Here is a 1137267-nt window from a genome sequence, read left to right as displayed (position 1 = left end):
ACGGCATGTTTGTTTGGAGGGCATGTTAGGTCTCAGTGCAACAACTCCTTATTTGCATAGATATCAACACATAGCTGACACTGCACACATCTAGGGAGATGCCTCAGTGTCCACGCTGTTTTGACTTTACATAACGATTTTCCTCAAGAGACAAAAATAATGTTCAGTGGAGACCATTTCTTCTTCTTAGCTGAAGGCTCAAAATGCTAATTTAACTTTATTCTTGAAGCCTTTTGAAGTTCTCCCTTTATGTTATGACACATTTTTAGGAAGGTTGTCTTGGGAAACAACCTGAATTTCCTAAACAATTCCTCTTACAGTGTTGAATTCAACTGGTAAGTTTTACCAAGTTTATATTAAATTAATAAATTTCCTACTTAAATAATTTTAAGTTTACAAGGTGTCTAAAAATAAGATTAACATGTTAGTGAATGGCCTGTACTAGAAGGAAAAAACAAACAAACAAACAAAAAAACCCAACACCTTGAAAATACACCTGTTGATCTTCTGTAAGTTCTGCACTGGGACTTAGAAAAACAAAAAATAGCAGCAAAAAAAAAAAAACTCAACCCATCCTTCAATATTGTTGTGTTACTTATTAGGGAAATTTGTGAAAGCGTGTGGAAATATATTTATGCTCCATTGTAATCAAGGAGACTAAATACTTTTTTAAAAGGCAAAAAAAAAAAAGAGGGACTCTCCACCCAAACTAAATGAGCACATCTGTACTGAAACAAAGCATGAGAAATATATATATTCATATATGTATAAAGCAGAACAGAATATGAAACAGAATATGAAAGCTGGAATACAGTTTTAGCTCAAGTCTAAGTGCAAGATGTTTTAGACATGGGCAAAGTGTGCAGAGCTATTCTTGTACACAGCAAAACATCTGAATTTTTGGAAAAAGTTTTTTTTCCTTATGTTTTTAAGGAATCAAAAGAATATAGTTTTCTATGTGTCAGAAATTTATTCTCACACATATCTCTGTGTGTGTGAAATTTACCTCTGACCGAGGATATGACAGAAGAGACAGTGGACCTTGTGCAGCTGAAAGCTGAAATTCTGTTCAGCAATACACTGAGCAATGCTAAGGGAAAATTGTGAGTGGGAGGAAGGTCAAGAACATATTTCCCATCATAGCTCCTCCAACCTAATAAATCAATGTCCAAAAGTCTCTGCACAAAAATTATTTAAAAAATCTTGATAAATTGCTGGTTGGATTTCCAGCTTGCACACAATTAAATTTTGCCAAATCTCTGCACAGTTCCTTCAGGTTTCAGAATCTGGGAGGCATTTTGGAATTCAAGAGCTAATAGTGTCAAATGCATGATAGTAATTAGCGGAAGGGATGTCTAAAACTTAGTGTTTCTTATTTTCAGGGAACTATTTTGTCTCCTTCTTTGTGTATTTGCAGACCTGCAGACATAATTAAAAGGTACTAATTACGTAAGTTTGCTATGAGGTGATAGATAAGGAATGTGATAGAAATCAGGAGGGTCTCTTGTGAAGACAGCTGTATAAAATGCTTTCAGATGCTGCTACTGGAACCATAAACATTTTTCACTGCATTGTCTGAACTTTGCATCGGTGAACCCTTTGATTTGCATAACACATGTCAAGATCATGTGTCTAGTTCAAATGAACTCCCTGGCTCATTTTCATTCTTTTGTGTACTCCCTTGATCTCCTGTACACATTTTTTTAGTTCTGTCCATCTCATCACTCTGCTGGAACTTCCAATGACTGGCTATCATCTGTTAACAATTTGCAAGTATCTGTTTCATGTCAAGACATGTGAAAACAAAAACAGGAAAACAGTTTTCCTCAGAAATGGCTCACTCCTCTGGAAGACAGAATGTTCTTGTGTAACTCCGGTAAGACATTTTAAAAAACAGCCTCTGACAGACAGACTGAAAAACAGTCCTCAGCTGGTATAAGTATACCTACAGTGAAAGCTACATGTCATGTAAGTGTCTAATGCCACTGAAGAAGGAATTCCTTCCCCTAGCAACACAGGTAGCTTGTCCTAGGAATTCAAGGATTTCTGGAATCAGGATGAAAATTTTCAGTAACTACCTGGAGGTGCCACAGAGAGACTGAATGTCAGGTTGTAGATATCTTATTAATATAGAATCACAGAATCATAGAATGAGGTGGGCTGGAAGGGACCTTAAAGATTATCTAATCCCTCTTCCATGAGCAGGGAAGTTGGAAAGTCTTCATATAAATGATGTGATCTGGATAATCATTATAATTTAATCTCATAATGTAAAGCTATTACTGGTTTGTCTTTAATACTTAGGAAGTATGGTTATTTTCATGAAGGAAGTGGTTGTGGAATGTGTCAATCTCCTGATATTTTAATTCCTTGTTGGGATAAAAAATGCAGAAATTTTGAAGAGAGCTCTGCTTTCTGCTAACCTAAAAGCCCTCCAAGTCCAAAACAGTAATGGTATTTTCTAAATATTTGTTGGTTCACATATATCCCACGTGTTTTCACACAGGCTCAAAAACACAGCTGTGTAACCTCTATCTTACTTTGATTTGCTATCTTTTCCCATTAGCTGTATTTTGAGGAATGTCTAAGCAATCTGTGATTAGTGTTTTTTATAGAATTCAAGTATGATTATTTCATTACAGAGTACAAATACATCTCAAAAGAAAGACTGGGAAGACAAATGTTTTGCAGACAAATAAAACACCGTATTTGACAGTTATCAACATGTAATTATGTAGCCCTGTGATAAAGTACTGCCATTTCTAGTAACAGGCCATAAGATTTGTACTAAGTTTGCAACGCCTCAGAAAGCAAGCTTATCATACTTGCTCTGTCTAAACAATTTTTGGGCTGCTTGCAGCTTTGCTTTACTTGGTTTAACTGTGACAGCATTTTCTCCAATGGACAAGTAATTTCTTTTACTTTTGTTATCTTTGCATGGTATGACCATACCATGCTGTAAGTTTAAATAAATAGCAGTAAAAAGCAGTTGCTCTGTGTAGATTTGTATTTACGACTCTAATATAGTGAAGTAATACAGAGAAATCAAGTCTGGTACAATATCCAAGCCATGAGAAGTGTAGACACAGGATACAGCATACACAAGCTGATAAAGGACAGTGGACAGAGTTGGCACTGAAGACCCCACAGCTATAAACAGTTCACCAGTGGTCAGTTAAAGAAATAAAGAACAGAAGCTAGAGAGCACTGTTTCTAGGGATAGGAAAGAGGACAAAGAAACTATCTAATATTTGTGGAAGGCACTGTATATAGTAAATTCAGATGTCCTGTGGAGCTGCAGACCAGTGTTGAAAAAGCAAAGTGTAAGAGCATGTTAGCAAACATGCAAAAGTGACTCTAAGTGGACCCCAGAGGAAGAAACCATCAACATGAACATACACCCGCCCCCTCACCTATATGGGACCACTGACCTTAGAGCCAAGGGAAGGAAAGAATAGTGAACATAAGACCAGCAGAAGTGTGTGTGTGTGCACACATGTGTGCCAATTTTAACTGTATTATTGTTGTCACTATTGAAACTTTTTCAGTGTAGACATATTCTTTTTTTTTTTTTTCTGTAACAATTACATCTGCATTTATGATAATTCTTACATTAGGGTCTTATTATTTCAGTTATGCTAACAATAAATTCTCGACTTTACAAAAGAGGTGTGTTGTGTTGTATCTTTGCCAGAAATAAAGTTTTAAGTGCAACAAGCTTTTCATATAGACAGTAAATTCCTGTTTCAGAAACATCTCCTAGGAAAGTTAAGAGTTTTGGGAGAGCTGTTGTTATAGATAGCTTTTAATTTACAATACTCAGCATCTGGGAAAAATAGTACATTAGAATGTTTAATAAAGTGAGAAATAATACCACCAAAGTGACAGTGTTTCACATGTCATTGCAAACGATACGTCTTTATTTATACCTAAATGAGGAATCACAGCTGGTTGTGTTTGCTTTCTAAAAAGTCACAGATTTGCTACTTTAAGGCAAGCAATTGCAGCTATCGATATTTCAGACTAAATATTTCAACCTATACCTAATTAAAAAGGAAGAATTTGTCCCTCAAGAGTTTTTGATGGTATACTTCTTTTGAGAGAGAATTCACAAATATATTGTATATGTGTGCTAGCCTACATGCAATAAATACTTGATGCTTTTTAATGTAATTAACAGGGTATCTCCTTAGAAAAATACAGCATCACAGACTAATTCAACCCCTGGCTCAAAGCAAGGTCAGACTGGATTGCTCAGGGCTTTATCTAGTTTGATCTTAAAAACCTCCATGAGTCCTGCCACACACCTTAGTAGAGAGCCTGGCTCTGCCTCTGCAGTAACCCCCTCGCAGGCGTTGGAGGGCTGCTGTTTGGTACCCCTGAACCCTTCCCTCCAGGTCGAACAAGTACAGTTCCCTCAGCCTCTGGTACTGTCTGCTCTCCAGCCCCAACCATCGTGGTTGCTTCCTGCTGATCCTGCTCCAATTAATCAACGTCTTTCTTGTACTGGGGGATCTAAAACTGGCCACAGTATCCAGATGTAGTCTGAGGAGTGCCTAATGGAGAGGGATAATCATTTCCTCTGATCTAGTGGATAAGCTTCTATCAGTATAGCCCAGGATGTTACTGATCATCACTGCCAGGGCACATACTAGGCTGTTTATCTCTGTTTATCTTGCTGTCCAACAGCACCTACCTGGTTTTATCAGCAGAGCTGTTACATTCCAGGTCCCTCCCCAGCCTCTACTATGGCAAGTAGTTAGTGCACCCGAGGTGCAGGACTTTGCACTTGCCTTTGTTGAATTTTATCACAGTCTTGCTTGGCCTATCTCCCCATCTGCCTAGATCGCATTGTGCATCACTTTATTTGTACATTCTTTCATAATTATTACTATTTTCTTTTCCTTTTCTGTCCTATTAAACAGTCTTTATCTCCATCCATGAGCTTTTACCTTCCCCCCCCCCCCCTCCCCGATTCTCTCCCCTGTCCCACTGGAGCCTGGGGGAGGGCAGAGCAAGCAAATGGCTGCATGCTGCTTAGCTGCCTCATGGGTTAAACCACAACAGCAGGCTAGGAAATGTGAACCACTACAATTTGAGCTTGATTCCAGCTAATTTTCACCAATCTAATTTTCCACCCCTCCAGACCAAAACATCAGAGACGAGGTAAAAAAATGATCTGGGAGACCAAATCAGAAAACCTTACTAAAGTCAGTGTAATACTCTAACTTCTTTCTCATAGAGGAAACCATTTTGGTGTAAAATAGAAAGCTTAGGAAGTAATTACATGAAAGTACTGAAGGAATTCTTTATCAAGCTCAAAAGAATTTAGATAACAGAATCACAGAATGGTTTGGGTTGGAAGGGACCTTAAAGACCATCTAATTCCATCCCCCCTGCCACAGGCAGGGACACCTCCCACCAGACCAGGTTGCTCAAAGCCCCATCCAGCCTGGTCTTAAACACCTCCAGGGACGGGGCATCCACAGCTTCTCTAGGCAGCCTGTTCCAGTGCACTATCTTCATAGTGAAGAATTTCTTCCTGAGATCTCTAAGGAGAAGACACAACTGGAACTCCTTTAACAATTTAGCCATAAATAAGGAACTTTAAGGAAATACTCATGTTTGAAAAACTACTGAGAAATCTGAAAGACTCTCCGTTGGAAAGAACATTTGGACTAGTTTAAAACAAGGTTCTGATTCCTATTCAGCTACCATGAGGGCAACTTCAATAATCTCACTGAATAATAGTCAGGACTTTAACTTACATGTACATGCTACTTGTGTGAATAAGGCATCTGGTCTGTAAGCAGGAAAAGGTAAATTCAGAATACAGTGCAGGTTGTATTAATTAAGCCTTGGTTACTGTGCTAAGATATGAATAATTCAGTCTGAATGAATATAACGAAATGTCACATTCCAAATGTTAAAATGATGCTGCAGAAGAAATTGTGCATGTTTTTACATGCAGAACTGCTTTTACAGACTAATAAACTATCAGTCTTACTATTACAGATCCTCCCACTATTCCTTTTTGCACTTCTGATTATGTCACAATTATTGCACAAAATTGCTAGGATGAGGGTTGTACTCTGACAAAGATAGCTGAGGAGAAGGGAATAATAATTTATTTTACTACATAAATTTTGTAATGAAGTTACCCATATTTTGTTCTGCAAAGACCTTATGCTAGTAAGAGTGTGTCTGTGGCAGGAAGTGCCTCTCCATGGATAAGTGCCATTAGCCATTGCCTATCCTTTCTGAAGTCCAGACACGTTTCTAAGTAGTCATTGACAGCAGGATTATTTTTGCTGTACTCTGTAGTTTTTCTGAGCTGCTCATTAGTGCCGCAGGGGTGATGACCCCCAGGTTCCTTCTTTAACATACAGATAAATTGTTTCTGCTTTTTAGATGTGGTGACTTTGGAGATAAGGTTTACTGATCTTTCTGACAAATCTAGCATTTGTTGCCTATTAATTTCATATTATATCTTCCCTTTCCCCACAAATTTGCTTTAGAAACACTCAGACCTCTTCTACACATTTTGTGAATTTCCACCGTTCAAAAGGTTATGTGAAGTGTTAAGCTGCAAATAAATAGCATGGCTTCTAATGTTTAAATATCTTTTTATTGCCAAGTTGTGTTGTAGCCTGTGAATGCAACTGGTGCTTTGGCAGACTGAGTTGTTTCCCTGGGAACACCCCTAAAGCCCTAAATATTTCACTCTTTCTGTCCTCCTGCATTCTAGAATAAAGAAAGGTAGTGATAGGTTCAGTTATGGGGTTTACTCAGTGTATTAAGATTTATGCTTATATACCAAGATTTCTGTGCTCAGCCAGTGTTTTCATACTTGAATGTTAAGGCTATTCATCTCCTCTACTGATGGTTCTTTGGGCTGTTTTCATACTGTTGTTAAATACCACATGTCCATTGGAGTGTTTTTCTCTTGTTGTTGCAAAGGACTCGTAAAACGATTTCAATTAAACAAAGTTATAAAAAGGATAGCTGAATTTCATTAATGTGCATTTTGTCTTTAGTTCTGCTTTCTGTGAGATCCCTTTTCACTTCTGCTATCCTTGCTCACAATGGGTGAGATCCAATTGCAAGATCTCCAGAACCCTTACCTGGAAGGCTTATTCTTCCTGCTGTGGACATGGCAATGAACATTTAACACTCCGTACTATATTCACTTTTGGTGAAAAGTGTTCTCCTGAGAATCACTGAATCGCGGTGGTGGGACAGGACCTCTGGATATCATTGAAACAGCAGTGCTCAGACCAAGGACAACTTGCAGCTGTGCACATTCAAGTATCTTCAAGCTCAGGCCCAAGTATCTTTAAGCTCAGGCCACATATCTGCCCACTACCATTTGGTTGGAGCTTTATGACAGAGAGCGGCGAGAGCAGAGCTGCTGCATGGGGGTGAGTGAGCCCGGAGCTGAAGTAACCACAGTACAGCCATATGGCACCTGAGTGGGGGTGAGCAGAGCAGGGCAGTGACAGCAGCAGCATGTGTCAACAGCCCAGCGATCGCTCAGTGACAGCCAGATAACAAGCCACATCCAAGGCTGATCTGGGAAATCCAAACAATGCAGGGTGAGGAGTGGGAAAAGGCAATCCTATGGCCAGGGCAGGGACCGAGGGGCCCTGGTGGAGCTCCCGCACCACGGGCAGGGTGGGGGAAGGCCTGGGAGATGCCTCAGGCTGTCACAAGGGCTTCTTGGTGGGCAGGAGTGTGGACATCATGGGGGTTGTAAACATCAGTGGGCACGCTCCCCATTTCTTGTATTTTTTTGGGAGGGTGGCAGTAATATATGGTTGTTTCCTTGTCTCAGTGCTTTTGTCAATGGCTCTCTGATGCTTCCCTTTTTAACGTGGCTTGCTTCAGTCTCGATATTTTGTGGGCTATTTCTGGGCTTTCACGCGAAGCTCCTTCCCTCCTCTGCCCCCGGGGCTGACTGACGGCGACCTGCCAGCGCAGCTGTCACCGGGACCCCGCTCCCCGCGCCCGCAGGCCTCCGCCCGGCTCCCCGCCACCCCCGGCCCCGCTCGCGGCCGAGGCGCCGCCCGGGGAGAGGCGGTGCCGCCGCGGGCCGCTCTCCCCCTTCTCCCCGCCGCGCCACGCCCGGCGTGGGCCGTGGCGGCGAGCAAGGCCCGGCGGCCGCCGCGGAATGGTGGCGCCGCCGCTGCTGCGCGCCGTCATCATGGGCCCCCCGGGCTCCGGAAAGGGCACGATCTCGGCGCGGATTATCAAGCACTTCGGGCTGAAGCACCTCTCCAGCGGGGACCTGCTGAGGGACAACATGCAGAGGAGGACAGGTGAGCGGCGGCGACGGCGCTCCCGTCTGCCCCCAGCCAGCCACGGGGGCCAGGAAGCTCCTTTCCGACCTCCTTCCCCCCTCCTCTTCCTGGAGCTCCGCGGCGGAGCCCCTCCGACATGCCGGTCACGAGCAGGCGGGCTGTGCGCTGCGGCGGTTTCCGAAAAGCAGTGGCGACGTTTTCAGGCCGTTTGCCTTCTGTTTATTTGTTTGTTTGTTTTAATTAGTTATCCTGCTGCTAGGTCGTGGCATCTTGTGTGTGTGGGCTCGCCGGCATTAGGTGGTGGTGCGAACTACGCTTACCGTGTGGTCCTGGATCTTACCCTCCGTCTCTCCACCGAGATACCCCCACACGCCTCTCTGGTGGGTTTTTGCAGTGAAGGAAGGTCCCTTTCTGGCATGCACATCAGCTGCATTCATGTTGTGGTTGGAAATCTTGGGAGTACTGTTTGAGGCTGTGTGTGGTGAGGTGAGGGTGGTGGTGTTGCCAGCACCTGGAAGCTGTGGAGGGCTACCTCAGCTTCACCAATACTGCAGTAGGTTAGGTAACAGGCAGGCTTGGTTTTGACAGCTTGTAAGCATGTTTGAAGGTGAAAAATTGTCCGTATTATGAAATCATTTGGTTGCTTTTAATTTCCACATCCCTTTTCACACAAACTATGTTTGCACTGTAAGAGTAATGACTTTGGCTTAGTTGACTGACCTTGCTATGGTTGGTGTCTCCAAGTTAAATATTTGCTCAGAGCACCAGTTGTGCAGGCATATCTGAACACATTCATGCTTTATCTGTTTCATAGTGCTAGGGTAAGTTGTTCTCTGTAGGGGCTCACAAAACCAAAATTGGTAGTTATGAACCTTCAGTATAAGTAATATCTAGTGAGAAGGGAAGGTATTCCAGAAGAGGAAAGAAATATGCTGTTTATGAAATGCTTCAGTTTTCTGCTCTTGGCAATGAGCGTTATACCTTGGAAGCAAGATCAAAGAGTATCAAAGTCAAGCTGAGGGGTGTGTCAGAAGAATAAACGGCAAGTGGAAATACCCCATTGCTTGCTTTGATGAGGGAACCTTGAAGCAGTGTAAAGAAAACTGCAAAATGGACTGGACAGATGAAAGGATGTGAAAGAGAATGGAGATGTAAAAATGAAGTGCAGCAGACACGCTGAAAAACAGTGTGTGAGGACAGAAGTCAGTGTAAAATGTGATAAAGTTCAGCATTAGTTGTCATGGAACCTAATCTGCTACAGAGTTTCCTGCTCACTAATTAACCCAGATGAAACTCTGTCTTAATGTTATTGAAAGTGAGCTGCTGTTTGCAGCAATGGTCTCCAAACGTGAGATGAGCACTGAGGTAGCAGGAGCAGATAGTGTGCTGAGGAAGGTAAAATGGTACGAGAGGCAGCTTGGAGAGCTTTGATGAGCATAGTCGAGGGAAAGAAGAAATGAGTTTTGGTGATAATACAAGAGTTCTTCAGTGCCCAGTGCTTTGGGAACCGTTAGGCTAGGTTGAACGGTCAAAACATATTGAAAACAAAATACAATTAACAGGAGCTGTATGGGGCTGTTATTAGCATTTACTGTCTTTTGAAAGTGGTCTTTGTTGAAAAGTCCTGTTAAACGTGTCCTTAGCAAGTTGCAGTTATTGCCACGTTCTGCTGCTTTGGAGGATGGAGAGTTGACGACAGCCTCTCTTGTAGCGCTAAGCAGCCTGCAGTCTGAGTATGGCTAGAGCTTGTTCACTGTATGCAGTTCGGACATGCCTATCTTCTGCAAAACCTTTAAGCAGAGATATCTGTTACCACCTAGACATGAAAGAAAATGGTGTTGCCTTTAATGCCAAAGACTGCCATACCTGTAGTGGTTTCAGACCCAAGCTTAAAATAAAACAGAACAACAACAAAAAACAACCCAAACCTCACTAGTTCTGCCCCCCCAACAGAAAAAGGTAAAAACTTTCTTGTCCTAGCATAACTATTCAGTCTTATGGTAATAGTCATGCCTATTTTTTCTTCCTGCAATAGTTGACTTTCTAGATGATCTGAGGTTTGTAGCGAGAGGCAACGTGTTTGCCATTCTGCTGGTCTAATAATAGGACCTGTGTGCCTTAGAGCTCACCATACACTAAGCCTCTCTATGCCCAAAAGCTCATCTGTCTTTCCAAAGTATGTTGGTATTGCTGTTCTCTCCTGAGATTGCCTTGCACATATTCTTAGGTAACTGTGGCTATAGCAATACTGTGATGTAAATCAGTAGTAACAGCTTTGGGCATCAAGTGCACGTTAAACTATCTAGATGTAGTTTATTCCTCTTTCCAGACTGTTTTGCAGGTACATAGTTCTAAGTGCACTAGGATAATAAAAAAGGTATGACTTACTGACCTTGAAGAAGTGAGGTATGGAAAAGAACAGGTACTTTGTACTCAAACAGGCTGTCATCTTCTTTCCAGTTTACTGTGCTGGGGGACTCAAAGCATCTGAGTCTGGCTTTTTCTGAGTCTGACTCTTTTCCACATTGTGGCAATTATTTGAAGCCTGACCTTGGTGCACTGTGCATATTTTATACTGTTTTAAGTATTTTCAGATTTTTCAAAGCCTATCTGTAGATGTAAACATCCCATATGTGGAAGTTGTCCTTCTATTGCCCCTCCTTTTTTTTTTTTTTTTTAACACCAAAGCTACCGTTTGCATTACTTGACGGCATCTCGTGCTTTTCATTGGTCTTGTCTGAAGAAGAGTCATTGTACATTGCACTTTTTAATACCACATTCAGTGATGGGACTCACATTTTTCAGTGCTTCCTGCTGAAAGTGGTTGTATCAGTAATGTCAGTCCATCCCATTTTCTCTCCCATTTAATGTCCTGTAACTAGATCTGAATTAGCCTCTAGTAAATGCTTCAGCAGCTCCACAACTGAAAAACAATTTAGCTGCTATTCAGGGTGACTCACAGAATTAGGTAATTGTTTTATAACCTAGGGTCATGGAGGCTTTGTGCTCAGAACACGGCCCAGGCAAATGGATTTCTTCTTGGCAGTAGCCATGGCTCGGGTGACCTACAGCACACTACTGCATGTGATGTCAGAGCATGGTGTGATTTCCGGATCTGTGATGCGTGTATGATATTTAAGCCAGTGGGCTAAATGACTGGTATTAAAGGTTAGTTGGTGCCATGGGAAAATACTAGTGACTGTGCACTTCTATAAATAGTTTACAATGTCTATAAACATTCTCTTGTAACTCTAGTAATTATAAAAATACATTTCTGGCAAGCGTGTCCCATTGCATACTGCTGTCTTAAATACTAGTGGAGTTTCTTTTCATACTGAAGTCATAAAATGATAACTGGCCACTACACTGAGAAAATAAATTCCTCAGCAGGAAGTCTGAGGGCTGACATCTTGTTGAGCCTGGATGCTTTAAATTTCCTCATTATTCTTTTGAAGACTCTTTCTGTTTCTAGTTTTTGGAACTTCATCTTTCAAATGCGTACTAGTAAAATTATTTGGGGGTGTGTGGGGAAAGAAGTGAGCTGAATGCCCCATTGCTGTCTGTGGAGCTACAGACTGACCAAATTAGTCTGATACACATTTGTAAGGTTAGATCCCAACTGATTATCTCTTGAAATTCAGCAAGCGTACAGTCTGTCTGGTTAATGGCTTCCCCATTCTGTGCCATCTTGATTAAAACAAAATGTTTACAGTGTTGTGGGCTTTCTTTCTTTTTCAGTTGCTGGAGTTCACAGGCACTGTAATGTGATTCTTCTTACTTTCACAGAAGTTGGAATCCTTGCCAAGTCCTACATTGATCAAGGACGGCTTATTCCAGATGACATCATGACACGGCTGATGCTGAATGAACTAAAAGGTCTAGATCGGTACAACTGGCTGCTGGATGGTAGGTTAACATATTGGGATATCACTATGGAAGGAGAGGAAATCTTGGACTGCTTTGGTCACTAGTAGGTTCCACCCTTGAGTCGTAGTGCTCAAATATGTAGTATATATGCTCATGTATATGCTCATATATGCTTGAATATATATTTTCAAGTACAAGTGTGTACTCATAGTACAGCGTATGTTGTGAGCTTGTGGTGAACCATTTGGCAGTCAGTCTGCCCCAGTTTCTTTGGCTGTAAAGAGCACAGGATCCATCCTGCCTTCAGAGTGTTAAAGGGATGTTTAATTTACATTGAAAAGGCCTTTTTACTCAAAAGGGTAAGATTTCAAAACTAGAAATTCTGTCAATCCTTATGTTTTATTTCCCCTTTAGTAACAGAGGCATTCTTTAAAATATGCCTTGAGAAGTGCATTTTTAAAGCCTCTTCTTTTAGAAGTCTCTGGAAAATGGAACGCTTTTGACGAAAGGGGCCGAGGAGTTATGTAAATAGAATGGTAGGCAGGCATGTGATGCAGCAACAGGGCAAGTATGGAAAAGGGAGCATTGCAGCAGTGCTGTATGTAATATATTGCCAGCAAAACCATTGCTCAAGTGTTATAAAAGGTCTCTTTCATTTGGTTATTGGTTCTGCTCTCTAGAGCAAATAGTACTGGAATTCTGCATTGTAAGCACATAGCTTCAGCATTCAGAATTGAGAGAAAATCCATTTGCCACTGTCATCTTGGACCAAGTGGCTTTTGCGTCTCCAGCCCTCGGCAGTATGGTTGGATGTGCATCACAAAGATAGAGTCTAGGGTGGATGTGTGTGTTTTCAGATTCTGGTCACAACTTGTCTCAGTAGATAAAACTAAAAAACTGTTGGTGTGGCTTTTGGTTTGCAGGGTGTGAAACATCCACAGTCCTCTGTGTTAGTGATAAAAGGAAGATGAGGGAAAATGTGGGCCCTCTCTGGAAGGAAACAGGCGATTTGGTTACCTGGGTTATGGGTACTCATCGACTTCTTTGCCTCAGTCTTCACTGTTAAATGCTCTAGCCATACTGCCCAAGTTGCATAAGGCAAAGGCAGGGAGAACTGCCTGCTGTAGCAGAAGATCAGGTTCAAGACCATCTAAGGAACCTGAAGGTATACAAGTCCATGGGACCTGGTGAGACGCATCCAATGGTCCTGAGGGAAGTGGCGGATGTAGTTGCTAAACTACTGTCCATCATATTTGAGAAGTTGTGGCAGTCTGGTGGCGTTCCCACTGACTGGAAGAGGGGAAACATAACCCTAGTTTTCAAAAACAGAAAAAAATGAACGCCCAGGGAACTACAGGCCAGTCAGTCTATACTTCTCTGTACCTGGAAAGACTGTGGAGCAGATACTCCTGGAAAATATGCTAATGCACATGGAAATGAAGGAGGTGACTGGTAACAGCCAACATAGCTTCACTAAGGGGAGATCGTGCCTGACAAATCTGGTGGCCTTCTCTGATGGGGTTACAGCATTGGTGACTAGGGAAAGAGCAACTGACATCATCTACCTGGACTTGTGCAAAGCATTTGACACTGTCCCCCATGATATCCTTGTCTCTAAATTGGAGAGAATGAATTTAATGTATGGGCCACTCAGTGAGTAGGGAACTGGCTGGCTGGTTGCACTCAAAGAGTTGCATGGCACCCCTAAGCACAAATACAGGCCGGGTAGAGAATGGATTGAGAGCACCTCTGTGGAGAAGGGCCTTGGGTGTTGGTTGATGAGAAATTCAACATGAGCCAGTCGTGTGCTTGCAGCCCAGAAAGCCAACTGTATGCTGGCTGGGCTGCATCCAAAGAAGCATGGCCAGCAGGTCAAGGGAGGTGATTCTCCCCCTCTACTCTGCTCTTGTGAGACCCCACCTGGAGTCCTGCATTCAGCTCTGGGACCCCCAGCACAAGTATGACATGGAGTGATACGAATGAGTCCAGAGGAGGGCCATGAAGATGATCAGCAGGCCAGAACACCTCTCCTATGAAGACAGTCTGAGAGAGATGGGGTTCTTCAGCCTGGAGAAGTCTCTGGAAAGACCTTACAGCAGCCTTCCAATACCTAAAGGGGGGCCTACAGTAAAGCAGGAGAGGGAATACAGTATCTTTGTCAGGGAATGTAGTGATAGGACAAGGGGTAATGGCTTTTAACTAAAAGAGAGTAGATTCCGACTAGATTTTAGGAGGAAATTCTTTACTCAGGGTGTGGTGCCACACTGGAATAGGTTGCCCAGAGAAGCTGTGGATGCCCCATCCCTGAAGGTTGCTGTCCTGGTTTCAGGTAGGACAGAGTTAATTTTCCTCCTAGTAGCTGGCAGGGTGCTATGTTTTGGATTAGAATGAGAAGAGCGCTGATAACATGCTGATGTTTTAATTGTTGTAGAGCAGTGCTTACACCAAGCCAAGGACTTTTCAGCTTCTCGCTCTGTCCTGCTAGCGAGCAGGCTAGGGATGCAGCAGGAGCTGGGAGGGGACAGACCCAGCACAGCTGACCCAAACTGGCCAAAGGGGTATTCCATACCATCTGACGTCATGCTGAACAATATATAGGGGTGGCTAGCCGGGGTGGGGGGCGGCTGCTCGGGGATAGGCTGGGCATCGATCAACAGGTGGTGAGCAATTGCATTGTGCATCACTTATTTCGTACACATTATTACTATTAATACTATCATTATTATTATTATTATTATTATTATTATTATTATTATTTTCCCTGTCTTAATAAACTGTCTTTATCTCAACTCACAGACTTCACTTTCCCGTTTCTCTCCCCCATCCCAGAGAGGGAGGGGGGAGGGTGAGCGAACGGCTGTGTGGTGTTTGGCTGTCAGCCGGGCTAAACCACAACAGTTGCCCAGAGAAGCTGTGGATGCCCCATCCCTGAAAGTGTTTAAGGCTAGGCTGGCTGAGGCTTTGAGCATCCTGGTCTGGTGGGAGGTGTCCCTGACCATTGCAGGGCAGTTGGAATGAGATGATCTTTAAGGTGCCTTCCAACCCAAACTATTCTGTGATTCTGTTCTATGATCAATACACAGCAAACAACAGTTACTGTTTCTAAATATCATAAAGAACACAGCAAAGTGCACCCAGGCAAGTTCCCAGACAGTACCATGCTGGGAGGGGCATTTGATATGCCAGAGGGCAGAGAGACCTCAAATGGCTGCACAAATGGACCGTCAGGAGTCTTGCGGAGTCCAGCAAAGGTAGATGGAAGCTCATGCACCTGGGATGGTCTAACCCCATACAAGAGTCAGTAGTGACTGAGTGCTGTCTTGTTAGAAAGTAGCTTTGCAGAAGACCTGGGGGATTTGGTGAGCAGGCTGAACCTGAGCCACCAGTATGGCCTTTCAGCAAAGAAGCCCAGCCACATCCTAGGCTGTTAGACTGCAGCTAGTGGGTTAAAGAAAGTAATCGTTTAATTCCATTCAGCACTTGGGAGACTACATCTGGAGGGCTTGGTCCAGATTTAGGCTCTCCAATATAAGACAGAGAGTGCCAGATGGGAGAGGCCAGCAGAGGTGCATCGGAATGTACATGGGGCTGAAGCATGTGTCGTATAATGGAAGGCTAATAGAACTGAGGAGGCTGAAAGAAGTAGATAAGGCCTTCTTCAAACAACTGGAAGAAGCCTGACTTCACAGGTCCTGGTCCTCCTGCAGCACATGAGCGAACCTGATTTTTGCTGGAAGGACAATGTAGCAGGGCTCAAGTGATCTAGATTTCCAGACTGCAGCTATTACAGCAATTACAACTTCTTAGCATAGGCAGTCAAGGAGCCAACAAGTATAGGTGCTCTCCTAGACCTGATATTTATAACCTAGGAAGAACTGGTTGCAGATAAGAAGGTTGAGGTCATCCTTGGCTGCAGTGACCACGAGATCTTGAAGGTCAGCACCCTGAGAGGAGGTATCAAGGCAAAAACCAGGACCACAGCCCTGGATTTCAGAAGATCCGATTTTGCCTCTTCAGCAATCTGCTTAGAGGAAAAAAATAAAATAAAACAGGAATATTGTCCTGGAAAGAAGAGGCCTCCACAAGAGTTGGTTGATATTCAAGGACCATCTTCTCAAAGCTTAAGGAAGGTCCATCTCAACATGTAGGAAATTGAACAAAGGCCTCCATGAATGAGTAAGGAGCTCCTAAATGAACTCAGACATAGAAAAGATGTGTCTAAGAGGTAGAAGCTGGGCAGGTGACCCAGGAGGGTTATCGAGTTCCTGTCTAGTCTTGCCAGGTATAGCATTAGGAAAGGTCAGGCCCACCTGGAGTTGAATCTGCCAAGATTTCTGGATGCGAAGGGTAACAAGAAAAGACTCCACAAGTGCATAAATAGCAAAAGAAAGACTAGAGAAGATGTGTGCCCATACTGACTGGGGCAGAGGCATTGGTGACAAAGGCCATGGAAAAGGCTGAGGTATTCAGTAGCTTTTTTGCCTTGGTCTTTACCAGTAAAACTGACCATCAGGAGTCCCAGGCCTCAGAAAACAGAGGAAAAGTTTGGAACAAATAAGACATAATCCATGGAGGAAGACCAGATTAGAGAGAATGTAACCAAACTGAAAATATGTAAGGTCATGGGGCCTGAGAGGTTGCCCCCACAAGTGTTGAGGGAGTTGGCTGACATCATTGCAAGTCGACTCTCAAATATCTTTGTGACATCAGAGCAATTGGGAGAGGTTCCTGAAGACTGGGAGAGAGCAAATGTCTCTCCTGTAGTAAGCAAGACAAGAAGAAAAATGCAAGGAGCTACAGGATGTGAAGCTTCACTGCAGTCCCTGGGAAGGTAACAGAGCAACTAGTCCTAGAAAACACAATGAAGGATATGATGGTATTCAGAAGTAGTCAGCGTGGATTTATAAAGAGGAAGTCATGCTTAACCAACCTGACAGCCTTCTACAGTGAGGTGACTGGCTTGTTGGATGAGAGGAGAGCAATGGATATTGTTTACCTTGACTTTAGTAAGGCTTTTGACACTGTCTCCCCTAACATCCTCAAACTGGCAAAGTACGGGTTAGTGTACAGTGAGGCAGACTGAAACTGGCTGAACAGCTGGGCACAAAGTTCAGCTGGAAGCAAGTCATTCTTGGTGTAGCACAGAGGTCAATACTGGATCCAGTATTGTTTAACATCTTCATCAGTGCCACAGAGTGCACCCTCAGCAAGCACCCAGAGAACACAAAACTGGGATGCATGGTTATTTCACAAGATACTCTAGATACTTCCATCCCAAACCGTTCTATAATTTCATGATTCTTTGTCCCTTAGTGCTTTATTATAATTTTCTAGTGCAGTGATCTATTTCAGTGGCTTTATTCCCACTTTTGTTCTGCTTTTGTGAAGACAAAGTCTTAATCCCCACAGTGGAGACTGCAATGGAAAATAATCGGTAAAGTAATGTTAACTTAATTCCTGGTCCTGTGTACATGCAGTTCCAGTCTTGTGGATCTGCATGTGTAGCAGTATAGCTGGGCACTCTGGCAACTATTAACAGCCAACTGGAGGATGATATGGAGAGCATGAGAAAATAAACTTATTTCTGTTGCATGTTAATGTGCTGCCTTCTTTAAAGTTCCGGAGCAGGAATTTTGTCTCAGCTCAAACAGAGGTTTGGTGAATTACGCTGGTTGATAGTTCTGGCATAAACAGCTTTATAGGAACAATAGTATTCTGCTGAAATATGTTAAACGGAAGGTCTTTAGTTTGATAACAGCAACTCAAAACAAACAGCTGAGGTCAGCCAGGTCAGACTGAATAGAGCTGGTGAGCTGCTTGTGTGCATACATAGCCAGATACACATTTCCACTGGTGGCTTCTAGAATCATAGTAGATGTAGCAATCTGAGTTGTGCATGTGGGTATAATCTGCTTAGATTTATCTGCTGTATAATTAGGGCATTTCTCTGTGTGTTCCTAGATTCTTCCCAGTTTATCACATCTTGTAGATTATTTTCTCTGTAATGAGAAAACTCCGTATGCAGCAACTGCTGGTTTCACTGAAATGCTTATCTAAAGGCACTTATTTTTGTCGAGGATGTTTCTCAGAACAGTCTAAGGAAAACTCATTTTTCAGCTGCATAACTAAGATGTATGGTGGCTGAATAGCTTGTCAGTAGTATGAAAGAACAGCAAGTGCTGGAGTCCTCACTCTCCCTCTGCTTTAAACATTTAGAAGCACTTCCATGTGCTTATGGGAACATGAGAGAAATGGGATGAGGGCAGTCGATGACTGTGATGCAAACCAGGTCTGTCAGCCAAGCAAGAACTTGGCTCGAGTGAATCAGTTCTTTCGAGATACAGTGGACAAGACACAGAAGCCTTAAGGCAATAGAGTATTACCCTTTTTTTTTTTTTTTGTAAGACTAATTTTTAGCTAGTTTCTTACTTGGACAATGCTTGCATCAATCAATGCCATGCAAAGATGAGTTTCTTAACTTTGTATCTATCAGTACTTGCCTTTAAGGAGAAGATTACTTGTATAATGAAAATTACAAACAACTGAAAAGTGTGAGACTATGCAAGAATTTAGTGGGTAGAGGTGTTAGTCTAGTGAGTCTGTGTTGCAATAGCGTGTTCTACAGCAGCTTTGACCATTAAACTTGTGGTCAATTTTTCATCATAAAGTCTTTGTGGAGACCTTGCTTTTCTTTTTCTCAATTTCCCCCCCTCTTTCTTAAGTTACATTAGATTTATTTACTAATAACATGAGCCTTTGAAGGCAGTCCACCGGAGCCATTGAGTTCATAGAGCAAAGTGCAATGTCTTGTAAAAAAAAAATCTGATGTCTCTTCCACCTTTACAGCATGATAATGCGTTTTTTTGTCTGACTGGTGGTTTCTCTAATGATCAAATCCAGCTAATTCTGACTATAACTCTGTCTTTGGATTTTTATGGAGTCATTTCCTTTGAAAAGGTTTCCCTAGAACGGTTGCTCAGGCAGAAGCCCTGGATAAAGTTTGTCAAATAGACACTGTGATCGACCTAGATGTACCATTTGAAAACATAAAATGTCGGCTCACAGCACGTTGGATCCACCCTGCGAGTGGCAGAGTCTACAATCTTGAATTCAGTCCTCCTAAAGTGCGGGTAAGCAGTACACATATTAATGTTGGTGCTAAATAAATGCTGCACTGCATTTGATGATTGTACTAAAATATTATGCATATGTTGTTGCAAAATACAGTAGCTCAGAAGAAAACTGCTCATTTCATCTCTTAAGTGAACAGAAGCTGCCTGATAACACACTGCCTCTCAGGGTATGCCAGTGCCTTGTTAGAAGCTGAAGCTGATGGGCAATGTGCTTATCCTCTGCAGAGTGAAACACCATGGTGCCAATTCTGCATACTGTTTCATAAGCTCTTGTTAGTTGTTCACTGATGTGGAAGACTTGCACACTGGCATATGAGCTGGGCATATTCTCAGCCTGCTCTGCAGTTGCTAACTGTAAAGTCCAAAATGTACAGTTTCCCTTCCTCCAGAGATTGATTCTTTGTATCTAGGATGCACACTAAGTCAGGTACTACTACCAATCAGAGGGATCCTCTTAATGCTTTCCCTGTGTTGCTGTTTAATCAAGATGAAAATTTTCAGAGGAACCATTGTCATACTGCAAAATTCGATGTAGAAACTTGGTAGTCAGAGAAGCTTCTCAACAGAACAGAGGTTATGGCTTAAGACATCATAAGCAAGAATAGTAAACAGAAAGATAATGAATATACATTATTACCCTAAACATTTTTGAGGTACTGAGATTAGCTTTGGTGCATCTCTGCTTAAAGCAGTGTTTCATCCTTAACTCTAAATGGCTTACCTGTTGCAGCATCACATTTCGCCTGGAAGTTCTAGTAAGTTGAGTCAGAATCATAGCAGGCTTTGTATTTTTGAGTTTTCAGTGTTTCAGGAAAAGAGACCAGCTAAAATAACAGGTAAGCGCTTTAAGTGAGCAACTGGAAACACTGCCTATGTATTGTTTAGAACATGGTGTTTAAGTTACGGTTATTTTTAATTGCAGAAGAATATAGGCAAGTAGCAAAAGTGAATTAACAAACATACCAAAGGGTGGGTTTCAGCTGTGACAGCTTTGCTATAGGGAATACTCCACTCTGCTTTTTAGTTAATTAGTGAAGCAAGCATATCACAACATATAGTAGTTTTTAGAGTATTTAAGTGAAACAGTGGAATGGAGCTCAATAGCTGAAATATAGTTGTCTTTGTTATCTGGCAGACCTGAAAAAAAAATTAACTGCTTACTTGCTCAACAAAACTAAAGGATTATGGCTTTACAGTTAATACAAAACTGCAGGCTGAATATTTAATAGGTACAAATAAGGCACTATTATGGCTGCCTGCACAGAAGTTAGATAGAAACCTTTGAGAAACCCTTCAAGAAACTGGTTGTGAAATGTGTACTAAAGTAGTTGTCATAGTTCACACAGCAAAACCCTGCCTCTGTTCACTAAATCATAGAAAGATTTTTGTAGGCTTCTATGCCATATTTTGATGTACAGAGTTGCTAAATATTAAGCTTTCTGCAGTGTGACTTAAAAAGATCATTAATTCCTTTCTCTATTTCACTGTTGTCAAACAAAGGCCAAATTGTCCTCTTGCTTGTTTGCTGTTGTGCATTAGCATGTTACCAACAATCTTCTTTTCCTTTGTAAATCCAAAACACGATATCATGTGGAAGAAGAGAATTAACCCTATCCCAGCCAAAACCATGACAGACAGTTTTGTCCACATATTCCCAGTATTCAACAAATGTTTGAGAGTTCAAATTAGTCAAGTAACTATAACCTGATGTTCATTGTCAATACTGAGAAAATGTTTTTAACTGGTGGACTGTCTTACTTGAACGTCAACATCTTATATTCCAGATAAGATATAGATGTGTAACCTTTCTCTTTCTAAGCAAAAATTTATACTTGGACTAAATGGAAACTGTTTGCAATTTAAACAGAAAGTTACACAAAACATACTTAAACAGAAATATACATTGGTGTTTGCTTTTAACCATAACCAGGGCATTGATGATATTACTGGAGAACCACTTGTTCAGCGAGATGATGATAAGCCAGAGACGGTTACCAAGAGGCTGCAGGCTTACGATGCAGAAACAAGACCTGTTCTAGAATATTATCGGTAAGTAGTAAAATACTATGCTGCTTCCATGTTAGCACAGCAAGGAACAAATTTCTGCAGTTACAGAGATGATATTATTACAACAGCGAACATGGTATGAGTAGCAGTGTATCTTTCATCAGCTCTGTAAGAAATAAAACCAGTAAAATTAGTATGATTTTGACTGTTGCTTGAAAACTGTTCAGGAGCTAGCTTAGTGAAAGAGCCTTTAACTGCAACTGTATTTAGCTTTTCAAAGAGTACTGTGCATTATTCACTAAGTTATATTTGTGTTCTGAGCAACATTGCTCTGTTCAGTAGGGCAACAGAGCGTTCTCATCCTGGAAACTTGGACAGTATTTTCTCTTTCTGGATGTGTAAGTAGAAGCCCTCATAATAGACAAGGGGTCAAGAAACTGATATATTAATAGAAAAAACTGTTAATGGGAATTCAGAAGTGGCAGTTATAAGAACAGGACTGTGACATGCACAGCAGGCAAGACTCTTAATAACTAGCTATTTGAGAATACTAGAGCCATTAGCACTTTGGAATGATAACAAATCATTAATTCTTTTAAAGGCCAAAACTGTATACAAAGACTCTCTTCATGTTAAGCTGGTCTGCTGTGCAAATAAAACATTAGTAATATATACATAATACTATATCACTGCATAGAGGCTTGCAGTCTTACTGTGCCTAGACAAACACACCAGATTTTTTGTAACAACACCCTGAAGTGACTGTCCTCTATCTTTCCATATCCACCACCCTTCCTTACTCTCTACCAAAACTGCTGAGTAGAAAACTGAAAGCTCCATCTTTGGATTGGTTCAGTTTTAGAGAAGGGATTTTTTTCTGGGCTGACAGTGATTTTTCCTGACCAGTAGCTTTACGATGTTTTTCTGCCTCAAGGCACCACAGTAAAACACAGGCCTAAGCTAATATTATTAGTTATAACAATATACTTTGCAGATAAAGCTAACTATTGGAACTAATTCAAAATACCTTGATTGTGTTGCTGGGGTTGATTGGGTTGCTTGCTTGTGCTGATGCATGTTCTTTGATCCTTGAGGTCTGACTTTAAAATTCACAGTTATTTGGATGGCTGCTATGTAGGATGTGCTGTATGACTTGATTACTTCTTCATATTTTTACTCATCATAGCTTGTTATTAAGCACTCTGTGGACAGCTACCAGGTTTTTGAACTGATGCGGCCAACAGCTAACTATCTGAGGAACAGAGTAATGCATGTCCAACCTACATTCCCAATGTTGTGACTGCTTCTGGCATTAAGTCCCATGTACTAGCATGCTCTGCCATGGCAATCTTAGAGTGAGGTGGAGATCCTGGAATGCTCAGACAACTTGACTTCTGTAATGCTTTTTTCTTTTTCTTCCTCAGGGAAAAAGGGTTGTTGAAATCCTTCTCTGGAACAGAAACCAATAAAATCTGGCCACATATCTATGCTTTTCTCCAAACCAAGTTGCCAGATGTGAGCCAGAAAGATGCTGCCACTCCCAGGTGAAATTAGGTCTATCATCTGCTCATCTGTCGTAGCACGCACATGATCATGAGATTCAGCAGTCAAGAATTTCTTGAAGTAGTGTACCAGACTGATCAATAATTAAGTTCTGCTCTTGTCCTTAACCTACCTTTAGATAAAACTTTGTCTCATGTGGGTCTCACTTTAATGCTGTATTTGTTTTTAATATTAGATATGCCTAATTTTTGTAATATAGTAACTGTCTTTAACAAAAGCACCTACTGCTGTGTCTCTGTTGATCAGAAAATATTCATGTTTGGCAATACTGAATGGTGAAGGAAACATATTTCAGAATACAGCTTAACTACAAAGCATCTTGGTTGACTTAATCATTCATGAACTGACTACCAGTCTGCAAAAAGTACTTTCAGACCAGAACTGGCATGGAAACACAGAATAGGTTGGAAGGAACAACCTTTTAACAATCAACCTTTAACAATCATTTACTCCAAACTCCCTGCCACAGGCAAGGATGTTTCGCTTGATCAGGTTGCTCAAAGCCATGTCTAGCCTGACTTTAAACACCTCCAGCGACGGGACATCCACAACCTCTCTGGGCAACCTGTTTCAGCTCCTTACCACCCTCCTTGTAAAAAATTTCTTCCTTACATAGATAGAGGTTGGAAAATGGTCAGTTCCTTTAGCTAGGTTGATTTTGCTGGGTTTAAGTTGCCCTTGACACTTGCTTTGATGATTTGCCTTACTACTATGATTCTATTTCTGCCTTCAGCTAAATTGCTAGCATGAAAAATAGTTTAATGATGTGTAACATACTTGGGTAAAGCCTCTGTCTTTGTGCAGTTGTGTAAGACAGTAAAAAAAAAAAACAGCAGACACTGAATCACTAATCTGGTAAGCCTGTAGCTAGGCAATATTGACCAGTGAACGTCTCTTTATTGTCTTCGGAAAAATCTCTCTTCATAGATGCCAGTGCCATGAATTGCCTTGGTCAAATTAGTAAGTTGTTTTTTTTTACTGTAGTAAGTTTTATTGTAGCAAGTGTAGTTTTCATGAGTTTATGCTACGAATTCAGGTCTCTGACCAGTTCTTGTATTAATTTATTCTCTAGATAACTGGATTCACAAACCTCCATAGGTCACACTTTAAAAGTCAAGGTAATGCAGATGTTGCTGTTCTTCAGTAAACTCTCCAAACCCCTTTTTTTATGCCCACCAGATGGAGAGTTTCAAGATAAGTCAGCAAAACCTGAGGATGAAACAATTCTACCTAAGTGATGTCTGAGGTGTAGCTGCCTCCTCCTACTAATGCAGGTCTCAGTCTCCTCTTGCACTGACTCACTAACTACAAAGCTGTCATACTGAGGACTACATTTTAATGTGTAACTTTACTGTTATAAATACTGAGTCTAAAAAAGATAGATGCTGTAGAATTTGTAAAGCCTTCCCATTACATTTTTGCTTATTTCTAATCATGCATTTTGACTTCTACATAAAGCAGCTATGCTTGCTTTATTGCTAGTCTACGTAAGTTTCAATTAGGTGGAGAAGGAATGGGGAGGACATCTCCTTATGATTTGAGACTTATTCCCATTCCCACACTGGTCAACCAATTTTAATTACAGACTTCAAAAATAACTTATAGTGTGTCACAGGTTGCTAGATAAATATGGCTCCACTGCTAGTGGTAGCAATGCACACAGCATGAGGAACAAGCAAGAGGATCTAAAGTTGTGTTTTGTTTTTTTTTTTAAAGTATGTTAACAGCAAAAAAAAACACTGGTGCATTATTTGATGAGAATGGTCAGCTCACAAACAGGGACATAGATAAAGCAGAGATGCTTAATGCCTTCTTTGCCTTTGTCTTCAACACTGATGGTGTTGAAGTTGTCCATGGTCCCAGAGCCCTGAGTTGGAGAACTGTGACTGCAGGAATGATGAACTCCCAGCCATCACTGAACTTCTGCAGGATCTGGATACATATAAGTCTACTGGGGCCTGATGGCATTAATCCCAGCGTACTCATAGAGCTGGCTGATGTCATCACGAGACCTCTCTCAGTCATTTTGCAACAGTTTTGGGAACCTGGAGAGGTCCCAATTGACTGGAGGGTGGCAAACATGATTCCAGTTTTCAAGATGGGCAAGAAAGGAGACCCTGGTAATTACAGGCTGGTCAGTCTCATTTCAGTGCCTAGTTCAGTGCTCCATAGTTTTACCAAACTATGGAGAAAATTGTTCTGGGATTCAGTGAAAAGCACCTGAAGGACCTTGCAGTCATTGGTCATAGCCAACACAAGTTCATGAGGGGAAAGCCCAGCTTAACAAACTTAAGTTCCTTTTATGACATGTTCCTAGTTGACCAAGGGAAGACAGTTGCTTCAGCAAAGCTTCAATAGTGTTTCTCACAGTATCCTTCTGAACAAAATGTCCAGCATACAGCTAGATAAATATGTAATATGATGGGTGAACAATTGGCTGACTGGTTAGGCTGAAAGGATAATAGTAAATAGGGTTATATCAGGCTGGCAGCCAGTCAGTAGTGGGGTTGGCGTTCCCCAGGGCTCCATTTTAGGGCCAGTTATCTTTAATGTTTTAATAAATGACTTGGACATAGGACTTGAAAGTATATTAAGTTAGCTTGTGGATGACACTAAACTGGGAGGAGCTGCTGGCTCCATCAAAGGTAGAGAGACCTTGCAAAGAGATCTTGACAAATCTGAGGGCTGGGCAATCACAAACCACATGAAGTTCAACAAGTGCCAGAACGTGCACCTGGGAAGGGGCAACCCTGGCTATCTGTACAGACTGGGGGACAAGAGGCTGGAGAGCAGCCCCACAGAAAGGGACCTGGGGGTTTTGGCCAACAGCAAGTTGAATATGAGTCAACAGTGTGCCCTGACAGCCAAAAACACCAACTGGGTCCTGGGGTGCATCAAGCATGGTGTCACTTGCCAGTCAAAGGAGATGACTGTCCTGCTCTGCATGGTGTGGTCTCACCTCAAGCACTGTGTGCAGTTTTGGGTGCCACAATATGGAAATGACGTTAAGCTATTAGAGAGTGTCCAAAGGAGGGCTACAAAGATGGTGAAGAGTCAAGAGGGCAAGATGTATGAAATCACTTGGTTTGTTCAGAGCCTGGAGAAGACTGAGGAGTGACCTCATGGCAGCCTACAGCTTCCTTAGAGGGGGTGAGCACAGAAGGCGGCACTGATCTCCTCTCTGGTGACAGTAACAGGACTCAAGGGAAGGGCCTGAGGCTATGTCAAGGCAGGTTCAGGCTGGATATGAGGAAAAGGTTCTTTACTGAGAGGGTGATCAGAACTAGAACAGGATCCCCATGGAACTGGTTATAGCACCGAGCCTGTCAGAGTTTAAGTAGTGTTTGGACAATGCTCTGAAACATCTGTTGTGATTTTTGGGTAGTCCCATGTGGAGCCAGGAGTTGGACTTGATGATCCTTGTGGGCCCCTTCCAACTCAGGATATTCTATGATTCTATGAATTGTAAGTCACGCTGCGCTGTTCACTGTTCTTATTACCCTTGTATATAACAGAGAAATTGAATTAAAGAACAACCTGAAGTCATTAGTTTCTCTTAATAATTAACTAATTATTAAGGGGGAGACAGTGTTTACTCTTCCTCTCTGGAGTGTCTGTCAAACTTTATATACACTTAATACACTTTACAGCTGAAGCTATTTATCTCTAACTTGCATCTGGGACAGAGCTACTGCTACTTTATCCTGTTTGTCTGCAAAGGACCTGCTAGAGAACGCAAGTATTAGGAACAAGAAAAGGCACTTCCATCAGTGGATCTGAAGCTGCTGTTTCTGATACTGCATTTATACTTATACTCACTGTGGTTTATACAGCAGAGTTAAAACTTTGCTTTCTCTGCGCTATAGCCCACAGCTGAGAATAGCTGGATCTCAGCATAGCTTTTGCCTGATTCACCAACTGTAGGTAGACTGTATTCATCAAACTACTGAAATCTAGATACCTTCCATACCTTACACACAGAACAATACAGTAAAAGACCAAGAGTCCTTTAAAGGATGAAGGGACCTATACCACTACTTGAAATGCAAGCTGTCTCCACTGGACCATTCTAACTACAGTGTATATTTTTTGTATGTAGAACTGCTGTAACAGTAGCAAGTTGGAAAAGCAGGGTAGAATTTTGGATTGCAGAGGTTCTATGGAAGACTTTTCTCTCCAGAGTTTGAACTTCCACATCCTAAAACAGAAAGCTTTAAAAATTTTCCACTTTAACTGTTTGAGTTGACTATTTCAGAAACCCACTTTAGCTTAGTACCATATGAAGTTCTTTTCAAACACTCTCAGACACCTTGCCCTATATGAACTGTGACAAAGCTCTCTCTTCAAAGTGTAGTCTTTTCCTAACCCTTTTACCTCAAGTTCCATCTGTCCCGTTCATCAGATACTTCTCCACATACTGAAACTTAGCTTAAAAAAATCTTAAGTTACTCTTATTAATAAAAGGAGAGACAAACTCTCTGAGATCATAAAACTTGGCACTCATATGTAGACAAGTGTTGCTTATGTTTTAGGACAAAACCAAATTCTTTTTAATGAAAGCACAATGTAACATTTAAATCCCCTTAGTAGAGGTAGAAAGCCAGTGTTTTAACCTAATCCATTCCAGATCTGAAATACTGATACCAGGTATTGATTTATTGCTATTAGTGATAACCAAATTTGAGAGCTTATAATGTCAACAAGGTAGCATGAATACAGTTGTGATCTCCAATATTCATAGAGTAAGACATGTCCACATCTGTAATAAGACAATAGCAGATTCTACCAAGAATCTACTGCTTCTTGTAAACATTGTATTTGTGCAGATTTGTTTTCATACTTTGATTTCTAAAGTCATGAAAGGCAAGGTTAGTAGCAGAAAACACATCCAGTTTCACATTCGGCAATATGAGAACCCTGCTCTTCAAGGACAACCAAAAACCTAGCAGCACATTTTCAAACAATATTACAAGTTTTTCTGAATTACCCACCCTTCAAACTCCCCAAACAAAAACAACAACAACAAAAAAATCTGACACCAAAAATAAAGTGCAGTACCCAGAAAAATAAGTGTCAAGAAAATAGCCATGTTCTTTTCTTTGTTAAAAAAAAGAAAAAAGTACTTGGCCTCAGTCTTAACAATACTATACTGTGTCCATCATTTTGGATTCTTCTTCATCTCTTTGTATCACAGAGTTTAAACTGCAGACATTTGTGTTTATGGAACCTTGTAGACCACTTGTGTTCTGCAACAGATGAAAAATTGACAGCTTAATTCCCCACAATTGTATATACGGGGAGAGAGAGAGAGAGATTTTAGCTTAAGGTGGACTCTTCATGTTGTCTATCTCAAGATAAGTTTGCAATAGTAAGAAAATAAGCTCTTAAAAATTATCACTAGTAATACTGCACTGTGCCAAGATGCTCTTTTAAATTTAGCTGGCATAGCTTGTATTTCATCTCAGTATTTCTAGCACTTGTCTGTACATTAACTTAGAATACAGCTGTTGAATCTTACTTGAAAGGTACCTTAACCAAATTATTTCAAGTTAAGTAGTTTCAACTGTGACTTCTTCCATAATATTTAATTTCTGAAAATCTCTTAAGTTGCTTCTTCATCCCAGAATGTGGCCTCCACTAGTACAATAACAAAAGATGTAAGAACCCTCAGTTTCCTTTTATCACAACAGGAGAATTTCTTCAGGCTTGACTTAGCTGAAGGATTCCATGAATTGGCATAACCATTTTACACTGAAAGCCCATTTCACTGCTAGTGGTAAAGAGTGTGAATACAATTCTAGCTTCTCATCAGCTTTATGATGCAGTGTTTCTTTTTAAAAAAAAACAGTGCAATGGCACTGAATTAGCATATGCTTTTGACCTTACGCTGATACTTTCTGAATCCCAGCAAGCAGAAAAAAGCCTACATATGCCTTGCATATTGATAATACATCCCATTATATCCTGAGTACTGGCAGTTCTAGGAACAGTCCTCTTTATATTTCAGAAAGGTATAGCTTCTCAGCACAGGACCCAATCCTAATTTAGTTAATTTTTGGACATAATGAACCTACCTGTGACAAAGATGTCAGCTGTCCAATAAGACTAGGATTGACACTGGGATCCTGTAGTAAGATACCTTGAAAGCCATGTGATTGTGACAAGACTCTCACTCTTGTCTTGAATGCCTCAAGTTCATTTTTAAAAGCCTCAAAATACCCTTCTCCTGTCTGAAAAGAGAAAAATTAATAGTTTCACTTAAAACAGATTTACTTTTGAGTTGTAAGCATTTCATTCAGTGGACGTCATGAAAATGTTAGTCAATTTAAAATGAAAATCCAGGTAAAATTTCTTTTCAGGACAAACTGTAGTATTTATATGCAGAAGCAAAGTCATTTATTCATCTAAGGACACGTAAAAAAAAATAAATCTAATTTTAGCCCTTCCTTTATTACGACTCAGAAGCTAGTGCTCTTAGAAGAACAGGTGCTTGCTGTGGCACTCTGGCCAAAAGTAAAGCACAAGTTGACTTGCATTTTAACTGAATGGCTTTAAAAGCAGTACTAAGATCCATCAATCTTGAATAACTGCATACACTCTAAGGTAAACCACAGATTCAGTCTTCCCACATTTCTCCTGTGTTTTCAGGACTGGAATTACACCAAAATAGTCTGTCTAGAAAGAACTGCTAACAAAGATCTTTCCCATAAAACTAAGTCAATAAAATGTTTATCATCTTATGGTCAAGAAGAAACCTGCTCTAGAACACTGGTCCCTCGTACAGCATCATTATGTAGGTTGACTTACTTTGGCTTTTTGGAAAAAGAGACGAAAACAGCCTCTTGGATCCACATTGCAACTTTTGGCAATTTCTATAATAAACTGCATTACAACTGCCTGGTGTGCTACTTGTTCCATCAGAGCTCTTTTCTGAAAAAAATAAAATAAAATTAGAGTTCTGATTTAAAGATATTTCCTGGAATTGTATTTATAAAAGTCAATGTAATTTCCTTTTATTTCCTAAAGGGATGAGAACTGGTAGTCACAGAAGAAAGGGGACTGATTGTTTGCAGGAATTAGACCTAATGTTAAAAGATGTTACAGAGTTGGTTTGTTTTTTTCTTCCCTCTAACTAGGGTAGAGAGAGTGGAAGAAGAAAAGCTAAACACCTAATGAAGTCAGGCAGCTTTTACATAGTGAAAGTGGGAAACTGCATACTTTCAAACAATTCAAAGATGTTCATACCTGTTCAGCTTCTAGATGAAAGCACCATAACATGAGATATTTAGACGTTTCTTCGCATACAAGATATGGGTGGTCAGACAAAAATCTCTGACTATCATCCCATCTGCTCATCATGCCTGATGAGAAACAGATTAAGATATTTGAAATGGATAGATGACTTAATGCAGCAAAGAAGTTTTTTTTTTTGCATTGATACCCCTGTATGTATACCATCTGCATAATTCAGTGTCTCCAGAATGCACATTAAAGTATACAGCTACATTTGAGGGTTTTATTTAGATGTCTAACTAGCACTGAAAGAACGTTACCAGAAGGTACAATCAGATCTTGAAGATACTAAAAGAAAATTTAACAATTTCCTATACTTTAATGCATCTCTAGCAGCGTTGATGAGTTATTTTTAAGCAGTTCTCCTATATACAGTATCAAAGTAGTATAGGTGTATCTAGTAGTCACATCATTAAGTAGCTTACAAAACTTACAGATTATTCAGAGATTCTAACAAATACAAATCCTCTGGAAGTCTGCAAATAAAGCACAAAAAACGTGTAATCTGCTGAAAATGCGAGTGCCTCTAATGCATGATTTTCTAGGTGTTTCGGAAATTTGAATGTAATTACAGAAACAGCTTGATTTCAATAGAGTAAAGCCACATTACTATTTGAGAGTTAACTTGAAGATGGAATTTCAATAGCATGAGGCTACTTCATTTGAAGAGATGAGTTTAAAAACCAGAACTCAATACTCAGACCACTTCTGAAAATCATCCTTCATGTATCACCGACAGTCAAGTCATTTACTGGCAACAGGAACCAGATGCACAGTTTTACCCATATATCAGCATAAAAATATAACTTGGCTGGATATAATTCAATGGTAATGACCTAAACTAATCTTAATTCTAGCAAACAAATGCCTAAATAGTCATCGTTGGTTTCTCTTTCTTTCAAGTGTTTTTAACAGAGATGTGATGCACAAGTTCTTTACTACCTGAAAGGCAGAGCAGGATCCAGAAAAGGGAGTTGGGCTGTATGGCTAGTGAAGTCTACACTGTTCTTTGACAGCAGATAGCACAGAACAAAGAGACCTGAAAGAGCATTAATGTGCTGTCCTTACAATGCTCTTAAGTATTTAAAATTAAAATAACAACATCGCTTTGAATTTAAGAGGTAGGAAAAAAAAATTGATGAGCTTTTGTAATAAGGTCGTTACTATAACTGCTTAATCTGAATTTAGACAGCAAAGTAGTTTTGCCCAGCTCCTAGCCTGGAAACACAAAAGAAAGCCCATTTTTTTCTGCTGAAATGCACAGCAGAAGAGACATCTTCTGGACGCGTCACTACACTTCGCAGTTCAAGTATTTGAGAGAATATATGCCTATTGTTACTATTTGCATACTTTGACAGCATTGTGCCTCGCCTGGTATTTGCGAGGTTTGCTAAGACCTAGAGGGCCAGAAACCCTTCCTCTAAAAAAAGTTTAAGATCCCTAGATGCCAAATAGCTTAGTAAAACCCAGTTTGTACAATCAGGTGAATTTTGTCAACTCAGTCCTTTTATTGATTGCTCTGGAATTCCAAATAAGGCCATACTACATCATTGTCTGAAAACAGCCTGCAACTAAGAGTGAGAAGTTCTTAACAGTACCATTAACATTTCAGACTACTTTGTAAAATGAGCTATCCTTACGGGGTCAACAATTACAATGGAGCTGAAGTGCCACCTGGCGGATAGTTAAATATAATTTAAAGGAACACACAATTCCATGCACACACACTCAGTAGGCGTTTCCAGATGTTTACCTTTAAATCAATCATTCCTCCTGCAGCTTAATAGCCACCAGAAAACCACTTAGTAGAAGGAGACAGATACAGGCAATCACAAGCACATTTATATACAGAAACTCTGTGAATAACAGTGTGCTCTCCCGCTGAGCAGCAAAAAAAAAAAAAGTTGCTAGAACATAAGTTTTGAGGTCTTAGGCCCATTTGAGTACTTGTTTTAGATTAAAGTTCGTACTAGTTAACAGGAGCTAAGAAGCTGCTGTAGTTTACGTATTATTTCACTTTGGAATGATTATTTCTTGTCATAAAATAAAGCTAGACAGCCTGTTAGGTATTTTGTTCGTTAGCTTTTGTTACGTACAAGAATAAGGAGAAAACCTACATAAATTTTGTAGAAATCTGAACTGCAAAATGTTGGAGAAAGCACACTCACCAAAGTGTCTAATCTTTTGTTCGTGTTTTTGCATAAACGATTCAGACAAGTCTTCATCTTCTGTTTCTTTTCTTTTTTGATTAATAAAACTCTGAGGAATAAAAAACATATATATATGTATATATTACTATCACAGAAATCTTCATACATACCTTTTTGTGATATATATGAATATTACATTTCAATATGTTACCATCCAAAGGCCAATATTCTAATTTTAGAGTCATGTCATATGCTTCAGAAGGCTTTCTTTTTTTAAAATGTATTACCTAAGAATAGAATTGAAAAGTTTCATTATAGAAACACAGAATGGATAGGTTGGAAGGGACCTTAAAGATCATCTCATTCCAAACCCCTGTCCTGGTCAGGGACACCTCCCACCAGACTAGGTTGCCCAAAGCCCCATCCAGCCTGGCCTTGCACACCTCCAGGGATGGGGCATCCACAGCTCCTCTGGGTAACCTGTTCCAGTGCGTCACCACACCCTGAGTAAAGAATTTCTTTCTTATATCTAATCTAAATCTATCCTTTTTTAGTTTAAAGCCATTCCCCCTTGTCCTATCACTAAACTCCCTGACAAATGTCCCTTTCCAGTTTTCCTGCAGGCCCCCTTTAGGTACTGGAATACTACTGTCTTCACATGAGAGGTGCTCCAGCCCTTTGATCATCTTCATGGCCCTCCTCTGAACTCATTATAATACATCCATGTCCTTCTAGTGATGTGAGCCCCAGAGCTGAATGCAGGACTCCAGGTGGGGTCTCAGGAGAGCAGAGTAGAGGGGAACAATTACCTCCCTTGACCTGCTGGCCATGCTGCTTTGGATGCAGCCAAGCACATGGTTGGCTTTCCGGGCTGCAAGTACATATGGCTGGCTCATGTTGAGCTTCTCATCAACCAGCACCCCCAGGTCCTGCTCCTCAGGGATGCTCTCAATTCATCCTCTGCCCAACCTGTGTTTGTGCTTAGAGTTACCCCAGCCCAGGTGCAGGACCTGGCACTTGGCCTTGCTGAACCTCATGAGGTTCGCACAGGCCCACCTCTCAGGCCTGTCCAGGTGCCTCTGGATGGCATCCCCTCCCTCCAGTGTGTTGACTGCACCACACAGCTTGGTGTCATCAGCAAACTTGCTGAGGGTGCACTTGATCCCACTGTGCGTGTCACCAACAAAGATGTTAAACAGTGTCAGTCCCAGTACTGACCCCTGAGGAACACCACTTGTCACTGATCTCCACCTGGAGATTGAGCCATTGATTGCAACTCTGTATGCGATCATCCAGCCAATTCTTTACCCACAAAGTTGTTCGTCCATCAAATCCATGTCTCTCCAATTTAGAGACAAGGATATCATAGTCTACTAAGCAAATAATTCTGAGAAACTTCTGTCCTCAGGTAGGAACATACTGATCTGTGTAAAACAAATATCATGTACCTTGCAGCCCTGATGCAGCTAAATCAGTGAAATTATGAGACTGCTAAGCTGTTTAAATTGAATTGTTTAAACAAAGCAGATATTTTACTTAAGAAGAATTTGTGCTAAATAATCTGTATTACAGTAGTCATTATTAGTTGCAAACTCTACCACATTTGTTAATTTGGCACACCAGAAGAGCAGACTCCTAATGTGAAGAACCTGTTGTTCAGGCCCAGTTTGGCAACATGTGTACTACAAGACCATTCCAAGTTCTGATCCCCAATTCTGACAGAGAAACATCAACTACATCTGTAGTATGAGGGCAGCTTGCTCCCTTTCATAGGGCAAAATAAAAACAAAAAACATTTAACACACACCTTGATTTTGCACAGTACCAGCCACAGAAGACACTCAAGACTAGTAACTAGTGGAATGAGAAATGAGACTAATGCATGCATTCATGCACACTGATATGGGTCATACCTTATTAAATACCTCCTTACTAACAGGATCTGTGTTCCATGGATTCTGCCTTTCCCGTTGGTTTAGTGCTTCTTCTTTTCTCCTCCACTCTTCTTCCCTCCATCTCATCTCTGCAGCTTCAGTCTTTGCTCGAGCGCATTCCTGATCGAAGGATTCTGAATTATGCAGCGCTAAGCTACCAAGTTTTTGCTGGGCTTCTGCAAGATTCCACGTGCACTCTACAGAGTGCTTCACAAACTCTTTTTCTTTTTGGCAGACTAATTCAATCCCCTGGTTGTAGGTCTGTGAGAAAAATCAGATATGCTATTTATGGAGGGAAATTGACAGTTTAAAAATTATATAGTCACAGACAGGCTTAAACCCCAGACATAATGCTGATCTTAAAGACAGCTTAGAAGCAGTATTAAATTCACAGGAATGATTAAGCATGGTTTTGTAGAGCTGGATGGCTTTTAGAAGAGATTTCTAACTCAAGCTGTATTAACTTTAAGTGTATTAGCAAAATCATGGATCAAGTGCTGCTGGCAATAATATTTTTTATTGCTAATAATATTTTTTACAATCTAACGGCTATTTGTGACACAGCTGAAAAATCTTCCCCGATTAACATCCGGCTGGCTGTGGCCTGCAATGTGAGCAACATCCAAGTATGAGAATACTTGGACATATGCTTGAATACATGCTTCTGAGAAGAAAGTATCATTTTTATGATGGCAGATCACAACAGTTAGGTAACTGTCTGTATTCACATCAACAGATGGCCACCATCTTCCCTTGAACCAACAGTGAAAGTGGCATTTAAGTTATAAAGTGGCTGAGACCCAGTGTAAGCATACAGTCTTTTTGGTCAAATCTACTGAGGAGGTCACTGCTCATAGCTGGGAGAAAAGAGTGACCTCTTAAGCAACAGTGCTTATGCTGCGTCTAGGCGTATGCTGAGAATTCAAAGTCGGTAACTTGAACTATCCTCCGAAGCCTTTCCTCTGCCATGCCTTCCCACGCGCATCCATGTGGATTCATTTCTTGGCCTCCCAGGACCACCTTATGAAGCTTGTGGTGCTGATAACCTCTGACAGAAGGGCGTGAAGGATGACACAACTCGTGAAAGCTTGCATGAAGGGAACTTTCATGCAGACACCTCAAAGTTCTCATGCTAACTTTGTTTGGGAATTGCAGCACTTCTCCCCCTCGCCACCCCCCCCACCCCCCAAAAAAAAAAAAAAACACGTTGGAATTTCACTGGAAGCTGGAAAACTCGATAACAGCAGCTCCTTGGAAAAACACGCGGAATTCCCAGCAGCGTATTTATAACAAGCTGCCTCGCCCCGGCCGCCAGAGCGCCGCAGGGACCGCGTAGCTGCTCTTCAGACACGAAGCCGCCGGAACAACTCCGGCCCAGCTCTTTCCACGTCACTTGTCAAACGCGGAGCTCTTACTCACGGCGGCGGCAGGCGTCAGCCCCCCCACCCCCGCCGCCTCGGCCCCTCCTGACTGGCTCCGGGGCTGCCGGGAGGCTCCGGGGAGCACGGGGCCCCGCCGCACTGCCCCGGCCCGGCCCGCTCCGGGCTCCGCCATTGCCCCCCGCCCCTCCGCGGCCCTCTCCCCGCCGCGGGGCCAGGACCGGTGCCGGGCGCCGTGCCGGCGGTGAGGTGATGGGGGACGGGGGCGTACCTGCGCTTCCAGCAGGCGCTGCCGGGCGGCGGGAGGCACAGCCCGCTCCTCGTCCTCCTCCGACGGAGGGCCTCCGCCGCCGCCCCTGCCGCCGCCGTCCCGGGAGCGCGGCAGCCACAGCGCCATGCCCGCCGCAGGGAGCCGCCGATCGCCGCCCGCGGCGGTTGCACACCGCGCCGGAAGCAGGGCCGCGCGCCACTTCCGGCAATACCGGCAGGCCGCCGCGCTCCCGCCGCTCCGCCACAGCCTCCGGACGCGGCGGGCGGGGCCTGCGCGGGGCGGGGCGGGACCGAGAGGGGCGGGGCCTGCGCGGGGAGCCGAGGGGGCGGGGCCGTTCGGGGGGATTGGGGTGGTGGTGGGGGTATGCCGCGGTCGCCGTGGCAACGCGCGCGGGGCCGGGGTCCCGCCCAACCGCCGAGCCCGCTGAGGGCGCCGTGAGGGGAGGGTGCGGCCGGGGTGCGGGGACGAGTGTGCAAGGAAAGCCTTAAGTTAAATTAAAAGCTGACGTTAAATTGAAACCTGAAGTTAAATTGAGACCTTACGTTAAATTAAAACCTTGAATTAAAACCTTAAACTTTCTCTCGCCACGTTATGTTTATGTAATGAAAGGGATTGCCGCTCTTGTGCAAACGAGTAATGTGTTCCTTGTAATGAGTCTTTTCATCAGATATAAAATGGAAAAAAAAATCGCCGTGGCTTAACGCTGTAGGCAGCTAAGCGCCACACAGCTGTTCCATGACTCCCTCAGCAGGACTGTGGGGGGCAGAAATAGGAAGGAAGAAAACTGGTGGGCTTGATACAGAAGTAGTTCAATGAAAGAAAAGAAAAGGCCGTGAGGAAGCAAAAGGAGTAAAAAAATTATTCTCTGCTTCCCACCAGCATCGATGTCCAGCCACTTCCAGGGGCCTTTCTCAGTACGTGTAGCTGTTACTTTGGAAGATGAACGCCCTCACAATGAATGCCCTGTCCCTTCTCCTCACCCTTCCACCCCCCCTTTTATTGCTAAACACAACATCATATGGCGTGAAATATCCCTTTGGTCAGCTTAGGTCAGCTCTTGCCAACCTCTTGCCCACCCCCAGCACAGTGGCCTTTGAGGGGGCTGGAGAGCCAGCCTCAGTGCTGTGCCAGCCCTGCTCAGCAAGAGACAAAACATTGGTGTGAGATCAGGGCAGAGCACAGCACTGTATGGGCTGCTGTGGGGAAACTTAACTCCATCCCAGCCAGACCCGGTACGTCAATAAAAATCACCCATTTATTTCCTTGTGCGTGTTAAACATGTCTGCTGTATATAATGCTAAGGCCTACAAAATCAGTCCGTTATGTGAACTAATAAAAAAAAAAAAGGCCAAAATGCAAAATGAGGTATGATAGGGCTTAATTTGGCACCCTTTTGAGTTAATCAGTAATAAAGCCAATTGCCTAGTGAATCCCTTCTGATGTAGAGCTCTGCAGACTTCATCTGATGCGTATGTGCAAGACTGGACTAAGGAGTTACATGTGTAACTTTTTTTTTTTTTTTTTTGTTCCTGAGGTTACATGCCTTGGTGTGTTTCTGCCAGAGAAACATCACATTTATCTCAGCGTGTGCATCGTGGGTCAGCACGAAGAGGCAGAATGCCTTCCTCCTCTTTTCCCTCTCTTGTTTCATGAGAAGATGTGGTTTAGAAAAGGTGACTTTTGCTTGATATATTATTTGGGCTAGAATGTTTAATGTCTCAAACCTTGTAAAAGCTGTAATTCATACATAATCTTATTTTTCTTTACAACTGATAGGTAATTCTTGTATTGCATGTGTTTCAGCATGGCTGAAATATTAGGCCCATTTGTAGAAAGGAATAGATTAATTTATTATTATTATTATTATTTAAGATTTTGTGATCTGAAGCTTTGATAGCAGGGGCTAGTGATAGCACGATGAGTCTTCAGTTTCTCTTGGTTTTCCTGTACTGTCATTGGTTATGATTCTGGTGAATGACATTCTGTGTTTGAAAATCGTTTTGAAAAAAAAAAAAGGTGTAGGACAGAATGGCTGTGTCTTGATAAGCAAAACCATGCTGATGCCATTGCAAAACAGGAATAGATGAATTTGAGAGGAAAAGCATTTTACCTGTTTTTTTCACCCTCTTCCTCAGAGGTTGTTATTGGCACAAATAGAAAGCTACAAAATTAACATAAGTGAAGACTACAAAGTTTAATTTTCATGTGGTCCTTTACCACATCTCCAGGTGAGCACAGCTCTGAATGCACAGCTTTTCAGCTCCTGCGCAATAAATGCCCATTGATGTATTCTGACCATGACATAATGTAAACCACTTCCATAGAAGAGCAGTTTCTCTTACGTTCACCTAGTCATAAGAGGAGGATCAGTGTAATTATCATGAGGTAGATGATGTTAAGATAAGTTCATAGTTTGCCTTACCTCACAGCAACATGTTTTTGTGTCTGTGCCTTTCATTAGTAGGAATTAATTGGCATGAAGAACATAGTTTCTTTCTCAGTGAAACATTACTTTTCACAGCCCTCCCTAAAAAGACTATTATTAGAACAGTGTCTGAAAATACAGATACCATTTGAAGGAGGATATTGGCAAATTCCAAAGAAAAAGAAAAGCAGTGAATGTTGAACATCCAACAGTTAGAATATCCAATATGAAATCCTGGCCCAAAAAAAATCAGTGGTAAACTTCCCATTTATTTCAAAGGGGTCAGAGATTTCCTTGCAAAGTATGGTAATGATATCTTTAAACAAGTCATAATTTGCTGTAGCAGAATAAACAAGAACTAAATACAGGAAAATGCATTTGTATTTGTTTCTTAAAAAATATTTCTTAGATGAAATCTTATTTCATTTTGTGTCTACGAAGTATTTGGACAACCCTTATGTAAGGCATAGTAACATACAGGAAAGCTTCCTTATACTTTCTCATTTGTCTACAGTCCCTGTAAGAGATGATCTGTGCTTTAAGGGGATTGCAGCTGGGTCTTTTAATTTCTTATTTTTCCTTCTTATGCCATGCTGTGTTCTGACACATGGTGGAACATTAGGTTAACCTCACAGGTCAGCTTTTTTTTTTCTTCTTTTTTTTCTTTTTTCCACATTTGCAATTCCTTATTGTGAAGTTTGTGACAAATCATGAATTTAAGGAGTAGGCATTCCTTATAAAGCCAAAATCTTATTTAATGTTTGTTAGGATGACCAAGAAGAGAAAAATGATTAAAACAATGATCTGTCTATGTTGTGTTTCATCATTGCAAGTAGCCTTAGGCCAGACTTTTGTAGTCATACCTACTAGAAGAAGTGTGTTAATATAAACAGTTTTCAACCCTTATCTTTAATTTACTTAGCATTGTTTTTGTTCTTGTTGGTCTCACATTTTTATCTTTCTGGAGCAAGAAACTCCTGTAAGCTAAAGAGGAGGTCAAGTCAGTAGCCACTCACTGTCCCATTGTCATGGAATCACAGAGTCACAGAATAGTTTGGGTTGGAAGGCAACTTAACTCTCGTTCCAACCCCCCTGCAATGGTCAGGGACACCTTCCACTTGACCAGGTTGCTCAAAGCACCATCCAGCCTGGGCTTAAACACTTCCAGGGATAGGGCATCCACAGCTTCTCTGGGCAACATGTTCCAGTGCCTCACCACACCCTGAGTAAAGAATTTCCTCCTAAAATCTAGTCTGAATCTACTCTCTTTTAGTAAAAGCCATTACCCCTTTTCCTATCACTACGTTCCCTGACAAAGAGTCCCTCTCGTGCTTTTCTGTAGGTTCTCTTTAGGTCCTGGAAGGCTGCTGTAAGGTCTCTCCAGAGCCTTCTTTCTCCAGGCTGAAGAACCCCACCTTTCAGCTTGTCTTCATAGGAGAGGTGCTCTGGCCCTTTAATCATCCTCATGGCCCTCCTCTGGACTCGTTTGTATTGGTCCATGTCCTTGTGTTGAGGGCCCCAGAGCTGAATGCAGGGCTGCAGGTGGGGTCTCACAAGAGCTGAGTAGAGGGGGAGAATCACCTCCCTTGTGTGGGGAAGCTGGCCATGCTTCTTTGGATGCAGCCCAGCCAGCATACAGTTAGCTTTCTGGGCTGCTAGTGCACATTGCTGGCTCATGTTGAGCTTCTCATCAACCAGCACCCCCAGGTCCTGCTCCTCAGGGCTACTCTTATCCATTCTCTACCCAGCCTGTATTTGTGCTTGGGATTGCCCTGGCCCAGGTACAGGGTGTTGCACTTGGCCTTGCTGAACCTCATGAGGTTCACACAGGCCCACCTCTCAAGCCTGTTCAAGTCCCTCTGGATGGCATCCCCTCCCTCCAGTGTGTTGACTGCACCACACAGCTTGGTGTCATCAGCAAATTTGCTGAGGGTGCACTCAATCCCACTGTCCAGGTCACTAACATAGGTGTTAAACAGTGCCAGTCCCAGTACTGACCTCTGAGGAACACCACTCGTTACTGCTCTCTATTTGGACATTGAGCTGTTGACGTCAACTCTTTGAGTGTGACCATCCAGCCAATTCCTTACCCATCAAGTGGTCTGCCTGTCAAATTCATTCTCTCCAATTTAGAGACAAGGGTATTATGGAGGACAGTGTCAAATGCTTTGCACAAGTACAGGCAGATGATATCAGTTGCTCTTCCTGTCCTGTAATCTCATCAGGTGGCAACCACAGAGGGTTACCTTGTGCTGATATTTCTTTCTTGTGTGTTGCTTTTAAATGTTATTAATATTCTTAGTCTTTTAAAAAAATAATTCTTATTAAGAAATACTTTAGTATTGTTGGCCTTCTACAGAACTCACATTCTGTGTTTTTATAAGACAGGAAAAAGGGCAAGCAGGGTGATAAATGAATGCTGCTCTTACGGTTGCTGCTTATGGTGAATTCATATATATTCTAAAATTGTAGGCAGCATTTACTTTGTCAAAAAATGTTTATTCTGTTACAGCAAATTCAAAATATACTTTATGTTCCCTATTGTTTGTACATTTTGTATTTATTTTTCTAAATGCTTTGCTTCCAGTATTCATCTTTCTCTTCTCTGTCTTTTGTCTTTAAGTGTTGCTGATACAATAAAGGGTTATTTGCAATGTCATTACGGGTTCAAAAACATTCAATGATACAAGAAAAAGGAGATGTAAGGAATTAAATGAAAGAATATTTTATTATCTCTATATAAAAGGGTAAGCAAGGTCAAAAAAAAAAAGTTTGATTGGTCTTAGTCTAGAGACTGTTCATCTTTTCCAAGGATTACTTCCATGCAGAGTTTGTCAATACCGTGCTCCCATGTAGCTAGTTGTAGTATATAATGCTTATTTGTCACCTGTGCATAGCAGATTTTCTCTGTGCGTGTTAGGACAGAAAGGTTGCTCAGTAATAACTCTGAAAAGGATGAGACTGTTTTGAAAAGGCCTAAAAGATTTAACACCTGTCTCAGCAAATTCTGTAGAACACTTCTTTATTCTGGATAGTACTTATATGCCTTTCGTGACTCAAACTCAAAGGTGTCATGGTATGGCATGACATGGCATGACATGACATGACATGACATGGCTCAAGGGTGTTTTCCCCCTTTTTTTTTTTTTTGTTTCTTGGCTCTACAAAAATATACAGCTTAGAGTTTTTGTTTGCCTTTTTTGTACAGTGGGATATATTTTCATCTTTCAACTCTCTGAAGTAAAAATTTATTTGGTAAAATTAAATACATTCCTTACGAGAGGAACCAGTGCCCGCCTGTGTCCTTACTACTTCAGAAGTCAATATATAGCAAAACTATTTGCTTTCCTTTAGTAGTATCAAAAGCTCACAAAAGAGTTTTTCCTGGTCATTACTATGCAGGGACCCATTAGAAAGACAGCTGTTACGTGCAATATGCCTAGAAAAGATCAAACTTTGAATGAAAAGTATTACTCTCCTTATTAACTCTTTTTTTTTTTTCTCTGAAATTTTCTTCCTTGTGTCATTGCTTTGTCTAGAAATCATCAAATTGCATGGTTTGGTTTTAGTCTGATTAGAAGTGAACACGTGTCCTTGTCCCTGTAAAGACACAGAACCCATCCAAGTGAAGGCTGTAGCAGAGTTTATAGTGTAATATCAATTGTGGCCAACCTAGCATGTCATTTCAGCATGGCAAAACCCTTGCTGTAGGTTCTAAGCAGAGTATCTGACAAAGTACTTTATGGCTTTCCTCCTGTGGTGGGGGCTTATGAAGGTACCTTCTGTCTCTGACTGTGCTGCCTATGCAGAGCAGTGGTGATCTTCTCATCCATTCACTCAGAACACAGTTAATGGGGTTCTAAAAGATAAGAAGCAGAGACAAGTGCGGGTACTTCTGCCCTCAGCCAGCAGGACACTGGTCTCATGCTCTGAGTTTGCACAGCCAAATTGTATGATGTTTACTACATGGTTGGACCTTTGGAGGGAATACATTTCAAAAGCAATAATGATGACTGTCTTTCAATGCTATTTTGTGACCGGTTTGCTGAACAGACATTGGATGTTGTAATTTCATATTAATATTTTATTTTACTCCTCAAGACAGCTAATTATAGTAATTAGTTGCTTGCTTGGTGGGGTGACTCGTGGTCATAGAAAGCACCGAGAAAACAGCTGGACCAACATTTAGCATGCTGTGTATAAACGTGCATTATACATTGTTTGTATATATAGTCTGTCACAGCTTTGGACATTCTCTACAGTGTAACTATGTAGTCTGCCTTCAAGACTTTCAGTCATCTCCATTCCAAAAGTATTTTGGGGTACTCGTGACAGTTGGAAAGTTAATGACAGCATCAAACTCCAGTGCTGTTCTGCTAAGCCAGATCTTTCAAAAATAATAAAAACGTACATGGTTTCTCACCCTTTTGCCCCCTACAGTTCAGAAGATAGTGCAATCAGAAGCAGTATAGTCAGGGTATTGGAGACAAAGTGAATAAGCCATTTGCTAGAGCAGCAGTTATTCTCTCAGTCAAGCAGACAAAAAACTGTATATTTTTTTTCTGTATCTATACCTGGACAGACTGGAGAAGTGGGCCCATGTGAACCTAATGAGGTTCAACAAGTCCAAGTGCAAGGTGCTGCACCTGGGTCAGGGCAATCCCAGACTTGAGTACAGACTGGGAGAAGAACTCACTGAGAGCAGTCCTGCAGAGAAGGACTTGGGGGTTCTAGTGGACGAAAAGCTTGACATGAGCCAGTAGTGCATGCTTGCAGCCCAGAAGGCCAACTGCATCCTGGGCTGCATCAACGGAGGGGTGGCAAGCAGGTCGAGGGAGGGGATTGTCCCCCTCTGCTCTACCCTTGTGAGGCGCCACTTGGAGTGCTGTGTACAGGTCTGGGGCCCCCAGCACAAGGACGGTGATCTGTTTGTGCGGGTCCAGAGGAGGACCACAAGGATGATCAAGGGGCTGGAGCACCTCTCCTATGAAGATAGGCTGAGGGAGTTGGGTTGTTGAGCCTGGAGAAGAGAAGGCTCCGGGGCAAACTCATTGCGGCTTTTCAGTACTTAAAGGGGCCTTACAAAAAAGATGGAGAGTGACTCTTTGCTCAATCAGATAATGTCAGGACAAGGAGGAATGGTTTTAAACTAAAAGAGGGGAGATTTAGATTAGATGTTAGGAGGAAATTCTTCACTCAGAGGGTGGTGAGGCACTGGAACAGGTTGCCCAGAAAGGCTGTGGATGCCCCATCCTTGGAGGTGTTCAAGATGAAGCCCTGAGCAACCTGATGTTGTGGGTGGCATCCCTGCCTTTGGCAGGGGGGTTGGAACTAGATGATCTTTAAGGTTCCTTCCAACACTAGCCATTCTATGATTCTGTACAAATACAGAACCAAATTGTTTGGGTTTGCTATTTTTCTTTGTTCTGTTTATGTAGTTATACTTGGTGTAGCCATCAAAAATGCAAACTGAAAGGTTCTCTGACACGGACAGGGACAGTAGACTAAAATGGAACTACTGTATTGAGTAGTTTCAACACTGAGTAATTTCAAATCATACTGAGAGCGTGCCATTTCTGTACCACTCTTCCCAGGCCCACTAATGTTCCAGCTATCACCTATTACAGACAACATCTTTTATGCATGACAGGGGCAGCATTCTGTCAGGGACATTCATATTTTACTGAGTTTTTATTGCACAGCTGTTTCCTCACAAAAATTCCATATGAGAAACCCTGACTATTTTTCACTGTGTGGGTTTGGCCCCTACATCAGGGGATCAAGAGCGAAAGCTGACTCCTGCATTTCTTGATGTGGACAGAGGATTACTGATGAAAATGTCTCATTTCGCAGTAAGTTGCCTGCAAGTGATGTTTATTATTTGTCTAAGGTAGGAAGAAATTCATGTACTTAGTAGAAATTTTGTGAGGACTAGAGTTTGAACATGTCTTTCATCCTCTTGAGCAGATGGAGGTGCTCATCTGCTCTTTTGAATATAGAGCTACTGCAGAAAATATACTGGGCATGTGGTACCTTAATAACTACACCTGTTAGTCACAGACAGTAAGAATAATCTCTTCGTATAGACAGAATAGAAGACCTAATAGCAAAATTTGATGTTCAGTTATAAATGTCTGTTCCAGGGCATTTGAAAGGACCAGGTGCATATAAGATTCTCAAATTCCTTTGCTCTGACTTCCTCTGAGGATTACAGCTTTCTGTCCATTTTCTTTCTTTCACATACAGGCCTTGATTTTGCACTCTGCCCTGTTTTCACTCATCTCTTGCAGGTCTTTCATTTTGATATCCTTGTAAATCCTCACAGTGCCTGTTCTTGTTAGTTTCTTGAAGCAGCAACAGCAGCCTAAAAATGGTTTTGTTTACATCCCCCTCACTGCATTATGGATGATGCAAAAGAAGCAATAAAACTGACTTGAATTTTATTAATCTGATTCCACTGCAGCTTAGAATAGCTCTAGGCAGAGAGGAGTGGCATTCCTGCGGACTCCTTTTTGCATTGATTTACACTCAGAAAGTTCATGTAATTGCCCTACAAACTAGGAATTAAATTATTTCAAATGAAAAACAGTTTGTTTGTTAGTTTTGCATAAGTTGCAGGTGTAGAAAACATAAGATTTAAGAAATAACTCTTAGAAATTTCTGCCTCATAAAAAATATATGCATTTAGAACAGAAATCTAGAAATGTGTGTTCTGATTAACCAAATATTACATTGTACAATTCTTTAGCTTGGTCATTAATAACCAGCTGAAGGTAAAGAAGCTGAGGACATAATGGTAAAGTAATAGGTGATTTAAGTACACCCATAGACTAGCCAGTCTGTTGCTGTCCCCAGATCACCTATTCATTTAACAATATGACATCACCTTCTTTTCCTTCAGATGGAGAGCTCATTTCTCTGCTTCTTCATCTCTACTGCTCCTGTTTTCTCCTCCTCTTTTCACGAGGGTAGGGCTTACATGTCCTGTGAGCATTCACTGAATAGCCCCATTTAACCCGGAGGGTGGAGGTAACATTAACTGAATGTGGTCAAAGTGCATCAGTGTCAAGATGATTCCCCATATACGCCAACCGTCTCATTGAGGGACCCCTGAGAGATAGGATAGACCGTGAGGCAGGTGTGTCCAGGCTTAGATTGTGGGACCCCCGAAGTCACTGGAAGGGCCACCTGTGAGGTAACCCCGGAAAAAATAACAGGAACCAGAGGCGCCAAAAAGCTGGAAGATGCCGCGATTACGCATTGAGATGGTGGAAGTACTGCACAGATGCCACTTTGAAGGGCAAGGAGAGGTGAGTGAACCCAATGGATGGCCATGACCGAGGAACCAGAGGCGCAAAAATGTGAGGAGGGCGAGGGGTTTAGGGGGAACGTATGGGCCTGAAGCTAGTCATACCGGACATTATATGCAATGGGTTGCTGATTTCACGTGAGGTGCATGATTAATAAATCCATCTGATACGAACTGCATGAGATATGTGGTGAAGGGCTGTTGTTGAGGGTATGTCCTGAGAGCATTCACTGGGTAGTGGTCTTGTATGTGCTGGAGCGTGGTTGTTGTGTGTTGGCTGGTTAGTCCTAGAACATTCATGTTTGGGTGGTTTGGTAGGGGAGTGCTGTGAGAGTTTAATGTCCGTATGCATAGTATGGGTTTAGCACCTGCTTATGGGGTAGTCCGTGTGTAACGTATATTACTGCCCGGGGGGGGAAGGGTGGGGGGGGTTAAGCATAGACGGCATAGATGGGTAGTCTCGGGGGGGGGGGGGGGGTTCTGGTTGTTCCTGTAGTTGAGAGCAATGATGGCTTTTCGAGCTGTAGGTCTCGGGTAGTGGCCGAGCAGGAATAATGGCTTATTTTATGTTTTTCTTAGGGGTTTGCTTTGCAGTAGGTGTTTTGGGTGTGGCGTCGAATCCTTCGCCATATTATGGGGTTGTTGGTTTGGTGTTAGCGTCTGTGGCAGGGTGTGGATGGTTATTAGGCCTTGGGGTCTCGTTTGTGGCTTTGGTGTTGTTCATGGTGTATTTGGGGGGTATGTTGGTGGTGTTTGTTTATTCAGTGGCTTTAGCAGCGGAGCCTTTCCCTGAGGCTTGGGGGGATTGACGGGTGATTGGGTATGCGGTGGTGTTCGTGATGGTTGTTTTTGTGGGGTTGGTGTTTGGGGGGTTTATAGGGTCTTGGAAGTTTGAGGTAGCCACTGTGAATAATGTTGGGATGTCTGTTGTTCGACTGGATTTTAGTGGAGTTTCCATGTTTTATTCGCATGGGGTGGGTATGTTTTTAGTGGCGGGTTGAGGGCTGTTGTTGACCTTGTTTGTTGTGTTGGAGCTTGTGTGAGGGTTGTCGCGGGGTGCTATTTGGGCGGTTTAAGGGTTAGGGTCAGAGAATAGTTTATTGAAAAATGCCAGCTTTGGGAGCTGGAGATAAAGGTTTGAGTCCTTTTTTTCTGAGTCTTTGGATACTCTAAGAAGTGGTAAGTCTTCAATCTTTGGTTTACAAGACCAATGTTTTTATAAACTATTAGAGTATTTAGCAGTTGGGTATTTTGTTTTCTAGGGCGCTTACAGTGGGGTAAGGTACCATACTGTGATTTCACTGTTACACTTCTAGAAGAAAAAGAAACTGGTAGAAATGCATAATTCAAAGCTGATGGCAAGTGAACAGCTGATTTTTTTTTTTTTATTTTTTTTTTTTAGTTACAGGTCATCAGTGTCTTTTAAAATATTTGTCATGGCATTGGCTTCCTTGAAATGAAAACTAGAATTCCCTTTTCACACCATTTTGGAAAGTGGCCATCACAAAGACTAGTTTGCAAATAGAACTGCTAATCAAACAATAAACAACTGTACATCTTTTCTGTAGTTCAAAGTATTCTGTTCACCTGTCTTCACAATCATGTCAGAATTCTGGGGAGCAGTGCTAGTGCCTCAAGAATATGTTTTGATCATTTTGATCTTTCTGGCCTTGTGCATCCTTTTTCTCTTCTTGCAGGTTTTATACCTATTAAGAGAATCTAACACCCCTGCTCAGTGCTAGTAAGTTGGGTGTGCAGACTGAAATGAAATTATTGCTTTTCATAGCAAACTCACTTTGCAACCTTTTTTTGCTGGTGAGTTCGCCACAAGTCTTTTTAGCTGCAGTGCGTCTTTGGTCACTTTTTCTGTAGTTGCAATCATAGAATCATAAAGGTTGGAAAAGACCTCCAAGATCATCTATCTGGTCCAGCTGTCCCCCTGCCACGAATATTACCCACAACGATGAACTCTGAAGTGTTCTGAGTTTATGGGGGATGTATACACAGTGAATATCTTTTTAATCCTTTCCCCTTACAGCTATTTTTAAGGGAATAGCACCATAGAGTTCTCCACAAGAACAACCATTACAGAGCTTCCACTTCAATACAGAAGGAGGAATTATGTAAGTATTTATAGAATGGATGCAGACCTGGTTGCAAATTGCTAACATTTGACTAAGTTTACTTAAGTCTAGTGTTAAGATTGACTTTTTATCTAGACACCTTAAACAGTGCTGGTACTAAGATTTAAGGCCATGCTAGGCGTACTGATTTTTGTCACAATAACAGCAAATCTGACTGAAACAAAGTCATGATTTTCTCAGATTGTTATCTGCTGTCCAAGATGCTCTCATTTCCAAGATTTGTAACACGTTCCAGGGAATGGACACATAACACATTCCAAAACAAATACTCCTTCAGTTACTTACAGTGGGTCCAGAGGAGGGCCACAAAGATGATCAGGGGTTGGAGCACCTCTCCTACGAAGACAGGCTGAGTTAACATTATTTAGGCTAAGGAAAAGAAGGCTGTGGGGAGACCTTATAGTGGCCTTCCTGTATTTAAACAGGGCCTACAGGAAAGATGGCAAGGGACTCTTTATCAAGGAGTGTAGTGATAGGACAAGGAGTAATGGTTTTAAACTAAAAGAATCATAGAACCATAGAATGGTTTGGGTTGGAAGGGACCTTAAAGACCGTCTCATTCCAACTCCCCTGCACTGGGAATGGACATGTTCCACTTGACCAGGTTGCTCAAAGCCCCATCCAACCTGGCCTTAAACACTTCCAGGGATGGGGCATCCACAGCTTCTCTGGGCAACCTGTTCCAGTACCTCACTATCCTCTGAGTAAAAAATTTCTTCCTTATATCTAATCTAAATCTACCGCTTTTTACTTTAAAACCATTACCCCTTGTCCTATCACTACATTCCCTGACAAAGAGTCCCTCTCCATCTTTCCTGTAGCCCCCCTTTAAGTAGGCCGCTATAAGGTCTCTCCAGAGCCTTCTCCAGGCTGAATAACCCCTTGTCTCTCAGCCTGTCTTCATAGGAGAGAGGGTAGGTTTAGATGCAAACTCTATTGCAACCCACTAGTCCTCCTCTAGGGGAGTGTTTTCTGTGCTTTCTTTAGTGAGTTTCCATCTAATAGGTAGTATCCTACGGGGGACAAAACTCTGCTCTTCCTTTTGGAACAAAACAACCACAGGAAGTAAAGTACTTTTGTTTGAGTAATAGATGCTGAATTTGATTGCCATAAATTGTCTCTTGACCTGAGATACTTACAAGATTTACTTGAATAAGCTTCCACAGAAGTAAGGATTTCAAGATCTAACCAAAGTTCTCTATTTTCTAAGCTCACAAGTGCTTTTCTGAAGTGCTTTACTCTTTTCTGATCTCTCTGGAGGCCAAGAAACAACCTTTCAGGACTGGACCCTAGATGAGAGGTTATATAACTGAGATAACATGGAAGAAGATAGGATATATGAGTCCACACTGGCTAATATCTGTTTTTGGCTTTATCAGACTCCATCACATAATTGTAGATTCTTTCATTTTGATTTATATGACCAAAATTCCAAATTCAGATATTCTATGGTCAAGTCCTAGTGAAGTAATATCTGTTTAGAGATCGGTCTTCTTCACAGAGGGTTGCAGATGGCCTGTACCTGTTTTTGCTTAGATAATTGTACAACAATTAATTTCTCTGCCAGGATGAAAACAGAACTGGAATCAAAGAAATAAAATCAAAGATCTGCCTCCGCATCACCAAAGCAAAGAAGCAGATCACAATGCAAGACGTCAATGAAGAGGGATAAAAGCTACAGAGAGCATAAAAGGTCATTAAAATCACCAGCTCATTCATGAAACACTAGAGACTGCTTCAGTGAACTTTGTGGAAAAAGGTTGTCATCAGCCATCTAGAGTAAACCTGGGGTCTGCTGAGTGCAAATCAGTAAATAAGAACAGGCCACCATTTGTAGTCAGACATATAAGTCCTAAAACTGTTGCACTGCAATAATAAGAAGGATTTTTTGTTAGTATTAATTTGAGCATTTTTGTCTATCCAATCTTGCACTACTGGATCAGCAACATGGTGAAGAAATTCAATAGCAACAAATTTGAAAATAGAAGTGCTTTTTTGTTCAGTATGTAATTGTCCCATTCAACTCATTGACAGCTGGTGAAAAACAGATCAACCAGTTAACATTCAGGAAATGGAAGAGATACTACTAATGAAGAATTGAATGATCATAGAATTATAGAACAGCTTGGGTTGGAAGGGACCTTAAAGATTGTCATGTTCCAACCCACCTGCCATGGGCAGGGATGCCACCCACTAGATCAGGTTGCCCAGGGCCTTGTACAAGCTGGTCTTGAACACCTTCAGGGCTGGGGCATCCACAACTTCTCTGGGCAACCTGTTCCAGTGCCTCACCACAAAGATATATTGATATATTTTATAAGATATATTTTTATATATAATTTTATATATTTATATAACACACACATACGTATTAGATATAAATTTATAAAAATATATTTTATATATAAAGACATATTTAGATATTAGAAAAATTTAATAAATTTTACTCCTCCCCTTTTCTTTTGGACATGTATTAATCTGTTTCTTTAATTGGTAAGGGATCAAAAACTTTTTTTAATTTTTGAGATTCTCCTTCTCCCTACTCTTGAAATCTCTGGGACTGGTTGTTCTTACTGGCAGGCCAATAAACTGAGGAACTTGAGGATATGGCAGTGATCGTCAGTCCCTGTGATTCTGCTTTTTATCCATCAGCATCTTTTGTTAGACATTGAAGTTAGTGAAAAGTGTTTATTGGGTTTCATCAAGAAACCTTTGCAGTTAGCCAGTAGGGTGTTCCACCTGAATTCTTTGAAACACACAAAAAAAATATTAGAACAAAAATTATTAGAACAGAGTTTATCTGATTATTTGCCTGGTTGAGGGAGAGGGAAACAGATAGTGTTTTCCTCAGGTGATCAGTACTTCCAAACTAAAGTAGCAGCTATTTGGAGTAACATGGGTTTGCCCAGGTCCTGGTCTTATGATTCACTTTCCTATTCCACTGTTCATATCTTTTACTGAACCTATATTTAAAAGTCGTATGTATTTTAAGTGTTTTAACAAATATTTTAATCTGTGACAGGTTATATTTTGTATAATCCAGTCTTGCATAAGAATCACAAAATCATTCAGCTTGAACATCTGGAGGTGATTTAGTCCAACCCTCTCTCAAAGTAGGTCATCATAGAATAGCTTGGGTTGGAACGAACCTTAAAGATGATCTAGTTCCGACTCATCTGCCATGAGCAGGGATGCCACCAACTCGATCAGGCTGCCCAGGGCCCCATGCAACATGACCTTGAACAGTTCCAGAGATGGGACATCCACAACTTCTCTGGGCAACCTGTTCCAGTGCATCACCACCCCCATGATGAAGAATTTCTTCCTAACATCTAATCTAAATCTCCCCTCTTCAAGTTTAAAACCATTACCCTTGACCTATCATTATCTGCTCATGTAAAAAGTCACTCTCCACCCTTTTTATATAAGCCCCCTTTAGGTACTGGAAGGCCACTGTAAGTTCTTCCAGAAGCCTTCTGTTCTACAGGCTGAACATTCCCACCTCTCTCAGTCTTTCTTCAAAGGAGAGGTGCTCCAGCCCTATGATCATCTTCATGGCCCTTCATGGCCCTGCTCTAACAGGTCCACATCTTTCTTGTGCTGGGGGCTAGCTGTTTAAGCTGCTTAAGGCCTTGTGTGGTTGGGTTTTGAATATTTCCTAGCACAGAAATTTCATAGCCTCTCCTGGCTGACCCTCCTCATAGTAAAAAATGTCCTTTTATCTAGGTGGAACTTACACTATTTTTTTGTCTTTTCAGTAGGCATCTTTGAGAAGAGCTTGGCTCAATCTTCTCTACATCCTCCCATTAGATAGAGACAACAATAAAATCTCAGAATTAGAAATTCATTTCAGTTGGAAGGTACTCTTGAGATCATCTAATCTATTCCATCCCTGCTCAAGCAGTGTCATCTCGAGCAGATTGCCCAGGACCATGGCCAGTTGGGTTTTGAATATCTTCATGGATGGAGACTCCTCTCTCTCCTTGAGCAACCTGTTTGACCAACCTCATAGTAAAACAGTCTTTTCATGTGTTCAGATAGAATATAATATTTGTGGATTAGTGTCCATTGCTTCTTGTCTTTTCTCTAGACACCACTGAGAAAAGCTTGTCTACCTCTTCTTCATTCTCACATCCCACGTTTGTACATATGAAGAAGATACTCCTAAGACTTCTCTGCTCCAGGCTGAACAGTCCCAACTCTTTCAGACTTTCTTCATATGAAAGATGTTCCATCCCCAAATAATGATTATCTTCTGCCTCTTTGCTAGGCTCGTTAAAGTGTATCTAAATCTGTCTTTCACTGGGGAAGCTGAAACAGGACACAGTAGACCAGGTGTGGCCTCACCAGTGCTGGGTAAGGAGGAAAGAGCACCTCCCTCCACATGCTTGTAGTGGGCTTCCTAATGCAGCGCAGGAGTCTGTTGGCTACTTTTGTCATGAGGTTGCATTGCTTGCACACATCAGCTTGTCCAATAGGACCTTAAGGTTCTTCTCTGCAGAGGTGTTCCCCAGACAGTTGGCCCCCAGCCTGGCATTATTATTTGTATTTCTCCTTGTTGATCTTCATGATATTTCTATGAGATGAGTTCTTCAGTCTGTCAGAGTGCCCCTGAAAGGCAGCACAACCATCTCATGTAATAACCATGCATCCCAGTTTTGTGTTGTCTGGGTGCTTGCTGAGGGTGCATTCTGTGGCACTGATGAAGATGTTAAACAATACTGGACCCAGTGTTGACACCTGTGCTACACCAAGAGTGACTTGCTTCCAACAGAACTTTGTGCCCAGCTGTTCAGCCAGTTTTCAGCCAGTTTCATGAGTAAGGAGCTCCTTACTCATTCATGGAGGCCTTTGTTCAATTTCCTACATGTTGAGATGGACCTTCCTTAAGTTTGGAGCAGATGGTCCTTGAATATCAACCAACTCTTGTGGAGCCCTCTTCTCTCCGGGACAATATTCCTGTTTTGTTTTGTTTTAGTTATTTTATTTTATTTTATTTTATTTTATTTTATTTTATTTTATTTTATTATTTTATTTATTTTATTTTATTTATTTTATTTTATTTTAATTTAATTTAATTTAATTTTATTTTATATTTAATTTAATTTTATTTATTTTCCTCCAAGCAGATTGCTGAAGAGGCAAACTCAGATCTTCTGAAATCCAGGGTTGTGGTCCTGGTTTTTGTCTTAATACCTCCTCTCAGGGTGCTGAACTTCAAGATCTCGTGGTCACTGCAGCCAAAGATGACCTCAACCTTCTTATCTGCAACCAGTTCTTCCTAGGTTATAAATATCAGGTCTAGGAGACCATTTGTACTTGTTGTCTCCTTGACTGCCTATACTAGGAAGACGTAATTGCTGTAATTGCTGCAGTCTGGAAATCTCCTAGGTCGCTTGAGCCCTGCTACATTGTCCTTCCAGCAAAAATCAGGTTGGTTCATGTGCTGCAGGAGGACCAGGGCCTGTGAAGTCAGGCTTCTTCCAGTTGTTTGAAGAAGGCCTCATCTACTTCCTTCAGCCTCCTCAGTTCTCTTAGCCTTCCTTTGTATGACACACATGCTTCAGCCCCATGTACATTCCGATGCACCTCTGCTGGCCTCTCCCATCTGGCAATCTCCGTCTTACCTGCCGGGTCCTGCACCTGGGATGGGGCAACCCTGGCTATATGTACAGACTGGGCGATGAGATGCTGGAGAGCAGCCCCACAGAGAGGGATCTGGGGGTCGTGGTTGACAGCAAGCTGAACATGAGCCAGCAGTGTGCCTTGGCAGCCAGGAGGGGCAACCCTACCCTCGGGTGCATCAAGCACAGCATCGCTAGTCGAGGGAAATGATTGTCCTGCTCTACTCTGTGCTGGTGCATCCTCACCTCGAGTACTGTGTGCAGTTCTGGGCACCACAGTACAAAAAGGATGTGAAACTGTTGGAGAGTGTCCAGAGGAGGGCTGCGAAGATGGTAAAGGGACTGGAGGGTGTCCTGGTTTCAGCTAGGATAGAGTTAATTTTCCTCCTAGTAGCTGATAGAGTGCTATGTTTTGGATTAGGATGAGAAGAGTGTTGATAACATGCTGATGTTTTAATTGTTGCAGAGCAGTGCTTACACTAAGCCAAGGACTTTTCAGCTTCTCGCTCTGTCCTGCCAGCGGGCAGGCTGGGGGTGCAGCAGGATCTGGGAGGGGACAGACCCAGGACAGCTGGCCCAAACTGACCAAAGGGGTATTCCATACCATCTGACGTCATGCTAAACAATATATAGGGGTGGCCAGCCAGGGTGGGGGGGCCGGGGATAGGCTGGGCATTGGTCAGTGGGTGGTGAGCAATTGCATTGTGCATCACTTGTTTTGTACACATTATTATTAGTAGTACTATTATCATTATTATTATTACTTTTTTTTTTTTTCTGTCTTAATAAACTGTCTCTATGTCAACCCACAGGCTTCATTTTCCTGTTTCTCTTCTCCATGCCAGAGAGGGAGGGGGGAGAGTGAGCGAACGGCTGTGTGGTGCTTAGCTGCTGTCTGGGTTAAACCACAACCGAGGGGAAGATGTATGAGGAGTGGCTGAGGTCACTTGGCCTGTTCAGCCTGGAAGAGGCTGAGGGGAGACCTCATTGTGGTCTACAGCTTCCTCACGAGGGGGAGTGGAGGGACAGGCGCTGACCTCTTCTCTCTGGTGACCAGTGATAGGACCTGAGGGAATGGTGTCAAGCTCCGACAGGGGGGAGGTTTAGGCGAGACATCAGGAAGAGGTTCTTCACTGAGAGAGTTGTCACGCACTGGAACAGGCTCCCTGGGGAAGTAGTCATTGCACCAAGCCTGTTGGAGTTTAAGAAGAGTTTGGACTGTGCACTTAGTCACATGGTCTGAATATTTGGGTAGACCTGTGTGGTTCCAGGACTTGGACTCAATGATCCTTGTGGGTCCCTTCCAACTCAGGATATTCTATGATTCTATGATGATATTGGAGAGCCTAAAATTGGACCAAGTCCTCCAGGTGTGGTCTCCCAAGTGCTGAATGGAATTAAACGATTACTTTCTTTAACCCACTAGCTGCAGTCTAACAGCCTAGGATGTGGCTGGGCTTCTTTGCTGAAAGGCCATACTGGTGGCTCAGGTTCAGCCTGCTCACCAAACCCCCCAGGTCTTCTGCAAAGCTACTTTCTAACAAGACAGCACTCAGTCACTACTGACTCTTGTATGGGGTTAGACCATCCCAGGTGCATGAGCTTCCATCTACCTTTGCTGGACTCCGCAAGACTCCTGACGGTCCATTTGTGCAGCCATTTGAGGTCTCTCTGCCCTCTGGCATATCAAATGCCCCTCCCAGCATGGTACTGTCTGGGAACTTGCCTGGGTGCACTTTGCTGTGTTCTTTATGATATTTAGAAACAGTAACTGTTGTTTGCTGTGTATTGATCATAGAACAGAATCACAGAATAGTTTGGGTTGGAAGGCACCTTAAAGATCATCTCATTCCAACTGCCCTGCAATGGTCAGGGACACCTCCCACCAGACCAGGATGCTCAAAGCCTCAGCCAGCCTAGCCTTAAACACTTTCAGGGATGGGGCATCCACAGCTTCTCTGGGCAACTGTTGTGGTTTAGCCCGGCTGACAGCCAAACACCACACAGCCGTTCGCTCACCCTCCCCCCTCCCTCTCTGGGATGGGGGAGAGAAACGGGAAAGTGAAGTCTGTGAGTTGAGATAAAGACAGTTTATTAAGACAGGGAAAAGAATAATAATAATAATAATAATAATAATAATAATAGTATTAATAGTAATAATGTGTACGAAATAAGTGATGCACAATGCAATTGCTCACCACCTGTTGATCGATGCCCAGCCTATCCCCGAGCAGCCGGCCCCCCACCCCGGCTAGCCACCCCTATATATTGTTCAGCATGACGTCAGATGGTATGGAATACCCCTTTGGCCAGTTTGGGTCAGCTGTGCTGGGTCTGTCCCCTCCCAGCTCCTGCTGCATCCCTAGCCTGCTCGCTAGCAGGACAGAGCGAGAAGCTGAAAAGTCCTTGGCTTGGTGTAAGCACTGCTCTACAACAATTAAAACATCAGCATGTTATCAGCGCTCTTCTCATTCTAATCCAAAACATAGCACCCTGCCAGCTACTAGGAGGAAAATTAACTCTGTCCTACCTGAAACCAGGACAGCAACCTTCAGGGATGGGGCATCCACAGCTTCTCTGGGCAACCTATTCCAGTGTGGCACCACACCCTGAGTAAAGAATTTCCTCCTAAAATCTAGTCGGAATCTACTCTCTTTTAGTTAAAAGCCATTACCCCTTGTCCTATCACTACATTCCCTGACAAAGATACTGTATTCCCTCTCCTGCTTTACTGTAGGCCCCCCTTTAGGTATTGGAAGGCTGCTGTAAGGTCTTTCCAGAGACTTCTCCAGGCTGAAGAACCCCATCTCTCTCAGACTGTCTTCATAGGAGAGGTGTTCTGGCCTGCTGATCATCTTCATGGCCCTCCTCTGGACTCATTCGTATCACTCCATGTCATACTTGTGCTGGGGGTCCCAGAGCTGAATGCAGGACTCCAGGTGGGGTCTCACAAGAGCAGAGTAGAGGGGGAGAATCACCTCCCTTGACCTGCTGGCCATGCTTCTTTGGATGCAGCCCAGCCAGCATACAGTTGGCTTTCTGGGCTGCAAGCACACGACTGGCTCATGTTGAATTTCTCATCAACCAACACCCAAGGCCCTTCTCCACAGAGGTGCTCTCAATCTATTCTCTACCCAGCCTGTATTTGTGCTTAGGGGTGCCATGCAACTCTTTGAGTGCAACCAGCCAGCCAGTTCCCTACTCACTGAGTGGCCCATACATTAAATTCATTCTCTCCAATTTAGAGACAAGGATATCATGGGGGACAGCTGTAACTCAAGTGTTGTGCCTTAAATAGCTAATTTGGAAGACACGTCAGTCAATTAACACAAACAAGTTAAATTGTTTCCTATCTATTTGTATATCTAAGAGAATTTGCAACCTGCACATAGGAGTCAAGGCAAATCCCTGCCTTTTCCTTGCTTAAAAGAAGAGTTTACTATGTCTAATTCCATCAAAGCAGAGCTGCTCAAAAGAGCAAAAAAATGGTCTTAAAATTATGTCATTTGCGAGAAAATTATTGCTCACATTCAAATCAATGTTGATAATTTGGGTGCATTTATCCTAAAGCCCATTCATATTAACACAGCTATTGTCAGTGATGAGGACTATGAGATTTTGAATCCCCCATACGGAAAGACATTTGCCAAAGCAGAGTTTTGTTAGAATTCATTTACTTTCTGTGACTTTTTTGTTTTTTTCATAGCTGAATAAATAGCAACATATCAATGCCTTTTTTTGTGAAAAAAATCAGGATAATTCAGGCATCTACTGGTGTTATTCACATGCTTTTTTCTTGTAATGTTCACAATATCAGCACTGTCCATTTGTGCTTATGAATGCAGGGGTGAACTTGAATTTTAAACTAGCAGAAGAAAAAAAACAACAACAACAAAAACATTTTCTAATGAAGTGAGTGAGCTTTTATTAAATTAGCAGAAGAAAAAACAACAAGAAAACAAACAAAACATTTTATATGAAGTAAGATAGGAAAAGTCTATAAAAACACAATTCTCAACAAGTCTTCAAGTTCTGATGACAATATACCTTAGCAAATTAAGATAATTAACTTTAATTCTACTAGATAAAGGACAACTACTTTTGAAAAAAGGTATGGGATGGGAGAAGGTACAAAAATCTTTAGTGGAAAGCTAAGCAAAATTAAATTTACCTTTTAAAAAATCAAAGATCTTTCCAATACTTTGCAGCTGTTTTAAAAAAAAAAAAAAAAAAAAAGGAAGGGAAGGAAAACAGAAAATCAGTTTTACTAGAGAAGCTTTATTGCTTTCTTTGGATAGTCAGGATGTCATTGTTTTAGTGCTCTATAATGCATTTTTGAAAATTTTCTTCAAAACAGAATTGAGATATTCTTAAGCAGAAAAATGCAATGTATATCAGAAATTATAAAAGACAATAGTAAAGAATAATGACAAATAATTAAGCAGTGAATTGTTAATATCCTGCAGACAACACTGCTGGATGTAGAGAAAGCCCCTATCCATGAAAAATATTGCTGGCTAGATTGCAATTTACAAATCTGAAGGAGAATCAAAGGCAGAAAAAATAGTATGCAAACCTTATGATTTAGAAACCTGAAAACAGAAAAGAAAATTAGACTGAATTATGAAAACATCTGATGAACAGTAGGAAATATAATTCCAAACAGCAGTAGAAGGGCTGGGGCATGGTGCTAATGGCAGAGACTCGCTGGTGAGCATGAGCACTGAAATTACTAGTCCATTTCACATTCAAGCTGACGTGAAAAGAAAAACTCCCCCAACAGTCAATGTGTTGCAGAGGCAGGGGAAATACTGTATGCATCAAGGTAGTGTAAGAACTATCATCTGGAATATTTACATCACTTGCATCAAAGCTGCAGAGATATACTGTGTACAGGAAAGGTGCCCACAGGGGATCAATGTTTTCAGGAAGGGCCATAAGCTTAAAAAAGTCACCATAAAACTCAGTCTGTCTAAATAATGACAAAGACAGGATATTGTAACATTCTATTAACATATGGGAAACTTAGAGATTAATTTTTAGTGTAACTAATAGTCATTTAGCATAGCATAATAATATATAAGCCTGGGTAAATGAAATGCAGTTAGGAATAAAATTTTTAAGAGGATTACAAGAAAAAAACTTCTTGACAGTTTCTCTATATTTGACTGTGGAGTGGTCTCCCTAGGGAAATAATGAAAGCGCTGTCATTGGGACTTCTAAAATTACACCGAATAAAAAAAAAACCCACAACTTCTTCAGAGTATCTAGAAGAGAAAGCAGTCCTGGAATGGCCTCAGGGAGTCAAACTGAATGAATTAATTGGTCTTCTGAATCTCTAATTTCTGTAGGACAGACCATGCCCTGTGTGTTTTCTACACAAGAGAAAAATAAGCAGGCTCAGGCAGTCAGTCTGTACTTGGCATATTTAGTTTCCAGCTGTTTCCATGCTGAGGTGAGAAGAGGGCTGAGCTCCCAGCCAGGCCTTGCTCCTTCTCCCGTGCACCCCCTCAATATCCTTTCCCTCACTTTCCCTGTCACATCTCATAGCTTGCTAAGCAGCAAGTAGCTGTAGTGTGGCAAATTAATTTATTTCAGTGTGTTGCAGTCTCTCATCTAGGGCACTGGTGTCAGAAAAAATATCTTGCCAAGAGCCACTTCTGCTCCATGTTCTTAAATTTAAAGAATTATCCTGTATACAAAACATTTTTATGGAAAATAATAAGTGGTCATGAGTCTTGGGTTCTACCTTCCCATCTAATTGATCAGATGCTCCTTCTTTTTTGTCTGAGCCCAACAGCTGATTTTCTTTTTGCTGTCTCTTGGTTGTGCCATTTCTTATTCTTTGATCATCCAGAGAGCTAGTTCGTCTCATGTTTCACATTTCTAGGCATTCCATTTTTTTTTCTCAACAGAAACAGCAAAACCAAAAAAGGAAATAAGAAAAACAGTCACTTAAGCCAATAAAGCTGTAACCGTGGAAAAGTTTTTGTAGTGTAAAACCAGTAACCTCAATTCTCTCGTATAACATGACAGTTTTCTATGATGTACCACCATGGTAAGGGAAATGTGATTAGAGACTTAACGTGGAAGAAAAGAAAGTGTGACTGGAGCAAGACAAAATACAGACTTGATACTATGTACGTATATAAGGCTTTGTTAAATTCAGTCAATCTTAATGTAGTCATAAAATCAAGCAGTCTTAAGCTGTGCAGAATTTGTACTAGGGCCATAGACAGGGAAGTTTGGGATGACAGCCAGATGCAACTTTTGTCTCAGTTCATTTTGTATGCAACTGTTTTCAGCAACTATAACGGATAGCAAATTTTAAGCATTGGAACATCCCTATCAAAACCATTCTGCCTCAGCAAGTGTTTAATTAGGGATTTACAGAAGTGAGACCAGCAGATCACATAATCTGGCCATGATGAAAAGTGACAAAACAGTTTCTTGCAAATGAGAAAGGATGTCCACTACTCAGATGAATGTGTTTTCGTTTTTTTTTTTTTTTTGTTTTAATTCTGACTGAGGGCCATCATATGAAACCAGCTATCAGATGCACAATGACTGTGGCTCTGTTGTCTGTCTGCCTGAGCTGTAAGATCCTATTTGTTTCACACAACAGGAGCTGACCCTTCTGAACCAGTCTCTCCAACTGGAAGTCACATTCTTGTCCTGTTCACTGTTCTTCCTGCCCTTTTTGGTGATGCACTCCAGGATACGGTTGGTCCTCCTGCCTGCCAGGGCACACTGCTGGCTCATATCACAGAATCACAGAATCATCTAGGTTGGAAGAGACCTCCAAGATCATCCAGTCCAACCTCTGACCTAACACTAGCAAGTCCTCCACTAAACCATATCACTAAGGGCTACATCTAAACGTCTTTTAAAGACCTCCAGGGATGGTGACTCAACCACTTCCCTGGGCAGCCCATTGCAATGCCTAACAACCCTTTCGGTAAAGAAGTTCTTCCTAATATCCAACCTAAACCTCCCCTGGTGCAACTTTAGCCCATTCCCCTTGTCCTATCACCGGGCACGTGGGAGAACAGACCAATCCCCACCTCACTACAGCCTCCTTTAAGGTAACTGTAGAGTGTGACAAGGTTGCCCCTGAGCCTCCTCTTCTCCAGGCTGAACAATCCCAGCTCCTTCAGCTGCTCCTCATAAGACTTGTTCTCCAGACCCCTCACCAGCTTCGTTGCCCTTCTCTGGACTCTCTCGAGCACCTCCATGTCCTTCTTGTACCAAGGGGCCCAAAACTGAACACAGTACTCGAGGTGCAGCCTCACCAGAGCTGAGTACAGGGGAACAATCACTTCCCTAGCCCTGCTGGCCACACTGTTTCTTATACAAGCCAGGATGCTGTTGGCCTTCTTGGCCACCTGAGCACACTGCTGGCTCATATTCAGCTGACTATCAACCAATACTCCCAGGTCCTTCTCTGCCAGGCAGCTTTCTAACCACTCATCTCCCAGCCTGTAGCGCTGCTTGGGGTTGTTGAGCCCCAGGTGCAGGACCCGGCACTTGGCCTTGTTGAACTTCATCCAGTTGGCCTCAGCCCATCGGTCCAGCCTATCCAGATCCTCCTGCAGAGTCTTCCTACCCTCGAGCAAATCAACACATGCACCTAATTTGGTGTCGTCTGCAAACTTACTGAGGGTGCACTCGATCCCCTCACCCAGACCATCGATAAAGATATTAAAGAGAACTGGCCCTAATACTGAGCCCTGGGGTCTCCACTAGTGACTGGCCTCCAACTGGATTTAACTCCATTAACCATGACTCTTTGGGCCCGGCTATCCATCCAGTTTTTAACCCAACGAAGCATACACCAGTCCAAGCCACGAGCAGCCAGTTTCTTGAGGAGAATGCTGTGGGAAACGGTGTCAAAAGCCTTACTGAAATCAAAGTAGACCACATCCACAGCCTTTCCCTCATCCACTAAGCGTGTCACTTTGTCATAGAAGGAAATCAGGTTCATTAAGCAGGACTTGCCTTTGATAAACCCATGCTGACTGGGCCTGATCGCCTGGTTGCCCTGCAACCTTATATTGAACTTGCTATCAACCACAACCCCTAGATCCCTCTCTGCGGGGCTGCTCTCCAGCCTCTGGTCCCCCAGTCTGTATGTATAGCTAGGGTTGCCCCTTCCCAGGTGCAGGACCTGGCACTTGCTCTTGTTAAACTTCATACAATTGGGGATTGCCCAGCTCTCCAATTTGTCCAGATCTCTGCAAGGCCTTTCCACCCTCGACAGAATCAACAGCTCCCCCCAGTTTAGTATCATCAGGAAATTTACTCAAAACACCTTCTAGTCCTACATCCAAATCGTTTATAAAAACATTGAAAAGAACTAGCCCTAAAATGGAGCTCTGGGGGACCCCACTGGTGACTGGCCACCAGCCTCATGTATCCCCATTTACCATAACCCTTTGAGCCCTACCAATCAGCTAATTGTTCACCCATCATGTTATGTTTTTATCTAGCTGTATGCTGAACATTTTGTCCAGTAGGATCCTATGAGAAACCGTATTGAAAGCTTTACTGAAATACAAAAAGATCACATCAGCTGGCTTCCCTTGATTGACTAGATGGGTGATCTTATCATAAAAGGAAATTAAATTTGTTAAGCAGGACCCACCCCTCATGAAACCATGTTGGCTGTGACCTGTGATTGCATTGTCCCCCAGGTGTGTTTCAGTAACTCCCATGATAATCTTCTCCATAATTTTGCCAGGCACTGACATGAGACTGACAGGCCTGTAGTTACCAGGGTCTTCCTTCTTGCCCTTCTTGAAAACTGGCACAACGTTTGCCAGCTTCCAGTCAACTGGACCTATCCAGATTCCCAAGACCAGTAAAAAATAATTGAGAGGTCCCACGATGATGTCAGCCAGCTCCCTGAGCACCCTGGGATGAATCCCATCAGGCCCCATGGACTTGTATGGATCCAGGTGGAGCAGCAAATCCTGCACATGTTCAGGATTAGCTGGGAGTTTATCATTCCCACTGTCATGGTCCTCCAGCTCAGGGCACCCAGGGTCCCAAAGCCCATCATCGGTGTTGAAGACAGAGGCAAAGAAGGCATTAAACGTCTCTGCTTTGCCTATGTCCTTGTCTGTGAGGTACCATCAAGTAGTGGACCTATGTTTTCTCTGGTCCTCCTTTTTCTGTTTGCATATTTAAAAAAGCCCTTTTTATTGTCTCCCACAGTCCTGGCCAGCTTCAACTCTAATTGGGCTTTGGCCTCATGAATTTTCTCTGTACAAATGTGAACAGCGTCCCTGTAGTCCTTGCAGGTTGCCTGACCCTGCTTCCAGCAGCCATACACTTTCTTTTTGTGCCTAAGCTCCAGAAGAAGATCCCTGGTCAGCCAAGCTGACTTTCTGGCCCACCTGATTGACTTCCGATATTTTGGAATTGCCTGATCCTGTGCTTTTAGGAAGCAGTGCTTAAAGACTGACCAGCACTGATGGACGCCAACGTCTTCTAAAGCAGTTTCCCTGGGGATCTTACTAACTAGTTCCCTAAGCAGCCTGAAGTCTGCTCTCCCCATATCCAGGGTTGAAGTTTCGGTGGCAGTTTTCCGCCTGTCACCAAAAATTTTATACTCGACCACTTCATGGTCACTATGACCAAGACAGCCACCAATTGCCACTTCACCTGCAAAACCCTCTCTGTTTTTTAAATTAAAAAAAAAATTTGAACTAAAATTTCGCAGGAAGCTCAACTAAAATGGCCAGAAGCCTTAACAACAGCTTTACTGAAAGTTAGGTCAGCCTCCACAGCTGAAGAAAGTTCGCCCATTTGAATTGTTATATGGCAAACCATACCTGGTAAATGATTTGGTGACAGAAGGGAGGCAAATGCATGTGAGAAGGGAAGGTTGAGTAAGACATTATTTGCTGTTTTTGTCTGCTGTGTTCACATCTCTTCATAGATACAGTAGCAACTACTGATACCATTGGATCACAGAATCACAGAATGCCTGAAGTTGGAAGAGATCTCTGAAGATCATCCAGTCCAACCCTTCTGCCAAGCATGATCACATAGAGGACATTGCGCAGGATGACATCCAGGTGGGTTTTGAATATCTCCAGAGAAGGAGACTCCACAACTTCTCTGGGATGTTCTGGTACATCCATTCTGACCTGGACATCTGGTGCTGATCCAAATGTGGAAAGACGAGCCTCCAAAGCAAAAGTGGAAATGATCCTATAGAATCTTGAGAAAAGAAGACTGAGAGGGGATCTTATTGATGTTTACAGATATCTTAAGTGTGGGAGACACAGGGATTTGGCCAACCTCTTTTCAGTGGTTTGTGGGGACAGGACAAGGGGCAATGGCCAAAAAATGGATCACAGGAAGTTCCGCACCAACATGCGGAAGAACTTCTTCACGGTAAGGGTGGTGGAGCACTGGAACAGGCTGCCCAGGGTGGTATGGAGTCTCCTTCTCTGGAGATATTCAAGGCCCATCTGGACACCTACGTGGGCAACCTGCTCTAGGGAACCTGCTTTGGCAGGGGGGTTGGACCCGATGATCTCTTGAGGTCCCTTCCAACCCCTACAATTCTGCGATTCTGTGATTCCTTCCGACCCCTACAATTCTGTGATTCTGTGATTCTGTGATCTTAGAATCATAGAATGGTTTGGGTTGGAAGGGACCTTAAAGATCACTTTATACCACCTGCCATGGGCAGGGACACCTTCCGCTAGAGCAGGTTACTCAAAGCCCCATCCAAACTGGACTTGAACACTTCCAGGGATGGGATATCTACAGCTTCTCTGGGCAACTTATTCCAGTGCCTAACCAAGATTTGAGTAAAGACTTTGTTCCTAATGTCTAACCTAATCTACCCTCTCTTAGTTTAAAGTCATTACTCCACACCAACCCTGTAATGAAAGTAGAAGGGATCAAATCAGGGATTCACTACACTCATGTAAAAGCAGCATTACCAGAAGAGTAGAAGTGAGACCTACCATCAGAAGGAGCACAAGAGACTTAGTGGCAAGTTGAACCAACCGAGGACTTGAAATTGCTGTTTAAAAGGACAAAATGATATTTATTCTGGTTATATTTTCCTTAACAGGGCTGACCTACAGTTCCCATTCTTGGACACAGAATTCTATAGATCAGTTAGCTTTAAACTTAACCCATTTTGCGAATATATCATCTTGTTTGATGTGCACCCATGTACCTGCCTCAGCACACAACAAAACTCCTACCTATGCTATACCACTCACTGTGAACAAGACAGATGTATGGTAATTAGCAAACTCGAGCAATGATATTATTACCTCCCCATAACAATTTTCCTCCATCTCTGCATACCCTATTGAAAGAGAAAATCTGTCATGTATATACTCACTTAATAGAAGTAGGGAGAATGTTGCCCAGGGACCATATGTAGGTTCGTGGAACCTGACTGGAAAATGTAAAATGACTATTACAGTTGAAACTACCAATTACACTATCATAAGAAATTATGGAAATAGATGTGGGTCTATCAGCCTTCATTGGTGGATATTCCTGGGAGGAGTATATTGGCTATGTGGTCCATGAGTATGTAAAGCATTTCTTCCTAGGTAGTAGAGAACTTGTGCCTTGGGGGCCATAATTTCAGAGGTTAAGTTCCCTAAACATTCAGAGATAAAGGGTGGTCTAAGACCACAGGCTATCTTTATGACGCCTCTGGAAAAATGAGGAATTTATAATCCTCTTTCAAACAGAAATATCTGGCTTCATGCTTTGTGGAGGGCTTTAATGCTTTCATGGGGAATAATAGAACTTGAAAGGGCACTAATAAACATTTCTACAACACGAGTAAACAATTTCTGTGGCACTAGAAATTGTAAGCAATGCCACTACTGATGTTGTCAGATGAATATGAACATAAATAGAACAAGAATCCCAAATAGCTTTGGAAACTTGTCTTTCCTTAGAGATGCTACTCGCAGCTCAGGGAGGTGTTTGTGCTATGATAAACTGCAGCTGCTGTGTCTATGTAAATGAGAAGAAGCAAATTCAGACAGATACAACTGAACCTGGAAAGCATCACATTTGTTTCACCAAGTGTCTCAGGATGCAGCCATTAATAATGGACTAGATTTTTCCTGGCTCTGGTCATGGTTGCTAGACTTTGAATGGTTAAACCCACTGTTTTTAGTTGTCATATTAATGGAGGAACCCCCAGTGGAGCACCTGGATCTAGCCCGAGGGAGGCTGTTGCCCAGAGAGAGCCTGTGCAGGAGCAGACTCAACGCCGGAGCTGCAGCCTGTGGAGAGGAGCCTATGCAGGCAGGGGATCTGTCAGGAGTTGCCACCCATGGGGGACCCATGTTGGAGCAGTTTGCTTCTGAAGGATGGACTCCATGGTACAGGACCACATTGGAGCAGTTCTTGAAGAACTGCTGTCTGTGGAAGGCCCATGTAGAATCAGTTCAGGAAGGAGTTCATTGTGTGAGGGACCCCCCAATGGAGCAGGGGAAGAGAGTGACCATGAAAGAGTGGTAGAGATTGAACTCAGCCCCCATTCCCCATTCCCCTGCACCTCTCAAGGGGAGAACGTAGAAGATGGTGAATGGGGTAAAGGTGTTTTCAGTTTGCTTTTAGTTTCCCACTTTTCTAGTCTGTTAGTGATAGGCAATAAATTATATTAATCTCCCTATACCAAGTTTGTTTTGCCCATGATGATAATTGGTGAGTGATATTCCTATCCCTACCTCAACCCTTGAGCCCTTTCCATCATATTTTCTCCCCCTCTTCCTTTAAGAAGGGTAGTGAGAGAGTGGCTGCAGTGGAGTTCACCTGACCAGCTGGGTAAAATCACCACAAAAATACACCCATCAAAAAGCAAATGTATGGAAAAGTGGGATTTGAAGCTTCCCCTGCTGTTCCTCTGAAATGCACATGCTCAACAGATATAAGTTAGATGAAATAGAACAGCCAAACAGAAGCAGCTAGAGTGACAGTTTCACAAGTTAGCTGTGTATAAGTAATGGAGATTCAAGTCAGAGGTGTAGCTGCTGTGCAAAAGATCGCCAAGTAACTGATTCTGCAGAATTATATAGTTAATTATTTATTTAAAAGACCTTTGTGTAGATTCTGTCTCTGTGTGCTTGTTTGTCAGGTAGACCAGGCATAAATGTATGGATAACAATAATAGCAGATATATACACAAGTACAGAAAACAGTGTCTCTGGGTATACGTAATATATATATATATAAATATATATATAATATTTACAAAATCCTTCCTATAAACCTTTAACTGTATATACTATATTTATTGCTACACAAAGGTTACAGCTTCCCTTGGGTCACACAAATCACTTTCACTATTGTTTATGATGAACACGCAGCTGGAAATCTTTGCTCATGATCCTCTAAAACCTTCTCCTCCACTCCAAATGCTCCTCCTTGTTCAACTCACACCCTGGTGTTCACGGCTCTGTTTCTCACACTTTTTCTTCTTCACTCCACACTGATGGGCAGCATTTTGTCCTTTATTGCCCTTCTGTTACTATGGTTTCCCTTAGATGCTGCTGTCTTGGCTGCTGGGCTCAACTGTGCCCTGTGACGGCGCTGACAGAGCTGGAACCAGCTTTGTCTGGCACAGGGCAGCCCTGCTTTCCCTCAGAAGCCATTGGAGGCCCCCCAAGGCAAGCACCTGGGCACCTACATCTGGTCCAGCTATATACAAATGTATGTATTTTTACAGCTGAGCACTTCATGGTCCAGAGGAAGCGGGCAGCCAATCAGCGGGAGACCTGAGAAGATGAGAGTTTTTTTAAAAAAACAACAAAACAAACCAACCAACCAACCAAACAAACAAAACAACAACAACAACAAAAAAACACATACAGAGCCAATCACAGAGTGATTCCAAAACACGTGAATTATGAAGCTTCATGAAATGTTGGCTGCTCGGCGTGGAACACAGACTGAAACAAAATGGCACCTCCCTATGAAGGTAGGTGGGAGGGATTTTCTCTCCTGGCCAACACACCTCTGGGCTGGTCGAAGGGGGGATTAGTATTGCCCTTCAGTCATGGACAATCCCTTTCCCAACCGCGGCATGCAGACCGCCCAGCGCTGCCATCTGGCGGCATGGAAGAGCTGCAGGACAGAGGCGCGGATCTGTGGAGCGGCACTAGCAGCATAAACAGCAGCTAATACTTATATCTTAGACTTATTCAAAACCAACTGGAAGGAGGTGCTACTGATGCGCGTTATGCGTAATTAAAGGGCCTGAACCTGTAAACACAAGGAGAACGGCAAGACATGAGATTTGGGGAGAACATAAATACGTTGGCACCCTGGTGGGGTCGCAGCTACAAACGTGCCTGTTCAACCGGTGAACTAAGCCAAGGAGCAAGAAAGCAACCGGTCTGTGTGAAAAGCTTAGCATGACAGTGGCTTCTTTCTCGAACGAGGCATGCCTCCTATACCCTTCATACGACATGCGCTTTTGTTTTGTGGAGGAAAGGTTTAGAACTTGCATTATGTGTTGCTTTACAGTCTGCCTTCATGTTCCCGACCTCTGCCCACTTTTGGGCTGGTCAATATTTGGTTAGATTCAAAGGTGAACTACCTTATTCCTGCTTCCGATGGAAATGTACCAGGAGGCCATCAAAGCGGACCAAAGCTGGTGAAGTTTTGCTTTATCAGAACTCTTCAAATGCCAAAGAGCAAACGCACGGGCATGTGTTTCACATCGGAAGGCCGACGCCAGCAGCTAGCAGCCACAGGGAAGGCCAGGGGAAGCCTCTTTACGTAAGCAGCAGCAGCTCTTCCATGCCCAGTTATTTCACGATTAAAGAACAATGAAACCCTGTTCACGCTAAAATACTTACTAGGAGGCCTTGCTGGTCTATTCCTTTCTGACTCAGTTGGCCCCAGTGGTGACTTCTCAGCTGCAGAACAGAGTATTTTGGCACGTGACCATGTTACAGGGGGTGTCTGGTACCGTGCAGGGTGTTTAGGGGGCAAAGATGTGGAAAGGGATTTTGTAGTGGTGTTTCGTAATGCAGGGGAGATGTGGAATGCTGTGCTACTGCCGAGAAGATCAGGTAGGGCTGTTGGAGCTATTGATGCCCATTTATGAGGAGGCAGTTCTAAAGCTACTGGCTTCAGAGTAATTTTGTTTCCGAGGCAGAAAGGTTGACATCCACCAGCTCCAGCTCCTGTTCAGAGAGCTTCTCCACTCTCCCCGTACCCAAGGCTTCTCCCAAGACATTCACCATTGTTCTGAATCGATCCCTGTGGAATAAAAATGTCAGAGAAATGACTCCGCATGTTACCTATAAGGTCTTGTGGTGAGCACGTCACAGTCCCTGGAGTACGCAACTCATCCGGCTCTCTTTGTGATGAGACCGCTTTTGGAAGGGTGGGAGGAGAGACTGCGGGGCACAGCAGAAGAGTCTGCACTGTGCCTTTTTGACACTCCTCAAGCAGAGGAGTGCCTGACCCTGTAGTCTGGCCCAAACCCTGGAGAGCACCTATGCATTGCAAGGTGATGAGTATCAAATGGGATCATACTTCTTGGAAGGCAATGCAGGTGTTGATGGGGTGCTGAGAGCTTTTGAATTGGATGGGTGTTTTTTGCATGTCTGTATCAAGTGCTACCACACCAATGACTGGAATGCTCCGAGCTTTATGCGGGAGCACGCGCGGGTTGCTATTACAAAACGAGAGGGGGAGCCTTCAGAGTTCATAGTCAAACGCACCACTGGTCCCCAAGGATGTGCTTTTTGGTGTCAGAACCACGGCATTTGTCTGTATTCCAGAGCAGACCCTCTGAAATTGGGCAGAGCCCAGAGGAGGGCCACGAGGACGATCAAGGGGCTGGAGCATCTCTCTTACGAAGACAGGCTGAGGGACTCGGGGTTGTTGAGTCTGGAGAAGAGAACCCTCTGGGGAGACCTTATAGTGGCTTTCCCATACCTAAAGGGGGCCTTCATGAAAGCTGGGGAGGGACTCTTCATCTGAGAGTGCAGTGATAGGACTAGGCGTTAACGGCTTTAAACTGAAAGAGGGCCGATATAGATCCGACATTAGCAAAAAGTTCTTTACTCGGAGGGTGGCGAGTCACTGGAGTAGGCTGATGGGGCTTTGAGCAACCTGGTCTAGCAGAAGGTGTCTGTGGCCATGGCAGGGAGGTTGGACTGAGATGATCTTTAAGGTCCTTTCCAACGCAAACTGTTCTGTGATTGCATGATTTTTAGTGTTGAGAACACATCGATGTTGTAGTTGTTGCTGAGCAGTGCTTGCACAGAGTCGAGGCCTTTTCTGCTTGTCATGCTGCCCTGCCTGTCAGCAGGCTAGGGGTGCACAAGAAGCTGGGAGGCAGGACAGGCAGGACAGCTGACCGCAGCTGGGTCAAAAGGGATGTCCCGTACGCTGTGACGTTGTGCTCAGCACTAGAAACCGGAGCACAGAAGTGGTGCGGGGAAGGTGTTCACGGTTAGGCTGTTTCTCACGGCTCCTGTGCTGGCTCCCCGCAGGCCGCAGCTTCCCTCGGGGCATATCGACCCTCTCCCTCTGTTCTCCTTTTACGGGCTGCGCTGCAGAGCAGCCTCAGCTCCAGTGCCTGGAAGACCTTCTGCTCCCTTCCTGCTTCTCTTCCTCCCGCTCCTCCTCCTTGTTCTCCTCACACCCTGGTGTTCACGGCTCTGTTTCTCACACTTTTTCTTCCTCCACTCCCACTGCTGGGCAGCGTTTTGTCCTTTTTTTGCCCTTCCTTTACTATGGTTTCCCTCCTACCCCCGCTGCCGTCTTGGCTGCCGGGTTCAGCTGTGCCCTGTGAACAACGGTGCTGCCAGAGCTGGCTGGAACCGGCTTTGTCCAGCACAGGGCTGCCCCGGACTTTTCTCAGAGGCTGTCGGGCGGCCCTGCGGTGCCAGCACGGTGGGCACCTACATTCTGGTACCCGTTGTATAGAAATGTATATATTTTTACAGCTGAGCACTTCCTGGTCCAGAGGAAGCGGGCAGCCAATCTGAGGGAGACCTGAGAAGATGAGAATATTTAAAAAAACCACGCACCGAGCCAATCACAGAGCGATGCCAAAAACAGGTGGGTTACGAAGCTTTCACAAAATGGCGGCTCCTCACTGTGGAATGCGGACTGAAAGAAAATGGCGCCTCCACTATGTAGGTAGGTGGGAGGGATTGCCTGTCCGGGCCCATCACCTCCAGCGGTTGGGAGGGCCAATGGGCAGCGTAGTCCTGCCCTTCACCCACGTGGCCCTTTTCCCGCCCCGCCATGCATGTATGCCCAGCGCCTCCATCTGGTGGCTTGGAAAATCTGCAGGCTGGAGGCGTGGCTCTGTGGAGTGGCTAGAGCTGGGGCACTGGCGGCAGCAGCAGCAGCGAAGGCAGCCAACTGCACCTACTGCGGTGCTTGGCATCTGTACGCGGCCAAGTGGTAGCAGGTGCTTCTGCAGCGCATCACACGTGTAATCAAAGGGGCTTGAAACTGTAAATTCGGGGAGTGGGAGTGTAGGCTGCCATGAGATCCGGGAGGGGTTGTTTGCGCATTTCAAGACTTGGAAGGCGGACAGTTCCTGCTCTTTAGCAGGAAAGAGGAGGGAAGAAGTGGACCTGCACATCGTGACTGTTTTTATGTGGTTGAAGTGTCCCTGTGGCACTGATACAGATGCCCTGTGAATGCTTCTGTCTAATGTGCCTTCTTTTCTCAGTGTCGCAAGTCAGCTACGAGTCCCGCAGGTCTTCCAGCAGGTATGCGTGGGGGCTTAGCTTGCCTTCCATCACTTAAAGCCAAAGCTACGGGTGGCTAGTGCAGGTGATTTAGATGCAGGGCTCACAAGTTTTGTTTTTCTTGCCACAGCCTAAGAGGAACAGCAACGTATTTAATAGTGATGAGTATGTTCCTGTGGTGAAGGTACAGACTTGGAATGGTGTATCAGGAGGAGCATCCTTGCTAATTTAACGAGCACCTGCAAGCTGTGGTTAGAGCAGAAGGCCAGTGGAGGACGGCTTGCTTGGCCCATGCATGGGTGTTCCGTGCAGGCTCTTGCGCGTGCTCTCTGGGGGCTGCAGCTTCCCTCAGGACACATCGACCTCCTCTGGCGTGCTCTCTTCCACGGGGCTGCGCTGCATTAAAAGTTTGTTTCTGGCGCTGGAACCACCCCCTGCTCTTCCTCCTCCTCCTGCTCCTCCTCCTCCTCCTGCTCCTGCTCCTCCTCCTCCTGCTCCACCTCTTGCTCGTCCTGCCCCTCCAAACCTCCCCCTCCTCTCCTTCCTTACTCCCGCTCCGACTCTCACCTTAGCGTTTGCACAGCTGTTTCTCACACTTTTTCCTCCTCACTCCCCACTGCTGAGCAGCATGTTGCCCTTTTTGGCGGTCCTTTCCAACAACCTTTCTCCTAAGGCACCGCCTTCTTAGCTGCCAGGCTCTGCCTCCTCCATGCTGCGGCAGTGCCGCTAGAACGGGCTGTGTCAGCATGCATGGGGCCAATACCGCTGGCGTTTCTCAGAGGCCACCAGCAGCCCCCGGTGCCAGCACGTGGGCAAACACCCGGCACAGCTCTACAGAAACGTACTATATTCCTACATGTGAGACCTTCCCGGTCTGGAAGCAGGCATCCAGCAGAGGAGGAATGAGAGACGATGACAGGGTTTTAAAACAAAGCTGGCTAAGCCAATCAGGGAGCGGTACAACGAAAACAGGTGGGTTGGGTCCTTTCACAAAATGGCGGCTCCTCACTGTGGAATGCGGACTGAAACAAAATGGTGCCTGCCACTGCCACTGCGCGGTGGGTGGGAGGGATTGCCTGTCCTGGCCCATCCCACCCTGCAGGAGTGGCCATCAGCAGCGTAGTCCCTGCCCTTCACGAGTGGCCCTTTCCCCGCCCTGCCATGCGCTGTATGCCCAGCGCCTCCAGCTGGTGGCCGGAAGAACTTCAGGCTGCAGCCGTGGCGCTGTGGAGCTGCACTAGCAGCAGAAGCAGCATCTGTGCCTCCTGCAGTGCTCATGATCTGACCGGCCAAGCTTGGTAGCAGACGCTCCACAGCACATCACACTCTTAAGCAAACGGGCCCTGCAACTGTAAATTTGGGGAGTGGAGGGGTTTAGCTGTCAGTTTTGGGCAGGGGGTATGTGCGCATTTCAAGACAACAAGGTGGACTCTTCCTGCTCTTCGCAGGGAATGTGAGAGAACAAGTGGCCTGTGCATCGGGACTGTACTTAAGGGGTATGAAGTTCTGGGGCACTCATGGCTCGAGCATGCTTCTTTAAATGTGCCTTCTTTTCTCAGTGATACAAGTCAGCTACGAGTGCACAAGTATGTCAGCAGAGATGCCTGAGGGGTAGCCTTGCCTTCCATGCCTTAAAGCCACACATAATACTGAAGATGCCAGGCCAAACTTGACCAAGTGTCCACAGCATCAAAGAGTGTGCAGCAACCTAACAACAGGGCTCAAAGGCCCAGACTCTGCAGGGGCTCTTTTGACAGGAAACTTGCTAAAAAGAGACTCCAAAGCTGCCAGAGCAGCAGGACTGTGGAGGACGGCTTGCTTTACCCATGCACGCCGCCCTGCAGGCTCTTGTGCGTACTCTCGGGGGGCTGCAGCTTCCCTCAGGACACATCGACCTGCTCCGGCGTGCTCTCTTCCACGGGCTGCACTGCAGTAAAAGTTTGTTTCTGGCGCCAGAACCACCCCCTGCTCTTCCTCCTCCTCCTGCTCCTCCTCCTGTTCCTCCCCCTGCTCCCCCTCTTGCTCGTCCTGCCCCTCCAAACCCTTCCTCCCCCTCCTTATTCCCGCTCCGACTCTCACCTTAGCCTTTGCACAGCTGTTTCTCACACTTTCTCCTCCTCACTCCCCTCTGCTGAGCAGCATGTTGCCCTTTTGGGCGGTCCTTTCCAAGCAACCTTTCTCCTAAGGCACCGCCTTCTTGGCTGCCACGCTCTGCCCTCCCCTGCGGCAGTGCCGCTAGAACCGCCTGTGTCAGCATGCATGGGGCCGATACCGGCTTCTTCTCAGAGGCCACCAGCAGCCCCTGGTGCCAGCACCTGGGCAAACACCCGGCACAGCTCTACAGAAACGTATATATTCCTACATGTGAGACCTTCCCGGTCTGGAAGCAGGCACCCAGTCAGAGGGAGGAATGAGAAGATGACAGGGTTTTAAAAACAAAGCTGGCTAAGCCAATCAGGGAGCAGTATGAAAACAGGTGGGTTGGGTCCTTTCATGAAATGGCGGCTCCTCACTGTGGAATGCGGAATGAAACAAAATGGTGCCCGCCACTGCGGGTGGGTGGGAGGGATTGCGTGATCTGGCCCATCCCACCTGCAGGAGGGCCAATCAGCAGCTTAGTCCTGCCCTTCACAAATGGCCTTTTCCCCGCCCTGCCACGCGGTGTATGCCCAGCGCCTCCAGCTGGTGGCCGGGAAGAGCTTCAGGCTGCAGCCGTGGCGCTGTGGAGCTGAGCTAGCAGCAGAAGCAGCATCTGCGCCTGCTGCAGTGCTCGCGATCTGTCCGGCCAAGTGGTAGCAGGTGCTCCACAGCACATCACGCAGAAGCAAATGGGCCTGCACCTGTAAATTTGGGGAGTGGAAGGGGTTTAGCTGTCAGTTTTGGGGAGGGGGTATGTGCGCATCTCAAGACAACAAGGTGGACTCTTCCTGCTCTTCGCAGGGAATGTGAGAGAACAAGTGGCCTGTGCATCGGGACTGTACTTAAGGGGTATGAAGTTCTGGGGCACTCATGGCTCGAGCATGCTTCTTTAAATGTGCCTTCTTTTCTCAGTGATACAAGTCAGCTACGAGTGCACAAGTATGTCAGCAGAGATGCCTGAGGGGTAGCCTTGCCTTCCATGCCTTAAAGCCACACATAATACTGAAGATGCCAGGCCAAACTTGACCAAGTGTCCACAGCATCAAAGAGTGTGCAGCAACCTAACAACAGGGCTCAAAGGCCCAGGACTCCTGCAGGGGCTCTTTTGATAGGAAACTTGCTAAAAAGAGACTCCAAAGCTGCCAGAGCAGCAGACTGTGGAGGACGGCTTGCTTTACCCATGCACGCCGCCCTGCAGGCTCTTGTGCGTACTCTCGGGGGGCTGCAGCTTCCCTCAGGACACATCGACCTGCTCCGGCGTGCTCTCTTCCACGGGCTGCACTGCAGTAAAAGTTTGTTTCTGGCGCCAGAACCACCCCCTGCTCTTCCTCCTCCTCCTGCTCCTCCTCCTGTTCCTCCCCCTGCTCCCCCTCTTGCTCGTCCTGCCCCTCCAAACCCTTCCTCCCCCTCCTTATTCCCGCTCCGACTCTCACCTTAGCCTTTGCACAGCTGTTTCTCACACTTTCTCCTCCTCACTCCCCTCTGCTGAGCAGCATGTTGCCCTTTTGGGCAGGTCCTTTCCAAGCAACCTTTCTCCTAAGGCACCGCCTTCTTGGCTGCCACGCTCTGCCCTCCCCTGCGGCAGTGCCGCTAGAACCGCCTGTGTCAGCATGCATGGGGCCGATACCGGCTTCTTCTCAGAGGCCACCAGCAGCCCCTGGTGCCAGCACCTGGGCAAACACCCGGCACAGCTCTACAGAAACGTATATATTCCTACATGTGAGACCTTCCCGGTCTGGAAGCAGGCACCCAGTCAGAGGGAGGAATGAGAAGATGACAGGGTTTTAAAAACAAAGCTGGCTAAGCCAATCAGGGAGCAGTATGAAAACAGGTGGGTTGGGTCCTTTCACAAAATGGCGGCTCCTCACTGTGGAATGCGGAATGAAACAAAATGGTGCCCGCCACTGCGGGTGGGTGGGAGGGATTGCGTGACCTGGCCCATCCCACCTGCAGGAGGGCCAATCAGCAGCTTAGTCCTGCCCTTCACAAATGGCCTTTTCCCCGCCCCGCCACGCAGTGTATGCCCAGCGCCTCCAGCTGGTGGCCGGGAAGAGCTTCAGGCTGCAGCCGTGGCGCTGTGGAGCTGAGCTAGCAGCAGAAGCAGCATCTGCGCCTGCTGCAGTGCTCGCGATCTGTCTGGCCAAGTGGTAGCAGGTGCTCCACAGCACATCACGCAGAAGCAAATGGGCCTGCACCTGTAAATTTGGGGAGTGGAGGGGTTTAGCTGTCAGTTTTGGGGAGGGGGTATGTGCGCATCTCAAGACAACAAGGTGGACTCTTCCTGCTCTTCGCAGGGAATGTGAGAGAACAAGTGGCCTGTGCATCGGGACTGTACTTAAGGGGTATGAAGTTCTGGGGCACTCATGGCTCGAGCATGCTTCTTTAAATGTGCCTTCTTTTCTCAGTGATACAAGTCAGCTACGAGTGCACAAGTATGTCAGCAGAGATGCCTGAGGGGTAGCCTTGCCTTCCATGCCTTAAAGCCACACATAATACTGAAGATGCCAGGCCAAACTTGACCAAGTGTCCACAGCATCAAAGAGTGTGCAGCAACCTAACAACAGGGCTCAAAGGCCCAGACTCTGCAGGGGCTCTTTTGACAGGAAACTTGCTAAAAAGGGACTCCAAAGCTGCCAGAGCAGCAGACTGTGGAGGACGGCTTGCTTTACCCATGCACGCCGCCCTGCAGGCTCTTATGTGTACTCTCGGGGGGCTGCAGCTTCCCTCAGGACACATCAACCTGCTCCGGCGTGCTCTCTTCCACGGGCTGCACTGCAGTAAAAGTTTGTTTCTGGCGCCAGAACCACCCCCTGCTCTTCCTCCTCCTCCTGCTCCTCCTCCTGTTCCTCCCCCTGCTCCCCCTCTTGCTCGTCCTGCCCCTTCAAACCCTTCCTCCCCCTCCTTATTCCCGCTCCGACTCTCACCTTAGCCTTTGCACAGCTGCTTCTCACACTTTCTCCTCCTCACTCCCCTCTGCTGAGCAGCATGTTGCCCTTTTGGGCAGTCCTTTCCAAGCAACCTTTCTCCTAAGGCACCGCCTTCTTGGCTGCCACGCTCTGCCCTCCCCTGCGGCAGTGCCGCTAGAACCGCCTGTGTCAGCATGCATGGGGCCGATACCGGCTTCTTCTCAGAGGCCACCAGCAGCCCCTGGTGCCAGCACCCGGGCATACACCCGGCACAGCTCTACAGAAACGTATATATTCCTACATGTGAGACCTTCCCGGTCTGGAAGCAGGCACCCAGTCAGAGGGAGGAATGAGAAGATGACAGGGTTTTAAAAACAAAGCTGGCTAAGCCAATCAGGGAGCAGTATGAAAACAGGTGGGTTGGGTCCTTTCACAAAATGGCGGCTCCTCACTGTGGAATGCGGAATGAAACAAAAATGGTGCCCGCCACTGCGGGTGGGTGGGAGGGATTGCGTGACCTGGCCCATCCCACCTGCAGGAGGGCCAATCAGCAGCTTAGTCCTGCCCTTCACAAATAGCCTTTGTGGAAGGGGTTTAGCTGTCAGTTTTGGGGAGGGGGTATGTGCGCATTTCAAGACAACAAGGTGGACTGTTCCTGCTCTTCGCAGGGAATGTGAGAGAACAAGTGACCTGTGCATCGGGACTGTACTTAAGGGGTATGAAGTTCTGGGGCACTCATGGCTCGAGCATGCTTCTTTAAATGTGCCTTCTTTTCTCAGTGATACAAGCCAGCTACGAGTGCACAAGTATGTCAGCAGTGATGCCGTAGGGGTAGCCTTGCCTTCCATGCCTTACAGCTACACATAATTCTGAAGATGCCAGGCCAAACTTGCCCATTGTCCACAGCATCAAAGAGCATGCAGCAACCTCACGCGACCTCCCTCAATTTTTTTTAACTATCTTTGGAATCCGGAGAAGACCCAGTAGACTGCAAGCTGGCAAATGTTTGCTAATTTTCAAGAAGGGCAAATAAATACCCTAGCAATTAGACGTCTGTCAGTCTTACATCAGTACCTGGTAAAATTTTGGAGAAAATGATCCTTGAATTTATTGAGCACACCTGGGGGACAATGCAGTCTTTGGTCCCAGCCAACATGTGTTCATGAGGGGTAGGTCCTGCCTAACATATTTGATTTCCTTTTATGATAAGTTCACCCTTCTAGTTGATCAAGGGAAACCAGCTGATATTATTTTTTTGGACTTCAGCAAAGCTTTTGACACAGTTTCCCAACAAAATGTCCAGCATAGAACTAAACAAAAACATTATATGATGGGTAAGGAATTGGGTGACATGCAGGGCTCAAAGGGATGTGGTAAATGGGGCCACATCAGGTAGGCAGATGGTCACTAGTGGGGTCCCTCCAGGCTCCAGTTTTAGGGCCAGTCCTCTTCAATGTTTTTATAAATGATTTGGATGTAGGACTAGAAGGTATTTTGAGCAAATTTGCTGACGACACCAAACTTGGAGGAGTTGTAGACTCGGCTGAGGGTGGAAAGAACTTGAGGAGAGATCTGGACAGATTGGAGAGCTGGGCAATCACCAACCACATGAAGTTTAACAAAAGCAAGTGCAGGGTCCTTGTCCTGGTTTCAGGTAGGACAGAGTTAATTTTCCTCCTAGTAACCCGCAACGGCAAGCGCCACGTACTTACAATGGTGGAAGCAACCACCGGATGGCTGCGGAGCTGAGCTAGTGGCAGAAGCAGCATCTTCTTATTATTATTGTTATTATTTTTCCTGTCTTAATAAACTGTCGTTATCTCAACTCACAGGCTTCACTTTCCCGTTTCTCTCCCCCATCCCGGAGAGGGAGGGGGGAGGGTGAGCGAACGGCTGTGTGGTGTTTGGCTGCCAGCCGGGCTAAACCACAACAGTCCATTTGGCGCCCAACGTGGGGCTCGAAGGGTTGAGATATCGACAGATTTGACCCGAGTGTGTTAAACTAAAATTGGTATAAGTATTCGACCTGCTTAATAGTTGCTAGTCACAATGTTGATTGCTTTCATCTCAAGTCTGCTGTACCTGTTTCCCAAATTGAGTTTTATAGCAAGTTACTTTCTGTATGTGCTCCCTGTCATGCTGTTTATCCTTTCCGGGCCCTGGTTCAAGATTGTTATGGTACTGTGTGGTGTAACGATGGCTTATGAAATGATGAGATATCTGGTCATGACTCTAACCTGGTATTTGTACTCAGCACTGTCGTCGACTCTATACTTCGGAAAACATATCTCAGAAACTATTAGCAATTACACCTATTGCCTTTTTTCATCAGGGAGTCAATCTCTGGAGGGGACAGGGGAAGATATTTTCTCCTACCTGTTCACTCTCCCTTCCTCCTTCACCACCCTCTTATCCCCCGAGCTAGTTACGGTAGCTCTCCAAGATGTTGAATATCCTTGGGATACTCAGACCAGCATGTTCTTGTTGTTATGTCTCCTGAATGTGCTTCAGGTTTTGTTTAAGGTTAAACAACTACTTAGGAATCTCATCCAGAGATCTGTCTTGAGGCGGGATATTAGCGAGTGGCAGGGAGTGTGGGAGGATATGGGCAGGTTTCTAGGGCAGTGGGCACCGCCAGTGTTTTGGACGTTCACCCCTGAACAACTGCAAAATCCTAAAAAACTGGTAGAATGCTTGAAAAAAAGGTGTCATGACTCTGGCAGTTCCGAAGTGACACAAATCACTGTGGCGTGCTGGGGTCTGGCCTGTGCCTATCGAGCTGCAATTGATGCTACTATCAACCTAGTGACAGACCCTGCGGCCGTTCCAGCTCCAGTTCCCGCAGCCGTTCCAGCTCCAGCTCCCGCAGCCGTCCCGGTTCCGGCTCCCACAGCCGTTCCAGCTCCCGCAGCCGTTCCAGCTCCAGCTCCCGCAGCTGTCCCGGTTTCGGCTCCTGCAGCCGTTCCAGCTCCCGCAGCCGTTCCAGCTCCAGCTCCCGCAGCCGTTCCAGCTCCAGCTCCCGTAGCCGTTCCAGCTCCAGTTCCCGCAGCCGTCCCGGCACCCACAGCCGTTCCAGCTCCCGCAGCCGTTCCCACTCCTGTGGCTGGGTCAGAGAAACGAACTGTAGCAGTGCAAGTTGCCCCTGCAGAGGGTACTCCAACCCCTGTGGCAGACCCTGTGGCTGGGTCGGAGAAACGAACTGTAGCAGTGCAAGTTGCCCCTGCAGAGGGTATTCCAACCCCTGTGGCAGACTCTGTGGCTGGGTCGGAGAGGCGAGCTGTAGCAGTGCAAGTTGCCCCTGTAGAAAAGGTGAAAAAATGGTATAGAGACTCAGGTCGTTTAGAACGCAGAAAGTCTTCTGCTAAGTCTGGGCGTGGAGAAGACGAGGCTGGGCCATCAAGTGTGCAGGAGGATGAAGATGAGGATGAGGATGTCAGACAATCAACAGTAACTACCCGAACCCTATACCAGCGTGAGCTACGAGATGTGCGAAAAGATTTTGGTCGCTATATAGGTGAACAGCTTGTCACCTGGCTGCTCCGGTGCTGGGACACTGGAGCCAATGGTGTGGAATTAGAGGGCAGGGAAGCCAAGCGGTTGGGATCCCTTGCTAGAGATGCAAGCATTGACAAAGCAATTGGAGATGGAGCACAATCTCACAGCCTCTGGAGGCGTCTCCTGTTAGCTGTGAAGGGAAGGTATCCCTACAAGGAAGAACTTGTATGTCTACCAGTCAAGTGGACCACCATGGAGAAGGGAATCCAGTACCTGAGGGAATTAGCCGTACGGGAAGTAATTTATAAGGACCTAGACGACGCACAAACATCCACAGATCCAGATGAAGTCCAGTGTACTCGACCCATATGGCGGAAGTTTGTACAGAATGCACCATCAACATGGGCCAGCACATTGTCAATAATAACCTGGAAAGACGGTGAAGATCCCACAGTGGGTGACATGGCTAAACAACTCCGGCAGTACGAAGGAAATCTCTCCTCTTCCCTACAGGCCTGCGTCTCGGCTGTGGAGAAACTCTCTGAAGAGTTCCACCAACTTAAAGAGAATTTATCTTCCCCCCCACCTGAACAAACCAGTGGCCACCAACTAAAAGAGAATACTTTGGAGAAACTTTTTGAAGAGGTCCACCAACTTAAAGAGAATTTATATTCCCCCCCACCTGAACGAACCAGTGGCCACCAACTAAAAGAGAATACTTTGGAGACACTTTTTGAAGAGGTCCACTAACTTAAAGAGAGTGTATTTTCTTCCCCACCTGTACGAACCAGCGTCTCGGCTATTAGGGGTAAACGCGCATCCGTGCAAAGAAGACAATATGGTGGGTACACACCCCGCGCCACCCTGTGGTTCTACCTACGTGACCATGGAGAGGACATGAGAAAATGGGATGGAAAATCTACTGAGACCCTAGAGGCACGGGTACGTGAGTTGCAAAAGAAAACAATTGGGAGAAAGGGGTTCTCTGAGAAGTTTGCTGCTCCAACTTCTAGCAGGCAGTCTTTTAAACACAGAAACGAAGATTCTGACCAGGACTAGAGGGGCCCTGCCTCCAGCCAGGGGGAGGAAAGGGACAACCAAGTTTATTGGACTGTGTGGATTCGATGGCCTGGCACGTCTGATGCACAGAAGTATAAGGCTTTAGTAGACACCGGTGCACAATGTATTCTAATGCCATCAAGCTGTAAAGGGCCAGAGCCCATCTGTATTTATGGCGTGACAGGGGGATCCCAGCAGTTAACTGTATTGGAAGCTGAAGTGAGTCTAACTGGAAATGAGTGGCAAAAGCACCGTATTGTGACTGGCCCGGATGCTCCGTGCATCCTTGGCATAGACTATCTTAGAAGAGGATATTTCAAGGACCCAAAAGGGTTCCGCTGGGCTTTTGGCATAGCTGCCTTAGAGACAGAGGACATTAAACAGTTGTCTACCTTGCCCGGTCTCTCAGAGGACCCTTCTGTTGTGGGGCTGCTGAGGGTTGAAGAACAGCAAGTGCCAATCGCTACCACAACTGTGCACCGGCGGCAATATCGCACCAACCGAGACTCCCTGATTCCCATCCACGAGCTAATTCGTCAACTGGAGAGCCAAGGAGTGATCAGCAAGACCCATTCACCTTTTAATAGTCCCATATGGCCAGTGCGAAAGTCTAATGGTGAGTGGAGACTAACAGTGGACTATTGTGGCCTGAATGAAGTCACGCCACCACTGAGTGCTGCAGTGCCGGACATGCTAGAACTCCAGTACGAACTGGAATCAAAGGCAGCCAAGTGGTATGCCACAATTGATATTGCTAATGCATTTTTCTCCATCCCTCTAGCAGCAGAGTGCAGGCCACAGTTTGCTTTCACTTGGAGGGGAGTCCAATATACTTGGAATCGGCTGCCCCAGGGGTGGAAACATAGCCCTACCATTTGCCATGGACTGATCCAGTCTGCGCTGGAGCAGGGGGAGGCTCCTGAACACCTGCAGTACATCGATGACATCATTGTGTGGGGTGACACGGCAGAGGAAGTTTTCGAGAAAGGGAAGAAAATAGTCCAAATCCTTCTGAAGGCCGGTTTTGCCATAAAACAAAATAAAGTCAAAGGACCTGCACGAGAGATCCAGTTCTTAGGAATAAAATGGCAAGATGGACGTCGTCAAATCCCAATGGATGTGATCAACAAAATAACAGCTATGTCTCCACCAACTAGCAAAAAGGAAACACAAACTTTCCTAGGTGTCGTGGGGTTTTGGAGAATGCATATTCCAAATTACAGTCTGATTGTAAACCCGCTCTACCAAGTAACTCGTAAGAAGAATGCTTTTGAATGGGGCCCTGAGCAACGACAAGCCTTTGAACAAATTAAACAGGAAATAGTTCATGCAGTAGCCCTTGGGCCAGTCCGAACAGGACCAGACGTAAAGAATGTGCTCTACACTGCAGCCGGGGAGAATGGTCCCACCTGGAGCCTCTGGCAGAAAGAACCTGGGGAAACTCGAGGTCGACCCCTGGGGTTTTGGAGTCGGGGATACAGAGGATCTGAGGCCCGCTATACTCCAACCGAAAAGGAGATATTGGCAGCATATGAGGGAGTTCGATCTGCTTCGGAAGTGGTCGGTACTGAAGCGCAGCTCCTTCTGGCACCCCGACTGCCGGTACTGGGTTGGATGTTCAAAGGAAGGGTCCCCTCTACACATCATGCAACTGATGCTACATGGAGCAAGTGGGTTGCACTGATTACTCAGCGGGCTCGAACAGGAAACCCCAGTCGCCCAGGAATCCTGGAAGTGATTATGGACTGGCCAGAAGGCAAGTACTTTGGGATATCATCAGAGGAGGAGGTGGTCCGTGCTGAAGAAGCCCCACTGTACAACAAGCTACCAGAAAATGAGAAGAAATACGCCCTGTTCACTGATGGGTCCTGTCGTATGGTGGGAAAGCATCGGAGATGGAAAGCTGCTGTATGGAGTCCTACACGACGAGTTGCAGAAGCTGCTGAGGGAGAAGGTGAATCGAGTCAGTTTGCAGAAGTAAAAGCCGTTCAGCTGGCCTTAGATATTGCTGAACGAGAAAAGTGGCCAGTTCTCTATCTCTACACTGATTCATGGATGGTAGCAAATGCCCTGTGGGGGTGGCTACAGCAATGGAAGCAGAACAACTGGGAACGCCGGGGCAAACCCATCTGGGCTGCTGCATTGTGGCAAGATATTGCTGCCCGCGTAGAGAACCTGGTTGTAAAGGTACGCCACGTAGATGCTCATGTGCCCAAGAATCGGGCTACTGAAGAACATCAAAACAACCAGCAGGTGGATCAGGCTGCTAAGATTGAAGTGGCTCAGGTGGACCTGGACTGGCAACATAAAGGTGAATTATTTATAGCCCGATGGGCCCATGACACCTCAGGCCATCAAGGTAGAGATGCAACATACAGATGGGCTCGTGACCGAGGGGTGGACCTGACCATGGACACTATAGCACAGGTTATTCATGATTGTGAAACATGTGCTGCAATTAAACAAGCCAAACGATCAAAGCCTCTTTGGTATGGAGGGCGATGGCTGAAATACAAATATGGAGAGGCCTGGCAGATTGATTACATCACACTCCCCCAAACCCGCAACGGTAAGCGCCACGTACTTACAATGGTGGAAGCAACCACCGGATGGCTGGAAACATATCCTGTGCCCCATGCCACCGCCCGGAACACTATCCTGGGCCTTGAAAAGCAAGTCCTATGGCGACATGGCACCCCAGAAAGAATTGAGTCAGACAATGGGACTCATTTCCGAAACAACCTTATAGACACTTGGGCCAAAGAACATGGTATTGAGTGGGTGTATCACATCCCTTATCATGCACCAGCCTCCGGGAAAGTTGAACGATACAATGGACTGTTAAAGACTACACTGAAAGCGATGGGTGCTGGGACACTCAAAAATTGGGAAACACATTTGGCAAAGGCCACCTGGTTAGTCAATACTAGAGGATCTGCCAACCGAGCTGGACCTGCCCAATCAAACCTGTTACGCACTGTAGAAGGGGATAAAGTTCCTGTAGTGCACGTAAGAAACATGCTGGGTAAGACAGTCTGGGCTACTCCTGCCTCAGGAAAAGGCAAGCCCATTCGTGGGATTGCTTTTGCCCAGGGACCTGGATGCACTTGGTGGGTAATGCAAAAGAATGGGGAGGTTCAGTGTGTACCTCAAGGGGACCTAATACTGGGTGAGAATAGCCCATGAGTTGAATTGTAGTATGTTAATTATCATATAACACTATGTCATCACTACCATGGTTGCTATATATCATAGATGAAAATGGTGACTAATTAGAAGGTATTGGAAAGAGTGTAACCTGAGCATGACATAAATGGTGTGGAATAAGGGGTGGATATCTGTCCTGGTTTCAGGTAGGACAGAGTTAATTTTCCTCCTAGTAGCTGGCAGGGTGTTATGTTTTGGATTAGGATGAGAAGAGCGCTGATAACATGCTGATGTTTTAATTGTTGTAGAGCAATGCTTACACCAAGCCAAGGACTTTTCAGCTTCTCGCTCTGTCCTGCTAGCGAGCAGGCTGGGGGTGCAGCAGGAGCTGGGAGGGGACAGACCCAGGACAGTTGACCCAAACTGGCCAAAGGAGTATTCCATACCATCTGACGTCATGCTGAACAATATATAGGGGTGGCTAGCCGGGGTGGGGGGGCGGCTGCTCGGGGATAGGCTGGGCATCGGTCAACGGGTGGTGACCAATTGCATTGTGCATCACTTATTTTGTACACATTATTACTATTATTATTATTATTATTATTATTATTGTTATTATTTTTCCTGTCTTAATAAACTGTCGTTATCTCAACTCACAGGCTTCACTTTCCCGTTTCTCTCCCCCATCCCGGAGAGGGAGGGGGGAGGGTGAGCGAACGGCTGTGTGGTGTTTGGCTGCCAGCCGGGCTAAACCACAACAGTCCTGCACCTGGGATGGGGCAACCCTGGCTATACGTACAGACTTGGCGACGAGACGCTGGAGAGCGGCCCCGCAGAGAGGGATCTAGGGGTTGGGGTCAACAGCAAGTTGAATATGAGCCAGCAGTGTGCCCTGGCAGCCAGGAGGGCCAACCGTATCCTGAGGTGCATCAAGCACGGCATTGCTAGTCGGTCGAGGGAAGTAATTGTCCCACTCTACTCTGCGCTGGTGCGGCCTCACCTCGAGTACTGTGTGAAGTTCTGGGCAACACAGTACAAAAAGGACGTAGAACTGCTGGAGAGTGTCCAGAGAAGGGCTACGAAGATGGTGAAGGACCTAGAGGGAAAGACATATGAGGAGTGGCTGAGGTCACTGGGCCTGTTCAGCCTGGAGAAGAGGAGGCTGAGGGGAGACCTCATCGCAGTCTACAACTTCCTCGTGAGGGGGAGTGGAGGGGCAGGCACTGACCTATTCTCTGTAACCACCAGTGATAGGACCCACAGGAACGGTGTTTAGCTGAGGCAGGGGAAGTTCAGGCTGGATATCAGGAAGAGGTTCTTCACCAAGAGGGTGGTTGCACACTGGAACAGGCTCCCCAGTGAAGTAGTCACTGCACCAAGCCTGTATAAATTTAAGAAGCAATTGGACTGTGCACTTAGTCACATGGTCTAAAATTTTGGGTAGACCTGTGCGGTGCCAGGAGTTGGACTTGATGATCCTTATGGGTCCCTTCCAACTCGGGATATTCTATGATTCTATGATTCTATAACCTAACAACAGGGCTCAAAGGCCTAGACTCTGAGAGGGGTTTCCTGTGGGTATATTCTTTAAAAATTATCTCCAAAGAGATCAGTTAATCTCTTACAAGGGGTTAATTCTTGCCAAAACTACAGCTGGCTCGATTATGAATATAACTGTGGTGGTTTACCCTGTTGGGAAGATGAACTTCATCGTTGCCATCTTTCTCTCCCCCTCCTCTAAAGAAAAGTGGGAGAAAACGATGGAAGTGGCCCAAGGGTTAAGGACAGCGGGATTGCTCACCAGTTATCGTCCTAGGTCAAAAAGACTCAAAATAGGTAGATTAATATAATTTATTGCCTATTAGTAGTGTACTAGAACAGTGAAAAACTAAAAGCATACTAAAAACATCTTCCATCCCATCCACCCTCTTCTATATCCACCCCTCAAGCAGCACAGAAGAATAGGAAATTGGGGTTGTGCTCGGTCCATAATGCTTTGTCTCCACCACTCCTCCATGGTCACTCTCTTCCCCTGCTCCAGGATGGGGCCCCTCCCACGGGATGCCATCGTTCCCGAAGTGATCCTGTATGGGCTTCCCACACACAGCAGCTCTTCAACAACTGCTCCAATATGGGTCTGTACCATGGGGTCCACCCCCCAGGAGCAGACTGCTCCAGCATGGGTCCTCCATGGGCAGCAGCTCCCGACAGATCCCCTGCTCCTGCATGGGGTCTTCTCCACAGTCCGCAGACCCGGCCTCGAGTATAATCCTGCAGGGGCTCTCCATGGGCCGCACACTCCTCCAGGCCATATCCACCTGCTCCACCAGGGTCTCCTCCATGGGCTGCATCGTGGAGATCTGCTATGCCGTGGGACCCATTGGCTGTACAGGGACAGCCTGCTCCACCATGGGCCTCTCCACAGGCTGTGCGGGAACTTCTGCTCCAGTGCCTGGCACACCTCTTCCCCATCATTCTTCACTGACCTGGGTTGCTTCTCACTCCTCTCTCTCCCTGCTGCTGGTGCACAGCAGAATTTTCCCTTTCTTAAATATGGTCTCACAGAGGTGCAACCGACATCGCTCATTGGCTTGGCTCTGGCCAGCAGCGGGTCCCTTTTGAACTGGCTCTTATCTCACATGGGGCAGCTTCTGAAGTCTTCCTCACAGAAGCCACCCCTGCAGCTTTTCTGCTACCAAATCCTTGCCACATAAAGCCAAGACAGTTATTTAAATCATAGTCTCACCCGGTTTGTTTTTCTCACCATAACTAAAGGAACTCAGTATTCTACACTGAGTAAAGGAGGCTACAACAAGAGCAAAGGAGAGAAATTTCTGATATAGAGCATGTTAGGAACACAAGTCAGAGTGCATCAAAACAGGGTGAATACATAAACGGGTGATGGCAAAAGGGCAACTTAAGCAAAGGAAAGACAGGGCACTTATAGAGTCCTTTCTATATTTCTACTATATAAATATTGTATATATAGTTGTGGCTGTCTAACCTTGGATAGTAGCCAATGTGCACCCAACCACTCTCTCTCTGTCCTCAGCAAGATGACACAAAAAATGGGAAATCCCACGGGTCAAGATAAGGAGAAGGAGTTCAATTAGCAATCACCATCACAGGCAAATCAGACTCAACATGGTTAAAGTTAATTTATTTCATTGCAAAGTAAAAATGTACACTTTCCCAGTCCTGTCCCCCCTCCCCCAACTTCTCCCCTCATCCCTTCATCCCAAACTCAATTACACTCCTTCATCCATGACTCTTCGATCTCCCTCCACCCCAAACTGTCTCACAGGCCTGGGAGTTTGCAGTCACCCTATCACAGCTCCGCTTGGATGCTCCTTCCTCCTCAGACTTCTCCCCTGCTTTACTGCAGGCTCCCTTAAAGCTGCAGCTTCCCTTTGGACACATTCTCCTGCAAAGTCATGATTCCCTCCAGGGTTTGTGCTGCAGGAGAATCTGTTCTATGGTACCTACAGCACCTCCTCTTGACCTTCTTGCTCGTCCTTTAGCTTTTCCTACTACTACTCTTACATCTCACCTTTTGCAGGGCTGTTTCTCATAGCACCTCAGCATCTAAACGCAATACAGTTGTATAGAACCATATGTATTCTTACATATAAACACTTGCTCAGCTTAAGGAAATGGACAGCGAATCAGTTAGACACCTGAGATGGGATTTCCTGTCCTGGCCCATCCCAGCTGCAGGCAGCCGATGGGCAGTGTAGTCCTGCCCTTCACCCATGGCCGTTTCCCCACCCCAGCAGGTGGTCTGCCCAGCAGCTGCCATCTGGTTGCTTGGCAGAGCCACAGGCCGGAGGCACGGCTCTGCGGAGCAGCAGCAGTGGCAGCAGTTGCACCTGTTGCGGTGCTTGGCATTTCACCGGCCAAGTGGTGTCAGCAGGTGCTCTGCTGTACATCAAGTGTAGTCAAACGGGACTGAAATTGTAAATTCAAGGAGAAGGAGAGGGTCTAGCCATCATTTTTTTGGAGTGCAATATGGATTGTTCCTGTTCTTGGCAGAGAAGATGAGAGAACAAGCGACCTGCATATAGTGGCTGTGTTTCTGTGGTTTAAACTCGTGGGGCTGCTACAGATACACATATACGGTGTACAGTTACACATATAATACTGAAGATTCAGGGCCAAACTTGTGTGAGCTTCCACAGCTTCAAAGAGTGTATAGCAACCTAACAACAGGGCTCAAAGACCCAGAATCTGCAAGGCGTATTCCAGTGGCACGTTCTCCAAAAAAAAATCTCCAAAGCTGCCAGAGCAGCAGGCTGTGGAGAAGAGAATGCTTTGCCCATGCACAGTGTGTCCACCTATGCAGAATATACATAGTCAGAATGGGATGTCAGGAGAAGCATCTGTGGACTGAACAGCATCTTTATGTTGTGGTTGGGTGTCTTGGTGATGAGTGGATAGCAACACAGCACCACCAACCCTGAATCCAATCAATATAAGTAAATAATCTGCTACTTAGTGTGTGTTTAAAAGTGTACCACCAACCCAAATCCTCCATATTTAAAGAGTTTTCTCGTAGTCTCACTGCCATATTATTGTGAGAGCAATGTTTTTATTTTCTTGTAAGAAGAGTTTAATTCTTGCCAAAGCTACTGCTGGATCAATAGCGAAGGTAACGTAAATCACAAACTCACACAGTTTTGTTTTTCCTGCCATAGCTAATGGAACTCAATATTCTACAGTGAGGAGAGAATGGAAGGCTACAACAAGAACGAAGGAGATAATTTATTTATTTATTTAGAATATGTTAGGAACATGATTCACAGTACATCATATTAGGGTGGCTACATAATGGGGTAATGGTAAATAGGTAACAAAAAAAAAAAGCAAAGGAAAGAGAAGACATAGGTCATATGCTAATTATGGGAAACTGGTGGTTTTTTGTTGTTGTTTTTTTTTTTTTTCCTTTCATAATCAAAGCCATACAAATGTTTCATACTATTTCAGCACAGGTAAAAGATTGACTTATTCAATCTGTACATTCCTTATTATGGATAAACATAATAATATTTAGATTAACATTATCACATATGTTACAATGTTTAATTTAAATATGCTCTTATGTCTCATTGACTTGTTGGTTTAAGGTGCAATTTATCAAATTCTGCAGTAAATATGTTCTTCTTAATTGTTGCTCTTTGGCACACTTCTGGTTTATTTAAATAAAAAAGTGTAGGCCTGACTCAAGTATAGTACACTGCCACGAACAGCAGAATCTGCAGGGATTTCGTTAACGTATGAGTGCAATTTTAGGTTTCCTATAATCTTACTTACAAACAACTGTATATGAATTTCAGTTTACAAGTAAAATGGCTAATGAATGGCAAAATGCAAGGGAAAAAAATTGTTACAGCAATTCCTCCCTGGGGAGAGTGATTTTGCACCATGAAAACCTTGTATAAAATGTTTTAGACAATGGAGATTTCTTATTAGGAAATTCTTGTTGCTTCTTATCCTTCAGCAGGCCAACAGAACCCAGGACTTTCTGGGTCCAGAAAGGCTTCATGAGATACAATGTAGCTGATAATATATGTTGGCACTCTAGTGGTGTCACAGCTACAAACTTGCATGCTTACACAGCCAGTCTCTGTAAAGAGCTTAGTGAGGGTGGCTTCTGTCTATAAAGAGGCATGCCTCCTACTCTTCATACAATACCTTTTTGTTCAAAGGAAGAAAGTTTTAGAGTTTGCATTATGTGTTGCCTTATAGCCTGTTTTCATCTTCCTGACCTCTGGCTACTTATGGGCTGATTAATATTTGGTTAGAGTCAAAGGTGGACAACAGTAAACTAACATTTCTCTTTCTGATGTCAGCGTACCAGGACGCCACTGAAGTGGACCAAAACTGGTGAAGTTTCACTTTATCAAAACTCTTCAAATGCCAGAAGCCAAAATCCACAGCAATGTGTTTCACACCGGAAGGCTCATGCCAGCAGCTGGCATTCACAGGGAACACAAGGGGAAGTCTAGCTATGTAAACAATGGCAGCTCTTCCATGCCCAATTATTTCACAGTTAAAGAAAAATGAAACCCCATTCAAACTAGAATACTTACTACAAGGCCTTGTTCTGTTCCTTTCTGACTCAATTTGCCCTTGAGGTGATCTCTCAGCTGCAGAAAGGAGTATTTTGGCACATGATCAAGTTACAGTAGGTTTCTGGTACAGTGCAATGTGTTTAGAAGGCAAAGATGTTAAAAGAGATTTTGTGGAGGTGCTTTGTAATGCAGGTGAGATGTGGAATGCTGTGCTACTCCTGAGAAAAACACGTTTGGCTGTTCCAGCTATTGATCCCCATATATGAGCATGCTGATTCCAAAGAGGCAATTCATAGCCTCACCAAGTGTGTATATTCTTAAAAAAAAAAAAAAAAAAAAAAAAAGTATTTTACAACTGTCTTTTTCTTCAACATATCAGAAAGGACCAAAAGTGGTGAGTTCAAATTGTTGACAGAAGTGATCGGAAGGGGGCAGAACCAGTGAAGAGAATCAGTCTGTGCAGTAAATCAAATATATGTGAGATGTAATTCATTTTCAGTTACCCTTTAAACTTTTTAAGATTGCATATGGCCATGTCCTTTAGTGCTCCTGTTTCACCTGAAAGCTACTTACTGGCTTTAGAACTGAGATGTCTGCGTGAAGGATATGGTGTCAGACTTATCCACAGCAAAGCCTCCATTGACATATGATTTCTTGGTCTCTGTTTCATCATTATCAAGTGTTGTTGTTTCCAAGGCAAAAGGGTTGACTATGTTGACTTCAGAATTGACATCCATCTGCTCCAGCTCCTTTTTAGAGAGCTTCTCCACTATCCCTGTACCAAAGGCATCTCCCAAGACATTAACCATTGTTCTGAATCGATCCCTATGGAATAAAAATGTCAGAAAAATCATTCAATATGTTACCCATAAAATCCTTTTAGTAAACATAAGCGACATTAGCAAATGGTTAGCTCATGTTTTTTTCCCAGTGTGGATTCTAGGCCATTCTGGCCTTACAGGAAAAAGCGTGGGAGGACAAGGGATCAAAGGGGAGAATTTTCCCCACGTGAATTTGAACAAACCTGGTGTGACTTCCCAAATGAATGCCTTTGTACAGAATGAGTGAAGCTATAAGTCACATAACTGGTCTGTTAACAGAAGTAATCAAACTGCTGTGCAGAGACTTTAAGAAGTCTTATGGGGAACACTTCTCAGGCCCTGGAGTATGCTACACAGCTGGCTCTCTTTGCGATGAGACCACTTTTGGAGGAATGGGAGGAGAGACTGTGGGGCACAGCAGAAGTGTTTGCCTTTTGCCTTTTTGACATTTATTTCCTCAACTAGAGAAGTGCCTAGCCCAGTATTTTGGCCTAAACTCTTGTTAAAGAATTGATGTACAAAGTTGTGTTAAGTCACATTAAGAAACATGATGCTTCTGTGCTGCCAATCTTTCTCCCAAGAGAAATGTGACCTGCAGGCCTTAAAAATATGCCACTGCTTGGCAGAAAAGCAGGAATACCATGCAAAACGTGAAAACTGGCATGGGAGACTTCAAAAATAATAATGAAGTGAATCAGTTCCCAAACATATTCTTCTACAACAGCTGCTGAACTCTAGCATGAAAAGGTAGCTATGGATTCTCCACGTGGGAGGGAAATAACTGGTAGGAAAAGGAAGAGGGAAGGATGTAGTAAATGTCCAGTAGGATCAGTAGGATGAGTGAGTTGCACTGGAAACTCATTTTTCTTAATAATTATATTCTACTTCTTTATTAAAAATATGGAAAATCTCAAGCCTACATAAAAAAACCTTGATGAGTTCAGAATTAACTAGAAGATTGTTAATAAGCCACTACTAGCAGGTTGCAAAACAATACATTTTAGGCAGTAAGTACGAAAGGCAAAAATGTTAATAATCTACGTGGCATCGTGATGTGCATTCCATCTGCTGAAGTGCAAAATGCACTGCTAATGATCCCTTGTTCATGAAATTAATATTTAATTTTCTTTACATCGCAACACACCTTCATCTGGAACATATCTCAATTAGAATCAAAGACGGTTCTCTGTTTCATGGTGGAACAGGTACCTTCTATGTATTATTACTGTGCCTAAGAATCACCTAAATTGTGGACTGAAGAAAAGATAGAAAGGCCCTGCAGAAGGAACTGGACAGGTTAGGTCTATGGGCTGAGGCCAATGAGATGAGGTTCAACATGGCTAGGTGCCGTCTCCAGCACTTTGGTCACAACAACCCCACGCAGTGCTACAGGCTTGGGGCAGAGTGGCTCAAAAGCTGTGCAGAGGAAAAAGATCTGAGGGTGTTGGTCAATGCTCGCCTGAACATGAGCCAGCAGTGTGCCTAGGTGGCCAAGAAGACCAATGGCATCCTGGCTTGTATCAGGAATAGTGCAGCCAGCAGGACCAGGGAGGTGATTGTCCCCCTGTACTCAGCTCTGGTGAGGCCACACCTTGAGTACTATGTTCAGTTTTGGGCCCCTCAAGAAGGACATCAAGGCCCTGAAACATGTCCAGAGAAGGGCTAAAAAGCTGGTGAAGGGTCTGGAACACAAGTCCTATGAGGAATGGCTGAGATAACTGTTTGTTTGTTTGTTTGTTTTGTTTTGTTTTGTTTCGTTTTTAAGTCTGGAGAAGAGGAGGCTCAGGGGAGCCCTTATTGCTCTCTACAACTACCTGAAAGGAAGGTGTGGGGAGCTGGAGGTCGGCCTCTTCTCACAGATAAGTAGAGAGAGGATTAGAGGGAATGGCCTCAAGTTGCACCAGGGGAGGTTGAGGTTGGAAATTAGGAGAAATTTCTTCTCAGAAAGAGTAGTTAGGCACTGGAACAGGTTGCCCAGGGAACTGGTGGTGTTTAAGGAAAGGTTGGATGTGGTACTTGGAGACATGGTTTAGTGGGTGATATTGGTGGTAGGGGAATAGTTGGACCACATGATCTTGGAGGTCTTTTCCAACCCTAATAATTTTATGATTCTATGATAGGGTACATTAAACTATGATTACCATAGTAAGTACGGAATGACTGTTCTCTTTCTGTCTCATTCTCATGAAGGAGTTAGAGGACATTAAGTAAAAGGATTATGAGATGGGTTAAAAAAAAAAAAAGTTTTTTGTCCAACACGTTGTTAGGTTGTGGAATTCCTTTTCACAGGACATCTGGATGCTAGAAGTCAATATGGGTTCCAAAAGAAACGAGGCAAATTTACGTCAGAAGAAATCTGTTGAGCACTGTTAAAACAAAAAACACTTCTAACATGGGAAGTTTTTGAGTTGCCACTTCCTGAAGGCTAGGAAAGCACTTTAGGAAAAGTAACAATATACATTTGTTTTGTTCTTACATTCTTCTTTAGATACCTGCTCTGAGACAGTGATTTGTACAGATCTTCACCATCCTTAACAAAACTAAATGAGCACTGGTAAAAGAGCTGGAGAAAACAAAATGATTGTGGAGCACAGTAAACAAACCTATTAGACACTGTTGCAGACAGTTGATGGGGGAAATGTACACTGTTTGGTGCTGGTTCTTTTTGGAGGAATGATGTTTATACTGAAATTTAATTGATTCTTGGATCCATTTAATAGCCTTGGTTTTCTGGAGATCAGTTTCTCTACAGCTTGAAAAATTGAGTTATATAATCAAATAAATTAAGTGTATCTGTGAAATACATAGGTTGCTGCCAAGAAATCCTTCACGAAAATCATTGAAAAAGGTGGGCTAGGAAAAGGAATGAACTTACTTTGAGGGTAAATATATGCCTAAGAAAATGAAATGCAGAGTCTATGGAATGATTAGTATCTGTGGATTGGTACCAATAAAATATCACCCATGATGAGTTAATGCCGGTGATCAAGACCTCAGTCTGAGCATGATAGCTTGGACACTTTAGGAAGCAGAAAAAAGCTGTATTATAAACTAAAGTTATACTCCTTAACTTGGGAATCTTGTTATTCTTTCCCAATGAATCATGGGACAAAACTGAACACCTATTCCTTCTTGAACTCCAGAATACATGATGTCATTCTTTGGGGTTGTTGCAGAAGTTGCTTAGAAATGTCTTATTTGAACATAAGACTTCTGGTTAAATGCTTCTCTCCAGAAAGAGATGCTTAATGGGACTGAAAGGTTTTTATGTGCTCTGAGGTGAAGTGGTTGGGATCAGGGATAAGCAGTGCTTCCTGAGTTTGCACATGTGCTTGCTGGGCATGGGGCTGTATCCTTAAGAAGTTGCCTCAGTGAAAAGCAGCCCAAGCAAACTGATGCTGGCAGAATGTACCCTTTTAGAGTCTGTCATGTGTGTGCATATAGAATCAAGGTCCAACTTTGCTTAGTTTATGTGCTCCACTCCATCTTCACCAGTGTATGGCATTTATGTGCTTTGTTAAAATCAGCTGAGATGATTCTGCTTGTGGCTGCATTTGATTTTTGTGAATGGTGTATCTATTTAGTAAAATATGGTAGCAGTTGAGAAACTCCAGAGGTGCTCCTTAGTACTGTGAAACATGCCTTTCCTGAGTATTACACTAATGATTTAACAATGTTGTGCCCACTGGCTGAACAGCATCTCTGGATGTGAGGTTATTAGCTTCCATCCCACATTGTAGGACTTCTCATAGAATTATAGCCATGGCTACATGCAATTCTATATTGAACAAGGCCGGCTACAAAAAGAATCTTTGTCCAATTCCTGCAGCATTCCTACGTGATTTTGTCCTTCTTTCACAGGCCCACATGGTACTAAAAAGCTTATGTAAGAATTAAAAGTAATAATAAATAAATAAATATCAAGTGCCTTAAACTTACAGAAGCCAGTCAACAGCAATGATCAGAGTAACATCTTCGGCTGGCAGGCCAACAGCGCTCAGTACAATCACCATGGTGACAAGTCCGGCTTGGGGACACCAGCAGCTCCAATGCTGGCTGCTGTAGCTGTGACACTAAATCCCAAATAAAGACAGAAAAATGCATTCAGGATAAGCGCTGCTCACAAAAGCTCTATTTTCTGGCACAAATAGGCATATTTCACTGCAAGGAAGAAATCCAAATGTTCCAGTTTTCCTGTTGAGTAGTATCTACTCAACATATGGGGACAAGTCAATTGGACAAGTTTCAATCAGTGCCGTTACAGTTCCTAACACTTGGAGCAGAGTCCATTGCTCCTTGAGCAAGTGAACAGCTGTTAGGATTACAATGCAGAATAAATAGATAAATGCATGTCCAACGTACAACTTAAATCATAGGAAGATGCTGAGTTGGGTTTGCAAGTGCTTACTGTGAGATAATAATGGCAATTTCCCAATATACCTTGGCCCATCCCACCTTCTCACCTGATTGCATAGGCTCTGGAACAAGAAATGAGAATTATTCTGTTTTCTCCTGTGCTGTGAATGATAGCTTCAACTTTCCCATGAGGTATTCAAAGTAAAATCATTCATTAAGAAAAACACCAACTAAATGTGTGTCTTGGCTTTAGTCTTACCTAATGGTAACTATTTGGCCAATATCCAGTTCCAAGTCATTCAGTTGTGCAATAAATACAGCTGCTACTGCTTCATAGAGAGCTGTGCCATCCATGTTGATGGTAGCTCCAACTGGAAGTACAAACCTGGTAATTCTTTTATCAATGAAGTTTTTTTCTTCTGCACAGCGGAAGGTGACAGGCAAAGTTGCTGAACTGGCACACAGATAAACACAGAAAGTAAGCACAGGTAATATGCCATTTCTTTTATCTTTCCTTTTCCTTACAGCCTGATTTGCAGACAGGAAGGCTGCAATATGAAAGTGAAGAGTTGGGTTTTAAAGCAAAACTATCTTTGCTCTTTCTTCAAATTATAGGAAGAAATAACAAAGTCTTGGTTATCCTCAAAAATACACAGTAAAATCTTCATAATGTATGTAACACTGAAACAGCCTAAACTCTAGCAAGTCCATGAGTAATTAACTGAATGGCAAAAAAAATATTTCCTGAATTTGTATCAGGAAGACCAGACTCTACTTTGGTAAAAGGACAGCACAGCTTCACTACAATCTATACTGCCCTTTTGGGTACTGCAGAAATAATGACAAAAGTAATATTTCAACCTCCAGGGTATTTACAATTGTCCAGGTGAAATCAGATATGTAACAAAGTGACAATAAAATCAGAGCACAAACAATGCAATTACTACTAAGAACATTACAGAAAATAAATGTTTCTTTTGTTTACCTGGAAGAAATCATGAGGGCTGTCAGAAGTGCCTGAGCCATCCCCATGGCAAAACGAAAAGGATTTTTCCTTACTATTATTAAGTAGATCAGTGGCAGAATTACAGTGGAATGGATTGCAAGTCTGCAAAAGAAAATGGAATAATTGATGGATAGATTTCATTGCCTTGTTTCAATGATAAGATGGTCATAAATGGCATCTAATTCTGTCCTCAAATACAATTGTGAAACTCTCAGAGACTTTAGTTACACCTATCTTCAATATTTAGAGAGCAATATCCTATTTAAAAATCCACATTTATTTTGTGGAAAATTGTATAAGCTGAGGTCTACAATTCAGAGGTCTACAATTCAAACGTGGTTATTTCACATTGATTCTATATATTAAACTGAGATATTTCAGACTGTACAAATGCGATATATGTAATCTTACATATATCTTTCATGTTGTAAGGTGCTGAAATACTGTGTTTTGAAACTATTACTTTTTAAAATTTAGTGTGTAGACATGCAATGATGAAATTGTCCTCCTGACTTTACACATTGCTCAGGTGTATTTGCTTGGATATTTGGGTGTGTTTCAGGGACATAGTCATCCGTCAAACATTGTGCATTAATCCTGAATGCATATGCTGTAGAGTTTTGTGGACATTAAGATTATAGGCAAACAGCCTGCTATGAGTATATTTGAAATGAAATATATGTGAATAGTCTGTGAAGTATTTCCTGTGTTCCAAGGTCACAAGCCATCATGGCAACATCAGCTTTTTTTGAAAAGAAATTATCACAGCATGGAAACACAAAACCCAGAACTGTTGCATATGTGACCTTGGTATTTTTATTCTGTCCTCACAAGATATTCTTGCAAATTTTACCGTGCTGTAGCAGTGCTTTATGATTTAGAGTAGTTGATAAAGATGACAATAAATCATGGTGCCATTTGTTCCGCCAAAAACAGGCAATTAAGAGCAAGAGCCACAGTACAGAAATTTACAAAACCACTGAAAAGGCCCTGACATCTAGCTACTTGTTTCCTTGGAAAAAAGATCTTGTTAAAGACAATGGGCATTAAGTTTTCACTCTTTATGTGAAAAATGATTTATTTATCGGAATGTAAAAGAAAGCACACAACACGTATCAATAAAAATCTGTAAAGAACTCTAGAAAGAAACATAATAATTTATAAAATGGTGCCTGAGAACAAACTGAATTATGCAGAACATGTAGAAAAAATACATAAACTTGGATATTGTTGGGTGTCTTAACAAAAATGTTGATGCGAGTAAACTTTTCAAGTAATGCCTACATCTACAAACATAATGACTTCCAAATAAAGTTATTTTGAAAATTTTAGATCTGCACTTTGCAGCATAAACATGGCATTATCCAAAACTACATTTGTGCATATCTATTTTGTTACTACTGATTTTCATGAGACAAATTAGAAGCAATATTTATTTGCATGTATTAAACATAACACATAACAAGCAGTAATTTTTATTTCTCAAAATAGCATTCTTTAAGCATTCAGAAATGTAACTGTCTTGCTGCTTTCAGAAGAGACAAAGGCAAAGACAAGGCCAGACTGCTTGCTGCAGCTTCCTTTCTCCCTTAGGCTGAGAGTTCTCTGGCAATTGTATTATGCCTCCTATTTTGATTTTTCTCCTCTGTGACTGCTAACATATCCTAATCCTGACACTGCTGCTCTAAAAAGGGATGGGATGAAGACATTTTCTGGGCAACCGGAGCAGAGGCATTAGGGGAAGATTACTGCCTTGTTTTGACCTAAATAGAGGCTGAGATATGTTGCAGACAATGGTGGGAAAGAGCTGGTAGGGTTGAGGATGTGAAAGGTCATGAATAAGAAAGTTGAGAAGAAAGTGAGGTATATAATGAGTTGGAGAGGGAAGAAAAGGGAAAGGAAGAGAAGGATAAGACATACAAGCTCTCGTGATCTTGCACACTTTTCTTGCTAGTGAAAACAAGAAGTATCTTTGAGACAACCTGTAACTCTTAGGACCAACCTTAAAGGAAGGATGATAGATAAATGGCTACAAAAGATGTACATGAACAGAAAACACCACAAACACAAGGCAAATAATGATGAAAGCTAAAAATATGGTGGGAACAGAATCCAAAACAAAGAAAAAGCACAACTCCTCCAGTTTGAAGAGCAATGGGAAAAAGGGCATTCCTGAAGGCCAGAAAATATAGAATCATGGAATGGCTTGGATTGGAGGGACCTTACAGATCGTATAATTCCAACACCCCTGCCATGAGTGTGGACACTTCACACTAAAATAAGTTGCTTGAAGCCCCATCCAATCTGGCCGTACCACTTCCAGGGATGGGGCATCCACAGCTTCTCTGGGCAACCTGTTCCAGTGCCCCACCACCCTCAAAGGAAAAAATGTCCTCCTTATATCTAATCTAAACCTAACCTCTTTTAGTTTAAAGCCAATACTCCTTGTCCTCTCACTACACTCCCTGACAAAGAGTCCCTCTCCAGCTTTCCAGTAGGCCCCCTTTAGGTATGGGAAGGCTGCTATAAGGTCTCCCTGGAGCCTTCCCTTCTCCAGGCTGAACAACCCCAACACCTTCAGCCAGTCTTCATAGGAAAGGTGCTCCAGCCTCTTGACCATGTTTGTGGCTCCATCCTCTCAACTCCTTCTAATACATCCACGTCCTCCTTGTGCTGGGAGCCCCAAAGCTGAATGCAGTATTCCAACTGGGGTCTCAGGAGGACAGAGAAGAGGGGCAGAATCACCTCCCTCAACCTGCTGGCCATGCTGCTTTTGATGCAGCCCAGCATATGGTTGGCTTTCTGGGCTGCAAGCGCACACTGATGGCTCATGTCAAGCTTCTTGTTGACCAACACCTCCAGATCCTTCTCACTGGGGCTTCTCTCCATCCATTCTCCCCCCAGCCTATATTTGTATTTGGGATTGCCCTGACCCAGACGCAGAACCTTCCACTTGGCCTTGTTGAACCTCATGAGGTTCGCACAGGCCTACCTCTTAGGCTTGTCCAGGTCCCTCTGGATGGCATCTCTTCCCTCCAGTGTGTTGACTGCACAACGCAGCTTGGTGTCATTGGCAAACTTGCTGTGGGTGCACTCGATCCCGCTGTCCATGTCACTGACAAAGATGTTAAATAGTGCCAGTCCCAGTACTGACCCCTGAGGAACACCACTCATCGCTGATCTCCACCTGGACATTGAGCCATTGACCACAACTTTTTTGTGTGCAATCATCCAGCCAATGCCCTACCCACCAAGTGGTCCATCTGTCAAATCCATGTCTCTCCAATTTAGAGACAAGGATATCATGGGGGACAGTGTCAAATGCTTTGCGCAAGTCCAAGTAGATGATGTCAGTTTCTCTTCCCCTATCCACCAATACTGTAACCCCATCATAGAAGGCCACCAGATTTGTCAGGCACGATCTGCTCTTAGTTAAGCCATGCTGGCTGTAACCAATCACGTCCTTATTTTCTATGTGTCTTAGCATAGTTTCCAGGAGGATCTGCTCCATGATCTTGTTGGGCACAGAGGTGAGACTGACTGGCCTGTAGTTCTCCAGGTCCTCCCTTTATCCCTTTTTGAAAATGGGACTGCCACAACTTCTCATATATGATGGGGAGAGGCTTAGCAGCTGCATCTGCCAGTTCCTTCTGGACCTGTGGATGTATCTCATCAGGTCCCATGGACCTGTACACCTTAGGGTTCCTTAGATTGTCTTAAACCAGATCTTCTCCAACACTGGGTGGTTCATCATTCTTCCCGTCTCTGCCTTTGCCTTCTGGGGCCCAGGCCTTGTGCCTGGAGCTCTTGTCAGTGAAGACTGAGGCAAAATATTCATTAAGTAGCTTAGCCTTCTCCATATCCTGGGTGACCAGGTCTCCTGTTTCCTCCTGGAGAAGGCCCACAATTTCCCTCATCTTCCTTTTATCACCATTTCATCTATAGAACCCTTTTTTATTGCCCTTGATGTCCCTAGCCAAATTTAATTCTAAAAGAGCTTTGGCTTTCCTAACCTGATCCTTGGCTGCTCAGTGTCTCTGTATCCCTCCCAGGCTATCTGTACTTGCTTCCACCCTCTGTAGGCCTTCTTTTTGAGCTTGGTCAGGAGCTCCTTGTTCATCCATGCAGGTCTCCTGGCATTTTTGACCAACTTCCTCCTTGTTGGGATGCATTGCTCCTGAGTTTGAAGGAGGTGGTACTTGAATATTAACCAGCTTTCTTGAGTTCCTCTTCCCTCCAGGGCTTTGTCCCATGGTACTCTACCAAGCAGATCCCTGAACAGGGCAAATTCTGCTCTCCCAAAGTCCAGGACAGAGAGTTTGCTGTGCTCCCTCCTCGCTGCCCTCTGAATGCAAAACTGCACCATTTCACGATCACTGCAGCCAAGGCTGCCCTTGAGTTTCACATTCCCGACCAGCCCCTCCCTGTTGATGAGAATGAGATCCAGCACTGCACCTCTCCTCTTTGGCTCTTCTATCATTGGAGAGGAAGTTGTAATCAATGTATTCCAGGAACCTCTTGGTTTGCCTCTGCCCTGTTGTGTTGTCGCTCCAACAGATATCGAGGTTGTTAAAGTCCCCCATGAGAACCAGGGCTTGTGAATGTGAGGCTGCTTCTATCTGTCTATAATGGGCCTCATCTGCTTGGTCTTCCTGATCAGGTGGCTTGTAGCAGAACCCCACTAGGATGTCCCCTGCCCCTGCCCTCCCTTTAATCCTAACCCATAAACTCTCTGTCAGCTCCTCTCCCATCCCCAGGCAGAGCTCTATGCACTCCAGCTGCTCATTGACAGAAAAGGCAACACCCCCTCCTCGCCTCCCTTGCCTATATCCTTCCATCCTAACACTCCAGTCCTGGGAGCCATCCCACCATGTCTCTGTAATGTCAATGAGATCATAGCACTGCAGGCATGCAAACATCCCTAACTTCTCTTGTTTATTTTCCATGCTACGTGCGTTAGCATAGAGATATTTCAGTTGGGCCCCTGATGAAACTAACTTACTGGCTGGAGTGGCTGGAATTACTTTGTGCTGCTCTTAGGTGCTTTCCTGCTGACCCATGATTCTTCTCCAGGCTCTGGACATCTATTGCTGACACTGGCATCAAACTGGGAGGAGCAGGATGGATTGAGGTTTCCCCCCCCTGAAAACTTTGGTTTAAAGACCTCTTCACCAGCTCGGTAAGCCTATGACCAAAGATGCTCTTCCCCTTCTCTGAGAGGTGGACCCCATCAGCCCCCAGCAGACCAGGTTTCTCAAAGCAAGTCCCATGGTCTAAGTAGCCAAACCCCTGTCTGTGCCACCAGTCCTATAACCATCTGTTGATTTGCCCTTTCAATTGGCCCTTTCACTCCCTTGCCTTTGACCAGCAGGACTGATGATAAAAACTACCTGCATTCCTGTGTCTTTTACTGCCGCTCCCAGGGCCCTGTAATCCCTCTTGACACTCCTCAGGCTGCTCCTGGCTGCATCATTGGTGCCCATGTGAAACAGCAGCAGTGAATAATAGTCCTTATGATGTATGAGGCTTGGCAGATAGGACAGGCACCTTCTTCCTGCAGCCTACAGCCTTGTGTGTACAGTGTCATCTTTGCTTACATGATCTAATATACCCTTCTTGATGGTCAGTTTTGCAGAGAATGTTTGCCATTCTCTACAACACCCTGAGCATCACCCTCTGTAGGTCTTCCCTTAAGAGACAGAAATGCTGTACTAGCAGCCATCAGGGAAAACTGTGAGCTGTGTAATGGAGTTCAGTGGAACACATACTTTTTCTTGCCAAGGATATAATGGTGGGCACCCTTGCTGTATGCGTTGTTGCTTGGTTGTTACCAGGTAAATAGGTGTCTGTATGTGGTGATACTTTGCAAAGGAAGTAATCTGGAGAAGGTACTGTGTCTTCACGTACATCCTAAGGAAGGTATGTCCTGTTACACTGCAAACAGTAACCATTAATAGGTAAGCAACCATAAAGCTTGCTATCTGATGTAAAATTGAAGCCGAAGGGTAGTCATAATCCATCTAACATATTCCTCCTCTGAATTAATAGGCTTTAATAACATAGAAAATCTGCAGAAGTTATACAGTGTCATTCTATAAATGACTTCTACCTAACTTCTGGTCATGATCTCATTTACAGTTTATATAGAAAGTATTAGCCTCATGATTTATAGTCTCCTGGTAAACATCAACTTCTGCATCCTTTAAAAATTAGATTTATTTTCCAAGATGAAACAGAAAATAAGAAAGAACCAGTGCAGAAAATAAGAAAAAAACAATGTTATGTATTAGACAAATGCAACTATCACTCATCTCTATACCATTTTTGAAAGTGATAATTCATTGCTATATCTGAAGCTGTGATTTTTATTTAGAAAGTCACTACTTCTCAAGTTTTGAACAGCTAGTCCAAACATGCTGGTTTATGCACAAAACAACTCAAAAACTTTGAAATAATTATTATTATCTAGCAAAAAATCATGCAAAAAAGAGATCCTTCTTGATTCTTTATAAAGAAATTTGCATTTAAGACTAAAATATTACCCTTCTCTTTGCTTGTTAGTCAGAAAGCATGTGAATAACATTTGAAGAAAATATCACGGATATGTATAAAGCAGGGGTAAAGAAGCTCTTGAACAACTTTGGATCTAGCCTCTAGACAAAATATGAATAAATCCATACCATACTGAAGGAATTATAGGAGTGAATGAATGAATGAAGCAATGAACCAAGACAGCCTAGAAGTTATGTTCCACTGAACTGGAAATAGAAATTTAAATGCATTTAATTTATTAGGACCATAAAATCTATTTATCTTTCCAAAGGTTTCTTTGTAGTAATTTTCTTCAGAGATGTATAATGATCTAGTATTACAATGAATACCATTTGAAGGTTTTGTATCTGCAAAAGAATTTCTGCAGGTGTAACTGCCTCTGCCTCAGACTGTTCTATACTGTCAAGGGTCTACAAAAAGAATACCAAAAATGTTTTGTTGATTGGTTATGTTATGCAGATAGCAACTGCTACTTTTGCAGCTTTACCAGCTATTTTTGTGTTGAAGGAACGGTGTGATCCCCAGAGCTACTCTCAGTGTTAGCTGCCTGTTCTGTGTTGGAGTGGGATAGGATCGGTTTCCTCTTTGGCATCACTTCTCATGCAGTGCATTTACTTTGCATTTGTATTGGGCAGTGCAACTGATATAATTTGGTCCCAGAGGTCCCATAGAAATTCTCAGCTTTATACAGATATTCATGTATGTTCATTGGCCTGGAAATCCCCTCTAAGTCATGATTCACCTTACCCTTTTCCAATTTTTTCTAGTTTTTAAAAGAAGCAATGCGACTTTCAAAAATCATAGAATCGTAGAATCATAGAATATCCCGAGTTGGAAGGGACCCATAAGGATCATCGAGTCCAACTCCTGGCACAACACAGGTCTACCCAAAAATTCAGACCATATGACTAAGAGTCCAAACGCTTCTTAAACTCCAACAGGCTTGGTGCAGTGACTACTTCCCTGGGGAGCCTGTTCCAGTGTAAGACAACCCTCTCAGTGAAGAACCTCTTCCTGATATCCAGCCTGAACCTCCCCTGTCGCAGCTTGACACCATTCCCTCAGGTCCTATCGCTGATCACTAAAGAGAATAGATGGATGCCTGCCCCTCCACTCCGCCTCATGAGGAAGCTGTAGACTGTGATAAGGTCTCCCCTCAGCCTCCTCTTTTCCAGGCTCAACAGGCCAAGTGACCTCAGCCGCTCCTCATACACCTTCCCCTCTAGGCCCTTCACCATCTCCATATCCCTCAAATACAGTGATATTATCTGTTTCAGCATCAAGTTGAGAAGATGAAACAGTGAATACAAGAACAGCCATTTTTTTTTCTTCTAAGAATTCAAGGCACTTAGGTTTTAAAACAAAACATACATTCAGCAAAACGTGTATTCAAAACATTCTCATACAATTTTCATTGACAGGATTTTTTGTTTCTGACCTAGGAGATGCTGGTTGTTGTAGATAATTAAGTTGTAATCAACTAAGCTCCAAAAATTGCATACATTTAATTTAATCTTTACAAAACGACATACCCACTTAACACTGTAGCCATATAAAGACCCAGTTTACGAAAGATTTCCCAGTCCTCAACTTCTATTATCTTCCCAGCAATTAAAAACACAATACCAATTGGCATATACCTAGAAAGCAAAAGTAAAGCAATTAAAAATGTATTCTCAGAAATACTGCATGCTCAACAAGTCACGATTTCTTGTACAGTAAAGGTTTTTGCAACAGATCGAATGATTTTCTTTGATGTTCTGTTACACAACTGATTTTACTCACTTGCAGCAAGGTTACATTAGAGAGAAAAAAAGACTAGGAAATCAGAATAAATGTTAACTTTGTGCATGGTCTAACAACTACTGCATGATCTACTGTCCCAGAATACACAGAAGTTGGGAATGGGTGTGGGTTTTGCCCTGCTGCAGCAAATGTTTATGAGTGGCTATAACCTTACTTGAAGATGGAAGTTTGCAGGGATGAGACCAAGATTTTGTGCTCTGATCACACAGAGATGGGAAAGGTCTCCTGCACTTTCAGGAACTGCCCTGTAGCACTGGGAACTGTATGTGAATCACCTACACAAAAGAGTCATTTTAATGTTGGGATAGCACAGTCATCAGTTTGTTGTTTGATGGAAGGGTCCCCATCCCACAGTGAACTTGCACAAGGCCATGTGCAGCAGAAATGAATAGCTGCATTGGCTGCTGCCTACAGCAGACAAATTCAAGGCAAAATTCAGGGCTTATGCTAGCACCAGTTCCTCTGCATTCCTTTTACCACCACAGAGCAGGCTGTGACACAGACAAGATGCCAATTTTCAGCTTTGATAAATGTAATATAAATTAATTTATAAATTTGTGAGTTTATGAAATGTATACATTTTAAAATATTAACTTATAAAAATGTGTGTGTGTTATCTCACAAACACAGTAGTACTTTCCCCCGGTGCAAAGTAGGGGGTCCTAGTTCCTGCTGAATGCTGAACTTGGCGAAAGGAAAACTAATTCCTCACACTGCCAGTGTCCATCTTTACCTTATACAAAGCAACAGTTCCCACATCTCTAGAGACACAAGGAGCCAGAAGCCAGACTCAGGCACATGCAAAACAAAGGGTAGCTTATGGGTAGGATCCTGTATTTGTAGCACATGCTAATACTGGGGTCTCATTAGCGGTAATTTGCTGCAGAGTGAGGAAGCCTATTCCATGGGACTTTAACTCAGTTGGGCACCAGATTTGTACTGTCTAGCACAGTACAAGCTGCAGAGACTAACCAGCAAGAAGCGTGCAGCTAAACCCTGGACAGGTTTACTGTTTTGCAGACATCTCAGTGTGCTGAAATGGAGGGAAAATACATGGAAGGGAAGGATCTGCTAAGCTACTGTTAGTGTGAAACAAGCAAGGTGGATACAGGCAGAGAGTACACAGCAAATGGCACAATACACTCTCCATGTAGGATCAAACTCTGGAAAGGATTGGATGTGCTTGTAGTGCTGATCCTGTAATTGTAATCTGCACACCTACTGAATGCACAGACACAAGCTTTGTGAATAGCTCTGAAGTCCAACCAAACACTATCAGATGTGTTGCTACTTTCTACTTCTTTCCCATCTGGGAACATTATGTGAGAATATTGTGAGAATGTTATCTCACAAAGCCTATTAGCACAAGGTAAATGATGCCAAGTTGTATCTTGCATATCATTTTGGATTTTGCTCTATGCTGTGGCTTGTACATTAGATTATATTTCTAAAGGAACTCAGCTCCTAGGACAGCTACCCTGTGAACGTACAGGCTATCAGGGAATAGTGTTCAAGACTTAGAAAGACATGTGGGTGATTCTTCTACAGTCCTCAAATCACTAGCACAGTTGTACTGGTTTGATATAAACTTCTAGTGACAATCTCTGAAAAACTCAAGATTCTTGTGTACCAATGGGACTGTTCCTTTAGTGTATAGTAAGTGGAAGCCTTGTCTCTAGTTTCCTCAAAAGGATCAAATTCTGTATAAATGAAACTGTTTACCAGCCTTCCTTTAAAGCTGTTTGCTGAAGAGCACACATACAAGAGCAAATGTGAAGTATGAGTCTGCTCTTACATTTTCAATGACAAAACCCCCTTAAAGAATTAGTTAGAAAATGCCAGTATACCCTTGGACTTACCACATAATTATCTGAACTATTCTCATTGTAGCTTCATTCAGTGCATTGAAAAAATCCACCAGCACTTGGCCTTTCTCTCCCATTTTCCCAATAACCATTCCAAAAACAAGACAAAAGACGATCAACCCAAGCACATTGATGCCATCAGAATACATGCCCACGATCTTGTATTCTTGGGTTTTGTTCTATAGATCAGAGTCAAGGGAAAAAAGTTACAATCTGAAAACACAGAGTTTACTTTAAAGAGTTCTAAAATGAAAGTATAATTAGATCTTTCTTTGGAAAGATATGGAGCTCTTCTCCAGATATTCCATCCGCTTTCTGGCATTGCTGCATGGGCAAGTTCAGGAATGAAGGTAGAATTAAAACTGCCTTTAAAAGCTTTGTATTTTAAGGCTATGCAATGATCTGATCACATCCTATGGGACAGTAAAGCACCCCTTAATTTATGTTGGCCTTTACAGACTTCTGACACAAAGAATGGCAAGGTCCAGGTATCCTCAGTCATGCTTTCATTGTACTCAATACTTACTCCGTACTGTGGTGAACAAATCTCAGCTGATGTAGAATCCCTGTGGTCATTTCTAAGCAGCTCAAGAGCTTTTGTTCAGATATAAGATAAATACTCCATTGTGTAAGACCTGGGATGATGCTGTTCAATTTTGCCCCCATTTAAAAATCTACTTTCCAGCTGAAGTCAGTGAAATTGCATAATTTATACCAGAGTTTGAAGCACATCACAAAAAAATCCTACTAACTAGGTAGTTATTCGCACATTCCTCTGTGTTTGTACAGTATTAATATATGATGGGTGCATTTCCTCACTGAATCCTGCTTCAGGATTTAATTAATGTCCTTTCATATAGCTCATATTCCCATGCTCTCACTATTATGTGATGAAATTTGGAAGGAGTACAGTAAAAGGAATATCGATCTTTTATTGTTCATAGTTCTGTGTTCATTGACTAATGAATTCCTTTCTTACTATTCTCCAGTGTAATTATAGGCTTAACAAACTGTCAACACCCATAAGCTTTCCAGACCTCTAACCAGAGGTTTGTTAAATATCTTTACTTCGGTCTCTTAACATTTTTTTACAGAATAACAAACTATTAAGTAACAAATGCTATCTATTATTTTGTTTTCCACTTCAAAAAAAAAATTACAATTTTCTATTTCTATTTCTAATTGACAATTAATTCACATATACATTTACTGGAGTATATGAATTCATTATCTTCCTATATAATCTATAATCTTTGTACTGTTTATAGCACTAGAGCCATGAGGTTTTCTTAAACTTACTTGAAGATCCTCATAATCAGCTCTAGCTCTAGCATTTATTAAAGTTTTGTGGCCTCCCTAAAATATATCTATGTACCATTTCCATATTTCTCTCAATCATTATGTGCCGTGTCAACTAAATCAAATTTAATCTATGTTCTTCCTTCCAAATTCATATATTATAACGGAATATAACAATAAAGGTCGCACCTCTGAAACCTCTGCTGTCGTAGCAGACGTAACAGATTCTTCTGTAAATATGGAGCTATTTTTATTCACGCCAGTTGTAACTTCCACTTTTTCACGTTTGGTTTTATACTGAAAAAGTTTAAAAAAAAAAAAAAAAAAACAGAACATCTTATTTAGAAATATGAGGAAACTCATGGACAAAGGCATAGACACCCCCTAAAAATAACACAAAAATAAACCTATCTGACACGCACATTATTTCCCAATTAATTGGGAATAATTTCCCAATTAATATGAGACACCATTGCTCTGTTATTGCTCAGATATTGTAATTCAAACAAGTGATTCAGAGGTAATATACTATGAATTCTGCTCTCCAGATTCCCAGGTGCCCTGCGGACCTGGGTGCAGTCTTGCAGTGGATGAGATATTGCTCCTGACAAAGGCAAAGGGATTTTTTTACTGGAACGGTCTAGAGAGAATCACCAACAGACACCCCTGGAGAGGCCCGTTGTGCCAATGCACTTGATACAAACAGAATGCTTGCACATGCTACACTGCTGGAGAACGTGTGTCAGTCTCATCACCTACAGAGGATGATGTAGCATCCTGCTCTAAGGATAATTACATCAATATTGTTTTATATGGCCCATAAAAAGAGGGACTTGTCTACCTTCATTCTTTCTATGAAGTTTAGTACAGGATTGTATACTTCCACAAGGCAGAAGAGTTGCCTCTGAAGTCATTAACAGATGAAAAAATCTGCAGGGAGAAGTTTTGTAAACTGGAAATATGCTCAGTGTTCCGCACAGCAGGACAGTTAACATCATTTTCTGATGGGAAAGGTAAACTGCCTCATGTACAAACTTCAGAGTAACTAGTAGGTAGCCACTGAAGAAGACAAAAAGGGAGAGACCATCACAAAATACAGTTTGATATACTTATGGGTAAAGATGACTGAATCTGAAGTAAGGCTGAGACAGAGGTTTCCTTTTTCAACTTCCAAATCTCACTGCTTCTGAAAAGAGATGTCTCAAATAGACTAACATCTGGCAACCTTTTCCTCAAGATGAACCAGCATCACTGGTAATGGACATTTGATGTGAGACATAGCGGGGCGAAGGCTGAGTTATGCAAACTTCATCAGACACGGAGGGATTTAAAGAACGTGGGAGTAAATCCTCATGACATTGTCCTTGTAACACTGCCTGTCCCAAAAGGGAAAAACTTAAGTATTAATACATTGCTTGATTTCTGCATCCAGCTCCTAAACAGTGTCTTTTTGCAAGGGATGATCAAGAGCTGACAACAAAGTATTTATCGTAATGGAAACAAAAAAAAATGCCTTAATATAAGTCTTTTTATGGGAGATTAAGATACTCATGGACTTCTAAGAAATTATTCTCAAATGACATAGTTTTTGAGAAATAAAATAACAAGAATTTGTAGTTAGCAATGAAAACTATAATAACAAAGAAGGGTGTTCAAACTCACCTGTTGAAAACAGGCCTGGACAAGGTTTTCTGGGAACATATTCCTGTTAAAAAAGTAGAGGCATTTCAACACTATACTAAGAACAAATTGTTTATCTAAATAAAATGATAAAATTCACTTCTTATCATTTTGTGTTCCTTTATCCAGAGAACAATGTGGTTAGCACTGACACAGCTGACGTCCAGAAAAATCAAGGGTTCAGGACTTCTAATGACCAGTAGACTGTCCTCCTAAGGTGGAATCCTTGGGCTTATTTTTCAGTATTTGATATTTCTGTTTGTTAGCTACTAAAGTTTGTTTTGGTTTGGTTTGGTTTTTTTGTTTGTTTGTTTTTGGTTTGTTTTGTTTTTCCTGCTGCATCATTTCCATCAATTGTACAAGGAGTACAAGGAGTACAGGAGACAGTCTGAAGTCTTTTACAGAATTTCTAAAATATATGCTGGAAAAAAAGAATAACTCTTACAAACACCATGCTGGAAGCACCACATGTGTGGTGTGTTCTATTGTAGTTCTGAAATATGAAATTAATCTTGGCTTATGGAAGATTCCCCTGTGTTATTCCAGGGTCAAGGGCTGCTGTCGTGAACTGAAAAATTAGGACATTAGGTCAGGAGAAGTGCAATCCAGTTGTGTCTCTCCTTTCCTATGGCAAATTTCACATTCAAACAGTTGCAGAAAACAGCATTAATTAAGTATTTATTGAATATTCAACTTATTTTCTAGAGAAAGTCAGTTTCTATAATGAAGCAGAATTCATTATGTCCCTTCCATATCTTGTACACACTTCTGTCATTATTTTTCAAGTTTTTAAAGTAATTTCATCTAAGACAAGAGTAGTTTGTAGAAGCCTGGGATTTACACTAATCTTTACAAGACTGTCTCGATTTGGATTGTAAATCTGATGAATCCACAGAAAAAAGTAACAATAAATCCTTTAAATCAGAGTTTCAGACCTCAACAGTAATTCCTAATTTACAGCCTTACATTTGTTTACAAGAAATTGAGCTATGAAGTGTAAAACCCAGAGCAGCCTAAATTATTGTTCTTATTATATAAAAAAAAGGGTTTGTGCATGGAGTTTCATCAGCCCTGTGAATATGTATGGACATATTCATGTGGAAGTTAGTGGTAAATGACTGCACTATGTTTTATTATGTGGCTGATCACAGTGTCCTGCTGTTTATACCTTGGGCAAACAACCCTGTGTAATGAGATGAATACTCCATAGAGCTGCCATTCTGCTCATGCACAGGCAGGAAGGAATAGAGGCTGGGAACTGCTGTGGATTGTTGAATGTGAGGTTGTGGGGTTGAGGACTGTTCACACCAAAGAGGTCTATCTCGATCTGGGCTGGGGTAGAGATGTGCCAGATGACAACAGACATTTGCTATTAAATAGGATACATACGCAGATACATACATGTATATATATATATATATATATATATACACATGTATATTAAAAAAATGGCAAAGAACTGTGGATCTGGAGTTGCATCTGCAAATGTCAGTCATTTCACGAAATGAAGAATGCTGAGAAAGCCACTTTTACATACATAGTTGAATCATACATGATAGATTAAGTAAAAATTCTAGGAAAAAAAATAGTGGGCATGAACAGTGACATGGAACAGAGACTAACTGCAGCTGAAGAAAAAAAAACTGCAGAAACGTTTGTGAGGGAACTGCTTAGCTACTATTGGAAATGCGGCCCTGTTTTTCTGGATTTTGCCTAATTCCTAAACATGTCTGAATTTATTCAATTCTTATCAATTCTGAAAACCCACTCAAGTCTTTTGCAGACTTTCCAGGGGCTGCCTTCTTCTAACCACTTTACACATCTATCATTTACCAGGATGCTATTGGAGACAAACTCATGACAAGGCTGCCTTACAAAACATTGATGCAACATTTTTAAAGAAACCACTTGGAATATACTATAAAATGTCTAACTTCTTGGAATACATATTACTCTCTACTTGTTCATTCCAAAAATATTGGAAAGTGTTTTTATTGTATTACATATTACAACTTTATTATTTGGACTTCTGCAAAAAGGGTATGGAAACAAAAAAAAAATCTCACCTGATCAGATCCAGCATGGCATCAACAGTACTGACTTCTGGGGTGCTGCCCACTCTGTCAATTTCATCTGCTGTTTGAGGCACTCCAGGTTTAATAGTCACAACTAAGACAATCCCTTAAGAAGGAGAACCAGGGAAACAGTTCACAGTGCAAGCAGAGGTATTGATACATCCTGTCTGTGTAATGCATCTTGTGTCGTTAAAATCTTCATGAGCTAAACTCATCAAATTTTCTTTGCTTTGGTAAAACTAGCTTATAGCAATAAAGCAACATAAGGAAGTGGCTACAGAAACAAAAATTTGGGGGCAGGAAATGCTAGGTCTAAACTTGTGACTACTGAAATCAGTAACTAATTTTCCACTGACTTTAGTGGCTTCATTTTAGGCATTTTTAATAATACATAGAAATGCTAGCCCTTTCCAAATATACACTTTTGATTTTCAAAATCCAAACTGCATTTATGTAACTCTGCACAATGAAACAAGTAATATCATAGTATCATGCAACATCTTATATTAACCTCTTAGATTAACCTCTGGAGGTTCTCTGGCTTAACCCCTCTTTTGGGACAGGGACAATTTCAAAGCTGGATCCAGATAAAATATGTCAGTCTTTATTAAGTCTTCCTCACTGTGTATTCACTGAAAATTCCCAGACAGATATTATCCTACACAGTGTGACTGCAGTGATATATTGCTCTCCATAATGCAACCTCAAGAATGACTCTAGCCTCGTATGTCTGTATGTGATACTTTATTGTTAAATACTGCTTTGGTTTATAAGTAGGCTACATACAATGCACATTTTGTACTTCAAATAAATATACAACAGTTTATTTTTAGTGGGTGATACCTGTGCATAGAATTAACTTGAACTCCACAAAACACAAAGGTAATCCACAAACGACATGACAGCTGTCAGCAGAGGGCTTAATTTTATTTCTCTTTAAGAACACAGCCTGAAGATGTCTGTTCAAGCAAATACGTGAGATTTCAACGCTGTTCGTAGGGAATGAACTTTCTGCAAGAGGAGATGTGAACTTCCGAGTGGTGGGAGTGGAGCCTGGCAGTGCCATAGGGGATAAAAAACTAGGAAGGGAACTGGATGACACAGAAAGCCATGTTTTCTCCCACTCTTTCAGGTGAAACAGGTAATACATTCTTGCATCTGAGAATTTATCATCTTACTATTGAATAGCAGGACTAACTTCTCCCTGCATCTGGCTACAAGTGTGTATAATGGTGTTTGTATGATTCCTGAATCTCCTCTCCATACTGTCTTGGCAAACTAGCATTGCCATAGTGCTGTATACTTCTAATTAGGCAATGATGAAGATTTTAATAGCATTGTAACTTTTTACAGAGTACCTAGTATTACGGCAATGACTGTAGTGCAGAAATAATATATGACTGCTCGCAAACCAATCTTCCCAGAAACACTGGAATCCAAAGCAGCAACACCTGCAAAAAGAAACACAAAAACAAAATGCTAAAAAATAGTCTTAGAAGAAACTAAGTATTTTTGTAGATGCTTAACTCTATGCAGGAAATATTTCCTTATTCTAGATATTTCTAAACACTTCATTAGCAGTTGCACTTCTGAAAAATTTCTGTAACAGACCAACTTATTTCCTTCTTCTTTACACCGTTTTACCTGGATTTTTCTAGTAAAAAAAATAATTGATCTTTTTCTGATTCCTTGGTGTAGGTGACGAATTAGATTCTTGTGTTCAATGAAAGCATGTTAGAATCTATTCCTATAATCACTTAACTGCTTCACTTCATCAGATCTGTAACATTTTGGTTTTAAAAGGACAGTGGGAAGGGAGTTACTCAGGTCTTTTATCCCAGGTTGCTCAAAAGCACACACAGACAAGCCAGGCTCATTCCTAGCAGGCTTGCTTTTGTGCTTTTGTTAAGAAGTTTTTGTTCATTTGTTTTTGGTTTTTTTTTTTTGGACTAAAGCTCTTCTGCAGGGGCTGGGTTGTACCCATTACTCTGCCTGTATCTGTCATTGCCAGGAACTGAGGGCTGCTTTTGTTAATGGAGGTGGGGAACGTTCTGAGGAATGTGTTGTTCTGCGGTTACCTTAGCATCTGGCAGCAATATAATATCAAACTGATCAGGAAGTGTTTGTAATTGTTTAAAATATTTACAGTTGTGTCTGTAGGCATACAATTCAGTAACCAGGATAAAATGAGCATCGTGACTTGACTGTCTATAACGACTCTAGTTAATAATTCATTGCTATCTATTATACATTTGTGATCCATTTACAGTTTTATGTTTACTGAGTCAGATTATCAAAGTCTGGCCAGATTCCCTTACCATGAGGATATTTAGCCTCAGAGAAACATGATCTTCCAGAAAGAATTAAGTTTCAAAAACAAAGGAAAAAAAATCAAAGATTTCTGACACTAATGAACTTACTGATCTTTGAGCTCAGAAAGGATTGTAGCAAGCATACTTTAACCAAGTGTTGATACCTCTTTCAGAAGATATACTAACAGCAGTAACAACTTGTGCCTAGAGTATTCATATAATGCCTTACTTGCTCTGTTAATTGTTATTCAAAATGCAAACAACCCTGTTAGGGGAGAATGAAGGTTATTTTATTTCATCATCGACTTGATCACATTGGGATCTTCCACAAAACAGCATATTGTCAGATTGATGGCAGAAGAACTATATACAAATGCAGAAATCATTACATAAAGACTATCTCACTTGTACAACAAATAATGATAATACAAATCTATTCCTATTGCATTGTGGTAGAGACCAGTGCACATTAAAAAACAGTGCCACAGTAATTACAGGAGGCTTGCAGCACTGAGGTGGTTGTTTGAGGAGCAAACAATAGAATTGACATAGAATCTGGGTTATCATTTTCATTTCTTGCCTTGGCAACTGGGTAAAACACGGTGGAAAGGAGACTCTTTGCAATGCTGTAGGATAAACTGTGGAAACTGGCAGTAAGAACTCTTGAGATGGATAATAATACGTAATGGATTCTATGGACAATGGAAGAGTTGGTTTCAGTGTCTGTCAGTGCTAAAACTTACACACCTGCCATACAGACTTGGAAGGTTTAACATCACATTTTTTTTAAAAAAGTGAACTGGTATTACCAAAGTTCCATATTTTTTAACAAAAAGTTCATAAAAATTAGAAATCACTGAATTCTATAATGAAGCTTGCTTTATAGACTGTCAATAGCAGTCAGATGGCCAGTAGAGGTAAGATGGGATGGTAACATATTCTCATGGGATGCAGTTCTTCACAAAACTTGTTTTATGATCTTTTTCTGCTTGACAGTCTTGCTGAGCCAGCGTACAGCTTAATACACATGCAAGTTTATTTCCCCATAGTACTCAGTTATAAAGATTCTACAATTAGTATGACACAAAATTCCTATGACAGCAATTCTGGTGGCTCCAAATAAAATCCCTTTCCAAACTAGTATGTTCACTGAAGTTATAGAAGCATAATTAAAGGCAAACTTTGCCCCTGCATTTTTAAACTGGATAATGATCCTGTTAAAGAGTGAGCTGTGCTAGAATCTAGGTTGTGCTTCTACTGCAATGTTGGTGCTGCTTTCCTAGGAACTGTAAAAACTTGCAAATAAGTCAGGCAGACATGATTAAATAAGTACAAGTATGCTATAGCATGACAAGCTTTTTTTTTGTTTGCCTTTTTTTTTTTTTTGAAAACAGCTGTACTCTGAAACAAAATTGGATTCAGGATTATGCTTCTTTTTGTGAATGAAGTAGCATCCACTAGAAGTTCCACAGATAGATGTACACAGGTTTATCTTGTTAAATGTAGGAAAACACAATATATAAAAGTAGCTTTTTTTTTTTTCCTGATACATCCCACTGTCATGAGTGAGAAAGTCATAATATGTTATAATTGATAGCTATAGGCTTCTCAAGCCAACTGAGAACAAAATTTCCATTGAAATAACACCACAAGTCTGTAATTTCTTTGCACATAACTGAAAGATTTAATGGAAGATGCACTAAACGAAGCATACAGCTTACTCTAGTTCATAAGAAAATTTATTTCTCAGACTAAGATGGAACACAAGCTACTCAAAACGGAAAGCCTGCAATGTTGTAAATAAAGATAAGATCACAAAAACACTGCAGTTAAACTTGTGTATCTACTGTGGATTGCCACTACATCTAGTTTATTTGCACTTTCCCTCCCTTGACCTACCCCCAAGTTTTATACTGTTTAAACAGGTTTAAGCAGATTGACTGCAAATGAAGTTTATAGAATTTTATTAGGCATGATGGATCCTCCTCCATACTTGAGCATTTTACATTTCAAAATTGCTGTATTTCAAATTAGTTCCTTAGATTTTCTTTCAAGAGATATTCCAATTGAGCCACAGACACTGAAGTGTGGAACTCCATTCTGTGGTTATAATACACAAGACTTCAACTGGTGTTAAAATCTATTAATCTATCTACTCCTTATCTATGTTATTTTAAGCAGAATAAACACTTTAATATCTGCAGCCAAAGATGGGAATCAATTGCACAGTCTCCTGCAACTGCTTTTTTTTTTTCAAAGTTATCTACTTTGCAAAACATACACTTGTAAAAGAATAAAAAAGGAAACAAATGGTGAAGTCGTCTCTCACATACTCTCTTTCTTGTCCCAGGATCTCCAAATCCAACCAAAATGAAATGCTGCACTGCCTAAGCACCCTTTTTAAGGAAAGGATGGGACAAACAACACGACTGATGTTAACCATTTTGTCTGACAACATATTAGAAGACACTAAAACACAATAGGAATGAGGGATGCCATAAAAACCTCAAAAGAACAGCACAGGCACACACTTTGGAGTAAGATATGCAGATCTTCTGTTTTAAATACTACCAAAAAAATTAAAAAAGGAAAATTCTAATTCAGCCATTCATCATTTTACACTAACTTTTAAAAATTCTGTATCCAGTCCTTTTTTATTTGAATATTTTCATTGGTGTTGCCAGGAAGCCTTTCAATTTAATTTTCTTTCATTTTCAAAGCTGATATTTTTGCTTTATTACCAGAGGATTTCCAGGCCTTCCCAATTTTGAAAAATGAACCGAAAGGGGTACAATACGAAACTTGCAAAAATCCGGAGTGGCAAAACTGAATTATTACAGGTGATTAAACCTGTCTGGTTTTGTCCTATGTTGTGTTCTGCTACTGATTTTTGCACTTGGAATATGCCATGTTGCCTAAGTTAGAGAAAAGAAACACAGCTCTCCAACTCACTTTAGAAGCCTCGTCTACATGGAGAAATGCATCAAACCAAGAGTTGTATTATAACTGAATGATATTCATCTGCAATTTCTGAAGTCCATTTGAAATTTCTTAGAAAATCTCGCATATATTTAGAATTGCTTTCCTAAAATGTTCATGTATAAAGAAAGCTCCTTACACAAGGGTATAGTCTGATTTAGGAAAAGCGGGGCCTAAATACTAAACATGATGTTTCTGAAATTTTTACTGGTAGCCACTGATGGAAGTATGAATCATTTTTTTAGTTTCTGATTTATGGAAAATTACACATTAGTGTAACATAAGATTGCAACTTTAATTAAGACCAATATTTACTAGTATTTACTATTTTCTCTCTGAAAAGAGTGATTTTTTTTTCCTTTTTTGATGTCACGGGAACAGAGAACATTCCTAAACAAAACTGAACTTTGAAAGTGCTGGAAAAGTTATAATTAAGGCTTGAAAAATCATTGAATTGTATGCTTCAATAGTAGTGACAATACAGAAAGACTCTTGAGAAACCCAATTATTTTCTGCATTTTTTGTGACACTTGTCTTTCTTTGCCTTGCTGCTTAGAAAGGTTGTTTTGGAACACTGAACTGAAAACAGTTCTTACATTTTCTTGCTTTTTCCTCTCTTCATCAGCTGATGATGATTCCACTCCCATTAAATATAGGAGTGCCTCTGCTCAGCTGCCAACTGAGTCAACCTCTTCTCAAGCCTGAAGGTTGGTCTACAGCTTTCTTATTGTTTCTCAGTAAATGTAACAAGATTCTCAATGATTTATGTACTTCTTTTTCAGTTTTCAAAAACAGTTACTTAGATTTTTCAGAATAAAAATAAAGCTTAATCATAGAATCAGAATCACAGAGTACCCCAAGTTGGAAGGGACCCACAAGGATCACTGAGTCCAGCTTCGGTCTCCACGTGGGACTACCCAAAAACCAAACCATATGTCTGAGAGTGCTGTCCAAACACTTCTTGAATTACAGCGCGCTTGGTGTCGTAACCACTTCCCTGAAGAACCTGTTCCAGTGCCTGACCACCTTCTTAATGAAGAACTTTTTCCTAATATCCAATATGAACCTTCCCTGAAACAGCCTTGTGCCATTCTCTTGGGTCCTATCCCTGGTTGCCAGAAACTTTCTGAGTCTCCAGGGAAAAAAAGATCAGAGAGTGCAGCAGTCCTGCATGGGAATTACAGATTGAGGTGATATACCATGACACTGCAGCCCATCCTATACCATGTTGGTACCACCAGGATCATGCGCAGTGCTGAGGTGAAGCTCTGAAAATGGCCAGCGACTCCCAGCAGGCACTCAGCAATGACAGTGCAAGGCACCCCATCTTCAACAGCACAGTTGCAGGGAGTCAAAATTGACAAAAGGCAGGGTCAGCAGATACCCATCTCAAGAAGTCCCACCAGGCAACAGTATCCAGTAAAACATATGACAAAGTGACACTCATGGCAGCACAGTGTCACTACTGTGCCACCTTGCTGACCTGCCTATGCAGTTGCTTTATTTCTACCCAGATCCAGAGTAACTCTGTGAAATTACAATCTGAAAGACCTGTCCTGCAGACAACTTATCTAAGTAGATGTGAGTGACAGGCACATTCTCTCATTACCAGTTATGAAATGAAGTAGAGAAGGGAGGCCCATTGTTTCTAGACTTGCTTGCGTAATTAGGGCATTTTTCCAATGTTTCATGTAAAAGAAACCAATCACCTAATAAAAATTGTTGTTATTGTTATTATTACTATTTAATAACATATAACATAATACATAGGAATATAAGTATATGATTTAAATATATAATTTAAATGCATATTAATATATATTATATACATTATATATAAATATGTATACTTATATAAATACTATATAGTATGTCATACGTAAATATATATTATATAATAAATAATATATTTTAATATAATAATTAATAATAACAATGCAAGTTTTGTACTCAGGAAAATTATTCAGACAAATTAATGCAGTTGGTAGACAAACCAGCCTTGCCCCCCGTGACCAACCTATAAAATCAGACAAATCAAGTACTAATATTAATGTTCTCATTGTACTTATTATTTTGGTTGGAAAAAAAATGGGAGTTTAAGAGAGGCAACCTTGTAAGGTACACTTACAAGTAGTTGGAACTATATGATCTTTAAGGTCCCTTCCAACCCAATCCATTCTGTGATTAATGAAACCTCCAAAAATATTGGACCTCACTAGTCCTTCCGTGTTGTTCCTTCATGTTGGAATGACCTTCTACACTGCCCACTTAAAATAGAAATTTTATGCCAGTATATATATATATATATACCGGTGTGTATATATATATATATATATATATATAAAACTACATTTTGTATAGTATGTAGTTGATCACCAAGTAATTGACTAGAGTTGCTATCATAACCAAAAAATTACCAACACAAGAGGGATCTACTCTCTGGGTAGAGCGCTTGCTCTGTACTACAGGTGCCAACACTGGTAAAAAAACTGAAACAGTGTAATCCATGAATTACAGATTTTGTGTAGTTTAGATAATATTTTAAACTGAAACAAGCAAATCAGTGCCTGACATGCTTAAAAGTCAAGTAAACAATATGCTCTCTGTAGAAGATGGTACTGCACGACGTTTTTGTGTGGTTTGTACCAGTGTTTGCTTTGGAGGCATATATGAAATGCAAATGTATCCAAATGGCTTTGGTACTAAGTATAACACTGTTGTTCTAGAGTTATTCACTGTGCTTCATTAATATTGTGGTATCTGTGAGATCTAGGAGTGAAAAAGGTTGCATTCAGGACTAGAAACAGTCACAAGGATGTTCTGACTTCTGGTGACTATAACTTACCAGCTGCCTAGTGGACAACACCTACATCCTTAGAGTTTGCCATACCATTCTACAGAGTTGTCCTAACTGAGCACAAGGGTTTATGCTTCCAGGTATTCTTTTCCTATACATCATAAGAAACGGAATCTTTAATTTGGTGTTGTCATTGTCCAACAGCAGCAATCATACCTAGACACTTTGGCATTTTTTTGCTGTTCTACAAATTCTGGTGTCATCAAGTGCATCATCTCCTGCAGTACTTCTTAGCTGTTCTCAAAGCTTGTAATAATACCAGAAGAAATCAACTGAAGTTCAGCAGAAGCTAACAGGATCTTTTCCTTCCATCATCTAACTTTATCTGCACAACAAATTGATCATTAAGTGTAATCAGCAAAAGGCTGAGCTGTTTACCTGCCTTTGCCAACAGCATGAAACTTGATGATCACGACGCAAGTTTTCTCTGTAGAGATTGATGCCACTTATCCAGCTCCATAGCACTGGTGGTTGGCTTTTTTCCTTTAATGTCCATGAGTGACAGAGGGAAAAGTCCAGTTCAAGGGCCTTCCACATTCAAACAATTGCCATCCACATCATAGCTTCTTCCTTGACAATTACAATTTTTCTCTTTCGTAGCTAATTACTTTTTTGTGGAGAAATAACTGCAATCCAGCACACATCAACAACTCTCTTAGATTTCTGATATTTAATTCACAATTGTAACAAAAATATAGCATCAAATGTTCCTAAAGAGTAGAATGCTATGGCTTTTACACCTTCTCATACATGAGTCAGATGTTGATTGAAGAACAAAATGCAGTTCTGAAACTGCTCCAAACTGCCATCAGTCTTACTGCTTTAATTGAGAAATTTCAGTAGATGCTAGAGGAATCATTAAAGAATTCTTGACATCTTCAAAGCTTCCACTTTTTAATTCTCCCCCTCCTCCTGCCCCCACCTTCCATTTTGGCTATTCTGGCTGCAACGTGCATGCACTAAGACATAGAAATGATACTACAAACATCCAGCAGTGTCAGGTCTGTTTAAAACTTTTTCACGGGATATTGCAACAAACATAAGAAAATAGAAAAACATAGGGGATTCTTAAAATGCATATACAGTATTTCAGTAAGCAATCCTTCTAAAGGAACCATAATGGTTTATACAAAAATAGCAGTGTTGTTTCATTCCAATAGCTGTGCTATATGTTTTTGAAACAAAAAAATACTCTTAGAAAAATACTAGGAAAAAAATAACAAAAGGATGAAGAAATGCAGAAACAGACCTCTTGATAAACGGATAGCTGTCTGAAATGCATGAATTTACTTGACTTTAAAAGATGGAGCTGGGAGTATTCTTAATATAAGACATGAAGAGTATCAATATTTCAACGGCACCTGACTGTGTGGTATGACCTGACCTCTCCATCTGGTTTGTTTTTCAGAATGCCATTTACCTCCCACTGACTGTTCTCAATTCTCTAATCTTCACAGAAGTGCTGGTTAAGTCACAATCACAATCTTTCTTAGAGGCATGTAAGCATTTTGAGTTAGCTGCCTTTTCTTCTACTTGCAAGAGAAAACACTTACATAAAACCAGCATTTGGCCTATATCTTCAGAATTGAGAAAAGATTCTTGCTTGAGGAAAGACACACCAAATTCTAGCTCTATTGTTGACTTTTGTAGCAAGCTTATTGCTCATTTTCTTATCCCTTTATGTGTCTAAGAGAATCCAAATCTGCATTCTTACTCCATAGCTCACTGCCAGTTGTAATCAGCGCAAAGACCACAAATTCCAGGAAAGGAAGAAATCTCATATACATAATCAAAGATTTTATCTTATTTCCATGTAAATTTTATCATCATTTGATAGTTGGTTCATGTAAGTTAAGTGGGAAAGGTTCTGTCTCACGTCAGGGAAAGGTCTTCTCTGTTGTCCTAAACATGAAGTCAGGTTTGGAGAGATCTTTGAGTCCAAATTGCGTGGCATTATGTACACAATCTCCCTTGTGACTAAGCAGACACAGTGATTCTTCCTTAACAGGGACACATGTTGGAGTCCCACTCCCTGAGACTCAGAAGGGGTATAAATAGACTAAATGTTAAATTTGTCAACTAATCTAAAGTTTTTTCGGCCAGTCAGTCTCTTCCTGATGAAGCTCTATCTGCCTACTTTCACAAGGCCTCTTCATTTCCTGTATGAAGAATGTTCTTCTCGTATCTTCTAAAAACAAGGGTGCCAAAGACATCTGTCCTCTGTCCTTTTGCCCTTGGCGTAGTATTTCTTATGGTGACCTTTTGAATGGAAGGACCTTTTATATAAACTTCAGGCAGTAACAGGTGCAGGAGAAATCACTGTAACAGCAGTGAAATCAGAGCCTACACTTTACTGAAGCCATCCTTGACCCACCTGTCATTTTCCCTCTTTTCAAGGGAGTTTCTGAGTCTTTTCTCTCCTTTTCTGCCCGTTTAGTTGAAATGAACTTTTAGTACAAGTTTACCCTGACTTTAATAAATCTCCTGAAAGCTCATTTTCTCCATATTCTCCCTGAACTGTAAGTTTACTAATTAGGTTCAAAAAGAATTACTGTTCTTTCCTTCCAAGGGCTAAACGGTTTGTCTCCTGCTCTTTTTCACCTTGCCCTTTGGAATTCTCTAGGAAATGTAGTATAGCATCCCTTGCAAATGAACAAGACTGTCAGGACCAAACAAGCAATTCACACGTCTATTCAAATACACTGACATTAAGTCAGTGACATTAAGTCTGACACTTCAGACTGCATGATTCTATTCATTAATTCATCATTCAGCTAAGACAGAGGACTCAGATGCTGTTATCTGTATTAACTGTAGATCTTTCTCAACAATCTTTCACTTGATATGCAACTCTTAGAATTTTGTTTCTTCCCCGTGTTTACTATGTCATGGGACTCTGCATTCCTCTTTGTGTCTACCCTTCCAGTAGCTAATTGAATGACATATATAGCTAAGTCATGTTAGGAGGACAGTTCTCACCCAGATGTTGCCTGAGAAGATCAGGTAATGAAGGTTTGCCATGGCAAACAGAAGACCCAGTCACTGTGGTATGTAATCTCTCGAACCACATTTTTGGTGACCTACCATCTCTGTCTTTAGTGTTTGTTACCAGAAGTCTTCCATTCCTATTCTGTCAGTCCCACCATAGCAGCAGTTTTTCTATCTGTTCAGATTTCATTGTTACTGAAATGGAAAAGTATATGACAGCTTGTAGCCATTATCATTTCAGTAAACTTGATAGAAATGGAACTAATCTCCTTTTCTTTGGAGAAAATGTTTATTCTTCTACTAGTACAGTTCTGTAAGTGCAACGTAATAGCGTCTTACAAATGAGTTGATGAAAGCTTGCAAATTAATGGTTGGGAAGGGGGAAGGGGGGCAAATGTGTGCAGGTGTCCTGGTTTCAGTTAGGACAGAGTTAATTTTCCTCCTAGTAGCTGGTAGGGCGCTATGTTTTGGATTAGGATGAGAAGAGCGCTGATAACATGCTGATGTTTTAATTGTTGTAGAGCAGTGCTTACACCAAGCCAAGGACTTTTCAGCTTCTCGCTCTGTCCTGCTAGCGAGCAGGCTAGGGGTGCAGCAGGAGCTGGGAGGGGACAGACCCAGGACAGCTGACCCAAACTGGCCAAAGGGGGCAGGGTGAGCGAACGGCTGTGTGGTGTTTAGCTGCCAGCCAGGCTAAACCACAACAGCAGGTAATGAATAAGCATCTGTTAGTGCTATTTAAATACCACAAAAACATTTAAAAACAGAAAAATTTCAAATCCTACTTACATGATCTAATGAGACTACCACTGGGTTAGCAAGATAAATATTGGTCTTCTGACTTTGAAGAGGCACTGAAAAAAGCAGATGTTTTTTTTCTGAAGAAACACAGTAAAGCATAGAATATAATAACAGTTACAAAGAATACTCGATACTGAAAGAGAGTGTCCTGGATGATTCAGGAAGCTTTTGAAAAAGTAGCTGTTACGAACCTTCTAAATACCAGACAGAAAGGGAGAAATAACGGGAGATTAAATAGTTTATGGAGATCAAAGGGATTAAATCATTATGAAATGGTACAGTTCAGGTAAGATGTCCGGAAAAATGTCTGACGCCAGATGTCAGTTCATTAACAGGTTGCTGTGCTGTCCTGTGAGCAGTTGGCAAAATCAACATTGCAGTATTGTATTATGATCCTTCCCTAGAGAGCTGATTGGACTACATGCATAAAAAGAAGACATTAGTACTGATTTCCATTTGTCTAATTTGCACATAGTATCACTTGTACAAAAAACATATTTTTCCTCTAGAAAGCTTTTAGAGGCTACATAAACGCATGTTAGCACCTTTTCAGAAGACTCAATGTTCCTTGGGTGGAATATAATAAGAGCCTATAAAGAATGAGAATGACATATCAATCTGCCAAGCTGGACAGGCTAGGAAGATTCATAGGAGAAATCACATTCAGTTCATGAATATAGCAGAAACAGCTTCTGCATTGTTGCAGGAGAAATATGTATGGAGTGAATACAGAAAACTCAAGAGTACTGAAACTAGCTGAATTACTCCAGAATTACTAGTGGTAGAAGGTATAGGTGTACAAGTTTTAGCTTCCAGATTCTCATAAAGAAAACTTTAACATGACATTTTTTAATTGATCATGAAGTCTACAGATACAGAAATGGAGTAAAAAAGTGAATGCAGTTTGTTTTACTTAGTGGAATTGTTGCTTTACATGCTGAGCTCCAGAACAGAAGAGCTGAAGACACTAACTCACTTCACATCCACACACACTGGTGTCACCAGCAGACCCACAGTGATATAGCTGGGATGGGAGGCAGTGGCTGCCAATGCCACAGAACATCTGCAGTACTGAAGCTCTCTGCCCTTGAGAGCTGGTGGTAATCATGCTCCATGAACCAGAAGTCCATTTCAAAGTTTTATCACTATAATTTAAAGCCTTAAATAATATAAGGGCTGTCTCAGTTGCATAAGATCACTGATATTGATGGGTAAGGAGAAGATGATTGTTACAGGAGTAATCCAATGGGGATGAGCACAAAGCTTTGTCCAATAGCCCATGACTATGCAGTCCTCCCTGCCTCAATGACTGCACATGGACAGTGGGGACAGGACCTCCAGTATCCCTCAGTACAACTGAAGGTAAAACTCATTAACAGTAGTCTAACAGTTCTCGCCCTTTGTCCAACGTACGTGATAGAAAGGGACAAGGTGAATTCCCTGCCTGAGCTCTGGGAACAATTTTATTGCTATTATACAAAGGATTTGCTTTCTTGCTGGTTCTTGTCACATCTGAAACGTAGACATGCAATTGGAGAGTGCAGCTATTGCAAGAGACAGTCTCTGAGTATGTTAAGCCAGATCAGGGCTTATCCCTGGTGGAAACAAGTGCGCTTGTTCATGATGCACAGGGCCTGTTAACAATGCCTCGACAGCAGAGCATCTCTCAATACAGAATGCAGGAACGGAAACTGTTGAAGCAGCTGTCACCCACCTCAGGAATGATGATATCAAAAGAAAAGTTATTTGGAAGCTTTCAGGAGGTTCAGGCTGGATGTTGGGAAAAGGTTCTTCACTGAGAGGGTGGTCAGGCAATGGAACAGGCTCCCTATGTAAATGGTCATGGTACCAAGCCTGTCAGAGGACAAGAAGCACTTGGACAATGCTCTCAGACATACGGTCTGATTTTTAGGTGGTCCTGGGTGGAGCCAGGAGGTGGACTTAATGATGGGTCCCTTCCAACTCGGGATATTCTATGATTCTATACATTTACAGAAAACAAAATAGTTTTGTTCTCTCACCTTCCTATGCTCATTCACAGTACTTTAAATCTATGGACTTTTTATACCTGATGGAGCTAACAGATCTACTCCTAAGCACAGCCACAGTGCGTTCGGCTGTGTGTTTTAACTGTAATTATTAATACAGTGAGGGGAAAAAAAAAGTTGTTTGTCTGAACTCTTCTGACTTTTAAAGATAAACTATATGAGAAATAAGAACAACCTGATTAATACTCTGATTTTTCTCATTGCATTCCTGTTCTTTTGTCTCGCATTTTGTCTCCTTTGCCACAAAATGTGGTTTTGTGATAAAGGAAACTAGTAAATTCCCCAAAGTAGACCAAGGTAGGAAACTGCCTCTTCAGTTTTGAACAATGGAAAAGAACAAATAATTTAAGATACCCTTCCATCAGCCATGAATCAAGATCCTCTTCCCATAGGGAAAACAAGGGTCTCCACAAATGGGAAAAGTCATGTGGCCTCCATACTTCACTGGGACATACTTCTCTCTCACATAGCTGTAAAATCCTAGTCACACTAGAGAAAAATAATCTTTATACTACGACAAAGAAGTGCAAAGAAAAAAGTGTGCAGTTGGTACTGGGAAAGGTGAAACTAGCAGGATGCTTCAGACAGTACTCCAGCAGTAACCAACGCAGGCCCTGAAGCAGGAAGAATTTATTTCTATAGTCATGGAAACCTAGCGGATTGAAGCCTCACCAGACTCACAGTAAGGCAGGTATTTTATTTACAGCTCACACAGAGCTGCCCTCAGAAAGGCAGTTGATACTTTTTTTCACTGTTTCTGAGGTCTGCTGTGTGTAGGCCACACACCACATCAGTTCTTTTGAGAAATTTTAGTTTTCCTCATAACAAATCCTCTATAACAAGTTCAGTTTAGGAGCTGGGAAACTCCCATGCACGTGTCCTAGCCTCTTTGGAGCTGCCTATGAGGACTGGAAATGCAGGGAGGGCCTGAAACACACAGAAAAGTTTTAATAATGTTTTACTAGGCAGAGAAGATAAGAAATGATGGAAAGACTATTTCAGGAATTAAAACAGATGTTGAATAGCTGATAAAATCATGTCCTCAGTATGGAGATCTGTGACACGTACCTGGTGTTGTGTGTTGCAATTTTTAACCCAATACACGATATGGAAAACAGAACAGGCACTATTGTGACAGAGCTACGATTACTGGCATTTATGAATGACCCTGAAAATATCATTAAAGGTCATTTTTGAAAGTCAATGAGGCAGGCAGACTGAAGTATCACTATCTTAGAAGGACTGACTGAAGAGGTATGGGAATCAAAGTCATGGCATTTTAGTACTACCTGAAGGGCTGGAGTTGTTGGTTACTCTGGCTACTAACACACGACGTGTGCAAGAAAGAAGGCCAGAAACCTTGCACTGATTAGCTAGATACAGGCTTGGTCATGTAAGTTCACTGAACTTGTACCCAAACATGGAGCACAACAGTCCAGAAAACTGGACAGCTGTCTCCACCCTAACCTCTGTTGTGATCCTGACAGGAAACAGATTTGCAAACAGTTACTGCTATTACTCTGGGGAACAGCTTACACAGTGAACCTCAATCCATGAAAAAGAAAGCTAAAGGTGATTAAAGGGGCTACTCTGCTCAGTATGCAGACATGTGATGAGATATCCTGCAAAATTCTAAAGAATTTTCATTCTCTCAATAAAATTAGAGTTGTGAGTTTCTATTACTTTCAAAGATAGTTTACAGGCTTTTAAGTACTCCACAGTTATTTAGATTTACGCCCCAAAACTCCCAGAAAGCATGCCAGAAGTTTCCCCTACTCCTTCTCCTTACAGGGTACCCAAAATAATCTATTTTTGGTACTTGTCAAAACATATCTTCTTTTTGAACAGTACTTTAAAGAAGCTGATTTGGCTTGTTGAGTATTACATTCAGTACAGGTGTGGTTCTGAATGTCATAGAAACTGTCATTAAGTAACAGGTTAGGCTTCTGATTTTTGTTTTCAATTTTCCTATGCCAATACAGGAGGAAATATAAAAGACAAACATGAATGGTGCATTATTTACTAATAGTGACTTTGAATAATAGCAGTCGAAGGGAGATTAAAAAGAACTAGGTATTTGGGACTGAATTATTAGTGGTGGGCTTATGGGTCAGAGCAAATCAAACCCATCTGCCATCCACTAAAATAATTATGAGAACAAGAGAATTATTACAAGCTGGTCTCTGAGGCAAACTAATTTAAAAGAACATGGCATTACTCAGACTCATCTGCCTCTCCTTATTTTCACTTTTCTCCAATAAATAAATGCTTAGTGTTTATGTCAGTTTTTTATCAGCCCACAGTTCAGCCTCCAGGCAGATAAGTGGAAAAAATCCACAAATTTCAGATTGCACACTATGCAAAATAAATATGCAAGTATTTTTTTCCCTTTTTTACACTCTGAAGAACTGAATTTGTGAAGGAAAATCACATTGTGTAAAGCTCTCTATTCAACCACAAGAGGGAGAATTTTGCCTTCAGTTTGAAAAAAGACTGTGCGTTCTTGCTCTAACTGAAGAAGTCTGTGAGAGCTTTTTCCACTAAGACAGGAACTGCCCCAACATATTAAAATTACTAATACTTTAAATTTTGCAGAAATTCCTGAAATATCAGTAAGGAAAAATTTCCATCATCACTGTCTTTGCTGTGCACTTGATTTACATCATTATGTCCAAATGGACAGAGATCTGGTCCCTGCAGTTGTATGTAGCTCACTGTCTCAAAAGCGTATGTATAAAGTGATGTTTCTCAGGATGTGAAACCAAACTAAGACCAAACTAAGACATTATAATTTAAAAAAAATGTATAAAACTATGGAGTGCATTTTCAGTAACATCTTCCGAAAAAAAGAAAAATATATATATATATCACTGGTCATCAAAATCCTGTATTTTGAAAAGATTTATATTCACAAAATACATTCCTGCTATTTTAGGCATCGAAACTTCCTAGATGCCTTTGGACCGAACTACATGGTCTAGTAACAAATATGCACCAAATGAGCCACTGCAATTGTTTCTGTGTGCACTTTTAGCCTGCTGCAGAGGCATAACAACATGATAATGTTTAACCTCCTCTCATGGTGAGCTAACTGGCATCCCCTTAGCTCGTGAGCTACAAATGTGTGTACAAAAGGCTGTCATTCAGACTCAGTCGATATCACTAGTTTTACTGCAGTAGCTCCGTATGTTTTGGGTCACTAAATGTCTGCCACTGAGCACATGAACATATACATAGGTCTGACAGCTGTGAACATCAGATATACACTCTACAGGGGTCTGAAAACTGACATTCTCCTTCCTGAAAAATACACAGATCTTGAAGAGGTGGATGTACTCAGATGACCTTTGATCCCAACAATGACAGCCAACTTGCAGGTTGTATATTGTGTGTTTAGTCAGTAATGATGAAATTCCTTCTAAATAAAATACTTTTGTATCTCATTCCAGGGAAGGTTCACAGCCAAATGCAGAGAGATGTGCTGTTGACACTAACTTGACACTATCTTGCCTACAGATATAGCTGAAGATAGACCCTGCATCTTCCTTTAAGTTTTCATTCCTCTCCTTGTTCTATTCCATACAGTATGTTTTGAAAGTGTGAGTCTTGCTTTGGCACTAAAATTCCGAATTGCAAAGAGGTCATGTTGTCTACCTTTACTTTAGTTAGTTTTTCACACAGTCTCCCACAAAAACCTTAAAGAAAAGCTTACAGAATAGAGGCTAGATGAGTGCACAGTGAGGTGTAGTGAACACTGGCTCAGTGGCTAGGCTCAGAGGGTTGCAACCACTTGCAGAAGTCTAGTTGGAGGCTAGTCACCCCAGGGTGTCAAAATGGGGACTGACACTTTTTGATGTTTTCATTGGTAAGCCAGATGAGGAGGCAGAGTGCATCACCAGTATGTTCACAGATGATACAAAACTGGGAGAAGTGGCTGACAGACAAGCTGGTTGTGTTGATATTCATAGGTATCTGGATGAGCTGGAGAATTCATCTGAGAGACATCTCATGAAGATGAACAAGGGGAAATGCAAAATGCTGTATCTGAGGAGGAATACCGCCAGGCACCACTACATTCTGGAGGCCAACTGGCTGGAGAACAGCTCTGCAAAGAAGGATCTGAAGACCTTGTTGGACAACAAGCTGCCCGTGAGCCAGCAATGTAACCTCATGGCCAAAGTTGCCAACAGCCTCCTGGGCTGCATTAGCAAGCCCACTGAAAGTATGTGGAGGGAGGTCATCTTTACTCAGCACTGGTGAGGCTACACCTGGAGTAATGTGTCCAGTTCTGGGTTCCCCAGTGGAAAAAAGCTAGGGACTTACTTGAACCAATCCAGGAAAGGGCTCTAAAGGTGATGATGGGACTGGAACATCTCTCACATGGGGAGAAGCTGAGAGCTCGGGGCTATTCAGCCTGGAGGAGAGAAGGCTTAGGGATATCTTATTCATATGCACAAATACCTGATGGGAGGGAATGAAAAAGACAGATCTAGGCTCTTCTCAGTGGTGCCCAAAGACAGAACAAAAGGTAACAGGGCAAGAGTTAAAAAACATGAGATTTCATCTGAACACAAGAAAACACTGTTTTAGTGTGCAGGTGGGTCAAACAGGTTGTCGACTTTCCATCCTGGAAGATATTCAGAACACAGCTGGACATAGTCCAAGACAACCTGCTCTAGCTGACCCTGTTTTGAGCAAGGGGCATGGATTAGATGGTGTCAAGAGTTCCCTTGAAACCTCAACCATTCTGTGAGGTTCTACATGAAAGACAAATAATGACTACTGTGCTTTATGACTATACACAGACTTATTCAAATCAAACTTCCAATTCCATGCTTAACACATTCCCGTATTCCTTTTAAAAGAGGCAAAATATCTCAGCAATGTCCACAAGAACAGGATGCAGGTGAACAGTGAAAGCAAAGTAGTGAAAGCCATCACGCAAAAACATGCCCAGTATGTGTGCTTGACATACATTTCAGCATTATTTGCACACAGGCAGCTAGTAATTTTGGCTTCAAGAGCAACGAAGATCTACATGTTCTATAGAAGTAGCCTTGTTTTAATCAACAAGATTTATCAATTTCACTTCCTTTTTCTTGCCTAAAACCTTAACATGTAAGTGTAAAAAATAAGCTCCACTATTCTATGTAAATTGTATATGCTAAGGTCAAAAGTAAAGTGTCTCATTCTCATCTTTTTATATGAATTGAATTCTAGTAATCTGCAATCTTTAAAATCCAAGTTAATGCTAGTAGTTAAAAATGCATTTTACTCCTACTTGAATGCTAAGCATTAAGTAGCTGCACAGTATTTTTAACAGCATGATTCCTGTTTCTTCCCAGAAGTGCTGGACAGGGATATAGCTCATTTCATCATTATCCTAATTATATCATTTACCTCTGAAGACATAGGCCCAACTTTACCCACAAATCAAAGCTTGCTTGAAAAATGAAATGTATTAGTCTTCTGGCATTTTTTCCTAGGTCTCCTGACAGACTCAATTTCAATATCATAAAAGTAGAGTTTAGTTTTCCGTTGCTTCCTGTCTCATTCCTTCCTCTCTGTAAAAATGCTGCTACCCTTTCTATTGATTATAACACCAAGCCCTTTTTATTCCTCCTCTGTTCTTCACTCCTTTTCATAAACCAACAGTTTCATCTCCCTTCCTTCCTTTGGACACAGTCCTTGACTATTTTCTGCTGCCATTGCACACTCTGCCTCTTGCAGATTTCCTTCTGGGTGTTTCTGTCTTGTACCTTTTGCCACTCTGCATTTCAATTCTAACATTGGGTTCCTGTTACCCTGCATTACAGATATGTTCCAAAGGCCTTGGTAGCTTCCCTTAGGGTCTTCCTGTCATAGGCCTATTTCGAATTCCGCTGCTGAAATTAGTGATGTTTTCATCATGAACTTCGAGGACCTTGGGAGCTTGTAATCAATGTTTGATTCTCCTTGAAAGCACTTTCATAGCATGATCTAAATTCCCCTTCCATTCCCTGACCACAGCAAGCTTTCCACAGTCAAATGTCTGATGTATTTCCATGACCATCCAACTAAATAACAAACACCAAGGCATGAATGCAGTCCCAGAATACAGGATTTGTGGAGACAAAATAAAACAGGGTAGTGACAAATGTATCCTGAGTCAGTCAAACTTTGCTCCCTCTGCAAAGGCTTAAAGAATAAAGAATAAGTTATATGGTGTCAGAAAGACTATTTGACATCCAGTTCTATCTCTTCGCTTTGGATTTGCTCCTGATCTTTCTAAATATTTCCTAATGAGTGAGCTGTTAGCAAATTCTACCACACCAAGGCTTGGGTTCCAAACAAAAGCTTGCTTACTCTCTTGCACTTCTGCAAAATTCCTTTGAATCACACATACCAAAACAGAAAAAAAAATCTTTTTTCTTTTTTTTTTGTGTGTGCTAATTTATACCATTCTGCCAGGTGAGTAAATTAAATGGATCCATGAGGGATTCAGCAAATGCCAAATCTCACGCATGGAACCTCATAGATGTTTGCAGAGACTAGGATAAGTTAGGTGAGGAATCACCTCTTTCTGTGACAGTAAAATATAAGATCACCTCTCCTTTTCTTGCGAAATAGTGGCATGAGACTATTTATAATAGTTACCTCTGAGAATATGCAGTTGCAGCTTTGAGCTTGCAATTTGCAACTGTTTGGTTAAACACTCCTGAAAACAGGGAAGGAATCTATACACATGGAAGTTATTATCTCATGGCTTTTTTTATAACTTCATTACTAAATAATAGTGATAATCCTTCCAAATTCATTCTCATTATAAATAGAAAATTGTAATCTAAATGTATGCATCTGTATTTTTTATTATATAGTTCCATCAAATTGTTTTTGAAGGTTATTTCTTTTAGAAAGAAAAGCTAAACCACACTGATAATCACAACAGCAAACTGCACATTTCCAGTCATACCTGTGATCATACTTGATATGATTAATGGCAGAATGATGAGTTTGAGCATTCTCATCAGCACCTCCCCAGGAAACGAGAAGTAGAATTTATCCAGGTTAGACAGCTTGCCATATTCCCGTACCAGCATGCCAACTCCAATACCTAAAAGACATATTAAAAATGCAACATGATTTAGCTGTAATTTATAGGGGAGATGTGAGGAAAAGGGAGGAAAAAGAGAAGAAAAATAAATCAAAAAAAGTGAACATTAAACACATTTTTACCACTGTGGTGGAACTTCTAAAACAAATCCTTTAGGCATTCCTTTTCTGTTCTATATATTGTGATAGTAACAGTAATAAACACCACATATAAATGTGAATTTGGAAGACTTTTTAGATGTGTCTTTGGAAATATCTTGATTATGCCTTCTGATTATCAGTCCAGTCCAGTGGTGACTTTTTACCTGCTTACATTAGCTTCCAAAGATCCCAAACTGGCATTAATAAATCAATATAATATATAACCACTATTGCACATTAAAGAAAGGAAGTGGTATGATAGAGTACTTTGGATGTATTGTTGAAAATATATCTATCCAGCAGCAATAGTTTCAGTATTTACCACTGTACATAATCAGAAAAGAGCGTGACTACAATTACTAAATTAGTTTAATGATTTCAAGGAAACTGATCAAATAAAATACCATTCTGCATATTTCACACTCATTCTTCTACATGACCAATCTACAAAATATTAGACTATGAGTATAATCAATCTACAAAATATTAGACTATGAGTATAATCAGTAATTCAGCCATGATGCAAAGCACTTTGTATTCTTGTTATCTTTGGATTAAATGAATTACTAAATAATTTTAGCTTATGAACAAAATAAATCATAGGCTGAAAGACAAATTTCTTCATTCTGACGTGCATTATGTTCATTTCCTATTTCAACATGAGGCAAAAAGTGAAAATCACTGGTATAGGAAATGTATTCATCAGTGTTCAGAAAGCACTACAACTGTTGTTTCCTTAAGCAACTGCAGACTCGTAATTTGAATATACTCTTGAATTTATTATTTTGCATTGCACTTTCATGAATTATATTTTCCTTGCTTACTCTTTATCCCTTCTTTTCATATTCCTAGTCTGGGTTCTCAGAAATAAGTAAAACATTACACAAGTGTTTCCCGTAAGTGTCTTAAATACCATCTCTACTACAGACATTGTTTTAAAGGAAACATTATTATCATACATGAACTTTGAACTGTATTAGTCCTGGCTAACTGGAACATTGAGAGACCCAAATTCTAACTAGATTTGATAAGAGACAAGGCCACTCAAAAGCTTTCACTACCCACTGAGTGGTGAAAGGTTTTTTTCATATTAATAGCCTCAATGAAGTTATTAATAGACTCATTGAAGTTAATGGAATTGCTTATATCCCTTTGTGTTTTGGTTACGTCAGTGATGTGTATTTTGCAGCACAAAAGCATAAAAAGGTGCATCCAGCCTACCTTTACCATCCTCATTGACTCATGTAAACTTGCAGCATCCCAGGAAAGCTACTAGGGCCCAAGCCAAACTTGCCTCTTCCCTCAGTTTTATTTTTGATGGTACACAAGGCATTTAAGTTAGATATTGTAAAATATCTAAAGAGGCTTATAAGATAGACCCCTCATTTTAAGTGATTGAAATTGTGGAAGCAAACAACACGAGCAGGTTCAAAAATAGATTTAGGCAAATCCGCAGACAACTGGTCTGTACTGTTGGTACTGAAGAAAATAGATAGGGATCCCATATTCAGTACTAGAGTAGAAACTAATTAACATTCTCATCTAGAAAACAGGGATTATTAAAAAAATCCTCCCTAAAGATTCACCATGGGGGTGGTTTGTGACAGTTCTGTTGTCTAACTGGATGTTAGTTGACACAAAAATGTAAACTAGCTACTTTCACAGAATTTTCCTGTAATAGCACAAAAAGACAATGAACCATTCTGTGTTCTGCACTTGCAGAAACAAAATGAAGGAAAATAGAGGCAGATTATAAACTCCAACCAAGTCTTTACTGCTAGTAAGAAGTAAAATGAATATGTTAACATGTTTCCAGGCAAATGGGAGCAACTATTAAGACTTCTGATTCAGGTGTTACCTTTTCCAGTGAACACAGACAGCTTAAACTCCTTGCAACACTTTGAATCTTAATAGTCTTGAAGATATTTGCAATATTATGTAAATGCCCTTGATCTGTGAACGATAAGACACAATGATCTCCACTTCTAACCTAGTGCTAAGCTAAATGTGTTGAAAATAATCTGCACTCTGCGATAAACCCAAGAAAGATTACTCAGCTTGTAAAATGGTTACATGTTTTGAAGTAAATTGCTAAGATTTCGATCCTGCAAATACCAGTGTAAACAGCTGAACATAAGCATATAGATATTCTCCCTGACTTCAGACTATTCATACAATTAAGGACAGACGTATGCTTAAATTGCAGCATTACTAGATTGTATAATTATAAGAAGTTGTGCAATTACATTTTATGATAAGATACAGGATATTCTACTTCACATACTGGATACAGCTGTCAGGTTGCTGTACAGCTGATTCTGCATTTCTGAAGCTTGCAAGAGATTTACAGCAGTGAGGAAGTATGTGTCTTTCCCTAGATGCTGCTCCCTGCTTCATCACATAGCACAGTGGAAGACATCTTCCTTTTGCATACCTTGACACAAGGTAAAGAGTATTCCCATGCCAAGCAATGAGATTACAGACATGTACCTGTAGCAACCTGCATTTCAACCAGACTCCCCCACTCCTGCTCTGATCCTACCAAGCTAATGTTGCAAATGGCCCTTGATGCTAGACATATTCCTCACAGGGTCTTAATAAAGATGGACATCCACAATGTATTATCCATGACAGAAACAGGCAAACCTTGCCCAAAGTAGTCAGAACTGTGCCTTCAAAGGAAGCGTTAGCCCACAGGGAGGAATGTCACAAGCACTGTGCAGATGTGCACACTGAAAACGTCTAGCACTAACTCAGGTGATCCTGAGTTGTGTGTATCTTCGGGGTATACCCTAGATGTTTTCTGGGCAAAAAAGGATAATGACGGTACAAAGAAAGGAGGATATTTGTGACCCATTGCATTTTGAAATAAAGTTGACGACAACATATTTTGCTTCCTTCTCCTGAGCAGGAGTGACCAAGACATTTTGTAACAATGCACCAAGTGGCAACTGCCACATTGGACCAGCTGGAAAGTTTGATCATTATGTATTTAGTAGGATTACTAGAAGGTAGAATGATTCACCCTCATGTTCATTCTTCAGAGGTCTCTTTTCCACTTTCTGAATTTTACTACAAAAACTTTTCAGGTCCTCTCAAAATTTTACCAGTGTTTCCTTAAGCTTTTTTGCTTGTATACTTGTAATAGTGTTTTTTTGTTTGTTTGTTTCGTTTTTGTAGAGGGTATTATTTATCTAGTGGCAATAATTGCATTGTTGCTCTCACTTCGTTGTTCATACTATTATTTTTAATCAGACACAGCAACCATATCCATATTAACTTCTGCATAATAACAAAATACAGTAAAATGCAGCTACCATTTAAGTGGAAATAGCACCTACCATCTGCTGTTAGAATTTAGCATGGGAAAATAGGAAGAAATTTTTTTGGTAGCAGTAACAAGAGATGGTTAGTAAGCAGAATAAATTTGCTTACGTACTGGAACTGGATGAATATAGAACTTTGTGATCCTTATCTCAATAACCAAGTCACTGGAATTTTCTTCCTGGGAATTATAACACACAAAAAGAAGTGTGACCCAGCAGAAATATATTTCACGTGGTTACCACTGTTTTTAACATCACACCAGTTACAGCAACCCTGAGCAAGTATAAATGAAAGTCTTGTAAAATGTTAATTTCTCTATATGAATGCTATTCATACTCCATCATTTGTGAAAATAATTCTTACACGTGTAATTACTTCTCACAACTGCAAACACTCTACAGTAGGCAATGCCTCCACTATTTGTTATTTTTCCTCCCTTTTCATCTGTTTAACATTTATGTAATAATTTACTTCTTCCTTTCTGAAGTGCAGAACATCATTTTTCCCACTTTCCCTCTTCCTCCTTCCTCAGTTTCAGCCACTCTTCTTCTCCATGATAAACTGTTTTTATTTCCTTTCTCTCTTCTCTCCTTGCTTTTCCTTCTTGCACACATGGCTAAGTTAGGTTAAGATTATTACTGTAATAGCAATCCTCTACTTACTGCTCAATTGTATGTACCATTTAGGGTCCAGACTTCTGCAACAGCGGGCAGAAGGGAATGAAGGTGCATAAACAGTACAATCCCATGGCTTTAATTTAATTTTCTGAGGAAAATTTCCCCTTGCAGCTGTGCATCAACACCACATACTGTATAACATGGTGTCTACACTTTCCCTCCCAGCAAATATTAACATAGAAAGTGAAAGGTGTAGTCTGGGTCCTCATGACTGCAAAGCATGAAGCAGCCAGAGAAGGCCACATCTGTCTGACCCCATAAGCAACAAATGCCTTGGCATTACTCACCCAAGTAGCAGAGTCTTTCTACAAACTTGGTAACAGACAGAAAATTATTCAAAAAGGGTAAAAAATGCAAACTAAGAGAGCATAGGGGTGGGGAAGAAAAAAGGAGCTGAAGAAAACCACAAAAACTGCGTATACCAAAAGAAATCTGTTATTACCCATCTTCCAGACAGTCCCATGAGTCACAGCATAAAAATCTAGAGGGAATACACATTTCTTCTTTATAGGATGACCCAATTCCTCTGTTGTGTTACCAAAGGAAAGGGGAGCAGTATCTGGAGCTGGCTGCACTGCAGGTAGCACTCGGTCAGTCGATCACACCTACCAACCCTTAAGCTTTTCAGAACCTGGAAGATGGTGGCTCTATGAGAACATGACAGAACCAGTCTGTCTTGTGTATGTAGTGAGCAAACCACAGAAATCAGTTAAAATGTGTCTTGGGAGACCACTAAGTTGTAGGTTCTGCACAGCTGCAAAGGTAACTGACATTTGGGCATCTGGTGAAAAATCATTTAATCACCACCTAACTACTAAAGTATGTCTTTTTCCATATTGCTGTGGTTTTTGTTTGTTTGTTTTTATTTTTTTTCCTTCCCTGAAACTTTCTCTTTGGAAAAAGGCATATTATTTGCATGGGAACGACTACAGAATTATTACATTTCTCTTAAAGTAGTATGCTACAGTTCATGACATAGATTTGGAAATGACTAAGAAAAGAAACACCACCTTGTTCAAACAAATTTCATAATCTCCGGGCTCATCTGTACTAGCTTACATGGGGAATGTCACAGATAATACTACAGTTATTGTAAACTTGCCAAAACATGATGTCCTCAGCAGCCACCTGAGCCACTGCATGTACAGACTACTTGCAATTTATTCTGTATCACAGACAGTGATGGCTAAGTCCTGAAGTTTTTTTTCTGTATAATAACTTGGGATCAACACAAGTCAGATCTCAAATGTAAAAACTCAGAACCACTAGTGTAGTTGAATCCAACCAGGACATGCAGTATGAAGTGACTGTAGTTAACCGCTTTATGTCATTATCATTGTGGCTTAAACACTCTTAAGAACATGGTATCTTGGAGAACAAGATGACAAGACATTTTGTGGCTTGACTTTCTTTACTTTCACTTGCAGGCCAAAAAACTCACAATTTAGAAACAAGTAAGTGAAGCCCACGCAAAGACATGCCGGGTCCTACTTCTGACTGGAAGAGAATATAAGCCAAAATTCAATACCTAACAGGTAGGACTCCCTGTTATGTTATTTGCCCTTACGGATGACAACACTGACATAGGGCTGCATGATGTTAATTGAGAGGGTTTCTCGCTCCACCAGTGTGCATGACACCACAGAAACTGCAAATCATCTCCAACTCTCACTGAGTTATTATGGGAAGGATCCCTAGGAATGAACTATGAAGAAGATAGGGAAAAAATAAATAAATCCAGTGTGTATTTCTGGAGAACAACCAGTCATTTTGTAAATGACTGAATTACACCATGCCTCTCTCTGAAAAAAACATGGTACTTTCTTTTTCCTGTTTGCCTGTAATTTTGGCATGTAGAAACTCCCTTTCACTGGAGCAGAGCTAGTGATTCTGTCTGATACTGATAGACAGTGGGGGAATTATTTAACTCTGATAATGGTTAAAAGAAAGAATAAAAAATGTGGGCATGGTTCAATTCTGATACTAATTGTACTGTAGCAACAAAGTGATAAAACTCTTCATATTTTCATACGATATGCTATTCACATGACAGACTAAAATACTGGTGGGTCTTAATTGTGTTATCTTTATAGCAGATGATTCACAGGACAGATAAAGCCGGCAAACAAAGTTCACTGACTTAGTTTGAAACGCAATACAAACCATTCAATATAAACATGTCAAATTGCAGCACAGTATATTTGGAATTTGTGATACAGGCAGAGTCTTTTAGCAATATTTTATAATATCTGTTTTGTTTCTGCTCTCTCTAAAGTTTCTGTAATATTACTGGCTGTTTCTTAACTACAAAGGAGTACAAAGTACCTAACCTCAAAACAGTCAAATGAAGGGTGTAGAATATTACAGTAACACTATTAATTTAACTCTCTTTGGATTAATTTTAACCTTTTGTAACATTACGCATTTCACACTTTTTCACATTTTACTTGACAGTTAATATTCTTTCTAATAAACAAAGTGATGTTGACTGAAGAAAAAAACAAGATTCTCAGAAACCTGTAGGCAACTACTAAGGTAGGATTTAGAGTTACCAGGTTTAATTGTATGGCAACAGATCTTAACTCTCCAGATGCTGGTGTTACCCAGGCTATCGGCTTAATTGCAAAGACGTGTAAAGAAAAGTCCTCTCACAAAACCTTCCAGAAGAATACAGTCCCTAAGTCAGTCCTTGGTCTACTGAAAAACGTTTAGCAGGAATGTGCTGAGGAAGGTATGCTCATTCCTCACCTGCGGTGAGACCCCCTGGGTCTTCTTGGTGATTAACCTGCTGCGGGTGCAGCAGTTGTAAATTCCTTTACACAAGCAACACAATGTCAACTGACTGCAGAGTGAAGAAAGTTCAGCTGGGCAATAACTCCCTATGATGGACCTGTAGGAATGAAGGCAAGGTGGAGTACTGGCCAGAGGAGAATAACCAGCTTCTCCAGTGTGGCATATCCCCAACTGCTCACAGCAGGTATGAAGGGTTTTGCAACCATTAAAATCATGTAATTTCTACTTTCTGTGCTGCAGGAGCCTGCGGCAGGGTCATTGATTACATAGACCAACCACTGTCTCTGAAGCCCTGCACAAGAGCCACCCCACCCATAGTCAAACCAAAGGTGGTTATATTAAGAAGGTATTTCACTCAGCCAGGAAAAAGGAAATAATAGCTAGTCTTGTTTTCTGTGATTTCAAGTGATCACATTTCTGCAGAACCAGTGATCCCAAAGAACTGCAATGCAGAAACTGAAAAACAGTATGATAACCTAAAAGTCTTCCCCACTGGAGTCTAAGTTTCGTTCAATTTATTTCAATGTACTGTAGGTGAACTTCATGTACAAGTATCATCCAAATATTTTCAGCAAGCAGATGTAGTTTCTATTTGAGAAAGTCATGATAAAAGAATAGTTGAAGAAAAAACTTTACAGTAGTGTTTCATCTCTATATACATCTCATTACTCTAGTGAGAACTGCCTTACAGAACTTAACTACACAGTCTATTAACATACAGAAGAAATACAGAGGAGTGTGAATAATCCATTCCTCAGTTAGTCCTTAACTCTCCTGAGATAAATTAAGCTGCATCAGATATACAATTTGGCTCTTTCATAGTTTTTCCACAAACTCAGTAACTCGTTAAATACGTGAAGTACAGGACTCACAACTCTAGCATAATAAACACCATACTATAAAGATTATGCTATAAATTAACTGATCTGGGGAAGAAATACAATTGTTTCCCAGCAGCTATACAACCTACATTTCCTGATGCGCTTGGATGTATTTTGGTGAATGTACTGTTCTGTTGCGGAATAGTGTGAAAATACAGATCTACACTTAAAAATGTGTGCATATTGAACCTCAATACATTTAAGCTGGAAATTGCAACAACCGGATGACAAACCTATCTTCCCAAAAGGAAATGCAACACCAGGAAACCCATCCATCTTTAAGGTAGAGTATGATACGGCATAGAAAGTCTATTAAAAATGGCATAACCTGAAGCAGCTGTAGACTAGATGTGGTAACACAAGAGGTATCTTTCAATCTCACATTCCCATATTTACTGTAAAAGTGAAATGCAATATGACAATGGTAACTTGCTCTTCTTCTTCTGCAGACCTTCCCCATGACTCTTTTTAACTGTCACTTCAAAAAACGCTACCATTCTCCTCCAACCCACCCATCTGTAATTTGGGAGCCTTCTTTGACTATGGACTCCTTCTTCTGCAGTCATCTAGGAACATCCAGACATTCTTGCTTCCTCCATGTATCCAAATCCACAATTTTATATAACAGTGCTATATGTTTCACTTGGACCCCTTCTATCACTCATTTCAGACATTGTCATGTACCCACTTCTGGCATTCCTGGTGCCTAAACCTTGCTTACATGGCCTAGCATATTACCCTGCAAACGATGTCATTCCAATACCACACAAGAAATTACAAATCCTCACTCCTTCCTGTAAAAACCCAGTGATTATCTGTTCTCTTTCTACAATATTTACATACTTTGCCAAAACTATTTCAGCACCTTTGTATATCTGGTTTATTAGCTCAATAGAACACATCCGGAAAAAACATATATTCAGTCAAGACCACTGAATCACAGAAGAAAACTAAATGGTTAGCTATGGTAAGAGAAAGGTGAAAGGCTAGTAACTGGAAAGACTTGCCAGACTCTGCCCCTTGTTACAGCTTCTGTTTTAAACTATGATGAGAGGAAAGGAGGGTAAAACAGGACAAACTGTTCTAGCTGCCCCCTTGCTGGAAGGACAGTGGAAAGATTCCGACTGTAATAAATTGAGATAAGCAGCCCGAAAGGCAATTCAGTGGTATCTAAAGAGAGATTGATAGTGACGTGCAGAAACATCATTATTCTGAAACTAATGAAGACATCACAATGTTGAGAAATCTGAGACGTGACCTAGAAAATTAGTTCAGATTAAGCAAGGCCAGGTTGGCTGTCATTCCAAAAGCATTAAAGGAACAAGAATGGCTATTTTGAAACAATATTGTGAAAGAATGTTAGATTACTTATAACCCATGAAAATTGTCATCATATGTCACATTTAATCTACATGCTATAGGGTTCTCATGGAATGTGCAATACTTGGAATGTAGACAGGGAAAATGAATCTGGAACATCAAGTCCAATACAGCACAGATCTTCACCTTAATATATGATGCAGTGATGGTCTTCAGCACTTCTAAACACTACAGACAAGCAAATATGTATGCTCACAGCATGAGATACTGACGGGGGGCATAAGTAAGAAACCCTTCCACAGGTTCTAGGAGGCTTCTATAAGATTTACAAACAGTACAAATATTGTCTGTGAGTAATCCCAACCTCAACATTATCTGTATTTGGAGTATGTTAAGAAAAAGTGTCTTTATACTTAGTTAAGATGTAACGGAAAACAAAAAATATTTTTGTATGTACATTGCAGTATTTTCCCTTAAATAATACTAAAAAAATCAGAAACCGAAATATTTAGCTGGTATTAGTAATGGTGTTATTGTTTCAAATAGAAAGGCATATTTCACTTACTTTGTTAGCTTTACTGGCTTTGGGGCTTTGTAGAGTGCAAATCACCCAGAAGCTAACTCCTTCTAAAGCTTTCTTTGTTTAAAGGTTCAGATTTTAGTGACTGTTTCATTTCACTCACATAAAGGGAAAAATAAGTTTCTGTTAAAACACACATTTTTTATGTTAAAGAAAAAAAAAGGACACAAAACCCATGCACAACAGGAAAACACCTTATACGCTACAAGAAGGAATAAAAGTTGGATTTAATTTGCTTAAAAGCAGTTCAGGAGTTGTTAGTTTACAAAAGAGACACAATGCATTGCTTCGGTTTTCCTGTCTTTTATTTGTTACCTGATTTTCTGGTCTCAGAGCATTTTGATCCTCAGAAGTATGTGAAACTCTCAGATGAAACCATTGGCCATTCTACATTCTACTTTTTGTATTAAAGTCAGACATTCTTTCAGAACTGCAGGTCTTCTCACATTTCTAAGCAAAACCTGTCCTGTGTCAAACTACAAAGTGTGATAGAGAAGAACAGGCAGGTAAGCATTACAAGCATTACAATATCCTCCTGGAAACTATGCTAAGACACATGGAAAATAAGGACGTGATTGGTTACAGCCAGCATGGCTTAACTAAGAGCAGATCGTGCCTGACAAATCTGGTGGCCTTCTATGATGGGGTTACAGTATTGGTGGATAGGGGAAGAGAAACTGACATCATCTACTTGGACTTGCGCAAAGCATTTGACACTGTCCCCCATGATATCCTTGTCTCTAAATTGGAGAGACATGGATTTGACAGATGGACCACTTGGTGGGTAGGGCATTGGCTGGATGATTGCACACAAAAAAGTTGTGGTCAATGGCTCAATGTCCAGGTGGAGATCAGCGATGAGTGGTGTTCCTCAGGGGTCAGTACTGGGACTGGCACTATTTAACATCTTTGTCAGTGACATGGACAGCGGGATCGAGTGCACCCACAGCAAGTTTGCCAATGACACCAAGCTGCGTTGTGCAGTCAACACACTGGAGGGAAGAGATGCCATCCAGAGGGACCTGGACAAGCCTAAGAGGTAGGCCTGTGCGAACCTCATGAGGTTCAACAAGGCCAAGTGGAAGGTTCTGCGTCTGGGTCAGGGCAATCCCAAATACAAATATAGGCTGGGGAGAGAATGGATGGAGAGAAGCCCCAGTGAGAAGGATCTGGAGGTGTTGGTCAACAAGAAGCTTGACATGAGCCATCAGTGTGCGCTTGCAGCCCAGAAAGCCAACCATATGCTGGGCTGCATCAAAAGCAGCGTGGCCAGCAGGTTGAGGGAGGTGATTCTGCCCCTTTTCTCTGTCCTCCTGAGACCCCAGTTGGAGTACTGCATTCAGTTCCGGGGCCTTCAGTATAAGAAGGACATGGATATATTAGAATTGAGTCCAGTGGATGGAGCCACAAAGATGATCAATGGGCTGGAGCACCTCTCCTACAAAGACAGGCTGAGGAAGTTGGGGTTGTTCAGCCTGGAGAAGAGAAGGCTCCAGGGAGACCTTATAGCAGCCTTCCCATACCTAAAGGGGGCCTACTAGAAAGCTGGAGAGGGACTCTTTGTCAGGGAGTGTAGTGAGAGGACAAGGAGTATTGGCTTTAAACTAAAAGAGATTAGGTTTAGATTAGATATAAGGAGGACATTTTTTCCTTTGAGGGTGGTGGGGCACTGGAACAGGTTGCCCAGAGAAGCTGTGGATGCCCCATCCCTGGAAGTGTTCAAGGCCAGGTTGGATGGGGCTTTGAGCAACCTGGCCTAGTGGAAGGCATCCCTCCCCATGGCAGGGGTGCCGGAATTATATGATCTTTAAGGTCCCTCACAACCCAAGCCATTCTACAATTATATGAAATCACAGCAGGAAGAGCAGTCTTCTGAATTTTCATGCTACCACAGTTGATACAGGATGTCTGGTCCTCATCTGTTACACATTTCAAATTAATGAAATGATATGCTTCAGAATTCAAGAAAGAAATCAGGTGTTTGCTGTACAGCATACTTCTCTGAAATCACCAGGATAATAATTCCCTTGTTTTAGTAAATACCATTTTTTTTTTCTGCTATGAAGAAAAGAGCCCAATTTTTGTTAGTGTACTTCAAGGGTCAATTAATCTGCTTCATTTTTTATAACAATGACACTGTACAATTTAAGCAAAGACAAATGCTACAGGAGCCACTTTTTTGGTAAAGGTATGAGGAGGTGGAAATAGAATGAGTGAAGCACTACTCTGTTTTCAGAATGGGCTCTTAATTTTTAAATTGCTCCTGTCAGGGACAGAAATAACTTATGGGAAGAACCTGAAAAACATTACATGTTTATGAGGTTCAGAGGTTCTGGGCTATATTTGTACAAGAAACTTTTCACCCTGAGAAGTATGTTGTGGTCCCTGGACTCAAGGCAGTCTCCCATCTGCAAGAGGTCATCAACAGAGTCATATGTTACTAACTGTTTCCCTTGTTGTCTTCAACCTATAAGGTATTCATTCAAGAATGCACTAGTGGGCTTCCGGTAATGCTAGTATGTGCAGACCTTGCTCTGATATGGATGAATTTTAAAAGAACTACTTCCTTTACTTTAAAAGAACTACTTCCTTTTAAAGGAAGCTGTCACATTCTCTTGTGTCTAATTATAGGAGGAGCTAAGCTTTTCTAGCTACAGTTAGCAGATGTGAATACACCAGACAATTTCTTTTTTAAACAGAGACCTTTGAAGGACCAAAAATATTACTATAGGAAGATACTACAACTCAGTACTATAAAAGAATACAACCATTTTAATTAAAATTAAAAAGAGCAAATTTTTGGCATATAGACTGCTATGGTGATATCATAAAGCACATAAGAAAAGCTCTGATGGATGCTGATGGATTCATCAAATCCTGAAAAAATGTACAGTTGCACTGCTCAAATTTTCTGCAACGCTTATGTTACAGATGGGAACTATGTATATTTTATACACCTATGTATATTCTATACACCTCCTCCCTCTCTCAGTCACCTCATCCCTACCTGATGCCAAAATTTCAAAATTCCAAATTTCTTTAGCTCTGCATTTCACCCATTCTCTGGCTGCCCTTTCCCCAGGGCTGCGCCTGTCAGCCACCTTGGACAGCTCCTAGTGCTCTCCCACATGAGCCACAGCTCCGTGTCCTCCTCCCTCCCATCAGCACCACGCGTCTCCCTCCACATAGCAATGACAAAAAAGCCTGTTTTTTCTTAAAATCTGAAGCATGAGGTATGACTGCTGCGAGTTATAAATATACATGAACAGAAGAACAAAAAAGGAAGTTAATGGCAGAGTACAAAAACATTCTTTGTTGCCTTCAACACAAATAGCTTTTATACACCTTTGATAAACATGATTTTTTGGCTGGCTGTAGAAAGGATACCTGCCATTCACAGCTCCTCTTGATTAGTGGATCTAGCAATCTAGATATTGTATTTATCATATCTACCTTAGGCATATTTGAAGAATTTCTTAGCCCACAAGTGCTGTTGAAAATAAACCTTCAGCTACAGGCAAGCTCATAGGTATCTCATGATCCAAATTTGTTTCGAAAGTCACAGACACTCACCACACACACAAAAAAGTACTTTCAATCTGCAAATTTATGAAAGCCAAATCCCTCAATCATATTTCCCAACCAAAGAAGTATTGCAAAAAGATACTGTCCTAGCAGATATGAAAAATACTTGCATTAGGAAAAAAAAAAAGCAAAAGCAACCTATTTGTGAACCTATTTGTGTTTAAGCTATGAGTATGGAGAAAGACCTTTGCAGATTGTTATTGCAACTCAGTGCCTACTACCACATCCACTCAATCACTTATACTTTTCACTATAAGAAAAAAAACCTGTTCTGCAGAAGAATTGCTCAGGAATACATGCTATTAGGCTATGACCCACAGACTAATCAATGAGTATTTACACATCACCAGCCTTTTACTTTCATGACTGGTTTGGTGGGTATTGCAGCAGTGGCCTCTCAGAGATGAAGTGATGATTAAAAATAGATGTTCTCTGAGAATCCTATGAAGTGTGACTTAAACCCTCTCTTTTCAATTGTCCTTTGGAAACCTGTTTCAGGGTGAGTAACTTCCAGGGATATTTCTGGTTTACTGTGACTTGTTTGTACAAACTCAAAGCAATATAACTTTATTAAAGGCAGAAGGAACACTTGAAGTAAGCTGACTTCTAAATTGCTTTTGTTAGCTCAGCTGCTTTGGGTTCAATAAGGTCAGTGGAGCAAAAAGATGTAAGACATCCCTCCTTCTGCAGTTACCTACACGAGGCTACTACTGTCCTGCACCTCTTCTTCTGCTTCCTAGAAAAGGGCAGTAAGTCAGAGGAGGCACAGATGCATCCAACTCTCATCTCTGAGTCAGTGGTCAGCCCAGAGGATCCAGTGCATGCCTCCGGTATGTGCTACGAACAAGTGAACAATCAACTTCTGAGGCCCAACATTCTGCTAAATCTCTCACTGTAATTATACAATTCTTAAGTTTCAGAATTAGCCCCAAATCTGACATTCAGTCAATTTTAGACTCCAAATCTGAGTTCAGAGGATTCTCTGCATCAGTTTGGTGGTCTGAAACAGAATCTCTGCGAAGGTATGACAGATAATCTTTCAAGTATCAAGTGGTGTTTTCTTTGAGAAATATACATAGATAGGTATAAGCTGGTGGAAGGGGATGGGGAGCAGGATGTGGCCTTCGCTATTCATGAGGAAATGGTTGGCGACCTGCTAAGGAGCTTGGATGTGCGCAAGTCGATGGGGCCGGATGGGATGCACCCGAGGGTACTGAAAGAACTGGCGGAGGAGCTGGCCGAGCCGCTTTCCATCATTTATCGGCAGTCCTGGCTATCGGGGGAGGTCCCAGTTGACTGGCGGCTAGCCAATGTGACGCCCATCTATAAGAAGGGCCAGAGGGCAGACCCGGGGAACTATAGGCCTGTCAGTTTGACCTCAGTGCCAGGAAAGCTCATGGAGCAGATTATCTTGAGGGTCACCACGCGGCACTTGCAGGGCAAGCAGGCGATCAGGCCCAGTCAGCATGGGTTTATGAAAGGCAGGTCCTGCTTGACGAACCTGATCTCCTTCTATGACAAAGTGACGCGCTTGGTGGATGAGGGAAGGGCTGTGGATGTGGTTTACCTTGACCTCAGTAAGGCTTTTGACACCGTTCCCCACAACATTCTCCTCAAGAAACTGGCTGCTCGGGGCTTGGACTGGCGTACGCTTTGCTGGGTTAGAAACTGGCTGGGTAGCCGGGCCCAGAGAGTTGTGGTGAATGGAGTCAAATCTGGTTGGAGGCTGGTCACAAGTGGTGTCCCCCAGGGCTCGGTACTGGGGCCGGTCCTCTTTAATATCTTTATCGATGATCTGGATGAGGGCGTCCAGTGCACCCTCAGTAAGTTTGCAGATGACACCAAGCTAAGTGCGTGTATCGATCTGCTCGAGGGCAGGAAGGCTCTGCAGGAGGATCTGGATAGGCTGGACCGATGGGCTGAGGTCAACCGTATGAAGTTCAACAAGGCCAAGTGCTGGGTCCTGCACCTGGGGCGCAACAACCCCAAGCAGAGCTACAGGCTGGGAGAGGAGTGGTTGGAAAGCTGCCTGGCAGAGAAGGACCTGGGAGTATTGGTTGATAGTCGGCTGAATATGAGCCAGCAGTGTGCTCAGGTGGCCAAGAAGGCCAACAGCATCCTGGCCTGCATAAGAAGCAGTGCGGCCAGCAGGTCTAGGGAAGTGATTGTGCCCCTGTACTCGGATCTGGTGAGGCCGCACCTTGAGTACTGTGTTCAGTTTTGGGCCCCTCGCTACAGGAAGGACATGGACGTGCTCGAGTGAGTCCAGAGAAGGGCGACCAAGCTGGTGAGGGGTCTGGAGAACAAGTCTTATGAGGAGCAGCTGAGGGAGCTGGGCTTGTTCAGCCTGGAGAAGAGGAGGCTCAGGGGCGACCTTATCGCCCTCTACAGTTACCTTAAAGGAGGCTGTAGTGAGGTGGGGGTTGGTCTGTTCTCCCACGTGCCTGGTGACAGGACGAGGGGGAATGGGCGAAAGTTGCACCAGGGGAGGTTTAGGTTGGATGTTAGGAAGTACTTCTTTACCAAAGGGTTATTAAGCATTGGAACGGGCTGCCCAGGGAGGTGGTGGAGTCGCCATCCCTGGAGGTCTTTAAAAGACGTTTAGATGTAGAGCTTAGCGATATGGTTTAGTGGAGTACTTAGTGTTAGGTCGGAGGTTGGACTCGATGATCTTGAGGTCTCTTCCAACCTAGAAATCTGTGTCTGTGTCTGTATTTTCACCAAAAAGACATGGCATTGTTCAGATACTTTCTGTACAGACTTTAAGTCATTCTCCCACTGTCAACTGCTTTGTAAAAGAAAGTGCAATGTTTTCAAAAATGTAAATGGCAGCATACGGTTGAAAGCTTCAAATGTAACACACAAAGTAATTACTCCCAAAGGAAGAAGTGCTTGGAGTTCTGAGGGGATCTCTCTGCCTCTTCAGAGATGGGCACAAAAAGTAATCAGGAAAACTTTTCAGTATAGCAAGGCTACGAGCAAAGACAGGCATACCTTGCTAGGATGCTGAACACAGCTTTGATGGTGATAAGCAGAACTGATTTCATGATAGTGATGGAATATCAGATACTTCACAGTACAGTTGGATAAATTTTACATTACGTTTCTACAACATGCTTCTTTTGGTATTTCCAGTCCTCACTCATGCATACTTTTAAAGAAATGTCTGAACACACTTTCTGCCTTCAAAATCATGTGATATTCTTCTGCTTATGAATGCTGATCCTCCAAAGTTGATAAATAAACCTCAAAACAATTTTTGAGTGTATATTAAAAAAGAATACATAAGTTTAATTACAAAGTGTTTGTGGACTCCGGGTATATTAGAAACATTCCCAAACCTGTAAAAGATGACATAAAATGTAATTAAGCCATCCTAACAAGGGTTTCACTATCCTCCTTTTATAGTTTATTTCACCTTCTAGACATACTGAAAATACAACAGACACATAGCTTGTTGCAAAACATCATTTGGTCCAAAAATCAAGGATTATTTACAGAGACTAATTCTGTCATATTATAGGGCTCCCCTGAGTTCAAGACTGTTAGTTATAGTATAGCAGGTAGAGAAGTTCAAAGACACCAGAGGGATCTGGGTGTCTGTCACACTCTCTCAAGGTGAAAGCCCATTGGGTATTAGGGCAACTAAGGGAAAATTGTTCCCACAGTTCACACATTGCCAGGCTCTGTGGTACTCAGTTAGGGAAATCACATTTCAGAATGACCAGCCTGTAGGATCTCATCATGCGTTTCAGTTCTACCAACATTCATTGAAAATGGTGAGAAGGGAACATTTTTTATCTATTTGCAAAACTGGGAAATAAGTTTGTCAGCTTGAAGAAGTGTACCTGACAAAGTGACTATACACACAAAACCAGAGACACAAACACACAGTCCTCCAGTTGTTATGGACAGATTTTCAATGTTAGCTCTTCGCAACTGGTATACAGAACTCATAGAAATCTTTCCACTCATTACAGAGGTGGAAAAGAAATGAAGTCTTTCAAATACTGTACACATATATATACGTATACCCCTGACCACAGCTTATAAATAGCTTAGTAGAATTCCTAAAGACTAATTCTCTCCTGAACAAACATGCACAGAAATGGATACATTCCAGCCACAATGCAAATCAGCAGAAATGTCATCTGAAAGAGAAGCATCAAACAGCAAATGCCATTAATGAAGCAGTGAAAGCAGCCCTTCCCTACAGAAGCAATGATGCAAAGGAAGGTCTCTTTGCTTAGTGTGAAAATAATTGCCAGAAGGAAACAAAGAAGGTGTGTGGCTAGGATCAAAATTATGTTCTATGGAAAAGTGCCTCTGGCCAAGTCATTAACAGCTTCTCTTGGCCCTTCTGCCCTCCTGTTCATCAGATGGCATTTAACTCATTCCTTCTTCAGAAACTTGCCCAGCAAGCAGTGAAGCAATCTCATCTTTAAAATGGCACCCCAGACACCCTCACTGAAAGAGGCGTGTCACTGCCAAACTTTTCTGGTCTCCTAGGCCATTAGAAGCACCCCAAAGCTGTTACAATGCTCTCCTGCAGCGGTCTCAGTCGCAGCGAGGCTCCCACCTTCAGCATAACGGCAGGCACCAGGAGCCCGGCTGGATCCCCGTGGGCCTGGCTGGCACCACAGGGGCAGTCCCGGTCGAGCACGCCGTGCTCCCCCAACTGTGCAAAGGCAGCCCAGGCTTCAGCCTGCTGTGGGCTAGCCAGGGAGACCCACAGCACCCCTGCACGAAGGGCTCCCGTTTTTCCGACGGCGCGGTGCTCCTGCAGATTCTCCTAAGGCGGTTTTACCCCGCTAATGATCACCGCGTTGTGACAAGCACTAATGACGACAGGTGGAGGCGCGGGGCCAGGCCAAGCCCCGAACGAAGCCTGCCGCCACGGCGCCCCTGTCACTGCAGACCCGCTCTCGGCAGCCGGGGATATACCCTACCCCGGCCCCACCGCACCTCAGCCCGCCGGGGGAGGGCGGCCGGGCCCCCTCGCCTGCTCGTGCCGGCAGCACGCAGAAGCAGGGGGCCCATCGCCCCACTCCCCACCGCCCGCGGAGGGCCCCTGGCTGGCGCTGCTCGGGTGCCGGCCTGGCCCCGCGTCGGCTCTGTGGCAGGCAGGGCCGTGCCGTGCCAGGCGGGGGGCGACGGCGCCGCGCTCCCTCCCTCTCTCCCTTTCTCCCTCTCCCCCTCACTCACCCAACAGCACGGCGGCCACCGTGCTGAGCAGGAGCCAGTTCTTCCTCAGGAAGCCCGGGCAGCTGCATCCCTTCCTGCCTGCTTTCGCCATAGCAGCGGCGGAGCCGGGGGCCGGAGGGGCCTGGGGTGCACCAAGCCGCGCCGAGAAGTGCCGATCCGAGCGGCGGCGGCGGTGCCGCCTGCCTGCCTCCCTGCCTCCGTGCGCTCCGCGTCGCTGCGCGCTTTCAGAGGGGCGGTGCAGCCCGGATGCTCACCTGGCAACGGGAAAGCCCGGCCCTCCGCCCGCCCTAGGCCTGCCCACTCCTCTGCCCCCCGCCCCTGCAGACCCGAACGCACCACGGCCCGCCACCGCCCCCTCGGCTGGCCCCTAGGTTCTGTAGGGCTCGGCTCTCCCATGCCGCAGGCACCTCTTGGCGGTGCGGGGAGGGCAGGGGACAGGGCTGAGGCCTCCCCTCTGACACCCCCCAGCCTCTCAGGACTGGGAGAGGTGAGGAAGGGGCAAAGAGAGGGGTGAGGTGGCCCCCACGTTGCGTGGCAGCCCCCATGGCAGAGGGGAGATTGCCTCGGGGCACGGCCTGATGTGCCAGGCACCCTCCTTGCTCTGCAAAGGTAGTGGAGGATGCCCTGCATCTCAGGGCAGAAGAGGTGGTTCTGGGTGTTGGTGGCTGCTGGAAAGCAAGCAATGCTTGCACTGGGGATAGCCTCTGATTAAATATCCAGGTGGAATATTCTGCCCTATACTCCTGGTGGGAAAATCAAGGGTGAGGATTACAGAAATGCTTCATAGGCTTTTCCTCTGTTTTGTTGTTGTTGTTGTTGTTTTCCCCAGTGAGTTTAAATATCTTACATGCAGAGAAGCATTAATTTATCCATGTAGCTTCTTGGCAATGGCATCCTTCCCCCTCCCCCCCCCCCCCCCAAGTATGACCATGGCATATATTATACTGGGACCAGTTCCCTGTGGGATTATAACAGGCTTTTCAATACTTGGTTATACACGTGTTGATTCTGATTTTCAAGCATTGAAATCAATCAGTAAATAAAAGCCAACAGAAAAAAAAAACTGCCGTTGTCTTACACAAAAGACATGAGGGCTAATACGTAGAAGGCTAGTGGAGAATGAAAGTTTAATTTATCTTTATTACACTTCACACCACACATTCCAAAAAACATGCAAGTGAAGCTTGTGAGATTTCTGTTTTTGATGACTTGGTAACTACAGCCTGAGGGAGGTTGGCAAAAAACGCTATTGAAATGCCTGCACGTTGCCTCTTCACATGGATCTGATGGTTCTGAGTGACAGCCTGGGAAAAGACCCTGCTGAGACAAGGAAGAGCACTGAAATCCACCTGGCTGAGAAGCAAGTGCCATCAGCTGTCCCAAGTAATAAAACCTAGAGTCAGCTGCATAAATTTCTATGAAGACTTCTAAAAAGGTGGCCTTATTTTTCCAATGTGTTGAGCACCTGCAGTAATTTGTCTGCTTCTGTCACTATTAGGCAAATTTAATTAAAAAAGTAAAAGGAAGCCTAGAGGTAGTAGGAAGCAGATGATTGAGTATCATTTTAGTTTAATTAAATCATAAAAGGTTGAAGACCACTTAAAAGGAAAGCTGGCATATTACCGTGTTGCAAAGAGAAAGAAAGAGTGAAACAAAAATAATTAATGGAAGGAAACAGTAAGAAACAGCATGTTGGTATCTAGAATGTAGTAAAGAAATGTAGCAAAGTATTGCTGGCATCAATGAAATGTAGGAAGAAAAAGGCATCTGGTTTCAGGGTGAGTAGGGCCAGGCTAACCCAGTGCGGAAGAGCTGTGGTCCTGGTCCTCAATGCCACACAGTCCACATTTTTTTTTGGTTTGGACATGACCTTGAAGAAAAGGAGTTGATAACTCTGTAGAAACGGAAAGAAATATTAAAAAAAAAAAAAAAGAGGTAGGTGAAGCAGAGGATTTTTTAAACATTCTGATGTGCAAGCTGTTTTTTACTTGATGTTTCCTATTATAAAAGGACAGACATTGGCTTTGATCCTGGATATAGAGTCAAGTTGGCAGTTTAAGTATGGGGAGCTAAAAAAAACCTGTAATAAAAATGTCCCAATAAAATGGGAAAGAATCAAAGGTATCCCAAGCGCATGGATCACTCTTGAAATGTTGAAGTTATGTGAGACTAGCTGCTCATACAGTTACTGAGCATACTACAGTAGCAAACAAAAAAATCTAATTTAAATGGTTTTTAGCATTTTATGATTTCAAGGCATATAACTATGCAGTACTTCGTATGCAATAACTATGAAGTGGGTAGGATATATGTGTAAAAAAATGCCAATGCACTTCAAGTATGTAGATGATAGAATATATTCTTTAACTAGACTGCAGTTACAAAGTCCTCAGAGTATACCATGGGTAAATCTGTATGATTGACAATATGGTTTTGGTTTTTGTATTATTATTTTATATATATATATATATATTTAATTTCTGGTGGAAGGTACAAAGGAATCAGACCTGGAAATTACAGCCTCTTTCTGGGAGTTACGTTTGATTCTTGATGGTTAAACTAATCCAGGTTACTTTGTTGTAGACCTAGGATCATACAGAAATGCATAAATAGCTGTTATTTCATCGGTTATTACCACTTGTGTTGACCTGATATGTATTTATCTCTGGGTCTCAGCATTCATTTCCAATCTGTAAAACTGTCTTAACAGCATTTTAAGTAAATTACTTAGGAACACAAGTAATTTCATGGCTAGGAATATTTTCAACATTTTGAGGCATTTGAAAATTCCAGTACTGTGAGAGGCAGGGAGGTCCCACATCAACATATACAGCACAGTGTAGTGCACAGCATAGCAAGATTGCCTCTATATACACCTTAGAAATTACAGATATGAAATTGCATCATGGGAAAATGCTGAATTTAAAGGGAGTCCTTTCATTGTTGTTTGTATTGCATTTTTCAAATGTATTGATATAACAAATATTTAGCAAAGACTTCTAAAAATCAGTGCTGATATTCTATGTAGAGTACAGGTGGTCTAACTGAGTTGTTTTTTGTTTGTTGGTTGGTTGGTTTTTTTTTTTTTACTTGGGACCAGCCCACCAGATGGAAAGTTTGCAACTGCTTTTTTTCATACCATAAAGCCAGGAAGCACATAGGAAATTTCAAAATACAAACTAATTGTTTTTTGTCTAATACATATACTCTTAATAAGAAAATTATGCAATAAAATGGATGATATTTGTAAGCACCTTAAACATGTCCGGTTGTCATCCTATGGCACTGGACCAACTTGCTGCACTGCCTTCTTTTATCATTAGAGTAACTGAAATTCTTTTGTCTTTGAAATACAGTAAGCTGAAGGCTATGATCTTTATGCAGTTAACTAAGCATAAGCCACCAAGCATAGTGCTTTTTTCTCCAAATTCCAGAATTTGGCTACTAACAAAGTTGCCTTGCTTTGGTTCCACTCTTTAGCTTTCTAGCCAAATGTGAAGGCTGCAATTAGAGATGGAAATGAAAAGTGTGTTACTGGATGAAGTTCAAGGAAGAGCAAAATGAGGCTCAAGGAAGTGTACAAAGCTTTTCCTTACATATTTAAGAATGCTTTACTATAACTAAGCACTCAACATTGCAGGATCTTTCCTTATATCCTGGCATTTGCACCACATGACATCTGGCCTCAAAGCTTAACTGCCATGTTTGCTATTTAATATAGCTGGATCAGCCAAAATGATTCTGGTGCTGAGCTGACCTGTAAAATAAGTAGATAAACAAGACTTCTTTGACAAATGCTCTGACTGTAGCCAGGGGCAGAGCTGATCCAGAGCTGTTTTTGTTGGGGGTACAGGTTTCATGGCACTACCATGTTTGCACACAGAGAACTTATTTAATCCAATGCAGGTTATGTCTGAGGTACCAAATCTCCTACTGGTGTAGCTGGTTCTGAATACACAGAGGTGTCCTTACTATCTACTTAGAACTTCCAGCAAGATTGCCAGTAGCTGCTTTATCTTCCATTCACATATTTTTTTCTACTATTTTACCAAATACACACTAAACCTTATCAGGGAGGGTCTGATGGGTAAAGTGGTGATATGTGGCTGCCCTGGCCATAGCAACCATGAGGTAGTTGAATTCAAAATCTTTGGTGATAGGAGGAAAACTGCCACCAAAACTTCAGCCCTTGATTTGGGAAGAGCTGACTTCAGACTGCTCAAGGAACTAGTTAGTAAGGTTCCCTGGAAAACTGCTTTTAAAGATATTGGGGTCCATTAGTACTGGTCAGTTTTTAAGCACCACCTCCTAAAAGCACAGGATCAGGCAATTCCAAAGTGTCTGAAGTCAAGCAGGAGAGGAAAAAGTCTGGCTTGGTTGAGCTGGGATCTTCTTCAAGAGCTTAGGTGGAAAAAGAAAGTGTATGGCTGCTGGAAGTAAGGTTGGGTGACATGGGAGGACTACAGGGATGCTGCTCGCATTTGTAGAGAGAGAATCTGGGCTGCCAAAACTCACTTAGGGTTGAAGCTTGCCAGCAGTTTGTGGGACAATAAAAAAGGCTTTTTTAAGTATGTTAATGAAAAAAGGAGGACCAGAGCAAACATTGGTCTGATAGTCCAACACTTGATGAGGATGGTCACCTCACAAATGGGGACATAGACAAAGCACAGATGTTTAATGCGTTCTTCGCCTCTGTCTTTAACACCAGTGATGGTCTTTGGGATCCCAGCTGCCCTGATTTGGGGGACCATGACTGCAGGAATAATAAACTCCCAGTTAACTCCGAACTTGTGTGGAACTTGTTGCTCCACCTGAACGTATACAAGTCCGTGGAGCCTGATGGGATTCATCCCAGAGTACTTAGAGAGCTGGCTGATGTCATTGCAGGACCTCTCTCAATGGTCTTGGGAATCTGGACAGGTTTCAGTTGACTGGAAGCTGGCAAATGTGGTCCCAATTTTCAAGAAGGGCAAGAAAGAAGATCCTAGCAATTACAGGCCTGTCAGTCTCACTTCAGTGCCTGGAAAAATTATGGAGAAGATTATTCCGGGAGTTATCGAAAAACAAATAAAGGACAATGCAGTCATTGGTCAGAGCCAACATGAGTTCACTAGGGGAAGGTCATGTCTAACAAACTTAATTTCCTTATACAGCAAGCTCACCCAGCAAGTTGACTAAATGAAACCAGTCGATGTAATCTTTCTGAATTTCAATAAAGCTTTTAATACTGTCCCTCACAGTATCCTTCTGGACAAAATGACCAGAATACAGTTAGATAAAAGCATAATAAGATGGGTGAACAATTGGCTGATGGGTCGGGCCCAGAGGGTTCTTGTAAATGGGGTTACATCAGGCTGGCTACCTGTCACTAGTGGGGGTCCCCAGGGCTCCATTTTAGGACCAGTCCTCTTCAATGTTTTCAAAAACAATTTAGGTGAAGGACCTGAAAGTTTCTGGGGTACATTCATGGATGATAGCAAATTGGGTGGAGCTGTTGACTCCATCGAAGGTGGTAAGGCCTTCCAGAGAGAGTAACTTCAGTTACTACTCAAAATACTGTTTAGGTAAAATGTCAGGGATTTGGCCTAAAATCAGCAAGTAGAGGAGGGCTCATTAAATAAAACACTATGCCAATTCAATGGGATTATTTAAATTTTTGGAGACAATGGGGTCGTAGCTGGGAGGAAGATGGCTACTGAAGATGGAATTTCTACATGTCAGTGTATAGCCATCTAATATGGAATATGTTTTCTCTACCAAAACCAAGTTTAATTCCATCTCAACTAAACATTAGTGTTTTATCAGCCCCTTTTCACTGGGACCTGAGAAGAACTCACCCATGTCTAACTGGCATAAATGAGTAATGATGAAAACATATTAAAATTGTCTGATAGTAGTGCACCTGCTACACTTTTAGAACCTTGGGTCTGGAACACTAAGTTCCAGATCACTTTTATTTTTTTTTCTGTTTACATTTTCTGTGAATATTATCAAAGATTTTGATGAAAACTAGAAAAGACCCTAGTCAAGTGATAATTACAGATGACCAGACATTATTGTTTGCAGACATGACTTGCTATTGATTCTTGTAGAGGGAAAAAAAATCATTTAACATTGCTCTTTGGCATTCTAGTACCTACAAGACACCTTCACCTCAGCATGAAAGTCACTTCACAGTAACACTGGCGTCTGACCTCAAGGACCACACGAGAAGGCAGAATCCTCACTGTGCTGGCACTCAGCTCTTATCTTCTGGAAAAAAAAGTAAAAGTATGTTAAACAAATACCAATTTGTTAGTGGTGTAATAAATTGTTCTCCAAACAAAGATGAATTACCCTGCTGTGTTGGGAGTAACACTGTTTTATCTCCATGGTGTGTGAAGTGCGTATGCATTAATATATAGTAACTGAACAAAAGGTGAAGTACAGGATAATATTCTAGTGCTGCTCCAGAAATTCTGCAGAATGACTCATTATATGATGTATCATACATGTCGCTACTCTAATATATATGTAACTCTAAAATTATTGATTCTTGCAGACAGTTTCTTTTTACCAGTCTTCACAAATGGCACTGATAGAATTGGAGGTCTTTGTTAACCCACATGCTATTTGAAGATTTATTTTAATGGTGACATAATGAAGCAGAACACTTTTTTGATAGAAGGTACTGATAGCAAATGAGAAAATTATTTTAAAGCTCAAGTCTCTTGGAAACACATTGAAATGGATGAGTGGGTGAAAACGAATTTGGAAAATGTTGGGCAAGTTTGAGAAAATAGGTTAACTTGTAGAACGAAAGATCTGGTGTGTGAAGTGGAGAAAGGCATTCAGAGTTATTGGCTATGCAGCTCTCCAAAATGAATTACAGATACATGATATGACCTTTTGCTTTTTTCAAGAACTTCAAAATGCTCAGTGCCCTTGACATCTGTTCTAGCCAGAGTTAAACTATCATTGTATTGCCAATTTTTCACCAGGAGCTTTATAAAAAAAATTAAGAATCTTTGACACTTTGTCTAAGCCCCAGTTTTTTTAGTTGCCTGAACACATTAGAATATTAGCATCCAGTTGTACTCTAAGATTCTAGCCCAAAAAAGTGTGAAGAAAAAGTTTAAAAATGTGATAGCAATAAACTGTAAAAGCTCTGAAGGCAAGCAGAAATCATCCTTTATATATATATATATTGAATCTCATGATCTTTAAGCCAACATCACCATTTTCTGAGAAATGACTCGAGATTTTTTGACACTTTTGGTTGGCAGTCCTTCTCTGTACAGAAGAAGGAGAAGGAGAAGGGGAAGGGGAGGGATAGGGGAAGGGAAAGGGGAAGGAGAAGAGGAAGGAGAAGGAGAAGGGAACAACAACAACAACAGCAACAACAACTACTTACATATAAAATATTGTTGTTATTGTTATTATTGCAGTTATTATAGCAATCTCTAAATAATAAGGCAAGGGCCATTTGCACTGGCTTTTATGCCCTAAATACTAGCTTATTTAATGCTATCAACATAACAAATTGGAGGGGGGGATAAGAAAACCTGCATCTTGCAATGATTTTGCAGCTGTTATTTGTCTTTCAGTTCTCCAGGTTGTTAATTGCAAGAGGTGTAAGGAGAAAAGTTACATTCTTTTCTGTGACCAAAGCTGGGTGTTGGGTATTTGAAAAAGGTTATAATATTGTTTTTTCTGGCAGGCAATTTGGTCAGCAGTATTGGAGGAAAATATGCAGCTGGCACTGATGTTTGGATAGACAAGACCTGACTGATGACAGAAGTGCAGGAATCAGACAGAACATGAAGGTGGATCCACAATATTAAAAAAATTTTAAGTTACTTGAAAGCATCCAGAGGAGGGCAACAAAGCTGGTAGAAGTGCTGCAGGGCATGTCCTATGAGGAGAGGCTGAGGACACTTGGATTGTCTAGTCTGGAGAAGGAGGGTAAGAGGCAACTTCACCGCTGTCTGCAACTTCCTGACCTGGGGAAGGGGAGAGGGAGGTGCCGGTCTCTGCTCCCTGGTAACCAATGACAGGACACGCAGGAAAGGAACAAAGCTGCAGCAGGGGAGGTTCCAACTGGACATTAGGAAAAATTTATTTACTTTGAAAGTGGTCAAACACTGGAACAGGCTTCCTGGAGGTGACTGAAGCCCCATGACTACCAGTGTTAAAGAGACATTTGGATAATGCCCTCAGTAACAAGCTTTAAATTTTGATTAGCTTTTAAGTAGTCAGGCAGTTCATAGAATCGTAGAATCATAGAACGTTGGAATCATTGAGTTGGAAGAGACCTTAAAGATCATCTAGTTCCAACCTCCCTGTCATAGGCAGGGATGCCACCCACTAGATCAGGTTGCCCAGGGGCTCATCCAGCCTGTTCTTGAACACTTGTAGGGATGGGGCATCCACAACTTCTCTGGGCACTGTTCCAGTGCCTCGCCACCCTCTGAATAAAGAATTTCCTCCTAACTTCTAATCTAAATATCACCGCTTTTAGTTTAAAACCATTCCTCCCTGTCCTATCGTTGTCTGACTGAGCAGAAAGTTGCTCTCCATCTTTTTATAAGCCTCCTTTAAGTACTAAAGCTGAGTGTCCCCCAGTTGGACTAGATGATCTTTGAATGTCCCTTCCAACTGAACTATTCTATTCTATTTGATTCTATTCGATTCAATTCAATTCAATTTGATTTGATTTGATTTGACTCGGTTCTGTTCTGTTCTACTCTACTCTACTTTACTCTACTCTACTCTACTCTACTACTGTTTATCTTGGAAAAAAAAAAAAAAAAAAAGGAAGCAGCAGAAGAGAAACGATGCTGAATTCATCCAGCAGTATTGAGATTCTAGCTTGCACTGCAAAATCATATTGCAATTCAATACACAGATTTGCTTTTGTTGTCTGGGTGATTATATACGTGGAAAGGCCCAAATGCAACAGACAGAAAGTTAGGAGATTTGTGAAAAATTATGACACTATGTTCTGACAATTAGGTCCTGCAGTATACTCCATACTATGTTTTATGCTGGAGTTACTGTGGATCTTCAAAATTAAAGGTAAACCTAGGTGGAGTATAACATGTTACACTGTAACTGTGTCTTTGAGCCATACTTGTTTATCTTTTTCAGAAAGACTGTGAAACTAAGTATGTCTATAAGGATTGGTAAAACAGTGAAAGTACATTACCTGGCAGTTCAGGTCAGAAATTAATTAATAAAAGCCTTATTATATAATATGGATGCATAATTGTGAAACACAGAGGTTGATTATAGTTGAGGATATGAAGCAGATTTATTTTTCTTTGACATTTCTGGATAAAAAATGTTTTTTTGACCACGTGTTAATCTGACAACTGGTATTCAGCAAGTAGTACCCTTCCACTGGGCTCCACAATGTGACTGTGGCTCTGGAAGTGGCAGAAATATGTTCGGCAGAAACAAAGGAGACTGATGAGAGGGAGCATCAAATTAGCTTTTCTGTCTTCGGAGAAGACCTCTTCTAAAGACTTCTGAAGCATAAGAGAAGTCTTTTCTATCCACCATCCCAAAATTATGAAGCATTGCTGATGGAAGATAAACCTGACCCTTACAGTTTTCATTCTGTGTATCCTGTCTCCATGCTTTGAAATGTCTTCTGAGAAAGACAGAATTTCTGTAAAGCGTTGGGGGAGGAAAGCCTGGATGAATCAGCCCAGAAGGAACAGAGCAGGCACCATGTGCAGTATATCTCAACAAACTTCAGTGAGGGGTTGGCTGACAAGTTTTCAGACCTCCTTGAATGGGGACAACATGAACACCACCAATTGTATCTGTCAGGAATTAGCTGATATTTGATTTTTTTTCTGTGGTTTGGAGGCGGTGTTATTTTAAGACTTAGCACTTAACCATTGGACGTTCATTCAGTGGCACCAGAAGTGATGGGCCAATTTTCCATGTGTGTAGGCTAAGCCCAAAATGGACAAACATCTGTCTCAATGTCTTAGCTGCAGAAAAAGCCTGATAGGAACAAGGAGGATAAATGAATGCAGTGCAGCTCAGAGGAGCCAGGTAAATGCTCAGTCAATGTGGTAAGTAAATCTACACACAGCTGCTAGTGTACAAGAGACCCTATTCTAATGCTAATTATGCGAGCAGTTTGTGCTGTGATATGGTCATTGTTTCAGTATAACACATGGGTGTTATTGCTGATGTTAGTTCACAAGCCACACAGTACTAAATTATCATCCTTAGCATCTTCTTTTCTACCTTTTAACTATTTCAGTCATGTTTATACCTGCTTCAGTTCTCAGACCAGTGAAATGAGGATGGTGATGCTTGTTCCTCACCAAAGGTCCAGCTAGCTCTGGTAAGGGAACAGGCAAGTATTTCTAGTTTATTTATTAGTTACACTAGCCAAAGGAGAAGTCTCAAGGCTTTGTCTTGGGTCTTAAGTCTACCTGCAATTAGCTTCTAAGAATTTTTTTAACTAGAGATCACTAAATTATAAAGTAGAAAATAGAAAAGGGAACATAAGAAATGACCTTTTTATTTTCTGGAGAGTTAAAATACATGTTTTATAACACCATGTTGTCATGAGAATGTTGTTGGGCTTGAAGCAACTAATTTTTCCAGACCAAAATTTGTAGTCATTGGTGGGAAGTAGGACTTAAACATGTGCTTTCAGCAAGGTTTATAATTAAGTTTATTCATGGCAGGTTAAGCACATTTTCACAGCTCTGACAGAAATGTCTTGTGAGAACAAACAAATGTTTCTGAAAATAGCCTTTATAGAAGCAAAGCACTTTAGGGAAGTAACAGTGGAGGTTATTCTTCATCCAAGAGGATATAAAGTCCCTCCATGCATCAGAACTTAATGGCAGTTAAGCAAATTTGCATGGTGAGGTTTTCAATTGACTGAAATACAAAAACATTTTAACAAGTGAGGAGTTGATTTTATCCTGTGCTAGCAAAAGAACTGCATGAAAGTGATCCCACACCACTGCTTGGTGTCAGGGCTGTCAGTTCGGAAGCCTGGAGAAGGCATCCCCTTCCCATGGCAGCAGCAGGGAAGTGTTCAAGAAGGTCTTTGCTGCTAGGCTTTCAGCTTTATCCTAGTTTTCCTTTAAGTGTATATAAATGCATATACCTATATATATACACCTCAGTGAACACTGAACTCAGGCTCTGTACCTCAACCCAATTTGTGAGCAGACCTCTGTGCTAGCACTTTCCCCTTATTTTGTACTCTTTTCAACTGCTAAAGAGCATAGAAGGACCTGAGACCAAGTGTGTAGCAGAATATTATACTTCAAGTTTTGAATGGTAGGTTTGCTTCAGAATTTTCACAGAGGTGTCTCCAGCTCCCAAACCTCAGTTCTCTGGTCTGGTGATCACATAAAGATATGACCACAGCAGTAATCTCTCATATTCTGATGCAATCTAACAGCAGGAAGGGGTAAAACATGTTCTTTGTCAAAGGAGAAATCACATTAATGGAATCACAGCACTGTCTATTCCTCACAAGGTATGTTGGTGTGAGGCAAGTCCTGTTCATCAAATGCATCTGTGGAATAGTCCAGCTACATCAGTCTAAAGAAATTCTTATTGACTTTGAAGGCTGTTATTTCCATATTGAAATGATGTGGTTTCTTGAAAATAAAAGAGCCATCTGCATTGTGAATGAAAATTTAGTATCAGGGATAGTGACAATTGTAACACTGAACTGCCTAGTCTGGGATTTTGTGAATGTGAAGGTCGACAGTATGACCCTGAAGTAGAGCTTATAGTCAGCTTCACTGTCACATCATACCAAGGACAAGCCAATGAATCATGTGTAATTTTTGTAATAGGCTGTGTGTTAAAGATAACAATCTAATAGTTCAGCATTTTGTTATGAATAAGTATGTGGATAATCATGGGTTTATAATCCTTTCTACTGGCTTTTTATTTCATCTTTTACAGGAAGTTTAAGGAGTACATTCTGATACGTATCAGGCGAGGTTTCTTTCACTAGTGGGTTGGTCACTTAGTTTTCAGATGCTATTGTACTACGAGGAATCTCAAACTGCAACAAACATCAAAGAATGCAACCTGGACAAAGCAAGGCAGAAAATCTCAAAACATGGGTTTTCTGAATGTATAAAGTGGGAGAAAAAATTAGACATGATGGTCTAAAAGAATAGGTTAAGTTCTGAAGATCTGTATGCAGATGTTACTACTGAAATTATCCTAAGGGTGCAGTTTGCAAGAACTTTTCTTTTAATGAAACATCAGCTTGAATGAGTCTTTTTTTTCTTTTTTTTTTTTCGCATTGCCTAGGCTTTTCTTGCTTGGAAAAAAATAATCAATAAATATAAAGTAGACTCTATTTTTTGGTGAGGAGTTTTGCAATTCATTGTTTAAAGTGCTTTTCTGTTTACTACTATGTGCCACTTCAGCTGTGAGTACGATGCTGGAAGCTTATTATTGCAGTTTTTCTGAATTCTGGAAGAGACAGGGCCTGAACATACAATAGAAAGAGCTGGGGCAAACCAATGTGTTCCTGAGAATCAAACAACCATGCAGGCATCCTGGGCTTGAGACTGCACGATGTGCATATATCATCCTAGACTTAGAACTACTGCTACATGACAGCCTTTTTGATTTTTCTTCCCTTTTTCTTCCCATCTATAGTAGAAGATGGTCTATGTTATTCCTTCAATACATGTAGAAAGTGATATAAACTTTTTGGTTGGGAGTAAGTCAACAATTGGGAGTTGGGTAAGTCAACAATAATTGATATCATTATTAGTGTACTCAGTTTGGAATACTTGGTCCTAATTTTCTCAAAATCTTGGGAAACTTACATGTGCATAACCAGGGAATCATCATGGCATAGACTTAACAGTACCAGAAGGCTTGTTGTGAACTGATCTTTTCTAGACTGGTTCATTGTAACACTGCAGGAGTTCCCTCTCTAAATTATTTTGAAAAACTATAGCCTTCTTCAGACGCACCGGCTCATCACTTACCTATTGGAAAACCTTCACAAATGACATCATTTTCTTTCGTGGCATTAACATGTAAAGAATGATGCTTATCTTCTTTGAAGTTTAATATTATCTGCTAGTGGAATGAGGAAATGCTTTGAATGGCCAATGTAGCAAACTGGAAATCTAAAAATACGCTAGTGTCTCTATTTTTTCTTGTGAAGCCATTGTATGTAATTAATATTGTTTGTTTTTTTTTATCTTTATTTTTTCAAGACCCGTCTGGACACCTACCTGGGCAACCTGCTCTAGGGAACCTGCTTTGGCAGGGGGGTTGGACCCAATGATCTCTTGAGGTCCCTTCCAACCCCTACAATTCTGTGATTCTGTGAAATACTTTTTTTTTTCTTTTTTTTTTTTCTCTGAAGATGCCTTTCACGTAATAGCAATAGTGCTGGCATTCTGAAGATTCTTTAGCTGCATGCTACCTTATCAGTAAATGCTTTATGAGTTTTGCAGGTCTGCTGTAGAATGACAAGTCAATTTCAGAGTTATCAGTATGGTGTGTATGAATTGGCAGCCTTTCTGTTTCTCTAGGCTATGGGTTCAGCTGGTTATCTACCACTGCATATATTGATACCTCAATACCTTTTTCACGTGACCCCTTTCACGCATCCAGTAGGCTTCCCTAACAAGGTGGCAACAAAAGCTGACAAAGAGTAAATTAAAGGAATACAAAGCTTAAACAAGATTAAAAAACCTGAAAAATATTTCCCTTCAGCTCCTTCACTGCAGGCAAACTGATATTACTTTTTCCTTTGTTGTTTTCTTGATGAAAGGGCAGACTCACTGAATACATGTATATTTACTAAGATGTATGAATTACGTATGTTTACCTTTGCATTGTTATAGGGTATTATTACAAAGTGTATATTAGTATATATTAACATGTATTTTGTTATAGTTTAATTTTGTTGTATTTCACTTTCTTAGATTTTATCCCTGCATGCTAAGGGACCAATCCTACTTATCTGATTTCCTTTGTTTTATCACAGGACTAGTCTCACTGCTTTCAGTAGGATTATTGGAATTATATTAGAGGAACTTCTACGTTCTGTATACTAGGCCCAATACCTTTTTGTTGTTCATATTTAAGCCTGCACACGCACACACAAAAAAAAAAAAGCTTTTAAATACTTGTTTTCCCATGCTTATTCATTTCTCATTATTCACATAGCATTGTCTAGTTTCTTTAATTTTTCTGTAGAAATCATAGTATAATGATTATTCTAATAACAGCTAGTAAAGTGATTCCAATACTTTTCTGCAAGAATGGGATTAGTAGTAACATTTTCCTTAGGAACTTTCATTTTAAAATTGAGCAGTTGCTTCTGATTCCTTATGATACTCCATTTCACTTAATATAGTCCATACTCATTATTAGAGCTCTAATAATTCACTTCCTTGGGTATTTAAGTAGTTGAAAAATAGAGACTCCACTGAAAATAGTTCAAAATTGCTTCAGTTTTGTGTTCTCAGCTATAAATAATTTGGCTTGATATTTGTTTGTTTGTTTGTTTGTTTGTTTTGTTTGTCATGCTATGCCTGCCTTAGACTTGCTTCTCTTCAGCACTTTGAAATCTGGGCTTCAAATATCTCCAGATGGATGCTCAACATCACTTTTAGGTTTGAAAGTGCTAGTCTGGTCATTATGTTGTTATGACCTAACTTATTCCTGAGAGCAGTAAAGATTATCTTTAAAGCTGTATGTATTTTCCCTGCTTTTTCCCACACTGTATATCCATTGTACTTCTATTTGTGGTTTTATTTGCATGTGTAGCTTTTTTTTGTTTTGTTTTGTTTTGTTTTCTACATCCTTTGCTTTGTGTACTTGGATCTGCAGACGAAGCATGATGGATTTGCCTGTCTTAATACCTCTTTTTGTTCATTGAGGGTGTCTTTGTACCATTAGGCACTTGTTTCATCTCACTAAATTGCAACAGAGCTTATGCAAGCAATCACAGTACCAATGCTGTTCTAATAAATAATAATAATAATAATAATAAAGGCTGTCCTACTCAAAAGGCTGTCCCAATCTTTGCCTTGCACCCTTTGAAGTCTCTGGCTTCATCAAGTTGGACTGTGCCCTAATATTACTAGTATTTTCATATCTTTATGAGCCTGATTGAGAGGTTTATTTCTATAAAGCATAGAAAGCCTTCAGTGCTTATAATGTAAAATTCTTACACTTTATTAAGAGACTCAGGAAGCATTTTCACTCTTCCCCTGTGTTATAAACCATGTTTAAATTTATGTAAGGTCATATGGGGCAGCTTGCATTTGGCAAGGTAGGAACCTTACAGAGAGATTGAATTACATGGGAGTTTATTTTCATGGAGTGATGTTTTCTTGCTTCTTTTTACTCTTTTTTTTTTTTTTTTGAAAGAGAGAGGAGAATCTGATTGTGAAATATCTGTGGGCTAAGTTACAAAGTACGTGAAAACGGTCTCTGATTTCAGTAGAAGGCCTGGTATCCTCTATATTTTCTCCAGACTTGAAGAAGGAGGACCAATGAGAAGAAATGCTGCTGTGGCTAACGTGTCAGTCATAATGCTGTTGTTAGACATATGAACTGCCATCCTTCTCAAAAGACATTGTCTATTAGGGTGACATTAACTGCAAAGTCATTACTGAATCTGCAACCTGCATATATTACAATCATGCTCATTGCACAATCTTCTGTATCCCATCCATTAGAAACACATTCCACATTTTTCATATGTGGGAATGTTGCCAGATTTCAGGAATAGTTCTCTTTGTAGAAATAAGCAGTGCACTATTAAGAAAAATTATGCCCTTTGTCTCATCCCAGTTTTCTGTGCTGTGTTCCTCCCCACGGTGAGAAAATATCAGATTCAGTCCAAGCTAGTTATTTTCCAAAAAAGTGCTAGTTATCCTACTCTGCCTGTGAAATCCTCTTTAGCTACTTTTTTTTTTTCCAGGAGAACTGCTTAGAGAGACTGGTCCATATACTCTGAGTAAGGTAGAGGTTGTGAGTAGGTTGACGATCACTGCTCCTCAGCCTTCCATGTAATTCTAGGCAATTTCCTCAAAAAGAATCATTTGTGTGTGTGTGTGTGTGTGTGTAACCTGCATAAAGAAGCACAGCCTTGCAAAAACAGTGTTAAGATTTTTTTTCTTTTGTTCAGCCTATTTATCAGATTCCTCTTTTGGCTTAGCCTAAGCTCTCTACAGCTGTATTATATAGAATCATAGAATGGCTTGGGTTGGAAGGGACCTTAAAGATCACCTAGTTCCAACCCCCCTGCTATGGGCAGAGATGCCACCAACTAGATCATGTTGCCCAGGGCCTTGTCCAACCTGGCCTTGAACACCTCCAGGGATGGATGGGGCATCCACAACATTTCTGGGCACCATGTTCCAGTGCCTCACCACCCTCATAGTAAAGGATTTCTTCCTAATCTCTAATCTAAATCTGTCCTCTTTTAGTTTAAAACCATTCCCCCTTGTTCTATCATTACTTATCTGAGTAGAGAGTTCTTCTCCATCCTTTTTATAAGGCTCATTTAAGTATTGCAAAGCCACAATGAGGTCTCCCTGGAGCCTTCTCTTCTCCAGCCTGAACATTCCCATCTCTCTCGGCCTTTCTTCATAGGAGAATATTCCAACCCTCTGATCATCTTTGTGGCTCTTTTCTGGGCTCATTTGAACAGGTCTGCATCTTTCTTGTGTTGGGGGCCCCAAACCTGGATGCAGTGCTCCAGGTGGGGCTTCACAAGGGCAGAGTAGAGGGAGACTGTCACCTCCCTTGACCTGCTGGTCACACCTCTGTTGATGCAGCTGAGGATGCAGTTTGCCTTCTGGGCTGCATGCACACACTGCTGGCTCATGCTGAGCCTTTCATCTGCCAGAAACCCCGTCTCTCTCCACAGGGCTGCTCTCAATGAGTTCTTCTCCCAGTCTGTGCTCATGTCTGGGATTGCCCTGACCCAGGTGCAGCACCTTGCACTTGGACTTGTTGAACTTCATTCGGTTCACATGGGCCCACTTCTCCAGCCTGTCCAGTTTCCTTTGAATAGCATCTCTTCCTTCTTTGGTATCAACTGCACCACTTAGCTTGGTGTCGCCTGCAAACTTGCTGAGGGTGCACTCAATCTCATTGTCTATGTCATTGATTAAAATATTAAAAAGCACCAGTCTCAAGACAGACCCTTGAGGGACATCACTCATCACTGGCCTCTACCTGGACATAGAGCCATTGACCACAACTCTCTGTATGCAGGCATTGAGCCAATTCCTTATCCACCGGATGGTCTATGCTTCAAATCCACATCTTTCCAATTTAGAAATCAGGATGTCATGTGGAACTGTGTCAAAAGCCTTACAGAAGTCCATCGGTTGGTCTTCCCTTGTTGATTGATGCAGTCACTTCATCATAGAAGGCCACCAGGTTGGTCGGGCATGATTTGCTCTTGGTGAAGCCATGCTGACTGTCCTGGATCACCTCCTTGTCCTGCATGTTCCTCAACATTCCCTCCAGGAGAATCTGTTCCATGATCTTTCCAGGCACAGAGGTGAGGCTCACGGGGCTGTAGTTCCCTGGGTATTCCTTTCTACCCCTTTTTAAAATGGGAGTGATGTTTCCCTTTTTCATGTCACCGGAGACTTTGCCTCGCTGCCATGACTTTTCAAATATGCTGGAGAGGCTTCACAACTACATCAGCCAATTCCCTCGGGAACTTGGGATGTATGGCATCAGGCACCATAGAGCTGTAGTTGTTGTGTCAGGAGGTATCAAACTTGCTCTTCATTTACAGTGGGAGAGACTCTGTTCCCCCAGTCCTCTCCTAGAGGTCCAGGGACTCGAGAGATGTGGGAAGCCTGACCACCAGTGAAGACCAAGACAAAGAAGCTGTTAAGTACCTCTGCCTTCTTCACATCTCCTTTTACCAGTTCTCCATCTTCATTTGTCAGAAGCAATATGTTCTCCTTAGTCTTTCTTTTTCAGCCAATGTACCTGTAGAACCCCTTCCTGTTATTCTTTGCATCCCTTGCCAAGTTCAGTTCTGTCATTGTCTTGGCTTTTCTGATCCCATCCCTACACATCCAGACTATGTTTCTGTACTCTTTGCAGTGCACATGGCCTTGTTTCCACTGTCTGTGCATTTCCTTCTTTTGCCTAAGTTTGAGCAGTAGATCCTTGTTCAGCCATGCCAGTATCCTACCTTTCCTACTTTTATTACATATTACATATGGGAATAGAGGGCTCTTGGGCTTTAAGGAAAATATCCTTAAAGAGTTACCAGCTCTGATCAGATCCTCTGTCCTTAAGGATTATGTCCCATGAGATCTCATCCACTAATTCTTTGAAGAGCTGGAAGTTTGATCTTCTATACACCTGTACTTTTATATTGTTCTATCTTTTTGTTGGGATCCAAATAGATAGGAAAAAAAAAGTACAAGTTCCTGAGTATATTTTCACTAATTGGCTATATTTCTTTGCATAAATACAAAAAAACTTGCTATCCATTCCTTAGAAAAATCAACAGATGTTCTCAAAACAAATGTGAAAGAGTTATAATGATAGATATGTTATGATTAAGAGCATTGTCTTTGTTCAATGTGTTTTCTCTTTTCTCTTATGTATTGTATGGAGAACCACACTGACAGATGTTAAATCAACTAGACTATGCTGTTTGGTAGAGCTGGTTGGAAGGGAAAGAGAACAGAACAGTCATTAAAGAAGCTTTTGACAGAGTTTTCTTCATGTTCTCTAATACAAATGAACTGTAATGTAAATAATTTTCTGACTACATCAAATGCTTACTGGTGAGAAAAGGAAGTGTGCGCTTAACAATGATATCAGTGCTTTAAATAGCTCTGCTTACGCTGAAAACAGGTAATAATCATTCTTTTTTTTTTTCTTTTCTTTTCCCTATCATCATAGCAAAGTGTTGCTTCACAAAGGAAAAGAATGAGAGCTTTTAAAATAAAGACACATGAAGGACACAGTAAGTTGGTAATTAAATAATACCAAAATGTGTTGCTAGGCAGATCAAACAGAACCATATAAACTCTCATTTATAAGTTAGTAAATTACAATCTAACTTTTTTTTTTTTTTTTTTTCAAATGCTGTGATCTAATGAGCATATATCTAACTGCCTTCAGAGAGGTGCATCTATTGTTGTGCTATGGAAGTAGTGTTGTAAAGGTAGGCATGTGATCAGGGTGCAGTCAGGAATCTGTGAATCCAAATTATCTTGCAGGACACCATTAAATAGCTGGCCATCACAGAGCAGATTCCTCACAAAAAAAAAAAAAAAAAAAATTAATGCAACAAGCTGTTGTGGTTTAGCCCGGCTGGCAGCCAAACACCACACAGCCGTTCGCTCACCCTCCCCCCTCCCTCTCCAGGATGGGGGAGAGAAACGGGAAAGTGAAGCCTGTGAGTTGGGATAAAGACAGTTTATTAAGACAGGAAAAATAATAACAATAATAATAATAATAATAATAGTATTAATAGTAATAATGTGTACGAAATAAGTGATGCACAATGCAATTGCTCACCACCCGTTGACCGATGCCCAGCCTATCCCCGAGCAGCTGGCCCCCCACCCCGGCTAGCCACCCCTATATATATTGTTCAGCATGACGTCAGATGGTATGGAATACTCCTTTGGCCAGTTTGGGTCAGCTGTCCTGGGTCTGTCCCCTCCCAGCTCCTGCTGCATCCCTAGCCTGCTCGCTAGCAGGACAGAGCGAGAAGCTGAAAAGTCCTTGGCTTGGTGTAAGCACTGCTCTACAACAATTAAAACATCAGCATGTTATCAGCGCTCTTCTCATCCTAATCCAAAACATAGCACCCTGCCAGCTACTAGGAGGAATATTAACTCTGTCCTACCTGAAACCAGGACACAAGCTTATCCAGGAATGAATTCAGGCTCTGACTAGATGAGGTGAGGGAATGAGAATTAATTGAAAGACTATTGTGTCACAAAGCATATGGATTTCAAGAGTGGACCTGGGTTAAAGGATCTGTTCTTCCTGCTGTTAATATGTTATGTAAGCTAATAAAGGAAGTGTGTGTGTTTGTCATTAACAGGAAAAACTGTAGTTTCTGCAGATTCAATTAATAAAACAGAGCAGTGTAAATTTGTGTGTATGTATGTAGGCACGTATATACAAATGCACACGCACACACTCAAATGCATCTTCAAATATAATGAAAACTATACTTCCAAAATTGTCAGTTATAACTGTGTAATCACAACCTACCTGTGTACTCAAAACCTATAAAACTTTTGTTAGGGTTGCATAATGATTCTCCAGTTTCCACTGGAGTTTGATTCCTTTCTCTATTTCACATATATTGTTACATAGTTTTTAATTACAGTGTCACATAATATTTTCTTACATAGTATCAGAGCTTTGATTTCACAGAAGTAAACAGATCCAAAAAGGCACGGGTAATAAAGTGATGCTGTCTCAGTACAGCATTAGCAGCCATGCATTCAGGTCTGCATTACAAGCACTGGCCTGCTCCAACCCAACAGTCACCTTTTGCTTTTTTTGAATTTGCATTTATGATTCATAAAAAGTAGGAAAAATAGCATGGAAGCACTGGTAAGCGTTAAAAAAGGCTTTAATTTTATCAGCTGTATTTATTCTCTGTTCTCTTTGGCCATTTTCCATCTGGTAGAAACAGCTTCACTGATATCTAGGAGTGTAAGAGGAACCTGTTGACATCCTTACAGATCCTCAGTCTAATCTCTGTGCTTACATTTTGGTCTGGCTCTTCAGCAGCAGATGTGAGAAACCCTTGTTTCACCATTGGGTGCCTTCAGGACTGTGAAACAGTAGTTTTGTGATCTACCCTTACTTTTGATGTCCTTGTACTCCACAACATATTAAGTTTCTATCCAGTCTAAGGGGGATGTCAAAGCTCCTCAGGGGTATGTTGCTAGCATTTTTTGACTTTGGGAAAACGATACATTCCCTAGTCCTGCTCTTATAAATTAGAGAAATCTTTTGACAAAATGTTTCATTATATTTAAAGGAAATTACCAGGTCTTGGCAGACACCTGGTATATACTGTTTCAGCTTGTGTAGTTGAACTTAAAAAGATTATAAAATCTGAAAGTCAGGCCAACAGAATGGGAAACGACAGGTTAATTTATCAGTGTCCCCCAGCATATAATTTTGGCTTAAATGTTTTTAACGCATATTTGAAATACATTTTAGGGAACGAGTTTGTGGTAAGAATGAACTTACTAGCTTAGGTGTAAAGTGTTATAAAGTGTAACAAGTAATAGGTGAGATGTGCTTTTTGAACCAGCTAGTGACTTGCCAGAAAAGAATACTGGGTCAAAATGGCATAAAAGACAGCTGGAGACAGATATGTTGGACTTCGCTAAGGCATTTTCTGAAGGTTAGAGGATGCCTATACTTCTTTTCCCGGGTGTCTGCTCACTTTGCTACACCAATTACTCTTAATCTAGTAAGAAAACAATGTACTAGAGAATGGTGTGCATGGCTGACCTTGGCTCAAGCTCAAATATAAATTAATATTTCTTTTACTGCCATAGGAGCATTTTTTTCAGGTAAACTTTCCTATTTATAGATACCAATAAAAATTCCATGGATGAGAAAGCAGGAGAAAAGGTACATCTTTAAAGAGATTGACCAATGTAAAAGAGACATAACGCTTAGTAAAATTCTGTCTAAGCATTTGTAAGCCTTTAGCACAGCTAGGCATGTAGTTTGGGAATGAAGGAGGGTCCACAGCATCCTTTCTGCAACCCCAACCATCTTTGTATGGTTTCTATAAGGTCAAGGCAGAACTGCAGTCCATTTACTTGTAGAAGAATAGTGGATAGTACCTCAAGGATGCTCAGGTGTTACCTGCCACCTGTAATGGCTTAGAGTGAGCAGGCAGGCTTACTCTGTGTACTGGAGCATTTAGAAAGAGGTTCAGCCTTACAACATGCTGTTTTGTCTGAAGGCTGTAATTTAATTTGTGTGAGGAGGGAGGTATTAATGTCCTGGCTGGGTTTCTGATCCCCTTAATCCAGCTGTATGGTAATTTATGGATTGAGAAGAGTTTTCTCTCTCTTATTTGTAAATACAGTCATTTCAGGAAGATGTAGAAGAGGAAACAGCAGCAGAAGAAAATAAAGTGTGGCCAAATTAGCTGACCTTTCTGTGGAAAAACTGATTTGTGTACATATTCTTTGTCTGCCACCTTCTGAGTCTTATGGCCTCTGTTACGAAGTCAGCTGAATGGGACTCTGGGGTGAGGCACTCCATTATAAATGTATCCCTTGCTTCATTAGAAGGAAAAAAAAAAAAAAAAAAAAAGAAGCATAGAGCTGTAGGGCTAAATCTGGGAGGGACAAGTATATTCTCCTGCCTGTTGCTAGTGCAGGTGCTCTGAGAACAAGCTGGATGAATAGACTGAGCAAAGGTATTTTCAGCATGGAAACTGCAAATTTTGAAAAGAAAGATTTCCACTTATGGCTGCTCTTTTCCTAGGACATGCCTATCTTGATCTTTACTGCTTCATTAATATATCATGCAGAAAGGATTTTTAGCTGCCTTGACAGGAAAACCAGTTCAGAAATCCTACATAGATTCCTCTGGTGTTCCCATTGAGCTAAAATTCCAGCATGCTGAATATAAGACCAGCAAGAGCTCTTTAAAGTCTTGAAGTCTTTGAAGTCTTAAAGTCATTATTTTAAGGAGATTACCTGTTTGCAGTGCTTTGGAAGAAACTATTTTGCAAATATTCAGCCCTTCATTTAAATATAAATTATTTTAGAAATTATAAATGCCAGCTGAAACTCATGAAACATTTTCTGGAGGATAATAAACTGATTCTTCCCCAGCGAGGAAGAGCACACAGAAGTGTTTGCCTGAGAAGTTTAAACTCCTGTGATGCGTATGCTTGGCACTAGCAAGTACATCCTGTGCTTCAATCATGTTGTAAAGTTCAGCATGCAGTTGTCTCTGGTGGGGGGCTGGCTTAGACCTCTCCAATTATGCCCAGTTTGAGGGGAGAAAAGCTTTGTTGTTAACATAGCTGGCCAGTGGTTCAGTGCTCAAGGTCTGTTAGTGCTGCTTGCATATAGGGAAGAGGAAGTGAGGAAGAAGGCTGTTTATTTTCTTCTTGTTCCACGACTGCATTGCTGATTTCTGACATATGAAGAATAAACAAAGCATGTCAGAACAAGTCTGTAAACTCCTTCAAAGAGCTAAAGACCCAAGATCCAAATTTTTGGATCTGGAGAAATATTGTCAATTATCTAGTGGAAAGACAGAACTATGAATTATTCTTTTGACTGTAGATCATTATAAAGTATGGCATTGATTTCAGAAGAAATTCTTCACTGTGAAGTTGGTGAGGCACTGGAGCAGGTTGCCCAGAGAAGCTGTAGATGCCCCATCCCTGGAGGTGTTCAAGATCATGTTGGCTGTGTTTGATCAACCTGGTCTAGTGGAAAGTGTCCCTCCATATGGCAAGGGTGTTGGAATTAGATGCCTTCCAATCCAAAACATTCTATGATTCTGCTATCTTTACACCTATTTAGCTCTGTCCAATTGAGGTCTATTTTTGTCTCAGTTTAAGATACTGATGTCACAAGACTTTTTATAGGAAAGTGTTGCTTGTTTTTAAAGAAAAATAGAAGTATCTCAGCTTCTAGCTCTGCTGTTCTGAACAGTATCATACAACTTCGAACAATTCAGCTCCAGCACACTCAGGCATGCAAGCAAAATAGTATGGGAGGTGCTGTTTTGATAGTTTGGTTCCAGAAAAAAGAGCAGATCCTTGAAAGAATTTTTTCTTTGAGATTTTCAGCTGTTTATGTCACAGAGCAACTTAAAAAAAGGCATGAAAACTTTCAGGTTCCCGTTTCTTTCCATTAAGGATTGCTCTGTTCTGTTTGAAGTCAATCTCTAACATGCCTCTGTAATTGAAAAGACACTCAAGTCTGGAAGTAGAGCTCTCAAGGCATTTTCCTTTAGTATGTTTTTATTAGCTTTACAGTTTCTACAGAGAAATTCTCATTTATAAGTGTTAATTTTACTCCTGCACCCCAAAAATACAGATCAAGGCATCTTAAAAAAAAAAAAAAGTAAGAAAACAAGTTGTCTGAAGTCGATATGACATTAACCTACTGGTCCCAATTTTGATGCATTGTATTAAGGGACCTGGTGTTCAGAGAGACTACTGGCACCTCTCCTCCCTTGCATATGCCAGGCTCTCTGGCTGGTCTGTGTCTGTTGCTTGCTTGCAGGCTGGAGCAGGATAGACGCTGGAGTCCAGGCAGATGTCACTGCTGGTGAAGAAGAGCTTAGGTACCAGAAGAGAATGACGAAGCCCCTGTTTGGGACAGAGGGCTGACCTGACACAAACACATCTCTGTAGAGATCAGCTGTAAAACAGCAGATGTCCAGTCATTTCTGAATCATGCTTGCAGTGCTTTGCTATAAAAGGAACTCACAACTTCAAATTTTACTTTTTATTCCTGACAGAAGCTGACTTCAATATTTTTCAAGCGGTAAAATTTCAGTTTTAATGCTCAGCTGTGTCCAGAACAAACATCTAGTGTCACAAAGGGAAGTGGTTTAGTGATGGGATTAGTAGGTCAGGCTGAAGGTGAACGTGATGATCTTGAAGGTCTTTTCCAACCTTAATGATTCCATTCCATTCCATTCCATTCCAACTCTATGATGTTTCATGGTACTGTTCCTCTTAATACAGACAGAAGTATATTTAAAGGTCAAGGGAACATATTCTCCAGCAGTCGTATCCTACACTTTGCTGTAATCCCATTGTCCTGAGGGTCTTGAGCATGAACATCTGAAAGCAGGATCTGGATCCTACTACTGAGTAAGACTAAATATTGAAGTAGTAAGTGGTGTTGATCAAGTTGTTTATGGGGCACATTCCAAATTCCTCGCACATCCAAAACCTAAAAGCGGGTTCATTTAATACAGGGGGCTGAAAGAACAAATTAGCCCAATCAAGTTAATATTAGAACCAATTTGTTATTGTCAGGGCACTAGAGTAGCAAAAATATAAGTCCAGTGGGAACAGGGTTGAGTGGTTTCAAGAAGTTTACAGCATAAGAGAAAATAGTGATAGGAGGGACCTTAAGAAATCATTTAATCCATTTCCCTTTTCTGGTTATGGCTGTCATTGCTATTGGCATTGTTACTGTCTAAGCCATTGCTAAAAATCTCCAGTGATGCCAAGTACACAGTCATATGCAAATATCAAAAATGTGATGTTTAGCCATTGTTGCCTTTAATGAAAGCTTTAACAGCATCAGATGAGAAATGTGTTGTGTTTGATTATTCTGCCCTGGAAGCACATTCTGACCTTGAAGTCAACCAGGAAAGGATCTCTTAAATTTACAGAGGTCATCTGTTGTGAGGTCATATACTAATCTCTCTGCCACTTTACTGGGGGGAAGGGAGGGACAGTTACCGCTTTCTGTTGAATTTTTGTGCTTGATTGCTTCTGTCAAAATTTATGTACACCTCTCACTTGGTTCAAAGCAGTCCACTATTAGCTGAACACAGAGACTACTCCTACTCTAAGGAGCTCAAATGTGTGTTTTTGCTGAGATAGCTAAGAATCTGGGGTGCTGTGTTTCTGCTTTCCTTAAAATGGGAACTATCTGAGCAAATCAAATGACTTCTTTTTTTTCCTTTCAAATGTTAAATGCAAGAAAATGAAAAGATATTTCTTCATCCAGCTAATTAAAAATAAAATGTAACTGGAATATCACAAGCCAGCTCTTGATCCATTTCTGCTCTTACTGAAAGCTATGACAAAATTCCCATTGACTTCACTGGAGCAAGAAAGCACATCTGATCTGTATAACTAATGATTCCATGGTTAAACTTTCCTGCTTGACTCAAAAGGTACAAGTTATTTTTATCTCTTACCCTGCAAAAAAAAAACCTTAATGCTTGCACATGTTGTTTTCTTTTTTTTTCTTTTTTTTTCTCTCTCTTTTTTTTTTTTTTTATTCACTCAGAAGCAGTCCTGTCATCAAGATTTTCTAAAGGATCTTATATTTGGAAAAATAGACATTCTGTTCCCAGGTAGTGTGGCAGTCCATTCATATTCATTAGGACTGATTTTTTTTTCTTTCTTTCTTATTCTTGAAAATTCACCATTAAAGTGATCACATCCCTGGTCTTGGTTTAGAAATTACTCTTGCTTTGTGTCCTTTCATTCCTCTGGTAGAAATGAATCTTCCTCTGTACTGACTGTGAGTGGTTATACTTGACATGGGAATTACCATGCTGGGTCATATCTGAGGTCCCTTTACACTTGTATCCAATCTCCAGTAATAAACTGTACTGAAACATGTTATTAACTTACCATCTTTTCTTTTTAATCCTAGTTTGGTTTTGGCCACACTAATGCCTTTTGACAACCTGATTTCTCAGTAGCAAAGTCTGAGAGTCCGTGAGTTTGGCTATCATGCATGTTGGTCACTGAAAGTTCATATGGTAACTGAGATTCTACTAGCAATGGTCTGCTGGTGATGTAAAGGATAAGAAAGTGAGAAGACAAATAGAAGCAGAGATCCTGAGGCAGTATAAATACGAACATCATTGTACGTCCTTCAGAGATATTTTTTTGAAAAGTGCAAGGGAAAAAGTGTAGATATACAATGCCTGTGGTCACAAGGACTTCCTAGAGGTACCAGAGCAGTGCAAGGACAAGGGGAAATAGGTGGAAGTAGAAGCATCTTTCCTCTCTTTGCTCCTCCTATGCTACTGCTCATTCTTTACAGCTAGGGCTGAGAAGACGCCATTTAGGTGGTGAGCAGTTCATTTTGCTCAGTCCAGTTCTGCCTTCTTGAGATATACCAGGAAGATGGTTTTGAAAGCTGAAGCTCTCTACCTTTAATAGCAAAAAGTCCAGCATACACATCAGTGGTGTCATCAACCCAGCAGGCAGCAAAGTCTGACATACTGGGGTAAAGGGCAGCTCAGTTTTTCTTGCACTGATTTTCTGTCCTTTCTGTCATACCTACTAACAGGACACCTATTGCAGCTTTTGAAGCTCAGCATCCAATATTGAGTAAGAATGGCCTGGAGACTACCAAATGGATATCAGGTGATGACATGTCTAGTTTTTACCAAAGTTTGGCTAGAAGAGCTCATCTGTTTAATTTATTTAAAATAAATAAATAAATAAAAATCTGTGGAGCTTATCACCAGATCATTTTTTTGTTACTCTGTTTCCCAGAGGATGAGGCTTATCTACTCCTGCATTCTTTTCTGTGGACATTTTTGCATGTGTCTATAGTTCTGTTTCTTGTTCTTCTTTGAATGACTTTTGTACCCTGGGATCCCATCTACATGTCCAGATAGTCTCAAGACACAAAATTTCTGCAAGAGTCATGGTGCTATATGGCCAGATAAAAGACAGACATCATCAGAGATCTGCTGAGGAAACAAAGTAAGACACAAATCCATGCAAAATGAGGATCCATTTGTTCCTCAGGTCATTGAACTCCTTGGTTTTGGATGTCAATTGTATCTTCTTCTCTCCTTTGATATACTCTTCTAAGAGGAACATCCTTGGTATGTGGCATCACCTTGGTGTCTTCCTTTTACAGTCATGGAAAACATGAAGAACTTTGCACGATCCCAGAGTGGGGTACACTTTTTCCTTCCAAGCAGTTCCCGTTATGACAGTTTTGCCTTAAGCATTTTCCTTGTTTCTAGCACTATTTTTGTTTTTGTGAAGTATTTCAATTATTTTGGCTGATGATGAAAACACCAGCTAAAACAGATCTGATATGTAAAGACATTTTCACCATGAACCTGCAAAACTCTAATATGTGGTAACTTAAATCTTTAGAAAATATATCAGTGAAGCAGAGTTCTTTGGGTAGATGGCAAAAGTGTTCATCTGTGGAGTTTTGCTTCACACTGTGTGGCTCTGCCCTACCTTGCAAAGCATTTTGTTTCATAAATATTGCTTTGATGTAAGGAATGTTCATTACAGTTCATATGCTATTATCATTTAAATAATATTAACTCACCAACATTTCTAAATCATAGTGCAGTCACATACAAGCACACGTGCTTGCAGTTAAGATCACATAGAAGTCTTTCTTTTCTGTATTGACTTGCAGTGTCCCAGACAAGAGACATACCTGCAGGAAGACCTCTGTATAACATACTTCTGCAAAGTGGCAAAATGCAGGGCAGAGAGGCAGGAGACTGCATTACAACTTTCATCCAAGCTATTTAGATGGGGATTTTTGCCTAAGTACAGACTGAATAACCAAGCCCTTAAATATGCAGAATATAGCTCTCTCGATGCAACATCAGAAGAATTGTGAACAGAAGGGAGGAAACCCTGTTTTATTTTTAATTGGAGAGATGATGCCAGCATAAAATCTCAGTGTAATGATAGAAAATGAATAGTTTGCTGTTAAGTGAAGGTAAGATCCCTGTTTGTGTGCAAACTGAGCTCTATGGCTTTATTTGATGAAGTCACAAGGCAAGGTGATGAGACAGCACAGGGGAAAAAACATAAATAGAGATGATGTGCAGTGTAGGAGATGGTCACTGTAAAAATATCTCAGGGAAGAAAGCAGTGACAGATAGTGAGGATCAAGTTAACAGACATTTTCTAAATTGAGTGTCCAGCAGGGTTAGTAAACACTGGATTTCAGATTTGTTGTCAGTAGTCTAAACATTATTTTAATTCACAGACATTTTTTTCTGACAGTGATTGCATACTTGCCATGAATTAAAAACAGAGTATTATGAACATATAAACATTGACTTCATATGATGAGCTTTTGTCCTTTTCATAACGGACAGTTCATAATAAAGCAGTGTTATGATCTAAGAAAGGCATGTGCTATCTATTTTAAAGTGGTGATTAGATGCTTACTAAATATTCAGTGTAGGAACTAAAAGCATTTTTTCATTCACCAGAGCAATTCTGTTGTTTAATAAGGGCCTGCTGCCACTGTAATAAGCACACTCTGATGCCTTTCCTGTTAGTTACTTAGCTAGTCTGTGCTCTATGCCCCATATTCAGATAGGCTCTTTTTGCATACAATTTGCCCTGAGTATGGGACATGTTATCATAGAATCAGACTCATAAAATGGCTAGGGTTGGAAGGGACCTTAAAGATCATCTAGTTCCAACCCCCCTGCCATCAGCAGGGATGCCACCCACTAGATAAGGTTGCCCAAGGGCCTCATCCAACCTGGGTGTGGCACCTTTCACTTAGATTTCTTGACTTTCATAGGTGCCAGTCCCTGCGTTCTGTCACACCTCTAGGCTAGTACAACAAAGTACAGAACACTGCCGATCTCTTCCTGGATTCTTCTGCAGCAGACAGTCCAGCAGGGTTATTATTTGAAAGCAAACTCCCCTTTTTTACATAGCTTTGTCATCACCTCCTGCTGGCATTAGAAACTAGCCTTCCATTATAGTCTGTCAGTGCAAGGAGTGGCATAGACAGTTTTGTAATTCTCCTGAGATGGCTGAGAATGGGGAGTGTTATATGGAGCTGACATTTCCAATATAATGTTAGTTTTGGCTAATCCCCCACCTCCTGCGCTGGTCTGCAACCCAGTTATGTAAATGAGAGAAACCATGAGAGCTGAAGAGAACTGGAAGAGTTTTCCCATGCCAGGCTCAATTCTGGGACCAGGAAACAGCATGGGGGCTGTTTTTTCCAACCTTTTGTACTAAAGCTATGCATGGGTCTGGAGTCTTAGCAGCTCTTCCACACTGGGGTGTTTTGTGTACTGTCCAGTGTGAAAGAAGGCAATAAACAGTGAATCCAAAAAATTCAGTCAAAACTAAAATCTATTTATCTTTAGAGGAGGTACATTTAATGAAGCTGCAAAGCCAGTGGTATCCTGTGATTTTAAACATTGAGTAACTGTTAATTCAACATAATGACAACTCTCAGAATATCTACAAAGCTTATAGAAAAACAAGACTGAAAAGTTGACAGTGTCAAGGTTTGCTTATTTGTCAAAGTTGTTGATTGTGGTTCATTCCATACAGTGCACATTAAAACACACAATGGATTTGGTATGCAGGACAACTTCCACAACCACATTCTTGGAGGAGTGTGCAGGGCTTGAAAGGAGGCTGCAGCCAGGGGGTGAAGGCTAGGTATGTTTGTGCTTTCAATCACACTGCAGATGTGGTGCTTTTTGTTATAGTGTGGACACCTCCAGCAAATAGAATCAGGCCATGCACGTTACTTTAATCAGGGCATTTCCTGACTCCTGAGTGCTTGAGATTTACATCTCAAAATCTTTCTGATGCAACGTTTCATTTTGTTTTCTGTATTGTGGCATGCAGTTCAGTGGTTGAAATAGTCTGCAACACCACATGGGTTGAACGAAGAGACATACTGGCACCGTTTTAAAAAAGAAACAGAACAGAACAGCAATGTGCTTTGCTATGTCACTACTAACACTGTGTTTAGATATTCGTATCAGTACCTTTGAAGTTCCATCTTTATAGCCGATCATAGTACAAAACTGTCTGGAACACAAGAGTTTACTCTAATTCTTTATCTTTGTGCTGATTAGGATAAAGGTAGGTAGGGCAATAGCAAAGCCCTAATCCATGAATTCTGTATCCCAGAACTGTTTATCCACAATATTCATGCTTCATATTGCAGCACATAGACTTCCAAATTACACTATTGACATATTTTCTCAGGTATTATAAAAAGTTACACAAGATTTAACTCTGCATGTGACCAGTGAATGACTATGATAGGAAAAACAAAGCAGGCACGACATTTTTGGCTCAAGGCAAAGCTACTCTTCACTATGGAAGGCTGCATGCAAGCCTGGCATCAACTCAGCACCTAGTCAAAACTTTTTCACCACTGTTTTCAGGAAATGGCTGCCAGGCTGCCAATGCTAGCGACCTGAATGTAGTTATTTTTTTACTTGCTTCTGAGAGGTTGACTAAATGACTTAGATTTTTTTTTTTTTCTGTAGTTCTGTGTGTGATGTCACTCCAGTACAAAACAGCAGGGTACTTGAGGACTGGGAAAAAACAATAGTTCTTTAAACAGAGACATTTCTTTGAAAAGGTTGGATATGCAACTGAGTTTACTTAACTAGAAGTTCATAAAAGCTTAACGAACATCTCTTTCTCTAATGTTTATAATAAGCTATATAATGTAATATAACATAGTAGAAATATAAATATAATTTATAATCTAAAAAGCTGTATCGTCACTTAATGGTGTGCAACTTCAAAGATTAGTATGTTATCTACATTTCATTTCCTCAAGGAATCCCTGTACTACGGAGTCTTCATCCAACCTGAAATAAGTGTGTTGTAGTTGCTGAAATGAAAGGGGTAGGATTAAAGATCAGAGCTGACCAAGGAGCTCACCTGTGGGCTGCAAGGTGTGTAAGATATGCCTTCAATTTTGGTGGGTCTGCCTGCATTGTAGATCTTGAAATTTCCCAGCAGCATGTTCCTGTCCAGCTGGTGGAATGCAGAAGGAAAAAAGCTTTAATCATGAGATGTGGTGGTACAGTTGGGGACCCTCCGTGAAGATTATGTGTGCCTTGGCTTGGGCTCATTTATTTTGTCCTGGAAGTGTGGCTGCAAAATCTCTTGACTTTCTCAGGGTTTGTGACAAAACCACAACACAACCTGCACCAAACTTGGGTTATGATGCCTCTGAAGGCCCTTCTCACTCATTGGAAAGGAGTTTAGGTTGATCATTATGAATATAGATACCTTCCATGTGAATAAAAGGATAAAAGAAGTGAATACTGATATTTATTAAGAAACAGATATTTTAAACTCTCTCCACAATCAACAGGATTTAAAACCTCTATTACTGGGCACCCTGTAAGTTGCAGTAAATGACCAAATGGTAATGGGGTGTTGTGCAGATGATAGTGCTGTTCCCTGTCTCAATATACAGATAAAGCTGGAATGTGAAAAGTCTCATTAGAGAACATCTGGCCACCAAGAAGGAAGTTTGTGCTTTGTCCCAGAGTTTGCTGCAGGAATAACTGAGGCATTTTCCAAGTGACTGCTCACACAGACAACCCAAAATAAGAGTCTGGAAAGATTTTATCCATTCTTGATGCTGGATCATCTAGACAGTAGTCTCAGGTAATAGTCCCAAAGAGTTTATTGTGCAGTTCAGCCTCTGTTTGTGTTCAGACAAAACTATGCAGTCCTGCATTGCTGAACAGGGCAGGTGACAATCTTATTCAAGGTTTTTGTTTACTCATTTTCCTTCCAACTGCTTTTTGTTTTGTTTTGTTTTGTTTTATGCTGAATTACCTGATGCACTCTGAAAGAAGATTACGATACGATGTAAATGTATAAACGGGATTTTGGGCCATTTCATATCATGTTGTTTCACGTCCTTTACTGCTCTGAAATCTAAGACAATATTAGGGGAGACAAGGAGTGTTTTGGACTGAGACGTTTCTTTTTTCTGAAAATCTCTGGTTGTGGTATGACCTGGTTTATCTGTTTGAGACAGAGACTCATGTCTCCAGATGACTAGTTTTAAAATGCCGTTGCCATAAACATCAACAGGCAGCATGGTTATTTTGTACAAAAAAATGTTCTGATTCATTACCCAGTGTGCAATAAGCCAAATACACACACTAGGTTGAGATATTTTTAATTTCAGGATTGCACAAGTCTGGGTACCAGGTGGTTTTCCACAAAGGTGGCCCAACTCTGGAATTTCCATGTTATTTTTTATTCAATTCTACACAGCCATTACCATATTAATACTTACTGCTAAATTCTAACTGGCTTGTAATTTTACATATAGTTGCACAATCTTATCTAGAAAATCTCTGCGTGCTCAGGTGAAGGGCATTCACCTGGGCTGGGGTCATCCCAACCAGTGGGTGTGTTTTTTAGCATTATAAAGACATTATAATGAGCAAAGTTTACCTTCAGACATTACTGTTCCTCTTCGTTTGCCAACCTGGCCCAATTCCCCTTGGTATGTTGATTACCACATCCAAGTTCCTTATATTCCAGGATATTCTACACAATATATAATGCTAGTTCTACACTCTTACAATCCAGGTTATGGAACAGAGACTGGACCTGGTAATAGCTGCCCTAGTAACAGTTAGACCACTGCCTGTATTCCTTTTCTTAGAATGCAGCTTATGAAGTACCACTGTGTTTTTTGGCAAGTATTATGGATAAGAGTAGTTTTGAAAGAGATGGGGCTATACTGTTAGTACTGTTAGTTAGAGAATTTGTCCTCCTTGTCACAAATGTTTATGAGAACACAGCTATGATACAGACTTGGATATTGACGCTGAGTGAGAAGGGATTGCTGCAGGTGCTTCTAACCCTTTTATACAGGGACATGCAAATTGTAAATTAAAATACCTTTATATAGAAGTAAACCAGACTCAACAACTCCCAGGTTGAGAAATTGACTTGGGGACAGGGGCTGTCCTTTACAGGTGTGCTGCCATGGGGTCATAATAGGAGTGGAAGGAAGAAAGTGTTTTGCATTCAAAGTACTTTTCACTTGCTGCACTCATGCCTCATGGTAGCATTGGTGTCATGGAACAGTAACTACCCCCATCTCATTTGTGAAGCCTCCAGCAGATGGCTGCTGCAATGCCTATGACTGCTTCCTGAACCCGACCACCAGCCCTGCCTGTATGGCTGCTGCAAGCTGGGGGAGAGCTGTGGGGTACCTTGTCTCTTCCTCTCTCACAATTCCTTTCTCCAGAAAATGAAGAAAAGGGCCACAGCAGCAGGGGTACCCTGGCTTTTGGATATACGCTGGCAATTCTGCAAAGAGCAGCTTGGCAGCACTAACCTGTCTCCTTACTAGATCATAGTGCCCCTTCCCCAGATAACACCTGCCAAGGGGGATACCTTCAGTGCTGTGAATTCACCAGGTGAAACAGAAACACTTTCAGATGTAGTTTATTCCAAATGGTATAAACTTTGTCAGTTTTTCCTGAATCATGTGTGTATTATGGAGTTGTGTCTTGTTTGGTTTGTTTGGCCTCACAGGTTCTTTACACATTCAGACTCCATTACTGTTGAATTATAAAACGGTAGGACTGGTGGAGACTGCAAGAGTCTATGTGTAGTCTTTTGCCATGGCCCAAATCATCACCCATTCTGACAAAAGTTGATTAGCAGGTCTTGAAGACCTCACAGAATGTCAATGCATCAACCCTCTTAGGGAATGAACACCACTGGTTAGCTGACCTTACTGTAAGATTTTCCATGCTGTCTACACCAAAGTTTCCTTCCTATTTATTTCATTTGAAAACCAAATGTGTCTTCACTATTCACCATTTGAGGGAACTTCTTAGCAAGTAGTCCCAGAAAGGCAATTAAAGCCTTTAAAGCCTCAGCTAAAGTTGTCTGACCAAGTAAAGGTAAAGATAGTAAAATATACACAGCCTGGTGGTTACACTATGACAAGACAATTAAGAGAATCAGACACTTTCTGTGCAATAGAGAGACCGCAGCATCCAAAAAGAGAAATCTCCTAGTCATTTAAGATTGTCATTCATAGATTTATTGTCTCCTGGTGGTCACTTGTCCGGCATGTTACCTGGAAATGTAGTACTTTTGAAGGCATACGTGAAAATGTTTAACAGTTTCAACCTAGCTGAAGGTCGGGGGTAATTTTTGCTCAGAAATGACAAGCTCTTCTCCAGGCAATGGAGAGTTTTACCCTACTACTTAAACTTCAATTACCTGTGTTTTCTCTTTCCAGTAAAGGAACCGCATCTTGGCTAGTCTTAGACAAAGTACTGTGCAACAACAGTTCCTGAGATCAACAGGAATTTTGCTTGGGTAAGTTAAATGTAAAGAGGAGGGTGGTGAAAGAAAAGCCATTAGTCAAAAAATGGAGACAATAACAGAATGAAAGGAGAAAATAAAACATTTATTTTCTCTGATGCGAAATAGTCAAGATAAAGGACAACTTTAAAAACTACAGAAAGGCTACTCTGGTGAAGATTAGTTTTTAAAATAATAGTGAAATTCTTAATAAGAAAGAGCCCTGGGACTATAAGGACCTCCCCAGGGATGGTAGGAATCGGCAGGCTCTGTGCAGGTGGGCAGTCCTCTCAGTCTCACTGTGCCTGCTGGTGAGGGTGACTTCTAGTCTCCTCATTTATCTATCTATCTATCTATCTATCTAGTTATTTATTTCCCTTTGAGTAAGAAGAAATATTCAGTGATCCTTTATGGTAATGACTACCTTTCACTGTGCTGCCTCCATTTGTGCCTGCAGGCTCAGAGTGTTTCTTGTTGCTTTCCCAGAGAAACGGTGAGCACAAGGACTACCAGACTGCTGTGAGCAGCTACTTCTGGGAAAGGAGACAGTGCACTGCTGATGGGAGTTACCTCCATTTCTACAACCTTGTCTTATCTGAGAGGAACAATTACACTATCCTCAGAGATTTCTTTTACTAGTGGGAAGAATTAGTCCTATTATGTCTTGTTTGGTGCATCACGTAACTGACCATGGCCATGTGACTTCATTATTTCACCTGGGTAATGATTGTCTCTCTACCCCACCTTTCAGAAGATGATATACCATGCTGTTGAATCAAATCCCTGAAAAGCCCCAGCAAGTCTTTTTTAGTTGTTTGGTGTTCTGGCTTTGTGATGTATTGACAGAAAAGATGGTGTCTTGGCGATGTGGGGGTTTGTGCAGAGTGCATGTCTAAAAGGGTGTGGTCAGTCCTGCGCATTAGCTGTCCCAAAACAGCACTAAGTACTGGTTAAAGCATTGCACTTCAGAGGAGACAGCTGGTCCTTGTTTCAATCTGGACTGCACTGTCCTTATGTAACTGCTGACTTCCACTGACGGTGCTGATGTGATCCTCAGAAGGAAGCATGAAGGTTAGCTTCCCTTTGGGGTCTCCCATGGCAAATGGAGATGGTTCCCTTTTTAGAAAAATATGTGCAGAACACGCCAGCAACCGTGCTAGTGAAATGTGAAGCTTTCCTGTTCTCATTTTGATACTTGTGCTCAATTTTATGGGATGCTGGAGTACTGTGTCCATAATGGCATGAAGTGCTTGTGAAACCCATGGCTGCAGGCTTCCTTTTTGCAGTGAGGCAAGCCTGGCCTGGCCCGAACCTTTAACAAATAGAAATGGGGCATGAGAATAATTTTTGCTGTCTTATAAATTCAATTTTTAAAGCAAAATTCTTGTAAAATGTTATGTTATGTTGTTATGCTATAGCTAAAATAAAATAAAAGGTAAGCAAGTAAAAAATTATGGTAATTTGGCTGTGATGTTATTTCAACATCCTTGCAAATGTTGAGTGAATGAAACTGAGTTTAAGAAATGTTGTGAATAATCTGAACTAAGTTTTTGTTCAGAAGTGAGGATGCTTAATTGAAAGATGGTATCGTGTAAATGAATGTATTGGTTGTATGAGAAAATGCTCATTGTGCTCTCTTTGATTCCATATGGAGGTGTTGTGGTTTAACCAGGCAGGCAGCTAAGCACCACACTGCTGTTCGCTCACTATCCGCACCTTCTCCCAGTGGAATGGGAGAGAGTATCAGAAAAAAACAAACAGCAACAACAACAACAAAGCAAACAAAAAAAAACAGGTAAAACTCATGGGTTGAGATAAAGGCAGTTTAACAGGAAAGGAAAAAAAAAAAAGGAAAAAAAAAAAGGAAAAAAAGAGAAAAGGAAATAATGATAGTAATTATAATAACGTAATATACCAAGAAAGTGATGCACAATGCAATTGCTCACCACCAGCTGACCAATGCTCAGTCAGACCCCAAGCAGCTGCTACAACCCCTGGCCAATTTCCCTAGTTTTATTGTTCAGCATGACGTCATATGGTATGGGATATCCCTTTGGCCAGTTTGGGTGAGCTGTCCTGGTTCTGTCCCCTCCCGGATTCTAGTGCACCCCAAGCCTCCTGGTTGGTAGGGCAGTACGAGAAGCTGTAAAGTCCTCCTCTTAGGGTAAGCACTGCTCAGCAACAACTAAAACATCAGTGTGTTATCAACATTATTTGCATCCTAAATCCAAAACAGAGCACCATACCATCTACTAGGATGAAAATTAACTCTATCCCTGACAAAATCAGGACAGGAGGTCAGAATTTTAGCGATGGAAGAAGATGTTGCACCCCTGAAAGGTGAACCAGGTAGATACCACTAATGGTTAAATGCCCGTTTCATTCTCCACCCAACAAGCTTAAAACTGCATCTGCTTCATCAATTGTATTAATGAGCTGCTGTATTAATGAGCATACGTTTGGCAGCAGGATGGTGTAGTAACTCTTCAGTTGTGTGACTTCAAATTTCTGCTGTAAAGTGGAATAGTCAGTCCTACAGAACGATCTGTCCTAGCTGCAGGAGCTGCCTAAAGCACAGTAACATTAAAGAACAGTACACTGTTGGAGAGGATTGAAAATGGGCAGAATGGCTGGGTCCAGAGGGTGGTGATCAGAGGCAAAAAGTCTAGTTGGAGGCAGGTAATTGTGTATCCTGTCACATCAGGAGAGAGGCTGAAGCCAAGTAAGGCAACCTGATCTGCTCCCCGTGTAACAACAAGCACAATTAAGAAAAGGTGGTGAGTGACAGTAGTAGACAACTCTCTTCTGAGTGGTAAGGAGGGACCCATTTGCTGATCTGACCCACTCTTAAGATAAATGCTGTTTACGGGGAGCTTGGATCAGGGATGTCACCAAGACACTACCAAGACTTGTATAGTCCACTGACTACTGTCCACTGCTGTTGTTTCATGTGCGCACCAATGATACAGCCAGGAGAAGTCTGAGGACTATCAAGAGGGATTACAGGGCCCTGGGAGAAGCACCAAGGAACTCAGGAGCACAGGTAGTTTTCCATCAGTCCTCCAAGTAACAGGGAAAGGGTTTGAAAGGGCTAGTTGAATCTGGCAAATCAACAAATGGTTACAGGACTGGTGACTCAGCCAGGAGTTTGGCTACTTGGACCATGGGACTTTCTTTGAGAGACCTGGTCTGCTGAGGGCTGATGGGGTCCACATATCAGAGAAGAGCATCTTTGGTCGTAGGTTTGCCAAGCTGGTGAAGAGGACTTTAAACTAAAGTTGCCAGGGGAGGGAAACCTCAATCCATCCTGCTCCTCCCAGTTTGATGGCAGTGTCAGCAATAGATGTCCAGAGCCTGGAGAAGGATCATGAGTCAGCAGGAAAGAACCTGAAGAGCAGCATAAAGCAATCCAAGCCATTCCAGTCAGTAAATCAGCTTTACTGTAGTCCGAACTCAAACACCTCTATATTAACACACGTAGCATGGGGAATAAACAAAAGAAGTTAGAGATGTATGTGTGCCTTCAGGGCTAAGACCTCGTTGGCATTACACAGACATGGTGGGTTGGCTTCCATGACTGGAGTGTTAGGATGGAATGATACAGACTCTTTAGGAAGGACAGAGAGAGGAGATGAGAAGGGGTTGTTGCCCTTTCTGTCAATAAGCAGCTGGAGTGCACAAAGCTCTGCCTGAGGATGGATGAGGAACTGACCAAGAGGTTATGGGTCAGGATTAAAGAGAGGGCAGGGACAGGTGACATGGTAGTATGAGTCTGCTAAAGGCCACCTGATCAGGAAGACCGGGTAAATGAGACCCTCTACAGGCAGAGGGGAATAGACTCATACTCAGAAGTCCTGGTCCTCATGGGGGACTTCAACCATCCCATTGTTGGTTGGAGTGACAGCACAGCAGGGCACAGGCATTCAGGAGATTACTGGAATGCACTGATGATAAGTTCCTTCTCCAAGTGACAGAGGAGCCAACAAGGAGAGGTGCTATACTGGACTTCATTCTCACAAACAAGGAGGGGCTGGTGGGGAATGTGAAGCTCAAGAGCAGCCTTATCTGCAGTGACCATGAAATGGTGTTTAGGATCCTGAGTACCGCAAAGAGGGCGTGTAGCAAGCTCACTACTCTGCATAAACTAGCCTTAGGTTCTTGCCATTGTTACAAGTGCAGTGAGTTAGGACGATTAGGCACACCCTAACTGTACCTGGAACTCTGTTACCTGGATAGCAGTACTGTAGAATCCGGAAGGTAGTGAAACTGTACAGTTGGTAGAAAACACCAGAATTACCCAACCTGAATCATGGCCAGGATGGAAACATACTGACTAAAGCCAATCATCTTGCAGTCCTACAAATATTGGTCCTAAGCAAAGAGACCCTTGGAACTCTCCAGGACCAGAGCGGGCTGTAACATAAGATCTCCCCTTGATGTGGGACACCTCTTGGGGCAGACTCCTTGAGGTTCAAAGACCATCTGTTGAATATGCCAATGTAGAGAAGAGTGAATAATTCACCAAAAGTCTGACTTCTCGAGGTTCAAAGATCATCCACTGAATATACCAAGACAGAGAATGGTAATTCACCAAAAGAGAAAAAGTTATTGACTGTGCAACTGAGTTTAGAAATACCGAATACCTTGTTGTATAGAAATCCAATATAGAAATCCCAATACGTTGCTGTGTAGGAATCCCCAATACCTTGCCGTAAGTCTTATGTGAACCTTGACATTTATGAATCTTTAACTAAGTCACTATTTTGATTGTAGCAAACACTATTGAATTATGGTTTTAAATAGGCTAATGATTAACTTATGATTAAGTGCTGCTAAGGAAAAAAATCTCACAATCTAATATATGTTTTACCATAAAGTTATTAATAAATCTTAAATTATTGCTATATCAGACCTGCATAAAAAATTCATCCATAAAACCTGGACTTCAGGGGAAAAGACTTTGGCCTCTTCAGGGATCTTTTTGGTAGAGTATCATGGGACAAAGCCCTGGAAGGAATAGGGGCCTAAAAACATTAATATTCAAGGATCACCTCCTCTATGCTCAGGAGTGATGCATCCTGACAAAAAGGAAGTCAGGCAAAAATGCCAGGAGACCTCTATGGGTGAACAGGGAGCTCCTAGCAAAACAGAAAAAGGAGGCCTACAGAAGGTGGAAGCAAGGACAGGTAGCCTGGAAGGAGTATAGAGAAATCATCCAAGCAGCCAGTGATCAGGTTAGGAATGATAAAGGCCTGTTAGAATTAAATTTGACCAGGGATGTCAAGGGCAAAAATAGGGCTTCTATAGGTACATCAGGGATAAAAGGAAGAGTAGGGAAATTGTGGGAAATCTCCAGAATGAAATAGGACGCCTCTTACCTGGCATATGGAGAAGGCTGAGTTACTCAATGACTTTTTTGCCTCAGTTGTCACCAGTAAAAGCACTAGCCACACTGCAAAAGTCACAGAAAGCAAATGCAGGGACTGGGAAAATGATGAACCACCCACTGTAGGATATCAGACCATCTAAGGAATGTGAAGGTGCACAAGTCCATGGGACCTGATAAGATGCATCCACAGGTCCTGAGGGAACTGGCGGATGACAAAGCTAGTCCATTATCCATCATATTTGAGAAGTCATGGCAGACTGGTGAAGTTCCCACTGACTGATAACTCCAATTTTTGAAAAGGAAAAAAAAGGAAGACACAGAAATTCAGCCAGTTGCACCTCTGTGCCTGACAAGATCATTGAGCAGATCCTCCTGGAAACTATGCTAAGACACATTGAAATGAAGGAAGTGATTGTTGACAGACAGCATGGCTTCACTAAGGGCAGATGATACCTGGACAAATCTGGTGGCCTTTTCTGATAGGGTTACAGAACTGGTGGATAGGGGAAGAGCAACTGACAACATCTACCTGGACTTGTGCAAAGCATTTGACACTGTCCCACACTATATCCTTGTCCCCAAATTGGAGAGACATGGATTTGACGGACGGACCAATTGGTGGGTGAGGCATTGGCTAGATGGTTGCACTCAAGCAATAGCAGTCAATGCCTCAATGTCCAGGCAGAGACCAGTGATGAGTGGCACTCCTTGGGGGCTGGATTTGGGACATGAGCTATGTAACGAAGTGTACCAGCAAAGTGTACAGTGGGATCGAGTGCACCCCCAGGAATGACACCAAGCTGTGTGAAGTGGTCAACACACTGGAGGGAAGGGATGCCATCCAGGGGGACCTGGATAGCCTTGAGAGGTGGACATGTGTGAACCTCATGAAGTTGAATAAGGCCAAGTGAAAGGTCCTGCACTGGGCGTGGTGCAATCCCAAGCACGAATAGAAGCTAGGCAGAGAATGAATTGAAAGAAGCCTTAAGAAGAGGGATTCCTGTGTTGTGGGGTCTCTTCAAGAAGACCATGGCCACAACCAGACACTGGTCATTCCTGAGGCAAAGCCTTCCCCAGCAGAGGCACTATCCTGGCTGCAAGCACTTGGATACACTGACATTACCTCTCCAGCAGCAGAGGTGTCAGCCAACAACACCCATGTGTGGGAGTGGGACTGTCCAGGAGACCAGAGTGACCACCACAGCCCTGGCAGTGCCAGAGCTATGGCCAGCGGGAGACATGGCCTCCTGGTGGGAAGCACCCCCAGCACGCCCCTGTTCATCCTGACCCTCCAGCAGCCTAAACTCTGGGTCCACACTGGACAAGGATTGTACTCACAGCATGAAGACACCTGTCTCATGGCATCTCTGGAGGTCGAGCATGGCCATACTTAGATAATAAGCAGTGCTGTAGACCGAGACTAGGAAAAGAAGCGGCAGGAAAGCCTGAGAACCCTTCTGGAGGATGCCCATCAGGGCACATGTCAGAGCCCTGCAGAGAGGTAGGTGTCAGCCTACCCAGAGCCTCCCCTGGGGCAGGGCCTGGGTGTGAAACTATTGGAGAGTGTCCAGAGAAGAGCTACAAAGACAGTGAAGGGCCTAGAGGGGAAGACTTATGAGGAGTGCCTGAGGTCACTTGGTCTGTTTAGCCTGGAAAAGAGGAGGCTGGGGGGAGATCTTATCACAGTCTACAGCTTCCTCATGAGAGGGACTGGAGGGGCAGGCATCCATCTATTCTCTTTAGTGATCGGCGATAGGACCTGAGGGAATGGTGTCAAGCTGCAACAGGGGAGGTTCAGGCTGGATATCAGGAAGAGGTTCTTCACTGAGAGGGTTGTCTTGCACTGGAACAGGCTCCCCAGGGAAGTAGTCACTGCACTAAGCCTGTTGGAGTTTAAGAAGCGTTTGGACTCTTAGTCATATGGTCTGAATTTTTGCGTAGACCTGTGTAGTGCCAGGAGTTGGACTCGATGATCCTTATGGGTCCCTTCCAACTCGGGATATTCTATGATTCTATGATAATATGTAGTAGAAATGATTAAGTTAAAAAAAAAAAAAATCAGTAGAAGAAGAAGCCTTCCCTGTGCACTGTCATAGGATGACTGCACTGTGCCTCATGGCAATTCCTTCATCATATACAAAATAAGTGTCTTGAGAGTCTTTGGGCCATTTTTATTCATGAATTTTCATCTCTCTTATATATAAATACCCCTGGGGAGCAGGTGCACCCAGGGAGGCAGGAGGGATGGGGAGGATCTCAGGCTTTCTGGGAGAGCTGGCTGCCCTGTGATCAGGCCCTGGCAGCCTATGGGCATTTGCCCTCAACTTTTCATTCAGCCTATTGGCAAACCATTGTGCAGAAGAGTCATGCCTGGAGCAAGGCAGCATGCAGTCCCCTGTGGGGTCACGGGCACAGTTGTGGCAATGTCATCTCCTCCAGCTCTGGCACAGAGGAACTCTCACTGTGCCTCCCTGAGGACTGGGCTGGGCAAAGCAGCACTGGACTTATCTTATTTCCTCCAGCTTGCAGGCCCTTGCTGAGACATGCCCTGACCTGCCTCATTATGGGTACACCTTTAAGAAGAAGAAAAAGAAGAAAAATATGCAAGGCTGTGGTGTCTCCATGCAATGGGAACTGGAGAACATAAAATCATAGAATGGCTTCAATCCCCTTGTCCTGTCTTTATCTGACTGAGCAAAATGTTGCTCTCCATCTTTCAGTACTGAAATGCTGCAATGAAGTCACCCCAGAGCCTTCTCTTCTTTAGGCTGAACATCCCCAGCTCTCTCAGCCTTTCTTCATAGGAGAGGTGCTTCAGATATCTTCTCAACTTCATAGCCTTCCCCTGGACCCGCTCTAACAGATCAACATCCTTCTTGTGCTGGGGGCCCCAAACCTGGATGTACTCCAAGTGAGGCCTCACAAGGGCAGAGTATAGGGGGACAATCACCTCCCTCGACCTGCTGGCCCTCCTCTGTTGATGCAGCCCAGGATGCAGTTGGTTTTCTGGGCTGCAAGTGTGCACTGCCGGCTCATGTTGAGCTTTTCTTCCACCAGAATCCCCAAGTCCTTCTCTGCAGGGCTGTTCTCAGTGAGTTCTTCTCCCAGTCTGTACTCTTGTCTGGGATTGCCTCAACCCACATGCAGCACCTTGCACTTGGACTTGTCAAACCTCATATGGTTCACATGTGCGCACTTCTCAAGCTTGTCCTGGTCCCTTTGGATGTCATCCCTTCCTTCTGCTGTATCAACTGCACCACTCCGCATGGTGTCATCTGCAAACATGCTGTGGGTGCACTCAATCCCACTGTCTATGTCACTGATGAACATGGGAACTGTCTGCATGGAGGCCCTGGCCAGAAAGACCCTGGGAAGCCTCCCGCCCATGAGACATCCCCACCTTGGTGCAAAAGGGCACAAGCAGCTCCACTGCCAGGTGGCACAGCTGCTTCTCCCCTGGGGTGTTCCCCCCAAGCTCCACTGGGCCCCATGGCATCAACCTGCTCTCGGAGGAGTGCCTCAGAGGCCCCTCACCGTTTATGGAGTGGGGACCAGCTGCCCACCTCCAAAGCACCCACTACTTCCTGAAGCCCCTGCAGCACAGGGGCAGAGCCCTCCCAGAAACCCGCACTCCAGGGCTGGTGAACCAGAGCAGAAAGCTGCGAGGCTTCAGCAGGCTGCAACAGCATGGGGTGGAGCAACGACTGCGCTCTCTTGTGGCTCAGCTGAAGGCTGCCAGACACAACTGCATGGTGCCTGCAGCAGGTACCCAGAGACCAATTCTGAAGGAGAGCAGCAGGGATTTCCGGAGTCCCCTGGCCAGGACCCTCAGCCATAGCCAGCAGAAGCAGCACAGGGTTTGGCCTGAGGTGGGGTCCAGCCAGGCTTTCAGCTGTGTACCTCTTCCCCACTGGTGGTGGTTTTCCTTATCCCCAGAGCTCCTGCTCTGCCCACAGCTCTCATCAAGTGTCCCTCTGCATCCTCTCCAGCACTGCCTTGGGCTCTGTCTGCCCTACCACCAACTGATGTCCCCAGGAGGAGCAGCTTCGCCAAATCCTTGTTCTCCAGGAGCTGGCTGGGCCCTGCTGCATATCTCGCTATGTCTCTGCCAGCTCCTCTCTTCGATGGGATGGCTGTTGCCCCTTGCGACTTTGGGGCAACCTTTCTCCTCCGTACGGTGGGGAGAAACCAAGCTCTACACTGAGCTTATGTCCTCCTGCAGCTGCAGGAGTGTTGCCTGCCCAGAACAAGGCCTCTAAGACTAAAGGCCCAAACCTACCCCTAGGAGGAGGACACCTGCCACGGCCACACAGCTGCCAGGGCACTTGGAGCTCCTTCCTGCCACACGGTCATAGCCCACAGTGCCAGGTGGTGGCCCACTGGGGCTTCTAAGGGTGGTCATCTATGACCTCACACAGTCCTGGCCCCACCTGGAGTAATGTCATGGCTGCAACATCACAGCTGGGGCTACCGAGGGTTGCAGGGCAGAGAGAGACCCTGCAGCTTTCCTGGCGCAGCCTGTGCAATCTGTGTGCCAGCACATCTGGGTAATAGAATCATAGAATCAATAAGGTTGGAAAAGACCTCCAAGATCATCTCGTCCAACCGTTACCCTACTACCAATGTCACCCACTAAACCATGTCCCTAAGCACCACATACAACCTTTCCTTAAACACCCCCAGAGACAGTGACTACACCACCTCCCTGGGCAACCCATTCCAGTGCCCGACTACTCTTTCTGAGAAGAAATGTCTCCTAATTTCCAACCTCAACCTCCCCTGGTGCAACTTGAGGCCATTCCCTCTAATCCTCTCTCTACTTATCTGTGAGAAGAGGCCGACCTCCAGCTCCCCACACTTTCCTTTCAGGTAGTTGTAGAGAGCAATAAGGTCTCCCCTGAGCCTCCTCTTCTCCAGACTAAACAACCCCAGTTCCTTCAGCCACTCCTCATAGGACTTGTGTTCCAGGCTCTTCACCAGCTTTGTATCCCTTCTCTGGACACATTCCAGGGCCTTGATGTCCTTCTTGTAATGAGGGGCCCAAAACTGAACACAGTACCCGAGGTGCGGCCTCACCAGAGCTGAGTACAAGGGGTTGGTCACCTACCTCCCTGGTCCTGCTGGCTACACTATTTCTGATACAGGCCAGGATGCTGTTGGCCTTCTTGGCCACCTGGGCACACTGCTGGCTCATGTTCAGGTGAGCATCAATCAGCACCCCCAGATCCCTTTCCTCTGCACAGCTTTTGAGCTACTCTGCCACAAGCCTGTAGCATTGCATGGGGTTGTTGTGGCCAAAGTGCAGGACTCAGCACTTAGCCATGCTGAATCTCATTCCATTGGCCTCTGCCATCTACTCATCCTGTTCAGGTGCCTCTGCAGGGCCTTCCTACCCTTCAGCAGATCGACACTTCCCCCCAGCTCAGTGTCGTCTGCAAACTTACTGAGGGTGCACTCAATTCCCTCATCTAAATCATCAATAAAGGTATTTCCCCAACATTGACCCCTGGGGAGCACCACTGGTGACTGGTCACCAGCTGGATTTCACTCTGCTCACCCCTACTCTCTGGGCCTCTCTTTCCAGCCAGTTTTCAACTCAGGAAAGAGTGTACCGCTCCAAGCCATGGGCTGCCGGCTTCTCCGGGAGAATACTATTGGAGACTGTGTCAAAGGCCTTGCTAAAGTCTAGGCTGACTACATCAACAGCCTTTCCCTCATCCACCAGGTGAGTCACCTGGTCATAGAAGGAGATGAGGTTGGTCAGGCAGGACTTGCCTTTCATGAACCCATGCTGGCTGGGCCTGATCCCCCAGTTGTCGCACGTATGCTGCATGATTACATTCAAGATGACCTGGCATTCACCTTCCCTGGCACTGAGGTCAAGCTGACAGGCCTGTAGTTCCCTGGATCCTCCTTACGGTCCTCCTCATAGATGGGCGTCACATTAGCAAGTCTCCATTCATCTGGGACCTCTCCAGTTGACCATGACCACTGATAGATGATGGAAAGCAGCTCGACTTTCATGTCTGCCAGCTCCCTCAGCACCCTCGGGTATTTCCCATCTGGCCCCATGGACTGGTGACAGTCCAGGTGGAGCAGCAGATCTCTTAACTGTTTCCACCTGAATTGTGGGGGGTTTCTTCTGCTCCCCATCCCAGACTTCCAGGTCAGAAGGCTGAGTACCCCGAGGATAAGTGGTCTGGCTAGTAAAGACAGATGAAAAGAAGGCATTAAGAAACTCAGCCTTTTCCTTATCCCCAGTAGTCATGTTCCTCACTGCATCCAGTATGGAGAATATCCTTGGCCCTCCTCTTGCCGTTAATATATTTACAAAAACATCCGTTAATGTATTTATAAAAACATTTTTTCTTATCCTTAACCAGTGTGGCCCTGTGCTGAGTGTTCCTCGTCATGTCCACGGGCAAGGCCCAGCCCTTCTGGAGAGCCCCTGTGAAACCACACCTGAGGGGGGAAGGAGAGTTTTACTCCCTCTGGACACAACAGCTGTGTTTCTGCACTTCTTCAGAGAAGAAGGGAAACTAAACACTGGCACACGGTGACAAAGGCAGCTTGGTGTCTCTGTGTGGTGCAGCATTTTTTCCAGCCATGCTGATTCTTCCTCACATCCGTAGAGCCCTGTGTTGCAGGCCTGGGCCTGGCTGCAAAGAGGTTGACTTCCTCAGTAGCAGCCTTTCTGGATGGTGCTATGCTTTGTACTTGTGATTAGACCATGTTGATAAGCCTCCAAAGGTGTAGAGTACCACTGAGCATTGCCTGTGTCAAGGGTTTCTGTTTCTCTGTCTTCCCTGCTGAGCAAATAGGCTGAGACCAGGCCAGGGTTTGGGAGGGGACACAGTTGTGACAGCTGACCCAAACGGACCAAAGGTCTATCCCATACCATGTAGCATGGGCTTTGGTCTTTCCAAAGCAGCCATGGTATGGTGACTGGCTGGAGATCGGTCTCCTCGTAGGGGGTGGTGAATGTCTGCCTGTGCCACTGGGGTCCAAGGGAGTAACCTAGCATGTTCTTAGTTGCTGGCCAGGGTCAACCCACCGCATCCTGTTTAGAAAAAGGGGACCATTTATTGTATGTTTTGTACACTCATGAGAGACAAGGAGAGTCCCTGTGTAGGGGCACAGGGTGCACGGGGGGTGCTGTGCAGCCAGTCTGGTAGCATGGGTGATACAAGGGATACTGGGCATGGCCCTCTGTGTTCTTCTTTGCCTGGGCAGTGCCAAGCCTGTTGGCCAGGGTGTCCCCATGGGGCAAGGGAGTGGTGTCAGCTCTGGGTGATACCAGGCTGGGGCTGCGTATAGCTCTGGCCCCACGTCATCAGGAGGGAGCTCCAGCGACCAGTGTGACATTCCATGGGGCCACTGTTCCTCCCCATCCTCACTGGGACGCATGAGCACCGGCAGTTCCTTGTGCTGTGGCCTGTGAGAAAAATCTCAAATAATTTTCTTCACACAGGATTTTCTGTGAAGCTATTTTATTCGTGATTGCAATGCCGGGCATCCTGTCAATTAGGAGCGTATTATAGTAAACAAATCATTACCTTTTATTCCCTATTACCCGACACCTGATCACCTCCCCTGTTTCCTCATTGGCTGAGTACTACAGGTTCACAAGCTACTCAGCGCTCCTCTATACCATATATCTACAATTTTTTTTGATCAACCCTTTAATTTCTCCTTTTTCCTTTTTTTTCTCCTTACTAATGTTTTGAGAACTTGTGATCTTTGTTTTACTGTTCCCACACTGCTCATCCTGTTTTTCTCAAGCTTCTACCTTATTTTGGAACAGTGAGGCCTTCTACTGTCCACTTATCTACTTAGCATTTCTCCTTGTTATGACTACACAACTACCTTTGAATACAGAAAATTAGTTCTCTACTGCAAAAACACAACTTAGTTTCTCACAGGCCCATGGACCCCAGCATCTCCTGTGGGACAGGTCAGTTTGTGGCTCTTGGCAGCTTATGACTAGAGTTGGCTCTAATGGGAGGGAAAAGATGGGGCCCTGCTCTGTACTGTTCCCATTCCACGCAAACTGAGGACGGAGCCATGCACACAGAGGCCTGGGCCACAATCAGGCCTTCAGCAGCCTCCCTCACAGGTGATGTCTCTGCCATCTTGAGAAAGGGCACAAGTAGCAGCAGTTGGGTGGCACAGCCACCCCTCACCTTGTGCTGCTCTTGAGCACCTCTAAGCCCTACAGCAGCTACCTGCTCCTGGGCAAGTGTCTCAGAGGCCCCTCACTGTTTGTGGAGAAGGGACCGGCTGCCCTCCACCAACACCCCCTACCTCTTCTTGGAGCCTCTGCAGCTTGCAGGTCAGAGACCTCCCTGACAACCCTCAGGCCTGCTATCCCCTCTCTTCACCACTTTCTCCCCTTGAGTTTCTTTTCCTTCAACACTACAATCAGTAGTAAGTATGTTGCAGATCAACAAATCAATTAGTTAGGGAGAAATTCCTTGAATGAGGAAGCCATTTTTTTGCTTACAACAGTAGGTGATGGACAATGTGGGCAAGCCCCAGGACCAGGCATGATGTGGGACTGGAGTAGCTGCAGTGCCTGTGAAACTCTGTCAGGAGCCTTGTGGCTCAGGGTGGAGCAGGCTGTCCTCATGCAGCCCATGGGTCCCACATGGAGCAGATCTCCACGCTGCAGCCTGTGGAGAAGCCCCTGGTGGAGCAGGTCGATGTGGCCTAGAGGAGGCTGCGGCCCATGGAGAGCCCCCGCAGGAGCAGGCCCCGGGCCGGAGCTACAGCCCATGGTGAGGAGCCCATGCAGGAGCAGGGGGTCTGGGGGGAGCTGCCGCCCGTGGGGGACCTGTGCTGGAGCAGTTTGCTCCTGACAGATAGACCCCATGGTACGGAGCCATGTTAGAGCAGTTCTTGAAGAGGTGCTGCCTCTGGGAAGTCCACACAGGATCAGTTTGGGAAGGACAGTATCCCGTGGGAGGGACACCATGCGCAGAAGGGGCAGAGAGTGACTGTGAAGGAGATGATGCGTTAGGGACTGACCGCAGCCCCCATTCTGTGTTCCCCTGAACTGCACACAGGGAGGAGGTAGAAGAAGGTGGATGGTGGGGAAGATGTTTTGAGTTTGCTTTTAGTTCTCACTGTTGTCGTCTGCTATTGATAGGCAATAAATTACATTGATTTCCCTATGCTGAGTCTTTTTGGCCCATGACAATAACTGGTGTGTGATCTCCCTATCCTTACCTCAAACCCCTGAGCCCTTTTCATCATATTTTCTCCCCCTTTTCCTTTGAGGAAGTGTAATGAGAGACCGGCTGTGGTGGAGTTCAGCTGCCCACGCGGGTAAAACCACCACACTCGCCAAGGCGATCTGCCCCGTTTGGGCGCGTTCCACAGCAGAGTGGCAGATCGCGCTGCATATGAGCTTTCTGCAGCCGGGGAAGCCCCAAAGGATCGCCGAGAGCACCCAGGGGCCGGCACCCCGATTGCAAGCAGCTGCCGCGGCGTGGCCGGGGCGAGCAGGAGCGGCAGCCACCCCCCACCCTCACATACGCAGCCGCTGGGCAGCGAGAGCCACCAGTGTGCGAGGCAGCAGGCAGGGGCGGTGCGGCACTGCGCGACGGAGGGCGCAGGTAGGCCCCTCCCGGGAGGGAGGGACGGTCCGAGGGCCAAGCGGGAGGCAGGAAGTACGCCAGGTTCACCTTAAACACAGATCTCCGCAGGCCAATGGTACGCACCTTTCCTGCCTTAAGGATCATTAAGGCAGAATGGTGGGCGCTTGTCTCAGGGAGAAAAGGCTGTGGCTCTGGCTGCGCAATCTATCCCAGTGGTGGCTGATGCCTCCACCCAGATGGAGCTACTGAGGGGTGAGGGTGCAGTGCAGGCTTCTGACTGCTGGAAGTGCTTAAATCTTTTGCCTGGTTCAGGGACAGGCAGTGGACCTGCTTGCCAAAGGTGTGCTCAGATGGAGGACCGCCTGCAGATGGTAGCTGAGCTGCAAGAGGCAGTGAGAAGGCTACTCAGCATCAGGGAGGCTGAGGAGGAGTTAGCTGGATCCTAACACAGTCTGCAGAGGACCCACAGCCTGTGGCCAAACAGACTGAAACTCACCAGCACTCACAGAAGGGAGGGGGACCAGTAACACTGGAGGGTGGAAGATGGCAAGAAGGACCAGCACGAGAAAGAGTCGTCCCCCAAAGCCTGAGGTGCCCTTACAGAACCACTTCACCCCTTTGCAGACTTAAAAGGAAAGATCTGCTGCAGGCAGGGTGAAGCTGAGTAAAACAGCCTAGTCTGCTCCCCACATAACTAGTCCAACTAAGAAAAGGCAACAGGTGATAGTAGTAGGAGACTCTCTTCTGAGAGTTATGGAGGTGCCCATATGCCAACCTGATCTCTTGAGTGAAGTTTGCTGCTTATCAGGGGCTCATATGAGGGATGTTACCAGGAGACTGCCAAGCCTTGTACACCCTAAGGACTATTATCTGCCGATGATGTTTCACATGGGCACCAGTGATGCAGCCAGGAGCACTCTGAGGAGTATCAAGAGGGATCACAGAGCCCTGGGAGTAGCAATTAAAGGACTCAGGAGCACGGGTAGTTTTTTTATCAGTGTACTGGGTCTGGCTGGGATGGAGTTAACTTTCCCTGCAGCAGCCCATACAAGTGCTGTGCTCTGCACCTGTAGCTGGAACAGCATTGGTGTCACATGAATGCTTTTTCTATTGCTGAGAAATGCTGGCACAGCATCAAGACTCCCTCTAAACCCTCTCAGAGCCAATAGGCAGGGGGTGAGCAAGAGATGGGGAGGGGACATCACCAGGGCAGCTGACCTAAACAAACCAAAGATATATTCCTTACCTTGTGGTGTCACATTCAGCAATAGAAGGTGGGAAAGGGGAAGGAAGAGGGGGGGCTCTCATTATGAAGACGTCTGTCCTCCCAAACAAATGCTACCCCTATTGAGGTCCTGCTTCTTGTGATGTGGCCAAACATTGCTTGCTGATGGGAAGTAGAGAGTATTTTTTTTTCTCTCTGTGCTTCCATGTGGCCTTTGTTTGTTTTTCCCCTCTTTCTTTTCCCTTTAATTAAATTAATTAAATTATCCTTATCTCAACCTGAGCTTTTTTTTTTTTTTCCCCAGCATACTTTCTTCCCTCCCTCTTCTTTTGAGGAGGGGAAGTGAGAGAGCATTTGTGGTCATAGAATCATAGAATGGCTTGGGTTGGAAGGGACCTCAAAAATCATCTAGTTCCAACCCCCCTGCCACGGTGGAGTTCAGCTGCCCAGCAAGGTAAAACCACCGCATTCAGTCCTGCCGGTCAAAGGGGAGGGGATTGAAAGGGCCAGTTGAATCTGGCAGATCAACAGATGGTTGCAGGACTGGTGTCATGGACAGGAGTTCAGCTACATATTCATCTTACAGCCTGGCTGCAGCTTCAGGACCAGCTTCTGCCCTGGCCAAGGAGGCAGCTTCTCTGTCCTTCCTTTCTCAGACTTGTTGTGGGGTGCCAGGGTAGATCCCTCCCAGAAATCCTCACCCAAGGTCTGGTGAACCACAGCAGAGAGCTGCTGCGCCTCAGCAGGTTGAAAACCACCTGGTACCCAGACTTGCACACTCTGAAATAAACAATACCTAAACCTAGTGTGCGTATTTGGCTTATTGCACACTGGATAACAAATTCAAATGTTTCATTGGACAACAGTTTTTGCCAAAACAGATGAGACAGCCTTAGACCCTTGCCAAATTGTCTTGCTGACTAGTGGTGGTGAGAATGGATCTCCAGGACTCCAGCGTTTTGACTGGTAATTCCTGGGATCCTCTCTCTGTCTGGAGGTGGTAAGCAACTCAACAGTGCAATCCCAGACATGAGTGAGATACTGGTTTTGATTGAAGCGAAAAGGGTGGTCTGGAGGTTTTGTTAAAGTTATAGACTGGGATGTCTTTTGGCAATAGTTTCATACATGCAGACAGTGATGACCAGAGTGTATGGAGTTGCGGTTATAGACCCATTTGTTTGGAAAAATGGGGGCTAGTCCTTCCTCCAAAATAAGCCCTTGTTCACTTTTGGGATGTTTGGAGGGAATCCGCTGACTAAAGGAAAACTAAAGCAATACTGCATGCAGTGCTGGCCTAAATATAAAGTGGATGGCTGTGGAAAGATGGCTGTAATTGGGTTCTTCGGAATAAAGTAGTATTTTACAGTTATTTTGTTGAAGAACGAGAAAATGGGATGAAGTACCTTATGTGAATTTGTTTTTTTTTTCTTTTTTTTTCTTTATGAAATGACCATAAGATTAGAAAAAATGAAAATTATTAATTAAAGATAGTAAGGCGCCGATTATGGCAATTGATAAAGAGAATAAGCATCAGCCCTGGCGTTATTCAGCATTTTATGAAAGGTTATGTGAAGCAGCTGGAAAATGGACAGATTTGAATCCAGATGATGAGGCAAATAAGGTAAACAGTCAGCTCCGAATATCCAGAAAAAGATGGACTTTCAGGGTGTCCACTTCCCAAGTAATTGAGATAGCTTATAAGGCATATATCAATAGAGATGAAATAGGGAAAAAGAAGAGACAAAAGGAAAAACAGAAAAATGCAAAGATGCAGGCAAGTCTACTTGCAACAGCCATGGTCAAAGCCCAGATGTTCAAGAACATGTTCTAGGGATGGTGCATCCACAACCTCTCTGGGCAACTTGTTCCAGTGTCTCAGTGCTCTCTGAGTGAAGAACTTTCTCCTAACGTCTAATCTAAATCTCCCCTCTTTTAGTTTAAAACCATTCCCCCTTGTCCTATCAATATCTCACCAATCAAAAAGCTATTCTCCATCTTTTTTATAAGCCCCCTTTAGGTATTGAAAGGCTGCAATGAGGTCTCCCTGGAGCCTTCCCATCTTCAGGCTGAACATCCCCAGCTCTCTCAGCCTTTCTTCACAGAAAATGTGCTCCAGCCCTCTGATCATCTTTGTGGCCCTGCTAACAGATCTGCTCTTACAGATCCACATGCTTTTTGTGTTGGGAGCCTGAGATCTGGATGCAGTACTCCAAGTGGGGCCTCGCAAGGGCAGAGGAGAAGGGTACAATCACCTCCCTCAATCTGCTAGTCGCTCCTCCGTTGATGCAGCCCAGGATGCAGTTGACCTTCTGGGCTGCAAGCACACACTCCTGGCTCATTTCAAACTTTTTATCCACCATATCCCCCAAGTCCGTCTCTGCAGGGCTGCTCCCAATGAGTTCTTCTCCCAGTCTGTCTGGATTGCCCCGCCACAGGTGCAGCATTTTGCCCTTAGACTTGTTGAACCTCATCAGGTTCACATGGGCCCAGTTTTCTAGCTTGTCCAGGTCCCTTTGGATGGAATCCCTTCCTTCCGTTATATCAACTGTACCACTCAGCTTGGTGTCATCTGCAAATTTGCTGAGGGTGCAGCTGATGTCATTGTCTATGTTGTTGATAAAGATATTAAACAGTACCAGTCCCAAGACGGACCCCTGAAGGACACCACTCATCACCAGCCTCTACCTGGGCATAAAGCCATTGATCACAACTCACTTGGTGTGGCCTTCAAGCCAATTCCTTATCCACTGAATGGCCCACACTTCAAATCCATCCCTCTCCAATTTAGAGATAAGGATGTAATGTGGGACCATGTCAAAGGCCTTAGAGATGTCCAGAAAGATGGCGTCTGTTGGTCTTCCCTTGTCATCTGATGCACTCACTTCATCATAGAAGACCACCAGATCAGTCAGGCAAGATTTCCCCTGAGTAAAGCCATGCTGGCTCTCTCGGATCACCTCCTTGTACTGCACGTTCCTTGACATTGCTCCAGGAGAATCTGTTCCATGATCTTTCCAGGCACAGAGGTGAGGCTCACTGGGCTGTAGTTCCCTGGGTATTCCTTTCTACCCCTTTTTAAAATGGGAGTTATGTTTCCCTTTTTCCAGTCACCAGGAGCTTCATCTGCCTGCCTTGACTTTTCAAATATGGTAGAGAGAGGCTTGGCAACTACATCAGCCAGTTCTCTCAGAACCCTGCGATACATGTCATTGGGTCCTGCAGACTTGTATCTGTTCAGTTTCATCAGGCGATTTCCAACGTGTTCTTCGGTTACAGTGGAAAGGACTTTGCTCCCACAGCCCTCACCAACAGATTCAGGAAAGTGAAAGACATAGGAAGCCTGACTGGCAGTGAAGACTGAGGCAAAGAAGTTGTTGAATATTTCAGCCTTCTCCATGTCTGTTGTTATCAGTTCTCCCTTCTTGCTTATCAGAAGGAGAACACCCTCCTTGGCCTTTCTTTTCTAGCCAATGTTCCTGTAGAACCCCTTCTTGTTAGGTTTTTTGTTTTGTTTTGTTTTGTTTTGTTTATCCCTTGCCAAGCTCTGTTCCATCTGTGCCTTGGCTTTCTTGATGTCATCCCTGTATATCCGGATGGCATCCCTGTACTCTTCCCAGGCCACATGTCCCTGCTTGCACTGCCTGTGCGTTTCCTTCTTCCTCCTCAGTTTGACAAACAAGTCCTTGCACAGCCATCTCAGTTTTCTGCTCTCCCTGCTTGCTTTCTTACACATGGGAATGGAGAGTTCTTGTGTTCTGAGAAAAACATCCTTAAAGAGTTGTCAGCTCTGTTCATCTCCTTTGGCCCTGAGAACATTGTTCCAGGGGATCTTGCCCACTAGGATTAGGACTAGCTGGAAGTTCACTCTTCGGAAGTTTGGAGTCCTGCCTTTACTCTTCGCCAGGCCTGTATTCCTCAAGATCACAAACCCAATCAGGGCACAGTCACTGCAGCCCAGACTCCCTCTAGTCTTAACCTCTTTAATGAGTTCATCTGCACTGGTAAGCATTGGGTCTGGTTGGTTTGTCTAATACCTGGACCAGGGTGTTATCCTCAATGCACTCTAGGAGTCTCCTGTATTGCTTACAGTGCGCTGTGTAGATTTTTGAGCAGACATCCAAGGTGGTTGAAGCCCCCCATCAGGATGAGAGTGTGCAAGCATGATGCTTCTTGCAGTTGAAGCAGGAAGGCTTCATCCACAGGCTCCTCTTGATCAGGTGGCCTGTAGTAGACGCTGACCACAAGGAGTCCTTTGTTGGTCAGGCCCTTAAATTCTACGCCCAAGCTCTCAACATGTCCATGGCTGTTTCTCAGAGGCATCTCTTCACAATGAATGTACCAGTACCTACAAGAAAGCAGGAGAGGGGCCCTTTGCCAGGGAATGTAGTGAGAGGACACAGAGTAATGTTTTTAAACTAAAAGAGGGTGGACTTAGATTAGATATTTGGAAGAAATTATTTGCTATGGGGATGATGAGGCACTGGAGCAGGTTGCCTTAGAAGCTGTGGATGCCCCATCCCTGTAAATGTTTATGGTCAGGTTGGATGGGGCACTGGGCATCCTGGTCTAGTGGGAAGTGTCCCTGCTCATGGCAGGTGGGTTGGAATTAGATGATCTTGAAAGTCCCTTCCAACCAAAACATTCTGTGATTCTAGGATTCTTTGTTTCTAGGATTCTAGCATTCTGTCAGTTTGGAAATCCTCCTAAATGACCTGAGAATCTTGCATATAAACAACGCTGAGAAGTTAATTCACTGACAAAGCTTACGAAGTTGGGGAAGAATATCAGCTACTGAACTGTTAAATCAATATTTCTTGAAGCCATATTAAAAACAAAATGAACCAAAAGTTTAAAAACAAAACCAAGAACCTGGTTTAGACACAAATAACAAACACATACTAAATTCTTATTTAAACCAAGTAGAGAACGTGGAAATATCAAATGTGACGAATGATGTCACTGCCTTACGTGAATTTCTAAAACAATGAACTAGTTTGAAGGGTAGCTTAGAATACACTGTACAGTGTTTCTCCACTCTCCACCTTGCTTGCTATAAGCAAAATCATGTAATTCCTAAACTGTATTTCTCTCAGAAAATACTTTTTTAAAAAAAGAGAAAGTAGGAAAAGGAACAGAATGAACATGATATAGGCTGGTTCAAGGTTGAAAGAAACAACAAGGTTGAAAGAAACAACTTAAACTCAAGGTTGAAGAACACAATAGGAAAGAGGCTGGCACTGCTTATTTTCTTAGATCAGAGAAGGAGGTCATGAGCTTCATAAAAATCATGCTACATTTGCCCATGATTTTAGGGTCTCAGTCCAATAATAACATCACCTTTTGAATACTGACATAAGACCAGCAGGCTGGCATTAAAGTTATTGAGCCAATAAACATACACATATCCCCACCCTACCCCCACCCCCACCTTGACTTTAAACTCATAAATTAACAGTGCTCAGCAAATGAACTCATAAGGACTTCTGTTGTCATCCTCCCATCAAATTAGTGGTGCTGATATCTTCACAGCTTTGCTATTTGAAATCAGATCAGCCATCTAGAAATGCAGAGTCAATTAATTTACAAGCCCTTCTGATTTAACCTTGTTCTAACTACCTGCAGTACTGAGAAATCAACTGCCATTGACCTGTAGATATACAAAAGCAGAAAACCAGGTCTGATTAGACCACACATACTTCTCTTCCATGATATAGATGAAGCAAGTTAGATAAATCCATCAACATTAAAATCCTGCAAATGACTATTAAATCAGCAATGATGATTGGTGAGCTACTGGAACTTTTAAATCCAAAGCCCAGTGATTCTTGGCACTAACTTGGAAAACTTAAATGGGTTCATCCTCTTCAAGAGGGAGAAAAACTTCTCATTCTGTCACTTATAGGCTTCTAGCTCAACTTTTGAGTAGCTGGATGTCTCAGTCCTCTGCCATCTTTCTTCCTCCTTCAGAAAGATCAGAGATATCACTAAAGAATGTACTTTTTCAACAAATAATGGCTAAGGATTTTCCAGTGGTCAAAGGTGGTAAGAAATGGCACAGTCTTGGCAAGTCTTTCACAGAATCACAGAATCATTTGGGTTGGAAGAGACCTCCAAGATCACCTGGTCCAACCTCTGATCTAACACTAACAAGTCCTCCATTAAACCATATCACTAAGCTCTACATCTAAACATCTTTTAAAGACCTCCAGGGATGGTGACTCAACCACTTCCCTGGGCAGCCCATTCCAATACCTAACAACCCTTTCAGTAAAGAAGTTTTTCCTAATATCCAACCTAAACCTCCCCTGGCACAACTTTAGCCCATTCCCCCTCATCCTATCACCAGGCACGTGGGAGAATAGACCAAACCCCACCTTGCTACAGCCTCCTTTAAGGTACCTGTAGAGGGCGATAAGGTTGCCCCTGAGCCTCCTCTTCTCCAGGCTGAACAACCCCAGCTCCCTCAGCTGCTCCTCATAAGACTTTTTCTCCGGACCCCTCACCACCTTTGTTGCCCTTCTCTGGACATCCTCGAGCACCTTGATGTCCTTCCTGTAGTGAGGGGCCCAAAACTGAACACAGTACTCGAGGTGCAGCCTCACCAGAGCTGAGTATAGGGGGACAATCACTTCCCTAGTCCTGCTGGCCACACTGTTTCTTATACAAGCCAGGATGCTGTTGGCCTTCTTAGCCATCTGAGCACACTGCTGGCTTATACTCCCAGGTCCTTCTCTGCCAGCAGCTTTTCCAGCCACTCTCTTTCTACTTTGAGGTTCGTTGTACAGTGTGTGAACAGGTTTTTCACTTTCTTTTTCACAATGTTAATATTGCATGCAATTATGGAATTTCTTGGGACCTTAGCCTCATCTTTCCATTATTTTTTTTCCTGTTTTTTGTCCTCTATGCTTTATCTCACTGCAGATGAAAATGCATTGAATTTCACCTTTTGAGTCTGAAGCTAGGGGAACGACTGAACACAGAATGGGCGCTGGCAACTCCACCATGTAAATAAGAATGTTGGAACAGGTCCTTGAATTCACAGAATCACAGAATCATTTGGGTTGGAAGAGACCTCCAAGATCACTGAGTCCAACCTCTGACCTAACACTAACAAGTCCTCCACTAATCCATATCACTAAGCTCTACATCTAAACGTCTTTTAAAGACCTCCAGGGAAGGTGACTCAACCGCTTCCCTGGGCAGCCTGTTCCAATGCCTAATTCTCACATTTAACTTCATCCTAAACAAACAAGACAGAACTTTCAGTATTGCTACTTAATACATTAGTAAATCTTGTTGACATAATAAATTCCGTTCTTAACCTAAGAGTTTGGCAAGCTATATAAAAACCATAGTGTCTATATTAATAGCAAGTAGAGTATAATACAAATAAACAGGAAATGACCTATTGTGTCAATACTATGATTTTATTTAACACTGTTTTATATGAAAAAAAAAAGTGGTTCTGCCTATGTGTATTCATATAAGCAGTATGCAGTTTTAAGAAGATCAGTTTGTAAAAATATTCCCTATTTGGAAAGAAAATGGAAAGAGATTTGTGACCGTTTAAGCCTGTGTCAAGAACTGCTTTAAGTAGTAGGTTGTGGAGGCTAGATCTAAGAGTTTTTCAAGTTTTGCATCCATTTCTGTGTATGCTACTGATTTTAGCAAACTTTCTCTTTACTCTATTGCTTTACATTCTTCACAATAACAATATTATTACTTCATAACAAAACAGAATGCAGGGAAGCAGTAAACAGCCTGACTGTACTTTGTGCAATTTAGCTATAACTGTAGTTGTGGTATCTAGAACAGAGATTTAAAAGAGACTCCAAACCAGATCCTGGGACAAAAAAATGACAAATGTCAGAGAAAAGAGGCATCTGTGCAATTCTGTGTGTTCATGACACTTCCATGCCCTGCCTTCCTGATTTCCAGAAGGACTGAGACTGCCAATTGCAGAAATAGAGTTTGGTTGTTTATAACTCAAAATAAAGATGCAAGGCTTGTGACATAGTAACCAGGCACCTCAGGAGTGTGACAGATTTTTCCACTGCTTTGCAGCACTGTGATTTCTACATAAATTCTGGTGTTACTAAATGCAGTGTCTACACCTCAGGAGAGACACAGCAAATGAGAACAGCATTTAGTTTGTTTTGGATCAGTATTGTGTGAGTAGTCAATGATTACAGCAAGGTAGCGTGACAAAATATACCTCTGAAAGAGAAGCGCATTTCACACCTCATCCCTAAAAGTTGCTGGAGGATCATATTTTGTCCTCTCGAAATTAATTCAACAAAACTAAACTAAACTAAACTAAACTAAACTTAAACTTGTGTTTTATTTCACAACATTTTCAAGGAAGTTTTGCAAAAATACAAAATGCAGTTAGGAGAACATTTCTACTTCACGTTGGAGGCAGATAGGTACTTGTTTCCCCTCAGCTTATGAATACTTCTCATACTATGCTTCAATCTCTTGAACTTCCATTTCTAGTGTTATTCACACGGTATCATTGACACAATGTGTATTTACCCAGCAAGTATCATAGCTAACAAACACTACTTTTGTAATCATTTGGGCCTGGTAAACAGGTGGTATCACAGAATCATTTATGTTGTAAAAGACTTTCAAGATTATCAAGTCCAACTATCAGCCTGACTTAACAGAGTCCCATCACTAAACCATGTCCCTTAGTGCCATGTCCACATGTCTCTTAAATACCTTCAGGGATGAGCACTCCACTGCTTTCCTGGACAGCCCATTCCAATGCTTGACCACCCTCTCTGTGAAGGAATTCTTCCTTTTTTCCCATCTAACCTACTCCTGGTGCAACTTGAGACTGTTTCCCTCACATCCTATCATCATCTGAGAAAAGGGACGAACATCCTCCTCGCTACAACCTCCTTTCAGGTAGCTGTAGAGAGCAATAAGGTCTCCCCTCAGCCTCTTCTTCTCTAGACTAAACAAAGCCAGTTCCCTCAGCCACTTCTCATAAGTCTTGTTTTCTAGTCCCTTCACCAGCTTCATTTCTCTTCTCTACACACACTCAAGCAACTCAATATCCTTCTTGTAGTGAAGGGCCCCAAAATGAACACAGTATTTGAGGTGTGGTCTCACCAGTTGTGGTGGTTTCACACTGATGGGCAGCTAAACTTCAACACACATCTCTCTTACTCCCACTCCTCCAAGGAAAAGGAGTGGGAAGAGAAAATATGTTAGGAAAAAAAAAAAAAAGGCTCATGGGTTTATATAATAACAATTTAATTGAGGAGGAGTGAGGGGAGAGGGAAGAAAAACAAGCAAAGGCTGCATGGAAGCAAAGAGAGAAAACAATTATTCTCCACTTCCCATCAGCAAGTGATGTTTGGCCACATCTTGACCAAAGCAAGACTTCAGTACATATAGCAGTTTATTGGGAGGACAGGTGTTTTCATAATGAGAAATCCCCCTTCTTCCCCTTCCCCTTCCCCTTCCCCTTCCCCTTCCCCAGCTTCTACTGCTAAGTGTGACATCATATGGTATGGAATATCCCTTTGGGTTTACATCAGCTGCCTTGGTAATGTCCCCTCCTCGCCCCCAGCCTACTGGCTTTGTGTGTTTGGAGAGAAACTTAATGCTGTGCTCAACAAAAGACAAAAATGTGGTGCAATATCAATGCTGCTTGAGCTACAGGTGCAGAGCACAGCACTGTGTGGGCTGCTGTGGGGAAACTTAACTCCATCCTAGCCAGACTCAGTACACCAGCGCCACATACAAAGGGACAATCAATTCCCAAGTCCAGCTGGCCATACTATGTCTGATGCAGGCCAGCATGCCATTGGCCTTCTTGGCCACCTGAGCACACTGCTAGCTCATGTTCAGCTGGCTCTCAGCCAGCACCTCCAGGTCCTTTTCTGCTGGGAAAATTTCCAGCCACTCTTCTCCAAGCCTGTACCACTGCATTGGGTTGTTTGTGACCCAAGTGCAAGACCTGGCACTTAGTCTTGTTGAATGTCACGTGACTGGATATGGCCCATTAATCTACCCTATCCATATGCCTTTTCAGAGCCTTCCTACCCTTGAGCAGATCAACAGTCCTGCCTAACTTGGTAACATCTGTGAACTTACTGAGGGTGCACATGATCCCCTCATCCAGAACACTAATAAAAATGTTAAACAAAACCGGCCCCAGTACTGAGCCCCAGTAAATGCAATGGTGACTGGCCACCAATTGTATTGAACTCCATTTAATATTACTCTTCAAGCCTGGCCATCAAGATACCCAGTGGACTCTATACCTCTCCAAGCCACGAGCAGTCAATTTCTCTAGAAGGATACTGTGGAAAATGGTGCCAAATGCTTTTTTAAAATCGTGGTGAACAACATCCACAGCCTTTCCCTCATGTACTAAACCAGTCATCTTTTCACAGAAGGAGATCAGATTTGTCCAGCAGGACCTGCCCTTCATGAACCCATGCTGGCTACTTCTTGTCATGATTGTCCCATATGTGTCACGTGATAACATTCAAGATAACAAGGTAACAAAAATGAATGAAATTTTAGAAAAATTAAACATCGGTGTAACACCAGACACTTGTATGCATTATAGAAAATACTGCTTTAACAGGCTTAATTTTTATGGTTGTGATTATTTTGACTGGATGGGTATTTTGCAAATCAGCTTTGTAAATATAATGCCTGAAAAATCATAAGCCTGTGTATTTTTTTTTACAGCTTCTTATAGTTGACACAGATGACACCCTATGGTGCGTTACTCCAGCTTGTATTCTTGGCTGTTTACTCAAGGTCAATACTGCCTGTTGTTGTTGTTGTTGTTGTTTGTTTTGTTTTGTTTTGTTTTTAATGCAGCTGTATACTTATTGCTGTGTTGTTGAGTTCTGCAATTCATAAAGAACGAATGTGTGGCTCCACACTGGCCAGGTAGTATAATTTTTAATAAAATTAAACTATAATAAAATTCATTTAGGTCACTGGCAAGAGAAAGACCCAGCTGTCACTATTTTTATTACATATCTCAGTTCTCAGCTGTCTCTATTGTTTGTGCCTCCTCATAGCCAATTTCCAGTGCCTGTATTTGCAAGCACCCCACAGTCCTGTGATTCTTTTTTGTGCCCTGAGCAGAACCAATGAAAGTGATTTGCATTGGTGAGAATGGCAGACTGCACTGTGACTATCTGTGCTGGTACCAGTAGCATTATAACATTTAAGAAAGTATCAGCGCAGCTAAGGTTGAAATACTCTAGCCTTACCTGTAAGGGAACATGTCATGTCTGGAAATAATATGAATGAGCACCCCACCCTACTCAGTGGACACCAGAAGGAATAAGATATACGTTTACACAAAAGATCTTTCTTGTGATGTATGATCATAAGAAAAATATTAGAAAGTTAGGGAGTCCGTATCTTAGAGTTTTATATACAATATACTTGCTGTCTGAACTGCAGATGTTTTGAACAATCTGGTCTAGACCTGATAACAGAAGTAAATTACGAAACAAGCTCTCAGAGATGCTTATGTAAAAACTGAGTCCAAGTGAAAACAATGGCAAAATTCTCTGTCAAGGATTATCCACTGGTCTACAACTGCTCCTTCATATAGCATTTTAAGTTGGTTAAAAATCTTTACCCTGCTTACTACTGGTACTTCACCACCATAGAGACATCTTCTGCTGCAGTGTTAGGCTGTTTATTACCCTTTGAAGACTAAGTTTGAAAAAGAAATAGAAGTTCCTTGTCAAGATTCCTGTTATCAAGATACCTGAATGACTGGCCCTATGAATAAGATAGAATCACAAGATGGTTGAGGTTGGAAGAAACCTCTGGAAAGTAATCTGCTCCAACCCCCCTGCTCAAGCAGGGCCACCTAGAGCAGGTTGTCCAGGAGCATGTCCAGATATGTTAGCTTTTAAATAGCTTCAAGGTGAGAGACTCCACCATTTCTCTGGGCAACTCTTGGGCTTTTTTCAGTGGTGCCCAGTGAGAGGACAAGAGGCAGTGGGCACAAACTGAAACACAGGAGGTTCCCTCTGAACATTAGGAAACACTTTTTGACTGTGTGGGTGACTGAGCACTGGCACAGGTGGCCCAGAGAAGTGGTGGACATAAATAGATTATTTATAAACATAAAATAAACATATAAAAGTAGATGATACTACACACAGATTTAAGCATTTCCTTTAAACTAGAAGATACCACAGCACTGTCTCACTCTGTGCCAATTAAAAGGGGAGAAATGCCAGTAACTCAATCACCTGCAAAGATTACAGAAGGATGTTTGGATTTACCTCAGAAAGTTTCCAGTGCCAGAGCAGCTGAAAAATAACAGATTAATTTCCAAACCTGTTTAGTGAGTGAGGCCTGCTAACAAGTTTGCAGCCACTAAAATGATTGTTTTTGTGGTGGTTATCTGCCCTTTGCCCCTCTGAAGAAGTGGGGTGTGGGAAGTTCTGCTCGGTAGGTTTCTGAACAAAGCCAGATTTTAGATGTTTCCTTCAGGGCTAAATAAAATAGAAAAGAGCTAGCCATGAGTCAAGAGTATCTGGGTTCCCGTTTATTTTTATGTAGCTACAGGAGTGTCTCAGAGGGTTTTAGTGAGAAATCTCTAGCTAAATGGCATATTCTGATGTCCTTGCTTGTTCCTCTCCTCCTTTTTTTATGCTAAAAAAGAAACTCTTCCCTCCCTCCCCAACTCTTCAATACTTCATTTATGTTTCGTTTTCCATTCTTTTTTCTTTTCTTTCCTTCTTATTCTATGAAAGGAATAGGAGGGACAGCAATAAGTTGAATGGAAATAACTGAATTTTGACTGAAGCCTATTGGGTATCAGGGTAGATACTGCAGTATGGAGGTGTCTACAGGCTGGAGATCTTCTCCATCCTACTTTATCAAAGGCAGTTATTCATCTGCAGGAAATGTTTTTCCCATCTCAGATATCTCAAACTTCTGACACTGTACAGTGACACTATTCTTCCATTCAGAGATCCTCATTCATGCCACATCTAAGACGTAACTGAGTTTCAACATAAAGAAAACTTCACCTCCAACCTGTTCACACAAAGATAGCCTAGCCTTCAAACCACGAAGTCAGAGCAGAGCTTCCATATAAAATGAAAAAAAAAAAAAAAAGCTTAAAAACAAGCCACAGAAACCTTTTTATATTAAATGTTTGACAAATTACAATGATATTTATACAAATTTGCTGTGTAAAGAAGCATTAGGTGTAAGGCTTCTCTAGGGACAACGATGCTGAAGAAAAGCTGTCAACTTTTAGAGAACACTTTACTGTTGTCTCACAGGTAGCTTGTAAGGAGCAGTAGAGAAATTGCTTTCTGTGGAAACAGTATCACAGAATCATTTATGTTGTAAAAGACCTTCAAGATTATCAAATCCAACTGTTGACCTGACCTACCATGTCCCATCACTAAGCCATGTCCCTTAGTGCCATGTCTGTCTGTCTCTTAAATACTTTCAGGGATAGGAACTCCACCACTTTCCTGGGCAGCCTGTTCCAATGCTTGACCAACCCCTCTGTGAAGAAATTCTTCCTAATGTCCAATCTAAACCTCCCCAGCACAAAAAATATTTTTGAAACATCTACAGGCACACCATGTAAGTATGACCAGGTCATGGCTAGGAGACAGGATTCAGATACATGGCCAGGTAGGACTTCTGGTATGCTCAGGGTCATAGAAAAACCACTCAGAAGGAAGGATGTGAATTGAATGTAAAACAAAACAAAACAAAACAAAATCTTCAGGATTAACTGAATGGTTATTCCACAGTGGAAACTTCAAGTAAGGCATTGTCTATTCTCAGATACAATGCTCATTGTAAGCTGTTTGTGAAGCACTCATACTTGCAGGCTATTTGAAAGTCAAGGAGAAAAAAAAAAAAAGACTTGGAGGTTTTTGTTTGATTGTTTGTTTGTTTTAATTATTATTGTTATTTATTTGTCATCTGTGGCAGGATGAAAAAGTAGGCGATCTGTTGTTCTAAGGCAGAAAATGATGCTCAGAGTCCATGGGGCCAGATGGAATTCATCTCAGAGTGCTAGAGAAATTAGTGGACATTATAGCAGGATCAGACATTATATCTGGACCTCTCTCAACAGTTTACCAAAAGTCATGGGAGTCTGGGGAGGACCATGCTGACTACAGGCAGCATTATGCGTATCTACAGAACGCACGAGAGAAGACCAAGAAAACTGCAGACCTATTAGTCTAACCTCAGTCCCCGGGAAAGTTATAGAGAAGATTGTCCTGGGGGATATTGAAAGGCATTTAACTAACAAAGTTATTATGAGGTTTAGTCAGCATGTGTTCATCAAGTTGAAGTCCTGCCTTAGTGTGAGAAAAATCTCAAATAATTTTCTTCAGACGGGATCTTCTGTGAAGCTATTTTATTCGCGACTGCAATGGCGGGCGTCCTGTCAATTAGGAGTCCATTTTAGTAAACAAATCATAACCTTTTATTCCCTATTACCCGACGCCTGATCACCTCCCCTGTTTCCTCATTGGCTGAGTACTACAGGTTCACAAGCTACTCAGCGCTCCTCTATACCATATATGTACAATCTTTCTTTTTTCAATCCTTTAATTTCTCCTTACTTATGTTTTGAGAACTTGTGATCTTTGTTTTACTGTTCCCACACTGCACATCCTGTTTTTCTCAAGCTTCTACCTTATTTTGGAACAGTGAGGCCTTCTACTGTCCACTTATCTACTTAGCATGTCTCCTTATTATGACTACACAACTACCATGGAATACAGAAAAGTAATTCTCTACTGCAAAAACAGAACTTTGTTTCTCACGCTTAGTAGTTTGATCTTCTATGATGAGAGATAGTGGTGGATCACCCCCTTGGTGCATGAAGGGAAGGTGGTTGATGTAATCTTCCACGATTTTAGTAAGAACTTTTCATCCTTCTGGACAAATTGTCTAACTGTGAGATAAGCAGGATCACACTACACTGGGTGATGAACTGGCTTGAGCTCAAAGGACTGTAGTAAATGGGGCTATGTCTGACTGGTGGACAGTCACCAGCAGGGGCAAGTTCTAGGGCCAGTCCTATTTAACATTTTTATCAATGATCTGGATGCAAGACTGGACTGCATCCTCATCAAGTTTGATACTAAACTGAGAGGTGCTGTTGATTCTCTGGAGGGACAAGAGGCCTTGCAAAGAGATCTAGATAGATTGAGTACTGGGTGATTAGCAAATACTTGGAGTTCAACAAAGGTAAATGTCAGGTTCTGTACCTGGGATGGAGTAACGCCAGACTCAGGTACAGAGTGAGATGAGCGACTGGAGAACAGCTCAGCGGAAAGGGCTCTGGGTGTGCTGGTCAACAGCAGGCTCATCGTGAGGCAGCAGTGTTCCCTGTCAGCCAAGAGGGCAAACTGCATTTTAGGATCTGTTAAATAGGACAGAGCCAGCTGGCCAAAATAGGTGTTTCTTCTGCTATATTTAGTACTGGTGCAGCCTCACCTTGAATATTGTGTGCAGTGCTGGGCTCTACAACATAAAAAAAGATGTTAAGGCCCTTCAAAGTGTCCAGGGAAGGCAACAAAGCTGGTAAAAGAGCTGAAAGGCAAGTCTTATAAGGAGAGATTGAAGGCACTTGGACTGTCTAGTCTGGAGACAAGGAGGCTAAGAGGCAACCACATTGCTCCTTACACCTTCCTAAGGAAGGGAAATGGAGAGGAAGGTGCTGGTCTCCTTGGTAACCAATAACTGGACACAGGGGAATGGAAAGAGAGGTAGCTCCTCCAAGTGAAGTTCAGACTAGGTAAAAGGAAAAATTTATTTACCATGAGGGTGGTCAAACCCTGGAACAGGTTTCCTAGAGAGATGGTTGATGCCCCATGTCTGTCAGTGTTCAAGAGACATTTGAACAATGCCCACAATAACATGCTATAAGTTTTGATTAACCCTGAAGAGGTCAGACAGCTGGGCTAGGTGATCTTTTACCCTGAACTATTCTATTCTACATTCTCTTTCTAAGAAGCTCCTGATCTGCTGAGCTAGATAATTGTACTGATCATTTTGTTTTCCAGGGAAAAAAAATAAAAATAAAAAAATAAAAGGGAGCCCTGAGATAAATGGCTGTAAAAATCAGTAGTGTGTTAACTAAAGAAATATTTGCAGAAGTGATTGGCTTTCTGAATTCCATCTCTTTCACCACTATATGCTAACTGGGCTAACAGATGTAAAGGTTATTGCCCTGGATAAATAAACTTGCCACAGTGTTTTTTTAATCCTTCCAGCCTAGTGAAAATGTTTTATGCCAAAACCAATGTTCACACTTGAAGTCCATGAAGTCTTTCATAACAAGCTGTTCAGGGGGCATTTTTGGTCTTGGCACATTGTTCTGCACCTATTTCACTTGCTCTTGAGGTATCCCTGCCAATGTCTTTTAGAGCTTGGCTGTTTCTGAAACACTTTTTTTCTTAATCTGGGACACCCTTTCCTATCAATCAACCTTTGCTTGCAGAGTCCTATCTAACTTGTTGGAAAGTATGGGGAGACATGGGTATTGGCTTATGCTGCATTCAGACAAAAAGCCCTCTTACTTCACTTGGCCTGCAGACCTCAGCTGTATCCAGGTAACAGCTTTATGCACAGCTATTGTCTGCTTCCACTGAGAGAGTAGATAGGGATGTGCTTGGGCACATTGATATGCTCATAGAAAAGCTCTGGAAGTGTGGGCTGGATGAGTGGACAGTGAGGTGGATTGAAAATTGACTGAATGTCAGGTCACAGAGGGTTGTGATCCCTCACAGAGTCTAGTTGGTGGCCTGTTGCTAGCTATCTGCGTCCCCCAGGGGTCTGTACTGGGGCCAGTATTGTTTAACTTAATTCATCTATAACTTGGATGAAGGGTCAGAGTGCCTCCTCAGTAAGTTTGCCGATGATACAAAACTGGGAGGCATAGCTGACACCCCAAAGTGCTGTGCTGCCATTCAGAAGGATCTCGATGGGCTGGAGAGATGGGCAGAGAGGAACCTCTTGAAATTCAACAAAGGCAGGTGCAGAGTCCTTCACCTGGGGAAGAAAACCCCCACAAACCAGTAGAGGATGGGGGCTGACCTGCTGAAAAGTAGCTCTGCAGAGAAGAGCGTCCTGGTGGACAGCCGGTTAACCATGAGCCAGCGATGTGTCCTTGTGGCCAAGAAGACCAATGCTGTCCTGGGGTGCATTAGGGTGAGCATTGCCAGCAGGTTGAGGGAGTAGATCCTCCCCTTGCTCAGCCATGATGAGGCCTAACCTGGAGTATTTTGTCCAGTTCTGAGTCTCCCAGTACATGAAAGGCTTGGAGCTCCTGAGGAGGGTCTAGCAAAGAGCTACTAAAATGATTAATGGACTGGAGCATCTTTCGTACGAGGAAAGGCTGAGGGAGCCTGAGAAGAGAAGGATCAGTGTGTAAGTATCTGAAGGGAGGATGTGAAAAGGATGGGGCCAAACTTTTCTCAGTGGTGCCCAGTGATAGGACAAGAGGCAATGGGCACAAACTGAAGCACAGGAAGTTCCATCTGAATATGAGGAAAAGGTTTTTTACTGTGAGGGTGGCTGAGCACTGGAATAGTCTGCCCAGAGAGGTTGTGGAGTCTCCTTTCCTAGAGATATTCAAAAGCCATCTGGACACAGTACTGGGTAATGTGCTTTAGGGGACCCTGCTTGAGCAGGGAGGTTGAACTAGATGATCTCCAGAGGTCCCTTCCAACCTCATCCATTTCGTAACTCTGTGATTCTTTGCACACCCCAGCAGGAAGGTGAAGAAGCAACAAAACACCCCAAAGCCATCCCCTCTCTGGGCTGACAAAGGACCGGGGGCCTTCCGCTGAACTTGCTCCAGTGTATCCCTGTCTTCTGTGTTACTGAGGGTCCAAAACTGGGCACAGCAATCCAGAGGATGTCACAAGTGCCACATGAATAGTAGGAGAGATAATTTCCCTAGACCTACTGTTTTCACCCTTACCAATACATCCAAGGATGTGGATGGGCTTCTTTGCTGAAGTGCTGTTTCCCAGAAGATTGGCACTCAGGCTGTACTGCAACACAGGGTAGTCATGAAAATCATTTACTGCAGTTTGTCTGGATCAGTGAGGAGCACAAATGCTGAAATAGTCAAAGATATTTTGCCTAATAATATATATTTTAATTGTTTTTGTCTCTTTGGTTTAGAAACAGGGACTGTAAACCTGTGGAGACATAACACTTTCACATTTGCTTTTCCCCTATTGGCTTTTATGTGAAGGAACAGATAGCACTGTCACTCTGTTAACACTGCTCAAGAAGCCAGAGCTTGAAATGTTCTTTATCCTGCAAAAACTGTCTGTGTCTTGCAACACTGCTACTAAAGAAATTCTCCCAATAGGCAAACCGAATTGAATGTTGTGTGGCTGGTGGCTGTATCTCTGTGATAGCTGATCCCTTGGGACCAAGCCTTCTTCCACTTCCTTCTAACTTCTGGCTCTTTCACAGCCTGGATACCAGGGCATCTCTGCATGCTGTGAAACTTGAAACCTAGCAATAAAAAAATGGAGATTTCATAGAAAATATTCTTCAGAAACCTTAGTGTAGTCAGAACTGGTACTTAAATGTCGTAAGGCTCCCTGGGTTAGAGGGAGGTCTATCACACTGCTATAGTAACACTTGGAGCATCAAAGACTGAAGGTCAGGAGTTTCTTGTCATGGTATGGGCAGGCAGAGGATTTGACTGACCTGGAGAAGCTACACCTGTGTTCAGCATAATTAAGACTTCCCAAAAGTGCGTCTGGAGCATGAATAGACCCGGTCTCAGGTCTGTCCTCCAGAGGTCACTGCATACCCACTGCTGAGACAACTGCAAAGTTGTTTTGCAATAGCATCATGCTAACACTGAATGCAGGCTGAAGGTTCTTTGTCTATAAACAGTATTTATACCTCGTTCCTGTTTGCTCAGTGACAAATAAAAATGTAATGTATTTTTCATAGACAGATTCTGTGTAACTGTGAGAGCAAGACCTTAGCAAATATTTTGTTTTGACTTAGCTTCTCTGAGTCAGGGGAAAAAAAAAATAGGACTCCAGGTCCTTTTTAAAGGTGGACCTTGAACTCTAAGTTAGAATAAAACTCACAGAATTTTGAATTTCAGATTTTCTCCTACCTTAAGCTGATCTGCAGTTTCAAAGATGTCTGGCAATGACTACAATAATTTTAGGGGAAAGATCTTAATTGTTTGGTAATACGTAAAAGTGGTTGGAAAAAAAAATGTTAATACTACCTTTGAAAAAACAGTTTCAACATTTGGATTGAACCTAAGACTGAATTTTAGCAAACAGGTCTGTGAAATGCTAACCCCCACTTAATGGCAATGTCATTATATTTAATAATGAATTTAATTTTCAGATGGTTGTTTAAGTGTTTATCTGCATTACTGGAGTACAAAGGGTGAAGGGAAATATGATGCTTCCTCTCCTGTGGCAATGTTTTAGAAGCAGTGTTTCTAAACTACTGAACTGAGCTTTAGGAAAAAAGGCCTAGTTCATGCTCCTGTCATTAGTCTGTTTTAAATTTGTACTGAAGGAGAAAATACAAGCTCATAGCCAGCTAAGGGACTCACGGTGTTCGATTTAATGCCTCCTTGAGTGATGAGCTAATGAAGCCCATGCTGTGGCTACTGTGCTTGGTGGGACTCGGCACACAGTGCTCAGAGAGGCTGTGTGCACTCTCTTTTCCCTTGTCCTGGGATTGAAGCTTCGCAATCTCTCAACCTGAACCTGGTCCAACCCTAGACATGTGGTAAGGTGCCCATTCTAAATAGACAAATTCAATAAGAGAAATATCACAGAATCACAGGATCATCTAGGCTGGAAGAGACCTCCAAGATCACCCAGTCCAACCTCTGACCCAACACTAACAAGTCCTCCACTAAACCACATCACTAAGTTCAACATCCAAACATCTCCTAAAGACCTCCAGGGATGGTGACTCGACCACTTCCCTGGGCAGCCCATTCCCATGCCTAACAACCCTTTCAGTAAAGAAGTTCTTCCTAATATCCAACCTAAACCTCCCCTGGCACAACTTTAGCCCATTCCCCCTCGTCGTGTCACCAGGCACGTGGGAGAATAGACCAACCCCTCCCTCACTACAGCCTCCTTTAAGGTATCTATAGAGTGTGATAAGGTCTCCCCTGAGCCTCCTCTTCTCCAGGCTGAACAATCCCAGCTCCATCAGCCGCTCCTCATAAGACTTGTTCTCCAGACCCCTCACCAGCTTTGTTGCCCTTCTCTGGACTCTCTCGAGCACCTCCATGTCCTTCTTGTAGTGAGGGGCTCAAAACTGAACACAGTACTCGAGGTGCGGCCTCACCAGAGCCGAGTACAGGGGGACAATCACTTCCCTAGTCCTGCTGGCCACACTGCTTCTTATACAAGCCAGGATGCTGTTGGCCTTCTTGGCCACCTGAGCACACTGCTGGCTCATATTCAGCCAGCTATCAACCAGTACTCCCAGGTCCTTCTCTGCCAGGCAGCTTTCTAACCACTCATCTCCCAGCCTGTAGCTCTGCTTGGGGTTGTTGCGCCCCAGGTGCAGGACCCGGCACTTGGCCTTGTTGAACTTCATACAGTTGGCCTCAGCCCATCGGTCCAGCCTATCCAGATCCTCCTGCAGAGCCTTCCTACCCTCGAGCAGATCGACACACGCACCTAACTTGGTGTCATCCGCAAACTTACTGAGGGTGCACTCGATCCCCTCATCCAGATGATCGATAAAGATATTGAAGAGGACTGGCCCCAGTACTGAGCCCTGGGGGACTCCACCAGTGACCGGCCTCCAACTGGATTTGACTCCATTCACCACAACTCTTTGGGCCCGGCTATCCAGCCAGTTTTTAACCCAATGAAGCGTACGCCAGTCCAAGCCATGAGCAGCCAGTTTCTTGAGGAGAATGTTGTGGGAAACGGTATCAAAAGCCTTACTGAAGTCAAGGTAGACCACATCCACAGCCTTTCCCTCATCCACTAAGCGTGTCACTTTGAGTCCTGTGTGGAGAGCTGAGGCACATAAATTTCAGGGGCTTACTCAAGAATAGTCAGAAAATAAATAGCTGACCTCAAGCTTGACCTCAAGGACAAGGTGTGACTTTTTTGGATTCTGCCTCTCTAAAATTGCCATGGACTTTAACTGGGAATGAAATTCAGGCCTTCTCTGATGTAAGGTAAAATGGTGCCAAGGAAGTAATAAAACCCCCTAGTTGCTGATTTTCTTTAGAGTATAAGAGGACATGAATGTATAAGGAAAGACAGAGTCTTGAAAAAAAAATATATATATATATATATATACATACACACACACTTAGGTACAGCCACTGTACCTAAGTGTATATATATATATACACCTAATTGTATATTTTATATATATATATATATATAATATATATGTATATATTACCTAATAGCAAAAGGTCACTTCAGAATCTGTCATGCTTAATTATCAGCCAAAAATAAATCCACGGAAATTTATGCCTGCTATTCAAGCGATTGGCATTTTCCATTGTCTGTGAGGTGTGTATAGTAAGAAGCAGATTAATCTCAGAGTGAACTGATGTTTCAAAAGCTGCTCTGTCCTGAGCTGAGTAACCACAGAAACCTAAGAAATTACCTGGTGATCTTACTGCGCCATGTAACAGAAATTTTCTTAGGAGCTGTAATTACAATATAGCAATTGAAGACAGAGATGGCTGTTTGTTTTTTTTTTTTCCATACTAATTTATTAGTTTAATCTGTAATTTCGAAAGATTCCCCACTGAACTTTAATAGTTGGCCAACTTTCAAAATACCTCATCCAAAGCAGAGTAAAATTTCATTATGTTAAGCCATGAGGCGGTATGGTCTTTGAAGATAACAGGTTTTCAGGAGCTCCAGAAAGACCTGAGTGAAAAGATGTGATGCCAAGCTCCCAGTGAATTAGACCTGTGTCAGCAAGGACCAAGGTGGTCTGCAAGGTGGTGCAGGAGGAGGCTCCTCCTCTCTATCCTGACCACTGTATCTCTTTGCAATCCATTCCTGGCTTAATCATTTTAGGAAATCAGTTGTCATTGTTCCATGGGAGAGCAGTGAAAGACAGGATGGAGCATGCCCTCTCAGCCCTAATCACTTATTCTCATGTTCGGGTGTCCTTTTCTTACTTCTCTTCCTTCCCAGCAATACCTGTGCCTGTAGGACAGTCATGACTGGGGAGATATGGTCTGTGGAGCAAGGAACACAACCCAACACAAGTCTAATAAACCCACCAAAGGAGAGAGGCTGGCTGAAGTGGGATATAGCAGTTTTCCCTCCCCCAGACATTATAACATTGAGTCAAGAAACACCTACGAATGTATTCATGGCACATTAACATGAAAGTTAATGAGGATCTATCTGAGAGGTCATGTTGATTAGTGCTAGTGCACAAACCCATATGCTCTGAAAAAATTATAAGGTTGAGGAAAGCCCTTAGTTCACCCATACTTTCCAGCTAGGCTTTTTGTATTTGCCTTCTTTTCTAGCATGGAAAAGAGACCTCATGAGGCACAAAAAATCACAGCTCCAATTCAGCTAAACATTCAACACTTTCTTAATTTTAAATATTTTAAAATACTTCTGTTGAAATTCAGCCTCTATTTTAATTGCTTCTGGAGGAATGTTTCCCTGTAATAGTAATATACAGCGCAGTGAAAATTCCAGGAAAAAGAAAAAAAAAACTAAGAGCAATGCTATGCAACAGAGATCTTCATAAGTATTGCCAGTTGTTACTGACATGCAGTATTGTTTTATTTTAATGGATATAGGCTAACATTACATTGGTTTGATTACTTTTGATTGGATTCTTGTGTGTATATACGGGTATATATGACTATATATATGGTACCTCTTCTTTGAAAAAAAATGAGTTTGTGCCAAAGCTCTTGGATGCTGACACTGAAGCTGACACAATTATTTGTAAAGATTATTGTTATTTCATTTTCCTATTTCTCTGTGGACAAGTTTTTCCACAATTAATTATGCATTCCTAGGCTATGCAACATTATGTGCTGTCAGAGCTGTCAGAACAAACACCAAAAAAAACAACTGTTTTAGCACATACTACATTTTGTACCTCACCCAACAACAGGTGATACAGACTCAGCTGCACAAGAAAGAACTATGAATGAGATTGTGAATGTCAGGATTCTGTCATCACTACAGGTGTAGCTGGGAACATAAAAAAGGAAATACAGAAGATCCCCATAAATAGCACAGCACTCCTCTGGACACATTGGAAGATTTTATTCCTAAAGCTAAAGTTTGCAGAACTTGTTTCTCTAATGCTTATATTGTAGAATGTTTCTGACAGTGTCATTTTTCCAAGTAAGCTCCATCTTAAAACTATGAATGCTGGAGGTTTTTGTAGAAATGCAAACTCCTCCAGTTACAGAGCACAGCAAATTGGTAACTTATGCTCTGAACAAAGATATTTTTTAAAGGGAGCTTTAAGTGTCCTTAACAGAATAAATTAAAGACAGAAAAGAAAAAGCAGCATATCAGGAGGATAAGAATATATTTTGAGCAACACAGAGAAAATGGACAGAAACGTGTCTAAACCAGTTCTCCTTATGGATTGTTATTGTAAGGCTCACAGAAGTTAGTGAGGTACACAGGCGTATCAGAGAACAGAATTTGCTGTACTATAAAAAATAATAAATAAAATGAAGCAGGAAGCATTCAAAAGCTGAATGGACTGATACATATTTTCATATTAATTGTATGAACTTTTTGTTTGGTGCTGTTACCAGAAGTCTTAGGAAGTACTTTCCACCATGGCCTTTCAGGGCTATAGCCTGAACATAGGTATACAGAAACCTAAAACTAAAGCAGTGGGATCCTATCTGCAATATTAGCAGGAATGCAAATGTGCTGAACCATGGTCAAGCCACAGGCCTTTGGGACTGGAAAAAATACAGAATTATTGAGATAATGGGTCTCTAAAAGTTTCTTGTAATTTTGAAAATACTGTGAAAGAAGACCCTTGTCTTATTTCCATGCTTTTTACAGAAACTGTGTTTCTGCAATTCTGCAGTGCAGAATCTTTCAGTGTTAAATTAAAAATACACCAAATATACTAATGTCACACTAAATAAGTTATAACTGACTAATAAATTTGTGTGCAATTGGACATTTTTGATCACTTGCAGGACACTTCGTATCCCTAGCAAGAGTGGAGCATGTAACCTGTTTTTACTTTTTTTTCTATTTAGTATCCTTTAACAAGAACAAAGTAGTATAATAGGGAATTAGCAATAGCTACATGCTGGTTATGCAATGTACACTTACTGCAGCTAGAATACAAAATTAAAAGGAATTAATCTAAATATTCTAGTACTAGATCGCCATAGCTGTTTTTATGTCTCTTTTACAAATGGGTAAGAAGTGAGACAGATAGGTTGTTAGTACTGTTTTACACAAAATCAAAGCAAGACTATGAATATGAGTTTCTAATTGACTATATCCCTCTACTTTAAGATACTTATAGAGCTAATTAAATGGGAAGATATGTGTACACATCTATATTAACACAGCTGGGAAAGTGAACATTGAATGAAGTCAGGAAAGTGATTGTTTTGACACCTAGCTAGCAAGTGGTGATTTTTTGTAAATCTAACCTAAGTGTATACAGCAAATTCTGGGAGTTTTGTGTGACCAGCCTTGTATCTGGATGTTGATTCAACTTCAGCCAAGAGCACAGGAGTTTTTATCTGTCCACAAGTTGAGAAATACTCTTTAGGAAGTATATGCAAGTGCAGAAGCAGAAGGAATGAGAAACAAGTTCTGAGAAAGAAAAGCATTTTTATAAGAAAATGTTAGACTTTTAATTTACCAAGAATCTGTTTACCAAGAATTGTATATAAAATTGAAGAAAAAAAGTAGCATCAAATTATTCATGTTGTTTTTCCATTGCACATTTTGCCATAGCAGACACACACTAAACAAAGAAAATAAGGCAGTCTCACTGATTTCTTGAAAATGTGGTAGAAGGAACAGAGCCAACATATCGTTTATATGGGTTTAGCAATGTTTGTACAATATATATATAAAAACATCTGCATAGCCCTAAGCCACCAATTTTCTTTATTTTTACAACTACAAGGGCTTTTAAAAATTTTGGCTACCAAACCGGATTATAAAACATCACTAATTGCAGTGACCTAGCTGACTTACATGGTGCACACATCTTCATCTGCTAATTTTGTTTAAATACAGGCAAGTTGACCAGTCTTCTAAAACACATTTACTGAAGTGACAGCCCACTCTTGTTCTCCCTTCTGTGGCCTGGGGCAAGAGCCATGCTACATGGGCAAAACTGCACACATCTTAGAGCTTGAAAGGAGCATAAGAACTTTCTTCTGATGTCAGCAGGCAGATTTTCTAAAGATCTAGGGCTGCCTCCAACAGTCACCTTGCCTCTTCCAAAGGATGATATGGAATTTGGAAGAATGGTTTGAAGGAGCAACGTCCATGAAGCCTTTTCTGTTGCATGTGTAGCATTGTCACTAGAAATTCATTGTCTGGAAAGAGGCAACAGATGTCTCCATGACTAGCCATGAATGAGTGTGTTGCAGGTTTAGGTTGAATCATTCAACAACTGATTGATTTAAGGACATAACTTTTAATGTGCTTTCCACTAGTATTTTCTGAATTACATTGGTCCCTTGGGTGGAAATCCTAAGGTAATATAGTGATGAAAGCTCATGTAGGTATCTATTATGGGATAGGCAATATAATGCAACATTAAAAATCAGTGCTTAAGTGGTTAGGCACAGAAACAAGAGTAGGATAAAAATTGCAGTGGTATGTAAATGCCACAGAAGTGATTAATAAAATGCTTACTCTCACAAACAAGAAAAGCAAGTTTCAACATTGCACTTATCAGCAGTTCAATCTCCAATTGGTGGGGCCTATGAAAGAAATAATTATTAATATCAGAAGATCTTACTGTAGGACAAACAAACAGTAGTTCCACTTTATCGCAGGATTTTCTTCTAAGGTTTCTGGCTGAACTGTGGGAAATTTCCTTCTTTGCTTCTTACTTCACCCCTGGTTAATGTCCTATCAGTAATGCTATTTCTAGCAGTGTCAGTCATCAGTAGATGAATGAAAATGGATGTCATGTCAGTAGGGAATGGAATGGATGTCATACCAACTCCTGATACAGAAATCTCTTATAATCTCTGAATAGAAATTAGGCATGCTTAGTTTACTATATTCAAATATATGTTACATTGGTCCAGGTCAAATTCAATTTGACTTCAGATTCTGTTTGGGCACAGAGACTGAGATTCGCAGGCAACTGTGGTCCCTCTGTTCTCTTCACCTGTTAAATGCATAGTGAAAAGTGTTGTTTAAATGTTGATAGGTATCTATGGTAGCTGAACTGCTTTGCTTGTGCTAAGCCTTCTCTCTGACCAGATTATTATGAGTTCGGAAATTTATTCCACTCATCAGTCTGATTTCCATCTTCTTGAGATGCACTGTAGAACCTAGAATTCCCCTGCAAATCATTTTCATCTAATAATTCTAATTTCTGACCATAAACAGTTACACTGTATCACCACATGCTGTTATATAACGTTGCTGCATTCTTCTGAAACAGTTCTGCACATATGCTCATATCACACATAATTGGTCTACATTTTAGTTAAATGAACCCTGTTTACCAGCACAAGTTTTGTCCATTTCAGAATGCTGGTGAATGAAGCTCATGATTTGTCAAATTCTGTTTCTCTAAGGATATAAGTAGAATGTAAATATTTTTTTAATACTTATCCTATGGGCAGCTTTTGCTCCACTTGCCAGTTTAGACAAAACTTTAAATGTCAGTTGAATGCTCTTAGTACATCTTTTCATATTGCAGTGTAGCATGAGTTGCTGGAGTTGCAGGGGGAGGAACTGATTGCTTTTAACTATCTCTAGATGCTGTTAGCAGCTTTGGAAAACTTCATAATATGCTCTGCATAGTGTTAGTGTACTGCAAAGGAGAAGAAAAATATGTTGCCTTGTCTTCTGTATAACAAGTAGAACCCATTACAAAACTATGAACTCAGGATATAAAACTGGGAATTAGAATTACTTAGAAAACAAAGCTTGGTGGCCCTCATTTGTCATGGTAATATCATACAGCCCTCCTGGGTTTCATATGAGAGTTGAGCAAGCGTAACCTGTCTTTCCAACTTGTGATTTGCAGGATGAAGAAAAAGGACCTGGCCCCAGAGCTCACACCCACAAACCCTGATCCCTAGATCCTACCTGGTGCAAAACTTTCTTTTGCACATAAACCAGGAAAACCCAATTGTATTATTTTGGAATATATTTAGTGTCCATCCCAGATGTATGCTACATGATGTTGTTCAAGAGACAATTCAGTGATTAGTTATCAGTTGCCAAAAAAAACCTTGAAAAAGCTTCTTATTGTGTCTGAAAAGTGAATGTTCAAATTTATATCCATTCCAGTTAGTGTCTGAGGTATCAAGATGCAAACAAGCCCTTCTCATTCTCCTAGTTCTTTCTTCACAAGTGTCACCATATTCTAGCTAATATTCTAGCTACTATCTTGGATTCTTTTTTTTGTTTTCAAAGGTGTTCTTGTCCTCCAGTTAAATTGACTACCCCTGTGTCCAAGGTATTGGTGTCCAAAACAGGTTTTCAGTCTTGCTACAGAAATGAAACAAAATTACTGTATTTTGTAATCTTTTTACCTAGTTTTCTCTCCTAAGGACTTAGTTCTTCTGGTGCTGGTATACAGAAGAGTGAGATGAGTAAAATTAAAACCAGCTGTATCCCCAGGTTTTCACAATCCCTGCTCTCCATTCCCTCTGAAAGAATGGCTTTCCCCCAGCTCCAAAGGAAATAATTGGACTTCCCATAAATTCCACTTCACTGCCCAGAGAGTCATTCCTGTACTAAAAAAGCCCTCCAGAATGCCAGTAAACAAAACAAATAAACTTCTCTTCATGCAGTTTCTCTCTTGTGTTGAGTGAGCTCTTTTCAAACGTCTTTAGCCACTCACCATCTTCTTTCAGGGCTCACCCAGTGAGACAGTGTTTCTCTAGAACAAAGAATAGGAGGATTTATATGAACAGTTGTCTTTCTTTTCTGGCACTGGTACTAACACCCTTTTGGTCAACACACCCAATGGCACTATGCAACCATAATCAGGTTAGAAAGTGACTGGAGAGTGGAGTTGAGGGCAACTGTGTTATCCCAACAGCTGTGGGGGGTGGGGGGTTGGAAGCAGGAGGCAGGCAAAAAGAACACATTTTTTTCTCGAAAAATGTTTGTAAAAATGCTTCTGTGTTTGACAGTTTCTAAACTGAAAGCTTAATTTAAAGGCCTGGTATACCCTCATATAGCATGTAACTACACATTTCCTCAAGAGAAAACTAAACGATTTTACTGAACTAATAAAATTTCTCTTGGGAATAAAGTGACAAAAAAGTGTTTTACCTCAGGAAACCACAGTTTGGTCTTGGCTGGGTGATGGCCTGAGTTCACAAGGGATTCAGATGTAAACTATAATTTATCCTTTTCTGAATACACCAACTCCATTGGATACATGGATTGAGCTAGAGAGGAGAAAACTTGCAATGGAGAAAGATTAGTTTCATGTAATAAAAAAAAGCAGTTTTCTGGAGGAATAATGCATAGCCTTTTCATCTTAAAGAAGTATGTTTCCTGTATGAAATGAGTATGGGCATATACTTACAGATCTTTATGAAAATACGCAGTGTTGCTGCCCGCTAAGATTGGATGTACTCCTTTACTATACTTAGTAGCCTTATCTGGTTTATACTGCATAAAGTTTACTAGATTCTCCAACACCCCCAAAACTAAGGAAGATTTCAAAATTTGAATTACCTAATATTAATTTTGGTAATGTGAGATCTTCACTGGCATCTTTGTTCCCTGCTCAATACACTTCTCATCAGGCTTCAATGACAACAGCTAAAACTATCTCTTCCTGCATGTAAAGACTGCATGTTCCTTCTGTTTTACATGATGTGTTTCACAAAGTGTTACATGGCTAGGATCCATCAATTTTTTTCATTGAAGAACTGACAATTTACCTCCCACAGACAGGAATGACTCAAGAATGGAAGAAGATTTTTATGGATGTCAGATTTTGTTTTTGATAACATCCTCAGTGTTTACTTAAAGAAATTTATTTAAAGCAATTTGTTTATTTAGTTGTTTTGGTAACTTTCAACTAAAATATGAATTTTGCAGACTTCCTTTTTTAATGTTTTTGTTGTTGCTGTTGAATAAACCTATATCAGTCATTTGCAATGTGAGTCTACCATTATCATTACAATGGCTCCCACATCAGTCCAGGGATAACCCCTGAAATTTTTAGTGATGAGTTCTAACTAAAATGTAGTTGCATGGAAAATTCTGTCCTGTGGTACCATGAGACAGTAAACAACATGGGATATTTTAATTTGCTTGGCTTACATATACATTCTCTGCTTTCACGTGGTAAAGACCCCTTCTTCCTTTGTCAGTGCTTTTAATAAGCTTTTAAAAGTCAGGCACAGCTTACTTTTTTTTTTTACTTTTTTTTTTCTTTTTGTTTTTCAATAACCTGTATATGCTGTATATAGTTATTTTATTTAGAACTTACTCAATCACTACCTAAGCAGCCATACGCAAAGAAACAAAGAGATCGCAAAACATTGTCACCCTATGAGAAAGCCTGAAGCCTCAACATTTTCTCTATGTACTCTGGCTATGTAAAGAATGTATGCTGTTGTCTTCTTATCAAGTTCATATTTGCATTAATTTGGTGTAATGTGATTGAACAGCAAAAAAGCTTTGGCTCAGAAGAGCTTATCCAGCCAAGGAACTCAAGGCTGGCCTTGAGCAGCCCAGTGATCTGCATGCACCCTGACACAAACCCTCACCATGCCTTGCAAACAAGCCAAGCAGAGCTGCAGGCTCCCATTCTCCCTGGAAGAAATGATCAGGACAGCCACAATGACACTCTTTGGGACTTGGAGAACTGTGATTAACACCTTATCTATGTGCTGGGCTGATCCTGCTTTGCATACAGGGCCTGAGCCTGCTGCACTCTCCCAGTGCCCACACATGCAGGTGGTTGCCCTTCCTCCAGGACTCCACTGCTGGCAGGACGTCCCACCACTAGGTCTAGATGAGGGAGTCATCAGACGATTTGCTGCTGTCTGAGCCTGGCTTTCCAGCGACTCATCTTCACCTCAGTTATGCTCCCAATTCCCCAGTTACAGCAATTAAATAAAACTGACCCATAGTGAGGGCAGAAGTTTCAGTTCCTGGGCCGTTCCCTCCATCTGTGGGAGACAGGCATCCTGGGTCAAACACCTCGAGTCTGCGTCACCCTGGGAACCTTTCTGGGTGAGGGGATAAACGCAGCAGACCTGCCTGAATCCTTTCAGCTTTTCTTTATCCCATTGCTAGTCCAGTCTCTAGTGTTTCCAAGCAGGACCCCCATCTTATAAGACAGAAGAGCTGCCTTCACACCACATTTCTAAAAAGCACCCAGGAGAGTGTCGACAGGTATCCAGCCCCTTGATTCTTCCCACCCCAGTGGTGCTGTCCCCTTCCCTCACCTCCTCCCCAGCCCCTCCAGACCCCGCAGCAAGTCCCCACGCATCCCTCCTTACAGCACCACACAGCCCCATGCAGCCCCCAGAACCTCTCCAGCCGCCCTGCAGCCCCTAGAGACCTCCTAAACACCCCCCATCCGCCCCATGGGCAGCAGCCCTTCAGCCCCACACCGGCCCCCGCGTGCGACCACCTCCACCTCCCGGCTCCCCATCCCCTCCATCCCCCGCAGAGCCCCCTCACCGCCCCAAATGGCGGCGGCAAGGGTTAACGGCGGGGCCGGCGGGCACATGAGAGCGCCGGCACGGCCCGGCCGGGCTCCGTGGGGAGCTGCTCGCTGCAGGCGGGGGAGGCGGGAGGTGAGCGCGGCGGGGCGTGCGCGGCCCGGCCGGGCCCCGTCCCGCCTGCCCCCGGCCCCCCGGCGGGGGCTCGCCCCACCGCCGCCGCCGCCGGGAGAGGTTGAGTCGGCAGCTCCCGGCCCCCGCGTCAGAGCCGGGCGGGAGCGTGGGGGGGAAGTTGTTGGGGGAGAAAAAGCAAAACAAACGCGGCGGCGGCGAAGTTACTTGGCCGTTACTCACCGCGCTGACCAGCCCGCCTGCCGCGGACATGAGGGCGCAGCGCCGTCTGGCAGGACGGCACAGCCAGCCAGACAGCCTCCCGGGAGAGACGGGTCATCCCGCGGGTGAATAAGCGGAGATAGGTACCGGTCGGGGGAGGCGGCGGCGGGCGGCGGGCGAGCTTGACCCGCCGGCGGCGCGGAGCAGCGCGGGGGCGGCGGGGCGCGGGGGACGAGGCGAGGACCCGATGCCGAGACCCCCGCGGCGGGGGCTGGTCCGGGGCCGGGCGTCCCGCGGGCAGTGCCCGGCGAGGTGACAGCTCTGCCTCGTCTGAGGGCCTGCGTGCGGCTGGTCACCGCGGCTTCTTGGGCTTCGCGGCTTTCAGCCGTGCCCTCTTCTCCTCAGAGCCCCGATCGGGTTTTGGCCCGGGCTGAGGCTGCTCCAGTTTCAGCGGTGAGGCGTGTGGGTGAGATACGGGTGGTGGTGGGCATTTGATGGGATATCTGCCCGTGGCAGCGCGTGGTGGCGGCAGCGGGGCATCAGGGCAGGCGCCTCTGGCCCTGTGGTTGCTGTCCTTGCCTCCCATGGGGACACCGTCGGTGGCTCCCTGTCTCCTGCTTATGCTCACACCTGCTGCAGCTATCAGCAGCAGTTCCAAAAGCACGCCTCAGACAGTGCTTGCTGCTCCCAGGTTGTGCTGGGTTTCCCTGTCAGCTCGCCTGAAGTTTGTAGCTCACCCTAGTGAGAATAACGCTACTCCTGGAAAGCTCCTGCTGTTCGGCTGTAGCAACCACTTGCAGTGGCACAGCCCTGTCACTCTCAGTCCTAGCGGAGAAAAGTCTGAGGAGATCCTAATTACCAACATAAAAACCTGAGGAGATTTTTCTGGCAGAGCGGTAAAAATTCTGGGTCCCGTCTACACGAGGATATACATCATCCTGTCTACTGATAACGGCTGCTGTTCTGATGGCAGTTGTAGCAGTACTGGTGGCTGCATTCTGTGCTATGTTTGTACAGTCCCTTGCACAAAGGCATTCCTTTCTGTGACTAATCTTCCCAGGAATTATAGTGATGGAAGTAATAAGTAATTAGTGTATTTATTACATGAGCTCTGAGAAACTCAGTTGTGTTTGGAGGCTGGTTGTCTTACAGTGCTGTAGAGGACCTCCTCTTACTTTCACGTGCCTTGCTTATTGATCATTTCAAGAAGGCTTTCTGCTGACAGTGGAGAACCAGAAACCTGGAGACTGTATGACCCTTCCATCATTTTTCTTGGATGACCACCTGGGCTTAACAAAAATGTGGTATCATCAGGGTACTGCAGTTTGGAATCCAGGCCCCTGTGGTAGTCCGAAACTGCAGGTGTCGTGACAAGGACACAAATGACCAAAACAGTGGATGCTAATGTAAGGTACTTACTGTTCTCAGTAGTGCATGGCTTCTGAGATGCAGGCTTGCATGGAGAGTAGGGAAAAGATTCTATAAATTGTGTGGAAACTGTATTTTGTAGCTTCAGTTTTGAAGCCTCATCATCTTCCTTTATTGCAGTTATGGTTCCTGATCTGCGTATTGTTCCAAGCTGAGTTCCAAGCTCTAAGTTTAGTTCTTTTTTCCCTAGTTAAATCTCCTTCCCTTGGAAAGGAAAAGGAAAAGGAAAACCCGTCGTTACCTTTTTTGGTTTCTGAACTGTAGCCAGACACCTGTGCAGAAGGTGTCAAACCAGTACTTCATTTGGTGAGTGTGTGTTTTTTAGAAGACAAGTTGTTAAGCCGGTGGCTGTGGAGCTTCTGTCAGGGTGCGTGCTTTTCACAAGCAGCTGTGATACACGGCAGCTTCCAGGGCCCAGTTTCTGTAGACAAGGGGCGATCAGCAAGGCTGAGGTGGGGCACCCCCTTTCTGGAGCCCTCCTCTGGACCAGTGCCGAGATGGGGTGGGGGGATGCTGGAGAGAGGCCGTCCCTGGTCTTGGTGAGGTGAAGACAGCGCTCGCAGTCCTGCAGTACATGGTCCAGGCGCACGAAGGGGTGATGCCATGTGTCTGCTCTCATGGTAGCTGCTGTGGTGGTGAGGTAAGGGTCTCCAGTGGAAGAGTATGAAGGAGGGACTGCGTGGTGCATTGTCCTTCAGCCTTTTTTGTTAGTGCTTGATACTTTGATAGTGCTTGATACCTGATGTGCAAAGTGCCCGTGTCTGATAAACACCACCTAATCAAACTGTGAAAGTATCTCCTGAGCTAGATTAATTACAGCTTCTTAAACTGATGTCTGCAGTGGGCTAATTCAGCACTTACTGAAACTGAACGGCGTATTACCTCTTACTTCAGTGGGTTGAGTGATAAACCAGCACTTTTCAAAGCTGCACTGTAAGAGCAGACTATATGGCATACTGTGCTGCAGGCAAAGGCTTGTGAATTCATCTTTTGTTTTCCTTTCTGAAGGATTAGTACTCACATTTTCCAGAGATTCAGCTTGAATTTAAATTTTACTACATGGTTTTCTGCAAGTGAATTTATGAATCATTGTTATGGATTTTGAGTAACTGTGTTGTCATGCTGTTATTGATAGATGCAGAGTCATAGAGCTTTGAGTAATGTCAGTTTACAAAAAGAGACTTCAGAAGCAGTGGACCTAAATGTATTTCCTTTGACATCAGAGCGAGTAGGAAAGGGCACTGTGATGTCTCATTGATGGAGAGAAATATTTCATTGAAAGGTGGCAAGTGCTTGTACAGTGCTCTGGTACAGCAAAAGAATTTGTCTGGCACAACTGTTCAGTCTCAGGATAGTATTCTTTTCTTTGGTATTTTTGTGTTCTTAATTTATTATATGTAAGTTTCAACCCTTTACAGAATTTCTAAGGGTAAAGTAAATAAACAACAGTATCCGATGCAATATTCCTACAACTTCTAAAATCACTATGGTTAGAAGTTTATCATGTCTTTTTACTTTTTTAAGTGTCTAAAATTGGGAGCTCTTTATGATGTAAACGTCATCTAGACTTTTAGAATTTAATTACCATCTGATTGGCTTTTAGTTACATATGCTTCAGTGCAGTTTAGCCACTCTGACTTTGATATAAGAATGTCATTTTGATGGAAGCTGATACTAAACAAATCAGATTAATGAAAGGGCACTTGTGAACAAGTAAATAATACTAAAAGTACAACAAAATAATAATTCAAAAAAGATGAGAAAAGTAATACTCTCCAAGGTGCTTTAATGTTTTAAAGAAAGAAAGTGCCAATTTTCATGTTAATGTAATGTTACACATCTTCATGATGGAATCAGAGAGATAAATTGGCAAAGAAATCATAGAGAAATTACTTAACTTGTTTCTGCTTTCATCCATAAAAAGAATAAAGGTTGTTTAGTGTGCACTTTCAGGTCTTTTGGTTCAAAATATATCTTTACTGGCCTTAAGAAAGAAATTACAGGCCCAGAGGCCTTTTCTTCAAGTGTGAAAAAACCAGCAGTATTCAGTGATAAAAGTGAGGCAAAGACAGTATGGAACAGTGTTACTCATTGTAAAATACAGTTACTGTAGGAGAAGAACAGTAAGGAGACCAACCAGCTTTGACCTGGATTTTGCCTGAGCTGGTTGGTCTGTGTAAACTGTGTGTACTTCTTTGATTAAACTGAAGACGCTTGTACTGAGTAAAGCTAATGCGTTTGTCATGTGTAATCTTTTCTTGATTATACAAGTACTTTTCACAGACAGGGATTACAGACCAGAATGATTGTTATCTGTAGCCGATTTATAGTGCCATGGTATATAGCCTTACCAGCAAAACAACTGCCTTTGTTTGTGTATCCTTTTCTAAGGAACTAGTCACCTGTGTTAAGACAAGGTACATTCTGCTTTTAAAACAAACTGAGGATTTAAGAACATTCAGCTCTGCCTGTCCTTGGTTGAATTGCAAAGAATGATTTGTGCTTCAGCAAGGCATGACAATAAATAATATTTCTTTTAAATGGTGTTCTTTACAATTTTTATTCCCATAATATAGAAACATAACAATAAAAATAGTATTTTAAACACATCTTTTGTGACCAACCCAGTGTGGTTAGAGCATCCCTCTCTTACTAATGTCAGTCATAATATTGTTCTTGTCTTTGAAGGTAATGTGCTTAGACCTTTCATTGTTAGTGAGTTTAAACTATAGCGTGTGTATATGAATATCTATGCATGTGTATCTGTACAGTCACTTAGATGGCTTTTACTCTAGTCTGGAGGTGTGATATGAATGCAGTTTTGCAAAATAGGCATATTTGATGGTTTTTTTTTGTTTTTTTTTTTTGGCAGTTCACAGAGGGAGAAAATTGGGACATAGTAATCCAAGAGTTAAGCCTGAAGGTTCTACACAAACTTCGATCATGAATATACTGATCGTAACTTTACTAGCTTCAATGCTGAAAACCTCATGTGCTGAAGATAAAAGTTATAGTTCAATGTTTTGCTGCAGCAAGGTCATAATACTTAACTAAAACCTTACTGTATACATGAATGAAGACCATAATTGGAGCTGAATTTCAGTTTTATTTCTGTCAATTTGGATGTCTGAACAAGTCAATTAGGCACAGAGTCCATGACTGAAAGAGCTACTTAAACATGTGCTTAATGTTAAACACACAAACCTAGTGATGAAAGTTGGGCATATGCTGTTCAGCAGAGCTATGGCTGAAATTTCCCCATCTGTGTGATACCTTAGCCTAGTGATTTACACTGACAAGTGCAGCTTTTGTCTACAAAATCTTTTTTATATCAGGTAATGTTTAGATCTAGTTGATTCTGCTGTGGCATAGGTCACGTCTGAGATGATCACTCAAAACCTTTACCGGTCTTTTCTTCTAAGATTGAAGTAACAGGAAAACTTAAGTGACAAAAGTGTCTTTGTGGAAAGTCAGAGTTCCAAAATTATTGTCATAATCAAAAGACGACCATGAAAATTTGCCACTGTATGATGATATCTAAGTTACGGCATATCTGTAGGTTTACAGTGGGCATCCACTTTTGTAGTTACATTCACAAATACTGTTGCGCTGTGCTTTCTTGTAATAGTTTTCTACAGTGAAGCCCCACCAGTGTTGGAAGGTCCAAAGAGGCATTTCTGTGGTTTTGTTTTTTCCTCTCCTTTTTGTTGTGTGTACATCCTTTAGGATGTGAACTGGCATCTCTTTCCTGTTTTGTCTGCATTGGCATAGTGCTGCCCTGCTGTGTTTGCTTTCAGCTCTATTTTAATTAATAGACTGAGGAGGTGGCAGGAAAAGGGGAGATATCCCTGTTCATCCTAAAAACGATGCCCTATCAGAGAGTCTTTTCACTCCTGGCTGCATTCTTTCAGTTGCTCAGCATTCACTTCATTTCATGGCTGGTTTAGCTAATGCGAAGGCAGCTGACCTTATTGCAAACTTCAGCTTTTGAAGGGGCAGGTTCTCTCCACATTGGAGCTGTGAGTCATTGCTTGGTTTTGTTCTCTCTCCCTGACAGGCCATGTAGCACTTGTACGTGGTTGCTTGTAACCGGTGATGTCACCAAGTTAACAGCCACAGGCAGACCTGTATTTTATGCGTTATTTACTAAAACATAAATTATTTTTATTTATATATTTATTTATTTATTTTTAACAGGTGTAATACACAATGGATTACTTACTGACTTTGGATTGATATCAGTCATAGCTGTGGGTCTGTAAAAACACGCTTTGATTTCATTAACTGCTTAAAAATGAATGGGAGGTCATGCAGTATGAGCCATCGGTCAACAGGTATTTCTCATGGACCTGGGATGATCAGTGGACAGCAGATCCCACCTATCAGAGTTCATGCAGGAACTCCCTGCGTATCTTCAGATAGCAGCAGCCCAAGCCCAGCTATCGGAAACTTTTCTGCCAGCCTACATTTAAAGATGCCCCTAGGAGGAGGGGTAGCTCCTCAGAGCAACATCATTGACAGTACCATTCACCTTCCCGCTCTGAGTCCCAGACGACAAGTGGTTACAAATGGGAAGCCTTTATTTGAAGTCCTGCAGCCGCCAGAACTGCCAGCCCCACAATCCTTAAAGCCAAAACAGCAAGAATTTGGAAACACGTTCTCACCGTGCACAGGTAAAGGTAAAACTCCTTTTTATATTGCTTTTAGTAATGGCATTTCTTCTCCAGTATCACATAGCTAGATGGTATTGGTTTCAGTAAATCCATTCTCTTCTTTACGACTATTTTACTACAACAGAGGAGATACTGAAACAGAATGTTTTGCTATTTTCAACTAAAGTAATTAATCACTTGATTTTTTTCCAAGGGCTTTATAATTTACAGCAGTTGCTCATACTCCTGGAGCTGTCCTAAGATTCCTTATAAACAGTGTGGTCTGACTTTGCTTTCCTAACCTAACTCAACAAATCCAGATAGTTGTTTTGTGCTCTGTAGAGCCAGAATTTTGTGAGTGCTATCAGAAATATTCCATCTTGGATGTATGAGTACAGCTTTCCATTGGTGACTAACAGCTGCTTACCGATGAAAGCAGCAATGTAGTCATAGTTTTTAGAGTGCTTAGGCAGGGCAAGCTGTAAAGCACCTTGGAGCGTGTCTCAACCTTAGATTTTCAATTCAATTTCTGGAACCACTGTGTGTGCTGTGGAAAATAATGATGCATAGCTCTTACAAGATTTGGATGCAGATCCTTTTTGGGTAAGTGGTTGTGCATCAGAGATTATTCAGAATTATATCAGATTATATCAGAAATTACTTGATTGTCTGCTCTTCGGTCTATGAAGTTAGAAGAGAACTTTAGGTTTCAGTATTTATTGATTCTGGCCAAGCTAAAATCAGGACACTACTTTTGAGGAATTTTGGTATGTAGACCTGAGGATTTAATGGATAGAAAGGAATTAAATGTTTTAAAATACCAGGAAAAGTTTGGTTTTATATCTAAGTGCAAGTACAGAAAAGGAGACAGATTTCTTGTTTTGTTCCAAGTCTGTTGCTTCTCTCGGTTTTCCTTTTTCCTTCATTACTCTGCTTAGAAAATTTAGTAAGTCCAACCCTCTTCAGCAAGGCATGCAGGCTTGAAGCCACCAGTATTTCAGAACAAGTTGAAAGTTAACTGCATGCTTGAGTGCTCTGCTGAGTCAGGCCTGTAGTAATGCATATACATATTCATTGGGTGATCTCTGAGATTGATCGTCTGTTGCTTGCTTTGCTGTTGGTGGTGGGTGTTATTTACACTATCTAGCTTCAACCTTCTGCTATTGGCAACAAGGAGAGGCGGGCTCCTCACATGAAGAGCTCTGGAGGAAAGTTTTTCTCTGTCACTACAGGTAGAGTTTGGTTCCTGCTCTGTTCAAAATTATTTACTTAAATATAATAGATCCATTCAGGGATCTCTAAAACAATGTATGTAGCAGCTGCTCTGCCAGCTGTATGTCTTCCAGAGAGCATCACATGGTGAAGAGAGGGTCACCTAGTTTATTGTCCTTGGCATCTGGGGATTTGGATCTGCTCTGCCTGACCATGGTGTTCCTGTCTGTCATTTCCATCTTTGTTCCTTGGCCCACTCACCTACTGTGTATGTAAAGCAGTCTTCAATTTTGAATCACAGCAAACAGTGATTCTGGTGGAAGAGCTGGCATCAGGGAAGCGTATGTATAAACAGTGCTCGTTAGACATTTTGGAACCAAGTAACTGGGAAGGCAACAGACTGTGACAATTGCAAAATAAATGAAGAACGTAAGGGAAGACATTAGGAGATAAAGAACATGGACGACACTAACATATACACATGCTTGTCTTTCCAAAAGCATGCTTTGGATATTTATTCTGTAATCAGGCAATATAGGATGGCTAGTGAATGGCCACAGAGCCCTTTACTGTATCCTCTTGTCTACCTTCTTTCTTTTCAGTGCCTTTTCCTTCATCAAGCAGATGTTAAAGTATTTAACTTGTAAAATCAGTTTATCCCATGTGAGAATATGTTGTAGTTTGATTTTTGAGAATTTATAGAATAGTAGGAACTCTACAAAGTGCAAGAAGATAAGTTACCATGGAAGAAGATACTATGGGCTTCAGGTACCATGGACTTCGGATTCTGTTTCTATTGATTGGGATTAGTAATTCCTCCTGCTTTTATGTTCTTTTTATTAACAGGCCTGCTTAGGAAGTTAAAGGTTATGTGTGCTGGGAACATATATACCATAGAAGAACTAAGTCTCATACGCTTAGCTGCATCCACATAATTTTCTAAGACACTGATACGCTGCATAAAGTTTATAAATAAGACTATAAACCTCTAAAACTATTTATGTAACTTATGCCCGTGCAAGTCTTTTTTTGTCCTTTACTAGTGGCTGGTACATAGAGGGCAATGTTTTTTGATAGGTATTTATTTTAGTTAAAGTTTTTTCTCAGGAAGACAAGTTTTCCTTTTACAGTTGTCTTGGTATCAGTATAGAGGTTTGCACTATTCAGAGATGGGTTTTTTGTTTTTCTTTTTTAACTTTAAAATATATGGACTAATAAAAGCACTAAGATACACCAAGAAAATGACTTTTTGATGTTGGCAAATAGCTTTCCTGCTCTCTTTCAATAATGGATAAACCATTTTTAAAAAGATCGTGAGCTTCAGTTTGGGGTAAAGGAAAGAACAGAATATTGTGTGCAACTATGTGCCTTGTTTTCTATGGAGTTTTTTTTGACAGGAGATGGTGCTGAGTGTAGAAAGAGAACAGTAATAATGTACAGTAAGTGCAACATGCTCTCGGCAACATGCTGAGAATCTTTTATTTGCATGAAGACTATCTTTATCTTGTATAAGGATGCAAAGCTTCGAGAGAAAAGGATTTTTAGAAAGGTTGCCACCTCAAGTCACATTAACAGAAACTGTTACACTTCTGTGCATGACAAGAACCTAAAGCACACTGTGTTTTCTCACTGTGGAGAAAAAAAGCAAGTCTTGACAGGCACTTGTGTAGGTCTCTGACTTCAACTGCTTTACTTCCTGTGTGGTACTGAATGTATGATGTGCTTTCTAGTACTGTTTTGTGTGTCCAAAAAAGAAAATAGTATAATGGTGGATTTTTTTTTCAGTACAGAAAAATGTGAGAGTAGGTTGTTTTTGTTGCTAAGAATGTACACTTTTGTCTTCCCAAATTAGATATTTTCACATAGAAATTAGGTGCAAACTGCAAGCATAACAGTACACATATTTGACGTTGGAAATCTACAGTGTCTCATTACATTTGGTATGTCTATTTGACCACTTTTCGTGAATAATTACTTCCACACATTATAGGTTTACTCAGACTTTGAAAGCAGATCTCTATTGACACTAGCTGCTATGGTGAAAAAGAATTGGAGAGACATCAGGTAAAAATGAGCAGAAACGTTTGAGAACAGCAAAGGAAGACAGAAGACTGAAATGTGGTCAGCATTTGTCTTCAGCTTCTCTTTTCAATGAAGAAGATCTTTTGAGAGGTCCTGTAATGAAAAACTATACCAAAAAAATCTAGCTTTCTACTGCATGGTTCTGTTAATAATGTAAATTTGAAAAGAAAGTCTAATCTTCAAGTGGTTCACATTAGAACTGCCCTTTAGATGTAATGATGCCCAGGCAATGTTATTTATTCAAAGATGTATTACTTAGCTTATCTGCTCTGAATACACATATCTGAGTAGTATTTCATCTTCTAGAAAATCTAGTAGCTGTTCTTATTGCTTGTCTTTTTCACTCATCTGTATGGACAACAATTCTGTGAGCATGAGCTGGAGGATGTTCAGGCACATCCTGAGTGCTGTCGTGTCTAACATACTAATAAAAATCTCAAATCTTTTGGAAAATAACACATATTTTCTGACTGCCAACATGTTCAACACCTGTACCTGCTTTCTCTTAGTCTGTGAATGAAATTGTATGTTTTTGAACTCCATCAAGAGGTATTAAAAACAAACACATTGCTACTGATTTAGGTAGTTACTGGAGTTGGCTGCTCAAAAGGAAAGCTTATGTTTTTTCCTCAGCATTACCTAGTAGGGTCCACTGGGGACAGAGGAGGGTCGGGTCCTGGGGGAGCTGGATCCTTGGTCTGAAACACTGTGATCATACATAGATATTTATGGAAGCTTATTTGAGGCTTAGTAGTATATTTTCCTGTCATGTTAGGCAATACACTGCAGTCTTAAAGCTACACAAATCTGCCTGATAGAGAATTTCCATTGTGGTAGGAATTCTCCAATGAGGTGCTTACTGTTCATGGAGGTGGTGTAGCTGCTCCACCTTCAGCCAGTGTTCCCATAACCTGGTGGAGAGGTCCCACAAGGACACAGGAAGTGGGGTGGCAGCATGTCATCATGGCTTTTGGTCTTCTTTCTTTATATGTTTGTGGTTTGACCTGTTATATCTGGCAAGACTTTCTAGAAATTACAAGCAGCTCTCAGACATGGCAGCCATAGCAACCCCCTTGTGCCCCTTTCTCTCTGGCAGCAGATGATGCTTCATGCATAATCCAAGCCTTGGAAGTCAGTCTGGCCTTTTGTTCCACTCTGGTTGCTCTACCAAAACTGTTTTGTACTCAGTGTGTGGGTATGTGACTGAGGCTGTGTTATAGCTGTGAAGAGTTGACATGAAAATACTTGAGATGGGGCATGAGGAAGATAATCTGGACATATGCAGGTAAAAGAAAACGCTTACTGGCATTTAAAGAAACTAGCCATTAAATAAACTTACACAGATATATATTGATCCCTTTTGCTGTACATTTTATGGCCATTATAAAGACAGTTGTCATCTTCCATTTCTGTGATTTCTACAAAGTTGTGTTTGCCTTTAGATGAAAAATCTTTGTGTATTTTATTTCCTATTATGGTTTTCTTGCAAATGCAACTACAATTTTTTTTCCTGGTAAAATGTCTGATAAGATAGAATTCATGTTTCCTATACAGGATCATTAGGACTCTTCCTTAACCTAGAAATATTGACAGACATGTTAAATCTTGTGGCTGTTTTTTTGTTTTGATATTTCATTTTGTTTTTAATCATGTGTGTGGTTTTGTTGTTGTTGTTGGGGGGGCGGGGGTGCTCTTTATTTGTATTTTGTTTGGTTGGATTTTTTTTTTGTCTTCTGTGAGGAGAACCAGCTCCAGCGCTTCTAAGCTGTGTGAGAACTGTGAACTTGGTCAGGAAGGATTATTTGTCTCCAGTGGCCAAGAGAGCCTTGTTTCACTTTTGAACAGTAACCACACAGGTCTGTCAGGCTTGTTATGTGCAGAAGTGTTAATCAGTAAGCAGCTTGAGCCACACTTGAAATCTCTTCTACATACTTATTTTGCTCTCTAGTACTGTTTTTTATGTGTCAGTTGGCGCAGTCTGAAAACAAGTTGTTCATCAGTATTCTGTGCAGTTCCTTGTGCAGAAAGCTTGACTCAGGCCTTATTTTCTTTTTCAGCTGTTTTCTTTAATCAACTTTCAGCAGTTTTTAAGCCTATTTATTGACAATGTTTAGGTACAGCAAGGTGTTTAAGTGATAATGATCTTAGCTGTATCCAGCATGACAGATTTTCCAGCTTTGCATATACTTCAGTTGCCTTGACATGCTTGAAAAGGAACACAAGACCCATCAAGGCAAGGAAATCATTAATTGCAGCTCTGGTGATCGTTGGGGAGAACCATTCTTGAGCCAACAGGGATGGGTCTTGATGGATTCTTCTGTCCTGACCAGGAATTTTCAAAATGGCATAGATGAAGATGTGAGAGTCTTCAAGTTTAATTCATGAATTAGTTCTAGGGGTGGGATGAAGAGACTGATTGCAATTCTGCTTGTGTTTGAGGAGGTTCTCTGTGGATCTTGGCATGCCTTTATAGGATATACAAGAGGTTTATTTCATTTTAATGTAAAAGATGGTGCATAGATTGCTATAGCAAGACATACCTTTGGAGTGGTTGTTGCAGATTAATTTGTTTTATTTTTCCATCTCTCATGTTTCAGCCATGGCTTAACTCCTGAACACAAATGGTATTCGGGCAATTTACAGTGACTTTGACGCTGTACTTTTAGAGTCTCTATCTTAACCATTCAAAACCTTTTTTTTAAGAAGAAAATACTGAAGAAAATGAAAATAGTGATATCAAAATGCATATTGGACGATGTATTATAAAGGCCTGAGGCAACTTACAAAAATTCCCTGGAGAGTGTTAGGCTTAATGCCAGAAGGGATCAACTTTACACAGGAACTGTAAAATCCCTGAAGAGTATTAGGCATATTGCCAACACTTACCCATTCTGTGTTAAGAGTTTAATGTAACTACTCTTCTACTTTTATCCAGTGCTTTGTGGGCTTGGACAGTATGCTTTAAAGTGAATTGCAGCTATCTAAAATACAACGAAAAATATAGTGAAAGGGTACACTAAGGGTTAGGTCACATATTAAAATTTTCTTAGACAAAATATTATTCTTTCAAACTGGGACAAGCCAACTGAAGGTGATGGACTGTATTTATCATCAGCTTTATGACACCTGCTTTCACTGTAACAGCTTGCTGTTCTTAATAGCATCCAAGAGTCTCTCCAGCTGGAAGGCTACAAAGAAAGCAGGGGCAAGCTGGATGGGGAAGGCTACACTGAACTTGCAACTTCTGGTGGAGATCTCAGTATGCCTTTGATATAAATTGCATGTCCTGAGAAAAATTCCCAATGGACAAAATCAGACGGCACCTACCTTCTTGAGAGGGTGACTCTTTGAGGAACATAGCATCTCCTTTCCTCTCTCCTTCATTTGGTCCTCACTGCTGCACACCTATTTGATGCTGGTGAACGGGAAACATGTGGATTGCCTGCTTTGTTTTAACTGCTCTCTCCTACCCCTCTAACCCAGGAAACAATGTAAAGAGAAGCTGCTCTTCTGACATCTGTTCTGTACCTAAAGTGCAAAAATAGACTTCTTTTTACTTTTAGCGTTTTCACACAGTTGTAAACATTGGAATGATATAATTTTTTTCTGAGAATAACAGTGGGAGTAGTTGTCCACTCTGATGAGGTTCTTTTATTCTCTGTTTTACTTATTGCTGGTGTTTCTGCATCCAAGTTTGATAATTAGTTCTGCCTCAGAGTTCAACAGAGCTAGGGAAAGTAGTATGACTTTTTGAAAGTCCATGTTGACATGTTTGAACTTTGTCTTAGCTTGCACAATAAACTGTCTTAAAGTGTATCTGACCTGTTTCTCACTGGGTTATAAATAGCATGCACATTCTCCTTTGTCTGCATTTCTGCACCACCTATCACTTCCAGGGTAAAATTCACCTCAGGCCAGTGAGCTGCTTGCAGGGATTGCATGTGACTTTCTACTTGAGTTACTGGATCATGCCCTTCACTGTGAAATGTAAGAGTGTAGGTCATCCTTTCATCAGACTTCAGATGCCAGCTCAATATGTATTGGGTGCAACAGATGGGACATGGCAAGGAATGCTGAGATCCTGATGTGAAAACATGGCTCAGTTGATGTTATTGTCAAAACCTGGCATTTGCATAAGCATGCCAGATTTTATTTTATTTTTTTCTGGTCTCTGCTGCAGTACTTGTTGCTGGAGCTTCTTGGACTGTTGTGTGCCATTTTAGCTTCATGTCCTGCTATTCCCCCTCTCCCCTTTTGTCTCTTTTCTCTTTTTGGATTCCCAGTGATGGCCATGTTAGCCCAGTGACAGACACAACCACTACTGCATCCTCTGGCATTATTGGAATGCAAGTCACGATGGCAGGGATGAAAATATAACACATTGTGATGGGTGTGATATAAATGTCTAAAGTGAATAAGTACTTCAGGGCATTATTCTCTCTGAAACCAACAAAACATCTTTAAATGTGCTAGAGAGTGTAAGACACCAGAGCAAATATACTGCCATGACATGCCTGGTGCAGTCTTTTGTACAGAATTGGTATGAACCACAGCAGTCAAATGTGGTTTTCATCTTTTATTTCCCATGGCAAACTTGTTGGGTAAACAGAATGATGGCAAAATAGTAACTATTGACTGTCACCAGCAAAACTGTTGATTGATGGTAATGTGGTATAAGTTCTGTATTTCAGCACAGAACTCAGAACTCCTCAGTTCTAGGAGGTAGGAGTGGTTGTGGTGGAGTGTTACAGGGCCACATTTGCTGCTGCAGCTAATTAACTGTTAAACTATTTGTAGGTGTTGGAAGTCAATTCCATAATCCCTCCAAGATGGGAAAGGGGCATAGGGAACTGCCTTCACAGATGATGAAAGGCAGAAGGACCTGGGGCAGGAGCAGTGAATGAGGTATTTCCTTCTTCAAGCCGTTTCCCTCAGTCTTGTGGTACAGAGTCCAGCTGAGACTTAGGAAAAAACACTTGATTAGACAATATTCTCCACTTGCCTCTGTAAATGGATGAATTAGAACTTTTCCTTGTGTTAAAAATCTCAGTTTGTCAAAGTTTTATATGGTCAGTTTTACAGATGCAGGACAGTTGATAAAATCAGTGTTTTAAGCTGCTTTCCCCAGGGTATAGAGCAAAACATATCCCTAAGTAGTCTAAGCATTTGACACATTAATAGGATGAAACGGAATACGGTTATTTTTTGGTACTGCTGTCTTTTCACAAAAAATGGATTTTTAAAGCCTTTTTGACAAGATGATCAGAGCGAGGAATTTCTTTCTGGAGTAATCATCCTGTTTTGTGGTTGAAACTCCTCTCATGAAGTTTATTGTCTCCATTCAACTCCTCTCATGAATTTTATTGTCTGCTCAGGAAGAACCAGTTAGGACATTACCAAATGCTTTGCTAATCTGGTGTCTTAAACTTTCTTTTTCTGTTGTGGGTGCATATTATTTAGATTTGAAAGAACGAATGATAGCTCTGCAGTAGGTTTCTTCTAACAGGATATTTTAAATAGCATACATTGGCAGTCGTTGCAGCTTGTTATCCTACTTGTTCTATAACAAGGCTGTAAATTTTCATACATTACATTTCTAGAGACTGACCTTCAGGAGAAATTGGGTTGATTGATTAAATAGTTAGTGAAATGCTTCTGAAATAATGGAAGATATTTGTATGTTTAATTGGTTACTCTGACTTGCAACAGGCTTCATTGATGTAGTTCTGTGCTTTTGAGCTTGCTCTCTTCCTCTGTCTATGTCCAAAAACATCCCTAAATGGTTGCAGTGAAGTTTTCTGAAGGAAGCTAGTTTTCAGATAAAATCCATTCTCATGCAAACATATAGCTGTTTGCATGCAAACGATATATGTATCAGCATGTGATTGATTAAAATTTCATATATGGGCATAAATTTAGCAATTGCATGTGTTGTTTCCAACACAAACCCGTGTTTGTATACATGACCGGTTTTTTGTTCTTTGTTTTGTTTTTGGTTGGTTGTTTTTTATATTATTTTTTTCCCCTTTTGGAAGCACACAACATGAGTTCTGTAAAATTTCACCTTAAAATTGGACAGCTTCTTTGGGACTCTGCATGGGCAACTGAAAGTAGAAGAGGGCTGGTGCATGTAAGAAGAGCATACCATCAGTCAGTTACTGTAGCTTTGGCTTTCTTGACAATAGCAAATATTTGTTGTGAAAAAATGTACAGGTATGTCTAATACTGATACTGGTAAGTGACTTCTATATCTGTCTGGTATAGATCTGCTAATCATTATCTTCCTGTATAAGAGGTTTCAAATGATAATGAGATTCTGTCTACAATGCATTGTTAAGCTTTAATAAGCTAAGACATCTCTTGAGGTTTGTCAATTTAACCATGACTCTGACATTTTGTATGAGGATGACACTGAGCTGGGAGGACAGGAGAAGAGACATGACTTCCCTAGTTATTGTTATCATAAAAAAAAAACAGCTACTGCATCACATTATCATTGTAAAATCCCTGAAAAGGGAACAGGTTGCCCAGAGAATTTGTGGATGCCCCATTCCTGGAGGTGTTCAAGGCCAGGCTGGATGGGGCTTTGAGCAACCTGGTCTAGTGGATCGCATCCCTGTCCATGGCAGGGGGATTGGAACTACATGGTCTTTAAGATCTCTTTCAACCTGAGCCATTCACTGATTTTGTGATTTTATGAAAGCATTTTGGCATGACAGATAGCCCTCCAGGTGTTCATACAGTGGGTGGCTAGTGTCCTGGAAGACAGATATCCCAGGGCATGCATCTCCTATTGGCACTCACAGTGGGTGATTTTCTGCTAGAGAGAAGAGCTGGTGTCCTGGCTGGCCCATGGTAGCTGTGTGCACCAATGAGGAAACTTCAGCTTTCCTTCCTGAACTTTCCCCTTGGAAATGTACCCCAAAACCACATGAATCTAGATCTCTAAAAGGATACCAAATCTTGCTTCAGCAAAATCCCTGTTGGAATCAGTGGTGGTTTTGTCCAATTCAGAACTTCATGTTTGTTCTGCAGTAAAGGGATTTCTTTGCACATTGATGTGACTCCTGTCTTCATGGTCAGCATTATTTTCAGACCTTCACTCTTCTCGGATGGCAGATCAATAGGGAAAAATGTTATTTTCTTTCCTTTATGTTCAGGAAAGGCTGCTTTGACTGATGTTGCCTTATTACTATTAATTTTTGAATCAAATAAAGCCTTAACAATAAGGATTTTATTGGAGATGAATATGAAGAAGAAAGGATATTTAAACAATGATGGATGGATGCCGTACTTTATAAGTACATACGCTTTTCATTTCCACCTCCTTGTAGTGTCTGCCTCTTTTTTCTTTAAAAAAAGGCATTGGAAGGGCTTGACCATTGTTACACGATCTGTATTTCATCTTCAGGACAATGACCTCCCCCAGACTGAAATTTGTCCCCCGGTCATGAAACTGTACTAGGGGTCTCCAGCACAGCTCACAGTGGGATAATACTCTTTCAGTGCAGTCTCATGGAACCAGTGTTGTTTCATCTGCAGGAGAATTCATCCTCTTCTGCTTTTAGAAAAGCTTGGGGTGATTCCTGCCTTGAATGAGGGAAAAATCCTATACAGAATCTAGATGAGCAGAATTAATACATGGCATTAAGGCTTCCTCCCAGAAATGTTTAACAGTAGATTAAAACTTTCAGTGTGGCAAAAAGACCCTGTCAAGCTTGCAAGTTGGAAATGACTAGCTTTAAATTCTTTTTTCCCCAAAATTTTTCTTTGCCTTTTTTTTTTTTTTTAAGTAGTTCAAGATAATGATCAAAATGTAAATGATTAAATTTAGCAGATGTAATTTTCTGAGTCTGTTGCCCATAAGTGTTATAGCTCTTCTGAATAGTACCATCAAGGACCATCATCTCAATGCAACATCTGATTCAGTACCTCTGGTGGTTAATGGAGATAACAACTGTTAATGTCAGTGATGGAGAATGCTGGCTGGGCATTATACAGTAGATATGCCAAGACTTTTTTTTTTTTTAAGTTTTCCAAATCAGCCATTTTAAAAATCAGGGCAACAACTAGAGTTAACTTATTAAAATGAGAAAAGTGGGACTAAGAAAGTGAGAAAAGAGAAGAGGAGAAATCAAAATGTTTATGCGTAACTCCCACAAGGTCTCACACGGACTCCTTGCTTGAAACCAGTGTAGAGGCTTGGGTGGGGCAGCAAGCCCTGCCCAGCCTGCTCCGGTCCTTTGCAAAGCCTTTGTCTCCATCTCCCCTGAGATGTGGCTGTCCATCCACCTGCTGTTTCTCCACAGCTCCATCCTGGCACCCTGCCGCACCCTACAGTCTGCCCAGATGCTTCTCCCTGTGGCAGCCTAGGAGCACCCAGGGGGAGGAAGGGTCTCACTTCCCCTAGGGTGAGCATGGCCCTGCCCCTCCTACCTAAGTGAGCCCTTGGCACAGGAGCACACCACTTGTGGCAGCACTGCCACTGCCTTGCTGTGCTTTCAGGAGTTGTGGGGTGGGAGACGTGTTGTCATGTCATTTCCAAAAAAAGGATTCCATTCAAACTGATTAGGTTTTATTAACATTATAATGTATTCAGTTTGCATTGGTTGTAAGCACCAAGAGTGAGGGTCTCGTATGAGCAGTAATGAAATCACATAGGTTCCTCCATTCAGGTGGTATTCAGTACTGACTAGACTTGGAAATGGAGAGATGGAAAGGTTCTTTGTCTGCTTCTTGGGGTTATGATGAACGTTTCTCTTTATTTCACATGTATTGTTCTTCTATTTATTTTGCTTCTTTTCTTTACTTGAATGAGGAGTATAAGCCTAAACTGTGCTTTTGGCAAGTGTTATATCCTGTCTTTTACACACACAAAAAAATCTTTACAATATAGGAACACAGTTTGTCTCTGTCTAATTCCAAGACTGAAAAGGCTTTGGGGTAACCAGGAATTTTACTATGAATGGCTTGGAAGCATCTAAAACCAAGTATTTTGAAAGGAAAAAAAAAAAAAGAAAAAGAAAAAGAAACTTCTGAGTAGCATGTTTACTTAAATATAGGAAGAGAATAGAACCTTACTGAACAGGTGCTGGTGAAAAAACAGAATACATTTTCATATTTACCTGAATTAATAATACATGTTTTATTTGAATATCATTCTAATATGACAGACAGTCATCATCTTTGCTAACGTTATCAACAGGAAGTTTACTTTGGCAACTAAATATAGCTTAATTGTATAACATACACTTTAATATCCTTATTCTGTCCTATTCATATATTTTCAGTGGCTTATTTCAAAGGATAAATCAAGAGTTCAGTAGCAGCATGTTTGATCTAGGTTGAACTTACATTTATTATATACTACTGTTTGAACATCTGTTACTAAATCTGCAGTTGGTTTTCAAGTTCCAGCTAACCAAACTATAATTGTTCTGTCATTAATCAGCACTCTCAAAATAATTTTTGGTTTTTGTTTGTTTGTTTGTATGTTTGTTTTTTAAACTGCTGACCAGGCATTGGTGTCAATTAATTAGTGAAATGAATCTTTTAGTGCAGTCCACACTGTTTCTTGTGGCTGTTTTGATGCTTTTGGCAATAAAAAAGGACTGCTTAAATATGTGTTTGTTTTAACATTTGGATGTAAAATGAGTGGACTTTCAAATAAGGGGGAATATTTAAAATATATTCTGTAGCTTAAAAGGAGCCCTGTTTATTTTGGGACCTTAAGGCCATCTGGAAAATGACCTTCAATAACCTGTGCACACTTCCTGTCTGACTCCTGAGCAGTGGGAAGGTTAGTGCTACTGCCTGCTTCTTCTTCACCTGTGCTGGAGCTGCAAGGTGTTTTTTTGTCCACTCCATCTATACCTAGACTCTTGCTAGCTTTCATGCATAACCTAAAGTGTTTTTTTTGTTTTCTATTTTGGTTTTTTATGGTGCTAGCATCTTTCCTATCTTGCATATATTTTCTTGACTGCTTTCTTCATTGCTGTCCAATGTGGTTGCACTTCTGATTTCCATATGAAAAGCCATTTGTTTTTGAATGTATCATGTGTGTTCATACGGGAACATGAGAATTTCCACTCTGAACCATGAGTGTATCTCACTGAAATTAATGGGTTCATGCGATAGGAATGTTGTTTCTTGCATCCTGATTGGTTGCAGTGAAAGTAATTGTTATTTAACCACACTTGGTTTGATGTGAAGGTGAGAGAAGAAGTAAAGAAGTCATCATGAAAGATTTGGGGATCACTGGATGCATTTTAGGAGAGGGAAGAGAAATAAGGAAATTACTTTTACACAAATATTAATATTCATAGATGTTTATTCATTCGTGGTCATACAAATGCTGGACAGTATTCACAGCCCAGTGAAACTGTCAATTTTTGGTCAGTCTTTATTTCTGTTAACTTGGATGGGGAGCATTTTTTTCATAAAACATCTTTGTGTGAGTAATAGTCAAACTGCTAACTTTGACTGGAATCCCGTGTAGGACCAACACCATTAATTCTTTACGGTTTTTTCGTATGGCTGTTTTGAATTCCTTTCTTACAAAAGAAAAATAGTTTTTGTTTTGTTTTGGTTTGGTTTGGTTTGGTTTTGCTAAATATGGAAGATGCAGAAGGCTTTGAAACTTTCATTGGCCACATGGCAAGTCCTGTGCAGAAATTAAGTAGAGTTGATTTCTCAGTGGCATGTTAAGTTTACTGCTGGTTTGAAAAGTGGAACAGATTTGACTTTGCCTTGGGAAATACTTGAAAAACAAATTAGATAAGACAGTTCATGGGCCTGGTTAGCAGCTGGAAAACTTTTCATCTGTCTTGCACAGCTCACTGAATGGGGGTAAACAAGGGCCACTCTTCCTAATGAGCTGGGATGGTGGAGAAGTTCTGGTGACCCTAGCACCACAATTGTGTGTCCTTTCCCTCCATGCCTGTTCTTCCACTAAGCCATTCTAAAAATCAGCATGCTTGTGCAGTGTGTGCCTTGGAACTTCAACCATTACCTCAGATAACCCTGTCCTTTTGTATCTCCTCTGCACCCCTGTTACCTTTCTGCAGCTCAGGCTCTGACAGTTATGTCAAGTAGATAGAAGACTGGCTCATGTAAAGAGCAATTACAGTAAGTTGTAATTTTGTGAGATGGAGAAACTGAAACCTGGGGCTTGCAAGAATTTTCTCTTTCATTTATGAAACAAACAAAAAATCTTCAATGAGGAGCCTAATATGAAAAATAAGTTTAAATAAGTCTTCTTTTTATTTTTTTTTTCCCTGACAGACAATTATTATCTGATACAGAAAGTGTTGTAGTTACAGATGCTAGTCCTATTTCACATACTAAATTCTACACTGTGGAAATCTCTTTGTAAAATTAAGTGCTAATGAAAACGAAAATGAAAACATTTTCATCACAGAAGATGAAAATGTCAGTATATGTAGAGCAACCAGGACTGAAATTTGTAAGTGTAGGTTGAATATGGGTGTGTTTCTCTTCTGAACACAGCTCTTGATTCAAGTTTAGCAAGCATTTGTGCATTTGTGTTGGCTGTAAATATACATTCAGATTAGGTTTATGAACCTGCACAAATACTGAAGGCATTTTTATAGCTTTAGATCTAAATATTCTGTAAATTGAGAAAGAACTCTTATGACTAGTGGATTTTCCAGTTGTTGTACACTGACATTTGTAAAGGCAAAAATTAATAATTTTTTTTGGGAAGTCATATGGCTGAAATATTCTCAGCATTCAAATCCAAAGTGAAATGCACAAGTCTTCCTCCCAGAAGAAGGAAACAAACAAACAAAAAAAAAAAAAACATTCCTTTGTGTGCATTCTGCAGAAGATTGTTGAGGTCATGAATAACTGGTGCTGAGGAGAAAATCTGGACCATTTTCCACTGGTGACTCTGTACAAGGCCTTGCAAGTAGATCAGCCCCAGTGCTGGCTGAGAGCTCTGAAAATATGAGCTGGGAAGGTCTTTCTACATATCTCTGTCTCCCAGTAGTCATTCAAGAGGAGGGTTGTACATTGTTAACAGAAAATATTGCATGAATAATCCCTGACTCCAGCATTAGATTCTTCTTTGATATGGAGAGATTTTTGATTAACCTCTTCCATTGAGAGGTGGTAGGTCTGTGCAGCTGGAAAGACATTTCCACTAGATGGTAACAACGTCTTCTGTCAAAGGGTGAAGGATGAAAGTTTGTTGGAACAGTTTGTGTTTTAGTCTTTGCAAAGAAATCATAGAAATTTTATTAGAAAATACTAGACTTCGATAGATTCTGGGAAAATATGTATTGCGTATTTCTGGAAAGTGTTGAAAGTGTAGGAAAAAAAATAGGTTTTAGAGTTTTAGGCTAATTTATTTCATTCATCCCAGTTAAATTTCATAACATGATATTCTTCACAGGAGAGATTTTGTTGAAATTAATGTGGTAAAAATAATGTTGAAAGAAAGTTAATTGTGTCTGTGTATGAGCAGCCAAGTATAAGTCACTTACTAAAGAACAATAGTAAGTTTGAAAGATAGGAGAAAAATAATGTATAGGAAGTTCTTCTTCATGACTTCTCTCTAATTTTTAGAGAGCCCTGGTTTATTTTAAAACAGGAAAAACAGACTGTTAAAAAGTGAAATAATAAGGTGTTGAAGACTGGTGACTGCAAACATTTAAATTTTTTTTTTGAATTATCAAAAGAAAAAAAACTCAGCATTGGTATTTTCAGTCATCCATACCTAAATGCAAAAGGTACAATCTGTAGTTCAAATTGCTTCATTAAGGTAAGTGAATTGCTCTCCTAATGCACTGTGGTAGGATTTAGTGTTTGATTTTCCTAACAACCTTTTTCATCCACTCTTCCAATACATTTTCTTACTGTTTACAGTGTTTCTGCTTATTATGTATTTACATAGCAATATTTGCACCCATCATAAATGTATATGGACATAACTAAAGCAACATATTCAAAATGCAAGATGCAAACCTACTTTATTCCAAAGTGTAAGTAAATAAAATAGTAGCCTTTTCCATTTTTTTCCACAATTTTCCAAATTGTGTCCAGAAAATTAGAAGTCACTGATTCCTGCTGTGTGTTTGTGATGATATACTCATCACATGCCAGAGTATCCCCCTTGTATTAGAAAAATCCACGTGAAATAACATATCTGTATTGTGTTCACGCCTGTTGGCTTTTGTGGAAAATTACCATTTTAGCTGTAATACCATGGCAATTACAAAATTACCATTACCATTTTAGCTGTTTTCTCACTAACAATTCCACTTCAAGATATTCTGAGTCATTGCTAATACTGTATCTCCCAAAATCTGCTGCTGTTGCTGCACCAATGGATGCAGTCTACCATCTATGGATGTAGGACTGCAAATTACAGAAGTGCTTTTAATGTCCATACTGTGCCTGTTGCCATACCTCTCAGTTACCTATGTCTTCAGTATGTCTCTTTTTGTCTGAGATGAACCTGTGCTATGAATATTAATAAGCATTTTGCAGATGTTACAGAGTTTTATTCAAATTTTGACACCATGATCCTTTGCATTAGGCTTGTGGTTGTATGTGCAGTGCAAATTCCGAGCACGAATGAGTAGGAGCACCTCTATATTAGCCTGTGGCAGGCATGGTGACTTTGTAGAGAAACAGGCTAGTGTTCGTTGCTTCCCATAGCTGGCAGTGTAAGTCAGATGCTCCACTGGGGAAGTGGTCCTTTAAAAGATGCAGGGAAATCAAATGAGATGGAGGATGGTGGTAAGTGTAACTTCTGCTTTTGATCTCTCAGTGATTGTTTTCTTCCTTCTACTCTATCTTCTCCTATTCTTGTGGTCTGGTTATTTCCCCATCATTGCTACCTTTGTTTATGGGACTTTTCAAAGCACTGTTCAAATTCCACTTCAGTTTCCAGTTTCTTTAGAGTGTGAGTGCTGTCACAGTAGCTCTGCATCACTAAAAGCAGCATTGTTCTGCTGTTAAAAATGCGTACTTTACATATAGCTCCAGAAAGACACAGATACAGTACAGTTACAGCTAGTGTAGGAAATCTGAATAATTGAAAGTTTATTCTTGTACAACAAGACAATGATTTTTTTTTCCATTCAGTGTCTTTTATTACTTCATCTTTTACTTCTGTATAAGACTGATACTGATAAAAATTCGTTTGGGTGTCAGAGCTGGTAGTGTGTGAAGGGGTACATGTGGGAGGAAGAAGGAGGACAAAGTGTACATGGCGTGTGTCTAGTTAACCGCAAAATAATTCTGCCAGTAGGACAAAGGAATTATGCTGCTAATTGCACTGCTTCCAGCCAAGGGGAACAACAAGGACCAAATCTGTATAAATGACAGGTTACTCAAGCCGTTTTGCATAGCTGTACCTCCTGAGGTAAAATCACTATGGAAGTATTACCTAATTATATAATTAATTTGTATGATTGTATATATGGATACAATGTAATGTTTTGCTATTGTTGGCAAGAAGGATTGTTCCTCAAAGTTTGCAGGTCGCTCTAGGAAGATGCAGTTTTCTATTTTTTTCTATATTTTACTTCCTATCATACTTTATTTTCTGTTTATTAATTTATATTCTATTGTACTTTTTTAATAAAGAAAAGTATATTTTCTATACTTTCCTGTACTTCACCACGCTCTGGCTTTGTCTAGACCAAACACTGCAGGGCCTGCAAGTCCAGCACTTGCTGAACTGTTTGTTTTTCTTTTGTTTGACACTGAGAACAGCATAGCTGTGTTAGTCTGTTACTGCATGTTGCATCATATCTTTTCTCCTCTGAGATATGAATTTTGATAATCTCATTGCCTCGTACATTGAAGGGCAAGGCAGACCACTGGAAGCAAAATATGCAGACCCAGCTAGCTGCACTCCAAAGTGTCTGTATCTTTCACAAAAAGATAAAAAAAATAAAAAAAAGGATGACAATTTCTTTCTGGAAGCCAAAAGGAAATAAAACTTAGGCTAGAACCTCCACCTTACAAGAAAAAAGACCTTGCACTATGTTTATTCCTTGTAAATATCATAAAGCACAACATACCCTGCAGAACAAATTCAGTGTTATAACACATTGGGCAATTCATACTCTTACAGAGGTAGGGGGTGTAAAGCACCTAGAAAGTATCTGAATTTCTATTTTTTCTTGTGTTTACAAAAAGCACTCAGGAAAATGAAGTTTCAAAACACACGACAATGAGCTTGAATTTACCATAGCCACTCACACATTTATTTGCGTGTATTTATTTTTTGCTTCTCAAAAACCTTCAGCACTGGCATCACTTGGACTGATCCTGAGGTCTGAGTGCAGTGGAAGTGAAACTTTATCAACACTTTCGGAAATCTCATTTTACATGTACAGAATTAGAGGTAAGGAACAAGAGTAGTGTAGGCATGAAACAAGTTTGTGCTCAAGTGCTGCCAAGAACTGCTGTATATAGGGTACTGGACAGAGCAAGTTGCCTGTTATTGTAGGCATGAAACAATGGACCTTCTCACATGTCTCCAGTGGTCGCCTTGAGTTGGGTTCTTGTATATCTGCACTGGAGATATGCAAGATTTTGTTCTTCTAATACTGAAGAATACGAGCAACTCGTGTAAAAATGATTAAAAAAAGTAAAATTATTTTCATACACTAAAGCACTATGGAAATATTACCTAATTATATAATTAATTTGTATGATTGTATATACAGATACAATGTAATGTTTTGCTATTGTTGGCAGCATGCAAAACTGTTTAAAGACACTTCACAGACTTTCTGGTTTTTAAATAAGTATTGTTGACTGTGAATTACTATAGAAAGGTTTTGTGAGCACCAACTTTTGAGTTTTCATGTAAAGAAATTAGGGATAAACTCACCAAAAGTAGTTCTGCAGCTCTAGTAGGTTTTTTTTTTTTACCAGGTTTCATATTTTTCCATTGTCTGTAGATGGTTTGCATTACATGCAAACAGAGAATTTCCAGAATAGTGCTGATGTTTGCCTGGAAGAGCTAGAACCATGGGAAAAAAAGTCCTTTTTGAGTAGTAACTTGAGCTAAGGAGCCCATTTGGTCCACCAGTGGCTTGTCCGCAGTGGGTACCTGCAGGCATGTGGTTAGCTTCAGGTATGGCTGTCCCTGGTAAGTCCGGACCCCATCTGCTCTGTCTTCAACACCAATGATGGACACTGGGATCTCAGGTGCCCTGAGTTTGAGGACTGTGACTGCTGTAATGATAAGCTCCTGGCCAGCTTTGAACTTGTGTGGGACTTGCTGCTCCACCTGGATGCATATAAGTCTATGGGTCCAATGGGATTCATCCCAGGGTACTCAAAGAGCTGGCCGATGTTATCACAAGACTGCTCTCAATTATTTTTTTATGGTCTTGGGAATCTGGAGAGGTCCCATTTGACTGGAAGCTAGCAAACGTTCCAATTTTCAAGAAAGGCAAGAAAGCAAACCACAGTAATTGCATGCCTCTCAGTGTCACTTCAGTGTCTGGTAAAATTATGGAGAAAACTCTTTGACTTATTGAAAGATACCTGAAGGACAATGCAGTTATTGGATGTAGCCAACATGGGTTCATTAGGGGAAGGTTCTGCTTAATGAATTTAATTTCCTTTTATAACAAGGTTATAAACCTTGGCCCACCCACCCAGTTGACCAAGGGAAGACAGTTGATGTGATCTTTTTACATTTTAATAAAGCTTTCAATATGGTTTCTCACAGTATCCTTCTGGACAAAACATAGATGAATACAGCTAGATGAATACATAATGTGATGGGTGAGCAATTGATTGACAGTTTGGACTCTAAAGGTTTATAGTAAAAATGGTGGTTACATCAGGCTGGCAGTCAGTCACTAGTGAGGTTCCTCAGGGCTCCATTTTAGGGCCAGTTCTCTTTAATGTTTTTAAAACAACTTGGGTGTAGGACTTGAAGGTGAACAGAGTAAGTTTGTGGATGACACTAAATTGGGAGAAGCTGTTGACTCAATTGAGGTTGGTGAGGCCTTGTGGAGAGATCTAGACAAATTAGAGAGCTGGGCAATCAGCAACAGTATGAAGTTTAACAAGAACAAGTGCCAGATTCTGCACCTGGGAGAGGGTTACTCTGGATGCATACCAACTGGGTGACGAGAGGCTGGAGAGCAGCCCTGCAGAAAGGGATTTGGGGGTTATGGTCAATGGCAAGTTGAATGTGAGTCAACAGTGTGCGCTGGCAGCCAGGAGGGCCAATTGTATTCTGGGGTCTATCAAGCACAGCGTTGCTAGCCAGTCGAGGGAAGGGATTGTCCCACTCTGCTTTGCACTGGTGTGGCCTCACCTGAAGTACTGTGTGCAGTTTTGGCCAAAACAGTATAAGAAGGACATAAAGCTATTAGAAAGTGTCTAAAGGAGGTCTACAAAGATGGCTAAGGATCTAGTAAGGAATACATAAGAGGAGCAACTGAAGTCACTTGGGTTGTTCAGCCTACAGAAGAGGAGGCTGAGAGGAGGGCTCATAGAGGCCTAAAGCTTCCTCGCAAGGGAGCAGAGGGGCAGGTGCTGATCTCTTCTCTGTGGTGACCAGCAATAGGACCTGAACAAGTGGCATGAAGTTTCCACAGGGAAGGTTCAGGCTGGATGTTAGGAAAAGGTTCTTCACTGAGAGGGTAGCTAGGCACTGGAACAAGTTCCTCAGGGCAGTGGTCACGGCACTGACTCCGGAGTTCAGGAAGTGTTTGCACAACAGTCTCAAAGTGATCTTGTAATCAGATCATGCATGTGAGGATTCTTGATTAAAATACTCTCTGGAGTGTTGCAGCATTAGCCTAATTTTGTAAGGTCAAAACTTTTGGTATATAAAGCATTAGGACATTGATTCACTGAAAACAAACAAACCAAAACAAAGTCTTTTAATCTTTAATTCTGATTTTTTTCTTATATCTCTTTTGGGGGTTTCTAATCTGAGAAAGAATCTGAATTCCTCGGTTTCTGAGAAGACTAAGAAAATTTGTAGTGACAATGTTAAACCAGAAAGAACCAATCCACATAGACTGTATCAAAAAAAAAAAAAAGAGAGAGAGAGAAAGTTCTGCAAAATAGAAACAAACAGTCATGAGCAGATTCTTTTCACCTGATTGCTTTTGTCATTGATTTCTCCACCTTATACTAACCTATAAGTTCATTAATGGTCAAACTGAACAATTGGAGTAGTTTCTTACCCTCATATCACTAAAATGAGTCTTTGAAATTAGATGCTGGAGTCCTCTGCAAGGGTTTTATTATAACTAGAGTAGAAAATAATGATACTAATCTTTTTTTTTTTTCCACTGCAACTACAGAGCAAGTAAGTAAATAGACTAAGATTTCTTTCTTTTAAAAATTCATGGAGAAAGAAAAATTTTTTGAAAGAGTTGCAAACAAGAAACCAGGGGCTAATTTACAATCCTAACATTGATGTTTCTGATAAAGCTCCTCTTATTTTTTCGTTAAAATAGAAAACTTGGTGTGGCTATTCAAATTTATATGACTTAGATTTTGTTATTTAGGTTAATATATGGGTTTTTCTAGCTGTGGTCCAGGCCCGTAAGACTGTACATGCATTTCCTGAAGTGAGATACCCTGTCCCAGTGGGTATATTTCGTTGGACATGGTTGGGCTGTTAATTGATTTGGCTGAGCAACTTGTACCTTTTTAAACTAGTATCTCAAAGATTACGTAGTGTGTTACCATTTTAGCCTACTGATAATTTTAGAAATATTTATGGTTTTACCTGCCCTTCAGCTGCAGCCTTTTGAAAAACATGGAGGCAATTCTTTTGAGCATTTTGTGATGACCATAACAGGGTTAGAAGAGTAGAAACCACACAGAAGATCAAAAAGTGGCCATGAAGACTTTAGGACTTTATAGTTGCCTGCTTATGATTTGTTAATTAATTTTAAAACTGGCAGAACTAAAGACACATGGGTAGCTGTATTTTGCCCAATGTATGTGAAACACGGTTATCTGTGATAAAAAGCAGCATGGTTTAGTTTCCCATGCATTCTTAGATATAGATGTGTAGTATATTCTCTTCCTGGATGGTACACAGGTATAATACTTAGAGGGAAACAAATCATTGCTGTAGCATTTATTTGTTATGTGAGGCTAGGATTCTGTTGCAATTCTGGTTGTGTAATGAGAATATAACAAAAAACAATAGTAATAATTTGTTTTCACAATTAATTTGATGAAAACATTAGTCTCATCATCATAAGTCAAAGAGTAGAGCTGCAACTGTCTGGCACTTATTTTAGACAAGGGTTTGGACTAGATGTCATGGAGTTTGTCACTAGATGGTGCAGCATGTAGGGAGGCGCATCTGAAGTGCTTCTACACAAACGCACGCAGTATGAGGAATAAAATGGATAAGCTAGAAGTCTTGGCCCAGTCCCACAGCTATGACATCATCAGCATAAGCAAAACCTGGTGGGATGAGTCCTGTGTCTGGTGTGTTGCAGTAGATGGTTACAGGCTCTTCAGGAGGGACAGGCAGGGTAGGCGAGGTGGTGGGGTGGCGATGTATGTGAAGCATGGGCTGGACTGTGTGGAACTTCAAGTTGCCAATGGCAAAGTTGAGAGCCTCTGGGTAAGGATTAAAGGATGAAAAAATAAAGGGGATGTCATTGTGGGAGTCTATTATAGACCACCTGGCCAGGACGACAACACCGATGAATTATTCTTTGCAGAACTAAGAGATGCCTCAAGATCAATTCCCCTTGTCCTTAGGGGGGATTTCAACTTGCCAGACGTCAACTGGGATCACCACATGGCTGACACGAGCAAGTCTAGGAGGTTCCTAAAGCACCTAGATGATAACTTCTTGGTGCAGGTGCTAAGAGAGCTAACTAGGAAAGGTGCCCTCCTAGATCTGTTGCTGGAGAACAGAGAGGGTCTTGTGGGAGATGTGGCAATTGGCAGCCGTCTCGGTCATAGTGACCATGAAGTGGTTGAGTTTAGAATTTATGGTGGCAGAAGGAAAACTGCCACCAAAACTTCAGCCCTGGATATGGGGAAAGCAGACTTCAGGCTGCTCAGGGAACTAGTCAGCAAGGTCCCCTGGGAAACTGCTTTTGAAGGCATTGGCGTCCATCAGTGCTGGTCAATCTTCAAGCACTGCCTCCTAAAAGCACAAGATCAGGCAATTCCAAAATATTGGAAGTCAGGCAGGCGGGGCAGAAGGTCAACCTGGCTGACCAGGGATCTTCTACTGGAGCTTAGGCGAAAAAAGAAAGTGTACGGCTGCTGGAAGGAGGGTCAGGCAACGAGGAAGGAATACAGGGATGCTGTTTGCATTTGTAGGGAGAAAATTCATGTGGCCAAAGCCCAACTAGAATTGAAGCTGGCCATGTCTGTGGGAGACAATAAAAAAGGGTTTTTTAGATAAGTGAACAGAAAAAGGAGAACCAAAGAAAACATAGGTCCGCTACTTGATAGGGAAGGTCTCCTCGCAGACAATGACATAGGCAAAGCAGAGACATTTAATGCCTTCTTCGCCTCTATCTTCAACACTGATGATGGGCTTCAGGACCCAGGGTGCCCGGAGCTGGAGGTCCATGACAGTGGGAATGACAAACTCCCAACCGACCCCGAACATGTGTGGGATTTGCTGCTGTACCTGGATCCATACAAGTCCATGGGTCCAGATGGAATTCGTCCCAGGGTGCTTAAAGAGCTGGCTGACGTCATCGCGGGACCTCTCTCAATTATTTTTCAACAATCTTGGGAATCCAGACAGGTCCCAGTAGACTGGAAGCTGGCAAATGTTGTGCCAATTTTCAAGAAGGGTAAGAAAGAAGACCCTAGCAATTACAGGCCTGTCAGTCCCACGTCAGTGCCTGGTAAAATTATGGAGAAGATGATCCTTGAAGTTACTGAAGCACACCTGGGGGACAGTGCAGTCATTGGTCCCAGCCAACATGGGTTCATGAGGGGTAGGTCCTGCCTAACAAATTTGATTTCCTTTTATGATAAGATCACCCTTCTAGTTGATCAAGGGAAAGCAGCTGACGTGATCTTTTTGGATTTCAGCAAAGCTTTTGACACGGTTTCCCATAGGATCCTACTGGACAAAATGTCCAGCATACAACTTAATAAAAACATCATATGATGGGTGAGCAATTGGCTGACGGGCAGGGCTCAAAGGGTAGTGGTAAATGGGGCCACATCTGGCTGGTGGATGATCACTACTGGGGTCCCTCAAGGCTCCATTTTAGGACCAGTCCTCTTCAATGTTTTTATAAATGATTTGGATGTAGGATTAGAAGGTGTTTTGAGCAAATTTGCTGACGACACCAAACTTGGAGGAGTTGTGGACTTGGATAACGGTGGAAAGGCCTTGCAGAGAGACCTGGACAGATTGGAGAGCTGGGCGATCACCAACCACATGAAGTTTAACAAGAGCAAGTGCCGGGTCCTGCACCTGGGACTGGGCAACCCTGGCTATACGTACAGACTGGGCGACGAGACGCTGGAGAGCAGTCCCGCAGAGAGGGATCTGGGGGTTGTGGTCGACAGCAAGTTGAATATGAGCCAGCAGTGTGCCCTGGCAGCCAGGAGGGCCAACCGTATCCTGGGGTGCATCAAGCACGGCATCACTAGTCGGTCAGGGGAAGTGATTGTCCCACTCTACTCTGTGCTGGTGCAGCCTCACCTCGAGTACTGTGTGCAGTTCTGGGCACCACAGTACAAAAAGGACATTAAACTGTTGGAGAGTGTCCAGAGGAGGGCTACGAAGATGGTGAAGGGTCTAGAGGGGAAGACATATGAGGAGCGGCTGAGGTCACTGGGCCTGTTCAGCCTGGAGAAGAGGAGGCTGAGGGGAGACCTCATCGCAGTCTACAACTTCCTCGTGAGGGGAGTGGAGAGGCAGGTGACCTATTCTCCATAAACACCAGTGATAGGACCCGCGGGAACGGTGTCAAGCTGAGGCAGGGGAAGTTTAGGCTGGACATCAGGAAGAGGTTCTTCACCGAGAGGGTGGTTGCACACTGGAACAGGCTCCCCAGTGAAGTAGTCACTGCACCAAGCCTGTCTGAATTTAAGAAGCGATTGGACTGTGTACTTAGTCACATGGTCTAAACTTTTGGGTAGACCTGTGCGGTGCCAGGAGTTGGACTTGATGATCCTTATGGGTCCCTTCCAGCTCAGGATATTCTATGATTCTATGAGTATTGTGTCCAGTTCTGGGCTCCCCAGTACAAGACGGGCATAGAACTACTGAATTGAGTCCAGAGGAGGGCTACTAAGATGGTTAGAGGACTGGAGGAACTGTCATATGAGGACAGGCTGAGAGAGCTGGGCCTGTTTAGCTTGGAAAATAGAAGATTGAGGGGAGACCTCATCAATGTGTATAAATATCTGAGGGGACGGTGTTGAGAGGATTGAGCCGGTGTCTCTTCAGTGGTGCGCAGCGACAGGACAAGAGGCAACGGGCACAAACTGAAACACAGGAAGTTCCGGCTGAATATGAGAGGGCACTTCTGTACTGTGAGGGTGACAGAGTGCTGGAACAGGTTGCCCAGAGAGGCTGTGGAGTCTCCTTCTGTGGAGATACCCAAAACCCTCCAGGGATGCCATCCCGTGCAATGTGCTCTAGGTGATCTTGCTTGGCAGGGGGGTTGGACTAGATGATCTTCAGAGGTCCCTTCCAACCTTGTCCATTTTGTGATTCTGTGATTCTGTCAAAGGGACCATCAAGCAGGTAACTGATTATACTTAGAAGCAAAAGTTTACTGTCTAATGCCTGTGGGTTTCTTTCAAAAGATATTTGGCATTGCACAAAATGCTGAGGTTTTCCAGATTACAGCACCTAATTTTGGTCAAGAAAATCGTAAAAGTGTCTAACCACCTTGCTTAGCTGACATATTCAGAGTGTCCCCAGCAGTTGTTTAGCCATTTGAAGCTGGAAGGCACAGGATAGGATATATGAGAGAGGATAGAAAGACAGAAAGGATATATGCTTTCTGTCTGTTCATTTAGGAGACTAAGAAGGAATTGTCTTGCATGTTAGACAGGGTAGCCTCAGCTGTTAGGTTTCTTTTCTGATCCTGAGGACAGTCAGGAAGATTTTCTAAAAGAAAGGGTATCTAATTGGCATATATACCTAGTGCTTTTATGCGTCTGTATGGAACAAAAACAGATCTAATGATAGGGTCTTTGAGAAATTGTTGTAAGTTTTATGTGAAATTTGCTTGCTGGCTTACACTTTTCTGTGAATATCTACATTCCTATAAGATAGTTATTGTTCTGGACTGCTCACCTCATGTCCTAACTTTTGCCCCTCTTTGAAAATTGTATGGGATAGACTATCACCTTACAGTCTGTCCCCATATCTGTGATGGGGAGCTGAAGTGCTACTGGAGCAACCCAGAGGACAGGTTGTAATTGAGGTCCTTCTTAGTCCTGGGGAAGGAGCAAGTTACTTCACACCTTTACATCCCACCCCCCATTTGACTTGCTGCAAAATGGAGCTACTGTGTCTCTGCTCATCTGTTTCAGGGTATCTTGGGCAAATAACTTTTCCCATACATCCAAGAAATACCCACCTGAAAAAAAGCATGGGAAGGAGTTGTGGTGGTTTAGTCCAAATAATTTCTGGAAAGGGTGTGCATGAGGAAAAAGGATTGCCCGCAACCCTTAGCTCAGTTGGCAGTGTTGACTGAACCTTCAGGATTCTGCTTTGCTTGGGTTTATCAGGAAGAACCATCCCTTCTAAAAAGCCCTCGCCAGTTAAAAAAGCAAAAAACCATTATGTATCAGTTCTTTAAAAGCAGAAATATTTAATATTTAATTTTAAAATAATATTCAGAGAGAAAAGGAAAGTATTCCCATTTGGGACTATTCAACCTGAAGAAGAGAAGACTCTGGAGTGGCCTTATTGCAGCTTAGCAGTACTTAAAGAGGGCTTATAAAAAAGATGGAGAACAACCTTTTGCTCAGTCAGATAATTATCTGACAAGACAAGGGGGAAACGGTTTTAAACTAAAAGAGGGGAGATTTAGATTAGAGGTTAGTTGTAAATTCTTCACTCAGAGGGTGGTGAGGCACTGGAACAGGTTACCCAGAGAGTCTATGGATGCCCCATCCCTGGAGGTGTTCAAGACCAGATTGGATGAAGTCCTGGGCAACCTGATCTAGTGGGTGGCATCTCTGCCCATAGCAGGGGGGTTGGAACTAGGTGATCTTTAAAGTCCCTTCCAACCCAAGCCATTCTATGATTCTAGTTCTTTCTGTTGCCTGATAGCAATACGGCATCCTTAATTAAGAAACTATTACTTTCTTTCCTTAAAATACAATGTGAAAAGTCTTGTGAAATGCTACAACTATGTTATTTGATTGGAAAATTGGTTTTTTAACACCTATCCAATGTTTAATATTCCATTTTCTCATAGATTTTAAAATAAAATCACCATGAGAAAACATTCCTCTTTTGAAAATGGATTCAGATAATTTTTGTTAGAAGTAAATTTGAAGTCCCGAGTGATTCCTGAACTACAGACACTCCCAGAGCAGTACTTTTTGAAGGTCTATTCCAACCTAGATGATTCTGTGATTCCCTTACCCCCCCCCCCCCCCATTGCTCCGGTTCCACACACATTTGTCCCTCCCAGAGCAGTCCCCTGACTTGTCTTTGTTTGTTTGTTTGTTTTGTTTTCTTTTTCCATATCTAATATACTGGGTCTGGCCAGGATGGAGTTAACTTTCCTCACAGCAGCCCATGTAGTTCTCTGTTTTACATTTGTGGCTAGACAGTGTTGATAACACATCAGTGTTTTGGCTCTTGCTGAGCAGTGCTTGCACAGTGTCAAGGTTGCCTCTCCAACCCGCTGCCCCTCAAAAAAGTCCAGTAGGCTGGGGGTGGGCAGGAGGCTGGGAGGGAATATTTCCAGGAGAGCCGATCCAAACTGACCAAAGGGATATTCCATGTCATATGATGTCATGCTTGCAATAAAAGCTGAGAAAATGGGGGAGGATGCAGGAACATCCATCGTGATGGCATCTGTCTACCTTAGTGGCTGCAATGTGTACTGAGGCTCTGCTTCCCAGGAAGAGGCTGAACATCTGCCTGCTGATGGGAAGTATTAAATAAATCCCTTATTTTGCTTTGTTTCTGCGCACAGCTTTTGCTTTCCTTATAAACTGTTGTTGTCTCAGCCCAGGAGCTTTTCCATCCTGCTTTCTTCCCGTGTGCTCTTAAGGAGGGGAAGTGAGAGAATGGCTGGGTGGACATCCGGCAGTCCACATCTAGGCATTGAATACTCTGGCAACCCCGGCCTGCAAATACTCTTTCTTCATCCAGCTTGCCTGTGCAGAATTGGTTCTTTAATATTGTGTTAATGAGAAGAGCTAGTGGTATCAGAGAAAAAAATGATATAACTGTTTTTCTGATTATTGTCTTTTCTTCAATTATAAGTTTTTAAATTCTTCTCTGTTGGCATGGGTTAGTCTTGTGCAGTCTTTTGGGAGTGGAACTGGCTTTGTTTTATCTCTTTAGCTTGCAGTGCACATCACAAGTACTTTAAAGCAGACTTTTTTTTTCTTTTTTTTCTTCCTTTTTTTTTTTAATGAAATTTAACAAACAGTAAAACAGAATGTGGATTCCAGTAATAGTGAAATACAACTATGTCTGCCTGTAAGATGTGCTGATTTATATTCTATTCACATTAACATCAGGGAATTCTAATCCTTTATTCAATGAAAATCACAGCAGAAAACCACACCATAATACTAAAGAAACACACAATAAATCATATGAAGAAGTGCAGCTGAACTTCTGTGTATGACAGAAGTTTGAAAAATGACCTAAGCAGCTTATATGGCTAGGTTTTATTTGTAAAAACAACTTATGTACTTGGGAATTTAACTTCACTGAAAGTCAACAGTATTAAGTCCTCAAAAATCATGTAATTGGTTTTGAGCATTTTGTTCTTCCCTATATAGCACATTCTCTCCATCAAGCCAACATGAAGATAGGTATCACTTGATTTTGTAGAAGTATGGAGGAAAGATGCACAGCTGGGATCACCAGCTTGTTAAAAAGATTTCACTGTCCATCAGGATATTTGTGTGGTTTTCTACGTTTTAACAAAGCTGCTTCAGCTCAAAGCAAAGCGCCTGTACACTTGCCTTTTATATGCCTGTGTCCATGAACACTTCTTTCCACCCCTCAGACTTGTTTGCAGACACACGTACACACCGGTGCATTGGTATGCCAGTATGGTTTCCTGTGTCTTCGCATCAGACCTTACTCAGTAGCCAGCTTGGGATGCCAAACCCTGCACACACAGCAGCCTCCTCTTCACAAAGTAATAGCTGTGGTTAAGATGTCATTCTCCATAAATCAGATTTGGCAAGGGTGACGGCAAAGGGCAGGAGCTGAAGTTGTCTTTGCAGGACCTGAGCAATTTAAGTGGCCTTAATCCTCCCTCTTATTATGCTGGCTTTGTGGAAGGTAGATGGACTCACTTTAACTAGAAGGAATGAGCTTTTTTTTCGTCTTTTCTTTTTGGTCACATCAACAAAAGACCTGGGAAATTCCAATTAATTAGCACGCCTTGGGCTAATGAAAGAATAAAATTGAAATAAAAATGTCTGAAGCTCTGAGAAGAGTGGAAGCATGTAGTGACAATAGAGATTTTAAATATTTGTGGCAGTTTGTGTAATTTTCCCAGGGTTTGCCTCTCATCACCTCGAAGGGATAAGAGTGGAAAGACAAGTATAAGGGTTTGTTTGGGTCATGATGTAATAACATATCAGCTTTTAAGAAATCTAAATAGGCCATAACATGAAGAATGGTGATAATGACCTCTTCTAAAAGTAAGTTTAAATAAGATTTTTAAAAAGAATCACTGTCCTTTTACTATTGCAGTACACCTTACTGGCCATATATTTCTTAGAACAAGACTGGCTGTGGAAACAGTTGTAGAAATTTCCAGAGAAGTCATGGTAATCGTGCAGGTGGACTCTTGAGTAAATTATTAGTCTACAAAATGCTTTTCTAAACTGCTCAGAGATATTCTTAAATTCTGAATTGAGAAAATGCAAATTGCATATAAGTAGGTGCACCTTTATAGTAGAGAATATTCTGTTAACCACAGAAGTCTCTTTTTATGAGTTGCACTTGGCTATTGGCCTCTATATCTTTGCATCTCTTAGTTTCACTGGTCTTTATGTTTCCTTATGGACATGCCTTTCTGAGTTTCTGAACTTATGGACTTTAGACAAAACAGTCACAGCTACTGAATCCAAGGTGTGTTTGAGCTGATTGTCATGAAGGTGGAACAACCAGAGATTTAGTGTGGTAACTTTTTTAATGATTAAAATAACATCCATCAGAAACATTATATTTTTCTTTCAAGTTCTTTGTTCAACAGCAACAACAACAAGGGGTGCCTTTCTGTTGTGTGTTGTGGAATGAGATTTTCATAATGCTTAGAGCTACTGCTAGTGTAGAAATTCAAACTTTGATAGTGTCTGATAGACATGCTTGAAATGTATATATCAGTTAACAAGATTATCACTTGAAAAGACAATTGTATTTTTACTGAAAAGTTTTTTGAGGTGGTAAAATGTATTGGTATTTAATGAAGCATGAAACTTTTAAATGAACCATGAAAGCAATAGTTAAACTAATTAGCTGAGTACAAAGCTTCTTAGAATACATACGTTATGTGGGCTGTATACTTGTTATTTCTGCCTAGTTAAACTGACAACTAGGATAAAGTTCTCACATTATCTTTTAGGAGAAACAACATTAAACAGTATCTTGTTTTTAACACAAGGAAAAAGAGAAAATTTCTTGTTTGTACTGCTCAGAAACTCAGGGACAATGCAGTTTTAAAAAGTACGCTTTAGTTATCCTTGAACAATGGACTTAATCTGGGGAACAAAAACATACTGAATGCAACTGCAAGTCACTTACATTCCTGCTTGCATACTTCAAAAGCCAGTTTCTGCAGTTCTTTGCATGTTAACATTTGTTCTTAAATATTGTCACTATTCAACAGGTTGGCATTTGTTCTTCTTTTCTTCTGCTTGTGCAGTCTCTTGAAGGGGTAGTGAGACTTTCCTGAAAAGCAGGAATGAAATAACTTGAGCTATCCGTAAAGATCTAGAAAGAGGTTCTCACATGGTATTGTGATTTAACATTGGACCAAGCCTTTACTGCATGCTTTTTTGCTGAACAGATATCTCCTGCTGGATCATGAGATGCAATGACACTGATATGTAATGGTGCTGAGTGACACCTGGTCTGTGCTGGAGGTAGGAAGTAACCTCCTTGCTCTTGCATGCTCCCATGCAGCTGGTGGCAGGCTTTTCTAGGGGTAGGTTGTGATAATTCATTGGAGTTAAGGCAGTATACACCAGCTGAGTCTGTCTGCTTACTCTTAGTGCTCTGCCAGATGGAGCTAGCTTCCCTGTGTATAAGTGGTTAGAGGAGGGAAAAGATCTTCCCTTCTCCTGGGACCTGGATGGGCACTGCCTCTCTATTCCTCTCTTTGCTCACTGCTGATAGGACCATGCAGACAGGAGAAGTGAGTATAAAGTGTGCACAGGGAAGTATTAGACAGTGTTTACACACAAGACCAAGCATAGCCCAATAAACACAGCAGCAAGAAATCAGAAGATATTGTGTGAACAAGGGGTATAATACTATGCTACCTTGCTTCAAAAATCTTTTCGGTAATGTTCTGCAAGTGCCCATGGTTACAGATAACAAAGCTCCTGTCTACCTTTTTCTGAAACACTAAGGATATGGAGATAGCAGAAAATATCTCATCTGAGCATCTTTTAATTAAAATTAGGGGGAAAAATACTTCAGGAATGTATTGAAAAAATGCTAAGTATGTATTTTTAATGTGAAGAAATGCACAAAAGTGCTGTGAAGGTTCAACAGTGTTACAAGGAAATTGTTGTGGGGAAAGAAGTGTTACAAGGTGCAGAATTATTTTCCTAAGGTGTTATCTTAGTTGTCTGTTCTTCAATAGGGAGATATGTTGTTTCCCTTCCAGTTTAGTGCAGATTTTACAAAAATTGAATGCAAATTACTTATTTCCAAAAGTGATTCATCCAGGTAATGATTTCCTAATCCTGCTTTGCACTCTTTTGGGTGGCTCACTGGTACATGATAGTTCTGCATTGCAGACAGGTGATATCAGCAAAGCAGTATTCCAACAATACTGATGGAATTTATTGGCTTATTTTGCAGTTGAGTACAGCAGTGTTAAAGGGGCAAAGTTTTTCTCTACAGATTTTGTCTGGAGTCATACCATACATAGTATATTGGGAAGTTTTAACAATACTTCTATTTTTTTTTCCGTCAAGTTGTGCCTCTTGCAAGTCAGTTGATAAAAATAATAAACACAACAGTTTATGCTCTCATGCTTGTACATACATATGCTCTGTGTTCACTTAAGTCAGATTCAAACAGTATTTTCCCAGTGGGAGTGGAACTCGAACTCTCATTTCATTGCTATCTCTTCTCCTTTTTTTTTTTTATCTTGTTTTTTGTTTTGTTTGTTTGTTAATACCTGTGTATTTCCATTTTGGTTATAATTGTAATTTTTACTGTTAATATTGTAATGATATTTTAAGGAGCTGGCAAATACTGAAATTGAGAATGTGAAACTTTTTTTTTTTTTTTTTTTTTTACCATCAGATTAATTTACTATCAAGGTAATATATTGCATTACTTCACTAGTGGAGTTTCTCTTAATTCATATCAGTTATTAGAGAATAATATGTGGCTTGCACAATGTATTCATTTTTCAGAAAGACAGACTAAGTGGTCAGACAAAGGTTTGTAGGTAGAAACTTAAAAGAAGATGCCAGGAGAAACTCACATCTCAGAGAAATGGTACACACCATAGACCAGAGATGAAAAGGAATATGTTATCTGTACTAGAAGAGAACATACTGTACACTATCCTAACAATGACAAAAGGGGAAGCACATGTATGTAGAAGATCACTTAAAGAAAAAAAGAGAGAGAACAAAATAATGTACTTTCATCAAAAACAAATAAGGAGTTCATTACAACTTAAACATTTATATTTTAGTCCAGTTAAACATTTACTGGTTTGCGCAGTAGTTGACTGATAACTTCCTATTTTTTATGCAAAATAAGCAAACAAATCAGCTCTCAAACACACTTTTTAATAAATGGGTGACCTTCCTTTTATAAATTAAACTGATAGTTTATAATGAAATATAACAAATGTATTCAGATCTAATTGAAAATCAGTTTTACAGTGTGTGTTTTCTTCTGGAACTTCCCTGAACCTAACAGTTTCATAATATAGTCTTAGTTTAGTCATTAAAAGACCACTGTTTTCATTTGTTTAAATTCAGTGGTTAAAGTGTTCCATAGAAGTAGATGATCTCATTGCTGTCTGCTTCAAACCAGCTGAGTTAATTACCTGCAAGGTATTGTTTTCACCGGTCAGTTCTGGATAATTTTTTACCCTGGTTTCACTTGAAGGGAGACATTGTTTTTTATTGTGCTTTGTCAGTCTCTTTTGTCTCACAGTAGAGCTGCTGAAAGTACATGCTTGATTACTTCATACAATGAATGGCAAATAGCATTGGAAATTAGTGCAAGCTAATTTACCAAGTGCATTCTGATAGTAAAGAAACTGCCTTTCCACGACTGAAAGCATGGAGAGCTTTCACAGTGCATGCATAATACTTTCTTATAATACAATATGGTCATACAATTCTGTTTAGTGTATTTCCTCAAGATTATTTTTCTTGATTGCAAAGATTAAGTCTCTGCAAACAGTTACAAACATGGGAATTGCCAATACCCAGATTAATGGTCTGTCTAACCTACTGTTCAGAGTGGACACTGCTGGAGGTTTTGGAGGAAATAGCTTACTAACAAGGCATTGCTAGTTCTAAGTGTTAAGAAAATCGTGAGCTAAGATCAAGACCATAAGGCTAGAAAGAGTGTTTTTTTTGTTGTTGTTGTTTTGTTTGTTTGTTTTTTGTTTTCAAATGTGGGGTAGTGGTGTTGTATTTGTATTTACTTATTGGTTTATGGTCTTCAGGACCTCAACTTTAGAATTTTCTAACTGCAAAATTAATTTGTTTAAGAAAATAAATGTCAAGACTCACTGTCTGATATGTAGTGTCAGTGTGGGTTGTGAAACTTATTTATTTCACAAGACTTGCAACAAAAATCATAATCAGGCAACTTTTGAGCCTTAGTGTAGTAATTTCCATGTACCCTGAAGAATTGCAGATTGTATCCCATACACAAGTTGCTCATTCCTAACATATTTTTGACTGACTTTTGTGTAGTTAAACTATGAGCCTCAAAGTCTACCAGTATGGGTGTATAAGCCCAGATTCCCAAATAGATGGTACCAGTGCGAAGAAGAAGCCCAGATTCCCAAATAGACTCAGACTTTGGTTGACCCTGTGCTAATAGAAGCAAATAGCAATCTCCCCCTAGTTTTTTTGTTGTTGTTGTTGTTGCTGTTGTTGTTTTCTTTGAAGCTGCAGTTTAACTCACTTGCCTTCTAAAGAGGGTTTCAGGGGATCTCAAATCCACAGCTGGTGTCTCTTTCCCTAGGTGTCTCCCTGGCTGGTGTCTCTTTCCCTCGGTAGGTGACATGCAGTAGTCTTCTTAAACAATGGAAAAGTGGCTGTTGTGTTCAAGGACACAGGGGAAAACGTTATAGCTCTCTAATAGTTATTAATAATATGACTAAAACTCGTGGAAGGGAAGCCTGAAAGAAACTGGCATCCCCAAGGAGAGACGGATGGAGGTATTTCTCATCTGGAAAGTTTTCCATGGAACGCTTGGAGTGTGTTCAGTCAGCAGCTACTGTGAAGTCCCTCCAACCAAGGTACCACCAACCTTGCAGATATGGTGGCATGATGCAAGGATGTATACGGTTCTGCAACATGTTGAAGATCCACCATGCTATCGAAAAAGACCAGATTTTGTTCAAAAGGACTTTGATGGCTTACATCTAATCTATGTGAAGAACAAATTGACACAGTCTTACTGATTGCGTTGGCCTGTCTATTGTCTTTAGTATTTATTGTCTTACAGTATGCTGTTTTGTGTGTATGTTTCTTTCCTGCTCTTAGTGAATGCAGAATCCACACAAACAAAACTGGAAGCCTATAAAAAGGGAAACACTAAAACTGACCATTTCCAAAGCGCTAACTACTGCACAACCAACAGACAGAAAAACCCTTAGGGAAATTACCTTTGGTCCTTTGTTACAGTTCTTTCATTTCTAGTTGACACTCTTAACAGTAACAACGGGATAGATTTTCAGATAATCTTAATAGTTTTTTTGGTTTGTTTTGTTTTTTTAATATATATTGATTAATTCAATTACTGAAGAATGTAATGATCTAAGGGGTGACTTAATTTGATCTAATGTTATGTATTTGGTATGTTGTGTGTTTCAGAACACTAAACAACTAAAACTGGTTTTAGAATAATAGCACTATAGAACAGCTTGGGTTGGAAGGGACCCTTAAAAATCATCTATTCCAACCCCCCTGCCATGGGTGGGGACATCTTTCGCTAGATCAAGTTTCCCAAAGCCCTGTTCAGTGCAGCTTTGAACACTCCAGTGATGGGGTATCCACAACTTCTCTTGTTAACCTGTTCTAGCGTCTTGCCGCCCTCATCATGAAAAATTTCTTCCTTATATCCAATCTTAGTCAACCCTTAGTCAACAGTTTAAAGCTGTTACCCGTTGTCCTGTCACTACAAGTGCTGGTAAAAATCTCTCTCCATCTTTCTTCTAAGCCCCCATTTTATGTATGAAAGGCCACAATAATGTCTCCCCAGAATCTTTCCTCCAGACTGAACAACCCTAACTTCTCAGCCTCTCTTCATAGGATATGAGCTCCAGCCCTCTGATCATTTTTGTGGCAGTTCTCTGAACCCTCTCTAACAGGTTCATGTTTTTCTTAGGCTGAGGACACCAGAACTCTATGCCATACTGCAGATTGGGTCTCATGAGGGCAGAACAGAGGTTAATCACCTCCCTTTGCCTGCTGGCCATGCTTCTTTTTTTGCTGATGTATGTTTTTGTTTTATTGTCATTTATACATGGAAAACATAATTTACAATTACAAAAGTTAGATACAGGAATTTCATAGTATAACCTGAGATACTATGTAGAATTAATGAGTTTCTACTCTTGGCTCAGGGAAGTAGACAAAGAAATTGCTGTTTTTCAGTCAATATCTGATAAAAGAAAATGTGTTTACATAGAAACTTTTCATTCCAGAAAAATAAAATGTCTCCAGAAAGCACAACAGTGATATGAACTAAGAGAATCCCATTCTACCTAAATTAAAGTAGTTATATTTTTCTGTATTCTTTGAACATTCTTCAGAAGTTTGTGGTGAAATATTTTTCCATGTCAAGGATGAGTGAAGCTTACCTATTAACTAACTATAAAGAATAAATAGGGAAAATAGGCAAGCCAAGGAATGAGGAAGAGAATGGATTAAAATATTTCCATAAAATATTTTTACTGTTTATACTTGTTAGCTATTACAGTTAGATATTGATAAAGAGCAGTTTTTATTTGTGTGTAATATGTTTATTTGGAATAAATGACATGCTAAGTACCTGCAGCTCTTCCTGTTATCCAGCTCAGGTCTGATTCCACCCCCTCCTCTATTTTACAATACTCATGCCTTTATTAAGCTATCTCCTGATTTAAATCTTTGTATATAAGGAAATAAATTGATTCTTATTTATAGTATTGGTTCCATGTATTTTTCTCATAATCTTCAGTGTCATTCAAAACCCAAAGATGCCCTCCAAAGAGGTTCCCATTTATCTCAGCTGATGTGGATTCAAGATATTCCTGGTGCCTGTCCTTCCACTGAAATGAACTTTTTAGGCTTCAGGTCAAAGATATGGCAAACTTTGACTGACAGCTCCTCTGGCTCTGTGGGTGTATCATGCCAAATGTTAATCCAGGACAGAGTCATTCTGCCTGGTCAGATTTATTCAACACCTTTGAGCAAGTTTTCTGACAGTTTGCCTTTCAGCAGCAGACTTGGGCTAGCTCAAGTGTCAATGTTGCATCCATTTAACTTTATGCTGGTCAGATGTGAGCTGTACTCCAGCAACTGTATCAAAGCCAGCATATGCTTCCTATCTTGTGTTCTAACATAGCTCAACGCTCAAGCCTGATTCAGATCAAACTAATACTTCTTGGTGACCTGCAGGACACAGATGAGATATTAATGGTGGGCTTTTGACACACATATCTCTGTGAAACTGTAGATAAAATGTTATGACTTCGCTTTCCATAGCAGTAGTCTCTTCGTAGTCTCTTTCAATGGTGGGAGCTGATGATAGGTGCTTTTCTCCTTTTTCCTTTTAATTGGAAGAATTGTCATTTTTCCCCATGACAGCAAATGTTTGTGAATGATATAAAGAAGAAAACTTTTTGCTTCTCTACCAGAGAAATGCACAAAGAAATGTTTATCAGAGCCAGAGTCTTACCCTGCTTTTGTCTGTCATAGCAGTAGTAAAGTCTAAGTACTTCTTTTTTTTTATTTTTTATTTTCTTTTTATTTTTTTATTTTTCTTTTTTTTCTTTTTTTTTCCTTTCAGTAACTGGTGAACACTGAGGGTGCTTTTTATGCACTGATAATAAGAGCAAAACTTCTAATTGGAAGATGAAAAGGGTTGTATTGAGTATGCAATTTCTATTGTAACAGTAATGGTTTGGCACTACTGCCTTTTGGTTTTCATTTTGAGGATTTTTCTTCTGACATCTATGTTCCAAGGAGGAACATATCCTATGTTTAATTTTGTATAAATAACAATCTAATTTTATGGTTGCAGGTTGTCATTTGAACCAACTAGATGACGTATGGCTTGTCCCTAAATAAAAATTTGGCAAGTGCATAGGCCTTCATTTCATGGTATGATGAATAAGATATTATGGTTACCATTGAAATTTCTTGAGGTGGCTTATGTGTGAAGGGCATTATGTTGTTATCCAGGGAAGAATCAGTATATATTTCTTACATTTTTTGTGTGTCAGAATTGTTGCAGTGCAAAATAGTAGTTTTACATCTTATGAAGCTGTCAATATATATAGGCTCTACAAGCTTCACAACTGTGTTTCACCGTCAAAAACAGCCAGATTTCTTATGTTAGTATAGTATAGCATGCTTCCCTGCCTTTTGTATGCTTTGGTGCAGAAAGCCTTTGGTTTTACATGATGAATGTACCTTTCTAAAAACAGCTGACTGCACATATGTAGTATGCACACATATATAGGCATATTATGTAGTGTTATCTATTTTATGTGAAGTGAATGTGTCATGTAATTATTTCATTCCTGTTCATCTCATCCTTTTGCTAGAGGAGTAGCATTCATATTACTACCGGGGACAGCTTATGTTTTTTGTATAATAATTTTGCTGGCTGTTTCCCTTTTAGCACGCTGTAACATAGTGGAAGCAACTACTGAGTAGCATACTGGTTCAGCTGTAGTGAGTTCAAAAGGTAAATTACTGCACAGGAAAGAAAACAAAATGACTTTCTCTTATTCTTTCGATCTAATTGGAGATCTATGAGGAAATCACAAAATAATCCCATAGAGTTTAAAAGCTGCTTTTTGTGTACCCCAAATGGAGTTAATTGCAGTACAAGGAATTCTTTTATATGTTTGCCCTTGGAAACGTCCAGTCCTTCTAGTTAAATTTTATGTTGGGTTAGTATGTATTGTCTTCTTTTCTTATCCTTGATTTTTCAACTAGATGCTATATTCTTCACTTATATTTCTGAATAGTAGCAGTAAGTAAATTATATTTATTAAAGGGCTGACATATTTCATCACAAAGACTCCATTTTGATGGTATTTCATATAATCAACTTGTAAAATCTATACCTGAGTTGGATCACTCATGTACAGCACTTTGGATCCCAGTAGACTGAGGATCACGTATGTGCTCCTCACAAATATGTCAGATATTAATAGTTATTACTAGTTAGTCAAAGAGAAGAAGAGTTTGAGAAAAAGGTTCTGACCTTTGAAACAGATCTCTTTTTTGTTTGTTTGTTTGTTTGTTTTAGAAAAGCTATCATTTGAAGTTCCTAGGGTGAATTACGGATTTTTAAGATAATCCTATCTCCTTACGGTGACTGTGAGGGCCATGAGTGCCTTAATATACTTCTTTCTGGAGTTCTCAACCCATCTGAACAGCCTTGTGACAAAATGAGTTGTGCAACCAAGTCAAAAGTAGATTCATTTCAGAAAACGATTTAAACTCTTGAAGTACTTACAGTATTTGTCCTGGTACTGCTATCCTGCTTTGAGAAGTAGTCCAAACACAGGGAAGCTGCTAGAAATGTGAATAATCTTATTATGTATTTCCAACTGTGATGAGAATTTGGTAGACATCCAGCAACTTCCATATCATGACCTATTTTAACTTCTCCATCTTGATGTCTTTTAATGCGGGGGATCTTGTAGACTACCTAAATCAAGACGCAGAGTACACAGAGCATTTTGCAGTTAGTCCCACTTGCCATCTACCTCTGTAATCATCTGCTACTGTGTTAACAGCCATCAGCTTTGAGTCATGGCTGCAGTGACTAAGAACAGACTGTGGCCTTTTAAAGTCCAGAATGCTACTTTGCTCAATCCAGCTCAAATTCCTCTCCCCAGGCCTCTGAGGAATGCTGGGTCCCAGCTATAACTCTCTCCTGCCAGGAAAACGTGTGTGCTTTGCCACAGCAGACCTACTGCAGGGGTAACAATTGGAATGCATGCTTAGAGTCCCCATGCTTTTCTGGACAGCTAGTGGTAGGAGTGATGGAATGGCTTTCAGTGCCTTGTAGCTGTGGGATTTGGTACAACTCAAGGCACAGTGGTGTTCCTCTAGCCTCCTTGGGTTCTCTCTCCCTTTCTGCAGAGAATGCTGTAGTTATGACTTGGTTGTCCCTCAGCTGAAGACTGCTCTTGTGCCAAGTCTTCAAATAGTTTTTTTCTGATGTTTATCCATGATGTCTGGTCTTTAGTTCATGTACTTCAGCATGTTTGAAACATGCATAATTTATTAAATCCCCTTTAAAACATTCCTTTTTGTATTTGGAGAAGTTTGCAAACTCCTTGTGTTGATCCTCTGTTTCGTTCTCCTCTGAAGATACCAAATTCCAGTCTTCTTTGTGCAAAACAATATAAGTTCTGTGGCCTCATCATGGGTTCGTGGGAGATGAATACTAACCTGCCTCGTTTTGTTTTTTTAGGTGGCCTTGGTTATGGATCCCGGTCTAAGTCCAATGGAAAAGGCAGCTGCAACAATCTAGTAGTCACCAGCAGTCCCATTACAGTTCAGCGGCTGGGACCTGTTTCACCTGCTGCTAATCAAGTTTCAACAGCATGCAACCAGATTAGCCCTACCCTACAGAGGTCTATGGATGCTTCCAGCCTGAGTGTTCCTCCGTCAGATACAAGGTCTGTAACTTTTTTCTTTTTAGTACTTAAAAAAGAGGCCTTTTAAATTCTCTTGCCATTTAAATGCAACCTTTCTGATAATTATAATGGCCTAAATGATGCTTTGTTATGCCATGGCAAATTTAATTTGATATAATTTAATTCATGTCAGCTGTAATCATAGTGGTATAGATCATTCATATCAAGGGTAAAATGTGGCTAGAAATTTTCTATGCTTGATAGGTTTTTTTCTGTTCTATAAAGATTTTTATGAGCACTTAATCATATTTTTGCACAGAAAAAAATAAGCCAGGGACAGGAAATGCTAAGGAGGAAGAAAGTGGAAATAGTCCAAACGCGACATCTTCATGGGTAGTTATGTGTTTTAAGTGTAATAGCACTAAGAATATTATGCTGGTGCCTGGCAAGTAACAATGTCAGACAAAAAAAATATAATGCTCTGCTAATGCTTCTCTCTCCTTATCAACTGCTATTTCTTTCAAATTGTTCAAATGGTTAACACAAGTTAATAAGATCAATTGTTCCCTATCTGCAATGAGCTAGCAGTTAACTGCGTCTGTTAAGCTTTTCTTTTTTAAAATGTTCCAGTAACTTTTGAGATTATAGCTATGAGCACTACAGAAAAACATGAATGAAGGGAAAACAGTTGTTTAGACAACCTCCATATAGGTGCAGTAAGCACATCCCTGGATGTTAGTTAAGCAGAGTGAAAAAATATTCCAGCATGTTATGTGGGAAGCTACATACCCACTTCCGTAGACATGGCTTGTTCAATAATTGCCTACTTAGCTGAAATGTAACCGTTTCTATTCACAAAAGGCCACAAGAGCCTTTACTCTCTAAACAATTTACATTTTACTACATCACCTTATTGCAAGCCAAAGAACCATCTTGAAATAATTAAAACTGGTATTATGTAAATGGAAGAAAATCTTGCGATAATCTACTATAAGATACTTTGGAACATGTTGGACTTGATGATCCTTATGGTTCCCCTTCAGCTCGGGATATTCTGTTCTGTTCTAGTTCTGTCACTTCACTTGTGAAAACTAAGTTTTTTAGTACAATTAATGAAATTAATTATGCTTCTTATATGAACGTGTCAGGGAAAATCATTCACTGCTAAACTGATGACAAATGACAAATCCAGAGACATGCCTGTGTGACAGAGTAGAAGCAATAGAATGAAAATATCATTAGGCAATTATTACCTACTTAATACTCATAAGTTTTAGGCATGCCTGTAGGTTTTGTTATTTTTATGTGAATGTATGGTTGTGTGTACTATGTCAGTACTGAGTTATACATTTTTGTTTTTATTTTAAAGAAACATTTACTAAGGGTGAACTGAAGTTGAAACTCTGGCAGAATCCAACCTGTAGTGCTCCTAGAGTGTCTTTTAATGATTTATCAATGAAGACGTTATAAAATCAGTTTGTCACACAAAGAATGTCCATCTCAGCAATTTTCCCCTCAATTTAGAGCAGAACAAGTTTCAAGTTATATTTTAATTCACAGATTGTGGAAACGCTTTTTTTTTTTTTTTAATTGCTTCAGCATTAAACTGAATTTGCCTAAAGTAGTTACCCAAGCTAACTTCATAATCCTTCATGAGCTGAGTGAGTGCCTCCTCTTCATTGTGGCTTTTAGGACGCAACATGAACTGTACTCTGGCAGTTCAATCCAAAACAGCTTTTTGGTTGAACTGACCCAAACTAAAATGTCTTATCTTGATTTTTACTGATGTGGGGTGGAAAGTTGGCTAAACTGCAGTTTTCCTGCAGATATCATCAAATTTTGGTATATAGACCAAGAGGAATAAAACCTTTCCTCCATCTTTTCTGAGAGTTTCCCAAAAAAATTTTCAGAGGAGTGAGTTATGCTGCTTAAAACCAAATATAATACTGCCACTTACTGCAATGCAAGTGAGAGAAGGACCTAGGAAAGAAAAAAGGGTTCTTGGCTAGTAAAACAGAAGAGCATGCAGAAAGGTAGGAAAACATAGTTTTCACTCTTCTGTATTTATGTCTAAGATCATGAGTTATACTTGACACTGTGACCTGTGTACACAGAGGCAGAATACAGTGACAGCTGGAATATCTTCTAAATATTCATAAAAATCTGGTCCAAACTCACAGCTGGTTTAGATTACAGTAAGCAAATATGCCAATTAATAGCATCTGAGAACCTGGCACAGTGTTATAGTTGGTCCTTCATTTTCATTTTCATATTAAGTAAATTTATTTTTCCCCAGAAAACTTCTTAGTCATGGTGTGGGCTGGGTTTTAATGAATTTTTCTCTGTTTTGGGAGCTGGAATCTTTGTTACTTTGGAATGTAGAGGCTTAATTGAGAACCAAACTTCTTCAGATTATCTGGCTCTTACTTATTATCTACTTTAAATACTTGTCCAATTTTTAAAATCCTTTGAAATGCAGTTTATCTCCAGCTTCACTGACAGGTGTGTTCCTTTGTGTTAGGCACTGGTAGCTTTTTGAATAAGGCTGGTCCTAATCCACATCTGATTAAAATTCTTGACATTAAAAAACAGACTTGTTACATTGATGCATGACTTTTCCTACTTATAAGAACGAAAATAAAAATCTAAATGATCAAGCTGGCGGAAGAAAGCCATCATTCTTATACTTTCCAGTTATAAATGTTTATAGCATAGCATGGAAAAATCAAACCTTACTTTTCTTACTCTGTTGAAGACTGGGTCTATATTGGGGTCACAGCATACTAGCACAGTTTATCTGCCTTATAATGAACAGTGCTTTAACAAAGCCCATTGATAACAGACCCAACAACCTGAATTATTTTTTTCTGCAAATAATTACCCATTTAGATGTAAATCTTACACAAGATTGACCTGATACAGCAATCACATTTTTCTCATTTTTCTTAATCAGAATTGTATTCATCATGTTAATTGTGCTTTTCTTTAACATTCTGTTTTGAAAGTAAATGCTATTTAAACCCCAATGGAGTAACATAACCTCCATAACAGTACCCTGTACCAACATTCAGTTTGAACAGGATGTTTCTTCATTATTCTTATACAGAAAATCAACCACCCATTACAAAAAGAAAAGTATCTTGAGAAAATGATTTTCAACTTCTGGAAAATGCTGTAATATTAAGTAACAGGAGAAAAAAAACATCACTAAGCAAGAAATCATGTGGGTGAGCTGAATAATATAACAAAGACTCCAGGATTTTTCAGCTTTAATCTGTGTGGCTGGAGTTGAACATGGAAAGCTACATACACTTCTCTTTATTGAATGGCTGTAACTAGTGTTAGCATACATTTTGTCAACCTTGCTAATGTAATTGAAAGATAATCCACAAATCTCCAAAGGAAAAAATTGTTTTACCAAACAAAATCATGAAAATTTGTTAAACATTAGCATATTCATTGGGGGTATCTCCAAAGCCATTGTTTAGGATCTGTTCTTGTTCTCTTGAATGAACTGATGTTGTTTTAAATGGGATTGAGATCCCCACTTTAGCCTGCCACCAGTTCTTAAATTAGGTGGTTTCATGTATCTTCACTGAAGCTGCAGTCACAGCAGCTACAATATGTGGTGCAGACATACTATGCAACTATGCACCTTAACAGATCTGTCTCATGGATCCTTGTCTCCTGAAGCAGAGTCTGCAAGAAAACCTTCCAGAACTGAAAAACAACTACAATACTATTTATCCTGAGTAGATTCTAAACTTGCTTACCTATTAAGAAAAAGAAGCTAGTAAAAGAGGTAGAAGTGCCTCCTTAAAGATGCTTGCTGTATGTATGTTGCAAGAAAGAGATGAAAGTTGTTTTTTTTGTTTTCTTTATAGTGCATACTTCCTCTTCTATACATTTGAAATTTGTAGTAATATAAAAACATTATAAGTAAAAACATTATAAAGTTTAAAGAAGTAAAAACATTATAAATAACTGACTATAGGAGTTTACCTTTATAAATAAGTATACGTTATTCCTTTCCCACAAATTTCTTTGAATTACTGTTTGTAAATATTTGATATACTGTTTAGTTAGAACTTCAAGAAATATTTTTAAACATGTAGTATTTAAAGTACCTATTGCCACTTACTAACTTTCTTTTGTTAAGTTAATTTGGCCTCCTGAAGTCTTTGTAGGATAGGAGAAACTATAGTGTACATTGTTTATCATGTGAGAAGGTGAGAAGCAGTGATTAAGTAACTTGTCTACCTTCAGAAATGCATTTTAGATTTAGAAGAGAAACCAGATTTTCTGTGTATTTGATCTACCATTTAAATTCTGTGTTTCTAAACTTCAAAAGTGTATGGTAAAAATCATAAATACAAGAATTAACCCCCAAATTGCAGAGGTTTTTGTTGTTTGTGAGATCTCCAGGTTTATCTAGATGCCAGGTTCTTTCTACTGCTCGAGCTCCTCACAAATACTAATTAATACAGTGATGACACCACTGGTTCCACCGGCTGGCAGGAAATCCAAGTGTGCCAATATTCAGAATTGAAAAATAAAGACATAAATCTACTTGTCCCCTACCCAGCATTTGTAGCTGTGAATCAGGGCACATGGTGTCCTTGTATTTCCTTATTATACTTTTATGTAGATACCAATATTGGTAGGAGCCTATGAGTTTTTTAAGCTACCTGTAGGATATTTGCAACCTAAACAAGTTTCTTAATCTTTCTATGACAAACTGATAACAGCAGCAAGATTACACTTTTGTGAAAAAAAAAAAAAAAAAAAAAGACTGCTGACTTAGAGGGAAATACATCATGAAACAAAAACTGAATGAACCCCTTCAACCAGTTCTTCTACATTATTAACTTATTTTGTTTGTTTTGTTAAGTTAGATATAATCTATATAATCTTGAGCTATTTCTGTATGCATTACAGTTGGCCAAGTGAAAAATGTTAAACATTTATTCTTTATTAATCAGTTTTCTTCTCCTTCTTTGCTAGAAAAAAATTAAAAAAAAAAAAAATAATAGTAATCTCAAATCAATGAGTTTCACACAAGGCAAGAGCATAATGCTTTAGCTTGAGAAGCCCAAGCCTCTTTACACCATGGTTGATGAAAAAAAAATCCTTTTATTTCTGCAGTGAAGTATCAAGAACCTTTAGAGCAACTTTTCTTCAAATCTTAAGTTAAAAGTTGGACTCCTAAGTATCTTTTTACATATTTTTTGCCTGTGTATGCCTCCTGGTACATCAACTGAGAGTACTTGAAGTTAGAAGTTTTTTCACATGTAACCTTCCTTTAGATTTATGTGTGTGTGAAGATTGAAGAATCACTCTATAGGAGTATATACACATGAAATTTGAACTGCTGAAGTGTCTAACTGCTTACTCATTTTATTATGCCTTTGTTCCAGGTCACTCTTGTCGTGTGAGTCTCTGGCCTCTACAACATCAAGCTTGTCAGAAAGTCAGTCCACTTTGAGCGTTAAGCAAGAGTGGTCGCATGGGTACAGGACACTTCCTTCTCTTCCTGCTGAACAAGGTTTACAAAATGGTAGTGAGCTGGGGGACTTACTAAATTTTCCACTTGCAACATCTTTGTCCAGTAGCTTCATATCTAATTCATTACCATCCTACTTATTTGGCATGGAAAATAGCCATTCCTCTTTCCCTAGTCCTCGCCATTCCTCTTCCCGGTCTCAATCTACCCGCTCCAAAAAGAGAGCACTCTCTCTTTCTCCTCTGTCTGATGGCATAGGGATTGACTTCAATACAATCATCCGTACGTCCCCAACCTCTCTAGTGGCCTACATCAACAGCTCCAGGACATCACCAGCTAACATCTCCCCACAGCCTGAGGTTTATGGACATTTTTTGGGAGTGCGAGGAAGCTGTATACCCCAAAACTACTCTGTTCCAGCTGCCCAGAAAGGTCTTCTCATGGCTAATGGCAATATCACCTTCCCAGAGTACATTGAGAATAGCGCTGGTGAATACCAGCGGATGCAGCAGTTGGAGCAAGCCAGCCAGCAGACGGAAACCACAACTAACATGGTGATCCAGCAGGGCATGCCTCCCATGGACAGCCAGGCCGTAAGTGCCCTGAAAAACGAACAGCTGGATGAATTCTCAGGCCATACAGTTGACATGCCTTCTCCACCCCCTCTGCCGCCACCTCCTCCACAAGGGCCTCCGCCACCATACCATGCTCACCAGCACCAACATGTGCACAGCCTCCCTGGTCACATGCAGCCTCTGCCTGTACCTCCATCTGCCCCATGCCCACAGCTCGAAGAAGATGGGGAGCTGGATGATTTCAATGGCAAGCATGGCTGTCGCTGGATTGACTGCAATGCACTGTATGACCAGCAAGAGGAACTTGTGCGGCACATAGAGAAGATTCATATAGACCAGAGGAAGGGAGAAGACTTCACGTGCTTCTGGGCAGGGTGCCCACGAAGGTTCAAGCCGTTTAATGCCAGGTATAAACTGCTGATTCACATGAGAGTCCACTCAGGAGAGAAGCCAAACAAATGCACAGTAAGTCTGAATTCCGTCTCCCTTACCAATCAAAGACTATATATTACTCATGACAATATAGAGAAGTTGTAATTCTGTCTCTGTTTCTAATGTTTTAATGTAACGTTCTGTTTTTTTGTTTGTTTGTTTGCTTTGGTTGGTTGGTTGGTGTTTTTTTTTGGCTAGTCTGCATGAATGAATGACTGCTTCATCTTTCCATCTAGATAGAAAGGAAAGGTATTCTTTAATTCGATATGTACAGACAGATAGGATTAAACAAAATTCTATTTTCTTAATTTAGAAAGCCTTTAATATAGACTGCAGAAGTGGCATGGTAGACCTTCATAAACTGAAGCTTAAGTACCATCAGTCACTGGAACTGTATGAACCATACATGGGGAAAAAGTGCTGCAGAATAAATGCCATAATCTATCTCCAAGTATTATTGCATGATGTTACTCTTTTTTCACTTGAGAAATTTTGGGGATCGTTTATAATGTAACCATGGGAAACTGAAAAAAGTTTTTGCCTTAGAAAAGAGGCAATTGCTTGTTTCATTACTAACAAAAACCAGACCTGCAGCCCTGTTGTCCTGAATACAGTAGGAAAAATACACATGGCAATTTCTCTGCTCACATCTTCCAGTAGTGAACATTCAACCCCCAAAGCCATGCTTTTCGTGCAGTTTTTCTTAGCATCACTGCAAGCTGGTCCCTTGCATACGTAATCACACAGGCCGATGATCTAGCCAGTAAACCCTCCCATCGGCTTATGTTTGGACTCCAGTGAAGCATCTATAATCTAATTCAGATTCTTGATTAGCTTTACATATAGGGTATATTTTGGATGACAATAAGCTTACCCACACTAAACACTCATTTAGAGCCAGCAGAAGACAGCCTCACCAGTGCTGTTCCTAGTCCTCAGCATAACCTAAGAAAGCAATGAACATGTTTTCTAGAAAGAACTGCTGATTGTTAATCATTTGAAAAAAATTGATTTGTTTATAAATTGTGTAATATAAGTTGGTGCAAGGAGTCTGTTTTGGTGTTTGTCTAGTTGAATGTTTCTCTTACAATTTGTTACTTATTCTAGATGTTTGCTTGTACAATAGATAGAGGAAATTTTTTCTTTAAGTTTTTGAACTCTAAAGGGCTCAATATTCTTCAGGAAGAGGAGGTATCTTCCCAGATTTAACTCTTGAATTTAAAACACCAGGCAGAGGAACTGTCACAACACTAGGAAGTTTATCTTTCCTTTTTTTTTTTTTTACACTAGAGCCTGAATGCCTGAATTCTCTGCTCTCTGAATCTCTTTCTTTTTTTTTTTTTTTTTTTTTTTAAATTCTATTATATCCTCTTTTCTGCTTTTGGGATATGTTGGATCAGAATTTACCATTAACTTCAGTTTCTTGGGCACTTCTTGTCAGCTTTCTGGGGAAAGACAGAGAAAAAAAAATAATTATTAGAAGTCAATAAAATAATTTTTGAAGGGAGTAGCACATGGAAAAAAAATCATACAGAGAAAACAGTATCCAGAAAGACAGCAAGAATGGTGAATGAACGCTGAAAGAGTAAAGCAATTACACAGGGCATTTGTAATAGGATATCTATGATGAAGGATCCAGTAAGTCTGGGAAAAACACTGTGTTAGTAGCACTCTATACTCCCGGCCCTACCTGCTCAGAAAAGTTGCTTACATTGACTTCCTCATGTTTATGAGGCCTCTGTCCTTAGCTTTGAAGGAGTCATAATTCATTGATGATAAATATGTTAATGTTTACGTGAATAAGGTACTTAACATGATCCCATTTTTAGATGACTAACCCAAAAGTGTGTGCCAAGCCTTACCATGTCACAAAAAAATGAGAGATGTCTATATTAGCTTCTTAGAAATAGGTTTCTCTCATAAACAGTAATGACAGTTATTCATTTTACTGAACTTCAGCAATTAATGAGGGATAGTGCCAAGTTTACACATTGAAAGCACATACTTGTCTTGTTTCATGTTTAGAAGTGTAACGAAATAGAGAAATGTTAAGGGTGACTTGGCAACTCTTAAAATGTGGGTGTAAATGCGGAACATACGACCCCTTCCTTGGGACAAACATGCGGAACTGGCATTCATAAGTAGGCTTTGAGTGAAACAGCTTGCTGCTGTCTTCCTTACCATTGCACCAATGGTACGAATTTGGGAAAACACATTAGACTTTCTAATGACAAGGGGCTACAGTCTGGAAGTCTATCAGTGTATGTAGGAAACTATACTAAAGTCAAGCTTCATACCTTTCTTACCAAGCAGTGAAATTTACAATCATACCGATATAATTTGTGGTTTTAAAATGAGATTTTAGGTGAGGTATTATGGAGAACACTTTGGGCAAGATGATCATGAAGTATGATTTTCATAAGAACCAAAAATTATGCAAAAGAAATGTGAAATTTCATAAAACCTATATGAGTTTATGCACTAAAGTGATAAATCTAAACAATCCATTTATCATCTTTATTTGTCCACCTACAGTCTTTCTATAATTTATTTTCTGATTCCACATGTAGGATGCTTCTTTCTCTAAAAACATTATAAAGTACAGGTCTATACCATATTCATTTGTATGTTTCAGGTGTATAGTCATTGCAGTTTGCATACTGATAGCAGGCTAGTACACCGATCTAGTACACCAATCGGGGAAGAAAAATGACAAATATTGATTTATTACATGAACCAACCATATTTACTACAGAGAGTATAGGAGAAGTCACAGGTCTTTGGTAGGAACTAGCTTAATGTAATGTTCCAAGACCATCTAAAACTAAATGCAGCCAATAAAACTCATCACTTTAGTGACATCACACACCAGTCATTGTCTGAACATCATGTGTGTTGGTTCCTAACATTTTGCAAAAATTAGTTAATAAGTGTTGTTAATAACAATTCTTGTTAAGTGTATATTACAATAGGTCCTGGTTAGTGTATTTATCATGCAGTACTTGTTTCTGTGCAGCTGAAGGCTGAGAGAGCGTTACTAGGTACTGTGTTGAGTGTTCGACTATTTCATGGTTGCAGTGGATTGCTATGACAGTTCAGTAAGCTCTGCAAGGTTATAGTAATATAAGGCTAATTGTAAATATATAATATATAAATATATAAGGCTAATTATAAACAGAACTTCAGAAAATCCTTTTATTCTCCTCTGTGATTGTTCTGTGATGACTAAATCATGTTTGAAGAAAGATTTAAAGAATAGCTGGGATTGTAACACATTATGGACTTATAGTTAAAATTGCAGGTAGATATTTTTGTGACCTATACAGTTGTTTTGCCACATACGAACTAGTTCCTGTTTATCTATGTAATAAAAAATGGAAGTAATAAATTATAGATAAAGGCTCTTTTCACTCTGGTTTTGGATGAGCCAGCTTTTTCAATTCTGAGAGATGAGAGTGTTGTAGAATGAGTTGTAATCAGATAGCAGCACATGAAAACATTTGATGATCCTGATTATCAGGTAAAAACTTAAAGTCAAGCATTCTCAAGTTCAAAAACTCAGAGCATACCTATCCCTTCGTACGAATTACATAACAGTGAAGACAGAAACTGTAAAAGTATGCCTGCATATGAGGAAGACTTTGACCAAGGTAACTGGGGAGCAGAAGATCATTCTATACCACTCCTGACAATTTAGACTTTGTATTGATTTTTTTCTGTAAATCAAACTTTTCCCTTCCTCCCCTCCCCTCCTCTCCTCCCCTCCCCTCCCCTCCCCTTCCCTCCCCTCCCCTCCACCCACTACACTCCTTCTGTGTACTCAGAAGATTGGTTCTCATTCTAAAACATATGAATTTCTTAATCTGAAAAAAAAGAGTAAATTTCAGAGATCCCACATTTTGTTTTGTATGTGAAGCCAAAGTGGGTGACTCTATATTGCACTATATGGAAATTTGCAAAGCTGAATAGTACCTGCATGCAAGAAGCCTAACCTGAAGCTGGCTTGTTTGGAGTAGGAGTTCATTATATTGGTGTTAACATGTCTTGAGATCTCTTAATGCTGTTTAAAACACCTTCTGGGTTCTATTCTAATATACTGCAACTGGAATGGATTCTTGCTTCATTTCAGTAACCTGATTTAAAAACTAAAATATCTATTCAGGACATGATAACATATATTTAGTGTCTATTCCTAAATTCTTTATATACAAGTAGATATGAAATGTTTGAATGTTGTATATTTATGTATTAGTCTATGCATTAGTTTGTGGGATTGGGTTTAAGAAAGAAGTTGAATACATAAAAAGATAAGAAAAAGCTGAATGCAAAATTGATGTTGAAATGTAAGCAGTTAGTTCTCCAGTGGTTGAGATAAAATCTGCAATGTTTGCCAGCAGTTACCACACAATGCTTTCTGAGCTTCCCTCAGATTTCCTCTGGATTAGAGAAAAAGAGAATTCCTGGCAGTTGTGGAAACTCTGCAAATGCAATTGGCAAATGCTGACCTTTTACTCTGGCTGCACCTGTGGGCTTATTTTCTACTCAGTGTTTCTTCTTTTATGGTGAATATTTTTGGACTTTTAAAGCTCAGCTGCAAGAAGTGGTACTGAATTAACTTTATGTCATGCTATGTAAACAGTAAACTTTAAATATTACTCTGGTGTAAATAGCAACAACACATTGTTAAAGATAAATTTCAGGCTCTCTCTTTGCATTTTCATTTAGATACACTAGGAATACTTCCCCTTTCAAGCTAAATTCAGTCGTTTTGCTTTCTATATGTTCTGAACAGCACAATGTGTCAGTATTTTGAAGTATGTGATAGCAATACTTATAGTGCACCTTTTCTTTTTATCACAGCTGCCTGGTGTGATTTTAACCAATAAAATTGCTAGTATTTTTGCCAGGTTTAAAGTAATATCAATTTAACATCTGCTAAATATCTGAGAATAACCCTCAAGACATCACTAATAAGCACATGAAACAGAAGTTATGGTTATGGTTAAAAAAACAAAGAGCATAAAACCTGAAACATCATTGTATAATGATTATTTGAGGCAGAATTAAACATCTTGAGGTGAGAATGGGTATTTAGATAGATACGTGTGTACTATTTGAATAACATCTGCTTAGAAGATGGTACTCAAGCTGAAATGTTAATTAAAACCAGAAATGCATTCTGTGAAAAACAATTGGGATATTTTTCTATTTTCAGACTCTAGTAGTGTGCCTTCACATGCATGATGTGTTATTTGTGACATGTACTATAGATTTTATGCACAGAATATACCACTGTTTCTTGATTGTAAGAAAACAATGTAACAAATCCCATACCTGAATAATGTTGGTAGGCACAGTTACTAGGACCTTTTCTGACACCCCACTACTTGCAAGGAGTCCTCTAAATGCAGCACAGAGAAACTATGCAGGATAAATGCTGTGTGTCTGCCTTGTGGAATTCTGTTCAAGTCTTGAGAGGATGGAAACGATCAAAAAATTTTAATTTATTTTTCCTTGCATGTCTGCTAAAGAATCTTTCACCATGCTAAAATAGCAGCAGCTGAGCACCCAAACAGTGTTAAAAGAATAATAATTTAAATGTAGAGTCAAGCTGCCAAAAGTTAGAAAAGGCCAAGTTTGTAGTCGTCAGTTTCACTAATTCAGTGAACTAACTGAAACAGAAATACTGTTGAAAAACAGAGATTTATCTATATCATGGTGTATAGACACAGAAAAGCTGTGTTTGAATTTAGACACACAAAGTCAAGGCTTCCTAACTCTCATAAGTTTTCACAGTCTCAGTAATCTTCTTTTTCGGGTTATGATGCTTTAGCTAGTTAAAGGTAAAACAAGTTATGATGAATTGTGGGTTTGCCTCCACAAACAGTTCAAACCCTTGTGATCACATTAAATGGCACCTGACCAAAGCTGATAAATCTTACCTCTTAGCAATGGTGCTACTGCTGTTTTAATATTATTCTTTCAGTATCAAATACATAATGTGTCTACAGTGCAAAGTGTAACGGTATGTTCTTTTGTTGTGACTGCTTAAGATGCCAAACTTCCACTTTGGTTCAGTGAGTGGCTGAAGGCTAATATTATCCAAAATACTGACCTTTAATATCAAAGCATCTCTTTGTGTGTTCAAAAATACAAAGCAAGCTCCTTTGTACATGCAGATTTAAGACTGGAGATAGTGAGAAATGATGCCCAGAGAGCTATATTTTATATTACAGAGCAGAAATTCTGAATTATCCAATTTAATTCTTCTTGTCTTAATGCATAATTTGATTTTACTGTTAAATTTTTGAACAAGGTTTTCATGTCTTTTGGCTTAGCTTTGTAGAAGAGTTAGGACAGTTTTTTATTAGCTTTTTCAAACAGGCATCTCCACAACTCTCCATGAGTATGCAGTATCCCAAAATGCCAGTGAACATTCCTAGCTACGCTAACACTTATGTTGTGTACAAAGGCTTCTAGATTATTAGCTCTTTGTGCATGTGGACAGGCACAAAGGTTTATATTTTATTTATTTTCATTTCCCTGCAGCATGATTTTAATAGAACGTTTTTTAGATTTTTATCATTGCTATGTCAAACCATAAAGAAATCATAAGCTAAAAATGAGGTACTCTTGAAATTTTCGTCTATTTGAAATGTGGAATCCGAAATCAAACTTTTTGTGTGAGAAAATTTCAATGGCATAAAATTTGTATGTTTTGTGTGTGTGTTTTGTTTTGTTTTAGGAGAACTAGCTTTTTAGCTAGAAAAGGATTTGAATTAGCTGAGTGTCTAATGCCAAGATTGTGGGTTTGGAGCAAGTTTATGTGAAGTATTTGGAAACTGGATTACTCTTGAAACCATAAGACCTTTTTGCATAATTTTTACACTGTCTGCCAGATTTACTTTGCATTTTCATAAATCTCTGTTTGGTTGATGACTGGACCTGTCAGGAACAGAGTAAATAAGTTAAGAAGCTTTCCATTTCTTGGTAGAAAAGCCTAACAATATCTGATGGGAAAACAGGAAATACAAGTTGTGATACAGTCACAATAGAAACAGACAGAGGCCATTCATGGAAAACATGATTCTAAAAAAAAAAAAATTGGAAAGGGAGAAGGATAGATAGCTAGTTAATAGATTATACTGTGCATTGCAATGTTACCTCTTCAGAAAGGAAATGTGGCTTTATAGGAAAGGTAAACACACTGTCAGCTTTTATTCAGGTGCTTGACATTGATTTCCTGAGGATTAGAGGTTTAATTAATGCTTCTAACAGACTGTGGAGAACTTCTCAGGCATCTAAGTCTGATGGCTTGTGTGTGAATATGGGCTTTTGAAACAAATGTTGAGAACTGAACATCATAGAATGGTGATTGGATTATTTGTACAGAGTAATTATGAAATGGAAAAATGCCACATACTTTTTTTGTGCTCATATGTTCGCACTTGTTAAATACCTTGCAAACCAAATGCAGATATATTTGAAGTGTTTGGGGATACCAGGGTATTCTATGATATACTTTTTTAAACGTTCAGGTTTTGTTTAAGATGCTTTTACTCCGGTTCAGGAGGATGTAAGTGACAATGTGTAAAGAAATCAAGAGAAGGTTCTGGTTCTGTGAATTTTTACAATGTCAGTTTCACAGCAGTTGGCTTGTAGACTTCAGTGAGGTTCTTCCATACAGAATTCTGGAGCCAAGAACACACAGCTCAGGGATTCCATTGATTTCAGTGGCGCATCTCGAACACAGATTTATACACACATTTACATCTTCAGGCACAATAGCCCAAACACCAAGGAAGATGAGAATCAGCTTGATTTACTTCGGTCCCTGAAGCAGTTCTGTTTCAATGCCCTTGTAGTCCGAATTAGGTGAGATGCCATTGAACAGATGCTGAAAGTTGTACACTTTTACAGGTGAAGATAAATTCTAGGATAGGTTTCCAAAGGACTTAGACAGTATAGGGATTAAGCACTGTTCAGAACATGGCTATAGTGGACTCTCTATACAGATGGTTGAAATAGGCTTATTGGACCAGGATGTTATTAGTTCAGCCAAAACAGCAGAGTCCTCTTTTACAGATCTGCAATTGCTGTTGATCTTGGGTTAACAGGACTAAAATAACTCCTGAAGAAGCTTTTCTGAATGGGGCTGCATGGAAATAGGGAAGTCTTTATAGAGGAAGTCACTTGAAAGGTACTGTCTGAGTCTGTAGATTGCTGAGCTCAGAAAGTGAAGTTCAGAAAGTGAAACTGGTGAGGGTGCATGTCTGTTTTGTCTAGAGCTGCTCTGGGACTCAGTTGGCTCAGCTAAATGCATCTGGGATTGCTAAACAACGGTATAGCATGAGGCAATTGTTTTCTAATATCATCTTCTAGTGGTATAACCCCAGCAGGCAGCTAAACACCACAGAGCTGCTTGCTCACCCTACCCAGCTGGGATGGGGAATAGAATCAGAAAGATAAATGTGTGAGAACTCCTGAGTTGAGATAAAGACAGTTCACTAGGTAAAGCAAAAGTCATGCATATAAGGAAAGCAAAAAAAGGAAATCATTCTCTGCCTCCCATCAGTAGGCAGATACTCAGCCACTGCCAGGAAAGCAGAGCTCATCACGCATAACAATCTCTGTGGAAGACAAATGCCATCGCTCCTGATGTACCCCCATTTTCCCTTCTTTACCTCAGCTTTTGTTGCTGAGTGTGACCTCGTATGGTATGGACTATCCCTTTGGTCAGTTGGGGTCAGCTGTCCTGGCTGTGTCCCCTCCCAAGTTCTTGTGCACCCCCAGATTCCTCGCGGGCACAGGGCAGCATAAGAAGCAGGAAAGACCTTCACTTTGTGTCAGCAGTGCTCTGCAACAACTAAAATATCAATGTGTTATCACTATTTTCACCAAAAATCCAAAACACAGCATCATATGAGCGTCTATGAAGAAAAGTGTCTCTATCCCAGCCAAAACCACGATACATCTTTATCTACTCAGAGTGCTTGTTTTTCCTGTCAAAGACTGTTTTGAATTAGACTTGATACTTTCCTACTGTCATTTTTAAGGATATGTAGCAGCTTTATTTCATGAGCACTCAGCTATGGAGAATTAACACACATCATTACAAAGTCCAAGATCACAAGTTAAACATTTCAAGAGGTGCCACTGTGATAAGAAATTCCTTTTTTAAAAGCCGTTTCTGCAAGAAATATTGAAATGTTAAGTTCCTCATTTATTCATGAAGTAGTGTGCTTGACACAAAGAGTTGTTATAAATAATTTCCTTCCCTCTCTTCTCTTTCTTTGAATGCTTTCTGTTGGTCATGAACTGGCACAAGCTCAAGGGAAAGATGACAACATGCCTTTATGGGTACTCTTGGTACATTTCTATAATTACATTCAAACAAAATTAAATTGCTTTGGCTCTTTACTATATTCTTTACAGTTTAACTTCTGTCTCCTCCAAGGATGATCAGATGTAAACATCATGCAATGCCACTATTCTTCAAGGTCTATTATACTGCTGGTGGATGTATTTTCCTATTAGCATTCATATTTCTGTTTTAAGATGTTACAGTTATGCAAAGAAGCATGTCTGAGCCGACAATAAAAAATCATTGATTTTAATTAGGATCCATCACATAATAGAAAAAGACAAGACTTCTTTTGCTTAATGAAAAGCCTGCTTTGCATGCTTGCAAAAATGCGTGGATTCCTTTACAGTGGGTTTACATATTTGGTATGACAAAGTTTCAGTCCTGTGATCTTACGGTTTTCAAGTGGTTCAGACACATTTGTCAAACCTTATTTAAAGTATTTGATGGTAATCTGTTACGGAAGTTGATAGATGACATGAACATGAAGTCTGCTTTGTTTGTTTAAAGGAGTGGGCTATGTATAAACTGAATTAAGGAATATTTATGTTGGGACTACTGAGATTATTGAAAGTACGTTTTTAAAACAAGCCACTGTTGAAAAACAAGGCCTCTCAACTCTGACTGACTGTCCAGGACTCCTGGCTTTCGACTGGGCAAATGTGGTCTGAATCTGTTGTGTAAATTAAGGATATGAGCTGCTAAATTGTGACACTGGTTTTACATCTTCACCAGTGAAACAGGTCCATTTTGGCATAACTTGTCAAAGAAAGAGGCATACAGATTGAGTGAGTACTGCTGAACTCATTATAACTGATAGCTCTGCAGGCAGTGATTGAAAATGTACAAGCATATTACCATTTAAACTCAGACTGTTAAACTCATTTAAATCAATCTCTGTGATGCCTGGGCTGGGGACAAGCCATTTCAGTGAGTCAATGGAGAGCTTGGTTCCAATTAGAAGTGAACCATCTGCAAGATTGTTGATCTGTTTTAACTGTGGTAAGGTTCTCCAAATTTTGTCTGTTGTGTATTTGTGAGAGTTCATATTTCCTCTGAAGGCAGAGGTCTGCTACTTCTGCTTCTGGTTCTTAAGAGTTCCAGAAAGGCCACTTAATGCAACAGTGATCACATACTGAGCCTAGATCATCACACCTCTTGAAAAATCACTCCTTGGTGAAGGCCTCTTTGGAGATACATCTTCTCTCTTCATCCTTGAGCCACCCACAGTGGAAGGCTCCAGAGTTCAATTTTTCATTCCTTATATGCTTACGAGTGCCAGATACATAACGGTCATATGTAACCTAGTAGGTTATGTGTCTCTCCATCCTGATCTTGAGATGCGGCTGCTTTCTTCAAGATTCTGTAATATAACAGGTAATATGTAATGGTTCACATCCCACAGAGCAAGGCTGCAAGCAGGGTGAGGCTGCTGCATGTTCCCTTTTAAATGTAGTGGGGGAATAGCCTCAGGTGTGGATACAAGAAGGGAGTCTGGCAGCGTACAGACATAGAACATTTCTGTTACAGACCATGTTGATGACAGAGACTGGAAACCAGATGCTGTGGTGGGTCTTGTTAGACAACCTACCACCCACGTGGAGTGCTTCTTGCTGCTGCTGCTGCATGTTTCTGTGGAGAAGGAGGAGAAAGGAAAAAGGTAGAGAAGACAATCAGGCTGGCAGGCATTATGTCATACTTGATTATGACAGTATACCGGTTTGGGCAATTCCTGTAGTATGCTTACCTTACTTACAATTTGGAGTTGTTTTCCAATTCATTTTCAATTTTCAACCTCTGTAGGTAGGATTAAGTCAACTTTGTATTAGCTGCTGGCACTGAAGATTTCTCTTCATAGTCCTTGTGAAATTCTGTGTAGTGGGAGCTGTCCACAGCACAAACCTTGGATATATGTCATTTGGATCTATCCTAGCATGCATCAGCAACCTCAGAGTTTAGGCAGAGTCAGCTCACGTCTTTCTGGGTAAGACCATATGGGTACAATAAACAATCCTGAGAGCTTCAGTGCACTAGTGATATAAGCCATACCAACAAACAGGATCATCTACATTAAGTTCTGAAAAAAATCACAAACTCAGTTATTCTGTTTTACCTCTGGAGTAACACTGGGGAAGATACAATAAACGTTCTACTGATGCTTTAGAGTCTGACTCCTCACTAGAATTTTGGTATATGTTTACCCTGCAATGCTATGTATTCTGAGTTTTCATTATTATTGAAAAGCTTTTTTTTTTTTTTTTTTTTTTTAAAAAAAGGAAAAATCTCTTTCTAAAATCTCTTTGAATGGTAAGTGTAAGTTGAATTAAATGGCTTGAGCTCTTCCAATTTTTGAATGATACTTGGGTTTTGCATTAACTCATTCAGGATTTTGGCTTCCTTCATCACTGGACTTTCCAGAAATTGTGTGTTTTTTCTTTTGAAGTTTAAAGTTGAAACAAAATACAATTTTTTTAATGAACTGTAGGCCTAATTTATTAACAGATAGGCTTTTCTTTTTAGGTTGATTAAAATCTCTACAAAGAACAATGTTTTGACTTGACTCCCAGAGAAGTAATTGTCCATTTTATAAATTTGCAGTAAATTAATTTTTTTCAAGGCCATGACCTGACAAAACATTGAGTCATTGCCACAACATCCCCCTCCCCAAACAGTCTCCATGTAAAAACAAATGCAGATGCAGAGCATTATTTAAATGTGTTACTTAAAGTTGCACAGGAACTTGTAAAGTATTTGACCTGTGCAGAAAAGATGTATACATTTTGGGAAAGCTAAAATACAAAATGAAACATGTCCGTCCTTGGTAAGGAGCAGGCACAGCATGTTGTATTTATTTGTTTATTTGCTTTGAGTATCTTGAGTTCACAGCAAAATACTTGACCATCCTTGTAATGCAGCTTCCTGATCAAAATGTCACTAGCATTTGAAATGACTTACCAATGGCATTCAGAAGGTCAGTTGGATTTTAATATGTCTTTGTTTCATTCAAGAAAAGTTAACAAGATGAATCCAGACAACCATGCAGCTGTATATAGTACATGGTCCATATACTTCATAGCATCATAGAATGGCTTGGATTGGAAGGGACCTTCAGGATCATCCAGTTCCATCCCCCCTTCCATGGGCAGGGACACCTTCCTCTAGACCAGGTTTCTCAAAGCCCCATCCAACCTGGCCTTGAACACTTCCAGGGATGGGGCATCCACAGCTTCTCTGGGCAACCTGTGCCAGTGCCTCACCACCCTCTGAGTGAAGAATTTCCTCCTAATCTAAATCTCCCCTCTTTTAGTTTAAAACCATTCCACTAGTCTTGTCATTATCTGACTGAGCAAAAAGTTGTTCATCTTTTCTATAAGCCCCCTTTAAGTTTTGAAAAGCTGTCATAAGGCCAGTCCAGAGTCTTCTCTTCTTCGGGCTGACAGCCCCAGCTCTCTCAGCCTTTCTTCACAGGAGAGGTGCTCCAGCCCCTTGATGATCTTTTTGGCCCTCATCTGGACCCATTCTAGCATGCTAGCATCCACATGCTTCTTGTGCTGGGGACCCCAGAGCTGGATGCAGCACTCCAAGCAGGGCCTCACAAGGGCAGAGCAGAGGGGGAAAATCCCCACACTTAACCTGCTGGCCACTCCTGTTTTGATGCAGCCCAGGACCCAGTTGGCCTTCTGAGCTGCAAGCACACACTGCTGGCTCATGTCAAGCTTTTTGTCCACCAGGACCCCCAAATCCTTCTCTGCAGGGGTGCTCTCAATGAGTTCTTCTCCTAGTCTGTAATCCTGTCTGGGATTGCCCCAACCAAGTTGCAGCACCTTGCACTTGGACTTGTTGAACCTTATATGGTTCATGTGGGTCCAGTTCTCAAGCTTTTTTGCCCAGGTCCCTTTGGATAGCATCCCTTCCTTCTGTTGTATCAACTGCACCACTTATACCATGGATGATCCATCCCAGGAAGCGTGAAGTTTAGCTTCCTTGGCTTTCCACTGAAGTGCATGTGTTAAGAGTCCAGAGACAGTTGTGAATTATATTATGTAAAGAAACTGTTTAAAATCTGTCCTGCTTCAATTTGCTTCACAAGGTCTATGTAGACAAATGTAGAATTTTGAAATCTGAGAAAAAACATTTCAGAAAGCTCATTTTTCTTTGTTATAAAAATCTATTCATAAAACATCTCTGTGTAAAACAATACACTGGCTCCATTTTCTGCCTCAGCCTTGGCTACTGGAGACAAGTATATGGTCTTCATGGTTTCTGGTAATAAAAATATGTCAGCCTTTGCATGGATGTCCTGTGGTTTAAGTGGTGATGTTTCAGAGTATCTGCATGGTTGGGGGAAGAACACAATTTTTTTCTCTTGTTCATTTGAATAATTGTATCATCTGGCATACGGATGAAAGAATATTAATTAGATTGCTAGAAATATATTGAAAAGTAACCCAGTTTTAGGACACTACAAATAGCTAAGTTGCAAGACACTAATTCTTTCACAGAAATAACAGATTTCTTTTGAGAAACTTGGACGATTAAGAAAAATTTGAACAGAAATCAAATCCCAAGTATCAGCATACCCTCTAAGAATAACTAAAGCTGACTGTGCTAGAATTGTAAACAAGAATCTCATCTTGGTCAGGTTTCATTGAAATTCCAGTTGGCAACTGGAGTAGTGTATTTTAAATAATACCAGAATAACAGAACAGCAAATGGTGTGCTGTCATTTGACTTTTTTCTGATAAAAAATGACTGTTATTGCTTGAAAAATTTTATTTTGTACTAATCTCAGAGTATCTGCCTAACAATTCTTTGTTTTATCTACCAGTAAAAAGACATGGACTTACCAGAGCGAGTCCAGAGCAGGGCCACGAGGATGATCAGGGGGCTAAAGCACCTCTCCCATGAAGACAGGCTGAGAGAGCTGAAGTTGTTCAGCCTGAAGAAGATAAGGCTGGGAGACACCTTATAGCAGTCTTACAGTGCCTAAAGGAGGCCTGCAAGAAAACAGGGTTTGTCAGGGTTTGTAGTGATAGGACAAGGGAAAATGTCTTTAAACTAAAAGAGGGTAGATTCAGACTAGATTTATATACTGAAGAAATTCTTCACTACGAGGGTGGTGAGGCACTGGGATAGGTTGCCCAGAGAAGCTCTGGATGCGCCATCCCTAGAAGTGTTCAAGCCCACGTTGGAAGGGACTTTGAGTAACGTGGTCTAGTGGGAGGTGTCCCTGCCCATGGCTGGGGGTTGGAACTGTGTGATCTTAAAGGTCCCTTCCAACCCAAACCATTCTATGACTCTATGATTCCATGATTTAGTTATTAAACAAACTCTATTTCAAACAATTAAAAATAAAAAATATATATTTTATTTAAATAAAAATAATATATATTTTTTTAATTAAAACTTGCTATCAATGATACAAAAGCATTCTTAAACATGAAAGCTTTTCCAGTGTTGTTGCACAAACCCATCATATGGTGGTATTTTAATCTGCAGTTTTCAGTGAACGGTATGTAAAAAACATACCTCTGTGTTTCAAGGGCTGATGACCTCTCAAATACAGAACAACAAAACTGACTTCTAATGTTGGGCAGGAGACCATCAATAGTAATGACAGCAGTGCAAATAAGTGGCTTTTCCTCACCACCCAGTGTACAATAGTAACTATGAAACACAGCTGACTCTGAGGTAGTATTGATTGCTGACTTTTTCCAAAGGCATGTCTGCATTGTGTTTTGTCTGTTGAAAGAAATGTAAAGGCCTCAGTTTGCAGTCAGTTAATCTCCAGAGTAATTTGCTTGCCTGATTCTGTTGCTAGATGTACTGTCCAAGTACAAGCTACTTTTTGTGGTGGATAAAGAGACTTAGCTGATAAAGCAGTTTATGTTACTGTGCTGTTAAGCACATTGATCTTGCTCATGGTAAATGTTAGTACTTTCTCCTTTGTTTGAACCATACTTCTATTTTTCCAGCAATTGTTGTCTGTGACTTAGATCTAATTAGGATTATACCAAGGTCACTGAATGGCATGTCAGCTTAATTACAATGGCTCTCAAGCTGAACAGCTCTGACTCACAAACAGGAATCCACAGTTAGGTAAATGAACAATCTAAAGTCTCTGAGATGTATACTGTGCAATACTCAGCTCTTTGTGGCAAGATGCTGGCTGAAGATGGTGCTCCTCAGCTCCAGTCAGTTGTTGCCTGTGACCTGCAACAGGACTGAGCAGCATGAAGGATGTGGCAGTTTTTAGCTAATTATAAGCAGTTTAGAAATGAACAGGAGTCTGTTATCACGTCTGATAGGATGCAAGGAAATGGCCTCGAGTTGTGCTAGGGGGAGTTTTGATTGGATATCAGGAAGCATTTCTTCATGGAGAGGGTGGTCAAGCATTGGAACAGGCTGTGCAGGGAAGTGGTGGAGTTAGCATCCCTGAAGGTATTGAAGAAACATGTGGTCATGGCTAAGGGATGTGGTTTAGCGATGGGACTCAGCAGGTCAGGTTGACGGTTGGACTTGATCTTGAAGGTTTTTTCCAGCTCTGTGATTCTATCACTGTTGAAAAGTTGTGTAAGGGTGGTGAGATGTGTGAGCTGTCTGGTACTCTAAAGAAAAAGGCACCTGTTAACAACAGAGTTAACATTGCAAACAGTGAAATATAAGAAATAGTTCCAAGCACTCCACAGAAGAAACTATGCAATAATGTCTACCCATCAGGTTAAAGTCCAGTTCTTAAGGAAAGACATAAGCAGCCTGTGCTCTTTTACTCCAGTAGTTTCCACGTGTTGAAAACAACCTTACTATAATTATGTCAGGTCATGTGTCATTGCATGTGTCATTGCTCCAAAGATCTTTCTGCAGCTGGATGATGTGACCTGCATATGAATTCTGTTTCCAATGAGAGGCAGCTCCCATTTTTAGTGGTCTCTGTTTCTTTTTAAACTCTGTGTTTTACCAAACTGACATCTGCATATCTTGTAGATCAGAGTGCCATGTGCTTCTATAATATAATTGACTTTATTTTGCACTTCAAAGGGTTGTTTTTTTTTTCCGGAGTGCTTATCTACACAAACGTCAGGTGAATCTAATAAAAAATGTCAGAATACAGAGGAAAGCAGAATTCAGCAAGATACAGAATATTTTTTCATGAACTCCTGAGTAGATACATCAACAAACTTTATTATTTTTTCGTATAGTCCTACCAGATGTGAGTCCAGTCCTATTCAGATGTGAGCAGAATTAACCCAGGTGTTTTTGAGTACAGGGGAGATGAGAGAAAACTTAATTTTTTCAGTCAAAAATAAGGTGCAATTTTCATATTGTCCCTAAAATTAAAATACCTGAAATGCCTGGGAAATCTCCAGTGGCAATAGACACCACCAGTTAGGTCAGGCCTAGGCAAAAGTCAAAGGCAGAGTCAGGCATCATGATCAGGTTGAATCAAGGCCCAGATCAAAGAGGCCGAGAAGTTCATTGTTTCAGAAAATGTATTAAGAGCATCTAGCACCCAATAGCTGAAACCAGCAATCTGAAGTGCCTGTGCTATAAATTTGTATCTGGGCTGGAATAGAAACCTAAGGAGACCATGGGTAAGTAAGTAGAGAAGAGCAGTCAGGACCAGTGATTCTTGTCCAAGGGAGGACAAAGACTGGTGCGGGCTGGAGAGGGACCAGGACTAAGCTGTGAATGAGGATTTCAGCTCTATCCTCAGTGCTGTATTGTAGAGGCTTCATGATGTTCTAGGCTACTGTGTCAGCTACACAGGCTTGCTTTTTATCTCCTGGAATATTGATTTATTGAAGCACAGATGTGGTGTGGAGAACTATATCTTGGTCATGTCATTGAGGTTGGTCTGTTCCTAATTAAAAAAGAGACATTGCCATGTGTCATTGTGTAATTGATTTCCTGTCTGGGACAGATAAAGAACATCTTGAGGCATTCTAAGTTTTCCATTAAACTCTAACTTTCATGTTGGCCTCAACTTGTTTGAATGTTTGAGAATTTTGCTTTACTGTTTTAGTCTGAAATCTCTTAAGTGCCTAGTCAAAGGGGAGAGAACGGACTCTACTGGACGTATGCCTAATCCATTTCTCCAGACTGTTTGAACAGGTTTGTGTATTCTCAGTGTGATGTATGCACCAACATGTTGTGGGTACAAGACCAAATACAATAAAAATACTTATCCATTTTACTGGAGGGAGAAGAAAGGTGAGTTCAGGTTCTTTTCATGTTTCAACTACTTATTTTATTCTTAGTATTTAAACTAATAGGCTGACTCTGGAATGTTGAGAAAAGTTCACAAAATAGAGGTATTGTATCTTTTAAATTAACATGCACATAGCTGAAAGACTCAGATTTTTAAATACGAAAGTTTTCCCAGGTTAGAGTTCAGCTACATTCAGGTAAAGTTCTCTACATTCAAGTTAGAGTTCTGAGCTCTTGAGAAACACTAGCAACAAACATTCAAGTCACTATGGTCTCTATTTCAAGGTATTGTGACTGTAGCCTGTGTCATCCTATGGCTTGATTTAATTTTCTTTGGAATTAGATTTATAGATTAAAAGTATCACAATTACTTCAATTCAAATTAAGTAGCTAAATTCCTAATTATCACATCAGATATGAATGGGTTTTGCTGAGTGTGTTTTGCTATGGTTGAATTGTCAATTGACAAGTCCTATTTAACTGTAGACTGATGGTGGTCAACGCTAATCAGCTAATCATTGTGACCTGATGCTTCCTGGGACATAGATCAAAGTCCTGTGACGGTTTCTAATGCAAAGAGTTATTCCTTACACTCCTCAACACACTCTTTGAGAGGATTGTCAGAAGATTTAGGATTTCAGTAATAAGCCCGAAGCATGCAGAATAACCCTTAGTCTGAAGTGATAAACTGGTATTTCTGCATGATGGTTTTCAGCATGCTAGTGGTTAAAGGCTTGTCTTCATGGAGGACAGGTTTATTGGTAGTTACAACCTTCTCTTTGTTGAGTATTTCATTTTTGAATCTTCTCAGGCTTTTTATTTGAAGAACAAACTGTACAGCATCTTAATCTTGTTTATTATACAGTGTGTTGTGGAAAACATTGGAAAGTCTATATTGTATGTTAGTTAATGGATGACGACAACCAATTCCATTTTTAAATTGCAATTTGCATGTGACAGCCAGTTATGCAGGGAAGTAATTACTGTACTGAATTTTCACAAGGTGTCAGCTGTGATACTTGCTGACCAAATTAGAGTATATGGTCCTAGCAGGCCTTCTAAAGCATACAAATCTCACCAAATTAATTACTGGTATAGCTGTTTTCCTCTTTTTTTAACATCTTGTATATATGGACTTCATTACTGTAAACAGCTGTCTGAATTTTTAAAAAATCTTCAAATGTGGTTTCTCAGGAGTATCTTTCTGAGTAGTCCACTATGCAAAGATGTTGAAGAGGCAAGGAGCAAGTATTTAACTGTACTAAAGTAGAATATTCACTGATACTTTCATCTTCAGTGTTTCTGACTCAGGGTCACGAATGTTAAAACAGGAAAGAACACAGCTTAACAAAAAAAAAAAAACAACTGAGTTTTCTGAAATGTTGTCATTATACCAGCTGGTTGAACATGTTTAATTCTGTGATTTTCCATCTGTATAAACAGAACAATTTAGGACTCACGATGGAAGTGATGCAAAGAACAGGATACATCGTTTTCAGAATCCATTTAAAAATTTTGAAGTACATTAGCTGCCTGTACATTGAATGGCAGCACCAGGTTATTTGACTTTATGGGAAGGTTTGCTGCATACCTTCTTAACGTTGCTACAAAAGTTGGGTAAAATTAGATGAGTTTCTAGTGTATACCTCTGTTAGAATTATATGTCACTGTTAGAATTTTGTATTCAGAGTGAAAAGTATTTGGTTTCTCCTAAGAGACAAAGGGAAGGGGATTCTGTATGAACCTAATTTGAGGTTTTATTCATATAGGCAAGAAGTGGTGGTATTACAGCTACATTGACATATGTGTTACCTCAACCCTGTTGTCACAGACCATGCCTCTGTAAACAGCGATATTCCCTACGGAAAAACTCAGAAAAGAGTTCTGTGGTATTCGGTAATCTCAGGGAAATCTCACAAGTATAGCTGCCTTGGAGGACCTGCAAGCAACGTAAGGTTTGCACCCAGTAGTCATAATCTGTCTCTGCTACTTCTTAATGCTCTGGGAGGGTCTTTGTCCTCCAGGCAGTAACAAGGCTGCTGTCTGCAATGTCTTCCACTGTGCAAAACATAACAGCCAAAACAGCAGCAAAAATAGGTATGCATACTTTAAGGCTGAAAACTTGCTCATGCTATTAAAAGAAAAACTGTGAGGCTACGTTAATAGTGCCATCTGGTGACATTTCATATGACCCTAGGCTATTTCCCAGGCTATGCTATATTTTAACATGATTTTGTCAGCTGTGTGTACATGTTTCCTGACATGGTAGTAAAATAACTAATGGACTAAATGCTCAAGCACCTTTTGCTCTTTAGCTTCATGAAGTACTTTTGAGGTTGTAGTCTTAAGTGGAAGGCCATTCTCTTGTTGCACTAATAGGGCAAAAGGTCTGCGATGTTGCTTTAGCTGGGGAGTCCCCACTGTAGGAGGGCTCTTGGACAGTATAAAACTAACAACTGTTGTAAGAAAAAACAAAACAAGACAAAACAAACTTCTTGTAGCTATTGACTGTAGTATTCTTCACCTCTATCAAAGCCTTGGTTAAGTGCTATATTAGTTATGTGATGAGGAAGCCAAAGTATGCTTGACTCTAATGGGAAATACCAGTAGAGGTGCATACATAAACACACACACACGAGTGTTGACAGCACATGAAAATTTGCAATGAAAATTAGGCTACAAGGTCAAATTAGAAACACACAAACTGAAAACTTGAGTGCTCCTAGCAAATTTTTGTTAATGTTGCTAATGCCTGTACCTACCAGCCTCTATAGGGCTCACCTAAGAAGGCAGCAGCATTAAAATTAGTACCTGCAAATGTACCTCTAAGTAGAGAGAAACCAGAAATTTCTGGACTCAGAAAACAGAAAATGGCTGTTGAATTGCATTCCTTGCAATATCTACTTTATCATGTCTACAGTTGTTGTTGGTGGTGGTAGTTTTTTGCTTTTAAAGGGGAACAGACTAAATTTCCAGAACATTTATTGTGTGCTATATTCCAATGGTCTAGCAAATTATACTTGAACATCTGAAGGCATTTGAGCATAACAATCTGAACATGGGGAGGGTGTGTGTGTGCGTGTGCATGTGTGTGTTAAGCTTTATATTTATATATCCCCAATATTTAAAATTCTTACTGTCCTTAAAGTATGTAAGGAAGGGTACAACTCTCTGCTGTGGTATAAACTGATTCATTCCTGTTAACATTTAGGGAATCAGGGAACTGCTCCACAAGCAAGGCTTTTCAGTGAGATTGAGAGTTCAGACAACGTGCAGAAATTGTTGTAAAAGTTCTGCGTGAGTGCTTTCTGTATGATACTGTCACAATTCACAGCAGCACAGTAGCCTCTCAAATGAATAGGTAAACATGTCAAGACTTTAGGACAAAAACTTTTTGCTGACAGGTTCTTTTTTAGGAGAGAGTGTTAGTGGGACAGGAGTAAAGTAGCAGCAGTCTGTTGCGCAAAGTGCTCCAACCTTCTACTGGGAACTTTTATATTTTAGGTAGACAAATTCCAAACAGATAATTTGTGGGTAATTGAGAATGTCCCTTCCAGAAAGATATTTAATCTCAAAAACCTCAGGAAGGAGGAGCCAGTTAAACTGGTAACTCCTTTGTGTGGTTAATTAGTCACTGTTAAAAATTTACCCTATTTCTAGTTTGTATGGTTTCAACTTTTGGATATTAGGTTAATTCTTTCATAAGAGATGTAATAAATTCAGTGTGCTTTAATCAGCAAGTAAAAACACCAAACTGTAAGCATTGCCTTGTGTTACTAGACCTGCATGAGGTAACTAAAGGAAAATATTTTTTAGTCTTTAGCAAATGGGGATATAAAATACATTTTCCTGAAGAAATTAAAGTCTAAAGCAGTTTAAAAGCTTCAGTCAGATAAAATACATGGTCTACAGTTTATTTAAAAAATATTTCAATTGTTCAGGAGGATAACAGTTTCCTGTAATTTGTCACTACATATACTCATGTCTAATTCTTCTTTACAGTAGTATTCTTCTGAAAGTATTGTAACATCTGTCTAAACACCTTCTTTTAAGCAGGGTTTAATGAAATTTTGTCATTACTGAAAAGGTGAAGTTGCACCCTGATAATTTTGTGATTCTTTGACCTCTGAAACAGTGTTTAAAATTCAAGTGTTTAAAGAAAAGATAAGTGATTCTGAGGTATACTTGTAAAATTGTGCTGAAGATACCATGGGCTGTGTTGCTAATGTCCACTGGGAGCTTTTTTGTTAGGTCATATAAATGACTGTTCAGCCTTTTGACAATGTGGAACCAAACTCTGAATGCTGCTGATAAACCCACTCACTTCTATTGTGGTTACACAGGTTTGAGTGATACATAGCTCTGATGTGACATTCTTGGTTCAAGTGGTTAGGTTTATTTTAAGACTTCCATACTATTTAAATCAATTATGGTAAACAGTGGTGAAACAGCATATCCAAAGGGAAAAAAAATGCCCAAATGTTTACTATGCAAATTAATTAAAATCATGTGCATTGTTACATCAGGCATTTTTTTGAATTGTTTCCTTGTTTCCTTGTAATAGATTACTTTCGGTTCCTTTAATCACAGGTTTCTCTTTAGGATGCATGATGACAATTCAGAGAGGTATACAAATCTTTAACTCATGTATATTCTTGTCATTTGATAGAGCTTTTTGTAGACACAGTGTCCTTCCTTATTTACCCACATATTGGACAAAATGTTTGCATATCAAACTCTTTTTTTTTTGTGTCATCACTACATCCATTTCTAACTAAAACTCTAATACATCATTGTTTATTATTCTTCTGTGCAGTTTAAGTGCTTGTGTCATTTTAAAGTCCATACATGTTGAGTAAATATAATTCACTGGTGGATGTAATGCTTACTTACTCTGCTCGTTGGCAGTAAACAGAAAATCATGTAGTTTTTATATTTGCTGGAAAAAAGGTTTTTCTCAAAACAGGGTTATATGGGGTGTATAGCTTAGTGAGACTGGTCACTAACTGTAATGAATGATTACAAATTCCTCTCCTGGGAGGCTTAATATGTTGATTCTTATAGCATACACTTCGTTGTTCATTTTTCTTGTGTCAGGTTGGTGCTGTACCATGGTAGGTGGGATTTTTCTGAAGGAGGACAAGTCATATTTTGCTTTCCCTTAGCATCCTGCAAGTCACATCAGTTCAGTTTCTGTAGCGGTCTTCCCAGTGGGGGCTGCATATAGGATGGTTGAGTCAGCACTGTTGCTAATTGCCCATACTTAGCTTTATGGTTTCTTGATACCATTTCCTTTGTCAGTCCCCTTCTAGTCCCAAGGACATCTGTTGTATCTATTGGAACACCTTCGCTGAAATGTGTTGAAATATTCTACTTGTGTTCTCCACCCCCACCCCCCACCCCCCCATCCCCATTTCTTAGCCTGGTAACATGACTTGTATTAGTACATTTCAAACTCCTTTTTCTATACAACTGTAATAGCTAAGCAGAGTGTAGGTATATAGATTTGTTCCTTTTTTATGTCCTCTTCGATTCTGAGAGCAGAACCCAAAAACACCTTCTTTGTGTACCTCATGCAAGGCCAGCTACATTTTTCAGTGCCTACCTGCAATGATGGCAAAAGTAACATCAACAAACCCTGGTGTGGGAAAGTGAGCTTTGACACTTTCACATCTTTGCTGTGGCACGTATCCAGTACTGTAAGTCAATATTAGATAGCAAATAAATTACAAAAAATATGCCACGAGAAATTCTACTTTTTTTTTTTTTTAAGGAAAATTTATGATTGCACTTCTAAAATAAAATAATTTGGAAATTGTTTATCTAAGTGCTAATTTAGATTAATTTTTCACTTTGATTTCCAACATTGGCAGTTGGATTTGATGCCTTTTTTAAATAAGCTTTCTAGTTAAATCGTAAGTAAATGGGCTACATAAAATTTACTTAGAAAGTGGTCTTATTTCCCATACCCAAGAAATTGCTGTTTGTGGATTGTTTTATTCAGGCACCGGTTCAGAGGTCACATCATACTTTAAGAACTAGAAACTGCCTGTTATTCTGAGTAAGTGGTGCAGTAACCATTTTAAACTGTAATCTTTGCCTATGTCTGTTTAGAAACCTAAAAGAAGTTAAAATAATGTTCATAATACTAATATTTTCAAATGTACTTATATGTGTGTTATGAAAGCATTCATATAAAATATATAAACTCTAAACATATTTTGGATACTTTTAATGGTTTACATTGAAACACCAAAGTGTTTTGTACTTGCTCATCTTTAGTTTGTTTCCTTGTATGTGACAGCAAGTATTGGCACCATAAGCAAAGGAGAGTTTTATTACATATTGAAGTATTCAATACAGATAAATAAGAATAGCACTGTCTGACAACTTATCAACAAAACTACAAATGATCTCGCAATTAATTTTGTGAAGGAGCTCATAAATCAGCATTTAGCCATTGTTTCCACAGAGATGAGATTTTGGCTTGGATCACCACTTGATATTTCTGCCCAGTGCAGTGAGGAAGAGTAAACTGCCACTCACCTAGCCAGTTTTGACACATCAGTGCAGAAATAAGATTATGGCAAGAGGTTGTGGTTTTTTACCATTGTGACACTATCCCAGTGTTGCTGCTGATTCTGTGCTGGAACTGCCAGACTTCCCAGACTCTCCTCAACTGAAATCACTGTTTTTTTGTGTAAAAGTACCTTGCTGCTAAAAGCATGACATCAGTGAATGGGAGAGTCATGTTAATAACTAATCAATATATGTCAAAGACCTGCACACAGTTGAACAAATATATATATATATATATTTTAAATTAAACATCATTTACACCCTCATTCCAAAAAAAGAGGCTAACAAGTCTACAAGCCAGTTTGTCCCTGACCCCTCTATAGTGTGTGCTTTTGTATAGGAAGAGCATAAATATCCTCTTTTTTTCTGTAAGCCCTGTTTAAAGTGCCAGCACAGCTGTAATCACAGAACAAAATAGAGATGGTGAATGCAAAATGAACACCTTAAAGGTTGGAGCAACAGCTGTATTTTCCTTCTGCTTCAAAACATGGTAAGAGAAGAGGATGGTTTGAGAGCCAGTTCTCCCCTCAAAGTTTTCCAGGCCCCATCTCTCTGTTCCTCCCATCCACAGCTGATTCCTGCCTGCACAACAGTTCCTATTTCCTTCTGGCTGATACAGGTGAGCTAATCCAGATACAGGAAGAGAGCAGGATTCAGATCGTGTTAATTTATTTAGATTAGAGAACATTTGTGCCATTTCTGGACTATAAATGGATATTCAGAAGCTCTTCTTTATACCTTTATATGAGGTAATTCTCTGCTAATTATGCATCCCAATCTCTTGCTAATGAGCAAACAATTTGACATTTAAGACTTACTTCCTCTGCGCAGTCTGTTAGAAGCCAGTTCTTGAAGATAACTGAAAGCTTTCTGTAAACTCTTAGGTTTTAGCAGATGTTTGAGAAGGCAGAACAAAAGAATGGCCATTGCTTGAGAATGTTAGAGGGACAATAAAAACCGTAAGAAGACAGACATTAAATTGTATTCTATATTTTAACACAGAATGGGAATTTAATATAAGAAAGAACAGGGCAAGGCAGTTTCTGTAATTAATCTCTTTAATAGCCTATACTGCAGAATAGCTGCTTGCTTGAAGATTACAGTTGACTATTCCACCCAAAGCACCGCTTCACCTCTAAAAAAGGGTTATAAATTAATGCAAGTATAGAGAAGGGGCAGAGTGGAACCAGACATTCAAAGAAACACTGCTACCAGTCCATTACATTTCTCAGAACTTATTTACCTCAAAAGGACATAATAATTTCTGTTGATGTATCTTTTTTTTGTTGATGCAATGCAATGTTTTTATCAAGAAACCTAGTTGTTCTTTTTAACAGGCTGGTGAATTGTATCCTTATTACTCCTCTTCACCTTTCTATATAATTATTCATATCAAAATGCAAAAATTTACTTAGAAAGTCAAATATATATGACTATATGCTCTTACAAAGTCAAATATAATGGCGTTGTAGCTGCCAGTCCAAAGTAGGAGGGAAAGAAGATACTTCTGTGAGAAACTGAAACTTGCAACAAAAGCTTAGATGAAGATCCTATCATTATCAAAAGTTGTCATAATTCTGAAGTGGCTTTGTTTGCAAAGATGAGACATGTACACAGTGGGATCAGAAAGGGAAATTACTTCAGGGTAGAAACGGTGAATTCAGTCATACCTCCTAGGCAATGCCCAGAAATGTGGCTGGGTTGTGTCAGGCAGTAGATACTCCTTATTTTCCAGGAAGACAGTCCATATGCTCCTCAGCACCTGTGTGGGTGATGAAGTTGATACCGATAGGAATATTTTTGGTGGATCTAAATTCTGATTTTAATAAAAAATTAACCCAGACTACGGGGATTTCTTTTGCTAAATAAATAATGACGGCTAGAATAAATAGAACTTACAGAGTAGAAAATGCTAGGCTTAACTATTTTTATTATAAACTTTCAAAGTATTCACAAACACCATTCTCAAAACACAGAAAATACCAATGATTCTGAAACCTGTTGTGGTGGCATGAATACCATAAACTCTTGGACAGCAATACTTCTGGATGAAAAGCTTTTAAGAATAAATTAATCACGATATAATAACATGAGGATTTCTGGGTTTGAAGAGCTAATACCGTTCTCATGCCAAGAAACAGTGGTTTAACTGTTTGATGGAGTGTCCCATCTGTATCAGCCCGCCATGACCCTACTCTCCAGCACTTTGGTTTCATAGGATTTCAGACTAGAAAGGAGCTGAGGCACAGGCTAATTCCTAATCTAAGTGTACACTTGGGCACAGCATGTTCTGGTGTTTTAACCTTCTGTCAGTGGGGTAGGAAGGACAAGTAATACCTAATGGCTTTGACTGCCTTCACTTTTCAGTAGCTAGCTAGAGCCTCTTTAAGAAGCTTGAGTACAACAGGACTGCTCTCTTGGTTCCTGAAAATTAGGATCATTTGAGATTACTCAAGCATGGCACCAGAAACGTGCCCACCAGAAATGTGCTCACCTCATTCTGCCTCAGAGCTGAGGCTGGATATGACCTCCTGTTTAGCACATGACTTCTGTTTCCCTGGAACAAAACTCAAGGCAGCTGGTCAGACTAGTCTGTTGTACACAGTTGTAGATAATGCATACAAGCGATGTTCAGCTCTTTAGTATGTTTTCTGTTGAGAATTTTATAACTCTTTACTAAACTTAGAAGAAATTTACTCCTTCTGCTTGCATGAAAATGTAAGCAGCAGGAGCTGAAAAAGATGAATGAACATTACTTGATCAATAACAAGACAAGATTTCCTGAAGGTAATGGAATTTTCCTGACTTAAAGCCATCTGTGGGAAACCACTGTAGTCTTTCATTTGATCAGATAGAAGAGTTTTACAGTCAGAGCTGACAGAAGTGAAAATGCAAAGGAAAAGGTGACCCTCTTGCCCTTTCCTCTTAAAGGAAGCTAGTTCAGACATGAGGAGACAGTATAATAAGCATAATAAAAATTACCAGTGTTCATAATATACCCAATCTTATTAAAAATACAATCTTTTAGAATCTTGGTTTCTTCTTTTCCATAATGGGATTTCTGCTTTCTGTAAGGACTTTTTAGCATAAAACAAATCATGATTTTCATAGATTCATAAAATCATTAAGGTTGGAAAAGACCTCCAAGATCATCTGGTCCAACCATTACCCTACTACCAATGTCACCCACTAAACCATGTCCCTAAGCACCACATACAACCTTTCCTTAAACACCCCCAGAGACAGTGACTACACCACCTCCCTGGGCAACCCATTCCAGTGCCCGACTACTCTTTCTGAGAAGAAATGTCTCCTAATTTCCAACCTCAACCTCCCCTGGTGCAACTTGAGGCCATTCCCTCTAATCCTCTCTCTACTTATCTGTGAGAAGAGGCTGACCCCCAGCTCCCCACACCTTCCTTTCAGGTAGTTGTAGAGAACAATAAGGTCTCCCCTGAGCCTCCTCTTCTCCAGACTAAACAACCCCAGTTCCCTCAGCCACTTCTCACAGGACTTGTGTTCCAGGTCCTTCACCAGTTTTGTAGCCCTTCTCTGGACATGTTCCAGGGCCTCGATGCCCTTCTTGTACTGGGGGGCCCAAAACTGAGCACAGTAATCGAGGTGCAGCCTCACCAGAGCTGAGTACAGGGGGACAATCACCTCACTCAATGAATTTTGCTCATTGAGTGAGGAAAAAGATCCTAGTACTTCACAACATAACACAAAATAGTTGTCAGGAAATTTGCTTGAGTTATTTCTGCCATTAAAATGAATATGTTCTTGAAGCTAAATAATGTATCTGGTACTCAAGGCCAACACTGAAGATACAAACCAAAAAACAAACAAACAAACAAAAAACAACAACAACAGCCAAAAAAAAACAACCAAAAAACAACCAAAACAGTGGTTCAGCATAAGTATAAAAGCAACAGATAAACAGACTAGCAAGATACAGGCTTCTGTGTAGAAAAGGAGGCTTGCTTTCCAATCAGTATATGCTTTTCAATTTTGTATGCAACTCAAAGGATGCCTTTTTTTAAAAGACCATTCAATACAATGCTGTTTCACTGATGGATGTACCCAAAGTGCATTCTGTTAAGTTCTCATCAGTTTTACCTTCTATCATTGTTGTAAATACACACTTCATGTAAGACGTGAGTGAGTGGCTAGGCATCACATTTTTAATCAGATGTTATCTCTTCTGTAACAAATTTTTCCAGTTTTGTTAATTGTTTATTCAGTTGTAAACTCTCACTGACTCATGCAGTTATAGGTTTCCATGAGCGTCAACAAAAGTAATTTTTATTGCTTGGAAACAAGCTGCATAACTCTTTTGAACTTCAAGAGAACCAGTTACTCAGGGAATAATATTTTTGGAATGTCAAAACTGGAAGATGACTGCATGTTAATCACCTCAAAAGAAAATACTTTCGCTCATAATGTAACTACGAGTGATGCTTTTATCTCCATGGTATATTATATATTAAGCCTCACTTTCAGATTTGGAAAGCCTACAGCACTTCTTGAGGCTCTTCTTGAGTGCTGCAGTCCCACAGCTGCCATGCTGCTCCAGCCAGGGTTCTGAGTACCGACAGTAACAGGCTTCCATGTCTCCAGGCTCAGCACAGTATGGTCAGAAACACAGGGATGCAAACCAGATTTAGCAGCAAACCCACAGGCTATCAGGCTCAGTTGTGAGGTAGTGTGCCAGTCCAGGCTCCTGATGAGTTAACCTTGAAAGTCAAGTCTTTCAGTCTAAAGTGGGGCAGAACTTCTTCTGTTCTCAAATGCATGTAGAAATCCACTAGCATGTCAGCAATAACTGAAACAACAAAGTTTGTAAAATCCTTTTTGGGTGGGGTTGTAGAATCATAAAAGCCCGATTTCTCTTCCCTTTTCTCACAAGTCAGCTATATCTGCACTAGATGCAGTTTCTCAGCAGGGCCACCCAGATGTTTGAAAAGTAGTATCTGTCTATATATCTTCATTTTATCCTAAAGTGTATTTGAACCAGTGAAAAATAAAGAAGACATGGTAGTGTTGTGTGTTTTTATCTTTTCATAAAAGTCTAGATTACCAAAATTGTATTACATTTTAAAGAGTGAGAGAAGGGTTCAGCAGGTACTAAACATCAGTAGACTGTTATATTTATTTGTTATTGTGATTTGAAATTTATACACAGGTTCTTCTACCGTGATAGACTTTTCCTATTACTTTGTTTAACCTTTATATACTGTTTCAAATGTGAATATATTAGTAATATATCAGCCAAATTTCAAATACACTTAAAATAATACCTCTGAAAATGTGTTCTGAATAATAATATCATCTGTAAATAGAATGACATTGATATTCTTTATGAACTATAGAAATATGTACTTGTTGGCCTTTCTCCAAAGCAAGTAAAAAAAGTCATGAATTTTGAAAGCTCTTTTGGCTCACAGAGTGTTAATAAATGAATCTCTTCAACCTTTTAATTCCTAGAAGCAACCCCAGTGGGTTAGTATTTTTACAACCCATCTATTATTTTAATTTACCTCTGTAACTTGAAATCTGTAGTCATTAGCACCCAGTACTCTAGTATTACAGGGCTGCTGAAGAAAGCTACTGTGAGGATGTGGACTGTGTCATACTGGTCTCTGCATTTGTTCTTGTACCGTCATAATTTCAGCACTGCATGAAGGAATTTGTCTCTCCCAAGCAAGTTGTCTAGGCTCTCCAAAAAGACACACAGGCAGACACAGACATTTCCAAAGAGGCGATTCATCTGATTCTAAAACAGTCATTGGTCAGAACATATAATATTTTCCAGCAAATATGTGGGTTGAGAGGATAGTGGCAGACATAAACTCAGCTGTTTGCTGTCACCTATTACAATAGTTTTGTGTGAGCCCAATACAAAAATAACTATCCATGGGATGCTGCTTTTACACTACCTACAGGACCATTCAGACTCTTGTGACTGCTTAACCTTGATACTGATTCTTCACTGTTTTCACAGAGAACCTGAACTTGAGGAAAGGAGCCCTTCACATATACTTTTGAATTCTAGAACCTTCTTCCAATATAGTTCCCATCCAAGCTGGAATAAAAATACTCAGGCACAGATTTTCTCTGTATCTTTTCTTGTTTCTTGTTTACTGCCTGTGTGATGTAGCCGTGAATAATTTGCTGATGCTGCCAACTCGTAAAAGTTGTTTCATACTAATTAGAACAGCAGAGCTAAAGTGCTGGAAGACTCAGGCCAGCATTTGTGCTTTTCTGAGGGCTGCTGTCATTTGCAACAAGGGCTGATGTGGGGAATGCAGTAGCATAATGCGGGTCTTTGCAGCTCATCACAAAGCTTAGTTCTTTAATTCAGAATCAGTCTGTAGATAGGACACAAAGGGAACATGCAATCCATACTGACCAATTGGTTTTGTACATCTTAGTGGTAACTGAATGAGGGCTTACCTCATTAAAAGGCATGAGCTCCTACAGAACTGGGTAAATATCCAGCCCCTTAAAGGACAGGCTTGACAATCCCATATCCCTTCTAGTGCACAAAAGGGATCAATAAATGCAATGAGTCACAAAGCACTTATTTTCGCTTGTTGTACAAGAATGTTTCCGACTTAAATTGTCTTTTCTGCCTCAGAAATGTGGAAAAAGAAAAATCTATCTTTAAATGCTCATTAAGATAAAATGTAAATTTGGAAGTGAGATTAGATGAAACATTCATTTGAAAAGGGAAATCAACCTTCGGTAGTCAGGTTAAAAGAGAAAATAATTTTGAAATAAAGAATGAGTAGTTCTTTTATAGGTAAATAAATGCTGAAACTGTATGTTCATAAACTCGTGTTTTTTTTCAGAACATTACACCTTTTAGGAAAAAAAAAAAAACTTTCCTATTGTCCAGTCAGTATTTTATAAGTAACTTGCCCCCAGTTGAAAAACTCTGATAGGTTGGCTGTAAATTACCATTTCATCTCATTTAATGTATATGCCTTTGTTAGAGTGTGCATGTGTGTGTGTGCAGGTAATGGGATCAAAAAGGTTTTTCTCAGGTTTCTCCGGGGGCATTTCTGATAAGGTAACCATAAAAGAATTTTTAATCTCTTTACACAATTGGAAAGTAAAAGGTTTTGTCTATATGAAAGTATCAAAACTTTTGTTGTAAACTACATGTTAGATGTTTTGCTGCTTCCTTTCTATGTTGAGAGACATTGCTATTATTTTGAACGGCTTCTAAAGTGTCCCATCTTCACATGCCTTTGGCATTTTTGATAGATCAGGAGAAAGGACAGATTGTCACAGAAAGACAGATTTGCAAGATAATTTTGTTAAAGAACTGGGAATCTTTACTTCAGATAGAAATAGCTGAGATTTCTGTAGTAGATTGTAAGTGGGGAAGTAGACTGCAGTTACGCAGTTCTCGGTATCTCTGTTTAAATGGAATTTAGACTTTTACTGTTTTTCTGTGTAAACTAGCTAACATGTAAAAGCTTTACTTTTTTAAATATTCCTCTCCCCTTCTCCATCTTTGTGTGGAAAATGTTTTCAGTTGGATTTATACATGACTTTTTCAATTATAATGCAGTGATAATTAATACCTCCTTCACAAGATTGGTTTTATCTTCAGCCTGTCACAGTACCATTAACTGGAGAGTTAAATCCCAAGTCTGACTCCTAAAATGCTAACTTTAGGCACAGGAAGGGAGGAAAAAGCAGAAATCTGCTTCTCTTATGGGTCAGAAATTCTGTGTCAACATCATGCAGCCATGAAGCATTTACTCACTGAAACAGAGCATTATTAGAGGGCAAGTCTTAACCTTTTCCAGAAAGAATCGCAGGCACAAGTGGGACAGACCTAGAAAAAGAAAGTCCGTCCCCACCTGGCATCAGAATCCAGAAAACCCATGGTGAACTACTACCCAGCTTTGGTTAGTCCATAGTTTGTAACCTTGAAGTCCCATGGACACTGCATTTCTTGTTTGTTATGTATTTGTTGTTCACAAAGTTAACTGCCTTAGCCCTGTTTTCATTCTTGAAAGTCCCAATCCCAGTCAAGTCATAGAGTCATACAATCATAGAATCATGGAATGACTTGGGTTGGGAGGGACCTTAAAGATCATGTAATTCCAACCTCCCCTGCCATGAGCAGGGACACCTCCCACTAGACCAGGGTGCTCAAAGCGGCATCCAACCTGGCCTTGAACACTTGTCCAGGGAGGAGATATCCACAGCTTTTCTAGGCAACCTGTTCCAGTGTCTCACCACCCTCATAGTAAAGAATTTCTTCCTTATATCCAATCTGAATCTACCCTCTTTTAGTTTAAAACCATTACTCCTTACTGAACTCCAGGCAAAGAGTCCCTCTCCAGCTTTCTTGTAGCCCCCCTATGGAATACGGTTGGCTTTCTGGGCTGGAAGTGCACATTTCATCAACTAACACCCCCAGGTCCTTCTCACTGGGGCTGCTGTCAATCCATTCTCCACCCTGACTGTATTTGTATTTGGGATTGCCCCTACCCAGGTACAGGACCCTGCACTTGTCCTGTGTTCTCTGAGGACTCAACTAGGCTGCCATTTTTGGAGAGCAACAATCATATCCCAGTGTGCTCAGGAGGCCAAAATGGTCAATAGCATCCTGACTTGTACCAGAAATAGTGCGGCCAACATGTCTAAGGAAGTGATTGTCCCTCTGTGGGACACTGGTGAGACCACACATCAAATACTGGTGTTCAGTTTTGAGCTCCTCACTACAAGAAGGATATTGAGTCGCTAAAGTGTTGAAAGAAGATCAACAAAGCCAGCGAAGAGACTAGAAAACAAGGCATATAAGGAGCAGCTGAGGGAATTGTGGCTGTCTAGTCTGGAGATAAGAAGGCTGAGGGGAGACCTCTTGCACTCTAAAACTACCTGAAAGGAGATTATAGCGAGGTAAGTGTCAGTCTCTTTTCTCAGGTGACCAGTGACACGACAAAAGGAAATTGCCTCAAGTTACACCAGGGGAGGTCTAGACTAGATATCAGGAAGAATTTCTTCATGGTGGTTAGGCATTGGAACAGGCTGCCTGGGGAAGCGGTTGAGTCCCCATCCCTGGAGGTTTAAAATACATAGATGGACATGGCATTTAGGGACATGGTTTAGTAGTGGACTTGGCAGTGTTAGGAGGTGCTTGGGCTTGATGATCTTGCAGGTCTTTTCCAACCTAAATGATTATATGAGGGATCTGACAGAAAATGTAGCAGTAGCTTCTGCTTTGTCACCCTTTTTCTCTCTGTTCATTGTACTTAACACAGGAAGTCCAAAACTAAACATTGAAATTCTTTTTGTTGAGGTATTTATGTCCCTTGTTGGATTTAGTACTAAGTGACTGACTCAGTGTCAAATAATATTTCATTTGCAAGGCTGGGATTGAAGAGATTTTTACTTTTTGTCTATGCTGTCAAAATGCAGTTAGGTTGCCTCTGACTGACTGTTCAGATTCAGATAATGACTCTTTCTGCTAAGGGAAAAAAATGCTACAGAAGATCTGAGATCTGATTATTTTTAATGGAATAAATGCAACGGAGTATCTTACAATCTTTATGGCAAATGGTCATATTATTACAAGTAAAATATACGAAAAATAATAATTATTCAAAGATAGTGTGATTCTTTATTGCCTAGGCTAATGAATTTCTCTCAGGCATGCATAGCCTTAGTAATAGAGTACATGACATTGAAACACTCAGAGGAGCACTGTTTGAATGGCACAGTATTTCATGAAGAAAGAGAGAAGGCTCTGATCTGTAGTCCTCACAGCACTCAAGACTAGCTGGCATGACCATAAGAGCAGACTCATGTATGCAATTTCTTCAACAACAGAAGTGTTGCTTGCTGCGAATCTTAGCTGCAGATGATGTATTAGAAAATTTCATGAGCTACATTGTCCACCACTGAGACATCAATCAATCCTTCCAGTATTTGAGTGTCTCTGTGTGGTGGTGTTATGTGACCATTGGCCCTCTGGTAATGGGATTGTAATGGCTTTGAATAACAGTGTAGTCATCAAAAACCTCAAAAAACATGACAAGTAATGAGTGGTAGTATTCTTCAATCTTTCATTTAGTAAGGAGAGAGTGATTTAACACAGCCTTGTGTGGGAGTTTTAAAGCATGCACAGAACCACAAAATTCTCAGGAAAGACAGTCAGTGCTTAAACTGGGGCTGCAGCATGGTGATGTAAGCCCACATTGTAATCTTCTGCCTGAATTTTGCTGTTTCTTCGAAGGATACATAAGTGCCAATTTCTTTGGGAAGGTTTAACTTGGTCATCCCTTTACTTTGAGCTTGGAAAACTATCTGTTCCATCTAATTCTATCCCCCTGGTTTTACCCTCTTCAGTGTAGAAAACAAAGCAGTAGAAAAGGATCTTTTTCATGTATTCTGTATCAAAAGGTAAAATGGCAACTTAATTAGAAGATTGTTTTCCTGAGTGTCATGGCTGCAGATCCACGGTAATAGCACAAGTACGTATACAAATACAAGTAATAGCACAGAAATACAGTAATAGCACAGAAGCAAACACATATGCTTCTTAGTAATGTTCTGGACATACTGACTTAGGTCAATGTGAGAGGAGAGATGCTGATCTGGAGCAACAGAGAAGAGTGGGCCAGGTGATAGCAACCAAGGAGGAGGATAAGAGCTTTTCCTAGCAAGATGGAAGGAAGATGCTGGAGAGGTCTGCTTCTGCAGCCTCCCGATGCAAGCAGGGATGCCACAGAGTGGGCTGAGGACAGGACATGCAAGCATGCCAGTCAGTGCAGATGTGGGTTCACCCCTAGCTCAGCAGAATGGTGCCGTTTGACTTTGGCACACCTGCACCCTTTAGGCTAAATGGAAAATTTTCTCTGTGGAGAATGGAGAGTGTTCCCACAGAACATTTATCTCAACTGCACCTTGGATTTTCATAGAATTGTATAACAGTTTGGGTTGGAAGAGGCCTTAAAGATCATGTAATTCCAATCCCCCCTGCCATAGTCAGGGACACCTCCCACTAGACCAGGTTGCTCAAAGCCCCGTCCAACCTGGCCTTGAACACTTTCAGGGATGGAGCATCCACAACTTCTTTGGGCCAACTGTTCCAATGCCTCACCACCCTCAAAATTTCTTCCTTATATCTAGTCTGAATCTACCCCTCTTTTAGTTTAAAGCCATTATTCCCTACCCTATCACTACACTTCCAGGTAAAGAGTCCCTCTCCAGCTTTCCTGTAGGCCCCCCGTATGTATTGGAAGGCCGCTAAGAGGTCTTTCTGGAACCTTCTCTTCTCTAGGCTGCACAACCCCAACTCCTCCAGCCTGTCTTCATAGGAGAGGTGCTCCAGCCCTCTGAACATCGTCATCACGCTGATCTAGACTCATTCTAATTCTTCCGTGTCCTTCTTTTGCTGGGGGCCCCAGAGCTGAACTCAGTGCTGTAGGTATAGGTAGGGTCTGAGAAGAGCAGGGTAAAGGGGAAGAATCACCTTCCTCGACCTGCTGGCTATGCTTCCTTTGATGGAGCCCACGAAATGATTGGCTTTCTGGGCTGCAGGCACACATTTCCAGCTCATGTTGAGCTTCTTGTCAACCAACACCCCCATGTGCTTTTCATTAGGGCTGCTCTTAATCTATTCTCCACTCAGACTGTATTTGTTCTTGGGATTGTCCCGGCCCAGATGCAGGACCTTGCTCTTGGCCTTGTTGAACTTAATGAGCTTTTCCCATGCCTACCTCTTAGGCCTGTCCAGGTCCCTTCCCTCCAGCATGTCAACTGCACCACACAGGTGGTGTAATCAGCAAACTTGCTGAGTGTGCACTTGGTCCCACTGTCCATGTCACCAACAAAGATGTTAAACAGCACCTGTCTCAATACTGACTCCTGAGGAACATCACTCATCACTGATCTCCATTTGGACATTGAGCCATTGACCACAACTCCTTTTGTGCAACCATCCAGCCAGTTCCTCACCTGCCCAGTGGTCCATCCATCAAATCCATGTCTCTCCAATTTAGAGACAAGGATATCATGCGGGACAGTGTCAAATGCTTTGCACATGTCCAGGTAGATGATGTCAGAAGCTCTTCCCCTATCCACCAATATTGTAACCCTGTTGTAGAAGGCCACCAGACTTGTCAGGCACGATTTTCCCTTAGTGAAGCCTTATTGGCTGTTACCAATCATCTCTTTCATTTCCATGTGCCTTAGCTTAGTTTCCAGGAGGATCTGCTTCATGATCATGTCAGGCACGGAGGTGAGACTGACTGGCCTGTAGTTACCTGTGTCGTCTTTTTTCCCTTTTTAAAAACGGGGGTTTCGTCTCCCCTCTTCCAGTCAGTGGGAGCTTCACCAGACTGCCACAACTTGTCAGATATGATGGACAGTGATTTAGCAACTTCATCCACCATTTCCCTCTGGACCCCTGGATGCATCTCATCAGGTCCTGTGGACTTGTGCACCTTTAGTTTAGATGGCTTCCAGCTTGATCTTCTCCTACAGTGAGTATTTTTTTCCTATAAGGAAACAAGACCTAGACTGCATCTAACTCTTGAGTTGAGGATTGTATTCAGCTGTCTCTGCGGTGTGTGTGTGTTTGTTTCTTTGTTAGCTTTACAAAGACCTATTTTTTGACTTATTTAGCATGGTATCCTGTATATGCTGAAGTGCAGGTCTAAGTAATAAATGCAAATCAGTAATTAACTGGATACATGTATGGAGATGTACATTTAAAACCACAGATGTTCCTTAAATTCAAGATAAAGATGTGAAGACTGGTTTAAAAGTCTGACTTACAGGATGCTGTTGAAATTTAAATCTAAAACAAAGCTTGGCTTCTCCTGCACATGTATAAGCTGTGTGTACAGTGCATTAATTTAAAATCTTGCATACTTAGATAGGATTCTAGAAAATTTCTCACAATTTTTTTGTTAGAAATATACTTCCTGAAGTCTGAAACTTTCCTTATGTCTATCAGGAGCCTCACAAGTCCTAGTATATCATAAGCCTGGTAAGTACATCTCTGGCCAACAGGTAAACAGAGGATTGAAATTTGCAGGTTCAGACTTATTTGCCAGACTGAAAAGAGCTCTGTTATAATGGTGACATGCAGCAGTGCATTCTTTTTTTCATGTGGAACTTGTATCCTGATTGGGATAGCACTTCTGTAAGACTTTCCTCAGAGATTTTGGTGGTGTTCTTTTCATGTAGGGTACAGCAGCATCTTGCAAACTTTGTGCATACTTACTTTTTCAGCTCATGCTTGTGATTTGTACAGCACCCATTATTTATTCCATTCTGCAATCCGTTAAGTCTTCACAATATACTACCAAGCTAGCAGATCTTGCATCTGCTTTTCCTTAGCAAAGTTTGCACAGGTGGAAAAAATGCTCAAGCCTGGGCACAGCAAGAGCAGCACATTTTCACAGCACTCTTGGATTCTGGATTTGAGCTTGGAGATCTGGCTGGGGGTGTGTTTCTGATGTCCTCATCTTTGCCAAATATAGTCCGTGGTTAAGCTAGTGTTTTGGTCCACACCTATATCGGGGCAAGAGCCTGTACTTAACTCAAGGATGGGGGCTGGCTGTCTACTGTTTGATCCCTCCTGTCGACATTCCAGGCCACAACTGGCTCCTTAGTCATGTTCTCTGCCAGACACAACCTACAGCAGCACAGCTGCTATGATTAGCCTACTCACAATTTGTGGCTCAGATGGCAGAGCTTACACGGTTTAACCATTATTGTGTATGACCACAAATGCAGCTTAGAAGCCAAAATATAAATTCTTTACACAAACAACTCAGTACAAAAACCATTATGGCCTATATCAGGCCACAGTGGATTAGATGGTGTTGCCAAACAGCTGCATCTAAAGCAGATGGAAAGATTAGATGGAAACATTTAAATGTCTGTTGCATTATCTTTTAAGCATTTCTTCTCGTCTTTTCATTTGCATACACAGTAATAGCAAATAGTTTTGAACTGAAGGTGGAAAAATTCTATATAAGGGTACAAAAACAGTGTGCACAACAAGAAAAAAAGGGTTTTTCATGTGAACATTTATTCAGACTTGCTTATTCCTGTGAAAAGTTTCTGGTTTGGCTAGTTGGCATTGTCTGACATTTTCCCTATGATGTGCCTGATCAACCTGGTTGAAGCATGAGATACAGCAGCAGTGTTTAAAACCTGCAGGTCAGGCTGATGCCCAGTATACAAGTCTGGAACACAGCAGAGAGAAGGAACATCCCTGCTGAAATAGCCTACCCCATTCTCTCATCTATGCTTGCTTTAAACCAAAATATAAATGACTATAGTGAGCTTGTATTTTAAGGCCTGTTACCTGAAGAGGTGACTCATCCACATACCCATATAGTGGACATTTTGCTGAACTTAGACTTGATGGCTGTGTTCAGGTTCCTGCTGGGAAGCGTGATCCGGAGAGAAGGCTGAGAGGGGCGTATGAGGGGCTTTGTGAAATGCCTCCACAGATAGTGGAGGCACAGATAGTTTCAGAGGAACTGGACATGCCTTTGTCCTTCACAGTCTCTTTTGAGATTTCATTTTTAAAAAGAAAGGAAAAAAGAATAAAATAAGGGGTTTGGTGGGGAGAACAAAAGCACTCAAACACCAGAAATAGAAGCTGGATATTTTGAATGTGTGATTCACTTCAGGGAAGCCAGCATTGCTCTGTGTTGCTGGCAGGGCTGCTGGAGAGGGATGGCAAGGCTGTAATCAGAGGCCAAGGCAGTGCTCCTGCCACAGCACTGTCACCACTGCTCCATGCAGGCCTAGGTGGCAGCGGGGGCATTGCTGGTGCAGCCTTCAGGCACTGCTGTGCTGCCCAGGTACAACCAATAGTCAGTTTCCCAAAATGACGTGGGCAAACCTCTAGGGGAGAATAAATTATAGTGTTACAGTCAAGTAACTAGAAAGTAGCCAGCTTTTTTTTTTTTTTTTTTTTATGAATTTGAAGAACTTACAGAATTTAGATAAAGCAATCAGGAAAACACTGAAGATTGCAAATGCAGTTAGAAACCTTGCAAATGTGCATCACTGCTTCATTTCAGTTCTTTCTTTGAACTGCTCTTTCTGTGCTCAGTTTATAGATGATAAGCAGGCTGTGCATGTTGCTGTACTTGATACCTTTGCTAAGTATTAGAGTCCACTCAAGATTTTTTATTTATATTTTTTTAGTGATTTGGGTGTTCATGTTAATTGCTTAATTGTGTTCACTGTTTCTTTCCCCAAGAAAGAATTGCAGCTTAATGACTTCTTTGGTTGTTATTAAACACTTACTTTTTAATTTATTTATTTATTTTTATTTTTTTCCAGTGAACTGTCTCCTAGCCCTGTCCATTTTCTAAACTAGCACTATTAGCATTTACTACAAACTCTTTTCCTTTTATGCCTTTAGGTCTAAGCTAACTTGATGAGACCTGATAAAGTTCTGCAGTTCTCTGCAATTGCTATTTATTAATCTGGGGTCTACTATGATTTTTATTTCCATAGGCATCTTTCTTTTGCCTTTGGGAAATCTTATGTCTGAGCCTGGCCTCTGTTCTTCTTAAATTAACATTAGAACAAATAATAACTTCAGTTATTTAGAAATCTACAGACTGGTTTCCTGATCAATTACCCCTGCAATATTTTTGAGCTTCTCCTGTTTAGTACATAGGTCTCTTGATCTTCATGTAAGTAAAAATAAATGTTTATTTGAACATCATGGGCAGATAATTCCAGCTATTGTATAGGAGATGAATAGTCTCCTGAACTGCATGCACATGGCACAAGAAGATCCTTTTTGGGTCTGTTGAATGTATGGACCCTTATCTCACTGAATCATGATGTACTCTTTTCAGCTGTAATCTGTTTGCTGTAAACAGTTGGAGCTGCACTGCAGAGGTCAACCATGAGTTTGATATCACTTTTCTTCTCATGGAGTTATGTACAATATAATATGTTAAAAGTGCGCTAGGGTCAAGCCTCTAATACAAAGGTTTTAGCTGCACTCGTAAAGTAGAAACAAGAGAGTACTTCACACAGTGTACAACTTGGGGATTTAGACCTTAAGTCAATTCTGAACAGTGTCGGAACTGTACTAAAGCTACCATCAGTCTTCATATAAGGCAGAGCTTGCTTATGGCACCTGCATTTGACCAGCAAGGACAAAAACTTAGGAAGATGAAAAATTTTTTTTTGTTTGTTTAACACTTTCGGTCCATGTACTTTTGAAGCTCTAGCTAAAATTAAAACATAATCAGAGAAAAAAAGATACATCATAGATGCATGTTTAAAACTACATCATCATGTTCACTTATCCTTGAAACATGACTAGGGACATTCATTCCAGATTTGCATGCCATTGTAAGGTACCCTTAAAGGAAATAGACATAGGCATATTTAACATACAAATCTTATTTGGCCAATCAAATGACATTTACTGTCTGCAGAAGGTTTTCTTTTACTGTCTTCACTACATAGTGTTTGATATTTCTAGTGGATCTTAAGCATCTGAGTTTTTCATTTAGAAACTGCTTTCTTAAATAAAAAAAGACATTATCTGAAAATTTCAGGGGTCCAAAAATAGGTTAGAAATCTTACACTGGGTAGGTATGCTTTGACACCAAGTGAAAATAGGCTGAGAGAACTTGACTCATATACTTGGTCACACTATATTTACTCAGGCATTAAATGTTGACGTAGAAAAAAATTCTGATGGCATAAATAATGTGTTAGCAGACTAGACAGACAAGGGGGCAGTAGAGGTTATCACTACAAACATGCAAATACAGCTGAGCTGAGACTTCAGAAAAATACAGTGAGTAGGTCTATCAATGGTGCCGAGTCAGGCTTGCATGATTCAAGTGATTCCTCCCTCCACAAATTCCTTTATCTGTTAGTCAGTGTGTGTAAATAAGGACTGTAGTCAGACAACTGAAGAAATTATTTGGATTCTTTCAACTGAGCAAAGATATACACATGACATCATCCTTGCTCACATTTATCTGCTCTATTATTAAAAGCACATCTTTGTTCTAAACAGCAATTGTTTTGTTTTCTTTTTCTTTTTCTTTTTTTTTTTTTCCAAGCCCAGTACCACTTATGAGAGAGCATTTATTGAGTTCATAGATGCTGTGACTGTTCTTTATGAAGGTTTTTGATGCTTATATGTGATACATATTATGATCATTGGAGAAATGTAATCATAGAACTGATGAAGGCTGAATAGCAAACAGGCTGAGTAATCCTGCCAGAGGTACCATGTCTGCAAACCCCAGTGATTCATGTCAGATAGAGGGATATATCTTGAGTGTAGTTTCACAGGGATCTGTCATGTCTAGTCAAGTAGGTAGTGTAGCAGTCTGACGCATATTTATGCAATTTTCAGATGAAGCTGGGTGAGTGTGTGTATCTTGAACGAATAGGGTCAGAATACAAAGCTATCTTGAAAAATCTCTTAAATTGCTTTTCAGGAAGACTCGATATGGGAGACTGTAATTAGGCAGGAATAATGAACCCTGTAGGGGGCTGCTAACGTTTAGCCATGTAACAAATTTTCAGGAAACAAAAAAAGAATAAAATAATGATCCTCAAGCTGAATATCATTAAGTAATGCTGTTATGCTGCAAAAAGGGACTTTTAGAACACAAGGACATGCAGGTAGAGCACTATCTTTAAGACAAAGGATGCCATTGTTAGCTCATTCTTGGGCCAGTGATATTTCCCACTGCAGTTCAAGTAAATAGGGGCCAGTTGAAAAAACTAACCTCTGGAATCCAAGAAGATCATTGTGAATGATCAGAATTTTAGAAAGTGACCTAGACAACATTAAAAGGCTGTGTTAGTTTTCACTAAGGGACAGACTGAAATAGAGAGGAATGCAGATATATATATTCTTTGAACACATAAAAATGCTATTGAAAAGGATCAATATGTACTTTTTCTATCCTTCATGGATATTGAAACTTCTTTTCTGGAAGGGAGATTGTTAGGAAAACCTAGGATCAATAAGAACAGTATTGCAATGAATTCCTGGACTAGATTGCCAGCAGAAGCTATGCAATAGTAGCACTGGAGGCCTTTGAGAAAAAGTAGCTAAATGCCAGACACCGATATTTTCAATGAAAGTTGAAAGTGCATGATCTCTGGTAGGGACATGAACTAAAAGTTCTCTGTAAGCACTTTCCAGACTTCTCCTGCCACCTGTCCTGTCATCCCCCACTAAGGGTACACTCTTTGAACTAGGTCTTCCAGGAAAAGCCTGGCTGAAGAAATCTAATGTAGTACCATTACCATTACCATTACCACTACGATTATAATGATACGGAGCTTGGACATAGCATGAAAGAAAGTGCTCATAAAATGATGTCCACTTTTCTGAAAACATGCCTTGCAGGAGAAAGAATGAGTCAGAGCACGAGACTTCTTCACAGCAAGAAAGGACACTGAAAGAACACGCCTGGAAAGAATATTAAATTATTACAAGATAACAGCCTGAGGTTATCCATTCAAGCAATATTTGGCATTACTCTAACAAAAATTTAGCTGACAAAGTTAAAACCTCATTTAGGTAAGCTGAACCTTAAATTTAGAAAGCCTACCTTAAATAAGACATTAATGTGAATAAGAGGATAATGGTGTGTTGAAGTACTTTACCGATGAACACTGCAGCTTCTGAGAAATACAGAGATTTTAAAACACCATTGGAGAGCTCCATAAAAGAAATGCATAGTTCAGTTCATAATTGTCTGCAGACTGCAGATAACCAAAATGGTTTTAAGACATTTACAGCCTAAACATGGAGGATGGGTCTGATACACATAAAGAGAATTTTCCTGAACCTGGGAGTAGACTGATCTTCCAATCTTCACTATTCTTCAGCTTATTTTCTCGTTCTTTCTCCTCTTCAGTAGAAGAAAAGTTTCTCTATTGCAGATTCTGTCCAGCCAGAGAAGGACCAGGGATGGCAAGTTCTGTCCTGAAACACATCTGAAGTCCCTGTAGCTCATGTGGAAGTTGATGGTATAAATTAGGAGCAAAAGTTCTTCTGTGAAGGGAAAAGTAGTTACAAGGCACCCACTCAGGCCGGTGGAGATGCCCTGTCCAGTCAGTGCACCTCATTCTAACCTTGTTGTGGCACAGGTTGTCATTTGCTCCACCACTGGCAAGGGACAGGTCTTGGAAAGGAGTTGGAGTCACAGTAAGGGCTGGTGACTGGAGACAGGGTTAATAGGAGGGGAAGGCATGATGAATACGTAAATCATTACCTAATTGTTAAGAAAGAGGCAAGGAAAAATAAAATACATCAGGGTGGAACAACTTGGTGAATGAGGGCCTTTATGTACAAAAGTACTCTACTGGTGCACCTGTATTGGCGATAAAATTTTGTGCTGTGCTGTTCACTGCACACCCCATGCTCCTAAGCAGGATGGTTGGCTTCAAGCATTATTGTTATTCTAATGTCTGTTGCTTAAAGTATGACAAGGCCGTGGAGGATTGCTCCTCTTTTACAAGCAATACTTTTTGTCATGTTTCTAAGCTAAAGAGAAACAATAGAATTTAAAATCAATTGATTACAAAATTGTATCATATTCTAATTGTAGGCAAAGAAGTGGCAGCTGGTATTTAACACTAAACTAAACTATAGAAAATTGTTATGTTAATTATTTACTTTAGATTACATATTATAGCCCTAATTGAAATAATTTTTACTTTACAGCGCAGCCTGACATATTTATAAATCTTGCAGTTGCAAAACAATCTCATTTTTTAAACCAAGAGACTAGACCTCCCAGAGTCCTTTTGGAAATATTCTCTGTCTTTTTCTCTTTTATTTTTTATGATGAGTAAAATGCTGGTTTGTGTATTTGTAGCACGAACAAAAATTAAGCTGAAGAATGCATTTTTTTTTTTAATTTCATAGACATTAAAAAAACACAAAACACAAAGACACCATCAGCACAGGACTTAAAAGGAAAAGCCATGGATTTCAACTGATGACACCAAAGCAGATTAGTGCTTGGACTTAGGCCATCTTAGATATACTTCGAGTGGTGACTGGAGAGATTCTTGGGTTGCTAAAGGTATTGTAAATCCAAACCTGATGCCTACATTACCACAAACTTTTGCATGTAATTTATGACCAGCAAAGTCTCTCTAGAAAAGAAATTCAGTAATTGCTCAGCTGTTTGGAGCAATTTTGTATGATTTACATTATTACTTTCTGAATCAGTTTTGTACCATCAGTAGAAGGTGAGGTCCACAGAGACAAAGGAAGTGATTGTCTTTATTCTGTAAAGGGACACTGAAAAAGAAGAATGCAATTAATCCATTAGTATGCAATTAACCCATTAGTATGAGTATTGAGAGTATTAACCCATGAGTATTGAGTATTAACACGTGAAGTTGCAAGAGTTTTAACATTTCACTGCAAGAACAAATGGCAAATCAAGGTGCTCCTGGAAGCGGGCTGCAATACATATACTAACCTTTTCTTCTTTTTTTTTTTCTTTTTTCCATCCAGATACTATAGTAAAGGCTTTTATTTTCTTATTTATATGGTTGTATTAAAATGTAGAGTGGTCTTACCACATGCTGTTAAAGGCAGAATAAATCACAGGAAAGAGTGCATTTTGGAATGTCATATTCTTTTCTGTCTCTGCATTAGCAAGTAAGTACAATAGCTCTGCAACAAAACAAAGGAATTAAAGTGTGCTATTCTGTAAACTAGCACAGTGTATGTGCTAGTATGACCTAATAGGATAATTCAGAATAGCTTACTTTTTTTTTAGTAAGACTGTTGTACTGCAGTTGAAATAAAAATTCACATTTTTACATGAGCACGGTATAACTGATTAGGACAGCAAGGTACTAGAACAAAACTCCTGAAATGTTTAAAAAGCTGAGCCTTGGTGGATACCAAATGGAAAGCTGTTCTCACACATGGTATTTTGAGAATGTCTATATATGGAGTCTGTTCTTGTAGTAATTCCAGGATTGATTCTGCTAAATCACAATGTCCAAATGTAGGATGTTTGCACCAAAGCTAGACCTGTATCAGTGAATTTTACCATCCATGAAGACAGTACTCCATTCAGCTTGATTGTTTTCACACAGGAAATACACTGCAAGTCTCTGTCACTTTTTTCCTAATCATGGCTGCAGAGGCTGGATGTATTTAGCCTCTCAAGGAGTTTGTATATCCCAACTAAAGAGAAAAAGAAACCAACTCTCTTTTCCTCAAAGAACTCAGTACTGACGTATAACAATAACACTTACCTTTATATCAGGTTTATGCAAAACATCCTGAAAAACTGTTTGGGAAAATTTACAGTGAAAATATTACTGTGAATTGTGAGAGCATGCATGATTTTTTTTTTTTGCTAGCAGTTGTATACTTTGGACAGCACACTATCGATAAACCTGTTGCTTTCATGTGCAAAATTTTAGAAGAAAGGAAAGTACAACTTAGCAAGTTGGCTTTTAAATGACAAGAATCACAATAAGGAAAGTGAGTGAGTGTTTCATGGAAGGAATGTCATTAAGAGCACTAATTTGGTCTGTACAGGAGCATGGGAACTCTCTTTAAACAGTAATTGCAAGTGTGAAATAAAATCTCAATGACAAAATGCTCACAAGTAGAGCACGTAACAAAATTCATCCTGTAACTCCTCAGGTATATATTTAGAGAAACTGTTCAAAGTTGAATTTCCATTCCAAGGAACAAATCAAAGGGACCTTGTTTAGTTGTGTTGCAAAGACGGAGAAGGAATTTAAAGGATTAAGATTTCATTTGTTCAGCTCCAAAATTACCTGTATCTAGTTTAGTCAAAACTGCTAAAATTGGACCTCTTGAAAGGGCAATGTGTACTTTCTGCCCAAGAGGATTCTTGTTGATGAATTTTAAAGTTGTGATTACTCCCTAGTCATACACATGCCCCTGCTAATGTTATACAGAATGTTTAGGTATTATGCTCTTATAGTATAATAACATACATGGAACTTCAGAATTAATTCCTTGAAAGACCTTATATCAATTTATTAGAAACATACAGATAATTTATCTTTAATTGTAATAGTTTTTTTGTTTTGTTTTCTGTTTGGTTGTGGGGGGCTTGTTCTTCATTCTTTTCTCTGGTGATACTTTTTAAAAGGTGTTGGATATGAACCCTCTCAGGATTTGGAATCTAGAAATCTGTTATCTGCAGGATCTCCAGGTCAATCTTCTTTAAGACTTCCACCTCAGTGTTGATCACCGAGAATAAGCCATGGCACAAACAAGGCTGTCTTTGCCTGAGTTTTGTTCTGTAAACCCGGATCCTGCCGTGAAGATGCATCACTGATTTAAGTACACAGACTTAGGTGGTGGCTTTTCTCCAAAATGAGTTTAAAAAACAGTTTAAATAAATCTAGTTCAGGAAAAAGTTGCATTCAAATACTCAAACTGAAAGACACATCTGCTGAAACAGTTAAAGAGAGAAACTTTTCACAGAGAATTTTCCATGAATTTCTCTGCCCTGCACAAATCAAAGGTTTTTGCCACTCCTCCCTTCCTTGTTGCTCCCTTACAGTCTTCACCTTGTCCCTTCATTACTATTTCTCTTCAGCTATTACCTCACTGAAGCTTTTTCATTAAATGAAAATCATGAGATTGCCATCTTTACAGCAGTTACATTTTTTTTCATTCCCTATATCCTACCCTCCCCCTTATTGCCTATTTGCTTTATTGCAAATACTTGCAGGAACAATTATCTACCATGTTTGTACAGCATCTAGTATGATGTTAACCCATCTTTTGATGGGTCAGTAGGCAGTATATGCAGAAACACCATGAACTAGCTTCAGCTGAACATTGTAGAACTTGTCTGTTGGCTGAGCTGGAAGACTGGCAAGAGTCCACAGAGTAATCACATAGTACTCATTGAAATTCACTGTCACCGCTGTGGTATTTAATTAGCTGATTTGCTGGAAGCCAGTTACAGAGAAGTGAGAATAAAATTCTGAAGGAAAGCAAGCAAGAAACAGGAGAACAACAGAGCCAGACAGTCTGTACTGATTCAGACAGAAGATAGGGTCAGTGGTACTTTCCATGAGACCATTTCCAATAGACATGATTACAGAACATGAATCAAGAAATATTTCTTCTTGAGCTGAGAAACATAGACACACACACACTTCTTTTAGAGAACCCTTCTGCTTTCTGATATCAAATACAAATCATGTTATGATCTTGGGTCCAAATAACACAGATATTCTATGCCTATTAAAACAGTTGACCCTCATTTTTCACTGATGGCTGAGGTGAGAGTTATAAACTGCTCTTTAAATTAGGTTTCCCTATTTGTGTCCTGATGCATACATGCATAATGTTTGTTAGAGGTCAAAAGCATATTGTGTTGGAAGCTGCTATTTATATGCCTTAAGCATTTAGTTTACAAGACCTCATGAGGGCCAAGATTATATTTTCTTCATAACTGATGTTTTGAAGAAAACTTTGTATAGTGAAGTTCTTGAGGAATAGGATAGCCTAACTTCATACCACTTTTGTGCATTGAAAGATCACAGAGATTCATCTTGCAGACTCGTAGATATACGAAGTTCCTAGAAGATTCTAGGAAAGAAAAGAGGGTCTCTTACCACTCACTACACTCCCTATGAGAAGTCTGTGACGTCCTATGTATTTCCCAAATATTTATTTTTCATTTGAGTGGAATGTGTACCTCTCATTCAGCAGGTTTGTATGTTTAATAGGCTTCTGAAATATTTAGGTGTGTGAGCTCCTGTTGAGTAATTTTTCTTTTATTTTTATCCAATTCAAATTATTTTACTGGTCATGGGTATAGTATATGTACAGGAAGTAGGCTGAAGATGGTCACAGCAACATGCAGCTTGTTTAACTATAGATTGCTAAACTTAAAATACAGAGGACAGATTTTGCTGATGCTAAAAGTTATTTATGTGCACATAATAAAAGAATATGTATGCAGAAGAAGAAACAGAATAGAGCTAATGTAACTTCTAAAATCAGCTTAGCTGAAAATAAAACTGCAGATACTTTTAGTAATCCTCAATAGCAAATGAGGTTGAATTTTTCTGTGTTCCTAAGTGTTTTAAAGTATTACCTCTGAATTTTCTGTTTTTAGTTTATGTTTTGTGAACACTGCTTATCATCGTAAATCTTCAGTTATTCACATGCATCTTTTACATTTGACTAATGATAATTATCTAGGAATTTGTATCTAATTCTGTGAGTCAGTATGCGTAACTATTGTTCAGATACTTTGCTGAAGTATTAAATTCTTCATCGTGAGAGTCACAGAATCATTTAGGTTGGAAGAGACCTCCAAGATCACCTAGTCCAACCTCTGACCTAACACTAACAAGTCCTCCACTATACCATATCACTAAGCTCTACATCTAGATGTCTTTTAAACATCTCCAGGGATGGTGACTCAGCCACTCTCCTGGGCATCCCATTCCAATGCCTACCAAGCCTTTCAGTAAAGAAGTTTTTCCTCATATCCAATCTAAATCTCCCCTGGCACAACTTTAGCCCATTCCCCCTCATCTTATCACCAGGCATGTGGGAGAATAGACCAACCCCCACCTTGCTACAGCCTCCTCTAAGGTACCTGTAGAGTGTGTTAAGGTCTCCCCTGAGCCTCCTCTTCTCCAGGCTGAACAATCCCAGCTCCATCAGCCGCTCCTCGTAAGACTTGTTCTCCAGACCCCTCGCCAGCCTCGTCGCCCTTCTCTGGACTCTCTCGAGCACCTCCACGTCCTTCTTGTAGCGAGGGGCCCAAAACTGAACACAGTACTCGAGGTGCGGCCTCACCAGAGCTGAGTACAGGGGGACAATCACTTCCGTAGTCCTGCTGGCCACACTGTTTCTTATACAAGCCAGGATGCTGTTGGCCTTCTTGGCCACCTGAGCACACTGCTGGCTCATATTCAGCCGACTCTCAACCAGTACTCCCAGGTCCTTCTCTGCCAGGCAGCTTTCCAGCCACTCATCTCCCAGCCTGTAGCTCTGCTTGGGGTTGTTGTGCCCCAAGTGCAGGACCTGGCACTTGGCCTTGTTGAAAGGCCTTGCAGATAATTTAAAAATAACAACTATTAGTATGAATTTACCAAGAATTTCATGTCCTGTGGCTTTAATGGTTTTGATAGAAGTCATTGCAAAGATGACAAATAAAAGAGTAAAAGTAGTGGTGTCATTTTAAGTATTTCTAGTGTAGTTTAGAGTATTCTTAAGCTTGCCTTAAAAAAAAAAAAAAAAAAAAAAAAACTCATTCCTTGTCATGATTTGGCTGGTGCTGACCTGCCTTCCCTTCCATTTTAGTACCCTTCCTCTAACTTTATCCTGATACATCCTATATTCTTGGAGCTTCAGGTTCTGGAAAATAAGTAGCCCATACTTTGTGAGAAAGGAAGGGAAATATCTCTGAGCAGTAAAACAGTTGAATAACTGAATATAGCACTGACAGTAAAGAGCATGGCGTATTAGTGCCTCCATTCTGTTTTTGTTAGACTCTCTAAAAGCAGAGCTGGTTGCAAAAGCATCTTTTGCTGCCAGTGCCTCAGGCAGCAGCATCACAATGTAGGCAAACAGATACAGGTTAGTCAAGAGCATCTTAATGTTGTGCCCCATTTTTCCCCACCAAAGGTGGGGGAGGGAGGGGGAGAGGGCAAAGGAGGACTACTTCAGCTCCTGATTCCCACAGCTGCAAAAATAAAGGAGGCTTAAAGCTTATGGAAAGACAAGGGCTGTTATGTTTCCCAGGGCTGCTAATCTTCAATGCATGCTGTAAACTGTCCTGTGAGATACTCAATGTGTGAAGTTTTCAGCAATGCAAAGCTTGTACTCATTCGTGTGGAATATACAAAATGTCCAGATTATGAAGCTTTTTTTTTTTTTTTTTTTCTATGAAAATATTGTTAATGTGGCTGCTAGCACCGTGTGTAGCCTGAGAGGAGCCCACCTGCCTCATGGTGGACTCTTTCAGAAACAGGTGGAAAATGCTGATGTTAGGCTCCTCCAATTCCAGTTTGTGGTATGGTCTTCCTCTTTATTAGCTGATGATTTTTGTCCACTCTCATTCCTGAGCATCTGCTCTTTGTCCGTTGAAGGATCAGAGCATTAACCTCAATTCTTTCAGTCATGACAAAGGAGATGTTCTGTTAATACCAAAACAAAAAATAAGTAGTAAATCAAGAGTTTTTCAAACTTTTTAAAAGAAGTAGGTTAAAACAATATTTTAAATAGGCTTTAGTAGCAGAAATACACTTTGGGATTTTTGCTTTTGTCATAGCCAAGCTTAGGAATAACAGTTGTATTTTAGCAAAATCTGAAACACATGTTCTTACTTTTCTTCCAATAAGCCAAGATAGTTTTTAAAATCAATACTAAAAATGTGTGTTGTGATCTGGTATGAACCAGTGGATGACAAAGCCCTGGAAATAACTGTATTGTGTTCTTGTCAGGGTCTTCGTTTTTCATTAGTTATAGGAGTTTCTTTAGTGTTTTCTTTACCTTTCTCAAAGGACACCAACACTCTTAGCAATTGGCAATAGTAGTAGAAATCTAGTTCTGCTTGAAAAAGCAGGAATCAAGTTTTCTGTGCCCTAGGCTGCATGTAATACTGTGACTTTCAATCTGGCAGATAGCAGGATATCGTAACGTGTCCTACTGCCTGACTGGGTATCCCTTAAGAACCAACTCTCAATTACTGTTTCTGTTTTTTGTTTCTAAATAACTTTCTTCACGTGGGATATTTTGCAGGAACTAAAAGGAAAGATGTTTGATCCGTTCCTCCCAAGAGTGCCAAATAAGTTTAAATAGAGATTTCTCAATTCACTTTTAAAGAAGGTCATGGTTTTCTTGAGAATATGTCCAGCCAAATCAAGATCAAAACTGAGGCAGATTTTACAAAATAAGCAATCTGGTAATGACCTGAGTATTGACAGACATGGACCTTGGAAAGCTTCTGTCACAAACTTAAAGTACTTCTGTGTGGGGGCTCAACAAGGTAGTGGTGAGCGGGGTAAAATGAGAATGTTACTCAGAGAGACAAGACTACATCTTCCAGCAACAACACTACCCTCTTGAGGTATAGCCCAGTTTTGACTGAAAAGTTATGACTATTTTCCATTTAGATTCATTCTTAAGGCAGATTTTATTAGCTGAAATATACCTGATCAAAAAGGCATAACACTTTCCTGCTAGTGGGAGCCCAGCTTCAAGGAAATGTTCCATTGCCTTCTCCTTAGAGAGAAAGCAGTGACTTGCAAGCTAGCTTTATGGTCTATCTATCCATAATTGGAAAATTCTTCTGAGTCTTTATTCTCTCACTTTTTACACAGTGTAAATGGGGGAAACCAAATATTTGAAAATTATTATAATCCTCTCTTTGACAAGTTAATGTTGCTTAATTTAGTCTTTATTTTCCAGCTGCATTTTGACATTAAAAAGGCTGGAAAAACAATTTGTTTTGCCTGCAGTTAATTTACCCCAGGAAAGGTGAAATTGTTTTTGTAGATTACATTCTTTTGCAGTTATGTTCTCTTTTCTTTTACTTCAGATGTGTTGAAGTCTTGTTAACTGGGATCCCAAGTTCTCATTCACCTGTAGTCTGTACTCTAGCTTCCCATATATAAAATAAAACTCTGATTTGTTCTTTTACACCTTGTAACAATCCTATTCTCTGTGAACTTTCTGACCACTCCATTGCTGAAAAAAAATCACAGTGATGAGAATAATGTCTATTGACTTTGTCAGAATAGCATGTCGGATGTCTACTAGTAATAAAAGAATTACCATTTTTTATTAAGAGCATCAGCTTCATTAACAGTAACTATTGACTAGTAGTTTTCAGAAGAGTGGCATTCGTTGTAATTCACTGTGTCAAAGGAAGATCTCATTAATGGTAAAAGGCGAATGAAATACAATCTAGCAATTTCTGTTGAGTATACCAACAGCACTTTTATTATTTATTTATTTATTTATTTATTTATTATTTTATGTTATTTACATAATGAGAAGGACTGAATTTCCAAATCACAAAGATTGACAAAAAAGAACTAGTATTATTTTAGACTACATAAGCATTAGTATTTTTTTTCAGATCTGTTCTTGACTTGTAATCAAACAAAATATTTATGCTTTCAGACAAACTGTCAAGAAGATTAGGACGTATATTTTCAAATGAAATGGAACTCATTGGAAGCAATCACAATTACAACATAAGGTCTTTAGTTTTATGTGATTTTGTAATCTTGGCAGCAAGCATAGTCTTTTGTTACTGAAGAAAATGTTTGAAAGCCGAATTTAGAAATCCTCAGCAGTTTTCTTTCTTGCTTTGGAATAGAAATAAAAAGTTCTTATGAAATGTCAAAGCGCTTGAGAAGTCATCAATACTTGCATCTTTTCTCTCTTCCCTACTGTTTTGTAACCAGAACGCTTGTCCTTGTGCATTGTCTTCATTTCCAAAGAGTAGGCTGCTCAAAGGAAGTTTTACTACTTCTATGTACCTAAATATACCATCCTGTCAAATCTCTAAAGGATATCAGTCAGAGAACTTAAGACCTTTCATTTGGTGTTGTTGACTAAATTTGACATTGGCATTGTGATCTGGTGTTTGTAAATTCAACAGATGTTAATGATTTCAGTTGTGAACTGGTCTTAATTATAGAACTGATGTAATGTTGTTAAACAATAATAACAAAAAATGTTTATTTAGGAAGCTGTTTAGCTGTTTAATGACACATTCATAGAAATATAATTGACATTTATGTTTCTACAGTCATCCATATAGAACTGGTGGTGACCTTAGGTTATATCAACCTGCTACCCTTATAGAGAATGTATTCACTAAGTTGATTAGAAACGTTAATGTCAAGTTCAAGTGGCTTGATGGAGAACAACTTGGTGATGATTTAAGTATGAAACTGTAATTTTTCACTGTAAATCTGCAGAATATCTCACTTGATAAGGAAACAAGGTGATAGAAATGGGGGTTTGGAAAGGCATGTGCCTTGCATGCATTTTATCAAATCACTTGATTTAGTCTATCATCCAAGTCTCAGGCTATGGATGATTAAAAAAAATCAAAATGATGTCTCTGTTGTCAGTTCCCAGACTTGATTTTAAAAACAATTGTGATACCAATTAATATTTTATGTCCCCTCTTAAAACACTACAGAATACTTTTAATTTTACAAAATTGAATAAGAAAACAAAATTACATTTTTTTTCTGATATAGGTCCTGCATACTTTTCATGAGAAACCATGGTTTCGTCTTTCATCAAAGGTGGATAAAAGACACCAGGAAGCCCTAACTCTGATTCAAACTGTGATAGCCATCTGTTTCTCTTTCTCCCCATACTCCATTTCAGCCCCTCTGGGATCTTGTTTTCTTGTTTATTTCTGCTCTGAACTTTAGTGCCAAAGCAATGGTTGTGTTTAACTTCATTCTGGAAGCCAGAATTACAAATGTTCTCAAGTTATCTTAATAGCCTTGTCTTTGAGTTTAAAATGGGGAAAAAAAAATGTGATTTACTGACTGCTAAAGAAAGCAGGAGGGGAAAGGGCTAATTATCAAAACCAAAACCTAAGGTCAAAACATAGCATTTCAATAGGCAATAGCAGTCTGATAAATCTTAATCTTGTTAATCACTATCAAAACAATTTTCTAGTGTCCTTCAATTAAAGTGGAAAAGCACAATGAGATGTGAATACTCTAATACACAACTGGAGAAATAATAAAAATATTGGTACAGCAGAGAATTTGAACAGAGATCAGCAGGCACTGTGGTTATTGAGCTGAATGGGGACATTCAGGTTGAACACAAGTCCCTCTCTGGCAGTGCTGCTTCACTGTGATCTGGATATTAAGTCTGTCACTTCTGCTGCTATGTAGAGAAATTATTATGTGAAACTAATATGTCCTGTAAGCAGATGTATCTCCTAAACTGGAGTACATTACTCTTCTGGTGCTAAACTTTAAATGCTGTAGACCTGCTTTTTAAAACTACAGGATGCTCGTGTCTAAGTGGAAACAGGTGAAAAGTATCTCTGAAAAGCTGGCTGGGAGTTTTTTCAAGTTGTGTAGTCAAACTAATAAACGGCATGTGATGACTATGCTATGTTTACACTATGTAATGACTCGCTAGTTTGTGAAATTGGTGATAAAACTTTTGTTGTCAAGTGCTCAAAATTTACAGTTGGCAGGCACCAGCTAAGTTGCTTGCTTACATTATTTGTGTAATTTAGTATAGAATCATTTCCTGTGATAGCAAAGCAAAGTACACAGGATTTTAACTTAGCTTTGACAGAAAGCATTGCTAAGTGATACAAACTTGCATGCAGGTGAACTATCACTGTTTACGCAGAAGAAACAACACTCGGATATGGAACCATCACAATCTGTGCCTAGCTAGGAAGATTAGAGCAGACATTTTGTTGCATTACTGATGCCATGTTCCAGTCTTAAGTGAGTTGAAATTTCTCTTCTTTTTGTTCAAAATTCTGCTTATTATTTTGAAGGTGAGAATTTAATAACTTGCATTAGAACCTGAGGGTGAATTTTGCAGGTACCCTATGAGTGCTATTTGCAGATTCTCATCTTAACTCATTTTTGTTCCTTTTAGTTTTTTACAATCAGTGGAAAAATATGTGTTGATTTCAAATGCTTTGCTGACTTGCTGACTTTCATAGCTGTGTAATAGCATAGGTTTTCCCTAATCATGTATGTGTGTTAAGACATCTTGCCTAGATATTCATTAAATAAACTAACCTGCTTGATTTTGTCTGCGGTGGATAAAGGAACGCCATAACATAGTCACATCCATCAGCAGAGTGTTGGTGGAAGAATTAGCCAACCATCAGGTGGCACTGAGCAGTTAAAGTTGAAGTCATAGTTGGCTGGCAGCAGTACACATCAGCAGCCTTGTGATACTGGATTCATCCACATATGTCAAACAAGTCCGAACATTTGAACACTAAAATCATGAGTCTAATTTTACTGTCAAAGTAAACTTCTGATTCCAAGTTATAGTCACCTGGTTTGTGCTTCTACATTTGAAAGTGGAAAATGTCTTTAATGGCACTTTTAATGGTTCGCCAGGAGCACGGCGAACAGGACGGGCAAACAGGGCGTGGCGCATCAGAAGGGCGGGGCGCGGCAGTTTGCACGGCAGTTCGCGCAGGCAGGGCGAGCAGGGAGGGTGGAGAGGGCAGAGTTTCCCCCCGCCCATAAGAACAACACCTTTAACTGCTGTCGACCGCTAACTAGGCTGCAATGGTCTATACCAGGCAGACTGCTCTCTCTAGAAAGTCTGTATCCACCCAGACTGACCACCTGCTCAACAATGTGGCAGTTCAGGTCTCTGGGTGCAGGGAGTGTCTGAGCCTGTTGCTGCCATCTGAGGGAGGCAGAGGCTCCGTGTGTGTGAGGTGCGAGCAGGTGGATGACCTGGTCCGCCTGGTGGCAGAACTCAAAGAGGAGGTGGATAGGTTGAGAGCTATTAGGGAGTGTGAGCGGGAGATAGACTGGTGGAGCGACTCCCTGCAGGGCTTGAAGGAGAGGTACCAGGGCGAGACACCCCAAATGGGGGTGGACCCCCTGCCCTGTCGCTGTCAGGCAGAGGGAGGCGACCTAGGAGTTGAGGAGGAATGGAGACAGGTCCCTGCTCAACCTTGCAGGCAACGCATCCCCCCACCGGCCCCTCCTTCCCAGGTGCCCTTACATAACAGATTTGAGGCCCTGGAGCTTGAGAGGCCGGTGGGTGAGGACGAGGTAGAAAGTCTACCCAGGAGAATGCCTAGGGCGAGGAAGCTGACTCCACGCCTCAAGACAGCCTCCACCAAGAAAGACAGAAGGGTGATTGTTGTAGGTGACTCCCTTCTCAGGGGAACAGAGGGCCCTATTTGTCGACCTGACCCTACCCGTAGGGAAGTCTGCTGCCTCCCTGGGGCCAGGGTCAGGGATGTTGCCAGAAAGCTTCCCAACATGGTTCGCCCCTCTGACTACTATCCTCTTTTGATAGTCCAGGCTGGCAGTGATGATATTGAAGAGAGAAGCCTGAAGGCTATCAAACGGGACTTTAGGGGACTGGGACGGTTAGTGGATGGAGCGGGAGTACAGGTGGTGTTTTCGTCCATCCCTGCAGAGGCAGGGAGGTGTACCGAGAGGACACAGAAAGCCCACCTGATTAACACATGGCTTAGAGGCTGGTGCCAACACAGAAATTTTGGGTTTTTTGACCATGGGGCGCTTTCCTTGGCACCCGGCCTGGTGACCGCAGACGGGTCCCTGTCTCCAAGGGGAAAACGGATCCTAGCCCAGGAGCTGGCAGGGCTCATTGAGAGGGCTTTAAACTAGGAAAGAAGGGGGACGGGGCTGAAATAAGTCTTGTTGGAGCTGTACCAGGGGGAACAATGGCAAGGCCAGGAGAGAAGGCAATGGCCTGACTAAAGTGCATCTACACTAATGCACGCAGCATGGGTAACAAACAAGAGGAGCTGGAAGCCATCGTGCAGCAGGAAGGCTATGACTTGGTTGCCATCACAGAAACGTGGTAGGACCACTCTCATGACTGGAGTGCTGCAATGCCTGGCTATAGGCTCTTCAGAAGGGACAGGCAGCACAGAAGGGGTGGTGATGTGGCTCTCTATATTAGAGAGTGTTTTGATGTTGTGGAACTTGAGGCTGGGAATGATAAGGTTGAGTCTCTTTGGGTTAGGATCAGCGGGAAGGCCAACAAGGCAAGCATCCTGGTAGGGGTCTGTTATAGACTGCCGAACCAGGATGAGGAGACGGATGAGGAGTTCTACAGGCAGCTGGCAGAAGCCGTGAAATCGTCAGCGCTTGTTCTCGTGGGGGACTTTACCTTCCCAGACATATCCTGGAAGCACAGCACAGCCCAGAGAAAGCAGTCTAGGAGGTTTCTGGAGAGCGTGGAAGATAGCTTCCTGACGCAGCTGGTTAGAGAGCGTACCAGGGGAGGTGCCCCGCTAGACCTTCTGTTCACAAACAGTGACGGACTGGTGGGAGATGTGGTGGTCGAGAGCTGTCTTGGGCAGAGTGACCACGAAATGGTTCAGTTCTCTATTCTTGGCGAAGTCAGGAAGGGGACCAGTAAAACCGCTGTCTTGGACTTCTGGAGGGCTGACTTTGAGCTGTTCAGGACACTGGTTGGCAGAGTCCCTTGGGAGGTGGTTCTGAAGGGCAGAGGAGTCCAGGAAGGCTGGGCACTCTTCAAGAAGGAAATCTTAATGGCTCAGGAGCAGTCTGTGCCCACGTGCCCAAAGACGAGCCGGCGCGGAACTAGACTGGCCTGGCTGAACAGAGAGTTGTGGCTCGAGCTTAGGAGAAAAAGGAGGGTTTATAATCTTTGGAAAAGAAGGCGGGCCACTCAAGAGGACTATAAGGATGTTGCGAGGCTGTGCAGGGACAAAATTAGAAAGGCCAAAGCTCATCTGGAGCTCAATCTGGTTACTGCTGTTAAAGATAACAAAAAATGTTTTTACAAATACATCAACACAAAAAGGAGGACTAAGGAGAATCTCCATCCTTTACTGGATGCGGGGGAAAACTTAGTTACAAAAGATGAGGAAAAGGCTGAGGTGCTTAATGCCTTCTTTGCCTCAGTCTTTAGCGGCAAAACCAGTTGTTCTCTGGATACCCGGTACCCTGAGCTGGTGGAAGGGGATGGGGAGCAGGATGTGGCCCTCACTATCCACGAGGAAATGGTTGGCGACCTGCTACAGCACTTGGATGTACGCAAATCAATGAGGCCGGATGGGATCCACCCGAGGGTACTGAGAGAACTGGCGGAGGAGCTGGCCAAGCCGCTTTCCATCATTTATTGGCAGTCCTGGCTATCAGGGAAGGTCCCAGTCGACTGGCGGCTAGCAAATGTGACGCCCATCTACAAGAAGGGCCGGAGGGTAGACCCGGGGAACTATAGGCCTGTTAGTTTGACTTCAGTGCCAGAGAAGCTCATGGAGCAGATTATCTTGAGTGTCACCACACGGCACTTGCAGGGCAACCAGGCGATCACGCCCAGTCAGCATGGGTTTATGAAAGGTAGGTCTTGCTTGACGAACCTGATCTCCTTCTATGACCAAGTGACGCGCCTGGTGGATGAGGGGAAGGCTGTGGATGTGATCTACCTTGACTTTGGTAAGGCTTTTGACACCGTTTCCCACAACATTCTCCTTGAGAAACTGGCTGCTCATGGCTTGGACTGGCGTATTCTTCGTTGGGTTAAAAACTGGCTGGATGGCTGGGCCCAAAGAGTTGTGGTGAATGGAGTCAAATCCAGTTGGAGGCCAGTCACTAGTGGAGTCCCCCAGGGCTCAGTACTGGGGCCGGTCCTCTTTAATATCTTTATCGATGATCTGGATGAGGGGATTGAGTGCACCCTCAGTAAGTTTGCGGATGACACCAAGTTAGGTGCGTGTGTCGATCTGCTCGAGGGAAGGAAGGCTCTGCAGGAGGATCTGGATAGGCTGGAGCGATGGGCTGAGGTCAACTGTATGAAGTTCAACAAGGCCAAGTGCCGGGTCCTGCACCTGGGGCACAACAACCCCAAGCAGAGCCACAGGCTGGGAGATGAGTGGTTGGAAAGCTGTCTGGCAGAGAAGGACCTGGGAATACTGGTTGATAGTCGCCTGAATGTGAGCCAGCAGTGTGCTCAGGTGGCCAAGAAGGCCAACAGCATCCTGGCTTGTATAAGAAGCAGCGTGGCCAGCAGGTCTAGGGAGGTGATTGTCCCCCTGTACTCGGCTCTGGTGAGGCCGCACCTCGAGTACTGTGTTCAGTTTTGGGCCCCTCGCTACAAGAAGGACGTGGAGGTGCTCGAGAGAGTCCAGAGAAGGGCGACGAGGCTGGTGAGGGGTCTGGAGAACAAGTCTTACGAGGAGCGGCTGATGGAGCTGGGATTGTTCAGCCTGGAGAAGAGGAGGCTCGGGGGTGACCTTATCGCTCTCTACAGGTACCTTAAAGGAGGCTGTAGCAAGGTGGGGGTTGGTCTATTCTCCCATGTGCCTGGTGACAGGATGAGGGGGAATGGGCTAAAGTTGTGCCAGGGGAGGTTTAGGTTGGATATTAGGAAGAACTTCTTTACTGAAAGGCTTGTTAGGCATTGGAATGGGCTGCCCAGGGAAGTGGTTGAGTCGCCATCCCTGGAGGTCTTTAAGAGACGTTTAGATGTAGTCCTTAGTGATATGGTTTAGTGGACGACTTTTTAGTGTTAGGTCAGAGGTTGGACTAGATGATCTTGGAGGTCTCTTCCAACTTGGACGATTCTGTGATTCTGTGACTCTGTGGCACTGATGTTCAGTGCAGGTCACCACTAAATCACAAGGATAGCAAAGCTTGTAAGTGTATCTATTTTCTTCTATTCGTAGAATAGCACATTGCTGTAGCACATTATACTCTCAGAGGTATTTTGTAATATGGACTCTCAAGTGATATTTCTTACATTTTTTTCAGGTTTGATTCTCAGTGTTCCTGAACTTGTGTAGATATTTACACTTCATTAAAACGAATGCAAAATTCAACTCCTTTTATAGGTCATTTTTTATATTTTATTTACATTATTTCCCACTGGGGAAATTCATTGCATAAAAGAGAGCAACAGTCACTCAAAACTTTTATGTCAGCACACCGATTCTAAGCTTTTTCTTTGAGTCTTTTTCTCTGAAACTTTTTTGATATGATTCTCACTGGGTGCACAAGTTGTATTTTATCATTTAAAGTGATATGTATGCTCTTGTATGTAGCATGAATATTGAGGACTATCGAGAACAAAGTTTGGCTTCCCTGAGTATTTATGCATGTCCCTTTGAAACAGGCATTTGATAAATCTTTGTGCTGAAGTATGTTCACTATCTGGGCGTTCAGGGTGAATAAAGAAGTGATGTCAGGATGACCAGAAATAATACTTTAAAACCTAACTCCCAGTCATTATGTGTAGCTGTATTGCGCTGCCTTTCACAACGCTGCAGTTTTAGTCAACTTCTGTCCATTCTGATATTTATAAAGCATGGATTTTCTGTGGTAACCAGACCAACATACCAAGTAAAGGAATAGATTTGTATAAGTCTGTAAGTTTAAAACTTTCAAATGTTCTTTATTCTTTCACCAACAAAAAACAAGAGTGTTTCTACAGTGAAGAATGTTAATTAGGTAAAGACAACTTGATCCTGAGACTTAGTGAGTCAAATTCTGGGACAAAGGGTTGCTCTGAAAAACTAATATCAAGGTGCAATATTTTCCTCTCCGTCAGTGTCTTCAGGAGTCCTGGGTCCTTGGCTTCTGATTAAAATTGCCACAGTAATATGAAGAACTCTGATTCGTTCCTGTTGGATCCTGGATGAGTTATATGTTCTGGACACATTAGGGGAGTTAAGATGTCTGAGGATTATTGGCATGTAGGTGGTCTATAGTGAAACTCTAACTAGCTTAACTGAAGTTAAATGCAATTTTTTGCATAGTGATATACATCTTTTTCCTGTTCTCTCTTTTGTGGTTTAAAAGTCCTGACACGTATTGTCAAAGTAAGGTAAGTCAGGATTAGTATGGTAAAAATATGGGAATAGTTCTTTATTTTACATAGAATAGAAGTAATACAAATTGTTTTCTTTTTCTATTTTTTTAAAATGGGAATCCTTAAAAAACGAGCAACCAAACAAATTAAAAAAAAAAAACTCTGTGCAGCTTAAGGTAGATGCTTGCCTGACTTGGAACCTTTCCAGAGAAGGTCATATGCACTTAGGTGTCATTCTTGCATGGAAAACTTCGTCTGCTTTTGGCTACCAGTGAACAGTCATCAAAAATTCAGAATTCAAACTTCATATAAATCAGGAATACTGTTTTGGATATTCACAGGACTCATCCAAATACATTGGCTCTGGAAAATATTGTTGTACATGAGGAGATCAACAGTTTATTCGCTAGCCATTAAACGAAAGAAAGGGAAAAAAAATCCTTCTTTCTCTGCATATAACAACTCTTAGCATCAATGCTGCTCCTAAAGCAAGCAAAACAAACAAACAAACAAACAAACAAGAGGAAATAATGTAAATTGTTTTAATGAGGAGTGTCTCCCTCTAGATGGGATTAATGGTTAGGGAATATGAAGACTGTCACACCCATTTTATTCCCTCCTCTTATTTTCCCTCTCTGCCATCCTGGTTAGTTCACCATGCCTGATTTTAACAACAAAAGATGCTAGTCAAAGAATGTACATAGTTTTAAAAGCTTTTGTTTGTGATACTTGGCAAATTGCAATATTTGGCTGTTCCCCAATTATTCGTACCGCATTTACCATTTATTTTTCTGCCAGTGAATGTAATAGTCTTTTTGTAACCCCCTATCCCAAAAGTAAATTAAAAACAAGCTCAAAATAACAATGTGGTTTTTTTAAGCATATTTTTTTTTAATTGTGGCTGCTGTCTTCCATCCAGAGAGAAGGAATAGAGAAGGCTAGAAACAACGTAAGATTCACATCCAGATCTTGGCTTCAGATAAATGGCTTTGTTAATGTTGAATTTGCCAAGATTTTAGGATTACTTCTTGCTGAAAGGAGGGAAAAAAAACCTCTTTGTTACCAGAAATTAAATACTGAATGACATCATTAGGACTCAGCAAAATCTTGGGATACTGTGCAACACTGGCTTCCATTTCTTTCTTCTTTAGCTCTGTTCCTCTTCCTTCTTCTTTAACATTTCTTAAATAGGAACACCAGTGCTCAAAGTCATTACACTGGTGATAAACCATAAGCCACTTGGCCTTGTTTAAATAAATGTAATTCACATACACACATACCAAAAAAAAATAAATGGATCTTGTTTACTGGGGTGTATTTAATCTGCATGGAAAAGTACTATTTTAACAAAAGTAAAGAAAAATGATGATATTTGACGGCTTCTGGAGGGAAGAAGGAGGGGAGAAGGAGAGGGTGGATACCACACACCTCTCACTGTCACTGTATTTCCCAAACTTCTTATACTGCAAGGTAGCATTCAAGAGTGAAAGTCCTGACACTGCAAAGATTTATTCATGTTGCAGGTCATCATGATCGAAGCAAATAGGACCTCTCAGGCTATTTAAGGTAAAGGCCCTTCCAGGTGTCTTCAGATAAAGGCTTTGATTCTTTTGGAACATGCTGAGAATGTTCCTCTGAAACTGTTTGCTTATTTTTGTTAATTTATTTTCCTTTCAAATACTGTATTGTGACAGAGGGCATGGTGCTAGTTCCACATCAGTCTAAACTGAAAGTTACCCCATTGAACTGAATACACTTGGAACTGTAAAGGAGAGATTTAAAATCAGGTTGTGAAGTATTAGTCACCAAAATAATTCAGTGGTTTAGAAAATTAAAAGGGATTCACTCTATCTAGTACCTTTAATGAAGCAAATTCTAGGTTTGCACATGGGTTTCAGACAGATTTTACCCCACTGTAGTAATTGCAGATGAATGCTGAGTACTTTGGGGCTGGCATTACAACAGACGAAGAACATGCCACTGGCCTGATTCTCATGTCACTCAGGTGCCAAGACTACACAGAGGATTGCATGGCACTGGTCTGCAGGATTGGAGTCAAAGTTCTTCAGTGCCAGCTTCTGTGTCTGAGCTGCTTTCCAAAAAATGTAGTCTGGATCATCTGGTAACTTCTTTCGTAGAATTTTATTTCAGAATAAGTGGATTTCATTTTCTCTTTTTAATTAAAAAGAAAACAATGAAAAACTGTTTGACCATAATTGTAAGGCACATACAGCCCTTGAGTCTTAATTCACTTTAGCTGGCCTAGGCTTTTTTTACTTATTTTGCAAAATGATTAGTAGTGTCATTTTGTGACCCCATGTTATTTAGCTGATACTGCTTGCACCTCTTGTGGGGTCAGAAGGCCTGACTGTGGCATGTGATCAGGATGCTTGGTGGGCTCTGATCAGTCATTTACTTTCTTGTAATGCAATGGCCTGTTTAGTTTGACACTTGTGCTGCTGTCAGAGGCAATGAGGGTTAGCAGTTGTGGTGACAAATTGGTTTTGACAAGCTTAATGACCCCAACGAAGAAAAGTCTGCAGCCTTGATAGCAACTGCAAAATAATTGGTTAGCTCAGCCAAACACGGAATGTGTTAAAATCCCAAATCCTCTCTGGCAGGCCAATTACACCATTCAGTGAAAGGGTGGAAGGTTGCCATTAGTTTCTATAGCTATACAAAAGCATCAACAGGCTGTATTTCAATCAATTCAATTTGATTTGGTGGGACATCAGGACACTGGAGGAAACAACTGTGCCTTTCAAGCAGTGTTCATACTATAAATTGAAGCTGAAAGCAAAGAGAAATCTTGGTAAGAGTCCCTTAAATCCATATGGAGAATAGTGACTTGGAAAGTTTCAGGTAAGTATATGTATGTATCTATATTGAACTGCTAAATGCAAAAGACTTATTCAGGTTTTCCACAGGTTTTCAGACTGTAAGACAAAGCAACAAAAGTCCAGGAATAAACATGGTGCAAGTAACAGAGTAACAGTTGTTGTGCACTTAATGGAGGGTGTTTAATGTCTGTTAGTGTTCATAAAGGGAATATTAATTACTGTAGGAGATTAGTCTTAACCTCAGTTACTCATAACATAACGTATATTGGTTTTGGAAACATAGCAGATGCAGTTAAGCAACAGAAGGTGAGTATTAGCAGAGGCAGCAATAGTGATTAGATGTGTAACCTTCTTAAAAGCAAATGCTAACTGAGGAAACAGAATGTGTAGCACCATCTTCTTATCAGCAATATCATTGTTAATATCATCCTTCTTTCTGGGCTCTGATTCCCATTACAATTAACTATGAAAAAAATAAATAACTCTGTTTCTGCAATTGTTCAGTTTTCTAGAGGAAATAAAACTTGCTAATCCACTACAGCCAGAACTTCCACTGAACTTTCCCTGGGTCAGTTCTGAAAGTTTGAAACTCAGGTGATCTTCAAAGATAAACCACTCTGGTTTGAATGCCTTATTGGTACATAGAATGCAAAGGGGAGAGCAAGAGACAGTTAGACATCACAGATGTTTTTCATGGTGCTGCTGGTGTGGCTGGAGTCAGGAAGTGCTGAGTCCAGCAGGCTCTGTCCTGACGAGATCACCCATTCGCTTTAGTTTCTTGATTTTACACGTCTGTGAAGCAGTGCCAGCTTGCCCCTCACTCATATTTCCCTTCATCCACACAGTCTAGTAGAAAAGGTAATGTTATATGGAGATAATCATGCCTGTATACAAAGCTATCAATAACATATGCCTGTAAGATTTACCGACATACCTTGAAGTGCAGCACTGACATCAGATCTGCTCACACAGTATTCAGACATCTGTCCAGTCAGATGCTGACCTCCTCAACAGTAGGGTAAACATAAAATTATTTTGAAGGAGAAACTCCAGACGGGTACAGTATAGTAGACCACAATTCTGCTGTTTTCAACTGTTTGCATGGTGCACATCAACATGCACTTTTAGTATTGCACTTGATTAGGAGGTGGGTATAAATCCAGGCTCAGTTAGTCTTCTGTTTCTCTTAGCTCTTGTAAGCTTCACCTGATGTTCATCTTTAATTAGTCAGTTTGCTATGTGATTATCCATATTTTTATTACCTGATTTTGTCTTAATGACACAAAGTATTAAAATAGAAAAAAAAAATTATTGTCAGTTAAAAACAACAAGCATGATATTTTTGGCCAGCACTGCAAAAATAGCTCTAATATCTCTTGTAGCTTCTTCAAGACATCATTTCACAGTGGTAAAAGGTTTACTTCAAGGACTATTGAATGCTGTAATGATTTACACTGGATGAGGTAAAAGTTCAGTTGCCAAGGGGAAATACATACTCAGAAGTATGCATTGTTCACCAAGGAAAGGAGGAAAAAACCTTTTCATGCACTGATGATACGTTCTGAGGATAGTTATTTACTGAGCCATCCATTATTTTGCTTTGGTGAAATTCAAAGCTTCTTATCCTTTCCCTCAGAATGCTGTACAGCTCATCCCCTACTTGTGCCTCTGAACCTGCAGGTATTTTGGTTTTTGTTCTTGTTTGCTATATCTGTGAGCAGCAAAGTTAGGTACAGTCATTAATCTGTTATATCTGTTATCTAAAATGTCCTCCAAGTATTCCACAACCAGCTGTGGTGTCAGACATACTGCAGAAATAAATAAATGTCTTTTAACTTACTCACTGAACTTATATTTTACTTGAGGAATGGACATACTTCCTTAACTTAAGTAATACACCATGCCTAGCAATCTGCTTTTTCTTCCTGTTCCTCCTATTTTATGTATCTCCTTCTTCTGCCTCACCTTGCATGCTCTGGACTGGCTTCTCTCATCCAAGCTTTATATTTATTCCCAAAGTATACTGCTTCAGTAAGGTCTGTAAACCCTTCAAGGTTTCTCTCAGAAATTGTATCTGATGCTTGATAAGAACAAAATTCTTATATTCATCAAGACTTGCGAGCACTTCACTAAAACCCTATATTTATTACTTAATTCCTGTATTTATTCTTTCTTGCCCTTGATCACTTGAGGTTTACCCTAGCTGAAAACCCCAGTTGCATGGTGAGAACCACTCATGTAAGATGTGTAAGAGACTCACTTACACATTCAAGAGAAAGAAACGCATTGCTAGATGCATTGGAGGATCTGTGCTATAGAGCAATGAAACTAGTTTATTCCCAAATGACTTAGTAATTCTGTTTTTGCATCACTGCCATGTCACTTCTTTCTAGAGCCCCAGGAGAAGAACTGTGTCCAGCACACCTCTAAGCCATGCCTGGCATGAAATAAATGCATGCTTACTTTATTAAACTGTGTAGGCATCTGGTATTTTAAAGGTTGTTCATGGCATGTTAGTGCTGTATGAATGGCTTAACTTTATTGTAGAGACAGATAATAAAGAATGGTGAACACTACAGTATCTTTATTAGCCTATTCCTCCACTTTTCCTCTATTATTTTTTGCAGGGATGGGCAGCTTTTTTTGCCTCACCACAAGGGAAGTCTGCATTAATCTCTCAGGGTCCCACCACAGACCTTTTGTCACAACAGTTGTTTGCTTAAGGTAGTTTTAAGGGACCAAAATTTCCTGTGTGTGGTTTAAACAAGTGAAGCTTTTCAAGAGGATCCACATGGATTTTATGTTCCATTATTTTCTGCTTTTCGGAACTTGAACCTGCACAGTCCCTGTGACTGGAGGAATAACAGTCAGACTGAGCTCTTTAGAAAAAAAACAAATAGAAATTATGCGCCCCAACCACAGTTTTACAGCCAGAGAATTTGTGCCAGCAGCTCTGCTGGGCGTTGTCCTGCTCTGTGCCTTGCTTGGTCCTTTGGATCATGTCCTGTGTGCTCAGCCTTTGCTCTTAACTCCTAATACTTTCCCTGGTACCTAGACACATATGTTGATTTAGCCATGGTCCTGCCTGCTTCCAAACCAAGGTCCAGCTCTAATATCTGTACTCACAGATTTTGGATGACATCATCTCAGGCATTATCCCTGACTGGTGACACCCTGACTGCAATGACTTCTATTTGGCCTGGCCACAGCCATGGCCCAACTCAGCCTCACAGCCCCACTCTGACCAGGGCTAGCCCTGCCTGCCATCACAGAATGATTTCTGGTGACACCAAATGTCTTCTTCTGTCTGCTGTGACGAATGCCTGTAAGAGATGGGCCTTTCTTTAGCACATAAACTGAATTGTTGATGATGAAGTAGCAACAAACTGAGTTCTTAAGTTGGGATATGAGCTTCAGTGCCATTAAACAGGATCTCAGAAAACTGTAAGCCCTAACCACCATCTGGAAGGCCATGCTGCTTCCTTATTGTCTTTTCGGATGTTAAGAGGGAGGAAGGATGGGAGGAACTGTTGCCTTCTTTTTCTTTCTTTTTGTATCTATTTCTATGTATTGGTTCATTGCACTTACTGGCATTGTACTGAAAGGAGCAAAACAATTTCTTGAGTTTTCTCTTTTTCACTGTGATGGGATCACAGCAAAAATCTGTCACAAATTGACTTGGCACATAGAGGCAAGTTGATTTTTAGTCATAAACGGAAGATGCCTATTTCTGCTTTTAGCATTCTTTTTTTACTTATGTTTTTTCTTCTTTTTTTTTTCATAAAATTTCTTCAATTCCATTTTGAATGCAAAGCATTATCAATAGATTTCAGCACATTTTACTGCAAAGAATCAATAAATCGTATCTAATACCTTAACTTTTCCAGCCTTTGGCCTCTTCTCTTCCATTGGTTTTCTCATCCCTAGGTAACTCATACCCATCATTCAGACCTGTTGGTCATTTTAGAAGTTATTTTACCTCTGAGGCCACACCACACAGAACTGCAGAACTGCAGAACTGCATTGCCAAGCACCTAAACTCTCGTTATCATCTTCTCACAGTTTTGACTGATTCACTGAACATCCATATGTCCTTCTGTCTTGCCCTTATGAATCTGGAGAGCTTGCTCACCAGGTGGGTTTCTGTAAGCTTTCCAAGCTCTATTTTTAACTCACAGGCTTATAACATGTGGGAGTATTGTCTGAGTTGTCATGAATTTTGGGATTTAGTTCCAGATAGTCAAAAGCGTGTTATCAGCTGAACAAATCAAATGAAGCAAAAAGCTTCTTTCTGCCTTTATTCTTATTACACTTCCCAGCAGGATGGAAGATTAAAGAATGCATACTCCAGATTCAAAAAGAATTTCTAATTTATGTTCTTTCTCCCTTGTAAGATACAGGCCTTAATCCTTTCTTTAGAACTTTTTTTTTCTTTTTTTTTTTTTTAACTAAACGACCAGGGCCTAATTGGAAAAAGCTGAGGGTGCTAAGCAGCCAAGAATAGAAAACATTTACTGAGCTGGGAAGTGCGTTTTGAATGTTACTGGAAATTTGCATATGGATTACTTTTGGGTTAGAAAAGAAACATCCTCTGTCTGTATGCTATTGTGACAAACTCACAGTGATTACAATGCGAGCACTTTTGCCTTGTTTTCCACACCTCTTTTCTGCTGTCTCCCTCTCTCAAACCATAAGGTGAATATTCTCCTTTGCTTTGCTGTGAAAAGAGAGCTGAGGAAGTAGCTCTGCTCAGAAGAGGTGAAAGCTAGGATTTTACTGAGCTCCCCTTTAACTGGGGATAAATGGGGAAGAAATAAGCCTGTATTGCTTAATAGCTCAAAATGCGTCTCATTCTAAGCTTTCAGTTGCTTAATTTAATTATTACAGGTAAGAGTGCAGAGACAGGGTCCTGGTATGATATTTAGAATAATTCTGCAGAATCCTACTGTTAATGCCCTACAAGGTGCTGCAGAGCTGTTCAGCTTGCAATACTATGTCGAGGCACTATAATTACCATGGGATTGTGGCCGAAGGATTATGAAACTAATTCTTCATTCCTTGCATATCCCAAATTCCCACTGACTTGAGTGGATGTGATGCATATTGATGGAATGCAGAACCGAGACGTGGTTATTATGACAGAACTGTTATATTATGGGCTGGCAGTAATACACACATGTTTAAGGTTAAGACAGTACATTTACTCTATTTTGAGTTTCTTACATTTTTGCTGAATAGAAACTTCAGGGAAGTTTTCTGTTCTGTATTTTTTCAGTAACCATACAGGTACTAATCTGAACACTTTTTCATAGAGCCTCAATCTGATTTAAAACTTGTGCTTTTGCTTCTTATGCTTTCTCTGGGAGAAGAAACACTTAGTAAGGGATGTCCCATTTTGGAGTCAGTGAGAGATGTTTTTGTTGCCACTGTTTCTGAGCTAGTATTTTCAGTAAATACTTTATTGGGAAATGCACTTAGGGGTCAGTGAAAGCAATGAACAGATTCCTGTCAAAGTCAGAAAATTGTCTCAGCTGAATAAGGAAGAAAGCAATGGGAAAAGTCTAAACATCATTTTCACAATTTCAGAATAAAACTTTTTTTTTTTCAGTAGCATGTTTCTTTTGAAAATTGACAAAAATTATTCTAGAATGTTGTGGGTTTTTTTTTTTAGTTTGGTTGGTTGGTTTTTTAAATTCATAAAATGAACTTTTGGGGGATGGAGGGGCATGTGGGATGGATTTTAAATGTTAACGTGTATTCTGGATGTCTTGGACAATTCAAGTGGGTGTGATACAACTGCGTACAACTGTACAAATTAACCACATAAAGTGTTAGAAAATCATTGAGAGGGTTGTCACACACTGGAACAGGCTCCCCAGGGATGTAGTCACGGCACCAAGCCTGTCGGAGTTTGAGAAGTGTTTGGACTGTGCTGTCATATGGTCTGAATTTTTGGGTAGACCTGTGTGGTGCCAGGAGTTGGACTCGATGATCCTTATGGGTCCCTTCCAACTCGGGATATTCTATGATTCTATGTTTCTATGAAAATGCTCAATATTTACTGATTAATATGAAGGTAACTTCTGTATGCTTTACATGCCTTCATATAGTTAGAAATATCAAAAGGTAACATTCTTGCTTCCTTTTTATCTACAATTGTTTGGATTAGAATTTCCTAGTAAAATCAGTCCGAGATGGCATTATTGAGATGGAGAGTGATATAAAGAAACTTAAGTAAATACAACTAATACATGTCATGTCTATTCCATAAACAGATGGAAATTCAAAGTTAATGTTATGTTTAAAGGATAGTCAAGTATGCTTATAGACAAGTATCCAAGTATAGAGGATATCCGTAGCTATGAAGATGCTCAGACTATGAGCAGAGACTATGCTCAGAATTCCTAAAGAATTCACTAAAAGGCAGTGCAAGATATGAAACTTTGGAATAATTTATATAAAACAAGATTTCTCTTGGGATGACAACCCCTATTATGTTTTGGTCAACAAGGCATATTTAGTATAAAACTTTATTATTGGCAGAGGTAAAGGCAGTTCAGCTTAACTGCATTCTTTCAGTTCCTCTGTATAATCATATCCTTTGCAGTGTATGTTTAGCTTCAGGTCCTTTGTGCAGATAAGTAATATTTACCCTCTATTCTCGCATTGATGTTGGAGGGATTCATTAATATAGTAACATTCAAAATGTTATTGAAAGCAAAATGCTAAGTTCCTTGAAAAAAAGCAGACTGGACCCTTCATTTAATTAGATATCTGAGGTTACCATGCTGGAGTTGGGTACATTCTCAATTAAAAAAAAAAAAAAAAAAGCAGTTTTGGCAATATAATTTCTTCTGTTTTATGATTTAGCAATCAATCTTTTGGGATCCTTGTACCCATGAAAAGCAGAAGTGAAATGATATGTTTTTAAATACTTTGATAGTATTTGTAGAACAGCTTGCATACTTGTTAGCTGGAAGCTTAAGTCCCAACTTGCATGTTTAGCATGTTTATGGGTAGGGTAGGATGGAGAACTAAAAGAATAATTCCTATTCCTATGTATGGCTGTTCCAGTTACTTTTTTTTTATAGAGAGAGAGAGAAAATTGAATGAATCTAATGTGAATTTGGGCAGGGAACTGGGTGAGGAAGAACCATCGAGACTCACATTTCTTTTTCCACTTGAAGTATGGTTTCAGAGAATCCCTGATCTTTTATTCTTTTTTTTTTTCCCTAATATAACAGAGATAAAAATTTTGTCCTTTTTGAGATTCACAACAGCAAAATGCTCCTATACAAAACCACCTTCCCAGTGAGAATGTGATTTACAGTCCCTTGACTTCATGTCTGAAAACCTATTGTCTCTGTTCGTAATATATCTTTGGCATGAGATCTTAATGAGCTATGAACTAAAAAAATGAGATGTATCTCCATGTTTGATTTCATATTGGAGGGGAAGATAGCGTTGCAGCATACAATTTATATACATTTTCAATTTTTATAAATTGTGGAACGTATGCACAATTATTGGTTTGTTTGTTTGTTCCTTGGTGAAAGGATATTTAGTTCTTCTGAGTTTAACAGCTAAAATAAATGTTCAGCTTTAGATGACTTTTCTGGGGTTCAGCAAGTAGAGCAAGTAGAGTTTAATAGACACTTTAACAGTGAACAATTTTAGTGTTGTGTAGACTTTTAGTAAAGAAAGCTGCATGAATTGTAATGTTGACTTCAATTCTTAGACTATCAAAGAAAACCTTTTAGAAAAGACAGGGGAGAAGAGAAAGAAAAGAGAAAGACCAGAAAAAAACAGGAGCACTGTCTTCCAAAAGGAAGCAATAGAAGAATTTCCATATTGTTCATTCTTCCTGTAATGGTTTCTGTTCCATATAGTTTTTGAATCAGTACCAGCTGGTGTGTTCATTAGTAGTTTCTTTTGAAGGGACTTGTCATAATATTTACCTTCCCTACAGCACCAGAAATAACTTCCAAGGCTGAAATGTCCATGCTTACTAATGAAACTAATGAAAAAAAGAGGGACATTTCCATGGTGAGTGAGTCTCTGACACCTTTATTTCAGGGAACAAATGATATTCAAGGTACTATGCTTAATTTCAGCTGAGGTATTTGTATCTAGGCATGGCATTACCTAGAAAGCAAGAGAATACAGTGTGGTGCAGATCTTGAGGATGTGGAAACTGTGAAGATCTCCAGTGTTGAAATGAAAGAGAAATATGAGCATGCTACATTTATCAAAAACACATAAATGAAAAGACCAATCTGTAAAGAGCGCTCTCATGAGAAGGGAGTATTTTGGGTAGGGACAGTCCCCTACCTGTTTTCCTCTTTGACCTTTACTGCAGTTTGGTGGCATCCTTAATCCACTGTTCCTACTTGTCCCATCAGAACTGACACCACAGTGTTCTCTGCGAATAGTGATCCCCTCAAAAAAAGATTTAAGTTGATTTTTATTGTTAAGCTTAAGTAATACATCTACATATGGAAATACTCAGCAAAATGTGGACAATGTGACAGATATAGTAAGATTTTGTTCAGAGAGAATGCCTCTTTTGTATATCTGACAAACAAAAAAAGTAATCAAATTCACTCTTCTGTATATTAACTTTTTCTTCTGCATTAATATATTTTTTTCTATTGATTTCATTGCATTTCTCAGTTATAGCAGCAATATGTAGCTCTTCTTGCTTATAATATACCAAAGTAGACAGATGTATTAGAAAAATGAAATCAGATGAGGATAGAGTGTATTAATCTTCTGTCTAAACACATACATAAAAAAAAATATGTGCTCCTTAGACAAAAGCTCTTACAATATGAGAAGTGCACAATATATAAACTTTCTTGTAAATCTATTAAATGTAATAAGCTTCTTAGCTTAAAGTGGGAAGTGCAAAGAAGATAAAAAGCCTATACACTTCAGGCTTTTTCATAGACCGTAATTTTGTTTTGTTTTGTTTTCATTTATGCTTTTGTCATGCAGGATCTTAAAATTTTAATGGAATTTGCTTGATGGAAACTACCTGTAGTGAAGATACGTAGTGAAGGAGAGAACCTTTTTTTTTTCTTTAGGGGAAAAAAAGAGTAATTACGTACTAACTTCAACAGGCTTTGGAACAAGTTCTTATTGAATGGTTGGGTAAACAAGCATCTACTATAATCTATGCAATTTATATAAACATAGTCTGTCATTATTTACTATAACAAAGAATTCCAAGATATTGTATCATTTCATAAGCTTAACTGTAAAAGAAGAAAAAACTTCCAGCCTTTGCATGGCTTGAGGAAAGTACAGCCTTATATAAGCATTGTGCATCTGCCAAAGCATTCAATCACCATGTCACAAAATGTACTCCATTAAGAAAGAAATGGTTGCAGTATAATGAATTCCCCATTTAAACACTTTAAGGGTTAAAAGCACAGCACTCATTTCACATGAAATGAACCTGGGCTTTTAAATCTCAGCTGTGGCATGCAGTGTCCTTGTTGGTGACCACCTGATGTCAGCAGTTTGAATGATGTCTGACACTAATTATGTGTCATTCACAAGATTGCCAGGCAGGAGAGTCTGTGTGAATAAAAAGCTATTTAAAAGGTTTTTATATGAGGTCTTACTCTCAATTTTTTAAAAGCCCTCACATCTCTTGTAAAGCAGCACCCTGCTAATGCTGTTGAGGAAGGGAAATGCTTTTAAAAGACTATTAATAATGTTTGAAATGCATCATGCTTGTTTGGAAGCCATATAAAAACAGCTTTTACATCTCATTTTATAATAAATGCAAAGCTGGGGAAAGATATTTTGTCCATGTCAGACTACCTGCCTTGGTGCAGACACAGAACCTACCTGGTCACTATATCAGACTATTCAAAATTAATTGACAGATAGACATAAAACATTAGTAAATTATTAATTTGTCATTTATCTAGTAATAAATCTTTTAAAATTGCTACCTGATTACTGAGCAATTGAAGGATTTGTTTGAGGTCTTATGTATGTGATACTCTAGATTTATGTTTTCCTCTGCGGTTTTCAGGGATGCTATTCTCTTCATTTGCATATATGCATTCCCATGTGACGGCATTCAGAAATGGCTTATATTTTCTCTAAAATCACTTTCTCCAAAGATTAGGATTTAAAAATGTTATTTGCCATGGATATGGTCAGTTTATTAATATTACTATATCAAGCAAGTCAAGCAGCTAGTAAAATCAATCTCAGACACTTGCCGTTGGAAATGGGATCCCATCAAAGTCCAGCCAGCATATCTGTATAAGGCTGAGGCAACATTTTGTACTCTTCTCAAGCAAGCAGACTTATACCAGTTTGGATCTTTTAGCACATTTTTTCTCACTCTGTTCCCAAAGTCTCAGCAGCCAGAAGCAGCAGCAGCCTGGAGTCCTTCACATTAGTAGAGTCCCATTTGTTTCAGTTTTTTCTTCTGTATCCATCAACACTGGGAGGGAGCAACTGTTATCAAGTTGTTACTTCTGCAGTCTGGAATGGAAGAAGGAGAATGTAGAAAACTATTGCAATGACCTGATGGACTTTGCTGAATGATTGCAGTATAAAAATGTGAACTGTAAAACAGACAAATGCAAGCCAACACAAGCAGGAACAAAGAATTCTAGCTTATATGTACAAGATGAGAAATTCTGCCTAGCAAACAATGCATCTGAGAGGGAATTTAATATTACCAAATGTAATCCTCTGTAAAATGCTGTGACTTAAAGGAGGCTAACACAATCCTTGACTGAGGAAAGGAAAAAAGGAAAGGAAAGGAAAGGAAAGGAAAGGAAAGGAAAGGAAAGGAAAGGAAAGGAAAGGAAAGGAAAGGAAAGGAAAGGAAAGGAAAGGAAAGGAAAGGAAAGGAAAGGAAAGGAAAGGAAAGGAAAGGAAAGGAAAGGAAAGGAAAGGAAAGGAAAGGAAAGGAAAGGAAAGGAAAGGAAAGGAAAGGAAAGGAAAGGAAAGGAGAGGAAGGAGAGGAGAGGAGAGGAGAGGAGAGGAGAGGAGAGGAGAGGAGAGGAGAGGAGAGGAGAGGAGAGGAGAGGAGAGGAGAGGAGAGGAGAGGAGAGGAAAGGAAAGGAAAGGAAAGGAAAGGAAAGGAAAGGAAAGGAAAGGAAAGGAAAGGAAAGGAAAGGAAAGGAAAGGAAAGGAAAGGAAAGGAAAGGAAAGGAAAGGAAAGGAAAGGAAAGGAAAGGAAAGGAAAGGAAAGGAGAGGAAAGGAGAGGAAAGGAGAGGAAAGGAGAGGAAAGGAGAGGAAAGGAGAGGAAAAGAAAGGAGAGGAAAGGGAAGGGAAGGGAAGAGAAGAGAAGAGAAGAGAAGAGAAGAGAAGAGAAGAGAAGAGAAGAGAAGAGAAAAAAGAAAAGAAAAGAAAAGAAAAGAAAAGAAAAGAAAAGAAAAGAAAAGAAAAGAAAAGAAAAGAAAAGAAAAGAAAAAAGAAAAAACCTGCAATGTGTAAAGAGTTTTTAAAGAAGATGCATCTATGTAGTCATGTGCAATTAGGATTAATGTGGGTTATCCATGGGCTAGCTGGCAAAGCAAGAGTTACATCTGATCTGAACTGTACCCCTGAGAAACTGCTGGTTTTCCTACCTGAGTGAAATAGTAGTAATAAACAAGGCCCAGTCTCACACTGTTACTATGCTCTATGTCCTTGAACCGGAAGTAGTATCCATCATGCTTAATGAGAAGAGATGTGGAAGGTAGAGATCTTGATTCTTTAGCTACTTTTCCACGGCAAGCATGTTTGCTAGGATGAAACTTCTTATCTTGTTGACCTTGTAAAATCAGGAAGTAATTTATTCTCTCCGATATGTATCATAGTTTCTAGGTGCATTTTTTCCTTCTCTTTTTGCATCATCAGTTGACCATAGCTGAATGGGTGATTAAGCTAAACAAATTACTCTTCTGCAACAATACAAGAATGTATTTGAAATGTCTGATTAGCACATCCTGGCTGTGGGCTTAGGGTTGGATTGACTTCCATCAAGTCAGTTTGGAAGAGATTGGGGCAGTTCTTCACCTTTCCATCAAGCGTAGGTCACAGCTGAACTTCTGAGATCATTTGGGTATATCACATCCAATTGTTTCCTATATCACAGTTCTTTGAGGGCCTCAGGCTCATCTGCTGCTTGCATGAGGCACACATTCTGTTTTATTGAAGAAAAAATGAAGTATCTAGGTTTGTTATTGAGACACAGTGTAGGCATCATTTGTTGCAATATTATGGTTATAGGAAAGTTGAGATATAGCTAAGTCAAATTTAAAAAGAAAAAAAAAGAAACACCCATTTTCCTGTAAATCCAAGGAGAGAGGCCATGTTGGAAACTTCTGATTAAGTGAAATCATTTTAATATACCATAAATATTTCCCCATAGGTGGCAATAAACTAGGGAAATGCTTACCTTTCACACTTACAAAGTAAAAGAATGGTATCCCAATGCAGTGATGCTGAAAAGGATTACTCTGTATAACTGATTCAAAGAAAAAAAGCTATTAAGAACCTATATGTGAGTATATCAGTATAGGACAGTATTATTTTGTTGTATATGGGATGAAACAGCACTGTAAAATCAAATTGTGCTCTGGTGTCCATATTTCTTAAAGTAAGAATTATTTCAGTGGAAGTCTGACAAAGTATTGTTTAACATGAGAAAACAAATAATTTTGATATATGTAAATTATTTGGGAGAACATTAAAGGACATGATAACATTCAGAAAATGCCTGGAACTGGAAGTTATCTTTCACATTACTTATCACATCCATATAGCAGAAAAAGACAAAAGAAATCAGTGTTCAGATACTGAAGCAAAACAAATTTGAATAGGAAGAACTGAAGATTTTTAGGAACAGCTAATATTAGGGAGAGCTAGATAAGAAAATGCCAGAATGCCTGTCACTGACTTTTTAAATAAAGGCCAGGTACCTTTCTGTGAATGGATCAGATCTCAGATGGAAGTTATTTACCAGAGCAAGGTCTTAAGTTTGTGTTACAGAGGTGATCAACTCAGGCAATCAAAACAGCTTCTTTTGCAATTAAAACTTATGAATCTCTTAAATATTTGGTCACTGAATATCTATTACAAGCATTAAAGTATTCAGACAAGGGAATCCGTGCAGGAACGTAGTGTTCCTACAGTATAAAAGTCTAAATGTATTTCAAAATGAAGGCTGCTGTGTCATTCAGGAAAAGGCTCAGAAGTGAACGATGCATCCAGCAGGTCTTCACATGTTGTGTCAATTATTTTCTAGAAACCTATGTCATAATATTATAATTTTACAGAATGGTTGCCCAGTATACTTAACACCATTTATGTATGTACAAACACATGCAGAACACTCTGGAGAACACGAGTGTGAAAAAGTCGTAGTCAGCAGCGCTTTTGCTTTTTACTGACATGCTTTACCTTTCACTGTAAATATATTGTCTCCTGCTTTTGGCAATTAGCCTTATAAAAATATAAAATAAATATGGATATGGAGACTCTAATAAATATGTTTTAAAAAGAACTCCCAAGTTTAGGAAGTATGGAGTAGTAATTTTCTTTATGAGCGAGCTAATCATAGAATCATAGAATCATAGAATATCCCGAGTTGGAAGGGACCAATAAGGATCATCAAGTCCAACTCCTGGCACCGCACAGGTCTACCCAAAAGTTTAGACCATGTGACTAAGTACACAGTCCAGTCGCTTCTTAAATTCAGACAGGCTTGGTGCAGTGACTACTTCACTGGGGAGCCTGTTCCAGTGTGCAACCACCCGCTCGGTGAAGAACCTCTTCCTGATGTCCAGCCTAAATTTCCCCTGCCTCAGCTTAACACCGTTCCCGCGGGTCCTATCACTGGTGATTACGGAGAATAGGTCACCTGCCTCTCCACTCCCCCTCACGAGGAAGTTGTAGACTGCGATGAGGTCCCCCCTCAGCCTCCTCTTCTCCAGGCAGAACAGGCCCAGTGACCTCAGCCGCTCCTCATATGTCTTCCCTTCTAGGTCCTTCACCATCTTTGTCGCCCTTCTCTGGACACTCTCCAGCAGTTCTATGTCCTTTTTGTACTGTGGTGCCCAGAACTGCACACAGTACTCGAGGTGAGGCTGCACCAGCGCAGAGTAGAGTGGGACAATTACTTTCCTCAACTGACTAGCAATGCCATGCTTGATGCACCCCAGGATACGGTTGGCCCTCCTGGCTGCCAGGGCACACTGCTGGCTCATATTCAACTTGCTGTTGACCACAACCCCCAGATCCCTCTCTGCGGGGCTGCTCTCCAGCATCTCGTCGCCCAGTCTGTACGTATAGCCAGGGTTGCCCCATCCCAGGTGCAGGACCCGGCACTTGCTCTTGTTAAACTTCATGTGGTTGGTGATCGCCCAGCTCTCCAATCTGTCCAGATCTCTCTCCAAGGCCTTTCCACCTCGTCCGAGTCCACAACTCCTCCAAGTTTGGTGTCGTCAGCAAATTTGCTCAAAACACCTTCTAGTCCTACATCCAAATCATTTATAAAAACATTGAAGAGGACTGGCCCCTAAAATGGAGCCTTGAGGGACCCCACTAGTGATCATCCACCAGCCAGATGTGGCCCCATTTACCACTACCCTTTGAGCCCTGCCCGTCAGCCATCATATGATGTTTTTGTTAAGTTGTATGCTGATTGATTTCAATTTGCACACAACAGTAAAAGAAAAAAAAAAAAAACAAACAAACAGAAAAAACCTCAGTAACTGTGATTTCTGTATTGTAGATTAGGAAAATATTACACAATTAATTCCACATAATAATTTAAAAAAGGAGGTTTAATTTAAAAAAGGAGGTTTAATCAGGATTACTAAGAGCGCTAAAGAGCCTCAGAATGCCAAATGCATGTCATATACTTCAGTGACTCATTGTAGTGAAAGTATGTAACACATTCCTGTCATCCTTTTCTTGTACCACAGATAATAAATGAGAAACTATGAAGGGTTCCATTTCAAAATGCAACCACCCTCTTACCATACTTTTTTTTTGCCCAATTTGTGATCATGTCTTCTGTGGAAAACTTTCACCAAAATCCAGTTGTCAGAGAAGAGTGGGACTTGATAGGTCAGGTTGATGGTAGGACTTGATGAGCTTGAAGATCTTTTCCAACCCAGATGATGATTCTATGATTCTAGGAATAATAGAATTGTTCAAAATCATAGAATTATAGAATATGTTTGTTCAAAAGAGTGCTGCTTCATTCCTTTTATCTTTAGGCATCAAAGATTCCCAAGGCCTCAAACAGCTTGATTTTTAGAGTTAAAATTCATTAACTGTTGTGCAAAGACAGTCTTTCTAATAATACAGGCTTCTAGTTTCTACTTCTTTCTGGAATGACCTTTTCTCAATATGAAACTATATGTGGCCTTGTGAATATGATGCACAGAATTTTAGGGCTGTAGAGGGATGAGAACTTCAGAGTATCAGAGTATCTTCTCTACTTCCAAGTTATGATTAGCAATGAAGTATTCCTTAGAAATTATTTTTTTTCTTCTTTATCTTTAATTTATAAGATAACATTTCCTACTTCTGGACTGTTAAATACTTTTGCCCATTTAAATTCAATGCTGCTTTACAATCATAAACAATTATTTGCATATATGTTTAATTTTGCTCATGTGCTTGAAGATTCAAAGTTCTATAAATTGTGAAAAAGCAGAGGGCCTGATTTTAGAACTTTTTCACTGTGCTGAGTTTTACCCTATGAAACAGAAATTCCCTTGAGATACTACATTTTATTTCATAGTTAGTACTGCCTAAATACTGTAATTAGAATAGTTTTTTAAATTTAGTAAAAAATAATGACTTGTCCATATAAAATGTCTGTGAATATCATCAGTAAATTTCTTTGTTATTTTAAAGTAGCTGTATTTGAATTATTTTCCTTTTCAAAGGTCGTTTGTTCATATCAGTCTTTTATCTTTACTTTTTCCTATGAAAACGTGGTGCTGTTATCCAGGCAATTGATAGAAATTACTATGGTTTATTTTGTTGTTGTTGTTGTTCATCATGGAATATTTTCTAATAATATTTTCCCCAAAGTAAAAGTATTTTTAATATCCTGTTTTTGTTTTTGTTTTTGTTTTTTTACTTTTTTTTTGGGGGTGGGGGTCTTACAGGTTGCTAACTAAGGCTTGTTAATTATGATCAGAATTATGTCAGTGTTCCTACCTGTGCTTTTGTAAACATACATCCACTAAATAAAACATAATAAAATGTGTATGTTTTATTCTAGTGTCAGTAGAAAATGGCCCATTTCTTTTACTGGAAAATTTTGTGTTAGAACATAGGTAATGTTTGACATTACTTAATATTAATGCATTACTGCTCTTGCAAGCAAACAAGAATTGCAAACTATCATGTTATACAGCAGGTTTTTTAGATGTAGCTTCTCAGTAGGATGTGCAGAAGTCAAAGCTAAAGAAATTAATTGATCTTGACTAATAGAATTATTAAAGCTTATGTTTCTAACAGTTATAAATATTCATGTCTAACTGAAATCAAATGTACATGAAAATGCTGATGTCAAACAGAATGGATGTTTTTTACTTTCCTCTAGGATAAAGTATAACATGGGAGCAGGACAGATGAGAAATAGTTTTCCACTCACATAAACTTAGGTTTCTTTGCAGATGCAGTACTTGGTTAGGTACAGAAATACTGTGCCACATGATTATTGGTTACCCACAGAGATAAGATCCTCTTTTGCTGGGCTGTAAGGATGAGCCCCTTATTTTTAGTAATGCATACAAATGTATCGGAAAGGTAAAGAAATGTTTCAAAAATCATTTTAATATCACCGGGGCCAATGATTTGTAATCAAGCAAATAGCTATGAGGTGATTACGCAGGGATTTTGATGTTCTTTTTTGACTTCCTGCAACACCATATGCAAGGTAGAGCAGACTGATGTTTCCCTGTGTGGGTTTTGTTGTGAATGCATAGGTTGGGTTGGTACTAAGAGATGCACTTGTTCAGCTCAGCTCTTAACATCCAGAGCTGTGATGAGGCTGCCTAGCACAAGACACAGTGACTGTTTTGCTTCCTGTCTGCTATTGGGAAAACCAACATGGGCTGTTTTCCCTGGAGAGGCTGGATGGTGCTGAGCTCTGAGCTGAGCAGTCACTCTGGGTCTCATTGTAACCCCTGAAAAATGGCAGTATGATGTTGTTTCCTAATTAAGACAAACGCAAGGAGGATAAATACACTCTTATGGTCTAAGTGTCTCAAACCCTCTAGCAGTGCCAGACTTTCCTCAGCTCTAGAGGCATCTGGCCATAGCAGGCTGGAGTGTCCTGCAAGCCCAACTGCCTTTCTGCTCAGTGTTTGCTGTTGCAGTTTACTGTGTGTGCCTTCTTTTACAATCATTTCTTTCTCTTTTCTAGTTTGAGGGCTGCAAGAAGGCCTTTTCCAGACTAGAAAACCTCAAGATTCACTTAAGGAGCCATACAGGTGAAAAGCCGTATCTTTGTCAGCACCCTGGCTGCCAGAAAGCATTCAGCAACTCCAGCGACCGCGCCAAGCACCAGAGGACACACCTAGACACTGTAAGTAAGTAGAGGTCCCGTTGCAGTCCCCTGTTCATTAGATTGTGTGCTCCTTTCCACCAGGTTGGTGGCAACAGGTAGCCTGTAACATCACTGATAGGAAGGAGAAGGGTCTTCCAGGGCTGTTCAAGGACTAGTCGATTAAAAGGCCACAGCTTCATGGGCTCCACTGCAGGTAGAATAACTTCCTCCCACTCAGGTGTTATTTAGGGAACCTGAAGTCAACATGCAAAGACACAGAAGCCATCTGGGATAATAACTGCTATTATATGACAAAAATCGGTAGAATGGCTGGAGCACGTACTAGAAAGTCATGCCAACAAATTGTTGCTTGTGAATTTGACTCAGGATTGAGATTTGTTTAATGAAAGCTTTGTTTCACAACAAAAGAAGGTCAGGTTTCATTAGAGACAAGCAGTTTCCAAAGGGCAGAAGACCAGAAGGAGAACAAGAACACCACCATTTGAATTAAATGGCTGTCACAAAACTTAAACGATCCTTTTCGAATAGTTGACAGTATAGCTGGTACACTACATTTGAACAATGGTGTTTTCAAAAATGCTTTGTTAGTCATAAATGGCTGAATTTTGAAATAGGTAATTTTAGCAGAGTTGGACCTGATGTTCATATAATGTTCTTTATTGTGAATCTTCAAGTCTTCAGAGAAGACAGGTGGGTTAGAACAGGCAGAAGGAGATAGTTACTGAAATTTGTGTTTATTTGGTGAATTATTTTGGTTCTTTGGTCTTGTCTTTTTAAGTTGTAAAAGTATTACAGGACTGGTATCTCTCTAAACTGATGTGTTATTAGAAAATACGAGCTGGAAGTGTTTGTTTTATACTTCAGATTAAAATGTGTATTTTTGTATGTAATATTTTTGATACTTTAGTATTCAATGTTTGCACTGGTTTTTGCTTGCTCTCTTCGTAATGTAGTAAACTAACACTTTTTCTTTTTCTCTTTTTCTAAAGCAGATTCTTCTATAATTCTAAACAGTCTATCTGGGCCTTTACTGCAATTTCTTTACCTGATTCACTAAAGAATGTAATTTCTGATTAAGCCAAAGATTGCTCTGAGGGTGGAAGCATTGTGAGTATACCTAACAATATTCATTGTACTGATTAAAAAAAAAAAAAAGGTAATAATGAAAGGTGCTATAATTAAAGCTTTCCTTTGTTTTTCCTTCCACATGAACCTTACTTTTCTCCTTTCCCTTTCTAATAAATTACTAGGCCTTCTGCTTGTAATAATGTACAGCATTTCATTTTGTAGTAATGTGATTTGCAGCATCCCAAAGCTCTAAACGGATTCTCATGAGTTAAAATAATCTGTGATTTAACAGCTGCTTCTTTATCCTTTTTCTTTTTGGTTTAGAAACCTTATGCATGTCAAATTCCAGGATGTACTAAACGATACACAGATCCAAGCTCCCTGAGAAAACATGTGAAAGCACATTCTTCCAAAGACCAGCAAGTTAGGAAAAAGGTAAAATTTCTGCTGTGTTGGCAGGTGTAAATATTATATGGAGAAGTTGGTGTTATAATATTAGATATATCAATGTGTATTAAATGCGTGTACTGATTTCAGACCGAATAGAAAAAACATTAATGAAAAGTAAATTAAACTGTTTTTACATAGGTGATAATTTTATATTTGACTTCATGAGTCTGCTTGCTTTAATGCTCTTATTTGCTGATGTGATGATTAATCACTAAACATACATAATAAGCAAAATCAAAAGTGGTCTTTGAAAACAAAATTTTTTGATTTTATACTTCTACCACTAGATAAATACGTAAGATTATAAAATGCAAGTTTAAATGACCTGTCTTGGATGGAAAGATGGATTTTGAGGCTCAATAGACAGCGTATGAGGTTAAGCTGTAAATTACATTTTCATATGCCAGACACTTCCAAATGCATTTCGCAGCACTGGGTCCCTGTGGATGTCAAGTCCATGAGTCAAGAGTTATTTGTACGTATAAGCACATCTTTGAAGAGCTGAGCTATGACCTAAAAGAATGGTGATTTTTCTGAGCATTTTTCTTCGTATCTCACATTAATCACTGGCACTATGTCATTAGTTTAGATCATTGAAGATATGAACATGAGCTTTCATGTTAAAGGAAAGTGATCCTGATACAAGAACATTTGTGAACTGTTACAGGAATAGATAAACCTTCAAGATGTTTAAAACTTAGTGCACAGCCATTCATAGAAAGTAGCAAAAAGTGTTGTTTGTACAACATAGGAAGCTCTAAGGGACGGTCTTTAATATACAGATTTAAGGAGTAAATTTTGATTCAATGGTTGGTTGTAACCAAGAAAAAGGACATGGCAGAAGAGACCTGTATTTTGGCCCGTGAGGAACTGGTCTATAATATTCCTGTGGAGATGCCTCTGAACTTATGAATGCCCACTTGTATGAGTGAGAAAGTAACTGTGCATTTGTGTTCACCATGACAAGCAGTGCTTTGGCTCCCTTGCTCCTGTGTGCTCACAGGCAGGACTGCCAAAGAAGTTCTGTGAGCCCTGCCCTGACTATCCTAGGAGCTGCCCAGGCACTAGCTTTTATGACTTTTACAGGCACGCAAAGTAAATGGCAATCAAGACTGCATTGTAAGAAATTTGTGTGTGATGCATCAACTAAAACTGGCATAGTGGGCCTGAATACAGGTATTGAACTGCACTGTACTATTACTGTCATTTACAGTAAAATAATGTTATCTCCTGTCTTTGATTGTGTCAGATTGCAATACTTTGTGGGATTTTCCTTCTGACATTTCATTCACTATGAGTTTTTGTTCAATTTGCACGCCTTCTTTGTACCAAACAGTTTAAAGCTGGCCCTTTTTACTCTTTGCTTCACTCTCTGGTCACATTTTAGCCTTATAACTGCTTGTTTTTGAAGCCCTGTTTGGTAAGGATTTACCTATACCCATTGTTCACCTGAGATACAGTAATACATGGAAAGGTAAAGAAGTGAAATCTCCAGAAAAATCAAAAGAAAAAGAAGAAATGTGTCATCAATCAAACCAGATAGTTAAAGCATGGATAAAGTTTGCAACATATAATGTTTACAAGGTACAACATAGTTACTGGACCTTTGAGAACTTATAATTGCTAATTCACATCATGCTTTGGCATTTAAAATATTTCCTGGCAGTAATAATAATAAAAAGTAAGAAACAATAAACCTTTTAAGGCAGAATTAAGATTATTTATGACTTTAATTAAAAGTGAAAATTGGCTTAATGTCAAAAAAGTCTTTACAAAAATGTGAATTCATCAAAAATAACCATAAAAATTCCAAGGCGATAAAGGCACAGTGGAGTAATAGTTCCAGCCCTAGGGATCTATTCTGTGGAAAAGAATGAAACCCTTTGCTGTCACACCCCGTTAGTCATGGATTCATTTAGTATATCATGCCTCACTGCTTTTAATCCTCCTTTTAACGTCCCCCACACACTAAGTGACATTATTTTGGTGTCTTAAGTTGCTGGCTCTCCAAGGCTGTATTTGCAAATGTGTCTTTGATGTTGCATAGTCTTAAAATAGGAGGATAAAGTATATTCATGACAGAGGAGATCACTACTTGCTGTACTAAATGCTAGTTATATGAAGTTTTCAACCCAGATTTTCTAGGTCTGTGTTCAAAGCTTTGACCCTTTCCTTGTCCCTGTATGATAGGGCCAGATGATGCAGTGACATAGATAAATTTAGGTCTCTGAATTATTTTAAACAATTTTTGTTCATAAATGTCTATGACTTACCACGTAAGGCAAAAAAGCCTTTTCTGCAAACCTTGTAAGTCTGCCACTCTTCCCTTTCCCCTTCCAACCCTGGCCTCCAGCCATAATCTAAATACATTGAACTGGAAATCTCTCCAGGTGATGGGATAAGGTCCTGTATTCCAAGAATATCATGGCAGAAATATAGTTATTGTGTGCAGTTTACTAGATAGCACAATAAACTCTTATTTACTCAAGCAAATCAGAAAGGAGCCATCATCTCATTTTTTTAACCATCTTTGCATCATTTGTAAAATTCTGCATAAGCATGAGGACAAGCACATATACAAATACCATGCAAACATCTGGGAATAGATGCGTAAAATGTCTGGGAAAGCATTTTAAGCAAAATCCATATGCACAATAACATTCAGTCCCTACTTCTGAAGTATTTTGGTGGAATAAAAAGCAGTACTTCCTCTCATATTTTTAAAAGTTAAAAATTGCTGACTATGACTGGAATTCATCTTCACTTGGGGAAGACTGATGGAGCTCCTTCTATGCAGGGCAGTCAGTGATAGAAAACTAGATAGTATCCAAAATGAGATCTAAAGGAATATTGAGAAGAATGATAATGTACAATATATCCCTGGAGTACAAACAGTTTAAAAGCCTGTTCCCTTAGTCGTTTCCTCCTTTGAACTTTGAAAGGACAGCTAACTTAAAAGATCTTTTTTTGAAAGATGAACAGTTACCTTGTGGTACTTGTTACCAAAACATATAATAGAAGACAAGGGCCAATTGAAATTCAAAGGGATCTGGGTATTTCTGTGATTATTGAGAGTGCTCATCATTCTTTAGGCAGTGTTAAAAAATAAACACAAACTTTGCATGGAATATCAGTGATTCAGGAGCATGCTTTAGGACAGAAGTAAGCATCAAACTACAGAGATTAGGGAAAACCTTGATTATTCTGCACTGCTCATTTGCACTTTCTCACTCTTTCTGCTGAAAGGTCAGCCACTACTGGACGCTGTATGTAACTTAAAGCAGTCTGGGTGGATCTTGGGCCCGATCTGGAAGAAGTAAATGCTCCTAAATTGCTACTTAAAAATAACCTTCAGGTTGCCTTTCCTTAATTTACGTATTTTCCTGCTTTTTTTTCTTTTCTCATTTCATTTTTTGTAACACTTTTCTTTTTCCATTTCCTTCCTTATTCTGTCTCCCAACTTTGTGGCTTTGATTCTTTAGGATATGTAACCAAGCCGAACATCCGTAGGCAGCTGAGGTGCATATGCCATGGTAAGAGCCATCTCAGTACTTTCTTCTGCCCCAGATACTTCTATATTCTCTCCTCTGTCATCCTCTTTCTTTCCTTCATTTTTTCCATATGCAGAATTCAAGTAAACTGTTACCTTAGAAAGAATATTGGTATTTATTGCCAAGGTCTACTTAAAAGTTTGACATACTGTGTGCTTGCTAATCTTTATCTAGCTTGGACCTCATATTAATTCAGGACCTCATGAATCATTTACCTTTTCTTTTCCCCTCACATCAATAATTACCTAACAGCTTTTCAGCTTTTCAATCTTCTGTGCATTTTCAGGGCATAACAGGACCAAATACAAGAGCTTGCTGAGTTTTCAGGAAATTCTTTCCAAAAATGATAGCCTAAACTGGTTGTTCCCCAGAATCAATGACTGTTGTGATTTAACACCTGCCAGAAGCTAAGTACCACACAGCCACTCACTCACTGTCCCCAGGTGGGATGGGGGAGAGAATTGGAATGGTAAAAGTGTAGGAACTCACAGGTTGAAATAAGGATAGTTTAGCAGGTAATGCAAAAGCCACATGTACAGGCAAAACAAATTTGCTACTTCCCATCAGCTGGCAGATGTTCAGCCACTGCTGAACAGCCATTGCTGTTCAGCCACAGCTCATCATGCATAATGGTTTCTTGGGAAGACAAATGTAATCACTCCAATCTTCCCCCACGTCCTCCTTCTTCACGCCAGGTTTTATTGCTGAGTATGATGCTGTACAGTATAGACTATCTTTATGGTCAGTCTGGGCCAGCTGTCCTGGCTGTGTCCCCTTCCAAGTTCTTGTGCACCCCCAACCTCCTTGTGGGCAGGGCAGCACAAGAAGCAGAAAAGGCCTTGACTCTGTAAGAGCTGCTCTGCAACAACTAAAACACCGTTGTGTTATCGTTACAGTGTGTTGTCACCACTATTTTCATCAAAAATCCAAAATGCAGCATTGTGGGAGCCTCTACAAAGAAAATTCCAGCCAAAAACATGACAATGATAAACACACAGTATTTCTGAAAGGAAAAGACAGAGAGGAGAAATTCATGTGTTGAAATGACTATTTAATTTCTTCTTTCAGATATACTTTAAAAACAGTGTCTGGCTTTATTGAATCGTGGAAAATCAGAAGGGGAGAGTAGGAAAACATAAGGATGAGCGAGGCAGGTATTTGCTTCAGCTCATCTTTGTATTATTCTTCTTACAAAACACTAACACTATTTTTTGAGTTCATAAAATCGGAGAACCATTTATGCATTGATACTTTTTTTGCCAGTCTATAATTCTAGCTACAGTTGTTTCTGCTATAAATAGCATCTACACTAAGTTGGAAGTGAATCATTATGTCTATTGGACCCTATATTTCTTATTTATAGAACAGCTTTAATAAGTAAGGCTACAGTATAGAGCTTTGCTCTGCTATCACAACAATGCTGAGTAATTTTGTTCCTTGAGATACACAGTAGCATCTCTAACTAGTCAAAAAAATGACAGACTTTATTACACAAACAAACTACTTGACACAAACTTTACTTTCAGCTGGTTTCACTTTGTGTTTTCAGCAAACAGCAATTTCTTTCATCTGTGCACTGATGATGCTATATTTGAAAATACATATCCATAGTTCTTTTAGTTGGTAAGTCTTTTTACTGAAGCTAGTGAAAATGAAACTCTGCAGCATAATCATTAACAAAATTCAGAGCCTGTACTATTCGCTATGCAGTGAATAAAAAACAATATAGAAGGCAAATATTTTTTATGCTGTTCACAAAGACTTATTTGTTTTGAGACCTAAGACCCTCACAAGTCTTAAACTTGTTCTACAAGTATAGGAACATTATCTTATTCGTACAAGTGTACCATGAAGAACAGTTCGCTATTTCTGCAGCTCTCTTCCTAAATAAAGAAAATCCCTAATTCACTTTTAAGTATTGCAGTTCATGTCCCACTTGAATGGAACAGACCCTCCACTGACTTAGTGTAGATCTTATCATGAGCATTTGCAATGTCTAAAGCTTTTTGAAGGTTTTCTCTTCAAACAAGTGCATTTGCAGACAGGATAGTTTTTTTAAAAAAAAAAAAGTCAAAAGGATTGCTTTGATTTCTTACAGCTGTTTGGCAAGGACAAGATTAGTTTGATAGCATCTATCTTAGCATCTGAATGGTGTACAATCTTGCTTTTAGTTATAGTTTTCATTTTATCCATATTTATACCAGTGGACAACAATTGTCATCATGTATAAGTTCTTTAAGTCAGAATGTGGTGCCAAAAAATATATATATTAAAGACTGTTTCCATTTTATTAAAAGATATTTTAATAGGTAAGGATACAACTGTTTCACTATATCTTTGTGGAAAAAAAAAAAAAAAAAAGGAATAGATAATTTGAACAGCCCAGATAAACAAGACCAGCTAAAGAGAATGTAAAACCTCTCTGGGCTTTTCACTGTGGGCCTTGAACTGAAGATAGTTATTACCAAATACTGTCACCTTTCACCTGATCAATTATTTAATTTTTCACAGTTTTAACAGTGCCCGGAATGTGTTTGTGATCTTTTTTCATAAATTACTTATGGATCATATATGTTATACAGAAATGTTCTGATACAGTGAATGCTTAACTGGCAATTGCCTCTGAAAGATGTCGTGACTCCTGGAAAAACCTGCTCATTCAAAGGGGTCTTGCGGCCACCATGCATGGATTCAGCTCACCAGATAGCTTAATACCTCAGAAGATCCATAGCATGATAAGTGATACTCCTTGGTCTTCTACTGAGTTTTTCAGTACCATACAGAGGAGCTGTGCAGCTAAAGCATGCAGTGTCATTCAACTATATATTTTTTCTCCTTATTTATATATTTGATATTTACTTAGTCTTATTCTAACAGAACAGTTCGTCCTGTGTATATTTTCCGGACTTTCTCCATGATAGAATTTTGCATCGTCTCTGCCAGAAAGTGAATATCACAAATTCATAACTTTGTGAAAGGCAGCCCAAAGGACATTTGTGAAAGTTGTTTATCCATGGTGGAGATTTTTTTTTAATTGCACAAGAGACAGGGATCTGTGCACAGACTTGCACTTCCAGCTTGGTTCATTTCTACCTGATAAAATTCCTTTTTGACACATATTGGTCAGTTGTGTAATGCTGGTTGAACCGTAGGTTTTAGAGAGCTGTCAAAATATTCTCTCAGTGAAGGTTTTCTACAAGATTTCCTCCCATGATATCTAGTAGGAAGGAGATCTTGTCAGGTGTTACGCTAGAAAGGGAACAGGCAATCAGGGTTTCCCTAATCCTTCTATTCATGCATTATTTCTTGCATTTTTCATTTATTGCTCTCTCAAAAATAGATCAGCTAGTAATAGCTGGAAAAATTCAGAATTCTTTTACTACTTACAATAAAGAAAAAAGGTTCTACACTGCACTTCTCAGATGAAGAGGCAGACTGTATTATACCTCAGCTGTATCCACTCCTAATTTGGGTTGTAGTAGAGGCTAGCAGAGTAGATAAGTCCACTCTAGGTGTGCAGCGTGTTGGAAGTAAGGAAATAGAGACATGGATCATCTGGCCAAAGCAATTGCTGGAACTGCCTTGCAGAGTGGCCTGACCGAGGTCCCATCTGAAATGGGAGTGCTTTACAGAGGTAACTATGCACAGCTAGTGATGATCCTGCAGGTATTGTTCTTCTGCCACTGTGCAAGCCTCACGTTGGTGAAAAGGGAATATAAAATCTCCACCTTCATGGGCATATCTCAATGACATAATTTTTCTGAGGCTTGGTCATTTTATATCCCTTTCTAGCAGTTCACCTCTTTTATTCTCTCTTAGAGCCTTTTTGGTATAACACATATAAACCTGTACATCTTACAGCAAATGCTTCAGTCCCTCAGAAAAAAAATACAGTGTTCCTGCTTATTACAGTGCTGCATGCTACTTGCCTGTTCATTGTTTAAATTGTTTTACAGTAGAAGCAGGCTTTTTTTTTGTATTCTGACTACATGTTGATTTTACTGCACTTTACTACACATCATTGAAACTAATGATTTGTTTTCAAGTCTTGGAATAAACAAAATTTCATGCCAGCAGTCAGATTTAGTGGCAAACACAAATAGAAAACAATTTATTGTGATTTTTCTTTTGCTAGTATCGGTGTTTTATTTCATTTTGCAACACATTTCCTTTCATTCCATTTCCTTTTATTTGTCAGTATTTGAACTTTTTTTTTTTTGAACCAAGAAACACTGCTTAATGAATTTCTTACAGAAAATAAATTCACTTCTTTTTTCTTTTCTCTTATTCAGAATGATTAATTGATGAGGAAGGAGGTAGCTAAGGAGGGTTAGAAGAATACATCATTGGTATTTCAGCAGGCTATTAGGGCATTAAGCCAGTTACCAACAACTTTGTCTATTATGTGACTATATTAAGCTGGTTAAACTGCTCTGTTTGTGAACACCTGCCTTCTGGAGAGCAAACAGCTTCTGTCCAGGGTCTACAGTATGAGCCCAGTGCACTTCTGCACCTTTCAAGTTTCAGTTGCCCTTGTTCAAATTTTAAGTTCAAATTTCACTGTTAAAAGTGCAAAAGAGAGAGAATGGAAAGAGAAGCAAATGTATTTTCTTTCTTTCAGAGCAGTTGAACATAAGGATATTTTCCCTTATTTGTTCCTATGAAGTCCATTTACAAGATGTCATTAATGCAAAAAGAACTGCATTCATGGGCTAAGGGTCAGTGAGCAGTGCCCATGGCAACTAATAAACTATTCTGCAGAAAAAAAAAAAATGCACTAAAGAGTAAGTGTTCTAATCCTCAACTTTAATCCCTTTACTTCCTGTTTTCAAAATGAAATATAAATCAGGCACCGTAGAGTGCAGAAATTTTTGCTGAAAGGGGTGCTGGCAAAAAAAGGATTAGGAATGGTCAGCAGTGTTTAAGGAATTTAACTGCACAATTTGTTGGAAAACTTTTGATAACACAAGTGATCGGTTCTTTCGAGCGTGGTGAGTGAGAAACAGGAAAACAGACCTTGAAAGCAAGGAGGGCTGGCTGTGGCCATTGCCCTAGGTGCTGCAGTAGGATAAGCAAGGCAGAACTTGCAAGGAGGATCTGTCCTGGGGATGGGCTTTGCCAGTGGTGTGTGGAGCTCTGCTCTTCAGGGAGCAGGAAACGTGGAAAACACACAAATGTTCCTCACGGTGCTCTTACAACTGGCAGTTGTTACAGTCACCAAATAAAAGAATGACGGAATGGTTAAGGTTGGAAGGGACCTGTGGAGGTCACGCGGTCCAACCCACCTGCTCAGGCAGGGATAGCTAGAGCAGCTTCCCTCCAGCCATATCAAGGCAGCTTTTGCGGTTCTCCAAGGAGGAAGACTCCACAACGTCTCTGGGCAACCTGTTAGAGTGCTCCATCACCCACACAGTAAAGACATGCTTCCTGATGTTCAAACGGAACCTTTTGTGTTCCAGTTTGTGCCCATTGTCTCTCCTCCTACCACTGGGCACCACTGAAAATGAGCCTGGCTCAGTCCTCTTTGCACCCTCCCTTGGGGTATTCATAAACACTGATAATATCCTCCTGAGCATTCTCTTCTACAGGCTGAAGAATCCGCACTCTCTCAGAGTAACGGGAGAGGTGCTTCAGTCCCTTCAGCATCTTGGTGGCCCTCCACTGGACTCTCTCCGGTATGCCTATGTTTGTCTTGTACGGGGGTGGCCAGAAATGGAAACGTTATTGGTACTCCAGGTGTGACCTCATCAATGTTGAATAGAGGGAAAGATCACCTTTCTTGTGCATGGAAATGGTTTTCAGGATTAGCTGTTCCATCACCTTCCCAGAGACTGAGGTGAGGCTGACCAGCCTGTAGTTCTCAGGGCCCTCCTTGCCCTTCTTGAAGGTAGGAGTGACATTTGCTTTCCTCCAGTTTTCAAGCACTTCTCCCAGTTGCCACGATCAAGTAAAGATTATAGAGTGGCCTCTCATGTCATGGGTACATTCCATTAAGACACATGCAATTGCAAATGTCAGCAGATTTGTGGTTTACTCTGACGTTAACATTTATTGTTTCACGTCATGATGTCTCCCTGCACCTGGTTCCTGCCTTGATTTTATAGTCCTGTGAGCTCTGGCAGTGTGATATGTTAGAAAGTACACCAGAAGAAGTGCTATCACCCTTGTTAAATTATACACATACCAAAAAAAATCAAGATTGTCTCAAAACTCTTGCAACAGCTGTCAGTGCACCCCCATAGCATTTGTTATTATTCAGGTTTCAGTTAGCCAGCCCAGCAGCAGCCCAAACACCCTTCAGGTCTTTAAGAGCATCCTCACTGACTGTCCTTCCAGGCTGGAATGTCCGTCCCTGCTGTGCAGATTTTGTGCTGCTGGAGATGGGTCCTGGCACCTGCCCTGCACTGGCAGGTACCAATTTTGGAGTCCTATCTACTACTGAAGCAATGGGTGGGCGAGATACTGGCTTCACTAGCAATCCTTGTTTGAGGAAAGCTTAAATCTTCCCGTTTGTTTCCTCCTCATGCTGCAGAGCTCTGCCCCATCTGCTGATGGTTGTTTACGAGGCTGCACAGTAAACTGAATAACGACTTTAACCAAACCAGCCAACCAACCAAACAAACAAAAACAACCAACCAAAGCCTCCCACAATAAATGGGAAGCTATAGGAGCTCTGAAATTCATCATCTAGCAAATAAACATACTAAATGTACAGCTCACAAATTCACAGACAGTAGATGAAACTGTACAGAGATGTCCTAAAGATTCTTTGGAAGAGTGAAAATCACATTCCTGAAGGCATAATAATTTGGATCTCTTAACAGTAAAGCTGCCAAAGTTTTTTTCATTTCTAGTCTTGTTCTATAATCAAGTATTATTTCACACAGATGAGTGTTTCCTTTTAGGAACTGGTGCACTCATGACCAATTTCCACGAAATCAAATATTTAAATCTGAAGCCAGTGGTACAATAAGTGATGTTGTAGAGTATTAAAGGGAATGTGAAATCTAAAAATCTTTGTTTATATACACAAATAATTGCTGATATGCTATTTACAGATTTTCATGGCACTTTTTGGTAACCTGTGACAAGCATTTGTTTTAACTAAAGCACCAGATGGATGGGTACTTATTTGTTTTCCACTTTTTTCCAGTCCTGAAGTGGAAATTTGCCAAGCAGATCTGTTTTCAATAAGGGAAAGCAAATCATTCTGCAGTACAAGTGGGTTCCTTGTCAAGCTGCATTTACCTGAAAAAGCTATATCTCCAAATTAGTCTGACACAAAGTGGATCAGATTTTTTTCCTGCTTTTTGAATTTCATAGTTCAAGTCTAGATTATTGTTCACATGAAAAACAGCTACAAGCCTCTTATAACAGTGAGAAAAAGAGGATGAAATAGGAATGGTCATAGGTATCATGTAGGTAGCATTTTTAATTAGGTGGGTGCATTTTTTCGAGTTTGATACAATCTGGTATGGGACAAGGAAAGAGGTAATGTGTGTGTGTGTGTATACACATGCATTTCTGTGGACGCTTTCCAGTCCTATGACTAGAATGAGAAATAAGGGAAAGCAAAATTTGTGAAAATGTGCACTTTTCCAAGACAGTAGATGGCACAACAAGGAGCGTTGTTAGGAGCCTTCTACATTAAAAGGCAGTACTTGAAAATGCATAGGGCAAAATGAACTTGAAAAATGTAGGACATCAGTATTCAACAGAATTATGACCAAGCAACCTTTTTTGTTTATTTCAGAAAATGGCCACTTACAATATTTCTCATTTAAACTGTACTTACCTTCCTTAAAGTAAGATTGCTGGTTTGATGTTTGTTTGTTTATTTATTTATTTATTTATTTCAAGTTTCCTTTAGGATCTGTTCTATTTACAGTTTTACTCCTTATAATGGTGGTTTTGGTCTATATCAATTTAATAAGGAAATAAGCCAAACTATTTTCCAAATTAGAATAATACCAATCAAAAGATAAGTTCTTGTTCTATGTGTAACAAAGGTAAAATTCATTGTGGTGTCATCCATGTTAACATAACAGTGTTAGCTTCTTACAAGACTTTAGTGTTTCTAAAACAGAATTTCTTGTTGCTTACAATTTCCCAAAGTTAACTAGCTGTGTAGGTTCCAGAACTTTTGATTTTTAACAAAAGAGGCTGAAAAACATTTGTGGTACGTTTTCTTGAGTTAAGGTAGGCAACAAAGATGAAAGCTATTATTGTCTCTGAAGTCAAATGTTTGCAGTAAAACTTTGAGTGGAGCAAAAGTAACTATTTCTCATATGGAACCTAACAGTTACACTGTCCATATAGGCTAGTTTAATTTCAGTTTTATTCTGTTTTCCTGGCCTATGATTTAATTGAAACAGAATGCAAGAGCAGATAAAAATATTGTGCATACATATTGGAAAGCAGTGGTAGACAATTAGCAGAATTATATTATAGCTTTCTAGAAATCCTGCCCAGATAATTCACTGGAAACAGTTATTGAGGAATCCCTTCTATCTACAGTGTCTCTTTGTTCCAAGGTGTCTGTAGCTTCCAGATGCAAGAACTAGCACACTTATTAAGTATGAAGTTGTACTGTCTATCTTGTACTGTCAACAAGTTTTAGAACTGTGGAAGAAAGCATTGGACCTTGAAGCTGATCTGCGTGAATAAATAGATGATCTAGCAAGGAAACCTATAATATGTGTTAACACCCTCACATTGCATGGCTTCATATTGAACTTGCACTTTTCCAGTGGTTACATCTGTGTGCTGTCACTGTCACGATACTAACAGGACATAATGTGACTCTGAATGTGCAAGAAAATATTAATTTCTGGCTACTCCCTTAAAAAAGTTAGTAAAATGTGTAGCTTGATGTAGACAGGTCATACTTTTCTCCTCAAATGCCAACTTAACATATGAACAACAAAAACACATGGAAGACTACTGGCTTGTTCCCTGCTTCACAAATACAGCGTAGTAAACTTAATACACAAACAGCTGAATAACAAAGATTCCTCCTTAGCTGTATAGTGAAAGCAAAAACACGTTTATAAAACTTTAACACACTTTGTGTGGAGCAATTCCACTCAGTGAAACACAGCAATATTCAGAGTTGCGTGAGGGTTTTTTTGTTGTTGTTTTTGTTTTTGTTTTATAAATAGAGAAGACACAGATCTAACCTGCACTGAAAGAATAGACTGTAACCAATGTCTCCCTTATGTATGGAAATGCGGTACTATGTGGACAGCATTACTAGAGTCCATTAAGCCCGCTTTCCCAAAAATGAAATTTAAACTTCTCTGATTTGATGACATAACTGGCATGTTTGAGTGACTAGAGGAGCCCAGTCTTTGCTGAAGATTTACTGGAGTTAATGTGAGTACATATGGGCAGGCTTTGAAGTTAGTGAGATCCTATCTAATGTGGTTTGGAAACAAGCTAATCATGTCTGAAAAATTCAAAACTACATCTCTTCTAACCAACAATGCTCATAAACAGATGTTTTCCTTGATGGCATCAGATTTCTATTGAACAGGAGTAATGCTGAAGAAATGAGCCAGGTTGTACAAAAACATGCAGATCTTAGATAAAACACAGACTGTTTAGAAAAATATAAAACAAGCGATCCTTTCTTTTAAGGAAACATTTTCTTTGGAAATATGTCATACATTAAACATACATTAAGCATGTCTCTGGTCTTGGACTCATATATAATGACATTGAAAACTGAAGAATGTAGAAATCTTACTCCCTTCTAATTACTTCTGCTTGTATCATTTAATCTTGGGTAATTATTTAGTTATACCTAAAATGCTAATATAACATTAGAATTTCAATCCAGTTTTCTGAAACTGATGAACATTAGTTGATTATTGCAGGCATAAAACAATTGTAAATTATGACTGACAGTGGTTTGTTTTGTGTATTAGAAAAAATCACCACATTGTGATAATGGGAAAGGCTCAGATTTCCAAATATAAAACCTGTCAAGTCTTCCATGCAACTGAGCTATTAAAGTTGAAAAATTATCATTTAGAACAAACATTTCACACAGGGAACTTAAAAGTGGGCTGAGCAGTTGATTGTTAACTTTGGGCTACGCTGCAGCACGCTGAAAATCTCTGTGCTCAGCATGGCAAAATTTTCAGTTACTGATTTCATCATTCAGCAAGATAACTTTCTAATGTTAGAGTTCTCCCAAACAGATTGGCAAGTTTTCAGTTCTGGTGTGATTGTACTGGTGCTCAGCTGAGTGATCAAGAGGGAAATGTATTGCAGCCATAATGACAGGATTTTTGTGCTGGGATATAATTTATACAGAAGTCAAGGAGAGCATCCACTGTCTTTTACAGCCAGTTAATAACTCTACTGTCTAGCTGCAAATGAGATGCAGTGTCTTTGGAAGACGGCAAGACACAGACTGCAGCAGTTAGATCTGGTCAACTATTATTTCACCTTCATAGTTTTTTTAACTGAAGATAAATATTTATGGCTGCATTGGATAGTCAGTTTATTTGCTTGTTTTTGAGATTATCTGTCTTTTCATTGTCCTACGTTTCTTCAAGCAAGTCTGAAAACTCAGATTTCCCTGCCCTTAACAAAATGTAAAGGACTTGTTTCAATTAAAGCTTTTTGTTAAAAGTTTCTATAAAAATAGGCAAAAATATTTGACTAAGACATTTGAATGAGTATCAGCATCTTGTAGCATAGTAATGGGTCTTTCTGCATTGAGAATCATTCCCTTTTACTCTTGTTTCTTCATTTCTAAATATAGGATGGACGGAAATTCCTCTTGTTGTTTTCCTTCCTCCCCTTAGGAGTTTGCTACAGGTGCTGAGTTATATTCACAGAATCACAGAATCACAGAATCGTCTAGGTTGGAAGAGACCTCCAAGATCACCCAGTCCAACCTCTGACCTAACACTAACAAGTCCTCCACTAAACCATATCACTAAGCTCAACATTTAAACGTCTCTTAAAGACCTCCAGGGATGGTGACTCAATCACTTCCCTGGGCAGCCTATTCCAATGCCTAACAACCCTTTCAGTAAAGAAGTTCTTCCTAATATCCAACCTAAACTTCCCCTGGCACAACTTTAGCCCATTCCCCCTTGTCCTGTCACCAGGCACGTGGGAGAATAGACCAACCCCTCCCTCGCTACAGCCTCCTTTAAGGTACCTGTAGAGAGCGATAAGGTCGCCCCTGAGCCTCCTCTTTTCCAGATTGAACAATCCCAGCTCCATCAGCCGCTCCTCGTAAGACTTGTTCTCCAGACCCCTCACCAGCCTCGTCGCCCTTCTCTGGACTCTCTCAAGCACCTCCACGTCCTTCTTGTAGCGAGGGGCCCAAAACTGAACACAGTACTTGAGGTGCGGCCTCACCAGAGCCGAGTACAGGGGGACAATCACTTCCCTAGACCTGCTGGCCACGCTGCTTCTTATACAAGCCAGGATGCTGTTGGCCTTCTTGGCCACCTGAGCACACTGCTGGCTCATATTCAGGCGACTATCAACCAGTATTCCCAGGTCCTTCTCTGCCAGACAGCTTTCCAACCACTCATCTCCCAGCCTGTGGCTCTGCTTGGGGTTGTTGTGCCCCAGGTGCAGGACCCAGCACTTGGCCTTGTTGAACTTCATACGGTTGACCTCAGCCCATCGGTCCAGCCTATCCAGATCCTCCTGTAGAGCCTTCCTACCCTTGAGCAGATCGACACACGCACCTAACTTGGTGTTGTCTGCAAACTTACTGAGGGTGCACTCAATCCCCTCATCCAGATCATCGATAAAGATATTGAAGAGGACTGGCCCCAGTACTGAGCCCTGGGGGACTCCACTAGTGACCGGCCTCCAACTGGATTTGACTCCATTCACCACGACTCTTTGGGCCCGGCTACCCAGCCAGTTTTTAACCCAAGGAAGCGTACGCCAGTCCAAGCCTCGAGCAGCCAGTTTCTTGAGGAGAATGTTGTGGGAAACGGTGTCAAAAGCCTTACTGAAGTCAAGGTAGATCACATCCACAGCCTTTCCCTCATCCACTAAGCATGTCGCTTTGTCATAGAAGGAGATCAGGTTCGTCAAGCAGGACCTGCCCTTCATAAACCCATGCTGACTGGGCCTGATCGCCTGGTTGCCCTGTAAGTGCCGCGTGATGACACTCAAGATAATCTGCTCCATGAGCTTCTCTGGCACTGAAGTCAAACTAACAGGCCTATAGTTCCCCGGGTCTACCCTCCGGCCCTTCTTGTAGATGGGCGTCACATTTGCTAGCCGCCAGTCGACTGGGACCTTCCCTGATAGCCAGGACTGCCAATAAATGATGGAAAGTGGCTTGGCCAGCTCCTCCTCCAGTTCTCTCAGTACCCTCGGGTGGATCCCATCCGGCCTCATTGATTTGCGTACATCCAAGTGCTGTAGCAGGTCGCCAACCATTTCCTCGTGGATAGTGAGGGCCACATCCTGTTCCCCATCCCCTTCCACCAGCTCAGGGTACCGGGTATCCAGAGAACAACTGGTTTTGCCGCTAAAGACTGAGGCAAAGAAGGCATTAAGCACCTCAGCCTTTTCCTCATCTTTTGTAACTAAGTTTCCCCCCGCATCCAGTAAAGGATGGAGATTCTCCTTAGTCCTCCTTTTTGTGTTGATGTATTTGTAAAAACATTTTTTGTTATCTTTAACAGCAGTAACCAGATTGAGCTCCAGATGAGCTTTGGCCTTTCTAATTTTGTCCCTGCACAGCCTCGCAACATCCTTATAGTCCTCTTGAGTGGCCCGCCTTCTTTTCCAAAGATTATAAACCCTCCTTTTTCTCCTAAGCTCGAGCCACAACTCTCTGTTCAGCCAGGCTGGTCTTCCGCGCAGGCTCGTCTTTGGGCACGTGGGCACAGACTGCTCCTGAGCCATTAAGATTTCCTTCTTGAAGAGTGCCCAGCCTTCCTGGACTCCTCTGCCCTTCAGAACCACCTCCCAAGGGACTCTGCCAACCAGTGTCCTGAACAGCTCAAAGTCAGCCCTCCGGAAGTCCAAGACAGCGGTTTTACTGGTCCCCTTCCTGACTTCGCTGAGAATAGAGAATTCTACCATTTTGTAGTCACTCTGCCCAAGCTCCTGACCACCACATCTCCCACCAGTCCGTCACTGTTTGTGAACAGAAGGTCTAGCGGGGCACCTCCCCTGGTACGCTCTCTAACCAGCTGTGTCAGGAAGCTATCTTCCATGCTCTCCAGAAACCTCCTAGACTGCTTTCTCTGGGCTGTGTTGTGCTTCCAGGATATGTCTGGGAAGTTGAAGTCCCCCACAAGAACAAGCGCTGACGATTTCACGGCTTCTGCCAGCTGCCTGTAGAACTCCTCATCCGTCTCCTCATCCTGGTTCGGCAGTCTATAACAGACCCCCACCAGGATGCTTGCCTTGTTGGCCTTCCCGCTGATCCTAACCCAAAGAGACTCAACCTTATCATTCCCAGCCTCAAGTTCCACAACATCAAAACACTCTCTAATATAGAGAGCCACATCACCACCCCTTCTGTGCTGCCTGTCCCTTCTGAAGAGCCTATAGCCAGGCATTGCAGCACTCCAGTCATGAGAGTGGTCCCACCACGTTTCTATGATGGCAACCAAGTCATAGCCTGCCTGCTGCATGAAATTCCAGTTATTTTTACCTGCTCAATTTTCATGGCACCAAAGGGAAGAAGTAGCCTGTTGTATCTGTAGTGTTTTCATCTTGGGAGTCTGATGCATGAGTACACGAAGTTCTCCAGCACTAAGTGAGGTTTCTGTCCATCATGCTGCTTTGCTAAGAATTCTCTGTTCATCATCAAGGGTGACAAGACAAGATATCTATCTGCATCTCAGCCACTGCAGTGCCCCACTTGCATATATTCACAGATCCTGCTTTTTCATACTTCTAAATGTATAGACTAGCTTATGAGCTGAGACAGCTGTAAGAAACAGGCAAAATTTTTATATATGTGACTGTAACATGAGGCAGGGTGTTGAGACATGCATCAGTGCCAGCAGCCTGCAGCAGCATCCATCTGCCAGAAACTTCAGGCTGCAGTTTTGCATAACAGCTAGAACAGCTCCACAGCAGACCACTGCAGCACGTCTCCTTTTTTCTTCTTTTGCTTTAAATAGTATTGTAGCCTCAGGGTGAGCCCATTCATCCATTTTTATTCAAAGGAAAACTCTGCCTGTTAATTTATTTATTAATTGCTTGCAGAATGTCTTTTTTTGCCAGACCAGAAAGATAAACAGACTTGTTCTTTGTGGCTAAAGTACTGTGCAAGTGACTGGGACATGTGGCACTGTGTGAGCCGGTCAGCTGCCCCTTTTGACAGCACTCATTTTCAGATCAGTTCAGCCATGTTATAAAACAAATGTGATTCTAGTCAGGTTAACAACTTGGTCTCGTGACAGCTTTGGTCCATATAAGGTGGTGCTACTTCCATCCTGATCATCCTGAGTCATATCACTGCTCGCTGCTCATTCACAGTCCCTTATTTTCACTGCCACTGCCAGAGACGCTTTTCTCATCCTTCAGTGAGCTAGTTAAGGACACCAAACCAGCAGGAAAATGTCTGTATTTTTTATAGTACTACTCTGCTGATATAAGAAATTGCAGACATTTGATAAGTCTCCATCATCCATGAATTGGGCAATTCTATCTTTTGCAGTGTATGGCAAGAGAGCACATGTAAGTTCATCTGTCCAAGGTCCTACCTGTATAAGTAGCCCTTTTCCTGAGTACAGTTTTATTAAGCATGAGGAAGTTTCCTTCCCCAGATTTGAGAAATACCTACTGTAGTGGAAAGATATTTGCCATGATGTAAAAGAGAAGGATTCTTCACATGGTCAATTCCTTTATCTAACTCCTCAACATTACTTCATTACATTTTTTCAGTGTCTTAGAGTATTTTGTGTTTTGTTTCCTTTTTTTTGTCTGTTTATCTCTTGTGTTTCAGTTGCGATCAAGCTCAGACCTTGGCCAGGACATCCTGAACGACTGCCTCACAATCCAGCCCCTCCAGCCAGCCCCATCACCACATGATATTACGGATAACACCATGGGACACTCCCCAGGGCCTACGCATGATATTTACTCAGGTATAGAAAAAGACAGAAAAACAGCCTGCTGTAATATTGCTTGCCTAGAATTATGGATGATTTTGTAAAGTATTCTAAATTTCATATCTATCATATGAGAATAACAGAATCCACAAAATAATCTGGAAAGATTTTAAACAGATTTTTTTTGAAGGGAACGGGGAAAAATTATTTTGTCCATGAAAAAGACCTACCACAATCAAGAAAAAAATAATTCTCTATAGGTGTTTGACTTCTTCTAGTAATTCACTTCTACAAGTGATTTCTACTTGTAGACATCTTGAATTCATTTACCTTCATTTAGTTCTAAGGAGGGTATTATTCCTGTTCATTATTCTTGTATCACGTATCAATTTCCTAATAGATCTAGATCAGTGAACTTAAATGCTGCATTGTAAACTTTCATATTATGGTTATAAATACAACAATAAACACATTTGTGCTATAAATGTAATAATCCTATTTTTATTGTTTCAGTTAAATACTTGAGATTTTCATATCAATGTATCTAAATCTATAATACCTGGCTAAATGTGCAATAGCTATTCATGTTTCAGCTAAATATAAAACATTTGAGAAATTATGAGTGAAAATATATCTCAAACCTCAAGACAGGGCAGGATGTTTACATTTTTATGGAGTATTGTAGTAGCTGTGAAGACATCTGTTTTTAACTGTTGGACAGACTGCATTACATCGTCCAGTAGTCCAACTTTTAATTGAGAACCAGATGTAGGAAGTGAGAGGATTGGATTAATGACATGTGGAGTGCTGAAAATGACATTATATAAAGTGGGCACTTTAATAAGAGGTTTAGTTTACTGAGAGGCTTGGAAACAAAGGAGTTCTATAAGTTTTTGTCAAGGATGCCATGAACTATATGTGTTGATGTAGATTTATATGACAAAAATCAGGAAAATTAAAGCTGTGTTTTAAAGTTGTGATATCATAATTTATGAATTAGCTAGCATTACTAGTAGGCTGTTAACCTTTAAATGTCTTCATCTGATTATTGGCTGAATGTGGCACCTGCTCTCTGACAGCTAAAGGATAGTTCAGATTTTAAAGACCTGTTGGTGACCAGGGAAACTCTAGTGACATGGTATTGGTTATACTTGCTTAGTCTGAGATTTGCTTACTTTGTTTCGTACTTTGAGATGAAGTTGGATGGTGAGGAATGTTTAGATTAATGAAATAAAAATAAAAATAAAAATTTACTGGCATTACCCAGTGTTATGCAAAGCTGAGAGTTAGAAAAGAAAAGACTCAGCTTTTCTTTTTTCTTTTTCCTTTCAAGTGACTAAGTAAGGTGGAAGCTAGGTGGGGACAGTATGTCAGACAAGTGCAGTACCTACATCTGAGACCAGCTTTTCAGAAATTCAAGACATTCTCACAGAAGATTTTTATTGTAATCCGTGTAGCTCTTTTAGAATTCTGCGTTCCAGACTGATTCAGAGTTAAAACTCAGGCTTCTGGACGAATCTGAATCTAGATTGACAGCACCTTGAATGAACTGCTGCCCCATGACTTGTTAAGATCCTAAGCCAAGTGAAGCAACCATTTCCAGCCAGCTCTTAGCTGACAGTTGTCTGCAATCCTGATGTCCCATAGACAAATTCTGAGACTGTGTTGTACTTTTTGTGATCTCATTCGTGCCTTGCCTTTTAATAGTTAGGGTTTACACAACACTACCAACTGTCGAGACTTTTTGATATAATCTTTTTGGTTTTGTTTGTTTGTTTGTTTGTTGTTGTTGTTGTTTTCCTTGCTTGGCATTGCTTCTATTGTGCAGCAATTTTCGTACTATTAATCAACATACTATTTTCATCATTAATTTCTCCATAAGTAATAAACTGTTTTCCTTTACACGTGTTAAGAGCTATATATAACTTGGCAAATTTCTTCTAGTCTTATTTTCATACTACAGAGAAGTTAGTAGTGTTGTTTTACATGTTAGCTTTGGGCATTTTGTCTTGAATCCATGTCACTTCATTTTGACAACAGCCTGATCCAGTTGAAATTCATTGTTTCATTAAGCACTCATCAGAGCTGCTACATAATAATATATTGTTTGGGAAAGCTAGATAGCTCCAAATGGCAACATTGAAATTATTCATGCCCTTAGGCATGAAAAGCAAAACATGAAAGCTTTTGTGCTTGCTTAGAAAAATCACCCTTCCATCTTCTCTGAAAACAATGTCTCTTTTAAATATAAAGAAAACTTTTGAGACTTTTCTGAAAAATAAAGCATGTAACTTTTACAGGGAATGGATAGAATGTACATTAGCTGACTCGCCTGTGCTGCTTTTCAAGTAGAAACACAAACGGATTTCCATTCTTCCAATGCATTTAAATCAAAGTTTTCTTACTTGCTGGCTGCTTTTCTTATCATTTAAGCACATTTAAAGCAAAGGTAGGCTTTCTCCTTTCCTAGGAGATCTACGGAATAAATGTTTGGAAGCAAACTATTAGAAATATGTAAGAGATAATGAAAGCAGACATTTAGATGCCAGTCCATTTCTACTTACAAAAAGTGCAACAATGCCTACAGTGATCTCTGTTCCCCTCTACAGGTACAGAATATACAAACACAGATATATTTAAAAGAAAATACAACAATAATCTTCTTCATTACATATCTATTACTTAAACTTAAGACTGCATAAGTGCTTTTGTGATCTTGTGGCCTTTGTGACTTCCTGACAGAAATCTGAACTGAGTGTAATCTTATTAATGCAGTGAGGTTACATGAGAGATCCTTTGATTAAAATAAACACAAAATTACTGAAAATACAGCCAACATTAAATCAATTTGTCTTTATAGAATGATATATAGAAATATCCTCATTTTTTTAAGAAAATAAAATCAATATCCAAAAGCATACGGTTATGAAGACATGCTTACATGACAAATAATTTTAAGTAATCACACTGTATCACCTTTCTGAGTGGCGAAAATTATCTTCATTATGATCTGAGTTCTTCTATGAGGGAAATAAAATTTAATTCAAACTAATTGAAGATGTGATCCTGCATATACGTAAACATGTCCTTAATTATCCTCACAAGAGCAGATCTATTGAAGTCAGTGAGCCTTACATATTAACAGGTATAAAGTTAAGCAGCTATACATACTCTTCTAGGGATAAGCATGATATTTTGTAAAACAGAAATTCAAAGTATGTTCCCAGTAAAATGCAAAATTTCTGGTAGAATGTAGGGTTTTGTTTTTAAAAATCCTTAGACTTACTCAGGTCATAGATTGAAGATCTGAGCAATTCAGTAATAATAACACACAAATGAAGGTTTTTCTACTGTGAACTCATTAGCAGCATATTTAGTATACTGCAGTATAGAATCCCTAAGGCTGAAAGAATCACAAATAATGCAATACAAAATTTTTTATATTTTTACAGAGCTGTTCGGTTAGAACTTGGCCATTCCATATTAAAATTAAACAGGAATGTGTCATATATAAATAGTTACAGAATATCACACTCTGATTTGCCCTGAAGCAAGCAAATGATGTTACTATATCTTCTCAAGTGCATGATTTTCTTTATATGTTGGAAATTAAAATTTGACTGGGAAATGTACAAAAGGTTTTGCAATGAGATTCTAACTATATTTTAAATAATGTCTTATTCTCCGATACCATGAAATTTCCACCTAAATACTTTCATACCTGTGACTTGAGAGATGCTTTACTTAAATACCATTTATTTTTGTGGGTTACCCCCACTTCTACCCCCCAATGAAATAATACAGAGCTAGGTGCTCTACACATGTAATAAGTAAATCCTTTTCCAAAGGATTTTCTATCTGGGGTAGTGATAGGCAGTAGATAGATTCAACAGGCAGGTAGAGAATAGAGGAGTTATACAGGAAAAATGAAAGGATTTTATAAATTGTTCCAGTGTGGGAGCTCCCTAACCATTAGGCACAGTGTGGGAGATTTCTGAGGGAAATGTAGTCTGTTAAAGCCAATAGCATTGGCGTTGGATAGCAGCTACAGCTCAGTACTGGAAGAAAAGAAGAATGTGAAAGAACAACTGAGACATGAATGGTCATTACAATGAAAAACAGAGTCGTATTTGATGCATAAGGAATGCAAAAGAGGAGGTGATGCATAGTGACCAACAATTAAGAGGATCTCTATTGTCACCTTTTTGACTGAATTTAAGTATGGCATATGTATTCAGAATTCTTAATATGTGTAATATACTACCAGGTAGGACCATATACAAATTACAGTGGATGGAAAACTGTTAATGTTATTTTTGTACCTATTTTAATGAAGATATTTTCTTTCCCATCAGACTCCCTCTACTCTCTAGTTTTACTTCTGAGTTTATACTTTTCATTTTGAGAGAGCTGAATATTTTTTTCAAAAATTGGAATGATGATTGAATTTACATTGTGAAGGAGAGAACATTCACTGATGAACTGGCATAAACAGTGTAAGCAACAAAGCAGATGCACTGTTTCTAGTTCTGTTCTTCAAGATGAGACGGAACTTGGGAAACTGTAGTCCTCTGAAACAAAGAATCTGTCGTGAAAATTGAGGATATGATGTAACGACTCCATGGCAGGAAGAACCTTATATCCCAATCCAGACCCTACTTCATTGCTTCAGGGATTTCACCATTTCTTAATCACAGATAACTATGAAAGTTTCCAGTATGTTCACCTTTCTCAACTAATGATCAGTCCAAGTCCCCATCATTGCAAGGACGAGGCAACAAGGCTACTAAATGTTTGTCATGAACACCTCAGAGATCAAAGAATGTTCAAAAATTACAACCACAAGACGTTCCTTATATATATTGTAGTCAGCTTTGGGAATAGCAATTGGGAGGCTTTTAGCAAAGGACCATTTTAACATTTTTATCAGTGGTCTATAAGTTAACTGTAAGTTAACTCTGATATTTTAATTGACTCAGTTAGTAATTATCTGATGGCTTGTCAATTTTCCTTCTGGTTTTCTAAGCTGTTAAGTAGAGAAAAAGAGTCTTAGTAAACAGTGTGGTGTCTCAGTACAATATTTATTTGTGAAGGATCTTTATCACAAAACCACTGTGTGTTCTAAGTGTTTACTTTTCTAAGTATTTAAGGTAAGTTGTCCCAAAAGAAATTGATTGGTTGAACAGGTCTCCAAATTACAAGACTGGATTGGTGTACCAGGTGCTTCCCTAGACTTGTTTGCTTCTTCTACCCAAGTATATTGAGTAGGTAGTCTAAATTCTCCAGCTTTCTGGGTGCCTCCTATACTTGGGTGCTTTCTATATCTCTGACCTATCTGCAGAACATCTGGAGAAGGATTCAGAGACCTTCAGTGCAGATGGTCCATCCACTGGACCTACTTTGGAGACAGGTTTATCATGTACTGTAATTTTGACTTCTGCTCTCTCTCTTAATGCACGGTAGCTGCTTAAGTCCTATGCATGTTGGAATCTTCAGATTTCCAGATCAGCTGGGCAGGTTTATTAGAGCACAGGAGGCATGTTTTACATTTTCTGGGCTTACCACATAAGGATCAGTACAGCACATGCACAAATTTCTGTCCAGAAAATCACGTAGAGAAGTATGTGCTCCCTAGGGGTGGAAAAAGGGAGGAATATATGGAAGGGATGCTCCGAAGTGCAAAAAGCATTTCAGATTTTTCCTTCTGTGCATTACCAAATTCCTCATTCACAAGGACAGCATAAATGTTCCTAGAAGAACTAGAAAGTTAAATACAGTAATTAAAAAAGCCAATCTTGCAAATTAATAAGTATGTAATTTTAATTGGCTCTGAGCTATGAAATGAAATCTTCACACTGTTATTCTTGTATGGTCTGATTCTCAGACCTCCAAATTCATGGTGGCAGTGGTAGAAGGAGGGGTGTTTTGGGGGTAGAAATTAACAGAGTGCTGATTTGATAGTACTAAATCCAAGCTCGTAAATTATACCATTGTTGATAATTTGCAAAGGGAAGTGTGATTATTCTTGTTTTAAAAATGTTCCATGAAATTATAGGTTTCTGGCTCCATAGAAAATAAAAATAAAAAATTAAGCTTTGGATTCTGAAACTTTTTAAGTGATACTTTTCTGAGATTTTTTGAAGGAACCTTATTCAGAATCTACTTTTTCTGTCCTATCCACCTAATTTGATCCTGTATATTATGAGAATTCATGTGAGTTTAGCTTCTCATAAAGAGAATATCTTTGCAGAGGTATTCTCATGGAAATTACTTATGGTTTGTTAAATTAGTTTCTGATGAGATACCAGAAATGAAAACTTGATCCCTCCTTCTCTGTGGCTGTAATTGATTGATCTTTGTGGGTTTAATCCAGTCCAAGGCTCATAGTCAGGATGAACGCATCTTTAAATCATGATGCAGCTTGAGCTATGTAAGACACACAGAGGAACAGCAGCCACAATTCTTTGTGGTTTTGTGGTGGTTTTTTTTGTTTGTTTTTTGATTTTGGAATATCTGAATCTTTTTGAAATTACTCTAAATGGGTTAATTTATCTTGCATTGTTAAAGAGAAAACACTTGTTGTGGGAACCCTTTTCATTAATTAATACTTAATCTTAATTTTGCATCTTTCTGTGTGTACCTGGCTAGTGGTATACTTAAGTTAGCAATAATGCTTGTGGCTGTGAACATTTGTTCATTTTCATACCATTCAAATCAGGTGTTTAATGGGATCAGGCACTGAAAAGGCATTCCTTTGTGTACATATTTCCTGCCAACACTTTGAGCAAGCAACACACATTTAACACCTAAAGCAGTAGAAAAGCTTGCCACACACAGCAGTCCCAAGAAAAAGTGATCAAGTTATCTAGGAGTTTCTTAAATAGCATCGAGACTTTTCTGTCAGTGTCTTAAGACCAGCTCTACTAGGGAAATGACCTGTCACTGACAATATTTGTTGACTGCCACAAGTCTGCAGACTGCCAATAGCTGACAGTGTTTTCCCTCAATTCATATTTCCCAGATTAAAGTAGTAGGGTGGACCAACGCCATGTCCACACCAGGAAGTTTTAATAACAGCATTTCCACTGGGACACAGCTGCCAGCGTCATGATTTCACTTCACTGGGTGCCCACAGAGGTGCTTTTGCTGGCACGGTACCTGTATGCAGCAGCAACAGGCAGCACCACCAGAAGGCATGTTGAGATGTCTGTGGGCATTGTGTAGTCTCCCACACCATCATTCATGGTGCTGCTCTTGGGAACTTCATTACAAGGTGCTGTGGGAGCCCAGGAATGCTCTTCTCTCATGCTGCAATCATTTAACTTACCTTGTGTTGAAGAGTGTATTTTTGCAGATAAAATGTATGCTTTTTCTTCGATGAATGTCCTACCTGCTCCTTTGGTCTCTGAAATAGTTAGCTCTTATTTTACATTCTGTACTGTTCAATCATCAGAAACAGAAACAAATGCAGAGGAGTTCGTGGGAAACATAGCCAAAAGGTACTACTGTAGTAGATAGGCTATGATGGTGCATGTTGCAGCGGGCATTGGGTTGCTCTGTTTCGGAGAAAGCAGCTTTTGCAGATGGCAGGTAGTTGTCCATTCCTGGCTGCAGGTAGCCTTTTCCCAGGGGCAGAGTTACCAAATCTCTGGCAGTGATGAAGAAACCTGTGTTACCACTGCAGCCTGGACTAGCTAGAAACATGCGATCACAACTTAGAAAGTACTTGCCTGAAATCCTCACCTTCAGCTAGGGCAGGGAAGAACAACTGCCACCTTAGGCTGGAAACTTATTTATAGTCCAGCCTTTTCACTCCTTATCTACCACAGTCTTGAAATAAATTGTTTTAAACATAAAGATCACATTACTGGAAAAATCAAGTCATTGTATTTTCTTGCACATTTCTCATTGAAAAAAATGCAGGTTACTCTATATTTGCAAGGAGTAATTAAACCTATCTCTGCTTTTATTAAGATAAACAGAGTTTATTTTGAATATACTGATTTACGTTAAATATTCTCTCTACTTATTCTGTCAGAATGTTAATTTGTTTTTCAATATTTTCTCCCATACTGCATGTAAGCATAAAATGGTAACTTCTAAATGGCATTCTTTTCTTTCCCTCTGCATTCATCTTGATGCTACTCTGAGAGACAGAAGTGAAGAGAGCAATTTTAGGGGTGCAAGATGAAAGTATAAAACAAACAAAAGCTATTTTGTGCTTCTCTTAGAGAGGTTCTTTCCCAGTCCTGTCTTACTGAGTTACCTCTCTGGCTTAAAGTATCTGTCATATCACTGTGGGCTCTGCATCCTCTGTGTCTTTCCAAGGTTTGGGAAAGGCCTTCAACTATCAGATGTCTGCTGTAACTTGCATTGTCATTGGGAGTCTCTGGCCAAAATAAGATTTAACAAACAGTAGGGGCTAGTGCAGAGGGCAGCCACAGGTGTTTTTGTTGGCCATCCTTGCCACATGGTAGGGCAGTCTCCATTCCTCCAGCTTTGCCCACCAGTGTGGCTCATGCCTACTTTCCCTAAACTTTAACAGTGTCTGTATTAGACAGTTTTATTTGCAAAATGGTTTCCTCCATCTCCAGCATTTCCTGTCATCTCCGCCAGCTGAAACATGTCCAGGACTGCTCTGTAATAAGATTACAGTATAATTACACTCTTGAACGTTTCCTTAACTCTGCTTTAGCCTGTTGAATACTTAGTGTATCACATAGGTTGCCTCATGAGGAGGAACAGAGGCATTACAAAGATATGCTGAGGACTCGGGAAATGAGGTGGGCTTCTTAAAGTTTTGATCGTGGGCACCAACATTCAAAATTGTGACCTGAGAAGTCATTTTCTTGCAGAGGGGTTTGTGGTGGGGTTAGTCATAAATCAGTGTTTGTTCTACAGGATCCATGCAGGTATTTTAGCCATAGGAAGACCTTTTATGAGTTCGCCTTTTGGCAAACTGATTTAAATTTTAGGATTTTATGAATAAAATTGAATCATTAGCTCCAACATACTCACATAATGTAAACTTTACAGATTTAATTTTATATTATAAACTAGGCCTAAAAAAATTTTTTTTTAGAAAAAGATTGGAAGATATGACAAGCAAACAGTGACTGCTCATTTTCATGTTGTAGACAGCCTACAGGCTGTCACAGGGCTCATAATATATTCAGAAGTATTTATTTGACTACCACTCAACATGAACATAAAGTACCTGACACAGATTTCATTGAAAATAATTGAGTATCTGGACCTTCAGAAGGATTTGCTAATCAGGGTCTTACTGCCTAACTTTAGGAACTTCCAAAAATTAGATTACAGGGTTTGTGGTCAACTCTTTAGGGCATAGGGGGGAGTCCTGTAATGCTTTTAGCTTAATCATTTAGAAGCTTTCCTTATTCGTAATGCATCCAAAAACAACCACAACGAAAATTATGAAACTGTTAATGCTAGGTTAGCATTTTTGAATATATTACTGGGCAATCTAAGAGCAATAATATTTTGGTTTGGGTTGAGGTCTTTGAGGAATTTGAAGCTTGCAGTTGGGAAAACATTGAAGTATTTCACTACTTACAAAGCTATGCTTTCTGATTGTTCACTAGCTCTAATAAATATATCTTAGTATATATTTGACACCTTTTATACAAGATGAAGCTATAGAAGAATTGCAGCTTTTTCAGGCAAAATTCCCAAGACAAGGTGCACAACTGTGTCCTGCCTGGTTTTATGAGAGCATCATTTGGGAGCAACAAAGATTATTTAGTTATTTTTTGTGTCTATGCCTGATGAAGTTTATATCTCTCTTTTTGGTTTCAGCATCTGTGTTCCCCAGCACGCAGACAACTCAAAATGGAACAGTGGCTGGGGCAGTGTCTTTGTCCCAGCCCAGCAGCCACCCCTCCCCAGCATGTAACGTACAAAGTAGTCCTCTCCATCCTTCTTCCCAGTTACCTCTTCTCACAGCTGCGGACTCTGACAGGTAAGACCACCCCTTGCTTGTTCCACACTGTGTCTGTGTCAGGACAGCTTTCAGATCTGCCAGGATTGGTGGAAATGGACTTGTTGGTGTTCAGAAAGTTGCTGATGGCAGCCACTGGGGAACAATTGCTCTGGGTGTGGGTTTACATGGGAGAGTTGAAAGGGACTCCATTATACCAGTGGCATGGTGGGCTTTCCATCCAACTCCATTTCAGGGACTTCCTTCAAACCTGCCTTGATCTCCACCCATGCCCTGGTCAAGGAAAGTCATACTGGCTGGGACAATAAACTTCAGAAGAGCTCGGTAACACCTTACAGAATGGGAACCCTGAGATTCATGTTTCTGTTTACTTGTGGTAGAAGAGTCATAAATTTATCTCTTTTCTTTCAATATTCTCTTAATACTGACTATTTCTGCAGGAACTTAGCATTTTTTACTATTATGTAAGAGAAAACTTGAATGAATAGATTTTATTTTTAATTCATTGGTTTGAGAGCTTAATTTCTGATCAGCACGTATTTTATGCTGGTTAGGTACAAACCCGTGACCTTTGTTGATTTGATGACTTCAGATATTTCAATGATGTGAAAGCAAATTGCTTGAAAGTAATTTAATTTTCATCTTTAAACATTTCCTAAACTGTTTTCATCAGCCTTTCAAATTTTTTATATAGCATATGGTGTTACAGATCTCCACTTAGTTCACTGAAACAGAAATCTACCAGATCACAAGACTGAAGAACCCTAAGTAAACCTTTCCAGTAGAAAAGCCATCAAGATAGGCTATAACACTTCAATGTGAATAAAATAATGACTTCTTACTATATGTATAAGGATACTTAAAAACATTATTTGTTTAATCTCCCTGTTTTTCATCGTTCTAAATTATAGATAGCAGGATGTTATTAATATATTTTAAAGTGTTTAATTTTCTACAGTGATAGAAATCCCAGTAATCTGGAGAGCACACAGTTATAATCCTGAGAAAAACATTCCCTAGATTTTAATTATACTGATATACAAACATATTTCTTTGAGGAAAGCAGTTGTAACTCCACTTTGTATCAGGAAGATGAAAGAGCACAATGGTTCAGGGAATTGGTAAGAGGTGAAAGTACTTCTCACTTTCAGATGACATAAGTGAATTCAGCCAGTTTTGGGGTCACTGCAAGTTGTTCACACACCTGTCAAAGTGAATTCAGCCAGTTTTGGGGTCACTGCAAGTTGTTCACACACCTGTCAGAGATTGCCATTCCACAGTGATCTAGTGGTTCAGGCCTTCCTCCTCACTTCTGACCACACATTCCTGAATCCTTTTACTTTTCCTGAATCCTTTTTTCCTGAATCCCTTACCCTGACTCTGGCTTTGTGTACAAACTCTGGGACTGCATGTACTCTCTTGCCCTGCTTTTATTTACTGGTGTAGTTTTCTGTCGTTTCTGGCAAGTGTGTGACTGGTCTGACATCTTTATCTAATAACTACCAGAGCATGAGATGACAGGCAGGGACAGATCAACAGTTATTACTATTTCATGGTAGAAGACAGTAATCTTCTCATTAGACCATTTCTGAAGCATTTATACAGGGGAAAACATATCAGGCATATCTACAGTATGACTTAACTCATGAAGTTCTTGAATGGGTTACAGACCTCAGGATGCTACTGTTCTCTACAGAATAGCAATAATAAAAATTATCATTTTTATGTGTGCTATTTCCCATCTGTGGAGTTACTCTGGATTAAAAAAATGATGCCAGTATCTTCACTTGGACAATGGGACATATGACAATTTAAATTCAGAAAAAGGTATATTACAGCAGTTTTGGTTTGATGACAGAACATATAGTAAAAATTAAGACAAATGTTTAAAAGAAAAATTAATACAGAGTCTGCATTTTGAATCTAATACAGGTCACTTGTGTAAGGGTCCTGCAAGTAGTCTGTCATACCACTTTCTGCCTGTGAGGGTAGCTGTGAAAATGTGAGCCAAACAAACAATCACTGGTATGCAAAGTGCCTGAAATAGTGTTTTTGAAACATGTCAATTCCCCTGCTTATCCCCATAGAATCATAGAATGGTTTGAGTTGGGTGGAACCTTTAAAGGTCCATCTCATCATTGAGATGACTGCAGGTTTTAGGGGCAAAGAGGGGATTTGTCCCCCCCATGGTGTACAGTTCCTGACATGCTACAGGTTCATTCCTGGGTTCATTCCAGAGTTAGGATGGACTGACCAGCACTTCTCCCTGCAATGGCTTACATCTGCTGGAACAAACACAGTCCAAGCTTGCCTAGCAGCTTTGCTGACCCTGGGGCCATTCATATGCCCTTTGCATTATGTACGGTAGACTCAGGCTTGTGAGTGACAGCAGCAAAAAGAAATAATCGCTTTTTCTACCTCTCAGTGGCCATGGGATAGAGAAATAATTGCAAGGCTTCTTTTCCATCTTTCTCCACCAAGGTAATGGGAGGGTGAATGTGGACCAAACTGAGCCTTCTAATGTGAGAAACTGAACTAAACATGAGGCACACATCCCTCTGGTTTCATTCTATGTACAAAGCTGTATGTACTAAATGCAAGTCAGATAGAGAGTTGCAACTTCGTTCACTGAAGGAGCAAAAATACATAATAAAAATGGAGGCTTTCATTTTGTTTCTTCCAGTTCTTAGGTTCTGATCTTCAGTGCTCCCCTAGTTTGAATACTGCAACTGTTCAATGAAGGTAGTTATGATACTCAAAGGTAGTTATGATATGAAGGTAGTTATGATACTCAAAATCATATGTATGAAAGGAGATATGTACTTGGGTTCCTTTTTGCTGATTTTTGTAATAGAAGAAGACATGGGCATTAAGGGAAGCTTAAAAAAATTAATCAAGTTAAAAAACAGAAAACTAATTCTGTTTTTATGTGGAATAGCTAATGTGCCACAAAACTGATGAGGACAATGCTTGAAATTAATAATTTTGAATAGTAACTTCCTTGGTTGCAAAAAAAAAACAAAAAACACACGCAGACAAGAAAAAAAGAAGACAAAAAAAAACAGCCAACCAACCAATAGCAACAACAAAAGAGCACACACGTTTTGCTTTTTAAGACTCACTGTTGCGGAAACAGTAGCCCATTAACTGATATGAGACCATGTCAAACCTTTTTCTTTGGACATGGCATTCTAGATGTTTTTCACCATTCTGTGAACCAGGGCTACTGGTATGTCCCTGAAGCATGACACATCCTGGTTTGACACAAATGTCTGGAGACTACATAAAGCTGGAAAAAATGACTTGAACTGTTCAGTTTAGCATTACTGCAATACTATAATAAGTTCTGTGACCGTGCTTCTTTTTGTTTATTTGACTGTGTGGTTATATTACTTTTATATCTTTGCTGTAAAATAGTAAGTAGCTCCAAGCCAGACTTCCAGAAGCAAAAGCCTTTGAGTGGTTCTAAACAAGGAGTTGGGGCATATGATGTTCACATGTTACAAAGCCCTTCGTATGGGGTGTACAAGGGTCTGGCTTGAAGAAAGCCTTTAGTTAGAGACCTTAACAGGGTGGTTTTGAAATCAGTACAGTAATTTTTTTCTGGCATGGGGCACTTGGGAGGATTGGCTGCTGAGACATTAGCATTTTTTTTCTTAGTGAGCAAATGACACCTTCAAATGACAGACATTAAAGGGTGGAGGTGGCAACAGGTCTAATGCCAAGCCAGGGCTGATCTAGCAAAGCATGGAATTTTTCTCCATCTTCTGTCCACAATTTCTCTCTTTTCCAAAGGCACTGTTTTCCTGTTCTCTTTTCTTTTTTTTTTTCTTTTTTTTTAATATATATACATATGAAAAAAAAAGAAAGTTTTCTTATTCAGTACAACCACAGCAAATGGTGAGATTTTAAAGTTGTATCTCTCTATCCAGGAAACCTGTATTTCAATGTGCCCTCTCACAGGTTCCTTGCAAAAATTCCACTCTTCTTTCTTCATCTCACTAAATAACTTGTGGTGCTGGTCAGAGGGGCTGTTCTTTCTTCCTCTCACCCCTTCTTGGGGCTGGATGGACGGGTTTGACCCAATAGAACAGTTCCTGTGTTCCTAAAGCATGAGGACTTACTTAACATGAAAAAAAAGCATGAAAAGGATTGTTAGGCACTTATTAATGACTGATAAGGATATAGTATTAAGTTCACTAGTACGTGCAGTCAACTTCCCTTGGACACCATGAGGATAGAAACTTGCTGTGGGATTATTCCCCTGCAGGATTCTAGGTAGAGATTTATGAGTGCAAATTTGGAGGCTGAACACAGATGCAGTTCCCTTTGTTTTCAGTATAGTTTTTAACAAATGTTTTGTGTCCCTAGCAAAGAAAATATTCTCTTCACTTGCTTTCATTACTATAGTATAATGTGCTGTTATTATTTTGTTTCTAATCCCCTGCAGGACTTATTTGAAACTACAGAATAACTGGAATTAACCTTTTTCCCAGCAAACTATTAGGTAGGAAAAGTGAAATACAGGATTTGAAGTCCTAACAATCTTTTGCCCAATTCAGAAAAAATCACTTTTCTTCTACAACTCTGAAACATCTAAAGCAGAAATGTGCAAAACCTCTAGGGATATTAAACTGAGAGCTGTTGTCCTGCAGCCCAGAGGGTTGTTTGGTATTTGGGTACATAACATGCCCTTTCTTTTAAAAGGAAAAATTGATTGCATGAGACATTTTTTCTGTAATCTAGCTTATTTACCAAGAGACAGTAAAAAGTCTTAAGTCCTTTTTACTTGAACAGTCCAACAAGTCAAAGAACAGACAGGGTTATTTCCCTTTGACTACAGAAAAGGCTCAGAGTAAATTTACCTTTACACTTTTTTTAAAGCAAGTTTACAGCTGTCCTTAGCTATGTCCATTCTCGCTTTTAAGTCTGCCTCACAGCTAATCATTCCCCAGTTCTGACCCTCTTGTCATCAGCATGCTGGCTCCAGTCTTGGACCAAATTTCCTGCTCTCCCTCCTCCATGGCAGGAGAGACAGCTATTTAGCTACACAGAGCTCTGTGAAGTGGATGAGATGACAGGTTTTGGAGACAGCAAGCAGTGAAGGTGGGAGAAGCCCACTGAGAGGTTCCTTTATAAGCAGTATGTCCAATATTGCTGGACCAATCATGTACTTCCATGAGCTTCCTGAGACTGGGAGTATGAAATCAAATGAAGGACTGATAGCCTAAGGAAAAAAAAAAAAAAAAAAACAACAAACAAACAGCAGCCAAGATAATCCTGAGGTGATGACTCTTCAAATTTCCATGGAAAAGTGGAATACCTTCAAACAGCCTTAGGGCAGGCATAGTTTTGAATGGTTATTCTTTTCTTGCTTTCCTTGCTTCTAACCAGCTAGAACAGTGACAACTTGTGATCATGTGATACCTACCTCTACTGTCTTGCCTTGCAATGACAGTTCTGTTTGGTGGGAAGTTTAACAAAAAAGGGTTTCTCTCCACCCAGCTCTCTGTTTACTCCACCGACAAAAATTATCCCTTCAGCACTTTGATGACCATCCAATTCAGCAAAGCCAGTTCTTTAGTCAAGGAGTCTCAGTGCACTTGATGTTCTGGGTGAAGAACACCTTTTACATATGCTTGCTAGGACATAAAAGGTTGTTTCCCCACCACATCAAACACTCATTTACAGGTGGCCATGTACTGCAAGGCACTCAGCTAAGATAAACTACCATTATTACCAGCATTCCTCTTTCCTTTCCTTTCCACAGGTTGCTCAGGTTGTGTATGTAATTTACATTTAGGCCAGCCCCAGTCAACAAGTGCTAGAGTAGTTTTTTCTCCGTGTAGTCTTGTCCAGTATTGCTTATTAACAAAACCCATATGTATATATATATGCCATTTAAAATAATCTCATCAAAACTGGTAAAATTTGGTAACATTGTCATCTATCTTGCTTCCTATCTAGTCTAGTTATTGTCTATCTGATGTCTAACTGACACATTTTCCTAGCTAGTGTTGGAAAGGGAGAGGCTATCTGAAGCTCCAGAAACATTCTTCCTCTAATTCTGCATCCAGCAGGCATAGGGAAGGCACCCTTCTGCAAATCTGGCTGGTTCCTGATTGCATGGGCTCCAGTGCCTGGCAACAATTCTTGATGGTAATTTCCTAGCGGTTACAAGCTGGTCGTGATTGTTCCAGAAACAAAATTAAATTTGCAGTTCCCCCAGTAACATACTGTGGTTTGTTTGGGGACAAATCTGGACTGAGAGAAGTCCAAGCTTCTCCTTTGTTGGGCAGAAGGGAAATATAACTAGATAACTATAGTCACCCATATGAGTAAGCCAGGAATTCATGAAGTGATTCATAAATCATTATAAAGACCACTGAAGTCTACTAAAAGGGAGTCCTGTCTGGCTATACAAAGTAGTGCATTATCATTGGGAGGATTTTTTAGATGTTAAATCAAATGTGAAATCTTCAATACTGTGCTTTTCATTTTGAGTTTTGAAAAGGATTTTTTTGCCTGTTGTTGTAGGCTACTTAAAAGAGAAAATTACTTTTAAGAGGTAATCTTCACAAATGAATTTTGAAAGCGCAGAGAATGATATCCAATGATTTTTAAAATAATAGTAGTAATGAAAAATTATTGTGCATTGTTCTTGGTCTCTGGCAGCAAATAGCAGTTTTTCTATGTGAGTGCTATACGAAAAGCTAACTCCAGTCCTTTCTCAGGGAGACCAGGCAGTTGTGGCACGTTTTAAAAACTCTCTGATGTTTTCATCACAAGACAGCTACTGTTTTTTCTTTCTCTCAAAATTATTTTCTAGTATTATTGTGAAACACATTCATGCTTTATTTTCTTCCTCCCTAGTATGTCTTAAAGTATACACTGTGGCAGTTTTCTGGAACAAAAAAAAAAATATTTGATGCATTAAAGACTGAACAACTCAGTACTGACATCTTACCTCCAACTACATAGCACGTCAGAAGTAATTTATGTGGTTTTGAAGCTAATATCAAATCATCATAAAGACCATTTAAATCTGTGTCTAATATGCCTAAAATGTGATTCTCAAAGAATATTGAACAGTCAGTAAATCAAACAAAGTTTATTTTGACATTTACTATACCGCAAATGTAAATTATGCATCTACCAGAAATATAGTAAATAGGTAACAAATAAGGTCAAAGTCATACAGATGATGTGAGGCAGAAACTGATTCTGAGCTGTAGCATAAAGTATCTCAGGTGTCTTCGACTTAATTGTGTTACGTGCTAGATGACCCTGTCCAGAGGTGTTCTGTAGTGCTCCTTCTGGAGTTACATCTTCTGTTGTACTCAGGGTGAGCTTACAACTTCCGTATTCTTGTGCAGAAAAAACAACCTTTATACTAGATAAAAGAAAATGCCATCTAGTGTAGTGAGGTCTAGTCTCAGGAGGACAGGGACCAGATTGATGGTTTAGGATCCTGGCAGACTGTGTTAACTGCAAGCATCAGTCTCTCCTAGCAGCAGCCAGTGAGCACACCCATCACAGAGAAGGATAGGTGGGTACTTTTGCCTAGCATAGCATGCAGCCTGCTTTTGGGAGCAAAGAGAGTGGCTGTTCTGCAACAGGGATATGACATCATTATTAATTCACCGTCCTGCAGAAATATCCTCTATCTTTTTATTGGCCTTAGCAGCTTTCATCTCATGAATAAGAAAGTGACATCAAGACATTCCTGAGCCTACACTGAGCTTTCATTTACTGACCAGATCTAGTTGTTCTGGTGGATAGTTTGGTCATCTGGGGCAGGGTCCCCAGCTCTCCGTCTGCTTTCCCTCTGCAAAAATGACTGTAGCAAGTATTTGTAATGTACTTCTAGATATGCAATTTAAAGGAAATATAATTAAAATACAAACACAAGACTATAAAATCCTCTCACTTAGTAGTGTGTCTCATTGTAGTGCCAGTAGTGACAGAGCTGTGTGTAAAATATGCCAATGAAATGATGAACTTCTGTGGCAGCTGCACCGCCAGTCTCAGTCTGAACCTTTCTTTCTTCTGCCTGGCTTGTCAGTTTACACTTGAGTGCAGATCAGTATTTTGATGTGGTCAGGCTCTGCTCAGCTGGAAGCAGTTTAACACTTGCCTTCATATACATTATATTGCCTGCAGATTTTTTTTTTCCAGTTGTTCTATGTAACATACATAGAACAAAGATTTCTGGAACTTGAAACCTGAATCTACTATATAACTTACCAGTGTCCATTAACCAGAACTGATCACTTTCTGACAGTGAGGAAGGACAACTATTTATTAACATATACAGCTGATAAAAAGTCTTACTATTAGCAGCTAGAAATACCTCAGAAATAAAGTGCCATGAGGTTATACCTTCTACAGTTATGAATTAAAACCTACCCACAGAATTTAAAAGGATCTTTCCATCGTAAAGCTGAAATTCAGTGTTTTCATTTCAGAGTCATCAAAGCTTATGATATGTCACCATCTAAAGCCGGGCAGAAAAAGACCTGAGGGTTCTGGTGGACACCAAGTTGAACATGAACTAGCAATGTGCCCTTGCCATACAGAAGACAAATGGTACCCTGAGCTTCATTAGGCAAAGTGTTGCCTGGAGGGAGGTGAAGGTTTCCCTCCACTCAGCACTGGTGAGGCCACACGTGGAGTTCTGCATATAGTTATGGTCTCCTCAGTACAAGGGAGATATGGGCATATAGGAGAGAGTCCAACACAGGGCTGTAAAGATGGTGAAGGGACTGAAGGGTGACAAAGATGGTGAAGGGCCTAGAGGGGAAGACATATGAGGAGCGGCTGAGGTCACTGGGCCTGTTCAGCCTGGAAAAGAGGAGGCTGAGGGGAGACCTCATCGCAGTCTACAACTTCCTCGCGAGGGGGAGTGGAGAGGCAGGTGACCTATTCTCCGTAATCACCAGTGATAGGACCCGCGGGAACGGTGTTAAGCTGAGGCAGGGGAAATTTAGGCTGGACATCAGGAAGCGGTTCTTCACCAAGAGGGTGGTTGCACACTGGAACAGGCTCCCCAATGAAGTAGTCACTGCACCAAGCCTGTCTGAATTTAAGAGGCGATTGGACTGTGCACTTAGTCACATGGTCTAAACTTTTGGGTAGACCTGTGCGGTGCCAGGAGTTGGACTTGATGATCCTTATGGGTCCCTTCTAACTCAGGATATTCTATGGTTCTATGATTCTATGATCTCTCCTGTGAGGCCAGGCTGAGAGAGCTGGGATTGTTCAGCCTGGAGAAGAGGAAGTCCTGGGGAAAACCATATCAATGTCTTTACCTGAAGGGAGGGTGCAATGAGGATGGAACCAGGCTCATTTTCAGTGGTGCCCAGTGCTAGGCCAAGAAACAATGGGCACAAACTGAAATACAGGAGGTTCTGTCTGAACATCAGGAAGCACTTCTTCACTATACAGGCGACTGAGCACTGTCACAGATTGGCCAGAGAGGTTGTGGAGTCCCGCTCCTTGAAGATATTCAGACGGTTCCCGGACATGGCCATGGGCAGCCTGGTCTAGGTATCCCTGTTTGAGCAGGGGGTGGCATCAGATGACCTCCAGAGGTCCATTCCAACCTCAACCATTCTGTGTATTTGGGCTATACATTGTTCTTTTAGAAGATTTTATCTATGCAAGCTGCTAAGCATTATATTGATCTAAGTAAAGTAGAAATTATCTTCAGTTCTTATCTTAAAATCTCAGTATTCTATAGTTTGCTCTGTTTCTGAACTGCTAGGTTTGTTGCTCTGACTCCTCCTCCTCAACACATCAGTCCCCAAAGAATTTCAGTTCCTCCTCCCATGATGCAGACTCCACAGACTCCCCGTCTTCAGCAGCCTGGAGGATTGCATCTAAAGACATACCAATCAGCATCAAATCCTTCCTTTCAACCAAATAGTCTCCACATCCAAGGTAAGAAGGAAGAAGCTTCATCACTGATGTTAGTTGTTTGTCATTGCTGCTTGGCTTCAAATTAAGCATTTTAAGGACACTGGTATTTTCAAGGCCCTTTTCCTTCTGAAAGAAATAACCTTCTGGGACACTGCATTCAGGCTTTCTTAAAATTCTTAACCTCACTCATATTTATGCATCTTACTATGGAGTTGCGAGTTTCTCTTCAGACTGATTTTCAGTTGAAATAGAGCTGCAAATAATTCCGTGATGGCCTCCAATTTTAATTTACTAATGTTATGCTTCTAATCACTTCCAACTATACACATGAAGTGTTACCATGTTTTCAAGAAGTGGAATATTTTTATCGCTTGCAATCGTGGTGGGATGGAAACCTCTTCTTTCATTAGCATATATGTCTCTCAGAATTGTATTCACACTTGCATTATGTAAACAGTCTCTACAAATCTTCCCTCTCCTTCTTTGTTCAATCAACTGTAAACTTATATAGTCAGGAAGAAATTTAACAGCAGGTGAAAATAATATTGGGTTGTTTTTCAGGTGTTTTTGTTTTATTTGTTTTGTTGTTTTTGTTTTTGTTTTAGCTAGTGTGAAGCCTGAATGGTAATTAATTTAACATTTCAGAAATGTATTGACAGAAGTAACACTGTTGCCTCTCAACTGTTTAAATATATGTATATAATATATATATGTATATATATATGTATGTGTGTATATATATATAATAAATATACACACACAAGCTACATAGCACAGTGCACTTCTACAGGCCTTGGGATTCTGCCTTTTGATCAGACTTCCTGAGAATGATTATAGTAGATATCATAGGAAATGTATCTTGAGAAACTAAGGCTTCTTTCATTTATTTTTATTTGCTTTCCCGGATGCAAGCAGTCTCTCTAGTGGTAGTGATTAAGCAAGACCATGAGGCATTTCCCAGAGTTTTTGAGTGAGAGGAGAAAGGAAGGTGTCAGTCCGGCTTTGTTCTTATTGTATTAGTCCATACATGATCAGCACAAGAACTGGGCACCTTTCTTCTGGTAATCCTATACAGCACAAGTTAGTATAAGAAGATCATGAGATTTTTGAATAGATGTAAAGGGTTATTATTGGCTTTGTCTATTCTCTGATTAGATTTTCATTAATAATCAAGGGTCAGAAACAAAGTTTCTTAATGTATTGTTCCTCATCATTTTTCATTGTTCATTGTCAAAAGCTCAACATGAGCCAGCAGTGTGTGCTTGGAGCCCAGAAGGCCAACTGCATCCTGGGCTGTATCAACAGAGGAGTGGCCAGCAGGTCGACGGAGGTGATTGTACCCCTCTGCTCTGCCCTTATGAGGCCCCAGCTGGAGTGCTGTGCCCAGGCCTGGGGCCCCCAGCACAAGAACGATTTGGATCTGTTAGAGTGGGTCCAGAGGAGGGTCATGACATGGGTCATTAAAATCATTTTAAGAAGAATTCCCAGGATAGATCTCCATACGGGGGGATCTCACATGTGTATTGAAGCCCTACTCCACGTCCAAACTGAAGTGGGAGCTTTATTCTGTCTCCCAAATCGGTCCAAAAATTGATAAGTTCAAGTGTTTGGACCTTAAAACCTTATCTTACTCGATCACGTTAGCATTACCATGCTTGCCTCCCTGTCGCAGGAAAAGCTATGCTGAAAATACACTTTGCTAACAGTAATTATATATGCAGAGATAGCAGCTGAAAGTTGCAATTGTACAGATCTCTGCAATTAAAATTGGTAGGAAGACAATGTGAGCTGAACTCTTTTTTTTTTTTTTTTTTTTTTATGGGTATAATACATGGCCATACAACATCCACATTTGGGTATTAAATGTTCTTTCAAAACCTAAGTAACTTATTGTCACTGTAAGATGACAATATCTTTTCAGAATATTCTCCCTCCAACTTAAGTGCAGCTGTCTCACATACTTATATGGTCTATGCTAAAATCTTTGTTTGTCATTTATGGCTGATATGCTTATCTAACCTCTCCCTCTAAAGAACAAATATTTGGGAATTCATGGTCAGGTTTTCTCAGCAACAACAAAATTATTTCTGCCTTCCTTGTTCACATCATTATAATGTAAAAGAACACCATGGAGCTATTTCACCAGCCTGGACTATTTGTTATATAAGCTGTGGGAAGCTCTATTATTTTCTGTCTCCTACAGTTCATATCCTGCCTTTTCATGATTTAAAGTTCTGTAGCCATAGCCACTTCAGCTCTGTCCACTACCAGAAAATTGTGACATTTTTGTCCTTCATTATGTAGTCTTAAACTTGTCAACTCCATTTAAATTGGCTGTACTGAGGAAGAAAAGTTTCATTGCCAGGAAAGCTTTTTGAAGAAAACAAATTCTAAACAATCTCCCTTACAGAAAATCTGAGCATTTACAAGGTCCTGGAGATCTCATAGCACTATCTTTTAGAAAGAAATGTAGGATATGCAAGATTGACTAGCCTCTTATATCTAATAGCTACTTGAATTGTGATACTGCTTTTGATGGGAAAAATATTGTCCGAAGCTGAGATTTCATGATTTGTTTTGAGTGATTTTCAGCATCAGACACCCAATAATATCTGAGGAGTCTTTTTCTTGACTTAGATAATATTATATAATGCAGTAAATACAGTCTTTCCCTCCTCTTGTGAAAATCATTATTTCCATTGAAGCACGGGATGTTTTGAAAAGATGATGTTAGACAACTGACTGCACTGCAGACATGAAGCTCTTCCTTTCCTTTCATTAGACTGCAGTATTGTTTAATGCATAACCATAGATAGTAAATCTGAAACTATCCTGAACTGAAGACTGGTGCGATGACTTGCCAGCTTGACTAGGATGCCATTGTACTATTTGTTTGTAGACAGAATAAAATACAGCCCTGGTCCTGGAAATCTGCAAAAGTTGGCCCAGGACCTGTATTGTACCTGTGAGTCTTGCAGTTAGGAACTAACTACAGGAAGCTCAGGAGAGTTACCTGAAGACACAGACATCTGTAGTACACAGGCAGTTGCAAAAATAAGGTATTTTTCTGAGACAGGTCAGAAAAGGTGAGTGAGATAGGAAAAATAGCTATAGAAACTACTCCTTCACAGTGAGCAGTCTTCTGCATATAGTGTAGAGTGACATAAAACTCCTCTGGACATGAACATAGCTGATGAATAATGCTTCTAATTCCCTCTAAACATTTCTGCACTAAAAATCTGACTGTCCTTTAAAGTCGTGCCTGTAACTCATGCCATATGTGTTTGTGAGTTAAGATGATGACCAGTATTGGCTGCGTAACGGAAGAAGGAAAAAAGTCATGTAAAATAATTACTGCAATAAAAGCAGCAATTTCTTTTAAAAACGATTTTTAGCCGATACGAGTTAGCTATACTAGTGTAGCTATACAGGCAGCTATACTAGTAAGAGTTATTTTTTCATTAGCGATAGTCAAAATCAATTAAAAAAAATAGAAACATTTCTAGTTTTCCATGTTTGCAAGTCCATCTGGCAGTACAATGTGCAACTGATATCTCTTTGCTCTATGCTATCTTTCCTTTTTCTTTTGCTCTTCACACTCAAATGCTACCAAATGATGTTTGTGTAATTAAACCAATGGTCACTGTAGAAATATGCTGCAAAGAAACACCATAGAACACCAGTAGTTCAGGTCAAAGATAGAAATTTTACATACTAGAGCACTAAAGAACACTCGCACATAATGTGTATATCTCAATGACAATTATAATGATTTTCTTGAGAAAATATTCTCTGGGAAAGCTTTGTGATGCCACGCAGACAGCTGACAGAGAAGGAAATAAATGTCAGTCAGAAAATTCCTACCTTGTGGAAATGATAACTGTTGCAGTCACGGCTAGTGACATATCAGTAATGAAATCTTTGTCCCTGGTCCCTAGGTCAATGGGATCAGGAGTCTATCACAAATTTATGTGGACCAGAATTTCAACTGTGAACTTAAAATGAGCTGTGTACTTGTGGTTTTCAGATACTCAGCATCTCTCAGGGCAAGGCTCTGTACGTGATAAAGATCAAGAGCTTCTTGCTTTTAGAAGAGATTCTTGCAACATACAGCAATTTTTTTATATGTATGAATATTTCACTTCCCTCAGGAAATAATGTTATCATGCCAGAAAAATACCTGCATCTTGATTTCATTGATCTTGGCTATAGTGTATTGATTCAAAGAAACATGATTGATGTAACCTTGTGTGTGTTGTGCATGAGTATGTTTAAAATAGTTTGGTAGCAGAGCAACAGATACAGTCCAGAAATGCAATCCTGAGAAGATAAGTTCAATTTCTGGAAATTCGTTAGCCAACGTGTTTGCCTTTTCATTTTTTTTCCATTGATGCACACACACCAAAAAAAAAAAAGAAAAAAAGAAAAAAAAAAAGTAGAAAACTGTTCCTACATTTAATTCCCTAACAGATAATCTCAAAAGAGGAGCCAGGTATGGTCAGGGTTTAGGGCCTGAATTTTATGTGGCTTCATACTATCCTACCTTTAGCAGTACTGTTGATTAGTTTGGGCGTAGCACCATGTGAACAAAATGGAGAGCTCCCGAGACCAAGTTAGGAGATTTTGCTGTATCTTGTGTGGGCTCCGGTTCCAAGAGCTCTGCTGTGACCTGATTCACTGCAGACATGGACAGAGACATTTAGAATAGTGCCAAATAACAGATTGAAAGAAAATGATGCCCCCTCTTCTTATCTATCTTGTTTATGGCTGTGTATTTGATAAGATGGGTATCTATGACATTGAATTACAAAAAGAACGTATCTAGGAAAGTTGAATTAATCTTCTGTATTCTTTTTCCATCTTAAAAACTTATTTGGGGGTTTATCAGTTAATTTAAGTTCTTTGTGCACTTCCCTGGTTCTTGCTGGAATGTAGTGGTTAACATACCAATGCATCAAAGCTTCTAAGACTTTGCTAGACAATATTCTTTTGCTTAAGTACAGAATGAGCAAACACAGAGGATGTGACTCACAATAGCTCAACCCCAAGGTAAGTAATTTTTCTGCCAGGCTTCGGTTAGCAATAGTCAAAGTTACTGCCAGATTTTTCTGCATTGGGAACAGGACGCTGTGAGAAAAGCAGAAATAGAGAATGAGTACAGAGCAGTATGAAAGAACATTTTTAGCAAGTGTATCGAGGGGTCTTGCCAGCTGGCTCAGACCACTATAGATTGAAATGATTGTTTCTGGTAACTTGTCTGACTCAACAGTAAACTTTCAGAGTGTGTCCTATTGCTGGTTGAGAGAAAATTTTAAAAACATTTTGAAAGGGGGCACAAGCTGTCAATAGCTATGTAGCTTCTAAGTTAAGTTTTAGATGGCTATTTTTTTTTCTTTCATTTTATTTTATTTTACTCCATTTTTTTTTTATTGAATGCCAGGACTGAACATTTAAGAATTGATGGGTTGTAAATTCCTAACATGCTTTCCAGTCTGACTCAGTTTTGTTCCAATTAAACTTTAAAAGAAAAAAAAAAATCAAAACTGTCATCTTACATCCAGGGCTGTCAAGTGCCCACAGCTTCTGCAAAAGATAATGGAAGCCATGAGTGTTCAGCCTCCAGAGCAAGCAGAGCCTACAAGTTTGTGCCTGATGTGTATGTTTGCAGCCTGCTATGGATGAGGAAACATACTTCTTTTTATTTTTTCTTTCTTCCTTCTTTATATTCTTTTGCTCCTTTGTATGAGAGCAAAAAACTCTTTCTTCATGCAGGTTTTCAGACACAAGACTGACAAATATTTGTATGTTACTCCATGAAACATCTCTATCTAAAGCCTTATTATGTATGTGTAAATTAAGCATTTATCTCACATTGTGCACACGGAAGTGGTTTTCAAGACTACTATTTAAAATGCAAGGACTATGTTTCACATATCTTTGTTACTTAGACCTCCCCATTAGTTCTATTCTGAGTTCCAGTGCATAGGTTCAGGTTTTCTTTTCCTGTCCAAAATTCTGGCCTATCTTGATGCCTTTAAATACTGAGGTTTTTGCTTCAGTTAAGGCACATGCCAATATGTGTATGTTTACTTGCAGGAGACCACAGAAATATAATCTCAAAGGAAAAATAATTAATAAAATTACTAAACCATTCATCCTTCTTCCTATTTTGGCAGAAAATTGGTTATATCACATAAAGTGGTACAGCAGGTTTTCCACTCTATCCTTTTCCTTTCTCCATCCCTATTAGTCATGAAATGCCTTATCTTTACATAAACACTTAGTGCAGCTTTAGCAAACAGTCCCATGGGGATGCTTCTATAGGGAAGTTAGTAGAAATACACCTAGCTCCTGGACACAATACAGCAGAAGTTTGTCACGTGCTTTGTGATCATTGCATGTTTCTAAGTATAGTATACCTCTGCAAAGGAATTTGAGGACTGGAGGTTTATTTGGGTCAGGGTTTTTGACAGTCAAGGCCCACAGCTTCTATGTGACATCTTGGAGGTAGTGCACTGTCTTTTGCCCTGCATTAGTGCACTGTCTTTTGCCCTGCATTTCTATGCATAGAAAGAGAACAGCAAGAACAACTAGCTGCAGAAAATGCAGAGGAGCTTGATTCACAGTGACTAAGGATTTCCTAAAATAAAAATAATTTTAAAAGTATTTTAATACTGAAATTATAATGGTTTCATTACTAGCATATGAGACATCTGAAAACGGTAATTAACATATTACAGAAAACAGAAATAAATACATAGTCTCTTAATCTGTAAATGCCAGCCTTCATAATCTCAGCAAAAACTGCAAAACTTGCATCTGGTAGCATTTTTTAAGGGGGAGAAATGACATTGCTTCCATGAGAAAAACCTTCAGGTCAGGATAGTGCTGAATATCTGTCTATGCCTCTTCCATTGAGTACATATCCCTGTTTCACCAAGAAGCTTGGTTTTGGTTATATAAATATATATTTTGGTGGGAATTTCTATGCAAATTTGCTCAGTTTTGTATGCCTCTCTCTCAAATATCACTTAAAGAACAATGACCAAAAAAAAAAAAAGAAAGAAAGAAAAAAAAGAAAAGGAAAGTAACATAAAAACCCTGGTGGAGATCTTTTATGTCAAGTGGCATAGCTGAGCTCAGTTCTCCTTCCCATAGACTCATTGCTACTGAACTGCAGGAGAGACTCTGATCCTGTGCATACAAACAGCAGACCCCATGGATCATCAGCTAGCAGCTGTTCGGAGTCTCTGGGGCATCCCCACTATCAACCAGCTGTCTTGGCATCAGTGGAAAACCTCAAAATTTTATTTATTCTTCCATTTTCTCAGCAGGGGTGAATCTGCTGCTTTTATTCACACCTTACTTATGCAATCCTATTACTTTGAATTAACCCATTTCTTGGATTCTTTAGACAGTAGCCCAGTGTGAAGTCTGGAGATTACCAGTTTAACCAGCAGGACTGCAAAGTTAAAGGGAGAAATCTCCTGAAAAATCTCATCTTCTATTCAGTCAGGGCCTCTCAGAAATCATGTTAGGATCAGGAAGTCCATGAAGCAGAATGCATTGGGAATTTGTAGCAACTGGAGGAAGTCTTGGGGAGCTTCATTAGAAAGCTGCTTTATGGGCAGAAAATAATTGAAGTCCTGGTGCTACTGCAGTCAGGATTTTTCCATTCATTTCTCATGGTCAATATTCTATGCACTGTCCCTTGTATCTATGTCCAGCTGTTTTATTGACCACTTTTCTCCATGTTCTAGGTTTTTATGGTCAGCTTCAGACTTTTTGCCCTCCCCATTATCCTGACACTCAGAAGAACGTACAACACAATGTTTCTTGCAGTATGGTTCCTCCCTTTGAAGACTTCTTATTACCTACATCAATGGGCCAGGCAGGGCTTGGTGTTTTTCATCGAACTTTTTCAGCTCACTCTGGTATTACAGGTAAATGTCAGCTGGGGACTTTCCAGATGGTGGTGTAGAGTTTGTGGACTTTGACAGATCTGCTTCAGCTATGAATATGACTGGGACCTGTCATGACAGGGTTGACTCTTCACAAAGAGGAGGAGAGCATTGGGACACAATCACCATGGGTCACTGTAATATCTAGCCCGTGCGCAAACTCTGCGCTGTTGAGGGTTTCTCAATGGTCTAACCTCTGGTGCTCAGAGAGTCACTAGATCACATATTCATTTTGAAATACAGTCCCTTGAGCCCTGCATGATCTTTGCACAGCCACCCCACTCGGCTAGAATTGTAGCAGGGACCTAAGATGATTTAAACCACCAATTTTCGTATGTCCATGTTTGACTTCTGTTTTGAAATCCATTTAGTCACATTTCCATGACACAAAGTGTCTGGCTACACACTTTTCTGTTCACACTTCACTTCCTCTCTTCCTAACTGAAAGTGCATAAGGATATTGCATGCTGCTCTGGAAAGGAGAAAGTTACCTCTGTGTAGAGAATCAGCACAAGGCAATGAACCTATACTTAGGGCTTAATTGCAAATTATGCTCAAGTTTTTTCTTGTCCTTCTATACAGCATGATTTTCAATTAACATTTATTGCACTTTGAAATCTCTTTTACATCTTTATCCTTCAGTAAATAGTCAGTGCAGCCATGTCACTTCAAAGAAGAGTGTCATGTTATAGAAAGATGTAGTCCCAAAGACAAAAATTTTTCAGCAGTTATTCTTGTGCTTACATCTATTACTTATTGAAGATAGTAATTTCTGTGCTAGTGGCTGCTTTATGGCAATTGAGTTCTACAATACTTTTTTTGTCTTATATCATATATTGGGCATGATGAAATTCTGTAAGCAAGCATGAAGATAAATTTAAAATTATCACAATTGTAGAATCCATTAAGTGTGCAAGTGTTAGTTGTGATTAAATCTGCTGTAATTCAGACTTGATTCTGACAGTTCCTCCCTTGGTAAACAGTAAGTTACGTATTAATTTCTGACATAAATTGGCTTGCTTGTTTTGTTAGTCTGTTTGGTCTGAAGCTCTTTCCAGTTCTCTGCATAAGTATTAAGGTATTCTCCATGGCATAGTTATCCTGGCTAATTAATTATTTTTGTACTTTTCTCAGTTTATGACTTTCCAGCAGGGCCCACAGGCGTCTTTGGTGATTCAGCCCGCAGCATGCCAGAGGATAGCAGTTTCCTACAAATAAATGCAGTGGATCGTTGTCCCAGCCAGCTTTCTTCTGTCTACACTGAAAGCTAAAACCATCTAACTCTGACAAGAACTTGGTTCCATTTCATCTTGCCCTTCTAATATTTCTCTACAAAATTTTTCTCTTCGTAAAACTACCATGTATGTATGGGGATATGGGTTAATATACATGCGTAGAGAACAATATATACATACATAGAGAACAATAGAGAACAAAAAAAGAAATTACCAAGTATTCATCAAGTAATCAAGCAGTCAGCTGAGAAGGAGATCAGTTGGGAGAAAGAAAGTTTTGCCAAAACCTTAGCAATTGTTTCTTTTCTTTTCATCTGTGGCACAGCAACTCTAGTTATTTTTGTTGTTGTTGTTCTTTATTCTTTTTAATTTCTCAAAGGGAATTTGAAGACTGAATAAGAAAACTGGTTGTTGGCTATAATCCTTTCAACCTGAACAGTAGAATCATTGAAGAATGCAACTTTAGAAAATTCCTTAGAAAGGAAGTAAAACCAGAGTATACTATAAACATTTCAAAGATACACAGCTTTTTGCACAGCCTGTTTGCATTTGGTGCTTCTGCAGTTAAACACACATCAGCAAAATAAAAGGGAGAGAAATAACACACACATCCTGGCACTACCCGTTGGAGGCATTGGCATGTCTTCTTTATGGGTCCAAAGATCCTTGGAACTGGATTTCTTACAGGCCTTTGTTTAGGTGTGTTTTCCATTCCTCTGTATTTAAGCCATATAATATGGCAGTTACTGTTTTTCCAGCATTCTTTCTGACCCAGTTCTTCATATAAGAAGGGTTAAATACACTACATGAGAAGGTACATGGACTTCATCTATATTTAGCACAGCTGCTAGAAAAAAATAATGTTTGAACTTTATGTTGATTTTTAACTATATTGTAGGGTTTTATTTGCTGTATGTACCATAATACTCTGTAGGAAAGTTTTAAATACTCTTCCTTAAATTCCATAGATTTAAAAGCAATCCATACTGATTCGATTAAATTTTTGTTGCCCTAATATTTTCATTTCCATAACACATTTTCAGTAAGAAGAGCTACTCGTAAGTTTGCTATGTTCCCTCTGGTTATTCAAAGATGTAAAACTGGTTTAGTGGTTTTGTTTCTTCTACTTAGGGTCAGGCTCTGGTCCTCAAATTTTGTACAGGATGCAATAAAATGAGGTTGCCTCTTGTGATAGCCACAAGAGTATGAGTTAAAAACACAATTTTGAAATAGAGATGAGTCATCACTGTGAGGATGTTTAGTTTGGGAGCAACTCTTACATTATGTAAGACTGAGCTTTTAGATTATTCAATTTTCAGCTATTTCGTGGACTTACTGCATAGGTTGCATTTTAATATTCTTACAACTTGTTTTAATATGAAGGACAAAAATCCAAAGATTCTTTCTTGCTGGCGAGACTGTAACTATGCTTCTGAAATCACTCATCGAGAAAGATGAATTTTAAAAATTGTTTATACACACATTTTCTTATCCTGAGAAGCTTTTCAGAGCTATTGAATAGAGTGTGGGTCAATTTCTTAATTTAGTTTGCCATTATGTTGCATAGATGAATTTATGTCCGGACATTTGTAAACACTGGTGATGCTCTGAAGATTGTTTTCCCGAATTTTGTCCTTACACACATATATTTAAATGAGAGACTTTTATCCAGTAAGCTCAAAGTAGACATGAATAAGCCATGTACATAAACTGTGTAAATCAATAAGTAATAACATGGCTTAAATAAAGAGAATTTTCTATTAAATGTTTCCACTTCTTATTCTGTTTCTCACATCACAAGCAAGTGTGACCCTCTGCTTCAGCTTCCATTAGTAGCTCTATTTGTTACCATATGCACTTTTCATTGGAGTAAATAACATCAGGTTTCCATACGCAGCTATAAGATACACGTGGAAAAAGCCCACTTGCATTAGTGTAGTATTAGGCCTTTTTAGTAAAGCTTTAATTTTGTGCTGACTTAAAGCCCATTCTGTGATCTCTGCACATGCATATCTTGTTTCAGGAGGTGCAGCTAGACATGCTGAACACTTCCCATTTCAAACATGTAGCACTACACTTTTTTCCACCAAAGTCACTATGAGGAGAATTGGGCCCACTGTGTGCGTAAGCATGTGTATATACATATGTAATTTTGTATATAGAAATCCTTCAAGGTTCTCCATGGTTATCCAGGATTTGTCAACTACTGTGTAGCAAACTGAAATATTGCTGCTGACTTCAGATCTGTACCACCTTGGTTTTTATTTTTCTGAAATATTTTTCTAGTATCTGATTGCACAAGCTATCCAGTAGAGAGGGCTTGTAAGTCATAGATGATCCTGACCAAAGGGAAAGTGGAAAGACAGATTTCAAGAATGGTGTAATTTTTGCATTCATCAGTTACATTTGAAAAAGGAAAGATTTCTAGATCATTCATTCATCCGTGCATATGCATAGATTTATGTATGTATATATGCATTCACAGTACACAGCTTTCTACGAGCCTTAATCTTAAAAAGGAGCTAGAATACGGTCAAATTAAGCACATTAGAGCGGGCTACCAGTCTGTAAAAAGGAATGCCATTGTTTACTTCCATGTCATAGACAAAGGGGATTCTTCATGATTATTTCATTACTCTCTTTCCAGTCAGACTGACTTTGGGAGATAGATAAACGTATATCACCAAGGGCAATTGTATTAAAAAATAATAATAATTAAAAAAAAATCGTGTTTTGGATAGGGAATCATGTTTGTCACATATTAAAATGAAAAATGGTGCTTGTGAAAATGAAATGCATAATGCCAGTTACAGACTTATATGCAAATATTTGCACCTTGGTGATTTTTGTGTTGTTGCTCTAGTTGCTGGATAATATTAACTTTCTAAAGGGATTCGTAGGGATTCATAGGGATTCAAGAAATGAAGTTATTTTAGACAACAGACATTAAACAATATTCTAATGAAATTATTTACAATCATTTTTTTATACACTTCTCTGTTTTCAGACTCATGGTATCTTTATATCTGCATTAGAAGTGGGTCTACACTGGAGTTTAAAATATAATTTCAAATTGCACATGGGTACTTTTGTGAGTATATGAGTGCATGGGTGTGCATGTGTTTAGATCTCCCTCTCTATGTATATACGTACATGTATATATACACACATACATATAGGGATTGTGGTTTACTAGTACTGGATGATGAAGTATTGCAGTGCTGAGGCCATCTGTCACCTTGTATTGTATTTTCAACTTTCTTTGAAGAGGTGTGAAAGAGTTTTAAAATTACATTTTAACTGTTTATTCTCTGTTTTCCCTGTGAAATTTTACAGCAAAAAAAAATTCAAAGAGCACTTTTTTGTTGTTTGCATGAATTTTTTATACATTTTCTATTTTCTAAGAAAAGACAAATCAAAAGAAAAAGACCACAATTTAAAATTAGCCGGGTGGGGTTTTATTTAATAAAAAAATCCCTCTATTATATAAAGAAAGCAGCAACTTGTGTAGTATTTTTTACATGAAGCACTTCATTGAGGAGAAAAAGTGGGAATATGTTCCAAAACCTTACAGGATTTTCTACATATTTATAGATGCTTACATATACAGATATGAACTCAGTTTTACATAATGTATATCTGGCTGATATTTGTTCTAAAGATGTATCTGTTACAAACCATGAAAAATAAATTTTCAAAAGAATTAGTTATGTTTTTTCTCTACTAGTATGTGTAAAATTTTATGATTTGTTACAGTTAATTTTCGTATAATCATAAATTATTTTGTCCTGTTTCATAAAATTCTTTTTTTATGTAAAAGGTAAAAAGCAGAGTATTTGCACGTGGTAGAAAATAAAACTGGAAAAATATATCTCAATGATGTGATTATTAGAATGTCTTATTTTGAGATGCCTTTAAGAAGACTGCTCGAGTCATTGTCCTTCTCCATAAAACTCCTAGCATTTGTGTGGATTAGAATAATTAGAAACAGAAACAGAAATACATATATATATATATATATGTCTCAAAGATTTCTTCTAAAAAACGTCTTGGTTAGAATTTTAAGATTACATTTAATTATTGTTAAAGTGAAGCTAGAGATTTGTAGAGACAAGTGAGTGCCTCTGTGTGTTTACACCCTGGGTGGAGGCACAAATAAAAGAAGAACATTTAATTACATTTTTGTGCTGTGATAGTTTTTATTGTTTCTTCATTCACATGTTTCTGCAATCAAACATAGTCAAACACAGTTTTACTTTTCTGTCTGGCTACAGCAGTATTTCTAACATTAAGAATAGTTAGTGTTTCTAACTGTTATGAAGCTGTTTCAGAGCATCTAATATAAGCAAAAAAAAATCTATTTTCATTATACATTAGGGAAATATACTTCAACTTTTAAAGAATATTGAATTAGTCTGAATAGTGAAAAATATGAACAACAACCAAAAAAAAAAAGGTAAAATACTTTTTTAAAAAAGTGAAAAAAAATCCAGTTTGTGAAGATACCTTTAAAAGTAATGGTCAAGGCTGATTTTACTATGAAATTATTGGAAGATTTGCTTTGAGTCAACCATGAGTAGAACCAAAACCAGTGAGGCCAAATTCACTGACTGGTATGCATGTGATCTTAGAAAAGGCTTAGCAAAACCAAGTTTTGCCTAGTGAATTCTTATTCACACTGTATCTTAATTTAATTTAGGAAATGTGCCCCATGGTTTAGAAAAAATTGCTAGTGGATCCTGTGGGCAACCATGAAGAATTTCGATTTCCTGAATTTTAGTGTTTCACCATACAGTTTTTCTCTTAGATAGAGCCCTTAAAATAAGAATTGTACCAGTTCCGTACACACTAGGTTGTAACATGGCCTGAAATATCTCAAAGCCATCTGCTTTTCTTGGCTCGGATGCCTGAGCCGAATCATCTTTTAACAATATCCTGCAACCCTTCCTATGGCAAAATAGTGCAGTGTAATAGAGAAATTACAACAATAATTCTGTTCCTGCAGGCCACAATAGGTTGCCTAATTTTTTTATTCTGTAAAGTGTTGTTTTTTCTTTTTTGTCCTAATTCAGAACAAAACACCATTTTGAAACATCAGAATTTCTTATGAGATGGAAATTCCAGGGTGGAGCTATTTTGTTGCTTGTACTTGGCTACAGGAGTTCTCCTATGCACCTGTGACAAAGTCTATTCCTGTATTCATACCAACTGTGCCCTGTTGAAAAATAATTTAATTAAGCTAATATTTGCTATACAACTAGATCCTTCAATAAGAAAGAACATACAAACAATATGGAACATTCTTCCATTCTGAATATGAATTTATTCATATTTACTGCACCTAATTAAAATATATGTTATATTTGAAGTTAGAATTACTATGTCTGTATGAAACACTATAACCATTTTCCTAGGCCATGATTCTTAGGCAAATCAGGAAAATGCTGTGATACTTCTTCATGTTAAGACTCATTAAAGAAGTTGTCGTTTCCTACATTGGATCACTTCATCACCCAAAATAACACCAAATGCATTTTGAATTACCTGCTGCACAAATATATTTTTAAACTCTGTTAACCACTGTAAATAAGCCTCCTCAAGAAGCAACAGAAAAAAGTATCTTGCATAATTGGAAGTCTTAAAGTGGACTGTTTTTGCATGGCTCTATACACTCACTCACTAACAAAAAGCTACAGGAAATACAATGCTAATAGTTAATACTACAGAATGAAAAAAATGCTAGATTTTTGAGGTTGCCAAGCCTTCTTCCAAAATTTTAATTTATATTTTGCATCTATCTTCCCTGAAAATATAATGTTCTCATTTAAAAGTAAGGTATGAAAAGTAATTCTACCACATCTTCCCATGCCATTTATAGATTTACAGCCAAAGTAAACTTACCCAGCAGTCAATATCATTAATGATTCACAAATGAGATGGGCTAGTTCAGTGAAACCGTAACAAAGAATGCCTTTCTATGTGTCTAGTTAAAAGTTCCACATACCTTTGGTTATAACTAGAAAATGCAAACCTCATGCATGGTTGCAACTAGATACACAGGATAAAGCATTATATCTAGCTAGAGAAATGAAAATGTAACCATTTCCTCAATATCATGCATCTTTCTTGTTCTCCCAAAAACATACTTGAACTTGCCCATTAGTGGGCACACTGTAGGATGCTTACACGTGTAAATCACCCAACTTTAACTATTCCAGGTACAGGCACTGTGAGATTATTTAAATTAATGGAATCCAGGGTGACCCAGCCTCCTCAATCACTCAAAATTCTCTGAAAATACCAGCATAACTCTGTTGGGAAAAAAAAAAAATCCACAGCCAAGGTTGCTTGCTAGAACTGTGGCTGACACATCTACTATCATGATAAGAAGACTGAAAGCACTGTGATTTCACTTGCTAACCTTCCACATTGTGTAGCAGACTAAAAATCTGCAATAGCTATCTTCAGTTAGAAGAAGGGGAAGGATACTTTGATTTAATGGAAGGTAAATTAGGAGTGACTGAGTAATGATTCTGGGCAAAAGTTAAAATCATAATACTGGACTGGCTTATCCTTCAGGAAAGTAGGAATACTATTAGATGTCACTAATATAGTGCTAAATGTTTAGTCATGATCAGTTTAATTTCCACCCAATGAGGAGTCAAATCATTTCTGCAAAGAGGGGATTTTTGCTCTAGTAATTTCAAATCTATTGAAACTGCATTCTATCATACACATTTTTTCAGTCTTTCTTTAGAGGCCAAGGAAAGGACACTGGCTAAAAGTTGCTTAGCTTCAATTCCAATTTTCTCTTTTGTTGCTATATTACGAGAGTCATAGCAAGGATTAGATACGGTGGTGATCTTTTGGTCTAGATATATATTGAATAGAAACTGTACTAAAATTATTAAATTTATTTTAGGGAACCTGCTGAAACTTAATCTCAACAATAACAGTAATTTCTACCATGAGTACACTAACTAAAGCTGAACCAACATTTACTATAAAGTCAGATTATGAAACTAACACAAATGTAGTTTTTGAAGTTTGAACCAGAAAGAAAAGGCTGGCACACAAATTGACTGTGTTGCTGTTGCCTGTTGCTACACTTTTTCTGCTATTTGAAGTTGTTAATTACTCAAGAGCCCTGTTCACTGCAGAAACTTTTAGATGCAGAATTTGTGCTCACAGTTGGACTCTTCAACTTAGTGAGCCTTCTTCGTGGAAACCACATGCTTTGTTCATTGCTGAGTGAACCTGCTTTGAATGAAGGTGGGGGAGCTAAAATAGGCTTACATAACTGGGGCCTAGCTGCATTTACTTTACACTTTCTTCTTTGATCCCTAGCACCAAGATGAAAGTCAGTGAGGCTATGCTCAATGGCTCAAAGTACCAAAAAAAAAATAAAAAAAAAGATTGAGCTTGCCAATTCAATGTTCTTCAATGTAGTTTCACATTATGTGACTTGCAAACGGACATTAACACACAGGAACAAGCTGAAGCTAAACTACTTGAAGCTAAACTACTTGGCCTGATCAGTTTTTCATGCCTCACTGATGGAGTTATGAACCCTTTTACTTTCATTGAATGATGGCCTTATGCAAGGCTATGGTTCAAGTCAATACATATGATGAAGGTTGTTAGCTGAGAAAAAAGACCCTTGATGAAAATTATGACTACAAGTGACTTTTATGCTACTTTGTCACAAGGGCTTGCCAGTGTGGTGCCTGCTGGTCATGTAAACTTCCAGCACGCTGAAGGTGAAAGATCTTCTGAAGCAACTGGGCAACCGGTGTCGCCCAGGGCTGAATGCAGCCTGTGCTTCTCCTAAGGATGCTGCCTGCACAGCTGAACAATTTTTTTAAACTTTGTGCCGCCTGGGAATCCCACCACAAAAAAGATCCTCAGGAAGCTGACCAGCTGGGGATTTGACACTGTAATTGGGAGGTTTGTGTTTATTGTAATTCTGGCCACCTATACTAAGAAAAAATTGAAGAGGCCTAGTATCTCTTTTTGCACAACAAACACAACAGACTATATCAAATGAATTTCTACTGGGCAATCTAATACTTGTTTTTATTACTGTTTGTTTGTATTTAAAGGCTTTGGAATATTCTGTTATGCTAAGGTCAGTACCAAGAAAGTAGAGGACAAATCTTTAACTATACCATATTTTCTCCTTTGTTGCTCAGAAATTCTTCCTGACATAAAGTGTCAAAATCAGTACTTTACCAGTGGTATACATGCTACATTCTTGATCTGAATTGTAAGGGGGTAGAACTTAACTCATAAAACTGGCAAAGCCCGTTAAACACGTTACTCATTTTGGAGCAGAAGAAATGTGAATTTTTCCCTTTCTGCTTGCAAAAGAAGACAGGTAGGATAACTGAAGTATGCTCTCCTTGAAAATTGTGCTCAAGTCTAAATTTGCATTTAATATTTTGTTTAACCTAAAAGGAAAAATAAATCACTGATATGTTTCAGGCACTTTTTGCCAATTTCCTTGAAACATACCATAACTAAATTACATGAATGCAAACAGGAAATTTCTATCTAGCTAGTTTATTCAGTTTAATCAAATTATGGTATCAAGATCAGGGTGCTGCTAGTAACACCAAACATCATGAGTAGTGTTAAGCTGCTCTTCCTAAATTCCACTAGGAAACACTGGTCCTGTGAATGGAAAAACTGCATCTCCTTTCTTGCTTACTATGTGTCGTGGGAGGCCTGACTGCTCTGGTGAGGATGAACTGAGTTGTAAACACACACGGATTTAAAGAATAAAAGGGCAAAGGAGGTGACAGATCTATAACCTAGTTCTCCCCCTGAAAAGAGTCATGAACATTCAGCCTGGAATTAGAGAGTTCTAATTACTAGGTTTGAATTGCAAGAAAAATTACCATTATTTCAAGCTGTCAGTAACAGGGGATTGATTACAGGCAATTTAAACTATTTTTTTGATTGAGGAGGCTTGTGAGCATGACTTTTTGAGGAAAAATGGCAAAGAAAATAATAAAAAATAGTCATAGTACAATATACCTCTACAGTATATATGTACAGAGACACAAGAAAGATATGCAGAAATTGATAAAATGTTTTTCCTTTCAAAGTTCTCAAGGCTCTTTCCTAAAACAAGAGGAGAACATGTCATTAACCTTAATTTGGAGTTCTATTTGCCAGCAACACTTACAAAAAATTATATAGTTTCTGTCCGGGTAAAGCCATTGTAAACATCATCAAAGACACATGATACTATTACTTATTGGAAGATGTAGACTGCTTATAATTTGGAATATAATCCAGTGGTGGTTTGTTGCCTTCCAAATTTGTATTAGTCACATTGATTTTATGCTCACAGTGCCTGAGAACCTTGTTCCGATTAAATCTAAACCTTTGAGCACGTTCTCAATGTCACTTTACCATATGTACCCATTAATAGCAAGTTAACATGGACACTATAATTTTGGCAAAGCAGATTCATGCATCCACTCTTCTCTGACATAACTAACTTCACAACTTACACTGCAAAGGAGAACTTTGTATTCAGTGGTCCCTCATTCTTCCTGGGAAGCAGGGAAAGCCTCACTGCAAAGTCAAGAAGAAAGTCTATTTTCTCTTCCTTTTTTTTTTTTATTATTTTTTCTGGAGTAGGGGATAAGGAAAAGTCTATAAAAATGTAACTTAAAATTATTAACCTTAATTCAGGCACCATTTGCACTGAAATGAACTGGAAGTGATATGCTAAAATTCTGTATAGAGAGAGTTTGGCATCAACATGAACACTGAATCAGGCCTAGTAAGAGCCAATAATAAAAGCTCATCTAAATTTCATACAGTTGGATTTGGTTGGAAAGGAGAGAAAAAGTGAGTAATCTACTTTTTTTCCTCTGAAGGCTTCTCCCTGCTAGACTATGTGTGGGACTACAGAATGTTGGACTTAATCCTATAGCCTTACCTCATCCTTCAGGCATTTAACAAAGGCAGTATTATTGAGTGCTGAGTTTCAACTAATTATCAGAAGTGAGTGAGAGAAAAAGGGGACAAAGAGCACCTGACATGATGCCATGTTTATAATTCACACAGACTTCTAGGATAACAAGCTCTCTGTGCAAGAGCACTTCATGATCTCTTGTAGTAGGCTATTATTTCTTCAGCAAAGAAGATGAAGCGCTTGATGAAAAGTGGCAGCTAATAAGTGTGTTAGAAGTGTGTCACCTGTCTGTACATCATTTAACCTGTGTAAGTGTGTGATGCCCTATTGCTGCAGGATTGTATTTTATGTGTAAGAGTCAGGTTCTTCGCTTTGCTGAGTCTCCTTAGAGGCTCCAGTAATTAATTCTGGATATTACACCTGGGAATCCCAAACATGCATCTTTGCATGGCAACAAAATGTAACAGGGTACAAGGGCATTCTGGAAACAACAGGGTGAGAAATGATGCTAGACAACATCTCTCCAAGTGGTCACATTCTTGGTGAATTCTTTGTATAGCTTACATGTGATGGCCCCCCAAAATATATGCATACCATAGCTTGAAAAAGGGTTGAGAAGCAGAATCAAGTTCTGCATAGTTTGAGTAAAAGTAAAGATGATTTCCATTCAAAAGTCTGCACTTACTAAGTTGGGATAAATTGGAAGAACATATTGGCTGGATTACCTTCTAGATTGTCTTTATACAAGGTCAAGCAGCATCAAGCAGCCCTGAAAATAGTAAAGACATATTTTATGGGCAACTTTAGAAGCTGAAGAAAACTCTGTGATGTTGGTGGGCATGTCAAAAACTCTTCAGTGAAGGTAAATAAGCTTTCATGGAATCACAGAATCACAGAACAGTCTTAACTATTTGGTTGAAAGGAACCTCTGGAGGTCATGCAGTCCAACCCTTCGTACTCAAGATAGGACACCTAGAGCAAGTTTCCCAAGACCACGTCCAGATGGATTTTGAATATAGAATTAACGGATGGCTTGGGTCAGTACAAACCTTAAAAATCATCTAGTTCTACCCACCCTGCCATCAGCAGGGATGCCTTCCACTGCATCAAGTTGCCAAAAGCCCCATCCAATCTGACCTTGAAAGCTTCTTGGAAGGGGGCATCCACAACTTCTCTGGGGACCCGGTTTTAGTGCCTCACTACCTTTGTAGTGAAGAATTTCTTCCTAAAATCTAATCTAAACCTACCAACTTGCTCTCTTTTAGCTAAAACCATTACTGTGACCTATCTCTACAAACTCTGAAAAAGAGTCCTGCCCCGTATTTTCTGTAGGACCCCTTTAAGTACTATGGTCTATATCCTTCTTATGCTGTGGGCACCAGAGCTGAACACAGTACTTGAGTTTTGAGAATAACCTCCTTCAAACCACTAGCTACACATCTTTTGATGCAGTTCAGGATATGGTAGCCTTTCTGGGCTGCAAGTGCATACTTCCAGGCCACACTGAACTTTTCATCCATCAGCGCCTCCCAGTTTTCCTCTTTGCTGCTCTCTAACCACTTGCGGCCCAGACTGGATTTATATTTGGGATTGCTGAGGGTGTAGGCTTAAGATTTCCAAGGAGGGAAACTCCACAACCTCTCTGGGCAATCTGTGACAGTCCTTGGTCAATTGCACAGTAAAGAAGGGTTTCCTGATGTTCAGATCGACTCTTCTGTGCTTCAGTTTGTGTCCATTGCCTCTTGTCCTACCACTGGGCACCAATGAAAATGAGCCTGGCTCAGTCCTCTTTGCACCCTCACTTGAGGTATTTATACACATTGATAAGACCCTCCTGAGCTTTCTCTTCTTCAGGCTGAACCATCCCAGCTCTCTCAGACTTTCCTCATGGAAGAGGTGCTCCAGTCCTTTCATCATCTTAGTGGTCCTCCACTGGACTCTCTCCAGTATGCCCACATCTCTCTTGTACTGGGGTGCCCAGAACTGGGCACAGTATTCCAGGTGTGACCTCATCAATGTTGAGTAGAGAGAAAGGATCACCTCTCTTGACCTGCTGGCTATACTTCGGTTATTGCAGACAAGAATACTGATAGCCTTCTTAGAAGCAAGGACACATTGATAGTTCATGTTCAACTTGGTGTCCACCAGGACTCCCATGTCCTTTTCTGTGGAGCTGCTTTCCAGATGGCTAGCACCCAGCATGTACTGGTGCCTGGAGTTCTTCCTCCCCAGCCTCAGGACTCTGAACTCTTATTGTACTTCATGAGATTTTGTCAGCCCACCACCTCTCCAGTCTGTCAAAGTTCCTCTAGATGACAGCATGGCCAACGAGTGAATCAGCCACTCTCCCTAGTTTAATGTCATCTGCAAATTTACTGAGGGTGCGACTCTACCCTATCATCCAGATTTTTGATGAAGGTGTTAAACAGGACAGGACTCAGTATTAACCTGTGGGGTACTCTGCTTATTACGGGCCTCCAACTAGACTTTGCACTGCTGACCACTACCCTCTTTTGGCCCAGCCATTCAATAACATGTTGAAACAGTAAAATCCACTGTTCGAAACACAAGACTGAAATAACCTGTAGCTTTCCCCTCTCCATCCAGCTGCAGCAAAAGGACAAATCTGAGAAAGTAACAGTAGGTTCTATATTGGCTTTGCATTCGTTGAGGAGGGATCCAGACCCCATACCTTGAAAGAAAGTCAGCTTGTATATTTTCATGTTACTCATTGTGTCTTTGGCCACCCTTATTGCTACATATTATTGTTTGAAACCTGTGTTGAGGTGAGGGTCATGGGTTTAGGAAACTCCCTATCTTGGTCAAAGATAATGTCACTTGCCGACAGTAAACAAAAAGTCAGCTGGTGCCTATGATGTAAAAGCAAAGCTGAGGGAAGACTACTGATGAGAAAGTGTTATGTGGGGAAAGGAAGCTTTCTCTGAGGTGAGAAGGAAGAGACAAAATCTGCTGCTGCCTCCCTTTTGCAGCAGTGGAGGTGACCCCAAGAAAAAGAGATGCCCCCAAAGGTGTTGTAAGGTAGAAGTTCTAGCGGATTTATGTTGCATTCAGAAGAGGATGATAATATGAAGAAGGTTGAAGCAAGGTTGGACTGAATACTTTGTCACTACCTTTGACGTGTACATATTGTATTTTACCCCCTATAAAGCAGCATCAAAGCAACTCACACTTGTGTAAGCAATTATCACTGATACCTATGGACAGTCATCCTCAAGAAGGTGCACAAGTCTGGGTCCCAAGACTGGAAATAAATCACAGTTACACTACAATGGGAGGAGCAGCTGCCCATTTAGAACGTTCTTGGGAATGTCACCAAAGGCCTCTTCATCCCATTTTTAACACCAAGGTCTCTTAAGCTTGTTCTGCAAAACAACTTCTAAAAAATACAGTGAGAACAGAAGTTCCTTCTGAACCAAAAGCCATTAAGTTGCTTCAAAAACATCCTGAAAATGAAAAGTGAAATTACAAACAGGCAAATTTCTGGTAGCAGATAAACTTCAAGCATTCACTTGTTCTACCACTCCAAGGATTTTATTGCTTTACCGAAAACCAAAACAAAACAGGGTATAAGGCTCCTATCTGTTTCAGAGAAACAGTCCTAGTAACATGTGGCAGTTGCAGAAGATGTAAAAATACACAAATTCTTAAAAAATATGATATTATACAAACCCAAATAACCTTGCTGAGTCGTAAGATTCCAAGAAACAGTGCCATCATTCCTGAAACTGATAATGTGCCTCATCTAACTGGTATGTGATCTTTACTAAATTTGGTGGCCCTATCAGTCCTGTGCACTGCTCAACAATGCTAATTTTGTTTGCTGGCTTCCACTCTTAATATTTAGTTGCCCTGGTTTTGAGCTATTTTACCTTCTTTTTGGAGATATGTAATTCTATCTGTTTCCATGGAATTACTTTTGTGTTTACATAGGAAAGACATAGACTGCTTGTGTTTAACAGGAGTGTGTTGTGTTCTTTATTGATATGTGAAAGGTTGCGATACCTAGGTGTACTAACAGACTGAGAGATCAGTTTTCTTCTCCAGAGATGAAAATAAATTGGAGCAGTACAAGGACAAATATAGACCAAGTTGAAAAGACCTCTTAAAGTCAGCTTAAAAGATTGTTCTTCTTTCCTTTTCAGGCTGAGATTGATCATGTATGTAGTGGGTTAATGTGTATGGTTACCATCCCACAACTCTTTCCCTAAAGTCCCTGAAACCAGGTGAACATAAACCAGTATTAGTAGAGTTAGAATCAGGCATTCAGCCTCGTAAGATGACTGCTAGAAAGTGTGTGCAGATCTGCTCCTTTGGAGTGCTGAATTTAAGGACTCAAAAGAATACTCTTCCTAGTATAAAAATATCTGGATGAATTTAGGTCTTGAAGTAGGTTAGTAGTTATACTTTGCTTTGAGAATCCTCTCTGTGGTGTTATGGAAAACAACACAGAGGGTATGAAGAAACTTCAAGTGATCTGCAAACAGATGCTTAGAAATCTGTCATCAATGTCATGTTCTTAACTTTCCAAACAATAAGATAACCTTTAAAGTGAATGAAGTGAGGAATTTAGTGCTTAATCATCTTAAAAAGTGAGATGAAGTGCGATAAAAAGGACTCATTTCCACAGTGAAACCACAGTGAAATCTGGACTGAGGTGATTAGGTGATTCTGAATTCAGCTGAGAAGGGAGCACATTGAAACACAGATAGCAATTTCTTCTCAGTTGCAAAGACGTCTCTTAGTGGTTGAGAGATGAGACAGATTCTTAGATAGATGTCCCTTACCTTTTATTTCTTCTCATATATTGCACCAATGGAAAAAGGCCTTTAAAGTAAACATCAGAAGAAAGCTTTGTGATTTACATAGTTCATGGCTAATCATTAATCCCATTTTTGTGATCGTTGTATGATAATAATGTTAGGTAATTAAATAAAGTAATAAATGAAGAATAAGTAAAGAAATAAAGTAATTCTCTAGAAATGCTGAGAGAAACTAGTTTCACTGGGCATCTTTCATCTTTGTCTACCATCCATTAAATGTAAGCTAAAAAGGTATCAAGATGCAGCTGTCAAATCTGAGCATTTGTCATTGCGTTAAAGTCACCATAAGAGAGATTTAGAAAGAGCTGGGGATGCTGAAGTTTAGATGTATGCAACTTGGAACAAAACGTAACACAACTGTTTTTTCTAGGAGCTGCTTGGATTGATTTCCAGACATATTTTTGTATGGTTTCTACAGTAAAATGGTGCAAACTGACTGCATGTGTTTTTAGCATGGCTGTGATTGGAAGAGAATTGAAAAATAAAAATCACCAATATGAGAAGTGATAGGAAAATTATTACTTTTTTTTTTTTCCCTGATATTTCTGTCTGGTTTGAGTCATGATCAGCAGTAGTAAAACAGGGTCCAGATTTCACAGTATTTTCACTATGTGTTCTGATGCCACTCTAAAGCTTCCAAGAAATGCTGGATTTTGATTTTATTCTATTAGCTCAAAGCAATAAAATATACTATTATTCTTTGCTGTTGTAATTTTTAAACAGTTGAAACTATTCATTATCAGAATTTTACAAAAGTTGACCAAGGAGACAATATATTTTTTCTCAGCCAGGAAGGATATTATTCAGATTGTAATGAAAGATTTTTACCTTTCAGCGGAAAAAGCCTCACAGAAACTTCTGAGATATTTTGCTACCAATGGTCTTTAACCATAATGCATGCTGTGTAAACCCCACTACTAAATCTTACCCTAAACTTCATCTACAAGAACAAGACTATTGAAATCACAGAGAGTTTGCGTAATTGTGGATCTTTGGATCAAACTTTCATACTCTGCTTTTTTGCCCTTAAACTTTTACACCTACTCCTTTTGATCTCTATTATACAAAACTGCTCAATTTCATTGTGAGAAAAGGACAACATTTTTATTTGGGAAAAAAAAATATTTGAAAAACAACAAACTCCATCACTAAATATTCATAAATATCTCTTCAGTCTCTGATTTGAAAAATTTCTTACCTCATGCCAGAATATTACAGAATGGCATTGGTTACATAAGAAGCTATTTGCTACACATATTTTGGTTGACTTTACAGAATAAAAAGGAAAACACAGGAAAACACTAAAGACTGGCCTTTTCATGTAAGACTAATTTCTTGATGTCAACGAGCTTTTATGATATGATTTTGTGCCTCACAGAGTGGCTACACTCTGCTTTGGTCTATAGTTAAGATGTCAAAACCCACTGGTACAAATAATAGTTTAGTATGTAAAAGATCTTCATAAGGAATGTAAAATATACCACTACTGTGTTGGCTGGATATGTTTCTATACTGTGCAGAAAGTTGAAAATGTCTACTTTTTCCTTTAAAAATTGTACAATCAGCTCACCTGATAGAGGCTCTGCTTTAAAATAATTGTAAATAAAGTAAGCCAAAATAGCCTCACAAGCATGATGATTCCTGCTAATGTATTCTTTCAGATGCTCTGAGACAGCTCGAAGAATGCTCCTGACCATCTTGCCAGAGCAGAGCTCAAGGTGGACCTCCTTGCTGTTACTGAAATTCTGTGCTTGACCCACTTGTCAGCCCTGGGATACCAACTGCCCAGGGGCAAGAAAGCAGCATCCCAATGTCCTCCCTGGATGATCCGTGGGATGAATAACTCATGACATAGAGCTTTTGTGAGGACTCCGAAGTCAGACTGTATTCAGGCTGCATCAGTATTCAGAACCATTAGTCACAATTCTGTATCCTAAAAATATAGTTATTGAAATATCAAATAAAATATCTACTGGATTTCAGAAGTGCTCTGGGCTTCAGGCAACTGTCAAAAGAAGGCAGGACAGATGCCATGACCCCAGAACTTACGTAATCAGAAATGGAAGTTTAAGTGAGACTCCTCTGATCGGGCAACCTCAAAGCAGGCAGTGGTGACAGAAAATATAGGTAAAAATAGGTAAAAAAAAACAAAACAAAAAAAAAACCATGCATTGCCCCCATAAAAGAACGTAAACATTCTGAGCAAACCAGTGCATTGTCTCGAGTCACAAGGGATTGAAAATAGAAAGTTAAAATCTGGGAAAGCTGACAGTGAAGATCAAGATCAAGATTAGCAAAATGTTGAGAGATTTTCAGAATGAGAAGGATGGAGAAATCATTCATTTATTGCAGGTATAGGGCCTTGAAACCTTTTTGTAGCAGAATAAAGGAAATATCTGAGGTGAAGAGCAGGCTTGATTTGTGACCCAGAAGATCTTCATCCTGGAAATATCGGTACAGAGAGCACTGAATAGCAAAAAACATTCACCATAGATATTTGGGTTTGAAGAAAACATTTGAGATCCTTTATCAAATTTCTGAACATCCTGCCCCTGGGACATCTTGAAATGTTGTTGCATGATAAAAGCAATTAACAATGTCAAGGCTTTACATTCATGTACAGCCGGTACTCTTAAAGTAAACACAATGAGCTTCTGTGTAGGGTTTCTATCAAACTTCCAGTCTTTCACTTCTTAGTTTTACCATTGGATTCACTATGAAAAAACTTGCTTAGAATTAACACAGACAGAGTCTGGTGTAATAACAGGACATTGGGAAAGATATTTTGAGTTTCCCAATTAACCATTTTTTAAAATATAGACTCAGTCAATAACTCCATTAGATTATAACTGAAGCACTACTTAGGAGCAAAGAAGTACTATTCCCATATCCTAATAGCACAGTATCAGTCAAAGGGGAGATTTAGGAGGGAACAGCATAAACTAAGGTACCAGCTACATTGGCCATCTTAAATTACAACTTAATGAAAAAAAAAAAAAAGAAAAAAAAAACTAATTTCCATTCTAAATGCACTTATTCCTTGGAAATCAGTTCAAGCAGCAGACAGGTGCCTAAATGCATTTGACAGCAAATGCCTTAGAAAAATACTTTTAAACACATTACGAAAACACAAGATATGTCAGGATTTAACAACACCTAATATTCAAAATTACCTGGAAAGGAAAGTAAAGACAGTGCATACGAAAATATGTTGTTGCCATGTGATAACAGTCAGCTGAAGGGATTGCAATACCATATGGTACTTAATGAGGGGAAATAGATGGCACTTCAAGTAAAGGACATACAAAAGATATACAGATGACAGAAACCAGTTTTAGATGACCAAAAGTCTTCTCACCCTTCCTCTTTTTTAAAGACTTTAGAGGAATCTTTCAAACCAAATTAAGGATCCTTGTTACATAATATGAGTGGATGTCACAAGCACTCCAGAAAACATTATAAATTTTTCTACGTATTTAGAAAATAAAATAAAATAAAAACACATAGCACATTAAAACACATGGAAATGAAAACTCATAGAAATAAAAACATTAAATTGTTCTTCTGTAAGAATCAGTAGGGATAGTGAATTGGAATTGGTTCTATGACTACTCATATTGTACTATTTTACTTTCTATAGAGCTATTGCTTTCTACTGACGAGTAATTATATCTGATTTGCCCTTCTATTAACTTAAAATGGCTTAGCTATGGTATATCTACCTGTTTCTCATAGAATCTACCTATTTATAGGGATAATTGTCTACTGAACTCATTGTTTTAAAATGTAAATTTATCTATGATTAATTTGGCTTCCACATTTGACCAAAGAAATCCCTCCAGGTCTTGGCCTACTGTACTTAGAAACACAGAATCACAGAATGGTTTGGGTTGGAAGGGACCTTCAAGATCATCTAGTTCCAACCACCCTGCCATGGGCAGGGACACCTTCCACTAGACCTGGTTGCTCAAAGCCCCATCCAACCTGACCTGGAACACTTCAAGGGATGGCTCATCCACCTTACATCTAATCTAAATCTACCCTATTTAAGTTTAAAACCATTACCCCTGATCATATCACTACATACCCCATAAAGTGTCTTTCCCCATATTTCCTGCAGGCCCCCTTTAAGTACTAGAAGGCTGCTAAGAGATCTACTGGGAGCCTTCTGTTCTTCACGCTAAATAATCCCAACTGTCTCGATCTTTTTTTACAGGAGAGGTGTTCTAGCCTCCTCATCATTTTTATCATCTTCCTCTGGATCCACTCTACGAATTGTAGCAATGAATTTAGAAACTGTTTTAGCATGATTCCTTGCACCTGCAGTTATGTTGTTATCTGCTATTGAAAAATTATATGTATACAAGATAAAGCTGAATACTCTTAAGCCAGCAGTTTTCTAAAGTCAATCAAACAAAACAGCAGTCTTAAAATCAATATACTAATTGCTTTTAATGTACTAATTGCTTTCTAAATGGAAACAGTTACATCTTTATTCAACAGAGCAAATAAATTAAAGCATTTAGATGAGCCTTGATCTCATAACATTGTTCTTTTTGAAGAGCAGTTTCAATTGTAGTATTGCTCTGCAGTTAGTAGTCCATGTTACTGTCATACTATCATAGCTTCTTACTCCCCCCCTTTCTTTTTTTTTTTTTTTTTTTACCTGCTCTAACACAGAAACTTTTTGTATTCTGGGGAGTGCACAGAGAACAACATTCTGGTATACATATTTGTGGATAAATGCTACACATCTCATCTCTTAAAACAGTCTTCTAAGTAGAAGAAAGAAAGAAATGAAAAATGAATCACTTAAGCCCATTCCAGAGATAATGAGGGATAGCAGAGCTCCCAACACAAGTATCCTCATACCTTAAATTGCCAAATTCATTATTATTGCACTGCAGATTTAATGGATAATTCAAAACATAGGACACAATGCCTGCAACATTTCCCATTCTTTCAATGAAATAGGTAAGTAAACCAACACCCAGAGTGAATTGGTTTTGTTTTTCACTTTGTTACATTTTCACAAATGAAAGACCAGTACAGACAAACTGATTTGTTTGTTGCCTTGAGTACCCTTCTAAGTCAGACATCAAATTTGTTGTTCCAAATTTGTTGTCTCAGAGATGGTTCCAAAAATTTCTCCCTTCGCTAAAAGAAATTCTTCAGACGAGTTGACAGTCTTCACTGAATTTGAGTATCATGGTAGGTTAGAAGGGAAGAAAGTGGTTTTATTCACCATTGTATTTGTCTGATTCTGAGAAATGTTATTCCACAACAGGTATGTGAAAGAATTTAATTTAAACTTTGTTAGGTCCAAGAGAAGAAGCCAGATAGCGTGAGCCAAGTGTGTCAGACGTATCTGTTAAGTAATGCAATACAGATTTGGTTCTGTTGGAGACCAAAACTAAAGTAAACACAGGGAGCCCCATTCTGCAGACTACACTCATATATATCTCCTTGACATCTTTAGAAGTTCTTCTTGTATAAAATGAGGCAAGCTAAGATCTGAGCTTTGTGCAGATTAGCCTATAGCTTGTGGTCTTCTCCCTACTCCCAGTAACCATTTATTCCCATAAATTTCTGTCTATATGGCCTGTTTTGTTTTTGGTTTGGTTTGGTTTTAAATCCCAGTTAGACATAGTGGTATAAAATGATCATGCCATCCCTAGAAGATTCAAAATTGCAAAAATTAATAGTGACTTCATAGCTGAGCTGAGCAAGGCCTGTTTGCAAAACTGAGACTAATGGAGTCTTCAAATATCTAATTGTTATCATTAGTCCTGAAGAGAAAAAGTTCCTTCACAATTGTATAAGGAGTGTTGACATCACTTGAGCTTTCTCCTTAATGTTGCCACATAACTATTCTGAGATCTGTGAGGTAAAACCATGTAAGAAAACACTGGCAAAATACTTTCTTTCCCAGGTGCAGTTTAGGAGCATGACAATGGTCTTCTCTCAGGGTTACTTGAAATCACTTCAGTTTACAAAGTGCCATGATCTATCAGCAGCATCACAGAAAGTGGTGGTCAGCCACTGTAGATCATTAAAAGCACTAGAAATACATAATTAGTGTTCTGCTGTTTCAGAGAAAGAGACTGTATTGTTAATTCTTGTAGATGTATATGTGAAGCATAAATGGAGAATTCTGAGCAACTGAAGACAAGACCAAGCAGGAAAAACTAACAGGAAACTCTTAGGATCTTTTTATACACAGTCAGTGTATTTCTTGATAGCTACCCAGTCACAGGCACTTTGTTTGCTGAACACTTTTCTTGCTTGTATCTCTGTTGACACACATTTCATATTAAGACAAATGAAATTAAAGTCAGGCAAGCTCTTTTCTCACTTGCTCTTTAAATTAGCTTTCATTATCTTTCCACCAAAGTGCATTATCTTTTGGAATTAGTCTCAAAAAGGATGTATCATTGTATCAATGCTGATATTACATTCATTGCTGTATCCTGCTTCTGTTCTCTTACTTTTCATCTAGACCATTAAATAGATGCTTTTCTCTTGAAACTTACTATACACTTGTCCAGAAATAAGCAATAAAAAATATTCATTAAACAGAGAGAATAATCCCTTATTGAATTGGGAATGGCTGATCAGCTGGTGTAAATCAGAACTGATGCATTGCTCTCAGCCAAAGTATGTAAGTTTTATGTCTAGTTACCTTGAGCCTGTCTGTAAATCAAATATAGCAGTCTGTCGTCTTTTTGAGACTTTAGAAATGGCCAGAAAGTAACTTATGGAACATACAAAAACCATATGAAAACTGGACTCAAAAGGAAGATTTTTGTTGGTGGTGTTTTTGTTGTTGTTGTTGTTGTTTTCCCAATACTATAAGCATTCCTTTGCACATGTATCTCTTAATTTGCTACATAAATGGTGGGTTTTTGGTACTTCTATACAGCTTCTTGACTTAAATGCAGACAGAAAAAAATTAGTGGAAATGATTTATATAGTAATTTTCATGAAAGTGTTGCAAATGCAAGCAGAAAATTGCAACAAAAATAAAGATAAGATGCGTAAAAAACTGCCTCTCAAGTGATGATGTAGCTGTGCTAGCAATATCTTTCTAGAGGCATCTTTCAGTGAGTAATGGCAACAAAGTTTTATTTGTCTAAATTAGCTGTCTGTAAATATTTCTGTTAGTCAAATCTCCCCTGAACATTCCTGAACTCTATTGGTCAATTTCAAATGAATATGATATAGATATGAATGATAAAAATGCTTGCAGATGGTCTGAAAACAGGGCAAAGAAAAGAAAACATATCAGTGCTCCAGTGACCCAGTGACAGGATGCAGCATAGACCCAATTTGTCTTTAGACACCTAAAAATCTGCAAAGGTGAAGCAAATTATATCTGTAGAACAAGTTTTAATATGAGTGCATCTCTTAAAATATGTAATAATGTAAGCATGAAACAGAAACCACAGGTAATTAGCAATTAGAGCTCATGAAATTGGATGCTTTAAAAGTGGGAAAATCTTGAAAGTGGCTGATACTTAGAGAGGAAGGAATGATTTACAGAGAATTACGAGGTTATGTGGAAAGAGACTAACCTATGTGACACAGGTTTGTTATTCAGTCTAAGGGAAATGTGGTGGTCGTTAAATACACTTGTAATGTATTACAAGCAGCCACAAAGTTTAGAGCAGCCAGAAGGTTACCTCAGACTTTTAGCCACGGCAGAGACGTGTCAGAACGTTTATTACTTTCTAAACAATGATCTGTCAGGATCATTGAATACTTGGCATAGTTTACCTACTTCAAATATTAATATACATCCTTTAAGTACAATATCTGACTATCTCAGCCTTTTCAAAATAATTATTTGTACAATAGGCTCTTGGGGTAGGGAGGTACCATCATTCACTGGTGGAAACTAGAAGAAAGAGGTACCTCAGACTCATCCTGATCCTGCTGGTTTTGCTCTTGCCATCCAGCACTTACCTCTCACGGATTCTGTTGTCTGATTCAGATTTGGAAACTCATCCTGTGATGCCTGGCATCATGAGGAAATTTTTTTTCAGTTCATATCCAAAAGTCTTTACAGATGAGAGGAGATATTACCTGATATTTCACTGCTGACAAATTTGTCCAGGAGTGTATGTCTCACATTCCTTTAGTGACCCAAGCCTATAGATAACGAGAACTAACTCATTTTATACTGCATATTTTACCCACAGCAGAGTACATTTTTGCCATAATTATACAGGTACTAGAAGTGCTTCTTTAGAATATTTGTATCTTGTTTCTTCATTGTTGCTACCTTTGCAAGAGGCTATAATGTAGACAGGGCTGAAAAGTCTGATTTCCATGCTAAACTGTTCAGAATATAGAGGAAATCCAGATTTAGATCTAGTGTAAGTTTTGCCGCTTCGTCCCAATCAGTGAATAGCTGTTGTTACCCCTACATTTGCTGATAGTTTCATTTAAATAGCAGAAAAGGGACATTTAAAATCAGAAGAAGAAGAATGCATTCTGATTCTCAGCCTAAGTTTTCTGTTGAAACAGTGTTGTGTTAAATATTTGAAATGAGACTTCAGAGCGCATTGTACATTTACCACAAACAGCGATAGGGTTGTAGGAGGTTTATAGGGTCATTTCTAAACACCAGGGCCTGAAGAAAGTTGCGAAATTTCATCATTCATTACACCTCTAAGTAGACAAAGAAAATCCAGACCTTTGATGACCCCTGGTGAATAAAGTAAGCACTGCATTGAAATGATAACTACAGATGTACTTGCTTAAATGGCCTGGTCAATTCTAACCGTATTAAATATATACATTTATAAAAGTAAATAAAATAAATAGTAATAATATCAATAGTTATTCCCATAAAAAGTAGAAAGAAAAGGACAAAGGTCTTTCATGGTGCAACAAGGAAAATTGCTCTTCTGCAGCTGGAATATCACCAGACCTGAAAGAGATATAGGATTTTAAGCTATTTCTTGCAGATCTAATGGTAACGATCTCCTACATTCCTTTATCCATGTTTAAAAAAAAAAAAAACAGCTTTTCGTACGGAAAATGATTTTGCTGTGCAAATATCATATCTTATTTATTACCCTTGGAAGTGGAAGCTTTAAATCATACAGCAATGACAAGAAGCTTTGTGAATTCAGATACTTCCTGCACCATTGGACACTGCTGAGGCCACAGAGAAGGCTCCCACTGTCCCTGTCCATCCGTGACATTTCTGCATACACTCTGTTTTAGGCCTGTTATTAAATTCTTCCTTTTGGACTAGTGATGGGAAAGCTTGCATCAAACAGGCTCCATGACTGTAGACAAGACTGTGCAATACTCCACTGAATAGTAAATTTACATTTATGTGAAATGTAGAGTTATAGGCCTGATTATTTATTTCCAACTTTTTCCTTAAATATAACAATTCCTACAATTACTGAAATAACACTGAATTCAAACTCCTCTTTAAAAGGACAGCATCATGTAGGACACCATTTTGTAACTGGAAAAAATGATATAATTGCTATAATGGAAACCTGTTAGATTGACTCAGAGAGTTGGAGCACTGCAATGGATGGCTAACAACTGTTCAGAAGAGTTAAGCAAAGAAGGAGAGGTGGTGAATTTGCCCTCTATGTAAAAGAAAAAATGACTGGATGGTACTGCCATTGAAAAATAACGAGAAGGTTGAGAGCTTATAGCTGAGAAATAGAGGCCAGGCCAACAAATGAAGTCTTATGGTAGGTGTTTACTGCAGGCTTCCTGATCAACACGAGAATGCCAATGAAGTGCTCTTTCTACAGCTACAGGAAACATCATGTTTGCAGACCCTGGTCCTGCTGGGGGACTTCAATGACTGTGGCAATCTACTGGAAAAGCAGCACAGCAAGCAGCAAGTAGTCCAGCAGACTCTAAGAGAATAATTTCTTAATCCAGGTGATTGTCACTCTAACCAGAAGAAGGGCTTTACTTGACCTGTTGCTCAGTAACCTATATGATCTCATCAGGGAGATTAGAATAGGTGGCAGCATGAGTTGCAGTGATCATACTCTGATAGCATTCATGATCTCAAGGGACATAGGCTGGGTTGAGAACAAAGTTAAGACCTTTAACCTTAAGAAAGCAAACTTTCACCTGTCTAAGGAAATGGTGAATACAATCCCATGGGAAGGATATTTCCCTTGTTTGAGTACAAGAACACTTGACCCCGAGTGCAAGAAATAAGGCAAGGAAGTCAGGAGACCAGCACAGTTGTGTAAATATCTCTGGGCTGAACTGAAGAGCAAGAAGGAAATGCAAAGGCAGTGGAAGCAGGGACACACGTCTTGGGAACAATATAGGTATGCTTCCTGGGAATGTAGGGATAGGATTAGTAAAGACAACACAAGTATGGAACTGTATCTGCTGAGTAATGTGAAAAATAACAAAAAGGGCTTTTTCTGATGTTAATCAGAAAAGGAGAACCAAATAAAATGTACACACATACACACACCATTAGACATATAGGGGTATCTAGTGATGACTGATATTGCAAAAGCTGAGGTACTCAACAACATTTTTTTCCCTCAGTTCTCACTGGTGATCAGTCTTCTCAAATCTTCCCAAGTCCCTAAGCCTCAGGACAGGGCCTGGGTTACTGAAGTCACTCTCTTCTTTGGAGAAGTCTGGGTTAGAGACCATCTTAGGAATCCGAATGTACACAAGCCCAGGGGACTTGATGAGGTGCATCCCAGGGTAGTGAAGGAGCTGGCAGATGTAATTGCCAAGCCACTCTCCATCATGCTCAAAAGGTCAGGGCAGTAAGATCCAGTCCCCAGTGACTGGAAAAAAGGAAATATCACACCTATTTTTAAGGGTAAAAAGGAAGACCCTGGGAAAAATTGACTGGTTAGATTCACTTGAGTCCCTGGCAAGAGTGCACCCTCAGCAAGTTTGCTGACGACACAAAGCTCAGAGGAGTGGCTGATACCCCAGAGGGCTGTGCTGCCATTCAGAGGGACCTTGACATGCTGGAGGGATGGGCCAAGAGGAACCTCATGAAGTTCAACAAGGACAAGTGCAGGGTCCTGCACCTAGGGAGGAATAACCCCAAGCACCTGTACAGGCAGGAGGGTGTCCTGCTGGAAAGCAGCTCTGCGAAGAGGGACCTGCGAGTCCTGGGGGACAGCAGGCTGACCATGAGCCAGCAATGTGCCCTTGTGGCCAAGAAGGCCAACGGTATCCTAGGGTGCATTAGGAAAGGTGTTGCCAGCAGGTCAAGGGAGGTGATCCTCCCCCTCTACTCAGCCCTTGTGAGATCCTACCTGGAGTATTGTGTCCAGTTCTGGGCTTTCCAGTACGAGAGGGACATGGAGCTACTGGAGCGAGTCCAGAGGAGGGTTACTAAGATGACTAGAGGACTGGAGCACCTGTTGTACAAGAACAGGCTGAGATAGCTGGGCCTGTTTAGCCTGGAAAAGAGAAGACTGAGGGGAGACCTCATCAATGCATATAAATATCTGAAGGGAGGTTGTCAAGAGGATAGAGCCAGTCTCTTTTCAGTTGTGCCCAGTGACAGGATGAGAGGCAATGTTCACTAACTGAAGCACAGGAGGTTCTGGTTGAGTATGAGAGGGCATTTCTTTGCTGTGAGGGTGAAAGAGCACTGGGACAGGTTGACCAGAGAGGTTGTGGAGTCTCCCCTGGAGATATTCAAAACCCACCTGGATGCCATACTGCACAATGTGTTCTAGGTGATCCTGATTGGCAGGGTGGTTGGACTAGATGATCTTTAGAAGTCCCTTCCGACCTTGGCCTTTCTGTGATTCCATGAGCATCATGGATCCTGCTAGAAGCTATGTTGAAACATATGGAGGCTAAAAGAGTGATTAGAGACAGCCAGCTTGCTTGCACCAAGGGAAAATCATAGAATCATAGAAACATTAAGGTTGGAAAAGACCTCCAAGATCACCTGGTCCAACCATCATTCACTGCCTTTTTTTACTGCATCAGATTCAACCTTTCAGCTTTGATCCTGTGATTCACTACTCTCCAGTTACTCCTTCTAGGTTGCTATCTTGTTGTAACCCCTTCAGCCTTGAATCATGGATCTTAAACTGTTGCATTTATATGTATAGAAAATGTGTGTATTCTTATAGTCCTAGATGTACACAGTTTACACTGCTAGTCCAGGTCACGTATTTCTGAACAGATGTTCCCACCATTTTAAATTGAAAGGATGAAAATATGCTTCAAGGTCCTTTCTTTTTTATTATATTTAAATGCTTTTTGTAACTTCTAGAGTAACACAGATATCATTTTCTTCTAAAATATGCCCAAGAGAACCTTACCTTTTCTCTGACATGAGAAAATCTCCTGGGGAAGGCACATGGCACAAACCCTTAGCAGGTAAGAGTCTGATACAGCTTGTAGGGACAGCCCTCACATCCAAGTGACTGTTGGTGTATTTAGCTGTTCTTCAGCGGTGGGACCTGGTAAATCTAAGAACTATGTGTGTGACTCTTCAGGGGAGGTGCACATTTACTTCGCAGAACATCTTCCACACAGCATGTCCAGTTCATTTTTGTTAGAGCAGTTGGTTAGGTCAGTGATGATGAACCTCATCTCACTGGGATCTACTCCCTCCTGCTGCTTCTGTTACCAAAGCTTCATGATAACTTCTGAAATAAACCGCTTTGCCTAACTAATCTGGTGATCTTCTACAATGATTACCATCTGCCTAGACTTCTGCAGGACCTTCAACACAGTGCACCATAACATTCTTAGTTTTAAACTGAAAATATAGGATTTGATGGATGGTCTATAATGTGAAAAGGGAACTGGCTGGATGCATACAAAGGTTATAGTGAATGGCTCAGTGTCGAAATGGAAACCATTAACAAGTGGAGTTCCTCAAGATTCTGTGCTGGTGCTAGTACTATTTAACATCTTCATTAATGATACAGATGATGGACTGGAGTGCACCCTCAGCAATTTTGCAGATGACACCAAGTTGAGTGGTTTGGTCAATGCTCCAGAGGGAAGGGATGTCATCCATACGGACCTGAGCAAGCTGGAAGAATGGGCACAGGTGAACCCCATGAAGTACAACAAGAACAAGTGCAAATTCCTCCATCTGGGTCAGAGCAATTCCCAGTATTAGTTGGGTGCCAATCTGATTGAGAGCAGCCCTGCAGAGAAGGACTTGGTGATACTGATGGAAGAAAAATTGGATATAGTCCAACAGTGTGCGCTTGCAGCCTAGACGTATCCTGGGCTGCATAAACAGTATGGCCAGTAGGCCAAGGTAGGTGATTCTTCCCCTGTACTCCACCTTCATGAGACCCCACCTGGAGTATGACATACAGCTCTGGGGTCCCCAGTACAAGAAAGATACTGACTTATGAGAGTTCATAGAATCATAAAGGTTGGAAAAGACCTCTGAGATCATCTAGTCCAACCATCTACCTACCAACAATATTGTGCACTAGACCGTGTCCCTAAGTACCATATCTACCCTCTCCCTAAACACCTCTAGGTGTCACCTCTAGGGACGGTGACTCCACCACTTTCCTGGACAACCTGTTCCAATGCCTAAACACTCTTTCTGAGAAGAAAGTTTTCCTAATATTCAAACTGAACTTTCCCTGGCACAACTGGAAACCTAGTTCTAGGGGAGAGACAAGAAAAATTCTGAGAGCTGGAGCACCTCTCCTATGAAGGGAGGCTGAGTGGGTTTAGCCTGGAGAAGAGTTGGCTATAGGAAAACCTTATCATAGCCTTTCGTTACTCAAAGGAAGCTCAGTGGAAAGATGCTGAAAGACTTTTCACTGAGGCCTGTAGGGATAGGAAAAGGGGTACTGGTTTCAGATTGAAAGAGGATAGATTCCAATTAGATATTAGAATATTTTTTTTTTTTAAATAAGAGTGGTTAGGCACCGGAACCAATTGCCCAAAGAGGTTGTAGATGCCCCATCCTTAGAGGTGTTGGAAGCCAGGCTGGATGGGGCTTTGGGTAACCTAATCTAGTGGAGGATGTCCCTGCTTCTGACAGAGGGGTTGGAACTAGGTGATCTTGAAGGTCCCTTCCAACCCAAAACATTCTGTGATTCTATAATTCTGTGATTACATGTAGGTTTTTGATTTGCACACTGTTCTGTGGAAAGCTAAGGCACACCCATCTGGCTATTTTACACCATGAATGAAAAGCTAAATTAATGCTTTTTGTTCTTTTTTTTTTTTTTTTCCAGAAAGAAAATTAAATGTGAAGTTTAATCAAATACAACTGTAATTTTATCACAGAAATGCACATAAAATTAAAGGTGTTTAACCTAGATATTCCTATAGAAATCAAAATAACTTCTGTCATACATCTAAGATAAATAATTTATTATATTTAAATAATATATTTCATTTCTGAGAAGTCACAGACTTAAGTATTGATACAAATACGGGCCAGGCAGAGATTTCTCAACCATCCATGGTCTTCTGGCAATGAAATCTAGCTCATAGGTAGAAGACACAAGATTTACTGCTGACTTGAAGCTGAAATGAAAGACTATTTTTGCACCAGAATAAATAGGGAAGTGCTGAATCACCAGAGTTTAGACATAAAGACATTATTCACCAGAAGCATAATTTAACAATGACATTAAAATCAGTAAAATAAGTGAATAATTTCTTAATGTTTCAGTAATATCTTTGCATACAATTCTTAATTTTGCATATAGTTTAATTTCCCCCTTTCTGTCTTCTCCTTGTTTAGATTCCAGTCTAAAATTTTGAATATTCAACTCATCAAAGCCAGACCAATTTAAATCTGCCTACAGCAAAATCCTTCAGAAAACTTAAAGAGATCTAAGGAACAGATTATAGCATTCATCAGTTTATTTAGGAAGGCAGGGAATAGGAACAGTGAGGGCTCACTGGCAGCACCAGCAGACGCTATCAAAAGCATGGAAAGTGCTATTCCCCACTATCACCACCACCACCAGTGGCTCCCTGCCATAGAAGGCATGACTGTAGGGCTGGGCAAGACTGCATCTGTGAAACAGCAGGGCAAAAGCATACTTCCTTCCAGCCCCACTAAGTTATGGGAAGGAGTGATGGGGAATGAGTTTCACACATTTCTTAAGGAATCTAGGCTTAACTTGCACCTTTCTTTTAGGTGAGCACCACTTAGAGGAGAGCAACACTAAGGAACACAAGAATTTCATATTTCTCTCAAAACTTCATTCAGATACAACAGTTCTGTCTCCATCCTACTTGCAAAGTATTTCAGACTCAGAAAACCATGACTCAAAACTAAGAAAGAAGACAGACTCAAGCACATCAAAAAATCTTTCTCCATCTGGTGAATTTATCCAACTTTGATAAACCATCAAATGCCTTTCATCTGCGAGGGACAATTCAAAAACAGCATGTGTCTCTATATACACATTGTTTATCACTAGTGTCTTGGACTGTCATTTGACATTTTAAGATATAGCTATACATGATCCAGTCCTATTGGTAAAAGTGTTGCAAGAAATCCCTGCTCATGTTCTGAAAACAGATCAATAACATAATATTGGTTATGAAGAAAAAAATTCTTACATTTAAGGATTTTATTTTAACTTTAATTGGTTACATTATGTGACCTAAAACACTAACCTACCAGCAGTAGCACAGATATAACTAAAAAGTAAAAATAAAGGCCTTGGAAAATATCCTTTTCAGCCAAAACAGTAGAATTACACTGTCATCTAGTCAGTGGTTTCAGATACACATACACCACTATGTTTCCTACATAATACATTTACTAGGGTAGGCATTGTATCACCTGAGGATGACAGCAAAATTATGAAAATACACATCTTTGTAGTTTTTCTACATCCATAGGTCTTCCAGATACATATATAAAAGGAGGCAGAGGAATCCCAATCAGATTTCATTCTTGGCTCCATCAAAATATCTCAAGACATGTAAAGTGGTTAAGCATCATGGCACAAAGACTTGGTAATGTTCAACAATAATTTATTTTTTTTTTATTATATCTGTCCACACATGTATTTTCTTTTGTGCACTAAACCTGTAATTTTATATTTATTCTCACTGATATTTAGAAACACCAAACACTCCATGTTTTCTGTTACTGTGAGAAACAATTTGATGCTTCTAACAACAGGAATTAATATCATCTTTTTGCTCTACAAGGCAGCTATTTCCCTGAACATGTTAGGCTTCTCTTACAGCTAGAAATTGGCTTTTTGTTATAATTTGACAATAGATTTATTGAATTAAGCATGTCTAAGATACAAAATATTTGTATTACTTTTATATGACCTGTGTAGCTCAGTTTTAGTTTTAGTGAAGAGAAGTAAATATAATATTTTGATTATATAGACAATTTCTCTCTCAGAAGGTTCTAGAGAATCAAAAGTGGGAAAAAAAATAAACGCATTATTTTTTGCGAAATGAAATATACTTATCTTACTGATTACCATCCTTCAGGGCAGTGTAATTTGTGCCAATACTTACAAGGATGTGTAGGTGTGAGAAGTTTTTTGCCTGATCTCACAAACTGAAAAGAACACTGTCAGACTAAAAATGGCATTTTAAAAAATCCTTTGTAAATAGTTGCATAATAAAAATACCTTTTATTTGCACCACTTTTGCTGTCTTTCACTCTCTCTCTTTTTTTTTTTTTTTTTCTTTAATTTTCAACAATGAAAACAGACCGGGCAGCCTAATTTGTGTGTATTCATTTTAACATGCTGCCTCATATGTGATGATACAATATTGTGGCATTTGAGCTGAAATCCCCTGCAGGAATACGTTTACTTTCAATACCTTCTACTGTAACAAACAGTCTTTCAAAAAATTTTGAACATTAAATAGAAATTGCAATTAATTAATTAATTCCCCCTCCCCAAATTTAATACATTTTTGTTGCAAGTATCATTGAATATCCTTTTAAATAATGAAGTGAGGGAATCTTTTCACTAGTAAGAGATATTTTATCCTACTTCTTCACCTTCTTTCACTCGTTACTGATTTCAACTTCCCCTGTTGATTGTATGGAAATTGTACAGAAAAGTACTTTAAAAGGATAAGAAATAATTATTGCAAAACAACAAGAATTAGCAGTGTATCTTAGTAGCTGCTTGTAGTACCTCAAAGAACCTCATATCCCCTTCCCCCCTCCCTTTTTCTTTTTATCTTCTTAAATCTCTCTCCCTCTCATGTCCTTCTTAATGTATTTGGAAGGTTTTTTGTATACTATCAAAGTGAAGTTTTTAACATGACCAACAACTGAGGCAACTTGCCCAATTTGGAGGTACCATGGTAAGTTGACGATAAAGTTTAGACTTGATTGTCAGCTGCAGCATTTTGCTTGCAGCTCCAAGACGAAATGAAAAGTCATCTGTGTCACTGTAAAGTGATAGAGTGCATTCGTGTGTGCCAAGCAACATACTTTTCTACTATGAGCCTTTTTTTTTTCTTTTTTTGCTGCAGAAGACACTCTAGTACTCATCCACAATATTCTCTGAATACAGTTAAAAAAGAGTCTTATAGCACTCTGGGACCTCATTGCTATACATCCTCAGGGAGAGCTCATCAAATGCATGTTTTCATGTGATGCATGCAAAAAATCTAAACCAGGACTCTATGGGTCATCTAACTTCTTTTCAGAAATCAACTTCATATTTTGAAGGGATTTTTTTCTGAAGCAAAAGCATTTTAGAAGTGCATAACACTGTTCCAAATACATGCTTATTATTTAGAAAAGTATCCTTATGCAAAGGAAGAATCTTATTTATGCAGCCTTAAGCCTGCATAAATCTTTCAGCATGTATAAAAATAGTCTTTAAAAGTTCATTTTTAAAATGAGTCATTTACACAGTTTTTAAATCCCACAGTTTTAAATGGTAGTCAGTTACTATCATTCAAGCTTGTTGACATGAAGCTTAAATCTCAAAACATGTAGTAGACTGTAAGCCCAGTTCAAGAAGTCACTCGCTGTGAACACTACAGAGTGAGTCAGGTGTTAAAGGTATAACCTGCCACTGTCACTGACTTACATTGTATTTAACAGTATTCATCTGCAAAAAATGGAATTGTAAAAGGATCGTGCTGTGATAATAGATAGGGAGAATTTGAAGAGTGAATGCACATCTAAACCTCTTATACAAACTAGTGAGAAACTCTGCCCCCTGTCAAAGACCTTTACTTAATGAAAAATAAACATCTAGTTTTTATAAAAAAAAAAAAAAGATTTTGATGAAAAACTTAAATTTCTCTGAGAAAAAATATTCCCTCCCTTTTCCTTTCCCTATTCCTACCTTTTCCCTCTCTTTTCCTTTTTTGTTAAATCTCTTTTTACATGAGTCTTTGGTTCAAATTCTCTCACACTGAGTTTTCATAAGAAAGATTGTAGGAAAAAAAAATTTAACTTATCCTGATCAATAAGTGTCAACAAACTACTGTTGCTGTGTGCTACCTGGAGTTCTTTAACATTAATTATTTACTGGAAGAGGTATGTTTTGATTTTAAGGGAGATAAGAAAAATTAGCTACCTCAATGTGAAGTCCTAAATAAAGCATTACACAGGATGCCTTTACCTCAGATTAAGTAGTAGGCTAAAAATATCTTGTTTTAAGTAGAATTTATATTTAGATAGACAACTTGAGGTGCTTCTTTTTAACACAAAATGCATCCTTTTTCTCAGTGAAGACAATCTCACTCAACAAAGGTTGAGATACTGAACTTATATAGATTATATACATATATGTAGGTATAAAATATTGGTTGATAATTTACTACTATGGGAGGTGGCAGATTTTACTCTGCAAACGGAAATATATCTGTCTATACACAGATCAGGTCTTTGTCTGTCTTCATTCATAATAGGTTTCTCACACACAGCCCTTCCTGTGTGCCTTAGTCACGGCCTAATCTCCAGTGGAAGTCACCATAATTGTTGTTGTCTCCCATCACGCATGAGGACTGGTGGGTCTTACAGAGAGGGTCCAGATCAAAATTGTTTTTTTGATTACTAAAACCAGTGGTACTACTGGATTTAAGACAACTGTCACCCAAACTGCAGGTGTTACATTTGGGAACAGCAACTGGTACAATGCCTCTGTTATGACTGACAGCGGTTGCATCCCTTTCTGTAGAGCCAAGTGAGTTTCTGTCATCCTGCACCAAAAGATCCAATGGCATTTTGGCTGTAATCAACAGCTCTCCATTTTCAGGTCACCAGCAGAAAGAAGGAAATGTTTAAGGAGGGCACTTAAACAGAGGGTCCAGTGTCTAATTTAGTGGTGTCTGTGTCTTCTAAAGGTAAAATCTCAGGTGGAAAGTATTTCAGTAGTCATGTTGAAGAGAACAATGAAATACTAGCACGATTGGTTTGTTTGTTTGTTTGTTTCCCAGACAGCGGGGGATATCGGTGGATCTGAAGTTGTCCATCCTTTTGTCTATGAAAAAATTAAAATAAATTCTACAGCCTTGTTCCTCATTCATCCCGTCTTCCTCAAAGGGAAAGATAGTATTTCCCTGCCATATTATATCTTTTAATCTAGCTCTTCTTACCATTGTCTTATTACTCACATTTTCCAAAGCAACTGCACTCTTTTAACCACTCTCTTTAAAGGGTTGGAGAAATGGGCCAACTGAAACCTCATGAATTCAGTAAAGCCTGCATCTGGGGAGGAATAATCCCATTTGCTGGTACGGGGGCCAACTGGCCAGCCAACAGCTTGACAGAGAAGAACGTTGGTTTCCTAGCTGACCATTACTCCTGAGGCAGTAATGAGCCCTTATAATAAGGAAGGCCAACAGCCTCCTGGGCTGCCTGAGGAGGATTGTTGCCAGCAGGTCAAAGGAGTTGATCTTTACTCTCTGCTCAGGACTGGTGAAGCCACACCTGCAGTACTGTGTCCAGTTCTAGCCTCCCCAGTGCAAGAGAGACATGGACATACTGGACTCAGTCTGACAAAGGGCCACTAAGATGATGAAGGGACTGGAGCATCTCCTGTAAGGAGAGGCTGAAAGAGCTGGGACTATTCATCATGGAGAAGAGAAGGCTCATGGGGTTTTTGTCACTCTGTATAAATACCAGATAAGGGGAGTAAGAGGGAACTGGACTCCTCTCAGAAGGAGATACTCAAACTTGACTGAACACAGCCCTGAGCAACCTGATGAGAGCTGGGATGGTGCTGGTGACTCCCCAGAGGTAACAGCCAAACTCAGCAGCTCTGTGTTTCTGTGTTTTTGTCATGTTCATCTGCTAAGTTCACCTGTCTCTTATTAGAATGTGAACATGCTGAATAAGCTCTCTACACATTTAATCATCATCTCTGCCTTCAGTGTCATGAAGAAAACATAATCTTTTTCCTTCTACCACCTCATTAGGTACGTGGACATGAAAAGTTATCCTGTCAAAACAAGCCAGGAACCAAGTAATGGGACCCTTACACTCTTGATGTGTAAGAACATTTGATGAAGTGGTGCTTGAATATATATTACTTATCACAAAGTATAAGTAGGAAAAAAAAGGCTCTAAAACATACAATGAAGCCAAGTAACAGTTCTTGGATGATATGTTGCCTCTAAGATAATGTTCCTGAACCAACGCACCTAATTCTATGTGGTACCCAGGACCAGTTCAGGTGTTACCTCCTCAGATACACATAGAAAGTCATTCCCAACTCCAACAGTCTGTTTAATGTTGTCTTAGCAGAAAAAGCAATGTATACAGATTAACGCAGGAAAGCAACAGAATTACCGTTTTGTACTTTAGGCAAGTTGAAAAACAATTTTGGCTTACATTCAAGAACCCTTTTGCAATAACATAACTATGTACTACTTTCAAGTTTAAAATAGCCAGTGATCTTCTCTGTATGAAGATTCAAAACTCATTTTCTCCAAGTGAATTTTCATAAGGAGAAAAGCCTTCAAAAATGCCCAGAATTTTCTAGAAGTGTGTATGTGTGTTTTGTTGTTGTTGTTGCTGTCTTTCTTTGTTTTTAATGGCAATCACCCCATATACTTAAAAGATGGGGAGAAGATATTAAAGATTAAAAGGCAGATGAGATAACAGACAAGATAATTACAGAGCATTAAAGCCTCAGATTTATTTATGACATTCAAGCTTTATTTTAAAAAGCCCTTTACAAATTTTTGTGAATCTAAAAAGAATTATCTTCGCATTTTGAGCAATAATGTGACTAATGATGTTAAAGCTTCATCACTCCCTATTCCAAAACAGTGCATAAAATGGCTGGCAACCAGGTGTTTCAGAAGCACATACATGAGATAACAAGACTTGAAGGGTTATAGTGCAGCAAAATCTCCTCAATGTATCACACACACAAAAAGAAAAAAAAAAAAAGAGAGAGATTTGTCAAGCTCTGTGCTCTCAGTGCAGGAAGTTACAAGGTACTCCTGATTTTCCTCAATGACAACATGCAGAAGAAAATTAACCATGCTTCCTTGCACAGGGTGCTCACAAAGGTACCTTTTTGCTGTTGTGGCACAAAAAAAGCAATGCTAATTCAGGGCAAGAGCTGAGAACGTGCAAGTCAGGCATGCAGGACTCTAAAATGGAGGGACACGAGTCTGATAGTGAGATGGAGAAAAGCAAATGTATGATTGTGTTGATAGGCTTCGAGGCAAGCAGAGTGTGTGGCTCAGTCAAGACTCAGAGAACTGGGCAGAGGAGAAGAAGACTAATTTCACAGGGACCAAGGAAAGAAAGGGCCTTGCAGTGGTGATGCAGGCTCTGGACAGGAAATACCAGAACAGACATTGCATGCCTGTATTGGTTTGGTTTTGAATCTGAAGAGCTGTCTCAAGATACACCTCATTTTCTTTTACCCTTCTGAGAAAATGAATAAAGGAAAAAATGCTGCCTTTTGTCAACGCCTTCTGCACAGCTTCTGGTTCAATTGTACTATTGCAGCTATCACCTCTTTTTGAAAAATGTCTAGGCTCTTCTGTTTATGAACTCTATTCTTCATATTTTGACAAAAAATGAGAAATAAAAAACTTGCCATATTCCTTCTATATTTTTCTTTTCCTTATATCAAAAAATTAAAATTTATATTTGAATTAGAACTGAAAAAAATAAGGATATATAGAGAGATATATTTTAAATACATGTATTTATATACATATTAACTATATTGGATACAGAATGCAGATGCGTATACATATGTATGCAGAATCATAGAATCATGCAATCATTTAGGTTGAAAAAGACCCTTAAGATCACCAACCATAAACCTGACCTACCAAGTCCACCACTAAATAATGTCCCTAAGCACCCTTCCAGGGACAGTGATGCCATCACTTCCCTCAGCAGCCTGTTGCAGTGCTTAGTCACAATTTTAAGGTGGCTTTTAATTAAGAAATGTTAATTAAGTAATTATTAATTCACCCTTTTAATTAAGAAATTCTTCCTGACATCTAATCTAAACCTCCCCCAGTACAACTTGAGACCATTTCCTCATGTTCTTTCACTTGCCAACTGAGAAAAGTTATCAACATCCACTTCGCTGCAACCTCCTTAGCCTCCTCTTCTCAGGACTAAACAATGCCAGTTCTTTCATCCGCTCCTCATTTGTCTTGTTTTCTAGTCCCTTCATCAACTTTGTTGCTCCTTTCCGAATGTGTTCCACCAACCCAACATCCTTGTAGTGAGGACTCCCAAACTGAACACCTGTATTTGAGGTGCAGTCTTACCAGTGCTGAGTAGAGGGACAATCATTTCATACAATTGGTCATGACCATCACTCTAGCCTATCCAGATCCCTCTGCAGAGCCTTCCTGCCCTCAAGCAGATCAACACTCTCATCCAACTTGTTGTCATCTGCAAACTCACTGAGATTGCACTAGATTCCCTCATCAAGAACATTGATGAAAATATTAAACAAAATGGTCCCAGTACTGAGTTCTAGGGAACACCATTTGTGAGTGGCTGCCAACCAGATTTAACAACATTCACAATGACCTTTTGGGCCCAGCCATTCTGCCAGTTTTTTACCCAGCAAACACTACGTAAATCCAGTCACAGTTCTGCTGACTGCCCTTCTTGCTTCCCAGAGGATCAAAAACTCTATCAGTCTTCTGATCACTGTGCCTGAGATGACCTCCAACCAACACATCACCCATGAGACCTTTCCTGTTAAACAACAGGTCAAGCAGTGCACCTTCTCTTGCTGGTTCCCTCACCACCTGTGTCAAGAAATTATCCTCCACACATTCCAGTTATCTCCTAGTCTGTTTCTTCTCTGTGGTATTGTATTTCCAGCAGACACCTGGGAAGCTGAAGTCTCCCATGAGAACAAGCAGTAGCAATCATGACAATTCTCCTAGATGCTTGTATAATATTTCATCTGCTTTTTCATCCTGGTTGGGTGGTATAGAACATACTCCTACCATAATTTCTCCTTTGTTGGCCTTTCTCCTGACTCTTACCCAGAGACACTTGACATCACCACAGATAAGCTGCATTCAGTCAAGACCTTCCCCTAAGGTAGAGGGCTACCCCACCTCGTCTCCTTCCCTGCCTCTCTCTCCCAAAGAGCCTCTAACCATCTACCACAGCACTCTAGTCATGCAAGCTATCCCACTACATCTCAATGAGGCCTATGTTACCACAGTCCTGAGACTGGGCTAAAAATTCCAATTCCCCCTGTTTATTTCCCATGCTATGTGCATATATATATATATATATATATGCATATACGCATATATATGTGCATATATATACATATATATATATGCATATATACACATATATATACATATAAATATATACATACAAAAAGCTAAAATGCTCATAGTTAACAAATCACAATAGGTTGCAAAAAGTGTAGAGTAGCACAATCCATTAGAAGTTCTGTTTCCTTTTATTATTTGGTGCCTGACATAACAAAAATATTCACGTTCAACAACATTTTTAAAACCATAAATGACAAAGGACAATTCTACAGAGGTCTTTGAAGATGTCCTTAGTTTTATGGTTACATTTGCAATATATCAGCCTTACAGATGTTTAATAAAAATTCTCTCATACTTCATAAGGAAGTATGTGGAAATGTTTACTTTGTGTACATAAATAACAGACAACCAAAGCTACTACCATGGACAGAGTAGAGGAGGGAGCTGACTGCCTGAGGCTGAAGAAGTAAAACACAGTGGGGTTATAACTGGAAAGAGAAATGAAAATTAAGATGAATATTTTACAGTTGGTCAGAGAGAGACAGAAATTTCCAGAGGGCTGTAGGGCACAGGAAGGTGATTAACACCACCAGTTTGTAAATGTGTATTTGCATCAGCACACTAAAGAGAGATTAATGGAAACAACATTTGCTTTCTTCAGGGAGAAGAGAGTGTTGACATAATTACAGATGAAAATGATGATGGCTTAGATGTCAAAAGACATTCCTTACCTGTGTGGATAGATAACAGACGCCATACCTCACAGATATTATTCAGGAAGTATATGCACGAATTATCTTAGCAAGAATTTTGGCATCTAAACAAAAGACTGTGTTGAAGACAGTGCCACATTATAGACCTGAATAGAGGTTGGTATGATCATTTGTTCTACAGTAATTAAATTGGGTATAAAGAAGGGCTTCCCTTTGAAAGACTGTAAAAACTGTAGAAAGAAATCAATTAGGATTGCCATGGAAACAAGCAACAATCTTATATGCAAAAATGAAAAATAAATAAATAAGTAAAACAAGGAAACAAAACCAAATGATTTTAAATAATGATGGAGTACACACTTTGGAGGGTGATCCTCTGTCACATATTTCAAACTATTTTTATGTTGTTAGTAGTTCGAAGATGCTCAAGAAACAGAGGCCTGGCAAAGTAGGAGTATAAAATAAACCATGAAATCTGTCTTGTTTGGGTGTGGGAGGAGGAGAGAACAGAAAAATATTTTTACAAGCCAATGCAGAAATAATTTTTGCACCCTCAGTCTTTTGACATGTAATACAATAACATGTAAAAGGTAAACTTACTCAGAGTTTTACTCTTCATTATTTGTGAGCCCCAAATTCCCGTCAACTTCAGGAATTGTTCCACAGTTAATGCTTTATCTTCTGAACCTTTCTGAAGCTGTTTAATAAAACTTCTGTGGGAAATAGGCTTCAGTTCTCATTTTTGCTACAGTCTGCACTGCAAAGAACAATACCTTCTTCTGGAGCAGTATCTTCTTCTGGAGCAGTATCTTCCAGGGTTCAGTAGACCTACAGTAACTTAAGCTATTGCATGCTGTGACTTAATACTACCAGTATAGAAGCTAACAGCAAAATTCAATGTTTGTGTTCTTACTAAGATGGCAGAGGAAATAGTAACATTGAACAACAGAGGAAGGGGATAAAGAACTGGAAGAGATACAAGACAAAAGACGTATGATGTAGAAGTATTTTTCTAAAATTAGTATGTCTTAGAAAGCATTTGCTAATTGCTATATCCTTTATTTCTATAAGAGGAAATTTTTAGAGATCTACAGGAGAGTTTTATGTTTTGATCAGAAACTACTGACAGAATTTTGTACACTTTGGTGAAAAAAATATTAATAAGATATGCAAAAAGCCTATTATATTGAGCAGTGATAGTAGCAGACTTCACACAGATGACCCCTCTATGGAGGAGTCTTTTTCTTTTTTTTTTTGTAGCTCCATGTTTTTATATTCTGGGTTAACCCAGTTCTGGTTTAACCTGGTTCTGGTTTTACCTGGCAGACAGCTAAACACCACACAACTGGTCACATCCTCTCCAGGTGGGATGGGGAAGAGAATAAAAAGATAAAAGTGAGAGAACTCATGGGCTGAAATAAAGACAGTTTACTAGGTAAAGCAAAAGTCATACATGCAAGCAAAGCAAAACAGGGAATTTGTTCACTACTGCCCATTGGCAGGCAGATATTCAGCCACAGCCAGGAAAGCAGGGCTCATCATGCATAACAGTCTCTTGGGAAGACAAATGCCATCACATGCATCCATTCTCCCTTCTTTACCTCAGTTTTTATAGCCGAGCATGACACCATATGGTATGGGCTATCCCTTTGGTCAGTTGGGGTCAGCTGTCCTGGCTGCATCTCCTTCCAAGTTATTGCACACCAGCAGTCTTCTCGCGGGCAGGGCAGCATAAGCATAACTGTGTAAGCACTGCTTTGCAACAACTAAAAACATTGGTGTGTTATCACTACTATTTTCACCAAAATCCAAAACACAGCATTATACAATCCTCTATGAAGACAATTAACTCTATCCCAGTCAAAACCATGATGGTATCATTTGGCATAATCTGCCTGTCAGCTAGTTCTGCCTTGCTCTCTAGCAACTTCATTTCATTAAATTTAATTAATTATTAATTTATTAAATTTAGTTTAATTAATGACTGGATCTGAAATTTTCATTCTGAAATTATTCTGAACATCAGCTTCTGTGAAACTGCTTAAAAATTGAAAAACAAACAAACAAAAAAAATGCCTTACCCCCCTGAAAATGAAGGTTTTAGTGCAATTAATAAACTCAGTACTACTATTGGACAGTGACACAGCTCCTTTATAGAGGATTTTCAACACAGTTGTGTTTTATCATCTGACCCACATTGGAAAAGATTGATCTGCCTTTGGAAACTGCCATGTGTATCTCAAAGATACTTACACTCACCACATGTAATCCATGTCCTAGAAAAGAGATCGAACCATGTGTGCATGTCTGCATGACAAACTGTGACAGAGAAGTAGCAAGCATTAACTTTATACTGTTGTGATACTTCAACCTTGGACTGTAATGGGTTCCTCTTGTGCTGAGCACTTGACAGGTTGTGCTTCAGTATGATAATGAACAAATGCACATAAAACTACTCAGTAAACTAGCATCAGCCTTGGTGAATGGGATTTCTGTGTCTCTGAGGCACAGCAATGGGAGGTTTCTTCTAAGTTTTGCTTCCAACAGTGGCATAGTTGGACTGTTTGCAAGCCAACCTGACAACTGCTGTGATACCTCTCTGGGAAAGGGTGCTGGTACCTCGTACCTTGTCAGTGTTAAAAGAAGCAGAAGCACTTTTTTAGCTGCCATTGAAATGTTGACAAAGGAGACAGTGGCAGTGGTCCAGCTCATGCAAGAGAGGTGCATAGTCAGTCTGTGAGACAGACAGAAACATTCCCCTTGACCCTTCCTGCTCACCCGGCATCTGCCTCGCTCTTCCAGCATTACCCTTCTCCTCCTCCCCTCCCTTTCCCACAGTGGGAGCAGCCATGCCCTTGTCATCCCAAGCACCATCAGCATATTCAGTTGTGCTGATGGCAGCAAGAAGTCTTGTGACAGTTCTGTGATGCCTCATTTCCCTCTATTTTATTTCTGTTTATTCCTCTTTTTCCCCAGTCTCTCCTCTCTTCTGGCTGGTAACTCCATTTATTCCTTTCTCTGAAAATGCTGTAACCTTCAGTAGCTGCAGACTTCAGATATCCCCAGCCACATATGTGCTGTTATCGTTCCTCATATATGGGCTGAGGACACTCCTGTAGTAAGGTCTCCCTCTGCTAGTGAGGCTATCAGGCACCTGCCCTCAACCTGTAGAACAGTTTGCTATTGTTATCTTTATATACAGATTCAGACTGAGAGCACTTTCTTTGCATGGAGTTGGGCATTATTCTAGTGGAGTATTGTTTTTCCAACTGATACTTATACCACCATTTCTAGAACTAGGATACTCCTGTTTCTGTCTTTGGAGTTCTTCAAACAAAGTTCTAACTCTTACCAGCTATGATCATATGTCCCTACAAACGGCATCTTTTAGCTGACACTTTATGGGTCTGACAAGTGCAGGGTTTATAACTAATCAGAGAATCATAGAACCTGGCTAAACTAATTTTCACCTTTGTCAGTACGAATCAGACTCTGCAAAAACACTGAATTAATGAAAAAGAGTGCAGAGGGAACAAAAATCAGTAAGGTGAACTTGTTTTGATTTAGAGGTTAACTTTGCTTAAGCAAGTGATTTAAACCAAAATATCCAAAATTCTGCAAAACCTGGGGACATGATAAATGTGTCATATACAATTCTAAAAAGTAATTAATGTATTTATTTTTAAGTTGGGTACATGTGTGTATTTGATATCAATAACAGTATCCCTCTTCCCGATCCTCCCCCAGAAAAGTCAGAGTAAAGTTTGCTTTTCATTTGCTATTCACTCAGTCAGTAGAATTCAGGTCAACTCTACTTAGAGCTACATTAGCATTCAGATCAAGCTTATTTAACTCTCATTCCCACCCAAACAGCTTATTACAGCAGTCAGTCTAGACTCTTCACTGAACAACAGATTTCCTCATACTTTCCAAATTTGTCCAGTTGAAAGGTGTGTTTTCGGTGGCTTTGACTTGCACTGTAGCACCTAGAATCAGTCCTTGTGAGACTGCGAACCAAGTTCTGCTCAGAATTTGTGAGTCATCCACATCCAAACATCCAAATCCTGATTCCACTCGAGTCAAGTGTTACCTGCCTCAATGGGGTTGAGCATGCATTAGGTATTAAATCAAAAAACAACAAATGAACAAACAAACAAAGAAAAAGAACCTGATAAGCCAAGTACACTAATGTTGCTTTGGGAACAGATGTAACAAATTTTGCAGTTCTGGAAAAATACTTTGGAAGACACAATATGCTCTAGGTTAAAAATGAAAATATTTGAGTATCTGCAACATACAAAAATACGACAAAAAAAAAAACAGATAGACATGACATTTCAGGATAGAGAATGGCTAAAATCAAACAAATAGCTCATTATACATATACTTGGTGGTACCATTTTTTGGCAGACATACTATCGGAAACTTATGTTTTAAGGAACAGTAAATCTACAGAATGACCGAGAAGTACTAAAACAAAAAAATACACCTTTCCCCCTTAAACCATACATAAAGTTAACACAGGCTAAATTGACCCTTAGATTTTTAAGCTAAGGAATACCTTCTCCATGTTTCTGGGAACAGCATTTCCCATGGGAAATGAGAGTAGATGCCATTTCTGAGTAACTCCTCCACCGTTTGAAGAGCAGACAGACAGAAATGTCAGTAGGTGTAGCTGGCTTTTCCGCAGCTGAGAGAGAAGTTTCTCTGCAGAAAGAAGTTGCATTAACAGGCACTCAGTTGGTTTTTCCTGGTCCCTAGCAGATGGTCCCTGAAACAAAACACGAACATGCAAGAATGTGGCTTTTACATCATGTTACCAAAGTGCACAAGGGAAGAGAAGAGAGAACACAGAACTGACAGTGTTTGTCAGCACAAGCTGTCTGTTTCTTCTTCTTCTCTCTTTCTCTCTCTCTTTTTCTTTCAGTTTTGAGCAATGGTATCATTCTGAAGTGATACACTTAGTTACAGATCATCTTGTACACAATGGTAAAGCAACCTCTTATTCATGCTTGGACTGAAGGTGGTGCTAAGGTAAATACATCTATTTCCATCATCTTCGATGCTGATATCTCAGATGTACTCCGAAGTACATCTTTGCAGATGACAATCAGGCTGACAGCTTTCTCTTTCATCATTGTTCTGGTGAAATAAATATGCAAATTATCTATTTAAGTACTCTGTTTAAGAGTACTTAAGCTTTGTCTCTCAACTTGAAGTTATAGTGGATATATAAGAAGGCTGTGATCAACCTATTGTCTTCATTATTTTAGAAAGGAGATTCATGAATATGATTAACTGAAAAGAGTGCATGTGGTTTGAAAAAATGCTGAAAATCACTCATATAAGGTGAAGAATTATCACAGCAAGAATTTACAACACATCTGAATTGCAGTTTATTTCATCTGAAGAATGTCATGCCCATTGTTTTTTCCTGATGCCCTGAAGTAGTATTCCAAAGAAACTTCTCTGAAGGTTCTCTGACTTTGCCATCTTCGTGTTTGAATCTTGTTGAGTGACTGCAGTTCAGTTTTTTCACATGGCAGGCTACAGACCAAACCTCTAACATTAAAGTGAGTGATCTTAGCTGATCCTGCCCTGGGAATGATGGACATTATGGTAAAATCAGCTCCTCTGAGTGTTTACAAGGCACATAGAACATACTTCTTCTTCTGATTTTATATATCACCATATGGCCTTCTCCAGCATTCTAATTTCTACTTTTTCTTCAATATGCCAAAAAACTAAGATGCTGATTATCACATATATGTCCACCTTTCATAGATTGTATGCAGTATAGCCAACTGAATCGTTCAAACACTGTAGTGGCCCACATTTCTGAGATTTTTTAGACATTTGTGTGTCTTTGTTTTAGTTAAAATAGGAATTATACCTCCCAGCCCTACACATAATTCAGACTAGAAACTTATATTTATAATGAAAGCCAAGCCTTTTAAGTCATTACATGATTGCAGGTGCAGAAACCATTGGAAAGCACTGTTTGAAACCAGAACACATTACAAAACTGAAAAGTCAGTCAGTCAGCATCATGGATTTTCTTTTAATTTTTTTTTTAATATTATCATGGAAAGTGCAAAATGCTTACCTTAGTGCAATGGAGTGTTTAATTTATGGCTATAAGCAGAAATATGCACAGAATGCTACTTTATTTTACTGTGTTGGTTACGTGTTCAGTTCCTTTCGTACGAAAACTTCTAATACCTTTTCCATTCTACCATTTCTAAACAAAAAAAAAAAACTTTTTTTTTTTTTTTAAATGAGGATCTGGCATGCAAAATCATGTGACAGCAGGTGGTGCTTGAAGGCAGCTCTGAGCAGTAAGACCAGTGTTCAACTGACTGAAAATGCGGAGTTGACCATACATCTACCCTTAAAGTGCTATTCACCTGCTTAGGCTTGGGAAACGTGCTAAGCCACTTTCCATTTGTTTTGTTGTAACAAACATTAATGTGCAGCACTTCACCCAGGACAGGGAATATGAGATGCCTGTGCATGAGTGCAAGACCTGTAGATAACACACCTTCCATCCCCAAACTCTGGCCTTGTTAAGATCAGAAGGTAAGGACAGCAATGATAACTATGCAGCTTTGTTATTTTTCCTATAGCTAGCCTTTTTAAAGGGGAAAATGATGCTCCAGAACTACAGCTCCATGTATATTGTTACTACTAATGAACACTGGTTTTAGATTGTCTTTGCTGTCTCCTTTAGTCATAGCAGGTTTTGGATCCTCTCATGAATACCTCAGAACCAGCAGCACCAGCTTCTTTCAGCAGAGTCTCCAGCGAGTACTGATTTCACCAAACATCAAGAAGATTAGTAGTTGTACAACAGATGGTCAATTCCAGCCCAGGAGACATAACTTTATTTTTGTTTTTGAGGATGCTCCAAGAGTTACTCATTTTTGAGTAGTAACTTCTGTTCCATATTTAACCTCATTCCAACTAGCAATTACTGGAAAAGTATCAAGAGGCTACAGTTACTGCTCAAGGCCACTCTATGAGGCTACTGATTTAACATATTCAGTTAGTTTAGCTGGTTATTTAGTTTATATGGACAGTCTGTAAGTAACATTTCTCTTCAGTTTCAGACTTTGCATTGCTATTGGTTAAATATATCTCTCTGAATCAAGCACCCTGCAGTAACATTCTTGCAGCTATTAATCCAACCATTGGCTGCAACTTGGGAGAAAAACACAGAGAATATTTTCTGCACCTCTCTCCATTTCTTTTTCTTTCATGAAAGAGAAGCTGGAGTAGGCATCACAGGTCACCGGCTGACAACAGGTGACCTTGGGAGACATGGCCAAAAACCTCTGTGACACTGTGATAATACAAAGGTGCTTATTTAATCACCTGTCAATTAGCACCTCTGTTATTTAGGACCAATCTCAAGAGGAAAGAGTTGGGAAAATGGATTCAACATTGAGGAATATTTTAGATAAGAAAATTGAGCTTAATAATTCCAAAAACCTTTGCTGCAAGGACCAACGTTACATAAAATAACATTTTCATTCCCTTTCAGATATGTTATTTTTATTTCAACAATTGGAAAAGCAGATGGGGAAACGTGTGGAGCTCTTTATTCATTATTGTTCAATAGCCAAGTTCCCTTTGTAGAACTACTGTCTTGCCAAAAGTCAATTTTAAATATGTAAATGAAATTCTTCAGTTTCATAATGATAATTGTCTGAAACTTGGGTGGTACTCTTTTAAAATCATGTTTAACTTTCTTTCCTTTCATGAGAGTTTTAGGTATTCTAGGAATCAATGTCAATATACTATCAGTGTTGGGGCCCATCCTCATTAATCTTTATTGATGATTTGGACGAGGAAATTGAGAGCACCCTCAGTAAGTTTGCAGACTACACTGAGCTGTGAAGTGTCAATCTGCCGGAAGGTAGGAAAGCCCTGCAGAGGGGCTGGGACAGGATGGGCCAATGGGCAGAGGCCAATGGGATGAAGTTCAACATGGCTAAGTGCCGGATTCTGCACTTTGGCCACAACAACCCCATGCAGCACTACAGGCTTGGGGCAGAGTGGCTGGAAAGCTGTGCAGAGGAAAAGGATCTGAGGGTGCTGATTGATGCTCACCTGAACATTAGCTGATAGTGTGCCCAGGTGGCCAAGAAGGCCAACAGCATCCTGGCTTGTATCAGGAATAGTGTAGCCAGCAGGACCAGGGACGTGGTTGTCTCCCTGTACTCTGCTCTGGTGAGGCTGCACCTCAAGTACTGTGCTGTTTTGGATCCCTCACTGAGTGATAGGACTAGAGGGAATGGCCTCAAGTTGTCCCAGGAGAGGTTTAGGTTGGCAATTAGGAGAAATGTATCCTCAGAAAGAGTAGTCAGGAATTGTAATAGGTTGCCCAGAGAGGTGTTGGAGTCACTGTCCCTGGGGGTGTTTAAGGCAAGGTTGGACACGTGCTTAGGGACATGGTTTAGAGGGTGATGTCAGTGGTAGGTGGATGGTTAGACCAGATGATCTTGGAGGTCTTTTCCAACCATAATGATCCTATGATTCTATACTGAAAAGCTTTGGAGAAAGTTTATCATAGAATCATAGAATAACCCAGGTAAGAAAGGACCCACAAGAATCAAATCCAATGAGGTTTTGATTTCAGTTGACTAGGTTAACTACATTTATATAGAAGCCTCGTCTCTTATTGGTATTTGATTATATCACACTTTATAACAAAAGCTCTACTACTACTATTACTACTATAGATAAAAAGTTTCCATCCCTACTGAATGCATGTATCCACACTGTGGTTTCTTTACCTTTTGCTTTAACATTGTCAGGAGTTAAGATTGTGACATAAAATGGAAAAGAAAAAAAAAAAAGCTGTGAGGCAAACAGAAAAAAAATGTATTCTTTTAATTAAAAATCCTTTAGCTGAAATCCTAGAAACTGCTGTGTATTCCTAAAGACCTAAGTAAAACTTTCTTCATCTTCTTTGTCTTCTTCTTTGTCTTCTACTTCGTCTTCTTCTTTTTAACCACAAATTCATCCATTAACTTGTGTCAGGTATTTACTTTGGTCTAAAGTGCTTTCACTCTCATTTTCTAGATCTTAATGTTCCATGCAAAATATATATAAAAATGTGCTCTTCACTTAGCATAATCTGAGTGATCCATTGGAGGTTTGACTGATTTCAGTTCGATTGAGCTCAGTTGGTATGTGTGATATGGTAATTTTCTTGAGTCCCTAAGCAGATTTCATCTAACCTTTTTGTATAGTTAAGGAGTAATTTGCACTAAAGACAAATCTACTAGTTAATTTATCAAGATAGTTTTACACTGTGACTTGCTATATATGCATCCTCCAAAATGCTAATGAAACTCCTGAAAGACCTGTTATCTATGGACATGTTCTAAGATGACTTCTTTATGTAGTGTGCAGTATGTTTGTTAGCTTAACCATTATAAAAGCATAAAAGGTTTCAATATCTGTAAGCATCACCATTTTTCAAGCAGGTATGAGAATAAGGCATGAGAAACAGAAAAAAACAGAACAGATTTTACCTAAACAGACACATTCCTATTTAATCCTATAAATTTAAATATTCCTTGCTTTAAAGACTACACTTTAGAAATAAAACCTTAGTATATAAGAGGTCACCACTTACCTTTAGATCTTTGTTTCAAAGCTCAGAAGTACTACATTGTCCTACACAAAAATCTAAATTCACATGAATGACTATACTGTGACTTTTAAACATATAGGTATCTGCTGAACATTTTACTGCTTTCAATCCTTTTTTTTTTTTTTTTTTTTCCCAGACATGCCTGTATCTCTATTGTGGGTTACTAGTGTGCCAGGTAAAACTTTTCCATATTTAGTCTTGTTTAGGAATGGTTGTGTAAATTTGGAATAACAGTTTTAGCAGTGTGCTGTGAACACTTCTCATAAATATGATACTATAAATTTAGAGTTGAAGATTATTATAAATACTTTGAGGATAATTCTAGAATCGATTGCAGATGTCCAAAAATGAAAGAAATCTTACTGGATGAGTTTACTGACTGAAGCTAAAACACAATATGATTTTATGTTTCTACATGGGAGGGATAGAACTTGCTTCACTACAAATAAACTAATAATCCTGAGAGAAAGAAAAAGTGCTGTCAGGACAAAAAAGAGGGCTAGCAAAGGTTAAAGGATAATTTCCTTTATTTAAATGTGAAAGGAAGGCAAAATAATTTTTGAATTTGACCTAAATAAAGATTTTTATAATTTTCATTGAAAAAATTGAATAATTTGTTCAACCAAAAGCTGCAAAGGCTAAGATCTGGAGCTGTGATTTTATTTTATTTTATTTTATTTTATTTTATTTTATTTTACTTTATTTTTACTTGGAACACCATAATTATTCCCCTGTGCTCAGCTGTTCATGTTCTTTAAAATATGCACGTCTGAGTCTTAGCAGAATTGATGACAGTTTTGTCATGAAGCTCCTCTGCAATGTGAGCCCACTGGGTGTAATGCCAGCAAGCTCACAGATCTCCATGCAAGACTGCAGAGGTCAGGCTCCCTGGTGAAGACTAGTGCTTAATTCAACTACTTTGCCTCTCTCCATTTTAATATCAAATCATGGCCTTTACCCTCAAATACCGGTCTACCATTCACTTTAATACTGTGAAGGAAATGAAAGCATGTCTCTGCTAATTGTTTCATTACTGATTTCACATCTGTGGCCAAACAGTTTCCTGGTACAATAAATTTAATATTAAATGTAACAGAGGAGTAATTGGAAAAGATCAGACTCAGGCTGCAGGGGAAACAGTTGGAGCAAGGTGAAGGACGGGGTTTGCTTGCCCCCTGGAAGCTTCTCAGTTCCTTCTGCACAGTCAGGACCAGCCCAGGCTGATCATGAAGGCTACAAAATACAGCTTCACACGCCCCCTCCTCCCTGTCCTGCCAGGCCTCCACCAGAGTCCCATGCTATGAAAAACAGAAAGACCCATGTGGAACCTCACCATTTACCTAACTCTGACATGCTGAGCTTTTGATGGTTGTAGTAAGACCTTTTCTACCTCTCTCTGCTTTTCTTCACTCTTTCAGTCATTTCATATCCATTTCTCCTCTACTGTCATAGTAGGAGGGAATAAATAAATAAATAAATAAAAACTAAAAAATGAAATTTAAGGGAAGCATATGTCTGATTATATTTCTATATTGGAAGGGTAATACAATTACAATATTCCTATTCTTACCTGATTTTGCTTTGTCTACCTTTCTTATCTTTTGGTCGTGATTTGGCTTTTCATATGGGCTAATGGAAGGCTCTGTGGTTCAACAGTAACAACAATAGAAACAGGTTTTGTTCCACTAACTCAAAAAAAATCTGATTCATTCCATGGAAGCTATTTGCATTTGAACCGGTTAGGAATGGGCAGCGGGCTCCAAAGCAGCCTGTCAGGCCACAGGTCTGACTCAACTGATGAGCTGTTCCTTTACACATCACAGCTGAAAATGGATGACATAAATCAAGTGCTGAGGTAACCAGTTAAATCACAGCAAGCTGTAGCAGGACTTCCTCCAACCTAAGTTAATGTGGTTTTGTAGTATGTAGAAAACCGTTGTAATTTTTTCTGTTCAGAACTATTTTAACTCTCAGTGCTTTCCTAAGGCCTACATAAATGCTGTTATTTCATAAAATCATAGAATATACTGAGCTGGAAGGGGCCTACAAGGATCATCGAGTTCAACTCCTGGCTACACACAGGACTACTTAAAATTTAAACCATAAATCTGAGAGCATTGTCTAAATGTTTCTTGAATTCCAGCAAGTGTGCTGCCATAACCACTTCCCTGGGGAGCTTGTTCCAGTGTTTAACCACCCCCTCAGTGAGAAGACTACTCCTAACATCCAACCTGAACCCCCGCCCCCCGATGCAACTTCATGTCATTCCCTCAGGTCCTATTACTGTTCACCAGAGAGCAGAGATCAGTGCCTGCCCCTCTGCTCCTGCTCCTTGGGAAACTCTCTAAGAGTTTTATGTCTTTCTTATATTGTGGCACCCAACACCGCACACAGAACTCAATGTGAGGCCACACCAGTGCAAAGCAGAGCAGGACAATCATTTCTCCCAACCAGCTAGTAGTGCTGTGCCTGATGCAGCCCAGGATATGGCTGGCCCTGCTGGCTGTCAGGGCACACACTGCTGGCTGTAAACCAAAACCCCGAGATCCTTCTCCATGGAGCTGCTCTCCAGCCTCTCATCCCCCAGTCTACGTACATACAGCCAAGGCTGCCAGGTCCCAGGTGCAGAATCCATCACTTGCTCTTGCTAAACTTCATACTGTTGGTGATTACCCAGCCATCAAGTTAGTCAACATGTCTTTGCAAGGCCTCTCTACCCTCGAGGGAGTCAACAGTTCCTCCCAATTTAGTGTCATCTGCAAACTTCTTAGAATACGTTCAAGTCCTACATCCAAATGATTTATGAAAATATTGAAGAGAACTGGCCCTAAAATGGAGCCCTGGGGAACCCCACTAGTGACTGACTGCCAGCCTGCTTAAACCCCATTTACAATAACCCTTTGAGCCCAACTGTCAGCTAATTGTTCGCCCATTGCACTGTGTATTCACCTAGCTGTATGCTGGACATTTTGTCTAGAAGGATACTGTGAGAAACAGTGTCAAAAACTTTGCTGAAATCCAAAAATTACATCAACTGGCTCCCTTGGTCAACTAGGTGGGTGAGCTTGTCATAAAAAGAAATTAAATTAATTCAACAGGACTTTCCCTTCATGAACCTGTGTTGGCTGTGACCAATGTCTGCGCTGTATTTCAGGTGTTTTTCAATAACTCCCAGAATAATCTTCTCTCTCTCTATCTCTCTCTCTTTTTTTTTTTTTTTTTTTTTTTTTCTGGGCACTGAAGTGAGACTGACAGGCCTTTAACTACCAGTGTCTTCTTTCTTGCCCTTCTTGAAAAATGGAACAACATAAGCCAGCTTCCAAACAACTGAGACCTCTCTAGATTCCCAAGCCCACTGAAAAATAGCTGAGAGAGGTCTTGTGATGATATCAGCCAGCCTTCTGAGCATCCTGGAATGAATCCCACTGGGCCCCATTGACTTATATATATCCAGCTGGAGCAGCAAATCCTGCACAGATTTGGGGTTGGCTGGGAGTTTATTGTTACCACTATCACGGTCTTCCAACTCAAGGCTCCAGGGATCTCAGAGCCCACCACTGGTGTTGAAGACAGATGCAAAGAAGTCACTAAATATTTATGCTTTGTCTACACCCCTGTTTGTTAGCTGACTATCCTCAATAAGCAACACATCAATGTTTCCTCTGGTCCTCCTTTCGCTGTTACCGTGTTTTAAAAAGTCCTTTTTATTCTCCGCCCATAGTACTGGCCAGCTTCAAGTCTTCTTAAGCTTTGGTCACACAATTATTTTCCCTACAGTGGTGAACAGAATCACTGTAGTCCTCCTATGTCACCTGACTTCGCTTCCAGTGGCCATACAGTTTCTTTTTCCACCTAAGCCCTAGAATATGATACCTGCCCAGTCAAGCTGACCTTCTGCCCTGCCTGCTTGACTTCTAGCATTTTGGAATTGCCTGTTTATTTTCTTTTAAGAGGTGGTACTTAAAAATTACCCAGCACTGATGGACCCCAGTGTTTTCACTGGGGACCTTACTAACTGGTTTAGTTTCCCATGAGACCTTACTAACTAGTTCCCTGAGCAGTCTGAATTCTGCTCTCTTGATATCCAGGGCTGAAGCTTTGGTGGCAGTTTTCCGCCTATCACCAAAGATTTTAAATTCAACTACTTCGTAGTCACTATGGCCAAGATGGCCACCAATCACCACTTCACCCATGAGACCATCACTGTTTATAAGCAACAAATTTAGGATTTTGTTATCTTTCCTAGTCTTCTCCCTTAGTACCCATACCAGGAAGTTATCATCAAGGTGTTTTAGGAATCTCCTGGACCTGTTTGTATCAGCTGTGTGGTTTTCCCAGTTTACATCTGGTGGCTGATCTAGAGGTATCTCTGAGATCCTTAAAGAATAAATCATCAGTGTCATCATCCTGGGTGGGTGGTCTATAGCAGACTCCCACAACGACATCTGCTTTATTTGCTTGGCCCTTCATTCTTGCTTGGAGGCTCTCCATTGTGTCATCAGTTTTTGCCTCAACCCTCAGTCAATTTGTATAATCCTCTAAAGAGAAATGGCAAAATGCTTCTTAAGACTAGATTTTGACCTTTAAAAGATACCTTTTTTTTTTGAGTGCACACATCTCAGGGATAATACTTGTAAAGGTAATTTGTAGTTGTACAAGCATGGCCGCTTTAAAAATCTTAAAGATTTCTACCAGTTTTTTTTTCGGCAATATTGTTGGTTGAAATCAGCACCAATGTCACAGATAGATTTGATGACCCGAAGGTGTTTTCCAACCTAAGTGATTCTACAATTATGTGATTCTATGATCCATTATAAGGACAGTTATTGTGCAAAAGATCTGAAAAAGCATTTTCTTATCATCTGTTTCTTTCATTCCACTTTTTTCCTGCAGTTTGTAAAATGCTGTTACTCCTGTGGAAGTGGAAATATTACTACTAAACTAACATTCTCTTACAGAAGACACCTTTCTTGGGTAGGTAACATGTTAGGAAAACATGATGATACACTGTCATGTCAGTAACTATTTCTTCGTACATTAGATTTCCAAAGGGAAAAATAGATAAAATTGTTCTAGTAGCACGAAGACAAATGAAGTTTAGTTTCCTATGTAGCTTTTCTGGAAGTCTCTTATGCACTCTGCCACTAGTTATTTTCAACTCTCCAGGCTGGCATATACATTTTTGACACTGGCTGTTACTAGGCTGAAAGAGACACTATCATTCTACTTGTTTTGGTGTGTTCCCTACTCTGTCATTTGATGGTGCTGATCCTGGATACCATGGCAGTATTATTTCATCCAATATAAAATAGATATTAATGACATCTTATGTATGTTTCTAGTGGATTTTTTACATGAAACTGCCATCTTGTCAAAATTGAAATCATAATAACACAAAATGCTTCCTTACAGCCTCCCTGCAGTTTCAGCATTACTTGGTGTTCATTATTACCATTTCCTTAATGTTAATCTTTAATATTTGCTAGTTACATACATATAGGTATATATATAGGTATTTTGGAATACCAGAAAATGAGATGCATTATTTTCACTTTAACTTGCACAGAAAGGTCACAGTATGAGTTTTCAGAGAAAAAAAAAAGTCTTTTCAATGCTGTAGAAGCAGCAGAGGCTGCAGAAACTGTTTGTCCTTGAAGGCAGTTTTCCTTGGTTAAAGGTTCACATGCTATGGAAGTTTGGTGCAGAAGGCTTGACAAATTTACATATATTTTGCTTTGGACTGATCTAAGAAATCCAGTTTTCTTGTATTTGAAAATCCATTCACAGAGGCCACCAGAATGGCTTTGAAAATACATGAGTGCCATGGGGAGGCTTCATGAAACTTTTGAACTGGCTTCCCTGCTCTCCCTTTACTGCCACAACAACTAAAGAATTGAAAAGGACTTGTGTGCTGGGTTGCAGTCACTGTCTGTAGAGGTTTACTCACACAAACATGCCTTAGATAAAAAGAATATTCAGACTACCTGCAGCATTATGCATTCAAAATTTCAGAACATCTTGGATCTCAGGCAGTTCCAGGTGGACTTAGATGATGCCAAGATAGTAGAAGTAGCAGCATGCAGCTGCTCGCACATCCACAATGAAGCTGCGCAGCCCTGCAGTAGCACACAGGTACTTTCCTTTTCTGCTTTTATTTTTTTTATGATAGCTCTCAAATACTGCTCAGCCTCTGCCTTCATACCACTGTTTTCACTCATGCTTTAGCTGCCATTGTCAAAGTGTTTCCAAAGACGGCATAACTACACACCAATAAGGACAGAAGGCCAAGGGGCACTGGATAAAGTCATTGCCTGGCAGGCTACCTTCTGCAATGGTCATGTGCACCCGGGACAGGCCCCAAACCATTTCCTTCCTCTTGAAGCATAGAAAGAAGCTAGCAAACATTGTAAAACCTCAGGCTCTGCCTTTAATCCTTTTCTCTTTTGGGGCAACAATCTTTACACTCTTCTCTTTGTAAAAGGACCAGAACTACAGTGCTTACACACAACTGTGACGGCTAGTTTTTCCTCCCATCTCATTTAGTTATTTCCCCATCTCTATACTGCTTATGAGATTCCCAGGGCTCACTCCACATCTGTATCTTGTCTGTACACATAAAGTCCTTGTCTAATAAAAAAGGTGCCATATTATGCAGTCACTTTTCACATAGGGTTGTACTTTAATTATTAGTATAAACTGAAATTTTATTTGGTATGCAGTGAAAAGATAATACTTTGAAATTAACTATTGTGCTAAGTAAACTAATAACTTCATAGGTTTCCTAAGAATGAAGCCTAGAGACTTAATCAAAAGGGCCAACATCAGTGATATTACTTTTTACATTTTGATTAAATCTATTTGAACCCAGACAGGAAAAACACAATATATATTGAGTGACGAATCCAATAGAATAACATTGATTTTTGCATCACATATTAAAATAGAAAATGTGGAAAAATTTATTTTCAGCTGAAATTGACTGAAGAGGAATAATCTTGAGATCTCTAAGGAACTCTCATGGACACCACTCCAAAGAGAGAGAGAGAGAGAGAGAGAAGGGAAAAGATGCAAAGTAATTATAAAGGAAATATCATTGTATGGGAACTTGTAAAAAGAAGTTTTTTATTGTTGAAAACATGATACTTTATAAGAAAATGCATAACAACATTAATATATATTTTTGCAGTACTTACATTCTAGAATCCCATTATTAAATATTTCCACCAACTATTTCCCTCAACTACTGAGAAAGTATACAGATATGTACGCTATATTTGTCTGAAAGCATTGTCCTGGCTCTTTGGGTTTGCAGACAGAGAACTACACATAATTATATGTATGTATGTATTCTAAAAGTCAAAGATACTAATATTTTATGAATATGAATTACAATAGAATTAGCTCTGATGATTATTCATCTGAAATTCTCTACCAAAAAAAATAATAATAATAAAAAAGGAGTGAAAGAATATTAAATTTCTGAAGTTAAGTTTAGAATTCCAGAAACACTAGGAAGAGTCTGCTTTTAAGTAATGCCTTACAAATTTGTGTGATACCTACCAAGTTACAGGAGAATTTAAATGTTACAACCACAGTGCAGAACATGAGGATCCGAATTTCTTGTTCTTCTGTTGTCTCAGTGTGATCCTGGCAAAAGTCTTAACACTTGTTCACGCTTCCATTCTGTCTTTAAAAACTGTGTTTGTTCTCCTTTGGGTGATAAGACTGTATTTGAAGAGACATTGAAACAGGCAGCGACCATCTTGCACCATCCAGCTCTCTATAGGTACCTTAAAGGAGGCTGTAGAGAGGTGGGGGTTGGTCTATTCTCCCACGTGCCTGGTGGCAGGACAAGGGGGAATGGGCTCAAGTTGCACCAGGGGAGGTTTAGGTTGGATATTAGGAAGAACTTCTTTACTGAAAGGGTTGTTAGGCACTGGAATGGACTGCCCAGGGAAGTGGTTGAGTCGCCATCCCTGGAGGTCTTTAAAAGACGTTTAGATGTAGTCCTTAGTGATATGGTTTAGTGGAGGTCTTGTTACTGTTAGGACAGAGGTTGGACTCAGTGATCTTGGAGGTCTCTTCCAACCTAGACTATTCTGTGATTCTGTGATTCTGTGATCTAGATCTTACTGTTCCCCCTACATTTAGCCAAAAATAAGAGACAAAGCATGCTGCAGTTACTTGAAAAAAACTTCTAATCTGTGATACATGCACTTATTCACAGTCATTTTGAAATGCATTCATTTAAAACTTACAGGAAATTCTGTAGAAAGGATGTTTAAATAAAGAAATTTAACCCATGTTTTTCTCAAAAGTAATGGAAATTAAGATTGCATTTTCATAAATATATTGCTCATAACATGGTGAAATATAGTCCAAGTTCAGAAGTGCAGCAGGTTAAGCACAACAGATTATGGAAACACCTCAGCTTCTGTGAAAGTAGCAGTCAGTGCTTGAAAGCAATACCTTGCAATAAATGAAAGGCGTGAAATGAGAATTAGCAATCACAGAGACATGGTGGGATACCTCATACAACTGGTGTGTGGCAATGGGTGGATGCAGGCTCTCTAGGAGGGACAGGCTGGGAAGGTGAGGTGCCTGCAGGGCACAAGCAATCCAAGAAGTTTCTGGAGTGCATTGATAATAGCTTCCTGACATCGGTGATTAAGGAGCCAAGAAAGGGAGGTGCCTTGTTGTAGCAAATACTGACAAACAGGGAACTTGTCAGGGCTGTAAAGGTCAGGGGCAACATGAGTTGTAGAGACCATGAGCTGGTGGAGTTCAGAGTCCTGAAAGGAGGGAGGAGGACAAAAAGTAGGATCATAGCCTTGGATTTCAGGAGAGCAGGTTTTGGCCTTTTCAAGGACCAAGTCTGAATATTTCTGTGGGATACAGGCCTTGAGAGAAGGGGGGTTCATGAGAGCTGGTTTATTTTCAAAGATCACATTCTCCAAGATTAAGAATGGAGTAAAACAAGCAAAGGTGGCAGGAGGCCAGCATGGATCAACAAGGAGCTCATAACTGGATTCAGAGATAAAAAGGAGGAAAAGAGGAGGTGGAAGCAGGGACAGGAGACCCAGGAGGAATATAAAGACATTGTCTGAGCACTCAGGGATGGGGTTAGGAGAGCTGCATCTTGGGGGGGGGGGGGGGGGGGGGGGGGGAAGCAGGGAGGGGACAGATCCGAAAATAAAGCTTTCTATAGACAAAACAGTAGGAAAAGGACAGGAAGGAAATGTCCGCTGCTTACTGGGTTAGGGATCTGGCAATAAAGGATGTGCAAAATGCCAAGGTAGTGAATTCCTCCTTCATCTCGGTCTTTACAGGTAAAGCAATCCCAGGTCACTGAGATAGTGGAAAAGACCAGGGCAAGGAATACTTAACATTGGTGGACGAGGATCAGGTTAGAAAACGTTTAAACAGATTGGATATTCATACACTCTTAGGAACCTGACAGGTTGTACCCACAAGTGCTGAGAGACCTGGTCCATGTCATTGTAAGGCCACTCTCAAGTATTTTCTGAACATCTGAGAGATCATGAGAGATTTCTGAAGACTGGAAAAAGCAAATGTCACCCCATTCTTCAGATGGGGCCCGGAGGAGGGTCCAGGGAACTATGGACTGGTTAGCCTCACCTCAATCCCAGAGAAGGTGATGAAACAAATAATCAAGACCATTTACAGACATTTAAAGGAAAAGAAGGTGACTAAGAGTAGTCTGCATGGATACCTGAAGGATGAATCACATGTGACCAACTTGATAACTTTCTTTAATGAGATGACTGGCTTGGTGGATGAGGGGAAAGTAGTGGATATTCATCTGAACTTCAGCAAGGGTTTTCACACTATCATCTGTAACATCCTCAGACAAACTGATGGACTAGAAGAATGTAGGTGGGTTGAAAACTGACTAAAGTGTCAGGCTCAGACTGTTGTGATCACTGGCACAATGTCCAGCTGGTGTGTAGTAGTCAGTACTGCTTTCCCACTGAGATTGATACTGACTCCTGTACTGTTTTATAACTTCACAGGCTGAGGGTCTGAAAAGCCACTAATCCAAAAAGGATATGGGAGTCCTGGAGGATGAGTAGACTATAAGCCAGCAGTATGCCCTCGCAGTATATGACAACAGTCATCTAGGCTACAACAGAACATTGCCAGCTGGTGGAGGGCTGGTGGTGGGGGGGTATCCTTCCTCTCCGCTCAGCTATGGTGAAAGACATCCGGAGTACAGAGTGCAGTCCTTGGCTCACCAGTACAAGAGAGGCATGGACGCACTGGAGTGAGTCCAGCAAAGGGACACAAAGATGAGTAAGAGACAGGTGCATATGAGGAAAGGCTGACAGCACTGGGAGGCTTTAGGCTGGAGAAGAAAAGGCTCAGGGAGATCTTATCACTGCATATAGGTGGCTGATGGGGGGAGTAAAGAAGACAGACACAGATTCTTCTCACAGATGCCTAGTGACAGAAGAAGCAGCACTGAGTACAAATCAAAATACACAAAGTTCCATTTAAGTTTAAGAAAAAGCTTTTTTTTTCTTTTCTTTTCTTTTTTCTTTTTTATCTTTTTCTTTTCGACCACCAGTGTGAGGGTGGTTGAACACTGGAACAGATTTCCCAGGGAGTCTGTGAATTCTCCAACTATGGAGATATTCAAACTTGAGCATACATAGCCCTGAGCAACTTGCTGTGGCTATCCCTGCTCCAGGCAAGGGTGCTTTCCAGAGGTGCCAGCTAGCCTTGGCATTGCTGTGTTTCTGTGGCTGGAAACTAACCAAGAGCTGGTGGTGGCACAGCACACTTGTAGGAACAAAAATTTGCCATGTGCTGCTGCCAGTGTGGTCCCAGCAAGGAGGAAAAGGACCTGAAATTTACATCTAGAATACAACATCTCTAAGAACATTACAGTGTACAAGTTTTGTGGGACTTACCTGCTAAATTATTGAACTTAGAGTTTTATTATTTTTTTCATTCGTCTATATTGATACGATGAACTGATAAATGCAGACATGTTCTGTTATTTTTCAGAAAGCAGACTTAAAGGATTAGTATCATGAGAAATCTTTTACCAACAATACGTAGTTTATTCATAATCTTATTCATATTAGCCTCAATCATTAGTCCATCATTTTCATCATCATTTCAATCACTTTCAACAATCACTAGTTCAAATGAGGGTTCTTTCTTAAAAAGTTATTTCTTCTAAGTGGATAATAAAATTACATTACAATAAGAAGCCTATAATTAATACTGCATATTTTCATCTGAAAAAAATCCTTTATGAGTTACCAAATGTTTTAACTTACTTCTAAGCGTATTATTTCCTTATTACAGAAACTGAATTATTTCAATTAATGCTCAGTATAATGAGTTTAAAGGCCTTTAAAAGATCTTTTTGTATATATAACTCTCTTACTCTCTTTGGATTTTCTTTACTCTTTCTGTAAGATCTTCGTGACTCAAATGCTCTAATGTCCACATTTTTGTTTGTTTGTTTGTTTTTAAACACCAGAGAGGCATGTTTTTGATAAATCTTGAAAGAAAGAAAGAAAGAAAGAAAGAAGAAGAAAGAAAGAAAGAAAGAAAGAGAGAAAGAAAGGAGAGAGAAAGAGATAAAGAAAGAAAGAAAAGAGAAAGAAAAACACACATACAATACCAGTAACATTTAGTATTTTAAAATTTCTCAGTTTTTGGAAAAAAAAATAATTTCTATTCCTCTTTAAGTGAAGCAATGCATTAAATTCCAGGGATATATGTCAATAAAACATTTTGGATTACAACTTACAAATAAGCAAATGTGTTTTTAACTGATTGTAAGGCAGTAAAATTATACTGACTTCCAGAAGAACATGATAATATTTTGATACAGGAGCACTTGCTGTAGAAGTCTGCAGTCTTAGATTCACGCACCATGTGCTTCGAGCAAACTTAGATAGCACTTGGAAAAACAAACAAACAAACTAAATAGGGTTTAGCCTGAAGAAGAACAAGACCAAATTTTCTTCCTGCCTTTGTCTTCTATTGTCTGTCTGTGACATATTTCTTAACCATTCAGTTTTCTCCTTGAGCTTTGGCCTTTGCCTTTCCTACTTGTGATGGCAAGGAACATGGTGCCCAGACCAGCGCTGTGCTGGCCTGCCCACTGCGCGACCACCCCACGCTCCTGACCAGTCCCACCAGTGGTCCTGTGTCCGGCAGCCTGGCAAGGGGCCTCTGCATGCCTGGTCCCACACTGCCAGGGTTCCTGTGATGAGGAAGCTCATGTAATGCTCTTGGCAGGGGAAGATATCACACCCAAATCTGTGAAAACACTGGAGCCTGATTTACCTGTACGGTAGTGAGAGAAGGTTAAGGGACAGGCTACTAGCGGCACCCATGCTTCCCCTGATTATTTGGCTCTTGGAAATATTACTGCTCTTCTTGCCTCCTCCCGCTTTAAAAAACTACCAGGCCTGATGTAGGTCAGCAGCCCAAGTCTTGCCATCAGCCTCCTGGGACAGCCGTTTTGGACAGTCATAGCTAGCCTTGCTGACCACTACTGCTGGGACATACCTGCTGCCGTTTCACAGCCTTGAAGACACCACCGATGGGCACAGACAGGGCCTTCACCTGCTCCCCACCTCCACGAAAAAACCCATACCTGGCTTCCTGGAATGCAGCTTGGAGACAGCAAGGAACTGCAAGGTCTCCTGCAAGGTATGATGTGCACAAAGCCACCCTTGTGTCAGGCAAAGTGTTGTAAACTGAGGATTTGCAAGGCAGCACACAAGCCTGTGGTCTGGTCAAAAAAACAGTAGTGTCAGATCCAAGTGTGGTGGAGGATCAGCCTCACAGTATCACAGTATCACAGGACAGTGAAAATGAACTCAAGACCCTCACAGTCAGGTAAATTAGACTCTGCCTGCATGGAAGGGGCCATGCACTTGTGAGTCTTTTGACATACTTGTAATGTTAGATATTACCGAAACCCAAAAGTATATCACAAGATAGCAACAGTTTGTGAGCTTTAGTATGTAACAGGTTTTGAGTTTGACAGATTTCAGCATATAAATTAAGAAAGGAATGAAAATACACATAAGAGGCTTGAATAAATGTTTTCGCTGGCTCATTGCAATGGGGTAAAATAGTGTCATGCAAAACTGAGTATATTTATGCCAAAGCAGTTCACAATGTCCCTGATTGTATACTGCAACTCCCACTGCATTTTTTTTTCCATAACATTGTATCTGTTTGGCTAACTGAATCCATATACAAGGCATTAAATCACAAACACAGGTTGTTGTTTACAAATACCAAACCTACCAAAAGACCTTACATTGGCCTTCTCTAGGCCAATGTAGTGATGAAGCATTTGACTTCAACAAAGAATAGGTTTATATCTGAATGCTGAACATAAATTATAATCTAGTGGGCATAAGTTCTTGTGAGTGGATAGTTGTATTAAAGATGTCTCCCATTACATTTATTAGTTCATCTGCAAAAATTTAAAAATTATGTGCTCATAATGTAGGTAATACAGTTCTCACAAAGCGTACTGTGTGTTGCATTCTCAAAAAAAAAAAATAATCCTATTTTAGCTGTTTTTTGTGTTGTTTTGTTTTGGTTTTCGTCTTCATAGTAGGTACAAAGTCCAGCCACAGCCTGGTGAAGGTAAGGCCTTCTTAATCTAATCCCACAGGACACCAGAATGCAGGAAGTGACAATTCCCAACCAGCTCCAGGTGAACAATTAATAACTTTATCCTTTGTCACTGCCTGGGTTGGATTGATTTAATCAAAACAGATCAAGGGGATAATTCCATCCAACCCACAGACTTTACTGCCATGGCCTTTTAGGCCATACGGAAGACATTTTAGAGCCTCATGTGAGGCCAGACAGCTGGACACCTTCCCTGATGTCTGTACAAAACACAGTGCTTAGACTCAGGAAGTTCGGGCATTGCCACATTTACAAGGTCATTGTTTTGGCATCTTGCTTTGACATTAGAAGTCTGGAGCAAAATAATTTTAAAAGAAATTGTTTAAACGACTATCCTAACTTTGTTTAAACAAGTACAAACACAGTTTCATAAAGAAAAGTGGATTCTGGGTAGCTGGTGTAATCTCAGATTTCACTTTGCAACCAAAGAAATCTGTATTTGTTTATTTAAGATATAATTTAGTTTAACATACACTGACTCAATATTCTTACATTTGTTATATCAGATACCAAGGAATGATGAATGCGTTGTTTATTGGGTTGTTTTAACTCACAAGTTGGGTAAAACTGCAGTAGGGATTTATCTTAATGTCATTATAAAAATCATTACTGTTATTTCTGTGTATGATACTGTTCTATTACAAACTTAATGTAACCACACTGTAACAGACTTTAAATACTGATTAACATGTCAGGTTTCTAAACTGACTAAGGATATGACTACTATAGCATTGTATTTCATTGCAGCAGTGCATTGTCGAGGCAAATCTCTTATTATCCTCACTTAGTGTGCTTTCATTTTCTCCATGATGCAGTTTTGGTTCCACGCAAATTTCACTTGCCTTTTCAATCCACCTTTCAAATGCAAACAAACTGGAAAGTGCATTCCTGGAGTGCATATAATATGTTGCTAATGTAGTTGCAAGGACCTGAACTCAGCTAGTTGCACCCCTGCACCCCTGGTAAGTCCTTCAGAGTGTAGCAAGCACAGAGGTACCAAAAGAAAGTTCTAAAAATGTAGAGCTTTGCCACGTCCTGGAGTGCTTTTCAGGCACAAGAATGTCCAGTTGTCACCCGTTTTACTTTTGCTCTTTATCATCAGCCTGCAGTTCTTAACATATTGCCCTTCCTCATCCCTGCAAATGATGGTATTGTCAATGTCTTCTGTGTCTCAGGATTGTCAATAGGGTGCCTTATAGGAAATGACAGAGATCACAGAAAAGTATACTTCTTGTAAAACCGCATGGAGAGAGAGCTGGCAGCATTAGCAAGATACCAAAGTGATGGTCGGCCAGTGATTGTCTCATCAACAGCTGATAAGAGGACAGGCAGACAGAATGAGGTATAATTTAAGAAGATGAAGTCATTTCCTTGCATAAAATATATAAACTCATCTTTGTCAGAACCCACGAATTCCAGAGCAGCATTGCAGTACTGTCCAAATAACAGAGGGTTTGGGAAGCCACAAGGTCAGTGCACCACTGATCCTTCTGGCCCAAGGGGCAGTGTGGCCATCTGTGTTCACCCCAAAGGTCAAACATGCAGCCTGTGCTGGTAGCTGAGTCAGCACAGACAAAGGAGACCCCGTTCCTCAACTATCTAGTACAGTAGTACAGACTGACACAGACATTAGTGTTCCTCAACAAATGGCAAGGATGCTCCAAGACACTAACTGAAGAAAAAAAAAGAAAAAAAAAATCAGCATTAAAAAGGACATACTGTACACACAAACTGCATGGGACCAAGATTATGGTCAAAGCTAACCTCAGAAAATCCCTGGGCTGAAAATAGTCATCAGGTGCCAAAGCTACCAAGTGAAATACATGTATGTGCTTTCTCCTCCATGTCTTCTGCTAACTGGGCCAGGAAGAATACTAGATTAGATGTACTCTTGGTGTACCAGTTTGATTGCTCTTACATCCTTCAGTATTTTATCTTGTCTTTATACTGTTTCACAAAATATATAGACAGTGTTCTGCACACTATGGTTGAGAGTACTGTCTTATGGTATGTTTCAGATACGCTGCAAATGACAGACTACATCTGAAAAAAAAAAAAAGAGACTAGGTTGTATGAGATACTAGATAAACTAATTATGACCTTGTAAGAAATATCCAAGCTCTGTAAGATTATTTTGGAAAAGCCCTGAGGGATGCAAATGTAATTTTTTTGAAGATCAAAAACTGAAGGCATTAAAATCTATTATCAGAATATAAGTATTTCATAGCAGTATCATCTCCTCCGTTATAGAATCCTAGAATCATTTACGTTGGAAAAGACCTCTAAGATATCAACTCTGTTAACCTAGCACTGCCAAGTGTTAGGGACACTACCACTAAAATGTGTTCTTAAGCACCACTTCTACACATCTTTTAAATAACTCCAGGGATAGTGACTCAACCACTTTCCTGGGCAGCCTGTTCTGATGCTTCACAACCCTTTCAGTGAAGAATTTTTTCCTAATATCCAACCTAAGCCTACCCTGGTGCAACCAGAGGCCTTCCTCTTGTTGCTTGGGAGAAGAGGCCTGTCCCCACCTCACTACAACCTCCTTTGAGGTAATTGTAGAGCATGATAAGGTCTTCCCTGAGACTCCTCTTCTCCAGAACAAACATCCCCAGTTCCCCCAGCCGCTCCTCATACGATTTGCTCCCTAGACCCTTCACCAGCTTCGTTGCCCTTCTTTGGACATGCTCCAGCACCTCGATATCCTTGCTGCGGTGAGGTGCCCAAAACTGATCACAGTACTTGAGGTCTGGCCTCACCAGAGCTGAGTACAGGGGGACAATCACTTCCCTAGTTCTGGTGGCCACACTATTCCTGATGCAAGCTAGCATACTGTTGGCTTTGTTGGCCACCTGAGCACACTGCTGACCCATATTCAGCCACCTATTGATGAATACCCCCAGGTCCCTTTCCACTGGGCAGCTTTCCAGCCACTCTTTCCCCAGCCTGCAGCATTGCATGGGGTTGTTGTGTTCCAAGTGCAGGACCCGGCACTTAGCTTTGCTGAACCTCATACAGTTGGCCTTGGTCCACCAGAACAACCTATCCAGACCTCTCTGTAGCCCGTTCCTACCCTCAACCAGATCAACACTATGCCCAACTTGGTGTCATCTGCAAACTTACTGAGGGTGCGCTTGATCCCCTTGTCCAGATCATTGATAAAGATATAAGACAACTGGCCCCAGTACTCAGCCCTAGAGGACACCACAACTCTTTGGGCTCTGCCACCCAGCCCTTTTTTTTTTTTTTTTTTTTTTTTAAACCAGCTAAGCATACACCCATCCAAGCCATGAGCAGCCAGTTTCTCCAGTAGAACGCTATGGGAAACAGTGTCAAAAGCTTTACTAAAGTCTAGGTAGACAACATCCCCAGATGTTCCCTTGTCCACTGAGTACATCACATTGTCATAAGAGATCAGGTTCATTAAGCAGGACCTGCCTTTGATAAACCCATGCTGAATGGGCCTGATCACCTGGTTGTCCTGTATGTGCCATTTGATGGCACTCAGGATGATCTGCTCCACAACCTTCCCCAGCACAGAAGTCAGACTGACAAGCCTGTAGTCCCCACAGGTCCTCCTTCCAGCCCTTTCTGTAGATGGGTATCACACTTGCGAGCCTCCAGCCAACTGGGACTTCTCTGAATACCCAGGACTGGTGATAAATGATGGAAAGTGGCCTGGTGAACACTTCTGCCAGCTCCCTCAGTACCCTTAGGTGGATCACATCTGGCCCCATAGACTTTAGTGTGTCCAAGTGTTGTAAGAGGTCTCTAACCATTCATTTACTCTTGGATTATGGAGGCTTACTCTTCTCTACATAAGTAATTTCACTAAAATTTCTGCGTATGAAACCAATTATTTTTCAGAGGTGTTAATGTTTTTATTTTCATAACAAAATGTGATGTTTTTCAAAGTGTAGGTGACTTCTGTCTAATCCTGTTTTAGTTCAGCGTTGAAAAACTTGGATTATTTTGATTATTACTTGCCCACAAGAGAAGACATAAAATTATTTTGTGGGATACACTGTACTTTAAATGCAATGCCACTTTTATTAACTCTTTACTATCTCAAAGCTACTATTGCAGGTGAGTGTGAGCTCTATAATCACCCAGAGTTTCACAAAGGCTAAATAAAGATCCTAGCAAGCAGTTACTAGTTTGGTAGCTCAAAATGATTAGGTTCCCCAGTAGGAAGTAGTTAAGATCTAGTTTCACTTGTAAAAATGCATTTTACAATTCAAGCTTGTTCTGTTATACTTAAAGCTGTCAATTCAAGTTTGTTTTTACATATTTACAGTTTTTCTAGTAATTTTTGTAAGTAGTTGTTAAAAATGGTAACGGAGCTATAATGATGGCTACATGGAGCCTTGAAAATCACAGTAAATCTATTCACGGCTTGAAAACGTTTGGTATGCAAGGGCAATTTGTAAGGAGTTGTGTAATTGAGTAATTGTAGAGTTTGAGACAAATATGAGGTGCTTACAGCAACTGGTATGATAAAAAGGTGTCAAAAGACTGTCAAAGGACGTATACAAGTAATAGAAAGATGTGGGGATATTGCACAGTGAGTAGGAGCTTGTAAGCAATGCATCACTGGCTTTCGATACATTACACGCAAGCGCTACTGGCTACACAGATAGCGAGAGCTCTGACGAGCTGTACAGACACTTCACAGGCTAGTAGAGCTGCCAGCGGGGATGTGTCGGGGCTACAGACCCACGCGGCAGTGGCCGTTAGCTGTGTGGGCACCGTACCTAGCCGAAAAACCACCCAAATCTCCGTGCCGCCGTCCCCCAAATACACACACCCCACAGCAGCGGGGACACACGGCACCAGGAGGCCGACTTTCCCGGCCGCACGTCGCACAGCAGCGCACCCGCGGCCACCCCGGCCCCAGCGGAGGCACTGCCGCGACCGCGGCCGCGCCGACCGCAACCCGGCGGGCTCGGGCCGCCGCCGTCCCTTCCGCCTTAAGATGGCGGCAGCCGGACAGCTCCCCCACCGCCGCCGGCTCCTCGCTGCCATTTTTCGGGGGATGAGGAGGGAGGGGGGCGTGGAGAGCAGCCGCCGCCGGGCGTTAACTTCCTGCCCGGCCCGCCAGCGGCTGCCCCCTCAGCCGGCAGCGGGCGCGGTGCGACCCCGCGGGGCCGGGCTCCTCCTCCCCGCCCGCCGGATGTGGCGTCGAGCGGCACCGGGCGGCCCCCGCGCGGACACGCCCCAGGCCACGGGCACGCCGCCGTTACTCGCCCTCCCGCCCACCCGCCCGCCGGCCCTGCGCGTGCCCGCGCGGCGGCGGGTGCGCGGCGGCGGGAGGCGCGTGCCCGCGTCCCGCCCTAGGGGGGAGCCTCCCCCGCCCGTCCCGGCGCCGTCAGTCAGGGCCAGCCCCGCCTCTTCCGGGCCTCTCCGCCTGGGCTGCCGCCTCCTCCTCCCTCGCTCGCTCTCCCTTTTGTGAGTTATAGCAACCGTTGCCTTGTGAATCAAGCGCCATAGTCACCGTAGTCCTGGCGACTGTTACCCATCAACAACAACCGCTCCTCTCCTGCTCCTCCTCCACCTCCTGCCGCTCCTCACCCCCATCCTCACCCCCTTCCTCGCCGTCACCCGCAACAACAACAACAACCACAACAACAGCGGCAGCAGCCGCCACCTCCGGCACCGACGACAGCGGGGACGCCGCAGCCCGCCTCAGCCCAGGTGAATATGCCCGGCGGCCGCACGCCGGCCCCCCCTCCGCGCTCCCTCCCTCCCACAGCCGCTGCCTCCCCCCCGGCCTCGCACCTCGCAGCATCCGGGCCGGGGACGCTCCGCCGGGACCTCCGCGGCCCCTCGCCGCCTCTCCCGGCACGGCCCGGCACGGCCCCGCCGCCCCCGGCTGCGCGAAGCGGCCGGCGGGGAGCGCGCTGCGGGGAGGGAGGGAGGGAGAGAAGGAAGGAGGGGGGGTCGGCGGGGATGGGGTGCCTGTGGGTCGGGAGAGGAGGGAGCGAGGCTTACTTAGGTCGGCGGCACGCTGCTGGGACCGCCCGGACAATCGCTGGGATGCGGTGGGTATGCATCTACTGTCTGCGCGGATGGGGGATGTGGAATCTGGGGGCAGCGAGGCTTCGGATACAATCGAGATCGTATAGTTTAAAGTACGCAAAGAAGAAAAAAAATCAGCAGAATCGGGGGGGTGGGGGTGGGAGAAGCGGCCAGAAGCACGCCGAGAAGCAGGGGGTGTTTTTCCTCTCACTTGTAGGGGCCTTGTTCTGGTTCGTGTGACTGCTGGAGATGCAGATGTTTGTGAACTTCCGATGTCTTTTAACGATACTCCTGTGTTACCAGTCGCTTTCCGTGATTTCTGTAGCCCATCTTTTTTTCTTTTTCTTTTTCTTTTTTATTCATGATGATGCTTCTTGTTTTCGGGTAAGCTGTATTTTCTTTGTTTTGTGAGGTGTTTTCCCGTTTATCCAATACCCCCACCCATACAAACATACAGTCACAGTTTCTTTCTTCTGGCAGTCCTTCTGTTAGTCATTATTATTATTACTATGATGATGCTTTTATACTGCTGGTGTAGTATGGAACAGTGCCTTCGTAGATCTAGTTCATTCATAGTAAGTTAGGTTCATGTGGAGAGGATCTATTTGATCTTCCTTAAACTCTCCACAATGAAGGAAATCCAAGATATTTCACTGCCACTTCAAGTTTATGTGCGAAGCAGCTGGGGGATAAAAAAATTAAAAAGTCTTTGTGATTTCTCTTATAGCAACTGTATTTCAGGAGGATCCTTGGGAAAGAAGGAAAGAGGCACCTTTTAACCTCTCAAGGGATTGAAGTAGAAATTTTGTTATAAATGAGGATACTTTTCATTTTTTTTCAATGCAAAATGCTTGTTCTCTTAATCTGTTTTTGTGGTTGCTTATCAACATATAAAGATTTGTTTTGCCATTGTCAGAAAATCATACTTTATACACTTCAAAAATATTTAGGATAAAATATATTTTTGGTATCTATTATTGCAATGAAATTCTCTTTTAGCATCTCTATAGCCAGTTCCACTCTCTTCCTTGACATGTCAAATCACCTGTCGGTGTGGCAGGCTTTTTTCTTTTTTGAAGTGGTGACTTACTTATTTCCTCATTGCTTTATTTAGTTAAACTGCTAAAAAAAAGCTTAATCAAAATGATGTTCTTGTTTTTAATCAAAAACCCACAATTTAATTGTATATCTCTAGAGGAGCCCTTTGTAAAATCCAAGGGTTTTTGTCAAAATTTAACAAGAATATGTTGGTTTATCTGGCATTGGGACTGCCAGTGAATGTGACAGGGTCAATTCTTCCAAGTTGCTATCAACTGCAAGACATTCTGTGTTGATATTAATACATCTTGAGGTAAGGCATACTGGCTCTTTGTTTTTTTTTCTTTTGAATGTTTCAGGGGCCAAATATGTAAAGTAGAAAATAAATTGTTTTGGGTGATTACCAAAGGCATCTACATTGTCATCTTTTTATTTTATTCAAGAGGAAACTGTTGAGTGGTAATTTTCTAGATAGTGCTGTGAAATAAGTTTGAAAGATATTAAGAATATGCAGTGTGAGTATCAAGTCAGATAATGTCTGTATGCACTCAGTAGGTCATAGGACTGTATCAGTTGTATGGAACATTTAAATCTTAATGTAGTTGTTATTAGTTTTATCAGGTAGTATATGCGATTCATCAGTTGTGAAATGATTCCTTGCATCTACTGTTGTGGAGAAGTTAAGAGGTCAATTCTGCACCATGCCTTTGTTGAGAAGCCCTCTTACAACGGGACAGAGCTCTGTTCAGGATGGACTCCTTTCCTGGGTGTTGAGGTCTGTCCTTGCAGAACATGCATCCAGATCCCTGGTAGCAATGGAAGTGTACAGGCTATGAGACAAATTTTGTTTTTCCTCTCAGAAGACACGTAAGGAAGTTTCTAAGTCAGATTAAAAGTACATAATTTTTTTCTAAACCAAAGACTTTTTTAGTATTATTTAACTGCATTTGTTTAAGGCTGCAGTTTGAAAAGTGGTAATGCAGCCATCATCACCTCATTTAATACTGTGGACTTTACTGGGAAAATTATTGACTCTATTCGTTTTGGAATGCTTTAACGGTCATAGATGAGATCTGCATTATGCACTTTGACTCCCTATTGCCCTCAGCTATCAAAATAGTTGGTTTTTGTGGTGCTAACCAGTGTTTGAAAATGAAGTGACCTGTGATTTTTTTGTTTTTTATTCCTCCATTTTCATGACTTAGATTTTGTTAACTACATCGTTGTTTCAATTGTTTCAGCACATCCTAATGAGTCTTTCTGGATCATATGCTCTGTTGTGTTGTTAGCAAACTTAGACTGTGCTACTGTGGAGGAACGTTTTCATGATGTAGTGAAAATAAATGAAATGGGAATTAAAGGTACAGTGCTGTTAGAGAGTTTAAAGTCAGGGTGCTTTATTTGATAATTAGGTTTGGCTTTGTTAGCAGTATCCAATTTCTTGTTTCTGCCTGGTACAGGAGTTTGTTAATCACAAAACTGTCTACAGATATAAATGTTACTATTTCTTTTCACTTATTGAACTTCGCATTGAGAAGAAAGGCTGTTGATTTTTTTCCTCTCTTCTTACTTGAAACTTAACCAAGTATATGAAATGAAATAATCTTTTATCATTGCAGCTCATTTCGGTGTTCTACCTAGTGGTGTGGTCTTCATGCTTTACTTTTTCCTCTTACAAAAGACTTTCTTTTAATATTCCATATTAGTTGCATTTTTACGTGTAGTCTCCAAAAGCTTACCAGCTTCAGATAGTGTCACGTGGAATACGTACATTTTTTAAAGGTTATTTTTTAAGACATATGACTCAGAAAATGCTTTTATAAATTGTTTTCAGTTGAAATGACATCTTGTGAATCCATCACAAACACAGACAGAATGAAAAATAAACTTTCAATGGTACTGTAGCATTCTTGTAGGTGGAGTTCAGTTCTTAAATCAAGCTTTTTGTCAAATGGACGTATTACAATACCAAAAGAAGTATCTTTTTAAATTATAAATGAAACTACTTATTTTTTACTCAGAAAGAGGAATGAAAAATTAATGAGTCTTTTGAACCATATAAGATAATTATTAAAATGAAGTTTTACTCTTGTCCACAAGTTTAGCACTATTTTCATAGTTCTGATAAAGGTGCTTTTATCTCTCTGTGATCGCAGGTATGATGTATACTCGTATTTTGGAAATTTACGGAGCAGCACATATACTGATTTAGCTAAATCTAGTTTGCTAGGGACAGATGGCTGGTTTAAACAGGTGTCACTTTCATTTCTTGTGCATTGTGTTGAGACTTCCAGAGGTTCACAAAAGAGCTCTCTAAAGCAGGTGGTGTTCTCTGCTTTTGTGATTAGCAAAATTTACTTTTGTAGAAAAACTAAATGTGTTTTAATAGATAACATATCACAGTTAGAAGCATTCCATATAGCACAATCATATAATATTTTAAACTTACTTTATTATCAAACTTCTAGAGGAGATGCAACTATTTGGGTGTGAAATTTCGTGTTTTATGACTACGTGGACAGCTGTAGTCCTAATAATTGTCCTGCTTGCAAGACCAAGAGCAGAAAAACAGCTTGATGTAGCATTTGTTTCACTAAATTACTGATTTTTAAATTTGTTAAATATCACTAAGGATTTTTTAAAATAAAAATGACCTACTATTAAGAACATAGAATTAGTTTCAAACTTTTTTTTTCTTGGTACTTCTAACACAGCTGTGTTTTTCTTTCTTTTATTTTTTCTTTTATTCTTTAACATTTATAATATCCTTGTTATAAAAGATTGCCACAAGAAAGAATGATTCTGAAATTTGACTTTTTTTTCTAACACTTCTTAGGCATGTGATTGTCTGTTACTGGGGCTCTTTTTTTTTTTTTTTTTAACAGTGCTTTTTGTATAACAATGGATGGTGTTTATTCAATTATTTTCCTTCTAGTAGATGCACCAGAGGGTGCTATGCTATTTGAAATACAAAAAGAAAAAAAAAAAGAAACCCTAACAAATCTTTCAATGAAATACAGTGATAACGTATTTGGGATTTAAATAAATCTAACTGTTTTTTTCTAATTTTTTCTATGCATGGTGACATATCAAACTTATTTTGGTAATACTTTGTGAAAACTTATGGAAAAAATTGACTTTCGTATTCTACTGTGTGTGTAAATATATGTATGTACACTCAAAATACAATCTGTGTTCACTGAAACTGAACAAATAGTTATATGTAAATTATGTCTGTATAGCATACAACTGAAACAGTTTTTATTTATTGAGGTAGATTATTGCTCATCTGAAAAGCGAGGTGAACTTGCTTGAGACAAGCATTTTGTAGTGAGGTTTATTATATGTTATATTTTTCATTTATAAATATATGTATATTCATATTCTATGTAATTTATTTATCGCTGAATTCTTTTATAAAAAACGTGTTTCTGCATGTATTTTTTTTTTTTTTTTTGCTTTCTGACTGAAACTCTTCCTGGATAACATTGAGGTTAAAGCTTACCTGTTTACTTCTGAGAAAGTAAACAGAATAGTTAGTTGATCAGGATAGACAGTTTTCTCTGCTGGTAGTTAATTCTGGGAAAAGCAAAACAAATAATAATTAAAAAAAACAGTAAAAAAAAAAAGAAGTGTCTTCTACATATTTATGATGACAACTCCGTTCCATTTCAGAAGTTCCTCTATGAATATATGAGACTGACAGATTAGAATTTCATTTTTGTACCTTCTGAAGTTTAGTAATATCCATTGTTGTTCTGTACACAGCTAGACTAATAAGGCAATTTTGTTGTTGTTTTTTATTTATTTACTATTGTTATTTATTTATTTATTTATTTTACTATTGTTATTTTTTATGTACGTGGATGGATAATGGTGTCCAGTTCAGTGTAATTTGCCTTTGGAAAAGTGAAAATCTGCAGTCTGGAAGTTGGGATAGTATACCTTAAATTGCTTGGTTTTGCACACTACTTTTAGTTGCTTTTTCTTCTGTCACACCATGGTAAGTTGTTTAGTTTTAGTCCCCTACCTTCAGATTTAGTGCCCCAAAACTGAGAGACGGTGGGTGGAATATATTGCAAGTTGAATTTAACAAAGGGTTTATGATTTATAGTATAAATTTTAATAAGGATTGAAGGTTTAAATTCTAGCAATTCAAAGTTGCTCTGTAATTCCCGACATATTTCTAACATTACTTTCCTGTTGCAATTCTTACATGGCATTCATAACAATGCTATGTGAATATCAAAGCTTCTATATTAATCACAAGTTTGATCTAGTGTACTTGTAGTATTTTGTGACTTATGACTTGATTGATTAGCTAGAGGAAGGAAGTATCTGGCACTATTTCAAAAGGTAATTTCATCCCCCCATGAACCCAGTACATTGAGAATAGCTCATCTTTTTTGATCTTCGGGTGAACATGTAAGGCAACCATTGTGTAATGTATGTAGACTATATAATGATGTAGCACTATTTCTTTAGTTCTTTCGTGTTCTTCTTAGTGAAGTCTTATTTTAAATAAGTTTGTAATCTCTTTAAGGCGAGAACAATGTGTTTAGATTCCAATTTTTTTTCAGGCTTTGGATACTGCCACTACAAATAATAAATAACTGGGAGCCACGTTTATTGTTCATCTGCTAAATAAATGGTTTCTATCTTCTGTTTTATTACTTCATAATAATTACTGTAGCTGTGTTTTCTCTTACATACCACCTCGAGTGCATTTTGTAAACACTTGAACTTACGATACTTAAGTCCCTGATGCAACATAGCAGAGAAGAAATAAAAATGAGCAAATCCCTAAAAAAGCACAGGATGTCCCTGTGCAGATGCTATTGAGTCAGTTTGTTCTATTTCAGTTAAGGTCTACTATTTTCTTTTTTGATTACCTCTTTTTGTACACTTACTATACTTTCCTTACAAAGGATGAAAAAATGAAATAGAATTCTGAGCCAGAACAATTTACGCTATAGCTATTAAGGTTACAGATAGCTGGTTTTTTATGATTTTGGGGAGCTAAAATTTAAAAATACACTTTTATCTCATATGAGCTAGTTCATATCTGCTGAATTTTCAGGTGTTGAATTGTATATAGTGTCTGAGGTACATTTGGTCTCTTTTCGCTAACATGCCTGTATTTTGGGCGAGAAGGCAGGGGAGTTGATCTTCAGTCACAATTTTAAGTCACAAAATCTGTTACTTTGACAATGGCATTGGATGTTTATAGGCCATACAAAAGTTTTTCTTGCTAGTGGTTAGATGATCAGGATTGCGAATGTAAGCTAATGCTCCTTGGTGTAGCCTGCTGAACATTATTGGTAAAGCATCTGGAAGAGTTAGTATTTGTCTTCGTAGACTGTCTAAACAAAATGATACACTATCGCCTGAGCTTTATCGTCGTCATCTCCAGGTGCTAACAGCTGAGAGTGCAGACTGAAAGTGCAAGAGTTAGATGAGTTGAAGTACAAAAAGTAGCTACCTGCTAAGGAGGGATAAGTCTATAGGTAGGTGAAAGCAAAAATAACAATATAATTGCCGTAACTGTGGAAAGAGTTCGGAATGTCAGGATTTCTGTCTTATGTCAAAATGTCTCAAATCTGAAGATTCTATTTAACTGCTGGAAGGAAAAAAAAAAAAAAAGTTTTCTGTGTTCTTATAGCCCTGGCTTTTTATTTTTTTTTACGCCCTCCTCTTTTTTCCCTCTTTAATAACATCTGTGCTGTATTCTTATCTCTTTGTAGTTCTGTAGCTTGACATAAGCGAGGGAGACAGTTGCTTTACAAACCTACTGAAGGAAGAATGTTTCCTCCTCTATGTTCTTGTTGATTAAATGTACAGTGTGGAAGAAACATGAAGAAGTGTGTGTGGCTGTACACTAAGGATTGCCAAATCGTATTTTTAGTTAAGTTTTTATACACCGTATTTATTATTGCTATTCAGCATTATTTGCAGTGGGTAAAGATGTAAAGAAAAAAGGAATTTACTTGCTTAAATTAAAAACCAGTATTTGTTTTTCAGGTAGTTTTTTTAGGAAAACAGTTGTTCTATAATAACCACATTTAAACTAAATTTACTCAAAATTCCTGACTAAAAATCGGAAATAACTTAATGGTTGGATCATACATGTTTTTGTGTCAAGTTGTAGAAAATTAATCAGTGTTTAACTAAATATATATATATCTACATAGTCTATTGCACCTATTTATAAAATGAATAAATGTTTTATGAAATATATTTAAATTACACCTGTAGGAAGGTCTGACTGTATTTAAAGTTACATTAGCCTTGGCTAGTGAGGAACAGTTGAACTACCTGCATAGTAGCTGTTTCCTCAAATTAACTGTTAGCCATAAGATGAAATTAACATGTTTGTTTATGGAGCAAGTGGTAGCTAAGGCTATGCCAACACGCAGATTTCTGTGTAGCATTTAGTGCACTATTTTATGTGGTCCGTTCTATTAAACCACTTCATCTGAGTGGCAAGTTGCAAAAGAATTGATAAATAATTCTTCCATATTTATTTTATTATTTTACATGGGATTTAGTAAATGGAGAAGTGTGGAATACAGTATATGTTTTCAGCTCCTCAGAGTTCCTTCTGTTTAACAGTAATAGCAATTACCCTAACTTCTAAAAGGATTATTCTTTGGACTTTCTGAAAGGCTTTGAAAACTTTTTCCATGAGCTATATCATTGATTCTCTTGTTTTAGGGAGTAAAACATGCTCAGCTTTAGAATGGAGGTATGCAGCACAGAAACATGGCTCTGTCCTGTTATTTTCTGGAAATTCTTTTATGGTCAGATTTGTATCTTGTGGTGAGGCAAGTGAGAATGTGCTAGGATGAAGGCACAGCTCTTTGTGGCATTGTTTCTCTTCAGCTTACCAGGTACCTTCTGACTGAAGGTTGTCCTGAGTTACACCATTTTTCTCCCAACTGCTCTGAAACTCCTTTTTACGGTAAGAACAGTAGTCCTGACAGAGTATGTCCAGGAACAATAATGAGCAGGTAGATTTGTAGAGATTTTGGTGCACTGTATCTATTGTTATATGAGATGAGAGAGGTTTATCACCTCAGGCTGGTTTGCAGAAAGAATTCAGAAGTTTTTGTGACTGAAGTATGCTTCATGATACAAAATTAAGTCAAAACAAGGAAAGATTTGTTAAGGTTTAGGATCAGAGTTAGTCCTACAAAGCAATAGTATAATTTATCATACAAGCAGTGATTCTAATTTATGGAATGGGACGTCCATTATTTTAAACATTGGGGGCTTCCAGTATTTTAAACATTGTGGGATTTATTATTATTGCTGGTTCAGTTGCAACTGTTTGGTGTGTTTTTTAAAATTACTATCTCAAATAATCCAGATGGTCAGTAGCCAAACAGTATGAATTCACAAGCTTGAGTTTGCGTAGTCTGGGATACTCAGAATCCAGTTGCCACATCACATCAGTAGTTGTTTGGGGAAATGGATATTATTAGGATTTAAATTTCAGATACTCAAATTACATTTCATAATACTGATACGAACCACTGTGTCTAGTTTCCTTCTTCCAAGACGGCATGAAAGTGCTCAGTATCTTCACCACTTGCCTTCCTTTTGGTATATATCTCTGTGGTGTCCTGATTGATTTCCGAAGGAACTGACATTTCTTGTCTTATGGGAACCGCTATCCACAGAATCATGACTTCAGTGCAGCAACCAACTTTCACGACCTTAGGAAGGTTGCTGTTCATATGGCCATGAGTCACAAGGTGTGTATCACAAACATCTTTCAGGTAACTGAGATGAATGGGAGCTTTAGTATTTGTTTGCCTGTGAAAGACTGCCTTTCGAGGGTTTCCACTGCTTAATTTCAAGAAAGCCTTTTAGGTTATATGGCTGGGACCCGGAACAACACAGTGTTGTAAATCTTGGCATCTTTTACTGGCTTATGTCCTCACTATTGTCAAAAACACACGGTACAAGTTCTTGTGTCAGTATGTTTGTGTTGCTGGTTACATGGTATGATCAAAGGATCCACAGAGATGATGAAGGGACTTGAGCATTTCTCCTGTGAGAGAGATGGGAGACTCTTCAACTTGCAGAAGGCTAAGGGAGGATCTTCTCAATTTATATAAATACCCGAAGGGAGGGAACAATGAGGACAAAGATAGGCTCTTCTCAGAAGACAGAACAGGAGACAGTGGGCACAAACTGGAGGTTCTATCTGAGCATCAGGTAACACTTCTTCACTGTGTGGGTAACTGAGCAATGGCACAGTTTGAGCACAAGGCACAATGGCACTGAGCACAGGTTGCCCAGAGAGGTTGCTATCTAGGCATGGTCCTGGGTAAGCAGTTCTAGGTGTCCCTGCTTGAGCTGTGGATTGGACCAGATGACCTCCAGAGGTCACTTCCAACCTCAGCCATTCTGATTCTGGGATGGATACAGGTTGGGGAGCAGCTTTGTGGAGAACGCCCTCATGGGCAGTAAGCTGAACAGAAAGCAGCAGTGTGCCTGGCAGTAGAGAAGATTGACAGTATCTCTTGGGCTGTAGGAACAGGGCTACAGTGGGGAAACTGAGGGGAGTGATTATCTTGCCCCATTCAGCAATTATTAGGCAACATCTACATCCATAAGCAGTTTTGCCCTCACCTTTCCAGTAATACAGGAAATATGGTAGTAAACTGGAGTAGGTTCAGAGGAGGGCTGCAGAGACAGGAATGCACACATACCTATGAGGGACACTGACGGACTTGGGTTTGTTCAGTTTGGAGAAGAAAAAGTTTCAGTGGTCCTAACAGCAGCCTTACCTAATACCTGCAAGGAGGTCTTCAAGATGTAGCCAGGCTTTTCATAACAGTGCATAGTGGGAGGATGAGAGCCAATGTTCGTAAGTTGAATCAAGCAGTTTACTCTGGAGAAAAAATCTTTCTCCCTGTGAGGACAGTCCAGCAATGCAGCTGTGACCAAGAGAGGTTTTACCTTCTCTGTCCTTGGAGATTTTCAAGCTCTGACTGGATAAAGCCTTGAGGAGCTGGTCTCTGACCCCACATCAGTTTTGGGAAGGAGGTTGGATTTAGGACCTGAGGTCCCTGGTGGCTTGAACTACACTGTGTTTTTGCTTGTGATTCCTCTTATGAAGCAGGAATTCCTAGCCTGTAATCTAGATTGTTTTCTTTTTCTTTTTGGACAGTTCAGTTTTGTAGGACTTTAGTTGAATTGTCACCTCTGGAGGGAAAAGAGGAGGGATGGCGTCGTAGGGATAAAAGCACAAAATAGTAGTTTTGAGATGTATCACAAAGACAGATTGGATGCACAAGAGAGTATCTCCCAACAGTTCAGAACTATTGTGTTCCTTTTTCCTTCAGTGTGTTATTATGGTTATGTTACTTTGGCTGTGACAGTTTATTCTCTGGGCTTTACAGACTTAGGACTAGACATAGATTGGATTCTGTGCATTTATTTATAAAATGCTTTACAATAAAGCCTTGAGAATTTTTGCTGGAATCTTGTCGAGGCAAAAATAATAGCAGGAGAAAAAAACTTGCAGTAAGAGGGAAATAAATTTATTAGGATTCTTCAAGACAAGATGATTATAAACAAAGGGATTTAAAAAGCAAGAAAAGGAAAGACCTGGACTAAACACCTGGCAAAGCCAAATCCCAATTGTTGATTTGTGTTTGCTTTTATTTGTATTTGTTTATTAAGGTTTTAATTTCCTGTTCTTAACTCTTTTGTTGTGGTAAAAGACAAAATTAAAAAGAGAAAACCAAGTTTTCTTGTTTAAAAAAAAAGGTTAAAATTTAATTCTTAATTGAAAGTATTAAATTGAAATTTAAAAATCTTATTTGAAAGTATTTAACGTTAGTAATTTTAGTAGTTTTGGATGATACTTCAGCTCCAGTTCAAAGGTTATTGATGAAGCAATCTGTATTTGACTAGCTGGTGGGTGATCTGTAAATGATATATAAAACACATAAAGAACTGAAATCTAAAGAGTTCTTCTTTGTGATGAGGATATCTAAAATATTTGGCTACAACTTGCCTCTGTTCGTGTTAATTTTGGTAAGAACTGGTCTGTTTCAATAAAGGATGTGGGAAGTGAAGATGACAATTTCTGAGTGTCTGAAAAGAGATGTCTGTTTAGAAAAAAAATGTTAGCTTTATCATATAGCTGCAAATATAAATAGTGATGATGGAGGTGAAGAGCAGTGATCCGAGGAAGTGTGTGACAGTATCTACTATTCGTGAACTCAGAAAAATATTTTCTGAGTCAACAGTCCTATTGATTGAAGTAGTTCTGACTATATTGTTTTGGCTGGGGTTTGATCACTGTGGGACATTCAGATGCTAAAGTCCATAGCAATATTAATGTATCTCTCACTCATATGCAGGACTGCTTGAGGGATACGCAAAGAAATACTGTACATATTGCTAACTGTGATAAATACAGTTTTGATAGTCAAGACAGTATTAGAAACTGATTCCATTACTTAAATGCTGATGTTTCATTTTTGAATAAAACTAAACAATTAAGGCATAAACAAGCAAATACATGATTCAGAACCTGCATTTTGATTGTGTTCATAAGTTGTTAAATTTACTTCTCTCAAATTTGAGAATTTCACTTGAAAGGGTTATAAGATTTCTGTGAGGCATTTGCAGTGCATTTTTTTCTTGGAAAATACCTTTTTTTTTAATGTGAACTAAATAATTGAATGCACTGTGAAAGTTGAAATGACCTAAAGGATCTAGCACCGTATATTCATTGTATTCAGTGTTGTCGTTGTATGTATTTTAGGTTTTGATGTTGCCATATTACAAACAGGATAGGTAAGGGTACCTATTTAATAGTGTTATTTTACTGTTATTTGGCAATTCTGAAAAACCAGAGAGACAATTACATATACAGTATATACACGTGCATATGTGTATATATGTATTGCATAGCCTTATATCCTTTTAAGATTTACAAAACATACTCACTAATCTTCATCATGTACACTTTCAATGCGTATGTCATCGAATATTCTTTATATATCAGTTGTTTTCTGGCATATATCCTATGTGTGCACAAGTATGGAGCAGAAATTTTATTAAACAATTATAAAAGTCTATCAACATTACCTTTAATTAAACCCTCTTTTGAAAGTAATGGCACTTACATTACCTAAACACTAGGCTCAAGCTTTTTGTCAGATTAATTGAAAATTTTTGTTAGGACTGTTCTCTGATTTTATAAGCCAGAAAAACAAACAAACTATGCTTTGGATCTAGCTGTTCTGAGATTCTGTATATTCCATTTGTACTGTGTATGTATAGAAATCTCGTAAATGTAGGGATTTGCTAACTACTCACAATCACAATCATATGGTGCTATCTCAGTTCATGTCTTTTTTTTAATTATTTTTTGTAATTAATGGATTTCTCTTTATTTTTTTTTCAATTTTGTCTCCTGGTATGTTGTTCAGTATTCATCACTTTATTTGGCCTTTAGGCTGTCCTTTCTTCTTGTTCTATCTCAGTGGTTTTGTTTTGGAGATGAAAAACCATGCAAGATAATTTCCAGTGTAAAATACATCAATGAGATATGCCTATTTGAAGCAAGCCATGTATTTGTTTTTCAATACTTTTTTAGTTTCAGTATTTCTGTTACAAGAACCATTGTGTTTTTTCACAATGTTTTATTTCCACATGCTTTATTGAATCAATCTTAAATGGGAGCCTAGAGAACTGTTTCTCCAAGAAGTGCAGTGTTAAGTAAGGATTTAATAATTTTAGAATATTTTTTACAAATATACACCTACAAACTAAAAACAAACACGCTGAAGCGTTTGTTTTTAAGTCACACATGGAACAAAAATAAAACATATTGGTGTCTGCCCAAGAAATGCAAGCTGAAACTTGTTCAAATCACTGTCTTCTAAGATGCTTACTACTGTCAGGTTATAAAAGCAGAGTGGAATGCATTGTTTGGGAACATCTTTTAGTGAAAGCTGGACAGAAAGCCATGTGGAAGTTGCTGTTAGGTTTTGTGTGGTGCTTTTTGGATTATTTGGGTTAAGGAGTTTCTTGGTTTATTTTGTGTTTATGAATTTATGTATGTTTTTACATTCAAAAAGTTTTTCATTTCATGAAGTACTAAGACACTAGAATTATTTTTATTTTTTGAAACATTTATGGTAATAGCACAGCTTTGTGAATAAATATATGGTTATGAAAGATAAGACATTAAGAAAAAGTTACATGAGAAAGCAAACATGGTTAAAACAAGTATCTTAAATGTTGTTGTCCAGTGTGATACTGAATGTCAGACATGTTTGGTAATACAATATTTTTTTGTCATCACATACAGCGTAATACATTTCATATGCTTTTCACGTAGAATTTCTGTTGTTGGATTTACTCTTAACTGGAATATATCTTCAAAAAAGAAAGAACATGATAAACATAGTGATAATATTAAATTACCTCTTACACCTATAGGTGGGTGGCAGAAGATGGGAATACTTCTATCATCAGTTAACATCTATCTCCGTTTTCTTTTTCATAATCTTTTACCAATGCAGAATAATACTGCTTGATTTCCTTTTGAGATTACTTTATTACAAAAAATATTTTGTAATACAATTTGTAATACAATTGTACAATACAATTGTAATACAATTTTACAATTACTGTGCTTTCAACATATGGGTGCAAAGCAATCGATTTTTAAGGAAATACTTAAAATTCAGATGATGGGAGAAGGTAAAGGATATCTGGAACATAAAGCAGTATTTAAAAATAAGGGTAGCCAAAACATGTACCAAATTTTGACATTTCTTTGTGAATACTTGTTTGAAAATCACAGGAAAAAATAATAATGGGATATTTTCTTCATACATATGCTTAAATATTGTTCATTCTTATTTTCTCTTTTTTTTTAACCTAGACAGCAAATTAAAGTAGATACCAGTCTTTAAATCTTCCTTCATGTCAACATTTTCACTTCTTTTGCAATTTATTACTTAGTCTTTGCTACCTTAATATATTATTGCTTGTAGTGATGTTTGTTTATATATATATATATATATATATATAGCCACTGCAATTCTATTTGTAATATTTTTGGTACTTGTTTTCAGTTATTAAGCTCCTCAGTTCAGTATCCACTGTTTTTTCCTGTTCCAGATTGTATGCCTGGCTTGTATGTGGTTTAATATTTAACAGTTTACCTGAGATAGTAGGGTGTGACAAAGCTGCTAAGCATCACACATGGGGTATTGCTGACACGCATCCAGCTGGGTGGTGGGTTAGCCTGCAGCAGCTACTGATCTTCACCTTCAGGGACTGCACAGTGCTGCCTTTGCTAGCAGCCACTTTGCCACCTTTTTTACTAGTTTCAGGTGCCAGGGTCTTTTGCGTGCTTCTTGTAAATGTCTACAAATTCAACAGTTAAAAAGTACATTTTGAAAACACATTCTGAGGAAGATTCTTTTGGCCAATTTTCTATCACTGCAAAAAGCATGTATTGTGCTGTTCAGCAGTCTGAGAATAGGTAAATCTGTCCCACCCCTGGGGAAAAAAATGCATTGAGGAATGGGAGACTCCAGAGACCGTAAAATTCTTGTTGTTGTTGTTATTAATTACTTTGAACTTCTAAAAGTGTGCTCAGTTGACATTTGCTAAGATTTCTGCAGAACCCATTAATATTTACTTGCTATTTTAGTGGTATCACAGAGCTAAGCTTCCATGACTGGTGGACCTGGCTGAGGAGCTGCTGCTACTTGCAGCGGTGAGATTGTCAGAATGTGTCTTGGAAAACATATACACAGTCCTCTGTGGCAGAGGCCAACTTTGGGGGGGGGTGGGGGAGGGAAGGTGAGGAGGGGGGAAGTCTGGGTCATCCCAAGATATCATCAGTTATTATTCTGTTTACAACCATGATTTTCTTCACTCATTTCCACACTTAGTTGTTTCTTGGTCAAACTTTAGACCAGTTCGTTCATGGTAATTTTTAAATATTTAAGTAAGTCCAACCATATTGATCAACCTCAAAGTATTGTCTGGCTGTTTCAGTTCAGGAAAAACTGAGCATTAAGGTTTGAAATGTTCAGATTGGGTAGTTCCGTTTAAACCTGGAACTCTTTTGTAATAGTGTGAGAAGTTGTGTTTGTTCAGAGATCCAGGTTTCTTCTACCTGGTTGTTTTGGATTCTCTCAGCCCCTTGTATTTATATACGTATCCATTATCCTTTATATGCGATAAATTCAAATCTATATTTTCATGTTTGTGTGCATTTTCCATGCACAGAAGGTGTAGAAATATTTTTTGGGGGAAAATTTACAATCACAATTTTCATTTATTTCCTGATGAGTGTCTTATTTTTGTAACATTATTGTTATGTTGATAATTTAGATGATAACTTTCATTACTGTAATGATGAATTCAAGTTTTCAGTGGAATTATAACATACTAAATTTCTCTTCGGTGTCTATCCATTATAAAATATACAAGTCTTATTTCAGGCCAGCCATTTATGTTTGGAGATGAGAGAAGGATACCATCTCCTTTCATATAATTCATAGTATTATTGAAAAAAAAAACACTTCATAATTTAAATTGTGCTAAAATTTTTAAAAACAGATGCAAGGGTCTGTAAAAATAATATTTTTGTATGTTCACCTAAATACATATATAGAGGAAAGGACACACTTTTTATTTCACTGCAGTTAGTTCTTGTAGCACTTGGTCATATATACTCTTAGGTCTGTTATTTCAGAGTATGAAATTTTTAGCTCTTGTGATGTTGAAAATTTCATAATTTGCAAGTGATGTGATTGAACACAATAATGTGGTTTTGATAAATGAAGATACTGAGAATTTATTAGATTTCATTAAGAATTACAATTCAGTGGAACATACCTTGTTTTAAAGTGAAATATAGTTTTGTTATTGTAAACTTTTTATACTTCTGATCTCTATGATCATTGTATTCTCTACATTAGGGTTGATTAAACTTGTGCTCACAGTTTGTCTGCTTTCTTTTCTTGTATACAGTGCCCTGATTTTGCAGTCATTCTCTGGGCTTACAGACAGCCTTTAAAAGTTTTTTTGCTTCTTTCTGTTATGCAGGAAAAGTAAGATTTTCAGAAAGGGGGGAACTATTAATTTACACACATTATTTCCATCTATCTTCCCTGCTTTTCCCTCCTAGCTTTTGATTGCCTCTTTCTCAGCTAATAGCTGGTCCTTTACATATCCTTTCCACTTCTTTTCCTGATTACTCTCTTAAGTGCTCCAATTACTCATTCTTCTTTTGTTCCTTTCCTTGTCTACTACTTCTCCTTCATGGTTTGTCTGTATTAGCTGTGGATGTGCTGGAGATACAGGAACAACAATTTCTCAGTCATTGACCTTAGGGCTAAACACCTTAATAAATTTGTAGGAGAGCAGTTTTGGAAAAAATCTTAGTCATCTCCAGCTTGCTGTGTGTTTACTGATCTGAGGCTATGATGTCAGTAGTCTGTATGAAGAAGATGATGATGTGAGCAATTCATGCATTACTAACCAACATCTCCAGGGAAATTTAGCAGTCAGTTAAAAGCTTGATATTAACAGTTTCTGGTAATGAAGTCTTACGGCTATGCTGCATTTATGTTACTTTTGGAATTTGTGCATTTACAAAAACTTAGTATCGAATTGGTCAGTTTTTCAGTATCATAAAATATATGTATTTAAATAGAGTCAAAATACTTTTTTTTTTTTCCTGTACCTTACTCTCAGAATTTATGAGAATTTAATCTTCTAAAACCGCTTATGGGGGAAAGGGTTAGAGAAATTCATGTATATTAAAGATACAATGAAATGAAAACACTTATAATGGAAAAGCTTCAATAATATGAAGTATGGCTGGCAATATCTATGCCACTTAGTTTGGATAGGTGTACAGATAGATTATACACATGAAGCAGATGAATACACTGTGAGTATAGGCTTGTGTAAGTTTGTATATATATGTGTTTTCACATACCGTATATGTGTATGCAGAGAGACAGTGTGTATGCATGTATCTTGTGTTTGTTTATAGCATATGCAGAACCAAATCTACTTCACTAGCGCTAAATGATTTCACATTTAGAAAGTATGAGAGAGAATTAATTAGTGGGAAATACTTCTGCAGGACTCCTAGCCCCATGTGCTGTTTCTGAAGGCTGAAACAACTCTTCTAAGCACTTTATATGATTCATTTTTTCTTTCCCCACTTGCAGTGGTACCCAGAGAATACCAATTTATTTTCATTACTTTTTTTTTTGTTTTTAATTCTGAACAAAATACATACTAGAGCAGTTCTGTGTGCATTTTCTCTGGTGTAATTGTGGTAGTGAATTATATCCTGAGAATAGGAGCTGTAGAGTTACAGGAGACAACATTAACTTCTTAAATCAGCTCAGTAATGTGGAACTGTCTCCTAGAGCTAATTTTCTACTTGCCAAGGGAACATAGAGTTTCCTTGAATAGCCAGTCCTACAGCCGGGAGATCTTCCTAAGAGTGAGGTGGAAGTTGAGGCATTAGGCTCACTCAGGCCAGGTTCTAGGTGAATTTCTTTTACTGGGTTGTTAATGAAGACAACAACAGTGTCCCACTGACTTTAACAAATTGAGCATAGAACATAGAACACATCCTGTTCTATGTAAACAAACTGTGGTGTCTGCAAGTTTCATTTTTTTCAGTGACATTGAAGGGAATATCATATGATACTTATGAAGGGTCATTTATGGAGAGAATGGTAGATGGATGAAGTTTTGGATCTCTGTTCTCATTGTCAAAGTGCTTCCTGCCTCTTAATACATCCTTCTGCAACACAAAGACACTTATCAAGCTCTAACAAAATGATGACTGTATAATTTAATTCAGACAATCAATATTTAGATTTTAATTAGAAACCAGTAGGTACTTTTACAGCATAACATGTTTTGTTTATTTTTTTTTAGCTGCATCTCTGTTGATGTTTTCCAAGCTGCCTGCTGTCTTTGAGATCACAGCCACTCAGGTCACCTAACATTGCAGTGATCTTTTCTTTATAAAAATATTTAAAGTGGCAGTGATCTAACACAGTAAGACTTTTAGTTTAGGTTTTTGGCTGTAGAACTTCTTCAAGAACTGCTCCCACATGGCTCCATACCACGGGGGCCATCCCCCAGGAGCATACTGGTCCTGCACGGTCGGCAGCTCCCCCCAGACCCCCTGCTCCTGCGGGGGCTCTCCATGGGCTGCAGCCTCCTCCAGGCCACATCCACCTGCTCCACTGGGGGCTCCTCCACAGGCTGCAGTCCATTTCCAATAACTTTTGGAACATCACATTTCTTCCTTATCTTTGTAGTCTTAAAGTGATGTGTTTTTGTTTGATTTTTTTGTTTCCTGGTATGGCCATATTCAAAAGAGGGATAGAAGTTTCAGAAAAGCAGATGTCAACAAGCTAATTTATTTGCAAAGGTAAGCGAAAATGTAAACTACCACTGAAGAAAAGGCAGTTACTACTCAGTTTATACTCCGAGCAGCCTGCTGAGTCAGTCTGCAAACATTCACACCCTGTGCTAGTGTGCTGTCCTATGGATCCATTAAAACACAAATCTGGAGAAAACATGGCTTTCTTAATTCTGTTACTGCAGAACAGTTTGTTCTTCGGTGCAGGCTGGAACAGCCTCAGATTATTAGAAAGAGTAGAGAATACTCAGTTCTTCTTCATGTCATTTCTTAGCTGTTCTCCACCAGACAAGGAAAAATGCTGTTGAAAGAACTCAATCTGCAGAGATGAATCTAGTTGTCTATTTTGTCTTGCAGCGTCTGTATAGGTGACAATGACACAGAAGAACTCAGTTTGACAATGATGTCTCAGATACAACTTATAGGCCTGTTGGTTGGACATGTTCTAATATAGAGAATAAATACTAGGCATTATTTGGCATTTTATTATAAGTTCCACTTTATGATCAGACTATGAAACTTAATGCATTGTTCTGTTGAAGTTTATTGCAAATTGTCTGCATAGACCACATTGTGCAACTCTGTTGTACTAGCAGTTGAAACTAACTTTGAAGGGGTTTGATACTTGTGGAAGGTAACCTTCCTGCTTAAACTGATGAATGAGAGGAAATATTGTTGTTTACTTTGCAGTAGCATGCAGGAGAAACCAGATATATTGTTTTTGTGTAATTTTTCTGGTTTTGTGTTTGTTTATATTGTTAGAGTCTGTCATTGTAACTTTTTTTTTTTTAAGGATATGCTTGGAGTTGGGGGTTGACTGAGAAGAGTGTTAATCTATTTAAACAAACTGTGTGGAACCATAGGAGGAGGCCTGCAGGGTTTTTAACGCCTCTTAGCCTGAAAGCACTGCATAACCCTTTTAGGTTGCGTAGCAACAGACTCCTAGCAACAATAATAGATTGAATTTCCAATAGTGACCAGGCCGGATGTAATAATAAAGCAAGAGTACAAACAGTTGTCATGGTTTTCTTTTCATAATAAACCATTCTGAATTTAGTGAGTTTCTGTTTCTCACAGCAAACCTTTTTGCAAAATGAAGGTACTTTCGAAAAGTTCTGGTGCTAACAAAGCTTCTTAGAGTGACTGACTTTGAAGTAATAGTTTGAAACCTAGGAGAAAACAAAGAAACATTGAATGGATTATCAAGTGCCCACTTTTAAATGACTTGTAAATCCCGACATTTTTTTAATATAAATTGATCTGTACAGGAACTTCACAGAAATCCCTAGCTATGCAAGTAGATATATGTTATGGAAGGAATAGAATGAGTCACGCTCAAACTGGTGAAGTTGGAAAGAGACTTCCCTAACGGAGGTTACTCTGCAACTCCCTACTATTTGGATTCTCAGTGTCTATCTTTGGAGCATGTGGTATCAGCTACCACTGGAGAGTGGTTGCTAGTCATAGTCAGGCTTTTCTGAACTTACTGTTTGCTCTGTTATCTTTTCTTGATTCAACTAGCAGGTATTATGCAACAGTGCATCTACTTTTTTTTTGGAGACAAGTTGTTAAAAATAAAAATCTATATTATGAAGATCAGTGATTCTTACAAAGCAAATAAAATAGGTTCCTTTAAATCATTATAAATCTGATGTTATTTTTAAAAGTTTGGAAATGTGAAGATTATGTAAGAAGGGGCAGTGAATAAAACTGAATAAAAGTGAGTAGTTGCTAGATAAATTCATTTTACATCGTACTAGTCTTTCAGCATGTCACGTTTTCAAGACTTGTGATGCATGAAAGGTAGAAATATGTGGGCAAGCAGGTGATCAGGGGTGAAAGAAATTTTCTTACAGAATAGTAATATATATATTACTGTATAATTACATCTAAATTTAAATGTTCTGGCCTGAGTTGAAAATTGAAACACTGATTGCTAAGGTAAATGCACTGTACTCTAGATAAACACTCTTCTTCAATTCCCTGTCTGTTTTTTTGGAGTGGTTGAAGTCTTGTCATGGTAAAGGACAGTTACTTTAACTGAAAGCCCAAGTTAGTTATTTGTAACCTGTTACATTCCATTAAAATGGAACTATTGTCTTCTGAAAAACTGAAAGCAGTTCTAAGGGTGTAAAATATCTTCAGTTGCTCACAAAAGTGGCAACTGTCTAGTGGCTACATAGAATAGAACAGAAAATTATAAAATGTAAACAACTTGATGTTACTGACTTGACTTGGGATTTTTACTGGATTCTACTCTTTCTGTAGATTGAGATGTAGATCAACAGTATTTTTCCTTTTCTTACAAATATATATATAGAATACAGAAAAAAAATCATGCTTTTTTTTAATGAACCTCTTAGATCTGACTATGTGATTAGTGTAGCCTCCAGCATAACTGTTCATGTCATAATGTTTTCCTTTGACATCATTTAACACTGGAATCCTCATGAGATATATTCATCTGGAGAATTGCAGTTATGGGAGTTCTTTTAATTTAGATATGAGTCAAGCACTAGTTTGAACAACATTCTGAATTACTATGGGGTTCCTAATTTAGAAAATCAATTTATTTAAACTCCACAGTTTTAAAATATAATCTGTGGATTGATAACTTGCTGTATGTATTTCAGAGGTATTTACATGGCAAAGTAACTATCACATTCTTAGACAATACCTTACATAGGTGTTTTTACTAAAAGTTATTTATTTAGTAAAGTAGTGACATTCAAAGGAGTCAAGGAATCTGACGCATTTTTGTTTTCTATTATAAGAAGCACAATCCAGTATTTGTTATGGTGAATATGAATTCCCAAATCATGAAGATTACTTTCAAAATTTCTTAAAGTTTCTGTAAGGATGCAGTTTAGTTTCCAGAACTGCAGTCATTATCCTTGTTCTGCTACTCCCATCTATTCTCCCAAGTAGCTAGAATACTATATATTTCATGGGTGTTTATTTCTAGACTAGAAGGTGTTTCGTAGAATCAGCTGAATTTCCATGCAGTTACGAATTCCATGCAATGAATTTCCATGTGTTATGTCATCACATCACGTGCTTACTCCTGATTTTTTTTAATTACTACTGTTGATGTACAACTTTATTTCCAGAATTTCCCATTTCATGTAAGTGTATTTTATTCTCATTTTGATCTAGTGTCAACACACTTGTGCTGAAGATGAAAGTATTATGTATCTTTTTAATGTCTGTATGTTGAAAAGCATGGCATAAAACAGTAAGCCAGATACTAATTCTGAAAAAAAAAGTCCGTGAAAACAAAAATAACAAATAACAAATACAAACAATAAAGTTTATGTAGTTCATGTAGTGCTAGTGAAATGCTTTGTAAAATTACAGCATGTTTAAAAGTATAGTTTATTTTATGTATAAAGAATGAGTTCCTGTAGTTAATGTTTTCAAAGTGAAAACCAATATTGGCATTAAATGTACTTGTTTTGTGAATGACTACAGAATGTAATTAATTTTCTGGGAACCAGCTGCTATTTATGTTCCACTAGAGCATGTATAGTATTCTTCTTCAATGAATTTACCCATATACAATTTTCACTGTGGGATCATATACTATATTTATGACACAATTATCTGCCAAGGAGAGTGAAGAACATAAATGAGCTGTTTTTCTGCTTAATTAAATACTTAAGACCCAACTTAATGAGCCTAAATCACATAAACATAGCACTTAATGAAATATAAGTACAGAACGCTATTAGAGTATTGAAGCTATATTTGTGTATGTCAGTATCTCTCTTAGTGATATACCCTTGAAGATTAGAAAGTTGGATTGGCTTGTCTGGAAAAGGTAGGTGTAAGAGGCTTCTGTGATTCATCCCTGCATGTACCTAGACAGGACAAAAGTGTACAAAAATTATCTTTATCGATGACCCTTTGAAGAGATGGATGGAACTTTCAAGTTGGTAGATGTATGTCTGTTAGTTCAAAAATGATAAATAATGTTACAGGAAATGGACAAATCACAGAATCACAGAGTCATAGGGGTTGGAAGGGACCTCAAGAGATCGAGTCCAACCGCCCTGCCAAAGCAGGTTCCCTAGAGCAGGTTGCCCAGGTAGGCATCCAGACGGGTCTTGAATATCTCCAGAGGAGGAGACTCCACAACCTCCCTGGGCAGCCTGTTCCAGTGCTCTGTCACTCAAATGCGTATATATATATACATATATACATATATATACACACACACACACATATATATATATATATATATATATATATATATATACACACACAAAACAAATATCAGTTTCCTGAGAACCTGGGACATGTCCCGAAAGGAGGTAGGATTTTCAGAATGCACATTTGTAAAGAAAAAAGTGCATAAAGAATGCAGAAGTGTGTGCATGCACATTCATTCCAGTTCTCTGGAAAACAGTCTCCTTAATATTTCGAGCTTCTCAATTGCTAAGAAGTGATGATGTTTCAAAGACCAATGGAGACAAAATTTTCTGTTGGGTTACGATACTCGTTTAAAAAAAAAATTATGTTGGTTATTTAACATTATGTATTTACCATACCAACCTTAGCAGGGGAAATGGTATGTAACTCTTATACTGTCTGAAGGAAAAATCTTGATTACAGAAACAACCTCACATGTCATTGTGTGCCCATGATGTAAGCACCTAGAGGAAGATCTGTTTGTTATTCATTGCAAAATATAAGTAACAATGCTTTTTCAGGTGATAAAAAGGGGCAGTAAATTCTTTTTGTAAGACACTGGAAGTGTCTTTCTCGCTCCATGTTAGCTCAAAATAGTTGGATACCATTACTGGAAGAAGCATTTATCTCATTAGAGACTTAGATCTTCTAACATGGTTTGGCCACAGTAGCCATAATTTTCTCATTTCCATTCATCTGGGATCATCATTGCATCAAGGCGTCTGATTTCCTCTGGGATGGCACAGTTTATAGAATCTAGGGCACAATATATGCGAAAGAAGCGATCTTTTCCCTGTTTTAGTAATATGCAATTTCCTTGTTTCTTTTTGTTTGACAGGGTAGAGGTTTATAGATGAGAGTAAGGAGTTGAGTATTATCAGTAGTCTTAAAATGCAGCAAGGCATACCTAGTACCTTTGTGAGATAAATTTCCACCACATTAAGCAGAGAATAACATGAAAATCTAAGGGAGGACTGGTGATTTCTGTATCCATAGGAGTCAGATGAGCAGAAGACTTAAGAAACAAACTTTCATTTAAAGATCTTACAGGGGCAGGAAATATCTTAAATTATTTTAAAACATTATACCCAAGTAGAAATTAGGGAGGGGGTGGAATAACCATTCAAAGATGTGAGATGATCAACATGTATCCAAAAGTCGTAGGCTTTCCTTTGACCTTCCTTTATGCTGGTGAAACCTATGTTCAACTGTCAGTAATTGTAGTAAAATTCAATTGTGAATGGTGTTCTTACAGATATATAAACTTCTTTTCAAAATAGCATTAGGTGTATGTATTGTATTGTAAACCATGAATAAATAAATAAATTCATCACCATGTTTCTTCTGCGTACCAAAAATTGTGTGATCCAGAGTGCGATGCATGATTGGATGTACTGTTTCCTGGTGTGCACTGCAGTTAAAGGAGGTTGTGGTTTCTGTCATATGAACAGTCCTTACTTTGGCCTTTGACAGTGTAAATCTGAAGTAAACAAGAACAGCTGCTATAAACTAGTAATTGCTATCTTAATCCTTTTTCTTGACTTTTTGTGCTGAGGAAGGTTATCTGCATGTGTGCTTGTGATCGTTATTTCCTGCTCTCCACTTACGCATCATTCTGGTTACTTCCTACAGTGCTGCCCACTGAGCTACTATATGATCTACTGCTCATATTAAATAAATGCACTAATGTACAGTGAAATAAATTAGTGTTATAGGTTCAGACAAATGTCAGTCCTTCTAAACAACAGCTGCTTCCTAAGACTATATGGCTGAGTTATCATATCAAAACTTAACATGTCAATCATGACATGCATTTGAGTTTGGTTCTCTTTCCAAAGACATTCAAATACTATTTTGGTTTTCTTTGTTATTGCTGATTTTAATATCTGAAATGAAACAATTGTAATGTTGAAAAGATGCCTTACACCAGGGTACTAATGCCCTAAATGTTTAGTGTTTGGATCCCAAATTGTACTGTTAGTCACTTTTTCCTTCACACCACAGTTCTTTCCTGCACTTGTCAGTTTAATTCTGTTTCTCTTCTTCAGCATGTGAAATGAATGTGTCATGGATAAAATGAATTGTTTAGATTGAAGTGGATAAAGTGAGTTATATAAGCAAAGTATCATTCTCATTGTAGCTGTATAAACATTTGTGATGTCACAATCCTACATACACCGCAGTGAGTTTGATCACAAGGGTAAAACAGACCATTTTAAGGAGTAAGTTCACTTAAACAATCTCTTCAAGGATTGCTTAAATATTGAAATTTGTGGAAAGGAGAAGAGGGAATGAAATGTTAGACAGAAACTGAAGATACGTTCTGTGGGTACAATTTGAGGCAGGAGATGTGGTGGCAAAAGACATGGAAAAGGCCCAGGTACTCAGCGCATTCTTTATCTTGGTCTTTATTGGTAAGATCTGGGCTCAGGAGTCCCAGATTCCTGGGACCAGTTAGGAAGCCTGTAGCAAGGAAGACTTGCCCTTGGTGGAAAAGGATCAGGTTATGTGTGTTTCATGCTGGCTCATAGGAAGTGTGTGCTGATGCTGCAATAACACAATTCAGAACAATCAAAAGAGACTGTCCCTCAAAGCAGTGTTAAAAGGATTAGGAGCACAGGTGATGTTCTCCTCTATTTTTGTGGTCAGAGGAAGGGGTTCAGGAAGGAGGAAATGAACTGAACAAGTGAATGCACGGCCAGTGCCATAGTTGAGGTTTTGACTTCTATGATGGATCTGCTTTTTGGAGAGCTATGTCTGTTGTAAGCTGATGGGATTCACCTGACCAAGTGGGTCAAGTACATCTTTGCCAAATAGCTGGCCAGAATGTAATGTGTTTTTTTTTTTTTGCCTCAGTTTTTAATATTAACGATGGATCTTGGGCTGCCTGGTCCTCAGAGTTGGAGGAGCAGTGAGCAGTGACTTGCCATTTGTGATTTGCCACCTAAATTGCAAGGAATGAGTTGTATCAGGTGAATGTTCATAAATCTGTTGGGCCTGACAGGATTCACCCCAGAGTACTGAAGGAGTTAGAAGAGGTTATAGCTGGACCCCTCTCCAGTAATTACCAAAGGTCTTGGGAGTCTGGGGAGGTCCCTGCTGACTGGAAGCTAGCCAGAGTTATTCTGATTTACAAGAAGGGCGTGAGAGGAGACCCAGGAAACTACAGATGTGTTAGTCAAACCTCAGACCTGCAAAGCCATGTAAAGTACAAAGCTATTATCAGGCACAGTCAACACGGGTTCACGAAGGGAAAGTCCTCCCTTAGTAGTTTGATCTCCTTCTATGATAAGTGCACCCACTCAGTACATGAAGGGAAGGTGGTGGATGTAATCTTTCTGGATGTTAGTAAGGCCATTGATACTGTCATGCACAGTATTCTTCTGGACAAATATTCCAACTGTGAGATGAACAGGTTTATATTATGCTGGGTGGTGAATTTGCTTGAAGGTAGAGCTGAAGGTTGTAGTGAATGGGGCTACATCTTGCTGGTGGCTGGTCGCCAGTGGTGTTGCCCAGGGCACAGTCCTAGGGCCAGTCCTGTTTCTCTCAATGATCTGGATGCTGGAATTGAATGTCTCCTTAGCAAGTTTGTTGATGATACTAACTTGGTAGGTGCTGCTGACGCCCTGTAGGGACGAGAGGCCTTGCAGAGAAAGATTGAGATAGACTAGAGCACTGGACAATCATCAGTGGCATGAAATTCAACCAGGGTAAATGCCAGATTCTGCACCTGGGATGGAGTAATGCTGGACACATCGAGATGAGTGGCTGGGTAGCAGCTCAGCAGAAAGGGATCTGGGGGTGCTGGTTGACATCAGGCTCAACATTGTGCCCTGGAAGCCAAGAGGGCAAAACACATTATGGGGTGCATTAAACACAGCATAGCCAGCTGGTCAAAAGAGATTCTCCTGCTATATTTAGCACTGGTCCAGCCTCACCTTGAATATTATGTGCAGTTTCAGGATCAACATTTACAAAAAGGATATTGAGATACACAGACATGTTCAGAGGAGAGCAACAAAGCTATCAAAAGGGCTGGAAGGCATGTCCTATAAGAGAGGCTGAGAACACTTGGGTTAGCTAGTCTGAAGAAGAGGCCAGGAGGTGGCCTCACTGCTCTCTGGAAATTCCTGAGGAGGGGAAGTGGAGAGGGAGGTGCCAGCCTCTGCTCCCTGGTCCCTGATGACAGGATGCGTGTGAATAGCATAGAGCTGCACCAGGGAGGTTCAGACCGGACATTAGGAAAAAAATTATTTACTGTGAGGGTGTTCAAACACTGAAACAGGCTTCCTAGCGAGGTGTTTGATGCCCCATGCCTGTCAGTGTTCAATGCCCTCAATAATACACTTTAACTTTTGGTTAGCCCTGAAGTGATCAGACCAGTTGGACTAGATGATTTTTGTAGGTCTTCCCCTTCTCCGTTCCCTTCTCCTCTCCACAATTTTTCTTATTTCAAAATGGCCTTCATAATCTTGAAAACTTAAATATATTTTTTATAAATTGAAACTACTGCTTTGGAGCATACTCTCCAAAAGTCCTGCCTAAGTGGTTGATTTTATGTTTATAAAATCCAACAACTGCAGTTGGTGTAACACACTAACTCACGGTTTATTCTGTACCTTCAGATTGATCAGTTCATAAAACATGCAGTGTGCGGATGGGAATATGTATTTTATATTTTAACTGCGCTTTTGATGAATGCTGTTGTTTGTATAGACTTATCACAGAAGCATAATTACTTTTTGTATATTCTCATTAAAAAGAAATAGATATCTATCTATTGTGTTCACTTCTGCTTAGGATCAAGTTTACTGTTCTGGCACCATACTGGCTAAAGAGAGAGACGTACTGGTAATCTTTACTTTTTCTGTGTTTTTTTTCCTCATGCTGTTACAACATTCACTTATTTAACTATTCGCTTATCAAAGTTTCAGAAAATTGAGGTTTGTTCTGAATGTAACATGGTATGATTTAGTCAGTGTTTTCAAAGCTGTTTTGCTATTTGGTTTCAGTTTATTAAAACTGTTTCGTAACAGTTTATCCACTGCTAATAAAAGACAAATATAAGCAAGTAAACAAAGCTATAGCATTCTCTGTAATAGGTTGGTTTTCATGAACCTTAGTCAGTTAAATAATTTTAATCAGTTTTAAAACCTATTGAGCTAAGTCTGATTAAATGCCAGAGTCAAAGGAGAGCACAGTGGTTGCCTATATAGAAGTTGTGTAGAACAATTCCTTGCTTTTCATTTGCACTCTTTTGATGGGAAAAAAAATCACTGAACTTTTCAACATACTTGAGGCTTTGTCACTAGATGTCTTACTAAGTGATCTGCTGCTCAGCACTGAGCTTATGCCTCTTGTCAATTTGATTTAAAATGGATATCTAAGTGTTACAGATTATATAATTGCTATCAGTGTCTTGTATCCATCTGGGGCTATTTGAGTTTAAAAGACAAGATACTTGGGAATTGATTTATCAGTCCTGAACATTAGCCAGAGCATATTTCAATAGGAAATACCTGTCAAGACTCAATTGTTCCAGTCAGTAGTGCCAGGCCTAGAAATCTGAGAATAGTCTATTTCATGTGCTGTATGCTGTCTTTTTGTTTTGTTGTGTTTTGTTCGTTTGTTTTTACTATAGTATCTCAGTATATCAGAGATTTCAGTGTATTTCTTCAGACTTGTGTGTGAGGGAAGTACAGCTGTCTCCATTTCAGAGAAGATTGAAACTCAGGCAGGCTAAGTGACATACTTATGTCATGAAAGAAAGAATGTGGGAAGGATGAATATGGAATTTAAAGATCCCAACTCTTCAGCAAGAATTGTTACTGAATGAACCAGTGCTCTCCTGAACTTTCTAGCCCAAAAGCAACATAGGAAATGGAATGTGTTTACTGGATAAATTTACAATTCCCTTTCTATCCTTAAGCTAGTGAAATACATAACTTATATGTTCCATTAGATATCTATTATTGTTGTGTATATTACTGGAATCTAGAGCTGAAAAGAAGAGACTCTCTTCTGATGTTAGTTTAGAATTCAGCACTTGGAGATGAATATCATCTCTTCTGTATTACCTACTAGAGGGTTGAGTTCTAAACTCTCTGGAACGTGAATTTCCAGAAAGATATGAGAAAAGCAAGTGGGTTAATACACTAGTTGCATTCTAGGTAAAATGGTTAAAATAATAAAAATCTTTGTTACTGAGTTAGATCTTTATTTTTATCATGCTGCATGGTGCGTTCCTTCTGTAATGATCTTGCAGTTTTCTAAATCAGCAGTTCAATTGGAACAAGAAGTGAACAACCACAGCTAGTCCTAAAATGAAGTCAGTAAGAATACATGACGTGGTTTCCATTGACTAGAACTTCCAGGATTATCTACAGTTTAGCTACATTGTTAGTGTATTTAGGTCTCTAAAATCATGTGCTCATACATAAATTTCAAAATTTAATATTATTAAAGAGATCTTTGAAATTTATCTCTGTCCTTGATCCTAATGTAGTGTAGGAAGAGCTAAATTTATTCCTTGTCTTCAGTGATACTATTGCTGGAATTGATTTAGCAACATCTTCGTTAGTTGAATTGTCAGAAATAAGTTTCAAATGCATCGCCACTGTGGTGGAACATGCAGTGCAGTTTTTCTTGATGTCTAGATAACCAACTTAACAGTGTGATCAAAAGCATTTGAAATGATATGTGGATATGAACAAGCATGACAGTATTTTTTTTAATTAGTCTTCAAACGTATTTCAATAAGATCAGGTATATCATGTTTTTAAGTAATTTCTGCATGCTGCCACAAAATAGAATTAAAATAAAACAGACGATCCAAATTAAATAAGCATTTGTCATGTGGCTTCAAGTTATGTTTTGGTAATGATCTGTCGATATCAGTATTCATTAGAAGGTGAGAAAGGAATGAGATATTCAGTAGATTTCATACAGACTGCACTTGAAATTATAGACTGCTACATATATGAAGTATTCATAACAGATGGTAGTAATAGAAACAAGGAGTTTCTAACTTCTTACAACCACATGAGTATAGGGGAGCCTATTCTCAAGTGAAATCTCTCCGTTAGCCTATTATATTTTTCTGCAGTTGATTTTTGTGGTTTGAGGGAGCATAAGGACTTTTGAGCTTTTATACCATGATAGTTTAGCGATTATTGTCTGAGTAACTGCTTTGCTTCCTATGTGCTACTTCTATACTTACATCACTGAGATACTATGAGGGTAGTGATGACGTCCGATTGATTTAGTTAGGAAATGTTAAGTTTTATGTTAACATTTATTTTTTTCTGCTTTGCTTGAAAACAATTAGACCCCAGTCCTGATTATCTTTTTGGGCTGAACGGGAAAACTACTATACCAATACTAGAACTAGAAGTAAAACTAAAACTATATAACATTCACTGTTTTGTAATGAAAATTTATCAGAAACCCTAGAATTTAGGAGTGAGTGCTTTTACTGTAAAGGTAACACAGAGTGCACTTCTGAAAAGTGCTGTACTTACTAAACAAGATGTCTAGATGTCTACACTATGTAGGAAGAATTCTTAAATTGTGTGGTTACTGCATTACAATATACAACCTAACTGCTTTTTCTCACATGGATGAATTGGTACTTCCCTCATTTTTTATCCCTAACCATCTTTTTTGTCAGGCTACTAGATGAAGTGTTACTAAAACTACATATTTTTTCTGCAAGTATCATTCATGATTTATTTAAAAAAAAAAAATTTTTTTTCTCTTTTCTGCCACCCTGTGGACCTGTTTATTTTATTTCTAGAATGAGTTCTTCCTCTGTTTTTTGAAAAAGAATAGTTATGTTTTTTTTTTGTTTGTTTGTTTTTCTTACCTGGATTGTTCTGCAATTATTTTCTACTTCTTGTTTTTTAAAACTGAAATACAACAAACCTCCTAGCATTTTAAATCTTGGTTAAGCTTTTATAGAAGGCTGGTCAGTCTAACTTCTGTTACTGACCTCATCTCCTATAGTCTTTGGTTTCTGAATTTCTATAAGCAGATCAGCAAGAGGAAAAGATGCAATCTGTAATTACTGTTCTTATAATATACACATCAAGATAGCGGAGTGTATGTAGTTCAGTTCATTTGGCCAGTTGCTACAAGGACATTGAGGCCCTGGAGCGTGTCCAGAAAAGGGCTACAAAGCCGGTGAAGGGCCTGGAACACAAGTCCTGTGAGGAGCGGCTGAGGGAACTGGGTTTGTTTAGCCTGGAGAAGAGGAGGCTCAGCGGAGACGTTATTGCTCTCTACAACTACCTGAAAGGAAGGTGTGGGGAGCTGGGGGTTGGCCTCTTCTTGCAGATGAGTAGCGATAGGACTAGAGGGAATGGCCTCAAGTTGTGCCAGGGGAGGTTTAGGTTGGAAATGAGGAGGCATTCCTTCTCAGAAAGAGTAGTCTGGCACTGGAATGGGTTGCCCTGGGAGATTATGGAGTCACCATCCCTTGGGGTTTTTAAGGAAAGGTTGTATGTAGCACTTAGGGACATGGTTTGGTGCGTAATATTGGTAGCAGGGGGATGGTTGGACCAGATGATCTTGGAGGTCTTTTCCAAACTTAATGATTCTATGATTTATAATAATAACCTTTAAAATGTTACTTTAACTTCTTTTAGAACAAATCAAGCAGAAATCTGTGAAAGAGATATGTCTAGATTTTATTTTGGTAAAATTTATGTAACATAGAAATGAATTTGAATGTCTAACTGGAAGTATTCTGTAGTCATAAAATTCTTGGATAAGAAAGAACACTTAAAATTTGCTTGTACTGTTTGCTTTCATTTCACCCACTGTGGAATTAAACATTTTAGTCTGTATTCCTCTTACTGAGTGTTTCAGCAAGAATTAATCCAGTCAGTTTAAAATATGTATGTAAATTTAGAAGGCAAAAAAGTTGGAAAAAGTATTTCTTGTTCTTGAATCGAGATGTTGTCCTGCGAAAGCATTGAAGTTTCATTTCACTGTATGATCTAGAGAGACTTTAGACTCTTACACTTGCGTTTGATACAAGGTAACCTGCTCACTATATACAAATGTAGGCTAATCTAAATTATATTTAAAAATAATGTAATTGTTAATTTTAAATCTTCCTGATACTCTTTTTCCTTTGGACACATCAAGATTTTGATTAACTTTCTCCGTTTATGGTGTAAGATTCTTCACGTATGTGAAGTTTAAAAGCTTTGAATTTGATGTCTAAATATGCATGCTAGTAGAATGATAGTTCACTGTAATCTGTGAGGTTTCTAGACTGTGTTGCTGATGAGCTGGCTGAAAAAACACGTAGAAGTAAATGATGAATTTTGGCAAATCTGTGTCAAGCAACACACCTTTAGTCAACATTCCTTGTAATGAGTGCCAGAAAGATTCACTTTATAAATGGAATTCAGGAACTTTCCTGTAATTTTCATTTCTCTGTGCGATGTAAATCTCCATCTGAAATGAAGGTATTGATGGAAATTGAAAGAATTAAAAAAAAACAAAAAACTTCAGCTAATTTCATAGGAAATACCATCAAATTAAGAAAGTTTAAAAATGGCAGATTGATAGACAAATTGGTCCATTCATTTGCAGTACTGTACTTAGATAATATCCTATATTGACAATTGACTGAATATGACAGGGTCTTGAAAAAGGAAGATTCATGTTGGGGAAGAAGTTTTGTACAGGGTAATCAATGACTGATTGTGGAAGCATACACAAGGGAAGTTGAAGACAGTTGGGCAGACTTGAAATACAGCATAGAGAATTGAGAAGAAATATTTTGATAAATTATGTGCTATAGATGACAGTGGGAAAGAAATGGGGAACAGTATCAAAACATTCCAGGTAGGAATAGTGGAAAAGAATATCAATACTGTTATATCTTAGATGGATTCTTATAAAATAGAGTCATGTTCAGTTTTTGACAAAAACATAGGAAAAATAAATAAGGTTTCCCTAAAGCTCTAGATGTGGCAGTTTCTGTAGTTCAGCTAGTTAGAAAAATAGGAACAGAACATACGCTTTTATCATCCATCCATTTCCTCGTCCCCCCTCTCCATTTTTTTCTTATACTTGCCTGAAGAGAAGAGATTGTGATAGAAGGAGACAGTAAAGAACCAAGTCTTAAAAGGTCACATCTTGGGTGAGTGACTTAAAACTTTATAAAAGAAACATTCTACATATAATTCATAGTTCTACAAGACTTCAGGATTCTCTTTGAAGTTTGAATTTAAATATAAATGTTAATATTTACATTTTTGTGAGATTCACAGCCCTTTAAATATTGAGCAGTGCGACATGAAGTATAATTTTGCAACAGCAATTTTTTGTGACTTTAGATTATGTTCTTGTATACATAGAGTTTCTTTACAACCGTCAAAATTCTAGATAAAATAGTGAAATGAGTAATTCTCATTGGATGTCACATACATATTTAAAATAATATAGGGAATTGTTTTTGAAAAATTAAATCCTTAGAGTTTTTATGTCTCATGCCTTTGTTCACTTTTCTATGTACACTTATTGTTTTATAATAAAATCTAGCTTTTCAGGAAGGGGAAAAAATGGAATTTAAATGTGACAAATATTTTAGCTTGTCCAAGGCTAATGTTGATTTAAATAGGTCTAGGTCTTCATGGCTGACAGCTGCAGGTAATTAGCTTTTTCTTCCTTAACAAAGAAAGCAAATGGAGCTGCAAGACATTCATTGCCTTTTCTGTCATCATAATAATAATGTATGTATTTAAATTCTGCAGTTTCTTAAATTGATTTAGTGCTAAGCTGCCTACATTACATGTAATGGGAGTGACAAGTAAAAGCTGCAAAGCATATTTGTATTGCAAGAGAAGGAATGATTGACAGCCACATTCCTCTTTACAAGAAAAAGCCATGTTGCAGAACCTAAAAAATTGTCCTAAATGTATAATCCTTAACACTTCAGAACTTAATTTTGAAAAGTGATTACCACTTCAGTTGCTTTTAGTATGGATACAACAATGACTAAAATATTTTTTTCAAAAAGGAGTTCTTGTTCAAAATTTGTTAGCGTCACCAGCAATGGAAATTAAAGAGAAGAGGTTCTGTATTTTACATTCTGAAATACATTTTAACCCAATTTGAAATAAACCAATTAACTTCATACTAATCCACATATGTACTCTGGAAGGCAATGGGATATAAAGTAGTATATCAACGACATACCATTTTGATAGGAAATAATTCAAGATATGTAGTTTTATTTTGTGAAAGATGGTTCTGATTTACATTAACATGTATTTATAAATTGTATGCTTATCTCTAATGTGTGTCACTTCTATTTGATGAGGAAAGAAGATCCAGAAACGAGCATGTTAATCTAGAGACTTAGTCTGTTCTCTGTTTTGTCCAGAACAAGCTATTTATGCCTAAGTACCCAAAGCCATTTGGGACCGTACTTACTCTTAGCTAATCCTTAGTTAGATCTTTCAAGTATTAGTTTAATTGTTTTTCTCAAAAGTATGTTGGTTTTTTTTTAAAGTTTGTCAATACACTCAACATAAATTCATACTGTGATTTAGCCTCTCACTTAAGTTATTGAATTTGAAACAAAATTACTAGTATTTAAGAGCCAGGAGTCTTGTCTCACCATCTTTTTTTCCTTCAATGCTTATTCCATAGTTGTTTGGTTTTTTTCCCCTATTTATATTGAGGAAATGATACACAAAATTGACAATAGCTTAGTCAACAAAGAATAAACAAGACTGAATTGAGGGCTAAAATTGTTTATCGTAAATCAGTCAACAAGAATTGTTTTGGAGCTCGACTATCAGTGTCTTTCTTAATCTATCCATTTATTTCCCAAACGTTAATCCTTATCATTGTTAGACAATGCAAGAAAGCAAAGCTTAAAACTTATTCAAAAAGCAGATCAAACTTTTAAAACTTTTTTTTTTTCTGTAATGATGGTTATGCTTCTGTGTTCCTGATTACATGATGATAATTTCAGGTGTTGCACCAAAGTAGTTCTATTTGCTTTTGGGGTGGGAAGAGAGGGAAAGGTCCTAAGTCTTCTGATTTTTTTTGTTGTTGTTGCATGAGATTTACATTATCCAAAAGAATTTCCTAATGAGATTAGATGCAATCCTTTCATTAACTTTCACTTTCCTTGTTTATGTTCTCATCAGTAGTAGTAGTTTCCTTTCTGCCATATATTTATTTATTTATTTATTAACTATTTTTCTTCTTATTGAATTAAAAATCAAGTGTGGAGATTACTTAAATCTTTCCCAGCATTATTTGTTATTTTGAAACTCTCACTACATCATGTTAGAGTGAATTGCTAACTCAGGTGGAGTCCAAGCTTTGAGAAGACTGCGGTCTCCATGAATTACTAGTAGTGAGTGAACATGTTTGAAACTCAATGGTTCAATCAAACCATCTTTTAAGCTATTTTATATTTTATTGTGCTTTTGTTCTTCTTCTACTAGCTGGAAGAATCTCAGTAAAATTAACTTCATGTTGTCTAGTGTAAAAGGCATACTATAGATGATAGAGTTGTTCCTTGCCTGTTTCACTAGGTTTGGATCTGCAGCCATCTTTGAGTTGAAGGATTATGCATTTGTTATTAGTTGCCTCCTCCTCCCATTTTCTGGGTCAGCTTTCTGGCTCTGCTAATGTAATGCTCCAAATAATGTACGGCTAATCTTAAACTAATACACAGAAAAGTTTTTAGTCACTTCATTATCGTAATGATACAGTAATCTTCATATAAAAGTTAGACTATAATTCTCAGTAACTGTTATGATAAACTGTTAATACACTGTGACTTTGTTGTATATTAACTCCTGAATGAATTTTTCTTTGACATTTATTACAGGATGTGATAACAGTAACTGTTTAATTTATGATGGCTAGCTAAAGGAAGTATACCCCTATTTACTTGAGGTCAGATTCTGCATCTGCATTTTGTATACTGCTTGTGTACTTCCTGCTCAAGTCACTCAGCTTATTTATTAGTTTTTATTTATTTTCTTGCTTAGAAAAACTTAGAAACTTGAGTCTTGCTAAAACAGAAAACAATAAAAACAGCATGACTGCTTTGTAACCTGTGCCATTAATTTAATAGCAATCTATGCAAGTCAATGGAAATTTGTGTTTGCTTGTTCGTTTGTTTTAAAGTGATTGTCATTTAAAAGCAATTTTTTCAGTATCAAGTGACCATAGGAAGTTCTTTGGAGAAGGCAGACTGAAATTCTTACCAAACATTAATATGCTGCCTAAAAATTTTCATAATGGTTTATCTCACCCTGCTTTGTTGCCTCTCGTAGCCACCGTTTTGTTATGGCTGACTCCCCAACTTGGTACAGAGTATCCAGGGACCATCTGGAGCTCTTGCAGCTCTTGATGCTTTACCCAAACCAGAGCAGAACAGGACAAGCTGTACGGCTAGCACCATGCACCATTCTGAAAACCGATAAAAGGACAAGGCCACCGGCAAGGTGGGGAGCAGCACAAGGCCAGGGCTCAACCTGCGCCAGGTGTGGCAGCACCCTGATCCCATCTGCACCGACTCTGCTTGCCCCAAAGTCCCTCACCCTGGGCTCACACCAACCATTTCCCACCCGTCATTGCCCCGTGGAGTCACCATTTTGTCAGTGCTGGCTCCTCAAAGCAGAGCGGAGCAGGAGGCCCTTTCCTGCCACAAGTGCGGGGCCTTGCTACACTTTGCTCTGTCCACCATTTCATGGCAGGAGGTTGTCGTGTCTGGCAACCTCATAATGCACATGCTTTCATCCTGCCCTGCAATTGGCTGCCAGTGCTGATGTCATCAAAGCCATGTGACCTCAGAACATTTTCTGGTTGGCTGCCAGTTTCTGTTGGGTCTGAAAGTTGCCACCTCCATAAATGTATACGGGCATTCATATGTATGTATATTTGTATTAAAACTAGTTATAGAGCACTTCACACATCTGTAGAAATGTCTGCTTATACTTTGATATACCGTGTATATATATATAGCTTTATAGAAGTATTGTTTATTGCATTAATATATGCTGACTATATATATATAGTGTAAAGATACATAAAATTAATCTCTCTCCTTAAAAATGCACATAGAAAATGTGCAACACTGTTCATTATAAAGACTAATGAAATTAATTAAACTTTAAAGGTGAATATTAAATTCACTTAAATGTATAAATTAAATTCTGAGATAAAGTATGGCTGGGGACCCCATTCCACAAGTCAAATGAGGAAGTCCTGGCACGTATGGGGTGGTGGGAGGGACAAGAGGACACAGAGGATTGTGGTGAGGTTGGAGGGGCACAACCAAGTGAGAGCATCCACAGGGCCGATGGACCTGTCCTAGGAGTCGGTCCATCGGGGGCCCCCATGCATCCTAGGCCATGTGCAAAGAAGAGCCCAGTCCTGGACTAAGAAGCCCTGCTGCTGGCACCAAACTGCCTGCCAGGATGGCCATGCACTACTGCTGATGCAGCTGTGGGGCTTTGCACTGTGCTACAAGACACAGGCATTGCTGTCTGCAGAAGTGGAAATCCAGAACAAAATGCCAACTTTACAAGAATGTGTTGAGGGATGGGGAGGGAGAAGGGGGACGGTAAGGAAAAGCCCCAGTGGGAATCCCTAAAAAGATTGTGCAAAGCAGAAGAACCATCTGATGGGCTCATGAATCAGGAACTCTTCTTCCAGGTAAGTTTCAGAGAGAAAGAGCAAGTCCTGGTGGGAGCTCCCTTTGCCCAATGCTTAGGGGTAATCTTACAGCTCCTTCTTATACCATGATGTGGTACAGGCTTGTGTTATATGTGTTTCCTTATCCATAGGTCGATGTCCTTATAGAATGTTTTAAAAAGCTCCAGCTGGCCATCTGAGGAGGCAGAAGAAAGAAGTGTTCCTACCTAGGCCTACAGCAGTGGTAGAACAGAGAGTGGACAGTGGCTTTCAAGGAAGTGAAAAAATAACCTGGAACAGTTTGACCAGTGACTCACATGCATCATAACCTGTTAATAAAGTCTCTCATGAATTAAACCATGGCCAAGTGTTAATTTCTTACATGTTTGTAGTAATGACATGTCAGCAGAAACGTCAATACTACCTTATCTTTTCAAACTCTTTTACTATACTGCTGGAGAGGTGGGAAGCTGTGGGGACATAAATCCTGTTCTATCCAACTGTTGATATGAAGCGAAACCAAGTGGCTATTTGGCTTGTTAACCAGAATGCCTGCAGCTTACACAAGTTTCCATGAACACACTTTAAAAGAAACAAGGTGATTGTGATATAGAGGAGGTGCATGCTCAATATCAACGGACTTGGTGGATGTACTGTAGCTTTTGAAACATGACAGTGGTGTTTATTACAGCTTAAGTACCATGATAGACATATTATCCAAGCATGTCTTTGCTACTGGTTTAAAGGGCAAAATAGGTTCTGATATAACCAGGGCTTTTAAAGCAATTTTTATCAGGTGTTGCACGTGCCAGTAACTACAGACTGATGAGGGTAAGGATTTTTACAGCAGCCTTTAAAGAAGCTGTTACAGCAGTGTAATACCATCTGCTTACAGTAACGAATTAAAAGTCTTCACTACAGAGTATTTTAATGGGATGCTTACAACTGAGAAGTGGAGTTATTTTGGTGTGCAACACTTTTCATTCCATGGATACATTATCAGAGTTTATAAGGGGCTATAACCATAGTATCTACAGACCTATTAGTGCCAGGCCTGTGGATGTGATCCCTTTAAACTCCATGAGGGTTTGGAAAATCAAATCCTGGGACTCACTTAAAGAATATGCACCTTTGCTTGAAAAGGGAGAGCATATCACAGTGTTTGTAACAAAAGCGTTTTGAGAAAGGTTACCAGCAGATGTTCATGAATGGAATTTTCATAGTAGCTGAAACTGGGGGAACAAGTACCTACCCTCCTGTGCAGCTTAATAAGCTATGGTCATAAAACCAGTGAGGGAACATTTTATCCTGAAGAACTTTAAAAGTGAATCTCAGTGAGGACAAAATCTATGAAATCATTGCTGTGAAAGTGAAAAGAAAGAAACAGCAGCCCGGGTCCAGGACATGTAGTGATTGGAGTTCAAACTGGGGGAAAATAAGAATGGCAGATGTCAGGTTCCACCTTGTGCTACCCAGCAACACCAGCACCAGATTTTTCCCACAAAATATCAGCTGGAACTTCACCATAGAGTAGGTGAGCATTGTAGAGCTATCTGTTAAGTAGCAGGTGAGGCTGACAAATACAATAACTGCACAGTAAGAATGACATCAGTGAAAGCATAACCTTTTGAAATTGCCAGGTAAGAAATGGCAGGGTAACAGAAGGCTGTATGTTTTGCAGAAAGCCTCTTACTACGATTCTTCCACTAGATCTTCAGCCATGAACTCTCCAGCTATAGTCCTGGCCTATGATCCTGTTGTAAGGAAAACAAAGTGTAAAATTATTATTTATTGTAATGATTTTAATAAATGTATTGTGTAAATAAAGCTGATAATCCGTCTGTAAGGTTGTGTGTGTGTTCTTTAACTATCCCACCACATATTTATTTTTAAATGGGCAATGTAGACAGCAAAGTTTAAAATTTCATGATAACTGATGTATGACAGTAAATATTATAGGGTGAGTTGCTGGGGTTTTAGGTAGCTTTCTCCTTACATTGGTTTGTGTGTTGCTTCTCAGTTCTCATCATTCAACTTTAATTGTTCCAAGAGAGCCTGGTCTGCTGCATTACCCAGGACAAACGATGGGACGTTCACCACAGCCATGACTTCAGGAAAAACATTCCAATCTTTAGATATTTTCCATCTTAAAGAGGCACACATCTCAAGGGCATCTCAGACTAAACTGGCCAAGCTGTCCCCTTGATGAAATCCTTGTATACAAGTCTTCCCTGTTTTCTCAAGAAGAAATATGTCTGTGTTCCTTAGCTTTTGTAGGAGTGCTTGTACATTCCTATACTATGGATGCATATTATCCAACGCTTCCTGAATAATAGGGTCAGGGGCCTCAGGAGTTTCAGGTGGCTTTTCCACTTCTGTCTTGTTGTGTTCTAGAAAAGTGAGTTATTTTCCCCCTTTTCTGATTTCTCTGTTCTGTGTTCTCCAAGTGTTTTTGCAGAGCAGCTGTATACATTTTAGCTTTTTTATATGATGCTGAGTCTGTGTTTTTGAGAATGTCTTTCATTTCATCATCCACTGCCTTCCCCAGATAGTGGTGGCACTCTACCTTTACTAGATACATCTTAATTTGATCAGAACAAGTAGCCCATCAAAGTGTTGGCATTCTCAAAAATAACTTCAGTCTGTCCAACTGAGAACTGATTTGTTGCTGAAGGTATAGAGGCTAGTAAAATCATAGTAGTATACCTTTCATGAGGTCTGCTTTGTAATAAAGACAAATAGCATTTGTCTTGCTGCAAGAAGTGCATCTCTGATTATCAGCAGGATCACCAGTGTGGTTCTGGCTAAGAAGTCTGTGAGCATCCCATCTGATTTCATCATAGCAGTCCACTCATGCTCCCACATAGATCTGATGTTAATATCTATATTCTTCAGGTGGTCAATCTTTTGCTGTGACATGCAATAAAAATGCCCAAAGGTGATCCCTCTCAGAGGGTTCTGGTCATTTTCATAGAAGCATTTGATACAGCCATGAAAAAAAAGAAAAAAAAAAAGCTATTCAAAGCTGTTGGCACCCTGTCAATGACTGCATAACAATACAAGTAGGCACCTACTTTATATTCACTGCTTTGCAGTATGTGATTGATTTGAATGTTTTTCTTTTCAGCCATGTACATAAGACATTGATTTTAGGGAGCTGCATATCTTTTTCCACCAATGATAGCCTTCTGGAGGGAGAAATGCTACCATGCTATGTTTAAGAAACATAAACTAGTAAGGAGAGGTGAATATGGTATGCCAAGAGGAGTCTACGCAGAGGTGAACATTAATCTCTTCACCTTCCGTTTTCTCATCGAATGCACATATTGCTTGAAGTCATCACCACAGTTTCATTGTTGTGTATTCTACAAGCATACCTTTGCATCCTGTTGGCTACAGTAATAGCATCCTTTTTGCAAGTCAAAAATCTTTTGATTAGCTGTGTACCATGCCAAGAATTGCTATTTCTCCTCAAAACATCATGCTGTCAACCCCATAATATTCAAGTTGGAAGAGGGGCTATGTAATTTTGGTTTTAAGCACTGCTGAAAAAAAAGGAGGAAATAACATTTGCAGCACTTAATTTCCAAAGCGTGGGGAACGCTACTGAGCTTAACAGGCAAAAATTTAGAGAGTCTGAACTGTATGTATTCAAGCTGTTTATCTCTATGCAAGTTTACCACTCTGGGGGATCATTTGTCAGTTTTTTTCTTCAGAAGCTGGCTAACAATTAAGTAGCCATCATAGCCTTTGGCATTAGGTGCTAGCAAAATGTAGTCCTTAAACTTTATGTCCATAAACAACAAAGTAAATACCACAAAACGTATTTCCCCTTCAATCTCCTATTCTCCCTCAGTTTGCTTTTCTGTCCCTTCCTCTTTGTCCCAAGGTGCATCTGGTGCTAACTTAAGAGTCAAAATGTAATCTGGGACACGTGTCCTGGTTTCCTGCATGCATTTCATATCATAAAAAATTGCAGCCCTGTACTTCTGGATCATGAGCATGAAGTGCTGAAGAGCTCTTCATAGCATATTCTAGACTTTAAGGCCAGTGGTCACACTTATGATGCTTCCCATAGAAAAATCAATTTGCTTTTTAATAGCTGGGGCCTTGTACTTCTGTAAACATTCCCCAGTCCTGCGAGGCATTTGTCAGCACAGTTAGCTTATCCTCATACCTGTATTAACTGCACAGTCATCTATAATACTTACAAGTGTGGGTGGGATTATAAAGTATAGAATAATGGTCACAAAAGTTTCTTACCCCAAATAGCTTCTTGATGTCCCTTACACCATAATTATATTCATCATTTAAAAGCAGAAAACAGATGTATGGAAATCTGAGGCTGTTGTTTGGCCTTTAAATTGTACAACCTTTTTTCTTCTCAAATAGGAGAATAATGCAATATATATATATTAATATGTAACAGATCCTCAAACAAGGGGATCTTAGCATTATCTTCACGTGCACAGACCACCCTGTTTGTTCTGTAGCTCCTGCAGCACTTCACACTTCTGCATGTCAAACCAGTAAGTGCTTTGAGACTTCCAGCAAAAAAGATTAATGTCACCATTACTCAGATTGGTTAAATAGTGCAGCTGTTTGCCTGTAATTTTAGAATGGGGGATTGTACTGTGTACCCCGCCCCCAATGGCTTTTATAATAATGATAGCCAAGTAGAAAGTCTCATAGAAACACAGCTTTTACTATTTGAGTGCTAACACAGTCTAAAATTCTTTGTGCATTTATATTGCTTAAATTAATAGTGTGAAAATAAAGGCTTCAGCTTGCTGACAGCATGAAGACAGCTCTGAGCATAATCACAATGTTCAAACAAATAACATAAATGGTCAGAAATTTGCTCTGGACCCCAAACAAATGTTTTATAAATACCTGATCTCATATAACAGATCTTTATTCTTCTGCAGATCTCCAAGCCCCAAACCTCTGGATCAGCCATGCTCACTGCTGCATGTGGCTTCCATGAATCACTCTGCCACCCTGTCCACCTCCTGTGCTACATTTGAGGGTGAGGGGAAAGCTGGACTTCTAGACACCCTGTTGAGGCTTGAGAGAGCAACTTGGGTGATGCTGTTCTGCAGACATCTCACTCATACTCAACTTTTGTGGGCACAAACTCTTACTCTGCAGTGGGCTGCAGTAACCAGTAAGTCCTTTGCAGGGTACAACCCTGTGACCTAGCATGAGATATTCTCCTACTGCATCAGTAAGTTTAGAAATGTAGTTTGCATGTATGGGACATTTTAGTTTCCATAGCTCCTTGCTGATAAACACTTAAGAGTGCTGCAAAATTAATTCAGTTTTCCTAATCAATAGTCTTCTTCTAACAGACCAGCTCATATGTTTACCCTTCTTGCCTATCACTCTACTGCTCCTGAAAGTAGGCTTTGTCCTTAGGCTCTGCAACACCCACTTGCACTTTCTTAAGTAGCTGTTGTTTCTCAAGAGCATGGTTCTGCAGGCTGCATTTAAAATGTAATAGAAAATGTGTATTCACAGTAACTGTGGTCTCAAAAGACAGCCATCATCTTCGTATATGCAATTAAGGGTAAGGAAACACAGAGCGCCTCATCATGGTATAAGAAGGAGCTGTAAGATTCCCCCTAAGCATTGGGCAAAGGGAGCTCCCATCAGGACTTGCTCTTTCTCTCTGAAACTTACCTGGAAGAAGAGTTCCTGATTCATGAGCCCATCAGATGGTTCTTCTGCTTTGCACAATCTTTTTAGGGATTCCCACTGGGGCTTTTCCTTACCGTCCCCCTTCTCCCTCCCCATCCCTCAACACATTCTTGTAAAGTTGGCATTTTGTTCTGGATTTCCACTTCTGCAGACAGCAATGCCTGTGTCTTGTAGCACAGTGCAAAGCCCCACAGCTGCATCAGCAGTAGTGCATGGCCATCCTGGCAGGCAGTTTGGTGCCAGCAGCAGGGCTTCTTAGTCCAGGACTGGGCTCTTCTTTGGACATGGCCTAGGATGCATGGGGGCCCCCGATGGACCGACTCCTAGGACAGGTCCATCAGCCCTGTGGATGCTCTCACTTGGTTGTGCCCCTCCAACCTCACCACAATCCTCTGTGTCCTCTTGTCCCTCCCACCACCCCAGGCGCGTTTGTCCTACCACGTTTTGGAGTTGTGCTTTGGCACTGATCACAGACCCCCAAAGGGGAGTTCGATGGCTGGCTTTTCCTGCCCATGTGAACCCTGCATGTGGTAGTCTGCCTGAAAGTGCAGGATGTTTGCTTTTTCAAAGGTAGTTCATTGCACACTTTGCCACTATGAGCCAAATGGCTGTCATTACAAGAAGTAATTTCACTCATAGAATGTGTATATTTGTAAACCTAGTTTAATTTTCTTATCTTTTGTGTATATTTCTCATTCAGAAATGAGAAGTAAAAGTGATACAGTGTATGAAGTTTGCAAAGTGTATTGGACCTCAACAGGTTGCTGTGCTACAAGTGTGAGCATTGTTGCATGTGTTGAATTTGTTCGTTACAACTCATTATAAAAGGTGCAGAGTTAGATTGTATAGGGTGATTTTTATATAGTCACTCTCTCCTGGGATAGTAAAGAATAGCTTTTATGGAATAGGTTATGTTGTGCAGATCTAACTATTCTCTTTTGAGGATGGAATAAAATTACACACACACACACACACACACACACACACACACACACCCCTCTAGTTTAGTGTGTTACTTACAGAGCACCAAGTGTGAGACACATTACTTCTGTCCACACGTAGGATACCAAGTGTGAGGCAAATAATGCTTCTGTAAGTGTGTTATACTACCTTTCATTAAGTTACTAGCAATGTCCACATACACTCAGTTCAGAATAGCTAGCATAGTGTCTGTATCATCCTAATATTGAAGCTGCTTCCACATCATTATTAATCTTCTGGAGAATGCAGAATAGGAATCTATGTCATATGGTCCTTTTGGTATAGTAAGACTTGCCACTTACATTTTTTACTAATAACTGTTTACAGCATACTTGCTGAATAAAATTTCATGGCTACAGTTATGGAACTTCATCGTCTATACCCGCTGAATTTTCTTCATTCTCTGTTTGATATTTTTTTTTCTTTCTGATCAAAACACCTAGCTTATTGAAACTGCATTTTTCCCTAGATAGTCTTTATTTCAAGACAGCTGATACTGGAAATATTTCTTAAATTCTGTGGTACATACACATTTGCATGTCAGCGGTTTAAATGTGGAAGTGTTCCCATAGCACAGTAAGAGCCCAGGTTATGTGGAGGCTGTATCGATGTTCAGTTTAATTCAGTGTTCTGTAGGTAGAAAGGGTTCAGTTCAGAGTATCTGCATTATTTTAGTATTTGTTTAAAGTTAGTAGAAGGCAACTTAAAAAATAACTTCATAGATTTGTTTTAGCTTACACTGTGGCACCTCAATATATGTATAACTGTTCCTGTTTATTTTTCCTGTCCAGTAGTTCAGGAACATATTTTTAATATTTCATTATGTATTTTAATACATATAACTTTGTATTGTTTGTTAGCATTTTCACATTCTTTGTAACAGCTGATGTTATTAACAATACACAGAATCATAGAGTGGCTCAGGCTGGAAGGGACCTTAAAGATCATTTAGCTCCACCCCCCTGCCATAGGCAGGGATGCCACCCTCTAGATCAGGTTGGCCAAGGCACCATCCAGTCTGGCCTTAAACACTTCCAGGGATGGGGCATGGGTTTATATTTTAAAGCAAAATTTTGGCAAAGCCTAAGAAAAAGACCTTAACTTTGCTATATAAACCTTGGCCTGAAGACTGCAGGCACCTTGTTTCATCTTAATGTGTTGTATCTGCTTAGGTGATAATTACATTATAATTTCTTTGCATGCACCATCTGTAAATGTAGACCATGTAAATACGGATTTTTTTCGTGTTGTGGCTCAGAAGTAACCATGTTTCTGATACCAAGAGGGAAAATATAAAATGGATATTTTTTTTTCCACAATGCAAAACTACTCTATTTTTAAGGTTTGAGTTAGGTAGGAGTAATGTGCAAGTAGTGTTCCCTAGGGTAGAGAACTTTTCTCCAGGAACTTGATACTTTTGGGAAGGTGGAGAGAAAGGTGGGATAGGAAGGAAGAAAAAAGCACTGATTCTGCTAAACATCACAAAACTATAATAAGGATGTTCCTATGACTTCATTGTTTCTAGAAAATGCATAGCATCTGTCTTTGTAAGTAGTTTAAAAGTTAGGAATAAAATTTCACTGATTTTTGATAGTCTTTTCTTGTAGTGTGTAACAAAGCATGCAGCTCATCCTGGTGTTCTTGATTTGTGTAATTTGCACTTCAGAAAGAAATTTTGTTTTGCTGGAAGTCTTTAAATACAGTAATTGAAAAAGTAGCAAATATGACTGGCTTCTGTACTGGTTAATAAGCAGCCCTGACATTTCAAATGTGAATAAACCGTTTAGACTTGGCTTATTTGTAAACATATTCATTATGGATCTACAATGGGTACAACAGCAATCAGAGCATGAATCTGTCCATTTTTTAAACTCCCCCAAGTATGGTCACTGAGCTTATGTAATATATATGGCATCAATTGAACTACTTTTCTTTCTCCTGCCTTTCCAAAACAATTGATGTAATTGTGTCATTTTCCTGATTCACCAAAAATGAAGAATTACTTGGGAACATCCCAGACTTTAACTGTGGTGGCAGAGTTCAGGGGCTTTGTTTGTTGCTTTGTTTCTTTGTTATTTCTTGGAATTAAAAAGGGAATTCTGTTTGCTTGATATTATTGTAATACAGGGAACTGTTTAGTTTTCCACTTGGAAAATTACAACTAAGGAAATGTGGAGCAGAAAGCTATTAAGTATTTGATATGTGGAGAGTATTGTATACTTTGGAATAACACAATGGAACATGGCCAATCAATGTTGAAAACAACAAAACAAACGCTTAAGCCAAAAATAAATATTGCAATCACTTGGTACTTTGTTCTAGTCTGTATTAGAAACTTAAATTATAATCTAGAGAAATAAAAGAGAGGAAAATGTTTGCTTTTCACCAAAAATTTTAAACAAACAAACAAACAAAAAAAAAAACCAGTATTCTTCTGGGCATGATCTTGTCACTATTCTATTTATCAGTTGATCTCAGATACAAAAATGTAAATATAATAGCTGAATTGGTCTGTACACTGTGAGAAGTAACACTTCAGCAAACTTGTTTAAAACACGTACCTGATTATGTAGTGTCTGTCATTTAGGTGAGTATTCCTTTGCAGTCAAGAAATTCCCCATACAATGGTTGAGATTTTGCATGCTTTTGTTGAACCTTGGCAGAAGCGCCTGTAATATTTATCTGTATATCCTAAATAAGTGAGTAGCTGTGAGCACTTGTGACTTTCAGCTAAGTTCTGTTGATTTGCTGGTTACAATTGTCCTCCTAAAGTTACTAACTAAACTACATATTGATTTGTGTTGCAGATAATGTAAGACCTACTTCCTGTTTCTATAGGAATAAAACCGACTTTTGTACTGAAAGTCTGTACATGCTGTTTTATACAGTGCAAGTTCCAAATGTCATCAGTGTGTTTGCTCTTTCTATAGGAAAAGAATCAGCATAATAAATTAGTGTAATTTTTGGAATGTAAAGAAGACTCAAGGGATAAAGCCTTATAGAACAAAATCTGTGAGAAAAAATGCACTAGGAATCAGACAGGTGTTTTCACCAAGGACAGCAGGCCTGCTACTGTAATGCTGCAAGGTTCTTAGCAGTGAGTGCACAAACACTGTCTCTGTTAGCTGGAGGCAGGAAGATACCATGATATATTCCAAACAAGGTGAATGAACAATGTAGTAGTGAACTTCATTATTAATGAGGCAAAGTTACATGAAGCATACTGAGTAAGTTACTTCATACACCCTACCAACTGTTTCTGAACTAGCTCTTATTATCTCCATCTGTATGGTGGTGGAGAAATTTGAGATATCTTTCTGTTTTCCTCTAAGAGCTTTCTTTTCATCTTTTATTTGTGAAGGTGATGTACAGATCCAAACTGTCTTTCTTTCTTCTTCTAACTAGAAAGTATATATTGGAAGTATTCTTACCTTAAAACTAAACTTCTAAACTTTGGTTCAAACTTAAGCTTCCAGTCTACTCATACTAGTTTTATATCCCATTATTCTTTTGGGTATCACACACCACAGTGCAGCAAATGCAGAGTCCAGTAGACTTCAGTCCTCTTACAGTCCAGTAGAATCTGGAGCCAAACTGTCAGTAACCTCTCGTAGTTTGAGTTTGAGTGCGTTCTGTCCTTAACTGAATGTGCCAGCTGCTGCAGCCAGTTAGTATGGTTTTTCGCTTTCTGCATACGGACTTCCTAAATGTAAGTGGAGCTATCTAGAGGAAACTTAAATGTTCCAGATTTTCTGACAGATTATCTCCATTTTGATGCCTAGAAAATAGCAAAATAGCAATAACTAGACATCGTAGTAGCTGGTTAAACTGAATATAGGTTAATGTAACTACTGATCACTACCAATTTTCTGATTTTTACCCCCTCAGTGTTAGATGAGTCAAGAACAGATAAATGAGACATAGAAAGAATGTTGTTAGGATTTTTTAGGTTGGCATGCCTTTTTCAGAGAAAGTCTAAGTTGTTTTAGACTTACGTTATTAGATCACTGATGTATTTGAGAACTAGAGTCACTCCAGCATAAACGTCATCTTTAGCATTTAGAAGACGTCCCATTAAAAAACAGACAAAAAACCACAGTACAATACCAAAATGAAGGTCTCCTCCTCATAGTTTTATTATTAGTAACTTTGAATTATGGCTCCCTGGCTATCTATGAAAATTGCTAATACAGTTTTTAGTCTGTGTTTGAGTAACACTTCCTATTCTATCCTATCAAGAAATCCTTGAGGGACACTTGAAGAAATAAGGAATATTTTTATGCAATTCATTTTCTTTGGAGTGGACTATACATGTTGAAAATTCCTACTGGGATTTCTTTTTCCTTGGAATCCTAATATTATAAGACTTCTGGAAGGAGGAAAAATTGACTGGAGTGCCATGTAACTTTTAAAAGTCTTGCTTTTTGTCAGTTCTGAAAGGGTAGGAAACAAGGACATGCAAGCATTTCTCCAATGAGTACTATTTGCTACAATGACATCAGGAAATTGCTACTTCTTATGACTGAGTGTGTGGGGAGCCTGTCTCAGAGAAACTCTGGTAACCAGAAAATAATCTTGTTTATCACTAAAAATACTTTGGGGTACCTTTTCTGAAGTTATAAAGGTATATCATGACATTTAGGAGGGAAATAGTTTACCTGTGCGTCTTTTCTTCAGGAGATTGTGTATTTAGTTCAGAGATGGACAGTTAACCAGAGAAATTGAAGGAAAAAGTATAACCCTAGAATGACTAACAGTACTGGTTAGTAAAGGCTGAGATGGTCTAAGTGCTCTTTGAGCAGACTAATTCTGTAAGCTGGCACATCTCCAATCTGATGTGATTGTTTTTTGTTGTGTTTTTTGTTTTGTTTTGATGTGATTATTTTATATTACTCAACATCACTGTTTATTTCAAAATTAAATGCAATAAAAATGTATTTTATCGCTTTTTCTCTTATTTCTACTACTAGACTATTGTCCTTGTTTACATGATAGAAATTTCATTCACAGAATCACAGCATAATACGGGCTGGATGGGACCTCTGGAGTTTATCTAATCTATCCCATGCTCAAAACCAGGCTAAGTAGACCGGGTTGCTCAGTGCATGTCCAGTTCAGTTTTGAATACTTCCAAGAATGGGGATTCCACACTTATATCACCTTTTCCATTATTTGACTACTCTTGTAGTAAAATTGTTTTTTCCTTGTATCTATTTAAAATTTTCTGTATTCCAACTTGTGTTTGTTCCCCCTCATCCTGTCCCTGTGCATCTCTGGTAGTTTTTGAGCTCTGTTACCTCCATACACTCCCATTAGGAAGGAGATGGATAGTGATAAGATTTCTCTGTAGACTTCTCAAGTCTGAATAAATCCTGTTTGGTCAACCTTTCCTCCCACATCAGATTCCCCTGCCCTCTGACCATCCTTGTGACCCTCAGCTGGAATTAATTGCATCATTTTTCTTTTTGTAGTAGGGAGTCCAAAACTGGACAGACCTTTCCAGAAGTGGTCTCAAGTGTGGAACAGATGCACCTGATGGCTACACCCTTCCTAATACAGTCAAGGTTGCTGTTGGTCTTCTTTGCTTTCCATTTTCTTTATGGAGTAATGATTGTGTCTGAAAATGTAGCAGTATGAAAACTGAAGAGAAAGAGCTTAATCAGAAAAACTTCCATGTATCAATGTTTCACTTAAGCAAGTTAATATCATGCGTAATTACAATTAGCACCACAAATAAAACATATGAGAAACGTTTTTATGATCTTATCTGAATAACCAGCACATAAAGTGCTGAGATTTGTTACCTTTTAAATTTCTCAGAAATAAATAAGTAGATGTTCCACTGTCAGTCCATTAAACCATTCAGTCCTTACAAATCCTCTTTGGAACATAAAACAGAACTTCCTAAGTATCTGCAGAGACATATGTGCTACTATAGCAAATGCTGTCAAGCCAGGAACAATCATAAGTGGAAGGGAGAAGGATGCTCTCTGCAGACCCATAAAATATATCAGATTATAGCATAAAAACATACAAACCTCCTGGTAAGTAAGATGTCCTAAAACATCAATCTGTGTTGGTTTAAGACAGAGTTATTCAAAATACTACTTTTTAAAAATTCCTCGAGGATAGGTTTCATCTTTTGGGATTCCAGACTTTGTGAGTTATTTGGTCAACTGCTTACACCAGAAAGTTGTGGTTTTCTTGAAGTAGTTAAAAATGCATTTCAGTTGTGGCAATTCAAAGGACACATCTACATGATGTACTTCGGACAGCAATGAGCAAGCTATGTAGGTGTTCTGAGCTGACTGCAGCTCCATGGCTGAGTTAATTACTCTGCTGTCAAGGAAGAGTTCACATGCCCTGCCAGACTGTTCCAGGTAATTCATGTCTGAGTGTGATCAGTAAAGGAGATTTGCACTGAAGTAATTCAGTTCACAAAACTTTGGCTTATTCTGTACCTCACTGAAGATTGTTCAAGTCATAGGTGTACAGTCCCATAAGCATAATGGTTATTGTTGGCTCTGATATCCACAGTCATTCATAGGTTTTAGTCTCTGAGGTCAAGATGGGCAAGCTTCTGGACTCTTGGACAAGGAAACCTAGAGCAAAAGTGAGACTTTTTTCTCTTCTCCAGCTTTCACGAGATGTCACTGGCACTTGAACACCTCTTTGAGGGTCAAGACCAGTCTGGCCCAAAGGCACTATTTACCCTGAGGTGTCACTACATAGATATTGGTCTATTCTGTCTTCTTCAGAAGGACATTACATATTTATGAACTGCTTTCCAGTCTTGTTTCCTGTCAGATACTTGCAGACTATTCCAAGAAAGCAAATATGACAAAATACTACACTTCCTATACTAAATCAAACAGTCTAGTCAGGAGTCCGGGTGTAAGTCAAACAAGATATTTTCATTTTTCTGTTTTAAAGGCAACAGTTTTGTGATATGTGTGTGGGCAAGAATAAAAGTATATGTTTCATAAGTGGGCCTCCACACTACAGGAGAAGAAAGCTCCAGTGAAAGATATATCTAGTCCCTTCATTTTTAACAGGAGAAGGTAATCACTAAGTCATCTGCTGTTCTGCAAGACATACATCCTTCTCTCACAAAATGGGAGAAACTGGTGAGATTTTATCCAGTCTGTTCAACCTGGAATAGTTTAAATGATTACATAGAATTATCACTGTAGCAAGCCTACAAATATTCCAATATAGAGAGGATTTGGGTTAATTTGCTCATTTGTTTTAATCCAAATGGCCCTGGGCAATCTGTTCTAGGTGTCCCTGCTTGAGTAGGGGGTTGGACCAAATGGCCTCCAGAAGTCCATTCCATCTTCAGCCATTCTATGCAAATATCACAGGAAGCATCACAACAGAAAATTTGTAACATGGAGGTAATGCACAGAGAACAGAAACTATTTCCTGTAAAAATTGGTCATTCTGTTAAGTAGCTGCTCCAATGACTATAATGCTTTACCTGTTTTATTTTATATTTTGATCTATTGAGTGATTAACACAAGTGTCGTTTCCATTTTCATATCAAATTTTCTCCCTTTCTTTCATTAGTATCATGTTTACATACACTCTCTTTCGACAAAAGGATTGCAGCACATTAGAAAAAAATAACCCAACTCACCTCTGAAGTGAAATCTGAATCTACTTCCAGTATCATATCATCAATACAGAAGTGAGAGGAATGGTCTTGTACAGGTGGAGGTCCGCTTTCACTTTCTTCCTCAGAAAACATTGGCTGTTAGGCAAAATATCTCAAGTGGTGATAGTCAGTGCTTGAAGTATTAGATTATGTCCACCCTCCACACCTCCGTGGCCCAGGACAGAATATCATAAAACTAGTTATTGTTAATCTCAACAAAAACACTGCAATTTTTTAACCAAAGCAGTGGTAAAAGAGACTATGGGAGTGTGGGGGTGGAGAGAGTATGTCCGCTAAGAAAAATGCAAAAGAGCTGATAAGCACTGTATAAGGAATTCTGTCTACTCTACAATACTGATGATAGTCCTGGAAATGTACACAGATGACTAATTCCCTATGTTTGTTCCCCATGCTATGTGCCTTAGTTAGTGTACAAGCACTTCAGAGAGATACCCCAGCATACTAATTTCCCAGGGGTCTGGGTGGTTTCTCCATAATGGTGCCTTGTAGGACTTTTTTGCCTGCAAATGCTTGACATGACCCTGCTTAAGCCCTGTTTTGTTGATTACATGTTGCCTTTCATTTATATCACGCCAGGCCCTTTACTTATCAGTCCTGTCCACCAAACCCTTACAGGACTGCTGGTAACCCAGTTGTTCCTGGTTTAAATCTCTTCTTATGAGGTTAGCCATCTGGCTGGCAAAGATTCTTTTGCCCCACTTAGTGAGGTAGATGCCATCTTCCTTAAGTAGATGTTGACCATCGAACAGAGTTCCATGGTCACAGAACCCCAAATGCTGTTGCCAGTGCTAGTTCTACAGCCAGTTGTTGATACACAGTATCAGCGCCCTCTTCCTCACACCCTTTCACATCATTGGCAGGATGAAGGAGAGCATCACCTAGGTTTTTCCACTTAAAGAATCTCCAGTTGAAAAATCAATGCCCGATAATAGAATTAAAATTTTTTTTATAAGTTGTTAGTTTTGTTTCTTGTAGCTGTTGTTCTTGATAGTCTCAGCACAACAAAAGAAACTCCTCAGTTTTGTTTTGTCCTGTTGTTTGTGAATGTAACCTTCTTGTTGTTGTGTATTGATGTGTAGGCCTGATGTATAATATTGATATACTACCCACCAAGGGTAAATTCAGCATACGTGTCCATGTGTTTGTTTTCTGTGATCTGCTGGAAACATGGAATTTCATTTTGACAATTGATGACGTTGCTTTTTGATGTTGTTAATGTTTTTTGGTTTTTGTTTCTTTGTTTGTTTTTGGTGGAGTTGTTACCACTTTCATTGGTCCCTTTCATTGTGTGTATTTCCATACTTCCTCTTGCTGTTACTCTGCTATTGTAGGGTTGTACTACTGGAAATTATATGTGAATCCAGAGAATCAGGCTATATACTTTATTCTGTGCCATTCAGTTAACCACTATTCTACCCGCATATCCTTGAAAAGCTGAGAAGAGTAATGAAATGCATGTTGCTAACTGAAATATTTAGGAACCAGTCTTTATATCTTCAGTGTTTAGCTGCCTACTTTGGTATCCTTAAGAATCAGAGAGAAGGCAAATGATCAAACAATGTTTAGTAAGAAATTGGTGTTCTGACATGAAAATACGTTAATATCTTAAAATTACTTACAATATTCCTTTTTTTATTTTTCACTGTGAATAGCACGTAAAAACTGCCTTCTGCTTTACTGCTAATACAAATAAATGTTTCCCTGTAATTCATTCAATATCTCTTGTTTGAAGGCAGTTATTCATAAAATTTATGTTTGCACAAATATTAAGAAAGAATTCTTATCTAAAACTCTAGAGTATTATTAAGACTTGTTTCAATTTATGCTGTTGTTCAGGAACCAAGCATTCTGTATTACATGTTGAAATTAGATATTCTAGGAAGCTTTCCTTTATTGTGAAACACATTATGTGGCCAGAAATTCTTAATGAGTATATTGGTGTTTCAACATTATAAATACATAAGATCTGAAGATTAGCTTTTTATTCTGACCATTAAAAGCTTGTCACTATTGTGTATGATTACAAGATTTTGTTCACTTTACCTTCTGGGATGTTTTATTTAGCCTTATGGAGGAGAAAAAAGAAATTTCCTGCTGCACTTGAAAGTAAATAACGGGCTTTTATTTTCTGCATTAATTTAAAACCTGCTATATCATTTTGTGTAGGCAATAATGCATATGCAGCTGAACAAAACTTTGTGTACTCTAATAGCTTTAAAAAAAGTCAATTAGTTCAGAGTGAAGCAGTCCAATAAGAAAATAAACAGTAATCGTTAATATGACACATTTTAACAATCTTACTTGATAACTAATTGTTCAAGTTAGATAGTTTTCAACTATTTAGCCGTGATATTTCAAGTCTAGAAAACAGAAGGATTCCAATTGTGAATTTCAGTGTATTAAAAAATCTCTGGGGAACTTAACAGACAACATGAAATTTTACAGAATATGCAGGAAAAGGGTAATTTTCAGCATAGTAGCTTTGCCTGAGTACTCTCCGCTAGACTGAAGAAATGCTAATCTTGTCACGTTCAGCAGCTGGGCTTGGGCAATAACTTTTTCCCACTTGGAGGGGTTAATTAGCTTTCTTTCAGAATGTGCCCTATTTGGTTTACATTCACATGATACAGCAAGTACTGGCTAAACAAAGCAAAACCATTAACAGGTGGGTGTGTCCAACTGCTTAATTAGCCAGAATAAAAAGGATCATTGTCAAACATGGATCTGTTGCTTGTGATACACCTGACTCCCATTAGGCAAGGATGGTGTCTTTTTGCTGTAATATACAGTACTGTACTTATATGTAGCATCAGTGAGAAATGGAGAGACTCCATCTAGATTATCAAAATGTGTTCATATAACATTGATGCAATGTAAAAGAATTACACTGACTGCCTCACAAACATGTAGTTTCAAAAACTAATGGTGAATAGGAAGTTGATAAAAGTTTACTTTCAAACATTACATGGCATCTGCAAAGGAAAGTCAATCACGTATAATGTGGTATGGTAAGGAATTGTATTTGGGATGAAGACTTAGAGCAGAATGATGAAAAAAAATACTATTGAATAAGTCAATATTACATCATTAGGTAAACCTAATGTTCTGCTTAGGGAAAACAAACAGCAAAGTTTATGTTCCCCAGCCATGCTGTAACCGTCCTCATTTACTTACTGATAAATCAGTCTATAGAGCTACCAATTAGCCTAGATTATTAAGAAGAATGTAACTATGATTCTGAGGTAGACAAGCACATCAAATTGAATGCTTAAATATGGGTCTGTCACCAAATTGAGAGTGTAAAGATGAAATGGACTTGGTCACCAAAACACTTCGTTCTGAAATGTAGGTGCAGTTTACCCAAGTTACACAGCTTCCGTGCCCTGTGGATGAAATGACGAGGTCTGAAGTTTGGCAGGTCACTGTCATAGTGCCAGCTGTGTCATGGGTAGTCCTAGGACAGGCCATGGGGTCCTCTGGACTGTCTGCAGTTCTCCTTGGGGATTCTGTCCCACGTACCCCTGGATCCACTCTTGTATGTCCCTGTAAGGTCTCATATGTGACTTTTTACACTCTCCTATAGGACTGGGCAGAGTACCTGATTCTCGACTACCCCTGTTCAGCATCCCACAGTGCCTATCAGCAGACTGTCAGCTGTCAGTGGTACTTGTGGTCTGCCCATGTCAAGGCTTTTCCACAGGGACTGACGGCTGGCTTACAAGCAGGGTATCCTCTCTTCTTGGAAGAAAGCTGCTTCCTTTTTCTAAAAGGGCTGGCACTAACGGCAGTCAGGCACACTCCATGACAACTGCCACAAGGACAGAAAGATGTTAGGTTCCTCTCTCAGATTAGAGAACCTCCCTCTAATTTCATTTCATCTTGAATTGCAGATGTAATGATCAAGTACGGTGTGAGACGTGACATAGCAATTAACAGTGTCGGAACGGCTTCTTAAAAGTCACAACTCTATTTGACTACAGCAGCACTCCTCCTCCCTTTCAGTGATTGACATGTTTGTACACTGTAACCAGGAAACAACATGCAGTCAAGTGAAGCTAAAGGGTGCTATGAAATAATGCCTTTTAATTCTTTTGGACTCTTCACTTTTGCTTCCAGCTGGACATGCAGTGCCTTGTATGAGTGTTTGTTAGAACTGGTGGCTTAAAATAACCCTATTAACTGAGCCACGAAACAGACTGGAAGTGCATTTATATAGCAGAGAGATGCTTTAGGAAGTTACTTAACATTAAACTTTTGATTTCCACTATTCTGTCAGCCTACCAATGTTTTTGCCTGGGTAACATGTAAGAGTGAACTCCAGCTGGCTCATATGAGCTGTTTCTCTTTTTACTTCACTTCTGAAGGATTTTATCAAGTTGAAGGCAATGGGCTGAGACAAAAGTTCATATGATTTATGAGTTAAGGGCTGAGCTTCATCGCTAACTGAATAGACATATCCACAGGGTTGTTTGGATACTTTTGGAAAATTTTAAATTCTTAATTGGCTGAAAAGTAGCTTTTACCAGGCAGCACTGTGTCTGCACTACACATTTTTGTCTTCTCTTTATTTTCTATATTTATGCAGGATCCATAATGAGAAAAAAATTGCCCAATGAATTTACATATGATTATGCAAAACAGGAAAGTTTTTTTTCTAAATATTTTCAATACGAAAAAAAAGTCTTTGTTAATAGTGACTTTGCTTTTAAAGTAGTAAGAATGTTTCTTTATCAAAATCTCGTGACTTCAGAAAGTGAAAGATCATCTGTGAATGAATCTGAGATGATCAGAAATGAGATCTGTAAATGAATTAAATGCAAATCAAAGTTCATAGTTTCCTGTAGCCCAGGTTCTTTCTTGTTAGCAGTGACTTGGTGCTGAGCAAGAGATAAGTAAAAATTGAATTGCTCAAATTTAGAAAATGGTTACAGTGTTTAAAATATAGTGTTAGTGTTTAGTATAAATCTAAAATATTCAATTATTAGTATTCCATTAGGTATGTTGCCATTATTATGTCATTTGTTATGTTTTGGTAACCCCCAAAAGCACTTGCTATCCCATTGTGCTGTGTCTGTTCACAAGGTATGATAATCAGTGCTATGATTATTATTTCCATGTATAAGTTTATGCATACATATATAAAACATAAATCCGCATTTTGCCTTTCTTTGCAAAAAGTAGTTTTCCAAACCTTTGACTCTGAGCTTATTTAAGATCATACATTTACATTGTGGAGGAGTTTGGTCTAATATCTAAGGTCTTGTATGGCACAATGACTTAAGTTACCTGAAGAAACTTTAAAAATGATTGCATGTTGGAAAATAAATAAAATTTTCTTTCAGGACTTTACTGCTGGAAGTTGAATGCTCTTGTTAATATTTGACTTAAGGGCAAAACTATTGGTTTTCAGTTAGGATAGACTGATATGTGAAATGTAGCACAGTTCTTTGAGATAAATAACTATTTTGGATTTTATACTGCCTTTTCTTTAGATACAAAGAAAAGTATGAAATTTACTGTTTCACAGTAAGTGTATTTATCCTGAGGACATCCATTTATAATTGGGAATTTAAATCCTAATTTAATTAGGATTTTTAATATTTCAGTCATTGTCTGTGAAGTTTAGTTTTTCTTTTTCATTTCTTTCTGTATGCTAATTTTTGCCAGGCAGGCTGGAAGGAGGTACAGGGTTCAGTCGTCATAGTAACTTAGAGCTTATTGATCAATCTTGAACAAGTTTGATCAACAATTTTTCAGCCTTTCTGAATATTGGAAAAGCAGTTAAATCTATTATGCACTATAGACATGGCTCAGTGAAGTTTAAGCCAATAATGTTCCCAGCTGGCAAAGTCCTGCCTGTCTCCTGTCCCTATCCCAAATTTATATGCCTGTTTCCTGCTCTGCATGGACTACATTTGAATGCACAGTCAGTAAGAGGGAGGGGCTGCAAAAACCTGGCTTTAAATCAGCTTAAACTGCTCTGGAACCCAGCCTTGAAAGGAAGGTCTGTTATTGCAGCTGGTTCAGTAGTCAAGCAAGGAGAATATTGAATTTTCTGAGGAGCTTCCAAGGTTTATTTGTGCAATAATGAATTCCTCCTACTATGAAATAGTATGCCCTTGAATAGATACATTTTTTATTATGGTTTTGTTTCAGTAAATATTGTAGGTTGTTTTTTGGGGGAGGCTTCTTTGTCTTGGGGAGGTTAAAGTGTACCTTCTTCCCTGCCAGCCATCTGTGCCTGTTCGGTTAAACTAAAAAATTACTTGGTTAGGGCATTGTAAGTATTGGTAGATTTGTAGATTCTTCAAAGAAACCTGGATAGTAACGCTACTCATTTTTGGTGATATTGGTACTTGGGTTGCCAAAATATTCTGTAGCTAAAATAGATTAATACGGATTAAGTAAGGCTTTTAGATAGTGATTGGTTTAGAGACTACTGTTTTGTATTTGTTGACTGTAATTCTTCACAGAAATATACAGTCTTCTGTTCTGAAGGTACCAGGTGAAGAAGAAACTGCCTCATCTAGTTATTATTTTCACTGGTTAATAACCTACTGCATAAAAGATACTGATTAAAAAAACAAAACAAAACAGTCTTCTTCCTGGCTTTCAATTACTGTTGATTTGTTTTCCAGTCAAATGTATTGCTATATCTTCTGTGCAAAATTGAGGAACCCTATAGTTCCCAGTATAAATTTCCTGTGAGAGCAAACAACATCCTCAGTTGTCTTTCTGATAAAGTTTTCGTTGTAAAGCATTTTCTTTGTCTCGCAAATCATTTCACTGTATTGTATCCAGTTTTCTATTGTTCCCTTTAAAATGTCAGTGTCACAATTTTAGCTGCTTTTCTACTGCATATGTACTTTATGGTTTTAGTGGTAATATTTCTTCTCAGATTACAACTACAATGGTTGCTTTAATGCTTTCTGCTGAAGGGTATTTGAGTTGCTTTTTCACTGTGACTCGTTAAATGCTTTTCAGAGACTGCTTTCCAGATTACAACCCTTCATTTTGTGAAGTGTTACAAGCTTAATTTTAAACTTCGTATAGAGTTTTTAGTATAATTCAGTAAGAAAGAAAATAAAAAGTTTTGAATGATGACCATAAAAGCTTAGAGAAGACTTTACTTGCTGCTGATTTTTCTGAGTTATTCCTAAAGTAACAAAGTGAGATATCTCTGCATATGTAAATAAAAGATATTTTAAATATAAGTATGAAAAAAGTAAGAGAGAAGACATTTGCAATAACTCATGCTAGCAGGGGAAAAGTTGCCTTTTAGCTAATACTGGGATTCATATTAGCTGATTTTGATATCCAATTAGGCTAAGGGACAAAACCCCCAAATTAGGGTGCCAAAATAAGTGCCAAAATGAAAAATAAAAAATAAATAAATGCACTAACCTTTTAATTTTACTTCTTAATTTTATTCAGAGACCACGATGCAGACATCAGAGACTGGGTCGGATACAGGTTCAACTGTGACTTTACAGACATCTGTGGCTAGCCAAGCAGCAGTGCCCACACAGGTAGTACAGCAAGTACCAGTTCAGCAACAGGTAGGTGGTGTTAGTTTTGGGAGGAAATAAAAAATCCTGAGGGATAGTTCTTCACAGTGTAGTAAAGAACTTGATTTTGTACAGGGCTGCTGAATGAACTGTTTTGCTTTGCTTTAATGATTTTATTTTGCTGGAACTAAAGTAGCCACCTAGAAAGGCAGTCTGTTTTCAAGGTCTGTTCCTTGAACTAGAGTATCTTGACAGGCACCAGCATACATGATTCTAACAGTAGGTTAGAGGTAGGTACTTTAAAGTAGGTACTTTATCTAATAACTCGTATAAATTTAAATTATATCTCTGAATGTTACATTTATTCCTTTGAATCATGATTAATATTTATGATATTGCTGGCTGTACCATTTTTCCTTTAGCTTTGAGTTCCAATTAAGTGCAATATAAATGTTGCAATGTAAAGTGATTAATCTCTAGCCTTGATTCACTGCAGATCTTTACACAATGTCATGAAAGTATTTGTGGTATGACCATATGTAATTCATAATGTGTATTTGCCAGGAAAGTAAGAAGACTTGTAGCAGCCAGCACAGTTTACACCTCTGTTACATGAGATTGTCACTCACTTATGTAGCACCCACAAGCTTTGTGAGTGGTGACTGAAGGAAAAAAGAAAAAGTTGTGAGGTTGAAAACGGGGACTGAACATGAAAGCAGTAACAACTAAGATTTTTCCTGTTTACACAGAAATTAGCTGTCTCTGTGACAAGTACTCTAGGTGACAACCGATGTTGGTTTTCATCAAAAACTGACTTCAAAAATCACTAATTTCAAAATCACTAATTTGAGAATTAGACATAACTTATTAAATAGTGTAGTCTGTCTCTGCCAATGAAATACTGTTCCCTAAATTATTTTTTCGGCATTTTATCAAGTTTAATTCCAGGTGATATATTTTTTCCAGGTGGTATGTGCTTTTGTAACATTTTTCCACACACTCCTACATTCTTCTAACATTTTCTACCTGATGTACAAACTACATTTCAAATGCCTTTCAGTACTATAGCTTCTGCTTGTATGTTCATGTATCTTTTAGGATGCAAGCTTGTTTTTAAAACAAAAATGTTTCAAAGCATTAAATTTGGACTTAAAAATGTTATTTAAGTCTTTGTGTGTATTTGCTCAGAATTCACCATTAGTGAATCAACAGTTGTCTGAAGTATTCTCCTGAGTTCAAACTATTGTACAGCTCTCTCCTAACTTGATGTTGATTAGAATATAGGTTCTTTAATAGTGTGCTAAGTTTTAATTGATGCTTCAGTGATGCTTCAACTCAGAAAACCTTTATAGGAGATTTTGTCTGGCTAATTATTTTTTAAGCACTGTAAAGTACAGGACTTCTTTTTCTTTATGAAATATGATCTGGATAACTTGACATGTTTTTATGTTCTCATATGATGACAGATATTTTTTGGATGTAGCTTATGTGATTTATTCTTTGTTACTGCTGTATTTCAGCTTTTTAGATAAAATACTGCAATTTGGTAGTGCTACACAGTTGTTTATTTAAGCAAATATCTTAAATATATGGTGGTCTAATTTACATACTGAATTTGATCTATGTGAATACTGATCACTGTGATGGATTGAAGATTGGAAACCGTTTAGTGGCATACAGGATACTTTATAGTATTTTAGTTCTAATCATTGAATTGATTAAGTGTAAGGATGGGATCTTCTATGCATTTGTTATATTTTTTTTCATGAGAAAATGAACAATGCACATGGCTTTGGTATTTATAAACTTTGGTTGTGTAAAATTGCTACTTTTCTGAAAACTTGTAGGATGGATTTGGCTCTTTATTTTCCTACATAATTAACACATTTATCTCTGTCACCTATTGTTTGTATCTTTTCTGAAATTATTCCAATTTATCAATATAATACTCATGTCAGAAGCCAAGGAGTGGATTGTTTTATTGTTTTGGCCTTATTAGGCCTTAATGAGAACTAATTATTATTATTATTATCATTGTTGTTGTGGTGGTGGGATGCAAGTTTGGAAAACTGTCCGTGATCAACTGTTACATCTTCTTTAGTACTACTGCTTTCTGAGTTTTGCATTGCATTCAGTAATCTATCAGTATTTCGGATGATTTTTTCTCATGGTAATATTAGACTATACTTTTCCAATTGCCTCAAACTCTGCCAGTAGGAATCAACATAATGTTTCAGAAAGAAAAGCTAAGTGGATCAACTCAGCCAAGGAAGAGGAGTTTTGCAAAATTTTGCAGGCATTGAATAGGCAACAAGAATGTTAGACCAGTCAATACAGACAGTATTGCAGTGAGTAAAACATGATATGTGGGAGATACTTATTTATGGAGAAAGAAAATAGATTATAGAATTATTGAGAAAACATTAGGAATTTTAAAAGATGTGGATGTATGGTGAGGATTAAAAGAAGAGTGAAGATGTGAACATGCTATGCCATTGAGAAATGTGATGAAGAATGTGGGTGGGATAGGTACTTTCAGCTGTAAGGTGAGGGTGAAAAAAAAAGAATATCAAACATTGAAACAATCATTGTGTAGAGGAAACTGTAGGTGTGATCTGCCCTGAAGAATTCTCTGCGTGTAGGTTGCATTTGCCTAAATATTCGGCATTAGGTATATTCATTAGGAGCAGGTCAATCTGCCTAAAGAAAATCAGGAGAAACAAATGCTAATTTGATTATGTCATTATTTAGATGGGAGATACAGGCCTTATTATTTTTGCATGTTCAAAGTTACCAATGTTGAAAGTGTGAGGGAAGTTTTTAGGTGAATACTATATACAATATTCAATTCTTCTTTTTTTTTTTTTTTTGTATGGCTTATAAAAGACATACTTGATAATAATGCCAGCTGTATCCACAAAATATGTGAATATTCACATTCATTTTATAGCGTTATATGAATATAATTTACGAAAGCAATAGGGTACTTCTTGAATTTAGCTAATTCTAAGTTACTATAACGTATTTGTGTATGTACAACAGTTTGGTGTAAGCTGAATCTTTTCTCTTTTTATGTTTATAGTAATTTATTAACACATTTTACTGAATAAGACCATTTTAGATTAATTTTTAATTAATATTAAAGCTGTGTATAATATTTCATTTTTTCCTGTGAGATCTTTATTTTCGACATTTGCTTTACTGTTTGTACACCATACTTAAATTACATCTCATGCCTGTATGAATTTGGGGTTATTTTCATGGTATCAGTGTTTTTTCATTGCCCACAAAATGTATGCTATATCTTTCCAAATTAACTTTTTTTTGCGCAGAAGAACCAGCTGGATTAGTGAAAGGGTGTAATGAAAACCTTTCTCTTACAGCTGTGTTGTATTGAAGCATCCTGTCTTTTCAGCAAACAACAAAAGAGTGCCCCCTGATACTTTCAACTAAACAAATCCCTAATTTGCATATAGCTAGTATATATATGGCTTTCATAAAGCTCTGCTGTGGTACTTCAAAACAGAAAGGAAAAAAAAAAAAACAGATACCATTAATGAAAACGTAGGATTCCCTTCTGGTAAAAATTGCAATGGTGGCAGTTATTTATATGCAGCACAGCAACTGTCACTCTTGAGATGGAATGGAGGGGAATGGTGAGGGGACAAACATATACATGTGTAAGCAAAAAGCAACAAGAGTAAGACCAAAATGTTGGGAGTATAATTAAACTGTCTTAATAGCCTGAGGAATTTTCTCAGTCTGCTTCCTCAGGTAGGGGGATTTTTCGGTAATGTATCATTGTTTTTTTCAACAAGTGCTCTAACACAGAGCAGAAAGTTTCTAAAGATTAAAAATTAACTGCACTTAGTAGTTTATGTTATGCAACGTAGAAGGATTGGAAAAATAAAACTAAAAATAATCATGTAATCTGTTTTACAAAGGTATATCAATGCATCAGAAGTTGAACAAAGCAGTTCTTGTAGTCAACATACACCATGGCCATCACCTTTAGAAAGAACTGTTTCATTAAACTGAAGATGCAGAATTCTGGTAATCAGAATTAGTCTCAATGCAAAATCATGTTTAGCATATGAAAAACGTAATCACGAGCTGACATTAAGCATTATATAAATATGAATGTGCTTAGAATATTACAGCATACGCTATTTATATATTGCTTGCCAAAAGTAATCCATACTAATGAAAGTAGAAACATTATTTTTATATATGAGGACAGAAGATGCATATACAACTATGTGGCATAGGCACTGTGAATAATTATGTGTTCTCTTTTAAATGTGGTTTAAAAATCCTTATATGTTTTACTGTATTTTTCTACTCTTTGATTACTAGTGCTTTGAAAATCAGCAAATCTCAAATCAGAATTTTCTCTTAAATTTTGCTTTTGTGCTTAAAAGTATTTTCTGTATTTCCATATGCTTTTATTCAATTTCCTTTGTTGACAAACTCTCATAGATATAATATGACTTAGTCCCTCATTTGCTCCTTTGAGATAGTATCATTAACAATATAATTTTCTTTTTGTTTTTTCTTCAACTAGTGATTATAATTACACATGTATATCAAAATAAGTTTTCATTCTCCTCTTGTTCTCTTGGAACATTTCAGCTGCTTACTTCTAATCCTGTTCCAGTTATTCCAGGCTAGAATCACTGAAGCAAGAGGAATGAATGATCTGTTTAACCCTATTTAACTCATTATTTCCTATGCCAGCCAGTTAATTTTCTGTTTTCTGGCCAGACGATAATAACAATTCCCATGACTAGTTCACCAGTCGACCCCACAAACATAAAATTTGTGAACTTGAGTACTGTTGCTTTGTAATAAATATTTCATTGTGTTTTCTGTTTTCAGCCTTAATCATTTAATTAAATTATTGGGAAGCTTTTTGTGTGTGTGTTGTCTGTTTTTTTGTTTCTTTGTTTTTATGCAAGTAGGCCATTTTGGTTTAGGTATCTGTTGAATGTTCTCTCAGTGATCTTCAGTTTCTGTTCTGCCCCAAAACTAAAGAACATATCTAATGCAATTCCTTAATCAGTTTAATAAAATGTGCAAGGAAAATGATAAATAGAAGACAAAACGATTTTTACAATTTGCATAAAAATTGATTTTTTTTTTCCTTTGGTATTTTGTTTCTTCATAGCTAAATTCTTCTCAAATAATGGTGTGCTCATGGAGAGTACATGTATGCACTTGATTTCTTCCTGTCCCTGAAGATTAAAGAAAAAATCCACAGGCACTTAAACTAATAAAACTCTAATGAAAACATTTTTCCCAAAATGAAGTAAAATAGGAAATAAAAGTAGAATTTAAGGTGTCACATGCCAAAGAGTTTCAGCATGGCAGAATTTTCAAATGCAAGGTCACTCTAAAGGTCACTTATTTGATATTCCTTGGCAGGAAAAATATTTAAAAGCCTTGAGGTAGAGAAAGTCAGAGGTACGTACAGTACAATACAGTGTAGTCACTAAAGATTTCAGTACCAGAATCAATTTAACTTTAGCAGTACTGAGTTTTGGAGAACCTGAAGCAAAATAACTCTTTTTTATAATCTGGCTTCATTATTAAAATTTAAAAGAAAAATACTTTTATCTACAAAAGAAGATTAGATGTTCTTATTAGCCCTGCACTTTAACCATTCTTAAATGCCAATTTAAAAATTGTTGTTTTATTTGCATGGAGTCATATTTCTGGCAGTACTGCATATTAGGCCCATAGATAAAATATGTAAAAATTGGTGAAAATTTGAAACTATTCAATGAAAACTTTCTTTTTTTTAAACTTTTTAAACTTTTTTTAAAACTTTTTTTTTATTATTTTATTTATTTATTTATTTTTATTATTTAATTATTATTTTGTTCTGTGGAAAATGAAACAGGTGTTTTTTCATTCCAAATCAGAAATTAAATATGTCTTGAAATTTTTCAGTCCCTGTCTGAGCTTTGATACACGGTATACCACTTCCTTCCTGCAGTATCCTCTCAGATCCATGTTACAGATGTTGCACTGCGCTGAATCCACAGTTTATGAAATCGTAGCTGCCTGCATCCAAGAGTATTATATTCTTATAACAAGACTATAATAGCTTGTACAGAATGGGAACGTGACCTGAATTGACTGACAGGAAGTTTTTAATGTTGCATTTATATGTATAGTAAGTTCCATTTTAACTGTTTGGAGATTTTAGGAAAGAAATCAATTCCTTTTATTTATAAAACACAGTGGTTTTTTTGTTTGTTTGTTTTTGTTTGTTTGTTTGTTTGTTAGTTTTTTAGTAGTGAGTAAGCCATATTCACTGCATGTGAGCAGGGAATGAAGGGATTTTTCAGAGAGGTTGGACAGAAGCATGTTGATAATTGCATCATTTCCCCAGTATTTCCACTGGTGTACTACTGGGACAGAAAATGGAACTAATCTGTTACATGGAAGGTGACAAATCACTGCTTTTAAGAACAAAGTCTGTTTTAAAGATGTTTTCTCTCTGTATAGGTTAAGTAGATCAGTTCAGTGCTCTGCTCAACAGTGACTCTTACTCTCCCGTTGATTACAGGTCATCATAGAACTAGAGTCACCTGAGAAGAAGAAATACTTTTATTAGAGTCAAGCTTTAAAACTTTTGTAGTCTGTGGCACATATGTTTCACAGTAAAGTACATAAACACTTTATCTTAATAATTAGAAATATCTTTATTGTCTTTTTTTTTTGAAGTGAATAAATCGTATTTCAGGAATTTGTGCCAATGTAGATAATGACTTACGTAGCAAGTCAGAAAAATGTGCCTTTTAATAGATAGTTCAACCATCATATTGTGTCACACCATTGCTATCATGCTAGTAAAGCTGGATTCAAAACACTGTTGCATTTGTTTTCAGAATTTTAATTTTAATACCAACCTAAGAAAAATTTTCTGTGCAAAACCTAGGTTTTCCTTTCACAGTCTGAGACAGTACTATAAAAGACTAAGAAAATTGTGCTTATTTAAATAAACCTTTAGAATATAGTGGAGTGAAGGTATGACAATGAGGATATTCTCAAAGAGCTCTTAGAGATGATCCATCAAATGTAAGAGATGCAGTTTGATCTGGGATTATGGCGTTTGCTGTTCTTAGGAGCAACTGGATCAAGCTGAAGTTGCCTCATAACAAAATATCTGAGAAAAATAGCAGTCATTCACATGTAGTTTATATTAAATCTATTGAATAAATATGTGCTTTGTCACTTTCTTGATTCAGTTCTAGGGTAATACTGTGCTAGTCTAAGAAGTCTCTAAATCCTTTTGCTTCTTTTAGGTTTAGGACCACTGAAATACGGCTTCTCTGGACAATATCGTGTAAAATACGGGTTTCTTAATCTCTACTATTGCAGAAGAAAAAAAAAGACTGGACAGGAAATTTTCATAACCTTGAACTGCTTCACATAGTATATGAGTCAAAGGAGTAGTCTTGTGACTAGTGATACACTTTTGCAAGGCAGGCATACCTTCTCAGCAATATAGATGAAAATGCCGTACTGCTTCTTGTTGTTTAACTCATTGGTATTATAAAAAGTTTTTCTTGGAGTATGTTATATCTGCTGATATTCTGGAAAGAGGGTGACACAGTGGGGTTCTTGATCTGTAATTGTACCTTTGGGTCAAAACATTACTAGAAAAAAACTTAAACCACTGTAGTTTAACCCCAGTTGAACAAGAACTAAATCATTTTGTTGTAAACCTATATTTCTAAATTTATTGTAGCACATCTAAGCTGTGTGTTATAGTACATTCAGAAGTATATTAAGGCTCGTATTATTCGTGGCTAAAATGAAATAAGAAAAGGCATACATGTGGACAAAGGATACTTTCTTCTTTAGTAAATGTAATTTTTCAGTCTTTTTATGACAGCATCCCAATTTTATGGTGTTCTTGTTTTCAGGTGCAACAAGTGCAGACTGTGCAACAGGTACAGCATGTCTACCCAGCCCAGGTTCAGTACGTGGAAGGAAGTGACACGGTCTACACTAATGGAGCTATGTAAGTTGGCAAATGATCAGAATTTGTTTATTAAAATGTGAAGTTAAATGTATATTTTCAGTAAGATTCTATCAACAACTCATTTTAAGTTGGAAAAAAAAAAGGATTAATCAAAGCTTTTACTATTGTCATTTGAAATAGTTTTTGTATGAAAAGCTGAATTCACTGTTTATAAAGGTATAATTGTTGCGTGAAAAGAATTCTTGTGATTGTTTTAGCTGGACTTAAATGAAGTTACATGTGTACAGCATAGTGCTCTTTGAAGAAGCACCTTTTAGGTTTATGAGTAAGTTCTGTTCATAGGATGTGCTGTGGAACTTTGTGGTAGTGTTATCTTCTCATAGGCCTTCTGTCTTCCTTGCTGCAATCATAGTGGCAAATCTATAAAAAGTTCCAATGGCTGCAGTTATTATTCAGAGAAAGTAATAATGTAATTCATTCCTTTGTCTGATAAAATGATTAAAAAAAAAATCCAAAAGGATGAGGAGAGGCAGAGGAAAGAGAGTAATGCTATCTTCTTTCGCTGCTTCTCTAGCCTCTTTTGTGGCTATTATTGTGCATTTCCTGCTTTTCCCTGAATGTGCTTTTCCAACATCACATTCCTTTCTTCAACACACAAGTTCAGAAACATAGAACGATAAGCTAGGTTTGATGGGACCTCTGGAGGTTATCTAGTCTAATCCATGGCTTGGAGCAGGGCCAGCTCTGAAGTTAGTTTAAAATAAGATCATGTTGCTTGGGAAGGAACTTCCCTGCCTGTCTTTTTCACTTACCTGCCTTTTGCTATTTTTGGTATGTTACTGGGTTGAGGAAGAAACAAAAATCATTTAGAAAGCTTATTTACTGTTTTTAGTATATGTTGATGCTAATCCAAAAGTGATTCAAAAGAGCAATGTAATTTGATTCAGAGACTTCTGATGTTAACACTAGCAGCCTGCTTTGGTCAATCACTACTGTCATATACTATCTTGTCTGCTTTCTTCTCAATTGTAAATCCTAAACAATGTTTTAAATATTCATTAGACTTTCCAGTTATTAAGAATGAGTGTTGACTGGTATCTAGTTTAAGGTATCACAACAACTGAAAGTCACTCATATGATTGTTAAACTGTAATCATTTAGGTTTTCCATTTTCTGTGAAGAAAGCTACTTTTCTTTGAACTAATTTGTTTGGCTTACATTGTTTTTGAAAATTGAAAACATTTTAGCTGAGGACATTCAGCTGTTGAAATAAAGGAAAACATCCTAATTTTCCTACATGTTAATTAGCTTTTCTTTAAAAAGTTCTACTACTTCAGCACTTTCAACTGGGAATTTAAATCTGAGCAGTGGCATTAGGAATGTGTTTAAACTTCTGTGCAGTTTAAACTTTTTCTGAGTTTCTAGATTACATTTTTTTTAACAAAAAATGTTTTATTCTGTTGAGATGTTGAATTATTGAATGCTATAATCAAATTGTCAAACAATACAACTAATAGCAGTAAGTGAAAGACAAAAAATCTCTGCTAAGATCTGGGCTGGGATCAATTAGGCAGTGGCTGTTAATTTTAGGTAGAGTACTGGTGGAAGGGATTGAGAATGTGGGATTCACATTCTAGAAGACAGAAGGCAGAAAATGATGACAAACAGATCTAACAAAAATCCAGGATGAGTGGGTGGCTGGGGAAAAAAAATGTTAAAAAGGTGTGAATGGATAAATAGCCCTGAAAAACTGCTTCCATGCAGGAGACTGCACATTTTTATTTATGCTGCTGTAGTTTTGCTGATATAGCTGCTCACCGTTTCTTCTCTAGACATTTTACTTTTCTAGACATTGCTTACAGTTTAACAATTATGTGAGTGACTTAAAAAATAGGTAGAAGGAGGAGCTTGCTGGTACAACGTGGCTTGTACTGCTTTAGCAACTAAATGATTTTTATGTGATCAGTATGTTTCCGAAAGTGTAACCGTTTGTTTTATATGAAATTAAGATAAACATATTTCAACACTAGCAAGCTTTGAATAAGTTAAGATATCGTGTGGAAATTTTTTTCTAAAGAAAAGTTGATGAGTATTTCCTGTCTCCTAGGTGACAAAGGGTAATTTGAGAACTAATTATAAATATTATAAGCTGGGCCCTGTAATATTATATACTTTCCTTAGCTGAACATCATTGTTTCAGTAAGCGTCTTCCCCTGAGAGTAATATACTCTCAGAGGACAAAGAAAATATGTCCATTTATAAAAGTTTTTAGAAAGAATGAATCCACCACATTGTTGTTCGTTTTTAAACAGGAGAGTTGAAGACTTCTAGTAGATTCATGGGTTTGAAGTATTCCATGGTCACTAGCTTCTCCCAGATACACCACATAAAGGTTATTCTCACATGAGCTGTTGGCACATGCATTTTTGGCAGTGTATGAGATAGGTACTACATGACTGCTTACAGTGGTTGAAGAAAACAAAACCAAATGTTACTGACTGCTTAGTATGAACTTTCAGGTTTCCATGTTTTTATTTTATTGTGTTTCTATATCTGAATCCCTTTGTTAGTTTCTGTAGAATCAGTCAATAGGATATAAAAAATTTCCCTAGTCAATAAGAGCATTCTTCTTAGCAAGTGAGCCTAATCCAGATTGTCTCTCCCTCACATAGAAGAAGACTTTGCCAGTGGTATGATTTCTTGTCCAGAATTTTTAGGAACTTTAACCTAGAGATTTTGGCTTCTTCCATGGAGAATAGGGCCACTCTGTGTTTGTATTCAAAATTTTTTAAAGACTGTATCTTGAGAAATTCATTTTCCCTTATACTTTTATACTGCAGATTAAGAATGGAAAAATGTTGTTGATATAAATTAAAGTTATTGAGTATATGTACTACATGTTGGAATGCCATTCATTTGTCAGGAATGGGACCCTAGGTTGCTGTTGGCTAGCTTCCTTCAGAGCATAAAGAATTTTTCTTCTATTTGCTGTTTTTAACATAACTTAAGTTACATGATTTATATAAAATAAAATAAAAAATAGTATCTGTTTCTCCTCTTCTTGTTTTGCCACTAGATTTGCTTATTCAGAGCTACATCAATGTGGAATTGACATTTGAAAGTTTTTGGAAGTGAATCAAAAGCTCACTACATCCCTAAACAAAACTGGCATAGACTGTGTTGAGTTCTGCTGTGATAGAAAACACAGGGGCCAGCCTTTCTTTTGCTAAAAATATTGAGGCAAGTGTTCAGATTGCGGTTCATCCTTTTCTATCCATCATACTGAAATCTGTGAAAGACAAGCCTTTTGGATCCTGAAAAATTGATGGAACTGTATTAGATCCAATTTATCTCCTTATTCCTACTCTAGAATTTGTCAATTTAACTTTCAGAAAATAGAGTTTGGTTTGTAAATGATGTGATTGAGTAGAGTGACCGCTACTTTGTCTTTTTCATTATTTTCATATGATTATTTATTTGATTTATTTTATGACTATGCTAAATCAAAGTCTTAATTCTAACTCAAAGTATATACAGAATATACTGTATAATCTATTAAATCATAGTTCTGCTTTAGCAGTGGAATAAGAAGTCTGCAACCCATAGTGAAGGGTTAGGACATTAATTCAGTATACAGGGATTACTTAAGTAAAAAGTTACAGTATGTCTGATGAATGAGTTGTTATTTATTTTGAAATAAAGAACACGCGCGCTAACATTGATTTAAGCCCATATATGATAGCAACAAAGGATGAGCTTTGAATATCTAGGAGAAAATAGTTACTGATTCTTTTGATTCTAATGATAGGAAGCTTGTTGGCTTTCACAGTCTGTCAGGTGCAAATGTAGTATTCATATAACACAGTTCTTCCCACACATTTTATATCATGATTTGTCTACACTTAAACACTATTTGGTTTTATTATAATTGTGGGCATAATGATGATACAAGGGGTGTAACCTGCAGCTTGTCACATACTTTATATAAAATATGAGAATATTTGAATGATGTTATCTACCTTTGTGTCTTGTTAATAACACTTTTGCTTGTCAAGCATGTCACTCTATCTTAAAGCAAAAATGCATTGTTGTGATGTGCAGGTTACCTGGAGTTTTAAAATAGATAGCGAAAGTATATTGTGGTTGCACATAGATTAAGAAGCCAAGTGAGACCCTTTTTCTAGGCATGAACTTTTTTCCTACTCAAACTGTAATATTTACTAATGTATGCAATCTAATTAATTAATCTAAAACCAGACTTTTTTTTCTGATAATTCTGGTGTGGCAAAGAGGGATTTAATTGGTGGGATTGTCTAAGAATTGATAATGCTGTTGAATCCAAATTGAATTGGTCATTCTTCACCAATTTGTTGTACTACAACATGTGTAGATTATGGGTGAAACCAAGAATTTACTATTACTCTAATTGAAGTATAACTGTCTGATCAGAGAATTATGACTGCAGTTAAAATTACTAGCTTCCTAAGTATCTTTCTCGTACTTGCTAGTCTCTTTTTTTCTCTGGTGTTATGCTTACCCTTCCACTACCCCTGTGTATATGATGGCCAATGACTTTCATCTGAGAAAGGGTTAGAGCCAGTTATCACCACCACAGTTGCTATGCCTGGAAAAGTATGATGGATGGTTGGAGGCTTTCTACTTACACTGGATCCACTTGCAACTATTTTATGTGTTTTCTAGCAGGGTCTACACCTCATTCATTTTTCTGTGATTTCCATTTCTATATTGCATCTTAATTTACTAGGTATCATCAATGAAGGTCACCTATTCATTGTTATGGAGCAAATTGCTTACCTTGGATTTTTGTTCTCTTGTTACAAATGTATTACACTCTTATAGTGTAGGTTTTAAACTTTGATTTTGGCAATTTAACTTGATTGATGGAAAGAAACAGTGATTTACAGTTTAATCAGTTCTTCCATCTCTGGCTGTCTTTAGACCAATTGAGAACGCTTTTGTGGAAGACTTCACTGGGATTTGATCTGTTATTAAAAAGCCTTGAATCAATATTCTTATTACAGGAGTAGATTTCTTTGTGGGGAGAAAGGAGACAAAACCTCCAGAGGCTGCAGCAATGCATTGGCTGCAATGAGACCTTCTGTTCATATAAGAATCATGGAGTCATAGAATCATTAAGGTTGGAAAAGACCTCCAAGATCATCTAGTCCAATCATTGCCTTGCCACCAGTATTACACACTAAACCATGTCCCTGAGTACTACATAAAACCTTTCCTTGAACACCCCCAGGGACGGTGACTCCACCACCTCCCTGGGCAACCTGTTCCATGCCTAACCACTCTTTCTGAGAATAGATTTTTCCTAATTTCCAACCTGAACCTCCCCTGGCACAACTTGAGGCCATTCCCTCTAGTCCTATCACTAGTTATCTGCAAGAAGAGGCCAACCCCCAGCTCCCCACATCTTCCTTTCAGGTAGTTGTAGAGAGCAATAAGGACTCCCCTGAGCCTCCTCTTCTCCAGACTAAACAACCCCAGTTCCCTCAGCTGGTCCCCATAGGACCTGTGTTCCAGGCCCTTCACCAGCTTCGTAGCCCTTCTCTGGACACACTCCAGGGCCTCAATGTCTTTCTTGTAGTGAGGGGCCCGGAGCTGAACACAGTACCTGAGGTACGGCCTCACCAGAGCTGAGTACAGGGGGACGATCACCTCCCTAGTCCTGCTGGTTACACTATTCCTGATACAAGCCAGGATGCCGTTGGCCTTCTTGGCCACCTGGGCACACTGCCTGCTCATGTTCAGGTGAGCATCAATCAGCACCCCCAGATCCCTTTCCTCTGCACAGCTTTCCAGCCACTCTGCCCCAAGCCTGTAGCGCTGCATGGGGTTGTTGTGGCCAAAATGCAGGATCCGGCACTTAGCCATGTTGAATCTCATCCCACTGTCCTCTGCCCATCGATTCAACCTGTCCAGGTCCCTCTGCAGGGCCTTCCTACCCTCTGGCAGATCGACATTGCCCCTCAACTTGGTGTCATCTGCAAACTTACTGGGGGTGCACTCAATTCCCTCATCCAAATCATCAATAAAGATATTAAGGAGGATGGGCCCCAACACCGACCCCTGGGGAGCACCACGGGTGACCGGTCACCAGCTGGACGTTCACCACCACTCTCTGGGCCTGGCTTTCCAGGCAGTTTTTGACCCAGCAAAGAGTGTGCCTGTCCAAGCCATGGGCTGCCAGCTTCTCCAGGAGAATACTGTGGGAGACTGTGTCAAAGGTCTTGCTGAAGTCTAGGTAGACTCTGTCAACAGCCTTTCCCTCATCCACCAGGTGCGTCACCCGGTCATAGAAGGAGATGAGGTTGGTCAGGCAGGACTTGCCCTTCATGAGCCCATGCTGACTGGGTCTGATCCACCAGCTGTCTTGCACATGCACATTAGATGACTGATTCTGTTCTTTGTAGTTTCCATGAAATTCACCATCAGCTTCAGGACCACAATAATATGCTAAAATGTTAAATAAATTTCAGAATATTGTTCTGATGGGAAATTGACTTTCTTGGCTTTCATACTCAGAGGTTTTCTTCCATATTGCAATACCACAGCATTGATCATAAGTATTAGCTCCTCTCCTTTTAAATAATAATGGCATGTTTATATTGGTACACAGCTGAAATATTTGAAATGTTAATTCTCATCTACTGTTTATTATATTTAATATCCCAGTAAATAATACCATAGTTAATTAAGTACCATTAACTATGATTTCACTACAGATTTCGTTACAGAGATGACAGCAAAAAATACTTAGATGCCTGCCTGCTAAGCTATATAAGCAATCCATAAGAAAACCCATTTCAGTATTTTTGAGGTTATTACTAGATTAACAAGATGATTATTACACTACTTGTTTGTTTACAATATAGAATTACAGAAAAATAAAACATTTGACACTGAGTCGTTGCACAGCCACTGTGAAGGGCGGCTAATATTTCAAGTTATACAGTATGAAGGTATACATCTTTAGCTAAAAGACAGTGTGCGTTCTATCAGATACTTGCTATTTCTTCATCAGTGCTTGTAATTGATGACAAGAAGTCAATTCCTAATTCCTTATTTTGCAAGTCACAAAAGTTACTGGAATATAATTTAAAATTAAGACCTAATTTAAAACAATCACAAACTGTACTTGAGTTAACTTGTCTGGACTTCTAAACAGTTCATGGAATAGGAAATTAATCCGGTTTGTGGTTGTTTGTTTTTTTTTTTTTTTTTTTGTACTAAGATGTAGAGTGATGGAAAAATCCTTCACCAAAGCAAACATTTCCAAGCCAGAAATAAAACTGGCATAATTCAGTAGGTGATGCTTTCTAGGCAAATATAAATATGGGAAAGGTGAGTCTATCTCATCAATTATTTGTTCAAAGAAAATTTAGGGCTATGATCAGTTCATGTAAATACTGAGACATGATGGGGTGGCAGGAGCACAGATTTGTAGTAGTAAATAGATCAGAGTCTTGACATACACATAGAACCGAATAGTAGATGCAGCTGGGAATAAATGATTTCCCATGTGTGCATGTGCACTCTGAAAACTAAGGGAGAGTGATAGCAAGATTTACTCTTTCTTCAGCATTGTTTTATTTATCTCCTTTATTCAAAGTGTCAGTGTCTTTGAAGAGACAGAAGTGTCTCTAAAAACTAAGCTTAGTAGTATTATTGTCAATGTCTAATAAAATTGAGGACATTGCACTTAATTGGTAATGTCAGTGCAAGGGCTTACTGAATTTAGAAATTACTGCTTTCTGTTTTCATTTGCCAGAAGTATACTTTTATTAAGAACTTTATAACACAACTCCATGTGTTTTTTTTCTAGCATTATGTTTTTTGGAAATCATCGTAAAATGTTTGTAAGCAATAAAGTATAATAGATGGTGCCTCAACCTATAGTACTTCACAATCCTCGTCCAACTCATGCTGGTCTCGTTAATTTCCAGTGTGGGATCTGAACATTGGACACATGTTCTTGGATTCTTTAATCTAGATGGAATTCACTCAATGTTTCTAACTTTGCGTGGCATGCTCTTGGTGTAAATATTGTCTAGTTTGCACAACTTCTGGAAATTCTTCAAGTTTTTTAGGAATTCTAATGAACTTTCTAATGTTACATTCCAATAAACACTGAATTTCATAATTTTTCAGTGGATTTAGATTCTGTTTACTATCTTGTATCTCAAGCCCCAGTATATCACCAAGGTATTCTCGTAAAGATCCAGAAGACTTCAGTTACGTTGAGGTTATCTAGTCCCTAGAGGATCTTTATATGCAACTGTTGAAGAAAATAAGGCATAGGATGGTTGTGACAGCCTTTGTAAGAAGAAAGAAATGACTATATGATTTATGTCAGATAATTTGAGAACATACTGCATGTTTGTACTACAAGTGCTGTGGAGAGGTAGGATAACTACCTTATTTCAAATTATCCTTTACGTGTGTTTAAAGGGTATAACGTATTTTTCTCTTTACATAATTTTGTGGTAAGAGTTCATATTATCGTAAGCATTGAAGTTAAAACCTTTGAGTCACTACTTTCCAAAACATCATCTCATCCAGTTGGTATAGGATATGCTTTTTTGTTTACAACTGAATTAGTTTGTATTTTGGTTAAGCTAAAAGGCTCTTTGGTAGATTGCAGTTATTATTGCATGTAGTAATAACACTTGTGTCTGACTTTTAATTACCCTTTTGATCTCTGTTGCTAAAGGTTTGCTAATCATCTCCAATAATCATGTGTTTTTAAAGAATCAGCTGTAAACATGGTTGTTAGAACAAAGGCAAGAGTGTGTTTGTCTTGGGATCTATCTGACCTGTTGATCTACCCCAAAGGTTGCTCTTGATCCAGTGATAAGGAGTAGTTATAAGCAGATGTAGGTGTTGTGATACAATCAGTCCTTACTTAGAGACTATGTATGATATACATATCTGAACAAGGTAAAAGCAAACAAGCATTTCCTTTTCCCTCTCCATCTACAGGAAGATTGTGACTTTTTTTGTGAAACGTTGGGCGTTCTCTAGCATTTGCATTGCTCCAAAGAACTGCTTCTTGAATTTACTTACTTCTGCAAGTAGCATATGTGACATCTTGCTCATGTCCTTTGGACAGTCTATTTCCTCTAGCCATAACTATTTTTACTGACAGCAGTGGCGTTGCCTTTCATTCATTTTCTTACTGTGCTAATACCTAGTGGAGTATTTCTTTGGGGGCAGGGAGGTGGGAGTGGGGAGAGGGTGGATTTACAGTGCTCACTCCTTTCACAAACATTAGGATGAAGTGTTTTTTACCCTGAGCTTCCGCCATTACTAAATGCTGCATATCACTGTTCATGATCTAAATTGTGTGACTCTAAGGCACATGCAACATCAGCTCTGCTAGCAGTTATCTTGTTCATCACAAGGTAAGCAATATCACAATAATACCTTGGCTTGATTAAACAGGTGAATCAGTACCTGCATGGTTGCCTAACACATGCATAGGCTATTGCAATGCAAACATTAGCTGATGTTAGATTTCCAAAAGAAATATTAAAAAATTAACTGCCCACATGAGTATTGTCCCTAAACAAACTGTTTATGTTTGTTTTCAGTAGACTGCAAGGCATGTCTTTTAGGTTAACTTCAAGTTTCATGCAGCTGATAAAAAAGCTTTTGAAATACTCAAAATAAAAATGAAAACATTTAAGTACATTAAGGAGAGGTGAGAGGAAATAATGCAGTATGAGGCTTATAAAACTTTGAGGATTTTAAAAGTAAACTTTTGTAGTTTCTGTAGGTCTTTGAAGTCTGCAGCCATAGCAGAAGTTCTGACTTCGGTTGTTGATAAGGTGTCAAATGTTCTTCAGTTCTTTAAAAGTAATGGTTTGCTGAAGTTAAAGAAGAAATCATTATCTCAGTTGTTTACTAACTAATTAATCTTGTGTAAGTTTCCATAATTAAAAAACAGAACAACAAACAGTAAATTTCCATTACCTTTTCTATATTGTGATAAGAAACTAATTCTTATTTGGTTAACTGAAAAAAAAATACATCTAATTCCTGGACAAGTGTATTAATCACCTACTGACTGTATAAAAGAATGAATGCTGCTTCCTCCTCTTCTTGTACTCTTGGATAAAAGCAGCTGAAATTTTTTGTTGAACTTGTTCATTGCGTGTTTTCATATAATTTTGTAGTTCATATGATTATAATATACAAATTGGAGACTTATGAAGAGATTGGGCACCTCTCATCTTTTTTTTGAATCTTGCTACTGTTAAAATGTAATTACTTGGAAAGACTGCATCTCAGCGTAAGCAAATACAAGTTAATGGGAAACCCTGAAATTCAAAATAGTATTGTAAATTGATTACAAGCAATACTACAGAATTTTATGTTTAATCTAGAAAATTAACGGTTAAGTAAACTTAGTTTAAGTTTTTTACCTTTTGACTTTTCTATTGTCATGCTTGCCAAGATACAAATCGTAGCAGTCGGGGAAAAAAGATAAAATTTTCAGGCAGACATTTCCAAAATAAGGAATTTGGCTTTGAACTAATGAATGCTACAGAATTAACAATTTTGAAATATGGTGATGATCAAACTCTGTACACAGAAGCAAGTACATATTCAATAACTATAAATAGATTATATAGATTATAATAGATTATAATGATTCAAGATGAGTGGTTAAGAATGTGAAACATATGATAAAAGGTTTCAGTAGCTGAATGTTTTTTTGTGGTAAACTGGTTAATGAGGCATATGTTTCATAGTTAGAAGTGATTTAAACATTTTACTGCTGCACACCTTAAACTTCTTTGTGACCTTTTTACAAGTGATAGTTTTGGTTTGGTTTTATTTCTTAAATGCAATTTTTCATCTTAATATTAGTTCATGTAAAATTTTAAATTTACCCTGTAAAAATAACTGCATGTACTAAAATACCAGTGAGCTCAGAATTTCAAGCTTCAACAAAGGGCTATGAAAAATTCAAAATTGATAATTAACATAAGATTCCTGAATGTTGGATTTTCTTGGCTGACATTTGTATGATGTGTTCACAATTTTGCGACATGCACAGTATGAAAAGTGTGTAAGATGACTAACATTCAAAATTTTATGGTAGAGTTAAAAAAAAAAAACCATGGAGCTTAATAAATTGCTTTACAATTTATTAATAATTGTATGAGCTCTTTCTGTTTCCTCAATTTTGGTCATACTTCCCTTCTCCACTCCTCTTCAGGTAAGACTAACAAACTTGTCCATAAGATTTGTTGAATACTTGGTTTAATGTTGTCACTAAATTAGTTATTTAGTTCTTTGACGTGATGAAATGTTGTTCTCTGAGGAGGCAGGGATTGTTTGCCAATCTTATTTAATTTGGTTATATCTATTGCACACACATTTCTACAAATACAAAATTTCCCTCAGTTAAATGAACAATACAAATAATTTCTTTTCCTTTTGTTTTCTTTTCTTGAAGCCGATCTACAACTTATCCATACACAGAAACCCAGATGTACAGCCAAAACACTGGGGGAAATTATTTTGATACTCAAGGAAGTTCTGCACAGGTGACAACAGTGGTCTCCTCTCATAGCATGGTGGGCACTGGAGGGATTCAGATGGGTGTCACAGGAGGACAACTCATTAGCAGCTCAGGAGGGACCTATCTGATTGGCAATTCAATGGAAAATTCTGGTCATTCAGTGACTCATACAACACGGACTTCCCCAGCTACAGTAAGTATTTCAGACTGATGTGAAATCTCTGGGACTAGTTTCTTAGTCACTAAGTTGTTCTTTCAGGCTGATATAATGTTTGTGATAGAACATACAGCAATATTATGCTAGCAGAGTAAGTACTATACAGTACTTTCTGTGTAATATAAGAAATAAATGCATGTACGAACAAGATACAGGAGTGAAACCTAAACACAAAGAGACCTTTCCCTTGATGGGTTGCAAATATGTACGTCTTCCAGGTTAAATTTTTGCATGCAAGTGATACGTGTGAAAACTTTGGGAATGCTCACAAAGTAGTATGTCTGAGCTGAATATTGTAGGGGAATTCAACCAGCCTCATTTAACACTTTTTTTTTGAAAAAAAGGAAAAGCAATCTTTTTGATTATAATTATGTTAAGATATGTAAATATTATGTAAATATCAAATAATGTAACTTATAAGTAACTTCCCTGCATTTGTAGTTTTATTTGTTTGTTTGTTTGTTTCTCAATATTAGTGTATGTCTGGTAGCTTATTTCAAAATATTTGCATTTGTTTGTTCAGAATACTACTTTGTTCTTACTCATCCATGACATTTCTTAAACATGTGTTGTGGAAAAGAAGCTCATCACGGAAGTGTCTTACAATGCTATGGGAAGGTGCACGCTGTTATAATTGTGATAGATACTATTGTGGACACTTTAAACACAGGCCTTTGCCTTAAGAGCTCAGTTTGTCCTAATTCCCATTAAGAAAATGGCCATAATGAATACTTTTACCTAATTCTTCTGGGTATTTTGATGTGGTTGCAGAGATTTGGAAGTAATGGGGAGTAGGACTGGGAGATACAGAGTAAGAAGATTTGAATAATGTCCCAGTGGAGATAACACATGATTAATAATACTGATTTATCAGTAGTCTAAAGGACTATGAAATGAAGGGACTTCATATTTAAGAACTAGTGTAACAAGTAAAAATCTAGTATTCTTTTAAGTTTTATTTGCAATAATGATGAACATTTACTACAGCATTGGATAATTTAGATGATCCAATAAAGTATCTTAAATTTGATTCTTAGCAGTTGGTATAGATAAATACACAGTTTTTGTACAATCTATAAAGTTATTATTTCATATAAACTTTGAGACTGCTTTAACTGTGTAGTATTATTTTCTGAGAGTAAAATTTATGAAGACTCTTAATGAGTGAATAGCATACATATCAATAATGTAGCAAGAGCCTTCAGCTGGTAACAGAGAATTTTGTATTTATTTTCTGTGACTAAATGGAAAAGAGTGTTTGCTAACATTTGCCTGCATTTTACATAATTTTAATAGAAAAAAAAAAAGGTATTTCAGAAAAGAACAACATTCCTCTTTCAGATTTATTTAATTAAATCAATACTTTTTTTTTTCTTTTAAAATGTTCATTTGGCTTATTTGAAAGGTATGTCATGCAATTTTCTACGTGGCTTTATGATTACCAAGCATAGGTAGAACAAGAATATCTTTCTATAGTCAGAAGTAAGGAGGTGGGTCTCTAGACTGAGTAAAATTGGAAAAGTGGTGTTACTTTCAATATTTAAATACTGGTGATATCCCTATGTATTTGTAGTTGATTTAAATTTTTGCACATTTGAATACAAATATTGCCTCTTTTAGAAGTCATACTAGTCATCTCCTTCAAATAAGTTCAAACAAGAACATGTGCAGTTTTGTGGTTTACATATCACATTGCAAGTTTAGTTTTCTATTGTGACAACAGAATAGAGACATGAAATGTTTATATGAATGTGAAATCAAGTGAGGTATAAATGTGTCCAGTAAACACAAATGAAGAGTAGTAGACTTAATTTTAAGTTGGATATGCTAGAACCACTTGAATGATACCAAAACTCTGTTCTACATTTTAAAGACTAAGAACTGGATTTTGTTGCCAAATTGAAGTCAGATTTGCCAAATTTAACGAAATCTGAGGTTTGTTCTTTCAACAACACTTTGTCTTCATGTATCAAAAAACAACCTCTCTTAGTTGCTCTAAATAACTTTTATAGATCAATATCAACTGTTAGTATTATTAAATATACCCATATTTAAATCACAATGATTTAATTGTATTTTTAACACTAAAACAGTGTCTTCTAAGGTACTGTTCATTTTGTATACTATAGTTTTGTAAGTAAGATGTAGTGGATTTCTTTCTAATTAAGTGGGACACTTATTTTAGATTTTATCATTTTAGGCTCTTCATATGTATTGTTCAGCTGAAGTGTTGAAGAATCAGCTGAAACATTAAAGGTTCAACTAAAACTGTAATGTTAAAACACAAAGTCTGTTTAAATTTTACTAGAAGACTTAATTAAACTATGCAAAATAGAGCAATGTAATGTTTTATTTGTATTGCACCTTAGAGACCTAGAGCTCGTTTCACTTGTGATCCTCATTTGATCCTCATCATCATAATATTTTTCATCCTTGCATAGGAAAGTTATTGGAGACATCAAAATAACATGTATGCAAACTGATTTGCTATTATAAATTTCAGTAAATATTTCCAAACACTGAATAAATTTGAAGAATTTTCATGTAGAGAAAAAGGATATAGAAATGAATGAGAAATTACTTATTGCCACATGTAAACAAACCAAGCATTGTTTATTTTTGCCATAGAGTTTTGTTTAAATACATTGTACAATACTACACATACACTATTTCTTTTATGCAGTATTCAATAAAATAGACTCGTAGATTTTTTTTTTACTTTAAGTCTGTCTTCACTTTATTTTGTTGTGGCTTAACATAATTGTGAGTTCTGTTTGGGGTTTAATAAAAGGTGAATATTTGTTCATAATTTTATTCATATTAATTTCTCTAAAACATTTATACAAGAAAGATCTCCTGCTCAAGCTATAGCAGGTGATAACAGTGTTTTTATAGCCAAAATATTAAGATTTGTGCACTTTCTTAACTGTTCCAGCATAAATACAATAGTGGCTTATGTTAGAGTTCATAAAGACAATTTTTTAGCATTTTCTTCTGTCATCTCGCTTCCATTGATTTCATTGCTTCTTCCCATGATATCCTGTGCTCACCTATTAAATTATTTCTCTACTTATTAAAAATATATGTATATATAAAGTATATATATATGTATATATGTATATATAAAGTATATATATGTATACATATGTATATATATACATATGTATATATGTATATATAAAGTATAAAGGCCTTCAGATTCTAAGACCTGTGTCAAATATTAGGGAGATAAACAGCTTTGTAAATTGACCTATTTGATGTCAGTATATGTGGATAGCTCAAAAGTAGATTGTGAATGCATTGAACAAGAAATGATTCACCCTAGCTGGTTGACCATTTGAAATGAGTTTACATGTTTCAACTTGTTTGAAAGATCTTGGTTAATTGGTAGTTATCCTTAAAGACGGGGCAGCTAGAGTTAAAAGTCTAACTTGAAAATTGAATTTTTGTATTAATAATGAAACTTAAATCACCTACAAGTGTCTAAGAGCTATTCTCGTGATTATATATATATATATGTATATATATATATAAAATGATCTGATCAAAAAATTTCATAATACTATGAGTTTTAAAAAATACAGTTTTTAATAGTAAAGGTGTTGCTATGCTTGTCAGCCAGTGAGAGGCTTTCCCCCCACCCCCCATTAGTCTTGTTTTTTTTCTAACAACCTTTAGGACTGTTCTGCAGATACAGTTGTCATTCATCAGTCATCACCAACTATAGGAGGTCTCCACTCATGCTGTTGCAGAAATTTAGACACTTTCAGTGCAGATCTAAATATGCATTAAAATAAAACCAAAATTAATATGGACATGTTGTATCACCACAAATTATTATTTCTGGTAGCAAGTAGAGTGTGCAAAATATGCTCCTATCGTTAAAGAAGGGATGATACCTACCCAAAACATGTCATGTAATTAACGGAAGAGAATAACGGATGATATAAGGAAGCCTAGTGTAGACATCATATCCTGATTATAATAGCTCTACTGAAATTATATTATTGTTTTAAGAACAAAAAGCAATAAATGTTAAAATGTTTCATCTAAGCTGAAGGGATTATCATTTAGAAAATAGTTGGAGATTAAATTTTATTCATTAATCTCTTTCCCAGTAGAGGAACTCTTTCCACCTCCATTTTTCAATATTTCTGATAATTTGTGGCAGAATTGTTATTTATCTGGATCCGTCTTAACAAAAAACAAACCATTTCTGATAAAATAGAAGATGCATAGATTTCTTTGCTGCAAAGGAATATTAGATCATCTGGTCTGATCTGTTACACTGGCAAGATAATTCCATATGTCTTCTTCAGCTGAGCACATTAACATGCCTTTTGTGGAAAAGAAAAAAAGAACATCCATTTTCAGATAGAAGACAAATAATATTTTTTTTTCTTTCTTTTAAACGAGTCATAACAATGGTTAATCACTACCATTGATTAAAAAAAAAAATAAAAAATATGTAGTGTGAATTAACTAGGATAATAATTGGAGGATTTGCGGATCCGGTGCCTTATAAACTCCCTGCTTTGGTTTCTCCTTCAGAACTCTGGAGCATCATGGCTTCTCCTCTGTTCCAGAACAGTAGATAGTTTTCTATGTTGCAGTGTGGCCATAATAATTTTTCTTGCTCTGCCTATGTGAGTCCCTTGCTCCAATGTATGTCTTCAAGTGATGCTGTGCCCTTTGCACAACACAAGGAATATGGGGAAAAGGGACAATGACCCAACTAAGGTCAGCCATACCTACCCTGTCCTGCATCTCACTTCTTCACCTACCTATTCTCCTTGTTCCTCTTCTGAGTTAGTCTGGCTTCAGCTTCCATTTGCTGGCTTTGGCTTCAACTTTCATTCGTTGGCTTTTGGTCTGTTTTCTACGTAAAAAGCCTTGTAGCACCTCATAGTTTGTTTCCACTTTCGGCAATCAAATATTTATTCTGGTATTTTTATATCAAAAATGAAGGTGGAGTATTCTTGGAAACAAGATTTATTCCAGTGTAGCATTCCAATTATTAATAAAAGCCATTGCGTGAAACACAATGATTTTTTGATACTGCAGTGTTCAAAATGGGTGTCTCTGAATCCATGAGAAAGTTTTCTATTATTTCCTTTTCTTTTATTTGGAAATGCATTAGCTGGATGCAAGATGACATGCCACTAATATTCTTTTAACAGTCATTATCAGTGGTGTGAAGGTATTACCTTTCTGGAGAACTGGATCTTTCTGATTCAGACTAAATGTGTTTTTTGTTCTAAAACAACCAATCTCCCTCTCTGCCTTGACATACATGCTTTCAGGTTTGGTTTTAACAATAATCAGAACTCAGCATTCCTTTTGGCTTCTTTCTCACTTTTGATTTTCTTATTTGAGTAACTCCTAAAAATGTGTATGACTTTTCCATGTTTTTCAGAGTTAGGTGGAATGTACATGCTCTGAAGTTCTCACCTAAGCTTGACAAAAGATTGTTTTTTCTTGAAAGAGTTTGTATCAAATATTGGAGAAATTACCAGAAATAAAACCAGTTTAGAATCTATTTGAAGCTGTAGATAATAGTGATTATACCTAGAAAGAACTGGATGACCTAGGGAGAGAGAGTGGAATTGGTCTCATTGTTTGCGAACCACCTTCAAGGAAGATAAACATGGAAAGCAATTTTTCAGTTGTAAATTTAGGAAGGAGAAAGTCATCTGACTTAAACATTTTGGATTTTTACCATCCTATGGCTGTTATGCATGCTCTTCCAGTTATAAATGCCCTGTGTTAATTAGTTGAATCATGAAAAAGTACTGCTTCTTATGCCATTGGTTCTTAGGAAAGTAGTTTTTTGTTTGTTTGATGGATTATTTTTTTTTTGTAAGTGGATTCGGGATAGTTATTTGCTATGTCTATTTTATACACGTCTGAAATTATAATGCATATTATGTTTACCTAGTAATATGTTAATGAACACTAATGCATAAACTAACAAGAACAGTTAATAACTTCCAAATCAGTCATTCACATAATGACTGAACATTGCAGGTTTATGGATGCATGTACTGGGATCAAACTATTATATTTGTTAACACCAGGGAAATACCCTTAATCAATAATAACTGTGTCAGAATATAAGGTAATGTTTTCACATAATCACAGAACCACAGAACTGTAGGGGTTGGAAGGGACCTTGAAAAATCATCGGGTCCAACCCCGCTGCCAGAGCAGGTTCCTTAGAGCAGGCTGCCCAGGTAGGCGTCCAGACAGGCCTTGAATATCTCCAGAGAAGGAGACTCCACAACCTCCCTGGGCAGCCTGTTCCAGTGTTCCGTCCAGTGCTCCGTTTTAGTTGGCAAACGAAGTAAACTGAGGGTGAAGTCCAAAATGATAGTTTTCATGACTACCATGCTTTAATTTAGTTCAGCCTCAATATTTATGTTACCCTCAATATTTATGTTACTGTAAAAACTGATTATCATGCAATATTTAGCATGGTTCAGTAGGAGTTGCAGTGATAATGATAGTGTACATTTCAGTTATCAGTCAGAACATTTTAATAAATAATACTTTGGTCTTTTTAAAATATATGACTGATCAAAATAAATGAATATACACTTAAATAAATGAATGTGTAATTCTTTTTGTCTTTTAACATTTTAGATGCAAATAATGTTAGTTGTACCTGGAATCTCTCACTGCATATTGCTAGAAATGCAAGGATATCAGTCTTCTATTTGTATGTATGCAGTACATAAAGTAAATGTTAAAATTATTTTCATATTCTTTCTGCAAAATATCATAATAAAAAAAAACACACTACATTACCTACGTAATTGATGTCCATATGTGCTTACATGCTGTTTTGAATAGAAATGAAATTACGAATAAATTAGTGTCTGGAAAATCTGTCTTCAGATTAAACTTATTTTATGCTAAAAACATTGAAGAGGTGAGTGTATAGCTTACATAGGAAGAAGGTTTCTGTTATTAAAGAGAGAGAGATCTGTCAGATAAAGCCAAAAGATAACTTTACTAAAATTTAGACTAGAAATAATGAACAAAATAATTGGTAGTGAGGACAATTTCTGTTGAGAAGCTTGCCCTAGATTATGATGATTACTTAATTCATCAAGCTCAGAAAGATATCATATTTGTATTTAAACTGAGTAATGTGGGGTTAGTGTTGGCCAACAATGATGAGCTTACGTTATGCAGAAAAAGTGGACTAGATGATCCTAACAAGGTGAAAATCTTGTTTTAAAATCTGGGGATTTGTAAATATAGATTTATTGTCCTCAATGGTAATAATGGTGAAAGCTACTTTAAAAAGAAACCGCAGCCACAAAATTCCCCCAAATGACAACAAAGAAAGTTCTTTATTTGGCTAATTGCATAGCACCACCAAGCATTGAAGAAATATGGCAGTGAGGAATGAATGTGATCTGTAATGCCTCTTTTCGTTACAAGTGTAATTCTTACTACTTTTTAACAGATTGGTTCTGTAAACAAATGGGACACGTTGCAACAACAAAATTAGAGTAATGCAGTGGAATGAGCAGTAGAAAGGAATGAGAAAGAGGACATGTAACTTTAGTGTTGTAGTATAGCTGCAGACTAAGCATTGTTGAACAAGTAACCTATGATTCAGAATTAAGATTTGTATGTGTATGCATTCTTTGTTGTTTGATGGTAGAAGGGAAATTCTACAGCTACAGTATATAGTGAGTTGATCTTACCAGATGATGTGTTAAACTTGTATTTCTTATCATATTGCATACTTTTAAAATTCGAACATTTCTATGTGATTGAGTACTTTAACCTCCTAGTATTCTCCACTGAAGCAAGAATAAATCAGAATATTAAATTATTGCCATGTCAGAGTATGTTTTCTTACACAATAATAACATATTCTCAAGGCACTTCTATAAAAGTTTTATATATTTAATATTAAGCAGTTATAGGAAAGAAACAAGAAATGATTTCTTAAAATTAGTACAGTAAAAATATTGGTCAGTCACTCTGGTAAGAATAAGAAGCTAATTTTATATGTGCAGTAAATTCAAATATCAAAATATTTTTCAGTTTCTGGTATATGGAGAGTTAATTAATCTTGTTACTGATATGACTAAAATCTTTGGATAGTACTGTGATTGTTGAAGTAGGATAGGATGGGCTCATGAAAAAAGTCCACAGGGAGAATGATAAGTGGTTATAAAAATACAGGTGGCTTTTGTTTTGGCCATTTAATATAGCTATTTAATTATATGCCTTTTCTTATTGCGCATCCTATTGTCTCTGTCATTTTTGATGTTGGTTTTGCTCAGTTAAATTACAGTTAGGTTCTAATTTTATTCTTTAATGCTGTTGTTATGGCACATCAAAAGATCCGTTGATACTCAAAGAGAAAAGAAGAGGAATGGATGTGAGAGTGTTTATACATTTGCATTTGGAGAATAACTACTGTATATTTAATTAGCGGTGTGATGTTCTTTTCCCTTTAAAAGACAAAATTATTGTGAACAAAGCTTTTTTTCCAAAGGCTAGATCCTGTAGTTCGTGTGACTCCTGAGTTTCCATTTACTTTGACAGCTGGGAATATTCAAAGTGTTCTGCTGCAGTAGTCAGTTACAGTGATATTCTGTCCCATTGAAGCTAATGACAGAAAATCTGTTGAATGACTTGGGGTTGATGAGATGTGCTTGTTATTGCAGAAAGTGGAAGTTTTGTTTCAAATTCAGTTGTTTTTTTCAAGCTGTACACTGCTGTTCCTGATTTGGAATGGAAAACATATGGACACCTTTCTTAAAATTCTGCTTAGGTTTTGTTTGTTGTTGATTTGTTTTGTTTCGTTTTATTAGTGATATCTTTGTTCAGTCAGTCATTGTTGCTTTATTTGTTGTTGTTTTTGTTTTGGTTTGGTTTTTTGATGTTTCAAATAATTTCCTGAGCAGGAAGGAAAGTAAAATGGGTGTAGAAGCTGTGATCCTATGATACATATGCAAACAACATGCCTTTCTGACCTCATTGGGGAAGTTTGTGTGCAATGGGACCATGGAATTAGGCCTTTTAGAACATATGTCGTAGCCAGGAAATAAAGGAGGCATTTCTGTTGATCTGTAAGCAACCTGTCAAAACTTCTCTGATCAGGCTTTTTTACTATCTTGTCTTGAGTCCTTTTTTTAATGACATCTATTATCAGATTGAAATGGCGATTGAGACACTGCAAAAGTCTGATGGTCTGTCCACTCACAGAAGCTCTCTTCTCAACAGCCATGTAAGTTGTCTCTTCTTCACATACACTCTCTCTTGCTTGTTCTGCATGCTTAGCCTGCCTCTAAATGTTTTATTTTATTACTACTTTGCAGTCTTAATCTTCCCATTTTAGTTGCTTGTAACCTTATACTACATCTCCCATGGCTTTATTTTGTCAGGTTAAATGTCTTTGTGGTATATAGCAGCGTATTATCCGTTTCGAAGGCTCTAAACCTGCATTAACACAAATTAACAAATTCGTTTTGCAGATTATAGTGTAAAAGTCAAGATAATGTTCAAATGATCCTTCATTAGCTAGCTTTTGACATTTTCAAGAAAGTTGCCTACCAAGAACAATCTGTGTACTCTGTATTAATTTTGGGGCATGTGAAGGATGAAGAGGCAAACAACATGACTAAATATCTTTTGATTGTTTTTAGATTTTTCTTCATTTATTCTAACTAGACAATTTATCATGAAATGATTTAGGAATTCTAAAGATCCATATGATGACATGGAAAAAAATGAAAGCAGTGTGTTAGTCTGAAGTACACTCAGCTGTCTTCCTCTTTGTTCATACTTTGAAAATCTTAACAGTTAAGAATTTTCCACATAGGAAGCTGGAAGATATATGTGTAAAAAACCATGGTCTCCAAATATAGTGATAAAACCATTAAATGTAACTTTGACGTGAAAAGAAAAAGGACCAAAGTTAGTTTAAAACCTACTGTATAAAAATAATATTGCTTTGTTAGTTCCTAGTCTTTCTTGAAATGCTTTTTTTCTGTATTTTTATTTTTGTATTTGATATTTTTTCCATGTTGATTAGTTTGTATTCATCTTGCCTCTTTGTTTACTTCTCAGCCTAACTTATGTAGGTTATTCAAATTCCTTTGTTGCTTTACTGTAGAAATTTAAATTTGGTCTTAATGTAAAAATGTGATGGTAGAGCCTGTCACTCAGAAATCAAATTAAAAATGTGCGTGTAAGTAGGATTTAGTTTTGGATTTTTTTTTTAATGGGTCTGGTAATTTCTTAATGAAAACTAGAATTGTTTTGTTGCTTTGTGCTTAAGTTTTTGTGTGTTTGTGTTCTTGTTTAATTGGTTGGCTGGTTGGGTTTTTTAGTTTGTTTAGAAAATGACAAAAGTTAATGAGGAAAATCATACTACACAGTTATGAAAGAGAAGGACTTTTACATATTAATCTTCTAGATTTTACTTCTTTTGTAAACATTTTTGATTTTTATGAAGAATTGCTTTGAAGATAGGACAACCAAAAATATTAAAATTATTTAAATGTCATTGTTAGAGAGACCGTAACATTTTTTGCCAAAATGTCAGAGGGTTGTGTTAGCACTTGAATTTATCCACTAGTTGATAAGTTTATGTTTAATCCCGTTACAAAGTCCAGAATTTGTTACAAAACCAAGACTAATTATAAGATAAGGTCCTGTATACCCCTTCCCCCAACTGTATTCCACTCATTCCCAGTTCTCTGGACTATTTAAAATGTATTCCTATTAATTTTATGTGCATCCAACTGTTACAGAAGTGTCATCATGCTATTCCTTTCTTGACTCTTGACTCTTTTTTGATTCTGTGGAGTGGAAAAAAACCAACAACTCCTGTATGTATTTTTTTGGCAATCAAATTTTCCTTAGCCTCAGTCATTTTAAAAGAAGTTAATACAATCTAGATTAGACTTATTGGGCACTTTACCTATTTTAAAGCAGTGCTTATTGACTTTAAACTCAAGTAAAGGCAATATGGAGGGAATTTAAGTACGGATTTGATCTTTGTGTCTTTTAAGCTGTTCTTAATTTTGTCTTCTAATGGTGGTTGGCATTTATTAAAAGAATTGGCTTTAGTAGGTTTTAAAATAGAATTCTAAATTGTACGTTTAATTAGTAGTAACTTTCACTTTGCAGGTGATATATTAATTTGTGGGAAATACAAAGTCTTAGGGTTTTCACATTATGATATTGGTATTAGGTTTTCTGGAATTTTTTGACTGAATTAATGTGTGCTTACTTTAGGGAATTTGTCATTTCCTCTTCTTTTCTCTCCTGGTTTATTTCTGCATGAGTCTGACATTAAATTAATTGGTAGTTTAATGTTTTATGAATGTTACAGCTCAATTGGAGTCAGAATCGATTTAGCAGGTCTGACTCCATAAATATTTCATACTTTTAACCATTTTACCCATACAGTATGGTCAACATGATGAACTAAAAAGCTAGAATTCAAACCTGAACAGCTCAGTTTTAGAATTATATTTCTTCTTGTGAGGAAAAAAAAAGCAATAGTTTTAAAAGCTATTAACAGCAGTTTTATAATATTTGTAAACAGTTCTCCTTTTAAAATCATATATTAACTGCACTTTTCCTTCCAGGTTATAATCTAATAAATGACTTCAAACCTTTGCTACCGAAGTAACTCCTGGAGCAAAAATTCTTACATTGCACATATCTTTGTGTGGGAGCTGGGGAGTGGGAGTGGGAGGTGTTTGTTTTTGTTCTTGTTTTTGTGTTGGTGGTGGTGGTTTTGGCAGCCAAGATACAGTTGAATAACATATGTTAGAAATTCATATTGTTAATGAAGTGCTCTTAAAGTGAATCTTAATAGGTTATAAGCCATCTGGAAGAAAATATCTTTAATAATACACACAGAACTCAATTGGAAAAAAATATGTATATTTTTTGTCCATCAATTTTTCCTTTTGGGGAAAACTAAAGTAAAATAAAATAAGAGTACTTCACATTCCTTATCTGTTCTGATTTAATTATAGATTTAATAATATATGACATGTTATATATATTTATAATTAATATATATTTAAATTAATAGCTGTACTCATAGATTTAAAACAAAGATTAAACGCAAAGGTAAAAGATAATTACGTTTGTTTCTAAGCTCAGATAGGCTTATGTCAGGTCATTAGTGAAATTAGCAGCTCAATACACATTGAGGCAAGAGTTTATTTTAACAGTTACATTTTTTCTTCAGCTTTAATATTTTGGTTTAAATAGTTAGGAAAAAAAAGGGAAATAAAATGCAAACAGAAAACAAAATTTGCAAATCATTCAAACTAAATGAAAAGAAGAATTCCAGAGAACTGAAACCATGGCAAGTGCTGGAGAAAGAAAGGGAAAATATTAGTATGCCAAAAAACTAAAACAGTGGAACTTAAGAATGTCTTCAGCCTCTACTATTTCTGATTTCTTTTCTTGTTGTCCTTTATTGTTAAATCAAGCAGTATTTAATTGTCTTTTTTTACTTTTTTTAAAAAAACGTTTTTGTATATTATTGGCAGCTAGAGGTGTTTTATGTTGTTTGCTGTCTGTAAAGTCCAGTGATATTAAAGTCTTTTCTTTCATGTTCCCAAAATTACCCGCCATTGTTACAAGGAAAGATTCATGTTTTTCCAAGAACCTCATTATGTTCCTCCTTGAAGTGAAAGTCAAACAGACTATAACTGAGGAGTATTGTACCCCTTAATACTTTCAGTGTTATTATCTAAGTTGCTCTTTGGTTTATATGCAATAGCATTTTTCTTTTTGAATCCGAGAGCAAAAAAAAAATCCTATTCAGTTAAGTATTGTAAAGTTTTTTTTTAATAGCAGGCAAAGAAAAACGTGCTTTCTAATGCATCAGCTAACTATTGTTAATCCAATGAGTTTATTTGTGCAATTTATATGAATTACATTCTTGATGATTGTATTTCTGTGAAGTATTAACAGTTTGTCTCCAAACCAGAGTTGGTGTGTGGTACTGAACCAAAAACATTTTAAGAAGTAGATACTTACCTGAGATCACAAGTGCAATGAGTTCCACTATTTCTTGGTAATTCTGGAGATCCTAAAGGATTTTGATGTAGCTAGCACTTATGGGATCTCTGTATAAAAATGAAGTTATTATTCAATAGACCTGAAGAGTGACTTCAAAACTGTCGTACGTTAATATTGTATGATTAAGATAATAATAAAGTAATAATAATAAAGTTTTAGTGAATTAATAATGAATTTACCTTTTTTTCCCCATTTTATATGTCATATAGCTTCAGTGGCTTTTGGACAATTATGAAACTGCAGAAGGAGTGAGCCTCCCAAGAAGTACACTTTACAACCATTACTTACGACATTGTCAGGAGCACAAGTTGGATCCAGTCAATGCTGCCTCCTTTGGAAAACTCATACGGTCAATCTTCATGGGATTACGGACACGAAGGCTTGGAACTAGGTTTGTGTCAATAAAATTCTGAACTATAATAGAAAATGCAAGCAATAACTGTGAGTAACAAACTTGTCTGCTATTCAAGAAAACAAACAAAAACTGTTTAAACATTACAGTAGTTTTCAAGGTGTCAGGTCTGTCTCGTAATTTCAAACAGTTTTATGATTTTCCAGATGTTATTTTTACTTCTCCTGATTTTGACAGTTAATATATTGACATTTTTGTATTTACACTGTGTGTTCTTATCAGCATAAATAAAATACAGTCTATGTTTGGAAATTACTCAGGATTGTGTTTCTTAATGACTTACAGAAGTTGCATTTATTTTTTTGTTTTTTTTTGTGTTAGTTTTGTGTGTGGGTTTGGTTTTTTTTTTTCATTATGATTATTTCTCTTAAGTGTAAAATTCTGGATAATATTTAAGAGAGTGAACTAATTGCTCAAAGGTGGTAAAATGACACCTATGTAAAAAAAACGGGTATGAAAGTGGAGTCAGGCCTAATTTGTGGATATAATATTCCAGTCTATGTAAATTGTAAAGTAATGTGATGTATATGCATAAAACTAGTGTTATTGTTCTTACAATGCTTGTTCTTTCATAAAGGGGCAACTCCAAATATCATTACTATGGGATTCGTGTCAAGCCGGACTCTCCTCTTAATCGACTACAAGAGGACATGCAATATATGGCGATGAGACAACAGCCCATGCAGCAGAAACAGAGGTAGAGTGTGAAATGAAGATGAATACTTATTAATATTTCTAGTTCATAAAGCCTTATGTTCTTTTACATGGAAAATTCTAATGAGAATTCTATTCACTTCCTGTCTGTGAATCATAGAATCATAGAATGGTTTGGGTTGGAACAGACTTTAAAGATCATCTAATTCCAACCCCCCTGCCATTGACAGAGACACATTCCACTAGACAACGTGGAAGCCCCATTGAACCTGGTCATAAATACTTCCAGGGACAGGTATCCACAGCTTCTATGGGCAATAGAAAAACAGAAGTTCGCTGTTATTCAACTGCAGATACACACTTGACGTCACTCAAGTCACACATCAGTCAACATAAAAAAAAATATTGACCTGGAAGTTATAATAAACCTGCAAAAATTAATAATAAAAAGTGAGATGTGATACAACCAGACTCTTTTAAACTATCTTGAGTTCTTTTACCACAATCTGATGAAAAGCATTAAAACCTTGAATTTTAAATGTTAGTGTTTGTTTTTAATATGATATAATTTTATGTATAAGCTGCTTATAACTGAGCTCATGGTTAAGTTCAGTTTGTCATTTATTTCTTGTCCCTGCAAAGAACAAAGATGACCATAATAGTTTGTCTGTAAGTGATTTAAGTATTTTCTCTCAGCATCTATTTTTACTGGGGATCTTCTGAAATCTCAGAAGTATTTGAAAGCAGTGGCACTTTTCTGGGAAGACTGAAGGAGATTTTTATTTTTATTTTTTTCGCAAATGTCAAAATGACAACAGAGGCCTATGCTTGTGGTGAAAGAATGTGCAGATATGCATATAGAAAAACCTGTATTGAACAGACATTTTTAGGGGGGAAAATGGAAGTCGGTACACTTCTTTGAAATTACTTTTTCCTTGAATGATGTCACCAGCCTCCCGTATTACACTAAAGTGAAATATCTAAGATGCCCGATTTCATGTAACACATAAGTGGAACAGCAGCATATCAAGCGAGGCATCTTTAGAGCTATTACAGGAAAAAAAAACACATTTGAGTGAACGGCTAGCTATAGTATACCAAGGATATTTTGTCTTCAAACAGATATCACTCTGATCTGAAATGATTTTACTATTACTTCCTGAAGTAGTAAAAGCACTACATAACATAATCATGGTAACATACATGGTCTTAACCATCTTGTGCTGAGCATACTACGGATGTATGAGATTTCTTCCAATACAATCATGCAGGAAATTCTTGTTACAAAACTAATTGCAGGATCATATGGTGATAGTTATTTACAAAAGCTCTAAAAAAAAGCATGTTTTATGCAATTAAGCTCATTCACTCACAGGTTTCATTCACTCATGCTCAAAATCAAATGCATGCACCAAGATACATGCCACAGTTACCTAACCAGAATTGTTTGTATGGGACATGGAAGATAAAGGATGCCAGTTATCAAATCATCACCACCTCTTTTGTGTTCTTGATTCGCAATGACAGAGTGATTTTGAAATTGTATTAAATGACTCTTGGGAGTGGACACTATTTTTCCTTACTATTTGCCTTATTGGTTTGCTTAACACCACCATATATCTTGCATAGTTCTCCTATCTTCCTTAGCTAGGGATGTTTGGCAGCATTTTCTTAACTCTCTTAACTTTTCTTAATTCTTCAGGTCAGTTTGGCCCCTGACCATACCTGAATGAAATCATGCATATGACATTGTGTAGTGTTTTGTGCTTATCTTTCCTTTAACCCATGTTTCATGTGTGCACATGTGCACACGCATGCTCCCTTTCATATTCAATTCATACCACACTTAAGCTTTGTTGCGATAATCTGTAAAGATGTTGATTAAAGCTGGAAAGTACAAGGCAGTGAGTAATTATGCTGAAGAAGTTATTACATGGAAGTTACTGTTCTGTAGTAGAAAAATTGGTGATGCTTTATTTTCAATTGAGGCTAGTGAAAAGACAGAGGAGAACAGGAAAAGTGGAAGCCTCTATCAGCTGTCTTCAACACTGACTACAGAATAAATGCCATTGATTTTATTATTATTATTTTCTTCTTATTAAAAGGAAATACCCCAGTATGATTACTAAGATGAAGTTTCATCTTTTTGCTTAGGAATTTGCGTTACTTACCCTTATAAGTAGTGTTGCTTGTGTTCTCTAGCGTTCAGAAGCTAGGGTTTTTGGGAAAAAAGAAATGCTACATACAAAAATGACTTGAATTAAACCTTAACTTAAAACAATTTAAAATTGAATGTGTATTTCTGAAATAAGATTTCTTCCATGTTTACAGAACATACTTAGTATCTAATCTCAAAGTTTGTTATATGTAATTTTTTTTTATCATAATTATCCTGCTCTACTGAATTCTAACATAATAAATATGAGATAGCTGAAGGGTGACACATTGCAATTTGCATGTTTAGGGTAGCTCCTTCTTCAGCTTTATTAATGTTTTCAGTGTTTCTTTTGTCCTTTAAATCTGTGGTAAATTGCAGTCAATATACTTTTTCTGTTTAGTCATACCAATTCTTCCACCTCTATCACCTCTAATTGGTTAAACACTTTTAGTCCTTTCTTGCGAAGACTGTAGACTGAATATATGCTACCAACCATTTTCCTTCGTTCCTGCTCTTAATTTGAGGGTCATGCACCTTTTCCATTTGTGTAACTTGGCTATTCCAAAGTACTCCTGTATGGTCATGTTCAGCTTGTTCTGGGCTTGAATTCATGGTCTGAGATTTATCAGACATAAATTTCAGATGCAAGATAATGCTCTTGGTTGCTTAGTCTTGGTTATGATCAGTGTTAGCTGTGGGAGTACTCTTTCTCTGTTCCAGTAAGAAGAAAAAACAATAACTACCAATCACAGATGCTAACAGTCATATCTTCCAGCTGAGACAGTGGTTTGGAGACAACAACCACAGATCAAGAGACTTAAAGCACCTTTGAACTGGAGTGAAGAATTGCACAGTTAACGACTAGTCTTGGCTGGAAGATAATAGCTAACACCCTGCCTTTCAGCTGGACCTGCTGTATGGCTCAGACTTGCAAGGGAAGGCCTGGCTTGCCTCTGTCATCCTGCTCATAGATATTTTCCAGGGTAGGAATAAACAGGATATTTAAATGGTTATATTATCCATCAGTTCTGGGTCAAATGCAGGCTAACGAATAGTAAATGGACATCAAAGAAAGATTATTAGGAAGAGATGAAGTAATATCCAACCCAAATATTTTGCCGGGTATACTTGTACAATTTTATGTCTGCTACTAAACACTTGCGACTTTAAAGTACAATCTTATTACGATATCTTTCCCATAAGCTGTCCTTTTCAGACAGTTGTATCAGAGACTCACTCCCTAAAGTCAAGTTCCATTTTTTTTTTATTATTTTATTTTTTATTTTTTTCTCTCTTAGCTCATCATGAGCAGAAACTTGTAGCTTAGGAGGAGGTGAGTTATCTTTATGCTTTACTGTCGGCAAATAGGTATAGACACACTTATCTGTTCCTTACAGCATTCTTTATGTTTCCACTTTTATTTCCATGAGTAAACCTCCAGCTTTCCAGGTTAATTTCAAATATATCTCTCAGTACTTCTGTACACAAGCCGTAGTTCCTTTCATTTATGGGAGCTCCACAGTCAGCTAAGATATTTTTTAATATATACAATAAATACATTGTTTTATACTGTATATTGTAACATTCAGCTAACACATATATTAGTGTTCTAATCAGAACGCATCAATCACTGCTTTCTATGGATGCTATTTACCCTACATATTTATTTTATGTAGAAAATAATCTGTATTTTTGTACTGTTCTCTTGCCTGTTTTCTTGTGTTCCCTAAATATACTGGTTAGTCAAACATTACCTTTAAACCAAGCTATTGTGAGTCCAAAGCATCAATTATTTATTAATCTTTTAAAAGAGGGTTTGGATTTATGGACAGTAGAGAAATTACATGTTACAGCGTTTTTGTATTTGAAGATAGAGATCAATGCATCACAGCCCAAAAATACTGATATCTGTAAACTCATCTAAAATTTTCTTGAGACCGTATCCTAAAATGGTTAATAATAGAACTTACATGATAAACCACTAAACAACTTCCAAATGGAGTACTTCAGAAAACACCCACAGCCTTTCTCTTGATCAAGGACATATCTTTTGTGTATAGTATGGTTGGGTGCTGAGCTGTTTGTGGCTTAAGGAATTAGAAAGGTATGCTTCAGCTTCTAGATTATGTTTATCTCAGCAAACAAGAAGGACTTTTTTTAAAAAGTGCACACATTGAATTTGCATTCTTTAAAATTCTTTACAGTTCTACCTTATTTGATTTCAGACAACCATGCTTTAATTAAAATATTGTCTGCATGTTTTTGAGGGTTTATAATGTTTCACAACAGTGTACTTGGAAGTGTTTTTATTTCCTTTTCCTAGAAAGCAACTGGTATAAACTTGATCTCAATACCAAAAAATTCTAACATCCAAGTATTTCTCAGTTATTTCTTTGTTACCTGCAACTTTTTATGCAATAAATTTTTAAAGTATTTGGCTTTCTTTGATTTTCCTATAGTTAACTCTAGTAAGTGTTGCCTCTTGTGTTAAAAACTGTTTGAAATATCTTGTTTTCTGCTAGTTTTAAAAGTTGATTTTTCCCCCCTACTGGCATTAATGGGAACATTTTATTTGTACACAATACTAAAATGCTTTACCATACTTTACACACTGTTACGCATAAGGTCACCACTTTGTTACGTACTTGGGTGACAGTGAAATCCTAGTGATAAATCACAATAATAGATTTAAAATGAGAAATGCAAGCATATTCTTATAGCTTAGTTCTGTTTGTTTCTACAACGCCTACATATTTTTAGCAAGCCAGAAGGTAGAAATTTTTGTTATTAACAAAAAGAGAGAAAGAATATTATAAATTGCATAACAGCATGAGTTGAATTTTTCAGAAATATATTAGGTTCTAAGACTTTAGAGGGAAATCCAAATAGTGGCAACAAGGCAACAGTGCAAGCAAACAACAAATCTGCTGAAAACTTAACTGAAAAAGCTGCTGGTTTGTGTCTGTCTTGTGACTTAATCAATCCATTTTAGCTCCTCGTAGTTATTTGTTTATTTACTTTATTAATTTATTTTTATTTTTGTTTGCTTCTGGTCCTACAGATTGTTCTTGTCCTGTATGTGCACTTCACATCAAGCAGACATTTTCTTATTCTTCCCCTTTCTGCCTTATTAATGAATATTAATTGTTTGCTGTACAATAATTTTAGGCAGTATTTATTGATCTGTTCTGCAGTGGGAGAAGAATTTTCTGTTAATAACGTTTGTTCAGAGTTAGACTGTGGAAGTCAATTAAGTTGTGTTCTAAATTAGGTGCCTAGTGAGACCAGTATATCATTCTGCGTCATTTCTGAATTCCATGTTCTGATTTCAGTGGTTCATTTTTTGGGGGGATTTCCATATCTTTTCACAAATTGAGAAAATCTCTGGTATTAACTAAAAACTTTGCTAACATTTGCTGTGTTTATGTTAACCTATATAAAATTAAAATTGTGTCCTTTCTGGGTCAAATATCGTAAAAAGTTTTAATATCCATGTAAAGTCAGGTATTATTTTCAAGTCCCGATCTCCTGGCATGTTGTAGTTTAAAAGAAAAGAAAAAGGTGAAAGATTAAATACGTTATAGGTTAGTAGGGGGCTAGAATAGGAGAACAAAGTTGAAAGTCTAGATTTTTTTTTTAATAATAATTTTACCAGCTAAGAAATTCTAACCATTTTTTTCAATGCATCAAAAACAGATAGAATTTAACTAATGGTTTGTGGAGAGCCTTTTCTCATCTAAACTGATGAAGTTCCACCTGTACATAAACAATAGCAGATCTAAAAATCTTAACTACTGTTTGTGTATGTTTCATGTGATGCTCCTGAAAAGAATATTTTCTTTTTTTCATTCCTTGGTTTAAGTGATTTTCTAATGAAAATGGATAATTCCTGTTACAAGTCCCCTGTCATAGTGCCAGAATTAGGATTTTTGCCCGGCATATTTTCAATAAAGCACAGCAGATTAAGAAGGTGGATAATCCTGATTCTTAGCGCCAAAGATTTTTTTACTTTTAATTAAAATTTTGTGGTTTTGTTTTGTTTTGTTTTTCTAACTGAAAAACTCTTAAAGGAGTGTCATTTTTAGTGTTCAAAACATTTGAATCATGTTTCAAGAGCTGAAGGGTCTGTAAAATAATAAATTTTAAAGAAAGAATTGGAACTGTCTTAGACGTTTTGAAATACAAATATTTATAGAAGTTGGTCTGCCTGGTATTTGCAATTATAATACATAATGAGAGAGAAGTTAAGAATTCTTCCTAGATGAATGGCCTGGATTACAGGGAGATTTATCATTGAGAAGAGTTTAGTGCTACCATGATACCATAGATGAAATTTTAGTCTTTTTAAAGTCAATTAAAGCTTCCTTTCTGTCTTGAATAGGCACAGGATTTTACAATGGATGATAACAGAATGTGAAACGTAATATAAATGTCCTAGAGATAGGATAGGTATGGGTGTCTCTCTCTCTCTCTCTCTCTCTTTTTTTTTCTTCCCAAGCATTTAACATTCCTGAAGTTATAAAACTTCCTATTGCCAAGAGTCTTTCTCTTTGAAAAGGGTACTTTCTCTGTATTTTCTTATTGTATACTTAAATTCCTGTCAAGAATGCCTAGAATACTGAATGGATGCTTTTCATGGGAACTTGCTTTTAAAGTACAGTCTTAGTAGTTACACAGTGCATTGCTATTTTATGTTTACCAGGAACAAAATGAAAGTTCCCAAATGATTAAACTGCTTCTCAAAGTAGTGCGTCTAGTATGGAATTTATTTTCACGTTTCTGAAGTTAGCATGGAGTTGAACAGTCTGCACAGCAATTCAAACCTGAGTTAAAACACATCCTGTTCAGCTTTGGTGTTTCACTTATTTTCTTCTCTGCTGGCTACAATTCTGTTTTGAAGTGCAAAGTATGCAACATGGTACCATTAAGAACTGGGACAGAGTAAATTCTCATTTTTTTGCAAGTCACAGGCAGGATCTTCTGCCTACCAGAATGATGTCTTACAACACTTGACCATCCAATCTAACATTCCCATTTTAATAATTGTGATTTCTATTCTTTATAAAAGATTCTGAGAAATGACTAATGGAGGATTTAGTTTTCCAAGTCGCTTTCTCAGGCCTTCTGTGTTTATAAGATACGTTTGTTGCATTTCAAGATCTTTCAGTTTTGTCCTCAGATAGTAGTGCTGTTTTTCTTAAGGTAATAAAAACTTATTTTTATAATACTTATTCCTTGGAAGATGTGCCATTTGGAAAGGGAAATATTTGATTTCTTCTGGTGTAAATTAGCTGGTCTTATGGGTATGCTGTTCCTAAGCTGAATTCAAGAATAAATTGGTATTAGTGCTGTAATATCACTTGTATGAATTCTGTTACGCATTGGTAATGTTCTAGGTTCCCTTAGTAATCTGTTTCTTCTGTTATTTACAAAGTAAATAAACTTTGATACATTCTTTTATTACTTTTCCTCAAAATTTTATTCTGAGATGGAGAAATCAGAGTGAACGTAGACTGTATGAGCTCATTTATGAAGATGTGAACAGAAGGGTTAATTTCAAACTTGATACTTTTGTAGGTATAAGCCTATGCAGAAAGTGGATGGAGTTGCAGATGGCTTCACAGGAAGTGGTCAACAGACAGGCACATCTGTTGAACAAACTGTAATTGCCCAAAGTCAACATCATCAACAGTTTTTAGGTATGAAAGCATATTTTATTCTGCTGTATAAATAAGATGACCTCCACTGCAGATATCAAGTCACATAAGGACAGGAATTATTTCTAAAGTTATAATGTCCTCTTCAAAATTTTTACTGACAACAGAACAAAAAGGTACTTAAACTACATTACATGTTTTCTGTTATGAGCTTTATGTAATATTTAATGTGCATCATGTAAGTATGAAAGGAAAAATACGCACATTCTGTGTTTGTGTGGTATATTTAATATTGTATAAATCACAATGCAGTTGCGGTGCAGTTATATGTAGACGTGTACTGAAATTCCTGTGATGACAGTTGTTCCTTGCATGGTCGTTAAAGTGCATTCTGATGATTAATAATGTGTGTATGTGTGTGGGGGTGTATTACAGTTATAGTTTAACCACCCTCTTTTGAAAGTGTACTTTAGTGTTTTAAGTGGAAAGAGACAAACAGTTGCAACTAGAACCTCAAGGTTCATGTTTAAAACTGCAAATTGTGCATTCATTGATCCAGTTAAGCATTTAAATTTCTCAGTAATGAAAACAAATGGTAACTTAGAAATTTGCTTATATAAAAAGCCTCTGTGTTATTGCAGCTGTTGTGCATTTAAGTGGTTAGGATTTTCAAGCACTGAATCCTTTGGCCTACTATTGCTATTATTGAAATCATTGAGTACACAAGGATGTTGTTAAAATACTTTGAATTGCCCTTCCCAGATGTGTTTCAATGCAGCATTTTTCCCTCAGGTCAGCTTCTCTCTTGGAAATATTTGTGACAAATACAGAAATCACACATTTCAAACGAAAAATACGTTATTGAGTCTACTAAGACCCATCATGCCTGACTACACAGAAACTACATCAGTTGTACAAGACAAAAGCTATTTAACAATTAATCTTTTATACATTGACATAAATATTTTTCTTCATCCTGTAATGTCCTGAGCATGTTTGGTTTAACTTTTTCTATTTAGGTGTAGTATGTAATTTACATGGCTTTTATATCTTTAAGAATCATTTTCACAATAGTATTCTCTCATTATGTTGTCATGGAAACAGATGCATCTCGAGTACTTCCAGAGTTTGGAGAAGTTGAAATATCTTCTCTACCAGATGGTACTACCTTTGAGGACATCAAATCACTGCAGAGTCTTTATCGAGAGCACTGTGAGGTATTTCCTATATATATTTTTGAATGAGGCTTTGGTCTAGTGGGAGGTGTCCCTGCCCATGGCAGGGTTGTTGGAACTGGATGATCTTTAAGGACTCTTCCAACCCAAACCACTATATGATTCTGTATGATTCTATGATTATTTGGAGGGTCCCCTTCACAGGGAAAAATATATAAATAAAATTTTCTTCAGAATGAAAAGTAGTTGTAGTTGTTTTCAGAATTTTAGAGAAACTAAACTTCACATTGTACATGCAGATCTTTGCTTTAGTCAATAGGAAAATGTAAAAAAAAGTTAAATTTTAAAGAAACATTGAGAAGTTTAAAACATATTTCATATTGAATAAAAATACGTATTTTAAAATTATTTTATATGTGTTTTCAAACCTATCTGAATTATTAAAATGAATAAAATAGCAGGTTTCCTTTATGTTTGCAGTAGCATTAACAATCTTTTGGGGTAGAATTCCTCTGATGCATTTATGTAGGCCACGTTCATTTCTGGAGGCTTCCTTGCATGTGCACTTGGTCTTAATGTCAGTGCACACCAGCTTATGCTACTGGATAATACATGGATATCAAAGATATTAAAACATATATTCCTTAAGAAATGTAAGGTTTGCACACACTTCACAACATTTTGAAGGAAAAAAAGCCATACCTCTAGTTGGAGTTGGGGTTAGTGAGAAGCTGGGTAGAAGACAAACAGTATTTGCATTTTATTTTCTCAGGCAATACTGGATGTGGTAGTAAATCTTCAGTTCAGCCTGATAGAAAAATTGTGGCAAACTTTCTGGCGCTATTCTCCCTCTACTCCACCTGATGGCACTACCGTTAATGAACCAAGGTCAGAAAATATTTTGTCTTTGTTTACTGCTTAATGGAAGTGTAAAATAATAATAATACAAAACATTGTTGACTTTACCTTCAGAGTAGTAAACTTTCTTCATATACTATTTTTTCAAATTAAATGTATGTTTTCTGTCACTTGTATCAAAGCTGTTTTTATGGCAGATTGCAGACCTGAAATACTTTTGTTTTCCATTTTTAATTTTGGATAGACAAGTACAGTAAAGGTGTGTTTTCACAGTATCCTATCCAGTACTTTTAAGACAAAAAGATCATTCATACCTCTGCATAATTTATGGGCTGGGGCAGTTCTATGAAGGCATTTTTCTAATTCAGTTTCATGTGACACAAGGTCTAAAGTTCTGTTCACTGTAGTTGAGCCATCTATAACTTCTTTATTAAATAATAATTTTTAACACCAGTTGCTGTTTTTATCTTCTGCAAATGCATTTTCATTTATTCATTTGCTGCATTTGTTCACTCCAGCAATCTGAGTGAAATAGAAAGTCGACTTCCAAAAGCAAAGCTGATTACTCTGTGCAAAAATGAGTCTATCCTGAAATGGATGTGTAACTGTGATCACGTGATGTACCAAGCTTTGGTGGAGATTCTCATTCCTGACGTCCTTAGACCTATTCCTAGTAAGTTGAAAACAAAATATTTCGTAAGGATTTTTGTGCATGTGTATATGTAGTGGTGGTGGTCCTGTGGCTCGTGGGGAAGTTTTTGAAATGATTTTCAGGGTTAGAGAACTATTGCGTATCATTTATCCCTAATTCTATTGGTTAGAAGACTTGATGCATGCCTTTATATTTTAAAAGTAACTAAGGATATTAGAACAGTTGGAAGATCTAGTTCTCAGGATCAAGCTTCCCATGAAAGGTGCTTAGTAGACACACTGTGACCCTGAGACAATGTGAACTGTCCATCAGTCTTTCCACTAAATTCAGTAGTTTTTAGTCTAAACATTACAAATTAATGTCTGAAAAAAATGTATGAGAGCTTTGTGAGTTCATTTTTGGACATTTAGTCTTTTGCTCGTTATCAGTGGCTGCTGAAATCAACTTTAATGGCTGTTAAGGCAATGAAGAATTAACTCTGAAATTTTTAGTCCAATTTATTATTCTGACCCAGTATTTTTTCTTTCATTCATCCTGCAAGAAAGAGTCAGTAACCGTCTGGCCATTTAACCGCTATAAGGAGTACATCTTTCTGCTGAAAGCTAATTTTACTAGAATCCATCATTGCTCCAGCAATGTATTTTTATGGCTATTTTTGGTAGAAAAAAAGGGAAGTTAACTCCTTTATAAAACCTTTATTATTACCTCATTGTGTTAAATAATAAAACGAAATCATATTAGTAACACAGTATAATCCTTGTAAGTCCTAAGTGTTATATACTTTCCATGAAACAACCAAGTCACTTTACAAAATTGGATTAATATGTTTTAAAAAACTAGGACCTCAAGTAGCTTTGCAGCTAACAAAGCTATTTTTTCATGCTGTAAACACATGTTCCAGTGATAAGCAATTCATAAAAAGATGTGCAGGTACTGCCTTCTTGAGAAGTTTTATAGACTTTTTGCTTGTCAGTGAAACTAAATTAGGTTTCAGTAAATTATGTATGATACAAAAGAATTTGGAGCTGGAAATGTGTAAAATCTGAAGGTCAGCTGTTACAAAGGCAGGGTTTTTTTGAAGGAAAAAGTAAAGTCTTGATAGAGATCAACATAATATATCTTTTAATCTATTTAGCAAAATAAAGGAAAATATTTTCTCAAATTATTGACAACCATTACCTGAACAAATTATTTTGCATTCATTTATATTTGATGTTTTACTTTTCTATCTAATGAAAATGTAAGTAGCTAGGATATTATTTTAGAGTAATATGGTCTATATCTAGCAAATAAGCAATAAAAAAAATTAATTACAACATTTAATTAGTTGAATTAAAATTCTCTCTTCCAACAACAGAGTATTTTCTGAATAAAAAGATGGAGTGGCCATGGAATTTTTAAATGTTTGCATCTGCACAAGGGTTTTTCATTAAACCTGCCTTTCACCTTGCCTTTCACTTGCTTCCTGCCTGGTGGTCTCTAAAAAAGTTCTTATATGATAGCTCTATAGCTTGTGGCCTCTTCCTGCCTTTTTAATAAGATGCACTGGGCATTGCCAATATAAGATTTCAAGAAAATGGATGCAATCATTTAAAATCAATAACTACAAACATCAGGTTGTTTTCATGCCTTTTTCTTTCTTGCTAGAATTAGCAAGAAAAATATTTTAATAATTGATATTTTAATATTTGGTACTTATATTTTATAAGTATATTTTATGAGCATTTTTATAAGCATATTTTAATAATTGATACTTATTCTGTTTGAAATCCTGTTTTGGGAAAGGATATTGGATTTCTTGGTGCATACACATTTCTAATCCTAGGATAAATTCTTCCCAGCAGATATCTGCCTTTATTTTTTTAATAATCCAGTGATTTTCTGCTCAGAAGTCCATCACTGAACCGAAGACAACTAGTATATTTCCTTGCTTTTATCTTCAGGACCAGCTAACTAAACTGCTTTTTCTAGTCAGCTTTCCTGCAATGATGGTACATACAAGTTCTCTCTTGTATATACCATTATTAAATATTTAAAATATTACTAGTATTTGAACTCTTACTTTTGAGTTAAGGTATTTCCAGCCACTATTGCAAGAGGCAAAGAGGAAGCTCTAAGGTTGTGCTTTATGGTTAACAAGGACCAGAAAGGAGCTGGGTGAAGTAGCAAAATTCAGTATCTTCTGTGGGAAAGAATTCAGGAACGGATTTTGGGAAAGTTTGATCTGTGTGTAGATAAAGGCAATCTAAATGCTTTATCAAAAGCATCAGGTTTATTATTTTCTTCCTGCTTGAGTGGAAAGATATTGACAGCAGCTGCTCAAAATGGAAGACAACAGAACTTGGATAGTACGTGAAGTAAACATGATTTTTTAAGTTTATCTTTTTTCATATGTAAATTTCTAGTGTTTTTCTTCCAGAAGAACCTGTATGACTGCTCTGTGTAATAGATATTACTGGAGTAGAAAAGAAAAGAGCATTGAGGAAAAAATTGTTACTTTATTTTTAACCTCTATGTTAAATTTGTCAGCTGAAATGTTCAGCACTCACAAATTGAATGAAAAATATCTGTGTATAAAATGCCTAACTTCCTTTTCTTAGGAAAAGTCAAATGCTGTCCATCTGAGTCAGGAATAAAATGGATTATTATATAATGTATTTGGCAATAGACTAGAGCTCTTATGTTTTTCTAGCGGTAAATGTTTTTCCCATACTGTAGAGTTCTTGTGCCTTCACAAGTCACGAATGGTCACTAATATGGTTTCTGTTCATTACCACTACAAATTCAAAGGAATGTGAAAAAGATGTAATGATTTTTCTGTTTGATTGTTTTTCAGTAAATTAACTTGCTAGTAGCAGATTCCATAAATAAAGGGATCATCAGTAGCTCACATGGTAAAAAGAGCATTTCTAAAAGACAAGTTCTATCAGCATTTATTTCTTAGTCTACCAGGAAGTATTCAGCCATATAAACAGAATCCAGTCAATCTGTACTTGGACAGTTTCTTCTCACATGTAGCTGAAATCATTTGAAAGAAAATGTAGTCTTCCTTTTCTATTTATTTTACTTTCCATTTTTTTGCAGCTGCATTCATTCTCTATTAGTCTTTAGAAACGTAGTTTTTATTTTTGTCTCCTTTTCAGCTGTTTAAGTAAATGCAATGATGTCAACAAGCAAGTGGTAGGTAATAGAAAATTAGGTTTTTACTACTCAGGAGATAGGGTTTTCTCTTCTTCCAGGTGCAGTTCCTTGCGTTAAAATGTTTGAAAAATCAAAAGTTATCTTTTGAGTACTGCTGATCACTTCAAGAGCTTCAATATCGCTCAAAATCTGTCACCCACTCAGCAGTTCTGTGGATGCTTTAGTGAAGGAAAAAATACACATGGATTTCACACCTGCTTGAATAATCTAACCTTCTGTCACTAAAACACACTTTCATGTTTTGCTTATTGATGATATCCTTAAACACTGCATGTTGGATTTTGTTCTTTAAAACTGAAGTAAACAGCACTGTAATGGTAGTTCTGGCTATATTGAACTTATTTGAGGAAACTGCAGTATTCCAATAATAGGAATTTTTCCAGAGTTTTGCTCTCTAGAAGAGGTACTTAAATGAAATGGAAGGCTGAACGTTTGTTATGGAAATTTTCAGTGGACAAGAAACAAATGCTGTGATTATTGATGTTCTCGTATAGGAGTGCCCAAAACAATACTGCTTGGTCATCGACTTCTTGAAAGATTAGATATGGAAGTCAGAACTGATTATTAAACCAAAACTAAAATCATTATTTCATAATCTATATCTGAATGAGGCATTTTGAACCTAGATTGGATTTGTCTTTTGAAATTAAAAGCAGCGGATCTGCATATTGGGTATATGAGTACTGAGGATGCAAACCATTTCAAAACAGGTACATTTCTTTCTTTTCATTCTGTTTTTATTCTTTAACGTACAGGTGCCTTGACCCAAGCCATTCGCAATTTTGCAAAAAGCCTTGAAGGTTGGCTTTCAAATGCCATGAACAATATTCCACAGAGGATGATACAAACCAAGGTAGACAAAATTATTGCAGCATTATTCTTGCAATGGCAAACCCAGTGGGCAGTAGTATCTAAAAGCAATAGCATTTTAACTTTAATGCTAAATTTCATATTTAGCGCTGTGTCAAATGGGAGAAGAAACAATTTAGTTTTGTCAAAGAATTAAAAGGAAGGAATTCCTTAAATTCATCAAAAGTAATTCGATGTTACATTAACATAATTCACATATCAGGGATCATTAATATGGAATATTAAAATTAAGGTAAAGAATCAAAGAATTGATCTGCAGATAGAGAGTACAATATTTAAAAAGAAACTGATTTTTTCATAGGTTGCCGCTGTAAGTGCCTTTGCCCAGACTCTGCGAAGATACACATCTCTTAATCACCTGGCTCAAGCAGCTCGTGCTGTACTTCAAAATACTTCTCAGATCAACCAGATGCTCAATGATCTTAACCGTGTTGATTTTGCCAATGTTCAGGTAAATTTTAGCTTTAAATAATGAGCTATGAAAAAACAAAGTCTTATTTCCTCCAAGATTTTGAACTTTCATGTTATTTGTCATTATTCTATTAAGAAAGTGAAGTGATAATGTTTTGCTGATTCATATATGCACTGATTTAGTTCAAACATTCCAGCTCACACTTTAGGAAAGTGAAGCTGAGAGAGCTGGACCTGTTTAGCTTGGAGAAGAGAAGATGGAGAGGGGATCTTATCGATGTGTACAAATATCTGAAGGCAGGTTGTCAAGAGGATGGGGCTGGACTCATTTCAGTGGTGCCCAGCGACAGGACAAGAGACAACAGGCACAAACTGAAACACAGGAAGTTCCGGCTGAATATGAAGGGGCACTTCTTTACCGTAAGGGTGACAGAGCACTGGAACAGGTTGCCCAGGGAGGTTGTGGAGTTCCCTTCTTTGGAGATACTAAAAACCTGCCTGGATGCCATCCTGCACAATGTGCTGTAGGTGATCCTGCTTGGCAGGGGGGTTGGACAAGATGATCCCCAAAGGTCCATTCCAACCTCAACCATTCTGTGATTCTGTGAAAGTGAAAACTTAAAAGCATTGTCTATTTACATTTACTGTCTTCAAGTGCTTGTATTCTTCCAAATTCTTTGGAAATGTGTCACACATACATTCTTAGAATGGGTATCATGAATGATGTCTTAGTAATAGCATAAATGATACTTTACAATTACATCTGAGAGAGTAGTGCAGTGTTTGAATGTCTCTAAAAATAATTAAATGCACAGCATTGTTTTTAGCAGAGACTGTTTCATTAGTTCAAAGACAATTCCATTAGTATGCTTCATCTAAGTGTCTGTGCTTAAGTGTACAAGATCTCCAGAGCAGCTGATTAGATTAGTACTGGTTTCCAGTTAGCTGTAGAATGTAAGTTTATAATTTCATTGCACCTTCAAAAAAGGTTTCCCAAATATTTCTGCTCCTATGAGGAAAAGGTTGTTTATTAATTTATTTATTTATTTCCCTTTTGCACAGCAAAGTGAAATATTCCAGGTTACTGATAGTTCTGTTTGAATTTTTTCTTTGTGAATAGATATTATTACGTACTCTGTCTTAATAAAAAATAGTTTACTAGCAACATTTCTATTCTTTTTTGTTTTTAACATATGCTTTTTAATAAATAACGTTTAACATATGTACTTACACTATGCAACAATATATAAACTATAAATGGTAGTATTAGAATAGTTCAGTTGGAAGAGACCTAAAAAGAGCATTCTGTCAAAATAAGAATAGAATAGCATAGAATAGGAGAGTTCAGTAGAGTTCAGTAGAAAGGGACCTACAAAGATAATCTAGTCCAGCTGTGTGACCACTTCAGGGCTAACCAAAAGTTAGAGCATATTACCAAGGGCTTTGTCCAAATGCCTCTCGAACACTGACAGGACCAAGCATCAACCACCTCTCTAGGAAGCCTGTGGGGGTGTTTGCTCACCCCCACGGTAAAGAAATTTTTCATAACGTCCCGGCTGAACCTCACCTGGCACAGCTATGTGCTATTTCCACGCATCCTGTCATTGGTGACCAGGGAGCAGAGACCAGCACTTCTGCCTCCACTTCCCCTCCTCAGGAAGTTGTAGAGAACAGTGCTTGTTGGCCTTCTTTTCTCCAAACTAGACAACACAAGTGTCCTCAGCCTCTGCTCAGTACATGCCTTCCAGCCCTTTTACTAGCTTTGTTGCTCTCACATGGACGCTTTCAAGTAACATAACATACTTTTTATGTTATGGAGCCAAGAACTGCACACAATATTTGAGGTGAGGCTACACCAATGCTAAACATACTCAGAGAATTACCTCTTTTGACTGCCTATGCTGTGTTTAATGCATGCCAAAATGTGGTTTGCCCTCGTGGCTGCCAGGTCACACTGCTGGCTCATGTTGGGCCTGGTGTCAACCAGCACCCCCAGATCCCTTTCTGTTGAGCTGCTACCCAGCCACTCGTCTCCATGTGTCCAGCATTATTCCATCCCAGGTGCAGAACCTACCCTTGCAGCATTTACCCTTGTTGAATTTCATGCCACTGATGATTGCCCAATGCTCCAGTCTATCTTGATCTCTCTGCAATACCTCTCATCTCTCCAGAGAGTCAACAGCACCTACCAGTTTAGTATCATCAGCAAACTTGCTCAGGAGACATTCAATTATTCAATTCAATATCCCGAGTTGGAAGGGACCCACAAGGATCTTTCTCTCACATTTGGACAATTTGTTCAGTAGAATACTATGAGGGACAGTATCAAAGGCCTTTACGAACATCCAGAAACATCACATCCACCACTTTCACTTCATGCACTAAATGGGTGCACTTATCATAGAAGGAGATCAAATTACTAAAGCAAGACTTTCCTTCCAACATGTGTTGACTGTGCCAATAATAGCTTTGTTCTTTAAATGCCTTTCAGTATACCACAGAAAAATCTGCATAACTTTTTCAGATTTTTGAGGCTTGACTAACACATCCGCAGTTCCCTGGGTCTTCTCTCACGCCCTTCCTGTAAATCAGAGTAACTCTGGCTAGCTTCCAGTCAGCAGGGACCTCCCCAGATTCCCAAGACCTTTGGTAATTACTGGAGAGGGGTCCAGCTATAACCTCTTCTAACTCCTTCAGTACTCTGGGGTGAATCCTGTCAGGCCCAATGGCTTTATGAACATTCACCTGTTACAACTCATTCCTTGCAATTTAGGTGGCAAATCACAAATGGCAAGTCACTGCTCACTGCTCCTCAGATCATGCTGCTCCAACTCTGAGGACTAGGCAGCCTAGGATCCATCATTAATATTCAAAAATTAGGCAAAAAATGCATTACATTCCTCTGCCTTTTCCTCATCATAACTTGTTTTGTGACCATCTCCATCAAGCGTCAGTCCAATGTTCTCCTTAGATCTCCTTTTGCTGTTGATGTACTTAAAATGCCTTTTTTGTTGTCCGACACCACACTGACTTAATGTCAGCTCAAGTTGAGCTTCGGCTTATCTTGTTTTCTCTCTGCAGATGTGAATTGCAGCTCGTAAATCTCTTTGTGAAGCCTGATTTTGTTTCCAGAGATCGTATCTTTTTCTGCCCTTCTTCCAGGAGAGTTCCCTGTTCAGCCAAGCTTGTCTTCCCCACTTGCTTGACTTGTTACACAATGGGGCCTTTAAAAGGTGGTTCTTAAAAAGTTCCTGGGCCTTTAAAAGGTTGTTCTTAAAAAGTAACCAGCTCTTGTGGATCCCTAAATGGACGCCCCAGATCCTGTATATGGGTCCCACGTATGCGTGCCTGCTGGGTTGTGACCTCAGTGGTATTTCAGAGACATGGTGGGTTGGTTTCCATTACTGGCATGTCAGGATGGAAGGATAGAGGCTCTTTAGGAAGGACAGGCAGGGAAGGTGAGGAGAGGGCATTGCTCTCTCTGTCAATGAGCAGCTGGAGTGCATGGAGCTCTGCCTGGGGATGGATGAGGAGCTGACAGAGAGCTTATGGGTCAGGATTACAGGGAGGGCAGGGGCAGCAGACATTATAGTGGGAGTGTTCTACTGGCCACCTGATCAGGAACACCAAGCAGATGAGGCCCTCTATAGACAGAAATAAGCAGCGTCACATTCACAAGCCTTGGTTCTCATTGGGGATTTTAACTGCTCCAATATCTGTTGGTGGGATAGCACAGCAGTGCGTAGGCAATCGTTCCTGGAATCCATTGATGACAACTTCCTTCTCCAAATGATAGAGGAGCCAACAAGGAGAGATGCAGTGCTGGATCTTATCCTCACCAAGAAGGATGAGCTGGTGGGGAATGTAAAACTCAAGGGCTGTCTTGGCTGCAGTGATCCATGAAATGGTGCAGTTTTTAATTCAGAGGGCAGCAAGGAGGAAACACAGCAAGCTTGTTATCGTAGACTTTGATAGAGCAGACTTTGCCCACTTCGGGGATCTGCTTGGTAGAGTACCATGGGACAGAGCCCTGGAGGGAAGAGGAGCCCACAAAAGCTGGTTAATATTCAAGGATCACCTCCTCCAAACTCAGGAGTGATGCATCCCAACAAAGAGGAAGTTGGGCAAAAACACCAGGAGGCCTGGATGGATGAACAAGGAGTTCCAGACCAAGCTTTAATAGAAAAAGAATGCCTACAGAGAGTGGAAGGAAGTACAGATAGTCTGGGAGGGATACAGAAACACTGTCCAAGCAGCCAGGTATCAGGTTAGGAAAGCCAAAGCTCTTTTAGAACAGGGACATCAAGGGAAACAAGAAAGAGTTTTATATATACCTCAGAGATAAAAGGAAGGTGAGGGAAACTGTGGGCCCTCTCCAGAAGGAAATGGGAAACTTGGTCACTCAGAATATGGAGAAGGCTGAGGTGTTGATGACTTTTTTTGCTTGAGTCTTCATTCACAAGAAATCCATACACAAAGCCCAGGTCACAGAAGGGAACGGCAGGGACTGGAAGAATGATGAAACACCCACTGTAGGAGAAAATCGGGTTTGAGAACATTTAAGGAAACTCCAGATGCACAAGACCATGGGACCTGTAGTGATATATCTGTGGGTCCTAAGGGAACTGGCAGATGTAGTTGCTAAGCCACTATCCATCTTATTTAAGAAGTCATGGCAATCCAGTCAAGTTCCCACTGACTGGAAGAGGGGAAACATAACCTCCGTTTTTAAAATGGGAAAAAAGGAATACCTGGGGAACTACAGGCCAGTCAGTCTTAACTTTGTGCCTGGCAAGATCATGGAGCAGATACTCCTGGGAACTGTGCTAAGGCACATGGAAAATAAGGAGGTGATTATTGACAGCCAACATGGCTTCACTAAGGGCCAGTCATGACTGACAAATCTAGTAGCTTTCTATGATGTGGTTACAAAATTGGTGGATAGGGGAAGAGCAGCTGACATCATCTACCTGGACTTGTGCAAAGCATTTTCCACTGTCCTGCATGATATCCTTGTCTCGAAATTGAAGAGATGTGGATTTGATGGATGAACCACTGGTAAGGAATTGGCTGGATGGCTGCATACAAAGTGTTGCAGCCAACAGCTCAAGGTCCAAGCGGAGATCAGTAATGAGTGGTGTTCCTCATGGGTCAGTACTGGGACCAGAACTATTTAACATCTTTATTGGTGACATGGACTTTGAGATTGAGTGCACTCTCAGCAAGTTTGCCAATGACAACAGTCTGTGTGGTGCAGTTGATGTGCTAGAGGGAAGAGATGCCATCCAGAGGGACCTTGACAGCCTCGAGAAGTGGGCCTGTGTGATCCTCATGAGGTTCAACAAGGCCAAGAGCAAGGTCCTGCATCTGGGCCAGAGCAATCCCAAGCACAAATTACAGGCTGGGCAGAGAACGAATTGAAAGCAGCCCTTATGAGAAGCACCTGGGGGTGTTGGTTGATGAGGGGCTTGACATGAGCCATGTGCTTTAAGACCAAAATGCCAACTGTTACCCTGGGCTGCATGAAAAGAAACATGGTCAGCATGTGGAGGGAGGTGATTCTCCCCCACTACTCTGTTCTCATGAGACCCCACCTGAAATGCTGTGTTTAGCTCTGGGGCCCCCAGCAAAAGAAGGCCATGGAAGTATTAGAATGAGTCCAGAGGAGGGCCATGAGGATGATCAAGGGGCTAGGGCACCTCTCCTGTGAAAACAGGCTGAGGGAGCTGGGGTTGTTCAGCCTAGCGAAGAGAAGGGGAGACCTTATAGTGGCCTTCCAGTACATAAAGGGGGCCTACAGCAAAGCTGGGAAGGGACACTTTATCAGAGAGTGTAGTGATAGGACAAAGAGTAATGGCTTTAAACTAAAAGAGACAGATTTAGATTAGATATAAGGAAGAAATTCTTTACTCTGAGGGTGGTGAGGCACTGGAACACGTTGCCCAGAGAAGCTGTGGATGCCCCATTCCTGGAAGTGTTCAAGGCCACTTTGGATGGGGCTTTGAGCAACCTGGTCTAGTGGAAGGTGTCCCTGCCCATGGCAGGGTTGTTGGAACTAGATGATCTTTAAGGTCCCTTCCAACTCAAGCCAATCTATGATTCTATGTTTCTATGATTCGGAACCCTCTAAAGCAGATTTCCAGAAGACACCACGAGCTCCCTAAGTAGCTCTTAAGATAAGTAGATCTAAGTTTGCTTTCTTAAAATCCAGGGTGGCAACTCTGCTGACCTTTTTTCTCACTACAACAAAAATTTTGAACTTTACTGTTCCATCATCATTGCTGCCAAGAAAGTCACCTATTGTCACACCTCCTATAAGGCAATGATATCATAACTTGGGAAGGGACCAAAGCTTCTAGTTTGTCCCATTTATTCCTCAAACTGTGTCCATTTTTAAACAAGCATTTCAGGTGTGCCTTTGAACCCTCCAGTGCATCCCTTGACTTGAGTCCAATGAGCTTGGTGATACCCCCCCTCCTTGATCGATCCTATGTTAAAAGCTCTCTCAATTGGTCTCGCCAGGTTATGAGCCAAGAATCATTTCCCTCATTGAGACAGTTGGATCTTGTCAGGCCCCAGCAAATCTTGCGTCTCAAAGACTCCTCTGTGATTATAAAACCCACAGTTCTGGTGGGGGCACCAGTCTTGGAGCCAGGCACTGATGACCTGGGCTCATCTGTTCCTTTTCATGTCACATTACTGGGAGGATTGAGGAAAACACTGCCTGTGCTCCTGAGTCCTTTAGCCATCTTCCAAGGGCCTTTAAATCTCTTGTGATTGACCTCAGACTTCTTGTTACAGCATCATTGATATCTACATGAAAGAGTTGGTGTGGGTAGTGTACTTGACCAAAAATGCAATATATTAATTACAGTAATAACGGTAACATAGACACATAGTCTGTGAATTTTGAGGTGTTAACCTTGCACGATTGCTATAGTTTAAGGACATGGCTTAAGTGAGTCTTCATTTGTTATGTGTTAGTTTCTGAAGTGTCCTGTTAGCCTCATTTAAACTTGATAACACTGACTAAATTAAATTGTTCATTATTGCCTGCAGGGTACATTTCTCCATTTGCTTGCAGTTTACTTAATACTTTAGATAATGTGTAACCTATTTCTGCCTATAGTCAGCAAACAAAGCAATCCTTGTTTACATACAAAGTGTTCTTTTATAAGACAATATAACTGAAATTGTCTTTAGGTTTAACTTTGTCATAACAAAAGGAACCTAGCACTTGATTTCTTCTTTTTATTTTATTTTATTTTATTTTATTTTTTTATTATTATTATTATTACATGAAACTCCCATTTAACTATTCTTTCTGATTGGCATGCCTGCGGTCCCAGCAAAAACTGGCAATTCTCAAATATTTCAGTAATAAAATTATGAACAAGGAAAGTAAGAGATATCTTTTTTTGAAGATTAACGGGGAAAACTACAACATACTTGATGTTTGCTTTTACATGTTGTATTTTCCCTGCCCACTGTCTTTCAACAAAACTGTGACATATAAAAATAAAAACTATTTCTGAGTTTGTGTCATAAGCATTTTTTTTTGTCCTTTTCATCCACTGAATTGCTTAACCTTTAAGAATGAATTTCATTCTCTGCTTTGGTTTATGTATTGTTAATTCAAGAGTTGCCATTTGCTATAACAGGAGCAGGCTTCCTGGGTGTGCCAGTGTGATGACAACATGGTTCAGAGGCTAGAAACAGATTTCAAAATGACTCTTCAACAGCAAAGCACTCTGGAGCAGTGGGCTGCCTGGCTTGATAATGTAATGATGCAAGCACTGAAACCATATGAAGGAAGACCCAGCTTTCCTAAAGCAGCGAGGCAATTTCTGTTAAAATGGTCTTTCTACAGGTAGTATTTATTAGAAATCTAAAACATTTTAAGTATTCTGTTATTTGCTGAATAGTTCACTGTAGCAAAGTTGACAGATGTAACATCATACTGACTCACTAAGTCATGAAAAACTTATTTTTTTAAAAAAATTATTGTTCACATCAAACTCAGGGACACTTGTAACTTGGCAGGAACTTAAGTGATACTCTTATTCTTTTAAAGTCCATGTGAAAATGAATGCAGGTAGAATTTTGTCATGAGTTAGAAAGATAATGTGAAATCTTTAGGTTGAATAACTACAATTATTAGGTCACTATTTTTAATATTATTCATTGAAACACTGGTATCTGTGTTTATTAGGTAAGGAAGACAAAACTTTTTTTAATGTATGGAGAGCTCATTAAGACAAGCATTCTGTGTTAGTTGCTTATTGAAACAGTGTGGTGGTTTTATCCAGCTGGAAAGCTGAGCAAAACCACAATAGCTTTCTCACTCACACTCCTCAAAGGGAAAGGGGAGAAAATACAATGAAAAGGGCTCAGGGTTGAGATAAGGACAGGGAGATCACTCAACAATTATTGTCACGGGCAAAACATACTCAGTATAAGAAGATGAATAAAATTTATTGTCTATCACTAACAAGCTAGAGCACTGAGAAACAGAAAAACAAAAAACATCTTCCCCCATCCACCCTCTCCCACCTCTTCCCCCTGAGCGGCACAGGGGAACGTGGGCTGCGGTCAGTCCCCAGTGCTTTGCCTCCACCACTCCTTCACAGTCACCATCTGCCCCTGCTCTAGCATAGGTTCCCTCCCATGCCGTCCTTCCCAGCCTGATCCTGCGTGGGTTTCCCACAGGCAGCAGCTCTCATGGGTCCACACCACGGGGTCCATCCGTCAGGAGCAAACTGCTCCAGCACAGGCCCCTCGTGGGCAGCAGCTCCCCCCAGCCCCCTGCTCCTGCGTGGGCTCCTCTCCACGGGCTGCAGCTCCAGCCTGGGGCCTGCTCCTGCGGGGGCTCTCCATGGGCCGCAGCCTCCTCCAGGCCACATCCACCTGCTCCACCGGGGGCTCCTCCATGTGCTGCAGCGTGGAGATCTGCTCCGTGTGGGACCCATGGGCTGCAGGGGGACAGCCTGCTCCACCAGCGGCCTCTCCACAGGCCACAGGGGAACTTCTGCTCTGTGCCTGGAGCACATCCTCCCCCTCGTTCTGCACTGACCTGGGGGTCTGCAGGGCTGGTTCTCCTCGCTCTTCCAGCTGCTGTTGTACAGCAGGGTTTTTTTTTCCTTTCTTAAATCTGCTCTCCCAGAGGTGCAACCAACATCACTCATTGGCTCGGCTCTGGCTGGCAGCGGGTCCCTTTTGAACTGGCTCTTATCTTACATGGGGCAGCTTCTGGATTCTTCTCACAGAGGCCACCCCTGCAGCCCTCCTGCTACCAAACCCTTGCTGTGTAAACTCACTACAAACAGTTATCAGAATAAACCTAGTAACCTAGTTATTTGAAAATGACTGTGTCAGCTACTTGCTGAGGATATCAATATCATATATATATATATATACACACATAGTCTTTTTTTTTTCTTTCTGTTTTTGAATTTCAAAGTTTTAAAATCCTGACAATTAAAACCTTCGTACTGGGGAGGTGGGCTCAACATACATTATTTAAGTGTTAACTTGTTTAAAGTGAAACAGTTTTCATACAATTTTGTTTCCTTTTTTGTGTGTGTGTTTTTAACAATTTTTTCCTTCAGGTTAGATTTTACACATAGTCAAGTATTGGTAGTTATGCATGTATGAAAACAAAGAAAATGGAAAACAAAACAATCTAGTTATTTTTTAATATAATGTGTCCAACAATACCTTCAGCAAAAGGAGAGAAGCAAATGATGTTTTTTCATGGACATCTCTTTCTGAAGACACCATAAATCAGATATTTGTGGATGATGTTGCTTTTAGGAATGTTGGTTTTGAGGTGAAATGTGTGTATGGATAACTTAAAATGAATATAACATATAACAGAAACATCTTTGTCTATTTTTGAATAGCTCAATGGTGATTCGAGATTTAACCTTGCGCAGTGCTGCTAGCTTTGGCTCTTTTCATCTGATCCGCTTGCTTTATGATGAATACATGTTTTACTTAGTAGAACATCGTGTTGCTCAGGCAACAGGAGAGACACCTATTGCAGTTATGGGAGAGGTAAGAACATGTAAGAGACTACACTGATGGATTTAGTGATGAATTTGAGTATGTATCTTTGCAAATTTTCTAAACATTTATGTGGAGCTGTAGAAAGTTCTGCAGTGTAAGAATAGATTGGGTTACTAGTACATCTACTAATTTATTGATTGTCAGAGTTCTAAAATCACAATGAATTCTAACAACCAAATCTTTGCTAACAAGCTTACTCCTTTACAAACCTGCACACAGATTCATGTGCCTAAGTCTGGGCACAGTTTGAGGAATGTTTTTCAACATGAAACATTTTTTCAGTTTTTGACAACTGAATGTGTGAAAAATAAAAAACAAAACAAAACCCTGTTGCTTACATGGATCTGTTTACAAGTATTTACCCACATTTTAAATTCCAACACAAATGTTAAAACAAGTGAGCTGACTACCCCCACTGACCTGAGAAGGGTGTCTCACTTGCAGTAATTTGGTCTGTATGGTACTGCTCACATTCATGTCACCAGTGCCAACATACTTAGAGGTCTGTGACACAGCTGATTTTCATATCTGTGTTTCAAAGATTATAGGCTTAAAAAAAACCACAAAAGTCTCAATTGAGAACCAGTGTTTGATGGCATCTGCAAAGCAAAGTTTATCTCATCCCTCTTTTCTCCAGTACTTCATCTATCTAACCTTTTGAGTGAGATGCATGATTTTTCAAAATAAATTTATATTAAAAGTGCTGGAAAATTGGTATATTTAAAAATATGCTCAATGTTTAATGAGATAGCTTTGTTACATTTTTAAATGTGGGAGTCATTGTATCATATTGATTACTGATTACTTCCAAGTTATTTTGTGTGTTGATTTAACATCAGGTGTCATTCTTCCTTCAAGATACACTAATAGTATCACACCATACTATAAATAGATACTATACTTTCAAGAGAAACTGGAAATTTCTTACTTTATTTGTCAAATAATTTCAAACCATATGGCGTTATGGCCATATGGCAAATAATTTCAAACCCTATGGCATAAGGTTTCAGAAAAACTAAATTATAAAATTTAGTTTTTAAAATTTTAAAAATTAGACCCGCCAGTAATATATTTGCTTAATCTCTGCCTTGTATTTGCAAAAAGATACTACAGAACTATATGGTTTACACTTTCTTGTCTTCTTAATAGACATCATATATTTGTACATACATTCTAGATGTAGTGTAGAGTCTTAAAAAAAATTTATGCAAATTGAAGATGGATATATTACTGGGAAATAAGTAACCTAGAACTTTTGGAGGTGAAACAGGCAAGATAGAAGTTGTAAATACTCATTAAGTATATGCTTTTTACTGTTTTCCTGTGACTGAAATAAAAAGAGGAAGTCTAAGACTATAGTCTGACAAACACTAGTGTAACAGCTAAGAAAAACATTCTCATTTTCCACCCGTTCCCTTCTCCCATCTTTGGACACAGGTATTGGCAAAAGTACTTTGGAGTGCTGCAGTTAACTGCAGCCAAATAAAAATGACCTCATGTTTAAAGGTTTTTCTCTTAGGTGAGTTTTGTCGTACGTTTCTGTTGCATGGTTGTGTGAACACTTAATGAACACAGCCAAAATATTGTAAGGATAGGTATGATGATGTGAAAGGATGGGTACTGGAGTTTGTTCTACTAGCATTCCTTAAATTACTGTCTTACCTTACTGTACTTCTGAAAAAGACTGGTATCATTAATTATTGTTAGAAATTTATTTATCTAAATAACATACTCCTTTCATTTGTGATTGATTCATGACATTTTGCTTTGCCAATCTCATTTAAGAGTAGGTTAGAAGATTCAGGGAAAGAAAAGAAAGAAGGTTGTACGTCTGGTTTGTGAGCAACTTTTTTGAAAAGATATCTTTTTGATATAAGTAAACAGTTAACAGATTCTAAACCTTTTCTCAGCAGTGGCTTTCATCTACCTTGTAAATCTGCAACGCTGTAACTGCTTTTTTTGTAACTTAGTTTTATTCTAGCTTCTCTGGAAAATTTTAAAAAGAGCTTTTGGATAAAATATTGACAATTCAAAATGGATATATGTCATATTTTCTGACCTTTTACAACACAGAAGTAGTTCGGTTCAAGTGAGAAAGGCCATGATGAAGTCATCTTAAAAAAGAATTATGCCATCACCCATTTTAATTTAAGAGGGCTTACTTAGTGACAGTTATCTTAGTAAGTACAAGCCTAGGATGGAATGGAAAACATACTTGATGTGTAATGGATGTGGCTGCAGTCAATACCATGTGTTCACATGCTAACCTCAAACCAGTGGAGCACAGACCTGCTCCGTCACAGATGCTCTAAGTTTATATTGGCATAAGATGGTGTCTAGTTTTTTTTCTGTTTGTTTTGCAGTTTGGTGATTTAAATGCTGTGTCCCCTGGAAATATGGATAAAGGTAAGCATTTTAATCTCTCCAGTGTGTAATTTTGTATAGAGTCTCCAAGCAAAATAACTTAGATTTTAAAAATGCGTATACATAAATACATGTACATACTATGATTTTAAAATGCATGTATATGTTTTATGGATACATTAATATATGGATACTGCATCATATAATGACTAGAGTATTTTAGTTATGTTTCCTAATAAAAATTTATTTTAAAGATGTTTATTATTTACACAAGAAACATTCAAATTTTTACCCAGCATTTAGTTGTATCTGGTAGGACAGAGAAGGGGAACAGCCATGGGAAGAAAGCCAGGAATATGCTCATGTATCTTTATTACTACTAAGTGAAGATGGCAGGATTACATACAGTTGCTAAATAACTTGTCAGTGAAAAAGATAGGAAGAAAAGAGTTTTTTATAAGGTCTTCATGCCATATTTTGACATACATTTTTATACTGACTGGTTGTATAATTTGATGTCAAGTCACAACCACATTTCACCTTAGTTTCCCTATCTATAAGTAAGAGTAACTACTATTTTAAAAGTTTATCAAGTCTTATAGATGAGAGACATTTTGCAATATGAAGTTAACACTGTTTGTTAGAGATTGTTTTTGAGGTTGCTAATTGCTCTTTCTTGCTACTGTATCAATAGTGTGTAACTGAAGTGATCAGAACTGGGGTAGTCTGTTAATCTATTTGAAATAATCATTAATGTTTTCCATTAAAATTTTAACTTTTCAGTTTATACTCTATGAGATTGCTAGTCTTCCCTGTATCTTTGTATTTCAAATATTATTTGCAAAACAGAAGTCCTTGTATTACATTTTTTTTCCTTTGTGCTACTTTTATGGTTGTTTGTGCAGATGAGGGCAGTGAAGTTGAAAGTGAAATAGATGAAGAGATGGATGAAAATGGAGAGCCACAAGCCAAGAGGGAGAAAACAGAGATAAACCAGGCATTTCAGGTGGGCTGCATGCAGCCTGTGCTTGAGAGTGGAGTACAGCAGAACCTCCTGAACCCAATTCATAACGAGCACATTGTTGCAACTACTCAGACTATCAGACAATGCAGTGCTACTGGAAATACATATACTGCAGTCTAATATGAAACTTTCCCCCCACCATTACATTAGCCCTTTGGGTTTAATATGAAAAAAAAATAAAGAGAGAAAAAGTCTGAAGGTTGACTGTTGTCAAATTTTAACTGTGCTGAACATAATTTTATTGGAGTTATTAAATGGAATGGATGTATGTATTTTGCCAGATCTGTTTAAAAAAAAAAAAAAAAGAAAAAACAACAAAGATTTTTTTGTAAACTGAATCATTTTACATTGGCCACTCAATATGAAGAGTTTTCTTAGAATCAAATGCAAGGAAGATTTTTGCAAAGCTTAATGTTAATGTTTTTGTCCTCTTATAATAATTTAAAATTTTTCATAGTTTTTTAAAAAAAATAATGTTAATTATTAGTTATGACAATGATTTCATATACATAGGTTTCTAATTAGATGCACTTCTGTGAAATATCAAAAGAACTATTTTCTTTGATTTACACTGGAGGCATACTTATTTGACAGCAGATGTATCAAATTTGTTATAAAAGGTGCTTTTCCTTGGACAACTAAAAGACACTATTTTTAAAAAATTGTGAGCATTCAGGGGGAAATTTTGTAATAATGCTGGAGGATTGGGAAGATATTCTAGTTTCTTTCTGTAAGAAAGAAGCAAGTTTAAATAATGGAATTGTAACAGAATGTGATAATGTGTACGTAATAAACGTACCTAATTATCTGACCATTATATTAACAATGCAAGGTTCCTTTAAAATCAACAGTTCCAGATATTATTTCCTTACCAGTTCCTCTGTTTTGAAGACTACTGATTCTTTATGTGGCACCACTGAACGGGTGCTTTTGGCTGTTGAGTGGTACTGTAGTTGTTAGAAGCTGAAGCTGAAAAAGAAGTGACTTGATTATTATTGTTAATTTTTAAGTGTACGTGCTACTTAAGCTGAACTGGACATACAGGAAAACATTCCGTTTGGATGACTTTCTTCTATTCCAGGTCTTTTCATATTAGTGATTCAATCTGCTGCTCTTAGAAAAGATGATTTATAGAGTGCAAGGAATGTAGCAACCTGCATCATTTTCCTTTCAAAAATATTTCCTTGTTGTTAAAGTGGAATTAAATTTTTACAAAAAAAATTAGATAAGGCAGTGTAACTGGCACACCTCACTTGTACTTATTCCCAATTGTGTAGAATTTGAATAGGTGGCTAGATGGACCATTGCCATTTAAGAATGTACATCAGGGATCATTGTACCTCGGCTATTACATGGTGCCTTAAACAGAACTGAAGCTAAGATTTAGTACTTTTTGTTATTCTTAATTCTTAAATTAATTCAACAAGGTGTGCCTGTCATTTTCAAATTCCCTAAGAAGTAAGGACAGGTTACATAGCCTTCAAAAGAAGAAAATGATTTTTTATTATTAAATGATTTTAATATCCCTCTTAGAATGACAATAAACCTATTTTTTCTCATTTCTAGCTGGATTTCACTTTATTACAAATAAAATTTGCTTGGGAATTTAGAAGGCAAAACTAGCTTTAATACCAACTTCAAATGTCAAAATAGATTGACCATAGTCCCAAGCATGATTATATATTTTTTAGACCCCTGTCTACTTTTAATTTTAAAAAGTAAAAATAAATAAATGAGCAGGTACATAATGCAGTGCATGTTTTCAATGTGTATATTTTGTGGGGTATCAGCCTGATTTTACATTTTAATGGTTAAATCTCATAATGACAGTTTATATAGCCCATATTGATTGACATTAAACAATCAGATTTTTCTTCTTAAACATTTCATTATGCGGACACATGAATTTGCTACACTAAAATAGGGAATTAAATAAGAAACAAAGCCAAAAACTAAAGGAGAGCACAAAAAGATCAACTTTATACAAAAGACTGTGTAAGAAAATTAGGGTTTCACTTATTTTGGTTTATCTACTGTGTCTGTAAAATGACTTTAGAGTAATATATACCAAATGGGAGAATAACGTGAAATGAATAGTGTACTTACAGCAACAGGTTTGTTGCTATAAATTACATATGCTTCAAAGACAGCTACATGTGAACTGAAACGTCCTAACATTATTGTTGTACAAAATTAAATTTAAATTCCTTTACAGAATGGGGAGGTGAACCCATCCTGCTTATTCTGTGTAGACATAATTCCTAGTTAATGTCAGTAGAAGGCTTTTGCCTCAGTAAAAAGTGAAAGTGAGGCTTATATTCATTATTTCTAAACTCATTAATGCACTGAATCTAGTTATATATTTTGTTCTCACATATATCTCTCAGTGTGTCCTGATTTTTCCTTGGAAATCAGCACATCTGTACCCTTCACCAAAAATGCTAAAACTAAGCTGTGATAAATATTTACTCCCCTTCATTGTGCATTATAAGATGTTTACAATTAAAATAAAGTGACATAATTGAACTTTTTTTTCATTTTCAACTTTTTTTAATTCTGTAGTACTTCTTTCAGTTTTTGTGTTGACAAACCTATAATGTTTTCTTATTATTGTCTGTTATTGGTTTAATATTGTATTTGTTGTTGCTGAGAAAAGAAAATGATTGTAATAGGTAAATCTAGATCGTTAAAGCAGGTGGGACCTGAGTATCTTTAATTATTTAGCTCCCCACTCCCATCCAGTTGTTCACTGTTCACTAAGTGCAAAAAAAGAAAACCAACCCACAAACAAACAAACAAAAAACCTCTGAAAAATGAATACAAAGCTTGAATGCTGCAATGTATTTCATAGCTTCTACGAACAATCAGTTAACAAAGCAAATTAGAACTATGTCAGGTTTAGAAAACTGAATGGCATCTATATTCGTATTCTTATCAATTGATTATTCTGTAGAGTTTTTAAACACTCTTTTCCCCTACCTTTTTACCAGATTTTTAAAAGAACTGAGTTACTGTAAGCTAATTTGTGTAGTTACAAGTTTGGGAGTCTTGTGTTTTGTTTTTACATTTACTGAAATTTGAATTGAACATGCTTAGGTAAAACATTTTGCACACTCCTACTATCTTTAATAGTTTTAGTAATGATTATATGACAGAGATATGAATACCTCAGTCCAGATCCTATAATGTGTATCATGCGGTTGCATTGACACACCAGCTCTGAAGTCTACTATTAGTGCTCTGGAGAAGTGTAGCATGTATCTACAGGATAGACATTATTAGATCTGATAACGATTTATGTGTTTTATCTGATCTTGACATAGAATTGAAAATAATTATTTACAGGCATTTTCTCCATTAGCACAAAAGACACAGTGAACAGTGTGAGGGAATGGGTATTGTTGAAGTACCTTTTCAAAGCACAGGGCCCAATTTTCAAAAGTTTTATATTTATGATAATTTTTGGTACATTTCCATCTTTCTCATGGTAAATCAGTTTTAAAGCTTTTCTTTTTTTATGTTTTCAAATATTTTTTGTGTGTGTTTTACTCATGTACTGTAGCATGCTATAAGCACCTTCTTTTAAAATAAAACTTCCATAAAAATTTGGAAAACAGATTTGAAATCATTTACTTGTAAAATGATGACTTACAGCATTACAGCCTTTAGTTCATAAATAAGAAAATAGATAATGTTCTGGTGTATGGTCATTCAGGAATGTATAGGTCTATATACAAATTTAATTTAAAGCGAGGTATTTTTAAATATCTAAAACACCTCTTTTTCATTTTTTTTCCCTAAGAGACATGATCTGATATCTTTGTCAGTATCACTCGTTGACATCTGCACTGTTTAGAAAAACTTTTATATTAGAGATGCACTGCAATCCGACTTAATTCAGAATGGTTTTACATAATAAAAGTAACCATCATTAGCCATAAATTATCCACTTCCATAAAAGTGGAAGAAAAATATATTCATTAATAATGTAAGTATGTTTTGGTACTTATCTGCAACAGTAATTTCAGAGTTTAAAACATTCGTTTGAGAGAGCAGCATGAATTTCTGAAAATTGGGCCCTTGTCTCTCTAACAGGACAACCTCTATGTGTATGGTTTAAAACAAATCAGGAATTGTACTATCTCTGCTAATTTGTTTGGTAATCTAAGACAAACAAATAAAAAAACTGGAATAGGAGCATAAACACACAGTGCTTAGTTCTAGTATTAGAAAATTAATTTAATGTAATGCCTTGCATTAACCCTTTGAGCATTGTAAGTCACATGATGAGAATAAAGCTTTTTAGATAATTTAATTAGTCCACTGAACATGTACTTTGAAATACCTGATAGCATGGTAGACTTTTTTTGTTTGTTTAATTTCTAAAGTAAATACTTGCATACTATATGGGAATGATTTTGTGATAGGAGGTTCAATAGGTTCAGCCAAAATATTCACTGCCATTGATGTGTACTGTCTAATGGAAAACAGTTCTTCAGCTCCCTTGTTTTCATAATTGCATAAATACATAAAGAAAATCAAATGTGTTTCTACAGACATGAAAATGTCTAATTTAAGATGCCTTTAGAAGATGAAGGTTTAGAAAATATATTATATTTAGCCTATTTTGAAAATCTTCTTAGGTAGGTTAGTATTGGAATATTCTGGTACTGTACAAGAGAATCTTTAGGATTAAAAGTAAGATTAGTGAAGAAGAAAAATTTTACAGAATATTTGATATGTTTGCATTAAAATTTTCTGCAGTCTTTTTTGATAAGCAAGAATACAATTATGTTCATATTCCTTTTAACATTCAGCCATTGCAATAATAACTAATGGAAAGATGAAGATATTCTGTTCAGCTTCATCTATAGGGGTACAATTTGGATGGCCCTTATTGAATGTCAGAATTTTAAAAGCAACCCAGAAACTGCACCAGCCTTTTGCCATGTTAAAATGCCCCTTAGTTCTTACAAATACTGCTCGAAAGAGCAAGGAAACTAGTGTAGTAGCAAGTACAGATTCTTTGAAATTAAAGAGAGAAATGCCACCTTACTAAGTGAGAGTACTGTACATTTTCTACTGGTTTCTTGCAGTTTCAATCAGTCAGCAAACACTAAATGCAGCTGTACTTATTTAAGTCTAGCTGAGGGCAAAAACAAAGGTCTCTTTTTAAGTTATTTAATGCAATTACGTCAGTAGTATAATGCAAGTAAGCTGTAAACATTTTTAGTCAGTTAATGCAAATTCATGCAGAATTAATTATCATAAATGCAATACTCAAAGGGTTTTAATTTAACAACTTTTTTATTCATAATTTAATGTAAATGCTTCTGAGTTTGCATGCCTTGATCATTGCTGCTAGTGATTTTATGTGCCAGTAGACCTGAGTTTAATTTACCAGTTTAACTTGAGAAATAGTAAAAGCCACTTACAAAGTGACTGCCTAATGTTTGTTTGAAGTAAAATATGCCTTAGTTTGAAAATGATCATTTTAACTCGTTTTATTCTGATTTTTTTTCCTTTTCCTTTTGAAAAAATAAATTAACAATTTGGGATTGGAAGCCCTGAGTAGTTAAATATTTGCTAAGAAATGTTCTTCTAGATTGCTCATAAAGGGTGAAATTTACTGTAGAAAAGAAGGCCCAGAACAAGACTATGAGCATCAAATGAGCCTCACTTACATCTAAATTAGAAAAAATATTTTTTTCTATATTCTTAAGCACTTTCTTGATTCAGGTGCAAATGTCTCACAAGAGTTTTCAGTTCTGGATGAATTTTACTTTGAAACAATAAATGTCCTTGTCACAGGAATTTTGGAGGGACAACCTCACATGGATTGGTATTTACCAGGAACTCATTTCAATTATTTTTGACTTGCTGATGTCAGTAAGAGCTTTTTACACAAAGAATACTAAAGGGTTCCCCAAATAAAGTTTCCTTCAATACAATATTAATGTGATTGCTTTGCATTTAAACATTATATCCATCTTAAAGCAACCCAATTAAGCAATTTAAAATGTCAGAAAAATAACACTTTGTACCAAAGCAAGTTGCCCATCTCCATGCATCTTCACTGAAAATTTGGATTTACAGTTAATAACCAATGAGGCTGTTAAAGAAACTTCGAGTGCCTTTCAAAAACTTGGAAAATTGTGCCTGAGGTGGTAAACTTTAATTAGGTTAATTCTAGAGCTACCAATCAGTAATTTTGTCATCACTCAGGGCTTTCTTACCTTCTAGGAAACTTCCATTCTTGCATTTATTTTATACTGTATTTTTTTTAAAGTGCCATCATTTAAATTTTCACTTAGTAAGTGGCAGATTACATTATTCAGTCCCACAGCACAGAAACATCATAACACTAGGACATACTCAAACTTTTATTTTCCAGTTGACTGAATATATTATGTAAATGAGGTAAGCAACTTTTTGTAGATTGTATGTGTGAGATAATGTAATGTTCTTTTCCAGTTTTTGGACTACAGTTGAATATACTTTTTAATTATTTAAAAAAGACATCTTTACAGAATAACGTGATGGTTTTTTTGTATAATGTATTTGATTTTGTAAATACGTATTTCCTGATGTGATTTTTGTGAGAAATGCTAAATCTTTTAGTATATCATGTCCTCTCAAAACTGGCAGGAGCTAAATAATAGTTTGTGGGCAATTTGTATTGTGTACTGTACAATAACTGGGGAACTTTTATAATTATAAAAATATATATTAACTTTTAGTGTGTTGTTTAAAAAAATGACTGGAACATACTAAAGACAGTAGGATTTTTCTGAATATTTCAGACTTGAACTCAGGCTAGCTTTTTGTGTTTTTCAAAACAAAATTGTGTCTTGTCTTTTAAAATCAATAAATTTGTTTTCTTGTTACAAACATAACTGTATTGCTTCAGTTTTTATATAGCCAGCTATTTTGGATTGTAATACTGTAGATTTTGAGAGAGAAATTTATTTCTACTTATGAATTCTAAATAAGAGCGCAAACACTTATTTAGCAGCAACAAAAGTAAGTAATGAACATGTCTCAGACTGTCCATCTACCCAGTAAATACAGATAGTAAAATACTTAATAATTTAAATATCACCAATACTACCCAATTACAGATTTAGCTAGTTAACAGCTGTCAGTGAGGGGGCTTGCAGACTTAAGCCTCCAGGAATTATTGGGTGTTAATTTTCATTGCGACTAGAAACTACTTCTGAAGGGTTTGTTGTAAGTATTCTACAATATACTAATGCACTGAATGTTTTTGCAGTTTCACAAAACAAATACAAAGGCCTAATCTTATCAGGTTATTTTTCTCATGGGTCTCTAGTGTGTGTTCCAGGCATGGTTTCATATAAAATACAAAATGTTATTTTAACTGGGAAGGACCCACCAAGTAATAGGTGACAAAAAATCAAAATGGCTATTGGATACAAAATATAGAACAGGTATTTCTCACAAAATTATAGTAAGGATAGGAAAGCTTTATTTTTCTCAGAAAGTTCAGCTGTAAGTTGAACTGTAGGCTCAGTCCTTGTCTCTCATTTCATTTCAAATAAAGTCCATAAGCTTAGTAGAGTACAGTACTGGTTCCTGCAATGCATCCTACCAAACAAGAATACAGATTTTCTACTATAGTGACCACCCACATACATCTATGTTTACAGAATGCTCCTAATTGGTCTGTTAATGGACACTAAGTCTCCATTGCCTAGCTGGTGCCTTGCTGACACTGAAAAGGTCTTGCTCCAGCACACATACAGGAGAAAACAATCCATAGAGGAGTATCTCTCATGCCAACTAATAATTGATAGAGCCAACAGGCTGTAGTATCATTCAGTTCTTTCCCAGTGATGGTATTACCAGGAAGATCCTGCAGAATTCAACCTCTGCTGTTGCTGATATTGATTAAAGTGTCTTAATTAGTTAACTGAGGGAAGTTTTGTTCAGCATCCTGAAGTGCTACAGTCCAGCACTTAAAGCCTGAACTGCAACAGAAATATAGGAGAAATTCAGACAGACTAGGTGCTGTAAGAGGACTCTAGTGTAAGGGTTACAAATGAAGATTATTTTTATTATTATTACTTCTGTGAAGTAATTTTCTGCACGATGGTAATGATACAAAATAAATATGATACATTCTATATCAAGTTATTTAAGTGTATTTAATTTGTCTTATCTAAAGCACTGGTTTCTATTCTACAAAATGTCATATAGCCTGCAGCTATCCAATTTGTATCAGTTTAGGTCCATATTAAGGTCTATGCCAAAAGCCACGTGAAAATTAAAGTCAGTTATTGTTCCAAAAAGACATCTGACCAAGGCAAGTTAGAATCCTTGATCCATTTTTGGCGTGTTGACAGTACACCAGAGAGAGTTTTTAGGCTTACTTGATTCTGCTGTTCTGATTTCATTCTAAATTTTGCTAAATCCCATTTTATATGTTCTTATCTAATACCTGTATTAACCAAATCAGTACAATTTTTCTATTAAAAATCTAAAACTACTTGTCCTTGACTACAATGTGCTGCTGATGGCAGTTTATTCTAAGCAATTTGACAAGTAGGACTGTTCTAAAAAGAATCCCTCTACATATTGATATTTTCCACTGGCATACTGCACGAAAAATCTGCTGCTGCTTTCATTATCAGAGTTTAGGGCAGACGTAGTAGGTCAGTGCTTATTTAGTAATTAGTAGTTAGTAAATCAGACATACTTTCAGAGATGTAGCTTGAAGTGGTATAAAAAGAAATGCTGCCTCAAGCTGTTCTCTTTGCAGTTGGATGTAACTCTTGCCCACAGTGGAACCACACTAATCGACAGTGTCCTGACACAGCTCTGGTTTAACCACCTTTGCTCAAACTACTGCTAAAAGTGGTTTGTACTAATGTCTCTGCTGCTGTTGGTTAGAAAGTCCTGACAACCTGCTGAAAGCATGGAAGTGTTCAGGTTCTTTATCTTCTTTAAAGATGTAATGGCAGAAGGATATTTGCAATCCTTGAGGTGTTAAAGCAGAGTTAAGATAGCTACTGGGAATACTGTTGTGAACAGAAATACCTGAATACCGTTTAATATGCACTTTAGAAGGACTATGAACTGGTTCATGAACTGGTTGTTTGCAGAAGCTGCATTCTGAGGTTATATTGTCTTTCACCAATACTGAAAGACTGTAGAAGCAGCTGAAGAAGCTGTTCTAACAATAAATTGATTGAAGTGATGGACACAAAGACTTGGGTATAAAGCAGCTTGTAGTACTCAAAGAATTTGTGTGTTATGGTTTAACTTGGTAGGCAGCTAAGCACCATGCAGCTGTTTGCTCACAACCCCTACCCGCAGTGGGATGGGGAAGAGCATTGTTGGGGGGGGGGGGGGTGAAGTACAAGCTTGTGGGTTGAGGTGAATACAGTTTAATAGGACAGAAAAGGAAGAGAAATAATAATAATAGATACAAACTTACATACATACATACAAAGCAAGTGCTGCACAAAGCAATTGCCTACCACCCACTGACAGATGCCCATCCCATCCCTGAGCAGCAGCCCTCCCCTCCCCCCCATCCTGGCCAGCCACCCCGTTTTTATTGTTCAGCATAATGTCATATGGTATGGGATATCCCTGTGGGACATCCCTTTGGCCAGTTTGGGTCAGCTGTCCTGGTTCTGTCCCCTCCCAGCTTCTTGTGCACCCCCAGCCTCCTCACTGGCAGCATGAGAGCTGAAAAGTCCTTGGCTTTGTGTAAGCACTGCTCAGCAACAACTAAAACATCAGCATGTTAGCAGCATTATTCTCATCCTAAATCCAAAACACAACACCGTATCAGATACTAGGAGGAAAATGAACTCTATCTTAGCTGAAACCCTAGCTGAAATGCTCGGGTCCCACACTTTCCAAAATATCCCAATTAATCACTTTTCCTGTATATATACATATACACATATACATAATGTCCATTGAGTTAGTTTAGTTTGTCAGATGGTGTGTGGTGTTGAATTGTTGCATGCTGAAGCCAGTTCTGATCCCATCACTACTGTGTTTGTGCAGTTCTATCAAAATTCATTTGTCATTATCTAGGTGACTCTTACTGTGATACTATTAATGTGACGTAGCAATCTTATTTGTGATGATGTACAGTATTACACAGCAATTAACATCATACAATTCAAATCATGGGCTATTCTCACACAACATCAGATTCCCATGAGGTACACATTGGACTTTCCCATTCTTCAGCATTATCCACCAAGTGTACCCAGGTCTTTGAGCAAAGGAAACCCCATGGATGGGTTTGCTTTTGCCTGAGGCAGGAACAGCCCAGACTGCCTTCCCCAGCTTGCTTTTTACAGGCACTACAGGGATTTTATCCCCTTCAACAGTATGTAACGTTTGATTGGGCAGGTCCAGCATGCTTGGTAGATCCCCTAGTGTTGACTAACCATTTGGCCTTTGCTATGTGTATATCCCAATGTTTGAATGTCTCAGCACCCATTGCCTTCAGTGTAGTCTTTAACTGTCCATTATATTGCTCATATTTCCTGAAGGCTGGTGCATGATAGGGGATATGATATACTCACTCAATACTGTGCTCTTTGGCCCAATTATCTATGAGGTTGTTCCGGAAATGAATCCCATTGTCTGATTCAATTCTGCCCAAGGTGCCATGTCACCGTAGGACTTGCTTTTCAAGGCCCAGAGTAGTGTTCTGGGTGGTGATATGGGGCACAGGATATGTTTCCAGATACCCACTGGTTGCTTCCTCCACTGTAATTGCATGGCGCTTGCTGTTGCAGGTCAGAGGGAGTGTGATCTAATCAATCTGCCAGGCCTCCGCATATTTATATTTCAGTCACCATCCTCCATACCAGAGAGGCTTTATCTGCTTGGCTTGCTTGATTGCACCACATTTTTCGCAGTCATGAATAACCTGTGCGCTATTGTCCATGGTCAGGTCCACCCCTCGATCACAAGCCCATCTGTATGTTGCATCTCTTCCTCAGTGGCCTGAGATGTCATGGGCCCATCAAGCTATAACTAACTCACCCTTATGTTGCCAGTCCAGATCCACCAGAACTACTTCAGTCTTAGCAGCCTGATCCACCTGCTGGTTGTGTTGATGTTCTTCAGTAGCCCAACTCTTGGGTACACGAGGGCATACTTTTACAACCAGGTTCTCTGTCTGGGCAGCAATATCTTGCCACAATGCAGCAGCCCAGATGGGTTTGTACCTGTGCTGCCAGTTGCTCTGCTTCCATTGCTGTAACCACCCCCACAGGGCATTTGCCACCATCCATCAGTTAGTTTAGAGATAGAAGACTGGCCACTTTCATCATTCAGTGCTATCTAAAGCCAGCTGGATGGCCTTCACTTCTGCAAATTGTTTCAATTCACCTTCTCCTTCAGCAGTTTCTACAACTTGTTATGTAGGACTCCATACAGCAGCCTTCCACCTCCAATGTTTTCCCACAATACGATAGGACCCATCAGTGAACAGGGCATATTGCTTCTCATTTTCTGGTAGCTTGTTATACAGTGGGGCCTCTTCAGCATGTGTCATTGGAATCTGATGACATCTATCCTGCCATTTTATTCCTAAAAACTGGATCTCCTGTGTAGGTCCTTTGACTTGTTTTGTTTTATAGCAAAAGGATTTGGAAGGATTTGGACTACTTTCTTCCCTTTTGTAAAAACTTCTGCTGTGTCACCCCACACAATGATGTCATCGATGTACTGCAGGTGTTCAGGAGCTTCCCCCTATTCCGCTGCAGTCTGGATCAGTCCATGGCAAATGGTAGGGCTGTGTTTCCAGCCATGGGGCAGTTGATTCCAGGTGTACTGGATGCCCTTCCAAGTGAAAACAAACTGCAGCCTGCAATCTGCTGCCAAAGGGGTTGAGAAAAATTCATTAATGATACCAGTTTTGGCATACCACTTGGCTGCCTTTGACTCCAGTTTGCACTAAAGTATAGCATGTCCAGCACAGCAGCACTTAACAGTGGTGTAACATCATTCAGGCCACGATAGTCCACTGTTAGTCTCCACTCACCATTAGACATTTGCACTGTCCATGTGGGACTATTAGAGGTTGAGTGAGTCTTGCTGATCGCTCCTTGGCTCTCCAGTTGATCTTATGGATGCTCCAGTTGAACGTATGGATGGGAATCAGAGGGTCTCGCTTGGTGTGATATTGCCACCAGTGCACAGTTGTGGTAGCGATTGCCACCTGCTGTTCTTCAGCCCTCAGAAGCCCCACAACAGAAGGTCATCTGAGAGACCAGGCAAAGTAGTTAGGTGTTTAATTTTCTCTGTCTCCAGAGCATCTATGCCAAAAGCCCACCAGTACCCTTTTGTGTCCTTGAAATACCCTCTCCTGAGGTTGTCTATGACAAGGACGCACAGAGCCTCTGAGCCAGTCACAATGGGGTGCTTTTGCCACTCATTCCTGGTTAGGCTCATTTCAGCCTCCAATACAGTTAGTTGTTGGGATCCCCCTGTCACTCCAGAAATATAAGTGGGTTCTGACCCTTTATAGTTTGATGGCATTACAGTACACTGTGCACTGGTGTCCACTAGATCCTTATACTTCTGAGGGTCTGATGTGCCAGGACATCGAACCCATACAGTCCAATAAACCTGACTGTCCCTTTCCTTACTCTGGCTGGAGGCAGGGCCCCTCTAGTACTGGTCAGAGTATTCATTACCGTGTCTGGGGGACGGACCACTGGAAGCTGGAGCAGCAATTTTCTCAGAAAAACTCCCTTTTGTGATTGTTTTTCCTTGCAACTCACATAACTGTGCCTCCCATTTTCCATACCATTTTCTCACGTCCTTTCCATGGTCACGCAGGTAAAACTAGAGTGTGGCATGTGGTAACCACAATATCCCCCTTCTTGAGCAGAGGGATGCTTACTCCTGATTGATGAGATACTGGTTCATTCAGGTGGGGAGGAAGATATATTTTCTTTAAGTTAGTGGACCTGTTGGGAAGATTTCTCCAAAGCATTCTCTTTCAGTTGATGGACCTCTTGGGAAAGTTTCTTCACAGTCACGATGCAGGCCAGTAGGGAAGAAGAGAGACTTTCTTCATACTGCTGGAGTTGGCTGTCCAATTCATCCACCATGGTTTCCTCTCAGTCTTTCCAGGTCATTACTGCCAATGAACTGGCATATGATCATGGTGCACTCCATATAAACTTCCATCACATGGGTTGCATGCACTTGACTTCACCTAGATCTTTGGATAGCTGTATGTTGTCTAGGTTATCATAAATCACCTCCAGCATGGCTAGTTCTCTAAGGTACTGGATATACCTCTCTATGGTTGTCCACTTGCGTGGGTAACATACATCATCTTCCATTAAAGGATATTTTTACTTCATATCTGACAGAAGTCACCTCCAGAGGCTGAGGACTTGCGCTCCTTTTCCAATTACTTTGTCAATGCCCCCTTCCCTAGAGACGAATCCCAGCTGCCTGGCTTCCCTGACCTCTAATTCTGGCTACTGGCCCTGCTATCCCAGGATTGGAGCAGCCAGGTGACAATGTGCTCATCTGGACAACGGATGAAATCTGTTCACATATCTCATAGCTTACCCTGGGATATGGATCAGGTAGTTATTGATGATATCTTCATCTTCATCCTCCTGTTCCCATGATGGCTCAGCCACTTCCTAGTAATCTCTTCTTCTTCTTTCCTTGTCTGAATAGGAATTCCTTTCCCTTCTAAACAACTTGACTTTTGCATCCATTTTTTTTTTATCTTGCATATAGGGGCAACTGATAGTGGCACAGGTTGGTTCTCTGGCCCAGCCATGGGGCCCATCACAGGGTTGGAGTGGCCTCAGGACCCCTAACAAGGGTTAGAGTTTGACACTAGGAGAGGCAGAATTACCCTGTGAAACATTTTCCTGCTTATCTACTGAACTTCTGTAACTCTTATTCTGGCTCTTGCCTTATATTCCAGCTACAGATGGATTTGCTTTTCTGCATTTAGCAAGCATAACCTTGACTTACTCGTATGTATTCAACACTTCATTGCAGTCATGAAGTTGACAGTCCAGAAATCCCCATTCTTTGACCTAGAGGTTAGCTAAGAGGCTGTGGAGTTGGCTTTGGGCATAAGCAATCCAGCTGACTGCCAAAGCCCTAACTTTCCCCATGCAGTTTGCTATGGACAAACACCTGATGGTATGTGCAGACTGTCTTATTCCTCCTTGTAAAGGCGAAGTCAATTTTTTGTACAGGACTATTAATAATTCCTTGACAGAAGAACTGGGGGGGAGGATGTCTCCTTTTCCTTCTTAGAAAGGTTAATTAAGTTGAGGCAGAGAAACATGCTATTGCAGTGACAGAACTTTGTTGTCTTTACACACAAAACATCCAGGTCATTAGTGCAAAGAAACGCTCAGCAGTGTGTGTGCTACTTCACTACGTTTTGTAGATTAAGTGACTCAGTGGAACAAGTTTCTGTCCATCTGGGAGACAGACCTGTTGACTCAGCCAGCGCAAGTACATTCTCTAACTTTCCAGCCAGCTAGAGACAAGCTAGCCCATCTCATGGTCTGGAGATCTTACTGATGTACTTACTGCAATAATGCCTGGAAAATGAGCCAAAGCCCGTTTCAACAGTGCTCAGAGCACTTTTCGAGTATTCATTAGTTAAAGTTAAACCTCACCGTGTTTCTTTGATATAGACGCAAACAAAGCAGAAAAAAATATATATATTTTTCCCCCATACCAGGACTTTAGGAAAAAAAAAACAAAACAAACAAACAAAAAAAAAACAGAAAACGTTTTACAGCAAAATAGCGACACCTACTGGTTAATGTTAGGTACACGGTTAAGCTCTTCGAAAATAGAGCTGTAAACATCGAGGCGTGGGGGGGGAGAAGCCGAACTGTCTGTGTTTCAGTGCCTCTTCCCCGTAAAATCCTCGCCACAGGCTCTGTCCCAAGGGGCCGGGTGCGAACGTGGAGCCCGACACGGGCCGTGCCGCCTTTCCCCCGTGCCGTGCCCAGGCCGCCCGCCAGCCCCCCGCAGGCCCCCGGCTCACCGCGGTGCGGTGGCGGCGCTGCGGCCGGGAGGTGTCGCTGCCGGACCTCGGGAGCCCGCTGCCGCCCGTGCCCGCAGCCGTGGGCCTGAGGAGCGCCCTGAGGGGCGGGGCGAGGCTGCTGGGCAGGTGCCGGGCAGCGCCAGGGGGTGTCTCCGCCGCTCGGCGAAGCCGCCTCTGCAGTCTTCCCCTGGGGCTGGTAGGAGTCGGCGGCAGGAGCAACTCCGCCAGAGTCCGGCTCGTCGGGCAGCGGCTCGTAGCCGAGGTGGTGCGGCGAGGACGATGGCCGCGTCGTCTTCTCAGGAGCAGCGGCCGCTGCGGTGCGGCGTGAAGCTGCTCCTCCTCAGCGACGAGCTGCTGGCGGGGCTGCGCCTCGCCAGCCCCAGCCAGAAAGCCCTGCAGCTGGAGGTGCAGCCGGGAGAGGAGGACGCCCAGCTCACCGTGACAGACGGTTAAGTACCCAGCCGCGCCGCTGCCGCATGCCCCCCGCCGCCTCAGCGGCAAAGGGGGGTCGCGCCTTCGCCGCACGGAGCGGCCTCGCCCTTCCCCTCAGGGCGCTGCCGCCGCCTCCCCTCAGCGCCTCGCGGGTCGGGTGCTGGCGGCGGGGCGTCCCGGGCCGCTAATGGCCGCTAACGGACGGGCTGCGGCGCCCAGGCTCGCCCCGTGCCGAGCGGTGACGAGGCGGCACTCGCTGGGATGGCAGTGCCGAGCTAGCTCCGTGCTGTCGAGTTCCTAACTTTAACTGGGGGAGGACTTCGGCTCGAGGGGGTCTGTCCCGCTTGTCTGGAGGACAGGATCTGCCGAGGGAGACGAGGCAAAATAGAGGAGCTGGGGAGGGTGGGAGGTAAAGAAGCCACACTGTAGTTGTGTCAACAGAAAAAAAGAAAAAAAAAAAAGTTTTACTTTTCTGCTGCTCTTCCTTCCCGTTTGGCAAACGCTCTGTGAGGGCGGTAGAGCACGGCAGAGCCCTGGGATGCGCAGCGGAGAGGGTCCGAAGGGGTCCAGGAGGCAGCGGTCCGCCCTGAAATGGTGGCTGAGTGGGCTCCGTTACTTGTGGGCAAGCTGTTTAAGATGCACAAGGGGCAAACTTAAGAAACATGGGAAACACAGGAAATACGGGTCATGGCTGCATCCAGAACAGTTATTCGTTCAGATTTTGGTCTTTACAGGCTGATAAATGGGCTGACATTGAAACCTAAAACAAACTGTTCCTGATTCTGCACGGTGAGATGACTGGGGAAAAGCAGAAACTGCTGTATCTATAGGAAGTAAATATGCAGTCAACGAGGTGGGTGAATATGAGCTCAGTCCTACACAGGTCTAGACACAGAGCGCTTGTTGGGACTGATTTGTTAAGAGTGAGCTGAGTAACTTCTGACAAGATTGCTGAAATATATGGGTTACAGTCTTGTTTAGGTTTAGGTCAGCCATGGTAAAGGTCGGACTAGATAATCTTAGAGGTCTTTTCCAATCTTAAGGATTCTATGATTCTATCTGAATAAACCAGTATATGAACAGTTCAGACTCAACATATACTAGACATGTCGTATACTCAGTGTTTGCTTGTATTATCAGATATTTAACATGCCGTTTAAAAAAGTGTGAATGACAAAAACTAACCACTAACCACAAGATCTGCTTCTATCTTAGATTGCATTAATTTGATGTAGTTAATGTTGTATTGGTCTATCACTTCACATATGTTCATTCTTGCATGCAAGCGCATGAAAGACCTGGGGGAAGCCGGGTAACATTGTTACCAGATTTTTTCTTGGAAGGGCTCACATGGAACATAACTGAAAACTCTGAAGATACAGAAGGGATTTTTAAATTATTTATATATTTATTTAACACTTCAGTGTTGCAAGGCATTTACTGAAGACTTGTCTGGTAAATTTTGCATGAGGGTGCATCTTTGGACATCAGTATATAGTTTTGCTATTCTTGCTAAAAGGGGGGGAATTGCAAACGTGTTCTAAAGTGCAAGCTGTTTTCTTTCATCTTCTTCCTTTCATATGAAGATGTTGAAGCTATGCCCTATCAGACCATATGCATAACACAAATCTTTGTAGTGGTATCTGGGAGTTCAGTAACAATGATTATTGTGACTGTGCATTAGATGGGAGAAACAATCATCAAACACCTAGTTTGAAATACTCTAGTTCTGCCAATGTAGTGTGTTTGTCTAGCTTTAATATCCACTCATTAGAATAATCTTGCTATTGAATTATGTTGGGTTACCTAGGATGGACAATTTTGCCGTGAAAAGGAAAAATGTTTTCTTACAAAGCTTGAATACAATTGATCTTACTGTGGTGCCTTTACTTGGTGGTGCTAAGATATGGGCTATTTAAGCAATTTAAAAAATGGTGCAATTTGAAGGGTTGGCTTTTTTTTTTCCCTTCATACTTCACATTGAAGTGATGAGAATTTCTTTTTTTTTTTCAGGCTTTCTACCTGGATAAGTCTCCCAAAGCTATATATTAGGTGTGTTTGGGAAAAAATAACTTGCTTGTGGCTTTTGTGATTCTTTAAACACATCTGGAAGGAGGATTATTGTTTCCTTTCTGATTTTAAAAGAAAAAAAAAAAACACACAACAGTTCTAGTTTAGGTTACCATCTACTTCACTGGTAAGGGAATATTTGTCTGTAAGGAATTGTGGAGAATGAAGCATGCACTTTAAAATAAAAAGTTGTAAACTGTCTGTAACTTACAGTTCATTGAAGAATTATTCTGTAGAGACATTCTTTAACTGCAGATCTATGATTTCACTCAATCGGAATCACATTCTTATCCTTGTAATAGCATGCAGTTTATCTTAGGCTTTATACCTCTCCTATCACTGCTGTGTTTGTCTGAACCTGTTCTATTACTGTTTATAATGTGATGATGATAACTGAGTAGAGAGTTACCTCTATACTCAGAAATCAATACAACTACTCTATATCCCCTGGAAGGAGTTGGAAGCTGTAGAATTTCTCCGTAAGTGGAACCACTGGTTGTGAACCTGAGTGATGCAGAAACTCACAGATACACACAAGATGTTGAAACAGGGAAGAATGAAGGATTGTGCTTTATCAGGCAAAGACTTTGTTTCAGCTGTGGGATGGGAGAGAGAAAGAAACTCCACAATGTGTTGTTAATATATGTAGAGTGAGAAGAAGCACTGGGTTTTATAAAGTACAGGTACCAAAGGCAGGATACAAGTACGCTTCTGAATACTGTACAGTGGGCCCAGTGCTGATCTGGAGCTACAGCCATTTGAGAGAAGGGTCCATTGGGTTTTCTGGTGAGTTGTCCAGCTCGTTCTTGGACAACTCTCCTCTCCAAGGAGAGCTGGAAACTGATGCCGCTTGCGGAGGAATAGTGTCAGTAAGACAGATGATCACCAGGTACTACTGATTGTCTGAGATGGTTTGTAACATCTGATTTGGGTCTGAAAATGTTGACTGCCAAACTACTCTTGAAATGTTGTCAGCTGCTGCTGAGAGGAATCAGACCTGGTGTTAAGATATTTCTGAGGGTGTAGAACAGAAGAAGTCCTGTTGTCTGTGGCTTTGTGCATTGGTTTGGGAGGATGGGATATAAAAAACGTGGCTTGTAGCAGTTTTATGGAATGCTCATAACAGAATTGCAGAAGTCCTGATATGAATAGATAGAACATCTTGGAAGAAAGGAGAAACTGGTGTCTAGGATGTGCTCCTGAGAGACCAAGAGAAAAAACAGAACTGCAACCTACTTGGATAAAGGGAAGCTTAAGAGCAGATGGCTGAGTGTAGTACAATGCAAATGTAGCAGTGTGGTGGCTTTTCCAAGACTGGGAGACCTCTTGGATTCCTTTTCCTGTGATAATGTTTGGTATGTAAGCAAGTGGTGATCTTAAACTGAGTTAAGTTCTAATTGAAGGCTTTGAAACCAAATTTGGCAGTCTGGAAATTTTTCTTAGCTGTAGCAGCCCTTCTTTAATTATGCCATATTCCTGCTTAGTTGTTCTGAAAAAATACTGGTTAGCTACTGGTTCTCTGAAGTATTTTTCCCCACGTTACCTGACAGTTCTATAGGCAATTAAAACAATGGGCTTTGAATCCTCTTTAAGAACACACTGTTAACTCCTTGGAGCCATGCACTGACTTCTGTTCCTACCATTGAGATATTGTTGTCCTCTTGCAAATGTCAAGGATATAAACACAGGTGAGATTTAAGCTTCCAAAGAACAAAACACATCTAACTCCCTATTACCTAGTAGAAGTTGATAATACTGTGCTCAGTCATGGTGTTTTTCTAATGAAACAAATGAACTGCAGACAAGATGGATGGTCAGTAGGGAATACTAACTGTCTCACAGGATGTGATAGCTGTCGAGAGCCACTGCTGCCTTTTGTCTTAGTAAGTACTAATATTATCAGCCATATATTTAGCTTTTATAAAATTACATGAATGGGAAAGTATGCAGCATTGATGGACTCAAAGTGAATGTGTTCTATTTGTGCTCTAGAACACAGGTGATAATTAAAACTTTGTAGCTTGGAAAAACTCATCACTTCAAGCTACTCCAGTTCCACCAATTCAGTGGTAACAAAACAGAGATAGTAGTGAGTTTCAGGCACAATTGATCTGGACTGGATATGAACCATTAACCACAAGAGATAAACTCTGCATTCTTTCATTTGGCCCTTGCCTAGTTCCACACATGCAGTACCTTCTAGCTGAATATATTGTGTAATATTCTCCTATCACATACTGAGAACAATTTTAAATCCTAAAACATTAGGAGGCTAGGAAAATAAAATAATTGCTGTATGAGCTGAAGTGCAAAAGTATCAGGATTGGATACCCTAGAAAATGTAATAATAGTGTGAATGGTCATTTATGGTCTGATACTGTACATTCACATGCATTTCACAGTTATTACTAGTATCAGCATCCCCAGTGTGCTGGGAGAGGGCAACCACTGTGAACAGCAGATCTGATGTAGTTTGACATTTCTTTTTCCACCATGAAAATCTTCATTTTTTCTAGTGTGGAAAAATCAGTTGCTAGAGGAAGTTTGAACAGATCACTTAGTTAACATTTTGTACACAAAAGTCATGTACGCTCTGACATGGAGGTGATATGGAGGCTTTTAGCTGCCCTTTCCCTCTTTCAATATCCATCAGGGAAGCACAGAAGGTTTGGAGGGGTAGGTGGGGGGTGGTAAGGAAAGCACTTAACGTTTCTATAAATTGTCATGGTTATTTTCAGGCCTTTTTTGTTTACTTTTCATTTTCCCTGTCCCTTCTAAGGGGAAATTGCATAAGCAGAATAGTGTATGTGAAGGAATTGTAGTGTTGTTGAATGTGGTATGATTAGAAACAGTAATCCTGTTTGTTTTTTTTTCTGTTAACTGTTTCATATCATACTACTAAGTATTCTAGTGGTTAGTTGAGTAGATAAATCCTTAAATTTAAGTTCTAACAGGAACTTTTTTTTATTTCTCAAGTGCAATTTTTTTTCCCTGCAGAAGTTACATTTTTTTTTTGAAATATGTAAGTAGTTTGCTAGTCAATATGGTCCTGTTGCATCTGGAAGGAGACATAGATAAAGTGTCAGTTTTGCAGTAGGACCATGCCTCACCGTTAAAATAAAAAGCACTCAGTTTTTGTATTTGCATGAATATAGATGTACATATATATATACAGAGATGTGTGTTTGTATAAGTAAGTAGGTAAGTATATAGAGAGATTGTAAAGACTGAATAAAGAAGTTCAATAACTAACCTGAAAGACTACAGTGGATTCTGGGTAGCTTGTTTGTGGTCGTTGCTGTTGATGGGATTTTTTTTTTAATGTATTTATTATTTGTGTGTGTGTGTGTTTTGTTTGCTTGCTCTTTTTTTTTTTTTTACTTTTTTGGTGATGATGGTGATGATGATTATTATTTTGCTTCTCCCTTCTTAACTAATTCTTGTTAGGCTTTTATATTATACTGTCACATTGCATGTGCTGTGTATTAAATGTGGTGCCCTGGCTAGGGATGCCTGGGGAATAGGGAAGCCTGATTTCAGTTCTGTGATCTCCTATGAAGTGTCTGCCTCAATGATATAGCTAATCTGTCAGTAAAAATGCAGTGATACAACTTCTTGACCCATCAGCCGTGTGGTAAAGCTAAATGTTTAAAGTCGTATGGTGCTTAGAAACTGTGGCAATGAGACCATTTGTAGATGGATTGAAGTATCTTTATAGTGGATGGTGCTGGTACTGGAAGTGTTAGAGCTTAATTTACTGTAAATAGTATCATCTATAACGATGAGAAGCCACTATATTTGCCCAGGCTTATTACCCTGTCTGTGTGTTTGCCCTCTGAACCAGTTCTTTTTCTCATGCTGGCAATTTTAAGGTGCAATTTGGTGGTCTTTATGCTATTGCTGTTAGTATAGCTTTCTAGAAAAAAAAATGTCATTTTTTCCAACTTCTCTTTAGCTGTCTTGCAAAGGTTTCAAGATATGTCTTGAGGAGTTTATAGGATGATTCCAGCTGTTTATGAACTTAAACTCTGAGGAAGGATCCTGAGAATGAGTAAAAATTGTCCAGTCTATGTGCTAGTAAGGTGTCAAGGCTGGAAACTTTTTTTCACAACAATAAATAGTTCTAAATGAACCAGATAAAATTTAAAAGCCTTGCTGAATAAAATACTTTTAAATTGTGTTACTTTTTCTGCAACTTAATCTGATCTAAATTAGGACTTTGAACATCCAGTGCTCATGTCAAGAAGAGATAGTTTGGATGGAAATAGGTACCATGGAAAATATACATATTTTCCACAATAATATATTTTGTATGCATTTTTTTCCTCACTACCTGGATAGGCAACATACTTTGAAAATACATTTGTGTATGTGAAAATAAATAAATTTTGTATGTTTGCTTTTAAATGTTTTGCAGTGCTGCTTAGATACTTAAAACAAAACAGAGCAGTTCTTTCTTAAGGAGTTCAGAGCCCAACTAGAACATAGAGATTTTAAAAAGTCAGTAGGGAGTAAAGGAGGAGATCCTTGGTTGTTTTTTTTTTGTTTGTTTGTTTTCCTTCAGATTGCAAAGCTAACAAAGAAGCATGCCTTGCCAGACAGTTTTTTTTAAATCTGGGAGTCAGCCAGTAAGTGTCACAGTAATCTAGATTGAGTTTAGCATATGTCTGCCCTCTGAAATACATATACTTTTCTGAGTTTGTTTTTGAGGAAAGAAGGGAAATTATTCAGGTTTTTATGGGGACAGGTTTATTTAGAATCATTGAATGGCTTGGGTTGGAAGGGACCTTAAAGATCGCCACATTCTAATCCCCGGCCATGGGGGGGTTTACACCTTCCACCAGACCAGGTTGCTCAAAGCCCCATCCAGCCTGGCCTTGAACACTTCCAGGGATGGGACATCCACAGCTTCTCTGGGCAACCTGTTTCATTGCCTCACCACCCTCTGAGTAAAAAATTTTTTCCTTATATATAAGCTATACCCACTCTCTTTTAGTTTAAAGCCCTTCCTCCTTGTCCTATCACTACACTCCTTGACAAAGAGTCCCTTCCCAGCTTTCCTGTAGACTCCCTTTAGGTACTGGAAGGCCACTATAAGGTCTGCCCGGAGCCTTCTCTTCTCTAGGCTGAACAACCCCAGCTCCATCAGCCTGTCTTCACAGGAGAGGTGCTTCAGCCCCTTGATCATCCTTGTGGCCTTCATCTGCGCTCATTCCAATAGTTCCATGTCTTGTGCTGGGGGCTCCAGAGCTGAACACAGTGCTCCAGGTGGGGTCTGAGCAGAGCAGAGCAAAGGCAGAGAATCACGTCCCTCCACCTGCTGGCAAGGCTTTTTTTTTGATGCAGCCCAGGATCTGGTTGGCTTTCTGGGCTGCAAGTACACTTGGCTGGCTCATGTCAAACTTCTCGTCCACCAACACCCCCAGGTGCTTCTCATAAGGGCTGCTCTCAATCCATTCTCTACTCAGCCTGTATTTGTGCTTGGGATTGCCCTGATCCAGGTGCAAGACCTTGCACTTGGATGCAGAACTTTGCACTATTTTGCTCAGTTGAATTGCATACACAGAGAAAATCTATGGATAGATGCCAAAAGGGTTTCATTCAAAACCTGGTAATACTAGTGGGAAAGTTTTCACTAATTTCAAGGGAGCCTGCTTCTGCCTGTCTCTTCTCCAGCCAAAACCAAGTAAAGGGATCAGTGTATTTATTGTAAAAGCAATGAAATGTCAACTGAAAACTTTGGTCAGGGAGATGTTTTCATAGCTGGCAGAGCTTCTGCACAGCAATGCATTTTAGTGCAGTGGACCTGTACTTCTCTCTCATACAAGAAAAGTCTCTACTGTTTAGTCCTGTGAACTAAAGATGACTGAACTAGTTTTCTAAAAACAGAAAAAGATTTCTATGTAGTTGTGGTGTCAAAACTATACTCTCACAGGTCACCTCTACATGTTTGTATTAGCATAATAAAAGTTCTATTACTGGTGTATTTTGATGGTATTTCCCTATCCTGTCTTGAATTTTCTGTGGGTGAATTTTCATTTATTTAGTCTCTGGGTAAAACTGATGCTGTGTACATATACATTTAGATCGTAAGTAAGTCCAAGGTAAATTATATTATCCTTTCAATAATCTTATTCTATCTATAAATTAGTTAAGGTCTCTGCATCTGAAAACACGACATGAACATTTTACATCCTTCTCCGTTCAGCTATATAGTTTTCAGTGAGGCTGACAGAAATCCTTATCCTGAAAAAATCTATACTAGTTATTTTGTCTCTGTGATTTATTTTCATTAAATTCAGTTGGCAGTATTCTTGAAAGTAGCATGGGTGTCATTACCTCTGCATGTGTCCATAGGATCAGGTTCTTTGTAGCCAGAAAACAAACTGCAACTGTTTAATAATAAACATCTGGAAAGCAAACCATCTGCACTGAGGTCAGGATGGCCTGATCATTTTGGTGCCAGCTGCTTGTATACCACAACACTGGCAGCTAAAGAGTGTGCACTAGAGAGAGGTATTCCATACATTTCACACAGTCATATGCACAGAATGTTTCAAATATGCAGTGGACTTTGCTGAATGTGGACCTAATTTAAAGTGTTTTCTAAAACTGTATCAGAAATGCTGTATTAGCAGCTTAGTTTTCCTAAATGCATGTCTGCTTGTTTGGTTTCCTAATCAGCATGATGTAAATGTGTACAAGGCAGTGCAGGTGCAGGCAATGGTAATAGGTCCAAACAAGTGTGGGAAATATTTAATAGAAAGAAGTTCCAATTATTTGTCCAGATATAGGAATTCTTGAATATGTATTATTAGTTACCATGCTCTGTGTTTAAAACTTGGGAACTCCACCATACACAGTGACTATGCCTTTCTGAGCAGAAAGAAATACTGTGTTGTCTGCATGAATTTTTGTCAAATCATACATTAAAAACATTCAAGAAGCAAATAAAATAAAATATTTCTAAAATGGGAAAACTACTTCAAATATATCACATAACTAAGATGTACTAAGCTAATAAAAAAAGATATTTCTGCTGTTTTGGAAGCAGCAGCCAGAAATGACTGAAAATTACGGACTACATAGCAGACCACAGGACACTGAGGTAAAGCAATAAAAATTACTGCTGTCCTGAGGATGTCTGGGTCTTGTTTCTTTCTTCCTTGATACCTCTGACCAGTTCATTAAAATTTAAAATACTGTCTTGTTTTCTTGTTTAACAAATCATGTATTGGGCAGTGACTAGTTTCTTAATTTCCCTAATTTTAAGTTGTTAGTCATAAGCAGACAATTAGTTTCATTAGATATCCATGGATAAGAGATTCTTAATTTAATGCTCTCCTTCATTTCTTTATCACTATTAAAAGAGGAATTTTCCAGGAAACATCCTTTTTTTTTTTCCCCTTCTATTATATATATTTGATAATAATTTGCATTGGCTAATAAATATTTAGGCATTTTAATCTGTTAATTTACTCCTCAGTACAAAATGGAAGAAGCTTGGTTGTCAAGGTGCTAGATTAATTGCTGCTGGCATTTTGAGCTGCACTGCACCCATTAATTCTTTTTAAAGTGATGCTGCTGAGATAATTGTGCTGTACAGTCCAGAGAACACTGTGCTTTTCAATCTATAGTCTTGTTATAATTTAAATACAGGTAGTCAAAAGGCATGTATCATTGTAGCTTTTCTTTGATAGTTTTATGGTATTCTTTTTAAATCTTATTTATATAAAAGTGTGGCTGAATTGTAATGATACTCTCAAAATGTATGGACATAAAATAAGGAAAAATTTAAGCAGAAGTGAATATATTTTATTGAAATTAGAAAAGGTGTTGCAATGTGAGGAATCGAGCCTGGCCTTCTCTTTCTGCAAATCTGGTAACTTTACACCAGGCCCTTCCTCTACAAGAAGTTTTTGTATAGAAAAAGGAGATTCATTGACTCATTAAATTTCAAGCCAAGTAAACACCAGCAGCGTGACACTAGCAGTATGAGGTATTATGAAATGCTATTTTTGACTTTCTTATTCTATGTCCTTCAAAAGTACAAGGAAGTAGCATATACATTACCATTGTATTTGTATGTCTCACTTGACAGCTCGGTGCTATATTGCTGCCATGTCACTAATCTACAGTGATTTAGCATAGTAGACTATGATTAATACTTTCTAATTTGAAGTTAATGAAACTGCCTGTTTGTAGCAGAACAGTAACTCTTAATACTCTGTTAGAGATACTGGTGTATAATTCATTATTCATTTCTCAGACTGGAAAGACTGAGAAAGTTCAGTGGTATTTAAATGAGAGTTTATAAAAAGTAATTTCTTCGAAAGTCAGTATAGTTCAATTAAAGCAATTCTTATATTCTGTCCCTCAAATCACATTCCTGGGGTGGTTATTTTTAGGATACTTGCTTTAGCTCTGAGTGTCTTACAAACTACATCCAAGCCAGTCAGGATACCAAGTAGTCCTAAACTGTCAGCATTGTGAATCTATGTCACAAAGATTCTTTGCACCTTTCGATGCTGTTTTTCTGTCATGTATTAGGCTATTAGGCTTTAAATCATGCAGTTAATATTTAGAGCAGTCATCACCACTGAGATTACAGGCAAAAGGAAATTGTTGGGTAAGGTGGGTTGAGTATTGGAACAAAAATCAGAACCCTTGGTTCTAAATATCAACTAGATCAACTTGCTGTCCTCTTCTTTTTTTTTTTTTTTTTTTTGGTAAAATGAATTATGCTTTTGAAAATTGAATGTGTCAGTGATGCTAGTAACTAGAACAAGTTACCTCTTCTAATCTTTGTTGTTATTGCAACATGATACTTAATATTCTTGAGGCTCACAGAATAGATAGGAATACTCTTTTAAAATCAGCACGGATTGTTCTGTGCCACAGTATTCTTTTCACACCACTTGCAATCAGTGACTCTTGATCTGCTTGCAATTACATGTTTTATTAGTTAAGCTGCCTGTGACTGCGGGTAAAGGCAGAACTCAGTATTGAGGTTGACTGACCAGACCCTTTACAGGTGCATGGTAAAAACTGGCTATGCCTTCAAAGGTCAGGTTACCTATTAACTCAGGAGTGTGTTGCCTGTAGATAACTTCCAGGCTTGAGTGAGTCGGTGTCTTTGGAAGATGCCTTTTGCTGTGTGAGTGTACCGGCTTAGGTATACTGTTCCTGAGGAGTCTTTACATTGCACTTAGTTGTGTGGTGTAAACATTTTGTTGGGTTTTGTGTTTTAAAGGATGTCATGAGTCAACCAAAGAAGCAGTGTGATACAGGTGATTAGTAAACAGGCTCATCTGAAGTCCACTATTGGTGAGGCTGTATTTCTGGCAAAACAAAACAAACAAACAAAAACACACAAGATAATGTTGAAGGCTGTCTGTGAATTAACTGGAAAATTATCTGGGGGAATAGTCTTCTGCAAATGGAAGGTACTTACCTGTTTTCAAAGTGGGATACAGGTATAGGGAACTAGAACAACAAAAATAAAGATGCAAAAAACAAGTAGGTGTAGATAATTGCATTGGAATACCTTTATTCTAAAGCTGATTATTGATAATTATTAAATCAATATAAATACCTTCTTTCTCTTAACCATAATGCTCAGGAAAATCTTAAAGGAAAAATATTTTGACATGGAAGGCAGGGGAATACTAACAAATGCTAAGTCTTATAGTTCCCTGGAAGATCTCTGATGCCTGTAAAACATCATTCTGTGAGGTGAATGCTTTTTCTGGTTATTACGTGCTTTAGCTAAATAGCAGTTTGTTTCAAGGAGGGTGTACCTGGAAAGTATTTAAAACCACTTTGAGGTAACAAATAGTTCACTTAACATCTTTTATCAGATGAAGGACAGTCTGACATAAAATATTCATCACTCAATTTGTAAAAGGAATCTATGGGTAGATACAGCTACCTACAAGATAAATTTATTTTTCAAGTAAATAGCTATTGCTTAAATATGCTTCCAGCAAGGGTATAAGGGATTTTCATTTCAGTTATCCATGAGCACTGTGAAAGTGGAATTATGAAATTAGCAGAGCTTGTTCCTTTGTGTTCTTGTACATTTGTTTGTTTTTATTTTTTGTTGGTTTTTCTAGTTTTATCCTCACCTCTCTGCCCCATTCCCAGTCTTTATCATATTTCTTCTCAGACTGTCAGAGGAAAATTTTACCAAGATCTCTTAAAGAGGAGCAAAGGAGGAAGACTTTGGTACTTCTAATCATGCTCCTGCTAGCTCTTTGTTGTTGTTATTCTTATTAATATGCTGTATCAGGAAAATATTTAAAATAAATTAATCAGCTGAATATTTGTGTATAGAAATCATTTAGCAATACCAATAAATCACACACAGAATCCTCCTATGTAGAGAAGGATCTTCACCCACTGTTGTGAGAAAAGATAATATAGTAATGCTATCTGGCTCTGATTTACCAGATTATTGTTCAGTTTGCATGGAAATCTGTGTGTCTGATGTTTGTTTTCCACTATAAACTCTAGGCTGATAAAATGAGAGATGCCTGGAAAAGGGAGGATGCCACTGGAATGAACGAAACTCTTGTAATCAAAATCTGACCTAATAAAAAGTTCCTTTTCACACCATAAGCCCTGCAAGACTGTTTTCGCTTTCTGCAGACAAAGCAGGAGGAGTCTGAATGAGAGCTCATTCAGACACCTGGGCAGCTGTCTGATCTCTGCGGCAGTGTTCACACAGCCTCCTGCTCCAGCTTCCACTGCACCCTTGGTGTGCTCAGCCCAGCAGAAGGCAGCCTCCCACCTGGTGCTAAGCCACAGAGTGATTGTCTGAGTGGGTATAATAGTAGCATAAAGTGAGAGGCAAAAACAGTGAGAAATCCTCTCTGTTAAGGAGGTTGGAAGCAATGGGCTTTGCGCATTCCTTCTTGTTCATTTCTAGTTCCTTAGAGTACTGTTATAGGATTTGAGAGAGTCCTGATTATTTAACTATTCAAGTGCATAAACTTTGAGTCCTTTAAGAGGAAAAGATGTGCTATTCTGAAAAGCTGAATTTCTCCACAAACCTTAAGTTAGTGTGTGATTTACTGCTCTGTAAATGTTCCAGAAGCTGGGAAGTGAGGGGCTTTCTCCATATTTTTTCCTCTTGTTTACTACAAAATTGTAGTCCCTGTTACAAATGCTGGCTGTGTATTTAGTAAAGTGTACCCCAAGAGTATCCTGAAGTGTATCCTAATAAGAGAGCTAACATAGGGCTCAGGAGGGAAGTAGTCCTAATTTTTATAATTGGTGCATAGTCCTTGAGAGCCATGCTCCAACCAGGATGGATGTGAAATTATCTTTAAAAGGCAGCTGAGGAAATGGAGTGTATCAAGGAGAATCTCTGTTACCTGTGAGTGGAAAAGCAGTGCAATCAGCAATCATAGAATCATTAAGGTTAGAAAAGACCTCCAAGATCATCTGGTCCAACCATCACCCTACTACCAATGTCACCCACTAAACCATGTCCCTAAGCATCATGTCCAACCTTTACTTAAACACCCCTAAGGGATGGTGACTCCACCACTTCCCTGAGCAACTCGTTCCAATGCCTGACTACTCTTTCTAAGAAGAAATGTCTCCTAATTCCCAACCTGAACCTCCCCTGGCACAACTTGAGGCCATTCCCTCTAGTCCTATCAGTAGTTACCTGCGAGAGGAGGCTGACCCCCAGTTCCCTACAACTTCCTTTTAGGCAGTTGTAGAAAGCAATAAGGGCTCCCCTGAGCCTCCTCTTCTCCAGACTAAACAACCCCAGCTCCCTCAGCCGCTCCTCACAGGACTTGTGTTCCAGGTCCTTCACCAGCTTTGTAGCCCTTCTCTGGACATGCTCCAGGGCCTTAATGTCTTTCTTGTACTGAGGGGCCCAAAGCTGAACACAGTACTCAAGGTGCAGCCTCACCAGAGCTGAGTACAGGGGGACGATCACCTCCCTGGTCCTGCTGGCTACACTATTCCTGATACAAGCCAGGATGCCGTTGGCCTTCTTGGCCACCTGGGCACACTGCCTGCTCATGTTCAGGTGAGCATCAATCAGCACCTCCAGATCCTTTTCCTCTGCACAGCTTTTGAGCAATATCCTTGTCCAGGTCTGTGCAGTAGCTACCTACTAATCCTAGTGAAGCCTTCTTTGGTTGCTTACTGGTGTAGTTGAACAGTGAGCTGTGGTAATCAGTGTGATGCAAAACCAACAAGATGAAATGGCATTGAACCAGCATGCACACACGTGTGTGTGTGCGCATACACAAAGTGTACAATGTGGTGCTTTTCTGTATTTTGTTGCTGTTCTGAAATAACAGCACTGTGCTGCCTATCTGTCAAGGTAAAGGAAATTCTGTGCAGATACATACGTGGCAAATATGTTTTTTTTATATGTTTTTTAATTTTGTATTGTTGTACTATATAGTTTATGGGCTGACAGGAGGAGAGATCTTAACTTCTGTGTGTTTACAGTCTTTTCCCTAGGGGCAGGTAAATGTGTGGGGAAAGTCTGCAGGGATTCCAATGAACACTACAAGTTAACAAGCAATTGATTTCACTCTTCCCATTATTTGGGAAACTTTAGGATGTTGAACATACAAATTCAGAATCAATAAAGTGTGTGTTTATAAGTAAGATAAAGTAGACGTAGTGTAAATACCTTTCTCTTGTGATGATGATGTGCCATTTAGGTTTGATTTTGAGATTTCTTGGTGGTTAGTTAGGAGAGGTGGGACTGCCAGTCAGCACAGCTGCATAAACCATGGATTTCCAGAAATGGGGATATAGTGGCAGCTACCTAAGACATCCCGGTGTGAATCCATTTGCATGTAAATGCTCCTGTATTCTTTGAGAGGTGCCACATCATACTATTAGAGTTTCATATTTTTTAATAGTTCTTTGATTATTGTTTGAAGAGAGTATCTGTTTGTCAGCAAATTTAAGAGTTTAAGTGAAAGAAGACAATTTATGTACTTTTCTTTTTTTGTGTTTCTCTCTTCTTTTTCTCCTCTTGGGATCTGACCTTTCACTCTCTTGTATTCCTGTTTGTGAATGGATTTCTTGTAAACTTCAGTCATTTAGACTCATTGTACGTTGAAATTTTGATGGAGTCACTCCAGGCCATGTCCACTAAGTCTCTTTTGCTTAGACAAAAAACTTGGTACAAATTTTCTTGTTACTGTTAGTATCTATCATGTGAAATGATAGTCATGTGCTTTCTTCTAAGCTCCTATTACTGATTTTTGTAAAGTTTTTTGTAGTGATCCACATGAAGGGTGTTGTATTGCAGTAGACCGTGACATACATGCAAGAAAACATGCCTGCTAGATAGTTAGACTTGGAAACCTTGATCCTCTTTGAGAGGAAATGGTCAGAAACAGCCCTCAAATGGTGGGCAGTCCAAGCTGCAAAAATTGTGAAGGAAAGTGGTATTCGTGACATGGGGTCTTATTTCAAGGAGCTGTGTTGAAGAACAGTATTACTGCTTGGTGTTTGGGGCCAATGTATCACTGTCCTGGGTATGAATGATGAACATTGTAGTTTATGATTTTTTTCCTTGTTTATCAATTGTAATCTAGAAAATAGATTAATTCATCATTATTTTTTTTTTCTTTTTGGCAGTAAATATGAATTAAATGTGAAATGAATGCATGAGATATCTGTAGAGATTCTGACTTGTATATAATGTCTGTGGCTTTAGGGGTGTCAAGTGACCAGCAAAACTTGTGGTACTCCTCTACTCCAGTGATGCCTTTTGGTATGATTGCAGAGTCACCACTATAACTGTATGTTGGCAAGGTAGTCTAGAATAAATATAGAATTGTGACCCATAATGGCAGTATAAGGTATAGATATACATATACATTATTATATATATGTATGTATATATACACATTGTAGATGCGCATTTCTGGAAGAACATACACTGAAATAAAAGTTAAAGCATTTTAGGATATATAACTGCGTGTTTAGATCAACTCCCGAATGCTTGTTGTTTTGTATTCTCTAAGATTACTGATTTCTCAAACTTCCCAATAACACTCTAGCAAATTCTGTGTTCCTAGGTTTCTTTACCACTATAGGAGCCAAACTCAGACTGCATATTTATTTCATACAGACATCCATGTTTAGGATTCTGTTTAAGTTCAGATCAGCCTCATTTCCGGGCATTATCAGTCTCTCGATAAGGAAGAAGCAGCCTGAAGGCTCTTGGCAGACTTTTGACTACCTTTTCCACCTCTTTGGAAGAGCTACTTTCCCTAGTTTGGCTGACTAGTATCATCTTCGCCCTGAATTAGATATAATCCTTGAATGACTATTGTACAGTTTGACTACCTTGAGAAAAAGTTAATATACGTTGTGAGATAAAACATTTTCCCTGCTTGGAAGGGTGTTTAAATGACGATTGTACAGTTTGTTTTGGAATAGCTAGCTGTTATCATGGCTACTGAGCAATACTGTACCAACTATGTAAGGATTTGTTTAGTCTGAAATAATCACCATATAGATAACATGCATTTTTGTTCAGTTTAGAGGCAATTCTTCTTCATCTTTCCAATGCAGCAAACTTTAGAAATTTTCATCATGTTTTGTATAGAAGCATCTTCCATGTTCCATGAAATGTACTCTAGGAAGAATATACAAACATTTTTGGTTGAAGATTTTATTGTCTGTGGAATGTTATCAAGCATGACTCATTCCAATGCTGTTTTCTGTGTAGTTTTCTGAATAGCTCTGAATGTCTCTGTGTTTGTACCTCACACATGAAATGATGCAGGCACTTATCCTCATTCTTCATGCAAAAGGTCAAGCACCTAAAAAAAAATACTGAGGTAAATTAGCACATTTCATTAGTGAAAGTCAAGATCTAAGTTCATTCAATATGCATACCTACATATTTAAGGACTAGGTAAAAGCCTGGTGATATCAGTAGAAGTCTTACAGTACTGCAACAAATCCATATTTTCAAGTTTTGAAAGGGGATCAATATTATCAATGGCAGCCTTGGCTGTACCAATCATGGAATAACAATTTGAAGATCTGGAGTGGAGATACAAGAGTAGCAGAGGACAGATTATGGATGTCAGAAGAGAGCAGACGGGCTGCTCAGGGAACTGGTAGGTATGATCCCATAGGAAGCAACTCTGAAAGATGAAAGAGCTCAAAAGCTAACAGGTCTTTAAAGACAGCATCCTCCCAGCACTCAAACAGTCCATCCAGATAGGATGAAGAGAAGAACCAGGAGATCAGTTTGGCTTAATAGGGAATTCATGACACAGGTGCAGTGTAGAGATGATGTGTACAGGAAAGCAGGGACAGGCTACACAAAAGCAGTGTAGAAACTTTGTCCAGTCCTGAAGGAATGATACTTGGAAAGCCAAAGTTCAGCTGGACTTCAAACTAGCAAGTGATGTCAAGGATAACAAGAGCTTTTGTTGCTATCATTTAAAAAAAAAAATTAAAAAGTTTCATCCTGCTTCTGAATGGGGTGGTGACTCTGTGATACGAGGCATAGGTGAGACTGAGGTACTTAGTCCCTTCTTTATCTCAGTCTTCATTAACAAGGCTTACCTGTCTTCTGTGTCTAGGAGTAGTACTAAGCTGAAAGAAACTACCATAAAGAGGACAGAGTCAGAGGCATCCAAGAGTGCTGAGGGAACTGGTTGGTGTTATTGTGAAGGCACTCTGTCATGGAGCTCCAGAAAGGACCTTGAAAAATGGGGAAAGGAACGTTACACCTTTCCTCAGTAAGGGCAGAAAGGATCATCTGAAGACCTTCAGGAAGCTCAGCTTTGCTTTGGTTCTAGGGAGTACAGTGGAACAAGTCATCTTTGAAACCATTTCCGAGTGCATAGAATAAGAATGTGGGAACAGCAGTCTTCATCCTTCATTTGTCTGGTTGCATTCAATGATAAGATGGCTAGATATGTGGATGATTAGAGAATAGTGGATATTGTCTACCTCGAATTCAGCAAGACTTTTGACAGCATCCTTGTACCTAACTTGGGATATTATGGTTATTTGAGTGGATAGCTAGGTGTGTGAAAGAATGGCTGCATCACTCATTAAAATGAGTGTATTCCATCTGGAGACTGGTTACCCATATTACAGGGGTCTATCCTGAGACCTTCCCTGTTTATCATGGTTACCATCTACACTTTGCGTTCAATAAGTAATGGTCCTGAAAATTCAGGCATAGGGTTGAGGGTGTCTGCAAATGGGGGAGATACTGACTGGATACAAGTAAAAACACCATACTGCAAGAGTTACAAGGTGCTGAAATGGGTTGCCCAGAAAAGTCTTGCTATCTCCATCCTTGGAGGTCTTAAAGACCTAGCTTGGTAAAGCACTGTGCAACCCGGTCTGATTTCTCACCTCATTCTGCTTTTAACACAAGGTTGGACTGGAGCCCTGGTGAGAACCGTTATAGCCTGAATTACGCAGTGATTCTAAGAGTAAGTGTTAAGGGTCCACTGGAAGACTTTGAAAGGATGTTTTTCTTGTAGCTGTGAGGTAGAGAAATAATTTTAGAAAGCATGTATGTTTCTAGAAGGTCCATTGCTCCAGCCTATTTAGAAATTGTTAATCAGATCAGTATGAATGAATTGAGGTACAGGTAAAAAGACAATTTTTGTGGGTGTTTATAGACAGTGTGAACCAGAAATGGGTTCATTCACACTGTATTGTTGTATATATGGAGTGTTTTGCATTTATATTTAACTTGATTGTTTTTTTCAGTACTGATGATTTTAAATAGCTGATGGAGTATATATAACTCTTTCGAAGGAAGGAAGGTAGTATTGCTGGATATGGGTGAAAGATAAGTTTAGGTTTTGGGAAATATAAGAAAATGTGTGATCCAAACAGAACTCCAGAAGACTATATGCTTACCACTTTGCAAATCTATGAAATGTTTTGGCAAACCATAATAAGCCCATATAGTTAGGGAACTATAACATATAGTTTACAAAATGAGGCTAAGGGAGCTGGGTTTTGTTCAGCCCAAGGAATAGAAGGCTAAGAGGAATAGAAGAAAAAAGATGGGTTATGTCTTGTTTAGTTGATGTAATTTATTCCTGACTCTTTTCCCTGCCATTTCATGTGCCTGAGCAGCTTCTCTAGAGATTATCAAGAAATGTCCATATGGGATTGTGGAAACAAAACAAGTAGAAATAATGTTCACTTACGACCTTGTTAGGATTGAGGTAAAAAATTAATTTAGGCACTTATCTTTCCTTCTTCTGAGGACAGGGCAACTTCAAGGAAGTATGTATGATAAGTTGGATGAATTTTTTGCAAAGCTGTAGATGACTGGAAAATCAGCTTAAGTAAGAACATTTTAGAGAAAATTTATTGCCTCCCAAGTTGTATACTTCAGATACATGTTTATGTATATTGGTAATCAAAAGAGACATCTAGTTCTTTATATGGCTTTGTTTTTAACCACTTAAAGTTTTCTAAAGTATTTTTTTCCCTTCAGCTGATGGCATCTGTGTGCTTAAATGCTTGGTTAACAGGAACACCGAATACTGTCGTGTGGGAAAAGACTCTTTGTTAATTACACTGGGATGCAAGAGTGTCTTGCTTCGATTCAAGTCACAAGTCGGTAAGTACATCTTGCATTTATGGCTATCTTCTCTGTCCTGTAATCCTACTGTATTGGTAAAGTTTGCTTTAAAACATGTTGTTGTCTTCTACTACTGTTTTATGCTGGCTATTTAAATATTACATTTTGTTATGATGATTTGCACAACTTCATCTGCCTCTGATCCACTGCAACTGTCTCTTTTTGGAGTATGGACCATTCCCATGGGGAATATAAGTTTTTAACAAAGCAACTGCACATTCATTTTCTGAAGAAAAAGCAGATGTAGATAACAGATTCATGTGACTTAAATTAATGAACTGTAATAAATGTAATAATGCTTTATATGAGCAATCTGCCACTTGCTGTCCGACATTCAGATGTTGTCTTACAGATCTGTTCATCTGAATAATTAATTAAAGTACTTTAATATACACCTGCACTTCTTAGGATATTTTGTGAGTAGTGATGGTAAAAAGAAACTCACTGTTACAGAAACATAACTAGTTTAGTAAAATGTTGGCTCTATATTTTTACGGTTCTAAACCACTTTTTTTTTTTAATAAATCCAACAACTGCTACTTTCTATTACGTACTATATTCCCGTCTTCTTACTGGCTTTTTCAAAAGCATTCTTAGTTTTTTTGCAAGCAAATTCAAAAGACTGCCTGTCTATTCTGAGTAGTGTGTATGAGTTGCATGGCTGCAACTCATTTTGAAATTGTGTAACTACAGGTAACATACAGCTTCCTTTTTGACAAGAACCAGGAGCTCTTACATAGCAGAACTACATCAGCAGGACTTGTGATTTCCAGAGGAGTCCATTATGGTTATTTCCATTTTATGTTGTGTGGAAACTGAGTCACAGAACAAGTACATTTGCTATTTGGCAGCTCATTTAAAGATATGTACGTGTTTCGAAGCATCAAAGGCTGAGAATTTTGACATATATGGGTTTGTTCAATGAGTTCATAGAAACTCTGAATGGTCACACAGGCACAATACGTGCACTCTTCAGTCTCTCTGTAATAGAAAATGCAGTTTTTAGACTCACCCAATCTTTCAGTTGGGTGCCAAATCTTGGTGGCCTTTAAAGTCTTACCTTTCATCTGTATTCATCAAGAAAAACTTTTCACATTTTCAGTCTCTTAGTTTACAAAACAATATGAATGTAACCGAAGAATGACTGTTAGCGTTGTGCTGCTATGTGTTTTGTTGTTTGTTTGTTTTTAATTTATATATTTGAGAATTACAATTCAGCATTGTGTTTTCATTGAGCTCTTTCTCTTGAGCCTGCAATTTGGTGTTGGCACTTACAGAGAACCATATCATAACTGAAGAGATACTTAAGATTAGGTTGTTCAGCGATTTACTTGGCTTATTGCACAGATAGCTAATAACAAGTAATTAAGGTGGGAGAAGGACAAGTTTTTCTCTACTCTTCGGTCTGCAATCTCTACCATGTCTTACTTACCTATGAAGGTCCTGATTCCAAAAGGCACTGATTGTTTGGGACCCCAAGACAAAAGAAGTTCCTATTAGTTCTGTCCTCCTCCTTTAAAAACAAGTATTTGGAAAAAAATAGTTAGTTTCCGCACAGTATGGTCTTATTCCTGGGAGGGGTACTTTGAAGATTAAGTGGCAAATTCAATCCCCTCTTTAGCTGTATTCCATGGTGATTTATATTTAGGTAATTTATATAGCTAAATATCGTGAAATAGATAAGAACGGTATAGATAGTCTCTTAATTTATTATTTCTGATTGGTTGTTAACATGACAAAATTGAGTGTCAATACTTCTGTCTTGCATGCTGTGCTAAACTGAAAGTCACTGATAGGATGTTTTTTCCCCACACCATAGCAATAGTTTTCTGGTACCTTCTTCTACATGTTAAGTATATCAAGTAGTCCCTAATCTTGAGAACTGTATCTGCTTTAACAAAGAAGACAAGCCTTTAAAGAAGAAGTCAACTTTTTGTTTGTTTGTTTTTAACAGCATACAAGTGCAGGTGTTAGTCTCACTTTTATGAATTTTCAAATGCTTATATGTGTATAGTATATAAATAAATATGATTCTGTAATTCAAAAAACATCTGAAAACTCCTTGTTGGTATGTTAGAAGTGTTAACTATGAAAATGCAATGTAAAAGCCTTAGGATTTTTAAGTCCTCTGTCATTTAGGAAGGTAGAGGAAGACGACGAGTGAGGAATGAGGGGAGAGGGAAATTAATGCCCTGCTTGTGCCCACACAGAGAATTGTTGTTTGGCTTCCATCATAAATCACAGACTGTATCTTCCATTTCCTGCTGAACATATGTTAAACATCTGAGAAGGATCATGCAGGCAATAAATATGAAAGTTAGTAGCCTAAAGGCTTTTTTTTTAATTTCCCCCCAAAACAAAGATGATTTCTCTGTAACAGATCAACCAACCAGTCAATAACTCATCTGTGGCAGATTTGGTATGTAGCTCTCTACTCCATGGTGGAAATGCCCTGCTTAATTTAGCACAGAATTAGTTCATGAGCATAGGATAAATTGTTCTTTCAGATTTTGGCAGAATGTGGATTCCTTCTCTTTCAAACCTAACTCTGTTCGCTAGCCACTTTCACAGTGCATCCAGACATTAGACATACCAGTACTTTGCAGATGTTTATTTACTAGCAAAACTCATCTTAAAACTTGTCAGCTCTAATTATCTGTGCCACTTACATAGAAGCACAGTACAGGAAAATAAAAATGGGCTTCTTACAGTTTGCAGTTATTTATAGCATATATTACTTGTAGATATCCACATACAGAATTGAGATAGAGACATAAAAGTGTATGTCTGTATATACATATATATATAATACATATATTAAAGGTATACATAGTTATTTTGTGTATATAGACTGCACATGCTGTTAGTGTAGTATAATTTAACCAAAGGAACGTAGTATGTCTTATGATGATTTTTTTCCCCTCAATTATTATTTCACAGAATGACATACTGATCTATTGAGCTATGATCCCATTAACCAGACAGTCCTGAAGAAACAAATCTGTAGAACAGAACAACTGGTGCCGAGGACCTGGTATGCAAACTGTACTTATTTGAGAAGGAAGCAGGAGAAAGAAGCAGGAATAGAGGATGTGTATACTTTGAACTAGATCTAGACTAGTCTCATAGACTTAATACACATTGACTGTTGAAGTTTATTCCTGGAATGCATATTTTGGTTTAATTTCATCTAGAGGGACTCGGCTTAGTGTGACTGCATGACTGCTCAGTCATGCAATCCAAAGCACAGTGTGTAGAGACAACTAATGGATTTACCTGGAGACCAAGTAGTTGGAAGGAAGCTGTTCAGCTGTTTAAATGTAAGAATTTGTACCTAATAATAAGGTTCACGAAGTAAACAACCAAAATGACACCGTGGTTGCTTGCTAGATTCTGTGTGAAGTAGTGACTCTAGTTTTCAGCAGAAGAAAAAAGAGTTTGGCTTGCATAAGTCTTATTTTGTTTCAGTCAATTTAAAACACAGTAAAATTCACAAATGTTTTTAATATTGCATCTTGAAACTCGTGCGGAGTTTTACTGCATGAACAATGAGGTGCAACTTTTTAAGAGAACTTTCAACACATAGACTGTAATTGCAACTAGCAGGAATTATGAAATCTAGCATTTGCTAGTCTCAGAGAAGCAGTAGGAGGTTCTACTACTGAAATGACTCCCAAATCAGAAAGGGTTTGATTTTTAAGCCATACTGCATGCACAGTTGTCATCCTTAACTTATCACCTCTGGGGCAGAGACTTTAGTTCTGTGTTACACTTCAGTTTCTGCATTTGTCCACTGTCATATAGTGGCTCTAAGCTCTGTAGGTCTTTTCCCTGAGTTAAATCATGTATGCATATATCCCAAACACTGGATGGTCTTTGGGAATATGCAGCCATCAGTTTGACCTCTTCAGATTCCAAGGAAATAGGTGTCTGTTAATAATTTTCCAGGTTGTGTTTGGAGTTGAGGACTACGGTGTGCAAGAACAAATACTCATCATGTGATTCTGGAGACTGTTCATCTATCTGTAAATCTGAACAGAGGAGGCTACCAGTGACTGTGCCTGCTGCTGTATCTATATACATTAGTCTTGCTGTTGAGACCTTTGGGTTTGCCACTGTCTCAGTCTGTGATTTTCTATGGCATTGCTTTTCTTCATCCAGTTAAAGGCAGCTATACAAAAGTTCTGTAGTGTTTTGAGCTGACTCACTGTTTTCAAGGTGTAGAATCTAAGGGAAGGTCAAGGCCTGAGCACTTCTGGCACTGTTTTCAGTACTTTTTGTTTCTCCAGACTTTCCTTGAACATTTCTGTGGGAATGTTTTTTAGCATTAGCATTTTAAAATACTTGTTGATTCTGATTCCTGGGAGGACAAATTAAAAGGGATTGGAAAAAAAGATCAATCTCCCAGCTTTTGAGCAATTTGTAATACTCTAAAATAAATAGCCACTAATTCTGTGCTACCAGACAGCAAGACATGTCCGTGTCTACCCATTCAACGAGGCTCTCCCTAAGTGTTGCTAGACCTTTCATGTACCAAGACTTTCAATACTGTGGCTGTTTACATCTAGTAGACACAAGTAAGCCACCTACATCAACCATATCTGCCTCAATATTTCCATTTCATCCTATTGTACTGTATTAAGCCAAATAATCTTTCTTCATTAAAGCATGATTAAAGCATTCATCTTTCATTAAAGCTTAAGGTGTATTTTGAGGAAGATTGTTTATATAAAAAATCACATTATTTTGAGGATGAATAAAGTAAAAGATCCAATTCTTAATATGTTTAAAAGTTCCAAAAATATAATGTTAAGAGTTTTGCAATATGACAATAATTTTTGCAACCTTTATGTAAATCTAACTACAGCTTTAAAACCCATTTGTATCTCTGTTGTTTAATACAACTCTAATGGTTGTTCTAAAAAAAAGTGAAACATTTAAATTTAGATACTTCATAAAGTCATTTTATGAATTATGAATATTCTTTAGGTAACATTTTTAGTGTGAGACTGACACGGGGGGAAACTTTTGCATCTGCTAATTCACATTGCTTTAGGCTGTGATTGAAGCTTGAATTAAAGGTACTCCTTTCATATTCTTTTTGATAATAACTGACTGCTCTATGAATCTGGCATCATTTTTGTTTTAGTTCAAATGTGAATTACTTACTAATGGATGGAATGTTCTGTTAGAAGGAAATTTATTTTAGTTAGAATATTTAGTTTGGAGGTAGTACAGTATTTTGCTTTCTGCTTACCACAGAAAATGTATGTTACTGTTGTTAAAAATGTAAAAGATTTTTGCTTTGGGATAAGTGTGACTTAGGAAATTAATAATGAGATTTGGAACATGTGGAATCCAGCTTCTGATGCAGCATGACACAATGCCATAAGTCATGTTTCCTGTAAAAATGTACAAGTGATTGAGTCCCTTGAGTGCTGACTGAATTTCCAAGCATTGAATTCTAATGTGCTGATGCTTGAAATGATTCCCTGAGTAGTATGTGTGGAACAAACCATTCCCAGTGCAGAAATCAAGACTAATAAAAAAGTTTAAAAGTACACTGCAGAATTTGAATCTTAAAGTAGTATTCTGGTAAGTGACCCGGTCTGCAAATTGTGTTTTAATATTCAGTCACGTTTGAAGCAAAATTTTCTAATGGTGATTGAAGTATTTGTAAATGAGTTGTTAAAATGAACAGAATCTTATGAGTCCAGTCTGTTCTGTTTATGACTATGAAATGTTGTATATTTTGTTAAAAGGTGTATCAAAAATCTCTTGAGCAAATGCTGTCAAACAGATGTAAACTCAAGGATTTCTGGAAGCTTTTTTGACCATGTGTGGTGAACATTCCTGGAATTTTACTAAGGTACTTGTAATAGGTGTCACTGTGAATGTCTGAAGTCTCCTTACAAATGAATAAAAACAAAAAGATGTTCTTCCTTTTTTGGAGATAATACTCCAACCTTGGACATCTCGGATGGTAATCTAGCCTTGATCAGTTTACTATATTTTTACTTCCCATTTCTATTTTTTTTCCAAAGCAGGCGTTTTATTATTTAGATATTGTTCAACTCTGTTGTTTCAAATGGAAGACTGTATCCCACTTAATAACAGGAGGCAGGTTGACCAGTCTTATTGTTTGATGTAGTCTTGTAATGTAGTCTTGTCTGATGTAGTCATGGACTACCATACGGATGAGGGGGGTGATACCGCTCTCTATGTCAATGACCAGCTGAAGTGCATGGAACTCTGCCTGGGGGTGGATGAGGAGCCAGCTGAGAGTTTATGGGTTAGGATTAAAAGGAGGGCAAAGACAGGTGACATTATAGTGTGGGGGTCCGCTACAGGACACCTGACCATGAAGACTGAGTAGATGAGAGCCTCTGAAGACAGGTAGGAGCAGCCTCACATTCACAAGCCTAATGGGGGGTTTCAACCACCTCAATATCTGTTGAAGGGACAACATAGTATGGCATAAGCAATCCAAGAGGTTCCTAGAATGCATTGATGATAACTTTCTTCTCCAAGTGACAGAGGAGTCAATGAGGAGAAGTCCTATGCTGGACCTTGTTCATACCAACGAGGAGGAGCTTCTGGGGAATAAGAAACTCAAAGGCATCCTTGCCTGCAGTAACCATGAAATGGTGGAATTCAAGATCCTTAGTACAGCAAGAAGGGCACAATTCAAGTTCACAGCTGTGGACTTTGGCAGAGCAGAATTTGGTCCCTTCAGGTATCTACTTGGTAGATCCTCCCAGTACCATGGGATAAGCCCTGGAGGGAAAAAGAGCCCAAGAGAACTGACTAATGTTCAAGGATCACCTCTTCCAAGCTCAAGAGCAGTGCATAGCAGCAGAGAGGAAGTCAGGCAAAAATGCCAGGAGGCCTCCATGGAGGAACAATGATCTCCTCACCAAGCTCAGACACAAAAACAAAACCTACAGAGGGTGGAAGCAAGGACAGGTAGCCTGGAAGGAATACAGTGAAATTGTCCATGTAGTGAGGGATCAAGCTAGGAAAGCTAAAGCCCAGAGAGAATTGAGTCTGGACAGGGACATCAATGGTATCAAGAAGGTCTTCTGTAAGTATGTCAGTGATAAAAGGAAGACTAGGAAAAATATGGGCTCTCTCTGAAAGGAAACAGGAGGCCTGGTTACCCGGAATATGGAGAAGGCTGAGGTATTCAATGACTTTTATGCCTCCATCTTCACCAGGAAATGTTCTAGCCATACAGCCCAAGTCACAGAAGGCAAAGGTAGGGACTGGAAGAATGATGAACTGCTCACTGTAGGAGAGGATCAGGTCTGAGACCATCTAAGGGACCTGAACATGCACAAGTCCATTGGGCCTGATAAGATGCATCCAAGGATTCTGAGGGAACTGCCAGATGAATTTGCTAAGCCACTATCAATCACAGTTGAGAAGTTGTAGCAGTCTGGTGAAGTTCCTGGTGACTGGAAAAGGGGAAACGTAATGCCCATTTTTAAAAAGGGAAAAAACGAAGACCCAGGGAACTACAGGCTAGTCATTCTCACCGCTGTGCCCAACAAGATCATGGAGCAGATCTTCCTGGAAACTGTGCTAAGACGTGTAGAAAATAAGGAGATGATTGGTTGCAGCCAACATGGCTTCACTAAGGGCAAGTCATGCCTGACAAGTTTGGTGGCCTTCTATGATGTGGTTATGGCACTGGTGGATAGGGGAAGAGCAACTGATGTCATCTACCTGGACTTGTGCAAAGCATTTGACACATGACACCCTTGTCTCCAAATTGGAGAGATGTGGATTTAACAGATGAACGACTAGGTAGATAAACAATAGGATAGATGGTGCACTCCAAGAATTGCGGTGAATGGCTTAACGTTCAGGTAGATACTAGTAACAAATGGTATTCCTCTGGGGTCAGTACTGGGACAGGTGCTGTTTAACATCTTTGTCAGTGGCATGGACAGTGTGATCGAGTGTACCCTCAGTGAGTTTATCGACATCACTGAGCTGTGTGGTGTGTTCGACATGCTTGAGGGAAGGGATGCTATCCACAAGGACCTGGACAGGCGTGAGAGGTGGTCATATGTGAACAACATTCAGTTGAATAAGGACAAGTGCAAGGTCGTACACCTGGGTTGGGACAATCCTAAATGTGAAACAGGCTGAGCAATGAGTGGATAGAGAGCAGCTCTCCAGAGAAGGACTTGAGGGTAGTGGTGGATGAAAAGTTTGACATGAGCCAGCAATTTGTTCTTGCAGCCCAGAAAACCAATCATATCCTGGGCTGCATCAAAAGAAGAATGGCCAGCAGGATGAGGGAGGTGATTTTCCCCTCTACTCTTCTCTCGTGAGACCTACCCTGGAGTACTGTGTTCAGCTCTGGAACCTGCAGTATAAGACATAGACCTGTTAGAGGGAGTTCAGAGGAGGGCCACGAAGATGATCTGAGGATCATCTGGAGCACCTCTAGTGTAAAGAAAGGCTGAGAAGGTTTGGGTTATTAACCTAGAGAAGAGAAGGCTACAGGGATACATTACACTGATGTTCCAATACTTAGAGGGGTCCTACAAGAAAGACTAGGGACAGAATCTTTATCAGGAATTGTAGTGACAGGACAAGGTGGAATGGTTTTAAACTAAAATCAGGTTAGTTTATGTTATACATAAGGAAGAAATTCTTCAGTGTGAGGGTGGTGAGGCATTGGAACATGTTGCCCAGAGAAGTTGTGAATACCCCATCCCTGGAAGTGCTCAAGGCCAGGCTGGATGGGGCTTTGAACATCCTGGTCTAGAGGGAGATGTCCCTCCCCATGGCAGGGGAGTTGGAACTAGATGATCTTTAAGGCCTCTTCTAAGCCAAACAATTCTATGACTGTATGTTGTGTTTTTTTCAAACCCATTCAAAGTTATGGCTGTATACCTGTCATCAATTGTAGGCCAAATTGACTGCATAATATAGGTACTGCATTTTAGTAGTAGCCTGTAGCACATAATGCAAAATGTTGTGGGAATAGCACTTCTCTAGGACTTTTAGCAAAACTCCCTAGATCAGAAAATCAAATGTCTGTTGGTAAATACATTTATTTATTGGTTTATTGAAAGTATCATTGTTTTGGATTGGTGCTCTGTGGTTTGTGTTTTTGTGTTTTTGTTTGTGTTGTGTTTGTTGTTGTTGTTTTGTTGTTTTTTATTCCCCACTGGGCTTCTTTTCTCTTATTCTTTGTATGGATTTTTTTGTTTTGTTTTGTTCTGTGTTTATTTTCCCTCCATTTCTCCCTCATCAGCCATCCAAGTTTAATGCTAGATCTTTTTGTTTTATGTTTTGCTTTGTTTTGTTTTGCTACTACTCCACTCTCTTCACCCTTTGGACTAGTAATGGAATCCCATCTATTTTGAGCAGATGAGTGAGGTGCACTACTTTAGTATCTTGTGGTTTTGTATGTGTCTTCTGCCGTGAGGATAAGCACTTTGTAAAGAGAAATCAGTACGGAAGTTCTGTTTATGCAGTGTGCAACCATTCAAGTGACAAATTACCAGGAGCAGGGTATGAATATCCCTGTGGAAACTGCTAGAGTTCTGGAGTTTCTTCTTTCATTTTTGAGAAGGGAGCAGAACTCTTTGGGAGGATATTCCTGTTCTCTTTGGTCATGAGAATCAGTTCTTGCTGGCCTTAATTCAGTGTCTACCCAGTGCAGTTTTTAGGCTATCACTATAGTAATATCTGCAGAATAGTTCCAACAAGTTATGAGACTGCACAATTGATTAGTTCAGGTTCAATATCTAACAGCAAATACGAGTTATCTGAGATGCATATCTAGTCAAAAGTTCACACACAAATTCCCCCATTTTTCAGCAAAATACAGCTTTCTGTCAAGGTGAAAATTTTCAGAGGAGTACCTGTTATAAGACATAAATTTTAAAAAAATAGGGAAATGAAAACAAATCAAAATCCTAACAAGCTTGGGTTTCAAAGAAAATGTTTAAGAGTTATATTTTTAATGTTCTTTTATGAAGTTATGTGCAAGGGAAACCTTTTCTTTTTTCTAAACAAAATTCTTGCAAAAGCACTTTGGTCTACAAGAGTGGAGACCTTTTCTTTTTTCTAAACAAGACTCTTGCAAAAGCACTTTGGTCTACAAAAGTGGAAGTGCTTCTTGCCTTTTCAGTGGCTGGGTAAGTGAGAGTTTTGTTTTGAAATCTAATAATGCGTTCTTTAAGGTGAGAGGGGGATATACTGAAAAGTGTAAATGAAAAGACAATAAATATTTCTTCTTACCTCTGTAATTGAAAGTCTTGAGCCATTAATATGACACTATTGCAACACATCTGTAAGTCTTGTAAAGTTTTGAGTTTTTTTTCAACCTGCTGGTTGATTTAAGTGATTGGGATGGTGAGAGCACAGGGATTTTGTTTTTTAGTCAGTGAAAATTGTAAGATATTTCTTTGAAGACAGCCAAGACTGTTTAAGAAGAGTTTCTATGTTCTTCTCAGTTTACAGTTTACCCAGACAATAAAGCTAGTGAAATAGTTTGGAGGTTAGAAAGAAGGCTTAGCATGGCATTAAGAAGTACCTGTGCCCATCCCCCCCAGACAAAAGCACGTGAATTTGGATTTTGCAGAAGACCTTTTGTTTTCAGGTATAACCCCTGATAACCCCACAAATTTCATGAGTAAGCAGAATCCTGTTTAAAAATTTTATTTATTTTTTTAATATAGATAAGCAGGCAAAAATTCAGGACTGAATAAAAGGTGGTGACATTCTAAGCAGTACACTCAGATTACTAGGCAATACACTCCAATAAAGAAGCATTATAGCCAAGATTGATTTTGTAAAGATGACAGAAGATCTGAAGAGGTTAGCTGATTGTTCCCTGAGATGAGAAAGTCAATTCCCTAGAGCCTCAAAGGAAAAGATTCGTAGAGCGCTAGAAACTTGATGAAGAACGTAGGACTGAGGATTAACAGCAAATAGCCTTTGTCTGTTCTTGAAAAATACTTTGCTCATTTTTGGTTTTGTATGCTTAACTCCTGGTTTTAAAATAAGTGACCCACCAGTAGTTCAGGCTGTCTGGTTTTGGTGTGGATTCTTTTCTTGTCCGCTTCTACCATTAAAGAAAGAAGAAAATCCAGTTTTCATAAAAGCCATGGACAGTTCTTCATGTATTTGTCTGTATGACAGATTAAGTTCCCAGATTCTTAGGAAGATAGAAGTTAAATTTCATTTTAAGGACCTTAATCAATATGCTCATAAAACTATATTTTATATCACAAGCAGAATGATGTCTAAGCTAATAAAAAATTTCCTTTATAGAAAAAAAAAGAAGATAAAAGCTTAGTGTATTTGCATGCAGAAGCAAATGGAGAGAAGATAGGCTATTGTAAATAGTTGTTGGATATAAGAAATAGACTTGCTGGATATAAAACAGACTCAAGAGAAATGCTTTGCTTTCTTTTGGGACAGTCTACAAAAGGGAGAAACATAATGTTGGTTGTCTGTGCTAAAGAGAGACAAAATGGTTTGTGTACTTTGTGTCATGTGCAGAGTGTGCACAATAGCTTACTCCATTTTTTTCTCTATTTAATATACATAATTCTGTGTATTTCTTACTATGCAAAAATTTATTATTTGGCAGTTTGCCCTGAGAGTCACATAAATGAATATATATTTGAATTCTCAGAAAATACTTGAAACTGGTAGTAATTCTTATGAAAAATTCCTGGGCAATTTTGGATACCCTAAGTGATTTCCTTTTGAATCCTTTAACTGTTTGCATTCAAAAGCAAAACAAAATCCTAAATTCACATCTGCAACAATAATTCCTTCCTTAAACCTGGTATTTAGTTATTGCTATTTAGTAAGTAGAAGCAACTAAAAGATTTTTGGTGAATGCTTTATTCGTAACTGTTCAGAAGAAAAAGACAATCACTGAACAGGTGAAAAGAAGTAAAGAGTAGCAAATTCATGCCAAGAGTGGACTTTTCATGGTATATTTATTCAATCAGCATGGGATCAGAGAAAGATACGAGTATTTCTCGAAGGTGAAGTCATTAAGTTTTCATGGATAAGTGATAAAGTTTGTTTTGTTGTTGCTGTTTTTTTTTTTGTTTGTTTTTCACAAGTGTATTTTTCACTTCTCATAGAAAAACAGTAGTTAAGTGAAGTTCTTTTACAGAACTACTTTAACAGTAGTTGAAGTTAAGTTCTATGTTTATCCTCAGATGTTTTTTCTCACAGTGTTAGTCATTGATAAATGTGTAGAATGTGGAGTTGGGATTAAAAGTTTGTGAAAAGATTGAGCTGTATTAGATCTAAGGCTGTTCCTTCTTTCATTCCTGAATCTTTACTGCCATCTAATAGAGAGGATTTTTAGTATCTATTTTTCTAGAGATAGATGAATTAAATTACACTTTTTTTTTCTGTTATAGCTTGTCAGAGCTTTTTGTGGTCTTACAAATACTCTACTATGAAAGCTTTGAGGGCATCTGAGGTTCATTATGAAAGATTGTGGAGGAACTTTGCCAGCCTCTTGTTATTTCTTTCTGTTTTATGTCTATTATGTTGATATCTCCTCAATTCAACGAATATTAATTGTGTAATTTGCCAGAACATTGGAGAGCTCCAAGTACAAACTTCGTACTTGTATATAGAGGAGTACTGTACCACAAGCAAGTCATACATTTTTTTTCATAGAATCATAAAATAATTCTATTGGAAGAGAGCTCATTTGGTCAAGTCTCCTTTGCAAAGCAGGTTCCGCCCAAGGTTGCTCAGGGCTTTATACAGTTATGTCTTGAAAACTTCCATGGATAAAAAAGTTCACTGCATAACCTCACTGGGTACCTTCTTCCAATTTTTCTCACCCTGCCCTGGTTCTGAAATCAGTTCTTCAGGAGGACACCAAAGATGTTCTTCTGAGTTGCCAAGAAGTCTGTGCAGGGGTATGAAAATAATGGTGAAGTGCAACTTGAAAGGAGACAAGCATGTTGTTGAAACTGTAGCATTATCTCTTACTGTCAGATAGAAGAAGGAAAAAAAAAGGATAAGTTTAAGAATATATGGAAAAAATCTCTGCTGTTAGGTGCTTTTCTGGTGGTGTCTCTCTAAGGCAGAGAAATAACTGAATGACTGATTTATTTTAAGCTGTTTCTTGCTTCTTGCAGAAGAAAACTGACACTGTAATTTGGGCTTTTCTTCATCTTTAGTCATGATCCAATCACTTACTGTTACATTCTGAACATCATCCTTATATATGTGAGTGAAAAGGGCATGTTGAAAGCATCTGTACATTTTCACTGTAGTTTACAATTACTTTTGGACCAACTTGAGCAATTTTGAGACTTCATATCACCTGAAATTCAGATGTGTGGCATCTTTTTCCCACTTGAGTCGATATGACAGAAGTTATGAAGTTAGTTAGGACTTTATCTCACCTGGTAATGATCTAGGATAATGCACGTAGTGGTTACAGATGAGCACTCTAGCAGATTTCATCAGTAGGTGGGGTGCTTGTGTTTATAGCAAATTACAGAATAGGTGTATGAGTTTTATTTTAGAATATTTGCTGCCCTAAGTTTTCTGCTACTGTTGGGTTAAACTTACTTACTTGTTCATAGCAAACTAATGCTGTAATGCTTCTAAGAGCTCTGCCCAGAGAAGCTGTGGATGCCCCATCCTTGGAAGTGTTCAAGGACAGGTTGGATGGGGCTTTGAGCAACCTGTTCTGGTGGGAGGTGTCCCTGCCCAGGGCAGTGGTGTTGGAATTAACATGATCTTTAAGATCCATTCCAACCCAAACCATTCTATGGTTCTATTATTCTATTGCTCCAGATTTTTGACAAAGTCGTATCGTTACAACTATTAGAATGCTAATAATCTCAACTAGGAAAAATGACCTTACTCTCCAGAGGCTTAGGAGTGAACTTTGTTATATTAGTCTAGCTTGGAGTTGCCCAAGAACTTCAAGGGGCTGTGCCTTCAATTCATTCAGACTTCTCTGAGGAACTATGGCTGTTTGTCATTTTTTCAAAACAACATATGACTACCTCAGAAGTGGAGCTTTTTTTCATCCAGTTTTCAAGCCTTAGTGATTCCTAGTTTTGTAAAGAATGGAAGGCTTGGATAAAAATAATAATAGGCTGTGAAACTTTTACCATAGTCTTTGCTGTCTTTATTATACAATTTTACCAAGTACTTAAAATTTTCTAAATGGGTCTTGCCCTACTTGCCTACTTTTTTGACTCAGTAAAGGTAGCTTTGCATTAACTATACTTATGTCAGTTCCTGTAGACATGGGTCTTTGATTTCATTCCCAGATATCCTTACATTGAACTTGTCATGATTTCCAACGATAAATGGAAAATGACTTGCTATCTTTTGCCTCTTTGCTTTTGGATATACCAGCTTCCTGCACTGGAGAAGGATCAGTGCAACAAAATTTTTGTTTTTCAGATTTCATAATTTCTTGAAATGATGAGGGAAATCCTTCTTGGTTGCTGTTTTGAGAAGTTTACTAATGAGTCATTTCTAATGTTTACTTAAGACCCTTTACTTCAAATGGCTATAATTTGAATTATCAAATTGTTATCAAATTATCTCCAAAGGATTAGAGCAGTTAACAGGTGCTTCCCAGTGCACATACTTAAATGCTTCAGGCACTTGTTATTTTTCATTGAAAATCTGTGAACTGTACAGGAGTCTCCTGTCTGATTTAGCAAATTACAAATGGGATATGGCTTGATTTCTCTATCTTCTCTTTTCCTTGTATAAGCAGAAGTTTCCATCCCTGATTTTATTTTCTATTTAGAAGATCTCCCCCCCCCGACCCCACTCACACCTGCCAGTTTTTCAATATTTCTAGATACTGTCTCTGCTTACTTACTGGCATGTTTTTTGTTTTGTTTTGCTTTGTTTTGTTTTTAGGTCAACTAGAATTTTCCAGTTACTTTGATAATAAGAGAATTGATTTTGTCCACAGAAGCCTAAATGTTATAAATCTGAGCTTTTTTTTTTTGTTAGACTGCTTCTAAAGGAAGATAAGTGATGCTCAGCCTGGCTTTTTATGCCAATTAAATTTTGAGTGTTTTATTCTAGGTTTTAAATCTTCCAACTCAAATATATGTATTTCATAATAACCCTAAGTGGTTCTCTCTCTCTGGAGACTGGATTAGTATAGTTTAACTGAAATAGTAGGTGGAGTCTCATTTTCACCTACTCCTCTGTTAAGAGTTCACCATTACAATTATTTACAGTAGTTGCCTAACATGAATGAAGAATCCTTGACAATATTGTTGCATTCATCCAGGTACTTCTTAAAAAATTTAGATGCTGATCTTCGCAAAAACTCTTCTCTGTTTAATAAAATTTGAAACTATTTTCTGTGTCTTTAAGAACACCATAAGTCAAATGAAACATTACTCTCAAGTATGACTGAATCTGTTCCTATCTTGTCATTGGATGTTCATCTTAATTTACTATCCTTGTAATTTTTGCTACATTTGTGTCTTTTCTATTTTTCTTTTCCAGAATACAACATACTTTCAAATGTACTGAAGATACGCTGGAACCAAAAGAAGGATACCTCTGTGTTCAGTCAGCGAACAGATGAAGCATCTGCTGCTCAGTATTTTCAGGTAATGAAAGTTTTCAGTGCCGGTTTGTGAAATCTAAATTGCCATTATTTTCCTGACTTCAGTCACCAGGCCAGTTAGAAAGATTGCTTAGGTTTATTCAGACTGGTCAAGACCTTTGTAATTTAAGTACCGGTAAGACTGATAGAAATGGGATTTATCAGTCTCTCTCTCTCTCTCTCTCTCTCTCTCTCTCTCTCTCTCTTTTTTTCTTCCCCTCCTCCATTCCTTTTAGTTTTACGGCAGTCTGTCTCAACAACAGAATATGATGCAGGATTTTGTGAGGACAGCCACTTACCATAGAGCTATACTGCAAAACCACATAGATTTTAAAGACAAGGTAAGCTCTGTTAAGTCTTAAATGTTGCAGTGTGATTTCTAATTTTGTCATTTTGCTCTTATGTTGTGAGACACAATTTGATTGAAATTGCTAATCATTCCTCCATTTTTGGTGAAATTTTGTCATTTCTTGTTATGTAGTCTTGATTCTGAGATCAATATTCTCAGTCCTCTCAGCTTTTTTTCTTTATGAAGAAGTAGTGCATGACACATTATTATTCTTACTATCTTTCTCAGAGTCACCATAAATTCTGCGGCATCTGTTTTGAGGATGATTGGCAGGACTTATATGTGGTAGTGAAAACAATGCCATACAATTAATTTATACTGCAGAATTCTGACTTTCTAGTTATTCTTTACTGTACTTTTTATAAATCTTGTATTTATTTACTTTTTTCCTGGGACTACATTTATTCATTGAGCATTGATCTTCACCAAACAATTCATAATGGTGCTTAGGCTCACTCTTTTTTTTTTCCTGGCGTTGATGCGATTCATTTTGAATTTGGATGGTATGAGAATAGTTTAGATTTTCCACGAAGTTATATTAATCAGCACTGAGTTGAGTTTATCTTGTATTGACTAGTCAGTTACCTTCAGTACATATCTGTGCTCTTTGTTGACTGAAGTTTGTGTCATCTGCAGATCCTTGTATGACACTGCTCACTTCTCTTAAGAGAATTATTAATAAAAATAATGAAAAATAGCAAAAAATGTTAGACCACATTGAACTTTCTGTAAGCTAATAGGCAGTTTGTAAGCAACAGCTTAGCCACCCAGCAAGATTGTGTTCTAGGTCTCAGAACGTCCACTGAGATTATGTGAGCTGTTCTTCTGATGTCCAAACAGAATACTGCAAATAAATAAAGATGGTGAGAATGAAGTTAAATTTCTGTATATATATTTTTATCCTGTTGTCATTTCTTGTGTTTTCTCCCTTTCCCTTTCCTTCTCTCATCTTCTAAAAGGAGCCTCTTACTTCAACTCATACCAGCACAAATGGTCTTCTACATCACCAAAATGAGTCTTTAATAACATATAAGCAAGTATTGAACAAAACATTTCCCTCTAAAAGTGTAGCATATTTAGAGCCAAAATGAGGAGAATTGTAAGTATGAAATCTATTTTGATTATTTTAAGATTGTTATGTTTTAGCTATTAATTATTTTTAGTAATAAATTCAAGTCAAATGATGATTTCTCTTTGCCATGTGACTTAGGCAAAATGTGCTTCTTTAGAAACCATACTTAAATATTTACCTTCTTAGAAACAGATTTCAGTCTCTGTAATTTCTTTCAGGCCTGAGATAATTCTCCTCTCCTATTTAATTCAATAAGGTTAGCAAACTAGTGTTGTGCACAGGGCTGTGCCAGTTTTCTATAGACATCAGAATCAAACCCCAAAGCATGTGGTATTGGATGTTACCAGCTGGGTAAGCAGAGCTATTGTATCATTAATGGATTAAATTTTGTACTGGAACATGGAAGTTAGTATATGATGAAAGAAACAACAGAGAAAAGATTTTATTTGCAATTCAGTTCTTGTCAGTTAGGATAGTCACATATTGTAACCCAAAAGGATGATTTTTGTATGTAGGTAATATATCTTAATTTCATTTTTGTGCCTGCAGTAAGGAATTCAGGCCTTGTGTAGTCTTTGCCTGTGCAGGAAATCTTGCTACTGTACAGCAGTACAGCTTGCTTACTCTTACTCTTGGTTTATTTATTTTCCTAACTGTTGGAGGTGCCTTGGCTTCTGTTCAACATACCTATTAGTAAGACTATTACACACTGGGTGTTGTTGGCCACCCATGTAGAAAATGATCTTTCTTTTTCCTGATTCTGTTGAGAAATGGCAATTTTCAGAGTAAATGTAGTTGAAAAAAAACTTGAACTATCTACATTGTGGCAAAAAAACATTCCCAGGAGAACCTGAGAATCCCATTGTGCTGAGACCAGAGCAGGCCAATTTGGAAATACTGCAGCTACATTTATTTTACATCCAGGAAATGCAGGGCAGACAGAAATGTTTAATGATGGTGGTGGGGAGATTAAAAAAGGCAAAAAGTACATAATTATTTTCATACCTTCATTACTGAAAGAAATCTCATTCAATTGCTATTTGACTTACTCTGTTTCCTACCTACTCTGCATTCCCTCCGTGTATTTTTCTTTTTTCTTTTTTTTTTAATTCTTTTTTTTCTTTTTGCCTTCTTCTCTAGATTCTCAGATGGTTTATTACATGGACATTTTTGCTTGTAGTCAAAAGTTCTGTTGATAAGGTATATTTTTCTTACTCCAGACTTTTATTTATTTATTTATTTTTCTAAAGATTTATCTTTATGAGAAAATGCAACAGGTAATCTGAGTTGTGCTTGACCCATTGAGAGGGTTCTCGGTGATAAATTTAAACACATTGTGTCTCAGAGGTAAGGCACTATGGGACCAACTGGAAGAGAACTTGTGTTGACTATTTATGTATATTGAATCTTAAAAGAATAAAGAGAACTCATTCAGAAATATGTTGAGTCTAAGGTTGGATACTGCACATTAATATAGCAGTCCTTACTGACATACGCTCTTCATGTTTACCCTTAGAAGGAAACTTCTTAGAACTTTCACTATTTTTTAAAGTAAAACTTTGTCTTGGATTTTGAATAGTTGTATTGCCAAACGAGGGAAATTAAGGTGTTTTACTTAGTTAAAATGTAAAAAAGGCTTTTAACTAAATTTTACAGTAGCAGCATAGCATGTAAAGCTGTTTGAAACTGAGTACTAGCTGACACATCTGTATTTCTTCTAAAACAAGTCTAAATTTCAGAGCCTTTTGATTTTTTTTTGTAATCTTTTTACAAATAGATTACTTAAAAGCAAAGCAACTTGAATCAGAATATCTTTAGTGATCCTGGAGGAAGGATCACAGAAATTAACCACTCAGATTATGGAAAGGCACATGTTTTGATTTTTTGTGTGTGTGTATTTTTGTTTATTTGTTGTTTGTTAAAAATGAATATTTTCTTTATATAATCTTTCTGATATATAGTAATTTTGAATGATAAATGTAATTGTAGATATGTGACATTTTTGCTTTTAGTTTTATATGCTTGCCTTCTTACAGTCTTCCTTCCTCAACCCCTACTCCTCACCCCTTTTTTGCAAAAGTCCTTTTCAGGACTTCAATTATGCAAGTACTTAAGTATGCAAGCCTATTACCACATGTGAGTAGTTCCCATTAAATTCACATTTGGCATGTTATTAATCTGTGTAGGCGAAAGCAGGAGCAGTACTGAACTGTGTTCAGGAGGGTAAGGTATCCTTTATTCCTGACTACAATTTCTGGTAATTACTGAATTAGCTGCATTCAGATTTCAAAGTAAATACCGAAACACATACAGTCTACCACCTTTACTCTAAATGTGAATGACACTATCATGCCCCAGCCACCTATCTTAAAATTCTTACTTCTCTTAAAATTCTACTTTTCTCTTCAGAAATGTGTATGTTAGTACAACATATTGAATTTCACAGTATTTCATCTTGATTGCTCTTACAGCTCTGATCTTAGAATCATAGAATTATAGAATGGCTTGGGTTGGAAGGGACCTCAAAGATCATCTAGTTCCAACTGCCCTGCCATGGGCAGGGACATCACCCACTAGATCAGGTTGCTCAAGGTTCATCCAACCTGGTCTTGAACACAGGGATGGGGCATCCACAGCTTCTCTGGGCAAACCGTTACAGTGCTCCACCACCCTCTGAGTGAAGTATTTCCTCCTAACTTCTAAACTAAATCTCCCCTCTTTCACTTTAAAACCATTCCCCCTCATCCTGTCAATATCTGATTGAGCAAAGAGTCACTTTCCATCTCTCCATCTTTTTTATAAGTCCCCTTCAAGTACTGAAAGTCTGCAGTGAAGTCACCCCAGAGCCTTCTCTTGTGTATGGTGATAGAATGCTCTTCCTATGTGAAGCAAGCAAGGCATTCTGTAGGACATGGCAATGATTGCAGCGATGCCAGTTGGGGAGCAAGGTGTGGTATAGCATCATTGGATTGCAGTGCTTTGGTTTGGAAAGGACCCCTGGAGGTCTCTAGTACAAAGCTAGTGCTTGAGGTCTGTCTAGTAACATTTTGAATGGATCTGTGAATAGAGATTCCACACACTCTGTGAGCAACCAGTTCAGTCTCTAAAATAAAACATTCTAGAAAAATATTAAAAACTCTCACTGAGAGCATGAAGTGCACTGTGGAAGACACAGATGTTAAATCCTAAGCCAAAGGACACTTTTAGATGTAAAAAAGCCTTTCTAATTAATTGAAAGGAAAGACCCTAGTATAATTAGGAATTAAAAGATAAGGGAAGATCTGTATTTAATAGTTTCTCTAGCAACTAAGAATTACAGACGTGTTATTTACTCTTTTCTCAAGGAAAAACAAACAAACAAAAAGCAGATCTTCATGAAGTGAATCCACAGGAGGATGATGACAACCTTTTCAGAATCTTAAAGGCTGAACATATAGGGCTGTGGTCTGTCTGAAGACAAAGAAAAAGGAGAGCTTGGCCCAGGAATTTATCTTCCAAAATCAGAAAAGAACAAAGAAGAAAGATCATCCAAATAAATAATTAAGTAATCCATGCATTTTAAATTAAGATGCTTTGTAATCACAAAAGACTGAATTTATTTAGAACAATTCAAGTTGCTAAAATAATAAAGTGAAGGCTAAGTCATACATCATAAAAAAGTTTGAAAATTTTCAAACAAAACAAAGAACATAATCATGTTTTTATTACAGGCTTTCAGGTAGACAAAAAAAATTGTTCAATACTTTTCACCTCTTTCATCTTTCTATATATTCTGTACTCTAAATGGTCCATATTTTTGATATGGACACAGTTAATTAAAATCCATATTTTTGATATGACACAGTTAATTAAAATATCAGTAATTAGAGTTAAAAAAAGTGGGGATCTTAACAGAATAGTCCTGACAGGACAGATATAATGAAAATTTTTTCTGATGCTTAACATGAAACAAGTTTTCAGCAAGAATTTCTGTTGTCATTAATGTTAACAGGATCCAGGTATCATTCACCTAATCTGCATCAAAGATTTATTTTATTATTTAAAGAAGAGCAATTTGGCTTTGTTCTATCTCTGACAGTTTGCTTTAGTATTAGTAAGGTAAACTCAACTTTAGTCTGCATGAAATAAAACAGTTTCCGTTCTACTTACTTTGACCCCATGTGATGTTTTCTGTATATAATTCTATATGGAATGCAAATAAATTAATAAATAAAAAGGTGATTTTAATTGCTGTGCAATTTGCATTTGTTCAAGAAGAAGGTTTTAATGCAGACAGGAAAAGAAGGAAAATGCAGTACAGCACCTCTATGCATTTTTGGTTATCCAAAGCGGAATCTTTTTCTTCAGACGCAGTCTCTAGACATTTGAATTTTTGAAAACTTTAAGGCATTTCTGTAGCAATCGACATGACATCTTCATATTTTTCTTTCTTTTTTTTTCTTTTATTCTCAAAACATTACATTTATGGAGTTTTTATGCATTTTTTCCCCATCTTGAGCAGATAAACCAAAATTTGAATTACAGGATGAAAGAAGCAGAGGGAGGAAAGAGTCAGGACACGTGCTGTAAAAATATTATATGTAGCTTGAAAAGTTTTCAAACCTCCACACTTCACAATTTTTACATACTCACAAGTAATTACAGAAAATTTTCAGTATACAATGAAGAAAGATGCAGTGAACTTACGGAACTTTCCAAAGGTTATTAGATTTGCCAAAATGGTATGATCAGTCTTAACTCTTTCATTCCTTTAGAATGAAGAATTCTCAAGAACTGCAACAAAGACCTGGAAATCATTGCTGAAAACTAACAGAGGTTGAAAAGTCCTGTCTTCTATGAAATTTGAGACCATCTTTATATCTTTATGAAGTTTGCATAACTAGGATGAGTCATTTGTGAAAGCTTTTCTGAGAGAGTTATCCAGTAAAGAAACACTCTTCCATTCACAGGACAATATACATTCATCCAGAGAAGGCATACAGTATATTTATAAGATGATAAGATATCTAAATTAATAAAAGTAGACAAAAAAAAGAGAATCATAAATACATAGCTGGTCACTATGACCTAGTTATGTGCATTTTTCATGCAACTTCCTCTACAGTAAACTCATGCATGTGTAGTATGAAATAGAGATGTCTGAAATTTCAATATGAAGAATCAACAGTGGAAATTCTTTCTCTGGTGCATAGGTTTGAAACCTCTGTTATGAGAGAAAGTGGGGGGAAAAAAAAAGTTTGGATGAGTTATATTGGAGAAATACAAGGGAGATCTGTCAGTTACGTGGAGAGCAACTAAAGAAACCAACAACCTACTTCTTTCTAACTTTCTTAGAAGTGAGGGCTTTTGTTGAATGCTGTAGCTACCTGTCCAGTAATGACTAAATAGAAAATAAACAAAAAATAAACGTAATCTAACATACAGCACAAGTGTGTGATAGTTGAAACTGGTCTTGCTGAGATTTGAATGATCAATCTAGTCATGAGTCTATAGTTCATTTAATCTTAACAGACATCCTCTTAAATATGTAAAGTGAGGAGATGCTCTACCTTCTTCTTCCTCATCTCTAGAAGTGCATTAGACAGCAGAAGATTCTTGCAAATCCTCTTGCTCCCCAGGGATGCCACAGACATCTTCATCTTCCATCAGCTCTTTAGCTGGCTTCCTGAGAAAAGTAGTACAGGTGTATGAATTTATTTGGACAGGTCACAACACGTAGCACCTCAACATGTGCTCAAGGGCCATCCAACAGTGGATCTAATTTGACCTGCATATAGGTTCATTACTCTCCAGTGGACATCTTGTAACTGCATTTGGAACCCTTTTTTAGTCTGATGGCCAATTTCCTTTTTCCATTATAATTTCACAGAAGTGAAATGGATGTAAAAATCAAAGTAATTGAATAAACAAAATGGGAAAAAAATCAGTAAGCAGAGCAAGTATTCGAACAAAGGTATATAATTCAGTTTTATTCAAGATACTTCCACATCATGGAGTGATTTTTCATTTGAAAATACATAGTTCTGTATTCCTTCAATAATAATTACTGTCATGTCTTCCTTCTCTCCCTGTATTTGGCTTAGGCTCAGTATTCAAGTTTTCCTCCCAAGGGAAGTTTGATAGAAAAACCTATTTCCTCCAAACCATACACATGTAGTTACACCTGAAAGTAGTCTATGGTCTCTTAAAAATCTGCTGTTGCTGCTAGAACTTAATCTGCTGTTGCAGATTAAGGGTATTAAGATTCTTCATAAACAATTTTTTTGACTTTTTCATGTCAAATTCATAATAATTTTGGAATAGTGCCAGACTTATTAAATATAATGTACCGCTACAAAAATGTTGTTACTTAAAAGAGGTGTCAGAAAGTGATTTTTAAATACTTCATTTCTTTTGGTGTGCCTTTTGTTTTCAAGGTGGTCCTAGATGTTGGCTCTGGATCAGGAATCCTTTCATTTTTTGCAGTGCAGGCTGGAGCTAGAAAAGTTTATGCAGTTGAAGCCAGTTCAGTGACAAAATATGCAGAGGTAAGTGTTTTATTTGAGGCAAGTGTTAGAATGGTATAGTGTGAAAACATTAGAGATCTAGAACTCTGCCTCTAAAAGGCTAATGCCAAAAATTTCATTTTGAGTTTTCTAAAAAGTCAGATCTCAGTGGCAACACATCTTGGATGGTAATTTTTGAAGGTGACCTAAATATTATAATATATCAAGTCTGTAAAACATAGCATTGCTGGTTTTGTGAAAAACTTTTGTTCATTGTTACAACTGTGATTAAGTTTTTTACTTTCAGAAGCAAAAATCAAAGCAAAACAAAGAAATAAACCAAAAAAAAAAAAAAACAGATGTTTTTAAGGGTTCTGTGCAAAAATATCAGGGTGTTTTTTCCTGAGTCTCTTGAACATCCATGTGATCAGGTGGTTGGCTGAGTTTCCTGATAAGCATTACCCTTTTACTCATTCAGCCTTCTTATGAAAAAAAATGTTTTTATGTTCAAAGAAGACATGTCTGTAGGTGTATTCAGTTTTAAAAGATATTTTTCAGGCATTGCTTTTACAGAGTATTATAATATCAGTCAAAGTAAGTTAAGCACTGAAAATGGTATAGAAAACTAAATGCCTTAGGAAAAGTCCTGTACCTACAAAGTGCTAATCTAAATAGCAGCAACAGCAAAAATCTCCATGTCTTTTCTCACTGTTTCTGCTTGTTTAAGTGAACATCAGAATGTGTGGGGAGAGTGAGAGCATTATTGTTACAAATTTTGTTAATGCTGATCACCTCCATCTGAGTTTTTACAATAGCTTGAATGTAGAAGAGGGTGAAAAGTAGTGAAGTGAAGGAATTTTCATCCCACACCTAGAAAAAAGTTGCAGTATCCAGATGTCCATTTTTCTTTTTGCTTTGCTGATCTAGATCATAAATGTCCATGAGCAGGATTGGGAGTCAATAGTTCCTCAAAGCCCACACAAAGTGCATGCAGCAGTTCAGTGGAACTTCCTCCTTTATGTCATGATTCAGCAGCCCAGCCTTACTCATGGTAAAGGCTAGTGAACACCAATTGTTAATCGTAATACTGTAAAGGAAATGCACTGTTATTGGAATTGAGATAATATGTTTAGATATTAAGGAAGAAAATGTGGATACTAGACATTTTTATTTCTCTCCAGGCAGAAATTTGTAAATTCCATGTATTTTTCATTCCATCTCAAATACAAAATTCTTAATAATCTCCCCATATACATTTTGCATTAATTCATATACTGAATAAAAATATTGTAGCACAACTATCTCTTTGATATTTCTAAGATATGTGTATATACTATTATATATAGAATTCACCTGAGAAATTTCATAGGTCATTTCCTACTTCCATCTTATTTATGTTGCTGCTTACAAAGGCTTTATTATTATGTGTTTGTTACTTTTTGAACTGGTTAGGGTGTACTAGCCTGACTTATCTGCTAAATACTAAAAGAAGATTTCTGTTTTTTATTATAATTTGGATAATTACAAAAATTCTACCTAATTAAAATAATTTTTTTTGCTATTGTTTGACAACATTAAGCAAAGGTTAATATATGGAAGGTGTCTATCAGAGAGGGAATGGTGGAGAGTGGTTCTTAGTCCACGTAGGATTTTGTAAATAGATGAAATGTTGTCCAGTATCTTTGTTTCATAATAAACACAAGTTTTATGAAAACATAATAAAAATAGCAGAAGACAGCCTGCTTATCCTAGCAGGTAGTGGGTATTGGCTCACTCAGTGAGTGCATGTTCACTCAAAACTTGGCCCAAGTCAGAAGTCAACAAAATCACTAGTTGTGACAGGGTACATGTTGCATCTGTAGTCCATCAAACCAGGTATGTAACTATATTGCAATATAAATGTGAGTAAAATATATGGCAACTTCTTGATAGAGAAACAGCATGAAACCATCGGCTTTAGGAACTGAATTGCTTTTCTCCTGGGGTGGTTGAAATGCTAAAATGATAAAAAACTAGGATTGATAAAGAGAAGTGAAGAACTTTATATAGCTGTAGATCCTTGGGACTACTGGCTAAAGTGTTATTTTTAGTTTGATAATTCATAGCTTTTTGGTTATTTTTCTTCTCCTTTTACTTCCCCAAATGGGACTCAGTTTTCATAAGAAGTATAATAGATTTCTGTGGTCGTAATTTCTTATGAAAACTTGTTCACCCTTATGAACTGTATTGCAGATCAGCTGACCTATTAACACGTACCATGTTTTAAGTATTTATTTTTTTCAAAAAAGGATGCTTAGCTGGATCAGTCAATTAAATTCCTATACTGCATATTCAGTATTCTATTTGTCATTTCCTCATCTTCCACAATGGGATTTCATTAGTATGGTTTATCAAGTATCTGGATTATAAAATGAACGTTACTTTCTATCCATTTCTTCTCTCATTTCTGTATGGATTTATTGTATTTAACATCTGTTTCAGATATGTACTATATAGCAAGCTGAATATGAGATTAATGAGTCTTTTTCATTTTTTTCTATTTTAGTACAAAGCAAGTATTCCAATATAGTGAACTACTGACTGAAGTGAAATTATATTTGAACAGTAAAAATTAACGTTGTAGTACTACTTACTGAGAAAGTTGTTGATATTACAATAGGTTCCTCTTTATGGTTAGAGGTTTATTTTGAAAGAATGATATTTAAAAAAAAATTGACAGTGTTGAAAACTTTGTACTGCGAACAGATGTGCAGTGGCAGAACATTCGAAAATTACGTTAGAAGGAAAATGTATAGCAGCTGCTCTATTAGGAAACATACAGGCTGTTGCTTAGTCACTCATTTGTTACAGATATTCGATGAAAAATACTTCATGTCTGCGTCAGTCATTGGTTTGCAATTCATTGGTTTGCAAGTCAATATGCTTGTATTTCTGTGTTGTACCATGGTGTTGTTATGGTGTTCAGAAAAGCTAAACAGATGTGAGTCTCTGCTATGTTTTTATGTATATATGATCCTCCAGTGACAGGTATTCTACCACATCCCTGGGGAGGTTCTTCCCATGATTGATTGATTGCTGTCAGCGTAAAAAAGTATTTCTTACATCAAGACAAAACTTGTCCCAGTGCAACTTGCACTCATTGTTTCTTGTCTTTTCCATGTGGCTCCTTGTGAAGAGTCAGCCTCCATCCTCTTTTTAGCTGCCCTAGAATACATACTGGAATACATATTCATATTCTGCTGGGGACTTCTTCAGGGCAAGAAGACCTAACTCCTTCAGTCATTGCTTACAAGGCAGGTTCTTGAACCCTTTGATCATCTTCATGGCCCTCCTTTGGATCCTCTCCAGCCCGTCTACATATTTTTTGAATTGTGGAGACCAGAACTAGACACAGTACTACCGGTGCAGCCCAACAAACGCTGAGTAGAATGGTATGATTGAATCTCTAGTAATAACCCTAGAGATGCCCCACAAATGCTTGTCTGTGTGCCATGATATGGGACATAAATAGTGCATAGCAGTATATAAGACTGCCATTTACTGTGTTGAAATAGCCAAACACGAGGGAATAGATTTAATTAAAGATAATTAGCCTTGAGTGGACTGAAAGACAACTCCTGTGAGAATGCCCATTTATGTCAAGACATGCCATTTATTATCAAGACCTATACAGGAGTTTAGACAGGCATTTTGACATGCTCTCAGGACAGCTACTTTTGCAAAGGTTCTGTCTCAGTCACCACAATGTTTGCACCTGTTTGCTGTGTAGTGTTTAGGTGATATTTGTATGCACCGTGCTGTCTTCTGTGAAACAACCAAATAAATTGCACCTGTTTGTGTTTTCTGTTTTTTAAATTAGTAGGCTTTAACTGCATTTAATTAAGTGGTAAGTTGCATGCTATCTCATCTGGTATGCCAGATGCTGTATGATGTATTTTATATAGTATGGTGATGATATACACTGAAAAAGGGAAAAGAAAACTGGCTAGATGCTGCTATTGCAAGGGGCAACTGTGTAAAAACCTGAGAGCATAGCAGTTTCTTTGTCAAGGAAGATGTATTTCAGCTGTCCAGCTGAATACAGACATATAAATGCTAGCCATTTCAAATAAACACAGCAATTGCTGCTGAGAATCTGGTGAAATAGTCTTTAGAAACAATGTGATGGAAGTACAAAGCTTCACAAGAAGGCTTCTCCATCACAGAACACGAAGTTTGTATTCTTTGGAACTCACAGAGAACAAACATCTTGTTTAGACACTCTTAGATTTCCTCTATATTTAATAGACTTGGCAGTTCAGATAAACTCTAAGATGTAGACCTTGTATTTTAAGTTCTTATATAATTATGTAATTACTCCTCCTGCCTCTGTTAGGAGAGGTCAGAGAATTGACTCACATGCTTAGATAAGTGCAGCTGCTGCTAAGGTGCAAAATCTGAGCAGGCAGAGAGTACTATAATAGTTCCTGATAGATTAACTCTACAAATTGTCAAATTTCTTTTGCAGCTGACTAACTGTGCTCTTGTCTATGACAACTGATGATCACAGCCAATTAAAGCCTCTGCCACACTTTTGGTTAGGATTTTGGGTGGGCCATCTGTCAGTCTTGCTGTTAACTCTTGAAAAAATGCACAGAGAATATGTATATCAAATTAACTCTGTATTTCTGTCTGGTTTGTTTGAAGTGTCACACAAAGACATGTTTTTAACATGTATGTTCTCAACAAATTTAGTCCTTCTCAGAGTCTTCTATTTACAAAGAAATTACTCTGTTTTCTCTGTATTCATCAGCATTCAATATGTTTATAAGTTTAATTACAACAGTATTTTCAAATATGTAGTTTTTAAGCATCCCTAGAAAAGTATGTAGCTGCACAATTAGATAAGTAGCCATTTGGCTATTTGTATTTCAGTATTAAGGATGCTGCTATGTTATTTACTGTTTTGGCAGAGTTCATACAGCAGCACATGCACAGATCAGCTTTTAAATCTGTATGAAATGCTTTGATCTGTTTGCTGTCTTTGGGGCTCCTTTGGAAGTCAGACTTTTTTGTTGCTGTTGTTGTTTTCAGAGTTTTATTTTTGTTCCATGAAGAAATTTATAAGTTTTGTTTGGTCTCCAAATACAATAGACTCTTGCTTTTCATTGAAGGTGGGTTCCATTGTCAAAATATAAGACATATGATGATATTTCATAGTGTTTGAAGATATTTCTGGGGAAAGTCATATGGAAGAGGTCTGAGTTATTCATAGCTTTGTATGATCCGTTACATCAATTACCAGGCTTACAGAACAGTTGGGCCTCTTTTTGTGTCTGTTTAATTTGGTGAGAGATGTGCAACATCTAGATATAATTTGCCTTTTGTGAGGTATACATGTATATGTTTACATGCATATATTGCAAAGATCAATTTTGATCTGGGTTTTGTCAAACAAACCCTTACTGTTTCATAAAAGACTCTTAGAGGTTATTTTTTGTCAATGCTGCAAGGTATTTTATCTCCATCACTGTAATCATGCCATGCTTTCAAAGTTTTCTGAAATTCAGGAGAATCATGAAATAGTGAGGCTCTTGAAAACACGTTCCTTTCAATCATTGACAAAATAAGGCACCAGTGGAATTAAATATTGTTTCCTCTTCAATATGCTTTTTTTTCCTCTCACTAAAATATAAAAATTACACTATAAAATATTGAAGCCACATCATTTCTTTTCTTCAAGCACATTGTGCTGACTGTAACTTGATGATTGCAGGAATTTATGAAATACTTTGTAGGAGGTGAAAACATTGTCACCACACCCACTCAGATATAGCTCCTTTCCTTTTGCCACAGATTTGTTAAAGATTCCCCAAGGCACTGAGTAAAAAAGCTCTGTTGCCATCACCCTTAGCTTTTCATTAACCAGTCAGTCAAATTGAAATAATAATAATAATAATAGGTTATATTTATAAAAGAAGTTTCTTTTTAGTGATATTTCTGAAAACAGCATGCTGTCAAGATAAGAAAATCATAAAATAGGATAGAGTAGTTCAGTAGGAAGGGACCTACAAAGGTCATCTAGCCCAACTGCCTGACCACTTCAGGGCTAAACAGAAATTAAAGGGTATTATTGAGGGCATTATCCAAATGCCACTTGAACACTGGCAGGCATGGGGTATTAAACACCTTGCTAGGAAGCTTGTTCCTTTACCCTCATGCTAAAGAAATGTTTCCTAATGTCCAGTTCAAACCTCCCCTGGTAACCTTTGTGCTGTTCCCATGCATCCTGTCATCGGTGACCAGGGAGCAGAGACCAGCACCTCCCCCTCCACTTCCCCTCCTCAGGACGTTACAGACAGCAATGAGGCTGCCTCTCAGCCTCCTTTTCTTCAAACAAGACAATCCAAGTGTCCTCAGCCTCTGCTCAGCACATACCTTCCAGCACAGCTTTTTTGCCCTCTGGATGCTTTCAAGCAATTTAACGTCCTTTTTGTGTTGCAGAGGTCAGCACTGCACACAACATTTGAGGTGAGGCTGCACCAATGCTAAATAACGCAGGAGAATCACCTCTTTTCGACTGGCTCACCATGCTGTGTTTAATGCACCCAAAAATGTGGTTTGCCCTCCTGGCTATCAGGGCACACTGCTGGCTCATGTTGAGCCTGCTGTCGATGAGCACTCCCATACCTTGGGATTACCACACAGCTGACACGAGCAAGTCCAGGAGGTTCATGCAGCACCTAGATAACTTCTTGGTGCAGGTGCTAAGGGAGACAACTAGGAAAGGTGCCCTCCTAGATCTGTTGCTGGAGAACAGAGAGGGTCTTGTGGGGGACATGGCAATCGGTGGCTGTCTCGGTTATAGTGCCCATGAAGTGGTTGAGTTTAAAATTTCTGGTGACAGAAGGAAAACTGCCACCAAAACTTCAGCCCTGGGTATTGGGAAAGCAGGCTTCAGGCTGCTCAGGGAACTAACTAGCAAGGTCCTCTGGGAAACTGCTTTTGAAGGTATCGCCGTCCATCAGTGCTGGTCAATCTTTAAGCACTGCCTCCTAAAAGCACAGGATCAGGCAATTCCAAAATATCGGAAGTCAGGCAGGTGGGGCAGAAGGCCGGCCTGGCTGACCGGGGATCTTCTACTGGAGCTTAGGCGAAAAAAGAAAGTGTACGGCTGCTGGAAGGAGGGTCAGGCAACGTGGAAGGAATACAGGGACACTGTTCGCATTTGTAGGGAGAAAATTTGTGTGGCTAAAGCCCAACTAGAGTTGAAGCTGGCCTGGTCTGTAGGAGACAATAAAAAAGATTTTTTTTAGATATGTGAACAGAAAAAGGAGGACCAAAGAAAACATAGGTCCACTACTTGATGCGGAAGGTCACCTCACAGACAAGGACATACGCAAAGCAGAGACATTTAATGCTTTTTTTGCCTCCGTCTTCAACACTGATGATGGGCTTCAGGACCCAGGATGCCCTGAGCTGGAAGACCATGACAGTGGGAATGACAAACTCCCAACAGACCCTGAATGTGTGTGGGATTTGCTGCTCCACCTGGATCCATACAAGTCCATGGGTTGGATGGGATTCATCCCAGGGTGCTTAGAGAGTTGGCTGACATCATTGCGGGACCTCTCTCAATTATTTTTCAATGGTCTTGGGAATCTGGAGAGGTCCCAGTAGACTGGAAGCTGGCAAATGTTGTGCCAATTTTCAAGAAGGGTAAGAAAGAAGACCCTAGCAATTACAGGCCTGTCAGTCTCACGTCAGTGCCTGGTAAAATTATGAAGAAGATGATCCTTGAAGTTATTGAAGCACACCTGGGGGGCAATGCAGTCATTGGTCCCAGCCAACATGGGTTCACAAGGGGTAGGTCCTGCCTAACAAATTTGATTTTCTTTTATGATAAGATCACCCATCTAGTCGATCAAGGGAAACCAGCTGACATGATCTTTTTGGACTTCAGCAAAGCTTTTGACACAGTTTCCCACAGGATCCTACTGGACAAAATGTCCAGCATACACCGAAACAAAAACATCATATGATGGGTGAGCAATTGGCTGACAGGCAGGGCTCAAAGGGTTGTGGTAAATGGGGCCACGTCTGGCTGGTGGATGGTCACTACTGGGGTCCCTCAAGGCTCCATTTTAGGGCCAGTCCTCTTCAATGTTTTTATAAACGATTTGGATGTAGGACTAGAAGGTGTTTTGAGCAAATTTGCCAACGACACTAAACGTGGAGGAGTTGTGGACTCGGATGAGGGTGGAAAGGCCTTGCAGAGAGACCTGGACAGGTTGGAGAGCTGGGCGATCACCAACCACATGAAGTTTAACAAGAGCAAGTGCCGGGTCCTGCACATGGGACTGGGCAACCCTGGCTATACGTACAGACTGGGCGATGAGACCCTGGAGAGCAGCCCAGCAGAGAGGAATCTGGAGGTTGTGGTTGACAGCAAGTTGAATATGAACCAGCAGTGTGCCCTGGCAGCCAGGAGGGCCAACCGTATCCTGGGGTGCATCAAGCATGGCATCGCTAGTCAGTCGAGGGAAGTGATTGTCCCACTCTACTCTGCACTGGTGCGGCCTCACCTCGAGTACTGTGTGCAGTTCTGGGCACCACAGTACAAAAAGGACATAGAACTGTTGGAGAGTGTCCAGAGGAGGGCAACGAAGATGGTGAAGGGCCTAGAGGGGAAGACGTACAAGGAGTGGCTGAGGTCACTTGGCCTGTTCAGCCTGGAAAAGAGGAGGCTGAGGGGAGACCTCATCATGGTCTACAGCTTCCTCATGAAAGGGAGTGCAGGGGAAGGTGCTGATCTATTCTCTTTAGTCACCAGTGATAGGATCCATGGGAATGGTGTCAAGCTGAGGCAGGGGAGGTTAAGGCCAGACATCAGGAAGAGATTCTTCACTGAGAGGGTGGTTGCACACTGGAACAGGCTCCCCAGTGAAGTAGTCACTGCACCAAGCCTGTTGGAGTTTAAGAAGCGTTTGGACTGTGCACTTAGTCACATGGTCTGAATTTTTGGGTAGACCTGTGTGGTGCCAGGAGTTGGACTCGACAATCCTTATGGGTCCCTTCCAACTCAGGATATTCTATGATTCTATGATCCCTTTCTGCAGAGATAAGATACGGGCTGCGGGGTTCAGTATAAGAGATGAAAAATCGATGTGTTTAAAAGGCATAGCTGATATTCCTGCCTGAGCAAGTCATACTGGTGATGGCAGAAAAAACTTCTCATGTTTAAAACTTGCAATTCATTAAGGTGCTGCAGAGATTGTATTAATGTAATATTAATAATTCTGTCAAAAGTAAGGTCAGTTCAAACAAGGTCGGAGTTGCTAGAAAAAAGCATTAGCTTATAGCTGTTAATTATAGCCTTTTATTTATTTAATCTGTTTTGGACTAATAGTGTGTGGGATTAGAAATTAACACTATTTTCTGTGCTTTTACTATAATGCACTTCTGTTGTATATCTGTTTTAAACTATTTATATTAACCTTTGTAGAATCTTCCTCATGTGGAAAAAGAGATGCATGATATTTGTGGCTGACTGTAGCTCTGAACTACTTAATGCCAATTAATTGATTTTTGCTTCTGTTTCTATGATAATGAGCTACTAGTCATAGTTCATCAATGCATGATAAATTATAGTTTCAGAAAAATAACCTGTTTTTTAAACAAAAAATTAGTAATTAAATGCTTAAAACAAATGTTGGAAACAATGAAAAACTAGCTTTTCATTGCCACCATTAACTCTAACTAAACTGCTGTAAAGAAAAAAAAAAAGTAGCTGCCATAAAACAAGTGATCTTCTCCCTGAAATAAATCAATATCTTAATCTAGTCTCTCTCAGATATGCTTGTAAAGAATACTTACTTAAACTTGTATTCACTGGCATCCTGAAAATCTTGGTACACAGACTAGGATTTGGCAGATGCAGGATTGCTTTGCTTCTTCAGAGCACTGTCAGAGCATGTTTGGTAGGACATGGAGAAGAATGTTCTGTGACAAGCAGAGGTTTCTGTTCCCTGAAACTCTCTAGGCAAAACCTTCCTACAGCATTTAAACTCTTTGTAAAAAATGCAATTTTTGCCTCTGTTAAGCTTTGGAAGACTGAAAGCACAGAGATCTTCAGCTTTCCCAAGACATAGCTCCACTCTGAAGGACAGAATTAGTACTGACAATATTTCTTGGTATTTTGTTTGTTTTTGCTATAACGGGAGAGAGTCCAGCCCCATCCCCTTGACAGCCTCCCTTCAGATATTTATATACATTGATGAGGTCTCCCCTCAGTCTTCTCTTTTCCAGACTGAACAGGCCCAGTTCTCTCAGCCTGTTCTTGTACGACAGGTGCTCCAGTCCTCTAATCATCTTAGTAGCCCTAAGTACCTAATAACAGTATTAGTCCTTCTTTCTCTAGTTAAAATGAGGTATAAGTTTCATAGCTGTTACCTAAGGCCCAGACTGTGTTGGAAAAGGTTTGTTGAAGTAATTATGCACTTATACTGATGTTATAGTTATACCAATGCATGCACATCTGTGTGGAAATGATTTCTAGTACTTACTGAATTGTGTATGCTTGGTTTTCCTGGTATCTCTGGACATCAATATGAATTGATAGTTAGACATTGGAATGTGTTGCTCGGGGAGGTGGTGGAGTCACTGTGCATGGGGTGTTTAAGGAAAGGTTGGATGTGGTGCTTAGGGACATGGTTTAGTGGGTAATATTGGCGGTAGGGGTATGGTTGGACCAGATGATCTTGGAGGTCTTTTCCAACCTTAATGTTTCTATGAATCTCCTATTGTGCTGTTGCAGACGGTAGTTCATTGTAGAGTCTCTCGGTAGACACCTCCCTCTGTTAGAGTAGATTAGTGTAAAATAAGTGATTCTGTATACATTTGTGCCCCCCAAAACCAGATTCTACTCGTAATTGGAACTTGAGAGCTTTAGCTACTTCCCTGTATCTCTGATTAAGCACAGCTAGGTAGGATATACATCTATGTGTAGAGATATAGAGAGTTTGAAAAGGTATTATTTTCTTTAATAACTTGCTATATTGAACATAAAACTTTAGGTCCATCTCTCCTGTTCATTAAATGTTTTGCTCTGAGGTTCACTATGCAAATGGCAGTGGATGAGTCTCCAGTACACTGGTTGTAACTACTAGCCATTTGAATGCATTTATGCAAATGTAAAGCTATGCTCCACTTATGTTTAGAAATGACTCACCTCAAACTTTTCAGCTATAGAGTTTCTTCTTCTTTCATAACTGAATAACTTATTCAAGAACAGTTGTGGTTGCTTTTTTATTTGTTTGTTTTTAACAACTTGGAGAAGTCAGAAAATACTTTCTTTGCAATCTTCTGATTGTCATAAAATATCCACTTTTTATTATTATTATTCCTGGTAATTCTCTTTTTCTTGTAGATTTTAATTACAATTATCTCTTATGTGACTTTTCTTGTAATGATGCTTTCTGATCCTGCACAATACGTTTCTTTGAGTTTGCTCCCGTGAGCAAACTAAATTCTGTTAGTAAAAGGAGTCAACACTTTCTGTGTGTTTTTTGTTTTTTCTCTAGCTGTTGGTGAGAAGTAACAACCTTTCTAACAAGATCACAATCCTGCCAGGAAAAATTGAGGAGATCTCCCTGCCTGAGAGTGTTGACGTGGTAATTTCTGAACCAATGGGTTATATGCTGTTCAATGAAAGGATGTTGGAAAGTTACCTCCATTCCAAGAAATGGCTGAAGTCAAATGGTGAGTGTGTCACCACAGTTACCCCACTGCATATAGAAAGGAAAATAAAAAGTTTCTGAAAGAAAAATCAAAGACCTGCATTATTAGTCCTGGATATTGATAGTCTGGTATTATACTCTGGTTCTAGCTCTACCACTAACATCTAGACAGACCAAGGGAATAAACATAATGATGCAGCTATCGTACTATGCTGTGACTTCTTGCTGTTTCACAGTCGAAATAGTTTTTGAGTATGTTGGTGTTGCACTGCCAAGTTCTTCCTGTGTTTTAATCTTAACATGAGGTTGTATATTCTACAATTGTATCTCTGTTGCAACATATAACAATAGATGATGGCACACTAACCTCATATGCCACACAGCGGAATGTGGATGAGAGCAGAATGGTCAAATAGGATGAGCTTTTTAGTGGAAAATTATTATATTTTGCTTGGGAAAACTGATATTCAAATTGTTTTGAAATCCTTTCACTGGGCTTCTCCCAGATACGTTATTCTCATACTCATATCTTACCTTTTCAGAGACATATCAGAGATTCATAGCATTTGGTACTCTTTATTTCATTTCTCCTGTGTTTGGAGGAGTTTTGAAGGGAATCTAGGAGTTCCAGGGCCTCGTGGGAATCTTCTATGTAAGGCGAATCTGAGCATCCATTTGCTGAATGATAAATCCGTGTGAATTGCTGAAAATTAACTATGAAGTCTCTCTTTAAAAGACTTCTTTTGATCTTTCTCAAGTAAAATTATTAGTGCAGAAATTCGTGAAGCATGGAGTGAATCTGTACATCAAGGCAGAGAGCTACTGTTTTTGCTGTTGTTTCAAACTTGCAAATCACATTCAGGTAGTATTTTTCAAAAGTCAGCCACTGATTTTAAGTCTCCTATTTACATTCTTAGGACTTGGTTTCCAAAGAGGGCTTCTGAAAATTGATCTGTAGGCATCTCATTTTCAGCTAAAAATATGAGTGAATGCATATGAAGATTTCCATATTTTCCAAACTTCCCGGTTACTCTCTTGTGCAGTGGGAATGAATCACCTTACATAGTGATTATTAAACTTAATGATTGTCTAAGAAGTGAGCTGAAATCCTGACATTTTGTTTAAGTTGCAAATATTTAGTTATTCCAAACAGTTAAGTTTGTAAACTTTCTATCCTACATTTTCATCTGCAAACTTGTTAATTTTCTCCCTATGACCAGTTTTAAAAATCTTTTTTGTGAGTGGGTGTTGTTCTTTATTTGAATTCCTGTGGTCTCTTCCTATATGTACTGAATACAGAAAAGCTGTTTCCTTTTCGCTACCCTCCTTTACTTGTCCTCCCCTTCAGGTATTCATCATGTTTTGTACCAGGTAAACAAGCAGCTGAAGAAGTATGTTCAAATGTAGTTCACAACCACACTTATAGAAGCTATAAGATGCTTAGAATACACTGTAGAATACAAGGGCTTCTATTAAAGCTGCTAGTTAGTCTGAAGCACTGTCCACTGAAAATAATGGAAAATAGTTCCTGTGGTTTTCTGAGCCATTTGAATTTGAGTTCACAATAAAAATGAATTCTTGCAGACCGATAGATCAGGATTTAACTCCCTGCTCTGTAAATAATTTGCCACACTGTAAATAAAATTCTCCATTCCTCAATTTCATTAACTGGAGGGAAAAAAGAAAAAAAAAAAAAAGAAAAAAAGAGGATATATTTTTATGATTGTAGGATTTTTATTTATGTATAATATTTATTCCTAAGTGCTATGAGTTTCCTGGATAAAGGCTTAAGAGTGACATATACATTACCATCTCAGTCATTAACAGCAGTTCTGATCTCGACAAAAAACATACCCAGCAATTTAGAATCATAGAATAGAATCATGGAATCATTTAGGATGGAAAAGAGCTCTAAGATCATCAAGTCTAACTGTTAACCTAGCACTGTCTAGTCTACCACTAAACCATGTCCCAAAGCAACACATCTGCACATGATTTAAATACCTCCAGTGACTCAACCACTGCCCTGGGCAGCGTGTTCCAATGTTCACAACCCTTTCAGTGAAGAAATTCTTCCAAATATCCAGCCTATGCCTCCCCTGGCACAACTGGAGGCCTTTTCCTCTTGTCCTATCACTTGTTGCTTGGGAGGAGAGACCAACCGCCATCTCACTAAAACCTCCTTTGAGTTAGTTGTAGAGAGAGATACAGTCTCCCCTGATACGTATTTCTCTAGGCTAAACAACCCCAGTTCCCTCAGCAACTCCTCAAACGACTTGTGTTCCAGACCCTTGACCACATTTGTTACCCATCTTCGGACATGCTCCAGCACGCTGCAGCATGTCCAAAGCTTTCTGTATTGAGGGGACCAAAATAGAATACAGTACTTGAGGTGTGGCCTCAGTAGAGCTGAGTACAGGGGGTTATTCAGTTCCCTGGTCATGCTGGCCACACTATTCCTTATGCAAGCCAGGATGCTGTTGGCCTTCTTGGCCAGCTGAGCACACTGCTGGCTCATATTCAGACAGCTATTGACCAATACCCCCAGGTCCCTTTCCTCTAGGAAGCTTTCTAGCCACTCTTCCCCCAGCCTATAGTGCTGCATGGGGTTGTTGTATCCCAACTGCAGGACCTGTCACTTGGCCTTGTTGAACTTCATAGAGTTGGCCTCAGCCCATTGATCCAGCCTAACCAGACCCCTCTGTAGAGCCTTCCTACCCTCAACCAGATCAACACTATGCCCTACTTGGTGTCGTCTGCAAACTTACTGAGGGTGCACTTGATCCCCTCGTCCAGATCATTGATAAAGATTTTAAAGAGAACTGGCCCCAGTACTCAGCCCTAGGGGACACCACTAGTGACTGTCTTCCAACTGGATTTAACTCCATTCACCACAACGCTTTGGGCCTGGCCACCCAGCCAATTCTTTACCCAGCAAAGCGTACACCCATCCAAGCCATAAGCAGCCAGTTTCTCCAGGAGAATGCTACAAGAAACAGTGTCAAAATCTTTACTAAAGTCTAGGTAGACAACGTCCACAGCCTTTCCCTCGTCCACTGAGCGTGTTACCTTGTCATAGAGGGAGACCAGGTTAGTCAGGCAGGACCTGACATTCATAAATCCATGCTGACTGGGCCCAGTCACCTGGTTGTCCTGTATGTGCCATTTGATGGCACTCAGGATGATCTGCTCCATAACCTTCCCCAGCATAAAAGTCAGACTGACAGACCTGTAGCTCCCTGGGTACTCCTTCCAGCCCTTTCTGTAGATGGGCTTCACACTTGCAAGCCTCCAGTCAACTGGGACTTCTCTGGATAGCCAGGACTGCTGATAAATGATGGAAAGTGGCTTGGTGAACACTTCTGCCAATTCCCTCAGTACCCTTGGGTGGATCCCATCTGGCCTTATAGACTTGTGTGCACCTAATTGGTTTAGCAGGTCACCAATAATTTCCTCTTGGATCATGGGGGCTTCAGTCTGTTACCTGTCCTTATCTTTCAGCTCAGCGGGCTTAGTACATGGAGTACTTTACTGCTAAAGACTGAGGCAAAGAAAGCCTTAAATACCTCAGCCTTTTCCTCATCCTTTGTCACTGTGTTTTCTCCCACATCCAATAGAGGATGGAGATTCTCCTTGGTCCTCCTTTTGCTGCTAATGTAATTTTAGAAGCATTTTTATTGTGTTTAATGGCATTAGCCATACTAACTTCCAGCTGGGCTTTGGCCCTACTAATTTCTGCCCTGCATAGCCTCATGACATCTTTGTAGTCCTTGTTAGTGGCCTGTCTCTTCTTCCAAAGGTCATAAACTTTCTTTTTCTTCCTGAGTTCTAGCTAAAGCTCTCTGTTCAGCCAGGCCAATCTTCTTGCTCACCAGCTCACCTTTAGGCAGATGGGAATGGCCTGCTTTTGCGCCTTTAAGATTTTGTTCTGGAAGAGTGTCCAGCCTTCCTGGACTCCATTGCCCTTCAGGACTGCCTCCCAAGGGACTTTACAAGCCACTCTCCTAAACAGGCCAAAGTTTGCCCTCTGGAAGTCCAAGGTGGCAATTCTGCTAACGTCCCTCATTACTTTTCCAAGAATTGAAAACTCTATTCATTTGTGATTGCCATGCCTAAGATGGCCTGCAGCCTTCACATCACCCACAAGTCCTTCTCTGTTCACAAGCAAGAGGTCCGGCAGAGCTCCTTCCCTACCTGGCTCACTCACCAGCTGTGTCAGGAAGTTATCTTCCACGTACTCCAGGAACCTCCTAGAATGTTTCCCCTCTGTTGTATTGTATTTCCAGCAGACATCTGGTAAGTTGAAGTCCTCCATGAGAACAAGGGCTGGCTATTATCAGACTTTCTCTGAGCCACTTATAGAATATTTTATCTGCCGCTTTATCCTCATTGGGTGGTCTATAACAGACTCCCACTGTGACATCTGCCTTGTTGGCCTTCCCCCTGATTCTTACACATAAAGACTCAACCCTATTGTCCCCATTATTAAGTTCAAGACAATCAAAATACTCCTAACATACAGGGCTACCTCACCACCTCTCCTTCCTAGCCTATCTCTTCCAAAGAGTGTAAAGCCATCCATTGCAGCACTACAGTTATGCAAATCATCCCACCATGTTTCTGTGATGGCAACTATGTCATAATTTTCCTGCTGCACAATGGCTTCTAGCTCCTCCTTTTTGCTGCCCACACTGCATGCATTGGTTTCCACTTCAGTTTGGCTAATGATCCCATCAACTTTTGGGGGGTAGAAACCCTAACTCCTATGTGACCGTTCTTAGGCACTTCTGTGATTTCTAATTCATCAGTATGTGGATACTGATGGATTAGAAAAGCTCGTGTCTTTGCTGTTGCCTTTTTCTCCATCACCTGCTTCCACTGGGATGGCAGACAGGGGGACCTTGGTAGCACACCATCCCACAACCATTGGCATACTGTCCCCAGGCTTATATTTAGTGAGCCTGTTTTTATCCCTTTCCCTGTGGCAATGAACGCACAGACTCCGATGCAAGTTTCAAGCAAAGGAAAAGAGTTTTTTTATTGTCTCTACTTCTGCTCTTTTATATCCGTCCGGAGATAGCACAATACCATGGAAACCTCCTAGCAACAGAATACAGCCTACATGCACTTTGTTACTTTCTCGCTGCCCAAGGTTAAGCAATCTCACGGTAGCACTTATATTACAAAAACAGTATTTCGGTGCTTTCCCAAGTTTCTCTTAATTGCCATGTTCCTAGGGCTTTCTGCCTACCAAAGCAGTAAGACTTTGGTGGCTGTCCAAGTTCACATATGCCTCTGGCCCCGCATTTCCCCCTTCAAATCTAGTTTAAAGCTTTCAGTGAGCCCTGCTAACTCCTTTTCCCTCTTCGAGACAGGTATACCCTGTCTGTTACAAGTAGGGCTGCTATTGTGTGAAACAACCCATGATCAAAAAAACCCAAAGATCTGCTGGTGACACCAGGCTTGGAGCCAGGTATTCACCTGGCGGCTCTTCCTCTTTCTCCCCTCCTCATTCCCTGCAACTGGAGGGTTAGGGTAGAACACTACTTGTGCTCCTGATCCCTTAACCAGTTGTCCCAAGGCCCTGAAGTCTCTCTTGATTGCCCTTGGACTTGTTGGAATTTCATTGCTGTCTATCTGAAAAATCAATAATGGATAATAATCTGAGGGTAGCACCAGGGTAGGAAGGCTTCTCCTCACATCTCTAACCTAGGCCCCATGGAGGCAGCAGACTTCCGTTTGAAGTGGGTCAGGTCTGCATGTTAGGCCTCTTGTTTTATTCGGAAGGGAGTCTGCTATGATAATGACCCATCTGTTTTTCTTTGTGTAAGCTGTTTTGAGGCAGAGCATAGGCCGACAACCTTGATGATGCCTCCAAGCCAGATGAAGGACCATCCTCAATTTAATTTGAGATCAGGTCTGAACTATAATGAAAGTTCCTCACACAAATATTGTATTTATTGAGTAAGCAAAAAAAGCCACTATAATTCCTCTAGAGAACATTGAGAAGGTATTTAATAGCTAGCATTTTGCTTCATTTGAAGGGAACTAAAATATTCAAATAATTAATATAGGACCATAAATTATGAAGACATTATGAAGTATTGTTTTTTTGTTTGTTTGTTTGTTTTACTTAATGCTTTAACATATTCATATATCAGTAATCCCTATGCTAATAAAACTAAATGTTAAGATACTTGAACTGGTGGTTTTAAGTAGTTAAGACATTCCTATAGAGTTGCCTGTGGGACTATGCCTTGCTACTTTATATTGTCTTTTGTTTACTAGGAATGATGTTTCCAACATTTAGTGAAATTCATTTCGCTCCTTTTTGTGATGAGCAGCTGTACATGGAACACTACTCCAGAGCCAATTTTTGGTAATGATTATTTATGTTATTTTATTTGTTTATCACCCAGGGTTCAGTAGAGGTTAAAAATTCAATCAGTTATTTGATTCAGCCTAGAGGGGTGCATAGTATCTGTCAGTACTGGAAGAGAATACTTTTATATTTTCCTTCATTACTTCTCCAGACTAGAGCCGTACTGTTTATTGTGCAAACCTGGAAGATCTCTCAGGAAGTGCTAGAGCTGGCTGGAAGAAAAAAAAGAAGTTAACTCTGTGGAGCATCTGTTGTGAGAAATAGTTGTCTGTAAATCAGTTGGTGGTATTTCCTTTGCTATACCAGAGTACAGTATGCTGTAGATGGTGATTATTTTATTTCTTCAAGTCCCAGCTGTTTGTGCATGGCAACAACTCCTTGGGTGTCATCACAGAGAACAAATATTAACTCCTGTGTCCTGAACAATTTCCAGTTTGGTAGTTACTTCGTCCACCAGAATTTTTCTTTCAGCTTCAACTAGCAGTTGCACTCTTTTTGCCTTGAAATGTCCCACTGCAACTCTCGACTGTTGAGCTGTTGCTGTGCTGTATATAGGGGGAAACATTAGCAGTGATATTCTTATGAGGAAAAAATAACATTTCAGCAAAAGTCCAGTTGCTTTCTAAGCATCTCCAGTATTCTGCGTTTAATCAGATGAATTATATGTCAACTACTGCAAGGCTTTCTGAGAAAGGTGGAAAACAGATCACTCAAGTCTTCCCTAGTAACTACTTTCTCTTCACACCAACAATGTTTTTATCATTATTATCACAAGCTGTAGTAATACTTCGTAATTGTGAGAGCAGTCAGGTTGGTATCTAAATCACAAAGTATTGCAGTCTCTCCTTCACCCATCTTTGCAGAAGGATGTCTCTCATTTTTGATAGATCTTTGTATTACCTCCGTTTGATTTTTGATGAGAATGGATCAACCAAATTAACCACAGAAGTGTGACGCAATTACCTATAGTGATACTCCTTTTATATCAGGTTCTGTTTGATATATTCCTAGTTTGTGCACTCACAATATAATTTATAGCTGTCTTGAAATGTTCCCTATGCAGAGGACTACATTATCAGTCCTTCTATCTATCCTTCTGTCATCCCCTATGGTTGTAGTTTTGGATGGATATATGCCCAGTGAGTGCTCTACAGACCAAAACATTAGTGCTTCTAATGTCTTCAATCAAATGTGGGATCAACATTTTTTGAGTAAGAGTGCAGCAGTTCTGCTTCAACACCACTCGAGGACATTCATGTTCTTAATATTAAAAAGATGGGAATCTTGATAGATCCCAAACTATAAAAGTCCTACTTCAGACAGCACTTTCTGGGCTTTCTTGGGTGTTTGAAGTGTACTGTCAGGAACTAGTTGTTGACAGGCTGTAATTTTTGTACGCTGTGAATTCCAGTCTTCAAAATACAGCCTCAATTCATTGTCCAGTTTTGTTACCCAGAACAGAAGACATATTTTTGTCTAATAAATGATTTCTTATCTAGCTAACTGCATATCCCTGTGTCTTAAAGACTGGACATGTTTCTGGAACCAACTGGATGATAATACTTGACAAAAGACTGAAAGAAATATCTGGATTTGCTGTTTGAAATTGCCTGTTGTAAAGGCACCAGGACCTTGGAAAAATCTTCAAAATAATAATGAAAAATCATAGTGTGTGATTTAATGCTAGGTGCAGCAGATAGCTGAGCCTGTTTACTGTACAAAGGAAAGGTTACATCTTTCTCATACTCTTAGAATTGTAATTATTGTAATAGTAATTATGACATAAGTAGGTTGTTGCTCTTCAGGCCTGTAGTTTGGCTTACTGTTGTGCTTTGGAGTTGTGTTTTAATTTGTATTTACATCATTCTTAGAAGTGTTATAATATATAGTCTACCATAGAAGAGCAGACTGCTATTTTTGTTGTGAAAAATCTTGCCAAGATAGAAAGATACAAAGCATAAATATACAGCAAGTGGTTACAAATAACGTGCATTTTGTCTCTTTTTCATCAGTAATAAATATGCAACTCAATTACACAGTGCAGCAAACATATGGGTAAGAGTAAAAGATCACTTGCAGTTGGTGTGAGGTGATTTCTGCTGTTGTGCTTATTTGAGTTCCTTCCTTAACAATACTTTCTCAGCTGTAGTCACCTGAGCATCTTCCATTTATGCAATTAGCACAGAACTAGTAATGTAGAATTTATCAGTCCTAAATGGGTGTTGCCAGATTGGTTTAGACTTCCTCATCCACTTTGAAAAAAGTAATGATAGCTTAGGAATTGTATGATGTTTTAACAATGAGAACAGACATTCAAGGTTTCCCTTTTTAGGTGTTTCCGAAGACTCAGAAGAAAGTTTGCCATGGTTTTATGACACTTCCATCACAAGAAATTGAGCTCTCTTGCAGTTTCCCCTTTCTATCCCATTTTGTTTATGCTATCTGGGGTTAAAGATACCTGTTAAAATTTTCAGTGAGTTGATTAGACCCAGGGTCTGGGATGATTTCTGCAGACATGTATATTTTAATTTCAAAATTCATACTGGGAGCAGCCTGTACGTACATTAAATGAACATTTGCAAAAATTTGTAAGATAAAAATAGGGTTTTGTTTGTTTGTTTGTTTCCTCTTTTCAGTTGATATACGATGACCTTTAATTTCCCCTTTCATATCAATAAAAAGCAACGGACCTGTAATATAGGCAAACTGAGCACCACTTTTATCTGCATGAGGTCCACCCCCATTTCTGGAATAGATCAAGTTTGCAAAAGTAGTTTAAGACTGCCTCAGTCTAATCCCTGTTCTTTGCTTTCCATGTGTTTTTTTTTTGTGTGTTTTTTTTCAGAAATGAAGTGTGAAATGTCTACATAATGTCCGCTTGAGGGGGTCAGGTCACCGAACTGTGCTGGCTAGAAGGCCTGTATCATAGGGAATGTAAACTGAGGAGGGCTGCTATTTTGTCTCTTGGCAAAATGGAAAAAGGGAAAGATGTGGCCAGCTGTAGTTCACCTGCTGTTTACAGTTACTCTTCCTGGGTCTGCTTGGAGCCCAGAAAACCATTTTTCCACTAAAAATTTAAAAATGTGTTACTGTTTCTAGGTACCAAGAGTGCTTTTATGGGGTCAATTTGTCCAGTCTGCGCAGTGCAGCTGTGGATGAGTATTTCAGACAACCTATAGTGGTAGGTTTGTTTGTCTGGGGGTTACTTTTTACATTTTTCCCTCTCTTATTCCTACCTTATTCTCTCCACAAAATCCTATATGTACCATAGACTCGCTGTTTAACAGAGCTCTGTGGCTGCTGAATAGAGAGCCAGCAACACACTCTGTGAGAACTGTGAACAGAGCTGCTGCCAGAGGTTAACAACTATATGTGATATTCCTGGTTTTGCTGTAAGTAACAGATGTCTATGCATGCATTAGGGAACCACAGCATGTGAACACATCTGTTTTCCTAACATGCAACTAGCTTCCCTCAGTTTTCATTCTCTTAAACAAGTAACTTGACCTTGGATTTTCCCTTCCTTTCTCTGATCCACAAATTAAAGCAAAATGGAAAGCGTCCAAACAAACACATTTCTGCATTATGAAACAACCTTTTAAAATATTTAAATATACTTTCTTCATGGGTAACTTGTATCTAGCCCCTGCCACTCTCTTTCTTTGAGCTCTTTGGAAAAAAAAAAAAAACCACGAAGCAAAACAGTTACCCCACCACCACAGCCCAGTTTAATGCTTTAGTATAGGCACAATGTAAAGTTCTGCTCTCAGAAATCTGACTGCAGCAAATTTGGGCTGGATTTATGCTAACTAGTTTAAATAATGATAGAGGTATAGCTGCTGTTGCATGGAGTAATCTGGAAAGACCATCAGACTACTGCTGCCACCTTTTGCACTCTCTTGCTTTTACTATGTGAAATAAGAAAACTCTCTCATTTGTATTCATAGATTTCAGCCATATTTTTGATTATAGCATGGTCATCTCAGTGCTGGTTCTTTGGCTTTCAATTAGAGAATGGAGTAATCTGTAGAATTGAAGTACGTATTTCCATCCCATATGAATTGATGATTGGCTTTTGGCATTTTCTTCCCTTGGAGATCATAAAGTTACGTATCAATAAAAGCCACGTTAAATTGTTTTTTCTTTTAAAAATTCATGTATCTCTTTGATTTCCTCTTATTCTATAGATATATTTCAATTCTCATTCAGGAGGATGTGATATAAGCATTTATGTTAAGGCTTTGCTTTACTTGTCAAAGTGGTTGTGAACAGTAATGGATTAGGGTTAGTGCATGTGACTGAAGAAAGAAAAATGTAGGGAAATATTCCATTTGCTGACTGTCTGCTCTTAACATGTTTCTAGAAGGCAGTCTGCATTAATTTTGCTTCCTATATTTCACGATTTAATTTTCAAGTCTTTTCATAGTCTCTTAGTTGGGTTTATCCAACTGTGCAGTGCATAAGAGCACATCAAAATGTGTGCCTTAATAAAATAAAAAATAAGAACAAAAAAATCACAGCATTTTTTAGAAGTTATCAAAGCAATGTGGGGACAGATTTTTGTTTGTTTGTTTGTTTTTGTTTCTGGCTTAATAAAACATTCTTTGCTATCAAATAGCTAACATAAGATATCAAGTGTATTAAATTCTGATGATGATGGAGAATTTTCATATCTAACAGTGTTTTCAGGGCCATTAAAAATAAAAATTAAAAAAAAAAGAAACATTTAAAATGAGTTTATTGGGGTTAAGTTTGATTTGTGTCTTCTTCCCATTTTGTTTAACAGATAACAAGTATATATGCTGACAAAACTGAATGGTAATACATACTACCTTTTCCTCCTCTCCTCTCTCCCCCATTAGGATACTTTTGACATGAGAATTCTGATGGCCCAGACAGTGAAGTACACCATTAACTTCACAGAAGCTGCCGAGGAAGATTTGCATCGGTTAGCAGACACCAGCAACCTACTCTTTTTTTCCTTTTTGTGATTGGCTTTTGATGGTTAATGATGGGAGACAGAGAAAGTTTTGATTAGCAGTGGGTGTGGAGCAGGGAAGGTGGCATGCCAGGATGGTTAGTACGCCTCTAGTAATGTACCAGAACATTCGTCTGCAGGATGGTTTGTCTACTGTTAGCAGAGAAGTCTGTGAGCCTGTGAAACAGTAAAGAAGTTTAGAAGATTCTTATTGAAAGGGATAAACTGGACTCTAGAAGTCAGTTTGCTGCCAAGCTGTGTCTGTTAGGATACATTTGAATCTTTAAATCTAGTGGCAAGGTAGTTGTTTTTCCAGCCGGACATCCTAAAAGACCTCAAATGTGCTGGGTAAGATGGTGTCATCACAAACCACTTTGCTGAGCTCTTGTGTATCTGTTTGCTGTTGGTTTTGGTTTGTTTGTTTGCATGTTTTTGTTTTTTGTTTACAACATTTCTTGTGTAAGAGGGGCCAGTTGCACCTCTTTTCTTCTCTCCAGAAATCCTTCAAATCTTTACTTGGAAGGTCTTATATTTGCACTTACCTACATTCCTTGTGTCCCAGAGTTATAGAGAGAAATTGGTACCTGGTCCTTTGTACCTTAGAGAAATAAAATGTATCTTATGGGAGAACTTGAGGGAGTACCACAAGTACTTGCAAGACATTGTCATCACAGGAAGATATCACAGACTGTCTTTGAAGCTCTGAACTGCTTATTTTTCAACATGACTCCTAACTAATTGCATGGTCTAGTGAGGGAGAGGAATTGTGAGAGGGGGAGACAGCTGGAGATCTGCTTTCCAGTTTCAGCTGGCTAGTGTTGACTTATTTCAGTCATTCTCAGGAGGACTAATATGTTCTACCTGAATGCTAGTTTTATATGTTTCTGCAACAGTGGGTGAGATTTGGGTAAAACTGCATAGCCAGTAATACTTCTTTTGGAAGTGAAAATGTTCCAGCTCTTGCTTGGGTAGCTCAATTTTTAGCTTTTGATTCCAGTAGTAGAGCTGTTTGTTAAATTTGTAGTGGAGCATTTTACTGTTCAAAATTAAATCCAAATACCTCACTGGGAATAAGAATTTTTCCATTGGAAAGACCGAACTGCTGTATTTGTAACATCCTGCAGTGATGTAACAAATGATGCAGTAACACATACGTAGTGACATGTTTGATTCTATGACCAAATAAGGCCAAATCAGTGCCGTTGGTGAGTTCTATCGATATAGAGAAAAAGAACTTTTTTTTAATATATGGAAAATTGAGGCATAAACTGATTAAGAATGGAAATACATAAATTAATATAGGGTAGGTTTCACTAATATATTTCTGATGGATTTTTGTTTCCACTACTGTTTTTTTGGAAATTACTTTTGCAGCATTTTGATTTTCATTTTATTTTTTCCTCCTATAGGGTGGAAATCCCTTTTGTTTTCCAAATGATGCAGTCTGGACTAATACATGGCCTGGCCTTCTGGTTTGATGTGGCATTTGTAGGGTCACTGTGAGTACTTCTTTCATACAATGTGTGCCAGAATTAGAAATATATCTGTTGCAGAGCTGGTTTATAATGTAATTATCCATGCCCATTGTTATTTTAAAATAATGCCTTCTAGAGGTAACAAGAAATATGGTAACTGAGCAGCAAACTCAGATGGTAGTGATTTTGTTGAGGGTCAAGATGCTTATGTTTATACTGTTCCACAAGGTACTGTTTCTTCATAATATTATATACTTTTACATTTTACATTTTAAGTGAAGAAGCAGCATTCAAATATGAGGTGGATTTTCTTATTTGTGCTGGTCTTGTTTGTGGGCAAAAATGAGAGCTGATTGAAAGTTGCAATTGACAGAATGGAAATGGAGAAAATTTCACCAGGCTTGGGAAAAATTTTCATTGCAGCACCAGGTACTTATTTCAAAATGGGGACAACTCGTATAGGAAGTAGGGGAAAATTAGCTAAACTTAGGTAGTCAGTATATAGATTTCTGTTAACTATATTTAGCTTTTGGATAAGATTTATTGATTTTCCAGTTAAATAGGTCTAGTTTTAGATGAGGCAAATTTTTTCAAAATATTTTAAAATGCACTTTTATTTATTTGTGTAGATAAGTGCCCTTTATTAGCCTTTGAAATAAAGTTTTACAAGAATTCAGAATAGTATATCCATTAAAAGAGAAAAATGATATGGCATTTATATATATTTTAACAACTGATAGTAAAAGTTTTAATCCTGAAAGAAGCTTTAGAAACTCCACATGATGTAAAACAATAGACAAAATTGCAGACTTACAGGAACTAACTGAAATCCTCAGCTGAGAAGGCCTCAATTTTGCAGTAGAAAATTGATTAAACAGCACCTCTTTCATGTTGCTAGAACTCTAGAAGTTCTTTGCCTTAGCATGTGAAATCTCAGTGGATCAGACTCACAACACTAGGACCTGTGTTATGCTTTTCTATATACCTACAACCCCTTTCAGGAAAATTGTTGTAATATGCTTTCCAAGAGAAAACTAGATACAGAAGCTTCTTGGGCAGTGTTTTTAAGGATAAAACTAGCATTGCAAAGAATTCTATTGCCATGTTCAGGAGCAACCTTTCTTTCCTGTAATTTCTTAGAGAGTAGATTTCTATTAGGAAATCTACTACAGGAATCGCCACCTCAGAGGGTGGCAAGGCACTGGAACAGGTTGCCCAGCGAAGCTGTGGATGCCCCCTCCCTGGAACTGTTTAAGGCCACTTTGGATGGGGCTTTGAGCAACCTGGTCCAGTGGAATGTGTCCCTGCCCACGTCAGGGGGGCTGGAACTAGATGATCTTTAATTGAAATCCTTTCAACCCAAACCATTCCAAGATTCTACGATCTAAGTGGTGAAATGGGAGAGAAATCAATATTTCCTGTCCTGGGAGCATAGAAAGAAGAGAGAATAGGAGTCTGAAGAGTCTCTTTTTTTAATCTGCATAATTGGTCCCCAGGTCTTGTGTTGATGTGCACAGCATGAGCCAAGAAAGAAATTAAGGCCTAAAGTATCAATTTCCAGACAAATTCTTCACTATTTCCTCACTACGGAGTGATTCCATAGAATTACTTGCCCCATTGACTGTAATAGAGTTTAAACTTCATTATGAGCAGTTATGAAAAGCCACATACATATAATCATTTCTGAAAGAAGATTGGAGAGTCATTCTACATAGTTCCTCTCTTCTGTTTTAGGGTAACTGTTTGGTTGTCAACTGCACCAACAGAACCTCTCACTCACTGGTATCAGGTACGCTGCCTTCTTCAGACGCCCCTCTTTGCTAAAGAAGGGGAAACTCTCTCAGGCACTGTCTTGTTTGTTGCAAATAAACGGTAAGTGTAAAAGTTTCCTAAGCAGATTTTGAGTGTTAGAGATACACAAACAATAACAGTTAATTTTCAGCATGCTTGTACCCATGTTTATTATAAATCCAACTGATAAATCCACATAAGCACTGTTGGCCTTGCAAGACTCTACTCACCTAAAGGTCTCATGTGTAATGTTCTTTCTCACATAATTCCTCCACAAACACCCGTGAAATCCTGCCATCCCTCACAATGCTACCTATAACTTTTGGCAGCTCTCTTATCACACACAACAGTTTTCTTAGGTCATGTCCAATCATTTTTCGCACCTTTTTTTCAGTTACTGTAATGTCTAAGTCATCAGCCTAGTTGCTTGCCTGAAGTCCTAACATCCCTCAGCTCCCACCAAGTTCCATGCAGAGATAAGAAGAAGTGGGGTTGATTCCCAATCCACTACATTTTGTAATTCTGAGGAGAAAAAAAAAATCCTGTAGACAAGCTGCGCTCTTTAATAGTGCTTTCACATGCTCTTAGTCCTTCCACTGAGGCTAATGACAATGACTGCTTTTGGAAGGGCATATTTCCTCACCAGAGTGCTTTTCTTCTGCTTCTGCTATCAATCACATTTGGAAACTCCACTCAAATACTTTGCTTTGGAAATTATTGTCAAGAGACTGGACCACACAAGTTGCAGCCTGGTTTGCTTACGTATATATGTGGGTTTAATAGAAAACAAACCAAAACCTTCTCTATATAGGAAGGTGAATCCCCTTCCCTGCCTCTGCCGCCCTCCCTCTCCCCCCCCCCCCCCCCCCAAAAAAAAGGGGGGGGGCAGAGGTGAGGAAGGGGGGAGGTAAAGAAGGAAATACTCAAAGGCTCTTCAGTCATACAAGCAACTAATGCTTTATGTGACATTTGGCAAATGCCAACATCTGGTTAGGAACTCCTCATGGAGCCAATAACAAATACAGGTCTTCATAGGTTTCTTTCAAAAGTAAATTATTCAGTATTTAAATATACAAAAGAAGCACTGTATGCCACAAAATGATCACACAGCTACTGCTGTAAACATGTCAATATGTAAGGCATATCTACAATTGAGCATGGCTCAGAGACACCTGCACTACTGACCTTGCTAGATTTAGAATGAGCAGTTAAACCAAGTTTTCACACAGAGCTAAAACCCGCTACAAAGCTAATTTGTTTCTAGAATCAAGATATCACCTTTATGTAATTCTGCACTTGCAGTTCTGTGTTAGAGAAGCTTTGGCCAGCTTCAGCCTTTTTGTATGTTCTCCATTGTTCTGTCAGTCCTGTTTACATTTCAGGAATTTGGTTTCTTGCAAAAAGGTATGTGAAGAATATCTTTTCAGATGAAACCTGGGATTACAAAAAGACTGAACCTAATGGTGTTTGGCCAATAAGATATTTTTGATCATGACGACGTACTCAGCTATGTAGAAATTTATAGTATTTCTGTTTGAGAGAGAGAAAAAGATCTTTCACTACTGAATACCATAATGTAAAATGATGATGTTTTTTCAGATGCAAACACTAAATATCAGTTACGCGTCTTATAAATTATTCTTCTTTAGATATGGTTAAAAAATCATGCCCTGGCACTGATAAATAAATTCTGTTTGATTGTAATACTAAATGGTAATTATTCAGATAGTGACTACACTAATATTTTTCACACAAGATATTACAATTTTAACTATAATTTAGTTCCATTATCTCCTTTTTATACTGTTATTTCTGATGCAGACAAAGTTATGATATTCAGATTGTGGCTATGGTGGACCAGACAGGATTTAAATCTGGTAACACTCTTGATTTGAAGAATCCATTTTTTAGGTAAGAAATGCTTTTGACTAAAATACAACACTGTATTTAATGAATCAAAGTAGAGTGGTCAGGTCTTGTATGACAGAAAGCAAAATACACCTACTATAGAAAAAAAGGTTTTGAACTTGTGATTTATTTAATTTCTACAGGTGTGAGTGTATTTTTGTTTGGTATTAGCAGTAATTATTTATATCAATCATTATTCTATTTAGGCTGCATAGCAAATAGAAGAAGAATAAATATATTTAAGATCTGTATTGATTTACTGCTGTGACAAAATAGTGGATATGTATTTATTCGAACTAATGTATAAGATTTTAAATCTTTTGCTATTTCCTGTTGTGTGATTTGCATTACTGGGACTCTAAAGGAATCAGCAGTATGCTGCAAAGCACAACGCTAAGTACAGATATCAATACTACTCTTGGACATGAAGGACCTGTCTTTTATATATTAAACATGTGGAGAGGAAAAAAACGCACCTCCTGCAATTTTTTTCCAATAGAGCAGGGATCTTCATTAGAGGTTGCTAAACCACTGTATTTTTTGGGGAAAACCAAACAAACAAACAAACAAAGCTATTAATTACAGATCAAAACAAGTAGGAGGAAGGAACCATAAATTCTTCCAAAAGAAAAAAAAATGATTTGTGAGAAAAATATTGATCAAATATATAAACATGCCTTATAAAAAAGATTGTTCATTAAATACATGCAATAATTATAAGTGAAATTGTGTACTGGAATTTCCTCAGATTTACCCTGTGACATGGACAGTATCTAGTTTGCTTAGGCTTATGGTTTGCTTAATATAGGTTTCAGATCTAAAAGCTTTTTGTGGGGATGAGAATAAATAAGCTAACCAGTCTTCTAAAATTGCCATACATACTCTGCAGCCATTGCGTAGTCATTTTATTGTCTTTGAAGAGTCATTCACAAGTCTACTCATTTAGAAGCAAAAGAAGTTTTTGTTGAGAGCTTTTAATTTACATTAACGGTAGAAATCACTTCCAGTATACTAATACTTGATTGAAAGAGAATGGGGGAAAACAGTGAAGATATATGTTACACAGAATTAAGTTATATGAAGTTGTATTCTAATTGGAAAATTAAATTTAAGAATGTTAGTGTGTGATTTTGTGGTTGCTAGTCAATTAACCATATTCAGTTCAACAGTTCAGACTGCTTTTCTTGTATATAATATTAATTCTTAGAGCGCTTCATTGTGGAATTCTGCTGTAACACACTAACTTTACTTAACAGGTTTCCCCTGTGAGTCTTCATTATAGTTTTGTTTGCTTGTTTGTTTATTGATCCTTCTTCGTTTTGTCCCTGCCTTCCCATAGCTGAGTTTTTCAGCTGAAGAGTTGAAAAAGCAGTGACAAAGAAGACTTCCCAAAAGAAAAGTGCTTATTTATAAACATAACTTTAAAAGCATTCATAAGACTAGAACATAGCATAATATGGCATATGAAAACAGAAATGAGATTCTCACCAAGCTGAGCAACCAACAACACTGAAATCTGTCCAGTACCTAGTACACCTACTGGTCTTTGTGTAAAATTAATTGTAACTGTACGTGTATGTAATAACAACAACAATAAAAAAGTGATTAGCATGATAAGGGAATATCGTAGTTCCTTTTTTTTTTTGAAATTTAGCTTGCACTCACGATTATGACTTTTATTACATTTATGACATTTACAACTTTATTCCAGAAGGTTCATTTGATAAAGATCAAAAAATTTGTTTGTATTTATTTTAATTTGTTTTATAGCAAGCTGACATTAGTTCATGTTTTTTTTATATTCCTAACAACATGCTAGGTTATTGAACAAAACCTACCTCGTGATGATATATATATCAGATCTGCCAGCAGTGTGTTGTGTCCATGCTTTAAACATTCAGCATATATTTCCAGAAATTTCAATGTAAGGTGTTTTTATTCTCATTCACCAGAGTAGTGTTAAATATTTCAATTTTCTCTTTATATATGGGCTTTTTAATTTGTTTCATTTTGAGCCATGAACCAGAAATCATCTTGCATATACTTTGCAAATGTTCTGAGATTCCTCCAAGCATACAGAAGTGTAATAGGACACATCTGTAAATTACTTCAGGGTAGAGTGAAGTAAAAAAGTATGATAGAATGTGAGACTTTCATTTTTTTGTATCTCTGTGAGAACTGTTATGGAAATGTATACATAATTTTACTATCACAAACATAACTGCAATGATACCTCTAGCAAAACATAATCACCTGCTAGCCCTTCACGTGCTGTTGCAAGGCTGGTCTGAATGAAAAGCCGCACCAAGGCTGACCCTTCTTTTGAGAAGTAACACACAACATTGATCAAAAGACCTTGTTAGCTAAGGACCCCTGCTGAAAGTAATTAAAAAACAGTTTAGGATTTTTTTTTTTCTTATTTTTCCAAGACAATAGCCATTTAAAGATAGTTTATTAGATTATCAAAAGTAGTCCCTAAAACTGTGGAACTTGTAAATGCAACATGAACTTCATGGCTAGAACTGTGAAGCCATTGAAGTTAGTGTCTGAATGTAATTATCTCAACTGTCCCAACAGGACATTTCCAGTAGCATTTAATACAGCAGATGACAAGTTTCCTGTATAAAAATGTAATTTGTACAATAAAAGACTGTTGTTTTTTTTTACACTCATACACATATGAATAGTATTTAATATAGTTTGTTGCATGGAATTATAACAAATTACCATTCTAACCTGTACAAGCTCTGTAATGAGATACCTGAGGCAATACCTGATTATTAGGTTTCTATCCTTTTAAATTTATTCTGTACTGTTTATTGGTTTTATTGTTTTATGACAAAAAGCAACAAATCCATGAATGTCCTAATTCAAATACCAGGCAGCTATATAGTTCAGAGTTTTCCAAAAGTTGGCAGGTTTTCCCTCAGGAAATATGACAGGAGTATATGAAATCTGAATTCAGCTTATAGATTTGTAATGCCTCCTGTTGATCTGGATGTCATTAAAAAGCATCTATATATCAAAAGATTTTTCCTTTCTGTGGGCAAAAACTTTACATTATGAATTACTTGTAGCAATCTTTTTTTTTTTTTTTTCATTTCCCTATCATCTAACATTTTCACGGAATCACAGAATTACAAAATGGTTGAGGTTGGAAGGGACTTGTGGAGATCATCTGGTCCAACCTCCCTGCTAAAGCAGGGCCACCTAGAGCTGCTTGTCCAGGACCATGTCCAAATGACTTCTGAGTATCTCCAAGACAGCTTTTGAATATCTCCAGTATCTTCTTTCCTGCTTTGAAGCTTTGGTGATTTTGAGTGTTCAGGAGCCTACCCTTAAGCTGTACAATGCACTGTTTTCAGCTTACAGAACCTTCTGGGTAGAAACATGATAATATATTTCTATTCTGTTCTGTTCTGTTCTGTTCTAAATTCTTCCTGCAGTGCCTAAAAATGGTCCAGAGAAGAGGTTCTTGGCACACTGCAAATGGAGAAGCAGAGGTGCAAATGGGTGTGTTTGCGGTGCAGAGTTCTGTGCTATCATGGCAAGAAAGACTAAAAACAACAATAAAAACACCTTTCATATTCTGGAGGAAGTGTGGAGAGAGATAATGATTTGAAAGGCAGTTCAAGGGTGTTGACACATCTTCCAAGGGATCCGAAACCATGTTTGTGATATAAAATTGGAAACCTCATGTTCAAGGGATAATACACAATTATGCAAGTCAGTCACAATTTTAAAATAATCTGAATGTAAATTTGGCTCTTGAGATCAGGCTCCTGGTAGAGACATGGACTGATAATACTGAATTTCACTATTACATATAGTGTACACAAATGGCAAATTCATTTTTCTGAATTTCCATCTTTTGGTTCTTTAATTATTTTTATCTCCATGGAATCAAAACAGAATCTAGAAAAGAGATTTTAAAAAAATAAAGTATAACCTGTATTTTAGACTACGACATGCAAATTGTCACGCATGGTGGGAAATACTTGATTTAGATTTCGCGTAAGCTTCCACAAGTTCTTCAAGGGGGAAGGAAGTACGTAGCTGACACAAACAGCCCAACTCTTTTCTATATCACTGCCTCATAGTGTGCCTGATTCAAATACCTATTTCTGTACCATTTTTGGCTCACTCAGAACAACTCCATACTAATTCTATAGCATAAGGCAAAAATAAACTAGAGTAGACTCATTTCTGTAAAGACAGTGGCCTGCACTGGTATACATGTAAGCAGAAAAAAAGGCACTGCCTTTGTAAAATAAGCTGCTGTGGATTTGGATTTTACACCCGTTGCAATGCTGCAGATATAGATGAAAAGAGTTACAATATAAATTTGAAAACACACTGTATTTACTACATACAGTAACAGCACAAAGTTTTATTCCAAGCACACATTCCAAGCACATGACTTCTCTGCCATACATTGGCTGAGTGTTGTGTTTACAATACTTCTCATTTCACAAAAGTCCATATTAAATATTAAAAAGCTGTCAATAGTTTTTTTCTTCAGAGTAAAGTAAGAAAAGCTGTATTAGAATTTATTCACTTTGTTAATTTAGCTAATTCTGTAAGGTGTCAAAGAACTGTGTATTTTATTATAACTATCTTATTCTTTCATCCATTTTAGGTATGACTAGAACATAGCATAATATGGCATATGAAAACAGAAATGAGATTCTCACCAAGCTGAGCAACCAACAACACTGAAATCTGTCCAGTACCTAGTACACCTACTGGTCTTTGTGTAAAATTAATTGTAACTGTACGTGTATGTAATAACAACAACAATAAAAAAGTGATTAGCATGATAAGGGAATATCGTAGTTCCTTTTTTTTTTTGAAATTTAGCTTGCACTCACGATTATGACTTTTATTACATTTATGACATTTACAACTTTATTCCAGAAGGTTCATTTGATAAAGATCAAAAAATTTGTTTGTATTTATTTTAATTTGTTTTATAGCAAGCTGACATTAGTTCATGTTTTTTTTATATTCCTAACAACATGCTAGGTTATTGAACAAAACCTACCTCGTGATGATATATATATCAGATCTGCCAGCAGTGTGTTGTGTCCATGCTTTAAACATTCAGCATATATTTCCAGAAATTTCAATGTAAGGTGTTTTTATTCTCATTCACCAGAGTAGTGTTAAATATTTCAATTTTCTCTTTATATATGGGCTTTTTAATTTGTTTCATTTTGAGCCATGAACCAGAAATCATCTTGCATATACTTTGCAAATGTTCTGAGATTCCTCCAAGCATACAGAAGTGTAATAGGACACATCTGTAAATTACTTCAGGGTAGAGTGAAGTAAAAAAGTATGATAGAATGTGAGACTTTCATTTTTTTGTATCTCTGTGAGAACTGTTATGGAAATGTATACATAATTTTACTATCACAAACATAACTGCAATGATACCTCTAGCAAAACATAATCACCTGCTAGCCCTTCACGTGCTGTTGCAAGGCTGGTCTGAATGAAAAGCCGCACCAAGGCTGACCCTTCTTTTGAGAAGTAACACACAACATTGATCAAAAGACCTTGTTAGCTAAGGACCCCTGCTGAAAGTAATTAAAAAACAGTTTAGGATTTTTTTTTTCTTATTTTTCCAAGACAATAGCCATTTAAAGATAGTTTATTAGATTATCAAAAGTAGTCCCTAAAACTGTGGAACTTGTAAATGCAACATGAACTTCATGGCTAGAACTGTGAAGCCATTGAAGTTAGTGTCTGAATGTAATTATCTCAACTGTCCCAACAGGACATTTCCAGTAGCATTTAATACAGCAGATGACAAGTTTCCTGTATAAAAATGTAATTTGTACAATAAAAGACTGTTGTTTTTTTTTACACTCATACACATATGAATAGTATTTAATATAGTTTGTTGCATGGAATTATAACAAATTACCATTCTAACCTGTACAAGCTCTGTAATGAGATACCTGAGGCAATACCTGATTATTAGGTTTCTATCCTTTTAAATTTATTCTGTACTGTTTATTGGTTTTATTGTTTTATGACAAAAAGCAACAAATCCATGAATGTCCTAATTCAAATACCAGGCAGCTATATAGTTCAGAGTTTTCCAAAAGTTGGCAGGTTTTCCCTCAGGAAATATGACAGGAGTATATGAAATCTGAATTCAGCTTATAGATTTGTAATGCCTCCTGTTGATCTGGATGTCATTAAAAAGCATCTATATATCAAAAGATTTTTCCTTTCTGTGGGCAAAAACTTTACATTATGAATTACTTGTAGCAATCTTTTTTTTTTTTTTTTCATTTCCCTATCATCTAACATTTTCACGGAATCACAGAATTACAAAATGGTTGAGGTTGGAAGGGACTTGTGGAGATCATCTGGTCCAACCTCCCTGCTAAAGCAGGGCCACCTAGAGCTGCTTGTCCAGGACCATGTCCAAATGACTTCTGAGTATCTCCAAGACAGCTTTTGAATATCTCCAGTATCTTCTTTCCTGCTTTGAAGCTTTGGTGATTTTGAGTGTTCAGGAGCCTACCCTTAAGCTGTACAATGCACTGTTTTCAGCTTACAGAACCTTCTGGGTAGAAACATGATAATATATTTCTATTCTGTTCTGTTCTGTTCTGTTCTAAATTCTTCCTGCAGTGCCTAAAAATGGTCCAGAGAAGAGGTTCTTGGCACACTGCAAATGGAGAAGCAGAGGTGCAAATGGGTGTGTTTGCGGTGCAGAGTTCTGTGCTATCATGGCAAGAAAGACTAAAAACAACAATAAAAACACCTTTCATATTCTGGAGGAAGTGTGGAGAGAGATAATGATTTGAAAGGCAGTTCAAGGGTGTTGACACATCTTCCAAGGGATCCGAAACCATGTTTGTGATATAAAATTGGAAACCTCATGTTCAAGGGATAATACACAATTATGCAAGTCAGTCACAATTTTAAAATAATCTGAATGTAAATTTGGCTCTTGAGATCAGGCTCCTGGTAGAGACATGGACTGATAATACTGAATTTCACTATTACATATAGTGTACACAAATGGCAAATTCATTTTTCTGAATTTCCATCTTTTGGTTCTTTAATTATTTTTATCTCCATGGAATCAAAACAGAATCTAGAAAAGAGATTTTAAAAAAAATGGACATGAGAACATCCGTACTGACTCTGAACATATCCTGGAGACCTGATTAGGTCAATAATTATCATTGGCAACTACAGGCTGTTGTAAGGTACCTGAAGAATTTTAAGGGACCAATAATTATTTTGTAAAATAGATGAATGCTTGAATGTGCATTCATCATGACTTTAAATCTCTGGTTGAAACTCAAATGTTTCACTGCTTTTTTCTCTGAGAGGTGTTCATATTATAGCAATCAAGTTGAACATAGCAATGCATTTTCTAATGCCTTAATTGATCTCACGGGTCTTAGTACTTGAAAAGAAACCACAAAAAAAAAAAAAAAAGATAAGTTGAGTGGAGACTTAAACACCTTGTTTGCATCTGTCTTTACTAGTCAGACCACTTATCTTGTGGTACTAGTCAGACCACTTACCTTGGGGTACTCAGCCTCCCGACCTGGAATTCTGGGACAAGAAGCAGAAGAAACCCCCACAGTTCAGGTGGAAACAGTTAGATACCTGCTGCTCCACCTGGACTGTCTTAAGTCCAAGAGAATTGAGTGCACCCTCAGTAAGTTTGCAGATGACACCAAGCTGGGGGGAAGTGTTGATCTGCCAGAGAGTTGGAAGGCCCCGCAGAGGGACCTGGACAGGTTGGATTGATGGCAGAGGCCAATGGGATGAGGTTCAACATGGCTAAGTGCCGGGTCCTGCACTTTGGTCACAACAACCCCATGCAGCGCTTCAGGCTTGTGGGAGAGTGGCTCAAAAGCTGTGCAGAGGAAAAGGATCTGAGGGTGCTGGCTGATGCTCACCTGAACATGAGCAGGCAGTGTGCCCAGGTGGCCAAGAAGCCAACGGCATCCTGGCTTGTATCAGGAATAGTGTAGCCAGCAGGACCAGGGAGGTGATCGTCCCCCTGTACTCAGCTCTGGTGAGGCTGCACCTTGAGTACTGTGTTCAGCTTTGGGCCCCTCAGTACAAGAAAGACATTAAGGCCCTGGAGCATGTCCAGAGAAGGGCTACAAAGCTGGTGAAGGACCTGGAACACAAGTCCTGTGAGGAGCGGCTGAGGGAGCTGGGGTTGTTTAGTCTGGAGAAGAGGAGGCTCAGGGGAGCCCTTATTGCTTTCTACAACTGCCTAAAAGGAAGTTGTAGGGAACTGGGGGTCAGCCTCCTCTCGCAGGTAACTACTGATAGGACTAGAGGGAATGGCCTCAAGTTGTGCCAGGGGAGGTTCAGGTTGGAAATGAGGAGACATTTCTTCTTAGAAAGAGCAGTCAGGCATTGGAACGGGTTGCCCAGGGAGGTGGTGGAGTCACCATCCCTGGGGGTGTTCAAGGAAAGGTTGGACATGATGCTTAGGGACATGGTTTAGTGGGTGACAGTGGTGGGGGGGACGGTTGGACCAGATGATCTTGGAGATCTTTTCCAACCTTAACGATTCTGTGACTCTATGCCCTACAGACACTTTTTCAAGCAGTGATGCAAAGCCTTTGGCTGGGAGCAAGCACTCTTGTGTACGCCCCTCGATTTAAGCCAAGCTCCAAACTACACTCCTTCTCTTATTTTTTCACGTGAATTTGTCGGGCACGGCGTTAACGTCTGAAGCACCGCGCGCACAGCTGCGGAATTCCCCACTGCCTATCTGCCCACTGCCAGGGACCGCCCAGTGCTTCCCCCTGACGTAGGTCAAGGGGCCCCCGTGCTGCGCACCGCCACCACGCCGGGCGGCGCTTTACGGCCGGTGGCCTCACGCTGTCGCGCGGTGGCGTAAGGCGCGGGCGGCAGGCGGCGGTGCGGGAGGCGTGAGGGCAGCGGCGGGGCCGGCGGTGAGCGGGGGGGGGGGGGGGGGGGCGGCGGGATGGGGGGGTCCTGGGGGGGCCGGGAGCCGGCCGGGCACGGGCTGGTGCCGCTGCCGGACGAGCACCGGCCGCCCAGGGACGGCTCAGCCTCGTGGCCGCCGCCCCGGGTGCGATCGTGGCCGCGCCGCGCAGGGGGGACTCGGTGCCGGCTCCCGGGGGCGGTGCAGGTCGGCCCGGCCGCTAACGCCGCTTCTCGTGTGGTGTGCAGCTGCGTTGCGATGGAAGGCAGGGGTAAAAGGAAGCCGGCCGCGAGGAGCGGAAAGGCACCTCGTGGGAAGGCGCTGCACGGAAGGAGGAAGTTCAAGAGAGATAATGGTAAGGCTTCGTCCGTGGGGGGGTGGCTGTGCACCAGCACGCGTGAGCTTTATGGTAAATCCTGACCAAGCGGAACGGCTGGCCTGGCAGACAAGGCGGTGTTTTCTGCTTGGGCTTCAGTAGTGCCTTAAACTCCGTTTCCTATCTGATTCTCATAGAGAAGTTGATGTATGTGTACTGGATGAGCAGACAATGAGGTGCGTTGAAAACTGACTGAATGCCAGGGCGCATAGTGTAGTGGTCAGTGGTGGAAACTCTAGTTGGAAGCCAGTAATGAGCAGAACACCCCGGGGGTCAATAATGGGTTCAGTCTTGTTTAACATCTTCGCTAGTGATCTGAATGGTGGGGCAGAGTGCACCCGCAGCAAGTCTGCAGGTGTTACAAAACTAGGATGGGTGGCAGATACACCAGAGGGCTGTGCTGCCATCCAGAGAAACCTCAACAGGCTGGAGAGGTGGGCAAGTATTTCCAGCAGATCAAGACAGGTTAGCCTTCCCCTGTACTCTGGATGGGCGAGGCTGTACCTGGAGTACTGTGTCCGGTGCTGGGCTCCCCCATACAAGAGAGATATGGGCCTACTGGATAGCGTCCAGTGGAGGGCAACCACCAAGGTGATCAAGGGACTGGAGCACCTCTCCTGTTAGGCCAGACTGAGAGAGCTGGGATTGTTCAGCCTGGAGCAGAGAAGACTCAGGAGGATCTTATCAATGTGTATAAACACCTGAAGGGAAGGTGCAAAGAGGATGGAAACATGCTCTTTTCAGTAGTGCCTAGTGCCAGGACAAGAGACAGTGACCACAAACTGGAACATAGGAAGTTCCATCTAAACATCAGGAAGCACTTTTTCACTCTGCATGGAGCACTGGAAGAGGTCGTCCAGGGTGTCCCTCCTTGGAGGTTTTCAAAAGCAGTCTGATCATGGCTGTGGGCTGCTCACTGTAGGCATTACTGCTTGTATATTGGGGGTTGGACAAGACGACCTCCAGAGGTTCCTTCCAACCTAAACCAGTCTGATTCTGTGTTGCATTCAAAACTATGCTGATCGTAAGGTCAATAAACTGGAAAAAACGAAGCAGAAATTATTGAAGGAGATTGGATTGCAAACCCTTCAGCTATATTTGTTTGACCTAAAATATTTGTTGGTTAAAAATTTCACATTGCTAACTTTTTGATTCTGGTCTTTGCTTTCCCACATTAAGAAGCAAGTCTTAATTGAAACTAGGGTATGTGAAGTGCTATGAATTAGGATGGAGAAAATATCCTTCAATACTTGCTCTGTTCTGTTAGTTCTGACGTAACTAACAGAATGGTTAGAACTGATGTCAAAACAGCTTTGACCTAAAACTGAACAGGTGATTGTAGGACTGGTGACTTTGATGTCCTTAATTTAAAATAATCCTTTTTATGTCTGGGCTATTATGCTGCAGGCTGGAAAATAATGCCTGGGCAAAATTTCTTGGGAAAACTGGAGGACCCAAGGACTGAAAAAAAAACAAAACAAAACAAAATACTGGCTTTGAGAAGCAAGAAAGAATTGTTACTATATATGTGTTTGGTATTACATATTATAAAGTAGTCTGCTGCTTTTTATAATTGTAATTTGTTATTTTGAACTTCGGGGTGATGTTTTAACTTCTTTTTTTTTTTTCCTTCCTTTTGTTACTAGATTTGGGCCCTCCAAAGAAATTTCTTAACAAAGGAGATGAGGAGGGAAAGCCTAAATCCACTTCCAGAAAATTTGTGAAAGGGAATTTAAGACCTGGAAGAGCTAGTATCAAACAGTTCAAGAATAAAAAGCAATCAGAAAGCCTTGCAAAGAAGAGAAAACTTCAGGATGGGGAAGAAGGAGGTGAGCAGATTTAAGCCTGGATATCAGTGGAAACAAGGATTTGATAAACACATTGTTCATCTAAATCTTTTATTCGCACCTTGTTATCGCCTTTCCAAACTGACAAACTCCAAATTTACTTTATATTTAGCCTTTTCTGTGTAAAAATTTATTTCACCTGATTAAGCCTGAGGCAGAAGTCATGAGAATCAACAGTTAAGAGTTTTCTTGGAAGTCAAAAGTAAAGATGCAATAGCAAATTTAAATAACTGATATGCCATCATAAAGCTGTGATTATTTTAATGACAATATTGTGGCAAGCATGAAAGTGATAGTTTCCACATAACTCTGAAAAATACAGAATTGTTCATAGACTTGTCTTAGAAATGGAATCGTCTCATAAAAGTACTGGCTAAAAATTTGGAATGAAAACATTTGTGAGGCAAAGTTGATTATCCTTCTTTATGTTAGTTTGGACCACAGAAAAATATCTAGTCACCTCTTAAAAAAAAAAAACTGTTATTTTTTATACACTTTACAGCTTATTTTTGTCTTTATATAAAGAGGGGCTTATATAAAGAGAGGCTAATAAATGCCTATCAGTGTTTAAATATATATATTTTTTAACTTTGATAAATGAGAACTTTTGCTGTCAAGCAAAACTACTGGGATGACTGAACATAAACAGCAACATAAAATGACAGGTGGAATCTTGCAAGGTGGGTTCTGAAGTTCACTTGAAAAATGTTAGTCGTCCGAAGGACAGGTAAGGAGTGTTGGGTGTTCTGGTATAGTGGCTGTTGCACATTTACAGAATGGCTTCGCAGATGGAAAGTGCTAGTTGTCTGGAAACGTAATAGCAACAGAATGTTCATATTAAGCTTTTTTTAAAACAAACCACTTTAAATGTTTTTTATAAGAATAAGCAAAACCTGCCATGTATTGCATGGTGGTGGTGTTATCAAAGCAAAGTATCACTATTACTTTTGGACAAGTGATACAGAAATTCTAAAATACACTCTGTAAAAAGAGAGTATGGTTTTTGAACTGGCAAAGTAGTTAATTAGTTGCATGTTTTTGCAAAGATGAAAAAGAACAGTGCTTCAAGGTCCAAAAACTTCAAAGCTGTATCTCTAGTGTTGTTCCGTATAGAAGTGATAGTTAGCACTTGCTTCTGGAAAGCAAAGTAATACATGATGAATTCTTCTGTCAGGATATGAATAGAACTAAAACACTTGAAGTTTTTTTCTTGACTCATTTTGTGGCACTTCATAGAAAGTTGCCCTAAATGAACTTGCTGTATGGCAGGGTATAGCTATTGTATAGCAAAACCTGCTGTTTAGAAAACAATGACTGAATAAAAGGAATAGGCTTGCAAAAAATCTTTAATTTTTTTCCTTTCTCTGAGATTTCAGTTATGTATCTTTAATTTAGGGGTTCCCTTCCATTTGCCAGATGAAAGTAGTATATATATGGACAGAATGAAGAACAAAGGGAAAGTTACCTGGGGCTGTGCAGTCACATGGTGGTAGGTGCATCTAGGGTCAATATTCAAGCTGTGAAGAGGTTTGTGATGCATCCTTTGACAGAGCTTTGAGGAAAGTCATTGTTTGCCTTGTTCGTCCAGTGTTCCAGAAGTGCAAATAGCTAGCTTAGCATGCTTATTAACTATTTCTGCTCTCATATTAGCTAGCTGAGAAACTGCTGGCAAAGCTCCTGACTTGTTAGGAACTGAAGTAACAACTATCACAGCTCACTCTGATGAATAATTCCCTTGCTCTACTCTTGTTAACAATAGAAAATATGTTTATTTTTGTCTTCAGGGTCAGATTCTAAGAAGCCTAAATGGAATGACTTCAAAAAGAAAAAAAAGGAATTAAAGCAAAGCAGACAGCTCAGTGATAAAAGTAATTATGACATAATTGTGAAATCAAAGCAAATATGGGAAAGTGTTAGAAGGTAATGATTTTTTTTTCTTTCATTGTCATAAGTTGCAAAGAGATTATTTCTCCTTTGGTAATTTTACGAAACTGTATTTCTACAGTGAAACTTTGTGGGTAGATCATAACATTACGTGTAGTTCTGTAGAGGATTCAAGCAAAGTGTGGTGCTCTGTAATGCTAGGAATGTAGAAATGTCTGAATTGGTGTCACTTTTATTTTAGGCTAAAATATTTAAGGAGTTGTCTTGTTTTTTGATTTGTGAACCACAGAACATATACTGATTTGATCTGATCTTGCAGTTAGATGTGGAGGTTTATATTATCTCTCTGTGCTAGTGTAATTCTCAGACTGAGGACCCATGTCAGAAGGAAAAGTTAGTTCTAGTATGCTCTAATTGTATGTGCTTTCCGGTTTTGCTTATAAGACACTTAAGAATCTAGTATCTAAGTGACATGAACAACTGTGACTGTAGATTTAAGTTTATAGTCTTCTTAACTGTTATTCAGAAGAAAATTATTTCGAAGTGTGATTATCTGTTTTGGTTTCTAGGCACTGAAACTGCTTAATTACATCTAGTCACAGCTTTAATTAATGTCAGCATAAATGTGGATTAGCAGGTGCTAATTTCGTATTGGTTTTTACCATCTTGCTTTTCATTATATAGATAGAACTGAATCATATGTTTCCTTAATTAAGACTGTTTTACTTCTCTGCTTGTAGAAAGAAATGTGATAAGGAGAAGCGGGAAAAGTTGATGAATGAACTACAAAAGCTGCTTCAAGGAAAAATTAAAAATGTAAGGAAAAAATCAATGCCATGTAACAAACATGTAATGGGTTCAAATTCACAAAAGTTCGTGTTAAGAATAGTGAAGTATAAATGCTATAATATAGTACCAACCTTTTTTTTTGTAGAAGCTACAGGGAATGTCATTTTAACCACATTTAAAAAAAACAAACAAACAAACTAGCAGGGTTGAGAGGCTGCTTCTGCCCCTTAAATTTGAGAACAGTAGTCCTGGGATGCTTTGCCTATCAGCTGGCTATTGTAAGAATAGCTGTTTTGCCAAGCAGATTTAATCTAGTGAAACGATGTTAAATGAAGTTTAAAATCAGCCACTCAGACTTTTGGTTAATTACAATTGTTGCTTTGTGGTATTGCTTCACAGAAGTTATTGCCCTGATAATTAACTGTACTAAACAGTCTTTCTGTTAATTCTTGAAATGTGCAAATTCGCAGTGAAATATTGCTGTATTCTAAAGGGATTCTTGGTATTCCATGCATAAGTGGAACTGTAGAGTAACACTCACTCAGAAATTCCAAAGAATATGAGAGAAAACAAGATAAAATTTCATGGTTTTCATTCAGTGTTAAATATTTGATGCATTTTACAGTTTTTAATTGTCAGCAACTGCAAGTATTCTCTGTATGTTGTTTGATAGTACTTCTAAAGCAGTAAAAACACGTAAAATTTAATTTGCTGCAACATGTAATGACAATTATAAGAGTAGTTATCTGTTACATGTGGCATAAAGCTGTATCAGAGATAGAATGCATTAAAATAAATTTTGTACGTAATGACATGAATGACCTAGGATAATGAAATGTATGTGTCCTGCAGCTGGCATTTGCACATGATTCAACTCGAGTGATCCAGTGCTTTATTCAGTATGGTAGTGATAAGCAAAGGCAAGAGACATTTGAAGAATTGAAAGGTATTTTTTTATTTTTACTTGTATGCTTGTGCATTGTTGTTAAGGTGCATTAAAACAAGCCAAGTTATTTTCTCTAAAATATTTTTTGCTTTGTGTTGAAATAATACATCATTTCTAGTGAGCTCTTAATAATTACTTAAATAGTGGCATCTTGTTTGGTAGTGTTAATGTCAAGAAAAATAAAAGATAGCTGAATGTGTTTTTCCTTCTTCTAGATAGCCTAGTGGAGTTGAGCAAGTCAAAATATTCCAGAAATATAGTGAAGAAATTTCTAATGTATGGGTGAGTATGAAGTGAGACTGCTTAGCTGTCATGCATTGTTTCATTTTCACTGTGAATACTCTCGAATTTATAGTGCACCAATGATGATTTAAAAAAAAAACAAAAAAAATGTATTTGGAAGCATGTTTATAATAGTGGCGAGACAGGAGTGTTTGGTATTTTGCCCAGAGAGTTTGTGGAATTTCCTCCACGGGAGATACTCAAAACCCACCTGGATGCCATCTTGCTCTAGGTGATTCTGCTCCGCATAGGGGGTTGGACTGGATGATCTTCAGAGGTCCCTTCCAACCTCAGCCATTCTGTGAATGCTGGTAGTTGTTTTTCTTTTGCAAGCAGTAAAGCTAAAACTGTACACATCATTGAGGAAAAAGTGACAAAAAAGCTGAGATATATGTAAGGCAAAAATCAACTTTGAGCGTGTAACAACTGGCTTGTAAAGATGTTCTGTTCTCACTGAAACTTAGTGTTTCAGGGAGTCATCCTTCTGCAGCATTTATCCACTGTTTCTTTTTGTTGTGTCAGAAAGCACACTTAATCGTCCTTCATAATTTCTGCAGATTCTTGGGTTTTTGCACCGTATTTTTGTAAAAGCTATAATGTTGATCCAGATGTATGCACGTTCTGGTTTCTATGCTAATACTTACCACTTAGATAAGCTTCCAGAAATAAAACTAATGCTAGATCACCTCTTCCCTAATGTTTTAACTCTTGGTATCAATCTTTCCCTGTGAAACAGGACAAAACCACAAATTGCAGAAATAATAAAAAGTTTTAAAGGTCATGTGAAAAAAATGCTCCGTCATGCTGAAGCATCTGCTGTAGTGGAATATGCATATAATGACAAAGCCATTCTGGAGCAGAGAAATATGCTGACAGAAGAACTATATGGGAATACTTTCCAGGTTTACAAGGTGACTTCAATACTTTGTAGCCTAAGGTGTTGTGGTATCTAATATGTTGTGTTATTGATACCCTACCTATCTTACCTACTACTTGTGATAAATTTCCCTTCTGTGAGCTGTCTAAATGCATTCTACTTTAGCATAAGTAAATGCTATGCAAGTTGTGCGTTTCCATTATAGGTTGAGTGTTTCAGTTTGAGCTATGTGAAATGTATTACGTTCATGTATGAGCTTGTTCTGCTCATCAAAGACAGTCTAGTATTCTGTAGTTGGAGTTATCATAGTGTCTAGCTTGATGTAGTCATCCTTGCTGAGATAAGATTTAGTATTAATTCCCCTATAATGCTGTAAATGGCTTTTGTATCAGAACTGCCTTATGTCCCATGAGAACTGAGTGTGGGGAAAATGTGCTTGTATATATGTACAGCATGCTGTTTAAGCTTAATTTTTGGTTTAGTTTTCTTTTTCCACAGAGACTATTGGACTTGAGTCCAAACTCGTGAAACTATTTAGATGCAGATGCCCAGCAGACAGCAGAAAGATTTTTAAGTGTGGCCTGCTTTGTTTTGACCTCTAGTTCATTTTCCTTGCTGATTTGGTTTCCTGTTACTGGAGGCACAAACAATTCTATTTGCTACAAAGTACAAAACTGTTTTACCCTATTATTAACTACAGTAGAGTGACTTTTGTACCTCACATAAAAAAAAATCTGGTAAAATTTTAGAGGAATTTAATGGCTCATTTCTGAACTGGAAAGCTATTTTTTTTCTTTACAGGTTATCTTAAGTTTTATTAAAGCATTTTGCAACACTATAATGCAAAAAACATATTTTCTGTGTTTATGGACTGTAATTTTTCTGGGAGTATACAGTCTTTGAAATCAAGCGTGCAATCTAAGATTCTACCGTTCTAGCATTTGTCTTGAGTGCCTCAAATAATCATACTTTGTGGTATAAACCTTAGACTCAAAAATAGGTGGATTTATATGAAATTATGATGTAATCCTTAAAAGACAAAGAATTCTGTGGAGTTTTGAATTGTGATCCCATTTTCCCCTTCCTGTCTCCAACTTCTCCACTCCCGTTCCAGCAGCATATAGAAAATATATAACAAATGGGAAAAAAAGGAAAACAGTTTTCTTCTAATTATCTGTCTAGTTTGATCTGGTGACGAGTGATAGGACTCAAGGAAATAGCTTGAAGCTGTGACATGGGAGGTTCAGGCTGGATGTGAAGTAAAGGTTCTTTACCCAGAGGGTGATCAGGCACTGGGACAGGCTCCCCAGGGCAGTGGTCACGGCACTGAGCCTGCTGGAGTTCAAGACGCATTTTGACAACACTCCCAGACACATGGTCTGATTTTTTTTGGGTGGTCCTTTGGGAGTCCAGGAGTTGGACTTAATGATCCTTGTGGGTCCCTTCCCTCTCAGGATATTCTGCGATTCTACCAGAAATTAGTTCTGTATTCAAAGTATATAGTCATCTACATGCTGTTCTTGGACTGGAATTTCATTTCTCTGTTAACTTCTTAATTCATTGATGTGTTATTGTGTTGACCACAGACATGTATGCATCTTGGTGTCCTGCAAGACTCCCTTAAACACACTGCTGATTTCATATATTTTACTTTGTACCTGACAGTCTCATGAAGAGCTGAATGCAATTGCCAGAAAACAGTTCAGTCCATAGAAGTAGCTTTTGTTTGCTAATGACTAATGACTAATGCTAATGAAGTTTGTGAGAACTTAAGTATATAGCTTCTGACATATTCAAAGTAGGTAACACTTCTTATTTAGAATTTTAGTTCTAAAAGCTGATAGTTTTGCAGAAAGTTCATTTTATTTGTGATATTGTTCATGAATTACTGTTTGACAAGGGACTGAAGAACATAATTTTGTATGAACTCTGATACCTACTGGGAATGATTAAACCTCTGAATGGACATTCATTTCAGACACCAGTTTTTCCAACGCTGGATAAGGTATTAGAAGCTCAGCCTGAAAAGAGAGAAGCTATCTTGGATGAAATGAAGCAGATTCTTACACCAATGGCACAAAAGTAAGGACAAAACCTAACTCAAGGTGTCAATCTAGCATGTACCTGTTTGTTTCTTTGTTACTTACATTATCTGCTTATGTGGAAGAATAGCAGTAATACTGCTGTTCTTTTCACCTGTAACATTGCTACATGGGGTAACAAGTAACAATGATTTTGTCAAAATTGCCATAACGAATATCCTAAATCATTGTGAGCTCCATTTCTATACAGTAAAATGCCCTACCTGCTGCCACTGCCCGATAGGACTCTGGACAGTGTGTTATGCCTTCTTAATATGCTATTGGACAAGAATCTTGAGTGGTCTTAGGCGAAAATATCTTACAAAGTTTTAGAATTTTCCTTTTGGTAGAATTTTCTATGTAATGCAACTGCTAAACGTCTTATTCGGGGTGACTGTATATTTTCTGCATGCCATACTGAATGACTTTTTTTTTTTTTTGGAAATACAGACGAGGCAGTGTTAGCTTATGTTACAACCATTGCTAATGGGGGACTTTTTCTCATTTTTCCTCTTCCCAAATACAGAGAGGCTGTGATAAAACACTCACTGGTACATAAAGTATTTTTGGACTTTTTCACTTATGCTCTTCCAAAACAAAGATCTGTAAGTATTCTTTGGTTGTTTTTGTTTTCTTTTACCTTTCAATGAAATGTTTTAAATGTTGTTATGAAAGCGTTGTAGCTACAAAGAAATACAGCGGAAATTGCAATTTTTCTTATCTGGTCATCCAGATAAATGTCTGGGGAGTGCTGTTTTATGGAGACTTACAGTGATCTTTTATACTAAAGCAATAGTGTTGGTGATGTTTGACTTTAAAATAATTAAAGTATAATTCAAAGACTTAATGTGATGGAAAACTAATGTTTTCTCTGGCTGTGCTAAATCTACCTTTTCAGTAGCTGGAAAATAAGCTTTGTCTCCAGCTTTAGTTGTAGTAATTCAGCTTTCAAAGTTTATTAACCTCTACTAGCCGTTTTACAAAATACTTTTGATCAAAGTATAATCTAATCTGTCCTTTCTGTCAGCAGATGAAACAGTCTTCTGCCCACAAGCCAAGCATGTGGCTTGTATTGCTAAGTCTGTATTAAACTGCAGTTTTAAGCTTACCCCAGCCACTCTTGCAAAAACTAGGCTTAAATTTATCCAAGTAAAGTGACATCTCTATGAGTTAGTATCCTGCCTGGTGTCACCTGTCTCCAAACCCTGTCCAATGTCCTCATTTTGATTCTGCAGCTCAGGGCCATCTGACTCTAGGCCAAGTGGAGTCTTCTGGACTTGCTGTGTGTCTCACCTATTTTCTGCTGGACTGAGCTCTTTTTCTGTTACAGTTAAGAAAGTCAAAACTAAGAGCAGTGAGGTGGATTATTTGTGACCTGTTCTACATACAGATCTTACCTAATTCAAGGTTCCTGAGCATGGTTTCCTGTAATAATTCTACTCAAGAAGAGTAAGGGTGCAGCTCTTTTCCCTTGCCTGTCTTTTTGTACAGATATGGTAACATTTGAATATCCTTTTTATGAAAAGGATAGGTGGCTAGATTTTTTTTTTCATCTTTGTGCACATGCAACCATTTGGAAACGTCTTTTGTAGACCTGTCCCTTCCTGTGCACATAGCCAGTGATGCCAATAATGTCATAATTGAGCAGTTTCTAGAGAGCCAGAAGCAGCTAGGACTAGAAAGGGAGAAAAATGGAAACTCCATGTCAAGGTATCTATTGGACAATAACAGGAATAGTATTTAGTAACCTAGGTTGTTGTCTTTTTTTTTTTTTGCCTGATGTTATTTTCAGATGGCTTTGATATTGTGAGAAAAATCTCAAATAATTTTCTTCAGACAGGATCTTCTGTGAAGCTATTTTATTCATGATTGCAATAGTGGTCGTCCTGCCAGTTAGGAGCACGATTTAGTAAACAAGTCATAACCTTTTATTCCCTATTACCCGACACCTGATCACCTCCCCTGTTTCCTCACTGGCTGTGTACTACAGGTTCACAAGCTACTCGATGCTCCTCTATACGATATATGTACTTTCTTTTTTCTTCAACCCTTTAATTTCTCCTTTTTCCCCTTTTTTCCTTTTTTATGTTTTGAGAACATGTGATCTTTGTTTTACTGTTCTCACACTGCTCATCCTGTTTTTCTCAAGCTTCTGTCTTATTTTGGAAAAGTGAGGCGTTCTACTGTCCACTTATCTACTTAGCATTTCTCCTTGTTATGACTATACAACTACCTTTGAATACAGAAAATCAGTTCTCTACTGCAAAAACACAACTTAGTTTCTCACAATATGAAAACCAAATTTTGGCTCAATCTTGTCATATCTTATTTACATCTTTTGATATGTAGATGACCTTTTAGTTCTTCATGCTCTCTAGGTGATGCCCTGTATGTATAAGTAAATCATATCCCCTCAAAGATCTTTTTCTTGTATATTTTCTAATAGGACAAGTGACAGGCTTTGATATGCTTTGGATTTCACATGATGTACAGTTTTGTAAGAGGGAAGATTGTGTCATTTACAGTCTTTGGGATTCTTTTTGAGGCCCGTTCTTGTAGGTCAAGCCACTGAGAGCGATTCTATAGGACCATTGATGTTCTCTGTAGTGTCATGAGCAAAAATTTAATTTTTGTTTCTTTCACCTTTTTACTTATCACCTTTTCTTCATCAGGAAATGATAGAAGCTATAAGAGAGGCTGTCATATACCTGGCACACACTCATGATGGAGCCCGAGTAGCAATGCACTGTTTATGGCATGGTACTCCCAAGGTACTGTTTGGTTCCTTTCTATCCAGCTCTGCTTGAAAATAGTCTGGTCTGAGACTATGTGACTATGACTGCTCATGTAGGTTGAAGGTCTGTAGGTATAGGGTATCAGCTTTTGGAAATACCATAATGTGACCTATCTCTTTGCATAAACAGAAAAAGAAAAACACACCTTATTTCAAAAAAATAGAGACTTATAAAAACTGTTTGATTGTTAAAGACAGTAAAGCAAATAAAAAAAGGTTGCTAGGGACTGGAGATTAGTAATGTGTCTAAAGAAGACTGAGTAATTATTGTAATATCTAGAAGAACAAACCTGGGGAAACTTTCTGCAAAAAAATACCATGCTAGCAAAGGTGTTTTGTGACAGGTTAGAGTCCTTACTTCTTTAAAGATTCAGGTCATGTTGAATGGGTTTCTTTCCAAACAATGAGTGCCAAGTGCGTTCTTCTTTCTCAAGTAATGGACAGGATATAGGTGAATATTTTTTTTTGAAGTTGCCCCTTTTTTATGTTCTCACATTCCTAGAGTGAACATGTGGACATCTCACAGAACAATCCTGAGACTGACTCTTTCACTATTCAGATTTAGCCATTTATACTGCTGTTTAGGTGTTGATTAATATTACAAATGTTGGACATCGATAACTATTCTGTGCTTTAGGAAGCAAATTGTAGGTTATCTTTTTGAAGGTGTTAATAACAATTCAGTTGTTCAGAATCACTGACGTTATAGGCTCACTCAAGTTTTTCTTTTTGGATAGGACAGAAAAGTCATTGTGAAAACTATGAAGACATATATTGAAAAAATAGCAACGGTGAGTGTTCATTAGTCATTTATTTCTTAAATAAAAATTTCTTAAATACCTGATTTAATGCTTAGAGGCTGATTTTAATGTGCTTTGGTAGTAGAAACAACTGTAAGGTCTTAATAAAATGAGGTTTGCAATAGCAATGCTGTGCTAGATAGTATGGAATGTGTTCAACTTGGTTATTTGGAGACACTAAGAAGCTTCGTTGCAGGCACTACATCTAGTATTCTCTAAAATAGCTGAGTTAATTATAAATCTTTTTTCTACATTTTTTTCTTCAACTAAAGTATAGGAGAGTTAGTTTATAGGAGAGTCTGTTTAAGACAGAAAGAGCAGATATTTTCAAGTCCATCTTTATATTTTGTTTTCATACTACCCCTTCGTTAATTTATTAGAAATTAAATCTGTATGCAGAACAACAAAAATTAAGGTACACTAGGGATGTCATTGGAAAAGTTGTTTAAGCATATTAGTTTTAGAACATGCTTAATACATTTTTAAGTCAGGGAGCTCTAAAATGAATTAATATTGAATTGACGTGCAACGGAAGAAGTCTGTATTTAATTATTTTTTTAATGAGAAGTATGATTGGAGACTGCAACACCAACAGAGTAGCTATTCTTCACTCACAGGGTGGTGAGGCACTGGAGCAGGTTGCCCAGAGAAGCTGTGGATGTCCCATCCCTGGTGGTGTTCAAGACCAGGTTGGACAAGGCCCTGGGCAACCTGATCTAGTGAATGGCGTCCCTGCCTACAGCAGGGGGTTTGGAACTAGATGGTCTTTAAGGTCCCTTCCAACCCAAGCCATTCTATGATTATGTGTTCCAGCAAGGCAAATCCTGTGATTTCAAATGATTATTATTATACAATTGGATGAGGTTAACAGCTTCCGTATGATAAAGCAATGTATCCAGTTATAATGCCTGATGAAATCTTTTTTAAGAGGCTTCTGTTAAACAAACAAACAAACAAACAAGCTCTTGTTTTCAAAGAGCCTAAATGTGAGGTTTTCTGTGACATTCTGTGACAGTGGACAGAATTTGCTTGTAGACTCATGTTGTGCCATGTTTGAGACAAACTGTCATAAATGTTGATTCTAAATGAGCTACTGTGTTCGTAGAACTCGGCTACATGTTCTTGAAGATTTCTCATGTCTCGTCTTTGCAGGGTGAATTTTCTCATTTGGTCTTGCTGGCAGCATTTGATTGCATCGATGACACTAAACTTGTGAAACAGTTAATTATATCTGTAAGTAGTTTTTCCTGAAGTACTGTACTAATTAGTGTCTTCGTATTTGTCATTGTACTGGAGGATCAAAGTAGGAATCCATCCACTTGTTACAAATCATTTAATTCCTTTCCAATTTTTATGTTTCCATATATTTGTGTCATTTTTTCTTGTCATAGACGACGCAGCACTTTCATTTATTGAATTCGAATTTAAGCTGTATTCGCTGCTTGCTGAAAATTACCCTTTTTGTATATGTTCATTCTAGCTAGTGAATGACTTCAGTCTCTTTAATGGAAAATGTCTTTGTCATAAAAGTTTGAGCTCTGCTAGTATTGTGGGGATTGAAGTGATGTAAAATTTTGGAATGAGGAAGTTTCCTTATACATTTTATGGGCAAACATAAAGTCAATGATATCCATGGCTAGAGTGTCATTGTAATGTAAGCTTTTTGTTGTAAAAAAGGTTATTTAACATACTTAGCTCATTTCCAAGTAGTATCTTGGAAAGTAAGATTTCAAGATGAGCTGTTGTTATCTTAGAGGAACATGGCAACATGTCTGACTATACTGTTGTGAGGCATTGCAACGTGTTGCGGAGAGGAGCTATCGTTGCCACATCCCTGGAAGCGTTCAAGGCCAGGTTGGATGGGGCTTTGAGCAGCCTGGTCTAGTGGAAGATGCCCCTGCCAATGGCAGGGGGATTGGAAGCAGATGTTCTTTAATGTCCCTTCCAACCCAGAGTATTCTATGATTTTACGATAATAAAACATTAGTTTGAACAGGAACAATTAGTTGGAGACTTTTGTCTGGATGCTGAATATGTAGACTCACATTAACTCTCAGAATTTGATACTTGACATAATGTGTTGATAATTAAATGAAAATTGGCATTCTGGATAAAATCCGTGTAATATTTTTATCAGACCTTCAAAATGGATATAGATAGGCATCTGAAACACAAGAGCACTCTAGCTATTTTGCAGCACCTGCATGAAGTCGCATGATGAACAGTAATGGTAGTATGATCTAGTCTGCATCTGCTTCCTTTTGGAATGCCCCATTTCTCTGCTTTCTTTCAAAAAAATGATTTAATGGTAGTAAGGTATTTCTACTTAGGCCATGTTTACATGCAAAAGTTATTGCTTTTAAGTTGCTTTAACTGTAAATGACCATAAAGTTGTCTTTTCACACTGAGAAAAGAGACTTTATAGCACACAATTTTCATGCAGGTAAAATAATTAATGTTGATATATATAGGTTGCAATGTGCTTATAGTCATACTCATGTGATAGCTTTTTTCACATTACTGATCTACATGGGATCACAGAGGTTGGGAGGCAGTGGCAAGGAGGTGTAGATAATGTGAATGCTCTGTATGTGGAGAAGGAGTATGAGAAACCGGTCATGAGGAGGCTTGCCATGCTTTTGCTTTTGCTTGGAATGTTGTATAGCGGGAATTGGGTTTGTGTATCCTAACATGGAAATTCATCATGAAGTCTGTTCCTCTCCAATGTGTGTAGAAAGATTGAAAGCGTTTCAGTGTGGAAATGGTTTGTGTTCCTTAGGTATATTAACTGTGATCACAGCTGGCTTTGTTTCCAGAGTCTATTCAACAATGTAACACCTTTTGGCAAGTTCCAAACAAGTAAGCCCTGAAAGATCAGGGCATCTTCGTACAAGAATGCTGATGCCTTACTGTGCTATGTTACAAGCACTCAGCTTGCTGGGCACTTATTAGTTAAGATACTGTGTTTGACTTTAGCTCTCAAAGTGCCATTTAATTACAGCATCATCTGTGGTTTTCTGCCATCTGAGACCTCCTTATATTATCCCGGGTAATGGAGTGTTTACTGTTTGGTCATGTGACTGCATCAATCTGGACAGAGGAGTAAAGGAGAATAAGAAGGAGTGGCCTTCGCATATACAGAATTAGCCTGTCTGGGTTTATATGAGGCCAAAAACATGAAAAATGTGTCAAGGAAAAGGAAAAATGGATCAAGTAAGATCAAAACCAGCTGTTCAGATGAGGAAAGAAAACTCGTAACTTGAGGATGAGGTGGAAGCATCAAGAAATCAGGTCTTGAAGCACACTCTGTGGAATAATCAAAAACTTAATTTTCTTAAAGTTAGACTTCTGATATACTTTATACATGTTAATCATTCTGTCCATACTAACAGCTTAATTGAAGGAAAGAAAATAATGAAGATCTGGGGAAGAGAGAAAGCAGTGTTTGCCAAGTCTTTCTTTTTTTTTTTTTCTGTTGTTGTTGTACTGTAAAACAGACTGCTTATGTGGATTGGCAGAATGGTAGGGAATTCCCATGTAAGAGGGAGTCGTAAGCTCTTAAAAGCCTCAGAGGAAAGTCTTTCCTTATCTCTCAGCTACGCAGAGCCTTAATCCTAGACCAGAGAATAAGTATGTTGTCTTAAACCTTCATATATGATTGGAATTGTAAAATGTGTGTTTGGCACATGTTAGGATTCAGGCAGATTTCAGAGGGAAGGTTGTAAGAATTCTGAGTAAGCAGTGCTAGGGTAATGTTACCAATGTAACAATACCCATTGCCATTTAGAGTTTCTCCTGGTACTTTCTCACAGTTCTGGTGAGGAAGTTCGGTAATTCTTCAGAATCACAGAATCAGAGGGGGAAATAGAATTTTGAAGGACTTAACAGAAAATAAAAGCATTTCTATTTATGCTAGATGGCTGTGCCATAGGTTGATTTCAAAGTCCAGGATTACTTTTCCTTTGTTTTTAAAAATTGTGACATTTGTAGATACACTTCAAGAGGGAATTGATTGTTGCAATAGTCATGAATATCTGGATGGTATTCAGGGTTCTCCAGTGTTACTTGCATAAAAAGAAAATTATTACTCTATGAAAGGGCATTTGTCAAGATGCTGACAAAAATGTGAGTACAAACCTATGGGCTAATGTAGGTGCTTCTGTCCAAATATAACAAAATACTTGTATTAGCAAGAAAATTCCATTATATAGTAAAGCATTTCTTCCTTAGCCCTGTCATTGCACAAGGGTGTGATGTACCTACTCTGTAGCTCACAAAATAGTTATTCCTAGCCATCTGCTGGTCTCTGGAGAAAGCCCGGTGTTTTCTTCTAATGCTTAAATAAACTGCAAATAATACTGGTAGTGCTTCTGGCAGAAGTCAGCTTTATTCAGTTATTGAAACTTTTTTGTTATTCTTTGATGTTCTGTGATCAATTTAAGATGGAGTTTTCCTTCCTAAGCACTGTCAACAGTGTGTATGTACTTATGTACAGCCATTTCAAAATCAGCATGGTTTCAGTGATTGATTGTAGGTGATGTGATAGATGATGCTTCGTATGTTTGGTCTGTTGAGGTTATGACTTCTACTCAGGTTATGTCTGTACACCATCTGACATACCAGAATATGTGGTGTTCTTGCTGATACAAGGAAGTAAAAAGAACAAATCTTGTTCTTTCAAAGTATTTTTCTTATCAATTACATTAAGACATGTTTAGCAGATGCATCAAACCTTAATATTTTCTTCCATTTCTTTCACTTCTGCAAACTTGCATTTGGATTAGGGGTTTTTTGGATTTAATTTTAGAAGCACGTATGAATCCTATTCACAATATTTAGTTTTCCTAAGCTTTGTGTTTGAAAGACAATCAATAATTACTGGTAACTCAAAACTTACTTATATCTGTTGCTGTTTGTTTGCTTTTACAGGAAATAAATGCTTCCTTGCCCAGTATTATTAACAACAAACATGGAAAAAAGGTTTTGTTGTACTTGCTAAGTCCTAGAGACCCTGCACATTTTGTTCCAGAAATCATCACACTTCTGCAACAGGGTGATGGAAATGCCTATAGGTAACTGAGATATCAAGTTTAAGTTTTTCTTAGAGTCCAGAAGAGTTCATACAACTTTAGCATGATAAATTTTCTTTATAATATATCTAAGTAATGTAAATGCTTTTATATAATGTGCAAATACTATTAGGTATATTAATCTGAAGTCCTAACTCTTATACATTTGGTTTGAAGCTTGTGTGTGATGATTGGTGATTATCAGTGTACTGGTGATCAGCAGTTTTCCCCTTTTGTAAAGGGCAAAAAATACAATGTGTTCTTTGTTTAAACTCCTATATCAAATACAGAATAACAGTAAAATTTTAATATGCATTTTGAGTTGCATAAAAGTATATCTTAAAATCTAGCAATAGAAGTGTAAAATGTTCATTTGAATTCAGTCCCCGATATTGATAATGACACTGAAGCTTATCAGTTTTTGAAGAAGCAGCAACTTTAGATGATTAGTGAACTGTTAAAGCATCTCTCTCAGTAGTTGAGGTAACAGAATGAATAGACAGTATATGGAGGTCAAGTAACTGTTGCTAACAAAATACTCTATGAAGTTTACTGACAGCTTTAAATGCTGTGTACTTCCTCATTCTGTGTGTTCTGAAAATGTGTGCAATATTTAATTGTATGTGAAACAGAGGGAAGAATAATGGTTTGATTTGACTTTTCAGTAATATATAGCTGTCTCAAATAGTATGTGTATTCTGAATTTCTTTTGACTTGATGTGCATGAGGAGCAAGTCTACTACAGCAATTTGCTGTCTCTTTCATTAGCAAGAAGAATACAGAACTCCGCCACCGTGAACTCCTGGAAGCCATTTCCCCACCTTTGCTAGAATATTTGCAAGAACATTGTCAAGAAGTAGTGATGGACAAAGCTACTTTTGTCTTGGTTGCTGACATTTTAAGAACAGCTGTTGGTGAAATCCAGCCCACATTAGATGCAATTGCTAATTTAGCAGCAGAAGAGCTGGTTCCAGGTGGCCATGATGGGCAGGTAATGCAACAGAGGATAAGATGCTGATATCTTGCAGTGCATTTGTTTGGTTCATTACTAACACAAAGTCTGTTCATTTTTCTCTTTTACGTAAGAGGTCAATGAACTTCCATGATAGACTCATACACTAGAAGTGGTCTTTGTTCTGTTTTCTGACATGTTTCTTTTATAGCTTATTGTTCTGGAGTAATGAAGGCTTGAGCCAATGCTCCATCTGAATTTGCGAGCAAGGTACTTCATGGTCTTGAGTCTTCCGGAACTAATTTAAACATTTGGTGGGAAGGTAGCTAACAGTCACGTTACGCAGGCTCTCTTTTAATATTATCGCTATGAAATTAAGTAGTTGGTAACTTTTTATAGTTCACTGAACTGTTTGCACTGCAAATGTTAGGGTCCCTTAGCTTTCAGGTATGTATATATCCATGAAAGGGAAGATCTTAGATAACAGGTGTCTTTGCAGTATGACCTTCTCTTCAAAATGTGCACGAGAGCCCTTTCCTGATTTTGTTGAGTTAAGGTCAGGCAGGTAAGTCTCTGTAGACTAGAAAATAGAAAATGCTGTGTAGACTATACTTGAGATAGATGTTCTCAAGATTTTTAAAGTTTTGCTGAATTGGCTTGGCTTTCCCCAGTTTTGCAGTGCCCCTTCCACTGCAGTGCCTGTAGAATGCAATATACATAGTTCACATAAAAGTAGAGTTAGCAAGTCAGTGTACTGATGGAGGAAGAATATTGAAAGTATCATCTATCCCTAACAAACTAACTAGATTTCTTGCTTCTCTGCCACGCCATGAAACACATGCTTCTACCTAGATGTTCCAGATGCATCTCTTCAAGACGTTGTTTCTAAAACCACCTATCCCTTCTTTTTTAGATAAGCATTTGGTAGAATTTTATATGAACTATTGTTTTCTGTGCTTTTCTGCAAGTCATACTATAGTAAACTTTGGAATCTATGAGAACATGAAAAGTCTGGATATTCATGTAGAGGCAACAAGACCTTGAGATTCTGCTAAGTAAGCATGAAGTCTTAGGGGTGATAGATGAAACATTAGTGGATGTGGAGCAACAGATACAATTTATATTACTAAAAGTCAGATGTTACAGGGCAGAAAGTAAAAATAAATAAACAAACTGGTCATTTTAAATAAGTGTTCAGATGTTTGCATCAGACTTCCTGATATTTGCATAGGTAGTGACTAAATGGATGAGTGTGGTGTGGTGGCTTCCCACAAAGGGAAAAGTAGATAAAGCATGCAGAAATAACTGTGGAACTACATTTTGTATTGTTATCACTGAATAATTTGTATTTTCCCCTCTTAAAGCTTCACATTGCAGAACATCCAGCTGGTCATTTAGTATTGAAATGGCTAATAGAGCAAGATGAAAAAATGCGAGAGAGTGGAAAAGAAGGTATGTTTGAAATTCAGCTTTACTTGATCAAATTTTGACTTTGAAGTAATCAGTTAACTGACCTAAAATAAGATTACTGCATTTATTTCTTTAAACATACTGATATTTGGAAAATTTAACATAACCTCTAAGATCATTGCTATTATCTTTTTTCGCTGTTGTGAGTTGTTACATGAACAGAATGCAAAAAATAGTTTTTTTTTTTTGTACAAAGCAAGTACTAGTCTGTTTTTGTTCTCTGGGTTTACAGTGTGTTTGGGACTGTGTTCGTTTCTGCACTTAAAATGTCTTTCTTTGCTCAAATACACAGCAATTTAAAGGATAATTATAGAAAAGGTAAAGCCTTTCTGACAGGAAGACTCGTTTCATTACTGCTTGTAAGCCAAGCTGTAATCCATACTGTGTTCATTAGTGGTGCTGAGTTACTGCCTTATAACTGTTGCTACAATAATTCAGGCACAAAAATAGGACATCTTTGCTATTTTATATCCCAGCAGGCAGAGATTGGGCACAGATGTTCTCATCTTAATTTAGCTTTTTTGAACTCATTTTATTATATAACTGCAAAATCTTGTTCTGTGAATCACCATATCCTAATAGAGATTACTTTTTTTTCATATGAAAACCTTGAAAAATGGAAATGGGTGGGAGGCATAGTATAATCTGAACTTCTGTTGTGTGTAGGGGGCTTTTTCATTGTGTTAAACCCTTTTTTTCTTAGTGTCCAGCCATCTACTGTTTCCTTTTAAAAATAAGAGGTTGCTGGCCTTTATTAAATGTTTCTCGAAGGAGGCTGTTTTGTTATTACTTTTCCCAAGTGCATGATTGGAAATGTTTAAAGAGGAAGTTTTATCTGACTGTCTTTCAGAAACTAGACTAATTGAGATGACAATAGTTGTGGGCTTTTTTTGTTTGTTTGTTTTGTGTTTTTTTTTTTTCTGCTAGCAATACACAATTCCTTTTTTAAACACAAGTATTTCCCTTTGGTTTCCTTGATTTTGTCTGAAGAGTGTGCCATTCAGAATTGTTGTGAGTTTATTGCATTAGCATTAAAAAACAACCAAATCATTATCACATAGGGAACAGCTGAATAAAAACTGACCTGTTTTTCAGTTGGAATTCTAAAGTGACAGTGAAAAATAGCTTCAGTGTTTATTGGGAGGCTGAAGATGGTGATTCTTTTGGTACTTCCTGATAAATTTGCTCAGCTTACAAGTTGTAAGAGCTGGTTCCCTGAAGTTCATAGAATCGTAGAATGATTTGGATTGGAAGGGACTTTAAAGTTTCAACCCCCTGCCATGGGCAGGGACACCTTCTACTAGATGAGTTAGCTTAAAGCTCCGTCCAGCCTGGCCTTGAACATTTCCAGGGATGGGATGTCCATTTCAGTTCTTCAAATTCAGCTATGGGCTTGTGGTCAGCTTTGGTTCTTTCTTTTATGTACGTATTTAGTGTAATGCAAATCAACTTAGGCTTTCAAAGCTACTGAAGAAGTAGAGCCCTGTAGCATCAGTACAAGTGAAAGAGAAATAAGAGTCAAGTTGGTTTTCATGTGTCACGAAAGGATTTGGTCTGAAGATACCAGAGGGTATGTTGTTTTGTCATGTCAGTTTGCACCTTGTACAAATTCTGTTTCTTTGGTTGTAGCTTCAAATGCTTGAAAACAACATTTTTCAGCAGAGGTGTCTGTGTTACAAGTTGCATGTAATTATCTCTTGTGTTGATGTCATTCTTACCAAGTTCTTCCATTGGAGTGGTTGCCTTTTTTGAGATGTGGATAGTCTTTGAAACCATATAAAAAAGAAGCAGCAGATATACTGTTTTATAATAGTAAACTGTCACATGGTGTTTTTACTGTCTAATTTTGAGCAATGCTTGGGACTACCATCTGCAGAGGTATCAGTGCATTGAATAGCCAAGTATTTCAAGAGAGCATAACTTTGTGAATACTTGATGGATAAAATCTATTTGATTAAATTGCAGCCACAGATAATATTTAGTATGTTTCTTTGTGTAAGGTTACTGTTAATTTTTTCTCCCCCTGCTCCTTTCCCATGTTTTACAGGTTGTTTTGGAAGAACTTTGGTGGAACGTGTTGGTATTGAGAATTTGAAGACCTGGGCGAAAGTAAATCGAGGTGCCATTGTTCTTTGTTGGTATGTAAGGTTCATGACTATTTCTGATTAGGCCCCAGTATTAATTTTTTGAACAGCTAAGAGAACATTAGTTGTAATTTCTACCAGTATAATTCTATTTTTTGCTCATGGAATACTGTCTTCCATGCCACTGCTAAGTTTCAAGTGGAATAAAGTACTGGAAAAATTCAAAGCTGAATTTCTACAGGTTGTCCCTTGAGCTCAGGCTTTTGTAGTTCTAGGAAGTAGTTCAATGTTGGAAGAAATTTTAAGATTAAAAAAAAAATACATATTTTTTGATCTTATAACTACCAATGCATGTTTTACCAATGCAAAAGACTTAAAGGAGGACTCCATGTATAGCTAAATTAAAATAATTAACCCTGAAGTACCTGTGACTGGGGTCAGTATGCACAAATACAGTTTTTTTTTTCCTGTAACTTGCTACTTTGTCTTGATGCATTAATTATGGAGCCTGAGCATATTTCATACTGAAGTAGGAAAGTGTTTGGAATAGACCGTGCAAAGGATTATGATGAGCTGATTGGTTTACAACTTGAAAGTAATGAATGATACGACTAGTAAGATCAAAAAGAGTGCACAGGAATAGACCACTAACATGACAATTTTGTTTTTATCAAATGCCAACAGTTGTATTAACCATTGCTATTTTCACATGGTAACTAAATGTCAGTGTCAGGTCATAGAAACCCAAGGTTTTGTCTTAAGGCCTAAGTGTGTGGTCTGTGTTCTGGAACTGCTGGGTCAGCATCACACTGCTTGCTGCTCGTAAAGACTTCCACTGAGCCAAAATCAGCAAACAATTCAAACAGACAACATACTTTTGAAAAATGAAACATCTCCCTTTTTCCACCTCACTTTTCCTCCTAAAGTTACTTTGGGTTCCTTGATGACTGCTTTCCATCTCTGCTTCTTATTACCTTAGGGTGAGGCTACTTTGTTCATTCTCTTTTGCAAGATGAATCAAAAGCTGTTTAACAGAAGGCCTATTTCTGAAATCGGAGTTTAATTCTGACTTGTTTAGTCATTGCCACTCAGATCACTACTGAGAAGAATTGGTAGTAGAAGAGTAGTGGTAATCTGGATACAAGAAGAGTTTACACAACATCACAGTAGTCATAGATACGGCGGTTAAGATGGTTCTGTTAGCAAAAGTAGAATGCTTTTTTTTTTTGTATCTTGCAACTACAATAAATGCATTTAATGCCTATAATCTAATCCTATGCACAGATGTTCAGTAGAGATCTCTTATAAAGGTTTGTGCACTGACAGTGTGTTCATGCTTGAACTTCTGTCTCTAACTTAAGACTGAGGAGATTGATTTAACATGTGCTGTTGCTGGTTTATGTGCTAAGCTATTCTGATTGTCCGGATAATGTTTTGAAGTAAATTAGTGGATTTTTTTCCATGCATGACACTTTAATAGCTGTTCAGCTGTCAGTATGACAACAGCTTTTCAATAGGTTTTGAAGGCTTTTGGAAAAAACAGGAAACTAATAATTGCATATTAGTAGAAGTGAACACAGGAGTGATGTTATTTTATGGAAATGACATAGGAAGGAGGAATGTGATTTTTTTCCTTTCTGATATTATACACGGCACTATAGGGTGGGGATTTGACAAGGGTACTTTGTTACCAAGTAGGGGACCTTATCTCCTGGTCTGTCAGTTTGAACAATTTTCACCGAAATTGAACCTCATCTATCTGGATGGAGATATAAAAGTAGTGGGGAGTTGTGGTTTATTTGTTGTATTTGTGTGTGTGTGTTGGGGGGGTAGTATTCCTTTTTGATTCTAAGTAAATCTGAATCTGTTGAGGTTCTCTTAATGACTCTTTAGGCAGGATGTCCTTTTGTTTAGGTGGCTGAGAACACATAAATATAGCTGGCTGTATTTGTTCCATACCATGTGACACCTGTTTAGCTCAGTAACACATGTAGTTAGTCCTGTTCTTGTTCAACTGCTTGCATTGAAATGTAGCGAGGTTACCTGAATTGTACAGCAGTGATAAATTTAACTTAGTCATGTATGTATAATGACTGCAGTTTGTTTCAATAGAATCACTTGAGTTTTTTAAAAACTTCTCATCTAAAAAAAAAAAAGTTATTCTTTTATCATAAAAGAGCTCAGATCCCTCTTACAGAGGTAACTTGCAGATACTGACAGTTCTCCTTGAAACTATGATTAATTTCTATTGTGTTGTTGGCTTTTGGAAGCCATCTGTTACATGCAGATCTGAAACTCAGGATTACTCAGTCAGTCCATTTGAAGCTTTTGGCTTTCTAGTTGTTTAAGCTCATGCACCAGTTATGTGCAGCTCATTGACTGCAGTCAACTGATTAGTTACCTGGTATCCTCTGAACACTATCCTTTCATTGTCCTAATTGCTTTTAATTTTATAAAAGAATCTGGGACCTGCTTCTGACTTAGTACAAGCGTGCAGTATTAGAAGAGTCTTCAGGTTATGAGAGAGCCCTCTGCAGACCTCACAGTCAAGCTTAGTGTAAATAAAATGTTTTAAGTACTTGAATTTTATGGATGCTATTCTAGTTATATCTCTACATCTGACCTTTCCTCAGTGTATTGAATTTGCCAATGATATGTTACATCAGGATAGATATATGAACTGATTTATTCATCTCCATGTGCAATTTCTGTAACTTGTAGAAGTTACATTTTATATCCACAAAATACATAGGTACCTGCTACCAGATTTTAGAAGAACTTCCAGAAGAATAAAAAAGACTGTCATAATCTTTTGGCTGCATTATTAGACATGTAGATGTTCCACATTAAAAATGTGGTGCCTTGAAATACCTGTGGATTCCAGCAGTTTGAAAACAGCTTTACATGTTTTCATACAGCCACTGGCAGATGAAATTCCCTTCTAAAATATCGAAGTGTAGTCCAAAATGGCTTGCTGCCACTTCTGTATACTTTTTGTACCAGGTAGCAAACCAGGTGAGTCTCTCTATGTTAATTGCCAATGTATTCAGCACATCTTTTGTCATTACTTTTGACTTTCTTGCTCTTAATGTGTGTACATGACCTACAGAAAAGCTGAAAAAGTATGACTCTGGCCTTTGTTGAATTCAATTTTAAGGAAGGCCTCTAGATTAAATACTGCTACAGCTAAAAGTAGCATGTAAGTACTTCCATTGTCACTGGAAGTTGTTAGTCATAGAGTTAAATGTAGGAATAAAGTGGCTGAAAATAGTAGTGTTGCCCGATGGACATCACATGGTTTCCTGCCTATTGTGTTGTCATCCTGCACAGGATACACAGTCATAAGGAGATAAAATTTAAATCTCTTCTTAAACTATAATAATTTCTTTTTTGTTTTTACTCAGTTCAGCTTGCCATATCTAATGCATAGAATCATAGAATCACAGATTTTCTTCCTTATATCTAATCTAAATCTACCCTATCTTGGGTAGATACTGCCTCTTGTCCTTGATAAAATGTCCCTCTCCAGCTTTCTTGTAGGTCCCCTTTATGTATTTGAGGACTGCTAAAGGCTTGTTTAAAGAGTATGCTAGAAGCAAGTTTTTTAAATAGCTGCAAATTTGTGATCCAGGTGGAAGAATCTTAGGATTTGTAAAGACCAGTAGTATCACACACCCCTCTTGGTACCAGCACATGTGTTACAGTTTGCTTCCAATCTTAGTTTATTTGGATGCCACTGTGACTTTTAATTCTGTTGCACACAATGGCTGCAGAAAACGTTAAACTTTTTAAGCAGTGTTCACTCACCATTTAGAATTGGCAAAACAGATGTGCCATTACCTCTACTTTGTATTGTAATACAAGCACATTTCACTACTGCCTGAAAGAAGTGGAGAAGAAGTCAGTGCATAGGTGGATGTGCAAGTGCAGAAACTTTTACTTTTCTAGTAAACTTACTGTGAATTTCCTTGTTTCTGGGGAGCGAGTTATCTAAGAAAGGTGGTTTGTTTTCCAAAAGCAGTATCTTTAAAAACAAAGATGACAACAACAACTAAAAACCAACCAAGACTGGTAATTTTCTGTAGTCCTGTGATAAAGGAAGCGCAGAATTTGAATATTAAAAGTACTTGATGTGTATTAGACGTACATCACTGCATCCAGTTTTAGGACCCCCATTACAAGAAAGATATCAACAACTGCAGTGAGTTCAATAGTGGCTGACCAGTATAGTCGTGGGCTGGAGGCCTTGCCCTGTAAGGTGAGGCTGTGGAGTGGGGCCAGGTCAGCTGGAAGTAGGGGCTGGCTTTTGTGGTACCCAGCCGCAGCCCTGGCACTGGCAGGATGGGATGGAGGAGATGCAGCCAGGCTCTGCACAGTGATGTGTGGTGGGAGGGCAAGAGGCATGGCACAGGCTGAGACACAAGAGGCTTAGGCTAGAGACGGGAAGCCTTTTCCTACCAGGACAGCCTGGCTGGCTGTACAGCTGTGGCCCATGCAGGCTGGGGGACTTTACACCCCACATGAAGCTCTGAGCAGTCCAGCCTGACTTCATGTTTGAACCTGCTTTGAGCAGGAGATTGGATTTGGGCTCTGCAGTTCCTTTGGGTCTGATTTCTTCTGTGTTGGTTGTGTTCTTATGTGGTATTTCATGCTGTCAGAAAATTTTACATCTTTGTCTAATAGAAGATAATAGTCTGCCCTGAGCTATTTTGTTCTGAAGTAGTTAACTGTTTCATAATATGGACAGCTTTTCATATGACCTATATTCTGACCTTTCACGCCCCTTTTTTTCCCCTCATTTTGTAGCCTTCTCCGGAGCACTGATCAAGAAGTGGCAAATGCAGTCAAAAAAGGACTGAAAAAGCTTGTCCCAAAGTTGAAGCTGAACAAAAATGTAAAAGGAATAGAAGCATTACTGGAGAAATTGACTTCCTAGTGTAACTGATCATTTTAGCTTCAAATACAACTATGCAATGAACTCCCAGTTGGTAAGATTCTGCTCTGTGTCTAAAAAGCATTTGTAAATTAAATAATTTTTAAAACAATTTGTCTCTTGTACTCCTTGTGCTGTGTGTGGTAAATAGCTGCTCACAAATATTTAAATCTTGAGATTTCAGAATTTGTGGGAACTTCTGAACATGGAAACAAGAAATTAAATCTTTCCTGATAACTTGCACAAAGATGTTTTCATTCCTGTTGAAAATCATGTGCGTATTGTATCCTAGTTACCATAGAAATGGAAGCATCTGTTTAGGAGATATTCCTGTATACTGGGCAAATGCACCTGTTCATAGTGACTTTCCCTCTTGTTTTCCTCAAAAACAAATTAGACAAAAAACATTCTGAACCTGTGTGAAGGAGCTAACAAGAATAGAATGAAAATATTGTCTCCAACGTTTTTCAAACACATTCCAGAAGGGAGAGGATGACTCTCAGTTGACTGTAGTTTGGTTCTCTTTTTCTTCAAGTCTTTCTAAAAAGTACAGACTTTTAAGTCCTGATAAACCAGTGTGAGCATTTTTTAGTGTTGTGGGGTTTTCTTTTCTTTTGTTTGTTTTGGTTTTTAATCTTCCTTGTCACAGGAGAGGGACGAGGAACCTTTTCTCAGGTTGAGGAAGGTGATTCTTCTCTATTCTGCTCTGTTGGGACCCCAGCTGGGGTGCTGTGTTCAGCTGTGGGCCCCCCAGCACAAGAAGGACATGGACCTGTTGGAGTGAGTCTAGAAGAGGGTCACAAAGATGATCAAAGGGCTGGAGCACCTCTCCCGTGAAGACAGGCTGGGGGAGTTGGAGTTGTTCAGCCTGGAGAAGAGAAGGCTCCAGGGAGACCTTACAGCGGCCTTCCACTGCCTAAAGGGGGCCTACAGGAAAGCTGGGGAGAGGGACTCTTTGTCAGGGAGTGTAGTGATAGGACAAAGGGGAATGGCTTTAAACTAAAAGAGGGTAGATTTAGTAAAGAATCTCTTCCAAATGTCTTGTCTATGAGGGTGATGAGGCACTGAAACAGGTTGCCCAGAGAAGCTGTGGATGCTCCATCCCTGGAAGTGTTTAAGGCTAGGTTGTATGGGCCTTTGGGTGATCTGGTTTAGTGGGAGGTGTCCCTGCCTCTGGCAGAGAGGTTGGAACTGGATGATTGTTAGGTCCATTCCAACCCAAATCATTCTTAGTTTATTTGTGCGTAATAATCAAGCAAGTGTTCTAGAAAAATCAAACCAATACTTTATTTTTCTCTTCCTAAGCGATTTTCTTGGCAAGACATCCATGTAACAACCTGCTGGCGTTTAATGTCATGCGTATAGACTGACCCAGATAGAGAACAGAATTAATTCAATCCCTGACTGTAGGAGTCACTCTCTACTGTTGTGTATCCTGGTAGGATGTGTCTCCTTTATTAGTAGTGGATAGTTAGCCATTATAGAAATATAGCTTCCTCAGCATAAAGAACAGTGCAACTGGTTGGAAGTGGCTAGTGGTTATTGAACTGACGTTATGTACAAAGAAATGGGATGTAATGTTCCTAGGGATTATTTCTCTAGTACTATAAATAGCATCAGAAGTGGGGGGGGGGAGTTGGATGTCAAATTTAAAGTACTGAGTGTTTTCATGACTGAGGACCTCAAGGTCTATGAGTATTTTTACTCCTGAACAAAGCTCTTTCTTAGAATCATTTAGGTTGGAAAAGACCCGTAACATCATCAAGTCCAGCCATCACCTAACACTGTCCAGTGTCCACTACTAAACCATGTTCCTAAGAGCCACATCCACACATCTTTTAAATACCTCCAGAGATGGGGACTCCACCACTGAGCAGCCAGTTCCAATGCTTAACCACTCTTTCTGTAAAGAAACCATTTCTGACATCTAATCTAAACCTATGGTGCAACTTGAGGCAATTACCTTGTGTACTGTCATGTGTCACCTGAGAAAGAACAACATCATTCCTAGTACTTGAGACATTCCTCATATGCCAATAACAGTGATGTCAATTTAATTATATGTTCTGGTACTTAAAAGATCTATGTATCTATGCTTTTTCATAAAGCAAATTAGCATGTGCTGTATTTCAAATGTCAGTGCCTAGACACTGAAACAGTGCAATGTTTCTGATGCTGTGCGTTATAGGGACCACTCATTTTGAAGGCATCCAAGACTGTTAGCTATTGTCAGTAGTACTGGCATAAACTTCTGTATTTTCAATACATTAAATCAGTCTTCTAAATTAAATGACTTTAGTATCAGAGGTAATGATGATCCACAACTACTTTTACAATCCATCAGGAACTGCAGTGCTCAGCATCCAGGAAATTCGGATTACCGAGTTTGATACTCAGACAAGCTTGCATGCTTAGCATGTGGTAAAATATTCTGGTTTCCTAGAGAACACAAAACTTACAGATTCTGTTTACAGATACTGGAATTGTCAAGCATATTTCAAGATGTGTATGTTTAATTATAAATAGTTTATACAAAAAAGAGAAATGCATTGTTTCTTCTCAATAAGAAGTAATCTCTTGCTACTCACTGGTCCTGTGCTTCTTACTGGTCCACCCAATGTAGGGGGAACACTTTACAGTATAAAAAAAATGACAAGATGCCTGCATAGGCAAATTTTTAAAAATCATAAACCCAATTTTAATTACTTAATGTTAACCTAAATTAAGTAGTACTTCAGTATTACACTTGAAAGTGGTTGCATAGTTTGTTTCTGTTTGCATCTGTTGATTTACTGATACTTTGCTGACTTTGCTTCCTTCTAATTCCACCTAAGCTTTTAAGTAGTAGTGAATACTTAAAGGTTAATCCCAATTAGACCTGATTGCCACTGACATAAAATGTTCATGCTTGTAAACAGATAGCTTCTCCAGGATCAGTTACTGAAGGTTGTAGCTCATTAGTATCTGTAACAGGATTTTCCCCTGTGACAATAAAAAATAATTAGCAGCAGATAATGAATTTAAACTGTTGTGAACTGTTTCTAAAGAAGTCTTATTTACTGCATGTCCCCCCCCCCGCAAAGAAAAAAAAAAAAAAAGCAATCTGAAAGAAAAATGCAACAGATTTGTGACTGAATGATTAGTGGTAGAATAAAATTGATATTGGAGGAAAAGTATGATACAGCCATTTCCAGTTTTCAAGTTACTGAGGCAAATAAACTAATGCTTAAAATCTGGAACAGAATTTCCAATTCAGAGAATTAAAGGCTGCAATGAAAGTAAGTCATAACTAAAGATAGTTACCAATAAAAAACAGCAAAAAGCTGTAAGAGAGTATCTTAGGTCACTTAGGTGATTCTGATTTGAAGTTTTGCATGCTTAAATTCCAGTTGCTTTAACTGACAGCTATGTGTAGTAGTTTGGAGTGACTGTCTACTATTTTTTGTTACTACTATTTGAGAAATGCATTTTTTTATTAAGTAGACAGTTTAGGTGTATACTAAAGATGACACTCTTTTACTACTAGAAGTAGAACTTAAATAAATTACTACTGTCCTCTGAATAGGCCTCTGAAGACCATCTGGTCCAAACCCCCTGCCAAACAGAATCACCTAGAGCACATTGTGCAGGATGGCATCCAGGCGGGTTTTGAATATCTCCAGACAAGGAGACTCCACAACCTGACAACCTGTCCCAGTGCTCTGTCACCCCCACAGCAAGGAATTGCCCTCTCATTCAGCCGGGACCTCCTGTGCTTCAGTCTGTGCCCGTTGCCTCTTGTCCTGTCGCTGGGCACAACTGAAAAGAGGTCCTCTGCATTCCCTTGACACCCTCTCCTCAGATACTTATATGCATTGATGACGTCTCCCCTCAGTCTTCTCTTTTACAGGCTAAACAGGCCCAGTTCTCTCAGCCTGTCTTCACACAAAAGGTGCTTCAGTCCCCTGATCATCTTAGTAGCTGTCCTCTGGACTCTCACCAGTAACTAACTCTGTGTCTCTCTTGCACTGGAGAGTCCAGAACTGGACACAATACTCTAGGTGTGGCCTCACCAGGGCTGAGTAGAGGAGCAGGATCACCTCCCCTGACCTGCTGGCAACACTCTTCCTAATGCACCCCAGAATACTGTTGGCGTTCTTGGCAACCAGGGCACATTGCTGGCTCATGGGTAACTTGTTGTTCACCAGGATGCCCAGGTCCCTCTCTGCAGAGCTGCTCTCCAGCAGGTCAGCGCCCAACCTGTATTGGTGCTTGGGGTTATTCCTTCCTAGGTGCAGGACCCTGCACTTGCCCTTGTTGAACTTCACGAGGTTCCTGTCAGCCCATCCCTCCAGCATGTCAAGGTCCCTCTGAATGGAAGCACAGCCCTCTGGTTTATCAGCCACTCCTCACAGTTTTGTGTCATCCACAAGCTTGCTGAGGGTGCACTCTATTCCATCGTTCAGGTCACTGATGAGTAAGTTGAACAGGACTGGACCCAGTACTGACCCCTGAGGGACACTGCTAGCTACAGTCCTCCAACCAGACTCAGCACTGCTTATCACAACCCTCTGAGTTCTGCCATCCAGCCAGTCCTCAATCCACCTCACTGTCCACTCATCCATACCACACTTCCTGAGCTTGGCTATGAGGATGTTATGGGAGACAGTGTCAAAAGCCTCACTGAAATCAAGGCAGACAACAGCCACCGCTCTCCTGTCATCCTCCCAGCTAGTCATTCCATCATAGAAGGCTATTGGGTTGATCAAGCATGATTTCCCTTTGGTGAACCCATGCTGACTACTGATCACCTTCTTCTCCTCCATGTGCTTGTAGATGACCTCCAGGTTGTGTGATTCCATCACTTTTCCAGGGATTATGGAGAGTGGGCTACCAATACCATCAGCCAGCTCCTAAGCGCTCCTGCATGCATCCCATCTGTGCCCATGGATTTGTGGATGTCAGGTTTGCCTAAGAGGTCTCTGATCCGATCCTCTTTGACCAAGGGAAAGATCTCCTTTCTCCAGACTTCCTCCCTTGTCTCTAGGGTCTGAGATTCCTGAGGGCTGGTTTTGGCGGTGAAGACAAACAAAGAAGGCATTCAGCAACTCTGCCTTCTCTGTATCATTTATCACCAGAGAACCTGCCCCATTCATCAGCAGGCTGACATTTTCCCCAGTCTTCCTGTTTCTGCTGATATATTTGAAGAAGCCCTTCTTGTTGTCCTTGACCTTCCTTGACAGATTTAATCCCAAATGGGTCTTGGCCTCCCTTGTAGCAGCCCTGCATACTCTGACAGTGTCCCTATGTTCTTCCCAGGTGGCCTGTCTCTTTTTCCACATGCTGTGAACTTCCTTCTTCTGTCTGAGTTTTGTCAGGAGCTCCCTGCTCATCCATGCAGGTCTCCTGCCCCCTTTGCTTGCCTTCTTACTCATAGGGATGACTGCTCACAGAATGGACTCACTTCCCCACTGTGGAGAATTTGGCTGGATGCAGTGCCATTTTTTGCTGGTCTATTGTATGAAGGCTGAGGGATAGATTGTCTGAAGGACTTGGAAACAAAAGGACTTTATCAGTGTTCCCTTTTTGTTTTGTCTGAAATGCACTTAGCAAGGACTTATAACTGCTTTAGATTATATAAACTGCTTACATTACTGCCAGCATCTTAACAGAGCTAGTGGTATTTATTTTTATTGCCAAGAAGAAAGTGGCAGTGCATGTACAGCAAGTAAATGTCTGTGCTACTTGCTTGGAAGAGAACATCTTCCAGCGTTCTCCTTCCTGCTAATGTCTGCAGCTACAAATAACAAGAAGTGTTTCACTTTTTCTCTGTCCCCCAACTTACCTTTTCTTCAAAAGCAGAAAAAAATGTACAGAGTAATTCTGTATTTGTTTCTGAGTGCTCTCAGTGTCCTCTTGAGGACTCAGGACAAAGTGGGGTCAACAGAAATTGCAGAATAATAGGAGTAGCTGGAAAAAAAGGGAGAAATGATTTGGGGCTGTGTGTGCTGTAGTTAGACCCATGAACAGTGACGTTTTCTTTCTTACTCCTGCCCATCTCTTTTGTTTTGTTGGGCTGTGGACGTGTCAGAATGGACACAGGGCCATCTCCATGTTGGCATATCACCTGCCACTTAGGGGCTTTCTATTTAAATGTTCTCACCGTTGCTATGATACTTCTAAAATAAATAAATAAATAAATAATAGTAATAATCAAATATTTTTAAAGTTTTTTGTTTTGTTTTGTTTTGTTTTGTCCTGAGGTTTCTTTCATCTTCAAAACAGACTCACCTAATTGTTACTGCGTTAGTCAAGACACGTTTCCTTCTGATTTCTTGGAAAAATCTGTAGCATTCATCAGATCATTTTCAAGTTCAAGATCATTGTTAAAACCAGTCTCTCACTATTGTGTGTGGCATTCTTCTACTACTTTGTGAAAACACAAAAGTTTATGTGCTCTAAACATACTGCTTTTCCAGCACTTCTCCGCATTTTCTGCTTGGGTCTTAAATACTGTATATTCTGATAATCATAGAATGGCTTGGGTTGGAAGGGAACTTAAGATCATCTGGTTCCAACTCCCCTGTGCTTTCACTATTTTTTATTCTTGTTTTGTTTTGTCAAACCCCCCTTGTTTTATTTTCTCTGTCTTTCTTTGAGACCCTAAGCTTTTAGGTTATGCAACCTCTTTCAAGATCTATTATCAGTAAATAATGATTGTAATAACTATCTAATAAGAAAGAGGCATTGCTAGAAAAGATTGCTATTTATAAATATGTGTCTATTGTAGTATGTTCTCCACCTTTTGTCCAATCACTACTGCTGCAAATTTCGTCACTGCAAGCATTCCTTGGTATGATTTTTTTTTTCTTTGAAGTGCATGCAAAGTCCCTAACCCACTTAGCTGTTGTGTCCAATGTACTGCATTTACTGCATTTACTGCAGTATTCTGCCAAGTACTGCATTTGGAAGCAGCACTTGGCAGAGGGATTGAGGGAAGGAAAAACCATTAATGGCTGGAAAGTATGCCAGGTACATTGAGTCTTAGTAATCAGCAGCAAATCCTTACATATGTCCAATTTAACATTTTATATCTTTGTGATTTTCCTTTGCATTACTTATGTATTTCAAGTTTATTTGGGGGCTGTACTAGTTGAAGTGGGTTTGGTCATCTTGTCATCTGCTGTCATTGAAGGTGGTTATAATTGTTGGATTTTTATGCTTTTTCGATCAAAATGCATCTTACAAAATATACTTTACAAAATATAAAATCTTATGGATTCTCTGATTCTTACTGTCTTCCCCACATCAGCTTCTGCCTATCATCACTGTAGCTTGTCAGTCTGCACTAACTACTGAGGATTGCAACTTTTAGCAGAAAGGGGGAATGGTCATGAAAAATATAAGGGAAGGAATCAGCAAGAGCTCTGGGTATACAGATATATGTGAATAAGTGCTAGACGCATTGAACCAAGAAGTCATTGGAAGGGTTTTCTGTGTTTGAAACAGATAGAAAGAAGATGATGCACTTGTGTGAGAAAAAAAAAAAAAAAAAAAGGATTTTCATTTTAAAGATGTAATGATTTATAAGCATGACTGATAAAACTTTTTTTTTTTGAAAAACATAATAAAGCAATATGATAATTCATTCAATATGTTGTATTGGTTAAGCTTTTGCTCCTAAAGAGTGGTTAGATGAAGAGGACTGGGTGCCACAAAACCTGTTATTAAGGTATCTTCATGGTGTGGTGATAGTACCAGTTTTTATGGCAGTCAAACCATCCTTTTTACGGTTGAAATGCTTCCAAAAGCTGTTTTACAAACTGGTGCCACTGTTTTTTCCATGTATGTGTTTTTTCTCTGTTTTTGTTGGTGGTAGTTGTTGATTTTTTTTTGTTTGTTTCTGTCTCTGTTTACCTGAAGAGGTAAAATATTTAGAGCCAGGTTTGAATTCCAAGTCTTTCAACAGTGGGCAGTGAAAAGAACAGGTAGTACCAACTTAAAGACATCTTTAAGAAATGTCTAAATGATTTCTCTTCAAAATAATGAAAAACAGTTGAACTTGGAATTTTAACGTTAAATTGTGTAATATTTTATTAGCCGTAGCCTGGACATGAGGGAGCTCAGTGGGCCTGCCCAAGAACCCATGCTGCTCACCAGCATCGCTTCAGGTCCAGTGATTTCCCTTTAACACATCCTCATCAATGATGTATGTCAATGTAATTTTGTATTTCTTATTTTACACAGCATCATGCCCTAGTTGGAGGACCTTTGCTTTCACAGATGGTGATTCAGCTTCATATTCTGTGTATTGGAGTCTACTTTGCTGCTTGGGTGTTACTGACCAAGTGCACGTTGGAACAAGCACTAGAGAAGAACATTTGCTCACAGAGCAAATGCACTATATGTCATAACAGGACATCTCAAATCATTTTTTTTTCTTCTGCTTCAGATGCACTTTGAGTGTCTGCCTGTGGTCCTAATTTGTTCTTTAGTCTTCATTAGGTGTACTAAGTTAGAAAATCTGTGCATACATTCTCTGCTCCAAGCAGTGAGGTGCTACTCAGACTTCACTTGCTGCAACGCATAAACTGTTGCTTTCTGACAAGAAAACATTGGGTCACAATACCTAGCAAACTTTCCCTTCCCTTCCCTTCCCTTCCCTTCCCTTCCCTTCCCTTCCCTTCCCTTCCCTTCCCTTCCCTTCCCTTCCCTTCCCTTCCCTTCCCTTCCCTTCCCTTCCCTTCCCTTCCCTTCCCTTCCCTTCCCTTCCCTTCCCTTCCCTTCCCTTCCCTTCCCTTCCCTTCCCTTCCCTTCCCTTCCCTTCCCTTCCCTTCCCTCCCCTCCCCTCCCCTCCCCTCCCCTCCCCTTCCCTCCCCTCCCCTCCCCTTCCCTCCCCTCCCCTCCCCTCCTGTCCCCTCCCCTGCCCTGCCCTGCCCTCCCCTGCCCTCCTCTCCCCTCCCCTCCTCTCCCTTCCCCTCCCTTCCCCTTCCTTCCCCTCCCTTCCCTTCTTTTCCATTCCTTTCCCTTCCCTTTCCAAGGCTGTTTGTTTTTGTTTTTGTTTGTTTTTGTTTTAATTGAAATAGTTTCCTTAAACCAAGATGATTTTCAGACTATTTTATTAAGGTCAGTATTCTTTTATGTAACTGAGTGCTCTTACTCTGAAGAAGAGGCTGTGAGTAGGGACTAAATGGTATGAATGAAGCCTGAAGCATTGTATCTTTGCAAAGGAAATTGTTGTGTTCATGCTGGACTGAACACTCTATCACTCCAGATTCTGTATGGTTTACCAGAACCAGAAACCACAGTTATACATCAAAGTTCCTTTTCAGACAGAAATACAAAGTGTCTAATGTACCCTTCTCTTTACAGCAGCTCTGGCACTTGTCAGGCTATTCACTAAAATGAATCAGTTTACAAACCTATTAAAGACTTGTGTGTAGTGTTGCTGAATTAATTTCTATTAGTGAGCTGATAAACGGAGTGTGAGTATTAGTGAGCTAAACAAACAGAGCCCACTTGAATACTAGAGCAGGAGTTAAACGGCAGAGTTGCACGGGAGGAAGCCTGGCAGCAGCCAGGACCAAACCTTCCCTTCACAGGGGATCAAATTAATCTCCTGGCTGGCCCAGCTTCATTATCAAACTGTACTCCAAATCTGTGTATAAAATGGCACTAGTCTCTTTTCTTCCTGACATTCCATAAGGCAGAATGACAACTGCTTGAGACCAGTACTTTGATTGCTTATACTGCCAGTAAAAGCCTCACTATGGATCTAAAATGATTCATACAGCCTGCAATTGAGGTTAACTTTGTCTTGAAATTTCATATTCTCTGGCTATTTTATTTTATTTTTTGGTGTAAGGGATGATGTTTTTGTTTGTTTAAACTGTTTTAGAAATACGCATGCTGAGCATTAACCATGGCCCAACACCACTCAGATCTGCCTAGAATCAGTTTCCTTTTTGTGCAGTGACCTTCTGGGAGCATTTTTGGTTTTGGAGCTGTCTTTTAGAAATGAAAGAGCTAGGGAAATTCATCTCCAGTGCAATTGATGTGGCATTTTGAAGATTCATTTAGTCCCTAGTGGTGATATTACAGATTTTGCAGTTACTCTTTCTTTCTTGTAGGCACTTTCTGACTGTACTCTATGGAGGTCCAGGATTTTAGTGCTCTCTGTGCGTAAAGACACAGCAGAGCAAGCTAACGCAGCAAGTGGTGTATGCATGAGGCGTTTTGAAGGAAAGGGGGGATTCTGCCGTCCTCTAGCCTCCTGGTGGCAGCAGTGAACAATTTTCCATGCAAGGAACTGCACTTTCCCTGCGAGAACCCCCCTGCCTCGCCCTTCCTGGCCCCCATCACAGCAGAACCACCGTTGCAACTTGTGAGTGATGAGGACATTTTCCTGAATTCCAAGTTTCTGTTTTTATTTTTGTACCGATTGTTTATGATAATAAAATACTTGGATGTTAAGGAGTTTGGATGTCAGGCCAATCTGACCCTCAAGAATTGGCTTGAACTGCCTGAGGAGCGTGGAGTCCCTTTGATGTCAGTGTGGATCCAGCTTATGCCAGGGTTTGATCACGAAGAGTTCACTTCAAAGCCTGACCTTCCTTTTGTGGGTGGCCTGTTGCATTTTTCTTCAGCCTGTGCCTTTGCCTTAATATGCAGCCTTTGGTGAGAAAAAAATGAAAAGTCTAACTTTCCTACTGAGCAAGGCTGTTCTGGCGTGGGGATGGAGAAACTCCTCTGCACAGTTGTTCTCTCTGTGACAGTGCTGGTTGAATTTAACCATGTGTAGCCACGCTGTCTCGGCAGCCAGAGCAGGGTCTCTGTTCCTTTTCCCAGGTGCTAGTAGAAGTGTTTCAAGCAGTTTCTTCTGCCAGAACAGTTGAAGGAAGGAGCGTTGTGTGGGTATTTGGTGGCCTGAAGAACTGTTATAAGGGGTAGTGAACGACTCACTTTCAGGTTTGATACTAGTTCATCTGGTTATTGATAGAAGGAGAAATGCTTTTGCTTCTAAATGGAGCAAATCTGGTTCAGAAGCTAGAATGACCATTTAGTGACATTTCACAGAGTAGAAGTAAGCTTTGAGCAATTTTATTTTGAGAACACTGATAATCTCTGTCTCAGGAATTGCCTGGGGAATGCTTTAATTTTTCTCAGCATATTTCCATTAAATTACCTAAGTACATAAAAAGCTAGTACCTCTGACCTTTCTCTTTTTCAATGCAAGATAAAGAGCTAGATTACAGTCAAATGCCATGTATTTTCTCTACTTCTGAATAAAGAAGTTAATAAAGGTTTTGTAAATAGCAGATAAGCACGAATCAAATATTTTTACATAACATAAAAACAGAACAATCTAAACAGTTAAAGCTACTTTTAAAGCAAGTAGACATATTTTTTTCCCTCCTAGGTTTATTGATAGTCCTTATTTTTCTCCAGAAATTTTAAAGCTTATTTCGTTTATAATCTTAAAATTATACATACTTAAAAACTGAATACTACTGTTTGCCTTAGAAGCCTGGGAATAGCACCAGATGCATATTAATCTATGGCTGTACTCTAGCTACCCCTTTAAGTGCTATCTTTCTGAATGAGAAAAGCAAACAGCTGCTGAATTGCACTGAGAAAGTGATGTTCTTCTAAGACAAGGATTTGTGCAAAAGCTGTTCTAATTGGAATTCTTTTCACTGTCTCATGTAGGGACAGACTCCAGACTCCACCATCCCTGCATGCTACTATTTTTTTTTTAATTTTTTTTTTACTTCAATAATTCACAGGCCTACAAGAAATAGAAGAAGGAATACTTAGCTGTCTAAAAATGAAGCCAGGCCATCCAGATAAACAAATTGTTTCTTTGTCTACCAGGGACAACATGTTTGCTAAGTCTGTAGCGAAGCATAATGATAGAACATATTTTCCTTCTCCCTCTGGGGCTCATTAATATCTGCAATTAGTTAAAATGGAAGACTTAAGCATGGCCACATTCTGTGAGTTTTCTAATTTATCAGTGTTTTAAAAATCCCCCACTCTGTTTCACCAAAATCTTAGTTATACCAAATTAACATCTCATAAAACAAGTCCTATCTACTTTAGCTTTGATGGTATTACCCATCTTTGTTGAACCTAAGCATATTTTCCCTTGAAGTGGTTATTTTGAAATCTTTTGATTGTCAAAGCCCTATGGCATTCAAGTAATCAAGATAATCAAGGCTGTTCTGCATTACTTTTGAATGCCATCATGTAGCACTTGGCCATTTCATTTCACAGTAATCTAGGGGCACTTGTGATGCCACTGAAAGTCTTAGTGGCTGTGACAGTAAATTAGCTGCGCCCTTCTCAAAAGGAACCATTGTGTCAACACAACAACAAAATGGCAAAAATGCAGTGTTACATTTCAAAACCAGCTGATAAAGATATGCACAGCCCACTGCAGGTAGTGAGGTGTTTGCTCTGTGGGACTATGAACTCCTTCCTTCCTCCGAGCTGGTGGAGCTCCTCTGGCCAGTTTGTATAGTAGGAGCATCAGGTAGGGTGTCTAAGGAGTTGGGCAGGTGGGAGGACCTTGCTAGAAACCACCTACAGAAAATGCTGGTACTGACAGAGCTCGGGCATTCCGGGCAATATCTGGTTGGCATTGTGGTGCCTCAGTTTTAGGCATAATCTATACTATTGAATTCACAGACTTAAGTTCATCACCCCTACAATTAAATGAGGTAAGGTACAAGGCAGAAAGCTGTGTGGGGTAATACAGTAAAGCAAATGATGAATTTTTAATTAAAGAAAACACAAAACTCTAACATGGTTTGCTAGAAAATGCCTTACTTCACTAAGAGCCTGTTCTCCTGCTGCATGAGGCAAGGCAAATGATCCAATTACTATGAAAGAGAAAAACAACAACTTTGAGTCATTTTTTTGCTTCACATTTCATGTGGCAGCTGCCGGAGATCTGTCATCCAAACTGCACACTTCTACCATGTATCTTGCATCAGCCAGCATTAGTCAGAGCTCTTCAAATCAAGTTAGGGCACAGACCAATGAAGAATCTAATCCTGCTCCCCCAGACTGTCACATTTGTATGTTAAATCAGCTCATAAAGGAATCATAAAGGAATCACAAAGGCACCAAAGCTGCCATCAGCAAAATGGTGGGATTGGGTGTTGGAGAGAGGAGTGAGGAAAGTGTATTGAGGAAGAAGAGCATGCCGCAGGTTCTAGGCAAGCTGAGCTGCCTAGTGTGTGATGCCTTGGTTCAGAGTACTCAGATGGGATTTAGCACTATTGTCTTCTCATGAAGGAACAGAAATGGGTCTCCTCCATGTCTGAAAGGTTTTTGGCCTCTAACCATTAGGTTATGGAGTATTGCAAGTCCTGCCTTCATGTGGCTGCAAGGTGTGGGAACTGCCTCTTAAGTCCTGCCAGCTCCTTCAGATGGAGAAATTAAATTAAGGTGTCCCTTGTCTTGGAATGTTGGGTGGTCACCAAAGTTTAAGTCCTTTAATGGATCTCGTCCGATGGATGTAACCTATTGTCTCAAGCTGCATGTTGAAAATGAAGCACGGTTGTGTTTTTGCGTACTTTTTACCTGCTGCCCCATTCAACTGCAACAGGGGTCTAAAAGAGAGGCTTCCTGTGACTTAAGGAAGCCACTGGTCCTATTATTGCTGTGCAGAAGGGCCTTGCAAATTCATACCAACCCAGAGCCAAAGTAAAGCAGCTATTCTTGTCAGTGAGTGCTGGGATCGTGCCTGCTGCATTGTGTGCAGTCCAGGACAGCAAACATCTATCACAGTCAACTCTCAGGGCTCAGCTGTGCCTTAAAGACACTGTTTAGCTTTTAACAGAGCTGATCAGCACACAATGTGCTGACTGTCATTCCTAAAGAACAAAATGACAGCTGGGCTTATGATAAGTTTGTCTGGAGGTAGAGAATGAGATGTGCAACTTGGTTACTGATTACCTTCTCACTATGCAAATGAAAAATGTCCCCATGCTTGACACAATTTGTATGGATGTAGCAAAATCAATGAACTTTTTCACCCTCAGCTGTCCCAGGAGTGAGCTTCACACCATTGTCTCCAGTCTGACTCTGAGATTTGAATATGACAATTTACATTCAGCAGTGCACTACAGACACAACGTGGAAGTTCAGGAATTTTAAAGCGCATCTCTGCTGTCAGGCTGTTTCACAGAAAGAGTGCTAATGAATAACAATCATGTGACTGTTGCCATTGTTTCTTTTTGTTACCCCGTAGTTTATACTATTTGGATCTGAGTATCAATTAAATAACTTTTCTTTCAGATCTGTTGCTCAGGTTCCTATTTTTAAAATCCTAGGACTGCTCTTATGTAAAAAGAATATTCGTGGTATACTGTGAACTAATACAAGAAATGCTGGTCCCATCTAATTTTTTTTTCTTGTCACTATTTGTTGCGTAGTACCTGGGGTAACATGCAAAAGCCAAGCTGTGCAAGAAGGCTGAGTATTTCAGGAAATAAGGTACTACTGGAGATTGGTTAAGGTGTCAGAAATGTGTCATTAATATCTGTATGTACCAAAGTATCTTGACTTTAAATTATATTTAAATTTAGCTTCAGACAAGAGCTAATAAGATCCTTTTCATGAAAAGTGTTATATTACCTATTACATGTTTCATTTGAGTATTTTTTCAGAACATTTCTCTAACATTTACATCCTGTGACAGGCCTGTTATTTTTCTAACATTTCAATAAGCAGATATATTAAATGTAGTAGAATAAATGTAGATTATCACTTAACCCTAGAGAAGGTATTTGTTTAGAAATGTTTTCAAAGCTGATGACATTTATCAACTCAAAATCCAGATTTTTCCACTAGATCTTGGCATAATAGAAGATGATTATGGAGGTGGTGGTGGGGAAAATAGTAAAACCAGCATGTTGCTCACCTAGGTGTGAAAATGGAAGTCACTTGCTGGGATGAAAAGTACAATTGGGACACTGAAGGATAATTACCAGTGCAAGTGGAAGCTGAAAGCTCATGGAGTGTAGATGCTACTAATATTCAGGAAGACATTCTAGGCTGTTTTCCTGGTTTTGAAAGATGATGCAAAACCAATTTCAGCAATGCAGTCAGTATACTATTTGTTTAAGACTACCCTGGCAGCAGTGAAGAGTCTGACCCTTAATGGCAGCAATTTGTTTCCCTTTGGTTTGGTCATTGGTCTTCGACATTGGTCTGATCAGTTTTAAGGGGTCACATCTTTGCGTGGATCTAATTCAGAGTTTCTGGGTGATTTATCTGAATAATCTCCTTCCAGATAGCTGACGAGCACTTGAGTGCTGCTCTCAGACTAACAAAGCCAAGAAAAAATAAATCTTTTGTTATAATCTGAGCCTTTTTTCTTTTAAAAGTAACTCATTTCAAAACAGATTTCACCATCTATTTTTTGTTACTTTCAGCCTTTTCAGTTTATCTCCAGTTAGCTTGACTGATCAATTTTCCCTCTTTTCCTTCAGCTTCCCTGTTCCAACCCAACATCCAAGACATTGCTTATGTCAGTGTTGTGGCAAAGGGCGGGCAGCGCTTTCTCCGCAGCATTCAGATATTTTCTTCATGGCTCTCCGTGTGAAGTCCACCTTCCCCCTTTCTTTCTTGAGAGCAGTGTACTCGTAGGCCTTCAGCTTGCTGTAATAGTCTGAGAATTTGTTGTAGAGTATGGAGATGGGCATGCCATTCAGGATTATACCGAACGCGATGCAGAGGAATGCAAACAGGCGGCCAAGGTGAGTTTCTGGACACATGTCTCCGTATCCCACTGTAGAGATGCTGACCTACAGGCAAATCAGCAGTCAGTTTATTAGCTGGGAAGAGGCATACAAACAGTTATCTCCTCATAATCTTTCTAGATTTGCTCAGGGATCAGAGATGATTCTGGAGCTAACATTCTCGCACTTTGCATCACAAAACTGCACTGGCCTTTTTGGGTACTGTTAATTTTATGTAAAAGTCCCCAGTTAAAAGAAGTTAATAAATAAATAAACAAATCCCTCTCCTGCAATAAAGACAACAGTGCAGTGAGGCACCAGTCAGGAAGATTTTTAAAGGCTTTGTCTTGCAGAGGGAATTTCCAAATGGTTTCCCCACCAGAGGGTGGATTTGCTCAGCTGTGGATAGAGAGGGCAGCACAAATCCAATGACAACTGCAACCCTGCTACCTCATTGTGTCACTGGGAACAGGCATCCCTCTGTGTCTAAATCCAGTGTGCTTATAAAAGCCGGTACTTTGGAACTTATTGTGTGTGTTCTATTTTGAGTATTGTGTGTTCTGTTTTGAGTGTTGAGTGTCTATTTTGAGTACCTTTATTTGTCATATATATACATATGTGAGGTATGAATGAAAAACACATGAAAAACTTCAGCTAATTGTGAAATATATTTCTATAATGTTTGCACTGTTGGAAGATGTGACCCAGCAGTCTGAAGTTTTTTAATAAAATTGCCTTTAAGGTTTACATATATACAAGGACCTAATGAAAAAACACATATCTTTCTTAGTTGTCTAGAAATGTTTGCTCACAGTATATGCTTGCAGGTATTTGCGAAACTTTTGCTGAATTTTGCTGAATTTTTATTTGAATGTGTTTTGAGGTAGCTGAAAATATCTTTTGTGTGCTTGTGAGTGATGGTATTTTATATTCGCAGTTTATATGAACCTGTGAATTTTGCCATCTCATTGTCTACATAGTTCATAAAGGATCTTTTTCCTGAGCCTTCAAGTTTTTCTCTTTTTAAACTAGGTATGTATGAATGAGCTTTGTTTTATATGGCCTCTATACTGTACCAAGCAATGCAAAACTTTCTTTGTAAAATATAGTTTTAAAAATTCCTGGCTGTTTGCTTACATGGATGTTACATATAAACGATGTACTCCCAAACAGTCAGCATGAAATAACTCCTTTTATGTTCTTCCACTCTATGCATCTTGATTGTTTATAATGTTTACATTTAGTAAACATAACTTATGTTTCTCTGGCAGGTAAAACTTGCAAGCTTCTGCAATCTGGCACTTCCTTGTAATATTCCTGTGCAAGGGATCTTTTTCAGCCAATGAATTTTACTTATTTATTTATTTATTTCACAGTATCTGAAGAGACTGTTTGTATCTGGTAATATAAAACTTCCACAGAATACAGTACAGGCAGGAGTTTCACTGTAATTCTCTTGTGGCTTTAGCACTGAAATAAGTCTCTGGAAGGTCATGGTGTGCAGCCTGCCATCCTCTAACATGCTAAATAAAATGTAATTTCAAATAAAGAAAGTATTAGGCTACATGAGACAGCACTGGATAAGCATATTTGTAGGATGCACCTGGTGCTTCCTGCGGAATAAAAAGGATTAGTCATTTGGTTTAATGGAAATTAAGTCACTGGATTTGAATGATAATACAGGATAAATATCTCCAAAAATAAATACTGAGATGAGGGCAAGATGTTTATCTCTACCAGCCAGGACAAAACTATTATCCTGTGATAAGGTTCTGTTCCACTGGCACAGTCTTCTACATCACTGTGACAGTTTGGGAGGGAGAGTTGTTCTCTTGGGTGGGTCAAACTGTGGACACTGCTGGATTTTGATGAAATTTGAGTGATCTGTATTTCTTAATTTTTACTTTTAAAGAATGAATAGGCTTTAAAAATTCCTGTGTGCCTCAGAATCACAATGTGCGTGCTCCAGCACGTCTTTTGGATACGCTTGCTAAGCTAAATAGGCCTTTCTCACATAGTCATGTAAGATTCAGAGGAGTATCTAAATAATCATGGTGTTACCAGTTTGCAGGAGTGATATCTTAAGATTTTTTCATCTTTTTTCATTTTTTCATTTTTTCATCTTGCATTTTTAGAAATCACTACAAACATATGGGAAACCACCACATTTAATCAGTCACTGCTGAAACAGGGAGGTTGGCCAAGGCTTCCCCAGCTGCTGGCCGGAAGTAGGATTCTTGGACGGGTTGGAGTTGCCATCCTATGGGCCCCACGCTATGCTGATTGTCCAGCATGAGTTCTTCTGATTCTTTTCCAGTCCGTTTGCCTTAGTTTCCCTGCCTGGGAAGTGATGGGGATGTGGACAGCTACATAGCCAGGTCCAGGGGTCAGAGGTGCCCCTGGAGCCCTGCCATAAAAATGGGTTATGGAGGACAGCATTGGTTGCTCTGAAAGGAAATATACATACCCTGCAAGTGATGGTGGACTAGAACAAGCCTCAGCACAATGCCTTTTGACTTGACTCAGGCTGCTGTAAAGATGCACAGATGCTGCAGCATAAAGAGCTCTTGTTTTCCAGCTCTCTGATGCTGCTGGCTGCAGTACAGGGAGGGATCAGCTTCATTTCTCCCCACAGTCAGCCCCACCCCCCCCCAAAAAAAAAAAAAACACATTATTGTATAGATGATAATTGGGAAACTGCCATACTTGAGCATGAAGATTATCTGCTAAGCATCTACTTACAGTCTGTGCTTCCTTTTCCCAGCCTCCATTGTCTGCTAGTCCTTATCAATCCAGAGGTGTTTCTTTTGTATTTGTAGCTCACCTTGAAGGATATAACTATAATTTTGGTCAGCCAATAGTCTGAGAAAAAATAGTTAGCATACTGGAAATAATTGCATGGCCATCTTTGATTGTAAATGCTTCTAAGGTGAACCATGAGTTTGGGATGCTGAACCATTCTGTCAGTACACTGTCAGAGCCAGGAGGATTTTAAGTAAGGTGGAGTACTTTAAACTCTCATGGTTCTGTGTTCCCAGCTAAATCTTCATGCCCCTGCAAGAGGTGAACTAAACAACATGGAAAACATTGCCTGAGAAACATCCCTCCACATAACAGAGTGTAGTACAGATCAGTGATAGTTTAGACCTCAAGGAGATGTGCCCAAATGCCTTGGAGCAGAGACCCCCGTGGCAGTCTCTAGAAATGAGGTCATTCTGCCTTCCTTTCTGAGTCTTGTCAGCAGAACCTCAGCCAGTTACCCACACTCCAGCTGCTTGGGAAGGGACTAAAATCACACTCTTTCTAGCAAAGGCTGCAAAAATACTCAAGGTGACGTTAACCAGACATTAACCCCCCTTACTACAGACTGATGTGGGGTTCGAACCAGTGACCTAGATGTAGAAGGCAGCCTATCCCATTGTCAGCCCCCTGAGGCATTCCACTTATTTTTGCATTCATTCATCAACTCTGGTGCAATACAAATAACCACCAATGTTTTGTGTGTATATATGTGCAGACATGCATCCCGGAAGTGCCACCTAAGGAGCAGAATGCAATCTCTTGTGTAAAACAACCATTGGTCCAAATGAAATTTAATAGCCAGAGCTCTGGGACAGTTTGGACTTTGCAAGTTTGCCTGTCCAGAGTACAGTGAATAGTACATAAACCATGTTTTATCACCTTGCAGTTGTATGATGGGTCACAGTAGATTTTCAAAAAGATCAAGAATGAAAATCCCACATCCAGCTGCAACCTGCTAGCCCGATACACTCTTTTTTTCTTTGCTTGTTTTGGCAACACTGACAATGGGATTTAATGGAGAAATGCTTTTCTTTTCTGTCTCTTTTCCCACTTCTTCTTTAAAGGGCAAGTACTGCCTGCATTTGGTCAGATGGGAATTTCAACACTGTCTGCCTGATTAAGCCTTGATTAAAGCTTACAACTGAGGTGAATGGGTGCATGCATGTGTGTGCGAGTGAGTGCGTATGTCCTGTAAGCTCTGAATTCAGAGCAGATGTTCACCAATCTAGGCCTTCTGTTTTCAAGACCGTCAGCAACTCTAGCAAGGGAGGGGAGAAGAGGGTAAAGGAAGGGTGGTGAGGGAAGGGAGGGTCTCTGGCTACCCAGCAAGGCGAGTTGTGTTTACTTACGGCAGCCCACCACCAAGCATGGGGGATGCTGGTGAAGTTGGTACTAGAGACGTCATGCTCCACTGTGTAGACCATGGCAGAGAAGGCGAAGATGCCCATGGCAATGAAGAGCAAAAGGCAGCCCACCTGCTGGTAGCACTGACGCAAGGTAAAGCCGAAGGCACGCAGCCCTGTGGAGTGGCGGGCCAGCTTGAGAATGCGGAAGATGCGCATGAGGCGCATGATGCGAAGCACTTGTCCCACTTTGCCCACCCGTCCCACCTTCTCGATATCATGCTCATGCTGGGAGCCCCGGCCCCGGGGCTGGTCGTCATCAGCGAAACATTCAAGCAGCAGCTGCAGGTAGAGGGGCAGGATGGCAATGAGGTCCACAGCATTGAGCGCACTGCTGGCAAAGCGGCGCAGGTCTGGGGTAGAGACCAAGCGCAGCAGGTACTCCAGGGTGAAGAACGCGATGCACAGGGTCTCGATGTGCTCCAGGACAGGCCGACTCTCCCCACTCTTCCGGTCCACCTGCTGCATCTCTTCCACTGTGTTGAGTGCCAGGGCCACCACAGAGATGAGCACAAAGAAGCTGGAGGCCACCGCCATCACTTTGGCGGTGACAGAGGAGAAGGGCTTCTCCATGAGGTTCCAGAGGCGCCAGCGCTGGGGCCCATAGTAGCGCATGTGGTGGAAAAGCTGCTCATTCTCCTGAGCCTCTGCCTGGGAGCGCAGCTCACGCTGGACCTTCAGCTGCTCACTCAGCTCGTCGCGGCGCTCCTCGAAACAGATGCGGCAGCAGCGGGGTGTGTATTTGAGCCGCACGCCCCAGTAGCTCAACTCCTCCAGGAAGCTGCGTGGGCAAAGCTCGTTCCTCACACGCAGCACCCCCGAGGCGTAAAAATTGTACACCAGCTGGAAGACGGCTGGGTCGCGGTCAAAGAAATACTCGTCTACCTGGGCGGCATAGTCATCGCACAGGCCCAGCTGGCAGCGGCGGTCAGTGGAGGTGGCCAGGCGACCCAGGCGGGTCTTGGGGTAGATGGCTACTGCCTGGTAGGTGAGGCGGTAGCTTTGGCCACCGACGTTAATGTTCAGCACGGATGAAGTGGATGCTATGGCTGGGGCTCCAGAGCAAAAGGCAGGGGAGCAAGGAATGGATGATGAGAGCTTGTTTTCTCCCTCAAATGGGTCTCCGGTTGGCCATTTTCCTTGTTCTTTCTCTTCTTCTTCCTCATCTTCATCGTCCACGTAATAGTTGTAATTCCCCTCCGGTCCAAGGAGCAGCAGGGGCTGGGAGCTCAGTGGAGCAGTGGCAGAAAAGCCACTCTGCTTGTCTAAACACATGCCTTCATCGTCCTTCCTCTTGGCAGGCTGTGGAAGGACATTTGCTGCTTCCCTCTCTCTTCCTTTAGCTTTAAGGAAAGGAAACTGCCTCCTCATGTTAAACTGCAACATACTATTTTTGCTTGCTCTTCTCCCTTCTTATCATTCACCTGGTTGACAAATTACCACCAATCCTTTCTAGTACTAAGAAGACTGACAGTCCTGCTCTCTTCTCTCTTCACCTCGGTGATATCAAGCACAGCGGCAGTTCTGCATTTTTCCTCCTGCCAGTCACCACTCCAGTTGCTGTGAAAGCTCAGTGTGGGATATAGACACATGAAGACTGCTGTTGACTGTTTTAATCTTGCTGACAGGGAAGATCTGAGTGCTTAGAGAAGGGGATTTAAGGGCTATTATCCTGTTCCAGCCTCATGTCCCTCAGGCTGTGACGTGAATGATTATGGATCTATAAATCTATGAAAAATCAGTAAGGGGGAAAAAAAACGTAGTTTTATTGCTAATAAAAAAAATACATTTCCCTAATTGAAGTATATAGGGATTAAGAATAATCTGAAAATGAAAACGTATGAGGAGCAGAGAGAAGAGAGGGAACATTATAGATTTCTTTCATCTACATCAGTGTAGTATGTCTTGGTTTACCTTAATGAAAATAATGAATAATTTATATGCAGATATTTTGTGGGGATTCATTACCATAAGTCTTAAAATATTTTCCAAAGGTGAGCAAATAAAAATCATTCCTCTTCATTCATGGTTAGCATATCTGCTGTCTGTCTGGTTGCCGGCACAGGTCTCATGCTTCTCTGGACACAGCTCAAGTGAGAGCGGGCATGTGAAGGGGTTTCTAGCACACTGCTTCACTTCAAACTCTTCTTAAGATGCTGAGAAAGGGAACAGGGTGCAAAGCCACTCCCCCCTCTCTTGTAGGGCATGTTTAGTAGCATAAAGCCATGTAAGGTACCTAGCAGGACAGGATAGATTCTTTCTCCTTGTTTTGGTGGAGGTTTCAACGTCAGCCCTCGGTGAGCTGGCTCAAGCATCTCCAGTAACAATGAGCCTTCTGAAAGCCAGGTTGCTTCCCCTTGATGCTGGAAGCACTTCAGCTGAGCTAGAGCTCCTCTAAAGAAGAGGATACACACAATAAACGTATGGCTCCTTCAGCATACTCTTAGTCTCTGAGTTTTATCTTAACACCAGCTCATTATCCCTGGTATATACAGGCCAGTGCAGGATGGGACGAGGCACTAGAAAACTACTAGCTCTGGCAACACCTTCACCGGTACAGAAGGCTGCAGTGTGAATGCTTGGAGCAGCCAAAAGCTAGGTTTTGTTTTTATTGCTTCTCAGTCAGAAGAAATTCTCGTTGGAAATCTTGAATAATCAGTGACCGTGTTAGCCATCCAAGCAATCTTGCAAGAGCAATTTTATTAAAACATTGACACAAATTCCAAACTACTCCTAGGCACTGAGGATGAGGGGAAGTATCCTGGTTTCCATCCCTGCTCCTCAAACACTTATGCATCTTACCAAGTAACTCAACATATAAGCAATCCCTAAAATGAAGAAGTCTCTGTCTCAAGGAGTGCCAGCCAAGCTTTCTGTTACATCTTCGGCTATGTTACCTTTGTATTCCTTCCTGCTCAGTATCACAACTTCAACATTCCTGGCTTACCTAACAGCAAGGGGCCTACAAAAGGTTAATTCAAACCAGGTTTCCCATGCTAATGAGTGTCTATCAAATAGGTTTGGTAGGTCTAGCCTGCACCAGAATCATGGTATGTCCCAAAGTGCTGCTGTGGTTGGGCCACAGCCGACAATATGGAACATCTGCTTGTGCACCTGGGCACAGAGACATAATCTGAGCAAATCTGGATCATTATCTTCAGGCCCTGGGAGAAACCAGTGATCTGGAAATAGACCAGTTGCAAGAACTCAGAGATTTCTTATACCTGGGCAGCAGGTGCTCTTAGAAGCTGTTTTGGATTGATGTGATTGAGTTCTGTCCCAGCTTGAGTTCTTGCATACAACAGAAAATGATTCTGTTGAAAAAAAAAAAGCCATATAAGCAGAAAAAGTCTGTGAGATTATTAGTTTGACTGATATAAATAGTAAAAAGATCATCTGCTGTTGAGCATATGTTTCTTCAGGGTCTGGTTATTGTCAGCTATCCAACAGAAAATGTTCTTCTACCATCATATCTCACCTAATTAATATATTTAGAGGTACTGTAGCCATGAAAGTCTGCCCTTTGGAAATAATACATACGCATAGTTTGCCATCTGTAAAACCAAGTGTTGCACAGTGACTGAACCTGCGTATTGCTAAGGGCTTTCCATCTGCAGCCCTTTAGCCTGTCTTCTACCTGCAGCCCCCTACCCTTTCACACAAGCTGTCAGGACATTGTATTCCAGCTCTCCTGCGGCAATATCTTTCCTTTGTTGTTCCCAAGCAGGCAAATAATTTTAGTTTGGTGGCATTATGTGAAAAAATCACCTTTGTTGTGAGAATTACTCTTTCTTTTCCACCTTTTCCCTACCTCCTGGTTGTAGCTTTTACATTTACTAGGTCTTGACAAGGACAAGGTCTTGACAAAAGACATCATAACTGAATGTTTGACAGTACCTCTGTTCTCAGACTGCATACTAATGGAGGCTTCTTCAAGTCACACTATTTAAGGCCTGTGTTTCTAGCAATTCATATTTAGGTGCTCTTGAAGGTGTTTTGTTTCATGAATTTTCCACTGCCCATTCTCTTTATCTTTCTCGATGCAATAAAGGTAAGGCCCATATTTATAGGGATTGTCAGTGCCTTATTAGAGACACCCATCTGCTTTGCAGTTTGCTTTGAATATTAAAACGTGCTGTGGTTAGTCCTCTGTTAGCAACCTTAGTACAAATTAATGTACAATGTCAGGGCTGTTTCTTTGTCCTAAGCAAACTACTTCAGACATAAGAAAAACACTGGTCTGCAATACTATCATTTTACTACCAAAAATTATTGAATGTTTCTTAATCAAGATTCAAGCTAGAGTATAACCACATTCCTCTTGCCAGACTTCACTGTAGTATTTTGTTTTGCTTTTTGTCAGACTCCCTGGTCTCACTTCTGAGAAGTCTCTGGTAAGGCTCATTGCTCACTACTCAAAAGATCTCTTTTTTCTTTTTTTTTTCATATCATGCAGCATCACGAGCTTCAATTCATGACTGCCAAATGCTAGCAGTTTGTGCACCTGGTCTAAGACCTTGGACATTGCTACTAACGAAAGCAAGAAAGGCCACTAGCTTCACTTCTCCTCAGGCTAATCACTTTGACCTAGCTTTTCTTGAGAAGGAAACTCTCAGGCACCCAATAGACTCTGCTCAAGGTTGCCTGCACTGATGAAATAGGTAAAATAAGATTGCTTTATTCATGTTTTTACTATGTTCTTTCAAGTTCTTTTCAGACATGATTCTGAGATGCTAGATTCTCAGCCTAGATAGACAAGAAAATGAAGTGATCAGGTGGGAGTTTCTTCACCCCTATTTTCTTCCTTAGCCATCTCATTCAGTGTGCTCATAAGTGTTGGTAGTAGGAATTGCATAACATTTTATTTTATGGGTAGTAGAAGAGACATGAAGACAGTAGTAGCAGTCAGTAGCAGTGGAGAGTGCTGTCCAATCAACCAGTCAGTGTTCTGGATACCAGCTTCCTGAGAACACCATTTTCACAATAGGAAACTCTAGCTGAAATGGAAGAGGGTCATGAGAAGATGAGTCTGTGTAAGTCTTCAACTTAGGGAGTGCTGACTTTTCCCATGGTAAGGGATCATGTAACTACAATGCTTTTACAGTGAGCAAATCACCTTCAGAGCTGAATATGCTTGCCTTGTCTTGACTAAAAAAAAAAAAAAAAGAATATTTTTAATTAAAATGACCTTGAAGAATTTATATGGCTCTATATGGTTTCACTGTATTATTTTCAGACTTGAAACAACATGCTCAGCTATCTGTAGGGAATTGCACTGAAAATTACATAAAGATTTGTTTCAAAGTGTCCAGTCAGACTATTTCAGCAACACCCAGTGACCTCTCAAGCTATGTTGACAGTGTAGAAAATACTTCTGTTGGTGATTATTAATAACCTGATAATTATTAATGTCCTATTTGCTATATTAGGGCACTAAAAAAACCATAATGGGGTTGAAGGCAGACTGACTGACTGTAATGTCTGGTTAAACTGTGAGGGGCGACTCAGGCAGTGGGAGAATTACAATTCTGTTCTGTTCTGTTCAGTTCCCCATACCAATTTGTTATAAACAGTGATTGTCAATAAAGAAAAACAAGAAAAAAAAAGGACAGAAAAAAAAAAGAAAGCCTGAGCTAACACTATGCCACAATAACAAATATGTCTAAAGCTGAAGCAACATTTACTCTATCATTCCTCTCCACCCAGCTCAGCTGGACTCAGATGCAAGCGACAGTGGGCAAGAGGATCCTTGTCATTCTGTGATTTCAGGTATCTTTGCATCTTACCACCCCTCGCAGACTTTCTCAGCCCTCAAAATGCCATGCGTCTGTTGAAAATCAATCAATCAATCAATCAATAAATAAATAAATAATTCCCTGTTTCTTACTGTATTTCTTTTTTTTCATGTACCTGGCAACCTTGTTGCTGCAGCTTCCTAGAAGGTGCTTAGAAAGTGCAGAATGAATGGGAAGAGTGAAAGAGTGGGTTAGAGTAGTCAGCACCACCAAGTTGCCCACACCTCTTCCTGCTAACACACTGCAGGAAGCATGTGCCCATGCAATCCCCCAACTCCACCCACTGGGGCTGCCTGCACCACTGGAAAAAGAAAGAGAGGGCAGAGACAGAGGAAGCTGTTGCAGTGAGCCAGCTGTAAGAGTAGGCACCAGGCAGAGAGGGCAAAACATGACCGAGATTAAGCTGGCAGTTTTGTACCTGAGCAGTTAGTCTGTGCCACACAGGGTAACAGCACTGATGTCCAAGGGATGTACGTGATGGGTGAGGAAAAATGCCTAAGCCCAGGGACCCAGGTCAAGTTATCTGATCTACCATGGTTGAATGTGTATGCTTATATGCTCACAGGTATGGAACTAAACAGCTGCAAAATGTGAAGCAAATCTCTCCTTAGTATTTACATTCATATATTTGCCAAAGACTATGAGTGAGATGCAGCCAGTTACTGGTTTCACCTGACATAAGCAACTCTGCTGAGTATTTGTGCCACAGCTTGCCTCATCCCCTCCATGTTGTTTCAACTAGAGGCATTCTGGAAGGGGTGCCCTTCTTTCTCACAAGCCTGGAGACTCTTCCTCGCATCCACTTAAAGTGGTTCTTGTTTCTCCTTTGCCACTGACTCTACTCTTTCTGTTTTCTGCCAGCATCTCCTCCTGTCTAACCAGCCCACCTAAGTCCTTGCCAATATCCTTTTCACATATCTACAATTCCATGACATCTTTTCCCTATTGCAGTGGACTTCTGTTGATTGTTGTTAAGTTGCAGCTTTTTTTTTTCTTTCTTTCTTTTTAACAAATAAAGACACAATTTTTACTGTAGATATTTTCTCAGGGAAATATCTCTGCTGTGATATCCCTTAGCATACTCAAGCAGAAGTACCCACAGGAACACAAGGATGGCTTGTCAGCAGCAACATACCAACTGATAACCCTGGATCACGTGCGTTAACATCTGTGTGCTAGCTCTTATTAGGTTCTAAGCACATTTGATGTATAATTACAAGGAGTAGTTTATGCAGATGGTGTTAAAGAATGACAGAATAAAACTTTTTTTTTTTTTTTTGTAAATATGAAGAATTTTAACTAGCATTGGGTAGGAAGAGCCTGAATCTCTGGACAGAAACAGTAAATGATATTGTAATGGATCGATGCTTGTTCTGTTAAACCTTGAGCCAAACCGTGTCTTGTTTGAGGAGTATAGTTTGGCTAAGATTTTGCAGTAAGCTGTGAGGAGAAAAGCCAGCAAAACTTCATTTGCTATTTCAAAGAAACCACATGTAACAAGACAGGAAGTGAGGCATGGGAGGCATGTGGAGCCTCATACAGAGAAAGAAAAATCCAGCTTTCCCTGGGTTTTGGCTCTACATTCCGTCCTAGGAGCTTTGCCCATGCGTTGCTGAGCAGCAAATAGAGAACAAGATCCAAGATCCTGTAGTGTTTTGTCCTGATCGGGATCTACAGCAACTTCAGGCATTTGCATAGAGCACCAGCTACATGGAAGATGAAGGTAAAGTCTTCAGAAGATGATATGCAAATGCAGGCTAGCTTATCTGGAATTCCAGCAAGAGGCAAGCCAGCCTTTGCAAAGGCATGGACAGCAATAAAAGAGCTGAGCAAGTCATTCATGCAGGTGATGGGTTACCTCACACACATATTCAGACACCCACATATCAAGGAGAGAAATATCACAGTGAATCAAAGGTTGCCAAAGACAGGACATATAGACATAAAGAACTCATACAGTTAAGAAAAGAAAGCAGGAATTACCACTAAGTAATACCAAGTATCTCCCAAGTTATGCAAGAGCTAGCTATGACCACAGTGAGCAGAACAGAGCTAATATGGAAAACAGGACAGCACATACATTCGGTAGGATGAAAATATACTGCTGACAGGATCATATTCCTCTGGCTTAATGAGTTCATAACCAGTTTTTACAGGTGGTATGCTGAGTAACAAACCAGGATACAAGCAGTAGAGGGATCAAATGGTATTTTCTGTATTGCATATTGCCAGGCTTTCCATGCGCCTTGCTCACTGTTGCCTGTGGTGGCTCGTTCATAAATATTAATGGCTCTTCAGACATCGACAGCTGGTCCCAGCCCTGCACACAAACATTAAAAAGCACAAAACAGCAGCAGAGAGAACAAATTTTACTTAATGGGTGGGAATGAATATCAGCTGTATGTTGGGAAGCTGGAAATATGCTGGAAGCAGAGACCACACCGTAACACTCACTCCTCTAAATGTTGGGGGGGGGGTGTAGAGGGGGGAGAAGGGGATATTTGGGGGATGGGGAGTGTACAATTGACAGGCTTGGTGTTTTCTCAACATTACACCTTTATGGGAAAAAAAATTTTTCCTGGTGATAGAATTCAACTGCCAGTTTTACTTTGAGAATTTGTTTTGGACTGCCAAGAGTGAGAAAGTAATGAACACACTCATCAAAACACTTGCACTTCCTTTCTTTCCCAGGAATTTGTTTGTTTTTATTCTTGTTTTGCTGTTTTCTTTTATATGCAAAAAGGACTTTTGACTGGCAGCATCTGTTTTCACATTTTTTTTGCAAAGACCTTGCACAAGCAATAATACCTCTGTACTAGTGAAAGCCATCTAAACTTCATAAATGGTAAAGCCACAAAGTAGGAACCATAGGTGAAAGTGCAATGAGGAACAACAGCCCACAGGTCCACACAGTCATTCCTGGCAGCGCACTATGCATTCCCTTTTCAGACTTCAGTATCCTGCAGTGGTCTGGACACCCACCTGCCCCATGAAACATAAAGAGTCTCCTGAGTCTCTTCATGTAAGCAGTATTGTCCCAATGCCAGTCCAGCCAACACTTCCTCATTTTCCCTGTTTGCATCACTTCCCTAGCAAAGGCTACTGGCCCCAGTGGTAATCACAAAATGGCAGTCAGAGTTTATGATGGTCCACGAAGTCAGGATCTTGCAAAAAACAACAAAGATGAAGTACATGGCTGCATTCAACCTTGGATTCCTGGTGGAGGGCTAATGGTGAGTTGTGCTGGACTCATTTACAGGATGATTTAAGGTGCCATGTGCCATGGCCTCTGGATAACCATTCGTCCTGATTTATGTGTACTCTCACACAGTGTGCTGAGAACTGCTGATCTTTTATATAGACTTCATTGAAACCAGCTAACAGGAAAAAACTGATTCATGCACTTTACATGCAACAGGACCACACAGACTTGGAAAGGGCTTAATGGAAGCTTTGGATCTGTGAATATTTTTCAGGACCTCTAACAGTTTTCTCCAAGTTCCTTCCTTTGGTAAACACACCCATCCAAGTAACTTTCTTTTGTAGTTCCTTCTCCTTTCCTTGGGTGAAACTGGCCCTCCCAAGCCTTTCCTCTCACAGCACTCCAAGTGATGGTAAATTAACACAGCTTACCTGTCTTCTCAACCTCTGCTCACTGCTTTGTACCTGCATTTCCCTCACGTGCAAGTTTCGTGCTGTGCTGCACCCCAAATCTGAAAGAAGATCCTGGGATCTGCCAGGTTGGTAGGGGATGAAGATGTACCTCCTCCTCCTCAGTATAATCACAAGCATCTCCACAATTCACAGTGGAGATGGAGCACTGTCTTTGAGTAGAGGAGAAGGAGGTGCCGTTCTCCTTGGAGTGAATTTTCTGAACCACATTTCTAAGTCCATAATCCATAGTGGATTCGTGGTGTTGTGAAATTTTGTTTGCTTCATGAATATGCACATCACACTTCTCCCTGCTGGTCTGGGACTACAGCTGCTCTGCCTCTGCTTTTCTAGCATTTGTTTTATTTCTGGAGCTGGTCCTTGCTTCCTTCTCTGCCCATGATGTACCTGTATCATACTCCCTTGACCCTGTCTGTCACGCTGCTCCACAGCAGCAGTCCTTGCAATAAAACCATCACTCTTCAGCCTTGACTCAGATGAATGTTTACCTCACAGAGACTTTCCTATTCACAGAGTGCTCGAAGGCTCACCTTTCAGATTCATTATGAGAGTTTAATATGCTCTGTCAGTGTGTAGTTCACTGTGCTCTGTGTTTAGCATACAAATCGAAATGTTTAGCTGCAAAATTATCCTTTTTTTTTTTTTTTTTTTTTTTTTTTAATGCACAGGAAAGATTGGTTTAAAATAAGCAGACTACTGGGAATTTTTGAGGAAATTAGATAACTTTGCAGTGGAGGAAAAGATTTTGTTAAAATGCTTCAGTCAGTGCTAACTCGTGACTTCAAATTCCAAGAGATATTTTCATAACAGAAGAAGAGTTTTGACTCTACTTATCTACAATGTTGTGTAGCAAAGAACACAACGGTTCAGGGACAGACAAAGCTTTTTGCAGCCTGGATGTTAGCCAGATTTTGTGTGTTTGTACACACACATATTTATGCATATGTGTGAAAATCTGTCAACAAGATTGCTGTCCTTATCACAACCATGTGCCATTTGTAAATCACTTTAGTAGAGTGAGCTTGTCAGGCATTTCATGAATACAGGGTTGAGTGGTTTAAACAGGTTATTTGCTTTATCTTCTGTTGTCCCAGTCTGCATAGCACTGTTTCGATTTACAGGCTAAACTTTCCATAGGAGAGGATTTCAGTTTCCAACTCTGTATCCCCCTGTGCAGTGCAATGCAATAACCAAAACTTCTTTTTCTTTTTCTGTGGTGTTCTCAGAAATTGTCATTCCCTCATCTGTATAGAGAGCTAAAGGAGACAGAGAAAAGATCTTTTACTGATACTGTCGCTAAAGAAATAATTAATGCACCTTTGAAAATCTTCCTTTGGTTTTGACTATGGTGCTTTTGAGTAGAAAAGCACTGCTTCCCTTCTGCTCTTCTCACCTCAAAGGCCAGCAAGAGAAAGAAACAGGTAGAGCAGCCTGGCTACAGAAGTTTTTTGAAGGTGACAGAGTTCTAGTTCCTGTTTAACCTAATCACTGCCTTTGTCAAACACTATTTAGAATACCATCCTGAAATTAGTTCTTTTAGAATATACACTATACTCTGCTGTTTTTAAAACTGGTCATGAATCCCCATTTAATGACTTTTTGGATAAAGATATACTGAGAGGTTAAATGCATGATGCTTTATGTGAAACGGGGGTTGCCATGTGAGCTGAAACCTCTGCACACTATGTGATTATTGTCAGATTTGTCCAGGAGACTGTATTTAGCAAATATTCTGCAGGAACACAATGTCATGTGTCAGGTGTAGTTACCTGAGATGAGTACCCCTATCTTTTTTCATCAAAGGCTGACGTTTGTCTTTCTTGTTCTTTGCATCTGTTTAGAGGCAGAAACCTCCATAGGAGCCATGCTACAGTGTTCCCTACCACCTTCCTCATGGGCAGCATCCCCAGAGGACTTCCTCTACAACTGCATGCAAAAGCCCACGCAGATTCTCCCTGTACTAAAATCAGGCTCCTGACTTCTGCTGAATGAAAATGTCTCAGCTTGCTCCTCTTCCACTTGTCTGTGCTTGGTATTCTACATACCCGTAGGTTCTCTTTTGTGTTGGGTAAAATATTGGTATTGCAATGGCACTGCAGCAGTTTACAGTAACCTATGACCATGCTTAATGCCCTTGAAGCACTGATGTCTTTTTCTCATTCCTACAAGGCAGTGTAGTATTTCATACATGTTGTTAGCATAAAAATTCATGAAAATGTTCAGAGGACAGAGAGGAGATCCTTGGGACCTTTTTTTTTTTTTCACTGTGATTTTGCTTCCATTTTGTTTTTACAAGGAAGCAGTTTATATTGACACCAGGACTGCCTAATATCCTACAACTACAGCTGCTACCTGTGAAATCAGAGGTAACCTGTTAGCCTGATATATACTGTTGCACAGTGAAAAGGGATTGCAAAAACAAGGAACCCAGACAGCATTAAAAGCACTATCAGCTTCCTTGCAGTTTACCTCTGTCGGTAGCCTTAGAAGAACAAAAAGTAGTAATGAAGGGTGATTTACTGCAACACCAATGTGAGCAGGAGTGGCTTCGGGAGGACAGAAGAGCGAGATGGTGAGCTTTTGCCTGCTGTCTGCGCAAGTGAGTGGCATGAGTGGTGAGACACGGTTGCCTGCATTAGATGGGCTTCATTCCAGCTCAAGGGGGGTTGCTGCATGGGGGTTCAAAATGGCAAAGCTGAGTGAGGGTGGCTTAGCACTAAGCTGGGATGAAGGAAGGAAAGAAGGGAAAAGCTTCCCAGAACAAGCTGCCACAGGGCGGCCTGTGGCAGCAAACAGGATGATGACAAACGCAGCTGGGGAATTATACAGCTTATTCACAAACAGGAGAAATCTGGGAGAAACAAGCCAAACATGACTAACTGATAATAGCTAATCTTGGCAGTGTAGCGGAGTGATTTGCCTAAGTTGTCAGCACCTCTGTTTGAAACCTACGTGAGGAGCTGAAAAGCAAACAAAAAGTGTAATTATGCTCTTTGTGGAATTCTTTGATGTGGGTTTCAGTGATGCAAACAGGACCAAGGGCCTGGAGATAATGGCCAGGAAGTCCCTTCCAGTACTATACTTAACTTATGATTATTCAGTCTTTTGTAAGTAGGCAAGAGCTTTCCAGAACATGTGTGTGTGACATTTTTCTGCCTCAAAGACCATACGGTCCAATACACGTATGTCCCATCTCAGTGATTTCCATAATATGTGCAAAACAGCTTTCTGAGTAACTTGCTAAAATCCTCCACTAGGAAAAGTGGGTCCTGAAGGACAATCCGCTGTCACCATTCTGCTTCACTAACAGTATTATGCTGTGTCTTACTTCATTGACTGTCCTCTGTACCGCACCACATTTAGTTACCATCTGAATTCTCCACTAGCTCATCACTGTAGTTCCTATGTGAATATATGGCTCATCACCACAAAAGTTGACACTGCAGGGTCAGGGCATTCAGCCCTAATTATTCAGGCATAATTTAGTTGTGAACGATGTGGGATGCCATGCTCTAGGTAATTGTAGTGGGAAATAAGCATGAAGGAGAAGTGATAGGGAGCTGTGGTTGCGGATCAGAATGGATGGAGGTAGCAAGGAAAGAAGGAGACATGAGGTAAGTCAACACACACTATTAGGAAAGTGCAGTTGATTTTTATTGTTTTGTGGGAAAACAAGCAGGCAGGAGAACAGGGAGAGATCATATTGATAATGTGGATCATGATCCACAGGACAGGAGACCTGCTTGGATGAGCAAGGAGCTCCTGGAAGGACTCAAAAAGAGAAAGAAAGTATACAGAATGTGGAAAAGGGAACAGGCCACTTGGGAAGAACATAGGGACATTGTCAGTGGATGCAGGTATGTGGCAAGGAAAGCCAAGGCTCATTTGGAATTAAATCTGGCAAGGAAAGTCAAGTACAACAAGAGGGTCTTTTTCAAATATATCATTAGCAGAAGGAAGGCTAAGGAAAATGTGGGCCCACTGCTTAATGAGGTGCTTGCCCTGGTGGTAAATGATACCGAGAAGGCAGTGATACTGAATGCCTTCTTTGTTTCAGTCTTCACCGCCAAAACTAGCCCTCAGGAATCTCTGACCGTGGAGACAAGGGAAGTGATCCTCTTCCTCTGCTCTGCTCTGGTGAGGCCTCACCTGCAGTACTGTGTCCAGTTCTGGGCTCCCTAACGCAAGAGGGACATGGAGCTACTGGAGTGAGTCCAGAGTATGACTACAGAGATGATTTGGGCAAGGGAGCATCTCTCATATGAGGTCAGGCTGAGAGAGCTGTGTCTTGTTTTGCTTGGAGAAGAGAAGACTGAGAGGGGATCTTATCAATGTATACAAATATCTGAAGGGATGGTGTCAAGAGGATAGGGTCAGACGCTTTACAGTTGTGCCCAGCGACAGGAGGAGAGGCAATGGGCACAGGCTGAAGCACAGGAGATTCTGGCTGAAGATGAAAGGGCGTTTCTGTACTGTGAGGGTGACAGAGCACTGGAACAGGTTGCCCAGAGAGGTTGTGGAGTCTCCTTTTTTGGAGATATTCAGAACCTGCCTGGATGTCATCCTGCAAAATGTGCTCTAGGTGATCCTGCTTGGCATGGGAGTTGGACCAGATGATCTCCAGAGGTCCCTTCCAACCTCAACCATTCTGTAATATTCATTCTGTGTGATTCTGTGATACTGAATTGCTGTAAGACTCAGGTGAACGATAAAGAAGGTGTTTAAACACAGCACACTTTTCCTTTCATTAAGAAATACCCCTGCTTACTGAAAGAAGAAAAAATCAATTTTGTGATGCTCTACTACTCCATGGTGTAAAGACAAGGGATTGTGTGCAGGATTTTAGCTCCTCCTGTGTATAGTGTAAGCAAGGATATCACCATGAACACAAATGTATCACCACAAATGGCAGCTCTAATATGTTTGAAATAGAGACCAAAACAAAGGAGAAAACCTTCCTTGATTTCCCTCCTTCTTAGCTGAAAGCAGTAGGGAAGCCTAGACCTGGTGGCAAGAAGCTGCTCAGATGCTGTGCATCAGGGGCACAACATTGTAAGGCCACAGGCAGCAAAGGGATAATAAGGTTACAGCCAAGGGATACTGATGGATTGAAAACTGAGGAATAGGGAAGATGATGAGGAAGCATCAAAACCCATCCTCACTTCAGGCAATAGAAAAAGCAACATGGTTCATGCAAAATGAATAAAGGTTGCAGATTACGGCTAGAGATAAGTGATGCAAAAATGGGAGAAAGATTATGGTGAAGCAGTTGTGATCCCTGTAATAAGCAGTACCCACAGCTCAACAGTTGCCTCACATTTGCTGCGACTGGTGGACTTTATAGGCCCAGGAAGAAAATTTAATTTTAAAGGAGGGGAAACGTTTCAGGAGATGGTAGCTCTCTGAATTCTTATTTTTCCTCATCTATTTTGTGAACACCTTCTCAGAGCTGGCTTCCAGAGCTATTATTCTCTGTCCTGGCACTTCCTCCACATCTCCCCACTGCGCTGAACCAACGAGTTCACACAGAGTCTGCTGGAGGCAGGGCAACACATGGTACTCATAAAGTATCACGGGGCAGCCGTGCACACACTGGAGGGACATGCTTGACTTCAAATAAAGTATTTTTCTTAGAATTAGATCATCATCTGGCACTGCCCACTGGGGCTCTAGCAGTTCAGATGTTCCTACTACTTTGCCACATGATGAACTTCCAGCTTCTGTCACCTGACCGTCCTCTACTGAAGCCTGTGATGTCCACCTACAAACAGCAATCTAGCATATGTTGGGGGGGGGTGGGGGAGGGGGGGAGGAACATACATTACCCCTTGGTTACACTAGAGAATGGGAGGTTACCTGACCTGGGCACAACTTACAGTGACCTGGCTTGCCATTTCCCTTGTGTTCACAGAGCTATGGGCTGCAGTATGTTTTGTTTTGCTATAACCTATGCTTAAAGTTGAATCTTGAACTTAAATTAGCCCTGCAGTAATGCTTTAGCTTGGGGACAATTTGCACTTTCTATTTTTATTCTTTTTTCTGATTTTTTTCTCTTCAGGTGTGAGCAGTTGAATACCCACCCTAGGCTTGCATAAGTCCAGAGGGACTAAACTGTAATGATTGCAGAAGAGACATTATAGCCAATTTAGTAAGTGAAGCAGCATATAAGGATCACCATTTACTTGACTGCACCATAAATTGTAGAAACACACACAAGCACACACACATAGTATGTTTAGCAACAGGTAGTATAAATCAGTCCACTGACATAAGTAATACAAGTATCCAAGTTATAAAGCACTGCTTCCTGGGGAGGTTAGCATGGGAGCAAAGAGCTAATGGATTTAGGTGTTGTGCTAGGTAACAAGGAATAGCGGAAGGGTTAGACTGCTCCCTTAGACTCTGCTGAATTTTAAGTACATTCGGTCCAGCCTTGATTGGATTTAAGTAAATTAAATACTGCCCCTATTCACCTGTGGTAGCAGGAACAAATCTTTGGCAACCTCAGTCCTTGGTCCAAATAAATCAATGTAAATCAGTCTGATATTGTGTACACTTGAAGGCAACACAGCCTTTGCTGCAGCTGTAACAGCCCATACTGTTGGAGAATCTGGGATGACAGATTTTTATTTTAAGCTGAACCGATGCCACAAAACTCAGATAAATATATAAGATAAATAATGGTAGATGTTAATATGTTACTGGCAGACAAAACTCTTTTTAGCCTTTTGCCCATGCAAGCTCCCAAGAGAGCTCCACCTTAACGACCCATGATAACAGAAACACCCAGTGAAGGAAGGATTTCAGGATTCAGCATTGCATGCTGTCTCTAGTTTGAAGCCAGTACTATACATTCAGACTGCAGATGCAGCTCCCTGGGAGTTATGGAGGCATAAACAGGGTGAATAGGATCTGATGGCTCATACATGCTGATAATGATGACTGACAAACCGAGTGTTTTTGTTGTTGTTGTTTTTCCCTGTTGTTGTGACTGGATGCCATGGTGAATGGAAGTATAAATAGGTGGGCAGATTAGATGGGTGGAAACATTTCCTCTTCATGGCTTAAAGTGTCAGTTCAGATGAGTAATTTTCGGTACTTCAGCACAATGATTGCACAGCATATTTATGCACCCATGAGATCAAAATTTTGTTTTTAATGAACTGGAGTTGGTCTCTTGAGGAGGAGCCATACCTTGTGGTTTTCAGAGTATTTCCAGAGATAGCCCCATAATGTCAAAACCCCAATACATTTTAGGTGGGAAAGAGCTCCTAATAAGAGCCATGAAAGAGAAAATCTCCCTCAGAGTAGTTTGGAACTGCAGGGTTTGGGGATTTGCTGACTGAATCTCAGCAAAGTGCTGGATAGAAATACTACACTTGTCATTTTTTATAAGTAATGCCCTAGAGGGAAATTCCATTTATCAGGCCCGTTCACAGGAGAGTTTATGTCCTGTCTAATGAACTGAAAAAATGGATTTGTTTCTGTATTTTAATTTGTTGTGTTAGCTGTAAAGTTAAATTATATTAATTGTTTACTGTGTTTCTGAGAGCTGGAGTACCTTAGGTAATTAATCACCCTGGAGTTGTTGCTGCTCTCCATGCGATAAACGCAGTATTTAGTATGTTGATGACACCAGACACAGTCTCCCTCCCTGCCTTGGTGAATCCAGTGTGACGGATAAAAAGCAAGACCTTCCATTTTCCCTGGAGCTGAGCAGCATGAGAGAACACAGAGGTAGACGCTGATGGGCTGGAGGCAGGCAGCTCTGGGCACGACTTGGCACAGCCAAGCTGTGGGCAGCTCAGTGGTATGGCTGAGCAAAGGCTGGGTCAGGCTGCTGTGTGTGAGGCTGAAGGTGTGCTGGCACATCGAGCTGAGAAGTTCAGCCTGCTGTTTGCTAACCCTTTCCTCTCAGCTTCCACGGAGAAATTCACTTCTGTGCCGGACCCTGCTAAAAGCCCTGCTCACTGCTGACCACAAGCCCCTGTAGCCAAGGTGGTATGTGCTGGGCTGTTGCTCCTTGCTGCTGGTTTGATGGGGATGGTCTTGCCACTGCCCCTTGCCTGCTGTCATTTCCCATGTGTGTTGTCCCTAGAAATAATCCCCCCTGAGGGTGAGGTCCACGCTGCTGCCTTTGTGGTAGAGCAGCTCCATCTTGCCCTGCATGCATGCATGTGTGTGTGATGGATGGAGACAGAAAGGGCTGAGGCTTCGTGCATGCCCTGACTGATGGTTTGTGCAGGCCTGAGGTAAATCAGCCTAGCATTCACCAAGCAATCTAAATTTGGGGCTAGGTAGCTGACGTGCCATCAAATGGACCATACGGTTTGCATGAAGGAATCCTGAATTTCTTCTTCCAGAGGATTGGCTACATAGGCAGTGGCTCTCCGCCTGGAGAGGGGCTGACTAGGGTAGTGGAGTAATGACAAAATTGTGCATGGTGCTGTGATGGTGAGTACAGGATGCTCAGAGATTTTTTCTTGAGTTAAAGACATCAGAGGAAACTAGAGATGTTCTTCTTTGCACAACAGCTTGTAAGGCATTGGCCCCTTGTTCAAAGACTGTGGATGCTAAAATTGTAATGGCTTATGAAGGAGACAAGGTCAATTCTTAGAAAAACACATGAAGGGCTGTTTTAAAATTAGACACTGCCTTTGTATGGGGAAGCCCTTGACCTGCCAATCGGTGGAGACTGGCTGAGTGTTATGGCAAAGTAACACTGCTTGCTGTCCTTAAATTCTCCCTAGACAACTGCAGATGGCCACTGCCAGGGACCAGGCAATGGGTTAGATGGAGCTCTTGTGTGCCCTGGCACAACAGATATTTTCTTCTTGTGTTGTCACTTTGTCCATCTGCTATATCTGTTGTCTCTAATCTGCACAGAGGCAGGAAGTTTTGAGGGCAGAAACAGTCTAATTCTTATGTATTTATAAAACCAGGGAGATTTGGGTAAATATTTAGGGTTCCTAGGTATGGCATGATAAAATAACAATGCTGAGAGCATTATTGAGAACTAAGTGTTGCAGTGCATGTGTTCTCCTGAAGCTGCTAAAGGTGCAGTGGTGCCAGCTCCATTTCTGCCCCGACATTTGAGTGGATAGTATGCTGCAATCCCTTACTCAGCAACAGTGTTGTGTGAAGATTTATAAAGACTTAGTTTAAAAAGAAAGTGGGTCATATTAATCTGTTGAAGAATGATTTTATATCCTACCCAAGTTAAAATTGTCCTAAGGCTGATAGCTGGCAGCCACTACTGGTTGTGAAGTGGGAGATAAAGAAACCCCTTTGCCTTTGCCTTTGCCTTTGCCTGGTAAAGCTTATTTACACCTGGGGATTGCTTGCTGGTTGAGAGGGGGTGTTTTAGAGGTGCGTCTGGAATAAAAACTGCAGAATGTAATTGTGAGAAGGGAACTTGTCCTTGTTACAGCATTTTTAACTTGTTGCACTGAGAACACAGAGCTCTCCCAAATGGCTTTAAAACACTTACATGATGAGGTAAAACATCTGCAGGTTTGTAAAACCTAAGCCGTGCGGCAGTCCAGAAAAATGAAGCATAATGTGTTGCAATATCCAAGTGTGGCATCTTGTCAATTACTACGTGAACTGTGGATTCAATAGCCAAGATGAAGTACTCTCATAGGAGCTGGCTACCATGAGACTCCAGATGGCCCTTCCTCCTTCTTGCAGCGCATAACCTAAATATATAACAACTCATTCACCATCGTACTGAGGATCTGTTACTAGAATGACACTACAAAATGAACTGCTGAAGAAGCAAAAGACAGTTTGGGGACTTCTGCATAATATTCACAACTGAATTTCAGGCTTAAGAACAGCAGCAAAAAAAAAAAAGTGTTTTATTTCAGCATGAATCATGGTATGTAATACGTACATTAGGATGTGCCTTCATTGCTCTCTATCTGAAAAATAACTGAAGCCATTTTCTGGGAATGAAATTTACTCCCAAGCAAAAATCCTGTTCATCAGCCTGCACTCTTGGCATAAAATTGCCTTTATCCACCTAACTCTGTTTAAATTACGGCTTAAGGAGCAAAATGGAATTACAATTTTTTGACTGATGAGATATTGCAGTAAAGGCACAAGGCAGTTCAAAAAGCGTAACTGAAAAAAATGGTGATCAGTGCCTCCCATTGCAGGTGCAAACTTGCCATTTACATGCTTGAGGGTAAGAGGGAATCAGAAGTGCTTTCAATTCACCGCATTTGATTTCACTTCTGAGAGTAGCAATCTGCTCAGGGACTCGAACTGTGACTGTGGATGTATGTCTGATTTTACTTTTTCATTCATGAAGGGTATGGAGATGAGAACAATGCAATACTCACACCAGCAGTCTACTCACAATATCCTGCTGCAATTATCTGCTTGGCACAGAATTGCAAAGGCAGTAACTCTTGAGGTAAAACATTTCCCAGTCAGTCATAACTCATGGCTCCTTGGGCCAAAATATGAATTTCTTCAATTGCAATTTAGAAATTGATGAGTGAATACTGATAGGACATACAGGACATAAGATAACCTGAAGAATCTTTATGGCTAGTATTGTGCTGAGCAATCTCTGGATAAATGGGGAAAAATGAATAATAAACTGATTGAAGAGAATAAGTTTTCCAGTAAATGCTGATGTATCAGCTGTAGGAGCTCAGCTGACATATTTGCCTCAGCTCTCATGTCCATGGAGAAAGGAATTTTTGGCTGTAAATAGTGTGGTGGAAAGTCTTTGAATGTGTGTATATTTATTTAGCTCCCTCGAGAATTGGATGAATGTGCAGGGTTTGATATTACCAGTCTTTCTTCAGTTGCAGAATCCAAGTTTGAATCAACAGTTCCACAGACAAGAAGTTCGTACAGGAATTATGGCACACTTTACAACCCTTTTTCTTTCAGGGCAGCTAAATGACTGTGAGTTTTTCAAATCTGGTTTCTGTGAAGTATAAAAATATGAGGACATTAGATCTCATTGATGAACTGGTGAGAACCACACTCTGTAGTAGCCAACATCTCTGTTTTTCCAGGGAGTATATCAGTGTTACTCCATTAACTTTAATGGACTCAAGCTATTTTACACCAGCTGAGGATATGATCCTGGAAACACAGGCTCCAACAGTGTATGGACTACATTGTTCATCGCAGAATCACAGCTGTCTCCAGCTGGCCAAGTGCACCTATTCAGCTCTGTGACACTGTGCAATAAAGCAGAATAAAGCCGGAAATGAAAAGGAACATGAGACCCTCATGGGGCTATATGGTGCAAATACGTTTTCTGAACATTGCATGGAGTTTGGCCAGGATGCCCTGCGATTCAGCCACTGATCTTGATGATAGGGGATAGTAGTTTAAGCAAGTCTTTTTAGGAACTTGATATATTATGCAATGGATCTTGATATATAATGCTAATATAAGGCAACATAAGTCCTGGGTTAGTCCATTTGTGCATGGTCTTTGAAATCTGGCAGAAATTTAGCATAGAATATAAGAATATTTTTAGAATAAAATGTAAGTATTTTAAAAATACATTATTGCAATTATTCTGCCAGTTATAAACCTTGAATGAAGGATAACGTTAATTTTCCAGCTGAATGAGACAGTCATTTCTCATTGGACTTTTTGTTCTCGTAGTTTTTTCACGGTTTTCTTACTTATGATTGTAATTCAGTAATGCTCATACTCACCAGATGAGAACCAAGGGGTAATGCAAAACTGACATAAATAGCAAGCATTTCTATTGAATTATGGCATTTCTACCCTAGATAGCAAATGTTTCTGCTTCTAGCCCTATAGCTGGACTCCTACTTTAAAGATTAGCAACGCTATCCAGAAGGAGAAACCCTTAAGGGTGTCAGAGGCCTTTGAATAGACCCTGTAAAGATCAGTAGAAGAGTTCATATATTAATATTGGCCTTCTGAAAATGCTCTTGTTTTGTGTCTTTGCCTTTTTCTATCGAGAATTTCCGCTCTGCATGTGGTCCAGAAACCAGAACCTGATAGAGCTGCTGACAATTTTGTACACTTTTCCACCTTCCCAGAACAGCTGGTATCTGCACCTTTGCACATCTGCATTAACAAGAAGTTACTGCCTGGATTGTAGGCATCGTAAGTGGGCAGAAATAGACAAACTGGACCTCCTCACCTGTGTTCCTAGCGTTAATTTCATAGAGTATGGATGAGATAACCACTGAGAAATTATTAAAGAAATTATTAAGGAAATTATTAAAGGTGGGGGGAGGTTCAGGCTGTGGGGAGGAGAGCACTATTTTATTTCTTTCTCACAGCTCTGCACTTTGATTTATTTGCTTATTTTTAAGGGTTTCTAATATTGGAAGAGTTTTGAAGACTGACATTTCCAAGCAGAAGGAAAAATGTAATGCCAAGAAAGGGGTGCAGTGGGCAGAAGACATTGTGGAGTTTTCTACTAGTCAGTTCTTGGTTTGAGGAGCAAAGAGCTGGAGCAGTTGGCACCTACAAAACTAAGCTCTTTCAAGGAGAATCTAAAAGAACTTTCAGGCAATGGTGGCAAGGAAGAAAGAAAATATATGAGGAATAATGCAATAAAAATAATCCATTAAGAAAATTTTATGTGGCATACAGTGTCTGTGACCTTACTATATCCCCAGAAAGCTTAACAACAAATCTTATGTTCTTAAGTCTAAGTAACACCAGTAGGTGGGCAGTTCTCAAGAGACAAATCTATTCTAAGCTTCAGAGACTTCATCAGAAAACAGAAGAGAGGAGCAAGATGCTCCTTGCTGCACCTGCAGGTAGGAGCCTCAGCTTTAACAGGAGATGACTGTAAGACAATTCCTCAAACAAATACCCTGCTGTTAGCTTACTAACAGTTCAGCTTATTAAAATACAGCTACATCCTATATATACATAAATATGGCAAATCAGTTACATGATTTTGTTTTGTTACTGTCAGACTTGAACATTTTGTCCTGGAGTTGAAAAATGCTTTTCCAAATTTTGTTTCTGATGCTTCCTCCCATCTGATGGCGTTTTGTTCCTGTTTCTGCTGTTACCTTTTGACCAAACAGTTCTTTACAGTAGACTGTTTCCTGTTCCTATTCATTGGTTAGTACAATGCCACCTTTATAATTATCTGTATAGGTAATGCCACCTTTATAATTACATTTATAATTTATAAATTGCCTATATAGAAGTTTTGGGCTATACTAAAATGTCAGTAACACAACCTTCCTCTAAAATAAAATAAAATAAAATAAAATAAAATAAAATAAAATAATCTTGTATTTAACTTCCCCATTAATATGTGATAGTTATTGTGTTGTCAGCCTGTCCTAACTACCTTATCATTTCACTGTTTACTGCCTTAAAGAGCAGCCCTTCATATTTATAGACTTCAAACATGCCCTACGTAAATTCATACAGTGGCCACATAGGAGTCAGGAACGTTCAAGTGACAGGGTGTGACTATAACTGATTAAATGCCAATCACTTTTATTGAGACGACTGAAGTGATTAATGCTGAATTAGATAGGCAAAGTGTCTGTGCTCTGCTTCAGAGAACCCAGGGATATAAATACCTTTTGTATTCAAAGAAACTCCAGTGTGATTTCCCAGCTTGGACTGCTATTTCCTCTGCAGGTGTAGAAGCTTACTTCTGACACTCAACATTGGAATGGGACTTTGCTGCTGTCTTGCCTTCTCTATGCCTGTCTAAAATGTGAATTTCTGCAGTGAGCTCTCCCAACCAGTACCTGTTTGGACATGTTATTGTGCCTAATTAAAGCATAAAAGGACTGGCAAGATAGGGAAATGAAAGAGGAAAAAGTACATCCTGTGTTTTCCTGTTCTCTGTTAGCTGCTTGCGGGAATGGAAAAAGCCACCAACTGCTCAGTGATTAGCCAGTACATCAAACGAACAGATTTTATAGCTCACAGCCCTGTTTTAGGCTGTTACAAAAGTGGGTGTAACCCAATACATGATATTAGCACCTAGGGTTTTTCACGACTGCTGATGCTCAGGCTCTCACCACAGTTTCCACCTGCTTGCACCACAGTTTGCTGTGCCCAGTCCCCAGATCCACCACTTTAGCAGGCAGCCAGCAATGCAGGAAGGCACTGGAGATTGCCTCTCCAAGGCTATGTGAGCTGGGTTTCTCTTGCACAGCTTTACAACCATTATTTGTTATTACTTTTACAGAGCAGCAAAAGGCCGAACTCATAATGGAACATGAAAAGTTCAACAGATGTATAGATAAGGTGGACTGTTTGTCTGATTGATTTTGGCAGGAAAGATTAGGTACTGACTTCAATAGCTATATAAATATGTGGCAGGTTAAACTGCTCAATAACCTTAGAAATAGATTTATACAAATGCTGTATAATATTCCTTTGCTTCCTCCAACAGGCACAGACTGGGACCTCATACTAACAGTTAACCATAACATTCATTGGGACCCCAGATGGTCTTGCAGATGGTGTATCCAAAAAGCTGTGATGCAATGTCAGAATGCACTATGGCAGCATGGAGGAGAAACTCAGCTAAGGGTCTGGGACTTATCGTGCTTTCTTAACATTGATAAACCTTTAACTAGAGAGGTATCAACACATTTCAATTTATATGTAAGTAGCTGTAAAATAATGATCTGCAGAGGAGAAGGAGCAGTTTAGAAGACTACCTATAAGGTCTGGAAATCTGCTCCAGTATTCACAATGGTCTACAGTGGAGCAAAAGAGATTATGATTCTACAGTAATTGTTTGGCATTGTGAAAATAAGTTAGTGATCTTCTTTATTTGTCAATGTGCTTCAACACTTCAACATTCATCAGAAGGTGCAGTAATGAGCACTCACAGCAGAGATCCCAGTGGTCTGTCTGCCACAGTCTGTTGGTATTATAGTAGCAAATCACATAACTGGAGCAAAGCAATGAAGTTTGTGACAAAGTGAGTCACTTCAGTTTTTAGTTACCACTTGATTTTTATTTTATCAAACTTAAATGCTTTTCTAAGGGAAATGTTTTCATAGATGAAAAATTATAGCCTGCAGAAAACATCTGCAAATAAGTTGATTAATTAAAGGCTAGACTCCATAAAAGCAACTGCTGTGTTTGTCAGGCTGAAGAGGAGTGAATATGGAAAGTGTGGCTGAAAGCCTGGGGGAGAGTAGGAATAGTTCATAGTGATAATGCATTCTGAAAGGCCTGGACTTTTGCGGACAAACCATGGTTTAGCAACAGGAAAAAAAAGTTAGAAGCTCATCATTCTCAGTAATCCCAAAAACCCCTCAATTCATTAAGACACAAACACCTTGAAGGCTGTCCTGGGTGTACAAGCATGTCAGATGTTTTTTTCTCCTGCTGAGTACCCACCAGACAGAAAGACAGAAGACCAAACAGCAACAAAGGTCAGCTTTACTAACTGTAATGAATGTTAGTGTAATGTTAGTGTAATAAGTGTAATGTTCCTTGCCTCTAATTGAAAGAGTCATTGCAGAGGTTTTAAATCACACTGCTTGCACTGTGCTTTCCCTGATAACCCCTGGGAACCTCTGGTCTTCCCTTAGCAGCCATGGGAGACAGCTGTAGAAGTGCCTTTTGGCTTCCATGCTCATGGGTGAAAATGTTGTGGAGAGCCCTAAGCCTCACAGGTGCTCCTGCAGGGAAATCACCCAGGTGGTGGCATCTCCTGCCTTCTCCTCTAGTCTCCACCATGACCTGTAGCCCACCTGAAGTTCTGGCCATGAGTTTTCTCAGAGTTGTGGGTTTTACTACCTAGCTGCAGCATAGGTAGTGGTTGACTATCTTCTGTGCATGCTTCCTGTGAGTTACCTGAGGCCATTCAGGTCTTGGCCTCAGAGCCAAGTGGTATACCAAGCTCTGAGCCCTTTGCTGCCTCTCTGCAACTTGTTTTGCAAGCCTCAGTAAATAATAAAAAGCCAATATTTTGTTTCCACCATTATTGTAAAGGCATCCAGTGAAGTCATCTGAAATTACACTTGTGTGCAATCAGTCAAGGGAATCTATGTTTTACAGCCCTTTGGATGTGACACTGCTGAGTGTGGTGCTAACACAGCTACCACAACCTTCAACACTCCCTTTGGACAGGGCTTTGAGCAACCTGATCTGCTGAAAGATGTCCCTGCCCATGGCGGGGTGTGGATGAGTTGATCTGTAAATGTTCCTTCCACCTCTAACCGTTCTATGAATCTGTAATTCGCTTGTGTCTTTAATGGCATCCCTTACTGGTTGTTCAGGAATTGGTCTTTTTCACCAGGTGTCCTAGTTTTTGGGAAATAATAGTGCTGGAAGATTTATGGTTCATGTCAGTGTTCAATAATACATGCAATCACTGGTTGAGCCATGTTCCAGGTGCTGCTGAAGGGCTAAGGTCCACTGAGACCACCCCAGAGCATTTGAAATAATGTTGTGTATCCATACTGTGATGAGTCAAAAGTCTAAATGTTCTCTCTATTCTTACCTTGTGATGGGTTTATTTGGTTCTTCCTATCTATAGAGTAGGTAGGTAGATAAAAGAGTATGGACACATGTATTTCAAGTTTAAACCAGGCTTATTTTGGCTGAACATACTAACGTGTACTGTCAGCTTGGGGCAGTTTTATACACAACCAAAATAAATAGCAACACCAGGGACCACAAAGAGGTTTGCACTGATTGAGCTAAATTGGCACATTTATGTATGTAGAATTCCCCCGTAACCACTCTCCCACCTGATAGGGTACACGCACCCTGCCCTGTGGGGAGAAGAGCACAACCCCCACCAACCTGGGGTATACCAACCTGGGGTATTCAGCTTTCCACTAGTGTAACAGTCCATGGAATTTCTGCTTTAGTGTCTTATTCCATATCTCTGAAGTATTTGGGCAGGAAGCTGCCTGGAGAGGCTGTTTTTTTATTCAGCTGTGTGGCACAGCACTTGGCCTCAGTTGTTACCAGTTACAGGAATCAAATCTTAAGTCAGTAAAATCTCAGTTCAGAGACATGACCCCCTTCCAGCTTGTCTGACAAAGGCACATAATCACAAGAGAGTTGTGCTGGTGCAGAACAAGCACTTAGATAAAAACCTACAAGTGGAAGAACAATGGTTCTATTTAATTATTCCTATTCTAATTAGTTAAAACAATCATTTAATGCCTTTAAAACATATTGTACAATTAAAATAGTCGAAAATGAAGTAAGATTGCCTCCTTACTGCAACTGGAAATTCCTTTGAATTTATTTATTTGAAATAAACAAATGTTTATTTCAGTCTTGGAAAAGAAACCCTATTTATTAATTTCTAAATAGATAAAGTATTTTTGAACACATGGTCTGTGGTGGAAAAGAAATTGAATGTAGTCTAATAAGGATCTCTCCTCTGAAGCACAATTAAACCTACAGCTTAATACTCAAGTGTAAGAGTTGTTTGTAGAGTGAAAGGGTTGCCCTGTAGCATAAGGTGCAGCCCTGAGCCCTGAGCCTGGGAAAAGTCATTAACATGAAAGACAATGGAAATGTTAAACTGGAAAATTATTATCTAGTGATTTTCTTTCCCCTCTTTCTTAAGAAAGAAAGGACATTAATGCAATATAAGAAACAAATTGAAAGAGTCATACTGAGGAAAACCTAGTTACAGTTGATCTAACAAATCTAATTTACATGCTTGCATAGTTGTCTCCCAATAAATGGAGAACTTAGGATCAATTTTGAGTATGATATAACCAGTGTGTATGTGTGTGTAGTAGATTTTTTTTTTCATTTAATTTCTTGGACTAATATATGCTAAAACGTTGTCATAGGCCAGAAAAAAAAAATTGCTTCTTTCTTTGTATCTTTATTGGCTTGCCCTCTGACAATATCATATTTCAGTGTCTTCTGCCAGTTGAGTGACAGACTGCCTGATTGAGCTTTATCATGTTGCCCTCTCGTGGGTGGACACAACAACATGTCATAAGCAAAGCATTCATGATGTCATAGTTTCAGCCTTTAGTGTACTTATGACACAGAAGATAAAAGCTGTAAAACTGTTATTTATCACTGAAAATTTAATGGTTTACCTTCTCATACTTATTATTTTTCTTCCATTAAATGGTCGTAGTCCGCTAAATAACAAAAGATAAATTATATTATTTCCTTAAACCAATTACATGTTCTTCTGTTTCACGTCTTGATATTCTTTTTTTTCTTTCTTTCTTTCTTTCTTTTTCTTTTTTTTTTTTTTTATGTTCTCTTTGTTTGTTTTGGGTTTTGTTTTATTTTTCTTTCTTTTGGAAACACTGAAACTAACATGGCTCTTTCTGCTTACTTAGCCAACATATCCTCAAAATACTAGATATAAAGCAGTGCTTCTGAATAAGCCAGAACATAAAATGTTGCTTCCAATTACTTTCGTCATCCTTTCTTTGTTTATTTGTTTAAAGTGACATGGATAATTCTACTCAAGTACTTGAAACTGTAGATGACCACTTCCACTCAGTTTTAGAATGTCACTATTTAAATGTATGTTTTCTTTGCATAACTTCAAGTAACAGAATCCGTTATGCTGTAGAACGGCAGTGAAACACTATATGCTAGCAATAAGTTGCTCAGTCTGTAAAAAACAAAGGGAAACTTCTGTTTTCTTAAAGTTAGATAGAAATTTCTCTCCTGGCTGAGGCATATTCCAGTCTTGGATTGTGACCTTAAAGTTTCACAGGTTTCTTAAGCTTATGTAATTGTGGCAAAGCTCATCAAATCAAGATTAAATTGTTATGCAATAGGCCTTCACTGTATGATAGAAATTTCCCTCTTCTTGTATCCTGTACAGAGCACTCAACAAGCTACCTGCTAATTAAGTGAAACTGGAACTTTTCACTGTAAAATTTAATTGATACATCTTCATAATCTCTTTGTTTCCATTACCATTCAGGCTATCTTGGTCCTGGAGATTACTATTCTGCAAATTGTGTCCTGCTGAATTTAGCAGACTGTTACTTTCATACTATTATTGTGGCTGTAAAGCTGCTTCTTTGAGGAAAACAGGTTCCAGTCCCAGGATTCGGTATTTTCAGCAGATTTTTAAGGAATGGCTGTACTCCAGACTCTAGGCAAACCCATCAGATGTATAGAATCTCTGACATGGAAAATTGTATTCTTATGCTGTTCCATCAATGTAGTGAAAATGACATCCAACTTTGAAGCAGGATCCATGCAAAACAAATATTCATAATACATGGTATATTTTTTAGTGATCTGTGATGTTCCATTTCACCCTTTATCCAGAACAAATAACTTTATTGTGAATTTGTTGAAAACAGGGCAAAATGTTGTGAACATTTTTGCAATTGTTTTTCATTGTTGCTGTTTCACTGAAAGGATTGTTTAAAATACCATTTTCCACTCATCACAATGCTACACATAATGTTGTTTGTTATGGCTGCGTACAATCATGCACATATCTGAGTGTGTGCCTCTACTTTTTAGGTGCACTAAGTGAATTTTAATTAATTGTAGCCAGGATGGAAATGACAACAATATGACAAAACCTGCAGCTTGTGCTGTAGCAAGTAACCTATTCTTGCTGCAAAATGACTGCCCTCTTCAGAGGCTGGATTATATTCTGTTTTGCCTCTTGTACAATCACTTGGCCGTACACAAAAGCCAGACAAAACGTCGGTCAGGCTTGAGTGCTGTTCGACTGCCGTTTGGCATGCCCATTTAATTACTGCACAAAGTCGACGACAATGCAGATTCAAGCTCCGGGTCCCGTGTTAACTTGATTGCACAACTGGGTCTCCACATTTAAAAACAGTCGAACAAAAGAGCCACCATGGAGTGATTAAGATTTATTTGGGTGCTGGAGCACACAGCTGCTGTGGGGAGGAGGGAGGGAGGCGGCACGCATCCTCAGGGCTCGCCTGTGCTTGGCTCAGGTCCCAGACGCGAGGGAAGGAACTGAGCGACCGTGCAACCTTTGTGCTCAATACTTCCTCAGGGCTGGCCTGATCCCCCAGCACAGACTGGATCAGTCCCACGGAAACACCACTCAGCCCCCAGATTTGTGAAATTCCCCTCCAGACGGGTCTGTGGCCCTTCTGTGCTGCTGAAGCAGAGCAAAGGGGTAAAAGCTGAGCAAGGAGGGGGCTGTGAGCTTGTCTTTCCTAGCTTTCCACCAAGTTTGATTTCTTCACCAAAACAACTTGAACACTTAGCAGTGTTTTCCAAAGTTGAAAAAAAAAATCCTCTCACTGCTTTGCTTATATCTTTAATACGGGGGTGACCTATCCTCCAGCAGAAAGCTGTCTCTTGCTTCCTGCATTACTGATTATCCCATACTGCTCATGTTTGCTAATGACCTAAGGAGCCTGTTGAGAAGGCAGAGTAGCAGAAATTAAAACTGAAAGAGTTATGAGCCCAATGTTAGCATAGAAGCAAAACACTTAATTGTGACTGTTTTTAACATGATCAATTATGGTGCAAATGTGCCCACAGTGCAGGATCTGATTTAAGATAAGCAGAATGAAAATTATTGTCTTCCCAAATCAGGGAGGCCATTCATATGTTCAGATCTATAGCTTTAGCAAACATGGAACAAATTGCTGATTTTTTTTTTAATGTCATCAGACTTTTTTTTTTTTTTTGACCTGTTTTTAACAACAGGTTTTATTCAATTGTTCATTTTAAATGCAGCAACAGCTGAGCAGGCTGGCGGAGTGCATACAAATGCTATGCCAGTGTCCTTTGCCGTCAAGACAAAATAAATAGTATAGTGATGCGAGTTGCATTAATTTGATTTTTATTTGATGTCTTTGGGATGAATGTGCTCATCAGCTCAATACACTTCCTTTTTCTCGCTTTCACCTTACTTGTTTGATTAACTCTGCACTTGTATAGGACAGATGTTTTAGTACAGTAATAAGGATCACGGTCACAGAAATGTGTTATGATTCTGTTAAATTTAAGAGGAATCTTCCTTTTTAATGTGCTTAGTGGCAAAGTCTTATAAAAGTAAGCAGAAGCAGCTGAAGGTCATCCATGCTATCTGCTTAAGGCCTTTGCTCGTATCATTATCTTGCTGCTTCTGAAAGTGCACTTGTGCTGAGTATGTTAATACATGACAAATGTGGTAAGCATGTATGAGACTTCTGAGCACCATAAAGCCAGTCCAGATTATTCCTGAACTTCCCATGTAACCTGAGCAGCTTCAGACCTACTGACTGTGGTTCTTATTTGACAGAAAAATTAAGCATGTCTTTATACTCAAAAGCCTTACCTAATCCCGGAGTACATTTACTTTCATTAAGAGCATTATGTTAATTGTACCAAAGAACACTTTCTTTAATGGTTGACATCTGTATTCGGGTCCCTTAGTGTTTTCAAAGAATATCACCATGTATTGTGGCACAGTACCAGAAAGTCTTGCTGACTGCACTCTAAAAGAAATGAACATCGTAATGACATATTGGTCAGCAACTGAGTAATAAAGGCTGACCTAGTTTGAGAACTGTGAGATATTTAGTTATTTCCATAAAGAAGCAGGGCACAAAAGGACCTGAATGTCCTGGTGGACTGACAGAACTCGAGTCAGCAGCGTGCACATGGGCTGTGAAGGGCTGCTGAACCTGAATACAGCCAGGATGCCACCTGATGCCATTGTGTGCCCCTCCTGTACCGGCCCCTGAGTACAAGAGTGGGCTAAGGGTAAAAACAGAGCAGGACTTTTCTCAGGACAAAAGGAAAAGAGAAAGCCCTCTCCAGGTGCAAAAAGAAAAATGTGGATTTAACACATCATAGAAAAAAAAATTTACTCTAAATTCTTCAGGATGTGAGAGCTGTAGCCCTGCACCAGGCTACCCCAAGTTTGTGGCAGCTCCATCCCCTGGATGATCAAAACTTTCCCAGACAAGGCCCTGAGCAGCCTGATTTAACTTTGAAACTAGTCCTGCTTTGAGGGTGGATTAGATGACCTCCAGTGAGCTTTCTATGGTTCTGTATTTAAAATCCAGTTAATGACACATTATTTTCTGTTTACATGTCTTGTAACTTTCAAACTTGCTGTTTTCATCTCAGGCTAGTGCAGTACAACTTGCAGAATAAAGACACTTCATTTATGTAGTTGCATAAAAAATCATTTATGTAATTTTGATTCTCTATCTCCTTAAGCACAGCATGCTTAACTCAAAATATTACAACAGTGAAGTAAATGTTTTTATGATGCACATCAGATACACTACCTACTGGGAAAACCACAGTAGCAGAGCACTAGAAACCATCTCAAGCTTTTGCTAAAATTTGTCTGAGAGGTGATATTGGCCATACTTATACAAAATCTGACTAGACATATGTACTTATGAGTGTGCACACATGCACATGCGTACCCCCGTACTCTGGTAGAGCCTTACAGGCTCTAGTTAATATTCACCAAGCTCTTGTGACTAGTTACAGGTGGAAAAAGTGATGCATAGAAAAGAGATTTGCCCTAAATGAAATGGGAGACAAATAGCAGAATGAATGGAATATACTTTCCATTTGCTTACCACGAGAGCTAGTTAATGGCCTTTCATACGTACCTAATCCAAAAGCAGCTGTAACTTCTTACGCAGCACAGGGCTGTATTGTCTAGCCATACCTCTAAGGTCCATGAACCATAAACAATCGAACATGATGGAGTTGAGCACAGAAACTCTAACGTGCCAGGGGATCCTGTGACAATACCTCTTTGTAGCTAGCTGTGTCAGCTCGTATGCTTAAGAAGATAAATTGCTGAGTGAGGCATTTTCTTCTGTTCCAGGCTGAGGATTTCTGTGAATTTTGCACATTTATTTCCCCTTTCAAGAAAATTGTACGGAGTAAATTGGACTGTTTGTTGGTACACTTGTCTGTGTATTTCTTTTAAAAGCAAACTGTAACATCCAAGGAAGTCAAGCCATAAATTTGTCAAGCTGAATAGACATTGATTTAGTTTCCTTTCAATTTGCAGCATATAAAAAACACTAAAATGAATTAAAGCACTGATAATGTGTACTCCCTGCTACTGACTTATTATGGCCTTCTTAATCCTCATCATTTTAGTAGCTGGGCTGTGCCAAACTGGTCTTTTGGACTTCCATTCATATTCAAATGACTGGGACTGGCAATCCTTCTCACCTCTCCTCTCTGTACTTATTGCAGCTCATAAAGTCAAGTCTGTACCAAGAGGCATCCCCTGCAAGACAAGTTAATGTGGCAGCTTCACCTCTGACTTTAACTGATTTTATGTTCTTCTTTGTAATCAACTGCTCCAGTATTTCTATTCATTTCTGAAAGTCTTAAATAATACAGGATGTCCTTCTACTTGCTTATTCTTGTTCCTTTGTCTCAAGAGATAGATGACTCATGGTACACTGAGCTTGGAAAGAGCTGGAGCCTTTCTGTATGCCCCAGACTACTGGGGTTTACCATAGTCTGTGTGTGTGGGTCAGAGCCTCATCCTTCAAAGAGCAAAAAGGCTGTCACTGCAGGCAAAATTGAGGCCTTCCAGACTGTGCTTTCTTTTTTGGCTGCCCGACCTTTTGCAGAGTGAGCAGTGGGGTTTTTGCATGCCTTGCTTGTGTTTTTGGGCTTACCCGTGCAATTGTTTCTGATTGCTATGTACGTGGGTCATGTTCCTTCCTGAGACCTATGGTCAGGAAAAAAAAAAAAAAAAATTGAAAGTTTATTTAACCGTATGGAGTGACAAAAACACAACAAGGAGATAATCCAGACCACTACCTCACAGTGCATTCACCACTTTGTGGTTAGCAAACATGACACGCTCTTCAACATCAGTGAACTCAGGCTTGCTCACCCCTCTTTGTTTACCCATCTTGTACACCTCTGTCCTACAAGACCTTATTTCAGAGTATCAAGAGTCTTCCAAAAAAAAAAAAAAGGGGGGGGGTGGGGGGAGTATGGGCAAAGAGGAAGGTGTCACACATCCAGGTGCAACAGAGACACTGGAATATTCTCTACTGACAGTTTGCTTCCTCGTCCCAGGCCCATGGCTCAGCCCCACCACCTGAGGCAGAGTGTGAAGCTTCCCTTCCTCCCTACAGAGAGAACAGAACAGCAGTCTGACACTGTTTTAAAACCTCAGGAAGTGAGATCTGGATTAACCCAAGCGTTAGAATAGCTAAACGTGAGTCCCATATCCCACAGTGGTGGTGAACAACCTTGGACTTACCAAGTATCAGGGTTTCCCTCTTTTATTTTTGAATGTGTACAACTGCGGTTTGCAAAGACCTGTAAGAGAAAAACGCCAGTTACAGTGAAGTCTGCAAGTTCCAAACTGACTTACACAGTCATACTGTGATTATTTCAATTCTTTGCAGACCCATTAACATGATTGTTAAGCTCTACATGACTGGGCTGGATGCTTGACTTCCTCGATTCCAAAACAATTTAAAGGCACATTCATTTTCTCAGCTGTCCCTACGGTGCTGTGCAGAAAAGTGACACATAGTGTTTGCTAAATTAACTAACTGCTATTGAAGTGTCAGACAATGAGGAGAAGAACAAAATAAATATCAGGTCTAATTATTAGTGCTGACTTCTTTCCTAGTGACTTGCAGATGCCCCACTATGGACTGAACCCCTGTAAGTGCTGAACACTAGATGAAAGTGTTGGGAAAGTTCCTAGTCAAAGTCATATCAGGGTACACTACGTTCATGCACAGAGTGCTAAACAGCTTCCCGCTAGGGATTCTTCTTGGTTAACAGGGGACCTTTGGGTGGTGTAATACAGCTGTGAATACCTGTTGCTTGCAATTGATCTTTGAATTACCAAAAAAGCTAATAAAATGTTAGTGTTAATCTCTTGGTGACTATTTGTAGCTGGCACCTAAGGTGGTGAAAAAAATTGTCTTTTTTTTTTTTTCTTCCCCCTCTCAAGTGGATGCAGTGCAGCAAATATTGAAACACAATTCTCATAACACCATTTAAATTAAGCTCTCCCTAAATAAGTGGCTTTACAGCTTTTCTTTCTCTGTGTTCACTTAACGTAAATTACACTAGCAATGGAGACTGCCAAAGAATAAAAAGGATTATGAAGAGCTAGCTGTTTGTCTGTGGGCAGGTCATTTTATAATCTATCAGCTATTCAGTTCCAAGCAATTGTGCAATTTCTATTACTAAAGCAAGATAATAGATGTTTTACCTGATAGGATCACAACCAATAGCTCAGATATAAATTCAGTGGGGACACACACACCATAATTACTTTGTCCTATTCTTCAATTAAAAAACACAAACTCACCAACAAAAAAGTGGGTGCTTTTCTTGTTGCTGCTCAATGAAAAAAAATAACATTCTCTTCTTCCTGGAAAACCAAAATGACTAAGTTGTTCCTGCATCAATAATTGCACATGTCATTTGAATTTTTGTACTGAGGTTTCAGGAAGTGTCATTTGAAAAACGTTCGTTATGGTGAACTTCTCATAACAGTTGAGGAACAGACTGAAATTTAGAAATTCACTGTTTTTCCTAGAAAATATTCTCTAAAGGAAGTAAATAAAAAAGGTTCAAGCTTCATTCTTGTGGCCTGCAGACTACAAGAGCTTGAAGTAGTAATATATGTCAAAGTATAAAGTTCTTAAGCTATTCATTTCAGATGAAATTGTAGAATAAAATGATGCCCCTTTTGCTGGCTGAGTCAGCCCTGTGCTGCAGCCCTTCTGCAGAGAGCAAGGCCTCCAGCCCAGAACCATCTTGCTCTTTGCCAAACCTGTCCAGATTTATCAATGTCCTTCCTTCAGTTGGAGGCTGAAACCCAGATGCTGTACTCAGATCAGGTCTGATGATCACTGAGCAGAGGGGGCTGTCTCTGCCCTCCCCTGCCTCTCTGGTCTATGCCCCACTCACACTGCTCCAGTCACTGCTGTCCCTTGTTGCCTGTCCCCAGCCAGTGTCGCTGCAGGGCTCTGCCTTCCCATTGCAGGGCTTGGCCTTTGCCCTTGCTAAATTTCATGGGGTAACTGTCAGCCCACTCCTCTCACCTGCCCAGGTCCTCCCAGATTGCAATTCTGTCCTTGAGTGCACCTAGTGGTTGTGCCCCCCACCAATTTGTTGTCTTCTGCAAACCTGATGATCACTTCCTCCATGCCTGATAAGCATGTTGAACAGGATTCGTTCCAGGATAGATCAGGTAGCAGCCCACTTGTTACCCACCCCCATGTAGGGCAGAACCCATTAACCACATCTCTCAGAATCCAAACATCTAAACATTTTTTTCCCCCTTCTCTTTGTCCTTCCATCCGGGCTGCAATGTATCACAGTTTTTACACAAGCATATTGTGGAAGACAGTGTAGAAATCCTGACGGAAGGCAGGTCATTAAGGTGCGATCAACCCTTGGTAACTCCATGCAGACTGCTTCCAGAGACCTTTCCCTTCACATGCCCACCAGCACATGCTGTGTCATATCATATGATTGAATACATCCCTCAAATTGTATCATACAGATTGATAACAGTATGTAGGCTTGGAGGATGGAACAAGCACAAATTAAAAACTTCCTTAACCTCCCCCAACCAAGTTTCTTAGACTTTTATGTCCCCATAAAATGCAGGCTTCTAACTACATGTCCAGTCAAGGCCTCAGAGGATTCAATAACTTCTTAAAGCACCTACTTAATTGCTGATTTCATGAGTTAAAAAAACTCAGTCACAATCTGTTATACAGGTACAAAATCACAGGCTAACTTGCTTGAATTCAAAAGGATAAGTGATAGATGTAATGGACAGATTTTATTTATTTTTTAATATATTTAAGGACCAAAGAAAGCAACAAGTAATGCAATGCTTTTGCTGCACTTGTATGCAGCTGCAAAAGGGACCTTACAGCCAGCAGTGCTGCTCCTCTATGGTTATGGCATTCTCTGTAAAGGATCAGCCCTTCCAGGGGACCTTTCAATAATAAATACTTTCCACTGGAGGCAAAGAGCTGCTCAGAATGTTTAAGGTAATCCTCTCAAGTTGCTATCCAACTATTTGAGCTTTAAGCCTATGCACTAACACTACAGTAAAACATTTTCATTTCCAAATAATTTGAAGTTTGAACTCTAGAAATCATGTCTATGGAAGGTGGGGAAAAAGGACCTGAAAACCACCTAATTTTTCTAGATAGGGCATGTCCACAGAAGAAAAATAAATAAACAAAAGAAACCTGCTAAATTCTACTAAATCTTTGTATTTCACAGGCATTTATCTTAAGTTAGTGCTCAGTGTTTTTTATGTTCAAGCAATTTATTATGCACAAAAGAGTAGCTTAGTTACTTTAAGCTTCTGTAATCTGTAGAGATTGTGGAATGAATTTTTAACCATAGAATAGGTCTGATATTGAACATTTTCTATTGCTTGGCAAAGGTGTGTACAGCTCCTGACCAGGGCCATGCAAGGAAGAATTAAGACCAGCATCATTCAACAGGCAGTCTTTATTTTAGATTTTCAACAGCCCAACTGTTTCACAGTCTCTCTCTGTCCTGCTCTTAAGACTTCTTTATTCAGAGGGGGAAATCTGCAAAACCCTTTCAAGAGAGGGGAAAAAAACAGGAAGCCAGGTATGTATTAAGTTGGCTTTTGCACTTCAGCAGAGCAGAACTCTTCAAGCACCTTCTTCCACTATCTGGCAACACCAACCATCGGTGTGTCAGGTCAACAGGAAGAGAAGCGTGTTTCTTTGCAGACATACTGTGGTGGCAGGTCTACAGCAAGCAGTGGCAGGCTTTCACTTGCACCCAAGGCTACTGAGAGAAGAGCTACTGAGAGGAGTACTTCCACAGCTGTAAGCCTCCCCCCCACCTTATCTGAGGTTTCCCACACAAGTTCTTCCAGCTTGAGTACTTGTCTCTGACCCTTTTCCCTAATCTATGGAGATTCAGCACTCACATAAAAATAGATAGATGCATCTTCACTGTATTTCAGCAAAGATCTGATGGGAAAAAAAAAAGTTAAGTATTCTCATTAAAAATGTAGGCAAATACAAGTTAGCTTGGGAAAAAGCACACACTGCAGCTACCTTCTAGAGGAATGGGGTGGAGAAAGGGAAGAAGTGAAGCACTGAGCAATTTCAATTCCCTGTATATGCATCTTCCTCCGCTTTTGCTGGCATTGTAGATATTTTACATTATATTGCTCAAAGGCAGATCAAATAGTAGGGAGGAAAGAATGTGGGAGCAGAGGAATGCTATTAAAAGAAATTTGAGTATTTTTAAGGAAAGAAAAAAAAACAGTTTTAAAGCTAGCTCTGCACTCACATTGGCCAGCAGACACTGAACAGAAATAAGTAGTAGCCAGAACCAGAGGGCTTTGAATTCAGCCGGGCAAAAAGAATTATGTCATAACCTTGAATACTTCAATAACCAACTGAAGCCATATTTATGCGTCTATTGGCAGCATGTTCTTCGAGAGGCATACAAAGCCAAGTTACCCATGAAACTTGACCAAAGGGGTTATTAATGTCACATTGCTCTGGGAGCCTGTGAGATTGCAGCTGAGGAGCTCAGGCAAGGATGAGCTCTTAGAATCCATTTAGCAGCCATCAGCACAGCCACAGGCTGCTGCAGAGGCAGTGCTCTGTGCAGCTATACCACCTTCATTAGGTGCCAAAAAAGTCACATGACAGAGCAATAAAACAGAGTCAGAGACTTGCAGATGGCAGGAGGAAAAAAATTGTTCAAAGATAGTAAGGCATTTGTCTATGCAAGTTGGATTTTTTTTTTTTTAAACAGAAAGAATCCCTGACTACTCTCCAAACCTGCTGTGGAAATAAACAACTTCATAACAGAAGAATGAAGAGAGGTGGGGCAGAAAAGCATAAGTGAGATTAAAAGCCGAACGCTATCTATAACTAAGAGCAGGTCATTTTATATAAGCCCCTGCTATTGCTTGATATCTCCCACTCCTCCACAGCTGAGCGAGTACAAAAGCTGAAGAATGATAAACAGAATTAGTTCATCAACTTATGAACTTAAGTTTCAGCCTCCACTGAATGTTAACATCAGGAAGAAGTACCTTTGATTATTCTGTCTGCCTTTTGGTATGATACCAGTGACAGCAAGGAACTTTAGCAAGAAAAGGGAGCTGTACCTCTTCTGTGAAAAGACTAAAAAGGCAAAGCCTCTTGCCTGCATTTAGCTGCCATGAAAGTTTATAATTAAGCTGGCTGAGAATTCTGTTTTAGGCTTTGTCACATTTCAGCACAAGTACTTCAGAATATCCCAAGCTAGACAGCTAAAAAACAAAAACAAACAAAAAAACAAACCAGTTGAACTCTAACTAGTAACTAATAACCCTTACATATTAAGGTGAAATAAAAAAGTATCACAGAAAATATTAGCAAAATAGAGTATTCTTAACCAGAAACTTCAAAGTTCTCCTTACACTCCGATCTTCACAACTCATTTTAGTCCATGTGCATTCCAGATATAGCAAACATCTAGACACAGACAAGAGTTGCCAGAGATAGCTGGCTAAAGCTCCAACTCCCCCAAGAGTGGTTTGCTTGCAAAATCTGTAGAAGTTGGCAGCTATCCTCATCTGTCAAGAAATACACAGAAGAGCATTAAGAGAGCAGACCCCAGATGTAACTGCAATGAGAACAGACATTAGAACCAAGTCCAGGAACTGATCCAAGTCCTGTCTTGATTTTTATTGTTTCTATTTTAGTGTGAATGATAGAGAATGATTTAACAAGTCATCACTAAAGCATGACCAGAAGATTTTAGCTTCTTCCACAAACCATGGTGGAAGGTTTGAGGCTAAGACAATAAGTAATTTCTCCACCCTTAGGGAGAAGTTAACCATTTTATCAGACCTGCATTAGGATTAGCTACAGTGAAGTATAGCACCATAGCACCTCCTGGTACAGCTCATGGGGGTGACAATTCAAGGCCAAGATCCTCAAGCCCAAGACCTAAGAAGCCAATATCCAGGAAGTAAATTTGGCATTAAGTACACAACTAAAAAGAAGGTGGTCTGAGAAGGTGTTTTGCCTAGCCGTTAGTTGGAGACTACTAAACAGTTTTACCACAATCAAAAGCTTCTTATTTTTGACTCCATACCTAACTGCAGAGCAAAATACTTGAACCACAAGACTTGCAAGGTAATTTATTTGCAGTCCTTCTCTATTGCACCAGTGAACTATACTTGTGCAGATAATAAGAAACTGACTAGGTGCTACTGAATTGAGCACTCAAGCAGTATGGTACTAAACTGTTACCAGCAAAATAAATACCACTTTCTTAGAGTCAGAATAGTTGTACAGTTTATTTTTTCCTCTCCTGTTGTCAATGAAGAAAAAGGCTCCAGCACGTGACATGATCAGTATCTTAGAGCCACTAAGATGAATTGACCATCCAAGAAGGGTTACTAACAAGGTTCTCTAACAGGTTCTAACTTCTGCTTGCATTGTAAATTTAAATCACTCAAGGTACAAGATAGCATGCTGAGAAGAGATCAGCATATCCATGTACTTCATCTGTTGAAGGCAGAGCACCAAAAGCCATGAAGCACAAAGGTCAGCCTTACTTATACATCTGGCTCAGTACCTTCCATCCCATACAAAAGTCAGACAGTGCCTTTGCTCCCCTGAAGGACAGTACTTCACTGTGATGCACATTACAGAGGACTTCTGGCATTACATATGTAGCAACAGGTGCTTTTTAGCCCAGGGACTCCAGGAGCAGGCTGCTGTGATAAACAACCAAGTCACACTTCTATTCCTTTATGCAAGCGTAGCAGCTACTAAGACCCCACTTGCACTGGGGTTGCCACAAGAATAAAATGTAAAGTACAAGCTAGCAGTAGTGCTGAGTTGTTACAAGTACCTTACACTTCCCTGGCCAACACCACAGACACCTGTCTTCACAATGTGTCATCTCTGTCAATACTACCTCTTAACCATGCAAATGTAATTGAGGATTGACAGTGACTAAAAATACTACCTCAGGAGTCCAGCTGGACACCTATGAAGCAAGATGCATTCAGCCCAGAACTCTGCAGACTATTAGTCTTGAGTACAAACCTCAGTCACTTGGCAGGTCAGCATTATCTGAAGTCTGGGGTACTACTGAAATAACTTCAGACAGTATTTTATGCTCTGGTTGGCAGCAGGGTAGCCCACTAAAACTTCCAACTTAGGAGATACTCACTTCACTTCAGTGAAAGAAGAATAATGGAGACTTTAACTGTTATTTTTTTTATTCTTACTTTTTCCCCTCCTTTGCATTTAGGATTTACAGTGATTTCTCAAAGAGCATTCATACCTGTCAAGCTCTGAGACAAACAAGATTGTTTCAGTCATACATACAAAATTACTTATGCTTACAAATTTTTGGCAATCATAGTAACCCGTTTTTTCCTATTGCCATTGCCCCCACCATTGAAAAAGACAGTGTACAATAATTTACATTTGAAGTATTTCAAAGTGCTTGATAGTGATTTTCCAGGAATAATATTTACAAGTGGCATATACACATATGTACAGCTGTTATAATATAGCACAAGTTGTGGCTGGAATATGGCTTTCTATGGAAAGTGCTTTGTATTTGGCCAGTGGTGTTACTGACTGACCAATTCAAGGGTACCGATAAAACAGTAGCCACTAAAAGCTGAATTGTTGTGGACAGGTATTTACAGAGTTGGTTGTTAAGCTGTATAAAACAGCTATTTACATAAGTGTTCCGTACGTAGAGAAAGTATCTTCATTCTTCCAAGAACGGAGGAAGTCTTTCAGCCACAAACCTGTTTATCATCCCCATAAGTGTAAAACACAAGTAAACTAAAAGTGATTGCTGATCCAGTGCTCACGCCATATCGTCATCTGTGCTTACAACAGATATCTGTAAAAAGATAATTACAAGTTAGCTACAATTTTACCAATAAAGAATACAAAACAATGCTAGGATCTAGTTCTTCAGGTTAGTGACCATACTCAGCTCTGGATTACTCCATCCCAGTCATACGGTAGCAGCTGCCTACTAAAATTTTAATCAAACATCACTTTAATCAAGATTAAAGTGATGTGCTCTTAGCTGATTGAGCCCAGTAGTTTGGCTGTAGCCAGTAGCAGAGACCTCTCCCAAATTCTAGTCAGATAGAACCTGGCAAGTCTTCGCTGTGTCTACTCTGATGACTAGCCTGGAGCTCAGGCACATCAACAAGCTTGCTTACCGCAGGGTAGGTGTGTCCTACTGAACCACTGTGTCTTCCAATATCAATAGTGAGGTCCTCTTCTGTAGTTTTCAGATAGACAGGATTATCAAAATTCATGCTTTTCATGTTCTTGTGCTGCCAGTTACGCCACATGAAGTAGCCAGCCACCGCAGCCATCACCAGCAATACTTTAGTGAGAGAAACAGAAATACAGAGCAGTGTCAAGTTAAATTCCTGAACAAGAGTGGCTTATCCCATCACAGGAGTCCCCAATAGCCAGCACATGCCGTACTCACAGATGGGAAGAACAGCCCAAGCTCCTGATGTTCCTCTGGCTGCAGCTACTTCAGACACTGTACCACTGATGTTGAACCCTGTGTGAAAATTTGTAGAGTAGTGAGGTTGCTTGCTGACAGATTTTTGTCAGATGGCTTACTAAGACACTAAGCCCAAAAGTTGGGCTAACATTAACATGTCTGCAAGAAACTGCTAAGAGGTTTCATCTTATCTTAGCAGAAAGCTTTTATTACTTGCCTTCTTTGAGCACTCCTGGGATTTCATGGAACCCACAGGTTCCATAATACCATGAGCTAATTCTGTTTATCACTCTTCAGCTGTTGTAGTTCTACTATATAGATGAACTGTCCTATATTATCTACTTGCATGCAAAGGAGAAAACTTTCAAGTAAGCTAGTGGGTCAGTTTGCATTTCACCTCTCTAATGTTTAGCAGTCTGAGTTATTGGGACCAGTACCTCCAGGAACTAGTCCAACAGTTGGAGATTTTTCTGTTCTGCTGGTATCTTTAGCCTCAGTGTAAGCCACAGTTGTTCCAGTACCTGAAACTAATTATAGATCAAGAACCCAGTTAATCCTGAAGTTCTGCAATGGCTTAGTTATGACAGCCATGGCAGTGAATGTTTAGCAGATGGCAGAATGGTCATGCAGCTTGTTAGCTTTATCAGAAACACTAACATTAGTTACTCACTATGTACATGTTCTGCTGAAGGTGTTGATCAAAAATAATCCCAAGAACCAGAGTAGACAGTTATTTCAGGTATAAGCTCTAGGTATGTAAAGTCATTAAAACCGTAAGCCACCCCACCCCCCTCACTTCAGGTTCTCTGTATAAGAATTAGTTCCACAGACTTGCTAATCAAGTACTTTTATATATATATATAAAGTAACATTTTAGAGAAGCTGCTATCCTCAGACAGCAGACGATCACATCCTCTTATTCACTGCTCTGACTGTGGCAGTCAGAGTCAACATGCAATATAGTAAGTGGCACCTTGAAGCTCTTAGTTCCACTAGACTGGACAAACAAGCCCGCCATATAGCCAGTGCTCAGGATAGTAGCAGCAGTATGTTTCTTTGGACATGAAAGTGATGTACACATCCTTCCCTAGTCAGCAAGATTACCCTATCAGCTTTTCAATATGTTTATTTATACACTGTAGAGCAGTGTTAGTTTATACCCCTTATTTTATAAGAAAGGGGCTAGGCATGTTTTATGTGCGTGCTTGCTGTCTGCAGAAAGCCACTGGGTGATGATGATGATGCAGAAGCCAAGCATGGACTTTGAACAGCACCTGCTGATTTGAAGAGCCAGCTTAAGGCATGCCAAAAGATCTCCAAGATGAATTACATCAGATTAACTCATGCAAAGCTGTCAGCTTGTACTGTCATGTTTGTTTCTTACAGATTCAGTACCCCCTCCTTCTTCCTCACCATCCACCCTAGAAAAAAAGTTTACGTTACTATACCTGCACATCTCAGACCATCTTCCTGCAAGAAGTATCCAGCAGGACATGCACAGGTATACTTTGGAGAGTGTTCATTTATCTGAGGAGCAGGCAGGCACAGGTAGCTACAGCCTCCATTTGCCATATTCTCTTCACACCAGTTTCTGCCTGTTGGCACAAGTCAATTTTAAGCAATTAACAGAAGTGAGCCTTCATGCTCCAGAGGTATAGCATATTTTTTTGCTCAGGAATCACTCTAGAGTTGTTTGCCTCTGCAGGTTATATGTTTGTGCCAGCTCTGCCCAGACAAGAACAATTGCAACTAAGCCTTCTCTCAAGCTGTGAGAGGTAGAAGCTCAAGTAGGGGTGCCTAGGCTGAAAGCTTCCAGCACTTCAGTGAAGCAGACAGGAATACAGGGAAAGGATACCATTTGCCAGCACCCAGGCAGAGCAGGCTTTATGAAAAGTATAAAGTGACAGAACAAACTCATAGCTACCTGAAGGCTGAACAAGTTCATGGTAAATGATGATGTCCTGTGCGTCATTGAGGTTGTTTACTAGGGTAACCAATTCAGATCCAGTAAATTTGTTGGCACCATAGACGGCTTCATTCTCTCCATCAATCCAGTACACACGGTCCTAGAAAACAGTCATTGTATCCCAGTCACTGTGTTACTATTACCACCGTAACTGCTAGCCACACACTAGCGAGAAGAGGAGCTCTGACAAGTACTACAGCAAGTCATTCTTACCTCAAATATTGTCAGAGCAAGAGGATGAGGAAGGAACATATGAGACTTCAGCACAAGTCTACGATCCTGGCCATTCAGGTCTATGCTTGACAGCATATGTAATTTAGAATCAAGCCAGTACAGTCGGCTTTTTACAAGATCTAGGAGAAAAAAAGACATTTACTGTCTACACAGACAGGACCTACAAAGTCCCCTGCAAAGGCTGAAACACCTGCAGGTACAAGAATAGTTGCTGTTTTGCCATAGTTTCTAAATATATGGGTATACACATCAGACTGCTGCAGTGCTGCCTACGTGACCCGTACCTTGACTAGAATACAGAACAGTACAAGGAAGGTTACTCTTTCAGCATCTGAAGGGTGCTGTGCCTGTTGCAGTGTCTCCAGGCATGTAAGAACTTCCCAATCTCAAAAGCTGAAAATAGTTCCCTGAAGGATGACCTTGGCTTTTGTAGCAAACAGACTTCTAAAGCTCCAGAATACCTCTGGCACAGTGACAAGTTCAACATACCTAGAGCAATTCCATTAGGCCATTGGATTTCTGTTGTCACAAGCTGCTGTCTGTCAAATCCATTCATTCCTGCTTTTTCAATTTTTGCTGGCTCACCCCAGTCTGACCAGTACATAAAGCTGTGAAGCAGAATTTATGTTGTATAATGCACTATAATATTGTGTAGTATCACTATTATGACCATTTGCTAACAAGTAGTTAGACAAAGGCTGCCTAAGTCAATTATCAGGACAGAGTACTAGTGGGTCTGTTCTTTCTAAAGAACCAGGACAAAGACTTACCCAGAAAGAGGATCTACAGCAATAGAAGCTGGCTCTCTCAGCTCAGAGAGAAACAAAACTTTTCTTTTTGTGCCATCTAGGCTAGCCACTGAAATGGTCTTTGCAGATGAGTCTGTCCAGTAGATGTTCTTATAAACCCAGTCAACAGCAATTCCTGCAGGGCTGTGTATGTTGTCCAGGATTCTGATGTGTGTTCCAACTTTATCACGGGTATCGATGGAGGCACTGGAAGACAAAAAGTTACTTGCTTTCACACCTTCCTTCACAGACACTATTTGACATGCCTCAAATAGTGCATATAGCTCTTGGGCAGGCTATCTACAGAGATGTACTTGTGACTTTCCATGAAGTATCTTTGGTTCAGTTGTAGCAGCAGTTACAAAGAAGTGCAATAAGCACACAACATGCTAGTTACACGAACTTGTCCTAAAGACTTGAGTGCAGATCAGGAATTTAATTCTCTAGAAGAGCATCCTGAACAAAATGCAGGATGATTAGAGAAGCATTTTAATTCTAGATTTAGAGGCTGAGTCCACTTACCTGAAGATTGCCTTTTGGCTAAAGTCAGCCCAATAAAGCTTTTGCTCAGCAATATCAGCATCTAGAGCTACAGTGTTTCTTAGTTGCTCTACTAGCTGAATGTACTCTTTCCTCTCAAGACCAATCTTCCTGATATCCCGGCGGTTGGTGAAAATTAGACATGGCTCTTTCCCTGTGAAAGAGTGAAAAGATTTATCTATATCTCTAGACATATAGCCTCAGACTGTTCTTTTATGACAAGATTTAAGTGTCACCAGATTTAGTATTTGCCATTCCACACTTGCTAATAGATGCTGACAGACATCTTAGCTGTACCCTAACTCATCCTTTTCTCCCTCCACAACTTCATGGGGAGAGTCTTCCTGCCCAGGGAGCAGATGGAAACAGTTTGTCAGGTAGACATGGTAGCCTTAAATGCTGTGTCATAGCATCATAAGATGATGTTAAGAGTGTCCAGGTCTGTATGATTTGTATTAGGATCAGCACAACTATTGTTGTAACCACAGTGGCATAAAACATACACCACTTGGTATCTCACTTTAAAGTGGCTTTCAGGCTTAGGGATATAGAAATCTTATACTTACCCACAGCTTTGCATACTCCTGTAGCAAGATCCATCTGATAGCCACGGCTACATTCACATTTGTAGCCACCTTTCAGGTTGATACAGATTTGACTACAGATACCAGGGTTCTGGCATTCATCAATATCTGTAAAGACAACAATTTCATTTGTTCTCATCCCCAGTAACATTGGTAGGTTCCATATTATCCACAAGATACTTGCCTCCACAGGTTCTCCTGTCTACAAGCTCAAACCCAGCTGGACAGTCGCATTCATAGCCAATAATGAAATCTCTGCAGATGTGGGAGCATCCACCATTGTTCACCAAACATTCATTTACGTCTAGAAGAGAAGAAGTGACCAATTCTTAGATGGCATACATATGTAGTTGTCCTGGTTTCAGTTAGGACAGAGTTAATTTTCCTCCTAGTAGCTGGTAGGGTGCTATGTTTTGGATTAGGATGAGAAGAGCGCTGATAACATGCTGATGTTTTAATTGTTGTAGAGCAGTGCTTACACCAAGCCAAGGACTTTTCAGCTTCTCGCTCTGTCCTGCTAGCGAGCAGGCTAGGGATGCAGCAGGAGCTGGGAGGGGACAGACCCAGGACAGCTGACCCAAACTGGCCAAAGGGGTATTCCATACCATCTGACGTCATGCTGAACAATATATAGGGGTGGCTAGCTGGGGGGGGGGGGGGGGGGGGGCGGGGGGGGCGGCTGCTCAGGGATAGGCTGGGCATCAGTCAACAGGTGGTGAGCAATTGCATTGTGCATCACTTATTTCGTACACATTATTATTATTAATACTATTATTATTATTATTGTTATTCTTATTTTTCCTGTCTTAACAAACTGTCTTTATCTCAACTCTCAGGCTTCACTTTCCCGTTTCTCTCCCCCATCCCAGAGAGGGAGGGGGGGGAGGGTGAGCGAACGGCTGTGTGGTGTTTAGCTGCCAGCCAGGCTAAACCACAACAGTAGTCTTGAAGTCTTAGTCATGGAGTGCTTTAGCAGATACCCATCCATTTTCTCAGGATGTCTGCCACATCTGCTAAACCACACAGGTGCTTCAAGTCATTTGCAAGAATATCTACTCAAGATCATATTTGCTCAGCTATCAACATGTTGCTTGCATTACAAGTGGGCAGCAGCAGATCAAGACTGAGGCTCCTAGACACTTCAGAGTTTAGTGGCCTCAGGTACTTCCTGGTCATAGACTAGCCATCCCATGAGTCAGTTTGGCTAGAAGAAAGCTGGCCTATTAACTGGGTTGCTTGCTACTAAGGAAATGCAGATTGGCATTCCAGTCTAACATCTGACAGCTCAGAAGCTGTAACCAAATGTGTCTAGTGGTCAGCCCTGCATAATGAGTTTGTCCACTTACTGCATTCCTTCAGGGGCTCATCACTCCAGTCCTTGCAGTCTCTCTGCTGGTTACACACTTTATTGATATCTATGCATTCTCCACTTCTGCACTTGAATTTGCCAGGTCCAGAGCACTGAATAACTGATAATGAAGACAATGAGGAAGACCACTGGCTTCAGAAATTCCATAAAGTCTTTATTCTTGTTTAGGTCCAACTTACCATTGTTACAGTTCGCTTCGTCAGTGCCATCCAGACAGTCTCTCACACCATTGCACTGCCTACTCCCATGGACACAGTTCCCATCTTCACATCTGAACTGGTCTGGTCTGCAGGTCCGAGAAGCTAAGGACATAGCCATTACAGAGTTAGACTCCTAAAGTCTGTCAGAACAGAGGCCAAGGAATGCCTCCTAAAGAAGAGCAACCAAGCTAACTTACGGCAATTAATTTCATCACTTCCATCCTTGCAATCAGGATCTCCATCACAGCGCCACTTCTTGTGGATACATTCACCTGAGCCACACTGCACCTCACTTGCAGAACACTTCACCGGAGGTGCAGGCTGGCGGCCACACTGCTCCAAAGATTCGTCTGAGTGGTCAGAGCAGTCAGCATCATCATCACACACCCAGCTGATAGGGATGCAGGTAGAGCTCTTGCACTGGAACTCATGAACACTACAGGTAGGAGGTGCACACTCCAGCTCATCGCTACCATCACTGCAGTCATCTTGACCATTGCAGACAAAGCTTTTGGAAATACATTGCCCACTGCTGCATGTGAACTCTGCTGCACTACAAGTCACATTGCCTGGAGTAACAGGAGTGAAAAATATTAGCAGATTATCACAAAATACAACTTTTGAATGGTGTTTTGCTTTGCAGGTTCTTTGCTCCATCAGCTGTGATCTGACAGTAGGTCAACATCATGTTGAATGCTCTAGAAGAACCCAACTGACCACCTACAGGACGCTTGTGATACATACAGACCATCTTCCTTGTCTTAAATGCCTGAGTGAGAGGGATCAGTTCTGAGCCACTGAGTGAAAATAACCTCCTTCTGAAGCAGACAGGCTGTTCTGCTTCAGAGTGCTAGCCTTTGGGAAAACAGGCTCAGACCCTGTGAACCAGAGACAGAAGGTAAGAGAATTGCTAACTCTGGAGTACAGTCTAAGGTTTAGGTAGCCAGATGGTCAGCATGCACTGCAGTTTGAAATTGAAGTGTTTTGTGCTGGTCCGTCCCCAGGACAGCAGTGGCCCATTTACCTGGGACACTGGGGATAAACAGAACAAGATCTTGCACCAGTTGATCCTGTGGCATTAAGCATATCCACACAACCTATGCCAGTACAAATTATGCTGGTTTATTAGCAGCGTAGCTAGCAGCTCAGTATGCCTAGGCTGATAGTTTTATCAGCTTCATTAGAAATGAAGTCTGTAAATCTGTCAGATTAAAGCATTTGCTTGCTGAGTAAGGCAGCTACCCCACAGATGCAGAGCACACATCCAGAGATCTGCATCTCATTAGTCCATCCAGGCACAAGGTAGCTCTGAAGGAAGCCAGCCCTGTGGCTTTGCTTACAGTAATTTTGTCTCGGGACACCTCAGGCAAGTCATATGTACCAAGTTCATTAGAACAAGCTGGGAACATTGCACTCTAATGCTGACTGCTGCAGTTTCACTTATGCACTGGCCTGAAGTTGCTCCTCAACACTTGAAACCTAACTTCCCTAGTCTGCATTTCCAGACTAGTGTGCAAAATACTGTAGGTCAGGGCTATGAAGCACATCAGCTTCTCCCTTGGCCACAAGTCCCTGCTACACCTAAGAATGCTTACACTAACAATCCTAGCCAAAACCAGGACAAGGAGACAAATTATTAGTATAGGAGACAAATTATTAGTATAAGCAGCAGCTAGAGTTACCTGTTGAGAAATACTGTGGAGGACAAGATCTGAGGGTTTGCTTGACAAATTACTATGCCTACGGCTATTGCCAAAACTAGCCAGAGAGCAAGACAGACATTGAATAGTTTATACTACTGTACATCTTGACGTAACAGCGTAGAGGAGTGTTAGAACAAGTCTGTTTTGTTAAACAGGCTGCAATACAAATACAGGTTTAAGGAAATATTGGTATGAGAAATTTATCTTCCCAGGTATACTGTCCAGCTAGCTCCTTTCCAGACAACTCAATTTCAAATAGAGTTATGCAGCCACCATTTCGTCCCTTACCACAATTCTCTTCATCTTCTCCACTGTCACAGTCTTTTTCACCATCACATTTCCAGGACACTGGGATACACTGGGTTGACTGAGGACCACAGCTGATTTCATTTACCCGGCATGTTCTCATATCTATTGGAAAGAGTTCAAGTTCAATTTAAGAGTTCTGAACTTTAAGAGCTACTGATCTTGGGTTTTAGCAGTTGTCCTGAAAGTTGAGTCTGAAAGGCTTCAGCTCTGGACACAGCTGCAGTTAGATGCCAGCATCCATCTAAATTAATGGCTCCATCATGGAAGAGATTACAGTAGTTAGTAGTATTTGGTAAATCTGTTAGGAACTGGAAGCATCTTTTAAGAGTATCTTTGTAGTGGTAGCTTTGTGATTGCACACCAATTACACTGTAGAAGCTTGAGCTACAATACATAATAGCAGGTAGGAATAATACCAAAGTACAGTTGAACTTGGGGCTGAAATACAGTGACTGCTCCTCAGTGTAGATCCCAATAACAGAGAAATGAAGCTTTGCAGATCCCACAGATCTATATCCCTTTATTAACTACCGCAGTTAGGACTCACTAACTGCAAGACCTCATAGTCAGGGATCAGTGTTTTCGCTTCCCTCCTCCCAGCACAAAGTCATTCACTCAGTTCCTACACTAGCTTTGGTAATATTGCAGTGTAGTTGTCTTGGAGGACAGTGATCACTCTGAACAAGACACAGCAATGTTCAGGCCTGCAGTGTTGTGCTTAGTGACTGTAAAGGTAAGAAATCTTACACTCGCCAACTGTTACCAAGTAGAAGTGCAGATTCCCCACGCAGTTCTGTAACCTTTTAATACATAAGAAGTCTTGACAAGACCCTGATGTGGCCAAAGCCAAGCTAGCAGTTACAAAGGTACATTTCCAAGACAGGTGCAATCTTTTTAGGAGGAGAGCCAGGCTGCAAGCAGGCAAGAAGTCAAGATGCTACAACCCACAGGCTTGCCTGTGCTGACATGCAAAGCTCACTTACGACACAGTTCAGCACTCTCGTCAGACCCATCCTCACAGTCCGGATCCCCATCACACTGCCATCTGTTCGGCACACACTGACCACTGTTGCACACAAAGTCAGATTCAGCACACGTCTTCTTCACTGCAAGAGAGAAGGACAGACACTGGTTTAAATACCGGAGGTTAGCTGTTCTGTTGCAGCTACAGATTTGCTGCCTTGCCCTAGCAAAGTGATGCAACATCCTTAGTTCTTGGATGTCTGGTGTCTTCTTCCACAAGTCTAACTTAGACACCATCTAACACTTCCTAGAGAGCTACCCAGCAGAGAAACATTTATCTTCCTGTAAGCAGGCACTGAATGACTGCTAGTGCAAAGGGAGACTATGCAGCTAGAAGAGCTGCTACTTCAATCACACCTGAGTTAAAGGACTATTAATAATAATAGTTATATTCAGATTTTGAACTTCATGCTTATTACCACAGCATTGGATTTGCAGTGTCATTACATAAGTATATGATATGTAACCCAACAACAAGAGTTTAGGTCTGCTTGAGCAGACTGACAGTTCAGCTACACCAGTGCTGGATATGAAATCTGCTTTCCAGTGTCTCTAAGTATTTCTAGTCATCCATCTTGGCCTCCATGTCTGCATAAAACAGGAGCTGGCAGACAGAGCTAGAATTAGTGTTTATACAAGATGCAACAGAATCACTTTCACACATAAAAGAGGACATTTAACCATGGAATAGCTAACAGCTGCGTAATAATAGCAATCAGTTTCTACTATGTTTTCATGCAACAACCAAAAAGAGGCTTGCATTCAGCTCTAGGCAATCACCACTCCAAAAAAAAAATGTTGTTCATTAGCTTTTCTCTTATTCACCAGTTCCAGGAAACTTTCAGAAACCTAAGAAAAACTCAACTGCATCAGCTTGATACAGGGCATTTAGGTAGTCCCCTAGCATTTCTAGGGGATTTGTCCTCTATTCTGTATTCCAAATGTAAGAAGTGCTGGACAGTGTAAGTATCTCTCCAGCTATCTACTTTCCACCACTAACCCCCTACTGCCAACTAAGGAGTATAGCTACAGAGGGATTACTTCTTTTGGTTGAATACTCACCACAAGCACTCTCATCACTGCCATCTGAACAGTCTTCATCACCATCACATTTCCAGAGTAAAGGAATACAGCGTCCATTACTACACGGGAACTGGGATTCTTCACATTTTGCTCTCGCACCTTCAATGAAAAAAGGAATCTGAGCCCCAGTACTGTTCAGCAGTATTTTCCTTCACTTTCACCCACTGCTGATCAAGTAGATAACCAGCTTAATGGACAGCATAACATCAGCATGAAACTATATCTGATCTCTGAATCTTTTGATTGTAGTTACCTTATTCAACTATGACAGCAGAACCAGAAGCTTTCCACCACAGTACAAGTGCAGAGATCAAGCAGTATGACAGTATACTTGTCAGACAGTAGTAAACCAGCCTCGGTGTTCCTATTACTGAGCTTTCCTTTTTAAGGTAGGGTCTAGTTTGCAAGGGAAAAGGATACTTGTGCACAGGCTCCTGCTGTCGACAACCTAACATAACATCCTAAAAGATCCTCAGACTTTTAGCAAACAGTTTCAAACTTGACTAATGTTGCGCTGAATTCAGTACTCCCCTGCTCATACATTACAATCCTAAGATGTCTCTAAAGATAGCTTAGATACCTGTTCTATTTTTTTTTTAAACATACACCATTTTTTCCTGATATAATTTACTTCAGCAGTAGTAGTCCTGAAGCCTGGAAAGTTATAACAACGGACAAAGTTAGTTGCTACCATCTGGTTGTCCCCACAAATGAGGGCAGAGATATTCCTTAGTATACCCAAAAGGAAGTGTGATGACATAACTAGATCTTGCTCATTAAAGCTAGGTCAAGTGTAATACTAAGAGAGCAAGATAAATTATCACTTCCTTCTGGAATCAAGTCTGTTGTCTCCAGACTGATAAGTCTTAGCTCTTAGTACACTCCAGTTAGGTACTGCATTGTGCATGACGCTTAAAGTGCATTTTCCAGAATACCTTCAGTTCTGAACCTGTCTGGCCCTGCCCCTCAAGGGAATGTTATTTGTCTTGAAGCTCTTGCTATAACTGCTGCTAAAAGCAGCAGCCTGCTTCTTCAGCAGCTAAGCCAGAGCTATCCATGTAATGCTTGCAGGCAAGTGTATGATTTTATGCATTAGTTTTGACTGCACTTGCCCATGGCATGATGCAAAACTCCTGGTCCTCCTTGATTTATTGCATCATTTAATGGAGGTGCTTTGTCTTGGCATTCCAGGGGTCTGGAAGGACATCTAATTTTAGACAAACACTACTTGTTATTTTATATCTTCTGTGTATGACATGCAAAATGCAACAGTTTCCAAGTGGAAGGAAGCTATTCAGCCTTCTGAAACTGATGCATTTCACATTACCCCACACATGTGAGCTAGTAATGTAATGGCAAACCCTGGACAGAGTATAAGCAAGGAAAACAAGGACAGTTTTACCTGCTGAGTGTCTTATGTAAATTCACACTTGAAATAAAGTATTTGAAACAGCAGCTTATTGAACTGTACTGATGTTTTAGCAGTATTACTGGTCAAGTAAAACACTAACTGGTCAGATTCAAGTGATAACGACTTGTTTCCTGTGAACTCTTTAGAGGTGTCAAAGCAATTGAACATCAGCACATATGCTCTCTACTTCCATGCCTCCTCTCTTTTTTAGAGGGAGCATTATACCAGCAAGCACTTTCCAATAGAATGGCTTTGCAAAGCTACCACTACTCAGTCAGGAGTGGTCAAAAAAGCAGCTTGCCTAGCAGCGCCAGAAGGCAGACCTCAGGCAGAATACATGGTACAGAAGCCACAAGTACCAGCTCACCAGCTTGCATCACCCTGTTGTCTACTTACTTCTAGCAGAAGTAGACTTCTGCTTGCAAAGCTTGATCACACATTATTCCAATTATTACTGTACAACTAACTAAAACATGAAGTGACTGACTGCTGCTAGTTTTGAGACATTCTCATCCAGGCTTTCAGAGTGGGAACAGTCAACCTTTCCCAAAATAGCATGCTAGAGATATTAGACTAAGCCTGCCACTCAGGAGATCCCAAAATAACTCCCGCAGTCTTCAGTTACTCTATTTCAAGCTAGAATAACTCAGAAAAGCCTTGCTAAGATTACACATTACATTGTGACTTACAAATGCATTTGGTCAAAGTAATGTTACAACAGGGAAGCTACAAACAAGGCTAAACAAAACAGGAACTGAACGTGGAATTACAAATATAACTTTACAATTGAAGCCATTCCAAGGTGTCATCTCTTCTGCAGTTGATAACAAATGAAATGTCAAAGCAACTACTTCTATTAGCCCATGAACAAGTTAAGAACTGACAGCACCTAACACCCACCCAGGTGCATGAAGGTAAAGGTCATCATCTGTTGATGCTCCTAAAGACGGCTGTCAAACTCTAAAGGTTACATGGAGTGAGCTCCAGTTAAGGGGAAGGCTAGCTCCAGTCCATAACTAACTATGGTCCCTTCTTACACTAAGCACAGTTCTGCAATACCAGGTAGATGCTACCCATCTGATCCACTGCTTTTTGAAACAGCCATACCTCAGCTGCAGCTTCAGTCACTAGACATTTAGTTTTTAGATCAGTATCAGTTCACCACTAATTCAAAAGCTTCTCTGCATGTGCTAGTCAAGCACCTTCACACCTTCTCCTCCTTGACATAAGTCTTGGGCGAAAGATGTAGAGGACCTGTAGCTGCACAGCCTCTGATTGCTAACAAGAGTTACTCCACTGTTCCCCAGGTTATCCACTCACTAGAAGTTGTCTTATAAGCAGTGATGTGTGCAGGGTGAAGGAACAGTTATAATCACTACCTAAGTTAAACTGACAATTGCTTTACCTTCTTACCTCTGCAGTCACTGTTTGTCTCAGGCCCTTAAGCAAGTCATCAGATTACTTGTCTAGGCAGCTTCAGACATGTGACACTTGTGTGCTGTCATCTGACACCAAGTCCCAGAAAAGCTTGCAATAGTGATTGGGAAACCTTCATACAGAAACTAGTGAAGTAGACTGCCTCCAGACCCTGGAAATTACAACTATCAGTATAAGAGCTGGTGGGCCACTGTCTCACATTGAGGGAAGAACTGGACCAACTTGGAGGACTAAAGCTGCCCCCATTTTATATCTGAGTACAACTACCTAACTACAGTGAACCAACAGCTTCAGCATCAGCCAGTTTCAGCCTTCATTTTACAGCTGTTTAAACAAGGGGGTCCATGTCTGCGTATACTAGGCAAGGGAGCACTCTACATGATTAGAAACTGAGGGATGATTTCTCCTTTTCTGTCTTTTATGAGGACCAGATGCAATCTTCTCCTTACTGGATTCTACCTTGCAAACCCAGTGTCTGAACACAGCACGTTGTTGGGACTACAGGGTAGAATTACCTTTAAGCATACTTTGCCAATACAACCAAGACAAAACACTTAAGTATACTTTTGGGTGCTAGTCAGGAGATTAACAGCACACTGTCCCCAAACCCTCAACTCAAACAAGATACAACACAGGCACTAATTGCCCACCTCCCAACTAGATCGGGAGCTTGGACCTCAGTTTCTGGAGGAAGAAAGGAGTCGGCAAGTTGATTACTACCAAGAGGGAAATATTTTTAGTTGACCACGCATTTCGCTTAACGCACAAGTTCCACCGCCTTCGGGACAATTGCGACTACGCTGGAGACGACCACGACTAGGGCTAGTAGGTTTGCAAAAGGGCTTCGGCGCTGGCAAGACTCAACCTTGCCACCAGGTGGAGATCCCAAGGGATCGCACGGTGGTTGCAGCTGGCCCTGAACTAGAGCCATGCCAATGCTGCTGGATGCCACAAAGCCAAAGTTGCTCGCAGAGTACTTTGACAACACCTCCAACACCGCTGGCTTTCCGAGGGGTTCTCTACCTCCCCAGCCACCCTGCCAGCTCCGGGCTGGCACACCCTCCCTCACCCAGAGGCATCGCGCTAGAAACCACCCCCCCCGCGGCAGCCAGCCCCCGGGGCTCCCCCGGGAGAGTTGCTCGGGGCGGGGCGGGCAGGGCCGGCCGCGGGCTCGGGCCCACCCGCGCCATCCCCGCGCGGCCCCGGGGGAGCGGCGGCACCTCCCCCGGTGGATGGGGGCGGCGGGACAGACCCCAGCAGCTCCCCCCTCAGCTCTATCGTCCCCCCGAATCCCCCCGAGCCCCGCTCCCCCAGCGCAGCCCAAGAGCGGAACAAAAAAATAAAGAAGCGGGTGGAGGGGAAGGGGCATCGCGCGGGGTGGGAGCAGCCCAGGGGTGCGCGCCACAGCCTCGCCCCCCCCTCCCCCCAAACCCAGGCCCCTCACTCACCATCGGCGGCAGCGCGCAGGCAGGCGAGGGCGAGCAGCAGGCAGAGCGCCCCGCAGCGCGGCAGCGCCCGCCGCCGCCCCGCACCGCCACCGGGGCCGCCACCGCCGCCTCCTCCTCCTGCACAGCCGCCACCGGCCGCCGCCGCGGCGGCTCCGCTCTCCGCGCTGCCGGCCCGACCGCATCGCTGCGCCGCGCCGCGGGGACAGGACGTGGGGAGAGGGCGGGAGGAGAGGCGGAGAGGGAGGGAGGGAGGGCAGGCAGCCGCCGCCGTCGGAGAGGCGAGGAGGAGCGGACGGAGCCCGAGACATGCACGGGGGGAGGGTGTCCCCGCGGCGCTCTTATAGCAGCCGCCCGGCCGCCCTGCGCGGCCGCTGGTGACTCACGGCGCCGCGCCGGGCCCCGGTTGGCTCGCCAGCGCCGCCCGCCCCCGCTTCCTCCTCCGCGGCACCTGCAGACACCGGCACGGCTCGGCTCGGCACAGCGAGTGGCCCCAAGGTGAGTGGTCACCGCCCCACCGGGCTTCCCCGCTGCCGGCCCCTGCCCCCGGTGGAAGCGAGGTGGGGGGGGGCTTTGCCCGGGGGTACCGGGGCTTTGCCCGGGGGTACCGGGGGTTGCGGAGCTTTGCCCGGGCGGTGCGGACGTCGGCGGCTTTGTTTTCCTCCTTTGCTTCCCCGCAGCGCCGATGCCGCGCCCCGCCACGAGGAGGGGGTGTCGCTGGGTCCCCCGGCCCGGGCAGCGCTGCAAGGCGTGCCGGCATCGCGCCGAGGGATGGTTTTCGCCAAAAAAGCGTTTCTTCCATTTGGACACCCTCCCATGGTTGCGTGCTTCTGTTCCCCCCCCCCCCCCCCCCCCCCACCTTCCCACCCCCCCGCCTCTGGAGCAGAAGTTGACTTAAACGAAGCAGGCACTGCTGTTGGGGATGAAAATCACTGCTTCTGCATTCTGCGATGGGGGATTGTAGTTAATTAGTAATTGCACAAAATGATATGCCAAAGTCGTGTAATTACAAGCTTAACCTTTTATTTTAAGGTGGAGAATTGGTAGTTTTATTCTGCATCTGTAGCCTTTCAAGCATCCAATTATGTCTTGGTGAAATACAGGAAGAAAAGGCAGATCCTTGAAAAGCAAACGTGGTTATGTTCACGGCACTCTCAAAGTTTACAACTGAGGTTTAGTGGCCCTCTGTTCTTTATTCATTTATTTCCCTAGTCTTGCTATTTCATGTTAATATTGTGTTCTGTGCTATTAATATTTTGGCGGTGACATAGCCCTCAGAAAGCTTTCTTCCTTGTCTGTAATTGATTAAAGATCTGGTTTTAATTTCTTTCCTTGGAAGAGAAGTCTTGAATTAAGTCAGTATTAGCTTGATATTTTAAGTCATTTTCAGTTATGAGGATGATTCCTCTAATGTAGCAAGCCTCTTTGAGACTGCATATTGCCTATATGTCTTAACATATTTCTGTATGTATTATTTGCAGAGTGAAGCCCTTTTCGAACCACGTCCAGTTGTATCATGATTCCACTAAAGCCAAATCACAGCACTGCGTGAATAACGTCGGAGTGGATTATTTCTTGCAATCACATCATGAATGATCGTCCAAGTCATCCAAGTGGGCAAATGGTTGATGTAGCAGAGACTTGCTAAAATAGGCAAGATTTAATTTCATGTAAATGAAGTACATCTGGGACTGGTATTTCTGATATGTGTGTAAATGTGAAGAGAGCAACTCCTTGCGCTTGTTTCCCTACAGCCCTCTTTCCTCATGGCCTCATGAGCAGGGCAAAAAAGGCTCTGCTTTCCTGTTCTGCCTTGGATGTAGCATTGGCTATTATAGCCATGACCTTGCAAACATATGCTGCTTCAAACAAGAAAAATCTATTGTGTACAAAGGGGTTGACTGGGGTCCTCAGGAAGATGCCTTTGTGTAAGCGGTACACTGAAAATGTGGTTCTCCTTGCAAATCTTCCGCCTGACACATTGCCTTCGGTCGGGTGCTCACTGTTGCATGGTCTGCTGTGCTTTGGACTGAACATCATTTTCACAAATGCCCTGTTATCATTACAGAAATATTTCATTTTCAGCAACATGCAGCAAGACCCCAGTCAAGCAGAAGTACGTGGCTGGACATAGCTTAGTATATGCTAGTAGTTGATGGGAGTTGATTTGTCTGGAGGTACAGATTTACTGAAGGGGAGAAAAGTGGTCTGTGTCCCCTGCATTACCTGTGCTACATGAGTCCCTTCACCTGGCTGTGTGATGGGGAAGCAACTTACTATCCTGGATGTACCTAGAGCTTTGCACACCTGTAGGTTTGGACTCCGAAGCAGAACTTGTTGAAAATATTTTTTTTATGTTTCAACTAAGTTCAAATGCAGTGGTAAGCGCATGAGTCTGATCATCTCCAGCTGTCGTGGAATCTCCAGAAGAGGACCTCAGACAGAAAGGATCTCTTCCCTCCTTCAGTCTTTACAGGAGCTCTGCCTGTGTAAGAAAAGGACACGTAGCCTGCCTTACGCAGAGGTCTGTGAGATCTCTTGGAGCTGGGAGCTGTCTGCGTTGAGGCTTTGTGCCTTTGCACAGCTGTAGTCTTGCGAAGGTCTCATGTGGGAACGGGAAGGTGTCTGGGGGGACCTGCAGTATGTGCAATGTGTCATGTCTCTTTCTTCATACACACAACAATTCAAGTCAGAATAGATCTATACAAGAAAAGCAGAGTAAAATTGTGGATTTCTGTTGAGAATCCGCACATCTGGGAGAACACCAGTCCTACCTTGCTAGTTATAAAACAGGGGCAAAGCAACCAGGAGAGCCTAAGATTTAGGGAGCGTGCTGAAGTTTGTAGAGAACAAAAGATGGCTTTTGCAACTGTAAGTCATTTCATCATTGGTCTGGGAAGTGCATTAACATTGCTTTGTTTCCATGTGTGACCCTGAGTCTCTTTCAGTTTTTGCTATGTCTGCTCATGTTGTACATCTTCAGCTGTCAGTAAGTCAGGAAGCTGCAAACGGAAGGTGGGTGAGAAAGTGGGCTACCTCAGGGAGTGCAGAGACGATGTCTGAAGGGAAAGCTGGCATTTCCACTGCAGTTAAGCAAGTTCCTGTAGTCAACAACAATCTCGAGTGCTCTGCTTGTTCTCAGAAATTGTATAGATCCATCATTTGGAGCTTGCATTAATACATATTTGCAGTAATGTTATTAAATGTGCACTATAAATACACATGTTGTTCAGAGTAATAGGCTAATATTTCCAAAAACATTTTGGCATTATCCAGGGCTAGTTTCTAAGATCAAAATGCTGAGAGATCAGAGAAAACTTTTTCACTCCTAAAATATGTTTCTAACAGTGGCTTCTACTGTACTCAGCAGAGAGATTCAATGGAGTTTCACCAGATGTGAAGTTTTGTCATAGACGTCTCATCTGTGATAAGAGGATGCCCCATCTTTGTGGCACTTGGAACTGTAAAAAGTCAAGCGATAAATGATATTAAATATTATGTGTAGTGGTTTTATTACTGCTTATTATTGTTTATTATAGAGAAGTCTCCAAATCTCCATTTTGTTTTATGCCCTGTAACTGGTAAGTATTCTTGAATATCTTGTGATATCCCCTTGAAAAAAGCTGGAAAAGATTGCCAAGAAGCTCAATGAACCAGTCAGGCATTGTCTTTGCCTTGAAAAGTGACCCAAGTAACAAGAAATGGCATCACATTACCTGTCCTTTGGGGAATTGTGGTGGATATTGGGCCCAAGAGACTTTGCAACATCAATTCACCTGATAATGTCCTTGGACTTATAATAGACCTGGATTCTTTGGGGTAATTTACCCTTTTGGTTATAAAGTGTAAAGTCAAGTTGAAAAAGAAAATAAAGAACAGAAAGGACCTTCTGGAGTACACGTAAAATACATGAACTCAGTGTGTTTGGTGTTCCTTTCTCTTTTTGTCTTAAAGACCCTATAACTACCATTCCCAAATGAGTTCCTGAAGCACTGGGATTACTAATTCACCCTCAGGTCTTAAATCAATGAAACTTTTGCCTCCGGTTCCTTTGCGGAAGGACATGAAGTGAGAATATGTCTACAGCTGCAACTTAATCTAACAAAGAAAAGGAAAGCCACATGGGTAGAATAAGCAACAGCTGCATATCATGGGATAGCATCCTGCCTTAGGATCACTAGCAAAAATATTTTCTTCAATGTGTGCTGCTATCAAAGATATTATTTTTTTGTAAGATCGCTGCATACCTGAACTGGCAGTAATCAAAGGAGCTGTGCTTATGGCTGTATTTTGGAAGTGCAGAGCCAGGATCTGCATAACTGACTTCAGTGGAGTTGTACACAGCATAAGAGAGACAGAATTCATCCTTTGGGAATAATTTAAAATAGGTATGTGCATGAATCCCTCTGATCCAAATCATTTCATGGCTATATTAAAGGAGACAAATTTAAGATTCACAAACACTTCCCCCTGCCCTTCCCATTATCACCACCTGAATTATAAAAATGAGGCAGAATGAACTGATGTGTTGCTCTTTATTTTAATACAACTTTTTATGATTTTTTTTTAATCATTACTGGTACAAGACACATGGCTAGTTCATCTCTGAAAGATATTAGAAAATGTCTCTTTTGGTTGCATTCTGTGCAATGGAAAACACATTGGATAAATTCTTGGCCAGCCAACATGGATTGGATTTTGCTGCTGATTTCTGTGAGGACAAGAGCACAGTGCGCTGTGAAGTAAATTATCATTTTTCTCTTTGTAGTCACTAATGTGTTTCCCTGGTCTTTGAGGCTCTAGCATGTGTGATATGAGCAAGGACACAGTATTGGAGGACCTCACAGCAGTTAAAGACATGATAGGATCAGAACCTGGAAGTACTTAGTTTGTTTTCTAGACTAACATCTATGTTTCATTGGCAGTACTGTACTGCACGTACTTTGTAGGGAAAATGTGGGTTTCAAAATAGCCATGTCCATTTTGCAGCTATGTGGGTACTTCTGCTTTTTTATGTTTATCTTTGCAAATTAGATATTCTTTAGAAGCATTATTCCCTCATGTGACACGATGTGAATTCCATATGCTTAATAGTAAACTAAATTACTGATACCTCAAGATTTATTTTCAGTATAGTTAGGCTGAACTATATTTTGATATCATTTATTATATATTTTATATACTAATTTTTCCTGTGAGACTTAGTCCTGTTAATAAAAAGATTCATCCAAATTCCTCCGAAAGTATGTTTGTAAAGTTTTCCAGTGGAAAAAAGATGAATTTGAAGTTTGTTTACATTTTCTTATTGTATGCTCATGAGTAATAGTGACTTTGTGGAAGTACACAAGCATCTGATATATGTGTTCCAACACTCTGTATATTTGGTGTGCCAGGATATTAACATTTTTGTTCTTTGCAAAGGATGGAAAATGGTGGTGTATGTTAAAAATAACAAACATGATTAATTAAACAGGTTAAAACTTCAGATTGTGTTGTGCCTATAGAGTGTAGTAAATTGGATTGGATATAAAAAGAAATGTCACTGAAAAGTTTTCTATAGTGTTCTTTCATGCTAGTGGGGAGGTTTTAAATTGGATAATGAAATGATGAGGTTGTAATTGCAGACATGAAAATAAATGTTACTTTCCCTTAACAGTAACTTGTGACCTGATGATCTGTAACGTTTTGGAGATATTCAGTTTTGATGATAATATGGAAACAGATTACAGTTTATTAGGCTGAATATGGAAAATTCTGAATGGGTTCTTGATCTGCATAAAAGATCAACAAATGTGAAATACCCTTCTTCTCTGTAGAAGGGTATGCAGTGGAGAAATGTACTGGGGTAGTTCTCTTTTGTATTGGGCGGAGAGGCTGTGGCACTTGGCAGCAGAAAAAGAGTAAACTAAGGACGTGGCTAGTGAGCTACACTGGGCTCATCAGTTATTTGAAGTGACAGTGGATTTTGTTTTCCATGTCCCATATTTGTTGCAAAAATGATCTGTTGACACACTGTGTTGCCTACTTATATTTTAAATGCAAATTTCAGTTTTCGTCCCTCAGGGTGTTGCAAACTTTTGCCATTTTCATTAACTAGCCTTTCTACTCCCCATATGTTCGAGTTTAACAATTTTTTATTTTTTTTGGTTACCATCATCTGAGTGGAAGTAAAAATTTTGACAGGAAAACGGTCAAGTTCTCTGATGCAGGTGGTGTTTTACAAGAAGTGGTAGACAGACTTACAAACTGAAGCAATGTGCAATAACAACACTTCTTTTAAATTTCGAATTACATTGAATTAGATCACTACTGATGTCTTTATATGCAAGATAACATTTTTCTGCATGCTGAAATATTGTTAGATCATGCTTACAAGGGAATTGCTTCTGTGGAATGAAATGATGCTATGAAATTCAGTTTCTCTATCTGTTTAAATAATATGATATAAATTAGTCCATTTATAGGAATACAAGACTCTGACTTTCATTCTGCTGATTGAAAATCAATTTTCTTTGGCCTGGACTATTTTAGGACATGCCTAGACAGGATAGATATAAATATGTTTTATTTTGTAAGGTCAATTATTTCCTTGTTGCAAATGTTTTCAAAAGGAGAAATATATGTTTATAATAATAAACAGAAGGGTTGAAGGGAAGGTTAAGTCTACTCTAGTGTCATGCTGTGGAAATTTAAGTCATAAGGAAACAATAAATTGATTATGCATCATGTTGCAATCCTTTCGAGGGTTGTTTGGTGACGGGGGCTCCTGAACTTTTTTTCTGCTTCTTTCCCCAATGACGTTTACTGTAAACCTTGTCAAGAGTACACTGACATCTCATTCCTGGGGCAGGTAGTTATCTTCTGCTTTCCACATAAAATTCATTTCTATTCATTTTGTTTCTAATTCTTTTGGGTTTGACCTTCACCTTCAGTGTCTGTGCCATTCTACCATGTCCTCTCTCAGTCCTCTATTTTCTAAGCTAAACTAGGAAAATTCTATCGGGCACTTTACTGGTGATAGATAGTGCCTCTAACTATTCAGCTCAGACCACCATCCCCTCTTAAACCATCAGCCCCAACTTAAATCCACCTTTCGCAAGCTTGACGAAATAGAAAGATGGGTGGTGCTCCAGGGTGTACAGAGTTTTGGAGTGAGTCTCATCCCAGCCCCCTATGCTGACATTAATACTCTCTTTGCTAGAAATACTCTGTGCCCTTTTTTCCAGCTGCATCAGATAGCTCCATGGTCTCTGTTGTAGGTAACCACCTACCCTCAGTATTTAACTTGAAGTTCAAGAAACGGGAACATACCCATTACCTCTGTAATCAAAGGGGAGAGATAAGCACTTCTGTATGACAATTTACAGACATTTAGGCAATTTCTGCTGTTCAGTTTAATATGTCAGTTGTCTATTAAGTGTGCTGTCTAAATTTTTGTCCTTAATTTTATTATCCACTTCCAAATATCTGTGGCTAGACCGTTGGTGGTGATTTTAAATAAATTGGTCCCATGGCTGAGCACAGATGAACTCTGTTAGTAACCTCTTTTAACCTGATGTTTTCTTTCCAATATTACGTGTCATGTTCTCTTCAAGCATCTGTTACCCATCTGGCAACTCTTGCACAAAATTGCCAGGATTTTCTGCTTAACCAATAGTTTCCTGTATAGTACTGTCAGATGCTTTGCTGAGTCCCATGTAGACTAGATCTAGGTATTTTGTTCAAAATTCGGATGACTTATGAAGAGATGGACTCAAGTTAGCTGGGCACTATCTGATTCTGGTAAGTCCACATTGTGTTTTCTCCCATTTTCCAAGCACATTCAAGTTTACTGTGTCTTTCATATTTGCCTTAAAACCTTGTATACTATTGAGGTAAGACTGGAGGTCTGATTGACCAAGCAGTTCAAGCTCCTCTTTTCTTCCTTAAATGTAAACAATGTCCCGTCTGTTCTCCTACAGCATGTGTCCTAGGAAAGGGACTGTCTACTCCACTGCAAGATCTCTGGAGTTTCAGTTCTGTTTCATTTTGGTGATTCTTGCTCTACATCCTCATTTCCATTAGCCATCCTACCCTTCACTGTATCGTCATTATTTCTGTTCAAAAGTGAATCAACTATTAATGCAGTTACAGAGTTACCTTAGAAGATCTTTAATCTTTATATCTTATGCAACACATACATAATGCACTTTATTTTTTTATCTATTAGTACATTTGATGAGCCTTTGAAGGAATTCCAAACTCTCAAAAACCCTTCAGTTCTCTTAGTTTTTCAATTTATTTTTTTTTTTTTATTTTCAAATGGAAAAATTAATTCTGTATATCATTTCATTTGAGATAAAGTGAGTCAGCCATGGTCATTCAGGTCAAATCTTATCCTCAGATACTGTGGAAAATGTGATGAAAAGCAGACCTAAAACTGAACCACAACAATATGGGTTTATTGGCTACTTGGCAATGACCTTTACAATCAATTATATCCAGAAATATTCAAGACTAATGGCTATCTGTCCATTATGTGGAAATTTAAGTCTTTTCTACTAACACCGTATCCTAACACATTTCTCCCTTGTAATACCATAGACCTGTCTCTAACCATTGCCATAAACTGGGGTGGCCTGGCAGACTCCAATGCAGCTCCACCAGAGCCCTCCTTTTCCAGGCTGATTTTGATTCAAAGTTTTTTTTGTTTTGTTTTGTGGTTTTGTTTGTTTTTTGTTTGTTTGTTTGTTTTGTTTTTCCCATCTCTTTTACTGAAGTCTATCATGTTATTAACATGCAAAATTATTACACTGTCATAGCCATTATTTCTCTTTATCTGTAGGTACCTGTCTTTGAAATGTAGGTGTGTACCATTTCAAAGCTGTGCTTTTGTCATGATTGCTATTCCACCATGTCTCTGTTTTTCCTTTTTTTTTTTTTTCCCAGTTTATTATGATCTATGTAGTTAGTATTACTCATTTCAGCACCAATTAAGTATACTCTCTCCTGATACAAGATTATAAATCTTATTGGCATATCATGAATCATTCCTTAGGTTTCGCAACTGCAGCTGCATTGTCTGTTTGTTGTTGTTGTTTGTTTGTGTGTGTGTGTGTGTTTCTTAATATAGCTGTGAGGGTGCTGAACAGCAGGTTAAATGTATGGGTTGGCTCTGTAAAAAAAAAAAAAAATTCCAGGTGTTCTTGGAGAGCTCAATTTTGTTATGCCTCTGCCCAGTAAAATGGAGATTTTTTTCAAGTGCTTTCAAAAAGTGCTTCCTTGTGTCAGAAGGCATTTCCAGGGAATATACTTATTAATTATTAGCAAGTGCTCAGATAATTTAGTGGTAAATACTAGAGGCATAAAAGAGGCAGTCTACAGCCTGCAATATATCCTTACTGTATATATGGCCGAATATGGAGAACAGTAGTTAATAGATTTTTAGTAGTGAGTAACGTGACAGATTTTTTTCTAAATGAAAATTTAGGAAAACTTGAAATACACCCACAATTTTATCATTAAGCCAGCAGGCATTAAAAAATAACCTGATTTCACAAATAAAAAGTGAGAAAATACAGTAAGATTATTCCTAAAGATAAATGCAAATGTCTTTGTACATTATTTAGCCAGTTCTAACAGTGCTATTACTAATGCTTCTGCTTAGTAAAGCCACACTTGTATTACATATTCAGACTGAACTGGTTTTACAATAAACTTTATGTGTACCTTTCCTAATATATGTTATTGTCGACTTCTTTGGCCTTTCTTAGGGAAATATGATTTAAATTTTTAAATTCATCTTGATACATGTAAAAGGGAATCACTCTCACCTAGATAGAATAAAGCTTTCGTTAATAGGTTCTATTATGAGATCCTGTTTTAATGCTGAAGTTTTTATCGCTATTCATTAATTTCAACAATGATGGCTTGCTCTCGTGTTTCGTGGCACAAGATTGAAGAGGAAAACAGCGTTTGGGAGATGCTGAGAATACGTCAAGTTTTGCTTTATAAACTTCCAAGTTTAGGCTGTGTGATTTGCCATTTGGAAACAGGGTTGTCAGGGTCTTTTGAATATGTCTTTCACTGTCTTGTTAAACACACCCACATTTTCCCAGGTTCACATAGTTGCAATCTTGCTACATTTAGAATGGTGAATGCAATCTAGTCCCCATACTGTGAAAATTGCTTAAAGAAAAGGAGAAGTTACAAAGCCAGTAGTGGATGATGATAGAAAAGTAAGATATACTGCAGAAAAAGACACTGAAAGATCTGTATTAAATGGAGGACTCAAGAGATTTACAGTAACCAACTATAAATAATTGCAGAGATAATAGTATAGATGAAGAAAGGGAATTATCCACATTCTCAGAAGAAGGAAGGACAAGGTGCAATGGCCTGAAGCTGAAACAGGAAAATCTCAAGTCAGTAAGACAGTGTCTCTTACAATGAGAGGAATTGGGTGGTGAAGCAGAGGGTAGTGCAGTTTCACTGCAGATGGGCTACTGAGGCCATGGGCATTTCTACAAGGTGGAGCTGGACAGATTATGTGACAGAGATGAGCCTTTCCAGCTTGCATAGTAATTTTAAATTTGCAAAAACTAATATATTTCTCTGCATCATCTGTATTAAATCCCACATCCTTCTACAGCTGCCAGTCATGTTCTTCCAATGGGATGTCATGCTGGAATTCATCCTGCAGGCAGGATCATGAGTCCCAGAGACTTCAGTGAGAAAAGGGTCACACCCATCTTCCATTGCAATTGTGCTTTCTGCTTTGGTTTTCCAAGCATGCCCTGACTCTTTCTGGCTGCTGTTTACTCAGCCCTTTGTGAGCAGGTTTTCATTATCATCCTTATTGTCATGTTCAAGTGTACTGCTTATGTTTAAGCATCACTGATGCGGTTGACAAGTTGCCAAGGAACCCCCATTAGTTAAGAACGACATGAAGTAAAAGGTATGTCTTTTTCTGATATTTCAGCTGTGGGTGATGGTTGAAGCTAGCATGCCAAAAAGGTCAAGTGTGATCCTATCCTGTTTCCACTTGTTATGTGTGTTGCTCTGGTTATTGCTGTTAGTGACAAAATCTCTTTTTTTTTTTTTAAAAAAAAAAAAAACTTAAAAAAATAAAACAAACAAACAATTTCCAGCAGATACATACAGCCATACAGCTTTTGTTGTTGTTGTTGTTGTTGTTTTCTTTAGGCTTTAGTTGGATTATTTAGAGAAAAAACTTAATGGTCACAGTCCACTTGCTTTTGGCTTGGATATGGCAGAAGCCTTTGTGGTGTCAAAACATTCCAGAAAAAAGCACACACACAAACTATGGGAAAATTCTTTTATCTTTTATCCTCTCATATTAAGAATTAGAAAAGCATAACACCCTTTATAGGTCCTCAGTAGTGTAAATAACTGAGAATAACTACCCCTATTTTATCTGTGGTGTTTTTGCTAAGTAGTCATTCCTGTGATGGGTAAAAGCCAAGGAATGTATGTTTTGATATGTGTGAGTTCCAGGCTCTCACATGTTGTGCATTGGTCTCCACATTATCTGTGGCTGTCACCAAGATAGTTCTTTGTGGTTGTTGCACTGCTGTGAATGACTAATCAGCAGTGGAATTTCTTGCCGCTAACCCAAGAGTTGATTCAGGGATGGTGGAAAGTTCCAAAAAAATGGCCCCAGTGAGAAGCTATGATATGGGAATGTGACTGTATAACAATGGTAATGTGACCAGCTTTGGTGCTGCACGCTGCTCCTCATCGGGAGCTGAAAGGCCCATCTTCATGGGTTAAGGTCGGTGCAAGATCCAGGCCTTTATCAGCAGACTCTTAATGGCAGTGAGATCTGCTCTGTTTCTTATTTATTTTACAGGGAAATAGCTCTTTGGTACTCGCTGACATGCTGTGCTCCACACATATTAATAATTTAAGCTTTGTGACAGTTCAGGGGAAGAGCTTGTGCAGATTAGCCTCAGGGACAGCCCACAGGACTGGTTCAGCAGGAAGGCAATTGCCATGGTAAGCTGTCCTGGTTGTTTACCCACTTCTTGCTGCCTCACTGCTTGATGGAGTCCTAGTGCTGTTTTATGTGTTTTGACTTCTGAATGCATTTTTTGTCTCAGAGATTGTTCCAGAGGAGTCATCCACAGGAACTGTGCATCTCAAAGAGGAAGTCTTGGTGGCTAAAAGGTAAAAAAAAAAAAGGCTTTGGTGTAAGCACCCAGATCTTTATAGAATCATAGTGCTTTGAGTTGGAAGCTTCCTTAAAGATCATGTAGTTCCAACTCCTTTGCCATGGACACGGACACCTTCCAATAGATCAGGTTGCCCAAAGCCCCATCCACACCGGCCTTGAACCCTTCCCCAGACACCCTTGTCAAACTGAGCATCTCTGCATTTCAGGGACCAGCCCCCTACCCCAGGTCCTGAAAGCAAGGATGCTGAATTTCTCCTGTGAAACTACGAATTATATTTTCTAAGCATTGACTGAACCTGAGTTTCAGCCTTTCTAAGGAAGTGTTGTTATGCATGTTCCCTATGCAGTTTCTGGCATGCTTTTTGCCAGTTAATGGAACAGATCCTCCTGGAAACAATGTTATGGCGCATGCAAGACAAGGAGGTGATTTGAGATAGCCATCACAGCTTTACCAAAGGCAAATAATGCTTGACTAACCTGGTGCCGTTCTATGATGGAATGACTGCCTCAGTTGACAAAGGAAGACTGACTGATGTCTTCTACCTGGACTTCTGTAAGGCCTTTGACATGGACCCACATGATCCTAATCTCCAAATTGGAGAGATGGATTTGAAGGGTGGACTATTTAATGAATAAGGAACTGGCTGGATGGCCACAGTCAGAGAGTTTTGGTCAATGTCTCTGTCCAGGTGGAGGCCTGTGATGAGTGGTGACCCTCGAGTGTCCATCTTGGGACTGGTACTGTTTAGTATCTTTATCAATGATACACACAATGGGATGCATTGCTATGTTGCAGACAACACCAAGGTGAGTGATGCAGTCAATACAACAGAAGGAATGGATGCCATGAGGTTCAACAAGTCTAAGTGCAAGGTGTTGCACCTGAGTTGGGGCAATCCTGGACATGAGTGCAGACTGGGTGAAGAACTCGTTGAGAGCAGCCCTGCAGAGAAGGACTTGGGGGTTCTGGTGGACAAGAAGCTCAACATGACCCAGCAGTGCACACCTGCAGCCCAGAAGGCCAACTGCATCCTGGGCTGCATCAACAGAGGAGTGGCCAGCAGGTCGAGGGAGGGGATTGTCCCCCTCTGCTCTGCCCTTGTGAGGACCCACCTGGAGTGCTGCGTCCAGGTCTGGGGACCTCAGCATGAGAAGGAAGTTGATCTGTTAGAGTGCATCTGTTAGGAGGGCTATGGGGATGATCAGAGGTTTGAGCACCTCTCCCCTGAAGAAAGGCTGAGAGACTGTGGATGTTCAGCCTGGAGAAGAGAAGGCTCTGGGGAGACTTCATTGCAGCTTTCAATACTTAAAGAGGGCTTATAAAAGAGATGGAGAGTGACTTTTTACATGGGCAGATAGTAATAGGACAAGGGGGAATGGTTTTAAACTAAAAGAGGGGAGATTTAGATTAGACATCAGGGGAGAATTTTCTACTCAGACAGTGGTGAGAAACTGGATCAGTTTGCCCAGAGAAACTGGGGATGCCCCATCCCTGGAGATGTTCAAGACCAGGTTGGATGAGGCCCTGAGCAACCTGATGTAGTGGGCGGTATCCCTGCTTATGGCAGGGGGGTTGGAACTGGGAGATCTTTAAGGTCACTTCCAACCTATGCTGTTCTATGATTCTACGAACTAGATCAATTTGAACACCAATTATTTAATAAAGTCAAAGTATTTATGCACCTATGCTTAAAGTTGGAGTCTAAGTTCTATATTTGGGCCTTAAATTAGAAGCATCTTGCTGCTCCCTTTTAAAATTAACGAATTTTATGTGTCTAACTCCAGGCCTCTGGTTCAGTAAAAGTGTCTGTTTCTTGTTTGTTTGTTTTTGTTTTTGTTTTTGTTTCGTTTTTTCTCTCTCCTGGTGTAACTGTGAGCAGTAACAATTCCTAATTGATCGCTGAGTAGCAGTTTGCCAAAGGCATGCCTGGCAGCTGTCTGTGTATACCTAGCTGCTGTGGTTCTGCTTTCTTGGATCTAATTCAGGCAACAGACTTTCCTCCCAGGCTTCAGTTTTGTCCAAGTATATTATATTATTTAGATATGACTTAGCAGCTGGGGAAGTACTTACATGGACACTTTGCTAATGGTTTTGCTCTGATTTTTGAAGAGTTTACTGGTATTTCACTCCACAACTTTAACAGAAAACATGTTTTATATCCATGAATGGAATTGCTCTCTAGGTGTTGGTAAGTAACTGTGTAGCTACCTAAATTAGGAAAATATATAACACTGTGTGTATTGTGTAATGCGGAGATGGGTCAGCACAAGCAAAAGGAGCTGCTTCAAAAAAGAAATGTTTGTAAAGGTACAGTGCAGTTGCTGTTCAGAAACCTAAAGTATAATGGTGTTAATGGGTGGAGAATGGTCTTATCAGTATGGCATAATTAATTCTTAGTATTTGTTATTATTTTATAGCTGTTTTAAAAGATAATTAATATTGATGACAGTAGTAAGTAAAATCATAAAATCTTCACCTATTTTTTCCACGGGTCCAGTGAGACTCTTATCAGACTTGGAGGTGAACAAAGACTGGTGCTAGCTTTTGTCTATATAAATTGGCATCTGGCTAAGTACAGCTGGAGGTCAGTAGTTTAAGGCAGACTTATTGAAAAACTGGGTTAGATGTTCCCTCCAGAGTCATCTGATCCTCCTCCTTTCTCTAGGGAAGGCTGAGATATTCCCATGTTGCTTTTGACAGATGTTTGTCTAATGTGTTTTTAAAGCCCTCCAACAATGGAGACTCCAGGCCTTTCTCTGCAAGAGCAAGACATTGCTGACACTTCAGTTTACCCACAGATTTCCTCCCCATATTTAAGATGCATTAAGCTTTATTGGGAGAAAGTTAACAGTATGCTGAGGATGCTACATTTGGCTGATTATATGTGGACAAGAGAGAGAGGCTTTGGGTGCATTTATGCAAATTTTAAATTACATAGTTTTATTCTTGGTTAAACAAGCCAGATGTTGCTTAAAGCATGCTGATCTTAATGTATGGAGTGATTTTCAAGGACACTTAGCAGAGAGCTGGCAACTTCAGCTACAGCTGCTCTGTGGGGCAGAAGCAGCCCTGGGATTACAAGCAAATTCACCTTTTGAATTGATCTGAATGTGACTTGGCAAAAAAAAAAAAAAATCACACCTGAAGTCAAAGGATCCGAGCCCTGTAAATGCAGTGCTCAAGCCTATGAGGTGCTGATGGGGCTCTGTGCATGTACAAGTCACAGTGTGGCTGGGTGATGAAATCTACCCTCTGCTAGCCAGAGGGCAGAGCACAGGATCGCAGCCAGCAGCTCTCTCCCTTCCTGTGTGCTTAGGCGGTGGGGCCCATTGTCACTCTGGCCCTGCTGCAGGGGAAGAGGCCAGATCCTGCCCAGGCTTCTGCCCATCTCCTGCATCTGCTTCCAAGGCAGAGTTTTCCATGAAATGATACTTTTGCACTTACAGGTTACAGAAAAATAACAAGGTCAACTAGCAAATACCCCTTTACTAGGGACCTCTGCAGGCTCCCAGTGATAATTTTCAAGTGGCCAGTTCATCTAGTAACAGATACAATCCTGTGCTGCAAGTCCTCTCCACACCAGGTTACAAGACATCTTGGTTCTGCAGAGTATATGGACATCTCTCTTCTCACTCCCACCTTTTGCAGGCAGCAGCTCCTGCAAGTTCATTTAGGAAGGTGAGACTTTTCTCATGGAAACTTGAACATCACACACAGCGTGTGCAGGTGCAGTGTGGTACCAATTCACAGACGAATTCATATCTGCACAAAAATCTCTCTCCTATTTTCTCTTCCAGTGGTGAGCCTCCAACCTCCAATTTGAAAGACCAGGCTGGGTAGTGTTTGATAGAGTTTGCCTCACCAGAAAGATGCCTGAGATCGTTGTCTTCGATGTTAATGTAAGAAAGAAATACTTAGCTGAACACCTGCTGTTTTAAAGTATATTGTTCCTTTATACATGCGTTCATTAGATGACTTGACATAAAGATTCTGCATTCTCCTTCAGCCTAAATTCCTAGAGTTGAAGTGTTATCAGCAGCAGAATTTCACAAGAATGTACATGGCAGAAGAACAATAGTTCCATTATGACCTACTAACATTGCAATCTAATTTGAGTTTAAAAAAAAGACCTATATGTTAACATCCACTAGAGTAGGATAGCTGAATGCATTTTTTATAATAGATAAACAGGAACCTGTGACAGTTTTTAAAGGAATTTTTATTTCAGTATTATTAAATTGCTATTTCTGACTACTTCAATATTTTGGTTGAATAAATGTTTCTGACTTGTACTGCCTAAACAAGCTCTGTTTTATTTTGATTTTGTATTGCTGTTCTTGTTTAAGGTTAGCATGATTAAAAAGCACACAATGTTGAAAACAACTTTTTAATTAAAGAATACTTCCTCACTCTTGTTTGTTGAAGCACTGAAAACTTAGAAGATCCTTAATTTACTCCTAATGGCCTATATTAAGGGTAATGGTGTAACTGCAGTGATCAGTCATAGCCTATTTCGGAAGCTGAACAGCTCATGGTCTCTAGTATATTTCCCATCATGGCAGTAATGGGAGGTGGGATGCTCTGTTACCTCTGTTTTACAGGCTGAGGGATCTGAAGGCACAGCTTAAACAACCTTCCCCATGTCATGGCAGGACTTCTATGACAGAGCAGAGAGTTTGGGTAGCTGAAGGGAGGTGGTTCTGAAGGGCAGAGGAGTCCGGGAAGGCTGGGTGCTCCTCAAGAAGGAAATCTTAATGGCTCAGGAGCGGTCTGTCCCCAGGTGCCCAAAGACAAGCTGGCGTGGAAGAAGACTGGCCTGGCTGAACAGAGAGTTGTGTCTTGAGCGTAGGAGAAAAAAGAGGGTTTATAATCTTTGGAAAAAAGGGTGGGCCACTCAGGAGGACTATAAGGATGTTGCGAGCCTGTGCAGGGACAAAATTAGAAAGGCCAAAGCTCATCTGGAGCTCAATCTGGCTACTGCTGTTAAAGATAACAAAAAATGTTTTTATAAACACATTAACACAAAAAGGAAGACTAAGGAGAATCTTCATCCTTTACTGGATGCGGGGGGGAAACTTAGTTACAAGAGATGAGGAAAAGGCTGAGGTGCTTAGTGCCTTCTTTGCCTCAGTCTTTAGCGGCAAGACCAGTTGTTCTCTAGATACCCAGTACCCTGAGCTGGTGGAAGGGGATGGGGAGCAGAATGTGGCCCTTACTATTCACAAGGAAATGGTTGGCAACCTGCTACAGCACTTGGACGTACGCAAGTTGATGGGGCCGGATGGGATCCACCCGAGGGTGCTGAGAAAACTGGTGGAGGAGCTGGCCAAGCTGCTTTCCATCATTTATCGGCAGTCCTGGCTATCAGGGGAGGTCCCAGTCGACTGGCGGCTAGCAAATGTGACACCCATCTACAAGAAGGGCCGGAGGGTAGACCCGGGGAACTATAGGCCTGCTAGTTTGACCTCAGTGCCAGGGAAGCTCATGGAGCAGATTATCTTGAGTGTCATCACGCGGCACTTACAGGGCAACCAGGCGATCAGGCCCAGTCAGCATGGGTTTATGAAAGGCAGGTCCTGCTTGACCAACCTGATCTCCTTCTATGACAAAAGCGACACGCTTAGTGGATGAGGGAAAGGCTGTGGATGTGGTCTACCTTGACTTTGGTAAGGCTTTTGACACCATTTCCCACAACATTCTCCTTGAGAAACTGGCTGCTCGTGGCTTGGACTGGCGTACGCTTCGTTGGGTTAGAAAGTGGCTGGGTAGCCGGGCCCAAAGAGTCGTGGTGAATGGAGTCAAATCCAGTTGGAGGCCAGTCACTAGTGGCGTCCCTCAGGGCTCAGTACTGGGGCCAGTCCTCTTTACTATCTTTATCGATGACCTGGATGAGGGGATTGAGTACACCCTCAGTAAGTTTGCAGATGACACCAAGTTAGGTGCGTGTGTCGATCTGCTCGAGGGTAGGAAGACTCTGCAGGAGGATCTGGATAGGCTGGACTGATGGGCTGAGGCCAACTGTATGCTGTTCAACAAGGCCAAGTGCCGGGTCCTGCACCTGGGGCACAACAACCCCAAGTAGCACTACAGGCTGGGAGATGAGTGGTTAGAAAGCTGCCTGGCAGAGAAGGACCTGGGAGTACTGGTTGATAGTTGGCTGAATATGAGCCAGCAGTGTGCTCAGGTGGCCAAGAAGGCCAACAGCATCCTGGCTTGTGTAAGAAGCAGTGTAGCCAGCAGGACTAGGGAAGTGATTGTCCCCCTGTACTCGGCTCTGGTGAGGCCGCACCTCGAGTACTGTGTTCAGTTTTGGGCCCCTCACTACAAGAAGGACATGGAGGTGCTTGAGCGAGTCCAGAGAAGGGCGACGAGGCTGGTGAGGGGTCTGGAGAACAAGTCTTATGAGGAGCGGCTGAGGGAGCTGGGATTGTTCAGCCTGGAGAAGAGGAGGCTCAGGGGTGGCCTTATTGCTCTCTATAGGTACATTAAAGGAGGCTGTGGCAAGGTAGGGGTTGGTCTATTCTCCCATGTGCCTGGTGACCAGACGAGGGGGAATGGGCTAAAGTTGTGCCAGGGGAGGTTTAGGTTGGATATTAGGAAGAACTTCTTTACTGAAAGGGTTGTTAGGCATTGGAATGGGCTGCCCAGGGAAGTGGTTGAGTCACCATATCTGGAGGTCTTTAAAAGACGTTTAGATGTTGAGCTTAGTGATATGGTTTAGTGGAGGACTTGTTAGTGTTAGGTCAGAGGTTGGACTGGGTGATCTTGGAGGTCTCTTCCAACCTAGATGATTCTGTGATTCTGTGATCCTGTGAAGCTAAGATACTCTGTCTCTGAGTCATATTAAAATCCCATACAGAATTGGTGCACTTCCCCATATGGACTAGATTATCTGTACTGCATGTTAAAAATAGGACCATAAGGTATTCTTTGCATAAAGGAAGCTTATTTGTCCCTTTTAGTCCTGCTCTTACCCTACTGTAGGCGGTGTGAATCACTCCATTTGTATAGTGGGCTCTTCATTGTTCTCACAGATTACTCTCCATTACCACTGAAGGTATTTCCTATGGGCATACTTTCTAAGGTACTTATTGAGTTAGGGTAAAGGTACCTGGGGGCATGGGGAATAAAAGGCCAAGTTAGGTTGCATGTTTAACTCTCACTATGAGCAACATAGGTTCCTAAGTCAGATGGGCAGTTTAAAAACATTCCTTGCTCATTCTAATGAAAATCTGAATACTGGTCTTTCAGACAGATCTCTGTCATGTATGCAGTGTGGCAGCTGGTACTTACTTCCATTCCCAGAAGGGGAAAATATTGATTGTTTTTTTTCTGTTATTGGATTCTGGGTAGCTGAGCTGTCTCCTTACTGCAGGCAAACCACATTCGCCCATCAAGTTCAGTTGCTTAATTAAATCATTTGAAAGTTTCTAATTTCATTATGCCAGTTGGTATGCTTAAATTCTTTTTTTCTTTTTTTTGTGCAAGCAAAATTTTTTCCCAGCTGTTTGAAGACACACAAATAATGAAATAATGATACCTTTTAAAAGAGTTTTGCTTTCACAGAGTCCAGTGTCACAATTCCTAATTCAGTTTTAAATAAGCTGTTAAGAATACTGAGATGGTTACAAGATATGTAATGGCAAATAATATCAACAGTTCCAAAAACGAAAAAAACAACTGCTGCTCATGACCATATAAACAGGCCACTCTTAACACTAGGTAGATGTTACACAGAAAAGGTACATAATTATTTCATAACCTAGTTAGAAGCCATTGAATTTGTTGTTGAGATTTTAGATGTGTTAGTTGCACACATTCAATCCTCTAGGAAAACCCAACATTAATCTGACATGCAGAGGTTTCCCAGCCAGATGTGAGTTGTCAGAATACCTGCCTAAGGTACATGGTGTGTATATACCCCAGTTGAAATACTGTTTCAATTTCTACCCAACTTACTTAATAATGGGCCTAAGTCTCCTTGTGCATTGATTTTTAGATTTCTCCTTCCTGCTCCAATTACTTACTAACATCTAACAGCGGTCATTTTCCGCACTGCACTTTGTGTACTTTTACTCCTCCTGTACTGAGTTTGGTTTTGCTTTTCAGTTTGTTTTTCTACACTTATTTTGCTTTGTGTTTGCATAACTTCCATGTCTTAAGAGATATGGAGCATCAGGGCATCCAGCTTTGACAATAATCTTATACAGGGGAGAGAAAGGGAGTGCAAGAGGGAAGTTCCAATTGTATATACACAATAATGCAAGTAATAAAAATTCTTTCTTTCATGTCAATAATGTTGTGGTAAATAATTGCAGCAGCACACCTGAAGTACATATTTACCAATGTCTTAAAAAGACAAACTTTACTGAGCAGGACTGCCATAGTGCACAGATATTCATATCAAGTTTGAACAAGGAACATGGCCAAACTTTCGGTCTGTGAGACATGTCAGTTACTAAAATGGAAGAAACATAATGGTACTTCACATGCCTTACAATCCAAGGTAATTATAGGAACGTTCCTTAAACCATATGGAAATGAGTGGTTTCTGCAACAAGAGACTCAAATGGATCCTAAGATTTATTAGGAATAAACAATGCCAGAAGATGACTCTACAGTCAGTATATTGTTTCCTTTGTCTCAAAAGGGAAATTCAAGTGAAATACAGAGCACATATGTTACAATGTAGAATTGGAGGTCTTGTGGAGAGAAGCTGTAGCCTTCAGGCTGATTATTGTGTCTCTGTCTACATTGTTGGTTGCACTTACACACAAATTCCCTTTGCTTGTGCTCTCAGCTGCCTGGACACAAGCCACCTCCAGTTCAAAAGCATGTTTGTGAAGCCCAGCCCAGATCGCTCCGCCTCTCAGCACAGCATATTAGCTCAGGCACAGTGTCACCCTAACAAGGTCACAAGGGTTTTCAGTTTGGAGCTGGCTGGGGGCCCATTAGATTGGTGTGCTGGCAAAGGGAGCACATATCTGCTAGTTGTAGCTCGCTACCATAGATTAACAGCATGCCAGGACTGGATAAGCATCCATGTAAGCTGCTGCTTGGCAATAGCATACTCTAAAGTTCTTTTAAACAAAATTGCTTTGGTTGAGCAAGCTTGTAAATTACTTGTGGTCTGGGTCATTGAAATAATTTTAAATGTCATGAAAATGAAGATTGAAGGCTTATAAATACATAAAAGCTGGTTAATGCATACCTAAGTTACTGCTAAAATGTCCATGTAAAGTGTAGGGCAGTCAGGCACACCTGACCTGGAGGACAGTTTTACCACTCAGTCCCCACAGAGCTGCCTCTACCACCATCCCTGCACATCTCTGTGGCTCAGCAGCAAATCACCAAGCCTCTCCTGAGGGACATCACAACTCAGCTGTTGTGCCTCAGCTCACTGCTTTTGAGTCCCCATCCAGGGCATTGGTCTGCAACAAATAGGAGTTTCTTAAACCTGAAGTACCACAACAATTTATCTTGACAAAATCTTTTTTTTTTTTTTTCCTTTTTTAAACTTACTTTTGTATACTAGAGGTATATTTTTGTTGCTTCATTTTACTTTCCCATGGTCCTGACAGCCATGAGACTCATCAAAAAAATTACATCTTCAGTATAGTGATAGCAGAATGAAATCTTTCGAATGGAAATGACCTTGACATTTCCTAGACATGTTAGCAGGAAGAGTTTTCACTCACCTCACTATGAGAAAATAAAACAGTGGAGTGTATCAAAGAACCTAACTTTGACATACGACATTGCAGAAGAGGATGGAAGACTGACCAATGGGAAGTAACTCCACATTTTCCATCCTTCATGCCTCATTGGTGTCTTTTTTGATAACTTTAAACTTCAACAAATACTGCGTGGTATGAAGTCAAAGATGAGGAAGTATAAAATTATTTATTTTATTTATGAGGGATGGTTTGTCAAAACAAGGAAACCAGGCAAAGCCTTACTGATGAAATGTGGTTATTGTATTTTTGCAGCTAGGTTAAAAAAAGACTATTCTTCAATGTAGGATAATCTGCTAAACATACTATGACAGGCATTTCAGGCACCTTGTATGGCCACCTTTGCAATTACTACTATGGAGTAGCATTTAATTCTTCAGTAAGAAGTATCCCTTGAGGAGAAGGAGATGAGGCAAGCCTAAAATTCACATAGTTTTAAGTTACACATTTTTCTATAAATAGAGTGCCTATTAAAATGAAAAAAATAGAGCAGCTATTAAATCTGCCATGGATTTCAGTGGGAACAGAAGTGGGTCATAGGTCTGCATAGAAACTCAAAAAAATAATGAAATTATATACATGGCAGTGCCAGCACAATGCCCCAGATTCTCTGGGAGATTTTGTACTGTTCTTTTTCCACATAGATTTAAGTTCCTGCAGTAACTCTTGATCTAATAATGTTCATATTTATAATATATTTCAACAAAATAGCATGATTAGCCTTGTGTTCTGGAAATTGGCTTGTCTCTGTGGACAAATTTTATCAACTCTCATTATTTATGTCTTACCCACAAGCACAGAAGTTGCATAGTAACCAATCCTCATTGACAAGGTTACCTTATATGACTGCAGCGTAGTGAAGGTGGCAAATGAGGCATCAAAGGCCTGTCAAATTTAATTCACAGCTTTTACATTATCAAGGTTCTTTATGTTTCTAACTCAGTGTAGCAAGGCCATGGAGAGATGGAAGAGTCATGCCTATGCCTGCATCACTGGAGAAGCATCAGTATTACAGCTGATTGCAGTGACTAAGATGCTGAATGAATGAAGAGCCTGATGTTGGGCTGGGAAACATCAAATCTAGGCAAAATACAGCCACGCTTCCAGTATTTTCCATGTACCACACTCTAACAGAGGTTTCCTTTATAAAATAAAATTCAAGTCCCAGTTCTGCACAGTGTCCAGTTTTTCTCTTCATTTATTGTTTTTATCATTACATTTATTCCAGACTGGATTCATCAATAAACATTTTGTGCTGCAACCAGAAGTAGAGGTTATGTTTTTTGTACAAGTAAATTCATTTGGAAAATACATACAGCCTACACACAAAGTAAAATAGACTTAGGTCGAAACAATGACATATTCTCCACTAACGGGGTATATTCAGTTTTTGTTAAGACTATCAGAAGTCATGAAAGCCTATTATGAAATCTGAAAATATACTAGGTCTTATAGAGTTATTTTAATTTACACAGTCTGGTGATCACATACAGGTGTGACTGCTGTGGTAGAAAATGACTATTTATAATTCAAGTAATTTATACCTAAAATTTTTATATTACCAAGAGACCTCACAAATTAAGATTAAATTAAATTAAATTAAATCAAATAACATCATTATTTTGAATTAGTACCTAGGATATAATACTGTAAACAAAAAGATGTAAGCAGCATTGAAATGAAGTGTTGCCTTGGAAATATGAGACCATATGGGTTGACATTCCAGATCAGATTATTGATTCCTGTCATCATTAGCAGTTATAATCAATATTTTAGTTTCAAGACAGCTGTTGTTGTCTGCTTCTAACCAATCATGCAATAGGAGTACATCATAGAACAAATTCCTTCCATGAGTGATTGATCCATTTATGCCTATAAAAGAGATTTTACTACCATTATCCTGCTGCTTGCATGAACAATTTGAAGTTTTCGATATTTTGTTATCTCGTCTGAACAGCAGAGACATGCCGACTGAAACACATGGATAGGAAAAAAAGTTGGATGTAAACTGACCTATCTTCTGTGCTATTCTGTAATAGAAACGGCTCCTGCCAAATGTGTGGGACCTATTTCAGTTATAACTAATTCCACTGGAAAACTTTTCACTGGTATGTAAAATCCTCCATCCAATTCCTGAGCGTTAGGCTGTATTGAACAGAGAGCCAAGAGATTAAAGAGAACACTGACCCTCTCCTTAACCCTCGTAAGCACTCAAGGACAAGAGAATATAAAACATCTCTCATTTAGATTTCTAAGTTCACAATTCTGTCATGTTTCCTTTGCTACAGTTAATTTCACAGTGACTGTTACTGGTAATGGAAGTTCTGGATACTTTGTCAGTGTTTGTCTATAGGTCAGCTTTATCAGCCATTCTAGCTGGCTTCAGTAACCCCAGATATGTAGTAGACTAGGAAAAAGTGTGGAGGAGTAATCATGCAAACAAGAAAATGGAAATTCCTTTTGCATTTGAAGATGCACTGGGCTGTCTGCTTGGCATTGTGTAGCAAGTTATACAATGGTTTAGCTTAATTGGAACTGTAAATGTTTTCATCTTCTATATCTCATATTTTAATTCTCTGTGATTTTTAAGTTCTGACAAGTGGAATTTTGCAGAGTTCATTGCATGATGTTTTTTTCATTTGCTCACAAAACCTGTTGTCTTGCACTCTGGCTGTGAAAAATCATCTCTCTGCCCCTGGATCAGGGATGGTATGATCCCTGTGCTAGATGTAAAGTAAGAACAAGCTCCAAAAAATACATATGTTTCAGAGGTGGGGGAAGTGTTTATCCTCCTCTATCAGGTTTCCATCAAACCTTGCCATGATGCCATTTGTTGTCAAGTGAAGGACTTTTCTGTTGTCCTGCAGGAGCTAGGTCTCATGACAGTCATTATTTCCATTGATGTATCAATATCATCTGTGTGTATTGTCACTCTAGTAGATCATGACTTGGTGTATTTTTTTTTTTTTACTGGATCTGGCTGAGATAGAGTTAACTTTCCTCATAACAGCCTGCATAGTGCTTTGCTTTGCATTTGTGGCTTGACAGGGTTGGCTATGGCTGAGCAGTGTTTGCATAGTGTCACGGCTGCGTCTTCAACATACACACACGCACACACACACATATACACCGCCTCCAAAGCCAGGCTTGGGGTGAGCAAGAGTTTGAGCAAGAGTTTGGGGCAGAGTCAGGACAGCTGGTCAAAACTGACCAGAAGGATATTCCATGCTATACGATGTGGTGCTCAACAGTAAAACTGGGGGAAGGTAGGAAAAGCAGGGATGTTCATGATGATGGAATTTGTCTTCCCAAGCAACCTGCATGCATATTGAGGACCCATTTCCCAGGAATTGGCTGGACTTCTCTCTGCTGGTGGAGAGTTGGCAAATAGATTCCTATTTTTCTTCGCATCCAGATGCAGTTTTTGCTTTTCTTATTAAACTGCCTTAATCTCATCCTATTAACTTTTCCATGTTACATTTTCCCTCTCTTCTGTCGAGGAAGAAAATTGAGAGAACAACTGGGTGTAGGTCTGGAAACCAGCCATGGTCAACCCACCACAGTTGTCTGACATAGGACTGTATTTTAAGATAGGACAAAATATGACAAACCTAATCAATTTCACTGAGAATGTTTGGCATACTTGGTTGTACAAAGTTCTAATTATTATAAGTACCCAGGCATTAGGGTAGCTTTTGTTCACACAGGAGTAATCAGTACAGGAGTAGAATGATTATCAGTGTGAAGCCCATTTCTGTAGAGTGCATTTATAAGGAAATGCTACTTCAATAGATGATGATCTATGGTTTGCAAAATAAAAGATGAAAGATTTGACATAAGTTTAAGACAGTATCATTACTCAGCCTTCACATTTTTTTCTTCCATGCATCCATCCTGTCTTCACAGTGACTCAAGAGCTCCAGAGCTGTTAACACAGCTGATAATCAGAAGGGTTGCTCACTCTGCTACCAGCAGATGAGATATGTCCATACAAAAATGAGCTTCAGACTGTATATTCTGCAAAGGCTTAGAAGCAGAGAATGGTGAAAACCTACACATGAAGGGTATGGGGAAAAATACAGAAGAAAATGCTAGTTTGTGCTGAGAAAAAAAATAATAATTCTCATATGCTGCAAGGAGCACAGTGCCTGACATAGCAAGGTAAAACATTGGTGGATATTATGACTAAATTCAACTATCCAGCCAGCACTTTCTTGAACAGTAAGTCTTGATTCACTCAACCATATAAAATTATAATTAGCCATGTCCCAAACTCAGCACAGACTTGCTGAATAGGCTATTTATACAAGATCCCTGTAGCATACTTAGGAGGCACCATGACATATGAACTGACTGCTAATATCAAAAATCAAACAGTTTTTCCCAAAAGCAGCTGTAGCACAGCTGAAATCTCGAGGCCAAAAACATCTGTATGTGGATGCAAGAGTCATATACAATTTCAAGATAGAACTTGGATAATTTCTACAGGTAAATATGGCAGCAGTGTACTCTGCACATAAGCTTCTGCACTGAATAAAAGAGTGAGCATGAAATCCTAGCCTAACCAAAAGGAGTATAAGCCTTGCCATGGGTATGACAGGATCATAACTATACTAATCACTATGTCTAGCAGAAACTGGTAGATCAAGGGAATGCATTCACTTCAAGATCAGCCTACAAGGGTGTGAGTCCACACCCAACTTGTGCATGGTGCCACAAGCAGTGGTGTGCTTGGTTCTTGGAAAAATGACGGTAGGAAAGCCCCTGCTTTTTGATGAACAGATGTTAAGGTTTTGTAGCTGAATGTTTGTGAGGCTGTAAATGGAGCATGAGAAGCCTGCCTGTAAAACACACATTTCAGAACTTTTTCCAGAGACTGGTGAATATCAGAGCTGGATATTTAGCTGAAAACCAGCTTCTTACATAGAAGCACAGTGAGCCTGTGCAGGGACAAAATTAGAAAGGCCAAAGCTCATCTGGAGCTCAATCTGGCTACTGCTGTTAAAGATAACAAAAAATGTTTTTATAAACAAATCAACACCAAAAGGAAGACTAAGGAGAATCTTCATCCTTTACTGGATGCGGGGGGAAACTTAGTTACAAGAGATGAGGAAAAGGCTGAGGTGCTTAATGCCTTCTTTGCCTCAGTCTTTAGCGGCAAGACCAGTTGTTCTCTAGATACCCAGTACCCTGAGCTGGTGGAAGGGGATGGGGAGCAGAATGTGGCCCTTACTATTCACAAGGAAATGGTTGGCAACCTGCTACAGCACTTGGATGTACGCAAGTCGATGGGGCCGGATGGGATCCACCCGAGGGTTCTGAGAAAACTGGCGGAGGAGCTGGCCAAGCTACTTTCCATCATTTATCAGTGGTCCTGGCTATCAGGGAAGGTCCCAGTCGACTGGCGGCTAGCAAATGTGACACCCATCTACAAGAAGGGCCGGAGGGTAGACCCGGGGAACTATAGGCCTGTTAGTTTGACTTCAGTGCCAGGGAAGCTCATGGAGCAGATTATCTTGAGTGTCATCACGCGGCACTTACAGGGCAACCAGGTGATCAGGCCCAGTCAGCATGGGTTTATGAAAGGCAGGTCCTGCTTGACCAACCTGATCTCCTTCTATGACAAAAGCGACACGCTTAGTGGATGAGGGAAAGGCTGTGGATGTGGTCTACCTTGACTTTGGTAAGGCTTTTGACACCGTTTCCCACAACATTCTCCTTGAGAAACTGGCTGCTCGTGGCTTGGACTGGCGTACGCTTCGTTGGGTTAGAAAGTGGCTGGGTAGCCGGGCCCAAAGAGTCGTGGTGAATGGAGTCAAATCCAGTTGGAGGCCAGTCACTAGTGGCGTCCCTCAGGGCTCAGTACTGGGGCCAGTCCTCTTTAATCTTTATCGATCATCTGGATGAGGGGATTGAGTACACCCTCAGTAAGTTTGCAGATGACACCAAGTTAGGTGCGTGTGTCAATCTGCTCAAGGGTAGGAAGACTCTGCAGGAGGATCTGGATAGGCTGGACCGATGGGCTGAGGCCAACTGTATGCTCAACGAGGCCAAGTGCCGGGTCCTGCACCTGGGGCACAACAACCCCAAGTAGCACTACAGGCTGGGAGATGAGTGGTTAGAAAGCTGCCTGGCCGAGAAGGACCTGGGAGTATTGGTTGATAGTCGGCTGAATATGAGCCAGCAGAAGGCCAACAGCATCCTGGCTTGTATAAGAAGCAGCGTGGCCAGCAGGGCTAGGGAAGTGATTGTCCCCCTGTACTCGGCTCTGGTGAGGCCGCACCTCGAGTACTGTGTTCAGTTTTGGGCCCCTCACTACAAGAAGGACATGGAGGTGCTTGAGCGAGTCCAGAGAAGGGCGACGAGGCTGGTGAGGGGTCTGGAGAACAAGTCTTATGAGGAGCGGCTGAGGGAGCTGGGATTGTTCAGCCTGGAGAAGAGGAGGCTCAGGGGTGGCCTTATCGCTCTCTATAGGTACATTAAAGGAGGCTGTAGCAAGGTAGGGGTTGGTCTATTCTCCCATGTGCCTGGTGACCAGACGAGGGGGAATGGGCTAAAGTTGTGCCAGGGGAGGTTTAGGTTGGATATTAGGAAGAACTTCTTTACTGAAAGGGTTGTTAGGTATTGGAATGGGCTGCCCAGGGAAGTGGTTGAGTCACCATCCCTGGAGGTCTTTAAGAGATGTTTAGATGTAGAGCTTAGTGATATGGTTTAGTGGAGGGCTTGTTTGTGTTAGGTCAGAGATTGGACTGGGTGATCCTGGAGGCTTCTTCCAACCTAGACAATTCTGTGATTCTGTGAAATGTTTTTTAATGTTTCTTGAAGAAATTTCGGTTAGGAACATTTAGAAAACAAATCATTCAAGCAAGTGATAACTTTTTTTTTGTTTTAATGGCTCAGTGGGTAAGTTCAAGCATGTAGAATCATGCTTGTCTCTACAGTCATTAATTCTCCCATTCTGCTTTTATGGAGCACCTTGCACTGGAAGCAGGGAGCAGGAATAGAGCTGGTGTGTGTTATAATTATAACAGAAATCATAAATACAGTAATAATCATCAGCAAATGGGAGCACCATGCAGATTTTTCTGAGAAGTATGCAGAAACATCACCCCAGTGCAACAGGCCACGCCACAAGGGACAAGAGAGGAGTCAGGATTCGTATAATTGAAATTAACTGTATGTTGTTTCAATTAATTGTTTCAATTAGTCTCTCTTTCTTTCTAGTTATGCCTTTCTGTAACAGTGTCATCTGGGATACTATGAGAAATTGAAAATGCCCTAATGGTCAGATGCTCATCAATTAAAGGACTTTCTATTTCTAATTAGCTCCCTGAGAAGATTTTATTGTGAGAATGATTTTTTATAGGTGTAACGAGTTGTTGTTGTTGCTGTTTTCTTTTAAAGACTCTTTTTATTTTTTAATGATTACAGTATTTCAGTTGTCAAAAAAAATTAAAAAAATAAAAATAAAAAGGCCTTACTATAGAGGAAAAGAAGGAAACGGTTTGGTTCTACCTACAGAGACTCTCTTCCTCTTGTGTGCTACTATTGACAATGCTTTGGTATGTAGGGTGTGAACAAAGCAACAACATTAAATCACTTTATTTTCCAAAAAAAGAAGATCCAAAATAGTAATCCAAAACTAAAATTATGGAAGCTGCTTTTTTGAAGTCAGATTCTGAGGTGACATTTATTTTTTTTAATCAATGAGGTATTTACAACAAAGATTAACAAAAAGTGGTCAGGTATAGATGCAGATTGCTGCATTTTTTTTATTTTTTTATTTTTTTTTACTTTTTAAAAATAGAAAACTGAATTCTAAGATCCAATATCAAAAGTCCCTCTTTTATTTTTTTCCCCAGTTTTTATTTACTCTGGGTGTTCACATGGTACCGAAAGTAGTTTCTATCAGTTGTTTTCCTCAAGGCTGCAGATGCACAATGACAGAAAGCTCTGCCAGACCATGGCCAAACAGATACTTTCTGCCACAGATTATCACCATCTCCAAATCCAGGTGTAAGTATCATACTACCTTGATATGCTAAGACTCTAGAAGATCATCTTTTCAAGAAATTTTTAACAGTGGTGCACGACTTTCACCTTAAGCTTGACCTCTGAAGACTGTGCCTTAATAAAGGCTTTCTGTTTAAGAGCTTATCCACGAGTGGAGGTGTCTGCAACTATCTCTGGGGTTAGCTCATGAGTAAGCATACCTTCCCACATGGTTTTCAGGCAACAGGGCTGTTCAGGAAGCTGTGGGCTTTTTTTCTGCTTAGCCTCCATTAGGAATGCTGAGACAAATTCCAAAAGTTATTGTAATATTGTTCCAGCTGTGACTAAAGGATATTTTGTCACATAAAGTTGAAAAAATACAGAGAAATGCACCATCTTATATATCAGCTATATTATAGGGACAGCACATGAAGCTTTCTTCAACCTTTAAAGATATGTTAGCAAAATGACTTAACTGAAATGCCTAGTCCTGTCTCATTTCTTGTCTTTGCCTAAGAGAACAACTTTACAGTAGCCACTACGTATTTGAACAATGGATGACTTCATTTCTCTCTACTATATTTGTATATATGTGTGTATGTGTATCTATCTATTTGTATATAAATATATATATATGTATGCATGCATTTTATGAAAGTTATAAGACAACCACCACTGCTGCCCTCGCCTATGATTTCCATGCAAAAAAACCTGCAGTTCACCACAATCTTTAATTCAGTGAGGTTTATAGATTCTGCATTCTCAGTGTTTGTTGTCAAAGGTTGCTGATACTTTTGGAACCTCTCAGTTAAAATGGGCTAAACAGCACATGAAATAGTCCATTTCTCGATCTAATTAAATTTATCCCCACAGCATTTAGACAGTCATAAACATCGTGTTTTACATGCCTGTGTACTGACAATGTGATCTGTTTGATAAGCTCAAACGTTGATACAGAAGAAGCATCAAAATCAGCTTTTTGTAGATTGTCCACTCAAAAAAAAATATTTTTAAGGTAGTATTTGTAATTTTGATATGTGTTGTTCAAAGTCTTGTTCATTCAGATGAAAAGAAGAGTACCTTACCCCAAAAACGCTCAAAAGCTGTAGTATGAATTTGCTCTGTCTTGTCCTACCAATTAAGATATTTACATAACCATTAACGATTTATACAGAAATGTATTCTATCTTATTTTCTTCCAATTTATGCCACTTTCATGTGTTCTTGTGGGAATAAGAAGAAAGACTACATCAGAACAAAGCAGCTTTTGGCATATGGTAAATCATGGCTTCTCAAAAAACAGTCATGCATTTCTCTGTTTACACAGCATTCCCAGAGTGAAAATTAAATGTTTCTGTCCATATGCAATGTGTAATTTCACAATAGTCTTAACTCATAGGCCATGCATTCCTGCCGCCTCTTTTGTGCTGGCATTAGCAGCTACGTGGCTGTACTGTGAAAAATGCAGCTTTTTTTTTTCGATTTTTTTTGATTTTTTTTTTTTTTTTGATTCTGTGGAATAAGCATTCAGTTCAGCATCATTAGCAAGTGTTCCACATTGCTTGGGCTTCTGCTGATTGTGAAATGCACCACTAGCTGGGTGGGTAAGAAAAGAATGTGTTTATCAATACCATAAGGCTGTATTTGCACTGTTCATCATTCATTCTGCATGAGAAAAGTGAACCAGCTAAAAGAAAATCAGTCAGAAAGGTATATGAACTGCCTATGCTATCAGGGCATGCTGTTGCTCTTTGCTCCTTCTCCATTTCCAATACTTTCTCACTTGATTGAACTGCTAGTCATGTGTGTGTTTCCTACTAGGACTTCTCAAGTGTTCCTTCTTCTCCATGTTCATTTTCTGTCTAGTGGCTATTTGTTCTTTTTCTTAATACTGAAGTCCTTAAATTCCTACTCTGCTTCTAGCTGATTCTACAGCATAGAATAGGATTGCACAGCAGCTCTTTCAAGGAGGACAAAATGACACCATTTGCTTTTACTAATAAGTATGCCCTGGTAAAGAATTTCCAGTACTAGTAATATTGAATTTCAAAATCTATGACATATCAGGTTTAGGAGATGGATGACTAGACTGTATAGTGGTAGCAAAGTGAGAAAAGAGAGGTTGTAACCTCCTTCACTCCTTCATTGTAATTAATAGTAACAGTAGGCTTAGGGATATTTTTTCTAGGTACCCGGGTATATTTATTTAATACTGGAGTCTATTCTATTTTTATAATGCTCCTCTTTATTTGTGGACAGAATAGAGAGTTAGAAAGAATGATGTCTCATGAAATAGGCCTGTTTGTTCTGTTTTTATGTAAGTTCAGAGACATGACCACTGTCCCGTTTTCAATGAGTTGTGGAGTGCTTGTCATCATTTTATTTTTATTTTTTTAACAGAAAAAAATGCCGAGGCAGAGTGCATTCTGGATCAAATATATGTGGACTGAGATAGCAAAAACCTCTCCCTCTGGTGTGTGTCAAGTGGTTTGCTACATACAAAATCCTAATCAGGGTACACATATCAATTTTTAACCATGCAGCTGCAAAGATCTGCATCCCTTCATCCTGCCTGACTGGTGATTTTGGCACTCTTTGTCTCATGCTACTGTTTCAAGCTGATCTATTGCCTCTTTCAGTGACAATACTTTCCTATTCCCAAAAGTCTCATGTCTATAAGTATTCCTATGCCCTGGTGCATTTGGAGGCTGCATTGGAGTCAAAACCTCTGTTTAGCAAGGAAGGCTGGACCCAGCCCAGGAGCTGGGGAAAAAGTTTCAGCAAACAAAGGAGTAGGAGAAGGGGCCACAGGCATAAGGGCTGTGTTGAGTGATGGCACAAAGACCAAACTGAGTGATGCCTAAAGGATATCTTTATGGGCAAGTGGACTAGTTATCTTGGAGGCAGGGACAAGGGGGTGGTCTCTAACTGGTCCACAGAAGGAAATAGTATGCTCCTTGGAGAGGTCATTACATGGAGGAGTCCTTCACTAGTTGAGAATACATCTGGTTGAGGCCACCTTTCATGTGAGTCCCTGATGGGACACTGATCTGAGTCATTGCAGGCTCTGAATTGTCTTCCCTGCCATCTGAACTGCAAAGTATTTTGATGGGCTTTACAACTACAGTCCCAATCTTTTGTGAGAGAACATGCCTCAGATTAAAAAGGTGACTTTTAGATAAGATTACTGAACACAGTATTAGGTGTTAGAATTTTATTTATTTGTTTATTACAGCAAAGCAGGCCAAATACTGGCTCCATTATTGTTGTTGTTGTTGTTGTTGTTGTTGTTGTTGTTGTTGTTGTTCTTCTTCTTCTTCTTCTTCTTCTTCTTCTTCTTCTTCTTCTTTTCCTTAGGAACCGGGGGATCAATTCCTCACCTCAGGTAGATCAAATTCTAATTCCTTTCAACCCATAGAGAACAGGACCTCTTGGGACCGATGGACAAGACTAGGCTAATTTGTGAAATGTATGCATATTTCCTGAGAATTTTCTGCAGCACCTTTGTGTGTGTGTGTGTAAGAGCTCTTGGCTAAAACAGACAGTGGTGAGCACATTTGTCTTACATCCACTTTTGTGGGTATTGTCTAATGTAATTCCAGAAACCCATTCTTGACAGATTATCCAATTTAGCAATTGGATATTATTTACTTTAATAGCCTCTAATATCTTAGAGGGAAGCAGAAGCCAAGATTTAAAAAACATTATTTAACCTGTAGTCCCAAGACATTCATCATTACAGTAAGTGTCTAAAACTTTGTCTGATATTGCCAGTCTCAGATGAGGAAAAGAAACTGAGTTGGCTTTACAGCCTTTCTTTCCACTGCAAAACTTCCTGAAAGTCTATTTTTCTTGGCTCAAATCTTGCATACCTCACAGCAAGCATTATTATTATTATTATTATTATTATTGTCATCATCATCATTATCACTGTCATTGTCATTATTATTATTACCACCATCTTCATTTTTTATGTTACATTGTGGAGGATTTCCAAGCACGTAAGCAATGTCTCTCTTTCCAAGTTCAGAAATGCAGTTTGGTTTCAAACCTAATTTCTTCCTTAAGAAAGTATTGAGATGTTGTTAAGGTCTTTGTTTCTTAGGTGTCATTTTTATCCAACTGTTTATCAAAAAAACCTTTTGGGTCAATTTCTCAACACTAACTTGTTTTCTGCGCATTCTATTATGATCCTGTTATCTTAAAAGAATCACAGAATCACAGAATCATCTAGGTTGGAAGAGACCTTCAAGATCATCTAGTCCAACCTCTGACCTAACACTAACAAGTCCTCCACTAAACTATATCACTAAGCTCTACATCTAAACGTCTTTTAAAGACCTCCAAGGATGGTGACTCAACCACTTCCCTGGGCAGCCCATTCCAATGCTTAACAGCCATTTCAGTAAAGAAGTTTTTCCTAATATCCAACCTAAACCTCCCCTGGCACAACTTTAGCCCATTCCCCCTCGTCTGGTCACCAGGCACATGGGAGAATAGACCAACCCCCACCTCGCTACAGCCTTCTTTAACGTACCTATAGAGAGCGATAAGGCCACCCCTGAGCCTCCTCTTCTCCAGGCTGAACAATCCCAGCTCCCTCAGCCGCCCCTCATAAGACTTGTTCTCCAGACCCCTCACCAGCCTCGTCGCCCTTCTCTGGACTCGCTCAAGCACCTCCATGTCCTTCTTGTAGTGAGGGGCCCAAAACTGAACACAGTACTCGAGGTGCGGCCTCACCAGAGCCGAGTACAGGGGGACAATCACTTCCCTAGCCCTGCTGGCCACACTGCTTCTTATGCAAGCCAGGATGCTGTTGGCCTTCTTGGCCACCTGAGCACACTGCTGGCTCATATTCAGCCAACTATCAACCAACACTCCCAGGTCCTTCTCGGCCAGGCAGCTTTCTAACCACTCATCTCCCAGCCTGTAGTGCTACTTGGGGTTGTTGTGCCCCAGGTGCAGGACCCGGCACTTGGCCTTGTTGAACAGCATACAGTTGGCCTCAGCCCATCGGTCCAGCCTATCCAGATCCTCCTGCAGAGTCTTCCTACCCTCGAGCAGATCGACACACGCACCTAACTTGGTGTCATCTGCAAACTTACTAAGGGTGCAATCGATCCCCTCATCCAGATGATCGATAAAGATATTAAAGAGGACTGGCCCCAGTACTGAGCCCTGAGGGACGCCACTAGTGACTGGCCTCCAACTGGATTTGACTCCATTCACCACGACTCTTTGGGCCCGGCTACCCAGCCACTTTCTAACCCAACGAAGCGTATGCCAGTCCAAGCCACGAGCAGCCAGTTTCTCAAGGAGAATGTTGTGGGAAACGGTGTCAAAAGCCTTACCAAAGTCAAGGTAGACCACATCCACAGCCTTTCCCTCATCCACTAAGCGTGTCGCTTTGTCATAGAAGGAGATCAGGTTGGTCAAGCAGGACCTGCCTTTCATAAACCCATGCTGACTGGGCCTGATCACCTGGTTGCCCTGTAAGTGCCGCGTGATGACACTCAAGATAATCTGCTCCATGAGCTTCCCTGGCACTGAGGTCAAACTAGCAGGCCTATAGTTCCCCGGGTCTACCCTCCGGCCCTTCTTGTAGATGGGTGTCACATTTGCTAGCCGCCAGTCGACTGGGACCTCCCCTGATAGCCAGGACTGCCGATAAATGATGGAAAGCAGCTTGGCCAGCTCCTCCGCCAGTTTTCTCAGAACCCTCGGGTGGATCCCATCCGGCCCCATCGACTTGCGTACGTCCAAGTGCTGTAGCAGGTTGCCAACCATTTCCTTGTGAATAGTAAGGGCCACATTCTGCTCCCCATCCCCTTCCACCAGCTCAGGGTACTGGGTATCTAGAGAACAACTGGTCTTGCCGCTAAAGACTGAGGCAAAGAAGGCACTAAGCACCTCAGCCTTTTCCTCATCTCTTGTAACTAAGTTTCCCCCCCGCATCCAGTAAAGGATGAAGATTCTCCTTAGTCCTCCTTTTTGTGTTAATGTGTTTATAAAAACATTTTTTGTTATCTTTAACAGCAGTAGCCAGATTGAGCTCCAGATGAGCTTTGGCCTTTCTAATTTTGTCCCTGCACAGGCTCGCAACATCCTTATAGTCCTCCTGAGTGGCCCACCCTTTTTTCCAAAGATTATAAACCCTCTTTTTTCTCCTACGCTCAAGACACAACTCTCTGTTCAGCCAGGCCAGTCTTCTTCCACGCCAGCTTGTCTTTGGGCACCTGGGGACAAACCGCTCCTGAGCCATTAAGATTTCCTTCTTGAGGAGCACCCAGCCTTCCCGGACTCCTCTGCCCTTCAGAACTGCCTCCCAAGGGACTCTGCAGAAGTGATATCTGCAGGACGGTAGACCCTTGAACAAGAGTGAATCTGAATGGTACAGACCTGGCAGATGATGTTACTAGTTTCCCAAAAATGAGACAGCATTCTGAGGCAATAAGCAGCAAGTAGGAGAATTTGGCCAGAGTGACCAAATGCTGTAGCAATTTCTAGCAGTTTTAGGCTAAAGACCTGAAAATGAAGGCTGAAAATGCTGAAAATTTAGGCTAAAGACCTGAAAACCTAAAATGCAGCTGAAACAACATGAGGGTTTCTCTCACTTTTACCAAAAGCTAAGGAGAACTCCAGCAGAAGTCTGGATATAGAAAGACTAAACAAGAGGAGGGAATTTATCCTGCCTCCCCTCTGTGCTCCTGAGTGTGCTCAGAAAACCACAGGTGCATCTGGGGAGATGATGTAGAGTATGGGGCTTTTCTGCTAATGTGTAACAACAGCTGAGCTACGGAGGAAGAAAAAAAAAAAAAAGAAAAAAAAGCTTACCTAAGAATCAGACAACAATTAAGTTTATCCAAATACTTTGAAAAGACACCCTGTACCTTCAAATCTTTATCTGGGACTATTTTTTTTTCCCTGTGATATACAATGTGTTTTGTGATAGCCAGCCTGTTAAAGCAGTTGCAATGATTACTTCTACTCTGAGCAAAAATACAGTTATTCATTTTCCATTTTGTAAAGCTCATATTACATAGATTGCTTGCAATATAGTTCTAAATGATAGGAAAAATTAATTCAGTAATTAAGTACCTCTCTGGAACAAATGGACCTATGAATATTCCCAAAACATATGGTTCAAATTAGCGTTGATCAAGTCATATTATCTGCATTTGCCTCACATAGTGGCACTTCTAATCAACCAGTGCAGGGCTTGGTACCTACTCCATACAACTTATCCTGCTAGATATCTTCAATGGAAACTGTAAAAGCAGTTGAGAATGTCATTGAGAATGATTAAATAATCTTACTGGCTCAATGCATTTTTAGGGCATTTGTGTTTAATTCTCTAGCTACAGATCTTAAGGATCCAAGGAATATTGGAGACAGCAGTTCTTGTGGGCCTGGAGTTAGACAAATTTCAAGTCTCATAATGATAAGAGATACTACTCTGTCTTCAGAGTTAACTCTGAACTCTAAATCTTCAGTTTTAAATCTCTAATTCTGCAAAGGGAAATGTTGTTTTAAGTGTTTTAAGAAGTCAGGATCTTCAACTCACCAGTCCAGATCACTTAGATTACCAGCTACTCCAGACCTTTTCAGCCCAGGGGTTTAAAGCTTACTTTGCTTAACAGTGGTGTAATGCTGGAAAATCTACAACTACTTTGTTGAGCAAGCTTGTAGCTTTTGCATAGGGCATTGATTCTCCATGGAAAAGGTCCTTTCGGATTTCAGTAATATAAGATAAAAGGATATAGATAGGGAGCCAAAATAAGCAGAAATCTTTGAATGGCTTTTACTATCATTAAGGTATTTACTTCTGAAAAGGAGTAGAGGTGGTACCGAAGGGTATCTCCCTGCTGCTGAATGATAGCACTCTTACAGTGTTGTGTGGGTTCACCTGTGCTACATATAGCATAGATAATGCTATGTAATCTTTATGGCAGAGATAGCATAGCTAATAAAATCAGGCCACACCCAGTGGCATGGACTTGTGTGCTAGCAACTCAGATGTAAACTGTTCAGGGAACTGGGCTGTTCAATCTCTTCACGTTATAGCCTATTAAGTTGCTTGCTAACTGCATAAGTAATAACACTGTTTAGCTGTAAATGTTCTTAATTTCCTTTGGGAATGGGATAACAACATATTCGAGTTGTGAATTTCTATGCATAGGGAATGCAACTCAGCTACATCTTGCAGGATCTGCTTTGCTTCCAATTTAGCTAAATTTTTTTAGTTGGCAGCTGATTTGTCAAAATTAGCTATCATTTGTCAGGTATTTGTGACTGCTGGAAATGTACCTGAATGTCCACTTCCTGTTTAATTAAACTGAAAGATTTAAATTGTTAATATTAATCATCAATATTAAATTCCAAAGGATTTGGTGGAGGAAGTAGCATCTACAGTGCATTTCACACTTTACTTTCATGTTGCAGCACAGCAACACAATTACCTTTTCATAACACTGTCTGGCAACTTAAAATATCACATAGACACAATAGTCTCTCATCCCTCTCTTTCCCCAACATGAGCTCAGCAACTCCAGTCCTCTTAATCACAGGGCATTATGTTCCTCTGGTTCAAGACCTCCACTGAAGTTCTTTGCATAGACCAAGTGAGATCCTAGGTACAGGAGAAAGCTTTGCTGCTTGTTTGTTGTGTATTGTCATGATATGGAAGAGGTATCTCTGTTTAGTAGTATCTGCTGTTGACTTGTTGCACTGCATTTTCAACTTGTGTCTTAAATGTGCAAAAACACATTCACAGAGCAAACATCTAAATGTCTGCAGCAGCTTAAATGGGTAGAGAGAAAGAAGAGGAAAACCTGAAAATGGCCACAGATTACTTACACAAATGGGAGTTTTAAAGGCAACAGGAAAAAAGTACTGGAAGTACTGGAAGTACTGCAAAAGGAAGAAATGAAGTTTGAAAACAAACTATGTTTTGGAACTTGGAAAGAGAGAGATTACTTAAGTCCTTGGAAACCCTTTACAGCACATTTAAAGATGATGTTGCTATACCTTATGCCCTCATAGTGTAGTGTCTAACACTTGCAAACAAGAGATTGAGGGGGAGAAGTCTGCTCTGCAGAGGAGTCATATGCATGTATGGCCAAGGACATAAGGGAAGTTGTTCACTCTGTCAGGACAACTGGAGATATGGACAACCTCACACTTGAGAAAATAGCAGGAACAGGGCTCTCAGGTTTCAAGTGTGAGGTAGAAGGTTCACAGACAGTGAGCCACATTTATTCCTTGCTTGGAGTCTTCTGAATGAAGAACTGCTGTGTGTAATTCTTTGTGAACAACTGACGTGTGACAAATGTAGCCAGCCCTCTCAGAAGATGTCTGTCCTTCAAGTGCATTAGCCAAGGGAGATGATTCGTATTGACAGACCTCTGACTCCATTATAAACCCATTTGGACAGCTAATAGAGATGCTGGAGCTCTTCCCATAGAAACCTGTGAATCTACTGCATGGGGCCAATGACTCAGGACCATTCATGGGCAGGTCCTATCAAATGTTGAGTGCCTTGCAGATCACTACACCTATGGATTGACATGGGGTTGTCTGGGAAGAAAGCTGTGACCCCACCTCAGCCTGATACATTTCTGCTTGAGAAAATTTTCCCTGGAGCCTCAAAAACTGAGGTTTTCTTTTTTAAAGAAATCACAAAATCACAGAATCACAGAATGGTTGATGTTGGAAGGGACCTCTGGAGGTCATCTGGTCCAACCCCCTGCTAAAGCAGAGACACCTGCAGCAGGTTGTCCAGGATCATGTCCAGGTGGCTTTTGAAGATCTCCAAGGAGGGAGACTCCACAGCCTCTTAGCAATCTGTGCCAAGTGGTCAGTCACCCAGAGAGTACAGAAGTGTTTCTTGATGTTTATACAGAACCTCTTGTGCTCCAGTTTGTGCCCATTGCCTCTTGTCCTGGCACTGGGCAGCAGTGAAAACAGCCTGGGTCTGTCCTCTTGGCACCCTCCCTTCAGGTTTTATAGACATGGACAAGATCCCCCGTGAGCCTTCTCTTCTCCAAGGTGAATGGTTCCAACAAGTCCTTGTCATGTCACTAGTGCAAAATAATTCTACTTGCAAGTTCAGAGGTGGCGTTATCATTGTGTGGGGAAATCCCCACGAACTTTGGAAAAAACTCTGGAATCTCTGAGGATAACATGCTGTTCATTTACATATAAAATATCCCCAGTACTGCCAGAGCAGAGATTTTCATGAGTTTCTTAAAATTTCATAAAAGCTGTAAGACTCTGTATTTAAGTCTATTTCTGTAGTGACTTGTTCCAGGCCAGAGTCCCCTTCTGAGTATCTCTTGGTTTTGTTTGTCACATATCTGTGAAGAGTTGCATTGCCTCTAGGAATTGTCTAGTTAGATGGTGGGCTGAAAATGGCTTATGAAGCATATTTGCTGTTTTTAAGTTTTTTGGTCTACATATTAGCTGTGGGGCATACAAGAAGAAAAGCTGCAAGCTGTCTTCTGAGCCTAGCGGGTTCAGTGGATAAAACTGAGCAGGACCTTCATTTACTTGTCACAGACTGAGAAATAGAAAAGTGTGGTACAGCTTGTGTTGAGCCTTAGATACAGTGAATTAAAGTAATCCAGATCAGAAGTGCTCATGCCTTGGTCATTGTGACCATTGCTTATCTGGGGAGAAGGGTTGACTCCTGCTTGGCTGGAGGTGATAAAAGGCTTCATCTTCCAGGCCTTATACAAGCAGCCTGAGGGCTTGACTTGATGCCCTTTGAGACATGCTGTATGGAGGATAAGGCCAGTCATTTTGATATTTCTTCAAAGGATTTCTACTCCCTAATCAGCACTACCTCAGCCACACCGGCTCCTCCTGACACCAGCCTTGAGGCATTCCGATGTCCTATCGGACATCACTGGTGGTGAGCAGACTTCTAGTGTTTGCTGGCAGCGTCAATAGGTCCCGTTGAGCTCCTTTATTGAAAGGCTTGAAGCAGTCCTGGCTATGCTTCCTCTGGGACCCTTTCAGTCTTTGCACACAAGGACAGTATCTGCCTACATGACAGTCACACTACTCAAAATCTGGGTTACGTTCCTAGACAAGCTGTTGGTCATCTGCATGGAGCTGAGAAGACAGAGTCAGCAGCAAAATGATGCTGCTCTCTGCAGCAAAGGAGAACTAAGATTGTTAATGCTCCTGAGGCCCGACTTGTTGCTGTCATAGGTATTCCAGGGACTGTGCATCTCTGTTCCTAGCACAGCCGGTGGAAATTCAGTATTGCAGGACATGAGATAATTTCCCTCACCATCAGTGGTGTGTGGTGTCTCTTGCTACTCCTCTGGAGCATCTTCTTCCTTAAGTGCTTGTCACTCACCATTCACCTTTCAGTCTCCCTGTAGCTGCTCTCATTGGTAAGCCTGGTGGTCCCAGGGGAGTCCTGTGTATTTCAGACCACTGACATTCTGCAGATGTCACAACCTCTATAGTATTTATTGCTATCAGGCCCTTTCACGAGCATATATTTATTTACTGGACAGACATTTCCTCTGCTGTGAGAGGCACCATTTTCTGTCCTAATTGAAGTTTTGGGAGTGGAAACAGCAAGTCTGTCAGGTACTGTTTTCCCCTTTCATGCGGAAGCTTTTGGAGTGTTGAGCTAGTGGTGGTTTACCTCATTTCTAAGCAATAACAGCTTTATTAGCCAGCCTTAGCAGCTGGACAAAGAGGGTGGTACACCCTTAAGCTACATGCTTAGTCATGGAAATGAAGCTACTTCTGTAAAAATAATAAAAAAAAAGGTTGCTGAAGGTTTACACAAAAAATTCTCATCACTTCATGCAGCAAACCAACATAATAATGGGAATGACTTCTTAATTAAATACTTCAAATCCTGTCTCAAATATTTAACAATCCAGTCAATGTGTTTTGAAGAAACGTTGTCTGTTCTTCTTGCAGGGAAAGTGGCATTTTTTCAGCCTTTTCTAGCTGTAAACTGTGAACTAAACATATGAGGCAAATCTGATGATTTTAACACAGTATATTGATTTCTCCAGTATGCTTGGAAAAGGGCAGCACTTCATTTTGTTTACAGATGATTCCTATAATTGATTATAAGGCAACAGAAACATCCTAAGTGTAGTGTGATTTTCCAGCATGCAAATCTGCAAATCTCTTGGGGATCTAAGAACAAGCTTTTGCATTTTGCAATTATGGAAGAAATAACAGTGGTCAATTCTCACCTTAAAAATGATGGGAGGATAAGAGGAGGAAATTAGACAAAATGTTTTCCCTTTGATGCTATAGTCAGGTGCAAATGTATACTTTAGGTAGAATCTTTCCACTGAAGTTCTACAAAGAGTATATAGGGTGTCTGCATAGAATGTAATTCATGCTCCATAGGAATTATTTTGTATACAAAGGAAAGTAATTTTAGTATAAAAAAATTGGAACGACAGATGGATACATATGACAAACAATTTTTTTTTAACAGTCTTTGTTTCACTTGCTTTATTTTCTTGGAGAGAAGATGAGTTTTTCTCACCTCAGAGTATCTGACACAGCAGTGCTCAGATCAGCAAATGATAATCAGTGCAAAAGAACCTGTTGTATGGATAAGTAAGAAAAGCACAGTAAATGCAAATACTCTAACATTTGTTAAAAGGTATGACATTTATTTTAAGCATCTAGAATGGCTCAGAATATGTTCAACAGAACATGTGTCAGCCCCACGACATGGGCTCACTGGACTCCTGTGGAAACCAGTTAAGGGATAGTTTGTTCTATTCATTTTATTCTTTTGTAATATAGTCTTTCCTTGGAAATCTTCAAGAAACATTAGTGAACATAGCTACAAATCTACTTCATGACAGTCTTGGCATTTACTCAATCCTTGAGACAGACAGGCATAAATGGACATCTTCACCGTTACAACTCAACTCAATTCTGTCTTCCTTTAGTACAGTTGAATGAAAACAGCTTTTGCATGTAGCCAATGTTAATTACACTGGTTTGAAAAGAAATAAATGTACAAATGCAATGGTTAGTTTTAAGTCATTCAGAGTCTGATAGCTCTTAATATACAGAGATTATAAAGAGAATTTTGGGCAGATGATCAAAGTACATGGCATGCTTCCTAAACTTGAAAGGGGGAGAAGGAAAAAAATTATATGGATCTGGGAAAGATTTGGAAAGACATAGAAAAGGATGTAAAGAAGCTCTGCCAGTTGTTCTCAATGAGGTTGTTTTCTGTTCTGTGTGTTTTATGTGTGTATATATGCTTGGCAAGGTAGGACAGAGCAAACCACAAATAACAAATCAAGATTCTTTGGGATTAAAACCCTATAAAATATGTGAAGCTGATTATATTGTACTGGATGCCATTTCCTGGTCTAAGTGAACTTTCTGTACTGAATAATTTTTCTTATTTTCATTCTTTCGTGTGCTAATTTTTTATTTCATGGTTGACAGTATGGTTTCAAAGTGAAATCTTCAGTGATTTTGAAGTCATTCTTAAAAGACTGATAAGGTAGAATAATTAACTAGTCACAGTGGTTGTTGACATTTTGAGATAAGTCTGGTCTGCTTAACAAGGAAGACATGACAGAGTAACTGTAGACTTGATTAAAGAAAGCCTTAGTTCTATGAAGGATGAATAGGTCATTTGGTGATTATGTAAATGATGCTTGCAGAAGACCTATTTGAGTAGGATGACATATCAGAGTGATACTTTCTCACAGCAATCTGGGATGGGAGAAGGGGGAAGAAGAACAGGAGTATCAGCTCCATAGAAGAAATGTCTACTCTTTAAGAACAGTTGAACATCCAAGGATATGAGCTGAGTAATTTAGTTGCAGCTACCAAAAAAAAAAAAAAAAAAAAAGTAAAAGTTTGGCTTACAAAAGGCTGACCTAGATTACTCTCTTTCTGTAAGGGAAAGGAAAATACAGAGCATATCCTAGTGTACTGAGTTTTTAGGGCAATTTTCTCCCTCTTACTCCTCCATGAAGTCACTGAGCTGTTTTATGAAAAAGCAGACCATAGATCTCCTCAGACCTTGGAGACAGTGAGCTGCAGTTCACTCTGACCTGGTGAGGCAGGCAGACTGCACTATCACTGCACTAGCAGTGCAGCTCCCTGAGCCTGCACTGGGACAAACAGGGTGCTCTGCCAACAGATAATGAAGCCTGATACATGAGTATATTTTCATGGAGCCTCTCTGAGAGGCTGGCAGAGAGCTGTATCCACTCCTTCTTCCAGACTCTGTGGTCCACTTTATTTTCCTAGCTGCTGTCTTTCTTCCTTCCACAGACACAGGCATCAGCTATTATATCTGGTTAAGCGGGTGACTGTTTTAACCAACTCACTCCCTAAGTAATTTATTTTCAGGAAAGCTAGGTCAAATCAATGGAGGGTTTGAAGACAAAGAGTTAAATCTGTATGTATTATACTGCTGTGGAAGCTCCCATTGTGACATAACATATTATTAGACTGCTGCAGCTTTCTCCTGCTCGAGGGAAGGATAAATTACTGTGATCAAAGAAAAACTGTACAGGACTAAATGTGAGTCCTCACCCAGGGTGAAGGGTTAATGATATTAATTTATACTCTAAACTGATATACTTTTAAACTCCTTGTAGTAGAGACACCAAATGCCACAAAGGAATCTGGTTGAAGTTTTTGATGATTTCTTTAAGTAGTGTTCCACACTGAACAGACAAACAAACCCTGTGTCACCTGTTTGATTTGGGTGACGGAGTCAGGCACTTGGCTTCATCTCAGTTTTCACCTGTAGCTGCTTTCCCCACATCAGATCATTCTGCAGGAGTCTGGGTGCGAATCAGTCCTGAGCTGGCACAGGGACTTTGTGTCACAAAAATACACATTTTGAATAGAAAAACGTTGTGCAATCTTTTCATCTGGTTCTTTATTTCATTCAGCCTAGCTGCTGTTGTGTGCCACATCACAAGCTGCCCATTCTCTCCAGTCCAACCCCCAGCACATTAACAAAGCGATGGCAGTGTACAGATCGCAACCTTGCAATTGCACGCTTTTTGCCCTGATGACTGTTCTCTATTTTGGTGACTTGAACCACCAAAGCAGAGGTTTCCCGCTTTTTTGTTTGTTTGCGTGTGTATGTGTGTGTATTCCTATGAGCCTAAAGAGTACATTCGCACGGTCAATGTAAGGTAGCTGAGTCAAGAGAGCCCACTGGTAGGCAGATCAGGCTGGCTGTGCAAGGTGTACTGCTTCCCTGGGAAGCATTTAGGCATCTGCAGACTGAAAACCCCTGCAGGAAACCCAGAGGCACTGCCTCAGGATCTCCTTTGATGTCTTCTTTATTTGATACGAGACTTGTTTACATGTTTTGATATCTTTAATTTGTCTGCATTGTAGCTGAATTACTGTCACTGTAGTTTGCATTATAATTGTTCTTAGAAATTTGTAACAGAATACATTTTCTTCCAGCATTTACTACTCATTGCACTTTGTTTTATGCCCACATTTCATGGCTTTCTGTGTAAAAATATTGGCTTTTTGTTGAGCTCAGCAGGTATTCCTACGACCAGTCTGACCAGCTGTCTTCCTTCTCCTTCTTTTGTGTTCACAGATCAGATTTATCTCACAGAAACAAATACTGCCAAGTGTTTGGACTAATAATGCATTGAAAGCTGCATCCAAAACTGAATTTTTACTACTCTCAAGGAAAAGGTTATTGTAAACCTTGAATGTTCCTTTCGTTCCTCCAGTTGGATTGATCTTAAAGGCTCTTGAAATATTTGAGGAAGGCTTATGGGAATGTAAGTGGGTTTTTCTGAAAGAAAAAAAGAATTATTTTTTTTCTTCTTGTTGTTTGTTTGTTTTGTTTTAGTTCCGAAAGAGCATATCTCCCACTTTGGAGGAACTGTAGTGAATGCAGAAGGCCGGGAATATCACACTATCTAGTGGATTAGAAGTGGTTACTGTTTTCAGCTAAATTAGCCAGAACTGTGCAGGATTGTTTCCTCCAATGTCTTCTTATTGTTATAGGCTTACCTGTCTATCTCATCTCATCCACTTAGTGGAGGTCAGCTGGCCTCTAAACATGCTTTGTTACTGTCTGAATTTCCTCCACCCCCCCCGCCGCCCCAGCCTTGAACACCAGTGTCATTAAGGCAACCAGCTACAAAGTCCTCTAATGGGACCTCCACACTGATCTGAGGTCCTGCCATCTGTGATCAGGAGCAAGGTGCCTGTGCTCCCTGTCCAGTGCACAACCTGAGAGGGAAAGCAATGAGTGGTGCTGTATATTCAGCCTGGAGCTCCGCAGAGACAGCAAACATGGTATGAAGGGCTTTTTGAAGTCCTGTCCCTCCCAGTTTGGTCCAGCTTGACTGGATGGCCTGCACAGCAAATGAGTGACCAATGCGTTTGTTCTGTTCTTGCTTAGAAACTTCTTTTCTCGGCATTTTTATTTTTTTCATAGCATGCCAACTGGCACAGTGGACAATGAAAATATTAAGGGTAACTTCACCCTTAGTCGTGCTGGACTAAACCTGCTAGCGCTCTCTCCTGGCAGCTGGAGGACGTGTTTGTGAACTACTGTGAAGAAGTGTGCTCTTAGCCCTAAGGAAATGCTGTGGTAAGAGGCAATGCATCTTCCAAGTTGCATAATGTCATTTTTCCTTTCTCTCTGCTAACAAACCCATACTTAAGCCACCGTGGTCAGCCTCAGGGAGTTACTCTGAAAGATTTCAAGCTATGCCCTATTCAACGTGGTTGTTAGTTTACCTGTTTTTAGCTTACTTGTTTGTGCTTTGTTTTGTTTTGTTTCAAACAAGATGATGTATTTTCTGCTTTAGTTTCTGTTTTTTCTTTAGTCTTTCCCTATTTTTTTCAACCTCACTAAAATGGTAGATGTGATGAATATCAGTATCAGCTCTGCACTTCCTGTCATGTCTTTCCCAGCTGATAACGCAAATGTTAACGCCAGATTCTGGGTGTGACATGCTTCCTATAGCATCTGCCTCTGTAGGTACCCATGAGACAAATTCACTGACACAGGTAATTATCTTGGATTTGCAGTTTGTCTGTCAATTTGCAATCCATTTGACAATACTCGCTTCCAAATCTGTTTCCATATAGAGTGCTTTATAATTTCTGACGTATTTAATGATCAAAATTTAAAAGGATATCTGTTATGGCTGATGAAATTCCATCTTAGAAAGAAAGCAATGAGCAGGGTGGAAGTTAATTGGTTTTAATGGCACTAGGTGCTTGATAGACTAACATTTTCATACCTGACATTGCAGATTGACCCTGCAGAAACTGATAAGCCATTGAAATCCACATCAAAGTAGGATTTAGACATTTGTTGATTTTATAAATCAGTCATAAACATCTCTGAAATATCTAAAGCTGCATTCTGGGGAGATCCTCAAAGTAAATGGTGCTTCTTACTGAAGAGAAAATTGTAACCACTGACTGAGAGTCAGCAAACTCGTTAGATGTACAAACTATTATTATTATTATTATTATTATTATTATTTATATGCAGTTAGTCATACTGGCACAATTACTCAACAAGTTTAACTGGAGATACCTTCTGGATCCCAGTAAGAATATTTCTAAAATACTACAAATATTCTCTATATTTTGTTCTATCCTTTATATCTCCCCTAAGAATGGGGCCATTTATAGTTGTATGTGGCTTGGTTTTTTTGTGTGTGTTGCACGTGCATCCTCAGAACACTCAAGTAAGGCCAAAGGAAACAGAGAGAGAGAGAGAGAGAGATGTAAAAAGTGGGTGGGTCCTTGGGTTGGAGACTACATGCTAGCATAATGGTGTATGGAGGAGATGAAGAGAGAGAAACCAGATGATGTGCTGATGGGAGGAGAGATTAGCAGTGAGGCTGAGACATTAATGTTTAGAAGAGATGGATATTCAGGAAGAATGAATGGCTTTAGGTATGGTAAAGTACAGAAGAATATATGTGCTGTTGTGTTCAAATACTCTAGAAGTTCTTCAAGTCTAGAAACACCAGACAAAATCTATTGCTGAGGAGCTAAGTGAAAATACCTGTATTTCTGTTTTGCCAAGATTTTCTCTATTAGTTCACCACCACATCTCATATCTGTGATACAGAAATGCAATTTTTACACACAATTTTTCAATTGAATATCTACTCTCCTGTGAGAAAGCAACGTTTAATGATGTCAGAACAGTTTGCCAGAGGGAGAGATTTTAAAGGCGAATGTTGTGCATTTCATGGGTAGAGGGAAGAGAGAAGGTAAATAGTCAAAAGTAACCTTCAGGGCATCGATTCGCTACACCATTCAGTGCTGACCGCACCCAGCCTGCAGAGAGAGACTGCACAAAGCCAGGCCTCCTCTTGTGTCCTGCTTTGAAGATGTAAGTGGTGTGTGAACCTTGTGCTGGGCCTTTGCACGCAGGTATATTTTAGCCTTAAGGCATGGCTTGCGCTTAAGTGAAGCGTGACTATGAGAGCTGTGTTTTGTTGCAAGGGTGTGTTCTGTCTTTTGATTTAAGTGATCCAGGTTTCCAGGAAGCTGGAATTTCCAGTGATTACTTGTGCAGAATTTACCCCTTTGGCTAGGACTGTGTTTACTAATGAGATTATTTCTTTAGCAAGACAAGGATGCTTCACTTCTTAGGAAATTAATATGATCACCAAATTTTGCAGCGGTACAGTTTAAGTAAAAAGGCAATGAATGTCACTTATGTTCCTGTAAATTAATAAAAAGGGTGTGCTTATTAAATCATCTTCAGGAAGGCAAAGTATAATGAGAAAACTCAGTTTCTTTTTTACACTTACTCTAAGATAACCATAAAGTGGATTATACAGATCAGTGCCAAAATTATTGTATAATAGGATCACATTAGACTTTTATATCTGGTGCCCTTTACTGTTTCTGCTCTAAGATGCTTTAGGGCATTCCAGGGGAGGTTTCCCAAGCTTTCATGAAACAGTAAACTGGATAAGCAGCTCTTGACTACGAAATATAATAAGAATGATCCCTTCTCTAAAATACTCCTTCAAAAAAATCTGGTCAACTTAACAGTAGCAGAAGCATTGGAGATAGATAGAAAAAGATAAAGACCTTGAAAATGGCCCGGGCATGAACACTTGAGCTACAGAAGGAATAGAAACAATTCTTGTGTGTTGTGCTTGTGCTGGGTGATGTTGCTTTCCTATGTACCCCTGAAGGCAGGTGTAAGTACAGTGCCTCATCAACACACAGTGACGTTAATGAACTCCAGTGCATGGGTAGTGGCTGTTGAAATAGCCTAGTGCTAAACAAGCATTTGAAATGATGTTTTAAGATCTTTCGCTATTACAGACAGGTTACCTGTGAGCAGCCTGGGAGGGAAGGGCAGCATTGATCCAAGCGTTGTCACATAATTTCTACATGTTCTGATCTGTAAAAATGTTGTTATAGGAGATGGATGCATTTTTGAAACAATTTAGAAGGTTGAACTGGAGCTAGAAAAAACACACTATCCTCCTTGTGTGCATATTTATTGAGAAAGATCAATTATGTCAAATATCCATTGATTCCTTTAGGAAAAGGGTTGAGATTAATTCAATCAAATGGAACAAATACTGAAAAATGAAGCACATGGAATTCATGCCGTACAAGTGCCTTCTCAGCTTCTGTAGCTAAGAACTACATAGACTGAATCTGGTTCTCCCTGGTTACAGGTGTCCAAAGGCAGAGCAGGGAATGGTGAGAGATATCACTCAAAAGCAACTTATTGTTTTTTTCTTTCCTTTTCTTTTTCAAGAAGCTTTTCAATGTATAACAAATGCATGTAAGAACCTGCTGTTTCAGCTGCATTGATGGATCACATGGTCACAGAAAGAAACACCTAAATACACTGAACTGGCAACCCATAATTCTGTACTGATCAGGTTGGGGAAAAAAAAAAAAAAAGTACTTTAACCAAATTTCCAATTCCTTTGCAGGATTCTCAAATTATTCCAAGCAGTGTGAGGGACCCTTAGTATTCATGGAAAATAAGTCTCAGGATACCTGATAAAACACAAAGTTGCTTTTGTTACAACAACTGTTTTAAACATTGCTTATAAACACCTTGAATAAATAGGCCAATGAAAATGAATGGTTCTTGTAAGTTAAACTGAGAAAATTTGAACTGGGACAGATTAATTTCTCCAAAGATGTTGTGGTTTTAATAAAATATAAACAAAATAAAACAAATTTCTATGGCAATAAAAGTGTGGTAACTGCTCCGAATAGGACATCATGACCAAGTTTTGCTCATGAAGCGTGATCTTTGCTTGTTCTTCTATGCATATTTTATCAATGCATAATTCATTCCAGATGATGTTTTTTCAGTGGCCAGAGAGATAATCAGGCACTTTTAGCCTATTTCTTGTCACTCAAATGTGTTGTGAGTAAAATGACTACCATGGAGAACAACCCATTGGCAGACTTCAAGGCTTGAGAGTGGAAAAAAGAAACACTGCTCTGACGCTTAGAAGGCTGCTCATTTAGGTCAGGTATGAATATGAAGTTGGGACAACATAGAGGAGCTGTCTCTTCTCTTGTTTCAAACACTCCTATCAGATACTACACTTAACTAAAATGTGTTAAAATATATATATATTTCAAACATCCTATCCTGAATGTAAAGTAAGAAAAGACACCAAAAATTGAGCAACACAATAAGATGTTTACTAATGCTTTTGTATTTAAGTAAAGATAGTAAGGAGGGTAGCAATCTGTGCTTGCACAGGAACTGTAACTTTTATTTGCCAATATTTACTTATCCAATCTTTTATGGCAGTCCCTTGAAATAGAATAGTTGGTTCTGTGTGGTTTGCCCATCCTTACTCCAGGGGTGTCTTTGCCTACTGGAGTAGGTCTGTAGCACTGAGACATACCTGTTAAAATCAGTGCCACCTTCTGCCAACATCACATCACATACTTCTAACGCTTCCAAGACAATCTGTGTTTCCAAGCATTTATAGTGAATTGAGACAGAAGATACGCTGATAATCAACTTTTTTTTTTTTTTTTTTTTTTTTTTTTTTTTTACACAGCTACAAATGAAGGCACGGATTACAATCAAGCTTAAAAAATTTTGGGAGTAAGAAAACTAAGCTCACAAAGTCTTTAAGCAAGTAAAAAAGTCTTTTTCTTCCCTCCCAGACACAAGGTTGGTAGCACCACTAAAACAAATCTGTGTAGAGAATTGTAATAGAAATGTTAAGGGAAGAAGAAGGGCTATAATATCACCATGTGTTGGTTGATGACACCTAGATTAGCAGCTCATTGGGACCCTAGCACTAGCACATACAAGGGTACACGGCATGAAAAGTAAAGGACACACTAAAAGAAGGAAGACCCTACTACTAGGCTAGAATAATAAACACTCAAGCAATTTAAAGATCATGTCAGAAGCCAGAAAACAGAGTAGGAACTATAAAACACACAAATAAGTAAGAAGGATGTTGAGAAAATTGTAGTGATCCACAGAGGTGAGTGGGTTGGAGAAACAGACCTTCAATGGGTACAGAAGAGCAGACCAAAGGCTGGCACAGGGTTTCCAAACTCTGGGGAATCCAGGGCACAAGAGAAGGACTGAGCAGGGGATGTTCATCATCCTCCATGTCATGCAAGGAGTCATAGAATCACAGAATCATAGAATATCCTGAGTTGGAAGGGACCCATAAGGACCATCGAGTCCAGCTCCTGGCACCACACAGGTCTACCCAAAAATTCAGACAATGTGACTAAGAGCACAGTCCAAATGCTTCTTAAACTCCAACAGGCTTGATGCAGTGACTACTTCCCTGGGGAGCCTGTTCCAGTGTGCGACAACCCTCTCAGTGAAGAATCTCTTCCTGATGTCTGGCCTAAACCTTCCCTGCCTCAGCTTGACACAGTTCCCATGGGTCCTATCAGGAGTCCTGGGCTGACACCTTGAAACACATACTTTTGTGCCTACCTGCTGGGCAGGCCACCCTGAGATGGATGTAAAATCACTTCTGTTTCACTTTTACTTTAAAAATGAACACCCTTAACCACCCATAGGTCTCATGTTGAGATCTGCTACTTGGCTGTTGCAATACTGCAATGCCATTTCTCACACGCACATCCTTGATTTTCCCAATTTAGTGCATGAACCTGAGTGTAAACAAGTAGCATCTGCCTTTGCCAGAGGTCACCAGTGAAAACAGGTCTTCCTGGTCATGGACCAAATGGATGACTGCAAGTCTTGGCTGCCTACTTTTTCTAGCAACTCTGAAAAGCTGCACGCTGTTTCCAGATGTGTAGCCATTGAAATCCTATCATCCCTGGAACTCTTGGAGAGAAATCTGGTGGAGATCTTTGTTACAAAAACACTTCTTCTAGTCTGGCAGGTATGACTCTACAAAGCAATTGATTATTAATTTGAAAAGTTTTTTTACCAAAACAACTGAAGCTATTTCCTCTCCTTATCTCCCTGGATAGTTCTTTAAAGACAAAACAAATTCTCATCTCTATAGTTTGGATTCTCATCAGTATATTTTGCTCTTTAGTTTCAAGGTGTCTGTCCACTCAGGATGGCTTATTTTCATTGTGGTTGGGGAAATCATATGTTGTAAGAACTGGTCAGTTCTCCAAAGCCAGAACTGGGCTTTGAGGGGGTGGAAGTGCTCTTGCTCACTCTTGTCCTGCAGCAAGCAATAGCTTCAATTTTGCAGGGCAAAGAATAATGTCTTTCTGTGGTTGGGCCAGGAAAAAACTTTGCTGTAATACCCTTTGCCAAGATAATAATATATAGAGCATGATGTTTACTTATATTAACTGCATTCTTGGGAGTCTGCTGTGGTAGGTAAACTGTAGCGGATAAACAGTCAGTACAAGAAACAGCCTTTTGTCTGTAAAAGGATATCTAGATAAATGTCTTTTATTCCGATCTTTACCTCTCACTCCTTGCACGCATACTTTGCATTTATAGTGCATCTTATTCAGCCTTGTTGTTTCAGCACTGACAAAAGCCCTTGGGTGGGCAAAGAGTTTTACAAATGTGCTGAGCTGACCTGTAGGTTCGCTGACCCATATCATTTATACAGTAGAGTAGACAGTGTACCCACATGCTTTTCCCACATTTTAGCAGGATATTTTGAGTGTGAAAGAATACAGCTTCAGCTCTGGCCTTGAAAGTCTACAACTGATTTTGCTCCTTCTCACCAATCTGTATTATTCCTTTTTGGGAGTGGGAGGGACATCTCCAAATCACTTTGCATCTGCAGAAAATACTGCCTGGGCTGCTGCAAGGTCTGCCCTGTGTGGTTACCTGGTTCACATTCAGGCAATGCAGCTGGAAAGCTAAACACGAACTGTCCCTTATGGCTCAGTGGTCAGTAGGTAAGGGGACAGCATGGTCTAGGTCTTTGACTGAGAATAAGAATAAGGGATTTACTGCTAGATCCTGTCCCTGATATGCCCATTTGTTAGGTTATTTCATAAGCTAGTGATGATTCCCAGTTATGAAAACACAAATGGCCACTGCTTCAGTTGAGATGTTGCTCAGTGCACAGAACTTTTGTGCATAATCTGTCCTGGTGAAATCCTCCATGCAGCCATAAAAAGCAGATGATATCAGGAGGATGTGTGTCCTTACCCTCCAGCCCTTACTGTGCACCTCTTTCGATGTGTGATTTGTCTAACCTTGTTATGAAAAACTGGGGTGTTTATATGGTGCTGGCCTGGCAAGACTTCTGTCTAGGATAATCAGATGTCCTCTTTTGCCTGTCTTTATAACCACCAGGACAACACTGTGCTCACAAGTAGTTTCCAGGACATAATTGTGCACACAGAGCTTTAAAGGTTGTTTTACATAAAGAAGTTCTTTGTAGAAAATATTCTGGTATCCCAAATGAGCCCTGAATTGTAGTCTACGTGAGCTTTATTTATAGAAACACCAGACACAGTCTTCCAGAACCAGCCAGCATTTGTCAACATACTCATTTTACTCAGAACACAGACTAAAATGCACTGGAATTGGTTGTTATGTGTCTTCTCTCCCTTTCTCAGTATAGTTTGTCATATTAAATCAGTTTAACCAAAGGTTTTCAGATCTGTCTGTGTGATTATGCATGTCCCCAGATGGAGAGAAGCTTTCATGCTTTGCTGTGAAGCAAGTAAGCTTTTTTGGTTTGTTTTTGTTTTGTTTTTAAGATAAGAGTAAGATATTGTGGCACATACAAATGCCTTGTTTGTCCTGCAGCACTTCTCTTGCTTTTAAAATAGTGTCTTGGATTCTGAACTCTGAATCCCCCTGCTGTAAGCAAAAACAAGGATTGCTCCTACGGAGCTGTACTCTGGCCAGCCTCCTATGGCAAGAGTCAAAAGGCAGTTCACGGTCATTAGTTTGACAGCAAAAAACAGATACAAGCAAAACTCAGCTGAAATTATACAAGCTCTCTTCTTTTGGATTGAACGCAACACAGATGTAGTAGAAGGCGATAAGCTTAAAACACTCCCCTCAACCCTGCTGAAGAAATGGAAACCTTATAAGGTCACACATTCTCTTTGACATATATTTCATCAGCTATGCCATAATACATACACTGAGATGAGTACTGTACAGTCCTCGAAAGAGAAAGGTAACAAGAAGGGAAAGCTGGAAGGGGACATGCCCCAAACCTTTGCATTAACTGCTAATCCTTTATGGAGCTATAGTTGGCCCTAAAACCACTTGTGTTCTGTGATGAAGAGAAATGCCCTGACCTCGGTGATAACTGGTATGTCCATAACCAGCTGCTTAGCAGGAATAGAAAAGGGTATTTACTTTTATGTGATACCTACACACAGTTCTTAAATGCTACCAAGCAGTTTCAAGAGATCTCTTCTGAGACCATGACTGGAAATAAACCACAACATTTGTAATGTGCCTGATCTCAGAAAGTTACTTGCTTTAACTGCTATTTAAAAGCTACTGGCATGTTATTGAAATGTTACTGGCTGCACACCTCAGTTAACCACCCATTTTGCAAATGTGTCTCTTATAGGGAACTAAGATTGTCCAGGACAATATGATTTCCTGAAAATGTTGAAAATCATGGCAGTGTACATGTTATCTGCCAGCACAGTAGTTCTCAGTGGTAACACAAACATCAGAGTTTATAGCAATTAATTTAATCTTGTCTTATATGCATTTCTACCCCCTATACATATCTTAGGTTACCTCTGAGGGATGAACAGGGTAAAAAATTCAATGGCTTACCTTCTTCCTTAAACACACCATTCCACTGCTGCTAAAGTAATTGTATTTGGACTCAGTCCTCCATGGACTAAAGTCATCTGTCGCGCTTGGTAGCCCAGTAGCCCATACAAGCTTAAATGTACAGATGGTTGCTGGTGTCACGATTTAGCATGCTGCCCCTTTTATATACGGAGCAGAGATGACTCTCAGGGTTCCAGGCTGAATGGTAGGCATACTGCAAAGTCTTGAATTAGCAAAGTGTGGTATGTGGTAAGAGTCTGTCTTTAATTTATTCACCAGTTTTGAAATGTGCCATTCTGATGCAGTGATTTGCAATGGGGAAACAGATCGATACAGCTCTGATTGTCTTAGGTAGCCACTTTTTTCTGATAACGCTGATGCAGGAAGACTGCTTTCCCTTTGTCTGCTGTACCAGTAAATAAATAAATAAATAAATAAATCACTGGGATCTTAGATGATTGTTTTTTTGTCTCCAGCTGTGATAAACTTTCCTACAGAGAGGGAAGGAGGAGGATGGGCTTACTGTTAGCCCTTCCTCACACAGTGCTCTGAGGTGCAAAATGACCTCCACTACAACAGCACTGGGCAGATGAACAGTGCCTCGCTGCTGTCCAAATAGAAGTTGTGGGTGTGGTTACTGACAAGAAGACTAGAAGAATTTAAATGAAAGCAATGAACAAAATAGGTACTTCAGGTCAAGTGGACAAATTGCTTTTCTAATTTTCTGGTTTATGATTGGATTTCCTTTGAATCACACAATCTCACATCTTGTAAGTACACAGATCATGTTTCTATGAAGACTTCATTAATGCACATCCTGATCCAGAGGAAGGCATTTTCTTAGTAAGAAGTAAGGATCCCCTTTCATGGGATGAAGGAGTCTTTTGGCTAGGCACCGTGCTAGGACCCCTTGAGTGTGGGGACAGCTTTGGCACTGTCTGATTGTGAGTTTTGACAGCAGTCTGTGCCTGTGCCTCGCACACAGAAAACAGGGACCTACTTGTCCCTCCTTCCACTCCCCTGTTAAACTGCTTGCTGGTGATGGTATTTTTACTACAGGAGTCTGGTCTGACTCCTGCATGCAGCTTCTAGTGTTGGTGTCATCTTTTTTTTTTTGCAGAAATTAACCTAGAATTACACATCAAATCTGAAAGCTGCAATGTTTCTCCTCCCAAAAAGATGTGCGGGAAATTAAGCTCCTATCCAGCACTCCTGTAACTTCTCAAGGGTATGCTTCTGTCTTATATGAACATATAAAGATTCAATCATGAAATCTCTGTTAATATTCATGCATCAGAATGCATGTTTAGTTCTTAATATCTCTGTTTCACACCAAGGCTGTCATTGTGACATTTTTAGAGTAACAATGCCTGGAGCAAAGCTGACTTCTGTGAACCTGTGACTGCATTCTCAAAACTTCAGTAACATTTTGATAAAGTCATATTGAAAACAAAATATGGGACACAGACCCTGAGCACTGCTGAGAGACTGAGCAAAAAGTTGAATCAGAGCTCTGCTCTTTTTTTTTTTGCTTCAGGCTTACAGAAATAATTTTCTTAGTATATTAAACCTAGAAGGATGCACCCTGCAAATGCAATACAAAGCACGACTCATATCTAGATCAGTAACTGCTTTGAAGAGAGCTGTGTAAAGGAAAAGAGGTAAGAAGGCCTGAGACAGTGAAGAAAGCAGGAGATATTAAGACTTGATTTCAAAAGGAACTTCGAATTTTAACTGTGTTCAGAAATGTTAGTAATAATCCTGATCATACCTAGACATTGTGATTCTCCCACATGAACACTTGTTTACCACTTGTACTATTCCTTATAGAGTGTGGATCCCCACGTTGAAAGACCAGTCCTTCCTAACATATGAAACATAATACACCAACACAAATAAGTCTACATTTCCTATATTTCCTATACTTCTAGGCTTCATTTTGGTGCAGCATTCACCAATGGACTGACAAGCTTGAGCAAGTAATGACTGAATCTAAGGTTGTTGTATGATAAATGGGAACAGAGCAAGAGAAGCAGCAAGTTTTTTTTTTTTTCTGGTTAAGTCTCTGACCTGGTTAATGTGTTTTCCCTTGAATGCTTTGGTCTCTGCAGAGATTGGCTCAGATACATTATAGTTGAACTAACCTTAAGTAAGAAGTTGATAATGAGGCAGAAGAAGCTCCTGTCAGCAGAAAGCTTCTGCTTTCTGTGCACTTGCCACTAGCATCCTGGGGAATAATATTACTGCATATCTCAAACCTTGAAGGATTTATTCTTCAAATATTAAATCTTCACCTACTAGGAGCACATAATTTTTCATTCTACAGGCCATACTGTTCCTGCTCACATAGGTTCTGGTGCTTTTTCTAAGTGCGTGTTTAGTTATCAGCATGTTTTCATGTTCTTAAACTGGACACTTTTGTATTTTCTCATGTCAAGAGGCTCAGCAGCCATAGGTTTACTCAATTTAGTAGTAGAATGTCTTTTCATAGTAGAACGCCATCTCCTAAGACATTGTTGTCTTATAAAGTCCTGTGTTTTGTTTTTCTGGAGAATCACTAGTCCAAGAACAAGGTAATCTTAGCTCTGTTTTTGACAATGAACAAGATCAGTGTCTAAGGGATATACCAACACAGACTTTTGAGTAATAAAAACTGAAGATTAAACACTAAAAACAGCCTGAAGATATTATTTGTAATGCAGTAACTGGTTTCTTACCAATCAAGCTACATTTACTAACAGTCTTTAAACAGCTGAGCATGCTCTGTCAAAGAGGTGTTAAAAGCTGAGTAACTCAAACCATTTATTATTATTACCATTATTATTATTATTATTATTATTATTATTATTATTATATGTGAAGAATAACAAGTTTGTCATGAAGAGGGAGTGAATTTGCACCAGGAACTAGCCAACATAGAGCTGAAACTTTGAATTGCCTGGGAACATCTGTTACGATAACGTCTATTATATGGGGTTGGACTAGATGACCAGGGGTCCTTTCCAAAGTCAACAACTCTGTGATTCTGTGATAATGAAATTTATGCCTGGCAGTAAGGTTTGTGCATTGAATCCCTGTATTACACAGCCACAGGATAGGATACACTGTCTCTGCAGAATCTCCCTTAAATCTTTGACACTTACATTGCTGGACAGTGAGCCAGGGACTTGTCCTGTGTAAAGGACAGAAGGCCTGTGACAGAATGAGGCAAGCTGACTGTACTGCTTGGACAACCTCTCTGTAACATGCCATGCCTTTCACTGATACCTGTCAGAGGCATGAAGAACCTGTCAGAGGCATCTAGAACTTCTGTCTGTCAGTGATGCTGTGTGCATTTTGCTGGGACCAGAAAACACAGGACAAACATACAGGACAGACCAACACCAGCTATCACAGAAGGGTGCCTAAAGAAAAGCTAAGTGCCAGCTTTTCTGATTCCAGGGTTGATTAAAGCACTGTTTGTGACAGAACTTAGATATCTGGGTAAGGTCACTTAGGCACGGAATTTTTCCCTTTGGATGTTCTTGTCTGATGAGCAATTAATCTGAAACATGCATTTGGTATAGTTCTCTCATGTTTTGTCAGTGATTGCAACCACACAACTGCCTGACACTGCTAGTACTTTAAAAGAAAGCATGGTTTTTGAATCAGTAAACTGAACTTTTGGCAGACACACAAACCATATTTAAATGTAACTCCATATTTGGAAACAGCATAGACTGCTGAACTGATTCCAAACCTATTTACAAAATGGTGTGCATGGGGAAAGGGAATTGCTCCGCATGCAGGTTCTCACTGGTCAGGGAAGTTTCCCAGGTAGTATTTAGACCTGTTCATAATGGCTGTAGTGGAACTTTTGCCATCAGTTTATATGGAAACAGAAAACATGTCCTTGTAACAATAAGACTTCAGAAGGCCTTTTTATTCACTGAGCTACGTTGTGGTGGAATGATAAAAAAGTGGCAAATGATAAAAAAGTGGCAAAATTTTCTGCTGACATAGACCAGTAGAAGCCTGTTAGCAGTTGTCCTGGTGAGTCCTGCATGGAGGACCAATGTTCAGCTTTACAGCCATACAGTGTATTTGAATAGGAAGATCTGTTACTGCTAGAGAAGAAAATATATCCTAGAACATAGACCAGCTAAAATAATGGTTTCATTTACTTTCTTCCTATTTTCTTGGAGGCCATTGAACCTTGGGTTTTTATGAAGTTTTTTTTATTTTGGTTTGGTTTGTTTTCTTTTTGGGAGGGGGGAGGGTGGGTGTGGAGAAGAAGTGGGAAGGAAAGCTATTGCTTTTTCTTTAAGCTATCTAACAGTTGCTAATAGAAACTGTCTGGCTGACTCCCTCTTGGATTTCAGTAATCATAGTGGAGTTTGCTACATCATTCCCAAGTGGCTTGTTCCTTTACAGTACTATCTTGTACATGAGATTGAACAATGTAGAAAAACAAGTTCATTTACAATGGAAAAAAAAAAAAAAAAAAGATGGGGTTATAAGCTTTCTCCCTCTTTCTTGTTAAACATCTTTTTGAAATATCTTTTATTTATTTATTTATTTTTCCACCATGCTGCTATCAGTCGAGTTCATTTTCAGTACCTCAAAGATGCACCAAGACTTGCTATCACACTTGCAGCTATCTCAACAGAATCGTTACTGGAATTTTCTGTGCGAGAGGAAAGGAGAAAGGCAGTTGTAACACACTATGCCATTGGAAGTGGAATGAATTTCCTGAAGCATTATGTACTTACTGAATGTACCTGCTGAGGCATTTCTGACATACATCTGAAGCACAAGACAAACAGAAAAATGAAAGAAACACAGAAAGGGCCAGGTACTCTTAAGGCCTGGCAGAAGAGCTTGCTCTTGGTGTGGACAAGTGTGTGTCTTGCAGGTACTGTTCTGGCCTTTTGTTATGGGGTGTTATGTTAAGTGTAGGTTAGACCAAAGCAGGCACAAATTTATGTAGGATCATTATCCCTTCCCCCCATTCATTACAGTGACAGAGTAAAATGAGGTCAGACAACTTCTAATCCTGGAGAGGAGCGATTCCCCCAAATACTTTAAGCTGTCAGGAACTAGTCTGTCAGATCTCTGAACTGGAAATGCCTCTTTAGGGCTCACTGTGCTCAGCCCCAAGGTGTCTGTACAGTATAAAGCTGCCACTCCACTCCCATCCCAATATTTTGCCTAATGGCAAGTAAGCCATAATGCTAAAACCAGATTAATTCAAGAAGTCCATGAATAGTGTTCCACAACAAGAATCACTACATTAAAGCTGTTCTTCCATGCACATTATATCTGAGTTGTAATGAAAGGGTTTTGAGAAAATATCATCATACCCTGCTAAGTGAAAGATTCATCTTTTAAATACACCTTCCTGTTTGGAATACTGGTTGCAAATATGCATTTTTGTAGCAGAAGAGCCTCAATACTGATGCTTTCAATTATGATTTCAGATGTTGTTTCCACACCTGTCAGAAAGAAACTTAGCTGAAAATATAGAACAGTTTATAGAATATTTTATACACTCTGTGAGCTTAACTTGGGACATCTCCCAGATCAAAACATATAAAATTAGTAGACATGGAAAAAAAAGAGTTTAAAGTTTTGCCAGCATTGCCAGTTTTGCCAGCACCTAACTTTGCCTTTTGGCTTTCCTAGGATCACCAGTATTAATTCCACACTAGTTTTCCCTTGTTCTTTGTCTTTTGTATTTTAAGAGATGCAAGTGAATTCTGTGTGTTGGGAAAACACAGAAAAGGGAAACATTAATAAGTCAAGACAGTCATTCCAGTCTGATGCACAGAACCAGAGTAATTCACTGTGGTATAATGTAGTACTTTAAAGGTTTATCTGCACCCTTTAATGAATGTCCCAGTATGCTAGGACATGAGGAAGACGGGATAAATTTTTGCCACCCAACATCACAGCACTGGTGGTCAAATACGGAGTAATGGCTGTGCAGCACAACATCTGTTCTTCATTATACAGCACCCTATCAAAATTAAGGGCAAAAGTCCAGAAAAATAAAACTTCGTTTTATCAGGTTGAATTATGTCTTGGATAATTAGCAAGGTGACAGTGATTCTTTAACATCTTAAGAGAATATACTACTTGCTGCAATCCAGAAGGGTGAACGCCATTCGTATTTCATGGTTTTGAACTAGATAGCCATAAGTTTCAATACAATTAAAGCTCTCCATATATGGCAATCCATACAAGTGTTTTGTGCTTCTAGAATATGAGGGAAGGGGGGGATCCCTCAATAAAACATAAAACAACATTATTTTAAAAACCTGAAGTTAGCAGCAGCTCAGCAGAGAGCACAATACCAAATACTTTGTCTTTCTAAAACAGAGACCTCATTCTCTACAGATTTTGTTACTCTGTAACTGTGTGACAGGGAACAGTAGTTTCTGCATGTCTTACAGCCTGCCAAGGCACTGCTCTGCTACAAGGCACTGCTCTGCTTCAAACATTTTCCTGAACTAGCCAAGCAGTAGACTTTATTTTCTGACTTGTATTGTCAGCTTTGTGCTTGCCCATAAGATTTACAGGCTTACAACTGAGCTCTGCACCAATCTTCTGGCATGTAAGTCTGTCCAACTGGCAGGAACAAGACCAAGAGCTTTGCAAATTGGCAAGCACACTGATAGCCAGATAACACGTGCCTTCCCCTCCTCCTTTTTTTTTTTCCTTTTTTTTTTTTTTTTTTCTGGTTTTCTTTTTTACTTTAGCAATAGAAAAGAAAGATAAAGTAAGCAATTATCACCTCAGTATAGAACTATCGTGCCATGCAACCTCATTAAAAATTTTTTCAGAAGCCTTCCTTTTTAAGTTTGAAGGACTATAAAAATTAACATCTAATACTTTCATTCCCTGATATAAGAAAAATGCAGCAATAATTAGCACCTTTTTTTTTAAGATATGTGGCAGTACAGATTGAAACCAAGTAGTTTCTCTGCTGCCAGTAAATACAAGGGCATTTGTAAATAAGTACATAAGGAACAAGAAATATCCTTCAGGCTAAAAAGACTATCACTCCAAGTTATAACTGATCAATTTTGAAAAGGGTTCATAGTCACCATCTCACATCACTTTTAATGCAGATGGATTCATGTCTGATCTTGCAGACAAAATTATGTGCTTGCTGTGGGGCTGCATTGATTCCATCAGGTATATGAGGTTGCAGGAACTGGACTCCTAAGGACTTTCTCCCTTAAAGCTAAGAGGTATACACTGGCAAAGGCACAGAAAGTGCTTCTTGAATGTTTCTGTATGCACAGGAAACATTACTGTTTTATGTAGTTTATGCAGTTTTAAGTAGTAAGAGATTCCATTTAGATGGTTACTCAAGGAGCCAACCTGACAGTCGGGACATTCAATATTTCAGTATTTCGAAAAATCAGGCCTGTAGTGAATTACACACACCTAGAAAATTGTCTCTGAGTGTTTCTTCCCTAATTTCAAAGAGGGCAGCAGGAAACGAGAGGGGCAAGTGGGAGATCTGAAGTTCTGCACAGTGTATTTTTCTGTCTTGATATTTTAGAAGACATACATTTTCATATATTAATACAGAGCTCATTGTTTATAAATTTCTCCTTCCTATGGCTTATGGGTTTTGTGATATGACTTATAAATAACTGATGAAGCAGTTCAAGGAAAACCATAAAATTACTTAAAAGGCTGCTGTCAAAATGTATGTTACCTTTAAGAATTTTTTTTTTCATGTCCCTGAAACATTAATGAGTTCATTTTCCCTGATTTTTGCTTGAAAGAAAGCTCTACCAAACAGCTGAGGTGTTGATCTTTTTAAAAATAAAGTGCACTTGAATCTCACTTCTCTTAGTGTGTGTACATATCTAAGGATTTATGAGATTAAAAAAAAAAAAAAAAGTATTATTGTGGTTTAATTAGATACTATAAGACAAAACACAACAGGCTTTGTGAACTATTCAAATTGGTTTTGAAGTGTCCCTATATGGTTTGAATGAGACTTGGAGATTTTTCAGACTGGAAACACAGAACTAGAACACAGGAATACAAGGAGTTTGTTTTGGTTGAACTTCAGAAGAACACAAATTTCTTTTCCTTGATGCCGTTTTAATTTGGGGAGTTCGAAGTTCATAACTCCCCATGTCTTCCCAGAGGGAAAGGAGGAATCAATGAGGAGTCATGATCAAGTACTTGTGATATCATGCCTATCTAAGTGAAAAGTGTATGCCAGTCAACATTTTTCAGCACAGGTCATGAAATTACAGGAGAATATTTCCTTGTTTCCAGCCATTAAGCTCTTTTAGCCAGTATTCAATTTGAGAATTCACTTGTCTTTTCCTCAGGCCATATACAGAGTTCCCTTTTGCCTCCTACCTCATTTTTCCATTGCTTTGGATGAATGATCCAAAGATCTGCAGTCCAACCAGTGTTGTGATTTATACATTTATTTGCCATTACTATGTAGTCTCCAGGAAAACTCAAAGGAATTATCATCATGTGCCAATAGCCTGTATTCTAACGGATGTTGTTTGTTAGTTTTAGTAATTGTAGATACACAGGTTACAGTTAAGATCCTAAGAGTTTAAGACAGACCATAGCAATAATACTACTCCGCTTTACAAAGGTGTGGCATAAGGGATATTCACTGGGTAGTATGAAAGTTTGATTCAGTGAAAGGACATGATCTAGTATTCACAACTGAGATCATCTCCTGGATCTGTTTGTTTTCTTGCTCTTGCTGCATTTACTTTGGTCCTGAAATAAATGAACCTTCCTCAAAGAGAGTTTGATGTGCTGTGATGTATGTAGAAAGTGGTTGTTTTGTTACACTTTTTTGTAACACCTTTTTGTTACACCTTTTTGTTACACCTTTTTGTTACAGAAATGTAAAGTGAATGGATTTTCCCACCTTAGAAAGCAAAGCCACAGTGGTAAGATAAAGGGAAAAATTGAGCTGTAGAGGCACTGAATCCTTATTCATTAAGATATATAAAGATAAGAGTAACCACTTTCTAGTCAAAGGTCTAGTTATTTTCAGAGATTTATAGTTATATGCCTTTACACAGAGGTATTTTGACAAATTGTTTTATACAATGATAGCCATTGTACAATATAACAATCAAGAAGAGTAGAAATAAAGTAAAAATTACAAAGGAGAATAGTGCAAAATAATAGTGAAATAGTAGTGCAAGAGAACAGTATAAATTGCAAAGTTCCCCACAAAGATTTGGAAAGAGGTTACATGTCCTCCCTGGAAGAGTCTTTATTAGGCTATTGATGAGTTTATATGATGTCATTATTCACCATGTTGGCTAGACAGTTGAGGACAAATAAAACAGTAATCATAAACTCCACATTTAGATCTCTTTATAAAAAATTGTTTGTATTGTCAATTTATCAGCAACTTTAGGGAATATTCCTTGGTAAACTAGTTTGGGGATGGGCCTGAGCAGGCTGGTGACTGGAAGGCAATGGAAGATTTTAAGATTTCACATAAAGATGGAATCAAAAAGCTTTCTTAAGTGATTTGCTAGGCTCTACTGCGGCATCTGAGAGAGAATGTGAAAAGTCTGAAACAACAAATATCTTAGGATCTTCACTGCCATACGTTATCCTCCCCAAATAACACAAATCTCTGGAAAAACATGCAGCTTTGGGTGCTTCAGTACAGCTTGAATTGCATTGAAACAATTCAGGCTGTGATCCAAAACCCATTAAGGTTGATGGAGATGTTCCCATTCGCTTTCAACAGCTTTTGAACCTAAGCCTTAAAGCTGGCATTTTGCTATCAGAATTTGCTTAGGCAGACCATGAAACATAAGTAGGCATTTCTCAGAAGAGCTGGAGAACATTGAAACTGTTCTGTTCCCTGCAGCTATATCAAGGATTATGCCTGATTGGCAAAGCTTTCTAGAATGTTTAATCTTCAAATTAATTTGATGGTCCTGCTCAGCATAGGGTAAACACAGCAGCAAAATGTTCTGCAGTATTTAGTCACATTTTTAAATGGGTGGTTGTCAACAGTATTTCCTTTCCCTTTGTTTACCTTTTCGATAAATCATTCTCATGAACAAGTTCGCTGGCTGAAAGGAATTGCTGAGACAGCAAACCTTAAATTAGTTGCCCTCTTCAGTCTGTTAGTAATGAAGTTCATGCATGTTACAGCCAAAGGTGTAGCTGCATTTTGTGTGGTCGTGCACAGGCTGATTTCTTGCTAATAGCTGTGCTGTATGGGTTATTTACCTACCAGCTCACAACGCTGAATATAGACACTGCAGATTTAGTTGTCATGGTACCCAGTTAAATGTATGGCTGACATGGTTTTGTCTAGTGAAGTGACTGCCCAGTGTAGCTACCACTTTTCGCAGCATATGAGAAAATGTATCTCTTTTAACATCTACAAATCACAAAGAATTTTTATCTGATATGAAAAATGCACATTGGCTGGTTTTAAATGCAGTGCCCAATGGTAATGAAGGAAGTATGAAGGTAGATTAGGTGCCAAATGTCTTCATACTCACTTTGTTGAGCGCTTAAATTCATTTCAGATGACATAACACTTGGTATATAAGTTTCTTTGAAAGTCAACACCCATTGTGTCCATCCCTTTCTTAAAAGATTTACTCTCTTTAAACTATAAAGTCATGCTAAGGTAATTCAGAGGATAAAACCAAATATTTATTGTGAGAGGAAAAGAAGGATGGTTCTGTGACTGATTATCTGGAAAACTGTTTTAGAGGCCTGGGCTCTTTCTTTTCCACAGTTTTTCTGACTGACTTCTGAGAAGTTGCTCAGTCTCTTGCCTCAGTTCTGTTCTGTGAAACAGGAAGAACCTCTTGATTTTAGGGAGGATATAAAGATGAGTTTGTTACTATATGTCATGAACTCAGTTGTATTAGAAACTGGAGCGGATAGAAATCAACACATTGAAGATGTTGCTAGGACAGGTATTATTTATACTGCAGTGCCATTGATCATACATACAACAATGACAAGGCACTTGCTGTACTCAGGGTTAGGACATTTCTGGAAATCTAGGAAAAGAGCTTTCAGTCTCGGTGGATAGTTAATATGTGGCCAAAACCTCCCTGTGAACTTCTGGCTGTTGATAGAATCATCATAGAATCATAGGAAAGTTTGTGTTTTGGGTTGGGATGGAACTTAAAGACCACCTAATTCCACCCCCACTGCCATGGGCAGGGACACCTCTGACCACACCAGGTTACTCAAAGCCCCATCCAGCCTGGCCTTGAACACTTCCAGGGATGGGACATCCACAGCTTCTCTGGGCAGCCTGTGCCAGTGCCTCACCACCCTCTGAGTGAAGAATTTCTTCCTTATATCTAATCTAAACCTACCCTCTTTTAGTTTAAAGACGTTCCCCCTTGTCCTATCACTGCACTCCCTGACAAAGAGTCCCTCCTCAGCTTTTCTGTAGGCCCCGTTTAGGTACTGGAAGGCCGCTATAAGGTCTGCCCGGACACTTCTCTTCTCCAGGCTGAACAACCCCAGCTCTCTCAGCCTGTCTGTATAGCAGCGGTGCTCCAGCCCTCTGATCATCCTTGTTGCACTCCTCTGGACTCATTCTAATATGTCTATGTCATTGAGCTGTGAGCCCCAAAGCTGAATGCAGCACTCCAGGTAGGGTCTCACAAGAGCAGAGTAGATAGGGAGAATCACCTCCCTTGACCTGCTGGCCACATTTCCTTTGATGCTTCTTTTGATATAAACAAGGTATGTTGTGACTTGCATCTTTATGGCTTTTCATCTGCTTTCATTCTTGTAAAATTCTTTAGAAGGAAATTTGAAAGTCTAGAAATGAACATTCTAACATTTATGTTTTGAATTTAAAAAAAAGATAATCTCTTGTCTGTGTCACTCACATTCGGAACATTCTCACGTTTAGTGAGGAATTTCATAGAATCAGAGAATGGCTTGGATTGGAAGGGACCTCAAAGATCATCCAGTTCCACCCCCCATGCCATAGGCAGGGATGTCACCCACTAGATCAGGTTGCTCAAAGCCCCATCCAACCTGGCCTTGAACACCTCCAGGGATGGGGCATCCACAGCTTCTCTGAGCTACTTGTGTCAGTGCCTCACCACCCTTTGAGTGAAGAATTTCCTCCTAACTTCTAATCTAAATCTCCCCTCTTTTAGTTTAAAACCATTCCTCCTTGTCCTGTCATTACCTGACTGAGCAAAGAGTTGCTTTCCATCTTATTTATAAGTCCCCTTCAAGTACTGAAATGTTGCAATGAGGTCCGCCCAGAGCCTTCTCTTCTGTAGGCTGAACAACCCCAGCTCTCTCAGCCTCTCTGCATAGGAGAGGTGCTCCAGCCCCTTGATCATCTTTGTGGCTCTCGTCTGGACCCACTCTAACAGCTCCTTAGTCCCAGAAAATGCCTGTGTGCCAGAGGAGATTGGCATGGTCCCGGGAGCTGCTTATGATAAATGCCTTCTCCAATAGGATTGTCCTAAGATGTCCTAACTCTGCGGGCAGTGTTTCATAAAGGGGATGGAAGAGGGCTAGAGAAAGGCCACTCTTGGGACTTTCTACAGTATCTTTCATTGTATCTGGCAGGCCTTGCCAATGTTGAACCCTGGTGCCCACTTCCCCTGCGTGTCCCAGGCTGCAAACAGCAGGACCCTTCCCTCCTCTCAGCTCCTCCCTCACCCACAGTTTAAGGGGCACCTCCGTCACTGCCCCATGAAGCACCACCGTGGAGCAAGGCAGACCACACCTGTTTTTCAGAAGAGTTAATGAGGCCATGCACACTCGGTTGCATCACCACACATCTTCCCAGCTCAGGTGGCTCTGTGGAAGCTTAACCCTGATCCCAGCGAAGTCAGCAGCTAAGCTAACCATGGCTTCAGTGCCTGCAGAGCTGCATCTGCTATACTGGGAGTCTGTAGCAGACAGAACACATACAAATTGCACAGCAAAACTGTGTTAAAGGAGAACCCTGTTTTCAAGACAACTCTTATATGAATGGAAGGACATTTGGCAGAATGTTGTGGGAAGAAAAACAGTCATAGTACAGTAGAAATGCTTTGAAAATATATGGTTTCATTAAGAAATTAAATTTATCCCAAGTTTCTAGGAAAAGCAAAATTTCATTTCAGCTGAACACATCTATCCTGTGTAGCTTTAAGGGTACAGCCATGTTAACACATACTGGTTAAAAGCTCTCTCCAAGAAGAAAAGACCAATAATAAGCTTCCTCACACTCCTTCTCTCACACAGTCTGTTGTGGAGCACTGTGAGCAGCACTGAGCAAAACCTGATGAAATTTAGCACATCTTCTGCTCTCCTCATTCCTGGACAAGAGGAAACAGAAAGGGCCCCACTGTTTACATACATGTAGTGTTTTGTCACTATGCATACAAAAGCATCTCCCCTTCTTTGTTTCTCAGCAAGGACAGTAGGACTCACCAAGTAATCCAGCAGGTGATGTCTTTAGTGTTCATAGCACAGCTCTGCTGGATCTCAGTGAACAGGGGAAAGAAAATTCCTTTCTTCCTTCCATTACTTCTCTGGCATGTTAAACCTACCCTGTCTGGGATTAATTTGATTCCTGGCTCTGGCTGTCTCTTGTATTGACATTCCCAGCAGACCAAGAAGTGCTTTAATTCAAAAAAAGGTTCAGGCTGGTATTCTGACTTCTTGCATTGGAATAACTTTCACCAGGCAGTGATGGAGTTTCAGGCAGGCCTCCTAGTTTCCAGAGACAACAGTCTGGTGCTGACCACAAGCTGGCTTTTGCACAACCTGTTTATTCCCCCAGAGCTGACTGCAAATCACCAGCACTAATTCTTGTGTGTGATCACAGCCCTCAGTGTGCTGCACAGGTCAGTGGCTGCAAGACAGAGGAGTCAGACGCCTCGGTCTTCCAGCTACTGCTACTCTGCTGTGGACAGAGTGTGTTTTTAAAACACTAACCTTTTGCTGTAACTCTGTAAAAATAAAAAGCCATCAAAGCTGCCCTTCCTTCTTTTCATACACAAAGATGCAGGTGATAGTACAGAGATAATTGTGCCTACAGCAGGCTGTTAAACTCTCCGAAGCCATAACATTTTAGTTTTTGAAACACACTGGGCAGCATTGTATAGCAACCATTATCTAGAAAAGTTTACTTTCACAAACGTCTAACCTTGTAATCCCTCCCACCAGGCTTTGTTGTCCTTTGGTTATCTCTGTGACCTCATTTGGGTGTACAGGTGACAGTGCCTTTGACTTTGACAATGACTCGATAATACCAACTCTCTGTGGGGGAAAAAAATAAATCAGTGAATTTGGCTCCACCATTTTTATCCTAAACTAGTTTCTGGGTAGAAATATGGGGGCTTTTGAGATTTCCAGAGGAAAAAAAATGTTTTGAGGATTAGGCTTTTAAAAAGGCAGTAATTAACTGAAAAAAGTACGTCTTTAGGTTATTTCTGTTGTTGAACAATGATGCGGCAATTAAGTGCTGGTGACACACAAGCACATTTTTCTAGAAAAATAAAATGAAATGCCACAAACCCAAAGGCTTATGACAGGTGCTGATGCAGGGTGGCAGCCAAGACTATACCAGCTCTTAGCTGCTGGCTGGTATCACAGCACCAGTGCATCCTGGCTGTGAGAAGGGGAAAGTACAGGGCAACGTAAGTTGTTGTCCAAGTGAAGTGTACAAAGCTAGGGATGCAGAGACAGGGACACACAGAGGTACAGCTGAGACAGGAAGCAGTATTTCCTTCTTTACACACAGGATGTAAATTGCCAATATGCACTAACTCCAAAGACACATCTGAAGCATGACAACCTGCTAAAAATCAGTGAAATTAGGATGGAGAGTACTGGTGGCTGACACAGCAGGAAGAACTCTTTCATGGGACTGGAGGCACTGCTGCTGTTGTCTGAAGAAATCTTGAAATTTCACAGAGAAAGCAATAAGCAAAGCTCCAGTGAGAGTCCTGTGGTGCAGCTACAGCTACAGCACAGTGCTCAGGGTGCAGCCTGCAAGATAAGAGCTTCTGTCTGTGCTCTCTGTAGTGGAACAATTCCATCATTTCACCTTTCCACATGAAGTGGCTTTTAGACTGTGAGAAGACATTCTGGAAAGGCCATCGCTCAGTGCTCTGAAGCAGCTGCGGTGCACATCTCACTCACTGGAACATCACGAGTTTCCATCCAGGGAAGTGCCAGGCATACATGAGCACAGAGCACTGTCTAGGATGTAACAGGCTGGCTGGGGAGAGAGGAGGGGGAGAGGAGCTTCCCCTTTGGTTGTTACAACTGAGAGCTCCAGCCACTGCCTACTGCTAAAGGAACAGGATGCTGCAAGCAGTACTATACTTCATTACTCTGAACAGGTTACACACAGCAATGCGGAGACAGGTTATCCCTGACTGAGAATGTAAGAGCTGCACATGAACAAGACTGGACTTTATTTAGAATCCTGGATTGATCTGAATTCAAGAAGATGCCTTTTCCCACTCTTCCTTCAAGGGTACAAAAATTGCAGTGACTTTTAAAAGTTTTCTGCTATGCAGATTTTCCCAATCCATTTTGGTTACTATTTTTGTTAATTCACATTACAGATGGACACAGAAAAATACTGGTGTGGCATGACGAATTTTTATCTTTTTTTTTTTTTTTATAGCTATTCATCTTTGTCTATCTCAATGAACCTGCTGCAAAGGCATGGGATGAAGCAAGACAGATATACACTTCTTTCATGGCTGAATCTTCCAAAGAACTCGACACAAGCTCAGCACAAGTGGCAATGTCCTGCAGAGTGAAGACTCTTGCAACAGGTGGTTGTCCCCTTCCCTTTAGCAAGGGGATACGTACAATGGCAGGCAAGAGAGGCCTTCACTTTACATGTTGCTAAAACCCTGAGACAGCTATTTGCAGGTGAGAAGGTCTTAGTGTGGCTTTGAAATATCTGTGCAAAGTGATGGAAAGAGGCTGCAGTACACATACAGCAAGGAAAGAATTGGGACATGGTTGCATTTGCCTAAAGGGTACAACAACAGGGGTGCTGACAGTACTGACTCAGCCAGAGCTCATTCATTTGGTGCCACATGCTGTGTAGATGCATGCTTAAAAGCCAGTTTAGTTTCACAGTCACTCAAAAGTCCACATTGTGTAGTTCATAAAATAATCTTAAATTGCCATCTTGATACTTCTTATCGCATATCCTCTGGGAGTCATTAAAATGGAAGACACCTTCCAGGATTCTGTGGCTGCTCTAATCACATAAAACAATTTTTAACTATTCAGATAATGCCACTGTTGTCTTTTATTTTCCTCGTTTAGACTTTATATTTGTTTTCTAAGTCTATCTACAACAGAGATAAAGAAGTCCAGGCCAACTGCACATTTTCTTTATACAGAACCATGGGTAGGAGCTTTAAGTTATGTCTGCAGTAGAATTTCGTTTAGGATTTGGGTATGGAAATACAAAATGTTTGCCCTCCATATAGATCAAAACACAAAGGTCATCTTGCCAAATATAGACAACCAATTATCAAAACTGCGTAATCTCCATTGTGCTCATTTGCAAGTTTGACGGCAATGTTATTACATCAAAACTGAGGTTTTCAGTGTTTGCAAATACACAAATGCACAGGCATTCTGCCTCCTGTGTATGTTATAGGCATGCTTGCTACTCACTGTTTATTGATCTTTATACTGTTTCACTATTATTTTTGTATCCCTTAGTGGTACGAGGTGAGACGGACATTTACTGCTACGTATGCTGCACAACATAACCACTCCTCCCACTTGCCAACACAGAAGATATTTTGTTAGAACAAGGTTCAGCCTGACAGTGGCTCTAGGTTACACACACAATGAGAAAGATCAGTGGTTGAAATCAGTTATTCTGTTGGATATTTCAAGTATAGGCTGGAGATATGGTTTTACAAGGTAAGCAGGATTTTGAATAGTTGAAGAAAATGGGAAGATCTCCCCTGTACGATCAGGGGTGACCTGGATCATACCAAGCATTACCATGTGGTTCTGAGGCTGATGGTCTGAGACCCAGGTTGTGTCCCCTTAATCCTGCTGGTGAAAGGGAGGGACCTAAGAAGGACTGGATGGATTCTGTAGGTCCACAATTGGTTGTCTAGTTGGTAGGAGCAGCAGAATTTTGGTTTCTGAGACCAAGGGACCTTCTATGAGGATCAAGGACTGCTTGAAAGAGACAGGATCCACTTCATCAAGTGGGACAAAAATATTTTTCTCAACAGACTGGCCAACCTGATGAGGAGAACTTTAAATGAAGAAGGAAGCACGGAAGGTGAGGTCCCACAATAAAACGAGGAAGTGACGGACTACATTGGAAAGCCATAGGTACAGGGTGGAGTGCTCCTGTAATCAACCGAACAGGCCTGAAGTGAGGTCACCCCAAGTGTTTGCACAAAAAGAAGGGCCTACAAGACTTTATTACAGGGGAAAGCTCTGACAGCCATTCTGGGAAATCAGCATGACTGGGAGCCTCTCTAAGTACCTGCACACTAATGCTGGCAGCTTGGGGAGCAAACAGGAGGATCTCAAAGTCTGTTTTTGTGAGAGAGCAGTGGATATGCATGCAGCTCTGCCTGGATACAGGAAACAAGCAGTCTGAGAGCTTATGGATTACTGGGCTGACCAATGTGGGTGATATTATCATGGGTGTCTGCTACAGAGAATGCCTGCTCAGGAGGAAGAAAGAAATGAAGTGTTCTTCAAATAACTGGAAGAAGATCCATATTCAGAGGTGCTGAGACAGTGAGTTACTCTGATACCTTCTGGAGGGGCAACACAGTAGTGCACAAGCAATGCAGAAAGTTTCTGGGTGTGTTGATGACAATTTCCTGACAAAGGTGATTGAGGAGCCAAGCAGAGTGGAGGTATACAAAATCCCACTGGACACAGCTGTCAGCAAGCTGCTTGAGCTGACCCTGCTTTGAGCAGGGGTTTTGAACTAGATGTCCTCTAGACAAGGTCCTTTTCAGCCTCAGCCATTCTGTGATCCTGAAGAGACAGAGTAAAGAATAATCCAGCTGCTCAGAGCTCCAGCCCTTCCACGGCTGTCTTAACACTAGAAAGCATGTTTCTATGAGGCAGAACTACTGAGGTAGCCTTCCTCCATAGTGTTTCCATCATGACTGCAGCCAGGGAGGTCTGGTAAAGGAAAAATTAATGAAGAGCATTCATCAAGACAAATAGACAAAGAATTTCTAGCACAACCTATGGAAACAGGGACACACTAAGCTCTTTGTATATAAGCACCTGTGCTTTGGAGTGTAACCCAACTATTAAATGATAGGAGTGAAGAAGAAACTTTCCCAACTTACTCCATAAATACCAATTAACAGGACTTCAGTGTTTTCCTTTGAAGCACCCCACCACTGGACACAGCCAGGGAAAGGATGCTGAGATGTTAATCAGATAATTTATAAGATTCAGAAAATATTAAACTAGCTTTGTTATTTTTCATCCAGGTGTAAAAAACCAGCTGACTACTATATTCTGTAGACAAGTGTTCAAAGCTCATCTGAAAAAAAAAAAAGTAGAAATTGTTGTTGTTGTTGTTGTTGTTGTTGTTTCAAATTTGAAAATGTTTAAGAAGTTTTCCTAAGTTTCCTAACTTATTTTTTTTATCCAATTGAAAAGAAAAACGCCACTTTCCTTTCAATGTCCCTCCCATGTTATTTTTAAATTTATATAAATATGTCCAATATGTTTTTGTTTGTCTATGCCCTCACTCTCCAGTTTCTTATCTTCTCATCACCCTTTCACCCTTTGTGGAGTAGATGAGACTGTGAGCTTCTGGGTCTCACACAGATCACAAGTTACATGAGCAGGCTCCTCAGACACTGCATACATAATTACCATGATGGACAATGCTCTGGCTGCTTGGGGTGAAAGCAGAGGGAAGTACAAATTCCTTTCCATATAAACCTCAGATCTTGAGTACTGTAAACCCAGCAATGACAGAGTTAAACAAGATTGTGGAAGCAAGGTTTTCAGAGCCCAGGCTATGCTTGCAGCTTGAAAGCATACTGGAGCTTTGAGGAGAGCTTTTCATTATTGGACAGGATCCAGCATCTCACCATCTATGTTACAGTTTGCTCAAAAGCAGGCAGATTATGAAGAAATAGCAGCCACATCTGTGGCAGCCACATTTATCCCATCTGCTTTTTATTTTATCAACTGGGAAAGTAAAATCCTAGTCATTGCACAAGACTGTTTTATAAGGATTAGTGCAAATAATTTGGCACTGACAAAACATCCACATAAACGTTTTTCCTTCTGGATGAGACATTTTAAAATTACATTTCCAATGTCTTTAACTACAGTTAAAAGCTTTCACCATTTATTCCAAGTCATTACAGTACTCACAAGCTTTTTTCAAGTAGTTCTGTCCTACCCCTGCCCAAGTTGTTTTTAGGACACGCTTAACATCACCACCCAGCAGTCTTTAACACAGCATAGTTCAGGATGCCCTCATTTTGCCTTTGTTCAGGTTGGTGTCGTTGCTGCCACCATGTGAAGATAGGAAGCTGGTGTAGAACTGGAGAGTGAGAAGGAGCAGGGAGTTACAGAGGCAGGAGGATAGAAAATACAGCCCTGTCACACACTTTCTTGAGTCACTGAGACCTGTCCCTTGTATCACCAGTAACCACATCACGTAGTACAGTTTTTAGAAGGACCCAACACTTCCTTGTGATCTAGTTACTCTAGGAGTCCAAGCACACATAGACTTACTTGGGGTTTAGTTCTGCAGGTATTTTCCGTTTGTCTCCAGGCCAACATCGGTTAATTGATATCTTCTTCCTCTTTTGTTCACATCTCCTTCTTCTTTCCTGCATATTTCTCAAAAGAAGTCATAACCTCTATCAAACCAAGGTTTTTCTGGTCTAGGCAGGCCAAAGTCATTGATGTTACCTCTTTTAAGACAGAACTTCCTAATCATTTTGTCAGTCCTGTCCTATACCTTTTTCAGTTTAGGTAAATCTTTCCTAAGCATGGGAAATTATAAACTCACACAATGTGCTGCGGAGATCTTGCCAATGACTTGTGTAATGACATTAATATGTTCTTATCTCTACTGGAATTGATTCATGTGTCAGAGAGTTTTTGATCTCCTCAGTCACTGAAAGCTGCGTCTCTGGCACCAAAGCACAGCTTGCTCAGCTCTTGGTCATTGATTTCTACACACAGTACATCTGAAAACTCTTTCAAAAGGATGCTAGTATGACTGTCCTCATTTGACAAAGGGAATTCAGATGACAAAATAACTTGCCCAAAGACACATGGCAGTCTGATAGCCAAAATGAAGTAAAGATTGTGCGTGCCTTGACCAACAAATGATATGCCCTCTAGGCCACAGACTGCAAAGAGAGATCAGAGAGGCCTTTTGAATCTAAGGGTTACAGGGAAAAAATATATATATATATTATAGTTGAGAGCAATGGAAGACCTTTTATATGGATAAAAAGGAGAGTGACCTGGTATGAAATTCTGCTGGCACAATATTCATAAGACTTTTGAAACAACAGGAAACATAGCAGAATACAGCATCACTTTGCGCTCACATGGGGTCTTTCATCCATGGGGTACAGATTAGCCTTGCCAGGTAATAAATCATTTACAGCTTGCAAACAGACAAGTAGCTATATTACAGACCCAAGTAATATTGCATGGCTCCAACTCTGCGAGATCTAAATTTTTAACTTTATATACCGTGATTAGCAGCAACTGCTGACATGGCTTTTCATTAATAGTCTAATGAGTCTTTGGAAGATTTCAGTCAAAGTCAACGGGAGCTGGAAACTGGGAAACTTCTAACACCTATCCTGATGCACTGTCCTCCACCAGGTTTCTTAAAATGTTGCTGTTACCCCTGTCTGAGATAAAGAGAAAGCTTCCAGGAAAGTATTTATCACATATGTTTTATTGCTTGAAGCATGGTCTGAAAGAATATCTTTCACTGAATTTAGATCTTTTCACAGGTTTATAAATATTTTATCCTGACAAAAGAGTCACAGAGCTGTTGAGGTTAGGAAATAACCCAGTCCAACTTCCCTACTCAGAGTAGCTTAGCCACAGCAGGTTGTTCTGCTGCAACCAATTGTATCTGAATATCTCCACAGATGGAAATTCCAGAATGACTCTTCAACCTGTTCCAGTGTTTGGTCACACTCAAGGGAAAAAACATATTGTCTCATGCTTCAGTGGATTTTTCCATATTTCAATTTGTGCCCATTGCCTCTTGTTCCTTTTCTGGATACTGCCAAGAAGAGCCTGGCTCCGTTTTCTTTACTCTCCCAGTCAGGTATTTATACATGTGACTAAGATCTCCCTGAGCCTTTTATTCTCCAAGTTGGACAGTCTCACTTCTCTCAGCCTCTCCACATATGACAGATGGTCCAATCCCTTCATTATTTTTGTGGCTCTTTGCTGTGCTCACTTCAGTTATGTCAATGTCTTTCCTATACTGGGGAGCCCAGGAGTTCATGCAACATCTGGGTATGCCTCACCAGGGCTAAGCAGAGAAGAGTTATCACCACCTACTACATGTTGGCAGTACTCTATTGCAGTCCAGGATGCCATTGGTGTTCTTTATCACAAGGGCACATTGCTGACACATGGTCAACTTGTTGTCCACCAGAACCCCCATGTCCTTTAATGAAAAGGTGTTATCCAGCCACTTGGTCCCAGCACGTACTGCTGCCAGGGATTACTTGTTAGTAAGTGCAGGGTTTGCCATTTCCCTTTGCTAAACTTCATGAGGTTGCTGCCAACTTCATTCCTTCAGCTCTCCAGGTCTCTTTGACTGGCAGCACACCCATCTTTACCACTCTTCACAGTTTTGTATCATCTATTGACAGGTCAAGGCTGCATTCTCTCCCCATCTTCCTGATGATTAATATGTTAAACAAGACTGGACCCAGTATTGCCATGGAGGGCACCCCTCATTATTAACCTCCAACTGCACTTTGTTCCACTGATCACGACCCTCTGGGTCTGCCCATTTGAACAGTTTTAAATCCACTTCACTGTCTATTTATTTAACCCGTACTTCACTGGTTTATCTATGAGGATGTTATGAGAGACAACATCAAAAATCTTGCTAAGGTCCAGAAAAACAACATCCAGTGCTCTTTCCACACCCACTGAGCCAGTAACCTCATTGTAGAAGCCCATCAGGTTGGTAAGGCATGATTTCCCTTCCATAAATCTATGCTGAGTACTCCCTGTCACCTTCTTGTCCTTCATGTGTCTGTAAATGTTTTCCAGGGTCAGTTGTTCCACCACATCACTTACAAAGTGCAGGTCCATTATTCTTCAAATGTTTCCTACCTTGATTGTCCTCTACTGAAGGTGAATCTACATTACCCTGGACCTTCCCACTGGTCTCAGAGGTCTGGAATACCTGAGGGTGTCATACCTGTAAAGGGAGAGACAAGGAGGGCATTGAGTTCCTCAGCCTTCTCCATGTCTTTGGTCACAAAAGGGCCTGCCGTGTTTAGCAGTGGGTCTACATTTTTCTTAGTCTTTCTTTCACTGCTGATGTGCCTATAGAAACCTTTCTTCACATCTCTTTTGAGATTTAACTCCATGTGGGCTTTGGTTTTCTTAACCCAATCACTCTACTGTCAGACAACATCTCTATATTCTTCTTGTATCTCCTGTTCCTGCTTCTACTTCTTATATACTTCCTTTCTGTGTCTGAGTTTAGTAAGGAGCTCCTTGCTTATTCATACAGGTTTTCTACCCCATTTGCTTGACTTCTGCTTGTCAGCATAGACCATTCTTGAGCTTAGATACTTGAAAATCAACCAGCTGTCCTGGACCTCTGTTCTCTCCAGGACTATCTACCATGGGATTCTTCCAAGTAGATATCTGAATGCTCTGATGCTCCATCTCAGGATCCTGATCACCATGTCATGGTCACTGCTGTGAAGGCTACCCCCCTTCCTCATATCCCCATCCAGCTCCTCCTTGTTTGTAAGTATCACACACAGCTTAGCACATCCCTGCCTTTTCTCCTTGATAATCTGTGTCAGGAAGATGTTATTTACACTTGCAGTGGAAATTTCTTGAACACAAGGTCTATCGGGGTGCGGGGGGGTGAAAGAAAGAAAAAGAGAACATTTCCTTCTTGAGATAATCACTTGTTGCTTCACAGATGCAAGTTAATGTGAACTGGCTGGTGTCAGCCTGAAAAACATATCTGTAGTTTTTGCTTACTGCTCAATTCAGGGGTATATAGGTTTGGAGGCAGGGCTGAAGACTACAGCGACTTATTTCTCAAATGCAATTGGCACAGATATCAGTTTTTCCACTCCATCAGACAGTGGAATGACAGTTAGGTTTGTCAGCAAGTTGTCTATTTTAGGAGCAAGAAATATGTTCTGCTGGACTCTGAATTAGAAAAACAAAACAAAACAAAACAAAAACAACAGAAAATATTTCAGCTCTGCATTTCTGAAAGATATTTACTGCACATATTTGTGAAATTATACCCAATGATATGGACCTTAATTTTTTTAATTTTACTTTACTAATATGTCATCTCATTTTATGAAGTCTGATTTATTATTTTCATTACTTTTTTTGGGGGGGGGAACTGTTTTTTTCTTGTTTTTGTGCTAGTAACTTTGCTTTGACAATTACTTTCACAGTGCATTTGTGAAAGACTATTATATAAAGACAGTCTCTGAAATGGAGCTAATTCTTGCTGCATTACTTGCTACACTTTTAGGTTATGTTAGTACTTGAAGAGACTTGTTTTTTTATTATTATTATTTTTATTTTGGGGGCAGAGGGTTGAATGATGTAACTGTTTGGCATACAAATCAAGATGGAGGAATTCTGAAAACATCTGTATTTAATAAGCATGTTTTTCTGGAATATGGGACAGGTCTTCTTTTTATTTCAGTGAATGCACAAGAACCATGTGGGATGAGGCATCATTAGCTCAGCTCTCTTGGATTGCTGAAAGGTTCCTCAGGGCTTTTCCAAGGCTCTGGTTGGAGCCTGGAGTGGGGAAAGGAAAGGAACAGGAGTTCAGAAAAGGGGAGACAGGAATGTCACATCCCCAAAGCCTTTAGCATATCAACCATTACAGTGTTATTGCTGTGGGCTTAAAGGGTGGTCTTAATGCTGTAAAATAGATCCAACCCTGTGACACTAGGAATAGCTGCTTGGGAAATAGTCCTTGCCAATATGGTTTTAGAAAAATCTTCTTATCCTGTTTGCTGAAACCCCCTGAATCAGGAGGCTTGCAAAGCACAATGCCGCTTTTAGTGTCCAGCAAGCCTTCAAGAAGTATTTTTTTTCTCCCTTTTCACCAAATTTCCTAGTTTTCTTACTCCTTTGGCATGTTGTCAACTGCAACCATGAAGTACAATCAATTCTGTGACTGTTCTTGCAGAGAGTTTGAAATGTCCCATTGCTAAACTTTAAGAATTGTATAAATGTGAAGTGTTTTTCAATTACTAAGCATGCACATCAAAAGAGTTCAAAATCTGAAGCTTTCTGCAAGTGTGTTCATTAGCACACAAAAATTAGTCTTGATTTCCATTTTCTCAAATCCAGTTAAGCTCAGTGGTTTTAAACGTATAGCAAGGCAAATGCACTGATACACCTTTTAGACTTGTGTGATCGCTTGACAATGTACTAACTTTCAGCAACAAATTTCACTCATAAAATATTTGGTTAAAAAGTTAAAAATCTAGAAGGGATATGTTTGCTTGTTTATTTAGATAGGTGTTGTAGTGTTTCCATGTAAAAGAAATTAAGAGGAAGGCAATGAAAAAGAACAGATGAAAGATAAATATGATCTCTATGCTAAGTCTTTACTGTTCAAGGCTGCTATGGAAATAAAACAAAATGACACTATTCCTGGAAAAACCTGGGACAGTAAGGAGTGGCTTGTTTATCTGTGTTAACTAGCTGCCTGCTGGAGCATCCAAGCTGAAGTTGTCAGCCATAGGAAATATTTCGGAAACTGGTTGTACATGTAAGATCTCACAGGAATATATTTCAGTCACCACACACTGAAGTGGGTCTATGCTCTCCCTACTCATTGTGCTTTCAGTCAACTCTCAGTATGCAGTAACAAATTTATATGGAGTTGGGAAATGTGTAGGAATAAAGACATAGAAACTTTTTTTTTTTCCTGGACTTCTGGACATTAAAACTAGATACAGTCTACATTTTATACAGTCAAGAATCACTGACACTCCTTGGCAGCTACCAGGTGCTGGCTGTGTAGAGGATCAAATCTATGTTATTTCAAAATCTATCAAATATATATAAAAAATAATATATATCAAACCTATCTTTGCCTGCAGAACCAAGCTACACCATGATAAAGATACTAGAGTCCCTCATAGCACAGTTTTGCAGAGCAATACAGTTATCAGTGGTGTCAGAGCTGCAGAAGAGGTAATCTGAAGATCAGTTCACACATGTAAAGAGTTAGGCCCTTTTGGAATAAGAACAGGTGTGTTCTGGAAGGTATTTATAGACAGAAGTGAGGTTTAATAGCTAACAATTTTTAAAAAACAAGGAGTCCTTGCACAATTCTGGCACACAACTCTGTGCCTGGAGAAACACCCAATTTTTCTATAAAAGTCAAACAGAAATCAATCAGGACTTACAGCAGTTAGCATATTTGCATAGCTAAAAAGCACCACCATAAACAGCGCTCAATTTGAACAGCAGGACTAACTGTCTAAAAGCTGGTAGAGACCCAAAAAGTAAATGCGAATTTGATGCCAGATTACATTATTTTATGGAAGTTCATGCTAAAGAGAGAAAATTTCCCTGTAGAACAATTACATTCAAGAAAAAAATGCAGGAAAAATCAGGAAAAAAAAAAAACAGTGCAGATGTTGTTTTGCAGAGATGCTTTTTTAATATTTAATTGCTATTTTTTACTGTACTTCAAGCAGCTCTGTACTTGTTTATAAAGGATTTCTGATCTAAGCCTTTGTGAAAGATTTTCCTTAGAATAAGGATACTTCCTTTTAGAGTGCAGAGGAGCTGGAAGCCAATACACAAGAATTTGCCTTTTAGCTTTGAGTCGTCCAGATTTATTTCAAACTAGATTACTAAACTGAAAATGAATGGAAGTTTTATAACTTTTAGCTTGAACTTTAGGGTTTTTTTTTTTGTTTGTTTGTTTGTTTGTTTGTTTTACCTGGGGACACATCATAATTGCACAGATGATCTGTGATCTTATGTCTGTTTTGACCAAGGCACCTCTATGAGTTACAGATGTTTATATGAAATGTGAAATGAAGATGCTTTGTGATTTAAAAAAATCTGACCACTTATCTGGCCACATTGCACATTATGTGTAATCTACCATTAGTGCAGAGTCTATCCACACTTTCTGCCAAGGTCAGCCAGATGGATTGTACAAATCAACATAGCATCCTACTGGTTAGTCTTTAATTATAACTTCCATTGTATCAGCTGTTCAGAGAAGAAATATACAGTTATTTCATCTTTAAGAAAAGAGATAAACAGACTGAAGTTATGCTGATTTTTGTTGTTGTTGTTATTGTTGTCGTTGTTTTTCCCAGCAAAGGTTCAGTCAATAGGTAACACAAAAAGCAAAAATTATGGGCACAGTGCATGTAATCCAAATGTCGAGGTATTCTTGATCCTTGTAATCATTCTCTTGTTTTTGTTCATACACCCTCCAAAGCATGAGATCCTTTAATACTGAGAGTTCTAGCATTTTTGGAAGTAGTAATAAAGAGCAGATTAAGTATTTTGAAGACAAAAGAATAGTTAGGACATTTCTGTAACATCTTGTGTCTGCTTCTAAACACAACTTGTATGTGGCTTGAAGTTAGTGGTCCTTTTTAACAACTTATGCAGATTTTAAAAACTCTTATCCAGAGTTTGACTTATCAATGACTTTTCAACATTTTGTCCTCCAATTTAATCTCTCTCTCTTATTTATTTATTTATTTATTTATTTTATGCCATGTTTCAGGTAGTCCAGTGAGAGCGGCACTTAAAATATTTCAGGTTGGATGTCTACATCAAACGAGAACATGCTGAGATTAAATTTTCTCACTATTTCTACCAGGCAAGGAAGAGTTTCAGGATTAAAAATATAATTTTCTATTAAGTGTTACTGAAGTACTAGATGTTACAGAGCTGTTATACTTTATTATTATCAAATGTACCTGTGAGGTAAGCACTGAAATGAAAGTGTGCTTTTTATGTATCTTTTGATTCTGAAGAATCACAGAGAATGTACTAGTAACAGTGAGACTTTATATCTCCTGTCAGCCATTTTGAATGACAGAAGGATAACACTGTAAAATTTCAAATGAAAAGCTCAGAAATGTGTCCGTACAACTCCATGTCCTGATTCATGGCTGCAAAAACTTCCTAGAATTTATGACTAAAAGCTTTTCTGATGTGGACCGATTGTACCTTGGTAAGAAGCAATATTTCAATTCAAGGATGATGTTATTCCTGCCAACACCTCTTGTCCCTTTATTTCTCACAAACTTTTTCACTAGCTGTCTCTATGAATTTATTCATATGTTTTACTTCTGGAGTTGTAGGTTTTTTGTTTGTTTGTTTGTTTTCATCTGACATCTTCTCACATACCTATTCAAAATGGAAGAAAAAGGTTACTCTTCCATATATAAGCTTGCAACAAGCTCTAGTATTTGCTTACGTTTTAATAGCTGGCCATGTGATACTCCGTAATGGCTAGGTATGACAAAGGGCAGTTGACACTGACTGAGCCTTGGGAAGTTCAATTTGAACATTAGAAAAATCAATTGGTAGCAAAAGGAGTTTTTCTTTAGAGTAACTAACGCACATTAAGAAAATGTGGAGAGAAGGCCTTGTGTTAGTTCTAAATGTTAATTTTGAACTTCTCTCCACACTTTCTTAATGTGCGTTAGTTTATCTGGACAGTCCTTAAAGTCAAATTCTTGTTTCTTCATAGTAGTGTGTCCCTTTCTGAGACAATTTGGTAAAGATAGGAGACAGTCTCCAATGCTCTGTTCACTGTAGCTTTACTTTAAGTGACTGCACATTTTATTTATTGGTAGATACCTGAGGTTTTTATGGTTAAGCATAGAAATATTTTCCAGATGTTTTAGTGGCGTCCCTATGGCAGCATAAACTATATGTTGGAAGTTCTCTAAAATTTATCAGATCTGATTTTGATTCAGTAGTGAAGATACCCTGGAATACTCTCCTTTTCTATTAGATGTTCACATTTCTATAGAGTTTTTAGTACATTAGCCTTTCTTGAGGTGGTTTTGAAGTTACTGCACATTCAGCCTATGCTATCAATAGCTTGCAAAATGAATTGCAGTTTAGTAACAAAATCATGCAAGACTATATTCTACTCGGTCCCTTCCCATGCATGCCTGAAGTGCATTTAATCAGCAGCTCTGTAGTGCTTAGAGCCTGTTCCCCCCAGCTGTGCTAAGCTGCAGTCAGTCCTTTCTGAACAATATAGTTCATCTCTTTGTGGTGTTGATTCCTGGCACAGTGTTAACAGTATCAGTGTATGAACTGGAAGAAAAGTACAGACAATTTCTTTTTATTTTTTTCCCCTCCACTTTTGTATCTCTCTATTTGCAATTGCTAGACAGCAATGGAAAATCTTTCATATGAATAAATCCAGGTCAAATTTTTCCACAAAACAATCTCTGAAATAATTTTGGCAATGCAATAAGAGGATTATCTACCCCAGCAACATACTTCCAGATTTTTATATAGAAATCAGAGGCCATGAACTTATTTCTAGGGTCCCCTTACTACTACAAAATATAACATTAGCTTGCAGAGTTATTTAATATTTCAGAGCCACTTAAACCCAGCTGAACTTAATCTTTATCCATAATTACACTTTCAATTCTTTTCAGTTTTGTCCCACATAAATGTCTAAGCTTGACATTTTGGATAAAGTTGTATTCTTCTTTACAACTAAATTGATATAGATTGATTTTCTGCTCTGTGAGAAAGCCCTGGCAATAAACCACTAGATTGGCTTGGGAAAAAAAGTTGTGAAATTCTTGTATAGAAATAGCAGGCAGTCCACTTTTAAAAATATATTTTGGTGGTTCTCAGTATTGAGAGTCATACATTTCTACTGTAGGGGCCCAAGCCCCATTTTCAAGATGTCTTTAGCTCTCCAGGGAGAATTTATAGCCTCTGAATATGGCCTAGGTCTTAGTCTTATTGTTGAAAAATAGGTATCTTCACAAAGCTTTCAGAAGACCTAAATAAATGTTCTGAGTGGTAAACTGTGGAATCAGCCACAGGTAAAACCAGGCACAGAAAATGAATCACAGAATCACAGAATCATCTAGGTTGGAAGAGACCTCCAAGATCACTGAGTCCAACCTCTGACCTAACACTAACAAGTCCTCCACTAAACCATATCACTAAGATCTACATCTAAACGTCTTTTAAAGACCTCCAGGGATGGTGACTCAACCACTTCCCTGGGCAGCCTGTTCTAATGCCTAATAACCCTTTCAGTAAAGAAGTTCTTCCTAATATCCAACCTAAACCTCCCCTGGCACAACTTTAGCCCGCTCCCCCTCATCCTGTCACCAGGCACGTGGGAGAATAGACCAACCCCCACCTCGCTACAGCCTCCTTTAAGGTAACTGTAGAGTGCGATAAGGTTGCCCCTGAGCCTCCTCTTCTCCAGACTGAACAATCCCAGCTCCCTCAGCCGCTCCTTGTAAGGTCTGTTCTCCAGACCCCTCGCCAGCTTCGTTGCCCTTCTCTGGACTTGCTCGAGCACCTCCATGTCCTTCCTGTAGCAAGGGGTCCAAAACTGAACACAATAAAATACTTGATATTATACAATGCTTTAAAATGCTTTATATTATATATTTATATTTACATGCTTTATCTTATAGGCAGCTTACAGATGATGAATTCAATGGGGATTATACAACTTAAAGTATTTGATACTGATGGATTTTTTTAGCAGTCACCTTGAGCCAATGGTGGCAAAAAACATATTTCTACACTGTGTCTAAGAAGCTGCAGAACAGTGGCTTTCTAACCTGTAAACCTATTGTTGTGAGGTGATATGGAGAAGCAAAGCCACAGAAACCAGAAGGGTCAGTTGCCTCACAGGCCTGAGAGGTCTGCTGGGAAAACTACACAGCAGGCTGTAAGCAATCCAGAAGATTCCTAGAGTGCACTGAGGATAACTTCCTGCACAGGCAGGGGAAGCAGGGACACGTGGCCTGGGAAAAGTACAGGGATGCAGTCTAGATGTGCAGGGATAGAATCAGTTAAGCCAAGGCACAGATGAAACTGAGGTTGACAAGGGCTGCAAAGAATAACAGGAAGGGATTCTACAGGTAAATTGCTCAGAAAAGAAAGGCCAAGGAGAGTGTACCCCATCTGATGGATGAGCAGGGTGAACTGGTAATGACAGTCATGGAGAAGGCTGAGGTAATCAACAATTTCTTTGCCTCAGTCTTCACTGCCAGGCAGGCTTCTGAAGTCTTTCATTTCCCTGAACCTGTAGATGGAGGCTGGGGGAGCAAAGTCCCACCCACTGTAAGAGAAGAGCAAGTTTGAGACCACCTGATGAAACCAAACTGGTACAAGTCTATGGGACCTGATGACATGTATCCCAGGGTCATGAGGGAATTGGCTGATGTAGTTACCAATCCTCTCTCCATCATATTTGAAAAATTCTGGCATTCAGGTGAAGTCTCTGGTGACCGGAAAGAGAAACATCATGCCCCTTTTTAAAAAGGGTGGAAAGGAGGTCCTGGGGAACTACAGACTGGTGAGCCTCAACTCTGTGCCTGGGAAGATCATGGAAAAGATCCTCTTGGAAACAATGTCAAGGCACATGAAAGACATGGAGGTGATCTGAGACAGCCAGCATGGCTTCACCAAGGGTAGATTGTGCCTTACAAATCTGGCGGCTTTCTACAATAGAGTAACTGCATCAGTTGATAGAGGAAGACGAACCAATGTCATCTACCTGGACTTCTGCAAGGCCTTTGACACATTCCCACGTGACATCCTGGTCTCCAAATTGGAGAGAGATGGATTTGATAGGTGGACCATTCAGCGGATAAGGACTTGGCTTGATGGCTGCACCCAGAGAGTGGTGGTCGATGGCTCTATGTCCAAGTGGAGGGCAGTGACGAGTGGTGTACCTCAGGGGTCTGTCCTGGGACTGGTGCCGTTTAATATCTTTATCAACAATATAGACAGTGGGATTGTGTGCACCCTCAGCAAATTTGTAGATGACACCAAGCTGAGTGGTGTAGTCAATACAACAGAAGGAAGGGATGCCATCCAGAGGGTTCTGGACAAGTGAGATAAGTGGACCTATGTGAACCTAATGAGGTTGAACAAGTCTAAGTGCAAGGTGCTGCACCTGGGCCAGAGCAATCCCAGACATGAGCACAGACTGGGAGAAGAACTCACTGAGAGCAGGCCTGCAGAGAAGGACTTGGGGGTTCTGGTGGACGAAAAGCTCGACATGAGCCAGCAGTGCATGCTGGCAGCCCAGAAGGCCAACTGTGTGCTGGGTTGCACCACCAGAGGGGTGGCCAGCAGGTCGAGGGAGGGGATTGTCCTCCTCTGCTCTGCCCTTGTGAGGCCCCACCTGGAGTGCTGCATCCAGGTCTGGGCCCCCCAGCACAAGAAGGATGTGGGATGTTAGAGTGGGTCCAGAGGAGGGCTACAAGGATGATCAGAGGGCTGAAGCACCTCTCCTATGAAGAAAAGCTGAGAGAGCTGGAGATGTTGAGGCTACAGAAGAGAAGGCTCTGGGGGGACCTCATTGCAACCCTCAGTAACTGAAGGGGACTTATAAAAAAAATGGAGAGCAACTCTTTGCTTAATCAGATAGTGACAGGACAAGGGGGAATGGTTTTAAACTAAAAGAGGGGAGATTTAGTCTAGAAGTTAGGAGGAAATTCTTCACTCAGAAGGTGGTGAGGCACTGACGCAGGTTGCCCAGAGAAGCTGTGGATGCCCCATCCCTGGAGGTGTTCAAGACCAGGTTAGATGAGACCTTGAGCAACCTGATCTAGTGTGGGGCATCCCTGCCTATGGCAGGGGGGTTGGAACTGGATGATCTTTGAGGTCCTTTCCAACCCAAGCCATTCTGTGATTCTATGATAGCTCCTCCTCTGAATGTGTTGTGGCTGCATGCACAGACCTTGACAGGTCTAGACTGTACAGCAGCCTCTGCATCAAACTGACCTTTTAACTAAGCTTCTCTCTGCTCTTTATTATCCCCAGTGCATAAGTGAGCAGGAGCAGGATTGTAGTCATGTCTTTATGTGAAATGTTCATCCTTATTTCACTGGTATGGACACTGTTGAGCACTGAGTGAATGTTTTCTGCCAAAGAGAGAATATGATATGCAGGTTCTCTTTGAGCATGAATCTTAAATATTTGACTTTGTAACATTCATGAGATTTGTACTGTATGCTGGTCTCTGTTAAAGGTATAGCCATTCCTTTATTGCTACAGTTTCTAGCTCCAGAGGTCAAGTTCAGCCCCTCTGCTATAGCCTTACTAACTACAGTTCACATTTTCTCCATAGCTTCTAACAATTCTCAAGCATACTGTGGTCTGGACATCTGACTAAGTTATAGATACAGCATGTGTCCTTTGCCAATCACTTGATAACTAGATTCATAGATAGAGTGCCGTCTTATTTTATCATACTTTTGGTTAATTACAAGGAACAGTAAAAATCTTGGCTATGAGCAGCGTGTCCCTCCTTTGAGAAAACAAAACTGCCTTCCTTGTTAATATTCATTATCAAAATAAAAAATCTGGCCCTGTCCTGAGAAGAGTAGCTGAAAAAATCAGCAGAACAAAATAGCCCCGAGAGAAGTGCAATTTCTTCTATATTAATTTTTACCAGATTTTGGTCTGTTCAAGAGGAAAAATTTTTGTTGCCATGAAAGGTGAGTTGCTTTCATTGTATTTCCAGTCAGAGATGTAAGGCAAAAAATAATAAAAATAAAAAAATTCAGCATCTGCTGCCCATGTACATCAACATCTGTATTCATAGATTTAAGCAAGGATATCCACATGGGATTTATAACCCACCAACAAGTAAGCACTTGAATTATAAAAAAGAGTAAATTCTAAAGAAGGGGAGAAGGGAAGAGAGGGCATGAAGGACTGGTTAAAGGATTCAAAGACCTCAATTCATTGGTTTATATGCTGTGTCATAGAGTCTTCTGCTGAGTTTTAGTCAACAACAATTAAAACAGCTTGCCAGAGGTTTCCAGTGCTAAAAAATTAACATGCTTAAGTCAAAGCTCTTACATCCAAATAGGTAACCCAGGAGGTATATGAAGAAGAAAGGAAGGACTGTGTTATCCAGCCATGAGACTGGTATCCAGGACCTTTAGGTCCCCTTCCCTGATCTCACCCAGACGCATTGAAAGCCTCCTGCAGGGCAGCTGCGATTAGGCTGCAGCTCAGCTAGGTGCCTAGTTTCACTCTTTACCACTGAGTGTCTGCTGTATTTTTTAACATTTTTTTACCATTGGAAAAAAGAGAAAATCAACAAGGAGTTAGATAGAGGTGTGGTTTCGGTAAGCCAGGTATTGAGGAGAAGGAAGTGCAGAGCAGCAAGCTGCTGCAGAGGCTGCATCCTGGAGGGTGACCTGGAGAGTGTGGCCTCCTGTGATGCTGCCCTGTGACCAGGCAGCCTGACCGTGAACGACCACGGGTCCTGCCTCTGAATCTCGCAGCCTCTTCAGGAGATTTCCCACTCCTAAAGCAAGATACCAAGTATGAAAGCTTTGGCCAGGATAGTGCAGACCTCTGTTTACCAGTATAGTCTATAAGCAATATTTATAAGCCACACAATGTAGACACACTTCTTGGGACGCTTGCACTTGTCTGGAGTTTTAAATTGTGCTTATTTTTCCATAAACACTGTCAGAACTGGCTGAGGGTCGATATCAGTCAAAATGTATGTGTTTCATCTCTTCAGGTGGGCTGAGACAGCTCTCTTTTTCATAATGAATCTGACAGCTGGATTTTTTTAATGAAAGTAGCTGAGTTGCTCTAGAATTGCCCTCATTGTTGACTCAGTCATTATTTCCATCTAGTCGACTAAATTCTCAAGCTGAATCTGTTTCATTTGAACCCTTTCCTATTTCTGGAAAATAATTTCCACACAATCAATACTTCTCTTAGAGGAGGGAATTTGCTTGGCAAAATGTCCACATGTAGACTTTCCACCAATTTAGCCTCCAAAAGGGAAGCAGTTGCAGCCTTAAGACATACAGCAGTAGGGAGGAGGCATCTGTAAGCCAATTGCTGTCTCAAGCACTATTGTTAATTCATTTTCATCCTGGCATACACTAAAATCATGCAGTGCAGAGCCAATCCTTCTATTACCCTGGTTCCAGGTTCCTTCTCTTCTGTAATGACTGTCATGTGAAGGCTTCAGTAGTCTGGGGTGGGAGAGGAATTAGGCATTGTCTCAGTGCTCCTTGAGCAATGTTGGTAACTGAATATTTTCCTGTCCCCTTCTGCCCCCTCTTCCACATGTATGTTATGACATGATCTTAATCAGGAAATAAAAAGAATTTGAAACTCTTGTAAGATTTCAGAAGAATTAACACAACAGAAAGTTATTAAGTGTATCAATCCCTCCATCATTTCATTTATAATAAGAAAGAAAAAGCAATCAGAGGAAGAGAACAACAAGACAAAGGAAGATTTTGGCTTCCAGCAAGAATTTTATGTTTAATTTCCAAGCATCTGTCAAATACATTGAGAAAAGCAAAAGACTTTTATTTTTTTATTATCTCTTATTCGTTAGAGTTTTTTCAAACTTCATGAACTCATTGGATTGCTAGTACACATTAGTGTGTTAGTGTGACATTTTCAGCAAAACATTCTCATCATCAACGATCTAGCTTACTGGGAATTCAGGTTTTTTGTTAAGATACAAGACGTTTTGCTATCTGCAGCATCATCAGGAGATGCCATTCAGGAAAAACAAAACAAAACAAAACAAAACAACAACAACAAAAAGTGAGAAAAAGCCAACAACAACAACAACAAACCTGCAGATGGAACAAGCAACATTTGATCTGCTGCCTACATCAGAACTAGAGAGGCTTTATTCTCTATGAGTTTGCAGCAATTTTTTTTTCCTGTATAATCTAGAGATCAGTGCATAAGCCACATACTTTAACCTCACACTCTGTGTTCGTATTTGTGAAGCAGATAGATCAAATTGAGGAGAGCAAATTCCAAGACCAGCTGAAATCTTGATTTGTCCACAGGCACTCTTCCACAACTCTTAAGATATTGGGAGGCAGTGTAGCATTTCTCCTTTTTGCTGGATGCATGCTATGGGCTGTGCAGAACTACAGATAAGACTGAGATGTTTTTTCCTTCCTCTGCACGAGGAAAGCACATCTGAGACACAGCCAGTATATTCTCAGGGAGGCACTCACTTCAGCCAAAACATGTGGTAGATTTTTTGGGAGGTAGATTTTGTCAAAACTCTTACTTTGACCTGGTCATTGTCCTCAAATATTTAGCAGAACACGAGTTTACTGATGTCACATTTCTGTTAGTCCCAGAAATGGGATTTGAAGTCCCAGGTGATCTAAAAAATCAGTGTGAAACAACTTTTACATCTTCTGTACAAGGCACAAGAACTAGTCTACTGCAATGGGAGCCATTCTTGGGGGAGATCTTATTAAATATATTTCTCTCTTTTTTCCAGGTTGAATCAGTTCCAATCTGTGAGTTAGCTTCCTCAGCCAGCTGAGGCCTCACCTCCATGCTCGATTTTTCCAGCTTCTGAAGACGGGATAGTTGTCCCTTGGTCCTTGCTGGGAACTAAAGAAATGCTAAGTTTATCCAAGACTTAGCAACCTGTGCCAAGAGCTGGAAACTCCTTGGCTGTCTTATTCATCTGCACAAAGGCAAATCAGACTCCTACACAACACAGCTGTGTCAAATTGGCAGGCTGTGCTTCCCCCTCCTCCTCTTCTTGCAACACAGATAAAACTGTTCTCAGACGTGGGTCTAGTAAGACTTGCACAAAAACTAAGCACGCACACTAATACAAATTTAACCCACACAAACAGACAGGGAGGCTGGGGCTGCCCTGTGTGGAACCGGATACGTGACACGCTGCACACCAAACCAGCAGCATATTAAAGCTATCAAGTGATGTGCTCATGTCAGTGAAGTACCTGATGCTGAAATCTGCACAGATATTTATACATGCCTCACCAACACTTCAATCTTTATTATATAGAAAATATGTCAGAAAGTTATACGTTAGAAAAAAATATGCCTTTCATAATAAGTAAACACACTCCTGACCTTGCTTGGAGCAATGGTTAAAGTGCAGGTTTATACATCACAAAACTTCTTTCTTCATGCAAACTGCTAGAGACCCAAGAAGAGCACATGGGACTCATTGCAGCATAGTTACACTTCAAGGTTATGCTTTTTTTCTGAATAAATGCTAATTTTTAGACTGATCAGACAATCTCAACATAAATAATCACTAAGAGGAATCTCTGAAAAGATAGATGTCTTCAGTTCCCAAGACCATGTTCCTCATAGCTTTGGAGCAAAGGTGGTTTGTCTTGGCAAGCCCAGCTCTACCTCAGCTGTGCTGAGTTGCTGTCCCAGGGCAGTGGGGTCTCTCTTGCTCTCTGAGGAGGCCTTTAACCACATTTCACTTCAGCATTTTGGTTACAGATAAGATGCTTTTCAAAAGCCATAACATTTTGCGATAAGGCTCTTTTGGATGCCAAAGTCCCAGCCTGCTTCACAGGCATTGAAACAAATCCTGGTGCAACATTGATTCACCAGAGGCATGGTGTCCTGGTGTTCTTACTCAGCTGGAGCGAGACAAGGTAGTTTATTCACAAGGCAGCCTCTCCCAAATCCCTGGCTGGGACAAAGCTCCCCTTTTGCAGGTTCTCTTTGTGAACCAGTTGTCCACACCAGCCACAGTTACCATGACGCCTCCTTCCAGGCATGTTGCTAGCTTCATGCCTTTCTCCAGACTGTTGCAACATTCATATTTTGTGAATAGCAATAAAGCAGAACCAGGTGGTGGCTTCTAAAAGAGATTAGGCCATAGAAAAAATACAAAATTCAACTGACCTGATACTTAGAGGGAAACAGGTAAAAACGTTCACAATTCTTTCTGTGCAATAGCACAGTGGAATGGGCTCATTGCACAGCAGACTTGCTATTTATTTTCCCTCTCTTCTCAGCATGTGGAGTTTTAAGTAAAACAGTTTTATTCATAGCCAAATTCACTTGTGTATCCCCAGCTGGCTGCTTGCCAACTGTGCTGACATTTTGGATTTCTAATGTCTTAATCCAGAGTCTTTACAATAAACAGAAGGGAGTCTGAATGTACGAACATCCCCTTTCCTGGAGAGTTGTCCTTGGGATTTTAATGTAAAAAGGCATCTGTATTAATTGAAAGCTGGTTTGGAAAGACAACATGTTTGCAAGTGCTAACCTTGTTCACACTATCCATTAAGAAAACACAAGAGTTTTTGGTGTTTGCACTCAGCCTAGGGAGCCTCAGTTTCTGGAGCTGTTGCCAAAGAATGTTCATGATAATGTGCATGATTTTCCTGTAAGCTGGGTTATTTGCTAGACATCAGTGAGACAAAGAAGATTTATAGAAAGTACTGTGCTGCAGATGAGTCAAGGTTTCATGAGAAGATCTGGCAAGTTAGAGTAGAAGGAGTTATTTCTTTGACACTGTAAGAAAGGTCCAAGAACAAAGGCTCTCATTCCTGAGTTTGCTATTTCTTGACCTTGAAATTACATATTTCTTTGGCCTGAAAGCACACACACACACAGTCTAGTTAAATGAAAATTCATTATAGAATGGGAAAACTTTGTAAGCTAATTCATGACTTGCTCCAACAGAGATGACAGAGCTGGTAATGTCTATATGGAATGATATGGTTTTCCATATTCAGCCCCATCTCTCTAGTCTTGCAGGGATCTACAGGCAAACATTAGCTATCCGACTCACTTTGTTTTTAGTTCCAAGACAAGATGGAGCAACTTGAGGAATCCTTTATCATCTTAACAAAGCCTCCTGCCATTTCAAATCTTCAGTGCATTGAGGGGACATGGATGTTTAATAGTCAGTTAGCAAAACCCAGCCTAGTAGAGAACTGCAGACACCCATGTTGATATGTTGGCATGTCTCCTTGCTGGTGCAAGGTTAAGCTGCCAAGGGCCTGGCCTAAGCCATGACAGGCTGCAGGTAGAAAGCAGAGGAGATATACACATTAAAAAGTTAGATTTGGTAGAAGTGATACAAACCTACCACTGATTTCAGTCTGAAACAAAAACGAAAACTGATAGAATGGCAGCAAGGAGTGTGCCTCCAGCACTGACCTTAAAACATTGTTTCCCACAGTGACAGTCTTTGGTCACAGAAAGAGTGAAGACAACAGAAAAGCAAAAAAAGATACAGGAAGCAAACGTATTTTTTGCAAAGTGAAGGAAGGGGTGACCACCAGTAAAACCATGATTAGAGTTTGATTTTGTTTCAGCTTCATCAACATGATCCTGTTTGCTTATGGTCTTCATGTTCATCCAGCTCTGGTATTTCAGGTTGAGGCTCTGCTCTGGAAGAAAGCAAGTCAGATGGAGAAAAAAAGTAAAAGACCTTATAAAATCAGGCATGCTGTCTCTAATTCTAATGAAGCATTAGCCAAATAATGCCCCCAAGGGAGCACCAAAAGACAAATTGCTTCTAGATTGTAGATCATTTAAGTGCTAAAGAAAGAGTGAGAGAAAGAATTGAATTGCTGTAGAGATGGAAACAATAAGATGGCTATGGCTTTTCAGAAATGCAGACATGAAAGTCAGAGGGACTGAGGGAGCTGCATACAGTATTATTTTTGTTTTAAATATGTCCTTTCTCCCCATCATTGCTGCCTGACCTCCAGCTGCACCCACCATGGATTCCTTTGTTGCTACTGGACAAAAAGTTGGACAGAGGCCAAGGTGGACACATTTCTTGTTTTGTTATGGAGGATAAATGCCAGCTTAAGTGCTCTGGAAGCCAAGAGGAGACCAGCTGCCTTTGGAAGGGCAAGACAAGAAGAGATTGTCTGGGCCATGAGCTCTGCTTTGTACCCCTAAGCAATAGGCCACAGAGCAGTGAAGTGTGGCATTGGAGTGGGATTCCCAGGAGGCACCCGGAGGGCAGCACTGCTCTTAGGAGCCTTTCTTTGCATGTTCAGCATAAAGGACATGTCTGGAAACAGGGGAACCAGCCAGCAGACCTCTTCACCTAGCTTCTTTGGAGACCCCGCCACCCACAGCTGCCCAGCTTGGAGAAGCAGCCCGGGGAGCCTCAGGGACCACACTGCCACTTACAGTCCTCATGCTCAACAAGATGGGGAAATGACCAGCATTGTTTTGTATCTTTACCTCTTCTAGCTGTAGACCACAGAAGCCCTGACCAGCCTATGGACCAAACCTTAGCATCACCCCAGCCTCTCCAGAACAGGTCTCACCCCAGCTCCTGACCCTTTCTTTCTCCCACCATCAATGGCAGAACAACAGTCTTCCAAACAGTCTCGTGTTTATATATATATATGTTTAAATTTATATATATAAAGCACCTATCACCATATTGATAAACACTCTTTGAAACCACTCTGATGGCAGGGATAAGAACAGGAGTTGGCCTGTTAGTACCTCAGAACTTGTTTCCAACCAATTAAAAAAAAAAAAAAAAAGCCACAAGACTTTGCTGCCAGCCTAGCTGGCTGGCTGACTGGTGTTTAATACTGCTACTCCATCAGTGTTAGAGGGAGACCTATTGTTATTGGCAACTTCCAAACTGGACTTGTCCTCGCTTATCTTCCAGAGGCTCTTAATCCCTCCACAGCTACCTCCTGTTGCTCCTTCCAGAGCTCTCCAACAGCATCTGGGCCCTCTAGCCTTTTGCAGCTGCTTTTCACACTTCACAGACAGTAATTAATTCAACACTGGTGGGCACATCCAAGTTCTCCTTCAGAGGTCCACGTCCCCTCAGACCTGTGCAGGCAGCTGGAACAGCTAGTACAGCAGAGATTTAGATTTGTTCCTTCCCCTGTGAGTGCTGTCTTCCTGAGATCCTGGCCCCAGAATCACACTTTCTCATGGCCAATGAGGCAGGAAGGATAATTTTAAAAAGCCCAGCTGCCAGAGGAAGCAATAGCAGCTGGCTGAAATACCAGTGAATCTAGACAACAGCCCAGAAACTCACCCTCTGAGATAAAATTATAGGATATATTTTGAGGTCTGATATACGGTCATCAAGCCAAATTAATTAAGAAAATAGGTTTCTGTACCTTTACTGCAGTACTCATGACCTGGATCACAGAAGCAGCACTTATTTACCATGCTTAGCTTCAAGAGAAACATGACAGACAGCTAAAGTTTGGCTGAACAAAACTGGCTGGGAAAAAAAGGATGAAAAGATTCATCTAATTACTATGCAGATTTATGATTTTATTCATATGATATACCCATCTAGATTAATTTTTATTGATCAGAAATGAGGGAAATTCTCTTTTGTTATGGGATGACATAAAGCAGACAGACTTTGCTTTTTCCTCCTCCCTTGTTTTTATATATATAATTTGATTTTATCCACATGATGTGTCTTTGTGATGTAGGAAACAGGAACTGAAAACACAATTCCCTATTTATTACATCAGAAAATATTTATTAGTACAAGCCTGTTTCAAGGCATTTTTCCAACTGTCCCCAACAAGAATAGGTGAATGATCCATACAGTAATATCGGTAGGCCCAGCTGGTCTCTTTAGCCCTTTGATTTTCCTTTTGGATGCTACATAGATAAGTTCACAAAGTCATCTTCCCCACATTCCAACATGCACGCTGTTTGCGTGCACTTAGTCTGCAAAGTCTCTGCCGGGGGAGGAAAGACGAGTCAGAGAAGGCACAAATTATGTCAGTTCCCTCACAAACAAAATCTCAGAGCCTGAAGGATGCAAAAGACATCATTGTAAACCCCTCCTGAAGTTAAGCTCAAGATATTTGTGTCTGGGGAGTTCTGATCCATTTCTTCATGGAGAAAAAAAGTAAATCAGTGGAATGCAGAAAACATATTTGTCTCTGTAGTCCATGCTGAGGAGGGAGGCTGGAGAAATAATATTGTTTCCTGCCTACAGCCTGTGTTGGGAGAGGTAGTCTGCTATTTTTATTGTGAAACTGTGGGAAGACATTTTCTTTTTAATCCCAAAACTGCTGTGCTGCTGTTTTTGTTTGTTTGTTTGCTTGCTTTTCTGCATGATAGAGTAAATAGCAAACAGTTATGGTCTATACAAGAAAACTTGTTGTGTACAGATATGAAGCAAATGAAGGTTGGGCAGAGATAAGACTGAACATATTAGAAGTATGTGTATATATAGATAGATCTTTGCAAAATGTAGTTATATGTATATATGCATATATTTTTGCTATTATATACACACATAACCCCCCCTCCTCTTCTGAGTTCGCTTTGTTCCAGACTGTAGAACAGTCCTATACGTGAAGAGTTAGGATTTATTGACCAGAAAACTGATATGAATCTTAAGTGTAGCAAGAAAATACTGTAGGTATTTCACCTCAGTTGTGTACACTTTGAGAGCATGGGAAATTATCCACTCTGCTGGTGTAGCAGAGGGATTACAATCAGTAGTACAGACTCCCTGTAGACTCCTTAAGGAAATCAAACTTGTGTGTTTTAAAGTACGTGTTTTTAAAGTATGGTAAGTTTATCCTGAAATAACTATTTATTTATATTTAGATCACAGTAATCAGATGGTTTATTACATGGACAGCCCAAGATTGTGCTCTTCTTTGTTTCTTAGGATTTGTAAATGATGTGAATGTTCATAATGCTGCTGAACAATATGACCTGGTCTTCAAAACTGATTTGTTTGTTTTTAGGCAGAGGGACAGATTTTGAAGTATTTGACATCCACAGACAGAGGTAACATAATTAAAAGCAAAAAAAATCTCAGTAACATCTTTCCAATATGTTTATCATTTCACTCTTTTTTTTCTTACCCCCTCCCCCTTCCACTTTTTAAAGAATAATTACTAAACAGACTTTATGACTATATTAATTTTTTGAAGTACATATACCTATATAAAGTGTTTTTCCCCTTAAAAAAATGTTTTGGGAAAATATAGCAAGTCAAAACTCATACATCTGACTCACTCAGTAAATTCAATATGTGCCTAAGAATGAAGATAAGATAGATCAAAAGCTGCTTTTGTGAGGAAATTAAGAGGGGTCAGCATCTGAACTCCCATAGGAAAGGTCCCTCTGGCTTTCACAAAGGGGTCACTGAGAAATAATTGTTAGCACTTTCCAACCACATAGCTTCAGTGTGGGAACATATCATTATTATTTCAAAGCTGGGAAAATCAGGGCACAGACAGGTCAACACAATTCCTCCAAGGACAGATAATGAGCCAGAGGTGGACCAACACAGAGTGTTGTTGTTCAGATTTCTGGACCAGGGTCACCACTATTGGGTGCACCAGCTCCTATGGCAGTACCAGATGGTGAACATTTCTAATTATTTACCAGTTGTGGTATTCCTATCTGCGCTTCTAATAGAAGCCTTAAAAGACACAGAGCCAGGCTCAGGCATCTCAGTACCCAAGTGTAGGTAAACGTTAGTGATTACAGAACTGTTTATGTTGAGACAAGAGCACAGACATGCAGAAACACAGCTGTGTGCATCTAGGCAAATTTATGGAGGTTCTCTGGAGGCACAATGCACATGAAGCAAATTTAAGAACCTGCAGTTTGTTATGTGCACATGGTTTTGTGCATGTGTACAGATGTGAGTGAAAGGCATTAGAGCCATGTGCATTTCCCTATAAATTCATGCCAGAATGAAAATTTGTGATTTTAAATAAATTAGTAATTAGTATTGCCTGTTAATTAACTTGCACTGCCATGTTCCAGGGTGAGGGATACCTCACCCTGCTCACTGTATTTCCAGGCTGGTACGTCAGCTGGTGTGTGAAGGTTGCTGACATTTCGGTAGGATGCTGAAGGGACACAAAGATCAATTTTGTACGTCTTTGAAGTTGTCTATTTCATGGTCACTAGCACATAGGTCAGTACTAAGGTATCCAGGAGTGGTAACAATGATGTACACCTCAGTCAGGGGAAGAAACATCTATTTCCTTGTATTGCAGACCCAAAGAAGAAAACTGTAAAACATAGTTTTTGACATTTATTTTTTTTTCTGACATTTTTTTCTGCAAGTGTATTTTCCCTTCTTTGGTGTTATTTTCCATTTACCTGTTCATTTGCCAGCCCTTCCATGCAGGTCTACTCTGGCATTTCCTGCAGGTGAAAACGTGGCAACTGCAACAACAACTCTATCGTTGGCAAATGTTGTAGGTTGGTTGGGTTTTCCAGATGGTGGGGAGAAAAATCAGAAAGCAGCCTACTGGGAAAACTACAGATTTAAACCGTAGCTTGATTTTTTTTTCTTCCCAGACACGTTGCTGACTTTTCACATCGTATTCTTATCACTGTTATTGAGGCTTAAACAAGAAGCTAGATACATGTGGGGATGGGAGGATCTTATTTGTAGGCGAGGGAGGGAATCTCCGTGAGGGGAGGCTGCATCCTCACCGCTGGCACCAGTTGTGAAGAATTTTCAGGGAATGACCTTGGAGTTTCTGCCTCTTAGAAACCATGGCAACCAGCATTTGTTCTTGTAAAATAATTTCTTGTCTCACAGTGAGTGATTGCATGCCTCCTCTGAACTCGGAGGTAGAATCTCCCCATAAAGAGAAAAAAAATATATATCAGAAAGAAAGCCCAGCTTGATCATTTTGAATCCCTGTATCCTAGATAATTCACTTCAGTGTGGTTGTCTGATGAACAACCAACTGCTACATGATTGTCCATTCCTATTTCTAGGTTAGCATAATTAAATCTGAAATAAATACAGACATCTTTGGTGACTGCCTGTTTGTCTCCCCAGTTAGCATCTGACAGCTATCTGGAAAAAACATTTGACGATTATACTGAGGCTTTTGTTGTGCAGTTTGGGAATCACTCACACAGTCACTTCCCAGTTCTTAAGCATATTTTAAGGGGGTAAAGGCCATCTGCCAGTTATCTCTTCCTTGGAAAATCAGCTTATGCAATTGTAGACGTGGCATGTTGTGTATCTTGTGCCCCATCCATGCAAAAATTCACATCTGCTGAGCTTGTGAAGGAAAAAAAGTGTCTTTCATATACCCATACAGCTCAAAACCATCTGCAGCAAAAGGAGGAAGAAAAATTAAAATAATAATAATAAAAATAAAGATAAAGCTATGGTAGTGGCTTAGCTTGTCCTTGCACCACAATATGCATCACTTGTGGCCCCTGTGTGGTGCAAAAATGCGCACAATAGGCACAGGCAAACCTCTGAGCCTGCTGTAGGGTCATTTCTGTTTCATTTTATAAGGAGCCAGGGTGCTGAGGCAGACAGCTGTGCACTACCCATCACGGCTTTGTAGCTTTTTCCTCTGATCTGACAGAAAAGGTGCAGATGTTGAAAACTGCATATTTGAAGCCTGGGTCCTGAGGAAACGTGTTTTAAGGGGGCTCCAGCTGTTTCTGCCTGTGAGCAGTCCCTCTCCTGCAGTAATGCTCGGCCCTCAGGCAGAGTTCACACACATCTGAGGGAGTAGGAAGCCTCAAGGACACCGATGCTCTCACAAGGGCTGCAGCTAGGGAGGAAAGAGCCGCCAGATTTACCCCTTTGCCCATCGTGCCCAATGAGCCCTGTGCATCCCAGCAAGTCACCAGGTGGTGATACCACCTTTATCCCCAGGACCTGGAGGCCAGGTGTACCGAACTGCCTTCACCTCACACCTGCCCAGCAGCCCACTGCAAGGCCTGCAGCGTGTGTGCTGTAATATCCCTGCAGATAGTGCCATTTGTTGTTTTCTTTTTCTTTTCTGTTTTTCTTTTATCAGAGGCCAACCTCTCCACAACAGGCATAGTTATGATTCTGGACATTATCAGTGACAATTAAACATTGTACTGGGGACCAGACAACATAAACTCCTATTTCATTGCCAAACTGCCCTCCAGCTGTTTGGCTGTAGCAGTGATTTTCCCCCACAGCATTAAATCTCTGTTCTGGAGCAGGCAGCACAGCAAGGACTCATGGTGCTCCTCTCAACACCAGCTGTCTCAACTAGCCCACAAACATCCTCAAAGGAAAACGTGCAGCCAAAGCTCATTTTTATCCCATGGGAACAGAAAGAAGCTGTGAGGGTCTGGAGACAGGTTGCTCCTGAGCTGTGACAGGCACAGTGACCAGGAGGGGGACAGGGGCTTCATGGAGGGCTGCAGTGATGCTGCAGCCAGACCCACAGGAGCCCAGAGTCTGATGGATCCCCAGCCCTCCTGGGACATCAGCAACACAGCGCACAGGTGTCTGTGCTGAAAATAAATGCTCAGCAGACACCTGTGTTACCTCCCAGATCAGCTCTGCAGCCTCCTCCAGACGGTGACTAGGAAGGGGTGTTGGGATCTGACAGCACTGCATGGAATTAGATGCACCTGCCATAAAAATCAATCCCATGCACTGCTTTGGAAATCTCTGTCTGCAGTTGTCTGTCTCTGGGACACAGAAAGAAAAGAGGGGGAAGAAGAAGGGCAGATTGAACCCAGATACTTCTCATGTATGCATTTGTAACTCTATAGCATTGATTAATCTTATCCTAAGAGTTTTACCTTATTCTCCATATCAGGATCTTCAGATTATTTTAGCTCAGTTTCAGCTCAAAATGTCTAAATAAAGAAAAGGATGATATACTAATTAGGGAAGAAAAAATGATCTGCTTGTTCTATTTCATACTGCTGGACCCAAGTACAAATCATAAGTTGGGTCCTGAACAAATACATTTTTCCACTAGATTTTTCAGAAATATGGATGTCTATTTTCAGTTGTTTTAAAATAGTTTTTTCATTTTTTTTGTTTCTGAGCTTTGGGCAAGGTTAGGACTTCAGTGCTTTCTCTGCACCGTGTGTGCTGGAAACTTAAAACATTCCATCCTTTGAAGTTCCCCTGTGACAACTCAGTTCCAGGGGTTGCCACTGTCAGACCCAGAGGCTTGCAGGCACAGCATCCCTGTGAGCTGCTGGGGGGACGGTGGTCAAGAGTGGTGCACAAGGAAAAGATATAAGCTAGGAAAATAAAACAAATAAAGTGAATGAGAGAGGTGAAATCCCTGAAGTAAGCAGCTAGGTGTTTCTGTGGTCACTCCCAGGGTGTTTTCCAGAAGGACACTTTACATGACGGAAAGGGAAAAGATGTGGCAACTGTTGGTGTTGGGGAAAAAAAAATCACACAGCAAATACAGTTAATTCCTAGCTTTCATCTGCAGCAGTTTCAGGCCCATTTCTTGCAGAGGCAGGAAGGCATGGACAGGGTGAGGGGACTGTCCTCTATCCCCACTTTGTTAGAGACCCAAACCTGTGTTTGGGGTAGCAGCGTGGCAAAAAAAAAGATGAACAGCCAGCACAAAGAGAGAGAATGAGGGATGGTGTGAAATGACAGATAATGTTAGCACATTCCCATGGGATAAGACGACAAGGAAGATGAGTGGAGAGAGGTGGCCACTGCAGGCTGGAGAGTGACTCTGCAACAGAATGCAACCGAGGAGGGATTGTGAGGAGTGTCACTGCTGAATGGGCTCCGCAATTGCCCATCTTAATCTTGGGAGCCAATCCTAGCTAGTATTTAATTCTTAATGTGATATTCTATTTTTAACAGCTAAGTGAAAACCTGAAAAAATTCTTATTGTACCCAGAAGACTTGTTTTTCCATGCAAAGCAAAACATTTCATTTTGCAGCCTGTGTAATGAAAGCAAAGGAAACAACACCACGAGGGTGAATATAACACAGGAGAAGCAGGGTGTCCCTTCTTTCTAACCACTTAGCACATCCTTGCAGGAGTGAAGGACCCACATTCAATGCTCTGCCTCCTTTCACCTGCATTTACTTTTTTGATTTTGAGTGCTCTACCAGAGAATGTAAGACTTTGGTTCATCTGGAGCACTTAGTTACATACCAAGTGGCAACATTTGGGCTGTTAGGACACTAACCAGAGACCTAAAGCCTGAGGGTTTCTGTCCCTGCTCCAATCAATGTCTCAGTGATTTTATCTCAGAATTTCTGCAGCTGTTTCTTGGATCAGAGGAAGACACTGAGCCTCACTCTTACACATTCTAGGCAAGTGTGGCAACCCCTGATAAGAGAAGATGCTTCATTGGTGGTGTGCCTGTTGTACACCATTCCACACTTGACCCCTTAATGCAAACAGCTTCGAGACATACTAAAATACTGTGCAATGAAAAAACAATTTGCTCAGATCCCACAGCTCAGGAGGAAATTTCACAGTGCAGTTATTTTAACAGCTATAATAGCAGACAATGAAAAGACTATGAAATTAAAAGGGAGGGGAAGTTGTTCTGTGTTTCTAAGCATTTTGAAATTATCCATGTGATACAAACAAACAAACAAAAAAAACCCTAGCAAACTACAGAATAAGAGGGAGTTCAGCAGCCTCAAACTAACATGAGGAAGAGGGTGAGTGAGTGGAGATGCTGAGATAAGAGCTGCCTGAAAGAACAATGAGGTCAGAGAGAGACAGTTTCGTCTGCACGTTACATTATGAACCACTTGTGACCAGCAGAGCTTCAAAATGCACAAGTGCGTGGAATAATTAGGTCAGTCATAGCTAGATGCAGAGACAGCTGGAGCACGCTTTGCTGTCCTGCAGCCTCCACCAGGAAACTTCTGCCAGCACAGTCCCAGAGCTTGGGAGAGGAATTAGCAAAGCTATCTGCACCCAGGTATGTACAAGAACAGTCCTGTTGCCACCAGGCTGAGCAGGACACGGGAGCTGCTTCACCTTGACCTTCCCAGCTCCCTGCAGACTGCAAGCATTAGCAGGTCCCTTCAGCAGGGGGGAGCAAGCATACCCATCCTGTTTAAAAATAAACTTAAACATCCATGTGGCAACACATGTTAAGTCCATGCAACATAAAACATGTCAAACCTGAGCTCAGGCTCAAGAACTTCTGTGGGTAGGGAAGTACTCAGTGTTAAGTAGTTTTGTCATCTCCACAGAGTCGAGATGTCACCTCGCACTCCAGGAGAGTCCTTTGGTTGGCACAAATAAAGCCTTTTGGCACAACATGTGAAGCAGTAGCTGTGCCAGGCCTGATTCATCACAGGCACGAACAAGCCCTGCAGCCACACACCAGCCATGGCTGCCCCCTGCCTCTCAGGGGTCTGTCCTGCACCGCAGGAGAGAAATCACAGGGCTGGGAGGTGGCCATGGAAAGCTGTCTGCTTGCAGGTCCCTCTGAGAGCAAGGGAAAAACTCCCCTGGGCATGAGCACTGGGCCCAGGATTAGTACATTCTTGAGATTGGCTCCAGCCTTATGTTGCAGCAAGGATCCACTAACGCAACACTGTGTCCTCCTCCAGTGCATTAGAGGCCACATCATTTATTTTTCATTTGATTTAAAGTGAAATGCAGAGACTTGCTAGTTAGCAGCAGTACAAGACTGCAGTATGAGTGGAATTCAGGTGACCTTTGATAAGATAAAAAATAACATTTTTTCACATTGACATTAAGAGATTTTTGTACGTACATAAAGGAGTTCTTCTAGCCTTTGATGTAAATTATTCTGAAGAAAATCAAGTGTTTTATTATAACAGAATTATGGGCACATCAAAAATAATTATGTTTTGCCTTCAAATGCTGGTCCTTGGCATTTTCAATATTCTCTATTGTCTGGTGTAATTTCTTTCTTGCCTATCACAAAAATAACAATGAAGAGCTTAGAGCCAAATAGAGGGTCTAATACTACAATTTGAAATAGATCAATAAAATGGCATAGAAAATGACCAAGGAAACAACAGATATTTAAATAATAACAGTTGGTTGTCTAAGATACTCATCAACCTTTTACACTCAGTCTCTCTCTCTCTAGATCTAGTAATTTATGAAGAAAAAAACAAATGTGTTTTATTATATAGTATGCTTACTGTAAACTCCACAGTATCTGAAACATAATAAGACCTCCTAACTGCCTTCTGTTGGGGTATCAAAACATATACTGTGATAAAGACATTACACCATACACTGCCCCTGGCTAGCAGGCAGAAACTGTACTTTATGAGAGGGTCATGGCAAGGAATAGTTTTTGGTGTCATAACACACAACAAAATATCACTACGTCAGGAAACAAAACTGGACAGAAGTTGACAGAAATACACTTTATTTCTGTGTAAGAACTGAAGGGGGGTTTTAGATAGTATCCTGCACTTGACAGCACCAGGGAGGAGACTGCAAACTGTTAAGCAACAAAAATGAGCTGTACGCAGTGACTATAGAAGCAGGCTTTCACTCTCTTCTAAAAGGTGGTATATACAGACCTATGTGTCCCCTGTATTGCTTCAGGAAAAAATCTTCCTCTATTTCTTCCTATGGCAGCTATATGTTTCCTGGGACAAACCCTGGGGCCCTCAAAGGCTCTCTGCCTTGCTGTCTGCCCCGTGCTTAAGGCAGCTTGCAGGCTGCAGCAACTCAACATCTCGTTGTTTCTTCTGTCCAGGCTCCTGTGTCTACACTTCCAGCACTCCCGCACCAGCAACAGCTCTCTTTCCAGCTAAAAAGCCAGTTACACTGTCAGTGAGGGTGAGCTGCCCAGATGTGATGCTCTTTGGTGCCCTCTTAGGGACTGAGAGCCACAGATCCCTCAGGGACACAGGGGTAGGCAAGGGGACCGACCCAGCTGGGGCCAGAAGGAAGAAGAGGAGGCTGGCCTAAGGGCAGCACTGGCACAGCAGCATCCAGCACACCCCAGAAAGAGGGTTTCTGTGTCAGTTTCAGTGTCATCTCATATCAGCAGCTTGCACTTTCAGGCTTTGCCAATGGTTCTCCATCCACCCGTGCTAGCAAGTGGCTTAACCACCGCACGGGTTTCCTCAGAGGATGACGAGCTGAGTTGAATTGCCCAGGCTCCTAGTGCCAGTTGTACCCCTGGCTTCTCCTGTGGACTTTCCCATTCCATGCAGTCCAATTGTGTATTTAAATCTCTCCAATCAATTAACTGAGTACTCATGCTTGGAAAGGGGACCTCTGAGAGCTCTAGCAGCAACTGGAGAAGTTGTTTGCCAAGGGGAGGGGGGCTGCCAAGCTTGCATCACTTCAGCATTTCCAAGCAATCTAGCCTAATGGGGCTGACAGAAGGGAACGGGGATGGGAAAGAAATCCTGGGAACACTTTACACCACTTGGCCTTCACTCTGTTGGAGGAATGCAAGTACAAGCCATCTGCTCAAGGTGCTGTTTTAAGGATAGGATGGAACCACAGGGATCAGCTTTAGGCACCCCCACCCCATTCCCAGTCTTTTCTTCTTGAGAATCCTTTGGAAATGGTAATGGCTATCAGCTTGCTCATAGAAGGGCCTCTCAAAAGCAGTGTCTGGACTGGACAAAAATGTAATTTAAGTGTTGGAAGATGGGACTGGACCATCAAGCAGTGAACCTCTCTGTCATAATAACAATCAGCACACAAATGAGGGCTTGGCTTTTATATGAGCATTGGTTATAGGGAGGCACTCAGCTTCTTAAACAGAACTAGTTTAAAAAAATCAAGGAATTTTTTTTTCTCCTTATTTTTGGCTTACAATGAGATGGCCAAAACTGAGAGTGAATTTTTCACAAACGATGGTAGTGCTTCAGAATTTGTCTGTGGAAGACATACTGTAAATCAGGCTTTTTACTCAGATTGCAGTGTAGAAACATCTGCACATAGGATGTTCAAAGTTCTATCCCACAGGTTATTTAATGTTTTTCTGATTTAATTATCCTGCCAGTATCAGCAGGTGTTAAGTTGGGCTTGCCAGAAAACACAAAACAACAAAAGTATCACTCTTAATCCATACAGGAAACATTTCAGTGAAGCACACACTCCTAAAGAGGGCATCTTACCCGTGAATATAACTAGCTGAAGGGAGGCTGCAAAGTCACCTGGGCATGGTGCTATGTGAATAGCTCTAGTGTCCCTGCTGGAGTGGAGGGTTGGACCAGATGAACTCCAAAGGCCCCTTCCAACCTCATCCATTCTGTGGTTGTATGAAAAGCTGTACTGACTTCAACAAAATTAATCCTGTATTAAAAAAGCATACAGCTTTTTACTTGTAAGGACAACAATGGTTTTTCATTTGTTGTGCAACAAACCCTGCGGCCTGTATCCTTACCTGAGGAATGCTGTGCTAGAGCAATTCTTTGTAAGTCATCAGTTTTATGCCCACTAAGTAAACAGAGGATGTGGTCCACAAATTTTTCATGTGTAATCAAACAATGTCATAAAGTATCTGCATGAAATCAAATCAGAAAGTGGATCTGCTTCATTTACTCCCCACAGTGACAGGCATATTTTATAGCATACTTGTACTCACACTTACTGGCTGGGCAGAACGAGAGCCTTTCTTACATCCCTGATTCACCATTCTTTATCTTGGATGTTATGCTGCCTGAAAGTACAGCGCTGCTTCCTTTGAGATCTATGTTTAAATTCTCATTAAGCTTAATGAGAGCAGGACTGGTCTACCCGTCCTATTTGAAAAGAAGGTCTGACACTAAACAGCATGAAATGAAGTCAAAACACTGCACTGCCCTTTTCTGCATTCAGCATGTTGTTACAAGGGTCTGTGGGCATAATCAGGGAGAACGCTGACATAACGGGTTGTTATCACAGAATAATGGTTCCCTGTTGTTAGATTAGAGAAGAAGAAAAGGTGTATCTGTTTATCTGCATAGTACAAGACACTGGGATTGTGATAAAGCTATGTTTTGTTTGACTTTGTTTCCTCATAATTGTTTTTGTAGATGTTATCTTTTTTTTTTTTTTTCCAGAGGAATGTTAGGGCTGTCCCCCTTTCTTACCCTCCTCCGTTCCAAGCGTCAGAAGGAAAGATTTAGTTTTCAACCAATTAGGCTGCATCAGCTATTAAACAGATAATTTTCTAAAGGCAAAATCACTAGATGTTTCAAATGGATGTGTGGATTAAAACCGCACAAAATGGGGTTTTAATCAACAACGTTATGCTGCAGAAACACAGTGCATTACAGTCTGGTTGACTGGGCAACAGCTAAGAACTACTGCACAGCTGTGACAAACTTAAAGTGGTTTAGTGCGAATTAAAGCCTTGGGTATAACTTGTTCTTACTAGAGATGAGGCAGTGTACTGTCTGTGAGGGTGTTATGTCCCCAGGACTGCTCAGCTGGGTTCAGCAGAGCTATACTCCTAGAGTGAATCCAGCCCAATGCTTTCAGATCATACTTATTTGTCCTGGGATCACATTGCTTTAACTTCCGTGCAAAAAGGAATTTGCAAACTCATGGGCATGGGGTTCCCAAAAACCTTGCTTCATGAAGGCAAAAGCAAAGTTGATGTAATCAGCAGAAAGGTTAACTACCCAAATCAACTGTTAAGAAACAGTGGATCCTTTCTTTATTGCTCTTGGCTGACCTAGAATGGTTGTGTTTTGTTTGTTTGTTTGTTTGTTTGTTTTGTTTTGTTTTGTTTTCTGAAGGTCATGCTTTCATTAGACACAATTGCAAGACTTAACACAGAGTAGCTGAGCAAAACTCTGTGGTGTGCATCGTGCCAGAATTCACTGAAAGTGACCTAGTACTGTCTTTTGAGCTTTAGGTTTTTTAAATGCAGGTAACAAAACCAACTGCATCACACTGCATAGGATGAAGGCCCTTTGGACTGATATTACCCCTAAACAGAAAAAAAGGCAAAACAAACTACATCTAAATACTGCTTTGAATACTGTTTTGTGTACTTCGTGACCAATAAAGCAGAAGATTCCAACAGGAATCTACTACAGCTATGCCTTAATTGAGTATGTCAGCTAAATTGCCAAGAAAGAAAGTAGTCTAGGAGATAAAGTTGTGAAAACACATTTGGTAATGACTTTCATTTAGTGCTATTCAGGCCTTTACACAGCTACTGGCATAGCAGCATCACAGCTAGATGTTAATCTAATTCTCCTCATCATGACACTGTTTAACTATCCTGCGCTGCCTAATTGTTTCTTCTGTTAATGTTCTTCTACCTCTTTGTTGCACTGACAGTGTCAGTCCTACTACCCACCAACAACACTTCAGCTACAGCTCATCACTTTCTAGTCCTGGAGCACTGTGCTCCTGTTCATTCCTTGCTGGGTCTCACTGTCAGACCAAGCAGAGCATCCCTCGCGGCAGACAGGACAGGAGCTTCTCAAGCAGCACTCACAAAGGAGGTCCTTCCCTTTCTTTAGCTTGTAGCCAGAGTTGTATAGCGTATTCTCTTTAAAATAGCCTAGGTCATAAAAATGTATTGTCCTCTATACTGTGTAACAGTGTCAGGCCCCCAGATGTTTACTGATTTCTTTTTCTTTCATAGCCACAGTTCCTGGTCTGCCAAATGTTTTCTCTACCACAGTGTTAGGTAAGAGGAGAGAAAGTGCCGTGCAGAAAAATCCCAGGAGGATTTCCCTAGATCATCCTGTGAGTTTTATCTATGTCTGATTCAAAAACTTCATGCTAGTCACAGGAGAAATGGTGTTTTGTTGGTGTTCAGGTAAGGCCAAACAGATTGTTATTGCTTGAACACATCATGGTAGGTAAGCACACAATGTCAGCTAAGGACCAAGGTAAAGAGATAAAGTATGTTATTTTCCTTATCCTACTTAGGCTGCCTGGATTTGTCACAAAGATAAATGCATTCATCAGAATCTGAATTAACCTGCTTTATTAACTGGTCTGAAACCATCTGCAAAGTCAATACATATCCTGTTAACATCTTTTTCCAGTGGTACGTGTCCTTCATCGTGAAAGCATGGGTAAGAGAAAGATAATGACCAGTATTCAAGGAGTTTGGTATGAACAGGGAAAATGTTTCAACCACTTCAGAAAGGCAACATCATACAAAGAAAAAAAAAAAAACTCTGAGAACAGCTTTTAATAAATAGACATTTTTAAGAAAAGGTTGCTGATTCTCCGGTTCTGCTTTGGGTGGGCTGACTTGGAAGAAGTGCAGTGTGACTACCTGCAACTCTCGGAGCACTGCCACCACTTGTGCCTTTGGGGTTCTGGCTCTCTGATAAGCCAGAAATCCCTTGGTTTGCCCAGACATCTGTAATAATGTCTCATATCTACTGAGATTTTACAGAAAAGACTGACCTAGCTGAGCCTCAGTGCATGCTAAACTTCTGAAAATAATCGCAGTAAGAGCTCCTCTGCACCATTAGGTACACATGAAGCTAAAACCTCAGAAATCCATAGAAAATCAAAGGCTGTAACTCAAAAATACTAGTCTTTTTAGACACTTACTAATGTATCTAACAGTCTATTCTTTGGTATTGTTTTTTGTTTGTCTGCGTGTTTGTTTGTTTTCCACTCAGACACAGTCACTTCTATTCAAAACAGATAATACTGTTAAACACAGTGGTGGTATGGTCTATAAAAAACACACTTGATTTTGCTCACTGTATCTCAAGACAGATATAGCAGTAATACAAGATCAAAAGGAGTGGCAGAGCAATGGGATGTTAAGCAAAATTTCCTACCAAGCAGAAAGTCGGTAGCACAAGAATGGAAGGAAAAGGATATGAGTGTGTTTGACCCTGTGAAGTCAACATAGTCACCGACCCTAGGCAGGATTTCACCCATCATGAACAAGAGGTAAAGTATTTCCTCATCAAACACTACACAAATGTAAAATATTATTTAAACCTAGGGAAAGCTCCCTGTTTATTTGGCCTTCATGATAGTAGAACAGAGACAAACTGAAATGAAGAATATTTCAAATCAATATCAGGAAATTATTTGATTCAGATAACAAGCCCATAAGGAAATCATTGCCACAAACATAAAGAAAAACTAATAATTTAGCAGGATTATGGAAGGTCTGAATAACATATTGACATCATGGCACCTTGCTATTGCAGACAGGGGAAAAATAATTACTACCCAAAAAAAATCATTGTGCCATCACCATGGGAATAATGAAAGGTTTCCCCTTTGGGCTGTGTAGTTAGTGACAAATTTTCTTGTTTGTTCTTGTAAAACACAAAATATTAGCCTTTGTCAGAACAGAGACAGAAGCAGGACAGGTCCACCCCACTCCAGCAGTTTGTGGCTAGTTTTGTAGCTTTTATTCACGATTTTGCATTTCTTTGTTAAGCAGGACCAGTGACCAAAGGTAATAAAGAGGCTGTTATAGGTGAAGAAACTTTTCTCAGATCTTATAGCAGAAAGAGCCCCAGTCCCTAAAAACAGTCCACTCATAAATGAGATGTCACTTGGTGGCAGTCAGCTCCATTATGGTTCTTTCTAAAAATAAAGCAGGTTTGCTTACAGTGGTGGGTGTTTGAAGATGTTGACACTGACAAAGCAGCACCTACTTTATCCTCATATTTTCCTCTTGAAGTCTAGATAACACTCTAATGTCAGGTATTTAGAAGAAAGCCATATTTTCCCAATCAACGTATTTACTCCTCCAGAAATGCTACCTGAAACTCAGCACCAGGATAAAAAAGAAACACAAAGAGGGCAGCAATGCTGTACTTTCATCTGCCACTGATGATCACTTCTGTCAACACTATAAAAATTACCCAACAGACAGGCATCCAGATTTATGCTAAAAGTAAACATTCCTTGAATTCATTACATACAGCACGAACTTAGTTTTTATCTGGTCATTGCTCTGAGTAATAATTTCCCAGCCTCTCTTTCCTATCTTGCATACTAAGCCATTCACTTTTATAGTAGAAGACCATCGGGTTGATCAGCCATGATTTCCTCTTCTGAAATCACTGCTGAGCACTCCCAGACACATTCCTGTTCTGCATGATGTCTGGAAGTGGTATCCAAGATTAGTGTCCTGGGGATGGATGTGAGGCTGACCAATCTGCAGTTCCCTGAATCTTCCTTGTTCTTCTTCTGAGACAGGGGTGACACCTGCTTTCTTCCCATCCTCGGGATCTCTTCCCAATCAGCGCTGTCTCTCCCATGACCTTTTAAAGATGACTGTGAGTGGCCTTACAAAGGACACAGGCCAGCTACCCCAGCACACATGGATGCATCACATCAGAGCCCATGGATGTCTGTAGGTCCAGCTTATTTAAAAGTTTGCTAACCAAATCGTCCTCTAAACAAATCTACAACACCTTGGCCTTTCCCACTGGTTTCAGGGGCCTGACATAACTGAGAACAAATTTTACCAGTAAACACAGAGGTGAAGAAGATATAGTGTACCTCAGCCACCTCTGTGTCCTGTACTACAGGGCCTCCTACACTATTTAGCAGTGGTTTTTTTCCTTACTTTCTTCTGCTGGTGATGCCCTTGTAGAAACCTTTCTTGTTGCCGTTCACATCACTTGCCAAATTCAACTCTACTTGGGCTTTGTCTTTCCTAACCTTATCCCTCCCTGAGCAGGCAGCATCTTGATATTCCTCCCGGATCTCCTGTTCCTGCTTTCACCTTTTGTACACCTCCTTTCTGTGTCTGATCTTAGTTGGGAACTTCATTCTCACCCATGCAGGCCCCCACCCCCTTACCTTGATTTCTGCCTGGTGGGATGGACCATTCTTGAGTTCAAAGAATGTGGCCCTTAAGTATCAACAAACTCTCCTGTGTCCCTCTTCTCTCCATGGCCATATCCCATGGCATTCTTCCAAACAGATCTCTGAACAATCCAAAGTCTGTTCTCCTGAAGTCCAGGGTTGTGGGCCTGCATTTTCACCCATTTGCTCTTCTTAGGGTCCTGATCTCCATGCTCATTGCAGCCAGAACTGTCCCCAGTCATCACATTCCTTACAAGTTAGTCCTTGTTTGCAAGTTTCAAATCCAGTTGAGCACTTCTGCTCTTTGCCTCCTTAATCATCTGTGTCAAGCAGTAGTTGTTTTTTTGTGTTTTGGAAATGTCTTGAACATCAAGTCTTTTGCTACAAAAGCGAGCAAGCAAGCAAACAAACAAGCAAACAAAACGAACAAACAAACAAACAAAAAAAAAAAAGTAGGTAAAGAACAGTTCCTTTTGGAAAGAATAGCTTGTTGCTTTGTAGACACAGGTATATGTTAGAGTCCCTGCAGCAGGGAGAGCTCCACCACTATCCCTTGTCACCTAGTGCTGCCAGGGGTTGCAGGTACAGCTGGCTCAGAGGTTTTATGGGACAGAGGTCCCAGACCCTGCTGGCTGCCAGAGCCCTGAATTTGCTCTAGCAAAAATAAATAAATAAATGAATAAATAAAGGAGCGGGGGGAGCGTTGAGCAGGAAGAGATGAGTAGGAGGAATGATTGTTTGATTGATTGTTTTAACAAATGAACCAGCAAAACTGAAGGGAAATTTCAGAATGGTTTGAGATATGGTGAAAAAAAAAAAAAAAGAATCTGATCAGTGAATCTCAGGGTAAATAGCAAAGACACTGACATCAAGAAGTCAATGTCATGACTTGTGGAAACAGCAATAAAAGGTATGCAGCAGTTGTTGGAAGGTCCTTACAAAACACTAGAGTAACCTGATCAGTCTGACACTCACCAAGGGCTAAATATTGGTTTAATTTTTTTTTTCAGGAGACCTGAAATACTATTTAATTTAGAGATGAAATTTCTTGAACAGTTACACTTCCTCTAGTTTGCATGCATTCATCAGGGAGAAAGAGCTGCTACTTCCCCAGAGAAAGCCTCATCAGGCACAAAGTGGATGGAACCAGAAACTCAGCAGGATGCAGTAGGCTACTGAACCATCATACACAATTCCAGTGGGAATGCAATTCCTTATTAAGCTGTATTGAGTGGGTAAGGAAAAGTGGGGTGAAGAGCCAGGAAGGAAGCATGGGCTGGATGTGCCTGCTGTTTCATTCTTTTACTGCTAAAAAGCACCCTTTCAGGCACTGCCAATTCCTCCGTACAGCAAAGACAGAAAATTGCAAGATCTGTGCTACAAACAAAATGCCTAAGCACAGAGGTATGGCAAAAGTAGTGCTGTCTTGGAATTTGCTCCATTAGAGGTCTAATTCCCTCCTGCAGGACCAACAAGAGCCTGTACACGACAGTGCCTTTCAATGGGTCACAGTCTGGTGGCAATGTTTAGTGTATGCTCAAACGACTTAGCTCTATGCCTGCCGGGCCCCAGACCGTGGTAGTGACCAAGGATGGCAAACTGAAAGAGTTAATTCCTAAAGCCACTTCATGGGAAACTGGCAAGAGAGGTCATAGCAGGAGAGATGCCAGGCTGAAAGAAAAATGAGGGGGAAAAAGGAGAAAGGAAGACACCTGCTTATAATGCCTGATTGAACAACTGAGCTGAGCTCTTACAAAAGAGAGATCAAGCCCCCAACAACATTTAGGCAGAAACACATAGCAGAAATTCAGGGCTGTTGTGGCTCCTCAAGTAACTGTCTTGTAAGGGTTTAATTTAATTTCTTAATTAGTTTATATATACAGCTGTAGATACAAATATTCAAGAAAGACAATTTCATATAGGAAAAAATTGTGTGCGTCCCAGGAGGCTTTAGCTGGAACTAAGGGACAAACACACTGCCACAAGAAAAAACACTTTATTTCAGTGACTTGCTGCAGCCAGAAAAGAAACAGCAGATCTACTTATTTCCAGTCTCGAGGTCAATTAGACAGGAAGGAACTTCTTTCAGCCTGAGCAAGCTCTTCCAAGATCTGAATGTTAGCTAACTTTATTATGCCAAGTAATTAAGACACAGGCAAAATGAAGCTTTCCTCAAGCGGAAGGATCCAATCACAGGATTCAACAGACTGCACCGAGTCACATAGGGTGAGATGCCAGGTTTGGTGGTGACCCACATCTACCTGCAAGCTGCTAGTCTCAAGCAGGGATGTCCTCTGGGACTTTACATTCTTACATTCTGCAGAGTACTAAGGACAATTGTTTAAGATTTCAGATTTCTGCACCATTAAAGACTTCAAAAGTTCCATGGGGTATGATGGTCACGTGTGTTGTGCTAGCCCTTGATCAACCACCAGCTGAAATCCTGTAGCAGGAATATTTCAGCTTGCGTTGACCTGGAAATATGGAAAGAAATTACACTATTTCTTTGGGATGATATAGTAAAGTGACTTTGAATTTCTTGAGAAAAGATGCTGAGGTTTACATTCTATATGCTATGAGTTAAGAGGTAAAAGTGTGCTCCAACGAGAAGCCACTGTCATCTGAATTTTACTGTCTTAATTAAGAATGAAGTACACTGTCATGCACTGTTTTTTGCATTAAGATTACCATTGCTGACCTGCTGCTAGAAAGGAAGACTACAAGGAGAAGAGGACTGCTTGTCTTCTGTTGCTGAGGACAAGCAAGAGAGAGGTGAGAGAAAGCAACCAGGAACAGCCCAAGATTGACACAAGCTGAAAACTTTGCAAATAAGAGCCTCTGAATTTGATTTTTAACCATATACTGACCTTGAGGACTTGTGCACTTCTCTGCTGTTTAGGTTTTTGATGTTTTTGGCTTTGCCTGTCACTTAAAGCTTTATTTCTATGGAAACTGGCACTGCATTCCTGAAAACAAGGAATCAGGTTCTAAAAACTGACATTTCAAAACCCGCCTTTTCTTACCTGCTTACTCAGAATATTGAACAGCAAACTGCATCTACACAGTCCATCTGCCTACAGAGAAGCAAAATTTGAGAGTACAGCAATCAGCCTGACTTTACATATATCTGCCACTCACAGAAGGACTTGTTTCAGAAAGACTGTCCTCATTTGGCTGCTGAGGATATTATGCTACCTCAAAGTGTGACCAGCCACTGTGGGTTTGTTCAGAGAATACGTGATTGCATCTCAGTTCGGTGTTTCATAGATATGTATATAATTTATTGACATTGACTGTTCAATGCATGAGTTTGCATGATAAGACTCTTCAGAAATTCAAATTACTACCCCCAGCTTCAGCACTACAGTGTAATTTATTAAACACCTTTGATCTCCATCACTTTAAACTTCTAATTATAATTATCGTAAGCAGACCAAAATGGTGCCGTAATGAAGAGAGTTCAAAACTATGCAAGGTTTTATACCAGAAGATATTTTAGAAGTGAAAAAACCTTGAAAGTGAAGACAGAGAAGACAATCTCAAACAAGAGGTGGGTGCTGTAGAGCTAATTTCTCCATTCCACTGCATGGCCCTAGAAATAAATCACAGCTTTGGCCTGCTGCTGGGGCTCCCTGTGAGCCCAGGGTAATCCACGCCATCCTCCCTGCCCAGGTGGTAGCCAGGAGCTGTGTCACTCCTGAGTGGAGTGACACTCCTGAGGAGCTGTGTGCTGAGCCAGGTGACCCACAGGCTGATCACCCACAGGTCCACCCTGCTGCCACCTGCAGCTTCTGGCTGCTCTTCCCCTGGCCCTGATCAAGGCTCTCACAGACAAACCTGTTCCTGGGCTGTGCTCCAGGACTTTAAACTATGACTCACTTTCTATCTAGGATATGTTATAGAAGCATTAGTTTACAAGGAGAAAAATAATTAAAGAGTCTTAAAGACATAGTCATTAATCAAATGCCTGTCATGGAGTAGTCATTGTCTTTGTATAGCTTTCTTTAAAGTTTACTATTAGTTTCATTTTTTTTTAACATACCAAAGCCTGAATTGTGTCCTACATGCTGAGATAGCATGAAAATGTTCTATATCTATATATTTATTTAAACTCAAGATCACTTCTGTCATAAAGCCAAGAAGTTGATGGGTTGCTTAAGGAAGCATTACATCAAAGCATATTTCTCCCGATGAAATCTACAAAAAGCTGAGTACTTATATGCATAAAGGTTTTTGTTCTGTTTTGTTTAAATAGATTTTATTTACTAATATCATCCAAAGATTTCTGTCAGCCTTGACATACTCCAGTGCTGCACGAAGATTATGGGAAATTTTTTCCTCTTCCTTGGTCTGTGAAATTCTAGAGAAGAAATAGACCATGATGAAAAGTAATGAAACATAAGCAAAACTTTTGAATAGAATAGAATAGAACAGAACAGAACAGTACAGAACAGAACAGAACAGAACAATTCAGTTGGAGGGGACCTACAAAGACCACCTAGCCCAACTACCTGATCACTTCAGGGCCAACCAAAAGTTAAAGTGTGTTATTGAGGGCATTGTCCAAATGCCTCTTCAACACTGACAGGCATGGGACATCAACCACCTCACTAGGAAGGCTGTTCCAGGGTTGGACCGTCCTCACATTAAAGGAATTTTTTCCTAATGTCCAGTCTGAACCTCTCCTGGTGCAGCTTTGTGCTGTTCCCTTGTGTCCAGTCATCGGGGACCAGGGAGCAGAGACTGGCACCTCCCTCTCCACGTCCCGTCCTCAGGAAGCTGCAGAGAGCAGTGAGGCCGCCTCTCAGCTTCCTTTTCCCCAGACTGGACAACCCAAGTGTCCTCAGCATCTCCTCACAGGACAGGCCTTCCTTCCTTGTTACCATCTTTGCTACCCTCTTCTGGATGCTTTCAAGTAACTTAACATCCTTTTTATGTGGATGAACTGCACACAACATTCAAGGTGTGGTTGTACCAATGTTAAATATAGCAGGAGGATCACCTCTTTTGACTGGCTGGCTATGTTGTGTTCAATGCACCCCAAAATGCAGTTTGCACTCCTGGCTGCCACGGCACACTGCTGGCTCATGCTGGGCCAGGTGTCAACCAGCACCCCCAGAGCCCTTTCTGCTGAGCTGCTACCCAGCTATTTGTCTCCCACTCTTTGCCTGTATCCGGCATCACCCCACCCCAAGTGCAGAACATGGCGCTTACCTTTGTTGAACTTCATGCCATTGGTAATTGCCCAATGCTCTAATCTAGCTAGATCTCTCTGAAAGGCCTCTTGTCCCTGCAGAGAGTCAATGACACCTCCCAGTTTAGAATCATTTGCAAACTTGTTGAGGATGAATTCAATCCCTGCATCCAAATCATTGGTAAAAATGTTGGTCTGGCCACAGAGCTGAGATCTGCCATCCAGCCAGTTCATCAGCCAGCACAGCACGAACCTGTTCATCTCACAGCTGGACAATTTGTTCAGAAGGATGCTGTGAAGGACGGTATCAAATGCCCAACTAAAATCCAGAAAAATTATATCCACCATTTTCTGTTCATCCACTAAGTAGGTGGATTGAAACTAACAACTGACCAAATAGGCTTTTTAGCTACTTTTGTTTGCTTGTTTTACTTTCATAGAATCACAGAGTGGTTTGGGTTGGAAGGGACCTTAAAAATCACCTAGTTCCACTCCCACTAACATGGGGGTTCAACATAGTGCTTCTAATCCAAAAGGTGAGTAACCTAAGGGCTCATAATTCTATGTTTATTGTCTTGGTGTTTCTGGCAGTTCTGCTACAAATCATTTTGTTATTATTAAATCTTTATTTCTTTTTCAGTGAAAAATATAACAGTCTGTTTTCAGAGCCTCATTGTTAGAATTAGTCTCATTGCTGCATTTGGGGCAGCAAAGGATTTCTTGCCACTTGGGAAAGCCTGACGTATCGAATCAGCACCATGCTATAACCACCCAATGGTTTGGGAGAAAAGAAGGTTGATGAGTACAAGGATCAGTCAAGATTTTGAGTTCTGTGAAAGTTCACAGGAGACTGAGAAAGGAAATTAAATCACATAGCACTTAGCAGAGACATAAGCAGAGAGAGGGAAAGGATGTAAATAAGCTATCTGGTGTGCAGCAGGATGATTCTGTAATAGGAACCATATACAACTATAAATAATACCATTTCCTATTGTGGTAGCATACATTTTTGATGTCTTTCTGTAGAAATTCTAAGAGAATGTCTTTTCTAGTATTTTTTCAGATGAACTTTTTTTTTTTTTTTTTTCCCAAAAAAAGTCATTTCTTCCCATTTCTCCTATATCTTTGTCATAATCACTTTCAAACCTTGGGACACTTAGGATAGGATTTTTGGGATCCGATGGAACTCTGCTGGAGAATCAGAAGTAGTCAGAGCACAGCACTAGCCTGTCCAGGGACAGCGTATGTCCTAAGCCCAAACCAAACGTAAACCCTCACTATAGATGGTTGCCTTCCAAAGCTATTGTATGAGCCCACCAATGACAAAGAAATAAAAAAAAAAAAAAAGGAAAAAGGTACAGAGCAATATACAAAATATAAGCTTATTTTCAAGTTAGCTGTAATTCACTGATCTTTTACATCTGGGTTTTAGTTACTGTCAGGTCAAGGGACAGCTTTGCTGACATGTTTGTCCATGTGTTTGTGAATCCTAATCTATAGGTCAGGGGTTTAAAAACAAATTGCAAGTCAGAGATAGAGAGATACAAATGCAGAGGGGTAAAGAAATCTTTAGGCTCTTGTTATACACTTCACTATATATTCTTCATAATGGAAGCCTATTCAAGTGGGCTTAATGCGTTCTATTATAGAACATGGATTTCAGAAGAAATCTCAGTGAGCTTGACCTTTCTTTCTTCCCTCTGAAGCATTAAAAAATTTTGCTTTCCACTCACTGTACACTTGCAGATAGATCCTATCACTGTTAGTACTCCCCAAACACTTTCTATTGTGATGTTGAAACCCAGACTCTGATTATGCTCCATTGCTATTCATATAAAAGCAGCAGCAGCCATGTAGATGTGAATTAGAAGAAAATACTGTTCAGCAAAACTAAGAACAGGCTACTGCATAGCTCAAAGGATCAATAGTAAGCTCTGAAACCTGGCAGCTCAATTTCAGCTCGTGTTGGATGAAATAAAAGTGAAGTTTGAATTTATTCAGACAAAAACTGTTATCATTTGCCATATGATTGATGGTTTACATGAAATTTTGACAGTATAACTCAAATTTCTGTTGGACATGTATCCTCTTTGCAAACCTGGCAGTGACTGAGATGCACTGGACATGTAAAAAGACCCATGACTGAAGGGTGTAAAGAGCAAGGTATCCCTTTAGCCTGTAACAGTGGATTCTTCCTTTCAGACTAGGAGATGTTTTCATTGCCACCTGATCATATACAAACAAAAGACTAAAATTCAGCTGTGCATCTCCTACAGTAAATTTTTGTTGCCAATTTGTAGTAATCTATGCATGCACAAATACTTACATAAATAGGATCAGGTATTTTGTTTAGTATTAATTCCACCTGCCAGTCTCCCAGCCTGGAACCCGAGGCATAGGCTGCCTGATCTGCTTGTTTGGGGTCTGCTGTTTTAGACAGGAGACTTTCCCGGGCTCCCTCTCCCTCCCCTGCATTGATGAGGAAGCTGTTTGCTGGAACGGAGGGCACACATGGCTAGAGATGGCCTTCAGACCCCAGGGACAACCACGGTTCCTCAGAGCCTTCTGGAGGCATGCCTGCAAGACCTGTCATCAGGCTGAAATTCATTTCCGTGTCACAAAACAAGTGATGCTTCAGTAGCTTCCGTATATATCTCAAAAATGACTTTCTCGGTAATGGAGGCAGGTTTTTTGTTGTTGTTGTTTGTTTGTTTGTTTTTTGTTTGTTTGTTTTAAATCCCACTCATTCCTCCCTTATTAATAGAATTATAAAGGTTGGAAAAGACCTCCAAGATCCTGAGTTCCACTTTAATTTAAAAGTCCTCCAGGATTTAGCCTTAGGAAAGTTAAATTATCTCTGCTATCTAAAATCTTAAAGGCAAAATACAATCTTCAGCAAAGAGGGATAATTTAACACGATGGGTTACTGCTTTTGACATGATTGCTTCCATTGTAAACCTTTCACTAACCACTGAATGTAAAGGTTATCAGAAGACAGCTGATACATTTATGTGTGAGAGAGTATTTTCTAGCAAAGATAGAGAGGACAACAGGCCTCCAATAAATATTCCCCTGAATGTAAAAAATCGAAATAGATATGTGACCTTCCTGAAAATGTTTACATCTGCAGTGAATGCAGCCTTCATAGGAGTATATTTTCTGTAGCTCTCTGTATTACTAAGGAGAAGTATGTACAGAAATTTCATGTTCATCTTTCTAATGTTTTTCAGTACTATATGCCCTAGTCAAGTCAAACAGTGACATCACATGGTGTACTGTCAGATCCTACACTCACTGAAGATCATTTCTCCTCCACTAAGTTTAATCTAAGCAGCTAAATACAGGTGGCCTTACTCAGATAGGACTGTCGTTTGAGGTCCTAGTGCTCATGAAGTATAAAGTATATGGTAAGACTGAGGTGGGAATAGCTGATAGACTGATAGCTGAAAAGGATGACATGAGTTTAGAAGCTCATGATGTGCTGGACACAGCCTCCTGGCAACTTCTCAGAAGCTGCGCCCTTTTAGAGCAGCAAAGTGTAGAGTTTTCTCATATAAAAAATCTCTCCTTTGAAAAGAAATGTCATTGCACAAATTGTGTGAATTCTGCACAGCAGGTCAATGTGTTTTGGAGTTTTAAATGATATTTCCACGAAGCTGTCATTACCTGGCACTGTATTTATTCATTCTGTGTCTGGACAGATACAATTCTGGGATAAGTTAAAAAATATTTCCTTGTGCCTAGTTTAAAAATGACTAGAAATCACTTTTTCTGAATGTCTTCAAAGGCTGAATGAGCTTTGATGGGCCTCAGGCAGGTGGCTGGAGAAGAACGAAACACAATTGCATAGTGTAGATGATGCAGGATATGCCTTTGCTATTTTATAGGATTAGTGTCTGTAATGTAGTTTACCTACCTAATGCTACTCTGGCTGATTCCATCGGGTTAAATTATAGGAGGCTACAATAGCAAGCAAGTCAAGCAGCAACACAGGTGTCTACAGGGAGAAAGCCAAGAATTCTCAGAATTGGTGAGAAAGACAGCCCTTACTGCTTATACCCAGACAGGCAACGGGGCCGTTCTCCAAGGCCAGATATCTCTTATCAGAGAGATGTTAAGCCGCTAAAAACAAGCAGACTCATAGAAGCAAGCAGCACTCCTTGATCTGAGGAACAGTGATACAGGCAGAACACGCAGCCAGACTACTACTGAATTCAGCAGGGACGTCACAGGCTGGGGCGAGATGCTTCTGCTCACGTGAGCTCCCAGAGAGGTGATAAGCTGTCCACTCATGCAGTTGGGCCCACCAGAAATTTACATCTTTTATTAATCTCTGTGTACCATCCAGGGGAACATTCACCTGGTAGCATTGACTTAAAGCGGTTACTACCCTAGGGACTGGAGCAGCAATGTTTCTCGTGCTAACTTGCAATTGGATCTGGTACAGCTGGAAAAGAAGCCCCAGATGTACTCAGAACAAAAGAGTAACTGTATGTCGCCTGCTAAGAAAAAATGTGTCACTTGAGTGTTTATGAAAAATGAACTACAGCTTCTCCATTTAACTTACAACTTGGTGACTGAGTCTCAAGTGGGCTGATTCTAGCATTTATGTCCTGGGAATGGGGAGGAGGATTTGAAGTGAATAAGTCTGAGTGACACAGGAGAAAGATGCACCAACGTCCTTTTCAATTTGTTTACTCCTAATCAGAAATTATAATCTTGCAACATATAGGAGATACATATATATATATATATTATTTTTTTTCTGTAATATCTCTATTGTTTTTATTCTGTTCATCTCAGGGAAACCATCACTCTAACATACCTAGATTCTGGCGTGGGTCCTGTTACACACTGTCACTGTATTTTCCAGGTACTCCAGAAGCAGTGAAAAAATTGATTCAGGATGCAGGATAAATGAGTTTCCTATAAACGCTCAGGATGACTAGGATTTAAATCTTGACTCTCCATCTTTGACTCCTTTCATTAGCTCATCTTGTCTACTTCAGCACCTTACTATCACTGTTCCTGAGGCACAGGTTTTCACAGAGAAACAGTAGGACAGACAGACAGCATGAAGAAATTGCACAGCTACTTCCAATGATGCGTGCAGCAAGGAAAGTTGGCATAATAGGAGTTTCCAAAGCAGAAGTATAATGCTTCTAATTTTGGTAGGATTGCCCTTTATGTAGTTTTAATGAAGTGTGAAATTTTAAATATATTAACTACTGATTCTAAGTGCTTAAGTGCACTGACAGCAGCGCTTACAGTACTTTGCGCAGCTGCAGAATATCAGCCATGCTCAGCTTCTCTGCTTTGTTCCTTGACCTTAAGAACTGCTCAAAGAAACCCCAACAACTGAAGGAACACTAAAGTGTCCCTAGGGTTGCACCAGCAGACAGCAGCACTAATTGCAACATGGCGTCCTAACCTCAGAAAATGAGGAGCTCTAAATGAATGGTCAGAAAATGCCCTTTTCCTCCCAATTCTTTTCTCTCCCACTTCATGTTGAAAGGACAAAGGAGATGGGAAGTAACGCTGCACAATGAAGCAGCAACTGCTTCTAGTCTGTAAGGCATCCAGCTGCATATAAAATTGATTTCAATAGAAGCTGATGGACAGAAGAGCTACGAAGCCTAAGCCCCAAAGGGAGAATGTATATAATAGATACTGCTACAGTAAAATGGGATAAAAAACATCTTACAATACAAGTAACACAAGTGGATACAAAGTCAACGCCACCAAAAACTATGGGTCTTTCAGAGAAAGAAAAGGAGGTTTCGCGTGCAGATACTTTCTTTCATTTACAGTGCATTCATGTCTCAGTATTGCAGTCTTCTCAGTCTCCATCTATTTTTATCTCTATCCCCTGGTGAAAGAATAGCCCGTGCAACTGTTGTATTCACAGGTAGTAATAATGTAACACAGCAAGACTGTTTACCCCATCAAAAGTGGTAAATATAATGAAGCAATATGAGTTTATGTCACCAAAACAGTGGACTGTGCACGGTAACGTAACTCTGAATACCAAGCACAAACCAAGAAAACAGCTGCCCAGTCTGGAAATCGTTGTAAAAATATTCCCTCTCTCAGGTATCATTTCCAACACACATCTTCTGGTCACTTAGAAAGCACAAGAAGTCCATGTTGCAGTATTTATTGTGATTCAGATTTCAATGGCAACTTGGCACATGTGGGAAGAAAACACAAGCTGTTGTCCCCTAATAGGAGAATAATTTTGTCCTTATTATGTCTGCTGTGGTCATGAAAACAGGGGGTAATTAGCAATACCATATGGATTGAAACAATGTCATTTTAACAGAGGCAAGGGAATAAAAATATTTAACCTCACAACAGTGTCAGCCCAAGGCAGATAGTTCAGTGTGTTCTTCAGCACATCCATTTCCACATTTGACAGCAGAGTGAAGAGTAAGGTAAATAATGCCACATTCTCAACACGAGCAAACACAGAAGATGAAGGCAAGACCCATAAGTGTCTGGAGAGCAGATGTGACATCTGCATGAAAAAGCAGATACACCTGGAACAAGCTTTTGGCTCATTTGGTTGCTAAGGAGAAATGAAAGAGTGTTGCTGCAACTTTTGATTAACGTTTGTGTCATATTTAAATAATTTTTGGATACAACCTTTCTGACTTTCTTTGCAGAGAATGGGCAGGCTGCATCTGAATAATCCTTCATGGCATTTTTGGCTTTCATTTTAAAAATTACCCCAAGCACAAACACGGCCCTTGACGTTTAAGCATTTAAAATGTAGGACTGCACAGTCCTACAGTACAATGAACTGTACCCTCTGAAAGGAATGTGCAATTTCAATAAGGAAGAACTAGGTACATGCTGACTGGTAAATTGCTTTACATGCTTATTTTCTATCTCATCTGCCTTCTTGCTCTTGTTCAGCACAAGAAGATTAGAGGTGAGGGACCCCTTTTAAAATAAAATATAATTCTACTGCAAAAAAAAGTCAAAATTGTTTATCATTTACCTCTTTGCCTGTTCCAAACCTACTTTCCCTTTTACATTATGGTCAAAAGACACATGTAGACTACTTACGCTAGCCTTTTTCAGGAACCTACAAAACTCAATTTGTGTTCATGTTTCAGCTTACAGTTTAAGTCCCTATATAGAAAAAGAATATTGATCTGTTTTATTATTATTTATGAATTTTAGAGATTTCAGAGATTTTTGGAGGATGAGCAGAAGGGAACCAAAGAGAGCATTCCAAAAATCCCTTTCTAAAAACCTTCCGTTTTGTTTTTAACCTGTTGTGAACTGCTTTGCAGATTAGATGTTCAATAAACTTCACTCTCCAAGCTTTTTTAATGAGAAAGTGACAGCAGATTGTGAATTATTAATAAAGCTCTTAATGTACTTCTTGGCTAGTCAACAGTATTAAGGACGTACTATCAATTCACTAATTGCACACTTCTTTGAGGCTTACTGCTACCTCAGCTTTGCCTTTGATTTTTAGTGCACACAAACTGTGGCTCTATCTGCCAGGACACACCCTGCCTTGACTCACTGCCTCGACTCACTGCCTCAACAATCAATGAATTATCATCTTTATTCAGGAGCTAAGCGAGTGAAAAAGTACACCTCCAGGGCCAGAGTAAAGGGGGAGAGGGAACAGCTTAATGTTTTGTTGTTATTGTCGTTGTTGATGTTGTTATTGTTTTTTCCTGAAAGCAGTATACATAACAAGGAAAATAAAAATATATGCGGGTTTTACAAAAAAGCCAGTGCAACACTTTGCAATGAGTACCGAACACATTTAAGCAAGAAGCTATTTATATTAATTAAAGTATATGGTTTTGCATTTTCTTTGTTTCTTTCCGAAGGTGTGAGGGGAGAAGAAAGAATATTGATAGCATTTGAAATAAAGCTGTTAAGTGTTATTCACCTGGCCCACTTACATTGCTGCCTACCCCCCAGGAGAAGCAAATCCAACAAGCAAACCTTCCCCTATATATTTCATTCATATCCTCCAGTGCACAAGCTACACTGTATCCAATTTTACTAGGCAGCTTCCTTTAAGTAAATTACTGAAATTGAGGTAGGAAATAAGTTATTTTCCCTTAATAAGGATTTTAATATTGTGCTTTTATGTATGTATCATTAAAAAGGTGTTCCAAGTGTTTTGCATGTCTTCATTTTGTATTAGAAAAGGAATTATGTAGAAGTGTGCATCCAGCTTTAACATATTTGTACCTACTTAAAAAAAAAATCCTTTGTTTGTAAAGAATTTGGAACTTTTTGTATGACAACGATTTAACCAGAGCATGCATTTTTTTGTATACTAATGTACTGAGATTACTAACAAAAAGCTCATCTTGAAAAGTACAGTAAATTTGCACAGAGAAATAGCAAGATAACAACTAAAACATTAGTCTGGATAGCAATGGAATTCACAGAATCATAGAATGTCCTGAGTTGGAAGGGATGCCTCGAGGATCTTCGAGTCCAACTCCTGGATCCCCAAAGAACCACCCAAAAAATCAGACCATGTGTCTGAGAGCATTGTCCAAACGCTTTTTGAGCTCTGTCAGGCTTGGTGCCGTGACCACTGCCCTGGAGAGCCCGTCCCAGTGCCCGACCACCCTCTGGGTGCAGAACCTTTCCCTAACACCCAGCCTGACCCTCCCCTGTCCCAGCTCTATGCCATTTCCTCGGGTCCTGTCGCTGTCCCCAGGGAGCAGAGCTCAGCGCCTGCCCCTCCACTCCCCTCGTGAGGGAGCAGCAGGCCGCCATGAGGCCTCCCCTCAGCCTGCTCTGCTCTGAACAAACCAAGGGACCTCAGCCACTTCTCATCCATTTTGCCCTCTGGACTCTTCACCATCTTTGTAGCCCTCATTTGAACACTCTCTAACAGCTTTATGTCACTGTGGCACCCAAAACTGCACACAGTGCTCACGGTGAGGCCGCGCAGCACAGAGCAGAGCAAGACAATCCCTTCGCCCCACCAGCTGGCAGTGCTGGGCCTGATGCACCCTAGGGTGGGGTCATCCTTGCTGGCTGCCAGGGCACACAGCTGACTTCTGTTCAATTCGCTATCTACCAGAACCCCCAGATCTATTTCTGATCTCCAGCCCCTCATCCCCCAGTCTGTATGTATAGCCAGGGTTGCCCCTTCCTAATTGCAGAATCCAGCAGTTGTTCTTGTTAAACGTCATATTGTTGGTGATTGCCCAGCTCTCTCATTTGTCAGGATCTCCCTGGAAGGCCTCACCACCCTCAACCCTTCGTATCATAAGCCAAATAACAAGACCAACTGCAATGGTTCTTACTTCAGTTTTATGCTCCACCTGCACATCTATCTGTAAATAATGAGTTCTTGAAAAATAAATAAAACTGGGTCACTGTAAAGTCACCAGGCACTTTGGGGATAAGCAATGTGATACTGTACCTGTTATATGTAAGTTGCCAATTAAAAACCAGTCTAAATTATCAGTGACTGAAGCCTATTGCCAGCTGTTTCTTGTCACATATAATAAGTTGGTAGGGTTGGTTCATTTTAAAAGTCAAAAAATAGCATAAATACATATGGCCTTGAGAAGCAATCCCTGAAGACAGATTGGCCTCTGGAAACCAAACTAGCCTCTGGAAACCAAACTACCCCAGAATAATCATAGAGAGGTTGAGAGTGGTAGTGACTTTTGGATGTCATCTTGTCCAACCCACCTGCTCAACCAGGGTCACGCAGAGCCACTTGCACACGACCATATTTAGGTGGCTTTTGGAAAGTCTCCAAGGAGTGAGACTGCAACCTCTCTGGGCAACCTGTGACAGTGCTCCATAACACACATGTAAAAAAAAAAGTAATTCCTGATGTTCAGACCTCCTGTGTTTTGGTTTGCACCCATCGCTTCTTGTCCTGTCACTGGACACCACTGAAAAGAGCCTGCCTCCATCCTCTTTGCATGCTACTTTAATATATTGACTCACATTGATAAGGTTCCCCCCAGGCTTTTTGTTCTCCAAATTGAAGAGTCTGAGAATAAAACTTTCTCAGACTCCCTTTGTACATCAGTTGCTCCACTCCCTTCACCATCACAGTGCACCGTTCCTGGATGTGCTCCAGTATGTCCATCCCTCTCTTGTACTGAGGAGCCCAGAACTGGACACACAGTGCTGCAGGTGTGGACTCACAAGAGCTGAGTAACAGAAGGATAACCTCCCTTGACCTGCAGCCCAGGATACTGTTAAACCTCTTTGCCACAAGGGCATATTGCTGACTCAGATTCAACTTCGTATCCCTCAGGAAGCCCAGGTCCTTTTCTTCAAAGCTTCTCCAGATATTCATACACATCGATAAGAACAGTGTGTCCCTCTGAGATCAATGTGTTTCTCTGTGAAATATAGTGTCTCCCATTTGGATAGTAAACACACTGGGAATGTTTTTGGCAAGAAGCTATTCTTGGGAAAGATTCATTTTTCAACACCACCAAACTGTGGGAGCCTACCAGTTGTTTTCTGTTTAGACAGTGCACAGAATCCTTTAGGTTCGCAGGTATGCCCAAGTAATTGCTTCATTACTTCAAATCTTGTTTCAGAGTATCCATAAAGTAAATCGCAGTAGCTACCTCTATACTGAGGCAAACAAGTATTACAGTAGGCAAATGACTTCCATTTCTATGCTCATTGCTTAAGGCAAACTTATGAGCAAGAAAATAATCTTTACTTCCACCTGGATATACTGTTACCATCCAAGGCTATTACGCCTCTAAGGATCACAAATGAAATATTTGAAATTGCTAAAACTAACTGAAGCTGACATTATCTCAGTGTGGGGCTATAACACACAAATGGGCACCAGGCAAACATAAAAAACACTTTTCAACCAACTAGTTGAAAAAAATTGAAGCAATTAATATAATAGCAAAGCAGCAACAAGAAATATGATGTAGACACATATTGAGAAACAAAGACATTCTGTTTACAAATGAAGCCACAGGCTTGCACATATTCTACCAAATTTACATCAAATCAAGAAGTTTCGATTTCCACACAGAGTAGAAACATTAACTATGAACTTCAAGCATTTACACTACCACATCTTAGTGCATCACAGCCTTCATACCTCAAGGTAACACTTAAATAAACTGATTTATAGATGTGCTTGACAGCCTACATGCCTGCCTGCAAAAGTGATTGTATTCACACCCACTGAAGCCTGGGGACATACATTTCCTGGAAGAAAAAGAAAACAAACCATTTATTTTATTGTTTAATCACCTTAGTTGTAATTAGGTAAGGAATTACACTTTTACTTCAAGTTATTATTTTATTACTTCAACTTTATTTTTATTTTAACATGTCTCAAATGCCTTCTCTTCATCTCTGAAGATACTTTTGTGGTGATAAGAATGAGTTCTTATTTGACATACTCTGGACAGACCACAGTGGACCTCTCTACAGGAAACATTCTTGTCCTCCCATCACTACTATAAAAAAATTTTTGTGGAACTCATAACACAGGACTGTATCTATTAAGCTAAATTATCATTTTATTATGAAAGCACCAACACCGCATTCTTCAAAATTACTGGAATTTTATTTGCCTCAGGCTTATGACTTGCAACCAAAGACATTGTGCAAAGAAAGCAAAGATTAAGTACACTTTAGGGAAAAGGTGATAATCCACATTGGTAACATAGAAGATCAGTCTGATGAAAGAAGCCATCCATTACACTATATAGATTGCAATATTCAATAGCATTTTTCAACCCAACTTTTTTAATCAAGGAGAAAAAAGTTAAGCAAAGTTTACAGTAGACAAATTTGATACAATTCAAAAAGCATTTTTCTGAAGATCGTCAAGCATAAAGTGAAAAAACATAAATGGGACAAGATGGATGAAGGCTAACTACTGTACAATTATAAGCTATTAAACAAAGTTGCATATATGTACCACAGTGTAAAAAAAAAAAAAAAATAGTACAGAACAAATAAAAACCTTGAAAACTGCCTGATGAAAAATAAAATAACCAGTGACTTTTAATGGCTTCTCCTGGTTATCAATGCTACAAAAGACTTTTTTTTTTTTTTTTTGTCTCTCTGATGCCACTGAAAAACTTCCTATCAAATGATAAAACCAGGCACAATTAAACCATTACCAAGCTAAACCCAGCCCATAGAAATATACTACCAACCCACATTTTCCATCAAAAGCTTTTTTTGTTGCTTTATTGTTAAGTCTTTGAGGCCCATTTGGTCACAATATGTTACATTTTTTCCTTTTTTACACCATGATATCATATGTTTGTCTGGCACTACCCTAAAGCTAATTTATAGAGAATGAGAATACAGAAACAACCCAATGTCTATTTGACAAAATGAATTCACTGGGCATAAAATAGGAGAAGGGAGAAGAGAAGGGAAGGGGGTCAGTTCTGCCAAGAAAATAAACCCTATGGATCACTCATCATCACTTCCGCTTGCTTCCGACTGGTCCTAGAGGTAAGAGACACAAGACAAGTCAGAAATTCTTTGCCAGCTATTCTGTGGAATTTGTTAAAGAAGAAAAAAGAAAGAAAAGGGGAGAAAGATGACAATTAAACTCACAAATCAAGACAGCCTTAAGAAATATACTGTTAGATATCTAACATTTCTCTTTCATGACATTTAATTCAGTTGCTGCAGGCTTCTTTAGAGAAGAAAAGACACTGTGTAAGGAAACACCAAATTTTCTGTCTACACGGACATTTAAAAACAACTGAGAAGAGGTCTGCTTTTATTTGTTCCATTAATAGAAAAACCCACCAAAAAAAAAAAATCAAACTAAGAGTTTCTCATTTGGGGATGAAAGCAAACAAACCATGAGGCTTAAAGTTACAAAGAAAGTAGGAACAACTCCAAGAAATAAGCTCCAAACTTCTTAGACTTCTTGTCTTTCAGCACAGGGCCCAGATCTCCTAAGCACACCCAGATACAGTTAACACCCTTGCCAAATTCTCTCAGGATAATGAATACACATTAAATACGTGCTTAAGCATGAATAGGTGAGAATTCTGACAGCAAGCAAGACAGGGTAGAGACGTAATCACTGCAACCACTTCCACAGTCTCAGTGAACGAAACTTACATTTTCATCTTGATCCTCATCACTATCATCATCACTCACAACAGGTTTCGCTTTTGCTCGGCTTTGCCTCTTCTTGCCTTTCCCTTTCTCCCGACTCTTTTCATCCTTCTTATTCAGCTTGATTTTGACTTTCACTGATTTTGCTGCAGAAAGTAAAACAACATATATGAATGCATTTTTTTTTTAAAAACAACATAGCCACTCTTCGCTAATTCAATAAAATAACTACTGAAGATCACTTATCAACTTCTAAGTGCTGTCTCTATTCATAGAAGTTCTCCCCTGGTAGCAACCTGAAAAGGTACTTTCTCTGTTCTTTATCTGCACTGTGGAACAATCAGAGGTTTGGCTTTTATTTCTCTGCTTCTTGATAGTTATAACAATGATTTGTATTAAGCCATAAACAACTTGAAGTTGACCATGTGCATCTTCTTTTTCACTTTCAGAATGCATGGTGTCCACAGGTATTATCTGGTTTTGTGAGGAGATGCACACCTGAAAATACTTTCTTATTTGCACATAGACATGTATATGATTTGTACAAGCAATCAATTGTGTTATTTTAGACCACAGAAATGCCATGCGAAGATAACACATTTGGAGTATACACCTTTCTGAAGGTCATGTTAAGTGTCTGATTTCCAAATGAACTGCTGAAATGTCATGTTTTGCAGAACTGCTTGCTGTACTTGGAAGAGCAGTTCAGGGCACAGTACTATACTTTCTGTAATAAGACAGATTGGGTACCTGGAGAGCATGGGTAGGAGTACTGAGTGGCATAAAGGGGGAATAAAGGATGCCTCCTTTTCTACTACATCATGTCTGATTCTGCAGGGATTTCATGTTTGGTGGTTATGTTTCCACTGAGGAAATCTGAACTGACAAGGAGACCTGGAAGACAGTACTGAGATTAGGCCCTTTGTATGGGCAATCCTGGCTCCATTTTGGCCATCAGTATGCTACGACAATTTCAATACACTAGTTAATCAGTGGAACAGGATATATGCAGCAGATTAAAATTCAAACTAGAAGCAAAAGACAAATATTTTCACCTAGAGGGATAATATATTGTCAGAATATTTCAAGAGGGGATAAGAGGTCTCTTCTTCGAAGACATGCTCCAGTTTTTCCTGCACCAAGCCCTGAATTCCAGCCTAACTTTACGCCCAGCCCAGTCTTTTCTTACAGATGGGCCCTCTGAAGAATTGGTGTCACCTCCTACTTCTGAAAGAATCTGGAGTTCCACTTCACTCCTCTCTCACTGAAGAATATTTGCTACATCTTCTGGTTCTTAACTAGGTGATGATTTTTGTGTGTCACATCATGCCTGAAAGGTTGACCACCTATGAATAAAGGTTGTATCTAGCATTTGCAGGTAGTTGTAATTAAAAATAACATGAATAGGATCAGAGGGTTTATCAACACTTAAGGCCAGTGAGACCTGCTCCCACAAAGCTCTTCTGTGATTTGTTTCTGGCTTAAAAGTAGTTTACTATACTCTAACAAGTACAGCAATAACACAAAGCAACAAGAATTAAGCTGAACGTCAACACCCAAAGCAGAAAACTTTTTAAGAAGTTACTTTCTTTCATAGAAAATGGATTCTTACAGCAGAAACTAGAACAACTAATTACCCTTACATATACTTTATCTTCTCTACCTAGCAGGGGACTCACATTCTGACTCCGACTCATCTTCATCATCATCATCTTCATCATCATTGCTTTCATCCTCACTTTCCTCTTCTTTGGCAATCTTCTGTCGTGCACTTTTGAACACAGACTGAAGAACAATGGAATCCTCATATATCTACGATATGAATACAAATCTATGTCAGAGCTGTAAAGTCAAGCAACATCAAAAATTCACAGTATAGACCTTAATTTCTGGTGCAAATCCACAGAATATATGTCCTTTTCAAATTACAAGTAACACTGCTCATTGCATGCATTTTAAAATAAAAGCCAACATTAACTTTTGGCTTTCTGAATGAAGAAATTTGTCAGTGACTCACAAAAATAGAATTCTTAAAATATATTACATTTTAAATGTTCAGTTAGAGCATTTTTCTTTATTGTTTTTATTACCACAGGAGCTATTCTGTATTTTCATTAGATTATAACAGTCTTGAAAACCTGCCAATGTGACAGTCTTCAGCAGTAAGCATCTCAATTAAAAAAATGAATTAAAGTCTAACAATATACTTGATAATGTCAAATGACTAGCTCTTGTGTTAATTATCCTTAGTTTTTTATATTTTTTTTTTCTAAAATCCAAAGTGGCTACAAGGAAAGTAGTTTAACCCAAGCAGATCATCCCTTCCTTCTCCTGAGATCTAAAAAGACTGAAATATCAGTGCGTTCTAAACTTATCGCCTGTTCTTGAACACAATGTAACCTTGTTAAGTATCTTTCACAAATCAGATTTTCCATTTAACCTCTACGATTTTTTCTACATTTTCAATTTAGCCTCACATCTACAAATGAGAGGACTACATTTGGTTTGCAATGCATTTCTCAGATTAGCATAACAGAAGGCTATGGCCTTCTATAGGAATGCATACCATAGTCTTCCTAATTAACTGAGGCTTCATAATCATCTTAACAAAGAAGCTTATATATTTTGCTTTGTAAGATGTCAGATGCCAAACACTGGACAATTCAGCGCTGAACAATTAAGAATAGTTAACAGAAAGGTACAGAGTCATAGACTGTATTTCGTTTTCTCATCGTCCTGAGCTGAACTACCTTAGCTGCCACACTATTCCTTCTGCTTAATTAAACACTTTCTTGTATAAAGGGACATCCAATAATTGCAAGAAAGATAATGGAGGGAGTTTTGGTGGCCATTACAATCTGTACATTAAAACTGATAAAAACACTAATATTTTGCAGTTTCATTAAAATGAATTAAAAAAACTCAGTTCAGATTACTTTATGTGAAATACGTAATTTTTTTTCAGTTGATCACCAAGTCCACTTTAGAAAAATTCCCTCTCAGTACAGATTGTTCCACATTCTTTAAGTACTCCCATGCTCTCTGTTATGAGATGTTTGACTGCTCTTGAACATGGTAAAAGTTGTTTGTTGACACCCATAATACATAATGATTATGAATGTTTTAAAATGACTTTTTTTCCTTCAGTTGTGTGACATGAGTATGCTGTTAGACCCCAGTTTTTTTTTTTTCCTGGAAGTCAAATCATTATTGATGTTGTCTTATACCTACTGTTTATAAAGTGTGCTATCCTTAGAAGCTCCCTGAGTTCCTCTCAAGTGTGATTTCTTTTTCTGTCCCATAGGCCTAGCATATACGATTGTTCTTAAGAATTGCTCTTTCAACTAACTTTGCTGTCCTTTCTCAGACCAAACACCTTTCTAAGACAAGAATAGTCAAGGAAGAGTACGGGATTCTATTTTTAACTCCAGACACTACATATTTAACAACTTGCTATGACCCAGACTTTTTAACAAAATTTCCTAGAGAAATGAAGTATTTTTAATTTTTTTAACCTTCTTAATTTGGGATTATCTGTAGATATTCAGTAGCTAGTCTGACCCAGAAAAGACTGGGGGGCTGCATCAGGAAAAGCTATGCAAATAAAAGATTTCTTATTCTGATGAAAATCCGATTCCAACAGGTATCATCAACGGAACAGCCGTGACAGTGGAACTTCCTTCAAAATGAGAAAAGCAGTGACAATGGAACTTCAAACTATGCAAATTTTTAAGACAATTTTTTTTCTGTTTCAATAGATAAATATTATTTTTAACCCCTTGCATGTCTGGTTTTTTTTTGTTTGTTTGTTTTTAGTGCACACACAAATAATCTAGTTTACTTAAGTAAACTGGTATACTGGTATGCCAGAGCAAAGGTAGAACCAAACTATCACAAAGAATATAAAGTAACCTTAAAATTGGAGAACTGCTGCAGAAATACCCCATAATTCATTGGAAATAAAAATTAACATAGAGAACATAGCAGACAAGCTTTAAAAACAAACAAACAACAACAATAAAAAACAACCAAAAATAAGGAAACAGAACAAAGCAAAAAACTTTTATACCAGTTATTTGGGTTTCGTACTATAAAAAGTAATACTAACTCTGGTAGTTAATGTTGCTACGTTACAATGGAAAATAATTCTGCAAAACTGTGATACAGGTTGGCTTATTTCCAAACAGCAACAAGATCTACTGAACATTTCTACCCATTCAGGATTGTTCCTGTCAATTCTAACACCTCCACCTCCCACTGTGTGAGACAAATTTCTCATCTGTCATCCAGATTTTGTAGTCAGCATCCTTTAGTGTCAGCATCTTCTGTTCCAAATTCACAGCACTACACACATTCATTTGTGTAAAACATTTGTTTAAGTTGACAGATTTTGCCCTCTAAACCTCTAAGACTCAGCTGGGATTCATTATTACTGACTGTCAAAATGGACACTGATCTTTCAAAAAAAAAAATCCTTGCCAGAGGGTTCAGAGAATATAAAACTTTATACAGAAAGCTTTACTGCTGGACAGACCTTGAATTTCTATCTGCCACTACTAGAGCTGAAGTGCTCACTACTAAGCATTTCATGTATATCTGGTACTAAACCATACTGTTACATCTTCTCCTTCTGTCATCCACTCTGGTAAGCCCAAGCTGATGAACACGAACAGTCATTTATTATAGATTCAAATGGTTCTGCAGCAGCTCTGAACTACATACAGATCAGAACAAACTGATCTCAGAATCAGACTCCAAACCAAATTCACTGCAGCTGTGACCAGAGGACTCTGGATAACTGTAAGAATTTGGACATTTTTCTCTATTTAAAATAAGAATTCAAACACAGGGTTTGTAGACATAAATATAATAAACATAATAATTATTTAAGAACCGAAATTCTTATCCTTAACACACAGAAGTTCAGTCAGACCTGTGATCCCTCCAGATTGAATGTCTGAGCATTGTGACACAGCAACATGACATCCTTCTCCAGGTCTCCAAGACTCCGATACTTATGATTGCGAATTCTTTCCTGTTGTATTTGTTGAAGAAAACAGGAAGTATGCAGGGGCAATGGTACAGAGAAAAAACAGCAGACAGGACATTGAATTAATATTTGATTTCAATACATCAAAAACTTTCTCTTTTAAAACGCTACCTCAGCAAGCATCATGACAACTACCTGTTTAAAACAAACAAAGGAATGCTAAAATGTACCATAAAGATATTACTCACAAAATCACACCATGGTAATAAAAGCAAAAATCATGCAATTTCTTTGTGGAGTGTAAGGGACAAAAGCCACAGAAATTGAGCTCTTCTGATAAAAGACTTTCCAGTTTCTTCTTCCCAGCACAGAAACAAATAAACCACGACACAAATGAAACTCAAATAGTTTCAACATCACCCAATGTGCAACAAGTTGCTTAAACCCCATCTGCCAAACTGTTTAGATCTAGTCTAGCTATTCCAAGACCCTAGTTTAAGGATGTCTATATTCCCCTACAACCACTACATTTTTGCAAAAAAATATTTTTTACTAAAGATTTCCTTATAGATTTGCGATTGGTTCTTTAAAAAAAAGACAGATGTCATCTCTGAAAGTGATATTTATGTCACTGCTACATTTTGAAATTACAATGATATACTGCAATATAAATGAAACAAAATCCATTACAAGGGATTTAACACTGCTTGAAGTACAAGCCACAAACAGAGGTACATACAATATTCATGCTGTAATTTTAATACTGAATGCATATTTGCCCTGTCTAACAAAAAGAAATGTAGGAACCTCTATAATCCAGAATGATCCTACCTTTATTTTTTTGAAGTCCACTGGCTTCCTAATCAATTCATAATACTCTGGTAGTTCTTTCCTAGATGGGAGCTGAATGAAGACTTCACTTAGCTGCCGTCCAGAACTGTTGAGAAAAACAAACTTGCGATGTTAAGAAATTACTACAATTCCCTCCACACAAACCCACAGAGAAGAAAAAAAAAAAAAAGAAATGTTTCTTTCAAAGAATTGGAAATTGACATATGGATTATTATCATTAATAATAACATAGTAATTTTAATTATTTCATAAACAGAATTATTATTAATAACAACAATTGTAATAATAGAGATAATTGATTTACAATTTAATACAAATCCTTGTGCTGTTTTCCTAACATATCACCATTACAGGAACACGTGACCTCATGGAAGCAGGATCAGGACCTGACTCTGAATTCTTCAGTGGTTTGCCAAGTGCAGTCTTACCCCTTCCTTCATTTTGTTTTTTAATTTTTATCATGTCTCTTTGCTGTCACTGTAAGTTTATCTCCTTCTTGGTCATTTTATACTTGTTTTTTTACATCCTAGTCATAGCACACCATTTGTTCATAGAATCATAGAATCGGTAAGGTTGGAAAAGACCTCCAAGATCATCTGGTCCAACCATCACCCTACCACCAATACCTCCCACTAAACCATGTCTCTAAGCACCACGTCCAGCCTTTCCTTAAAGGCCCGCAGGGACAGCGACTCCATCACCTCCCTGGGCAACCTGTTCCAATGCCTGACTACTCATTCTGAGAAGAAATGTCTCCTCATTTCCAACCTAAACATCCCCAGCTGCAACTTTAGGCCATTCCCTCTAGTCCTAACACTAGTTACCTATGAGAAGAGGCTGACCCCCAGCTCCGCACACCTTCCTTTCAGGTAGTTGTAGAGAGCAATAAGGTCACCCCTGAGCCTCCTCTTCTCCAGACTAAACATCCCCAGTTCCCTCAGCCACTCATCACAGGACTTGTGTTGCAGACCCTTCACCAGTTTCGTAGCTCTTCTCTGGACAGGGCCTTGATGTCCTTCTTGTAGTGAGGGTCCCAAAAGTGAACACAGTACTCGAGGTGCAGCCTCACACCAAAGCAGAGTACAGGGGGACAATCGCCTCCCTGGTCCTGCTGGCTACACTACTCCTGACACAAGCCAGGATGCCGTTGGCCTTCTTGGCCACCTGGGCACACTGCTGGCTCATGTTCAGGTGAGCATTGACCAATACCCCCAGAACCTTTTCCTCTGCACAGCTTTCCAGCCACTCTGCCCCAAGCCTGTAGCGCTGCATGGGGTTGCTGCGACCAAAGTGCAGGACCCAGCACTTAGCCATGTTGAACCTCATCCCCTTGGCCTCTGCCTACTGACCCATCCTGTCCAAGTCCCTCTGCAGGGCCTTCCTACCCTCTGGCAGATCGACACTTCCCCCCAGCTTGGTGTCATCTGCAAACTTACTGAGGGTGCACTCAATTCCCTCATCCAAGTCATCAATAAAGATATTAAAGAGGATGGGCCCCAACATCGACCCCTGGGGAACACCAGTGGTGACTGGTTGCCAGCTGGATTTCACTCTGTTCACCACGACTCTCTGGTCCCAGCCGTTGAGCCAGTTTTTAACCCAGTAAAGAGTGTACCTGTCCAAGCCATGGGCTGCCAGCTTCTCCAGGAGACTACTGTGGGAGACCGTGTCAAAGGCTTTGCTGAAGTCTAGGTAGACTACATCAGCCTCTCCCTCACCCACCAGGTGGGTTGTCTGGTCATAGAAGGAGATGAGGTAATGGTCAGACAGGACTTGCCTTTCATGAATACATGCTGGCTGGGCCTGATCCTCCCAGTGGTCCCTCATACATTGCATGATTGCATTCAAGATCACCTGTTCCATCACCTTTCTTCGTACCGAGGTCAGGATGACAGGCCTGTAGTTCCCTGGGTCCTCTTTATGACCCTTCTTACAGATGGGTGTCACATTAGCAAGTCTCCAGTCATCCGGGACCTTTCTAGTTGACCATGACCACTGATAGATGATGGAAAGCAGCCCAGCAATCACACCTGCCAACTCCCTCAGCTATACTGATTTCTATTATACCAGATGCTGACTGCTATCAGAATAACTAAATGTTACAATAAAGAACATTATTAATTCTCATTACTGAGTGTTAGCTTCCTGGGAAGATCATTCTAACTGTACTGAAAATCACTACTGTGATTTGTACTTCCTCAATCATCTGAAATAAATTAATGGGTTATGTAAAATCGTCTCATACTCTAGGAACATTTCCTATCATTTACAGGTGTTCAGAATTTCTAAGTTTTCCAGATTTCCTATTGCTAACCCTTTATTTATAGCTATTTTGACACTTACAAATTGAAGGTTTTTTTGTTTGTTTGATTGCTTTAAATCTTCTCATTTGTGGCTTCACAAATAATAGATGACTGTAAGTCACCTGGAGAGGAAATGTGTTAATGGTGCTTACAGGCTTCCTTTTTTTTTTTTTTTCCCCTCTGTGCAACATTCTTCTTGTCACATACAAAGCAGCAGAAAAAAGCTCTGATGAGATGAACTGTAATCCGTTGTGCTTAGCATTCACAAGCATTCCCTGCCAAGTTCACATGCTTGCTTCTCTCATGACCCTGATTTCTCATTTCCACCTTTGGATGATAATTTAAACAAACCAAACCCTCATAGGAGTTGGACAAGGTGAAGGCTGCTGCCAAGTCTTCACCTCCACCTGAGCTTCTCTCTTGCAGTCACCCTCCATAACAGTGTCGTATCTTATTAGACACGTTAAATTGACAGTGAAATACAGGTTAACTGAGGCAATTCTGCGATGAACAATATAAGGATGATAGAAAGCACTGAACAGCTCTGTCCTTTATGTAAATCATGAATGCCTACCATATCATAGGTACCTCTTAATGCCTGAGAATCTTTGGAGACACAAATTTGCTTAGGGAACCTGAAAGATCAACGAACAAGTGGGAATGAGCAGAATTTTCTCATTTCCTAAAGAGCTGTTGCTCACCTAATTCAAGATTTTTTAATGTTCTTATTTAGTTTTGGGACACTTTGGCTCCTTATATACCTTGCATCAGAGAGAACAACAAATATAAATGTTTAAATCATAGCCTGCTAATCCGTGGTGTTGATTCAATATCCTTGGGACAACCTGGCACATAGAGTATTTTTCTCTCCAGTGCTAGCCTAGTAAATGCCTCTTTCTCATCCTGACAACATTTTTTGACTTGCAGCAGCAGACAGTAACTGCCAGATGTCTCCTGGCAGTTGATGCAAGATCATTGCACATGCAAACACACTTCTTGGTGCTGCTGCTGCACAAGGAGACAAGAAGGTGTACTGTGCATCTTGGTCAGGGAAGGTAATAGTCATGCCTATCTACCCTATACAGATGTTGGTGTAGACAACCTGAAGACTACTTGCACCTCACACTCCAAGCAGTTTACTAGCAACTTCAGTCAAGAGATCTAGTTTACTTGGGAAGCACCCTGTTACTGAAATAGAGGAAATCATAAAATGACCAGATAATTGTCATCCCAGATGACAAGCCACTGTATCTGCCATCTCCTTAGAACTGATTCACATTGAAGAGTCAAATCGATTACTTTCCTGCTTTCCCAGTCAAAGTGGGAAGTGTCTATATTATGGATTTAAAGGCACCAATCCTGTTAACGATCCCTGTCAGTGACAACATCATGTCACACGACAGAACTTGTCATCATTTCAGGCTGCCCTCTTAAAGAGAAACAGAAAGCAAAACAAAAGCAATGCATTAAAAACACACTACACAATTCACTAAATTAATAAACTACACAATTTACGAAATTAATTCCTACTCTTCCGGAAATTGAGGAATATATATTTTTATATATATAGTAATACATTGTTAATAAAGGGAAGTGCTGAACACTCTCAGCTGCAACTGAGATCATTGACATTTTTTCTGAACCTATCAAACACTAAGTACTCTGAGAAATAAGATCTCTGGTGCCCAAATTGTTTCATAAATTTAAGTCTCTAGTCTCTATTCTTTATATGTAAAATGCGAGTAAAACATTGTGAAGAATGACAGCGCAATATTTTGAAAAAGTTGTGTGTCTGCAAAACATTCAGACTCCCTATACTCATAAGCATGATAGAGAAGCCCAGGAGGAATCTGGCCATGCATTAAGTGATCATTGCCCATCTTCTACACACAAGCCACAGGCACAGGCTCTGTGCAAAGCAAAGCACAGGAAAGCAAAGCAAACCACAAGGCTGTAACACCATTATACAGCATACAGTAATGTATGTTCCTACGATAATAGGAAACATTAGGTTTACACCTTTTTATTTTTTCCTGTTATGTCCTATTTTCTGTGTGCTTGACTTGGCAAATTTTAAATGCTTTTAGTAAATCTGTACAATATACTTGTGTATAATATAGATACAAGCTAATCCTTTTACAATACAAAAAGTTGCTTTCAAAACTTTGTGCAATGTGGATTTGGTATGCAGAGGGACTGAGTTGTCACTGCTGTGTTTTCAACTTCACCAGCATTCTTCTAACAGAAATATCTATTTCAGAAAAAATACTAAAACACTGATGCTGGTGTTGCTTCAATTACACTTCAGATTTTTAACAGCAAATATAACCATCTTTAATCTTATTTTAGTATGAACAGTTGCTAATAATCTCCTAATTTTGATCAGACTTTAAAACATGTTGGGCATATTTGCCCTATTAAAAAAAGGTCCCGTAACTAACTATATATATATACACGTTTATCTCATGGCTACATAATTCTTCCCCCTCCCTCTCCTTTTTACATATACACACACCCCCTTATATTGTGTTTTATATGAAAAATTTAATGGTAGTAAATTATTAAAAAGCAATATCCTATTTTCAAGATATAAATCTAGCTAACTGTAGTTTGTTCACACATTCTATTAAAGGAAGAATGCCATAAAAAACCTTCAAGCTTTTGCCTGGTATAATTAATTACTGAGAATCATTTAAGGTCATGAGTGGAAAAAAAAAACATTAAGTGCATGAAATATGCAACAGACAGAAGACTAGTGCCCAATTTTGCCTACCCTGATCAATAACAGCATATTCTACTGTACCATTTTTATAGAAATGCCTCTCACAAAGAAATGTTACCTTCTGCTCCCTTTGTATACAACCACATATACTGTAAACGAATGTGATCTTTTCTGACAATCTCAGGTGGCTGTGTTATGGGTACAACAGGAGAAAATGAGTAATTATTAGTGGAACACTGATTTTAATTCTCATCCTCAGTTTTAGAAAATAATAACCACAACTGCCACATAAAAAACATGCGCAGTAAAAAAATCACTTACAGTTGCCTAGCAACTAGCAGGATACTTGCTGAAGGGAAGAAGGACCAGAATAAATTATTAGAGCTCACTGCAAATGAACTAAGAGTGACAGCTCACTGCTACTGCAGTACCTCAACACATCAGTCCTCTATGTGCTCACATGCAAATACTTACATGGTATGCAAGCTCGTTAATAGATAACTGATCATTTTAAAAAGATTTTCACTCAGAAAACTATTTATGCTCAGTGCTTCCAATTTGCTCTCAGTTTTGTCAAACTACTTACAAGGTACATTAAGTATATATTTCCGCTCATTTAGTCAGTATTATCTTCAGTAGAATTAAATGCAGAAACCATTAGGCCTAATTTATAAGTATCTGCTTTTGTACCTTTTTTCCCTGGCAGTATGTGGCCACAAACAAGCCGCTGCTCACCTGTCAGAATTTCTACTACTATTATATCTTTTTCTCTTTCGGAGTCAAAAAGGAGAGACAACTGCGAAGCTGAAACTGCGTAACATTCTCACATTTCTGGCAAATTTCACACTTTTTAGCAAACACTGAAATTCAGCAGAGAGTGCTTAGAATGAATGCTCACAACCAGAACTACCCCGTGCACAAACTGCACCTCCTATTCAAGTGTAACTAAAAATGATGTTTGTTAAAAACAAACAAACAAACACAAATTGTGTGTGTGGAAAAATTAAGAGAGCATAAATACAGAGGAATGACCTTACTATGTGAAAACTTCAAACCACAATCCAGATAAGTATTTATATATAGTATATTAATATATATATATAACTACTCATTTCTGTTAAATGTATTTAGCAGCTCTTCTTTTTTGGAATTGACTATAGTAATACATGGTGGACCTGTCCCTATCAATGAACTGGAAATGGGTAGAAATACTAATTCCTGATTTTGACACATGGCTATATACTCCATAGCTTGGGATTGGGTATAAACAAGAATTATTTCCTTTGCATGTTTGAATACTCAAGAGTACCAGTTGGCATAATTAATTACTACTTAGATCAGTAATGGCTAATTACATTACTCACCATTCTTCAACAGTTAAAAACTGGCAAATTCAGAAAACAACTGGAAAAATTCTGAATAAAATCAATTTCAAATACACAGAAAAATACTCTCTCCCTACACCCTGTCAAAATTGGAATACTGTGGCCATTAATTTAAGCATTTTAGCTTTAATGAGGCAGTGATTGAAATACTAGGCATCACAGACAGACAAAGTCTGTTGCCAAGGCACAAAACATGGGTAGGACACAACAACCCCAGCCTCCAATTTTCTTATCAGCTTTCTTAAATGTGGTCAACTGCTACCCACAACAGGGCGGAGGCTTTGTGAAGCTAATGGGTATACCATGCAAGTCCTTACTTTATTTAAGGCTGATGAGCAGAGCAGAGAGGAGCTGAATAACAAATGTAAATCACTGCATACAACTGAACTGTTAGGGTCCTGGGGCTCTTAAGTAAACTCTTGCTAGCTAAACAAAGCTCATGCAAAACAGCAGGTGCACCAAATTGGCACCTAAGCAGTTAATATCAAACTGATGTGAGGCAGAAGAGGACAACAGATTTGTATATAAGTTGAAGGATTATGATTATCGATCTTTTTTTTTTTTTCCACTTAATTCTAACAATGAGGAAAGGGAAGCAAAACTTACAGCATGTCTTCCTCTGTAACAAAAAATAAAGGAACACCATAAAAAGAGGAAAAAATGGTTCTGGAAAGTAAGCATGCATGTGCATGATGGAAAATCAGCAGCTGGGGACTTGAGCATTTGGCATGCAAATTCCTTATTCACGGAAAAAGACATCGCTCTCCAGTAAAATTGTTCCTGCTTTCAAAAGGCTGAACTACGCTTCCTGAAAACATAATGTACATACAACACTAATCTCTGCATTATCCATTCCTAATTTTAGAGGGGATAGAAGACAGGTTAATATCATCAGAACTAGAAATGAGTGATGGTAATCTCAACTGATACATTTCAACTCACCCTCTTCTAAACAGCTGTATATAGCAAGATTTAAATGAAGTGCAAGATCCGTAAAGGCACCTAAGCACTAGTTTAAATGAAGCAGTAATTTCAACGAAATAACAAATTAAAATAAATTGAAATTATTTCAAATGGAGCCCGCAAAGGCAATGAATATATTTTACATTAGAGAATCAGGATCAATTGTGTAACTGGAAAGGTGTTTCCAGGTCCTTGAATCTAAGACCTTGGTAACAAACAATCACGCAAAGTTTTTTAATCAAGGAACAAGTCCTAAATCTAGGTAGGTTTTCCCATGACACTACTCCATACAGAAGCGTGTTTCAGAATCTTTTAGTTACCAACTTGAATATATTCCTGACTGCTTACACTCATATAACCTTGTGACCACCATTCTGTATGTTATATAGTTCTATATTCTCCCTGTGTTTATGTTTTGTTTCCTAGCTGAATTTACTGAGAGCAATTTTTTCCCTTCTCATGTTGTGCTGTGAGAGGATAAACAAACCAACCTGTTTCTTCTTGCAAGACTCTCCCAAATTCGAAGTAATTATTTACACTTTCAATATAAACTAATCTTTCTTGAATGGAAGGTATTCAAGAACAGCAATCCAGCCACATTGATTTCATCACATATAATGACATCTGTATTTCCTCATCCATACTGGTAACAGTGTAAGGGCCAAGGTTTTTGTGTGGCTTTTTTTTGTGATGGACACATCACGGATAGATGGACAATACTGATTGCTCATACTTAACTTCGATCAATAATTTCTCGGTCTAGGTCTTTCGTTTTCTATAATTTCCACATAATGAGCTTCCAACTCAAGGAAAAGTTTCCTATTTTTAGTCTGTAACTACATTTTAATGCAGTCTGAGCTACATTATTTCATGCCAGTTCTTTGACTCCAGACTTAACTGTGTTCAGTCCTCCATAAATAACATGCTATATTCCTTTAATATTGATACTTTTGAACTTCATGTTTGGCGAGTACACTCCCCATTTTAAAACACATATATTATGATCTATGCCAACACCAACCTTTCAAGAACTTTTGTGGCATCTTCTTTCCAGTTTAATACTTTGTTGTTGTTAACACTGTCTTCAGTTACATCTCAATCTTTTTTTTTTTTTTTTCCCCACTCAGATTAGAAAGCTCACTCATTAGATCTCCTCTTTCATCTGAGCTAATAATTTTCCTATTGGACCCTAACAAATGCTTTACCAAAATCATGGAATCATCTAGGTTGGAAGAGACCTCCAAGATCACTGAGTCCAACCTCTGACCTAACAAGTCCTCCACTAAACCATATCACTAAGCTCTACATCTAAACGTCTTTTAAAGACCTCCAGGAATGGTGACTTGACCACTTCCCTGGGCAGCCTATTCCAATGCCTAATAACCCTTTCAGTAAAGAAGTTCTTCCTAATATCCAACCTAAACCTCCCCTGGTGCAATTTTAGCCCACTCCCCCTCGTCCTGTCACCAGGCACATGGGAGAACAGACCAACCCCCACCTCGCTACAGCCTTCTTTAATGTACCTATAGAGAGCGATAAGGCCACCCCTGAGCCTCCTCTTCTCCAGGCTGAACGATCCCAGCTCCCTCAGCCGCTCCTCATAAGACTTGTTCTCCAGACCCCTCACCAGCCTCGTCGCCCTTCTCTGGACTTGCTCAAGCACCTCCATGTCCTTCTTGTAGTGAGGGGCCCAAAACTGAACACAGTACTTGAGGTGCGGCCTCACCAGAGCCGAGTACAGGGGGACAATCACTTCCCTAGCCCTGCTGGCCACACTGCTTCTTATGCAAGCCAGGATGCTGTTGGCCTTCTTGGCCACCTGAGCACACTGCTGGCTCATATTCAGCCAGCTATCAACCAGTACTCCTAGGTCCTTCTCTGCCAGGCAGCTTTCTAACCACTCATCTCGCAGCCTGTAGCTCTGCTTGGGGTTGTTGTGCCCCAGGTGCAGGACTCAGCATTTGGCCTTGCTGAACTTCATACGGTTGGCCTCATCCCATCAGTCCAGCATACCTTGGCTACAAAATCAGCTAGAAAGCTAGTCTTGCCTGACAAATCCGATATCAACTTCTATACGTCAGTCCTTTGAAAATCCTGAGATTTCTGTCACTCAGAGGCCTGTTCCCACAGATGAATGCAGAAGTTCATTCTTCTTGCAGAAGAAGAAGAAGAATATTCCATTCCTCTTGGTAATTTTACTATCCATGTTCTCACTATTACCATAACACTATCCATTCTCCCTTTGGCCATGGCCAATGGCCAATATCATTATCTTTACTGAGAACCAAATAAGAATCATTTAACTTTGGAGTTATAAATATACAATCTTCATTTAATCTCTACGTCATCCACACTGCACACTAGCCCTCCTTCTTTCCTTGTTCTCATTTTATTAATATAAATGAGTAACTATTTTCTCAATGTTCAACATTTCCTGCAAATTTTAATTAACGTTTGGGAATTCTCACTTTCTCTCAACACTTCTTTTTCTCTTAAATGACAATTTTGAAATTGCTTCAGACTTCCTCACCATTATTTCTAGAAATATCCTTTATTCTTCCTCTCTTTCATCTAGTCAGCCTTTTCCCAGAAGATTATCATTCTCTTTGACATTAACATTTCACAATTCTTCTACCTTAGCAAACTCCAGACCTCGCTCACATTCAAACTTATGTGGTCTTCTGTTATCAAGCTGTTTTCCTTAATTTATCAAATCTTACTCGTTCCTCAATCTGTCCATTTAACTTACAATGAAGAAAGCAGATGATTTAATCCAATGTTATTCTGCACAGTTGTATTTCCCCTTAGCAGATGCCATGCCAGCAAAAAGCTAGAACTGCAAAAGCTGTAGTTAGAAAAGCTAACATAATGCAAAACCATCTAAAACTGTTTCTCTGTCATAACCTTACTTAGGACATTTTTCCTTGAAGTCAGAGGAATATGACCATCTTTTCTATCTTGTTTTTCTTCCAGTCCAGATTTCTTCTTCCTTCTAAGCCATTATAGATGAAACTTAATTAGTCTTCACTTATGATGGCGAAGCAATGTAAAAAAAAGAGAAAAAAGGCTCTGCATCTATAGTACTGCTCTGTATCTACAGCTGATAATAGGTTTTATCATTTGATACTCAAAGCTGAGTAATAGTGCATGGGTACAATTTAGCAAGGTGAGCAGTGAATTCAACATGCATTTTTATTTCTTATAGAGTTGAAGCACTTGCCCCACATTTCTGCAAACTGAGGCATGACTATTTGTCTCAACAATAACATAAATACAAAGATATGATAAAGAAAGGTGTATCAACACAAAGAAGAGCTGTAAGTACATCACTCAGTAGTGGAATCCAAAGCACGGCAGCCTGCAAGAAACCAGTGCGAACTTGACAAGGACCTCAACAGCTCTCACACCAAAGAGTCCAAACAGAGCTGAAGATTTTAACAATGCATTACAACTTTGGCCTTTTCTCCTTCTTTATTATTTCTTTTATTAAATGGGATACACCTCCAAGAGGAGATGACCTCAATGCTAAATTCCACTGTCTTGCATACAGCTCTTTAACCAGGCTTTACAACTAGTTGTGTATCTATCTCTGAGTTTTGTTTTCAAAATGATCATATGCCGCATTCCTTTACACTGAACACTTACTTCAAATGCTGCCAGTTTGTTTCTTTAATCTTATTTTGATGTTTATTTAATAACTGTGTAGCTCAAACTGCAGTTCAGTAATGATTACTGTTTGTATTTCTGTAGCCTTTAGCTCTCCTAGACATAAGCAACCGAACCTATTTTGTTGGATGCTTTTTAAATAAAGAAGGAAAAGATTCTACTCTTCCCAAAATGCTTACAAAAGAACAAAAGACAGGAAAACAATCATAGAATAGCTTGGGTTGGAAGGGACCTTAAAGATCATCTAACTTCAACTCCCCTGCCATAGGCAGGGAAAAGTATTAGGAAAGTATTTGGAGACTTCTCTATATCAACATTATCTAGAACCTCCACCAAAAAAAAAAAAAAAAAAAAAAAAAAAACCACTCAACTACAACTCCATATATCTGTGAGATCCATGGAAAAACAGTTTTTTAAAAGAAAGATTTTAATAAGAATGGAGAAGTGGTTCTTTGTTTACAAAGAACTCTTCTCAAATGCAAAGAGAAACATGAGAGAAAAAACAGAGATATTTAGTAGTTTAGCAACACATTGTCTTGTTTTTTTGTTTGTTTTGTTTTTTATTCCTTCCCCCTCCCACCTCCCATCTGCTGCTAATTAACTGTAACAAAACTTTAGACTAAAGATCATCAATTTGCTTTTGACAATGTAACTAAGGCCAGAGATAGTAAGATTTTGGATGGCTCCACCTTTTGGGATAAGATCAGCTGTCTGTGGTCTATATTAACCCTCTGAACTTGCACAATGAAGAGATGAAACTTTTATTAGCACTGAAAATAAAAGCCAAAGACAGTTTCCAGCATTCAGATACTAATACAGGAAAGAAAACAACAAATCCACTTTTCTCCCCAGATGAAGTTCATTGCCTTTCCTTCCAATTAACCTGTCCCTCTATACTTGCCACAATTTCTTTCACACACACAAAAGCCCAGACCTGAAAAAACAGGAACCTGCAACAAAGCTGAAGGCTTCCAATGCCTAAAATCCACTTAATTCTAAATCTGCAAATCCTGAAAGTGTTCAAACTCTATAGTAACCCTAAAAAAAATTAAAAAATTAAAAATTGGTGTTAAGTAGTGAAGTTTCTTGGTGCCTAATTTTTCAAATCTTTTCTGTCCCAACCTTCACAGGACTGAAAGGTTTGATGTTGGTTCAAAAACAAATCAGTATACAGGAACTTGGAATTCCTCTGCAGAGTTCATCACATTTAGGAGCTCAGTTTAACAGGTATTTTTAATTTCTAACTGTCCAGGGCACAGTACAATTTTATCAGTGGCAACCAATTTGGTCTTGCAGAATTGTGAGACATGCTCCTGGGAGGGTGACTGGTAGGCCTTTTCACTACATAATAGTACAGTAGTTACTTGTGTGGCAGAAATCAGATATGAACTTCCTGGGGCACAAGCAACAGGCAGTCTTCTACTTCCCCAGTAACTATCAGTTACTATCAGTTACTATCTCCAGTCACAATTTTATGATATACTGGAGGTCAGCGGAAGTAACTTGCTCGCTATTTTTCAAATGAGAAGTAGAAGCCCTATTCAGAAGTGCCTGGCTTGAGGAAAAGGTTCAAGGCCAGGGATCCAAAATGAAAAGAGATGCTTCCTTATTATTCCCTGATTGGTATATCTGAACTTTCATCACTTTTCAGCTTCTTTGCTATAAAGTAATAGAAAGCTGAATATACGAAGCTTGTAGTGAGCTTCCTGGTCATCACATTCATTGCTCTGAATCCGGTTATGATGCAATAAATTTTTCAAAGTACTCTAGAGAGAGCCCACAGATCACAGAATGCTTCACTTCAACAGTTATGTGACAAAAAGGTCAGGCTTGGTATCCTTCACCACACACTAACCCAGTTAACTTTACAGCCACACCCAGAACAGTAGCTACAAAAAGGAAGAAGTGCAACTTGCCATTTGAAGTCACTTACTCCGAAAGTTCGTTTATATACAATCTTGTATTGTTATAATGGTGTGGGTCACTTAATACAAACACTATTTGATTATCTCTGAATGCATTTTATATAAATGTAGCTTAAAATGGTTCTTTATATGACTTCTGTAATTCAGTATATGGCAAAGAAGGGGTATATACACAAGAAGGCTATACTGATTTTTGGGAAATAGAAGCTGAGTTCAAAAACGCTACTTCCTTAAACAAGTCTGATTCAAAAGCGCTATTAATTAACAGCTCCTCATTTTCTTCCTCACTAAGCAAAGATCATGTTCAGGTTGAAAACCTGCAAAATAGATATCTTCAGATCACATTTTGGATTAAAAGCTACATTTCTTCCTAAGGTTAAGACACTTAACATTTTATTACACTGAATTGACAGGACAACCAGGCTTCTAGCTCATCTGTAGAGACAACATTATGCTCAGTATTTCTGTACTTTTTCCTTTGGTAGGTCAAGGGCTGGCAATTTATTCAAGGGCCCCTTACATATTTTGGTCAATCTCACCAGTCATGGGGAGAACTTGCATTAACAAATCTGTGGTCATGTATTTAAAGAGATTGATACTGATACTGGCTGTACCACTAAAGTAAGAGCTCAGTGCCTTATTTATTTATTTAATATTTTTATTTCAACAGCTTCCTATCAGGTGGGTCTTTAAAAACACTCTGCATAAAAGAAGACTTACAGGATCAGGTCCTAAGTAGAATTACTTTTTAGAAATGCTGTGTCATTAATTCCTTCTAAAGACTGACAATAAAACTGAAGCTGTTAAAAAACAGAGAGGGAAAGAGGGGGAGAGAGGGAGAGAGAGCACACTCACCTATCTTTGTAGTTTATCACAGTATCAATGATAGCATTCATTTGTTTTGTCAGTTTGGGTGGGTTAGGTGACAACTTCTCTGCAGGAGGCCTGCCTCTTCTTTTCTTTGCTTTCTCTCCATCCTCTTTCCCAGAATCCTTATCCACATTTCTTCGTCTCTTCCGTTTTTTAAGCCGCACTTCCTCTTCCATCTCTTCCAAATTGCCGTCTTCAATTGCCTGACAACCATGGATTCAAAAAGTATGATTAAAAAAAAAGACATACTGCAAAGGGAACTAACAAGCTACATTTAAAAACAAGAATGCAACCCACAAAATACAGATAACTCAACTCTAAATATTCAGTTTATTAAAAAAAATGTTCAATGAAGAATTGAGTTGCTAGAAAAGAGAAACTGAACATTAATTTGTTCTAAGAATCCTGTTACCATCCAAATAAATAAATATTTATCTGAACCTTGAATTCCACTCCAAGTCATAGTTTCACACAAATTGAGGGCCTGTGGTACGGTGCCAGTAAGCTTACAGGAAACAGTCATTTGTTCACATCAGTGGCAGTTCTCAATTATCTAGTGCCATGCAAAACAGACTTTGATGTCACATGTTTTCAAAGAGGACAGTCTATACTGCACTCTGTTCCCCAAACCAGATCACACACAGTTCTTTGGTCAGACAAACAACACACAGACACTTTATGCAGTAACAAGTAACACTCAGCTTCTCTTCCAAATAGTTTGAGTTACAAATCACCTAGCCATTAAAACCAACTCTAAAATGTGTAATTCTATTCTAGAATAGTAACTAACAAAAGGCAAAAGGACTGACAATACAATGCTTTGTTGTAAAAAGCACTCATAAGATAGGATGCAAAAAAGAAAAAAAAATACAGCACACAGTCACAAACAATGAACACCAGTTTCAATTACCTGTATGTATGCTTTTAACCAGACTCAGCAGCACCAAACAGCGGGATTAAAAAAATCACTAAAAAAAAACAAACTAGGAATAAAGGAAACCTGTTCACACAGTGACTATCAGATCCATGTAATACACCAAGAAGATGAACTTTTCTTGCTTTGGGAAAACCAACGAACAAACAAACAAAAAAAAGGAAAAAAGAAAAAAGAGAACTGAAATTAAAAATAAAAAAATACTAAAGAATCTTAAAACTAGGATTTCTGATTAATGCTTTCTCAGAACATAACTGATGTTGATATTTGTCCCTTTTGCCTCTCAATATTGCCTGGAGTACATGCAAATGCTAATCACTCCTTTCTCGTAACTGAAAGAGCTCTAATCATAAGGCAATTACCTTCATTTTTCCACAGCACCAAACATGGCTAATATTTATGATCATGTGAGCATAACAATCTATATAAAAAGAGTGATTACAGCCCAGACATAATTTCTTTCAATTGTGTACGATGTCTCTTGAAAAACGTTTTGTGAACAAAACCTGGTACACAACACAAAACAACCTGGCATGTTAAAAACACCAGTGGGATTTCAAAATCTGTTTCCTATGCATTCTCCGATGTACAAATCCACAGAACAAACACGAACACAGAATCCTGAGGGACAGCCTGAAACTAGGCCTTAATAATCAAAAGACAATTTACATCATGCTTCCACAGCACTCAGATAACCACTATGAAGGAGGTTTGAGATCTGATGAGTTAGGAAGAAAAAAAGAATTAAAAAAAAATCTGCACACAAATTCATTAATATTCATTTGGCTAAAGCAGGACACCCACGATAAACCACTGCAGCTAACGAAGATAAAGAAAAGGAAATTTCTCTGCATATCTTGGAAGCTAGAAATGCTAATAATAAATGCAGCATGCAAGGCTGTCAACAGTTAATGTCATTGCTCTCCTTAAGCACTCAGTTGTACATAGAAATACGGAGAACACCGACTTTTGATGTGTTACACACCTACACATGCCTGTGATGTAGTTCTACTGAATCTTCAAGACGGCAATGAAAAAGGATATTTACCTTACCACTATCAGCAGGCCGGCTATCGGAAATCACAGTTAGTGGGGATAAAATTAACAAGCCAGCAAAGCAGCGAGCTGCTAGTCTCTTCATCAGCTGATCAGGAAAAAAAAGAGAGCTGGGGAAAGGCTATGTTTTCATATACAAGTAATTTTATTTTACTGAAAATTTAATACTGAAAGGATTGTGGATACTCAAATCTGCTGTTTCATTCTACCTACTACAAGGCCCAAAGCCTTCCTCCTTCAGACTGCTTTAATATTGACAACTACTTATCATATTTTTCCCCTTATTATTCTAGGCATCTAAATTAGATTTTTAGTTGGGCAGCTATTTATTGTTTCTAGCATTTTAATTGCAATAACAAAATTAAACAATTTCATGTATGATTTTAAAACTAAAATAGGTTGCATGCATTTTAAAGAGGTATTTATTACAGAAAACATATTCCTATTGCTCCACAGTAAGCAGATTAGGTTTTGGTTACTGAAATAGACAAAAAGCTATTCAGATCGAAAATAAGTTAAAAACAAACAAGTAACCATTTTAGCTTTGGTATCACTTTGTTGTCCTTCAGAAAATGGGTATTCACTCAATTATAATATATTTTCATTTCTGTTTGCTTGTTAAATGTACTACCCCCCAAAAGTAACAGTCATGCTATCATCACAGAGTGTACTGACATCTTATTTTAGAATTCTGCATATAGTTTTTGCTTGGAGTACATAATAATTTTAAATAAATTATGACAGAGAAGGTAAAAATATATTTTTTAACACTCTATTTAGTAATGTACTAAAAACACAAAATAAAAATAAAACCCAAGGATGCTAACATATACTCTTGCACTCTTAAAATTAGGGGCTAACGGGTAGTGAATTAATTCCTAGCATAATAAAGAACTTCTAAGGAACACTAAAATCTCTATACTTACTACTACAAGGTAAAAATATATCAGTTGATTACTATACTCGGATTTCAAACTATGTGCACAGACTCGGGCAGTTTTCCTTAATTTAAGGCTTAACCTAAGATCTCTTTTGACAGCACTTGAAAACCAATGTGAGAATACCAGCAGTCCAAAAATGTTGTTAATGTGATACCTAATTAACATTAGTTCCTAAATAGCAAGTTTACATTTTGGATATAAATTGTAGTATATAAAACCAAATTTACAAGTTCTGCTGCCTCAGAAGATGACTTAAAACTACATCGTAGAAATCAAGTATCAGCAGAGGTGTTAATGGTCAGCGTATGTCTACACATCTGTATGAACAACAAAATATCTACTAAACCAATTCAACTAACAGACCTCTTTGTTCTAAAAGAGTACTGTCCTAGGGCTGAAGTGCCAAACCAAAGAGAATTTCCTTCCAAACTTCTACTTTCATTATAATGCATATGCATCCCAGGTGCATATCTTCAATTCCTGACAGATGATGGGTATGCAAAAGTGCAAGGTAGCACAGATATCTCCCATGCTCACATGCCTCTGGGTTACAGTGGTGAACAGCTAGGGAGTCAAAGAAAATGGTAAACAAACAAAAACTTAAAACTTTCCTTCCCCTAAGGAAACAGGGCAAGAGAGTACAATAGTCTGAAACCTTTATTTTTGAAAGAAAACTGTGGTAATTTAATGGACTCCAATTTTGCAACAGATTGGGTGCCTCATGAAAGGCAGAGAAGCTGGAAGTGTTAGGAATCAATGTTAAGTCCAGTACTGACAATGTCTTCATGCTTTTCTGAATTTTGTTGCTGTATCCTAGTCTACGTAGACAAAACAATTTATTTGCTTACGAGCTAAGACCATGAAAGCTTCTCAGGGAACCAGAATTATAATAAAGAGTATATTGGCCATGAATTACAGAAGCCAAATCCCCTTCATCCAAAACAGGAGACCAACCAAACGCACACATGCATAAAGTAGATTTTTCAGAAGGCAAGTTGCTTCTTAGACAGTTAGTTTTCCTATTGCTGCTTGCAACTACATTTTCCCCTTCGTAAACAGAAATAACTTAGCTGTTTTGAGGTGGAAGTCTCAAAAAACTGGAAACTGAAAGTAAAGAAAAATCAAAACTGAAACTATTTTGTTCCCCCATTAGAAGTGCAGGTCGTTATGGATGCATTCTTAACTTCATATGGAGAGTTTTGAAAACAACACAACACCATGACTGAACACGTTTTCAACTGATAATTATGAACACAAATAAGCACTAAGAGCTACTGCTCTGTGTTTTGTTTTGTGACTGTCTTCAGCAAGTCAAGCATAATATAGGTCTTAACATTAGTTTTGAACTCATTTTATAGGAATCACACAACTCGACTCTGGTCATACAGTGAACCAGTGGAGATGCTGAGAATAAAATGAGTTTTGGCATCTAAGGCCTGTCTCTAGTTTTCAGTGGCACAACTTTGCAAGACCATTATTTTTCATTTGATCTGAGGTAACTACAGCTATAAGAAAGCTAAGGCATAATGAAAGCCATTGCTATTACTTACAGTTAAAGAAACTGTACACACAAAATAAAAAAGGTGATGTAGATCTGGTTGATAAATCTACTTGACAATACTGAAAATATGATGAAAATGCTGAGAACATAGGTGAATAGAAAAAGCTGTTAGCTTCCCTATTCCCGAAGAACAAATAACTAACCTAACTATGCAAATTTTTCAAAAGCGTGGAATTTTCTAGAGGCAACAAATAACTTACTTAGCCACCGTACTGACCATGAGGAACTAAACTTAAAGGCTGTTAAGCACTTAAGCAGCAACAAAAAACTTGTCAGTAACACAGAAAAGAAGTGAAAGAACCCTACAAAGGGCTAACAACAAATGTCAAAAGCACCAAAACATCATCACTCTGCCTGTACCTACCAATTTCTCTCTTCTAATAATCCTCTAAATCCTGTAGTGGTATTCCAAAAGAAACTCCACTTTTTTTTTTTTCTTCTTCTATGCTCTATTTGAAAAGCTATCCCACTATATTGTATTTGTTTACTCAGATTATACCTGACAGTTCATGAAGGCATCAACATTCCAACCTGAAATTCATCTTCTCCAAAAGATCTCTTCAAAATACAGTTCTCCTGCTTAGTTTCTCAACACTGACATTCCTGATACCTGTTGCTGTTTAAAGCTTCTACACATTGAAATTACTTGCTGGCTTTCTGTAGGAAGTTCCCCTACTCTGTAACTAAATAGCTCTTATGCTACTGCATAGAGGTCAGTATGTTACTGACAAAGATTATGAAGAAAAATAATAATACTTGGCAATCAGATGAAAGGGCATAAAATTTAAGATCTAATGTGCAATGGCTAAATATCTGAAGTAAATATAAAGGATTGATAAAGAGTTAATTTAACTGAACATGCTTTCCTTCATGGATAGCACTGCACAACAAATTTACCAAGTTGACTTTGTTGGGTCTAAACTGTAACAGTATAGATTAAAATATGCTCAAGGCAAAGAATTAGTGAACACTTCTAGTATCTCCTTATTTACTGCTGACTCATTTTGCTCCATGTAAGGAAAGTTCCAAAAATTCTCCATGCAACACAACTCAAAAATATATATTTTTTTGTAAAAATGCAAACTAAATTCAATTATTAAAAAAAAAACACATAAGATTGTAATAAACGCTCTTCTCAAATTTGCTGAATTTCCACAAAATAAGGAACTCTAACCTTTCAGTCAGCGTTCATAATTCAGAGTCTACATCTTTACATTGCTGAAGATTGCTTCTTTTTGAGAAGTGGGAGAACGTAGGTTGTTTTCTGTTTTGCTTTTGAAAACTGTTAACAGTTGTTTAATAACTAGCACAGAAACTCCAAGTGCCTATCTTTAATTGGACATTAAGGATAGCAATAATGCAAATTATAAACAATTTTCCCTTGCATTTTAATTTAAAGGTTGATGCAAAAAAAGTCCTGACAGTATAATGCACGAACATACTTACCTTTTTTTAAAAAATAGTCTCATCCAAAGAAACAGATCATATAATTAAAAAAAAAAAAAGTATCAATCTAAAGTTTCACACGAATAACTTATATCCTCTGATTTTTGTTTCTGGTCTGAGAAAAATACTTCTCATAAATTATCGTAACATTTAATCATCATCTTTAATACAACAGTTACTACGTAAAACATCACACAGAGACAGCACCGATAAACTTGCTCCAACTCAGAGGAAGCCACATTGGTGTGAACCTAAGATCCACTGGGGGGAAGGAATTGGGTGATAAAAAGGAACAGTTGTATTAGTTTTATCAGGCTGACTGTGCAGATGCTTTCCTTAGCCAAAAAGAGCTTTGAGAAAACATGCATATACTGTATTAAGACAATAAATGCCAAATCATCATTATCTTTATCCTGTGGTCTACATCTACGCAGCCACACTCTTAAAATATCTACAGAACTATCTCTAACGGTCTTCTTCAGGTTTTCAAAAAGCCCCTCCCATACATGTGTACTTTATGCCTTATTAAGATTTCATTTGAAGAAACAGCCTCCTGACCTAGGCAAACTAATAGAGGCAAAGCATAAAAAAAAAAGATAGAAAGAAACAAGTTCCAAATAAATTCTAAGCCAGAAACAACTGGTATCAACTTCTTACTTTTTATCATGGAATGATTGTTTTTTTGTGCGTTTCTGTTGGTTTTTTAAATCTCCTCTCCTTCTCTTTGAAAATCTAAATAACCTGATGGACACCTCTTGTCAACTGGAGTAATAGCCAAGTTTATCACTGTGTTTGGAAACACTCTCATTCAAAACTTGAGGACAATACAAAACAGTTTTATAAAACATTGCATGTGGAAGTTCCTAGATGATAAACATAATTTTGAAAGGGATGTTATTATAGCTGTTCTAAACTAGATGGCATCCTGCGCATTTCAGATTGTTTAGAACCTTATGGGATATTGATATGCAACTAGAAGAAAAATTTACAGACCAGATGTAAAGAACTTAAAGACACTGCAAAACTATCATCTATGAAAATATTGCAGGAAAACTTATCAGGGAAAAAATATTAGTCGTTTACAGACTGACGGTTGTACAGGAATAAATTTAATGTGACTGAAGCTATCTTTCAAGGACTGATTTAACTGACGCATTAAAAAATATTTTTAGTTTACAATTGCAACTTTGAATAACTAAAAGAAACAGAAAATAACTGTGATCAAGACAGTGCATGGTTTTTGAAAGGTAGTACGATATAATTTTTCTCTATATATATTCCTTAAATTACCTGGAGAAAATGATCAACTACTTAATGTACATACATAAAGATAATATTCAGTTGATACATTGCCTTTTTATGCATCTCAGTTGCCCTTTGTTCATTTACTGTTCTCTAAGATTTATAAATAACACTATGAAGTGCTACACTTTTTCTTCTTTACTTGAACAGGTCATGATTCCTTGAAGTTTCCCATGCCAAAAATGAATCGGGAATAAAACCCAAGGTGAAGAATTTTAAGAATCTCTCAACAAGCCTGATAATGAAAGCATAAGTTCTTTTACTTGTTTTTTGTTTTGGTTTGGTTGTTTTTCTTTTATGACTGCAGGTGCCAAAGGCTTGCTGAATTAAAATGGATGAGCAGCAAATGCAAGTAAACCTCTGACAGAAATTCAAATAGGAAGCATCTTATTTTATGCTAATCACAGAAAGGTCCTATTGGGGAAAAAGGACTCTCTGAGTGCAAACAAGTCTGCCTTGCTATTTGGTTCAGTCTTTCTACTTGTGAATGATCTATTACACACAATTTTCACCAGCAGAGAAAAACAGTTCAAGGAAGATACATGTTTCCTGGCTTCAGATTCAAAGGTAATCCATCTTCAAGAAAAATCTAACAAGACTGATATGCCTCATTTTTCCCATTTATCTTGTTCAGTATGACATAGATGCATATGTTTGTTGAACAGACAGGAATCTGGAGCATTTAAGGACAGTTATTTCATTGAGAAAGACTGGAAGGGGAAAGTGTTTTTTTTTTTTTTTTTTTTTTTTAATTTTTATCAGCATTTTCTCTCTGTCTTACCCAGAATTCTGAATCAGGACAACCTATTTTAGCAGTGTACACAACACTACACTAACAAAAGTATTGTGAGAACATCACTACTCCAGTTACATTTTTCTTCCTTGACCAAGTCTGCTTCCTAGGAGAAGAGCCACAGAAAAGCTGTTGCATTAGAAACTCACTGGTTTTGGCAGGTGACAGAGAAAGGTGGGGGTGATTACTTTTCTCACTTTACCTAAATTCATTTTAAACAATAAACATTTAATTTGGACAACTGTATAACACTTCTGTGTCCTACAACAAGAGATGTTCTATTTTCTTCATCATCTCACACTTTAGAAGGTATAAAAAAAGAGGTTGCTACAGCTTATGTTGAAATGTGGGTTTTGCTTCCAGGTACTTTCTTCTGTGGTCTAAAATAAATCTACTGGTGGGCCATATCATTTTATCGTCCTTCTGAAAGTATTTTTTTTCCATTTTTAATTACTTGCTACACCACTTAATTAGCTTAGACATTATAAACAAAGTATTTTTGGTAATGACTATATTCCTTTCACTGCTGACAGACCATTTTTTTCTAAGGAGGAGGAAACATGCTGCACTTATGTCAAAAAGACATTCAGTAATAAAGAACAGAAGATTCCCAAATACAGGAATTATACTATATGCCAAGGATTTACTCTCTCACATTCAGAGAAGACAGTTTCTTTTATGGGGACACCATGAATATAAAACTCAATCAGAAACACATTTATATGACCTCTAATAAAGTAGGATGGTTTCTCTTTCCGGCCCTGAGACAAGTATTTCCTGTTGCTGCTTACTTTGTCTTTCCATACTAATGAGAACTTTTTGTACTATAAAATGTCAATTTACCTTCCCCCCCACACCCCTTGAATAACAGGGTGTAATTTAAAAATATAAATTGGATATGGATATTTAAAAATATAAATTCTTCTGTTCTGGAAAAAGGTAGGATACTAATACTTTGTATGGTTATTTGTCCTGGCAGACAGGTAATGTGGCTAACTGTTTTGCTGCTCATAATGCTTAGTATTACAGAGAGACCTTTCATGTTTGTTTTTGTTCTTCTTAAAAAAAATATCAAAATTCACTCCTTCAGAATGGGAACTACATGGTGATTTTTATTATTATTATTTTTTATTACTATTAAGTTTTCAGGAGTTAACCTTTCTTCATTCAAAGAGCATTGCCTCCCTTTTCTTCTGAGACCCTACCAATTAAATCAGAAAAATATCTGGTATAATGGCAGGGTTTGCACGCTCAACAGATCAGTCCTTTGAAAGGACAGCGTAGTCCTAGATCTTTTGGATCTTTTGTGGACCACATTTGCTTGTAATGCACCTTGCTAGTATTAGGCTATGGAAGGGATAACTTTAGTCACCAGAAAGAAGAGATCAGCACCTCCCTCTCTGACACCTCATGAGAAAGTTATAGACCACAATGAGGTCACCCCCCAGTCTCCTGGTCTCTATGCTGTATCCGTAGTTGCTCCTCATACATCTTGCCCTCATGTCCCTTCATCATCTTTGTTGCTCTCTTTTAGACACATTTTAGTATTTTTATATCATTCTTATATTGTGGAGCCCCAGACTACACATAATACTTAAGGTAAGGCTGCACCAATGCTGACAATAGTGGGACAATAATTTTTTTTTGACCACCTAGCTATGCTGTGCTAAATGGATCCCAGGATACAGTTTATCCTTTTTGCTGACAGGGTACGTTGTCGACTCACAGTGAACTTACCACCAAACAAAACCCCCAGCTCCAGCCACTTGTCCCCCAGCCTATAAGTACATCACAGAATCACTGACATTGGAAATGACCTCTAGAGGTCATCTGGTCCAACCCTCTGGCTCAGTCACATCTATCTAGACAAGGTTGCCCAGGACCATATCCAGATAGCTTTTGAAGATCTCCAAGGAGGGAGACCCCACAACCTCTCTGGACAACCTGTGGCAGTTCTCCATCACCAACACATAATAAAGAAGTGCTTCCCGACATTCTGACAGAACCTCTTGTGTTCCAGTTGTGCCCATTGTTTCTTGTCCTGGCACTGGGCACCACTGAAAAGAGCGTGGCTCCATCCTCTTTGCACCCTTCAGTTATTTATCCCTTTATCCCTTATTATTCCCTATATATCCTTTCAGTTATTTACACACATTGATAAGATCCCCCTCGATGCTCCTCTTCTCCAGCTGTAAGTCCCAACTCTCTCAGCCTCTCCTCATAGGATTACATTCAGGATTACACTGTTCCAGGTATGGAATCCGGCATTTGTACTTAGTACTGATTCTAAATGTGCATACATAAAAGCAAAACTGTCTTAGAAAACAACAACAAAACCTAAATTTTTTTTTAGTAATTTATATCAAGTTGTTGTAATAAGCTGGGCCAACTTTACTACCTGTGATGCAGGACCTATCTTTTAAAAGACTATTAGAGAGAGTATGTAAAGTCAAAAAGTCATTTAAAGTTTCAGCTGATGAAAAAATAGTTGAAAATGCTTTTTACCCTAGCTAGTAAACATAAAGAAGAAAGCAAATAAAAATTATGTCATAATTACATTAAACTGTATTCACCAGATATTCTTCTAGTACCGGTTTTCTTTAAATAAGAGTGACTAATTACAGACTAAATGCTTGAATTTCACTTTGATTTTTTAGATCAGCAAAACAAGTAGTTTGCAGTAGTTGGGGATTTGCATTTGTGCAGGAGGTAAACCAGACAGTACTCATTTTGGACTCAAACATGTTTCCCTGGCCAATATACAAAGCTATTTAAAATCAGCTGCACAAGAAGACAGAACTTTGTTCATGTCACCTAGCCAGCAATTAAATTGAATGAGAAGCAGAATCCAGAGATTTAGCCTCAGATTAAGGGTTTGTAGGATGACAGACAAAGAACATGAGAACTAGATAAACTGTCTTGATCAGGAAAGAACTGTCTTGGTATCTCTGCCTAAGTTGATAGTACTGGAATGAAGACAAGGATACAGTAAGTATCCCAGATGGGAAAAAAAATATGTTGAACAGGAAACTGGTCAGTATAACAGCTCCTTGATCAGCAGGCCAAATGCACTTTTTCACAGTGTCTCAAAGAAATGTCCTCTGAGTCTTGAAGACCATCCTAAGCAATGTGGACCTTAGAAGAACTCTTATAACCCTCTAAGAAATAATCTGCCTAGAGATCCAGCAAAATATTTTGCAGTCCTGATAAAAGTGGTGCAGTGATAGAATCTATCAGAGCATAATATACTTCTAGAATATAAATGCTTCCTAAGAGCAGAAGAGGCGAACTCCTCCCTCCTGTTTTTAGGGAATCTGGTTGTCATGTCAACAGCTACAGAGCAGCAGGCTGCAGCGACAGCTAGTGATGATGTTTCTTACAGCTTTCCTGAGAGTCTGTTACTGAATTACAGGTTGTTCAGGGCAGCAGCACAGTCTCACCAGACACTGTGTATGCTCATATTTATGGCTTATGTAATCATTTTGTCTCCTGCTTCCCAAATCAGGTACTTGACTTCCTGGCAAGGACAGAGCTGACACTTTTGACAGTATGCATGTGTGCATACTGGCCTTGAGGTGTTACCTTTCCTTTACAGATCTGCTATGAAGCTTACACTTATGTAGGTGGGACCCTAACTAGACTCTTCAGTGTTTGGTGTATCAGTAGAAGGATCAGGGTCTAGCTGAGAAGCAGCAGGTAGCTGATGTCCTCAGTATAGCTTGGCTGCTGATTGAGCTAAAACCGCTTAGAAAAGAAGAGATGAAGTCAACCTGTCAATAAAGACAAAAACAGAGAGACAGCTCAAGTGCTGGATATTGATATTAGCAAACTGACTTAGTCAGAAATGCGAAGTTTTGTTCTGCAAAGGCCCATGAGAGGAGAGCTATAAAGCCATTAGCAGCAGCTACAGCATGAGAAAAAATAAGGGACATCCCTTGCTGCTAATAAACAAGTCTTGTTTTTCTGTAACACTGCAGTAAGGGCAGAATTATCCAGTACCTGCAGAGTGGCATGATACATGGGTAAAAGGGTGTGTTATGAAATAAAGTACCATTCTTTAATTTGAATTTATTGGCTCTTCTTTTACTTTTTCTTCTTCAAGTTTTACTGATATAAGTAGTTCACTGCATTTCTCGGGGAATGACTAATTCAAATTGTCCATACAATATGCATAATTCTCTTTTTACTTAAAAATTATAGGGGCAAAGGCACAATGTACAAATTAACAGATTTACAAATTAGCTTATTAACAATCTATGGTAGTTTTATTTACTTAAAGACTTGCTTGAAAATGTTTTACAAGATTATTATTATATATTTTTCCACAGCTCTCCGGGGCTGTTACTTCAGAAAAAGTAAAAAAAAAAAAAATTCATTTCTTTAAGAAGTGTTGGTGGTGGGAAGACAATGTTTGTTAACAAAGAACTGTTTTACACACACACACAAGAAAACCAGATGCAAAAACTCAGGAAAATTGATTTAGATTTTCAGTATCCACACAAAGGGGGATTTTTAATTCTGAACCTTCATAAGATTGTTAACACTAAAAATCTGATTCATTTGAATAAAGAGTTTGAAAAAAAATAGTAGTTCCTACAACTGCATTTGTTTCAATACTCTCTCACGTGTAGAGACGTTACCTGAAAAGGACTTAAGTTAAAACACGTATACAACAGTCACAGTAGTGTCCACAATGCAAAATGTATCTGACTTAGCTTTTACTTAGCTAATTTGAAAACACGTTTAACAACTCAGTGGAGAAGGAAGGATTTTTTTTAAAGAGAATAACAAGCCATGCTGAAAAATGGATAGTCTGCATACCACCTTGACTTTAGCATGACCTCAGTCATTAGAACAAGTACTAATCAGTTTAAAATCCAGTAAGAAAATTTTTAAAAATATTAAGGAAAACTAACAGTTAAATATATTTCTCCGTAGAGTTTTAACTTCACTGTTAGAGAAGGCTTTGGAGAACAGACCAGATGAACATCTATTATAAATGACATAGGATAGTCTGAATCTGCCCTGAGTACAAGGACGGATTAGACGACTTGTTGAGCGCTGATATTTTTCAACAGTAAAGAAATGAAGGTGAACTTTAGAAGCAAACCAAGGGGTAAAGCACAGAAGTCCAAGCTAAATTCTATGTGCCACAGCCAGAGTATTCTGTCATTGAAAATAACCAGTTAAAATGACATTGAGTGTATATATATATATATTTATATACATACACACACACACACACACACACATATATATATACACACACTATACTGTAAGCACTTCTACTGTAGGAAAGGGTAAGTATTGAAGAATCCAGAGGGGAGTTCATGTTTCTAGGTCTTGCTTCACCAATGACTACTTGAAAATTCCTCTAGTTTCATCAAGTTGCTGCTGATGTGTAATTCAAAACTTTGTTCACGTAAACTTTACACCCAGCAGCTGAATCTGGATCAGCTCTTAGTACAGCGTCTCACAGTGCACTCTCACAACCACTTTTGTAACTAAAGTATGCTAGATTTCTACCCATCTTTATACACGAAAGCTATATTCATGTTGGTATCAAGTCTAATTATTTTACAACAAAATACACTATGCCAAACCACATAGATTAGTTTTGCACATACAGTAACTTTACTAATACGTTTTAGAAATCATAGCATTACCAAATTTGCTGGTTTTGAAAATATTTCCTTCACTTCCTTACCACTCTGGAAAGGCATGTGTATTAGAATTCAATAGACATGTATTTTGCAGAAAAATGCAAGAATTCTCAAGTGTAAAAAAAAATCATGGAATTTTTACTTTTAGGTCTTAAATTCAAGTAACATATCATTTCTCAAGATTTTTGACCTCAGTGGAGTCAAAAAATGCTCAGGACTTGGAAATGAAAGACCAAGATAGGAAAAAAGACTTCTGTGAGAGCTTCCAAATTCTTAACAAGATTAAGATTCAGCTATTAAAAAAAGTTAAAAAATATAGCTTCTACAGCACAGGAAACTTCAATATACACTGATTACCACTCTTCTCCACTGCAAAAGAATGTATATTAAAGACAACATTTATTAAAGTACCTAAAGACAGATCCATGGCGATAGAATAGTTGCCATAGAAAGTTATCACAGTTCTGATTCAATATTTAGTAACACTGACTTAAGTTTCATCAAAACAGCTTAGAAGTTACTAACGCCTTGAACATAGTTGCAAATGCTGAATAATAGTCATATGTAGGCCTTAACTATTATATTGTGCTGTCGCTTGTGCAACTGTGCAATCTTCAATAAAAACATAAGAAAATGAATAAACTTCAACTGCGAAAGACAAAAATAAATAAATAAATAAATACAACAAAACAAAGGAGTTACCCTACCCGCAGCCACTGTTTCTCTGTGAGAGCATCGCTGTAGTCCACATCCCTGCGTTGACGGGATCCTCTTCCAAATATTTTTTCTTCCTCTTCTTCACATGTGAGCCTTTCAACTTCAGCATCATCCTTAATAATCCAGGATGGCAATTCATCCTCCTCCATCAAGCGAGGCTTGCGCTTGGGGTTTCTGGCATCCTCTCTACGTCGATCCATGTCCATACGCTGTAATGGCAATTGGGAAAGGATAAAAAAAGTTATAAGAGCAACTATTAAATGAACCAATGAAATTCCAAGCTATCTAAAAATAGCAAAAACTTTAAACCAAGTCCGTCACAGGTATTTCCCTTCCATCAGCCCAAATACTTCTAAAATGCAACTATACAAAGAAGTAGCTACACTTGACAGTTGATTTTCAGTCAAGTTCACTACTTCATAGCTAGCTTAATCTGGAGTAAGTGCACAGCAAAACAAAGTAGATCACAAGAACACGAAGAAGATGTTAGTTAAAAAACTCTCGTTTTTTACACAAGTTTTGTGGTTTCTTTGTATTCATAAACGTGATCTGTAAACACTAATAATTCTTTACAACATCCCTATAAGGTGTTTTTATTACTTAACTAAGAAGAATAACTGACAACATACTAGTTTAGTGAATCTGAATACCAGAGGAAGGAAATTTTTTTTTTCTAATAGCACCTTTTAAGAGTCGAGAAAGATTAAGAAACTCGGAGAAAAGTTTGCCTACTCAGTGCCAGAAAGCCAACTAACTTAAACACAGAATTTTTACTTCTGCTGTATTACGCAAAAAGTCAAATCACATACAAAAATATAATGTAAGATTAGGTAAAATGTTAAGAATATTATAAGTATAATGTTGTGCTAAGACTTTAAGCTGAAAATGAAATAATCACAAATTCATTTCAAGTGTGGTGAGCAATTACCTCATAAAATAGATATGGATACTCAGAATACATTCTAATGAACTACTGTGGACTCATCAGTGAGGTGGTTTATAGCCCTTCCAGGAAAGCATCCATCTCTCCCTACTGACTATATGCTGACCTAGACTCCTATGCTCCCGTGAATCTCATTTAGATTACCTGAACAGTCTAAATCAGATGATAAGTATATCCTTTTCAAATACACCTATTGAAGAGTCATACAGGATTCCTTAAAATAAAACCCCAAGGTACTCAATTTAAAACCACCGATTCATACAGCCAACTGCTGCTGTATTGCTGTTTTGGATTCCAGGAGTTAAATTCCATCAGCACAACTATAGTATTAGCACCCATTTTTCTGACAGGCCTATAATTTCACTTCATAGGAAGCTTTCACATCAAGAATCTTTAAACAAAAGATAACCTAAAGTTTTTGTTCCTATTTATGAATTTTGCCAGGAATAGTAACTCTTGCTGAAGCACACTATTAAGAAATGACAAGAGTTGTACAGGTTACATTGAAACACTGACTTCTGTCTCTGAATTTTGTCTACACTTTCTACTACATGATGAAAAACTAGAAATGCCATAATTTGCATTGAATGCAAAAGTAGGACAACTGTGAGATCTGGGGCTATCTAGAGTTTTTACCTATGCACGTGGAGCCACCAAAAGGCATGGGAAAAAAATCCACTTGTACACATCCTCTTTCTGTGTACATAGCTAAAAATACATGGTGAACTCTACAGGTATTTCTAAGGATCTATGTCAAAGAATACTTTTAACCTGAAAAGTGACAACATAAAAAAGGTTTCTCAGCTTCTTGAGAAATCAATCTGTTCTCTCACCTATTGTTTTGGAACTGGTTACTTCAGATAAACATCGTATTTAATTGATATAAGGAAAACACATGCTTTTGCACCTCTAAGCCTAGTTCAATAAACAAACCAAAACACTTTTTTCCTGGATACCGTAGTTTGCTGCATTCTGATTACATCTGCACAACCTCAACAGAGGGAATAAAGCTGCCTGGGTATCACTGAGATAAGGAAAACACAAACCTATCTTTATGTTCTATGTACAACCTAAAATATTGATAAAAAGAATACAAACAAAATTGGCTGCCAAACTTGTTTTTCAGACTTTCCTTTTATAATTGAACAGATTTTTCTAATAAATGGAAAACAGATTTTTTTAATTAACAATTAATATTTTTCTTAGCCATTAACATTTAACTTTGATGTTTCTATCTTCAGTATTTTCAAATCCCTGACTTTCAAAGCACATTAACTCTGCATCTTCAAATTTTTATTACCTACTACCAGTTCTTTACCCTCCCTTAAAACCTTTCATATAGATTTATATGATAAACATAAATTAAGCACATGCAGTGCTAAAACTGTCTTCAGTCTAGGTCCCTTCACTGTTTGCTTGAATGGCTGTAAATAACCTTTGAATGAAATCCAAAAGGACAGTCACGGAAATTTCTGGAAAACAGCCGTAAACTAGTCAGCTACTTCTCTTCAAGGATTAGGTCTTTCCTTCTGGATCTGAAGAGAATGCACTAAGAAACTGTTTCCAGCAGCAAATCTGTTTTCACAGAACTCAGGCTACTTATTTTTTGCCTGGATTTCCGGTACAACAGTGTTTACATTGATCACTATGCACCTTGTACATTCAGCTAGAGAGGACAGCTACAGTAGCAGCAAAAATCCTATGGTACATGTACAAACAAGCTGTGATGGAGAACAGAAAGGAGATCAGCCAATAATTTGGCTGAAATTAGTCTTTTTGAGTTTTGGATCAAATGGCCACATCTTGATTTTTGTCATGTAAAAAGACAAATGTCTTTAAACACTTCTTTTCCATGCAGCCTATCTTCAGGGATTTCAGTTCTTCTAAGATAACATTAAATTAACCTTAGTGTGAAAGGACTAGACTGACAACACAGCAATGATAAAATGCATGCACAACCATGTGGGAGAATATGCCCTTTATCAATTGTGCCCTTGAAGAACAGTTACTTATATAAGAATGGCCCCTGAACACTTGTGTCACAGCCATGTTTTACAGATGAGTACTTGAGCAGACACCAAGAAATTAAGAACTTGTGGTCCTATCAATGGTGTTTTGGTAGATACCACCTCCTGATACATTTTCATTCACACACTTGAGTGTCTGTGTTGTTCAATCTTGCAGAAAAAGAAGCTTATGTAGAATGAGAGGGGATGGTACTTTCTCCTCAGTACTTAAATATTTTAAGTATTTATCTGCTGCTGTGCCAGTGACTCTTAAAGTTACCAATCCACCAGCAACTATCACATTAAACAGATGCTAAAATGCGAAAGCCATGCCTACTCTGACATTTTAGCAATTATTCCTCTAATGTTCTAATAGCTCTAAGAAGAAGGGAAGTACTAATATAAAATGAGTTCCCCACATTTGAATCACTGTCACTAGCTCTACTTTGGTAATTTTTCAACAGTTCTATAGCAGAAGAGATGAAGCTGCAGAAGAGATGAAGCTAACAACCCTTGACAAAACCACAGCAAACCCCAGCTAACTCACAGAGACCAGCACTATCGGTCTACTAATTTACTATCTTGCTCAGTTCCTGTAGTTGTCTTTGCCAATATCATAGCACAAAAGAGAGAAGAATGTCTAAAAAATAAAAGCATGTTGTAGAACTAGTAAGCCAAACAGTGACTTTCAATTTTAAACTGTCTTATGTCATGCCAGAATCTTCCTCCAGATTGGCATTGTTCCACTACTGTCTGCAAGGATCTCTGAAGTCTGTCTTGTGAGGAACTCTGCATTTAAGTAGATTTTTCTTCTTTCCTCAGATAAACAATGCAAGTAAATAAAACTATTCCTCTAACAAGGTTTTCCAACACTGACATGAAAAAAGGTTAAAACCTTTGCTAAAAACACTAGAAAAGATATTCTACTTATGATCATATCCTTACCATGAAGAGATCGAATTCCTCCTCACGTCGAGCAATCATCTGATTCAGAGTCTCATCATCAGGAACTTCATCTTCCTCCTGGTCACACAGATTGATAAAGGCATTAGGAAAGAAGCTTTCACGTTCAACGTGAAGCAACAGTCTGCATCATGTCAGCATTGTACTGAGCCTCCCTCCTTCTGTCAGGAGGCATATGAAACACTCAGACCAAAACTAAAACTTTTAACACGTTCAGCAATTCAGAAGTAATGCAAAATAGACATCATAAGAGACAATTGGGACTTATTACCACTTTCATAAATTGAGAATGAGGAAATGAGCAAACATGTAACCAGGAAATTTTGGTTTGTGGTTTTCCTGGGTCAGAAGCACAGCTAGTGCTTCAGTTAAAATACATGCACTTCTGTTCTGCTGTTCTCCAGTACTGCCTCAGAAGTACCATTCTGTACAATGAGGTCTTTGCTGTCAAAGCAAGGAGACTGAAAATGGCCCTAGATTGAAAAAAATAACACAAAATAAACAAAAAAAACACCACCCTGTCACTCGACTGGGAAAAAAAAAAAGATTGCTGAATCCCTCTTTCTCTTGATCATCAGCTGCTTACAAAGTGAGATGCTAACCTCTGTCTTCAGACAAAAATAATTATTTCACAAAAGCAGAAACATTCCTTGGAAAAACAAATCAGAAGTCTAGAATTCAACTAAGAAGTTAAACAGCTATCACAACCATTTTAATACAACCAGGCTCCAGAATGTTAATTTTCCCTCTCTAAATTATTTTGAAAGCACATTTCAAACCTGACAACAGGTTAATATAAGCTACAGACTGGTTCCACCATAGGGCTTATTGACCCTATATTATAGTATGCTGCAGACACACCATTTTTAATGAAAATTCACGTTCGTTATTTAGTGAAATGGGAGTACAGAATGCTGCAAATAAAGCCTAAAATTGTATAGCATTCTTTCTTTCCCCAAAATAAACAAAAGAAAGCTTGTGTCTATACCCACACCTCCAATTTTCTCACCACTGATAAGACATCTTCACCTCAGAAAAGAGTACAATTTTTATTAACTCAATTCCTACCACTTTTGTAACTTAAGGTACATATAATTTAATCATGAAATAAGAAACTAGAAAAACAACAAGACCATTCTTCTCACTCCTAGTCAAATACTCCTTCACAGAAAAAAAGTCTACATATCTCTTCTGCATCTTTTATGATCAGCGAAGAAAGTTACCCCCATGAAAGTTTCACATGCTTCCTTTCACCTTAAATAGAGTAACTTGTGACCTTTTAAAAAAAAAAAAAAGACACACAAAAGGGATCCCATTGCAGAAACTGTAATAGCACCAACTGCATCATGTGTTATTAGTCTGAATAATCATGTTGCCAACCAGGTAGGTATCACAGAATCACAGAATGGTCTGGGTTGGAAGGAACCTTAAAGATCACTCAGTTCCAACCCCCCTGCCATGGGCAGGGACACATCCCACCAGACCAGGTTGCTCAAAGTCCCATCCAGCCTGGCCTTGCCCTAAGGGCATCCACAACTTCTCTGGGCAAACTGTTCCAGTGCCCTACCACCCTCAAGGTGAAGAATTTCTTCCTAATATACAACTGAAATCTACCCTCTCTTATTTTAAAGCCACTATTCCTCGTCTTGTCACTACGCTTCTTGACAAAGAGTCCCTCCCCGGCTTTCCTGTAGGTCTCCTTTGATATTGGAAGGCTGCTATAAGGTCTCTCTGGAGTTATGCTTATTTTGGTTATGGTTGGCTTTCTGGGCTACGAAATGGTGGATTGGTGGACGAAAAGCTCAACATGAGCCAGCATGTCCTTTCCTGCAGAGCTGCTCTCTGTCTTCTCATTCTCCAGCCTGTTTCATGTTCGGGATTGCCCCAACCCAGGTGCAGGACCTTGCATCAGCCTTTTTGACTGTACGTTCATCATACATGCCCACCTCTCAGGCCTGTCCAGGTCCCGCTGGTTGGCATCCTTTCCCTCCAGCAAGTTGACCACACCACAGAGCTTGGTGTGCAAAACTGCTAACGGTGCACTTGATCCCACTGTCCATGTCACCAATGATGTTTGACAGCGCCAGTCTCAATACTCCTGAGGAAAACCACGCATCACCGTTTTCCACCTAGATATCAAGCCCTTGACTGAAGCAATTTGAGTGCGACCATCCAGGTAATTCCTTATCCACCAAGTGGTTCATCCATCAAATCCATGTCTCTCCAACTTGGAGACAAGGATACCAAGCAGGACAGTGTGAAATATTTTGCACAAGACCAGGTAGTTAATATTAGTTAACTTATTCACTGATGCTGTAACCCCATTGTAGAAGGCCACCAAACTTGTCAGGCATGATTTGCTTTTAGTGAAGCCATATTGGCAGTCACTATTTTCCAGGAAGATCTGCTCTATGATCTTGCTGGGTCCAGAGGTGAGACTGAGTGGTCTGTAGTTCCCCAGGTTTTCTTTTTTTCCCTTTTTAAAAACGGGACTTACATTTCACCTTTTCCAGTCACTGAGATCTTTGCCAGACTGCCAAGACTTCTCAAATATTTCAATGGATAGTGGCTTAGCAAATATTTTGATGGATAACAGCTTAGCAAATTCATCTGTCAATTCCCTCAGGACCCTTTGATACATCTCATCAGGCCCCATGGACCTGTGCACCTCTAGGTTCCTTAAATGATCTCAAACCTGATCCTCTCCTATGCAGTGTGCAGTTCCATTCTCCCCAGCACTGCCTTTGTCTTCTGTGATACAGGAAGCATGGCTACAACACTTGCTGGTGAAGACCGAAGCAAGAAATTCATAGAGTACCTCAGCCTTCTCTGTATCCCAGGTAATCAGGTCTCCCGTTTCATTCAGGAGAGGGCCCACAATTTCCCGAGTCTTCCTTTGATCGCCAATACACCTACGGAAGCCCTTCTTGTTCCCCTTGACATCCCTGGCCAGATTCAATTCTCTGGGCTACAGCTTTCTTAACTTGATCCCTTGCTGATCACACAATTTATCTGAACTCCTCCTAGGCTACCTGTCCTTGTTTTCATCCTCTTCAGGTTTCCTTTTTATGTTTGGTCAGGAGCTCCTTGTTCATCCACAAAGGCCTCCTGGAATTTTTGCCTGACTTCCCCTTTGCTGCTATGCATTGCTCTTGAGCTTGGAGCAGGTCATCCTTAGCCAGCTTTCTTAGGCCCCTCTTCCCTCCAGGGCTTTATTTCATGGTACTCTACCAAGCAGATCCTTGAAGAAACCAAAGTCAGCTCTCCTGAAGTCTAGGGTTGTGAGCTTGCAGTGTGCCCCCCTCGGTGTCCTAAGCATCTTGAACTCTACCATTTCATGGTCATTTCAGCCAAAGCCGCCCTTGAGTTTCACAAACCCTGTAAGCCCCTGCTTATTGGTGAGAATGAAGTCCAGCTTAACTCCTCTCCTTTTTGTTTCCTCTATCACTTGGAGACGGAAGTTATCATGAATGCACTCCAAGAATGTCCTGGATTGCTTATGCTCTGCTGTGTTGTCCCTCCAGCGGATATTGCAGTGGTTCAAGGTCCCCATGAGGACCAGGGCTTGTGAACGTGAGACTGCTCCAGTCTTCAGAGCGCCGTTATCAGCTCAGCCTTCATGGTCAGGTGGCCTGTAGCAGAACCCCACACTATAATGTCACTCGTCCCTGCCCTCGGTTTAATCTTAACCCATAAACTCTCAGCCAGCTCCTCATCCATCCCCAGTCAGAGCTCCAGGCACTCCTGTTGGTCAATACCATACAGCGTGACACCACTTCCTCATCTCCCCTCCCTGTCGTTCCTGAAGAGCCTGTATGCTTCCATTACTAAATGAATTACATTACCAAATAGATTTTAAGAACACCATTGCCAACAAAAAATTCTCCATCATCAAGTACCTTCTAATAATCTGTCACACATTCATATTATTCAAATGTATCGTTCTAAATACACAGAAATGATCTCTCTTTTATATCTAGTTATGCTAAAAGTGGAAAGAAGAGTAAAAAGGAGAGCAAAGGAAAAAGAAGAGTTAGGAGAATTTGATGCTGCATTTAGAAGAACTAAAAAGAAAGTACAAGCAGAACATGGTGCTCTTCATACCTGAGTGAAAAGCTTTGGTATGTAAGTTTAAAGCTCGCTTAGCATGGAAATATTTAACTAGCCAGTCACTAAGCAATCTCTTTATTAGATGTGCTAGTCCATATTTGCAGGTCAAAGTTCTTTTGATATTAATAATTTTTAACTGATGAGATTTACTTTTTCTTGTCAATCTACCTCATTTGACACTCAGATTTTATCTCCAATGCTGTTGCAGTGAAGAAGCAATGACTGACCAATGCAGGGTGGTGCAAATTCAATCCCTCTTACTCCCTCAAATGTTTCAGTGTTTGGGCAGTTTTGCATAGTCTCTGTTTACAGAGAAATTTTACTTTAAAGCTTTGGCAAAGACCTATTCTGCTATTTTGAGGATATTGTTTTGTTTCTGTTTTTGTTTTCATTGTGCTTTTTTTTTTCTGTTATTAATAACATGTAAGACAGTGAGTTGTAGTAGCAGCTTAACCTTCAGGGTTTTTTTTTTTCATGTTTCAAACACAAAACATCTGGAAGAAAGCTTTTCCTTTTTTAAAGCTCACACATGTATTTTGTAAGTGTATATATACCTCAGAATATATACAGAATGTGTTTCTGTGTAGGACAGGAAACAGGAAGAAGAGGTGTAGGGGAATACAGGAAATTTCAAAGTTAAAAGCATCCTGTGCCTAAGAAAATGGCATAATCTATAGCAAATCACCAAAAATCCTTCAAAAGAGTGTAAGAAACAGCTTGAAGTCTTTGTCGTCTGAACTAGGGCAGCTCTATGCATGTGTGTGTATGTGCATTTACTGATTTTTTTAATTACTTGATGATGTGTAAAGTCTCTTCTACAGTTTAATTTTATTGTACTTTTCTGTACAGTCAGAACTGTACAGAAGTAGAAATCAGGACAGTTATGAAGTCAGATCAGGATTTTGAAAGGATGATGAAAAGAATTACAAACCAAAAAAGCCTTTCAATAGTCTAAGCCAGTTTATGAAGCCACAAAATTAGTATTAAGTGCCTGATACTGCATTACTCTTGTCTAATCTACAGTGTGTCCCATGCATGTGAAAATACTATCTTAATAACGGTAAGGCAATTAATTGTTTTAATCATCCCATTACTCATTACTTTCACCTGTGACAGTATCAGAACTGTTTGTTCCAATAAAACATTTTCACAGACAGCATCTTCATTATGGCTACAGTCCATATGGAATCATATGAGGTAAATGCTCTTCATATTACACCTTTTCAAAGGCTTGTATGAAAAGAAAAAGGCAAAAGCCTGAGCTGTAACATTTTCTAATGACAATGTAATTGTTTCAAAACTATTGCCAAATACTTCTAAGCAGCCTGGACAGAGAAATTCTATACATTTTCAGCAACAGAAAACATACCTAAAAGAAAAAAGAAATTAATGAAAAAATAGTATATAAAAACATGTTTAGAACCTGTGTTCTTAGACAGAATATATGGATGACAGACCAGCTCAAATTATTCTCCACAGTATTTTAAGCAATTGTATGTTAGAACAGTTAATCTCTAATTACCTAGCCAGTAATCCTTTTCAAACAAACTTGATATTTTTCAAATCTATCTTGCCATAAAATTTGTTTAACAGCCCAGTATGAAGGATACCAATGTTAAGCTAGAGTCAAAAGTATTTGGTTATATTACTGATCTATATGCCTGATTTTATGGATATGGGTAATGGATCTTTGAAACTGTTATTAAAAAAATAATTGCAATAATTGTCATATATATAAAGAAGAAAAAAGAGACCACTTCGAAGTTTGAAAGAAACAGTTTAGGCAAGTCATTAGAATCAGCTAATTAATATGATCAAGACCATGCAATTGTTTTCTAGATTTTTAGACAACTAAAAAGAGTACTCCATGTACAGTTTATTTCTTGTAAGTCAGTATATTTTAATAAAATTATCAGATGAACTGTTAGAAGACCAGTCCTCTAGGGTTTTATGTGAACCTATTTTTGTAAATGAGCGTACCTAGCTAATTTCAAATATTAAAGTATAAATCAGTAAAGCATACAAAACAGTAGTGTCAAAAATTGTTGTCTGTCATTCTGCATTTGGAATTCAGTTTGGTGGGCTCTAACATCCTTGTCTACTGCTAAATCTGATTTTCAGAAGAAACACGTTATCAACTAGAATTTTATTATTTAATTTATTGGACTGGAGCAACTCCAAAGCAATTTATGTACCACCTCGTAATATCTCTTCCTTCATGATACTGGAGATCTAGTCATCATGAGAAAATGCATTATGTGGGAAACACAACACAAACAAAAAAATGTGTTTCTAGGTAAGTTATGCCTTTTTTCAGAATTGATTCAATTTTGCAAATATATTCCCTTTCAGATGTTTCCTAAGCACCAGACAGGGAATACTAGATTTTTTAAAATTTCCCGTTACTAAGTATGACTACGCTTAACAAGCACAAGGAGAGATAAAAACTGTCCAAATACACTTTGAGCAATTAAATGTTACTGAAGTCATTTTAAAAATAAAAAAGTATATCATTTTAGGAGTCAAGCTATAACACCAATTTGTGCTTTAAAGACTGACACCAGGTTATAGCAAGCAAACATTATTTAAATCTGTGCATGTCTGCCCAAATATATTTGAAAAATGCACAAAAAGTAAATTGCTCTAAAGTCATCCATCAAATAAGGCATGCCCAGTAGGCCTGAACTGCAGTCCTGAACTTTTGAAACATTTTAAAATAAATATTTTCTATGGAATTTTGTACATGAAAATACAACAGAAAGATCTCAATTTTAAAAACAAATCTATAAGGTTGCCAAAAGATTTCTACCAGTTTCAAAGTTTATACATTCATGTAGATGGTGATGGCTATATGAGAATTTAGGTTTCGTCAGAAATAGTATACATACATCATACCATTTCTGCATTCACACATAAATAATCATTACTTATGAACCAGACAATCTGACTCATTTCTTATGAAAAATACTAAAACAGGTACAAAATAGCAAACACTTTCCTTAATGATGTACTAGGTTTTTCTGTGTGCACAACAACATAAAAAGGAGTTTATACAAAAGGTTTAATTATTGAAGAAGTAAACCCTTTGGTCTTTGAAAATTTACATCACATAATGAAAGACGACTGTGAAACAGACTATAGAATCTTGTTTTCTTTCTGTGTGTACCATATTCAGATGGTACGAGCCATACTGAGAGGCAAAATAAAGGCAAGAAATCTCTGCAGTCTTTAACCAACAGAGGTCATTTTTTTGAGGCAGGAAAAATCATTGCAGCATGGGACTTTTTGTGTCTGTGTCTTCAGTATAACATAATACATTTATACTATCTATCCCAAATGCAGTGCTGATCCAAATTATGAACACTGTTCACAGCAAGAGAACAATCATCAGTCACAGGCAGAAGAAGGGGCTTACAATTCCACAATCCCAATTCCAAAGAAGAACACAACGGGATAAATGATTAGTGTTTCTACAACCTCAGTTCCCACTATTATAAAGAAAAATTTGATAGGTGTTTTGAGACAACTAATTGTTTCCTGAAGAGAAAGTTGTAACTAGAATTCCAGTTTGAATATAGCACCAGAAAGAAACAGCTATGTTGCTGGCTTGCTCTAAGCAAAAAGCAGATCTTATATCTTACCCAGGACCCAAAATGAAAAAGCAGAGGCAAGCAGGCTCTTACATGATTGAAACTAGGTAGTCCTAGTTATTCAGTATGTCTGAAAATTCCACTACATAGTCTAACATTATTTCTTTGACTGGATGATAAGAGTATGTTGACAGTTCTAATTTTGAAGGAGATAACAATCTTTGAAATTGATGAAAAGAGTAAGCTTCCCCTGAAACATCCTCTTACTGATCATTTCTAACTACGTTTTACCTCATTTTCTTCTTCATGCTCCAGTATAGCCTGTAGAAAAGCCCTCCTTTCGTGGCTTGAAGATTTCTGATCAAACATTCCAGCCTGAATAACTTTTTGATCCACGTTCAACTTATACTTTGCAGCAGCAAGTATCTTCTCTTCTACACTGTTCACAGTGCACAGTCGCAGGACTCGAACTTCATTCTGCTGACCAATTCGATGAGCTCTATCTTGGGCCTGCAAGTCCTATGAGGCAAAGAACACAGAGAATGATTTATATAAATGTGCTACTCAAATCACTCTCTGCTTAAAGGACATTACAATGCTGAGTTATCCTTTGACATAAAAAGGAAGTACTCAAACCACAGTCCACCATAATTCACATAGTTCACTCCCGATTGTTCTGTTTCCCAAAACTACTTCAGACCCAGACAAGGAGAAAAATTGAAAAAAAAATGCACTTGCTCCACACACTGCACGTACAGTAAGCTAAACACTTCCTGAAAGCATGTGCAGTGACTGAGAAGGGCTTAAGTATCTATTTTTTCTCTTCTACTCAAAGTTTGTGACCTTCCAAGCCAGAATGAACCCTGAAGTAAAACACTTCTTGATTCCAGGAAAAGAAAACAAGTATATTTGTATAAAATTCATATATAAACTTATCTAACAAAAGGCAGTTACTAATTCATAAAGATGTTAACTGAAAGTTATCTGTGAAATAGGCTTTTATTATTTATCTTAAAATATTTGTGTTAAAACAGCCTAAAAATGATCTTAAATTATTTTTAGAACACCATGAATCCACTAGTTTTTGTTCAGGTGATTGTACTTAGATATGGCAGAAGTAAAAAGCACACTGCAGATGTTTGGTAAAGAACTACTTTTACTAATTCAAAATTGTATCTATTTTCTTTGGAGAAAAAAGAAATCCATGAAATCCTACTCTCAATGTGTTTGTTTCAGCAATCAGATAATGAAGGGTACCTACGTTCAAAATGCTACTACAGTTTTGTGCTACCTCACAAAACAGAAATTCTTTGAAGTAGAAAAAAGAGGAAACCAGACAATGAGTTTGCCATTTCACTCCAACACCTTGCTCTTACTACTGTTGTTAGCTCTTCTCTCTTGCAATGCCCTTAACAACCCACAAAATGTGGCTGCTGGAATTTAAAGGTACATGTGAAGTTTTTATAACAGTCAAGACAAACCTACAGTATTAAATTATGTAATCCATTTTCAGAAGCACAGAAGTGAGTAAATAGAAGGTTTTACTTCTGGAAATATGCTGTTTAAGTGCTTAAAAAATAAGCAAACAACAGAAATATTCTCTTTTAGCATGCTGCTTATCAAAATTAACAATTTACTCCCAACCACAAGAGAAGTGAAACTGCATATATTTTGTAGTTCAGCAATCTGTTCACTAGATTCTACAGAGAACATTCTGTAATTTTTGCTGCAAGGACGTATTGCTATCTAACTGTTGAAATATACAGGACACTGCATTAAAAATGTTTTTAGAAGTGACCTAGAGATAACCAAAAATGCAAAGAATGAAGTGCCTTCTGAGGTGCTTTTGAAGCCTTTAAATGTAATTGCTCCAAACTTCTCAAACCCTGTTTTAAAAAAAATAAAACGGCACTAAGCAACAAAGACCATCTTCCTTTTTTCTTTTTTTTTTTTTTTTTTAAACTAAGCTGAAGTAGTTTGATACCCTCATTGTCTGCTGATCTGTACTCACCTCTATCTACCTATAGCAACAGTGCAAGTTCAGTGTCTCAGACCAAGACTGCTGAATTCATGTGGCCATTAACTAACTTCTGGAGACAGGCAGCACTCTGTACAACCTTTACTAAAATACTGCAACCTACTGAAGAATCAAAACGGGGAGATACTTGTTAATGCCCTAAGGGTTAAAGAACAAGTACAGCCGTACTACTGGTGCAGAACCCTAACTGAGGATTCCCCGAGACTCAGAAAAAATATATACATAGACACAGAATTACTTAAAACCAAAGCATTTCTTGGTTGTAGGAGTTTGTCTTACTAATTCCTCTCAATGTAGCACTTTGTGATGGCCTCAATCTATTCTGTTTGCCCCAGCGTATATATATGCAAGCTAAAAAAGCAACCCAAAAAAGCATCATGAATTCTTTGCAAATTGCTTGAAGGTAAGTAAATAAAAATAACCTGATGAGGATTCCAGTCACTATCGAAGATTATAACAGTATCAGCAGCCTGGAGATTCAAGCCTAGCCCTCCAGCCCTTGTACTCAGCAAGAAGATAAAGTATTGTGACCCAGGCTCATTAAATTTCTTCAACAGAGCAGCTCGATCCTCTGATTTTGTTGTGCCTGAAAAGAAGTAAAAACACTCTATAACAACAATGTGAACTAAAATAATCTAAACACAATGTCAGATCCTGAGGGTACATGTGGAAGTGAAATTTTACCTCACTTGCTCTTTGACATCTCTGCTTATTTACTATAATACAGAATAAAACACTCTCCATGGATGTTTTGGTCATCTGACTACCTGTTACACCTGAGAGAAGGACTGCTAAATATTCAAGCATTTTTTTTGTTTGGTTGTTTTTTTGACATTTCAAAAGTGGATTTTAAAATTGCAGCAAACATTGTTACACCTTTTTATGATTCATATAAACTACAATTGAAGTTATTATACACAACCACAACAGAGCCACAGTTTTGATTAATATGTTCTGGCCACAACAGCATCTAAGTATTTTTAAAAGTTGTTTATACAGAGATTTATGAAAATGTCACTGTTTGCCTTAAGAGCCATCAGTGATATGAAAGGATTGAAAATTCTTAATATGTCGTATCTTGAGCATAATGGTTTACTATGGGTGAGGGAGAGACAGAAAGGAATTCAATCACGGTAAAAACCTAGATGAAATTCTAAGCAAAAACCAAGAACTGTGCAAATCTGGAAACTGGATGAATTTTCATGTGTTTTGACAAAACTATATATGAATCATCTCAGCCTGGTCCAACAGTTACTTTATATTTTTTTAAACTTCTGTCTATAGCTGAAAACCAAAGAGTCTGCTATCTTGAATCAGGTATAAATACATGTGTAACACAGAAGATGAAGTTCTTCTGTTACTGAGGAGGATTGACCTTGGCTGACTTTCAGACCCTCCACCCAGTTGCTCTCAATCCCCTTCCTCAACATGACACAGAAAGAAAATAAGATGGTAAAGGTCATGGGTTGAGATAAAGGCAGTTTACTAAAAGCAAGAGCCGCGCACAGAAGCAAAGCAAAAAGAGGAATTTAATCACTACTTCCCATCAGCAAGCAGATGTCCAGCCACTTCCTGGAAAGCAGGACTCAGTACACACAGCGGTTGCTTGGGAAGACTAACACCATAACCACAAATGTCCCTGCATCCTTCTCCTTTCCCTCAGCTTTTATTGCTGAGCATTATGTCACATGGCACACAATATCCCTTTCGTCAGTTTGGGTCAGCTGTCCCAGCTGTGTCCCCTCCCCATCTCCTGCTCACTCCCCAGCCTGCTGGGTGGGAGGGGCAGTTTGGAGAGAAAGCCTTGACACTGTGCAAGCACCCCTCAGCAGCAGCCAAAACGCTGGTGTGTTATCAACACTGCCTAGCCACAAATGAAAAACACAGCACTACATGGGCTGTTATGAGGAAAGTTAACTCCATCCTGGCAGAATCCAGTACAGTCACACAGCAGAAACGCTGGCCCACAGAAACCTATTTCTTTAAGAAGTACACAACTTGGGTAGAAAACACATTATGTGAGAAAACACCAAGTAAATAGAATCTACGTGTATGTGTTACATGTCAGTATAGAAGGCATCTGTAATCATAAAACTGGAAAAGATGACAGAAGTGTTCATCTCACTCAATTTAATTAATTATGAGCAAAACCTTAGAATAAGAAAAAGGAGCAATATTTACCATACTGCATACTGCTATTGACATTTTATCATTTGAAAGACTCCATGTTAAAACACATCATGTATGGTAACATATAACATTTTAAATGTATTATAATTCAGCTGTCTTAAATGGAACATCAGACCATGTGCAGGTCAGAGATGCAATGAGGATTTTGTTAGCATGTTACCATATACTTCAGCCAGTTTTGACAAAGACATCCTGTGATGCTCCAAAACAGTTAATTTGTGTCTTAGTTTCATTACCCTGACTTTTAGTTTTATAACCCTGATTTACATTTGAGGATAACAGTTTTTGAAGTTTATGTTTAGTCATGTTTGAAAAGAACTAGAATACTTCTCGACATTATTTTTTTTGCCAAATAAAACCTAAAGCAAAGAGCCAACTTAAAATGCTGTAACAAGAATAGTCAAAAGACCTTAAACTCTCATTTTACTCATGCTGTTCTTCATATTTTTCTTATATAATTCCTTTTCTATTAAAAAAGGAATTCTGATAAATGCTGCTGGTTCTGTATAATACTATAGCTTGTGAGATAAATACATTAAGTAAAAAGTAATTATTATTTAAGAAGGTCAGTGTGAGACAGACACCATCAACATGGAAGAATTCCAAAACGGAAACTTCTTTCAAATAGGTTTAAGTTTCAGATAGGATTTGCAATTCTTAGTTATTTTCTTTTTGATATTCCTCCATTATGTTTCTAAATCCTTTTTGCATTTACAGGTAATAAAGCGTATCTACATATTGAGATATAATTGAGGCTACTGACCTTCCTCTGAAATTCTGAAAAAATCTATAGGTACCACTTTACCTGAAACTCAAATTCTGCTATCCTGTGGAGAATGGCAATGGTACTCTAAATAGGCACCAACCAATTAATTTCACTGGAATCTGGCCAAAACATTGGCATTAACACCCCTCATCATGAGAATATTTTCAGGCAACTTAGGCAGTGACAACAGACTGGGACCATGGATTGTAGATCCCCACAAAATCTGCATTCCAGGAACAGACCTGAGCGTTCTTCCAAACAATCCCTCAGTCTAATGGCTTGCAGGTTAAACCAATGAAAAACAAACAAACAAACAAAAAAAAACAGTCAAAGAGACAAGGAGACAGAGAAGTATTTATGATCAGCTCTACTGAGAGAAGCAAAATAACACCCTGCTCAGTAACTTCTCTGTAAGAAGAGGGAGAATTCTAGTATAGTGTAGCTTAGTGGTCTGTAGCCATATCTTCATGACAAATACCCTTGCAGACTCCCTTCATGGATTTGTTGAATCATTTTTGAACCTGCTTGTACTTTTGTATAGTTACATTACAGCATTGGCATACTAGGAAGAGAACCCAGGTGTCCCATGACCCAAACTAATCAAGCATGCCATCTCCTAACTTCTTTATTCTCTGTTTTCATTCAGCTTACCATCGAGACGCAGGTAAAGGAAATTTCGAAAGGCGAAGTAGTCTTCCATAATGGTCATGAGTGATGTCATTTGACAGAAAAGAAGCACACGATGATTAGTAGCTCGTAACTTTGGTAGAATACGATCAAGTAGCTCAAACTTCCCTGAGGCCCGATAAAGTTCAGCTCTGTTGAAGAGAAAAAGCACAGTAAATGCCAGATGAGCCTGCAATTAGAAAAATTTTAGTCATTAACGTGTCAGAGTTTAACAGAGAGATTCTCTTAAGATAAACAAGACTAGTAGCACTTTTCTCTCTTTCAAATTGTTTACATTGATTAAAATAAAAATAAGCACCTACATGAATTCTTGTTTGGAAAGGAAACAAGGATTTTTTCTTTAGTTACAAAAACTTTGTGGACCTTTAACCACATGGAACATCTACTTTTATGATAAATAGTGAAAACAGAATTCAGTTTCAAAAAACAAAAATTATTTCTCAGCAAGCTAAGTCTTGTATCAGTTAAGATATTCACCTGCTACTTTTGCTTTCAGTTGGCATTTTTGGCACTTACAAGTTGCACTCATCAGGTGTATGTTGGAAACAAATCCCTTCCCACTTAAGTATGAGAAACAACTCCCTTCCCACTTAACTACTATGTGAATGGAATCAATGCATTCCAAACTGGACTAATATACACAGACAATGGGAGAAGTTTGACACTTTAAACATGCACCCTTAACAGACTTGCATGATGTTTAGTAGCTTTGCTTAACTGCTTTTTTCTTCTATACTATGAATTGCAAAACATGCTCCTATTGCCAAAATGCAAGCCATAACTAAGAAAATGAGTAAAAGTCAAGAGGACAACTAAATCAGCATTAAAGTGCTTCATGAAAATAAATCATGAAAATGCTTCATGAAAATAAATTTCACATAACTTTTTTTCTAACCTTGACTCCGTACTCTAGAAATATGACTTATCATTAGTAACTATATACTCAAGTCCACAAGATATGCAGCCTTCTGATTTGCATACACACGTATGCACTCAGCAAAAGACAAAACTGTTTAGGAACCAAGTGGTCTGCTGAACTAGTGAAGAAAACAATAGAAGAAGTGTCATTACAATATGAATAAGAACGAGGTCAGGTGGAAGATACACACCTTTCCTTAAAAGGCAACCATCTACAGACAGTTGGATGAAGAAGTGCCAAGAAAATCAGTCTCTTTCCTTTTGAATAACTAATGAAAGAAGTGCTACTTTAATTTGGAATAAAGATGGTAAAAATATAAAAGGAGGCAAAAAGAACAAGGAAGAGAAGAAAATCCTACATGATATCTCTGAAGAGTCATTCCAATAAATTTCAGATGGTATCCATGTAGTTTCAAAATAAGGAGAAGGGAAGATGTCAGTTTACAATCTTCTCTGACTGTTCTCCTGAAAGGGATAGAGGGTCATAAAATCCTTGCATAACACTTCTAGTACTGGTATATTTTGCCTTAGATATGTGTCCTGTGCCTCCTCTGCCTTCCTAAACAAGGACATAAAATATAGTGTGATAAGAATTCTCCTTAAGTTTCTTCATAAACTGAAGTCCATACTACTGAGAAAATGCTAAGCCATTTGCATACATCATAAGGCTGTCATTTGCCTCTGATCAGCAAGTCACCTAGCTATGAGCATTCTTCAGAATAGTAAATGCTTGACCATTACACTGAGAACTTGTAATATCAGGGAGAATTCTCCTGTAGTGCCTACTGATACCATCTAATTTCTACTGGGAATCTTTAACTAAGAAAAGGGAATTTCCTATTTTCGTGCAGGTCAAGAGCTAAGAACACTCTTGAGCTTTGAGAGATGGAATGCTGAAGGGAAATGTTTTTATGAAGAATTTAGAATGATATATATACTTGAATTCAGTTTAGGAATAACATAATTTTGCTTTTGTTCAGAATGAGAAAATACCACATTATCCTGCTAACTCTGAATTATTTTCTGAAATTTCAAAAGCACTGCATTTCCATGTGCACAGACAAGTGCGACTCAGCCCTAAAATGGACATGGCAGACATGGAATAAAGCAGTAAAATGTGGATGTGGTTAAAATAATAATGGAAGCAATCCTCAAAACAGTCATCTGCTTAGCCAATGCTACCCTAACCCAGCAATCTTCTGTCTCCACAAGAAGGACAATGAGTGACACTTATCTTCCCAGTAGTCTTAATACTCTTTATTTTTCTTTGTACAACTGCTTCTGAGCTAGAATTTTTACACTTGTGTCTGACGAAGTGTGTATATAGGCAAAGACTAACACAGTGAGTATGCTCAACATACACAAAACAAAACATCTACTCCTTTCATCCTTCAGACGCTGATACCCCAAATTTGAACTCCTATTTCCCCTTTAGTATAATAAATAATAATATTTAATAATAATAGTATAAGGGATAGTAATAATAGTATATATAGTAAATAATAATATTTACTAATATAGTAATAGTATATATAGTAAATAATAATACTTAAAAATAGTATAATGGGAATTGTACAAATTAAAGTTAATATAAATTATGTTTGACCACTGAACTTCAGTTATGCTTCAGTACGAACAAATGATACAAGTTGGCACATGTGAAATCCATCATAAAAGAATCTTGCACAGGAGAGGTCTCAGTTGTGCAGATAGGTGTAATCAGATGACACGTGAGAAACATGGTAGTTCAGAAGCAGCACAAAGACTTTGGAAAGATTTCAGTTTTACTCTGTGGTATGCAGTAGATGTTTGGACACTCATCTTTCAAGTTCTACTTTTTAGCCTGGATTAGCAGAATGATGGAAGAGTTGTAGCTGGCCTTATATGAGAAAAGGCACAAACATAGCTGTACAGCTATTTAGACATCCAGTCAAGCATGTAAGAACTTCTAGACAGATCCTCGTTCACATATAAATTAGTATTAAAAAAAAAAAAGAACCCTGCATATAGCCACTACAATTGAGGCTTACCAGAAAAAAAAAAAAAAAGAAAAAAAAGAGAAAAAAGGCCCTTGACACAATACAAAATACACTTTCTGTAGAACCAGAAATATTTCTAGCATGTATAATCCAGCTCCGAGAACTGAAATTTCAGTGAATAGAAGGATCCTGTCTACAAATCACCTGTCTGATGTTAAAGACAGTCTTATAATCCATCTTCAGGTTCCTGTTACCATTATCTGTTTAAGGTGAATGCTTCTCTTTATGATACAAGATTCCTTGACATTAGTCAGAGAAACAACTTTCCTGTTCAGAAATTAGCGACAGCACATATCCAGCATTACTCGAAGGGAAAATCCTCATTACCACTGAAAACCAATAAAAACGTTTAATTGCTAATTCAGAGAGGAAATAACCCTTCAAGTGAGAACATTCTCTTGGAGAGGGAGGGAATACTATGGAGATAGCTTTATGTTGATTAGGAGTCTTCTTAATAACAGCATTTCTATGACTGATTTAATTTAGAAACCACTTCAGTTTGTTAGCATGTATCTTCTAGAACAAGGATGTGATGTAGTGGTTCCAATACATCATATATGAAAGGAGGGGAAAAAAAAAAAAAAGAGTTACCCGTTGATGACACCATTTGAGTAGCCTAAATGTTCAGCAAAGGACTCCTGCAGAGTTAAAAACATTGAACAGATTATTACAGGCTCCATCGGAAACCAAAATTAAGCATCCTTATTTCAATTAAATTAAATACATGTATGTTGGTGTTTCATTTCCATTATGGTCATACTCTTGTAATACACCCTGTAGCACTAGTGCTCTGCTTAATGTTTTCCTGTACTGCTATTATTTGAAATTCATGGTCTGCAGGAGTAATTTCTGTCAGCATACATTTTACCAGATTACAGATACAGTACAACCTTTATAATTTATAGTAATTACTGGAAGAGCCATTTGCAAATTACTCAATTTCATAAATTAGTATTCAGAAGAACAAACAGTAAAAACTACAACACCATAGGTACTTGTTCATTTAGACACAAACGTAGCTCCACATCAGATATTTATGACACTTTCTATATAGACACAAGTTTGTTTATGTACTTTGGGTCCTACTAAGAGGTGCTATATTGATAATACATTTCTACTAAAAAAACAAGGTGGAAATAGGACAATTTTGGCAAATATGGTAAGAGATCAGCAGTCTGCTAGTTTCAAAGATCCTACCACTTGGCATTTTGAACTATTATCTCTACGTTGTAAATTAGGTCTAAGTAGAGGTTAAGTTGCTCTGGAATGTCTCGAATTCAAAAAAAAAAAGGTCACATTTTAAAGCAGCACCTCCAAAAGACTAAATACTTTAAGACTGGACTTTAGATTGCCAGTAAAAAGCTGGTGGTTCATCTTTTTCTTTCTAAATATAAAGAACTCCAGCACAAACAACGTGGACAGAGTTGTTCCCTCCGACACACAGAAGCTCCAACAGAAGCTTTCTGTTATATTAGCCATCTGAATAAAAGCAACTCTCAAAATCAAACCTGGCAATCTTACCTCAATGTGTTGAAACATATATGGGTGATTGCATATCTTTCTCAGTTGCATGATAGTGTTCATAAGAGTTTTTGCACCACCTTTTCCCTATGGGAATAAACAAGGCAAATCAAATGATGAATCTCATTTCCTAGCTTTTAAAAGACATTTTTAAGTTCAGGTATAAAAATACCTCTACCTCTAACCCAAGCACCAAATCATTTCTGGAAAAAAAAAAAAAACAACAACAAAAACTATAAGCTAGTTACCTTGCTGTATAAATTCACCTATCATAAAGATACTCCAAAATGTAAAAGAAAGACCTGGAAATAATTTGCAAAATGCATTATGCATCATATTCACAGTCAGAAGCAGCACATCTTCTGTCCTGCTTACTGCTTATTTATACGACTTGAAACCATATGAATTACTTTGGATCTGAACCCTCCTAGCAGAAAATAGTACTAGCTGGATGCTTTTCAGTTCTATAGTATCTGCTCACTCTTCTACCGTTAACATGATAAATGTGATTCTCTTTCCAAGACAAGTCAAAACTCAATGCAACAGATAGCGAAAAGGCTAGGTAAGCACACTACATGAGACATCCTGACATTTTACCAGCTGTATTTTCAAAACCTACTCCATAGCAAATCCTTTTCAGAAGCAGGACTGAGTTCAGTCAATCAGCCATAAGACACTATGCGCTCTGAAAAACACTAAAGCATGACTAGGTACTAGACTAAGCTGTAGGGCTACAACTTAGTTGCACCTGCTGGACACAAGTTTGGTAACATCATATTACATTAACGCTGCCAAACATTAGTCACTTTCAGATGCCATTTTGATTTACTGTGATGTTATGAAACTGCAATCAAATTGGCCACAATATTCCAAGCTTACTGAACAATTCATTCAGATTTGTTTGAAAAAAAATCTCAGTGAAAGCAATTTAGCAATTTTCAAGAGTAAAATTATGTACTAATATAAATAAAATAAAACTAGCTAATACAGAAAAAGTACACTGTTCTATTATATTATATAGAATCATAGAATATCCTGAGTTGGAAGGGACCCATAAGGATCATCAAGTCCAACTCCTGGCACTGCACAGGTCTGCCCAAAAGTTTAGACCATGTGACTAAGTGCATATACCCCTAATACTCTACTCTTTCCTGGAAAGTACAGTAGAATCATAACTTCTAAATCTAAAACTAAAATAATAACAAAAAGAGCAGGGATTTTTTTTTATCTGAAGAGGCACTCCAATATATTAAACTTGCTTTTGGTCTTTTGAAATTCTTCTCAAACGTGCTCCAAAATGTATTTTTTATTTGTTCTAAGAATTATTCCCTAGAGCTTTGCAACTTAATGAATCCTCTCTAATCTGAACTGTGTACAGACTGGATTTGCAGAAAGACAGGACTTTTTACTAACACTAGTTCTATAGTCACTGAAGCCAAGAGAGCTCAATAAGCACCACCTCCCTCTGCTGGCAACAAGTAGTATGGATAACACAGCCTAATGAAACAGGGAAAAAGAAAAAAAAGAAAGGTGAAAGGGAGGAGAGGGTGGTGTCAAGAACACTACAGATGCAATCTGAAATGAATAAACAAAAAGCTCAGTAGAGAAGCATGTACAGGAAAATTATCAGAAGACTCTGAGATGGAGAATGAAAGGAAAGAGACCAGAAAAAGAAAGAAGTAGAACACCGTGATGCAAAATTAAATGTGTAGAACAAAAGTACAGGCATCAAACTACAAAATTACATTTAAAATACAAATACATTTGTCCTGGCACAAATACAAACCTACATTCAAGCTGTTCAGTACTGTCTAAGAGCTCTTAATCTATGAACTCTCATGGGGAATTCAATGTATTTCACATCTATTATAATGTATTTTATATACACAAGTAAGCTGACGGATGGCAGCCTGTTTCCTCTATATTAACTGGGTCAAGACTAATGATGGCATAATCAAAATGTATTAATATGTATTCTAATATCCAATTATATGGCTTTGAATCCTACTGTTCTCTTAAAAACTTTTTCATTAACAGATTAATTAAGTATGAATGCAGGCATAAAACCCTGACTGGCCAAAACAAGGTTTATACTTAACTAATAAATAGCTCTGGAAGATAAGACAAATAACCTCCTGTAGCCAGTGCTGCCACAATCACAATTATTCACGTAACTTATTAGATTAAACACAGCCAAGGGAAGTGCTGGTTGTTTGATTTGTTTGTTTTTTCAAATATCATCTGTTTGCAGAAATGTATAGTATGTACAGTGAATACAAGTAGTATTTTTTCCACATGAATAGAGAATAAAAGCTGCAGTCTTTTCAAACAGGCATGTCTGATACAGATTTCATTTCCCATGAGAGGTATGTGTAGTAAGAGCTTACATACTAATTTTATGAAACAGAAATCATACACATCAAGCATGTAACTGTAATACATAGTTTCCTATTTGTTCTATCTAGTCTTTCTTCTGTACCTTCTTGTCTTTCTCAGAACCATCTGTAAGAAGGATTCCCTTGGCTTGCATGTGACGGTACAGGATCTTCTGAAGAGCTGACATATCACATTTGATCACATATTCCACCTAGTGTAAAAAACAGTACAGAAACACACTGACATAATAACATTAGCAGGATCTAACTGTAGGTTCTTGTCATCCTATAACACAAAACAAAAAACTATTACTCTTTTATCTATAACCTAACAGCACCTTTGATTTCAGAGAGCAGCAATTCAAGTGCAAGCATAGCAATAGGTATCTCAAAAGATTCTCTATGAGAGTCACAATTATTATTAGACAGGTGGATTCTAAACATATAACTTTAGAATTGCCAAACATTTGTTTCTCATTCTGTAATTTTAACGATTAAAAATATTTTTAGTGAATTTTATTTTAATGTTTAACATGCAGTTTAAAAAAAATCTATAGGTTTAATAACCTGTGTACAGTATTATGTCTGCATAGCATAATAAAAATATCATTGCTGTTCACCTAGCCAGTAAGATAAAGTATCCGTTACAGTGCTTATTTAGCATTATGCTTGCCTAAACAAGAGTGGAAATATTTTCTCCATATCAACTAAAAATACAGGGAATTAATGAAACAGTGTATGACCCCCACAATCAGTTTAATTTCCTATTCATACTAAAGCAGGTTTTGATTGCATACTATCCTTAAATCTAGTAACACAGGATTTCATACCCCAATTTAACCCATTTTTTCTATTATCCAATTTCCAGATTTTAGCTACGTTTTTAATAAGTGACGCAAAAGAAAAATAATCACAAAATAAAGCTAGATTAATGGCTAGATATCTTACAAGGGATTATTAAAAGAGTAAACTGCCTAATAATTAATAAACAGAATAAAAATTATCATGTTATTTTCATCTCAAAAGGACAAGAGGATCAACTCATAAAAAAGAGAAGTAAGTACCAATCTGTATGCAACTCCTAAATCCTACATCCTCAATGCCTAATAATGGATTTATCAAATACAGTGGCTTTAACTAGCAGAAATCAGCATAGAACTAGTAGTATTTCTAAATTAATTTTAAATTTTTCAATTTATATTTCATTCATAACATAAGAGGGTACTGAGAATCTGACAGTTGGAGGAACAGAAACTCACAAAAGTGTCCACAATACTACGAAGATAAGAAAGAATTTGAAAATAAGCCTTTCCTTTAATTACTGTCATTGGTCATCTGTACAGAGTTATTTGTTCATTCAGCCAGTATTAGTCAACTCATAACACAACACACAAAAATTTCATTTTTAGTATGGTTTTAACACAGCAGACTTTAGAAACAAATTTTTCCTATCTCACCTTAAAATTTACTTTTTTAAATTTTAGTTGCTGTTGTCATTTTGGGAAGGGTGAAGGGGAAAGTTGATATAGGATTGCAGAAGAAGATATTGTCAGGCAAAATGAACTGCCCACAGACAATGATCTTTTGAATCAGAAGAGAATTTTACCTTCTGAGTTACAAAGCTAAATTCTGAGAATTGAAAAATAAACAAAAACTTGTGCAATATTAACAAGCCACTTCACAAAACTCAAAACTCCTGGAATATTAATTTAGGATTAAATTGTGCCTGCTTTATAATGTCCAGTAATCCTTTAGGGATTTCTGTGAAGATTCTGTTAAGAGAGCAAAAGGTTCTACCCAGCTGGGGGGAAGGTGGAAGAAAGGAAGAGGGGAACAGACAGGACAGAATCTAATTCTCAATGTATGGTCAACTCATTTACAATTTGAAACCAATTCCTATGGAAATAAGTAGCAGGCCTTATATAAACCATGGATAACTACAACTAGAATTTAAAGCTGTAAGAATAAGGATGGAGCCTGAGAATGCAGAAACTTCAGGTATTCAGGATTTCTCAGGTGCCAGCTTTCTTTGCAAGAAGTAATAAACAAACCACAGTAATAATACATGCTAGTGAAGTCTTCTGTAAAGTAAATCTGAAAAAGAAACATTACTTAATGCTTAGAAAAAGTATTAAACCCCTTCCACAACTCCTCTCATTGCAAACCTTTTCTGGTAGTTGAGACTCAACCTCTTTCTTCAGTCTTCTCAGCAAGAAGGGTCGGAGTACTTTGTGGAGACGACGGATGATCAGAATAGTTTCTTCCTCATTTAAATCCACCTACAGAAGTTTACAGAAGTCACTACAAGACAACTCAGTATATTAAGTAATGTCCTGTCTCACATGAAAGGTGAATATGTGCAGTAATTACTTGTATGTTACAATCAAACTGACTCAGAGTCAAAAAAGAGATACTCAATATTAATTTTTTCTGGCATTATAAAAGGTGGGTTTTAGTTAATGTTAATTCCCTAAGTACCAGGGAGAGTTCAAGCACTACTGCTTCTGAATAAGCTCCATTTTGTTTTCAAAGTGGTTTGTTTCTGATGTTTAAAAACAAAAACAAAAAACTGCCATAGTACCCTTTCTCCAGTCATGGCAAATGGAGCGTTGAACCACTGTTCAAAGGTGCTACAACTCTTGAAAATGGTTGGGAGGAGGAAATTGAGAAGAGCCCACAGTTCAGGCAATTTGTTCTGTAATGGTGTCCCAGTCAGCAGTATTCGCCTAGGGGCCACATAGTGAGTGTTCAAGACCTGAGTCAGCTTGCAATGGTGGTTCTTCATTCGATGGCCTTCATCTACTATCATATATTTCCATCGAATCTGGAAAAAAAAATAAATGAGGAGGAGAAGAGGAAAAACTTGGTCAGACAGAGTCAATTTCCTCCCAACATGTGTAGACAAAAAATATTTCCAAAAATATTTCAAACCTGAAACATTTATCATTCTCACTTATGAGGTAAAAAAAAAAAAGAAGAAAAACACAATCATTATTGAAGAACCAGTGGCCTTAAAAGAAACAAAAACAGGAACAGACACTAGGTATGCTAAACCCAATACTGATGTATGAATTCTTACTTGAATTGCAACAGTAAATAGCTAATTTCCCCCTTTCTGGGAAAGGGTTTAAGGTGACTGGCTCTTTAAGGTCAAAATATGGTTTAGGAGGGAGGAAAAAGACCACAAAATCTCCAAATAAACCTGTCCATAACAAGAACCTTGAACAAGAGACATGAGCATTTTCAGTCAGAAAAAGTATGCTTGCAAACAACTGCAATGAACCGTATGAACATACGAACACACAAACCATATGACTAGGAAGGCCTCAGTTTGAAGTCCTCTGGTACTTTCATAAGTGCTAACCAATCCCATTTTCCATGACAGGTAGAATGCCACAGTGCTGTTCTTCCTATCTTTTAGCAAAGGAGGGCAAGTTAAAGGTATAGGTAAAGGAAAATTCTATAGTCTCAAACTGGGTTCAGAATCATGGTAAGAAAATGGACTGCCTTTGTATCAGAGAGGAAAATGACTCATCTATGTAGTTAAGTAATAGATTGAAACAAAGTGAAAATGAAAAGCAAAGGGACAGTAAGTCCATGTTTTCTGTACATGGCAGAATACCAACTTAGTCTGCACTGTGTGTACACGAAACAGTCTGAGACTAAAAAAGCCTTCAAATTAATACATTGGAGAAACCCTTATTGACAGTTTGAGCCTTTAATAACTGGGCAACGTTTAGTGAAGAGTCTGGAAACCAAAATCATGATACATATAATCAGTTACCTGAGGAAAAGCACCACACAGCTGGAAAGGATCTAATAAGAGTGAGCTTCAAGTCAGAAACAGAATGAAAAAAGCAAGCATAGCACTGCAGATTAGAATAAATGATATTAAGCAGACAGCAGAAAAAAATGCATTTTTCCAAGGGCAGGCAGGTCTACAGTACTGATAAAATCACACAGCAAACAATTACTATCCTAACCATATTCAGAAAAATCCTGGTGATTACAGGGAGAAGATGTAACTGACAAATCCAGTCATAAACAAAGGAATGGACAAGTATGGTTTAACTTTACTGAAAGATGAAATAACTCAGGACTTCCCTATAAAACAAAAATACGGTTTTTGTGCTATGCACCACTTGAAAATATCTCGGAAGTCCTGCTGTTAAAAGACAGTGATTATTACCTTAGCAAGGATATGTTTGTCCTTTATTATGTACTCGTAAGTAGTTAAAAGAACATTAAATTTTCCACTTCGAAGCTGAGGAACAAGTGAACGGCGCATCGCAGGTGTACCCTAAAAGAGAAAGAGAGAAGAGTAGTTATTTGTTCTTCTGATGAAGTAAATAGATCCATCTTTTTATGAATTAGCAGACAGAGAAAGCACATGAACTAGTAATCCTACACTATTGCAAACAATACATTTATACATTCCAGACTTCTTCAGAGTACTTTCCCTAACTGGTTGCTAGATTATAAGACTTTGTTTACGGGGGAGTGAAAATATGCTAGCAGTCTCATCTCGTTACTAATTGTTTGTCTTTACCATTACTACAGCAGCCAAAAAGCAAAGTAGTCAGCTAAGTATAAAATGTGAAATATTTCTCATTTGTATTACTCTCGTTAGAAGCTTTGCAATGTGATAATTAACAATTTTCTTCTGCATTTCACTATCTGAAAGTAATTATAGTTTATTACAGTCATCTTCTTAGGATGATTAACTCTTACTGCTTAGTACATGATATATATGACAAAATTTTACAGGCAAGCAATTTAGAAATGCATGCAGAGGCAGGGGAAAATAGGCTGTATTTTCATTCCTTCAACTTTATAATCATATAAAAAGCAAATCAAACCTTGTAAGATATCTTAACCACAGAAGGGGCCCATTTGTCAAATTCATATGTCCAGTTGGATAACGTCCTACCATAAAAAAAAAGAAATACATTTTATTTTATAAATAAATTTTATAAATGTTTCCTAGTGGTTGCTTAATTTTCAACACATTTCATGTAATCAAACTCCATAATTAAGAGGAAATTAAACAAAAAAAAGCTTTGTACATTATAATAAAATACATGCATCACAGAGAAGAGCAAACGAGAAAAAGTGGGAAGAATATGTTTCTGATCTCATTCAGGAGTCTCTTCAAAATCTATTCAGAATAGTATTCCAGAGGAATATTCATATTCTGGAGCATATTAAGGACAAGAAAGATAACCCTGAACAGAAAACTGATTTGCATATTACTTTATGCCACTTATGATCCACAAACTGAGTTTGCAAATTTTCATATATAGCTTGATGATGTTGGCAATAGAATTCATCTGTTTTCCACTCTAATGATGTTATTGCCACCCAGTGAAACTATGCAGATCCATTTTTGCAATTCATTTCTGCCATAAGGTCACAACAAACAGCTTTTTAAACAGCTAGTCTAGCTGCCAGCATGATATTGCAAAAATAGATCTATTTATTTAAGTTTACTGGACCTATGAACGTAACAACTATTAATCTGGAGGAGGGAAAAGGCAGAGAAAGAAGGCTTTTAAAATGTCTACAGAAAATAAATTTCATCTCCTTTCTTTTAGAAACACAGAATAAAAGCATTTCAGAATACTTAAAAGAAATTTGAATTTTTCTGTGAATTTTTCTTTTGAATTGAATTTTTCTTTTTCTTGTATTTGTGTATTTGTGTATTTGTGTATGTGAATTTTTCTTTTGAATTGAATTTTTCTTTTTCTTGTATTTGTGTATTTGTGTATGTGAATTTTTCTTTTGAATTGAATTTTTCTTTTTCTTGAATTTTTCTTTTTTTTTTCTCATGAAAGCAGATGTTAATGATATTCTCCCTTTATTTTTAACTTTGTCATAGAGTTTCCCCTTATACTAAAACTCATCTTTTGTACTCATAAAATTAGGCAAATCTGTGGTATTTATGCTAGTTAGCTACTACTGCAGCAGATTGAGAAGACAGGATACCTCAAAAGAAATCATAAGAGATGACCATGAATATATCCCAATCCTACCACACATTTACATGCTCTGTACAATCGCTAACAAAAAGGCCAAGGAACTTCTGTATACTTCTGTATACAAATCAAGACATTTACCACGTACACAAAGAAAAGCAAACAAACCCTGAGATGCTACATCTGTTTTATGATGCCTGACAGTTCTTATTCAAAACACAGCATTTCAGATCACTGAAAGCCACACCTTGTTTTTTTGGGAAAGGAAAATGCATTAGAAGAAATCTATAAAACAAGCAGCATCTGGGAAAGCTACAGAAAAGGAGGCGGCATGACAGTCATAATATGGTCAGCTGACTGAGCTGTGAGTATCACACATCAAGGCTACACAACGGGCTAGCTATCCAGTACTTAGAAGATTATCCTGTATCCGTAAAGCATGATTGCACAGTATTTGATGGGGTGGCAGTTGTTTAAAGAACTAAGTAAGCAACAGATTTTTAATATCACAATTCAAGTAGAACAGGGATCTGCAAAGATGTAGTATTAAAGAAAAAGCATTGCCCTCTTGTGGCTTAAGAGTAACTAACAGTAAATTCACTACACATTTCAACAAAAGAGTAGACATTAAAGCTAATGGAATAAAGTGCTTTTATTAGCCATCTGGTCACCCTTCCAATGCTAGACAATTACCTGGGAAGAAATGATCAATGGAAGTACAGAACACATGCTCAGTGTAATCCTACTGTGCCACCTCAACTTGTTGTAACGTTAAAAAAAGTGTGTATTCCTAATAAAGCAATTTGCAATGCTTACAGTGATAACAACAGAATGAGGTCCTCTACTTACGACAGGGGAACAATGATGAGATAGGGGCCATTGAGTCTTTTGTGCTCCATCAAGTAAGTGATGAGTGCAATAGTCTGTATAGTCTTTCCTAGTCCCATTTCATCAGCTAAAATTCCATTCAGATTGTTATTATAGAGTGAAACCATCCATTCCAGTCCCTGGAGCTGAAATGAAGAATAATAATTTCTGTTATTTAAAACCCACACAAGTAATTAACACCGACAGTACAGAACTAAAGGTTCTAACGACCTGCCTACTTAAGATGCTGGATTCTCTTCAGTAGTACTTAGAAGCATGGGAATCCCTGGCTAGCTTAACTCCTTTCCTCCTTCTCCTCTTCCCCTACTTACCCATCCCCTCAGCCCCCACAACAACAGAAACAAAAACAAAAGCTTTCAAGGTAATTTCTGGTAACAGAAACAGAAATCATCCATTCCTGTTTAGGACCAGTAATGCTCAAAATATAAAGTCAGATTTTATATATGGAGAAAGTTTTTTTTGTACTGTACACAAAGCAACACAGGTGCTCACATGTAAGACCGATGAACAAACACTTAGCATTACACAGGTTTATCCTTCAGCTTCAGCACTGCAAAATTTTAAACTTTTTGTGCATATTTAATACCATTTGTCTGCCTCAATAAAAATCTTCCAAAACCAAATCTGCTGAGTCTGTGCAATAAAATTAAGTTAATAATTTTAAGTCTCTTGTATTTTGTTCCACCTCAGACTTCCCAACTGCATCACTAGTATTCTGAACCTCTTGTAGTACATGTCCATTTAGCGTTTGCTGTCTGTACCTCCACATGTCAAAGAACGTCCCCTTTCTTCAATTATGCTTTATATACAGAATCCCAGAGCTGGAAAGAAGCCAGGGAACTATAGCTAAGAAATGTCTACATAACAGGGTTTTACATTCTAAGGAGTACTGCTAGAAAGCACAATCCCAATATTGCATTTTAGGACACAGATTATTCCCTTCTCATATGGCCTTCCATGTATGTACCTAACACATCATTCATAGAAGTGCAATCTAAGCTTCTGCTTCAAAGATCCAGACTTTCAGTGGGTCTCACGCATAAAGAGAGAACTAAATTATGATATCTGAGAAAGTTCAGGGAGAAAGCAATATATGTTTTAAGTAACCTTCTGTTGCCCCTGCAAGAAAGTATTCAAAATAATGTTGATGATTTACTGGCTTTATGTACATGCTGACTGATTTATATTTGGATACTAAATTCTCTGGAAGCTACTTTTATTGACCTCAAGACACCAAGAGTTGACAGAATTTTTTCTGCCACTGTATGCTTCACTTACAAAGTAGCTTCAGAAATGAGAATAAGGACACTGTCCTTTCAGTATCATTCCACTTTCTCTACTGACATACACTGATACATCAGGAAAAGACAATCTGACCCAACTTAACAGTAAGAAACATGGAAAAGCAGGAAAGATAGTTAAGAAGGAAAAAGCATGTAAAATACAGAGGACAGAGAAGTACAGGGAGACAAGGAGACAGCTGCAAAACAGACTCTTTCAGAACATTCTTGCTAGAATCAAGGCCAAGTCTCAATGCTCCTTCCATAAAGCTCCTTTGAGGAGTGTGCCTCTTAATTCTAGTGGTAGCAATCACTGTAAAGAAAACACTATGAACAACAAAACTCCACATTCAATTGCTAGATATCACATTAAGCAGCTGAAGGACCTGCTCTAATTGGTAATCCCTGCGAGTATGTCTGACTCTACAGACTGAATTATTTTGCTCTGTAACACACAGGAAAATTGTACACAGATCTGCATAAATTAATAACATTTCTGTACTGCATAAGTAATTAGAATTTAGGAAGTAAAAGAAGTGTCACAATCCTGTCCATGGGTATTTTAAGCCAATACGGCCATCAAATTAGTATTGTTATACACTGACTTCATTTATCGCACCAAATAAACTTTACCAGACAATGAATCAGGATTATGCAGTAAACAAGGCTGCTGAATGTATCTGTTGAATTACTGCTTCATTTGGTGCAAAGGCTGGACAACATATTGACAATGCGGCAGCAAAAATAAAGAAAGTCTCAGAGCTGAGAAAGTGGCATATTTCTCTGAATGGTTAGATCTTGTCTTAGTAACAGATCTCCTCAATGGTGCCAGAAAGGTTATTTAACCCAGCATTTTCAAAATCAGTCACTGAATGACAACTTTCTCTTTAGATGAGTGCTCAAAGTGAGAGAGCTAGAAGTGCTAAGAATTCAGAGAACTTAAATTCAGGGGGAGTTTTGCTATGAACAAATAGGACCATGCGATAATAATTCAGTCTCACTACGTCAATCCCCTGCCCAAAGCAGATTCAACCATGTTGCTTTGGGCTTCATCTGGTCTAAGACTGAAAACCTCCCAGGATGGAGATGATAAAACCTCTCTGAAACCCTGCTCCACTACTCTGCTGTCCTTGCAGGGAAGATGTTTCACTGTATAACCAATCTAAACCCTCTTGTTTCAGCTTATGTTCACTGTAGCTTGTTCTCCCACCGTGTGCCACTGTGAGGAGCCCAATATAGGAATACTGAAATGATTCAAAAATAGAGAACCAGCTTAACACTTGAATTTTAATTAACTTAAACAAGCTACTGTATTGATGGCAGTGCTGATAACCACGGGAAGCAAGGACTGTAATCATAATACTCTGCACACTTAGGAAACAGTCTTCCTTCTAGTTCTTTGCAAGTACAAATAGATACATATCTTTATGACATTTTGGTGAATAAGTATTATTTTTTGTTTTATGTGGATATACAAATATAGTGGCCTGACTGCATAAAAGATGCAGGTGTTGCTGGAGCTTCCTAGAAAACTCTGCAATGTCAGAAATGCTGAAAACACCTGTTAAGGACATTTTCAATCACACATGAATTTAGCTTATGTCAGAACAGAAATTCTTAGTTATTAAATCCACTGAATGACTGTAAAGAGTATGTGACATCATCCTCCATAGCAAATGTTTTCCTTGTTTCCAAACTGTAATGCATCAGTGCATTACAATTACAATTGAAATATTGGGATTTTAATTAAAAGATTAAAATCCTAAACTTTTAAATATTAAAAGAAGAAAAATACTATTAAACCACCACAGATGAAAACAATCAGAAGAACTGAAACTCTAGGTCAATAAGAATAGCAAAACCAAAACACTGTTTGTCTGCAATGAAAAAAGTTACAATGTTACATGCATAAAGTTGTATTATTATTCGAGCACTATGCATAAAACATCATCTATGATAGATAACTACCATTTACCTGCCCACATGATTCCCAATTTCTAACCAAACTGAATTCTTGTACTCCTTAACAAATTTTTATTTTGTCACCTGAAATACTACATTGAAATATATCTAGCACAATACAAATGTTAAACACTTTAATGTTTCAATGATTTCTCACCTGATAATGTTTTAATGTGCCATTAATGAGAAGAGAAGACTGCTTTTCCACCCTTTCTGTGATTGCATGGGCAACAGTGTAGTAGGATTGAGACCCTCTAGCACTATATTGCATGCTATATTCATCATCCACATCTTGTTTGGCTGTTCTGGAAAGCAGACAAAGAACAAAAGTAAATTCCCACAAACAGACCAAAACCAAACCACCAGACAGGTTTTTTGACCATAGCTCATGTATGTATGTGTAAAGAAACAGTGCAAATCCCAAACTTTGTCTAGTACACTGTATGGTGCGAGGTAGGTGTTTTTTTTAGGAGCACACAATTAATACCGAATGATTACATTCCTTCTTCTGCAGATGTTCTTGTCAGAGAAGCAACTACAACTCACTGTAATCTACAGCAAGCTATTCTTGGGGAAACCCTGTCTAAGAAATCAGAATTTGTAACAAAAAGAAGCACGTAAGAAAAGCACCAGCTAAAGAACACTCACTCAATGATTTGCTTAGCATCTTTCTCAGAAACTTCTTCACTGTTAGGATCCAGAAGTATCTTCTCATCTGCTTCTAACCTACTCGATTCTTCCTCATCATCCTACAGCAGACAGAAGAATAAAAAGGTGCTAGTGAGTACAATATCTTCCTAAGTCATACCTTCAGTGGGCATTCACAAATTGGTAGCTTTCATTGGTCAATGCCTTATCACAGGAACTTGAATCATGAAGTTCAGCTTACACCTATGCTACAACAGAATTGTACTGTGGCATAAAAAATGATAATTTTTGACACACATTAATCAACATGAAGTCAAAATACTCTGAAATAAAAATTAATTTCCACTTTAATCATTTTATTTTAAAAAGCCTTCCTCTGTCTACCCTACTAATGGAGCAGATTCCAAACCATTTGTATTTTTATATCGTATTCCAGATTTACACTAATTTAATACAGCTTGAAAAAAATGGAAAGTACTGCAGTGGTAGGCTTTTCAATTTTAATTAAAAAACAAATTGTATTTTTAATGTCATTTAATTTGCCCTCTGCCTATAGTTGCAATGGATAACCAGCAACTTGAATTCTCAGAAATGAAGCTGAACAAAACAGTGTTCTGAGGTTTTTTAAGTGTATTCTTCTGAAAACAATTTCCCTAACTCTAAACAACACTGTTGCTAAAGAGTCTGTGCTAAAAATGAGGGCACATTTATTTTGACGTTCCTCCTATGACATCACATGGCGTCACTCAAATCTGACAGGTATCAGGCTGTCAGATAGACAGCTTAATAGACACAGTCTTATAAAATTACATTAACAGTAATTAGTCCTACAAAGACACAAGTGTTCTTAACATCAGATAGCTCAACCAGTATCAGTGTCTTTTTGGTCTAATATTGTAAATACTGCTAGACTTACAAGATCCAAATTCTAGTTCTACCACTATCCTGTTAACTGAACATGGTCCTTCTCTACTTCCCAGTTTTCCTCTACTTTAGAAAGTTGTTGTCTGAAAAATGCTGTGCAAGCACTGGCATTGAATATTCACACTATCTACTGTTACAATCCTGATGGAAGCAGTTACGGAGGTAACTTGACTGTAATGAGAAGGATTTTGACATAAAATAACTGCTCAACACAAATGAGAAAATGACTGCCAGCCTAAAAACTCAGCCTGGAAACCAGGCCTGAGAACTTGGCCTTCAGTCTAGGAACTTAGCCTGGGAACCAAGGGCATCACTTAAGTGTGGCTGAATACGTAATACCAGAGGCATCCTGAAGATACCACTGATAAAATGGAACAATAAAGTAAAGAGCAACTTATCGCCTGAGAAAGTAGGATCATCATGAAAAATAAATTTTTTGTTTAAAGAAAATAAAGGAAAATAATAAACATTATTATAGCCTGTCTCACAAAGAAAACTAAGATTAACAGCACCTATTTGGTCACCAAAGTGGTGGTGTCCTACGCCCTCTTGTGTTTCAATGATATAAAAAGAGCCCGATTTTTACTCAAGACAACAGAGCTTCTCCTTCTGAGAAGCTTCCCATGCTGCACATACTCCTTTCTCCGTATTGTTTGCTTTAGTTTCTCTTTCCTCTTCAAAGAGGCTTCACTAGAAGTCGGATTAACTCTGTGACTCCCTGATATCTACACCTAAACTCTGTGACACTCCACACCTCACAAAACAGACCAACTTCCAAGTGAGACTCAATCTGTTACTTTGGTTGCCCTTCTGGGACCGTTCCTGGGAGTGCTCAGTCTCCTCTGAGAACAGTTTTAGATTCCCCTCCACACTTCTGGATTCTGTTTGATGCATTTGATACCAGCAATTAAATGAATGTGTATGTAGTATAGTAGTGATAAATATAACCTATCATAAGTCTGCTGTTATAATATTGGTAAGTTTGTAACCCATAAATAATTTCACTGCCACAGTATTATTAATATGTTTGTTGAACCTGCAATTATCACCAAGCCATATCTGCTGCTACCTTACTGATTTTCCTACCTTAAAGTGCCTACTGCCTCTAATTGCTGCTACTATTAACTGGCACAATATCCTTAGTATCTGTTATATCTAACAGCTTTTTATCCACACACACACACACACATACATATATATGTATTTGCCTTATTAATCACAGTATTCTTGCTAGCGTTGTTTTATAATAAACAGGAATCATTAGTAAACAACGCCTCCTGTCCTTGTGTAGCATGGAATCCCATGAGGTCACTGTTGTGATCCATATACACCTGCAGGTCAGCTACAACCCCTCCCCACACCTTCTGGATCACGACAGACCCTTCTGGGTCAGGATCATCGTATGTCTTAATTTTAAGTCTAAGATTTTTTTCAAAATTTTGTAACAGTAGTATTTAATTCACCTCTAAATTACTGAATCAAATATACTTAGTTTGAACCATCTGAACCTAAATCCCTGACTTTTTAATAAATATAATATGTAAATAACTGTGTTACTTGGAACTGCCAATAAAACCTCCAATATACGAACATGAAAGATGTGAACTTTATTCAGCACAAAGCCCCCATACAGCCTTTTTTACTATATATTTTAAAACAGGAACTTGCTTATACTCTGAGTCAAGATTATTAATAATCAGAGTAAACTATTTCCCTTTCCTCTCCCCAGTTTCCAGTTAGGCATTTGCAGCATATATGAAGGACAACCTCTAAGAACTGAATGCAGTTACAAAACCAGTTATCTTTCCTGTTTGTATTATTCTTAAAACAACTGGACACATGCTATTACCTTCCCTTCCTTCCTTATGAAAAAGAAGAAAATATCACATGGGATATGAGCTTGTTTTTTACTGCATTACTTGTCACTATCTATCTATATATGTGTATTTAAAGACACATACCTCCTCTTCATACTCAGAACCACTTTCATCTTCACTGTCTGACCTGGGAGCAACTTCATAGCTGTAAAGAGCACACAGAATATGGGTCACAGATAATAAAAGGATGAGGGATTAGATTCAATAAATGTCCTACTCAGCTTACATATAGTAAATTAAAAATGAGAATGGAAAGGCAAAAGAGAAAAAAGAATAACTAGGACAAGCCCATGAAAAAATACAAAAGCAAATTGAAAGAAATAGCCCATTTGTATTCTAACTACTTACCCAGGGTTCATTTCCAGCCAAGCATCCAGTTGACTTGCTTTTGGTGCTTCTGGTCCAAGAAGAACTTTGCCTGTTTCAGTGTGAGTCACTTTGACTGGAAGGTCACTCATCTGACTGCTCTCATCTATGGGCTAAGAATTCAAACAAAATTTCATACCATAAGGCAACTAAATTTCATCCTTGTCACGCATAATGAAAAGAATAGCATCTTCAAAATTACAAATCTGAACAAGCATCAGAGTTTCAATAGCAGACACAGCTTCCCATATGGCTACCAAGCCACACTGACTCACAGTATTTTTGTGTGCAAATTATCTTTATGTGACATACACAAATATAACACAATATTCCAAATAAATTAAAAAGAGCAGCATTGAACAAAAGAAACTGTTGATTTTTATAAAAGAAAACACAAGGTATGTATCTGTACAGTTGTTTAATTCCAGTTGTTTATACCAATGGACATCTGCAACATAAAACTTACATCAACTTTATAGACTTTTCTCCTATATGGAGAGATAAGGATGTAACAATTTCACAAACTTTTGAGGTAAAGAAGATCCATTTAAAAGATTTGGTGTCCTGACTTCTTCAATTATGCCCATAAAGCATCTGCAATCAGAAGTCATTTAACTAATTCCAGTGATACAAGTGATTCCAGTGATATCCAAATACAGATGAGCCATTTTTTTTTTTAATTTCCTTGTTTAATCACAGAATTTCTAATTTAAAAATTCTTTGCTTTCTACTATTGCTTCTACTGAAGCATCCTTTCCTAATTTATATGAACATGAAAAAAAAATCTGGTTATAAAAAAGTGACTGAGTGTAAAACATGCCTCCTTTCCACAAATTCCAAAAGTTATAGCAATGTTACATGTACATTTCCTTCTACAATTTCAACTATATTAAAGGATTTTACCATAGTTCTTTAACATCAGAAAAAATGTCAGTTGAAAGTGTAAAAAAAGATGAAAAGTAAAATAACACAACATTCTGAAATATTTATATAAAAATAAAATGGAAAAGAAAAACAGCATTAACAGAATAGCTCAGAGGAAGAATATGCTGGGTTACCGCAAAAAATCTTACGCAAAGAATTATACAGAAAAGGTATTAATTTTATTTTCTTGAGTAACAAAGAACATTCAGATATCTTAAGTCATCATAATACTGCGGCAGTGATGCACTGGAACAGGTTGCCGAGAGAAGCTGTGGATGCCCTATCCCAGGAAGTGTTCAAGCTCAGGCTGGATGGGGCTTTGAGCAACCTGGCCAGGTGGAAAGTGTGCCTGTCAATGGCAGGGGGGTTGGAATGAGATGATCTTTAAGGTCCCTTCCAACCCAAACCATTCTGATTCTATACTATAATCTATCCTATGTCTGAGAGATAATTAACAGTGTCAATAATGCATTGTTTTTAAATGAAAAGCTAGAATGTATTGTGTTTACAACTACATTTTAAAAAGTAAATTACATCTACACATGGGTTGCAAGAAAATTATTTACTTTTAAGCATATAACAAAGCCAAGAGGCATTCCTCATTGATACATTCAATACATTTTCATTTCAGTTTTCAATTTTCTGAAGAGAAACAACCTTAGCATAAATGTTAATGTGGATAATTTTTTTTTTCCTGGTTAGAAACAACAGGTCTTAGAGCATTTCTGGCCATGATTTATTGTAAAGCTATTTCAATTGCACTCATCACATTAACAATCACTGTAAAAGTTGTAAAATCATAAAATTCATACCTCTCCATCAGGACCAAGACCAGATGCCATTCCTTCCGCATTTTCTTCAGCCTTCTAAAAGAAATGAAGAAGTGAAGAGTAACATGGTCAGATCATCAGTATATAGCGAATACTTCCCAGAATCACAGAATCATCTAGGTTGATAGAGACCTCCAAGTCCAACCTCTGACCTAACACTAACAAGTCCTCCACTAAACCATATCACTAATCTCTATATCTAAACGTCTTTTAAAGACCTCCAGGGACGGTGACTCAATCACTTCCCTGGGCAGCCCATTCCAATGCCTAACAACCCTTTCAGTACAGTTCTTCCTAATATCCAACCTAAACCTCCCCTGGAGCAACTTTAGCCCATTCCACCTCAACTTGATGTGATCTAAGCATTTTGGACCATAAATAGGTATCGTTCCATTCCTGCATAGCCAGGGATGCATGTAGTTTAGTGAGGGTGGATATAGATAGAGATTTGTACAGTCACTATCACACAAGCAAAGCGGTTTGAGTATAGTTATCTACAACAACTGTAGTCATTGTAATAAATCTACATCTAGAAAATAGGTAGCCTCCAGACCTAGAGCTTAACACCTACAGACTGTGCTGATATAAATAAAATAGCAATTTGTTTTCATGTGGTTTACTACAAACTTCCTCTAATCTGATTTAAATTCAGTTTCAGAGGTGTCACCAAGCATCACAGATTGTGTATTTGTGTGCACACTTTTATTCGGGGTATGTATATGATTTACTTTTAAGTAAATTAATTAGTCTGACAACTAAAAACTGGTGGTATTTGGGCAATTCTTTGCACTGTCTCGATTAAGTCCAGACCACAATTGCTCAATTTACAGAGAAAAAGAAGTCTGAGCATGTTAGTAGGAGTAAGCTGGATGTTTTTCTTCCCAAGCACCACTCTGAGAAACACAGAGTTTCTTCATCAAAGTATCAAAAATATTTTAATAAAAAATATTCAAAAATATCAAGATGGTAGGAGAAAACAGAAGACTGTTTCCTTCCTAAGTGGCACTTCCCCCTAAATAATTCTGACAATGGGCAAGAAAGGCCAGAATCCAGCTTCTGTTCCCATCACAGTGCAGGCTTTGAAGTACAGCATGGTTTTACTTGGGTTAAAAATATAAACAGATCAGACAGAAAACAAGAACAGATCTTTAAAATTGTATTTTATAGATAAACCATTTTTAAGTATTTTTAATGTGTACTATAAATTTAAATAATCCATTTGTCTGTTGGTTTTTTTTTTTTTTTAATTGAAGAAATACACTTAAGGAATAGCTGAACTTTTGAATACCGAGATGATCCTCAATATCTGCTTCTCATCAAGACTGAATTCTTTGCCCTTAAAATCCATTTTCCAAGGCATGAACCTCAGACAAACATGCAGTGGTAGATATGGGTCAATTCTACATTTTGAAAAGGTTTACTCTTATTTCTTTTATGTAACCTTCGTACTTCAGCACACATGCCTAATTATCTTTGTTAATTACTCTTTCACTTGAAATACCAAAAAGGAAGATTCCAGCTAAGCTCAATTCTGGCCTTAAGCCTTTAAAATACTTATTAGCTATAACATTCTTCTTTAAAATACTTATTAACTATAACATTCTTAGATAAACAAAAAAAAGGAGAGACTTATAAACATTTCTCTGAGCTATACAAGTATCATTGGTCCTGCTCAATGCAACAATAGTTGATGCTCAGTCTAGAGCATCAATAGGCTGCTTGCTTCAGCATTCCTGGGCAACATGTACATCTGTTGACAGAGAAAGGAACTGTGCCAGAACTGAAGAGTTCATAGTAGGGTAAGTTACAATAACATGTCTGGCCCGAGCGAACAGGCTATACTGGATGACAATATTTTTTCCTTGGATGAATAAGAAATAAACACGTGTCTATTATCCTGCATATGAGACTGTTTTCTAATACGTAGAGATTATTACAGCTTAGCTATAGTCAATGCTTACAACTCAAACACACCACCACAAAAAAGCAGTAAGCATCAATGTTTTTCATTGTGCAAAGCCCAGATCCTGCTGTGAGAGCAAGCATTTACAGCCTAGGTTAACAAGGATTTTGGAAAGCAGAAGCATACATTTCAAAGGAGATGAATCTCAAAAATAACAGATTTCTTGCAGCTGTGTTTTGGGCAGTACAAAGATTTCTTTAATGTACATAGCAAAACCAACTTTGTAAAAGTAGGAAATTCCATAGCAAAAGGATAGGAAATGCTCCTACAGATAAAGGTGAAAGTTTGCATAGCAAGTTCAACTGGCCCATCAGATGAAAATTTCATCTGCTCTATTTTTTTTCCATCTATGACTATGTAAGTAAGTGGGACATGAGCTGAACAGGAGGCTGGAGACAGAAGGTGCAACTACAAGAATGTAAAAAATAGAAAAAAAATCTACCACGAAGATTTCCCAAAACTGTGTCCCTGAGAAAACACAGACTCATCTGAAATCTTATTCTCTTAAGAACATATGGTTCACTTGGACAGTATATAATGTGAGCCTTTTTCACCATCTACTTCCTCATTGTGATTTATAGGAGAAAACCCTAAGACCTCTCTTCTCTCATTTCTCTTTTAGTATGAAACACTTAACTACTGGTGTTAGTAGGTTAATCTGCACTTTATATGGATTATGAAACATACATGGAAATGTATTAAGAATAGGAAATACTACATAAAGACCAGGAAAATGACAAGGCAGCCACCAACTTCAACGAGTGCTGCAGCCATGCAACAAGAAAATTCATACAGTTATAAATAACTCTTGAAAAAAGGATAATATTTGTGTGCACTCCTATATTCTTGACAGGTGAGCAAAAGCTTAATGGCGAGCATCATCACAAGCAATAGGTTGCAGCTGATCAGGACGGAGATCAGATTTTTTTTCTACTAATTTTCTGTTAGTTTTCAGGCCAGGAAGAGGCCTGGATTTTTATGAGCACTGCATATTTATGGCACACGCTACCAGTTTACTTCAGAGAAGGAAAATTATGTCTTTAATGACATTGCTGGAAGATGCTTTATTCCTCACACATACCAGCTAAACTGAGCATCACAGAGGCAAACAGCCCAATAGATAGTCGAATTCAAACATTTTATTATAGCAGTGCATGTACACACCACACTTTCTCAGTAAGGACCATCTCTACTGTGAATTCTGTACACTAAAATCACGTCTGTTCTCACAGGCACTGTGGGTCAAAAACTCCATTTAAATTACATCTTAGCTGTGAAGCCAGGGGACTGTGTCTATATATTAACAACATACTCAACAAAATTACAGACATTTTGGAGAGTGACAGAAGAAAATACAGAGTATTTCTGAGGTCATTCATCTTCAAAATTACAAGTTGTTATATGGTGGCATTTATTAGCACATTTAGAGTGCTGCCAGTAAACAACGTAGATATGTTTATATTTGTATTAATAATTAGTACCAAACCAGGCACAGAAAAGGATTATAAAAATCCTCTAATCCATCCTGCAAGAAATTAAAGATACTTATAGGTCACAAAATGGCAAATCATTGTTTAGTTATCATTTCACACACAACGTAAATTTTTCAAAACTAACACTGTTCAGTTTCTACAACCAGTCCCTCTGACATGGTAAAATATTTAGTATGAACAAAGATAATTTTGAAAAGTTTCAGTTAAATGGTAAGAATGCACAATGAACATACTACTGGTAGAATACCTTTTTATTATAAACCTACTCAAGTTCTTCCTAGTTATTTGCAATGGTCCTTCAAGATGGACTGAGCCAAGTTCAGAATAAGGAGGTCTAAGCAAGTTATCCTGCATGTAACAACTACATAAACGAGACTCTTTTAACCTTCTCACAACTTATTTTGGATCTATTGGATCCACTTGAGTACTTTAATTTTAATTTACACATTTGGCCCAATTTTGCCTTTGGAAAGTTTATTAGCAAATCATTGTTAACAACCCACAATTTTCTAGTCTTGCCTCCTCGCCTTCTTGGGAATTAATGTTAGCAAATTTCTTACAGATTTTAGTGGAGAAAGAAGAGTTCACTCAGTGTTAAGAATGAGGCAGTGTAGATGACTTTACACATTCTGGTATGTATATGACTACTGGAGATCACTATATTAATCAACATTAAAATTGTATTTGAAGAAGACATGGCTTAAAGATGTCAGATGTAACTACTTGCCTTCTTTCTTCTCCTCCTCTTCTTCTTTTCTTTGGCTGCTTGTGCTTGTTTATGTTCCCATACCAGATTAGTCAAGTTAGCCACATACTCGTCTGTCTGCTGCAATAGGTAGGCCAGGCGTCTATCCTTCTTTTGGTCAATCAGCTTACGGTAGCCTTCTTCATCTTCAGCCTAGCAATACAAAACAAACATGAGCCATGACAGAAATGTTTTTGAATACCAACAACCCCTCTCTCTATAATCACGTGTTATCTTGATTAGGTCATTACGATCTGTGTAGGTAGACAACTAGATGGATAAAGAGAAGACTGGATGACCAGGCCCAGAGAGTCATACGCTTGGGATTAAGGGTCATATCCTACCTGGAAGCCAGTAACACGAGGGGTGCCACAGAAGTCTACCTGGGACATGTGTTTAACATCTCTGTCAGTGACCCAGAGTAACAGATGAAAGACTTGACAATAGTCAAGTTTTCAGATGACATAAAACAGGGGACACCAGTTGATATGCTGGGGCTGGCTGCCCTTCAGAAGGACACGAACAGGCAAAATAAATGGGCTACAAGTGGACCAACACAAACCTGATGAAGTTCAAAGACAGAGTCCTAGAGCTCCTGACAATGACACAGGCAGGTGAACAGCTCCACTGCATCCATCCATGGATGTCAATTTATTCTGAACTGGATTTGTCAATGTGGCCTGACAGTAGAGAAGATCAACAGCATCCTGGACTATATCAACAGGAATGTTACCAGTAGGGTCATGGGAAGTGATTATACCCTCCTCTGCTTGTTCCTTGTCAGACCACTTGTAAATACTGCTTCAAATTTCCCTAGCATGGAACAGACCTTGATTGAAGTTGAAACTGTGGAGGCTCAGACTGGATTTTAGGAGACACTTTTTTCCCCAGACATGCAGTGCAACAGAGGCCCAGAGAAGTTATGCCATTTCTAGATCTTAGAGATTTTTCAAGACATGATGGAAAGAAGCCTTGAGAAACCTGGTTTGACCTTCATGCTGACCCTGCTTTGGGAAGGAGGTTGGACTAGAAACCTCCCAAGTTCATGGTCAGCCTGAGTGACTCTGGAATTGAGGGATTCTGTAATTCTAAACATATCCTACCCTCATGGAATGATTGGAAAATCTACAACAGTTTTAACAGGAAAAAAAAATCATGGAAAAAAAACTTCCACATCAAGGAAATTACAGTGTCCTAGAATCATTGAATATCCTGCAAAAAACCCACAGAGATCATACAATCCAACACCTGGATCCACACAGGATGACCTAAAAATTAAACTATACAACTGAGAGCATTGTCTAAATGCTTTTTGAACTCTGGCAGCCTTGGTGCCATAACCATTTCACTGGGGAGCCTGTTCCACTGCCCGACAACTCTCTCTCAGTGAGGAACCTTTTCCCAACAACCCAAACCTCCTCAGCTTCACTCCATTGCCTCATGTCCTGCTGCTGGCACCAGAGAGCAGAGATCAGAGTCTGCCTCTCCACCTTCCCTCATGAGGAAATTGTAGGCTGCCATGACGCCCCTTATCAGTCTCTAATCCGAAAAACCAAGTGACCTCAGCCACTCCTCATACATCTTGACCTCTAGACCCTTCACCATCTTTGTTGCTCTCCTTTGGACACTCTCTAGAAGTTTTGTCTTTTGCTTATTGTGGCACCCTAAACTGCATTCAGTACTTGAGGTGAGGCTGCACCAGTGCAGAGCAGAGCAGGACAATCACTTCCCTCGACCAGCTATCAATGCTGTGCTTGATGTATCCCATGATACAGTTGCCCTTTTGGCTGCCAGGGCATGCTGCAGGCTTATATGCAACTTGCCATCAAACAGAACCCATTTCTGCAGGGCTCCTCCCCAGCCTCTCTTCCCCCAGTCTGTGTTTGTAGCCAAGGCTGCACCATCCCAAGAGCAGAATTCAGCACTTCCTCTTTTTAAATTTCATACAACTGGTGATTGCCCAGCTCTCTAATTTGTCAAGATCTCTTTGCAAGGCCTCTCTCTACCCTCAAGGGAGTCAGCTCCTCCTAATTTAGTGTCATATGTAAACTTATTTAGCATACATTTGAGTCCTGCATCCTTGTCATTTGTAGAAATACTGAAGACAACTAGCCCTAAAATGGAGCCCTAGGGAATCTGACTAGTGACTGTACTGTACTGAAACACAGATACTTGGTAAATCTTCTGTGATGTCTTTTCAAAGACATGAAGTGCAGGTAACTCATACCCAGAGAAAGAACATGGAAGATGGATACTGAACTTGTATTTGGTCATTTTTCCAGTAAGAGTAAGAACCTTTTCTTTAAGGTGTCAAATGGAAATTTTCTTTTCGGTAGGTTTCCTACCACCTTTGTACTCTGGTGTTTTTTCATCTTTGATACAGACCACTATAAGAGAAAGGATTCACCATATCAGCTGCATCTCTGAATCATTCTGGCAACTTCACATATGTACATAAGGATACAAGTTAGGGTTAAGACATACCATGAAATATTATTTTTATGTGCTGTGAAGACACAATGCACTGTCTGAGTACATCAGAAAAACACAAGGAAAGTAGCACAGACACGACTGTCAATTTTAGCCAAAACGAGATCAAAGAGGTATATAATTATGTATTAAAACAAACATGGAATATGAAGTATTTTAAAGATGATTACTTTAACAGAGTGCACTCTTGGAGACACAAACAATCTCTTGCCTTTCTGGAAAGATACCAAGACTGCAAAAAGCTGCAAAGGACAGCTGTAACATTCAAATTCAGCTTGTAAGATTGCTCATAAACTTCTGTAGTAATGTTTACGCCATTGCTCAGAAGCTAAGCCTTTACAACTATTATTATTATTATTGAACACATAGTCATTGTAATCTGGCCAAGGTACTTCCTTCACACATTCAAGCTTGTCTTGACAGTTTCCTTTTAAATCATACCAATGACCATTCTTGTATGTAATATATACTAATATTTATGAGCTGTGACACAATCACCATCTCTAATCACAGTCAATGAAGGACAATCTGTGTAATGAATTCAAAACTGCTGAGAATGTAAGTGAAGAGTTTTAGACACAGCACATTTTTGCTACATCATGCTACACCACGAGCCTGAGCAGGCATAATGTTTGTAAAAACCTCTAATACACCGCTGAAAATTAAAAACATACCACAAGTGGACTGAAACTAAATAGGCAAAGCAACTCAACATACATAACATACAGATTTCTTTCGCAGAATTTAAATGAGCAGTAGGGGCAAGTACTTCTGAGCAGAAACCCCCAGACTGAAAATGCCTATCAAGACCTTTTTATATGTTAAGAGATTAAGCAAAGGCCTTGGCTAGGGTGTTTTAGGAGAAAGCACTGGTATTCTAGAAGCATTGGTATCACATGTCATTTCTGGACATTCAAATCAACTTTATTTTTCAGTAGTGGACATCGTCATTATTTACTTTATCGCGTGTTAGAATTTCTTAAGCTCAACCTCAAAAACAATGTACTAAAGTATTTCTAAAACATCACAATTATCTTTTTTTTAGTCAGTTATTTTTCTTTTCTCTGTTAACATTTTAACAGCTGAAGTATGTAGACTGCTGATAACTATCTCAAATTACAAAAATGCTCGACAATGCAGATTAGTATGTAAATTTCAGAAATACTCTAGGGTCTAAACATTTGTTCTTCTCTTATGCAAGTCCCTTATTTACATTTTGCATGTGCTTTTATTTCTAAGTTTTTATCATTTTTTATATTTAATCATTTCTATATTTTCTTTTGTTATTTTTAAAAGCAAACTGCTCAGTCTTTAATTCATGACGGGAATAGATTTTGAACAGGGAATAGAGCTTTATTTTCTTTAGATGCTTACTTTTTTTTTTTTTTTACCAGCTCTGTTTCAAAGAAAATGTCAATTCCTATTCAGTTCTATGCTAGTGAAGTGTTAGTAGTGTTAACAAAGAGCTAACCAACGTTTTGAAGATATTTTTCCAGTCCCAGTTGCTCATACACTAGCCCATGCACATTAATCTGTCTACACTTTACATTCCACAATTATTTTAACTCCAGAGACGTAGGCAGCCCACTCATCAATCCCACAGTGTTCTGACAAGACACAGTTACACACAAAATCATTTTACTGTGTCTTAAAAAGGATAAAACTGATGTTGAGCAGCTGCGAAAAAGAGAAAACTGAAAGAGCATGAAGCAGTATGGGCCTGGAGCATTAATGGGTAGAACTGATTGCCCTTTACATTCATTATTGCCATGAGTTATGTATTTTTGTATGTGAAATCAGTATTATGCAAAAGTTGCTGAGAAATGCCATGAACTAGATAATCAAATGGAATCTTCAAAAACTCTAAGCCTAGAAAAAAAACAGTATTTATATAGTGCGCAAATATCCATGCAGTTTTGTAAAAATGCTAGTATATGAAATTAATTAGATTAAGTGATGCTATATACTAGTGGCTGTGCTAAGTTTTCAAGCTGATAGAAAAAAAACAATTATTCGTGTCAGAGAACCTCAAAAAAAAAGTAGTTACAGGTTAAAGTGAACAGTGTCATCATCAGAAATACACATAATCGAAGCGCAGCAGTTTTAGATTTATACTTTTTGAGTTACAGAGGATTTACTCTGCAAAGGAAATAGGTGGTTGTTTGAGACAGGATATGAAACATTAAAAAGGATAGAGTATGTGATTTTAGCTAACACAATCGTATCTCTCCCTCCACTCCTTACCATTAGTCTTCTCATTCTTTCTTTCTCAATTCTCTCTGTTTCTTTCTTCTGCTCACGTTCGGTGTTAGCATGCCAAGTTGCCACAGCTTTAGAAAGTTTCTGAATTTTCCCAGCCACTGACCGGTGGTATTCTTTGAAATCTTTAGCATGCTGCAATATACTATTGAGGTATTCCTAGAAAAAGAAACAAGTTAGTACAGACACTTGGACAAAGCATATGATTTGAAATCAGGAATACAAATGTTATAATCTTATTGTTTTCCTATTGTTTATTTCATGATTTGAAGTTTTTTTGTGTCTTAAAAACTCGAAAGGTGAATAAAATACAGAACAGGAAAGATCATCACAACAAAGCAAATTGAATTTCTGTGACCAGACAAACAGCTAATAAGCTAAAATACCTGATGCTTCTGTCTACGCTTCCTCTCCTGTTCTATCTTCTGCTGTTTCTCAAGTTTTTCTGTCATACGGGCCTCCCTCAAAGTCTGGCGCTTGCTTCGCTTGTAGGCTTTGGAGTTCAGTGCTGTCTCCAGCGTTGTGTCACGACGCATGCAGGCTACCACCTCTTGTCTCAACTACCAATGAGTAAAAAAAAGAAACAAATAGACAGTTTTGATACATGGAAAAACAACCATAAGCATTGTTACGGCAGAGTAAAATAATAACAGTCCAGAAAATGCCCCAGCTTCCATTTTCCTTATTATAGTTCTACAAACAATCAGCATCTATACAGTTGCAGCGGATATATCTGTTTCCCTAAACAAATCTTAAGCCTCCACAGGATGGCCAAAAGAGTTCATCATTCTTAATCATAATTTTTTCCTTCTTAGCAAGATAGCACAAATCACTGTTCTGTTGCAATGAAAGGAGCTAGCCAAGATGTTACGTCATCCAAATAAAACATGAATGAACAACATATATAACATGCTTTCTAGAGCTGGAGCTGAACAGAGTTGACAACTGCTTTCACTGTCAGCTGCACAGGAGACAGCAGGGAGAGTGAAATAGTAAAGGCTTGGAACAGTACAGCCACAGTCCCAGCACTGCAGCAGGGAGAGCCTGATGCTTTTCATTTAACCTCCAACAAAACTTCATTACAAAGGAGTGCCAGGGCAGCGGGAAGGAAGACTCGAGCATCATAGTACAACTACTGGCAAAGACTTCTGTCAGGAAGTATTTTTGCTTGACCTGCCGAATCACACGTTTAGTCCTCCAAACTAGCTGAAAAAACCTACAGCAAGAGGCCCAGAAGAGTCTGGCACTGTGTTTCTTTTTCTGAAATTCGTTTGCTAATACATACATTCAAGACCAAACTTCTGTTTTATGTATGATCTTGTTAAGCGTAATTTTCAAAGTCTGTGCCACAGTGAAAATTCTGAAAACAGATCATAAGAAATACCACACACCACCACCATACAATTCTTCCCAGAGCAAGAGGACCCATGACAAGTATAAAGAATGTCCAGAAGAAGATGTCTACTGGGATTTGTGTTGAAAATGGGTTTGCAACCTATTCTGCTTGTTTCCTCTTTGTGCTACTGTCATTTTCCTTATAAAAGGCACGGTTCTATGGTACACTTTAGACTGGGAAATGAAGCAGGAGGCAGAAAGAATTCTTGTGCATTTTTAGTAATCAGACAATTTCTGTGACATGCTTATCAGTCAAGTTTGCTCACATACAAAATCTCCTGCTTAGATTCAGTACTGTTGTAAAGATCTCTTGCCAATTCATCCTGTGTTACACATACACATTTGACTATAATCTCTGACAATTTTCCTGAAGCAAAAGGCATTACCTGACGCTGGAAATTCAGTAGCCTAAGTGCTTTCAACTCCACCGTTGCCTTAGTTCGCAGATCAGGGGGCAGAGAACCAGGCAAGTTCTCAAGTTCCTGGATTCTGTGAGCAATTCGAGCCTGAAGCCTAAGTGAATACAAAAATGGATAAGACATCAGGAAAAATATTTAAATAGTTATCAAAATGATACAATTAAAATAGGCATTTTATCTCAGGTATTTATTTGGCTTTTACCACTTGTTTCTAAACTAAAAGATTTCTACTGAGATGGAGGTTAGGTATCCTTTTCCATAAATTGGAAATTAATGAAAATACTCGTCAGCCCTTCTTTTAATTTTGACCAAAAGGACATGCAAGAAAAGCAACTTAGAAACTGCATTTTACTCATATATCCAGGATTCTGTTTTCAGGCTTCTTCGATGGGTATTGTTTTATGCACTCTACCTTTGCAACCTCCTTTTGCATTCATTCGCAAATTCAACAGAAAGAGAATAATGGACAAGCCATAAGGACCTTGTTTTGTTATATTTTTTACACTGAAAACCAAGATCACTGAGCTAACAGTTATATAGGTTTTGTGGTTTTATTTACAATTAAGTATTTTTGTGAACTGTAAATTTTGCTGAAGCATAAAAATAACAGACCCAAAAATTCTAAGTCATACAAAAATTGCATGCAATTCAACTGATTCAGTGCCCATCATTTCCCAAATGCATGAAGAAAGAGAGAGAGAGAGAATGAAATAACGAGCACAAAAGAGCAAGGAAAAAAGAAAAAGGGAATAGGAAAGACAGCGAGAAAGAGGGAGATAAAGGAAACGAGAGAGAGAAAGAAAGCGGAGTCCTCTCTCTTCCAAAATCAAAAACCTAAAGATGAAGAATGGGAGTATCTTTTACCTCCCTATATTGCACAGGACTCACAAAAATCTCCATTTTCTTTACTTTCGCAAAGCACAAAACATCAGATCACATTAAGAACAGGCCTCTGCTGCTGTTCTTCTGTGATGAGGACTTTTGGACTGGTGTGAAGGCAGAAAGAAAACACTTTCTATGGAGCTTTTTTGCATACAGTGTTCTTTTCCATGTCTCCCCTGCCTTTCAACCCCTCAGCACTCCACATTGTGGTTTGTGCACTGTGCTACAAACTCTCATACACTTGACATGTAAGCCTTACTGCTGGAAAGTAGATCACACGCCAGGCAAAATGGTTGCACCTGATATATGGAGTTAGTATCAGAGTAGCTACATGCATAATGACTCATGTATAATCTGAAAAGCAACTAGAATCACTTGTAAAGTGGCAGACAACATCTGTTCTGTAGCAGTACTCCTTCCCAAAATTCTAGAACAACATATTTTTTTGTCTTCCCAAAAGACTTCTGAAGTTCCTGAAGAAAAAGTATGTAATGCTGTGTAACTGCAGAAGATTAACAAAGTGCCCTCAAGAGAACAAAAAATTGAAGCAAAATTGGGTTAGATAAGTTTTTCATACAGACTGAAATGTAAAACCTAAAGAGTTACTGTCCTAGCCAGAAGGAGTTTCATTAGAAACATCAGTACATTTTGTTCCTTTAAATAAGCCGTACTACGCTAAAAAAAAAAAAAAAAAAAAGTCTACACTTTGTACAACTTCACTTGTAACTCGGCATTCCAGTTATTGAGAAGACATTTTAGTGCAACTAAAGATGCAAAATTCTGAGAATTATGTGGTTTCCTTGGAGATTAGATGTACTATTGTATATCCATACAGAAAAGCAGCCACGGCGTACAAACAGAATACCATTAGTATTCTAAGTCCATGCTGGATGCTCTGCCTGTTGATTATTCACACATAGATGTAATCATCGATCACAACTATGATTTATTTCACTCCCCAAATAGCTGCCATGCTTCTGAAATTACCTAAAAAAGTTAAAGCCAGATCCTGGTTGCACTGACTTCTAGGAACTTTAGTGAGTGAAGCAGTCACAACCTTCCCAGACTCCCCTTTTGAGCTGTGGACTTAGTAAGGCTGAATACTGAACGTATTTTCAGTTTATATTTTTTCTTCTTTTTTGCTGGCATAGAGTGTTCCTTCTTGCACTATACAAGAAGATGAGCACAAAAAGTTAATCTAGCTTCTTCCTACTATTCCCTACAGTTTTAGATAGCTAAATTGATGAAGCATTTTGCAAAAAACATGATGTGAAATGTTCACTTATTGATTCTGTCAGAATTGGTTTGTTAGCCTAACTCTGGTAAGAAAATAGATGAAAGTGCCTCCTAAACATAAAAGTTTACGAATTATAAATGTAATTACAAGCCAAAGTTGGGCTGGAGTTTTTATTTTTATCATCTAAATTATTAAAAAAATCAAAATATACAATCTTCTTGAGATACGACTAAATATAATGCAAGTTTACCCAGTGTGCTGTTATATCCCGTTATCACACTAAGCAGTCCACTCCATATAAAAGACCCTTTAAGCTGCTAATCATTTTCTTTCTTGTTCTCAATCCTGCTTTATTGAAAGGCTGACCATGAATAAATACACATAAAATTATTATATTTATTATATATTATTATATACAATGCAACTTAGTATTTCAATGTTAACTTTTCCTCCAACTTTTTCCCTCCATATGCTGAAGTGACCAGAAAAACAGAGGTTTGCACTGAGCTACCCTCACAACACTTACTCTCTTTCATGTGTGATTATTATCCTTTTACAATACAGCCACATGGAAGAAGTAGGGAAAAAACAACAACAAAACAAACAAAAAAAACAAACAAACAAGAAAAAACCCACAGCATTTCAAAGTCAGTACAGATACCAACTCAGAAAATTCTCATAGAAACTCAGGTTTGTTCTCAAAATAAAGTCCTGGTCAAAAAAATGTACATATTAATGAAAATATAAAGCATACATAGAAAAGAGTAAAGAAAAATGGCAGCCAAGTGAGTTATGTATTAAACAAAAAAAGGAAACTTATTTGGCAGTTTTATTTCAGACTTTCCTGGAAGTATTAAACATATTGTCTTGGTTACTAACAGTAGTAGAATTTTCCTGGGTAGTCAATATGATTTTTAAAAGAATTTCATGGCAGACATCTCACCTCAAGTGAATGCCACAACTGCTTGAAGTGTTTTAAAGTTAGAGCCACCTTCAAATCTTTAAAGAGAATGCCTGCATTTTATTGGACTGTTCTTGTCTTCATGGAAAAATACTAACTGCTATTAAGTCAACAATGGAATTCAAGGAGAAGAGTTTCCCAGATGATTTTACTAGGACTTGAGGAATATAATCTTATCTTACTTAAACAATACATTTAATTAATCTTTGCAGTTCAGCAATTTATCCTCATCCATGAAGAAAGTGGCTAACATATCTACACAGAAATCCCTTTGCAATTAATTGATGTACACCTCTTCCTCACTAACTGCGGTCAGCTATAAAGGTTACTCTTGCACATTCCAGCAAGTCTGGAGTGGACACCATACAGCAAGCAATGAATATACATAAAAAAGAGATTTTGCAGATAACAGAAAGAAGGTACTAACAGTCCACAGGACACAAGTACATTTTTTAAATTAATGATAAGATGGAAAAAAGCCTTTCCACATAGCAGAATAACTTTAAATTACACTGCATATAATTAGCTTTAAGGGATCACCTATTCACTAAGACTGAAAAGCAGCACTTATTTTGAAGAAAGTGTTAAGGGGAGTTTCATAAAAGCATGGTATGAATTTATCACCTCAGCAAGATTATAAGGACCACAAGTTTAACAGCTCTCCACATATAAATACTTTAGAATTCTTATATTAATCAGAATTTTAAAATATCGAGGTATATTTTTATCCACCTTTAGTCAGTCATACAGAGATTTACAGCAATTATCATACAATCCTTTTTTTAACACATGCTACAAATAGCTTCTTGGCACAACCACGTGAATTTAACTACAACATTAACTCTCCACTTTCTTTCTTTTTGTTAATTTATGCCAGACACTTTTTAAAATAAATGGATCCAGGGTTTTCAGAGAGAAGAAATAGTATGCTGATGTTACACCACATTCAAAGCTTTTTCAGACCCAGCAATATGTTAATAGGTCCACTACTGCTTCTCCATCTGCGGCAGTCTATTTAATACATGGTTAATGGATAGGAACACTGTGCTGTACTTGTATGTGCCTATTTGATAAATTGTCAAACTACATAACAACCTAGTAACAAGGAAGGGAAAAAAGAATTGCTGTCACTGAAATAAATAATTAGATGTGATTTATTTAGTGTAATAGCAAAAACTAGAGTATTTCACCTTTACAGCACTGTAATGTGTGCAAGTAAGACATGCTCTAATACAGAAACTATATAAATGATCCATAAAAAAATGGAAATGTGTACACAGTAGCATGTATCCCCTACCAAAAGTCAGCCGTTAACTGCTTAAGAAGAGTATATAAACCACAAAGAAAGGCCAAGTAACCCAGTAATTAACTTTTATCACAAAGCTGATGAATTAGTAGTAAATGAATGTGAGACAGAATCCCCAGCACTATACTTCACACCTTTAGTGCAGAAACACTATGTTTAAGGTCACAGAGTAAACAGTTTGTGACCTTCATGAATTCCTAACTCGATCAGATTCAGTGCTCAGACTCCCACAATGAAACAGCATGCCTTTTGGGTTTATATCTTTGAAATATGGATACCTGAAACACCTATGTGTTAATTCCATCTTTTCATGAAAAACGTGAACCCAGTTTTCTGGGTATTTGAGAGAATAATGCTTTATTAGAAAATTTAACTACTCACAGATCTTAAGAGAGAACTGTTTCATAAAGCTACCGCTAACTTCACAGGTTATCAGAATAAAAATATTTATACTGGCTTTTTTCTACTCCCATTTTATGGAGGAAGTGTGAATGCTTCATGTTTCTGCATTAAGCTTCCCTACATTAAAGCTAAGCCTAGCACCATCCAAAGCATAAAAGCTGTTACACTGTTTTTTTTGTTTTGTTTTTTTCCCTAAAGCTTTTGTCATATATTACTTACACAGCTTTAAGCAATGAAGAGACTTCCAGAAGTTCTAAGCATTCTGGTGTGCAAAGCTATATCAAATTCCAGCAGTGTTCAACATTAAAAAAGCTTGGGTCACTATTTAGCCACTACTGTAAAAAGTGAAAGTGAGAACCTCCTACCACAGAATCCCTCTCAAACTTCCACCTCACTTACTCTGCCAAGATTAGGGTGTTTAGAACCTAGCGCATGCATATGCTGTATCTGCAATCAGTTCTATATATTGAATGTAACAAATTATTTTCTGCCACAAGTTATCTTACTTTCCTCCACTTATGCATACTAAGTCATAACAGTTTGGTGTAAATAGTGCAATAAGAGCAGAGATGGATAGACAGAGGATCAAAAAATTTGAGGCAACTGATGCAGGGAAGGTTACACCATATTGGCCACACAATTCTTGGTTCAGGTTAGTAATACAAACATTCATTTTGAGCAACTGTGAAACTACGTAATGGTGTGTCCTACCAATAAAAAGATAATTACCACAACTACATGCCACAAAATTACTTAAGCATTATTTTACGCAGGAAGTGAGAGCTTTTCTGGGATCAAGGCCTGGATTCTGGACATAGCACCACATCCTAAAGCAGTTTATGGTGCCTTACCTTCATGAAGTGAAAGTCTTCAAACCTGCTTCCAGTGAGATTGCCATTCCATTTGGTTACTTTTTCCTCACAAACTCATTCTTATAGTAATTAGAAGAGGTTTCATTAATCCAAACCAAACAATGTGCTATGTGCAGTCTTTTCCCTCCAACTGATAATCTTTAGAAATATTTTATGTGCAGGTCAAGATCCTTCTGCCTGCAGATTCTGAAGGACAACTGTTGTCGTCTAAAGGGCCTTGTTGATAGGAAAAGGGGAGAAGTCTCTTTCTAGTTCTACAAGAAATGCTATCCTCTATACTTTGTTATGAATATAATTCATCAACTAATTAGGACACTCAGGAGACAACTTTTAAAGACTGTATTTCCTGGTAACCTTTTCTTTAATCTTGCCTGTGTCATCCTTAACATTCTCTTTAGTCTTTGGTAGTCCGACCAACACCATGATCGCTAACAAAATTTGCTTTTGCTTTGGCCACTATCAGCTATTTGACCTCCACTGCTCCCTTCCTTATTTGTTTGTAATTTTGAAAACTTACCACACTAAATTGGTTTCTCTGTAGATTACAAAGATTTTGATTTCCTTACTTCTGCTTTTTGAAAAATCCAAGTAACACAGTAACACAGCAGAGAACTTGAGCTTTTTTAAAACGTAGATGGTTTGCAATGATACTGCCAGTATGCTTTGTCTAGGTTGTAACTTGAGGTGAAATTAAATTATCAATTTGAGTTTGATGTTTCTGTACTTCTCTTTGACACGGTCCCTCTCTGGAAACTCGGTTTATATGATTGTCACTACAACACTTGACAGTAAAGACTATCTGTTGAGAAAGTGCAAAACAACAATCTGCATATTCATTTGAATCACGTTATTCACTTTTACCTATATTCACGCTCTTGAAGTATTTCAACAGGGTCTAATCCTTGTGGCTTCTGGATAGGGCTGATGCGATTCTGCTTTTGCTGCAGCTGAACAATGGGTGAAGGCTGTCCAGGTGGTGGCTGTGGTACAGAAGGTCCAGGCATGGCAGCAGCAGGCTGGGCAGCAGGAGGGGCAGGAGAAGGCCTTCCACTAGGTGGAGGTGCAGGAACCTTTTGAGGAGCAGTGGAGACGCTCATATCTGGGGTTTGGCCTGAATCATAAAAAATATTTATTTATAACATGAAATATGGAATATAGGAAGAAATTCAAGATGGTTTCTGAAGACAAAACATGAAGCTAAGACAAACATACAAAATTACCAGAAAAGCACACACTGAGATAGACTTTACTCTGTATTTAAAAAAACATTAAAATGGAAGTACACAACACATTGCAGGAATTGGTTGAAAGAAAAAAAAACACACTTGAAACTTTATGATGAATGTCATTATTTGCCCATCCATGCTGACTTAAGTTTAGCATTAGAAGACATAAAACAGCTCTATTTGGACTAGATGATCTTCAGAGCTCCATTCGAACCTCAGCCATTCTGTGATTTTATTTCCCTTAAGATCTAATTCTGCTTCGTTTGTTGTCCTTGCACCACTTTAGAATACATCTATAATCACCGAATTATAGAATGGCTGAGGTTGGAAGGGACCTCTGGAGCTCATCTGCTTCAGCCCCCCTGCTCAACCAGGATTACACAAGCTCCTTGCCCAGGACAACATCCAGATGGTTTATGAAGATCTCCAAGGACCTCCAAACTCTCTGGGCAATCTATGCCTAAGCTCAGTCATCCTCACAGTAAAGAAGTGCTTCCTAATGCTCAAGCTTAACCTCCTTGATTTCAGTTTGCAGCCATTGCCTCTTACCTGTCACTATACACCACTGAAAAGAGCTTCGCTGTATACTCTTTGCTCCCTCAAAAATACCTTTTGAGGTACCTATATAGATTTATAAGATCTCCCTGAGCCTTCTGTTTCCTAGGATGGACAGTCCCAGCTCTACCAGCCTCTTCTCATCGGAAAGGTGATTCGGTCCTTCCATTATATTTGTGGCCCTTCAAATTAACTCCTCAGTTAATATGAATATAGTACTTGTCATTTACTGTGTTCAGCTCTGGGGCCCCCAACATGAGGACACAGACCTGTGGAAGTGAATCCAGAGGAAGGCCACAAAGATGCTCAGAGGGCTGGAGCACCTCTGCTACAAAGAGAGGCTGGGAGAGTTGGGGTTGTTCATCCTGGAAAAGAAAAGGCTCCAAGGACACCTTAGAGCGGCCTTCCAGTACATAAAGGGGGCCCACAAGAAAGCTGGGGAGGGAGTCCGTCAGAGAGTGCAGTGACAGGACAAGGGGTAAAGGCTTTAAACTAAAAGAGGGTAGACCTAGATTAGTTATAAGGAGAATATTCTTTACTCTAAAGGTGGTGAGGCACTGGAACAGGTTGCCCAGAGAAGCTGTGGATGCCCCATCCCTGGAGGTGCTCAAGGCCAGGCTGGATGGAACTGAGCAACCTGGTCTGGCGGGAGGTGTCCCTGCCCATGGCAGGGGGGTTGGAACTAGATGATTTACAGACATTGTGTGTCACATATTTCAGTATATCATTATGTCAACAAGTCGCCCATGCATTCAGATATGCAAAAAATTGTCACTTACAACAACAGACACAGTAACAATTAAGCTGTCACTTTATTGTCTGAGGAGTCATAGTAATTTAACGCTAGGAAAAACAACTACAAATTATGTTTGCAATCAACATAAACAAATCCAACATTCTGAAAACTAGATAAAAAGACTCCTAGTCTTCAGAGATCACCATTTGTCATTGACACATCTGCTTCAAACTCCAGAAAAGGAACTTAAGCACAAACTTCGCATTTTCACAGAATCACAGAATCATAGGGGTTAGAAGGGACCTCCGGAGATCATTTAGCCCAACCCCCCCTGTGGAGCCTGGAACTGGACACAATACTCCAGGTGTGGCCTCACCAGGGCTGAGTAGAAGTGGGGGATAACCTCCCTCTATCTGCTGGCCACACTCTTTTTAATGCACCCAAGGATGCCATTGGCCTTCTTGGCCACGGGGCACACTGCTGGCTCATGGCCAACCTGTTTTCCATCAGGACCCCTAGGTCCCTCTCTGCAGAGCTCCCCTTTAGCAGGTGAGCCCCTAACCATTACTGATGCGTGCAGTTATTCCTCCCCAGAGATATAGGACTCTACACTTGCTCTTGTTGAACCTCATCATTGCATTTCAGCTTTAAAAAAATAAGGAAAGAGAGCAAAGCCACCAAAAGCCCCTCTCTAGTCTCACTTTTCAGTCAATCATGCAAATTCTGTAGAACTGTAGAACGCACACTACCATGAAGGACTTCATAATGAATGAAAAATAAATCTAAAGAAATAAACATAATCTTTAAAAACGCACCAAATAAATCCTTGTAACAGATAAAGCAAGAACAGAAATTTTTTTCCTATCGAAAAGAGCAGTGAAAAAAGACAAACTCTAAGCAGCTTATACTTGAACAGGACAAATATATTATTATGGCATACTGGATTACTTAAATAAAACTGTCCATCTAGTGATTTTATATACCTTCCAGCATTTTTCAGTCACAGCATTTGAGCCAGAAGGCACTGTGCCTGATAAACTCATACATACAACCTCTCAAGAAACACTTTTCACCCTCTTTATTATCCCACTCAAATTGTAAATATTTGTTGGGAGTATTCCAAGAAAAGCACTTCTACATCTGATTACATACTATTATTTCATTTCCTTTTTATGTGGCCCTAAGTAGCTGACTAATGACTGAGAATTTTTTATGACATCAACTATCACAATCATCAGTGTCCCCAGATTTACCCACAAGTAACAGCACCGCATAAGATTTCCAATGCATGAGAAGCATGTGTTATTCTCAAGTCTATAATATTGTATTTCTTTTTAAATCTCTCTTAAAGCAAAAAAAACAAACCAACAAAACCCTTCAAACAATTTACTATTAGGGACTTCTAATTACTTTCAATACAATCCTTCTTTTACTCTACTTCCAAACCATAAAATAAGCCTGTAAATCCAAACAAATTATTTGATTCAAAAATTATTATCAAGTGGGGAAAAAATGATATTCTGTTCATTAGACCTCAAAGACTACACTGTACTTTCAAAGCAACCCAGTTAAAAAAAAATGCTTCATTCTGCTATGTCTTGAATACTTTTGTTTACAGTAACAAAGAATATATTTGAAAGACAAGCTTCCTGCAATTAAGCATTCTGAGAACATAAGTAGATTTTATGGGTGTCCCTCAGGCAGCTTATATATTTCATTCTGATTATAAAAAGGTGCTTTATGTTCAGGCTGCCTAACAACTGTAATAATTTCATCTGGTCAATCACTCATGGATGAATAAATGGTTAGATTCTCCTTGATATTTAAGTCCTAGGCACAGTAAAGGTTACGCTATTTCTTCTGTATGACTTTTTACTTTCCCTTTTTTTTTCTGCATCTTTTCTGTACTCTCTACCTACACCATTTAACCATAACTCTGCGTATGACATAAAATTTGCATTATACTCCTCTATACCTTCACTCCAAGTTTTAGGGGTAATGGCAGGTGTATGTCCGGGTATTCCTGGAGCAGGCCCTGGTCCAGTTGCAGTACCACTCATTGCATGTAACCCAATACCTAAAATTTGACAGAGGAAATAAATGTATTGAGATACAAAGCATTTCCAAGCATGCAATAGTCAGCTGCTTTCCAGCATGCTAGTCTATTCAGGCAAATGGTATTTTTGTGCATTAAACATGGTTTTAAGAAGATTCTACTGTGAAAAAATACATAATGAAGCATATTAAAATCACATCTAAATAAACCCTCTGTTTGGTAACTAAGTCATATCTAAGTCATATGCACTGAAATGGAGTGACCAGTGGAATTATTAAAACCATTACTAACAAGAAAACAGGATCATCTTAACGCTCTATTTCTTATGCTAGCTCAGTAATGGAAGTGTTCAGAAACTACAAAGGGTATTTAATGTTAACAGTTTTCTTAGGACCAAAAGGTACCCCCTTACTACATTGTAACATCTATTATCATTAGAAGAAAAAGAATACTACGAACATTTTCTTTTCCTCATGTTATGTACTTGATAGAACACTATACATGGTTTGTTTTACCTTCAGTCAGCTTGCTCCAGATTTCATATCTATTTTTTCCCCATAATGACAGGAGACTGAAAATTCACTTTAAGAATAGTAAAATTGTAATCAATTAAGTATGATTAGCATTCAAAAAATATCTGACATAACAAGGCAAATACTTTAATTTCAGTGTTGACAATATCCTATTAATAAGAGATGTTTTATGCACTTGCTTAAGGTTAAAACCAAAGGCCAGAATACTGTCTGAAATCACAGTTCTGAACATCACGTGTTTCTATAATGTTCCACAAGAAGAACTTCCAAAAATTATCTGTACAGTGACACAAGGCCTGGGTGCACTTACCAGACTGTCTGTTGAAGGCACTGGGAGGCTGCTGCTGTTGAATGCCAGGCAGGGTCCTCTTTCCCTGAACAGCAAGCTGGAGGTTTTCTGGTAAAGGCTGACCTCTAGCTAACATTTTGTATGCTAGAATCTGAGCCCGCAGCTGATGCAGCTGTACAGGGCTGAAAGGGGAAGGACCTCTGTTGGGTTGACTCATAACTTGTGGGTCTCCAGGTATAATGGGTCCTGGTTGGCTGGGGGTCATCTGAGGTGGAGTTGGACCTCCTCCAGACATCGGACTGGAAACATGCTCTGGTGCTCCTAGTGGAGATGGGTGTGGAGACATATAACCTAGAACAGATGAGATGATCACAAACTTATCATCCTGTGTAGTCAAACCTAAATTTCATTAATTTTCTTTAGTAGTACATAGACTATATAAATGTCTCTCAAGTCAGGATGGTTGTAGTATTTTCTGCAAGAGCAAAGTGCCACCAGAAGTTCCATGAGGTATCAAGATAGCTACGTGACCTCTTGTCTGAACAGTTATGATTCAGCAGTCTAATTACTCCTAAAAAGAACAATTACTCTCATATTCAGAGTAAGACAAACTTGAACATGAAATAGAACGAAGAAACATCAGGATGGCATACAGGTTCACTAGAATGTTAGACAAATATTTCACTACAATACATACGTAGTAGATTCTGTACTTTTTGCAGCTCGATGTTGTAATGTCTTTTTGATGTACATGTGTCAAGGAACACCTACTCACCCTTACTGACCCTCTTTGCCAAACCTCTCCAAAATACAGAAATAGAAATAGGTAGCGTTCAGTTTCTACACAATTGCTCCTTAATATATACAGATTAAGGCTTTGAGTCAGATGAAGAACACTCAATACCGTTTACCATCTGGGTGCTCATCTTGAACTTGGAACATCAACTGCCAGCACAAAAATCATCTTCTAAAGAAGCTGCTGAAGACTGGTACTCTAATAAAACTCTAAGAGAGCAAGCACAATTCTGAATCAAATGGTGCTTGTACCTTTCTATAGCAGTTGTGAATACAGCGGTTTTGTGTCTAAATTTTAACTGCACTTAATTTAACTACACATAACACACATTTCCAAGAGTTTTGCGACTCATCCATGAAAATAGATGGTATAGATTTTTGGTGAGATCAAGAACACACAACATGTCAGAAAAAAAAAAAAAAGTATTAAGAGTGATCTTTCAGGTAAAGTGCTACAGACAGCTAGATTTTAAATATTTCTACCAACAGTGAAAAAAGGTGATAGTATTTACCCACTTCATTCTGGTATTGTGGAGCACAAATAACGTTCTAACCAGTTTGAAAATATGTATGTATACACACACACGAATACAGATATATAATAATAAATAATAATAACAGATATATAATTATAAAAAAATAAATTAAAACTAGTATCAAGAAATCTTCTGGCTCATGTTCATATGCTTTACCAAGCCAAGGGATACGGAACTCCAAACTTCACGCAAAAGCTTCTGATACCAAATCTCCATCAATCTGACACTAAGTGAAACTGCATCAACTTCATCTACACATAGTCCATATAAAAAAAAAAAAAAAAAAAGTAATTTTGACCTCTCTTTAGCTTCACTATTCTCGTTGGTCTCCCAGTAAAGGGAACATGGACAAAATCTCATAGTCTCAAATTCTCTTTTGTGAGATGACAGAAGCTGCAAGTCAATAGAATTTCTGCAAGTAGACAGATGAGAATGCTAAAGAACTGAAAGTCTAGTGATGCTGGGCCTCTGTGGATGAAAATATTTTACAAGCTTTACATGTCTGTAGATGTCTAAATAAAGGAAAAAGAACACAGGATTTCAGCTCTCCTCAAAAAGGAAAATGAGATCGAAGTACAGTAGAGGAGTAAAGGTTTTGTGATGAGAAAGGTCAAATAAGACAAGACAGAAACAGACTGGGTTCAATCTTGTAACTAAAGAAGATGAAGACCAGAAAGAAGATTTTTATAAGAAAAATTAAACAATTTAAGAGAAAAATAGGGAAAGTGAGGTGATGAGTTCAAGAAAAAAAAAAAAAAGATGTTCGAAAGTTGAAGTTACTAAAAGTATTTACTAGATCATTACAAAAACTGTTTACACGCCTATTAGTACTGATAAAATCAATAATAAATAACCTTAAGTTTACTTCACTTATTCCTCTCCTTTCACAGTTACTTTTGCCTTAAATTTTATTTTTTATTAAGAGCTGAAGCTAGAAATTCCTCTTGCTGAGAACACTGCTTTAAGAAAACAAATACTACGCCACAAAAAAAACACACAAAATTGCATTATTGTTTTATACCTGAAAAATGCAAGATTTATTGCTATGTTTATCCAATACTATTACACTTATAATCTCAGAATTTGCTTTAAATAACACCTACTTTGAATTAGATTGTTTTCAAAACTGCCTTTTGAAAGACAGTTTATTTCCCCTTCAACGCTTTCCAAGTTATATATTCCTTAATCACTGACACATTTCAGAACCAAGATCTTGAAATCCATCTGTACTACAAAAATGAGAATTGTGGGATATGATTTTGAGCACTTCTTTCAAGTCTTGGCAGTTCCAGCTACAAGTCTATGACTCTTTTGTAGAGAGGAGTCTCCGAAAATATGCATTTATTTACATTTTTCCTTTTCTAGATATGTGTTAACTGCACCTTCTTTCTCCCTCAAAGTCCTGTATACTAGGATTCTTGGTAATAAGGAAAAAAGGCTTGACAAGTGTTAAGACTTAAAACAAAATTCTAATAGAATATCTCAGAAAAGAACAAAGGCCTTTCCATCTTGTAGAGGCTCTAAAATGTAGCACTTACAGCACTTACCTAAAATTTGAGAGGTTATATGGAAGTTTTCCTTTTTAAGTTTAAAACTTTTCAGAAGACTTAGTGGTGTGAAATAACAGTAACTGCCCTATCCTCATGAAGTATATACCTATCTTATTACTCTACTACAGGTGAGCGTGCACATATGGGCTCTGAATAAGGACACATGAAGACTCAAAGATTGAGTTTAACAAGCATATGCTGCAAAAGAAAATATTAAAGACACAGGGCTTAAGAATGTTTAAGTACAGTTAAGAAGGACATCCTTTTTAACTTTGCAAACAAACTTTCATCTGCTATGAAGCTCGTCAAATGCATTTTTGTGGCACGCATGAATTCCCACAGTAAACATTCCGTTTTTTAAATCTCTAGATCATTATTTCAGGATGAACTATCCTGATTATTTCAGGATGAACTATCAAATACCACTTCCCCTAGATTTTCCACATAAAATTTTATCTTCAATAGAGGATAAATGCTTCAGCTTAGTTTAATCTTCAGAACAGAAGACAGCAAAAGCACTGAATGATAAAGTTGCAAAACACTTGCAACAGAGGAGTTCTATGAGGTGGCAAAAAATAACAGATAGTTCTGAAAAATATACAGAGTTGAAGACATCAAATTCTAGCAAAGGAAGGTCAAATAGCCCCAGATATTATCTAAACTGGGGTAACTCAAAGTATCAGGTTTCTCCACGTCTTATCTAAGTAAGTTCTGAAGATCTTCAGTGATAGTGATTCTTTATCACTCTCATGATTTTTTCCCCCGTTAGGTCCCATTGTGCTTTAGCTATGCACCTCTGAGGAGAGACTGATTCTGATTATGTCTTCTCCATAATCCCACAATGGGATTAGTGAAACTACATCAGAAATTTTTCTGAATTTTTAAGCAATTAACAAGTGCTGCTCTCTTAACTGTATAAATAATTAAGAACATCTCTTTGACACCAACTTTTTTTTGAGAGAAATACATCATAAAATGTCATAAATTGCATATTCTCTTCAGTACTGACAACAGAAGAAATCCTATTCCTAACACTTTACCAAACACAAGTATTTTTGAAAGGCAGACTGTATGAGTTTCTGCTCTAATTGCTTTTAATTTCACTTTAGTTAACAGAAGCGAAGACCAACTTCCTCATCTGTTACAAAGCTGAAGACCTAGAGAGCTAAAAATTAAGATAAGACCTTTTTTTCTCCACTTTTAATGGTACAATTAAACAGAAGAGAACACAATTGAATTCTAAACTCTGACAACGAATGTTAGATAGAGTCATGGTTTTACCACTCCAAATACTGAAATATTTAACAGAGATCTTGACTTCCACTAAAAATTAAGTAGACTTGAATGGTGATGATGTCTGAGGATCATATATGTAAAAACTTTCTGCTAAACCTGATTGGAAGGTTACATGCTTACCCAAAGAGATCAATGTAAGAGAATTTTTTGAGGAGAAAGATACAGATTTGAAGAAATTTAGTTCAGTATGGCATTTGCCTTAACTGTCATTTCAGACAAAAATTGAAGTTTATTTTTTAAAAAATAAATCTCATACATGCTCACAGTAACAGTGGAAAAGCATAACATCTTAAAACACACATTGATAAATACGTTCATGTTGGATCAAACCTACAAAAATCTTTTTTAAGGTAAGCAATATATAAAGTTTCCCTATTGGTGGTATGGCCAGTGTTAACACCATCTCTTGCGAAACTCTGAGCCAAGAGAAAGATATACAGGCCCCATGTGTGCAAGTAATTTAAAACTAGGGCTGGAGAAATAAACTGTTGTGAGGTCTTACGCTGGAAGGCAGATGGATAAGGTGACCCAACACATCTTTTCTCATCTTTATAAGGCAGAAAAAAAAATCAGAAAAGAAAGTGCAGCTAATTGAAGAACAATAGGGACAACAAGCATTGTACAGTAGCAAAATTGTGGTGAATTTTATAAAATAACTAAATTGGTATATCTTTATAGTAAAAAGTTCAACAAATACTGGTTGCTAATTAAAAATATATAAAGATTAAGTCCCAAAACCTTAAATACCTACATTTGTTATCCTTCATTTACCAATAGCAAGCAAAACCACCCAAGCTATTCAAACAGGTCTATGTGTCACTGTTGTGTCCCCGTAAGTGCATTTACTTTGTTCTAAATTCCAGAAAAAATGAGGAAACTGTTTCAGCCCACTTATATCTCTTTAAGAATTATCATTAAAGAAAAAAAAAACATAACATTGTCACATATATATTGGGCTTTTTGCAATTTCTCCCCATTCCTCTTACAAAATCAAATCTAAACATAGATTTTATTTTCTGAATAACTCTGTTTAGCATTTTAACAATTTACAGTGAATTTCATACTTCTAATATCAACACTGGGACTTCCAGCACAGAAGTTCACAGAAGCTGAACACACTTTCTAACACAGCTCAAATTCAGTTAAATGTAGTATGATTATTATTTAAACAGCCAGCTATGAAGTCAGAGCAATGGACTTCCCTTTCTATTTAACTCATTAGCATTAAAAGAAAGGTTTTAATACTGAAACAAGGACATCACTGTGCATGCGTTCAAGAAAAGAAAACTGGTCACTGCAAATGGTCAGGAATGTTACCCTTTCCGCCATTTGGCAGCAAGAGTGGAAAGGAGTAACTGCTGAAGAGACAGATACCAATTAAGATTTTTTTTCCATAAATTAATGCCCAATGTTTTTGTAAACCACGGTGTTGCAGTATGTTACATTTTTATTTCAGTCAATCTGTCTCAGATCGTAACAGATTCCTCCCACGTGACTACCATGCCACTGAAAATCAAGGAAAAAAAAAACATAATCAAAGTAATAAAGTTGCATATCTTGTTTTAGTAATTATCATTAGTAAAAAAAAAAAAAAGGCAAAAATCTCAGAACAGTAATTGCCATAGAAACAGCAAATATGAATTTATGAGCAGAATGACAAAACTGTTGCAGATTTACGTTAGAAATGTTTTTGATTTGCTCATCAAAGCATGTCCTCTCACCACAAAGAGTCAGTTGATTGTATCTTAGTAGACTGTAATAATCACTACTTCCAAAATTCTTGATTGAGACTTGCTCTAAGTTCAGTGGTCCTTATTTCAAGATTAGTTATTCACAGCAGCATGTTCAATTTACATAGATTATATATATCTACAACTCTATGTACAGTTTACCAATTCATTTCTAATTTATAACTGTCATATATGAGCACATATTCTATATCCACAATTTTGTTGTTATAATTTCTGATGAGATGCAGAATTTATTTTTTATACTTTTTTTTCCCCCATGCTTTTTAAAAGGTATACAGAATCATAGAATGCCCTGAGTTGGAAGGGACCCACAAGGATCATCGAGTCTAACTCTTGGGTCCCCAAAGGACCACCCAAAATCAGACTGTATGTCTGAGAGCATTGTCCAAACACTTCTTGAACTCTGGGAGGCTCTGTGCAGTGACCACTGCCCTGGAGAGCCTGTCCCAGTGCCCGACCACCCTCTGGGTGCAGAACCTTTCCCTAACACCCAGCCTGACCCTCCCCTGTCCCAGCTCCATGCCGTTCCCTCGGGTCCTGTCGCTGTCCCAGCGAGCAGAGCTCAGCGCCTGCCCCTCCGCTCCCCTCGTGAGGGAGCTGCAGGCCGCCATGAGGCCTCCCCTCAGCCTGCTCTGCTCTGGGCTGAACAAACCAAGAGACCTCAGCTGCTCCTCTTCTTGCCCTCTAGACCCTTCACCATCTCTGTAGCCCTCCTTTGGACACTCTCTAATATTTTTATGTCCTTTTTATATTGTGATGCCCAAAACTGCACACAGTCCTGGAGGTGAGGCTGCACCAGAGCAGAGCAAAACAATCATAGAATCATATAATCATAGAATATCCCAAGTTGGAAGGGACCCATAAGGATCATCAAGTCCAACTCCTAGCACTGCACAGGTCTGCCCAAAAGTTTAAACCATGTGACTAAGTACACAGTCCAAACGCTTCTTAAATTCAGACAGGCTTGGTGCAGTGACTACTTCACTGGGGAGCCTGTTCCAGTGTGCAACCACCCTCTCGGTGAAGAACCTCTTCCTGATGTCCAGCCTAAACTTCCCCTGCCTCAGCTTAACACCGTTCCCGCGGGTCCTATCACTGGTGATTACGGAGAATAGGTCACCTGCCTCTCCACTGCCCCTCGCAAGGAAGTTGTAGACTGCGATGAGGTCCCCCCTCAGCCTCCTCTTCTCCAGGCTGAACAGGCCAAGTGACCTCAGCCGCTCCTCATACGCCTTCCCCTCTAGGCTCTTCACCATCTTCGCCGCCCTCTTCTGGAGGCTCTCCAACAGTTTAATGTCCTTTTTGTACTGTGGTGCCCAGAACTGCACACAGTACTCGAGGTGAGGCCGCACCAGCGCAGAGTAGAGTGGGACAATCACTTCCCTCGACCGACTAGCAATGCCGTGCTTGATGCACCCCAGGATACGGTTGGCCCTCCTGGCTGCCAGGGCACACTGCTGGCTCATATTCAACTTGCTGTCGACCACAACCCCCAGATCCCTCTCTGCTGGGCTGCTCTCCAGGGTCTCGTCGCCCAGTCTGTACGTATAGCCAGGGTTGCCCCATCCCAGGTGCAGGACCCGGCACTTGCTTTTGTTAAACTTCATGTGGTTGGTGATCGCTCAGCTCTCCAATCTATCCAGGTCTCTCTGCAAGGCCTTTCCACCCTCATCCGAATCCACAACTCCTCCAAGTTTGGTGTTGTCAGCAAATTTGCTCAAAACACCTTCTAGTCCTACATCCAAATCGTTTATAAAAACATTGAAGAGGACTGGCCCTAAAATGGAGCCTTGAGGGACCCCAGTAGTGACCATCCACCAGCCAGACGTGGCCCCATTTACCACAACCCTTTGAGCCCTGCCCGTCAGCCAATTGCTCACCCATTGTATGATGTTTTTGTTAAGTTGTATGCTGGACATTTTGTCCAGTAGAATCCTATGGGAAACCGTGTCAAAAGCTTTGCTGAAGTCCAAAAACATCATGTCAGCTGGTTTCCCTTGATCGACTAGATGGGTGATCTTATCGCAAAAGGAAATCAAATTTGTTAGGCAGGACCTACCCCTCATGAACCCATGTTGGCTGGGACCAATGACTGCACTGTCCCCCAGGTGTGCTTCAATAACTTCAAGGATCATCTTCTCCATAATTTTACCAGGCACTGACATGAGACTGACAGGCCTGTGATTGCTAGGGTCTTCTTTCTTACCCTTCTTGAAAATTGGCACAACATTTGCCAGCTTCCAGTCTACTGGGACCTCTCCAGATTCCCAAGACCATTGAAAAATAATTGAGAGAGGTCCTGCGATGATGTCAGCCAGCTCTTTAAGCACCCTGGGACGAATTCCATCCGGACCCATGGAATTGTATGGATCCAGGTGGAGCAGCAAATCCCACACACGTTCAGGTTCAGTTGGGAGTTTGTCATTCCCACCGTCATGGTATTCCAGCTCAGGGCACCCTGGGTCCTGAAGCCCATCATCAGTGTTGAAGACAGAGGCGAAGAAGGCATTAAATGTCTCTGCTTTGCCTATGTCATTGTCTGTGAGGAGACCTTCCCTATCAAGTAGCGGACCTATGTTTTCTTTGGTTCTTCTTTTTCTGTTCACATATCTAAAAAACCCTTTTTTATTGTCTCCCACAGATATGGCCAGCTTCAACTCTAGTTGGGCTTTGGCCACACGAATTTTCTCCCTACAAATGCAAACAGCATCCCTGTATTCCTTCCACGTCGTCTGACCCTCCTTCCAGCAGCCGTATACTTTCTTTTTTCGCCTAAGCTCCAGTAGAAGATCCCTGGTCTGCCAGGCCGGCCTTCTGCCCCACCTGCCTGACTTCCAATATTTTGGAATTGCCTGATCCTGTGCTTTTAGGAGGCAGTGCTTAAAGATTGACCAGCACTGATGGATGCCAATGCCTTCAAAAGCAGTTTCCCAGAGGACCTTGCTGACTAGTTCCCTGAGCAGCCTGAAGTCTGCTTTCCCCATATCCAGGGCTTCCCTTCCCTTAAACAGCTAGCAGTGCTGTATCTGATGCACTGCAGCTACAGTTGGCCCTTCTGGCTGCGAGGGCATGCTGTTGACTCATGGTCATCAGCTAGCTGAACAAAACCCCGAGATCCTTTACACAAGGCTCCTCTCCAGCCTCTCTTCCCCATCTGTATGTATAGATGAGGTTGACCCTACCTAGGTGCAGAATCTGGTATTTGCTCGTTAAATTTCATACGACTGGTGATTGTCCAGCTCTCTTTGAGCTTTGTCAAGCTCTCTCTGCAAGGCCCCTCAACCCTCAAGGGACTCAGTAGTTCCTCCCAATTTAGCGTCATCCACAAATTTACTCAGTATACCTTCAAGTCCCACATCCAAGTCATTTATGAAAACATTAAAGAGAAATGGCCCTAAAACGGAGCCAGGTAAATGCAAAGTCAGGTAAAACGTTGCTCTCAAATCATCATGCTTCCATCCCCCTGAATTCAATGGAAAAGTTTTAGCTGATGGAGAATACCTAACTGCAGAAGTAAATTTTCATTTAACAAATACTGTGAGGTGTAATGGAAAAACAATACTTTCTAGTGTTCATGGTCCTAGATAGGGGGTCAAATGATACATTACTCATTAGGGTTTCAATCACAGACCACTGAGTTGAATGTTACAAAAATATCTGTTTTTTTCAAGTAGATGACTGATGAGCACTCCAGACAGGATGTTATTCACCTTCCCCTCTGCTATGAGCTTAGTTTTTCTAAACAAAGCTGAATGGAAATAATTAGAAATATGTTCCACAGAACTACTGACTCTTTGTGGCATAATGGGGCCCCAAAACCATAGAGCATGCACAGTATGTATAAACCTTGGCTATGCTGGTCCATTGGACTCTGAGGTGGACCCATCCCAGGGTGAGGAGGTCGCATACTCTTCATGGAGCCACAGTGAACATCTTCAACCATTCCTTTTTCATGCAAGCCATCAATGGACTGTGGAGAAAAAAAAAAAGTATTTAAACAGAGATAGTGTATAAATCCACTATAAAAATCTAAAGGAGTTTAACTTAAAATCTAAATAAATACAAAGTACAAACTTCTCTTATCTGACATTCAAAATAAATACAATGGGAACCTTTACCCCTGGAATCACACATTTCAGGAAGCACAGAGCACCACTAGAGTGCTTGTCCCCTTTGTTTCTTTTTTGACAAGTTTTTTTGTTTCCTTATGAACTGTTTGGCAAAGCCAGGGAGGCAAACCATCCACATACAAGCACATGAGCTGTATTGGTCTCATATTACAAAGCTGTGTAACACACACCAACTTATTAAAGTACAGCCTGTGGCTTGGCCTGAGCTATTTTTAGCCCAAACTTTGCCCTTTCAGTCTCTACTGGAATGCCCCAAACACTGTTTCTCTTCAAACATGAAGATACACCATTGCAGGAGGTTCCCTATTTTTGCCTACAAAGAAGAGGTTAAGGCAGTCAAGGAAGGGAAGACATAGTTCTACTGGAATACTTCTGCTTCCTACAGTCACTGTCACCTCATTCACTCCTCAAAAACTACAGTTCCCATGGTACTCAGAATGCAAAACAGGACCAAAAGCCCTTCTCAGACAGTGAAGAGAAGACAGCCTGGGGTCAGAAAAATATGCAGAAGGCGTGCAGGGCACTGGAAATTGCTCCCTAATAGAAACCTCAAAACTCTGAATATGAAAACACAGGAAAAGTAACGTAAGCAGGAAAAGATGTCTCTTAAGAAAACTAAGAAAGTTTACCTGAAAGCAAAAATTATACCAGATCTCTAATGCTTATTAACTACTGACTTAAGAGTGTCTGCACAGCTTTGTATTAGGAAAGAAAAGGGTGGCATCACTTACCTTCTCTATACAGAAATACGGAACTATGCCCCTCTAATACATACTTGTACACACACTAAATACTGTTCTTGCAAGCCCTACTATAAACATAGACCTTGCAGCCTATTTTCTCTGAATGTACGCCTATATATTGATGAAGCCTTTTTTTTTTTTTTAAGGAGGTAGGAAAAAATATTCCAATGGAAAATACAGGTTGTTAAAAAAAGCATAAGAAGCTATAGAGAAGTTATAGAAGTCACAGGAAAAAAAACACACTATAGAAGTTACAGAAAAACACTGTAATATTTCTTCTCTTTGATAAATCTGTTACACATGGATGAATTCAGAAGAATTAAAGACACATCATCCTTTTATACAGAAAAAGGAGAAAACCTCTAACTTTTATTTGTAAATCCTTCACATATTTTTTCCATTTTCCATTGAAATAATTTTGTTTGATTGAAATTATCTTTATTTAAAGGTTTTTTTTTTTGGTTAGTCAGCACTATTGAAGTATTTCACCATCATTTTCCTTGCCAGAAACTAAGGATAAAAAAAAGAGAAAACTTACCAAAAAAAGGGGAAGTAAAATGGATTTTTGTTTCAACAAATTGTTTAGTCATGACTTGCAAAAACGTTTGTGAAAAATCTTTTATCTGATAGGCTATTTCTGATTACATGAACTTGGGATGTGGAGCAGGGAATGTAGAGATAAGCTTAATAGACACATTAAAAATAGGTTCAGTGTGCTGACCAAGTAAAACCCAATGCCATTTTCTGAGCCTGAAGAGCTCTCTCTGTCCCTTCTCCGCTATTTATAGACAACTAACGCTGACAAGAATGCTCAGTTCACATTTTGCCCGCAGGAGCTGAGTACTACACAAACCAAAACACCTGTAAAACCAGACCCACTCCTATTTTATCAGGGTATATGCCCAGGTCTAAATCTTCAGGGCCTCCAAGAGGAGGAAGAGACTGTGCACAAAATTGAATCTGTTTTCTAGAACAAAGGGCTGTCGCTGTATACTCTGTGGTGTGACAGCAGGGATGGGTGTCGCTGCACTGCACTAATGGACGGCAACAGTGAAGCCTCTGTTGATGTTGGCAGCTTTGAAAGGACCTAAGATGGGACATGGCACACACATCCAGAGCATCAGAAGTACTAGCACACAGGAGGTGGGAAATGGGACTAGCATTAATGAAGAGCAGCAGTGAAAAGGAAGACAAATACATGCCTACAGCTGCCCTTTCAAAAAGAGAATTTAACAACAAAAAAAAAAGGAATGGAAGGATAGGCACAGAAACGTCAATTGGAGAAGTACTTCTGTGGGAAGAGTTGATGAAAATAACAGTTTTTGTAAAATATGTTTTAAAATAAATAAATAACAACTGGCAAACTGAAATGTTTCTAGTCTAACAGAAGAGAGCATAAGTATAGCAAAAATGGGGTTTGCTTCTGTCTATTTGCAGAAATTATAATGTGAAAAACTAGAAGTGAAATTCATTAGAAACAGATAAGGAAAAATAGAACTGACTAATCTGTTTTTAATTGCAAAGCTAAAAAAATTAAGATGGCACAAATTTCTTTCAAGGCAAAACAATTTCAATGATCAATGATTAAATGCAAAGAGACTTATGCTTTCAAGAATATTTTTAATCAAGAAGCACCTCCACTGTCTATGGAAAAAAAAAGACAACTCTAAAACTAAGTAGACAAGGACAACATAACTTAAAAAATGGTTATTTTTCACAACCTTTTTGAATCACTATATAGTTACAAAGTTAGATGATAACTTTAAACCTATGTAACAGGTTAAAAATCACAGAAAACATCCCCCACACAAAGCAATTTCTGTGAATTCTTCTGTCCTGTATAAATTAGAGATGTCTTCCACAAAGACATTGTTGGCATGAAAAATGTAACCTGTACCAGCAATACAGCACTACTGTCACATCGGTGTGTTCTATTTTTCTTTTAATATGACACAACAGATGGGAAATAGGAAGCTGAGACATACTCAGCTTTGAGTACATATTACTATTATTGTCCTTGTAAGTAAGAACAGGTACAGAGAACAGGACAGATATATTACGCAGTGCTTCCTTAAGACCTAATGAGGGATAAATCTCAGCTACATGCAAGCTCATACTTACATGGCTGGCAAAGCTGGCAAACTTGTAGACTTTACGTATTGCCTAAAATAAAAGGAACATTTTACCTACACTGCTTTTACTCTTCATTCAGTAAGGTCTTCTCACAAAGAGTGTTACATCACAATTTGACCTATTTCCAGATAAACTGCATATTATGATGTCTTTTTTCTTTTTTTTTTTCCTACCTCCTTTTTAAACAAATAAAACATTGGCCTTGAAATCAGAGACTAAGATTAAGAATCAAAATAGATTTCTTCTAGACCATGCATCCTCTACACTAACAACGAAAATTACATAGACCAAATAGCAATGTGTTGTCACCTAACCACACAGCCACATCACTGATAGACAGGCAGTCTGACTGCAGTTGCCCTTGCAGTAGGGATTTAACCAACAGTTCTGTTAATCCCATATAAATCACCAGAATACCATCTCACACAAAGTCTCTCTTAATTTTTCAAGTTCAAAAACAATATGTTCTTTTTTCACTAATGTAGACCATACAACAAAAATAATACAGGGAACACTAAAATCATCTATCCCTATCTTCTGCCTCCAGAAAAGCCTGTATGTGGATATGATGGTTTCACAGAGATAGACAGCTAAACTTTACCATTCCACCCTCTCACTCCCATTCCTCAACAAAACTGGAGGAGCAAATATGATGAAGAAAGGCTTATGGACTGAGATAAAGACAGGGAGATCACTCACCAATTACCATTATGGGCAAAACTGAACCTGCATAGGAAGAGTTGTAGTTTATTGCCTATTGATAACAGACTACAGCAGTGAGAACTAAAAGCAAACTAAAAAAAACTTCCCCTCCCCCCTCCGCCATCCACCCTCTTCTATGTCCTCCCCATGAGCAGTGAGTGCAGCGGAATGGGGGCTACTGTTAGTCCCTAATGCTTCGTCTCTGCCACTCCTCCATGGTCACTCTGTGCCCCTGCTCCACGTGGGGTCCCTCCCACGGGATGCCGTCCTTCCCGAACCAATCCTGCAGAGGCTGCCCACAGGCAGCAGCTCTTCAAGAACTGCTCCCACACAGCTCCCTACCACGGGGTCCATCCCTCAGGAGCAAACTGCTCCAGCACAGGTCCCCCACGGGCGGCAGCTCCCCCTAGGCCTGTAATGATTTCCTTGGCAACATCATTGGTAGTCGAAAGATTACTTAAGGAAGTAGTAAGAAAAATAACCAATTTATTGTTTCCGTCAAAACTGAATTATGTAAATCAATAGTAAATTTTCCTGTGGAAGGTTTTTTGGATTATTATATGAATATATAGTCTTTATCTTTCATATTAACAGCAGTTAAGTAAATGAACTTTAGGAATTATGATTTACTAATATCAGTTTATATCAATCATTTCTATATCTACCTACTTTTCCACACTTTAATTTCTTTTCATTTTTATGCATCATGCTATGCTCTGTAAACTAGTCAAACATCTAACATAGAATTAAGATGCTTTACCACTTAATCTGTTAAATTTAGAAGTGGGAACCACAATACCATTGCATATATGGGATGTACATCCCACAAGCAATTGCATAACTGGGACACTTTTTGCATGCTCTCCCAGTTTTACTACACTTTTTGAAAAAAAAAAAAAAAGGAAAACAAAAGAACAAAAATGCTATGATACATCATTACATAGAAACCAAACTGCTTTAAATAACACTAAGGAGAAAGAAAAAGTTTACTTGTTCAAACTGGAACATGCAGGTGGCTGATCAGTTACTTTAACTGCATGGAATATCATTCAAGTAACATATACAAAATGGTCTGGAGGAACACTTTCACAGCATTCCTTCAACAGACCCTTCCCCAGCCTCTCCCTTAGTTGTTGTAATAGACTGTTTCTGTAGTTGTACAGGGAAACAGGACAGAAAACCGATTTAGACTGAAAAATTAAATAAGAAAAAAAAACTTTTTTTTCCTCCAGCTGGATCAGTTCAACAGACCCATTCTTTAGTATAGTCTCACTCACCCCCCACCTCAACCCCCCACACACTCCCAACAGGCATGGTGGAACTTTAAAAGTGGCAAACTAGGAGACAGCAAGGCTGTTTAAACTTCACTTCTTAAATAAAGGCTTTTGAAATTACAGCCTTTGCCCCATTATCAGAATAAAGGTATAGAAAAAGGAAAGTAATTCTACTATAAGTATACTGACTGGTCACCTCTGAATTAGCTATCTGGACTCTTCACAGACATGGTACCTATTTCAAAACATTTCAGTGGGCTGCCTCCCTGGGAGAACTTCTATATTGGTTCACAGAACTTGTAATATGCTCCTAAAGTCTCTGAAAGGACTTAGTTCATTCGTTTCTAATGCTGACATAGCATTAGACGTCTGAAGAACATACAGGGTGAAACAGGATATAGCAGTTGAAGCCATAATGTGTGGAGTATTAAACTGTTCTACTGCAAAATTCCTAGCGTTGGCCTTTTTTTCTACAGGTACGCATTCTCTTAAAAAAGAAAGAACTGAGAAGATTGAAGGATGTAAACCCTGGTTGCCTATGGTGTTTAGAGCACTCACCAGAGTACTGGCATCTTGGATTGCAAATGACCTCACAAATAACGAAATGCCAATTGAAGATAACAAATCTGGCTAACAGCTAAATTACACACTTCAAGATTCACATGCAAAATTTTTAGTTACTGAAGGTATTGAACTCTCAGAGATTACAATTTCAATACTTCAGTACAAATGGTGAGTTGGATCATGGCCTCCTTCACTTCATCTGTCTTTGAGCTATTAGAAATTTTAACAATACAGTTCTTCATGCAAAGACAGTAGTGCCATGTCCCTGTTGTCTGGACACTGTTCTAACAACTGAAACTGATCCATATGTGAAAATGAAAACAAGAAGCTGCCAATTCATGAGGAAAATTAAAATATGTTTATGATAAATATTTTTAGTTTTTATTTGAATTTCTTTTTTATGTGCTTATACATTGGGTTTACATGGCAAGGTTTTTGGCAGCAGGGGGGCTGCAGTGGTCGCCTCTGTGAGCAGAGCCCAGCAGCTGCCTCATGTCAGATCAGAGCCAGATCCAGCCGACTCCAAGGGGAACCCAGCCAGAGCTAAGCCACTGAGTGACATTGGTTGCATTTCTGTGATAAGATATTTGAGAAAGGCTCACTGCAGAAAATCAATGAGAAAGAGAATTGAGCAAAAATGAGAGCAGCAGCCCTGCAGCCCCCCAGGTCAGTGCAGCAGGAGGGCAGGAGGTGCTCCAGGCACACAGCAGCAGTTCCCCTGCGGCCTGTGGAGAGGCCCCTGGTGGAGCAGGCTGTCTCCCTGCAGCCCATGGGTCCCACATGGAGCAGATCTCCATGCTGCAGCCCGTGGAGGAGCCCCCGGTGGAGCAGGTGGATGTGGCCTGGAGGAGGCTGCGGCCCATGGAGAGCCCCTGCAGGAGCAGGCCCGGGCCGGAGCTGCAGCCTGTGGAGAGGAGCAGGGGGTCTGGGGGGAGCTGCCGCCCATGGGGGACCCGTGCTGGAGCAGTTTGCCCCTGGGGGATGGATGGACCCCGTGGTACGGAGCCATGTGGGAGCAGATCCTGAAGAGCTGCAGCCTGTGGGAGGACTGTATTCCTGTGATAGGTGCCCCATACTGGAGTAGGGGAAGAGAGTGAGGATTAAGGAGTGGCATAGACAAAGCGCTATGGACAAACCTCAACCACCGCCTCACTCATCAGCCCCCTGCACTACTCACAGGGAGAGAAAGCAGAAGAACTGAGATTGAAGTTGACCCTTGGATGAATGGAGGGGTGGAAGGAAGGTAGTTTTAGTTGTTTTAGTTTTTTTCCCCGTTTTCCCTGCTCTACTTTATTATCAATTGGCAATAACTTCCATTAATCTTGAGTTGCATCTCTTTTGCCTGTGTCAGTATTTGCTCAGCAATCTCCCTGTCCTTTTCTCAATCCATGAGCTTTCTCATTGTGTCTTCTGCCCCCTCCTGCCCTGTCTTACTGAGGAGGGGAAGTGATAGAGCAGCTTGGTGGGCACCTGGCAGCCAGCCAAGGTCAACCCACCACAGCTTATAACAATGCTGCACAGCATCAACAATAGTTACCAAAATGTCTTTAGAACCTTGGCACTTTAAGCTGTTACTTCATATTTCTGAGAGAACAACATAAGTGAAATTGAAATTATTGTTATTTCTTAAGCTTTGGTTCACAACCAAACAAAAATGGAAGTATGTAAGAGACTGGTCTCAAAAAGGAAATTACAGACAAGCAAATAATGTCCTCAAAGCAAAAGACATTAATGATAGCCTAAACACACAAGTAACTCTAAGTGTATGACAACCACTTAAATCCAACTATTCGTGTTGTACGTTACACAGTTTTAAATTCATTACTAAGATGGATGTAACATAATGTAATATAATTTGAAAACAAAGTTTTTCATAAACAGAATACTAAACAAATTTGTAAGTACAAGCCCTTTAAAAGTATTACAAAAGTTTAAAAATCAATTTCATGGAAAACAAAAAAAATCCCAGAAAAATGTAACATAGAAGCAACATGCTTCGAAACAGATAATAAAGAAAAATAAAAGTTGGTTAGAATGATCTGCTATAAGGTTTTAATACTGTACTTCCATTTCTTTTTCCCTAGTAAGGTCTAACCTAATGAAAAGCACACAGTTTAAAAATGAAAACTTGCAAACCACTCAGTCTGTATTTCAAAACAGTCTACTAAGAACAAACAAGCTGTATTTAATCTAGAATATGCATCACCTTTAGTGACAAAGACAGAATTAAGAGCGTAGCTGCAGTTTTACAAGTGAAGTGTAATAGCAATTATTCAGGTCTAAATGTAGTAGAAGTAGTTTTTTTATTCAGTGGAGAGAACTCTTAGAAAAAAAAGGTTCACTTGTAATGAACTATTACCTTATGCATTTGGTGCATGCCTTCCTGTGGATAATCAGTAGGTCCCATTGCTGGCATTGGATGTGAGACACTGGGTGGACCGGGACTTGGCCCCATCATGCTGTGAACTGAGCCAGGAGACGGCCCTGGTCCTGGGCTAGGTCCTAGAATCGGTCCAGGTGAAGGTCCTGGTCCAGGGGAAGGACCAGGATGAGGCATGGCGCCAGAGTCTGTAGGCGTGGACATCTATTTTCTGTCTCCTTTTCAATTAGCAGAATAGCTCTAATAACAAAACAAACGAAAAGAGAATTTCTATGTGACATTAGGTAGGTGCATTGAAGATGTAATAAAGAAATTCTACGGCAATCACCACACACATGCACACACACACACAAGCTGTCATCAGAAGAAAATGCTTAAATCACCCTTAACATGGCACATTACTCTAATCACCCGTCAAAAAGCACCCCAAAAGCAGAAAGATCCTGACAGTTCAGTCAATTTCTGCATATTTATATGTTACTCACAGAATAAAGAAGGTGGTAGGCTATCGGAAATATCTACCAGAGAAAAGTGTAGTTCAACAGACTTGCTTTCATCAAATTATATAACGTGGTCAAGAACAGTACTACTAAAGACAGAGAAGACAGCTGTGCATCTCTATTAACACACGTGTGTTCAAAAATGTTTCCCTAAACTCAACGTATAAGACTGCAACAAAATTCTTATAAAATTCATGGGAATACAGCAAAACAAGTGTTAAAAGTATTATTAACACTATCTTCTCACTTCTTTTATTTAGTTCGATATTAATTTAGGACCTCTCTGCTTATCTCTGTATCCAATCATAGCATCAAATGAAACAGACAACAGAAAAGACAATTACTTTGGCCTGAACACAGTTATAATTCACTTGAGGGGTTCTGCTGATGTCACAAGCCAAGAGAATGCAGCTCAAGTGGCTTATAAAACAGTAAGGGCTCAGAGAACAAATGGCAGGCTTTTACAGGCTGGAAAAACAACCGTTGCTATTTTCTATTTCTGTGTTCTTAACAGAAAAAATTGTTGCACGCTAAATGCTTGAAATATCCTTCAGCTTTCTGAGAACTATCAATGTCTAATATCGAGAACTTTTAGTCTACTAATATCAGAGTACTGTAACAATGACACAGCTGACTTTTTTTTTTTTAAATTGATAGTCAGTTTCTGCCAACAAGATCGGTTATGTTTCTTGGTATTCCCCACTCCCAGCTGCCCCATTTTCATGTGTTTGATCATAGAGTGACCTCATTATTTGAGTGGTTAAGTAACTCTATATAAAAAATAAAAATAAAAAATTAATTACTTAGGTTACCAAACTGACTTTCTGAAAGGACATATTAAATTCAGTGCCAGCACTGAGCAGCAGGTAGGATCACCACTTTCAGCAACAGCTAACCATTATATGGGCCTAGCCTGCTCGCTTAATTTACTTTGGATACAGGTTTATAATAAGGTTACCCGTATCATAATAATAAATCCAATATAGTGAAAAAATTAATCTTTTTAAAAAGCACTGTAATTTGCAATATTTTGACAGCACATTATGAGGCTCGCTGACCCATATTCTCTCCTAACAGCATTTATCACAGAAGATTGTTCCAACTTCCACATCTGATTTTATCCGCTATCCATGGTTAGCAGTAATTACTTTCTAACAGGAGTAAGTGGTGTAACCCTGTCATGACACTGCTCTTATAAACCCACACTGTAACACTGCAAACACCCAAGCTGAAGGAAGTCAAATTAAGAAACAGGCACTGAAGACAAGCAAAGTACCCTCCTAGATGTTCCCAACAAAGCAGAAAGGAGGCCCATCTGCAAGACATGACAGAAAGAGAAGAGGAGACGAGCAGAGGATTGGTGCTTAATGTTGGCAGTTAGGGAATTCAAAGTTTACAGAATTCATCTTCTTTTCTTTTACAAGAATCTTTATTTTCCAGAAACAGCAGAGAAGATGAAATACTACTACATCAAGAGCATTTTTACTTATTTACCCCCAATTATCTACACATTCTTTCAGCTTAGAAATGGCTTAATAGCTTTTGCTTGTAAGTTCCCTTTTGTTATGTTTTATTAGCTACTACTCTGTCCTAATTCAAGGTAATTAGAACAATAGCTGCTTAACTCATTTAAAATAAGTTACTCTCACCTGAAATAAGCTACCTTGGGATCCTATTTACTTGCAAGGTAAAACAAGGTGATACATATGAAGCTTCTCTGTTCAAAACAAATGATAACAACAAAACACCAGAGTCACTAATTAGTCTCTCACATTTACACAACGTTACCACAGAAGGAACTGCATTATCAAATGTTCACAACTGCATACACCATGCCATAGCTTCTTCTAAGAGGCCTACACCTTAGCTTTATGGAGGAAAACAGACATTTCCACAAAACAAAGCGTTTTTGTACAAATCTGTTGTTACGCTGCAAAACCTAACACTGACACTGTCATGGCTGAGTCCCTCTGTATGTTATAAGCAAAATTCAGCCTATTCAACACGGTAAAACCTAGCACCAACACCATTATCCAGAAAAATGTATACAGAACCACTACTTAATCAACTACAAAACTACTATCCCAAAATATTGTATTTCACAAAACTCTTCACTGACACCTCTACATTAAAATGAGTATCAAAATCTCCACTTCTGTTTACCTTTATTTCAAACTTAACTTGCCATTCTCATAAAAAATAACTGGCCCCAATCTTAGCCCTTCTAGTTACAATGTAATTTACATATACATTAAACATTTCTGGTAAGCAAATTTGGAATTGTTAGAATTATTTTTAATGGACCAGCAAGTGCCCAACCTATGAAAAACAGTGAATACCAGAGAGTAACCTTGCACTCCTCACTCCAGATCAAGTTCCTTTTTTTTTTTTTTTTCAAATGTTTAAGAGCACATAAACTAACTCAATCTTAGATCATTGTGAATATTCCCAGGATTTGCATTCAGAGATTTTTGTATGTCAAAGAACATAATTCTATACACAAAAAAAATAAAAAAGTAATTTATAAGATCTATATCCTGAGAACATAAAATATTGTAAACTGTCGCCTGATTGCAAATAATAAATCCTGTCAAAGGACACCCATGGATATAAAGAGACAAAGTGGTTTTCTCTGGCAAGAGTAGTCCACAAAATTAAAAACGAACAAATAAACAACAACAAAAAAAACAGCCACTAACATAAACAAGAATACATTATATGTAGCCTTCCCAACTAAAGATCTGTTCAAAGCATAACTGCTGAAAACTTTTATGATTTATCATATTTCAAAAACAGCTTAGTTTATATTTACTAAGATTGAGATTGTATTTAAAAAAAGTGCACCCCATTCTCATTAAAGCTCAATAAAAACGAGATACCTCATTCTTCTAGGCCCTTGTAAAAGTCTCATTAAAGTAACAGCTAAAAACTAGAAAGAGACAACAGATGCAACAGTGGACAGGCTCTATCCAGATAACATAAGTATTACTTTGTGTAAATTCTGGGGCCTTTACTGAAATAAGCAAGATGATACCAACACTCTGGCAAAGCCAGAGTTAACCCCCCCTTTTTTTTTTTTTTTTTAAATGAGTAGCTCCTGTGAAAGTTACAAAGGAAAAAAAAATGAAAAAAAGCAAATACTTCTAATAGATTGTGAGGATTTTAAAAAAATGAATGAAAAAGGAAAAAAAAAAAAAAAAACAAACACCAAGACCACAAATTTTCCTCTCCTTGTCCCAAACAATGTGGCTGTTGGTCCAGATTCTCATATGTATTACATACTAATTGTTTCCCAAACATCCAATCTGGTTGAGTTGAGACAGAAAAGCAAAAATGTATCATTGTCAACTTCAGCCAAATGGAAATACAGGAGCCACTGCACTAAAAACTTAAGAGGAAGACCTGGGACGTCTGCTCAACTATTTCTACATCAAATTGTTCAGCACAGAAAGTATCTGCATAACAAAGAATCTGAGAATGCTGTGAGGGAATATTAGCTAATCACATATACTTCTGCACTGTCACTTTAGGTATACCTAGGTTTTGTAAATACAGCTATGTCGTACATCAGCTCAGTGTTTCAGAACACAGCATCCAAACACATTATATGTACTTTGACATAAACCTGATACAAACCCAAACGTAACAAAGGCATGGATTTCCAACACATGAGGAAAAGTACGCAATGTTGGTAGATACAAAACAAAACCACACTGGGCAACTAACCACCAGCACTACTTAGGAATTCAAGACCAGCTGGACACCCAAAGAGATCCAGAGATTATAGACTGCTTTGGCACAGAGCAGTCACACTGAGTCTAGGAACAGATGGAGCAGCAAGTATTTATAATTCTTCTAGTTGTTTCTCCTCACCATTCAGTATGACTTCTGCCTTCCATGACTAAGTCACCCTAAACTGAATTTCAGCCAGGGTGTTTTCTACCAGGTCCCCTGCCTTGGATTGGTAGTTGAAAGCAAGGAAACTGCACCACTTATATCTGATGAAAAGGCAACATGGACCCAAGCAACAGCCACATGCACACTGCAAAGCACTCCCCAGAACTCCAGAGAAAAATAATTACAGTCCTCTTCTGAGTGATATCTCCAACAGAAGGGGCTTAGAAAACATTCACTGTGAAATTGAGATACACTACAGAATAACTTGGAGTTATCTTTATTATCCTACTGTACAAAACACGAAATGATACTGCTAATGGTTCATTGTTTGCCTACTCTGCTAACCATAATCAAATGAAGATGTTCAGAGTTTAATAACTGATAAATAATGACAGTAATTCATTATAATTAAAACAAATAATTTACAATCTTTAGAAACAACTCAGTGTTTTACAACCTCACGGGACACTGGAGTAACATTTATCAGGATTTAACCACAGTCATTTCATCAATGCTTCTATCAGTAAATGGTAGGTGTACATGTAACAATGTAAAATCAGTAACAGAGAAGAGCTGAATCTTCTACTACCGTAAACTAGAGTTACTCAGCTCACATAAGAGAAGTAAAGCACACTAACTGCTGAGAGATTCTGCCTTTGCATACTCAGGTGCATTAACTTCACTGTAACTTCAAAATCTTCTGGAAGGGAACTCACAGTCTGAACAACAAACCACAGAATCAGAAATACTGCAACTTAATTGCTTATCCAGATACTTCGGTCAGAGATAAAAACCTCTGGACGCTGCCTGAGCTTCACGTTTAGCTGTCTACCAAAGACTGTCTGCATCCTCTTGTAGAAATTCCTATTCCTATTGTGTAGTTGTTTAAGTTTCCCATAAAGCAACTTCTCAATTATTTGAACTTATAGCCTATATTCTTCTGAAAAACTAAGATCAGCACCAGGAAATGACTGGCTAAGAGCTGGGGGTTGAACGTACTACAGCCAGTCACAAAGAAGTCATGCTAAACCAAGAGTTCACAGAAGTTGGGTTAAGCTACGACACCAGACTTCAATGAAGATGCAAAGGCATACATGTATGACCCCTTCTGTTGCTCCTGCTGCAGAAGGCAATAGCCTTCAGGAAAGCTGGAGGGCAGACAGAGTCGGAAGTTTAAGGAATTGCCTTTTAACCCTGTAGCCATATTCACCACTGACAGTCCGTCAATGCCCAAGATCAAACCCATGTTTGCTACATATGTAGATTCTATTGTGTACTTAGGGCACAGAAAACTGACTCATGACAGTGCTGATTGATTACAGATTAAGTTTCCATACAGTGGCCTTTTCTACAAGTATTAATCACAGTAATTCAACATCATCTTCACATTAGATACTGAAAAACAAAAGTCACAATTAGAGGTAGGCAGAGGCAAAGGAATTCATTACTGACAGGCCTTGTCTTTAATTAGAGAGGAAAGAAAAGAAAGAATAAGGAAGAAGGTAATTCTTAATACAAGTTACTTTAGGTAAAATATCAGTGAAGATGAAGCAAAAAAAAAATCATAACAACAAACATTCTTAACATATTTGTTAAAGGTCCCAGCTCTAAATGATTCACCTGGGTGCTCAAACCCTGCAGTAGTCCATGAGAAATATTCTCTACGAAGTGGAGGCAAACAGCAAAACATTTAACCACAAGAATTGACTTTAAATGTTTTAGGAAAAAAAAAAAAATCAGTCTTAATCTTTTTATCCTGCTATACTTGCGAACTACCGAAGCAATGTTTAAAGGAGGCCTTACTTCTTCCCCTGAATCATCCTTCCTTACTTTATCTTGCAAATAAGACAAAAGCTTTTCTCTGCTGCCATTTGCATTACAAGTGATCTTTATGTCATAATGTTGTGTTTACTACTCCACTAGAGGATCAAACAAATGAAAAATCCCCAAAAAATGATATAGTGCAAAAGACAAAAATGTCCAGAAAACACTTTATAGAAAGAGAACTTCGACTGCAGCAGAAACACATGCACACAGAAAATAAGCATTTTAATGAATGATTTGCAAAAATGTTTGCATTCATATGTAGAACAAAAAGGCACCTTCTGAAAAGGATCACTAGTTCACAGCAATATTACTAATTAGGACCATGACAATTGGTGGAAGAAGTGCAGACGTTTTTTAAAGTTGCTACTGTGCACGTTGTAACCTTAACTTCAAAGTCAGACAAAAGCTGAGAAAATATATCTGTAGATATTAATTTCATATACACCTTTGTCAAAGATGTACTTAATATAAGAATGCTACCTGGAGCACTTTTTCGTCTCGTCAACTTCAAGCCTTAGGTGTTGGTCAAAGCGTTTTTCAAACTTCACAAGAAATGCTCACAGACCACTTCAGAAATGAACAAAAGAAAAGATCTAAGACTGCTTTGAACACGCTCTTCTGGCGCATATGTTCTGTGAAACACCAGAGAAATACCAGTCCTAAAGCTGAGACATAACTCATGAGAGAAATACTGTATTTAATGAAGCTTTACCTTCACCTCTGTCAAGTCCACATGTGCTGTATGACACGCTAACTTGGGAATTATTTTAAAATGCTCATTACTCGATCTTTTTGCTTTCTACTGCTGACACATGCGCATGAAAAACTACCTTCGCTCCTATCGTTCTGCTACATCATTTTTTCCTTAGAATAACAAAGGGACAAAAGAAACAAAGTCAAAGACAGTAAGTAATAGGGCAATTAGGCTCCCAAAGAGAAAGTGTGCCTTCATTTGCATAACAAAACCCTAGCTTACACAGGAGAGACCTCGAACATGTAACTAGTACCCTACTAAAGGAATTTAATTCTGATACAACGTTTATTTGTCTGTGTCACAGGAGCCATGGGTAAAATTAAGTAACGCTGAAGAAATGGAAAACGAAACAAAAGAGAACACCGATGAATCAATGCAGTGTCGTAGTTACTACATTTTACAGAAACCGTGCACAATACTTGAAATAGTAAAAGAATTAAATACGTTATGGTTTCGTTGCTTCAGTCGATTATTTACTTACCTGGGTAAGATACTCATAAAAAAAAGGCACCTTAAAAAAGAACAGGGCTCGCCAGAGCTCGGAGTGCCAGAAACAAACAACAGACACGGAGTGAAATGAACTTCGGCGCGACCCGTGCAGCCATACCGATGCTCGGCCGCGCTGTTTACCCCACACAACGCGCTCCAGAAGGAAGGGCGAACAAAACCACGACCCCTTCAATCACCACCGCAGCACAAGTTGCAGGGGGCCGGAGCCGCAACTTTCCCCGCGGCGCGCAGCCTGCCCTTCTACCCGCGGGGGGCCATCCAGGAGGGCGGGGGGCCCCAAAACGGGACGCGACCCACGGGCCCGCTCCCTCCCCGCGGGGCACGGTCACGGAGGGGCCGCTGCGGCCGTTACGGGCGGGCCGTTACTGGCGGCCTCGGCAGCGCCGCGCGGGTCTTCCGGCCCCGCCGGGCGCCGCGTAGGCCTCGGGCGGGTGCCTCTCGCCGCCCCCGCGCGCCCGGCCGGGCCCCGCTCGCCCGCTCCGGCCTTTCCAGAAAGTTTTCTCCCCGTCCGGCCGGCAGGGCGGGCATCCAGCCCCGCTCGGCACCTCCCGGCGCGGCCGTACCCCGGAACGCGGCGGGCGAGCAGCCGGCCGGGGCGTGCCTCAGGGCCGGGCCGGGCCCGTCGCCCCGCCGCTCCGTCCCTCCGCCACCATGTCACGCCGACCCCAACGCTGCCGTGTGCCTGCCTGCCTGCCTGCGGCGGCCTCACGACCCTCCGCCGCCGCCTCCCTCTCCCCCGCGGAGGCCCGGGGACGGGCTCCGACGCCCTCCTTCCCCCGGCCGGCCCCCGCCGCTGGCAGGGCAGAGAACTTTTCATGGGGCCCCCGCGGACCAGCCGCCTCTACCTGAGGATCCGAGCGCCTTACACGCATCCTCCTCGCTCCCTCCCGGCCTGATCGTAAAAAAAAAAAAAAAAAAAAAAATTTCCGCGCACACCGGAAATAAAATGCTTTTCGCTTGGAAGGCGATTACAAAATTGCAAGCGCATGTTTTGTGCTACTCCGCTTCGCTGCCTGCTGCAGGGCGGGGGAGGGGGGCAGGCACGGTTTCTGCAGGGAGAACGGGGCGGGGGGTAGACGGGCTATTTTGGGAAGTAAATCGCGACACCTCCACAGCAGGCGCGACTGCACGGCTACAGGCAGAGGCTGGAGGCAACAGGAGGCGCAGCCTCCCCCTGCTCCCCCCGCACCCCTCCCCGGTGCGCGCGGTGATGCTGACAGGCAGCCGGGGAGATTATCCGGATCACGGCCTCCCGAGACGGCTCCGCTGGGTAACGCCGCTACCCTCACAGGCGACACCGCTTCCCCCCGGCACCACCTCCCTCCCTCCCCGCTTCCCCTTCCCCGTGCCATGCCAGGAGGTGCCACGGCGGAGCACAGCCCCGGCCAGCCGCCGCGGCCGCCCCCGGCAGGACAGCCCCAACTTCACGGCCGCCACAACAACAGCCGCGGCGGGGCAGGGGCGGGGACAAGCGGGCGAGGCCGCCCCCGGCTCCCCCGGCCCCCCCGGCTCCTTGTTGCCGTCCCCCCGCCGTCCCGGCGCCCCGAGCCGGCTGCTGCCTTGGCGGCCCCCCCCTCCCGGCGCCCCGCCGCTGCGGCTGACTCACAAGCCGGCCGCCTCCTGCCTCCCCCTCCGCCGGCGCCGGGCGCGATGATTATTCCAGAAACGCCGGATCAAAACTTTCTTCTCCCCACCCACCGCGGGGGCGCAGACAGCGGGGAGGAGGGCGGGCTGGCCGCCGGGGGAACGGGGGGGGGGGGGGGGGGGCAGCGGGGCCGCGCTGCCGGGACGTGCGCCTTACCCACAGCGCCGGGTCCTCGGGGAGCGGCGCGGGGCGGGGCGGGCCGCCGCGCCAGCCGCCTTTACCTGCTGCTCGGGAGCAGCGCCGCGCCGGGTGCCGCCCGGTGCCTGGCCGCCGTGTCGCGCCGTGCCGTGCCGGGGGAGCGGGCGAGGGGCTAGGCGGCCAGCATGACTGCACGGTGACAGCCAGCCCCTCCTCTTCCTCGCCGCCGCCCCGCCCACGGCCCCCTCCCGCCGCCTCCCCCACCGCTCGGGAAGCGGCGCGCCCATTGGCCCGCCTGCAGCGGGGTCCCCGCCCCCTCGCGCATTAGGGGCGGCCCCATTGGCTGCGGCCGCCTGTCGCTCAGCGGGGAGGCGAGGGGCTGCGCGGCGCGGCGCCCGTTGGTACTGCCCGGCCGGGGCCCCGCGTGCGGAGAGGGGAGGCCGCGGCCCTTGTGAGGCGGCGGCGGGGAAGGTGCTGGAAGCGCTTCAGAGCTTCCGGAGCCGCCGGCCAGAGCTCTGCCTCAGCGCCAGCCTTAAAAACCGTGACAAAAATAAAGAGAAATCCGTCTGGCGGTACGCGCGGCTTGTGGTCCTGCCGTGTGGAGGGAGCCTGCCGCTGAGGAGGTAGCGTGCCCGCTTTACGGGGGGGTCACTCTGCTGCAGCAACGTCTGGCGTTAAGGAAAAGGTATAAAATTGCTAGCTGAGCACGTCCAGGCACAGGCGTTTAAATTTAAGTCACTCTGCTGAAGTTTGCCACCAGGACTTGAGAGCACCAAATGCACCTTGTGGTCGCTAACTGACAGTATTTTATATATATATATATTTTTGTTTGTTTGTTTTACACTTTTTTACTTGCATAACAGCATTTGTAATTACCTAGTTCTAACGCTGGCTATACAGTGCTTTTTTTCTGTACTTTTTTTTTCTATATACTTTACAAAGGTGTTACCATCTGATCTTGTTTGTTTTATAAGGTGACTGCCCAAATGCTGATAGGTAGCTGTGTAAAACAACTAGTGCTAACACTGGACAGCACTAAGTGTCCTGTAAATAAAGCATCGAAGGCTGTATTCTCAGTTCATTGTTTGTGTAGAACACATTTACTTGGGAACAAAATCAAAGAAATGGAAACATTCAAATCTGTGTCTACTAAATAGTAAATATCATCATCTAAAACTTTTCATCCGAGAGTAATTTAGGATTTAGCTTAAGCTTTGTCTTCAAGTATAAGTTGCAATCCATTGTTTCCTGGAGATGAAGCAATGTAGATAACATTTTTGGAAAAATAATGCTAATAAAAACAAAAGGGGTAAAGAGGTTCTTTTTGTTTTCTTTATTCTTCATACCAATTTACTGAAATTGATATATCAGTAAGGTTTTTGTACGTGATATAGCAGAAACTTCAAGAACAGCAAATATGCAAATACAGTAAATGACTACATGCTAAAGGCTAAGTTAGCTTTCCACTGATTAGCCTTGCTTAGCAAAAGGAGAAAAAGCGAGGGCGGGTCATTGCCATTAGAAAGTTGCAGATAGTTGCAGCAGCCTCACCATAACACCTCAAAAGAATCCTTGCTGCAGCAGTTCATGGTGGTATTTCTCTCTCTGCCAGAGATTACAGCCACTGCAGCAGAAATGGCAGAAAGGAATGGTTTTTAGTGCCTCAATTAGTTCCCAGCAAAATCCAGTTGCTGAGGTTAGGGGGATAGTGAAATTTGAGCTCAGATATTCTGTGAGGATAGCTTCATGCTCAGGTTTCTGTATAATTAAAAACAACAGATTATTTTTCTTTGTATTATTTGTTTTTTTTAACATATCCCAGGAAATTAGCAAACTCAAGACTTGCCTTAGGGAAATTACCTTTCTGATTACCCTTACCTTACCTTTCCTTTCTGATAACAGGTAACTTTTCTGAACAGGTTGCCCAGAGAAGCTGTGGATGCCCCATCCCTGGAGGTGTTCAAGGCCAGGCTGGATGGGGCCCTGGGCAACCTGATCTAGTGGGTGGTGTCCCTGCCTATGGCAGGGGGGTTGGAACTGCATGATCGCTAAGATCCCTTCCAACCCAAGCTATTCTATGATTTTGTGATTGTATGATAATGTTGACTGCTGGTTTGGTGGACGGTGTTCACCCCAAAAAGCAATGAGAAAAAGCATGCTGCTCTGAACTTTAATGGAAGAGTTCAAAGGTGAAAATGGGATGAAGGCAAGATAATTCAGCTTTGCAATGAGTTCAGTTTGTTGAGATCATCATCACGTGGGGACATGTCTTATGACCTCCATGAGTTTGCTGCGGTAAGGTGGAAATGTCTGATGTTTTACATCAAGTTAATTCATGTGTCTGAGTTACCCCAGATTAAAAGAAATAGCCTTTTTGGTGGTTTTGTTGCTTGTTTGTTTAGGGAGTCAAGGCAAACACTGTGATGAGGTAAATCAGTGATGTAAGAAACTATGGAAAACGTCTGTTTTACGTGTTCTCTCTGCAAAAGCCTTCTCATGTCCTACCCGTTGTGCATTGGAAATTATACTTATTTCTTGAAGCACGTGAATCCTGAAGGAAAGGATATTCTATTTACCCATCTATTGATCTGTGGTATGTAATACTACGAGTGTAACAGATTCCATTAGAATGGTGCATCCTGGCAACAAAGCAATTGATTAGATTTGGTTAGAAGTTTTCCTTCTCATATGGAAGATGCAGTTGTTCTCTAATTTAAAAGTATAATTCCAATTCTAAAATAACTTCCATGAATGTGCTTGGTACTTTGCCCTTTTTCCCTTTTTTTTTTTTGTTTGTTTGTTTGGTTTGGTTTGGTTTCAGTTTTTCTTTGTTTTGTGTTTTTTGGTGTTGTTTTTTTTGTTTGTTTGTTTTTCCTGGAGACAAGTGTTCATCAAGCTTTCCTCATATTTTAAAAGAGAGAGTCTCTTTCAAAGCATCTTCATCAACTTTAAACTCTCAAGGTGTATTTGTGGGAGTGTGATGTCCAAAAGATAATATTAAACTGAGATCTTCTCAGGTCTAAATGGAAGGGAATAATTAATGTCCTTTGTCTAAGGAGTGTTTCTGAATGCATTCCAAAACAATATTTGTGTGTGAGAAAGGTAAAGTGACTTGCAGAGATACTCCTAATCGTTTTGTAGCCCACAAAATTCCAGAGTTTGGTCTTGTTTCTTGTTCTAAGGGAGAGGAGAAGCAAATTTTAGTGTTGATCTTGCTTCTCTCCTTGCTTTTTCTTCAGGTTGACGTTTTGCTTCCTAACCAGGTAGGCCCAGCTTTGCGTTTGTGTTTTGCAAGAGTATTACCTCACGCCTGATGTTATTGAACTCTTCTAGTTTCTCTCCAGGTAGGAGAATCTATTTTGTATATATAAGTCTATTCTGCATCAAATATCAGAATGTTAATCTGAGATTCCCTCCTACCTCAGGGTGGAACCTTTGAGACAAGTCCAAGAACTTTTCATTAGCCTTTATATCTCACAATGCATTTTACCAAAAATCAACCCAATGGGTATGACAATAAAGGAAAATCAAACAGCAAATGGGATGGAGGGTTGAGGAGGGCAATTAAGAGAGAATTGCTTCAGTATTTTGGTAATTATATTTTCAACACACAAGGACAGTCATGTGTCCTTGTGTTTGTCATGTGTAGTGTGAAAACGGTTTCCCCGTGTCAGTGACAGCTACACGCTCAGTTATTCACAAATTGATTAGACAGGCCAAAGGCAAAAAAACAGACCTGGGATGTGCAAGCTGTGCTACCATTCTACTTGTAGAATGAGGGCAAGATACAGGCTTAAGGTTGTTCTGTTCACGCTCATTTATGAGCTCATTTTCAACAGTTATAGATAAGCAGGACTCAAGATGCTTTTATTTTATATTTATGCTTGTTCCTCAATATATTACTTGCGTGAAAATGAAATATGGCTGCTTGATAAAGAAGGTATGTGATAAAAGACAAGAGCTGGATTTGAGCTAGAATATACTGGCCTTATCAACATACGGACTTTTCCTAATTTAGTGTTCAGACTCAGGTTCGGGTGTGAGAATAATTTGTTTCTGTTTAGTTATAGTCAGTTGGTCTTAAAGACAAAATAAATCATTCTCTGTGGAACCACATACAGGGCACACGTAAATGAAAGCAGCTGGATCCAGAAAGGGACATCCATACATAAATAAGAATTCATAGAAGGGATTATTAAGTCAGTTAGATCTTTTAAAAATTATACGTTCTAGTTAAGTCAGCAACATTAAAAAGATCTGTGGGGTGATTTAGGAAAACTTAATGAATTGGTAACTGTTCACGTGTTGCCAATGGATCACAGGTAAATCCTTCTGTCTTACCTTGCATAGGTTTTGTATTCATTGCTGTGTGACTTTGCCTGCTGTCTCAGAGAATTAGAGCCTGTTTATCCTTTACCATCTCCTTCAGTGACCTGTTTGCTTGTTAAACTCGAATTTGTGAACTGCTATTTTATTACAAGACATTTTAATCTCCCTGAGTCACTTACTTGTGTAAGTCATTGTGATGTGCTTGGAAGCGTCAAGGTGGGATAGTGACAGTGATACTTACTGTGCAACTTGTCTCATGCAACAAGCATAAAGTGATACAGCTGAGAGGGCAGTTAGCTAAAAAGTTAGTTCTCGAAATGGCTGTAGCTACACATTGTCTTCCTACTTTGGAAAGTGTTACATTTATTAATTCCAAGAACTACATATAAATACAGAAAAGGCTGGAAGTAAATGAGACTTGGCAGTGGAGACTGTACTTGAAGCTTTGATAGATACCTCCTGTGAGAAACTACTAAGCTCTTCTAAGTTCCAGTAGGCACAAATACTGCTCTCTGTTGTGTTCCACAGCTCTGACACAAATTCTAGTTGATTCATACAAAATATTTTAATATGGTACTACCTCATTGTCTGGCTTTCTTTCCCACTCCTACCAGCCCCATTACCAGCTCTTGGTATAGGGTCAGGAGTGAAGAACATGTTCCTGGAGTTGGCCTGCTCAGGTCTTAAGTGTTTGTGAACAAGAGCTACTGGCAGAGTCTTGACTCTACTGGCCTAACGTAGCCTGCAATAGCTGAGGTGTGGACATGACACTGCTTTTGAGCCAAAGCAGTAAAGTGGTGATTTCTGACATGGGTCATTGTGCATGTGTAGGGGTGTGGAACAGGATGCATCAGTCTTACAAAGATATGGAAGAGGAGCTTTTTCTGAGGACTGGTTAGGGATTTGGCTTCCTGCGGGTGGACCTACATAGGTTCCCAGCTGAGGAGGTGTAGGATAGAAGTGGATATGTATGCCAAAAAAGGGAAAATGAGTAGACATGCAAGTTTCATAGGTAAGAATTTGCTTTAAAAGAGCATAAAAGGGTAGTAGTGTTGCCTGACCTAAGAGAGGAAAAAAAAACAACTATTACTGCCCATTCTACAAAGTCACCCTGCTCTTTTGTTGAATTGAAAATATAACCTACAGAGGAGTCTTTACATCACAGTGGCCAGGACACTATTGTCCTGGCTGGCAGAAGGCAGAAAACAGCCTGTATTAGTAATGTCTTTAACTACTGCAGCAGCTTTCTGCAATGATTGTGAGTCAGAGCCCCACATCTCTTTCCGAGCACTCTGTAACACTCAAGTAAAATGTGAGAGAACATTATCACATTCAAAACATTGTTTATGGTCCACCTGTTTCATTTGTAAGACGTAAGAGCCTCTGTCAGTTAAAAAATGCTAACCATCTCAAACCCAGCCTCGTGCTTTATTTCAAAGACAGAAAATCATCCAATCTATGTTTTAATGAAAAACCGTTAATAGAGTTACATTTGATTTTTTTAATGCTTTTTTTTTCTGCTTTTTTTTTTCTGCTTTTTTGTGTATGTGAATAAAGGAGCAGAACTGGATGCTTATTTTGAACCACCTGAAAATAACCCATTTCTGAGAAATGTGCACAGGAGTTATGTTCTGGTAACAGGCTGATTATATATAGTTTTCAAACATTCTATTAGAAACTGTCAAGAAACAGAATGGATTTTTTTTTTCACTTCCTCTAGTGTCTATACAACTGATGTAGTTAGGCAACTCTTCTTAATTTCTGACAGTTCTTCCACTACCTAAAAATAAGTAGGACTTCTCTGTCAAATGGCTTTAATGAGTATTTTTTTCTTCTATAAAATGTACATGGAACAACCTGCTATGAGCAATAACATAAGAACTGGAAATGGGAGGCCTTTCCCAAGGGAAGAAAAAAATCAGGGAAAAATTTTATCATTCGTTATCTGAGGTAGTTTTCAGGGTCATGAAGACTTTTAGAGGACATTAAAGTATTTGAAAGCTATTACTGTAAGAAATTGAAAAGGAGGCCAAGAAATCTTGACATAATAATACTTAGGAAAAAGTAGGTAGGTATTAAACCTTAGGATTAATTCTTTCAGTGTAGAAGATGACAGTATCAATGAAAATAGACCATCAGGCGACAGCTGGTTTGTACTAGAAAGATGCTTGTCACTCAGAGAATTAAATCTAGTGGACTTCCTAATTTCAGTCAGTATAAAGGGGTGCGTTTAAATGCATCATCTCTGGTTAGAAGCTTTCAAAAGCAGAACGATTCCACTTCAGGGAGGTTGATGAGCTAGGTGATCTTAAGCTCCTTGGTTACTGAGAGCCTCCTGTTGGTATTTTAGAGGATAAAACTGTAGATGTGTCATTATTATGTTGTCAGTAATGCCCACAATTTTGTTAATGGTTACCTGTATTATTTATTGGCCTTTTGTTTTGCCTGCTATTTAACAAGATGAATGGATTTTTCTAGGGATGTCAGGCGCACATTCCTCTGCCACAGTATTGACACCATCCATTCTGATACATGCTTATGATAACAATAAGGACTATAGCTGTGCACCTTTTGCCTCTCTTGCCATCTGCCTCTTGACTGGGCTTGGTACTGTGAAAAATCATCAATCAGAGAAAGGTTGGAATCTGGCAGCTCATGGAAGCAACTAATTTTTGATGAACAAGTAAGGCTACGGTAGAAATGTGTACTAAGTTTCAGTTCATGCGTGTTAGCGGCATTTAACGCTATACGCTACAAAGTGTGGTATATAGACTGATAAGCAGCACAGGTGTGTAATTGTATTAAACTTCATGATTAACTTACTAAGAAGCTTTCCAAAAAGCATAGAGAACCTGCATTTTGCTAGTGAACTTCTGAACTTCTGCTAATAAGACTGGTTCTGGACCCTGAGAATAATTATCAAGGAAGAAGACAAACTTATGAGTGGGTAAATACAAGTAGTCTGAGGTAGAAGAGTGATAAGACAACTGTCCTCACACTAACAAAAGAAATAAGATCACATTTAAAAAATAAGTGGAGACTAGTACTAGGCTGTTGTTTAAGAGAGTCCCAAGAACAAGGAAACTAAGTAGCACCATTTACAAAAAATATGCTAATACAGCTGTACGCGTAAGAGAAGTAATAGGAAAATAAAGAAGTCTAGTGACAGTGTAATTGGAGATGCAGTTACATAAAGCCTGAAAGAGGCATAAAAAGACATGGAAATCTCTAGAAATCTCTTGCAAATCAATCGTTATCCTGCACTGCAATAAACAAGTAGAGCTATATTGTTTGTACTTAAAACTTTAAAAAAGGTGGCTGGGGTTGGGGATTGGAGGAGGGAGGGAGTGGTGCATTATTGTTAATTAATAAATTCAGATTTATGATCATAACCTTCTCCTGTTTGATGGGCAGTGATCAAAAGAAGTTATTACAACAGGAATAACTGATGTAAGTTGTGGCTACAGGTACCTCTCTTTCAGTTCGTCTTCCTGCATCCCTCGTGCTACAGCAAGCTACTGTCCTGCGTAGAGCAGGCTGCTCGGAAGGGACTAAGCTTGCCAACTCTTCTGTCTTTGTCTGGCATGGCCGGAAGAAAAGGACTCACTACTTTTGTTGTTAATATTTGTTTCTGCTGCTGCCTTGCATCTCTCAACTTCTTTCTCAGCTGCCAAGGTTATGCAAGTAGGAAGTAAAAACTGACTCTTCTGGTTGTAGAGGCTGCTGAGGCAGCTGATTATTGTCGTCTTAACGCAGGCAAAGCAGGTAGTCTGCTGTTCTAAGTTGCTGTCTACTGTGTCTGAGCCAAAAGGTTGGCCCTTTCACCTGCAACACTCCAAACAGGCTGGATTTCAGAACCTAGGAAGGAACTAAATTTGGAGTAATCCAAAATGAAAGATAATGCACAACTGTCGATGCCTCTGAAGTCACTTTATAGAGGACTTTCCTAACAACCCCTAAGACCAAAGGTGTGGCACAAATCCTTATACAGGACAGATCCCAACTGTTAACCGTATATGTACCAGCAGCATATTTGATTCTGAAACCGTCCCAAACATATAATAGGAATTGCCCACTTAATTAGCTGGTTGGACAGACTTCTAGCTATTCACGATGCACAGCAGACCCACAAACACGTATCTGTCATCAGCTAAAGATCTTTGGAAGGAATTGATCAGACCATATGCATGAATAAGGTCAATAGGAGCACAATTCTTTTCAACCCATGGGTATCTTGAGAACAAAGTTGTTAAAAACGCATGGACTATTGAGGAGCAACTCAAATACAGTGGAGAAAGTGTGTTCCACTGCTGTGCAGTCAAGGCCCACAGAGAATAACATTCACAGAGCATGGGACCATTTTACTCTACCAAATCTAGTCAGGCATCTTTGAGACAAGGCAACATTATCAGCATTATTAATATATCCATAACTATTCACCCCTCCCTGTTCTGTCACCCACCAAACCTGCAAAAGTTTGGCCATTCTGAAGGATAAAGGATCCCCATAGAGAACATTGCTCCTTGTAAACACCCATTCTCTGTCCTGTTGTGAATCTAATTTCTGTTCTCCACACATACACTTTTTTTTATTGTCTTTGTAAACCTACCCTCAAATATACAGATGAACCTGAGACCTAATAGATGACTGCTCAGTTCCTAGCTAGTATGCATGGTCTGCCTGAAAGAAAAATGGAGATTTGTACATTTGAGAGAAGAGCAGAGGAAAGACAATGAGTATTAGCAGAAGCACAACAGGCGGTAAGAATGACAGAAAATGCAAAAACAAAAAAACAAACAAAACCAAACAGTTTAATCTGTGGGAGAAAATTCAGGCCAAGGAACATGAAATGGAGATTCCTAGTAGCTAGTGAGAAGACCAGTTGACTGAGTCGGTTCTTTTGCCTCTTCATGGCTGTTGCAGCTTTTCACCTTGCTAGGCAGCTGAACTCCACCACAACCGCTCTCTCACTCCCCCTCCTCATAAGAGGAAGGGAAGAAGGAAAGGAAAGAAACAACTCGGGTTGATATAAGGATAATTTAATTAAAGGAAAAATAATTATTAATTAAATAATTTAACTAGAGGAAAGAAGGAAAGGGAGGGGGAGGGGGGAAAAAAAACAAGGCTGTGTGGAAGTGCGGAGGAAAGAAATTACTCTCTCTTCATCTGATAGATGTATTTGGAACATCCTGCATAAGTGATTTCATATGGAAGCAGCTGTGACCATAGTTGGTTAGAGGATGATCTCAGAGATAAAGCAGATTGCAGAGAGGTTGTAAACAAGTCACTCTCTTAACATGCTACCTTGACTCACTTACACTACTTCATTATATTCTATTACACTTAAAGTGGTGGTAACTAAACTAATTTAAGGAACAAGAACTTTAGCAGTTCTGCGATACTAGAGAGGTTAAAGCTGAACTGAGGAACCAGAAAGTCAGCTTTTAGAGATCTCAAATTTCAGCCACTAAGCAAGTGTCGTTTTCCAGGCAGTGTTATCCAATGTGTAGGTGGTTTGTTTCTTTTCCGTTGTGGAATCATTCTACCCAAGAACCATTCTGGCTATTAGCAGATGCTGGTGAGTAGAAACTTTGTTGTGAAAAGTACTGTAATAGTTAATACAAGCCCTGCGAAAGACTTGTACAAGCCACAGATCGAACAGACAGGAGCGAATGTCAAGTATACTGTTTTTTTTGTGTCATGCTGTCTAATGACCAGCCTTTGATAGAGACCCTCAGGAAAATCAAAGCACTGATTTCATAAATTAGCAAACAAAAATAATTGTGCAGATGGGACTTGAGATGTCATGGGTGGAACCTTTCCTGCTCTGTTTCTGAATGCACACATACTTGATCTGGGTTTGTCTCTCTTTGGAAATCCTTTCATTTTGAATTTAAATAACAGCAAGCAAATTCATGCCAAAGGGTGCTGGAACTATACAGTACATATTAACACATTTTTTCTTGTTCATTTCTTTTGTACCTTGGGATAAAGAAAGCATCATTCATTTGCTCTGGATGCTAAACTGAGTTAGTAAGCTATATCAACACTTCCATTCAGATCCCTAAAGCTGGCCTTCTTTTCAGTTATTCCTGGCGTGTGGAGCCATATTGACACATGATTGTAGGACTTCTGGCTCAGCATGCCATAGCATTGAAACTTTTTGCTAGTGTAATTTGGCCAAGCACTCAAATTATTGCAAGACACGCAATCCCTACTATGAAAGCACTGTATGCGATTACCGGAAAGAAAGAATATGCTACTGGCAGAGATATGGATGGCACACAGAGTTCAATCCTTTATCCTGTGATCTAACTTGTGGTAGTGTTGAGTCTTTGTTTACATGGTAAATTTCCCCACGTAGCTCCTTGAATTGCATGAATTACCTGATGGCAAGAAAAGAGGTATTTACAAGGCATTATATGAAACAACCACCTTGAACAGGAATTACGACAGGTATGTTTAAAAACTTTTGTTTTTAAATTCACTTCCATTTAGTAAACATTTCTTCAAAAATCAAGCCTTTCCAGGATACACAGAGAAAATAAGTAGTGACTTATCTTATCCTTGTAACAACTTGTTGTGTAACTTCCCAGAGGTGGAAATGTTTGCAGGAGGTTTTTCTTCAATTGCAGATACAAGCAGGACTCCATAAACGTGTTCAAATCACATGTACGTATGGTTTTATGCCTAGAACATACTCAAGATGGGTTATAAATACAAACCTCATGCTGCAGCTGTAGTATTATGCAATGAACATCTTTAAAGGTTCATTAAGATACTTTGCAATGTTCTTTCCTATCCCATGAAAATTCTCCTATCACAGAACTTTGTAAAACAAAACACTTTTGGTTCCTTCTCCAAAACACATAACAAATCCACTACAGTTTTAGGCTGTGCTAGTTTTGCCTCAGAGGTAGATTGCTGATTGGGTAAATCTGTGACTATATCCTGTCCCGTAAAAGCCAGTTTTTGTTTTCAATTGGTACATTTCACCATCAATCACAATCCACTGTTGTTAAGATCCACTATTCACAACTGCTTTTTGGCCAAATTTAAGACTGAAAAGAAGGGACCAAACAGTGGCTGAGTCACTTCTGTTGTGTGCCAACAAGTTGCTCGTTTGCTGATTGGCCACCTGCCTTTGATCTATATTATATCATTCCAGGGAGCTGCTCCAGCTGGCCAGAGATTGGGGAATATGAGCTGTAGTCAAGGATACCTGCAAAGCACTGGGAGCTGCAGCAAAGAGTCTTTGAAGAGAAGCACAGAAAAAGGCAAATTAGAGGGAAGGCAAGGGAAAAATAGAGGCAAGGAGCCAATTTCTGATCTCAGCATCACTGATGTCACCAATCAGAATCTGGTCCACAGAGTGCTGGGGAAAGAAGAAAAGAAACAGGTCAGAGAGAAAGGTGACAGACAAGCTGAGGTGACAGAGAGGGGATAATTAATCATGTCTCAACTGTAATCTTAATGACTACTCTGCTTTAACACTTGTAATGCCTCTTACAAAGCCAAGAGCACAAAATTAATAAAATCTTTCCAAGACACTGGCATGTCTGTCATAGCAGCTCCAGCAGTGATTTTTACCAGTGGCACACTTGACTGCAGATCCATCAGAAGAGCAATATGCACAGATCTAATGCAGAGAAAAATATTGAAATCTCTTCATGCTTAGGGTGAAATATTATAATAGCAGACTTGCTTCTACCTAAGACCTACCTTGTTTTCATTTTCTAAGCATTTCCAAGGTTACTTCATTTGTTTTTACAATAAAGCCAAGACAATGCCTACAACCTTTTTCAAATTTTTGAAGGATTCACCTACATTTTAGAATATATTCTCCTCAAAAAAACCCCATGCAACCACAAAAACAAACAAACAAACAAAAACTAACCTTCCTGAAATATTCTCTTTTGAAAATGCTCATGTGTTGGAACTCTACTGGCAAGTCAAAATAAGTGAAAACAATCGTTATGATCAGTGCAAGGATTTTTTATTTATTTCACTGAACTATTTGTTCTGAAAGTAGTTTTTTTATCTATTAAAATAAGGAACAAAAATTATACATGAAGAACTCTTTATCTGTTCCAAATACCGTTTCAAGCTAAAAAAAAGTCATTTTTAGCTTAAACACAGAGAAAGGCTGAATTGTCTGCTATTCCTGCCATGTGGATCCTTGGAGGCCGGATCTAGCAACAAGATTTGCTGTGCTGTTTTTTAGACCATTGCATTAAGAACTGCAGTAAGGTTGGGTTTGTTGTTGTTGTTGTTCTGTTGTTTTGTTTTGTTTTTGCCTCAATTCCTTTGCAAGTAAGAATTTAACGGAGCTTCTCTCTGGCTTGAAGCTGGCAAAGTTTATCAAGGCTGAAAAATAACTTTCCACAAAACAAGCGAAGAAAATTCAACTTCTGATTAGTGACAGTCTTAGAAATAACTAAAACAGGTAGTGCCTGTTAGAGTCATAAACCTACCCTATGCCCTGAGAAGCAAAACTGTCATCTGAAGTCAGCAACTTACATTTAAAAGATTGAAATTCCCATCTGATGATATTTCTGTTGCAGTTTGAATCCCTTCATCCTACACTACTTCAACAAGCCGGATTTGCAGGTGTAAGTCATTGTGTCACCTCAGACTTAAGCCCTTGCAGAACTGCAGCTCACACGGGACAGTCCTATTGATGTCGATGTGATTGCATGCAGTACATAACACTTGGCACGTGTTTCAGTTTGGAGGCTAAATGAAGAAGGGTTACGCTGAGAGATTTAACTGAGCTGAATGAGCTTTTTAAAAGCTCATTTGAATATGCAGCGTGAAACTTTTCATATGAGATACAGACCCTAGATTTAGTCCTGCCAGTGGAGGTCCTTTTCCCCTCCTGAAGTGGAAGAACCTTCACTATAGAGTGATACCAACAATTGAAAGTCATTAAGGAAGCAAACTGTATTGCATGGTTCTCTGTAATGGAAGTTGAATCATGTTATTCAGCAAATATTAATGTGTACGTTTTGAAAATACCTGTAGGTTATTGCAACTCAGGTCTGAAGTTGATGGAATTTGAGAATGCGAGCTTTCTTGCTGTTGTAAGTTTACAAAATACCTTAATGCAATTATTTATATATATATATAAATACATTTTTTATATGCTTTTCGCTACTGTATTTGTGTTTCTTCACCAATTAAAAAAAAAAAAAGTTTAATTTCCCTTCACAGCAGCTAGAGCTGAGTTATGCTCCATGTTTTCCTGTCATAACTTGTCTAATACATTAGGGACAGAAATTTGCACTAAGCTGTTAGTAGAAACTCCAGCATGCCATATGTGCAGCCAGTCAAGTTCCTTACCAAGACAGCTTTTCTACTGGTCCACTGATGAAGGATGTCCCTGCAAGACTCACAGAAAGAGCTTTAAACTAGATTTGAAGTGGGGAAGGGATAAAACCAAGCTCACTAAAGATGACCCTGGTACAGTGTGCCAATGGATGCGGGACACTGTGCTAGCAAGATCCTTCAGTCTGCTATCCCAGTGGAAGTAGGTGATGGAGAACCATGCAACAGCAAAGACACACGGGATGTTGATGGGTTAGAAATCACAAAAGTGCCTAAGAATGATCACATTGGAATTAGTGCTTCTCCTCCCAAAAAGGTGATGGGATCATTAGCCAAACTGAAGTGCAACTGTACCATTGCATGCAGCATGGGCAACAAACAGGAAAAGCTTGAAGCCATTGTGCAGCAGGAAAACTATGACATAGTTGCCATCACAGAAACATATTGGGATGATCTGCACAACTGGAGTGCTGCAATGGATGGCTATACACTCTTTGGAAGGGGTAGGCTAGGAAGGAGAAGTGGTGAGATAGCCCTGGATGTTAGGGATTGTTTTGATTGTCTTGAACTTAATGATTATAAAGATAGGGTTGAGCGTTTATGGGTAAGAATCGGGGAAGGCCAACAAGGCAGATGTCATGGAGGAAGTCTGTTATAGATAACCCAAGCAGGATGAAAAGGTAGGTGAAATATTCTATAAGCAGCTGGGAGAAGCCTCACAATTGCTATCCCTTGTTCTAAATGGGGGGGCTTCAACTTACCAGATGTCTGCTGGAAATGCAATACAGCAGAGAGGAAGCAGTCTAGGAGTTTCCTGGAGTATCATAGAAAGAGTATCCTGAGTTGGAAGAGACCCATAAGGATGGGATGAGTGGAACTTCTGGCTACACACAGGACGATGCCAAAATTAAACCATATTTTCTGAAAGTATTGTCCAAACTTCCTTACACAGCTGGTGAGTGAACCAGCTACAGAAGGTGCACCACTGTACCTTTTGGTTGTGAAAAGAGAAGGACTTGTGGGTGGAAGGTTGCAGGCCATCTTGGGCATAGTAATCACATGTTAATAGAGTTTTTGATTCTTGGAAAAGTAAAGAGGGAGGTTAGCAGAAATGCCAACCTGGACTTCCAGAGGGCAGACTTTGGCCTGTTAAGGAGGCTGGTTGGCGGAGTCCCTTGGGAGGCAGTCCTGAAGGGCAAAGGAGTCCAGAAAGGCTGGACACTCTTCCAGAAGGAAATCCTGAAGGTGCAGGAGCAGTTATCCCCATGTGTTAAAGTCAGCCAGTGGGCGAGAAGATTGGCCTGTCTGAACAGAGAGCTTTAGCTAGGACTCAGGAAGAAAAAGAAAGTTCATGACTTTTGGAAGAAGAGGCAGACCACTCAGGAGGACTACAAAGATGTCATGAGGCTATGCAGGGAGGAAGTTAAAAGGGCCAAAGCCCAGCTGGAGATTAATCTGTCTCCTGCTGTTAAAGACAATAAAAAATGCTTCTATAAATACATTAGCAGCAAAAAGAGGACTAAGGAGAACTTCCATCGTTTATTGGATGTGGGGGGGAACACAAAAGGATGAGGAAAAGGCTGAGGTATTTAATACCTTCTTTGTTTCAGACTTTGGTAGTAAGACCAGTTGTTCTCCAAACCCCCTGCGCTGGAAGATAGGGACAGGGAGCAGAATGAAACCACCCATAATACAACAGGAAATGATTAGTGACCTGCTACACCACTTAGGTGCACACAAGTCTGTAGGGCCAGATGGGATCCACCCAAGGGTATTGAGGAAGCTGACATATGTGCACACCAAGTCACTTTCCATCATTTATCAGCAGTCCTGGCTGTCGGAGGAGATTCCAGTTGAATGGAGGCTGGCAAATGTGATGCCCATCTACAAGAAGGGCTGGAAGGAGGACCCAGGGAGCTACAGGCCTGTCTGACTTTTATGCTGGGGAAGGTTATGGAGAAGATCATCCTGAGTGCCATCACGTAACACCTACAGGGCAACCAGGTGATTGGGCCCAGTCAGCATGGGTTTATGAATGTCAGGTCCTGCTTGACAAACCCGATATTCTACAACAAGGTGACACACTCAGTGGATGAGGGAAAGGCTGTGGATGTTGTCTACCTAGGCTTTAGTAAAGCTTTTGATACTATTTCTCGTAGCATTCTCCTGGATAATCTGTCTGTTTATGGCTTGGATGTGTGTACACTTTGCTGGGTAAAGAACTGACTGGGTGGCCAGGCCCAAAAAGTTATGGTGAATGGAGTTAAATCCAGTTGGAGGCCAGTCACTAGTGGTGTCCCCTAGGGCTGAGTACTGGGGCCAGTTCTCTTTAATATCTTTATCAATGATTTGGACAAGGGGATCAAGTACACCCTCAGTAAGTTTGCAGACTACACCAAGCTGGGCAGGAGTGTTGATCTGCTTGAGGTTAGGAAGGCTCTACAGAGGGTTCTGGTTAGGCTGGATCAATGGACTGAGGCCAACTCTACAAAGTTCAACAAAGCTGTGCCAGGTCCTGCACTTGGGGCCTGCACTTGGACAGAAAGTTTCCCAGTGGAAAGGGACCTGGGGGTATTGGTCAATAGCTGGCTGAATGTGAATCAGCAGTGTGCTCAGCTGGCCAAGAAGGCCAACAGCATCCTCGCTTATGTCAGAAATAGAGTGCCCAGCAGGACTAGGGAAGTGATTGTCTCCCTGTACTTGGCTCTGGTGATGCCGCTCCTTGAATATTGTGTTCAGTTTTGGGCCCCTCACTGCAAGAAGGACATCAAGGTGTTGGAGCATGTCTAAAAAGGGCTACAAAGCTGGTGAAGGGTCTAGGAAAGTCTCATGAGGAAGAGCTTAGGGAGCTGGAATTGTTTAGCCTGGAGAAAAAGGAAGTCAGGGAGACCCTACTGCTCTCTACAACTACCTGAAAGGAGGTTGTAGTGAGGTGTGAGCCAGTCTCTTCTCCTGTGCAACAGTGTCCTGGTTTCAGCTAGGATAGAGTTAATTTTCCTCCTAGTAGATGGTAGGGTGCTATATTTTGGATTTAAGATGAAACTAATGTTGATATCACACTGATGTTTTAATTGTTGCAGAGCGGTGCTTACACTAAGCCAAGGACTTTTCAGCTTCTCGCTCTGTCCTGCCCACGGGCAGGCTGGGGGTGCAGCAGGAGCTGGGAGGGGACAGACCCAGGACAGCTGGCCCAAACTGGCCAAAGGGGTATTCCATACCATCTGATGTCATGCTGAACAATATATAGGGGTGGCTAGCCGAGGTAGGGGGGCAGCTGCCTGGGGATAGGCTGGGCATCGGTCAGCGGGCGGTGAGCAATTGCACTGTGCATCACTTGTTTTGTACACATTATTATTAGCAGTACTATTATCGTTATTATTTTCATTTCTTTTCTGTCCTAATAAACTGTCTCTATCTCAACCCACAGGCTTCATTTTTCTGATTCTCTCCCCCATGCCAGCGAGGGAGGGGGGAGGATGAGCAAACAGCTGTGTGGTGCTTAGCTGCCGGTCAGGTTAAACCACAACAAACAGGCAATGGGACAAGAGGAAATGGCCTCAAGTTGTGCCAGGAGAGGTTTGCTTTGGATATTGGAAGAAATTTCTTCACTGAAAGGATCATGAAGCATTGGAACAGCCTGCACAGGGAAGTGGTTGAGCCACCATCTCTGGAGGTATTCAGAAGATGTGTAGATGTGGCACTCAGGGGCATGATTCAGTGGTAGATTTGGTAGTGCTAGGTTAACGGTTGGATGTGATGATCTTAGGGGTCTTTTCCAACATAAATGATGAAAGTACTATGTTGTCTATGAAAGTACTTGTTAATACAAAGGAATGCTTAAGAAGATGTGTATTTATGACACAGTGCCATAGGTCACAAATAGTCATGTTTCAGACAAGTGCACAGACAAATGCGCTTCAGTCTCTTATTAACATCTCTCTAATATGTTGCTTCTTTGGAAAGATTCCCTTGATATGTAGATTTCGGCCAGGACTGATGAAGATGTATAAAGTGCTCTTAGGAAATGAGGTAGCACCTTTGTCATGAATGAGAGCAGAGGTGTCTGTGAGAGAAGTGGTCTATGATGATAACCTTATCGCACTTTACACTTTATTGCATGTTACAGAATATATGCAGATAAGCACTTTGCATTATACACAATAAAGAGAAGACACCCTGAAATGCATCACAAAATATTTCTGTTGTGTATTCTGTGAGGAAGAATAGTATCTACTGAATGTAAAGTATATATACCAAAGTATATATACCATTATATGTACCATTTTATACAACAAAATTGTGTTTGACCTCTTAAAAAGAAAGGAATTTGGTGCCATCCAAACATTTTTCTGCAGGCAGGGCCTAACGTTCTCCAAAAGAGTATTCTGAGTGATTTTAACATTCTTTTTTCATTCATCTGCTTGTACAATACACTCAGGCAATTTTTCTGAAAATAAGAATAAAGAAATTGATACTTCAGACTCACCTTTCTGTCTCATAGATGTGCTTACAGTATATCCACAGTTCAGAAAATGGTGACAGGTCCTGACAGGAAAGACATGATGTCTCTAAGCAACACCTTTGTGCTAGCTTACAAACTACAGTCAAACAATGCATGGGAAATTTCTTGGAAAATTACCGTGATTTCTTGGCATAGATATGGGAGAGCTTGTTTTTGTTGTTGTTGTTGTTGTTTTTTGTAATTCATGTTGGTGTAAAAAGTTTCTATACAGCTCAAATAAAAGCACAATATTCTTTTAAGATTCACAGTTGCTATACAATCTTAGGAACTGCACTTACGTAATATGATGTAAGAACTAATGTGAATTTTGATATGATGTTCATAATGGTAGTAGCATAAAATAATCAATTCTGTATGTAATTTTTCCTTTTTGACATGACAAAATTACTTGATACATTGATTCTAGATTCTATAATCCAGTCTCTTATCTATTCTTGTAATGTCCTGTAATTCAAACATTCCTAGGTAACGTGCTGCAAATAGTGGAAATAGTCGGAGTTAAAAGGAAGTGTTGAAACCTGTCTGTTTTTATATTTACTATGATTTGAAATAAGGAAAACAGACTAGATGTGCTTTAAATGCAAGCAGACTACTACAGAAGGTCAGAGATGCTTCTGATACATAGCAGGTGCTCATATAGCCTTTTGAATCCTCTGGGATTATGTATGAAATTGCATGGATTTATGTAAGAAATATTCATGGCTGATCTGTGAAAACTTTTGTATTTCTGGGTTCTTCACCTTAGTACGTTTGGTTGTAGGCAAAAGTTGTGTGTATCATTGAATTGGTGTCAAGAAGTGCTGATAAAATAAGGCTACTGCTGTTCTGCCACAATAACTTGGAAACTGTTCTTTAGTTTAAATGACGACAATACTTCCCAGCTGGTGGAAGTGGTTTGACAACTAGAGGTTCACATTTTGTCTGGAAACTCTAATTCCATTTCCTTCAAAAGTTGGATTTGTACTCTTGGAAAAGAAATTATAAGTTGTTGTGCTCTGTGTTTCTCAAAGCTTGAAGATGTTTTTAGAAAATAATAAATAAATCTCAACTTCTAGACATAACTACATCTCCAAATATGACACACATAACAGAATATGATATGTATCTATGCTGTTTTTCCCTAACTATGGTTATTCCTAGCATTTTTCCCAAAACATTTTTGTAACCACTGCAAATGAAGGAGGGAACTGAATGTGCCTAAAACAATATTTTTGATCCGCTATGGCATTTAACTGTCTCTAATATGCCTGCTATTGGACAGAAAAAGGAAGTATTTACAGCTGTGCACTTTTTTGGTTGTTGTTTTCAATTTTATGATTGGAAACATCACCTAGTATAACTGTGGCAAAGACTGATTTGCATGAGACTTCATGTATTAATGGCATTGAGCACCATAAGACAATGCTCAACAGACATATCTGAAAAAAGACAACAAAGTCATTTGATGGTACTGAGACTACTACTCCCACCAGAAGTACTCCTCTATGGGTTAACGTCTTTTCTGACAGATTCATGGGCCTTACTTCATTTGGCAAGCAAGAATTAGCTGGCAATCATAGGTTTCAAAATGAGTATGAAAGAGAATCCAAAAAAACTAACAATCCTTACCTTTGACAGTATATAACATAAAATGAGCACTTTTGCATCCAAGTACTACAGTTGGTGAATGATGTGCTGCAGATCCCTGGCCAGTGCTATTTTGAATTAAATAACAGCAGAATACATAATGAATCAGGAATCAGTCTTTCATTTTGCTCTTCTTGAAACACCCAGACACTGTTTCCTTGTTTATGGATATGAAGTGTTCAACATATTTTTTCCATATATATGTTGACACCTGTATTACCTTGGTCACTACATCTTACTTTAAGAATGTCTGCTAAACTCTGTACTTCAAGAAGAAGGAAACAGAGCTTTTTCTGTCATAATTTGTCCTTCTCATTAGGGAAAAAAAAAAAAAAAAGCCTATAACAGAGATTTAGTTTAAGAATTCAGGTTCACAGCAGCACAGAGATGCTGACAAGAAGTGAATGCTGCAGCATCAATGCTTGCTTAAGTACAGCACTGAGATATAGTGGTATTTATAAGATACATTCTCAGTATTGCAGAACTGTGTAGTCCAAGTCATGAAAGCATCTGGAACTAAAAGAAGGGAAATGATATTGTGCTGAGAATATAACAGAGCCCATTCTTTCATTAAAAAGTTTTTGAATGAATGAGTGGGTGCTCAAAAATAGAAAATACCTAAGTAAGTAAGGAGAGCCAGGTTCTTAATATTGATAATCGAGATCAACATTTTTAAAAGTGTAGACTTGGAAGTACGGGGCCTGGTCTTGCAATCTTTCTCAAGAGGAAAGTTTTCTTGGCTATAATAACAGTGCTCAACAGAGTAAATGTACTGAGACCAAGCTTTGCTCTCACACAGACTTTGTGCATGAAAGTTTTACCACCAGTGACTGGCTAACATTGGATTTTGCTTTAGCAGTAGCTGTGGAGGATGCTGGAATTCAGCCATACTTGTGTCTGACTCTGAAAAAAGGGGTGGGAGAAAGGGAGTCCTGTTGCCTAAAAAGCAGAACATCTGCTGGAGTTATTAACAGTTTTTTGGCCAAGTTAAGCAGCAGGGCACCTTGTGGTTGATGGATTCTTCCCCAAGCAATTCAAAACAATGCAGTTAAAGCAAATTTCTCATTTCCAGAGAAGCAACCTAATGAGGCAAAAACTGTTTTTAAAAATGGTGTATCTTTGCCATCACCTCCCAGTGGTAATAACCCTTAAGCTACTTGCAGCTGCTTGGCTAGACAGGGTTTTTATAGCTCCACTTACATTATTTAAAATATTTCCACAAGTGATCCATTCGTAGATAGTGACAAATCTTTCAAATGGCTCGTTTCACCTTTTTCAGCCACCAGAGAGATATGTGGGCTTAGAAACACAATTTCTTGACAAGCTCTGGGAGCAAATTCAAAGCTGACCAGAGTTGATATGTTCCCATTCTGAGTGACCGGTTTAAGGTTTCTCCTGCAGAGTGATTTAAATTGAGCTGGCAAGCTGTAGATAAAAACAAGCAGACTTTCTTCTTATTTCCATTGTTTCAGACAGACTGGGTGGTGCTTGGAGGAAGATGCATGTACAAACAAGCTCTAAGGTAAAATACTGGCAGGTCTGCAAGTGCCATAAATTGGGCATGCATCATGCTGAAGTGCCTCCTCAGCAGAGAAAAACAATCCTTGTAGATGCTGATCTCAGAGATGTTACACAAAGTGGCTAAGGGTTTTGAAAGGAAAAGTGATTCAGGTGTTGGACTTGTTATGCTTTCTCTAAAGATCAGTCTGTACCCCATGAAGATGAAAGAAGATATGGTAACTTGGATTTCAATAGGGAAAATATGCTCTTAGGGTTGGGTTAATTAAAACATGATAGCTGAATTTAGCTGAGACACAGCTATTTCTCCTTGTGTAGAAGCTCTTCATCACTCCTGGGATGAGTTTTCCATAGCCCTCAGATTTACAAGAGGTTATTCTTCTTCCAGTGTTGAAAAGTGAGCATTTACTTCATGTACCATTCATTTTTTTCTTTTGTGAACTTTCCTTCTAAAAAGTATATCCAATTTACAATGTCTCTCTAATTTTGATGAATTATAACTCTCCATGCTATACCTTGTTTTATATGGTATATCATTAACTTTTGTGAATCTTCAGCCATAATATAGATTATGTTCAGTAGTGAAATTTCACTCACCGTTTGGGATAAATATTATGCTAACTAGTTTGTTTGTTTATTTTTTCCCTTTAATTTCTATTAAATAAGCAGGTATTGCCCTAGCTTTGCAGGTTGGCAGTCAGGACAGAATAGCTAATTCTGGTAATGTGAAATAATATAGGCACCTAGAAACTGAGTGAGAGCATGCAGTCCTCAGGGGTCATGTTCCTCAGGGGTCAGTATTGGGACTGGCACTATTTAACATAGAGTCATCATTTTCATTCTTAAGCGCAGCTCGTGGTCCAGGAAATAGCCACTTCTTTTTGTTTTGTTTTGTTTTGCAACAGCACTTGCCCAGCAAAAAGAAACTGGGCACTGGGCTTCTTGTTTTTTTGGCTTTCTCCGAAAGTTCAAAATCACAGCACCCAGAGTAAACAAGTTCAAATTAACGCAGCTTGCTTCCAGGCCAGTGCATGCATGCTGTAGAACAGGCCTGGCATGGCAGCACCTTTTAGAGCTCAGCTAGGCTGGATGCTGTTTGTAGGCCTGCAGCAACACTCTGCCTTTCCAGTGGTGCTCAGATGCCGTAGCAACTCTCACTTTATAAACAGAGCTACACAAAACCCCCGAAACACCCAGCTGCCCAGAGCTACTGAAGCTTTGCAAATTCTGATAAATATTAGGGGTTTCACTAAGCCTGATGTGGGCAACTGCAATTCCAGTGACTTCAGAGAAGCTTGTCCCACTTCCACTTCAGCTTCCACTGACATTATTACTTCAGTGTCTCTGAAATAATTCCCATCAAGTGCAAATTACTTCAAGGGGGGCTATTGGGTAGAACTTAATGGCACAAGTTAAACCTACTTGTCATGTCTATGATAAGTGAACTGAAGACAGGAAATCTGTCTAATTTTACTGTTTTATTAAGATGTGAAAGTTGGTAATGGCTCCACACAGGTAAAACCCTACTTTCTTTAAAAAAACTTTCATTAGAATATTCTGTCCAGGAAAGCAAGAGCAGGACATATTAGAAAAGTGAATTTCAAGCAATTTACATGTGTTTATTGCAAAAGCAAGTTGTCTTACTACATAGAGAGAGAAGAGGCATTACCCTTTATTTTGAAAATATAACTTGATAACCGTGGAAAGCGTGGGACTATCAAAGGACACACTGAAAGGACTCATGCACTTGCCAGATAAACCAGAGTTAGGATTATCTGCTAGTGGGCAGCTACTGATATAAAGTGTTTTTACTGGTTCTGGCTGGAATGGAGATAATTTTCTTCATAGCAGCTGGTGTAGTGCTGTGGTTTAGATTTCTGACCAAAACAATGGTGATAACAAACCAATGTTTTAGCTACTGCTGAATGGTATTTACACAGTGCCAAAGCCTTCTGTTTCTTCCTCTGCTCCCCAAGTGAATAGATTGTGGGCATGCATGAGTTTGTAAGGGTACGCAACCAGGCAAATGACCCAAACAAACCAAAGAGATATTCTGTGCTATAAAATGTCATGCTCAGCAAGAGAATGGAAGGGAGGGGAGTTTAGGTATGTTCCCATCTTTTGCTTGGGATCCGGTGAGACATTGGTCTACACATGGGGGGTGGTGAACAATTGCCTTTGTATGATTTCTGGTTTCTTTCTTTGTTCTCTTACTTCTTCTTCAGCTGTTAAACTATTTTTATCTCAATTCATGAGTTTTCTCACTTTAATCTTCCTTTTCCCCTGTCCTTCTGGGGTTTGGGAGGAAGACTGAGTGAGCAGCTGTGTGGTGCTTAGCTGCCTACTGGAGTTAGCCCGCAAAAGCATTAGAGCATTACATGAACATAATTCCTGTAGGTATCCATTTTCTGGGCAGCACTTTAGGTGTGTGTTTAAAACCCATGAAATAATGGAATTGAAATGTGTGCTGTGTACTTTTTGAGGATCAAAGTTTTGTGCTATAAAGCCCTTGCAAGCAGGGAACATTGAACAGGTGCAGAGATTCCCCAGATCGTCTGGAGATTGCTGTGAAGGGAGGCAGCAGCACTGAATTCCTCCAGTCCTTGGCTTGTCTTCCTTGTCTTTCAGTAGTTGATGGTGTTGACTGAAGAGACAGCCTTTAAACTGTATTGACCTTGACAGGGCATCTGTCAAGAGGGATGAGGACTGCTAACAGCATTTTGCTTGCTTGTTTCAAATCCCTTGTGCTCTTTCCCACTTTAAAAACAGAAATAAAATATGTCGTCCATGTGTGATTTTCATGTATCATGGAAGGGTTGCATTTTTTTGTAAGAGAAAAATGTGGGGAAAACTGTAACGGCCATCATTTTGATTATCAAGTACTCAAAATATTTGACTATTTGGGGGAAAATCATTTTTGGAGGGAAGTGCAATACTCACAAAAAGCTGTTTAAGGAAATATCATTTATGTGCTGTTGACACCCCAAGGTCCTGTAATAAGAAGCTGCTGTTGTATGCTTTCCTTGAAGTCAGTACAGCAGCACTCTGCACAATCCAACCACAGGATGAAGTCTCATATTTGTTAAAGATTAAATGCGGGAAAACATACCGTACTGGGTCTGACTGGGATGGAGTTAATTTTCTTCCAGACTGTGCTGTGTTTTGGATTTGTAACTTAAACAGTGCTGATAACACACCAGTGTTCTGGCATTGCTGAGCAGTGCTTGTACGGTGTCACAGCTTCTCTTTTTCCACCTCTGCCTCCCCTGGTGGTGCACAAGAAACCACTTTCTCTTACCTGAAAGATACATCTCCTTCTGTGCCGTCCTATGTCAGCTGAGTTCGGCTGAGGAACTCGGGTTCACTCTGCTCCAGTTCTTAAGAGATGGAGATGGTGACAGAGTTTTCAACTTTAGTCTCATTTCATTACAAAATCATAGAATCACAGAATATCCAAAGTTGGAAGGGGCCTGCAAGGTTCATTGAGTCCAAATCCTGACTCCCCACAAGACCACCCACAAATCAAACCATATTTCTGAGCATTGTCCAAACACTCCTTGAACTCCAGCAGGCTCAGAGCTGTGACCACTTCCCTGGGGAACCTGTTCCAGTGCCTGACCACCCTCTCAATAGATTTCCATGTCACTGTGGCCTGCAAGTCTATAAAATCCATGCTGATATAAAAACTCAGAAGAGCAGCTTCAAATCCTCTCCATTGAAAGAAAAACTGGAAATCTGTGTGTTTCTGTTGTTGTTGTTTTTCCTAATGAAGACACACATACTTATAGAAGTGATGGATCTGGCACTCTGAAAAGACATAAGCATGTGTTTAACTGTTAAGTACATTCTTAAATCCCCCAGCACTCAGTGAGAACTAAAGCGTGTGCTTGTTTGAGCTGAGGTCATTATATCTAACAGCTGTGAAGAAAGCTGATGATGCAACAGAAACTGAGAAGGCAATAGCTTTAAGGATGTCATCTTAAAAATGATATTTTGCTCCTTGCTATGATTATAAGTGCTATGACAGAAGAGGACGTGTCTTTCCAGGAGACTGACTGGCTGACTGATTGATTGATTGATTGATTGATTTTTGTTAAGCATTGGGCAGGAAAGAGATGTGGAGAATCACAATACAAATGTTTCCTGTGTTTCTTGGGTATTTCAGTCAATGTTGATGGGCAGGGTTAGCCTGAGTAACATTAACATAAGACAGTCCACGGGAAGAATTTGAATTAACAGGCAAGGGAGTTAATTTATGTCAGACTTCTTCAGGGCTTCCAAGTAATGTTACATACTTGTGAACATTGTACAACTAAAACGAGGTGCTTTTTCCTCCACACAAGATAAGAAATACTGGAAGAACAAGATGAAGAACACTTGTTGCCATCATTGCTTGAGGTGTAACTGAAGAAAAACTGGCTTCAGGCACTGAAGCTGGCACTGGAAAGGGTATAGCATCATGCACTTTGAGTTACGATACATCCATGGTATGAATTAAGCATAGACTTCATTGTACTTTTTGCCTGGACATGCTCAGTAACTGTGTTTTATTTATAAGTTAGTGCTAAGGTGCCAATTTAGACTAACCTCTACAATTCTCAAACAACAACAACAAAAAAATGAGCTTGCACCAAGCTTTAGCCTGGGTGAGGCTGTTTCCTTTACATGACCTGGAAGGATGGAACATGTTCATACTGCAGACCAGTGCACATACGGCTGCACAAAGCTTTAATCATTCAGACAACAGTGTGGGTGTCTTGGAGTCTGAGTTTTTGCCAGGCTGACGAATGGCATTGTTCCTGGAAAGAGAATGGGTACTGGGAGCCAGCTGCCCAAGTCTGCTGTCCAGCCTGTTTTTAATTCCAGGGTGGGCCAAGAATGGGGGCTGCCTCATGGGCATGCCCTTCCCAACTGCCTCCATCTGTGCAATGTCCTCCCATCCTCTGGATCAGGACATTACCTGGCTGTTGCCTTGTGGTTTTTAATTTAATCGCTGCTTCTTACTCCTTAGTCATTATGGCATCATACAGTGTAAAATGTCAAGACAGCATTGGAATACACACTATGAATAATAAGATACTTTTTGTTTTTTATGGTAATTATATAAATCTTTTCTGATGATCTCCTTTCTATTACTACACATTACAGAGTGTCCTGTCATTACCTTATGCCTCTTACATATAAAAATGCAGCATGTTGGATCAGACATGACTCTGACAGTGTGACAAGTGCCTTTGTCACAGTTACTTCTGTATTTACACCACCCACAAGGTGACATGTTCTGATAAATGAACTATGCGATGCTAGACTTTCTATCAGCACACATGCTTGAGAATCTATGGTACGGTTGCTTTGAGTATTACAGCAGTTCATACAGAACGTACTGTATTAACTTTATACCATATCCACAGTGAGGAAGGAGAATATAGATATGTGCTGAATATTATTACCAATATTTATAGTGATTTAGTACATTTAGATTTAGATGCATTTAGTACATTTACATTTAGATTTACATTTTAGATTTAGTTTTTATAATACATTGCTTGTGCTTCAGTTGTTTATTCCTAAAATGCAGGTTACAGTAAAGATAACAAATGAAAGTTCAAAATGTTTGAAGGTAACAGTTTAAGTTGCATTACCATTACCGACAAAGTACTCAGAAAATACACGTATTTATGGTAAACAGAAGGATGAATCTTTTTTCCCCACATGGGCAAACTATGATAAGTTTTCTTTCTGTTTCAATTCCAGCTCCATTTTCTACCACCTGCGTTGGCTCTGTCATCATTGTATTATATCTTTTTGTCTACTATTCTGTTGATGGCCTTATTAATTGATTATTTCATCTGGCCTGACTTTTCAAATGTTAGATGAGTGGTGATATTTGTCTGGACTATCACAGTAAATGGGCTCTGCACAATCACTCAGAATGCTTTGTCACGTCTCTATGTACCTCTTGGAGAGCAACCTTGTAGAACTACCTTCTGTCTGATTTAATTGTTCCCATCATTCTCCCCTCCATCAACACTTGATAAAGAACTGAAAAAAAAAACACAACTTTTTATTCATTTAATTAATATTTTAATCTGTGCAAGACACAGGGACTTGGGTAAGGATTTCCATGTGCAGAACACCAAACCGATGCTGTGTCAACACACAGTTCAAACACACTCACACACCACTCTGAGTGAGTGTGAACTCATGCTGGAAATGGACAAAGAACACTTTCCCCCTCTCAGATAAATCACAATAAACATGTGGCAACCCCTTTTAAAGAAGCTGTGTTACTACCTTTAGGTACACATTGTCTTAATATAGTATTGAAAGCAGTGCTTTAGTCATGGAAGTATCACAGAGCTGTTAAAATTGAATTGGATTATTTCCTTCAGCCTATGAAGAAGGAGTCACAGCTGGAACTTACGTATCCCATAGGCTGTCATTAAGATGAGGACCATAGAATAAGAGGAAAATTATTTCATTTCCAAAATGCACAGATATAATTGTCATTATTTTTGTAAGCTGAACCAAGAGTTGTGCTTGTATCAACTGAACTCTGTGGTACAAGTGGAGAAGGCCAACTTAGCATTTGTCTGTAACTTTCCATTAAAGGGAGACTGAGACTCCCTGGCCATTAGTTGATCAAAATTTCATTATAAAGGAAAAATGTCCCAGGTGATAACTGCTGCATCTTTTTGCAGGGCAAGTTGATTCATACAAACCATTCATGTACTGTTGGATTGAAATACATTGTACAACGTGATTTTAGTTGCCAAGATCTTCTTTGAAGCCTTAAAATGATAATACATAGGAGGAGTAAAAACAAGTATAAAGATTTTGCTATAGGTGGGAATCAATCAGCAATACTCATTGCATGCTCTAAGCTTATTGCAGGGACTGACAGGATATGAGCTAGCATCTGAAGAGAGAAGCTAAAATAGTTGTTTCAAATACAATCTAAACCATGAAAATGGACCTGGAGGTCTGGGCCAGATTACCTCTTCAGAATAAGGTATCCCATATGAACAATACAGCCATAAATAAACTAACAACATTTGGGAGATTCAGAGTAGATGGGAAAATAAAATGTACAGTGATGACATATTCATGGTCTCACATTTTATGGACTTCCAACACTACTTACTTGATTTACATATATACATATATATTTATGCAGGAGTATGGAATCTGATGGAAAATAATAAAGACTATTAGAATGCAGCTCCTTCTGTGTCAGAGAGAAGGAAGGATTAATCAGAGCTACACAATAACTGCAAACAGCTGAGAATACCCATACATATCACTGAGAAGCAGAGCTTTCTATGCAACACCAGAGGCATATTGAAATGACAAAATGGAGGAATAATTACTAAACTGGTGATGACCATTGCTGTTCAGCACGTTTTGCATAGCAATGAGTATTCTGAGTGCCCTCACCTACTCCAGGTACCTGTGCAAGTTGTCGAGAATGAATAAAATTGCAGGTAAGTGGAAGTCAGATGGCAAAAATGTTTGGCTAAGGACTTGTATTCTTTTCATTTCTGGAAATAGCATTTACTCAAAGGGACAGACAAGGCCTTAATTCATAAAGGGCACTTTGCAATGAAAGCATAGGTGATTATTTGTTTGTTGTGGAAACAACGTATGGATGAAGTCACTCAGGCCACCTTGCATAGGTGTTGGAGATGAGAGTGTGTGACATGTCACTGAGAGCCCACACAGTTTTGGAAGTAATGTGGCAGAGGGAATAACCTGCAGCGCAAGATGTGTTCCATTCTGAATTTGAAATAAAAAGGCATGGAAGTGCTTATCATGAAAGGAACAAGAAAATCACATTTGTGACTTTTTTTTTAGATATTAGTGCTGCATTTCCTTCAAGAACAATTTATACACAGCCTCTATCAAATGTTTTTAAAGCCCTTACACTATATGGCACTCCACAGACGGACTTTTGAAATGAACTCTTCCTTCTTTGGTTCTCCATAACTACAGCACACTTTCAGATAAGGAAGCTGAGAGCATCCCCTTTTGTTCACAAGGTCCATGTTGCTCACTGTGGTCAGCTGCACAGTCCAAAGAGAGTTCCTGAGAAGACTATGCTTTAAGGCATGGATTCTTAGTTATAGAAGGTGTGTTTTAAGAGACTGTTATTAGCAATGACACCAGCAGGAGCTTGTGGCAAAATAGGAAGTGACACTTTAAGACATAATAAATGATAGATTCTCCCTCTGTTTTAAAATTAGCTTGGATTTCTATGCAAATATATAAGATCTCTGGCATTGATTTGTATTTACATCATATCTGTCCAAAATATATTCTTTCTGTAATTTTGACTTTGTGGGGCTCAGAAGTAACAGAATTAAAAGATCATGCCACTGCATGGGGAGTATGTTAATATATTCCTTCTAATAATTTCTTTTCAGACTAGACTTATGCCATTGAGATAATTTAATTCAAGGCTAAGGCCTGGTGTGTCTAGCAGGAATCAGCTAAAATGATTGAGCTTAACTCTACCCAGCTAAGCAAAGATCTTTGTAATTTTCCTGTCTTTATGGAAAATCTTGTGATTAAATTCTGGCTGTTAGACTCATGAGAACCACAGAGTAAGGGCACCAGAAAAAGGTCACACACACATTATTATGAATAAGAACTCCTTTCAGGTTAACTCTCCCCATATACTGGCACAATAACATTATATAACACATGAAGACACCAAAATATGAAAAATTAGAATAAGCTGGCTCTCCCATTAATATCTAAGACATAAAGAAATTCATGTAAATTAGACAGTCCAAAGCATACACAGGTGTGTGGTCATATGCATGAGCTCACATATATGGGAGCAAATAATGTGGCTGAGAGGTAGAAAGTATACCTTGGAAGATTCATTTTCCATAAAGACTTGGTTCATTTTTGATAGACACTAAAATATTTGTCCACTGAACAACCTGACATTTCTCTTGGCATTGAAGGTGCCCTTCTTTTGCTCATGAAAAAGTTGTCCTGTTTATTCATTTATTTCTGACACAGGCAAAAATTCAAGTTATAGCTTCCACTCTATTTTCCTGGCTAGTCATTCAAGACAGATTCCCCTAATGATACATTAAATTATTTGGCATTATTTCTTTACTGTTACTCCACCATTGCCTCATATTTTGTATAGGTAGTGTATGAAAAACGCTAGTGATATCGCTGTTCTGCACTGGCAAACAGATAAAATGGAGAGAAAGAGGCTGATCATTTTGTCAGTTCCCATTGTAATCCTAACATGGTATCAGAGTAAAAGTAATATAACTGTTTTTTGTGGACATTCACATTAACCAGCCTATGAGTTTACCTTGGAAGTATACAGACGGATTCTAATAGTGACTACATACTGGTTTTGTAACATCTAAGTTTTTTGAAGTACACTCTCCTGATAAATCAGGCACATATGTATTAATGCTACATCAATGAAATTGATTTGCACATGAACAGAAGACCAGCCTACATATCTGGAATGAACCATGAGAGATCCAGGTTGCTATACATACATCAAGGAGACAAACACTGAGGTAAGGTGTAAAAGCCAGAGGACTAACTTCCATGGTTAACTTCTCTTCTTCTCCACAATTACTCGTAATATGGCCCAAATTAAATCTCAGGGAACAAGTATAAGTGCAATTCTGGAAAAAAAAAAAAAAAAAAAAAACAACTTTAGAGTTCACAAAGTTGTTGTTGAAAGCAAAGAAGTAGACAGATGAAGATGCTACAACATTCATGCTGGCTGAATTATAAACTCTTAAAATCCCTTCTGCCCTGTAAAAAAAATCAAAGTCGGTATAATTTGGAATGGAGATACATATTTTTTAGATAACTAGATGATAACTAGATAAAGGTCTGGATTCCCTAAAGCATTAGGTGACATCGCTCCTCATGATCATGGCCATGTTTGCACTTGAAGAATGTTTCTTATGTTTCATAAGGCTTTGCCAGGCTTCAGAAAGCCCATAATTACATGTGAAACAGCCTAGGCTACTTTCTGCTGTGCAACCAGTTACCTGCTTTCAAACATGTTTTGATTCAGATAAACACTGGAGAGCTGTGTCAGCACAGAGGTGCACAGAGCACTCCACTATCCTCTCAGCACTTCTGCTGGACATGTTCCTGTGCTGGGACGTACCTGCTCTCTCCAGCCGTATGGATCAGATAATCTCCATGTGACTGAGACAGGAGCCTAAACTGCCAGCCCCCAGCTAGGATGTTGCGTATTCCCACTCCCTGGCAGAGCAAAATAAATGTGGTTAAATTATTCTGATGGAGAGGGGAGGAGAGGAAATTTACTAAGCCGATTCAGCCCAATAGTTATCAGACCTAAGAAAAAAACTATTCACAAAACAGTTTTACTGACTATTGTTTTTTCTGCAGAAAAAAAAAAAAAATCACAGTCCTAACTGAAACAAGGAAACTGAAACACCAAATGTGTGCAGGCTAAAGATGACTTGTGTAAGGACAACTTAATGATGGGAGGGTTTAAAAGATAACTTTCTTCAGCTGACTATCCCATATCTTCTCTGTGGACAGCTGATCTGTGTGTAAAACAGCTGCCATATCACTAGCATTTACAGTCCAGTATTTCCAGGTAACTGCTGACTACTTCACAACCTTTTATTTCCAAGACTAACTGAACTGAAATTGGGGGCCTGTTTCAGAAGCAGCCTAGGCCTCTGTGTGGCAAAAGTACTAAAGGCTCACTACTTTTCCTAGTATGCATCAAACAACTCTTGTGTCAGATTAAAGCCTGATGATGTCCTAGTATCCAGAAGTGTTCCCTTTTTCTCTGTACAACTTTCAGTACAACTTTTTAATTAGAAACCTGTTTCAACCCTCTGGCATAATCAGTGTATGTGAGATTGCTGATACTTCAAAAGGTGTTGCTGCAGCCCCCGGGATGGCTGATAAAGGGGACAACTCGCATTCAGATAAAGCCATGGCTCTGACAGGCTTGAGCTGACAAGATTTTTCCAACCTTATAGAAGGTTCAAATGTAAATCTTCCTAAAATTTTCAAAGCTCTATAGCTACTAAAGTCAGAAAAATAGATCAGTTCTCAGGTAGGCCTTATTTCTTTCCTCCCTCCACTTCCCAGGTGTGATGACTGAATATGCTAGAGAAGATGGAGAAATGGGGGTGAAATTAAGAGGCTTTTCACTGGGTAAAGCTGTCTTCAGCTCCAGTGGAAGTAGACCCTGCTGTGTGAAAGGCCTGACTGCATTTCAGCTTGATTAAAGGTGGTTTTTTTGTTTGTTTGGTTTTTTTTTGTTTGTTTTTTCTACGTGCTCATGCTTCCCCATGATAATGCTGTTTATTTTTAGGAGCAGCTGAAAGGAAACGTCCCCAACCTTTACTACCAGAATGCAAGTCTAAATGCTGGATGCACAGAGCTGTTGGAAAGGAATCAAATTGCCAGTGGTCAAATGACCAAGCTGGGGTATGAACTGCAACAAATGAAATCAATTCACCAGAACCCAAATCCTGCACAGAGACAGGCAAAACACCAAGACAGGATGCCCACAGCATCAGAGCACAGGTTGCAGTGGCCATGAGCCAAGCTATATAGCATGTTCAGGGGCTCTGGGGTTGCAGACCAGCCAGCCTACACAATGCAAGTGCCACTTACCTATGCCAAAGATTCTCAAATTGTACCAGTAAATTCCCATTGTTGGTAGGTAAACCCGAGCAGGATCTTTTACTCAGTGATCAGTGTGGAAACACGCTTACGTCAGATGTTTTGCCCAAATGGTCTTCTCCTTTTTAGGTATGGATGCACTTATGACTTTATATAAATTTCATGAAAGGAGCATCAGGGCAACACAAAGTTCTTTCCTACTCAGCAGACGGAAGTACGGTGAATTTATCAGCCCTTCTAAACAACAGAGGCCCACAAATGTGAAAACCAGGCAAGTAATCATGGACAATGTGGCATGCATAACCCATCTGAGAGCCTTCTATGACGGAATGACTGGCTGGGTAGATGAGGGGAGAGCAGTGGCTGTTGTCTGCCTTGACTTCAGCAAGGTTTTTGACACCGTCTCCCACAACACCCTCATAGGTAAGCTCAGGAATTGTGTGTTAGGGGAGTGGACAGTGATGTGGATTGAGACTGCTTGGATGGCAGACCTCAGAGGGTTGTGATCAGCGGCGCAGGCTGCTTGGAGGCCTGTAGCTAGCAGTGTCCCCGGGGGGTCAGTACTGGGTCCAGACCTGTTCAATTTACTTGTCAGTGGCCTGGATGAAGGGACAGACTGAACCCTCAGCATGTTTGATGATGACATAAAACTGTGAGGTGTGGTACACCAGAGAGGGCTGTGCTGCCATTCAGAGAGACCTGGACAGGCCAGAGAGCTGGGCCGAGAGGAACCTCATGAAGTTCAACAAGGGCAAGTGCAGGGTCCTGCACCTAGGGGAGAATAACCCCAAGCAACAGTACAGGCTGGGGGCTGACCTGCTGGAGAGCAACTCTGTGGAGAGGGACCTGGGCGTCCTGGTGAACGACAGGTTAACCATGAGCCAGCGAGGTGCCCTGGTGGCCAAGAAGGCCAATGCTGTCCTGGGGTGCATTAGGAAGAGGGTTGCCAGCAGGTCAGGGGAGGTGATCCTGCCCCTGATGGGGCCTCGCCTGAGTGCTGTGTCCAGCTCTGGGCTCCCCAGTGTAAGAGGGACATGGAGCTCCTGGAGAGAGTCCTGTGGAGGGCTACGAAGATGACTAGGGGAAGGGAGCACCTCTCTCATGAGAAAAGGCTGGGAGAGTTGGGCCTGTTCAGCCTGGGGAAGAGAAGGGTGAGATGGGAGCTTATCAATGTATAGAAATATCTTGAGGGAGGGTGTCAAGAGGATGGGGCCAGACTCTTTTCGGTGGTGCCCAGTGACAGGACAAGAGGCAATGAGCACCAGCTGAAACACAGGAGGTTCCATCTGACTATGGGGAAAAGTTTTTTTACTGTGAGGGCGACAGGCACTGGGACAGGTTGCCCAGAGGGGCTGTGAAGGCTCCTTTCCTTGAGATATTCAAACTGCCCTGGATGCTCTACATGCAATGTGTTCTAGGTGACCTTGCTTGAGCAGGGGGGTTGAACTGGGTGACCTCCAGAGGTCCCTTCCAACCTTAACCATTCTGTGATTCTGTGATTCTATGATTCTGGGATTAAAATTATCTCGTCTTGTGTGCTTGGAAGAACAAACATTTTATTATGGGGCAGATATAATTCAGACTTCATGCTGTCTCAGTCTTGGGAATTAACTGAGGAGAGGCTGTAAGTTGATGAATTATTGATTGTAGGGTTGGAACTTTAGGTGTGTGTGTATGTGTGTGTATGGAAAGCTGCAGTTCAGTGAGGACTGAGACTGAGAAGTTCATTTTCCACTACAGGGTGGACTGCATTTAGAGCAAAAGCAAGCACTTCAGTGGCTAAGCCTCCAATCCCTGTTTCTTGTTTTATTCCCCCTTTTCACTCTCAAATACTCCCCATATGGCATCTCCACCCAGATCCTAGCACTCAAATACAAACTAAACCACATACTCCCCCCTGTCCATCTACAAAATAATTTGTTCCATTGCAGTGGGAATCCACAACATTTATTACATCTCTGTCTAAAATGAACCTCAAAACAAGCATTTCATCCTCTCTCATGTAATCATCATAAGGTAGAAAATGAAGTTTCCAAAACCTAAAAGCATGCTGCAGAGAGCTGCAGGGCAGTGCATGTCTGTTTTCACTTTGATGTATGCTATGTTGTGTGTTTTTGTTTTTTTTTTTAAAAAGGGGGGTTGGGGGGTTGAGAGGGGCAAGATGCACAAGGGTGTCTTCCTTGAGATATTCTCTCTGTTGCTTAACTCTTTAGATGATAGCAGGTTTTGAGAGATGGAAGAAATTATCTTCCTTGCTGCCTGGGAGAGGAATATGCTGAAGAGACACTGTAAGAACTTTGTTTAGCGCCGTGGATCGTTTCACATTCCCTCTTGCATCTTAATGAAGTAAGCATCACCTCAAGGATTGCAATGAAGATGTAACGACTTTAAGAGCATTGCTAGGATCAGCCAGTAAATGCCAGCTACTTTCTTTACTGACATGATCTGGGAAAATATGAGCTTTGTCTCAGACTAGCGAACTTTTTTTCACCTGACCCAGAAATATAGAGGTGTCCTGGGGAGCTGGCATTTATTGTAAGTGTTTATCCAGTGGCTGAGTTCGTTTCTGAATGCCTGCTGCTGTTTATTTCCTAGGAGAGCAGAGTGGCGCTCCTAAGGGTCAAGTGGTGTTGAATGTCTTAATCTCTTTTTTCCTCCTCTCTCTGTCCCCCTCTTGCCTGTTTAGTAAGATATTTAAGCACATGCTGTACCACGATCAAGAAGCAGAGATTTATGTTTTTCTCCCAGTGGCAATTGATCCTCCCTACCTGCTTTCATCACTTGGTTGCATCTTCAAAATAAGAGCTCCTTTTCTTACACTGTTTTCTTAAGCCAACTCCGTATCTTCCCCCTCCTCTCTGCCACCTCCTATTTGCACTTGTAACTACTGCCACTGTCAGCTGTGCCTGCCATCTGCTTCCAGAATATTACAAAGCTGTAATCATGGTAGATTTTGAAATATATTCATACAAATCAAAGACTTTCAGTTGCTGTCGGGGTGGATTTAGTGTTTAGGAAAGTGCAGATCCCCCAGCAGAAGCTTTCAGAGCCAGCACCTGGAAGAGAGAGGCTGCAGGAGCTCCTCCTGCCCACTTTCAGTCACCCCACCTCGCGCCTGAGCTGCAGCATTTCTGTATTCTCAAGGAAGGCCTCAGCTGAGACAAGCAGACTAATTGTACCAGATTATTTGCGGTTTAGTGGGGAGCTTGAATCTGGGCAAGGATGAGACCAAAGCAATTTTTCACCTGTGACCCAATTTATGCCTAGTCTGGGAAAGTATATAGCCACTGCAGTCACCTCTCTGCTGTCTTGCTGCCTTTACAAATAGACTGTAGCTCAGCATATTTTTTCCATTTGCATTGTTTGGAATAGGGACTGCTTTATTAAGTCTGGACAGTGCCTGTAATAGTGGCCTGACCCTTGTCAAGGGCCTCTAGTTGCTGCTGTAATACATAGTAGTAATGATACTGGAATGTCAGTTGTGAGATAGTTGTGTATTCCTACACTGATGCTACCTGTGAATCCTGCACTGTTCAGTGTATACTCTCAGCTTTCCAGCTTAACAGAAGTGGTTGTGATAAGCTATGTTTAGTTTACCAAGTGGAGTGGACCACTTCTACTTCTCTAGGAAGTAGTACTTTATTTTCTTTTGCTTTAGTTTGATCCCCCAGGCTGAATATCTCTTTGGGGCAGCAGTACCTGAGGTGCAGTCCTGTGGTGTATCTTCCACTTACTTGCTTTCAACTAAGAGGAGTCTGGTTGATGATCTCTGAGACCAGTCTGTGATGCAAAACAGTGGGCATGGCAGAGAACTTTGATGCAAATGCACGCTTCCGATCTGAAGTGACAGGCTGCTATGGATGCATCCAAAAACACAAGTCTCCACAACACAGAAAGTCAGTTCTTCTTCTCTTCCTTTTTCACATTTCTCTGTTTGCAGTATACTTCACTGATTTGGAAGCAATAAAAAATCAGTTAAAAAAATGTTACTCTTTCACATTACAATATATTTGGTGCAATGGTGTGCCTTTTAAACCATCTTTGCTAGGTCTCCCATTTTCCAAAAGCATCTTCGAGTATGTCAATATTTTCATAAATGTCCCTACATGACTTCATCATGACGTGGGAAAGGCAATGTAAATAAAAAAAAAGAGCTGCTATGTATTTCTGCAGAAATTAATTGATCCCCAAATGGATTCCTTTTTCCTTAGCACTTGTTGAGAGCTCGAGATTCAGCCTGAAGGTAATGTGTCCTTGGCCTCGGTGAACCAAATGCACACTGTCTGTGCTGCCCATGGCAGCTAAGCTGTCTCAGGCTCAGCTAGTAGTTGGACGCACGCCACCTCAGGATCCTGGATGCTGCAGACACAAGCCGAAGAGCTGCGGTCAAACACTTGGCAGATATTAGACCACAGAAACCAGATGAGTGGAAAAGATTCATTTGGCTCTGTTGTTGCTCCTGAGTTCATGTGTGGAAATAAAAAAGTGCAACCTTCTGATCTGTGGTGGCAGCTTGAGGTCTGGACAAGCATGATGGATTAATCCGAGAGGGTTTATTTTATTTTTTTTTTTAATTTAGGGGAAACCTTCAAAACACACAAAGGAGCCAAATATGACACGCTGTGCAAAGAGAAGCAGTGTTTCCATGGGATTGTAATTAGGAAGAATTGCTACCACGTTATTGTACACCTATCCCCCCCAGATGGTACCACAGAACTTTCTACTGTCCCCTCAAATACGAGAAAGCTGATGAAGGTATGCTTAATTTCAGTTTGAAATCCCTGACAAGGACAAAGAGTACCTCAGGAGTGAAAGGTTAGAGTCAGCTGGTGCGGCAGCTTCAGGAGGGACTCTGTGTCACTGAAGACTGACAATGACACTGGTAAAAGGGCAGATGTCGAAAGGATCAGTGAAGACAGCAGTAATGAGAGGGAAATACCAGATACTGCGAGAGGCCACAGGAAAATGCTACCCTGGATGAAAAGACTGAACCTTGGTACCACCGTGACAGTTTGTCATCTTCACTGTCGTGTTGTCTGGAATAGCAACGGAGACCTAGAAATGCTGGAAGAGAAGAAAATGGCAATTGTGTGCCAGCCAGAACCGAGCCCTTGGGTCATGCTTCTGCGAGGAGGCTGTTAGGAACGGGTAGTGGTGAAGCAGGCAGTGGTAATGGGCAAAAATTGTCAAAAACCCATTTCAGCATTAGGGAGCTATTTAGATCCTGGACAAGCTGAGGCTTCTTTGTAATGCTGGTTTAAATCATCTCACAGAAAGACTGTGTAATTTAAATGAATTGTGGATTACCTCAGGTGTAGGTCAAAGGGGTATAAGCAGTTCTGCTACAACCAAAATGTACCAGAGCAACTGCAGCTCTGTAGGATGTGTGGGACCAAGCTTCAGTTCCTTGCTCCATCCCAAAGCTTCTGGGTGAACACACTGATGTGTGCCTTGGGGCAAGGGGTTGTGCCCTTTTACCTATTTTGTTGCTTTCACCATGAGAAGCAGTGAAAATTGTATTAACTCAGACAAGGAGCCTCATCATGTTCATCACAGAGCTTGCAAGTCCTTGCTCTTCTGAGCCATAACAGGCAGGTGCCACAAAAAGGGATGGAGCTGAAGGCAGCAGGTTTGGTCTCTGACCACATCTACAAGGGATGGCAGACACTGGGTACATGCTTCAAAGAGCTCTGAAGGCCTGATCCTCCACTGTCCAGATCTTTAACAACTGATTCCTTTCTGGCCTTCTCATCTCAGTCTTTTTTTCCTATGGAATTGTTATGGGACAGGCATCTAGGGACTCAGAAGCTTTCCCAGGCCCCACGGCTGCATCCAGCCCTTTGATGGGGATGTGACACCCCCTGCCTGGCCGTGCATTGCCAGACCTCACAACCATGAGATAGAGAGGGCAATGGAAAGAAATTGTTTCCTGGGAAGTAGAAACTCAAGCCAGGGTGACCTGGAGGAAGGATTTGCTTCTTCTAGATTAGATTAGACCAATAGACTTATCGAGGCTTTGATTTATTATTATTATTAATTTTTTTTTAATTTTAGGAAATGCATTCAGCAATACAGTTTGAAAACAGCTTGGCTCCTGGCTAGTCAGATCTTCACACCCCTAAAACATGTTAGTTGTACATGCTCAGCTACAGGCTCCATCAGGAGTAAACCAACATAAATTAGGCCAATATTCTGTGAACTCTGTTTGAACTTCATCCTCCTTCTCGCAGCTGCAGCCCCCACTTATTGAATCTCATACCTGCTTTTGGGATGAAAAAGTCTGCTGAAGTAATTATTGCTGTATAATGGGAAAAATAATTTCTCATTAAAATACTATAGCAAATAGTTTTATGCACAGCCTGCAGTGAAACATACGTGAAGATCTGTGGGTCATGCACAGATTACATAACAATATGGCTTGGTGGTAAGACACGCAGCTCCTCACTTAAATGATGTTTCTTCAAATCCAGCCCAATATTCACAGAAGGACTGAAAGCATCATAGGCAGTTTGCTGGCTGTTCAGAGTAAATGATTCAGTGCTCTCTGGACAGTCCTTAAGGGGCATGCATTGAGAGGAACTCAACACCCAGCTTCCTGAGCTCTGCATCTGATTTCAAGTATGTAGTTAGAGAAATTAAGACTCTGTGTGTTGGTGTGAAAGCTCAGAACAGAACAGCATATGAAATAAAGAAATAGCAAACAGCAATGTTAATTTGGAGACAAATAAAAGTGAAGAATTCTGATTTGAATTTTCTTTGTTTCAAAGCCAGAGAGTGGCAAATAATATGATTATAACAAATAATAAGATTTTTCAAGGGTCTTCTTATTAGGAGATTCAGATTGAGGCTTACTGTTTGTTCTCTACAAGCAAACAAAAAACAATTGCCTTTTTTAAAATTATAAAATAGTCCTTTTCTAACCCAGGGGCTGATACCTGCCACTTAACTTGTGCTTCAGCGGACTCCTCTGACATGAAAACCGCTCCTAAATTACAATCTGAACTGCAATTTCATGTCCTGTTAGAAACCACTCTAACAGAGGCATGGCAAGTCATCGAGCTAGTTGGCAGGGCAGAGCCTGTCAGTACACTTACACTGCAGGCATGTAACCTGTTTTCCCTTCCTCCATCTGCCGCATCCGTTTGGGGCTGGGTAGGCATTATACAAAGCAATAGCTTCTGCCTTTGCAGAAATAAGTATCATTCCCCTTCAGTTTGCAGCCATTTATATCCCACCCTATTGAATCAAAAATTTGACATTGCACATGTAATGCTTTAATGAATCAGAGGAAAAGGCAGCTAAAAACGTAATGGGAGCTGCAGTTTTGCCTGCAACACAGTAGACCATGAGAAGACCATGGACAGATGGTCCATTAAATGCTTGTCCTTTACAAACATGGAGAATATCACTCACACAGTAAAAACCACAGCCCCAGGCCTCCCCCGTGGCTAGGAAACCTGTGGAGGAGAAAAGTTCTGCACACATTTTCGAAGGTCAGGCTCAGAGAGTATCCAATAGCTGGGGACACAAAACCTGGGGGTTGCTGCAGGACCAGCCTCTCCTCGCCTGCTGTGGGTAGCGCAGAGCTGTGGTGCTCTGGGGTGCTGGAGCACACAGCGCCCGCTTCGAGGCTCAGTGCCAGGCAGCCTTGAGGAAGCAGCAGAGCTTCAGGGCTGCCACGCCACAACAGGGTTACTGAAGTGCAGTTACTGCCTCTCTGCACCAGGCATAAGGCACATTCACGATGTCAGTGCCACTGAAATCAGCACTTCTTAAGCCCTTGTCCTTCGGAAATTTTCATATGTGTGCATGATGCCTCATGCCTTTCTCATGGGGAATTTCTGTCTGACTCCAGTACGGGTTTTGGGTGTCATTTCCACCTTTTTCTCTCCAGCTTCATTCCCCAAATACCGCTTTATCCACGTGATGCACTCTAGATGCAGCTGCTATAGGCAATATGCTCATAGACAAAATGTCAACAGTAAAAGTGAAAAATTTCTGATAACAGAGGTAGACAATAAGAAAGTAAGTGGCAACACCAGTGAAAAGGTGAGGCTTTTTCTCAGCTAGGGCTTCCTGTTTTAGAAGTAGACTCCGGACATGTAACAAACAGAGACAAATTAGAAGAAAAAATTATCCACTTGAGCCTTATTTTGTGTTTTCTCCTAGGCTCAGACCTGTGCTGTACTGGCAGCCCAGACTCCCATTAGAAACATCTGTTTTGAGTTTAGAGGGTTATTTGTTTTGTTTGCTTTTTTTTTTTTTTTTTTTTGGTGGTGGTGGTGGTGTGGTTTTTGGTGTGTGTGTGTGATTTTCCATTTTTCTCCCTTTTGCTTTTGATTCTTTCCCTTTCTAAGGTGTTCTCTAGTAAACTTTTCTCAGCCTATGTCTTTTCTTCTGTCTCTCCAGGCAGCTTTAGCTGCATCTGTCTGCCAGGTGCACTAGCTTGCAGAGTCAGTAAATCCCTCAATGACCAGTGTCCAAGCTTTAGAAACACCTCAGACAGTTTCTTTTTTTCTTCCTCCTCGTCCCCACCCCTTTTACCATCTGCAAAACCAACTGTGGAGTGGGAAAGAGGCTCTTCCTCGTTCGGACATAACGCCACTGTTCCTTGGTACTGTTTTTCTCTGACTTGTGCAGCTAATGGAATAATTTCCTTTCCTGCTTACTTTGATGTGTTTCCTTCTGTATCTCACAGTGAGTGAGGCACCTGTGTGGGGGTTATTGGCAGCTAGGCGCTTTATCATACCCTCTCTCATATAATGGGTTTGATTTTCGTGTTCATTAAGGTTGCTCAACACCTGGTAAAGTGCTGCTTTTAGGACTCTCTAGCCTCCCAAGTCAGTGTAAAGGGGTTTTGGCACAAGCGAGAATAAAGACCAATACTGTCATTACCTGCTGTTCAAAATGACTCTTGTTACTTACTTTTCTTTGTGAAATTGGTGCTATCAGTAATACAAGAGAGGAAGGATGTTCTTGTCACTAAAAACAATGAACAGTGACCTGGGGGGTTCCAAACTTCTTCCTCTTTTTTCCCATTAGATCGTACATAATGCCCATTAGGTAATACGGCACGAGTCCATTTTTGGTTTCCAAACGTGGAAAAAATGCTTCATTTTTTTTAAAGGTACTTGAGGATTCATCAGATTTAAGATTAATTTTTATTTGTACAACACTGACAGCCCCACTGCCCTTGTCTTCACACAGAATTAACACAAATGCCTCATGTGCAATAGTTACTTTTTACAGATGTACTTGTTTTCTTCTCTTTGTATGTGTTCATTTGCATAGTGTAATTTTGCATGGGCTGAGCTTTGTCTGTTAGGAGGTATATAAAACTCAACTACTGCTAACCGCTTAGAAAAAGTTATAATTCTATATGAAGAGTTTGTGTTGAGCACCATTTTGCTTTAAAATCATTGCCTACCTTACTCTCCAGTGGTTTCCCTTGGAAAAAAAGAAAATGGAGAAGAAAGCTGTGTATTCGTTCTTACATTAAAAAAAAATAGTCCCAGTCTGTGCTTAAAAATAAAAAGCTTTTATTAAAAGTTTCATAAATTCTGACATTTTATATTCCTTACATAGTTTTAGTCAAAAAAATTCTCTTTGAATGACTCACACATAAGTCATTTCCACATATTGGCTCTTTTTGACGTCAGATTTTTGTGATAACTATTTTAATTTGCTTCAATCATTTTATTTGTCGGTGGAATAACACGTGCCTCCATTAGATGACTTTTTATTCATGTATGTATGTGTGTGTTTGTGTGTGAAGGAAACAAAAATAATGTGAATTCTGTGTATGTTTTCTCACAAGTCCTATGAGGAGCGGTTGAGGGAACTGGGGTTGTTTAGTCTGGAGAAGCGGAGGCTCAGGGGAGACATCATTGCTCTCTGCAACTACCTGAAAGGAAGGTGTGGGGAGCTGGGGGTTGGCCTCTTCTCACAGATAACTAGTGATAGGACTAGAGGGAATGGCCTCTAGTTGCACCAGGGGAGGTTCAGGTTGAGAATTAGGAGACATTTCTCCTCAGAAAGAGCAGTCAGGCATTGGAACGGGTTGCCCAGGGAGGTGGTGGAGTCACCATCCCTGGGGGTGTTCAAGGAAAGGCTGGATGTAGTGCTTGGGGACATGGTTTAGTAGGTGATAGTGGTAGCAGGGTGATGGTTGGACCAGATGATCTTGGAGGTCTTTTCCAAACTTAACGATGATTTTAAAACTACTCTGCAAAAGTATCTGGTGCATCATCTTAAAGGAGACAAGGAGCATGAGTTTTCAGGGACACAATTCTCAGTGAATCTAAACACACCAAACTGCTGCATTGCACAGCAACAAAATTTTGGCTGCAAATCAGCCAGATCTCCATGTGCTCCACTTGCAACCAGTTCTGCCTTCACAGAAGGTCTTCTGGAGTTTGCAAAACACTGTGGAAGTCACAAAAGTGCTTCAGTGGAGTAATTGTGCATTCAGTAAACCTTATAATAATGGATATTATATTTAATTTTCTATTGTCCTTATTTTTAATAAGGTACAGAATATTAACTTTAGATTTCAGAATTCTAGAAGTTTATATCTTTTCAGAGTTTCTTCAGGCTGTCAGCCAAATTTGAAAGACATTGTTATTCATATACTCTTCACCTTTTCATTTTCGTCTCAGAAACCATGAACATGAGAGACGTCATTGTTAGCAAAGACAAGACAGAGTTTGAAACAATTCTGCAGAAATGGAGAAATCTGACAGGAATTTCTGCAATGAAGGTGAGTTTACACATATTTGTTTCAGAAAAATAAAATATTTTGCTGCAAGAACTCCCTAATTCATTTAAAGTTATGGTAAAATATAATGCTTCCATCCTTTGTCTCTTTATTGAAACATTAATACATGTTTTCCAGCAGGAGATGAAAACCATATTTTACCACTTTCCACTTCTATCTTTTAATATTTCCGTTAATTCCTTCAATGCTGTCATTCTATTGGCTTCCATTATCAAGTTCAACCTTTTTATTTGCCCTGCATAATATAATTCTTTTCAAATTACCTGCTAGCTTTCATTTGCTAGTGTGTTTAACTCATTATTCTGCTTTTCTTTATCCCATCATCCCTCTTTTTTCCACCCTGCCCTTCTGTATGTGAAGTAAAAATCCCTATTTTGCTGCTGCAAAACTTTCAGGGAGTGAGAGTTTTGCCTGCAATTTCAACGCTGCCAACAAGGGTGAAAGATTTTACCTTGATTATAATGATAAACAAAAAGGTAAGGGAACTGGAAAAAGAAACCTGAAGTCAAGTCAATATGTCAATATGATTTTCGTCCTCTGTCTTTCATGACTCTTATCCTTGCTTGTTCTCTGATACGTGCATGTCAATGATAAGTATTATGCTATGCAGGTGGAGCCCCCTGGTAGAATCCTACACTTTCACCCTGCTGGTATTGAGGATAAAATTCCCATTGCCTTCTCTGCCTTTCATTTGTTTCCCGAGGACACCAGTTACTTGATGATATAAATACACAGCACTATTTCCACCTGCAGAAAACTCTCTTTGTGGTGTTTTTTTTGGTGCCTTTTTTTTTGGGGGGGGGTGGGGAGTTGGGGAGAAGGTGGGGGAGGAAGGAGTGGTGGTGGGAGGGGGGTTGGACAGGGGAAGGAACAGAAAGGGACAAATGAGAAAAATTATCCTTCTATTGCCTTTGTACAGCAAATCTGCCCAGTTATGCCTCACATTGCTGCTGGTGAGCCAAACTGGTGATGTAGGTCTGTTCACACCTGTGGGAGCCTGTCCTTTTTTAATGGGCTGTGCCTCCTTGGAAGCTGCAGTCAGGAAATTCTGGCTGCCTTGTCGGGGTGGACTTCTCAAACACAGCTCGATCAGTGTCCAGACATGCCAGGCCTGATGGCTCCCATTCACTTTTCTGCTAGCTGTGCCTATCAGTTGTCAAATGTCTATAAGAGGCGGTACGAACTGCACTGCCCCCTGGTATCCAGTCCAAGATGCATCAATTTTGTGGGATGGATAGCTTCTGAATTTAACACCAACAGTCAATATACAGATTTTAAGACCTTAAACACATCCTTCATGCAAACTGTTGTGTTTTTTGTTTTTTGTTTGTTTGTTTGTTTCTTGCAAGAGCGGTTGTGCATCTGCAGCATTTTTCCAGACTTTAGGCTATTGCTGTTTTCACTTGGAAATGGCATTAGTGTAGTAAAGCTGACTACATTAGAAAAAAAACTTTTCTACTGTTGCCGTAAAGACTGACATAAAGGCCATTTCCCATCACTTAATGAATTACCACAGGAGCTGACAGCTTTTAGCACAGGTGGTCATTAGCTCCCAAGAAATACCTGACCCATGGCTTATTATTTATTGGTGGTAGGTGTCCAACCAGAGAGCCATTACATCAAGCATGAATTAACACAATTCCCCTCTTTTATGCAATGGAAAGCAAGGAGATGAATTCCCTGTTGCCGTGGGTACAGCAGACTGCCCTCCAGGATAACAGGCCTCAGGTGGTGGCACATGCTGTATGGACCCAGCTCCCTCCTGCTTCCAGTGGCTTTACTCCTTCACGTGCACACAGACCCTTCTGAGGAGCGTGCCTCTACTTCGCGGTTGTGTCTTCAGACGACAGAAGTGAAAGCAGAAGGAAAGAACACATGCTTATTCCTGACCCCAGATCATAAAATCACCTCTCCTCTAGGCTAAATAAACCCAACTCCATTGGCTTTTCTTCACAGAAGAGGTGCTCCAGCCCTCTGATCATCCTTGTGACCCTCTGGGCTCATTCCAATACTTCCATGTCCTCTTGTGCTGGGGCCCCAGAGCTGCAGGCAGCACTCCAGGTGGGGTCTCATGAGAGCAGAGGGAGAGAATCACCTCCTTCCACCTGCTGGTCACGCTGCTTTTGATGTAGCCCAGGATCTGGTTGGTTTTCTGGGCTGCAAGTATACATTGCCAACTTATGTTGAGATTCTCATCAACCAGTACCTCTAACTCCTGCTCAGGCCCACCTCTGAGGCCTGTCCAGGTCCCTCTGGATGGCATCTCTTCCTTCCCGCATGTCAACCACACCACTCAGCTTGGTGGCATCAAGGACTGAAGAACTCTGATCCATGCCATGTTTGGGGTTAAGGTTAGAAAGAAAAATCCAAAATACTTTCCACCATAAGAAATGTCACCAGCAAATTTGGGTAGATTCTGCCTCTCTTGTGGAGCAATGGGGGATCCTTGCAATCAGCTGTTTACAAAACAGTTTTTGTCATTTATACTTCCCTGTTCTGTAAAGCAGGCTGGTTTCTTTGGAAGGGATAACTTTCAAGGCTGTATGATATAGAGCCTGCTAAGTCAAGATGTCATCATTGTTTGCCCTGTTTCAGCCCAATTCCTGGTTAGAACACAGTATCTAAATTCTCTGTCTAGAGTACGGGACTCCTCAGAATCTAAATGGTGCTACACACCTGAAAATGGATCACATTCCAGTGTAGAGTATTTTATGATTATGCAGACTTCTGATTAAATAAGTTATGCTGTTCTTATATTCAATAATAATAATAATTTATAATAATATTCTTATTATTAAATTTCCTGAGCTTCTTTTCTCTAAAAAGTAACATAAATAATAAAATTTTATTCTCACATAGCTAAAACCAAACAAATTAAAATACTTGAGCTTCTCCTTAAAGCTTGTAAAGCTTCTGACTCTTTCTCCGGGTCAGAGACATTGAATGCAAATACCTGTTCTGCCATTCAGTCAGTGAATCAATAGCCAAAATCAATCCCACCCCTGAAGTAACTGCTCAACAAACAGGATGCACATAATCCATTTTCATTATTAATACTTCAGTTAAGATTCAGGTACTCCATTTTCCTTCACGTAATGAGCACAGTTTTACAATGGATGTGTGAAGTCTGCAGTACATAACATCAGTGACAGCTGCAGAATTCCTGTCATGTGCACCAGAGCTGGATTAAATATAAGTACATTTCTCTGGGCAGTAACAGAGTGTAGAGAGATTAAAAAAAAAAAAAAAAAAGAGAGAGAGAGAGAGAAAAAACCCTAATTTTACTTGTTAATTCTTCACCAGGATGTATTTGTTACTGTCTCATTTATCAAGAAAGATATGTTCTTGCTGCTATATTGTATCTTGGTTAGTTACAGAAAGATTATTAAATGGTGAGATCTACTGTGGTGACTGCTTTTGTGTGTTTCCAGATCCCAGTGATTCAGCAATATTGTTTCTAATACCCTCATACAATTTGGGGCAAAGAGCTTGAATTATGTACTTCACTCTCTAATTTGTTTGCACTATAGTGAAGCGGGATTTTAATTTCTGTAATAGCAATAACTTGGCCAATTCAGGGATTCACAATTTTCTTTGGTGCTAGCTATTTCCTGAGAAGAGCAAACATGATCAGAGAGGTCATAAAAATAAATCTCTCCACCTGCTGCCTAGTTTACATTCAGGTTTTGAAGCATTGGTGGAAAACATTTTCCTGTTTCAAACAAAGATTAATTCCTAATTGCCACAATCCTCATGAGGATGCTTTTGCAGCTGATTAGGAAGTCTCTTGATAACTATTTTTTAAATGACACTTTTAACTTGCATCATCCATGAGCTATCCTGCTGGGTCTGGTTTGAGCCTGGCTTTTTGGCACCGCTGTTTGATCACCTTGGATGAAACAGCAGCATTGTGCCTGGGCATGAGAAATAGTCTGAGTGTCCATGAAAGGAGCTTTTGGGCTTCTGCAGGAAGGGCCTTTATGTCACACACACAATTGCTGCTCACACAGTGTTCAGCAGCACACTCAGTGAGCTATGTGCACTCTGAATAGGCGTGCAGGTTCTGCCACCATTCTTATTCCAAGAGAGGTCCCTCAGCAGCAGCCAGGGCCTGATGGCATGCACTGGTGGGAGGGCACGCTGCAGAGGCAGTGTTGAATGTGGATTGGTGGAAATAATCATTCCTCTGGGGGTTTTCCAATGGTCATTTGTTTTTTCACTTGAACAAAACTTTAAAATGAAGGTGTTAAAGCAAAATGAGAGGGACAAAAAAAATCTTATTGTCAGCCACAACAGGGGTGGGAGTGGTAAATCTTGTCATGATGAAATGTTTCATCTCTCCAGCCCTTGTTTCATGGCTTCCTGTCATTTCAGGGGGAGGATTGCTACCTCTTAGTCCCCCAGGATTCATTCTTGCATCATTGCTAATAAAAGCTATAGCGTGCTCTCTTGGGTTGCAAGTGTAAATATCTAATTGCTAGTACCTAAATACAGATAGCATGAAGACAAAGCATGAGGCTGATGCTTGTGCCTGAAGGAGGAGTGTTTCATCCCCTAGCTTGGATGCTGGGCATCATGTCACACTGCCATGTTTCTCCGCAGTATATGCAGCAAATCTCTGTATTTTCATCTTCACAAGTGAAGCAGAAAGTTGCACAAGGACAGAAGCATGGTTTGAACTTTATGGATCTGTGCTTGGTTAAGTTACATGTAACTCTAGTAACTTGCAACTGCTCAAGGCAAAAACAAACTGAATGATCACAAGATTATTGTTCTCTCACTGTAGGGAAATCTGCCTCATCTTCCATAACAGGCTATTCATTAACTAAATGCACTATCCCAGTCACTGTAAAGCAGCAGACTATTCACAGCCAGAAATAGCAATGGCAGAGAACACATGTTGGAGATCACATTCCTCCCCCTACCCTGAAGATACCAAAGCAACAGAATGGAAAATCTTCAAAGTGGAATTAAGCCACCCATAGCAAAACTTTAACCAGAAAGAGGTTATTTAGCAAAGCCCAGTATTGGAGGCAAGCTTCTAATCCATGCCAGGTTTTTATCAGGACTCACTCACTCAAAGAAGAAACATGGTGGAACTATATCAGCAAGACAGTGAGTTTAGTGTCTTATGCAGAAAATGTTCCATTTTAAAAGTATCGGGCTTGTCTCCTGTCCGAGGGCACAGCACAGATCCTAAAAAGACATGCAGACATCATCTGCCCCACGGAGGGTGCACCCTGTCATTGCTATTACCAGAGAGAGGAGAAGAACACACCCTGTGTGAGCGGAGGTAGATCTTGCAAAGGAAAGAGAGACAGCCTCTCCTGCACTGCAATTTGTGGTCATAAGCACAAGATCACAAGGCAATGCGGTTTTTAACCTGGAAAGAGGTGTGTTTAACTCGTGATGAACTTTATCCAGAAAAAGACTCTTTTCCCTAGCAGCATCCAATGCTCATCCTCCATCTCTTCTTCTTGTCATGATTTTTCTTTTCAGAAACCCTTTCAAGATTCATACAGCTGAAGGAAAACAACAAGATGAGATTTCCCTCCCCTACCCCCCCCACCGAGATGATTTTATCACACAATAGCCAATCTAAATAGCATTCAGTGTGGTGCAAACCATACTTTCATGCGAATGTGAAGACAGTGTTACCACAGGAATGAAGTCTGTTGAGATTCAGGGTGAGGAGAAACTGGATTTTTTCCTCAGAGCAGCCCCAAGTGGTTCAGCATGAGGTTCACCAATTCAGGGAGAGCAGGAGTAATATCACTCCTGCTTTTGCCAGGCTCTTAGCTTCGGCTTTACTGCCCAGTATGAGATATTTTCAAATTTGGGAAACCAACAGGGAGTTAGCAACAGGAAGATTTTTCCTCTACACACAGTCAAGGCATTCAGGCTGGCCTGATACGTTTTATATCAAAGCAGAAACAGCTGAATACTTTCTAGTTGGTATCAGGTCTCAGTTTACCATCCCTGTTCAGCTGCAGAGAAGCAGCAAATTACTCCCTGCCCATACAAAGACCAGGGCTTTGTGGAAAGACAGGTTCAGCCTGCTGCATTAACTTGGCCCTTTGGATTTGGGCTGCTGAAAACACTCAACAGCTTGATCCCATGGATTTTCCACTGTGCCCAGGGTGACATCATCATCTAGCCAGTGCCGCTGGTGCTTTCAAATCCCTGTGCTGGAGGCACGGGCATACAAATGCACTAATGCACTACACAGCACTGATCACCATTTCCCAGCAGTGTGCAGCTGACACGGGTCATGGAAATATTCTGTCCTGATGCTGCTCCCATCCCCATGAGAGCATCGCAGCAGACTATCAGAAGAACTCACTTGACAACCGGCAGCCATCAGAACTAAGTAGCAGGGTGCAGTCTTGGAAAAGATGTCAATCATATGTTCCTCTACCTGTGTTTGAAATCCCCCTTTTTGTTTTTATCTTTATTTGCTAATAACCCTTCAATGGTTGCTGAAAGCTGAGAATGCAGAGTGTGCAGAGAACATACTTGTCCAGCTGTATTCAACAAGGACAAGGATATCAAATTGATCTATTAAGTACTGTTCTCATCTTAGCTATCCATGCTTTGTGCACCCTTAGCTAAGCTCCTTCAACAATTTATACCTCCTCTTTCTCCTGGTACTCCATATCAATATTGTCTGTTTATGCTGCAGAGAAGGGACAGGCTTTATTTGCACAACAATAAGTACAATAGGACCCAAACTTGGCTAGGATATCTGGTGGAGAGAGTTCCCACTGCAGATAAGACCTGAATTTTATCCTTATTCTGGTTACAGGCTGAAAGACACCCACACTTATTCAGGCTAGAATTCAAAGGCAACAAATGGCAAGCTCAAAGGTGACAGATAGCTATTTCTACCCTTGCTATGTAAGCAAAGAAATTAGCAGGCTGTAACCACTCTGGCACAGAGAGCCTGGAACAGACTCTGAAATTGACAATCACTGATGTTTGTGTTAACTGAAAAAGAAAGCAGCAGAAAAATAAAATAAAATAAAATAAAAAAGTAGAACAAAGAACAGTAATACTTCAGAAAGTTTCCTGTTGAAAACAAGGAAATCTCAAGCACTGACAGAATGCAGCATCGGCTGAAATTTCCAAAGAGCAGAAGGACCAATTTTAAAGTGCTCAGCATGCCCGGTCGGGGCCAGGTTTTCAATTTAGCTCAGTTCCCATGGAGGCAGCTAAACAAGAGCCAGATTTTTAAAATCACTCAGTATCCAGCTGTTTCCACTGCAATACTTCTGGCCCAGTTTTCAAACAGAGCTCACCACCACCCAACAGGCTGTACCATTTCAAAAGCTTGCCCTGAGTGCCTCTGCACCTGGGGTCATTGCTTCAGTGACTACCTGCTGGAGGGTCTGGTCACCATCATTTCTGTCTTCTTGCTCCCTTTCTAAGCCCTGATGTTGTCCAGATAATGCGAACAATAAATTAACTTTTCTGTGTGAAAAGGAGAGGGAGTATCAAGAGATGTACCATATAGGCTGTGGCACAATGAGCTTCAGAGATCTGCCAATTTACCAGGCTCTCCTGAGCTGTGAGAGCCAGCTGTATGCTTTGACCTGCCAATCATGCTGACTCATGTCAAATTATGTCATCTTCCAAATGTCTGGGAAGATTGAGTTTGGAAGTCTCTACCTATTTTAATATGCAGACAAAACCAAAAGTTTCTTCATCCCGAAGCCTGCTGGGAAGCTGAAAAGACAGCAGGCGCCGTGATTCAGAGAAGGCTGTGTGTCAGGTAATGTAGTATTTTATCTGTGCATCACCACATTTGTAAAAACTGCAGTCTTCCTTTATCAGCCATGTCAGTGTGGAGCTTTCCGAGGGCTGGAGTAACCCCTTAATAGGAGAAGCCAGTCTGGGAGCCCTAAGCCACACACTGCTCTGGCAGTCCCTTCCCGACTTTCCCGAAGCTTGCAGGAGGCGTTCGATGTACAGCCAACATGGAGGGGAAGGATAACATCCTTAATTTAGCACAGGGGAGGAAGACCAGAAATTCTCAGGAGGGCAGTGGTCTGCCAGAAGAAAAGGAAATGCAGAGTTTTTCCCTTTTGTTTGGGCTGTTTTGTTGTTTGTGTGGTTTTTATTTTTCCTTTTATTTTAGGTGAGGAATCCAAGAGATGTACAGAGAAGGGCAGAAAAACAGAATTTATCAAAAAGGTAGCCCGCAACACAGAGAACCTCAGGCTGCGCACACTGAACTACTGGTAGCTGAAGACACTTTCACATTTTCAATGGTAGTTTAAAATGTCTCTTGCTCACACCACACTGCCTGAAAAAAAAAAAAAAAAAAAAAAAAAAAAAAAAAGAGGGTTTGAAATGCAGGTGAAATTCAGTCCCTTTAAAAAAGATGCTGTTGTTCATTTCCCTGTTGGAAAGGGACGTAACTCCCCATTTGAAGCTTCCTCCTCTGTCATTCCTTCCTCTCATTTTCTCAAGCCCCCTTGCTGTGTGACCGTGTGACATGCAGCCGTTCTCTGAGAATCGAGAGAGATATTGGCAGTTTGGGAGCTGTTGTTCCTGCTTATGTATGCAAAGAACATAATTGCTAAGTGCATCATCTGTTGTAATTTACACATCTACACATAGCTCAGATCAGGGCAGCCTTCACATGGGGATGCAGTGCCTTATTTTCTCATTCCCCACTTCTTTGGGGTGGGAAATGTTAGGTCTCCTGGCCCTCATTGTGCTAGGTGCTGCACAAATGTTCCAAAAGGTGGTCCCTCCCCCATACAGCTTAAACTCTCACTGCAGCTGAAAGGAACCAGGGCAGGAGACAGTATTCTTTTAACTCTGCCACTTCACACATGGGCAGTGCAATTGTTTGAAACGATTTGACTAAAATCCTACATGGAAGTCTGCAGCAGGTGTGAGAACTTAACAGCACCAAACCCAGCATTACAAAAACACTCGGCAGTCACAGGCAGAGCGAAGCACAGCTCCCAAATGTTATCTAAGCAGGAGGCAGACAAGGAGCAGGCAGCGAATACCGGTCTGCGAGATAAAAATAGGAGCTCTATAATAATCAGAGGACAAGGGTCTTAAAAAAAAATCAAAGAGAATGTGAGAGGGATTTTCAATCAGTTTCACTGTCAAATGTTTTGACTGTCATCATCAAAGCAATTTGACTTCTCACGATCTTCTGCTGCAGAGGCAAAGCCAAAACCTTCAGCCACTAGTCAGACAGGGCCCCTGCCTGGAAGTGGAGACTGCATAGCCACATCTGACATCTCAGCAACCAACACTCTGCTCCACGATGACAGGGAAGTGCAGGTGTCAGTCCCTTCCTACTCCCTGCCCTCTCTGAAATACGTCAGTGGGTTGCTTCTCTTGGACTATTCCCCCTAGTGATCCTCTAGGGCCTTCAGCAATAAGCTCTCACTGTCCAAAGACCCTTTTGGGTTTCTGGCAAGCCCAATAGATATTTATGCTAGGATTCTTTATTCTTCAGCCTCCAGCCATGTTGTCTCAATGGACAACGTGGAGCCTCATCTTTCCCTGTGTCTGGAGTGCTACATCTCCATTTAAGCAGAGGTTAAGAAGAGAAAGTTTTCCCCCCATGCAGTGTTCTTTAAAAAAACACAGCATCTTGAGCAAACACAAGGGGAGCCCGTTTAGCATCTGTCACTATTGGCCTGCCGGTTCCCCTTCCTGCTTGGTGTAGCAGAAAGCTGAGCTGTTGGGTGCTACAGCACCGATGGCAGCAGGAGAGCTGGGGTCTTGGGCATTTTCCTGCGTGGGGCATTTTCCATGCATGAGCCTTCTGGTGACACTTTTGCATGTGCATTCAAAGTGCTTCCTTTCCTCCACAGGTGGCTCCCAGGCTGAGCCACAGCCACTAGAGGGCATTTGGAGGACACCAGATCAATGGGTGAGCAGGTGACCCACCACCAGATGAGCTAGCAAAGCCTGCAAGACACGCTGCACCAAGCTATGGTGTATGGCAAGTGGTCTTAATCCCAGTACCTCCCTCATTTTGCCTTTCTTCTGTTGCTCCTGGGTGTTCCTGGTCAGTGGCTTGCAGCAGTCTTGTCACAGGTTGTTCCCATGGTCTGTCTGGGTCTGCTGCTGCAAATGGACATTCTCGTCTGAATAGATGAGATTAACACTTTTAATTTCATCCTTTAAAACAGAAATGGCTGTAAATATCAGATATAGCTTTGTTCCTCTTTTGTAATCAGCTGCCTGCAACCACCTCATTTAGGTTTCCTTGACATTCAGACAAAAGTCTGTGATTTTCTCACCTTTTTTTCCATCTACTCTCAATGGAGAAATCTGTCCTCAAAAGGCAATCTTTAGGTAGGTCACACTCCTATACTCTCCATACCAACTTTTTCCAAGCCTGTTCCAGTAGATGGAAGGATTCAAAGTGTTTTCCTCTACTCTCGATGAAAGCCATGGCCTTCAAAACACAAAATATTTGCAGGGACTTCACCACCATGTAATTGTCTGCCTTTCAAAGAGAATGTCTGACACAAACCATATCCTCTCAGTCAAGCTTGAACAGCTCCCCCGGTGGTCCTCTTTTCTTCTTTTTTTTTTTTTTTTTTTAAAAAAAAAAAAAAAAGAAGAACAACATCGCAACATTACAGAGCAGCAAATGGGAGTGTTTTCACAATGGGTTTCCATGAAGATGCATCCCCACAGGAGAACAGGAGAAGCTTGCATTAAAGGATCCAGGTTTCTACGGTTGGTAGATGCTCTGTATGCATTGGAGAAAAGGGAAAGGCAGGTTGAGGGTGAGCTTTGGCATGCCCTGGGCCAAGAAATATCAGGATAAGAATGCCAGAGTTGGTGCTTGCCTGTTTTCTGGATTTTTTAGAGTCTGAAAATGACCAAGTAGTACATCAGTTATTTCCAAACCCAACTGCCTGGCAATAGTTCAGATTCTCAGGAATGCCCCTCTGGAGGGACTCTTGAGGGATTGCTGCTGGGAAACCAAACTCTTTCAATAAAAGTGACAACTCCTTTTACAGGAAAAAAAGGACAACACGTAAGTTATGACCAAAACAGGTCATATTCTAGAAAAGCAAAGAGGGAAAAGGTTAACAGCATGTTAGCCATCAGATATCTTCAAGTTGGGTCAGTTGGGCTTGTGGTGTGGATTAGAAGCCCCATGGGTGCAAACCCAGAGGAAGACCTGGTCTCTGCTCCTGGTGCAGCAGCACAGCACTGTAACTCACCACCACCACCGTGCACCTGGGTGCAGCTGCTGCAGGGCAGGAGAGGAAGGCTGCTTTAGCTCAGGACATGAAACCTGCACAGTGGAGTGAGCACCTCTCTTCTCTTGGGGGCAATCCTGCTGGTCATGTGAAATATTAATAGTGTGCTTGTGCTTCTAGCTGTGGTTGCTGCACCACCTTACCTTTCAGGAGCTATGCTGGGTCTGAGCACATCAAACTTTACAGTCAACAGAGGCCCTGTTCACAGAAATTCACTCTTCAAGTCTTCACAACAGCTCAGGAGGCAGTACCAGGGCTATTTTCATGTTAGAGTTAGGGATAAGAGATGCTTCTTCGGGGCATGGTACCAGAGCTGTGGGTAATGACAAGAACCTCGATTTGTTATTCTGAGCCCAACACCCAGCTTTTTATGTAACAAATCAGCTTTTACAGACATTGAGTTACCTGTCTCCATTCACAGACTAAGGCCTGGCAAACTACAAACTGAGCTAATTGGTATATTATTCTCTTAAAAAAGAGATTAAACAAACACTTGTACTGGGAAGCGTGAACGATACTTTCTGCCTGGAGGAAAACATATTATCTCTCCAGCAGGCGCACTCAGATCCCCAGGGCTCCTAAAGAAAGTCAGGATGACACTTTCTTGTTTTAGACAGTTGGGGGTTTGAGAGGGCTGAATAACTGAGTGGGGAGCAATGGGGAAAAATCTCTCCTTCCCATTCTCTTCTCTTCTGACTGTCACACAACAGCTGCTGAGCAGGCTTCCTCAAAGTCATTATGGCAAATGCAGATTACACATCATACACAACAGGCAGTTACTGCAACTCTTGACAGGTCCATCCATTTGCAATTTACAACATACTGGTTTCAGCAAGACCACAGAAGCCACTGCAGATCAATAAGCTGTGTTGTTTTTGTTTTTGTTTTTCCACAGCATGGGATGCTGCTTGGAAGGAGGGCTGAATTAAATAAACGATTTCTTTCCTAGACCAAATATGAGGCACTTGAGTTGCATGCTTAAAACTCCCTAATGCTGCTGGTTTGAGGGTAGCTACGTCTGTTTAGGCTTCTGCGGTGACACACAATGGGAAAAGAGTAGTGTGGCTGTAATCCTATATATCACAAGGTCCTTGGCAATTACCTTAGATTGCTATGTGAATTCAGATAAAGACTGCATAATTTAGACTGGAAAGGGCCTTTGGACACCGTGTGGTGCAGTTCCTGCTCAAAGTAGGGCTGTTCCAAAGATATACTGATCTGAAAGAATATGTTGGCTGCGGTGGCAGTTCATACACATTGGGTCTCAGCCACAAATAGAAGGTGTGAGCTTTGCAAATTGGGTATCATCAGTTACTTTACCAGCAGACAAGGTTTCACAGGTACTGAATTTTAAGGTGAACTGAAATCAGATGTTGGAACCCTAAGATACCACATTTGTGGAATCTTCTTGCCTTCTGGCCTGCGAGTCTTACCATTGGGATGTTGTTGGGACAGCTGGATTCCAAGTCCCAGTGAAGACAGAATTAAAAGGTTAATTTTGCAACATAAAAGGGGTTGGGCAATGGTAGAAATAAGCTTTCAGCATAACTGCAAAATAATCTTGTGTTTGAAAGGTGTATTTTCTCCCCAATGTTGGTACAAGTGTGGGAAGGGCTGGGATACAGAATAACCTTCAAACAAAAGCACTGGAAAATTAGGTTCTACAGAAACTGACTTTCTACATCAAATTTTGGTGCATGCTCTGCTTTCTGTGCAGTCAAGGGTCTCTGCTAGTGGGCGAGGCGAGTGCCCCAAAAGGCACACACAAGCCTGAAGTGCACAGCAGCTTCTGGCTTTGTTGGGTTTCCTGTTCACTCCTGTCCTAATCCCACCTCCTACTCAACTATTTGGAATGGATAATCAAATTAATGTAGAGATTTTTATGCTTCTTGGACTGAAGCTTAATTATATAAAATACCATTTTTGGCTGGCTAGTGGAATGAGGTCTCAATTACACTTTGGCCACTGCCACATTTTTTCAATATTGGAGCCAGAGGGGATCTTCCTGGGAAGACTAAATTGCAGGCAGACTAGCTTTGCTGAAAACAGCACTGTTTTCCTGTACCTCATCCATAAAAACAAATAATCCCTAATAATGTGAATTGAGCAGGTTTCTAGTGTAGCTGGCTGAAGCAAGTATTTGCCTTTTGTTGAACAGCTTCTGTTGCACTCCACAAACACAAGCTGCTAGAATGACCTCAGCACTTCTTCAGCTTTTATTCAAAGTCACTGAGATGTTTATGGTTCAGTTTCCTCCCCCATCTCAGCAATAAATACCTACACAGCAAAGACCAGTAAATCTGCCATTCAAGCAGCAAAAACAACAACATGCCAATCCAATGAATGACTCCCTCACATTGTTTTTATTATACAAAGAGGGCTTTTTCTGTACTTCGTCCAAGAATGCCATCCTGCAGGGGATACTTTATAATAAACCAGGGAGGTCCAGCGGAGATGGGCAACAGATCAGAGAAAAGATAGTGTCATGTACAGTAAAGCAGAGTGAAAAAGGAAAGAGAACATACTTATTCTCGAGCATTTTCTTAAATCTTGACCCCATGATTCTGCCACATTCACTTTTCTATATGCCCTATATTTTTGTGGAAGTGGCCTTTCAGACATTCTTCATAGCCGTATTCCTGAGTACCTGGATATTTAAGCAGTGCTTTGTATGGTTCACTCCTGATTTCAAAGAAACTAAAGTATTTGAATACACTGTTTGCTGCTGACCCACTAGTAATGGATGATCAGCCTGAAGATACTTGAAGCAAACTGTTTGCAAGGAAATCAAGAGCTTGTATACGGGTATAAGCTCTCCAAAGAGTATTACAAACTGTTAGGAAAAAAGCAATCTGTCAGAACGTAAGCCTGAGCATACAACATTTGCGAACTGAAGAAAAGATTGCTTTCATTGGATAATTTGCTTATTACAATTTGTTCAGCTCTGAAGCACGTGATAAAGCAGAAAGGAAAGCAGTCCTGTAATGCCTTTTTGTATCTGAAGAAAGCAGAGTAATATTGCTCTGATTTATAAAGGCAGCAGAAAATGGGGTTACAAAATAATCTTGCTCCACTATTGCTGCTTTGCTGTAGAGATCTTGGGTAGATGTGGCCTCTCAGCATTTTTATTTCCCTGTAAAGATAGATTTTCAACATTTCTTTACCACATAGGAATAAGGATAAAACACCTGCAGACAATTAAAAAAAAAAAAAAGTCCCAAATTCAAAAGCTACAATCAGATTGGCTCAGAGGTTTACATCCTTAAGAATTTGATTCTTTTCTATATCTCAGGGCTCAGCCTGTGGCAGAAGCATCTACACCGTTTTTTTTTGCTGTTGTTGTTGTTTTTTATTTTTTTCCTTCAGAAAAAAAGCCACATTGCACTGTGATACAAAGGTATATACAGAGATTTTTATGTGCCCCATTGAAAGGTGGAGGAAGAGAAAACAACTGAGATGTTTTTGTGTGTCTGGTAGATTTACCTGCATAGATGGCTACACTTAAAAAAAGGCAGTTGCTTGAGGAGACATGTTTCTAAGCCTGATCCTAGGGAAAAAGTAAAAGTGGCAGAATTGAGAAAGAAGAGGTAGCTGGAGCCACTCCTCATTGATGGAGGGATGCTGAAAGATAACAAAGGGGGATGGACAAACAGAGAAGGGAATGTGATCCTCAGGGCAAGAGGGAACCATGCCAACAGTGAAAACAAAAGGAAGAGAATCTGTCGCTTTCTGCAGACAAGGTAATATTGAAATGAACAGCCACCTGGGGCAGACGAAACAAGGAGATCCTGAAAGGAGGTCCTGAAACAGGTTGCAGTGTTGGAACCACGAAGGGAGAAAAAGGGAAGAGGACATGGGGGGAAAACCTTGGAAGCCAGGAAGGCCAAAGTGCCACAGCTGAGAGGAGGAAGGTAGGTGTGCTGCCTCAGGTCCCAGCAGTGAGGGGGACATACAGGTACACCTGCACAAGAAGGGCAGAGCACTGCGTATCCGCACAGGGAGAAGGGCACCACAGCCCAGAGCATGGTTGCACTGCAGCTCACTAAAGACAGCCATTTCCACGAGAAGGAGAGACAGACACACACCAGAGTGGTTAAGCACCAGCTGTGCTTATTATATTTATAATGGCTTTTTTTTTTTTCCTTGCCTTGTACAAACAAACCTAATTTTTAACAGGATATTGTCCTTCCACTGCTTTTCCCTGCAGATGATGCTCTGGCAATATCTCCTGCCCTAAAATATATACCACATTATAATGATGCTGCAGAGCACTACATGTCAAAGAGACAACAGCAAGAACTTCACTTTGATAACTCTGCTGCCACTGCAACAGAAGGAACAAAAGCCCTTAAAAAAAGAGATGGTCTGGATGCTCCTAATTAAGGTGTTTAGCGCGCTGTATCAAGAAACAGCACAAAACCATGATATAACCCCTTGGGCAAAGCACGAGGCCTTAGGAACAATGGGGTGACTCCTTTTGCTGAGCCTGGGAGTACCTGGCTGATCACAGCCCTGCAGTAACAGTGCTTACAGGCAGATTGTGTGCCTCCGTGACACTCTGTGGGGAAACACAGGAAAATTAGGGGGCATCTCCTCCAGCAGGACCCAGCACTGGGGGATGGCTGTCTGCCTGCAGCAGGAACAAGGACCCCCTCCATTTTTCTTGCAGAAAGGTCAATTCTAAGAAGAACAAAAATGACATCTTTTAAAAAGCCAGGACCCCCACTATTTGAAAACACCCTAATAAGGATATAAGATAGCAGGTTGCTCCTGTCTCTTTTGTCTCTACCTGCTGTAAACTCCAGTACCATGCCATGACACAGGGCTTAGCATACTATTTCTGCAGGCCTGATTTAAGAGCTATCTGTGGAAAGATCATCTAAGACATCTCTCTCAGATACTCAGAAATCCTGAAGACATCTTTATGACAGCGAGCTGGTGTCATCCAAATAACCAGGAACACAATTCCCTTACGCATCTGTTGTAGAAGCGGAGCCAAAACCACAACAAAACTATGCAAGTTTCTGCATTTTCTAAACTGCAGAAGACTGCGGTCTGAAATAATGCTGAGTGTCTGAGCTGCAAGGGACTGTATGCAGCATGCTACTTGTCTATCTCCAGCCTTGCACTACACGGGAGGCAAGGGCAGAGGTTCCTGCAGGTATGGTAGTGGAGCTGTCTGCAAAAAAAAAGGCAACTTTGAAAATGTGGGTTGAAGACAGAGTAAAATAAGGTAATTTCAGAGCATTTTTAATTCCTAGGAACACCACCTTGCTTAACTGCCTTTGCCAAACAGCCAACTCACCATGAAATAGGAAGGTCTGGTAGGGCTAGCACAGGGCAAGCATGGACCCTCTGAGAGGGAGGTCAGGGCTGCACCCGGGCTGCTAGCTTTGTAAAGCACATCCACGGAAAAAGTTTCCTCTGCAGCCCTCATTTCCTGGGCACAACAGACCTGCTACCAGTCCAATGAATGTTGTTCAGCTTCAGGAAACAAAATAGCTCTCAGTCCCTCTGCTGAAGTTTGCTGGCTTTGCATCATAACTGGTCACATAATCCTAATTGCAGTGCTTTGGATTTTAACCACATCCTTCTTAAATAGGGGGAATGCTCGGTACATAAATCTTCCTGCACTTACTTTTGCATGCCAAATTATTTATAGAGCATTTAGAAATGCTGCACTTAGCCAGCATTTATCCCTGCTGCTGTGGCAGTTTCAGTCTCAGTGACTTGCTCACTCAAGACATAACACTGAATTTTTATTGTGAGCACTACCCACAAGTGCCAGTGTGATAGCACAGCAGGACAGCTTACGATGCAAACTCCCCCACCAAGCTGTATCCACCTTTCTGAAGAGAGCAGGCCCATGCATTAAATTCTGCTTGATTCCCTGCACCATTCACAAGCCCTGTGAAAAGACCCCAGCCCCCTTTTCTAGGTCTTTGAAACCACAGACACCCAGGTGCTCATCAGCCACACAGCCTGCTGCTTCCAGCCATGTCCTTCCCTCTGTCTTGGCCTCACCTGGTATTTGCAGGCTCCCAAAAGAATGCATCAGGAGGGGGAATCCTTACCAGAACTGCCTGCCCCCAGCACCGACTGGCGTGCCCGTGCTGGTAGTGTGTTGAGCTGGAATTGGCTGCAGCAGGCACGGGATTACAGGGCTCAGCCCAGGTGGGTTTTAGATCAGCAGCAAGATTGCACGCAGTTCTGCCCACTGCAAAAGTACAACCCTCCCCTCAGGTCAGAACAGAAAGCCTTCACCTCACCTCAGCTAAACTTGACAAGTATTTGCAGTCATGTATTCTTACATAAATTGCTGCTGTTGACTTCACTTCTTGAGACAGAATGAATCAGATAGAGCCATACTCGAAAGGAATTAAAAAACAAATTATCTTGATCCTTTTTCTGCAAGCAGCAGAAACTTCTGCATTAGCTAACATCACAGCAAGCTGAGAACAGATGTTGGAAATAAAACCTCTTTTTCTTAGACTAACAGAAAGCAGTAGCCCCATGGTTCCCCTAGCATTTGTGTTTTATCTCATACTGTGAAACAATCCAGTTACGAATTTTACTCCTCATCTGTCAATAGTTAAAGTGCTTGTAATAAGGTCTTGAACTACACATTCAAAAGTTGATGACTAAAGGTGCCTCAAAGCTTTGAAGACAAAACAAACAAAATTTTCTTCAGGGAAGAGAAAGTTTTGTCAGCTTGCAGGCGCCATGACTAAATGTAATTCTCATCCCAAGAATACAATGATCATCGTGAGAGATTTACTTTCTTAAATGGACAACTAGACATGGTCAGAACTTGTGAGTTTAAGGAAGAAGGAGTGAGGCAGATGCTACAAAGCTCTGCACTTTGCTTCAAGACATAAAACAACTCAGTCCTTCTCTCACCCTCATTTTCATCTTTTTCCCAGATCAAGGTCAGGACTCCAGTTTCAGTTGCCACTGAAATGTGTCTCCTGTGTAGAACAACTCCAGGAAAATGGTTATGCTTGACAATGACCATTTCATTCCTTGTGAACTTGAGCAGCTGGGAAAGCACATTCCAAGGTCAGAGTTAAGGAAATGGTCCTTCCCCTGGTCACTTCACCTGCTGCCAAGCCCAACATCCTTCCTGTGATTAAACTGGTGCACACAGCCTTAGCAAGCCTCAACACCTCTCTGTGGGACTTCCATCTGTGCCACTGTGTGGGGTCACGATAAAACCCGCAGCTGTCCTCAAGCTTTGTCACATGTATTCATTTGTCACACCAGTGGATTTCCACCTACCTCACAGGTCCACTGGCAGGGCAGTGACTTTGTGAGAGCAGTTTTTTGCACCTGCCCTAAAACAGCCATTTCTGAATCTAGGTTGTGAAAATATACTAAATATTAATTCCTCCCCTCTGTTAGCCAGTCATGGGGACTTCCCATACAATGTCCCAGTATCTATTTCTCAAACCACCATTTTGCATGTGATACCATGAGCATCTTAATCGAACTTCTGGTTTGAGCAGCACTCAAGAAAAACTCTGCCTAATAGGAATCTGCCTAATAGGAATCTGCTCTCATGACTGTGGTGCATGAGTTTGTGCAGCACAGGCATCCCCATAGCTTTTAGCCTCTGCTCCAGCCTACTCTGGGAGAGCTGGTCCATCACTACACAAGTTACAGCAGCAAACGGAGATGGCATTCCTAGGTCCATGTTTCAGCAGTAATGATCATTTGGCTTTCTTTGATTTGGGTCCCTATTGAAATGAGGGTCAATGATATTGAGTCATTTTAGTCAAAAAGGTAGATACAGAAAGGACACAGTCCTGCAGTCATGAAAAGGCTACACTTGAAGAAAAAATGGAAAATAGAAAAATAAATCTGTTGTGTTTACCTGGAAGAAATAGCTTATCTCCTGGGCAGGTTGCCTGGGCAATTGTCCAACACACTGTGTAGCATTGTTGGGAGATCTTGAGCTCATATTATCTCCTTCAGTGAAAATCCCATCATGATTGGGATGCCTTCATATCCCTTCATATCCCTTCATATGCCTTACCCCCACTTACTACTAGTAGTTAAATTTCACTTTTCATTCCTTCTTCCTTTCTCTGCTCTGTAAGATTTTGTGGCATGTCAGCAGCTATTTGCCCTCACATTGGTCCCTTGAGTATGTTTCAAAGATCATACTCTCGAGAAACATTATTATAGCACCAGCCCCCCATGTTGACTGGGTCTCTCTGCAGCTTGCTGTGTTGGAGGTGGGTAGTGTGGTGAAGAGGAGCTGTGACATCACTGCTTTGCATCATAGAGGCAGGAGTAAGATTTAGGTCTTTCCAGCCCTGCTGAGCCTGGGACTGAGTCTGGCACTCTTGCGTATGCAGAGAAGTATATAACACTGAACTCTGGCCTTTAGTTTAGAAGCTTTCCACAAAATGCGACCTAGATGATAAAGCTTGTCTTAAAGCCCTAGTAAGCACATGCATTTGTAGCCTATCCTTTCCCAAGGTGAGGAAGCATGCGTGAGGGAACATCCCATCCTCTCATTCTGATGATAGACTCAATGGTTAACATGCATAGCAGCATATTAAAGTTTTCAGGAACTGAAAAAATAACAATGCACAGTAAAAATTTACAAAGAAAACTCAAATGAAAACCAATTAATTGTCCTTCATCCCTAATATGCACTTGGGTTTTGGGTTCCACTTCTTTTATAGCCACAAAGTTTCTATAGAACTGTGGGCTGAAATTTCAAGTAACACTAGCTAAGAGAAATATTAACTATTTTGTTTGTCATATTTGAATTAATGAATGAGCCATTTTCGTTCTCCAAGAAGTGTTCAATATGGAAATGTGCCTTCTGGGAATGCAAATAGCTGAAACAATATATTAGGCAATCATATGCAAATGAAGATTTGCACAGGTGTAATTAAGAACAGAAGAGACAAACCTGTGTGCAGAACTGATTTACAGTCAAATTCACCTGCCTTGAAAGCCCAGATTAGGTTGCATGCTGATTAATAAACTGGTGTTTCGATGCTGTTGGATTATCAGCAGAATGGTGAAAAAGAGCTTCCAACTGTGGAGGAACCTCTTAAGGTGGAATTGGTTTAAATTGGTTTAAATAGTGCCAATGTAGGGTCAGTGTGGGGAAGGGGAAATAGCAGCACATTGCAAGAACTGGAGACATATTTCCCAAACATACATGCAGAACAACAAGCTGTTCAAATTGCTGGAGGTAGAAGACAGTATCTGGCTTTCCAATACTGCACAAATAGATAAAGGATATTCTTTATTTTGGACAACCTGCACTTGCAATGTGGAATTAAAGCCAAAAGACAATTTGGGATGTAAATAAGATGTTAGGAAGTTGCATGTAGGATGTGGGAGTCATTGTAGACTTCTAAATGTACGCAACTCTAAATGAAAACTATAGCTCAAACTAGATTACCTACTACTCAGAAAGTTTACTAAATACCATCACAGTTTACTAAATACCATCACAGAAACAGACTAGTTCAGTTTGTTACTCCACCATTATACCAATCAGCCAAACTTATATGAAATATATACATATAATATATATATTTATATATATATAATATAATATATTTCATATATATGAAATATATGAAAGAATTTAAATGTGATTTGAGAAATCTTCTGTCTTCCTTATAATTAGTTAATACTTAAAGCATTTAACAACCAGCAGATGTCTCTGCAGCCACCTGATCAGTGATATACACATGAGGAAAAACAAGGAGGGACAATTTGATAAGTGGGCATTTCTTTAAAAGAAATCTTCCAGAAATGTCAAAGTGACATAGAAAATCCTGAAAGAGTATTCAGAGGTTGACAGCATTATGATAGCACTCCTTAGGAACGAAATAGCCTCTTACTTGGATTTACAATTAGCAAAATGAACGCCTAAGAATGCTAGCAGATTGGTTAACCTGAAATAGGAATTATTTAGTTTTGTCTTTTTTGCTCATATTTTTCAGGCTATTCTCATTATCACATGTTCCATAAGGGCAAGCTTGCCTTTGCCATCCTGGGAGCTGACCGTGACTGTAGAATAGACTTTTCCACAGGTGGGAAAGACCGTCACAAATATCCCCCATTCTGCTCCAACGCAAGGCATGCAGCTTCAGTCTTTCCTTGACTTATGTATACACTGCAACATGTACAAAAATAGTATATACTATAGCAACACAAGACACTGCTGTAAGAAGAATTCCCTCCGTGGGGATGAGCTGAGCTAGAAAATGAGCCAGATGATTGTCATGAGTCACACTATTTAATGCACTGTGGTAAGGCACTTAAGTGTTATGACTGTCAGAGCAGAAGAAGAAGCTACTATCTGATGATAAAGCGCATATTTTCTACCACAGTGAACTATTTTGTAAAACCAGTGAGTTGATGACTTGCAGCCCAGTGTCTCCTAGTAGTGTCATTTTTAATAAAGCCTGCAGAGCCCCTTGCAGCTATATTTGGGTGGTGTTTGTGCTTTTTGTACAGAGGCTGTCCAGGCTGTCCCTATTGCCACAAGGTTATGCCTGGACAGCTGTGCCTGGCTTATGATTTGGGAAAACCGAGAACACCTCAGAGAGCACAGCCGGAAGGCAGAAACACACTGAAGCCATTCTTACTCTTCCTGGGTGAGTACTGGGTGGCCCAAAAGCAAGCCTAACTTTGCTGATTTCTTGCAGTCTATTAGTAGCATCTCTTCCTTCTTCTTACAGGCAGCATGAAAAGGAGATCAGAGATGTAGAGAGGTTGTTGGGTGTGAGTACAGGAGCTGCTGCATCTCTCCCATGCTGGGTCAGGGCTCCGGGCAGTAGGGAGCACAGCCTGGGGTTCACGCTGAGAAAGGAGCCCCTCCTTCCCTTGATGTCAAGGAATAGAGACATGCTGAATTCCCTGATCCATTGAGCCATATTCAGGGTATTGTCCTTGTTTCAGGATCCAGCCCTGTGGCAGCTACACCAACATGCGTACACATACTGCTTTCTGGGAGGAAAATATTAGCATGCAAATCTCTACTCTTGATTCTGTTTGCAGAATATAATATGTGCATATGGCTGTGGTTTATCTGACCTTCTAATTATTAAAATTGAAGAAAAAGTACTCTTTCATTCAGGTAATGCAAGGGAAATTTGCATTTCCTTTCCATTTCCAGGCTGAAATAACATAAAAAAAATGTGAACTTTCTTTTCTTTCCCCTGCGAAGTAAGGTGGTGGGTCATTCAGTTTGCAGAGAGAAAAAGCTGCATGGTGGTAGGTATCTGTATTGTATGATGGGTGTTTGTATACAATGTTTTTATTTTCCTCTTTATTTAATTTCCATGAATTGCATTTTATTTTTGTTCTTTTTTTTTTTCATTAAGTAGTAAAATTTGCATACATGTTCTACAACAATTTTATGAAAAGTCTGCACTTGATACCTGTGATACATGATATATGATGCTGCCACAGGAAAAGTAGCTAGTGTTGTTAAAGACCTTCATCTTAATTATGAAAATTTTTAATTTAAATGTAGGGCTGAGCATACAAAATACAGTACTGGGCCATCTGTTAGTTTTCCATCTGGGCTCATTTGCAAAATACATTCTGTTTCCCCCCTAAACACTATTTATAATCTTCCTTGGAAAACAAATATGACTAATCTATGGCACACTAAAGATAGCTATTTGCCTGCAGCTTTTAATAGAAGTGGCTATATGGTTCAAAGTAGTAACAAAACACATTTATTTTGTTTTGCATGCAGGTGTAAAAGCTCACATGGCTTCCACACACAAAGCAGATCTTCATATCATGCTGCTTTTAGCTAGCAAAAAGTGAAAATCCTCAAGATGTCTGATTTCAAGTGAAATTTATAAATGATGGTGAATGGTTAGCATTTTCAAGACTATGACCAGGATTTTTGCAGTGATTCTGAAGTTCTTTGTTACTCTGGCTTACTCAGTCTGAAATGTCAGGCCCAGAGGCCTGATTTCTGAAGATGAGCTTTAAGGTCATTACAAAGTGTCTTGGATTTCCCAATGGTAGTATAATCACTAGTCATTTGGTCCAGACAGGTATCCCCCAGGCAGCAGTAGCAGGGGGGCCGCCAGAAGCTATTGGGGGGATGAGTGCATGAGGTTGATCCCACGCTAGCCACCAAGAGCTTCTGCCGCTGGGTCTGTGGGTCACTACGTGCATCAACCAGGGACAGGCAATGGGCTGCTGTGACTTACATCCCTTTTTCAACACTGCACAGAGGTGAAGGTCTCATTCCCTACTGGGTACTCCTTTTACTCTGTTACACCTTCAAGTCAGGTATCATGAAATACCTCTTCCTAGGTCCTCTTTGCTAGCACTAACGCATTATCTTTGGCCAAACTCTGAGTGCTTCCAGAGTATAAAGCAAGAGCTGTCTAAGTTCAAGGGTTTCATTATTTGAAAGGCAACTATTTAGCCTTAGGAATATCTTACTTTCTCTGCTCCTCATTTTCCAGTGGACTGAAAAATGCCTTCATATGCCCTTGCTTAATTTTAAATCTTCATTAAAAAGCAAAAGCTGATTTCTCCTGAATAACTTGCATAGACAGTTCTGAATAAGCTCTTTGCCGCATTGTGCTGGAGATTTTGGGGGAGGGAACAAAAAGAGGAAAGGCTCCAGGGAGACCTTACAGCAGCCTTCCAGTACCAGAGGAAGCCTTCCAGGGGGCCTACAGGAGAGCTGGGGAGGGACTCTTTGTCAGGGAGTGCAGTGACAGAACAAGGAGTAACAGCTTTAAACTAAAAGAGAGTAGGTTTAGATTAGAGATTAAGAATAAATTCTTTACTATGAGGGTGGTAAGGCACTGGAACAGGTTGCCCAGAGCAGCTGTGGATGCCCCATCCCTGGAAGTGTTCAAGGCCAAGTTGGATGGGACTTTGGGCAACCTGGTCTGGTGGGAGATGTCCCTGCCCATGGCAGGGGGGTTGGAACTAGGTGGTCTTTAAGGTCCCTTCCAATGCAAACCATTCTATGATTCTATGAACAAAAGTAGAACAGCTGTGTTCCAGAAAATGCATTAAAAAGTCTGGAATAAGTTGCCAGACTCCCTCATATTGCTCTCTCACACTGTCATATTACATATCATTGCTCTTGCCTGTCTGTTTTTCTGCCATCCCTTATCTGATATGTTCTAAGTTCTCTGCATTGAAGACTGTCTTATTTTCCTCTCTCATTTTCAGTAGTATCTGGCATTATAGCATTGCATTGCTGCAAGCTGAAGCTTCCAGGTGCCACTATAGCACAGCTCACCCATCCCCCTGCCATGAATCTGACAAAAATGTGGCCCTTGACTATTTATTATGAAATAGACTATACTTGGAAAGATGAAACAACCCATGTACAGAATACTCACTGTAGTACCTGCAAGACCTGAAAACTCTATACAGCAAATCAATTTTTATTTTATGCTAATAGCAACAAAATTAAACCCCCAAATACAAACAGTCTGCTTAATTTCTCCCTGTCAAAGATGAACAAGCTGCCTTATCTGAGAGTGTTGTATGCATTTACAATGAAACAGAAAATCAGAACAGATGCAGGAGATACAAAAGAGATAGCATACTGAGTTTAAATGCCTATAATGCAAACATTAGTAGCTATTCACTAACAATTTAATTAACTTTTTTCCCCCTCATGCCACCTCAATTTCAGATCTTTCAATACCATATGGCAACTGTAGAGTGCATTTTGAAAATGTTCCCCCTAGGTGTTTTCATCCTTAGGGCTGAAGGAGCAAAGGCACCCCTGTTAAGATTGAGGGGTATGACACTGAAATGGACTTCAGTCAAACTTTGCACTACATGCTCTACTGGGAGGCTTTGGTTCTTGCTGGCTAGGTATATTGCTGGTGATTGCCCTGCCCTTATCTCACACGCCATTTTCTGCTTGTGGCAGCTTGAGTTGGTTTTACTCTGATGGTCATCTGAGATCCACCATAGCCGTTCTCTCACTCCCACTCTTCCTTTGAAGAGGGGGGAGGAAACACAATGGGAAGGCCTCAAGCACTGAGATAAGGATAGGGAGATCACTCACAATTATCATTACGGGCAAAACAGACTCAGCATATGGAGATTAATATAATTTATTGCCTATCACTAGTGTACTAGAACGGTGAGAAGCTCATAGCAAACTACAAACACATTCAAACACACACACACCTCTTCTACATTCTCCCCCCAAGCAGTGCAGGGAAACAGGGAATGGGGGCTACGGTTAGTCCCTAATGCTTTGTCTCCGCCACTCCTTCACGGTCCCTCTCTGCCACTGCTTCACGTGGGGTCCCTCCCACGGGATGCCATCCTTCCCGAACTGAGCCTGTGGGGGCTGCCCACAGGCAGCAGCTCTTCAAGAACTGCTCCCACATGGCTCCGTACCATGGGGTCCATCCATCTCCCAGGAGCAAACTGCTCCAGCACGGGTCCCCCATGGGTGGCAGCTCCCCCCAGCCCCCTGCTCCTGCGTGGGCTCCTCTCCACGGGCTGCAGCTCCGGCCCGGGGCCTGCTCCTGTGGGGGCTCTCCATGGGCCGCAGCCTCCTCCAGGCCACATCCACCTGCTCCATCGGGGGCTCCTCCATGGGCTGCGGCGTGGAGATCTGCTCCATGTGGGACCCATGGGTTGCAGGGGGACAGCCTGCTCCACCAGGGGCCTCTCCACAGCCCACAGGGGAATTTCTGCTCTGTGCCTGGAGCACCTCCTGCCCTCCTGCTGCACTGATCTGGGGGTCTCCAGGGCTGCTTCTCACTCCTCTCTCCCAGCTGCTGTAGCACAGCAGTTTTCCCTTCCTTAAATCTGCTCTCCCAAAGGCCCAACCAGTGTCACTCACTGGCTCAGCTCTGGCCAGTGGTGTGTCCTTCTTGGAACCAGATGGAGCTGGCTCTGATCTGACATGGGGCAGCTGCTGGGCTCTGCTCACAGAGGCCACCCCTGCAGCTCCCCACTGCCAAACCCTTGCTGTGTAAACCCAATATTCAGCTGTAGTTGGACCCGTTGCTTCATACCATGACCATCCTGGTCTCTTTCCACAGGTTGGAGGGGAGTGTGCACATTTGTTTTTCTTCATGAAGGCAAAGCTGAGGAGATCTTCACAGCCCATACAAAGAATGAAAGCCACAACAAGATGGGACCAAGAAGAAAAGGCTTTGTTCAGGCACTGCTAAGCTTTGAACTGGGACAGAGAGTTGCTTGAGGGCTTTTGTGTAACAGTGATGGGGGTAATTTAACCAGTGCTTTAATTCTTTGTGTACAGCACTGAGTGGCAGAGGGAGGAGTGACAGAGGAACTGCTCTGTATCCTCATCCACAAACAGCCTAGGAGAGAAAGAATATGTTTCGCTGGTATGGTGCCGGAGAACACCTGGTCTAATAGGTAAGGTGCAGCAGCCTTTGTGTTCTGGGGTTGCATTACCCCAGGGTTACATGGTGCGAGCTGCTGTGACATTGCATTGCTTTACCTTGTCAGAACCAGCTTTGCAGGCTGCCCCATGAAGAGTCCTATGTTGCTCAGCAGGACTTAGCCAGCACAGAGAGCTGCACATATGGTTCACATTCCTCTTTCTAGAGCTTCTGCTCTAAGTTTCCAGGGGAAAGTTATAAAAATATGAATAGGCCTCTCCAGCATCTCACTATTAGTAGAGCTCACTCTTTACTGTTCAAAGTTCCCTCTTTCTGAGCCAGCCCCAGCACTTGTCTCAATCCCTGTTAAGTCCAAGGAGCTATCAGAAATCCACTCACTTTTTCCCATTGCATTCTGAAGCTGATAAGTAGGCAGGGGAAAGGCACCTATCTAACCTAACAGCAGCCTTAAGGGTGGTATGTCTGATACTTGCAACACACCCTCTCCCCTTCCCCCCTCCCCCCCCCCCAAAACAAAACAAAACAAAACAAAACAAAACAAAAACAGCACAAAAGAAAATAAGATGTACTAGCTATGGCGGAAAACTGTTTTCTGTGTGTTGCACAGAAGGATTTTTTTTTCCCCACCAGAAAGTCTTGGGCCAAATTTAATAATCTAAATCTGAGTATTTCCAGCTTCTGAGATGGTAAGAGGTCAAAGGCATGGATGGCATAACCTATTTATCAGTAAGCTGAGAATGGTCCAAGCAGTTATTCTGTTTGCATATGTTTAAAGGAAGAGATTTTGAACTGTAAATTAAAGTCATAAGGCATACCTCTGCCTCACAGGTCTGAAATAGAATTTGTGTACCATGAATGTGCTGGTCAGTCTACAACATATTAGAGCTTCAGGTATTAACAAGGCCTGTAGGACCTCAGGGTAAAGCTTCTACAATGGCCGTGGTTAAGTAGAAATGACAAAGTTTTCAGAAACACTGAACACCCTCATTATCGTCAGTTCCCATGAAATTTGTGAATCATAAAATCATAAAATCCTTAAGGTTGGAAAAGACCTCCAAAATCGTCTGGTCCAACCGTCTCCCTACCACCAGTATCACCCACTAAACCATGTCCCTAAGTGCCAGGTCCAGCCTTTCCTTAAACATGTCCAGGGATGGTGACTCCACCACCTCCCTGGGCAACCCGTTCCAATGCCTGACTGCTCTTTCTGAGAAGAAACGTATCCTAATTTCCAACCTAAACCTCTCCTGGTGCAACTTGAGGCCATTCCCTCTAGTCCTATCACTAGTTATCTGTGAGAAGAGGCCAACCCCCAGCTCCGCACACCTTCCTTTCAGGTAGTTGTAGAGAGCAATAAGGTCACTCCTGAGCCTCCTCTTCTCCAGACTAAACAACCCCTGTTCCCTCAGCCAATACTCCAAACTTTTGAAAATCATGTTATTCGTACTTGGACAACTGTAGTGTCACACACCTGCAAATGAAGCTTTTGGCAAATGGTCTCTTGAGAGGTCTGCCTCCAAGGTTGTTGTTCTTTTAGCCACTGTGTGGGCTACTGTCATACAAACAATTACTCCTTCTAACAGGATTTTGCAGAATCTATTCTGGAGATTTCTTCATGCTTTAAATCAAATTCCTTAAGTTATTTTAAAAGCTTTATAAAACTGCACTTAAAAAAAAAAAAAAGATTACAGATTCATGGAATTCTCTTTCTTTTTATCTAGCAATGTTAAAGGAAGACCTTCAATTGCAACGTATTAGCAATCACCCATCCAATAACAGAAAGACCTGATTTATTTTTTGATTGTAGCAGGTTTAATTTCATTTCATTTATCAATATGTCTTTTTCACATAATTTACTACTCAACACTTTTTTATTTACAGTCATCTGGGTTGCTTATAAATAAACATTTGTTAATGCCAAGTTAATCAGCAACCCATTATTAACTTTACACAGCCTGAAATGCCAGTCCTTCACTTTCTGGGATGTGTGCAAATTCAGCAATCCCTGTCTAGTGAATTAAAAACTTTTTTTTTTTTTTTCCACTTTCTAAATGGGGACAGTCATTTCTGGTAGAACATTATGCAGGTGGGGATCATGCATTTTAATGCTTCTTCATTTGAAATTAATCTTGAAATCATTTGAATAGTAGTTTAAATAATGACTCTCTGAACCTACTACAGGTGATCTGGTGGCATCCAAGCTTAGTTGGTATAGACCACATGCACTTCATGTGATTTTCCTTGGAAATTAAAGACAGAAGAGAGACTTTTTTAAAAGCAGTGCTTAGGTATGAGTCCCTGCAATTAATCGCAGAGATGATGACTTGCAGTGGTCAGTCCTGTTCAAACCAGTAAGAACCTGTAAGAACAGTCTTGCATACATGGGTCATAACTCTTCACATGAAAACCAAGGCCCAGTCTTGAAGAGGCTTGTTTGCCTTCCCGTCTAGGATTTTTTCATGTTCATCTTAGCCATTTCATAGTATTTCAACATGTGAAACTAATAGCAGGTTTGACTGCACATGTAAAGCTGGGAGATGTTTCAGTTGCAGGTCTGACCTTTAGGGAGATACATTGCTGAGGAGCAAACCAGAATGATTTTATGCTTCATAGTGCAAAGGAGAATTGTGAGATCTGCCTATATCCATTGTCCTCACACTTGTTAATTAAAAAGTACCCCACTGTAATGACTACCACTGAATATCACCTCTTCATCATCATGAAGCAGTACCAAAGAAAACACCATTTAGCAACACTTGTGCTCAGCGTGCAATTTTCCCTCTTAGAAATCATAAAAATTATCAGGAATTATTTTTCTTGGATAATGGAAGGTAAAATCATGTAGTGACATCCTCTTCACTCTGAAGCCTCTAGGTGTGGTTTATGATGTTTTATGATGTTTTGCCTCACCAAAACAGTTGTGCAGGTAGACATTAGCTAGTAGAAGAACCGCACATAGAGATGGGGTAAGGATTAAGAGGGCAGGAGCTTGCTGGGTGTGTTCATCAGTGCCATAAAAATCAGAACATCCTCTGGGGAGGTTGAGTGCTGTTGAAATCTGCCTCCTTCCAGCACTGTGAATCATTTCATCTTATACCACAGCCAACACTTCAAAGTTTCAGCTGGGCTCCTTTTCTAAACAGTCCTCAGGGAGAGAGGGGCCTGGATGCAAGAAGCCATGGGCCATTTGGAGAAAACAATTAAAACAAACTGCAAACAATCTCAGTGCTTTCAAGAGATGTCTCTGCTTTTCCCCAGAGTCTAATCATGATAGGTGCCAAGTCATGTTCCCCGCTGTGCTCTGCTATGTCCATCAGCTTACTGCCTTGGCTTTTTGTTTTGTTAGACTGGTGTTTGCTTCCCACATGTGTTTTGGGGTGGGGAGTGGGCAGAGCAGGCTGTCATGAGGCTGTATTTCTGAGTGGTTACCTAAGGACACAAGGAGGTTTATTCTCTCTGACTGCTTTGTCAGCACTTCCCATGGAAAGATGAGCCCCATGACTCCTCATGGGAGGAACTAAAGAGGCTTCTTGTCCTTCAGATTGTGCCTGCACAGGCACATCTCAGAAGTGTGTACCCCTGAGCAAGAATCTTCTGAAGACCTTGGTTAACATTTTCTCTTAGCTTATAACTGCCACCTGTTTTGTTGGTAGATTTCATTTAAAAAGTCCTGTTACACTCCTGTCATGAGTAGGCAAAATACTGCAGCCATTTAAAAGGCTAGTGTGCAAGACAGAATAACAAACCCAAGGCAATCACCACAACCAATCCAAATGAACAATCAAATGATGGTCCTGGAGCTCAGCACTACAATGAGCAGATACTAAGTCACCTCACCATCAGGGAGACAAAGTTTGCCATGTTCAACTATTGTCATATCACCTCTCAGAGGCAGACAAGGTGATACAGGTTTGTCTTGCATTCTCAAGCTTTTGAGCATACAAAGGGAAAAATAACTGTAGTTTCTACTACAAGGAAAAAGTCATGTTAACATGACTCAGAGGGCCCAAGCATTTATGCAGTACTGCAGATTTATACCCATTTATACCCAGATTTACAGCATAATGCCAATGGAGTTAACACAGTGGTCAGTCAGTCCCCATGTATTTCACATCAACTAAAAACAAACATGCAGAAGACAACTTATGCTTCCAAGTTATCAGTACAGTTTTAAGATGTGCTGTGGCCTTAGCAGTTCATTTTCCAGTGGAGGGGTAACCAGCACCACACAGAGTATGATGGTTTCTTAAAGCCTGACTCACTTGTGTGATCTGAAAAGGAACGGGTGCATTCAGTGCTGTCCATTACTGAAAGGGACAAATATGCCCTGCCCTCCCTCTTGGTAAATCTAATGCAGATACAAGTTATTCCATGAACAGGAGTCCTCAGAATCATTGCATAAACTTACGTACCTCTCCAGGAATGGCCACGCACAACTCCTGCCTTGCTCCCCAAAATCTGTGCATTGCCAGGAACCACCTGATTAGAGATACTAAGACAGGAAAATCAGGCTTGGCACTCTGTCATTTATTCAGTCGTCTTGTTGCTCAGCACAAACAGCTCTGAGCTCCAGAGCCTGCGGTGGGTTTTGTTTTCACTGGTGGCTAGAGTAAATCAGGGCATCCTACTGAAGCTATCTGGACCTATGCCAGTGAAGGGAAATCAGAGACAGACTACATTTATCCTAGTGAACTCAGCTAATTTGAGGAAGGGATGGGGTAGGTTTCATGCAGCTGTGTGCAGGAATAGGGAGTATGTCTTAGAAAAAAATGTTTTAATTGCTACGGAAAGACTACCCTCCTCATTATCTGCCTATCTGACTATGCTTAAGTTTTTTATCTTATCTTATCTTACCTCTCCTTCCCACTGCCATTGGGCAGAACTGTGTGCCCAAAACCCCAGGTAACTTCAGTAGGACTTGTAGAGGTGAGGAGAGCCCAGTGAGTGACAGCATTTTTTTAGAACTTAAAAAGCCTCTTGGAAAAAGAAAGCTGCACTGGTGGGAAGTTACTTTGCTAGCATGCAATCCCACTAAAGCAGGGCTGACATTCACTCATCTCCTATCGGCCATTCCTGAACCCACTCATCATCCAAAGCCCTGACTGTCCTGTGGCTGAGACAGAACCAGAACAAAGTGCAGAGATTGTTCTGGGAGAAAATACTCTCTCAAACAGCTATTAATTCTGCTTTCAGCTTTGCAGACTTTTTCACCAAGACTCTTCCCTGCTCCTCAGCTGTCATCCGAGGCCAGAGGGGCATTTGCACTGAGAGGAGCCCAAGCTGCGTGACTGATGTTGTCTGTAAACCAGCAGCAGAGAAGAGCTGCTCCAGAGCTATTGCTGAGCCACAAGGTCTGCTTAAAAGGTCAGGGCCAGGTCATTACTCACTTGGTAAGGCAAGCTGCAGACCCCTGAGAAAAGCCAAGGGGAAGGGATTTATCTCAGAGATTTATGGCTTAACCATTGTATTGTGTTGTGTTTTGTTGCATATGGAAACTCCCCTCCCTCTGGTGCAAACAGTAAAAGTGGGAACTAAACCCAGGATGGTTCCTGCCTTTTGGAGGTACAAGGTAAGGCAGTGTGTGACTATACAAGCATAACAGCAGAGGATGGGATCTTGCTGATCCCTATTGCCCACTGCAGAAGATGCAGGGCGAAGGCCCCCTCCAGCCCTCTCCTGATGCAACACTCACCACACCCCTCTTGACAAGACAGTGTGAAGGAAATGCTGAACAGCAGCATCACATCTCCCCACCCCAACACCTCTCTGTAAGTTTTACCTCTCACTGGAAGGGTATACCCTTTCTTTCCCCTCAGCCCCTTGTTTAGCAAGAAGTTTTTTTTCCTTTAATCTCTCACAGCTTCCCTTGGCTGTTACTGAAAAATTGTTCTTCTCCCAGTCAGAACCTGAGCCTATATTTAAGAACTGCTGTACATTAACATGCTAGCATTAAAACGTTCTCTGTTGCAGCATTCTGATTTATCTATGGATTTTTATTTTTGGACACCATTGCTTTTTACAGCTTTCTAATTTATATAGCCATTTGTTTTGGCTGTCAAAACATTTTTAATTTTAATTACTGTGTATCATGCTTCTGGGTATAAAACTGTCAGATAAATCTGAGTATCTGCATAAACATGTGGGGAACTGCATGTGTTATCACTCAACAATTGCTGGTGGGCAGTTAGCAAGCTTTTGTCTAGGATCTGTGTTCAGCTGCTTCAGAACAGCACTGGTGGGATGAACTGCTGGTTAGTTGTCAAACTATGTGCAGTTATGTCCTTGGCTCTGCGTAGCACAGCAAACTCTTCGGACAGCACAGGCCCTGAGCAAAGCAGAGTTCACAGCCAAGTTTACCCCAGTCAGTCAAATCCAAAGTACTCATTTGGCAGGACATCCCAAACAACAGGCTTTTTTCTGTTTTTAAGAGAAAAAGTGGCGTCACTTTCTTCATGGGGTGGCCAGCAGAGAAATGACTCGTCAGTCCTTAGGAGGAGAAAAATGTGTTTCTGTTTGGCCTTTTCAGTAAGGACCCATGGCACTGAGAGGCAGCCTGTCCTGGACTCTGAGCTCCTGGAGGCGTGAGGATCTCTGAGATGGCACCAGCACCACCAGGGGAGAGCTCTCCACTGCTCGAGATGGGACTGCCAGTCCTCCCACAGCATCTGGCCCTAAGCTGCACTAGGTCTGTTACAACCTGTAACAACCTCCTCATCTTTTTCCAGTACCTCACAGCACTTTCTGCTCACTGAGCTAGCACTCAGTTCTGTCACACAGCTCGCTGCTGGGGAGACACAGGGAAACAACCCTGGTGTATTTCACATGTTGCCTACCCGCCCTGTCTTTGTTTGCAGTACCTGTCTCTTGTCTCCTCTTATGTTTGTAGTCGAAGCTCTGTGGAGGTGGGACTGCACATCTGTCTGTGTGCACAGTGCCTGGCACAGTGCAGCAAGCTGGCTCTGCTCTCCTGCACTACCAATTAAATATATTATCACCCTACCAAGGGTAGGTAGGGAAAAATGTAAGGGACAAAAAGACCGTGGATACACCAAGGTCTGTGCCCTGTGTCACCCAGCACAGCCAAGGATCTGGTGCAATATTCCTGTGACTGTTCTTTCCATTAATCATGTTGCAAACTGTCTGCTAAGCAGAGAAAATCTTTTGCTGTGTTTCCCTTCTGTTTACTCCTCACTGGGTTCATGTCATGCTAGTAACTGTTTTGCTGTTTTTGCTCTTAAAGATGTATTGTTTCATTCTTTCATGAAGAGCTTCTCCAAGACAAACAGGGAATTGCACTGATGTTTTGATATATTTATCCTTACCCTTTGAATTTCTGCCTCAGGTGCTCAAACTGAATGAACTGTACTGCCATCTGGGGATGTAGTATTTTCATTTCTGTTTGTCGTTCTACCTTTGAATCCTATTAAAGAGCCTCATTCTGGTGTTTAAGGAATAAAAGGGAAGTCATTTAAGTGTTTTTACTTACTGTGGTGCTGTATTCCTCGCTATAGCAATTAGGTGCTGAACCAAAACCAGATCTGGCGTCTCCTGAGACCAAACCAAACAAGTGAATCCACCAAAGGCCAGACCTCTGCCTGGTGTATGTGCACTGCTTTCAGCATCAGGGGAGGATGATGCAGTGTACTGCAGGCATGCCAGGCCCAGGGGAGTGCATAAACTGTGTCCTGTGTCTCAAACCCGTCAGTACTGGAACTGCTGAAGTACTAGATGGAGACAGAGACTTTGGTTATGCCTTATTTTTTGCTGTCCTGCTGTAAGCTTTTTTTATCAGACATAGCATTGCCATGCACATGTAACAGGCCACCAACTAAAATGTGTGCTATTG

The 1137267-nt window shown here is 39.7% G+C and overlaps 10 protein-coding genes and 5 long non-coding RNA genes across 48 annotated transcripts; 8 read left to right on the top strand and 7 right to left on the bottom strand.

Annotated features, from left to right (window-relative positions):
* The first annotated feature begins 8089 nt into the window (after positions 1-8089).
* Positions 8090-23187, top strand: AK3 (adenylate kinase 3). The gene is made up of 5 exons (XM_035567659.2): positions 8090-8318; positions 12087-12206; positions 19125-19297; positions 21231-21349; positions 22732-23187. The coding sequence occupies exons 1-5, from the start codon at positions 8171-8173 to the stop codon at positions 22853-22855; spliced, it is 684 nt and encodes a 227-aa protein (XP_035423552.1). The 5' UTR covers positions 8090-8170; the 3' UTR covers positions 22856-23187.
* Positions 23188-27505: 4318 nt separating this feature from the next.
* On the bottom strand, positions 27506-36165 carry CDC37L1 (cell division cycle 37 like 1, HSP90 cochaperone). Its single transcript, XM_035567658.2, has 7 exons — positions 35898-36165; positions 34227-34508; positions 32332-32422; positions 30116-30231; positions 29678-29800; positions 28945-29100; positions 27506-28116 (listed from the first exon to the last, which is right to left on the bottom strand). The coding sequence occupies exons 1-7, from the start codon at positions 36021-36023 to the stop codon at positions 28015-28017; spliced, it is 996 nt and encodes a 331-aa protein (XP_035423551.1). The 5' UTR covers positions 36024-36165; the 3' UTR covers positions 27506-28014.
* Positions 36166-90520: 54355 nt separating this feature from the next.
* On the bottom strand, positions 90521-151079 carry SLC1A1 (solute carrier family 1 member 1). The gene is given in 13 exon segments (XM_035565829.1): positions 90521-90767; positions 94703-94799; positions 94802-94836; positions 95379-95573; positions 96105-96227; positions 104210-104317; positions 106343-106527; positions 107837-107944; positions 109310-109352; positions 111394-111508; positions 112761-112853; positions 132340-132480; positions 150989-151079. Coding segments are annotated over 13 exon segments (1581 nt in total).
* A 75462-nt stretch (positions 151080-226541) lies between these two features.
* Positions 226542-232995, bottom strand: LOC118257641 (uncharacterized). Of its 5 annotated transcripts, XR_007709210.1 has the most exons (6): positions 232905-232995; positions 232343-232447; positions 230529-230662; positions 230092-230130; positions 227916-227983; positions 226542-227593 (listed from the first exon to the last, which is right to left on the bottom strand). It is a non-coding gene; the product is annotated as an uncharacterized LOC118257641 (long non-coding RNA). The 5 variants fall into 5 exon arrangements; XR_007709211.1 differs by lacking the exon at positions 232905-232995 and having other exon boundaries at positions 227916-229053; positions 232343-232638; XR_004781658.2 differs by lacking the exon at positions 232905-232995 and having other exon boundaries at positions 232343-232638.
* A 121-nt stretch (positions 232996-233116) lies between these two features.
* On the top strand, positions 233117-439453 carry GLIS3 (GLIS family zinc finger 3). Of its 10 annotated transcripts, none has more exons than XM_035565804.2 (12): positions 233192-233343; positions 238844-239325; positions 279869-280076; positions 285452-286577; positions 367512-367673; positions 369048-369158; positions 378313-378399; positions 387684-387825; positions 397609-397771; positions 407517-407692; positions 415432-415614; positions 416767-421046. In XM_035565804.2, exons 2-12 carry the CDS (start codon positions 238941-238943, stop codon positions 416901-416903), a joined length of 2880 nt encoding a protein of 959 aa, XP_035421697.1. In that variant the 5' UTR covers positions 233192-233343; positions 238844-238940; the 3' UTR covers positions 416904-421046. The 10 variants fall into 10 exon arrangements, with proteins under 10 accessions (XP_035421700.1, XP_035421702.1, XP_035421697.1 ...); XM_035565805.2 differs by having other exon boundaries at positions 233227-233361; XM_050716142.1 differs by having other exon boundaries at positions 233228-233361; positions 238844-239319.
* Positions 416901-607308, top strand: RFX3 (regulatory factor X3). Of its 9 annotated transcripts, XM_035565822.2 has the most exons (18): positions 484792-485093; positions 534942-535034; positions 544583-544707; positions 552594-552691; positions 564150-564408; positions 573614-573688; positions 577725-577906; positions 578505-578624; positions 586317-586438; positions 587501-587613; positions 588344-588459; positions 588948-589102; positions 593038-593135; positions 593454-593603; positions 601225-601433; positions 603466-603619; positions 605995-606037; positions 606901-607139. In XM_035565822.2, the coding sequence occupies exons 3-18, from the start codon at positions 544591-544593 to the stop codon at positions 607137-607139; spliced, it is 2250 nt and encodes a 749-aa protein (XP_035421715.1). In that variant the 5' UTR covers positions 484792-485093; positions 534942-535034; positions 544583-544590. The 9 variants fall into 9 exon arrangements, with proteins under 9 accessions (XP_050572102.1, XP_035421715.1, XP_035421714.1 ...); XM_050716145.1 differs by lacking the exons at positions 484792-485093; positions 534942-535034 and adding an exon at positions 416901-416993; XM_035565821.2 differs by lacking the exon at positions 534942-535034 and having other exon boundaries at positions 606901-607308.
* LOC118257647 (uncharacterized) lies at positions 573764-577918 on the bottom strand. Its single transcript, XR_004781661.1, has 3 exons — positions 577804-577918; positions 577474-577562; positions 573764-573900 (listed from the first exon to the last, which is right to left on the bottom strand). It is a non-coding gene; the product is annotated as an uncharacterized LOC118257647 (long non-coding RNA).
* A 14829-nt stretch (positions 607309-622137) lies between the features above and the next one.
* On the top strand, positions 622138-698806 carry LOC118257644 (histone-arginine methyltransferase CARM1-like). 4 transcript variants are annotated; one of them, XM_035565814.2, is made up of 14 exons: positions 622138-622516; positions 642059-642184; positions 657719-657825; positions 658058-658162; positions 660383-660442; positions 665659-665769; positions 677289-677466; positions 683733-683823; positions 686926-687007; positions 688689-688774; positions 690214-690303; positions 692014-692151; positions 693892-693981; positions 698618-698806. In XM_035565814.2, exons 1-14 carry the CDS (start codon positions 622348-622350, stop codon positions 698625-698627), a joined length of 1443 nt encoding a protein of 480 aa, XP_035421707.1. In that variant the 5' UTR covers positions 622138-622347; the 3' UTR covers positions 698628-698806. The 4 variants fall into 4 exon arrangements, with proteins under 4 accessions (XP_035421707.1, XP_035421709.1, XP_035421713.1 ...); XM_035565816.2 differs by lacking the exon at positions 660383-660442; XM_035565820.2 differs by lacking the exons at positions 660383-660442; positions 665659-665769.
* Positions 698807-702793: 3987 nt separating this feature from the next.
* On the top strand, positions 702794-730224 carry PUM3 (pumilio RNA binding family member 3). Its single transcript, XM_035565863.2, has 18 exons — positions 702794-702935; positions 703177-703283; positions 704951-705133; positions 706936-707071; positions 707776-707851; positions 708677-708770; positions 708986-709052; positions 709789-709963; positions 711908-712011; positions 712537-712615; positions 714683-714781; positions 715542-715595; positions 716757-716837; positions 720534-720676; positions 721442-721664; positions 722990-723077; positions 725143-725233; positions 729986-730224. The coding sequence occupies exons 2-18, from the start codon at positions 703187-703189 to the stop codon at positions 730113-730115; spliced, it is 1920 nt and encodes a 639-aa protein (XP_035421756.1). The 5' UTR covers positions 702794-702935; positions 703177-703186; the 3' UTR covers positions 730116-730224.
* A 15409-nt stretch (positions 730225-745633) lies between these two features.
* On the bottom strand, positions 745634-751419 carry KCNV2 (potassium voltage-gated channel modifier subfamily V member 2). Its single transcript, XM_035565867.1, has 2 exons — positions 749995-751419; positions 745634-745909 (listed from the first exon to the last, which is right to left on the bottom strand). Exons 1-2 carry the CDS (start codon positions 751417-751419, stop codon positions 745634-745636), a joined length of 1701 nt encoding a protein of 566 aa, XP_035421760.1.
* Positions 751420-790668: 39249 nt separating this feature from the next.
* Positions 790669-806185, bottom strand: VLDLR (very low density lipoprotein receptor; the record flags this gene model as incomplete). The annotated part of the gene is made up of 19 exons (XM_035565866.2): positions 790669-791327; positions 791659-791828; positions 791937-792014; positions 792395-792484; positions 793406-793552; positions 793882-794023; positions 794137-794276; positions 794647-794765; positions 794928-795152; positions 795468-795639; positions 796052-796177; positions 796254-796373; positions 797416-797538; positions 797618-797740; positions 797836-798207; positions 799630-799752; positions 800634-800756; positions 801736-801855; positions 806053-806185. Coding segments are annotated over 19 exons (2682 nt in total), but the record flags the coding sequence as incomplete, so codon positions are not given.
* Positions 806186-806479: 294 nt separating this feature from the next.
* LOC118257671 (uncharacterized) lies at positions 806480-809565 on the top strand. The gene is made up of 2 exons (XR_004781671.2): positions 806480-806547; positions 807531-809565. It is a non-coding gene; the product is annotated as an uncharacterized LOC118257671 (long non-coding RNA).
* A 125063-nt stretch (positions 809566-934628) lies between these two features.
* Positions 934629-1059287, bottom strand: SMARCA2 (SWI/SNF related, matrix associated, actin dependent regulator of chromatin, subfamily a, member 2). 5 transcript variants are annotated; one of them, XM_035565860.1, is made up of 34 exons: positions 1059113-1059287; positions 1049738-1049998; positions 1041679-1041802; positions 1031926-1032255; positions 1031002-1031103; positions 1027371-1027620; positions 1020817-1020943; positions 1019422-1019595; positions 1019021-1019194; positions 1014269-1014439; positions 1010068-1010121; positions 1008314-1008444; positions 1008050-1008110; positions 1005165-1005265; positions 1004674-1004821; positions 1001236-1001399; positions 999271-999337; positions 998601-998711; positions 996993-997235; positions 996577-996690; positions 994516-994623; positions 992037-992123; positions 991107-991153; positions 987523-987689; positions 984338-984501; positions 982169-982396; positions 974160-974237; positions 970256-970474; positions 955838-956055; positions 941998-942103; positions 941110-941211; positions 937856-937988; positions 936180-936322; positions 934629-935549 (listed from the first exon to the last, which is right to left on the bottom strand). In XM_035565860.1, the coding sequence occupies exons 2-34, from the start codon at positions 1049960-1049962 to the stop codon at positions 935514-935516; spliced, it is 4707 nt and encodes a 1568-aa protein (XP_035421753.1). In that variant the 5' UTR covers positions 1049963-1049998; positions 1059113-1059287; the 3' UTR covers positions 934629-935513. The 5 variants fall into 5 exon arrangements, with proteins under 5 accessions (XP_035421753.1, XP_035421752.1, XP_050572450.1 ...); XM_035565859.1 differs by having other exon boundaries at positions 1059048-1059276; XM_050716493.1 differs by lacking the exon at positions 1059113-1059287 and adding an exon at positions 1058853-1059082.
* A 112-nt stretch (positions 1059288-1059399) lies between these two features.
* On the top strand, positions 1059400-1136872 carry LOC118257659 (uncharacterized). 6 transcript variants are annotated; one of them, XR_004781664.2, is made up of 7 exons: positions 1059400-1059714; positions 1062269-1062373; positions 1102677-1102777; positions 1129316-1129434; positions 1134615-1134785; positions 1134941-1135189; positions 1135948-1136849. It is a non-coding gene; the product is annotated as an uncharacterized LOC118257659 (long non-coding RNA). The 6 variants fall into 6 exon arrangements; XR_004781663.2 differs by lacking the exon at positions 1062269-1062373 and having other exon boundaries at positions 1135948-1136872; XR_004781668.2 differs by lacking the exon at positions 1062269-1062373 and having other exon boundaries at positions 1134941-1134990.
* LOC118257660 (uncharacterized) lies at positions 1091484-1092289 on the top strand. The gene is made up of 3 exons (XR_004781670.2): positions 1091484-1091620; positions 1091705-1091820; positions 1092148-1092289. It is a non-coding gene; the product is annotated as an uncharacterized LOC118257660 (long non-coding RNA).
* Positions 1136873-1137267: the final 395 nt, after the last annotated feature.

This window comes from Cygnus atratus, chromosome Z (assembly GCF_013377495.2).
Source record: "Cygnus atratus isolate AKBS03 ecotype Queensland, Australia chromosome Z, CAtr_DNAZoo_HiC_assembly, whole genome shotgun sequence".
NCBI lineage: Eukaryota > Metazoa > Chordata > Aves > Anseriformes > Anatidae > Cygnus > Cygnus atratus.
The sequence above is the reverse complement of the archived record's forward strand: the minus strand, read 5'-3'. Positions and strand labels throughout refer to the sequence as shown.

What these genes read in the sequence shown, in the direction of transcription:
- CDC37L1 (XM_035567658.2), bottom strand. Translation starts at nt 36,023, where the DNA reads ATGGCGCTGTGGCTGCCGCGCTCCCGGGACGGCGGCGGCAGGGGCGGC. An exon ending in AGCGCCTGCTGGAAGCGCAG is followed by an intron (nt 34,509 to 35,897) that starts GTACGCCCCCGT and finishes TTTTTCTCACAG; the next exon opens with ACCTACAACCAGGGGATTGA. An exon ending in GTAAGGAGGTATTTAATAAG is followed by an intron (nt 32,423 to 34,226) that starts GTATGACCCATA and finishes TTTATTCCTCAG; the next exon opens with AGTTTTATTAATCAAAAAAG.
- LOC118257644 (XM_035565814.2), top strand. Translation starts at nt 622,348, where the DNA reads ATGGCCGCGTCGTCTTCTCAGGAGCAGCGGCCGCTGCGGTGCGGCGTG. An exon ending in ACATAGATTTTAAAGACAAG is followed by an intron (nt 658,163 to 660,382) that starts GTAAGCTCTGTT and finishes CTTCTTCTCTAG; the next exon opens with ATTCTCAGATGGTTTATTAC. An exon ending in ATTTCAGACAACCTATAGTG is followed by an intron (nt 687,008 to 688,688) that starts GTAGGTTTGTTT and finishes CTCCCCCATTAG; the next exon opens with GATACTTTTGACATGAGAAT.
- SMARCA2 (XM_035565860.1), bottom strand. Translation starts at nt 1,049,962, where the DNA reads ATGTCCACGCCTACAGACTCTGGCGCCATGCCTCATCCTGGTCCTTCC. An exon ending in TACTGAATTTCCAGCGTCAG is followed by an intron (nt 1,019,596 to 1,020,816) that starts GTAATGCCTTTT and finishes ACTCATTGGTAG; the next exon opens with TTGAGACAAGAGGTGGTAGC. An exon ending in AGATGAGTCGGAGTCAGAAT is followed by an intron (nt 936,323 to 937,855) that starts GTGAGTCCCCTG and finishes TACTTTCTGCAG; the next exon opens with CAAAATCAGTGAAAGTCAAA.
- AK3 (XM_035567659.2), top strand. Translation starts at nt 8,171, where the DNA reads ATGGTGGCGCCGCCGCTGCTGCGCGCCGTCATCATGGGCCCCCCGGGC. An exon ending in CAACATGCAGAGGAGGACAG is followed by an intron (nt 8,319 to 12,086) that starts GTGAGCGGCGGC and finishes TTACTTTCACAG; the next exon opens with AAGTTGGAATCCTTGCCAAG. An exon ending in CCTGTTCTAGAATATTATCG is followed by an intron (nt 21,350 to 22,731) that starts GTAAGTAGTAAA and finishes TTTCTTCCTCAG; the next exon opens with GGAAAAAGGGTTGTTGAAAT.
- GLIS3 (XM_035565804.2), top strand. Translation starts at nt 238,941, where the DNA reads ATGAATGGGAGGTCATGCAGTATGAGCCATCGGTCAACAGGTATTTCT. An exon ending in ACCAGCAAGTTAGGAAAAAG is followed by an intron (nt 369,159 to 378,312) that starts GTAAAATTTCTG and finishes TCTCTTCTACAG; the next exon opens with GCTGAAGAATCCGCACTCTC. An exon ending in AGCTCACTCTGGTATTACAG is followed by an intron (nt 415,615 to 416,766) that starts GTAAATGTCAGC and finishes TACTTTTCTCAG; the next exon opens with TTTATGACTTTCCAGCAGGG.
- PUM3 (XM_035565863.2), top strand. Translation starts at nt 703,187, where the DNA reads ATGGAAGGCAGGGGTAAAAGGAAGCCGGCCGCGAGGAGCGGAAAGGCA. An exon ending in CAGGTGGCCATGATGGGCAG is followed by an intron (nt 721,665 to 722,989) that starts GTAATGCAACAG and finishes CCCCTCTTAAAG; the next exon opens with CTTCACATTGCAGAACATCC. An exon ending in GCGAGAGAGTGGAAAAGAAG is followed by an intron (nt 723,078 to 725,142) that starts GTATGTTTGAAA and finishes CATGTTTTACAG; the next exon opens with GTTGTTTTGGAAGAACTTTG.
- KCNV2 (XM_035565867.1), bottom strand. Translation starts at nt 751,419, where the DNA reads ATGAGGAGGCAGTTTCCTTTCCTTAAAGCTAAAGGAAGAGAGAGGGAA. An exon ending in ATGCTTGGTGGTGGGCTGCC is followed by an intron (nt 745,910 to 749,994) that starts GTAAGTAAACAC and finishes ATTTGCCTGTAG; the next exon opens with GTCAGCATCTCTACAGTGGG.
- RFX3 (XM_035565821.2), top strand. Translation starts at nt 544,591, where the DNA reads ATGCAGACATCAGAGACTGGGTCGGATACAGGTTCAACTGTGACTTTA. An exon ending in TTTATCGAGAGCACTGTGAG is followed by an intron (nt 587,614 to 588,343) that starts GTATTTCCTATA and finishes TTATTTTCTCAG; the next exon opens with GCAATACTGGATGTGGTAGT. An exon ending in CCCTGGAAATATGGATAAAG is followed by an intron (nt 606,038 to 606,900) that starts GTAAGCATTTTA and finishes TTGTTTGTGCAG; the next exon opens with ATGAGGGCAGTGAAGTTGAA.